The sequence below is a fragment of the Panthera onca genome, chromosome C2 (genome assembly GCF_046562875.1).
Source record: "Panthera onca isolate mPanOnc1 chromosome C2, mPanOnc1 haplotype 2, whole genome shotgun sequence".
In the NCBI taxonomy this organism is placed as follows: Eukaryota; Metazoa; Chordata; class Mammalia; order Carnivora; family Felidae; genus Panthera; species Panthera onca.
Genome location: NC_138347.1, coordinates 4,895,130 through 6,048,562, shown reverse-complemented (window position 1 = coordinate 6,048,562; position 1,153,433 = coordinate 4,895,130). Strand labels below are relative to the sequence as shown.

The 1,153,433-nt window shown below is 45.1% G+C and overlaps 3 protein-coding genes and 3 long non-coding RNA genes across 15 annotated transcripts; 3 read left to right on the top strand and 3 right to left on the bottom strand.

The window, feature by feature from the left end:
• Positions 1-22,668: 22,668 nt before the first annotated feature.
• Positions 22,669-112,861, top strand: IGSF5 (immunoglobulin superfamily member 5). 8 transcript variants are annotated; one of them, XR_013557819.2, is made up of 14 exons: positions 22,892-23,331; positions 26,916-26,993; positions 40,662-40,979; positions 46,225-46,524; positions 57,463-57,603; positions 60,827-60,851; positions 64,837-64,937; positions 66,620-66,693; positions 75,914-76,004; positions 80,827-80,953; positions 81,341-81,532; positions 94,837-94,909; positions 97,754-97,869; positions 112,685-112,861. XR_013557819.2 is itself a non-coding variant. In XM_078452757.2 (10 exons), exons 3-10 carry the CDS (start codon positions 26,936-26,938, stop codon positions 73,892-73,894), a joined length of 1,113 nt encoding a protein of 370 aa, XP_078308883.2. In that variant the 5' UTR covers positions 22,670-22,866; positions 23,167-23,331; positions 26,916-26,935; the 3' UTR covers positions 73,895-74,916. The 8 variants fall into 8 exon arrangements, 5 of the variants coding, with proteins under 5 accessions (XP_078308884.2, XP_078308883.2, XP_078308882.2 ...); XR_013557818.2 differs by lacking the exon at positions 112,685-112,861 and adding an exon at positions 107,761-108,294; XR_013557820.2 differs by lacking the exons at positions 94,837-94,909; positions 97,754-97,869; positions 112,685-112,861 and adding an exon at positions 82,131-82,293.
• An 11,232-nt stretch (positions 112,862-124,093) lies between these two features.
• On the top strand, positions 124,094-184,667 carry PCP4 (Purkinje cell protein 4). Its single transcript, XM_060640490.2, has 3 exons — positions 124,094-124,227; positions 151,170-151,221; positions 184,488-184,667. Exons 1-3 carry the CDS (start codon positions 124,219-124,221, stop codon positions 184,613-184,615), a joined length of 189 nt encoding a protein of 62 aa, XP_060496473.1. The 5' UTR covers positions 124,094-124,218; the 3' UTR covers positions 184,616-184,667.
• An 86,262-nt stretch (positions 184,668-270,929) lies between these two features.
• On the bottom strand, positions 270,930-1,032,955 carry DSCAM (DS cell adhesion molecule). 2 transcript variants are annotated; one of them, XM_078452754.2, is made up of 33 exons: positions 1,032,801-1,032,955; positions 897,110-897,427; positions 880,186-880,332; positions 579,882-580,028; positions 570,561-570,839; positions 566,865-567,140; positions 558,318-558,614; positions 557,220-557,495; positions 533,016-533,294; positions 516,297-516,416; positions 497,890-498,063; positions 407,398-407,594; positions 406,000-406,096; positions 404,517-404,645; positions 395,386-395,553; positions 384,350-384,420; positions 367,836-368,076; positions 366,162-366,308; positions 359,904-360,059; positions 349,220-349,353; positions 332,154-332,307; positions 327,544-327,661; positions 326,013-326,176; positions 324,305-324,403; positions 320,419-320,607; positions 318,689-318,979; positions 315,165-315,341; positions 304,239-304,269; positions 297,659-297,774; positions 294,116-294,265; positions 285,983-286,180; positions 284,354-284,656; positions 270,930-271,906 (listed from the first exon to the last, which is right to left on the bottom strand). In XM_078452754.2, exons 1-33 carry the CDS (start codon positions 1,032,841-1,032,843, stop codon positions 271,554-271,556), a joined length of 6,039 nt encoding a protein of 2,012 aa, XP_078308880.2. In that variant the 5' UTR covers positions 1,032,844-1,032,955; the 3' UTR covers positions 270,930-271,553. The 2 variants fall into 2 exon arrangements, with proteins under 2 accessions (XP_078308880.2, XP_078308881.2); XM_078452755.2 differs by lacking the exons at positions 270,930-271,906; positions 284,354-284,656; positions 285,983-286,180; ... (5 more) ...; positions 320,419-320,607; positions 324,305-324,403 and having other exon boundaries at positions 326,084-326,180.
• On the bottom strand, positions 720,236-721,728 carry LOC132684000 (uncharacterized). The gene is made up of 3 exons (XR_009612514.2): positions 721,578-721,728; positions 721,059-721,200; positions 720,236-720,476 (listed from the first exon to the last, which is right to left on the bottom strand). It is a non-coding gene; the product is annotated as an uncharacterized LOC132684000 (long non-coding RNA).
• A 1,578-nt stretch (positions 1,032,956-1,034,533) lies between the features above and the next one.
• On the bottom strand, positions 1,034,534-1,040,042 carry LOC132682827 (uncharacterized). Its single transcript, XR_009611873.3, has 4 exons — positions 1,038,693-1,040,042; positions 1,037,651-1,037,750; positions 1,035,812-1,037,465; positions 1,034,534-1,034,809 (listed from the first exon to the last, which is right to left on the bottom strand). It is a non-coding gene; the product is annotated as an uncharacterized LOC132682827 (long non-coding RNA).
• A 62,014-nt stretch (positions 1,040,043-1,102,056) lies between these two features.
• LOC132682828 (uncharacterized) lies at positions 1,102,057-1,110,195 on the top strand. Of its 2 annotated transcripts, none has more exons than XR_009611874.1 (3): positions 1,102,057-1,102,168; positions 1,106,537-1,106,664; positions 1,109,825-1,110,195. It is a non-coding gene; the product is annotated as an uncharacterized LOC132682828 (long non-coding RNA). The 2 variants fall into 2 exon arrangements; XR_009611875.1 differs by having other exon boundaries at positions 1,102,057-1,102,336.
• The last annotated feature ends 43,238 nt before the right edge of the window (positions 1,110,196-1,153,433 follow it).

The window sequence follows — 1,153,433 nt, the reverse complement described above, 5'->3', positions numbered from 1 at the left end:
GTTTTTCCGCAATTGAGAACAGCAGAATCTCTTTCTTCTCTGTTGTGGTTGAAATAAAAGAGCTTTGACCGTCTCAACATGTGAACCAAAAAATCCAAGTTTTAGACCCTTCAGCAGACCCAAAAGAAGACCAAGCCTCCTCCTCCTGACACCCAATGGGGCTCAGTCCATAAAGCTTGACTTTGGCCCAGATGACCATTCTTCTCCAGCTGGTTTGCATGGTGAGTCCATGAAGGACAGACACAATGTCAAGCTCAGTAATGGTGGTTTCATTTCAGGGTGAACTAGGGGAGAACATCACAGGCCCTCCAGGTTCATCATTCCACAGATCCTAGGTGTAGGATGGGACTAGGGTAGCTAACTGTGTTTTAAGCCAGAAATCAAATGAAAGAAAACCGTGATGCGCACACCAGCCATGGGGGATGGCTGCAGTTTCAGAATGTGGACTGGGAAGGTGTCAGTGGATGGAGATGTCACGATGGCACAGCCCCAGGAGCCTGGGGTCAGATGATGTACAGGAGAGGGACCGGCTGCTCTCACTGCCCAGCGGCCACTGGTGCAATTTTGCCAGAAACCTCATGTTCTGTAGGACCAGAGATCCGGGCTACTGGTGGGAGGGGTCACACTGAAAGGGTTCCATTGAACTTGAATACTTGGGGCCTCCCCTGCTGGTGGCCGAGGAGGCAAAGGAAGCAGGTACTCTTTCAGCAGGGGCCCTTGACCCCGGTTATCACTGGGGCTGTGGCTGCTGTGTGTCACAGCAGCACCGGGAACACAGCTCTTGCTTGGAGATTGTCTGGGGCTTCCCTGGGTGCCACCCAGCCTGGTGATAATGATGGTCATTGACCCTCAGGCAAGTGGCCTGGAACAGCAGACATGCAGGTGGAGCATGGGGGTCATCTTGGAGCAGTGGTGGAGGAGGGAGACGATGCGTTTTGGCCACGGCCCCTGGTTAGCCTCAGGTGCTGGACACCCACGCCTTCTCTGTGGAGCCATCTGTGCATTGGGGCTGGCCACTGTCTTACAGACCAGGAGACAGAGAGGGACTGGTGTAGAGTGGGAGCCATCTGAACGGTGTGAGGGTTGTCCCGCAGCACACGTGTGAGGTTCTCGGACTCCTGTTCTCTCGGCCTGACCCCAGATTTGGGCAGGGGCTGGGGCTACACTGGTGCTCCTTGCCGGGCTTCGTGCTGATAAGAGCTGAATTCCTGCACCTGCTGCTGGATTTGCTTTCTCCTCTGATGCTGTGAATGGGGGACGTTCGACAGGGGCAGCTTGTGACCTTGACAACACCCTGGACCTGTGGGGCCGAGGCTGGTGACGAGGCGCTTGCTCTTCCTTCCTTCAGACGAACAGCCTGGGGCCAGTCTGCACAATTCTCAGGGGCCAAGTGGCACAGAGCGGTTTCCTTGACAAGACAGTCTCTTCTTCCCTCCCCTCTCACTGCCGTGCGTGGAATTGTGTCCTGCAAAAAGGGATGTTCAAGTCTCAATCTCTGGTCCCTGTGAACGTGACCTTATCTGGAAATAGGGTCTTTGCAGATGCAATCACACTAAGATGAGGTCATACTGGGTTGGGGCGGGTCCTAATCCAACGTGACTGCTGTCTTTATAAAAAGACGTCGTGAGGACGTGTGGAGAGAAGGCCATGAGACCACAGAGGCAGGGATTGAAGCCATGGCCAGGCGCACCACAGATCGACGGCCACCACCAGACTTGGAGGGAGGCGTTCCTCAGGTTTCGGTGGGAGCCGAAAATCTTTGCCGACATCTTTGTTTCTGGCTTCTGGTCTCCGGACCTGTGAGAAAGTAAACCGCCAGCTTTACCCCCTGGTCTGTGTTTACGCCATCCTGGGAGATGAATGCCCTCGTTCTGTTTCCTCTCTCCAGTTTTCCAGTATCACCTCCCAAATCAACCACCTGCTTACTGGTCCATGGCTTCCCAGGGTTTTCTTGTTAGGAACCCAGGCCAAGACGCCCCTGTGCTGTGTGAAGAGGGAAACCTTAGTGTCTAAATGAGACTTAAGTTTCTGAACGAACTCCTTTTTTTGTGAAATATTCAATTATAATGATACCACTTGCTGGCCTGGCACTGTATAAACATATCAGATTTAATCCCATGCAACCCCACATGGTAGATAGTAACAATCCTATTTTGCAGAAGAAAAACAGTCTGGTTGAGTTTAAGTAACTTAGAGCATTTGTGACCCCAGATCTTGTTCTAACTACCTATCACCAAAAATGCCCAGGAAATCTGGAATTTCTCTGATGGTCTCTAGATTTTATCTACAAATCCTCTTGTATTTGTTGGTATATAGGTTTGGCTGCTATAAAGACCAAAATAGTAGCGGCTTGCACAGGCAGGTGTTTATTTCTCTCTACAAACGCCTACATATTGGAGGCCGGCCTGCTCTTCAAGCTTTCAAGGGCTCAGGTTCCTTCTTCCCGCCTGCTCTGCCATCTTTGGGGTGTGGTTCATGATGGCTCATCGTCACCTCCACTCTCCAGCCAGTAAGAAGGTGGGAAAAAGGGAGAGAGAAGAGATTTCTTTGTAAGGACAGGATCTATTCACGTCCCATTGATCAGAATTTAGATGCACGGCCGTGCTTAGCTGCAAGGTGCGAGGGCTGAGAAATCAGTCTGGATTTGTGTCCTGCTAGAGCGTAGGGTTCTGTTGCCACAGAATTTGAGAGCGTGGATGTTAGGGGATGGCAGCAGCCATTCACGGGACACCTTTGTGCATGGAACGGCACCAAGCCTTGTTGGGAAGAGAAAGATGAATGAATGCATTCTGGTTCCTGAACCCAAAAGGAGGAGACAACGAAGGTGGAGTTTCACTAGCTGGTAGAGGTGGACGTTGTGGCCCACGGAATGGCAAGGATACAATATATGGGGAGCGTCGGTATCCAAGTAGGTTCAACCAGCAGGTCCTGGCTGGGAGGATACGCAAAATAAACCAATAAAGAAATTAAGGTGGGGGGAGGAGTAATATGAAGCTAATTCAAGACTAGAAATACAGATCTCCTTGGGGTATTATAAAAAAACCCAAACAATACACTGACCTCAACTTCAGTCTTGGAAGGAAATACACCCGGTGAATAAAGCAGAGCAGAGGGGCGGGTGCCTGGGTGGCTCAGTTGGTTAAGGGTCTGAATTCTGCTCAGGTCATGATCTCATGGTCCGTGAATTCCAGCCCCACATCGGGCTCTGTGCTGACAGCCTGCTTGGGATTCTCTCCCTCTCTCTCTCCGTCCCTCCCTCCCTTTCTGTCTCAAAAATAAACATTAAAAAAAAAAAAAAAGCAAACTGGAGCCATGGGAGCAGTGAGGCCAGAGAACGTTAACTGGATAGCAGCACTTCCACAGCCGGTGCAAGAAATCAAGGGGTCTGCAGGGTCGTGCTCCATCTGGAGCCTGTGGAGGAGAATCCGTCTCCCCTCCTCCAACCTCAGATGTTCTCAGCCTCTGTCTTCATGTGGCCTCTCCTGTGTCTCTCATACTGTCTTTCCTGCTACATGTGTCTGTGTCTGTATCCAAACCTCTCCTTTGTATAAGGACACCAGCCACACTGGATTAGGCTGCACTCTAATGACCTCATTTTAGTGTGACTTGTCGGTAAAGATCCTGTCTCCACAGCAGGTCACATTCTGAGGTCCTGCCGATGTAGACTTTGACCTAGTTTTTTGGACAGGCACAGTTCAACCCACAATGGCTTGCTTGATGGACATTCATATCTGAGGTCAAAGGAAATTTAAGTCTGTATTAAAAGCAAGAAAGATCCCACCCTAGAACCAATATTAACATCTAGGTGTGAGATGTAAGGGAGATGATTCATTTTCAGAAATACCAAATAAATGCCGTGTTGTCTAGTTAGCAGTAGGTTTATAACCTATTGGAAATATGTACAATCCCCCCTCCCCCCCACAATGGAGTCCCAAACCCTTAGACACTTCACTTCCTGGTTCTTCTTCCCTTCTCTATTTCACGGGCTTGTTTTCGTGGGCTTTGCAATGAGCATGCACCAAAGAACAAAGGGAGGAGGGACTGAAAGTCTCTGGAACCTCAGGGAATGTACCTTTGTTCCAATTAGACTACTCTTTGCCTTATATGGGCATAGGCGCCTTCTGGGTAAGGCTGTAACCTCTGTAGTGCTCAGCCAATGAGGAACCAGGGGAGGGACTCACCTCTGTAGTGCTCAGCCAGTGAGGAACCAGAGGAGGGACTCACCTCTGTAGTGCTCAGCCAATGAGGAACCAGGGGAGGGACTTACCTCTGTAGTGCTCAGCCAATGAGGAACCAGGGGAGGGACTCACCTCTGTAGTGCTCAGCCAGAGAGGAACCAGAGGAGGGACTTGAATGCTAGGAGATAAATTGTCTGCTGTAACTGCCCTGAGTGTGCCTGTCCCTCAGACACCTGCTCTTACAAGAACGTTGATTAAAGCCTGGCTTCACTGGGCTTGAATCTCCACCTCCCTCCTTTGATTGGGTCGGTGACCCACACAGGGAGTTCCATTTTCCAAGCAACATGAACCCCTAAGTGAGCCTGAGTTGCCAAGAGAGGGCGATGTGGTCACTCCTCAGCCACACGCACCTGTGAGGCATCAGGCCAGTCTGACATGAGGATGATTCTGCAGTAAAATAGAAGAAATTAGATGATGAGGTTCCCAAAGGCAGTTTATACTTTCCTATGCTTTCAAATTCATTTTCAAAAATCTTTTGTTTGTCTTTGAGAATCTTAGGTTGCTTTCAAGGGTCACTTTTAGTGTCCAGCCATTAGTGTGTGGGCTGCATGACACAGGACTGTCATGAGGTGGGGACTGTGGGCATAGGGCCAGGCTGCAGCAGAAAGCCCCCCCCTTTTCTTTTCTTTTTCTTTTTTAGCTTATTTATTTATCTTGAGAGAGAGAGAGAGAGAGAGAGAGAGAGAGAGAGAGAGAGAGAATCCCAAGCAGGCTCCGCATCATCAGCACAGAGCCTGATGTGGGGCTTGAACTCACAAACTGTGAGATCATGACCTGAGCCTAAACCAAGAATTAGATGCTTAACCGACTGAGCCACCCAGGAATCCCCAAAGGCATTTCTTTAGGAAAGAAAGCAGCCCTGGCAACTTCAAGGGCACATTATTCTCATGGACCTTCCTCCGGGGATTTCGTGACTCAAGGAGCACCATGGACAGAGAGCATTTTGCAAATTCCTAGTCACAGGAGGGGTCTATCAGCTTTGCACTCCAGTCAACCACACTCACAAATATGACAATATCACGTGCTGTTGAGGGTGTGGTGAAGTAAGTCACCTTTGACACTGCATGTGGGATCATAAGTTGGCATAGTTCTGGAAACTCCTTGAACTTTATCAGCATATATATTTTCAGGTTTATTTATTTAAAAATTTTTAAATGCTTATTTATTTTTGAGAGAGAGACAGAGACAGAGCATGAGTGGGGGAGGGGCAGAGAGAGAGGGAGACACAGAATCCAAAGCAGGCTCCAGGATCCGAGGTGTCAGCGCAGAGCCTGACACGGGGCTTGAACGCACAAACTGTGAGATCATGACCTGAGACAAAGTCGGACACTTAACTGACTGAGCCACCCAGGGGCCTCTAGTTTATTTATTTATTTAGAGGGGGGGAATTGTGCTAACATGTGAGAGCAGAGGAGGGGCAGAGAGAAAGGGAGAGAGAGAGGGAGGGAGAGAGAGAGAATCCCAAGCAGGCTCTGTGCTCTCAGTGCAGAATCTGACACAGGGCTTGAGATCATGAACTGAGCTGAAATCAAGAGTCAGATACTTAACTGTCTGAGCCACCCAGGTGCCCCAACTTCATCAATAAAATTTTTTTAATTAAAAAAAATTTTTTTATTATTATGAGAGAGAGAGAGAGAGAGAGAGAGAGAGAGAGAGCGAGCATGGGAGTACATGAGTGGGGGAAGGGCAGAGAGGGAGGGAAACACAGGATCTGAAGCAGGCTCCAAGGCTCTGGGCTGTCAGTACAGACCCTGACGTGGGGCTCAAACTCACGAACCTCGAGATCTTGACCTGAGCCGAAGTCGGATGCTTAACCGACTGCCAGCCAGGTGCCCCTTCATCAATAATTTTAAAGTGACTAATGTTTTTACATGATCCTAATGAAAAGAGCCTAATGTAGATACAGTACCAAATGCAAAATACAACCCCCCAGCCCAACACTCTCTGTACAGAAATACATTCATCTCAGTATTATTTGCAATACTAAAAAGCTGGAAGCAACATAGTGTTTAACCACATGGGTATTCTTACTGTCATGATGATACTTATAATAATGATGTCATATTATGAATCATAATACAGCACATTATTATGAAGCCATTAAGACAGTGTTCATGCATGGCTTTTAATGGTAGGGAACAATGCTCATGATACTGTGTTACATGAAGAAGGATATAAAGTCATATTCTACTATATAATACATGAATGTATACCTGGTTCTTCAAGGAGAACATGTCTAGAATCAAATATATAGAGGCAACTTAATGTTTAATAATAAAGAATTCTTTAAATAACTGATGGTACATCCATAAGGCAATACTCTTCTGGCCACTTCAAATATTCTGTAGGAATCCATAAATTTATGGAAAGACATTAGGCCATTTGCTTAAGTGGTTGTAACCGCTCCCTAGGATTACAGTTACAAAGTCCTGCCCATAGGCTCCTTGAAGGAACCCACATTTATTCTCTTGCAGTTCTGGAAGCTGGAAGTCTGAAATCAAGGTGTTGGCAGGACCTCGTTTCCTCTGAAGCCTCTGGGGGAGACTCCTTCTCTGCCTCTTGTAGCTTCTGGGGCTTGGTAGCCACTCTTGGTGCCCTGTAAACACGTCACTCCAATCTCCCCCTCTGTTGTCACCTGGTACACCCCAGTGTGCCTTCCAGCACTCTTTCTTCTGTGTATATCTCTGTGTCCACATTGCTCTCTTCTTTTTTGTTTTAAGTGTATTTATTCATTTCGAGAGAGACACAGAGAGCGTGCAAGTGGGGGAGGGGAAGACAGAGGGAGACACAGAATCCAAAGCAGGCTCCAGGCTCCGAGCTGTCCGCAGACAGCTGTCAACTCACGAACTGTAAGGTCATGACCTGAGCCGAAGTCCAACGCTTAACTGACTGGGCCACCCAGGCGCCCCTCACATTCCTTTCTTCTTATAAGGACACCAGTCATACTGGGTTAGGGCTCTCTGTAATCCAATATGACCTTACCTAATTTAACTAGTTACATCTACCAAGACCCTGTCTCCAAATAAGGTCACATTCTGAGGTTCATGTTGTACATGACATAGATTTTGCCAAATGCATAGTGACGTGCACCCACCATTATAGGATCGTGCAGAGTATTTTCACTCTCCTAAAAATCCTCTCTTCTCTGCCTATTTATTCCCCCACTTCCCCCCCATTACTCATCTTCTTACTGTCTTCATCATAGCAACTGCATTTTTCAGAACGAATCCTAAGGAATCATCAGGGGCAGACTCTCTGATCAGCTGAGACGGTGTTGATCACCATATGCACCGCGAAGCTGGACAGAGGGAATCGGCTTAGGTAAGTGATGCTACCATCCGTTGACGGAATTATGCCTAGTCATTAAAAATAATGTATTTACTGACCGGGGACAGGGATTTGTAATATATTAAGTAAATAAAATTTGACTACTAAACAGTAGGTCCCATCTGAACATTTTTTAGCAGATACACACCATGCTGTTAACAGTGCTTGTCTTCATGGTGTGCTTAAAAGCAATCTATTTAAAATGTTTCTCCTGGGGCGCCTGGGTGGCTCAGTCGGTTAATCCTCCGACTTCATCTCAGGTCATGATCTCACGGTTCGTGGGTTCAGGCTCCAAGTTGGGCTCTCTGCTGGTAGCTTTGAGCCTGGAGCCTGCTTCCGATTCTGTGTCTCCTTCTCCCCTGCTTGTGCGCTTGCTCTCTCTCTCTCTCAAAAGTCAACAAATATATATTTAAAATAAAATAAAATGTTTCTCCTTTTGGATTACCTGCATTGTCTATTTTTTTTTCATAGTGAATATGTATCACTTTTTAAGTAAGGAAAATAATAGAAGCCACTCATTAAAAATTTATAATGCTTCAAAATGAACAAATCAGGAGACTATAGATGCTGGAGAGGATGTGGAGAAACGGGAACCCTCTTGCACTGTTGGTGGGAATGCAAATTGGTGCAGCCGCTCTGGAAAACAGTGTGGAGTTTCCTCAGAAAATTAAAAATAGACCTACCCTATGACCCAGCAATAGCACTGCTAGGAATTTACCCGAGGGATACAGGAGGGCTGATGCATAGGGGCACTTGTACCCCAATGTTTATAGCAGCACTCTCAACAATAGCCAAATTATGGAAAGAGCCTAAATGTCCATCAACTGATGAATGGATAAAGAAATTGTGGTTTATATACACAATGGAATACTACTTGGCAATGAGAAAGAATGAAATATGGCCTTTTGTAGCAACGTGGATGGAACTGGAGAGTGTGATGCTAAGTGAAATAAGCCATACAGAGAAAGACAGATACCATATGGTTTCACTCTTATGTGGATCCTGAGAAACTTAACAGAAACCCATGGGGGAGGGGAAGGAAAAAAAAAAAAAAGAGGTTAGAGTGGGAGAGAGCCAAAGCATAAGAGAGACTGTTAAAAACTGAGAACAAACTGAGGGTTGATGGGGGGTGGGAGGGAGGGGAGGGTGGGGGATGGGTATTGAGGAGGGCACCTTTTGGGATGAGCACTGGGTGTTGTATGGAAACCAATTTGACAATAAATTTCATATATTGGGAAAAAAATAAAAATAAAATGCAAGGTGGAAAAAAAATTTATAATGCTTATCCATGGATGATATTGAGATTATAGATGGTTTTTATTTTCTTCTTTATATTAGGTTGAGCTTAACATGAAATAGCCGTTTCTGTAAGAAAAAAAAAAACACAACACAGGTAAATGTATTCTAACCTACTGCTCTTAGTACTTTAAAAAAGTTCTACACAGATCATGGCCCTTATCTGCTTAAAGTGCTCAAAGAACTCCTTCCTGTTCCTGGGATTTAAGATTGTGGCTCTTATACAAATTTGAAAGGAACACGGGGTGCCTGGGTGGCTCAGTCCATTGAGCAGTTGAGCGTCTGACTTTAGCTTGGGTCATGATCTCGCGGTTCAGTTGGTGAATTCAAGCCCCATATGCAGCTCGCTGCTGTCAGTGCAGAGTCTTCTGCATAATCCTCTGTAGCTCTCTCTCTATCCATCCCCCTCTCGCGTTCTTAAAATATACATCTGGGGCACCTGGGTGGCTCAGTTGGTTAAGTGTCCGACTTCCACTCAGGTCATGATCTCATGGTTTATGAGTTCAAGCCCCTCCCGTATTGGGCTCTGTGGTGACAGCTCAGAGCCTGGAGCCTGCTTCAGATTCTGAGTCTCTCTCTCTCTCCCCCTCCCCTGCTCATGCTCTGTCTCTCTTTCTTTCTCAAAAATCAATAAACATTTAAAAATTTTTAAAAAATGTTTAATTAAAAAACCTAAAATGAAAAATGAAAAATGTTTAATGTTTAATTTTTTTTAATATGAAATTTATTGTCAAATTGGTTTCCATACAACACCCAGTGCTCATCCCAACAGGTGCCCTCCTCAGTACCCATCACCCACCCCCCCTCCCTCCCACCCCCCATCAACCCTCAGTTTGTTCACAGTTTTTAAGAGTCTCTTATGGTTTGGCTCCCTCCTTCTCTAACTTTTTTTTTCCTTCCCCTCCCCCATGGTCTTCTGTTAAGTTTCTCAGGATCCACATAGGAGTGAAAACCTATGGTATCTGTCTTTCTCTGTATGACTTATTTCACTTAGCATCACACTCTCCAGTTCCATCCACGTTGCTACAAAAGGCCACATTTCATTCTTTCTCATTGCCAAGTAGTATTCCATTGTGTATATAAACCACAATTTCTTTATCCATTCATCAGTTGATGGATATTTAGGCTCTTTCCATACTTTGGCTATTGTTGAAAGTGCTGCTGTAACATTGGGGTACAAGGGCCCCTATGCATCAGTACTCCTGTATCCCTTGGGTACATTCCTAGCAGTGCTATTGCTGGGTCATCGGGTAGATCTAATTTTAATTTTCTGAGGAACCTCCACACTGTTTTCCAGAGCGGCTGCACCAGTTTGCATTCCCACCAACAGTGCAAGAGGGTTCCCGTGTCTCCACATCCTCTCCAGCATCTATAGTCTCCTGATTTGTTCATTTTGGCCACTCTGGCATGAGGTGGTATCTCAGTGTGGTTTTGATTTGTATTTCCCTGATGAGGAGCGACGTTGAGCATCTTTTCATGTGCCTGTTGGCCATGTGGATGTCTTCTTTAGAGAAGTGTCTATTCATGTTTTCTGCCCATTTCTTCACTGGATTATTTGTTTTTCGGGTGTGGAGTTTGGTGAGCTCTTTATAGATTCTGGATACTAGCCCTTTGTCCAATATGTCATTTGCACATATCTTTTCCCATTCCGTCGGTTGCCTTTTAGTTTTGTTGATTGTTTCCTTTGCAGTGCAGAAGCTTTTTGTCTTCATGAGGTCCCAATAGTTCATTTTTGCTTTTAATTCCCTTGCCTTTGGGGATGCGTCAAGTAAGAAATTGCTGTGGCTGAGGTCAGAGAGGTTTTTCCCTGCCTTCTCCTCTAGGGTTTTGATGGTTTCCTGTCTCAGCTTCAGGTCCTTTATCCATTTTGAGTTTATTTTTGTGAATGGTGTGAGAAAGTGGTCTAGTTTCAGTCTTCTGCATGTTGCTGTCCAGTTCTCCCAGCACCATTTGTTAAAGAGACTGTCTTTTTTCCATTGGATGTTCTTTCCTGCTTTGTCAAAGATTAGTTGGCCATACTTTTGTGGGTCCACTTCTGGAGTCTCTATTCTATTCAGTTGGTCTATGTGTCTGTTTTTGTGCCAATACCATGCTGTCTTGATGAATACAGCCTTGTAGTAGAGGCTAAAGTCTGGGATTGTGATACCTCCCACTTTGGTTTTCTTCTTCAACTTGACTTTGGCTATTCGGGGTCTTTTGTGGTTCCATACAAATTTTAGGATTACTTGTTCTAGCTTTGAGAAGAATGCCGGTGCAATTTTGATTGGGATTGCATTGAATGTGTAGATAGCTTTGGGTAGTATTGACATTTTAACAATATTTATTCTTCTAATCCATGAGCATGGAATCCATAATCCTTCATAAGCTTTCTATAGTTTTCAGCATACAGATCTTTTACATCTTTGGTTAGGTTTATTCCTAGGTATTTTATGATTCTTGGTGCAATTGTGAATGGGATCAGCTTCTTTATTTGTCTTTCTGTTGCTTCATTATTAGTGTATAAGAATGCAACTGATTTCTGTACATTGATTTTGTATCCTGCAACTTTGCTGAATTCATGTATCAGTTCTAGCAGACTTTTGGTGGAGTCTATCGGGTTTTCCATGTATAATACATGTCATCTGCAAAAAGTGAAAGCTTGACTTCCTCTTTGCCAACTTTGATGCCTTTGATTTCCTTTTGTTGTCTGATTGCTGATGCTAGCGCTTCCAACACTGTGTTAAACAGCGGTGAGAGTGGACATCCCTGTCGTGTTCCTGACCTCAGGGGGAAAGCTCTCAGTTTTTCCCCATTGAGGGTGATATTAGCTGTGTACTTTTCATAAATGGCTTTTATGATGTTTTAGTACGTTCCTTCTATCCCGACTTTCTCGATGGTTTTTCTTAAGGAAGGATGCTGAATTTTGTCAAATGCTTTTTCTGTATTGATTGACAGGATCATATGGTTCTTATCTTTTCTTTTATTAATGTGATGTATCACATTGATCGATTTGCGAACATTGAACCAGCCCTGCAGCCCAGGAATGAATCCCACTTGATCATGGTGAATAATTCTTTTTACATGCTGTTGAATTTGATTTGCTAGTATCTTGTTGAGAATTTTTGCATCCATATTCATCAGGGATATTGGCCTGTAGTTCTCTTTCTTTGCTGGGTCTCTGTCTGGTTTAGGAATCAAAGTAATGCTGGCTTCATAGAATGAGTCTGGAAGTTTTCCTTCCCTTTCAATTTTTTGGAAAAGCTTGAGAAGGATAGGTATTATCTCTGCTTTAAATGTCTGGTAGAATTTCCCTGGGAAGCCATCTGGTCCTGGACTCTTATTTGTTGGGAGATTTTTGATAACTGATTCAATTTCGTCACTGGTTATGGGTCTGTTCAAGTTTTCTATTTATTCCTGTTTGAGTTTTGGAAGTGTGTGGGTGCTTAGGAATTTGTCCATTTCTTCCAGGTTGTCCAGTTTGTTGGCATATAATTTTTCATAGTACTCCCGATAATTGCTTGTATTTCTGAGGGATTGGTTGTAATAATTCCATTTTCATTCATGATGTTATCTATTTGGGCCATCCCCTTTTCTTTTTGAGAAGCCTGGCTAGAGGTTTATCAATTTTGTTTATTTTTTCAAAAAACCAACTCTTGGTTTCATTGATCTGCTCTACAGTTTTTTTTAGATTCTATATTATTTCTGCTCTGATCTTTATTATTTCTCTTCTCCTGCTGGGTTTGGGGTGTCTTTGCTGTTCTGCTTCTATTTCCTTTAGGTGTGCCGTTAGATTTTGTATTTGGGATTTTTCTTGTGTCTAGAGATAGGCCTGGATGGCAATGTATTTTCCTCTCAGGACTGCCTTCACTGCATCCCAAAGCGTTTGGATTGTTGTATTTTCATTTCCATTTGTTTCCATATATTTTTAAATTTCTTCTCTAATTGCCTGGTTGACCCATTCATTCTTTAGTAGGGTGTTCTTTAACCTCCATGCTTTTGGAGGTTTTTCAGACTTTTTCCTGTGGTTGATTTCAAGCTTCATCGCATTGTGGTCTGAAAGTATGCATGGTATGATCTCAATTCTTGTATATTTATGAAGGGCTGTTTTGTGACCCAGTGTGTGATCTATCTTGGAGAATGTTCTGTGAGCACTCGAGAAGAAAGTATATTCTGTTGCTTTTGGGATGCAGACTTCTAAATATATCTGTCAAGTCCATCTGATTCAGTGTATCATTCAGGGCCCTTGTTTCTTTATCGATCCTGTGTCTAGATGATCTATCCAATGTTGTAAGTGGAGTATTAAAGTTCCCTGCAATGACCACATTCTTATCAATAAGGTTGCTTATGTTTGTGATTAATTGTTTTATATATTTGGGGCCTCCCATATTTGATGCATAGACATTTATAATTGTTAGTTCTTCCTGATGGATAGACCCTGTAATTATTATATAATGCCCTTCTTCATCTCTTGTTACAGTCTTTAATTTAAAGTCTAGTTTGTCTGATATAAGTATGGCTACTCCAGCTCTCTTTTGACTTCCAGTAGCATGATAGATAGTTCTCCATCCCCTCACTTTTTTTTTTTAACGTTTATTTATTTTTGAGACAGGGAGAGACAGCATGAACGGGGGAGGGTCAGAGAAAGAGGGAGACACAGAATCTGAAACAGGCTCCAGGCTCTGAGCTGTCAGCACAGAGCCTGACGCGGGGCTCGAACTCACGGACTGCGAGATCATGACCTGAGCTGAAGTCGGATGCTTAACTGACTGAGCCACCCAGGCACCCCCATCCCGTCACTTTCAATCTGAAGGTGTCCTCAGGTCTAAAATGAGTCTCTTGTAGACAGCAAATAGATGGGTCTTGTTTTTTTCTCCATTCTGATACCCTATGTCTTTTGGTTGGAGCATTTAGTCCATTTACATTCAGTGTTATTATTTGAAAGATATGGGTTTAGAGTCATTGTGATGTCTGTAGGTTTCATGCTTGCAGTGATGTCTCTGGTACTTTGTCTCACAGGATCCCCCTTCGGATCTTATAAGGCTGGTTTAGTGGTGATGAATTCCTTTAGTTTTTGTTTGTTTGGTAAAACCTTTATCTCTCCTTCTATTCTGAATGACAGACTTGCTGGATAAAGGATTCTCGGCTGCATAATTTTTCTGTTCATCACATTGAAGATTTCCTGCCATTCCTTTCTGGCCTGCCAAGTTTCAGTAGATAGGTCTGTCACTAGTCTTATCGGTCTTCCTTTATATGTTAGAGCGCATTTATCCCTAGCTGCTTTCAGAATTTTCTCTTTATCCTTGTATTTTGCCAGTTTCACTATGATATGTTGTGCAGAAGATCGATTCAAGTTACGTCTGAAGGGAGTTCTCTGTGCTTCTTGGATTTCAATGCCCTTTTCCTTCCCCAGATCAGGGAAGTTCTCAGCTATGATTTGTTCAAGTACACCTTCAGCCTCTTTCTCTCTTCCTCTTCTGGAATTCCTATTATACGGATATTGTTGCATTTGATTGAATCACGTAGTTCTCTAATTTTCCCCTCATACTCCTGGATTTTTTAATCTCTCTTTTTCTCGGCTTCCTCTTTTTCCATAATTTTATCTTCTAATTTGCCTATTCTCTCCTCTGCCTCTTCAATCCGAGCTGTGGTCATCTCCATTTTATTTTGCAGCTCATTAATAGCATTTTTTTAGCTCCTCCTGGCTGTTCCTTATTCCCTTGATCTTTGTAGCAATAGATTCTCTGCTGTCCTTTATACTGTTTTCAAGCCCAGCAATTAATTTTATGACTCTTATTCTAAATTCACTTTCTGTTATGTTGTTTAAATCGTTTTTGATCAGTTCGTTAGCTGTCGTTATTTCCTGGAGGTGTTTTTGAGGGGAATTCTTCCGTTTCGTCATTTTGGATAGTCCCTGGAGTGGTTTCGGAACTGCAGGGCACTTCCCCTGTGCCATTGGGAGTAACCTGTGTTGGTGGGCGGGGCCACAGTCAGACCCAATGTCTGCCCCCAGCCCACCACTGGGACCACAGTCAGACTGGTGTGTACCTTATCTTCCCCTCTCCCAGGGGCAGGACTCACTGTGGAGTGGTGTGGCCCCTGTCCAGGCTACTTGCACACTGCCAGGCTTGTGGTGCTGCTCCGATGGGATCTGGCGTATTAGCCAGGGTGGATCCGCAAGGTGCACAGGGGTGGGAGGGGCAGGCTCAGATCGCTTTGCCAAGGGTGGTCCCTTGTGGGAGGGGCCCTGCAGCGCTGAGAGGGAGGCCGACCGGTTGGAGGGATGGATCCACAGAAGCACAGCATTGGTGTTTGCGCGGTGCAAGCAAGTTCGGTGAACTGGTTCCCTCTGGGGTTTCGGCTGGGGGATGGGAGAGGGAGATGGCGCTGGACAGTGCCTTTATTCCCCGCGGAGCTGAGTTCTGTCTCCCGGGGCTCAACACCTCTCCCTCCCGGTGTCCTCTCGCCCTCCCACTCTCCGAGCAGAGCTGCTGACTTTTAACATTCCAGGTGTTGAGTCCCGCTGGCTGTCAGAACACACTCTGTCCGGCCCCTCTGCTTTTGCAAGCCAGACTTGGGGGCTCTGCCTTGCGGGGCAGGCTGCCCCTCCACCACCCCGGCTCCCTCCCGCCAGTCCGTGGAGCGCGCACCGCCTCTCCGCCCTTCCTACCCTCTTCCGTGGGCCTCTTGTCTATGCTTGGCTCCGGAGAGTCCGTTCTGCTAGTCTTCTGGAGGTTTTGTGGGTTATTTAGGCAGGTGTGGGCAGAATCTAAGTGATCAGCAGGACGAGGTGAGCTCAGCGTCCTCCTACGCCGCCATATTCTCCACTCTCTCTCTCTCTCTCTTTATCTTTAATGTTTAATTAAAAAATTTTTTTAAATGAAAGGAGCATGTGTCAGAGATTTTATTAACTCACTAATTAATGAGGGAACCAGCATGATGTTACAACAGGTTCAATGGAGAACTCAAAGAACACACATACATATGCTATTACGAATGTTGAAAACTCTAAAAAATAGATATGAAACTGGTCATTATCTGGAACACAAAAATCAGGTGCTTCTTCACCAAAGTTCACTTGTGTATCTGTGTGCTAGAATAATTAGTATTACTATAGGTTTCTTACAACTTTGCATTAGTTGGTTCTCTAGGAATAGACGCAGTAAGGTGTGTGGTGTGGTTCCTGCTGGATGCTGGTCTGTGTAAGCACACCCTGAACGCCCCTGTAAACCACTGGCTTCAGAATACACAGATCCCGTCTTCCCGCTGGAGCCCCAACAAGCAGGAAATGTGGAAACCTGCTGTTCCGTGCTCGAGGTCAAGGGCCCAGGGGGCGACCAACCTGGAGCATCTCAATTGTGACCAAGAGTATCTGGATGGCAGGCCTTGATGTCCTTGGAATGCTGACCCTGTAAGGAGGGCAAAGGCTGCAGGTAGTAAGGGGGCTACGTGCTAGATCATAAAAACAGCAGGTGCTTTATCTAGTTGGCCACTCCTGTGCTCCCTGTATGTAAGTTCCCCCAATAAGCCGATGTATTTTTATTTTATTTTATCTTATTTTATTTTATTTAATTTATTTTATTATTATTTTATTATTTTTTATTTATTTTTTATTTAAGCCACCCCAGTGCCCCTAAAAATTATTTTTTGAATCCAAGTTAGTTAACATATAGTGTAACAATGATTTCAGGAATAGAATTTAGTGACTTGTCACTTACATATGACACCCAGTGCTCATCCCAACAAGTGCTCCGCTTAATGCCCATCCCCCATTTAGCCCATCCCCCCCCCCCCAACCTCCCCTCCAGTAGCCCTCAGTTTGTTCTCTGTATTGAAGAGTCTCTTATGGTTTGCCTCCCTCTTGGTTTTTATCTTATTTTTGCTTCCTTTCCTTTATGTTTTTAAAAAAAATTTTGATATTTATTTATTTTTAAGAGAGAGAGAGAGAGAGAGAGAGGGAGAGAGAGCAGAGGAGGGGCAGATACAGAGAGAAACACAGGTTCCGAAGCAGGCTCCAGGCTTGAGCTGTCAGCACAGAGCCTGATGTGGGGCTTGGACTCGTGAATGGTGAGATCATGACCTGAGCTGAAGTCGGACACTCAACTGACTGAGCCACCCAGGCTCCCTCCCTTCCTTTATGTTAATCTGTTTTGTATCTTAAATTCCACATATTAGTGAAATCATATGATATTTGTCTTTCTCTAATTTTGCTTAGCATAATACCCTCTAGTTCTATCCATGTTGTTGCAAATGGCAAGATTTCCTTCTTTTTGATTGCTGAGTAATACTCCATTGTGTGTGTGTGTGTGTGTGTGTGTGTGTGTGTGTGTGTGTGTGTATGCCACATCTTCTTTATCCATTCATCCATCAATGTACATTTGGGCTCTTTTCATACTTTGGTTATTGTTGATAGTGCTGCTATAAACATTGGGGTGCATGTGCCCCTTCAAATCAACACTCCTGTATTTTTTGGATAAATACTTAGTAGTGCAATTGCTGGGTCGTAGGGTAGTTATGTTTTTAATTTCTTAAGGAATCTCCATATTGTTTTCCAGAGTCCAGTAAGCCTATATCTTGATTGCTGTCTCTGGGTCAATTCTCCAATGGTGAGACCACCACCCACCCTTGGCTTAGGGTCTGCTGGGGTGCGGCTGCACAACATATATGTATGTATGTATTATATATGTATGTATGTTTTATGAGAAACTGACTCATGCAGTTTTGGAGGCTGGGGAAGTCCTAGGGGAGCGGGTACTGTGGCTCCCGTGCAAGTCTGAAGCCCTTAGTCCAAAGGCCTGAGGACCAGGAACACCAATGTCTGGGGAAAGGAGAAGTTGCGTGTGCCAGCTAATAAGCAGAGAGAGAAATTTTGCCCTTCCTCACCCCTTGTTCTCTCCAGGCCCTCAGTGGATTAGACGAGGCCCACCCATATTGGGGAGGGGTTTCTGCTTGCCTCAGTCTCCTAATTCAAATGCTGACATCTTACAGAGACATCTTCAGGGACACACTCCACACGATAACGTCTAACCAGCTCTCTGGGCTTCCCATGGCCCGGTCAAGTTGACACATCAAATGAACTGTCACACACTTAGAGTTTTTAAGAGCTCAAAGACAGCTCAGGTCCTGTTACGTCAGGTGACCCCATGTAGAGAGCAAGATGGAGTCACTCATGTCAAGCAGCGACTTGTGTCAAAGCAGTGATGTAAGCAGCCAAGGGCGTTGTAGCTATGACCAGGTGTCCCTGAAACCAGCACTGGCTGGAGACACCCCGGAACTGATAACCGGCAGGAGCAGGGGAGGCCTGCAGGGGCCCAAGGCTGATGACATCCCTTTATAAAGGGAGGGTTTTTGCAGCAAACTGTCAGACTCCTCGGACGTGACCCCTCTGTGTCTGACCACCTCAGAAAGGCAGCTGCGGCCAAAGACTCTGCCCGGTTCATCTCCAACAGGAACAGAGACCCTCCGCTGCTTGGACATAATAAACAGTGAGCTCTGAGCGCTGACCCAGACCCAACGGAGGCCTTATCTCAACCGGGTGCCCACAGGCTGACTTCGCGTTGGGTTCGTTAACTTCTTATGCCCTGTTCTACCTAACTGGCTGTGTAACTTGTCTCGTGCTTTGCTTTGGGTGACGTGTAAGAAGGCAAATTAAAAGTGTAGTGCAATGGGGGCGCCTGGGGGGCTCAGATGGGTAAGCATCTGACTTCGGCTCTGGTCATGATCTTGCAGTTCATGGGTTCGAGCCCCGCGTCGGGCTCTGTGTGGACAGCTCGGAGCCTGGATCCTGCTTCGATTCTGTGTCTCCCCCTCTCTCTGCCCCTCCCCTGCTCATGCTCTGTCTCTCTCAAAAATAATACATAAGGGGCGCCTGGGTGGCTTGGTCGGTTAAGCGTCCGACTTCGGCTCAAGGTCATGATCTCACGGTCCGTGAGTTCGAGCCCCGCGTCGGGCTCTGTGCTGACAGCTCAGAGCCTGGAGCCTGTTTCAGATTCTGTGTCTCCCTCTCTCTCTGACCCTCCCCCGCTCATGCTCTGTCTCTCTCTGTCTCAAAAATAAATAAACGTTAAAAAAAAAAATACATAAACGCAACATATATTTTTTAAGTGTAGTGTAATGTCACTGAGTTTGGAATCCTGAATCTGCTTCATAACTATGTTAACCTTGCCTTATGACTGAATAAAGCCAACAATGGGAAAGACACCTCACGTGCCTTCATGGTGGGCTCATGAAACCCCACAACCTTCTTTGCTCATTTAAAAGGTTTTCACCGCTTTTCCTGACATTCCTTTACAATTTTTTAAAATGTTTATTTATTTATTTTGAGAGAGAGAGAGGGAAAGGGAGAGAGAGTGGATGTGAGTGGGGGAGGGGCAGAGAGAGAGAGGGAGACAGAGAATCCCAAGTAGGCTCCACCCATGGGGCTCAATCCCACGAACTGCGAGATCATGACCTGAGCTGAAAGCAAGAATCTGATGCACGACCAACTGAGCAGCCAGGCGCCCCCTGACATTCCTTTCTATATGTGAGGACAAAACCCCAAATCTTGACTGTACCCTTTAGTCTGGACCTTGCCTCTTCTCTGGGCTAATGGAAGACCCCTGCCCCCCCTGCCAGCCCTACCCCAACTCCCACCCCTTTGCATTCAAGCCGGGCTAGGCTCTCCAACTTCCTCAGGCTTTTGGGGCCTCCCACCACCCACCCTGACTCAAGGCACACCCTTCATCTGTGCCCCCTCCCCCCCCCCCCCCCCCCCCCCCCCCCCGTCATGGTCCTTCCTGAACTCCACCTTCCTACCCAGTGTGGTCCTAACATGCCCACCCCACACCTGAGCTCAAATGCCTTTCCTCAGGGAACCCCCCTCCCAACCCCTGCACCTTCAACAAAGCTTTTTTAGGGGTCTTTACCACAATTTGAATTTTAGTGTGAGTATGTTTCAGGTAGATTTGAACTTTGTGATTTTAAAATAGCATAGGCTAGGGGCGCCTGGGTGGCTCAGTTGGTTGGGCGTCGGATTTCGGCTCAGGTCATGATCCCGCACTTCGTGGGTTCCAGCCCCGCAGGGTCTGTGCTGATGGCTCAGAGCCCGGAGCCTGCTTCAGATTCTGTGTCTCCCTCTCTCTCTGTCCCTCCCCTGCTTACACTCTGTCTCTCTGTCTCCTAAAAATAAATAAACATTAAAAAAATTTAAAATAGCATAGGCTAAAAATATTAGTACATCTGTCTTTATGCTCAAACTTTGAAATAATGAAAACCTCCCAAAGTCCAAAAAAAAAAAAAAAAAAAAAAAAAAAAGTCCCTCGAGACCACACAGTCTCAGAGTTGCATTTCCAGTGATTTGGAAACAGGGCTTCCAGGCTGGGTAGCTGGTAGACAGAAGTGCCCAGGCCCGGGGTCTGCATCTTTGGGGCACCTCCGAGGTGGTTACTGTTGTTACGTACGCACGTCATACAGCACTTGTAGGGGATCAGAATATAGCACCCCGGAATGGGCCAGGTTGTCATAAGAATTATCGTAAGCTGAAGATAACTGAGAAACAGCAGACCCCAAACTTTGCCTCCCCTCGCGGGTATCAGGAAGGGCAAACACCATCTTCGTCACTGGGGGCTCTTCTCAGAATGGTTACAACAAACCTGACCTGATACAACCCTTACCTTGCCACACTTAAAAGCCTGGACTTCTTTTCCTTTGCCCTGTCACTTCTCTTCAAGTGTATTGTCTTGTTAAGACTCCTTTGAGTACTCAGCACCGAGTTTCCCCCACCTGTATGCATCAATAAACTCTTGATATCTTGCTGTTCTCTTGTTTTCTCTTGTCAATCTGTCTTTTGTCAGTTTAATTCTCAGGCCCTACCCACCAAACCAAGGAGGGTATGGGAACAAATCTTTCCCCTCCCCTACACTCTCATTGTTATCATAACTCAAAATTTCTAGAAGCTCTAACAATAGTCTCCAGTAGTTATGCTGAGGCTGAGCTGTGCTCTGAAGGTCAGTGCTTGGGACTCCTGGTGCTGATTGATATTCTTCTTCTTTTTTTTTTTTTTTTTTACATTTATTCACTTTTGAGAGACAGAGAGAGACCACAAGCGGGGGAGGGGAAGAGAGAGAGGGAGACACAGAATCTGAAGCAGGCTCCAGGCTCTGAGCTGTCAGCACTGAGCCCGGGTGCTGACTGATATTCTAAATGACTCGTGCTGAAGCCGAGAAAATGAGGAAAAGTGTATCAGGGATAAAAATCAGCTACATTGGCCTTGGGTGTTCATTTCAGTGGCTCATTGTTTGGGAATTATTTGAGTTTTGAATTATGCTTGGCCTTCAGGGACATAGCTCATAAATAAGATGCCACAACCTTGTGTATATTTGAGAGATTATTTGACTCACGTGTTGTTAACTCCTGGAATCTGTTTCGCTCACCGTTTTTTCTGACCAGCACAGGGCCTTGTAGGGGAGGAGGAAAACAAACCTTTTTCTTTGCCCTCTCAGGTACAATGCCTGGGACCTGTGAAGCCAGGTTAGCAGGATAAAGGTGTAATCTGCATGCATATAGGAACCAAGTGGTTGGAATGAATACTTATATATACCTAATTTAGAAGGGGAGAGTAAAGGCCGGGGGGGGGGGGGGGGGGGTGGAGAAAGTCTTCTTATGGGAAAAACAAATAGGGTTTTTTTGGAAGGACAAATAGATTTTCAGTAGAAGAGACAAGAGAGGAGAAGGTTTGTGATAATGTTTATCTATACAGGTGATGAGTGGTCTTTTGAACTTATTCTCATTCAGAGTCGGAAATTCCCCCTGAAGAAGGGATCTCCAGTAGGCTTCGTTAGTGGACCCACCCTATAAAGGAATTTATGGCAGCCGTATTCCCCAGTAGTTAATGCTTTTAGTCAGAAAAGGGAATCTCTAAGAAGGCTTTTTTTTTTTAATCTCTTAAATCTCAAATATTTTTAGCCTAAAATAAATCTCTATGCCAAACTGGCATATTTTGGGGGTGGTGTATTCTGATTCTGTTCCACTGGGGAGAACCGTTTCCCCCTATTTATTTGTTTCAGGGTCTCACGCTAAGTGCGTGATCCACACCCTCTGCTGGTGTCTATTCTGTTCAGACGCCCTTGGCTCTGAGTCCCCTGACAAGATTAAAATGCAGTGGCTGAGGGGCACCTGGGTGGCTCAGTCGGTTAAGCCACTGACTTTGGCTCTGGTCACAATCTCACAGTTTGTGGGTTCGTGCCCCACGTGGGGCTCTGTGCTGACAGCTCGGAGCCTGCTTGGGATTCTGGGTCCCCATCTCTCTCCCTAACCAACCTCCCCCTGCCCCCCGCCCCACCCCTGCTTGCGCTCCGTCTCAAAAATAAATAAACCTTGGGGCGCCTGGGTGGCGCAGTCGGTTAAGCGTCCGACTTCAGCCAGGTCACGATCTCGCGGTCTGTGAGTTCGAGCCCCGCGTCAGGCTCTGGGCTGATGGCTCGGAGCCTGGAGCCTGTTTCAGATTCTGTGTCTCCCTCTCTCTCTGCCCCTCCCCCGTTCATGCTCTGTCTCTCTCTGTCCCAAAAATAAATAAAAAACGTTGAAAAAAAAAAAAATTTAAAAAAAAAAAAATAAATAAACCTTAAAAAAAATTTGAAACGCAGTGGGGGAGACGAGGCAGGTGCTGAGAGAGAACGGCATAAGAGCAAACAGTTCCACGTGGTGCTGCCGTGTGGTGGGTGCCAGGGGGTGGTCTCTTCCAGAATTTTCCACGGGCTCTAAGAAGCCAAGTTCCTTTGTTCAGGCTGAGTGTTGGCTGGGTGTGGGCGTGGGAGGGCCAAAGAAACCTCTTAGCAGTTTTCCTACAAATGCTCCTCGGGAAAGTGCGGCCACATTCCAGAAGGTTTCACCCTCAGGACTACTTTTCTTTCACCGAGGAGTCTTCTTGTGGGTGTGGAGGTTCTTGGCCGGAGAAGGAACCGGCTCGGCCAGCCCCAGGCCCGTGCTGACGCCAGAGATCAACAAGGTTGTCCAGGCCGGCGTCCTCGGGCAGGAAGGGCCCCCAGCCTGGGTAAGAGGACCTTCGGCCCCCAAGGGCTTGGCTCTGTGGGACTGAGAGAGACAGAGAGGGAGAGAGAGAGAGAGAGAGGCCCAGAAGAGGAGCCAGGGCAGAGGGCCGAGGGGAAGCAGTGGTGGCCCCGGAGGCTGTGACCTTCTCAGGCCCCGCTGGGTGGCCTGGCTTGCTGTTTGGGGCTGGCTAATGATTAGCAGGGAAAATGTCACTCTGGGGCATGCACACCTTCCGGGAGCGAGGGGCCAGTGGCAGGCAGGGGCCACCTCTGTGTTTACAGCCCGGCCTGTGACGTGACAGGGCCATTTCAAGAGGAACTTCCTGCTAACCGGCGACCCGGGTGGAGATTCTCGGCGGCCACACAGGTTTGTTCCTGCGTTTGCGTGGAGGGAGGACGGAGGCCCAGATGCCTCTGGGATCAGAGAACCTTCTGTGACGCCGGAAGAGGAGAACTTCCTGCCCGAGGTGAGCCAGCTCCAGCCAGCGGTGGGCGTCCGTCCAGCGGGTCCGCGGGCACCTGTCTCGGGCCGAGGGGCGGGTCGCTCGCTTTCCCCGGGAAAGTGTCCCAGGACCAAACACACACTCTTTGTTTCCCAACTTCCACCCAGTTAAACATTAAGAAAGCAGGCTGTTCGGGGAGTTCAGGAATTCAAGATGACTTCTGATGGAGCGAGAGCCTCTGTCATAGCATGCCGCTGTCTGGGGGGCGGTGAGAGCTGAGAGCCAGCTGGGATTTGGGGGGGGGTCAGGATTCCAGGGCTGGAAAGTCACCGTGGCCCCATGGGTCATTCCCCGCACTTGTAAATGCCGTTTCTCCTCCTGTGGGAAGGAGAGCCTCACGGAAGTCTCCGGAAGCCCTCACGGGGGCCTCATTCCTGCAGGCAGGACAGCCCCTCCGGATGTAGGGGTGCAGGACGTGGGCTTGTCCGAGTGCAGCCTTTATGTATATTTAGGCACAGACGTTTGCAGCGAGCCCCTTGCGTGGATTTTGCTGTGACGGATTCTCGCTCACCCTGACCAGCACCCAGCTTTCTTTTTGGGTCTTGGCTTCATGCTGCTGCCTGTAGCAAGAAGTGTGGCAGGCACCTTGGCAAAGCTCTTTCCAGGGACCCAGAAACGAGGGCTTGCGTGTGGGGGTCACTGAGTGAGATAATGAAACGCGGCAGTTTCCTTTCCTGAGATCAGTGCGGTGGCCCCTCACACACCTTCCGTGTGGTTTTTGCCTTGTCAGGGCAGTAAGGGAGTGGTTGGAGGTTAACTCCTGTTTAGTACAAATAAAAAAACCTTTTTTTTAATGTTTATTTTTGAGAGAGAGACAGTGAGAGTGGGGGAGAGGCAGAGAGAGAGAGGGAGACACAGAATCGGAAACAGGCTCCAGGCTTGAGCTGTCAGCACTGAGCCCAACGCGGGGCTCGAACCCACGAGCTGTGAGATCATGACCTGAGCCGAAGTCGGATGCTTCACGGACTGAGCCCCACAGGCGCACCAGTACAGTTTTCTTTTTAAAGTTATTTATTTAGTTTGAGAGAGAGAGAAAAAGCAAGTAGGGGAGGAGCAGAGACAGAGGGACAGAGAGAGAATCCCAAGCAGGCTCAGCTCTGTCAGTGCAGAGCCCGACATGGGCTGGAACCCATGAACCTGTGAGATCATGGCCGGAGCTGAAGTCAGTTGCTCCACAGACTGGGCCACCCGGCTGTCCTGTGTTTAGTACCGTTTAACAAGACTTAAGACTTTAAGAAGACTTTGCAGGTTTTCAACGAGAAGTAGGTACTTCAAGTCTTCCATAACAAAATGACTGGGAAGTGAAATCTCCGGGGTCTGTCCAACTATCCCACAGAGATGTTAACTTGCAAATTACCTGGCAATAGGTCCTCATTTAATTAAAGCGAAGGGACGGCTCGTTTCTGCACACATCCTTCAAATACCAGCCCGGCACAAATCCACTCCTGCAGCAATCCTGCCCCAGGGCTCCCTGGACCTCACTGGGCGCTCCTGCCCTGCCCGTCCCGGGGTTCTGCTGGGCTCTGGGGAAACACAGTCACCGCTCTTACAGAGAAGAAGCCAGAAGGGTGTGTGAGGGACGGAGGCCGAACAGAGGCTTTAGAAAACACAGCACTCAGACTCGGCCTGACTCAGCACGGTTATCGGTATTTCCTAATGGACCTTAAACTTCGGCTGCAATTTCAATAAGCACTGGGTCCAAGCTTGGCATTTATGGCCTTCGGTGAGATGCGTAATCTTCTCTACGAGGGCTCAGTGTCTCCCGCATCCTCAGCTGGGGTGTAGCCTTCTAGACGACCGGTCTAGCCACCGACTTGTCAGAGCGATGTGCATTGAACCTTGCAAATTAGTAAATGATTTATTGGCACTTCATAATTGGGGACCTGGAGCCCGTCTGGGAGGGCTGGGGTTTCAGTCCGGCCTGGGTACGGCTGCTGCACAGCTTGCCGCCCGGGCCTATTTGTGGAGCTCTGCGGCGTGTGTTTTAGACCCCGCGGGGGCTGGGGTCCCCACAGCGGCACCGACTTTGAACCTTGCGCCGTGCCGTGCACGCAAGTGGTTATGGTTTAGCACGCATGCTGAGTTTTGCTTTCCCAACACATCAGAGAAACAGAGGGGTGGAAACCCGCGTTCCTTCTCGTGAGCCCCGAATAGCCAGGATCACTGCTTCAGCGTGAAATGGGTTCCGCCGACGTGAGGTGTGGTGGTTACTTGTGCCTGTTTCACTTCCTGTGTTTGTGCTTTTGTGTTGCTGCGGGGTCGGCCTCTTTCGGCTGTAGGAGAGGAAAGGGGACGGGAGCCCTGGACAGGTGTCAGCCCATTACAAAATCCCACAGCCGTGGGGAGGGGGGCGTCTCTGATGAAACCCGGTGCCCCACATTTCAGAGGGAGGGTCCCCCCCTCCCCAGTTGATGGGGCTGTGACGTCTGTGTGAACGCCAAAGCCAAAGTGAAAACCATCCCCTGGTTAGGGAGCTGTGCTCCACACGGTGGTGGTGTTGAAGATTGTGAAAGAAAGAGACCCTTTGCTGAGCCAAGGGGCCGTTGTTTTTGCGGGCAGTTCCCCACACATTCAGTGGGTGATTTACCTTACATGCTCCAGTGGGACCACACGTTGCTGGTGACTGTGTTGCATGGGCCTACCACAGGGAAGAAGGAAAAAATAAAAATAAAAAGAGAACATGTAGGGATGGAGGGGTGAGCAAGAGGTTTATCCAAGAACAAAGGGATTGGAAGGAAGGGCCAAGAGGTGCACACGACAGGTTCCCCATGAGCTGCCTAGGGCTCAGTCTACCCTGAACTCTCCTAGCTCTGACCTCTCCCCCTCTCCCTCACCCTTGACTCCACCCCAACGCCAGTGCCTCTCAAACATGCCAGGCATGGTCCCACCCCGGGGCCTTTGCACCTGCTGCCCCTGTGCCTGGAAAGCTCCTTTGCAGATATCCACGTGGCTGTCACCTCACCTCCTTCACTGTTCACGGAGCATCTTCCCGGGAGACTTTCTGTGACTTGCCTGTTTGTAATTACAGCCGGCCACCCCATGCACGCACACGACCCCTTGCAGACGTCCCCCTGTTCTCTCTCTATATATACCTTTTGGCACCTTCTAATAAGCTTATGTTCTATTTCACCTGTTTTCCCTTTTGGTAACGTGAACTTGTTACGGGGAGGATTTTTTTTTCCCCTCAGTGATTAAAACATCATGATTGAAATGAAAAGCAGCAAGCCCTCGCCCCTACATCCTGGCGAGTCAGTCAGCAGTAAGGCTATACCGTCTGCCTTCCATAACTTATACCTGGACTGGGGAGCAAGATCGTTTAATGCAGGGATTCTCCAACTTGAGCCTGGGCCAGAATTGGTTCACTGTTTAATTGTTTGGACAGATTTGTGTGCTCGCCCCTGGAGCTTCTGATCCAGCAGGTTTGGGGTGAGGCTGGTGCCACCGACCGTCCATCCGCGGACACCCATGAGCCGGTAGGGGCTCCACGTACTCGGGATGCCAAACGCTCGTCAGTGACAGATGGTTACCTGGCTGCTTTGTTTTCCCAGGGTGAAGAAGACGCGTGGTGATGGAGGGCAGGTGGAAAGGCATCTCGACCGTGCTGGTCATCCTGGCTGGGCTGGCAGGTAGGGGTCTCCTGAGCTTGGTGGAATGTTCCTGGGCATCCGCTGGAAGCGGGCAGGAGGGAACCCAGAGGAAGCTTCCTGGATACGTGGCTGCCAGAAGCTTCTTCCTTGGGCCTTTCTCACTGCTTCCTCTTTCCACAGAAGGGTCTCTTTCCTTGGGTGCACTTCCTGCTCTCTTGACTGAATTTCCTACCGGTCCTTCCACTGGGTCGTCTCTGCTGTGAGCGTTTGCCCTCCCATTCCTCCCTGTAAGTCATTGTCCTGTCCTCTGCCTGCTTTTCTCTTCTTCCATTTCTATCTGGCCTTCAAGGAAGGCCCAATTCAGACATCACCTCCTCCCTGAAGCCCTCCTGACCTTGCTGTTTTCTGGGTAATAATCCCAGCTCCCATTTACTGACAGGGGAAGGGCCCACCGCTGTTTCTCCCATCAGCTTCTCCTCGTCCTGGATCGCCCCCAGGGGGTCAGTCCAAAGGGACTCCAGGGGGTCCCAGGCCAGGGTCTCCCGATCACACTCTGCTTTGCAGGAGGTGGAGCTTGAGACTGCGGGGTCCTCGGGGTGACTGGAGTTGGTTCCCCCAGCTTTCTTTTGATTATGTCTTGCCTAGACTTCTTAGAGGGTAGCCATCCTGTATTTCTTGTGCAGTGATTTCAAGGCATTGTACTGAAGAATGATGAACATGTAGAAAAGCTCACAAGTCACGGAGGTACAGCTTGATGAATTTTCACAAACTGAACACCTTCGTGTATTAACAGTGAGACCAAGAACCTCCCGTGAATGCCTCCCTTTTGGTCATTCTGATACCCCTCCCCCAATATTCGATATTTATTGAAAAACGGAAAAGAATGAAATAATATAGGGACTCTCAGAGTGTGTTATAGGCAATAAGGACTCTTTTGTAAGTTTTGGTTTGGAGTATGTTGAGACATTAAGCCCAGGGGCCCAGGCTGTGGTGTTAACGCGTATTTGAGGGCAAAGATGTTCAGAAACCCCCGACTCATTGTGCGCAGTGTGAGGTGTTTAGTAGGCGCTTGATAAGCCCTGGTTTGTGGAGAGGAAAACACCAGCCCTGTCGCGTAGAGCTTGAGGACTTGTCCAGGGGCTGGCAAACCACGCTCAGCACTCATTTGAGGGATAAGCTCCAACGTGGCTATTTCAGCCACGGTTGCAAAAATCTCTTCTGGCAGTTTAGCGGGGAGCTGATGTGCTGTGGGGTCTATGGTTTTTCTGGGACATTTTCCCTGAAGTTGTGTTTGGAACAAAGGGGAGGCTTTGGTGGAGGCCTGGAGATGGCTGTTCCAGGAGGGGAGAGTGTTATGGGCTCATTCGAATGCCCCCTGGGGGATGGGGTCCATTGCTATGGACTGAGCACCTCAGATGCTTCATCTTGGAAAGTCTGGGGGTAGAGACACCTTCATTTGTAGACTTTAAATAGCTGAGAGCAACCTCCATGCACACTCAAAGGGTTCCTGCCAGTCCTCTCCTCTCTATCTTGCCCCAGTGCAATGGATTATTTAGAACTCAACACCCTTATTTATTCGCTCAGTGAATATTGACTGAAGGCCTGTTATGTGCCATTTAGTTGTAGGCATTGTGATGTGGCAATGAAAAAAACCAGGCATAGTCCCTGCTAACAAAGCACTTAGAGCCTCGCAGGGGAATTAGGCACTTATTGGTAGAAAAATCAATATAAAGTTGCCATTGTGACAATTGCCTCAAAGATTTGAAAGCCAAGACTGGCATGCCAGACTGATCACTGCCCATGCAAAGGCCCTGGGGCCAGAAAGAGTTGGTGAGTTTGATAAATTTAGGGTAGTCTGGTGGCTGGAAGGTGAAGTTTGGGGCCAAAGGAAGTTGATGGGAGACTAAGTGAAGTCATAAGAGGATAATGTTAAGGGTTATCTGGTCTTTGTCCAAAATGTATATGTTTAAAATATTTAAACTAAGTCTGAGTGTGGAGGTGGGTGGTAGGGGTGTCTGATCATTCTGGTGTGCTGGCTGCCGTGTGAACAGCAGTTCTGGGTGGTGGTGGCACAGCGGTGACACTCGAGCTTCCTGCCATCATCAGTGGGACTCTGCAGGTGCCTCAGAACCGCCCCCCCCCTTGTTTCTCGGTTCCCTTCTGACTGTCCTGACTCCCATTTTCTCAGCTGCCTCACCAAAGCATTTCTCTGCTGCCAGATCCCCTGCATTTCCCTTTCTCCCTTTTGATTTTAATGGTCTGCTTCACTGTTTCTTTGCGGTGTTCAGTAAGAGGCAGGGGAAGGCGAGGGGTCTGCAGGTGCAGTGAGGGAGGCGGGAGGACAGTGGGAGAACAGAGGGGTCTGGCCTCCGACCTCCCATCAGGGGGACATCCAGCTGCTCCCCCAGGGAGCTGGGAAAAAAACCTTCGCAGAAAGCCGGTAGGATGCATGTTTGGGGTCCATTTATGGAGGGCCAGGAGGAGGCACGGAAGTGCTACTGTTGGGTGATTTCCGTCTTGCAGACAGGAGGATGCAGTGAGTGGACGAGATGTCTGGTCCTCGCTGGCAGCCAGTCAGTCATTCACGGAGGTGCCTGGTGGAGTAGGATCCTGGCAGGAGAGGAAGCAGAGGGAGGGGGGCTGCCTATGTGGGAACTGGAGAGTGTGAGTGTGAATAAGAATCTTGCAAATGGACAAACTCCCGAGTTGGGTGACCACCACAGCTGGTGGCCCAGGGGAAGTGTCTGGGAGGTGGGGGTGGGGTGGGGGGGGACACTGATCTTTCTTGTGGCTCTGCCCCGATTTGCCTGTTCACTGTACAGAGTGAAAGGGGAACAGAGGGAAGAGGAGGATTTGTGTTTGGTGAAAGGCCTTACTGTCAATTTTCTCGTATTTGTTCTGTGCAGGGCAGGGTTACACAACCCGCAGCTGATAGGATTCAGGGAGAGGAAAGGGGCTCCAGGACCTCGCATTATCAGGGTACAGCTTCTGAGTCAGGAGGCAGGGCTGAAGGCGAGTTTACCTATGGCGGTAGCCAAGACCGCTGGGGACGTGCTGTCCGGGGAATGTAGTGCTGACGATTTGGAGCCTCCTGTTTAATTTATTAGAGGTCAGGTTCAAACTCCAACAAGAGTTTCCATTTGTTCTTCCTCCCTCTCACCTCCCACCTGCAAAGTAAGGTATGTGGCCTGCACATTTTGTTGGTCACAGGTGCAGTCTGGTGGCTCGGAGCAAACAGTGTTCCAGAGTGAAATAATCTCTCTACCTCGCACTAGGCAGTGAGGGAGCCATGGTTTCAGATGGGTCTGCGTGTTCCGTGGGAGCCCTTAGATGGCGCTCCTGGCAGGGCGGGCTTGGGTCTCAGCCACCTTGGTGCTCCCCACACCTGAGCCACTGGGCTCTGTCCATTTAACTCCCACCGTTCTGCATCAGGAGTAGGGGGAGCGTGCTGTTGTCTCCCTGCGGAGTGGGGAGAGCTCATCTCTTTCCTCAGGGTGTAGATTTGGTTGTTTCCTTCCTTCTGTCCTTCTGAAGGTGCAGTTCAGGGCTCGTGGAAAGAGCCAAGTCGGCACAGAGGCCGTGACTTTCCCTGGGGGATCATTTTTGATTTCTCTTCCTCAGGCTTTTTTCTTTTTCTAAAATCCCAGATCAAAGGGATCCTTGGATTAGAGAGGCCTGCCCTGGGATAAGGGAGGATGGCCAATAGGAGCTGTTATTTAGAGTCCCACTTTCTCTCTTTTCCCACCATGCCCAGAGACAAAGGAAAGAATAACTGTCATGTTTATCCAAACACAGGAATAGTCTTAGCTAATTGTGATCTTCCCTCAGTTCTGCCTCTTTGCAGCCTGTAGGTCTCTTTTCAGGACCCTTTTCTTGACCTTGACCCTGGCTGCCTTGCCCCCTGGTCCTGCTTGCCTCCGGGGCTGTGCAATAGTTCTCGCTCTCCCATTAACCTGTCCCTGCGGCAGACTGTGCATTCTGGATACTCAGGTGATACGTTAATGTGTTAATGTGTGTCTGCCGTGTCCTGTCTTACGACTTTACCATATGAAGTTGGAAGGAGAGGTGGCTGCAATGATTTGGGGGCACTCAGGGTATATGGCAGGCTGCCTGGTGGACCCACAGGAATCCTACAGCTGCATAAGGTAGGAGGAACCCGTTGCAGTCTTACTGGTGTGGCGGGCAGGGCTGAGGAGAAACCACAGGGTCTGGTCTGCTTAGGGGTCTGTTTGCTATAAACTCTGGGTGAGATCAGAGGGGGAAAGAGTAGGCAAGAGTGGGAAGGTGTGAGTGTGGGTTCCAGCTCATCACTGTGATGGCAAGTCCTGGGATATTGCTTACCTTCATTTATTCGTTTAAAAAACCAGAAGTGAAAAGAGGGGCATGAAGGATTTGGAAGACTACCCTTTGCCGTGGAAGTTCTATGTCGAGTTATTATTATTATTATTATTATTATTATTATTATTTTATTGACTTCTTTTATTTTTTATTTTTTAAATTTACATCCAAATTAGTTGGCATAGAGTGCAACAATGATTTCAGGAGTAGATTCCTTAATGCCCCTCCCCCATTTAGCCCATTTCCACTCCCACAACCCCTCTGGTACCCTCAGTTTGTTCCCCATATTTAGGAGTCTCTTCTCTTTTGTCCCCCTCCATGTTTTTATATTATTTTTGTTTCCCTTCCCTTATGTTCATCTGTTTTGTCTCTTAAAGTCCTCATATGAGTGAAGTCAAATGATTTTGGTCTTTCTGTGACTAATTTCACTTAGCATAATACCCTCCAGTTCCATCCACGTAGTTGCAAATGGCAAGATTTCATTCTTTTTGATTGCCAAGTAATACTCCATCATATATATATATACCACATCTCCTTTATCCATTCATCCATTGATGGACATTTGGGCTCTTTCCATACTTTGGCTATTGATGATAGTGCTGCTATAAACATGGGGGTGCATATGTCCCTTTGAAACAGCATACCTGTATCGCTTGGATAAATGCCTAGTAGTGCAATTGCTGGGTCATAGGGTAGTTCTATTTTTAGTTTTTTGAGGAACCTCAAACAATACTGTTTTCCAGAGTGGCTGCACAAGCTTGCATTCCCACCAATGCAAAAGAGATCCTCTTTCTCCCCATCCTTGCCAACATCTGTTGTTGCCTGAGTTGTTCATGTTAGCCATTCTGACAGGTATAAGGTGGTATCTCATCGTGGTTTTGATTGGTATTTCCCTGATGATGAGTGATGTTGAGCATTTTTTCATGTGTCGGTTGGCCATCTGGATGTCTTCTTTGGAGAAGTGTCTATTCAAGTCTTTTGCCCATTTTTTCACTGGATTGTTTGTTTTTTGGGTGTTGAGTTTGAGAAGTTCTTTATAGATTTTGGATAATAACCCTTTATCTGATATGTCCTTTGCAAATATCTTCACCCATTCTGTTGGTTGCCTTTTAGTTTTGCTGATTGTTTCCTTCGCTGTGCAGAAGCTTTTTATTTTGATGAGGTCCCAGTAGTTCATTTTTCCTTTTGTTTCCCTTGCGTCCGGATACGTGTTGAGTAAGAAGTTGCTGCGACCAAGATCAAGCAGGTTTTTGCCTGCTTTCTCCTCGAGGATTTTGATGGCTTCTTGTCTTACATTGAGGTCTTTCATCCATTTTGAGTTAATTTTTGTGTCTGGTGTAAGAAAGTGGTCCAGGTTTATTCTTCTGCATGTCTCTGTCCAGTTTTACCAGCACCACTTGCTGAAGAGACTGTCTTTATTCCATTGGATATTCTTTCCTGCTTTGTCAAAGATTAGTTGGCCATATGTTTCTGGGTCCATTTCCAGGTTCTCTATTCTGTTCCATTTGATCTGAGTGTCTGTTCTTGTGCCAGTACCATCCTGTCTTGATGATTACAGCTTTGTAGCATAGCTTGAAGTCTGGGATTGTGATGCCTCCTGCTTTGTTTTTCTTTTTCAAGATCGCTTTGGCTATTCGGGCTCTTTTGTGGTTCCATACAAATTTTAGGATTATTTGTTCTAGCTCTGTGAAGAATGCTGGTGTTACTTTGATAGGGATTGCGTTGAATATATAGATTGCTTTGGGTAGTATCGACATTTTAACAATATTTGTTCTTCCTATCCAGGAGCACGGAATGTTTTTCCATTTCTTTATATCTTCTTCAATTTTTTTCATAAGCTTTCGATAGTTTTCAGTGTATAGATTTTTCTCCTCTTTGGTTAGATTTATTCCCAGGTATTTTGTTTTTTTGTGCAACTGTAAATGGGATCAATTCCTTGATTTCTCTTTCTGTCGCTTCATTGTTGGTGTATAAGAATGCAACCGATTTCTGCATTGATATTATATTCTGCAACTTTGCTGAATTCATGAATCAATTCTAGCAGTTTTTTGGTGGAATCTTTTGGGTTTTCCATATAGAGTATCATGTCATCTGCGAAGAGTGAAAGTTTGACTTCCTCCTTGACTATTTGGTTGCCTTTTATTTCTTTGTGTTGTCCGATTGCAGAGGCTAAGACTTCCAAAACTACGTTGAATAGCAGTAGTGATAGTGGACATGCCTGTCTTGTTCCTGACCTTAGGGGGAAAGCTCTCAGTTTTTCTCCATTGAGGATGATATTAGCATTGGGTCGTTCATATATGGCTTTTATGATCTCGAGGTATGCTCCTTCTATCCCTACTTTCTTGAGGGTTTTTATCAAGAAAGGATGCTGTATTTTGCCAAATGCTTTCTCTGCATCTATTGAGAGGATCATATGGTTCTTGTCCTTTCTTTTATTGATGTGATGAATCACGTTAATTGTTTTGCGGATATTGAACCAGCCCTGCATCCCAGGTATAAATCCCGCTTGGTCGTGGTGAATAATTTTTTTAATGTATTGTTGGATCCAGTTGGCTAATATCTTGTTGAGGTTTTTTGCATCCATACTCATCAGGGAAATTGGTCTATAGTTGTCCTTTTTAGTGGGGTCTCTGTCTGGATTTGGAATCAAGGTAATGCTGGCTTCATAGAAAGAGTTTGGAAGTTTTCCTTCCATTTCTATTTTTTGGAACAGCTTCAAGAGAATAGGTGTTAACTCTTCCTTAAATGTTTGGTAGAATTCCCCTGGAAAGCCATCTGGCCCTGGACTCTTGTTTTTTGGCAGATTTTTGATTACTAATTCGATTTCCTTACTGGTTATGGGTCTGTTCAAATTTTCTATTTCTTCCTGTTTCAGTTTTGGTAGTATATATGTTTCTAGGAATTTGTCCATTTCTTCCAGATTACCATTTTATTGGCATATATTTGCTCATAATCTTGTCTTCTTATTGTTTTTATTTCTGTTGTGTTGGTTGTGATCTCTCCTCTTTCAGTCTTGATTTTATTTATTTGGGTCCTTTCCTTTTTCTTTTGGATCAAACTAGCTAGTGGTTTATCAATTTTGTTAATTCTTTCAAAGAACCAGCTTCTGGTTTCATTGATCTGTTCTACTGTTTTTTTGGTTTTGATAGCATTAATTTCTGCTCTAATCTTTATTATTTCCTGTCTTCTGCTGGTTCGGGGTTTTATTTGCTGTTCTTTTTCCAGGTCTTTAAGGTGTAAGGTTAGCTTGTGTATCTGAGATCTTTCTTCCTTCTTTAGGAAGGCCTGGATTGCTATATACTTTCCTCTTATGACTGCCTTTGCTGCGTCCCAGAGGTTTTGGTGTGTGGTGTTATCATTTTCATTGACTTGCATTCATTGACATCCATATACTTTTTAATTTCCTCTTTAACTGCTTGGTTAGCCCATTCATTCTTTAGTAGGATGTTCTTCAGTCTCCAACTATTTGTTACTTTTCCAAATTTTTTCTTGTGGTTGATTTCGAATTTCACAGTGTTGTGGTCTGAAAATATGCATGGTGTGAACTTGATCTTTTTGTACTTACTTAGGGCTGAGTTGTGTCCCAGTGTATGGTCTATTCTGGAGAATGTTCCATATGCACTGGAGAAGAATGTATATTCTGCTGCTTTAGGATGAAATGTTCTGAATATATCTGTTAAGTCCATCTGGTCCAGTGTGTCCTTCAAAGCCGTTGCTTCCTTGTTGATTTTTTGATGAGATGATCTGTCCATTGTTGTGAGTGGGGTTTTGGAGTCTCCTACTATGATGGTATTACTGTCGATGAGTTTCTTTATGTTTGTGATTAATTGATTTATATATTTGGGTGCTGTTACATTGGCACATAAATGTTTACAATTGTTAGGTCTTCTTGGTGGATAGACCCCTTGATTATGATATAATGCCCTTCTGCATCTCTTGATACAGTCTTTATTTTAAATTCTAGATTGTCTGCTATGAGTATGGTTACTCTGGCTTTCTTTTGTTGACAATTAGCATGATAGATGGTTCTCCATCCCCTTACTTTCAATCTGAAGGTGTCTTTAGGTCTACAGTGGGTCTCTTGTAAACAGCATATAGATGGATCTTGTTTTCTTATCCATTCTGTTACCCTATGTCTTTTGTTTGGAACATTGAGTCCATTGATGGTTAGAGTGAGTACTGAAAGATATGAATTTATTGCCATTATGATGCTTGTAGAGTTGGAGTTTCTGGTGGTGTTCTCTGGTCCTTTCTAATCTTTGTTGCTTTTGATATATATATATATATATATATATATTTTTTTTTTTTCATCTTTTCTTCCCTCAGAGAGACCCCCTTAAAATTTCTTGCAGGGCTTATTTAGTGGTCACAAACTCCTTTAGTTTTTGTTTGTCTGGGAACCTTTTTATCTCTCCTTCTATTTTGAATGACAGCCTTGCTGGATAAAGAATTCTTGGCTGCCTATTTTTCTGATTCAGCACACTGAATATATCCCGCCACTCCTTTCTGGCCTGCCAAGTTTCTGTGGATAGGTCTGCTGCAAACCTGATCTGTCTTCCCTTGTAGGTTAGGGACTTCTTTTCCCTTGCTGCTTTCATGATTCTCTCCTTGCCTGAGTATTTTGTGAATTTGACTATGATATGCCTTGTTGATGGTTGGTGTTTGTTGAATCTAATGGGTGTCCTCTGTACTTCCTAGATTTTGATGTCTGTATCTTTCCCCAGGTTAGGAGAGTTTTCTGCTATGATTTGCTCACATAACCCTTCTACCCCTATTTCTCTCCCTTCCTCTTCTGGGACCCCTATTATTCTCATGTTGTTCCTTTTTCATGAGTACTGATTTCTCTAATTCTTAAATCGTGCTCTTTTGCCTCAATCTCCCTCTTTTTCTCGGCTTCGTTATTCTCTATAAGTTTGTCCTCCATATCGCTGATTCTCTGTTCTGCCTCATCCATCCTTGCTGCTGCTGCATCCATCCGTGATTGCAGCTCAGTTATAGCATTTTTCATTTCATTCTGACTAGTTTTTACTTCTTTTATCTCTGCAGAAAGGGATTCTAATCTATTTTCGACTCCAGCTAGTATTCTTATTATCATGATTCTAAATTCTGGTTCAGCCATCTTGCTTGTATCTGTGTTGGTTAAATCCCTGGCTGTCGTTTCTTTGTGCTCCTTCTTTTGGGGTGAATTCCTTTGTTTTGTCATTTTGAAGGGAGAAAAGGAATTAATGAGGTAGAAAAATTGAAGTTAAAAAATTAAAGTTAAGAAAATATTAAAATGAAACACACACACACACAGACACACATACACACACAAATCGAATAGATGATGCTAGATCCTAGGTGTGTTTTGGTCTGGGTGTTGAAAGTGGTTTGACAGATTAGAGAAAAAAAAGGGGGGGTGGAAGAAAAAAAAGGAAATCGTTTGAGAATTTGAAAAAATGAATACACTGAAGTGGGCTAAAATGAGATGATGGGGGTAAAATAGAATTGGAAAAAATTTACACAAAATTAAAGAATATAGTAGGAAAAAATTAAAGAAAAATATTTTAAATAAACATTGAAAATAATGAATTTTTTCTTTTTCTGTATTCAAGAAAAAAGAAATGAAAAAGAGAAATAAGAGAGAAAAAAAAGAACTAGCTGGAAAATTTGAAAAAGTGAATACACTGTAGTAGACTAAAATGAAATGATGGAAGTAAAATAGAATTCACAACAGTTTACATAAAAGCAAAAAATATAGTAGAAAAACTAAATAAAAATATTTTTCATAGAAATTGAAAGTAAAAATGAATTTTTTCACTTTCTGCATTCAAGAAAAAGGAAAGAAACGAAAAAGAGGAAAAAGAAAAAGAAAAAAGAAAACAAGGAAATCGTTTGCAAATTTGAAAAGGTGAATACAATGAAGTAGACTAAAATGGAATGATGGAAGTAAGATAGAATTTGATAAAATTTACACAAAAGTAAAAAATATAGTAAAACAATTAAAGAAAAATATTTTTAATAAAAATTGAAAATAAACATGAAGTTTTCTCTTTCTCTATTCAAGAAAAAGAATAGTGTAAAAGAAAAGAAAGAAAAAGAAAATTGAATAGATGGACCTGCTAACAGATTGAAATAGGACTGAAATCACTTCATTTTCCCCTAAAAGTCAGACTACGTAGTGCTTTATAGTCTATAAACTAAGTAGGCGGCGAGGTTGGCCCGGTTGGGCGGGGCTCCGTGCAACAGCTCCGCTCTCCACTAGATGGCGCTGCTCATCTCACTGGGGTGGAGTGTTGGGGGGCTCGTAGGTGCATGTGCGCCTGCGGCCGTGGTAAAAATGGCGCCAGCCAGCTACCCGGTCTGTTCTCCCCATCAGCAATCGTGCCCCGTCCTCTGTCTTCAGCTCTCGTCCACTCCCCGCTTTTCCACTCTCCGTGACCAGGCCCCAGGCAGTACCTCTCTCCCGGGTTTTGTCCCAGATGCGGCTGTTTTCCCCGGCCCCTTACTTCCGAAGGATCCCGGCTTTGACCCGCTCCGCCCGTCTGCGGGAGGGTCTCACCGAGCCATGGCCAAGCGAGCCACGGCCGAAGGAGCCACGGCCGAATGTCGGCTGCAGCCAGGAATGCCCACTGGACCCTGCTGTTGCCGGTGCCCCGAGACTGCGGCCAGGTGCCACCCTGCCCCATAAAAAGTTTGTGAGATAGTGTAGCAGCAGAATTTTAGGGATTATGGAAGATCACAACACACATCTGGCACCAGGCTTTACCCTTAACAACCTTGTTCCGGCACCAGCGAATCTGGCCGTTTTCTGGGGCCTGCTGGGACCAGGTGGCTTCAACGGTCTCCACCAAATGTCCTTCCAGCAGTGGAACCACTTCTCCCTGTGTGGCCCGAGAACCTCCCGGACCCCACTCTGTTCCTGGGGATTCACCTTTCCCACCAGAGCACCTCCAGGTAGGGAGCTGTGGAGTTGCAGACTCTACGCTCCCCTCGTTTACAGTCTTAATGGAATTTAAACCCTCTCCTTTCTCCTTTCTCCCTTTTTAGTTTAGTCCCTGCGGCCGTTTCCAATTTTCCACTTTCTCTCCAGCTGCTTTTGGGGAGGGGCGCTTTTTCCGTATTCTCTGCCCCCTCCCCCTCCCAGTCTCTGTCCTCTCCCTGCCTGCAAAGGCGGCTTCCTGCCCGCTGACGGCTTCTCTCTCCCCACGTTCACCTCTCCGCACCACATACCTGCTGAGTTCTGTGGTTCAGGTTGTGCAGATTATTGTATTAATCCTCCAGTCAGTTTTCTAGGTGTGCAGGATGGTCTAGTGTTGGTCTGGCTGTATTTCAGGGATGCGACACACAAAAAACTTCCATGCTGTTCCGCCATCTTGGCTCTTCTCCTGATGATTATATTTCAATGCGAGAGTTCCCAGCCCTCCACCTCCTCATCCTGGTCCTCAGGCGGGGCACAGGCTGCTCACCCTCCTCATCCTCCCTCCTCCCCTTCCTCAGGCCGGGTGCGGGCTGCCGTCCTCCCTATATCGAATTATTATTACAAACATGGGAAGCTCTTAAAAGCCCTGGCTGCCAGTTGGCTCCTCTAAGGCGATTAGAACATCTGTCCTAAATGGACAAAAGATTTTTCTTGAGTTCTTCCAGTGCCGAACATGCTTCATCCCCTGTTATCCTGATTCCTTTCATGTGAGCTGGAGAGCCCTTGATGTCCACTGTGTGGAAGACCAGTTAGAAATTGTCACTCCAGGGTCACCGGGGTGGCTCAGTTGGTTAAGCATCTGACTCTTGATTTTGGCTCAGGTCATGATCTCAGGTTCATGAGATCGAGCCCCGCATCGGGCTCTGCGCTGATAGGACAGAGCTTGCTTGGGATTGTCTGTCTCCTTCTCTCTCTTCCCTCCTCCACTCGCATTTACTCTCTCTGCCTCTTGAAATAAATACATGAACTTAAAAAAGAAAAACAAGTTGTCACTCCAGGTAAAACCGGCATTATGGTGCATCTGGGGAGCCAAGGGTTGAATGTTGTGGAAAGTGTGAAAGAAACAATTCTACTTAAATCTACACCTCTCTTGGCTTGTCTTACAAAATCAACACATTCCTTCTTGCAGGTTATATGCTCATGAATGTTTACTGAGGGTTTGAGGGTCACGTTTAGGGCTTGACATGGACTGTCATATTTGGTTTTTGAAACAATCCACTGTGGTGCCAGTGCCCTTGTTCTGTGGCTGAGGCGAGTGGGACATGGAGAAGTTGAGATAATTTGCCCCGTGAGCCAGGAGCCCCACCTGACAGTCCATGGGCTTCTGCTTTTGAGCCACCTGCCTGTCTGCTGGAGTTTTATTTATTTATTTATTTATTTATTTATTTATTTATTTGTTTATTTATTTTTGGGACAGAGAGAGACAGAGCATGAACGGGGGAGGGGCAGAGAGAGAGGGAGACACAGAATCGGAAACAGGCTCCAGGCTCCGAGCCATCAGCCCAGAGCCTGACGCGGGGCTCGAACCCACGGACTGTGAGATCGTGACCTGGCTGAAGTCGGACGCTTAACCGACTGCGCCACCCAGGCGCCCCTCTGCTGGAGTTTTGAACCCAACACTAGATATGGTGGGATTTTTTTTTACCAGCCTGCCAGAAGCATTGCTTGATTGTTCTCATCATTACGGGAACCCACTCCCCTATCCTTCTGCCTGTTTTCCCTCTTTGTATTTCCCCACCCGTGTCTCTTCTGGTCCTTAAGAGGAGAGGCACGGAATCAATGATAGTACAGTTCTCTTGATACTTGGCGACTGGCTTACCTATCACTCCACGGCCGTGTACTCAGATGCAACGTTTGTCTCTCTCCAGCTGGACTCCTTCTCTCTCAACCTTGTTTATCCTCCACCCCTCAACACTGTCCTAAGGATTCCATCTGGGGGCTCTAAGGAGTGCAGGGGCATGCAGTGGGCTATGATCTCAGCATGCTGGGGTCCCCATTCTCTTCATGAAGAGAGACTGTTTTCCACCTTCCCCTCTGAGCCCCAGGATTTCCACGGGGGTGGAAATCAAAGACCCTGGCCAACTTCCTTGGAGGATAACTCTCGTTTCATAGGGAAGGTGAAAACTTGCCTCAAATAGACCCGGGAGCTCTCAGGGCCAGGCTGGGATCGAGGTAACATCGCTCTGGAGGTAGAGGAGCAGTCTTGCTGGGAGGTGCTCTGAGATGTGGAGGGAGCGTATGGAAAGGAGGGATGCGTGGCTTCCTGTCCACTGGGGAGACATGGTGTTGGGACCAGGAAGACATGGAGTCTGAGCCACTGGCCATCCAGAGGCCACGGCTGGTGAATACAGAAGGGTTAAACCCTACCTTAGACTTACACAGATTTGTTCACTTACCGTGCCTTCCAGCTTCTGGATCCAGCTATCAAATCATAGAAGGTCCCAAGAATGCAACGGTGCTGGAGGGCTCGGAGGCTCGCTTCAACTGCACGGTCTCACAGGGCTGGAAGCTCATCATGTGGGCTCTGAATGGCACGGTGGTTCTGAGCATCACGCCCTCAGAGCCCATCATCACCAACGACCGCTTTACCTCTGCGAGCTACCAAGAGGGCGGCAACTCCATCTCTGAGATGATAATCCATGATGTGCAGCTCCGTGACGCGGGGCACATCAAGTGCAGCCTCCAGAACAGTGACCGCGATGCATCCGCTTTCCTTTCAGTGCAAGGTGGGTGCACAGGTGGCTCTGAGCGGAGCAGGTGGAGGCGGCTGCGTTGGATGCCAGGGACACAGGAGGACCCTGCACGCATCCAGGGTCTGCCCTCAGCGTGTTAGGCTTAGAAGTATGAATGCCTGTTGTTTTGTTGTTTGTTGTTTCTTACCCCAATTCTTCACCGAATCTCTTTCTGCCCTTCTCTCTGTTTCCCCTACCTCATCTCTTCTTTCCTTTCTCTTTTCTTTCACTAAGACTCTTAAAGACAGGTCTTATCACTTTCCCATCGCTAGCCCACCGAGAGCTTTTGTGGACATCCACCCCAGATTCTCCCAGGCCGGTTGTGGCCACTGCTCTTTGATTTAGGAATAGCTGCCCATCACTGCCGTTTCTCTAGTGTTTTATATACTTGCTGCTCTTTCCTCGCCTTATGTCACGTATGCACTTTGAATCATGATTTTTTTACCCTTTTCCTCTTTCCAGTTGAGTTCTCCCAATCCTTTACTCTTTCCTGCCCCCAGCGGTTCTTGTAGTCAAAGGTGGGTGTTCACTAACTATACCAAACATTTTAGGGAAAAGAGGAAGCGAAATTTATCACAAGGGATAGTTTATTTTTCATTTTCAGAGGTAATTTTGAGGTGCTCTAAATCATGGTATGTAGTGAAAAGAAAAATAAAAGGATGCTTTACAAGAATTCAGAACATCTTTATCAAAGTTTAATCACCTTGCAATTCGTAAAATGTAATTATATGGTATTTGTAGGTGCATTGGAGCTAGTTGAGCTCCTGATTTCTGTGGCAGCATTTCTTAAGAAAACCACGTCGTATTTTGAAATTTTTTCTTATGTCTATTTATTGGCTTGTCTAGGAGAAATTTCCAAACATTTGATCTGTGTTCATGTTGCATCAAATCCAGTTTGATAACATTTGGTAGGAATGCAGGTTTACCTATTTCTACTTGCCTTTTTTTTTCTTTTTTTACTTAGCCAAAATGTTGTCCCTTTACTTTTATGTGTCTTTAATTTTATATGGCTTAATGATATTTTCAAAATAGTGATTTTTATGAGATTACCTGGATTATTGGCTTAGTTTGCATGACCAGATTCTTACCATAATGATTTGTGGCATATGGGAAAGAACACAGGAAAAATGGAATCAAAGACACGAGTTCTGGGTTCGCTGTCATCAGTTACCAACTTAGTGACTCCTGAGGTGGCCCGACTTCTTCATCTTTAAAAGAAGGATAAGGCTCCCCCGCCCCACCTCATAGGTGTACTGTGAGGGTCAGACGAAGCAGTGACTGACGATGGCTTGAAGACCCCAAAGTCCTGTTTGATTCAATTTATCGCACGTGGAGCTGGGAGCCAGCGTGGGCTGGTGGTTCATAATGCAGGCTTGGGAGCCTGAATGCTAGGTTCAGATTCCAGCGGTATCACTTGCTAACTGTGTGACCTTGGCCGTTATTTAATGACTTTGTGCCCTAGTTTCCTCATCAGAGGGTTGTTGTGGGATCAACTGCGTAGGTCCAATAAAGTCTTTACAACAGCACTTGGGTCATGGCCATCTCCGTACGGCCAATCGCATTCCTGATAGGAGCACACCATTGTGTTGGGCATCTGGAAATGCACTCAAAGGTGGATAGAAGAAGACAGAGTCCTGTCCTCAAGGACCTCCCGGGAAGAGTAGACCATGCACATGCAGGGATAACATGAGTGGCCTGGAGATGCTGCCAGGTGCTGTGAGGGAGACAAGTTCAGGTTTGAATTGGGAGGGGAGAGAGAGAAAGAGCAAAGCCTGTACAGATGACTCCGTGTTGAGGTGCCCTTCTGTGCTTCGAAGGTTTGGGGATGCTAGGCCAAGGGGGGAAATGAGAGAGGAGGGGGACACCTGGATCAAGGACACAGGGCCAGAGGCCTGACTTAATCGATATGTTCATGGCACATCAAATTCATAGATCCATGTGTTTTTATAGCAGCTTTGCTCAAAGCTCCACATCTATAAAGTTGTCTGTGCCTAAACGTGCATTTTTGTCGGTTGGCAATTACCGTAGCTTTTAGTTTTGCTACACATGGAAGATTAAGCATTTGGGATGATAAATTCTTTCCCAAGGTCATGCGGAAGGAACCCACAGACCGGCCACCGAACTTGGTCGTATTACCTGGGTTCCAGTGGTCTGAATGGCTCTTTGTTCCCAGAGGAACAAATGTTCTCTAAGCAACAGGATCTCTTTCAAGGGAAAAGAATCTTGAAGAAAGAGGAAACATCCATGTTATTTTTAAAATGGTTTAGCTGAAGATTTATTTTTTCCAGCTCATGTATCAGCAAGAAAAAGAGAGCTTACATAGCTCCCTCTAGAGTCATCTTAGATCTGTGTGAATGCTACAGTCATCACCTTTGTATAGAGCGTTCATTGCGCTATGCGATAAGCTTTGTGAAAGCCAGTGGGAAAAGTTGAATCACAAATATGTGTAGAGAAAGGAAATGCTTCCGGTCGCTGCATTTGTCCATCCATTGCCAAGTCTGCCCATTAAATCACACACCAAATTCTAGACCCCTTGTATTTCGAGGGCCAGTAGACTTGAGTTCAAGATCGTCCCTTATTAATTGAGGCAATACCGCTCCTTCCAGTTTCTATCATCTTAAACCTCTCCACCAAATGAAACAGTGAGTGGAAAAGAAGGAATAAGTACAAAACCCTTTACATGTAAGGAACAAATCCATTTCCCTCGCATTGTTGCGTTTACAGTATTCCCTGCATTAGCAAACAGGCTTTACTTACTCCGAGAGACTATTGAGGAAAGGAATGGTTGGAAATTTAACATTTTAGAGTAAGAAGAGCTTTCAGAGCTGACCCAGTTCCATCTAGTTTGGGAACTGTTGGGCATCCCCTAGAACTTGCAGGGTCCGTAAGGTCACGACTGCTTCCATTATAATACTAACATGTGAATTGCCTTTCCTACGCTCATTTCACTTGTGCCCACAGGATGTCTTTCCCAATAACTGATGTATAATGATACAAAGTCATGCAAAAGTGAAAGGTCAATTAAAGCGCCAGATAGAGCAATGGGTTTGTATGTCAAAGAGAATGAGAGTTCCTTTATATAGTTTCAGTTTCCACAGTGCAACTACCCTGTAAGAAATCACTGCTTGCCAAGTGTTGGTACAATATCAAGGAACATACGTGATTATTTGAAAAACCTTCTCAGTGTTTCACCTATATATCCATGGGAGGTCAGATTTATTTATTTGTTAAAAATTTTTTTTTTAAAACGTTTATTCACTTTTGAGAGGCAGAGAGTGAGCAGGGGAGGGGCAGAGAGAGAGGGAGGCACAGAATCCAAAGCAGCTCCAGGCTCTGAGCCGTCAGCACAGAGCTCAATGCGGGACTCGAACTCATGATCTGTGAGATCATGACCTGAGCTGAAGTCGGAGGCTTAACCAACTGAGCCATCCAGGCACCTCCATGTGAAGTCAGTTTTAAAAATATACTCCAGTAAAGCCATTTATTGAATATATTGCAACAGCTTGAATGCAGAACCAGATATGAGAATCCAGCTAGACGTTAAAGAGATTTGCAGAAATCTAAAACAATGATATTCTTCTCAATAATTTATGTTGGGTTAAAAACACAGGTGTTTTTCATCATAATATGGTAATCCACGGTGACATGTAGTGATTTGTCATTGTTATTTTAAATATCTTTAAAAATAAATATTCTAATTTCAAGTATGGTAAATATTTTTTAAAGTTTATTTATTTATTTTGAGAGAGGGAGAGAGTGAGTGTACAAGCAGGGGAGGGGCAGGGGGGGAGAGGGGGGGGAGAGAGAGAGAGAGAGAGAGAGAGAGAGAGAGAGAGAGAGAGAGGGAGAGGGAGAGAGGGAGAGAGAGAGAATATCCCAAGCAGGCTCCATGCTGTCAGCACAGACCTGATGTGGGCCTTGAACTCAGGAACCATGAGAGCATGACCTGAGCCAAAATCAAGAGTCAGATGCTTAATCGACTGAACCACCCGGGTGCCGCTCAAGTATGGTAAATATTGATAGAACATAAACAAAATGTCTTTGGAGTCCTCAGTGATTTTTAAGAGCACTGAAACAAAAACATTTGAAAACCACTGATCTAGTCAGATTGTTTCATCTGACCTTTAAAAACAGAGAGTGATTGCCCAGGTGAGGGCAATTTGACTGAGAACTGAGGGTTTTTTTTTAATGTTTATTTATTTTATTTTGAGAGAGAGGGAGAGTGCAAGCAGGGGAGGGGCAGAGAGAGACACACACAGAATCTGAAGCAGGCTCCCGGCTCCGAGCTGTCAGCACAGAGCCTGACGCAGGGCTCAAACTCATGGACCTTGAGATCATGACCTGAACCAAAGTTGGCTGCTTAACTGAGCCACTCAGGTGCCCCGAGACTGAGTTTTTGATTCTTAGTCCAGTGTTCTTCCCATTATATTATACAACAGGGAGGATATTTTAATTTGGACGCTTGGATGTTTCACTAAGGCTGTGTCTTTACCGGAGCCAATCCTCAGGTTATTTTATTAATATTAGCACACACAAGTCCTATTTTCGTATAGGTTGTTTATAGTGTGAACATTGACATATGCAGGTAGGCCATTCATAAAAACCGTAAGGTTTTTAATTTATCTATTATATTCTGGTACATAATTTTGGGCAATTGTTATAATTATATTAGATTTGATTTTGAATTCATTTGCAACTGGAAAAACATTTTAAGGAAATACTATAGGAAGTTCTGTTTAGAAACGTATGACCCCCAAAATAAAATGAAATGAATCTGACTGACCAAAGGCCAGGAGCAACTTGCTTCCCATGACCCCGAGATACGTTCTCCTGACAATGGAAAGAGTGTATAAAGGTTTTTCCCTTTTTGTTTTTGCTCCCAGGAGAGCCCAGGACAACTTTGCAACCTCACTTGAGTGACTGAGTAGCCTACTCTGGCAGGCACACTTGCCCTCTCTTTCCCATAGAATTCATATTCTCCTGGATCCCGATTTTTATTTATTCATTTCCTCTGGAATTATATGTTCTCTGGTGAGCAACCTCCCCTTCTTCCATGAACCTGGCAGGTCTAAATAAAGACACAGGTCAAACCTGAGTTAAGGTTCTCGATACAGACACAGCCCGTTTGGCCTCGGGAAGATGGCTCTCATGAAATGCGATCCAAGGGGAAAATTCAAGACAACCTGGAACCAACAGAGGTATGGTCACCCCTTTGGAACATTTCTCTTTTCTTCTTTAGTTATGGGGGCGTTGCTCATTCCCGGAGGCAACCTTGTAGTCGCGGAGGACGAACCTTGTAATGTGACTTGCCACGCATGGGGCTGGATCCCGCCCCCAGGTATTTCCTGGGATATCGGCGTTCCCGTGAGCCACTCGAGCTATCATTCCGTTCCGGAGCCCAACAGTACCCAAAGTGCAGTGAGCGTCCTGACTCTCACACCACAGGGCAACGGGACTTTGACTTGTGTGGCCACCATGAAAGGGCTGCACGCCCACAAGTCTGTAACTGTGAATCTTACTGTGGTTCAGCCTCCTTTGGGTAAGTGAAGACCTTTTGCTTTACATAAAATAAAAATATTGTTGCATGCTTTTATATTTCATATGGGGTGCTCTCAGTCAACAATGCCTAGGAAAATTGTATGGTGGCCTTGATTTTATAGGTAGGGATGGTGATGGAGACAAATTAGTGTCAGCTTAATGATGCCGCAATTCCACTTGCTTTTAAATTTCATCTTCAAGTGTCTCTCTTTTTTTTTATGTTTATTTTTGAAAGAGAGAGAGAGAGACAGAGCGTGAGCAGGGGAGGGGCAGAGAGAGAGGGAGACACAGAATCCGAAACAGGCTCCAGGCTCTGAGCTGTCAGCACAGCGCCCGACGCGGGGCTTGAACCCACGAACTGTGAGATCATGACCTGAGCCGAAGTCAGAGGCTTAACCAACTGAGCCACCCAGGCGCCCCAAGTGTTTTTATTTTTGACTTCCTTATGGAAACCATTAAGAACCTTGACAATGATCATAAAACACATCAGGTTCAGGGATAAACACTTGAAGTCAGTGTTTCTCTGTAGCTTTTATCTGTTGTTCCAGTTTGATCCCATCCTCTTGGCCAGTATGGGGCAAGCTCTTCTAATATTTGAGGAGGGTGTGCAGGCCCTCTTGGATTCCTTCCAATCTTAGTAGCATATGGTTTCTTTCTTTCTTTCTTTCTTTCTTTCTTTCTTTCTTTCTGTCTTTCTGTCTTTCTGTCTTTCTGTCTTTCTTTCTGTCTTTCTTTCTCCCAACAAATCTACAGTGTATATGAAGGCACCACGTCTTATATTTTAAAAAATATAACTAAAAACTCAACTAAATGACATAAATTTAGAGTTTAGATTCCCAAGAGAACCTACTGTAGGGTCCTTGGCATACCAAAAACTCTAACCACACAGCCTACAGGGCTGCAGAGCCTGCTTGCACTCTGTCAGCCTGGAACAAGAAGTAAACGTGGGGCCAGGACTGGAGATCAACTTTCAGTCTTTCATTTTGCAAAAGAGGACTGAAAGGGAGGCCTAGAGAGGTGCTGTGCTCTGGGTGGGGCAGAGCAGGACCTAGAAGCCAGGTAGGGGTTCTCTCTTGTCCAAAGAGTTTCCCACTACAAAAACACCTTTACTTGAGATCTTCCAAAGTTCAGAACAAAGTTATAGCCAGAGAAAGATTGATGATGAAGAAGAGGAAGAAGGAGAAGAGGAGGAGGAGCAAGTGGAGGAAGAGAAGGAGCAAGAGGAGGAAGAAGAGCATTTGCCAAGTAAAGGCTCTGTTTTAAGTGCTTCTCAGATGTTAACTGAATTAACATGCACAGCAGGTCTATGAGTGGACCCTGTTATTACTTCTGTTGCAGAGGCGAGGTGACAGGAAAATAGTATGGTTTGGAATTTGCCTGTGTCCACAGAACTAGTAAATGGCAGAGATGGCCCTGCTGGTCTGTCTCCAGAATCTGCTCACCTGTCAGCTCTGCGTTTCACTTGTGTGGGCATGTGGGCAGCCACGTGGGGGGATGGGAGAGTGTCCTATGGCTTCCATAACAGTGTTCCACAAAGTGGGTGGCTCATACCAGAGAAATATGTTATGTCACAGCTCTGGAGGCTGAATGTCTGAGATCAAGGTGTTGGTAGGCCTGGTTCTTTCCAGGAACCATAAGGGAATGATCTCTAGGCCTCTCTCTTAGCTTCTGGTATTTGCTGGTGGTCTTTGGTGTTTCTTGGCTTGTAGAAGTAGAAACCTGACTTCTGTTGTCATCTTCACAGGATGCTCTCTCTGTGTGCTTGTCTGTGTCCAAATTTCCCCTTTAAAATTTTTTAAAAATTTATTTATTTTGAGAAAGAGAGAGAGACAGGGAGAGAGAGAGGTGGGGGAGGGGCGGGGGGGGGGAGAAAGAGAGAGAGGGAGAGATAGAGAGAGAGAGAGCGAGAGAGAGAGAGAGAGAGAATTTCTAGCAGGCTCCACACCGTCAGCACAGATTCTGATGCAGAGCTTGAACCCATGAACTATGACATCATGACCTGAGCCAAAACCAAAAGCTGGATGCTCAACCAACTGAGCCACCCGGGTGCCCCTAAATTGCCCTTTTTTATAAGGACACCACTCATATTGGATTATGGGACCCATCCTATTGAGTATAACCTCATCTTAACTAAATTGCATCTGCAATACTCTGTTTTCAAATAAGGTTACATTCTGGGAATACTGGGGGTTAGTACTTTAACACATGAATTTTAGGGGGACACAAGTCAACCCGTCATCACAGATGATGTCTCCGTGAACCTATAAAAAGCCAGTCAGAGACTAACCTGTGGTCAGTACCAACAGTTCTGTGCTTTGCACTGTGGGGATTGGTCCTTGGTGCAACGAGCACAAGCTTGTCCCACCATTGCTAAAACTTTGCCTCTTGTCTCTGATTCAGATGCTCCCAGAGACCAGGCAGACAACAGAAACGAAAGCATAAGTGAATACATGTGTCAGGTAGAAGATGGAGTGGAGGGGCCCATTGGGAACCAGACATCATGCTCCATCCACATGGAACAGCTCTATCAGTGCCAGCTGGTTGTTGCCAATGGGAAAGGAGATCCAGGGCTGGCAGATCTCTGACCTGGATCTGGTGACTATCAATGCTTTTGAGGGTGAAGGACACCGAAATCTGTGTTTCTTTGGTTTTAAGTCAAGATTAATTTATTTTAGCTTATTAAATTCAAGGGAATTTGGCTTGTTCTCTGCTAAGACGATGTAAGAAGATAAAACGAGAATTCAGGGGCGCCTGGGTGGCTTGGTCGGTTGAGTGTCTGACGTCGGCTCAGGTCATGATCTCACAGTCCGTGAGTTCGAGCCCCGCGTCGGGCTCTGTGCTGACAGCTCAGAGCCTGGAGCCTGCTTCCGATTCTGTGTCTCCCTCTCTCTGTGACCCTCCCCCGTTCATGCTCTGTCTCTCTCTGTCTCAAAAATAAATAAAAAAAGTTTAAAAAAAAAGAAGATAAAACGAGAATTCAAACCCAGCTTGCTTTTCTGTCTCCAGTTTATTATTTTGAACAACTAAAACCTTTAGAAAAATTGCAAGACCAGTACAATGAATACCTGTGTGCCTTCGCCTAGATACAACAAATGTTAACATTTTGTCCTGTTTGCCCCTCTCTCAGCTTTTTCTTTTTGCTGAGCCATTTGAGAGCTTCTGTTAAATAAATACCTAAATACCTTGGCATGTGTATCATAAGAACAAAGGCATTCTACTTAACCACACATGATGTCGTCAGCAATCAGGAAATATAATGCTGACACAATACTATTATGTAATATACAGCCCATATTCACATTTCCCCAAGTATCCTTTATAGTGATTTTCTTCTCCAAACCAGTATCCAGTCAAAGACCATGCATTGCCTTTGGCTGTCAGGTGTATTGTTTCCTTCCCTTACTCTTGAATGGCTCCCTCACCTTTTCTGTCTTTCCTGATATAAACCTATTTTGATTTGGGGCTAAATATTCTTGGCAAGCCATGGGTATTGTCATGTGGGCACATGGTGCCGATTTTCTCTATCATTGGTAATGAATTTGGTCATTTGGTTAATGATTTCTCTGTTGTAATGATACCTTTCTCCTTTATAATTAATACATAATCAACGTATACTGTATGAATGTCTCATTTCCTGGCAGTCTTTCACCTCATAGCTTTTGTGTTCATCAATAAGTCATTGCCTAAATCTGTTGCTTCTATGGCGGTTGTAAAAGAATGATTTTCTGGCTCCATAATTTTTCTATATTTGTTGGTTGGTGGTCTTCTGTAAAGAAGAGACTTCTTTTGCCTTTTTTTCCTTTTCCTTTTCTTTCTTTTTTTTTAAAACAGTTTTAGTATGGACTCCTTTTTATCCAATACACTATTATCTGCTCCTGTCATTATTCATTTTGATGTTCAGGTTGCTCCATATTTGGCTAGTGGGAATCCCTTCCAGCTGTTCCAGTGTCCTTTTTGACATGGCCCTTAGTTTTTGAGCAGTCAGCCTAGTAAGATGATGTTCTGAAGTCCCTATGCATTTCACCTCTTCTACCTGGAATCAGCCATTTCTCCAAGGAGCCAGTCCAGCTTGCTTTGAAGCTATTTAAATATGATAAAGTATGGTCCAGGCTTTGAAAGGGAGGATTAAAAAAAAAAGAAAGTTCCATTAGCCCCAAATGCAGTGAAATCGACTGTTGAAACTGCACATCTTAACAAGGTAACACTGCAGCAGAGCTCTGGTCTGATGGATCATACCCCAGAGAAATGGATTTTAGAGATTCGCTTGCCTGCAAAGCTTTTCTTTTGTAGGGAAGGGTAAGGAGCACTTAATTTCCGTTGATCAGGTTTAATTCAGCTGAGGGCCTCGTAAACTGGGACTGGGGGAGTTAGGCCTTAGTTACGGCAGCTGGGGTCCCCGCAGCCTCAAAGGGAAGCCCAGTGGGCGCCTTGCAATGAGTCTTACTTTATGGGACTCATTTGGAAAAGGGTGATTTGTTTCTAAATTATTCATCAAGATCCAGAGCAGCTGGCGGCTGGCTGCGTGTTGTGTATTTTATGCAAGTTTTAGTAGCTGAAGACCTCATTATAGCGCGGGCTGCTGGTGCGTGGGAGGCTTCCAGAAACACAGCCAGCGGTCCGGAGAGCCCAGAAGCAGCAAGCCTGGGCTGTGCAGGCTTCTTCGGGAATCGATAAGCATCAGTCCTGCCACCCATTTCCTTCTAAAAGTGCAAGAAGTCTTCACTTCTGGAATAGTCCCTGTAAGTCGTGGCAAGAATGACAATGGCCGTTTAGGAAGCCTGTAATTAGTTCAAGCCAAATAAAACACTCACTGACTCCTGAAAGAGAAGCATCCTGAAAAGGGTACTGCTAATTTTTTTTTTTTAAAGATCGATTTTCTCGATTCCAGAAGCAACACCGCACTGCAGACACACGGACGGCGGGAAGTGAGAGCCCCTCTCACAACCCCCCTTCCCCCCCTTCAGATAAGCGCTCTCAGCCCTCTGTGCGCCCAGCTGCCTGGTTTCCTCTGTTTTCTTGCTTGGTGTGCAGGCCAGTGAAGCGTTCCAACAAAGCAACATTGTTGGGACAGGGGAGCACCCGGTAGAGTGTAGTGATTCCTGGTTATAATCTTAGTTTTGTGGGGAGTGGTGATTTCGACAGCCCGGGAGTGGCAGTCCTGGGTCACAGCTCTGGCTCCCGCTATGTGATTCTGAGTAAGTCACTGACTTCGGAGCTTAGTCTTCTTGCCTGTTAAATGAGAAGCAGAAGCATAGAGCAGAAGTTCTCTTTCCCGGCTGCCTGTTAGCCTCCAGGAGCTTTGACGCACATGGTGAATGCTCAGGGCCCATCCCAAAGGTTCTGACGTAATTGGTTTGTGCGGAGCCTGGAAATGGACATTTTTAAGAAAGCCCCAGTTCACTGGGCAGTCAGAACTGGGGGCTCCTGCACAGGGAAATCTTGAAGGCCTTGCCTCCTGAGCCAGCTTCATTAGTGCTGTTATCCACACAGACGTGGACACCAGAGAGCCTGGGGCTCAGATTCCCAGCTTGCCTGCTGTGTGACTTCAGGCGAGTTACTTAACCTCTCTGTGCCTCAATTTTCTCATCTGTAAAACAGAGATGATAATAATATCTACCTCACGCAATTGTTATTGGTGTCAGAAGTAAGCGGGTTAAAACATCTAAAGTGCTCAGGACAGTCCCTGCTGCAGAGCCCAAGGGCAGGAGAGGGGGGCGGCTTTTATCACTTGTCTCATTGATTCAGAGATCTCCTGTGTCCCTTCCAGTCAGCAGAGGAGCACCTTTTCACATGCCGCTGGTGACATTTTGTATCGATCCAATTGTTTTCGAGAAATTCAGTAGGCCCTTTTATTTTTTTATTTAAAAAAATTTTTTTTTTTTTTTTTTTTTAATTTATTTTTGGGACAGAGAGAGACAGAGCATGAACGGGGGAGGGGCAGAGAGAGAGGGAGACACAGAATCGGAAACAGGCTCCAGGCTCCGAGCCATCAGCCCAGAGCCCGACGCGGGGCTCGAACTCACGGACCGCGAGATCGTGACCTGGCTGAAGTCGGACACCTAACCGACTGCGCCACCCAGGCGCCCCAAAAAATTTTTTTTTAACGTTTATTTATTTTTGAGACAGAGACAGAGCATGAACGGGGGAGGGTCAGAGAGAGAGGGAGACCCAGAATCTGAAACAGGCTCCAGGCTCTGAGCAGTCAGCACAGAGCCCGACACGGGGCTCGAACTCACAGACAGTGAGATGGTGACCTGAGCCAAAGTTGGACGCTTAACCGACTGAGCCACCCAGGGGCCCCTCTATAGGCCCTTTTAAAACCCAGAGCATTTCTGTGAGAGCATCTGGGAAGAACTGTCTTCCTTTTCTGCTCAGATGGGTAAAGGACAGCCTTGAAGCTGAGATTAAAGGTGCACAGGAAATTCAGGATTGCGGCCGTGACGTGCACAGTTGTGTGAGGGAACATAGGGCCGAAGGCAAGCAGTGCTCAACTTGGACATCGTCTTCCTTGGTCGCGAGGTGCACATGTGCGTCCTTTCCAGCAACTCTGTCGTTCACCTTGAACCGATTACATCCACATCCTTTGCTAGGACATACGTCAGGGTCCAGCACCTACCTGGACTCCCCATTTCCCGTAAGACCTGGGCTGCAGCTTCCCAGAAGGATTCTTCCAAATTGGACACACAACACAAATAGACAAGAGTCACAGCACCGGGTCTTCTCCTGTTCTGAGAGACAGAACCGAGCCTGTTCTGGTTTTCTGTTGTCCAGTGTTCACTGAGTGTCTTTGTTCCACGTGTCTTATCTGTACAATGGAGGATTATGGACAAGGTCATACCAAGATGCTGTGCTTTCTGCCCACTCTCATGCTTTCCATCAGTAGATGACCATTATTTATTTTTCTTCCAATCCACTGTAAATGTACCATTTAAAAAGCATCACACTAAGACGTCTATGATATATATGCCTGTGTGCATTCATATGTATGTCATATATGATACATTAAAAATTGTTATTCAAATAGGAAAAGTTCTTCTGTGTAGCTCCAGTACCAAATTACCCCCACCTCGTGGTGCATGCACCATGCTGTCTGGGGGGGCCCACTGGAGTAGAGGGAGAGCGAAAGTCTTCCCTCGGTGTGAAACCCCAGGGGAGATTTGACCCCCAGTGGAGGGTGGTCACAGCATATAAGAAGCAAAAGAACGAGCCGTGTGCCTCCTGTTACCAGTCGCTGTTTTGGTGAGAGTTTGGGGCTTTTAGGTGAGTGCAGGCAACACTTTGCTGAGCGCGGTGGTTAAATTAAGAGATAAGAGAGTGAGTGAGATCACAGTACCCAGCAGGGTAGCCCTTCCCTTCCTTTAAATAAGTCCTTCCTGAGGGATAGGCAGCTATTTCTGTGCTAGATCAGAGGAAAGGTTGTCACGGTCAAGACTTGGTTGACAGAAGCTTGGCAGACTGGTCATTTTCTCCAGTAGGGGAGGAAAATGCCCTGATAGGGAATGTTTGGGGCAAGTCAGCAAATGTGTGTTGACTTCACCAGTGTGAATTTCAAGCCTATCTCTTGAATGTTTCAAATAGGCTCCAGGCCGGACACGGAGCTTGAATGTGGGGCTTGAACTAACGACCCTGAGATCAAGACCTGAGTTGAGATCAAGAGTCAAGTGCTTGGGGCGCCTGGGTGGCTCAGTCGGTTAAGTGGCCGACTTCAGCCCAGGTCATGATCTCGCGGTCCGTGAGTTCGAGCCCCGCGTCGGGCTCTGTGCTGACGGCTCAGAGCCTGGAGCCTGTTTCAGATTCTGTGTCTCCCTCTCTCTCTGCTCCTCCCCTGTTCATGCTCTGTCTCTGTCTCTGTCTGTCTCAAAAATAAATAAACGTTAAAAAAATTTAAAAAAAAAAAAAGAGTCGAGTGCTTAACTGACTGAGCCACCCAGGTGCCCCCCCCTCCCCCCCACCGCCATCTCTTGAATATTGAGCCAGATCTTAATGTTTAACCCCAGCTGGCTCCCTTAAGAAAGCTAATATTTGAAAACTTCAATTTGTAAACAGTTCATCATACTGATTTAGAATGATATCAGCAATCTCGAACGTGTGTGTTGTACCCTACAGTGTTCTCAGCATTTTGACATGCATCCCGAGTCTCTGACCAGCCTGGGGGGAAGGGAGCAGGAACTGTGGACGAGTGAGCCAGTGGCCAGTAGAACACAAGTAAACAGTGGCCATGAGATTTCGCTGGATGCACTGACATGAAGCCCAAAGCTCTTTGTCAGTTGCAAAGTTTCCTCATGGTGCTCTGAGTTTAAACTCCAGATTGTGATTATCATAAATGTGGTTTTGGACTTATTATTGTTATTATTTTTATTTTTATCACATCCATAAGCTGGAGCATCCTGTTGTGTGGCTGGTTGCTTGGAAAGTGTTTGCATTTTGGTATTTTCAAAGTGTAGGTCACCAACCACCTGTATCAGAATCACCTGGGTGCCATTGCAGACCCCCTGACTTGGCACCACTGGAGGCAGGCTCTGCATTTGATGTGCAACGAGCATTCCAGGTGATGCTTGGGATTTTGCTCTCGGTGCAGCAGGTGGACAATCTGTATTACTCTCTGGATGGGAAGACACTGGATTGTTTTAAAGCTCCAATTCTGGGGCTGAGGAGGGGTGGTATGAGAAGGGTAGAATTCTGCCCCTACCGACTCTGCCTTTTCTGGGGAATTCTTTTCTATCCCTATCTGTCTCAATTCATCTCAGAAAAATGATGGGTCATGTGGAGATACATCATCCATCCTTCCATCCACCCTTCCTTCCATCCTTCCTTCCTTCCTTCCATCCTTCCTTCCTCCCTCCCTCCCTCCCTCCCTCCCTCCCTCCCTCCCTCCCTCCCTCCTTCTCTCCTTCCCTTCCTTCCCTCCCTCCCTTCCTTCCCTCCATCCTTCCATCCATCCATCCATCCATCCATCCATCCAATGTGCCCAACATGTACCAGGTGCTTGGGGTATAAGAAAAATAAGACATAGTCCTCGACCTTGAGGAGACTAAGTTTAGTTTAGATAGTAGCAAATATGTAAGAAGAACTGGAGGTGAAATCTGTCAATTTCACAAACATTTATGGTGGCAATGAATGGGAGATGTATAAAAAAAAGGAAATTTAAAAAACCATCACGGTAATGCAGAGAGGCTTTGCACAGAGAGAAAACAAGTACCTTTTTATATTATGTAATTCTTCAAAGCACAGAGTTCTCTGAATTTTAGCATGTGCTTCGAGATCAGTCCATTTATTATTTTGCAGTGGAATCCTTTCTTGTCCATGAGTCAGAATCCAGGTGGTTGATGATTGTAGAAACTAGGGCATTAGTGATCATCTCTAACCATTCCTGTAAGGTTGTCTGAGCATTTAACTTTGACACAGGATTAGCAAATTATGATTTCAAGGTCAATTTTCATGGAAAACTCTAAGAACACCCAAGAACTGTTTTCCCACTGTAACCTCTGGTTCCAAAGTGCTAGAAAGTCTGTTGATTTAAATTTTTTCAAATGTTTATTTAGTTTTTGAGAGAGACAGAACATGAGTGGCAGAGGGGCAGAGACAGAGGGAGACACAGAATCCGAATCAGGCTCCAGGGTCTGAGCTGTCAGCACAGAGCCTGACAAGGGGCTCAAATTCATGGACCATGAGACCATGACCTGAGCTGAAGTTGGACCCTCAACCGACTGAGCCACCCAGGTGCCCTTAGTCTCTTCATTTAAAAACAAACCCTCTCTTCCTTCATAGGAAGTCTATTGTTTTAATATTTTTCTAATGACTTGCATACAATACAATAGCATTCATTTACAATGAGAATCCAACCAAGCACTCAGGGTTGAGTGACAGACTTTACTGAAGAGCAATTCACATTGGAACGGATCAACTTAAATGCGGGTTGACCTCAATGTGGTTCGGGGGGCAAGTGCAATGCCGGCCGGATAAGGGCTCTCTTCGGAACGTGGGTATGGTTCTTCTAACCCACGGCTGCACGGTGCTGTCCAATGGGACTTCCTGTGGTGAGGACCATGTTCTGCACCTGTGGGAACTGAGCACTTGAAATGTGGCTAGTGTGACTGAGGTGCTGAGTATTTAATTGTATATAATTCTGGTTAATTTAATTTGAACTTAGATAACTGTGCGAAGCATGTTGGGCAGTTCTGGCTAAGACAGCGCTGTACTACATCAAAGTGGCTTTTTCTTCTCTCTTCCCTTCTCACCTCTTCCCTTTCACTCTCTGCAGGCACTACCTTGCCTGTCTGTTCCCTTTCCCAAATCCGTGACTACTGGATGCAACAAGAGGGCAAAGCAGACATTAAGGGCGGTGCCTCCCAAAGAACCATGGAAAACAGCAATGAGCAGATGAGGAATGAAGTCTGTGGGCGGGGTGTGGGTGGGCTGGGGCTGAAGGCCCTTGCAGTACAATCCCTTAGACGTGACGCTTCTTCAGTTTGGCCTCGTTTCCTCTGGGCTCTGGACCCTTGATTGGTGGGAACGTGGGAGAACCAAATGCTGGTCTTGCAGTCTTGTCTGGTAGTGGCTGCCTAGTAAGTATTCCATGGCGAAATAAAGGATGTTGGGGTGAGGTAATCACTCCTCCCACTTGGGAGCGGTCTTCCTGTGTTGCCTACTCTACCTCTAAGAACAATAGAGGCGCTAACTGACAAATACTGGGACCGTGTTACTCAGCAGGTGCTTATTGGCAGCAGTAAGTATTGTAATGGAAGATCCCGTAGAGTATTGAATATCTGAGCACACTGAAGAGAAGTTGACCTATGACACCCAGCTGTAGTGGCCAAATGGTTATAATATTATCGGAAAACAGAATCTAACTTACAGGGCGGCAGAAATAGTGATTACGAACCCTAGATGGTAGCAAGCATCACTAAATAAATTTTTTTTTCTCCTCTCAACTTTATAGGCAGTATTGATAAAGCAGGTACATCCTTGCCTACCTGGGCCATAATTCTGCTTGCAGTATCATTTTCGTTGCTTTTGATCCTGATCATTGTTCTGATTATAATAATCTGCTGCTGTTGTGTCTCTGGGAGAGAGAAAAAAGGTAATTGTTTTGTTTATATAGATTTGTGTATATATTTGAACGTTTGGTACAAACACTTGTCGGTCATTAGCTCCTTAACTCTTTTGTAAGATGCATTGGCCTTTGGAGTGCACTTTATTTGGAAGCGGGCTTCAGAGAAGGAAAGGATTTTATGAAGAAGGAATACATTCCTTTGGGGCTTGCTATAACCACTCCCAGAAAGACTGAGATCTGCACACTTTTGAGAGGGTGAAGAGACAGTACTTTTCTCAGCAAAGACGCTGACTATTTGAGTTCTGTGCTTATTTGCGAGGACAGAAGGACATTGTAATCTGCCACTTAGACGCTGTGCTTTTATCTAGAATAGTATCTACCTATCTGAGCACATGAAAAGGTTATTTCCTATTTTGTGTAATTCCAAATTGCATTTGGAGGTGAATGTTGGTACAGTGGTAGGAAGAAAAAGAAGGTCTGCCAATCAAAATAGTACAAATAAACTTAATAATCACACATTTCTTCTGAATGAAGTCTTTCGAGGACTCCAAGATATATGAAAGCAGTGGCCTCGTTTGGGGGTCAGGCTTCACAATGGGGTGGGCTCACCAACATTGGGGGTGGGGCTTGTCGTGAGGTTCAGCCATTTGTGACTTCAGAAACCAAAGGATCTTTGTCATGTAGAAGGCTCGGGACTTTCCAAGTGCTGAATATGTGTGTCCAACCTTACCTTTCTTTGTCTTGGAAAGCCTCACCTACACCTATTTGAATATTCTCTACACTGAAATTATTTTTCTTACAATCAGACTTCTGATATTAGGCTATGTGTCAGTTTAATTGCATTTAAAATGTCATTAGTAATAATTGCCATTTGATGAGCCCTTTTTTGTGGGTGACCCAGGCACTGTGTTAATTATCTTACATGGACTATCTCTCTTAGATAGTCTATGCAAAGTGCATAGTTAAGCCATATCTAAGCTAATTGCCTGGCCTCAGCCCCTGCATGGATTTGGTTCAGGATTGGGAATTAATTCTGTGATACAACTTTATTCCCTAGGAAACAGAACATGAAAAGTAGTAAGCCTCTGTTGGCCCAGATTTGATGGCAATTTGCTTTAACTTGGGAGTTACCCTATATGCCACAGATGGATTACTCAAGTAAAATACACTGGATTTTAGATGAAAACGATTGGATAACTTAAATTTTAATTTAGACGTGACTAGGATTGTGCAGTGCCTTCAGAATACTATTTTCCACATTAGCTACTGTGGTGTCATTGAAGGAGCATTCTGTTTATTTGGATTCCTGCTTCTCCTAAGCTGTTTTTTGCCTGTTCCATAATAGCCTAGTAGGAAGGTTGTGATGGTTGGTGGCCCAGGTAAGATGTGCACCGGGGGGACTGTCTGATTTTTAGCATTCTCATTTACAAGATGGGGATAAGTGCCATCCTATAGATCGGTCATGAGGACAAAATAAATTGCTACATGAAACTGTTTCCATTCTAGATTAAAAACATTTTTTTTACTGTGTTTTATTTTTTGAGAGAGACATTGTGCTGACAGCACAATGTGGGGCTTGAACCCACAAACTGTGAGATCATGACCTGGGCTGAAGTTGGACACTAAACCCACTGAGCCACCCAGCTGCCCTTCCACTTTAGATTTTATCCTTTACTTAACTTTGAGATGAAAAGCTCATGTAAGAGTGAGCTGTGTTTATTCCCCTGCGTCTTAACAGGTCCAGGTAAGTGTTGTGAGCAGGGCCTGTGGCGACCTTACAAAGCCCACCCCCATTGGGTGGGACTCACAATAGACACTACATTTCACCTTGACATAAATAGAAAGGATGCAGTGAAGGCCTGGGTTTCCCCCATGACAATTATTTCCATCCTTAAAAATGGCAAGCACCAAGTTGTTTTCAGAAGTATTTTCTGGCACTTTGCTTTGCTGATGCCTAGAGAATTCTCAGTGGTCTGACTGGTTAACTGGGGACCGACTGAAGAGAGCTGAGGACCCCACTAAGTGTGGCCTGAAGGCCTTGGGATTGTTTCTGCTAATAGAGCAAAGAGGCCAAGAGCCCATCTCCTGCAGCCCATTCCTTAAGGAAACAATAGTGACATTCTGTGTCTCTCTTTCAATTCAAATAAGATTGCTTCTGAAGTCCAATTTGGGGTGTGAATTGGCAGATGATATTACGACTGGAGTAAGTGGGAATATTCTCTAAAAATAAGGAAAATGAATATATTTTAGATCTCAGTAAAGCTTTTTTTTTACATTATTTTTTTTAATGTTTATTTATTTTTGGGAGAGAGAGACAAGAGTGTGAGTGGGGAAGGGGTAGAAAGAGAGAGGGAGACACAGAATCCAAATCAGGCTTTACGCTTTGAGTTGTTAGCACAGAGCCCGAAGCAGGGCCCGAACTTAGAAACCTCGAGATCATGACCTGAGCCGAAGTTGGACGTGTAACCGACTGAGCTACCCGGGTGCCCCTGTAAAGCTTGACGAATAGAAGGCCTAGACAGGACAGCAGAGTTGCAAAGAACACTGGCTTTTGAGACAGATGATTGGAGACTGGAGCGTGACTCTGTTTCTCTCTACTTTCAAGTTCTATGTCCCCTCTGGTCCAAGAATCCTTTGATTAAAAACATCAGCAATTTAATGACAGCTCAGGGTGGGGGGGGAAGGGGATCCACCTCTATGAATCGATACCATTGGTACATGTTGATTGAAAATGAATTCTAGAATTAAGTAAATACAGTGCTTAAGCAATGTAATTCCTTATTTGTTAAAGTATGATAATACAACATGATAGTGTCTAGTTTGTTAATAATATGATGACACTAATACCTATCTCTTGGGTTGTAATGATTAAATGAGATAAGTGCTGGCACACAGTAAGTACTGAATGAATGACACTAGGGACTGGGAATGCAGAATGCCTCTCCCTGGTGAACGGAGTCTTTGTAATCTTGCTAGTCAAATTCCATATTCACTAAATACTTATTAGGTACCTACTATACTACAGGTACCTAGGAATTATTTATGTTTATGATAGTTAATAGTGAATTCTACTTCCTTTATACTTGAAAGTCATTTGATAATTCGCTGTGGGGGAACTTAATAATACCTAATGGGTCACAAATACTCAGCAATGTATTTAATTGGCGGGGGGGGGGGTTGTCTATAAAAACTGATGATATTTTATTTTGTGATTTTGTGATATGTGATTTTGTTCCTTTTTTTTTTCCAGAATCTAGTTATCAAAGTGAAATAAGGTAAGTTTGAAATCACATCACTTTCCTGAAAACAAAGACAAACAAATGAAAAACAACCAAACAACACCAACTCTACCACCACTAACACACACAAAACTGTGGCGTTTCAGGATCATGTTACTCAAAATTAAGTACTGAAAGTGGACAACTCTGAAAAACACATATGCCAAACACAAACTCATATGGCAAAATTAATCATAGAATAAAATAGGGGCTGGTTACTGCCTAAGTTTGACTTGCCCTGGCTCACTTAGGAAAAAGGAGATTTTCTACCTGGTGTCTGGCATTTACAACTCTTTCCACAAGAGGACACTAGGTGCCTGCACCGTGACTGTTGGCCCTCCTGTTTTTAGTCAATGCAAGGGACTCAAGGAACATTTCAAGGATATTAAAGAACCATGCAGAAATCCTGCTGCAGTTTCTGGGGCGGTGGAGAACAGTGGGGCCAGCTGGATGGCTTCAGGCACATGAAACTGACCAGACAGACAAATTAGGTAGTGTTTATTGCTTGTACACTGATAGGGGAGGGGATAGAAAAATTCCTGACATTCCCATGGCCGTCCAGAAGTAGCCACAAGCACTTTGAAGGTAGCCGTGTGAAGGACCTACAGTAATACAATAACTAGTTTAAATGTCTGCAATATTTATACAAGTATAAATGCGCTAAGGGGAGGGATTTTTAGACAGCGGTGATTTTGGTGGGGGTGTTACAGCCAAACCGTGTCTAATTTTCACTATTTTATTAGATAATTTTCATTTTTGATAGGCTGTGGTTTAAAAATACCTTTAGGCTACACGCGGTGAATGAAGATGTGTGTAATCATTGTGTAACAGACACTAGCTGTTCTCCCTTTGACCCCGGTCACTCCCTGGTGATAATGCGGTATTGGGAGAGGCAGCTGCGGTCTCTCTCAGGACACTACAAAGCAGCAATCTGAAATGACACCTCCTTTGGGGCCTGACTTAGGGCAAGAGGAGAGGAAGGCAGACTCACTCTAATAATTATTCTGGTATCTCTCAGCCTGATGGCAGCCTGGATTCTTCCGTGGACCGTTATTGACTTCGTAACATCTTTCACTTGTGTTCTCTGGGATATTAGCTGATTTCAAAACATAGGACACTGGTCAGCAGTGATTCGGGGGCACGGGTGGAGAATAAGAACTACTGACAACAGCAGCAACAATATGGCAGTAGTGATGACAACAGCTGGTTTATGCTAAGTGCCGAACACACGTGCCAGGTGCTGTTCTACACGCAGTGGAGCCCGTTTTCTCGCCGGATGCTCATGATGATTTTATGGGCCATTTATTTTGTAGAGGAGGAAACTGAGGGGCACAGAGAGGTTAGGTAGTGTGCCCCGGGTCTCCCATCTGGAGAGTGGACGGTCAGGATGTGAATGAGGCCGTCCTGCTCAGGGCCTGGACCTTGCCCCTGTGCAGCTCTCGCACTTAGATCTGAGTGCATTAGGTCTGGGGAGTAAAGACAGGGAGACTCACTGGGACCCCCATATCCTAGCTGCTTTCCCTGCACTGTGCCAGCTGTGCTGGCTCCAGCTGCTTTCAGACGTCTTCTGCAGTAAAATAACATACTTCTTCCTCTAGAATCAATGCATGTTTATTATAGAAAAAATTAAAAATACAGTTTAAAAAAATATATTTATTTATTTTTGGGAAAGCGCAACTGGGAGAGGGGCAGAGAGAGGGAGACAGAGGTTCTGGAATGGGCTGTGTGCTAACAGGCTTGATGGCAGCAAGCCTGATGTGGGGCTCGAACTCACGAACTGAGAGATCGTGACCTGAGCTGAAGCTGGACGCCCAACCGACTTGAGCAACGCTCAGCCCAAGTGCCCCAAACATATCGATTTATTTATTTATTTATTTATTTATTTATTTATTTATTAAAAAAAATTTTTTTTAAACGTTTATTTTTAATTTTTTTTTTTAACGTTTTATTTATTTTTGAGACAGAGAGAGACAGAGCATGAACGGGGCAGGGGCAGAGAGAGAGGGAGACACAGAATCGGAAACAGGCTCCAGGCTCTGAGCCATCAGCCCAGAGCCCAACGCGGGGCTCAAACTCACGGACCGCGAGATCGTGACCTGAGCTGAAGTCGGACGCATTAACTGACTGAGCCACCCAGGCGCCCCTTAACGTTTATTTTTGAGACAGAGAGAGACAGAGCACGAACAGGAGAGGGGCAGAGACAGGGAGACACAGAATCCGAAATAGACTCCAGGCTCTGAGCTGTCAGCATGGAGCCCGATGCGGGGCTCGAACTCACTGATTGCGAGATCATGACCTGAGCTGAAGTCAGCCGCTCAACTGACCAAGCCACCCAGGTGCCCCCAAACATATCGTTTTAAGAAATGATTTTGAAATCACCCCTAATTCTATTGCTCAGAAGTAGGTATTGTTACCTGAGTATGTATATGCTCACTTCGATGTATATGCACACATCGATGCGTTCACGTCGATACACACACACATGCATTTTGTAAAATTTGGACCATAATAAACCTTACTTCATAACTTGCTCTTCTCTCTTGAAACTCTTCTGAAGATTATTTCCATTGACATTTAAATACTTGCCGGCCACATTTTTGCTTCATTTGCTTAATAAAAATATCTTACTGAAGTGTGAGTACAGAAAAGTTCACAACTCGCGGGTGCGTCACTTGATTACCTTTCACAAGGCATATGGGCCTTGAGTGGGGCCATGCAGAACTAGAACACCCCTAGCGCCCCAACCTCCCTGCCCCCCCACATCGCTGCCTCTTCCTCAAATGTTATGTCTTCTGACCTCCATCCCCACATCCCCAGAGATCAGATTCATATGAACTTTGTGTAAATGGAATCATGTCATGTGCACTCATTGATTTTGGTCTTCACCCTGTGAGATTGGTCCATGTTGTTCAGAGAAGATGTGGATGGTTGATTATTTTGCGATACCACGCACTGGGTATATATGCCGTTTATCTTCTCCTTTTCCCTTTAAATGGGCATTTGGATAGTTTTCAGGTTGGGGTCATTATAAATACTGTGGCACTAAGCAATTTAGCATGTATCTTTGGTGACATGTTCATAAGTCCTCATTCCTGTTTTGTATTCAGTTGGGTATGTGTCTACTGGTGAACGCTGGGCTGCAGGGTAGGCAGGGTAGACGATTCTGTCATCATCCAGTTTTCTGAAGTAGGTGCACCTGTTTATACTTTTACCTGCGGTGCGTGAGAGTTCTCATCTGTAATAACTTTTATAGGTGGCATGGAATTTCATTTTAGAGATGGATTGTCATTTATTTTACAGTCCCCTAGGGTGGGGCGCGTGGACTGTTGGCAGCTTTTGCTGTTATAAAGCGTTCATGAATGAACATTCTTTTAAGTAAATCTTTGCCCATATCTTTGGCCATTTCCCTATAATACATTCTTAATGGTCGAGCATGAATATTTTTAGGTCTTTGGATACCCATTGCCAAGCTTTCCTCCCCTGGGAAGCTGCACCAATTTTTACTTTATTTTGGAGATTGGCATACCTTTTCTTTAAAGGGCCAGATAGTAAATATTTTTGGTGTTGTGGGCCACACTGTCTGTCACAATTACTCAGTTCTGTTGTTGTAACATGCGGGCAGCCATAAATAACATGGAAGCGGACAGGTGTGGCTCTGTTCTGATAAAACTTTATAAAGGGGCGCCTGGGTGGCTCAGTGGGTTGTCGTTGGCCAACTCTGCTTAATTGGGTCACTGGTTTCTGGGGGTGGACTACCGACTGGGGAATGGTGCCCACGGGGCTCTCGTGATAAGGTTCCATCTCTCCCCACCTCAGTGGGAGTGTGAGCAGGCAGACCACTTGCATAGCTGTGCTGGTGGCGATGAGTGTCTTTCCTGATGCGGTGGTGACTTCGGTGTGCGAGGATGCCCTGGGTGGAGCAGTGTGAACCAAACATCCACCACTGATTAACATTTGGCTTTTAAAAATGGTCTGATTCCAGGAAATCTGCAAGTGTGAAGACAAACAAAGAAACTTTTGAGACAAACTTAGAAAGTGGCAGTGAAAACCTGGGCTACCGTTCAGACGAGCCGCGGACGGCAAGTGAGTGGTCGGGGGGTCCGTGGGAATACCCGAAGGGGCGTGTGGAGGAGGGGCTGGCCAGCCCAGCACCAGCTGCGGAAGCCAGAGGACTTAGCCATTCCTGGGCACTGTTCTTTGAGTAATTTTCAGAAGAAGGAGAAATTTCAGAACTAGCAATATTCTAGTAGGTAAACAGTCTACCTGTTTGTCCAAAGTTTAAAGCAAAGTGGGATGACAGTTTAAGGACTTTAAAATAAACTTTCTGTTTTCATGTTCTCTTTGGATATAGCCTTCTACCTTTAGTAAAGTATGTGAGGAGGCATTTTAAGACATTGAGGGTCACTTCCCCAAAACTTCAAATAAAGGTGAGACTCAGCAAGAAATCCATTCCTACTGAGCTTTAGAGGGAGTGGGAGAATGTTGAAAACAAAACCTAACTTTGAAAAGTCTTTGTGGCACCTGAATATCTTACCTTTACAGGACACAGTCCTAGTGAGGGCATCTTGGAAGGCTTGGGCACTTGTTAGCGGCAGGGATCTTCCAGAAGGCAGATGAGAGGGGAAGGGAGTACAAATGGGTTGGAGGGGGAGACCTGGCCCTTCCAAGTTGCCTGGCAAATCAAATTCCATGGAAAGATGTTTCATTAATCAGTTTTTACTGACAGGCTCCCCCCAAAATTGTTTTCACTAAGATTGGGGCTGTGCTCATGTCCCATCTCTCCCACTTTGCCATGGCCGCCTCACATATCTATTCAAAATGGCTCACTTAAGATTTTTTCAATTCCACGAAGCACGACTGGTTCCTTTTTTTTTTTTTTTTTAAGTTTATTTATTTATTTTGAGAGAGAGTGCGCACGAGGTGCAGACAGAGAGACAGGGAGAGAGAGAGTCCCACACAGTCAGCACGGAGCCCGACTTGGGGCTCGATCTCACGAACCGTGAGATCATGACCTGAGCTGAAATCAAGAGTTGGTCACTTAACCGACTGAGCCTCCCGTGCACCCCTTGACTGTTTCCTTTCATAATCGGATCACAGCTTAAAAATTTCCTGTAGGAGAATATTTATTTCTTAGTGTTTTGAGCAACTAATCGTGTAGCTTGACCAAAATCATAGCCCAAACCAAACCTATCTTTTTTTCCCCTCTTTTGCCCTGTGTTTATTTACCTTGGTCAGCATTACAGCTATGGATTCACCTTGTCTCTGGATGAGACTAATGAGTCAAAGAAGAGCTTGATTGTGAGTTTGCCATATTTTTTTTTTTTATTTTTAAAAAAAAATTTTTTTTTTAACGTTTATTTATTTTTGAGACAGAGAGAGACAGAGCATGAATGGGGGAGGGGCAGAGAGAGAGGGAGACACAGAATCGGAAGCAGGCTCCAGGCTCTGAGCCATCAGCCCAGAGCCCGACGCAGGGCTCGAACTCACAGACCGCGAGATTGTGACCTGAGCTGAAGTCGGACGTTTAACCGACGGAGCCACCCAGGCGCCCCAAGTTTGCCATATTTTTATTTCATTAGAAAGGTAGGAGTTGCAAAGTATGTAACCTCAGGGTTAACTCTAAAAACAATCTGTTTATGGTTAAAGATTACTTTATGCCAGGGTTACTATATAAAAACAAATGCGTTTCCTTCTAAATCAGAATTGTGAGAACGTGTTATTTGGGTTTTGTCATTTATCACTCTAAAATCCTTCTTCTGTTTCAGAACTTGCTTCTTTTGCTCCAGTGTCCTCTGAATCCAGTGTTCAGGAACAACACAGCAGTAGGCAACCTTATCAGGTGATTCAGACCATTTTACCCATTTTGAGACTTTTTTTTTTCCCCCCTTTAACAACCCTTGCCTGGTGGTAGGTGATTATAAAATCATGCCTGTTTTATGCTCATGATGGAAGAACATGGCCTTTGCTCACTGGGCAACCTGTCAACACGGAGGGAATGGGCCAGGACATGTAGTATCTCTTGGCCTTCGTAGTGGGTTTTGGGGGGGGGAAGATCAGAAGTGTAGGTGGGGGCTTATAGATCTTGGGGTATCTCTTACATGAGGGTGCAGGTGTATGTACAGGTCTGGAGCTCCAGTGGGGGAGCACAGGTGGTAGGTATTGTTGGTTGTTAGGCAAACTCTGATGGTCTCCATCCTTCCAAAGCGCACGTAAAGAACACAGTCACCCAGGAACCGTGATGACACAGTATGTTACTTTTCTGACACAGACTCCGTGGTGGTTGTCACAGATGAGTTAGAGTGCCTGCACAGAAAATACAATTCTTTGCATAGGCATAGTCATATTAGGCAAAATATGTATTTTCTGACCATTTATTGACCTGCACAAAGGCACCTTGAAATGAGAAACACTTCGATGTGACTCTGCAGTGGTGTCCCCGATATGGATGAATGTTCTCCCCTTTGGCTTTTGGAAAAGGCCCACTGGCAGTTGGGATCCCGAAAGCACTCAGGGTCCGAAAGCACTCAGGGTCCGAGGTCTTGGCCGTGTTCTGACCGCAAGTCTCTGTCAGCCTGAGGCGCTGCTGCTGGGAGTGCCTTCCTAGACCCATCATTCTTTGTACGGGTAGATATTGACTTGGGCTTCCGGGCAGCCCCAGGCCATGGCATTCCTCTCGGCAGCTGGGATTCAGCTCAGTCCATACATCTTGTCAGTGATGTGTGCCTCCTGGGCCTTTGGGGGTGGGTGGGGGGAGGTGAGGTTTGATTGATGCTCATGCATGTATTAAGAGACCTAAATGGTCTCAAAAGAGTGGTAGCCAGGTGGGAAGACATATGGGGGGGTGTCTGTGGCACGAAAGAACATGGGCCTACGTGACAAATAGTTGAGTTCCTGGTACAAGTTCAGGCTATTTCCTTAGGGTGAGTGTCGGGAAAATGGAGAGGTAAATTTCTTCCCATCTAATCTGCTCTCTTTGGCACATAGATCTTCTGATGCATTTAATCTGGCCCTGGGTGAGGTGGCTTGTGGAGACACAACAGATTCCTTTTCCAGGGGCCATCTCTTGACTAAGGGGGGCGCTGACCCAAGAGAGTAATCACCAGGCTGTGAAGGAGCCTATCAACCCTCTAAGACTGGACCTGAGTGGGAGCCATGGGCTGATGGAGGGGTTCTCTTCACTCAGAACCAAGCACGGTCGTCCAAGAACACGTTTACTCCAGCCCTTATTTCTGTGGTTACCTTTTACTGTCAGGTGTCTTTCTACTGGACAAGCCAAAATGCTTACGTCTGGCATTGGGTGGGAGGCATTGGGATAAGTGGGGAGGGGAGTCAGAAGAAGTGACGTAGATGATCCCCCCCTGAAGTAGAAATGAGGACATGGGAGAACTCTAGATGCATTTGGATACAGGAATGGAGAATGACATTTCAGAGCTTAGAGTGGATCCTTCTTGAGTTTGAAGTGTTTTGAAAATATGCAGGGAGAGAAACTTGAGAAGTTTCTGCTACTTAAACATGTAATCAGCTAAATAATCTATTGGTGGAAAAAGAACAGTGGCCTGGAGGTGCTGGGCCCTGGGGGACTGTCACACACACCTGTGTTTCTTGAAGTGTCTGTCAGTTTTCTAGGGGAAGGTGCATCTCGGCCCAGAGCATCAGGGTCCTTAAGAAACCAACAGAACACAAGGAAGATGAGCTGTTCTTGCCTGGACTAGAAGCTGGCGAGAGGCTATTTAAATAGCTGGATTCTTCTGTTTAGAGTTGGGGAACTTCAGGGCAAACCCTGTTTTGAAGAGTCCACCTTTGATCAGTAACCAGAGGGTGCCTCTGCAGGTGCGGGCCCAGGCACTGTCTGCAGGTTGTCCATTTGGAGAACCCGGACGCAAGATGTACCGTGGGGTACACTTCCCATGAGCACTTTGGGAAGGGAGGGAAGAAGGCAGATGGTGGAGCAAGTGGCCGAGCACGGGGACCCTCGGCCCAAAGAGGAAAATTCCTGCACGTGGTCAACTGGCCACTCGAGAGCTGCCAAGAGGCCACGCCGCTGCTTCTAGAAACAGGTCAAGGTGACTTGCAGCACAGAGGCTCCTTTTAGAACTTCCCCAGGCCAGGCCTGCAGCCCTGCCAGGTCCGTGCGTCCGTGTTCATGCTGTGCAGCCCGAGGAAGACCTTCGTCAGAGCTCATTAGGCCTCACTGAAAGACGACAGTGCAATCTGCACTTTCTTTTCTCATAGGCTCTCTCCATTCTGTAGTGACCCCTAAAGGCCCAGGAGAGGCATCTGAGAGCTACTCAGAGCTCTTTCATTTGTCTTTCATCCCGGCCTCTTCTCCAGAGACCTCAGTGTGACTCCAGCCTGTGACAGAGCTACCTGCGCCACTGTTGGGTGTTTCCATGCTCATGGGCCCCGGTGGGACTCCTGCCCGTAAAGCTGGCTTGTTGGAGTTTAGGATTGTGGGCTACAGGCTACGTGATTGTGCAGAAAATCTGTACCAGCCTCGGCTCCTCAAAAGCCCGTAGCTTCAGCTGAGACATGTCCAGCTGGGAGTCAGCCTGCCCAAAATCTCTTCCCGGTGTTCCTCTGCATGGAGCTCGTTGGGGCAGATGCACATCCTATCCATGGAGGCATGGTGTGCACAACACCAGCCGAGGCTCCTGTTTTGTATTAATAGGTCTCACAGTGGGGTGATCTTGGTTTTGCCAGCAGCTCAGCAACCGTTGAACGTGCCCTCGTTCTCTCTTCGTGCTGGCTCTCTCGTCTGCTCAACCTGCTGGTGTTATGTTAACTCAGCATTTTCAGATCTTAACTGGTGGCCCAGACCTACGCACAATCTAGCACAGCGTTACTGGGTGCTCATTAAAAGCTATGCACTGATGTGGAGAATGTCTCCAGTGCTTAGCCGTATGCTGTCACGAGCGAGGTGATACAAGGAGTGTGTGTGCATGTAGACGTGCTCCCTTTGCAGATAATCACAACCTGATCACCCCAAGACATTTGTTAGACAGGTATAAAGGAGGACGCACCATAAAAATACTGTGTTTGGGGTTCATTGAAGAAAAGTAAATAAGTCCATGTCAGATTGCCACTTTGCTCTTGGGCACTTTGGTTTCCTTCAAGATTATCCTGTTCACACGCAATCTGAGGAGGAGGGAGCCTGAAGGGCCAGGGGCTGCACTCAGGAATCATTGATGTGGCCTTTGGGATGCCCAGACTCTTGGTCTCACCTGTGGACCTCCTGGCTCAGTGGACTTGGGATGCAGCCTCAGTGCGTCTGAGTTTTGGACAAGACAGGGCGGTTGTCTAGGTGGTGAAGTCTAAAGGCAATTGGCTACCTTATAACAAGCTGGAAATGAGGGGCTGCTGGGGGAGACAGTGGAACATTGCCAGTGACCAACTTGCCTACTTTGTGATGATTATTTGCTAGCGTCCCAGGGCATTCACGACACCCAGGTTACACACACCAGGTAGCGGTTACACCGGACCTTTCCCGAGGGTGGAGGGCGCCTGTGCTCTTGCTGGAGTCATGTGGATCTCCTGTAAGTAGAGGAGGGTCCAGCCCCCGAGCCCTGCGTGTGCCCACACTGGCTCAGGGACCAGAGAAGCGTCCCAAGGAGCAGGCAGAGTCTTTGGGCCACTCTTCTCCTCGCCTTCAAGACTGCAACTTCCGGCTCCATCCAGAGTCCACGTCTGTGTCTGATCTCCAGGTTGTGGTGAACCTCCACGTGCCACGTCTTTGTCGTGCAGCACAGGCATGATTTTAATTACATCCTACGCCCAACAGTTACTAGAGCAGGAAATTGGAGTTTTAATACTTACGAGGGGCGTTTGCGGCTGCACCAGCCCCCATAACTCTTGCCCCATCGATACCTTCTGATTGAGGTCCAAAACACAGGAGGCCCACACTGCCTTGGGGAAGATCAACCGGAGGCGTCATGGGGAACCTCTTTTTTAGGATCTCTCATCGTGTCCAGATGCTTTCGGTGCTGACAGCCCCGAGAAAGCTTCGGAGGGGTGAGGGCTCTGCTCAGGGACAGGCTGGCATGAGTCAGGTCCATTGGTGACCCTGGGCTGTAATCACAGGAAAAGGTACCTGCTGGCTCTTCTGGGGCTCCCTCTCTGGCTCATCCCCACCTGTCAGCCCACTGCCCTGCTAAGGTCTGCCCTGAACACGGGACTCTTCACCAGAGGCTGAGACATGGGGGCAGTCCTTGTTCCTACCAGCAACTGGCAGAAAGGGAGGATGTGTTTCCAGGATCCAGGATCCCAAGGAATGCTTGCTGAGCCTGGAGGCACAGCCAGCACCTGTAAGTTCCCGTGTCTTGGTACCTTGCTGGCTCAGCAGTGGCTCTCAGTGGAGCGGTATACCGGAAGCTCTTCGGGTATTTGTTAAAATGCGAAGTCCTGAGCTTCTTCCAGCCTTTCTGGATCAGAGCCTCTGGGAGATGGGGCCAAAGAATGGGTGTTTTTACCATGTTCTCCAGGCGAACTGCTTTGACGACAGTATTTTAGTGGACCCACATGAAAATGTAAGACATGTACAGCCTGTTTCTAAGGGCAAGTCACTGCTGAGTGCTGGGGTTTTTCTTACGCCTATGCACTGGGAATGACTTCTACTCCACGAGTGTGCCACCAAGTAGGTGGCTAGGCAGTGCTATGAGGAGCGTTAGATGGAAGGGTCTGGATACCGAGATACTTTGCAATCTAGGCTGCACTGTAGTTGGGGTAAACTTATTTCTTAATGTTTATTCATTTTGAGAGACAGAGCATGAGCAAGTGAGCATGTGAGCAGGGGCGGGGCAGAGAGAGATGGAGAGAAAGAATCCCAGGCAGGCTGCTTGCTGTCGGCACAGACCCCGATGTGGGGCTTGATCTCACAAACCATGAGATCATGACCTGAGTGGGACGCTTAACCGACTGAGCCCCCCAGGCACCCCAGGGGAAAGCTTTTTTAAACCTCTTATGTTTTAAGTAGGTCCGAAGGCATACTGCATTCACTCTGGATGAAAGAAAAAACAGGATTTTAGGCTGCAGAGACCCCAAGAGCATGTATTAAATTGTAGGAAAGGTCAGAAAGGAAAACAAGAGAGTGATTTTCAGAAGTTACAGACACCAAAATGTGATACTTCTTTCCCCTGATGATTCCTATCCAGGCTGGATTTACGGTTAGGATACATAATACTGACTTTATATTCTAGAAAGGAGATGACGTTGGTGAAGTACAATAAACTTAGGTATAACTGCCCGTGAAACACGTTAGGACAAAACTAATAAATAAAACTAGAGGGGCACCTGGGTGGCTCAGTCCATTGGGCCTCCAACATCGGCTCATGTCGTGCTCTCGCAGCTTGTGGGTTCGAGTCACATGTCAGGCTCTGTGCTGACAGCTCGGAGCCCAGAGCCTGCTTTGTTGGGATTCTGTGTCTCCTTCTCTCTCTCTGCCCCTCCCCAGCTCATGATCTGTGTATCTCTCTCACAGAAAAATAAATAAATATTTAAAAAATTAAAAATAAATAAAAATAAAATGAGAAATTCTTACTGACAATTACAGCCAGTGGGAAGGGCAAACACCATTTTTTTTAATATGATGTCATGGGGTTTGCAAATATTTTGCATCTTGATCAATAGTTAAAACCAAGAGGCCTTGTTTTCCTCTCCTCTTTCCGGGCCTCAACTCACTGTCAGTCAATTTTTCTGTTTATTTTGGGCAACTCTGTCCCTTTCTCTCCGGAGTCTGTCAGTTTTGAAGGGTGAACGCTTGAACAACTTGAAATGCGGATTGACTCTTCCCCGCGAATCACCACCCTCCTGAGATCAACAGAAACAAACTCTTGATAAATTTAGAAAATAGCCAGGCGTTAGTGCAGCCCAGTCGTGAAAACAAAAGGCGAATAACAAGTGCAAAAATGTCAGGCATATTTACCACAGAAACCCACTTCCTAGAGCACGTTGCTGAGCTGGCTCCGTCAGCCTCCTGTTTTCCCTGCATGACCAGGAGTCACCAAGTTCAGACCACGAGCCTGAGTGATTCTATCCTGCAGACTTACTGACATTCCATTGCAATGTCAATAATGCATGGTGCCCAGTTGCATTATTTAGGATGTGCAGTGCGGCTGCGGTACCCTGGAACCTGAGATGGCACTCTCAGGACTGGCAGGAAAACATATTGTGTGTTTTTTAGTAGGGCAGTATAGTCAGGCAGGCACTGGTCCCTCTGGAAGAGTGTGTGGTTTGCCGGGGATCACACTTCTGAATGAGAACAGAACAGCAAAGATAGCATTTCTGGCAGGAGGCAGCAGCCTGGCTGCCCGAGGAGACAGACGAATGATCTGTGCCCCTCTCCTGTAGAAGGAATGTGTGTTATTAAAGAAGGTTAGAAATCTATCTATCTATCTATCTATCTATCTATCTATCTATCTATCTATCTAAATGTCTTTATTTTGAGAGAAAGTATGAAAGGAGGAGGGGCAGAGACATAGAGAATCCCAAGCAGGCTCCACGCTCTGTGTGGAGCCTGATGTGGGCTCGATCCTGCAACCCTGGGATCGTGACCTGAGCTGAAATCAAGAGTTGGATGCTCAACAGACTGAGCCACCTGGGTACCCCCCTGAAGGTTAGCAATATTTTATATTTTCATATGGAAGTTAGAATTTCTATAGGAAGATTGAAAAAACAGAAAGAAGAGAAAACCAGAACAGCACATCTTTGTGGTACTTTGCCTCCATACAAACGAATATTGGATTCTTTGACCTGCGTTGCTCATGTGGCCCTGAGCTCGGAAACTTCGGGCGTGTGTGGAAATACTGACATAAAGGAAGGATGTGTGTTAACATTTTTGCTTCCTCTCTGGGTCCTCATTTCTTCTTATCTGATGAGTGGAGGTTTCTTCTCAAGTGTGCCTTTTCCGTCCATCTCCACTGATTAAATCCACCCTCTTCTCTTGTCACCAGGGACCCGACCGCCGGTGGCGGGGTCCAGCAGGTCGCCCGCAGGTTTCCTTTTCCGTGGCCAGTCCTAGGACCGTGAGGAATGTAACTTTGGTCTAGCGAAGACGTCCCTCGGGTTCCATTCTGCACATGGCTGATAACATGCATCACGCCCGCGTCGTCCTTCCTCTCTGTCCCAAGGCTGGGCTCCCGTTTCGCCAGTGTTACCGGGAAGCAGTGATGCCGGAGTAATCGGAATGGACACTTTATCGTGAAAGAAGGGGTCCGCTTCCCCACCTTCCAGCACAGAATTTGGTTTTCAAAACGTTTCACGATTTTAGTGAATTCCACCAAGTTGCTGAGTAAAAGCTACGAGTCCATCGTGGTGATTTACTCGTCACTGGACACTCCTTCTTGCTATCTAATAAATGGCAGATAAGCCTATATCATACCATGACTTTTAAAATATTTTTGTTATTGTAATCATATGAAGACAATATTTATGTATGTTTAATATGGGGGACATTATTGTATATTGTTTGTGAAAAAAAGAGCATACATATTAGGATCAATCAGAAATCTAAGATTGCCTGGGAAATCAGAACTCATAGGTTAAGAAAAGATTAAGTTCAAAGCCGACGTACACATTGTGGATATTTCCATGAAGACATTCACTTTTGTCTGCTCCTTATCAGGCTCCCTCTCCAATGAGTTAGATGTGGATTTTGCTTTGTGGGGGATGTAACTTACATACCACAAATGCCATGAAAACACTGGAAATGGGTAACGTGTTCTTTAATAAATAAAAGAGAAAACACCAAAAAACATGTATTGCCTCTCTTAATTCCTTACTATTCAGGTGGTAGTTTAAGGAATCATGATGTTTAGGAATCAAACATTTCTTAAAAGCAACATGAGATGTCTGAAAAAAAAAAAAATCAAAGGGCGCCTGGGTGGCTCAGTCGGTTGAGCATTCGACTTGGGCTCAGGTCATGATCTCACAGCTTGTGAGTTCGAGCCCCATGTTGGGCTCTGTGCTGACAGCTCAGAGCCCGGAGCCTGCTTTGGATTCTGTGTCTCCCTCTCTCTCTGCCCCTAACCCACTCACATTGTCTCCGTCTCTCTCAAAAATAAATAAACATTAAAAAATTTAAAAAATCACATTTTCATGTTAGTCTTTGACTACTGTACATTTGCCCCATAAAAGTTAGTACGAGGGGCTCCCAGGTGGCTCAGTCGGTTAAGTGTCCGACTCTTGATCTCAACTCAGGTCTGGATCTCAGGGTCGTGAGTTCAAGCCCCATGTTGGGCTCTGCACTGGGCACGAAGCCTGCTTGAAAAAAAGCAGTTAATATGAATGTTGTTATTAAGAAAAAAATTTGTCTTTTCCAAATATTGCTTTTTCGTGTAGATACTGTCAGTACATTTCACTGCCTACCCATCTCTTCATATTTACCCCGGAGACAGGACAGGTGGCTGAGTCCTGCACCAGTTGGTACAAATTTCTGTGATGGTTAGTAATTAGCAACTGCTCAGGAATTAACGACATGCCCAACCATGGACTTGCTAAAGTGGAATTTGACTTTTAAAATGGGTTAAGATTTTAGTGATTCCTTGGAGTTAGTAAGTAAACAATGTACGTTTATCGTGATGACGTTTCTTATCACTTAACACTGCTGCCTGCTAATCCAATCAATGGTGGACAAACCTATATACTACCATGACTTATAAAACATTTTTGTGATCTGAAATCACACTCAGCCTCTACCCTGAAGGCTTTCATGTGAATCAACAACTAATTCCAGAGCTATCTGCTGGTGCAGATGTTTGATTCACTGGCACTCATACAGTATCTGCTCTGATTGGCTGGTGTTCAGCCTTACTGGTGGTCCAATATTTTGAGTATCACCACTGCCTAGAGGATCCTGAAGAAAATGCCATCTCTTCTAACACTGTGTCCCTAAAGTGAGGGAATTGGCCACCTCTTTCTCTTCGAAGCAGAGCTAAAATGCAAAATTTCAAAAACCCATGACAATTGCTAGATCACTTTCCTAAGATAACTTTTGATGAAAAAAGTTGCGAATTCACCTGCTTCAAAATGAGACTCGTATTCATTATAACTTCTTAACTCTCTGCCAGTGTGTTTCTGTCGTCCATCATCATCCTTGAGTGGGTACAAGTCAAGGGGAAAGACAAGAGTTTCAGAAGATCTTTTGGACAGAGCTGTTCAGTGAGTGAACTCTGTATTCTTTACTTCATGGTTTGCTCTCCCGAAACCTTCACAGAACCCAGACCCTGAGACAAGGCAAATGTCATGTCATTTATGCCTTTTGTAACCTTTACAGGCGCTAGCGTTCTTGTAGGCATTGAGTAAATATTGAGATCAAACAGGGCAATATTGAGAAAGACAATATATTGAAGTGTAATGAATATTTGCCATCTGCCTGCTGTAAGAATTCCATTTGGGTGGTTGTTTTAGGAATCAGTGGGAGTTGCATGGGAAATATAATTGAACTTTAAGTTCTGAACTCTGGAGAGCAATGCCAAGTGATTTTCATGGAAACTGCTTCAACTTCGTTGGTGCCTGTTGCCTCAAAATGTTTATCAGTCCCTCGGGAAGTTTCTCTGTGTCACTAATGAGCTATTTCCTTACTGTAGCTTATTCCAGAAGTGAGGTTCCTCAAAGGGACCCCCAGCCAGTTTTTATCGCACAGGAGGTAAATAAGTTATTTGAACAGAACTGTCTATAGCTGTCCTGCCCAATACCATAGCACAAGTGGCTATGCACATTTAGGTTATTTGGAATTAAATAAAAAAGAAGATCCATTCTCTAAGTCCCACCAGCCACATGTCAAGTGTTCAATAGCCACACGTGGCTAGTGGCTACTGTATGGGACAGTGCAGGTGGAAGTTTTTCACTGCTGCAGAAAATCCTGTAGGATAGTCCTGACCTAGAGCTAGCTATTTGGAAATGACCTTGATGTGTCCAGGATGGGCTCTTTTACACAAACACTCAATTGGTGTTTTCTGTCAGTGTTATGTCTGTGTGCTTGCTAGTTTCTATTTAGGAACCTGTAAACCCCAAGGCGGCTCTCAACTGAAAATGGTATTTTGCTGATGTGGTAAATTCATCTCTTACTTCTGCAACGCAGAGAGCTGAAGCATGCCCAGGGGCATGCGGTGAGAGGGGTCAATCACGGCTAAATGTCACGGCCAAGGGTGTTCCTCAGAAAGACAGACATGGCTACTGCTAACGAATGGCCATGAGGCTGCAGGTTTACTTAAACAAATACCTCTCAAAGGCGTGTGCCATAAAATCCTGGCTGGGGAAACCACACCTGTCCATCCTTCCAGGGGTCTTTGACCATGGTTCCTCTGTCAGATTCCAAGCCAGAACTCGAGGACCTTACACAGTTTACTTAAGAGTAGGGTATAAGTGGTAATGTCAACACATCAAAGGTAATTAGAGACTTGAATAGAAGCACTTCCTTTGCTCTGTGTGACCCTGACCTTGGAAACTGTGAGAGATGTTCAAGTTGATCCTGGGAATTTGATCACCAAAAGGGTGAATGGATGCTGCCAATCATATAGGAGATTCTGTGTCAACAACCTATCCCTGCCACGTCAGTGCTTATGATACTTTTGGGGAAGAGTACTCCATCCTGCGTAAAGAGGGTGCATAGTCCTCCCTGGGGAGCACCTGGGAACTCGGAGCAGAGATGAGGGAGGTAGAGGAGAGGCGAGACAGTAAGGAAGGGCAGGGGGAGCGGGGGAGAATGGGACGGACAGGGGGTCTAGCAGGCCTGGGCCAGGACCCGAGGGCCCGAGCACCTGTTATCGTCCAAAGGGTTAGACTTGAATGGAGAGAGCTCCCAACAGTCGCTGCCAAGCCCTGGAAGCCTGGAAGTAGGGAGTGAGGTGACAAGACTCCCTCACTCTCTTGCTCATGCCTCCCCTTGACCAAGCCCGACCAGAGCCAGAGGTCCATGGGGCCCACCCATGTCATCCGTCCAGGATGCAGAAAGGCAGAAAATGGATATGGAGGGCAGGCAGGCAGAAGATACCCAGCCAGGAGGATCTGGCAACATTTAGGAAAGAGAAATCAAGGAATGGAGAATGTTTGCAAAGTCATGGGGAAAGACGTTTGGCCTGGTAGCATTCCACTTTTTCCATTCTTAAGGCTGCATCCCTTTATACCGAAAGAGGACACCGTTTGGGGAAAAGGAATTTCGCTGCACTGAACTTGAGTAGGTCACGGCTTCGGTGACACCTCAGTAGAACAAAGAGATGGGATGGTGGTCCCTGAAGTCCCTTGTGGCACTTATCTCTGTAGAGATGCTCTCTCTCTCTCTCTCTCTCTCTCTCACACACACACACACACACACACACACACACACACACGCCCCGTCCTCACCTGACACGGCCCAGCTGTCGGACCGAAGCTGTTCCCATCTGAGTGCGTGCAGGCGGCCCTGTCCCCGCTGCACCGGGGGCGATGGTAAATATTTAATTCTTACCTAGTTCAGCCTGTAAATCACGCCTCGGGCTGTGGCTTCGGGTGAGTCTCACTTTCCAACATTTCCCAAGCAGGCCCTCCTCCTCTCCCTGGACCTGGATGAAATGCAGTCTTGGAGGCAGTGGGCGGGGTCCTGAGCCGAAAGCAACCCCACATTTGTCTCCCCTCCTTTGTTGCATGAGACGTGTTCTTTCTAAGCATACAGTGGGATTTGGAGCGCACACACCCGCAGGAAGGTTCGTGAGGATTACCACTCAGCCTAGTGGCTTCAGACAGAGAGGTTCATGACCAGCATGTAATCACAGTGGGTTGACAAAGCAGAAAATGAATGATCCCAGTAAAGTATGGGGGAAACACAGTGCACAATGTATTGATATATTTCTGCTCAGAAACCTTAAAAATGCATGATATTTTATAGGGTAACTGAATTTGAGAACAGTTGCTAATCTCGTGCTTCAATTTCATGGCTAATAACCTCTGAGGTAGTTCAAATAATAGCAAATTACTGTCTAAATCAGAAACTAATTTTAAGCATTATAGTTGATCTAAATTTTTTCCTTAGAAAGTGCAAATGGGATGAGATCAAGTGAAATGTAGTTAGCCAGAAGGCTCGGACCTTGGCAGTAGGAGGTGACACAAGAATGTCCCGTACCTTCTGCCTCTTCCCAGTTGTGTGGTGTGCATGTGTGTGTGTGTGTGTGTGTGTGTGTGCGCGTGTGTGTGCATGTGTATGTGCTGTGTTTGTACATGTGTGTGCTTGCCTGTGCATGTGTGTGTGCTGTATTTGTGTGTGGCATGTGTGTGCGCGCGTGCGCGTGTGTGTGTGTGTGTGTAAGGAGCAAGGAAGGGGGAGAAACATTTGTTTTGTGCCAGCCACGGGAGTCAGCAGACTGTAGCCCATGAGTCGAGTTCAGTCTGCTGCTTTTATTTATGTGGCCCACAAACTAAGAATGGTTTTTCCATTTTTAAGTGGTTGAAAAAAATCAAAAGAATATTTCACTGAATGTGCAAATTATAGGGAATATAAATTTCAGTGTCTACAAGGACAGTTTTATTGGAATGCAGCCAAAGTTTACGTATGGTCTATGGCTACTTGTAGGCAACAGAAGCAGAGTTGGGGGGGACGGAGCTGTGTGGCCCGTGTAGCCTGAAGTAACTATGATGTCGCCCTTTGCAGAAAGCGTGGTCTTGCGCACACAGGCACTTTCACGGGTTGGTTCGCTCAACCCTTACTTAATCTGGCCGTGTTCTTTTGTCTCCATTGTACCGACAAGCAAAGTGAGGTCACATAATACGGTTCACAGCGACTCTGACCCTAGGTCTTTCTGATTCCCAAGCTGGTTCTCTGTCTACTCTCTGTTCTGGGTGTCAGCTTCGCCTGGATCTCCACCACTCTTGGGATAAAATCTAAAACCCCACCATGGCCTATGAGGCCTGACCGGCTCTACCCCCAGCTCTCCCTGGCCATGCACCACTCTCTCCAAATCATGCCCGAGTGCAGGAAATTCCACAGGGGTCTGTGGTGCTGCCCACACCAGGGCCTTTGCACGTGCTTGGAACATTCACTTCCTCCCTCTTCACTTTGTCCAACTGTAGCTGATCCTTTGGATTTTCCTTGGTGGAGCCACTGTGTCAGCTAGCTACTCTTCCCACTATAGTTCTGGGTGAGGGCTGGCCACAGAGAAATGTGCCCAACATCTGGGAGGTGGGTGTGAAGGCCCAGTGGCCACAAATTCAGAAGGATGAAGCCCCAGATGCCCTTGAAGCTCACACGTGCTGAGGCTGATTTGCTGACTCTCTGGAACTGCAGCCCCTCGGGCACCCCCATCCCCATGACCTCCTTCTGCCCCTCTGGGTCCTGAGCATGGGGCGTGTGCAGTCTGAGGGGTAGGGAGCCGGTTTCCCCACGGCGCCTGTGTCATGGGGGTTAGGAGAGCTGGGAGAAAGGCAGGGTCCCAGTTTTTCTTCCCAGGTCCAAGTTTGTGTCTCTGCTGTCCCAACTCTTCTTGCTGATGGTGATGACTACAGGCCTATCCTGGACGCAGAGGCAGGAGTTGGCTATGGACTTCTCGTTGGCTTCTCTTCACGGTCCCTGCCTGGTGGTTCTCATGATCCTCTCACCTTCCCCTCCGGGCATTTACTTCCCCAGCATCTCTTATGCTTGTGTGAAGTCGAGTCCCTATAATGAATCCTTTACTCTATGTCACGTGGGGCATTTTGCTTCCTTGATGGAACTCTGACAAACCTACCGCCTATTGGGTTCATGCCTCGACTATGTTTGCACATCACCTTAGACTTCGTTGTGCTACCTAATGACGTAATTGTTTGTATGATTAATGAGTTACCGAACGCCTACTTTCCCATTAAATTCTGTGGCGGTGGGCAGCTCCGTGTCTGCCCTGTTCCCCTCGTGGCCTGGGCACCACTTCCATCAACCAGCACATTCCATGTGGTCAATAAATACTTGCAGAATGAATGATTTATTCCAAAAGCAGAGAGGGGACATGAAAATTGACTTTGTTTACATTGCTTTCAGAATCTCTAGGCTGTCAAGGTCCGTGGACTCATGCACCTTAGTGGCCAATTTCCACTCATTGGCTCACCTGGTGTCACAAGTCAAGGGGGCATGGCACCCACCTGCTGCAGAAAGACCTACCAGTAAGGTAATCGCCATGATTTTTTTTTTTTTTTTTTTTGGCCAGGGAGTCATTTAGAGTTGGATTTGCCTTTTTGGAGGTCTGGAGGCCCCCAGAAACATGATACAGGGGAAAGAGCTGGAAAGAGGCAACAGAGCTTGCTGCCTGTGTGACCTTGGGCATGTCACTTGACTCACGTGAGCCTCACCCCATTGGTGAAGGTGGGAGTGTGGGTGGGGGCTTGAAATTCTTGATGATTGACAGGTGGCAGGCAGCTGAGGGCGGGTTTCCTTGGGAAAAGCCTGCAAAACCTTTCAAATGCTAGATGGTGATAGATCTGTGTATATGAGCTTGCTTTCCACTAAATATCCCACAATAAATAAAAACATAAAATATGTTTGTCGTGCATCTAAGGTACCAGATTTTCCATGAACGCAACTGCCATGGAAATTGAGGGCAGATGGCAGTGGATTCTATGGGAAGCTTCATGGAGGGTGGTTTGCCATTTTGGAAAATGGCATCGGCAACAGCACCACCGTTTGGAGTATCTGAGTTGCTGTCATGAGACACATGAGTCGCTGGAGAGTTACAGCTGCTGCATTCCTGGTAATTCTTTAAAAAAATTTTTTTTAACGTTTATTATTGAGAGACAGAACATGAGCAGGGGAGGGGCAGAGAGAGGAGGAGACACAGAATCTGAAGCGGGCTCCAGGTTCCGAGCTGTCAGCACAGAGCCTAACGTGGGGCTCGAACTCATAGGCTGTGACATCATGACCTGAGTCAAAGTCGGACGCCCAACTGACTGAGCCACCCAGGTGCCCTTGCATTCCTGGTAATTCTAAGCGTGGAGGCAGGGATGTGAGTGTCTCACGTGTCCTCCTGTGGAGTTCCATTGACAACTGCATTTGCTGTCTTATCAACAGCTTCCCGGAAAAATAAATCACCAAAATCCATTTTATTTATTTTTGAGAGAGAGACAGAATGTGAGCAGGGGAGGGGCAGAGAGAGGGGAAGACACAGAATCCGAAGCAGATATTCAAAGATATTAAGATATTCAAATGCACTCTCTCATGTAAATAATTTATGCAAATACAGGCAGATTCCAGCACTGATATCCCATAATTAAAAATCTTGAATTTTGTATCTCTAAGCTTATCAATAACAAAGCAGTCCTCTAATTCCAAAATTTCTTTCTCTTTTATAGATCAACCTTTTCATGTACCAGGAAACATACATATGACCAAATGACCAAAACAAAACCAAAACCCAGTAAAGCCCCAAATTCCCCAAACCAAAAGACCCCTGGAGTTATAGAAATTCATCCCTTAGCCCTATGAATATTTTAATATAGACACTTTCCCAAAGTATATTTTTGTGTATTGTAATACACAAGGAGTGTTGTTTGTTTCTTCTTCTTCTTTTTTTAATGTTTATCTTTGAGAGAGAGACAGAGAGAGAGAGCGTGAGCAGGGGAGGGGCAGAGAGAGAGGGAGACACAGAATCTGAAGCAGGTTGCAGGTTCCAGGCTCTGAGCTATCAGCACAGAGCCCGAGGTGGGGCTCAAACTCACAAACCATGAGATCATGACCTGAGCTGAAGCCGAGTGCTTAACTGACTGAACCGCCCGGGAGCCTCAAGGAATGTTATTTGAATACTTGTTGCTTTAACATGATTTGTGTTAGTTTAGAAAACAGAGAGGAAAACTTCAATGAAATACTTTTCTGTCATGTGAGTCGGCAAATACTGTGAGTGGGAGTTATGTAAAAATTAAAAATGAATAGCCACAGAGAGCTTGACCGACGTTGGATGATCTGACTTCGAAGGCAAACCCTTGGTTCCCCCTGGGGTATAGCTTCTCTGGGACCATGGGAGTAGCATGTGGATGGAGGGCCAAATCGGCTTCAGAACCTTTATTTTTCTGTCTTCAATGGAAGCTAAAGAGTCAGCCAATCAACGTTTATTGATTTTCCAAGGTTCCTTAGGATGCAGAGAATGATATTGCCGCCCACACAGAATTTTCGAGTCATTGGTTTCATCAAAGTGCTGTTCTAAGGCTGACTATGCTCACGATGGTACCCTGGGGTCCTGCCGTGGGTTCTCACGTGAGCTATATCATCTGAAAGAGAGATACAGCTTCTCTGCTTCTCCGGTCTGTGTACTTTACATTTCTTCAAAGACTTGCTATACTGCAGCCAACGTACAGGTCAGGACTTTCGGAGGGAGTAGGGACATTTTCAGAGGGTCCCAAATTGTCACTTAATGTTAAAATTGGCTCATATCCAGTTACCTCCTTGCCCAATATCCTGACTTGCAGGCACAGAATTCTAGCTCAACTCTGAAGAAGGTGATTCCAGGAAGCAGGAGTTAGGGAGTAGGGAGACTGAGGCTGGGAAGGAGGAAGACAGCGGGTATGGACGTTATTCCCAATGTGCACAAAGCCAGTAAAGTTGGCGACTGTGACACTGAGGGCTCAGGGGATGGGGGGGTCCTCCTGCAAGGACAGCAGGCTTATTCCCGCTCCATTCTCACTGAGTGGGGACATTAACACCCCCCTCCCTCCCTTCCAACTACCAGAGAAGGTGCTGGAGTGCAAACAGGGGAGGGTTAGGGGGCTGCCTGAGATGGGGTCCTGCAAAGCGTGGGGTGAGTCTGAGTGCACAGGGCGCTCTTTACCACACCCGTGACAGTGTGTCTGAGGGACGGGACTCCGGTCCCGGCGGCATTGGCCTCAGCAGCTTCCTCTCCCCTTTCCTTTTCCTGTCTGACTCCATAACTAAACAAGTGAAGATCGGGAAAGAGTAGAGGGGGGGACTCAAGCTCCTGGCACCAAGACTTGAATAATTTAAGTCCTGCTTTCTTGGCAAATTGCTGAGTGAGTTGCAGCTGTGCTTAGATCATGATGATTATAAGGAAACAAATTAAGGAAGAAGCCTGGGGGTATTGACGAGACCTTTCTTCCATTGTAATTGAGATGAAGTAGTTCTCCTGAAGACCCATAGGGCTAACCACATTCAAAAATTTACCAGGGTGATGTGCTTTAGACTCATGTATCTTTTCAGGGCAAACAAAGGCAGGTGTGATTTCAACCTGGAAAATGCAAATTTTAGGTCTGTTTTCTGGAAAGCGCACAACTCTACCCTTCAAAGACCAACGGCCAGCAGGGGTGGAGGGCACTGGCTACAGCTGGCCATGTTTTAGGACAGGACCAACATACCCTTGACTTTCTATTTCATCGTCAAGATAAAAATGCTAACATCTATCCGCCTATGACACTGTGTGATATAAAGCTGTGATGTGTGCCTTCTTAAAAGCTTAAAATATAGAAGACATCACTGAGGGGAGAGACTAAATAATGTCAGGTCAACTGTGAACTGTTAAATGAACGTTTAAGGAAGCAAGTGATTAGCCTGATTACCAAGTGGCAAGGTCGTGAGTGTGGCTATTAGTGCTCATGTGTAGGGAAGGGTGGCTGCGAGATTTTGCTGCTGTTTTCCTGCAGTAATGAGTTCTTTTGGAGAAATGGAGTTCAAGGATGCTTACGTTTAGGAAGAGATAGTGATAAGAGAGCATCCATGGCTAGCCTGGGGCCCCAGAGACGACTCAGAGATGGAGCCCTGGCCAATGGTACACCGAGCCCGTTTTCTGGAGAAGAGCACACATTTTGGGCAACGTGAAAGAGTTGTTGTTGGAAGGCAGGCTCTTAGTAATGTTGGAGGAATGAATAAAGACGTGGTATGTGACGTGCGTAAGTCCGGGGAAGGGGGGGAAGGTAACAGTGAGGTGGTGATTTACTGTGCGAGGGAGGAAGGGGGCCAAGGATAGAGAAATCACCAAAAGAGGAAGAAACACTACCAGGGGTCAGAGGATAGCCCAAGAGAAGCTGAAGCAGCAGACAGTGGTCCCGTGAGGAACAGGTGTCCGTGAGAAGCAGGGTAGAACCCAGAGTGGGGAAGGAAACTCTAGGAAGGACGTATTCTTGGCTGGGTCTTCCATATTCCATGCGTGATGGGTTACTGAGGACATTCCGAGGGAGATTTCTTTCTAATGTTTATTTATTTTTGAGAGAGAGAGCCAGAGCGTGAGCAGGGGCGGGGGAGAGAGAGAGGGAGACACAGAATCTGAAGCAGCTCCAGGCTCTGAGCCATCAGCACAGAGCCCGATGCGGGGCTCGAACCCACTGACCGTGAGATCATGACCCGAGCCGAAGTTGGACGCTTAACGGACTGAGCCACCCAGGCGTCCCTTCTGAGGGAGACTTTTAGAATGGCCAGATTCTCTTTGGAGAGCTTTGACCGTGAATCATCTTCCATTATGTGACCAAAGTGCTGGGTCTCATCCCTCATTCTCTTGGTGGTAGAAGCTGGTTGCTGGTGACTTGAGCTGAGTCTGCATGGAAACAGGCCTCCTGGTAGGAGGCCCTCAGTCCTGGCCGAGTGCACAGTCAGCAATTTCTGCAGGGGATGCTGTCCGCCTCGGGCACGAGTCTCACTGCAGCATTTAAGGGGGAGGGGTGTACAGGACACAGCAGCCCTGGCAAGACCTCCCCTCCCCCAGCCTTCCTTCCCGAGGATGAAATGAGAGCTGTTTACCTACTTTCTCCTGAAAGATTATCAGAAATAATCTCATCAGTCTGTACGTACATCTCTCTTTGGCTCAGGCTCCACCAGAACAGGTTTTTGGTGTCTTTTTTCCATCCTGACTTGTGTCCCGTAAGGTTCTCTATATCTCTTGAGAGGACTTGGTCTGCCACCCCTCAGGACGTTCCACCATGTCCTCTGCAATCTGGTCTGTCACCAGCCAAGTCTCCTGGACCTTCAAGCTCTTCTCAGAAAGTTTCCTTCTTTCTCAGAGTGGGAAGGACACTCCTCCAAGGAGGGGGGGACACTGTAGTCTCCCCTAAGGACACTGTAGTCCTCTTGAGTGTTGGCTGTTTCTTCTCCAATTCCCCCTGGAGCACAGGGCCAGGACGGGGTTGGGCATCCTTTCTGCCGCGAATGGCCTTCTCCCCACCATTTTCTTCCTGCTTTCCTCAAAAATTCTGGCCTTGTCAGGTAACTGCTGTTACCATATGTATCAGTCTGGGTTTTCCAGTGAAACAGAACCCACCTCTAATAATAGAAAATATTATTATGTCATATTGTAATGTATATAGGATATACTGTATATATATTTACTATAAGGAACTGGTTCACACGATTATGGAGGAGTCCAAGACCTGTCATGGGCAAGTGAAGACACAGGGAGCTGGGGGGTGTAGTTCTATTCTGAGTTCAAGGGTGTGAGAACCAGGACAGCCAATTTGTGTGAGCTCCTGTCTGAATCTGAGTCTGAAAGCAGAACACTAATGCCGCATTTTAAAAACAGTGAGGCAGAGAGAACAGACTCTTTCTTATTCTGCCTTTTATTCTATCTGAATCCTCAACAGGTTGGATATGGCCCACCCTAGTGGGAGAGGCCATTGCACTTTACTCAGCCTGCTGATCCACATGATAATCTCATCCTGAAACCCCCTCACACACACCTGGAAAAAGGTTTAACCAAATATCGGGGTGTCCAGTGACACGTACAATCAGCCATCACACCAGATTGTCCTGTTACAGTCCTCAGCTCATCTTCTGGTTGCTTCTTGTTCATTGAAAATTGGATACTCCCTTCATTATTTTTATCTGGGGAACTGTAGAGAAAAAAAAAAAAATATATATATATATATATATATACACACACACACACACACATTTATGTTTCTGCATAGTGAGAACGTTCTGAGAAAATTTTATTAAACTCAGGTCTGGGCTAAAAAAATAAGCCTTGGAAGTTGAAGTGTGAGTAGACAGGGAGAACTTTCCGGAAAGATTCGCCTCCCTGGAAGTGTATGTTTACAGTTCAAGGTGGGGATGAGACCCAGGGCCCTCCCTAGGTTATGAAGCTGGAGACACTAATCTCTTCCTCTTAGAGTAATTTATTTACATTCCAAAGGGTGAGAAGCCAGGATTCTTTCCAAGGAGAATTTATTTACACTAGAGAGAGTGATAAAGATTCTTTGCTTGACCAAACTTTAGTCAGGCTCCTGAACCTTCTCCTAGACCAGCTGTGTACTTCCTTGTAAGATCTGGTTTTAGCAAGAACGCTGCCATGTCAGTTCAACCAGCAGCCCCCACCCTGGGTTTCTGGTCAAGTTCCTCATCCTCCCCTCCCTGCCCATGTGGGGTCTGATCACCTGGCCTGCTTTCAACAACAGTCCTGTTAAGTCCATTTTGCCAGAGTCCCCCTTACCCCTGGTGTCTCCTCTTAGTAATTTTCATTTTCATTTTTATTTTATTAAAGTTTTTTTTTAAGGTTTATTATTATTTTTTTATGAGAGAGAGAGACAGAGTGAGAGCAGGGAAGGGGCAGATAGAGAGGGAGACACAGAATCTGAAGCAGGCTCCAGGCTCCGAGCTGTCAGCACAGAGCCCGACGCAGGGCTTGAACCCATGAGCCAGGAGACCATGACCTGAGCTGAAGTCGGCCGCTCAACCGACTGAGCCACCCAGGCACCCCTTAGTAATTAAAAAAAAATTTTTTTAATGTTTATTTATTTTTGAGAGACAGAGGGAGAAGTGGGAAAGGGCAGAGAGAGAGGGAGACACAGAATTTGAGTCAGGCTCCAAGCTCTGAGCTGTCAGCACAGAGCGTGCTGTGGGACTTGAACCCACAAACCGTGAGATCATGACCTAAGCTGAAGTTGGACACTTAACCGACTGAACCACCTAGGTGCCCGTCTTCTTAGTAATTTTTTATCCACTGTCTCATACCTGCTCCTTGGCTATAATTTTCATTTGCCATATCAGAGTTTTAAGCCTGGTCTATAGTGAAGTCTCTTTTCCCCTATTTTTATAGGTCTGAATAAAATCTGTTTTTACCACACCAACTACTGTCCAACTCTGGTTTTTCTTAGACAAGAGATAAGTTTTATTTTCCTTTTGCAGAAGGGGAGGAGGGCTATGACATCCTATACAACCACCCAGATTTATGCTTTTATTTGTGGACCACAGTGTGTGTAGGGGGACATCTGATGTAGCTCTAATTGTATCTCACTGTATTACCCCAGGGGCAAGAATTGGGGGTGTGAGGAAGGAGGGTGGTTACTAGAAGTACTAATTAATCTGTCCTTGTTCTGGAAGCTCACATCATCAGCCTGATACAAACAGCTATGGCTACTGCATGCAGAACATTGTCTTCAACGCTGCTCCAGCATTCTTGGGATAACAACACTCATGTCAAACCACCTCATTCGGTCTTCTCGGGTCCTTCATTTCCTCACGGTGCACACATTTTTCTCTACTCCACTCCCCACCCACTGCTTTGATCATTTCTCACACCTCCAAAATTTATTTTTTTTATTTTTATTTTTTTTCAATATATGAAATTTATTGTCAAATTGGTTTCCATACAACACCCAGTGCTCATCCCAGCAGGTGCCCTCCCCAACACCCATCACCCACCCCCCCCCCTCCCTCCCACCCCCCATAAACCCTCAGTTTGTTCTCAGTTTTTAAGAGTCTCTTATGCTTTGGCTCTCTCCCACTCTAACCTCCTTTTTTTTTTTCCTTCCCCTTCCCCATGGGTTTCTGTTAAGTTTCTCAGGATCCACATAGGAGTGAAAACATATGGTATCTGTCTTTCTCTGTATGGCTTATTTCACTTAGCATCACACTCTCCAGTTCCATCCACGTTGCTACAAAGGGCCATATTTCGTTCTTTCTCATTGCCATGTAGTACTCCCTTGTGTATATAAACCACAATTTCTTTATCCATTCATCAGTTGATGGACATTTAGGCTCTTCCATAATTTGGCTATTGTTGAAAGTGCTGCTGTAAACATTGGGGTACAAGTGCCCCTATGCATCAGCACTCCTGTATCCCTCGGGTAAATTCCTAGCAGTGCTATTGCTGGGTCATAGGGTAGGTCTATTTTTAATTTTCTGAGGAACCTCCACACTGTTTTCCAGAGTGGCTACACCAGTTTGCATTCCCACCAACAGTGCAAGAGGGTTCCCATTTCTTCACATCCTCGCCAGCATGTATAGTCTCCTGATTTGTTCATTTTGGCCACTCTGACTGGTGTGAGGTGATATCTGAGTGTGGTTTTGATTTGTATTTCCCTGATGAGGAGCGACATTGAGCATCTTTTCATGTGCCTGTTGGCCATCCGGATGTCTTTTTTAGAGAAGTGTCTATTCATGTTTTCTGCCCATTTCTTCACTGGGTTATTTGTTTTTCGGGTGTGGAGTTTGGTGAGCTCTTTATAGATTTTGGATACTAGCCCTTTGTCCAATATGTCATTTGCAAATATCTTTTCCCATTCCGTTGGTTGCCTTTTAGTTTTGTTGGTTGTTTCCTTTGCTGTGCAGAAGCTTTTTATCTTCATAAGGTCCCAGTAATTCATTTTTGCTTTTAATTCCCTTGCCTTTGGGGATGTGTCGAGTAAGAGATTGCTATGGCTGAGGTCAGAGAGGCCTTTTCCTGCTTTCTCCTCTAGGGTTTTGATGGTTTCCTGTCTCACATTCAGGTCCTTTATCCATTTTGAGTTTATTTTTGTGAATGTCACACCTCCAAAATTTAAATTCTAAACATATTCCTCTTAGACTTCCCACTTCTTCCTTATCTTTATTTACTGCAGTCCTTCTTCTCCCATGATGCTTTGGTCTGCATTGGGACCACCAATGTACGAGCCTTCCTTCTGCTGTTATCATTACTCCTCCCCCCAACCCCCTTCCCCCAGGTTGGAGTTCTTGGTCCTTAAATATAACTAACCACTCCATTGCCAACACACAGTTCCTTTGCCCCTCTTGACATTGCTTGGCAAAACTCCAGCCTTCACTACAGTAAATTTTCTGGCTATTTCACACCTGCTTTCAAGCAGCAGCATGTGGTGCTAACTGGTCCCATTCTGAATTCCTTACACAACCTCACGTAGCTCTTCTGCACTAGCTGCTCCATTGTGCCTGGATCCTGTCTCCTTTGGCCATGTCAGGTGGCCTCCCTGCACTGTTGGCTTTTCCTTCTCTCCTGAATCATTCCCATCAGCCAGCACACTCTATTCCCTGCACTGGAGCATCGTCCTTGTTTGGTTTCTCACCCTCTCTGGTCTTTCTCACCTCATCTGCTGTTCTTTATAGCAACAGTCTTCATTAAGAGTTCTCCAAAACACAGTTCCCACTCTCTTGCTTCCCAATTCCAAACAAGCTTTTGTCCTTTACACCAAGATCATGCTGATCAAGGCCACCAATGACTGCCATCTCGTCAAACCCAGTGGACACTCGGCATTCTCCATGACCCATCGGTGGCATTTGGTCACTTCCTCCTTGAAATCTCCATCCAGTTTCCATGAAGCTCCATTCTTAACTTTTCCTTCTGTGTTTTTCTGTTTGTTCTTTAAGATTCTCCTCTTCCTGTGATGTCTAGATGTTGGTTCACTATGGACTGAGTTTTATTGTTTAATTTTTTTTAGTGTTTATTTATTTTTGAGAGAAAAAGACAGAATGCAAGTGGGGGAGGGGCACAGAGTGAGGGAGACACAGAATCCAAAGCAGGCTCCAGGCTCTGAGCTGTCAGCACAGAGCCTGATGAGGGGCTTGAACTCATGAACTGCGAGATCATGACCTGAGCCGAAGTCGGAGGCTAACCGACTGAGTCACCCAGGAGCTCCTGGACTGAGTTTTAGATTCTTAATCTATAATCTATCCCTAGGTGGCTTCATATTTCACTTAGTCTCATGGCTTTAAAAACCATACATAAGCTGATAGTTCCTCATTTTGTATTCACCCTTGACCTTCCCATGAAGGCTGGACTTGTTATCCAATTCTTGGCATCTCACTGGGTTGTTGAATAGACTCCTCAAATCTACATACCAATACTAGGTTTCTCCCCAACCTCACTGCTCCCTGTGTCAGTAAATGATGCCACCTATATAGTCTGGCCAGGTGACTTTGGTTTTCTTCTTCACATCTGTCATTCAGTGTCTTGTTGGAAATATCCTTCAGACACATCTAGAATTCACTCATTGTCACTGCTTCTGTGATTGGCAGAATAGTGGCCCCCCCAAATATGTCCATTCTGTAATCTCCAGAACCTAGGAATGTCACTTTACATGGCAACAGGGGCTGTGCCCATGAGATATGGTCACAGACTTAGGGGGGAGGTTATCCTAGATTATCCGGGTCACATGGGTCCTTAAAAGTGGAAGAGGAAGACAGAAAGGTGGGTCAGAGAGATGTGACATGAGTAGGAGTCAAGTGCTGCTGCAGGCTTTGAAGATAAAGAAAAGAGTCCATTAGCCTAGAAATGTGGCATCTTCTGGAAACTGGGATAGCCCTCATATCACAGCCTGCAAAAAAACAGGGACCTTGGCTCTGTAGCCACAAGAAACTGGTTCTGACAACTCAAAGGAACAGGAAACACTTTCTTCCCTGGAGCCTCTAAAGAGGAACACCACCCTGCCAACACTTTGATTTTAGCATCGTGAAACTGTTCTGGACTTCTGACCTGCAGAATTGTAAGATCATACGTTAATGTTATTAGATACTAAGATGCTATTGAATAGTAAGTGTGAGGTAAGTATGATACCAAGTGTGCTTGTCACAGCAGCAATGGGAAACTCATACAGCCTCTATTACTGTCACCCTGTTGAGGGCACCATCAGTTCTCATTGTCAAGTCTCCTATTCACTTCTCCTCCACAAGACAACCAAAGTGATATTTTCATATATAAATCAGATCATGCCATTCTCCTGCTCCTCTAAAAGCCTCTCAACACATTTAGAAAAAAATCCACTAAAAAAAAAATCCAGGTCCACAAGGCTCTGCATGACTGACGCCTGTAGAGCTTTATGATCTTGAATTCTTCTAGGCTCCTTCCTTCTCATTTTGCTCCAAACTCACTGGTCTTCTTGCAATTTCTACAATACACCAAGCTCATCACTGTCTCAGAGCTTTATCCTTGCATCGTCCTTTTTCTTGAATCTTTGCTTTTCCCCCAGATATTCACCAGATTGGCTCCCTCATTTCATCAGGTCATGCTAACATGGCACCCACCATGGGCAGGACTTGTCTGTCAGCCATATTTATAATTGTCTCCCGTCCTACACCTCCACCTCTATTCCTTCACCTGCTGTATTATTCTTGGTAGCATTTACTAGTACTTGAAACAAATATTACGGACTCATTCCTTTGGTAATAATTGCCTGTCTCTTGCACTAGAAAATAAGTTTCATGAGGGCCCCTAAAAGTTTACCTTGTGTATTGCTGTTTTGTGCGTTACTGGCTAGAATAGCTTCTGGTATATAATAGGGTTCAATATTTTTTTGTTGAATGAATAAGTGAAGGGCAGTATCTGAGTCTTTGATTTGATAACCCATTTCTTCCATACCTAAGTGCTAGGAGAAGGAATGGAGACAGATATTCTCAATGTTATACATAATTCATTATCAGATCAACATGTCATCAGGCTCCCCAGGTGAAGGGTCTTTGTAGGGCCATGGAGGGCAATGGTGCTGGATTGGGCTTGCATGTTGCACATATCCCAATACAGCAGAATCAGAGCCAAGGGGAAAGTCAAACAGGAAAGCATTTGATGGGTTTTAGTCAGCTGCTGCCTAAGGGTGTGGGGCTCGGAGGTGCAAGAGGTCAGAGCATTTTGCTTGCTCCTTTGGTTTTCTGCTGAACTCACAGAGTTTTTGAACATAATGATGACTGGAAGAAGGTTCTCCCCCGCTCCTGTTTACAAAATGAGCCTGTACCATGCTGTCACAGCCTACAGGAAAGGTCACTGAGTATGACCTTCCAATTAAGTCACACATCTAGCATCTCTCATTTCTGACGACATCGCTGAAGTGCTGAGACATCAGGGCATGGGATTTTTTTTTTTTTTAAAACAACAATTTATTCATGGAACAACTCCTTCACATAGGGAGGAAATTCCAGCAGGTGAGCCCTTGGGTCTACACAACAAGCAGAACTCCTTTGTCTCATCATCCACTTCCTTCCACCTATGCTTCAAGACCCAGTGGCACAGCAGGGCTCAAGCTTCTGTAGGCTTCTTTGTGTACATCACAAGTTTTCTTGTAGTTTTTTTTTTAACCTTTACTTGTCTATTAAAAAATAGTAATTTTGTCCTGGTCAAGTTACTCCTTTCCTGGATGAAGTTGTATTTTGGTATGCATGTTGACTTTTGTATTTCCATCTGTAGCAATCTACAGAGTCATGTAGAGCTGCACAGAGAGATGCCTTGTAATGGATAATGATACATGATGACATTTCCTAGAGCTTACTATGTGCCAGGCTCTATGCTAAGAGTAATACAGTAAAACCTTGGTTTGTGAACATAATTTGTTCTGGAAACATGCTTGTAATCCAAAGCACTTGTATATCAAAACGAATTTCAAGAACCATTGGCTCAGTTGTGATCATGCGATGTTTGGTGTCACATACTACTCGTATTGCAAGACATCGCTCTTTATCAAGTTTAAATTTATTAGAAATGTTTGCTTGTCTTGCAAAACACTCACAGCACAAGTTACTCGCAATCCAAGGTTTTGTTGTACTTTATATGGATAGTCTTTCCTCCTCCATTCTCTTGACTTTAGTCCAGCTTCTGTTCCTAAGACAGCAGGGAATCTGTTCATGTCGAAGTCAATGACCGCCATCTTGTTAAGACTCAAGAGAGCCACATGGTTTCTCTCACTGGCCCTCTTGGCCACATTTGACCCAACTGACCACTTCCTTCTTCCGAAACGTTTTCTTCTTTCACTCCCATTTTGCTTCATTCTCTTGATTTTCCTCCTTCCTCAAATTGCTTTCTTTTTTTTTTTTAATATTTATTAATTTTTGAGACAGAGAGAGACAGAGCATGAATGGGGGAGGGGCAGAGAGAGAGGGAGACACAGAATGTGAAGCAGGCTCCAGGCTCTGAGCCGTCAGCCCAGAGCCCGACACGGGGCTCGAACTCACGGACTGTGAGATCATGACCTGAGCTGAAGTCGGATGCTCAACTGACGGAGCCACCCAGGTGCCCCTCAAATTGCTTTCTTTATTGATTGCTTTTACCAGATTTCATGTTGGGGAAACCTGATCCATGACCCTTTTCTTTTTCTGTTTACATGTTCTCCTTAGGTGATTCATTATGGTCCTATGCCTTGATATACCATACCTATGCTAATAACTTCCAAATTTATCTTTACTTCTGACTTTTCCCTTGAGCTCTAGCTTCATTTATGCAACTGTCCCCTTGACGTCTCTGTTTAGATGTCTACTATGATTCTCAAACCCAAAATCCCCAAATAGAACTTTTAGTGACACCTACTATAAAATGGAAAAAAAATTTAGAAGCCATTCTGGACTCAACTTTTTGCAACATCCAAATCCATTAGGAAGTCCTGCCAGTCTACTTCCATAATATACTTCCCCAGCTCATCCAGTTGGTGCATCCCCATGGCTGCCACCATGGTCCAAGCCACCATCACCTCTTGTCTCGATAACTACCCTAGCTTCTTTACTGGTCTCCTTGCTTTTACTCTAGTTCCAGTCCAAATAGCATGAAGTGTTTAAAAATGTAAATCAGATCTTATTTATTTTTTTGTTAAAACTATCCAAGAACTCCTCATTACACTTTAGGAAAAAAAATTCCTCCAAGGTCTACTAATCTGGCTCTACCCTATTATTATGACTTCAGTTGGCACCCCCCCACCCCTACTTTACCTGCCCCTGCGCACCCACACTGCAATACCACGCTGCAGACTCCGTGGCCTCTTTTGTCTTTCCCTGTTGGTCAATTTTGTTTCAATTCCGGGGCCTTTGTGTTAGTTGCTCCTCTGCATTGGACACTGTTCTCATACATGTCATTCGGGTCTTATATTTGTGCCACCTTTTCAGAGAGGCCTTCCTTGCCTGATTGGGAAACTGAGGCTCAGAGAGGTCCAGTAACTTGCGTGAGGCTGCTGTGCTGGTAAGTAACATGTGTGAGATCTGATCTCGGGTGGCCTGACTCTACTTCCTGTGTTGTGACCACTGTTTTCTCAGTCACTACTTTCTCATAATAGGGGCTTGTTAATTAGAGCTGCACTTGCAGAAGGTACAAGGGATGAAAGGAAGTGGAGGAGTTGAATAAGGAAGAAGTGAGTCCATGAGCATTTCTGGCAACAGCAGCAGAGCCCAGTAACAGAGCAACTGGATGCTGAATAAAGTGAAGAGTGAGCCTGTTAAATCCTCAGGGCAGCCAAGAATAAGACATTACATCATTATCCACAGCTTACAAGATCAGGACTGCAAAACTAGCCTGCTCTCCCCAGCTAGGGAGGTATTGTTTATTTCCTAGGGACGTAAAACAGGCGTAAGAACCTAACGTGTGCTTATATCTGTGGTTAGCACCTTATATTTGATTTAACAACCTAGCAAATACCCTCAACGATTTGTCACAGTGTGACCGTTATTCTCAACTAAACCCTTTAGTTTAACATTGCTATTAAAATATTCCCCATGGGTATTGGTTGAAGTAGAAATACTTGAAACTGGTGAGTAACATTGTCACAGGACTGGAATCAGAAAAGGTGATGGAAATAATAATAGAAAGAGTGGATGTATCAACTCTTAGGTCACCTAAGTGTTCCTTTTGGGTGATCTCTAGCCCAACCTTCTTGGGAGGGAGAAATACAGGAGATCCTTATGAGGTGGCCAAGAAGGAGGGCTATTCCATAAACATACTCAGATGCCAGCATAATCTTTTAGAGCATGCACCTAGTTTAATAGGTTCCTCCCCGAATGTATGTCCATCTAGAACCTGTGAATGTGACCTTATTTGGAAACAGATGTACTCAAGTTAAGATGAGGTCATTAGGATAGGCCCTAAATCCAAAATAACTGGTGTCTTTACAAAGGGGGCAATTTGAACACAGAGGTGTGGATGCACAGGGAGAAAGCTGTGTGAAGACAGAGGCAGAGACGGGAATGATGTGGTTATAAGCCAAGTGCTGCCGAGGACTTCCAGCAACGTCCAGAAGCTGGAAGGGGTGAGGAGGGACGCTCTGCTAGAATCTTCAGAGAGAGCATGGCCCTGTTGATGCTTTGACTTTAGACATCTGGCCTCCAGAACTGTGAGAGAATAAGTCTTTGTTTTTATAAACCATCTACTTTGTGGTAATTTGTTACGGTAGCCCCAGGAAGCGAATACAGAGTGACTAGATAATTGGCCACAATGAGATGCTCAATTTAAGTAAAAATTCCTATAAAATTTCAAAAAATAATATAAAAAATAGAAAACATGGTTTTCTTTTAAAAAGGAGTTTCTAGCAGTCTATGTGAGCAGACAGTGCATGCCCATGGTGCTCACATGAAAATCAATCTGGGAATGCGTGAAAAGCACCCCCTCCTTCCTCTGCTCCCACTTACTCTCTTCATGGGCAACAGTTTTATTAGTTTCTTGTGTATTCCTCCCGGACAATTTTGTGCATATACAAGAAATTGAAGGACATATTCTCCCCCTATTTAAAAAACAAATCATACCATCCTATATATACTCTGCCTAGCATCTTGCTTTTTTCACTCAATTATTTATCTTGGAAAACTTTCCATATGCATATATAAAGAGCATCTTGATCCATTTTTATAGCTACAAAATTTTCCATTGTGTGCTTGGAATGATAATTTATTTGGCTGGCCCTGTCATGATGGTCATTTAGATGGCTTCCAAGATTTTGCTTCCCCTCCTCCAGACCCTGGAAACCACCAAAGTACTTTCTGTCTCTATGAATTTGACCACTCTTGGCACCTCATACAAGTGGCATCATTTGATGCCATACTTTTAATCTGGTGTATTTCATTAGCATGATGCCTTCAAGGTTTTTCTATGTTGGAGTGTGTGTCCAAATTTCCTTCCTTTTTAAGGCTTTTACATACATATTGCACTGTATGTAGAGACCACATTTTGCTCATCCATTCATCCATGAATAGACTTTTGGCTTGTTCCCACCTTTTGGTTCTTATGAATAATGCCACTATGAATATGGGGTTACAAATATGCGTTCAAGTCCCTGCTTGCAGTTCTGTTGGGTATCTACTCAGAAGTGGAGTTGTTGGACATGATAACTCTATCATTAAACTCTATGTTTAATTTTTTGAGGAACTTTCATACTGTTTCCACAGTGGCTGTAGCCTTTTACATTCTTGCCAACAGTGCACCGGGGTTCCCAGTTCTCCCCGTCCTCGCTAATACCTTGCTTTTTTCACTCAATTATTTATCTTGGAAAACTTTCCATATGGATATATAAAGAGCATCTTGTTATTTTCTGATTTTTTAAAATAATAACCGTCTTAATGGGTGTGAAGTGGTATCTCATGATTTTGATTTGCTTTTCTCTAATGGTTAGTAATATTGAGCACATTTTTATGTGCTTTTTGGCCATTTGGGTGTCATCTTTGGAGAAAAGCCTATTCAAGTTCTTTGATCATTTTTTAAAAGGATTTATTTATTTATTTATTTATTTATTTATTTATTTATCAAGGATGAGCAGGGGAGGGGCAGGGAGAGAGGGAGAGAGAGAATCCCAAGCGGGCTCTGCACTACAGGTGCAGACGTGGGGTTTGAGCCCACGAATCATGAAATCATGACCTGAGCCAAAACCAAGAAACAGACACTTAACCAACTGAGCCACTCAGGCGCTCCACTTTTTTATATATTTAAACACCACGATACATTTGTTACTTTTGATAAAAAATATATAACAGGCAGTAGTTATAACATAATGACTTTTCTGCCTCACATTAAACAGAATTTATCCTTTCCTTTCCAACTCAGTGATGTCTTGCCCCAGTGACTTCACCGCTCTGCAGGACAGGAAAAACTGAGGTGTCGGCCATGATGCAAACATCCAGATGTTGCTGTTGTCGAGCCAACACTTTCGACTTCTTGGTGTAAGATTTTCAGTTCATTTATTTAACATTTAATATGATCCTGCTATAGTGGGCACTGTTCTTGCAGTTGACAAAAGGAAAGTGAACTAGAAATTGTTACTGTCTTTGTAGATCTTGCAGATGAATAGACAAATAATTATAAGAGAAGGTGCAAGGGCTGTAGGTCAATGGGAATGCAGGGAATGTTCTTGGGCATTACTCTAATTAGAAATGTCTTGGGCTCTATCACGTGAGTCCAAAGACATAGAGGACTGTTACTCTATAAGATAATCATAAATTAGAACCAGAACAAAGGCTATTTACAATGTCTCCACCCTAAACTCATCACTTTCCTATAGGCTCTTCAGCTACAAACTGGTACAAAGGTGGGGTATAAATTCATAAAGTCACAAGAGTAGCGAATAGTGGAGATGAGTCATTCTAATTAAATTTTTCTTGAACACCTACTGGATGACCAATATTGTGCTTAGGCAGGGTCAGAAAAATACTTCTCTGATCTTCTCCACCTCAGCCTTGTAGTAAATCCACCTCCTGGGGCAAGACTGACAAAAATGGCATATGGTGCTTATGACAGACATCACCAATTGATGGTGGCTTTTACCCACTTAGTCCGTGGTGGCTTCCCAACCCATGGCCATCAGTCAATAAGAGTTGGCATTATAGATTAAGCCCATTTGCTATTTGGTTGCTGAGGTCTCTATTTGGGTCTCCTCAAATTTGGGGGTCTCTATTAACGTCTGTTGCTTGGAGGAGAGCAAACTTGAGTGATTCAGGGAATGAAGCCAGAGAGGCTGTCCCCTTCTGGGCCTGGATTCTGGTGAGTTAAGGTTGCCACCTCTTTTTTTACTCCTAAGTTTATAATTTCTCTTTAAAAAATATTATGTTTAAGAACAAAAGCTTCAATGTGCTGGTCCTTGAAAAGAAACAGTCATTGCAGGCTTTCATTTGACTGATGTGTTCACGCATTTGTTTTCATCCTGTTCATCTCTGTATCCTGAGCTCCTGCCATAGTGCTTAGGACATGATAGGGCTCAGAGAACATTAGCTGGATGAATGGCTGAATTTACAGGAAGCCAGAGTGTTGAGACTACCCATTTGGTTAAATAAAAGTACACGTAGATGGTAGTATAATTACGAAGTCACTGTTTCCCAGGCAAGGAGGAGTGTTCTCTGATAAGATTGCTACTTGAAAGCCATGTATTCAGGTATTCATTCATTCATTTATTCATTCAGAGTATGTTTGTCTTGGGTACTTGAGGGCAGACCAGGAGCATGATCCCCCAACCCCATGGAGCTTCCAGTCTAGTTGAGGTGACACACCTTAGACAATTAAATACACAACTACAAACTGATAAATACTGGAAGAGAGAGTTCAAGAAAGATGCAGTTTAGATGGGGTGTAAAGTAATCAAAACCACAATGAGACACCACCTCACACCTGTCAGAGTGGGTAACATTAACAACTCAGGCAACAACAGATGTTGGCGAGGATGCGGAGAAAGAGTGTTTCTTTTGCACTGCTGGTGGGAACGCAAACTGGTGCGGCCACTCTGGAAAACAGTATGGAGGTTCCTCAAAAAATTAAAAATAGAACATCCCTACGACCCAGCAATTGCACCAATAGGTATTTATCCACGGGATACAGGTATGCTGTTTCGAAGGGGCACATGCACCCCCATGTTTATAGCAGCACTATCGACAATAGCCAAAGTATGCAAAGAGGCCAAATGTCCATCTATGGATGAATGGATAAAGAAGATGTGGTATATAGATACAGTGGAATATTACTTGGCAATCAAAGAAGAATGAAATCTTGCTATTTGCAACTATGTGGATGGAACTAGAGGGTATTATGATAAGCAAAATTAGCCCAAGAAAGGCAAATATCATATGACTTCAGTTATATGAGGAATTTAAGAGACAAAACAGATGAACATAAGGGAAGGGAAGCAAAAATAACATAAAAACATGGAGGGGAACAAAACATAAGAGACTCTTAAATATGGAGAACAAACGGAGGGTTACTGGAGGGGTTGTGGGAGGGGGGATGGGCTAAATGGGGAAGGGGCATTAAGGAATCTACTCCTGTAATCATTATTGCACAATATGCTAACTAACTTGGATGTAAATTAAAAAATAAATAAGTTGTTAATAACAAAAAAGATGGGGTGTAAAGAAAGGTTGGCTGGTGAAGAGGTGGGGTGGAACTCGGCACTCAGTCCTTCACCTGGAGGTCTTCTGAGCCCTGACACACGCCCCCAGAAGGAAGGACCAAGAGGTACAAAGAAGCTGCTCTTGTTGTGTCGGAGGCCCCTGGGTTCTTAGAGTGAACTGTTCTCCTCCATGAGTATGCGGTGTCTTATCTAACATGCTCTACCTGTGGTGGGATCGGAGTGTGCTTTCCAACATCATTAAAATTTTAGCTGCTCAGACTTTGGTTCCAGAGAGGCAATAAACTAAATATTTAAGAGGGCCTAGGATTAAAGTAGACAGACAACCCCAAAAAAGTCTCCTACTTTGTAATTATAAAAATTAGCATAGTTTCCACTTCATGAAAATGTACGCTTACAGTTTATTGGTTTTCACTTTATGGTGGCTTAACTAAATCTGAGCTTGGATTTTTAAAATTCCATAAAAATAGTGACTTGATTCTGTTCTATTTAAAGCTTCAATTTCTTTTCTCAATTTTATGAAACAATTTTAATTTTATGTCAGATTTCAAATCCTGGTAAGACTTTGGAATGCTTATGCTATTTGATTGGCTCCCTCCCTCCCTCCTTTTCTCCTTTTTCTTCCTTCCTTCCTTCCTTCCTTCCTTCCTTCCTTCCTTCCTTCCTTCCTCTGTGTTCTCTCTCTCTTTGCAAAATATAGAATTTGAACCTAAAAAAAAACCTCTAAAATTAAACTCTAAAAAAAAGCTAGAACCCGTCTTCTCTTCACTAATACACTCTGTAAAGTTTTTTAGTTATCTCTAGAGTAAGACAAAAGAGACCATTTTACAACCCTGTCTACCAATAAGGATAGATGTAGGAAACAAAATGTTTAAAGACTGATTGTTAGTATTCTCTGTTCATGTGACCATACTATCGACTTCCAGGAAGTCAATATTCATCAACTTTCCATTTGCTTCTGCATAACCAAGTCTTCCTATTATCTATTTTTCATCCCTGGTATCCGATGTTTGGGGCCACTTGCTGCTCCCTTGGCTGGGACAGTGCTTCGACTTTCTGAAAGTCCTTCTCAGGGTGGTCTTTGCAGCAGAGGATCAAGATGAATGTCCCTGGGGTTCTGGCGATAGCCCAGGATGGCTTACCAAAGGCATGAGGCTCTTGTGTGATCTCATAGTTTCATATTTCCCCTATAATTGCATTTTTATTATGTTCCTATTTGTTTTAAAAATGTTTATTTCTCCAAATCTTCAAGCAACCTTGATGCTTTCAGATGCTTTATCAGGCACTTGTGCCCTACAGCTGTGTGTCTGAGGAACAGGGAGTACTTGGCCCAGATGAGCTGCACAATGTCTAGTTAAGGTTGATTGAATGCTCTTGGTGGTGGGCGGAGACTGGAGCCTGACCTTCTCATGTTGCCTGAGGAGCCAGCAACCTGCTGTCCCAACTGTGAACACAGTCCTACTCCCACATCTTCCCCACACGGCTCCTCAAGTGAGTCCACAGGAACCAGCAGGAAACTGGAGAAAAGAGGGCCACTTACACATGGCTCAGTCAGGGCACTGTTTACATTTGTGGGGAGAATCTCTTTCTTGATAGAAGGCACCAAATGCAGCTTTTTCAATATCCTCCCACGTCTCCAAATGCCATCTCCTGCCTGAGGGACCTCCTTTATTGCCCCAGCTAGAGATGGGATCCTCCTCCTTCAAACCCACATGGCAAAAGCAAAGTGGAACAAAACAAAAGAAAGAGACAGAGTTGAACAGAAAGTGATCGAATTAGAGAATCATTATTTTGTCATTGCCACTAATTGGGTCAGGTGAAACCATGAGTTGAAAAGTTTGGGAGCAGGGTCATCATGCCGTGTCAGAGTAGCACTCCCCAGGCTATTTATTAATCACAAGGGGAAACTTCCCTTCCCATCCCAGCCACCTGTCAGCATCAGGGTCAGGGGAGAAGCTGACATCATGGGCTCCTGCTCTGATGAAAGGAGAAGGGCAGGCATCAAATATTTAGCATTCTGGCCCAACACGTTGCACCTGAATCTAATAATGAGGCCACCATGAGACAAAATCAGACTGCATGACATTCTACAGAACAATAGGCTTGGACTCTTAAAAAATATGGTACTAATGAAAACGAAAACAAAAACAGAGGCAAGGGATCTGTTCTGGGTAAAAGGAGACAAAAGAGGCATGAAGATTGTGTGGTCCTTGGTAGGGGTCTTGCATAGCTGGGACATATGAATACACACTGTGCATTTGATAATGTTATTTATCAGTGTTAAATTCCTCAGGTGTGACAGTGATATTCAAATTATGTAGGAAAATATCCCCCTTTTTTTTTAAAAGAAACATTTGGGGATGAAACCTTTGGGGATGAAGGGTTATAAAGACTTGAACTTACTTTCAAATAATAGATAAATAGACAAGGATAGAGCCAGCACCAGAAAGAGAGAGGGAGAGAGAGAGGGAGGGAGGGAGGGAGGGGGAGAGAGAGAGAGAGAGAAAGAGAGAGAGAGAGGAGGGCAAGCAAATGTTGGGGAGATGTGCATAGTTGGTGACGTGGGTTCAAAGGTATGTGAGTGTTTATTGTATTGTTTTACTTTTTTTTTGTAGATTTGAAGTTTTTCACACTTAAAAAAAAAAGATCCATGGCAACATGGCAACATTCCTATCTACAACTCTCATTTGGCAAATTTTAAATCTTGTGCTCCAGTTGCTTGTGGGTGTTCTACTGTCCTAGTAAGATGCTGACTTTTTCTCTCTCCTGCATTCTACAAGCACCCAATGAGGCTAATTCATGGCTTGCAAGCCACCATACAGATTCCATAAATATCACTTGCATGAGTGCTGTGTACTAATACCTTGAACATTGAGTAAATGAATGAGCTTCTCCTCTGGGGCAAGTCTCTCTTGCAAAATCTCTTTCGTAAGGAATTTTCACCTCTGTGGTCATGAAGGTCTTGTGGGTCCTTTCAGCATTCAGGCTCCACGTTCAGGATGCTGTAGGTCTTGACCTTGAAGGCCTGACCTTCATCTACACAAGGTGATGGGAATTTTTGTGTGTGTGGCTTATATGAGAGAGCTGCCCAAATAACTTGAAAGTAATGGAATAATAAGGCTTTTACAATGGAGGAGAGATGAGGCACATTTAAGATGATAAAGTTTTTATGAAGTTATGTTTTAAGCACGGACAATAGAAGGGAAATGCACATTTAAGTTAGAACAGTCAGTTTTTGCAAAACAATATATTTATTCAAGGTTCAGGAACCTTGTATATTTTTCTCATTTCCATTTGACTTGGGAAGCACTTGTTAATTTTATAAAGGGACTCTGTGATGGCGATGAGAGGCTCTCAACCTTCACATCACATCCCAATGAAGTCTTGGGACTCTCACGATCTTTTTCTCGAGTACCGCACAATTTGTTGCTTTTCCGAACCCATCCTGGATGGAGATGAAAGCATATAGCTTCTTCACTGAAGAGACAGGTTGATAGTGAAGGACTGCTCCCCTTCTCTTAGGAGGACTGGTGTTTTTCCAGTGGGGTTCCTTCATGAGTTTTGAATTCTGAGCACCTCCAGGTTGGGCTGGATGCTGATGGGGACTCCTGCTGCTGCTGAGGCTCCAGGTGGAGGGGTCAGCACTGTTCCTAGGGATGTACAGGAAAGCAGACACTCCACCTATAGTTCAACCCCATTATCAGCCAGACGGCCAGCTGACTGCCTTCCCTAGCTCACCTGCAAAGCAGGCACACCTTGCCAAGGTGAGCGTTATTACTTCTTGGAGACAAGGCAGTTGGTCTCACCCAATGAGAGGGATGTTGCTTCTACAACATGACCTTGTTGTTGCCCCCTTGCAAAGCAATAAACCCTGGTATGATTGTGCCCAGGAGTGTTTGGCTTCTTCCCAGGGCCAGCTTCCATTACAGGAGCCTCCTTGCTGGCTGTGGATGGGTTTGTCTTCATCTGCAGGAAGGAGGACACTATTCTAATGAGACTGTTTACCTCCAAATCTTTCCCAATGATTGGAACAGTGTCTGTGTTCTCAATTCATAGGCTTGCAAGTTATTGGAGGATATAATAAAATTCGACCAAAGCCCCCGCTAAATTCTACGTGTCATGCTTTGCTTTTGTTATTGTTTTTGACTCTATTTGAATTTTTTGATTCCAGTCTGGAGCACGAAGAGATCCCCCTCTTCTCTTCCAATTTCATGGACCAGTGGGGCTGAAGGGTATATTCACAGGGCACACTGTTGTTTCTCTCATCTTGGGTCCTGTGGTGTCCCAATGATTGACTTATTTGAATATTTAAATTTTACTTTATATTAATTTTTTAAAATAGGAAATATATTTGCAAGACTTGAAATTCAAAACAATGAGATGTTTCCACCCATTCCATCTCCCACCTGCCCTGTGCTATGATCCTCTACTTGCCCTCAATGTCCATTTTATGCTCTCTTCTGCCCTGTCAGTCTAAAAGCTGCCCTGTGAAGTGCACTGACTAGCCTTCTTGCCCATCAGCCAGGAGGAGGTGCTGTCAGGGGGTCGGGGAGAGTGCTGGAGGGAGCCTGGGTGGTATATATGTATACAGTTTTACTCTCCTCCTTAGACGAAGGGCGGCACAATTTTCACTGGATGGTATATCTTGGAAGTACAGTATATCAGTGCATAAGGAGACTCCTTCTGTTCTCTCTCATTTTCTTCTTCTTTTCCTCCCTTCCCTCCTGCCCTCCCTCGTTTTCCCCTTCCTTCCTTCCTTCCTTCCTTCCTTCCTTCCTTCCTTCCTTCCTCTCCTGCTCTAGTCCTGCCTGAATTAATAAAGTTTTTGTTCACATTTGCTGTGTGTGTCAGGGTTGGGGGCGGAAGGTAAGTTGTATGTCCCGTGGTGTGGTCCCACTGAGTGGGAGAGGGAATCTGTGTTTGGGTTCGGATGTTCCCAAATCCACCTCCTTAGGGGATTGAGCACCAGGATGTTTGGGAGCTAGAGAGAAAAAGAGATTGGGAGAGTGGCAGGGAAGGCCGAGAGATAGGGATGGGTGGGTAGGTGGGGGGAGGTACAGTGTCTTTGACCACAGTGGGTCAGCACTGTCTTTTGCTTCACCTTTGCAAAGCTTTCTCCTCAGCCCTTTGGTCTACAATGTGTGAGCCCAGGGGAGCCCTTGGTCCTGTGACCTCAATATGTGCTTGTGGTCTGACAGAGGAGCTAAAAAGCAACCCGCATTAGGGTCTATCAAATGAAAAAAAATGTTTTAGCTATATTTGACTCAGGTTTTAATTTATTCATGGGGCTGATGGCCTCCCAGCATGTTGCCCATCTGGCATCGCTATCTGGGAGCACTATTTAATCTGAGGAGCTGAGAGCCTTTGACCCCCTTCTACTTTCCATTCCCAGTGGCTGACTTACTTACGCTTATCAAGTAAGAGTTACTAGTTCAATTTCCCTTCCAAGAAAGGAAGGAAAGAAAATGGCCATTCTGGAAAAAAGTGGGAGGCTTTCTTAGAAGAAGGTTTTTGGGGGAAGAAGTCACAAGGTATAAACAACTCAACGAGAGCAGTGGAAAGCCGTTGTTCTCCACTGGGAAGTTCTGCCAACATAACTATAGGGTCATGAGAGAGGAGAACTCTCCTGCTTTCCCACCTGGAAATGTTTTCCTTTGAGCTTTTTGACTGAACAGAAAATCCATCTTGACTTGGAGGTGGGCAGTACAAGTCATTCCTACCTGCATTTGGAGACCCAGGCTCTGTCAGGGGCAAAGCAGGCACAAGCTTCCAGAGAGAACAGTCTGAAAGGGGATCTCAGGCAGGACCCAACTTCCAAAGGTGACCAGCTTGCCCACAGCTTCCTTTTCTGCTAGGCTTAGGTGCCCTTCCTCCTGAAGTTATTTAGAATAACATGGCCCCTAAATCTAGAGCCCTGGCAAACAGGTGTTGGGTATGGCTGCCCTTTCATCAAGTTTCTTGAAACCAGAAAAGAAGAGTGGAGGCAGAGGTATACTTTTATCATCACCCTTTCTAAACTGCAAGAAATAATTATTGAGGCCTTTTTTAAACACATTAATTCCCTTGTCTGAATAGAGATTGAAATTTGTTAACTGATAATTAATGTCTTTTTTGCCTTTTAATTAAAAGTTAACTGCCAGTGGAAAGTGCCAAGGAAAATTCTCATGCTGTACGCAGTCAGTTAATGCTTCTGTGCTTTCCTGACCCGTGGCCAGTTGGAGGGCCAGAGGGTGGCATCTGCATGCAAGTGACAGGTTAGGGACTTGGGGAGCTTGAAATAAAAGTTATTTCTTTTATGCAAAATTATGCAAAAGGTAAGCCTGGAATAATTAAAAATGAAATCCATGTCCAAGCCCATAACCCCTTGAGCTACCATTCCAAGACCTGATTCCTGCTTGCTGGGGAGGAGAAGAAAGCTTTGTTTTGTCTTCCTGAGGAAGACTGATGAGTCATCACAGATAATAGCTTTCTCCAGTATTTTCCATAAGCAGAGGACAGCTGGCCACCATACTCTAAGTCTCCACTGGGATGATACCTCCTTTTTGCCCTTCCAATTGTCATGAGCTGTCACAGATAGCGTTTAAAATTTCCCCAAAGGATTTTCTTCCCACCATTGTTTATACCTTAGTTAACGGCACGTGCTATGTTGTGCCCAAGGTCAGGGGGTGGGACACAATGTTCTTACCTAGAAGTTATTTTTTTTTAGTGCATTTTGCATCATCCAAGTTTAATTTGCATCCTTGTAGGATTCATATTTACCATTTATTGACTCTTATTATGTGCCAAGCGCTGTGCTGTAGCCCTGAAATGTTGGTTGAAACCCTATGAAATTGCAGATTATTCAAGTGTTTGACCTATAAAACTGGACATTTCCTGTGGTTCAACCTAATACCCAATTTCACCTAATCCTCACAATAGATCTAAGGGGGAGGTATCATTTAATTCAAGCTTTGGATGGTGAAGAGCCACGGGTGAGGGAGATTAAGGTATTTGCTTCAGGCCACATGGCTGGTAGGCTGGCAGAGCCAGCCATCTTATTCTAAATAGCTTGTGTGTTTCCACCTTGCTCTGGGGCCAGGACAGGACCCACGCATGTGTGTTTCAAAATGCTTGGACTGAAATTCGGGGCTTTTCAACAGGATGCAACACTGTATTCTGAGGAGGCACTTCCGGGGGCTGGTTTAGTGTCACAGTGACTGGGGAGGGGGCCCTTTTGGCATTTACTAGGTGGAACAAGGGGACTAAGTAAGCTGCAAAGTGTGCGGAGGTCCTGAACAATGACCAGTCATTGTGCTGCAATGTCAACTGCTTCCTCTTTAGCAGCGTGGCCCAAATGAATGCCAGGTTTCTTCAGACAAAAAGATCTGAGACTGCCAGTGTCAGGGCCAGCCGCTGGGGCCATGATTTTTTTTCCTGGACATAGTCAAGCCATCCAGGGGTGGGCATCTAGCTAAGCTGGGTTAATTTCTGGGAAATCTGGCCACATGTACACACAGAAACCCTGTGCAGCAGAAACCACACATGTGAACTTGGGCTTGTGGGTGGCCATCTTCTATTCATATGTGACCTTGAGTACCTGGGAAGGCCAGTTAGTGAGGAAAGAAGGTAGAAGCCAACCATCAATACCTGCTGGTTTCCTAAATCCGTCCCTCCAGGGACTCTCCAGGTCCCAAGTCCAGCCTCCTTCTTGATCACCTGCCTTCTTGTCCTTGGATTCTAGGACACAGCCCACCTCCCTGCAATCAATCCTTCTCTTTGGCTGACACCAGTTGGAAGTGGCTGCTGGTTTTGAAACTAAGATAAGCCTAAGCAAGAGAACTGTACCTGCTCTACCTTTTTGCACACATGATAGAATGTGGAAGATGAACCATTCTTCAGACTCTCTCGTCAGAAAATAAAGTTATCTTTCATGCAAATGAGAAGACACTCATCAATTTGACTCCACGGGAGGTTAATATTTTTAGAGCAGAAAAACTGAGCTTCCATTGTTCAAGGTGAATTTTCCATAATGAAAAAGGCAAATTACCTGTGAAACTGGCAGCTGTTATTAACTAAACAATTTCCAAAGGAAAATTTCCTGGTTTCTGTACTTAAAAACATTTTTACCCCTTTGAAATCCTTCTTTGAATTTGGTCTTGTTGTTCATCTGGAAATGTATCCAATATTTACCTATTTATTGTGTAGCTAATTTTCATAAAATGGAAATACTTTATTATAATTGGACTTCATCTTGAAGTAAGAACATGGGTGCTTTCTACATCAAATAACCATTGCGTCCGAATCCTTTTCATCCCGTGGATGTTTTGTGGGCAATAAGAGTAGCTATTTTCCTTGTGCTTGGATCGGCACTGCTTAAGTATTCCAGCTTAATTATCTTGAAGGCTTTATCTTCATCAAAGTCACCAAGCTACTTGGAAATAATAGCTCCAACATTGATTAACAGAATTATGTGTGAATAAATCCCATCCTCAGATGCTGAAAGGAGCCATGACAACAGTAGACATTTATACCACTCTTATTTTTATAATTACAAGTATTAGATCCCATCATTGTGGAAAAAGAATACACTTCATTTTTTTTAAATGAAATGTGCCTATTATACAATGGGAATCAGATTCTCAGCTCGTCAGGCACTTGGGGAAATTCTTGGAGATCTGAGAATTTCTTGGAATTTTTTTGCCAGCATCAACTGTCCAGGTGACTGATCAGCGTTCTAGGTAACTTCTGGTGTTTTGGACTGTAACCCAGCTCCGGCAGAGCCCGTGGCTGTACCCCAGGCCTCCATCTGGATGATTCGTGTCTGAACCCCATTCACTCATTTAGCTTTGCTCACACCTCAGGGGGCGAGAGGATGGCCTGTTGAATAGAGTTGGGATTTCCCATGGTCCAGAGCTTCAGGATGGCAGAGTGTGTGTGTGTAAGAGAGACACAGAGAGGTAGACTGTGATGGTGGATCTGTCCATCCAGAAGCCCTGGCACACACACATCTGTGCAGATGCCCTCTCAGCTCTAGGCACTGTAGCTGCTGTCGTAGTAATCCTCACACTTTCATTTCTGAGTTGTGGGATGTGGGCAGGGAGGCCAGCAGAATAATGACTTCCACAAATATGTCTGCATCTTAATTCATGTGACATGTGAATATATTACCTTGCAGGGCAAAAGGGACTTTGCAGGTGTGATTAAGTTAATGGTTTTGAGGTGGGAAGATTCTCCTGGATTATCCACATGGGTCCACTGTGGTCATAAGCGTCCTCCAGGGTCTCACTAAGACAATTCAGGGAGAAGATGGTGAGGCTCCGGAGATGATGTTGAAGTTCATGGAGAAGACAGTGTGACTCATGGAGAAGACGATGTGGCTTCATGGAGAGGATGGTGAGGCTCAAAGAGATAATGATACAGCTTGACAAAGATGCTCTCTTGACCAAACTCTAGTCAGGCCCTCTGAGCCCTCTTTTTGACTAGGCTTCAACCTTGGCTTATAAAATCTGCAGACTCTCAGCACAGATGATTTCACCTCCCACCCCACACTAAGAGACTTAAGCAAACACTAGCATAGTTTCTAACAGCTCAAGGCTGTGTCTCTAGGATGATGACTGCCCTCCCTTAAGTCCTGTCTGGGGGAGCTCAATGCTTCCAAAACCTGGGGGTAGGGAGATAGCCCTCTGAATCTCCTCACAGAGCTGCTACTTTAGAAAGCTTGTCATTATAGACATTATATGTCATTATAGACATTATAGAAAGAGCATTCTTTCTCTGCCCCTTGGAATATAAATCTACCACATAGAGCTATATTCTCAAGGGCCCCAAAGCTGTCCTGGGGTAACATTCAAGGAGATAACTCATTGCTTGCTCCTTGCTCTCAGTCCCTGCGGGAGGGTGAGGGCCTAACGTCAGTGGATGCCATACTCTAACCTGTACCACTGCCCTCTCTCCTAAAGACATGTGAAGTTTGTTTCTCTGTGAATAAGCACCAATGAACAAATCCAAGTGGCCTAATCACATGGACCAATGCCACTTAATACCCCTTAGTGCCTTTCTATTAGCACATCCAGGCCTTTACAAAGTCCCTTGATTTTTGTCCAGGAAGTTGAGTTCAGTTCATGCTGGACCCTCTTCTCTATTGGAATAATTATGACTGAATGAAATTTGTCTTTACCACTTCTGGTGTCAAGCTTGTTGATCTTTGACGAGCACACAGGAGACAGTGGAGTTTCATCTGTTTATAGCCCTCAGGCCTTTACTCCAGAGAGGGACAGACTTATACCACATTTCATCCAGCAACTTTCCTCGGTCCCTCATCACTGCAAAAAGTCTCACTTCTTCTGAAGCTTCAAGCCAAAGCCCCTTCACAGATGGATAAGGTGAACAAAATTTAGACACTGTTGAAGGGAGGCAGGGACTAATGCAATCAGGTAAAACCTCCTTGTTGCTCATGCCTCTGGGTCCAGACTGAGAGAAGTACTTCCTTTTTTTTTCTGCTCTGGGAACTGTACTCTGCACTTTCTGAGGTGAGTGAGCCCAGTGATATCCTGGTCCGGTAGACTAACCACACCATGCATTCAACTGGAAAAGTACAATGGCCAGTAACAGAAGATGCATTCCTGGCAGATGTATGTTGAGTTGGTGCTCGGTCAACTGATACTAGTACCCCATGGATTCCCTTTTTGTTAACCTGTTAATTCAGTCCAGTTTTCACCTATAAGAATTCTTCATGCCCATAATTACCTCCCTTCTGTACCTCGAGATGCAGTCTGGCCTCCTGACTCCAGGATGCTGACGTAGCTGGCCCTGCCTAACTCTTCTCATTTGGAGCATGATTCACTTACTCATAATCTCAGGCCCTTTCTATCCCTTGGCTCTGGGCTTCTCTGTCTCCTGCACTCAGCAATTCTTTGGGTGACCTCTAGGGGAACTTCCACTGGCTCCTCCCTTCCTGTGTCTTGGCTCCACCCTCTCCTATCTTCTCCAGTCCTTGGTCCTCCCATGCCAAACTACATACGGTGAGTACCACTGGCCTGCCACGGAGGCGCTGGTGGGCCCCCTCCCTTCTCCCAGGGGCAAAACCCCTTCCTGTAGCTATTCACCTAATTCCCTATATCTCTACCCCCTAGGCTGGTATTTTCACAAGTTTCTGGCTGCTCTTTCAATAGTTGAAATACCTCATGTAGTTCTAGGTATTTTTCTGTGGCACTAGAAATCAAAGGGTGCATAGGACCCTAAAGGATTACTTCTGTCCATGGATCTTATTAAAGGCATTGCTATTACAATTAAGCGGTATGTGTTTACGTGGGAGTGGGCAGTGAGCTTGTCTACACTGTAATGTTCTGGGTAAGGATGTTGCTGTAGATGGCATTCTGGCCCTTAGACTGTTCAGGCCAAAATTGGGCCACTGAATGGAATGTTATTACCCAAAATGTTTTTGACTTGCAGGTATGTGGTTGCAGAAACTATTTTTTTTTTCAGAAGAGGAAACCATTTTTTGGAAGCCTTTTCAGAAGCCTTTTTCTGGTCAGTTTCTCTATATGATGAAAATGGCCTTGCCTTTTGGGATGCAAGTGTCTAATGGCGTTTATGCATTCTTAAGCTTCAGTCACCACAACGATGCTTTCGTCAAACTATCTCATTTACGAGGCCAGTAACTCTGAGGCTACTCTGGTGGAACATTCTACTTGCTGCTCCCACCCCTCAGCTGTTTAATTAGGGGATTAAATTTTTCTAAAGACTTTTAGTTTCCTGCGTTTAATTGACTGAGATTTTTCCTAATTTTACAATGTTGGTAATAAGTTCTCCAGCATGATTTAGTATTTGGAATTATTTAAAGCAAGTATTCATATTAAATGGAAGGAACTTACCACTTTTTATGCTAATATTTTATAGTCTGGAAAGAACCAAAATGACATGAAGGTTTTGCAGATTAATTTTGGACCTCATTTTTGCTTTCATTTTGAAAGATATTAGCACAATTTCCCAGCATTCTACTGACATATGCATTAGGTCCAGATAGTGATGACCATATATAATTCTTTCATGACCCACTTAAATGCTGTACAAGTTGGTGTAGGAGAAGATGCCACTGGGAATATATTATGGTTGTTTACTTACTGTCGCCCCTTTCCCCAGCTTCCACATCACACACACACACACACACACACACACACACACACACACACACACCATGTCTTTGTCTTGCTTTTGTATGCAGTATAACTCCTAGTACAAGAAAGATTCTATTAAGGGGCAGGAGAGAACAATATTAGTGGTATCCACTGTGTTAATACATCCAAGAACAAAAACCATGATCAAATTTTAAATTTTGATTACCATACAAATTTTTCTTGAGGAAAAATAGTTGGATTGTCTGAATTCAGGGAATTGGAAGTTAATATCGTGGGTAACAACAGCTAAATTACCCATGTCCCTGGCATTTTTATTTCCAAGATCACTTGGAGATTCTCACATAGACACTGAGATGTGAGACTCATTGCCTCCAATATGACCCACATTGCCTTCTCTGGGATGCTCTTGTAATCGTAAACTGCCACTGTGATATTTATGAATTCTACCAATCCCTCGATAGCCCTTGAATGGACATTTCCTTTGATATCAATGAGTCCAACCATATCATCATATGTGCTCCTATGCAGGAATTTTTCCATGGTATTTTCAAGCACACAAATTTTGGAGTCAGACTGCTTATTTCTAAAGGTAAGACTTCACAGTTACTAACTTTGGGATTCTGGGGAAATTACTAACTTCTCTGAACTGCATGTTCTTTGAAAAAAATGAGGTTAATAAAATTGCCTATCTTACTCAGTTTTGTGGGAACTAAGTGTAATAAGTCACCTGCATCAGGGGCTACACAGATGGGGTCATCAGGAGGCAGGAACCACACTGGTTTTCACCCAGACAAACGTTTGTATAACAGTTGATAATGAGCCGTACAGTTGCTGAATGGCTGACCAAAGAGGCAAAAAGAGAATTCTAAGTTGTCATAGAGGTGTCCCTTGAAGGCAGCTATCAACCTGGGGGCTGGTGAACAAAGGGAAGAATCTGGGATTATTAAAATCTAGAAGCTTAGGGGAAGGACCTCAGGGAATTGAAGTTCAGACCTCTGTCAAGCAGGTGTCGTTCTGCTGGTGCAGTGTCTCTTGTGGGGAGTGTAGGGAGACTGGTTCTGCAGATGTGGGGAAAACCACTAACTAGATCAAGTCTGGAGGAATTGCCAGTCTTGAGGTGAAGAAGCACGGCCACCAATGGGAACAGGGATCAAACAGAAGGAGCAAGAAGGGAACAGGAAGGAACACACCCGTCCTGCCACCTCCAGGCTTGCAGAATCCTGACCATCCATGCTCTCCCTTGGTGGATTCTGGAAGGGAATGGCTGGCCAACTTGAAATGTGGTTTGCAGAATCCCAGATATAGAATCGTAGAATGGGGCTGTATGAAAGAGAGTCTACAAGCCCACCATCTCTGCAGTTGTGTCTATGAAATGAACAATAGTTATTTTCATGCTTTTTTTGCATGCCTGGTCATTTTTGGATCCTCGACATTACGAATGTCATATTGTGGGGTGCTAATTTTACTGTAGTCCTTTAAAGAGTGATGGGTTGTTTTCCTGGCATGTAATTAAGTGAACTGTGGGTCACTTTGAGTCTTTTGAGCGCTGGTGTTAGGCTCTGTTGTGGCGAGCCAAGAACAGCCTTTATTCAGGAACTAATTTAACCCTACTTCTAAGGCAAGGCCTGTGTATTTCTTTTTTTTTTTTTTTAAATTTTTTTTTTAATGTTTATTTATTTTTGAGACAGAGAGAGACAGAGCATGAACAGGGGAGGGTCAGAGAGAGAGGGAGACACAGAATCTGAAACAGGCTCCAGGCTCCGAGCTGTCAGCACAGAGCCCGACGCGGGGCTCGAACCCACGGACCGCAAGATCATGACCTGGGCCGAAGTCGGACGTTCAACCGACTGAGCCACCCAGGCGCCCCAAAGCCTGTGTATTTCAAGGTCACTCCATTTTGGCTGGTGGGAACAGGAATGATTTCCAGTTCTGTGGCACCTCCAGGAATTGTCCAGGGGCTCTTTCCCCAGCATTGGGAAGTTTCCTCCACTTTGGTTTCAGAGGGTATTTTTTGCAAAGATCAGTATTCAGTCCAAGGCACCAGGGAACCTTCTGCAGCTCTCTCACTACAGCAACCTCTTCTCTGCCATCCAGTCTTGCAAACCTTGGTCTCCCTGGTGCCCCCTGGTGAAAGCAATGCCCTCATTGTGTTTTTCAGACTTCCATGGTATACACTCTCTAGCCCTCTATCAAACCTTGGCTGACATGAAATGCAACACTGTCCAAGGTGATGTTATGCAATATTCTGTATCGGTGGATTAAATGCTCTTTAAACCTCCAGACAGTGGTGCTAGAATTGGATAGATAGAGGCCTGTGGGCAGCAAAGGAAATACACCAGAATATATGCCCATTCCAGTTAAGGTGAATTACTGTCTCTTCCAGGGTAGGGGTCTAAAGATGTCAGCTTGCAACCAAAGGGTTGGCTGATCTCCTTGAGGGATGGCGTCATATCAGGGGGCTCACACCTTCTAATCTTCCTTTTATTTTTTTTTAAGTTTATTTACTTATTTTGAGAGAGAGTGTGCAGGCGTGGGAGGAGGGGAGGGGCAGAGAGAGAGAGAACCCCAAGCAGGCTCCATCCTGTCAGTGCAGAGCCCAATGCCAGGCTTGAACTCACGAACCTTCAGATCATGACTCAAGCCGAAACCAAGAGCTGGACACTTAACCAAGTGAGCCCTGTAGGTGCAGCAGTTCTCCTTCTTAATAAAGAAGGAAGACAACACACTTGCCAGATCAATGACCACACACCACATACCTGAGGCCACATCAGTCTCCTCTGGGAGAGATACCATGTCTGGCATAGCATGTCGGTTAAGCATCCGACTTCGGCTCAGGTCACGATCTCACAGTCTGTGAGTTCGAGCCCCGCGTTGGGCTGCTGTTTGGTTGGGATTGTGCAACTCTACTGACGTCTTCCAGGGTCTGTCTGGCTTCTGTAGAGATCAGACTGGTGAACTAAGTAAAGATAAGTTGGAAACCAACACTCCAGTCTCCTTTTGGTCTTTAAGGGTGGCACTGATCTCTGCTATTCTGTTGGAATATGATACTGTTTTTTTTTTATGATCATTTTGGCTGGGGTGGGGTGGTTTCAGAGATTTTACTTGGCTATCCCCACAATGAGAGCTCTTACACCACAAGCCATGGGTCCATTGTGGAGATTCTGCCCATTGCCAAATATGTCTATTTCCAGTGGACCCACTCTGTGTTGCACCTGTGCCGGGACACCATTTACACTCAGCTCCCTTATACGCTAACAGACAGGCTAATGCTTTGAGTTCCCAGTTTCCACTTGTACCCTGTATTCAACAGTCGTCTAAATTTTAGGGTATTCTCTTTTTTATTTTATAGTTACTCAAGAAAATGGTCATGGGTCCTTCTGAGGAATAACTGGGAAAGTTAACACTACTCACTATGGCTATGATGTGGGTGGGTCCTTTTCCCTGGAGACCTGGCCCCCTTTTCGGTTGACTGCTTCTGAGTCTGTGAACTGGCTCAGATTGAAAACTGGGCAAGGAATCTTGACTTGTTATTGGGATGCTTGCCCTCAGCCTCTTGATTACTCACCTGGGGATCCTTGTACAGATTTGTATAGATCCTCGTACAGACATGTTTACCTCGATTAGGGTTTCTCATCCTCAGCACATGTTGCCCCAGATGATTCTTTGTTGTGGGAGACTGTTGAGAATATCATAGGAAATTTATCAACAACCCTGGTCTCTACACATTAAGTGTCATAAGACTCTCCCTGACCTGATCTCACAAATGTTTCCTCCCAGTTGCGACACCAAAAAATGTCTGCAGACATTGCCAGCGTCCCCTGGGTGGGGGTGGGGGGGCGGTCCCCTTGCTCCTCCTCTAAGAAGCACTAGTATAGACTGAGAAAGGCCCTTTGTGGTGCCTTTATATGCTGTGTCTATGGATGCTGTGTTCTGTTAACATCTATCAACATAGCGCTCTGTGAGTCAAGCCCACTGGCTGCTCTCAGACCCTTCCACTCATCTTGATTATTGCACCCACCTGCTTTCAATGGTTGACTGTTGGCCTCCATTATTTCTGGATCCTATCATCCCTGTTGCCATCAGGAAGCCTGGTTCTGTATTGGCCCTTGCAACAGTCCTGGCCTGAGTAGAATAGATACCACTGTGCTACTCAGTGCTGTTGGAAGCACATTTCTTATTGCCTTGGTAAAGGCAAAGCCCTCACTGCATATTTATCCAAAGTTATATGGTATGATAGCATATACCCCTAGCATGCCCTCATCACTGAGCCTTTTGATCCTCTCTTCCTCTTTTTTTTTTCCCTTAGCAGTTCTGGCATTTCTACCTCACTCAGTGTGAACCACCACTTCCTTCAAGGTTCCAAAGCCATTCGAGCAGCTTGTTGGAATCACCTCTTGGGGTCTTGGCTGAATGATGAGTGTTCCATCATAGGAGAGTTTTCCCATCTCAATAAACTTTCTCTTGTCCCCACCTCTGGCTTTCTGCCTCCATCTAAAACTCAGAACCCAGCTGCATATGCATTTTCATCATGGCTTCTGCCAGTACGTGTTGGCCAAGCCCCAAGCTCCTTTGAGTTCTTCCCTTACCAGGCTCAACACTTGTGCCAGCTTATATAGTGATTTAACTCTGGTTATGAGTCTGGCAGTCAGGAAGGGAGGCGGGGAAGGCCTGGCATAGGCATGTGCTGTCTTGCAAGAGAGAAGCCTCCGTACCATCTTCAAGTACCAAGAACACTAGCCTTCAACAGGGAGGAGGAGGCCAGTGCTGTAGTCCCAGAGTGATCAGAGGGACCTGGGGGCTCAAGATATTTGCATGCATCTACCCACGACTCAGGATCTTTTTCCCTCCCATAGACCGTGACTTTGGCATAGATTAAGAGAACTTGCTTTCTCTGGCATTTGGCTACACTGTAGTTAGTCTTGGGCGTGTTCCTCTTTTTCTGCCCACAGTCATAGGACATGAGAATTTCTGTTTGCTGCTCGAGAAGCCCTGGGTTCCACACTCAGCCTTCATTTCCTGGTTAATCACTCTCGGCCTTGCCTTATTTTTCTCTATGGCCTTGACTTCCCCAGCAACAGCCTTCTCCTTCCATTGTCCTGCTAATTGTCTTTCTCACCTATTTCTGGAATGGCTCCCTGGAGAGAGGGGGATTCAGGCTGTGATCCAGACAGAACAAATGCCTCAGATGATCCAACAGGAAGCTTTGGAGCTGGAATGGATGACCCTGTAGAGTTGTCCTGAGTTGAGATAAGGGGCCAGGCATTTGTTGGATGTGGAGCTGACAGAACTGGATGTGGGTGGTCACCTGAATGACATGATGACCCTGAGCAAACAGGGCCCTTTGGCTGAGAGCAGCCTCCGAGGGAGGACTGAGTCGAGGGCTGAGTCCCTCACCAACACCCAGCACCTTGGGAACAAGCACTTCCATCCTAGGAGTGTGCGGGCCAGGGGGCTCCCCTAAAGTGTCCTCTAGAGAGAACCTCAGCCGTGGTCCAGATGTCTGAGTCTGCTCAGGCCACCATGGCAGAAGACCACACACATTTATGTCTCTCAGTCCTGGAGGCTGGAAGCCCAAGATCAAGGTTTCAGCAGGGCTGGTTTCTTCCGAAGGCCTCTCTCCTTGGCTTGTAGACGCTGCCTACTCCCCATGTCCTCACACGGCTTTTCTTCGTGCATGTGTGTCCATAGTATATCCTCCTCTTTTTATAAGAACGCCAGCCCCTTTGGAGTGGGGCCCCACCCTTATGACCCCATTTAGCTTTAATTGTGTCGGTAAAGACCCCATTCTACATACAGCTGCATCGGGTTTAGGTCTTCAAGGTATGAAGTTGGGGGGATGCTATTCAGCCTATAATGCCAGACAAGTGGGCTGGCTCTTCAGAATCACTAATTTGAAATTTTGGGAAGAGTTGCTGAAGCATGAACTGGAGGAGTTCACCTGTGCAGGAAGTGCACGCAGGGAAAATAGTTAGAAACTCAACAAAGCACAATTCTGACAGCCATCGTGACTGCTGGGAGCAGACAGCCTTACCAGCAGGACAGGCATGGCCTTCAGCGATGGGCCAGGGATCCAGGCGTCAGAGATGGGATTGGGGGGGGGGGCTCTTTGAATGCAAACACCGCTGACCTTTTCATCAAAGAGGGAGCTGAGGAGGGTGACGTGGGCTCTGCGAGCTCTCCAGGCAGAACTTATCCCCAGGACAGCCTTGGACCTTTAATTGAGCTAAAAGGGACTGCAGGTTGTAAGATGACCTTTTCCTCCATAAACGGAGTAATTTAAACCTGAAGAACAATAGTGGCTTCCGGTGGGCCTGTAGCACTTGACATTGGAAGATAAGACAAGACAGGTGCCCAGATCTGACCTGTCCGTGTCTGCCTCCCACACCATCCCCTTTTCTCTCCTATTGCCTGGTGACTTTTAAAGAAAAAGTGACCTCACAGCGTGCCAAGGTGGGCTGGAAATTGCATATGTAGTAAACACAAGTTGTTTCAGGAAAGTGCGAGCCATGGAGGGGGAGGGATGGAGGGAGGGGGAGTGCCCGAGGGTAACAAATTTCCAATATCTCCAAGAAATAATAAGATGTACACATCTCTGATGCAGAGTGCCCAGTTAGGGGTGACAGAAGAGATGGGGAAACACTCTTGCTGGATGGGAATGAAGGGGGCGGGGCAGGACAGCAGCCGTGCAATATTATTTGCTAAAACGTTGGGAAGCCACCGCCTAATGTTTCTTCTGTTAATCTATTTTTCCTTTAATTTAAAAAAATGTTTATTTATTTTAGAGAGAGAGAGAGAGATCATGAGTGGGGGAGGAGCAGAGAGAACAATACTGCACTGTCAACACAGAGCCTGAAGTGGGGCTCAAACCCACAAACCGTGAGATCATGACTTAAACCTAAGTTGGACGCTTAACCGACTGAGCCACCCAGGCACCCCTTTTTTCACTTTTAAAAGACAAAATTCTTACCTTGGAAGGTAAATCTTTTCATTTTATAGAGAAAAGAGTTTTCTTTATTCAGCAGCTTCTATACTCAGTGGCCAGTAGAAAACTTACTTGTTTGGAAGTGGGCTTTTTTTTTTTTTAAGTTTATTTATTTATTTTGAGACAGAGACAGAAAGAGAGAGACAGAGAGAGAATCCCAAGAAGGCTTTCACTGTGGGTACGGATTCCAGCTCAGGGCTCAAACCCATGGAACTATGAGATCATGACCCGAGCCTCTCAAACTCATGGAACCCTGCGATCATGACTGGAGCTGAAATCAAGAGTTGGACACTTAGTTGACTGAGCCACCCAGGCGCTGTGTTTGGGAGTGTTTTTGACAACTAACTCCGTGCACACATAGGGGATGGGAGAGAGAACAGAAGGGGATGGCCTCACCCTCTGTCCACAAGCTTAAAGTCCAGGAGGGGAGAATCAAGACTTGTGCAAGCCAGCACGCACCCGAATCAGTCGTTGGAATAAACAAATGTTTCCTGGAGAGGTCTGTAGAATTACATTGCATGTCTACAATTGTGGCCATAACCAGAGTGGCTTCCTGGCTCTGGGCCACGTGGCCTCCAGAGGTTGGCTGAGGGCTAGAATCTGCAAAGGAGATTAAAATTCAAGGCAGCAGGACGCAAGGTTGGGGACCAAAAGCAGGAGCTCACTGGGTCCACCCTTTGGACTAGGGAATGCTGAGCCTTAGGGATGGGGGCTGCATAGACACCCAGGGACCCCAGGGGCCTCCTGTTTGGGGGGACAGTGAAGGCAGAATGGAGGGAGGGGTCCAGCCACCGACGTTGGGCCAGGAAATCTCTGTCCTAGGAGGATGACCTCCTTCTCCCTCCATCCATGCCTTCCACGTTCAGGGACGAAGCCTGTGCTGCACCTGTGCATGGCGTTCACAAGGAAGTAGAGAAGCAAAGGCAGGAAAATGACGCAGGGTGTCGTTTTTTTTTAAAGCTCCCACACCCTCTGAAATCGTATATATATGATGCATTTGGTATAAAAGTCTGATGAAAAGCCCCAGGTCATCAATATACAGTGGCCCTATAAATAACCCTAAAGGAGGATTTTGAAAGATTGCTTGGTTCAAGTCTGCACCTTCAGGCAGAATCACGCTCCCAAGAAGATGAAAATAATCTATCCATATTATCTGTTTTTTTTTTCATAAATTATAGAGCCCCATGTCCGGATCTTAACTCAGCAATGTTGAAGTATTCCCCAAGATCTAATATATGAAGCTGTGCATCTAATTCTCCTGAAGTTCTTTCAAAATTTATTTCTCAGCTCAATATATCTGTTGTTTCTATTTTTGCTTAGGTTGGCAGATGCACAATTTTAATATTTCTTAAATTAATTTTTAAGATTGAAAGCACCAGTGGAGGAGATGAGACACTGAGGAATGGTGAGGCTTTGCCAAGGTCACGTGGAAAACCATCGCTCAAGTCAAGGACTCAAGCTCTAAGCTTCTGGTTCATGACTCCATCTACCATGTAATACAGTGTTTGGCTAACATGACTCATGTGAGAGGGCCACATGGATTCTAAAAGGAGGTAGAGGGAGGAGGATGGGCAGGAGGCAGGAGGGAGCGTAAGTTTGGAAGGAGTGCGTGAGAAGTGTGTGTGTGTGTGTGTGTGTGTGTGTGTGTGTGTGTGTGTGTGTGTATTGTGTGATCACTGTTCTAAACAATGATCCTCAAACTTGACTGCTTATTGGAACCACCTGGAAAAGTTTAAAGACCATCTACTTACTGCCCTTATCCCTTGGGATTCCAAGATGAGGTCCAGGGACTCTTTGCAATCCTTGGTCTGATGGCTGGTCTGTGGGGACACCACTGCCCCAAGACAAGGGATGGGGCTGGGAGCTGTGGTCCCAGGGCCTACCTGCTGGGGAATGATAGAAGGAACATTCAGTGCCCGAGTGCCTGGGCAGCTGTCCCCTGAGCAAATGTGGAACCAGAACTGTGTGGGGTGCACCCTGGGATGCATTATGTGTAACCCCCAGGTCCTGGTTTCCCATGGCTGCTCTATGGGCACACTCAACTTCACTTTGTGTTTAAAACAGACAGCTCCATGACCCATCGATTGGAGATAACTGTGTTATGAAAGGTGTCCCAGGGAAATCCACAGGGTTAAGTTGCATGCTACATGGCAAATACTGGTCTAACTCCCCTTGAGATCCTTCTATTCTTTCCCTAAAAGTCTTCTCCAGCACTTGCTATGACATCTGTATTAGTTTTCTAGGGCTGCCACAAAGTACCACAGGCTGGGTGGTTTCGACAACAGAAATGTATCCTCTCACGATTCTGGAGGCTGGAAGCTGGAAGGCCAAGACCAAGGGTTGGTTTCTTCTCAGGTCTTTTTCCTTGGTTTGTAGATGGCCATCTTCTTCTCCCTGTGTCTTCACAGGGTCTTCCTTCTGTGATGGGTCTGTGTCCTAATCTCCTCTTCTTATATGGACACCAATCCTATTTGATTAGGGCCCACCCATATGGTCTCACTTTAGCTTACATACCTCTTTTAAGGCTCTATCTCCTCTATTTCTAAATACAGTCACATTTTGAGGTACTGGAGAGTTAGGACCTCAATATATGAATTTTGGAGGGGACGTAATTCAGCCCATAATGCCATCTATCCTCTCTTCCATACCCTTTATAACCCCCGATTTGTTCCAAATTGTATACTCTCCTTGGCAAAGCCACAGCCCATCCCGGACACCAGTTCTGGCCCCTCCCCTGGAAACACTAGCAGCCGTTTACTGCTCCCCAAACCCCAAGCTGTTGTAAATCCGTATGTGCACTTGTGTTATGAGAAAATTCATGTCTGCACTACAACCAGGCCAGCAGAGCACTGGCTGGTCCTCTGTGTCTCCTCTATTTGTCCCCTCTGCCTGAGCATAGCCTACAAAACCACACAAGGGACCCTCGTCAGGCAAGCACTGGGTGCTCAAAATCCCCAACCAGACAGGCTTTCCCTGGGGAAGGTGTGGTTTTGCCATTCATGCAGAGAAGGGAGCCCCGTCCCTCTTCTTCCAGTCGGCTGCGCCTGGGCAGACCCACCCTCCTCTGTCTCCCACTCCCAACCACTGGGGGACACTAAAGGCATCCTGTCTGGGCCCTCCCACGTGTGACAAGGAGGGGTGGGGGAGGAAAAGAATGAGGAAGATGCTGTAAGAATGTGCTGGCAGGCAGCTCCTTTGTTCGCAAAAGATTCGTGTGGTTGGGATAGACAAATAGGTAAACAGTAAAACCTCGGATTGTGAGTAACTTGTTCTGTGAGTGTTCCGCAAGATGACCAAACAGTTCTAATAAATTTTAACTCGATAAACGGGTGATGTCTTGCAATATGAGTAGCACGTGACGGGATCACAACTGAGCCAATGGTTCTTGAAGTTTGCTTTGATATACAAGTGCTTTGGATTACAAGCATGTTTCCAGAACGAATCATGCTCGCAAATCAAGGTTTTACTGTATATAACCCATCTCTGTTTCTCTGTGAACGAAGAGTTATTATAATGAATGTACCTGTCTTCCCATTGGAAGGGGACTTTCTGTAGACACATTCCCATGTAAAGTGGCTATAAGTTAAGAAGACTGGCTCCCACAAGCCTTAGGAGTTTTGTGTTTCTTGCTGCTTTCTGTTTGTGGTCACTCACGTTCGTATGGTAGATGCAAGAGCTCTGAGCCCTGGCTCCCGGCCTCAGCCTCCACAGGTGGCGTGTACTCGCTGGTACCCACTGGGGATGTGTGGCTTTTCTCTCACTCACCGAGGTAGCCCTGAGAAAGGAGGTGAAAGGAGAGGCCACTGTGGCGTTGGCCAGATAGAAGACAATGGAGGGAATCAGAGACAGGCCCGAGCTCAGTGTTGGTTCATCATACAGCTATTGGCAGAGTCTCCCCATGTGGGGTGATGGGTGAGGCCCCTGCGGGGCATCTGAGGACTGTAATAACTGCCCAGTTTCTCGTATATTTACCCACCTGGTAGCTGTCACTTGGATATGCTTGTATCTCCTGTAGGTCCTTTGAAGAGTTATTAGTCATCATTTGGCATATCCGCCATGACAGGGCGTCACTGTCCGAGAATCCCGCTTGAACCCAGGGCCAACCTGGAGCTGGCAAGTTGCCAGAGGGTGTCCTGATCAGCCCTGGGCCAACGAGACAGGCCGCGGCACCCACATCATTCCCTGCACTGGCCATGATCCCGGTTGTGAAAGTCAAGGCTTCACTTGGGTGCCGTGAAGGCTCTTCGGGGTCTCACAAGTCCAGGCAAAAGGACTGAACCTCTTTACAGAGGGGCTGGACAGGCTGCAGCAATGAAATCTTTAACAGATTCCACGGTCCAGCCCGCATCTCCCTCCGGATGCTGGTGAAGTTTATGACAACACAGATAAGGCCGGAGACTTCCTCTCTTGTCACAGCCTGACTCTCCAAGTCGATGTCCCAGCGCTGCTATGACCTCTTGCCAAGGGAGGAGGTGCCCGGGATACGAACAGCCTGGCAGATTTGGGGTTGGGGCGGGAGCAGTGGAGAATGTTCTCCTGGAAGTCTGGGATCTGTGCCACAAAGAACAGGGGAAGCCGCAGCTCCTGGGAAAGCGAGGGGGAGAGAGAGAGAGAGAGAGAGAGAGCGAGCGAGCATGGGCTGGTGTTTCCAGAACTGCCCTTCCTCTGAGATGCAAACATTCTTTTCACTGACGTTGAAAACGTATTTGAATCCTGGACCCTTGAATTAGTAAACGATGGCAAACCGGTGATGATCTTTGTACCTCTGACTTTGACCTTTAAAAAAGAAAAAAAAAAACCACGCACAAATCTAGCAGCTCTTTCCCTTGGCAGAATGTGGGGCTGAGACCCAGCTCACTTCCCACCTGGCTCCACTAGGTGGCCCCTCGTGCTCTCGGATGTCTGCGAGGCGTGCAGACAGGTGAATGAATCTCATTGGCTTACGGGAGGCATGATGCCACCGGGCAGCCCTTTTTAAGAGAAAAGCCAGGACCGGTGGAAGAGCGACCCCTGAGCAGCGATCCGGGTGCTGAGCACGGTGCTGAGCGCAGGGATCCCGCGGCTGCCGCGTTACAGCAACATGAGCGAGGTGAGTGGCCCTCGTCCTTGGAGAGGGAGACTTGGGGGTGACCAGTGCGCTGGCCACAGTGGGTCTCGGGAGACGCCAAGGGTCTCCGGGTGGTGGTCGATCAGCCCTGTGACTCTTTGCTCGGAGGGCTGACCCCCGTTGCTATCCTGGTTTGCGGTGGCAGGTGCAGAGAGGTTGGTGAAGTTTGCAACTTTTTAAAAATTCGCCTTGGAAAGAAAGGGATGGCTTGTTGGCTTCTGATTTAATCGTGACTTTGGAAAGTGCTTTGGGTTGGACACCTCGGGAGAGAAAGCCGAGGGTCTCAGCCTCGCCGGAGGTTTGCTGTGCTTCCCGCCTGTCCTCACGTGTTTGCTTTGGTGGATGGCTTTCAGGACGCTGGCAGGCGGGCCAGCCGGTGACAGTCAGCCTTGGAAGAGACGTGGGGGAAGGACTGCACGGCTCGGCCGCACAAACTACATCTGCAGCTAGTTAGAGCGTCAGTAAAAGAGGCAAATCGCTCGAACCATGAAAAATCTGTGTGTAGGGATGGGGCTCGGGCACCGGAGAGACTTTGACATAAGAACAGCTACATTTCTTCTGGTTGCAAGTCCCTTCTCTGAATATGTTTATAGAGACGGTATTTTGTTGGGGGCAAACCTATAGATAGCTCATTTTATTTCAAAAAGATCACGTTCTCTTTCTTTTAAACGAGGCAGGTTTGGGGTTGTACAAACCACCCTCTAATTCAGCTCAGTAGTGGAGACAAGTCCGTTTTTATTTCCTTTTGGTCGGCACTTAAATAATTACTTTTATCTTCTCTGTCTTTTTTTTTTTTGACAGATGGGTGATCCTTTTTTTGGGAATTCTAGAGTAAAATTAACGACTTCAGAAATAAGAGGCGTCTTCACTGCGTTTGTCTCTCCGATGGGCGACTTTTGACATAAACATGACAGGAAGACAGAGGAGGCAAAGCGTAGACGGTTTAGGAATGGGGTTTGGGATGGAGCCAAGGGCTCGAGTGAGGAAGGGGGCAAGTGTGGAGGAAGATGGGAGGGCTGTAAGCCTCTCAGCCCCAGATAAGGCTGGGGGGGGGGGCTCCAGTAAGGCCAGTGCACCTCACTTTTGTCTGTTCTCAGCCCCCAGCTTGGCATCTAGCGCTCCACTTGTGTTACCTTATTTGCCCCCTCAAATCCTGTGAGGTAGGTGCTGGTATTTATTCCCCATTGACAGATGAGGAAACTGAGGCAGAGAGAAGTTCAAGGTCAGCCGGTTCAAAGTCGGCGCTAGCAAAGGGCAGGGCTTGGGCGGCCTTGCTGGGTGGCCGACCGCCGGGGTGGGGGGGCGGTTTCTGCACACCGGGAGCCACAGAAGGAGCCGGAGGAGGGTGGGAGGGGGCGAGGGAAAGGGAGCTGGGGCCTGGAGCAGAGACAGGGCGAGAAGGACCAGGCCTCTGTGACTTGCAGCCTCCTGGTGGACTCCACGAGACTTCAGAAGCTTCCACCCTGGGTCAGCAACCTGTGCTCGCAAGAAGCCATGGCTGGCTGTGGAGAGTGGGCTTCCCAGAGGAGGAGTCACAAAGCAGTACAGCACTGGGGGCCCTTCTTCGATAGTCGGCTCCCCCCCGGGCTCTTCTGGGGTCGTGGTGTTCCTGATGGGTCCCCTCCGGCTGTCACCCCATCTGCAGCCGAGGCTGAAGCCCGGCGTCGTGAACACATGAGCTTTCCAGAATGCTTCAGCTCGGCGGTGTTCACCTCACCGTGGGTCCCCCGGGAGAGAGCACACGTCCCACAGCTCAGCCCACGATTAGGGTCACAGCCTCGTTTCTGCTGCACATAAAATTAGGGCAGCTCTGCGGCCGCCCCCCGCCCCCGCCCCATTCCATCAGCCTCGTCAACAGCCAACTGCAAGGGTTTCCTTTAATGTCGCTAAAATCCCGCAGGAGGCGCATCCGTCTCCTCTGCCCCCCTTTGCTTCCGCGACAGCCCTTCCAGCTCCTTCTCCCTTTCCCCCTCCTGTCCCTCTTGCACCTAGTCCCCCCTCTGTTACGTGCAGCCCCGGTGCTCTGGCCACCAGCTGGGTGACCAGCTCTCTGCCTGATCCCTGACTTCCCGGGCGTGTGTCCCTCAGAGAGTGGGAGTGAGTCCTTTCCCTAGAACTCAGACCTGCTTAAAACATTTAATAAAGTTGAACAGACGCTCCTTTCCGGGTAGAGAACTGAACATCCCCCCAGCCCAGAGCTTTTCCTTGGTCGGGTGAATTACGTGTGGCTTCTTGTTTTGATAGCTCTCAGGCAGGGATTGATTCCAGATGATCGTTTGCTTACTCGTGTCACTGATTGCTGCAGAGGGCCAAAGCCAGGGGTCTTGTCAGCCTCTCCTCCGACTTCGGGATTTGCTGGGGTCTGGTGGGCAAAGAGCGCCGGCTCCAGCTGGCAGGGTTTGGTGCCCGCTGCGGAAATCCCTGAGCTCACAGCTGCTCCCCGGGGCCGTGCTGGGGCGGGGCTGGGAGGAGAGGCCCCCAAAGGGCCAAGTGCTCCCCGGTGGGCCTTGGGCCTGCGGGTCTTCTAGCCTTTAGGGGGAAGGCGGTGAGAGGTGGGGACTCGGGGACTGAGCCTGGAGCCGGCTTTCAACCGGGTGACTCCACGACCCAGTGTCTCCTCCGTCCCCCGTGGCAATGCACTGCTCGGGGAACGAGGCGATTGAAAAGAGCAGCTCCAGTACAGCGAGGGGAGTCAAGTCCAAATTTAGGGCACCGAGAGGGTGGAGGTGGTTTGTGGGGGTGTCTAATTTACATTTCAGTATTAAAGTATGTCAGATGGGCCGGGAGGTAATTTAGCAGGGATCAAAATGCAGGTTAAGGTGTGTTAACTGGATCAGAAATCCTAACCACCAAAGTCGAGGTTAACAAAGTCACCCTCTTCTCTCTCCGCCTGGACCCCCGCACAGGAGAAGAATGAGACTCCCTTTGTTGAGCCACCAAATAGGAGTCCCATAACACCGACAGTCCCATTTTCTCATCCAGGTGTGTGTTTTTAAGTTGCTTTTCATTTTTTTTTAATGTTTGTGTATTTTTGAGAGAGAGAGAGAGCGAGTGAGCGCAGGGGGCAGAGAGAGACACACACAGAATCTGAAGCAGGCTGCAGGCTCCGAGCTGTCAGCACAGAGCCCGATGCGGGGCTCAAACCCATGAACCAGGAGATCATGACCTGAGCTGAAGTTGGATGCTTAACCAATGGAGCCACCCAGGCGCCCCTTAAGTTGGTTTTCAAAAGAACTGATTTAGGAGAGCCAGGAGCAAGATTTTCATCCAATAAAGGCACACTTTTGGAGAATCAGTTTGAAAAATGACACCCACCATCACCCTATTTTTGAGGAAGTGTGTGTGGGGGGGGTTCCCATTGCATAATGCATCAGTTGACAGCTATTAATTAGACCTGAGACCCCCTGGGGAAAGCATCCAGGATCCTAACTGTCACCACTCTTTTCTTGCATCGGCTTGGATGGGATGTTGCAACTTGGGGCCAGGGTTTCAAGCCTTTCTTCCATCCAGACGTCACCCACAAAAGGACTGTGCCTGTCAGACGCACGGAGGGAACACACTGAGGACATTTCAGGGCAAATCTTTAGACCCACGTGCCTGTCCTTAGCACAGAATCAGAAGCTGCTGCCTACACACTAAGTTTCTAAAGGAAGAAGAGAAGAGTGAACATTGTCTGGAGAGAGATATGCAAGGGGAAGGAATGCTCCCTTGAATCTTGCAGGGGGGCATAGAAAGGACAGGATTTTTGTTTTCAAAAGCAGCCGCCGCTTGGGGCTTACCTAGGCAGCCACTGGGACAACCCATTGCTAAGATAAATAGTAGGGAACAGAACTACAGTGAAAATCGTCATGGTCGTGTGCTTCTTGTGATGTCATAGTGAACCGAGCAGATGCCGGAGGACGGACGAGCAGGCTTGCGGATAACTGTTCAGGGTAGACCAGTTACACCCAGATTCCAAGCATAACTGCGTAAAATGTGGATTTTCCAACTGGCCCCAAAGGCCTGGCAGCAGCAGGCCAAAGACGATCCTGTTTCTTCTATAAGTATAACCTCATTTGGGGATGTACCAGTCAGTGGCAGAGACACAGGGAGATCCAGCAAGATCCCCCTGGTTTCTCTGGATCACACCGGGACGGGCACTCTCTCTACTCTACCTGGGGATGTTAGGTCTAGGAAGACGCCAGGTCCAACTTTGGTTCCCAGTGCAACTTTTCTTGCATGGGCAGAGGTCCCAATGCAGCCTGGAAATGTGTTTGCCGGGCTGATGGTTTATGGATTGCCATAAACTTTGTTCCCCCGGTCCCGCACCTCATTATCGGATTGTGTGTGGTTAAGAAGTCTCACTGTTTTTCTCTTTTGAATTGAGTCAGTGACTTGCAGTTGATTTTATTAAAGGTTTAGTTGAATAGTGTGATCAAGATGAAAAGGAAATACAGGTTTTCGTTGTGGGAAGTGCCTTGAATTCATGATGAATACGTTCTCTGAACTTTTTTTTTAATTATAATTTCTGCCTCAGTGCTTCATTAGAGGTGTTGTTATAGGTGGAAGGCGTTCACACTGCATCTGGGGGCCTTCTGTCCTCAGTGAACTGTGTGCCCTGTACCATTTGAACACCTGAACAATATGAGCCCAAGCCTGGGGCTTTTCATTAATTTAGAATGGCTTTCTAGAAAGGGCTTCTCACTGCGGGGGAAAGAAGGACTTTAGGGGATGCATATGCACAGATTTATATAATATTTGGCTGATAGTTTTATAAAACACAGCATTAAAGCTCATGGTGTTATTGTCTTAGTCTGTTCAGGCTGCTATAATAAAGTATCACAGATTGAACAGCTTATAAATCGTAGGAATTTATTGCTCACGGTTCTGAAAGCTGGGAGGGAGTCTGAGATCAGGGAGCCAGTGTGATTCGGTGAGAACCCTCTTCTTGGTTCATAGACAGCCTTCTCCCTCCTGTGTCCTCATATGGTGGAAGGAGGGACAGGGAGCTCCTTGGGGTCTCTTTTTGTGAGGGCACAAGTCCCATTCACTGGGGCCCCCCACTCGTGACCTGATCACTCCCAAAGGCCCCACCTTGTCATGCCTTCACCGTGGGGGTTAGGATTTCAGTACATGAATTTTGAAAAACACAAACATCCAGACCATAGCAAGTATTAAGGTTGCATTTTATTTATTAGCATTATCCCTCCTAGACTGTGAGCTTCCTGGGGACAGGAACAACTTTACATTGTCCACAGGACCTGGCTCCTGGTCTGGCACTTGGTAACGTTCCCTTATTGGATGAATACATACATTTGGGGGTATGGGTTTATCAGTTAATGTGACCAACAGACCAGACCCCCTCTTTTCTAAACGTTGAGATTTGTGGTCCAGACAGGTTTGGAGAAGAAAAGTTCTATCTTTTGTTTTTTACTCCCGGTTTGAAACCTGGGTTTGCCATTGAAATCCTTTTAAGTTGGAAATGGATACATTGTCAGATATACAAGAGAAGTGCGCTGACGGCAGGCAAGGCGATGAGAACTGGAGAGAATCCGGACAGGAAGAACTCTTGGCATTTGGAAAAATGTCAAGGAAAACAGGGACGCTGAGGGAGGGACAGAGAATTCTAATATCCTACAGTTGGGGGTCGTCTCCCTTGGGACTATTTCACTTCAGATAAGCTCTATGAAATTCAAACAAAAGGAGCTTCAGCCAGAGAGGCAGAGCCCGTGAATGCCCTACAAAGCTGTTGGCTGTACTGAAATAGAAAACCAATTTGACTGTGCTTACAGGGGGATAAGAGAGAGCCCGAGCAGATCTTTAGGAAGATTCGTGCCGAATCACGGTCGTCCAGACTGCAGATCCTGGCACACGGTTGAAGGCAAAATATACTTTGTGTACAGGAAGCACATCGTATATTCAAGTATTTTAATTGCTATTTAAAAATTAGCCATTGATGTTTCTATGAATTAACCAAATGTTTTCATTTCTAATTGCATATTTAAATATCTTAAGTTGGTTTATATTTGAGCTAGGAAGACGTGACCATTCCTACACAAAAAGCGATGGGCTTGTGTGTCTTCCCCTGGGAGGTTAGGCACTGAGATGTACGACCGTGTCCCCGTGCGGTCCAACAGGCTGTGACTCCACGTTCCTATCGTCCCCAGGTATCAACTGTTTACCATTCTTCATCCACCTTTGGAATGAAGTGAGGTATAAGTAATGAGATACAGGTACAGGTGTACTTTGGGAATGGGTATGAGAATGTTCTACAGATCGTTGTTCTGTGCCATAAGCCAAGCAAGCCTGACACACCCACCAGTGGCCCAGACCTATAAATCCAACATCCACTTCTGGGCTGTTGTACATGAACAATTCCGTGTAAGTTACACACGCCAGGCATCAATCTGCTTGAATATTGTTTGTGCCTTACACATAGCCCGAAATTTATGCCTCAGAATCTCACTGAATTACTTCTCGTTCCACTTCTGAAAGGGAGACGCTTGGCCATGTTTATCACATTGCCAGTGGAAAAATCAATCACCCACTAAATGCCATTATTTTACATTTTACTCTTAAACTGCCACCTTATAAATAAAAAGAAGACAAATTGGAATCATAAAGCAGGTAGGTAATCATCCACAAATTGAAAATTCTCCTGCAGAACATCTAAGGGGAAAGAAGCCAAAAAGGGTGAATTGATTAGAATTATTGCAATAAGGCAGTTTTCATACCACAGTGGAAACTAGAATAGAGACCAGGAGAGTCCTTTTCCCTGGAAGGTTTCTGCCTCTGGTTTGAGGAAGTCATGGGCTTGGCCAAGACTGAAATATCTCAATCACCCACACTTCAAGCCTTCACCCAATGGTCTGGATTGCCTTTTGAGTGTTAGTTTTTAAATATTTGTTTCTGACTCCCGGACAGCTATTTGATAGCTGGGGTTGGACCTGGTTTGGCTTGAGATTATGCTTTTCCTGCTATCACAATCCCAAACTGCGGAGGAGAGTCGTGACAAAAGAAACGGTCATCTGTCCTCATACTACCACATCTGTGGCTTGGCTAAGGTTCTAACAAGTGATTAGTTATTTTAATTTTATGCAATGCCTGGAAAGAGGACCCTGCAGGTAGCAATACTCATTAACATTTGTCTTACCCAAACAAGACAGTTAAAATGGGGCAAAAAGTGTGTTCTCTCTTTTCCGCCAAGATTTTCTTCTTTAGTCAATATACTTTTATGTCCATCAAGGGCTAAGTCCCACTATTTAAAAATTATTAAGAAATTAGGCCTGTTAATTATTTTTAAAGAATGTTTTAAAGATTTTTTTTTATTTTTAAGTAATCTCTATACCCAACATGGGGCTTGAACTTACAACCCCAAGATCAAGAGTTGCACGCACTCCCAACTGAGCTAGCCAGGTGCCTGGGAGGTTCTTACATATATAAATGGAAGGTTCTTACATATATAATTTTCTTATTAAGTAACATCACTCTTTCATTAGGGATTATTAGAAAAATAGCACTTTTCTTTCCCTGAGCCTGGCCAAATGGCACAATGTACCTGGACTTTTCCTTTTCACATTTCCCGACACCTGTTTGATACACCGAGAAATCCCCGATGCCACGAATTGGTCAGATAGTCCTGGTAACGGGACTTCCTTTTGAGCCTAACTTGATGGCTGTGGTTTAGAGGCTCGTGTTGGTGCTCATGAAGATATCCTAGAACGAATCTAGCAGGATCAGTTCACATTTCTCTTGTTTTCTTCTTGCTTTTGCTGACAGTGTTAGTATTCTTTTCAATCTGTGAAATTTTATGCAGGAATTTCATTGGGGTAAAAAAACACATGTCATAAAATTGACCACCTTACCCATTTTTAAGCGTATAAATTCAGTTGTGTGGTTTATTTATTTTGTTACGAAATAGACCTCCAGAACGGTTTCATCTTGTGAAACTGAAATTCCATTACCTATTAAACAGCAGATCCCCTTTCCTGTTCCCCTTATCCCCTGTGACCACCTTTCTACTTCCTGTCTCTATGTATCAAATGTCTCTATGTATCTGACTCCTCTAGGGACCTTATAGATGTGGAATCACAGAGTATCTGTCCTTTTGTGCTTGGCTGATTATACTCAGCATAAGGTCCTCCAGGTTCGTCCGTGTTGTGGAGTGTGACTAGGCAACACTTTTTTTAACAACATTTTTAAAAATTGATTTATTTTTAGAGAGTGAGATAGAGAGTGAGCATGAGCAGAGGAGGGGCAGAGAGAGAGAGAGAGAGAGAGAGAGAGAGAATCCCGAGCAGGCTCCGCACTGTCAGCACAGAGGCGGATGTGGGGCTCGATCTCACAAAATGTGAGATCATGATCTGAGTGGAGAGGAAGAGTCAGATACTTAACTGACTGAGCCACCCAGGTGCCCCTGTGTGAGACTTTTTAAAAGTCACTTACCTACTTAGTGGGGAGATTAGTTCAGTTAAAAGTAGATTACATAATCTGTAAATCCTCCTCCCGGGGCTCAAGGAGCTGCATTGCAGCACGTGGCGGTGTTCTGAGAGCAAGCCAGGAGTCACGGGAACCCATTCTTCCCTACTCACCAAGTGACAATGTCAGTATCGATCCTGAGAGTAGCTATTGATAAAACCTAATTTCGTCCTTATAGACCTTTGATTCTAAACAGATGTAAAGAGAAACGTCAAAGTTTTCTTCACCGTGCATGTGCGAATTGAGCACCTTACAGCCCCAGAGATGCCATTCTTGGCTGCCGTCTACCAGTGGTGCCCCCTGGGGTTGTGCTGTGCACAACCTGGGCAGCCGAACATAGTGGCCCTGCCCTTTCTTGGGGTGTAGTCACCCTGCTTCAAAACCACTGACCTAGAGAAAGACTGTCATTTCTATGGTTCTACTTAGAATTCAGAGAATTCAAGGAGACTGTATTTGTCATTTCCCTCAAAGGAGTCATTTTCAAATAGGGAACTGAGTGCCCAAAGGCGAATTTTGCTCAAAACCACAGAGCTTTTTGAGGAAAAGCCAGCGTGAGTTTCACTTACACACTTCCCCTCCTATTACATTTCTCATTTTCTGGCATATCCTGGACACAACCCAATTTCTTTTACACCTGCCCCAATTCCATTTAGGACTTGGGCACGAAATACATGAGAAACAATATTGTCCTGGATTTTTTTTTTTTTCCATTAGTCTTGAGTGAAAAAAGAGCAGCTACGGGGATCTTGACCAAGTCATTCTTTCCCTCCCCAGGTCTTCCACTTGATCTCTAGAGGTTCAAGTATGCCCTCTGAGCCTCCCCCCGCCCCAACCCCAATAACACAAGGAGTGGCTGGTAAACGTCATCGCACTGTCGCCCCAAAAGTCCCTCACTGAGGTCTCCGTTGACAAATCCTCTTCTGCCTCATGTGGCAGCTTCCTTGACGTTGACTTTACACCAGTGTCCTTTATGACCTTGCCTTACTCTCCATGGCTCTGCATAAGAAAGAGCATTCTGAACCCCCAGATAAAACTCTCAAAAAACTTTTCCTCCCAGAATGGGGGCCCTGTCTATGGTTGAAACCACTGCGTGTGTAAATCAGAAATCACGTATTTGGTCAGTCACATTTCCTTCCGCCTTCTAGATTATGAAACTTGAAAGGACAGACTTGTATCGTCCCTTTTCCTCTCCCCAGCACATGCCATTCAACCTACGTGGATGGGGACTCCATTGCGTGTTGTACGTTGTGCTGGGTGAATGAATAAGGCGTGGCTGGGAGGCTAGCCCCGGAGACAGAATCACATAAAATTAACTGGGCTACAGGTCTCTTCACTGTATACACTGATTGCCAGGGATGCACAGACGATAGCCATTGTGGAGGCTTAGGAAGGAGGAGAAGGATGTGTTCAGGGAAAGCTTCCCCGTGGAGTCCATGCTTCCAGAAGTAGGGTCTCCATAGATATTGATTGAGGAATAACCACCATGGCTGATGGTTACTCTTCAAAGTCTTGAATTTTAGAACCACATAGGGCTTTAGCAGTCTGAGTCCCATGAACCGATAGGTATCTAGAATGATACTACAGCCGATTTATGCCTCTTGCCTAGTGAAATAAATTCCCATACATGTGTCAGTGAATATTTGGGTTCTATTTAAATTATCACGTCTCCCTTTAAAAGTGCTAAGTGAGTAAAATCTGTTCGGTACATTGGAAGATTACATGTGTAGTTGTGCATGTTGTTTTCTTTTAAAAGTTCCACGTTCTACTTGTGAGAAGCGCCCAAATGAATTTAGATATGCCTGTAGCCTACCTTCCGTGCGAGGATTACTGTTTGTCCAGGGTGAAATATCACTGCACACGTCGCACCTCAGAGACCCCTGGTGGCATAATTTCTTCTCTTCGGAGTTTGTTCGAGGCATGGGCTCATCCCTATATTTATAACTCTGTTCTCACATATGCATAAGTCCTGTCAAAAGATAGAGATAATACAGTGCCGCATCGCAAATATTATTTCTGGCAATGTTCTATACTTCAGAAGTGTGGGCTCTTTTACCTATTCTGGAAGATAACTTCCTAAAATAGATGTAGCAATTAGTCAAGTCCTCTACCAAATACCTCATGCAAGTTTATTGTTATTTTTCCATCTAGATTTAATCCTTCCCATCTTCGAGGCAGATTCATTTCGGGGGGGCACTGTTTAGTGAATTCCCCTGCCATCATTTTTTTTTTTTTTTTTTTTTTTTTTTTTGGCTGAGTTCTTGCTGAGAGCCAGATTTGGCTGAAATTCATGAGAGAGCTCCCAGACAATTGAGTTCTGGATGAGGATTTCGAATCCTTGCATGACAAAAGCATAAAGGCAGCCTCACGGAACTTCAGCTACAAGCAGTACCCTCAGGGGACCCCACTCTCTGCTCCTGTGTCCCTTTTGTATTTCGATGAAGAAGGAACCTAGCAGATCTCCCTCGGAGATGAGGCAATTTAAAGACAAGTAGCAGCCTCTATAATTGTTTGCTCCCACCTGGCTTTGGGAGAAGTCCCTTTTGAGGTCCCGGTAGCTCAGACAGCACTGGAAAGTCCTGGGGAAGCCTGTGATTGGACTGCGGGGGCAGGGGGGTGACACTTGGTGGGGCCCGGTGAAAGACAGAAACATGGGGCTCCATGGTAGACATTATTAAGAATTTCAAGACGGAAGGCGGGGGTTCCTGGGTGGCTCAGTCGGTTAGGCATCTGACTCTTGGTTTCGGCTCAGGTCATGATCTCACAGTTTGTGGGTTCAAGCCCCACATCAAGCCCGCATCGGGCTCTGTGTTGACGGTGCAGAGCCTGTTTGGGATTCTGTCTCCCTTTCTCTCTCTGCCCCTCCCCTGCTCATGCTCTCTCTCTCTCTCTCTCTCAAAATAAACAAGTATACTTCAAAAGAATTTTCAAGACCGTCATGACAGAGCATTACCAAGCTTGGGGCCTTTCTGAGCCGGACTCATGGGTCCTATATGACTGCATGGGTCACATGGCCACGAGGCTGGCTATGGCTGAGGCTGGGGGCTGCCTGATTGCTTTTTGGTGGAGAGAGAGGGGGGCAGAGAGAGAAAGCGTGCGCGCTAATGAAACATGTTATCCCTTTGCAATGTCAGGGGCCATATATATATATTTATTTGTTATAAATATATATATCTATATATATATTATCTATATATATTTATATATAGATAATATTTATAGATAGATAGATAGATTCTTTTCTTCCCTCACTGAGAGGAGGTTTTCAGAATGGCCCATGCCTGACCACGGATGCAAGTGGCTTGAGGGCCTTCCCTCTGAAGGAGACGGACCACTGAGGCTGGCTCTAAGGAAGCCCACCTAGCCGCATGCTGGCATAAGAAATCAGATGATTTCTGACCTGACCCTGCAGGTCTGCTGCGAGGTGGGAGTACTAAAACTGATTAAAAAGCACTTGGAAAGCATATGCTTTTCAAAGACCGTATAAATGCTAAACGATGACCCCAATATGAAAAACTCCCCGCATTCCGATTCCAAACGTCTTTGCCAAGGGTGGGTTGTTGACTCCGATGAATGTCTCGGGTGGCCTGCTCCGGCCCTCATGGCTTCTTCCCCGGGGCGGGGGGGGGGGGCATGTCAAGGGACATGGAGAGCAGGTGCATGAGGCTTATTCAATTAAAGAAACATTTCGTGCTTGGGAAGTAAAGGGTTTTCATCGGAGCAGGATCCAGGGTCAGTATGTGCAGATACGAAGCCACGCGGTGGCCCAAGCTTCAGCCATTCCCATCAGCCCTGTCCCAGGAGCGCGACCGCGACGTAAATTACAGCTGAGTTGGTTTTCCAGCAGACTACGTGGGTCTGGATTTTGTAGGGGTTTAAAAATGAGAGAGGGAGCGAATGCCCACCATGAAGGAGGCAGGGCGTGAGGCTGAGTTGGGAGGCGGTACTTGCTGGTGGGCATGTGTGCATTCTGTTTCCAGCGGGGAGATTGCTAGAATTTTCACCTCCCCGGGGCGCAGCTGATCAAATAGCCCTGGACAGCTTCATCCGGTCTTCTAATCCGTCTCAATTCGCTCCTCGGGCCGTGACAGCTGATTTATGACCAGGCAGTCCCGTTTCTTCCAGAAGTATACAACCTCAGACTTGTACGGGTTCTGAAGCTATTTTCGTTTTAGTTGAGTGGGGGAGAAAAGCTGGCTGCTTCTTTATTACCAAAAAAGAGAGTCTCCGGCTTCTGAAGCCTCAAGCCCCCCCTCCCCCCACGCCTCCCTCCACCCCGGGAGAAGCGCGCTGAGGAGGACCTGGTGCCAGGTTAGTATCTGCGTTTTATCTCAAGGAGTCAGCGCACGACACTGGGCTTCAGCCTCCATGGGAGGAACGCACGGAGAGGAGTCTGCGAAACTAGTTAAATGTGTGAAAAAGAAATCAGGACACCTGGACAGAGGGAATTACTGAGCCAGAGCCGTCTGGGCTGTCCCCAAGCCCCGTTGTCACGGGTGTGGGAAAGGCGTCTGCAGGTGCGGTGTCAGAGTGGCCTGAACACCGACCGCGTGGTGGTTCCCAGGGTGGCCGGCAACCTTGTGACGTGCGTTCACCCCAACCGTCCCCTGAAACCGTCCGGCATTTTCACCCACGGAATTTTGTGTGATGTGGGTGGACGTCTACAATCAGGAGGGTCAGGAAGCACCCTCGATGCCTACTCTGCCACCAGATGGGTCGAGGCACAGAATGCCGGTACCGTTGAGGGCAGGGGCGCCATCAGAGGCAGACCTCCCATCCTCCAAGGCGGTGGTGTCCCCCGTAGATGCGCAAACTGCGGCGGTAGGGGTGCCGTCTGTCTGCGTCCGAGCCCCGTCCCCTTCCACTCAGCGGCTGCCAATCCTCGGCCGTGTCACTAAACCTCTCGCTCAGGGTCTCCGGCCGTGCATCCATCAACTGGGAATGACCGTCCCCCCGCTTCAGAGGGTTGTGGCAACCCAAGTGTCACGCTGTTGCTTTGCAGAGACAGAGCGGCCGTCTTGGTGGGAAAAAGGGAAGAGTCGTGGCCAAACTGGGAAGCCTGACCTTTCAGTCAGCCCTAACTGCGGCCTCTCTTGGCCAACCGTGGACGTGGCTTAGGCTCTTTCCTGCTCTGATGAGGAAGTTGAGCGCAGCGGGGAATCACGACCGGCTCAACCACGGCGGAGCCATGTGGCCGTGGTGGGTGACCGTTCGGTGCCCGGGGTGGCTGGCCGGTTAGAGTCTCCTGCCCACGGTGGCTCCTTCATTCTGCGGTCTCTGGCCACGCTTTGGCCTTCGTTTGATGATGCCCAGCACCGCGTTCTACTAGCTGTCCCGGGGAAAGGAGGCAGGAATGAAGTCCTGGTGTTACGGCTGAAAGCAAAGCAAAGAGGTCTTTCTCTGTGGCCTCTGTGATCTGGGGATACGTGGACTCTGGCCTCATGGCAGCTTCTCTGGCCTTTGAAATATAAAAGTGCCCTAAAAATAACACGACTATGGGGGGACCGGCAGCCTTCGTGTTTTCACAGTGGTATGGTAGAGGTTTCATTTAGTTCTAGAAAAATGACGATCCTTGTTGTTTTCTCCCCCTCATCATCTGTGTCAGGTCGATGCGTCCTTTACTGAGTTAGTTTGTGGGCACATCTCTGTTTCTGCCTTTATATTCATCTTTTATTGACAGTGTTGTACCTTTCTTCTTTCTCCCGGCATTGGGCTGGCCGGCCATAGCTCCCGGGATGGGATGGGGAGAGAAAGCCAGTCTCTTCTGTCCTTTTCTGCTCCGCGTGGATCTGGTATCTTCTGTGCACACTGTGAGAAACCATGAGCGTTTGGGTACCCGTGTCTTTGTCTGAGAGCCTACCGTTGTCCTTTGTGTCAGTCACGGCAGTGGCCGTAGGAAGCATCTGCCCTTTCTGCCGACAACCTGCATCTCGAGCATATTCTGAGGAACCAGCCCCACTTTAGGAGGGCAGAGAAGGGAGTGGGGCAGACGGAGAGGCATTCCTCTGGGTGTCGTTCAGACGTGGAAGGTGGATGATGACCTCCACATTCACGGGCCATTCTGGCCCCTTGCGGACCCATGGGGTCAGTGGAGGGGGCTGGGGATCGGCTCACGCTTCCTTTCCAACCTGAGCCATGCAGGGACTCTGCAGACGGGTCGCTGCACACACGCTGCCCCAGGGCCACTCAGTTCTCCCCACTCTCTTCGGTCACCGCCCTACCCTCCTCCCGCATCTTCTCTTCCTAGAAAAAATACAAGCTGTCATTTGTATCAGCGCACAAAACACATCCACCTGGGAATAGAGGTCCAGGAAGCTTCGACTGAAATTAATATTAGCTAACAGGTAGAGGCTACATCCTTTATGAAAAAAAAATAATCACAAATCCTAATATTCTCTCTTTAGATTCTCATGATAGCCATATGAGCTATAGGTTTAATTTAATTTAATAATTTAATTTAATTTAATTTAATTTAATTTAATTTAAATTTAATCCTTCATGGAGAAGAAACGGAGCCAAGATGTGAGGAATGAAATCAGTTGTGCAGGGTCATTTGGCCACTTGTGGGAGCTGGGGCTTCTCCTGGTCCTCAAACTGCTGAGCCCAATGTGCCTTTAGTTCCCTAGCTTGTTGCAAATTGAACAAAACAGAAAGGAAAGAGGCAGACTTCTTTTGGAGCCTGGTTTCCCATTATGTTGCCATCTGATTCCTTTCAGGGACCAGACCCATGCACTGAGACCATTTTTATCACATGTAATTCTCATGGCCTGATGAAGTGGGGATAGTGTTGTCCTGGCTTTTTAGAAGCAGAAACTGAGGCCCAGAGAAGTCAAGTGACCTGCACAGGGTCACACAGCTGCTAAGTGGCAGGGCTGGCTGAGAGAGTCTGGACAGTCTGAGTCCAGGATTGCAGGACACGTTCCTTCCTTTCCTTTCCTTCCTCCCTTCCTTCCTTCCTTCCTTCCTTCCTTTCTCTCTCTCTCTCTTGCTCTCTTTCTTTCTTTTCTTCCTTCTTTCTTCCTTCCTTCTTCTTTCTTTCTTTCTTTCTTTCTTTCTTTCTTTCTTTCTTTCCTCCCTCCCTCCCTCCCTCCCTCCTTTCTTTCTTTCTTTCTTTCTTTCTTTCTTTCTTTCTTTCTTTCTTTCCATTTATTTATTGGGTCATGTTTACTAAGGTATAACTTTCATCTAGTAAAAGTTATCTTTTTAGTTGCATCCTTGTTGAGTTTTGACATGAGTGCTGTCTTATAATTGAGATATCGACTATTTTGCCGCCCCATAAAGTTCTTTGTGTGCCTTTAGAGTCTGCGCCTTCCTCTATCCTTAGCTCCAGAACCTACATTCTTCAGCATCACACCTTAAATAACAATTTCCCCATTTATGATGCAAGCTATTCACACAGTCTCGAGCAGCACATGACACATAGGCTTGTACAGGTGCTTGATAACTGGTAGCCGGAGCATTAGAAAGGTAGGAAAATGATCAAGAGAGTGAGGACAGTCCCGGTTCTCGTAAATCACGCCCGCGTCTCAAGCTGCAGAGACGACATCTGGTGATAGAGGAGTCCTTGCCCCTGCATAGCTGCTGCAGCCCCAGTCTATAAATGGGTTTCCGTCCTGCTCCTTAAATGGACACTGCCACCTGCTCACGGGGCCTCTTCAAGCCCATCTGGGAGAGAGGGCTAGGGAGGCTGCCTTCCCACACAGCAAAGAAGAAAGTGCCTCAGGGCCGCCTCAGGTCCCCGCGGCGGTCACTTTGCTCTGCCCATACCTCCTTCCCCCCATCCCTGCTGGTGGCTGGGAAACCCAGGGCTCTGAGCCAGACAACTGGTTTTAGGAGGACACGTATCTTCCTTCTGGCCCAGAGTCAGCATCCTCCCTCCATGTGGTTGGGGGTTCAGGAGAGAATTCAGCCCATGCCTACAGAATTGCACACCCCAAGGAGAGGGGGTTCCCCAAGTGGTACAGAAGGAGGACACCCTCCTTTGTGCTCTGGGCACCGGAGCCCGGGGCGTCCTTGGTCTCCTCTGTGACTACAGTTCTGGGGCATCCCGGGTAAGGCCAGCGGCAGACCTTTCTTTTGGGTGCATCTAGTTTTCTGCCCAAGTGGAGAAATCTGGGCTTTCCCATGGGCTTAGACAACAGAACTGTATTGTCCCACAGTCCTGGAAGCTGAAGTCCAAGGGCAAGGCATCAGAAGATTGGCTCCTTCTGAGGCTGTGAGTCAGAATCTGCCCCAGGCTCTCTCCTTGGCTTACAGGTGACCATCTGGTCTTTGCATCTTCCCCCTATGCATGTCTGTGTCCACATTTCCCATTTTTCAAAAATTGTGAATGTTTATTTATTTTGAGAGAGAGAGAGAGAGAAGAGTGAGAGTGAGCGTAAGTGGGGCAGGGGCAGAGAGAGAGGGAGACACAGAATCTGAAGCAGGCTCCAGGTTCCGAGCTGTCAGCACAGAGCCCGACGCGGGGCTCGAACTCACGAACCCTGAGATCATGACCTGAGCCAAAGTCGGATGCTTAACCGACTGAGCCACCCATGCACCCCCACATTTCCCCTTTTTATAAAGCCCTCAGTCATATTGAATTAGGGCCCATCCTAAGGACCTCATTGGAACTTGATTAGCTCTGTAAGAACCTGGGCTCCTAATAAGGTCACTTTCTGAGGTACTAGAGGTTAATACTCAATTTGGGGGGCACACAGTTCAACAAATAACACTGCAAACACTGTGGTGAATTCCACCCAATTTCAAGGAGCATTCAGAACATTCCATGCCCCTTATTTTCAAAGAGAATTGACAGCCACACAGTCTTATGCCTCTTTTTGAGCTTTGCTGAATAAACAAAGCAAAGTGATTTTATTGGCATATTTGAGATACGTGGATTTGACAATTTAGAGACGTTTACTATAAATGAACTTAATAGGACATGAGCTCATCCATGATGAACTCACAAGATACATCGTTAAATATACAAAATTAGAGTCTTCCACTTAGAAGCCACTAGATAGCAATTGTTCTCAAAGTTCTAGCAAATACCAGGTATGAAATTGCATGTGTGGCGTGTGGCCATTTTTATAAAACCGAGACTATATTTGTGCGTGTCCACACAGAAAAAAAAGATGGGAAGGAAATATTCTGGAACATTTCATGAAATGGGAACAAAGATTTACCCTGATGAGTTGGGTTATATGCAGTTTTATGCTTTCCTCTTTGTACATTTATTTTCCGAAACGTTCAAATAGATAACAGTGTTATTTGAAGAGGAAATTGGCACAGGGAAGGTTCTTAAGGGGGGAAAATACTAATTTAAAAATGTGGCTGTAGGACAAAGTATAAAGTGCATTTCAATAAGACAAACCACGCACAAATTCCTAAAAATGAGGGTCCTTTTGTAAATGTTCTGCCTAACCCACAGCAGTGCTAATTATTTCTATTACCATAAAGGTCAGGATGAAAATGCTAGGGGCAGAATATAGCATCTGGGGTGGAATTTTGGCCTTTGTGTCTTTCCTGGGGGAGAGCGGGCACACAGAAGGGGCTGAAAAATTACGGGGGTTACTTCACTTGTCTTTGAAGATCCCATCGCTTTTTTTTTTCTTTTTTTTTTTTTTGGCCAGCCATTTTTTTTTTTTTAAACCCTTCCAGCCGAAGTTCTCTTTTGACATTCGTTCCTATACCTTTAGGGACTAAATTAGTAGAGTTTCTAATGCTCCATTTTCAGAATGTTACTAGGAGAATTGTAGGCGATTTAAAATATCAGTGGCAAGAAATTAAATCCATTCTGTCCTTATCACCTAATGTTGGCATAAAAGTCACTTCTGCTCTTCAGACAAATTCGGGGACTTTGATTTGGAGGAGGCTTCTAATGACGTGGCTTTGATGTTCCCAAGAAGCCATTCAATGATCGTAGCAGCCCCAAGCAATCATCAACTACTTTCTGGCCGACCAGCCCATTTCACTGTGCCGGGGCCATGGATTTTGCTCCACTGTTCATTTAAAGTCTGATATTTCATCCAAGAGACTCATGAACCTCTGTCAATAAAATGTTAACTATCATTCCATGGAGGGGCGCCTGGGTGGCTCCGTCGGTTAAGCTCCCGACTTCAGCTCAGGTCATGATCTCGAGGTCAACGGGTTCGAGCCCCGTGTCGGGCTCTGTGCTGACAGCTCAGAGCCTGGAGCCTGTTTCAGATTCTGTGTCTCCCTCTCTCTCTCTGCCCTTCCCCAGCTTGCTCTCTCTCTCTCTCTCTTTCTCAAAGATAAATAAACATTAAAAAATTTGTTTTAAATAAAAAAAATTAAAATAAATTTTAAAAAGCTGTAGCAACATGCCTTTTTGTTTCTTTATAAACACGGTGACTGAGAGAAAACACAGAGAAAGTGCTGGGAAGGGTGCACTGAGGTCTGTGGGGTCGGTCCCCATCTTGATGTCTCTCCAGTGTAGGGCATGGATTCTGAGAACCTGTCCGAAACGCCAAGGTCCCCGTGTGCAGCCCACACCACAGGCAGACAGATTTGCGTTTTTCTTCCTACTTGGGAGCCATCTAAGGAGCCGCTCATCACGATGTTACCATTTCAGGCACACTAGAAACCCTGAAACCATTGGAAATATGAATATCGACAACAGCAAGACAGCACCAAGGAGAAAAATTACTCAGGAGAAAACGCATCCCCAGGGGATAGATGGTGTTAAGTCGCACCTGCTAACGAGAGCTTCCGAGGCAGCATGGGAATGGGATGGGTTTTTCTTTCCTTCTTTTGCCAAATCTCTACAACTAGTTGGCAGACAGAAGCCAAGAGAGGCCAGATGATGGGAAGAGACAGCAACGTGCTTTAAAAAAAAATGCCTTCAAACAAGTACTTTGCCTTCTCTTGATGTAGAGATGCCATCCAGTTGATATCACCGAGTTACGCCCACTGTGGCCCGCGCTGTCGTTGATGGACAGGGAGAGCACGCCTACTCACTGCCAGGTCCCGACTTGTGGCCGGCAGGAGCCAGAGTCGTGATCTTTCCCTCTCAGAGGCAGGGACAGAGACTCCAGTAAGGGATGTCCCCAGGGATGCCCGGCCGGTTGGGGTGCCGTGACTCACACTGAGCAAAATATGGAAAACCCCCCTCGACTCCACTCACTTCTGTGTGAATCGTGGTCCCTCACCTGCGCCCCCGGCCTTAGTCCCCTTGAGTCAGGCTCTTACCCCAGTTCGTTGAGATGACTGGTGTATTCTCTGTCTGTCCCGCCAGGTGGTGGGCCAAACAAAGTCAGACACTGTGTCCCCTTGTCCTGGGGACCTTCAGGGCCCAGCCTAGCACCTGGCTCACCGGAGAAAGTAAACAGTCCAGGAACTCGAGTCTCTCCCCCAGGTTGAGTCCAGGCCTCTGTCTGACGCCGAATCTGCACACTTCACTGCAGATGGCTTTGCATATCGGTGAACGTGCCTCATTGACAATCCGCTTGTCAATGAATCTTTTATTTCTTAGCCTGGGAGGGACCAAAGCCCTTTAGCTGGCGTATTTTGCTTTTGCAACAGCAGCGAGAGGCTGGAGTCAGGATCGTGTACAACCAGTTTCACTTCTTTCCCAATGGCTTGATAATAGGACTGAGAAGTCACGTCTTTGGGAGCCGGAGGCTGCTGTGGACCTCGTTCCAAGAGGGTTTTGTCTTTTCTCCAGTGTTGCCAAAGCAAATGCACGCACAGAAATCTTTCCAATATTTGGTGGCAAGATAGATGAGTCCCTTGGGGAGACTGAGGAAGAAGGGGTGGAGAGTGGCTGGGACCCTGGGGATGGCCTGGGACACATACTTGAGAAGGCTCTTTATTCCCCAAGCCTGGGGCGGGGTGGGGGTGGGGGGCTCTGGAAAGGGCGACCCTCTAGTCAAATCAAATCTCACTAAACCAAATATCAAGCCAATGCAGATGCAATACAGATTTAGCCACTTACATGTACAAGGGTAGCTTCAGAAAATATTCTCGGACTATCGTTTGGACCCTAAATTTAACCTGCTAAAAATTCATTTCACATTTCCTTCTCTTCAAACTTCTGGAATGAAAATTAAATGTCTTGTAACAGGAACCCGTGTTTCATCCTGTAACTGAAACTGTGTGTTCTGGTTGAATGATTTTCTAAGTAGACGTAATCTGTCCGGTGTTCTGAGTTTGCACTGATGAAGAGGGAGGTTCTGGAAATTCAGTCTCATCTACGACACAGGAGAGTAACATACCAATTTTATAGGTATCCACGGCAAAGTGTTCTTTGTGTTCTGGAAATTGTATAATAAAAACTCACACCGTGACGGCCTGAGCTCATAACCTACAGTTGTGGCCCAGGAGAAAGCTAAGAATGGAAGTTTTCAAAGACTGTAATAGAATAATTTTCTAAATCCTTGAAATGACTTAACTTCTTGAATCTTTTACTTACTTTGGGGAAACGTGTGACCAGTGCCTGGGGGAGGCGCACAGAGCCTGAGGCCAAGGGAAGTATCAGTCTTACGGGCGGCCCTGTCTTTATGTGCAATGTTGATGTGTGTCCAAACTTTTTATACTCCTTTTGATTTTCTAAAATATTGCCTTAAAGTGTTGTCTTTTTTTTTTAAAGCTCTCTTGGGGTGTTGACAAATAAAACTGTAACATGCTTACAGAGTACAATGTAATGAATGGATTGGTATATGCTCACATTGTGAAAGATTCCCACCTTTGGGGTAACCAACGACCACAAATCTCACCTCACATGTTTACCTTTGGTTTTTGGCGGGAACCCTTAGGTTTTACTCTTTTAGCAAATTTCGATTCTACAACACAATGTTATCAATGGTTACCATGTTATACGTTAGATCCTCAGACTTTGTTCATCTTAAAACTGCAAGTTTGTACCTTTTTAGCAACCTCCCCCTATTCGCGCCCCCCAGCCCCTGGCAACCCCCTTCTACTCTGTTTCTATGAATTTGTCTTCCTCTCTCCCTCCTTCCTTCCTCCTTCCTTCCTTCTTTTCCTTCCTTCTTTTCCTTCCTTCCTTCCTTCCTTCCTTCTTTTCCTTCCCTCTTTCCTCCTTCCCTCTCTCTCTCTCTTCTCTTTCTCTCTCTCCATTTCTTTCCTTCCATCCTTCCTTCCTTCCTTCCTTTTTTCCTTCTTTTGTTCCTCCTTCCCTCTCTCTCTCTTCTCTCTCATTCTCCATTTCTTTCCTTCCATCCTTCCTTCCTTCCTTTTTTCCTTCTTTTGTTCCTCCTTCCCTCTCTCTCTCTTCTCTTTCTCTCTCTCCATTTCTTTCCTTCCTTCCTTCCTTCCTTCTTTCCTTCCTTCCTTCCTTCTTTCTTTCCTTCCTTCCCTCTCTCTTTCTCTCTCTTCTCTTTCTCTCTCTCCATTTCTTTCCTTCCATCCTTCCTTCCTTCCTTCCTTCCTTCCTTCCTTCCTTTTTTCCTTCTTTTGTTCCTCCTTCCCTCTCTCTCTCTCTTCTCTTTCTCTCTCTCCATTTCTTTCCTTCCTTCCTTCCTTCCTTCCTTCCTTCCTTCCTTCCTTCTTTCCTTCCTTCCCTTTCTCTTTCTCTCTCTTCTCTTTCTCTCTCTCCATTTCTTTCCTTCTATCCTTCCTTCCTTCTTTCTTTCCTTCCTTCCCTCTCTCTTTCTCTCTCTTCTCTTTCTCTCTCTCCATTTCTTTCCTTCCATCCTTCCTTCCTTCCTTCCTTCCTTTTTTCCTTCTTTTGTTCCTCCTTCCCTCTCTCTCTTCTCTTTCTCTCTCTCCATTTCTTTCCTTCCATCCTTCCTTCCTTCTTTCTTTCCTTCCTTCCCTCTCTCTTCTCTTTCTCTCCATTTCTTTCCTTCCTTTCTTCCTTCCTCCTTTCCTCCCTCCTGTCTTTCTCCCTCTCTCTTTCTCTCTCCCTCTCTCTCCCTTTCCTTCCTTCCTTGCCCCCTCTCTCTCCCCCTTTCTTCTTTCTTTCTTTCTTTCTTTCTTTCTTTCTTTCTTTCTTTCCCCTTTCCCACATATAAGTGTTTATATAATTGTTTGCCTTAATTAATGACTTTTTTGGTGCCCCTTACATTTTGTGTCTGATGCGAATGCCTCACTCACATTACCCAATGGTGGCTACTCCAAGAACACCAAGATTTTGTAGTCGATCTCACAAGGAAGGATAGAGGACGGAGGAGTAATGCAGTCACTCGTTCTCAAAGGAAGGGTGATTTTACCATGAGCATGCAATAAGGTTGCTTCTGGGTCTATGTGTGAAGGTTGGGGCACCTCCCCCTTTCCTACTGCAGCTGGCACCATTAGGACATGGGTATTAGTGATGTGTGCACATGCCTAGATGCGACCTACATGTGATCAGATGTACCTCAGTCTCCAGTCTAAGCTCAAAGTACAAGAAAAAATGGATCCAAAGCCACCTATTTACTGGAAAGTAGTCGTGGCCAATTCTGCTAGTGGAGTATCTCATATGAAGGGATTGTCCGTGAGTTTGCAACTTGGTTGAAAGAGTCAGCCAGACAAATGTACGTGCTGAGTCAGACACCGCTCAGATGTCACTTCAGGCTCTGTTGGTGAGGATCCCGTGGGTGGCCGGCTCAGCGCGGGCTCCACAGGCTTCAGGGAGGTGTGAGGTGACAGCACGCAGCTCCGGCCATGCCAGGAGTCTCCACCTCTGAATCTCCCGTTCTGGGGCTTCCTCCCAGTCCCCTGGCAGATTCCAGCTTTGAGACATCGCCCAGTCTAGAAGAACCAGGAACTGACACTTGGTGGCGTGGGTCTGGACTGGCGAGGGACAAGAGCTGGTGGCTCACTGGCTTACCTTTCCTCCCCTGGGTCCGCTGTGTCACACAGCTCTCAGAGGGGCAAGGTCAGGGTCAGGCGCACCTGGATGGCCGGCTTATGATGGGTCTGCCTTCTCTCCTTCCTTCCTCTCTAACAAAGGGTATTGCAGATGCCATTTGCCTCAGGCTCTGCTTTCTGGGAAACCAAATGAAGACAGATTCTTTGTTATTTCCCTGCAGCCCTTGGCGCAGTGGGACTGTCAGAAAAATTCCTTCAAAATTTATACCTTGAAGTACCAATCCTGCCTTTTTTATGGGTACATGGCATGTACTAGATTTTCAGAAGAAACTATCACACACCCAGTCTTCATTTAGGCTCCTTTTAATTGGGACTTTATTAAATTCTGACATGCTAGCTTTTTATTAGTTAACATCCCTGGGGAAGGACACTTCCCCTCTGAGACCCTGGTGAGTTGCTTGGCAAGTGTGTGAGGGTTGAGGACAGTCCTCTCTGGCACTGGTTCTGCCTCATTCCCTCCCATCTTCTCCCTGCTTCTCTGCAGATTCTGCAGCGGTCGTGCCGACCAGCAGCCTGTACTGGAGAAGGTTCCTTAGATGGCTATTTAGCGTTTCCTTTTGTTTTTTTCAATTTTTTAAATGTTTATTCATTTTTGAGAGTCAGAGAGTGAGTGGGGAAGGGGCAGAGAGAGAGGGAGACACAGAATCCGAAGCAGGCTCCAGTCTCTGAGCCGTCGGCACAGAGCCTGACACGGGGCTCGAACCCACAAACCAGGAGATCATGACCTGAGCCGGATACAGACGCTCAACCGACTGAGCCACCCAGGCGCCCCGGCTCTTTAGCATTTCCTAATGGTGAAATGAGGGCAATATAGGGAGGTAGTTTTCAGGAAAATGCGTCTGTGTTCTCATAAGCTGAGTAGTTGTCTCATTGGTGATCATAAAGGCAAATTCAGTGGAAGCTTTCTCACACGAGACCCTCTGTCCCTTCAAGAGGTCTTGGGGACGATGACAGAGACACTGTCTTGATACGTTGGAAGAGAGAATGCCATTGTGTCTGAGGAGATGAGCACAGAGCTGGCTTGAGCGGCAGGGATGCTGATTTCGGATGGCCGAGCAGGGAAGGGTCTGTTATTCTTCAGACACTTAGGAGGGCGTGGAAGAAGGTTCTGGGTCTGTGGTGGGACAAGATGTGGTGGACGGTCCCCGACGGGAGTGTTTTATGAATGTGAAGTTGTTAGGGTGGCGGTGGGGGTGGGGGGAGGCTGGAGTGGGCCGGGAGGGGACCTGAATGAGAGCATCTGTGCCAAAGGCCGTGACAAGGGGCGGACAGCAAGAACCATGGCGATAAAGCAGTCGGGTGTGATGACCGCCGTAGACCCCCAGAATGGGAGAGCTCTTGGGTTGTTCTCCGCTGCTCTCAGCCTTCCCCGAGAAATGCTGCAAGGTCTCAGAGAATTTTGAAAAGAGATCCTCCCGGTGAATAGTTCTTTTTTGTCAGGATCATTTTCTGATCATCTCTCGTGACGCCCATCAGTTTCACCTTGCCTCCATCATAGAAGACCTGACACTAAACCCTTTTCTTAGAGATCCTGAAAAAATGAACTCCTTTTCTCCCCTGTGCACCTCTCATGTCGGATCTCCTCGGGTTTCTACAATGTGACCTTTGATGGAACGAAGTATTCGTGACATTTGAAAGGTGTCAGTGTTGAAGGTTTTTAAAGACAGCGAGGGTTGACTGTGCGTCTATTCTGCATCTGTATGCCATTTAGTTCGACTTTATTCAGCTCTCCAACCCTGTCCTTTTATTCCCTGAGAGTCGCTTTTTCCCCCTGACCCCTCCCTGGGTTACGCGGGGAGGGATGGAAGGCGCAAACACTGGAGTAGTTCAGTCGCCAACAGCTGACGCGGAGCCAGCTGGATCCTCCGCATGGGCGGTCCGATTCCCTCCAGGACAGCCACCTCACCGCCTTGAGGTTGAAAAGGGGACTTCAAAACAAGCGCAGGCGACGAGAAAGGGGCCTTTTACTGGTAAATCCACTGTATTGAAGAAATGTGTAATTTATTTAAATGGAGATGATGCACGCTCTTGGTTGACTGTTCAGCCGATGATGCCGTGGCGTCATCGCCCTGCACGGCACGGGCCCTACTCGAAGTGTGTCGAAGAAGAGTGGATGTCTGGTTAAGCAGTGTAGCCTTTCTCCCTAAGAACACACCGGCAGCTCTAGCATTCTGAAAACTCAAGGTGTTCTACGTTAGACATGAAGACGGGGCCCACGCGTATATAGTCTTTCCAACTTGGCCATTCCTTCCACCTCCTGCCACAGAGAAGTGGTTTACCTTCCCAGAACGGGACAGAGCACCCCTGAACTGGGTGGGCAATTTGCACTTCACATTGGCCGGGATAGGGTGTGTGGCGGGCTGGGCGAGCCCCGGGACACTTGGCTTTGTCACATTCTCCTGAGTAACCATCTGCGCGGGGCATCAGGAGTCCGTAGGGATGGTTCACTTGGTTTACGTGAGTCTTTATCATTCACCCGATTTATTTACACTAATTAGGACCCGAAAGCAAGATTTTTCCGGATGATCCCTCCACTGTTAATCAAGGGTGGACGAAGGATCTGGGAATTTTTTATGACAACATTGAACGCTAATGGGAGCTGATAATTATTTTCATGACACTGTTTTTAGGCTGGAGTCCTAGACCCAAATATAAATTTTGAGGATATCCTTATCCCTCAGTGAGAGTCATCTGTAGTGGTTTTCTCCTTGTTTAGCTCTCCGCCTCTCTCTCTTTCCAGGATCCTATCTGAATAGTTAGTAACAATGACAATTCCTGGAAGACGCTAACCTCTAGGCATGGAAATTCTGTCTGTAGTTTTAATGTACTACCTACTAGCTCCTGACCTTGGACAAATCAGGCTCCCTTCCTGGCTTCATTTTCTTCACCCGAAACTTAGAAACTTTATCATCTTTTCGATCTTGTTCGACCTGAAGCACATTTTCTGATAATGACCAGAAAATTGGATTGACACAATGCTTCTCTCTCCACGGCCTAGAACAACTCTGAGCATGATGTTAAAGACAGTAGTTGGATAAGCTCTGAAGAAACATGTTTGTATGTTGACATGTGTAGTGCATTTCCCATGGCTCCCCAGACCTCACAGCCGGAGAATCTTGCCCAGCGACCCAAGACTAACCGTAAGAGGCCAGCCTGGTAAAATGAAAGTGCACAGGGTAGGCTTAAACAAGGACGGAAAGGTGTCTCAACAGTAGGAGAAGCTGACTAAACATAGTAATTTTTTAGTTGATTAACATTTTTCTTTAACAGTAAGACCCTGGACATTGTGATTAGAATGACAACGGCCATCGCTGGCAAAAACGACAATTCTCATCTTCTTGACGGTTGGCACAAAGTCTTGGCCGTCCTCCTCATATTCCAGATGAGGTTTTCGTCAGTCGACAACAGCTTCCCATCTGGTGCTCCTTGGATGTGGGTCGTGGGGGGCGGGGGGGGGGGGTCAGTCTGTGCAACTTGAACAGATCCTTCCTGGGGTTGACCCTTTCCTGGTCTCATGAGCACCACGTTTTAACCATCTGAGCTAAAGTAACACAGAATGTGATATAATGCAACAGATATTTGCAGCACCAGAAGAGATGAAAAATAATCCTGAATACATCTGATAACAATTCCTCTCTCTTTTTTTATGCCTTTAGCGACAAGGCACTGGGGCAACCAATGGAAAAGACAAGACGTCTGGCGAAAATGGTAAGCCAACGTGCGTAGTCTAGACATTTACTTTCGCCACCTCTGCGGCCTCGTGCACGCGGCGCGCGTGGGTAATAACGCCTCGTATCCAAACCGGCTTACCAGCCGTGTTTGTGCTTCGGGTTAGAGCGGATCCGAGCAACCCACGGCGTGCGCCATGGTCCGGTTGTTGCAAAGAAAACCAAGCTATAGCTACACGCGGTGATAAGAAAACGGTTTCCTTCCCAGAGGAGGACTCCCGTTTTGGGCGACGTGATAATTACAATGCAAATATAGTTCTGTGCTTTCTTCATTAGGGCTGGTGACAATCGTCGGAGTTGTTGTGAGGGTAGAATGAGATCACGTGACATAAGCGCTCGGAAAGCTGTGAAGCGCTCAGCTCCGGGCGGGAGGCTCTGCAGCCTGCCTCGCGGCCCAGCCCCCCTCCCCCCTCCCCCTTCCGCTTCCCCCTCCCCCTCCCCCCCCTGGACTTAGGACGCAGAGCTCCGCGCTGGCCCCAGGGAGGTCTGGATCCCGGAGGGTCGTGCGTGTGCGGCAGAGGCCAAAGCGCGTGCACGCCGGGCTGCCGTCCCCAGCGGGCCTGGATCTGCAGGAGCGATCGTCACGCACGGGGTCTGAGGTTTGGAGGGGGCGCACCGGGTGCGAGCCGCCCCCCCCCCCCCCCCCCCAGCTTTAGCGGGTGAAGGGAAGGACGCATGCTAACGAGGACCAGAGTGCCCCCCCCCCCTCCCCCCGTGAGGTGGGGTTCCAGGTGTCGTCACTTTGTGTCGATGACCAAATGAACTCACGTTTCTGGAACGCGGGTCCCGCCTCCTGCCGGACCGGGTCTGTGCCGGTGCCCGCTCCTCTGGGGGTTGGGGGGGGGACGGTGCCCCTCTCAGTACCGGCTGCAGAAACTCCCAGCCGGCCTTCAGGGGCCTCTGCCCGAGTCTGCGCTGGGGCCCGAGCGAGACCCAGGTGCCGGAACGTTCGTCCCTCGGCGCGGCAAGGTCAGTGGGCCGGCCCCGGGGTGAAAGGGCATTATGTGGATGGGGAGAGGGGTTGGTGGCCAAGCGTGCCCTGATCGCAGCTGGGGGGCCCGTGTGACGCGGGGGGTGGGCCGCTGGCGGCGGGAGGGGAGCTGTGCAGACCCGGGAAGGGGGCGGCCCCCTCTCCCCGGTTGGTGGCACGGTGGCCGCCATCCCTTCCCGGACCCCACCGCCCGGCGATCCCGGGTCTGGAAGACCACGGAGAGCTGTCGTTTTTGTTGGTTTTGTCCGTCGACGGTTCCCATGGGAGAAACTAAAAGGGGGAAGATCGTTTTAAAAAAGGTTTAGGTCCTAGTTCAGTAAAAATAAAGCGATAAACCCCTGACATGTTCACGCAAGTCGCATTTTAAAATAGAGAGTAATTGCATTCTCCAAAACAGAAAAAACTATTTAGTGAAAGAGTGGCAATGTTTTCCATTTTTGCAAACCTCTTTAATGTCTGACTTAATAGAAGCCAGCTGCCTCCGCGTTCCATCCGGCGACGTCGGGTCACGTGGCCGCAGGAAAATTCCACTGTGCCCTCGTGAGAGAACTCGGTTTAACAAAGCATTATTGTATTAGTATTTATAACAAATAATTCTGATGTGAGCGCTTCCTCAGAGGAGGGCAGCACCCCCAGGGCGCCTGGTCCACACCGTGAGAGCTACTGTGGCTCCTGTGTCAGCCGCGAGGAGCCGGGAGTCTGCAGGGAAGGCAGAGTCAGGGCCCAAGGGGGGCCCAGTCCCTCCTGGTCACTGTCTCTGCCCCGTGGCTCCACGCTGGCATCAGACCCATAGGCGCTGGGAAGCATGCGGACACGCTCGGTGCTTTGCACCCAAGAGAACTGTCAGCTGTTACAGAAGACACGACTTCCTGCCACTGTTCTTTTAAAAGTAATTAATTTTATTTTGGGAGGGGTGGGGTGCAGAGAGAAAGGGAGAGAGAGATTTTTATTTTAGTGTTTTATTGATTTATTTTGAAAGAGACAGAGAGTGAGCAGGGGAGGGGCAGAGAGAGAGGGAGAGAGAGAATCCCAAGCAGGCTCCTTGCTGCCAGCACAGAGCCCGGGGCAGGGCTCGAACTCCCGAACTAACAAGATCATGACCTGAGCTGAAACCGAGAGTCTGATACTCAACTGAGCCACCCAGGCGCCCAAGGGAGAGAGAGTCTTAAGCAGACTCCACACTCAGCGTGGAGCCCAACGTGGGGCTCAGTCCCCCCACCCCAGGATTATGACCTGAGTTGAAATCAAGAGTCTAACAGTCAGTTGACTGAGCCACCCAGGCACCCCATCTAAGGTTCCATTCTGAGGCATGTAATTTCTTTCAGCCAAAACCTGATCCCTTCTGGTGAAAACTAAATGTGTCTTTTCTGGAGGTATGAAAATTAGTGGAAAGAAAAATGCGAGACGCTGTGGATAAAGCTTTCCTTTATAGAATTCTAGATATTAGAGGACATTCACTTCCGAGTAAGAAATGGGATGTTTAGAATTAGACATTCCTCAATAATTGTAGAACAAAGTGCTGTATGAATTCAAATTATTAACGTGTTGCACCTTAATTTCAGACAAAACTGCTCATGCATGATATATGCACACGGTATTTTATCCTAATATTAAATTTGTGCTTTGCCTCTAAAAATGAACCAAGACAAAAGTCAGGAACAACCCGGTGGTGAGTGGGGTGAAGCCTTCTGGAAGAGGTCTAAAAGACATTTTCCTAAAAATCTAAGACGCTTAGTTCTTAAATTTCTTGATTTTCTTAAATTTATAGTATGAGAATGTCATCTTGGAATTTGTTTTAAACTAATATTACATTCCATTGAAATTCAAATTATTTTACTCTGTCATCACAGGAGTGAGATCTTTTGTCTGAATGTATATTTCCTATTAACACAAATGAAGGTGCCCACATATGTTGAAGGAACAGGGACCCACCAAGATGTTCCGAGAAGTGGGCAGTAGTTAAACACAAAAGGATCATCCCCAGATTTCATTATTGTCCCCAAGTGTTCTCATTGCAACTATTATAAACGTACTTTAGGCCTTCATTTTACCACTTAAAGCCAAACAGACTGTAGGCGTGAGGTGTGAGGGCCTCCACATTCTTGGTCAGATCGCCAGATCACAGAAGACACAAGTCAGACGTGTTAAAACTCCAGAGGGATCCAGATTGTCGGCTCTGCTGGAATTTTGTGACATTAAATATTATCTCAATTATCTCCAGGGACTCTGGATTCTTGGTATCCCAAGATTATTTTTACTGCTGGTGTTGTTGCTGTGGATGTGAAAAAGGACGTTTATCCACATTACATTCAGAATGCCCCTGAATTCTTCCTCAGTCTCTGGGATGCCAACCTCTGGGCACACAACCCAGCAAATTCGAATGTTTTCCATCACATCTGACAGGTTTTTCAGAAATTTTAGGGTTATATATTTTTTTTTATTTTTTAGCGTTTATTATTTACTTTTGAGAGAGCGAGAGAGAGACAGAACGTGAGCAGGGGTGGGGCAGAGAGAGGGAGACACAGAATCCGAAGCAGGCTCCAGGCTCCGAGCTGTCAGCACAGAGCCTGACATGGGACTCGAACCCATGAGATCATGACCTAGGTCAAAGTCGGACACTTGATTGACTGAGCCACCCAGGCGCCCTGAGGGGTATATTTTTTAGTTAAAAAATGAATTCGTTAGGATCTTGCTAGTTCTGGGGCGCCTGGGTTATTACATGTCCGACGTCAGCTCATGTCATGATCTCACGGTTCGCCAGTTCGAGCCCCGCATCAGGTTCTCTGCTGTCAGCTCAGAGCCTGCTTCAGATCCTCTGTCCCTCTCACTCTCTGGCCCTCCCCCACTTGCACGTGAGGCTGTGCTCTCTCTCTCGAAAATAAATAAACATTTAAAAAGTGTTCGAAAAAAGGGGTCTTGTTAGTTCAGAGATATTCATTCCTATATGAACGAACTACCTGCATTGGCTGATTAGTTTGGGCCGAGAACTTCATTTATCCCTTGACGCAGCGTTCTTCCTGGAGGGACACAATAATTCCCGGGCTGTGGTAATCTCACACACGTTTACAAATAGAGACACAAACCATCTGACTTCAGAGTATTCACCTCCAATCAGTAGTTTGGACACAAGCAAAAGGTATTTTTCAAGTCAGTAGTTTTCCTCAATGCCTTAATCTATATCTTGATACTTGTCATCGGAGGGATTCCAAGAGTTAAAGTTTTTATTGACATAGAAAAGTAGAAAAATACTGGAAGGAGCGTGGCCTCTGGGAGGCCTCCAGTCTGAAGGAAAGATTTACGAATAATAAACCTCTGGCAGAGCTTATGTTCAGAGCCTGGAGGCTTACCCCAGCTAAATTGAATTTCTAAAACTGGGATGGATTTCTCCTGATTTGGTGAGCTGTGATACATTTGTTTCCAGAAAGTTCTGTCTTTGGAGGTGGAGGGCATGAGTGCACCTGACTGGAGGAAAGTCTCCCCTCCTATCCAGGCTCTGGGTAGATGTCCAGAAGGAAGGTATTATTCTGCATCACTTGTACCACCTGTGGGGCTCACAGCAGTTGTAATTTCTTTGAGGTGTGAGTGCCCGTGCCAAGATCTCAGGCGCCATGCTTGAGTAGGTGAGCCCCTTCTTTGGGAAAGGGGTTGTGGCTTGAGAAACTTCTAGTAGGTGTGGGGATATGCTAGGACCACATAGCGTTCAGTTTGCTTTGATATGATTCTATGATCGCTAACAATGAATGAGATCAAATGTTGTACTGGGTGCTCTCTTCTCGTTTTTTTTTTTTTAATATGAAATTTATTGTCAAATTCGTTTCCATACAACACCCAGTGCTCATCCCAACAGGTGCCCTCCTCAATACCCATCACCCACCCTCCCTGCCCCCCTACTCCCCATCAACCCTCAGTTTGTTCTCAGTTTTTAAGAGTCTCTTATGGTTTGGCTCCCTCCCTCTCTTTTTTTTTTTTTTTCCGTCCCTTCCCCCATGGTCTTCTGTTAAGTTTCTCAGGATCCACATAAGAGTGAAAACGTATAGTATCTGTCTTTCTCTGTATGACTTATTTCACTTAGCATAACACTCTCCAGTTCCATCCACGTTGCTACAAAAGGCCACATTTCATTCTTTCTCATTGCCAAGTAGTATTCCATTGTGTATATAAACCACAATTTCTTTATCCATTCATCAGTTGATGGATATTTAGGCTCTTTCCATACTTTGGCTATTGTTGAAAGTACTGCTATCAACATTGGGGCACAAGTGCCCCTAGGCATCAGCACTCCTGTATCCCTTGGGTACATTCCTAGCAGTGCTATTGCTGGGTCATAGGGTAGATCTATTCTTAATTTTTTGAGGAACCTCCACACTGTTTTCCAGAGCGGCTGCACCAGTTTGCATTCCCACCAACAGTGCAAGAGGGTTCCCGTCTCTCCACATCCTCGCCAGCATCTATAATCTCCTGATTTGTTCATTTTAGCCACTCTGACTAGTGTGAGGTGGTATCTGAGTGTGGTTTTGATTTGTATTTCCCTGATGAGGAGCGACGTTGAGCATCTTTTCATGTGCCTGTTGGCCATCTGGGTGTCTTCTTTAGAGAAGTGTCTATTCATGTTTTCTGCCCATTTCTTCACTGGATTATTTATTTTTCGGGTGTGGAGTTTGGTGAGTTCTTTATAGATTTTGGATGCCCTTTGTCCGATATGTAATTTGCAAATATCTTTTCCCATTCCGTTGGTTGCCTTTTAGTTTTGTTGATTGTTTCCTTTGCAGTGCAGAAGCTTTTTATCTTCGTGAGGTCCCAATAGTTCATTTTTGCTTTTAATTCCCTTGCCTTTGGGGATATGTCAAGTAAGAAATCACTGCGGCTGAGGTCAGAGAGGTTTTTTCCTGCTTTCTCCTCTAGGGTTTTGATGGTTTCCTGTCTCAGCTTCAGGTCCTTTATCCATTTTGAGTTTATTTTTGTGAATGGTGTGAGAAAGTGGTCTAGTTTCATCCTTCTGCATGTTGCTGTCCAGTTCTCCCAGCACCATTTGTTAAAGAAACTGTCTTTTTTCCATTGGATATTCTTTCCTCCTTTGTCAAAGATTAGTTGGCCATACTTTTGTGCGTCCACTTCTGGAGTCTCTATTCTATTCCATTGGTCTATGTGTCTGTTTTTGTGCCAATACCATGCTGTCTTGATGATGACAGCTTTGTAGTAGAGACTAAAGTCTGGGATTGTGATGCCTCCTGCTTTGGTCTTCTTCAAAATTACTTTGGCTATTCTGGGTCTTTTGTGGCACCATACAAATTTTAGGATTGCTTGTTCTAGCTTCGAGAAGAATGCTGGTGCAATTTTGATTGGGATTGCATTGAATGTGTAGATAGCTTTGGGTAGTATTGACATTTTAACAGTATTTATTGTTCCAATCCATGAGCACGGAATGTTTTTCCATTTCTTTATATCTTCTTCAATTTCCTTCATAAGCTTTCTATAGTTTTCAGCATACAGATCTTTTACATCTTTGGTTAGGTTTATTCCTAGGTATTTTATGATTCTTGGTGCAATTGTGAATGGGATCAGCCTCTTTATTTGTCTTTCTGTTGCTTCATTTTTAGTGTATAAGAATGCAACTGATTTCTGTACATTGATTTTGTATCCTGCGGCTTTGCTGAATTCATGTATCAGCAGACTTTTGGTGGAGTCTATCGAGTTTTCCATGTATAATATCACGTCATTTGCAAAAAGTGAAAGCTTGACTTCCTCTTTGCCCATTTTGACGCCTTTGATTTCCTTTTGTTGTCTGATTGCTGATGCTAGAACTTCCAACACTATGTTAAACAACAGCAGTGAGAGTGGACATCCCTGTTGTGTTCCTGACCTCAGGGGAAAGTTCTCAGTTTTTCCCCATTGAGGATGATATTAGCTGTGGGCTTTTTATAAATGGGTTTTATGATTTAAGTATGTTCTTTCTATCCCGAGTTTCTTGAGGGCTTTTATTAAGAAAGATGCTGAATTTTGTCAAATGCTTTTTCTGCATCAATTGACAGGATCATATGGTTCTTTTCTTTTCTTTTATAAATGTGATGTATCACATTGATTGATTTGCGAATGTTGAACCAGCCCTGCAGCCCAGGAATGAATCCCACTTGATCATGGTGGATAATTCTTTTTATGTGCAGTTGAATTTGATTTGCTAGCATCTTATTGAGAATTTTTTCATCCATATTCATCAGGGATATTGGCCTGTAGTTCTCTTTCTTTGCTGGGTCTCTGTCTGGTTTAGGAATCAAAGTAATGCTGGCTTCATAGAATGAGTCTGGAAGTTTTCCTTCCCTTTCAATTTTTTGGAAAAGCTTGAGAAGGATAGGTATTATCTCTGCTTTAAATGTCTGGTAGAATTTCCCTGGGAAGCCATCTGGTCCTGGACTCTTATTTGTTGGGAGATTTTTGATAACTGATTCAATTTCTTCACTGGTTATGGGTCTGTTCAAGTTTTCTATTTCTTCCTGTTTGAGTTTTGGAAGTGTGTGGGTGCTTAGGAATTTGTCCATTTCTTCCAGGTTGTCCAGTTTGTTGGCATATAATTTTTCATAGTATTCCCTGATAATTGCTTGTATTTCTGAGGGATTGGTTGTAATAATTCCATTTTCATTCATGATGTTATCTATTTGGGCCATCTCCCTTTTCTTTTTGAGCAGCCTGGCTAGAGGTTTATCAATTTTGTTTATTTTTTCAAAAAACCAACTCTTGGTTTCATTGATCTGCTCTACAGTTTTTTTAGATTCTATATTGTTTATTTCTGCTCTGATCTTTATTATTTCTCTTCTCCTGCTGGGTTTGGGGTGTCTTTGCTGTTCTGCTTCTATTTCCTTTAGGTATGCCGTTAGATTTTGTATTTGGGATTTTTCTTGTGTCTAGAGATAGGCCTGGATGGCAATGTATTTTCCTCTCAGGACTGCCTTCGCTGCATCCCAAAGCGTTTGGATTGTTGTATTTTCATTTTCGTTTGTTTCCATATGTTTTTTAATTTCTTCTCTAATTGCCTGGTTGACCCATTCATTCTTTAGTAGGGTGTTCTTTAACCTCCATGCTTTTGGAGGTTTTCCAGACTTTTTCCTGTGGTTGATTTCAAGCTTCATCGCACTGTGGTCTGAAAGTATGCATGGTATGATCTCAATTCTTGTATACTTATGAAGGACTGTTTTGTGACCCAGTGTGTGATCTATCTTGGAGAATGTTCCATATGCACCCGTGAAGAAAGTATATTCTGTTGCTTTGGGATGCAGACTTCTAAATATATCTGTCAAGTCCATCTGATTCAGTGTATCATTCAGGGCCCTTGTTTCTTTATTGACCATGTGTCGAGATGATCTATCCATTGTTGTAAGTGGGGTATTAAAGTCCCCTGCAGTTACCACATTCTTAATAAGGTTGCTTATGTTTGTGAGTAATTGTTTTATATATTTGGGGGCTTCTGTATTTGGCACATAGACATTTATAATTGTTAGCTCTTCCTGATGGATAGACCCTATAATTATTATACAATGCCCTTATTCATCCCTTGTTACAGCCTTTAATTTAAAGTCTAGTTTGTCTGATGTAAGAATGGCTACTCCACCTTTCTTTTGACTTCCAGTAGCATGATAGATAGCTCTCCATCCCCTCACTTTCATTCTGAAGGTGTCCTCAGGTCTAAAATGAGTCTCCTGTAGACAGCAAATAGATGGGTCTTGGTTTTTTTTTTTTTATCCATTCTGATACCCTATGTCTTTTGGTTGGAGCATTTAGTCCATTTACATTGGATGGGATGGGTCCAGGAGAATGATGGGTCCAGGAGTGGGATGGGTCCGGGAGTGGGATGGGTCCGGGAGTGGGATGGGTGCAGAAGAAGGATGGGTCAGGAGAGGGATGGGTCCAGGAGTGGGATGGGTCCGGGAGGGGGATGGGTCCGGGAGGGGGATGGGTCCAGGAACAGAGGTGACTGAGTGCTCTCTCTTGAGCCGGAGAGGGACAGTCAGTTCTGGCAGGAGGCGCTGCCTGGCTGATCCTGCTTGTGTGCACAGGAAGTTTGGATGGAAGGCAAGAGGAATAAATGCAGTTTCTAGAAAGACTACAGAGGCATCACGCCATGCCACCGCCTAAAGCAGGGAGGTGACCTGGTTCTGCTTCGAAGGTAGTACGATAGACCAGGGTTGAGGGCTGAGGGAGAGAAAGCCGTGGCCCCTCAGTGTGGATTTGTGGCGTGCATCTAGGCTGGCATGTGCAGGCATCTGGAAGGCAGGGATTTGTGAAGCCCTGCTCCACACCTTGATCTAATATGCCAACTCTGTATAAATCCCCATAGGAGTTCAGGCGGGAGTTTACCATCTTCTGCTAAGCCTCCCTGAAAAGGGGGGGAAAATAGGATGTCGAGCAGCAAAATGTATCCGAAATATGCTGTTTAAAATGTTTCTAGCCTGCACCTGGCTGCGGGAAAAGCACTTCCCCAAAGTTATCAATCTCTAGGTGTGCAACGATTACCAGCCCGGAAAGCTCTAAATCTGTCTCCGGCTGGCGTAATAAAGCCGGGAGCTGCATGAAGCCCGGAGTTCGCCTGTGCTGACATATTGCGAAAACTGCCACGAATGCCACGGACACATGAAGCTTTCAAGGCGAAAAATCAAATGACTCTGGGCTCCATCTGGGGCCTCTTGGCCCTTTCTCTCCTTCTTTTTCCGGTCTCAAAGCAACCAGCATAAAAACAAAACAAAACAAAATCCAAACAAGAAACACTAACAGGGCCTTCAAATATTACACCGGGATATTCCCCTTTTGCTGTCAGCGTCCAACACTCTGAAGATCTGTATTCCAGAAGGAAGGGATGGACACACAAGGTTGCTTCTGATATTGATCCAGAGGGAGACAGAATGAAATCAGAATTGCTTATTAAGCCGGGCCTTTAAACCACCAGGGTCTCCGCACAAACCTGGTCAATGGGTAATGTTGTTCAACAAGTGAGTCGATTCCGTGTGAAGGTTATTTTAGGGATTAGTGCTGACAGGAAATTTATTTCTGTTCATCTTAGTTATATGAGCGATTTTTTTTTTTGTTTTTTGTTTTTGCCTCTCAGGTTGGGCATTATAACTTTAGTGTGCAGGTAATACCTTGGATAAATATGGCGCTTCTAATCTGCTGTCTTGGAGTAAACGCGCTTGAAGGATTGTCAGTAGGAGACGAGATTTGTAGCTGTGCCCAGTTGTCATTCTCTACATCTGTATATTTTGCGTGGCTTAAAATGCTCTCATGCATGACCTTCTGTCAAGGCAGCCTTGGGAGGTGCGTAGGGAGGCTGCGTCAGGCAAAGCTCCCCGTGACGTCGGTGAATTGTCCAAGGTCACACCAATCAGAAGAAAACGATTTTGGTTATCTGGCCAGCAGTGTAGACACTCCAGGTTGTCTCCACAGACACTCACTGCTGAGATTCCTCCTGACCTGGGGTCTTGGTTGTAAACTGGCAACTAGGGTGGGTTCGGGTCTGAGCCCATGGAACAGAATGAGGTTCACAGGCTTACATCCTGGCCAAACCAGAAACCATAGTCTCAACAGCACTGTTATCTCATCAACTCAGTTAACCAGCCTCTGGAAAATATGTGTGATGTCAGACTCATTACAGGGACAGCCACATTAATTTTTAAAATTAAAACATTGAAGCAGTATGCTAATTTATGGGCTTATCCATATTTTTCACTTTTTTTCCTCCCTCCCTCCCTCCACCCCTCCTTCCTTCCTTCCTCCTTTTTAAGATTGAACATTGGATAACTTTAGACCAGCCGAAGATAGAATTCTGTTTCCTATCATATGGAGAAGGCCCATATGCCTTGGTGAAAAGCTGAAGGTAGAAATTATGCCCAAAGAATTGCTGTTTAAGGTCTTTTTAAGCCTACAAAGCAGCTTGTAAGCAGGAAAATGGCGATCCTTCCTTTCTTTGGAACCCCTCCTTAACTAGGACACAGGAACATTTCATATTCTGCTAATCAATTATTCGTATGGAAATAATATTTCTCAAGTGCTTGAAAACATTTTGCTCTTTTAAGCACGTGAAACCCTCACAATTTTACTTCTAGAATTAATTTGCACAGCAAGCAGCTTTTCAGAAGAGAAAACCGACTGGCATCTCAGCCTGCGCTCTCTGATAAGATGGTTTAAATTTGTAGGTTTCATATTTGTGAGTTCATCTGCGATTACGGAAGCATGTGTAAATGCTAATGTTCCTTCTTGAGAAAGGGTGTTCTCGGTAGATAGTGGGCTGAAGTGTCTTCAGCAACTGAATTCCCTCTCAGGCTGGACTGACTCTCCCATTCATAGGAAGAGGAAGTCTTGGGGTTTCTAAACATGCCTCCCTGCGCATCCCTACGGCCACCACAGATGTCGCTTCAGACCCTAGGGCAGAAGTTGCCCCGGGCCTCCCAAGAAAGCTCTCTGCAACATTCTAGAACACAGCTTTGGGGAGAGCCCCTGGGGCCTGTGGTGAACTTATGTAAATTCCACTCAAGCTATTGATTGGTTTCTCCCAGCATTCTGCATCAGTAACGAGTCTGCGTTTCTGATCAATACTAATTAATTGCGACAATTTGGCCGCATTTGGACCGTTCAATCAAGAGACAGCATTATTTTGTTCAAGTACCATTTTTATGCCTCCTTAGCGAGCTCCTCCGTGTTTTCAGGAAGCAACCAATTTTCATTAACTTAGGCAAGCTGAGAACAGATTTGGCTCTGAATCCTCTTTTTAAAAGTTACTTCAAAAATGTGATAACGTTTTTTGTTTTTTCTTTCCCCCCCTTTGCTAAAACCTAGTGGAGCAGACGGGCAGAGTCACTGTGGCAGAGGGCAGAGGCTTTGCCCTGGCTTTTTTGGAGGAGTCGGGAGAGCAAACGCTGTCCTGTTCACCAGCTCACCCAGCCCTGTGCTCTGGACCACCAGACCTAGCAAACTCAATCCTGGTTGTTCGTGGATTGCTACCTCCTTTCCTTTCTCACTCTCGGCGAAGGAGAGACCCACCAACATCAGGGTGTAGGGAAAAATGAAAACATGGCCCCCTTGTTCAGAAATTACCAAGCTGAGCATTAAATCACCCTGCTGAGCGTGGGGGCCCTACACACGTTGCCTGGCTGTGAGGCCGGCCTCGAGGCGGGGGGTGGGGGCATACAGACTGTTTTCTTTAAAACCGGTAAATATGTATCATTCATTTTATAATACATTTTCTTTCTGGCACTTTCTTTTTTTTTAACTTAAAAAAAATGTTTTTATTTATTTTTGAAGGAGAGAGAGAGAGAGAGAGAGCATGAGCGGGGGAGGAGCAGAGAGAGAGGGAAACACAGAATCCGAAGCAGGCTCCAGGCTCCGAGCTGTCAGCACAGAGCCTGACACGGGGCTCGAACTCATGAACTGTGAGATCATGACCTGAGCCAAAGTTGGATGCTTAACCGACTGAGCCACCCACCCTGACGCCCCTCTGGCTCTTTCTATTTATTTATTTATTTATTTATTTATTTATTTTTTAAGTTTGATTTTTATTTACTTCTTGAGAAAGATACAAAGAGCAAGCAGGAGAGGGGCAGAGAGAGAGAGAGACGGATGCACAGAATCTGAAACAGGCTCCAGGCTCTGAGCCGTCAGCACAGAGCCCGACGTGGGGCTCGAACTCATGGACTGCAAGATCATGACCTGAGCCAAAGTTGGATGCTTAACCGACTGAGCCACCCAGGCACCCCTATTTTCCTTACTTTTTAATGCACTTGGTGAATACTCCTGGATCACTTTGTACACTGGCTGTAATTATGGATGATTTCTGATTTTGCATGGTACTTTGTAGAGGATCACAGATGGCTATGAAGTCTTAGCTCAGGGAGAGGGAGTTCTGAGTCCCCTTCTCTCACACCCGGGCCCGTGTGGCCTCTCCGACCAGCAGCAGGCAGCAGACGGGATGCATGGGGGGTTTTGAACCCAGGCCCTAAGAAACTGGCAGCTTCCACTTTTTCTCTCTGGGAACACTTGCTGTGGGAGAGGCCAGTTGGCGTGTGAGATGTCCTGTATCCTGAAAGCATCATGTCGTGAGGAAGCCTGAGCTAGACACGTGGAGCAGTGGCTTGGTGACATGCCCAACCAGCCAGTGACGGTGCAGGTTCTCCCAGCCCCACTGCCAGATGTGCAGTGAGGGTCCTCCAGGGGACTCCAGCCCCAGGGCCATCTGGCGGCAGCCCCATGGACGACTCCACGCAAGAAGTGCCCAGTTGAGCCCATGGACCCGGTGGGCAGAATAAACACTTCCTGTGTTTACGCTGTTAAACTTGGGGACAGTAGTTAACTGTCACATGCCTAAACCTCTCGTCTTCGCTAACCCGTTGGCTGCTTCTCCTCTCCCCTGCTTCTTCAGACACAATTCTGGATTGTGTTCCGTTCTTGCTGGTAGGAATGTAATCTCTTCTGGATGCAGACCTTGAGGTTCTTACAAACCAGAAAAGGGATGTCGCGAAACAGTGTCAACTTTAGCTTCTTTTATGCATTCAGAGTATTTGCTCAGCACCTGCCATGTGCTGTATGTTGGGATCAGAACGGGTGAAGGCATATTTTGAAACAGCAATGCTGGGACAATGGGGCCAGAAGTCCTTAGTGACAAACACGCGGGCCATGGTCCTGGGAGGGAATGGGGGGGGTGCACCCCGCCCCTGAGTAACTTGAGGAGCATCAACTGGGAAGGGGCTGTTTGCAAAGATGTGTGCAGGGTTCAGGGAAAGCCACACAGAATAGTTTACTTAGAACCTCAGACGGGCAGTGGAAGAGCCTGACAGGAGGCACCAGGATCCAGAGAAGATGCTGTCTGAAGAGGCAGTCTGATGGGGGCTGTGTTCTTCTGTTGGTGGACGTACCTGAGCTGCAACAGCTTTGCAGACGTGTAGGGTTGCCAGATTTAAAAATAAAAATACAAGATGCTCGGTTAAAGTTCAGTGTCAGATAAGCAAAAAAAAAAAAAAAATTTTTTTTTAGTATAAGTATGCCCCACGCAGTATTTGGGGCATACTTAGACTGAACATTTTTTTCATCGTTTATCTGAAGTCCGAATTTAACCGGGCAGTCCGTATTTTATCTGGCAACCCTGGCAGAGAAGGAGGCAAGGAGATCAATGCCCAGATCTCTCTCTTTCTGTCTTCTGACGGCCTGTACTACCCCCCTTGGAGGAACCCAACCAAAGCCACAGAACGATGGTCAGGAAAAGCAGGGAAGCGGGGAGAGCAAATCCGAGGAGCCAAGGTTGAAAGATAGCATTGTGTCTTTGCCCATGCACTCTCCTCACCGAACCTTGGGGCCGGGTCATCTGCTCCCCTTTCAGTCTTCCCCAATTAAAAAGGTAAGTGATTGAAGCTTTACACAGACAAAACAGGCAGGACTTTTGCATACGAATTCTGGATTGGTGTCAGAAAAAGCAAAAAACAAAAAAACAAGCAAGCAAGAAAGACCGGCTATTGATGTTATCCTTTTAACTGTATGGTGTCATTGGTTGGCTTAGTATTTTTAAAGGAAGGAAAGATGTCAGATCTATTTTCAAAGATCAGTTAGGCTGTCCTGTAAAGTTTAGTGTTTTCCAGGGAGTCAGTTGAAGACACCACAGACCCCTGCAGGTGTCATTCAGGAGCAAAGGGAGGTGGCCAAAGTCTGGGGAGGAGAACTTAACAGGAATGCAGCCAGGCTGGTGTGTGTGTGTGTGTGTGTGTGTGTATGTGTGTGTGCGTGCACGCACAGAGGGGGCACCGTCACCCCCTCCCAAAGTCAGGTTTATCAGGGCAGGAGGGAGGGACCGTGGTTTCAGCCTCTTGGGATTTGGGGCCCCCAGAGACCAAACAGGGGTAGGGCGTGGTCAGGCACCTCCAGGGATCTGGGGCTGGAAGCCACAAACTGAAGGCTTCCAGAAAAGCTGCCTCCCACTGCACCCAGCTGCCCTGAGCCACAGGAAAAGTGGGGAGAAGGGGGGCTGCCAGTGACCCCAGGTGTTGCCCAGGAGGTCTGGCCTGGGAACATTCCAGAGGCAAATGCTGAGGTGTGCTTTCATTGTCCTGGAGAGGGATCGGCTGCAGATCGCTTTCATTTAGTCCCTCTTGCAGTCCTGAGTTTTGGAACCTTGAATTAAACTTCAAACTTGTGACTGCAAGATCAGTTGCTTAAGAAATATGGAAATATGAGAAACACCATCTCCTCCTTTTAATTAAGTGCCAACCAGAACCAAGATATTCCTCCTTCTCTTCCCCCACGTGGCCAGCAGGATTGTTCCTTCAGGCATGTCGGGGAAGGCCATTTCCCACAGATATGAGGATTTGAGCCTCTTAATGTAAACCATCCTTTGAATGTTCAAGAGAAAAAAAGGTGACCAATATTATGGGATCATTGAATTTAAAATGTAATTATTTGAGGCGCCAGGGTGTCTCAGTTGGTTAAGCATCCGCCTCTTGACCTCAGCTCAGGTCTTGATCTCAGGGTCATGAATTCAAGCCCTGCATTGGAGTCTACTTAAAAATAAAATAAAATAAAATAAAATAAAATAAAATAAAATAAAATGTAATTATCTGTAAACTTTGCTTTTTCCAATATTAATTTGAAGGCATATTTATTATTATGTTTTATTAAAAAATTTTTAATGTTTATTTACTTTTGACAGAGAGAGAGAGGCATATAGAGTGTGAGTGGGGGAGGGACAGAGAGAGAGGGAGACACAGAATCCGAAGCAGGATCCAGGCTCTGAGCCATTAGCACAGAACCCGACGTGGGGCTCGAACTCACCAACCATGAGATCGTGACCTGAGCCAAAGTTGGATGCTTAACCAACTGAGCCATCCAGATGCCCCTTTATTATTATTATTTTTAACAGAGATTGTTGCTTGTGTTTGAGAAGGCTATTTGCATGTCACTAGATTTAATTTAATGAGATATTAAAAAAAAATTATATTTCTGGGGCACCTGGATGGCTCAGTCAATGAAGTGACCAACTTCAGCTCGGGTCATGATCTCCCAGTTCGTGAGTTCAAGCCCACATCGGGCTCTGTGCTGACAGCTCGGAGCCTTCTTGGGATTCTCTGTCTCCCTCTCTCTCTGCCCCTTCCTCGCTGATTCTCTGTCTCTCTCTCTCAAGTAAAATTTAAAAAAAAAATTATATTTCCCTTCCTCCCCCAGAAAAAAAAATAACTGAGTAGTTGATTCTCCTAATCTGGGATTCCTAACAGTTCTTGCCATCCTGTGCCAGAGGCTACTTTCCTTTTTCCTGTTGGGATGTGGAACTGTGTAGACCAACACTTGGCTGAAAGATGCATTGATTCCATAGACCCAGAAGGGGGGTGAGGAGTAGGAAATGAGAAGACGGAGATACGGCCTCCTTCACGACAAGTTTATGAAGATACTCCTTCCAGTAATTTACGATAATGCGAAATGGAAGCTTGATGCCATTTTTGTGCTTGGCAAGCGGCCTCTTCAATATTTCTAAAACACATTCTTCTCTCTCTACCGTTCCACTGTCCTAGACCCTGAAGATCATTGAAAATTGAACTGTGCTCCAGCATTCGTTTAGAAAGCAAAGGGTCCTTGGGTGTCAGAGAGAGGCTTTCCTGGGTAGGTGCTGATGTGAGCAAAGTAATTTCCCCTTTAGACTCCTCCCATCCTAATAAGCTCACAGACCTAAGTGTAACAAGATTGACCTTTGAACACGGCAGAACTCATTACCCACGGCACAGAATCACTAGCTGTGCTGATCAGAATGGCGTCGATGAGTCTTCTGGGCTCTGATCTTTCTGAGATTTTAGAGCTTTGGAGTTTCAAGGCAAACATAAACCTGTAGGCAGTTTGAACTCAGGTGCACTCCCCCAAATGCAATTTCTCACCTGTCCATAAAGCAAGCGTTCCTACGGTGCGCTTTGCCAATGGTCTGGGGCATCAGAAACAGCCCATGAAGATGTGCGTTGTAGATCATAATTGGTTTTCTGGCCACAAAGAGTTCCCTAAATGTTCCTCCCAGGTAGTGGCATTCAATGATTTCATAGGAACTTCAGGAGAAAATAGAGAAACGTTTAGCACTGAAGTGTTGCTGGGTTCATCCGTGAATTGGCCATGACCGTGCCACCATCTCCGCAGAATTTTGATGTTTTAGTCGGCTCGTTTTTAGGTTTTTCTTTGCTTTTTGGCTGTTGCCCCAATTGCAGTGCTGGTGAACCTGCTTGGCCGCACGGTCTGGCAAGAAAACCACGTTCAAGTCTCGGTTTGCTCAGGAAGGAACGGGTGAAGAGTGGATCTGTTTCTTGTCCCTGCCCTTTGTGGCTCGGCCATTGGCTGGTGGTTCATCTGTGGCGAACGGTTTCCCACCTTTCGGGTCCCATTCCTCACTGTGGGACAGCGTCGTGTCTAGCCTCTTGCCTAGTTTTAACGCTTTATGATCCTACGGCTGTCCCTTTCTGGGACCCGAGAGGCTGCTTGACTCCTTTGGATTTTATTTTCTGCACCCATCGAGGGAATATTGCCTGCGAGTCCCAAGGAGAAACCTGATGCTATTTCTTGGTAGAGGCAGTAGAGGGGAAAGCAAGTACAACGAGCAGAATCTGAATAGGGTTTTCGCCAGCTGTGAACATGTGATAGCAACTATATAACCATTTGCACAAAATGGGAGAATTTGTTCTTTGATTTGGACGGACCGCCGGAGCAGAATCTGAATAGGGTTTTCGCCAGCTGTGAACATGTGATAGCAACTATATAACCATTTGCACAAAATGGGAGAATTTGTTCTTTGATTTGGACGGACCGCCGTGCCACATGGCTCTCTGCAGAACACACAAAGAGGGCTTGTTTCCTGGGACATTTCCACGGCGTGCATTCGGGTTTGTAGTTAGGCTGCATGACCAGTGACTAGCCTCCTGGTGCGGGCAGGTGTAGACGGCAAGGGTGCACTCATCACAGGGATACAAAAGAAGTGGGTGGCCTCCTAGGGCTAAATGGGCATGCCTGGGCACATAAAGCGGTTGCTGTCAGCCTTCCTGCTACCCCTGAAATTAAACTGTGTACGCGATGTTGTAGCCAGAAAGTATGCCAGTTTTCTCTTGAACCTTTGTAACCATTTCACTTGTGGGTTTAGGCAATGCCACCCAGTGCCATGCATTACTGGAATCGTGCACGGGCTTGCCGACGAGTATCCCCCCAGATCCTGGCAACTTGGATATGGAGTTGCAGCTACGTGTTGAAAAATGTCTCACTGGCATTTTCCATAAACCCAGCCCACTGACACTTTATTTAAAAAAAATTTTTTTAATGTTTATTCATTTTTGAAAGACAGAGAGAGAGAGAGCACAAGCAGGGGCGGGGTGGAGAGAAAGGGGGGACACAGGATCCGAAGCGGGGTCCAGGCTCTGAGCTGTCAGCACAGAGCCCGACGCGGGGCTCGAACCCACGGACCGCGAGATCATGACCTGAGCCCAAGTTGGACGCTCAACTGACTGAGCCCCCCAGGGCGCCCCCCCACTGACACTTTAAAGGACAGCCATGCGTGGAGGAGTTGAGCTATGATCTAGAAATTATGAGCGAGATTAGCCGGTGGAAGGTTAGAATAGTGTCTTAAAAGACGTGGCCAGCCACCTGCCGATAAAGTGTGCAGTCTCATTCTGTTCACACACCTCAAAGCTGAACAAAACCATAAAACCTTGCCAATTACATATCTGGGATGGGAGCAGCCTGTTAGGTCACCCTGGCCATCCACAGCTGGCAAAATATATCCCCGGTGTGTTATTTCCTCAGTTCAGCTTGCAATGACTTTAGTGAGAGATCAGATGCCACAGCTCCGGGGAACACTCCCGTCCTCGGCCAGACTGATGTTAGACATTTTCCCCTAATGTTCTGCCTAAATTGGTTTCCCGTATCAGTTCCGTGATATCAGCCTGCATTAATGTTCCCTTGAGCTACTAGAACTAAAAATGGAGATTTTATCACTGCTTAAATTTTTGATCTAGACAGAAATGCTTCTATTACCTGTGTCGATAATCAGAGTACTTCAAGGGATGTCATTTGAGTGCCGGTCCTTTGAAAAATGATTTTTTTTAATTTTATTTTTAATTTTTTTATTTTTAATTTTTTTAATTTTTTATTTTTTTAAAGCTCTTTAGAGAAACTGAGTAAGTTTGGATCATGTTGCCAGACACTGGAAATTTCTCTGTTTCTGGAAATCTTGAAATAAAAATACTCTGCTTTACTTTTGGTCCGTAAGGACTTCTGCTTGGCGGGGAGGGGACTTTGATGACTGCCCTGTCCCAGTGTCACATAAAAAGCCTTGAGTAGGGGCGCCTGGGTGGCTCAGTTGGTTGAGCGTCCGACTTCGGCTCAGGTCATGACTTTGCAGTCTGTGAGTTCGAGCCCCGCGTCGGGCTCTGTGCGACAGCTCAGAGCCTCGAGCCTGCTTTGGATTCTGTGTCTCCCCCCCTCTCTGCCCCTCCCCTGCTCATGCTCTGTCTCTCTCTCTCTGTCAAAAGTAAACATTAAAATAAAAGCCTTGATTAAACAGTGGTGATGGCTTGTTGGACCAAAGCACAGTGCACGTCTGAATTTTTCCCAGGCGCTTGCCCACCTAAACCAGTAGGGGAGACGCCTGGAGCCTCAGAACTTCACCACTACCTGGGGACTCACTTCTAATTCCATTTCTTCTTGAGATGAGTTGTCAGAACATTGTTATTAAACAGCGCTTAAAACTCAAACCGAAGCTCTCCTGTTGGCTAGTCCTTCCGAGTCTGGGTACCACATGTGGTTCACCTGCTTGGTCCAGACCGCACAACCTCATTCCTTCTTGGATATTTGATTTTATTCTCTTTTTACCAATATGTGATCCCATCTTCCCGGTAAGGAGAATAACAAATCCAAAGCTTAAAGTGACTCACCTCTGAAAAGCTGTTTCTGCCAAATCAGCAAGTATTCGGCCATGAACTCTTAAGACAAGTGTCATTAAAAAAAAGCAAATAGAAGCGACGTGTCAAACATACGTAGAGGAATGTGGAAGAACAGGCTTGTGGGGGCAGGTCACCAGCCAGCGTGCAAGGAGTTTAAATCCACAACGGGCGTTTCTTGGAACCCAGCGCCCGTCTTCGTTTACGCACACTTACAAGAGAGGGTCACACCCCAGTGCAAATGCCATCCCTGTGCGTAGGGTATTCCTACGTGGAACGCGTGGTCACATTCAGGACGTGTGAAGGGTATTTAAAATACGGGAAGTCGGGGACACGGATAGTCGCGTCTAATCCCGCTTTTCTCCTTCTCGCCGTGAACGAGAGGTGCAGAGTGAAGTGAGGTGCATGATGTGTGACCAGATGGGGAGTCAAGGTTGGCGGCAGCCTCAAGTTTGAGACTTTAAGCAGCGGCGGTGGGAAGTGGCTTGACTGCACCTGACTCTGGCTGTGCTTCCCAGACCCCCTTCCGAGCTGCCGTCTGGAGCGTCGCCCCCAAAGTCAAATTCTGGACACGCAGCGGACGCATCTGCCCAAGAGTCCTGTGCATCTAAGGAAGCTTGCAATCCCTGAAAATCCACGCAGGAGAACGCCTGTCCACCCAGATTAGAGACGCAGGGCTGAGAGCCAGGATGGGAATGTGTCCAGTGAGACGGTGCAGCCCGTGGGGGTCCAGGAAGAACAGAGCTACGTCTGCCAGGGCCGAAGCCAGCTGCTGGCGCACGGCTGGAGGAAGGCATCCCTCACCAGGCAGCACCTGGTGGTGCAAAGGGGAGGAAAAGAGACCCACAGTGCAAAGTCTGAATGCAATGTCGGTCTCTTTCCGGTGTGCATGGAATGTTCTTTCTGTCCTCACTGCTGCTCCGTAAGCCTGGGGCTCGTCTGGTCCATAGACCTCTTTGAGCCTCACTGAGTCTGGAAGGCGATCCATCTGGCTTAGCCCCTTCTTTCTCTCCAAAGGCAACTCCTCTGGAATGACGGGCGAGGGGAGTCAGCACACTCAATGCGCTCAAGTCAGGTTTCTAAATTAATGAGGTGAGCTGCTTCTCTGAGGCTTCTTGAAGGTATCCTGTAATTATGATTGCATTTTCTTTCGATTTAAGCCTGGAGACCTTTGTAAAATTCTCCATGGTGCTGACATCTTCAGAATTTAATCCTTTAAAACTTGGAAGCGTAGCAGCTAGGGGCAAACGATCCCAACAAGATCCCACCCTTCGGAAATGGTAAAACCAGGTAATATAAAGGAAAGGAAAAACCACTAATATCCCAAAGCTCCGAAAGAAGAAAAAATGGGCCCGGAGCAGAATGAAGGGTGTCGGCTAAACCCTGAGTAAGGAAAACTCACGTTCCTTTCCTATCTGTTCAAGCATTTCAAGTTGCATACTTTCACAAGCTGGAAGGGGAAGGCACAAGCCATAAAGTAAGAAAGCCTGTGAGTAATGGTTGGCAAAAGTTGCCGAATAGAGACATATTTCTGTAAAAATCCTGAGGTTTTATTTGTTTATTTGGTTTTTAAAGTTCATTTATTTTGAAAGAGAGAAAGCATGAGTGGGGGGGGGGGGGAGAGAATTCCAAGCAGGCTCTGCACTGTCAGCGCAGAGCCTGATGCAGGGCTTCAGCTCATGAACCATGAGATTATGACCTGAGCTGAAGTTGGACACTTCACCGACTGAGCCACCCAGGCGCCCCCGAATCCTGAGGTTTAAAAAGTATTAAGTGCTGTAAAGGAATGGCTATCCATATCAGAAATTGGACAGATGGACACATCAGAAGAAAAAGCATATAGTTAAGGGGAAAAATATAGCCATACCATGCACAGTGATATATATTTGAGTTTATGTTATCAGCCTGAAATGAATTCAAATGATTATGTGCTTTTATAATATATGTGTAAGTAGATAAGGTTCATCTACAAGAAGCTGAAATCCTAAAACAGCAACAGCTTAAATAATAAAGTTTATTTCGATCTCATATAAAAGGTATGTACTTGAGGGCAGTCAGTGCAGTTTCAAGGAGCATCAAACATTTGTATTACTTTTTGCCATTCTCAGCAGAAGACTCTTAATTCAGGGCCCCACGTGGCTGCTTGAGCACTAGCCATTGCATCTGCATTCCAGCTAGCAGAAAGCAGATAGGAATAAGAGAAAAGGGCAAAGACTGTCAGCTTTCTCTAAAGGAGATTTCTGTTTTCCTACCCACGTCACATCAGCCAGAAGCTAACACCCAACAGCAAGGAGGCTGGAAACCTAGTTCTGGGTAATTATGTACTCAGCTTTAAATCAGGGGTTGAGAACTAAGGAAAAGGGGACAGGTGGAGGCCAGGAGCAGACTCAGCCACGATACATTCCTGCTCACGGAGTTTCTCGAGCACTTACCTATCTGGCTGGCTTGCTTGGAGGGCTGGTCTAAGGTGATGGATGGCTCGTTTGTTCTCCGTCCTCCCAACGTGCCTGAAGTCATTTTTCTTTGTCAGCATGTGAAGGAAGGCAAACTGTGGCTTTTCTGAGGGGGTTGCTGTTAGGGAAGTTAGCTGCTGTTTCCTGGGAAGGAATTGTCATTCTTCGCACGTGCTCAGAAGAGGAAAGAGACACTTCCTGTGTTATCCTAAAGGGCTCTCATTTGCCCACTTTATTCAGGCGATTCTCCAGTAAGCACTAAAAAGTTTCCTATGCGAATGAAATGAAAGCCTGCTCTCCGATCCCTAAACACACAGGGGGTGACCCCCTTACAGAACGCCCCCATCCTTTCCCTGCCCCTATGTGAACTAAGGGTGCTCACAGCAGACGATGGCACAGAGAATAGAATACACTCGTAGATTCAGTAGAAGGGGCTTATTACAGGGTATCAGCGCCTTACGGCATTTCTGAGCAGCAGAGACCCCAGCCCGTCCCACGCACAGCCAGAACAGTGCATCCAGAAACACCCAACCGCATGCAAGTTTTTCCGGCAGAAGCCTCACTGGGGCGTAGACACAGGCCAGCCGATGTCCCTGTGGCTGCCCCGGAGAAACCCGAAGCCTCTGCCTCCGTGCTTACCAGCTGTGGGGGCTTTCTGGGTTTGTTTGCCAACCCCCCAGGGCTCACTTCTGCCTTCTCAGAGCCTGACACATTGCACCTGCCTCCTGGCCCTAAGCCTGGGGAGGGGGCGGGGGGGGGGGGGGCGGAATCCTACTTCCGGGCCATCTGGGAATGGATTTCTTCCAGCTTCTCAGCATCTGTGCTGGAGGGGGTGGGTGGGAGGAGAGGGTATTGGGGGAGCCAGTCTGCGTGCAGGAGCCCTGCACTTGTAATGTTCTTTATACATCACCAAGCAGGCCTGTGCACACTTTCTCCTTGTCCCTCTAAACATCTTGAGAGGCCACCAAGTCTCAATTCCTCCTCGTCCCCGTTTCAAACACGGGGGGAGCATTTGAACCTCAGCAAGGCCAATCTGGCCACATTCTTCAATCAGTTGGAATTGGAGTTTGAGCTCTCCCCGGTATAGCTCTCTCATCATACCTCATCGCCTGTCTTCATTTTTTTCCCCCTAGAAAATGTAGGCATTTTGTCTAGTGCTATGGGCTGGTGTCCCCCACCCCCCAAATGGTGCACCCCCCCCCCCCAATTCATATGATGAAGCCCTGACCCCTGGTACTTCAGAACGTGACTGTATTTGGAGACAGCATCTTTAAAGAGAGAATTAAGGTCACAACTGATTAAGAACACGACTGGTGTTCTTACAAGAAGAGATCAGGACACAGACGCACACAGAGGGGTGACCATGTGAGGACAGGGGGAGTACGTGCGGTCGGCATGCCCAGGAAAGGGGCTTTAGAGGAACCAAACCTTGCAGGCACCTCAGTCTCGGAGCTCCAGCCTCCAGGTTGTGAGCAAATGCATTTGTATCGTTTAGGCTCCCAGCCTGTATTACTTTGTTACGCAGCCCCAGCCGACTAATACAACGAGGAACAATTTTGCCTTTCCAGTAGAAAAGTTAGTGTTTTCAGTGATATTTATATCTTCTTGTTTGTGCTCCTCATAGGCTTAATGGGTTTTGGAGAAAATTTGATCTCAGCAGCACATATGGGCACCCATGTGATTACTTAAATGCCCCGGCCGGGTAGTCATCTTATATAAGCAGGGCGTATGGAGGTAGGGGCCGGGGCAGCCGCGTAACTGAAGCCGAGGCTGTCATTTTCAGCCGGCCAAATTAGGCTTTGCATTAACAACAGCCCATTTTGAATAATGGAGACTGTGGGTTTCTGAATGCCTCTATTTTAGGACAAGAGAGAATTTCCCGGTCTTGGAGAAAAAGCTGTAAGTACCAAAAAGGTGCTAACGTAGTGTGGAAAGTTGGAAGAAGCGGGAAATGGGTGTTTATCCCGCGTGAGAACACAACAGATGCAGAAAGCCCCCTCTCCGGCTGCTGCTAATGCCTGACCTTGCCCTTGCTCATTAATCTCCGCTGCTTAGCCAAGACCTGGAAAATTGCAATTCTCCGCACCAGTGGCCCCTGTTCAATAAATCCTGAGCCAGTGGGCAGGAACGAGAAACGGCTTGGAGCTCAGAGCTCAGTCCCCGGCTTGCTGGGGTTCCATGCTCCCGCCCAGCCACGGCGTGGGGGGAGCTGCTCTAACTCGGGACGAACTGGCTTTCCCCCCAGCTTTTGAAAGAACATGCTGTCATTGTTGTTGTTTTTTTTAATTGTCATTTCATAAGATGGATGTTTGATGCTAGCATTTGTTTGAACTAGGGGTACAAATTTATCTTTATTATTTTTGGGAGGGGAGTACGTTACCCTTCCCTAACGCCAGGTGCTTTGTTCTCTGGGTAGGAGTTTGATTCAGCTTGAAGCTTGAGGGATACAGTTTCCAATCTTTGCTTGGTTTTCTGGCTCGTCTCTTTGCTCTCCCTGCCTCGAAGGCCTGGGTTTGTGTCCTTAGGAAGGAAGCCACACTGGCTGTCCGTGACCAATAGGTAGGTGGCCCCCCGTGCGGGAGAGGGCGGAGAGCCCACTGAGAGGCCCTGGGAGCCCACAGTCGCCCTGGATCAGTTAGCTTAAGTACATCAAGAGTAACACAATGGACAGGTGTTAATTCTTTTCCAAGTTACTATTATACTTTGAAAGAAGGTAGGGCATTCTAAAAACCTTAGTATTCTAATACCCCATTTGCAAGGCACACTTAGGTTAAGTGGCTGTTATTTCTTTATGGTGTGCTAAAACCTAGGTCCTTTTATAGTAGGCTCGGAGCTGCATCTCCTTAATCAAGGCAAACTCCTACTCAGGACACTTATATCCCAATTTACTGCTTATGCGCAAATTTCTGACCTACAGGGTTAGGACTTAGGAGGTAATTTGTTTCTGTAAAATAGCCCTTCAAGTATGGGGAGTTATATCTACGTAAATGAGTGTGCGCGTGTGCGTGTGCAAGCCCGTGTTCACGACTTATTGCTAGTACCTCTAGGCAATGACTGTACATCATCATAAACTCAGGAACAAATGTATTTAAGAGTTCTTTCGATCCAGCACGGGGGTTAGTGTGATATATTTTTGAACGATGCTGAATTTCAAACTTTTAATCAGATCCTGGGCTGTCACAGGATCCAGGAATAGATCTGTTATGCTCTGGATGACTACGTGTCTGATAATTTCTAAAGAATTTATGCTAATTATTTGACGTCTGCGACTTAGATTGCAAATGCACGGATGGGGAATAATTCTTCAAAACGAGTTGTTTCTTGGCAGCCGAGGGCCCCTGCCGCCCCTCCCTCCCGGGCAGATGGGTCTTAGGCTATTTTTGGGGACAGGCCTCCTCCCCCAACCCTGTGTCTTTCCCAGACGCCTTACCTGACCTTGTAACACACACACACACACACACACACACACACACGCACACACGCACATTGTATTCTTGGAATTTATGAAATTCCATTACTATTTGTGCATTTACCTTATTTTCTGTCTTCCCCCAAGACAGCAGGGTTTGGGGCTGGTTCTTTGCTCTTTCTCTTGGCCTCTGGAACGGTGATGGACCCACATTAGGCATTTGAGACCCTTTGCTGAATGATGAAATTCAGTGTGAATTCCCCCTGGACTGCCCACTAAACAAGCAGATTTTGCAAACTGGTTGACTGCATCATGTGTATAAATTGGACCATTTAAGATTTTCTTTCCCCCTAAGCAAAATGAACTGGTCCGTACAAACGGCTGTCATCCTGGCCTCTAAGAATCTGAAAGTAACCGACACTGCAGATTAAGAACAAGATTTGGAGCGAGACTGGGCTTCCGAATCAGCCCTTCGCCAGCACTCACAAGGTGATCTCGGGAGAGGCATGTTATAGTCACTGCCCCTTCGTAAAATGGGGACAGTGGACATTTCCTGCAGCTCTTGAGAAGACAGAAGCCAGACAAGGGAAAGAATACAAAGCTACTTTACAACCTATAGAACCCAAAGTTAGGTTTGGTGTTATAGATTGAGTTGTGTCCCCCCAGATTCATATGCAGAAGCCCTGACCCCCAGTGCCTCAGAATGACGCTGTATTTGGAGATGGGGACGTTAACACGGTGATTACTTTAAAACGCGGTTTTTTACCCTGTCTGACCCGTGTCCTTCTAAGAAGGCGAAGAGACGCCAGACCATGTGAGGACACGGTAGGCAGCCAAGGAGAGATGTCTTAGGAAAAACCAAGCCTGCTGACACGTTCGTCTTGGACTTCCAGCTTCCAGAACTGAGCGAGAACAAACGTCTCTCATCTAAGCTGTGTGGTCTGGGCTACTTTGTAGCAACCCTGCAGACTAACACAGGTGCTCAGTAAGCACCTGCTGATGGGCCGTCGCCCTGACTTGATGACCACTTACTCTAGTGCTCGTTCTGCATTTACTAGAATAGATGCATGTGGGCCGCCTGGAGGGCTCAGTCGGTTAAGCGTCAGACTTCGGCTCAGGTCACGATCTCACGGTGCGTGAGTTCGAGCCCCGCGTCGGGCTCTGTGCTGACAGCTTGGAGCCTGGAGCCCGCTTCGGATTCTGTGTCTCCCTCTCTCTCTGCCCCTCCCCTGCTCATGCTCTGTCTAGCACTCAAAAATAAATGAACATTTGGGGCGCCTGGGTGGCTCAGTCGGTTAAGCGTCCAACTTCAGCTCAGGTCACGATCTCGCGGTCCGTGAGTTTGAGCCCCACATCGGGCTCTGGGCTGACGGCTCGGAGCCTGGAGGCCGCTTCGGATTCTGTGTCTCCCTCTCTCTCTGCCCCTCCCCTGCTCATGCTCTGTCCCTCTGTGTCTCAAAAACAAATGAACATTAAAAAAAAAGTTAGAATAGATGCACGCAAAAACGGGATCATAGTGTGTCAACCCATTTTCCCCTTCGACAGATTTTCATGGCAACAGCAGAGACTTGGCGATATTCATTCGGGATTGTCTTGAACTGGTATAGCTCCTTCCCTTTATATTTATGATTCTCTATTTTACATTTGCCATCAAATGATCTGTAAAAGAAAACCCACTTAAATCTATGAGGGAGGACCTGTTTAATGCTCACTGAAGAGTGGCTCTTATTACCATGACGTCTTAAGAACGGCTACCTGACCGTCTCTCTTATGGCATCATAAAATCCAAAATAGCAGGCCTACTTCCTATCTTGGTGTCTGCAGGGAAAAGGCAATATTTCAGGAAAATAGCGTAAGACATATCCACGGCAGTGCAGAGTCTATCTGAATAGCACTGGGTTGTTTCCTGGGGAGGGGAGGTCACGGCAGCACTGAAACACGAGGCTCCCGAGCCTGGGGGAGCGTGATCGCTCACGTTGCTGGCCGTCGGCTGGGCTCTGTGTCGTGTCTTGGTGTGTGATGAGGTTTCTGCCCAGGGAGAGAAGTCTGGTTGTTTGGGACTGTTTTGCGCTGTGCTCCTTGCTCTGAGAGGGAAGTGGGGGAGAGAAGACGGGTGGACGCACGGATTGGAGAGGGGGTAAATGGAAGAGAAGGTGCATAACAGAGTAGACAGTAATGGCCCAGGACCCTTACCTTTGAGACTAAGGCTGCTGGGTAATGAGCTGGCAGAGCTGGGTGAAACCTGCGGGGCTCGGGGGGCTCCTGGCCCACCTGGGCTCACAGGACGTTGCAGTTATGGGGGGGCTCGTGAGCTACACGGTCAGAAAGTTGGGTTCCTTCCCCTTCCCCAGGGGAGTTGCCTGCTCACCACTAGCTTTTTATATGAAACCAGCTAATTGGTATGAATAACCTCTTGACCGTTCTCCCGGCCAGCCTCAGAACTTCTTCACAGAGGGACGCACAGAAACGCTAAGATTCCAGAACCCCAGACGCGCAGGAATAACAACGACCATGCAGCAGCGGGCAGGTTACAGAGTGTTCTGGGGAAACACTGCTCACTCCGGCTGGTGGAAAGCCGCTGTCAGGGACGGGGGTGGGGGTGGGGTGTCACCATGCCTTTTTGTCTGCTCCCTAGACAGGGATCCTAGAGAAGCATGTCAGGGAGCCCACCCGGCCCAGCGGGGAGCAGGCGCACGTCTTTATGAAGGGACACGTGGAAGAATCCGGGGAACGACTGCAGGGTGGCCTGGAGATGAGAACGGCACACGTTTGCCAGCTGCCATTTAGATCTGTCCCTCCCGAGAGAGAAGCCGAGCCGACGGGGGCGGGCGCCCGCAGTGCCCCCTAGCGACGGAGACTGGGGACTGCAGGTTTACGTTTAATCAGCTGAGTGTGGGCTGCACCTGTCTTTTGGTACAGCCTCTGGGCCTTCCGCTGCCGAGCGAGGACATGAGGCGACAAGCCCAGCAAACGCCTCCTGCCATCCAAGAGGCTGGGGAGGGCCTGACGCCTCGGCGCCGCCGCTCAGACGCACGTGATGGCCTTGTGGTCGGCCGTGCTGGAAGGCATTCGTTCCCTTGCCTCCTCATGAGGCCCCAACAACTGAAGGTCTGAGCGGGTGCAGGGCCTGGTGGCTGGAAAGCCATGTGACCGCCCACACCCCCCTCCACCTGCTTTGAGCTCTGGCGTGTCCTGCTCAACACCACTCACTGGGCCAGCGCTTCAGTTTGCAACGTGGCCTTGACCTGCACAGAACACCGGTGGCCGGGTGCCAGTGGCTTTTAAAGATGATTTTACCTCTCCCGTTTCGGAGATGGGCAAACCGAGGCCCAGTGAGGCGATGAACCTTCATGAGAGTCACAGAGCAGTGGGACATACCCCCAAGTCACTCTACCTGGACCCACGACCCCTGCTTCCGGCAGCTGCCTCACGGGACCAGGAGGACCTGGGGGTTGGGAGGGAGTCAGCCTTAGCCCAGAGAAGGCTGGAGGCCACTGCCTGCCTGAGGCTGCTTTTCCTTTATTCTTTGGCCAGGCGCTGATGCCAGGCCCTGTTCTAGGCACAGAGCCCACCCAGAGCTCACCCCTGAATGCCTGTGAGTCCTTCTGTCTGCCCAGGCCCTGACCATTCCCTGCGGCAAGCCCCCCACCCCCCACAAACGATGCTTCCTCATGTCGCTCCAACGTGGCCCCATTTTCCAACTTGTGCACAAGTCATCCGTGGACGGTGCCCCTCAGCTGGCCCCCTGGAGGCTTTGCCGTAGCGCCTCCCAGCCTCCCCCCTTTCGAGTTCAGGTAGAAGTGGAGAGGAGACGGTTACCGCTGAGGGCGACCGACTCGTGTAGTCCTGAGATAGAGGCAGCCCCGGACAGCGACCTGTCCTCTTCATTACCAGACTCACTTGCAATCAGCGGTCACTAACTGAACACCTACTATGTGCTGGCCCTGTGTGAGCTTCTGGAACAAAGCGGATGAAGCCCCTGACCTCATGGAGCTCAGGCTGTCGTAGGACGAGGGACCACAAAGCAGGGAGGAGAGAAAGAACAAGGTAGTGATTGCGTGTGAGGAGCCATAATGTGGGGTGCAGGGCTGGGGTGTGTCGGCACTTCCTGTCCCCCCCCCCCCCCCCGACTCCACCTCTCCTCTCCGAGAGGACCAAATCCTCTCTCCGAGCAGCAGAATAGGATCCTGGTGCTGCCCCTGAGCGATGGGGAAGGGAGGCGCTCACACAGCCACCTGTACCCTGTTGCTGTCCCCATCATCTGGAGGGTGGGAAGGAGACCTTCTGGAGCAGCTCCGTGACTCGGTTTCTCCAGGGCTTGAGGCTTGCAGATGCGGAGAGGCCCTGAGGGCTGTGGTGCCTCCGGACGCCCTCCCCCCACCATCCCTCGGCTCCTGCTGAATCTGGGGCGCTCGGAGCTGTGCCGTCCTAGTCTTAGGACCACACGGATCATTTGCATCATTTGCATCATTTGCAGTGAACCCTGTGGCACCAAATGTAACTAATTATTCCTTCCCCACGGCATTCTGGGCCCCCCTCCCCCGCTTTACAAATCTCAGTGGAAGGAGTAAGAGTATCAGACCTTCCCCAGGGGATGCTTGACTCTACTCAGTAACCATTCCTGAAATAGTCATGCTTTCTTCTTTAAACATTATAATATTTTCCCAACTAGGGAGGAATGTATAAATCACTTTTGGCTGAAGATATTAGTTTCAGATGAGATTGTGAAATTTATTTTTATGGCCCATCTTCACAGTCTCGTGCAGCTCCTAAATATACCTCATTTTCCACACCTTCCTTTGTCGTTTGCCAAAAAATAATATTGCTGTTTTCTTCATTATTGTTAAGGGGACGGATGAGTCAGGCCGTTCAAAGGCTTCAGGTTGCAGTGTTTTAAGACCGAAAGGCCTTCCACGTCCCCTTGAAGGAGAGCTGGTCTCCTACTTTGTGATCACCACACACCAGATGCTGGGGATCCTTGAGGAGAAAGAGGATGTGGGGACCTGAGCCGTCTTATGACAAGTCCTAGGGCTGAAGGTGTTATCACCGCTCTGGTTGGTGCAGAGGGTCCATTTCTGGGAGCACGTCAGCTGCAGCGGGTCACAGCTCAGGTTTGCCAGACACTGTCCCATCCCGGGCTCATGCGATAATGTTAATGGAACACGTTTAAGGTCCTGACATGAGCCTCAGGGAACTCCTGCCCCGCCCAGAGGCCCTAATCTTAGTAGATTTCCTGCAACGTCCTTTGAGATGTGAATGGCTACTCGATGCAGCACAAGACAAACCCATGTGTGCCTCCGTTATCATCTGGGCTCTTGTGGGTTAGAAAAAGATGGCCCCCAAATATTCCCTGGACACTGGGGCTCTTCACATTCCCTGCTGTCGTGGACATCGGCAGCCAATCTGGGATCGAGGAAAACAGTTGTACTGATTGAGGTCACAGACCAATCAGTCTGGCAAGGCTTGCAAAGCCAGTGGCCTCTCCTCCCAGATAGAGTTGAGACTGGAGGGATCTAAGCAGAAACTGCTTAGTCTCTGGTAAAATTGACAGGAACCTGCTGAAGGGTCTGCAAAGGAAATGTCACATAACCAGATGCACTTGAAATAAGGGGCAACTCATGTATATTTATATTCTTATCTATGTATTATCTATCATCTATCTACCTACCTACCTACCTACTATATCTATCTATCTATCTATCTATCTATCTATATCTGTTATCTATCTATTATCTATCTATCTATCTATCCGTCTGTCATCCACCTAAGAGAGAGAACGAGCAGGCAGGGGGGAACAAACCTGGTTCACTTGAAAGGAATCTCATATCCTCCACTTTGTCAGGGTGCTGCCTGAACATTATTATCCAAAGTCGCGGAGAGAGGAAGTGAGTGAATGGATGAACTCGGGCTGCCTGGTGACAAAGTCAGGAATAGAACCCTGTCCCTGCTACCTGGCTGGGGCTTTCTCTCCTTCCTCAAATGCCTCTGACATTCCCATTCCAAGCTGGATGAGCCCAGCACACTGCTGGGCTCCAGGTACAAGTCCAGGTGGCAGTGAGGTGTTGTGGGGTAGGTCGTGTCCCCATTTCGGCCTCGAGCCAACTCTAGGGCTTTATTCTGCACTTCGTCTGTGGACAGAGTGATTGAGTCTCAACTTTGCCTGCATCTTACAACCACCTGAGAGCCTTGTATAAAGTAGGGCTGTCTGGTCCTCCCCCAGGGCTACTGACGCACTTGACTTGGTTTTGCCACCAGGGTCTCTTCCTAGTGCAACCCCGAGTCTGGAGTGGGGCCCAGGGCCTGTTTATATATATATAATAATGCTTTATTTATTTTTGAGACACAGACAGAGTATGTGCAGGGGAGGGGCAGAGAGAGAGAGGGAGACACAGAATCCGAAGCAGCTCCAGGCTCCGAGCTGTCAGCACAGAGCCCGACGCGGGGCTTGGACTCATGGACCTCGAGATCAGGACCTGAGCCGAAGTCGGACGCTTAATCGACTGGGCCACCCAGGCGCCCCTAGGCCTGTATATTTTTTAAAAAGACGCCTTGGGGCACCTGGTCGGTTGAGTGTCCGACTTCGGCTCAGGTCATGATCTCACAGTTCGTGAGTTCGAGCCCCACGTTGGGCTCTGTGCTGTCAGTGTGGAGCCCGCTTCATATCCTCTGTCCTCCTATCTCTCTGCCCCTCCCCAACTTGTGCTCTCTCTCTCTTTCTCTCTCTCTCAAAAATATATATAAATATATATATATAAATATATATATATAAATATATATAAAAAAATTTTATATTTGGCCAGAAGGCAGCTGATGTTCAGCACAAAAGCCTGTGTGTTCACTTTGCTTTGGCTTATATCCTATTTTCTGCGATCATTACAGTGTGAATTAGTTAAAGCCTTCTGGCATAGCAAACACACCGCTAAGTGTACCTCCTTGGAACAAAACGTAAAACCTGTGGAAGTGTGGCCAAATTGTGAAGGTCAGATGCGGTCATCCGTTGGCAGCTATGATGAAGACAAAAGTCCTAATCCAATCAGCAATGTCACTGACAATCCAAGTATACACAGAAACCCAGTGACTTTAACCCGGAGCTCTTGTGAACGTCAGTTGTCCACTGGGTCAATATCTGTGGCACTATTAAAACTGTATCTCCGTGAGGCATCAGGAAACGGTAAAAACACAGCTAATATTTTTAACACTGTAAAATACGGCCACGAGACCCAGAAGATCGGGTACAGAAAATGTCGGAGAGGTTGGGACTGTGTTCTTGAGTTTTGCGGTCTCTGACAGGTGTAGAGTTGGGGCAGCCAGACAACAGCGCGTTCTGGGCTCTGATGGGGATCAGGAGCCCTTGCAAACCAGGGGTCGTGCGCATGGGTCGGGGGTGGTGGGTGTGTGCTTCACGGTGGACGGACGGCTGTCCACCCTCCGGCTCTCAGCCCAGTGACCGCCTGATGCTTGTGTTTTCTGTTGTTACAGACGGGCAGAAGAAAGTTCAAGAAGAATTTGACATTGACATGGATGCGCCAGAGACAGAACGCGCGGCGGTGGCCATTCAGTCTCAGTTCAGAAAATTCCAGAAGAAAAAGGCTGGGTCCCAGTCCTAGCGGGAGAGCCCCCTCCTAGTCTGCCAGAAGACACCGAATTCAACCATCATCTGTCAAAGAAGTTAAAAGAACATCACCCTAGAGAGAATTCATCTGCACACGATACACACATGCACACCCGACCTGCAATGCATGTACAGAGACCCGTGATATTTATTCCCTGATAGGAAGGTGTAGACAATGCAGCTGTGAGTGGCTTCATCTCTGTTGATCTCTAGTATCGTTCCTCCTGCACCTGTTTTCCTCGATGTTGTAATAAAATGGAGTTACGAAGCGTGATTAAAGTGTCTGCTTCCTGTCTCCCCTTAGATTAACCTGGGAAGTTACCCAGAGCTAGAGGTGACTGCAGGGCAGCTGTCTGTGTTCTCCATCCCTTAAGAGTTGGAGCTGAAACACGGTGCTTCCGTGAGGAGGCTTTCTGCGGCAATGAGACGTCCGCTCTTTGCCATACCTGGAGAGTGCGTTTTCCTCTTCTGATGGGAGTGTCAAAGGGTCCGCAGCTTCCCAGGGGAATTATGACTCACCCGGGACAACGAGAAGGGGGTGGGTGGTGCATCAGCATTTGGCGTGTGTCACTCAGCTGTGCTCAGCAGGTGTGTTTCACAACTCCAAAGGGGACGCTCCCCACTTCCGCCCCCGCTGCGGCCGTTCTCTCTGCGCCCGTGTGGCTCCGTGGGGAGAGGTGGCCCTCTGGTCTCCCCCACCTCCCGGAGCTCCTCACCCTGTGATGTGCTACTTGCTAGGATCATTCCCAAGACCTGCAATTTGGAGAAGCTGTCTGGCTTCTCTGCTATCACATATCTTCCCCTGAGGACCTTGCAAGTAAATGGTTTCACACGCCCTGGAGGGGCTCCCCGGCCGGGGAGGAGAGGATGGTCCACAGGGTCAAGAGCAGGGGGTTGGATGCTTGCCTTGGGGCCCCAGATGGCAGGAGCCCTGAGCTACTGAATCTTGCTGTTGTTGGAGCTTTGCCAGGTGGGAAGCTGGTACAGAAGCCGAATCTCACGTTCAGCATCCTGGGGCGCTCGGGGAAGGCACGACGTACCACTGAGGGCCTTCCCGTTTCCCCGCGCCAGCTCCTTCACCAAGGATCGAGTTGGAGCACGCAGAACGGTGGCAAGAGGAGAGACAGGGCTCTGCGTGCCTGTGTGTGCTCACACTTGTGCCTGGGAGCGTGGGTGTGAAGTATGGTGACGGCTGGGGGTGGGGCCCATGCTGTGCCTCTGGCAGGGCTCACTTGCTGCCACAGGTGTCCGGACCGAGAAAGACGGGCATCCTTGGGAAGATGTACTGCTTCGCAAAATGCACCTGAAAGTGTGTCTATTGTGTTTGGTGGGGAGAGCCCTCCTACTGGACAGTTCTCTGGGGCTGTTGGAGACAAGACAGGGCTGGGCTCTGGCGTTCCTCTAACAGGTTTCTGATTAGATGAGTAGCCAATCGGATCGCGTCAGTGGCGGCAACCAGCCGGGGCTTCCCGGGGCTCCCGGCAGCCGGGGACTCACTGAAAACAGGACAGCAGGTTGGGGGGGACGACTGAGAACAAGCTTCCCGAGACAGCAGGGGAAAATGCCACAGAAGTCCTAGGGGCTGCTGTGTAGTCTTTATGGAGGTAAAGAAAGTTGGGAACATAATTCAGTTGAATTTCTTTTATGTCCTTCTGTGCTCCCACTGTCCCCTTGTTCTCTGAATATTATCACATAAAGGGAGTGGCCGCCTTACTAAGCGTGTCTAGCCCTGATGGCCGGCATGGGTCTCCTCCAGCTCTGATTCACCTCGAAGCAAGTCTGCTTTTACAGTTAGGATGCTCCCCCTAGAGGGGACTCTCCATGGGAAGCTGGAGAATCTAAGGAGTGTTCTTCCCCAATGTTCCAAAGGGATGGGAGGCACTCCTCAGTAATAATGGCCCATTGGTGAAGAAAGAGGAGAGGGGAGGCGAGAGCTCTCATGTATGGAGAGACCCCTGAATGGTCCCGATACACCTCTCTCACCCTAATCGCAGGACCAGGGGACATCTGGCTTCCTTTGAGCCATGGGAATGAATTTAATTTTTCACTTCCCAGGTAGATTCATAAAAGTGTCAAACTCCAACTAACAGCAAGGGGAAGATTCCAAATGTGCCCCCCTCCGCGTGGGAATTGGGTACGTGCAGCCGATGGCTTCCTGGAGCAGGTGTGGTTTATGGCTCCAGGCTTGGAGGAACCTTCTCTTCCCGTGGGCTGCAGTGTTCATCCCAGAAGGGAGGAGGGAACTTCCTCAGGGTGTGCCCAAGCAGGAGTACATAGGGTATCAGCAAGCTGGGACATCATTAATTCAACTTCATTCCACACAAATTTATTGGACTCCTAGTATATGTATGCACCAGGGCTGTGGCCGTGCCTTGTCAAGGTGCTGGCAGGCTGGTGGGGAGGAAGCCCAGGTGAACAGATGATAAAACAGAGAGATTTGTGCTGTGGCAGAACATAGGTAGGGGCAGCTTATCCAGGCTTGGAAAATCACCCAAGTCTCCCCGACGAACTGCCACCCCAGCAATGATGGGAAAGATTATGAGAGTCACTAGATAAATAAGGTGGGTGGTTGGGGTTGGTTGGTGGGGAAGGGTCTGGGCAAGGCCCAGGAGAAGGGGATGTTCAGCTTTGCAGAGGCTTACTGGATTACCACATCCCAGCCCAGGGCAGGTGGTTATGTCACCCACACCCGGGCAGGTTAGAAGGCAGGACCCAACACTTGAGTCTTGGAACTGGATTCATCTTCTATTTCAGATCGGCCAAGTGACTGCAGACAAGTTACCTATTTAAGCAGCGCTTTTCCTGACCATCAAGGTGATGATAAAGTGTACTTGGAAAGGTGGATGGGAAAACGTTAGAAATAAAATACTTGAGTGTCTGGCTCAATGTAGGTATCCAACATATGAAAGTCAATACTGACAGAGCCATGTGGTAAAGAGTTCATCATTGCTTCCAGCAGCAACAACCTGTTTCCTAGCTCAACCCAATGCAGAGTTCCACAGGACTCCACTACTCTTGGTGACAGCCAGTTGGGTCAGTGATGGGCACCAGACCCAAGATGTGGGATCAGCCAATCAGAATCCTTCTCTTGTGAGTTTGAGCTAATGGTCATGGTACTGAGCTAATTAATGAGAAACAGATGTTGAGTTGGGGTCAGAGCTAGTATTGTGGCAGGTAAGTCTGCAAGAAAGCTTTCCACAAAAAAGCACTCCCCCCCTTTTTCAAGAAGTAGCAAAAAAGCCCATTTGGAGAGAGACACAGGAGGGCGCCAAGAGGAATTTGAGAGCCAAGAAATATGGGCCCGCGAGAGACAAAGGGTAGCTTAGGTTGAGTTAGTTACTTGGTTGCAATGAGCGGAAACCCATTCACATGAGCTAAAAACAGAGAACAATTCAGGTGCCACAGACGTCCAAGAATAGAGCATCCAAGATGTCCAAGAAAAGAATAGAATGCCATGGGCAGAGGAATGACATTAAATTTATAAATAAACTGGGCACAGTGGGGAAAGAATTGACATCTTTATATTATTATCTTTATAGCATTTTATGACTTTCAGTAGAGTTTTACAGTTTTTTTCATATGGGTCTTTTTGTTCTATTTCCAGATACTTCATGGTTTTTGTTGTCCTTCTAGATAGTATCTTTGCCCAAAGTATTTTCTAGTTGATTTTACTGTTGTCTAGGAAAACTACTGACATTGTGTATTTAACTCTGTAACTATTCATCTTATAGAACTATATAATATCTTGTGGTTTTTCAGTGGATTCTTTGGGATTCCCTGGTAGGCAGTCCTATCATCTGCAAAGAACGATGATTCGTGTCTTCTTTCCCCCAGTTTTTAGCTTCTTTCTTTTTTCTTGTCTTCCTTATACTTGATTCTTGTATTTTGAGGGAGGCTGGGGGGTTCAGTCAGCCTCCAGTGACAGTGACAGACCATCTCATGAGGTGTGGTTCCCCCAGGTCATCTGTTTTGGGTCCACTGATTGTAACTTCTTGGGACATGTAGTCTCGAGTCCTGCAGTCTTTTTGTCATACCTTTGAATAAACACATTTTGTACACTCTGATGATTAGCCTGCATGGACAGGTAGAATTGTAGGGGAAGAGTGGAGAGGGGAAGAGTTTAGGATTGGAGCTTATTTAGGGTTTGTGTTGCAGGTGAGGATTCACATGGATTGCACGTTTAGGAGATTTCACTTGATTCAACTCAAAGCCTAGATCATCGAGGTGGGGTCCCTTGGTCAGGCTACAACGTCCACTGTCTTAGCTCAGGCTGCTATAACTAAATACCACAGACTGGGGAGCTTAAATAGCAGACATTTATTCTCACAGTCCTGGAGGCAGTAAGTGCAAGATCAAGGTATCAGCTAATTCAGTTCCTGGTGAGAGCCCTTTTCCTGGTTTGCAGATGGCCTCCTTTTTGCTGAGTCTTCATATGGTGGAGAGAAAGAGACCTCTGGTGTCTTTTCTTCTTATAAGGGCACCAGTCCCACCATGGGGACCCCACTGTCATGACCTCACCTAAACCCAATTACCTCCCAAAGGTCCCACCTCCTAATACCATCACGTTGGGAGCTAGGACTTCACCATATGAATTCGGTGGTGGGGGGGGGGGCACACAAGCATTCAGCCCATGACATCCACCTTTGCAGAAGCAGGGATGGGCAGTTCTCCTAGATGTCAGGGACTGTAATGTGATCAGACTGAATAGCGCATTGGATTTTATTCATGACCCTGCTGATTAACTGCAGGGCTAGAATTTGTAGCCACTCCCTGACACTATTTCCTCTCAGTTGCTGCTTTGAGGTTGGCTCTCCTTCCCTCATGGCTGTGGCAGTGGACTCCATTCGGTGCCACATTGCCCTTTTGGAAGTAGTGTGTTCTTTGCTAACAGATGCTTAATTGAATAAGAATTAAGGGTGAGTGAGACATTGCTATGCTTTCTGTGACCTCCCCGGGAGGCAGGGATAATGATGGGTTTGGCAGGGCCCTATCAGGCTTCCTGAATAAAACAACCAGGGACTGTGAAAACTGGAGCCACTAACCTTGTTCTCTCTCTGCCCCTTGCCCTGTAAAGCTGATCTGAATATGAAGATTTTAACCCACACCCCGTCCTGAAGCCAACAATTCTCATTATTTCTGTGTGCCTGTTCTGCAGGGTCTTGGCCACTTGAGTGCTTTCAAAGATGCCATCCCATGAGTCACGATTGCTCACAAAGGATGGAGAAGTTCTTCTCTGATAGAGGTTTTTGAGCTTTGGTTGGGAGTCTTTCTTCTAGCCCACAAAACTCAAGACTCACTTCTTAGCCCACCTATAAAATGAATGGCAGAGCTTCAGTTAGAAGCTTCACTTGTCCTGAGTCCTTGACTCGTGGAATGGATTCCAGTGCAGAAACACCTAGATACAGATGAGACCACACAGTGCAGTGTTTGATGAGACTGGGAGGGGTCTGCACCTTCCCTGCTGGGTTCTGCATGACTGCACGTCCCCCTCTGGTGCAGCCACAGCCACCCATGTCCCGGACTTTTAACCAATCCCTGTGTTTAAAGCAATCACACGGCGTGTGTCCAGCCCCAGACAGGACGGCTTTGGCTGACTGGTTAAGTGTTGACTGGTAGAATTCATGGCGGGGAGAGAGCCAATGCCTTTCCACACCCGGGTAATTTCAGCAGTCACCCTTCTGATTTCTCCACTCTGTACCCTTGTTCCTCTTTCCAATGCATTCCTTTGTGTCAGCCCGTCATTTAAGAATGCAGATTGAATCATGTAATCTTTTCCGTGCCTTCCCACCCCCAAACTTAAAATCCTTGAGGGCTGCACTGTGCTCTCGGGATAAAGCCAATTTCCTTGACGTGACCTGCGTGGCGCCCTTTCCCCTCCCTTTCCGGGGGTTTCTGTTCCGCAGGGGCACTCCTCCCACATCAGCTCCTTTGAGTCTGCTCATCTAGTTCTGAGCTGACATGCTACTTCCTGGAACAGCTGAGCTACAACTAACTACCGTGAAAGATGAATCCCCAAATCCTGGAGGCTGCAGCCCATGGAGTTTTATTCCTCACTCACGGCAGAGTCTGATGCAGGTGTTCTGAGTCACGGCTGTTCTCCACGTGGGAGATGGCATCCAAGGTTTGTAATGGGCCAGACCCACAGGTGACTCACATCAGTTCCGCTGGCCAGAATGCAGGCACGTGGCCACACCTGTTTTAGGGAAGCCAGGAACGTAGTCTACCCGTGTGCCCAGGAGGTGGAGGAAACAGGCTTGGGGGGACGTCCTGTAGTTTCCGCCACAAGCCTTCCTGTCCCATCCCCACCCCACGCATGAGGTCCTGTTCTAAATGGCCCTTATTGCAGCTTTAATGTCGCACGTGTTTATGTGATTCTTTGATCAAGGCTGGCCTCTTCCCCTCAGCCCCGTGAGGTCAGGAACACTCATTTTATGGGTAGTTTAGTTGCTTGGTAAATACTCACCTTGAGAATTAATGAATACATCCGAGACCAAGTGTTTTGCGTGTGTGGTATAGAAAATGTCTCCCCTGACATAGTCGAGGGCAGAGGGACGTAGAGAAATCCTGTGCTTTCATTCAGTGAGCAGCCAAAAAAGATTGTGATTTGGTCAGAGTTCAAACTCAGCCTGTAGTCTTTGGTTTTCCATTTTCCTTTCTGAAGAGGGCCTTAGAAAGCCAGCCTGTTATGGATTTTCTTGTCATCCCACTTTACGGTGACAGACATACAAAGAGTTCAGGACAGATGGGCACTGAGACAAAGGCATGTTTGTAGGCCACCTCTCTCCTGAAAAAAGCAAACAAATCCCCAAGCTTGTGGTGGCTTCAAGGACAAGAGGGTTCTCAACACTGCAGATCCAGGATCCTGGCTATCATACTTTTTCTCACGTCATTCCTTCCATACAGAATGGAGCCCCTCCTTTCCACTCACCCTTCTGGGGAGAGGAGTCCTCCCTGGACTATGATCAGCAGAGCCAGGATCTGACCTCAACTCAGTGACTACTGTCCGTGCTATCCTGTGGGAACTATAACTTCTTTCTGCCTCAGTCTTCCCCTCTGTAAAGTGGGTATAGTAAGCTCCCAGCAAGGAAGGGAGGAAGTGAAATCTTTTCCATATGTCGGCCTGAAGCAAGATGCTGAGCACTTCACGTGTATTCATTTAATCTTAGCAGTCTTAGAAAGATTATACCCATTTTGCAGATGAAGATGTTAATGTATTAAGTCTGAAAGAGGATAAAGAAATGCTAAGGTTATGCAGCCAGTGAGGGAAGAGATGGAATTCTTACCCAGGTCTGACTTAAAAGCCTGTGGTCTTTGACACCTACATCACCCGGTTTGAGGCACTAAATACCAATGCACTGTAGCTAATGATATTTCTTATCCACATAGGGCACCGTTCAGGTTCTATAGTCCCCAGTGACGCCCATGGTGCCTCCCTCATCCATTCAAGTCCTTAGGGGGTCTTCTTGACTCTGAATTATGACAGTGTTGGTGGCAGGTAGAACAATGGCCTCCAAAGATGCCCACGGTCTAGTCCCCAAGACCTGTGGTTATGTTCCAGTACAGGGCAAAATGGACCTTGCAGATGTGATGAAGTCAAGGGTCTTGAGATGGGGAGGCTACCCTGGTGGTCTGGCTGGCCCCGTGTCATCACGGAGTCCTTATCACAGGAAGATGGGAAGGACGTGTCAGAAAAGATAAGGCTACGGGGGTTGGAGAGATGCCCTTGGAAGGCGGTGGAAGGGCTGAAAACCAAGAAGTATGGGCAGCCTCCAGAAGCTGGAAAAGGTGAGGAAGCAGAGCTTCCCCGGGGCCTCCAGAAGGAACTCAGCCCAGCCAAATCCTTGACTTTACTCCATAAAGCTCATTTTGGACTTCTGACCTCTACAACTGTTACAGTAAATTTGTGTTGTTTTAAGCTACTTGCTTTCAGTAACTTGTAGCAGGAACAGGACACTAATACGGTGTTTTCCTGTGCCTTAACACTTGGTGTGGCCTCGTCACTTCACTGTGACCAGTGTGTTGACTATTACCGCCCTAGCTGTGGAGCAGCTAGGGCGGGGGAGACCACGGTTTATCCCTCTCCATAAGGACACTGCAGACACCTAAGAGGGGTTGAGAAAAAAATCTGTTGGGTCCAAAACCATGGCCTAGTGGTGAGGCCATTGAGATGGGCAGCAGGTCACCGTGTCACTGGCCCCGGCTCTGGGGATAGAAGCTGCACAACTTTACACTGCAGCCTCCTTGGTGGGACCCCCTCAGACAGGGAGGTGTTGATGCTGGGGGAGAGCTGGCAGCATTATGGGGTCCGCAGCTGGTGGGGCCAGACTACTGCAGCTGGACTCAACACAGCGGTGTCAGGCCTTGGGGGCGGCCAGCATCGGCTGTCACCACCGATTACCTCGTGGTTCAGGTATAGCTCAGGCTCTTTCGTGTGATTCGTTTGCAACCCAAGCCAGCAGGCTCTGCAGCACCAGGCCCTGAGCCAAGCTGATGAACACAGCGGCCGCAAGAATGGTTTTGCCGCTGCAGTGCCGTGAGCGGAGACGGAGCAGGTGCAGGCCCTGTAGCACCTGGAATGTTCCTCCGGTGCACCCATCCTCCCAGCCCCAAGCGCTGAGCAAAGGAAGATGCGTATCTCTGTCATCATCCTGGTGTAGATTAACAGTAGGTGAGGCAGACAACTTGGTTAGTTTGACGACCTCCTAGGTGGGCGTTCAGGGGTGCGGGACCTCCATGGAGCTGCTTGTGGGGTGGCTGGGCTTGGCTCTTATGATTGTCTGGGTCTAAATGGACAAAGGCGTTCTCCAGCTCCCTGGTGAATGGGCGGGCTCTTAATCTAGCCCTTACTCGTTACAGCCCCTTCTGTGCCTCCGTGCTCATAAATCAAAGAGCGTTCAGTCCCGCAAACCGCTGTAGGGATCTCACCCACCCCCTGCATTTTATAAACAAATAAAGCAAAGCTCGGAGAAATGGAATGGCTTGTCTGTGGCCGCCTGGCCAGGCCCCGGCCCAGAGCCCTTCAGGGATGGTGTGTCTCCAGACAAGGTTAGCCCACAGACAGGGCTGATACAGCCCATCTGGCCTTGCCATCAGACACATGAAAGTGCACTGTCCCACATCCTAGGGACCCCTTGCTGGCCAGCTTGTACAACTTCCTGCTCATGTTCCCTGGGAGTGGCAGTGGAAGAAAGATCAGAAATAAACATGGGCTACTCCTTAGCTATTTTAGTCCAGATCTCAGAAGAGTGGAGAGGAGGAAACGTGGCCCTCAGGTTAAGCCCAGCTGCTTTCACCAACACCCCGAATAATAGTGGCTCCAACAAGAGGGCTGTCTCATCCAAGACAGTCTGCATGAAGCATTCCAGGGCCCCTCCTGGTATCAGGAACAGTGTCTTACCTGCTCGTTCCATCATCCTCAGGCCCTGCCCTTTCCCTTCTGGTCACTGTGGGTCCACATTCCAGTTCTAGGAAGGGGACATGGGGATAGCCGCCTGGGAGGATGGATATAGAGGGTCAGCACACAGTCTACACCACGTGAGTCATCCTGTGGCCTGACCTATGGAGATGGGCACGTTTATGGCCCAAGTTCTTCAGACAGTGGACATCTGTCCACTTCTCTTGGCCAGGGTGGCCTGGGAGCATGAGACCCATCTGTTCTCTGTGCTTTCCCATAACCCCCCAGCACTGGTCATTTCAGTTAACGCAATGGCCTCCTCTTTCCAGCCTCTGTGACTCCACTGGGACTTCTCCCAGCCTGTATGCAGGGCAGCTAGAGGTGATAAGATGTCACTGCCACTCATTATAGCCCCCAGTCAATGACTGATGGTGGTTGGAGGACAACTGTCCCAGCTCCCTCGCTCCTCAGGTGAGATCGCTCCCAGGCTGTTCCCCACACACAAGCAACCTGCCCGACGATGCATCTTTGTTGGCTTTGTGTTTTCCTGTGTCATGTCCTCACTTCCCTCCCCATGCCCTCAGATAACCTCCACAGTAAACCACTTACACTTCAATCTTTGCCTCAAAGTTTACTTCTGGGAGGAGCCAGTCCCAGACATATGGTGAGGGAGACATGTGGGCATTTTTAGCGAACACTCCAGCTTCCAAGGCATCTGGACCATATGTTTTGTTTACATCCTATTTTTCACAACCTATTTTTATTAAGAAATCAGCTTCTTAAGATTAAAACGGGCAAGAATTGATTTAGTTTTCATCCATCAAGGGTTGTTTTGTCCCTTTCCTTGAAGGAAAAACTTTTCTGCCAGGGAGAAGGACGGTGGAGGGAGATGGTGTAACCAGTCTGCTTTGTGTTGGGCTCTGGACAAGTCTCGTAGATGCAGAAATGAGAGACTCAGCCTCTACTTCCCCCAGAAGGCCCCCTTCCAGCAGGAGATTGAAGATGTAAGTAGATGAGGAGGAAAAAATAAAGCCACGCTGGCCAAGAGATCATCCTTTTTGGATGAGCAGCCCACAAACATGTCATGTGGAGCTCATGTGTATGAGAGAGCGAGCATGGCCTTGAGAAATGAAAGGGTCTCTGTGGCAGGGTTGGGTGGAAAGAAGCTTCTTGGATTGGAAAGTTGGAAAAGGGAGAGAGGACAGTCCAAAATGGGAGTTACATGTCTGTAACAAGCCCACGCATTCTTGCATCAGCTTCAACTACTTGATCACAGGAAACTGAGCCATGCAAACCTCCCTCTGGCTCCTTGGGGATTGCACATCCACTTTCCCTCAGCTTAGCTGAACGTGCACTCCAGGTCACTTCAGGGACGCCACTTTCTTCATTGATTTGTTATGACTTGGTGCTCAGGTCTCTGGGATATGCTGACATTTTGGATCTGCTTCTGCATCTCAGGTTAAACAGGGATGGTGTTCTCCACACGTGTACCCCTATCCCTTCCCCCAGTGATGTTTCTCACTGCTTACTCTCTGTTCCTCTCTCTTGTTCTTTGTCGAAGTCCCTTACCCTCCAGACCATTTTCAAGAAGGGCCTTGCTTCTCAAGAGCAACTCCTTGTGTTTGGTCCAGTCTTACTAATCTCAAGATTCTCTGCCTGAGGGGTAATTGCTTCCCAGGAAGCTCTCTGATGCTTCATGACAGCACTTCTCTGGTGGACACAAACTCTCAGTGGTCCTGGCTGCAGAGAAGCTTGAGTTGACAGTCTGCACAGAGCTGAGCCTCTTTCCCAGCACCTATGCTATTCTAGAACCATGAAGAGCTATTACAGTTAAAATAAGTTCAGTTTGGGGGTTACCTGGGGGACTCAGTAGATTAAACATCTGACTCTGGATTTTGGCTCAGGTCATGATCTCGCAGGTTCATGAGTTCGAGGCCGACATTGGGCTCTATGCTGGCAGTGTGGAAGCTGCTTGGGATTCTCCCTCTGTCTCTGCTCCTCTCCCACTCATGCTCTCTCTCAAAATAAATAAATAAACTTAAAAAAATCAGTTCAGTTTGGGATGAGGCCAATTTTACTGTGTTCCTTCAAGATTTTCTGAGTTCCAATTCTCCACTTTTTCCTGTGGTTTCTAAGCCCCAGGCTGTGAGCTTCCAATTTTCTTAATGGGCAACCTAACAAACGGAGTTGTCTTTCAGACAGATTACATCATATTTATCTTGCTTTAAACTAGATGCCTGACCTGGATTGAACCAATCCTGGGTGTGCCTCTTGGCTTCCTCTGGTCTGGGGCCACACTCATCTTCATTGTGAGTTCTCTCCAGGAAATCATGTCAGTGTCTCTCCATGGGGTATGTGGACTTTAAAACTTGGCTTTGCAATAAGTGGTCTGACTCTGAATGGAAAGTGACTCCAGTAGGTTTTAGGGATCAGGTAGGACCAGCAGGGTGTTGTGTGAGTTTCTATTGTGTGAGTCATTCTATCCTGGGCCCATATTCACAAGAAAGATCCAGAACTTGATTTGCCATTGAAGATGAGGAGGTGGACTGCCTCCCTCCTCTTCTTCCTGTCTTTCCTACTATTCAGGTTGCTTTTCCTTTCTGTCTCATCTAGATTCCCATTTTAGATCCTATGATAATAATAGCTGTCGTTCAGGATAGTTAATGCTAGCTGCTGTAACACACATCCCCACATCTCAATGGTTTACTGCACAAGAAGTATCTCGCTTCTATGAAGTCTGATGAGCATTGTGTAGCTCCCCTGGGCAGCTCTCCACCCAGGATCCATCCCTGGGATCAGGGACTCAGGGACTCAGGGACTCAGGGACTCAGGGACTCAGGGTCAATCCCTTGGGTGACTCTGCTATCTTGGTTCATTTGCTTCTGAGAGAAAGAGCTTGAGGGATTACACCATGTGCTGGTTTTCCATAGCAAATTGCCACAAAATGGGGGCTGGAAGCAACAGAAGTTTATTGTCTCTCAGTTCTGGAAGCTGGAGTCAGAAATCAACGTGTTGGCAGTCATGGTTCTTTCTGGAGACACTGAGGGGAAATCTGTTGCATGCTTCTCTCTTAGTGTCTTGTGTTTCTGGAAATCCTTGAGTTTCCTTGGCTTGTAGACACACAACTTCAATCTCTGCCTTCACTTAGGCCTCTCCTATATGCATCTGTGTGTCCTCTCTCTCTCTCTCTCTCTGTTTTCTCTTATGGGGCACCTGTCAGGGTGCCTGGCTGGCTCAGTTGGTTGTCTGACTTCAGCTTAGATCATTATATCGCAGTTTGTGGGTTTGAGTCCCGCGTCGGGCTCTGTGCTGTCAGCTCAGAGTCTGGAGTCTGCTTCAGATTCTGTGTCTCCCTCTCTCTCCGTCCCTCCCCCATTCATGCTCACACTCTTTCTCTCAAAAAAGTAAATAAACATTAAACAAATTTAAAAAAAGGACACCTGTCATTTGATTTAGGGCCTACCCAAGACCTTTGACTTAATTGCACCTGTAAAGACCCTTTTTTTTTCCAGATGAGGTCACCTTCCCAGGTTCCAGGGGCTTGAACTTGGATGTATCTTTTGGGGGACCACTACTCAACCTAGCACACACAGTTTGTTTTATTGTCGATCCTGGAGGCGTACACTAATCTACCCACTTTCTACTGGTCAGAGCTAATCACTACAGCACAGCCTTAGCTGTGGGGGGGCCTGGGAAAGATGGTCTTCCAGTTTGTCGAGAGAAAAGAAATGGAGGTAGTGGGCACCTGGCCAGTCTCTAACAGCAGCTAACACTCAAGGGGCATTGCCTCAGTTCTCCAACTTTCAGATCAGTAAACAGAGGCACAGAGTCCTTTGAATGATTTCCCAAGGTTATTTGTTGGTGATGGAAGCACTGTTTTCATCTAAACTGACAGTTTTAAAGCCTGTCCCTTTGCCTCTGTATGACATGTCCTCTACTACACTGACCTCTGGCTGTTTGTCCTTGGGGGACACAATTGTTACCCTTCCCTGCATGTCCCCAAGCCTGGGGACTGACCTGGCTGGAGCGAAATGCTTTTCAGGTGCTGCCTTTCCTCAGAAATGCTTTTCCCTTCACTCTGGAAAGTCTCTCAGCCTTCTTTCCTTCACAGTGACTTGTTCAAGGACACTTCAATGGACACGATGAAGCAGCCAAAGTTGTTACCTGCCAGCCCAGTAACTGGATGGAACCTACTGGCAGGAAGGACAATGCAGATGTCCCAAGTTGATTGAAGTAAATGCTGACAAGTTCATTTGCCAAAGAAGAGCTGGCAAGTGTAGCCTGGTGAGTGGCCCGCAAACACAATTATTGACTTTTGAGCTAGAGGATACTGAACATTTATTTCTGCTTTGGCCGCCCACAGGACTGCATGTCGGCAGCTTAGCATAACCTACATCAAGCTGCAAAACATCAATTGGCCGCTTGTTTGAAGTGGATCCAAACTACCTCGTCTGAATAGAGAACACAGCATATTTGTAAGCAAGAAGGCCTTGGATTCACCGCGTGTGGGGAGGAAGGGATCAGGGTTACTTTCCTTTCCCTGCTGCCCCTTCTGTTCTGGAAAATTTTCTGTTGGCTTGCAGAACTCTAAGAGGGAAAAGATGCTTGTGTAATTTTGGATTTCATTACTGGTTATTGATCCAGATCTGTCTTGTATACAGAGCAGAGAACAATATTTTTGTGAAGAAAATGAAGTCTAGGAGAAGAGTGAGGCTGGAGGAAGGGTAAGGAGAAGGAAGAAGGGAACCAAAGAAAGGGAGAGAGGCAAGAAGGGAAGAAAAAAAAAAAAAAGAACAAATAAGCAGGAGGAAAGATTTCTCTCTAGCTTAGTTTTGCGGTAAGAGAAAAATGTTTCTCACAAAAAAAGGAACAAATAAGCAGGAGGAAAGATTTCTCTCTAGCTTGGTTTTGCGGTCAGAGAAAATGTGTCTCACCAAGCCCTTGGCTGGTACATAGTCAGGAGATATCCATGGCTGCTAAAAGTTCTGTGAATTCTCTCAGTGTGTGCAGAGGCAGTAGATTGCATTATAGGAGCTGGAGACTTAAGGCCAGCCCATGAATGTGTGGGGCACCTGAGGGTGTGAGTTGGCACGAGTTCACTTTGCACCTGCTGTGTAAGAAGCACTGTACCAATTCCACAGGGGCACAGAGCGAATGATGCAATTAGGCACAAATCATTCTTGCAGGTTTGCTTTGGTTAGGCACAATGTTCAGGCATGACCATCTGTCTGCAAGGAGCTTGATTTTTAATGGAGGTGATAGACATGCCCACAAATAAGATAAAATGTCAAGTTCTTTGGCAGACAGACAGAGGAAGAATGGAAGGGGGTGAGATCAATGTCAACAAGAGATTACGTCAGGGGAAGTGTGAGTCTTGAAGATAGCATAGAACTTAAACATGTGGGGATAGGGAAAAGGGCATTCTTGGAGGGGATGATACAGCGGCAAGAAAGCTTGTTTGGCAGAATAGTAGCTATTATTATTTGGGGAAAGTGCAGGGAGCTTTGAGTGATGTGGTAGAATGAAAGCCTGGAGAGGTAGGTTAAGGCCAGGCGAGATTACAGACAGCCATCGTGGCATAGACAGCAAGTAACTCACCAGCCTGTCTTCTCCTTGGCCTGGAAACACAGTCAGTTTACACTTCCCAGCTTTCCTCACAATTGTATGTGACCATGTGACATGAGAATCCCAACCAATGAAACAGGGGCAGAAGGCATCTGCCAGAAAAGAGTAGACACCATGGTGGGCGGAGGGTGAGCCTGTGCAACTGCACCTCTACTTCTTATCATGTCAGTTGCCACCACCATCGCCATTACCGTCATCACCATCCTCATCATCCCCAACAGTGTCAGACTCACAATTACCTTCACTCCTATCCCGATGCCATTACTACTGACATAGTGCACATGCCATGCCAGGTGTTATTCGAAGTATTCTTACATCTTCTATGTCTCATTAACCCTGCCATGGACCCTGTGACATGTACTATGATAAACTCAATTTTGAAGATATCTTTAAAACCACTGGTTGTGTTCTAGATTTCAGAGATTTTAGTTCATTTATGGTTTTGGATTTTTTGTGAAGTCAGTTCTTAAATCACAGTATTTAGGTCATGGTTTAGGCTTTATTTTCCTTTTTTTTTTTTAATTAATGTTTATTTTTAAGAGAAAGAGAGAGACAGAGTGCGAGCAGGGAAGGGGCAGAAAGAGAGAAGGAGACACAGAATCCAAAGCAGGCTCCAGGCTCTGAGCTGTCAGCACAGAGCCCAATGCAGGGCTCAAACCAACGAGCTGTGAGATCATGACCCGGGCAGAAGTTGGATGCTTAACCAACTGAGCCACCCAGGCACCCCTAGGCTTTGTTTTCCTAATCATGTTTGCCATGAGTCTTTTAGTTAATTTTGAATAGTATACCAGGGTTTTCAAAGATAAGCACATTCAGCTGCAGATAGAAGGGTTTCCCAGCAAAGTGCTACCGCGTATAAATGTTTAGTGTCATGTGACTTTTTAAAACGTGAGCAGTAACAGCCATTGCCTTGATAACTGTCTTTCACTATTATGACTCTTGCTCTGTTGATGAAATTATAGAGGACAGAACAAAATGGACATTTTGTTTGAGAAATAAAATTAGCTGTTTAGAAACTTAACCTATGGTGGAAGAGAAAATTGATGGAGATGATTTTTGAAACAAAATGTTCTGGTCTGAGTGCTGAATCCCTCTGCTACCTCCATTAATTCCTTCCGCCTCTCTACGACTACCATCATTTACTGACTTTGGTCTTCATCCAAGCCATGACCTGTGTCTCTAATCTCTACTGTCCTTCCAGCTGCCTCCATTTCATCTTCACTTTCTTTTCAGCTTCTGCCCCTGTCTCAGTCACTTCTCATGATACACATTCCCTCGCTCTCTTGATTCACTGTCTGTAGTTTTTAGTCAGATTTCACTTTCAAAAATGTTACATAGCTCTACTAGGCTTATAACAAAAACAACAATGCTCTGACTTACCCTTTCCATCCCCATGTCCTGTGTCCCAGAGGAAACTCTTTGAGTGTTTTCAGATATTTCTTTGAGCATTACCTCTCTATTTCTAAAACATGCTTACATAACTCTTAATATTTCAGTTTCAGATGTTTCATGGACTTCCTAAATTGAATGTAAGCATTTACCTCCCTCTCAATCTTCCCCTTCTATTTTCTCAATATAATTATGTTTTAACCAGGTTTGATATTGTCATTATTATGTCTGTGTTGATACAGTCTTAGCTGAGTCATTTAATGTGCTGTCCATTGCATTTGCTTTCCTCAGAGTTAAAAATTATCTTTTTTTTTGCTTAGGTTTTATGTACTTACCACTATTTCAAGCTCAAATTTTCCACCCAATTTTATCTGTCCTCAATATCTTCAAATACTTCAAATAGTCTGGATTTTCCTTCATTATTTCCTTCTGACATATTCCCCCATCCTCTTCTTCATTAGGCCTGCAGCACAGCTTTCATCCTGGAGTGTCTATCTATCTATCCTGCAGGCAGTCACTTAACCTGTCTTCTGAATTAAAGTTCTCATCTTCTGGTTCTCATATGTTCCTCTTTCTTGGTTAACTTCTTTTTTTAAATGTTTATTTATTTTGAGGAAGAGAGAGAACGGGGGGGCGGGGCAGAAAGAGAGGGAGAGACAGAATCCCAACCAGGCTCCATGCTGTCAGTGCAGAGCCCGACACGGGCCTTGAGTTCACGACCCGTGAGATCATGACCTGCGCTGAAACCAAGAATCCATCATTTAACTGCCTGAGCCACCCAGGTGCCTCTCTTGGTTAACTGCTTCATGTTGATGGGACAGATCTTTGGGTTCCTACTAAGAAAGAGTACCTGGAAGGTATATTTTTTGAGATCCTGAATTTTTGAAGATATGTTTTTCTTAACTTTTACAATTGAATGGCAGTTTGGCTAGGTATAAAAATTTAGGTAGTAAATAATTATTTTCTGATTTCTTATATTGCATCCCCTACTGCTCTGGTTTGTGTCACTATAGTTTTATCTTTTCCAAAATTTCATGTAAATGGAATCATACAGTTTATAGACTTTTGTGTTTGTCCTTTTTCACTTAGCATGTTTTTGAGAGTATATTGTTATATGTATTAATATTTTATTCCTTTTATGCCTGAAAAGTATCCCATAGTGTAAATATACTGCAATTTGTCTCTTCACTAGTTGATGGACATTTGGTCTGTATCAGTTTTAGGATTTTATTCATCATTCTGCAACAAACATTTGCATACAAGTATTTGTGTGCACGTATGTTTCTATTTCATTTCTTTCTCTGTGAGTGTGTGGAATTTCTGGGTTACATGGCAGGTTTGTGGTTAGATTGATTAGAAATAGACAAACTGCTTTCCAAAGAGGCTGTGCTGTTTCACATTCCCACCAGCAGTGTTGGGCTGTTTGGCTAATTTCATATCTTTGTCAACACTTGGTATTGCTTCTTAAGGTTTTTAAAGATGTTCTTTATTATATTACCATCTCCACTGTTCCTAAAGAGAAATCACATACCATTCTGATTTCCTATTTTTATCTGTGTCTTAATTTTTTTGTTATTTATTAAGCTTTTATTTTAATTCCAGTATAGGAAACATACAGTGTTATATTAGTTTCAGGTGTACAGTGTGTGATTCATCACTTCCATAAAACACCCAGGGCTCATCACAAGTGCCCTCCTTCATCCCCTTTATCTATTTCACCCGTCTCCCCCATCGCCCTCCCCTCTAGTAACCCTCATTTTGTTCTCAGTAGTTAAGTGTCTATTTCTTGGTTTCTCTCTCTCTTTTTACTTTGCTCATTTGTTTTGTTTCTTAAATTCCAGACATCAGTGAAATCATATGGTATTTGTCTTTCCCTGACTGGCTTATTTTGCTTAGCATAATAACTCTAGCTCCATCTATCTCATTGCAAATGGCAAGATTTGCCCCAGAAGCTTTGAGGTTCTTCTCTGTATCCCAGTTTTCTGAAAATTTACAGTGATGTGCTTTGAGACAAGTGTCTTTCATCCTTTTGTACTGGTTGTTTAAAACAGACTTTCCAACTGAAACCTCATTTCCTTTAGTTTCTGGAAATTTTCCTAAATTATTATTTTTTTAAAAATAATTTATTCCCTGGCACAAAAACAGACACATAGACCAACGGAATAGAATAGAGACTCCAGAAGTGGACCCACAAAAGTATGACCAACCAATCTTTGACAAAGGAGGAAAGAACACCCAATGGAAAAAAGACAATCTCTTTAACAAATGGTACTGTGATAACTGGACAGCAACATGTAGAAGATTGAAACTAGACCACTTTCTCACACCATTCACAAAAATAAACTCAAAATGGATAAAGGACCTGAATGTGAGACAGGAAACCATCAAAACCCTGGAGGAGAAAGCAGGAAAAGACCTCTCTGACCTTAGCCGTAGCAATTTCTTACTTGACACATCCCCAAAGGCAAGGGAATTAAAAGCAAAAATGAACTACTGGGACCTTATGAAGATAAAAATCTTCTGCACAGCCAAGGAAACAACCAACAAAACTAAAAGGCAACCAAAAGAATGGGAAAAGATATTTGCAAATGACATATCAGACAAAGGGCTAGTATCCAAAATCTATAAAGAGCTCACCAAACTCCACACCTGAAAAACAAATAACCCAGTGAAGAAATGGGCAGAAAAGTTGAATAGACACTTTTCTAAAGAAGACATCCAGATGGCCAACAGACACATGAAAAGATGCTCAACGTCGCTCCTCATCAGGGAAATACAAATCAAAACCACACTCAGATATCACCTCACGCCAGTCAGAGTGGCCAAAATGAACAAATCAGGAGACTATAGATGCTGGCGAGGATGTGGAGACACGGGAACCCTCTTGCACTGTTGGTGGGAATGCAAATTGGTGCAGCCACTCTGGAAAACAGCGTGGAGGTTCCTCAAAAAATTAAGAATAGATCTACCCTATGACCCAGCAATAGCACTGCTAGGAATGTACCCAAGGGATACAGGAGTGCTGATGCATAGGGGCACTTGTACCCCAATGTTTATAGCAGCACTTTCAACAACAGCCAAATTATGGAAAGAGCCTAAATGTCCATCAACTGATGAATGGATAAAGAAATTGTGGTTTATATACACAACGGAGTACTACGTGGCAATGAGAAAGAATGAAATCTGGCCTTTTTTTAAAAAATTTTTTTTTTAACATTTCATTTATTTTTGAGACATGGAGAGACAGAGCATGAACAGGGGAGGGTCAGAGAGAGGGAGACACAGAATCTGAAATAGGCTCCAGGCTCTGTGCTGTCAGCACAGAGCCTGACGCGGGGCTCGAACCCACGGACTGCGAGATCATGACCTGAGCCGAAGTCGGTCGCTTAACCGACTGAGCCACCCAGGCGCCCCGAAATCTGGCCTTTTGTAGCAACGTGGATGGAACTGGAGAGTGTTATGCTAAGTGAAATAAGTCATACAGAGAAAGATACCATATGTTTTCACTCCTATGTGGATCCTGAGAAACTTAACAGAAGACCATGGGGGAGGGGAAGGAAAAAAGAAAAAGGAGGTTAGAGTGGGAGAGAGCCAAAGCATAAGAGACTCTTAAAAACTGAGAACAAACTGAGGGTTGATGGGGGATGGGAGGGAGGGGAGGGTGGGTGATGGGTATTGAGGAGGGCACCTTTTGGGATGAGCACTGGGTGTTGTATGGAAACCAATTTGACAATAAATTTCATATATTGAAAAAAATAAAAAAAATAAAAAAAATTAAAAAAAACCTGAGAACAAACTGAGGGTTGATGGGGGGTGGGAGGGAGGGGAGGATGGGCATTGAAGAAAAAAAATTCATTCCCTTCTATTTTTCCCTGAACTCATTTTTTTTAAAACCTCTATTGTTTGGATGTTGGCTTTCTACACCAATCCTTTCATTGTTTTTACTTTTCTTTCCTGTTTTCCATCTCCTTATCATTTTGTCTTACTAGCTGGGAGATTTCCTTTCAATTTTGTCTTCAATATTTCTAGTGTGCTTTCCATTTTGATCTCACATTTTCAATTTCCAAGATCTATTTGTTTGTTTCTTGAATGTAATTGTTTTTTTAATCACATTATACTGTTGATTTATTATTACAGTATCTACCCATATTTATCAGAATATTAATTGTAGTTTCCCTCACCCCACATCCCCAAGATAGATTATTCCTCTTGCATCATTTTTGTGTCTTTTTCCCTATTTGTTTTGGAATTTTTTTTTCCTTTCATACTAGCTCAGGGATTCTCAACAGGGCAGGTGTGAGCACAGAAGGAGGAGGAGGAAGAAGAGGAGGAGGGGGAGGAGGAGGAGGAGAAGGAGGAGAAGGAGGAGGAGGATTTTACTCTCAGGACATATTTGACAATATCTGGAGATATTTTCGGTTGTCACAGCTGGAGAGAGGGTGCTACCCCCTGTAGTGAGTAGAAGCCAGGGATGTTGCTAAGCATTTTACAGTGCACAGGATGCCCACCCTCTACCCCATGTCAAAGAATTATCCAGCCTCTGGGGTGCTTTGGTGGCTTGGTTAAGCGTCCAACTTTGGTTCAGGTCATGATCACACAATTTGTGAGTTTGAGCCCCGAATGGGACTACCTGCTGTCAGCAGAGAGCCAACTGTCCCCCTCTGTCTCTGCCCCTCTCCTGCCCGTGCTCTCTCTGTCAAAAATAAAATAAACATTAAAAAAAGAGAATTATTCAGCCCCAAATGTCAATGGTGCAGAGGTTGAGAACTCCTGTGTTGCTGGATGCTTTTGTCAGATGTCTGCTGGTCCTTGGCTGTCAGTTCATATTTGAAGTGCAGCACAATAAAAAGTATCTCTTGGCAGAGCTTGTTGACTGATGGATCTAACATAGAGAAATGTGGCTGGGTCTTTTCATTGCTGTGTGTAGGTCATTGTCAGAGCTGAAGAGAAATCCTTAACTCTCCCCAGTATGAATGTGTAGGAAGAAGACAACAGGCATTACAGCCCGTGTGCTCCCAGCTGAGGAGGGAGAGGGGCCAGGGGTCTCCCCAATGAGTGTGTGAACTTATTTCATTCTCATGCTTCGGTCTATTCCTTGACCTCAGCTCTGTATACGCTGCCTTGTTGCCTCTGTCTCAGTCTCTCCAGAGAATAAACCTCAACCTTCCTTTAGGTCAAGGAGTATAACTCAGGGTATTATGTCCCTTCATAGACTTTCAATCTGTATCTTGATTTTGGTGATACCCATAGACTCCCATCTTGAGCTCTAACCTCAGCCCATCTTCCTTGGGGCTCACCTGCTCTTTCGTAGTTGACTCCACTGCTTTTCCACGGCAGCTGCCATGCACCCTGTGAGGTCTGCTTAAACACCCACCTTAACTGCCAGCCATTCCTTAAATTCTTAGCAGATGATCCCGCCTCCCACCTGACTTCTCAGACAGAAGCCATTCCGACGTAAACCCCTGACTCCACTCCCTTCATGGGCAACATTTCTTAGCTGCACCTTGCCTCTCTCTCCTATATACGAAGACATACCTATTCCCTTGGAAAGGTGCACCATTTCCCCTGTGCGGGATCAACCTGTTCAGGTCTCTTAGGAAAGGTGCCCACACTTTCCCTCTTTTCTTGAATCCTTAATTGCTCCCTCATCGTAGTCTCCCTTCTCCCTGAGATGATATGGTTAGGTCTTTAAAAACAAAATCATCCCATGACCCCAATATTTCCTAAGACTCCTATCTTTCCTCTCATGGCCAAATTTCTTTTTACAAGTTATCTACACCTCTCGAAAGCATTTTGCCAACTGGCATGTGTGGACTGGCCCTCACTTCTGTCCTTCCACATCACTGGTGATAGTCTTGCCCTGCACCTTGGAAGATGACCCCATGCTTCCCCCTCTTGCCACTGCTCCTTCTTTTGATGATCTCTTCTGTCCTCTCTACTGGGTCTTCCTCTTACACTGGCACTAACAGCTATACTAACACTATGATTGACGCCAGGATAATCTTATTTATACCCATGGCTTCTCTCAGTTGGCTTTCAAATTTCCATCACCAGCTTCTTGGTTTTAAGTGCTCAGGCTTGGGGTTCCTGGATAGCTCAGTTGGTTAAGTGTCTGACTCTTGGTTTCAGCTCAGGTCGTGATCTTGTTGTTCCGTGAGTTCAAGCCCCATGTCAGGCTCTGTGCTGGCAACATGGCACCTCCTTGGGATTCTCTCTTTCCTTCTCTCTCTCTCTCTCTCTCTGCCCCTCCACTGCTTGTGCTATCTCAATCTCTCTCTAAATAAACTTAAAGAAAATAAATGCTCAGATTCCATGCAAGGCACATGTAAGAGAAATAACCCTTTGGTTTTAGATTATGTGGAGGCAGGAAAGATGGTGGCCAAAATATTGCTGTAATGGCTCAATACATATGGGCAGAGAACATCAGGCCATCGAGTGTGGGAAGCAGCCTCCCACCTCAGCTGAAGAGCCAGTATCTCTGCTCTTCTTCCACGTTAAATCCTACTCACTTTGTCTTAATTTGGGACCTTTTTTTTTACACCTAAACTATTCACATACTTCTGTTTCCCAAATTACCCTGAAATTACTTTTTGTTGTCCATCTGTAGCTAGACAAAAGAAATACGGTCTTTCATGCTTTTTAAGTTCAAAATGAAAGCATAATTTTGTTTATTCCGTGACTTGGAGCACACAGGAGCGAGGCAAACCTTCTCTGAAACCCACACTCGCGCACACACTCATTATGTTGACCCTGGTTTTGATTCTTGTGGCTCAGGTTCTTGGCTCTGGCTCGTCCTGCAATCACCTGGGGAGCTTGTGAGGAACACCATTGTTCAAGCTCCACCCCAGACCAATTATAGGCCTTGGACATCAGTACTTTTGGTTGGGTTTTTTTAAATTTCTCTCTTTATTTCTCTCTTTTATTTCTCACTCAAATATTACGGTAGAGGCTCTCAAATGTTAGTGTATGTAGAATCACCTGGAGCATTTATTAATCTAGAGTTCTGAGCCTCACCCTCGGAGTTTCTGATTCAGTACATCTTGGTGGGGTCCAAGAATTTGCATTTCTAACAAATTCCCAGGTGATGCTGCTGCTGGTCTGGGGATGGCACTTTAAGGACCACTGCCTTACTCCACCTGAGAGATTAGTCTTTTGGAGACTGCTTCTCAGAGTTAGAGTGGTCTCCATGTTGGCATTAAAAGTCCCACATCTTGGGAAAGCCCTCAATCTCAAGAAAACTGAGACAGTTGGTCACCAAAAAGATATGTCCCCAATCCTAATCTACAGAGCCTGTGAAAGTGATCTTGGGAAGAAAAAGAAAAAGGGGGTCTTTGTAGATGTAATTGAGAATAATCTTGAGATGAGGAGATCATACTGGATTATCTGGGTAGACCCCAAAGCCCATGACAAGTGTCTTTAAAATAATGAGGTGCAGGGAGATTACAGACAGAAGAGGAGAAGGCCATGTGGCCACAGAGGCAGAGAGTGGAGCAATCAGCCACAAGCCAAGGAACGTCTGGAACTACCAGAAGCTGGAAGAGGCAAGGAACAGATTCTCCCCTGGAGCCTTCTCCAGCAGGAGGGAGTGTGGACCTGTTGGCTCCTTGATTTTGGACTTCTCCAGAACTTCTCACAGGAATTAATAGAGTCTCCCTAAGCATTGCTCTTCTACTGGGGGTGTTTCTTATTTCTTCTGCTTATGAAAAGTGAGCTATTCTGAAAATACATTGTATCCACAAAGACTGGCGGATTGACTAATGAGTCTGTAAAATGCTTCCCAGAAAGAACAGGCTAGAAGCCAATGGATTGCAGCTAATCTGATATATGAAAAAGTTCTGAAGATTATCTATAGTAGGTCATTAAGCAGTAAATGATGTAAACAGAAAGTCTATTAATATTAAATGTGCCACTTTGTTATGCAAGATACGGCAGCCCAACAATTGTGGGCGTCCTGTCAGAAACGTTCTGGAGCATTTGTGCTCTGGGAGCAAAAAACAGAGCACGTGGAGAAACCTGGAGAGTGCTAGCACGTGCTTGACCAGTGGGAAAGGACTTCAGCCCTGGAGTCAGAGATGGATGATTTTTTGTGATCTGGGAAGGTATTGGTACCTTTCCACCATTAGACTATACGGAGACAGAGCAGAGCCCAGGTGAGAGATCTGGGCCACTCCCTGTCACCTCACGTCACTTCTAGGGCCTTTGTCCAAAATACTTGGAAGAGGAAGGTTAAGATGCATATAGAAAGTTCCAGGAATGGCAGGTCTTCTTGCAATGGTCTTTGGATTCCATGCCTTGGGCTGGTCCTGCCCTGGAAAACCAGGCGTGGATCTGTGTGGGGCCCTCTGGCTGGCAGACTGTTTTCTCCATTTCTTTTTTTTAACATTTTTTTTTTAAATTTATTTTTGGGACAGAGAGAGACAGAGCATGAACGGGGGAGGGGCAGAGAGAGAGGGAGACACAGAATCGGAAACAGGCTCCAGGCTCCGAGCCATCAGCCCAGAGCCTGACGCGGGGCTCGAACTCACGGACCGCGAGATCGTGACCTGGCTGAAGTCGGACACTTAACCGACTGCGCCACCCAGGCGCCCCTGTTTTCTCCATTTCTTCTGGTTGTTCCACTGGCTGCCTCTGAGGGGTCTCTGGCTCCTACATCCTTGCTGTGGTCTGAGTCATGGTTTTCCTGATATTCAACTTCTATACTATCCTGTGAACTTACCACTGCATGAACTGCCTTGTCCGGGTTGCATGCACTGTGATGTGTTACACTTTTTCTTTGTCTATTTTTCTAAAGATGTTCATCAGTTGTCTCATGTCCACTCTTCTGCACACTGAGATTACTGATTATTTAAGGACAACAATCAGGCCATCCGCGTTTTCTCACTGTCAAAACACCCAGATTCGGCACCAGGGAACAGTCGTGTCTCGTCTGGTAGAGATGTATTCATAGTTCCTTTTCTTTTTTTTTTTTTTTTTTTTTTACTATTACTTAATCTGGCTCAGTCGTGATTTGAATGGAGCTGCCTGCATGGGCCTCAAAAGGTGGCTGAATGTTCTAGAACGCAAAGAGAAGGGATCAACACAGCAGGCCTGGGAGAGGGTGATGGGGCCACCAGCACAGCTCAATACCTTGCTTCTTTGCAAACATTCAGTGACAGTTTGTTGAATGAACTCTGCCTAAGGGAATTAGCAGCGTCTAACACATTGTAACAGCAGAATACTTTGTGGGTGTTTCTTGCATCCAGAGAGAATCTGTTTTGAAACTCTGCGATGGCTGTTTTTATGGGTCTGACTTCGTTTCTGAGACTGCAGAGGAGAAATTCTAAGTTACACTTAATGTCATGTTCAGCCCAAGACACGACCAGCCCAAAGCTCCAAAGTGTGTTTGAAAGCTGGTGTGCTCGCCTTAAAATTCACATGGATGTCCATTCTATTCTCCAGTGTTTGCATTGTAAATTGCCCACCAAGGAATGTAACCAATCTTTACGGGAGACATGTCATTGGTATTTCACTACTTTATTTCCAATTCCTCCTGAATCCTGGGGTTCAACTTCCTCCTGCAGAGCCCTCAAACATGATTGGCCCAGAGCATAACTGTAAGCGATTGTGTTGAAATAGTGATTTTTAAAGAGGATGTGATTAACATAGTTTGTACTGTGTAAAGATGTAAGATCCAATACTCCGTTCTCCCAGCTAACTCTACAGCTAGTTTTGCAGCATGAACTTACAGAAACTGTAAAGTGCTTATTGCTAAAAATAGAAGCAATTTGTCCAGATACAACAGGGTAGTGTGACAGGCTTTGCAGCCTTTTCCTCCTTTTTTTTTTTTTTTTCTTTTTTAACAAAAAAGAATTGTTAGTAAGCTACAGTGCTCTGGGTTTTAATTCACAGGTTTGCTATTGAAGTTTTTAATTTGGGAAGGCTAACATAAAAAAAATGTGTGCCTTGCAAAAGTATCAGTAATTTAGATGATGTTTTCTTTGGGAATTATTTGCACATTTCATCGAGAGTTTGCAATATGGGAAAGAGAGGATGACCGTTTTTTGAATGTTGTGGAAGTCATTCGACACAAAGGCTCTAAACTGGCAAAACAAAATAGAACAAATTATCTCCCATCAAGGGGAAGACCATTATTTGAAATACTAATAATCCTGTGTCAGTCACTTTGGCAAAAAGTTAGAAGAACTCGTATGGTGGTTCCTTGTAAATGTTAACTGGAATTGTTACGGCGTTTTATCACCAAGTCCCAAATCCAAGGTGAATTTTGTAAAACGAACTTCTTGTGCTAAAAAAGAAGTGTATCCAAGGGTAGCCAGGCTTCCTGCTGATAAATGCTGGCCGCATTCTCTTAGCTATTGTTCTACTTCTGAGCTACTTCTGTAAGCTTGCGGAATGTCTTTGAAACTCGGATGCATAAGCCAGAGTCGTGTAAATGAAATGAAGCTCAGGAAAAAGTTTCATCCTGGTTTTAGCGCTCTCAATAAACACTGAAAAACAGATTTTAAAAAATAAGTTCCGACCTTGAGGAGTCATGATGGTATGTGGTGGGATAAAACTAAATAGAAATAGTATCTAAAAATTATGTAAACCTGCAGACTCTGTCCTTGGTTTTAAAAGTGCCTGTGGGCTTCTATGCACTCACTTTATTTTTTATTTTTCTCTTTAAATCTTTCTTTAAATATGAAATTTATTGTCAAATTGGTTTCCATACAACACCCAGTGCTCATCTCAGCAGGTGCCCTCCTGGATACCCATCACCCACCCTCCCCCTCCCTCCCACCCCCATCAACCCTCAGTTTGTTCTCAGTTTTTAAGAGTCTCTTATGGTTTGGCTCCCTCCCTCTCTAACCTTTTTTTTTTTCCTTCCTCTCCCCCATGGTCTTCTGTTAAGTTTCTCAGGATCCACATAGGAGTGAAAACATATGGTATCTGTCTTTCTCTGTATGACTTATTTCACTCAGCATAACACTCTCCAGTTCCATCCACGTTGCTACAAAAGGCCAGATTTTATTCTTTCTCATTGCCACGTAGTATTCCATTGTGTATATAAACCACAATTTCTTTATCCACTCATCAGTTGATGGACATTTAGGCTCTTTCCATAATCTGGCTATTGTTGAAAGTGCTGCTGTAAACATTGGGGTTCAAGTGCCCCTATGCATCAGCACTCCTGTATCCCTTGGGTACATTCCTAGCAGTGCTATTGCTGGGTCATAGGGTAGATCTATTCTTAATTTTTTGAGGAACCTCCACACTGTTTTCCAGAGCGGCTGCACCAGTTTGCATTCCCACCAGCGTGCAAGAGGGTTCCCGTTTCTCTACATCCTTGCCAGCATCTCTAGTCTCCTGATTTGTTCATTTTGGCCACTCTGACTGGCGTGAGGTGATATCTGAGTGTGGTTTTGAATTTGTATTTCCCTGATGAGGAGCGACGTTGAGCATCTTTTCATGTGCCTGTTGGCCATCCGGATGTCTTCTTTCTATGCACTCACTTTAAACAAACTTTCTGGAAAATAAGATAAAAAAGAGAGGGAGGCAAACCATAAGAGACTCTTAAATACAGAGAACAAACTGAGGGTTGCTCTAGGGGAGATGGGTGGAGGGGTGGGCTAAATGAGTAATGGGCATTAAGGAGGGTACTGGTTGGGATGAGCATTGGGTGTTATATGTAAGTGATGAATACTAAATTCTAGTCCTGAAATCAAAATATTAACAAATCAAGAAATAAAAAGTAAAGTTACACACACACACACACACACACACACAAGAATTGGTTTGCCAGTGTCTACAAAATAACTTGCTGCAACTTGAGCATCTCATTCAATCTATAGGTTGAATTAAATATAAGTGGCATCTTGACGACAGTGAGTCTTATCCATGAACATGGACTATTTCTCAGTTTATTTAGTTCTTCTTTGACTTCATTTATCAGAGTTTTTACCTAACCATTTCCATTTCTGGGTGCTAATGTAAATGATATTGGGTCATTTATTTCAAATCCCACTTGTTCAGTGCTGGTTCACAGGAAATCACTTGACTAATATATATTAAACGTGCATCCTGCAACTTTGCTGTAATTAATTATGTAATAGTCTCAGGATTTTTTTTTTTTTTGTCGATTCTTTTCGAATTTCCACATAGATGATCATGTCATCTAAGAATAATAAGGGTTTATTTTTTCCTTCTTAAAAAAATAAAGAAACTTTCTGGTAAGAAACTAAGTTTCATCAAAAAAAGTGGCACTTCTGAGGGTCTCAGAGTGAAGTTCCACTGAGGAGGAAGACGTTTCTGTGAATGTGTGATTAAATCAGAAAGCCCCATTTGCAGAGGTGTCTGTCATGCCTTCCATTGTCTGACTCTCCAAGTGCCATCCAACCAACTTGGACATTTCCAAGCATCCACAGAATACTTCTCCACTGGGTTTGCACAGATTGTCACCCCTGACTCCACAGGCATAGACCACCATCAGGCAAACACTCAGCATGTTTAACTGTCAAGTCTGGGTCAAGGGGAGACTGTGGGGCCATGGGAACTACTCAAGTATCCGTGTTGCATTTTTCAAGTTGTCCCCAGAAGTTTCTTCTGTCAGTAATGATGTTTAATGGATAAGTTGAGCTGTCAAGTTGTGTTGGACGTTCTTGCTTGCTTCTTTTTTTGAAACGTGCTGACCTGACGTTTTCCATCTTGAATTTCAAGAGCCAGGTGGATTTTTTTTTTAGAAGTTCAAATTCTGTAAACGTGTAGGTGATCTTTAGCTGGGGCTCACAAAGAAAATAGGAAAGCATCTATAAAAGAGAGACTTTTCAAAGAATGTTATTTCTATACTTTTATTTTTAACAGTTTGAGCAGACATTTAAAAAGACTGTTTCATGTCAGCAAGGAAGCTTACAGAAAAAAACTTTTCTTAAAAATCAGAACTTTCCTCAAAATCCCAGAAAAAAAACACTGCATTTCCACATCAGGCAGCAAACTCAGGAGTGGAGATCAAGTACATGGGAGAGTATATGGGGCTGGCCTGCGTTCTTTCCTCATAGCAAGAGAAATAAGGTAATTTTTGGCTTCAGTTTTTCAACCTTTTGACATCAACAATCTTTATTTTCATTTTATTTCATAAACTGTCATTCATGGGTCTTTTTCTGGATCTTCCAACTTTAAGGAGGGCAGATTCTTCACCATGGCTATGACCTTTGGTCTATCCCACGGTCTCCCTCAGAATGACCTTTTACTCTCTATTAAACCAGTAGTCCTGTAACTAGTAAACCAGCTTTTCCCATTCTACCAGCCATCTCTCACCTAGTTTCCCCACTTGATCTGGGTCAGATAACCAACCATCTCTCACCTAGTGTCTTCAGTTGGTCTGGGTCAGATGACCAGCCATTCCAACTGTTGTTTCACTAATGTTGTAAGTTTCAGGATCTGCTTGAATTTCCTCATCACTCATGTGGATTTTGCTTAACATTGATCAAATTCTTGTGTGTGTATGTGTGTAAGTATATATGAGTGTGTGTGTGTGTCTGTGAACATGCATGTGTTTTTATAGCCTTGATGTTGAACTTTCAGATGCTACTGGAGAGAGATGCTCAATAATGTTCATTAGTCTCACCACAGCTGAGGCTCCCTGGCCGCTTGATATTTCTTATCATTTATTCTAGTTAATTCCCCAGAGAATTGCTCACAGTGGCTGATCTATCTATTCTCTTCAAGTCTCAAAATTACTCCTTAAACTTCATTCTCTGATGGTGAACTGTGTCCTGCCCTGAGGAGAAGATAGGGTTGTATAAGCTCTCCCTCACTCTCGGCTTCTCACACCTGTATATCGGAATTACGTTTCATCTTCTATTCCCTTATCTTTGGCTAATATTCCAGAAGATGAAGTAAGTCTCTTCCTTTTTCACTACTGGAAAATTCTCAGGCATTGTTTCCTTGACTATGTCCTCTGCTCAATTTCCCCTCTTCCTTCTCCTCTTTGGAACACAGCACAGTTATGGTGGACTTGGTGAGAGTATCCCATATGTCATCTATGTTATTGTTTTTCCCACTACTTTTTTTTTCTTTCTGCAATTTGGGTGGGTTCTATTAGCTTTTCTTCCAATGTGGTAATATTGTGCGCTGTGTGTTCAGTAGTATGCTTTTAAACTTATCCACTATTCTCTCAACTTCAGATATTATACTTCTTTCAATTATAGATGTTCAATTTGGTTATTGAGGAACTTAAGTTCTTTGGCAAAATTCTCCATCTTTTGGTCCATATTATGATTATTTTCTTCATTTAAAGAAATATATTAATCAAGTTAAATCCTTGTTTTCTGTCTCTAGTATGCAGCTTATCTGTGTTTCTATTTCTTTTGAATGTTTTTTCTACTGATTATTGGTCATTCGACCTCCCCTTTGCATATCTAATTTTTAAATTCACATTGTATACAAAAAATAGTAGATACTACAGTTGATGTTATCTTCTGCCAAGAAGACTTGTTTTTTCTTTTGTTGGGCAGAGAGGATGAGAGACCGATCACGTTAATAAAGTCAAGATTGAGTGAGTTGGCCACTGGGTGGCAATTTTAGTAAGACTTGGTTTACATCTGGTTCACTGCTGTTTCAGGCTTTGACTGAGAGCCTAGAAGTCTGTATCTCAGCCTTGAAAGACCAGAAAGTTCAATTCTGCCCTTTAGGGGTTTTCGATTTACCTCCTTAACTTCATATATGTGTTAGTTATCTCTTTCTGCAAAACATGTTTCTGCAAATGTAGAGACTTAAAACAACAAACATTGTTATCTCAGCTTCTATGAGGCAAGAATTTGGGAACGGCTTAGCTGGGCAATTTGGCTGAGGGTCTCTCATGAAATTGCAGTAACGGTGTTGGCTGGGGCTGCCATCAAGATGAAGACTGGACAGGGCTGGAGGATTTTTCTGCAAGCTTAGTCACTTGGCTGCTGTACCCTTTTCTTCTCTCTGGCTGTTGACCAGAGGCCTCATTTTCCCCACAATGGCCTCTCTAGAGGGCACTTGTGTGTTGTTATGACATGGAGGGTGGTTTGCACCAGAATGAGTGATTCAACGGAAAGAGCAAGGGGGAGGTCACATGTCTTTAAGACCTGGACTCAAAAACCATTCTCCATAACATCTACCACATCTATTGCTTAGAAGTGAGTTAGTCACTCAAGGAAAGGGAATTAGCTCCACTAAAGGAAAGGGTATCAAAGCATTTGTGAACATATTTTAAACCACTGCACCTCCATGTATGTCTTTCAAAATCTGGCAGATGTCTTGAGGGAAGATCAGCCTTGTGTTTGAGGTAGACTCCCTGCAACCCCTTGCTTTTTAAGCATCAAGAGAATTCAGGAGAATTCACTTTGTTGTCTAGAGTTTGTGGCCTGCCTCCCCAGTCTCCCGCATGGCTCCAGAACTGAGAGAATGTCCCGAGGCCCCTCTCCTTTCCTGTTTGTCACAGAAGCTTCCTGTGCTGCTGAGAGCTCTGCTGTTTCTCTTTCTCTGTGACCCTCAGCACCCACCCAGAACAGGAAGTCCCCCCTGGGGGACTGGTGGGCAGTCATCATCATGCCATCTCAGAGTGTCTCTGTCGTGTGGGAATCTTATGTCCATCGTTTTGCTTCCACAGTTCTCTGATGCTTTAAAAACATAATTTTGTAATTTATTCACTTTTCTGTGGTTGTTGCAGTAGAAGCATTGGCCTGCCGTGACCACTACATCTTACCTTGAGGCAGAAACCCAGCTGTCTTCCTTCAAAAGAAAATGTCCCCATTTGTTTTCTTGTTTCTGAGTCCTCTGCGGTCCTGCTCCATAAAGTGCATGTTCTTTCCCTGGAATCTCTCTTTGCTCCTGCTCTTTACCCGACAAACAGCTTTATGTCTTTGCTTTCCTAGTGTTCTCTAGTGTTTTCAGCCCTGATGTCTCTTGGAAACCAGCGTCTCCCTCCTCTTCCACTCCATTGCTAGGGGGTCACATTTGCCTCATCTCCCACTAGGGTCCATATGCTCTGGTTTCTGAAATCTCCCTGTAAGGTCCTGCAGAGACCCCTCTAGTGACCTCGCGACAAAGCCCAGAGTCTTGTCCTCAGTTTGCCTGCACCCAAACACACAGTAGCTTTTACTGTTGAAAACTGCCCCTTCTCTGCTTTTCTTTGGTGTTTCCCTCCAGGCATCCTTTCTCAGCATACCTTTTGCCACTTGCTATGCTCTTTTCTTGTTACTGGGTGTTCCTTCCTAATTTCACTAAAACCCAGGGCTTCACCTTTCATTTCTATTCGAGTGTTCCCCAAGTTTCACCTTGTAGTCTCTTACCTTTCCCATGGGCAACAGACCAGATTTCAATTGCCTATCAGACATCTCCAAATGATTGGACCATTAGTACCCTGAAAACAGTATTTTGACTTGAAATTTTATTCTCATAATCTCTATTCTTCAAGACTCAGATAATGCTGCCCTTCTGCCTGCACCCAGCTGTGGTCCTGCAGGCTGTGTGGTATGGGAGGGGGTGTTCTCTGTGCTCCCCTCAGGTCCCCATCAGGGCATCCATACTCGGCACCGCATTGCCTGCTAGCTGTCTCTCTTGCCTCTCCAGAGCAGTGGTTCTCAACCGGGAAGTTCATGCTTCTCCCCCGGCCCCCAGAGAAATTTGATGATGTCTGGAGATGTTTTATGTTGTGACTATTCAGAGACTGCTACTGGCATCTAATGAGTAGAGGCCAGAGGTGCTGCTGAGGATCTTGTAGGGCACAGGCCAGCCCCACAGCAAAGAAATCCCATGTCTGGTGCTAAGAAGCTGCACGAGACTGAGCCTTTCAAACAACAGTAACATGTTTTCCTGTTTGTGAACCCACAGTGCTTGACTCACTATGTGCGCTCAATAAATGTCTATTAAATATCCGAAACAAAAAGAGAAACTCATCAATTATACTGTGCTGCCTTATCTTCTTTTTTTTAGATTTATTTATTTATTTTGAGAGAGGGGGAGGGGCAGAGACAGAGGGAGAGAGAGAAAATCCCAAGCAGGCTCCGCACTGTCAGTGCAGAGCCCAACTTGGGGCTCGATCCCACAAACTGTGAGATCATGACCTGAGCTGAAATCAAGAGTCCAATGCTTAACATACTAAGCCATCCAAGTTCCCCTGCTTCATTATCTTCTTCTCTAGATTCTGTAATACCTTATTCTCTTTTTTGTTGACTAAAATCATATACAGGATTCAGATCAAACACTAGGAGCTCTCCTTAAGGTCCATCACCGCCCCTCCAGAGCCCCTCTCTCTCCTGTGTGCACCCACAGCAATTTGCCTGCAACATTTATCCCCTCTTCTGGAGAAGCATGTTTATTTGCTTTTGTCATCACCTCCCTTAGTGATTCCTAAGTGCCCTGGGAGCAAGGTTCGTCGACTGCTCTTTCTAGAATGTTCCTGGGGCCCTGTGCAGTGCCTCAGGATACTGGGGCTGTGTTTCATCGTGAATGAATTAACTTATGCTGCCAAATGGCCCTCAGTCTCTCCCAATCCAGAGTCCTTCCTGTGTACCGTGCTGCACTCCTTCAAATGATGCAGAAACCAATGGATTCTTTGAACATCCTGATTGGTGCCTCATTGAAAATTTCTGGTAGGCTGGTGACACCCTATAGTATTGATCATAGAAATTCCAACCAAAGGACTTCCAAAAGCACCTTGTTCAATAACACCATCGTTTGGAATTAACACATATCTTTCTGTAATGATGGATGATTTTAATTTTAGTACATAAATACCAGCATGTTTACAAAAAAAATCAAGCACGTCACTAAACAGTCACACCTGGAGTGCAGCACTGAAGGGCAGCAGAATATTGCCACCACCAAATATGACACTTTGGCATAAAGGATTATTTTGAACTGAAGATAGAAACAGATATAAGAAAAGCTTCCTGCTCTTCTCCTGTTGCCTAAAAACAGGGCATGTTTGTAGAGACGTCTCCTGCTCTACTCACTACCAGGAAAGACGGATGTTAATCCCTGGAGAAAACTCTGGACCTTTGTCAGCCCTGAGATGGCCCCAGAGGAATCTACATAGCAACAGTGAGCTTTACTAGCTAGCTCTATTTTCAATTGGTTCCTCCATGTATTTATTGTCCCAGAATTTGCCACTCTTAGAAGCTCAAAGTCCTTCTCCTGTGTCTTATCACTTCTCTGAGAATATGTTGTTCTTTTGTGAACATGCTATATATGCCCAAGTTCTCTTCTTTTAAGTTTATTTATTTATTTTGAGAGAGAGGGAGAGAGAGCGAGAGAGAGAGAGCGCTGGGGAGGGGCAGAGAGGGAGAGAGATTCCCAAGGAGGCTCACACTGTCAGTGAGGAGCCTGATGTGAGGCTTGAACTCATAAACTGTGAGACCATGACCTAAGCCAAAACCAAGAGTTGGACATTTCACCAACTGAGCCACCCAGGCGCCCCTATATACACCCAAGTTTTAATGATCTCTTGGAGTTACTCGTCACTGGGTACCCTCATGTGTACACATGTGTTAATAAGCTTCTACCTGTTTTTCTCCTGTTAATCTGTCTTTTGTCAGTCTAATTTACAGAGTTCCAGCCAAGGAACCTAAGATAGGCAGAGGAAAAGGCACCCCTATGGCAACTCCAGACCATGATGGACAAGTTTAGAAGTATGCCTTTTATTTAACAAGCCCTACAGGCCGGCACTAAGCATGGAGCATTGAGTGACACACTCTTTCAGAGACAGACACATCCTTCTCGGTGTTGTCAAATTCTTGCTCTTTGATGGTAGGATTGAATTTCTGAAATGTCTAGAGTCATTCAGAGCTGAGAATGGAGAGCAAAGAGGGGTAGCCCTGCACTCTCTCCGCAAGTTAGAAACAAGTTAAAGCATTGAAACCTGTGTTTCTGGAATCACTTATAAACAAGTTCAGTAAGCCATTCCAACATTCTTTATGTGCTCCAGCATCATCAACATCTTCCAGAGACTCCAGGTGGCTCCCAAGAGGGTCAACTCATGATCACACACACACACACACACACACACACATTCTGTCATAGTCTCATTATCTGTTAATCAAAGCTTGTTTTGCAAGTGTGTTTAAAGACCTTGTGAAGAGACCGTGGTTCCTACTCTAGTAGAAACGACTAGAATATTCAGAAGATTGGGGAAGAAAGAACATTCAACATCCTTCTTGTGAATGACTCCTTGAAATACTTTTATTACCTTAAATCATGGTGTTTCCTTTCTGCCTCCAGCTAGGAAACTTCCAGGCATTTTAGATTAGGTTTTTCTGTGCTTCTAACACAAGCATATCATTGGGGAACTATATTACATTTAGAAGCTACATTTTTATTTTGATGATATATAGTTGATTGACTTTGCACTCAATTTAATAGAGTAATCATCTTGCTCCTGAGTGGCTATGACACGCTCAGTGCCCTAGGCTACCAGCCAGAATCTAGATCTAGTATAAGAAAGACATCAAGCTCTTTAACCCAGAAAAGAAAGATAATAGATTCTCTGCTCCACGCCCTCCAGCCCAACCAGCTGTTTTGAACTCATTTTCACTGGGATTCCAAAATTGATGAATTGTCTTTTCCAAAACAGTAATACCAGGTTGTACAAACTGATGGGCTTTAATGTTGGACATTTAATTTCATCCTCCTTTTTAAAATACACACGCACACACACATTCACGGCAAATTGCAATGGAAAATTCTAGAGCAATTTAATTCTACAGTGCGGGGATTGGATTACAGTGGACATTGCAGGTCTATATGGACTCATAATTTGCAGCACACATTTTGTGTTTAGTTTGTTTGATTTCCAAAACAATCACTAGAGGGGAGGTAACTCGCCAGAGAAGAGACAGTTGACCAGGCTGGGCTTGAAAAACCTGTCTTTGACTCAGGTCTTCACCTTCTTCATTACAAGAGTGCTTCTCAAACTCAAGTACTGGACAGACCCCTGTAAAATACTTGTATAGGAAAAGCCTTCTTATGAGAAACACACAAGTGAAACACTTCCGTTTTGGCGATCACTTGGCCTATATCATCATACATTCAGAGGCAAGCATGAACACCCAGGCTTTGGGAGTGTGCTCACACCTTTTCAGGCTAATATCTCTCTACACGGAGCCGTTGGCAGGTGTTTTAGTCCTCCCCTTTGGCATCGACTGATTCTCATCAAGGAAGGTATGATGGTTAGTTTTGTGTCAACTTGACTGGGCTAGGGGATGCTCAGAGAGCTGGTCAAACATTATTTCTGGGTGTGTCTGTGAGGGTGTTTCTGAAGGAGATTAGCATTGGAGTCAGTAGACTGAGTAAAGAAGATCTGCCGTCCCTAAGGTGGGGTACCACACCATCCACTGAGGGCCCAAATAGGACAAATGGGTGGAAGAAAGGACAAATTCTGTCTTTTCTTGGGACACTTATCTTCTCTTGCTCTCGTACATCAACTTCCCTGGCTCTGTGGCCTTTGGACTTGGGGACTCACACCAGTGACCCCCATCCCATCTGGTTCAGCCTTGGACTGAATTATACCACCTACTTTCTTAGTGCCCCAGCTTGCAGACAGCAGATGGTGGGACTTTTTAGCCTCCAAAACTGCATGAGCCAATTCCGATAATACATCTCTTCTTCTATGTATCTCGATTTATCCTATTGATTCTGTTTTTCTGGGGGACCCTACTATTACTGAGGCATACTCTCTGTCTTGTGCAGAGATTTTTAGGCCTACCCAAGCTATCTCTTCTCCTGCAACAAACTACTGAAGATGGGCAAAAAGCCCATCAGCTCAGGTGAGTTGATGTTGAAGTCCCAAGTTCAGGTCGCACAAGTCAGCAGGCTGAAATCTCAGGCAGGATTTCTATGTTCCGCTCTTAGATTTGATTTCCTTCCTCTCTGGAAAAGCCCAATATGTGCTCTGAAGGCTTTCAACTGATTAGTAGAGGCCCACTCACATTATAATCTGTTTTATTCACAGTCTACTATTTAAGTGTTGTTCATACCTACAAAATATTTTCACAGCAGCCTCTAGGCTGATGTTTGACCACAGAACTGGGCACCATGGCTCAGCCAAGTTCACACATAACATTAACTGTCACACCCTTCCCTCATCAGTTGGCTCCATAGGACAGACCAGTCTGGGTATGGAGCCTCTTCTCAGGACACCCACTGACATCAGGCACCCTTTCTTGTGCTCCTTCTCTCCAGCCTGGGGACATTTAAAAAGTCTCCCATAGGGGTGGAAAAAACCAGCTCTTACTTTATTCTATGTTCTTCCAAATCTGTTGTTTATGGTGTAAAATGTGTTTCTTTGGGTCCTTCAGGATTGTGCTTTCTGTCACTCAAATGGCTTTTTGATTAAATTATAGTTCCTTCAGTGAGCTGCAAAGGCTATTTTTAGACCCCAAGACAGAGTTGACGCCCTAGTTCTGCTGTGTCATTGCAGCAGGTGGGGATCACAGAAAGGACTCTGTGAATGTTCCAGCTGCTGTCTGGCCTGGGGGAGCAACATGGGGCACAAGGGGAGTCTCTCGGAGTAAGAACACTGGAGCCAGGCCATCACCACGTGGGTGACTGCGTTTCTACCACATCAGCCTGAAGGCCGCTGTGTGTTGATAAGATGACATGTGTGTTTTGTGCACTGGGACCAGAACCTTCTCTGTGGCCACCTCTGCATACCATTCACCCTGTGTCTACTCCACAGCTCAACTTCACTGAAAAGAAGTGGAATGGAACAGAAGGAAGCTTCCAGTGTTTCCTTCTACCCGATGACTGTCTGACACAGGCCGGGAAACACAGCAAGTATAAATGTCTTTAAAAAGAACAGGGATTTCTTTATACTCTCTGGCTAGCACTGTTCTTTAAGGTGGTTGAATGTTTTCACAACCACTGAGACCCAGGGCTTCATGAATTACCCCCTATCTTGATAAAGCCCTTTCCTATGGTTAGCTTGTAAAGCCAAACCCATCTATTTTGTCACTCAGATCAATTATTATAATTACATTTTGGAAAGTAAGACCTAGAATGAAGATCTAACCGCATCATTAATAGTTAGCCCTCCGTGTCCTTGAATGAGTTTCTAATTTGTCTTGGAAAAAAAGCTGGCTCTGTGAAATATGGCATATCTTTTAATTACTGATTAAGACCTGCATAAATCTAAGCCTTTATTTCTTTGTTAAAAGACACACTACCTTATACAACCAGCATAGAGGAGGCTCTGAGTATTATCTGTGGAATGAACAAACACATGTTAACAATATAGGTGCTCATATAAAAAGGAGACTAGTCACTGAGCCACTGGAGGGGCACTCGTCCATGTGGCTTAAACTCTCTGGCATTGTTGGCACAGATATTACCATGTCCATGTCCCATGTTGAGGGCCACTTTGCCAGTAAGTGTCAAGATCTCTAGGATGAACCAGAGAGGAATTCACTGGAAGCTTCCAGGACTGAAGAGAAGGTTGGAGAATCTGGCTCAGAGAAGGGCAGGGACCAAGGTACACTCAGCCACAGGCTAGAGTCCAGAGGCCTGCAGTCTGGAGGTCAGTGTTGATGTTGTTGGCCACTTCTGGACACCAAATGCCAGTACTGAGATGCCTTAGGGGCAGAGGCCACAGAGGACATCTGCTCTGTGTGGCAGCCACCATGAGCAATTTTCTCCATCATCCCAGCATCTTTGGGTCACCCTCCCAGATGCAGAGGTTCAGGCAGGAGCTTCTTGTTGGTTGAGTGGAAGTCAGAAGCCCACTCAGCAGCAGTCAGTGTGGCACGCCCAGCATTGTCATCCACCAAAATTTATACAATGCAGGGATTCCTCCCCAAAATGACTGTTCAGAACCCGTTTGAGCAAAACTCCCAATGATGTTCACTGCTGTGTTGAGACTGACTCATGAGCGAATGTAGTTTTACAAAAAAGAAATCAGCATATCCCCAAGAAAAGCAGCATTATGTTTATATGGAGCCACTTAGCACCGTGTTGAGTTTGTGATGAACATTGGTTATTATGGTTATTTTATTATCATCATTATTAAGAGTACGGATTTGGCCAGATTTTTAAAATAGTAGGTAATAACTAATCGTCCACGGGCTGGCTGGCATGCAATTGTGCAGCGGGATGTCTCAGACATCCGCCTCCCTGCATTCTGACTCTCTCCCATCCACTTCCTTTCCACATTGCCTGTTCCTCTGTTTCCCATGCCACAGGACCTTGCTCTGGTGCTCAACTAGTGTTTGTTAGAGTAGTTTATACTGAGAATGGCTTAAACACCAGCGCTGCAGAGCTATTTGTATTTATACGATAAGCTTGCAAAGATCTTCAAGTTTGCGAGGCTCAGTGAATGAGTCTTTGACACCCACTGCCACAGAAATAACTAGCATTCAGTAAGTACGTGCATGCTGAGTGCATACATGTTGGGCAGGGAATGAAATGCCTTGAGCGTGTTATCTCCTTGGTGTCAACGAACGTAATTTTCACGTTTTTTGAGATCGTTATTATGATTGTTATTGCCTGGATTTTCAGATGGGAAAACCAAAGCCTAGAGTCAAGGCTTGAACCCCCTTTTGACCAATCCACAGCTCATAGATCAAACTACCCCACCTTCTGCCTACTGTCACATTCTCCCAGTGCTGATTCTTGACATTGCTGCCCACTCCACTGATAAAGAAAACAACATGAGGGGCATCGAGGAGGCCCATAGGAGTTGGGGTTCTCCAGGGAAACAGAACCAGTAAGAGATGTCTGTATCATCTATATCTATACCTATATATCTACATCTGTCTATATATCTATCATCTATGATCTATCTGTATATCCATCATCTATCTATCTATCTATCTATCTATCATCTATCTATTATCTATCTATCTATCTATTGACTCATGTCATTCTGGAGGCTGACAAGGCCAGGATCTCCAGTTGGCAGGCTGGGGACCCATGACAGCTGATGGTGTGGTTCTATTCTGGGTACAGGCCTGAAGGCAGGAGGTCAGTGTCCCAGCTGCAGTCAGGCAGAGAGAGAAGTTCCCATTTACGTAGTCTTTTTGTTCCATCCAGTCCTTTAACTGGTTGGACCAGACCCTCTCCCCCCGCCCCCCCCCCCAACATGGGGAAGGACAATGCTATACTAGGTTTACCAATTCAAATGTTAATCCCATCCAAATGCAACCTCACAGACACATCCAGAATAACGTTTGACTAAATGCTGGGCACTCGCACCCCAGTCAAGTTGACACATAAAATTAACCATCACAAGTCTTAATTTTCTATACTGTTTTCACTTTCCTGAGGCCAAGAATTAATTTTTGCTCTTTTTTGAAGTTTTTTTGTTATTTGTTAATATTCAACAACCAACTAGGTGAGCTGAATTGAATAAATCTTTACCAGACCGTCATTTCAGTGTATGGAGACAATCCCAGGGGCTCTAGTTCGTGAGGGATCCCATGCCCAGCAAGCCCAGGGTGTAGGAGCCAGAAGAGCATGATTTCAAGTCTTGTCTCTACAAATAAGCATGTGATTCAAGGTCTCCAAATCTGCTGATAGGAGAAGACAATATCTACTTCCTGGTGCTTCTGTGAAGATTGGAGAGAGGGCAGAGGAAGCTCCGGGCACATAGTGGGCCCATGATAAGTGGAGTCTGGTTATCACAAGACAGGAGCAAACCGAAATCAATTCTGCTGGCAATGATCAAAGACGGCACCTTTCTACTGGTTGTCCTCAAGGCAGTTTAGGGAGAGGTCCTCCCCAAGCCAGCATCCATCAACTGGTCACTTAAAGATTTTCTCACAGACTCTTCTGGATCGCTTCATTTAAAAAATATGCAGCATGCCTTCTTTTAAAAGATAAATCACTGAAAATATGACCTTTGTGTTCTAAAGCAGCTTTTATATGGGGCAAACAAAATATTTGAAATGCCGAGAAAGCTTTAAGTGGAGACATTTGTTGAAGACTGGCATAACCAGAGTAGATGACATTTGAATTGATGGTGTGCTAACTCTCAAAAGTCAAGTTCAAAGTTAATTTGTCAAACATTGTTTCTTTAAAGAGTTGGAAACCATGACCTCTTTCTTTCTAATGACAACAAAGTGGTTTTACTTTTTTAGTTAAATATTTCCTTCCTCTTTTTTTTATTTTGATTGAGAGAGAGAGAAAGAGAGAGAGTCCCAAGCAGGTTCCATGTTGTTGGCACAGAGTCCAGTGAGGGGCTGGAACTCACAAACTGAGATTATGACCTGAGCTGAAATCAAGAGTGGGACGCTTAATCAACTGAGCCACCCAGGTGTCCCACTTGCTCCCTCTTTTAACATCCATTCCTATCCCCCCGCATCTCTGGGCCTTTGACAGAGAAGCTAATTCTCTGCGGGTCAGGGCCTCTGTTGAGATAACTTGGGGAAACAGAGTAGCCTCCAAGACTCATGAAGTCTGACAAAGAATTCCCAAAGAAGTAGAGGATAAATGTTGGGTCTGATGGTGCAGGTCACTGAAAATTCGCTTTGGAGTTATGATGTTATTGAGAATCTCTGCCGAATTCCCCTTGCTGAGTCTTCATGGAACAGACGGTAAGTTGTGGCCATTGGCGGGAATGCTTGCCCCTCGATCTTGCCAAAGCAAACGGGTGAATCATTTAGGACGAGTGGGTCTAAAGGTACTTCCTGGGACTTGAAATAGCCTTTAATTCCCTTACATTACTTGATCAAGCCACCCCTTTCAACTTGACATTCTTTTATGTTGCAGATACTCTTCCGGTTCCAGGCTTCCCCAGGTTCTTCTGCAGCCTTGTCTGTGAGCTTATTCCCAAGTTGCTCTTCTGATGAGGTAATTTCTATTCCTTTCAGTGGCCAATATCTTTACAAAGGTTCAGATTTGCTTAGTTATGTAGCACGTGTTAAAAAAATTCCAACAGAATGTTTGGCTGTGTGGGTTTCTAGAATGTTCCATTTGCTCACGAGGTTGTTGTCTATTCCCACGTTCTGGGAGTCCTGGTTTGTCTCAAATACACCCAGGTCATAAGTATAGATGGCCCGAGGTTTGGCCAGCAGTTCCATGTCTGTCCAAAGGCATAAATCCTAAAATCTTTGCCATTCAGGGACACCTATAACCTGGAGCCACATCTGTAATAAACGCCAGGCCACAAACCACCTTTCCTACGAGAGGGTCAGCTTCTCTTCAACCCTGTATCTCCCTTCCCTCAGGCTGACTCATTGAGTCAGGATACACAAATCCCTTGGGGCTCCTGAATCTCCCCCCAAAGTGCTCTTGACCAGAAGGCCATTCCCTAGGATCCTGCCACCATTTGAAAGCATGCACAATCAACTTCAAACTGAAGGAAATTGCTGCAGCCCAACATACTTTTGGCCCAGGGTAGCTAAGAGCCATGGAATGCTGATTTATTTTTCATTTTTTGCCAGCACCACATAACTGCCTCTTTAAATTACTTCAGCTAACTTCCATCGATGGTCTGTGGATAAACAAAAGTGCCAGTTGCACTGAATTTGTGGGGTAGTTGGTTTCACATAAAAGAGGCATATCCTAAGTAGGAGATCTGTGCTCCAGAGCATCTAATTAGGAAAACCCAACAACAGCCTCAGTAAATGTCTCCCAGGGAGCTGGCATCTGGGCTTAGTGCATCAACTGCCTATTAAAGATTCATAGATTGTGTGAGTCATTAAAAACTATGTAACAATCATAAGGCACATTCAGCTCTTGGGGAAAAGAGAAGGCACTATTATGGATTTAAAAATTTGTCTTTATTAAGTGTGTGTGTGTGTGTGTGTGTGTGTGTGTGTGTGTGATGCAAAAGTGGCTAATGGGTGACCTTCGTTTCATGTGCCTCCTGTCTTCATTTCCACCAGGCCTCAGGCCTCTATCCTGTACTCTGTGTCTCCCCTACATGCACTTACATGGGATTTCATGCCTATAGATTGTTGTTATTTTGCTGGCTGTCATGTTTGGAAAACTAATATCTACTAAGCTTTTTCGTATTTTCAATGAACACATTTTAGGGGCATCTGGGTGGCTCAGTCAGTTAAATGTCTGACTCTTGATTTCTGCTCAGGTCATGATCCATGGGCTTGAGCCCCGTGTCAGTTCTGTGCTGACAGTGCAGACCCTGCCTGGGACTCTCTCTCTCTCCCTCTCTCTCTGCCCCTCCCCTGCTCGCTTGCTCTCAAAATAATAAATAAACATTAAAAAAATAAATGAACACACTTTAATATGCAGCTTCTGAAAACTGAAAACCTTTCAAGACTCACAATGATTCATGTCAAATACTGGTATGTAGGTTTCCTGAAGAGTTTATGGAAAGACAATTGTGGTCAAATGCATCTTCTCCTCACTCCACCTGCTAGTTTCCTGGGGATGCCATCACAAATTATCTCAAACTGGGTGGCTTACAACTGCAGGAATGTATCCTGCCAGTTCCGGAGAAGAAGTCCAAAGTCAAGGTGTCAGCAGAGCCCTGCTCCCTTTGAGACTCTAGGGGAAGGTCCTTCTATGCCTCCTTCAGTTCCTGCTGGCCTCAGGTGCTCCTTGGCTTGTGACCATGTACATCTAGGTTCTGCCTCTATGGCCAGAGTCACATGCATTTTATTAGTCCATACATTGGCCATAAAAGATGGGGCAAATTCTTCTTACTGAGTTGGAGGGGAAAGTACACTGTGGTTAACTCATGCTTGTTCTCTGCTTCAGAGACCTCTTCCCTTGCTCTTTCTCCCCACCTTCCATGGCCAGGCTCCTCCCAGAACAAGGTGTCCAGATGGCATCAGTCAAAGGGAATATGAAAAGATATCAGTGGTTATGGCCTGACAGCTCACTTGGAAAATCTGTGCCTTTTCTCCAGGGGTTTCTGGATTTAATGTTTCTTACTCAATCTTTTTACATTCTGTACTTGCTGGCAGGCAGTGACTTTCCTTCCAGACTGCAGCAACACAGAGCCTCTGTTGGCAGAAGTCATCTTTTAGAGCTATAAAGATCTCGACAGAATCCAAGAAACTCACTGGTGGTCCCAGTGCATCTCTCTGTGATCACTCTACTACATCGCAGGAAACAAACAATTTGGTCCAAGCTCCACTGACTGCTATCACAGAGTTGGGATTTATTAGACAGTTCAGAAGTCTAGTGATTCTGGGAAACGAGGGAGGAAAGACATAGTGAATTCCCAGCCCCTCACCATAACTACTCCAGTAAACGGATACAACCCCGTCTCTTATTGTGAGCTCAAAAGACTAACTTTGGAGATCTAGAAGTTTCTGTTGTTGATGCTACTTAAAAGAAGTTGGCTCCAAAGTCATCAAGTGCTCTGTTTGTAGAACAAATGAAGTTTTAATGACCTGCAGTGCCGTTTGAATATTCATGCTAATAGGTATTTTCCATTTAGGAAATAAGTAGGGTAACCAAGAATTAATTTCAACGGCTGGCACTTGTTAAAGGCAGCTAATTTATGCTGATTCTTGACTAGAAGAAACAAATTGCCACATCCATTAAGGAAATTAAAGAAAGCCATTCCTTTTTCTTTCACCTGCACCAGCCAGAAGGCACTCTACATATGCCGAGCATCCAAATGTCTCTCAAAGGTGTTTACCAGTTTTATTCCAACCGTTAAGTGCTCTGTTTTCCATTTACTGCTATTTGGTTAACAATAGAGGAACCCCACATGAAAACCTAGATTAGGTTCAAGAGCTGAACATTTATAGCGCTTTCCTAGGTCCTTCAAGTAAGAATGAGGTCCTACAGATGGCGGGTAAATCTTTTAGGTCACAATTGAGCGGATCAGAACTATTATGGCTGCCATGAGGTGAGTAGATTTCAAACTGTATAGAACTGATTGGGTGGGGAGTTTACGTGTTCTCTTTTGTATAATCAGACAAGTCGAAAAGAAAAGGTTTTGAAGAAAGAAAAGGATGGCCTATTTATTTTCCAGTCCTCAGTCTGGACCATGAGAATCATGTCTTGACCTACCGGCCTTGTCTCAAAATCAACATGATAGACGTCTTAGACTCTGCTTATAGAGCTTATCTGAAGATAGTGATTTTTTTGAGAGTCATTCCTTGAGGGTCCTCTACTTTCTGTTTTTCTTTTTAACCAAGACTTACAGTCTTGAATAAGAACACCTGGACTGAGAATCAGACTACCTGAGTCTTAGATCTGGTTATGCCACTAACTAGTTTGGTAAACTGCTGACAGTCCCCTAGTTACTCTGAACCTCAGTGTCCTCATATCTGAAGTATAGACATTAGACCATATTGTTTTGAGGGTCTGTTTCTATTTAATTCTCACTTAGATAATGGTCTTCCCCATTAGTGAAAAGTCAGCTTACCAACCTCAAAAAGACACTTTAAGTACCCTAGTAAAAGAAAAACAGAGAAAAGCAAGGTTCTAGGATCTTAATGGGGAATTGGAATATCCTAGACATGAAAGTATATACACTTCAGCACAGAGAATTTCCCCCAGTAGTCTTCCCTATGTAAAGTTCAGTTATATGGAGAGCCACTTTCTCTTCCTTTGCCTATAAATGCACAACGTTGGGATAAGTACACACAGATTTGTCCAAAATGTTTGAACTATTTTTACTCACTGCACTTCTGACACCAGATCTCTGGATTTTTCCATACCAAGCAATTCATCAGTTTTCTGAGAAAAACACCCAGGTGTTCTAAATTCAATTCAGTTCTGACACTAAACTATGCAGAGTTATGACCATACCCCATAGTTAAGGGTTCAGTCCCACAAGACTGCCCCCATTTCAGACATCAAGCCCAAGCCCAAGCCACCTGCACTTTTGACTGACCAGCTGTAAATTGGGGGTTCCTATGACCCCCAACTTAGGTCTGTTATTTGCTAGAAGGGCTCACAGAACTCAGGAAACCACTTTATTTCTATTCATTAGTTTATTATAAAGGATGCAACTCAGGCCCAGCCAAATGGAAGAGATGTTCAGGCCAAGTATGGGAGGCTTGTGTGAAGATTGAGGCCCTGTCCAGTTTTGCCATTCCTTTCTGTTCCCCGAGCACTTCAATGTGGATGTGCTTACCCACCCAGGAACTCATTGTGGCTTTGGCTTTTGGCTTTGTCCCACAAAGCTGAGGACGGCACAAAGGATTACTCAAGACTTTATGCAGGTCAAGAGAGGTGAGAGGGAGGCTAAGGGAAGTCTCCCTAAGTTGCTCCCAAGCTCCTGTATTTATTAAGCATACGTTTAAGGAAACATTGTGCAACATCAGTGGGCTACGTGCCAGTAATAATGTCTAGAAAGCATGCAGAAAAACAAGCTAAGGCGTTCCCAAGGCTACAAAAGAGGAGATGCAGAAAGCAGGATGGAAAACAAGATAAGATATTCCATAGATAACTTGGTCTAAGGAATTCATGAGCACAGGCAGGACTCAACCCCTAAATATACATTAACTAGGTAAGTGAAGCATGGCCCGCTGTTTTCAGCAAGGCCAGAAAACAGTTTTCTGCTTTGCAATGCATTCCCTATAATCCCCTAACCCAGGACATAGCTATTTGATTTTCCACAGCCCATCATCTTGTTGTTCAAGAGTTCTTATAGAGTTTAATGCCCAGCCCCCTTTCCCAGAAGTCTGTGTGGGATGGAAAGTTCCAACCCTCAAATCACTTGGTCTTTCTGCAGACCAGCCCATCATAGGCTAGCAAGGGGCCCCACACTAAGTCACCTCTTTAGCATAAACTCTGGTGTGATCAAAATGCACTTGTTATGAATTTAAAAAAAAAAGATATTTTTATCACTCAGGAAATTCCAAGGGTTTGGGAAACTCTGTGCCAACAATGGAGGCAAAAACCAAATTTATTTCTTATTACATCATACCTACACTTCTTGGCTACTAAGTTCAGGGTTCCTACAACCCTCTGTCCCTTTCAGGTTTAATCGTTTGCTAGAATGACTCACAGAACTCAGGAAAACACCTTTCTTACCATTACCAGGTTATTATAAAGAATATCACTCAGAAATAGCCAAATGGAAGAGCAAGGTATGGGGGCAGGGTACCTGTAGCTGCCATGTCCTCTCTGGGCATCTTACCTTTCTAGCACCTCCACTTGGAAGATCTCTGAATCATTATTTAGGGGTTTTAATGAAGGCTTTCTTACAGAAGCATGATTGATTACATCATTGGCCATGGTGATTGAATTCATCCTCCATATACTTTCCCTTCTCTTAAGGTAGGAGTGGGATGGGGCTGAAAGTTACAACCTTCTAATCATGTCTTGGTCTTTCTGCTGTACGGACCCTAGGCTACTGGGGGACCTCCAGCCACAGTCATCTCTGTGACACATAAAAGATACTCTTATCACCTGGGAGATTCCAAGGGTTTCAGGAGCCATGTGCCTAGAACTGGGGCCAAAGGCCAAATATTTACATTTTATTACATCACAATGCTGTCATATTATTTATGAGAAGACCTCTTCATATTGCATAGATTATGATCAGTGAGATAATTAGTCACATTTTGGTTCTATTTCATGAATATAACTTCTCTTTAAAATATTTGTGTGGTGTGTGTTACCATCATTCACTGCTATATTCTCACTGCCTATATGTGGCAGGTGGTGAAAAGATATTTATTGAATGTCTAAGTAAATGAATGAATATGTTTTTTATGTAAGCTGTGTGCTGTCAGGCATGAAATATTTAAGAGTAAAGCCATGATTTGCCATTATGGGGGAGGGAAATAGGATGGTTTTGATGTTGTAACATAGAAATACACCCATTTCCATCTTACATCCTAGAAGTAACTATTTCAAGTGAAGAATTTTTACAGAATCCCCTCCAGTGCCACCAATGCCAGTGGTGCCTGGAAATAAATTATAGAAATCATTCCATCAGAGGGCTTTGTTTCCACACATCTTTCCTATTTCTTAGTAATATAGGCAGCCTGGATTTTATGCAGTAAAGAAAAGCATTTCACAAGATTCAGTTGATGAGACTCAGAACTTAAGTATCATTTTTCCACTTAGTATATTAAAAACATCTTCGTGTCAGGGACTACATTGTATTCTGGGGATGAAAACATGATTATGATAGGGTTCCTGTTTTTGAGGTGGGAGGAGGCCACCTGTTACCATTGTTTGAAACATCGTGACACAAACATACAGGCTACACTGTGGGGGTTGTTTCTTTAGATTGAAACTGGGGCCTCAGTCATCAATATCTGTGATTTTTTAACAGTGTCCCCTCTGTGCCAAAAGTGATCAGCAACTGACTCCAGATTTTCTGCAAATTTGAATGTGATGCTTACCAGGGTCACAGGAAAAATTTCTAATTAACAGTGGTACTTACTTCCATCATCAGATGATCCTTACCAAGTTCATTGAATAAAACATCAAAGAGAAAGAAGGGGGCATGACTTTGGAAGTCCCCTGGTTTCCCCATAAGAACACACAAAGCAACTAGGGTAACAAAACTAAAAACCCATGGGCACCAACTACTGTGAACTTTGGTGGCAAGATAACCCCACAAATTTCAACATCTGAGTCAGAGGTCCACGTCAACAGATGCAGTTACCCCACTCCTTCTGCATCATGTGTGCTTCAAGACTTGCCACCATTTTTGTATTCTTTTTGTATCTCTGTCCTCCCTCTTGCCCTCCTTCCCTCCCCTCTTCTCCCTCCCTCATTTTCTTCCTTCCTTCCTTCCTTTCCTTCTTTCCTTCCTTCCTTCCTTTCTTCCTTCCTTCCTTCCTTCTTTTCCTTCCTTCCTTCTTTCCCTCCTTCTTTCCTTCCTTCCTTCCTTCTTTTCCTTCCTTCCTTCTTTCCCTCCTTCTTTCCTTCCTTCCTTCCTTCCTTCCTTCCTTCCTTCTTTCCCTCCTTCTTTCCTTCCTTCCTTCCTTCCTTCCTTCTTTTCCTTCCTTCCTTCTTTCCCTCCTTCTTTCCTTCCTTTCCTTCCTTCTTTTCCTTCCTTCCTTCTTTTCCTTCCTTCTTTTCCTTCCTTCCTTCTTTCCTTCCTTCCTTCCTTCCTTCCTTCCTTCCTTCCTTCCTTCTTTTCCTTCCTTCCTTCCTTCTTTTCCTTCCTTCCTTCTTTTTCTTCCTTCTTTCCTTCCTTCTTTCCTTCCTTCCTTCCTTCCTTCCTTCCTTCCTTCCTTCTCTCTGCTTTGTTCTTTGAAAGTGAGGTCAAAAAGAAAGAAAAGAAACTAATATGCGTCAGGCTGCTACTCTCTGCCCACCAGGGGTACACACTGGAATCTCCCCAAACCTCCGCAAACATGCATGATGTTTTCCAGAGTTCTTACGGTTTTATGTAATTTTGTTCATTTCAATAAAGTCAATTTTCTGAAAATACAGAACTAAATGCTATTTTTGTATGCTTGTAAAACTTCTCATAAATAAATTCATAAATCATAAAAAATCTTGTTTCTAAATGTGTACCATGATTTTGGTTGGGGAAATACAATTTTTAGAGATGACACAAAGGAACAAATTTAAATTGAACAGCTGGGGAAACAAGCTAGAAAAAAATTCAGTCTCTAAATAAGATGGAAAGGTTTGATGGCAAAGTATAGTTCAGTGAAAGTTGAAATGATTGCATATGAGCTTTCATCATGTTGGTTTGTATTCCTGAGACATGACCCAGGTTAAAATTTACTGTATGCAGAGCTCTGCTACTGGGCACTTCTTCTGCACTTTGCTGACCCCTTGACTGAGGGCCCCCCTTGCCCGTGGAGGGCACACTTCCTTCCAAGTTTCCACTGCAGCCCGTTGTTCCATCTCATTCCTGGGGGATGTCTCCAGTGCTCGCAAATTAGTGTAAAATATGTTGGGGGTTCTCAAGTGCCCTTCTCTGGTCCTGCCTTGCCTCTGGAATTTCAGACCCATATATGCATGGAGCTGGAAATTTGTTTTTAACATTTTTAAATTTTTTTAAATTTTTACTTTTGAGAGAGAGAGAGAGAGAGAGAGAGAGAGCAAGCATGAACCAGGAAGGTGTGTAGAGAGAGGGAGACACAGAATCCAAAGCAGGCTCCAGGTTCTGAGCTGCCAGCACAGAGACTGACACGGGGCTTGATCCCACAAACTCTGAGACCATGACCTGAGTTGGAGTCAGACACTTAACTGACTGGGCCACCCAGGCACCCCATGGAGATTGGAAATTTTTAGCTTGGATCCATGAGTACTTTTGGAGTCCAGGAATGGCCACAGGATGTCCACTTGCATATTTTGGGTAGAGGGTATGTAGATTTTATCAGATTTTCAAAGTGACCCCGGTGCCCCCTTCCTCTACCATAGCTAATGTGTAATGAGTGCTTACCCTGTGCCTGGCATTGTTCCACATGCTTTGCTTGAGTTACTGTGCATCATTATTGCAGTGGTCTCCTGAGATAGGATGTGTTAGTGTCTCCCATTTTTGTGGGTGATGATAATCACTGAAAAAACAGTGAGATTGGTAAGTAACCAAGCTTATATCTAATGGATGTTAGAGGTAAGGTCCAAACTTTGACCCCATTGCCCACCAAAGTTAAGGACCCTAACCACAAAACCATGTTCTCTACTGGACATGGCTTCATATCACTATCACTTACCTAATGCTCCAGACTCCTCTCTTTCCCTCCTCTGCCCAGGCCTGGATTTTGTTGTGTTTTCGTTATTTGTAATGTGCCTCCCACATGTCTCTCATAGCCTCTCCTCCAATCAGATCCCAGATATGATGTCTGAGCTCAGGCTCTCCCCACCTCAGATGAGATCATCATCCCATTGGCCTTCTCTTCTCTCCCTTCCATCCGTCTGCCATCTGGTGCCCTCACTGTTCTCAGAAGCATTGATTGGATTGATTGGATCACATTCCTCTGCTCAGACACGTTTGTGGCCCCAGAAGGTATAATCTTGACTTTTAGCAAGAAGTCATGACATTGCATGATCAAGGTCACTCTGACCTTTCCAGTCTCAGCCCTGACTGGCTCCTACACAAATGTACCCACATATCCCATGCAGATACACACATCACACACACACACACACACACACACCACCCAGACACACACACACCACACCACCCAGATCCATACATCACACACATAGATAGACACACACACACAGACACATGTATCCCACATGTAGATACACACATCACACATCTATTACAGACACAAGCCCCCCCCCCCCCACACACATATACACATACACCACACAATGCAGACACACACATCACAATACACATCACACACAGATACACACAACACACATCATACCATATAGACACACACACAGACATGCACCCCAGACCACACTGGCACACACAACTACATGCTATGTCTGACATGGGCCCTTGGAATGTGACCTCCTTTTTAGCTGGCCAAATCTTTTAAGTGGTAGCCATATAATTGGTAGGATGGGTGGGTGGGAAAGGAATACTGAGAGGGGCTTGTGCTGATAGGAAGTTTGGGAATTCAGTCTAAGAAAGCAGAAACTCTGCTACTCCTGTGGGGTCCACTGAGGGAGGAAATTATCACCTATGAGGGAGAGGAAGGAGCAGAAAGGGGTGGGGAGGGGGCTGGGCAGTCCTGTGCACAGGCCACCCATGTGGAACATGGCGGCCCATATTTCCTGTCTCCAAGGTCAGGCAAGTGACCGGCTTTCCATTCCTTGAATGCCAGCCCAGGGAGCATGAGGTGGTGACTTGGCCACCTGTGCTGGCTCTCATCACACCTGAGATTCTCACAGACAAGCAGGGCAACATCACCTTGCACCACCTGGTCTTGCTTTTTGGACAGTGGGCAAGACTTTGCCTCTCTTGCTCCTGCACACCACCTGGCTGTGTCCCTTTGCTACTCCATGGCTTCTGCCATCTTGCACCCCACTTTATGTCAATTCCCTCTTCTGTTGCTTGCTCAACACTGCTTTTTGTTTCTGAGAGGTATTTCCCCTGGGTGGGCTCCAGGGAAAGAGAGGTATGGGGCAGAGGGAAGGGCTGGACCTCTGTGATCTTCAGGGAGCCTCAGACCTGGGGTAGTACTTTAGCTGGCCCCCTGAGGCAAGGGGCCCAGGACTTCAAGACACCCTACACTGATCTATCATTGGGTGCAAACTGTCCCCAGGGAAGGACAGGACTTCCTGTGAGAGGGCACTCATCACATGGATGCTTCTGAGACCTTCAGCCACCAACAATCCCAGCAGCTGAGGAATGAATACCTCTGTCCTGATGGGGGTTCTGGGTGACCCATAAGTCATTCGCCACACCTTTATAATTAAGACCCTTTAAAATCCCCAATACAAGAATCTCTCAGAACCAGTAAGGAAAGGAGAGATTCTCTAGTCCAAGCACTTCATGTTGTATGTCAGAAACAAGAAGTTCAAAGACAGGCAAAACATCTACCCAAGCCTGTTGGTGACACAGCTCCTCCGTGGCTGAGCTAAGACGAACCCACTGCATCCACTTGTGGGCTTGTGGGTCTGGCACCCTTTCTTTGTGTAACAGTGAACATCCCACCCCCAGAATGGACACCTAAGTTGCTTCTGGTTGATGGGGGGTATGTTTGCATTGACCAACCCTAAGCAGTAAACTTGCAAGTTCCTTGCTAAATCTCTGCACAGGGAGCTGCAGGAAAGACCACAGAATGTCCCTTCATGAACAGTCACCACAGGCCAGAAGTGTCTGCAGGATAAGCAAACAGAAGACGACACTAGGATTTTGGACTCCCCCACCAGCCTTCTCTGACAGTGGTGCCCAATGGCGTGTGAAGTCCTGGAGGACAAGATCCCATGGCCTCATCATGGGCACCCTGCACGTAGTACCCAGCACCTAGCTGGCACATGACCGACTCTGAACCAATAAGCTACTTCACAATGGATGACTTGCTCATCCAAACTGCTAACACAGGCTTTCTTTCTCTAAAATTCCCTAAGAAATTAGCATTATCCTCTCAATTCCTATCTATACCTAAACTTTTGAAAACACTCAGGCTCTCAAATAATGTCAGGATCCCTTTCTACTCCAGTTTGCCAATATGTTGTCCTCCTGTTGGGGATATTATGATTTAGCATCTGAGGAGTTCTGAGTTTAGCAGGTGGGTCTAAAGGAAAATTTCTGGGGGTGTGTTCTGGGGAGCAGCACCCGGAAGGGAGGAGGGAAGAAGACCTGGGCAGAGGGAGATGATGTAATTGCAAAAGGCCCGGACAGACTTACAAGGGACTCCAGAACTGGACTCCATCAGAGTCCTCCCAAGTCAACGCTAAGTCTGCACCCAGCACTGACCAGTCCTTGGCGTCTGGCTGGTGAGGGAGGGGGTGGTGCCATGGACAGGACAGTTCCCTCCCCAACGAAGGCCAGTCTTGGAAAAGATCTCAGCTGTGAGCTATGGCTCTGGTCCTCTGGGGGGCACACACAGTGTCATCTGCATTCTGTAGTCGGTAAATCTATCTAGATATGGCAGATAGACACAGCATGGTACCCACAGCCATCAGACAGAAGACTGATATTCCCAGCCCATGTCAAGCGTTGTGGGGCAGCTTGTTCTGTAGATGTCTGGGGCTGCCTCTGCTCTCAGCCCACCCTCAATCTTTCCCTCATTCACTTACATATTTTCTAAGGGTCTGTGTGTAAGGTGAAGAATCCAGCACCTTTAAAAAATCCCTTCCTTGACATCCATCGCTCTGTAGTCAATTTCTACCCCTCCCATCACATCCAAACTTCCTGCAATAGTAACTTGTGTTTCTTGACTTCGCTTCAATATGGACTTTTTCCTCAACCACAGTTAAGAGCCATAGGACAAAAAGAACAGGGGGGTGGGAAGTGTTTTTGCCCCAAACACAGAAGGTCACAGTAGAAACTTGGTGAAACCATAACAAGCTGTTCAAATCATCTATGGAGATTTTGAACCATTGATTAGGATCCAATTTCATGTTATCTTTCAAAAAAGGATACACTTTTCATTTAGATAGGAAGAGTGAGCCCAGCACAGCCCCAGGATTTGGGCCTCACAGATATTGTAGTCACACCATACCTGCATTTCAACTCACTGTCATCTGGCTTCTCAATCTCCACTGGACTGAAAGTCAAGTTCGCCAGTGGTGTGGGGGTTGCTGTCTCCAATGGATATTCTGTTTCCTCTCAGCTTAGAGACTGGTTTTCACTCTCTTCTTGCTCCTTCATTTGGAAGCTCTCCCTTGCCTATTGGAATAGGGCTCTGGTTCTCCTCATACTCCATTTACCATTCTCTCTTTCGCTCTCTGATCCTTCTTTTCTGGTCACCTACTAAGGCATCACCTCTTCCCTTATCACTTCATTTTCTTCTCCAGGAGGCTCCCGTCCACTCCTATGGCTTGCAATGTTGTCTCTATGGTGTAGAGTCTCAAACTCCCATCTCCAGCCTGGACTTCTTAGCTCCAAACCCTGTGGGACACCACTGCCTCCTGGATCTAGACGTACACGGGGCCTCCAATATGTCCAAATACAAACATTCCACTGCTAAAACTCCTTGCCATCCCTTTGCTCAGGGTTCTTACCTAAGGCATCGACTTGTGTTGCTTGTGTATCCGGACAAGGACCAGGCCCACAGGGAGCTGTACAGACGCACATGAGGGAAGAGCAGAGCCCTTGCGTAGCTGTGCCCAGGAATGGCTGAAGGACAGGCCTCACACTGTGACATTCACACACCCACACACGGACCCTCACCAGCTCATGCACTCTCTCATTTGCACTCAGTTCTGATGCTGTAGACATTGAAGATCAGTGGTTTTGCTGAAGCTTCTTGGAGGGACAGGAAGGATGCACGTCGCATCATCCATCTCCTCCTCCTTTCAGACCTTTCTGTTGGATGTTTTCCATCTTTGCCAAGCAGAGACATCTGGTCTTTTCTTGTCTCCTGTGTTTCTCCTCTGCCTGTCACTTCCTTCAGTGACAGTATGAGCTGAGCAAAGCCAAGGGCTGCTCCTCTTGAGTAAATGCATCAGTTTCCAGGGGCGGCTGTAACAGAGGCTCACAGAAGTGCCATCTCTCAGTCCTGGAGGCTGAAGTCTGAAATCAGAGTGTCTGCAAGGGTTGAATTCTGCTGAGGGCTATGGAGGGGCATCTTCTTCAAGCCTCTCCCTGAGCTTCTGGGGGGCTGCTGGCAGTCTTTGGCGTTCCTTGGCTTGTAGAAGCATCACCTGGACCTCTATCTTCATCTTCAAATGGCGTTCTGTCTGTGTACGTACATGTCTGTGTCCAGATATCCCGTCATATTGCACTGGGGCCATTCTACTCTGGTACGACCTCATTTTAACTAATTATATCTGCAATGACCTTATTTCCAAATAAGGTCAGGTTGCAAGGTCCTGGGTGTTAGGACTTCAATATAGGAACACGATTCAACCCATAACAAGTATGGAGGGGAAAAATTGATGGTAGATATTGTCCCTACAATTTTATGTATTTTCTTTTACCTCCTGTTCCAGTAAGTCTTAGACTCCCACCTGGCCCTTGATACAAGCAATGTCAGAAGGTTAGGATTTCTGGTGGTGGCCTAATGGTCCCTGGGCCAAAATGGGGTTTCCAGCTTCTATAATGAAGCGAGTCCTGAAAACCTCTTCAAAGGGCAGAGCTCTCTGAGGCAGACAGAGATTGGTCCCTTGGTCCCTTGGTCCCTTGAAGTATGTCTGCTTTTTTGATGGAGCATGTGATGGCCTGGAGGTCAAAGGGCACCTGTGGCTGCTGCAGCTGGTACATTTTGTCAATTCTTCATTAACAGTAAAAAGCGATAGGAGTGCCTGGGGGGCTCAGTCAGTTAAGTGTCTGACTTCACCTCAGGTCATGATCTTACTGGTCAGAGTTCGAGCCCCGGGTCAGGCTCTGTGCTGAACTCAGAGCCTGGAGCCTGCTTCGGATTCTGTGTCTCTCTCTCTCTTGCTCTCTCTGCCCTTCCCCCCACTGGCATGCAAACTCTCTCTCAAAAATAAACATCAAAAAAAATTTTAAATAGTAATAAGTGATATAATATTGATGCTAACATTTATTACAGTTCCCTATGTGCCAGGCTGGGTATTTTACATGTGTTATTTCATTTGTGTTAAATGAGGAAAACAAGGCTCAGAGAGGTCAGGACGCGTGCCCGAGGTGCGCAGCTGGTAAATGCACTGGGCATCAGCTGAGCAGCGCCAGGAGGCGGTTTATGGAAAGACCAGGCTCAGCATGTGTGGGGAGGGGCTGCTCACAGACAAGTGACAAATGGACTCTGCCTTCATGCCCCGCACGCTTGCACACCTGCCCTCAAGGGCCCTCTCAGGTGTCCTGGACCTGCTCCTGAGGTAACACTGTTCCCACTTCCTCTCTCTGCCTCTACTACCCAAAGCAGTGGTTCTCAAAGAGGGTTGGGCTGGCTCACAATGTCAGTATCACCCAGGCCCTCGTCAGCAATGCAGAGGCCCGGGCCCCGCCCCAGACATGCTGAACCAGACACTCTGGGCCGGAAACCTGTGTTTTTGTCCAAGCCTTTCAGGTGATTCTGATGCACTAAGTCTGAGAAGCACTGAACTAAACCACCAGGTTTACAAACCCTCTACTGAGTATCGATTGAGAGGAATCAGGTTTTTGATTGGGATGAACTTCACCTTGAGGAGAGAAGGTCTGTTCTGCCCAGCGGCCACAAACACTCCCGGGGAGGGGCAGCCCCGAGCTTCGGGCCCCACACCCCAGCCAACCTCTTTCTGCTCTGTTGTCTCACTTCCCGTGTAGCTCCTGCTTCCCTAGTCATTCTTACAGCCTGCCTATTCTACAAACATTTTCACTTTCCATCTCCAATGGCATTTTAATTTTAGCAGTGAAATTAATTTTAATGAATGGAACCCCCCGAACGCCTTGTTATATGTGCGTTCATGTTCCCAGAGGAGTGTCAGGTAGGAATGCTTATGGTGAGTTGGTTAACATTTTGCAGTTAATCCAGAAACCCCAGGTTCTAAACACCTGACTCCCATGGATGCTGAACACATCCCTTTCAGCAATTATCTGGAGGGAGGGGAAAACAACTTAGACATGCATATTCTGTTTTGTCACATGAGGAATAGCTTCCCCAGCCTGTGAGCTGCGTCACCAGCTACAGTAGAGTGGGCATCCCCAGATCACCTGACCAGGTGTGGGTTGGCGGGCAGGACAAGGGTTGAATGTGGGGCGGGGGCCATGGCTCTGTTCTACCTCCCAGCAGAAGCTTCTCCTGCATCTCAGCCCACTCTGTAATTCACTGAGTGGGAAGGGAGCCGAGCTGGGGTCTCAGGCTGTGACGTTGCCTGTTCACTCTGCTGGGGAAGAGGGTCAAAGACCAGGCCTGCCCAACATTGGTGTTGGTGTTATTTTCAGTTTGAAACCCAGGTGCTGTCAACCTAATTGCACAATTTGATTGGATTACACGCTCTTGCCCTGGGGGAGGCTTTGGTTTGAGTGAGACAAGGTCTTATATCTCCACAAACCCCCAAACTGAATGTTGGGATCTGTGTGGGGCAGGACTGGAGCTGTCAGACCATGGTGAACTGATAGGCCAGAAGTTGGAGGAGGGGGGGAGTAGTTTTAAGACAAGCAGGGTCACCCAGTGGTCAAGGACATTGACACACTCCTTCCCCGCCTTGGCCTTGGTTTCCTCATCCACACACTACGGGTGATGACAATAATCCTGCCTCAGAGAGGTGTCTTGGGGAACGTATGGCTTCATTTTCATTGTTTAGAACGGTGCCTGGTAGAATAAGCCCTATGGGTAAAAAGAAAAGAGTACATCAAGGATGCTGATGTGATTTCGTATACATTTTTACCCTAAAAATGTAGGACGGAAAACTCATTCTGATTAATGGAAATAATTGAGGAGGGCTTTGGAGATGACATTTACATCAGTTTCCCGGGCCACTGTGGCAAACACACTACAAGACTTTTCTGTCTCACAGTTCTGGAGGCCAGAAGGCTGTGAGGGGGGAATCTGCTTCGCCATGTTTTTTTTTCACATCCTCTTTCCTCTGAGTCCCTGTGTTCATGTGTTCCCTCCTACAAGGACACTATCATGTTGGGTTAGGGTCACCTGATGGCCTCATTTACCTCAATTACCTCTGTAAAGACCCAATCTCCTAGTAAGGTTCATTCTTAGGTACTGGGGACTAGGACCCGTGCATGTCTCTGGGGGAGACCCCACAATTCAACCCATAACAACATGTAACCGTTATCCTGGTCTTCCTTTGACCAGTCTTCCTTCTCCAACATGGGCCATTTCCATCTGTGTCTATGCTCTGACCCCCTTTGGCCCACTGTCATTGGAATCCTGGATGCAATCAGCCGTTCCTCACTGGTTTTTACCAAAGCTGCACTTTCAGTTTGAGATCATCTCAGAGTGGTTTTGGCTTTCATTGTTTTAGTTTTTCTTGTCCTGCCAGATTGCTACAAGTGTTTGGCTTTCTGGATGAGGGGATGGGCTGCTCAGATACACACAGCAGGCCAGGATCTGGCCCGTGTGAAGGATGTTACTGGGTTGGAGATCAAACTTGACTATTAATAACAATTATCACAGGTGACTGATCAGAGTCAATGTCATCTCCAGAATCGCTACTCCTCAGCATCTGCTTGCTTGAAATACAGATGTGGGGCTTTTAAAGAACCAAATATTCAGAATGTGTCTCCCCCACCGACTCCTTCCCCGGTTCTGAGGAACTCAAATCACTCTGTTGTTAGATCTAATGTGACTCTTTATTTTTCCTGTGATTTCTTGATAATGTGGTGATTCGAAGTACTGGGGAGTCAGGTGTAGTTATATTGGGGTTCCTGGGGTCCAGATAGGCTGGGGCGGTTCACAGATGCATGCTCTGTAGAGCAGCAAGGAGACAGAAATGGGGATGCCAACATTGCTGACTCACGGCCCCATGTTTCAGCTTTTAACCATACCCTATCTAGGTTGACCAAATTTGGAGACACCTGTCACTGCAATTTCAGTACGTGTGCTCTGATACAGGTCCTGTACCAGGGTTTCAAGGAATTTTACTTGATGCGCTTTTTATTATCCATTCACCCACATGGGGTTTTCAAACCCTTGATATTCTGCTGTTGAAGGAGTAGATGCCAAGGACGCCCTGCAGCCAGGATCCAGATGTGCAGTGGGCAGGGTGGGTCCCTATGCCCTTTCTCTTTCCAGATGAGACTCACTGCAGCCTGAAGCTGAAGAAGGCAAAATATGGGGCCACTGGGAGGGGTTCCTGGGATCATATTTTTCCTATTTATGAGCTGTTTTTTAAAAAATTTTTAAAGTTTATTTATTTATTTTGAGAGAGAGAGAGAGAGACAGGGAGAGAGTATAAGCAGGGGAGGAGTAGAGAGAGAGAGAGAGAGAGAGAGAAGAGAGAGAGAGAATCCCAAGCAGGCTCTGCACTGTCAGCACAGAGGCCAACACAGGGCTTGAATTCACAAACTGTGAGATCATGACCCGAGCTGAAACCAAGAATCAAATGCTTAACCAACTGAGCCACCCAGACACCCTGCTACCTATGAGCTTCTGCAAGGGAGACATGGGTATGTCAGTGAGGTCTGCGGCCCTCTTAAATATATGCTTTTTAATGAGCAAAATAATTTTTAAAAATACCCTAGAATCTATGCAACCTTGTAATAGCTTCCTAGGGCTGCGGTCACAGAGTACCACAAGCTGGGTGGTTTAAACAACAGACCATGATCCTGCCACAGTTATGGAGCCCGAGATCAACATCCTGGGGGGCCTGCTCCCTCTGAGACTCGGGGGTGGGTAACTTCTTTGCGTCTTACCAGCTCCTGGTGGTGGTTGTGGCTCTTTGGCGTGGCTTGGTTTCTGGCCTGTCACTCCAGTCTCTGCCTCTGTCATTACATGGAGTTCTCCCTGTGCCTCTGTGTCCAAATTTTGTTTTCTTTATAAGGACACCTGTCATTGGATTTAGGCCCCCCACCCCTCTCAATCCAGTCTGACTTCATCTTACCTTGATGACATCTGCAGAGACCCTATTTCCAAATAAGGTCACATTCACAGTTACGGGGGGGTTTTGTGACTTCAACATCTTTTTTTGGAAGTCACAATTCAAGCCAGGACACCCTCCATTATCCTCACACACACTCATCTGTCTGCTCAGCTTTCAGAAGCTTTTTCACAAGAATGTTAAGTTCTAGAATATACTGAAAATGATCTAACCTTGGGATTTTGAGGTAGGGTCTGCAGTGACCACATGTCTTTATTGATAAGGATAAGGAAATAAAATTTGCAACCCTCAGTTTGTTCCCTGTATTTAAAAGTCTCTTATGGGGGGGATGGGCTAAATGGGTGATGGGCATTAAGGCGGGCACTTTTGGGGATGAGCATTCGGTGTCATATGTAAGACATGAATCATTGGGTTCTACTCCTGAGCCAAAACTACACTGTATGTTAACTAACTTGAATTTAAATTAAAAAAAATTTTTTTAAAAGAAAAGAAAATTTGTAATAAAGTTTGGTTTTCAAGGATCAAGCTAGTCACCCAAAATATAGCTTCAAACTGATTTATCTTACTGTTGCCATCAGAAGTGGTAAACACCAACTTCCTCTGGTCCAGACCCACTCAGACCAATGGCCATGTTTCACAGCAGTGGTATGAAAGGGTTCCCTGTGCCTATGCGTGTGGTCAGGGAGGCTGGGCAGGACCAACACTGAAGTTCAACAGTCAAGCAAAAGGCACTGATATTTTGTTAAGGGCATTCTTTTTCTTTGGGAGTTGGGAAGTTTCATGCAGAAACAGAGGAATAACTTGGGTGGTGATTCACATCTACCACTTTTAGGAAATGACTGTCTGTTGTCCAGAATCACAGCCTAAGGCTGTCTGCATATCTTCTCTATGGTCTTGACATGGGAGTAATGAGGGTGATGGCCCCTCATGGTCCTCGCCATGTTAAGAAGGCCTCGGTGTGGATGTTAGCTTGGTAAGACGGCCAAGAAAATGTCCATCTCATCTTTAGAAGCACTAGCTTTGTGACCTTGGGCAAAGCAAGTGGATCCCCTCCAATTTTCTTCTCTTGTTGTGAAGGGGGGCTCACACATGAGAAGGACGCTCACATAAGAAAAGGCTCCCTTTTGCTGTGTGCCAAAAATAAATAGCAGGACCCTTAGAGCAGGTTATTGGGGTCTAATGTGAATGACATTATAGGCCCTCCTCACAATGACCCTTTGAGCACACTCATTAATGTTTTCAGGATGCCAGAGCACTATGGAGTAAATTGGAACTTAGGCATAAAAAATAAACTACAACTGAAAAAATTATATTCATCAGCAATTCTATGTGCACTTTTCTATGCCTAATTGGGACTTTCTGAATATGTGGGCCATAATGATTCCCCCATCCAAGTAATTCCCCCACAGTTAAAGTACCTAAAATGGCAAGTCCTGAAACCTGCTTTGTAGCCAGTGGTTGAGTTGAGAGGATGCCTATTTATATGAATATGGCTTTTCACACACATATAGTTACTGTCTTTGTAAGATAAAAGTCGTGTTCACCAAAACAACCATTGTTGGAGAATTGTCTCTCAACTGAAATTGAGGTTGGTCTGAATGAGGGGAAATGGCCTTTTCTGGGTCACTTTAAAACTTCTTAGAGACACAGCAGGGGAAAAAGAAAATAGCGCCATGAATCATGTACCTTAGGATCCTATGATCAAGCTAGTCATTTGTTACTTATTTTTTCTTTTTTCCTTGATAAAAAACACCTGTGATAGTATTGACTAAGCTTGAGCTATAGGTTTATGTACAAGTTCAAAGCTTAACCTTTGGAAATTTGAACACATTCATTGGCTCACATTTACCATGGAATTGGCCTCTTGTGAAGTGTCAGTGGGTTGGGATGATGGCCAGGAACTGTGTAGTTTTCCTTTTGCAATATGCATGCTTCTGAACTGTCTCTGGGGTCCTCCAGGCAGCAGACTCCTGAATACAGCCTGCACTTCTCACTTCTGCGTCACTCCCCTCCATTCTTAGAACAGTCTCACTCTGGTACTCAAGACTTGGGGCTGTTCTTCAGCCGACACCACTCTCCAGCTTCATTTATGTCTCTCTTCTCCTCCCCACAAAGCAGGGCACACCTCCTCCTCACCTTCCTCCTCCTCCCTCTTTCACTTCTGGGCACTGGATCCTCTGAGGATGGAGTGAGAAGGTTAACAGAAAAAGGCAAATGTTTCCTGGATTGACTGGGCAAAGCTGCAGTCCACTCACTGATGACATTTCATGCTCTTCTTAAGCTGGGAATCCAAACGCTAGGGCCCTCATGGAGTGGGCATTCAGGTGGTTCTTTGGAGAACCTAGGGATATCTCTATCTCTTCAGCCCCTGCAAAGGAAGTCTCACCCTCAGACTCTCACTGCTCAAGTGAAAGACTCCTTTTGACTGGGTCTCCACAAGTCAGCAGAACGTCGAGCTAGTCACTCAACCTTCAAGGAACTCCTGGATTCTTGCAACATCAAATGACAGAGGTCCAGCCTGCTCCAGATGTCCATCTTGAGTAATCCTCCATGGTCATCCTGGAGGAAAGGTGCTGCCCTGCTTGGGTTGGGGAGAGGAAGGGGAGGTGACACAGTAGCTGTGTTCATGATGGAGCCCATGGTCTCCTCTCCCCACCCTGAGGAAAGCCTGTGGGGGAGCAGTGGGTAGAGTTGCTATGGTGAAGTCAGTAGGCTCCTCAGGAAAGGGAGGGAAGCTTCCAGGTGAATCTCCTGACTGGTTGCAGAGGGTCATCCTCAAGTGAACTACATGGTGTCTATGTCCATCATCAGCCTTGAATGGAAACACACTATCTACTTAAATTGTCTTCTCACAGAAATCCCATAAGGCTATTAGGGCTGATGCCCTCAAGGTAAATATGAGGAAACATACCACACATTGTGTTTTCTTGTACACTCTCCATCTGTCCTCATACTGAGACAGAGATAATTGCCTCTTGATTAGGCTGACCTTCATGGTCTTTCCTCCTGGACACTTAATTCAGCACTAAGTTTAATCTGTTTTTATCCTCTTTTAGCTGTCAAGCGTATTTGTCTTGTTTCCTTCACAAGATGATGAAATATTGGAAGTTGAGGATCATATCTTCTAAGACTTATATTCTCCTTTTAATTGATTAGAAAATGCTGAAAATTTAGTGGGTAGTATAAAAATATTTCTTAATTGACTGGAGAAAGCAGCCCATACTAGTTTTAGAAGCTTGGATTAATTAGGTAATTCCTTTAGCCCTTTTTTATCGGCAACTCTAATGTGCTTGAAAAGATCTGGTTGATGGAACCCTCCAACTCTTTCATTTCATTCTATGGGCAAATGAATGACCTTTGGCAGGTTGAACCAAGGGCAGACCCTATTCGTAGGGGAGATTCTCACAGGGGAGATTCCCTGGCCCATATATTCTGAGATCCGGAACCTGCAAGTGGTAGCTGGAGTCTTTTGTTTGCAACCCCCTTAATCTCTCTGGAAAAGGATCTCTCATCAGTGCCTTATAGAGATATCCAAGGGAATGGCTGAGAAGAACAAAACCATACTATGGAAAATGTATACGTAATTTAACAAGCAGGAAATGTAAGCTATGGCATGTGGATAAAACCCTATGCAGTCACAAGAACAGTCTGGTTCTGGTACTGAGCACAAACATGTTCTCCCCAAAGCACTAGCGGAACCTGAGTAACTCCGTCACTGCTCCCTTCTCCACTCATCTGGTTCTATGGTGACCCACCTGCTTCTCTTTCTGACCTTTCACTGAACTACATTGGATGAGTAGCTACTTGTGTTCTGGCTGATATAAAAATGGCAGCAAAGTCTTCATCTAGCTAGGAATTATGACTTAAGATATTAACTTAAAAATACAGAATTTTCATGAATTACACCCCCACCACCATTTGTGCTAAGGCAGAGGTGCCTTGAAGAAACTGGACGAGGCAGAATCCACCCCCCCTCCCCTGCCCCGTGCAGGTTCCTTGTAACTGGCTGCCCTTCTAGACAACTCCTTCCCAGGAATGGCTCTTGTTTTCTCCTCATCATTTCAGTGGCTGGGTTCTATAATCCACTCTGGTTTGGGGGCATACAAAGGCGAAAGCTAGAATCAGCCAGACGTGGATTCCCATCTCTATGATTGCTTATTAGCAGTGTGTCAACTCATCTTTGGCCAACTCATCTGACCTCACAATGCTTTCACATGATTTCTGCCACTGATCCCTTTGCATATGGGTTCTGAATTAGAGGGCATACGGGTCCTGAATTAGCAAATGTCTCAACCTGCACAGCCCAAGAGTAGGGGAGGGGACCAAGATCGCTCTTGTTTAAGTTTTGTGCCCTCTGATGGTGACTCACATTTGCACAACAAACCAAAAAGGTTGTGCTGCTCTATCTGATGCACACGTAAGGCATCTACTGATGCCCATGATAGGAAACCCTGACATTTGTACACCCAATATTTTCACATGTACCATTAATTGGATTCTTTTTTATTACTAATGAGTTTTTCTAATTGTATTTCATAACGATTCCACAAAAACATTCTTATGGACATTTATGAACTTATACTTACTCCTCACTAGAGTTTGAAGGAAGGGGGGATGAGGTATCCCAGTGACCTCTCATTGTACTCACGATGCCATGAGCCCTGCCTTTGTGGTGAGTCTGGTGTGAAGAATGACGGGGGCACCTTGAATGACGAGGGCAAAGAGTGCCGAGAAGTTAGAAGGGGAAACTGAAGGCATGACAGCCTTTGGGAGAGCTTCATCCATCTAAGACCCAAAGTAAAAAGGGAAAAAAAGAGGGGCACCTGGGTGGCTCAGTCAGTTGAGCGTCCGACTTCAGCTCAGGTCATGATCTCACAGTCCATGAGTTCGAGCCCCGCATTGGGCTCTGTGCTGACAGCTCAGAGCCTGGAGCCTGTTTCAGATTCTGTGTCTCCCTCTCTCTGACCCTCCCCCGTTCATGCTCTGTCTTTCTGTGTCTCAAAAATAAATAAAAATTAAAAAAAAAAAGGGAAAAAGAAAGTAAGAACATTTAAAAACTCCTCATTAAACTGGAAGCATTTAAACAAAGCAAGTTTCAGTCTTTCACAAATTGCCCATTTGGGTCTCAACCTAAGACCATCCTTTGGAAACATCAACTTGAACAGTTACTTGAAAATCATGAAACATCAGCAGGGAAACTTTAATTAAAAATAGCTGTTGCTTACTACTCTGAGAGAATTTTCCTCTTATGGGACGGTCTTTAAACTGCTTACCGCATCAACTTTGCTTTCATTCCAACGATAAGACTTTAAAACCCCCAGAAAAACAATACCAACGCAACAGCCTTGACTGATGCGGGGGGCTGTGTCTGTGAATAGTCTCTTCTGCAAAGGAGAGCTGGTCACCCCATGAGGCTGTGCATCTCTGCCAAGTGAGGGGTGGGTGGCATCTCCATAGTGCATCAGCCCTGCTCCCCTGGAACCTTTGATCATACATTCCTCCCTCGGTAAAATTGTTGTGAATATCTTTTCTATCAGCAGTGGGCTCTTTGCGAAATAGGCACTGTTTTTCCTCATTTTCCTCGTTGATGAAGTTGTCAATTCTCTTCAAGGTTGAAGAGAACCCTATGAGTTCATAAATAGACCTAAGCTTAGTTGGCTAATTTCTATCGTCCAAATCCTGAAAATGCTCCTTCAGCAAATAACACCCTACTGTCTTCAAAGAGCCTATAGGGCAGCTTGTTTTACTTGAGTTAACCCTTGCTTTGCCACGGATCTTATTGCACAGCTCCCCTTCTGCGAAGGGTCCCGGCCGGCAGCTCCAATGCAATCCCTGCTCCTGTGTGGTGGCCGGGAGGTGAGCTGTGGAGTCTCAACTCCTGGCTCTGCCACAGGTCAGCCGAAGTTGCTGCAGCTCCCCGTACCTGTGTCAGGTACGTACCTCCGTACCTCCGTACCTCCACGAAATGAAGATTCCTGCCTCATGGGGTTATCAGGAGGATCACATGGAGTAACACCTAGGAAGCGCTTGGTGCCCGGCACACGCGAAGGACTCAACCTGAAATAGCTGTTTTATGGTTATTTTTAGTCCACAAGCCTTTACTGAGACCCTACGATGCACCAGGCACTGGTCTAGACCTCTTGGGATGCCAAGAGGAAATGATGAGTCCCTTGATGTTAGAAGCATACAGTACGAAAGCAGCAAGACAAATACATTGACCATGAGAGTTTGGGGGTGATCCTGACTTCGATGGAGGTTCCCCAGGGTATTTGGGAGCATCTGCCCGGGTGTGGGCTCAAGGGGTGACACCTGCAGGGGATTCTGACGGCTGGGTCAGAGTTGGACATAGCAAAGCATTCCCATGGACAGGAGGAGCTTGAGCAAAAGCCCTGAGGCATGGAGAGGTCTGGAGTCACTGGCTCAGGGTGGGGAGTGGGCAGGTCAGATCAGAGGGACCTCAGGGAGCATGCCCAGGGGGCAATGAAAAGCCACCAAAAAATGTAAGAGGAGAAGCTATTTGATGATATTTCTATCTCAGGATGATGGGTTTTCCAGGAATGTGGGGGAGGGACTGGATCCCAGTGGCTGGTTGGGAGCAACACCCCACGGAGAGAATGAGCACCTCCTGGGTGTGTAGAGAAGGGGCTCCCACAGGGGCAGCTGGGCGCACAGGAGGAGACAAAGTGACAGCAGGTTGAGCCCGGAGGGGACAGCGCTGGCAGCTACTGAAGGCGGGAGCCGAGGTGACTGGAGGAGAGAAGGGGAGCGCAGGGACACTGGGACTGGCAGGCGGCACGGAGTGAGGGCCACTCCACCTGTGGTGGGGGCTGGGAGCAAGAACAACTCTGACGGGCATGAGGTGTGTGGCTGCCTGACATCCCACCTTCTGTTCTTTATGGTCTCTGGCCGTGGGCAAGCCGCTGTTTGCAAGCCTCAGTTTTCTCACCCCGAAATGGGACTAGTAACACCTTCCTCTGGAGCCGTGTGCACATCAAACAAGGGGACAAGTGTGCCGAGCCGGGAGCCCGAGCCTTGGTCCGGAGGTCCAGACCGAACATATGGCAGGTGTCGTCAGAAGAGTCTGAGGCCACGCAAATAAGGAGGGGTCTGATTCGAAGTCTTACCAGGTGGAGTTCTGGTTCCTATGAAGATGGGTGCTGGGCCTCGCACCCAGGAAAAGGATTTGAATGGATCCCAAGGGCGTTCTTATCCTGTCCAAGTCGCAGAACTAGTTGCTATGAAAGTCACCCAGATAAAGCTCAGTGTCTGGGCTCAGGGAGCTGGGAGCCGGGAGTGGGGGGCAGAGCCCAGGGCGGGATCAGAGAAGTCTGGTGGTGACACTCAGCCTCACTGCAGCTTTCTTACTTCACCACCGCAGGCAGGTTTCTCACCTTCCCCCGGTCGTGTTTGCTCACCTGGAAAATGGGGATGATAACGCTTGCTTTGTGGGAGAATTAGGGGAGACATATGGCTAGAGATCGCAGGCAGGGGCTTATGATCATCAGGGGAAATGCAAGGTAACCACAAGTAGATCCACAGCACAGAATCAGGAGCACTGTCGGGGAAGGATGAGGTGTTTTGGAGGTTTCCAGGAGAAGGGTCCCATTTTCAGCTGAGATAATCAGGGGAACCTTCTCTGGAGGAAAGATATGGCACTTCCTCCAGTCTTGGGGGGAAGGGCAGGGATTGTGTGGTGGCTTCACCACCTGGTCGTGACCAAGCGGCAACTACCTTTCCCAAGATCCAGCTCTGTGCATAGGGCGGAGTTAGGGTGGGCCACAGGGCCTTTGCACAGGTTTTGAAGGTGCAGGTAAAGCTGCAGCCATTATCCTTCAGCCCTTGGGAGGTCAGTGCACGGAGTCCAGGCACGATCATTGCTTGTACACATTGTCCTCATCTGTTGACTCAGCTGTGGTGGCTTCCATGGAACGGATGGGGGAGGGCGTGACTCCATGACCAAGAAGGCCAGCTTCCCCTGAAGGGCACCTTGCCACCTGCTCCTGAAGTTCAAGGTGTGGATTGGGACACAGCCTATGCTATGTGTGCCCTGCCACCTGGCAAAACACTGGTAGCAGGTTTCAGTTCTCTGCCAGCCCGCAGGATATTCAGACAAGCCAGCCACATCCTCCTGATCCTGCAAAGCCTGCTCCCACAGCCCTGGCTGTGCACCCTGAGTGTGGCCCTCGTGTGGCCCTGCACGGAGCGTGGTATGAGGGTATGTGACCAGCAAGCTGCTGTGGGTCACACCTGTCCAGTGTCAGGTGCTGTGTGTTTGACCATCCCCTAACCACACGGCCTTAGTCCCTCCCTCACCAGTGGGGTCATGCTCAAAACAGATCCTCATGGGTGCCCATCTGTGCTCATGGATTATGGTTCCCACTTGCAGCTTTCCTTGTCCTTGTTGTCCCCCATCCTTCCTGCCTCCACTGCCTTCTTTGTGGACCTTAAGCACCAGCATCAGACACAAACCCCAGAGCTTTGCAGGGACCAGTTTCCAGAACCGCACGAGTCAGTGCATGGGTCCTGTAACTGACTTTCTCCCTGGAGGCCCCTTTCTGCACGTAGTGGAAACAAAATCTCCCTAATTCACAGTAAACACAGTGAATGTTCAGGTTCCTCTCCTGCTCCGCTGCTTTTCCGGGGGTGGGGGAAGATTCATTCTAGGGACTAAGATGATGGCATCACTGGGCACTGCAGACACTGGCCTCTGCAACATGTATGTTCCATGGGTGCTGCTTGGTTCTGGCCGCCCCCCGCCCCTCCCCTCAAGACTGTGACCCCTCCTCTGACACTGCCTGCTACTGAATTTGATTCTGCTCCAGTCTATCAGGGGTGGGGGCTCTGTGAGCCTACTTGTGCCCTTGGCCTCAGCATTCCATGCAGATGTGCACAAGGGCCCCCACGTCTCCTCAACTCCCTGGTCCCCATCATATCAGAGGCTTCCTTGCCTCATCCCCTTGGGGCCAGTCCTGAGGTGGGTTCATGGCTCCTTCCCAGAGACCTTGTACATATCTAATTATTTGCACTTCACTGGCTCTCTTCTGGTTTAAAGAGAGTGTTTTTCCCTCTCAGGAGAAGAAAGTATTTTTTAAATTGTTTCATTTTTTTCCTTGGGCATAGCTTGGAAAAACCCTCAGATATTAAGAACTTGACATCTTTCTTTTTTCTTTCCAGCTGATCTGATGACTTTGCTTTGGAGCAATGGCAGCCTCTGGTCCCGACTGGAGAAGGCCATGGGGCCAGTGGGGGATGGGGGCCTGTGGGGGATGGGGCCCGTGGGGGATGGGGCCAGTGGGAGATGGGGGCACCCAGCCCTTCAAAATCCCAGATGGAGGACAAGAGAGGTCCAGAGCCTAAGTGTTCCCCCAAATTCATATGTTGATCCCTAACTCCCACCATAATGATATTTGGAGATGGGGTTTTTGGGAGGTAATTAGGTTTAGAGGAAGTCATGAATGTGGATTCCATGGTGGGATTAGCACCATTATAAGAAGAGAAACCAGAGGTCCCCTAGCTCCTCGCCTACGTGCACTCACTGAGGAAGGGCCATGCGAGGACACAGCCAGAAGGCAGCCAGACTCAAGCCAGGAAGAGAGGCCTCATCAGGAATCCAGTCTGTGGGCACCTTGGTCTGGGACTTCCAGCCTCCAGGACTGTGAGAAACAATGTCTAAGCTACCTGTGGCATTTTATGGCAACCCAAACAGACCAAGACACCGGTGGGGGCCGTGGGTGGGAGAGGATTCATAGGGAGAGTCCATGGACAGGTGCCCCTCTCTGGGCAGTCAGGAAGGCTGGCCCTTGGGAAGGCCATTGGATGCCATGCTCAAAGGCTATTTAGTGACCTTCATGAGAGCATTTTTGGGAGAATTCCGGAAAGAAAACAAGATTGTAAAGGGTAAGGAAGTGAGCAAGGATTGGGAATGTGGGAATGTTGAGTGTCAGCCACTTCTATGAGATCCTAGTAAATAAAAGTGGAGACAGATGACAGAAGCTTTAGGGCCTGCAGGGGACATTCAGGTCCCAGCAGGAAGACAGAAGCCTGTGTTTAGGACAAGGGACACTTGGGTGTTTTGGTATACAGAGGAGAAAGAGACAAATAGAGGGAGAGATCTGTACACTTGGAAAGGAGAAAACTATTTTGGAATATTGGCTACAGTTTTTGCTAACTTGGTGATCTTGGACAAGATACTAAATATCTCTGAGCTTCACTTTCCTCATTGTGTAACTTCTAGGAATGGCAAGTTATGTCACAGGCTTGCTTTGAAAAGTTTTACCATTAGTTTAAAATGACTTTGCATAATACACAGGTACTTTTTATATGTAGGCATACATAAATGGTGCTTACCGGTTGTCAGACCCTACTCTCCACATTTAATGTATATGAACTCACTGGGTTGTATGTACTAAATGTCTTTCAGCTTCATTGTCAAAGCAACACTGTGAGGTAATTACTTTTATTATCTCCATATGATGAATGAGGCACAGAGAGGTTAATGGCTCACCCAAGAACACAGAGCTAATGGTTGGGAGAGACACTGGCTCCCTAATCTATGCTCCTAATCATCATGCAACATTATCTCATGCCAAATGAGTTTTCTGGGTAAAAATTGATTCCATGGCTGATTGGTAGGCTGAACAGAGAAAGAGAAAGAATGATTACTGGAAAACAATAGCAAAGAAAGAACAAAAGGATGGGATCAATAGCTCAAGTGGAAAGGCTGACCTTTGAAGAATGAAGGGCAAGAAAAAAAAAGACAAAGCCACAAGGAGATAGTAACATTGTTTGAGCACCTGTATCCAGCCGCTCCTGAAGCTGGTCAGATCTATCTCCCAACAAAATCTTGTTCTTGCTTAAATCAGGATAGGTTGCATGTTCACTTATTTGCACCTGAGGGATGATAACGGGTATGTTTGTGGAATTTGGAGTCTGGAGGTGGAGAAGAGAGGTGGGGTGGGCTGTATTTGCATGGTAGCAACCCATCCCTGTCTAGCTGTCTCCACTGGTCTCCTAGGCTGTCATAACAAGTTATGCCAACTGGGTGGCTTACATCAACAGAAATTGATTCTCTCAAAGCTCTGGAGGCCAGAAGTCTGAAATCAAGGTGTTGGTAAGGCCATGTTCCCTGTGAAGGCTCTGGTGGAGAATCTAGTGTTTGTTTTTGATGATGTTGGTGATATCTTTGGTGTTCTTTGGTTTATGGATGCATCACCCCAATCTCTGTCTCCAGAAACACGTGGTTGTTTCCCTGTGTGACAATGTCTAAGAACACCAGTCACGTTGGAGTAGGGCCCATCCTAATGGATTATGACTTCTTAATTGGAGTCTATTTTGAAATAAAGTCACATTTAGGTATCAGGGTTAGGGCTTCAACATATTTTGGGGGAGGACATGCTCTGCCCACTGTCCCCTTACACATGGCCATGCATGGCATATGATTATCTTGATATTGTCTCCTCTTTTCCTTCTATCTTTCCACAAGCATTCAGGCAAACTCTGTCTCTCGGATCTCAAGGGAAAAGATGATAATGTCTAGAACAAAGGCCAAATTCTTGACTTGGAGTTCCAAAACTGGCTCTTGAAAGTCACTGTAAAAGATAACACTCTAAAAACCAAGGGATTTTTGATTTGTGAGAGCTGGGTTGTGTTGAAAGACAAAAGGATTTGTGAGTTTTGTTAAGGAAGCTTGGAGGGTGGACTACAGAGAGTATAAAATAAGCTGGATTTCTGGAGAAGACACAGAATACAATGCAAAGGCAGCTTTTCAACTACTTGCAAAGGGAAATAAGGATTGAACAAGCAAGGGGCTCAGGAGGCAATAAGGTTACAACAGATCTGTTCGTAGGTGTCTGAGAACATCTCCGTCCACATTCTGACTCTTCCCAGAGGCAATTTTAAATTCTAACGACGCAAGAATTGTGCACACAGGTTTGAGGAGCCCAATAAGCATAGTCTGGAAACACTGCAAGCCTCCTAGGATGACCTGAGAAGACCCTTAGGCAGATGACCTAAGGTTGAGGGAGGCATTTAACCAGACAGATCCCAAGGCAATCTCAAGGTCCCACACATTCCAGGGAGGAGCAGGCCCCCAGCTGGACCAGAGCGCCTGTTAAGTCAGAACAGGGCAAACACAGTGGCCGTGGCAGGGACCACGGGGCTCAGCACTGTCTGCATAGAATACTGAAGGCCCTGAGTGGCAGCTTCACCGAGACTCAGGTTGCAGCAGAGGTGGAGGCCAACCCTCACCCCAGCCAGCCTGTCTTGAACTGGGTGTGTGTGTTCCTCAGGACACAACTGCTCCCAGAACTTAGGTCGCCACGAAGACACAAAGAAGGGGCAGGAAGGAATCCTTCATTTGGATAAGTACTTACCCTCAACAGGCCGAGTCACAAATTGGAAGTGGTCAATTTCCTTGGATTGAGTTTTAATTTTTAATCACCAATTCAAGTGGAGGCTTCAGGCAGTTCTGGAGAACCAGGATGGTTACACCTGTAGACGTCTGGCTTCTTAGTGTGTGTAAAGTTACTTACGCTGCGTAAGTTAGTGGCTGAGGACAACGCACGGTCACGGCCTCACAGTTTCTTGAATGAGGCTTTGGGGCATGAAGCATCTAGGTTCTCTGCTTTGGGGTCTCACCAAGCTGCAGTGAAGGGGTTGAGAGGGCCACGGGGACTGAAGTCTCTTGAGAACGTTCTTCGGGAGAAGAAAGTATTTCCAAGCTTGCTCGGGTTATTGGTGGAACACATTTCCTCGTAAGTGCAAGACTGAGGGCTGGCTGTTGGCCAGAGGCTGCCCCCCTTGCGGGGGGTCCCCACAGTCTTCTGCTATGCTATCTTGCCCAGGGACAGTTCACAGCATGACTCCTCTTGAAGGCCAGGAGGAATGTGAAAGCAAGGTGGCTAGCCAGGTGAAGTCTTATGTGATGTAGTCACAGGAGTGACAGTCACCTTTGCCACATTCTGTGGAAAGAACGTCACAGGGGATGCCCACACTCAGAGGGAGGGGATTGCACAAAGGCATAAATAGAAGGCAGGGGTCATGGGGGATCACCTAAGGGTCTCTCTGCTATCGTATGTAAATCTTCCAACTTGCTGTATCCGCTTTGTTGGCTGCATATAGCTTTCATTCCAGCATATGAGTTCAACGGTTCTCAGTGAAGTCTTGCCAATTTCATGAAGTTCTATTAAACTTCATAACTTAAGGTTATAGTTGTTAGAGAACCTCTCTGTGGAGCTTTACAAAGAAGCTGTGTAAATGCTGTCCCACTGTTGAAGGATGGGAAAACTCGGGTGAACAGGACTCTAGAGGTTGTGCAGGAAGGAACGGCTTCCAGGTGGGTGTGAGCTGTTGCCATTTCAGACATCACCAGGGTCCAAATGGATGCTTCTCTGAGGTTATTCAAGTGTTACTCAATGTAATTCGGCTATTAAAAAAAGCTGAAACATTTGAGAAACAAGAACTTGCTTTTATTACTTTTATTATGTCTAATAAATAAGAAATACATGAGAACATGTAGCTACATGCCATTAATGACTATTTAAAAAATTTAAACATGCTTCTTGTAGAGTGATGGAACTTTCTTTTGAAGTTGAATCCATACATGCTGTCATTTATAGATATTTGGTAGACACCCTTTAAGAAGTGGCTTTAATTAGCCCCTCTTTGTCTCCCTCCCCTCCCTTTTGGCAGTCTCTCCTTTCTTCTTTAATGTATGTTAATATAATAGCTTTACGAACCAAACTGGCTCAAACAACAGAAGACATGATATAAAATTGAAAAGTCACTGCATAATTAAACATGTAAACATGATTAGACACAATTACATGTGCGCTCTTGGGCTAGGAATTGATTTCAGCACCATGGACATTCACCTAATCAAAAGCTCCTGGCAGAAGTGTTTGTCTTATGCTGATCTAAACAACTATAACAAAGTGACCCTTCTCATCCTAAATGTTGAAACAGTGTTTGGAAGTGAGAGGGATGCTTGTTGGGACATTCTCCATTGACAGGTATGACTCAGCACGCATGGTCTTAAATGGGTCAAAGGAATAGCTAACCACAACTGTTAACACTTATTAATAACTTATACATACCAGACACTGTTCCAAGCTTTTTAGATGCATGAACTTGTTTCATACTCATAACATCCCTGAAAGAAGTTAGGGTTATTTCCCATGCTTTACATATAATGAAATTGAGACACGGAAAGTAACTGCCCAGAGATTACAAGCTTATCCATGGTAGAGCCCAGAATCGAATCCAGTAGTCTGACTATAGATCTTATACTCGATTTTTAAAATATAATTTATCGTCAAATTGGTTTCCATACAACACCCAGTGCTCATCCCAACAGGTGCCCTCCCCCTCAATGCCCATCACCCTCTTTCCCCTCTCTCCCACCCCCCATCAACCCTCAGTTTGTTCTCAGTTTTTAAGAGTCTTTCATGGTTCGGCTCCCTCCCTGTCTAACCTTTTTTTTTCCTTCCCCTACCCCATGGACTTCTGTTAAGTTTCTCAAGATCCACATAGGAGTGAAAACATATGGTATCTGTCTTTGTATGACTCATTTCACTTAGCATAACACTCTCCCGTTCCATCCACATTGCTGCAAAAGGCCAGATTTCATTCTTTCTCATTGTCATGTAGTATTCCATTGTGTATATAAACTACAATTTCTTTATCCATTCATCAGTTGGTGGACATTTAGGCTCTTTCCATCATTTGGCTATTGTTGAAAGTGCTGCTATAAACATTGGGGTACAAGTGCCCTTATGCATCAGTACTCCTGTATCCCTTGGGTAAATTCCTAGCAGTGCTATTGCTGGGTCATAGGGTAGGTCCATTTTTAATTTTTTGAGGAACCTCCACACTGTTTTCCAGAGTGGCTGCACCAGTTTGCATTCCCACCAACAGTGCAAGAGGGTTCCCGTTTGTCCACATCCTCTCCAGCATCTATAGTCTCCTGATTTGTTCATTTTGGCCACTCTGGCATGAGGTGGTATCTCAGTGTGGTTTTGATTTGTCTTAATCACTACGTTTTAACTTTCCAACAGTGTTAGTGCATATACACAGGTCAGCACAAAAGTCTTTGAAATGACCTAAAGAGAAGTAAGACCTCTTTGAGCTGTTCATTAAGTCTCATTAATTTCTTGATGAAAAATCCTGGTGTGGTATGTGTTCAGGGTTCAGTGGTTTCCATCTGTATAATGGGGCAGGTTCTAATGAGCCCGTTCTCCTGTATTTATTATTTTTGGTCCAAAGATTAGGTCATATTAACTTTGTGTGAAATGGTGGGGTTTTTTGGCCCTCTTTTAAAATATTGTGCTCAACTCAACAACCTCTTGCCCCATGTGTTAGCAACACTGGGTCCATCTTAGCAGGGAGGTGGGAGGATGCATCAGCCACAATGTGGGGCATCACAGAATAAGCCTTAAAAGAAAACCAGACTCAGATTTCTGGAAACGGTGTTAAAGGTTCCACATGTATTGCAAGACCTATAAATATCTCATCTTCTATCTTTGAAAACCTTTACTGGTAGTCCAAATGTTAATCCTCATTCGGTTATAAGCCTGGAAAGGATTTTGTCATCAAAGTTAAAAGATAAAAGTTAAAATTGGGTGCCTCCTAGCTGAGTCCAACCCTGCTGAAGACACCAATGACTTCTCCTCCTTGACTTCAAAGCCCAACTGATTTACCTATTCCCCCAGCCTGTCAATACAGCTGAAAATATCCTTTGCAGAGTCCCTGCTTTAACAGCGTCCTGCTAGTTCTTCATCTGTGAGAAGGCCTGGGTGGGAAAACTCTTTCTTTTTTAAAAATTTTATTTGTTGGGGGGCAAGGGCAGAGGGGAGAGGGAGAGGGAGAGGGAGAGGGAGAGAGAGAGAGAGAGAGAGAGAGAGAGAGAGAGAGAGAGAGAATCTTAAGTAGGCTCCACACTCAGCGTGGAGCCCAAGCCCATGACTGTGAGATCATGACCTGAGCTGAAGTTGGACACTTAACCTACTGAGCCACCCAGCTGCCCCCAAGAGGTATTAACACTTGTAATGCTATCTATTCATTTATTCATTTATTGCTCAATATTTATTGAGCATATAATATATACTAGATACTAGAACAGGTACAAGGGTAGGATGAAGTGGGACCTTACATTAGGTAAGCCTCCCTAGAAATAGAACTTGAGATGTGAGTTTATGTTCAAATGATCTGTTAAAATGCTACCAAAAGAAAGCAGAAAAGGAGTGGGGAGGAAAGTTGGAAAAGAGAAGAAGCAAGGGTGTGATATTGGGCAAAGTCCCAGCTTTAGGCTGGTCTGCATGGAGTTCTGGAGGATGAATTGCAGTTTGGATTTTGCTTCATGTTGAGGCAAGGGAGCTGGGTTTCCTTATTCCTGTCTCGTCAGTTACTGGTTAAGCTCTCTCCCGGGAGAGTGTAGGCTCTAAAAAGTGTAGGCTTTTTTCTTTAGAGTGTAGGCTCTAAAAAGTTTGTGTCTCAGGAAGACTGAAGAATAAGTGAAGAGTTCTAGATGAAGTGAAGCTAGGGAGAGAGACAAATCCTAAGCAAACCATTATAATTCCTAGACAAATTGGCTCTCTGTTCTTGTAGGAAAGACAACCCCAGGAGCTCAAGAGCTGTGCAGTGAAGGAGGTGGTGCCTCTAGGAAAGAGGTCCACAGAAGCTGGAGTGTGGGCACCTGGAAAGATTAAGAAGATATTTGAGGGGTCTGGGTGGGGAACCAACAGGTCCGTTCAGTCCACCCCATGTTCTGCCTAGATCTACTTTCTTCTCACATTATATTCCGTCCATGTCATGGCTACTTCCAGATTGTGGCTGGGTTCAATTTCTGTGGAAAACCCTGCAAGAGGAGAGTTCATTATCTGCTGTTCATTATCTCTTTCATCTGTCATCCATTCTAGATAAACTTCACCATCAGGGATCACTTCTACTGTCCCGGGTAGTTTGCTTAGAGAAGTTGCCAAGACCCTCATCCCAGAGAGGAAGGACCCCCTGGGTGGCTGTATCTAAGACTATGGTTGCTGTAACTGCTCATGCATGGTTAAAAGTGGGCATGGGAGCACCAGGAGATACCCCAGGGAGGCAACTGCTTGGTGAACATTGGTGAGTGTCTGCACTCATGACATGGAAATCCTACTTCCTCATGATGATCCAGATCAAATACTCCTTCCAGGATGGTAACACCTTTATTTGCCTGCTGATGCGCTGTTAAACAGAACCCAAAATGACTAGGCAGCAGCTGTAGCTTTAAGTTTAATGTGAGTTTTACCGTGTCTCCTGCTGGAAACAGCTCTGCTCTGGTAAGTGGGTCCCTACACCCATGGAACCTAAAGTTGTGGGGAGTAAATCACACATTTCCTTGTGAGTTATTGAGAGTCATGATCAGTAAGGTTACTCCTGCTTCCCAACTTTGGTCTCTGGATCCATGTATTCTACCACTGGGGACTTAGCACCATATGATGGATGTTGGTTTACGATGTGTGCTGCATCCCATATCATAGCACCCCAACCTCACGGAGCGTTGTGTCCATTGTAGCATCTTGGCTACATCTTCAAGATACTATTATCATACTCTATTGTTATATAGTAGGACAGTAGACCCATCATCATGTGCCCAATGTCACACTTTCTTTTCCATAAGTGGTCTCTTTGTTCCACACATTTTGTTATGCAGGACTCCATATTGGTACATTTAACACTCCATGAGATCTCTGATGTTGTGTCCAACCTTGGCACTGGGGCAGGAAAGGAAAAATGATGTACGTGAATCTTGATCATGATTGCTGCCCTTTGAAAACCAGAGAAGAGTAAGGAAGATGTGAAGTTGAGTATAACTTCAGGCAAAATCCTGGGCTCCGACTTGTGTCTCAGGAAGACTGAAGAATAAGGTACAGATCATCAGGTTGGTTTCCCTGCTCGTAAGCAAAGGAGCTTCGATTCCACACTCCTGTGCCAGTCATTGGATAAGGCCCTTCATCCAGGGGACATCTTAGGCACTTGTCACTCTCTTCACCTGTGTGTAAAATGACTCCAGCAGCCGAAGGGAGTTCTTCCCAAAAGAGTTACATGTATAGGCACTTGAAGCCAGAGGATTGGCACAGAGGATTTGGTAAAAGGGAAGTGAAGAGTTCTAGATGAAGTGAAGCTAGGGAGAGAGACAAATCCTAAGCAAACCATTATAATTCAGAGTGGTAAGTGTCGTAGCAGAGGCAAAGATAGGTGATTCCAGGGTCACTGAACCTAAGTTTTTTTCTTGAGTTTAACAGTGTGATGAGGGATAAAGGACAATTATGCCCCAGGAAGTGACCTCTCAGCTGAGCTCAGAAAGATGGGCAAAGATTAGTCAGACAAGTAGGATAGGGGATATGACGTTCCAGATAGACAAATAGGCATGTGCAAAGTCACAGGGTGATAGAGTTAGTACAAGTGTTGAAAAAACACTGATAGAAACATTGAATGTGTGTAGAGTGGTGGTGGTGGGGGGGACAAAGGGGTATTGATAAGGATGAATTAGTCTAGTCTAGAAAGACTAAACTTGACAAGAACCAGATCATGAATGACCTTATATGGTCTACTGAAGAGCTTGGATATTTTACTTAAGGCAATGGAAAAATCATGGAAAAGTATTAAGCAATAAATTGCTCAATGAGAATTCATGTTAGGAAGACTAGTTTGGCACTGGTATAGAGAATGAGACTGGAAAGGGTATAATATTGGAGATACCAAGACCTATTCCAGGAAGTCATTTCTATAGTCTATGTGAAGAAAGACCTGAGCCAGAGCAGTTGTGGAGAGATTAAGAAGCACAGGGAAAAGTGTAAAAGAATAAGAGACATGATTAGTGACTGCAGAGGTGAAGAAGAGTCCTGGATGGGATGGTAAAGCCATCATTGGGGTGGGGACTCAGGAGGAGGGGAGCCAGGAGCAATGAGATCATATATAGTCATAAGTGTTAATGTAGGGTGAGGTTGAGCTTTGCATGGGACATCCAAGTGGAGGTGTCCAGGAGAGTGTTGGATGTGGATTGATAGCTCAGGGCAGAAGTTCAGGTTGGAGATATAAAGATTCACCAGAATGTCGGTAATAATTGAAGCTATCATTGCAGATGGGCTACTAAAATTGTCCGGGATGAGAAATAAATGTATAGGAGTGAGGGTGGACATCTGGGAAAATGCACATTTGAAAGGACTTATGGAGAATGAGAAGCTTATCAATGAAATTGAGAAGAATTATCCCAAAGAGTAGAAGAACCAGGAACCAGGAAGAAGACAATTTCTCCAGTGCTGCAGAAGAGGTTGACTGAAAGAAGGGTCATGGGATCAAGCCACAGGGAATTCTTATACATCCTCAAGGAGGTCACCTTCAGGGGAGAGAGTAGATGGGAGGAAAACAGGTGGTAGGGCGTGTGACCATGGTGTACAATTTTTCAAGATGCTTCATTGTGAAAGAGAGTGGGGACAGGACAGTGCCTGCAGTGGTTGGTGGGTGGAAGGAGAGATTTATTTTTTCTTGATGTGAAAGACTTGAATATCATACAAATGTGAGAGGAGACATGAGTGAGTGGGGGAGGGAGGCCTTATAAAGGTGGGAGGGGTGGAGATCCAGCCTACAGATGGACAGATGAGATGTAGGTAGGAGGGGGACACTTTGACTACTGTCCTGGGAGGATAAGAGTAAGGAAGGGTGTAGGCTCTAAAAAGTTTGGGGGTGTGTGCAGAAAAAGGAAGGCTTTTTCTTGGTTGTCTGTTTGCTGGGAGTGAGGGCAGGGGAGAGCATTGGGCTTTAGAGAGGGTCCTGAAGGGTTAGACCAACCCAGTGGACCTAGGATGGCATGAAAAGTGCTGGCTTCCCAGGAGCCTCAGCTACAGAAGGCTGGTTTACATTTCCAAGACTGAGAAGTGTGATATCTTGGCAAATGTGAGTCACTGGGGCTGCACCCCAGCCTTGTTCCCAACAGTGGCAACAACAATAAAAGTCAATTTTCTGCTGACTCTCACACAAGGGTTATCAGCACAAACTTAGAAATCTGTTAACTATGATGTTAGGATACAGACTACCTAAAAAAAGTTTTTATTTTGAAGGACTCGGGAGAAGGTCAGTCTCTTCAACACCAATATGTGAGATTTTATGCAACATGCAGAGAAATCTCTACTACATAAAACTTTTACAAGTGAAAGTTTCAGTGAAACAGGCATGTTCTCTTGCCTCGTGCCTAGCAGTCCAAATCACATTTCTTTATTTTCCCTTTCCCCCAGAATAAAGAATACACACACAGTAATTAGCTGAATTTAGGAGTTTATTAAAAAGTTTAAAATTTAGGAGTTTATTAAAAAGGGCCAATGTATATTTAGAGCGTCCTTTCACATTCTACGAAATAGCTGCACACCTACTTCATAGGCATCATTTGAAAACATTTACCAGGTTTGGCTGATGCCTGAGCTGGATGTAGGAGTAAAAAAAAAAAAAAAAGAAAAAAGAAAAAAGAATGCAATACAACTCTCACCTCTCACACACACTTCTAAGGAGCTCGGATATTTACCCAATGAGATTGACACCAAGGAGGATCATCCCCTTGTTGAACTGGAAGGGCCTTGGAGAGCTGATCCAATCAGGTCTGTTTGCAGATGTCCAAACCAGATGGCCAAATACGAGATCTCACGGTAAGTTCCTGGACTTGGTGCTAGAGCTGAGCCTCTCTGCACAGTGTTCTTGCTATTTATACCATGTGCCTTGTCAGCCCCAAATCCTCCTGTTACCCGACATCATTAAACACACAACATGTTTCATATTCGGCAGAATGGGCACATAGGGAGGCAAACAGACAAAGACATCTTGATAACAGTCTTTGACAAGAATGGACATTGGAGAGTTTCCAGTTAGCTCCCTAGCCATTAGAACGTCCCCTTGCTGCCTGCTCTGACAGCCTTTGTTGGATGCTTGGTTTGATACAAAGGACTCTTAACTACTAATGAAAACATCAGCTCCTTGATGTTGAAGGTTAACTCTTGCCACATGATTGGGCTGAGTGTCTTCCACCAAGATCCACTAAGCTAAAGATAATGAAAGAAATGGCGGTTTCAATGGAACAGGGATGTTCTCTTGCCATGGGGCCAAGTGGTCAGAAAAACAGGTAGTGTTGGGCTAACAGTACATCTTTACCTGGCTGGTGCTTTGCTCTGCATGTGCAGAGTGCACCTCTTCAGACTGTCATCAGGTTCCCTTCCTGGTCAATGGCAGAGCAACCTCCTACCTTGGATGGGAAAATAGACATTGGAGGGTTGCTGATGTGGTGTCTAGGATGTGTCCTACTTGTGTGTCATTGAGTATGGGCACAGTGGTTGATGGAACATTGTGCTCTTGCTCAGGTCAAGGTCTTTTTTTCACATTACCTGGGGTTGAGTGCTGGGTCAGCATGCTGGCGCCGTTACTACTCCATCTTAGAAGTTGAATCTTTGTAAGACACTTAACATTTTAGATCTAGAAACAGAAAGAATCTTTTTAATAGTTTGTTAAATACTTTTCCATGCAGTGTCAAGAAGAGGTCCCCTCTCTTTTTTTTGAGGCATTCAGCCCTTAGGGGAACCTCAGAGAATGAGAGACTGAAGCAAACATGAATTAACTCTTTGCAAACAGAACTTTGTGCCCACACACAGCATTGTTGGAAATGGCTGCCTTCCCTCCGATTGCGATGCCCAGGTGGTCATGGTAACGCCCTTGGTGGTGGTTTGGCCTTGGGCCCTGCTGTCTCAAGGACACTTCTGAGCACCTTCCCGTCAATACACACATGAATGTAAATCCCAGTTGTTTTTCTCTCCACGGAAGGGTTATTTCTTTGAGGCAGAACACAACCCCCTGTGGGGAGGCACGATGCCAGTGATAATAAACACTGCCTTTTCTTCTTACAGTTGGCTTGAAGTTTCTGGAACACAAAGAACTTTCCAGCTTTGCCAAGCTTGTCTTGGGAGATGAAACAGGCACTCCTTGCCATGTGCTCAAAGTTACTTTTCCCCAGCCTTTTCCCTTTCTTTCTGAAGGTGAGAGATTGCGAAAAGCAAAACAATTATAACAACAACATTCTCATCAAATTGTAAAAAGTTTGTGAGTCAGTGGATCACACCCAGAAGCCTAACCTGCAAGGGTCCTGCTAGGGAGTTGAGGAGGGGGCTGGTGTTGCCCACATCTGGTTTGCTATTGTCAGGACGTGTAGAGAGTCTCAGATTTGTATCACACTTAAAAGCTAATAGCTTGGTCTGCCACAGTTCCATGGCAGAGGACTCCAGTCTCCTAAGTCAGAGACTCAGTGTGGTATTACTCACAGCACAGAGAAGGTCATGAGTGCCACGACCCCATCAGTTCTCTTGTGCCCTCAAGGCCCATGGGGTGATACAGAGGAGCCAGGTAGACTGTGCACACAGTAGGTTTGGGTCACAGTCGAGGAACCATGAAGTTAAGAAGCACCAAACATTTCTTTTCCATTTCAACAAATAATCATAGGATGCCTACAATGGACCAGGTGCTGATCTAGGAATGAAGAACACACTGAGAAAACGGAGCTCTGTCCTTGTGCAGCCGACCTTGTAGGAATAGACAACCATCATAAATAACTAAATTATATGGTAAGTCAGATGAGAAGGGTATGAACCGAGAGCCATGGACAATGTGGCAGCAGGAATGTTGGGAGCGGGCTGAGACGATGAGAAATTGGGGTGAAGACGGTAGAACACCAGGGGACCTGACTGAGGCCACGCAGACAGGCAGGGAAGCTTGAGGGTGTGAATGCCTGTGTCTAATGCCTAGGAAACTCCAAACTTAAAAAAAAAAAGGGTTGCTGGCAAGCCTGTTAAATTTTGCCTCAGAGAAAGACATTGTTTTTATTATCTTGGTCAGCAAACATAACTGCCTCTTGCCCAGAAGGGAGACATATCTCTATCTTCCAAAGCTATTTGTTATGCAGACATCCTTGAAAATATAGTATAGAACAGAATCCATTAATGTCTCCTCTCAGCAGATATGTGCAAATGCAAGGGACTCATGGCAGATTGTCTCTCAACCGTTAATTCCCACTCTCATGCTTGCTGATACTCGAGTGACCCAGCCAACACTGAGGTCCATCCCATCTTTGGTCCCAGCGTGGAGGGAAGAGGGGCTCAGCCAGGATCCCATCCTTAGTTACCACCTAACTCTGTCCTAGCCGTGGCTCGGTAGGCTCAGAAATTCCTTAGGCTACTCAAGAGCTCTACCATCACAAATCTTCTCAAATAAACAACATATAAGAGCAAACAGACACAGTTCTACGTAAGCCTGAAGACTCCTTGACTTATGCCCTTGTTAGGATTGCAACAGTTTGGTTTCTAAGAACTGAAGAAAACTTTTCTTTCGCTCCAGCTTTATTCCTCTGACTCTGTTGTTTGACAGGTCACTTTGAGCCAATGAGTGAAAAACTAACATGGGGCTCAGGACCCTTGGATATTAAATTATTGATACTTAATCTTCCCAAGTGATCTTCAGAGAGCTGATGATGCCCTCTGGGCCACATTGTTTAGGTAATAGAGGAACACTTTTGAACACGGACATACCACCAGCTCCCATTGAACCTTCAAGAGTAGGTGATTATAATCAACTAGTTCTTGGATTAGCAATCCTAGTCCACGGAGGCTGTCCACCTTTGCTAGAAATAGATTTACAGAGTTCACAGCTTTTCTGGAAGGCCTCAGTCATTTCCTTAAAAGTCACATGAAGCTTTTGGCCTATGGAGATCAAAGTCCCAGATCAGAAGGGCCTTAACGGACTGTGATTTCCTGCTTATTTTATGAGCAATTTAAGCAACAGTGTGTTTTCGGTGTCTTAAAGTATTATCATGATTCTCTGTAGCATGGGCACAAACATGGTGGGACGGGCGCTTATCCATCCTGACCTATGATAAGCTTCGTATCATTTTACCCCCTCATCTTTCTTCACCTCCACTTCTACACCTTCTCCTCCTCGTGGAAGGTCATGGCAGATGTGTATGTAAGAAAGTGGGCAGGCAGACATGCGAACTGAATGCAAGCACTAGGGTTCGTGTAGATATATGTGTACTAATGCTGTGTGGTTTATTGGCTATGTATTAAGCAAAGGCCTTGTTCACTTTAGGAAGGTGGGCCTTTTTTAGACTGTCAGCTGAATGGATGCCTCAGAAGCAACCCAGCCCATTGACCCAATGGCTATTGTCCAGTGACCCTCTAGATACTGGCAAAGGATAAAGAACTTACCTGCGTCCCATTGATCTAAGATAAAGCACTCTGGTTTCAGACTTAGCCTAACAAGATGACCTCTCAAAGACATTATAAATCAGGTTAGAGACAGGCAGAGGTCCAGAGGAAAATTAATTTATTGTCACCCTGGATAATGGCTGTTTTACTACACAGTACCCCTTTTACATCTATAGATCTGGATCTCTTTGTGGCTATTAATTCCAGGCCCCTTCCTGAGAGAGAGAGAGAAGTGGACTTTTTGATACAATGCTTGTGTGTTGAATTCATTTTAACGAACGTCATCAAGGCAGGATTATGAAAGTAATCCATTAGAGAGGCAGTCATGATGCAGAATTTTTATTTTTGCACAGCTTGAGAGAAAATGAAAAAAATGGTAAACTTCTAAGTTTGGGGACTATAGAAGTTTTAAATTGATGAAAGATAGTTTTAATTTTTTCCCAGAGAGTAGCATTTAATTTCCTTTGCATACAAAAGCAGTCTGTGAGGGTCTGTAAGGGTGCAGACAATAAACTGTCAACAGGGATCAAATTCTGAAACTGTGGCAAGAATAAAGAAAGCACACTTCACAAGCACGGAGTCATCTAATGTTTGTTCCAGCAGATGAGTTGTGGACCTGGTCTGCAGGCTAGGTAGGTCAATGTGCCTACCTGGAAAATAAATGGAAGGAAGCAGTGATGGAAAAGAGGGAGGAAAGGAAGGAAGGAGGAGGGGAGAACAGGAAAGACATTTCTGAACATGTCCTCAGATGGTAATAATTGGCACCAGTCTGTGCTGGTGGCTTAAATAGGAGCCTGTAGAGACTACTAAGAGAGAGAAAGGTACTTGTGTAGTGTGTTACCTGGGCAACTGAGCTGCCATGGGCATTTGATCAAGTTTTCTGATCAATGCCAGACCCCTGTTGTGAAGACCTAAGAGAGTCTGGGATGGGGTGTGGGTGTGGGTGCCGTGGGCAGATGATGTGCACTTTCTAAAGCACACCGTGTAAGTGTCATGGGATGAAGAATGAAGTTCAGACTACTTAAGAGTACGTTTTCTGGTAGGATGAGCCCCGTGGTAAATAATTTAAACTTGGAGGGAAAAAAAATTAAAAGTTAAATTTCAGAGGAACTTCACTTACTATTGGCTGGTTTCCTCCGGGTACAGAGGAGTGAATCAGAGGCAACATATTCTAAGATGGTCTATTGCAAATTTAGATACCAGTCATGGTGGTGACAGAACAGGTCCCAGAGGGCAGGGTGCATAGAATTCCCTGGTCCTCTCTTCATTTCTCCAGCAAGCTGGTGCTAACTGTGGGACTCTAGAGGAGGAGTCTGCAAACGTTTCTCTCCTGGGCCAGCTGGTAATATTTTGCTACCACCTCTGTTGTAACCACTCAACTCTGCCATCGTGGCACAAAACAGCCATAGACAAAATGCAAATGGTGCACATGGTGGTGTTCCAATGACATGTTATTTACAAAAGCAGCAGCGGGCTGGATTTGGCACGTGGACCATGGTTTGCTGACCCCTGGCGTAGCTAGAGGGCGAAGTGCTGTGGAAAGGCAAGGAAGGAATGGAACATCTGGGAAGCTTAGAACACCTGGCCAGCCCCCGGTTATGGTCAGGACCAGCTGTGTCTTCTGTGCTCTTCTCAGCCATTCCTGAGGAGCTTGGAGTGCTGTTATCTTCGCTGGTTTATCAAATTGGGCTCCGTCTGGGTCAGTCCTGGTGTTTGCAAACACGAGAGTCAAGAGGAAGGAGGACCCAGCGATCAGTAGGAGACAAGAGAGGTAGACACCGAAATAAAGGCAGACAACCTTTCCTTTTTTATTTCGCTTAGACAAAATGCAAAGAGTGTCTCATTAAATTAAAAAATAAACAGAAAGAAAAAAAGAAAATCAAATTGATTCCCCCCTAACCCCTTCACTGACGGCACTCATCCTAATTAACAACAGAAGGAGGTCAAATTGAGGACCCAGTTTCTAATGGGAAAGAAAGGTGTGCAAACATGACCGAAGTCTCCCCCCCTGCCCCCAAATCAAGGTTCCTTTTAAATTCACAAAGAGGGTAAATTTTTTTTCCTGTTTTCGTTCTTAAATCTTGTGTGATAGAACTTCCAGTCAGAAGGTTTAATTAGTCCCCCATGCACTTTGTAGAAAATCAGTAAAAATGCAATAGCCCGTGAAGATCATAAAACTGGACTTCTTTCCCAAAAAATCAGATGCCCAGGCAGATGGAGCTCACACTCAGACAGAAAAAAAGCAGGAGAGTCTTTGCACTGTCTGTGGTTTCAGTATTTTCTCTTTTTTTTTTAATATATTTTGGCAATTTTCTTTAATTATAAATATTGGAATTCCGTAAAAAAAAGGTAGCTTTGATTGAATTTTTTAAATTGTATTTACAACTGCTGTCCAGTCATGCTATTTGTTATACCAGGGTGTAGGATTTTGCGTAGGGATTGTTTCCTTTCAAATGGCCCCGAGAGTCAAGCAGGGATTCTTGGGAGCTGCTCATCTTAGCTGCCTGTCCCAGCTCTGCTCCCTCTCGCTGAGGTAATGTGGCCACAGCCCCTTGTTGCCACTGCTGTCCCTCTCTCGTGGAGGACGTGGAGGAGGACGCCTCCATGGGGATCGGTTCAAGGACCGTGGGTCGCTTCAGGGTCCGACTTTTCTGAGGTTCCAAGCACGCTTGCCCTAAACTCAGGTCCCTGCTGGTGCTGGCACCGCTTCGGTTTAACAAAAAGTCCATTCTAAGGTATGGAGGCAAATGTATGAGGTCACCTGGAAGGAAACACAGAGTGGTTAGTTGGCTTCCTCATCTGCTAAGCAGGTGCCTAGTGTCGTTCAGCGTTTAGAGCCGGAGATGTCCCTGGACCTCGCCACTGCTTTGCAGGACCCCTTGTCAGAGCTCACTACAAAAGCAGGTGGAATTGTCCTGACACCCGTCCCACCAGGCGTCCCACTGGCTTTTCTAGGGCACCTTGGCTTAGGCTCTTAAGTGTCATGCTTCAGCAGGAGAAAGAGAGGTAACGAGATCCTTCAAAATCCCACCATGGAAAGAAAAACATATGTCAAAGGCGACAGCGCACCCCAGGTACAAAGTGTGATACACTGGACCCCGTGGGTGGTGACTGGAAGCACTGGGGGGAGCACAGGGCTTGAGGAGGGAGGCAGCGATGCCAAGGAAAAGGTAATGCTCATTGGTTAGCCCAGGGCTTCGGGTCTTTCTCCAGGACGCACACAGACAAGGAGTGTTTGTGCAGCAACCAGCTGGGATGAATGCGGGGGGCTCTTCCCGGCCATCTGGGGGCCGAGGGGCTCACTGTTTTGGCTCACTTGTAACCTCTCCATGGCACACTGGGTGGGTGGGCAGTTCTGGTTTGAAAGCGGGCTGGGGTGTGCTGTCCTCGAGCCAGGATGCCAGACGGGAGGATGTTCAGGTGCGGGAGGCATGGTGATGGTCTGAGCTCAGAGGATGTCCATGGAATATAAGAGGGCATAGAACAGTGAGCTAGAAAAGGGCCCAAGGATCCTGGCTTCTGAATGGAGGGTGGCCTCATGGTGAAAGGGAAGGACGGTGTGGGTGGGTGTTTACACATCCCATTTCCTAAAAGCAGTGACCCATCTTTATTCTTGAGAGTTGAATAAGCCCATTATATTCATTTGCTCATTTATTTATTTATGTGACTATTATTCTTTTGTCATTTTGTTCTCAGACTTAAGAAAACGTGGCATTCCTTTACCCCCAGGGTGATTTGAAAATGTAGGTCAAGAATGCCTCGTGCTGTTTCTGAGATCCAACTGAATCTTGAACCCGTGGCATATTTGCAAAGTGTTGCGACAGATTCGGGAATGGCTCTCTATCCCGCTAAGTCCCCACTGAATGAACAGGACTTATTAAGCCCTTTGCAAAGCAGTAGTTTCTTGGTCCCAGCTGGATTGCAGGGTGCTCAGGTCCTAGATGAGGTAGAACAAATGTGTTTGAAATCAAAAGACAAAGCCATGATAGCTGCTTTCTGCCTGCAAGGGCTCACGTTCGATTTCATGATCAGAGGGTTGGGGTAGCTGAGAAAGGTGGGGGAGAATTGCAAATCCTTAGTAACGGAAAGAGCCCAGCCCCCACATCTTTGTGTACGAAGGCTGCCTGCGCTTTCCTACTGAAGGTCTGACAACTCTCTGTGACTATCCAGTGTCTCTGAGCGATCCACTTTTCAGCAAAGCTTTATTAAGTTGTACGATGCTCTAATTAGCCCTTTTGACAGTGTGAATACTGCAAATGAGCTTTCTTAATAATTCACGCCCTTATGAGGAAGAAAGCACCCAAGTAATCGGTGAGCTGTGTTTATTAAAGGCACTTTATGTCCATTAAAATCCCACCCCACGTGCCAATCCAAGTACCCCTAGGGAGACTGAGTTCTCGCACCCTTCCGTCTTCTATGTTCTTCAGACGCCTGCAGATCCGAGAGAACTCATGCACTCATCACTCCAGCGAGAGACAAGGGGACTGGAAAACCTGAACATGGGTTGACGATGCTGACAATCTGGATAGGGGCACACCCGCTTTTCTTAGCGTCCTGCCCTCCGCCTGCTTGTTTCCCTGAGCGATTTAGGAGCAGAGGTCTGGAAGACGTTGCCTGCATTTAATCTGGGCTCAGTCTCCTCACTCATAAGATGGGGGTACTCGCAGAATCCACCACACGGAGTGGTGGTGGGGATTTCATTAGATAATGCACGTGAAAACGTGGCTTTACTGTCAGACATCTCCCTTCTCAGAAGGTCTGAAGTCAATGGCCTGGAGACCTGCCGGGGGAATGAGCTGGGAACTCTTCTTTCTACCTTGGCTTCTGTCTTCGGTGGGTTGGTTAGTGCCCACCCCCTACTCCCCAAGATATGTCCATGCCCCAGCCCTCAGAATCTGTGAGCGTGACTTTGCTTGGAGAAAGTCTTCGTTTATGTAATGAAGTTAAGGGTCTGGAGATGAAGTCACCAGGACTTGGGGTGGGTGCCAAGTTTGGGGACAGGTGTCCTTCTAGGGAAAGGCAGAGGGAGACTGGAGACAAGAGAAGAGGGAGGAGCCATGTGAAGAGGGGAGGAGGGGTGGAGAGGTGCTGCCCCAAGCCAGGGAGCACCTGCAGCCACCAGCAGCTGGAGGCAGCAAGGAAGCGGTTCTCCCCTGGAGTTCCTGGAGGGAGCACATGCCTGCTGACAACGATTTTGGAATTCTGCCTTCCCAGAACTGTGACAGCACAAATCTGTGTTGTTCTGAGCCGCCCAGTCCGTGGTACTTTGCTATGGCGGCCACAGGACACTCACACAGATGTCCTTAAATCTTGTCTGGGATGGGCTGGATCTCCTTCAGCGGGGAGCAGAGCCTCTTTGAAGGCATCTGTCTCCACAGCGAGCAGGTCTTTGAGCCCCTCACACCCCAGCCTCCCCAGCTGACCCACCCCCAGCCGCTGAATCTTCTCTAATGTTCTGTGGAGCAATACGCCCTGACGAGAACCCACCAGAACCCTCTGGAGTCATCCCACACGTGTGAGAAGACCAGTGATCCCGGAGAAGCTCAAGTCTACAGTCACCTCCGTCAGGCACGCGTGGCCCTTGGCATCCTTGTGCGTGTCAACCCACTGTGGAGCCGAAGTGTGGCTTTAGCGCTGTTTCCAGTAAAACCAGTTTCAGTGGGGTTTGCCTCTATTTTCAGGAGGATTCAATCACTTGTTACTTAAACTCCTCCTCTTTGCTTTACTCCGCCTTACCCCTCCTCTTTCCCTCTTTCTCCTTCTCGTTTTGTTTCCCTCATGTGGACCCTCTTCTCCAAGAAGTAAAGAGCAGAGGGAAGGGGTGAAATAGTGCGGGTAGGAGGGGGCAGGGGTGGCAGCGACACGCAATGCAGTGACCAGCGCACAGACGGCAAGGAAAGTGGGGTGCGTGGGCACGCGTGTGTGTTATATGTGTGGATGTGTGTGTGTGCTTGTGTGTAACTGTGTGTGCATGTTTGTGTGTATGCGTGTGTGTGCGTGTATCTATGTGGATGCATGGGTCTGTGTGTGCGGGTGGGTGCATATGTGTTTGTGTGTATATGTGTGTGTGTATGTGTGTGCATGTGAGTGTAAGTGTGCATGTGTTTATGTGCATGTGTGTGCATGTGTGTATGCATGTGTTCATGTGATTATGTGTGTGTGCTCGTGTATGTGTGTATGCATGTGTGAGTGTGTGTGTGTGTGTGTGTGTGTGTGTGTATGACACACAGAGGGGAGGAAGCCCTGAGGAGAAGCTGCCACCGAAGGAGAAGTGGAAATGCACAGGAGAAGGGACAGGTAGAAGGACCCGGGCTCACATACTGGTGGCTGGAAGGGAAAGGATATGGGGCCCCAAAGCCGCCTTCCACGTCTTCCTTCTGCCCTACTTCCATAACGGCCTGCATTTCTAGCACTTTCCTAGTTAGTTAGATCCTGTTAGCTACTTTCCCAAACCCAGCATGAATGCAAACACGGTGATGGGGGAAGAGTCCCAAGTGGAACTTTGGGGCACACTCTGCCCACTGATTTTCGTGGGTTTTAATTCATGCATTTGTGTGTTGTGAGCAGTCTCCCCACTGTGCCCTGCTCCTCAGGCCCGGCCCTTGTGTGGGAGACGTGGGGTGAGGGTGGGGGTGGAGGGGTCCGGACACCTGGGAAAAGGTGCTCTGACGGGCTGAGCTTAGGGGCTCAGGTGCCGGACCGGACCGCAGTCAGAGGGGTTGACACGGGTGGTCAGGGTGGGGTGAGTGGGGGGAACGGGGCTGAGAGAGCGGAGAGAGAGAGAGATGGAGAGATCAGAGAGCGATCAGAGAGAGACAGAGACAAAGATGGAGAGAACAGAGGTGGAATGAGCGATGGAAACACACACACACACACACACACACACACACACACACAGAGGGAAGAAACACGAGACAGAGAACTTGGGCAGGGGATGAAAATGGGAGACAAAGAGCCATAGCAGATGGGATGCAGCAGAGGAGTGGAGGAGGACACGGCCACATGGGCCCCCAGCGTGCAGATCACAGGTGAGGGTGTGGCCCTGTCCCCTCTCCTGGCCATACCCACCTACCTCTGGGCCTCTGCATACTTCCTCAGCCTGCAAACTCCAGATCACAGGCTGTCCCTCCTGTGCCCCTGAGACATCCACCTCCAGGGACTAGGGGGGAGGGGGTGGCGCAGCCCTTGTTCAATGTTATGCCTTATTGTTGACATAACGGTCCATTCCTCATTTTCCTGTCACTGCTCCTGGGACCTTCGGCACCACTAGTCTCTCTGAAAGTTCACACTGAACGAGTGGCATTGATTTCTCCCTCTGTCCCTAACCACCTCGCTTACTGATGCCAGTCGTGAACCAGCACAGACCCTCTGACGGCCCCATACCCCCCAGCAGGTGCATGGCATACTCAGAGCCTGCCATCACCCCCAAGGGGGCTTCCAGCCATGGTTGGCCCAGCCTTGCAAAAACGGCTCTAGTGAACCTGTGTCACTTATCTGAAGCCAGGAGACGCTCCCTCCTATCGGGAAAGCAAAACTTCCCGAACTTTCTCAGGATACTCAGACGCACACACAGTTTGAATGCACTTCAGCTTTGGAAGAAGGATGGCAAAATCGATATGGAAAAAGAGCAAGAATGCATTGATTCAGAAAATCTATAATGATGTGCCTTCCATGAATCTATTCTCGGGCGATGCTTCCAGCCATTTGGCATACCCCACACTAGGGAAGGAAACGTCTAGAGTTTAGATCAGTGGTTCTCAGCAAAGAGTGATTCTACCCCTCAGGAAGCAGGAGGCCATGTCTGAAGACTATTTGGATGTCACAGTTGGGAGGTGGCTGCACATAGGCTCAGGATGCTGCTTAAAACCCTACAAAGCACAGGACAACCCCTCCCCTTCATCCCCCGCCAGAAAAAGTGACCCTGCTTCCAGGGCTCATTGTGCTGTTGAGAAACCATAGTTTAAAGGGGCCAAAGTTCACAATTCCAAGTGGACCCTCATTTTGCTTTAATTTTATCTGAAAACCATTTAACTCAATCAGAATAAGGGATTTCACTGCTCAGCTTCTACTGGTCCACAAGGAGTTATGACCTCGGTTCTTGGGAGAGAGTGAGGGACGGTTCTCATGCAACAGTGGCCACGGGGTCTGCCTCTGAGGTGGCCCGATGCAGTGGGAGATTAGGATGGGGTAAGAGCATGAGCTAGCAACTTCTGGGTTTCACGCAAAATTCTTGCCTTTGCCTCGAAACGGTGCTGTGACCCTTTTGGTGTTTGCATCTTATCTGTAGTCAAGAGAAGGGGGCACGGTGAGTTCTAAGGGCATCTTTAAGCCTTCCTTATGCTCTTCACTATCTCACCTGTGGACACTAGGTAAGCACATCTGTATCAGGAATCCGGGGGTAAGTATGAAACAAACAAATGCATTTTGGGGAGGCTACGATTCCAATTCACACTGCAATAGCCCTCTTCCCCCTCCATGCACCTAAGAGAGCACGCGGATGCTCTCGCAACAAATTCTCTGGGAATGAAAGTGAACCAGAGTCCCGGGGGGCTTGGCTGTCCTCTGGGGCCAAATACAAAGGAACTTTCATCAATTTCTAACAAGCCTTCATCTCTATGCTTGGATGGGGCTGGGTATTGATGCAAAGGTAAGAAGCAAAGAATGCTTCCAGCACTTTCACCAAGAACCACACAGATCAGGCTTGTAATGATGCTACAACATCAAAGAGCTACTTACAAAGGGTGAGCTTGGAGTCTGCCCACTGTGGAGCCAAACGAGATCTAACACTTTTTGAGTTTAATATTAATGCTGAAGCAAGGTAATGAAAACTTGTAAATGAACCTCTCTTGGTAAATGAATCTTCGCTCCCAAAAGGCAAGCAGGAAAACCCCTAAATAAATAATGCGAGGCCGATAGCGGAGGCCCGTGTGTGCTGATTCTGTTACCATTCTTGGCTTGTACTTAGGAGGCTTCATGCATTTTTAAGAGCTCATCAATCCTGCGATCTTCCTACTCACTGGTGAACTTTAAAAACTACACTGAGGTATGAAGCGGGGCTTTGAGTTTGTTGCTGCTTACGATTCCTCTGAAATCAAGTAGTTCTGAATAAAAAACAGGACCTTGCCCCAGCATTTGGGCAAGGTCAGGACCACTGAGCAGGGTGTTTGGAGCACCCGGTGAGGAGGGGGCCGTGAGATTCAAGGAAGCTCCAGCTCCCACAAAAGATCCACAAGGACCCACACGCTGGGGACTACTGAGAGGGTGGCCCAGTTGGAGTCTTACACCTGCTCCCCCAGGGGGCTGGCAGACCCGTGTGCCCTGAATCATCCCACAGGAGGACTGAGTTAATCCAGACGTGAGAGGATTCTAGGCAGAGGAAACAGACATTTGTGGAGTTGAGGAGCCCAGAAAGCAGCGGTCTTGATGGGTGAGGAAGACGGGACTGGCTTCTCAAAGCCCCATGAGTCTTTATCCTGAGAGCAATGGGCAACCACACAAGGGATTTCAACATGAGAGGATTGACTGTATCACTTGAATTTAAAGCTTGTTGCTTCCAAGTTTGGGATATAAGGTACGTTAGAAGTTGGGGCCAGCTGTGTCCACACAGGACTTTGCTGTCTTCTTACATTTTTGTATATTCCCAGCACCTTTGAGTTGCTCCTGGCTTATCATGGCATCTCACTTGTGTGTGTGTGTGTGGGGGGGGTGTGTGTGTATGTGTGTGTGTGTGGGGGGGGTCCCTGTCTTCCATAGGCTGGATTTGGACCTTGTTTCTTGGATCTCCTCATTTATCTGCCTTGTGTCTTCAGGTTTCTTTGTCTGCTGTTTATTATACTACATGCTATTCTGATAAAATAAGGAGACTGTGGGAAGTGTTGGTTTAATATGTTAACACTTTTATGTCTTAGGATAATACCCGGTGTGGTATCTTTTTATAGAGAAGATATCCAATAAATATGGGTTGCATAAATGAGTGTAAAACATTTGTGTCTTTCTGGAGATGCCAGACTTGCACTGTGGCAAAACTTTTTGCCTATCATCCATGGCACTGGAATCTAGAACCTTCGTTCTGGCCGCTCAGCAGGACACAGGTGGGCCTCCTGCCTCTCCCTCACACGTTGTCAGGCACGGGTCTCCTCCTTACCTTGTACTACCTGTGGGCTGGCTCCTAAGCAACCCAAGCTGAATCCCAATAAGCCAGCCAAGAAAAACTGAGCTAAAGGGCTCGGAGTCTGAGAACAGGCAGTCAGAACAAAAGAATGCACACTTAGGAACTGGAGGACAGATAACGACGGCAGCACCTACGATAAACACGCAAGAGCCCTTGGAAGGATGGGAAAGCCTGGGCACCTGGAACTAGTGGCAGGAAAGGGAGGAGGCCGGTGCAAAAGGTGAACCCCTCAGAACAAGTCCACCATCACTTCCTGTGTTCTGGAGACGTCACACTAAAATAACAAGTCAGTCCTTAAGAAGACAAAATCACAAATGCACATCAAAGACATCGGTTTCCCAGCAGGGAGCCAGGAAGAGCTCGTTGGAATATTTAGGTCTATCCAGGGCAAGGGTGTACAGCAATATTCAGAGGTGTTGCTAATGGCCCCAGGGTCCTTCTAACTATAAATACTATGGGAGCATTCGAGAGTTTGTCAGCTCAGAGCAAAGTCTTGTTCCACGAGGTGAATGTGAAGCTCATTCCAATCTCCTGCCTTTGCACTTCCCTCTGCCTGGACCGCTGTCCCTTTATGGTGTCTGTCAGGCTTTCTTTGCCCCAGCCACCGTTTAGATCTCAGCTCACGTCTCACTGCTCCCAGAAGCCTTCCTTGACCATTCTCCCCAACTCCTGACCCCTGCCAGGCTTTGTCCCTTTCCCCAGTTACTTCCCTTCCCAGAACTCCCCACCATCTGAAGCTGTATTATTTGCTTACTTGAATAGTGTCTGTCTCCACCTCCAGGAATGCAAGTTGCCTTAAGACGGGGTGTTTGTGGGTTTCGTCTATCATCGTATCTCCAGCTCTGGAAGTGGGGCCAGTTACTGAGTGAGCACTCAAAAAATACATGCTGACGGGAAAAAGGAGGCTGAGAGGCCGGGAGAGAAGGGTCAGGGACATCTCTAGAAGGATGGAGGCCAGAACCACGCACGGGTGCAGGGTGTGTGAGCGTGTGGGAATATCAGAGATACTTGCACTTGAAAGGAGACCCTTTCCATACCTCTTAGAATAACATTCGTGATCGAAACTTGAAAATCTAATTTTAACGAGTGCAAAAAAGAGAACGATGCAAGTCTGAGGCACGGGGCCCCAGCCGCTCAACCCAGAGGGATTAGGGGAGGTGGGAGGCAGAACTGCTTGAGAGGAACTGTGTGGCACCCTGGGTCAGGAGGAGGGAGTCTGCACCAGGTGACCTGCCCCGAGCAGAGCCACGTCCTCAGAGGGCGAGGGAGACGGAGGTAGAATGAGGCTGAAGAGGGGGATTTGGGGCAGTGAAGCTCTCTCTGGAGTGTAATTCTGATTCAAGAGCCAGCACGAGAACCACGTGGGCTTCGGAGGGGAGACAGCACGATCGCAGTAGCTGAGAGCAGGAAGAGAAACCTTCTTTGGAGGTCGCCAAGGGAGCAGAGGATGGCTTGCCCTTCAGGTAAGCACCTCTCGCCCATGCTCTTCTCTTTGGATAAATGCACACATCTAGGAGGGCATAGATGGATCCGAACACTGAAGCCCCCAGACTGCTTCATGTAACTGGTTGTTCAGAGAACCAACAAGTCAACAGCAGGCAGTGGCCACTTCCGACTGGAAAACCTCAAGTGCATTCATCACGGGAGGGGCTGATGGGTATATATTTAAGGCTGGGGTCCCAGAGTGTGAGAGCAGAGATCTAAATGGACCAACCCTTCTCCAGATGCTCCCGAGGCCAGGATGCATTGGGTTGCCTATGCGAACCTTTAAATGGATTTTAGTAGCTTCGTGCAATGGCATTTCTTGATGGCATGAGGATAAATCTCATGAATAAAGGAGGAGCAGTAATTCAAGAACATTAGAAACTGGCTCAGGATGCTACCCGAACCCAAGAACAGCTACTGTAACCAAAGTATTGGAAGTTGCCTTCACCAAGAGGGAAAGAAGCTGTTAAACTTTCCAGCTGTTCCTCAGAAGAAGATAGAGTTTGGCTTGTCTTTTGTTTTTAAAGACGGAAATAACCATCCCTTATTGCAGAAAATAAAACAATAGCACAACTGGCATTTTACATAAAATATAAACATCCTAAAAATTCAGTAAATGCAGAGTTCAAGTACTGTTGAACATCGAAAGCTAGAGTCTGATGTTTGCCATGTGTGAGAGCCTTCACATTGCATGGGGGGCTCCCCTTCTGTGGAAGAGACTCCCTTTCCACTTGTCAAGAGCAAGAACAGAAAATAAATCACTTTATTTAAAGTTAGGCTGGAAGAGGGGGTGGACTGAAATGTTCTTTTTACTAACAAGTTCTAGTAATTGTAATATCTTAGCCAATTGGTGAGTTTTGTCATCATAACAGCTATGTGATTATCACAGAGATCTGCATTCATTCCATATCTTTAAGCACCTACCATAGGTGTCACATACAGGGGTGGGAGCATATATTCAGTGCCATTAAGTCATTCATGATATTTCTGACTATGCGGCCAGATTATCTGCTATACGCTGGGAGAGAAGTTTGGAGGCAATTAAGACAGTCTTCTGTCTTCCTGGAGCCAGGATCTGGCCAAGTTGATTTAACTTGACCCTGACTTGATTTGCATTTAAAAGCTTTGGGTCCCGAGAAGACACGAAGGTGAGGGGAAAGATGGGCAGAGGCTGGGGAGGCTTTGCTGACACTGACTGATACCATCTAGAACCACGGGAACACAGGTAGGAATGAGGTTTGAAAGCAGTCAAGGAACTGATGATTTTGAGGCAGCCTCCAGTCAGCAGAGTGATAAATTGTAACCTTGGGGTTGGTGCCTGGTGTTGAATGTAGTCTCCTTATAAAGACACAACTGAAAGGCTTTCCTAAAAGCCTCAGAAATATTCAATAATAATACAGTCATCTAGGGTGGACAAAGCAAAGTTTGTGGACGTGAGGACTTGTGCTGACTTGAAACATTACTCCTACCTAAAGTTATAAACTCATTTTAGTCTAAAGAGCATTTTAAGACTCTACTACCTGACCTCGTTGTGATCTTTCGATTGTTCTGATGGATCCAAGCAACAATGTCATAACAGAAGTGCAAACTTTTTTGAACTTCTGTTCAAACAAGACATCAAAAAGAAACCCAAGCCTTTAATTAATTCAAAGCTTGCACATATAGGAGCATCATGTCACCCAGGAGCTCTTGTACGCAAGGGAATATGGTTGCCGATGGAAGCGTCGCGTAGTGACTGGGTGATATGCAAATAAGGCGGATGCTTTTGAGGCCCTCAGTGGCCACGGAAGGGAGACCAACAAAAGAGGGAGGGAGGAGAGGAGCCAGCCGCACATCTGGAGACCACGCTGGAGTTACCACGAGAATCCCTCAACAAAGCAACAAGAGAAACAACTGCTAACTAACCACTTTACCCAAATTATGCCACACTCGTTTTACACAAACCCCATACGGTAGGCACCCACGTCAATGCCCATTTTATAGAGACAGCAACTGAAGGCTACCAAGGTTAAACATGTCCAGAGGCACATTTTCTCCTCTCCTATCTTCCTCACTCTCAGGCTTTACAGCCATAAAGAGCTTATGTTTTTATCGCATTTGCCTTGCAAATAAATGCCAACAACGAAAAATGCTGGAAATAAAAACACCCACAAATCACAGCTCATCTTCTCCCTGAGGAGGTCGACAGAATGAAAATAAATGAAGCCATCATTCTTTATTGTAAGCTGGCATGAATCTTGACTCAGTTTGGAAGATTAGTTGCTGGCTAGACAATTCTTATTTTTATATATTTTTATGCATTTATAAGGCTCATTTCAGCTGGGCTATATGCCATAAAACGCAAGGGAATTGCAGTAATTTAAAAGTGAAGATAAATTTTTGAAATAGGACTAGTAGAGAGGTTCAGAAAATGGGAAAAGGAGAAATAAAACTGGATTCAACAAGAATGGAGAGGCCGTCCACAAAGGAAAGTCTACAGGCAGCTATTTCAGGGTGAAGAAGAAAAAGGGATTCTTCAGATGACGAGTACAACTGGCTGCCATGGCCGGATTCCATCTAAAGATGTGTCTATTTGCCCCATATAATGGTTTGCAAGTATCTGGCCCAACACTTGAAAACTGCGGGTCTCCGTATAAAACCAAGCTTTCTGGCTTCTCTTGAGAAAGTCACTCATACTAACCCCCCATTTCCACTGGGGATTAGTTGGTGGGAACACGCTGGAGTCTCTTCCCTCTAGATAGCCTGTGAACTCTTAAATTTTCCGCCTGCACCATTCCCCTTTTCCCTTGCTCTCCATTCTCTTCACTTATGTACATGATCTGCCGGGCCCTGTAGGCCTTAGGGCTCAGAGCTGCCATCCACACACCCAGACCCCTCTCATGTGCTCAAGACAAAGACTGAACCAGTGGCTGACCAAACCCTAGCCAGTTACTGTCACTTTGGGTAACTCAATGAAACCAAGGCCCAAGCACCGGCCCCCTGGTAAGACCTCTCTCCTTCTGAAAGCCTTAAGTACAGCAGCTTTACAACACAAGCCCCCTGCGTTTGAGCCTCCTCTCCTCACATAGTGGGATCTCCTTCTCTCCCATCGGGGCTCCTTGGGCTTTCTGACTGCTTGAACAACAGAACATGGCGGAAATGATGTGTCATTTTCCAGGCCCCGCCTTAAGAGACCAGCTACGTCCACTGTTTGCCTGTCGGGACACTTGCTTTAGAGCCGAGCTGCCATGATACGAAGAAGCCCAAGCCACCTGGTGGAGAATCCTACACATGGCCATTTGGGAAGGGCTCCTCCAGACCTAAGTGAGCCTGCCCAGCTGACACCACTGGAACAGAGATGGCTGCCCCACCAAGCCCTGACTACATTTCAGATTTATACACAAAATGAGCGATGGTCACTGTTGCAAACCAATAAGCTCTGGGGTGGTTCATTACACGGCAACCTACAAACGGAGCATTGAGTCCAAACACCAGGATGGGCTTTCATAGCAGACGAGAGCGAATCAGGAAGACAAGTCTCCTAAACAGTGGTCTGTGCATTTCTTTTCTCACCTGGCCGATGTGCCTTTGGAACCGCCATGTTCATCACTCGACCTCCATCCTGAGGTTTGGGGGGGGATGCAGTGAACCTGCAGATCCCCGATTCTGAAGGGGTGCTGGAGGTCAGACTGTCCGTGTACTCGTTTGTCCCTGCCGTCAACTGTTCAGATGATGTGTCTGATATGAAGCACTCTGTGATGGTGAACTTGGCGTGCCTCAGTTGCTCTTCCATCTTGGCGTGCTCGTAGGCCCTGGCCAGTTCTTCATAAGTGGAGGAGGCACTTTCTGTGGAGACCATGCTGCTTCGCGCTCGATCTATAGCGTAAAAAGAGAGAACGAGACGGATAAATTATTGCTTTACGGTCGCACCGACTGGATGGCCTTCTCTGGCTTGTGGCCGTTTCTCCCAGATCATGGTACACGCCGGCAGGGTCCTGGGTCATTGACCGAGAACTGCCTCGGTCACCGTGGGGCCTGTGTTTTACGTCTCAGTAAAGTGGGCTCAGGAAGCTTTGTTTCAGCACAGTCGCGTTAGTCAGATGCTCCCAGCCTGGGACACGCGTGTCAATCAGCAATGCTTAAAAAATTCTGCGTTTAGTTAAGATGATTGGGAGTGTCGTGTAAATGAATGGCCGTGTCCACCCCCTGCTCTGACTTGCGGATCACTCTGTTCCGCAGGGACTTTAATTGACACGAATGATTTGAGCTCTGCAGTTCAGCTTGCGAGGAAGACACGGCAGTGGTTAGAAACGAAGCCGTGATTCTGCACGAAACTGGCCAGTGGGAAGAATGGCCCCTGATCCCTTGGACTCATCCTTTGTGACTGCCACCCTTTGTGGGGCCCAGGAAACCCCCAGGACAAAAGGAGGTGCATCTTGGCCAGAGGAATCTGTATTTTACACACGAAAAAGTTTTGAATCACCTCTGTGCAACTCTGAGACTCTTCTAAGAGAAATAACAGCCATAAAAATAAATGCACAGGGTAACACTCCACCTTTGGAACATTATTTTTGAAGTATATCAGCCAGAACAAAAGAAAATGAGTATTCAAATTTCCTACAGCTATTAGGTTTAGATATAATTTCTTTTCTAGAGTTAAAGTTGGGGGCTGGGGCAACCGAGCGCTATTCTTAGGTCCTGTCTTCTCTCAGAAGTGAAATCTTGGTGGTTGATGGCACAGACTGGATGACTTACCTTATAATCAACCCCTGTTGAATTGTCAAAAGGATCAGCCCATGTTCCCTATAGAGGGTGCCATGACCTTGCCATGACACCTCCAGTGCAACGTCTTAAACCGAGAGATGGTAGCGGGTCACGTGCCCTCAGAGTATATTCAGAACCTACTGCAACAGTTTGGGTGAGCACTTTAAAGTATCTGTGTTTCTCTCAGTGGGGTAGGAACTCAAAGGAGAGGACGGCATGAGTCTGAGATTCAGGACATCTGAGATGCCTGTTGGTTTTGCCCTGCAGAAATCACCAGGCCCTGGATATCATCAATGCTGCATGGTTGTATTAATACTGGTTAAAAAACAGCCTAACAATTTGAAAGTGGCCTTGAAAGAGCATAAGGAGGAGCCTTGGAAGGCTATCTGAGGGCCGTGCCCGTCCCCAGGGTTGAGGAGGAGGCGTGCAGACCCCTACCTGTGTCTTGTGAGGGGCTGACACTGTAACTGTCACTCTCCTTGTCCATTGATCCCGCAGCCCTGGGCGTCGGCAGCCTCCAGTCTGTGGTGAGGGTGTGTGCTGAAATGGTGGGGTGGGGTCTGTTGAGGGTCCACTGGCTGGCATACCGGTTTCTTGCTGTGGGTCCTGCCTTGGCATTCCTCCTGGTGGTAGGATCTGTGAAGAGGCCAAGAACAATGTATGTCTTAGTCTCTAGGAGTATGATCAGTTGTGATCAAAGTGTTGAGGGTGGTTCTTCCCCTGCCCCCCCACCCCCACCAGCCTTAAGACGCCCCTGTAAGACTCATGCATCCTGGAAGCCTTTCCTTCTGTTTTTGTCTAGAGGATTCATTTCCTTTCTCTTGTGGTCTGAGACATTTATGTGATACTTAAGCACTCTAAAAAGTCCTGTGGGGTAAAGAATGTTAGATTTGGACTCAGGAATTATGGATTCAAACCTTTTTCTTGGCCCTTAATGTTTTCGTGGCTCAACGCACATCACTTAAACTTCCAGAGAATAGCCACCATCTTCCACGCGTGGCCAAATATGCTCTAACGTGGTCTGTTTTTTAATGGTTCTCCTACCTTAAGGTGTTGTTATGGGTTGACTCATGTCCCCTCAAAAGGTATGTCCGCATCCTAACCCCTAGTACCTCAGAATGTGACCTTACTTGGAAATAGGGTCACTGTAGATGTCATTAGTCAAGATAAAGTCAGACTGTACCAGGGTAGTCCTTTAATCTAACAGGACTAGTGTCCTTATAAGAACAGGAGAGGAGAATGCCACGGAACAATGGAAGTAGAGATTGAGGTGCTGGGGCTACAAGCCAAGGAATGCCAAAGACTGTCAGCAGCAACTACCAGAAACTAGGAAGAGGCAAGGAAGGATCTTTCTTGACAGGTTTCAGAAGGAGCATGTTGACATCTTGAATTTGGACTTCTGGCTCCCAGAAGACAATGGATTTCTGTTCTTTGCAGCCACCCAGTTTGTGGTATGTTGTTACAGCAGCTCCAGGCATCTCCTGTGTTATTGTGGTTTTATATTTACTCATTGCCTTGATCAGGGCTGTTTTACTCATCAACTAAATTTCAAGTTCCTAGACCGAGATGGTGATACCCTCTTGTCCTAATACTCACTTAGTCTTTTGCATATGGTAACATATGTCTTCAACGGAATTGAACTTTGTCAAAGATGTGGGTCATTCAATGTGGAGAACACACGGTTAATGGGTATCTGGATTTCATATGTCTGCCTTCCTTAAAACCAGAGATTTACATATACAGAGGCTGGCACCAGATTGGTTTCATTTTCTCTAAATCTGGAACCAAAGACAGCAGGTCAATGAGTGGACAGAGTTCTTAGTTCAGCTCTTTGGGGGGGACACTGGAGTGGACAAGCAACACTGTCTTTTCTAGAACCCTGTGGAATAGGGAATAGAGAGGCTCAGTTACCTTTTCTTGGGCTCTGGCCTATAGGCAACATAAGGTCCTAGATGGGCCTTTTACACCACTGAATTCTCTGCTTCTAAAAAAGGAATTTTATGCAGTTATATTTCAAAATGTCCTGGAGACTTTTAAACACAACAGTCTATATTTACTGCTCAACCCTAATGAGGCAGTGTCAGAAGATCAACGCCGAGGGGGCCATTCCTTGGCATTGTTACAGTGACTTACTTATGTGTTTTCATGGGCCTGGAAGTTGCTCCAGGGTAGGGGTAAGGATGTTCATCCTTCGGTCCATTCACAGAGCCCATGATGATCTCCAGTACACATAGGCCCCTGGATGGATACACTCAGCCCAGGGTCACTTTATGGATGAGACAATGGAAGCTCAGAGAGGAAAAGTGACACAGCTATTAAGTGGTAAAAATGGAGCCCAAGACTCCATGTTTTGGTTCAGAGATTGCCCATCACTTGACCACACATGTCCTCATGATGGACATCTAAGTGTCTAATACAGTGTCCGCCATGACACTGGCTTGTGTGTAATGCCATGTTGGATCATGGGAGGCAGACGATTGAATGTAGTGAAATAACTTTCTTTTTAAATGGAAGATTTTCTTCTTTTTGGAAAATTATAGTTATTGGGCTTTGAACCTAATCCATCATTCTACAATGCTGGAGACAAGCATTAAGATGGCAGCCAAATCGATATATTTTAAGATTTCCTGGGTCATCAAAATGCTTCGTCTTGGTGCATATTCTTTGGGGCATTGATTTTAAGACACATTTCATCACTTACTTGCAAAATTCCACAGAAGACTTTATTGGAAGATATTTTTTTTTTTTGCCTTGATTAGAATGTAAATGTGTTATGCTCGAGCACCAAGCTCTCTGGACAGCAAGGTATGAATGATAATTGGATTTTCTCCACTGAAATGCTAGGAGAGAGGTCCTCAAAGAGACAGAAAAACATTCTCACGGGTAGGAGGCTAAATATCTTCCAGGTACTATGGACTTCATAGGGAGAGCTTCGATAAATGGGGCTTGTTATTTAAATGCTAATGAATCTTTTCCAGAAAAGTACCCAGTCCCTTACATAAGATTTGAGGATTCACATTTTTATTCCTCTTTCAGTTTCTTGCAAAGACAGCCGTGGATCAGATTTACTCCTGGCATGGATGCTTGGGCAGGGGCGGGGATGTCAGTTTGATCTTCTCACTTCAAGGATGTACTCTCCTCACTCCCATCCCTCTCCCCCTGCCGTGTTTCCTCCCACCAAGCCTGCCCACCCATAGTGGGGCAGGACCTTACCCCTTTCTCACTGAGATCTCCCTATGTGGAAAATTCCATGGTCAAGTTATGCATATCAGTCTCTATTCAAAGCTAGAACTCTTTTTAAGTTAATTTTGTTCATTATCCTTTTTTTTTCCTTCTAGATGAGGACAGTTTTACCAATGGCCTGATAATGTTGGGAATATAGGTCATGGTATTACTTTCCTTGAACCACAGCTTGCAGTTCTGTCCTGCTCTAAGCAAGCCTCCTAGAGGCAAAATGATCTCAGTTGGTAGAATATTGAGGTAGTTGACACATTTTTTAAAAATAATCAGGTTTTGGGAGCTGTTTTGTACCTCAATTGAACTCTTCTGTATGATAACTCCTATGATAGCAGCTAAAATAAAAATCTGACTTGGATTCCACTTGGTAACCTTCTTTGTAGGTCTTACCAGCTAAGCTACTAAGGAAATACACATTGAGATTTACTGTCCTTGCATGGAAAGCATTTTATTTGGCTCCCCAACATTCTAATATAAATAAAACTTAGTGATGAGCCATCATGCTTGCTAAACAGCCAACAAATTAGAAGGTAAGTGATACAAATAACTCTTGGCTTTTGAACACTGGGTCTAAACCTAAATTAAGCTTTTCTGCCCATTGAATCAAATTATTTTAATCATCCTGAATTCAGGATAAGAGAGGATTTGGGGGATAATAGGGTTATAAAACATGTCATGTGTACTGTGATCTAGGTATTAATCTGTTTTTATTCCCTGCTATTCCCAGTCCTATCTTGTAGGTGCCGTGGGCTCAGCTTCACATGGTGATGATGCTGTGGAGGCCTGAACATTCCCATTGCATAACGAACAAGTATTTATCAAGGGCTCATTACACATGGCACACTCCTCACCCCATCAGGTATTTTCCTGCAGGACGATGTCTAGTACCATTCCGGGTGATGGATGGAGTGTGCATGTGCTTTCAAAGTCTAAACAAAAAAAGATTCCATCCATGTTGTAAACTCTTCTTATGTAGATATGGAAGTCTACTCAGTCCGTAGATATCCCCTGGGAATCATGGTCTCCACTCAACAGCAACACGGAGCAGTTGAGGAGGAGCTTTGGAGTTAAGTTGTCTGCCTTTGACTCAGTTTTACTACTCGCTGGCTGTGAGCTCATCAGACGTGCCCACTTCCCTCATCTCTGACAGTGGGGTTATCATCTCACCCACCCGCAGGGCTGTTGTGAGACATGGTGGTGATGGGGCCTTGTAGATCTTGGGGCCTGGCCCACGATTCCTGAGTGCCAAACACTTGGTAAGGATTGGAACACATTCTGTTTGTTGGGAAGAGGGTGGAGGAACATTTGGTAGGTTGATCAGGAAGGCTTGAAACTCAATTTAGAGAAGGTTTGGCAGAAAAAAAAATACCCATTGAACATCATAAAGCCAGATGCTGGAGAGTTCCCCATGCTTCAGAAAAGAGCTGAAAAGTAGAGCTGGTGAGGACAGGAGCTCCCACTCATTCCTGGTCTAGCCCTTTCATGCACCAAGGGCGCTTGTACATGCTCTCGGCCCAGATGGGTGGATGGTGAACCAAGGGATGACTTCCAGGTTCAAATGACCCAAAAACCTGGACCAAGTCGAACACATATCATTTCACGTGTCTTTGTATCCTTGCACATCTTTTGAGTAAGAAAGTTAATTTAAGTTCTCCTGTGATGATCTCATTGGTAAGTCTCCACAAAGTGAGCTGGAGAGAGACTGTGTACATACTTACAAACATCTGATCATCGAGCAAACAGACACTTAGCTGGTTAGATGTCTCAGGACATCTTAGGAAATGGATCTCCTCAGGATCTCCAGGGAATGGAGAACAAAGAAAGGGGCCAAATGGACTTCCCGAGTCCTGTTTATTTAAAATGCTGAACATCCTTTCTTTTCCACCCCTTCTACTCGGATTTCAGAACTTGGCAGTTGGTTGATATTTAAATCTATTTATTGAGTGCCTACCATGTGTCAGACCTTGTGGCTGGAGTTGGGGGGGGGTTGCGGACACAGACACGGACACCATCAGACCCCCACTTTCAAGTGTACCCTCATCCACAGGAGCGACAGGGAAGCGAACAGAGCTGCAGATACAGCCAGGGCATCTATTTTCACCGGCTGGAGAGCTCAACAGTCAATTGTTGTGATTTCTCCTATCCTCATAATGAATCTTTGTTGCAACTCTGGAAAACTAAACAAAATGCCTAGAAACACAACTTCCATCATGCAGCCATTATAATGTGCAGACAACATATTGTAGATGCTCTACTTATAACTAAAGAATTCCCACAATGGTGACACAGTCCTAGTATAATTAGAACAGAGTAATAGTGTCTTTTGCAGTCGAGGAAATAGATCATAAATCGGCCTCTGCAAATGTGCCAAACTGCAGTGTGCAGAGACTGCCGCACGGGATCTGAGATGACACAGGTGAACCACCGGGCACAGGTGACAAGCTCTGGGGTGCAGGACACAAGCAGTGAACCGGGCTTCACAAAGCTCCCAGCTTCAGACTTCTGCTGGGGCTCATCTGCTGGGGGGCCAGTCACCCACTGTTTCCACTTCAAAATGGGAAATGGGAGGCTCTTAGGGCCTCGTAATATGGTTCCAGAGGGAACATTTAATGAAAAAATGATCCCTAGTAGAGAATGTGGTGCAGATGGTACATGAATAGTTCTGTGTTTTCCTTTTGAACTAGAGACTGATGCATGACGTTGAGTAGATTTGCTTAATGTTTGTAAACATTACTGGATGAAGCTCGTCACAAGCGAAAGAAGCATCGTTCTGTAAGCTGTGGATGCTTCAGTGTGATGTGATCATCAGACTGAACTCTGCCAACTCATCCCAACACTTGCAGAGTGGAGTGCAAACTCATGAGGCTAGACCAGGAGACCTGGCGACCAGGCTGGCTCTTTCCTCTGGCTCCTCCCTGTTGCCCATGGCATTCCAGTGATGCTGCTGCCCCAACATGTCTTAGGAGCCATTGCCTCTTGTTTCCCCTGCCTGGCAGGCCAGCTCCGGGCCTGGACTCAGATTTTCAACTCCGTGACGGATCTTCCCAGAGTTGGATCTGAAGTAGCCCCTCCCATCATCCCCACATGGCCCCCCCTCCCCCCACTCACCATCACGTCCTAGTCCTAGTCCTTATAGGTAAATGAAAAATGCTTGAGTTCCCTGGTTAATGTCCAATTCCTCTACTGAGATGAAATGAATGCCTTTTTGCATCTCATGATGTACCCCCATCACTGGGCCATATGGAAAGTAAAACCTTAATAAATATTTTTGAGTCTGAATGCAGGAATCCTTAAAGTTCCCCAACTATGCTTACAGCATTATAGGTATGAGACACTCGGACACTCCCCTTCTATGTGCCTCTGGCCCTGCCACTTGCCTCTTGCTGGTTATCGCTTCTGCTTATGACCAACATTCACACCTCTGTTGATATTTTGAATGTCACTGAATCAATGTTTCCATTAGTTGGGGAGGTGGTGGTGGTGATCATGCAGTTGGGATGCTCCCAGTGCTTTAGTGTGACTGTTTCCTTCCTATTATGACTGGCCTTTGTGCATTCCTCTGCTAGTTGAACATTGAAAGGAAGGTGGGGAAGCTCGCTCATTTTACCTGGCAGAAAGAAGTCACGGGCTATGAGAGTGGCAAGCTTGAGAGGTCCTGTCCCCCTGTGCTAAGTGGCAGGGACCCACGTCTAACACTTGGGGAAGTATTTTTCTGTGAGGGCTCCAGACAATCAGCATCAGAATGACCCAGGATGTCTGTTACAATGCAGATTCCTGGGCCCCACCCTAGACCAAGTGGATCAGAATCTTTGGAGATGGAGTTCTGGAATGGGTATTTTGAACAGGCACCCTGGGTGATTCTGATGCACACGAAAGGTTGGGAACCACTATCTGGGCATCTGTCATGTTTTCTCTGTCTCTTGCCTATTTTCCTGCCAATGTCTCCATTAGCTTCCACGCTGACTGGGCTGAGGGAATTCTGAGGTCAAGGATCCTTCCATTTCAGTCCCCCTGGGTCTGTAATTCTTCCCTCACTGAATAGCAATAAGTGTCTCAGAAATCCATCAGTGCCGTGTCCTGAAGCATCCAGAAGCTGGACCAGGCAGATCATGATGGGAAAGCCAATAGCCAGAGAGAGGGTCAAGGACTATGAAGCACTTTCTAAAGCAAAGCTCTCACTCACACACCCCCAAGCAAAGTTAATTCCCACTCATGGCCCATTCATGTCTTCAGTGTGTGCTGATGTCATCAAGGAAGGAAGGGGTGAGGCTAGACGAAAGGGGGAAACAGAAGATTTCTTCAGCCTGTTCTTGAGGACAGTTTTTGAAATGAATTTCAGTAACAGCTGAAACTGTTTTCTTGCATATTACAAAGTTATTTAGGAATCACCTGGTTTGCTTCATGACATCAGTACATTTCACAAATGCTTTACAAGTCAGAATGTATGAATAACAGCTTTTAACATTATATTATTTATTTTCCTAATTATAACACTCCGAGAATGTAAATTTTTGCAGAGCGATTAGAGATTAAAAGTTAGACATCAAAGCTTCCGAAAGATAATAATCGGGACATCAATTTCTCAGTCTCTTAAAGAGATTTAGAAACAATTTCAATTATGAAGGAATAAGAATGTCTAATTAATAAGCTCTAGATACATATTAGGGTATTTAATTTCATTGCAGTAATTAATTCCTGTATATTATGAATGCAGATATTAATAACTAAGTCAAATATAATCCCCGGATTTGCCAGAACTATAGTTTTTCTCAAATAGTGTGTTCAGGAGAAAACATAAACTCCAGGGACGGACAGATCCGCAGTGAAACCCTGGCTTCCCTACACATTGTGTGTACAATGTCAGGCTGTTTACCTAACTGCTCTGAGAGTCCACGTTCTTATCTGTAACATAGCGGCTATCGTATCTATTCATATCTATTCTAAGTAGGCACCTTGCAGGGCTGCCTTACAGATAACACACTTGCCATAACCTACTTATCCTAATCCTGGCGCAGAGTGGATACTCACTGATGTTAATTACTTTTCCCCGTTCCCGCATCGTCCAAATCAAAAAAAAAAATTACCTTGACCTGAAATTTCTGGCACTTTGATAGTGAATCGACACCAAGGGTTATTGGCCTCCAGTGACATAGTTTGAACGCCAGCTTAGATCAAACAGTAAAAACTCCCATGTCCCAATTAGAGATATTATTGTACGTATTTGTTTCGTAGGCACAGGGCCAACGAGCCCTGCTTTCGTTGGACAGGGACAGAGCGTCAGCATCTTCTCAGCATCGGTACCACCCACACAGTTTGTATTGTCGGACCACTTACTCGTTCCCGGCCGCGCGTCCGACACATCCACGAGGGGCCCGGTGGCCTGTGACACTGACTGATAGTGCACTGTGTGTGTCACCGTCAGAGACTTCTGTTTGGCCGCCTCCCCAAAGTCAGCATCCGTTAACAGGACCGTGGAGCGATCATCTGCAGAACAGCAGGAACACAGGAAACCAGACATGTTTACCCCTTTAAACGGCTCCCCTGCCTTCTCTCCCCTAGCTCTTTGTGTCATTGCTCATGGCAACAATTATCACCTCATCTAAAGGAGCAGAAACAACCCCCAAATTCAAGCCCTGTATTGGAATCACTGTCGAACGCTAAATATAGATTATCTTTAGGAGCTGGCTTTCGAAGCATGAATGAAAGAGGGTGACCACACAGAAGGGTCTTCTTACCAAACAAACACTCGTTTGGGGAGGCTTGTCGGAACCACCTGTTGGACAGAGTTTGGGATTTATGTGTTTGCCAAAGGCTCACCTGAGATGTCACCAGAGATGGTGACACCACCAGTGATGAGGTTGCCATCAAAAACAAGCCCTGTTTTCAGTACTGGAAAAACACTGCTGAGGCTGTCTACACTTGGGTGGCTCTCACGCCGAACCTGGCCAATGTTTGGGGTTGGGGTGAGGGGAGGGGAAGACAAGGGCTGGTCTTCAGAATTTATGGATTCCTCTGTTTTAAAGGTTCTGAGCTACGTTCCTTTTCTTCCCACCTCTTCTGAGCTTTAATTACCCTAGAATATCCTTTAATTGACTTTTCAGAATGACTCACTTGTCAGATTTCCAAGCCCAATTGGCATTTGAAGGTTAGACAAGGAGGAGCCCTGGTTCAGATGAGTCTGGAGCATTCTAGGGCTTGGAAAGGAAGCAGTTGGTTGAGCTGCGTGTCATTATTCGGTTGCCTCAACATTTTTCATTACTTTGTTGTGATACTTTTCACGCTTTCTTAAGAGCTTTTTTACTCCAAGGGAAACTTCCCTTAGGATATATGGATATATTCATACATTTTCAAGCACTGCAGCCCGGGATGCTGTTCATATGAGTTTATCAGTCAGCTGGGACCACGCTAGAGTGTGCCTGGACACGGAGCGGTGACGTGGAAGTCATAAACAACACAGCTAGACTTCTGTGCCCAAAAAAGGCTCTGAACAGAATGAACCTTGCAAAATCCAATTACTCAGGCTCTGGCAGGAGAGGAAAGCCTCTTGAAGTTAGAATAAAATTTCTTGGCAGGGAAATAGAGGAAACCTTGCCAGGATGTCTGCTGGCATCACAGCGTGTGATACAGCATGGGTGGGTCCTGCGGCAGGAGCCTGGGCTCGGCGTGGGGGTCGTGCCACAGACTTCATCCAGCCCTCAACTGAGGTGGCCTTTCTACAGAAATAGGTTCCTACAATTGGACCCGGCATCAGAAGCCTGACAGCTACACTCATTTTTCATTAATAACACTGACATGTTATGGTCTCTAACATGGAGCCCTGCTAAGAGCCTGCAGATTATCTGCGGGGATAAGCTACAAACTTCTAATGGGAAATTTCAGGTGCCTATCAGTTTGTGAGGTTAACCATTCATTCTGGCTAGAAATTAATGGCACTTTTGTATTGGATGCTGGTAGTCAGACCCCAGCGTGTTTTAAAGCATCACATTTCTACTTCCCAATAATTAGCAAGTGCCATCCACCAACTGTCAGGCATCACCAGGAGATAAACGACTCTTGGCGATAGATGATCCCATGAAGACTATGACACATCTCTGGCTAAAGGTTGGTAGTACAGCTTTCCAGTAGCCATGGAAACAGACCCAGAGGCAGGTTGCCCAGTCTGCCCCTTTGCAAACTTTGCTCTGTTTGCAAATGGTGGGCAGACCCTTCTCTGGTGTTAGGCCAGTAACGACTACCTATCTATTTTAACCACCACGGGTACAATGATTGAGAAGTCTGATGAGGAACATTTACCAAATGTTGTAAGTATATTATAAGGTCAAAGGAAGTACATTTTGATTTTTGAACTCACGTTTCAAAGGAAATTTTGGTTTCAATGCCCAACCTATTGAGTTCAATAAAAGAGATTTCAGCTCTACTACTGAAAAGTAAAGATTATCAAAAACAAGGCAGGGTGCTTTGTCCTGATGTGAGCTAGCTAATAAAATCTTGGGTATTTTAGGATGAGTAGTGATTCCTCATACAACATGGGTGGTATTTAACTGAATTTGGTTGATCGAGGGCCACACTGGGCTTGACCAACCTTCCCCAAGTGCTATGATGCCTGGACCAAACTTAAATCCAGCAAGAGCATCCCAGGCCTTAGAATTTAGGAGCCTGTAAGTCTATTAGAACATAATCAAGCAGGGAGGGGGTAAGGAATAGCATAGATGTTCTGCCCATCTGGCCATTTACCACTGTTTTTCTGGCAGGAGCTTCCTAGAATAGGTTCCAGGAGTTGGGTAGTCTTAGCCAAACCACAGGATAGAGTTGCCCTGGGACCAAGTGCCAGTGAACACGGTCCAGAACAAACAGAGCCAAGTTTGCAAAGGGGCAGACTGGGTGACCTGCCTCTGGGTCTGTTTCCATGGCTACTGGAAAGCTGAGTGATACTTTAAAGGTGAGGCATTCTGGGAAGTAGCTTGTTGATATGGAAGTAGGTGGTGACAGTTACAGAAGGCTAAGCTGGTGGCCGGACACGGGTTCTACTCCTGTCTATGTGACCTGGAAGCTATAGAAACTCTCGACGCCCCAGTTATAAAGGAGTGCCTTTCTCCTATGTTGATTGAGGGTTAAATGAGATTACATCCATAAAGTGCTTTTACAAGTATGTGACATTAGAGAGGCCTCAGTAGATGTTAGCTATTCTTCTGATCATCCTTGCAGTGGAAATACAAAGTCTCTGATTCTGGAATAAATAGCACTGTGTTGGAAGGCAGTGTGGGATGGCAGACTTCGAATGGAAAGGGCTGGAAGAAGTCAAGACAGCAGGGTTCTGAGAAAACCAGCCACAAAAGCTCTCCAGGTGTCTGATTTGTGATTGTGAAACGGGGACCTGGGAATTTCCCAAAGCACTGTGAAGGAACCCATTCCAGGGTGTCTACGGGGTGCTGAGGGATAGAGAAAAGACAGTCTGTACAAAGACCATTGTGTGTTAAGTGCTAAGTAGAGTTTGGACATTTTCTTTAGTGGAGGCCTTATTGGAGCAGAAGAAGGCACTGAGTGGATTTCCAAGATGGGGCTTTCATGCATGGCCCTTCTAGGTTTATTTGTTTGCAGGTGTTTGTTCTTTGGAGAGGCACCAATAGTCTCCCCAAGAAAGATCCAACACGGATCAAAGTTGGGGAACTTCTGTTTTAGGTGACCTCTGAGGTATGTGTAAGCTCCTTTCTCCCAACCCCCATTTGCTGGTATTTATTATTCTCCTCGGTAACAATGAACTGTCTTCTAACTTTGCTCGCGTGGCCCTCAAGACATTCCCGTAACTTACGGGATTTTGGCTGAGAGGGCATGGCCATAGAAGCCACACTGTGTGAAACCACAGACAGGGCACCTTACCGATGGTCTCCATTGTGTCTCTCTCTTCGATCAAAAGCTGAGCCCTGGGTATGTCAATGTGCATCCTCAAGGTTTGTTGTTGCTTGCTCAAGGTATCCGAAGTCCGGGTATTCTTACTGGGAATACAAGACAGAGGGTGCCTTAACAAACAGAGTTACATGATGCCAATCTGTGCTTGTACATCAACTGAAAAAAGCCAGGAAGGACAAGGGGAAAAGGAGAAAGAAAAAAAAAAAGATTTCTTCCTTCATTCAAATAATATTTATTAAGTTTCAGCAATTGGTTGTGAGGTTCAGAAAGTGAAAATTGTCAATAGACATTGGTTCCATATTGATGGAACCTTCAGAATTTCCCCTCTCTTGTGTAAAGCTAAGTAAAACAAAAAAAAAATGATTTTTAAACCAGCAGCATTTTTATTTGTCAGACATGAGATATTCCAGTGATGGCAACAGAGGAAGCATTTGTGCTCGCTGCCCATTGGGTAGGGGATCTACTAATGGATTTGTATTTATATATGGTGTCGTTTTATTTTTGTTCTAGTAACAAATCATAAACCTTGTTAGCTTCCCTGGCACTAGTTTATCCTAACTGATATCACGTTTTAAAATTAAAAAAAAAAAACACCCAAACTACTGTAAGAATTTGTGTACCAGAAAATTACTCTTAGAGCGAGCTGTCTTCTAGAAGGAAATGTAAAAAGGTACTAAAATGGCATGGTATAATCAAATTCAGTTACAGCCTACAATAAAAAAAAACAAAAAACAAAAAACTGCATGTTTCACAAAAACGCAAAAAAGTCAATAAAGGCTTTAGTTAGAAATCTAGGGGCGCCTGGGTGGCTTAGTCGGTGGAGCATCTGACTTTGGCTCAGGTCATGATCTCGTGGTCCGTGAGTTCGAGCCCTGCGTTGGACTCTGTGCTGACAGCTCAGAGCCTGGAGTTGGGCTCGGATTCTGTGTCTCCCTCTCTCTCTGCCCCTTCCCTGCTCACGCTGTCTCTCTCTGTCTCTCAAAAATAAATAAACGTTAAAAAAAGGAGAAATCTACATGATAGGAGCGATTGTTCAGCTTCTACAGAATTGTAAGAATTGAGAAGATTTTAAAATAATGCACAGTTGACCCTTGAACATCATGGGTTTGAACTGCACGGGTCCTCTTACGTGTGGATTTTTCTCAAGAAATACAGTCCAGGACTGTAATATTTTCTCTTCCTTTCTATTTTCTTAATAACATTTTCTTTTCTCTGGTTTACTTTATCATAAGAATGCAGTATATCATACGTATAACATACAAAATATGTGTTACTTGATTGTTTATGTTATCGCTCAGGCTTTTGGTCAACAGTAGGCTGTTAGTACTTAAGTTTTGGGGAAATCAAAAGTTCTATGTGGATTTTTGACTGTGTGTAGGGGGGCCAGTGCCCTTAACCCCTGCATTGCCCAGGGTCAACTGCATATTAGAACACCCTCTAAGGAGCAGCAGTCACTCAGAATAATTCATCATGATAAACTACGGCATCCATAAATCTAGTTCAATAATTACCAAAATCTACTTTGAGAGAGATTTCTGGAGCCTACTTCACTTAATGCTTTACTTTTGTGTTAGTTGCTTTTAGTAGATTATAATAAAGGGGGCATCCATACTACATCTTAAATGCTTTTCTTCCCAACTAAGCATTCACCAGGAACCCCAGATCCTTTTTTGTTGATGAGGACTCATCTACCCTTGAACCCTGTGGCTGAAGGAATATTAATACTCTGAAGGTCAAGTTCACCCAACACCCCCTGAAGACATCTGTATGTTGAAGTCTGTGTTAATATTCTGAATATTTTATAATGGCTCTTCCTTAATTTGAGTATAAACAAAACAACCTACAAAAACAACAGCTTCTGAAAGGTGCACCTTCCTTATTGAGGACTTGATCTTGAACCAGATTTCTTGCTCTGCAGATGAGTAAGTGGGTTATGTAGCTAGATCATGCTAATTACGCAGAGCCCAAATTCAAACGTGTGGCCTGAATTTTTCACATGGTCTATATACTTTTTAAAATTATTTACTTAACTACGTTTTCACTTTGTGCGTGCGTGTGTGTGTGTGTGTGTGCACGTGTGTGTGTGTTTTAAAGCAAAGATTCACATACTTAGTATAAGATGAAGAACATATTGGTGACTTGGGGGCTGTAGTTATGTCATGTTTAGACAAGCTCTATTTCCACAAAAACAGATGGGAAACTACTCCTCTGTGAGTATCCGGAAGGTCTGTTTAGAAACTCCACCAGGGACTTGAGCTTGTCCTTGCACCAGAAATAGAAACGTGAGCTAGTTCCTTCTGCTCATCATGAATAGTTATGAGGCAGCCAGCGGCTGTTCCATTAAACACTACGAACCGAAGCACAGACCCTACTTAACAATAAGGGGTCCACTGTCAGACTGTCACAGGAAGCTGGCTACGTGACTGCTGTGCACTACGGCAGTTGGCCCAAGGACTTAGAATATGGTTCAAGTTTATGAGCAAAGACAATCTAAGCTGGAGATAAACTTCCCCTCCGTCTTGAAGGAGCGCATGCTGTCAAGCCCTGCAGTGGGAAGGCAAGAGGATGGCCCAACAAGCCTTGAGATTCAGGAGCTAATTGTTCTTCTCTCCTTTTGCTGTTCCCTTCGCTTGGAGGAAACATCCCCTATCCGGATCCCAATAGCCACGTGGCTGGCTCCCTGCCTTGCTTCAGGGCTTGGTGATACAGGTGGCAGCCAGATTTGCCCAGCTATGGGCTCTGCTGACACTTTCCGCCTCCCCATCCTTCCTTTAATTTTGTTTCCTCAACACTTACTACTGTCGAGCATACATTTAATTGACTTATTTGTGATCTGTCTCTCCCACTGGAATATGAGCTCCACAAGGGATATTTCCTTCTATTCTGTACCCTTTTAATCCCTGGGATTTAGGGCAGTATGTGGCAGGAGGAGGTGCTCAATAAATATTTGTTGACGCTTGTTGAATAAACCAGGTTGTTTTGGGGGTACAGTGGGACCGGAGTGATATGTCCCAGAGGCAGTAATATTCTTCTCATTCTACAGGTTTATTAGGTCTCACCTTAATACGACTGCCATATTTTACAGTCTATCGCTATAGGAAAGCTGATTCTCCGAAATTACAATCATTGGTCATTAAAACAGCAACAAACTTTCAAAAAAAAAAAAAAGGCTACTAGAAGAAACCTCCTTTGTGACCTAGAGAAAAGATTATGAATGTTTTCATTGCGGAAACAAAACTGCACATTTTGTATGATGTGGGGTCATGCTAAATTTTTGTTAGTTATTATTGAAATATAATCTTCCACCATCCACTTGCTATCTAGTTGTCGGATTAAAATGACAGAGAGCTGACCCTGGTTCACAGAGGATGGTATTTCTGGCTTAGCCAATGAACTACTCATAGTTGTTACAACTCTTTAAAGTTAATATTTCCTTAAGATTTATGGGGAATAAAAGACAAATGAAGGAAGCTGCACATCACCCGCCTTCCCAAATATCATATGAAGCTTTCTTTAAGTTTAGAATAACTGTAGGGATCTCAGGGCCATACCTCATTATAATAGTTGAGTGGGTGATGATTGTTACTCTGTGCATAAAAATATGAACATTAAAAAAGCAACATTTATTTAAATTCTCAGTTGGAACCTTTCTCCACCCTTTTCCACTTACAGCTAGCTCTTAAAAATACTGGTCTTTAGGGGCGCCTGGGTGGCTCAGCCGGTTAAGCGTCTGACTTTGGCTCAGGTCATGATCTCGTGGTATGTGAGTTTGAGCCCCGAGTAGGGCTCTGTGCTGACAGCTCAAAGCCTGGAGCCTGTTTCAGATTCTGTGTCTCCCTCTCTCTCTGACCCTCCCCCGTTCATGCACTGTCTCTCCCTGTCTCAAAAATAAATAAACGTTAAAAAAAATTAAAAATAAAATACTGGTCTTTAGATATTAGCTATGCATTGGCTAATGCCTTAGACCGGGCTAGTCTTATCTCTTAGAAGTCTGGTATTTTTCTTTAATTTTTTTTTTTTTTTTGCCTAATCACAAAAAAAGGAAATTTCTTTCTATCAGGCCAGGGTAGGTGAAGTCTCTCTTCTCTCTCTCTCTGTGGGGCGATTTGCTTGGGTGAAATAGATGAGTGTCCAGAAGCACGAAGCCCAGTGATGGGAGATGACACCCTATGGGAGACACCCCAGCACCAGCTTATAGGTGTCTGTCCTACAGTCACATATGCCTTTCTGGCCCTAGGACAGCTAATCCCACTAAAGTACACAGATACTTTTTTTGTGGAACATGGTCAGATAATACATTATCTTCATAAGATCACATAATGATGGAGCTGGGAGCGATTTCAAATAATTATTTCTAGATGAGGAGAGTAGGGTAGATAACTTGCCCAAGATCACAAACCAGCCGGTGGTAACACGGGGCTACAGTGTAGGCTTGTGGTTCGTGTTCTTCTGCACCAGCCGGCTCAGTCCTCAACTTCCCATGCAAGCAGCGGTGAAGATCCAAGACAGGACCTCAGTATCTTCCTCTGTACCAATGGCTAGGACTTGCCTGGATTTTCCAGACTACATTCTCAACATGGTTGGCCCTCAGATCTCCAGGTAGATGACAACACATTTGTTGCTTGGCCCCACTAACCTGCCAAACTCAGACTGAACTGATTAAAAGTGCTGCTTTTACTTCTAAATAAATCCCATAAAACCCTGCCTATTTGAGGAGCTTGGAAATTCTCTTCCTTTTCAATCACTGTACCCTTGGGAGGAAAACCCCCTCAACTACCTTCAGTGGGAGTAACTGGTAGTTTTGACGTTCCTAATTTCATGTTGGCAACTGTCAACCTCAAATACCACTATTCATGCCTGCTTTCCTCAACAGGTGGTTTTTCAACCACCATGCTTGGCCTATGAATGAAGAAGATGCTTTTTGATGTCTTGCTTGGAGCTAATAAGAAGGGGGAAGGATGCATTCTAGGACCTCAGAAAAGCTGATACCATCTCATTCCAACCAAACAAATGTTGAGCATGTCAGAAGTCACAGGTTCCAGTGTCATGGGATTCAGACAGAGGCATGACTCTGTCTGGTTTTTTGTTTTCCAGATGTTCTGCCAGATTTGCTCTGCACAAGTACATATGTGTCTGGATGCCTTCCATGTGACCACAAGAATGTCCCAGACTTGCTTAGCAAACAAGTACACACTTTCATTAGAGCATGAAGTCATGGCATTTCATATAGGTTCGCATCACCTTTGTTGGCAAATGGCATCCATGTTTATTTATTTGCTCACACCAAATATTTCTGAGTAAGCCTGAGTCCTCCATATCTTTACCTACAATTCACATGGTTTTAAAACACAGTATGGCCAAGGCGCCTGGGTGGCTCAGTCGGTTGAATGTCTGACTGTTGGTTTCAGCTCAGGTCATGATCCCAGGGTCGTGGGATCGAGCCCCGTGTCTGGCTCCTTGCTGAGGGGGAAGCCTGCTTGAGATTCTCTCTCTTTCCCTCCGCTCCTCTCCCCCACTCATGTGTTCTCTCTCTCTCTAAAATAAAAATTAAAAACCAAAACTAAAACACAGCATGGCCAGACATATCTGTGGAACATGTAATCCATGGGCCAATGGTAGTCAATCTCTGTCTTAGGTCTTCAAAGATACTAGTGATATGGGCTATTGGTTCTTTGTGAATAACAAAAAAGTACCAATTTTATATGCAAAGATGGTGAAGGAAGTAAAATCCACCTATGGTGAGGTGGGGAATAGGAGAGACCCCATACCCCATCCTCTTTTTCTCCTACAGTAAATATCCTAAAATGGCAACACCATTGGGATCCCTGACATTGTTATTATCTGATTTCCAGACTCTGGTTATCCTTTTTCACTTTTGGTTTAATCATTATAATATAAAAGACTTAAATGCAAATACTGGGGTGTCTTCTACAGGGGTGAACATTCACTTACTCATTCAACTACCACTAGTCATTCATCAACTAGTCATTCATCGTACTTCTAATATGAGATTGATGTATGAGGCTATGACCTCAAGACCAGATGTTGACTAGATATTTGCAGAAGTTGGTGACTGGTGCCCTAGTGGAGTGGTGCTCAAGGAGCCATGGGAGCTGACGGCAAGAAGGATCCTTCTTGACCATCCCAATTCCTTGGAAGCACACATCACATTTCCTTTTTTGGTTTTCTTTCCCCTTGGTTAACTCTGTTAGGAAGAAGCCTCAGCCTCAAAGGTGGTATATTTTGGTGAAAGCAAAACCAAAGCCATTTACTTCTAATGTGCCCTTTTATTCCCAGTATAACGGGAAACATTCCACTGGTTCAGTCTGGTCAACAGGAAAACTACCTATGCCGTGTATAAAAGTACTATAATATTTGATATCTACATGTCTCCTGTTAGGCATAACATGGATATTTTGGTACACAGAATGGACTTTATATGTCACAAACAAAATGTGCCACCAATTTCAATTATTTTAAAAACCGTTAAAGCAACTTGGAAATCATTATTTTGAACTTGATATCTGAGAATGCTAGGTTTTGTTCTTACCTCATGAGCATTTCAGCCAAACTCTTTGCATCTGGGGAAAGAAAGTTAATATTAGTACATGATAAATAACTCATTGGCATTCACTTACGCATTTATGACAAATTTTCTACAGAATCAGATGACAATAGCCATTTAAAAATGTAATTGTATATATATCACCACTAATAACCAAAAGTTTAATGGCTTCCTTATTTCTTCTACATGACAGATTATATATATAGTATGTTATATATATAATATATATTACAAAAATATATATATTACAGAAAGTATAACACTCTGGGGCCATAAAAATTCTCAGACACCTGTTAAAGAGGTCTTCTCACGGTGAATTTATTTGCCACATTTTGAAAACCCAATTTTATTTTCAGTAGTCAGAAAACTAAGTTTGAAAATAATTTATGTAGCAAAAATTCTATTCTTTTTGTATCAAAATACCAAAATTTGAAAACTTATGACACCACAGATCACTTTAAAGAGGCATTATTATAGAGCTGTGAGTCCCTTAGATTGATCAAATAATTGTATAAATGGCATATCACTACATCTAGAAACTCAGATGTTTATTTCAAACTCCAAAGTAAAAATTTTCTTTATTTTTTTGTCTCTGAGGACATTGCTTGCCAAGACCTGGTTCCCACTCCTGACAAAAGCAATTCTGCCTAAAGATGATGTAGAAAAAAAATATTCTACATTTTTGGTGGCATTGCTTTGAAATTCTCATTTCTCTTAAAATATAATTTGTTTTTCTTTTTACACATTTTGTCCTGGCAAAAATGAGTGTTTCCCTTCTTAGAATACAAAAACCTTCTTCGTGCTTTATTATTTTTTTTTCATTGCTTTCTATAATGTCTTGATGTTAAATGTAGCGTTCAATGAACAGAACTTTCCGGAAATGGATGCAGCTATGTGACTGGCTGTGGAGAAAATACATATGTTGGAACACTTTTATCTCATCTTTTATCTTTTGGGGGCTGACATTTAAGTGCAATCACCATCACGTTGGGAAGGAGCATGGTATTACCAAGGGGCGTGGACAGTCACAGGGGTAACCACACGTGGGCTGGCACCCCCGGAAATCAAAGCTCAGTTCTTAAGTCAGCTATGCCAGTTCCCACTGGAAACCTCACAAGGGGACCCTGGTTTTATGCACAGATGGGTTCATTCTTGAAAAGGAAGCAGCTCCAGTTCCCTTCTACTCTTGCCCATATGGTGAAGCCAAGAAAGCAAAACAGCATTTAACTTCCTAGTTCGTGTCTTTCTCTGCGGAGACCAAGCAAATATGAGTTTCTTCTCTTCCTGAATGACTTAACACTTGCAAAGTCAATATATATATAATGTCAGAAGTGTGGGATTAATGAGCTCTATGTAACAGCCAAGCAGTGGCTAGCTCAACAGTGTAAAAGAGAAGGGGAAATTTCAAGGAGTATGCTTTGTACTTCGGCTCATGACTGGAAGGTAACTCAGTCTCAAACGTCTTCGGACTGGACCGGGTGTCCTTGTTTTGCTCATCATCATCATTTTCTTTCTTTTCCTGAAGTCAGTGCAGTTTTCTGTCCCATGACTTTTTCATACCCATGTGCAAGGAATTGCAGCATCCGGCCAAGTGGGAACAGAGCTCCCCTCAAATACCGACAAGCTCTGACTGCAAGTTCCCCTCATCTAAAATTAGCAGGCATCTTCGCTGGGGTTCAGCTGGTCCACAGCTGCAGGTGCCGTGAGGCATTTTGGCCCACGCTTCCCTGTGCTTATCATCTTAGAGCAGATCCATTTCTCTTTCTGCCTAGCTGCTATGTCCTCCTCCTGATTTCATCTGAAATTGTGAGAAAAACGACATTAATTGAAATTCACTTCTTGTGTGAGTTCACCTTTGAGAACCGCTGGTGGAGTTTTATGCCCAGTGATGGGGTCTGGACAGCACAGGTGGCACCAGCGACTGTCCATGAATGTCTTCTGGGAGCGGGCATGGGGTGGGCTGCAGTCATAACGGAGCACTAGGCATCTGCATCGTGCCAGTCTCTGCCTGGGGACTATGATGCCCTCCTTCAGAAACCAGGAAACTGAGACCCAGAACATGTTCAGTAATTTGTGGCAGCTGAGCAGGATTCCATAACCAATGTCATAACCACACTTATTTTCCATCACTATCCTTCAGGTTCTTTATGCATACAGCGGGATCTGTGTCATATCCTAAGGGACGCACAGAGGAAGAGACACCTAGTGTCAGCTGACTGAGGGGGATGGTAAGCTGGGGGACATGAGGTGAGGCCGTTCAAGGCAGATTTGGGATCAAGTTTGAGAGAGATGTCGGGGCTGAGTTGGGGTTCAGGGTCTTCTTCATGTAGGTGTAGGGACAGTGCAAAGAGATGACAAAACTTTTGTTTAGTGGTGAGGAGAGAATCTGGGACAAATGAAGAACGTTTTTAAAATCATGAAATCATAGAATCTTAAGAGCATTAAAGACTCTCCAAGTCAGTCCCCCAGTAGATGTTTGCCTCCCTCCCACAGTATCTTGGGCAGATGTTAAAATGTGCCCGGCCACTAGGTGCTCCAGAGAGGGGTCGATGCTGTCACTGCTTGTACAGCGCCCTACCTCCTGCTCTCAGTTCTGACCCACTGTCTAGTTTGTTGATCTGTCACTCTCAACATGGCCCCAGGGGACCTTTATTTTTCCCTATCTTCTCAGTTCGAATCTCATTACTCATCTGCAGCCCACTCCCTGGCCTTGCCACCTTCAGTGTCGCCGGTCTTCTAAGCGACATCCACCCAAAGGGTGATGGATTGGGAACACACCCCCTTACGGTGTCACACCTGTGCTTTGAAACTCTCCAAGGGACCTTCCTGCCAGTAGGACTCAGCGCAGAGCAAGAACCTTCGCACGCTGATGCTAAGCTGTTTTCCCTGCCCTGTTGCCCCTTGCATCTGGCCTCCAGCACTCTCTCTGAGGCTCTCCCTCTTGCATTCACCGTAGACGCCATGACTTGGTCTGCAGACCCCATGACTTGGCTCCTGTAAGGCGTCCTCTGTCGTAGCACCACATGCAGATGTGACTTGCCCTGTGCACCCTCCCAAGCCCCCCAGGTGGAGTTGGTGCTTTGGTTTTCTGGACTTCATGCACCTCTGCACCACGGCCAATGCAGCCTTTGCCGCCTTCACACGGTGGCTTCCTGTTCTCCATGTGCTGAGTCATTTTCCTCTCCGGGCTCAGCCCAGTCCCTGCTAGACGGTGCGTCCACACAAGCTTTCCCTGAGGATACGCTTAGTTGTGGGAAACATCTTCCTGCTCTTGTGTTGAACTCCCTTGATGTAATTTCTGCCTGGATACAATGACGACACCTGGAGCCATTCCATTCAAAAGCCACGTGAATATCTCCGTGCAGCTGCGTGCCATCTGTCTCTTTTCCAAGCTGAAGTTTCTCATTTCCTCAGTCCCTCCTCAGATGGCATAATTTCTACGTAATCCTCTACCTGGGACTCTCCTCTGTGAAAGACCTGTGCTTTCTTATTGTCCTTTATTAAGTGAGGCAGAGCACAGAAACTGCTTATGTTTTGATATTCTCTTTATCACACACCCGTGAGAACACAATGCTCATTATGTGTGTTGCAAATGAATGTTTACAACTTACAGAGAAGACTTTACAACTCTCCCCACTACATTTTATCTCTTTGGTTCCAGCCTTTCAAAATCTCTTAACATTTGGATTCTTCCCGTTAATACACTAGCTTTCTCTCTGGGAGAGTTGCCACATCAAAAATGGGCTCAGCCTGCCCTTGTATCAGCCAGAGCCTGGTACTCCCTTATGCCCTGTCCAAATGCAAATGGGGTTTGTCTGGGCCTCGGCTGATCCTCATAATTTCTGATTGCTCACAAACCCTCCTTTCTACAACCTGCTTTATTTCAGTCTATAATTTCTAGAATTTGTTGTTTTTGCAAAGAGGTATGGAGTAGGACTATTTTCCAACACCTCTAATTTCGATGGTTCAAAGATTATTCACAAAGATTTGGGGATTATGTCTGGAAATTTTTGTCCAGAATCCCAAGACATCATCCTTTGGGGTCTAAGGACCAGTGCCACGTGATACCCTTCCTAATATTTCCAGTGGGAAAAAAATCTTTCCTTTCAGTGTATTTTCATAGCATTTACTGGTGTCCACGGTATGTGGCTGATGATTCAGAATTTGTGTAATAGTTTGTCGTAAACATGGCTTCCTCCTTGTCAGCAAGAGATCAGAACTATTATTTTATGCAATATCCCCTCTTTTGCCCCCATAATACTAGAATATAGTAGATTTTGAAAGAAAAAATCAATTTAAACAATCAGGGGCTCTGATTACTTTCTCAAGCACCTTCTATCCTCCCTTCCTCCCTCCCTCCCTTCCTTCCTTCCTTCCTTCCTTCCCTCCCCTTTTTTCTCTCCCAGTCTTTCTTTCCCTCCCTGCCTCTCCCCTCCTATCCCCTTTCCTGTTCCCTCTCCCTCTTTCCGTCCTTTCCTTCCTTTTTTATAATTCTTGTTCCACGTTTTGTGGTTTGAATAGCACTCCTCCTGGTGCACATCAAAGCGAAGCAGACGCTGAGTCGTTCTTTCTACCTGCCATCTGTTAACATGAGAACATCATCTCAAGCCTTGTTCTCTTGCTAAACAGCTTCTTGTGTTGCCTGTCACATTTCCCCCCCCCACAAATTTCAGCTCAATCTGAGATTTAGACTTTGTGACACCTTGCCTAAAGCCCTTTGCTACTCCTACATATCTATCCTTGGCTCTGTGTTTCCCTCTTACTCTTTTGGGTTGGGGCACGGAGAAATATGAAATATCATCAGGATGGTCTAATGATACTGAAACACAGAAGAAAGGGGCTCTAAAAAATACGATTTGGTAACACTCTGAACGTGCAAAGAAGGCTAGCAAATGGTAGCTGGAAGGAGAATTTGGTGATCAGAAGGTAACTGGTCATCTGCCTTCAGGAGAGCATTTGGAAGGTGGGGGTGGAAGTGAGACCGTGAGGATTCAGGAGCTAGTGAGAGGTGATGCGTCTGAGTATAGAATCCCCTTTCAATAATCCAGTGAGGAAAAGCAGTAGAGAGAAGGGCATCAGGTAGAAGATGTGCAAACAAGAAAGAACATATATTTTTAAATATATGGGAAGCCGGAAAGATAGTGAACATAGAGATAGAAAATGGACAAGTGAAATATTTTCAATGGGAAAAAATAAAATTATAAAGTAGCTGTTGATTCTGTGTTAATGTATCTTTCTGACCTCAGGCTTCACTGATAACTCTTTCAAAGCCAATAATATTGATGCCAAGAAATTTCATGGCAAGAGAGCCGGGGTTACGCAGCGGCGATCTGGGCGCTCTCACTAGCTCGGTCCTGATACGTGATTTTGGACAAGTTCCTTTGTCATGTCGGCAAAACAGGGCATAATGACGTCAAGCTTATACTTAAGCTGTTTGCACCGCTGTGGAGAGACTAATACAAGGCAGTTACAGAGGAGGAGGAAGGCAAAAAGTGGAAAATATGAGTCCTCTGTTGATGCATGCACGATTCAGTTGGCTCTTGGGAAGAAGCGCCCCCGCTAGGTTACGAATATCACGGCGTGGTCTCGCCCAGTTCCCCTGTTCTTTTTGCAGACCACCGTTCCCACCGTGGGTCCGTGTGCTGCACGGAGGTTCTCATCCACTGGACAACACCATGAACGGTGAGTCAGGAGGGTTCATGGCGAGCATCAAGTGTGGCAGCTGTGCCCAGGGAGAGTCTGAGCTGCCTCCTGGTTTGTGTGCCCAGATGTTTTCTTATAGAGGAGAAATCCCACCCATAGCTACATGACCACACTTCTCATTTGTGAAGTTCTAGTTCGGCAAAATGGGACAAGCTCAGGTTCATGCTTCCGTGGGACAGTCCCTTGCACACACCCACAAAAGCAAAAAACCAGCTTGGGAGCATCAGATTTTACCCAGCTTTACTATCTATCAAAAGTTCTTACTTGCAGGCTCCCTCACAACAATCTCCGCCCTTCTGTGGCATTGAAATGGGTCTCATAAAGTAGCTATTTTTGTAAGGGCTATGAGCCTGCATTTATGTTTTTACCAGATGACGAACAGGACTTCCAACCCTTGGCATGCTATGAAAGCTGACACAAAAGTCATGGCTAACTAAATATCCAAAAAAACAAAGCCATATATACTTGCAATCTGAGAAAACTGCAAGTACAAACATGGACCAAGTAGACCACCCAGGCGGGGCACAGCTCCGGGGCTGAGGCTACTGTCTCTCTCCTGACCGCCCCCTCTCTGTCCCTCACTCCACGGGCTGCCCTTGGCTTGGCCCTGCCGCCATACCAACGTTCCTTTGCTCCCCACTCTCTGATACAGAGGCCTCTTTTTACTCAATTCTCCTGTGGCAAATTTGGTGTTTTGAAAGAATAGTTTTATTAAGAAATTAAGGTGAAAAAAAGAAAAAAAAGAAAGGAAGGAAGGAAGCTAGGAAGGAAGGAAGGAAGGAAGGAAGGAAGGAAGGGGAGGGAGGGAGGGAGGAAGGGAGGAAGGGAGGAAGGGAGGAAGGGAGGAAGGAAAGTAGGTAGGAAGCAAGCAAAGCATAGGAATAAAGTTTCAGAGCACATGCTTCTGATCCTAAATAAACTGCAATTTGGGCATTTATTAGCTTGGTGATGACGTCTCTTTACTGCTCTTCCTTTAGATTATTAAAATTCAAGCTGACTTTTGTTCTTACAAAGGAGGAGAGTTCGAGCTCATTTGCAGAACAGATGAATGGAATGTCAGACCTCAGAAAATGATGACAATTCCTCATGCCCACCCCACCCCCCACCTTAAACTGTGCCCGTGTAGAACCATGAGGCCAGATTCTCTCTGGGAATGGCCTTCTGGAACTGATCTGTTTTTATAATATTAACCCATTTTAAAGCATGCTTAAAATAACTACGCTTCTGTTCAAAGGAAGAAAGGCATTTTGCCACAGAAGCATGGTCAAATTTGATATCCATTTTTTTTTTTTTTTAATCTACAGCTTATTTGAAGTCCCAGAAGTAGCTCTTAGACTTGGCCTGTGAGTTGACCCTCACTGGCCGGTGTCAACATAACTTTGCACCTTTTTGGGTAGACTCACACTAAAGGAGGTTTTTAGTGATATGGAGTCTACTTGATGTGGGAATCGCATTTTTACAAGGTTAGGGCTTCTGGGATCATGGGCCCAGCCAGGAATTTGCTCTGTAATCTTGCACATGGAAAGACTTAGAAGTGGAGAAAAAATTAGGGTATGATTACATGCAAAAATGTGGCTTCTGGACTCCTGGATAAGGTTACAGGTTTTTAAAAAATGTAGCACTTGTAGACAATTTAGACTTAGGAGGTCGCTATGCTCTAAAATTGGGAAAGTTCTCAGGTAAGAAAAAATATAGGTTGGCTCAATTGCTTGTATCCCATCTCCCTCCTTCCCGTCCTTCTTTCCTCCCTCCCTCCCTCCCTTCCCTCCCTCCATCTCATTTCCTTCCCTTCCCTTCCCTGCCCTTTCCTTTCCTTCCTTCACTTTTACATAAAGAACATTATGTTATATTCACCTAACTAGGTTGCTTGTCTACATGGTAAAGCATTCTTTGCTTATAAACTTTTAGTAGTTTCTAAAAATCAAACAAGGTCAACAATATGGAGGTGACCCTAAATAGTAACCCCCTAGAGTGTTCATTAGATCACAATATTTTTCTGTAATCTATATTTTATTTCCAGTTTTGATCTCAATTGGTGGTTGCTCAAGCAACATCGAGGTATTATTAGAAGTGCCCTTATTTGGGGGCAGTAAAAATATTTTATGAAGCAAGTCTTCTGTTGAATCTGTGAATATATCTGAACTCACTCTAATCCAGGCACAGGACCTGTGCCTTATGTGGGTCAGGTTGTAAGTGGGCGATTCTACTAATGAGCTCTGTTTAATAGGTAGGCATCTACTACTTTAAGCTCTGGCTATAGTTTTCCTCTATGACTGAACTGGAAACATTTCATGTCATTAATTAATATTTCAGGAGCCCTGCCGGGCTGAAAGACAGATATTTTGGGGACAAGACCTGGCCTTTCACTAACAACTGCCCACCCCCTCCCCTATAACCCATGACACTTACTCTGTCCTTTTATGCTACACTTTTCACAGTTATAGGCAGATGTCTGTCTCTTGTAAGCCTTTACTCGCTGCCACTAGGGTGTCAGCTTCTACGGTTCTGGGATGGGGTTCTAGTCATCTTTTTTCCATCTGGGACCTGGGCAAACCCTTGTGATCAAACGGAAGTAGTTAAAAAGAACATTTTACGTTGGTTTGAAAAGCAGTTACACCCAGCACGTGGTAGATAATGGTTCAAGAATGGTTTGTTGAATTCGATTTCCTTCTGTGCGTCCACATTAAAACTTGCCGTGACGGAGCAGGTAGAATTGGGTGCCCAAGCCCTGTGCGTTCTTGCTGCCCTCTTGTCTGACTCTGGATCAGGAAGGCTTTACGAAGCGTGTACAAAATGCAAGATTGCAGTGACTTTTGTATCACGGCAGTCTACTTCTCTGAAACTCCTGTCTTCTCGGCATCTTGCATAAACACAGCCTCTTTGCCACGGCACTTATCTTCTTCCTGCTGAAACCTTTGTGTTGGCTCTGTTTTTTTCTCAGGCATAAAGAAAACAAAACCGTTCCCGGGTAGTGAAAGGCTCTCTCATGTGATGCATTGCTTTCTCTACCAAGATCCGCCACAAAATACTGGTGTCTAGAGGTAGAGACGCCAACAATAAAAATGCCAGTCCCTGGATATTTTCTGGCAGGAGCCCTTGCAAAGCAATTACTAAATTACAAGGCACTGTTAAGAAGGAAAATAAAGGAAGCATGGGCCTGCCATCAGTCCGGCCCCATGCTTTGGGAAGAGTCAGCAGCGTCCTTAACATCTTTGGAGACTGGGGTGCTTAAATTACAAGCAGCATAGGGTAAATTGAACTGGGCAAGAAGGAGAACGCAATGGGGCCAGGGGAGAGCAGAACGATAAATTTGGCAGAGGGTCGTAGAATGCTGGGAAGGAGTGCCTTCATGTTTAATGCATTTGCTGCGGAACCCTCGTGGTCAAATAGAAATGACTAATGCAAAAATTTTACTGTGGGTCTTATGAGATGTGCCATGACCAATTCATAGCCTTCGAAATGCAGCTAGTTGGATTTGGCTGTTGAAACGCGACAAGGACAGACCTTTGCCGGTCTGTCAGTTACTGACTCCTCGATAACATTGTCCCCAAAGTCCAGAATGTGGGATTCTGTTTTCTGTGACAGGGTTATGGAAACATCCTTTCGGTATCTTAGTGAGGAGCACTTGTGAAAAGAATCCAACACAGCTCCCTTTATCCTGGATTTCTCCAAATGTTAAGCAATACGTTGCTCTTAGCGAGCTCTTAGATGGCCTCCCGGTCTCTCCCCAGTTGGGATTCATTGCTCCCTCTTTTGTGCTTACGTAGGATTTGTTTGAAGCCCGATTTTAGCATTCGTGACATTTTTGTTCTTTTCCTGGTAGATGCTCATATGTCTGCCTCCTACGCTAAACCCAAAGTTCAGAAGGCTCTTTGTCTTCATCTTGATACATCAAGGCATCAAGCACAGTGCTTGGGATGTGGGGTTTACTAAGGTAAGCCTGCAAAATTAAGTCAGTGGTTAACGCCATTTAGAAAAGATATTTCCATGAGATCGATGGTTCCTCTGAAATTTTATGGGGCTACAGGAGATTTAAGTGGAAGGGTTATTAATGTGTACCCATGGAGTGCAACGTATTTCAGATATTTTAATTTGTCGGCAAGGTGGAAGCAACTTGAGGGGAAAACGTGTTAGGGTCACATAAAGAGGGATGCTTTGCATAAGCGCAGACTGGAGAAAATATTACCACATTCTGCTGCTCTAACTGGATTATGGTCAACTGGAGCGCTTACGGAAGAGGTCAACGTTTTCCGTGCGCATCAGCGCTGTCTGGGGATGTCACAGATACGTACTGGGGACGGTGCTACTTGTTCCGCAGACGTGTCTTTGAGGAGCATGCAGGAGGCTGCGTGACATCACTCCACCCTGGACTGACATTAAAACGAGAACATAGTGTCCCCGCATTTTATATAAAAAAAAGTGGCCTGCTTACATACCCTGACAGGTGAAAAGCCAAGGACTCAGATGCTCTTCCTGTAGGGGGTTGCATGTTTGAAAGGGCTCGCTGTCCTCACACCGCAGGGCAAGGGCAAGGACGGGCCCTTGGCCAGAAGCTGGAAATAGCTTCATCACCAGGACCTCCCGGAGCGGGACAGAGTAATAATGGGACCAGCCTGCTAACAATGGCTCTCGTCTGGCCTAGGCTCTTGTTTTCCATGGCTTTTTTGTTTTGTTTTGTTTTGTTTTTTTGTTTTTTTAGTTAGAGTGAAACTCTTACACTGGGCTTCAGCTCAAATTTCTAATTTGGGAGTGTGTGTCTTCTGCCTCACAATGCTTTACCACAAGCCCTCAATTTCCGCTTCCCAGCAATAAAACAGTTCTCACTGCCACAGCACATGCGATAGGGCTTTTTGAAAAGGAAGCCATAATTGACGGCATCGTTGGAATGGGCTGAGAACGAAAGCAAGCAGAGTTGCAAAACCCATGAGAAAATATATATATATATATATATATATATTTTTTTTTTTTTTTTTTTTTTTTTTTTTTTTGGCCTCCTGATGTCTAGGATTTAGGAGACCGGGGTGTGGCTGACCCTTGCTCAGTTTCTGATCGTGCGAGTGGTGACACGTGTGCAGCTTTCCTCCAAGGCTCTGCGGTCCTGCTGAAGGCACGTCACAGAGTCAGGCAGCTGGGGGACCTTCGCCGGGTTGCTGCCAGGCTGGCTGTCCAGCGACGGTGCGTGCGGGTGACCGCAGGGCCTCCACTCACCTCTCAGCCTCTTCAGCCTCTGCTCCCGCCGCCTCCTCCGCACCACCAGCAGGAGCACAAACAGAAGCAAGATCCCCACCAGGATACAGGAGATGGTCACCAGCATCTTGAGCCCCTCATTGGTCGTCAGCCCTTCTTCGCTTTGGACAACCGACTTAGTGAGTGGAGGGATTGTACCTGAAAGCAGGGCCATGGTGTTAGATGGCTATTAATGAAGACAGCATGGAGGAGGTTTTAGGGATGACGGTTACAAGAGGCGCGCTGTGTGATCCAGGGGTGTCCAGGGTGATGAGAGATGAGAGGAACTCTTTATCTAGGTCCTTGCTGATTTGTTTACTTTCTCACGCCCCTCCTCTGCCCCACTTTCAACTTATGCGGCAGCACATCAGCTAGGGATCTGCACAAAGGGTGAAGCGCGTTTCTTTGAAAGGGACTTCATTTTGCAACGTACTGCTGGGCGCACGCCCTTGAAGACCACACTGTCCAGGCGAGGGGCTTTAAAAAGCCACATGCATCTACCTGGAATTGTCACCCTCAGGGCAACTGACGGAGGCTGTTTGAAAAGCTGCACATCAAAGAAGGAACAATAGGTCTGGCAAGTGGACAGGAGTCTGAAGGGAGACTGTACCAGCCACACTGGCTTAAAGAAGCTTAACATCCCTTTCTGTGGGGCTCTTCCCTTGTTTTTTATCACAGGCTTAAGACCAACTCTACTTTAGAAGCTCTCCTTTTAGGGTACAAGAGCTGTGGGAAAAGAGGAAGCATCCAGGTCCCCAAAGCAAGCTCCTTAATGATCAGGCATTATGATACAGTGTCATGAAATTTAAGTTACTTAGAATTATAAGGAAACGACTAAGTAGACTGAACTCTGAGTTATTTCAAGCTGCTTTCTACGTAGAGCCTGAACACAATGGGTGCAGAGATTCAAACATACATCCTCACTTCATGGGGCATGCATTCTGGCATCTTCCATTATGTAAGACTCTCCAGCCCACTGTATTTTCCAGGTAAACCAAGGGCCAGGAAGTCAGGGGCTTAGGAAAAAATAATGCAAAGATAATGCAATTCGTCCCTGCACACCAATGGTCTTCAGCCTGCATTTCGTAAGTAGAGCAGGGATAACAGAATCCCAGTCCCCTATGCTATCTGCCGAGGCCAAGAAAAGGGTTCTTCCAACTGTGCAGTGTTTTTAGCTGGAATCCCGAGTCTGGGATGCTCAGAACCCATGTAAGAGGATGCAGTGAAGACGGTCTGCAAAAGCAAGACGGCAGAAGGACCCGTGCTACCGTTTGACTAAGGAAATGGCAGAAGAAAGAGTCAAAGAAAGAAAGGGAAGCATCTGAGGTCTGACTGGCACGGGCATGAGGCTAATTGCCCACATCCATTTCTCCAAAAATCAAAGGAAAACCTTCAGGCAGATATGACAAAAGAGATGTTGAAGCTATAGATCCATGGGGTCAGTTCAAAGAAATCCATAATCCTTTCCAAGGAAAATATAAGTATGTATTTTTGTTTCCTACTGCGATAAAATTATTTCAGATTTCAGAAAATCAAATGTAGCTCACAGGACTTTTGCGTGATTGTAATCTAAGACCTTGGATAAAATGAGAGCATTGCTTTTTTTTTTTATTTTTTTTTAGCAGACAAGCATTTAAAATCTGCACATTGCTTTGTAAGTTTGAATCATAGTTTCCAATTCTGCATGTTGAGTGGTTTCTAATTCAAAGATTAGCGTGACCATATCGCCAATGTGCACGCCGAGGCCCAGTGCTCTGGCATGTCCACAGATTACAGAGAAGCGATGTGCCGGCATGTGATTATCTTAAGTCAATTACTGTAAGCCGATAATAAGAAATACGCTTACTTAAGCGTAAATACTTACTTATTTTACTTACACGCTAAAATAACAAGTACGCTTACTGCCCCAAAATGTACCTGCTAGCAGAGGGCTTTGGGGGAACTCCTAAATACAAAGCAAGGTGTTTGGTATGCGAAAGTCCTTTATTTTGTAAGATCAAAGACTTAAACCATGTTGGAAGAGAAAGCCGATAGGAAGGGCTGCTCTCTGCCTGTGGGTGATGCTTGGAGACGGGACACCCTTGAACGACATCCCTTGCCTATAACTGAGGGCTGGTGTAACCAATGTCAGGAAGGCTTCCACCGCAGGGCCTTCTTACGTGCATGGTCTGGACTCCGGCTGAGGGGGACTTTGTGGAGAGACGGCCCCGGAAAGGAGACTTGGGGGTGGGTTTACAGTGTTCCAGAGCAGGAAGAACTCGTTCTGGGCCATCTAGCACAGGCCACAGAAAACGGGCAAATGAGGATCCTAGCCCACGTCACCTTGTCGGCTTCCTTTGGTTGTTTCTGAGGGTCTGTGGGTTCACGGACACTCTGCTTAGGGCAGGATAGCCTCCACCCCAAAGAGGTTCTTGCTAGAGCTTTAATTAAGCAAGATCCCAAGTACACATGAGCAGAGGAGGGGACACCCTTTAGCCTGCCTAGTGATGAATAAAGCATTGGGGTATTTGCTCCAGTATAGACTTTCTGGGCTAAGCCATCCAGCTCTGTGGTCTGACCTAATCAGTGGTGTTGGCCAGAAGGCTCAGAGGGGCGAGGGGGATGCTAAGCCAGGAGCTCCAAGCATCCTGATGAACTGTGGTGGGTCTTGTGATTGAGCTCCTAACTTACTCACTGCTTTTCCCTGAGTGAAAGTCACCACAAAGCTGCAGAAATCAGCACCCATATGCTGCTATTTAAGACTTTCTAAAGTTCCCTAACCACAGAGCAATCAATGACACACTACCTTTCAGCTTCACGGGGCTGGGCATTTGTTCAGATGTCAGTAAATGGCCTTTGATACTAGTTGTAGGAAAAAGAAAAGGATAAAAACTCGTATCAGTTATTTTTGATTGACTAAACATCACAAGACACCTCGCCTCGTTTTCAGAAAGGCCATGCGAACTGCATGTGTGTGTGTGTGTGTGCAGGGGGGTGGGACACACACTAATATCTTATGACACTATTCTATTTTCATCAGTGCCTCCATTTCCATTCAGGGCCTGACATAAGCTCCTTTACCATGAAAACGGTTTCTGCGCATGCAATTTAAGGGCTAAATGAGAGCAAAGACGAAGTTATGTGGGTTGGGATGGGGTGGGGGAGGGGTGAGGAGACAACAAAGGCAGCATTAGCTCACGGTCATTGACAAAGGCAGAGAACCACGTGTTCGGTAAGTGAACGTTAAGAATCCTTCAGCCCGAAGACAAATCACTCCTGCACCAAGATGCCCTAAGGAGATTCCCGTTGGCCCTCAGCCCCTTGTTTCTGGAACAGAGCCATGGTCACGTGAACGCAGTCAACTAGGGAGCCTCACAGGGAGCCAACGGAATGGCCCTGATGCATAAAGGGTTCTGTGGGCGCTGGTCGCCCTGTGCCAAGGATGAATGCCTAATGGGAGAGGGACAGTAAGCACATGCACACGTCTTGCGACACAAACAGGAGGGCTGTGAAGCCAGCCGGCTTACCGCCATCATAGTTCAGCGTGGCGAAGTTGGCCTGCTTCTCCGCACAGCCGGCACTGTTGCAAACCCTCATCTGCAGCTCGTACCACGTGGCTTCTTGAAGGTCGTACAAAATGTATGACTTGGAGAGAGAGGTCCGCTGAGCCGTGGTCCAGACCGTGGTCCCAAAGGGTCTGTACTCAAGTGTGAAGGAGGTGATGGGACAGCCGCCATCATTCCAGCCAATGAGGTTCAGCCTCACGCGCGTGGTGTTGATGCTGGCGAAGAGCTCTTGCTCCTTGGAGAACTGGGGCTCTGAGGGGGGAAGGCACAGTGGGGGGGTCAGCTCATGGGATACACCCATGAAGGCTGTCAGAGCAGTCACACAGCTTCTTTTGGCTGCCTTCCCCACCTGGGGGAGGAGTTCGGCCCAAGTCTGGATCATAGGCCACTTGCAATGTGTCCGCTATTTATAGGGACCTATGGACCAATGGGCAGTCTCCAACCATAATAACCTGGGTGGGAGAGGGAAAATTGAGTGGGTAGGGGTTATTTTTGTGTATCTTAGAGCTCTTGAAGAACAGTGCTATTTTCATGAATGCGTTTCCTTGAGTGGTTCTCTTTCTTTTCTTAATGTTTATTTATCTGAGAGAGAGAGCGTGTGCAAGAGAGTGCAGGGGAGGGGCAGAGAGAGAGAGAGAGAGAGGGAAAGAGAGAGAGTCCTAAGCAGGTTCCACACTCAGCACGGAGCCTGATATGGGGCTCAATCTCACAACTGTGAGATCATGACCTGAGCCACAATCAAGAGTCAGGTGCTTAACCGACTGAGCCACCCAGGAGCCCCTCCTTGAGTGGTTCTGAAGGAATCAGTGTTGTGTATCGAGCTGACCTGTTTCTACTCTCATGCGGACAGATCTGACTCAAGAGAAGTCTAGTTGAATTTGGGAAGTGCAAGCAGGTATCCCTTGCTATCCAAGCACTTCCTGCTGGAGCCCAGAGCCTAATGGATATATTTCTGCATAAATCAACACCTCACCCTTTGAACCCTGGCCGCATCTTATCCGCAACTCTGGTGCCAGATCCAAACAGCGCCTTTGTCTTCCCATCTCTAGCTCTTTTGCCATCCCGTGCACCAGATGGGAGTCAGATGTGAGGGGGAGCCACAAAGACTCTCTCTTCACTGCCTCACCTACACCCACGTGCCACTGTACCCCTCCTCTTACTGGTGTCCCCAGATTGCAATTACACCACTGAGTGTCGTTTTCCTCTCGGGGTTCATCTCCTCCAACGTCCATGTTTCAGATTAAAAACCAATTCACATTAAAGGTCAACAGTCTATCCCACTCACTTCCCACCTGAAAAGGGGGAGGCCTCTGAGGCAATGTGAAAAGTTCTGGATGCAGGGGTCATGGGGTGACTGAGGAAGAAGATCACACCAGAAGAAGGTGACAGGGCAAATGTCTTATTTCATGGCCACCCAGCCGGGGCACTTTATGTTGGCACCAAAGCCCTCGATCTTCAACTGCTACTCCTTTTCTCCACTGCAAATGAGATAATGAAAAAAGAGAACCAGGATATTCTCTAAAGACTGGCCACCTCTCTCTCATTTCACTGTAACTCTTCCAGACCTGTTTCGGGAACCACAAGGTTCAAACTCACAACCGAGCGTGCAAATATATGATGCAGCTTTTGGGATTCCAATCCCCCATTCGATCTCGAAAACAGGAAATGTAGAAACCAGAAGGCATACATACCTTTCCCCAGCGTTTTCGCTTCTATGATTTCACTTATGCGTCCTGGTCCCACTCCATTCTGCGCAGTAAGAGTGAACTTGTACCAAGTACCACACTTCAGGTTTTCCAGGCGGTAAGAGCGCTCACTTGGGCTGATTGGAAAACTTCCCCACTGCTCGCTGTTGTCCTCAGAGTACTGCAATATGTATCCTACAGAAAGCACGAGATATTTAAAAGAGCATTATTTCCGTTCTCCTAGAAGCTGGTGGGCGTTTTCATTTTGTATGGGGTGAAAGTTCTCAGAATTCACACATCTTTGGAAGAGAACATCTGAAGTCTCCCTGATGCAGGAAATTGAACCTAGGCTAGGACAAGTGCCATGATGATGTTTTCATTAGTAGTTAGGCCATACCCGACATTACTATAGTGTATCGCTAAGTGGGATGGTGAAAATAAAACCACTTTCTCCCCATTTCCTTTTAAATGGTGTAGTGGGGGCTTCTGGGTGGCTCAGTCAGTTAAGCATCCAACTTCGGCTCAGGTCATGATCTTATGGTTCGTGGGTTTGAGCCCCAGCTTGGAGCCTGGAGCCTGCTTGGGATTCTGTGTCTCCCTCTCTCTGGCCCTTCCCCCCTCGCAATCTGTCTTTCTCTTTCTCTCTTTCTCAGAAATAAAATGTATCATTAAAAAAATTTTAAGAAGAAAAAAGGTGGCGCGGGCAGCAGGGAGTAGGCACGAAATCTCTAGACATCTGGCTTCAGAGCACACGTGCCTGAATCCTGGGCTATCATCATGATCCGAAGCTGAATTATTTTCAAGAGAACAAAGCTCTGGAAAAGCTGGACCGATGTGATCAAGGGGATAGGAATCTCATCCACGAACCCCTACCCAGTCCACAACCACAAAGGGAACCAGCTCTAAATCCTGTAGCCATCCCAACACTTCAACGGCAACCTGCCTCTCCTTGTCTGAAAAGTCCTTCCAACAGTTCATCTCCACACATGACCACTATTACCTGCACTCCTACTACCACGAACATCAACCGTCCATTTCTTGAGTGCTCACCACGTGCCATTCGCTGTCCTCACCCCGTTCCTTTCATTACCTCACCTGGACCTCTGAGACAGTGATTGTCTCCACAGTGAGATGAAGACCCTGAAGTCCAGAGAGGTTAGGGGACTATCCTAGAGCCCCATCAGTAAGATTCAAAACCCACCTCAGACTCCGAAGCCAGCACTCCTGGCCCTTGTGATCACTGAGGCATTCCTCCTTGGTATGGCCTTCACCCCTGTTGCCCCAGCCAATTCCTGGGGTCAAACATGTCTGGTTTTCTCTGTCCCTGTCTCCTCCATGTTCATACCCCGACAACCCAGGTACCAGTCTGCCTGGTGCATGGTGCCTCCACACCAGTGGGCTTGTATCTTCCTCCAGCCTGTGGGGCTCCATTTTTAACACAGGCAAGACACTTCTCAGCTCTGCACTACAGAGGTTCCTAACCCCACATTGGCAGCATTAAGTGTTTTGCAGACCTCCCACATGGAGGTCCCCTGTCCTCGATTCTTCCTTCTGGGGTCAGGGTCTGCAACCTCCCTGTTCTTTGCTCCTTCCTTCCCCTCTGGTCCTCTGCATCCTTGGGGTCCCTCTTCCTTTCCCAGCCTTCTTTTCTCTTTGAGGGTTCCTATCTGCACCCCTCAAATCTCCTTCAGTACCTGACAGGTGGCTGAGGGTTTGTGTTCCCCATGCTCCCAACATCATTTCTTGGCTTCCCCTCCAGCCCTGCCCAAACCACCTCCTTGCTGCCCTGGACATAACCGGGAGTATACTTTCCTTCTAATTTCCTCCATCCAAATCACATCTGGGAAGCTTTTATAACCCTTGGCAATGGGATCCCCCGTGCCAATGGCTTTGGCCACCACTGTGTTTCAGGGACCCCCATTTGTCTTTGTTTGGAAATTCTTCATTACTAAAACTGGCTTCATCTCCAAGACCTTCCACTCTGACACTTTCTGTACTACCTCTCCCCTGCTCTCACGCTTACAGAACCAAAACTTCATTTCATTTGAGATTGGGGTCCTAGAATCCCTTGAACTCTTACCTCAATGCCCCATTTTTTCCCCCATAACAATGTTCTCTAACCAGCCTAGAGTCTTCAGGAGGCCATTTTCACCAGGAACTTGGTTTCACTCACTCTTATGACTTCTGGCCACACTTACTGGGCCAGTCATCAGCTCTGGTAACCTGAGATCCACTTTTCCTCCCAGCTGTCCGGCACCACTTGAGGAAGTCATTAAACTGAAAATTGTGACCATCACAATTTGGGCTATTTATCTGCAGCTGGGGCCTCGTTCCCTCTTGGCAATGACTTTGTTGGTCTATTAATGACTCCCTGTGCATTTCACATGGCAGCTGTTACAAATCTTCCTCACTTCCCCACACTCCCTCAAAACCACAAACACATCCTCACTACCCAATAAGCCAAGTGGTATTTTTTTAAAGGGAAGATCCTCCCTTTCACTCAGTGGAGTGCTGATAAATGTTTAACAACTGGCTGTTCAAAAAGAAAGAAAGAGAGAGAGAGAGAGAGAGAGAGAGAGAGAGAGAGAGAGAGAGAATTGAAGGAAGGAAGAAAGGAAGGAAGAGAAAGAAAGAAAGATAGAAATAAAGGAAGGAAGAAAGAAAGAAAAAAGAAATGAAGGAAGAAAGGAAGGAAGGAAGGAAGAGAAAGAAAGAAAGAAAGAGAAAGAAAGAAAAAGAGAAAGAAAGAATGGAAGGAAGGAAGAAAGAGAAAGAAAAAGAAAGAAAGAAAGAAAGAAAGAAAGAAAGAAAGAAAGAAATGAAAGAAGAAAGGAAGGAAGGAAGAGAAAGAAAGAAAAAGAGAAAGAAAAAGAATGGAAGGAAGGAAGGAAGAGAAAGAAAAAGAGAAAGAAAGAATGGAAGGAAGGAAGAAAGGAAGGAAGGAAGGAAGGAAGAAAGGAAGGAAGGAAGGAAGAGAAAGAAAGAAAGAAAGAAAGAAAGAAAGAAAGAAAGAAGAAAGAAAGAAATGGAGCCCTGACCAGTAGCATTTCTGATTTCTGTGGTGTATAAAGATCCCCAGCCTGGGTGTAGTCAGTAAGTGCAAGGTGGGGAAGAGAGAAGACAGCTTGCTCTCGTGAGTTGGAAGGAGCTGACTCCAGCATCCCACTGGTTTTGCCCTGAGATGGCCCCTATTTCCAATTGTCTGCTCCTTACTCAGAAGAAGGGATGGTCTCTGCTTTTGGAAATCCAAGCCGGCTACCCCCTCCCATGTGCTCTAGGACTAGCCCCCCACCCCTGTGCATCTTCAGTCTGTTCCTCCAGATTCTCTTCCTTTCCTGGGGCCACAGCTTGCTTAGAGTGATGCTCTCCCAACTTCACGCCGGCTAGAAATATCACGCTACTTTGCTCCTCAGGACAAACATCCTTTACTCTTTTCTGCTATGGACTAATTGCAAAAGCTTTGTGCAAATAGATCATTTCCCATATAAATTCTAGGCTCTCCATCTTTCCGTGTTTTAGAAGTTAGAACGAAAACTGTGGTTATTTGAATGAATGATTGAGTACGAGAGTGAATGAATGACGGAGTGTTGACAACATGGGGAAGAAACAGTATGCAGAATCTTGGGGGAGAGATTACCAAATTCTTTCTTTCTCTTCTGCCTTTGTTAACCTTTCACTCAAATTGGATGCATAATGATAAATTTGTGAATGAGATGCCTCGGATGGATGATGAGTTTCAGTACATACCATAAAAATAGATGTGTGGCTTGCTGTTGAGGTAGTGGGAGAATTAATTATAACTAACACATAACGATTACTTGATGAAGATATGTCACTTATTGGCCTGGGGATAATGACAATTAATGACTGTGGACAACCTACTGCTTATTACCTCTGATGGAACTGCCCCCATTGTCTCCAGGGAGCCACGAGAGGGTAATGGAAGAAGACGTTGTTTTGGACACTGTAAGCCGAGGCTGATCAGGTGGAACTAGATAGGGAACAGTTTTTAGGAGACAAGAATCAGTTTTTCACATCTTTCATCTGCTTTAACAGCCATTTACCAAATCATTTTTAACAACCATTTATTAAATAAGTGTTTTAGGGTGCCAAAATACGCAATTCACTTCTGTCAGAGTGTCTATTTAGTCGATGTCCTGGGTTAAAGAGATAGAGCAGACTGAATCTATTACTTAACGGAAAACCGTGTTTCTACTTGGATTTATATCGAACACATTTCCGCTCGGATTCCTTGAATTTCTGAGTTGTTCGTCGCTGATTGAAATCTTCTTTCAACTTACTAAGGATGCATGCATTACTCTGAATTTCAGCCATGATTCAAGTGAGAAAGATAAGTGGCACCCACTTAGCTGTTCTGTTCTCAGGGAGGGGGAGGGGGAGGGGGAGGCGAGAATGGCTAGTGAGAAAAAGAACTGTAAAAATTTCCACTTTTTAAGCTACTCTTCCAAGATGTCACACACTCACACACACACACACACACACACACACACACACACACACACACACTCAACTCTGAAAATCAAAGGCGTGCCATTGAGTGGCTACACAAGAACTTGCATACTCATACAAGGTTTGAAGAATACATAACTTCCAACCAATGGACCTCAATATTCTTTTGGATCAGCACCGAAGACAGAACCATGGAAGAAATTCAGAATCATGTTATCCAAATGATATAGAAAGCTTCCCATAAAATGCCCATCTCTTTTCTTCTGAGAGAGGCCCATATATATTGAAGGTGGGGAAAACTGACCTCTTTAAGAGTCACAATATCACGTCAGTCTTCTAAAACACCATGGAATTCTCTTGGCTCCAACTTACTTGAAGCTGCAGATCGACTTTGCGTCATTTTTTAAAAATATACTTGCTCTCTTCCCCTCGTCTCTCACTGAGGACAATACTAATTTTATTGTTACTCGCTGTGATTTATTAATGTGACACCACTTAAATCCAAAGAAGCATACCCTTTGATTTTTCTACTGATAAAGTATCACCGTGCAACCAAACCTGAACCCAGACGGTGACCACTTGGGATTTTACACCTGGCTTTAATTTGACCATCTTGGATTTGTCATGTACTTTTTGTGTCTGATATCAAGAAAAACCATATACGCTGTATTAAAAACCCCACCAAATATTATAGCAGTTTGCTTGGTTGGAGTCCTTTTAATGTACATTGCATAGAAAAGTTTAGCTAATTAGCAGATAGAAGACCTCGATTTAGGCCTATCTTTTGTTTATGTCTTGTGGGTTACACTTACACATATGTAAAGGAAACCATGCAATTGGTGGACATTATCAAGATGAACTTTCTCCACGACGCAAAAACGTTAGTAAAAGATAATAACGATATATCTTTTATCCTTTTTCTAGTGTTATCTTTGGGACGATGAACGTTTCTATTTTCTTTGATTGGCAGCATTCCATTTTCCAAAATGAGCATGCATTTATCTATTTTTGTACTAGAAAATAGCAATGAGCTCCTTAGAAAGGCTGATTTTTAGATCAGGTCGATGTGACTCTTCGCATATAGGCACGCATCTAAAGAAGCCGTTAAAAAGAGTCCCCAGGTTTTGTACCTTGTACTTGTAAATTTAAAATAATCTCATCCGATCCCCAGTTGTTATTGGCGATGCAGCTGTAATAGCCGGAGTCCTCTGCCTTCACGGTTCGGATAACGAAGCTCCCGTTGCTGAAGACGCTTCTCCGCCCATCAACCGTTACCAGGCTGGGTGTCCCGTTACTGCCTCACAGGAAGAAAAGGGCACAGATTAAAGAAATTACAATCCAAATTAGCTGAGACTGGGGAAAAGCATAAAGAGTCTTTTCTGAAGTAGATAACACATTTGGAACTAAACTGTGATTCTATGACATAAACAATCAAACGGCTGAATTTCGTTCTTTGTAAAAAAAACAGGCTATGGTGGAAGTTAGCTCTGTGCTGGGGGCTTGGATTCTGGCTCTCACATCTGTCAGGGCCCATCACATCCCTAATGGGTGTCTCTCTCTCTCCTCCACCATGTACGCACGGCGACTTCCTCTTGTAAAAATTCCTTCTGGGACAGAAGTGCCATTTGGACCCAATCGCATAGGGACAACTAAATTTGAGGGTCTCTTGTAGATCTGCTTAAATTCACAGGTGTTGATGATTTTGACAAAGAAAGTGGACTGTGGTCTCTCAAGAGGGTGATGAGTTGGTCTCAGTGTAAAGGGAGCTCCCTGTGATCATAACCGTATCCTTGGTGGCGACTGTCCAGTCACCTAGGGTCATCCTCTCGTCAGGCAGAATGCCTCTTGACCCTTGGGAGCTTATTCATTTCCTTGGATTAAGTGATTTTATTTACTTTTTTTTTATTTACTTATTTTTATTTGGATTAACTGATTTTAAAAGAGAGGAGAAAAGTGGTCCCTGGGCCAAGACCATTATTTCAATAGTTTATATCTTTTAAGTGCTTTTCTTTGAAAATCAGCACTCTTCTGAACCCATTTTATATCAAATCTCCATGCTCATTAGTGAAGTCTCAGCCCTTTATTTATATTCCAATTTCTTCTTCTGAACATAGAGCAAGCACTTAGAAAAGTTACAGGACAGAACACATCTCACCCACTTTCCCCCTCCTATCTTGGCTGCTATTATCTTAATAGTTACTATTAATGTGGAAAACCAGATTTTCTATTAGCGAAGTCCTAATGCATTCCATTTCTTGAAGTTATTTCTCAGAGCACTGGAGGTAGGGTTAGTTGGACCATCATCTCAGGAGAAAAATGGCCACCCGGTCTCATATGAGGGTGGGAGTGTTCATCTTGGTTATAGAGGAAATTTACATGATGAAGTGCAGAGATCATTGGGTTGGTTAGACTACTTTCCTCTCAAGCATTCTCTTATGAATTGAAAGGCTCTGAATTTACAGAAGATTGATACAATACACCAGACCCTTTTGGTGCTGAAGCCGAGATTCTGCCCCCTACGTCAACTTCCTCTCCACCAGAAGACTTGATGTCTCCTGGAATTTTCCTGGAGAATTAGAATTAGACCACTAGCCCCAACCTGGTATGTCTGATGTACTGTCTTAGAGTTTCACTAAAGGCATACATTAGGTTACTGGTTACCTGTCTTTCATCCATTTTACTGCAGGAGAAGGGTCCCCAACAGCTTTACAAGGTAAGGCGATGTCTTTCATCCATGGGGTAGTCACTGTGCCACTGAAGGTCAGGATTCGTGCCGGAGCTGGAGCACCAAACACAGCAGAAGTCCAATTGCACCATGGCTTTAGTGACACAAAGGCCAAAGTGACCTTTCCCAATATAGTAACACCCCCTACAAGGGTGAATGCAGCACAGCCAACTGATGTCACACCTGTCAACACTATTCCCTGGTATCAGGATGTGTGTAAAGGATTGTCTTTGGAAGAACATACAAATACCTGAAAATCCCTACTGGAGCATTTTCCCCTCCTATTGACAAAATGTGAGGAGCCGAAATTAAATATTTGGGTCTTCATAAGCCCAGCAGCCCCAAGCTGTGTTTTCTATGAGCCCAATTATTTGTCAAGGCACGTTATTAAGCAATTTATCTCAACACCAAAAATGCACATTCAATATACTTTTAATATCGGAGAGAATAGACAATACAGGGCATAAAGCCCCAAAAGATGGAGAGGTAAAACCGGAACAACTTCTATTTATCAATTTTGTGGTACTTTCCTGGCTCTATTGTATCAATTTGGTCTTTGGCACAAACGTTAAGGACAGCGAATGTTTTCAGAGTGGCTTCTCTCGAGGAACACTGTTTGATTGGGACAGTGATTCAGATGCTCCAACAGAAGCATCTGCCAGAGGCATCTGGTATCGGCATGGTCCCAAAGCAGCAGGAGTAGACAGGAGAGAGCCCGGGTGCACCTGTGTCGGCAGGGGCCTCCGTGCAGACCGAGGAGCTGGCCCTGACAGGTTCCTAGCGCTATCTTCTTGGGTGAGACACGGAAGCTGACCCCAAGACATAAGTCTTCCAGAAGCGAAACAATGTGCCCCACCTTTGCCACACGTCGGGATACTGCTTTCTGGGACACACCCTCTGGAAGCTCAGCCAGCCCAGACACATAGACACAGAGACCACATATGGAAGGTAGCCCCAGTCTGGTTCTAGACCCGTAAAGATTGGACCAGTGTTGGGACCCTGAATCATCTGAGACTTGAGGGTCTGGACTGGCCAATGGGCATGGGGAGTAGGCTCTCCAGGAAAGCCCTAGAATTTCAGGAAATATGGAGTCAAGTCATTACAGAGGCATCCCGGTCTAGAACACCAGCCTTGGTCATTAAGGTCTACCAAACAACTCTTATTTTCATTGTTCGGAGTGCTGTGGGCCAGAACTGAAACCGCATGCTGGTGGGTTCAGAAGCTGAGCCTGTTTTGTGCAGCAAATATTACAGCAAGGTCTTCCTCCTTAGAGCAGAGCCTTCAGAGACGGCTCATGGACGGCACACTTTCTCCATGGTATTCTAAGGTGGAGGCCACTTTTTCAGTCATTGACGTTTTTTAATTTTTTATCATAACAAAAATATTTTGGTCAGGTCGCGTTGGACTTCTGGCATTGGTGGTATGGCATGCTCCATTTCAAGCCCTTCAGACCATCCTTTTATAGGATGAGGAGTACTTTTGCAGCAAAATTGGGATGATCAGGAAATCCAGCTAGAGGTAGGGACTTAACAAGCTTTTGAACATCCCCCGTCCTACTGTAAGGAACAAACTGCACGTTGAATCCAGAAGTTATACACGTATTGGGATGTGAGTGAAGACAAAGTGCCCCAAATTAATACTTGCCACGTTTCATGCATTCCGATCTTTTGTACTTTTCTCCTTTCAAGTCAGTCTAGACTATCTGACTCTATTCCATTTTAGTGCTGTCATGTGTTAGCTATAACCCTTAAAATCAATTCCAGGCCTTATGAATAATTTCCCATCAGCATTTTGAGAAACAGAGGCCAGAACCACTTTGTCTTGAAGCCCGATACACTCAGTGTGTAGAATTAATGCCCACTGGGGGCAGCTGGAAGGTCAAGGGTCCTCATCTGAAATTCCAAGACTAATAAGCTACAGAGCTCACCAGAACTGGTTTTCAAATGGGAACAGGCAAGAGAATCATCTAGAATCTCTGTTAGAAATGCAGATTCCTATGCTGATCTGTGACTCAATGGCTCTTTGATGGGTTTAAGGAGTCTTAACGTGCACCTCAGGTGATTCAGAAAATCAATCCACCTGCACCTGGATGTCCTTCCTGGGTCCTGTACTGCTCGACCCTGGCCCTGGGCTCCTTCGGGATGGTGTTCCTCCGGGACTGGGTCCATGTCTCCGTTCTGCCACTTGATCTGCTAAACAGCAGTCCTCTCTGCGGCGACTCTGGAGTCCCGAACTCTAGAGTTTGGACTTTGCTTCCCACCGACAGATTTGCACTGATGCTGCCTGCATCCATCTCCCAGAAATGACAGGATAACCCGGACCAGTCTCCTTGGGCTGCTGGAAGCTTCATCTCTCCAGCTTGATCCTGTCAGCCTTTGTGGTTTGCCAGTGTCTGGGGCTTCTGGGTGGAGCTTTTTATCTAGAACATCTGCTCCATGCCTGAGAGGTTCCTTAGCTCAGTCCCTTTTTGGAAAACCCATCTGGATCAAGCCTAACTCTGAGGGAACCCCACTTGAACATGAGAAGCTGAACATTTCTGGAGAAATCCATACAACAGAGAATTTAGGACCCACCAAACATTTACAATCACCGACCTCGGCTGACCTGTCCGCTCTCCCTTCCAATCTTACTGCTTTGTTAGTAAGTTCCTTCCCGCTTCTCTGCAGTGATGATTTCCTATTGTCCTTCCTTTTCTCAAACTCCTTTCTCCACCACACCCCAAATTGCCTAATGCTTGGCAGAGGAAATAGAAAACCCAGGTTGGGAACTCTGCATTTCCTGTCACCAAACCTATAAGCCCCCTTGGCCTTCTTCCTCCACACCTCAGCCCTGTGGCCCTGCTCTTCCTCCTGGATTATCACCTCCCCCTCTCCACTTGGGTTTTCCCATCACCATACAAACATGTTCTGCTGGCTGACACATTAGCCCACGGTGAAACCAGAGCCTTTCCTTGGGTGAGACCCATCCTCACTCTGGCCTGTGGCTTCTTCCAGGTGGTGTGTGTTTTTGGAGAACTTTCTGCCAAGTAGACCTGTTTCCTCACCTCCCATCTCCTCTGTCCCCTCAACCAGCTCCCATCCCCAGGAAACTGCTTTCAAGGTCAGCGAGGTTGTGTGGCCAACCCAAGAGCACTTCTAGTCTTGTTTGCCTTGACCTCCTAGCAGCTGCTGCCATGGCAGACCCCTCCCTCCTTTCCGAAACATCTCTGTTATTCCTGGCCTTATGCTCCTGGTTCTTCTTGCTGTCTGCCCTCGCCCCTTCCTCTCTGGCATCCCCTGTGCCTCACCCTCCCCAGAGAAAGCTGGTGTTCTGCAGAGTTACTCCTGGACCTGAATCTGTCTCCCCGGTAGGCTCTTCCCATTCCAGGTATGGGGGTGTCTAAGTGCTGACCCCTCTCCATTTCTGCCTCCTGCCATATGTCTCTTGAGAAAAAGGACTTTTCCAACCACCTGCCTGACACTGAACACACAGCAGGAGAGAAGAAGTAAAGCCACTGCAGCATTTCATGGGCTGGTTTGCTTTTATCCCACAGTGCAGTCCTTATGTCCACTGATAATCACTGTTGCTAAATGTGAGAGGGTACGTTAGGGGTGGCAGGATATCATAATCAAAGATTCTAATAGACAAAAAAATCCACGAATTTATTTTCTTCAGCAACAATACATTTACTCTCTAACTGTAATTGTGTTCAAAATGTGACAGTATTCTCCTTTTCCCTCACTACTCTATTCTGCTTCTTTCTTAGTATCACACTAATAAGCACGTTATCATGAGCTCTGAGAGGTAAAATCGGAATCTTGGAGTGTTCTGTTCTCTTTTGGGCACCTAGCAGCCTTGTTAGGAAAACATTGCCAATGTGGTATATTCCAAAATCAGGGGGCACCTCCTGCTGGCCCTGGAATTGTGATGTTAGTACATTTACTTGTGAAAAGTGCTAATACAGCGGTACCCTGAACACTGGGGGCGAGCAATTACCAGAAGTAGAGTAAGAATATTCTGTGCCTATATGTGCTTTCTAAGGACCAGTATAACATCTCAGTGTGAAGATACCGTATTCGTTTTTAGGAACCTTTTGTTCTTTGGGGACTCGGACTTCCCACTCTTAATTAAGGTCTTGCTTATAGCAATTCTCTCAATACAAGAAGAACTGACGATTTTCTTATATTCGTAAGTTTCCAGAATAAAATAAACATTTCTCTTTAAGAAATACGATGCTTGATCTTGATGAAGGTACAACTTCCTTGAGGAGTTACTATGGGGTGATTTTCACTTACCCCAAGGGGTGAGTGGGGGCTCTTTGTCTTTACTTTCCTTAAGGCACTTTGAGTTGTAAAGCCACTAACCCTCGGTGGAGTCTTTTCTGATTTGCACAAAAGCCCAGTGCCAGCTAGCAGCAACCTTATTTCTTACGCTGAAATGTGATAACACGTGATGTTCTGGTTTTCTGGGGATTTTTAGGGCACCGTAAGCTTTATTTCTGATAGAACAGGGATTTAAAAACAGTCCAATTACGATGGGAAATGAGGTCTTTTCTACAATGGCACACCTTTAGCTAACGGCTCTACCGTGATGATTTCACTGCTGTTTCCTCGCCCAGCTGAAGTCACCGCGACCACCCAGACGCTGTACTGACGGTTCCGACTCAGGTTGGGAATTCTGTAGGAAAATGAGTCAGGAGAGGCTTCAAACTCGCTGATCACCTGTGGAAGGAGACACAAATGTTCCCACATTCAAGGAGGCAAATGGCACAAAGGGATTTCCTAAAGGCGTGGTTACCAACATATTATCTATCCTCAGAAACAAAAGTCACCACTAGTCCTTTTCTAAAAGGCTGGGATATATTGATATTGATACTGATGTTGATATTGACATCTCACATATACACATAGAGAGTTTACATTTCTCTATGCAGCCGCTTTGGCAGCCACCAATGAGTAATTTAGCCATTTATATGATGGGTCATGGCCCAAATGTTTTTGGCTGAGATACAGTAACAAAAACAGATTTTCCCTCCGACCCCAAACAACCAGAGAACACACAGAGTATAACCACAGTCTCAAAGGTATTGCCTAAGGTAATGAAGGACAGAGCTCTCTGAAATGTGGAAAACAAACGAAGTAAGCCTATGATTGCAGAATTTTTACGTTTTTGTGAGAGTCTCCAGGCTGTGGCACAGAGAAGGAGTCCAGGAGGAGCCCAGCAGCTTCCCTGAGTTAAGGATTTGCACCTGAGAGACTGAGAAGAGGCTGGTGTTCACAGGATAGAGCTACACAGAGAGAGCACTCTGGGAATCTGAAGACGGTCCCACCTAGGTATGCTGCCAAGCAGATCTGTGAAGGTATTCGAGTAAACTACCAGAAACTAGGGAAACAATTACCTGAATGGATTGGAGGTCAAGGTGCCCAGCATTCACACAGGGTTGGGAATAGTGCCTGTTCCACCAGCCGGATTAGAAGCCCTCACGATTCACAGGGCATTGGATACAACGCATAAGGGTCTTACCTCGGTGGTGGGGAATAATTAGGTCTAGACTGAATACCACACTGGTATTGCCTAACAAATATTAGAAGCAAAATTCATATAGATGATATTGTCACTAACTAACTTAACTGCATCCCAGAACGAAAGTCAGAATATTTATAGCAGTGAAAATATCCAGTACAAAACAAGGTGAATTTTGTAATGTTTGACATCCCATAAAATTTTTCCAGATATGAACAGCCCAAATATCCATCGACTGGTGAATGGACGCATAAACAAAATGTGTTGTATCCACACAAGGAAGTATTATTCAACAATAGAAAGAAATGAAGTACAAATACGTGTTTAACTTGGATAAATCTTGAAAATACTATACTAAGTGAGAAAAGTCAACCACAAAAGATTACATACTTATGATTCCCTTTTTACAAAATTTCCAGAATAGTCAAATCCAGAGAGACAGAAAGTACACTAGCAGCTGTCAGGGGCAAAGTAGAGTTGGGACAGAATGGGGAATGACTGCTGTAGGATATAGGGTTCCTTTCTGGGATGATGATAAATGTTCTAACATTAGATAATAGTCGGGGTTGTGTAACTCTGTGAATATGCAAAGAGCCACTGATTTGAACACTTTAAAAGCATGAATTTTTTTATATGTAACTTACATCTCAAAAAAGCTGTTAGAAAAAAAAAATTCAGGAATGGAAAAAACCAGAGAAACATTTCTTTCGTAAAGAAAATGTAATTCAATCAATCCTAATTGACCCATAATTGACCTAGATATTAAATTTAGCAGAAACGGGCATTATAACAGTTATAGTTGTGTTATGACCATAGATATTCAAGAATTTAAACAGATTCATGAATGATATAAAAAGACCCAAGTCAAAGCTTGAGATGCAATTACAATATGTGAAATGAAAAATACACTGGATTAGATTAATAGCAGATTAGATTTGCAGAGAAAACAAAAGGTCAATGAACATGAAGACATATTAATATATGAAACACGGAGAGAAAACAGAGTACAAAACTTAACAAAGCTTTAGTGGGCTATGGAACAGCATCAAGCAGCCTAACATACATGTAGCTGGAATCACTAAAGGAGGAAAGGGAGGCATGACAGAAAAATGTTTCATGGAATTTTTCCAAATCTGGTGAAAACCATAAACACAGACAGCCAAGAATCTCAATGAACCTCAGCCACAGAAATATGAAGGAAACCACATCAAGGCATATCATAACCAAACTGCTCAAAACCAGTGATAGGAGATCTTAAAAGTAGTCAGAGAAGGGTCACGTTATGTGTGAAGGAACAAAAACAATGATGTCAGAAGACTTCTTGTCAAAAATAATCCAAGTGCTTTTGAATGTCTTCCCAAAATTTGTACTTTGAAACCTAATCCCCCAAGGTGATGACAGTAGGAGGCGGGGGCCTTTGGGAGGTGATTAGATCATGGGATTAGTGAGTGCCCTTATAAAAGAGACCCCAGAGAGCTCCCTTGCCCTCTTCCACCATGTGGGGACACAATGACAAATCTGCAATCCACTAGAGGTCCCTCACCATAACCCCACTCTGATGGCACCATGATCTTAGATATTCAGCCTCCAGAACTGTGAGAAATAAATTTCTGTTATTTATGAGCCACCTGATCTATGGTATTTTTGTTACAGTAGCCTGAGCTGATTAAGACATGAAGTAAGAAGACAGTGGAACAACATTTTTAAAGTACTAAAAGAAAAAAAGTCAGCCTAGAACTCTATACTCAAAAAAACATACATTTCAAAACTAAAAAGAAATAAAGACTTTTCAAAATGTAAAAAGCTGAAAGAATTAACCATCGGCAGATTCACACTACAAGAAATGTTAAAGAAAGTCTTTCAGTTGGAAGGAAAACGATACCAGATAGAAATTAAATGTACACAAAGGGATGTAAAGTACCAGAAACAGTAACTACAAAGGTAAATATATGATTTTTTCTTGTTCTTTAAATCTCACTAAAAATAATTGATAATCAAAAGGTAATAATGACACAGTGTGGGGTTTATAACACACGTAAAAGTAAAATGTATGACAACAGTTGCACAAATATTAAGTAGGAAAAAGTGGAGGCATACTATTATAAGGTCCTTGTACTCTATGTGCAGTGTATAACATCAGTTGAAAGTATAAAGTGATAAGTTAAATATATATGCTTTTAATCCTAAAAAATGACTGAAATTACAAAATAAATAGTAAAATAATGCTAATGAGCCAACCAAATAAATAAAGTGAAGTGATAGAAAATACTCAGTTAATTAAAAAAAAAGCAAAAAAGCAGAAAAGAACAAATATGAGAATAAAAAACCCAAGTAGTAAGATTATAGATTTAAATCTATATCAATAGATCAAAAATCTATTAAGTATAAATGATCTAAAATCCTAATTAATGCAGAGATTGTAAGAATGGATATAGAAGCAATACACAACTATATGCTGCCTACAATAAATCTTTTTCAAATATAAAAACACAAGTATGTTAGAAATAAAAGGACAGAAAAACGATACTGTGCTAATACTAATCAAAAGGAAGCTGGAGTGGCTATATTCATATCAGACAAAATAGATTTATGAGTAAAGAATCTTACCAGTGATAAAGAAGGTAATTTCATAATAATAAAGGGATCAATTCATCAAGAGGACATAACAATCCTAAACATTTATGAGCTTAATGACAAAGCTTCAAAATACATGAAGCAAGAACCAGGGAATGTCAAGGAGGCATAGGCTCAGACAGGTCACACCTCTTCCTTAAAGAATCCATATAAGACAGGTAGACTGATATCAGATCCATTTTACAGATGAGGAATGCTGTGGACTGAATGTGTGTGTTCCCTTACAATTCATATGTCGACATCCTAATCCCTAAAATAATGGGATTTGGAAGTGGGGCCTTTGGGGCTAATCGGCTTCAGATTAGGTCATGAGGGTGGGGCTCTCATTATATAATTAATGCCCTTTCTTATATAAAAAAGGAAGAGACCCAAGAGCTTTCTCTCTCTACCATGTGAGGACACAGCAAGAAGGTAGCCATCTCGAAACCAGGAAGACAACAGACACTGTATCTACTGGACCTCGATCTCGGATCTTGGATGTGGAGGCTGGTCTCCAGAACTCTTAGAAATAAGTGTCTGTTGTTTAAACCAGCCAGCGTGGTATTTTGCTGCAGCAGCCCAAGCAGCCAAATACAAAAATTAGTACTGAGAGGTAGGGTGTTGCTGTAGCAAGCACAGAAACACATGGACGTGGCTTTGAACTGGGCAGAGGTGGGAAAAGTCTTGAGGCTGATGCTAGAAAAAGCTAAGATCCTGTGAAGGGACTGTTAATGATGATACCGGTGAGAGCTCACAAAGAAGGGGAGAACTGGAGACAGAGTCTGCCTCTTCTCAGAGAACACATAAATGATTGCACACACAGGGTGTGGGTAGAAATGTGGGTGGTAAAAGCCATTTTAGTGAAGCCTCAGATGGAAGTTGGGAAAGTGTTATTGGATAATGGGAAAAGATGGTCTGTGCTATACAGCGACAAAAAGTTTGCCTGAGTTACGTTCAGGTTCTAGTGTTTTTGTGGAAGGTCAAACGTGCAAGCAATGAAATTGGACACTTAGCTGTTGTAAGTGTGGCTCCTCCTGACTGCTTATGGAAAAATGCAAAAAGAGAGAAATGAATTGAAGAAGGAATTGTTAAGCCAAGAAGAACCAGAACTTAAAGATTTGGGAAATTCTCAGCCTATCCGTATGGCAAAAACAGGAGAAAGTGTGTTTGGATGAGAACAGTAAGGGTGTGGCCTAGCAGCCCTGTGGTGAGGAGATTGGTGTGGGTGAGAACTACGGACTGAAAACAGCCACACCAGCAGGAACGCTGCCAGTTGAACCTAAGGAGACTGAGACGGGATAGAAGTAAAAAGAGCCGAGTTCTAGATTCTACAGGACAGGATGATAGAGCTACGTGGCCCTCAACTCATGCTGTTCTTCAAGAAGAGGGAAGAATAGCTCTGAAGGATATTCAGAGATCATCAGGGTCACGGCCTTGGTTTCAACAGGCCAGACAGCCTCCACCTGAAGCCATGAGGACTGGACCTCCCAGAGCTGAGTGGGGGAGAGCCTTGCCTGGCAGAGCCTTGCAGAAGTGCAACATGGACAGAGCCTCTGCATAGAGCCACAGCATGGGCAGAACCCTCCTGAGAAGTCGGGGAGAGACTGCAATCCCAGAGGTGTCACTGGTAGAGCATTGAACCAAAGAGGATTATTCTTGTTTCTGAAGATCCAGCGGGATCTGCTAAGTTTTAGACTTACTTGGGAGCCATCAGTCCTTCCTTCTTTCCTATTTCTTTCTTTTGGAACGGGAATGTCTACCCAATGCATGTCCCATTGTATTTTAGAAGCACGTAACTTGCCTGGTCTCACAGGTTCATAGCTGGAGTGGATTTTGTCTCCAGATGAATGTACCTGGAGTCTTACCCATACCTGATTCAGCCAGTATGAAGATGAGACTTTGGACTTTAGAGTAGATGTTGCAGTGAGTTAAGACTTGGGGAGCTACTGGGATGGAACGAATGTATTTTGCACTTGACATGGACACGGGCTTTTTGGGGCCAGGGGCAGAATTGACTGAATGTTTGTGCCCCCTCCAATGCATATGTTGAAATCCCAACACCCCAATGTGATATTAGGAGGTGGGGCCATTGGTAGGTAATTAGGTCATGAGAGTGGAACCCTCATGGGCGGGATTTGTGCTCTTATAAGGGGATGAAGAAACAAGAGATCTCTTTCTCTATCTCTCTCTTCCGTGTGTGTGTGTGTGTGTGTGTGTGTGTGTGTGTGTTTGCCATGTGAGAATACAATGAAAACTCAGGATAAAGTCCTGCACCAGACACTGAATCTGAGGGTGCCTCGATCTTGGGACTTCCCAGCCTCCTGAACTATGAGAAATAAAGATCTATTATTGAAGCCACCCAGTGTGGTATTTTGATATAAAAGTGAGACCTAGGCAAGAAAACTAAGGTACAGACAAAGTAAGTGCCTCACTAAGGTCAGAGTGGCAGAAATGGCGGGCAGAGGTTCAAGCTCAGTGCCTCTGACCCAAGTCCAGTACTGCCATTTACAAGCAACCAGACACGGGAAGGGTTTACTTTTATCCCTGTAAGCTGTAGGTCATTAGGCTGTGTGAACCGCAATCCCAGCTCTATAATTAACCAAGGGGCGCAAATGTTAACTATACCTGTTCATTGTCAGAGATCTCATGCTCACTCAATAAGAAATAAAGTCAGAGAATTTCCCATTGTCCAGTATTTGACTTCTGTATATACACACTGTCAGATGATTAAAGGGAGACGATAGGGCTCTTGGAGAAGTTCTTCAGGTGTGCCCATACGTTCATGTGCATGCACTATCGTTACCCTACCTGCCCCCGTTGCCACCCCACCCCTCTCACACACACCAGTCCTGTCTTGTGTTCAGAAGATCACGGGGAAATAAAATCCTTCTAGAATTTCAGGGGGAATTTGGCTTGTTTCCTAGCAATTCGACGAGACAATCCCAAGACTGTGTGTATTTGTATTCTGTAATGTTCCAAGGCTATGTTGTTGCCAAATTAATTTTACAAAGCTTAATGATGTGCAAATTATAACAATCGCTCCTACTGAACATTAAGCATCAACAGAGCATTAAAATATATTTACAAAATAAGGGTTTTCTGTGAAGGGCGCATAGCTTTTAGTTAAAACTCAATAAGCATCCTGTCTAGAAGGTACAATTTGCTCTTGACTACCTCCAAACTAGGCATTTTATTGAATTTTTATCTGCAACACAAGGCATGGATAAAATCAATGATAAAAATACAATTTCTTATGCAATAATATTTGTTTCACTATTTATATGATAGATCATCCAAAGCCAAAGTAAAAAGGTTTGTTTATAGAAAATTTTTCCCGCTGGAATGAAATTTCTCTATAGAGGAGGGTGAGAAATAAGAGTCGGGCTGTTCAGGGGTTCCTATTGGTTATTTGGGAAATTTAGTTGCACTGGTGTGATCTCCCTCTGATACCAGCCTATTTCCCTATGGCTGCCATAATTAGGCACAATTTTTTTGTCTCTCAAAACAGAAGGTTGCCAAATGAGCAATTTATTTATTTATTTATTTATTTATTTATTTATTTATTTATTTTTTTTAATGTTTATTTATTTTTGAGACAGAGAGAGACAGAGCATGAATGGGGGAGGGGCAGAGAGTGAGGGAGACACAGGATCAGAAGCAGGCTCCGGGCTCTGAGCCATCAGCCCAGAGCCCGACACGGGGCTCGAACTCACGAACCGTGAGATCGTGACCTGAGCTGAAGTCGGACGCTCAACCGACTGAGCCACCCAGGCGCCCCGCCAAATGAGCAATTTAAACAATAGAAGAGTTGATTTGTTTTCTTCATAATATGTGTAACTGGATATTAAATGCGACTTTTCCTGTTGTCTTAAAGTTTTAGCAATGAGCTTCACAAGTGAGAATCGTCCCAAAGATGCTGGTACCTTCCTTCCTAACAAGAGACGTGAGATCAATCAGGCAGGGCTTTCTGATTCTGATGACCTGTCCATCATCCATCTCTGGGCCCCAGGAGAGGCTAAGCCAAGAATAGGATATTTTTTTTTTTAAATATGAAATTTATTGCCAAATTGGTTTCCATACAACACCCGGTGCTCATCCCAACAGGTGCGCTTCTCATTGACAGAAGTCCGTGTCCATGCCCACCTAGCGGTGCCAGGAGGTTAGGAGCTCCAAGCAAACCACTCAGAGAGCTTGGAGTTTGGAAGAACACAGAGATAGGTGAATCACCAATCAGGCCAAAGGCTATGTAGGGTGGCAAAGGCTAGTCCTGCTCCCAGCAGGAGAGCAGGTTCCTGGGGCTGGCTGTCACTTCCATCATGGTGGGTTAGGGATGCTTCCATGTAGGCCCTGCAAGGAGACAGCAAGACTGGCTGCCTCCAGGAGTGTAAGATGCCTTCTACAGAGGGGTGTACTGCAAATTCCATAATCGTTTATCCGCAGATGGTGCGTAATTCAACCAACGTTAACAAGTCCAAGAGGTGGCAACAGGTAAGAGAAAAAGAGCCAAATGGGAAAAAAGATAATCAGACGTTCACTCAGGGTAGTGAAGCAAATCTGTTTGTTCAAAGCCTTCCCTTTGATGCTCAGTTAAAAATACAGGTTCTGAGAAAGAGGGGGGATGAATATTGCTTCCTTATGAAACATTTTCCTCAATATTCTATATGAGATAAAGTAACTGATTATATTTACCTTCCATCAACTGTCTTTTTATTGGACACTAGATTTCTCAACACAATGATCTAACCACGTTTGAGCTGACTTGCTAATTTCCATGTGCATTCCATCATGTATCATTCCCTCCCACGCTCTGGGAATGGTCAGTGAGAAGGGTTCCGTTTTCTTTCCAGATTTCTCCTAACACTCCAGCTGCAATGATGCATCAGAGACTTTGAAGCATTGAGAGTGTGGAGGGAATAGAAAGGCTTCTCTCTGAAGGGCAGCAAGACAGAAAAATTGTAGTCAAGGAAAAGCACCCCCCAAATGTAGGTTCTTAGGATTAATGAATCAAAAGTGGCAGAAGGAGAAACTGGTGGGGAGGAGGAAGAGAGACACTCTTCTCAGTATTTAAATATTTAAATCTCTAAATATTTAATTTCCTGCTGGCAGATCTATAACTCTGTCGTCTCATCTTCAAAGTTAAGACAGAGATATTAGCCACTCTAGAAGATTTGATTATGCCTACGATGCAAATTAATCTTGAATGGATCACTATAACTGGGCTGATAAGGGATGGCCAGAGGAATAGGACACCTGGGGACAGCCATGTAAACTCACTGGACTACAGATCTCTCCCCTGGGTCTTGCAAAGAAAAGGTATGTAAGAGCTCTTAGCCCCATACCTGTAATGGGGAAACCTCATAAATAGTTGCTGTGCTTGAATTCACAGGCGTTTACTGAGTTCAAGTCCAGTGTGTAGACTGTGAGGTAAGTTCCTGCCCCAAGGGAACAAGAGATGATCATGGCTTGGCAAACGGAGGATTAATTACATGAGGCATAGTAAAATTCTGGTAAGTTCTTGCTAAAATCTAGAAATAAAAATCATTTGAATTCCCTTGCCAAAACTACTCCAGTTGTAGCGGAGGACATGATTCATATTTGCAAAATACCCAGGAAAATAAATAAAAAACTGCATGTGTTTGATTTAAAAAAATATTCATGGCAGTTTTTTTTGTTTCTTTGTTTGTTTTTATAAAGCCTCAGACATGCTGGCTTCTCTAAAATTGTACCAAGAGTGGAAAACATAGCTCATGATATAAACGTTGCAATCCTCAAGCCAGGCAGCTCATGTTCATGTGTTATTCCTTTCTTATTATTGCTTCAGGTCTGGTGGAGGGAGTCGTAGATTTCTGAGGGACCCAATAGTATACTCCTCCAAAGAACGTAGAGGTTGCTGGAAGCTCGGTTTTCTCCCTGTGCTCCAGTGTCACCCGTGAAGAGCCTGCTACTTTCACTACAGAATTCTTTTTGCCTTGTGGTTTTGGTGCAATAATTTCCCTCATATTTAAGACACTTTTTAACCAGTAAATAAGATAAAATTAGCCACAATGAATTACTTCAAACGCTCTTTAGCAAATTCTATCAAACTGGATGCTTAACCAATAATTGCTAGATTCATTTCCAAATCCCTCACACTATTTAGCTCGATGGGTGGCTTGCAAAGTCTTGTGAGCCTTCTCACATCCCCTCAACAAGGCACATCTGCCCTTTGTTTATAGGTCATGCATGGTCCTTATCTTTATCCCACTTTGGATTGTGGTCTTGCACAGTCTTGGTGCAACCTTGTGGTCTTGGATGGAGTTCAGGTTCTTTGAGGGTGGCCTTGCAGTGGCCCTCCCTTTATGGATGCCCCGGACACCCTAGATCCCAGTGTTGCAAAATTAGGGCTCACAGACCACAAAGTGGAATGGGCTGAAGAAATGCCTGTTGCATTAAGTTGACTAATGACCTAGAAATGATTTGAATGCAATCAAGAAAAACTGTGTAGAGAATGACTATGGATTCACAGGCCGCTCAGATCAAATTATTCAGCGTATCTCACGGATATAAAAAGAATTCCACTTAAAAAATTTCAATTAACTTTTTAATGAAAAACTAATTCTATCAAAGAAGTATGGTGCTTTAAAAAGCCCTAATATCTATTAAAAAAAAAAAGACTCGAATGTTCTGATTTTGTAGATAGTATGTTCACAGCAGTGATTTAAAGAAACCTCTCCCAAAGCAAGATAAACAAAATAGGCAGCTCTTTGCATTATTGGACACTCCGAGGCCATATCAAATCTTTCTGTTTAGGGGCAGAGAAAATGATCTGGATTATGTTCAGAATCAGTAGTTGGCCGGATCGACTTCAGGTTTGTCTTTGTTCTTATGTATAAGACATTTTGCCCTGATTTTCATTTTATTTCAGTATTTTCACCTCTAAAGAAGATAATGGATCAATGAAGACCATCCTAAAGGGACAGACTGGGGTGGGGAGCCTGCATGGTGGGAACAGCATATTAATGCTACTTGCTTTATGCAAGTCAGTTCTGGTGGTTTCCTCTGCACTTGACTGAGATGCCTGTAACCGCCATTATATCTTCCACTGTTGGCTACTTTTAAAAAAAGTCTTCCAAACAGAAGATATTTTACTTTTGGGCCTTTCAAATATAAAAATCATTATTTTGCAAGTGCATTAAAGTTGACACCCAGAAAATGCTTATAAGGAGCTGGTGTCTCCATGTTCCTGTGTAGAATCGGGGCTTCGTCCGGTTAGCCAAACTGGCATTACAGTGTCCTTATAGTTCCCAGGCTCTTTTGAACAAAGTCACCTCCACTCACTACAATTTTGCCTCGTCTCTTCTCTGCTGTCACCCCATCTGCTGTACCAATGATCTATCTGCAAAAGTGCTTTCTTAAGCTGACTTGATCACTATCACTTATTCGGTAATGAACAAGTAATTCATCGCACATGTGTCAATGGAAGAAACCCATGCACTCTTAGTCAACTTTTGGCTGCTCCAAAATTTCTGGCTTTGCCATCACAGAAAAGAGATCCACCATAAGGTCTTTTAGACAGAACTATGGAAGGATGATCTCCATGTCAGTGAGTTAAAAGCATGGGCACTGTATATAACTCCTGCTGAGACTCCCCAAGCAGAGGATATGCTTTCCTGCGTTATGAACCAGAAACTTCATTACACAGTTTAACTTCTATTGCATGACTTACTGCCGTAATCCATACAATTTAATTCAACACAACATTTTATGAACATCCGCTATTTCAGCATAATACCAGGCTTTCTAAAGGAATAAGGGTGACTAACGGTGGGGTGTGCGCTTGAACTGGGGCCCAATGATGTCCCCACCTAACGATAACACAAGGGATTGTGGTGGTTACACCAAAGTGAGGTTGGAAATCAATGCTGGGGACCTCCGAGGCGAGACAGAGCCCGCTTCCCAGGGAAGGCCGTAGGCTGTCACCGTGAAGGGCCTGGACTCTAAGCTCAGACACCTGTGGGTTGCAGACCCTGTCTTTATCTTGCTAACCGCATGGTCCTGGCAGACAGTACATTCTCCATTTCAGTACCATTACAACGAGGCAATCATAACCCCACCTGCATATGATAACCATTGGAATTAACTGATGAAAACCAGGATTTTTTAAGATGTGAGTCATAGAAGCAATTTTGTGAGTTATGACAATCATTTACAGAGCAAAACAGAAGAGAAAAAAAATCCAACGGTTTGGAAAATATCATAGCGCATCCTGTGTGGCAAGTGTAAGTTTTGTTTATGAAGCTTTTGTTGTGTGGGTACTGGCTTGTGATTGTAAGATGCATTTCCTATTGTGAGTCATGAAAGAACGTGCTTGGAAACCATAGGCATAACGTGTTTAGCAGACAGTGGCTAGAATACAGAAAATGCTCAAAAATGGTGGAATAAATAATAAAGCATTTAAGTTGAGCCTTAAGAATAAAGACTTTAAATGGGAGGAGGACACATACACACACACACACACACACACGATGGAACGGCTTAGGAATAGATGGATAGGTTAATGGAATAGGAGATAGGACACTGGACAGGAGTTAGAGCTGGATTATGGAAATCTGTTCAGGTCATCTTGAGGATTTTGAGTTTTGTTTTAGGTAAAAAGGGAGAAGTCATCCAAGAATTTGCCCAAGGGAGTGACATGGTCAGATACAGAATGGGAAAGAATGATTATGGCAGCAATGTGGCCAATGGATAGGCCCTTGAGCCTGGCAGTGGAAGGACTTCTGACCTGGTTTGTTTCCCCAAGTGGGCATGAAAAGAAGGGAGATTAAAAGATACTGCAGGGAGAGACTTCTCATGACACAATGTCACCTTGCAGATGCTATTTCCTTTGGTCATAATACCTTTTCATAAGGTAGAGTTCTTCCCTGCCTATAAGCCAGGGCTACAGGTGCATCCCAAGAAGCTGTCTCTGACCCCACTGTTTGAGAAACACCCCCTTGCCTGTGGCTTCTGCCACAGTGTCCTGTGCTCTGCAGGTCACAGTCGTGTCCTTTGCCACGTCACAAGGACAGTGACAATCCCTGGCATTTTCTGACTTCCCTAGAACCAGGAACTCCTCAAAGAAAGGCAGACACTATCCTTTATCACCGTGGTCCCACGGTCGCCATTGGAGCTGTTCTCCCAGCTGCCCTGGTTTTCCTGTCTTCTGGGTACTTGTTAGGATTGTGCTTCCTGGCCCCCTTGTGGTTGGGGGAGGCCACGTTATGCCTATGTCAGACCTTCCAGAGATGTATTCCCTCTGCCATAAATCCTGCATGGGTGCTTCCCAGAGTACGGATAATATGGACCAGAGCTACTACAACTCACAACAGACATGAATGTGGAAGAAAGATAAAACTGTTGGTGTAAATCCCTGAGGTTTTAGGCCTCTGGTCAGAGGACAAAGGGTACTGTTAGATCAGTGGCTTAGCTGGGAAACAGGAAGAGAAGGGGGACAAGAATGAATTTGATTCAGAACACGTTGGATGCGGTGAGGTCTCCATGAAGATACGGATGGAAGGAATTTGGAAATATGGGGTTGCCTGGTCCTCTAAGCTGGTCAGTCGGGGTTGGAGAGAAACATTTTTGATCTCTGTAACTTCAGATGATAGTTAAATTATAAAAACAGATTCAAAGGCACCTGGGTGGATCAGTCGGTTAAGCATCCAACTCTTGATTTTGGCTCAGGTCATGATCTCACAGTTCATAGGTTTGAGCCCCACATTGTGCTCTGCACCGACAACCCAGAGCCTGCTTGGGATTCTCTCTCTCCCTCTCTCTCTGCCCCTTCCCTGTGCTCTCTCTCTTTCTCAAAATAAATAAATATACTTTAAAAAGTATATAAGATTCAGTGATTCATGGGGACAATAAAGAATAGGAAAAGAGGATAAAGGAAGAGTATTGAGAAATGCCTACATTGAAGGGTGGCTGTCAAGGGAGAGGGAGCCTAAGAGAAGAGAAAGTCTAAAAATAGAAGGGAAGTTAAGTCAGAATTTAAACACAGATCGCTGTATAATAATGGCATGCTATGTGGCAGCCTGAAATGGGAAGAGTGCCACCTCCCCAAAAGGGAATAGCCTTGTACACCCAGGGGGTGCACGGTGACTTCTGAGACAGGAGCAGTGGCCAGTGAGATGGACAGCATTATAATACAGATGGTCAAGTTGACCCCGCTTGACAATTCCATCACGGCACCGTGGTTTGACCTGAGATTCCTCAACAATTCTGGCTTCCTAAAGCCACTCTCTCTTGTCCTCAGCCCCATGATTTATTAAATGCAGTCCTGGGGGGCGGGTCCAAGGAAAACCCACACCTGCTGTTTTGGTTTGGAAGCTGCCCAGACCTGGCGAAGGTTACTTCCCTGGTGTCTCTGAAGACTTGCTTACTTCTAAGTCGTGGGTTACACTGTGGGGAGTTTTGTTGCTGAAAGCTGTCTTCTGGAGAAGAAGGGTACTGGAACATTCTCAGTTGCTCATTCGGCAACGTCGACGGAACACCTATCCTGTGCAGGGGCTGGATCACCTTATTGTTTGAAACTGGAATAATTGAGGTGAGTCACAGCTCACTGATATGATCGTTTCAAGCCTTCTGATTTTGTTCTTCATTGCTGAGAAGTTCATGCTGTCTGATTTCACGTTTCTAAGTCCCATCTCAATCGGCTTAGTGCTATAGAAGAGACACTTTCTCTATCCTTGTCCTTGGTTAATCTAGGGCACTCCCCACAGGCTGCTTTCATGAGGGGAGGAGGGCTAGAGGGGAGATCCAGCCTCGCGACTCTCTCCCTGGGACCTTACAAGGTAGTGTGTGAATTGATCCTTCAAACTGTCATCTATGAAAATTCAGTCACGCCCCCCAAATTATATGCCTGAGTTCCTTGAAGCAAATGAACTTTGAGATTTTGCTGCTCGAATCTCTGCCTGGGGCGGTTAATGTCTCCGTGCATCTGCTGGTCCGGCACGGGGAGACTCTGTGTTTACCTAGCGCCACCAGACTTTAGATGCATTTACGCTTTCTTATCTGGCCACACAAAGTTTCAAATCCCAACACCTTTTACTAGGCTAACCCAAGAGAACGCAGTGAAACCAGCGTCTATTCTTAGACAATGGGCTTTACCCATTAGAGAGAAGAGCGTGGGTCTTGTAACAAGGTCCATTCACTGGGGGGTCTTAAGAGGAAATTTACATCAGCGAGCAAGTCAGCCGAGGGACTCCTCTAAAGAAGATTAAATTACAGGCTGTGCTGTGTCCTCATTTATCCTGCCATGTTCTACATTCCACTGTGAAATCATTTCAAAGAAAAGAAATACTCAGCCAAGCAAGAATATCATACGCAGCTAGCACTGCCCTCTGGTGTTCATTCTGACACATGGGCGGAAATGTGAAAGCCTCACAAAACGTCATCCCATCCCTTCTTCTAACTTAGAGTCAAATTCCAGAAACCCAAGATGGAACAAAAACCCTTCTTTCCAGCAATTTGTACACTCTTACTAATTCCATGTGAAAGAAAGCCCCACAAAGCAATGGGTGAGATTTTCAAATGTTTCCTTCCTAAGAGAAATGTATTAGTTCTCTCTGGTCTTCACTTATAATGGTATTATTTTATTTTAAAAATAGGTCTCCTAGGGGAAAATGTCTGTACCTCCCACTTGGTTTTTCTGTCACCCTAAAATTGCTTTAAAAATAAAGTCTATTAAAGAAAAAACTAGGCCCTGGGGTCTTAAATGATGTTTGACGTGGATAAGCAGCCATGTGGCTCCAGAGATGGACTCAGCCTGATTCTGGTTCCCTCCACTTTACTGCACACAGCTTGGGATTCTGGACCCTCTTTGCAAAACTTACATGACGCTACCCAGAAGACCACAGCGCTTTGTAACGATCATATTTCTAGATCTACAGTGCTTTATAATAGAGTCAAAGGCAGCACAGAGACACCCGGTGAGTGGCAGTCAGACGTGAAGTAGGGGAGAAATTTGGCTGTTAATTCCCATCTTTTCTGGTTAGTTCGATCTTATGATTGTTGTTTTTGGAAGGGTCTTGTTGGGAAGGTACTGGGTGGTTGAAACCTATTGTGGCGTGCGTGGAGAGATGGTGGGAATCCTTGGGCAAATCTTTTCTACTCTATCTTATAGACAGTTGTCTCATGTTTTTAGGATTTGTAACTCTTCCTATTTTATTGTGTGAAATCCACAGGCTGGGGGGACAAAGACTAACATGGCCCAAAGTGGCCACCTGTGGGGCTATCTCACCCAAGCATCGGTCCATCAGGACTAATTTCAAGTAAGCCAGGCTGGGGTTTTAGTTTAGAGATAAAGAGCAGATTGAGGGTGTTCTGGGTACCCTGAACTCTTTTTTCCTAGCTTGGTGGAATCAGAACAGCACATGTGAGTCCTACAGCAAACAGATGAAGGAGGTGACAGGGCTGGAAGGAGTTGGGAACGGGGAGTCAGTGTTTCACGGGGACAGAGATTCAGTTTGGGGAGACAGAGACGTTCTAGAGGCGGATCATGGTTCACAACCATGTGAATATACCTAATGCCACTGACCTGGACACTTAGGAGTGATTCGGATGGCAAATTCTGCGTTACGGTATTTTATCACAATAAAAACCAAAATTAATCTGTGTATTCACTCCACAAACACTGACTGACCATACAGGTCTCCTTCTATACCCCAGCAGGAGGACAGAAAGACAGGTCACGTGGTGCCAACCCCAGAAAATGCCGTAAATATTCCTGTGAAGATAGCATGAATTTTGTGGTCCTACTCTGGCTTTCTTTCCTCTAAAATTTCCCTTTTCGACATGCTTTTGTAGCTGGTCTAAGAAACAGTTTAGCTCTATAATTATGACCCGGTAGTAATAATATTAATGATAATAAATATAGCTCGTTGAAGTATTAATTACACGAACTCTTTTAACTCTGTCTCAGTGAATGAGGTGGGCTATGCGATCGTCGGGGTCACAGATCCTCAGCACAGGCCCTCGTTTCTGGCCCGACAGCGGCTTGCCTGCTTCTCTTAGTGGGGGACGGGACCTGGCAGGAAGATGGGGCGGGAGGTGGAGGCATAGGAGGGAGGTCAGAGGGAAGGGGGGGAGGCAGGGAGGGCCTGGTGGGCACGGAATGACGCGTCCAAGAGCAAAATCAATAAGCGTTGTCCACTGACTACCAATTAAGGCACAATTCAGACCTCTGGGTTTTGATTTTGAGAAGCCGGCTGGCGGTGTTGTGGGAAGTCACCAACTGAACAATACTTCTAGACGACTGTGTCCCTTATAATGATTCAGATGTGTATTTTCAAGTGAGGTGTAAATGAGGATGTTGCTTTGTGGTAGAGACAACGGCGGGAGGTGGGGGGGGGCGGGGAATAAAACCACTGGAAAGACCCAAGTAGGTGGGAAACAAAGGAATGAAGGTGTCCCAAAGGAGCACTCGCAGCTCGTTTTCTGGAAGGTGCTTGAAAGGCACTTGGTTATTTACCAACTTACTGTGGGATAGGGGTGGGAGCAGAATACAGTGTACTTTCGGATGATGCCGTTCAGCTTGAGAGGGGGAAGCCAGGACACAAAGACCATGGAGGCTGAGGCCGCCGCTGCCTTCACTCCCGCAGGAGGACCTGGAACTGGAAGAGCCGGGCATTTAGTCACAGCGATGGGGCTTCCGACCAGGCGCTCTGGCCCACGCTGCCCAACACAACCCCCGCTCCGGCTAGGCCTGGCCCCTCTCTCTGGCCAGCTCCTCAGGGGTCAGTGCTGTGGGCTCAACCGCGTCCCCTCAGAATCCACGTGGTGAAGGCCCAGCCCCCAGAAGCTCAGAATGTGACCTGACTTGGAGAAGGGGTCTCCACAGAGATGACCAAGTGAAACTGTGGTCACTAGGGTGGTGCTAATCTCATGTGACTGGTGTCCTTATGAAAAAAGGGAAATGTGGGCACAAAGACATGTACAGAGAGAAGACCATGTGAGGACACAAGGGGCGAATGGCCCCCTAAAAGCCAAGGGCAGAAGCCTGGAACAGACTCTCCCTCATAGCCCTCAGAGGGAGCCCACCTGGCCCACACCTTGATTTTGGATTTCTTGGCCTCCAAAAACCATGGGACAACCCATTTCTGTTGTTGAAGGCCTCCCTCTGCGGGGCCCTATGCCAGCAGCCCTAGGAGCTGACAGAGCCTCTCTTTGATGAGTGACCCGAGCTCCACACGAACCCTGTCCAAGGGCATGTCCTCTAACGGCCTAATTTTAGCAAGAAAGCTGCTCGGTCAGTTCAGCCAGAATCCCCTCAATATCGGATCACTTGATACATGATCAAAGACTTCATTCTCTTCCACACCCAGGTACTATCCGATCATCCTTGCGTGCCTTCAACCAGAGTCCTGTTTGATCACTCTAGTCAGAATACCCTTACCCCCAAGGTCTCCTATCAGTGATTCTCCACCCACAGCCCCATCCTTCCCCTCCACTCCTTGGCTGTAAATTCCCACTTGTTGTACGTGAAGTCGAGCCCGGCTTCTCTCCCCTGCCACAAACTCCCACTGAGGTTGACCCCACATATTCACGTCACAGCAGTCCCCCTGAGAAGTGTGCCTGCTGCTGCTCTTTAACAAGTGCCATGAATAACTGTTGCTTCAACAGAACTAATACGTTCAGTTCAAGTCCCTGACTTCCTGGGAGCCTTCTTTACCCATTTCAGTCCCTTGTGAGTTCCTGCCTCTGAACAGCTGGAGAATTTAGTTTCTTGTGCTGCTATAGTGTTTGGCTTTGAACAGGCTGGGGACGTACATCTTGCCTTCTGAGTTAGAGACGAATGAGGGCAAAGTATCTTGGTCTTTAGGGACCACTCTTCCTTGCCCAAAACACTTTGTAATGACATCTCTTTTGGCTCAGGGGAGGTACAGAAACACTTTTTTACGAGGATGGATTTTTGTGTCAAAGATTCACACTTGTATAGACAAGAAATACCCCTCTGTAAGCCATCTAAGAAAGAAGGAAATGGTGCTAACAATATTAAGCATAATTTGTCAATGAGATCAAATGCACGTATTCCTTCCCCCCATCTTTCTGTTTTCCAGGTAGAAGAGGGAGGATGGAGTGAGGTGGACAAGACATGGGGAGAAGAGAAAAGAGCATTAAAATTGCTATGGGATAAGCCTTAAGGATCTTGCTTTGTTCCTCGTTGGTCTAACTGTCCACCTGGAGGGTGGTTCCCACCTTGATGGAGGTCTTGAAATTCTAACCGATATACATCCCTTGTGAGCCCCTGGAGGAATCTTTGAGTCTCTTCCTGCTCCGGTAACAACATAACTGCTCACTAAATATTTGTGGAGTTGACTATGTGTCTCATGATTGTCATCTTGACTCTTCAAGGTCAAAAGAACAAAACCAGCAATCACCATGAGAGCTAATGTGGGTGTGACATCACCACCACTTGAAAATATAAAATCTTGGGATCAGTTTTTGACAAGTCCTGTTGGTGGCAGAGGGTCTAGAAAAGAGGACACAAGTAAGTGATGACACCTGGGTTACTAAGTCTTTGGGAACAAGGCACTGTTGTGCTGAGTATGGAGGGCACTTGTGCTTAGGTTTCCTATTGGTGAGGGGAACAGCCAAGACACCCCCAAATCCACAACCTGGTTGAGACCCACAAGGGCTCCTCCTGAACACCAAGTGTAGAGTGGACATTTGTTTGACATTTTCATCCTGACGGATGCCCCAGATTCTCCAACACACTCCATTCCTTTTCTAAAGCAACCACCTGGCTGGCATTTACCATACCCAACATTCCCTCTGGCCAGCTTCTTTCTAGAAGCCCAAGGGCTTGGGCAACAACCACTTGAGTGGCTGCTCGACAGAAGTCAGTCGTATTTGTTTCTACCTTGTTTGTGACAATTACACCTGTTGTGGTAATGTGATTTAATTCATTATCCAAACCAATGAAATAGGAGTGCCAAATAAAGCTGTTTCCATGACAATTAATGGGACTTCTTTGGAAAAGCTTTCTTAAAGGTAAGTTAAAAAAAGAAGGTTCGGCTAGGTTTGGGCCAAGACCCTTGAGAAAGATGACACACGTAGCAAATATCAAGACATACAGATTAAAAAAAAATCAAGCATAAGTTGTTGGCAAATGGCATCATGCCTTACTCTACTCTCAGAGAACTTAAACTGGAAATGGCAGATGATCAATGATGAAAACAGTTTATGGAAACAACGACATAGACTTCTAATCTCTTCATCCAAAACTTAATAGAAATTAGACCATATTATTTAATTAAAGAATGATTAGAGAATCAATCTGTATTGTCTGATTTGAGTTAAAATAGAATGTTTAAGGTATGTCTGTTGGCCACTTTACACTCCTTCCTCTATTTGATTATTTCCATTGACTTGTCTTGATTATATCAAAGGGCATTTACCATGTAAATCCCTATCTGACTCCTCATATACTTGATGCATGATCTATCTCGTGCAATCTTTTTTTTCTAGGGTTATTAGAATTTTATACCACAGAGGAATAGCTACATAGAAACTTTGAGGAACAAGACATTCTGGAAAAGTTTTCTGCATCGCTGAGCCACTATCTTAAGAGTTAGAATGTAAATTGTTCTGGTTTGGATTATCCCACGATGGTTCAAGGTGTGAGCCTGTAGCCCCACCGAGGGCTTTTGTTCAGCTCCAGCACTTAGGTCCACGTCCTGGGCAAATTCGTTAACTTCTCCAACAAGCCTTAGTCTCCTCCTCTATGAAGCTAGACCAATAATTGTACCTATTTACAGTTTTATTGCTAGGATTACAAAAGATAATTCATCTAAAGAATTCAGATGGAGTTTTGCATTCAGCAGGCACCAAATAAATTCTAGCTATCATTCGTAATGGCAATCATCATTTCCTTACGTTGTACATCACTAAAGGATCCTGGGTTTTACTTTGTGACCCAGTGTTGAACTATAAACACCAGATGTTGAGAGTTGCAGAAAACGGAGATGGTGTAGGATGGTCTGTCTGGGACGTATTTTCCTAAAACATTCTTAGTCATCAGAACACATTTTGGTAATCTGCTTTCTGTGTGTGTGTGTGTGTGTGTGTGTGTGTGTGTGTAATACAGGCAAGCTTAGGCAGTTTTCACAAATTCCTATACACTGTTGAGTGAATTTCTGACTTCAGATTTAATTGGTTGAAGTAAAGAACACAGGTCCGGAGAACCGTTTCTTCTATATTCTTCCAATCTGCCTACACCTCCTTTCTGTATTGTGGAAGCTCTTAGAGCTCACATACCCACTTGCCACTGACATCTCCAATCTGATTCATAGATATCTTAGATATACTGTGTCCCAAACCAGGATCACCATCTTCCCTTCCAAACCTCCCTTCCTCCTGTACCCCATTGCAAGAAATGGCACAGCTATCTTCTTGGTTGCAAAAGCCAGAACCTAGAATTCTCTCTTATCCCTCCCAGAGGATGTGTAAGGTTGGAGAGCTTCTGAGACCTCCATGTGGACGTGGTCAGTAGTTGAGCTGTCCCTATGGCTTAGTGTTGTTCTGCAACACCGGAAGTGGCATTCTTAGCCCATTCCAGGACGTTGACACATGATGATCTAGGATCTTGGGTTCCTTCTGTCTGAAATCTTTTCCCACTCTCTCTTTTTTTTCTTATCTTGGCAACTCTTACTCCTCTATCAGGTTCTACTAAACATTACTTCCTTGAGAAAACCTTTTCTGACCACTAGCCTAGATAAAGCCAGGGCTCTCATGTTTTCTCTTAAGACCCTTCTCCTTCATGGAACATGTCAGAATCCACTTAAGTCTTTTCCACCAGCCTGCAAGCCCTGCCACGCCCACCCTGTTCTCTGCTGTATCTCTAGTGCCTGGGCCAGTATCTGGAACATACTAATCCTCAATGCAGATATTCTAAGTGAATAGAAAAGTGATTCCACTAGCGATTGGGTGGTAGGAAGAATTCTAAGATAGTGTCCAAGATTTTTATCCTTTGATATAAATATCTGTATAGTTTCTTTCCCTTGAATGTGGGTAGTACCTGTCACTATGATGGTTGGATTACTCCCGTGACCAGGTTATGTCATGTAACAAAGGTGAAGGGATTTTGCATATATAATTAATGTCCTAACCAGCTGACTTTAAGTTAACCAAGAGGAGAGCATTCTGGGTGGGCCTGACCTAATCAGAGAAGCCCCTTACAAGAGGGTCTAGATGTCAGAGATGGAAGAAGTCAGAGAGATTTAAAGCAGTAGAGATGCTCTCTCATTGGTCTTGAGGAAGCAAACTGTCTTGCTGTGGAGGGGCCATAAGACAGGGAACAGTAGGTGGCCTCTGGGAGCTGCGGAGATGGTCCCAGCCCCACGCCCACAAGGAACCAGACGCTGACAACGACCAGTGAGTTTGGGCAGGGGGGACCTGACCTCAGATGAGTTCACAGCCCCAGCCAACAGCTCGATTTCAGCCTATGAGGCCCTGAGCCAGGGACCCAGCTGACCGGTACCTGGACCCCTAACCCAAGGAAATGGTGAGACAACAAATTTGTGCCATTTTAAGTACTAGGTTTCAGGTGATGCATTATACACCACAGAAAATGAATCCACTCAGTTAGGGCCTTTTAATGATGTATCTTAATGTAAAGCCTCAAAGTCAGTGCTTTGAAAGATGATTGCCTTGGTTTGAAGTATAGGTACACACACAGATACTTCAGTTAACGTCACGATCACTTCTCTGGTTTTGCTGATCAGGTTTCGGCAGGTGTGTGTGTGTGTGTGTGTGTGTGTATGTGTGTGTGTGAGATAGCCTGCTGCGTATGTGATCCACCACGGTAGCCAGACCCACCTGAGCCCAACCCCCCACAGAGGCCCCCCTGAGCCATGTGCAGACGGCCTGGTGCTGGATGGAACCACCCACAACTGTGGCTGTCATCACGGGCGTGCGAGGCACACGTCACTCTTCCATTCCCATTTCCACAAGACGCCAATATCTCTGGCCTTTGCTCCTACAAGAGCGATATTTCCTAAACATTCTTCAAAGTAGACAAAATCTTTTAACTACGGTGGCGTCGTGTGGGGGAACCAATACGCAGCACAGGAGTGGCTCTTCCTGAAGCAGAGTGTGCAGTGTGGAGCCCCCCACTGGGCACCTCACGGGCCCACCCAGGAGCCCAGGGAGGTCACAGGAACCTGCATGAGAACCACGCCATTGGAGGGAGCTCTGACATCCTCACGGTGGGAGGCCTTCTGGGACGCCCTGGCCTGTTGTGCTGTTGCTGTCCCTGCTACTGCACAGAGCCCAGCACTGCCGTGCGCTCAATACCTGTCTACTGGGGCGCGGCACCTCTGGTGCATCAGCAAACAGACCAGACACACGCCCTCAAAGTCCCATCGCTTTTAAGATGAGCTGAGGGGTGGTCACATGATCACCTGAGCATGTATGATCTATGCCTCCAAGAGAACGTAGGGCTCAAGATGGGGGGGCCCTGAGGATTCAGAGATAGCCTGATGTCTGTTTATTCTTCACTCACTCTTGGCTCTGTTTTCAGATGGCCCCCCTCAAAGAGATTGCTAGTCAAGAGGCGGGAGAGCAAAGATCACATATCGCACCTCCCGCCGGCCTCCTTCGCATAGAAAATGATTTACAGAGTAATGTGCATTAGTAATGTACTCGGTAAATATTTGAACTTAAACACACACACACAGTGTTTACTTTTGCAGAAAAGGATCAGGGTGGAAACTACCTGATGCCTGCAGAATAAAAATAACAATGGGAAAATTAATAGATTGTGTTTTGTTTGTGTTCTTTTTCCCCACGGCTTTGCTCAGATTATAGTCTCAGCAAATAAAATGGCATTAGGATTTCACAAACCCTTTAGAATTCAGAATTGGTTGTCCTGTGTTCAAAAACACAAAGCCAGATCAGCAAATCATCTTTTGTGTTCCTGCAGAATAACGAAGGTCCAAGTTCTGATCGATTGAGCAGTCCCGGAAAGAGAATCTGAAGCCTGAGCAATTTTCACGGGCCCCGGGAGGTGGTGTCTGTGGGCCCAAGAATATGTTTGTGGACCCAAGAATATGTCCACAGATTTAAGAATGTGTCTACTGGCCCAAGAGTCCTTACACAGGCTGAGCAACTACTGAAGAAACTGGAAACTTGTCCTCTGAGCAAACATTTCAATTGCAAATTATCCCTGGCAGAAGTAAACTTTTAAAAAATGTTCTAATTTTTTAGGGGCGCCTGGGTGGCTCCGTGGGTTAGGCGTCCAACTTCAGCTCAGGTCATGATCTCGCGGTTTGTGGGTTCGAGCCCCGTGTCGGGCTCTGTGCTAACAGCTCAGAGCCTGGAGCCTGTTTCAGATTCTGCGTCTCCTCCTCTCTCTGCCTGCCCCCCCCATTATGCTCATGCTCTGTCTCTCTCTGTCTCTCAATAATAAATAAATGTTAAAAAAAAAAATAAAAATGTTCTAATTTTTGATTCGATTTATTTATTTAATCTATTTTTAGTTATTATTTTATCCTATTTTTGTATGTTTTATTAGCAAGTGATACATTTTTCCTCCTCAAGATGATCGGTGACCCAGGGGCACCTGGGTGGCTTAGTCAGTTAAGCGTCTGACTATAGCTCAGGTCATGATCTCGCAGTTCGTGAGTTCGAGCCCCACGTCGGGCTCTGTGCTGACAGCTCAGAGCCTGGAGCCTGCTTCAGATTCTGTGTCTCCCTCTCTCTCTGCCCCTCCCCTGTTCACACTCAGTGTCTCTCTCTTTCTCAAAAATAAATAAACATTAAAAAAAAAAAGATGATCAGTGACCAAATGACACAACTTAAACTCTAGGCCTCCTGACACGGGGGGTTTAGGGACCTCATTTAAGAAATGTATGGATGGGGGGTGCACCTGGGTGGCTCAGTCAGTTAAGCGTTTGGCTTTGGCCAGGTCATGGTCTCACGGTTTGTGAGTTTGAGCCCTGCATCGGTCTCTCTGCTATCAGCACAGAGCCCACTTCAGATCCTCTGTACCCCCCCCCCCCACCCCGCCCCTTCCCTGCTCACGTGCTTTCTCTCTTTCAAAAATAATAAATAAAAAAAATTTAAAAGAAAAAAAAGAAATGTATTGGGCCAGGGTGCCTGGGTAGCTCAGTTGGTTGAGTGTCTGACTCGACTTTGGTGCAGGTCATGCTCTTGTGGTCATGGGATTGAGCCCTGTGTAGGGCTCTGTGCTAAGCGTGGAATCTGCTTGGGATTCTCTCTCCTTCCTCCTCTGTCCCTCCCCTGCTTGTGCGCACACACACACTCTCTCTCTCTCTCAAAAAATACTACAGCTCTTAAAAAAAAAAAGAAAGAAATTGGGCAGAGAGAGCCAAATTTAATACTTGCTTTCAATGCATAAATATTTCTTTCCTTGTGAGACTATCAACAAACACTGAAACTTTACTCTGTGCCTAGATTAGTGCCTTACTGAGGAAGAACTTAATGAATGTTGGCAATTATTATTTTACTGGAATCTTATCCACAATCTTACATAATTTAATTGAACCTGGCAGGTTAATCCGAACTTCAAAACTGTAAGATTTTGTAGCACAAGTTTAAACAGGTTGTGTATTCTCAATCTGATTAAGCATTCCTTCTATGGTAATTAGCCTTGTTGCTTCTTTCAATTAGACACCAACTTGCATTCAGTTCTATCAATTGCTCGAGTGCCTATTTATGTTAGGTCTTGAGTTAACCATGGTGACTAGCTCAGTTCTTCACCATTTTAAATTAGTGAATGTTTCATGTGAATCCGGGAGATAAGCTTATTATACCAGTTTTTCTCGATTTCTACTGAATCTCCGCTCGGCTTTGTTTTCAAAATGCTGGCGATTCATCCCGAGTAAATACTGACATTCGGGGCTTGCATCTCTGTCTGGAGGTACACCTGGACCAGTGGGTCCTTCACCTCCTTCCTGCGGGAGGGCAGGGCCCTCTACAATCAACGGCACCTCCATATACCATCAGCATTGGGTACAAAAGCACAGAGTGGCTGAATGACAAATTAGACCTTATGTGTCGGGGTCAAGTGTTGAGAGAGAACCCTATGATTTCTAAAAGTGGAGAATTAATTACAAATTGATCCAAATTACTGGTCAAAAAGCCGTGGCGAGCCTTCCCTTCTTAACGGATTTCTGTACCTTCGTCTAAAAAATGCAGGTGTCAAAATTTGTGTTGCCGATCAATTTGCTCTTTAAATAATAATTCCAGTGACATTTGTGTTATTGCTTAGCAGGGCAAAAGGGTGTTCCGCCCCCACTCCGAAGGAATGAAGATCAAATAATCAAACATCTAGTGTCAGAACCATCCCACTATGTGTCAGGCTGGGTGTTTGCAGACATCACTTGACTTTTTATATCTTAACTCTGTGCAGTCTGATTATGATGTCAATTTTGTACATCAGTTCAGAGAAGGTTAGGTAAGGTGCCCGAAGTCCCTTGGGCAGCAAGTGACACAGCCAGCTTCTAGACACAGCTCTTTGTCTACCGCATTTCTAAAAATTAAATTATGACCCCCTTCACTTAGGACACAGCTTTGTAGATCTCTCCATTAATGTGTGACTTTCTAATGGCATTTCATTCTGACCTCGGATTGCCCTAAATAATCCATTTCCTTGGGCAGAATTGGCTGACACCTGCACATTCCTGGAAAGAACTGCCTGTGTATTCTAGAAAAGCTACAGCTAATGAGGATGAATTTGTGTGTGCCCCCAATAAAGCAAGAAGGGCGACAGAGACAGTGAAAATAAGGTGTGAGCATAGATGGATGGGACCAGTTGGGGGGAAGAAGGGCTGGGTTTGCGGAGGGGAGGGCAGAGAGTAAGGTGAGAGGTAGTATGCTGCGGGTGTCAGAGAAGCTTTGTTAGGGGACAGAAAAGGCTGAAGGAAGAGTCCATCCAGGCCCCTGAGCCTGGGGCTTCCACAGGACGGATGTGGATGGAACCGCAGTGTGTTTGATGTTGCATGTTCTATGTGGGTAACACCTCCCCCCTGCACCCTGCCCGGCTTCCTGGGAGCAGAGTCCTGGCAAGAAGACAAAACAGTTCGGCGAGCCCAAACCTGCACGGAATGTAGGTGCACCGGTGCCTCATCCTGCCCCTACCTCTGGTACAATTCTGCACTCCCATCTGGAGAGTCCCACATGGGTATCACTGGACATCCGTTTTGCTCTTTCCTTTCTCCAGGCGGAGACTTGCTTTTCTCACTGTTGCTGTAACATTTATCACAACTTCAGCTGTTCTTCAGACAGGCTCAGATATGGCCCCTCAGGTTTCCCTTAAAATAATACAAAGGGGCGCCTGGGTGGCTCAATCGGTTAAGCTTCTGGCTTTTTGATCTTGGCTCAGGTCATGATCTCATGGTTTGCCAAGTTCGAGCCCCTGCATCGGGCTCTACGCTGGCAGTGCGGACCCCGCTTGGGATTCTCTCTCCCTCTCTCTCTGACCCTCCCACACGCGCTCTCTCTCTCTCAAAATAAATAAATAAACTTAAAAAACTTAGGAAAAAACCACTTGCCAGAGAGTTTTGGTAGGTTGGGGAAAGAGCCACAGAACCGAGTCCAGATGGTGTGGAACAGCAAGAATTAATGGTCTGAACTGAAGTGAGCCATGATTTAAAATTTTACTAAATCATTATCAGTTCTTCTAAGAAGTCAAAAACGATTACTATGAAGATCTCAAATTAAGGATTTATTCTGAAGTGATTCTAAAGCTGGCACAGAATAATATGACTTAGGCCATTACATAATTTTCAAGTGGAAGCACGGAAATAATCAGAGCCTACCCTCATAGCTGAAGCATCACTAAAATTATTCTGATGGGACACAAAACAGGTACGACCTGTTTTACAGCTCTGGGATAAAGGCATTTTTGTTTAAATAATACTTGGCCAAAAAATTTTAAAAAGAAGAAAAACTATAGGGGAGAGGAACAAAGGATACAACGAACAAAGGCGACACAGGGAGTCAATGGTCTGAATTGAGCTGGAATATTCTGGCAGGGCAGCAAAAGGTCTGTCCAGAGCAAAGTCAAGGCCAGGCTGATAGAGGAACACTGGTCTCCAGGACCCAGCCCTCCCAACACTGGCTGCTGCCCGGGATGCTGTCACTCTGTGGGGCCCTATGTGTCCCCTGGAGTCCCATCCACACCTGCCCCGTCTCTTACCATCCTCTTTGGTCCGAGTGAAGATCTGCTCACTTCTGACGCCGTCCCCCGCACGGGTGAAGGCCAGCACCTGGATGCTGTAGTTGGTATATTTCTCCAGCCCGTCCAGCTCTAGGGAAGGCTGCGTTGTGGTGACGTTTTTAATCTCGCCCAGCTCTGGAGGACAAGAGAACAGGATCCGGTGACTGGCTGTGGGCGTGCCGTGCTCACTGGCCAGCCCTGGGGCTCGCCCTCTAGCTGCCACACCCTGAGATGGCCCAGAGGGACCGTGCACAGCCTGCACATGGCACCGACACTCATTCATGTGCAACTGCCACGGAACACGGCAGAACATCAGTCTGGAAAACGGAGCAGGTCACTCCAAGTGTTACCACCCAACCCGACGGCCGGGGCCAGCAGCCAATCAAGCGTGCCCCCCACACTCAGCGCCGGGAGCTTGGGGCTGTACAGGGCTCACTCTGCTAAGTTTATTTACTTATTTTGAGAGAGACAGACACAGCATGAGTTGGGGAGGGGCAGAGAAAGAGGGACAGAGAGAGAGATTCCCAAGCAGGCTTTGTGCTGTCAGCGCAGAGGCTGATGTGGGTCTCGAACCCATGAAACCGCAAGATCATGATCTGAGCCGAAACCAAGAGTTGGATGCTAAACGGACCCAGCCACCCAGGCGCCCCCTGCAGGTGCATTTCTAACTGCTCATCAAAAAACTTCTGCAAGTCAGGGGCGCCTGGGTGCTCAATCTGTTAAGCATCTGACTCTTGGTTTCGGCGCAGGTCCTGATCTCACGGTTTCTGAGATCGAATCCCCACATCAGGCTCCGTGCTGACCGTGCAGGCCCTGCTTGAGAATTCTCTCTCTCCCTCTCTCTCTCAAAATAAATAAATAAAGTTAAAAAATATATTAAAAAAAAACTTCTGCAAGTCGAGTTTTGTCTTTTGTTTAACAAACAAATTGTACTTTAATGTACGTTTTTTTTTTTTTTTTTTTTAATTTTTTTTTCAACGTTTTTTATTTTATTTTTGGGACAGAGAGAGACAGAGCATGAACGGGGGAGGGGCAGAGAGAGAGGGAGACACAGAATCGGAAACAGGCTCCAGGCTCCGAGCCATCAGCCCAGAGCCTGACGTGGGGCTCAAACTCACAGACCGCGAGATCGTGACCTGGCTGAAGTCGGACGCCCAACCGACTGCGCCACCCAGGCGCCCCTGTACATGTATTTTTAAGTACCTAACTTCTCAGGTGTCTGAGCTGAGATGAGGTGGCTCAGGAAACGGCTCCTCTTCCCTGGAGTGAACCCCCGCCACAGCCCCCCAGCTTCTTTGCCAAAGTGACACGCTGATGTGTCAGAAACTTGGCGTCAGCTAAAAATGCTTCATTTTCTGGAGTGGGATCAGCTAATAATACTCAGAGAGGGAACGTTTTGCTCTCCCTTCTTAGGCGTATCAGACAGGGCAATTTGAGAAAACTTACAATGATGTGTTAAGTACCTCCACGGGTGTTCTAGGTTCTGAAATGAGCCACCTACGGAGCAGCTCATGCAGGAGAGAGAGGCTTGAGGACCACTCACCCCCGGGCACAGCCAGCCGTGGAGGATGGGCACTGCCTGCGAGCCTGGGCCCCCCAGTTACTAAGAGGACGGGCAGAGCACAGGTCCAGGAGGGACTGTTCGTTGGGTGGCTGGCTGTAGCCAAGGCCACCTGTGCACCTGTGCTTACAGTCGACAAGCAGTAGGACCCACTTACGGGCCAGCGCTGTTCTGGCTTCAGATGCTAACTCATTTAACCAGCACACCAATCCTGTTATTGGCCTGCATGTTACAGGCGAGGAAACCACAGCAGGGAGGTACCTTGCCTAAGGTCACGGAGCCTAGCAGAGTGGCCGAGAGCATGGGCCGTGGAGCCACAGTGCACGGCCTCAGGTCCACAGACCACGGTCTCCGTGCTCTGCGGTGGTCACTCAGTGAAAAACATCATGTCGGTCAGATTATTGAGCTCTCCACCAGCGTGGCTTTCTCTTCCCGCCCTCCTGTCCTTCTCACACGTCACACAGAAGGCCACCTAGTAATTAACAGCCACGTATTCTGTGATTATGAAGACCACAGAGTGTCTTTTTGTCTCTTTGGTGTTTGCCACTCAAAGGATCAAGGTTGAGCTGGACATAGGAGAAAAGCTGAATCTAAAATAGTCATGGGGTGGCCAAGGCTTGTCACACACGTGCTGGGGCCTCTGCATGGGGAGGAGGGCTGTGGGGGATGTGAGGGATGTTGGGTCACAGACCCAGCTGCAGACACGAGCCAGAGGCCCGTCACCGCCTTGAGCAGACTGTGGGCCAACCCTGCGGCAGGACGCTTTGCCGGGGGAGAAAGTGGGCAAGGAGGGGGGTCCCCAGGAGGGGTCTTTGGCCTGGTGTCTTCTGGGGAGGTCAGCAGTGTATGCAGATTTCTTGGGGCCACGATTTGGAAGCCTCAAGAGATGGCTTACAAAGGTGAAAAGATATTTGCTCGTGTGTGGGGTTGCCGCACATTCAGAGAGTGGACAACTGTCAGGCCAGAAGGGTGAGGAAGTCTCCCCCCAAAGGAAGGTTCTACCTGGCGACCACCATGGCTCTTCATACTGTCCTATGCACTTGCAACGTTTGTTTTCCTAAACATATCTAATAGGGGTCAGTGGGATGAGGATACACTTCAAATGCTAATGGGAAAAACCTTAAGTATAGATGTCATCAAGATCTTTTCAGATTTAGGAATTTCTATGCTGTGCCAAAGATCTCACACACACACACACACACACACACGCACACACACACACACACACCAGGAAAATGGGGTTTCACAGGGCTGCATGCCAGCAGCCAGTTATGAGACCTTGTCTAAATTATTTAACCTCTGGGGTCTCTGGGGTTTTGCTTTTGTTTTTTTGCAATTGTTATCTTTAAGAAGGACCCGGGAGTCTCTCCCTGGTGGAGAAAGCAGGCTGCAGTCATTTGCTGCGAGAGACAGAGGTGCTGATTCATCAGTGCGGCTCCTGGATGAGAGACAGTGATGGGGAAGAGGGCGGCTAAGAGGGACAAGGTGGAGGGGGTCGCCCCCATCTTTTTCAAGCAACAGTTAAAACAGAAGAATTCCATCTGCTCAAGAAGCATGAGACAGATTAGAATGAACACTTGGATGTTTACTCGTATTGGGGTTCATACTGCTTTGAGGAACTGATTTATTCATGAACCAGGAATGTGACTGCGGTCAGAGCCCCAGTTCAAGATCACCCCCCAGACCTTCCTAATATGTGCCACACGTGCACCTCACTCTCGATGCCCCAAGGGGAAGGGCATGGTCCTGACTGGCAGACACTTGATCTTTAGTGGATCTGCAGAAACTAAAGAGGACAATTATGACAAAAGGCCCAATCCAAACGGCATGCCTCATTTGCCATTCTTTTGAGCCCTTGTACTTTTTTTTTATGGCTTAAGGAGGATTTCTATCATCTACCTTTTACAGCCTCAGTAAGGTTATTAAAAAACAAACAGGAACTAAAGAATGACGCTCAGGTGAAATCATGACTAAAATAACATGAAATAAATACATGAAATGAATTTAGAGGTATCATTTCTACTCTAACATTTTTTTCACTTTCTGTTGGAAAACAAACTGTTTTATGTATCGATGCCCTCCCTCGTTCTCAAAGGGTTTTAAGACAAAAAACGGGGGTGGGAATAACGTTTTTGAAGTGCCGTGAACTGGCCGGACCATCGACGCTAACAGCCGGATGGCACCTAAATGCCTCCTCGCTTCAGAATCCGGTTCGGATTCAGACGGAAACGGGACTTCGGCGTGCACAAGTTTTCTAGCAATCTCAGATGAACGGCTTTGTGAGGTCTTGCAAAGTACTGAGCTTTCAGATGATAAGACACTCGGAAATTTCACCAACGTGGTGTGTGGCTCGCCTGTCCTATCAGATATATTAACCAGCTTTATCTGATCACGTTAACAATAACAAATGCTTTTCTGATGTACATATTTGAAAGCATTCGGGGCAATTGCTAATCACAGTGGTAGTGACAACCTGGGTCTCCCAGTCTGCGAGTGTGTGTGCCTATGAGCGTGTAGATATATGTGTGAGGCTGCGTGTGAGTCTGTGTGCGTGAGTGTGTGGGGGTGCGTGCGAGTGTGGCTGTGGGGGTGTGGGTGAGTGGGTCCAGTCCTTTACACAGTCACGATGTCTCACGTCCGTGGGAGCCTCGGGCCGCAGCCTGAGAAGTTTTTGCAGAAGTATCAGTGATCCCGTGGAATCACCTGCTAATTCATAAATGTCACTTCTTATAAGCAGCAGGTAAGGAGTGAGTGTTCGTAGCAGGTTTATGTCTCTAAGGGTTTCTTTCTCATCTTTCGGAGATTAAGTATAGAACTCCCACATTAGGCATTAAGCACATCGCTTTGATCCGAATACCGTGAGCCAACGTATCTTTAGGAACCGGATGCATTTCCAAGCAGTCTTTACTTAAAGCCTTTCATGTTTTTGAATATTCAAGTATTTAACGCTTAGAAGCGTCAAGTCAAAAGAGCTGTCTTCACCACATTACCCTTCGTAGAGCTAAGGTGTTAATAGGCAATATTGCGAATGGGAGCGATGTGTGAAAATACGGATGAGTCGTCACCACCGGGTTCTGGAAAACACTTCCAACAGGAAGAACAACAAAATCATTTCGGTGTCACGCTGCCTTTAAGGGAGTGCGCTCAGGTGTTCTAACTTGACGTCATTCAAGAGGGGGACGAGAAACCAGAACAAGAATATACGATGATATAGCATGACACTGTCAACAAAATAGATGCTTTTTACAAATATTTTTGCTCTACACTTTACCTCTGTGGGATTTTAAAAGAGCTCTTTTGGGGGACAAGAGGGTGAAGTTGTCAAAGAATCATTTACGTAGTTCTGTCCCTCTGTGGAGGATGGCTGTGCATTACCAGGCTTGTGGTTCTATGTTCACTAGATTCTTCTGGGCTCACTGGTCTAGCACGAGGCCAGCACAGAGTAGATACTCAGTGTGCCTGCCTCGGATGGAGCAGGTGAATCCTTACTGAGCCCTGAGAAGCAGGTCTGATGAAGACATAAATAACTAAGGCTCCCCAAACTGCTATTTACTTAGCTTATTTATTAACGTGTCTTCCTTCCTGTACTGTGGCATCAATATTAGAGCCCCCTGCGGCCTCCGAGGCCCCGTGTGCTCTGTTTACCTGGGTGGGGACAGCCACCTGCTTGGCAGAGCAGACTCGAGATATATCTGGGGGCTCTGGCTGTGTTTGCCCAAACTCAGAGGCAAGCACGCATCAGGAGGCCACATGCAGTCAGAGGGGTTCAAAGAAGCCCCACACAAGGGGAGAGGCAGCCCCCTGCCCTGGGACGGGAGGTGCAGGAGGAGGCTGGGACTGGACTGAAGGGGAGGGTGGGAGCGTGGGCCACACGGTCTTGGGATGCAGGCCTTAGTAGCTTCCCGTGAGGGCTGTGGTACGGGTGTGTGTCTATCCCGCTCACGGAGAGGCGCTCAGTCTGGTTCAGCGACACCCACCCTCTGAAAGCAGGCACACCGAGAGGTACTCTCCCCAAGAAAGTTCTGGGCCCAACCTCGCCTCTATCTGAGCAGGCTCTCATTCAGAGGCTTGCCCAAACCAACAGAAGGATTTTGTCCTGTAACTTGGAAGAAAAATAAAAACAAACACAGAGAAACAAGAAGAATGACAGAAGAGAAACGGGAGGTGGGGAAGGAGAAGGGGAAAAAGACAGAAGGAGGTTTGGGATTAAATGGCTCCTCGTGAGGAATATTCCGGCATTCCTCCTGTGAGCCCTCTCCTGGGTCAGCTACAGGCACTTTAGAAGTTTCCCTGCTGAGTTCTATTGGGAATTTGGAAGAGGTCAGCCTTTTAGGATACACGTCACGTAGAACTTTCTAGATACAAATCAACATCTTGGTGCTGCATGTGGAGGCGGGGCTTGGCATAGATACTCATCTAGGAAAATGCATCCGTGCCTAGAGGTCCCAAATGCCACCCACTCTGTTACCTCACATCACTTTTGGAGGATACATGATGTTTTAAACAGCTGTGCACACCTGTGAGAGCCTAAGAACAGGACGACAGGGGGAAAGCAGACTGTGTCCACTGATAAAGATGTGCCCTCCGTAGCCTGTATCCCACATTAGGAGGAGGGCCTGCTAATCCCAGCACACATCCTTTGGGGGCAAACTCAACAGCTCTTTTAGCCCTCTTACCTCCGTCCATCAGGTTGGCCCAGTAAATGACTCTGAACCCCTGGAGAATTCCATTCAAGGCTTCCTTGGAAAGTGTGGACCAGGATATTGATATGCTTTCTGGTGATGTTGCTATGGCTTGGACATTTTCAGGGGGGTAACTGGGCACTGAAATTAAACAATTAGAATCTGTAACAACCGTGGGAGGTTTAAGTGGCAAAGCAATACCGAATAAGCAACATTAGTTTAACACTGCAACGTGCAAGGAAAGAAAAAGATCGCACTCAATCCACAAAATTAAGGAAAAAAAAAAACCCCGAGTACCACTACCCTATGCAAATATTATAACTCCGTAAAATGTAAAATAATATGAATTTATGTAAAATAATATGAGTCTATGTCCTAACATACTTCCATAGTCTCCCTTTCTGAGTTAATTGCTTCACTTTGAAGGAGGCTGGACTGGGACTGGGGAATGGGGAACGCTTCTGATATTACTGCATGAGTAAAACACCATAGCTTGTCCGATTTATTTCCCCATCACTCTTGTAAGTGACCCTCTGTATTTAGCTGCATCTGACATGTAAATTGGAAGCCTAGCTATTGAAAAGTGCTACAGAGCAGACATGTAGTCATATAGCTTATTCACTGTCCCCCTCCTCCCAGGCCAGCCTCCCCTTTCAAAAGTATAATATTTTGTCAGAGGAAAGAGGGAAAATGGGTTAAGACAGAGGCCGGAAGGATGTCTGAGGTCTTGTTTTCTTCACATTGAGTTTATGCAAAGCTTAAATGGCCTGGCTGGGAGAAGGGACAAAGTATCAACAGAAATACACACATCGGTGCACCATGAGCATTGAAGCGAAAACCAAAAGGCATACGTAACCATGATTGCAAAGACCATGGAGTCGGAAAGAAAAATCCCAGTTTTAGGGTTCCTGGTTTTGTAGGACTTCTCTCCCTGTAAAAATGGCCGGAAGTTATGGATGCAAGTCCCCAGCGTGCGAAGTTGCTGCCTTAAAAATCTACACTTAGTGTGACAATGAACCCCATGCCTTATCTCTGCCCCTAACCTTGGGCCTCGGGACACCATTCATTCTCTATTGCTTTTCAAGCACGACTGGAAGGCATGGGAGAAGGGTGAAGTAACTCCTCATGGTCACTAGGGGGTGCTCCGTCACCGTGAGATTTGCTCCAGGACCCTGCTCATTCCTTTCTCTGGTGCAGAGTGGTTGAAAATAGAAAGCAATCCAAAATAATAATAATAATAATAATAATAATAATAATAATAATAATATAATAATAAGAAGAAGAAAAATAAGAAAAGAAAGAAACAAAGAAAAATCCCCGTTAACATTGATTTGGAAGAAATTCTTAGAAAATCAGATTTCTACATCCTAGTCGGTCCCAGGGAGAGCCTTGGATGCACTCGGGAAAAGCCCAATTCTCCTGCTTGGAATGATTGAGATGCTGGAGAGGAACAGATTTGGGCTCTGCAGTCAAGGGTGAGACCCAGTCCCTGCTGCCGGTGAGTGAATTAAGGCAAGTTTCCCTGGAACCCCCAGTCCCCGGCCCGGGCCTGGCACCTTTGTCACGGCAGAGCCAGCAGGAGCCAGGCTGTCGGGGGCCAGAGCGGCCACCAGACCAGAGCCGACGCTTGAGGAAGGAAAGGCCCGAGTGGCCGCTTCCAGAACCTACCATCCTCGAGGGTGGTGGTGATGATTTCCTGAGAAGAAGGTCCCGTCCCGGCCCGGTTGCAGGCCTGCACTACCAGGCCGTACTGGGTGAACTTATTGAGGTTGTCCAGGGTGTAAATCTCACTGTCCCCAGTGGTGTCGATACTGATAATGTTGAATTGGAAGTTGCCCCCGGTGCTGTACTCGCGGTATCCTATCTGGTAGCCACGGATAATCCCATTTTGCAAATGTTTCTTGGGAGCCTGAAGAGGAGAAGAAAAGAACGCACTAAGGAAAACTTGAGGAGGACAGGAGGGAAGCCCGCACCCACCAGCCTCTTAGGGAAGCGGAATCCAGTCGGACGGCCATGGTGATGAAGGTAGGAGGTGTCCTAACAGGAGTCGAGACAGGGATGTTTGCAGTGAGCTCATGCACAGCCGCCCTTGGCCGAGTACTCCTCCTCGGGGGTCGGAAACACCACGTACCCATGTGGTGCCTCAGGTCCACCAGCTGTCACACGGGGACACCAATCTTCACACCTTCACCTAGCAAAATCTACTGAGTAAGAGCTGCTCTGACAGGGAGCAGAAATGATTTTTTGTTTTATTTTATTAAAATTTTTTTTTAAATATTTATTTTTGAGAGAGAAAGAGAGAGAGACAGAGTGTGAGCAGGGGAGGGGCAGAGAGAGGGAGACACAGAATCCGAAGCAGGCTCCAGGCTCCGAGCTGTCAGCACAGAGCCCGACATGGGGCTCCAACTCACAAACCGTGAGATTGTGACCTGAGCCAGAGTCGAACCCATAACCGACTGAGCCCCCTAGGTGCCCCCAGAAATGAGTTTTTAAAACAAGGTCCCTGCCCTCGTGGAGCTTCCACTTTAATGGAATGTTCCAGAATAAAGGTGTTTCCAATTGAGAGCTGCACGCGAAGGGGGCCCACCAATGACAAGAAGGCAGACTTCTTTCCTTAAGGCACAAATTGTTTTGGAATCATTTCATGGGGATGTAACCTGGGCAGGGGTGAGGCTATAGTTGGCTAGTCTCTGCTAATGACAGAGGGTCTGCTGAGTCGAAGACAGAACATGTTAGCCAACATCTTGGATTTTTAAAAGAAGCCAAACTCTTTACAATTATAAGAGCAGCACAACGGTGATTTTGCAGGGAGGTTTTGCAGACTTTCAGGCAGTCAAGAGATACTTACTTGTGTGCAAGTGTACATATATGAGTATTTGTATTATGTCTGCGTGTGCATTGTGTGAGTACATGTGTGTATGTGTAAGCATGTATGTGTATTTGTGCTAGGTCTGTGTGTGAGTACATGTGTGTTTGCATACGAGTGTGTGCAAGTGTGTATGTGTGCATATTTGTGTTTTGTCTGGTGTGCGTGTATCTGTGTGTCTGTATTTCACTACAAACCGTGGACTTAGAGCCCTCAGGAGCATGAGGACTTTCTCTGTCCCCCAAGTGCTGACAATCCAACTGGAGAGAGGGAGTAAACACTTAGGAAACCAGAGAGACTCTCAAGTGTCGAGTGTCCGGCCCTGGATGCGAAGGCCAGCAGGCGTCCAGGAAGCGGCAAACTCGGAGCGGTTGGAAGGGGCCGTTCCCCGTGGACTTGGACGGGTGGCCAGGGCTCGGGCCTGGGAGGTGAGGACATAGTGCGCGGTGCCTGCAGAAAGCGGCTGGGAGAGGCAGGGTGGCCGCAGGAGAGCAAGGGTGTCCAGCACAGGGCAGCCAGGAATGGTGGCTAGGGAGCAGATGGGGCGGGGCTGGCTGGTGAGCTAGTCCTTCATCAAGGGCAAAGCGCGAGGCAGCGGCATCCACACAGGGAGAAGGCAGAAGGAGGTTCTGGGCAGCATTAATGAATTTCAGCAAATATTGATGAATTGCCTAATAGGCACCCTCCCAGTGGGATTATACCGCCGGTTACGCTGGAGTGTTAGTCTGAGCTATAGAGGAGCAGTAAAATCACATCTTTTAAAGCAAGTTTCCTCATACTTGGTTTTCTTGGATTGCAGCTGTCTTCCTCAACAAGCAGTCTGATTTCAGGCAAATACGTAGATCCGACAGAGATCCGATGAAACAGGCATGTAAACCAGTGCGTTCATAGTCAAGTCAGCACCGTGGGATCCTGACGCGAGATCTTTTTTATAAGCACAGCTCTATGCAATCTTGTTTTTCCAGTGATGAGCTATGACTTTTCACTTTGTATGAAACCGGATCGAAAGAGTTTCGATTTTGAGAATTTGATGACAGGGAAATTGTTTTACCACAACCCCTGAGTGGCATTTATATCATTTAATTAATTAATGAAATTAATTTCCCTGCAAGAGTCATCTCTAAGTCAAATTTAAAACAGGTATTTCTTTTATTTCATGTAGTTTTTAAGTGTTAAATACAGCATGGGGCGTCTGGGTGGTTCAGTTGGTTAAATGTCTGACTTCGGCTCAGGTCGTGATCTCACGGCTCGTGAGTTAGAGCCCCGCGTTGGGCTCTGTGCAGAGAGCTCGGAGTCTGGAGCCTGCTTCTGGTTCTGTGTCTCCCTTTCTCTCTCTGCTCCTTCCCTGCTCATGCTCTGTCTCTCTCTCTCAAAAATAAATAAACATTAAAAAATTTTTAATGTTAAATACAGTGACCCAAATATAAATGATATATATTTTTTAAGATTAGGTTTAGACTCATTAAATATTCTAATTTTTCAAGTGACTCACTGTGTAGGTTTAAGACCCCCTCAGACACTAGGTCAGGATCCCAATACGGTGGTTACACATCGGATCAAGAAGCGAGAGAAGGGAATAAAGGCAATTTCCATCATGCCCCTTCTCTCCAAATCTCAGCTGTACCTGTAGTTGAGATTTAACAAGGATGTTCCTGGACGTTCCCTGATGACCTAGGGTTCTCTCGGGCTGCTGAACAAGCACGGAAGTTCTAACTCTCTTGCATTTTCCCATCTCATGAGCCTCTCCCCGCTGCTCTCCCGCATCAGAGACTACTCCTCTCCCTTCTCTGTCAAAACCCAACTCATTCTCCACCGCCAGCTCATCGGTTTCCTTCGACTGCCTCCATCCACGTTCTCTCTCCTTCAGCCTCTGGTTCTCTCTCCTTCAGCCATCGGCTCAGCAAGAACCAATCACTTCCATCCCCTCCTGTGGCCACCGGTCTGTATCGAATGTTGGTTTCCAAGGACCTGAATGCAAGCTCCAAGCGCACAAGGATTCCCACAAGCATGCCTGAAATCTCACCCACTCACTCGTCTAAAACGGGACTTCAGCACAGGGGACATTCTCAGAAAATGTTACGGTAGATGCAGAAGAGAAGGGTTTTGAGCACGGATGAGGCTCAACAAAAGTGACGGGTAGGAATGACCTCAGTTGCAGGTTTATAATCTGACTGGGTCCAGGGCTAATGGGAAAGGCTTAAAGATGGACGAGATGCCCGGAATCAGGAATCACGATACAGGCCTGATCAGAGGCCTGGATGAGCCAGTACGGAAGGAGGTCTCAGGAGCACCGTGCAACTTAGATTCAAGCTGAGAGCTGGCTTCCACGTGGTCACTTAGTGTGGCAGCTCACGCATCAGGATGAGAGATCCAGGCAGGATTTGGAAGGGTCCGGCTTCATTTTCCAGGCCCCGTTAAAGCAGCAAATAGCATTCAAAGAACCAACTTATTTGGACAAAGTGATCTTTTTATTTTCCTTCTTAAAACAGGTATTCCAGAAAGTTTGCTCACTTCCTTAGCTAGCTGATGGGCTACGTGTTTTCATAATAAGGATCACTTGAGGCGCCTGGGTGGCTCAGTTGGTTAAGCGGCTGATTTCAGCTCAGGTCATGATCTCACGGTCCATGGGTTTGAGCCCCGCGTTGGGCTCTCTGCACTCAGAGCCTGGAGCTCCCTTTCTCTCTCTGCTCTTCCCCCACTTGTGTTTTGTGTTTTTTTTTTTCTCTTTCTCTTTCTCTCAAAAACAAACAAATAAATAAATAAGAACATTAAAAAATATACAATAAGGATCACTTAAGGCAGACCCACAGATTTAGAGCAAACCTCACCTGCCAACTAGTCCTCTTAATACATACTAAAGGAAGATTCTGGAGAGTAAGTGAATGGAAAAATGAAGAAAAAAAGAACAAAGGAAGGAAGTCTAAAGTGGAGGAGGGCCCCCTTCACTCTATATTGTAGAATTCAACATTCTGAGTCCCTTTCCGCACTGGAAGATGTTGTTATTTACAGATGGCTCTGATTTACGGGGGGTTCTGTTCCTACCTTCTCTCAAACCCCTCAGAGTGTGCTACAGTTCCACGAGAAGCCCGTCTCTATTCACTATTGCGTTTCTCATGTAGGGGTTAATTATTTTTCCACGTTGAATACTACTCTTCCTTTCATTTGCTTTTGGATCCAGTAATGAGCCCGGTTTCTTTCCATGTGCCTCATTTATCTGCCATCTGGGGTACTCTGTCCCCTTTCTGGCCCTGGCATTTTCTTCCTCCTTTAGTCTCCCTAAACAGCCTTCTTTCATCCTTCTAGGCGCCCTTTCTCCAGCCTCCGATCCTCCCCTGCCAACCCCCACTTCCTTTAAGAAACTGTCTCTTTTGATCTCCATGACAACAGTAGCACCTTGTCAATGGATCTGTGTGGTTTTGCAAGTGCCAGTATTTTATGCATTCATCCAAATCAGCCTGGGAGCCGCAGTGGCAGATGTAGAGGTCTTTGAAAAGTTGGTAAAAACAGGGATGTGCAAATGCTCACAGCACCATCAAGGACGTGAGTGATGAGAACAGGCATCTCTTCTTTAGAAAACCACTAGCCGGGGCCTGTTTCTGGCACGCTCCCCTCCCCCTTCCCACCACAGGCGAATGGACTCTGCTCATTGCCAGGATTCACCTGCCGGCCAACCATGAGAGCTAAACACCTCTACCGCAGACTTCTGCATTCCAGGAACACCACATTGCTCAGGCCTGTTGAGTAACTCAGGTGAAAAATGAATCGCAAATTTTCCTTTTAGATTGTTCCAAATTCACTTAAAATGAAACCTGTCCTCATTTCCCTTTATTACAGGGGTGGCGGTCTGTCTTTTCTCATGTTCGTTCATGTTATCCCTCCAGCCCCCTTCCCTGCTCCCCAACATAAATAGCGGCTACTCAGTAAGCTTGCGCAGTGAACGGATGCATTAAATAGAGCAGTAGGGGCTGGTGCCTCTCCCATACAAGTGGACACCTGCAAGTGAATCCGTAATTAACGCAGAGCACTATGCTTGTGGTGCTCAAGGTTGGCACTGGATAGCATGGAAGGGAAAAAGAGAGAGGTGCCTTTTCCCATTGTGGGCAAAAAGGTTCCCGAGAAGGAACACTTCCCCTGAGCCTAGAGGAAGACCAGCCGTTGCTGGAATGCAGTCGACCTTCCCTGCTGCACCCAGGCGAGATCACAAGAGATGACCCCGGAAGGAATACCTCCGAGGGACCCTTCAGGAGGGATCTGTGATGACTGTGGGGGTGGGGATGTCTGGAGTGGGGAGAAAGCTAGGGAATCCCCTCTGAATCAGAAACCCGCTGAGGGGTAGGGGTGGTGATCTGTGTTTTCACAAGTCCTCCAGGGCATCCTGATGTATGCTCAAGCCTGAGAACCACTGTTGTTGTCTTGGGGAGTCTTTACAGAGTTGAATATTGGCCTTGCTTGGGATGGACAATGTAGTTAAACAACACTGATTCCTTAAATTTCAGGTCACTAATAACCCATTTTCCTGGTCTCTCTGTGGAACCAAAGGGAACACAAGCAAATAATGACTGTCAGACCTTCATGGTCCCGTGAGTGGCACAGCGGGGAAGGGGCTCTGCTTCACATGCAGCCTCAGTTGGAGGGGGACCATGCCTTGCTGCACAGACCCCTGGCTGAACAGCTGCTCTGAGTGAATGGACGGTGGGTTTTGACGAAGCGATGTCCAAGAGAAGAGGTCTGCGCCTTGTCTCTGCACGAAATACAGTGTCCACGCCGTGTGTCTCCTATGAGGGGTACACATGGCCACGTGGCACCCTCCCCAAAAGTTACTGTCATCCAGTGGTCAGGACAGAATGAAGGGTCACATGTTGTGAAATACAAAGTGGACATGTGATCTGCCCATGAGACGTGCTTTGGAACACAGAAGCTATTCAGTTCAGGGCTGAGAAATTGACGGCGAATGACAGAACTCTGAAATACACAGTATTGAGAGGCCAGGAACTCTGACTTGTAGCTGGTAGTTACTATTCCAGTCAGATTTGGCAGCTGGGGAAGAGGCAGGGGCCAAGCGTATGCGCAGGCTTGGAAAACACATGTAGAATTTTAGAAACAGGCTCTTACAATTTTATGGGATCAAATTGAGGTTAACTATTGCATAACAGGACTTCATTTATTTACTTTCTAAAGTGTGGGGTGGCTCTCATTTCATTCATTCATTCACTCAGTCATTCATTCATCCAGCCAATAAACATTTGTTTATCGCTCCTCTTGCTGGGTCCCCTCCCTTTTCGGAATGTCACTGTCCCTTCCATCCTACCCTGTCTGATAACCACACACAGCATTTCTCACCAGCCAGAGAGGCTTATCCAGCGGTTTCTACCAAAGACCTAACAAAGGAATTCACAGCACATACGCAGACCCTACTTGATTTTATATGTACTGGCTCTGAGAGCTGGTCTCCAGAATATCTCACATTTAATGTCAGGGCCTCTAGATGTCTAGATGTTTCTGAGAAACAGAGTTGGCCAGAGGGGTGATGACTCGCAGTGTCCCAGAGTCTGCGAGTGGAGTCTGTTGGAGAGAAATGGCATGGAGAATGAAGGAGCCCAGGTTCCTATGAGGGAAGGAGCAGGGATAGAGTGGGGAGGGGTGCAGGAGATATCTCCGTTGGCCAACAAGGGATGTAGCCAGGGCCCAGCCAAGAAAGAATGAACCTGGAGACTGTGATGTTTGGGGAGACAGGTCCCACCTGAGTGTCTAGACATTGTGCAGGCAATGGGGATGTAGAGGGAAAGGAGTTTTGGTTAGGATGTCGAAAGAGAGCGTGTACCAGTTTGTGAACATAGGGCTGGGACCCCAACTATTTAGCAACACCTGAGTCATCTCAAAGGGCTTGGCTCCTCCTATGCGGACTAGAGGGTGACAACCTGGGCTACCTCCCCTGTAGGTAATGGGAGCCCCTGGGGATGGTAGGGTGGCCAAGGAGATCTGGGGGCACAGTTGGTCCAGATCTGCTAAGCAAGTGCAAAAGGCAGTGTTTTCAAAGGTATTAGTGTCTTTGTAGAGAAACGGTCTGCCTCAACCATAAGAAGAGTTGCTTCTGTCACAGTTTTTGTAACTTCTGCTATGTATTTTCTATCCAGAAGAACCAAAGAAGATCCAAACTTCAGAAGGAAGTCCTTCAGTGCTTTAAATCTTGGTTCAAAGAGCCAAGTGACAGGAAGCTTATTTGTGATGTGTTCCAATTGCATACGGCTTCTTCCCAGGCGTTGCCTTCTTCAGTAAAGCACGGTTGACAAACTATGGTCCAGGGGCCAAGTCTCTTTGGGCATTTCTTCTACATGGCCCTTAGCTAAGAACGTATACACTTTTTACATTTCTACATGGCTGCAAAATTCAAAGGAGGGAGAGTATTTTGTGGCATGTGAAAACTACGTGAGCTTCAAAGGTCAGTATGTCTAAGTAAAGTTTTACTGGAGCTTGGATGCACTCATTTGGCTGTCTGCTTCTGCCCTCCAGTGGCAGAGCTAAATGGTTAAGACAGAGGCTATAGGACTCACAAGGCTGGAAGTATTTACTCTTTGGCCCTTGACAGAAACGGCATACAGACCCCTGTGGGACACAATGTTGTGGACTGAATCAACGTGCAGGGTAGAATTCATGGGTTGCGCTAGAGTAAGCTTTGTTCAGCTTACTCTAGAACAAAGTAAGATGTGAACACGGGGCGGGGTGGGAGGTGAGCAATGGTGTGAGGAGACGCACCTCTGTGACAGGAGGGTCTGAGAGGGGCCAGGGTTGGGGCTGAGTGTTTGATGGAGTCAGTCCTCCTCCTTGCGGGGATGGCAAAGTTCTAACGGGTCCTATGAGAAGAGCAGCAGTGCCTGCATCAACAGTGGACTTTCGATCATGGGTTTAGTGTCCACCATCTACTCTTTGTGTCATGATTGAAGCACACGGCCCATTGCTTCCAGAGAGCTATTAAACTTGGCTTCTTATTCGTGCTTTGGTAATGAAAGGCATTGGCCTCAACTGAAGGACCTATGGGCACGAACACTCACGAATGGGTAATGGAAGAGAAGTGTTGAGAGAGTGTTCAACAGGATAGTCTCCCCTGTCAGGAACATGCTATCCTGGACATGGGACCCCCCCAAGGGACCAGTCTGGTTCTCAGATGGGGGATGAGGCCGACACATGCCCAAATGCAAAGAGAGCCACAGGTCCTGTGTTGACCCTGGAGTGACCCTGCACACTCTATACCTCATACTTTCCTTCCTTGGGGATTCTGACTTCCAGAAGTCAATAATATGCCTCCTGAATTCTTCTGTTATTTATAGAAAAACAGGGCTGATTTTCAACTTTAGATGGTTAACTTCCAGAAAAAACACAAAAAATGGTAATATATCTTTAAAAGGTAGAATTGTTTCATTGCCCATATTTCTGTGATTACTCAAAGCGCACAGCATTTTTATTTCACATCTCAACTTAAACTTTTCAAAAGCATGTGCTAACGGGAGGAATCCATCACAAGAATTGAAAGAACGTAAAACTAGTTTTCAAAGAGATTTCTACAAAGAGGAGCTGCCCTTAAAAAAAAAATTATACGAGATAGAGTTGATTGGTTACATCTTACTGCATTTAGTTAAATGCATTTGTAGTGGTGAAATGAATCTGAAAGCATACGTTGTGTTTTTCTGTTTGCGTTCATGTTATCCTGAACACAGAATGTGGAAACTGGATACAGGACAGTCTCCTACAGCAATTGGCTCATGCTGTCCTGGCCAGAGTTCTTCCTGAAACAGACCACAAAGAACTTTGTCCAGCCTGGTTTTAAATGATAAAAGCAGCATCATATTTCTTCCTTTGCCTTAAGAGACATGTCCAGGACATCACAGGTGTCATCTGATGTCTGTGCAATTCTTGGTCGGACATGTGTTCCTTTATTTGTTTGATTTTTTCATTCTAACATAGGTGCCATAGTTATTAACTTAACTACCTTATTTGATTTCTCTGATAAGATGAGAAATGTCATCAGCAAGATGGCTTAATGACTGCTCTCTAGGAAAATCAAGCAAATAAAATGGTGTATCTTCATTCACTCACTTGATGGGTGCCAATTGGTTTTATGATGGTTAGAACCATACTCACTGCAGCTTGATCTGACTTGTTCTCTGTTAAAAGCAGAGTTAGTATTTTATGAGAACCAGTAAAACTAAAAACGAGGCAATCTTATGACTATTTTTCTTAAAGTTACTACCTAGTCATTCATTATTAGATTATTTAAAATAAAATTTTTATTTATTTGTTGTTGCTGTTGTTTTTTGGGGTTTTTTTTTGTTTTGGTTTTGCTTTTTGTTTTTTTGTGTTTGTTTTTGTTTTGTTTTTTGGTAAGGCAAATTTCACAATATTTATATTTACTGGGATGTATTGGTAGCAGAATGGGCTGTGCTACCCAGAGCCACCTGGGGGCCAGCATCCTGCAGAGGGATCAAAATTGAGGCTGTCATTCAAGGGTTCAACCTGCATATTCTAAAGTGTCATCATGCCTTTTATCCTCTCTGTTATCAAGTCAGTACTGATAGATGATGAGCAGGGAAGATAATACTCATAAACAAGTCCATTCGTTTATGATAAAATAAGAAAAACTCTCTGAATGGAACGAGTGTAAAGGGTTTGAGTTTCAGCAAAGACAAAGTAAGTTGCTTGAGGTCATTTTTATCAGGTGTGGTCATGGGAGTAATACGTGATTTTCCTGAAGTCTAATCTATTACTTTTTAAATGATATCCAAGTATTCTTACTATATGCAATTTACTTGTAGAGACATTTAACTTATGTTAATCCTCCTTGATGCATGATGAAATGTCGTCAAGTGATATTTTTGCATATACTCTTATTTTTTCACTAGAAGTAGTATATATTCATACACATATGTCCCTGTAAAATTTCATAGCTAAAATTATGCATAGTGTACTTAATAGGCAATTAAGTAATTTTTAATATTATTCACTCATAAGCAATTTTTATCCTAATGTCCCATCTTAGTTATTTTATTTTATTTTTTTTTAGAGAGAGAAATAGCACGGGTGGGGGAGAGGGGCAGAGGGAGAGAGACGGAATCTTAAACAGGCCCCATGCTCAGCAAGGAGTCTGACACGAGGCTCAATCTCCTGACTCTGGGATCATGACCTAAGCCAAAATCAAGAGTCAGACGCTCAACTGACTGAGCCACCCAGGTGCTCCCCACCTTTTCTCCCCTAATGTCCCACCTTTACAACCTAATTCACTTGTAAAATATGATGTTGCTGTGTTAGACAGAGAAAGACCTGTAGCTGGTCATCAATAAATGTCCAGAACGCTCTTTTAGCTCTAACTTTGTGATTGTTATCATTATTCTTATTTGCATTTTTGATGTTCTCTATGAAGCCAAAAATACCTTCTTTGCCTCCTGACACTCTTCGCTAGCAGTTTATCACCTAACATCTTTGAAACAGAACAACGAAAGTGCCTCTGACGTCTTGTATTGTGTCATGTTCATCCAGCCTCAGTGTGAAACTTACAGAACAAGCCATCTGAAAGGATTGCCAGCTGGTGAATGGAGATGGCCTTGATCCTAGTCCTTAGTCCAAGCTCAATTTGTGTCCTGTCAGGGTCAATTAACTGGAGCCGTACAATGGGATGTCCCTCCTATGCTGAGTTCCAGCCAATCTCTCCAGCATGCCTGGTATCAGACCTGGACCCACACTCCTGGCCACTAAGCAGCCTTTGGAAAGCTGGCCAGCATCTTTTTGCTGCACTTGGGGGCTGGGAACCAAGAGAATTGCCTGCTTAGGTTGGGAGGTCAGCCAGGACCCTTGGGCAGTCTGGATCAAGGCTCTCTCTGGGACAGAGAACTAGGGTCAGTGGTGAAGGCCAATCACACAGCTAAACCAGGAAGGCTAACCCAAGGGGTAGATGGAGAGAGATGCCAAATATATGCCAAATGAAGCAAATAAGCAATGGATGGGGCTGTTAAAGGGATTTGTGTATGTTATACATGTACAAAAAAGTAAGATGTGAACACAGTAAAAAAAAAAAAAAGGTTTCCAAAAACAAGGTACTTCCTCTTGATATGAATATTTTAACATGAATGCAAGCAACAGAAATTGTTCATGTGTTCATTTAACACATATTTAAATATAATTCTATGGGGGATACAGTGAACAAACAAAAACAAGACAAGATATGCCCTCTATCCTCCCAGAGCGAGTCAACTGTAAGAAGCTCAGAGAGAATACTCCTAGGCTATGTGGATGCCCAAAACGTTTCTAAATCAGCTTGGATTTTTCTTCTCTTACTATAGGGGAAAGAGCCTGGCTTGTTAATATGAGAAGGGCTGATAGTTACTTAAATATTTGTAACACATGTTGGTCATCGGGATTTTTAATAAAGCTGCTATAAATCCAACTCTAGAACAAATTGATTAAGAAATGTAAATTCTGTAATTTTTCATAGCCTGAGGATTAAAGTGAGAAGCAAGAAATGAAGTAAAATTAATTTCAAGGCAACCCTTTTCAATTTCAACTGATGTTGGAAAAAGGGGTGTTGACTTACTGGTCTAGTTACGCTAAGGTTCAAGTTTACAGTTGGAAAGAAAGAGGGAGAAGGTAAAAGTTACATTTTTCTTCTCTCCTCTAACACTAATGTCGGGTGGAATTTATAACATGAGGTCGGAAGGAACGGGACAAGAAACTAATATTTGTTGAACTTCACTTGGGCCCAAGCTGCAATCTTGGCATTTCAAGTACCTTAGCTTTTCGGTTGCTTAGAAACCAGTTGGAAAAGCTGCGTGAGGGTCCTCAAGTGGATAGTCCCCAGCCCTCAGATTTTGGGCAAATCCGTTTAACGTCAGGAGTTTGTACAAAACTTGACGTACTCGATACACAGATCTAATGGCATAATGTATGCAAAATTGAACACAATGCCTGGTAGAGAGCAAATGCTTCAGGGATCCCAGCCAGGGAATACTAGCTATGTTCTAGAAGGCTGTCTTTTCCAACACAGCAAGCCATTTCCTGGGTAGGGGGATTTAGATGCAGGAGTCAAGGGGAACCTGCCATTTATTAAATCATTATGATGAAAGTCACTGGCAAGAAGCAGTTCTGTTTTTAAATGACGAGCTAAGCCATTTTCTCATTGGAAGAGCTCATCTCAGAAACATACGATAGATAGATTGCAATGGTGCTTCAATCAGTGGGAATTACTGGGGATTGTGGAGATGTGGCGTTTGGTTAAAAGCATTCTTCAGCTTACTGAAATTTAACCCCCTAAATACGCGATGTTCATATTTTATGGAAATCAGGTGTCTCTTTTCCAACATTGTTCATTCTAAATGAAATCCAGCCAGAGGGGTGGACACAGAAGGGGCAAGAAAGGTGGCAAAGTCATTCTCAGGGACCTCTCTGGAGTCATCAGTTTGACAGCTGTTTTTAGCACGGCAATATTGAAACAGCTGAAAATTCCGTAGTTTTCGGCTGGCCTGCGGCTCTAAACGGACTTCTAGTTTTAAACAAAAGGAAATATTTACGTCAATAGGAAAAACAAAAAAACAAAAAACCTCTGCCTTAAATTGCATCCTCTGGAGAAGTGTTTTAAAATACCTGTGATAGTTAAATATTCCAGATGCTTAAGGTTTTCTGTTATAAGCACATGCAAATAGCGGGCAATCAAACTGTCCTGCATTTGCAATAAAACGGAATCCGTGGATTCTGAGACTGGCCAGAAGAGAAGGTGATGGGCACCTTCAAAAGAAGACTTGTTCCATCGGTATTTTGACACTTAGGGACACGGACTGAAACCGCAGTTTTCTGACAAACCAAAGAATTCTCCTTTAAGTTTTATGATTTTGCAGGTACTTTATCAAATCTATTATCAATAATTGGTAGCTTTACATATTTGTTCTGATTTTAAGGAACGCCAGCAAAAACATGCAGTAAATTGTATTTGCTTCTGCAGACCCTTCTGTCCTTTAAAGGGTTGAGGGGGGAGCCAGAGCTAGAAAACGAACCTTTAGTATCATTTATTTTTATCTATTTAGAACCACTGATGTTACCTCTAGAGTTGCTGCCAAGGTGCTGCTCAGCATTTTTATTTAACTCCAAATACGTAAAAGTATTAAAAGCCCGATTTAATATGGCCCTGGTTCTCGGACATCTGCCCGAAGGCTGACATTTGATGTGACGTGCAAAGGGCCATTTCCTCTGACACCTATCACAAAATTTGTGAACCATTACGGCCACTCGGTTTTCAGTAAATTACAGGAGAAGCCCATTGGCCGTCCGTCTGCCCCACAGAGCAGGGCTCACATCTTTGGGTGTCCACCCACGGTAGGCTCGGGAGAACCTCACTGTAGCGTGGGTTAGACCCTCATGATAGTATAGCCTGAGGCTCGGATTTCCTCATAGCTGGGGTGCCTTCTCCACGGCAGGTGCTGAACGATGGAAGGCTTCAGAGGCCATTGTGATATGGAACATCTATGCTATGGACCTCATCATTCTCAGCTCACAGATGTCCTCAGCCAATCATTTGTTCATTCACTCATTCATGCGTGCCAAGGTGCCAGTCACTGGGGACCGAAGATGGATGAGACACTCCCTGACCTTCAGGAGCTCACAGAACAACAGAACGTAGAACAGAACGTAGAACCCATGTGATGGGGGGTCTCCCTGAACTGTCACCAAGAGTGAGGGTGGCACAGACGCTCCGATAATTAATTCCACTTTGGAGACGCACACATCTTCACAGAGAGTCGAGTCAGAGGGACCGGGCAGGCAGAAGGGGGAACGTTACAAGCGGTGTTGGCCATGACCCGCAAGGAGGAGGCAGAGGTCAGCTGCGGGCACGTCAAGGGCCCATTGTCACTGGAGGAAAGCAGGGTGACAGCCTGCAGCCAGTGCTGAGTGGCCTGGCGAGCCCTATGGGTAGACCATTCAGTGGGCCCTGGGGAAACTTTACCAGATTTGAAAATTTTTAAATTTGACTTTTCTTTGGTGAAAGACATGGCTGGATAAAAAAGAAAGCCGTGTTGTTTATTTTGTTCAACAGAAGGGGCATGTCACAGGAGCACTGCTTACACAGTAATTAAATGAACTTAGTCTCCAGCTCCAGTGTTAAAGAAAGGCTGCCAAAGTGCCCCTGACCTTTAAGAGGTCGAGAGCCTAAAATGGCTGTTTTCCCACCAAAGCCCCAGGGCTATTCTCTCCTCTGTCTTCTCTCCACGGAGCTCACCTTCTACTTCCATCAGCTGTCCCGTGACCCTGAATGAGTGTCCAGCCCAGTCCTCTCACAACTTGGGGGATTTCTATCCTGCTGACTGGCGCAGGGCTCCCTCTCTGGGGAAATGTGATTTCTCTTTCTTTCTTTACTTCCTTCTCTCTTCCCTTTTCTGATCAGTCTCCGTACACAAGATATAAATCTGGGACTTCTACACCATAATAACATCAAGGCATATTTTCTCCAATGTATCATCCTTTACATATACTTTGGGTTGCAGATAAAAGCACAATTCAGTTGAATCGGGGACGCACTTCCATTACATAATCAGGGCAACAGGAAATGCCAAGCCAGCGAACGGCGGCCCTTACCTCGTTCGGTCTGTTAAGTCACCTGTGCACCTGTCTGCGTGCTGACGGGCCACACAACGTCGGCCCGCTGCTCCGAGGGAAAACACTGAACCATGCATTATGATCGGCTCACGACCTAACGGAAGCGAGGCTTTCTTCTAAGAGCCCACAACATGGTCATTCTTTTGACACTAAGAAGAAACGTAACTGCAATTTACCGATTTTGGCTTTTTTTTTTCTTCTAGAGACAGAAAGGACGCAACGCCTCTTAAAGTCTCAAAAGTTTCCATTTTTCGGTGTAGGAGCTCTGTGGACAGACAACTTTCTCATGAGGGACCAGAACGCTTTAGGGACCACAGGAATAGCTGGTGTTTTCCGGTGGCAAAGTGTGAGATGCTGCAGGGCCAGTGGAGGAAGCCTCACAGAGCCTTTGAGCCCGAGTGAGTCAGCATTCCGTCTGTAGCGTGGCCGGGATGCGTACGGGGCTACGGCTTGCTGAGTGCCTTTTATTACACAGCGTGTGATGCTCGCAGCTGGCGGACGTGCTCACAGAGACAAACACCACCCCCCTCCCACGCTGCTTGGCCTGCACTGTCCGTCCGGCTAAACGGTCCTGGCTTGCTGTCCCCCGGAGCCACAGCACTGGCTAGGGGATGTAAGAGCTCGCCGCAGGAGGGCTTGTGGCCTTAAAGTGCGTCAACACCACCATGACAACGAGGATCCTTTTGTGTTATGGATGCAACTCACTTTTCTAAGGAGCTGGGACCGGAAGGAAAACAGCAACAGCAGGTGTGATGAGTGAGGTCTTCCCGGGTTTCAGGGGTGAGCCCCTTAAGGACCCTGCTGTGGTTGTCGACTTCTCCTCTGAGATGGAACGCAGGGAGGGAAACCAGAGCTGGAAGAGCCAGTGCAACTTACACAAGTTTGGCTCCAGCAAGAATCTTCTGGATAGAAGGGATTGGACCTACAGTCATCAATGGTAAGAGCACATCGAGGGATGACTAATCCCCTAGACAGTTTCCCCCACCACGTTAGTGACGTCGGGCGGTGCACCCAACGGGCTGCTTGTGACCAGCTTGTTCCAGGACATTCACCAACTCTGCTTCCTCCGCCAACAGCTTTGCTAGGAAAAAACATGCCAGCCGGACGAAATTGTGCCCAGTGGGCAGCTGTTCAGTTTGTCGCTCAAGCTGTGTCTCCCCGCGACCGGCTGACCAGCGGCTGGTCCGCACCTGTGGCCACGTACGGTCACTGCTGCCTCGGATGGCACCTGGCTCCCTGAGGGGACGTGACGGGCACTGTCCGGGACGCCGCGAGCTGGTGGAACAGTGCCGGCAGGGGTCCATTCCACCGGCTCAGTGGGCTTTGTGCCAGTCTCTAATGTGCCGCTGGGAGAAAAGCCACTAGAAAAAGCCCCCCGCCCCACCGGACAGAAATGAGACGCGCCGGCCACATCTGTTTCACTCTTTGTGTGGAGACCAGCTCTTAGGACTCCATCAAATTCCACGCGTGGAAACAAGGCAAAACGACCTCGCTCTTTGTGGGTACAGAATCGGCCGCACGAGTGTTCAAAACGGGGATACACATATTCGATTTCAAGAAAAGGGCTGTTAATCTCATTTCGCAAAACAGAAGTTGTACGAAATGTGAGTGCCTCGGCATCCTACCCCTTAACACGAGTGAAGGGCACACCCCGCGCAAAAAGCGTCAGGAATGCAAGTGTTTTTACCTTCCAGGTCACTCGGATGCTCTGAGATGAGATGGGCTCCAAGTGGACTTCCTGAGGTGGGCCGTCAGGAGCTGTGAAGACCAAAGCCCACAGGCCCGTTAGAGCCGAGTTCCAGAACCGACTGAAGTCTACACAACACGCAGGCCCAGAAGGCGCCCCCCTCCCCCGCCCCCCGCCACACCCCCCCGGAAGCACAGAGAAACGTGTTTGCAGCTTCAGGGAGCAAATCAATTTGGCGGAGTCACTGGGTCCTAAATTTACCCCGTGTTTACCCAGTCCCAGGAACAATGAACCTTGGGGACGTGTCCTTCTGTCGCCTCCTCACCACGCCTTTGACGACGTGATTAATAAACCCTAAGTCTGAGCAAGTTCACAGGTAAAACAGGAAGTTGAAAAACAGCATTTCTTTTATAAACCTCTGCGGTGGCTGTTGGAGCGCCCTCTCTTTCCCTTGGAAGCTCGTGTTTAGCGACATGGTATTGGGGCCACGCAGGTTGTTCAGAGCTATTGGGGCAAAGCAAAAAAATCGGGATTCGTCTGCCTTTGAGTCTCTTAGACGACTTTAGTTTTTCGCACTCTCTGACTAAAAAACTCTCGTTACCCAAAGTCTGTCGCCTTGGAAGGCGGAAGAAGCAAACTTGAAGAGTCAAAGCGTGCAAGTCGCATCACCTTATTTTCAACGGTTGTAGAGATTCCGATTACGTTCCAGTTCCAGTCGGTCACTAGCGTGAGCGACGTGCTGGCACTGAGCACACAGCGTCGAACTCAGAGGCGGAAAATATTTTTGTCCGCCGAGAGTTCACGTGTTATCAGAACGGCGAATGCACGCTCTGGGAGAAACCCCACCGTACGGCAGACCAGATACTCAAGTGTCTTCCGAGAAGTGGAAGCAACTGGTAACCCAGGACTCCGAGGAAGAGACTCCCTCGGATGCAAACGTGCTGTCAGAATGACAATTCTGTGATCCCTGCTGAGCTGCACAAGGGCCACATCTATGGACTTGGAGATGCCCCTTTGCGGCAGGGGAAGGAGCACGTGGCAGATAAGAAAGCAGAAACAGTGAATGTGAACTGGTCTGAAGGGTTCGCAAGTCAATGGCAGGGCTAAGATAAAGGTCAGATCAGGGGAGAGGGGAGGTCAAGGGAAACTTGTTTCCCTTGATTCAGGAGAAGCGTGAGCCATACTCCGATGGAGTTGCCAAGCTGGTGGGTGTCTCGGTCTTTCTGCCTGAGTTCAAATTCTGGCTGTTATCACTTAGTAGCTGTGTGGTGCTTTGCAGGTGACTTAATTCTCTGTCTGTTTCCCTCGTTATTTAACAGGACAATAAAATGCATGTCCTAGGATTGCTGTGAAAATCATGGACTCTGTAAATACAAGCAATAATAGTTATTACCATTGAGTGTTTTGCATAAGGGGAAGTAAAGGGGGAAATTCACACAATGAAAAGAAAAGGTACACTTGAAGGAACAACGTGTGAGCACAGACGCAAGGGCTCTATCAGGAGCAGAGGTGGTAGGGGTCCCAGGGGGCGTCGGAGCAACCACCTCCGGGTGGGAGGAGGGAAGAAAGAACGGGGATGCTTTCGGGGGACTTGCTGGGTGAGGGAAGCAGGCTCAAACCTGATTGCATTTTCCCAGCTAAATCATAAGAGGCAAGGTCAGGAAGTCAGAATTGGAGCAGGAAGGGGGGCCGTGGGCTTTAGGAACACACAGGCTTGAGGAATGGCCTGCGGAAAAGCGTGCCCCATACAGCACAGAGGAGCAGGGACCCCCAGTTTGGCACATGAACGTGACATGGGGAGAAGCTCACGTGTGGGCCTTCATGAGGCCACCGACAGGTGCAGACGGAGTGTGCAGGTGGGCTGGGGTGAGCAGTGCACTGGGCAGGAAGAAGGTGGCACCCAACTTCTACTGGAGGACGGACCACAGGACCCTATGACTCCATACAGGGGGGAGAAGCGGGGGTAGGGAGCTGACTCCAGAGGCCAGGGCTGGTGGGACCAGGAGAGAGTAAGAATGCCAAGAGGGGAAGACGATTTTCCAGAAAAAATGGTTCATCGTGCTTTAGAAATATGAACCGGGAGGGAATTGGAGATACTGGGTGTGCAATGAGCAGCTGGAAATGTTTACAAGGGCCGGGAGAGAGAGAGAGGAGGAGTTGAGTCTGCACTTGGCTTCCTTCCCCCATGCCTCCTTCCGTCTTGCTCACGCCAGCCCTGAGATCTGCCCTGCGGGTCTCCTTTCTGTGCTTGGTCGGCCGCTGTCCCCACGGAGGCTCTCAGCCTCACCCGACAGCCTGCTCCAGCCCCTCATCTATGGCTGGTGCCAGTTTCAAAGGGGACATGGGCCGAGAGCAGCCTTCAAACCACTCAGTCATCATACTGACTTCCCTGTGTTCTGTGTCCTGTGTCTTGCCTCCTTCTGCACGCTTCCATTCTGCACCCCCATCCCCCACGCACCCTCATGTCTCAGCTGCCACCAACATCTCAGTGGAACCCAACCACATCTGCCCTAGGCAGATCTGACCTTCTCCCCCGGAGCTTTCTTTTCCCTCTGTCAGTGTTGCCTGCCTGCACCTGTGTGATGCCCACAGTGCACCCCATCTCAGCATCGGGACCGTCACAGTCACTGTGGTGCTGGGCACACACATAGACTGTCTTCCCCTAGCAGACTCTAAGCTGAACCACCTCCCGATCCGGGTCCAGAGCAAGTCCCCGCTTTGAAGGGGAAAGAAACGTGCAGACACTGAAACAAAGAGCACAGTTCTCTCTCCCCAGCAGGTCATGGGGACGGTTGGTTCGCCATGGGTGCTGTGGCCTCTTGGATCCATCGATGATCCTCCAATGAAAGGAATGTGCTAGCACTGAAGGGGACTCCAGAGCAGGGACCAAGGGAGGGGCTGGCCTTCAGCCACCTGCCATAATGGTTGTCATAGCTCTGCACCTAGATTCTGCTCACAGGGTCAGGCCTTGAATGCAGGAGCCTTCCACAGCAGCTCCAATGAATACCCGTGGGACAGGTTTCTCCCACATTGATGATTCTGTGGTTATCAGGAAGCATGGAGTTTGAGCCTGAAAATCCTTCTTGGAAAAATTACTTTGAGGTCTGACAGCTATATACTGGTGCTGAATTATTTTAATTTAATTGTGCTACATCGAATTTCATGAGGATCCCATTTGAGAGGCACCGGAGGCAGTGTGGGGACAGCCCCGCATTCTGCGTCCTCTGAGTGTGTCTGGGCCGTGGCCTGTGGTGTGGTGGCACACAGTCTCAGGCTTCATATCCTTGATGACATGTAGTCAGGCTTAAAAACAAAGATGTGAGGACAGTGTTTATAAAATGGCCTGGATTTTATCAGAAAACATGAAGTCAATAATGCAGTCATGAACTGGGGAGGATTTGTTTTTCCAGGCTGGTCCCTTACTCTCCGAAGGCCCCCCCGCCCCAGTCCCTGTCTCTAGGACAGACCTGACCATGTTTAAGAACATGGCACCTTTTTATGTAGCCTAGTGGTTTGTTAGTAACTCATTTATTTGTTGGCCTATTCTCTGAAGGGAATGGTTTCTGACCTCCCCTCTCTTAAAAATAAAGTGATAGAAGGGTGCCTGGGTGGCTCAGTCGGTTAAGCATGTGACTCAGCTCAGGTCATGATCTCACGCTCCGTGAGTTCGAGCCCCACGTCTGGCTCTGTGCTGACAGCTCGGAGCCTGGAGCCTGCTTCGGATTCTGTGTCTCCCTCTCTCTCTGCCCCTCCCCCCTGCTCATGCTCTGTCTCTCTCTCTCTCTCTCTCTCTCTCTCTCAAAAAATAAATAAACATTAAAAACAAACAAACAAACAAAGTAATAGAAAAAAAAAAGACAAGGGAGGAAAGAACAACCTACACACACACACACATTAGCGCCATGCCCATGCCCAATTAAACTAGGACGCATTTTTGGTTTTTTGAGCACTGAATTTTCCACTGTAAGTTTCTAAAGCATTATAGGAAAAACCTTTATTGAAAAAATTAGTCTGCTTTTGGAATTTGCATGCTTTCCTGAGCTGTAATTAGCCCCCGAGTCTTCATCTCATGGCAAACAGAGGATTTCTGTAAAGTTATAATCCAAGGCAGATTGAAATCCCAAATGCTGAAAGTATTCAAGATCAACCACTAGGTCCTCATTTATTTAACTAACTTTGAAAATCGTGTTGACATCTGACATTTAAGAATTTATGTACATGCTCTTGAACTGAAGCTATCACTATATATAAAAAGCATAGTTTCTTCTTTTTCTAGCTTTTTCTTGCAAGCAGGGAGGTAAGAATTAAGAATGAATGTGATTTTTCAAAACAAACACTCTTTGTATTTCTATAGAAGCCCAAACTGTTCAATCTGCAAAACGATAGTAAGTGAAAATGATATTTCAGTTCCTCATGTTTTTCCTAGGCAAGGCAGCCTTTACTAATTCTGTCTGGCTCGAGACACAATGATGACGGACCCTTCCTAACCTCCAGACACGCAGACCTCTGCTCTTGATTTCCTCTTACGGGCACCAGGGCTGGCCTCTCATCCCTGCCTCCTGACACAGCCCCTCTCCCTCATCCTGCTAACCTGACCCCTTGTGGCTCTCAATGGACAGTCTCCACAGACAGTCCTCTCTCTCACTTCCCATCAGCAGATACCAAGACTCCAGCTGTGGCATACCCCTCTACCCTCGGAATATTCTCTCCTCCACAAAGCCATCTCCTGGCTTTATTCAGACTCTTGGAACCAAATCAATCATTTAACTTGGCTGAACCATCCCAGTGGGAATCTGTTCCAAGTTTCCACCTCTGGTTCCCTTATTGGGGAATTTACTGAGGGCTTACTCTGCACAGGTCCAAAAGTAGGCAAGGACTAGGTATAAAAATGGGTTTAAAAAATGTCCAAGTGGGGGGGCATCTGGGTGGCTCAGTGTATTGAGTGTCTGATTCTTGATCTCAGCTTAGGTCATGATCTCAAGGGCCTGAGTTCAAGCCCCGCACTGGGCTCCATGCTGGGCATGGAACCTACTTAAGAAAAATAAAAAAATAAGGAAAAAAATGTCCGAGGGGCAACTGCACAATTCTACCACACGTTCACTTCTGATGGAGGTATTGGGCATGAGAGCAATGTTCTTTGCTGGGAGAAGGAGACAAAGACAGTGTTTAATAAAAATCAAATTAAACAAAGAACAGTTGACCCCTACATGGGAAAAAAAGGAATTCACTTAATAACTATTTATCAAGTGAATAGTTTATTAATTTAACTTTTTAATTTAAGACTTATTATGTGCCAAACGGTATTCTAGGTGGCTGGGATGCAGCAATGAACCAAACAGGCAACTATTCCTGACCTTGTGGGAGGGACTAAAAATAGCTCATAAACAAAATAAATTGGTAGATTATATGCTATGTGGATGGCGAGTGATGCTATTTTTAAAGAATGAGAATGTTGAGGAAGGGAGGGGACCTAGTATGCTTGAGCAGGCAGTGGGTTGGACCAAACACCTGAGGAGGTGTGGGAGGAGGGGGAAGAACATTCCAAACCATTCTAGAACATTCTAGGTTAGCCAGTGAGGGACTATAGGGCATGGATGAGGGACAGCGAGGCAGCCAATGATTTGTTTGGTTTAATTCTCAAAGTCTTTCAGTGGAAGCTGAAGAAAAACGACAGCCACGGGGGCAGATTGCTAAAGGCTCAGCGGCAGGGCGTGCCCGGTTCTTCCCTGTGGGCAGACGCTGTGCACTTGACCGTCTTCTGGAAGAACACGGTTGATGCCACACTGGGTCCTACTGTGCACTGACCTTCATGTATACTGTTACACGTGGATGCCTTTTATTCCTTAAGCCCTCATCATATCCTCTCCCTCTCAGCCCCCAGCTCAGCACAAAGAGGACACTCTTCCTCTGGATCACATCTTGTTTCTCTGGACTGTGATCAAGCCTGACGCCCAGGGCTGTTAACTTAGCACCAGATCCAATGGAAACCCAGCGACTCCATGTGGTGACCCTTCCGTCATCCTGACCTTCTCTCCTCTGGTGCGTCTGGAAAAAAATTCAGTGGTTTCTCTGTGAGCTCCTGCATATCTGAACTTCTGCATTCTATGGGCAGTTTCATAACGAAGACGGTGAAGGGATCAGCCACCCAACCTCGGGCACCGGCGCTGGTGACACATAGCGTTCGGAGCACAGCTGCTAATGGGGAAGCTGGTCTTGGGTGAGGGTCAGCTGTGGACGTGACGCGACGATCGGTGTTGAAGGAACTTGGTAAGACAGTGCGCCTCCGGTCCATTAGGATCTAATCCCATTAACTCTTGCCTGTGTCCCTACTTCCTCTCTCTCCTTCTGCTCTCTGAGGGGCTAGAGGCTGCTGAGGGAAGTCAGGAAGACAGCTCTAGACAGTGAGACCCCTGATGCATGTCAAGCATATACCAGGGTGTCTGACAAACGCATCTGTGAGCCCTCACATGAAAACACACTTGGGACTGTGGCATTGGAACTGTGCTATTTTCTAATGTTGGGTAAGGACACTGTGTAGGTGGCAGTGACACCTTCCGCACTAAGCTTTGTGACGGAAGATACAGCAGGAGTCCAGAACCCACATTCCCACCACGGCCTAAATTAGGGATCTGTAAACTTTTAAAACAATTTTATTTATTAATACTTTTGAGAGAGAGAGAGAGCACGCACAAGTGGGGGAAGGACAGAGAGAGAGGGAGACACAGAATTGGAAGCAGACTCCAGGCTCCAAGATGTCAGCACGGAGCCCGATGCAGGGCTTGAACTCACAAACCGTGAGATCATGACCTGAGCTGAAGTTAGGCACTTAGCCAACTGAGCCCCCAGGTGCCCCTGGGATCTATAAACTTTTTACGTAAGGGGACAAGTAGTAAATATTTAGGCTTTGCAGGCCACAGGAGGTCTCTGTGACATATTCTTCTTTTTAAGATGAAAAACCTATTCTTAGCTTGAGGGTTGTAAGTGGGATTTGGCTCATGGGCTGTAATTTGCTGAACCGTTACATGAAAGAAGGGTGGGGCGATGATGAACTCAGGGGAGTATATGGTCAGCCTCCAGGTAACCTCTGTACCCTTGGCCCCAGCTGATTCTTGACAAGCAGGCACTCAAGAGGAATTGTTACTAGATTTTGATCTGAGTTTTCCAGATTTTAAAAACTGACACCTAAATTCAAAGATTGGCACGCTAATAGGCAGACCCGAGCCGAACACACACTCAGGCCTGCTGTGCTGTGGGCTGCAGTCTGTGACCGGGAACAAGGCCCAGCCCATCAGGACAGGGTCAGGAATCTCAGGCTGCTGGCTCTGGTGATGCCCGTGTCTTAGCTGGTGCTCGGACACGTGTGGCTTCCTCTTCCTCCACCTTCCACCCCTTCTTCCCTTTTGCCTCTCTCTACTTTTCTTCTTTTATTTTTTTTTAATCTTTACTTATTTTTGAGAGAGAGAGAGAGAGAGAGAGAGAGACAGAGTACGAGTGCTAGAGAACAGAGACAGAAGGAGACATAGAATCTGAAGCAGGTTCCAGGCTCGGAGCGTCAGCACAGAGCCCGACGCGGGGTTCGAACTCACAAACCGTGAGATCATGACCTGAGTGAAGACGCCTGACCGACTGAGCCACCCAGGTGCCCCTCTCCTTTTCTCTCCTCATGAGGCCCTTCAAAGCTTCAGTGCAATATATCCTCATCGCACACACAGGGGGTTCACCGTTATACCCACTCTAACACAATCGTGTGAGGCATTTTCATGAATATTCCTCCCACATCAGAATTCCATGAAAGGTCTGCCTTGTGCCAGCCACACATGAAGAATGAGACCTGAGCAGCGTGTAGCACCTGATGATGAGGGGGGTCACGGCATCATCCGGGACACTGAGCTCCATGGAGAAATGATGATATGCCTCAAAGGCAATTGCCAGAAGGATTCCTACTTGTGCTGGGGAGGAGCACTAATGTCATCCAGGGAGATGGGAACTTGGTTGCCCTTCCAGACAGAGGACTCAGCACACATGCACAGCATGGCAGGTGGGGGGCAGCAAAGGGCCAGAGGAAGCCGAGTGCAGCTTCCAAGTACAGGGGGTGTGGGGAGACCCGGACCTAACTAACCACCTCCCCGACTCATGTCCCCACCCAGGTGGGTACTGACCGATGTCCCCCGGTACCTCAGACTTGGGCAATGCCTCGCCATAAAAATGAGCGGGTCTACAGATTCCGGAAGTTTCCATCTGAGGATTCTTACTGCCTGAGAGGTGAATGTTTTTTTAATCTATTTTTGAGAGAGAGAGCATGCAGACAGGGGTGGGGCAGAGAGAGAGGGGGACAGAGGATCTGAAGCAGCTCTGTGCGGACGGCAGCGAGCCTGATGTGGAGCTCCAGCTCGCGAACCGCGAGATCGTGACCTGAGCGGAAGTTGGACGCTCAACCGACTGAACCACCCAGGCTCCCTTGAAAAAATCTGCTTTTTAAAATTCCAGCCACAAAACCTATGCACCCAGACAAAGCCAAATTCTGTTTTGAAGCTTCACTCTGTTCCACCTGCTCCTCTCCTTGCATCTTCCCTTCGCTCATCTGAATAGTAAATGAGCGGGGCTGGCGGGAAGGAGCAGCCGACAGCAGCCAGCGTGCAGGTAAAATCCAAGAGGCCGCCCTGGAAGCCAAGGAGGTGGCTTCTGCATCTGAGCGTCTGCAGAGATGCTGGGAATCTGTACTGCAGGCCGGTGACCGGAGCAGCTGTTCGCCTGACCGCCCAGCCCGGAGGGACGCGCTGCCATGGCAACGGCCAGCTGCAGCAGAGGCCACGCAGAGCCAGAGAAAAGCAGCAGGATTCATAACGGCGATCAGGAAGGCAGCCCCAAAATGCACCAGGGGAAAATACAGTTTTCTTGAGAAGGCTGTCAAGACGGGGCAGCGTTAGGAAGGAAGGAGAAGTTTGCACAGTGCGTCAAAGATTACATTTTGGGGACAGTGTGTCTTCCCTAAATATACAACGTGATGACATTCCAGGAAGTTAGTGGGTTGTTGAAATATTTAAATAAAATTCTATTTCTGCAGGAGCGTGTTGATGCGCATTTCTCACTTGTTTGAGACCTACAGAGTGCTTTCACAGCCTGCCTTTCCCCCCCACCCGATGACCCGCACGGTTGGGGTCAGGAGGAGAAAGCCATCATTACGTCTGTTTTGCAGATGAGCAATCACACCGAGTTTCTAAGTAATAGAAATGGCTCAGCCCCGGACACTCAAGCATAAAGCTATCCTATTGCCTGCCCTTAAAAACGGTTTTCAAGAACTGATGTGTTCCTGGGTTGAGAAAAAGTGCTCATCTCTAGTTCGGGAAGAGCTGTCCATTCCAACCCAGTACTGACAGAAGACGGTATTGACGTAATCAGAAGAATACATGTTTGCATTTTTTTTGAGCCAGCAACCTTACTTCCTGGAATTTCCCCTAAAAAAATAGCCTTAAATGTCAAAAGATATACCAGAAAGGATGTTCATCACAGTGGTGTTTGTAGTAATAAGAAATGGAAAATTTCTTATTACTAATAATAAGATCTATCTTATTATCTAATAAGATCTATATAAGATCTAATAAGATTCGATTTATTAAGTAGATGGTGGAAGGGTATCATTAGGAATCGCAGACGAGTACTTAAGGGTATACAAGAGCGATGTCCTTCCGGAAGGCCGCTAATGAGGGCCAAAGAGAAGTGCGTGGAAGGAAGAAAGTCAAGAACAGCCCTAATTCCCCCGGTGAAAGCTGAAACAGATCTCCCGTGGACTCTCACTCATCTGGGGATGATCCTCTTAACCCTGGTGATGAAGAAGGGATCTGAGACTACGTTTCCAACTTTATTGCAGTGGTGGGTAGTAGCTGATTATCTCCGATTTCAGGCAGAGAAAGAAAAGCTAGGTTTGGGGCTGGACACTCTTCCTCCCAAGAGATGAGCTTGGCCTTGATTCCTTAGTTTTCCTTCCCCCTCTCCTGCCAGGAGGTGGGTTGACAGTCAGCTTTCTCAGTCCTCTACAAACTGGTTAATTCACCCCCTGGTAGCCATGCATGTGGGGGAGCGTGCACACGTGTGTGTGTGTGCGATGACTGATTTACGAGGTGGTATCGCCATGTTCACTGGTAGCTCTAGGTGGTGGGATTATGGAAGCGGTTTTACCTTCTACAAAATGCTGATCTCTAGCCTCTTAATTTTCTTTTAAAAAAATTTTTTTGACATTTATTTATTACTAAGAGACAGAGAGAGACAGGGCATGAGTATGGGAGGGGCAGAGAGAGGGGGAGACACAGAATCGGAGGCAGGTTCCAGGCTCCGAGCTGGCAGCACAGAGCCCGACGTGGGGCTCGAACCCACGAATCTCGAGGTCATGACCTGAGCCGAAGTCGGCCGCTTAACCGCCTGAGCCACCCAAGAGCCCCTAGCCTCTTAATTTTTAACACTGACTGTGAAATTCTTTGTAATAGGAAAAAGAACAGTAAAGTGTGCTATAGAAATATTGACATTTCTAACCAACAAAATATCTCCTACCACTGTCCCCCCAACTCCTCACGCACAGAGTTTTCTTGCCATTTTCTACTGAAGCGATCCTCTCACACCTGGGCTGCGTAGGGCCTTGGGCAAGACATACACTCAAGGCTCTCCTGTCAGACTGGACTCCATGCATCCAAACCAAGGAAGTGTAAAAATAGCAGCTTTTACAATTGTAAAAGTAAACCGTAAACTGTAAAAGGCAATCGTAAAAGTGGTCGTGCAGCTCTTTAAATATCACCAGATTGTTAGTCTTCTAGGTTTGCCTTTTAATTCTTGGACACGAGAACCCTGAACGAAGTCTTATTTGAAGAGCAGCGCCTTCAAAGCAGGAGGCAAGGCACTGTCCGAGTCTCTAACAGGGCCTGGCGCCATGGAGGGAACCCTTCAAAGGCCAGACACAGGCAAAGGCCTGAGTCCTTGTTAGCTGCCTGAGCCCTGAGGGCCGGCTGGGGGGCTCTGGGGTGTGGGCCTCGCCCGGTCACACGCACCTGCCTCGTCCGCGGTGATGGAGAGCTCGTTGCTGGGCTCGCTCTTGCCAATCCGGTTCTTGGCGTACATGCGGATGCTGTAGGTGGAGGAAGGGTGGATGTCAATGATGGTGGCCGAGTTCAGTTGAGGGGAAACATCTTTGGTTCTCTGAGCAGAATCCCAGGAGTCTTTTGGGTTTTGTTTTTCAAAAAAGAAGAGATAGAGACGTGAGTTTTTTTTCTCTGCCTTTGACAGTTCACAACTAGGAATCAAACACAGACAGACACACACACACACACACACACACACACACACACACACACACACACAGAAAGGAAGGAGGAAGGGAAGAAAGAAAAGTTAACAACTCTAAGTGAATTCTCAAAGCAATGCTCCCAGTGTGTTCCAGCGGGCTGGCCACCAGAGGGGGACATCATACTCTCGTTACCCACGCTGACGGGGACAAGGGCTGTGGGTGATTGAGTCCGGGAGGACCTCGGAGGCAACCCCACCCATGTACTCGTGGATATGAAGGAGGACAGTACACGCGGTAAAAGCACATGTCAGTGAGGCGGTAAACAGCCATAGCAAGGCACTCATTGTACAGAACAGCAAAGGGGATTACGGTTCAGGCACTGCCCCCCACGCCCCCCCCCCCCCCCCCAAATCCCTGGTCCTAAAAAGCATTTGAAGAGCAGAAAGACCTCTAGCCATATCAGGTCCTTCCTTCTCCAGAAGCAGAGGGGTGAATGTGAAATACCTCCATAAACACGAATCTCAGTCTCCGGCGTCAACGTTTACTTTCAAAGAATTTATTGTAGGGATTCTTTTTCAACCACAGTAATATTAACAAGAACCCGTGCCCCATGTGAAGAGGGAGCATTGGAGAGGTGACAGTTTGTACCTGCTGATATTTAGGCTTCAACCAATAAGGAGCACGCAATTCTTATTTCAGAAGACATTTGGGCGGTTGTTAAGGGCGGGGGGTGAGGGATGAAGAGATGGGATCAGTTGTGGGAGAAAAAAGACAGGAGGTGGTGGACACAGATGACGCTGATGTACTCCCACAGCCCCCGGGGTCCCCTAGGGTGACGTTCGCTTGCAGGAACCCCACTGAGATTCTGCATTCCCTTCTGGATTCTGAGCTCTATGACAGCAGAGACCATGCTCGCCGTGTTCAATGCCGTGTCCCCAGTGTTTGCACAGTGCCTGATGCACAGCAGACAAGCCACGATTAAATGCATATTTAACAGATACATAAATGGCACACACACAGACCTCCAAGCCCTGGGTTCGTTTCCCCCTTCCACGTTAATGATGAGCACGGACGTCTAGAGGGCTGGTCTGCCTAAAGGTAGCCGTGAATGTTAAGAGGTCTTCTGGACCTTGTACCAAAATAGGTTTCTCCAAGGTGGCCTTGGAATGCTGTATCTTATCAGAGAACACAGCACAATGAATATCCATTGCACCTAAAAGGAAAACTGTCACTTGAGTCAAGAAGACTGAAGATAGAAGAACTCGGACGTAGAAGAAGCTGGTACAAAAATTCCAATGGTGGAAGGGAAGAGTGGGTTTCAACAGAGGAGCCCGAAGTGAGGGGATTAAGTACCAGTGGCCTGACACGTAGACACGAGCCTTGTCCTGCGAAGGAGAAAGCCAAGCCTTCTGGAGAAGACGTCTGGAACAAGAGAGGAACCCTCAGGCACTAGAAGGTGCCGAGAAAGTAGCTAACCAGCCCTGGGAGGAAGCAGATACTTGTGGTGGTTGATGGCTCTGCCCAGGGCCGTGTGGAGGTTTCTGGAATTGCCAGGATGTGTCTGGGAGGTGGCCGAGAGCCCCAAGAGGCATAGTGACATGCACTGACCACCTCCTCCTCCTGCCAATCAATTCATGAGTAGTCCGTGGGGTCGTGGCCAAGGCCGGGGGTCATGGGCTGGAAGCAGAAGGTGTTTTTAGCTTCTTTCTTGCAGTTCTTACTCTTTGGCAGAAAAAAGGATGATGTCAACGATCATGATTATTAGAATAAGGCTCAAAACAACACAGGGTGGATTTTGAGCTGAAGGTCAAGAAGATGAGAAAGAATGTTTTATCCCGGAAGATTTGAAAGTAACCGAGTGGAGAAGGAGAAGAAAGCGTAGTTCAATCCACCAGACACCCTCTGGCAAATGATACAGCATCAAAGGAGGAATAAAAACAAGGAGGTGACTGCCCAGGAGAAAAGAGTCGGGACAGGGCTTGGAAATGCGGCTTCTGATCTCAGACGCCGACGTGCGGACAGGCAGGACGTGGATTATTAGCAGAGTGTGCTGGAGAATGCAACCCTGGGCGTTGCAAACACCCACAGAGCGATCCTGGCACTTGGGAGGCTGGAAATGCACACTGAAATGCAAATACAACTAGGAAGGGTGTACCACGGACAAAATACAGAAACTTAGGGGTACGTCACAAGCAGAAATGCAGGCTGGGGAATCGGAGAGGCCTGGGATGCAGGCATGAATGGAGAGTACTGACTGGTTAAGGGCACGGACGGGAAGAGGCAAGGAATGAAATTGTCAGGGGAATTTATCACGGGTCTCCCTGCCCAGTGGAGGAAGGGGACGGTGCTGTCCGGATGCAGAGAACGAAGGCAGTGTAAGGAGGGTTTATAAGTCACGCTGGAAGATCGTTCACGAGGGACCATTTGCCAAGGTGTGGGCTGGGCTACAGGAGCTTGCAGAGGTTGCTCACACTCCCAGCATCTAGCAAGAGTGTGGAGCTGCTCCCTCTGCGTCGGGAGGGCCAAGGGATGGGACAGCGTGGTCGGAGTCCAGACAGGGCTGGAACCTCAGAAGAAGAGCCCAAGAGAAGCTGCATACACAGAACGCAGCGGCTGCCAGGATCCTTGTCTGATCATTCTCTGTGCCTGGCACTGGGTGAAGCCAAGGGGAGGTCAGAGGGAAGAAAATCTGTGTTGTAGTCTTGGAGGTCAGCCTCCCCGAGAAGGGCAGACGATGGGTTTGTGCGGCGGGTCAAGGCGGCAGCCAGAGAACAACCAGCGGCACAGGGAACTCGTGTTTGTGGAGTAGGACCTGGTCACCCAGCACTGTGGGTGGCAATTTACAAATGTGACTCCTGCCGTCCCCGAATGTGTGGGCACAGTGGAAACACCCTGGAGCTTTCTGACAATGGCACTTTCAGACCTACTGAATCAGAATCACCGGGTAATGGTGCCCAGGAACCTGTACTTTTAAAAAGCCTCTCTCTGGGGCGCCTGGGTGGTTAATTCTGTTAAGCATCCGACTCCGGCTCAGGTCACAATCTCGTGGACTGTGAGTTCGAGCCCCGCGTCGGGCTCTGTGCTGACAGCTCAGAGCCTGGAGCCTGCTTCGGATTCTGTGTCTCCTTCTCTCTCTGCCCCTCCCCTGCTTGCGCTCTGACTCTCTCTCAAAAATAAACATTAAGAAAAATTAAAATAAATGAAAACAAAAAGCCTCTCTCTGGGTCATTCTGATGCATGGCTAGAGTTTGGAGTCATTTATTTGGCTGAATTATTACAACATCCTGGTGAGGTAAGGATTTTTATTTTCATCGTGAAGGTCCAGAAACTCAGGCCATTGACACGGCCGCTCTGAGCTGGGGCTGGGCTTTGACCTCACCTGTGTTACCTTGAAGCTCCAGGTCATTTTCCTGTAGCATATCACCTCCACATATTCTCTGCAGAACACCTAATGAGATTGGGTTTCAATTTTCTAGACACGTGCTGAACATCTCTTATGTTCAGATGCAGGCTTTCTGACAAGTGTGTGACTTGGCTGACTGACGAGGAGTTTGGCCAAGTACAAGAGAGGGGACTCTGGCCAAGAATGAATGTAGTGACTATGGATATGTAGAACAAGGGTCTGGAGGGCTGCGCACGAGGTTTAGACAGGGCATGTCTGAAGCGTTCTTGGACAAAGTGGGCAGGGTTCCCTGATCTGCCCCAGAGAGATGGAGGAGTTCACAGTCATATTCCTGCCTCTGAAACTCCAAGCAATCCCTGTGGGAAAGGACTGAGGGAGCCCACAGGGACCAGGGTGCTTGTACGGGATTAGGGATGCTCGCTGGGGAGCCCCACTTGGGGGTCCAATACCCTAAGTCAGGGGTCAGCAGATCACCAAGGACAAACCTAAGAAGGGTGAACTTGATCTAAAGAAGTGTTCGTTGTTAGAGGCCAAAGACCAGGAGGCATGACGGTGACCAGAAGGGCTTTTCTGGAGACAAAATGACACTAAATGCTTAAAAATTTAGAGGCAGCTCAGAGAAGGACCAGTTCCACTGCATTAGTTAATAGAAGGGAGACGTAGCACATAGGGAAAGCCTCTTTTGCTCTGTCTGCTCCATGGAGGAGAATGTTCTTGGGGTGAGAGGGAGAAGGGAGGCTGGAGAAAGAAGAAAGTTCTGGAAGACGGCACCTACCTGCATAAGAGAGTTTGTGCTTCCTGGGGGCTGGGTGGTTACATTCTGGGACAAGAGAGCACGCCAAGGCACTGGGGCCCACTGGGCAATCTGTGGGGCACGGTGGAGGAGGAGACGGGTGCCAGAAGAGGGGACGTGGGCACGAGGCAGGCTACCTTCCAAAGAGGGGAAGGAAGTGAGCTGCTGAGCTGGCGGCACACACAGAGTGAGATGCTGGAGTTGTTTGGTGAAGGGGTTCTTTGTGTCCACCCGGAGGAGAAGCAATGGTCATTAGGAACCAAGTAACGTGGAAGACAAAGCAGCCAGTGGAACTGGTTGAACTACATGAACAGAACTCGATGATACTGGCATGGCAAGACTGAGATGGTCGGGAGGGTGTCGCAGGAGATACCAGTAAGGGGACTTGGGATATTTTCTTTTTCCTGCTAAACAGAAAACCAACAGAGTCATCTGCCTTCAAATCCTGGAAGGGATAGCATTTGACCAAAGGTTTTAGGGGTGGGAAGAGGGCCACCGGACTCAGGAAGGTCTGTGTTGGTGCAAGAAATGTGAGAATTCTGACAGTTGTGGCTGGGTCAAGGCAGAATGGTGCTTCCTTGGGGCTAGTGAGTTCCCACTGCTGGGACTGTCCAAGCACAGATGGAATGACGGCTTGCAGGGACCCGCTCTGTTAAGAACACAAAGTACAGCCATACGTAAATTAACAAAGAGTAGAGGAAAGTGCCTTTTGGGTGTGATTTCAGTGCTTAAAACAGAGAATGAGAATCAACACGCTAACAAATGTTTACTACAAATCTCATTTGTATGATGCTCGCTGTGGGGGATGCAGGCTCATAGCACAGGGCTGCAGGGGGATTACAGGGGTCCCCCAGGGGGTCAAGAGAGCCCTCAGAGGGACAACTTCCCAGCAGGGGAGACGGATCTTAAGTATCTTCCCAGTAGAGGATCCAGGTACTAAAGAAGCAGTCAGAAGCCGACCAAATGTTCCAAGGCGTTTAGGATGCTCTAAGAGTAGACAAAGGAGCACACTATAAAATGGGTGGTCAGGGAAGGCTTCCTGGAGGAAGTGACATTTAAGCTGTGATTTGAAGGACCAGTTTTCTATGTACGCAGCCTTAAATTAACTATCTTAAATTATGGTTGTTCCTTTCATACACCCCAAATCTAATGTGGAGGCAACAAATACGAGAAAAGCCCAGACCAACATGCTTTTTTACAGCAGTGGATACAGTTACTGCCAGCTGCCAACGCAGATCTTCTGTCCAGGCCTTTCACACTGAAAGAGGTGGACGGTCTGGAGGGCCCTCCTGGAAATCTGAGGTCATGGAGTCCGGGTTCCTCCCCAGTGACTCTCCTGGGACGCATTCTATCTCAAACTGGGCTCACCGCGCTCCAGGGCTGCGTGAACATCTCAGCCACCCACCAGGCTGGTCCTGTGTGTGGCTGAAAGAGAGGATGACAGATGGATGGAACCTGACTGCAGCCACATCACAGAGAAGGAGCTCTCCTACCTGCGTGATGTAGAGCCCGATCAGTTTGTAATTTGGAAATGCCGTGGAGAGGATTCTTAGATTTGGGTCGCAGGTAAATTAAGTGCCATCAGTATTTACTGAGTGCTCCCAACATGACAGGCACCATGCTAGATGTTGGGACCTAGGGGCACACGATCCCAGAGTTCCTGCCTTCAGGGAACTTATGGGGAGCACTGGGGGGGGGCGCGCACTGAGGACTCTTAAATGGGCGACACCGACGGTTTTGGAGGCATTCGATCCCTAAGCACTGGGTGCACGCTAGAGTAAGAGTGAAAGCTGCTATTTAATAGAGGTTTGCCATCTGCCAGACACAGGGGAAAGTGTTTTAAAGCAGCTCCCGTCTTTAAAGAATATTCACCAAATACGCATTGGGTGCCCACAGCATGCTGGGTGCTGTGCTGGGTGTTGGGGAAACGGGTTGGGGGAAACTCAATCTGGTGGCACGGGGACTTCCAGCCCAGTGAAGATGGCACACCCACCAGCAAGTCACACTTGCAATGGCCCTCATCCCACGGAAGGTGGCATTTGTGGTAGCAGGGCTTAGAACTTCTCGGTGGGCAAAACGCAACCCACGACCGCGTCATAAAAGTGTCGGTCCTCCCTGAGGTCATTAACAAATCTGATGCAATCCCAATAGCAATGCCAAGAATATTTTTATGGAGCTAGACAGGTTGATGCGGATGGCTCCATGTGTAGAAAGCTAATAAGACACTGAAAGGAAAAGTCGTAAGGGTGAACCAGGGCCACCAGAAGTGGAACCACAAAGCCTGCGTGACTACTGCAGTCTAGTGCCGAGGTAGAGATGGACAAAACGGTGGCATTGACTAGAAAGTCCAGAAAGAGACACAGGTGCACGTGGAAAGCCAGGGGGCGATAAAAGTAACATCTGGAACCAGTGGGGAAAGGTGGGCTTTTTAGTAAATCATGTTGGGGCAGGAGGATTCCCATCTGGGAAAAGGTCAAAGTAGAGCCAAATCTCCCAGCATATCCAGGAATCAACTCCAAATGGATTAGAGATCTCAATTTTAAAGAGCAAGAGAAAGAAACCATACACATAGGAAGCAGGGGAGATCGTTTTATAGCCCCGTTGTAGAGAACAGCTTTTCTAACTTGACTCGACATCCAGATGCGATAAAAGGAAATGTTGATAAACGTGGGAACAGAAAACACAAACAAACTGCCCACCACAGCCCAGCCGGGAAAGAAAGGAGATGATGCTCTAGGAGCACGCAAGCGGGAGGCCAGAAATGCGTCCTTGCAGAGGTGACGTGAGGAGTGGGGTCTAAGGAGCAGGTGGGGGTAAGCATGGGAACCGTGTGGTCCAGGGAAGGGGGGTGGTTCTCCAGCCGGAGGACAGCCTGTGACCTTTGAAGGACTCGTCACAGGGAGGGGTTGTGGAGTCCCATGTCACAGAGGGGAATGCTGAGGGCAGGGGACCAGTGAAGGCACACGGCCAGGTAGACACAGGGCCAGCGGCGGAGCCAGGACAGGTTGTGCAACCACTGGACCATCACCGGCACCTGGACACCGGCACCGAGGCACTGACCCTGCTGTCCTGGGAGCCCGCCTGGGGACCCATGCCAAGAGCACAGAAGCCCGGGGTCCCGCAGTCAGTGCTCGGCCAGAGGCTGGCGGGGCCATCCCTCCCCCGCCCAGGACTCTGTGGACTGTCCCCATGATGTGCGCGTGCGTTTCTCTGGAGAGCTCACTGTTACCATCAGTTTCGGGGCCACTCTCTGCTAGCACATGCTGGCTTCACTAAGGAGTGTTTCCTTTCCTTCAAGACGGGCATGGCGGACCTTGGGATCCCTAGGCTCCTTCCTGACCTAGGTCTTTAGAACAAAGGCAGGGCCTCCTTGCTTCCCTTTGGCCCTGGAAACCCGTTTCTCCCAGTTCCTGAAAGAGCCCTGTTTGGGCCAGCACCGTCTCCAGCCTGCTGGCCGTCACTGTGCCCCCGCCTCCAGCCTGCGCTGGCTGTCCTATCCGCTGATGACAGTGCCCCAGGCAGCCATGGAGGGCCTCTCCCGAAGCCCCCCTGGGCCCCGTGCACGCATGGCTCACTGCCAGGTCTCTGTTGGGACTCTGGGTCACAAGCTGCTCTAGCGTGCGTTCCCCACCCAGCTGCGCACTGCAAGTCTCAAGTGCTGTTTCTAAAACCCCCGTTCTTGGGAGTTCTTAGCGTTCAGGCATTGCTTCAGGGACACTCCACCCTCGGCCGTCCTTTCCAGCTCCTGCCACCCTCTCGTCCTGCCCCTTGCTCACTCGTCCTGAAGCATTCCTCACTCACGACCTGCCTCCAGCTGCCCCGAGCTTTGGCTGTCACCAGGGTCTCAGCTCAAAAGATACTGTGCAGATCACGGACAGTGTCACCTAAAGTCTGGTGGCCGGAAAGGAAACAATAAGGCTATGCGTGGTCTGCGAGGAACTTGTTAACCCTACACATGCTGGCGAGGCTCTGATTCCTCTTATGAGAGGCAGGAAAAGTTCCCGCCAGAGGCCACACTGAGGTGTTCTCCCCTCGGCCTGATGGATCGTAGAGTTCCAAGTGACCCTGGCATTCGTGATCCCTTTAAGGGGATAAACGGACACACCTGTCACGGTCCTGACATTGGGTCTGTTTTACTCATGGCCCCTCTGCCGACCTGGCCGAACGCGGGCCTGTCCCTGTGGTCCTTCCAGGACGTCCCCTGCGGGGTCAGTGCCCGTCTCCGCCAGGAGCAGCTCTCCTGCCTCTGCACAGACTCGGCCCACGGACTCCAAGCACAGCTGGAGCCCAGGCTCTGGACGGAGTCCCCGTAGCGAGCAGCCACAGGGAAAATGGCACGTGAGGACAGCAAGGGGGGGCAGGAAAGAGGACATCAGTGGTCAGTAGCCAGGTGCTGTCCGTAGCTGCCCCCCTGCCGGCTGGTGGCAAGAACGCCAGGATGGCGGGCAGGGAGCAAGCCCGGGGCCCGGAGAGAAAGGAGGGGGCCCTGAGGCAGAGACAGGCCCCTGCACACAGACCGCACCCCAGAAAGGAAATGTGGAGTCCTTTGTGCAAGAAGAGAGACGAACCGGTAAAAGGAGCCCCCTCGGAGTTTCCGTGGAGTTCAGGTTTATTCTCACAGGTGATCGTGAATAACAAAGGAGAGCAGTAACAGGGCCTTTTGAAGTGGAAGTAAAGCTGGAGGGAATAAAGAGCTTACCTGATTTATTTTTGCACTCAATATCGTAGCCCGTGATGGGGCTGTTGCCGTCAAACCCCATGGTCCACCTGAGGGTGATTGTGCGAGCTTTCACGTCTTTGATCTCAATTTCGGGAGGGTCTGGGGGCTCTGCGCAATCGACAGGAAAACCCGGGCTTAGTTCAAACATGGCTCAGACAGAGGACGCGGGTGGAAATGCTGACTACGGCTCCCGAAAAGCCCTGTCAGCCTTTGACAGCAGCTGAAACTTTTACCTGGAAGCAATTTTTTTTCCTATTCGCATAGCAGGGACGAGAAATTCCACTTTTCCCCAAATGCCAATGTTTACAGCAGGGCTCTGTAAGCAGGCTTTTATCGCGGGGCTGGGCCACCAAACAAGGATGTCACTCTTCTGGTTTGGAATCTCGAACTCAAAAGAATGTCTGGGCTTCGAATGTTAAACTTCCCGTGTCATTTGCACCATTTGGCGTAAGGATTCCTAGAGGTGGGCTGACCAGGCACACTGTTACACGTGGTGCACTCCGTGGGCCCGCAGGGTCACCTGACCCAATTCCTTTAAGGATTTGCTCCCTGTGTTTTGGGGGCTGCACCTTGACATCCTCATGGGCACTGCAAGAAACTGTTTTGACACCAGCTGTGTGCATGTTCAACATTTTCTGGGAATCAGGAGCTGTTACGTAGCAAGCTGAGCCCACACAGGGGTCTGAGCCTGGGCATACACTTGGGGATGGGGGGGGCATGGGACAAGCTGAGGGCAAAATACAGGCTGGCACACCGCCCCCCGCCCCCAGTGGAATACGTGTGATATTCCTCAGACAGTCCTGGCGGCTCAAGAACAAAGGAAAGGGGTTTAAGTGCGCGCCATGGTGATGTGGGGAAACTAAGGCAAATGAAAAATGAAGTTCCCTACTGCCTACAGCCCACTGACAAGTCCTTGAGACCAGCAGAGTGCCTTCCCTCTAGGAGCTCAGCTGCCTCAAGGAAGACACTTTGCTGGGGGCAAAAGGGAATCTTGCCTTAACATTGTCCCAACCTCGAGGACCCTGTAAGTCTGCTTCCTTTATCTCAACTCCCCCAAGATATACGCTGGTGACCCTACTCCAAGCTTCTGGCCCCTGATATAGATCTGAAGGGGCTCGTGACTGAGGTTTTATTAAATGGTAATAAATGGTGTTTCCTTAGCAACAGCTAGCCCCTCAAGGTCCTGGAAACCTTGCTTCCAAAATACCTTAGAGACTTACTCTATCCTGGACCCCCTCCCAACCTGAGGGTAGAGAACGAGCTACCCCTCACGACCCCAGTGCAGCTCTTCCTGTCCACGGGTTCTGTCCCCGTGCTTTCATAAAATCACCTTTTTGCACCAAAGACGTCTTCAAGGATTCTTTCTTGGCCATCAGCTCCAGACCACCCCACCGCCATCCCCAAACCTCCTCACTTACTGTCCTAAAAGCCGTGTTTTCCCCCAATTTGGTCTCCTTCCTACCTTGCACTGTGAGCTGAATTATTCCACGGTCCTCCCCATAAGAATTGATAGCATGACAGGAGAAGAAGCCAGAATCTTCTCTAACAGTTGGCAAAATCTATGTGTAAAGCAGAAAGAAATCCATCTTATCCAGTAGTATGGAGCAAGGACAACTAAAAGGACTTTTGATGATAAAAATCTCTCCATTGCTACCCTTCCGGTCCCCAGCACACCCGCACACGTGCACACACACCCCCGAGAGCAAATTATTTCAGTGCAATTGTAACGGTGTAGATGGATAGGTTCGACGTACGTTATCAGTGTCAGCTGGTCCTCGTTAAATTGGATGTGTAATTTATGTAGGATGCCATGGTCAGGTTGATGTATATTCCATATATATATATATATATATATATATATATATATATATTTTTTTTTTTTTTTTTTTTTTCTCATGGTGTGTGCTTAGAGTATCCAGAGTGCCTAAAGAAGCAGACCTATAAATCCTGCAGTAAATGCTTGGTCCTACAGGACCCTCATTAGAGTTCTCTCTAGAAGGACTCTAGGATTGGACCTGTGAGTGAATCAATATCAGTGTTTCAAACACAGGGCTTTTTTTTTTTTTTTCTCTGTGTGGGCTATAGCATCATTCACCCCACCCCCCGCCACTAAAAACACCACTCAGTTAACTACCACTAGTACTAAAAAAATCTAAGAGGGGCGCCTGGGTGGCTCAGTCGGTTAAGCGGCCGACTTCGGCTCAGGTCGTGATCTCACGGTCTGTGAGTTCAAGCCCCGCATCGGGCTTTGTGCTGACAGCTCAGAGCCTGCAGCCTGTTTCGGATTCTGTGTCTCCCTCTCTCTGGCCCTCCCCCCTTCATGCTTTGTCTTTCTCTGTCTCAAAAATAAATAAACGTTAAAAAAATAAAATAAAAAAAAATAAAAAAATCTAAGAGACGACAATACTTTTTTTTCTAGTTTTTGTGATCCTATGTGAAAGACAGAAGCTTTTCTGTTGGATTTGTCCAAGAAAAGCAAACCACTTTTCCTTAGAAAGCCCATCCAATTTGTTTCTTTTTACAGCATGTTAAAACATGTGCACAGCATAAGATGCCATTTTTCTGGGATTAATTATCATTAAGAGACTCGATTCCTACCTTTTTTTTTTTTTTTTTTTTTGGTTTTTACTACTGTTGGGTTCCCTGCCATGCTCATTGTAATTTTATTCTTAATAACATTTAAAGTAAAGCACTGTTTTTGCAGGCTGCTCAGGAATCTTGCTGTAAGAAGTGGGAAAGAAATGGTAGTCCTGGAAGATTATCTGCTGTTCATCACCCGCATGCCCCCGCTTAGGTCAAAGGACAGGATTATTCTGCTGACAAAGTTAGATGCTGATCCGCTGTGTTTGACGCGTTTTACCTGCAGCGTTGAGATCACTTCCTCTCCCACCTCCTTGGTGGACACAAGGTAACGGGCCATCTCGGGGTTAATGATACGGTCCTCCTTCTCCCAGCGGACGATGATGGGCTTCTCGCCATGGGCTGCACAGCTCATTTCCTTCTTTTGACCCTGAGTGGCTAGGGTCGTATTTGGATAGGACGTTATCATCGCAGGAACTGAAAATCCAAGAAGGACACGACTTATTTGGCAAAGCAGGATTCTTGACTTCCCACCTCAACACTCAGCTGAATCTGGCTTAAAGGGGTGTTTCCTTGAGGGGCGTCTGGGGGGGCTCAGTCGGTTAAGTGTCCAACTCTTGGTTTTGGCTCAGCTCACGATCTCACGGTTTTGTCAGTTCAAGCCCCGCGTCAGACTCTGCACTGACAGTGTGGAGCCTCCTCGGGATTTTCTCTCTCTCTCTCTCTGCCCCTCCCCACCCACATTGTGCTTTCTTTCTCTCAAAATAAATAAATAAACATTTTTAAAAAAGAGCTGTTTCTTTGAAATAAAATGTATTCAAGAAACCGCTGAGCACGAATCATGAACAGAAAAGGGGCAAGGTGGCAGAAAAGTGAAACCTGACGAAATGAGCCCTAAGCTCATTCATTCAGAAGTTGCCATGGGATTTCATATTCAGGGGGCGCTGCTCTCTTCCCGGCCCACCGAGGGCACACGTCGGTCACGGAATATAGCCTGTGTCCCCGAGGACACATAGGAAAACAATTTTACTTGCTGAACAGATGGGAGAGGGGGCTTCCAGTAGCAAATGACAGTTTCTAACCCTGATTTTCAACTGTGGAACTCTGAAACCTTATCGAGCAACTTAGGCTGGGGCCCTGATCGCTGCTGACCCATCCTCGAAGTGACTTCTAGATATACCCACCGTTGTTACAAACTGTCACCGTCACCCGGAGACCCCAGACCCACCCTTCTCCCGTAACATATGGCAGGCCATCTCATCCCCAGCGCACCAAGAAAACAGAAACCTCTCTTTGTGCAACTTCTCAAGTTCCCTGTCTCCCACCTCAAAATTCATCTAAAGACCTCCATTCTTGGCCATGTGCTGGGTGACGTAGGACTCTGCTCCCACCCCATACACCACTTAGAGATGCAGGGCGGTGCAAAACAAGCATCCTTTTAAATGCGCACGCAGCTTCTAAGAAAGTGAGAGAAATCCCAGGAGCCGGAAGCAGAAGTGGCTGTTGAAAGGCCAGAGGTATTATGATGTTGGAGGCAGGGAGTTGAAAGTGGGACCTTCAAACCAGGCTGCTCAAAGGGCCCTACCTGCAGAGCGAGGACCTGCAACAAGGACAACCGGACCCACACGGGGGGAAGGGAAAAGCAAACAGCCTTGGCTTGTGTTATGGACGAAGAGAAAAAAAAGAAGCCTCCCCGGAAAACCCACAGCTGGTCTGCCTCTATGTGGGTTTGGGGTTAAATTCACGCTAAAGGGGCAATACGCTGGTGTTCCTACTTGGGCCGTGGGCCCGAAGATCCTAGCAAAAGAGACATGAACACACCCCAGTGGGAGGCACACTCCATCCATGCCCATCGGATCTCTCCTGGCCCGTGCTGGGTCCCGTCTTCCCCACAGCGTACCGGAGTGGGTTGAGACATACCACAACGAGTAAGAAACCTACCGGCTCTGTAGCCTGGACGCCCGCAGGAGAACCCACACTTTGAAGTTTCTCTACAGTCGGCGGGTGTGTGGCAGAGATTAGGAGGCATGGAGTGGACAGACTAACTGAAGGGAAGAAACACCGTGGGCCCCACATTTTATCCTCGGTGGTGGTGAGATCCCCCTTCCAGCACAACTGAGGGAAAGCCAGACTGGCGCATGGGCCCCAGCCTTCGGTCCCGATCACTCACTTCCTCTAGCCGCTTCAAGAAAAAAATTTAATCTTTACCAACAGCTTTTTTGAGGTCTTATTTACATGCCATAATATTTACCTGTTTTAAGGGCACAGGGGAAAGGGTTTGTCCATTGTAGTAGTTTTCTAGGAGAGCTGAAACAAATCACCACGAGCTGGGTGGCTTCCAACAACAGAAATCTGTTCTCTCACAGTTCTGGAGGCCAGTCCAAAATCAAGGTGAAGGCAGGGCCATGCTCCCTCCGAACTTCTAGGGAAGAATCATTCCCTGCCTCTTCCAGCTTCCGCTGGCCCCCACGATCCTTGGCTTGTGGCCACAACTCTCCCATCTCTGTCCACACTCACGTCATGTTCTTCCTTAAGGGTTTCCCCGGGTCTTCATGTGGATTTCTTATAAGGATACCAGTCATTGGATTTAGGACCCACCCTCACGCCGTATGACTTCATCTTAACTAATTATATCTGCAAAGACCTTATTTCCACACGAATTCACATTCTGAGGTTCATGTAGGCATGAGATTTTTTGGGGGGGCTCATATACATATATTTGTATTATCCAACACACACACACACACACACACACACACACACACACACACACTATTACAACCCAACAGAAGTACATACAGTTGTATAGTTACCACCACATCAAATTTGGTTTTATTTTTTTTTAAAGGAAAATCATTTTAGTAAGTTTATTTTTGAGAGAGACAGGGAGAGAGAGAGAGAGAGAGAGAGAGAGAGCAGAGGATGGCAGAGAGAGAGGGAGAAGAGAATCCCAAGCTGACAGCACAGAGCCTGATGTGGGGCTCTATCTCATGAACTGCGAGATCGTGACCTGAGCCCAAATCAAGAGTCAGATCCTTAGCTGACTGAGCAACCCAGGCGCCCCAACCATATCAATTTTTAGAGCATGTATTATCCCAAAAGGATTCCCCTGTCCATTTATAGTCCTTTCCTACTCCCCATTCCAGGCAAACAGTAATCAATATTCTGTCCTTCTAGATTTGCCTTTTCTGGACATTTCCTACAAATGGGATCCCATAGCAGGTATTCTTTTGTGTCTAATTTTTGCCTTTTTTCCCCCACTGAGAATGTTTTCCAGGTTAAGCCATAGTGTAGCATGTATCAGCATTTTCCCTTTTTAAAAAAAAAAATTTTATACATTTTTAAAAAATATGTATTTATCTTTGAGAGAGAGAGAGAGAGAGAGTGTGTGAGACAGGGAGGGGCAGAGAGAGAGGGAGACACAGAATCCAAAGCAAGCTCCAGGCTCTAAGCTGTCAGCACAGAGCCTGATGTGGGGCTCGAACCCACGAAGTGTGAGATTGTGACCTGAGCCGAAGTTGGACGCTTAACCAACTGAGTCACCCAGGCGCCCTTATCAGAGCTTCTTTTTTGTTGCTGAATAATACTGCATTGCACGGGATTAACACATTTCGTTTATTCATTCACAGTTGACACACATTGGAACTGTTTCCACTTTTGGGATATTATGAATAATGCTGCTACCAAGATTTGCATGAAGGTTCTCGCTTAGACCTATGGTTTCACTTTTCCCAGGTAGATCTCTACTAGAGAAACCGCTGTGTCACACGGAAATTCTACGTTTCACGTTCTGACGAACTGCCACATTGTCATCCCAAGTGGCTTCACCATTTTTACAATCTCTGTGTCAGAAGACGGAGCACAGAAGAGGAAGTGGGGGGAATGTTTCCCGTGAACCATAAAAGCAGGGTGAAGCTATAGGTGAGCTCCAGCTTGATGCTCACTGGCTGTAGAAAGCTCAGCGCCAACCCAGTGCTGCCACCGCAGAGGTGAGGGTGGTGAGGAAGGTTCCAGGAGAGGCTGACCCATGCCAACTGGGAGAATGAGGCAAACACAGGGGATGGAGCCCCTCCTTCTCTGAGATCAGGGCCTGCGAGCAGCATGAGAAGGCTCCACTGAGCTATGATCCTGGGACAACAGATGGGGACCTTCTCAGTATATTCCAATTCCTCACCCCACTGAGGGGAAGGGACTACAGCCCTGGGAGTTCACCAGCCCCATTCCCTGGTCCAGATAGTCACCAACTGAGGGGCCCTACCCAGACAGGGGGCTGAATGTGCATGCCATTTGGAGGGGCCAAAGGGAGACACGGTGTCCCTCTCCAAGGGCATCCTCCAAGGGGGAGGCTCTAGGGCGAGCAGGCAGTAGAGTGGACCACTACCTCTTATTTGATACTCCTGCCTGCAATTTTGCACCATCCTTTGTCAAGGGTTTGAAGGCTACAGAAAACCTCTGCACAGGACAGGAGGCATGGAACTTGGACATCTGGTGTGCAGAAGGGCAGCTGAAAGGGAAAACTCCCACCCTGACCAAGGGAGAAGTGGACAGGTGCACTGAATATTTGCGCCTGGGGCAGTGCGGGGGACATCCGCTTTCTTGCATGGAGCCTTGTGTGTGATCCCACCCTGCCCAGTGCACTGTGATGCAAGCTCATTATAGTGCAGGGGACCACTTTCTGGAACATAGTTATGGGGAGAGGCCAGACCAGCCTGTGAGGCTCTTCCCATATGTCTCCTTATCACTTTCCCTTTAAGCACAGAGTGAGGATTTCGTTTAGAGTGGCACCGTTTCAGAAAACCCCAACCACAGGAAATATATTTATGGGGAAAAGGAAGCAATCATAAATTGTGTCTAAGAACGCCCAAATAGCCCTAAAATATCTACAAAACGCAAACATGTTAGCAGTAGGAGAAACTGGATGTTCTTTCAAAGTCTCTTCATGTTCATGGGCAGAACAGATGAGTATAGTTCAATTACTTTCCTGCCTACAGCAGATTAACACCCTCCCTGGAGACAGCAGCTGGCTATTCCCTGGGTAGAACCAGAAAGAAAAGCGGAACTGCCCAAGAGCTGACATGAGAGATGATGGCAGAATGACACAAATCCCGAGATCATGGTGACCAGGCCCACGTGGGCTCACAAACACGATGTCTCTCTTCCCCGCACCCTGTGCTCAACATGCCCCCATACCAAGAAGACCATTATCCCATCATCATGGGTTTCCAAATGATGACCCTCGACCATTGAGAAAATGTTACACTGGCCTGGTGTGGTTTGCTTAATAAGAGATAGGACTATTTTAAGTATTCGAGAAGATTCCTTTCCAAAATGGTTAATAAAAACATTTTAAGTGTCCAAGAGGGTAGGAGAAATAAGTTGTGTAGACATTTTATTCATGCAAAGGCGTGGGATGAACTCAACATCTCTCTATGAGCATCCCTCGATGTCTTCCCTTGAAAATAGGCCAGGAAGGAAGGGGGTAGCAACCATTTTCCCCCAAGAGATTTGGAGAAAGAAATCAGGGGCACCTGTTGAATACTGGAAGTGTCAGTTGAACATCGACCCTTGGCAAATGTCCTCAGCGGTGGGGTGCTGGCTACGTAGGATGTATTCAGGCATGCTCATTAATGCATTAAGTCAGGGTCTTTGCCACTGGGAAAAATTCCTTTCTGTGATCATGGTAAACTCCGTATTTGTGTATGTTATCAAATTACTTAGACATGTGAAATGCAGTTGAGTTTTTAATTAAAAAAATGTTCTAAGGATCCAAATTATTTGAGAATCTCCCAAGAGGCTTTCTTTTGCTCCAACAACCACACGATCTTTTAAAGACAGGAATTGGGGGGCGCCTGGGTGGCTCAGTCGGTTAAGCGTCCCACTTCGGCTCAGGTCACGATCTCACGGTCCGTGAGTTCGAGCCCTGCGTCGGGCTCTGGGTTGATGGCTCAGAGCCTGGAGCCTGCTTCCGATTCTGTGTCTCCCTCTCTCTCTGCCCCTCCCCCGTTCATGCTCTGTCTCTCTCTGTCTCAAAAATAAATAAACGTTAAAAAAAAATAAAAAAAAAATACAGACAGGAATTGGTTGCTTATTGTAAGACTCACTGGATAAAACTGAGGGCAAAAAATGTGGATAGAAATAGGAAAAATGATTCAAATATCTGAGATCAAGACAGTCTGTTATGTCTAACCCATAATTGTCAACTTGTTGCTAAAAAAGACACGTAGATAACAACATATTTGCTCTCACTTGGGATGTATGTTGATGTGTGGATTTATCTGGGGGTTAAAGCAAAGGGTCACTTGGCGGCTTTGCATCCACTAGGTCTGTGACAACCATCGTGGACCTCACTGTAACAGATGTTGAACAATGGGGGCGTCTGGGGTGAGGGAGTGAGCCAAGGTGTACTGGTGGGGACGTGTGTAATGTTGATTGGTGGCTTCTGCATTTTAAATCCAACGCCAATCTCCAAGGTGGAGACCTCGGCAACAACGCCCAGGGCTGCAGGGATTTGGGGCCCTGGATGGGCTTGTTTGGCATCTCAAGCAGACACCAGTGGATTTGTATAGAACCACAGAGGGTGGGACTTAGGAGTTAATGAGTCAGTGCCTGTCCGCTCTTATAGATGCTACACCATCAGGCTCGGTTTATTGTTTTGTGGATTGTCTGGATTTTAAAAAGGGATGGAGAAAAAGTTAATGGCAAAGATTAAATGTCTGAAGCTATTACATTTTACATAGTGCCAAGTATTGTGAAACCATCCTTCCAGGATGCAAGGTTCAGCAAAGAAGTCTGATGCATCTGATTCAGCAAACAGTTCCCTCGCACCATTGACAAATGAATGACATTCCCCAATACTTCCTCCTGTTTTACTTCTGTCTTCCTTGTTACTGCAAATAAAAGCACCAAGAAACCTTTGCCTCGGAACAACACTGTTCAGTAGGAACAGCCATGTGGTAGCTACAGACATAAGGGTTCACAGAAAGGCAGCTAACGTATTTTATGAGAAGGAGTTGGCTCAATGGAATTGATGAGGCTGATATGGCCTATTTTATTATTATTTGTACATTTTGTTTTGGAGATCTGGTGGTTAAACGTTTCCTAGTGTACTGTTGGATGTATGCAGAAAAATTTGCAGACCAGAAAAAATAATACCAGCTGTCAAAATGGGCAGGTGGCTGTTGGGGGAAATTCTTCCGTGTGGGGGGGACCTTGTATGAAAGCAACACTTCTATCCCCTCCCCCGAATGGAGGGGCAATGACTAACCTGACTTGAGGGTTGGGGAGGAACTGACAAGTGTGACCCAGTTCCTTCCAGATATCTGTTGGCAGAGGGCACATGTTCCGATCTACAAACTTCCTGTAGTGAAAGAAGACGTGCCTGAGTGAGAGGTGTGTGCATCTCCAGCCTGGGCAGAGACTGGGGTAAGTCTCCCTAATTCTAGAATGTAGCATCTGCAAACACACATCTTCCAGAAAGCTAGTATCCAACCACTCTACTTCTGTGTCTATCTCTTGCTTGATTCTGAACTCAGGGGTATTATTTTGGGGGGCCCTCTTAAACTGTGACAGTAGGTATGGACTGTTCACCAAGCAGAAATTTCTAGTTACCTCTGGAAGCCCAGGTTCCTCTTTCCCCAGTTTTTAGCAAGAGACATTATTAAAAATATACCCTAATAAAAGAATGTATTTCCAAGTTCTTCTTGTAGTTGGGTGTTGCCAGCTCAAGGCAATGATGCATCCAGGTGTCCTAGGAGTTGAGCTCCCTTTAGGCTTTCTCGGTTTCCTCCTGTGCCAGCCTGACATCAGGGTCTGATACCTGGAGTTCCAGCTCCCATCTTGGACCTTGAGATGACTCTGGAGATGGGAGCCTGGGTCCTTGCTGACACCGTGAAGCTGTCATGCCCAAGCTGGCCCGCCTAACTCCAGAAAACATTTATATGAGAAAGAAGCAAACTATTATGTTTATTTATTATTATTTGGGGCTTTTCTATAATAGGAGATTAAGAATTGTTTTGAGCTGACCTTAATCATGGGTCTTGACTCTTTAGGATGATATGGCAGATGTTCCATACTGAAAAAAACAGTTTCTTTTTTAAAAATTTTTTAGAGAGAAAGAATGAATGAGTAGGGGAGAGGGGCGGGGGAGACAGAGGGGGAGAGAGGGAGAGAGAGAGAGAGAGAGAGAGAGTGAGAGAGAGAGAGAGAGAGAGAGAGAGAGAATCTTAAGAAGACTGCATGCTCAGTGCAGAGCCTGATGCAGGGATCAATCCCACACCCCTGGGATCAAGACTTGAACTGAAATCAAGAGTCTGTCAACCGAGAGATCTACCCAGGCGCCACCCCAAAAAGCAATTTCTATTGGATGGCTTTGCAGAGAAAGATACAATGTGCAGCATATATAGTTTCCAAAGTGATCTTCAGTTGCAAACTCATGATTATAGGATGGGTTACCATCAGCCTATATAACAAGGTCGTTGCCCAAGTGTGAATCCTAGGTGTGCCACTTGTTTCCTGAGTGGCCCCAGACAGTCACTTAACTACACTGTGCCTCACTCGGTTTTGTTCTTTGTCCCAGGGAGACAATGATCGTTGAGAGGATTAAAGAGGCCAGCCCGCAGCAGGGTCAGTGCTAGATAAGCATAGACTGATGGCATCCCCATGTGTCTGATGGCAGGGACTTGTGACGTCTTCAGATGAGGAATGGATGTGGACTTTTGTTTGGGGTCTGTGGTCTGCTCAGGACTTGGGGCACATCTTTTAGTAAAGACATTTTCAGTTTGGGCTCAAATCCATTAACCAAGATTTTTTTTCTCACAAGTGCCAAGTTCGAATTCATGGTAATTAAAGATTCCAGGGCCACAAAAGTGACCTTGAAAAAAAAAAAACTGTGAATAAATCTGTTGTAGGTCCAAGAAGAAGAATATACTGACTTCTCCGTTTTCCTCTCCAAGCTGGGGAGTATGAATCAGAAACTGAAACTCACATATAATTTAGCTTTGAGACATGACCCCCCGGTCCCTCCAGTCAGGAGCCTGATTCCCGCAGACCCCTGAGTGGAGCACAGGATGGAGAAATTTTGGTAGCAGAGCTGGGTTCTAGAAACGAGTCCATATTAGTGCCTCACAGTGTCAGGGGTGTGTAAAGGCTACGATGGAGAAGGCTCCCTAATGGGCAGGAAAAAAGTTTGTAAAATGCCAGACGGGGAAAACAGAGAGAGTTCCCGTGGGGATATGGCATTTTATTCCCCGGATCGGGGCATTTTATCATTTCTCCTTCTCCTTCTTCTCCTTCTTTGGAGAGTGAACCAGTTCTGAAATAAGGGTTTCTGTCTTACCTCACGAGCTGCTATGCAGGGAAGCAAATGCTCGGTGAAGCTTGCTGTTCACCCAGAATGTAATTTCCTATTCCTTAAAAATAAAAACCCATGGAAGAACATGTTACTGCTCCCCATGAAAAACACAGCATCGCTTTGAGAAGTTGTTTTCTGTTCTTTCCTTTTCCTAATAAGGAGAGGTTTAATTGCATTCCACATGGGAGCGATGCCTTGACAAAACCACCCGCCTCTGGCTTGTTAATGGTTTGCCCGTCTTCCTCTTCCAAAGATGCTATCTTTCTACTCACATTTGCCCTTTGGAAGACTGCCCCACCAAAATAGGTATTTAGCTCTGGTGAATAAACTCTGTATTGAGTCACGAATGTTATGACCAGCTCATGTTTCCCTGGTCCACCCACATATTTTCAGCCTTTTAAAGAAATGGTCAAAAAGATTTTTTTTTTTAAAAAAGGATCATTACCATGGCTCCTTGCAATGCTAATGTTTGAAGGGATGACCTTTTCACCTGTCACAGTCATGGGTGCTGAGAGATGACAACGTATCAGCGGAGCAGTGCTTTTTGCATGGATTTCTGAAGCGTAACAAACGGATGGGGTAATTTAACAGGGATTGGTACCACGCAGAGGCGGTGGGCAAACCCTGCTAGCAAGGGCAAAGGAAAGCCAGACCAGGAAAGCTTTGTTCAGAGAGTGTGTGCTGTGCGCTTTTCCTGCCAAGTTACCCGCTACGGAAGGTGCCATTTTTACATTGTGATATGTTGGCTTGTAGATTTCCATCATACACCACGATACCATCCAACAGCACCTCCCTGTTCAGGAAATCTGTGCTCTTATGGCACAAGGGGGCATCATCTGACCTACTTGCTTGCAGCATAAAGATGCAGGTGTCCGGTGGGGCTTCTGACACTGGCCGGGAAAAGTTGTGCGCACTGAGGCCCAACTCACACTCGTGGGACGTGAGCTAGGTAGCCTGAAGTGTGAACAGTGGGAGAATTTACACCACAGGCATTGGCAAACCCTAGAAATCAGGACTCTCTTCCTTCCCTCCACCTACAACAGTTTTTCCTCTTAAATACAGACCACAAAACGGCACAGGGGAGTGTGTCACTATACTGATGACTTTAAGGAGTGTTCCCATAATACAGGGGGCACTGAGGAGGCGGTGAGTTCACCTGAGAACAGTAACTAATCTTATTCATAAGAGTAAACCCTACCGATGTGAACAGCTCATCACTGTGTGTTGACATGTAATTCAGCAAAGAGTCCACACATATGTTGCTTTTTCAACTTAGGGATACAGAAGAGGGGACGGTTCTATTAATAAGCTGGTGATATTCAAGACGAGTTCTAAACATTACTCTCCTTTTTTAACGGCACAAAACCAATTCTAATACATTTTTGTCTTTTTTCCTCCCTCCCCAGCTCTGCTGAAGCTAGCACTGAAAAAGGAACAAAATGAAATACTGAGAAGCCTAGATAATCTCTAACTAGACAACTTGCCTGTCATGGTCGTCTGGTTCAATCCCTTCATTTTACAGAGAAGGAAAGACGAGCCCGGAATAGAGAAGTGGGTGTCAAAGTTTCAGGAGAGGAGTCAACCAGGATCTGACTTAAACGAGGTCTACTCTAGCCCCATCATTACCATCGTCAATACTCATCCCAACATAGAAAGTGGCCGATCTTTCTGGGTGCCCAGGACTCCCTCTGTTGGAGCAGACAAGCCCTGTCTCCTGGGGGTCCCCCTCAGTGCCTCCACTCTGTCAGAACAGAGGTGGCAGAAGAGGGTATGGTCCAAGGATGAAGCAACAAAGCCCAAACTGGAAAACAGAGGGACACAAGGGTTCATGCTTGGGAGGACCAGGGAGGCAGATGTTCTGAGACGTGAACACGTATTTTAAACCTGCTTCTTCAAGTACATTTTTTTTAACATCCCCCACCTCCCCCTACCCCCACCTCAACATTTGTCTGGGAAAAAAAATCAAACATACAGAAAGTTGAACAGCCATATACCCACTGCCTGGATTCCACAATGAATATTTCATGCGCAGACTTGAATCTAAATTTATTTCAGTGTTCTCTCATCAGCCAATCAAACTTTACTGAATACAGAATTTTCATTATTCTATTTTAAAATAGACCTGGCGAAAACATGACTCAGTGAGCATCTGGAAGATGGCGAAGGCACTAAGATGGCACCCTTCTTCCTGAAATCTGCTGCCCTGGGGGGAGACGGACGGCACGTGCCTCACTCTGGACTCTGCAGACGTGACTTGAGGTCTGGTGCCACTCTCACATGTGTCATATCGGAGGAAGAGGTGTGAAGGGGACTCGGAGCAAGGCGCCTGGGCTCCAGCCTCATACTGTCCAGGACATGCTATGAGTGGGCAAGACCACTGACTGTCCTGAGCCTCTTTTTTCTCGTGTGACTCCTAGGAGGGCTGCCTCGGACCGGATGCTGTCAACCTGGGCAGCACCTCAGAAGCTGGAGTCAACCTGAGTAGTTTTTAAAATAGACTAGTGCCCAGGCCCTACCCCAGGCCAATGGAGTCAGAGTCTCTGGGGGCAGGGCCCCGGAATGGGTTTATGTGAAGCTCTCCAAGGGATTCTCACATACAGCCTGCATTGCAACAACTCTACAGGGTGATCAGGGGTCTGTGACAGCCCTAATTCTCCTCCACTGTCCCTGTCCCTTTCCTTTCCATTTTGTCCCCTTATCCCCCTCCCCTCCTTCCTTATTTTTCTACCCTTCTTCTCTTTCTCTCACAATTCCATCATCATCACCATCATCATTGCTAACTTGCATGAGTGCTGACTTACATCTAGAACTTTTTCACATGCCCTGCGTGTATTTAACCCATATAGCAACCTGACGGGATAGACATTCTGGTCATAGAAATGGCCCAAGACCTATTTATAAGTTCCACTGTAAGTAGATTCTAAATTATGCTATAAAGATGTGTGAGAGATGCAGAAATAACGTTTTTAGCACATTCATTGGACTTAAATTTATATTAACAGATGTCCATGCAGATGATCCAAGAGAACCAGACACCAAATACCTATTTTGAAGTGGGGAAAAATAAAGAATAGAGCCCAAGCGAATGCAAGGATTCATTTAATATCTGGCCTCTTCTCCCCTTTGCCTTTATTTATAAGCAAGGAAACAGAGAACAAGAAGATTTATGACTGGCTAAACTGGAACACGTTCTCTTTGTGCCTCTACTTACCCCTAATCCAAAGGTCTGCTTCATCTAGTAGTCATGTTAATCTCTAACATGAACAGTTTTCCCTCCCCTCCCCTCCCTGCTTTGTCTTTTCTCTCCTGGTTCTTCCTTTCTTCTTCGAGGGCCTGCAGAAGCTAAGCGGGTCTAAGCCAAGCCAGATGAAATTCATAATTCATCCATGCCTCTCACTCTTTCAGTTGCGTGACCATTTTCACAAACATGATCTCATGGCAACACCCATGTTCTCAGTAGAGCAGAGAATTCTTAATTCCATTTACATGAACCAAAATAGGATCAGGGAAGGGACGTAATAAGCCTAGAGCCATGCAACTAGGAGGTAAGTAGAAAATCTAGAAGGAGACCCTAGATCTCCTGAATCCAAGTGCAAAGCCTCTTTGGACCAGAGGCTGGCCCACCTCTGACTACAGGGCATGGGGTAGCCAGGGCATCCTTGGAAGCCCCTTGACCCCAGGGCTGGGTCCACTCAGGGGAGACTCCCTATGACATCTTTGATAGCTCCAATTCCTCAGCTGCAAAATAACATGCCTTCTGTAAGCCCACTGCATATTTGAGACTGCTTGGTAGGACTGGCTATGTGATTTGTAGGACCCAGAGCAAAATAGAAACGTGGGGCCCTTGTTCAAAAAGCAGGAAAAAGGTGCCATTAAAGTTCTTTTGGGGGGGTGTACCTCACTTTATTATTTTTTTAATATGAAATTTATCGTCAAATTGGTTTCCATACAACACCCAGTGCTCATCCCAATAAGTGCCCTCCTCAATACCCATCACTTCCTTCCCCTCCCACCCCCCATCAACCCTCAGTTTATTCTCAATTTTTAAGAGTCTCTTATGGTTTGGCTCCCTCCCTCTCTAACTTTTTTCCCCCTAAAATATAAGGCTTTTTCTTTATACTGCGGTCTCTCTCTCTCTCTCTCTCATTCTCCCCCTGCCCCACATATCATGAGGGTTTGTATTTTCTGTTTAATGTTATGTTCCCCTGGACTTGGGGCTGGGCAAGTTCCAGCCCTCCCAGGCATGAGGACAAGGCCTGGGAGGTGGCCTGCATATGTGCACACCACACTGGCTGCCAGGGTCCCCTTTCCACCAGAATGACAGCCATACCCAGGTCTTGAGTGGGTGGCCCCAATGGTATTTTGAGTCACGTTCTGAAAGCTCCTGGTGTTGCCACTTAAAGGCAGGGAGAGCAAGGAGATGCTGTGGGGAGCCTGACCTTTCTCTTCCAACTCACACTAAGGTCCCCATGTGGGTAGGACCTCAGGGATTGTTGGGTAGAGAGCCTGGGGCCGGCTCAGGGAGACAGAGAAAGGAGAGACAGGTGGCCGTGGGAAGAGGATGACACCTGGGCTGAGGCTCAAGTGAACTGGGGAGTTCAAGCTCCACTCTTCCATCGGACTTCACTTACAAACACAAATTTAAAGATAAAGTTATTAAGAATTTCAAGATGGCAGCTGAAGAACATGAAACCCCAAGCACAGGGCTCTTGAGAGCTCAGGGGTTCATGCCACTGCACTGGTCACCTGCCCAGGACGCTGGCCCTGGAAGCTGATAAATACTGAGCTTCCTAGGCAGCCACTCCTGTCACCTAGTCACCTGAAGGGGGCAAAGAAGTTGGGAGGAGGCGGTCTCTTGGGCAAGACTTGGACATGACCAACCACAGTCTTGAAGAGGGAGCAGGGAGCCACTGACCTCCTCTTTCTCTGTTGCCTTGTGCGCATACAGGGCAAGCCCTGAGTGGTTAGTCTCCTTTCTAATACAGCAAAACCTATCGACATTATCTTTCATTGTAATTATGGTTCCTGTCGCAGCATCACCTGGGGCCTTCGATGAACCCACAGTCACATTTCCCAAGCACAGCAAACACGTGTTCTCCCCAGCACACCTATCATCAAATTTACCACCTTAACCACTCTTAATTGTATAGGTCAGTGACGTTAGGCACACTCACACGGTCATACAACAATCCCCACCATTCATCTCCAGAACGTTTTCATCTTCCCAAACTGAAAACGTGTCCCCAGTAAACACTAACTTCTATTCCCTCCCTCCAAGCCCCTGGCACCCATCATTCTACTTCCCATTTTTGTGGATTTGACCTCTTTAGGGGCCTCGTACAAGAGGAATCTTGCAGTATTTGTCCCTCTGTGACTGGCTAATCTGTTAGCATAATGTAATCATGGTTCATCCATGCTGTAGCACATGTCAGAAAATCCTTCCTCTTATAGCCTGAGTAACATTCTATCGTGTCTATACGCCACATTTTGTCCATCCATCCGTCCATCCATCCATTCATCCATCCACGGACTCTTGTGTTACTTTCACCTTTCGGCCATTGTAAATAATGCTTCTATGATCATTGGTGTACAAAGTATTATTCTTGAAAATGTCTATAGCGTTTTGCTAGAGAAAATGGTTTGCGATCCTGTGTCTGCTTCATTCAAAGGCCGAGTGGCTTTTTCTCCATTTGGGGTCTCTGCCTCTTAGCTTCTTCTCCATTTCCTCATCTGTAAGAACAATGAGACCTCCAGCCTCCTGAGGCTGTGATCGGGATTAATGAGATTATGTTAGTGGAACCCACTGAGTGTGTCGGCAGAAAGGCCCCGCAGAAGCACAAAGTGCCTATTATCACTGCTGCTGAATCAAAAATTCCTCCTGTCCAAATACTTATTGTTCATAAAAGTTTTAGCAAGTAAGGCTACCTACTGGGCAGCTCTAATCCCCATAAAGAAAATGATTTCTCCAGCCAGGAATTAATAAGTTCTTAGCACACACTAAAATATCTTCTTGGCTGGCTTATTATGCTTACATAATGAAGTTACTTTGATTATAACCATTAATCAAATCCATGTTTCCAAGCTACAGTGGGCTTTATTTGATGTTAAACTTTAACAAGAATGGCAACATTTCCTCTTTCTGGAAGCTTTGCCAGGGTCTCCTAACGTGATTAAATGTGTCAGGGTAAAGACAGAAAACATTTAGGATTCATATTCTATTCACTCTGAACTTGTTTCAAGTGACATAGGAAGAAAGTTGATTTATTTTGCATGACAAGTGTGAATATTAACCAAAATTTATTAAAAACAGTATTTTCCTCCAATTCACATAGATATAGGCAGAAATTTCTTCCTTTTTTTTTTTAATTCCTGTCTGGTCATGCACATAGATGTTATGTTTTACCTAACAAGACTTCCAGGTAATTAGAAAGAAGGAAAATGGTAAGTAAACTTTGATTTCCTGCTGACAGTGATAGTAAAAAATAAGTTTAAAAATATAAGAAAATAGGCTATGTCATCATGAAAAATTGGATGAGGTCTAGAATATTAATTAGAAAAAAAATCAGCGGTATTGACTGTCCCCCAAGGTGATTCCCAGTGGTCCTCGAACCCTGGTTTGCAAACCATTGTATAGCCTCTCCCACATTTTGCCAGACTCTTTGGTCTGCATGAACTATAGAATCCGGCAGAAGTGGTGGCAAATCACTCAGATTAGACTGCAGCTTTCATCTTGGGCACTGGAGCACCTGTATGTGTTTGTATGTGCGTGCGCGCGCGTGTGTGTGTGTGTGTGTGTGTGTGTGTGTGTGTGTCTGATCACTTGTTCCATGGAAGCCTGCCATCATGTCACCAGGACATGCAGGTGGCTGGAGAGGACCATGAGGAATGTAAGTTTCTGGCCAATAGCCTGTGAAGATCCCAGGCTGGCCAACAACCCATGTGGGATCTGGGAAATGGATGTCCCCCAGTCAAGCCCTCTTCCTCCTCACATATTCTGATATAGTTCTTGGAAGGCAAGAAGTTTCCATGGAAACAGAACCAGGAGCTCCCGTGGCTCGGGAATGGATACACAGAATAGTTGGGTCCAAAACCATGTTCTAACTTTTGAGCAAATGCTTTTCTGTCCAGCCAGTTTTCAAAAGAAGCTCCAAGGGAGAAGATAAGCCATTATCTCCACTACACTTGTGGTGGCAGCCCCAGCCACATCCTGCTATCAGCTGCAACAGCGGATTGCCTTGTGGCTCCCTGGAATTCAGGAAAGTGTGTCCTGGAAGTGCCACCTCCCTCTGTAGAGCATCCTTGGGGCTTCTCCACTGGAAGATTCTTGTCCAAGATGAGCCAGTGCCCAGGACCCGGATCCTGCCCTGAACCCTGCAATCCCCACCCTATTTTTAATTTCAGATGGTTCGCCTTTTCCTGGAAGCTATTTTGTCCACTTGATATTCATCCTGTTCAACATCCATTCTCACAGAGCCTTCTTTATTTGGCCTCTAATGTATGCTTCCATTTGCTTGTTTAAATGTGTACGTGTTTTTGTTAATTTGGTTATCTGGATTTGGTTGTAAGATTTGGTTTCTGTCATTTGGCTTATCCATTTTTCCCTGCATGTCTTTTTCATTTGTTTATGCTAATATCAAGGACATAAAATGCCCTTTGAAAAACATCTCACGTAATAAAGATGATGGTAATTATAGCTAGCATGTATTAAGCCCTATGTTGAGAATGTTACCTGCTTTTCATTTTTACAGCAACCCTAGGAGGTAGGTGCTATTAATACCCTGATTTCAGGTGTGCAGAGCTGAGGCAGAGACAAACTGGGTGACTCATTCACAGTCACACAGGTAGTAAGCAGGGGAACCAGAATTATGATGTAGGCAGCCTCTACTTTTCCTACCTGGTTTTGCATCCATGAGCAACTGGGTTTAGTCTCGCCTGTTCTTGAGTTGTCTATACAGTAGAATCATACTGTCTGCACTGTTTTGTGTCTTCCTTCTTTTATTCTGTTAGTGTTAAAAAAATTATTTTTAAGTAACCTCTATGTCCAACAAGGGGCTCACACTTACAACCCTGAGATCAAGAGTCACACGCTCCACCAACTAAACCAGCCAGGCACCCTTATTCTGTGTTTATATGACATCTACAACATATACGCATTGCCTGCAGGTGTTTTCACTGATGTATAATACTTCTTTGTATGAATATTCCATGGTTTATTTATTTCAGAAGTTTCAGATTCCATACGACTATGACCCCTGGAAAAGTATGCACGAACTTGTTTAGGGAACGTAGAGAGGACTGAAATTTCCAGCTAAGGTATGTGTATTTCTCTAAATTTATGAGACAGTGCCAAGCAGCTCTCAAAAACAGTTGTACAGATTTATAGCCTCACCATCAATCTTTGTTATTCATTTGTCGACAACAGTGGTTCTTCAAGAGTCACTCCTGGACCAGTAGCAGGAGCAGCACTTGGGAACTTTCTAGAAATGCAACCCTGGGGCTGGCGGCCTGAAGAACTCTCCATGAGATTCTGGTGCATGCCACACAGGAGCACCATGGCTTTAGAGCTATTCCTGGCATCCCCCCTGCCCCCCGCCCCCAACCCAATCACTCCCAATCACTGGGAAAGTGTTCTGCAGAAATAGTGCAGGATTTGGAATCAGAAGAGCTGACTGAGCTCTGGTTCCACCGATTTGTGGACTATAAACTTCCGGGAGTGTTTATACTCTGAGCCCGAGCCCTCAGTGGGTGCCATGGTGATGCCGCCTCAGTACAGAGCAGCTGCAAAGATCAAATGCACAGGAAGTCCTTTGTAGACTCTAGGCGTTTACAATGTTATTTTTTCTCTAGCTAATATCTGCATCCATGACTTGTTTTCCCAATTAGATTTATATTCCACCAAGGCTGAAGGAGCTTTTCTATATATGTATGTAGGCAAGGACCAGAAAGGGGGGGGGGGTGGGAAACACAGCATTAGGGTGAAGGGATTGTAGAGATTTTAAAGATCTAACTATGCCATGTGGTTTATATAACATTTGAGCGATAAATAAAACATATTTAAAAGTAAATTTCCCTTTTGTAGGTTCTAAATGAAATATTAATGGATTTGGCAAATAATATAATGGCTGTATCTATCACATCACCTGGATAATTGACAGCACAGGTTAAAAAAAAAGGAAAAAGAGAGTGTTTCCTACGTGCTAAATTCTGGTCCCCTGATATGAAGAAAATGGGGTGATGGACTGCTTACTTTCCAAGAAGAAGGTTTTGAGTGCTATTTTCTTCCTTATATTGTTTATTTTTTGAGAGCAACAGAACATAAGTCGGGGAGGGGTAGAACAAAGAGAGAGAGACACAGAATGGGAAGCAGGCTCCAGGCTCCGAGCTGTCAGCACACAGCCCGATGCGGGGCTCGAACCCACAAACTGTGAGATCATAACCTGAGCTGGAGTTGGACACCCAACCGACTGAGCCACCCAGGCACCCCTTGAGGGTTGTTTTCAAAGGGATTATTGCCTTAGATCACCAGAAGAGTCTATATTTGTACAGGTGTGTGGGTGCACGTGTACTCAGGTGTGCCCGTGTGATTGTGTATATGTGCATGCATTCGACATGTGCACAGTGTGCATATGTGTATGTGCACATGTGCGATCACGTGTGTGTGTGTGTGTGTGTGTGTGTGTGTGTGTTGGAGGCATCCGGGACAATTTCTAAGCCACTAGAGCATTTGATTATTTTAAGTTCTTTCTCCCCAATTTTATATGAAAGCCAAAATGACATGCATTTTTAATAATGTTTATTAGAAAATAAATATGCCATGATATATTTCCTTTTTGAGAGCTTTCTCCTTCAAGAAGCAAAAATAAATAAAGTGCTCAGATGGTCTCTTGGCCTCTTTGATAGGTTTGCTAAGGCAACATCTGTTCGGAAAAGAGCCTATGGAGATACAAAACGCACTGACGACTCTGCAGACAGAAAAACACCTTTTCTGAAGGAGCCAGCGGCGCGGCTAAACACAGCCTTGTGGGAGCCTGAACCAGCTGCCTTCCCTTTCTTAACTCAAGGCGAGGGAAATTCTCTCCACGTACTGAATCGTAGGGTTAACGATACCGAAGGGTGGAGGTCACGTCCAAGCTCACACGTAAACGCCGGGATACGTGCACACCCGGGCGCACACAACAGCTGAAATCTGTGCCTTTTCCTTGCTTTGTGCTGTGGACTTGTGAGTTTCAGATCCAGGCATAAAATCAGTGAACCCTCACATGGCATGCTTGGGGGACGTTTTCAGCGTCAGCTGCTGGCAGGTGGCACCTCTTGGTGTCTTCTGTTTATGGCAGTCGATAAATCTTACAAAGGAAGAAACAGAAAGGAGCGGGGGATTTTTTGGCAAACGGCACTGTTAATCAGGAGGTATTTTATGACTGAGCGGCTCTCAGGGGGTTTTTAGATTTCAGAGGCTTGGGAAGTGCAATGCGTAACCGTCCCTCCCGGGGCAGGCGAGCAGGCACTAATTGAGGTATTGACAGCTCTAAATGAAGCAGAAACCCGCTAGGAGACTCAGCTCGGGCGAAGTGAGTGCTGCCGGGACACTCTCGGTTTTCACTCACTGCTCGTTCATGCACGGACGTGTGCACTTGAGCACGGGGGTCAGGCTCCCGCAGCACACGGCCTGAGCTGCAAAGCCACGAGAAATATTAACCAACGCATTAAAAACCTCTCCTTTAGGATGGCCCCAATTTGCTGTCTTTATAGGTGCATACTGATATTGTGTATTTCACCTTATCCATATACAAAACAGGCATAGGAAAAAGACGAGAAAAAAGAAAAATGGAGAAAAACAGGTATAGGGAATATTTAAGCCTGTCACGAGAGATTCAGGCACATTAAAGAACATTTAATAGCTTCCCACGAAGAAAGATGATAGCGGTGTTCTCTCCATCCCATTTGAAGAATATTTATGAAACAGGCACCAGGTTTTGTTTTGTTTTGTTTTGTTGTTTTCTTTAAATTTTTTTAATTTTTTTTTAACGTTTATTTATTTTTGAGACAGCGAGAGACAGAGCATGAACGGGGGAGGGGCAGAGAGAGAGGGAGACACAGAATCGGAAGCAGGCTCCAGGCTCCGAGCCATCAGCCCAGAGCCCGACGCGGGGCTCGAACTCACGGACCGCGAGATCGTGACCTGCGCTGAAGTCGGACGCCTAACCGACTGAGCCACCCAGGCGCCCCTTGTTTTGTTTTTTTACCTCATTTGACCTCTGATATTTAACATGAGAGCATCAAGTCTGTAGATGCATCCTGGCACTGGCCACAGCACCTGTTTCCTTCTCAGAGAGTCTTGGGTGCACAAGGAGGAGGGATGGTGAGTTTTGGCTCAACATTCAATCTGTCCCGCAAGGGTGTCCCTCTTTCTGAAATCCACCTGGTTCTAAGAATAAGTAATGTCAATGCATGTATGTAATGAGGGCTTTAAAACACACGTGTGTTTGTGTGTGCAAATGAGCTGTGATGAAAACGCCTGCATCCGAGTGGATGTGACCCTAATGACAGGGACGGAATGTAAGGTGTAAACGGCTGGAAGCTGCCTGGGGGAAAGGCACTTGAGATCCCCACAGGGAGGCAGCTGTCTGCACAGCCAGAGAAGCGGTGTTCAGACTTGAGCCTGCTTCCCAATCAATGGCGGGTGTGTCACAGTACAGGTGACCTGGCCTCACTGAGTGTCTGATCCTACAGGTCTAGGGAGGGACCCCAGAGCCTGTATGCCCCGCAAGTTCCTGGCCACCACATATTGAAACCCACTGGCCCAGAGGACCGGGTGACTCTGGCACCAAATACGTCCTACCCACTTTGACATGGCTAATTGGATGTGTTACACCAAAAAGTATAAACAGTGGGGTTTTTTTTTTTACAATTTTTTTAAATGTTTACTTTTTTTTAATAAAAATAAAAAATATTTTTTAATGTTTATATATTTATTTTTGAGAGAGAGAGAGAGAGAGACAGAGAGAGGGATGGAAACAGAGAATCCCAAGCAGGCTCCCAGCTGTCAGTGCAGAGCCCCACATGGGGCTCGAACTCACAAACCTTGAGGTCATGACTGGAGCCAAAATCAAGAGTTGGACAGATGCTCACCTGACTGAGCCGCCCAGGTGCCCCTGTTGTTTTTCATTTCAAATAATGGTGTGCCAAACATCCTTAACCTTGGTTTTCCTCATGATATTCACTCGGAAGAAATTTAGGCGAATATTTTGAGAAGAAGAAACAAAAATTATGTGCACGACATCCAAACCGGAAACTGTGCAGCAATAGCTTCGTAGATCTGTCTACACAACAATTTAAGAAATCTTTCTACTGATAAATAAGCAAACCTCTAAGCAAAACGTGAAAGGAAAATGGCAAATGGGAAAAGATACTGTAACATATGCCAGAGAAAGGATGATCACGTGATCAATATCCAGAGCAACAAGACATACTGGGAAAATGAAAAAGGATGCAGAGAAATTATTTAAAAAGAAGAAACTAAAATTTCAGCAAATATCAAGATACTCAACCTTTTCTGTTAGGAAGTTAAATGATCATTTTTGCCCACGAATGTAGAACATGTTAAAGACTGAAAGTGTCTGGTTTTCTAGGAGGTGGGGATGCTGGTACTTAAATCCTGCAAATGGAAATGCCGGTTGGCACAGCTTTTTTTTGGGGGGGGGAGCCAGTTTAGTTTGGCCACATGTGACACAATTTTGCACAAACACATCTTTTGACCCTGCAATACAATTTCTCCTATTTCACCCTAAGAATGATTTGATGGACGTGTATGTATAAGGATGCTTCTTTCAACCTTGCTCGTCATAAAAACAAATATTCATGATTGTTTAAATAAGTAACTACACAGCCATAGAATGGACTAGGAATCAGCCATTAAAACACTAAAGAAAAGATACCTGCACTGGTTTCGCTGGGCTGCCATAACAATACACCAAAGACTTGGTGACTTAAATCACAGAACGAATTTTCTCACGGTTCTAGAGGCTGGAAGTCCAAGATCAAGGTGTCTGCAGATTTGGCCCCCCCTTGGCTTTGCCGATGGCCGCCTGTGTCTTCACCCGGCCTTTTCTCTGTGTGCCACACCCCTGGTGCCTTCCCCTCTTCTTACAATGACACCAGTCCTATTTCATTAGGGCCCCAGTCTTATGACGTCATTCAACCTAAATTATCTGTTAAAGGCCCTCTCCCAGGGGCACATGGGTGGCTCAGTCTGTTAAATGTCCAGCTCTTGATTTTAGCTCAGATCATGATCTCACAGTTCAGGGGATCGAGCCCTGCGTCTGGCTCCTTGCTGACAGCATGGAGCCTGCTTGGAATTCTCTCTCTCCCTCTCTCTGTGCCCTGCTCATTCTCTCTCTCTGCCTCAAAATAAATAAACAAAACATTAAAAAAAATAAAGGCCCTCACCCAAATACAGTCATGCTGAGGGGGGCTGGACTTCAACACATGAATTTTGGCAGGGGGCGGGGGACAGAATTCAGTCCACAAAACCAATAACATATTATCTGTTGGATAAAAAAGCCTATAAGGCATAGTCATTTTTTTGTTCTTAAAAATGTATTTAAGAACCTCTCTTTCTCACTCTCTCCTCCCCTCTCTCTTTGAATACAGACAAATCCTATATATCTTTATGTAGGAATAAAAATTTAAATGTCCTAAAAGATAGTCAATATGTTAACAGGAGGAATGATAGGTATATTCACTTCATTTATTTATTATATCATTATTCATTTATTTCTTTGATTTTTCTGAATCTTTTACGATAAACACATTTACTTTTATAAGCAGAAAGCATAGCTGTTTTGTTCTGTTTTTGTTTTTGACATGATATGAACTAATTGGCTTGAGTTTATGGTCCCAGTGAAACATCCCAGATTCAAGCGTGATCAGTACAGGGATCACCCGGAAAAAAAAGGTGCAATAACACATCTTCAAGCCCTGGCTGAAGACTCTTCTGGAGGTCGCATCGCTGCGCCGAATCAGACCACAGTTCCACTGTCAAACAAATGAAAGAAAAATCTCCAGAGGTCTCCGGCTGGACACACAGACCCTCTCATTGAGCTAGAACTTTGTGTCTTTTTTTTTTTTTTTTCCAAGGAGCTCAGATTGCTGCACGGTCAGGGATTCCCATCCAGTCGGGAGAAGCAGCAACAGTCCCTTTCCATCTTACACACGAAGGAACACTTCGGGCACGCTGAGAACACGAACAAAGTGATCCTTAGATAACCACTGTCTATAGGAAGGTCCGATTTAGCACCGAATGAAATCCTCGTGGGTCGCACAGCCCACACAGGGAGAGACAGCTGCAGCCGCCTGTTTGGAGCCCCCCCATCTGTCCTCCCTCCCTCTTCTCACCCTCTTATTAAAAACCCAACAGCAACATAAAACAGGGCGATCTGATCCTCTAGGGAGACGTAAGAAGTGTTTGCCGGCGATGGGAAGCAGCCCTCCCCCTCCAGCTAAGGAAAAAGCCCTCAAAACAAACAGCCCCGAAGATCAGGTCTGAGCTGTTGTGATTTCTTTCTGGAAGCTCTAAGTGCAAGGGAGCTGACAGCTAGATGAGGGGGCACCATTTCGAGAACTTGCACTCAGGGTTAATTGTGGAGTCGAGGTTCTGGGGGTTTAGACTGCCTGTGGCCACTTGGACAAAGAGCGGTGTTCCCCTCATCCCTGGAGCCGGGGACGCTCAGGGCTGGTTGCTATGGCTGACGACGTGCACCTGACAACAGCCTGTGCCAGGAGCTTGTTAAGGAAGCAGGGGGGGTGAGGGAGCGCTCAGGCAGAGCAGGAAGCCAGGCCTGGTCCTGTCCAGGGGCATGCCAGGCAAAATGACAGAAGAAGGGTGGGGCGAGGAAGGGCGTCGTATTTTCTAGACCCTGTAGCGGGCACGCCTGCACGTGCAGAGGCTTCCACTCCTCCCTTCTGCATCGCCCCGTCCAGTCTCCCCCTTGCAGGTCTCATCCGCTTGGGCTGTGGCGGCGGGTTACCCCGGGACAGTGGCTCACCTGTCTTCAGCTGCTGTCTCACACCTCGGGAAGCGAGCCACAGACATCTGCAGAAGGAGGGCACGCCACCTCCTCAACGTGGGCAAAGCACAAGGTGGCGGCTTTCCCCCCAAAGTCTCTCCTCCCTATTCTTGCATCCCGGCCGGGATCGACCTTGGACTCACTCCGGGTCCCCATGCTCATCAGGGACCTGGTGCTCTTGGGTTAATGTTCACAGCATCGTTCACGTCCTTGGCACACAACTGTCACTTCCGTGCAAGCCTGTGCTGGGCTGTGACAACGGCGCTCGAACCCTTCGTCTCGCCCCACTCCGATCCACTCCCCACCTCCGCCGGGTTCAGCCCCCCAAAATGCCACCCCCAGTATGACAGTCTCTCACTTGCAATTTACGGCGGCTCCTACTATCTGCTCTCTGTTCCCACAGCTTGAAGTCCAAGGTGTTTGCAATCTCCCTGCAGACTGCGTTTCCACTGACCAGGTAACTCCTCCTTCAACCAAAAATTCTGCTTTCGCACCCGAACTCACTTTGAGTGCTCCGCCACCTCCCCGATCCCGTATGGGAACATACTTTCCCTTTTCCAGCACAGCTGGTTGGCAGTGCTCTAGCTTTCCCCAAGTCACCCCCATTTCTCCGGTCCGACTACCACCCAACCCTCCCGTGTAAACTCACATTCCTCCCCGCCCCCCACCTCACCTCTCCAGGATGATGTCTCCTCTGAACTCTCCCAACACTGTCATGTCCACACCACAAATGTGCTACATATCCACCTGCTATCTTTTTTTTTCCTTTTGGCCTTATGTGTTTGGGGACATTACTTATTAAAAACGACTTATTTTGAGGGGCGCCTGGGTGGCTCGGTCGGTTGAGCGTCTGACTCCTGATTTCAGTTCAGGTCACGACCTCATGGTTTGTGGGATCGAGCCCCACGTGGGGCTCCACACTGACAGCTTGGAGCCTGCTTGGGATTCTCTCTCTCCCACCCTCTCTGCCCCACCCCACCCCACCCCCACTCTCTCTCTCTCAAAATAAACAAACTTAAAAAAAATTACTTTGAAATACAGACTCACAGAGATTGCAAAACCAGTGTTGAGTCCTGTGCAGCCTTCACCCAGCTTCTACCAATATTGAGATTTTACGTCACTGTGGCACAATGTGAAAACCAGGAAATGGCGCTGGGACATTTCTATTAACTGAAATACATACCTTACTTGTTTTTCGCTACCGTTACACCCACATTTGTGTGTGTGTGTGTTTTCATGTGTGTAGTTCTATGTAACTTTATCTAATTTAAAGCTGGGCACCCACCGTCGGTTTTATCACCACAAAAGAAGTCCCTGTTGCTACCTTTTTGTATTTGCACCTGGCCCCACCCCAACCTCTTTCCCTGTCTCCTAGAAACCACTAGATTATTCTCTACTTGTGTGGTTTTGTCCTTTGAGAATGTTACAAAACAGAACCAACTTTTGAGACCAACTCTTTTCCCTAAGCTTACGTACTACCCTTCAAGTCCATCCAAGTTGCTGCATTCACCCATAGTTTCTTCCTTGTTATCACTGGGTGCTATTCCATTGTATGGTTGGACCAGAGATTTTCAACCACTCTCCTATTAAAAGACATTCCCTCCCACCCCCCGAATTTGGCTACTATTAATGAAGCTTCTACGAACATTCATGAGTGGAGATTTTTGTGAACATTTTGTGAACATTTTCATGGCTCTGGGGTAAACGCCCAAGTATGTGATTGCTGGATCGTGTGGTAAGTGTACATGTGGTTTTATAAAAGATTGCCTGTTTGGTGAGGCATTATATTTTTTTAATGTTTATTTATTTTTGAGAGTGAGAGAGAGAGAGAGCGAGTGAGCTGGGGAGGGGCAGAGAAAGAGGGAGACACAGAATCTGAAACAGGCTGTAGGTTCTGAGCTGTCAGCACAGAGCCCGATGTGGGGCTCGAATTGAACTCAAGAACTGCGAGTAATGACCTGAGCTGAAGTCGGACCCTCAACCTACTGAGCCACCCAGGCTCCTGCCTCACTTCTTTCTTGCTACCTCTCCCCTCCAGACTATAAATTCCTTGAGGTCAAAGATTGTGTCTTAATTTTATATACTCCAGTGACTGAAACATGGTAGCTGCCCTATGAATATAGACGTTTGTTGCATGAGAAGAAAATACTAGAACTTTTATCCAAAGGAAGGTGTTCAAGGCAGAGAGGGCAGGCATTCAAAGGCACAGAGGTGTACAGCTCAGGTGAGCTGCTGAAGGGGTTTCCCGATAACCGACTGCAGAGTAAAACATCAAAAAGGGGTCAGGCCATGAAGCACGCTCTGGGACAGGCCAGGGTATCTGGATTGAACATAAAGGAAGTGAAGATCTACTTTAGAATTTGAAGTGGGAGTCAAACAACCAAGTTTTCATGCATTGTAGTCAAAGAACATAGACTGTAGAATGCATTTTATTTGATTTTTTGGTTTGAAATGGAGTTTCTCCTTTGCCTTTGATATTCTGTTATTAATTTAATTATTATACCATTTAAGTTATGTGTGCATTTATTTTTTTAATTAATTAATTTTTTTTAAGAGCAAAGGTTCACAGCAGATCAAGAGGGGAAAGCACAGGGACTCCCACATACGGCCTGACCTTTGTTAGGTTCCACTGGACTTTTGCTGGGAAGCATGTGCTGAAACCCTCAGCATTCTGATTCTGTCACTTCCTGCTATATTCTAGCTGGTTTTTCACGCTTGAATACCACAATTAGTTTATAAAGTCTCCCTGGCTCACTCTGTGGGTTATCGTCCATCCATTTGCTCAACAAAGGACCACCTTATTTTTCTGGGTAAGTGCTTTCTTCCTGGCTTCTATTTTGCTGGAGACAAAGATTGCACAGTTTGCTTTTAAGTGTGTCCATTTCCATGTGCTCTTGCCACTGTTTCTGAGAAGCTGTTCTCTCCTCTGAGAGGCTTTCTGCTTCTGACGCGGCAGATTCTCTGAGGTACAAAGAAAAGATGTCGTTCTCTGGGTTCTTCCAGGTACTGAAGTTCTTTGAGTCCTCCACCAAAGGGCAGAGACCACTGCCTCTCTGCACCGCGGCACTGAAGAATGGCCTTCCACCCTCAAATCTTAGAGATTTGGTGATATAGCTCTTTCGTTTCATTTTTTTTTTCTTGTAGCACTTTTCCAACCTCCTGAGATTCTGATTCCAGTCCATCAGGTCAGCAGATACTGGACTCATGTCCTTTCGGAGATGCCTATGGCTTTATTCCCTCATCAAACTTACCTGCTTCTTTTCCCTTAGTCAGTATGTGGTGCCAGAACACCTCCAGAGGACATGCTCCATCAGACCCTAGTGTCTCTGAATCCCAGAAGTTGACATAGCAGGTCAAAGTGACCTTCTGCTATTCCGGTTATCAGTGAAGGCAACCGAGTGCTTGGTATACCAGATGTCCGTCTGTAAGCCAGCAGCTTTCCTACAGACCAGGTATGGCTTCCTGGGAGTTATCCTGGTAGGTGATCACATTTTCCAGTGGCAGCATGAACCCATACCAATTTCATCACATTTTTATATTGAATGCTGTTATATGTACTCTTACAATCTATTAGGAAATATTTCATTCCCATACAGCGAAACACAGAATAACAAATGAACATCCATATGCCTTTATGGATAAACACTGCCATCATGTGGCCCCAGGTCACTGCTCACCTCTACTCTCCTGACCCTTAGTTTTTATCGGGACATCAGGGCCATTCGTTCTGGGGGCAACACAGTGAGAGGCAACCACAAAATATTTATTGTTGCAATATTCTCATGTGCTCAGTTTTTTTTAAAGAGATTTTTGTTTTCTTAGAGCAGTTTTAGGTTTACAATATAATTGAGACCAAGGTACAGAGATTTCCAACATACCTCCTGCCCCCACAGTTGCACAACCTCCCTGTTATCAACATCACTCGCCAGAATCATACATTTTGTTCTTAACCAAGGATGAACCTACATTGACACATCATAATTACCCAAAGTCCACAGTTTACCCAAGGTTTACTCTTGGTGTTGTGCAGTCAATGAGTCTGGACGAATAAATGTATAATGACATCTGTCCATCGTTATAACATCATACAGACTATCTTCACTGCCCTAAAAATCTTCTGTGTTCTGCCTGTTCATCTCTCTCCCCACCCACCCCTGGCAGCCACTGATCTTCTTATTGTCTTCATAGTTTTTCCTTTTCAGGAATGTCATATAGTTGGAATCATACAGTACGTAGCCTTCTCATACTTGCTTCCTTCAGAAATAGGCATTTAAGTTTCTTCCATGACTATTGGCTTGCCAGCTCATCTCTTTGTAGCATTGAATAACATTCCACTGTCCAGTTGTACCACTATTTGTTCATCCATTCACCTACTGAAAGACATCTTGGTTGCTTTCACGTTTTGGTAATTATGAAAAAAGCTGCTATACACATCTAAGTGCTTTGTGTGTGTGTGTGTGTGTGTGTGTGTGTGTGGACATAAATTTTTAGCTCCTTTGGGCAAATACAAAGGAGAGATACTGCTGGGTGGTATGGCTAAGGTTATGTTTAGTTTTATATGGACAGTTCGTACAATGTATGAGAGTTCCTGTTGTCCCCCATTGTTGACAGAATTTGGTACTCTTGAGTGTTCTGGTTTTTTCCATCCTGACAGGCGTGTAGTGGTATCTCATCGATGTTTTCGCCTGCATTTTCCTGATGACATAAGATGTAGAACATCTTTTCATAGGTTTGGTTACCAACTATGTATCTTCTTTGGTGAGGTACCTGTTAGGATCTTTGGTCACTCCTCACCAGGGAAATACAAATCAAAGCCACACTGAGACACCACCTCATGTCAGTCAGGGTGGCTAAAATGAACAATCAAGGAGACTACAGATGCTGGAGAGGATGTGGAGATGTGGAGGTTCCTCAAAAAATAGAACACAGATCTACCCTATGACCCAGCAATAGCACTGCTAGGAATGTACCCAAGGGATACAGGAGGGCTGATGCAGAGGGGCACTTGGACCCCAATGTTGATAGCAGCACTTTCAACAACAGCCAAATTATGGAAAGAGCCTGAATGTGCATCTACTGATGAATGGATAAAGAAACTGTGGTTTACATACACAATGGAATATTATGTGGCAATGAGAAAGAATGAAATATGGCCTATTGTAGCAACATGGATGGAACTAGAGTGTTATGCTAAGTGAAATAAGTCATAGAGAGAAAGACAGATACCATATGTTTTCACTCTTACGTAGATCCTGAGAAACTTACCAGAAGACCATGGGGGAGGGGAAGGAAAAAAAAAAGAATGGTTAGAGAGTGAGGGAGCCAAACCATAATAGACTCTTAAAAACTGAGAATAAACTGAGGGTTGATGGGGAGTGGGAGGGAGGGGAGGGTGGGTGATGGGCATTGAGGAGGGCACCTGTTGGGATGAGCACTGGGTGTAGTACGGAAACCAATTTGACAATAAATTTCATATTAAAAAAAAGAAATAACAAATAAAAAGATCTTCGGCCTATTTTTCAATTGGGTTGTTAGTTTTCTTATTGCTGGTTTTAAGAATTCTTTGTATATTTTGGATAACAGTTCTTTATCAGATGTGACTTCTGCAAATATTTTTTTCCAGTCTGTGGCTTGTGTTCTAATTAACAGTATTTCTACTGTTAATCGAAAATAAGAATTTTTTAACTTCAATGAAGCCCATCTTATCAATTAGTCACTTTCATGGATCATGTCTTTGGTATTATAGATAAAAAGTCATCACCATACCCAAGGTCATGTAGGTGTTCTCCTGTGTTATCTTCCAGGAGTTTTATAGTTTTGCATTTTACATCTAGTCCCATGACCCACTTAGAGTTAATCTTTCTGAAGGAGGTAAGGTTTGTGTCTAGATTAATTTTTTACGCATATAAACATCCAGTTATTCCAGCACCATTTGTCAAAGAGACTATGTTTCCTCCACCGCATTGCTTGGCTCCTTTGTCAAAGATCAGTTGACAATATTAATGTGGGTCTATTTCTGGGCTCTCTATTTTGTTCCATTGATCTATTTGTCTGTTCTTCTGCTAACACCACACTGTCTTGATTAGTGTAGCTTTATAGTAAGTTTTGAAGCCGGGTTGCGTTAGTCTTGCAGCTTTGTTCTTCTCCTTCAATATTGTGTTGGCTACTCTGGGTCTTTTGCCTGTCCATATAAATTTTGGAATCAGTTTGTCAATATCCATAAAATAACTTCTTAACATATGTATTAGGATTGCACTGAATCTATAAATCCATTTGAGAAGAACTGACATTGGGTTTTCCTACCATGAACATGAAATCTCTCTCCATTTATTTAATTATTTGATTTTATCAGAGTTTGGAATTTTCCTCATATATACATTTTGCATATATTTTGTGAAACTTATACCTAGGTAATTCGGTTTTTGGATGCTAATATAAATGGCACTGTATTTTTAAATTTTAAATTCTACCTGTTCATTGTTTGTATATAGGAAAGAAATGACTTATATATTGAACTGGTATTTTAAAACCCTGGTTTAAACTTTTATTAGTTTTGGGAGTCTTTTGTCCATTCTTTGAGATTTTCTACAGAGATGAACATGACATCTGCAAACAAAGACAACTTTATGTTTTCCTTCTCAACCTATATACCTTTTATTTCTTTCTTGCCTTATTGCATTATCAAGGACTTCTAGGACAGTGTTGAAAAAGAGTGGTGAGAAAGGGCATTTTGCCTTGTTCTTGATCTGGAAAGCTTCAAGTTTCTCACCATTAAGTATGATGTTAGCTGAAAGTTTGGTTTATAGACAATCTTTTATCAAGTTGAAAAAAAGTTCCTCTCTATTCCTACTCTACTGCTTTACAGAGAGTTTTATCATGATTGATGTTGAATTTTGTCAAATGCTCTTTTTATTTCCTCTACATCTGTTGATGATGTAGGGAAAATAAAATAATCATGTGATTTTTCTTTTTTAGAGTGTTGAAGTGATGGATTACATTTTTAAATTTTCAAATGTGGGATAAATCCCACTTGGTTATGGTATAGAATTATTTTCTTTTAAACTTTTTAAGATTCAATTTGCTAACATTTTGTTGATGACTTTTGCATTTATCTTATAAGATATAATGGTCTTAGTTTTCTTTTCCTGGAATATCTTTGTCTGATTTTTGTATTAGGGTAATGCTGGTCTTACAGAATGAGTTAAGAAGTATTCTTTCTGCTTCTGCTTCTTTTTTAATGTTTATTATTATTATTACTATTACTATTATTATTATTATTATTATTATTATTTTGAGAAAGAGAGACAGACCATGAATGGGAGAGGGGCAGAGAGTGAGAGAGACACAGAATCATAATCAGAAGCGGGTTATGATTTGTCAGCACACAGACCTTGAGCTCATGAGCCATGAGATCATGACCTGAGCTAAAGTCGGATGCTCAACTGACTAAGCCACTCAGCTGCTCCTATTATCTCTGCTTCTTTTTTTTTCAATTTTTTAAATGTTTATTCATTTTTAAGAGAGACAGAGTGTGAGCTGGGGAGGGGCAGCAGACTCCAGGCTCTGAGCTGTAAGCACAGGCCTGATGTGGGACCTGAACTCATGAACAATGAGACCATGACCTGAGCCGAAGTCTGTTGCCCAACCAACTGAGCCACCCAGGCACCCCTATTCTCTCTGCTTCTAGTCTTTCACAGAGATTGTAGAGAATTGGTATAATTTATTCTTTAAATGTTTGATATAATTCACCAGTGAATTCCTCTGGGCCTGGCACTTTCTGTTTTGGAAGGTTGTTATTGACTGATACAGACCTTTTCAAGTTGTCTATTTCTTGTTGAGTGAGTTTTGGCAGATTGTATCTTTCAAGGAATTAGCCCATTGCATCTGGCTTTCCCAGGCAGAGATAAACTGGGGGGGGGGGCAGGAACAGAGGGAACGAACCCTATCTATGGCATATACTCAAATCTCAGGACCAGCTGGCCATGGCCAGACATATGATGAACATGTATCACACACCGATGAGGAGTACAATGATAAAGTGTCCACATTTGTCCATCTAGAACCCTGTGGGAGGTGTTATTAACTCTCATGTTTCCAGAATGTTCTTTCCTAAAATTATACCTCAGCTCTTGCACTATCTTCCCGAGAAAGAGTTTCAGCTTCCTTTCTTCTATCACCCACACTCAAATGTAAACTGTGCACAAATAAATTTATTACATGTAATATATTTTATGTATCTAACAATCAAAAGGAAGCTACTATTTCTATTTCTTCAACATTGTCTACTGGTAGAGGGAGTATATAGGGTCAAACACAAAGGGTTCCAAGAATCCAAGAGATACAGCACTTGTAAAGCTACCTATGCCTGCATAGAGCAGAAATATTTACTTATCATAGGAATTCATGATAGGGCTCCACAGGTCCTTAGGGGGTCACAAATAGAATTCCAACTTGTATGGATATAGTTGATTTTCTATGGCAAGAAGCCAGAGCTATCCTCCAATGTTTCAAAGAGTCCCTGGCCCCCAAATTTCCAAATTTTTGCTTTAAAGCCCCAGATCGTTCCAGAGCTGCAAGCTTTGGCTATAACCTAACTATAAACCTATACAGAAATCTAGAGAAAAAAGGTGTCATTATGAAGGGAGTTGACAGCTATGCAAGCAAACAAGAAAGTGCACATGGAAGCAGGGAAGGAGCTGCCCATGTTCCTTCCAGAACAGAGATATCTGGACCCCAAAATGTCAAGGATTAGGGTTGGACTGGCAAAGCTTCCACAGCAGAAGGCAATGCAGAGCGGTCCTGTTGGTCAGCACTGTTAAATTCTAGGTTTCTGTTTCTAGGGCCCTCTGTTGTGATTCTAGTCATCATGCCAAGCCCTCTCTGGCAGTCCTTTGTCTTCTCATGTGGCTCCATCTACTGAAAGGGGGAACAGCTATTCTTCTCATGAAATAATTAGTCTCCTGTATTTGGCTGATCTGAGGAGAAACCCACTATCAATGCCCAAATGCAGTCCTGAGCTGAGAAGCGAGAGTCATGGCCATCTCACCAGCATCGAACGACTCTCTGTAGGATTTCTCGGAAGGAGGTGCTATCAATAGTGCCTCGCATCGTTGTGGAGCCAGCGCCTTTTCTAGAAACTTCTGTGACGGAGCAACACCGAGGGGTGCTATATCGTGATGGTAATCTATTGCTGTTCACAAACCTGACATTCACAGGGATTTTTTAATCCATAACAATGGATTTCTGGAGATGAGAAACAGGGACGCCACCGTAAACGCACGGCAAGCCCTCTGTCACTCTCTCCCAACAGTATCCTCAAGGCACATCAATCCCGCTCATTTCCCCATGAACCTAATGAAGTTAAATTGCTCAGACAGTCATCATGGTGCCAGAAGGGAAGAGACCGTGAACTAGGAAATAAGGCTTGAAAATGCCCTACTTGTCCCAGCATTCTGTGTTGAGTTCTCAGGACATCATCCTTACTGGGAAATGCTTTTACGACAGCTACCGTTGTTTTCCTTCGTGAGCTGTGAGAATGCCTATCACTCATGGCGACAGGATGACACATCCCTCTGCACATCCTAAGCTGCTTCTGACACAAGGGCACACATTCTCACACAAGGGCACACATCTGCTTTGTGAGGCCTCTCTCAGATGCCGTGATGCTGAGACATTTACATCATTGGCAATAAAACTATTCTTTTTAAAATTTTTTTAATGTTTATTTATTTGGGGGGGGGAGGGGCAGAGAGAGAGGGAGACACAGAATCTGAAGCAGGCTCCAGGCTCCGAGCTGTCAGCACAGAGCCTGACGCGGGGCTCAAATCCACGAACCGAGAGATCATGACCTGAGCTGAAGTCAGATGCTTAACTGACAGAGCCACCCAGGCACCTGGCAATAAAACTATCCTTTAGGAAGGTCGATATTTTCCATTTTAACTAATTAATTAATTAATTAACGTATTTATTTTTGAGAGAGAGCATAAGACAGAGAGAGAAGGAGAGAGCATGAACATGAATGGGGGAGGGTAAGAGGGCCAGAGAGAGCAATCTTAAGCAGGCTCCATGCCAATTACAGAGCCCAACACGGGGCTTGATCTCATGACCATGAGATCATGACCTAAGCTGAAATCAAGAGTCAGACGCTTAACGGACTGACCACCCAGGCACCCCTGTTTTCCATTTTAATTTTCATCCCTGCCTTGGGTTGAATTGTGAGCTGCCAAATATACATCCACATTCTAAGCCCTGGATCCCCAGAATGTGAACTTATTTGGAATAAGGGTCTTTGCAGATTCAATAAGGTAAGGACCTCTAGATGAGATCATCCAGAATTAGGGTAGGTCCTAAATCCAATGCTGAGTGTCTTTGTAAGAGACAGAAGAGGAGAAGGGCACAGAGATGCAGGAAAGAAAGTCACATGTGGTCAGGGACAGATCCTGGAGCGACACATCTAAAGCCAAGGAATACCAAGGGTTGCTGGAAGCCACCAGAAGCTAGGGGAGAGGTAAGAATGAATTCTCCTTCAGAAACTCCAGAAGAAGCTAACTCTGGTGACATCTTGATCTCAGACTTCCGGTCCCCCAAACTCTGAGAGGATACATTTCTTTTGTTTTAAGTCACCGATTTGTGGGAATTTGTTCCGGCAGCCCTAGAAGATGAAGGCAACCCCCCCAAATAATTTAAATATCATTTCATGAAAACTTACTATTCCGTGTTTTTTACTTCCTATTCTACGAATTGCTTTATTTTGTGTATCAGGGTTTCTGAGGTATTTTTGTTTCTAATCCTAGGAGCATGAACATAATAACCAGATGTGGTTTAAAAAGTGCACCCTGAGCCAGCAACCAAGTGAAGTGACCTACTGCTTCTTCATGGCCTCTGCCTCCCCGGGTACCTCAATGGTTTCCAATCAGGCTCTGGTGTTAGGTGTGTCAGGAAGGCGCATGAACAAGGCAGCTTTAGAAACAGCTTGTAAGCGGCCACCAAAATACATGTTAAGAAGTTGTTTCTGCCATACATTACTCTCTTTCTTTTAATGTTTATTTATTTATTTTGAAAGGGGGGAGGGGGGAGGAGAGAGAGAGAGAGAGAGAGAGAGAGAGAGAGAATAAGAATCCCAAGCAGGCTCCACACTGTCAGTGCAGAGCCCAACACGGGGCTGGAACTCACGAACCATGAGATCATGACCTGAGCTGAAATGAATACTTGGAAGCTTAGCCAACTGAGCCCCCCCCAGACGCCCCTCCACCATACATTCCTACTCACTTACTTAGATAGATGAAAGATAGATAGACAGAGATACATAGATATGGATACCTGTGGGTAGCATTGCCATGAGTAATATATGATAGTTGTAGAGAAGTCCCATTTAACTTACTGAGTTCTTACTTGGGTTCTATGTAGGAGGTGTCTTAGCGGCCACTACAGATTATTTCCAGAAGCTAAGAGACACTGCTGGGTTGCTGGTGTGGAGATGGAGGGGAGAAGAAGGCTACGATGGAACTGATTAGAGAAGACACGGAAGGACGGACTCCTTCTCTTGAAAATAAGCTGAGGCAAAGAAGGTTCCTGGAGGAGGGAGATAAGGAGGCCAGCTCCAGGAGTGCTATAGGGTTTCTCCCCTGAAGGGGTAACCCCTGGGTCTCTACCTTTCAGCTTCTGTCCTCTAGGGGCACCTCAGGGCCTTGGCCTGGTCATTGAGGGTCATTCCAACCTGTAGCTAAGGGACAGCCATGTTGGAAGGCAAAGTCTCTTTAGCAAACTCTGATGCTGCAGGCATCTGGCCCCCTAGCTTTCAACAACATGGCACAATGCTCTTCCTTTTCCACTTTATTTCCAGAATCTTCCACTTAAGTAGAGGCAGGTGGCGGGGACAGAGGGAGCAGTTCATGCTTCTTCCGCTTCCACCCAATTAACCTCCAATCCTGTCTTCCTGCAACTCACCACATGTGAGCTGGAAGGGTGTGGACACTGGGTTTGCTTCTGACCTTAGTCTGAGTTCATTGGCCCTAGAGCTGCTTTGCTCCATGGACTATGGTTCATGTAGGAGTCTTGATGCAAGACTCACCTTCCTCTCACTTTCCCCATGATTAGCCCTAATGTGCAGGGCAGTTGCTCAACAAACATCCCCTTCCCTTCTCTGCAGCTTTCTATGTGACTGAATTGTGGATATGCAGATGTCACATGAGCCAAAACCACACTCTCCTCTCAAACCACTATTGATTTTGGTTGTTTTTAATTGCTACCGAACCCATGTCCTAATTTTTGTGCCACTGCCTGTCTTCGTCTTGGTTTCACCCCATGTTTCTAGGGTGGGAGCAGGGAAGTTTCTCCTCTGAAGACCTCACCCCTGCCTTTGGGGGTCCCATGCTTCCCTGCATGTGTCTTTCCTTTACAACATGTCAGAGCTCTGACCCTGCTCTGTCCCACTGCCCCTATAGACATTCCGGGTTTTTTAAAATTTGCTTTGGGTTCAAACGCTCTTCTGGGCAGTAGCTTGGTCTCCGCCAGTAGGCATGTGCTGGTGTGCGAGGCCTCACTATGGGGCATGCACTCCCTCATTTAACTAGTCAGCTCAACCACCTTGTTCCTCATCTACTCAATCATTCTTTCAATTTTGCAAGTATTCATCAGGCGCCCACTGTGTCAGGCACTGCACCAGGTGCCGGCACCATGGCAGTGGTCAAAGTCTTCAGAATCTCTATCCCTTTGCAGCTTCCCTTCCTAGACAGATGGCAAAACAACCCACACACATAGGGTGAGGTGTCGGGCAGTCAGTGATACCTGGGTTTGCAAAACAAAGCCTCCCTCCCTTTCTCTCCTGTTCATAATGTTTTTCAGGTAGTTTGCTGCCCAGTCCACTCTGGCTGGATAGGATCGTTGCCTTCTCCCCAGCCAGTCAGAACTGCCAACCAGCCTCGCCACCTGGAGCCATCCTCCTGCAGACTCCTAATTTACATATTGTTAGCACAGTCATTCACTATAGATTTTCAAATATACTAGACTCCACATTTCATATTTTATCTTATGTACATATCCACTCTTGAGTCTTGCCTACCTACTTCTGGACCAAGGGCATCCTCAGAACATAGGCTCCCTATCTCCAGGAGGACTTTCAATTTTTCTTTTTCTTACTGAGCCAACTTTCTTGAGTCCCAGAGTATCATTTCCAGAGTCTTTCTAGAGAAGGAACCAGACATTAAAATGCATTTTATTCCAATATTCCTTCTGTAGAACAGTGATAAGCATAAGTGCCTCGAGGCGTGCCATGATTTCTCTCGGACTCCTATCAGACCTATGATCCATTTTTTATGAAATTTATATGAAATCGGTTGCTTCCTGAAAAGCTCTTAGAAATATCTGGAGGCAAGGTCAGCCGACTTTAGAATGTTTGAAATCACAGCGATTTCTATATGTGGATATCTATAATCAACACTTTCTGTTAATCTATAGTCAGTTATACTACCAGAGTGAGAGGGGAGGGGTAGAAAATGTCACTCCACTGTTGACAGCTAAGTTTGTACAGCCATGAGTGAACTCATTTGAATAGTTCATCAGAGGATCACAGAATTTTGCACCTGGAAGACAGGACTTGGCTTATTGAATAGCACGGGTGATGCCCAGCAGTGTGGCTGGGGACCACTCGTACAGATGACCAGGGCAGACCGGGGATGAGAAGGTGGTTGGATGCCTGGTCTCTTGCCTGGAGCCACTGTCCTGCTCCAGGGTGACAGCAGAGATGAGATGCCTCAGCAGGGCCTAATGACAAATGTCTCTTCCTGGCTGAGAATTTAATGTCATTTGCCTTATTTTTCAAAGTCAGTTTCCATAAGTGGAAAACAAAGATCGCTGGATCTGAAAAAATTCAACAGAACTAATGATCGCCCCCCTTTGTGGGGAGAAAGGCCCAGATAGATTTCTCTCATATGACTACGAAAAACACCCCGACTTTCTACAAGAGAACATTCCTTATCCCTTTTTCAAAAAATATTATGACAAAGGTTTTTATTATTTCAAGATTATCTCATATCCAGTGACTCAGAGGACAATGCGTATTTCATAATATTTTATTACATTTCTTGATTAATTTTCCCTGATGGCAAACCGGAAGAGTGATTTAGAAAATTTGGAAAATGCAGCAAAGTATGGAGAAGCATGTCCTAGTTTGGGCTGCCATAAAAAATATACCAGAGATGGGGGGTTTTATTTATTTATTTATTAATGTTTATTTGTTTTTGACAGAGACAGAGCATGAGCGGGAGAAGGGCAGAGAGAGAGGGAGACCCAGAATCGGAAGCAGGCTCCAGGCCCGACGCGGGGCTTGAACTCATGGACCGCAAGACCATGACCTGAGCCGAAGTTGGACGCTCAACTGACTGAGTCACCCAGGCACCCCATAGAGATGGGGTGCTTTAAATGGCAGAGATGTATGTCTCACAGCTCTGGAGGCTTTGAGCCTGAGATCAGGACTCCCTTCCTGATGTGCAGAGGGCCAACCCTCTCGCGGCCCGTCCCTGGCAGCCAGGGGCAGGTCTGGTCTCAGCCTCATCTTATGGACACTAATTCCTTCGTGGGGGTCCTGCTTCCCTGACCTTCTCTAAACTGACTTCCCTTCCACAGGCCCCGCCTCCACACACCATCAGCCTGGGGGTCAGGGCTTCAACATACAGATTTGGGGTGGATTCATTCAGCTCAGTCCACAAGGAAGCACAAAAATACATCATCTGTAATCCTGATCCATAGAAGCTAATGTTTTTAACACTGACATTTCCTGCTCGTGTTTTCCACGCACTTTTCCTCACACTGTTAAGATTATTGTATCGTTTATGCCTTCCATGTCCTGTTTTTTAATAATTTAGCTGTACCATATGACTTTCCCCGACACTAAGGAAACTTTTGAAAAGCATCATTTAAAATTATCTGTTTAATTAGGTCGAGGCACTATAAAGTTCACATACGCATTCACTTAATTGGCTATGCAAAGAGACATTTTTTATTATTATAAAGGGCCATGTTGACTCTTCCTACATAAATCTTAGTCTACACACTTTATTTCTTTGGTATGGATAATTAAGGATGAAATTAGTGGATCACAAGAAATGAACATTTTTATGGCTTTTGATACATGTTGTCAAATTGCCTTAGAGAAAGCTTCCTGCTGAACGCCATATCCGAACGCGTACCTTTGTACATTCCTGCCGGCATTCCATTTTATCAATTTTTTTAAAGTTTCCCTACGTGTTTATTAGTCCAGCCAGTGCTCCATAAGTTGTGGAATTAAGTAAAATTCTTTTTAGATAGTACTCAACTTCATAAGCAATATATCTGTTGTTGTGAATTAATACGAGTTTCAATATATTGAGACTGGCCACGTGTTTTACGTTGTTATATATACCGAATAATATTTTTGGGATAGGCTGGATGGAGACCAAACACAAATTTTCTTTCTCTCCATAAAAGATATTGAACAGTTTGGGGAAATTAGCTTTAAGCATCTATGGAACTTCCGTAAAGTCATTAAGGTGTTAACACACTATGGTCTCAGTCGTGCGTCACAATGAGACAGAGGAGACTGGAATCTCTTGGATCTAAGGAGTTAATGTACTTTTTCTAACATCTGTAGATGGTTGACAGTGTTTGGTGGGTTAAGTTCTGTTCTATCTTCTTTTTTTTTCTTTTTTTTTCCTCTGACAGGAAAGACTGGGTGATATTAATTTGCCTTGCAGCCCTTGGGTGGCTCAGTTGGTTAAGCACCAACTTCGGCTCAGGTCATGATCTCACAGTTTGTGAGTTGAGGCCCCATGTCAGGCTCTGTGCTGGCAGCTTGGAGCCTGGAGCCTGCTTTGGATTCTGTGTCTCCCTCTCTCTCTCTGCCCCTCCCCTGCTCATGCTCTGTCTCTGTCTCTCTGTCTCTCTCTCTCTAAAAGTAAAATAAACATGAAAAAAATTAAAAACATATCCCTAATTTGCCTTGAAGCTTTGCCTCATTTCTTCCCTCCCGGGCACTGGACTCCTGGGGGCAGTTGCAGGATGATGTGGACACCATGGAAGGAAGATGTGGACGCTCAAGGAAGAGTGGACCAATGTCTGTGTGCAGCGAGCTATTTCTTTCTCCATAACTGACCTCAGGTGGCTACTCTCCAAACACAGCTAAGCCAAGAATCAGAAAAGTATAGAGTGAATATACATGTTGAATTTGATTTCTAATTAACTGAAGATGCCAAATTGAATACGCAATAAAATATTAACTGAATTTGCTATTTTCTCTTCTCTAAAAACATTGTGTACTAGTCCGTGTATCAGTCTCAGCCTGGGTTTTGAGGTTAAGGTATTTGGTATTCAAGAGGGAAATGAACTAATTCTACCTTTTCCTTAAAAGTATTTATGGGGCGCCTGAGTGGCTCAGGCGGTTAAGCATCCAGCTTCGGCCCAAGTCATGATCTCACGGCTCGTGGGTTCGAGCCCCGCGTCAGGCTCTGTGCTGATGGCTCAGAGCCTGCTTTGGATTCTGTGTCTCCCTCTCTCTCTGCCCCTCCCTAGCTCACACTCGCTCTCTCTCTCTCTCTCTCTCTCTCTCTGAGAGAGTTTAAATAAATAAAGTTTAAATAAAATAAAGTTTAAATAAACTTAAAAAAAAGTATTTTTCTCCATGATATGTATATCGAGTGTAAACGAACTGGATGTCTTGTATACTCTGCTGTGATAAAGTCTAATACTTCATAATCCTATTTATAAAAAGTCTCCATAATCTTGGTGCCATACAATGATGAGAAAGTATGACGCTCTCTCCATGCGAGTTCACTGTTCTGTCACCAAGGAAACAGGCGGGGGACCCAATTCTTCCCTCACACAATTCTTCCCTGGGTGTTTGTGCACAGACCCAAAGCTGGAGGCAATGGGAGAAGCCCTCACCCACAGGCCTACCCCTCCACTCAGCCCGAGGGGGGCCATCCCGCCTGTGTTCCTTTCTGTGCTCAGAGGACCGTGAGGCTGGAGGAGACTACTTTTATAAGGTATCTGGTGAAACCTCTCCATCAGAGGATTTTCCATCTCATTAATCTTCACGCAGTCCTAGGAGTTGGCTTTGCATTATCTCCACTTCACAGATGCAGAAACTGAGGCTCAGAGGCATTTGGACACATGCTACAGATCACCCAGCGGATGAGAAGGAAAGTCAGGACGTCAGTGCATTTTTCTCTGATTCCAGTACCTCTGTTCATTATTATGCAAAAGGACGAAGCCTCATTAGTGTCACAAGAATAACAGAATGGTCCCGCTGGCATTATGCTACCTGCCCACCTATGGCGTACCCCTACCCTACAACCTGCAGAGAACCCTAAAATCCAACCTGGTTGGATTGCTCAGATTTGAGATTTGTATAACCTGAAAAATATTAACATAAGTGGGTGATGGGCATTGAGGAGGGCACCTGTTGGGATGAGCACTGGGGGCTGTAGGGAAACCAGTTTGTCAATAAATTCTCTAAAAAAATAAATAAAATAAAATAAATATGTATTTGTAAACACACACGCACATAAAACAATGGTAGGATTTTTCTCTATCAACTGTTCTCAGATGACCTTGGGTATGGTCAGCACATACCTGGTATCTCCAAGAATCTTTCAGGGGACCTGTGAGATTAAAAGGTGTTTTCAGAATAAGACGAAGAAATGGATCGTGGCCATGCCGAGGCAGTCATCAGGTGGTGACGTTATCCTGCCTTGGTGGCCCGCGTCCTCGCCAGCAAAAACACTCACAGCAAAAACAAACGCAGTGCTTACCACTTAAGCTCCACTTAAGTATGTCCTTGACAAGGCAGTAACAACCCTTTTGTTTCATTCCATTGTGACCCTTGAGGACACGTCCCTTTAATATTCCATGTGACAGAGTGGCAAGCACGCATGACGTGAGCGTGTGCGGGCGGTCAAGAGAAAGAGCTGCTGTGAGACGCATTGGCTGCTTTCATCGTGCAACTGCGTTTTTATGGAAAGGAAGCTGAAAAACCGTTTTTTGTTTGGGTATTTGACACGCATGTTCTCGAAATGAATGAAGCGGGCTGTCACTTCAGGGAAAACCAGAGAATGTATTTGTTGCCACGCATAAAAAATCTGAGCTTTCAAGTCGAAATTCAGTTTTGAAAAACTTGCATTCTCCATCATGCACATAATATAATTTCCTAATATTTAAAGACTTTTGGATGATTTTAGTGATGATATTAAAAACTACACCTTTAAGAAATGTTGTCTAATGCAATATATCAACATTTGGAATACCCACACAAATTTTTCAAATCAATATTTCCCAAAAATCCAATGTTGGGTGCCACAAAACCATGCATGTGCAAAAGACCCATTCCAGGGGTGCCTGGGTGGCTCAGTTGGTTGAGCATCCCACTTCGGCTCAGGTCATGATCTCATGGTTCATGAGTTCAGGGCCCTGCATAGGGCTCTGTGCTGACAGCTTGAAGCCTGGAGCCTGCTTCGGATTCTGATTCTCCTTCTCTCTCTGCCCCTCCCCCACTCATGCTCTGTCTCTCTCTCTCTCTCTCTCTCTCAAAAATAAATAACATAAAAATTAAAAAAAAAAGATCCATTCCAAGTGCAAAGTAAACCAATAGATTTTAATGTAATAGCGCAAATAAGGCTGTTGATACGGTTTCTGGTTATTTTTATTATTATTTTTAATGTTTATTCATTTTTGAGAGAGAGGGGGAGAGAGAGAGAAACAGAGAGTGAGATGGGGAGAACCTGAAGCAGACTCCAGGCTCTAAGCTGTCAGCACAGAGCCTGATGTGGGGCTCAAACTCAGGAACCATGAGATCATGACCTGAGCTGAAGTTGGACACTCTACCAACTGAGCACCCCCTTAGGTTGCCCCTCGTTTCTGATTCTGTGTGGCAGCTAGCCTTTAAAGACTACCACCTGTCCAATTTTGGTGGCGTATAAAGAGGAACGGCCACAATGATCTCACAAGGCTATTATTACACCTTCCTTTTACAGCTACATCTCGGCGTGTGGCTATATTCTCTTCACATACTCCAACCAAGATAACACGTCACAGGAGACTGAACGCAGAAGTTGCTATGCTGTCCAGCTGTAGCCAGACTCTCAGAATGTAAAAGTGATGCCTCTTTTGTCACTAAATTTTGTTTTTGTTTTGGACAATATAATTTTTTTCAATACCAAGTGGTATCTATGGTAATAGGTCTGTTTATTACTGTCATTTAAATGTTTTTCTTTTAAATTCTCAGTTGGATTTGTTTTTTGTTTTAAGTTTGTTTTGAGAGACAGAGACAACATGAAAAGGGGAGGGGGAGAGAGGGGGAGAGGGAGAGAGAGAGAGAGAGAGAGAGAGAGAGAGAGAGAGAGAATGAATTCCAAGCGGGCTCTACACTGTCAGTGCAGAGCCCAACACGGGGCTCAAACTCATAAACTGTGAGATCATGACATGAGCTGAAACTGAGAGTCAGCTGCTTAACCTTAGACTGAGCCACCCAGGAGCCCCATCAGTTGGAGTTCTAATACAATAAATACTGATAGATATAACCTACATCAATAAAAGCGTGTTGGGGTTCTCAATAATTTTTGAAAGTATAAAGCTATCCTGAGACCAGCATGTTTGAGGAGTGCCCGTCTATGTAATTAGGAAGGCTTACAAACTCAAACTCTGTCTTGATGTGCTTCCAAGGCTTAGAGCCTCGTGGAAGTTTTTCCAATTAAACTTTAATGCCTGGGACTGTTCTTGGTTCTCTCCTGCCCTGGGCCCATCCCCCACAGCTTTGTAAGTCATGATGTTTGCCTTGCTGGGCATGTGGGCAGCAGGCTCTGCAGGAGGGCCTTCGAGTCTCCCCCTGCGCTCCCCCTCCCCCCAGAGCCCCTAACTCTTAGGAGGTACCCTAAGAGCTCAGAGAGGTACCTCCCACCTGTTCAGACAGGCTGGGGGTTTGTGAAGGATGGAAAGTTTCAAGATGCACACCCCCCGCCCCCCATGCTGGGGGTCCCCGTGCATTCCCTAAATTTCAGAAAGAAGAAACAACCACATGAGGAGGAAGCAAAATCCACAGGACCCTCACAACATCTGCACAAGGTAATTGAGAAAACATGTGCCTAAGTACAGATACGACGGGAATTTTTTTTTATTAAAAAGAAAACCTCTTTAAATATCCTACAACCCAATCTATTTTCCTTCCCAAGACATTGGGGCATATAATCTTTCATTAGCTAGTCACTGGTGCGCTATTTAAATTTTTTTTAACATTTACTTATTTTTGAGAGACAAAGTGAGACAGAGCATAAGTGGGGGAGGGGCAGAGAGAGAGGGAGACACAGAATCTGAAACAGGCTCCAGGCTCTGAGCTGTCAGCACAGAGCCCGACGAGACACAGGGCTTGAACTCACAGACGGAGAGATCATGACCTGAGCCGAAGTCCGATGCTTAGCCGACTGAGCCACCCAGGCGCCCCCCACTGATGTGCTATTTAGAACTAACATTGTTTCAAAGAGGATTTGGTTAAGTTACATGGGAGAATACATCTGGGGACACACAGATATACATTTAAGAGTTCTGGTAGTTTTGAACTTAGTCAACAGTTTAAATGACCGTTAAAAAGAAAGGAAAGAAATTGATTTGACTGCCTATGAAACCAATACTTTGAAATGGGTCTGTCTTTTACAACAACACTTCATGAGAAATGCTAGGTGTCAGGACAGAGCCCATGACACCTACGGGGAGACTCTTCTGACTGGGAAAGATGAGCCAGGGTACCCAGTTTTTCCCTGTGTGCACTAAGATTCTCTGTAACATCAATGAATGTGAGTTTAATTCCATAAATAAATATCGATGCTTAAATGTGCAAAGTACAATACTGGCGGTAAAGAAATCCCTTGAATTCTTATTGGAAGTTTCGGTATAGTCACAAATTAAAAAGTTAAAAACTGACTTTCCTGTTTCCTAAAGTTGGTATCTGAGACTATATCACTTCAAGTGACATTAATTAGGACAACTGTCTGAAGGGCTACACACACACACACACACACACGCACGCACACACACACACACAACACGCCAGAGAGTTTCCAAACTAAATATGCCACCTACTTGAAAAAGATAAATAAGTAATGCTTCTTGTCTTAATTGAATTGTCAGTTGCTGAAATCGTTGATCTCTAGTGTGGTTGACCATGGGCTCTTGATAACCTCAATTGGACTGAATTAAAGACTACCTTTTTATTATTTATTTACTTTAATGTTTATTTATTTTGAAGAGAGAGAGAGACAGAGTGAGCAGGGGAGGGGCAGAGAGAGAGAGAGACAGAGAATCCGAAGCAGGCTCCAGGCTCTGAGCCGTCAGCACAGAGCTCGACAAGGGGCTCCAACTCAGGAGACGTGAGATCATGACCTGAGACGAGGTCGGACGCTTAGCCGACTGAGCCACCCAGGCGCCCCGTAAAGACTACCCTTTAAAAGCAGTATGTTACATGCTGTGATGTGCTGGTACACAGCATACATGTATCATACAGACATGATGTACTCAGGTTGCTTATTGGTAAATGACGAAAGCTGCCAGTTCAAGGGAGTCTGGCCAAGCCAAATGGGTAAAAAACCCCGCCCATTCTCAGACACAGACCTTCCCTCCCACAATGCCCATAGGAAATTAACATGCATACATGTACATATATATTTTTCTCTCCTGTTTACTGTCTTTGTTCCTGTTTGCAAGACCTTCCCTGACTACCTGGACTTCACCAACACTCAGTGGCCTTTGAGGTCAAGCCCAAGAGACCCACCTGGTGTTGGGAAGCTCACCTCCAACTGAACCCCAACCCCCAGTTACCCCAGTCATGGCCCCTCAACACCCCCCAGCCATCCACACCACTGCTTCTCCAACACTCCACAAGTTCTCATGTTTCTACCTTCCATTTTCTTACCCTTATGCCCTTTCTTACCCTCCTTCTCACATCTTCAAAACGCCTAAGGTCGACCACATGTGCGAGAAACGGGGGCATCTTCTTTCCCATCCCTGTCTGTGTGAGCTCGATAGCCACCTCCCGGGTCCCTCAGGTAAGAGGCCACCCATAAGCCCTGCTAAAGTGCGAAGCTTGGGGGTAAAGTCTCTGCCACCCAGGAGGCAAGCTGCTGCTCCTTCCTTCTCAACCTCTACCCCTGTGGCTCCTGGATCTACTGCATTTCACTGAGATGGTGGGGGGGAGGGTGACAAATAGTGGCCCCCTTCACCGACCTCCTTAAGCTCTACCTGGGCCAACACCTTCTTGGAATCAGACACCAATATGTTGGTGCTGCTGCACCGGCCATGAAACCGCAGTCCCATCATCACTTTGACGTAGTCCAATTTTGAATGATGCCGATTCCAACACAGAAACACATCCATTCTTACATACGTTCGCTAATAACCTCTCACATGTCAGTAGAACCTATCTACTGAGTGTGTTACGTATACATTCTCTTGTATATCCACACATCAGTCCAATGAGGTGGGTTCTCATTATTCCTGTTGTAGAGGTGAGGACACTGAGGCACAGAAAGTTACTACACAGCAGACCTGGGATACCAATCCACAGTTTGGTTCCTACAATCTGTGCCCTTGACCTTACCTCCGGATGATAATCTCTAATGATAATGTAATGATGATAATCTAATGAGTAGATAATCTAATGATTATCTAACGATAATCTCTAAATGACGGCTACCTATGAAATTAAGAATGCAGGTCAGACGCACAGGGAATTGGAGGACAAAATGCAGATGTAAACGCGGAATCCACCATTTCACTTACTATTTGGTAAGTAATTCTTTGTAACTCATGGGTTGCCAGCACTTTCTCGGGCTGAACCAGAAAACTCCCCCATGAATACTGACTTTACAGTGGCTAGGTCCACTGTCTCGCATTTCTTTTGGAAGCCATATTTCACTGCTGAGAGAGATTATCAAGCCGCAGATAAAACATGGTATTAAAATGATACTGATGATTCCACTTGGCTGCAAAATGCAAGGAAGACAGCTTCATGCTGAGTGTAGGGAGCCTGCAGGCCACAAAATGTTCCAACCCCGTGAAGCAGCCGTCCACAAAGACCTGACCGGCTGTGCCAAGTTGTAACACGGGAACCCAAATCATACTCAAATGTTCGGGAGCCTCTTTGAAGTGTAGCGATATATTTTAAAAGGTGCATTTGCTACTTTTGTTGGTCGCGATCATGCACGCTCTCTCAGGCATTTTGGAAGGGAAGAAATCACTTAAGGATCAAGGACTGATGCTCATATGAGCAGGGGGTGATGAGCTACGGCTCATGTAGAGGCTCCATCCCTGAACAAGCAGCACTGGAATGTTCCAGGCTTTCAGAGAAGAGTGACGGCCACAGTGTAACAGCACAGTCCCCAACCCCACCTTCCTGAAGGTGGTGGAAGGCAGCTCAAAACATTTTAACCAAGTCTTTCAAAAAGGGCCATTTTTGTAGCCCTTCACAAAACTGAAGTTTATGGGAAGGGCTGCTACGCTAGACAGCATGTAGGGCAAACTGTTTCATAAATGCCCAGCATTTGTGCCCAGATCATTCTGTCAATTTTCTCAGAATCCGGAGTGCCTCCACTCTATCCTGAGATCAGACCTGTTTGTGGAGAAATGCAGCTAAAAGTCCTTGCACTCTCCCCACTCCCACCTAACTCATCCACCTAGGGGAGGATGCCTCTGCTTTGCTGTTATTTTTTGTTTGTTTTGTTTTAAATGAACTTAACATTTTAGGAGGTAATTAGATTTATAGGCAAGTTGGGATAATACAGAGAACTGCTCATGTAAGTTACACCCAGCTTCTCCTGTTATGTATACATCTTACATTATACAATGATTAAATGACCATTTTCACATGATTAATTTCATAGTTTATTCAGATTTCCTTTGGTTTTTTTTTTTTTTTTTTGCAAGGAAGCACTTTATTTATTTATTAGTTATTTATTTGAATTTATTTACTTAAACTCAAGTTAGCTAACATACAGTGTAGTCTTGGCTTCAGGAGTAGAACCCAGTGATTCATCATTTACGTGTAACACCCAGTGCTCATCCCAACAGATGCCCTCCTTAATGCCCCATCCCCCATCTAGCCCCCCCCACTGCCGCCCCGCCATTCAACTCCCCTCCAGCAACCCCCAGTTGTTCTCTGTATTCAAGAGTCTCTTATGGTTTGTCTCTCTCTCTGTTTTTATATTATTTTTCTTTCCCCTCCCCCATGTTCATCTGTTGGGCTTCTTAAATTCCACCCATGAGTTAAATCATACGGTTCTTGTCTTTCTCTGCCTGACTTATTTTGCTTAGCATAATACACTCTAGTTCCATCCACGTTGTTGCAAATGACAAGATTTCATTCTTTTTGATTGTTGTGTAATATTCCATTATATATATATATACACGTGTATATATATATATGTATATATATACACGTATATATATATGTGTGTGTGTGTGTGTGTGTATTCTTATTTATTTATTCAATCATTTATTTATAGCACTGTGGACTCAAGGATATTTATTTTATTCTTTGGATTATAATCCAACACTATTTATTTTCTTTCTCAAATTGTTCCAGATTTAGCCACTGAGTACCATTTTGGCTGACTCCAGCATCCCTCTGACATACCACCACTACTGTTTTCCCTTTTTTCTCTCTCTTTTCTTCCCTTCCTTCCTTCAACAGTGTACAATAGCACATGTTTACAAAACGGAATTTCCTCCCTTTGTATCAGCAGACCTATACCCTGAACAGGAGTTTGACAAAGTCATGCATTATGCATTAAGATACTGAATTATATTTGTTGTTATGACCCTAAAGGCAGAGGAATGTGGAAAAATTCAAAGATAATAGAGCCCAACATGGATGTGTTAAATCAAATCAAGTGGTTCAGCAGCATAAGAGTGGCAGACTTATGGCACAGCCATGGAGTCAGGCAATGCGTAACGTGACTTTAGGGAGAATGGAGTACGACAAACCCCATTTGAGGAGCCTTAATTCAGCAGCCATAGAATAGGGTGGGAGTGAGTTTCAAAATCAAAGAACCAGCCAGTGTATCTACAAGGGGGTTCCTTGATAAAGAAACTTCAGTCCACTGGGGCGCCTGAGTGGCTCAGTCAGTTAAGCATCTGACTCTTGATTTTGGCTCATGTCATGATCTCAGGGTTCATGAGTTCAAGCCCGCACTGGGTTCTGCCATGACAGTGTGGAGACTGCTTGGGATTCTCTCTCTCCTTCTCTCTCTGCCTCTCCCTCTCTCAAAATAAATAAAGAAAATAAAGAAAAAAAAAGAGAAGAAAAATAGAAACTTCAGTCCACCGAGAAAATGCCCCTGAAGATTCCAAGGAAGCTTCCCCCTAAATCGTTGACATGTCATGTTTCCTCAGCAAATAAATATCTCTACCACCAGAAAGAGCTAGAATACAGTATAGCAATGTTGTAGAGAAGAAAATTCACATATTATGTTTGTGAGAATAAGTGCAGTTTCTATGTTTATGAGATGTATTAGTATTCCATATCAGACTTTTAATTCTAACTCTAATGTACAATGGAGTAATTGATTTAGATAGGCAAGAGTAGGTAGGACGCTTACCAAGGTTGGGTACAATCATATAACATTGAAAAAATTACAAGAATAACTAAATTTACTTGTAAGTTTAATGTATTTGATTTACAAAAGTTATTTGGATGCCTGGAAATCTTTAGTTAGTCAGATCACTGGAGGACTTAAAAAGGAAATCAAGTACACTTAATTTATAGCCATAGTTAAGTCCACAAAGATGAAAAACGAACTGAATTTATTAATGGAAGAAAACATTAATCAAAAGTCCCTTAAAAGTACTTGTTCAAATGGTATATATATGTTACATATATATATTATACATATATTATATACATATATATGTACATGTATATATATTATACACATATTATATGTATATAACATATATATGTAACATATATATACAGTAAGATTATTGAGTTGGACTAAAAGTTAAAGGAAGATAGAGGGTTTTTGCACTGATAACTTTAATAAATGGCCATATTAATTTTTAAGACCAAAGTAATCATTTAAACCATCTTTTTCTCCATTCAAAAGTAGCTGAAGGCTGCAAGAACCCTAACCACATACTTACACTTGAAGAAAACGAAGATCATTTAAAACTAAGCCACCTCAATGAGAAAGAATGAAATATGGCCCTTTGTAGCAACGTGGATGGAACTGGAGAGTGTGATGCTAAGTGAAATAAGCCATACAGAGAAAGACAGATACCATATGTTTTCACTCTTATGTGGATCCTGAGAAACTTAACAGAAACTCATGGGGGAGGGGAAGGAAAAAAAAAAAAAAAAAGAGGTTAGAGTGGGAGAGAGCCAAAGCATAAGAGACTCTTAAAAACTGAGAACAAACTGAGGGTTGATGGGGGGTGGGAGGGAGGGGAGGGTGGGGGATGGGTATTGAGGAGGGCACCTGTTGGGATGAGCACTGGGTGTTGTATGGAAACCAATTTGACAATAAATTTCATATATTGGAAAAAAAATAAAAATAAAAAATAAAACTAAGCCACCTCAAAACAATTACCGCCCACGTTCTGGGGACCACATTTTCACAGCCCTTTTTACGTATGCAGGTGCACACATGCGCACACACACGATTACGTAATTGTGATTAAATGCAGATGCATCTTATATCCTGTTTATCTAATGACATACATTTCCTTTCTTCTCTTCCCTCCACAGGAACACACTCTCTCTCACCTCTTCCCTGAGAACACTCTGTTGTAACCGCCAGTAGGTCTTTCTAGATTATTCTCTGTATCCAAACAGTCCCCCCAACACACGCACAGCACATATGTGCACAGTGCAGTGTTTTGGTCATGGTTCATTTGCCAAAAGGGTATCTTCTGCACACATTTCTCTGCGTATTGCTTTTCCCACACAGCTATAGCTCAGGGCAATTGCACGGACCCTGGTACAGCCCCGCTTCCCTTTCATTCATTGCTGCGCAATATTCCTTGCAGGTGAAGACGCTTCCAGATGTGCAGACACCTGACAGCCTCAGGGACAGACTGCACACTCCTCTCTGCCTCACTCTGGCCGCGGTATGACCCCCTCGGCCCCGTCCACCTCTTCGTGCCTCCTGTCTCAGCTCTCAGGCGAAACACGACCACAGCTGACACCCAGAGGCCCACGCTTACACACACACAGAAGCACAAGAAAGTCCTTGCACAAAGTCAGCCTGCGGAACCAGGGAGGCTTAAATGTGCCTGTGTTCTCCTAACGTCATCTTTGTCTTACAATATCTACTTGGCTTCATGTTTGCCCTTTAGGATAAAGTACTTTCTTTGGATGACTTAGTATTACGTGTCAAGGCAAATGAAGTTATCCTGCTGAGTTGGAATCCAGTCGAGTTAAGTTGTCCAGGGGAGTTGTCAAGAGGGTGGGCTTTGAACCCATGCAGCCTCGACGTCAAATCCAGTCTGCGGTATGGAATTGCTCTGTGGCTTTGGGCAAGTTGCTCAACATCTCTGAGTCGCAGTTTCTTCATCTGTAAAACGGAAGTCATGGCCACAACCACCTCAAGAGGCTGATGCATGGGTATGATAAGCAGACCACCTCCCACTGGGCCTGACCCTTCGTGGACAATTAGTAAATGAAGCTATTATGTGCTTTTCCATTCTTGGTAATGTTGGCACAAGATGTGGTTGGTTTTCCAATTTTTATAAAATAAGGCAGGTGAAAAATTCTGTGACTATCTTGACTCCTGTCTGCAGTGACCTTACTGCTTCTGTTTCCTGCTTCCTCTCTCCGTTCCTTGCTACTCCGTGATGTTTTCCTTGATCCAGCTCACTGCCCCATCTTCTCTCAATTTTCTGTGATGTCCCAGTCCCTGTCATCCCTCCTGGAACATTTATTTTTTTTAAGTTTATTTATTGAGAGAGAGATTGAGAGAACAAGTAGGGAAGGGGCAGAGAGAGAGGGAAAGACAGAATCTCAAGGAGGCTCCATACCATCAGCATGGAGCCCGATGTGGGACTCGAACTCATGAACTGTGAGATCATGACCCGAGCCGAAACCAAGAGCCGAACGCTCAACCGACTGAGCCACCCAGGTGCTCCAGTTCCTGGAGCATTTCGAAGAATTCAACTGGCAATTCTTTGGGTGCATCCGTGTTTCTATTTTTACGTGGCTCTACCTCTCACATCCTGACCCGCCTCCATGAGTTGTTTTTCCTAACGTGCAATGGGAATATGACATATCCATATAAAGCCCAGGACTAGAGGCAGGTCATACATCCCGAGGGTGGGTCTTCTCCTCTTCTCTCAAACAAGAGGCTTCAATCGGCTCAACTTCTCAGTCCCTTTCCAGCTCCTCACCTTTACATGCACACCAGAGATATCATGACTTCATTGGCCTGAGTCTATTAATAAGATCACCGTCACCTGTCCGCACTCTGATGAAACCGGCCTTTTCAGAAATGTGATAGTGTTGGGGATAATTGACATGCCTTTGTGGCTGAAACCCTCCTATGGACTTCACACAGCAGACTGGACATTTTCATATTGTTCTGTGGGGGTGGGGACATATTACTGTGGAACTATTCACCTTTATCCCACTGAGACAACAGGACATATTTAGGGGCCAAGAGTGGCCACAGAACCAATATATACGTGAAACCCAAAATAGTCAGCGGCTTTATGTTCCATGGTAATCATCTGTGAGGCCCACCATAGTGAAATACATTTTACTTACAAAGCAGGAAAACATGAGAGAAAAATGTCAGGTCAGCAAAAATATGATATACCTTCTGTCATATTTCATGTGAAGAATGTTACAGAAATTCCAATAATTAAGACTAAAAGAGCTGCTATTTAAAACTATGTAAGGCTCTTTCTGACCCCTTAATTCACCTTGTCCCTCTTCAGCAAGAAAGCTCAGTCAATGAGATGGGAAATAGAATTCAGTCCATTTCGAGGGAAGAAAATGGAACCACATCCATCAGGGTCAAATACTGCCTTCCGTTCAAATCTCATCTTTTCTTCCCCTGCTTAGGGCCACCTCTTCTGTCACTTCTTCAAATGTGTTCATTTACAAGCAAATTCAGTTTCACTCTGGATAACAATGCAACCAAAAAGTTAATGATAACGCATCAGGCTTGCGTTTCTTTTCAGGAAAAAAAAGTCAGATCTATTTACACCGTGCTAGAGGCCATCATCATTATATATAGAGCTCTGTCACGTTAGATATGATAAACATATGTTTGCACCATGAATGGAACTAAGAAAAGAAAGCTCACTATCACATGGGTAATTTTTCCATTACTCAAAATGAAGGTTGTTGTGCTCAAATAAAAATTACCAAAGCCCCAGGTAATGAAGTACCCGTGGGGATCTATTACTAAGCATTATATTGGGGTTGGAAACAGCATAGTTCTTCTGTATGTCTGCTCTGATCTGTACACCATAATAGAAAACAATTTGTTTCTTCCTACACAACTACGTATATTATAATGGAATTCTAAACCTTGAATTTGGCTGCCATGTTTCCCGCCCACATTCTAGAAATGGCTCCCCGTTCTGTATGGTATTCCAAGCACAGAGCCCAAGGGTTGGCACAAAGTGTAGGCTCAACCAACATCGGATGAGCAGATAAGTCAAAATGCTCTCCCCACAGTGCCCACTCTGAAGGGTGTCTGAGCTTCTGCCATCTTTTTATCATGTTACACGGTCACCTTCGCCAATGGCTTCCTGGCTCTTTTCTATTCCGATGATTGTCAGCAGGTGTGGGCTAGTTTGTCATTCCATAATTTTATGGAACTTTTGGTTCTGTAGGGTACTATTCCAGTGGGACAAACATATGCAGTAAGAATCTAGACCTCAGCCCCTGTGGCTGGAGGAAGGACGTCACCCAGGCCAGCAGGGATGTGGCAAGCCAGGGTTCAACTGAAGACCCCTGAGAACATGCTACTCAGACATGCATCCTGGCTTTGCCTCAATCAAGCCCAGTGGTCTTAAGTAAGTTCTATGAGTCTCAGTTCTGTCAGTTTTTTTCTTCCTTCCTTCCTTCCTTCCTTCCTTCCTTCCTTCCTTCCTTCCCTCTTTCTTTCTTTCTTTCTTTCTTTCTTTCTTTCTTTCTTTCTTTCAAAATTTATTTTCAGAGACAGAGAGAGAGACAGACAGAGAGAGAGAGAGAGAGAGAGAGAGAGACAGCATGAGTGGGGGAGGGTCAGAGAGAGAGGGGGAGAGAATCCCAAGTGGGCACCTCACTGTCAGAAGAAAGCCCTACGCGGGGCTGGAACTCATGAACTGTGAGATCATGATCTGAACCAAAATCAAGAGTCAGACATTTAACTGACTGAGCCAACCAGGCGCCTCTAAAATGGGGCTAATAACTGTACCTACAACATCGTGATGGAATAATGATTCAACAAGTTAATATTGCTAAAGAGCTTGGGGGAATGACTGGTACACAGTCATTAAATAAGCATTAAATAAGTGTCCACTGGATTACTATCAGTGAGTCGCAGATGCTCTATTTTAGCAATGTCTGAGAGGAGGCCATGGCCGCCAATGTCACCGGGCTGGGCATCTGGGAGAACTGGATGGGAAGCACATGGGGAAGCTTTATTCGAGTGCTGCCATGAAACATCTCACAACAACTGGACACTTGTCCAACTCTCCTGTCAATGCCAGGAGCACCAGAGCCCCAGTGCCCATCCCTCACTCCCAGACCTTGCATCTTGTCTGTTGCATGAAGACTGTTCATCAAGCTTTGCCAGAAACAGTGCTGCGAAAATGCTAGGGGGTTATATTAATTTGTTACTGCTGCTGTGACAAGGTACCCCAAACTTAGTGACTTAACCCTAATGCATTCTCTTACACTTCTGGTGGGGTAGAAGTCTAAATTCATGGTGCCAGCAGGGCTATCTATGTTCCTTCTGGAGGCTCTAAGGGAAAGCATGTGTCCTTGCTTCTTCCACATTCTAGAGGCACCTGCATTCCTCGGCTCTTGGCCCCTCCTCCATCTTCAACACCCCACCCTTGACTCTAACCTTTGCTTGCATTGTCACATCCTGTTCTTTGACTTTGATGCTGTTACCGCTCTCTTATAAAGACCCTTAGGACTACACTGCCACCCCCCCCCCCCCCCCGCCAATAATACAGGGATCTCTTCATATCAAGACCCTTAAGTAAATCACAGCTGTAAAGTCACATTGCCATGCAAGGTGACGTATTGTCAGATTCCATGGGTGAGGCGTAGACATCTTTGGGAAGGTCATCACCCTGTCCACCAGAGTCCACCACAGAGGTTTTGCAAGTTTGAGAGAAAAATCAATTTGTGTGGGTCTCTGTGGGAGTAAACAATGGAAATATGGAGTTTTGAGGACAAGACTGATTCAGAGTTGAGTGTTCAAACAGAAAAAGGCCAATTATTGGTGCATCTGTGGATGAAGGTCAACGTGGGCACACGAGTGCAGTTTCACCCAAAGCCAAGAGCCGGGTCTAGGCTTCTTCTCTAGGACTGACAGTCAGGTCTAGGCTTCTTCTCTAGGAACAGAGGAGTTGAGAGATTGGAGATAATGAAGGAACTAGGGTCAAACGGGCAAAAACAGTGACCTCAAGGGTCAGGTTCAATACATAAACCAAATAATGAGAAGAGAGAGAAGGAACACTCAGGAGACCTTTATGACTGTTTGAGCAATGTATTTCTGGGCACCTTTAATTAATTTAATACACAATCTGGGTATGGTCAGCAGCCCCTTGAATATCTTTTATGGCATTAAATCATTTGGTGTCTTGAATGTATTTCATACGTTGTAAATGTGGGAGGCATACCCTACAAGGGAGGTCACAGCTCCCCACTGTGGCAAACATGGAGACTATGGGAAGGAACGGAAGTAGGAGCCTGACCAGTGCAGCATGGTGGGTGGGGAGCCTGTATATCAAACCACACTTTTGTTCAGGAATAATTAGTAAGAATTGGGGCGAGACCATGAAGGGACACTAGACTGACTCAAGTACAGAGCTTCTCCTTTAGGAACACGAGGACTTCGAACAGCTGATAGGACGGTCATCACGGAATTGCCTTCAACAAACCCGGTCGGGAAATCCGACTTCACCTCTTGTGGGCTGAGTGACTGGGAAAATCACGTCACCACTCTGAGAGCTGGTTTCAGAGGGACTACGTACAAGATAAAGCTGATCATGCATAATTCTTGGGGGTTACTGAAAACAAAGTATGAGCAGAAAATGCCATCAGTGTCTAAAGTCTTGTCTTAGAGATCCCTTGGGCAGTGCCAGTCATTCCTTTCTTGTGTTTTGTGTTCATTTGGCCTGATGGACACATGACTCTCGGTGGTTTGGGACTGTGGGCCTCTCCCACGCCCGGGGTCTACAGCCTGACCCTCGTGAGATCCTCCTGCTTAAGTGGTAGTTCATAGCCCTTGCTTCTGGGGTTGGGAGAGCTGGATAGCTGTTGGGGACATTGGGTCTAATGGTGATGAGGGGAGAGGGAAGAGGTGTTTAACCCCCAAACTCTAGCTGGTGGCTGGAATAAACACGAAACATGCAGGGTCGGCCTGGTTGGCCTCTAGGAGGGAGAGGAATGAACAAGGTACTCTAAGTGGGTAAGCTTCTGTTGCCTCTCATCCACTCCATGGGATGCATTCATGGCAGCAGGAAGAAAGGAAAATTAACTAATTTGTGTATTGTCTAAATAAACAATAACATCAGGCAGCACGTCCTTCCTTCTTGAGGCCTAAATCTAACCACTGGCTTTGCATGGGCCTAATGGGATGCTGGTGTTCTTTTTTTGTGACAGCCACCAGAGATGACAGTGCAGTGTCTGGGAAAAAAATAAAAGCCCTTCCATGATTTTCTAGAACGTTACCCTTCTTTTCTCTTCTTTTCTCTGAGTATAGTTGACACACAAGGTTACATTACTTTCAGGTGTAAGACAGAAAAAGGGGGACCCTCGCGCACTGTTAGTGGGAATGCAAACTAGTGCAGCCACTCTGGAAAACAGTATGGAGGTTCCTCAAAAAATTAAAAACAGAAATAACATATGGTCCAGTAATTCAACTATGGGGTAATTACCCAAAGAAACAGAACCTTACCACTTTCAAGGGGGAGCATGGCTGTACCCTTCTCACCTGAGTCTCTGACAGGGATACAAGTCCCCATTAGAGGTGACTTTCCCATTTCCTTGGAATTGGGAGAAGCAGAAGTACCTTTCTGAAAAAGAGCGAGTTTTAATATGTTCATCACGTGTACCATTCATTTTCTAATTTATAATCCTTTAAAAGTTTCCCCATGAACGACTTCAGATACGGAGAACAGTTTATGTGTCCAGAGGGGAATCAAGCAATTATTATGGGTTTTCACTGATTTCCCCATCTCTAGAAGGTCTGCTTCAAAGGTCTTTTCTGCAGAGAAGAATAGGCAACATTTCAGGATGTCGAAATCCTAAATACTATTAAGATTGTTAAGATATTGAAAGATAATTTTGGCTCTAGTGAAGGAGAGAGAAATTAGTCTTTTACAAAGTGAGGACATATAACAACAGTAAGTACTGGAAACAGGATTTCTGACATCACAAATCTCTCAGGAAGAGAAGGTAATAATAAAGAAGGCTCAAGGCTACAGTGACTTTGATTTAGATCACAGGACGAAGAAGGGGGCCCGTTTCAGAGACATTCTTTCTTAAATATGACTTAGTCGCTTTTTTGTGCAGGATGAAACCAGCAAAAAGCAATGCTGAACTAAGGGACACCTTCTAAGTTTTTAAAGGAAATAAACTACGGAGGAGAAGAAACAAAATGTAATGCGTTTTCCAGCCTCAAGTGGATTATATTGCTTAGATTAGGTAGCTGTCCTATGCTGGTAAGAAGTTACTTAACTGAGCATAGCTGCCTAGATTCTTACAGGGAACTTCCAAAGGCACTTGACCTAGGATAGGCGAGATTCAATATGGCCGCTTGCCCTGGAAGTGGCATAGCCAATGGCAGTAGTTATATAATCCAGCTCTGAAAGGGTCCACAAAGCATCCAAAAGTTGGTAATTGCAAACGGAGAAGGACTTAGATATTGGAGATGTTTTAACAGCGACCCTGAGTGCTCTTATACTGGCCACTTTTTAATGTGTTCAGAACTTGCCTAATCTCTGTCAATTTCAGGGGTCTATCTGCAGGGTCCTGGTTGTGCTCTCCCCAGGGTGACTGTATCAGGGCTCTTGGAAGGTCAGGAAGGCTAAATGAAGTCATAAAGGTGGGGGTCTAAACTGGCAGCATGGTGGACTTATATGAAGAGGAAGAGATCTTTTTCTTTCTACACACACACACACACACACACACACACACACACACCATGTTGAGGGCAAAGCAGGAAGATGGATATCTGAAAACAAGGAAGAAAACCCTCACCAGGAACTGAATTGGCCAGCACCTTGATCTTGGACTTCTAGTCTCCAGAACTAAGAGAAATAAATGTTTGTAGTTTAAGCCCCTGGTCTACTGTATTTTGTTCTGGCTTCCTCAGTACAGTAACACACCATAGCTTCCCAGACTTCAATGTGCAGACAAATTTCCCAGGGATCTTGACAGAGCACAGACTTCCTAGCCCCATTCCAAGAGAATTTAAAGACACCAGTAATGGTGATGCTGATGCTCTGGGTCCCTAGACCCCACTTTGTATGATTATATGAGGGAACCATCATGATTAAGGCTCAACCTGAGGAGGTGAAAGTTTGCCACCTGCATGTGCCTCTGCCATGGGGACCTCCACCCCAGCAAGGTCTGTATCACCATTGACACCCCTGACGTTCACCTCCTGTGATGGTTAGTCAACTTGGCCCATGTTAAACATCGCCCAGATTAAACATTACTTATGAGTGTGCCAGTGAGGGTGTTTCCGAATGAGATTAGCATTTGAATCTGTGGAATCAGGAAAGTAGATTGCCCTCCCCAGTGTGTGGGGGGGAGCATCATCCAATCCCCTGAGGGTCTAAAGAGAGCAAAAATGTGGAGGAAGAAGGGATTTTCCCCTTTTGCCCCTCAGACTGGAATTGGTTTTCTTGGGTCTCTGGCTTGCAGATGTCAGATAGTGGAACTTCTCAACCTCCATTATGTGGGCCAACTTCTCATTGTCTGCCTGCCTGTCTGTCTGTCTGTCTGTCCATCTACCTACCTACCTACCTACCTACCTACCTACCTACCTATCCAGATATCCTATTAGATATAGATATCCTAGATCTTTACATTTATGTCTATATATTCTCTTGGCTCAGTTTCTTGGGAACTCTGACTAACCATGCAGGTGATTACCCTTCCAATAACTGCTATGTCTTGGAAATTCCATGTTATCTGTAACTTCTCCCTTTTTGTAACAATGAAGAGGCGAGTGAGTGCTCAGAGTCGGGCCTGAGGCTAAACCTACAGTTGCCCTCCATGGGTGCTACCTGCTCCCCTTCCTCCATTCTTGTCTGGTCACTGTCATTTTTATTGACCTCCCCTCCTGACAGCTCTTATTCTGTCCTGACCTTCCTATCACCTTACCTGTGGGGAGTAAACATTTATCACCTCATGTCTAGATTATTGCAACAGTCTCCTTACTAGCTTACTCCATTTTTATTCCACTTACTCCATGTATTCCCAACCATATTGCATACAGACAGATGTTAATGACTTTTCCATAAGAACTTCTCTGATGATGTCTTCTCTGCTCTCACAAGTATTCAGCATCTTCCACAGGTTGACAGTAGATCATGCTTGCTTTTTTTCTATTTAAAATATCTTGTTTTCTACCTTCTAGGTTTTTGTTCAGGCTATTCCCCATGTCAGAAATGCCTTTCCCACCAACCTCCTTATCTTTCTGCTTATTGCAACTGCATACATTCTTAATATGCAGCTCCAATGCTACCTCCTCTATGAAGGCATCCACTGATGTGCCTATGAAAAAATGTTGGCTTGCCTTCTCTAAACTCCCATGGCAAACTGCCTGCATGGTATACATGACATTTGTGACACAAGGCTCCCTTCCTCACAAAGTATGTGCAGCTCCTCCAACAAACATAAACTCTTTAAATGCAGAGATCTGGATGACTCCATTAAGGTTTAGCATCACATCCTGCACACAAAAAAATGGCTATTTTTTAGATGGACTCCTGGAGTTATGGATGGAGAGATGGATGGATGGATGGAGGGATGGAAGGATGGATAGATGGATGGACAGACACATGGAGTGATGGATTGATGGATGGAGGGATGGATGGAGGGATGGAGTGATGGATGGAAGGATGGATGGACAGATGGAGTAATAGATGGAGTGATGGAGTGGTGGGTGGGTGGATGGATGGGTGAGCGGATGGATGGAGTGATGGACTGATGGATGGAGGGATAGATGGAGGGATGGATGGATGGATGGACACATGGAGTGATGGACTGATGGATGGAAGGATGGATGGAGGGATGGAGTAATAGATGGAGTGATGGAGTGGTGGGTGGATGGATGGACGGATGGAGAGATGGAGTGATGGATTGATGGATGGAGGGATGGAGTGATGGATGGACAGATGGAGTAATAGATGGAGTGATGGAGTGGTGGGTGGGTGGATAGATGGATGGATGGATGGTCAAAACAATCAAGTACAAAAGTCATATTTTAGCCTTTGTAAGGGTCATTAATGCTGTTCACCATAGGCCTCAGGTCTTCTACCTTCTGAGCACCTGGGAGATTTGCTCTTCTGGGTCCCTTGTGGTTGGTGATGACAGGAGACAGTTGGTAGGTGGCTAGCTATGGCCACTGAATTGTGAGCAAAAGTGACATGTAGCTTCCAGGCTGAAATGTCTACTTACTAGGATGAAACCATTGAGAACACACTTGCTCACTGGCATGGTGACAGGCAACTTTGAGATGGTGCCTGCTTTATCATCTGGGAGCCTGAGAGACTCCCACTACAAGGAGCAGGGCCCCATGTTCTCCCTATGGTGGGCATATCATGTGCATGACAAACCAAGAAAACTCTGTTTTAAGCTGCTGAGAGCTGGGGGTTACCTGTTACTGGGGCATAGCCTTTCTATCCTAACGTGTGCAAGCCCCTGGGGCTCTCTTCCTCTCTGCTCATTTCTACCTCCGGATGAACCCTTCCAACCATAACCATGACCTTGGTGGTGACCCCTCATCACCATTGTAGTTTGGCAACCTGACAGCCCTTCCCTGTCTCTGAGTCTTTGCACCTTATTTTCTGTTTACAGCTAATGACCTCTGGGCCCAGCTCACAGCTGGGCTATCTGTGTGCCCAAGCTCTGGGATCACCCTTAACGCGAATGTGCTACATACGGCTAATGTTCTTGAATGTTCATGCCAACTCTGGAACATTGAAGCTCGGGAAGAAAGGTCTTCCTGCAAGAGTCTTGTTACATTTCACAGTTTAGAATTAAAGCAAATGAACATATCATAAGTAAAGAGAAAAAAGAAAAGTAACAAAATGGTTTTTTTTTCAGAGAGAAAAATAAAGTCCTTGGGGGAGGAGATTTTCAGGGGTCATGGGCCCTGGATTTGTTGGCTTGTTTTACTCTGGTAAAGAGATCCAGAACTCCTTTTCCTTTTTCTTTCTTTTTTAAAAGTTTATCTACTGGGGCGCATGGGTGGCTCAGTCGGTTAAGCGTCTGACTTCAGCTCAGGTCATGATCTTGCGGTTTGTGAGTTCGAGCCCCGCATCGGGCTCTGGGCTGACAGCTCAGAGCCTGGAGCCTGCTTCGGATTCTGTGTCTCCCTCTCTCTCTCTCTGCTGTCCCCTGCTTGCGCTCTTTCTCTGTTCCTCAAAAATGAATAAACATTTAAAAAATTTTTTTAAATTATCTATTTATTTTGAGAGAGAGAAAGAGAGAGAGAGAGAGAGAGGGAGAGAGACAATCCTAAGCACTGTTAGTGCAGAGCCTGACTCAGGGCTCAAGCCCACAAACCATGAGATCATGACCTGAGCAGAAATCGAGAGTCGACAATGAACTGACTGAGCCACCCAAGAAATGAGTATTTTTTAAAAAGGCTAGTTTCATATTCTCTTACCTATAAACGGGAGATATGAATTGCAGGGCTCAATGCAAAATGAAAATGTGAAGCCCCTTTTTTGAAAAATTCCTAAGAATTTCCAAACAGTGACAGCAGAACTCTAACTCCAGCATGAGACCTTTCTGGGTGCTGGGCACTTCCCCCGTGAAGCCAGCCCTGCCTGTAACACAGACAGACGCCTTGCAAGACTCTAAGAAACGTCTTGCTCTCGTGTACTTTGTTCGTGCACGGCAGTCCATGCCCATGGCGAGCGTGGGGCTGTGACGGCTGAATGAGACCAGCATCTCTGGACAGGAGAGGGATAACGCAAAGAAAGTAAGGAACCCCCCCCCCCCCCCCCGCCAATCCGGCAGCCACCGTTACTTGTCATCCCATTCAATTCTCGCAATGTCACAGAGAAGGCCTGCGGTGACAAGGGATCCACACAGGGGTCCACCTTGCAGTTCCCATCCGCTGTGTGCGTTTCAGCCCTGCCAACCCCAGACCGCACAGCTAAAGGAGAGCAGGACATAAATGCGCATCTGGGCCCGAATGGATTCTCCTTTTCACATTCAGACGACACGTGGGGGAGACCACTCCTCAGCTGGCGCGCTGCTGTATGGGAAGTGGCCATTCTCTCCCAGTGGTCTCACACCCCACATCTTTTATCATCCGGGCTGCGACCCCACAGCTCTTACAATTCACCACTGTGCTGCCACGGACTATTCTCTACTTAATCACTTCCTTAAGACCTTGGGCCTGTTTTGCGTTTCATTTTTCACGATGCAGACCTAAGAGGTCTCAGATAAATTCCGGAGAAACAGGGGCGGAACGAAAGCCAGGGTGCGCTCTGTCAAAGCTTGACAAGCAGGAGGCTACCCAGGAGCATCACCTGGAGGTGGGGGCCTTGCTCAGAGGGGAGTGCAAGAGGAGAGAAAAGCCAGGCAGAAAAGCCGCAGAAGTCACCAGACGTGCGGTTTGCCACAGGCCTGACTCTCTCCAGCAGCCAGCGGTGGGGTGGATGAAGGCAGGGTCTTAAAAAAAGCAAGAAAGCTCAGTGCCATCCCGATTTGCATGCAGAAGTGCTTGAAATTCTGTCCTGGCCGTTGAACAAAACAGTGTTCATGGATGTTCATGCTCATGGAAGGAGGGATGTTCCTGCTTTCACCAGCTACCTCGAACCTGTTCCCTTCGCCTCCGCTGCAGAAGGCACTGTGTCATCCCAACAATGTCCAAGCTGCCACGGAATCGCTCAGGGAAAATCAACCAAGGGTGGCTCCGGTGACTTTCAGCGCGATTTACTGGTGCTTGTGTCCCCTCACTGCTGCCGCCTGTCGGGCTAATGACACATGATGGGTGATCGAAGGGCATGTCCTTAAATCGAAGCTGTGTCAATGGTCAGAAGAGGCAGCAGACAGCCCTCGGAGCCTGCTCACCCCTCTGAGTGGGGGCACCTCATTAGGACAAAAAGGGGACTGTTCTGAACAGATCCTAACAGATCCTTCTGGGGCTTGCAGGATTTACCTGAGCCTCTCGCCAGTGCCCAAGAGAAGGGGAGGGCTGGGAGCAGGCCCAATCGGTCCCCGCTTGCTGGGCATCAGCATGGCTTTGCGGACCCCCACCTTCACCCCTCCTGCAGGGAGGCCCTGGGGGACATGCGGCACAGATCAGACAGGGGAGTTTCCCCCGGTCTCTCTCTGTTGCCCTCCCTCTCAGGTTGGTGCTGGCAGAGAGGGTGGCTTGAGCAGGTGGAGCTCATAACCTCGCCTCCCCCTTCATCCCAGGGGTCAATGAGGGAGCAAGTCATTTTCCACAGGCTTCTCTGAGCCGGGCAAAGTGTACATCTTGAGCGCTGCAGGCTCTGATGCTTGTCCTAAAGCTGGACAGACCACCGAGGCTTCAGGCGGTCACACAGACGCAGCCAGGGGGAGGGATGGGGGCGGCAGGGGCAGAACAGGCTTCAAGCTCGGGGGAGACCCAGGTTCCTGCTCCTTCCAGTCTCATCAAGAAGCATGTCCAGGGGGCCTCTGTGAGCACGAGCAAGAGTGCCTGACCACTTCCCAAGTGCCCAGTGTTGTCCCCAAGGGCAGGAACTGCCAAAAGGGGAGGCCCCAGTGGAGCAGGGCTCTGCTGCGGGTGACACATCCTACTCAGGACTGAGGGGCAGAGGGGGCCAACATGAGGGAAAAGCAGGAACGGGAAGACAGTAAAAAGCAGAATGAGAAAAGCAGGCAGACATTGATAGTGCTCAGCCTGGACGAGCAAAGGTTCACGTGTCAGCTCCTTAACTTCCTCTTGAGTGAGGAATCCCCAAGATGCTGGAGTTTGAATCCCAGGCCAACAGGGATGGTTGATTACCCTATATGTGACCTTGAGTCCGTCTTTAACCTTGACGAACACTACTTTCGTCATCTGAAACACGGCAAATGCAGGGACGCGGATTGTAGCGTTTTTGCGCATTAGCATATAAACGTACCAAACAACCCAGGGATTCGATAGGATAAAAATAGCAGTCATGATATTTCCATTAGAATAATATGTCTCTGAAAGTAGTGAGCTCTCTGTCAATGGACACGTTCAAGCCCACGCCAGATGACCCTTCCTGGGAGCCCTGTTTGTCCCCGGCCGGCTGGGCTCCCATCAGCCTGCATTTGGGCAAGGCGGATGACCCCAGAGGAAGGCCTGCACATCCCCTGACACATGGGTTTAATTCTCCGATTTATCACTCGTGAAGACATGCCCGGGTTGATGAAGGGAGCTGAAGCCTCATGCAGGACCAGGGGACCGGGTGACGTCCCCTCCCACTGGAGAGCCCAGGACTTCCAGGCTGCAGTGCTGTGACCGAGGACATACATGAACATTCCAAAAGGTTCAAGGAGGTTGTCCATGAAGGCAGCTGTTGCACGGACATGTGGGATGAGCCGAATTTCCAGGCACAGGGGTGAAATGGGAACTCTCTTTGCAGCCTGGATACCGAGATTTAAGTTTGGGGAGCCCAGACTTGAGGTGGTCATGACCTTGTGGGGAAACACAGTGGTTCTGTGACAGCAGCCAGTAAGTAAGAAGGAAGCCAGTAAGCCACCACGCTGCATGGTGGAGGGGCAAGTCATGGAGCTCCAGGAATAGAAGGAGCCTTGAGGCGTATTGTCTGCTGTGGTGCGTGAGCCCAGAGATGGCTCTGGCTGGTGAGTGGGGGCTTCCGGCCCCTCTGGAGGCTGCGTCAGGGCAGATGGGCCACGCTGGGCCAGGCCACTTGGGCGAGAGGCTCCTGTGCTGACCCGGGTCTCAGGCCTGGGTGGAACGGTTTTGAATCAATGCTCTGGCCTCCTTGTTGACTTCAAGCCTCAGCACACAGGCACCCTGTGCTGTTTTTGAAGAGGTCCTGCTCACAATGACCTTGACTTCATAACCTTTGAATTTCAATCCAAGAGCGCTCCTGTACTTGGCTGGGTCCTGCAATTCCAGGGTTGGGAAAGGCAGAACACCCTATAGAAGCTTGGGGATTCACCGACTGTGTAACAAGCTCAATCCACACGGATGCAGCATCTTGTAAGATCTATGGAATATTCCTACAAGGGCAAGGAGTCTGGCGTTTTAAGGAAAAGGTCAGAGGCATGGATCAGGAGTGTGGGGAATTGCATCAAAGGCTATCAAAGGGGAGGGACAGGCAAGACGGAACGAGAGTAGAGATTTGGTGCCGCATGGTGAGCTGGGAATGGAAATCTTAGGTCAGCCTGATGCATCGTCTACAGTTTGTGTTAAAATCCCATGTCCACAGTGGACATACGTGATGGATGGCCTGCTAATGCAGTGCAAAAGGCAGGCATTTTACAATTCCTCCAGAAGGATCAACCCAGAATTTCTGAATCCCCAGACAGCCTCACCGTGGCCTCCTTTTATCTCCGCTGCTAATCAGTAAAAGGGCAGCACTCACATTAAGACTCCGCCAAAGTGCCAGTGCCGGCTTGGCGACGGCTGCTGTGTGGCACTGCGTGCGGCTGCCATTCCCAGCCTCACCGCTAATGAGAACATTTGAAATATTACTGACACGTCGTGTCCACGGAGGCTGCCGGAAGTAATTAAGCACAGCTTCAGTGGAGGGCTACGTTGGCACATCCAAGACCTGAATGGCCAACGAGCGAGGGAAGGGCTGTGAGCGTGTGTTACCTGGCCCAGCGTCCCCAAGACCTCCTCCTTCCCAGCCCTGCCCTGTTCATCACACCAGTTCAGGGGCTGCTGAGGCCACGGAGATCCAGCTCGATCTCTGTCTTGCCACACCCTGAAAAACAGTGCAGGCTTTGCGGCATATTTCTGGGCTCTGGCATCCTGGTTCTGGAACACGGCGCCTATACTCTCTTTGTTAATCAGTGCAGTATATTCAGGATGCCATTTTGTTGATGCAGCTTGGAAATGATAAGGCATAACTGGCTGCCAAAGACAGGTCTGAACAGACACAGGACTAGCATGTGATGGAGAGTGAAGGCCACTACAAAGCACATAGTAGAAGAATACTGAATGGCAGAAAAATATTGACAGGATGTAGATAGAACTGGGCAGGATGTAGATAGAACTGATAGAACTTACTTCCAAGAGTAAGCTGTCCCAGGGGTGCCTGGGTGGCTCAGTCGGTTAAGCGGCCAACTTCGGCTCAGGTCATGATCTTGCGGTTCATGGGTTAGAGCCCCGGAGCCTGGAGCCTGCTTTGGATTCTCTCTCCCTCTCTCTCTGCCCCTCCCCTGCTTGCACTCTTTCTCTGTCTCTCTCTGTCTCTCTCTCAAAAATAAATAATAAAACATTAAAAAAGAGTAAGTTGTCCTGAGGTGTCTGGGTGGCTCAGTTGGTTAAGTGTCCAACTCTTGATCTCGGCTTAGGTCATGATCTCACGGTTCACAAGATCATGCTCTGCGTCGGGCTCTGTACTGACAGGGCAAAGCCTGCTTGGGATTCTCTCTGTCCCTCTCTCTCTGCTCTTCCCCAGCTTGTGCACACGCATGTGTGTTTTTTCTTTTCCTTTCTCTCAAGATAAATAAATAAACATGAAAAAAATCTTTTAAAAAGTAAGTTGTCCTCTCCTCTGCCTTTTCTTGGGAGCTGGAAGCCCTAAGAAACATGCACCTGTGGTGGGCAGATTCTGTGATGGCTCCCGGTGATTCTGACCCTGGTACTCATGCCCCCATGGAAGCCCTCCATCTTGAGGAGGGTAGTGTGGGCAGTACCTGTGAGTGTAACCAACAGACATGGAAAATTTCATGGGACGTTGCTCCTGTGCACAGGCCCCATGAGATTCTAACTTCCATCTTGTGACTGTCTACTGCCTCCTCACCTTGCGTGTTTTGGTAAAGCAATCAACCGTGGTGGAGATGTCCCCATTGCAAAGAATGTAGGGCAGCCTCTGACCAATAGCCACAAAGGAGGTAAGGTCTTCAGTCCAACAGCTTTGGAGGAATGAATCCTGACACCAACTACATGAACTTGGAAGCAAGGCCTTCCCTAGGTGAGCCTTCAGATGAGACCTCAGCTCATCCTTGATTGCAGCCTTCAGAGACACTGAAGAAGGCTTAGGTAAGTGATGCCTGGCCTCCTGACCCATGGACATTGGGAGATGATAGATGTGTGCTGTTCCAAGACACTAAGTCTGGGATAATTGGTTACAAAGCCACAGAAACGAATGTCCACCTTCGGGCAGTGAGGCATGCATGACAGGTCCATGCCTTGGTAAGGCACAAAAGCTGTCAGGAGCCCAGTGATGCACAGGATTGCCTGGGTAAGTCTGTTGAATTCTCGGCTCAAGTTAGGAAGTTCTTTGCCCAGAGATATGAGCAGCCCTGTCCCATATCTGTTTTGTCATCAACAAATGAGATGCTACTGTTTGACTCTTTTGCCTCTTCCATACTTTTCAGATATACTTTTCTTGGGCAGGAAAAAGAAAAATACTTCTATGAGGTCTCCTTTAAAACACCCCATGTGAATGTTGGGATCAGGGAAGATTTTTCTACCTTTTTACTTATTATTCCATTTTTAAAAGATCTGGGGACAAGTGTACTTATTACAACCAGAAAAAAAGAAAGTATTTTACTTAAAGGGACCCACTAGAAGATATAAGCGGGTGCTAAGAAGGCAAGTTGCTATGGCCTCAGATTTGGTTTCTATGACTCAAGGTTAAGAATCAAAGTGCCCTGTCCTTAAATTTCCTAAAGAATACCAGGACCAGATTTCCACTTAGGACTTACTAAGCCTTGCTACTTACAACCATTAATCCAGTACCCATTCTTTCCTAGTGCAGAAAACAAAATTGGGGGGCACAGAGATGGAAGAGGCAATTGTAGCGAGACATGAGAGAGTGCTATGGCTCGAATCACTTGCCCCCCACCCAAATCCAAGCGAAGGAGGCTATAAGAGGAACCCACAGATGTTGGGAGTGCCAAAACAGTGGGAGAATGAAATTCAGACTCCCCAGTTACTACTTTCTACCCCTTTCTGCCATACCTGAGTTTATGCTAATGAGGTGATCCATGGTGGGCTCTCAGGTAGCTTGAAGTAGGGGCTGGCCATGCCAGAAGGCCAAAGCATGTGATTAAAGGTTGGAAATCATAGTCTCACCCCTGACCCTGGTGGAAGGTAGGGAGCCAGAAATTGAGTCCCATCATGATGTAATCAATCATACCTCAGCAGTGAAACTTTTATAAAAACTCTGAATACTAAGACCTGGAGAACTTGCTGGTTTTGAATACATCAATGTACTGGGACGGCAACCTGCTTCAACTCTTACAGAGACAGACACTCCTGCACCCAGGATGACTCCAGATCTCGCCTATGTACCCATTCACCTGGCTGTTCGTTCATATCCTTTTCAATAAAACAACAATTTTTAGGCATACGGCTTTCACGAGTTCTTTGAGTCATTCCAGAGAACTCTTAAACTGATAGGGTCTTGGGAAACCCCTAATTTGTAGCTGGCCATACAGAAGTAGGTGGCCTGGAGACTCCACTTAATGTCAGAAGTTAGAACAGTTCTGAGGTACCGAGTCCTTTCATTTCTGGGATCAGACACTAACTGTAGGTAGTTAGCGACAGAATTGAATTGAATCGTAGGACACCCCGTTGGTGTCAGGGGATGGCGTTACAATGTAGGCTACAGGCTTTGACAGTCATCAAGTATTAGAGAAATATCCATAGCTAAGATAATAAGGGCTCCTTTGACTCTCACTATCTCCTCCTATAACCCCCAGAATAAAAGACCAGAACCTCTAGCCAGGGGGAGTGTGGAATGTCACAGCTTAAGTCTGACTCCTACTACACGAAGGAGTAAGTAGAAAGCTCTGAGACGTGTCCAAGAAGTCGTTACAGTAGCTTCAACAGAACCCAGTTGAAGACCATCACGATGGGAGAAAATGAAAACTGACTCGTTAGGCCTCTACATCCCCCCATCAAGACCAGACTTTCCAGGATGCTCGTGATTATAATATGTACAGCTGGCAGTATTAATTGTATTTGATTACTGCAATTGTGAGCTTTTCTAATCACTGAGGGCATATATCATATCTACCCCCAAGGAATCTGAGGCACACTGCAACTTAACACAAGGATTAAGGTAACTGGCATGAAACCCAGGCCTCCAGCCCCAGCTCTAGACAACTCTGGAGGACCAGCTCAGCTTCCGAGCCCTCTGCAGCACCAGCCAACACCCTGCTTGCACCCACAGCCCAGTATCTCCCTCTGCCCCTGCTACCTCCTGGACTCTCTCCTACGTGGGTGCTAATAGGTGCCGATCCCAAGCAGTCCCCAACCGGCTTCCTGCCCCCAAACCCCCACCTTGGAGTCTGTCTCCTCTGGAAGGCAGCCTAGGACACACTGTCTCTGGTTTTTGGCTTTCCGTTTAAAAACCAGCTTCCTCGGAGTCTCCTCGCGTATCTCGTGTGTGACATTTGCTAAGTGGTGCCAGAGCGTTTAGTGCGTTTCTCTCACACCCCTATCCTTGTGGTTAACTACACACGTGTTCATCTGGTTTATTCACCATCATACCTGTAGGGCCCTGCACAGAATGCAGCATGGAGTGCATTTTCAACATAGAATTAAGGAATGGACACGTCAATAAAAGATGTTAAATCACATTGAAGAGATAATTCCAATAGATTTAGCTTTCTGGGTCCATATTCCCTTCTATGCCTCCATTCATTCAACCACTGAGCACCTGCTGTCATGTGTTGCAGTGTGCTGGGTTTATGGGTCAGGTAGCAGTGAACTCAGACCGCTTTGCTCCATTACTGCTGTGCGATTTAGGTGCTACTCTGAGCCTCACCATTTTGGTCTAGTGTGGTGTGAGGACAGATCTGTCATTAGCATATGGCTCTTTTCTCCAATGCGCTGGTCAGGGCTGTGAGGGCAGGGACATTCATTGCCCTAATTCACAGCAGGTACAATAGGCAGAATAATAGTGCCCCAGAAAGGTGCACACCCTAGTCTCTGGGGCACGAATATGTTACCTTTCAGGGAAAAAGTGACTTTGCAGGTGTAATTAAGATTGCTAATCAGATGATCTTAAAATAGGAAGAATTCTGAATTATGTGGGTGGTCCCAGCATAGTCACATAGGCCCTGGCCCTTAAAAGTGGAAGAGGATGGGCACCCGGGTGGCTTAACTGGTTGAGTGTCTGACTTCGGCTCAGGTCATGATCTCACGGTTCTTGAGTGCAAGCCCCACATCGGGCTCTCTGCTGTCTGTGCAGAGCTCCCTTTGGATCCTCTGTCCCCCTCTCTCTCTGCCCCTTTCCCGCTCGTGTGTGCTCCCCTCTCTCCCTCTCTCTCCCCAAAATAAATAAACATTAAGAAAAAGTGGAAGAGGAAAGGATAAGCATCAGTTAATTAGATTCAGCTGTAGAAGAGGCAGGAGGAATGGGGCAGAAGGAGAGTCAGAGAGTTTTGAAGTATAAAAGCACTCAACCCTGTACTTGCTGGTTTTGAGATCAAGTGGTTTATGTAAGGAACAAAAAGAGGCTTCTAGGGGCTAAGGTTGACCCCAAGCGACAGCCAGCACAGAAACAAGGACCCCCTGGTCTACAGCCACTTGGAGGGGAAGTCTGCCAAGAGCCCGAATGAGTGGGGAGGCAGTTTCTGCCTTAGAGCCTCCAGAAAGCAATGCAGCCTCCACACCTTGACTCTGGCTCTGCGAGAGACAAAGCAGAGAAGCCAGCCAAGCCCGCCAGATTTCTAAACCTGCAAACCCTGAGAGAATAAACGGGTATTTTTTTTTTTAAGTTGCTAAGTTTTTGGCAATTTGTCATGGCAGCGAGAGAGAACAAAGACAGTAGGTATCCACTGGATATTTCTGACTTGAGTTTTTAAAACTGGGTATTCCCAAATTAAAAGGCAGCGGCAGACCCTGAGTATTTATAGAGAGAACATTCTCAGTTCCAGCTCTTAGTAAACAAGGTGGAATCCCCATGGCACGTTAAAGCGTACGGTTCTGTGGAGGGAGATGTTTATGCTGTGAGCACGGCAAGCCACGTGTGTGGAAATGCCATCCTTCCTGAGCAGCCAACCCTCCTGCTCCCAGGTCTGTATCAGTCAGGGTCCTGCAGAGAAACAGAACCGATGGGACGGACACATGGATAGACAGATTGATGTTAGGAGCAGGCTCACACAACAGTCCAGAATCTGCAGGGCAGGCTGGAGGCCCAGAGGACAGTTGATGTTGTAGCTCAAGTCTGAAGGTAGCCTGGAGGCAGAATCCCTTCTTCCTACAGGGAACTCCGTCTTTTCCTCTGAAGGTTTTCAACTGATTGGGTGAGGCCCACCCACATTATGGAGGGGAATCTGCTCTACTCAAAGACCACTGATTCAAGTGTCAGTCACGTCTACAAAATACCTTCAGAGCCACATCTAGACTGGCATTTGACCACACATTGGGGCACCATGGCCCAGCCAAGTTGACATGTAACATTAATCTTCAAAGTCCACCGCTTGTCAATGGCAGCCACCCATATTTCCTTAAACCACACTTCACCTCTGAATAAAAGGGATAGTAAGGTCATCTTTCCACCTAACATGATCCAACTATCCTGTGGAAGACCAAAAACACTAATCCCTCCCTGAAAAGAGGATGCAAAGTCCCTGGAGGATGTTCATTCTTCTCTTTGCCGTCCTGTAAATGAAATACTATGATATAAACTCAATACCTCTTATGTCCTATGATAAAGGCATAAGAGAGAGAAGAAAACAAAGATAATTGTTGTATGTGTGTATTTCTCCTCCCATATATGTCATACACACACACACACACACACACACACACACACACACACATATATACGTATGTGTGTATATATATACGTTATATGCACACACACACACAAACACACACAAATGCCAAATTCAGTGCCTGGCCCCTGCCTGTCCTGAGGGGACAGAACTGCATGAACAGAAGGGGCTCACTTAGATAATACCAACACGGTAACACAACCTGTGGGGTAATTATTTTGCTCCCAGTTTTTACAGCTGCAGATATGACTTCCCAGCGGCACATGACAAAGTGACGTTCACAGGAAGTGTCAGCAACTCATCCCAGAGACCACACAGGAAACAACAATTGTCTTAATGGTCACGCACATTCCCATGCCTTTCTCCTGCCTTCAGTACACGGCCAAGGTGACAAGCTGGCAGTGCGGTGTGTGATAACAGTGACAACAAGCAGGGTATTTTGTCCTTACTAACACAACTTAAGGTCAGAGGAGGCCCCTTTCTACTCATTCTCTTCACAGAGGGATGCGCCCCCCGCCTTGGTGCCTATTGAAGGCTTTACGTAAAACTGCTTTTCTCTCCTCTCTCCCCTCCAGGACGAATGGCTGCGGACTCAGAATTGTGAGACACTTCCTGCCTCGACTCTGTTTCCACTTGCCGGTAAGGGCCCATTCTGTATCAAATCTATAAACGAGCCACAGAAGGTGGGGCATTTGTGTTGCGTCTCTGGGGAAAGATACCGTTCTTTAGTGGTACTCAACAGTATACAAAATGTACAGAAGGAATGAAAACCCAAAAATACACAGTCTGAAACTCCCTCCTCGGGGTCTTTTATGATCTGGCCTCAGCTCTCCTCCTCCTTCCATCCTGCACACTTCCTGCTGCAAGTAGGGGTGAGAATCCATGACTTAAGGCTCAGAGTAGGTTATTCTCAAAGGAAATGAACCCATGAAGTTGTTTCCATGCTACATGTCCAGTAAGAAACGGGTTCCAAAGTGATGCCAAGGCACCTGGTGCCCCATGAGGTGCCATTGGAAGGAGGGTCTTAAGGACTGAGAACAAACTGAGGGTTGATGGGGGGTGGGGCAGAGGGGAAAGTGGGTGATAGGCATGGAGGAGGGCATTTGTTGGGATGAGCACTGGGTTTTGTATGGAAACCAGTTTGACAATAAATTATATTTTTTTAAAAAAAGGAAGGAATGAGCAGGAGTTATGTGTATTTATCCAGAGAGACAACTAGGCTATGCTATTAACTGAAAAAGCCAAATCAAACCAACAAACATTGTGTGCTTTCATTTTTCCTAAGTGCATTTATTTATTTAGAGAGAAAGAGAGAGAAAGTGCATGCACATGGGGGAGGGAGGGAAAGAGGGAGAGAGAGAATCCCAAGCAGACTCCATGCTGTCAGTGCAGAACCCAACGCGGGGCTCGATCTCAAGAACTGTAAGATAATGACCTGAGCTGAGATCAAGAGTCAGACGCTTAATGGACTGAACCACCCAGGCGCCCCATGCTTTCATTTTTTTAAAGGAGAAGGTGACACATACAGATGTACCCACTAGGAGAAGAAACAAAAGAGGTTGTGCTGCTCACCCAGACTGCAACACCACCTCCCTGCTGCCCCGTAAAGACTTTGTCCCCTCTTCTTGAACTCTGTTCTTTCTTTTTTTTTTTTAATTATCCTTTTTTAAAAAATGTTTATTTATTTTATTATTCATTTTCCCAGAGAGAGACAGAAGGAGAACATGAGCAGGGGAGGGGCAGAGAGACAGGGAGAGAGAATCCTCAACAGGCTCTGTGCTGTCAGTGCAGAGCTGGATACGGGCTCAAACTTGTGAACTGTGAGATCATGACCTGCTCTGAAATCAAGAGTCAGATGCTTAACCCACTGAGCCACATAGGTGCCCTGAATTCTGTTATTTCTACCAGCAGCACCACTGAGGGGACACATCAAGTTTTCTCCTGCCTCAGGGCATTTGCACTGGCTGTGCCTTCTTCCTGGAACTGACACAACTTCTTCCCTACTCAGTTAAGACTCTGCTCTGAGCAAATACAGAAGCTAAGTAATGAGGCAGGGAACAAGATGAGTACTGAGTATGGACCAGATCCCACAGGACCTCCCAGCATTGAGAAACCGGTCACATCAGCAGGAAGTGGTGCCTCTGGGCCCCAAGTTATGGGTTCTCCCCATTTCCTTAGAGAGAAGATTAAAATCAGAATCAGATGAATACCATTCATCTTAAAGTTCTCTTTACAGAGAACAAGTATATTGAGACAGCCATTCTCCACCAATGCTTCTCCCATGCTTATAAAATCATGTACAGTCCTTTGATGCATAATATAAAACATTGACCATTACAGTCACACTCTGGGGCCCAGAATGTGCTAAAACTCAAGTGACCTCTTCCAATGAAGAGGTTCTTTTCGGCCTATGTGTATATGGGCTGTACTCCTCCACGATGGGCCTTAAAGTCAACGGCTAAATGCACACATGTGGATACTTAGCTTGAGGTGCTAGAATCAAGTGGCTGAGGGCATGGGGATTTAAATGCATAGGTGGGGAAACAGTATATTCAAAGGCCCACTGTCAACTCGTCTCTGTTGCTGCTGCAGCCATAGCTGGAACTGCAAAAAGCAGATGCTAGTCACTGCCCTGGTGGCCATGGGCATCCTGCCATGACCTACCATTGCATTACGAACGTTCATCAGCAACTCCTCTCTGGGGATGTTGTCTTTGGATGGACCCTAACATGAGTAGTTCAGATTGTCCCTGCAGAGGGTCAAACCTGGTGTCCCCAAGAGAAAAGGGAGCATCCTCTACATACAATAAATTATCAGAGGGGAATCTCCAAGCCTCACCTTTCTGTAAGCTTATTTCCATGCACCTGTTCAAGAGGCCCATGGAAGACTGGATGACTCCTGAGCTTGTACAGCTGAGCTTGCAAAAAAGAAACTGGTCCGTGGCCCTTGAGGACATTTATCTGTGGCTGCTTTTCTTTAGTCGTGCCTAAACAAAACTGTCCATTGTCTTCTGCATCCTTTTCAAGATGAATTACATTAAAACCAATGAGGTGACAGCAGTGATTAAGAGAAAGGAGGAAGAGGAAAGTAGCCCCTGATGTCCAGGAGCTGGCTGGGAACTCCCAGGTGGGCCTCGGTATTCTCTCCTTGACAGTTTCACAAAATACCGACATCAGACCAGACCACTCTGGCTGAGATGGATCGAGACTAAACAAGCCCTCTCCATCATGTCTGAACACAGACAACAGCATGACTGTTGTCCAAATAAACCACTACATGGCTAAATATCCACCATCTTGACTAATGAGTGGCTGCCACACGTTTACTAAGCATTGGCCTGGCTCTGTCCTTCCTCCCTTAGGATTCATTAAGACACCGGATCATAGAATTGCCCCCACTCCCAACAGTATCCAATGTAGAGCCAAGCATTGCTTCCTTGACCCTTTGCCCAAATCACCTAACATAGGCCCAAGTATATAACACATCCTTTCCGACACCTTCTTATGGAGACAGCCTCCCACCAGCACCCCGTGGTGTCCGTTCTCCTTCGAGTCAACCATAAACCCAACACGTTACACTACCCAGTGTGGCTGGTAGGCTCTGGCTGAAGGGCATTGGCAGAAAGGAGGCGGGAGTGCAGAAGTGTGGGAATCCAGCTCAGATGCTTGCCTGACACCCTGACACCCTGGCACGCAACTCAGCAAATGGTTGTTAAATTAATGAAAGACCTAAGCAACGGCTGTCAAAACCGATCTACATGCACTCACCGTCTCACCCTGAAACTGTTAATGCTGCAGAAACATTCACACATGCAGTCCCATAATAATACAAAATTATTACGAATGTGGGCTTTGTAAAAATAAAAGGGGAAGGCAAAATATGTATTTAAAATAGCATATGGACTTCAGATTTCTGTGGGAAAAAACAATGAAATATGTCTGCGTCTCAAATGGGAAAAAATGTGCATCTCTAGTGAGAGGCTTACAACTAACTGCAGAGCCTGGAAGGAAGTGTCATGTTTCTGCTTGTGAGGACTCCATACTGTATGGTTGCGGGTTCTCCACCCCAATCTGTTCTATAAATTAAAGTTTAATCTCCACCCACCCCCAATAATTGCTTCGGGAAGAGACCAAAGTTCATTTGGAAGGATAAACACGAGAGCAGAACAAAGATAATTCCAAGTAACGGTGGAGGGAAGGGCTGGCAGTGGAGGGGTCAGAGAGAGGCCACACTTATGCCATCATACCTTTATCATATTACAAAGATTCGATTATTTAAGCACACAATGTGGGTGTGGGCCTTAAAAGTTCCATGTATCCATGAGCATGTAGGCTATAAGCTCAACAGCTTGCACCAATTAAGAGGCTATCTCACACTTTTGTAGACACTCTACTGCCAGAATATTCTATCAGTTAATGCCCACAGCTCTAGGCAGTGTACACAATTATCTCCATTATAGATAAGGAAGATGGGGCTTGGAAAGGTTGGGGAACTTGCCCAAGTCTACATAAGTAAGAAGTTAGTGGAACTAAGGGGCACTTGGGTGGCTCAGTGGGTTAAACATCAGCTCTTGATTTTAGCTCAGGTCATGATCTCATAGTTCGTGAGTTTGATCCTGGTGTTGGGCTCTGCACTGACAGCATGGAGTCTGCTTGGGATTCTCTCTCTCTCCCTCTTTCTGCACCCCCACTCTCTCTCTTTCTCAAAATAAATAAATAAACTTAAACAAAAGTAGTAGAAATGCGATTTGAAACCAGATTGTCTGATTTCAAAACCCAGACTCTTAACAACTATTACACAGGCTCATTAGAAGTTGCTAGGTATTTTGGGATTTTTTAAAAACTGATACCTTGGGGCGCATGGGTGGCTTGGTCGGTTAAGCGTCCGACTTCGGCTCAGGTCATGATCTCACAGTCCGTGAGTTGGAGCCCCGCGCTGGGCTCTGTGCTGACAGCTCAGAGCCTGGAGCCTACTTCAGATTCTGTGTCTCCCTCTCTCTCTGACCCTCCCCCATTCATGCTCTGTCTCTCTCTGTCTTAAAAATAAATAAACATTAAAAAAAATTTTTTTAATAAAAAAATAAAAAATAAAAACTGATACCTTTATTGAGGTATAATTCACATACCATGAAGTTCATGTTTGTTTTAATGTTTATTTATTTCCGAAAGAGAGAGACAGAGAGACAGAGAGAGTGAGCGAGCAGGGGAGGGGCAGAGAAAGAGGGAAAGACAAAATCCTAAGCAGGCTTCACGCTATCAGCTATCAGCACAGAGCCTGATGCGGAGCTTGATCTCAGAACTGTGAGATCATGATCTAAGCCAAAATAGTCAATGCTTAACTGACTGAGCTACCCAGGTGTCCTGAAATTCATTTTTTAAAGTGTATAGTTTGTACAGTTCAGTGATTTTTAGTATATATACAGGGTTCTGCAAAATTCACCACTAATTCTAGAACATTCTAGAACATTTTTATCACCCCCAAAGGAAACCTTCTACCCATTTTCACTCCCTCGCCTTTGCTCCACATTCCCAGCCCTCAGTAACCACTAATCTACTTTCTGTCTTTGTGGATTTGCCTGTTGTGGATATTTCATATAAAAGGGACCACATGATACATGGTAATTTATTTGTGTCTGGCTCCTTTAACTTAGCAGAATGTCTTCAAGGTACATCCATGTTGTAGAATGTATTCCTACTTCGTTTGTGTAGCTGAATGGTACTCTGTTACAGGACATACTGCATTTGGAGTATCCATTTGCCAGTTGATGGACATTTGGATTGTTTCCACATTTTAGCTATCATGAATAGTTGCATTCATGTACAAGTTTCTGTGTATACATATGTCTTCATTTATCTTGGGTATATGACTAGGAGTGGAATTACTGGGTCATATGTAACTCCATGTTTAAATTTTAGAGGAATTGCTCAACCATTGTGCAAAGTGGCTGCATCATTTCACCGTCTCACCAACAATACATGATGTTTCAATTTCTCCATGTCCTTGACGATGGACTTTGCTTTTTTTCTTTTAAGCCAACCTAATGGGTATGAAGAGATATGTGATTGGGGTTTTAATTTGCATTTCCCTAACTGAACTATGATATCGAACACCTTTTTATGTACTTATTGGCCACTTGTATACCGTCTTTAGATAAATGTCTTTTCAAATCCTTTATCTACTTTTTAATTGGTTTAGCTGTGTTTTGTTGCGTTATAAGTGTTCTAGGAACAAGTACCCTATCAGACATAGGATTTACACATATTCCCCCCCATTCTTCAACTGTCTTTTCATTTTCTTGATGCATGCAATGTTTTAATTTCTATGAAGTCCAAGTTATGCATTTTTCCTTATGTCATGTATGCTGTTGGCTGGGAAGTTTGACTTGAGACGCCATTTTCTTAAATATCTTTCCCTAAAATGAAATTTCTATTTCAAAAAGTAAAGACAGGACAAGATGTTCAGCAAATAACGTTAGGACAACTGACTAACCATTTGCAGAAAATATATTCACTCTTACAATTTACATCACAATGTCTTTCTTAAGTAATACAAAGTTAATGGCAAGTATAGAAATCTGTATGTTTATAGAAATTAAAGAAATTTATATATTATATATTTAATATAGACTATTAATATCCCTTGGGTTGATAATAACTTTTTAATCAGGGTACAAAATGCGGGGGGGGGAACATTGGAAAGTTGTTATATTTAGCTACATAAAAAATTTAAACTATATATCAAAACACTATAAAATAAAATTAAATGTTTCAGACTTGCAGTACTGGCAGAGTTCGGATAGACTAACCTTTCCTCCTATAACTATAACATCTAGATTTTGTATTCTGGGTATGTATATATATGCATGCATTTGTATATATGTGTGTGTGTGTATAGACAGAGAGGGAGGGAGGGAGGGAGACAGAGAGAGGTATTCAGGCACTGAAAGCAAGCAGAAACTGAATTAGCTGAGCTAAAATAGTATCTTCCCTTAAAGGATAAACCTCAGTGGGTGAGATCTGTGAATTTACTGGACACTTCTCTAGATTGGAGTATGAATTAGCTGTAGAGGCCAATTACTCCATCTATCAGAGGGCACACTTAAGGTCTGGAGGAGCAGTGAGAACATTAGGGGGACACCCTAGAGAGAAGGGAGTCACAGAGAGTGTAAGTCCCACCATTTTCACATGAGCCCAAATCGTGGATGACTACTGAGGAGTGCAGAAGCTCACAGTGGGCTCAGGGGAAAAGCATCAACTAGAGGCTGATCAAGGTTTCAGCTGCTGCCCACTGCAAGGGAGAGAGAGACCTTGGAGTTCAACTCCAGCTAGCTGAAAGCCAGCTAGGACAAAAGTCAGTCTTCGGAGGAACATAACAGAATCCAGAGTCTCTTCGATGTATCACTTATCAAGCACATGATTTTTAAAAACTTCCAGACATGGAAAATCACAGGTAAAATGTGTTCTCTATGAAACAGAAGCCATCAATAGAAACTGACCATAAAAGCACTCAGATGTTGCAAATAGCAAACAAGGATTGGAGCAGCTGTTGTAAATATGGCTGATGCTGTAACTTAATGCATGTGCATAATGAGTAGACAGATTGGAAATTGAGCAAAAAAATAGAGAATATAAAAAAGGAACCGAATAAAATCCTTGAACTGAAGAGTACACTAACTAAAATGAAAACTTCAGTGCATGAGCTTAATGCACACTGGAGACAGCTGGAGAAAGTGTCAGTAATGATAAAAATAGATTTAAAAATAGGCAGTTTGATGACAGAGGGAAAAGACTGAAGAAAAATGTGTCAGAAGTATCAGAAACCTTAGTCCTGGGGCCGTATCCAATGGACTAGCATACGTGTCCTAGAATGAGACCTAAGAGAGAATAAAACGACGACAACAAAATCATGTGAAGAACTAATGGTTGAAAACTTCTCAGGTTTAAAGATCCTACCAGCTCCTCCATCCAAACCAACATAAGTACAAAGGAGACGACATATAGGTACATTACGGTCAAACTCTGAAATCCCAAGAGAATGAAAATCTTAAAAGCGGCCAGAGAAAAATGACCCATCAAGTATGGGGGTGGTAACCCTGACCGGACTCTAATTCTTGGAGAACCAAAACACTACCCTGGTCCCCCAGTCAGGGGCTTCTATAGGTCAGGGGGCAATACATTCTGGCATAGGTCTGGTTTCCAGTGGACCCAATGAATCTTCAAACCCATCCTGTGGTTATTTCCCCCGTTCCAGAATGTGTCACTTGGTAACTGGCAGAATGCCCACATGGTTCTCAAACTGCTGAGTGAGGGCTATTATGATAGGAAAGGCCAAGTGGACGCCGGGAGAACTGCCTCTTCTTATCAGCATAGCAAACCAGAAATTAAAGCCCCATTGCTAGAAGGATTGCAGAGATTAGCGCACTAGGAAAATGGGTGGTGGTGGAGCTGAAGGAGTTGGCCACTGGGGACGGTCCCATCAAGGAGCTCTGGGCTCCACCAGCTCAGCATGGGGGCCGGAGGGATCTCTCTGGGTTTCTAAAAGGCGGCCTTTCTAACCACAGGCCATGGGAAGCAGAATCCCTGAGACCCAGAGACAGACGCAAACCCCCAGTCTCCTGGGACTGTCACAAGACTGCCACCTGCTCTTCTGGCTGGCTCTCCTGCCTCTCTGCGCTCCTCCCATAAGTCAGATGTAATATAGAATTTTGAGTGTGGGTGTCAGAATGAGAGTATTATTGTCATGATACTTTTCCTCCGCTCAAAATCCTCCAATGGTGTGTCATCATCATTGAAATAAAGTTCAAAGTTTGACTGTGGATCCAGCCCCTGCCCAGGTCTCTTGGCCCCGCCATGTACCTTGTACTCCAAGCACATGGTCTCCTTGCTGCTCTGCAAACATAACCAATTTCTACCTCGAGCCTTTGCACTTGCTACTCCATCATCTGGAATGTTCTCTCCAAGCACACACACAACCCATTTCCTTCATTCTGTTCTCTGCCAGGCTTTATGCTAAATACCGATGCACATGTCATTCTCCCCATGGAGATGTAAACTAGTTCTGTCTTGTTCATCCGATGTGCAGTGTCTAGAACAGTCCTGGAGGCTAGCAGGAGCCCAGTCAATACTGCCGACCAGACGAGTGGGCAGAAAGGACAAGGGGCAGCCAGAGGACCGAAGGGGGCAGCTAGGCAGCGATCCCATGGCCCAGGGCCAGATGGGAATAAAGGCATCTCAGTGGGTGCCAGCGTGGAGGGTGACAGCTAACTGAGGACTCAGAAGACTGATGCCAACACCCACAGAAGGCCGTGGGGGAAGAAGGATCTTAATCAACCAAGAAACCCCTGAAGAGCTGAGATTACCCCAAAGAGGCAACACATAACTTCTCAGCTGCTGGGTAGAAGGGAGTCTCTAAACAGGAGGAGGAAGAGGAAGCAACTAAATAAAAGAGAAAAATACACTCACCTCGCCTCGGAAGAGTACCATCCTGAGAAACATTTTTAAAAATCCTGTTTGTTTTTCTCAGTCTCCCTCCACCAGGCACTGGCCTCCCTGCTCTGGGGACACCAGATGTTCCCCAGACCTGCATGCTGTCCTTGACCCTCCAATGCCATTCTTCCCTCAGACCTGTTCTACCCCGACCCAAAGCATCAGGCTTTATGAGTCCCTATAATAGTTCCTCAACTCATATAAAACTCCCCAGTCCCTCAGAGGTGTTTATTTCAGCCCGACTGCTGAGGAGAGCAGCATGGCTGAATCAAGTCCCAGGAATTTCTGAGGATGCTGTCTCCTTACCTATTGTGCTGGGATGTCTCCACTTGCAAACAAGAAGGCCTTGACCCACATAGGTTTAGACAGAAAGGCAACCAAGTAATTAGTCTTCTACAACTATGAGTTCAGAGGATTCAAGATGCAGTACAGTAGGGGTAAAACTCCACTTTTCCTCTTTTCTTAATGCTACCTTCTTCTAGGTATTGGTTGTATCCTGGGAACAATACCAAAATGGCTGCCACGGATCAAGGTGTCACCTCCAGGTGGGGCCAAGAATCAAAAGAAATGAGCATCTCTGGCACAGTTGCCTATTAAGAATAAGGAAATCTTTTCCAGAAGGTCTCTTCTTACATTTTGTTGGCCCAAACTGGGTCTCATGCCCATCTTTAAACCAATTATGTCCAAAGGGAATAGGCTGCTCGTGGTTTCTTCAGACTAGAGTTCGTATCCATGGGTTTAGACAGATTAGGATTTACCTGCTGGAGCAGGTGATGTAGTTATAGTGTGCTTCTCTCAAACACAAGACTCTACAGAAGATCTCTGTTATCACTGTGTGCATTCGTGTTGCAGGCCTGCCACAACAAAGCACCACCAACTGGGTGGCCTAAAACAACAGAAATGTATTCTATCACAGCTCGGGAGGCCCCAAGTCTGAAATCAAAGTGTTGGTAGGATTGTTCTCCCTCTGAAGACTCTAGGGAAATATCCTTCTTTTTCTCTTCCAGCTTCCCTTTGCTGGTGGCAGCATTATCCTGTCTCTGTCTCTGTCTCTGTCTTCACATGACCCTGTGCCCTCATGACTAGTTCCAAAATTTCCCTTTTTATAAGGACATCAGTCATATTAGATTAAAGGCCACCTTACTCTTAATAAAATCTCATTTTAACTAATTTCATCTGCAAGGACGCCATTTCCAAATAAGGTCACATTCTAAGATACTAGGGGTCAGGACTTCAATATATGAATTTTGGGGGCACACAATTCAACACTTAACACTGAGAGACGAGGCTGAAATTGGAGCTGGCAACAAATTACAGTGATTTAGTCTTCCCATTTTACAAATTCCTTATTAACCCCAAAGAATTTTCAGCTGGTAGAATTCCAGGCTCATTTAAGAAGTGAAATGCGAATGTTTATGTGGAGTACAAGACGCTCTCCCTGGAAGGAGCCGCCATCCACCATTGGCAATTACAGCCGTGGAGCGTCGTCTACTGGCTGACAAGTGGCCCCCCTTTTCCATTCTTACTTTCCCCTGCCCCTTCCCATCCTCTGCTCCTGCACCCAGGCATTGCCATGAAAAGCGTAGATATTTTTGACAGCTGGACCAGAAAAGGGAAGGGTGAGGGATATGAGTGTGTGCATACATGTAGAATACATCGGAGTGGGGGCTGACAGACTCTAAAGTCATGAAAATGTGTCACCTGGATGTTTTGGAGTCAGGGACACCTCATACTCTATAACAGACACTAATGTGGCTTGTTTGGGGGGAGTCATAAGCTGTAATTCAGGAATGATGATGATAATTATAATAACAGCCCTAACATCAACCACAACAGTAGCCGCCATTGCTCTGCAACAACCACGTCAGGAATTTTTACTGAGTGCTTCAGTGATGGGTCATGCCAGCCTTATAGGGATCCCACGAGAGATGTATTTTCTGTGACTCTAATCTACGGAGGCTTGGAGAGAGGGAGCCCAGGCTGTGTGAGCTCTGAGCCTGACTGGCAACCACAGAGTTACATCGCTTTGATTCATTTACGTCACACGTGGCATAAGGCCGTGGTAAGAGTGTGGACATGAAGCAAAGGTAGTGAAATAGAAAATCCTAGTTTTCAACAGAACCGAGGCTGCTGCCTGACTCAGGGCTGCTTACTCGTCCTTAGCCCCTTCTACCCTCTCATTGTGTGCCTGGCTCAGGGCTGCTTACTCGTCCTTAGCCCCTTCTACCCTCTCATTGTGTGCCTGGCTCAGGGCTGCTTACTCGTCCTTAGCCCCTTCTACCCTCTCATTGTGTGCCTGGCTGCTTCCAGTCCAATGTTCCAAGAGACACTGCAAGGAAAATACACAAGGCCATCCAGGGTGTGATTTTTCCAGAACAGTGGTTCTTGATCTTCTTGCATCATGCATCCCTTTGAGGGAATCACGAAGGCCACAGTGTTTCCCCTCAGCAAAAAAACACACGTTTGCACCTGATATCAAGGGGTCCCAGAACCTCATGGGATCTGCCTACAGGGGCCCATGAGTCAAAGTGTGATTTAGAAGCTCCTGAGTTAAGGGGCACCTGGGTGACTCAGTCGGTTGAGTGTCTGACTTTAGCTCAGGTCATGATCTCGTGGTTTGTGAGTTCGAGCCCCACATCAGGCTCTTTGCTAACAAACAGCTCGGAGCCTGAAGCCTGCTTATGATTCTGTGTCTCACTCTCTCTCCCCCTCCCCTGCTCATGCTCTGCCTCTCTCTGTCTCTCAAAAGTGAATAAATGTTAAAAAAAATTTAGAAGCTCCCGAATTAAAATATCAGGGAAAACAGCATTGGACCCACTCAGCTATTTTGGCAGGTTAGGAAACAAAAAAATTATAATTTAGTAATTCTATATATTCAAAACTGTCCTCTCTTGCTCTGTTAAGAACAAAGCAGCCTGAAAACAAACCTTGTTTTGCTTTTAGAGAAAAGGGTGTCCTGTCAAAGTGACTGGGAGGGGCCTGGAAAACATTTTATAGGAATTATTAAGGCCATCACAGCCTCACAGAGGGCCAGCTGGGGGCCCTGCTCCTCCTTTTAGGAGTCTCACAGAGCCATCGCAAAGACTAGAGGGGATTTTTATTTAGCTAACGAGGTGTAGGGTAAAGATCTGTGGGGACACAGTGTGAGGGTAGGAAGTCACAGAAGTTGAATGGATTCTCGGAGATGGCGGTAGATTCTTGAACGCCACCCCCAACATATCCTCCCCAGCAAAGGCAGGAGTTGAGTGGCCTGAGATCCTATCACATCACCAAGGTCTATCCAGAAATATCATGGCCAACGTCTAGGAGACTGACCAAAGCTGACAGTGAGTGTACATGAGCTGCAAGGCCTATGTGCCCGAATCCTGGAGGAAAAAGAGACGTGTGCATGATACCCAGGGACCTGCCTGGGCTGAGCCCGAGGGAGGCTTGGGGACCAAGGCCCCACCACATCCTGCGGGTTGGCTCTGAGAGGCAGTGGCATCACTGGATCCGGAGAGCAACCACCTCTCCGGGCAGCACCCTGCTCCTGTTTGGTAAGGGACGTTCTTTCATCCTGCATGCAGTGACAAAACAGGAGCTGTTTGCGCATCGGGGCCTCAGATCCACACAGAGATCAGTTCCAGGGAGCATGCGGGCCCAGAGGCAGAGAGTGGGGAGGGGAGGACGTAATTCTGGCACCTGGGAGAAACATTCGGGACAACGACTCATCCCCTTGAGAGATCCAGCGGTCTGGGGCAGCTCTTTTCTTACTACAACCAACCAGATCTCCCAGCTCGCACAAGGTCTGGGGATGGAGACGCTCTGCAGCGCCCCCGTGGGCCTGGGGTGAGGGTGCAGCGTTGTCACCAGAGGCCAAACAGAAAGTTTAGAAAGTAGAGTCTGATGGAAAGGACAGCCCGGTCCCTCTGTCTTTTCTGCCGAAGTCCTCAACAACATTTGATGTTTCGGGTCCCTATTCCGGGCACGCGTTTTGGTAAAAGCTAAGCTATGATTGGGATAATAATGAATAATGTGGTTCCAGAAACAGCAAGACCAACAAACCTGAAGGATTTGAAGGGTTATTTTTCTATCCCACTGGTCGCTGTCCCTGACGGTTCATCCAAGCTTGGTTGCCTCATCTCTGCTCACAGCCTCCATGTGTCTGATGTCAAAAACGCATGTGTGTGTGTGTGTGTGTGTGTGTGTGTGTGTGTGTGTGTGGTGGGGTGGGGGTGGGGGTTCACCATCAAATTGCTCTGCTAGTGCAGTAGTGGTTTTTGAAAGCACCCGAGTGAAAGAACTTCCCAGACAAGAGGCTCGCTCAGCCAGTGCAAGGTTCTTGCGTCCCCAGTGAGCCCCTGGCAACCGGCGCTGTTGGGAGAGTTCAGGTCCTTCAAATGTGTATAAAACCAGCACCAGCCGTCCTGGGAATCCAGACTATTGTCCAAGAAGCCGCCTTAATTTCCTGACATTGCTTGATCGGGCAGAAAGTTCTGTCCTATTACATTTAGAAATATTTGCAGCCCACTTTTTAAAAATATGAATTATAAAAATGAGAGAGTACGTAAAATTTTTATTTAAAGCCGTGAAATTTCCTTTCTACCCAAACAATTTTTTTTTCAGTTTGAAATCCCCAAACATTTTATTGATGATTCATAAACAGCTGGAGTCAGGAATAAGAGTTTCCAAAGGCACCACCCCCATGGGTCAGCATCACAGGGACAGTGAAAGCACCCCCCGCCTGGATCTCAGAAGTCATGTTTCCTCTTCCTCTTCCTACCCTACAACCTTTTAATTTTCCTGTTCAGAATGATTTTCTGGAAGAATTCCAGTGTGCAGCACCATCAGCATCTACAGTTTCCTTCTCTCTAACCAGCAGGATCACCTGCTATGTGTATGTGCCAGATCCGTACATAGAGTGCTTTCTGATTTACAGTGTATCTTCACATACATTATCCCATTTAATTTTCATACCCCCCCCTCCCCATGAAAGGTGTGATTCTTCTTATTTTACAGGGTCAGAGAACTAAAGCAATTTGAGATCACTAATGAGAAGTGGAGAACCAGAAAGACCAGATTGTTTGGGCTGCAACCTCGGGGCAGGGGGGCTCTTCACCCTACCCTGGGCTCCCTGTTAATTACATGACACTTCAGCCCTCCACGTCCACGGCACACAGGCTTTGAGGACTTTCCTAATTTTGACCCAGAATGTAGGATTCCTTGTTTTTCCCCAAGACGGTCTTCATTTAGGGGACAGAACTGATTGAAGGTTGTCAAAATAGCGGTTACCACATCAAAGGAAACTTGTTACCACTTTTATGGAATCAATTCCAACAATACAGAGAAATTCTTTAGTGTGTGAAATATTGGAACCAACTGTTTGGGGGAGAAGGGGAGGACGCTTTGTTCCTTTTTTTTGGTGATACCATGCAATGGTTTTCCCAGGGATTGGCCAGTAGTGCCCCTGTTATGCTCTCATTCCTCTCCTGGCTGCAGTTTGAATAGGTAGCTTTAGTTCATTTGGGATGATTTTTCTGTGTTTGTATGGAATGCAGTGTGTGTGTGTGTGTGTGTGTGTGTGTGTCTGTGTGTGTGTGCACATGGGTGTGGGTGCATGCCATTTTTAGGGCCATGTTAAGAGATTAAAATAAAAGAGAATGGGATGATGGTTCTTTCTCTTCTTGCCTCTACCTGGAAGGCATCTGGGTTTGCTGTGCACACACTGTAACTGCACATGTGCACGTGGGTGTGTGTCTACAGCTTAGTGCTCCCCTTCTGTCCTCTACAGAAGTAACAATAAAACATGTTACCATTCATAGGGGCATAAAGTCAGCCAGGGTGTGCTCTGTGCTCAACTTCCTATTTTCTTTCCTTTTTTTTTAACGTTTATTTTTTTATCTTTAAGAGAGAGAGAGCGAGCAGGGGGAGTGCAGAGAGAGGGGGGACAGAGGTTCCTAAGCGGGCTCTGTGCTGACAGCAGAGAGCCTGACGCGGGGCTCGAACTCACAAACCGTGACATCATGACCTGAGCCAAAGTCTGATGCTCAACTGACTGAGCCACCCAGGCGCCCCCTTCCTCCCTATTTTCATGGTAAAATAGATAACACCAAGCAGCAGATTTGCATTGCTGTGTGCTGCCTCCACGAGTCCGTTTTAATCCACTAAGTAGTCTGGTCACACAAATACACACAGAAAAAGCGAAGTTATCCCTGTTTGTTGTTATTGTTTCTTTTTTTTAATGGTATCATTTGAGTAACACCTCTATTTGTTGTATATCTCCTGTCTTTGTGCTTCTATAGCTTTCTTAAATTATTCTTTTTACTTTCCAGAATTCAAATAGTATGATTTTTAAAAGGTTAAATATACCAGACACTTGAAACTGAACACATTTATAAACCCACCAAGGGTTAAAAACTGGTAGAATTAACTGTTACCTAAAAGCATCTCTCTGCTAATAGTTTGTATGGTTTGACAGAATCTAAACTTGGCCACCTCTAAGAACCATCTCTGTTTGACATTTGCTCACCTTTATTAAACGTTTCCCTGTCTAACCCCCTCCATGTACAGGGTACAACACGCGGACAGAGTTACCTCCTGCCTCGGGAGTTTTAATTTCTTCTCTCTGCTCTCTGTTCCCTCTTCCTCAAGCGCCCCTATCCACCCTCAAGGATTGGACCTGTTGATACCCACTGCATCGTCTAAGACTGAACTTAAACCCATGTGTTGTCACTGTGCAGTCGCTGGTCCTACACACAAATGTAAATCACGCCCTCGTCTGCGCGCCTTTGTGTTTGGAACTCTTTTCCAGTGTATTCCACTGGATGGCGGTTGTATACACCCATTCCCCATCAACCCACAAGAAAGAAAGGTCGCTAAGGGCAGAAAGACATCTCCGTGGTCCTCTCCCATGCCCCACACTAAGAGCATCAAAGGTGTGTAGAGAGGAAATCTGGGGAAAACCAGCTTTTGTATTTTTAAATTCCACCCACTTAAAAGACTTTTTCTCCATGAAACGGTCCTTAGTCCCCACAAAATGAAAGTTATATCCTCCCCTGAAAGGTACAACTATGGCACATATTATATTACTCTCCATCTTGCATTAATGTTAGTAAGCTCTATATACTTCCTTGTTATCTCCTCTTCCCAAACATAAGTCCGTGGATGAAGTATTCACATCCTTCACAGGGCCCTGTATCTATTACAGCATAGATATAGACTTGCGGAATTTTTATAATTTTAAAATATTTCAAAGTGGCAAAATATAACCGAATTTAGAATCAAACATATTCATATTCTATTAAATATAATCAAATTAAAAAATATATTTCTTTTATTGGGGAAAGATGGATCAATATTGGCCAACACTGGTCTTCAGCTCTTGGGTTTCCTTCAAATATCATCAATTTATAGTTTTTTAAGTTATCCTTTCAACTTTGGATTTATATGAAACGACAATTTGTCTTCAGATTCTTGGCAAATCAGTTCCTCCAGAGTATAAAATTTAGAATCAAATTTATGTATTGGATATCTACAAAACACGTTTTAAAGCAACCCTATTTCAAACTGTAATTTTTTCATGATATAAAAGTATAGCAAATAAATAGCTTGATATTTTCAGCGTTACGTTGGAAATAACGGACTAGAATAAATTCTGAGTGAAATAGGGCGGATACTAGCATTTGTGCAGTCAGCTTAAATCTCTCTCTCTCACACACACATATACATAAGACCCACTGAGATTCACTTTTAAATTCAATCCCTCTAATGAGCGATACGGTAGAGGTCTTTTCCAGCCTACCGAGAACACAATTAAAATAAAAAAGAGAAAGGCCGATCAAAGCCTTATCTGGAAGAGATCACAATTTATCTAACAGAAAATTGCACAAATGGACAAAGACATAAGTAATTCACTGTAAACTAGGCGCCCAACCATTTGCTAAAAAGCAGCAACTTTACAAAAGTTGGCCCGTTTTACGTCCTTCCTTTGGTGGTTTACTTACCAAAGTAGAAAAATAATCTCATTATAAGTTGCCCTCTCCTATAAAACGGGTCAGCAACATGGACCCTAGGCAGGGTGTTACATGTTCCTGTCTTGTAGTTGTGTGTCTTTGGTAATGAGGTTTCCGGCTGCTTGATTTCATAAGGATCTCTAAAAGGAAACCTAGGGACAAGCCAGCTTGCAAATCATAAAATGCGTGGAAACAGACTGTCTGAAAAGAGCACACACAAGACCATACGCTGGGCTTTTCCGCAGTAAAATCAACAGAATAGAAATGTGGGCACTAAAGGCAGAGGCCCACTCACCTGCTAGGTCTGCACAGCCAAGGGAACCCAAGGCACACGAGCATGTGGCCCCAGACACCGGGCACACGGTCAGCCTATTGCAACCGGCTGGATTTTTGCCCTCCTCTTCGGTCGTGTCCCAGGCGAGCAAAACCTCAAACCTCAGCTGCAGCCAACCACCATTTTGTTTTTTGTTTTGTTTTGTTTTAAACAGAGGTGTGCGGAGACAATGGCAACTTTAAGCACAGAAAGACCTATTTAGGTAAAACAAAGCATTCTTCTTCCTTACTTTTCACCGTGAGGTACATGGACTTGCTGACGTCTGCACCCACATCGTTGCTGACCTTGCACAGGTAGTAGCCGCTGTCTTCCTCCACGACGTGCTTGATCAATAAGGACCCGTTGCTCAGAACCTGAATTCGGCCATTCAGGGCGATTGGTTGGAACTGGGGAACCCCAGCACCTGGAGGAGAACAAGAAGGAGGAAGGATGATGCCGACAGAAACACACAAGGGGAGACAGTGAGTTCAAGTTCACGCAGCTTAGCACAGAGAAGTGAGGGGTATTTACCATCTAGAGGGCAGTCGTGGGATACGCGGAATTGTTTCCCCCCAACGTGTAAATTCTTGTTTGGAGAGAAGCACATTTATTTAAAATGACACTGCTTCAGACTCTGAGAGAGAGAGTAAGAGACTGTTACAGGTCGTTTCTACACAAAAAGCCAAATTTGATGAGTGTTAAGTAGCTGATAAATTATTCAAAGACATCACAGTGGAACAGCAGAGGAGTAGACGCCTCTCCTGAGACTAAATAGAAGCCTTGTGTTCCCAGGGAATTACTATGAATGTAAACAAGGAAAGTTCCAGGGACAGGGCATTTGGAGACTTTGCTTGCGGTGAGTGTACAAAGAGAATACAAGTATCGCAGGTTTCTCTTCTAAGCACAGTCACGCTGCAGTCTAGACACACGTGCATGTTAGTATCACTTAATGTCGTCTAAATAAATAAGTCAGATGGTGCCAGTGAGACAGCACAGAATTAAAACACCGCTCTCCTCAGAGTATGGCGTTCAAGGAGAAAATGCCACCGATGACACGTGCCGTGGACAGAGGTGTGATATGACTCATATGGAAGATCCTTACGAAACTGTTCTGAAAAAAAATATCTTTTAGAAATAATAAAAAGCAGGACCAAGGGTGGTCTAGGGAGATTTCCGGGAAGATGGCGGTTTGGATTAACCTGCTATGTTGCTTATCCTGTGCAGGGGGCCCTGGGTGAGACTGGGAGAGTGTGATCTAAGCCTTGATAAGCTGGTAGAGCTTCCCTACTGTGTGACCTGAGTCTGAGGATTTGGGGACAGGACCCAGTGGTAAAGACCAATTCCATCTTCCTGGAGAAAGCCCACAGCATGAGCCCCATGCTGGTCTCCATGGCCCCAGATCCTTCATGGGAGCTGAACATGCACACTGTTGCACTGTCACCATACCCCACCTGCAGGAAACTTCAGGCTTTGCATCTGGGGACACGAGAAGGGAGACACTTTCTCATGCTATCTCCATGCCAAACGGATCACTTACCAATTGGTACTCCTTAGCTCACAGTGGCAGAGACCGTGGCTGTGCCCTCCCTGCCCTCATGTCTAGATCAGGTAACCCAGCCCCACCAAAGAGACCAGGGAAATTCATAATGTACCGAGGGGACATTTCACACCGAACAAGAAGGACAAGCAGAATCCCCACAACAGGTGGCTGCTACCAACACAGAACTGCCACAGAGGACATATGAAGACTTCAATTAAAAGAACAGATTTCCATTTCTGCTGACAATGGAGAGAGACACGAAGGAATGTCGTTTCCATTCTAACAACAAAAAAGAGAAGCTGTTCATCTACAAAATCATACTGTTCTCTGAGTCGCTTAGAAAGTCGAAGTCACAGACAACTAAGTGAAATTAGTTACAAAAAGTTAAAAGCCCCACAAGGAGATAAATAATCCCATCTCTGACAGAGGTTGGGGGGACCAGGACCTCGGCATAAAAGCAGATAACAAGGACTGGAAGTAAGTATAACCTCTCGCAATCTCTACTTTTCTTTCCTTTTATGCACCAGGGCCATACTCAGTAAAATATTACGAGACACACAAAAAAGCAAGAAAAAAGGACCAGAAAAAAAAATATCGACATCACTATGGTAGGGGAGCTCTTCCACAGGGACTTTACAATAATTATGATTAATATCCATAAACGGGGGGGGGGGGGGCGGTTTCAGAAGCAATATTAAAACCATTAAACTATAAGAAAGACAAAATGATAAAAACAAATACCACAATGTAAGAGATGAATAAATCTTTAAACAAGCTACTCAGCAGGTTAGACAGAGGAAAAAAATTAGTGAATTTAAACCTAGGTCCGTGGAAAACATCCAAAGTTTAAAAAAAAAGTGCAAAAGTGGAAAATATGAAATAGGTTATCCTGGAATTCTGAAATTACATCAAATATTCTAACACTGAAAATTATAGTCTCAAAAGGAAAAGAAAGGGGGGGGCAGAGGAAATGAGATTTGAAATATGGAAGACTTTAATACCACTATTAATCAATTTGACTTAACTGACATTTACAGAACTCTGCACCCTAAATAGCAGAATACATATTGATTTTGAGGGCACATTTGACACTTAATAAAAGGGACAATATTGTTAGTCATAATACAAATTTCAGTAGATGTTATAAGATAAAAATAATACATGTTATGTTCTATTTCCACAGCAAAACAAAAATTGAAAACAATAACACAAATACATCTGGAAAAAAAACCCCAAATATTTGAAAATTAAATGATACATGTCTAAATAACTCATGAGTCAAAGAAGAAATCACCAGAGTAATAAGAATATATACATATGAGGGGCGCCTGGGTGGCTCAGTCGGTTAAGTGGCCAACTTCGGCTCAGGTCATGATCTCACGGTCCGTGAGTTTGAGCCCCGCGTCGGGCTCTGTGCTGACAGCTCGGAGCCTGGACCCTGTTTCAGATTCTGTGTCTCCTTCTCTCTGACCCTCCCCCGTTCATGCTCTCTGTCTCAAAAATGAATAAACGTTAAAAAAAATTAAAAAAAAAAGAATATATACATATGAATATAAAAACACCATATCAAAATTTGTGAGATACAGATAAAAGCAAAACTTAGAAGTGTGTAGCATTAAATTACTGTATAGAAAAGGAAGAAGGTCACCAATCAACTATCTAAGCACCCACCTTAAGAAGCTATTACAAGAAGGGCAAGAAAAACCCAAAGTATGAAGAAGGAAGGAAATAATAAGGAGGAAAACTCAAATCAGTGAAATACAAAACAGAAAAACAACAGATAAAAAAATCAGTAAAACCAAAAGCCAGCTCTTTGAAAAAAAAAACAGTAGGTGAGCCTCTAGGACTGATGTAGAAGAGAGAAGGCACAAGTTACAAATAACCATAAAAAGATAACCATCACTATACACTCTACTTTAATTAAAAGCATAATAGCAAAATATTAGGAATAACTTTGTGCCAATGAATTTGACAACTTAGATTAAATAGATACATTTCTTGAAAGACACAAACTATCGAGGATCGCTCAAGAAAAAGGAGGTAGATCTAATAGTCATATCTATAAATAAATTTAATTTATAGTTAAAAACCTTCCACAAATAACACCCAAAACCCAGGAAGCTTCACTAGTAAATATTACCTATAATTAAAGAAGAAATAAAACCAATTTTACACAGAATTATCCTGATACCAAAGTCAGACAAGAATCTTAAGAGAAAAGAGAACTCGAGACCAATATCCCTAATGGACACGGACATAAAAATCCTTAACCAAACATTACCAAATCAGGTATATCAACACACAAACAACAATGTATTATGACCAAGTGAGACTTACTCCAGGAATGCAAGGTTGGTTTAAATTCAGGAATTAGCCAATGAAAGAAACTCACTACTTCGACATACAAAAACAGAAATAGAGTGAGTAGATACAAAAAAAATGTTTTTCACAGAATTCAACATCCTGATCAAATCTCATAGCAAACTAGGAAGACAATGAACTAACCTGATAAAGGTTTCTCCAAAAACACCTATAACTAAGTCATACTTAATAAAAAAGAACTTACCAAAAAGTTGCTAGAAACATAGTGAGTTTAGGGACGTCATGGGATACATCGATGTACACAACTCAAAGTTAATTTTGTTTACAAATGTATTAGTAAAAAGCAATTGGAAATTGAAATTTAAAAAAAATGATACATTTGCATCAAAACATGAAATGCTAAGAAATTCATTAAATAAGGTATGTGTAAGACTTGCTCACTGAAAACTGTAAAAGTTCTTGCTAACAATTAATGAAGACCGAAAGAAATGTTCATGGATCAAAATGCTCAGTTTTTTCAGACAATACTAGGAAATCATTTTCCAAAAGGGCCAAATAATAAATGTTGTAGGCTTTGCAGGCCACACTGTTATATAACTACATACTTCTGCCAATGAGGCACAAAAGTAGCCAGAGAAAATACCCAAACAAAGCAGCCTGTGTTCTAATAGCATCCAATGGAAAGACTGGGTGTGGGTAGGATCTGACTCATGTCCCATACGTGGCTGACATCTGGTTTGTAAGAAGCCCACATCTGTAAGATCACTACAAAGTTGGAAGGAGGAGGGGCGCCTGGGTGGCTCAGTCGGTTAAGCGTCTGACTTCGGCTCAGGTCATGATCTCGCGGTTCGTGAGTTCAAGCCCCGCGTCGGGCTCTGTGCTGATGGCTCGGAGCCTGGAGCCTGTTTCAGATTCTGTGTCTCCCTCTCTCTCTGCCCCTCCCCCGTTCATGCTCTGTCTCTCTCTGTCTCAAAAATAAATAAACATTAAAAAAATTTTTTTTAAAAAACAAAGTTGGAAGGAGGAGCATATACAAATAATACACATTTGGGTTAGTATTTTATCACACATCTGATGCATGAAATATCATAACATAATTTTAAGTAGAATTTTTAAAAAATATGTCTCATTCATAAAGCATTCAAAATCAAGGATGGAAAGTTTTAAAGATGTAACAACACTTTTCTTTCATAATTGCCACATGTTGCTCTCTCCGGTATCAGCTTCTGAATACTTTCTAAAGTGAGACAAAATGAAGAAAAACATTCCGACCCCTAATCTGTTTGCTCTTGGGGAATAGACAAATCATCAAAATGTAAAAAAATGCAAATTTAGAAACATGTGTAATGTGGATCATTAGAAACCTAATTCACATGAAATTCACAGAGGATTTTTAACAAGTGTTTGATGAATTATGAACATGCCAGTAAATGAGTGATTGGTTTTGAAAAGTAATTAATGAAAGGTATCTGTTAGTTTACTTATTATAGTATAAAACATGAGAATCCTAGATTAGGGATCTGAGAATTTTGGGCCCCAAATTCAAATAGTAAGTAAGTAAGTAAATGCCCTCTTTTTCTTCTCAAGACCCCAATCTCATAATTTTCCCTTCCTAATATTTTATAAGTGAATATAAAGATGTGCTCTATTTTTACATAAATGGGATTTATTGTTTGATTACTGAGCACCCACTGTGGGCCAGATACTGGGCATGTAGCTATGATCACAAAGGATTGTGGCTCTCTTTGTTCTTTTTTTTTTAACATTAAAAAATTTTTTTAAGTTTATTTATTTTTGACACAGAGAGAGAGAATGCGAGTGTGAGCTAGGGAGGGGAAGAGAGAGAGGGAGACACAGAATCTGAAGCAGGCTCCAGGCTCTGAGCTGTCAGCACAGAGCCTGACATGGGGCTTGAACTCACGAACCGTGAGATCACGGCCTGTGCTGAAGTCGGATGCTTAACTGACTGAGCCACCCAGGTGCCCCAACATTTTTTTAGAAGTTTATTTATTTTGAGAGAGGGAGCACCAGCAGGAGAGGGACAGGGAGAGAAAGAGAGAGACAGAGAGAATCCCAAGCAAGCTCTGAGCTGTCCATGAAGAGCCTGATGCGGGGCTTGATCCTACTAACCGTGAGATCATGACCTGAGCTGAAATCAAGAGTTGGGCACTTAACAGACTGAGCCACCCAGGTACCTCTCTTCTTTACATATACATAGGTATATTTTTTTCTTTTCTTTTCTTTCTTTTTTTTTTTTTTTTAGAGAGAGTGAGTGGGGAGGGGCACGGGGAGGGAGAGTATCTTAAGCAGGCTCTGTGCTTAGCATGGAGCCCAATACGGGATTCGATCCCACGACCCTGGGATCATGACCTGAGCTGAAATCAAGAGTTGGCTGCTCAACGGACTGAGCCACTCAGGAGCCTCTGTGGTCTCTCTTTCAATCCCTCCCTCTCTGAGGCTAGTGGCCTCACCGTGGGGAATGTAGGCTACCCTATGGAGAGGCTCCCTTGAGGGTGTTCTCCAACCAACAGTCTATGACTGAATCCTGCCATACAACACAGCAACCACACGAGTGGGCTTGGGGGACGAGACTCTTCCCAGGCTGAGCCTTGACATGACTGCATCACCGGCCAACACCTTAACTGCACTGCTGGGAGAGACCTTGAACAGGAGGACTCAGCTAAGCCATACTCAGATTCCAGACCCACAGACATAGGAGGTAATAAATGTGCATTATCTATGCCACTAATTTTGGGGGATAATTTGTTGCAAGGCATCAGATCATCAGTAACACCGAATAACTAGGTAATGAGGTAATCTTTCAGTTCCTCAGTTTCTTCCACCTGTAAAAGTGGAGATAATATAGAATCTCCTTAATAAGGTGATGTAGGCATTGAAATTCTTTAAGTATGGTATGGCATACAGTAAGCCCACAATACTCCTTCTTAAAAGATTTCTCCTTACTATGATTTTATGATTAGTTGAATTTCTGTCTTTCTTACTCCACAAGAAGAAGGACCATGTTGCAAGGAATCTCTCCACTTATCAGTCAGTCAATAGAGTGGTAGGCAACCTCTGGGATTAATGCTCGAAGGGGAATTCTGCGCATTTAGTGTTGAAACGTATGGCTAAGCTGCTTCCTAAGAAACACGTCGATTTCATTTCCATCAGTGTTGGCTGAGGGTTAATTTTTCCTCACACATGTACATGACTGACCTTTTTGATTTTCATCATTATTTTAATTTGCATGCTTTGACAATTTTTTTTGATATTTTTTGTTTGTTTTGCCTGTAGATAAGTTTGAGCATCTTTTCACATCATCATGTTTTGGCAATTTATACCTGTTTTCTTGGTGAACAGCCCATCTACATCCTTTGCCTATGTATCTATTGGACTTCCTGTCTTTTCCTCCTTCATTTGCCAAAGCACTTGGGTCTTATAAAGCATTTCTATACTCCGGTTTTACACAAATTTATTTTTTCTTATTTATTTTTATTTTTATTTATTATTTTTAAAAAATATAATTTATCGTCAGATTGGTTTCCATTACAACACCCAATGCTCATCCCAACAACTGCCCTCCTCCATGCCCATCACCCACTTCCCCCCACCCCCACCCCTCATTTAAAGTCAGGCCTGAATGTTGAATATTATCAACTGCCTTTCAATATTTATTGAAATGATCATATGTTTTTTTTTCTCCTGTAAAAGTTGACGGTATGTTTTAAAAATTCAGTTTTTACCAATTATAAAATTCGTTTTTATGGATAACGTGTTCTTTTGGGCAAGGATAAAAGGATACTATTAGAACTTACTGAAAAAGCCTTTAATTTTTATTTAAGTGCTTAAATTTAGTCCATGTTTTGAAGCTGTCGAGGCTATTGATGCCTTTCCCAAAGTTTACTGCAGTAAGAGATCCAGATGTAGTTTAATACATACAACCTAAAAATTCAGCCAAACGTAGGATTTTAAAAATACATCCATAAGGCAGAAAACCAGGAAATCTGAAAATGCAATGGGATTTATAAGTTATGTAAAACGGGGTACAACACCCTAAAAAATCTAACAAAATGCTGATAGAATATGAGACAGTTAATAGGATCATTGACGTCAAAAACATGTATGCTTTCCTCTCCTCAAAGAATTTTCACCAGAAAAATACTTACAACATTTGACACACTTATACTAAAGCATTACAATATAAAATTTAATTAGTGTTAAGCTCAGCTGTCTCAGTTAAATCACTGGATAGGATTATCTATTAATTCCTATGTAGACTAAGAGAAGCCTCTTCATTATGAAAAGGTCTTAACAAAGACAGGAATAAAGTATATGCATTTGAAAAACATTAAATCTTTTTTTCATGAGGAAGTGAACCTAACTGGAAGAGTTACACAATTTATAAATCTGATCACGCTTGCTAAACAGAAGAGTGAACCAATTCATCTACCATAAGAACAACAGTCCCAAGGGTTACCCATTTGTTCAGCTGGAGGGAAGTAGACTTTGTCACAGCTTGATAAAATTATCGGCCATCCACTTTAGGTTGTTCATCATTATTATAAAGAGCAAAATATAACACAGTGCATACAATATTCAGAATTCTGTAATCTTGTTGGCATGAGGTGAGTGCTCTGGGAAATTAGCTAGAAGATACACTGTAGCAGCCAGAAGTCATTAATTAAAAAGCTGCCAATTTTCTGTGGATAGCTGGGGTCAAACGGGGACAATTTTAATGCTCTATTACATGAAAAGAAAATGTTAAAGCATTATGTAAGGCACATACTGAATTACTGGGTGTGTTAATACCATGTGACCTTTCTTCTTTATGGAAAGATACACTTAGCAGTGTTCCCAAGGACTGGGGGAGTGGGCACAGGGGGGGAAGAATAGCTGAGTGTCACCAAGCACGCCCACTTGGAAGGCAGCAGCGAAGATGGTGATTGTTTCATCTTTTCTACCACTCTTGAGTCTTTGCTGGTCTGTAGCCAGAGCACTTGGCTAAGAGTCAGAAGCATTGGAAACTTACGAACTGTGCCCTTGAGCAAGTAGCTTATTCTCTCTGCATCCTTAATTTCACTGTATATGGAACAGGAAAAGTAATGCATTTCCATGCTCTACAGATTACTGTTCACCAAAGGAAGCAAGGCCGTGTGAATGTGCACATAAATGCCCACATAAGAAATGAAGAAGTTGGTCAATGAGCACATTCAGAGGGTCTCCCTAGCGGGCTGAAATAACATTGATTTGAAGTTGAACAGCAGAACGGCAGAAAGGAGATCTGTCTATATTCCCTGGGCTGCACCCAATGGCAAAGTAGGAAGCGTGTCCCTTTGCCCACCAAGGAATTGAAAACACAATCCCTCTTGTCCTTCTGGAGAGGGTGGTGTTTCCCTGAAGAATGAGTATGTTCTGCTTGCTCAGGGAGGTGGTCTTTCTTGTCTGGGAATAGTCGGTGGGTTGCAGGGAGTGAGGGGGCACAAAGATCGAAGCGGAGATGGGAAGGGGAGAGCAAGTCCCAACAGCAGGATGGCACCTGCTCCAAGGTGAGCAGCCGCCCATGGCACCGGTGCTCAGTGACTGAGTGCTAAGTTCTGGTGTCTCCTTCTGGAGAAGAACCCAGAAGTGGACAGAGGTAGGGTCCTGAGGCACTGGTCCAGGTCCAGGCCGGAAAGCTATTCCCAAGCCCAAGCTATTCCCAAGAAAGAATCTTCCAGGCTGTACAGGATGTGCATGTGACATTTTGTCCATATGCTTGCATCAGAGATGGTCTGTCTATCCTCAGCCTATGGAACACTTCTGATCTCTTCCCTAAATTGCAGGGGCTGGAAGCCTGAGAAAAACCATTTCCTGCTGAATTGTCACCAGGTTCTGGTTTGTATTTCACCAGTGAGAGGCACTTGGATACAGTTTGGAAGGTGCAGGGATGGAAAAGCCATCACTCTCCTTGAGAAGCAACAAGTCGGTGCACAGGCAGACGCCAAGGTGACTTCCAGGAGGACAAATCACTGCCCTGGTGCGGAGGCAGCTGCAACCACAGACGGAAGTGGCTTCTCGAGGTTGTCACATTTCTCAGGTTCCAGAAAGGAAGCTGAGTTTCTCCTACCCTTGCCAAAATTTTGCATGCCTCTACTTCCCGGTATTAAATCCTTTCTTTTTAAAAAATGTTTGTTTGTTTGTTCATTGAGAGAGACAGAGAGGAAACATAAGTTGTTTCTTTACTTATTTTGAGAGAGAGAGAAGAGAAGAGAGAGAGAGAATCCCAAGCAGACTCCACACTCAGCACAGACCCTGACGCGAACCATGAGATCATGACCTGAGCAGAAATCAAGATTGGACGCTCAACCGACTGAGCCACCCAGGCACCCCATAAATCCTTTCTTGATAAAACACCACACCCTAACTGGGTCAGCATCGAGGCCATCAGTTATGCTCACTTGGAATTCAGTTTCCTTCCCTTAATTCCTTTATGTCTATAATGAAGGCCCATATCCAGAGAAAACCACCTCCCTTAGGTGGGCGAGCTCATGCCTGCCCCGGGGTGACTACAATTCGGGAGTTGACTAGCTCAGCATGCCAACTGCATGACTTTATCCCTCGCTGGCAAGGATTTTTTTTTTTTAATCACAAAGACAGAACACTATGCCCTCGAGTCGCTTAGCAGAAGATGTAACCATGAACTGACCCAAGTCTGCATTTGCTGACAGGACACATGATCTCTCCTTCAGGGTGTTGAAACGGCTCGAGGTCTCCATCTCGGTGTGTTGGGATCATGCAGCTGTATCTGCCGTAAAAGGCCTTCAGCCACCTTTTCCCTGCAGCAAGAGACCCCTGCATATTTGCCCTGGGTGTGGCTGCCTCTATCTAGAAGAGCAGTGAGGAAGACAATGAGGAAGAGGGCAGATGGAGGGGTAGAGACAAAGAAAGAAATGAAGCACAAGAAGGGCCCGGGGCCTGTCGTCCTGGTGACTCTACCAAGGCTGGTCGGAATTTCAGCTTCCTTGGGAGCGGGAAGGACCTCGGAGGAGCTCCTAGGGCCACTATACTCCACCCATTTAGCAGAGGAAGGCAGATTTTCATCCACAGTGAGTTTTATTCTACCATCAAAGGAAGAAAATAAAACACTAAGTTGAGTATCCATCCTCTCTGTTCGGCTCACAGTCCTTCCCCAAGAACTCACTATGCTTAGTGTCCCCATGTGGGGACCACACAAGTGTCGTAAACGGGGAGCCACAGTCAGCCTTGAAGTTGGGTTTGTGTTCACCACTCTCATCACAGGGAGGCGTTGTCTTCTCCTTTTTAGATTCTTTGAACCCTTTCCCTGCATTAACTCCAGATTCTCATCACCCATTTATGTGCTAGTGGGGACAAGGACATTGGAAAACAACTGGGCCCCAATAACTTGGATGAGCCTGATGCATGAGCTTGAAGCAGGTGTTGCTAGAAGGAGCTGGGAGGATCGCTGCAGGTCCAGCAAACCAATGGCACGGAAGAGGGTGAACCCATGGGGTCAGAGGCTCAGGGCGCTCTGCCCACACAGAGGGCAGGGAAGTGGTGAGCCCAGGAGAACTGGAGGGACTTGAGGCTTGCCCCATGCTGTGTGTTCTTCGTGTCATCCCTAGACACAGGCCCCGGGATGTCCACCTCGACCTTGGGAGAGAAGGGGTGAGCAGGATCAAGGTGAAGCTCTCTGGGGCCAGCCCCTGAAGTAGGAGGAGGCTCCAGAGGGGTCGCCTGAGCTGTTGGACCAGGTACTGAGTGCAGCATTTGTTTCTTAATTTGGAATTGAACACAGTGCATGAAAACATCCAGAGAATGGCCCCTATATATGACGAGCGAGGAGGGTTTGGGCAGGGGGGTAGACACCCAGAAGAAGAGGAAACTTCTGGGACCTTGGTGGTAAGAGACAGCTAGGCTCTCTGGTAGACTGCACCTGTGGGTACAGAAATGACAACGGGGAACAGCTTTCTGGGGACAGTGGGAGATATCGGAGCACGGGAGAAACTGCCATGAGCCACGTGGTGTGGATGCTCTGAGCATCCAAGGAAAACTGGGGCTAGAGAAGCTTTACTCCTGTGCGAACATGCCTTTCTTTGCTGAGGGAGGAAGGACACAGGCAAAGGCACGGAGAAAGGCAAACTGAGAGAAGCGGGCAGGGCAAGGAAGCCCCATGCCAACTGCAGTCCTCTGTGTGCTCTGGAGAGTGGAAGAAAATAGGAACTCTGCCAAATTAAGGACAACCTCTCCCTCGCTGGGTGGCCCTGGAGAGCCAACAAACCCTGGCTATAGATGGGCCCCGTTTCCACCCAGAAAACCAAAGACAATCAAAGACACTTGCAGACAGAAGTTTACAAATACTCACTGCCAGAGGCACACAGAAAGAAAGCAACTGAATTTAAAGGACACACACACGAAATCTGAATAAATGCAGAGAATGTCCATGCCATTGGCTGGGAAGGCTCAATATTTTAATGAAGTCCCTGTTCTCCATATTAACCTTTAGATTTATTACAATCTTCCAAAGTTTTCAGAATAACTTTTTTTTAGAACTTGACAAAATTATCCTAACATTCATCTAGAAGAAATAAGCAAACAAATATCCATGTGAGAAATACAGGACACTTTTGGAAAACAAATGGGGAGAGTATCGTACTAGGTATTAAAATGTGTCTGGAAGAGCTAAGCCTCTAACACACGTGGTCCTGATGCCAGAATGGACAGATCGGAGTAAAAGAGAGCATCGGAAACAGACTTTGGTGGACACCTTTTTTTCTCGTAGACTATAAAGCAGTTCATGTCAGTGGGGGAAGGTTGGGCTATCCAATAAATGGTTTTCGGACAACTGGCTTCCCATGTGAGCTGCTGCTGATGACAGCTAATGTTACTGACTGATTGCGATGTGCCAGGCACCAGAATGAATGCTTTCTATGAATCATCTTACTAAACCATCACGTTAATCCTCTTATCTTATCTCTTTCTCTCTCTCTCTCTCTGTCTCTCTCTCTTTCACACACACACACACACACACACACACACACACACACACACGTGCGCGAGGAAACTGTGGTTCACACAGGTTAAGTAATTTTCCTGCGGTAACACAGCCAGTGTTGTGTCTTGGGTCCGAGCTCTGCCGACTCTCTTAACTGACGATTTCTTAACTCCTCCTCCTAGATTCCCACTTTACTTGTTTTTCTTACAGAAAGTCCAAATTTTATATAGCTTAGTATATAAACAAATAGGGTGTAAGATTTAAAGATGGCAGCATAAAACTAACATTTCTTCTTTTTTTGGAAACCATACAAGAACAATTAGGACACAGAGGGAAAGAAAATGTGAGCCACAAAGGAGGTAAATGGACAACCAAAAGTGTACACGAGCAGAGGTACATGCAGAAAGAAAAGGACAGACGACTGTGGCTGTGAATGTGGGCAAGCATCAGCAAAGGACGCGTTGTTAAGGTGGGGGCACAGCGAGGGGCAAAACCAGCACCAGTGTGCCCAGGCTGGGTCGGGCAGAGGCTTTCCTGCACCTGCTGTGGCTCTTAGAATCAGACAGGCAGCATTAAGTGCAGAACCAGATAGCTGCACACAGCGTTCTCTTTCTAGGGATCTGAATTTTCCTGGAATGGGAGTTCTCAAAAGGAAGCAAAGACACTGTAAGAACACTGGAAGACAGACACAGGAAAAGAAAGCAGGTCATGGGATCACACCAGAAGAATGCTGCCATGAGTTAGATGAACGCTGTGAACCAGTCACTTGCCTAGGAAGCGAGGGCCCCAGAAAGAGTGAAATATGAACGGGCAGAAGTGGCGAAAGAAGAAGAAAAAGTAAAATCACAAACGGGAAGGAAAAATTGTGCACAGAAGAACAAATTTGCTTGAGTAAAAGATGTAGAAAATATACATTAAGGTAAAAATGTGGAGACCCTGCAGAAACAAATGGAAAAGGGAAGAGAACAAATATTTACAGACGTAACGTAAGAGATTTTTTTCTTAAATAAAAGATGCTAAGAATCTAAATATTAAATAGCACACCACATCTGTGGGAAAACTGACCCCAAATGAATGACATCAAGGCACAGACTGTACATTTGCCAGACTCCAAAGTCAGCTCTTCGGTACATGCAGGAAGATGATTAAGTCCCTTCTACCGGGAAGTCAGGCAGCCTCGGTTTCCTCCTGGACGATAATGTGAGCCACCCATCTCCTACAGGCCAAACTGGATTTATGTGTGAAAAGACACAGACATACCATTTTGAGTAAAGCAGAGCTTGGAATACTGCTCGCTGGAAACACTATGGCTAAGGATAGGGATAGCACAGGGCCCAGGTCACGGAATGGATGTAAATCTCAAGTTGGGTATATGGCGGCCAACAGGTGGAAGGTAAAAGCTATGACAGCAGAGAAAGCACTCATTTAAAAAAAAGTATGCCTGGGAAATTCCTCATTGCTTATCTTGGGAATTGACGAGTATGTCTACAGAGAGGCTCACACTCCCATACTGACCATGACCCAATCTGCCCCCCCAGCATGGCTCCATCTATTCTCAGAGGCTTTGTCCCTTCACCCACACCCACACCAGCCCATCAGGCTGTAGATTCTGAACTGCTGATCCTCCTGCACTGTTGTCACCCTGATCCAAGCCACATCACAGCTCAGGCCTCCTAATGGGCTCCTGCCGCGAGTCCTGCCTTCCCATGGTCTACGTTCAACACAGCAGGGGGGATGGGCAGACCCACCACCCCTCCTGGATTGCTCCAATAGCCTCCTAGTTCTGGGCTCAGCATGGCAGTGGAAGAAAAGGGACAGCGTCACTGTCACTACTGTGACCCCCTACTCATCCCCACCATGGCACCATCACACCACTTGTAATGATTGATGAGAGATCTGACCTCCTGGGACCTCTGAGGTCTCCTTTCGCTCTGCCCCAGCTTCAGTGTCTTCCTTAGTGTTTCTGGAACATTCCAGGCACAAACTTCTGCCCCTGGCTTTGATACTAGTTGGCACTAAAGCCTTCAGTGCTTCCCCTGCAGACACACACAAACCTCATCTCCCATTTCTTTAAGGCTTTACTCACATTACCTTCTCCATGAAAACCTTACTTGAAATGCAAACTACTCCCCACTCCCCTGTGCCCCCTTCCAGTCATGCTCTGACCCTTGCCTTTAAACATTTCCATGACCACGCTTCCCTGGGGGGTCAGAAGTGGCCTTGTCCATGGGCAGCCAGAGAGCAAAGGATACCCAGGCTGGCCATGGGCCAGTGCACTAGCTGTATCTTACCTTAGCAGCCCTTCTTTGGGCCTTAGTGGCTAACAAGGGAATGGTCCCTAGGACAGTGACTGAAACCCATTCCCTCCACTATAAATGACATACGTGTGCTTCGTTGTGGATTTCTGGGAACACAGGTGAGGCCCACTATGGTATTAAGCCCTGATTTAAAAAAAAAATCTCTTTAGACCAGAGACCTCGTTTGTTCATGTAAAGGGAAGAAAAAAAACAACAGGAGACAGAATTGAATGTTTTAGACTTCATGCATCTGGACCCAAGGTCAAGACTCTAATAACGTTATTTTCCCACAAAGATTGTTTCATTCCTGCAATCGCTGCCCTTAAGCCACTGCGATTTACTCTGGAATTCTGCAGCCTCAGGATTAGATTGTCGCAGCTCTCAGAGAAACAGCCCAAGTCTGTTGGGTTTACAACTTTTTTTCCCCCCTTGGTCACACATAACGAAGGTGCCCTTAAGCTCTCAGTGAATATTTGATTACCAGAAACGCGTTCCATCAGCAAGGCTAAATTTTTCTTAAGAAACATCTGTGTCACTTGTATAATTAAAATAATATTACACAATCTCCCCCTATTCCATTGAAAGATATTTAAAAATAAGCGTTAACACACGATATTATTTTTGTTGCAGGAAACCAGGCAACATTGTAAACTGCGGAAGGATGTGCACATGAATAAAATTCTGGCGAGTGGACAAGGCATATTGAAAGCTATAGAAATCGCTTATTCTTTGAGCCAGTGACTCTACTTCCAGAAATTTACCCCTGGAAAAAAATGAACACGTACAAATATTGATGAGATAGAGTCACTGTGATGTTTTTGCAACAGTGAAAACCCAGGAAAAAGCAAACACTATCCAACAATTTTGTTGGACACACCTAGTTGCCAAGTCTCCATATTCCCCTCTTAGTAAATAGCCCAAGCTGTGGGCATGGTGGCTGAGCACGTAGCTACAATGCAGCTTGCAGACCCCCTATAGCGGGGGTGACCTGGGTGGTGGGTTGTTAGAGGAATTGATTTAAGGACATTTCAGAGAGGGCCTTGGGGGGAGGTGACTCAGGTTGGGTGGCAGCTCTGCTCTTCCTCTTCTGGGGAGAGGGGAAGTGGCCACGGAGCTCAGTGGCGCTAACTGCTTGTTGAGAGGGGCAGATCAAAGGCGTAAGCAATTTGGGTCCCTGACGACCTAGAGGAAAAAACAAACTGGTCCTAAACTGTCTGTCTAGACTCCTCATACGAGAAAGAGTAAACCCTTGTGGCTTTAAGTCACTGAGCCCAATCCTAACAAAGGTAAGAGATAGTTAGATGGACTTATGGATGTATTAATGTAAGCTCTACACAGATATTAAAAAGTCATAGTGAATACCCATGTTTATTCACAGGGAAAGACATTCACAGTATATTGGTAACTGAAGAAGGAAGATTATAAGTGAGGAAGAATCACATGATCGATTTAAAGAGCCCACAAAATTACAGGTATATCCACAGATATATGCATTTTCCAGGGGACAGGTCTGAAAGGCTAGCCAAAAACGTTCAGAGCACTTATCCTTGTTTATCTTTGAATGGTGTTATTTGAGGGGAATTTAAAACACATTTATAAAAATTTGTTTGTTGAAGTCTCTCATTGTTTCTTTGATGGTTTCATATTGCACATAACATTTTAAAATAAAAAAAGGCTACTATAACTTCATTCACACATCAGTGATGGGAAGGAATAAATGTCTACCAGATCCATGACAGACAAAGCATTATTTCATCTAAGAATAACACTCTTACAAATAAATAAGATTTGGAGGGAAGCGTGCAAGTAACATGAATAAGAAATTCCCCCAAAGGGAAGCAGTAAACATAGGATAAACATGTTTAGCATCATTAGTAATCCAAATATACAAATTAAAACAGAAAGCCATTTCACCCATCATATTGTAAAGATTAGGAATAAAAAGATCCTTTCTATCTGGTGACGACACAGGGATACACACAGCCTCACGTTGCTGGTGGGTGTGCAAATTGCCACAATATTTTCCCAAGCACCCTGGGCCATACAGACCCAAAGCCTTAAATGCCACTTTACTTCTAAGGAAACAATCACACACATGTACACTGGATGGGATGCACATACAGGGATGTTCGTCTGCCGAGTGTATAGGAGAAACTGAAAACAATCTCAAGGAGAGACAGGGAGCCTTGCACAATGGCAAACATTAGAAATAATTTTGAAGAAGGTAAGTGTTGTGGAAAATGTTCATAATATCATATATGAACATGTATGCAAACTAAGTTAAATGCACGCTGTTTGTTTCCATATAATGCAACATGAGGCTTCAAATATGGCCTAAAATAAAAAGTCATGTGGGCAGTTACTCTGAACAACAGGCTTTGCTTTTTGAATAAAGTGCTTTGGCATGGACAATGTATGCGGCAGGCTATAGGAGAGTAGGCTCGGGGAATTCTTAAAAATGTAATTGATTCCTTCCTGCAATGAAATGGTTTCTAGCATTCTCTTCCCTCCCTCTTCTCTTTCTCCCTGGAAGGAAATATACCAGGAAGGAGGTGGTAAGTGACCCCTTTTGTCTTTCTTCCATTGTTGTTATTTCCATAATAAGAAATACAGCATGTTATTTTAAAAAGCAGTATGTGGAATACAAACCATAATAAAGCAAACAAATAGGTAACAGACTCAGAACAATTAAACACATATAGTAGGTCTTAGACTGTTAGGAAAAGAGACCATGATTTATTTGTTTGTTTATCCCACCAGTGTGTATTTGGCCTTCAACTGCTTGATACATTAATGAGTGAAGGTGAGTGAATGAAAAAAGAGAGAATTCCAATATGTTCATAAGCACAGTTAAGAACGCTTTCCTGGAGAAGACAATAAGATGGACACAAATGATCTTCATGGTGTCTAGAATGTTCCCCATCAGTCTGCATGTTACAAGTTTCTATTCCTGCAACATTGACAGTGTTACCTTAAAAGTGAGGAGGCTGCTTTGCCTTTGCACAGAGAAAGCATGATTAGGAATGAAAACAAAGAACAGTGGATGCTGAAAATAGGGGATGGATGTGTTTTTATTTTTAACCTTCTAAAGCCACTTAACCACAAATGTATAAACAACAGGGAAATACTTTCCAAACAATGAGCAATACTGACAATTCATCCTTGTGTCTGCACACGTCAGGGTATGCAGTTCTCTCCAAGTGGATTATGGTTACACAACTCCTGTAGGCGATGCAGAGCTATCCATGGTGCTGAAATAGCTTCCATGGAATAACCTGCCCCATTCGTGATCTTCCCCAGGGAATGCTATGCAAGACCAGATACTTTCCTGGTCCAAATAAAAACATTTCAGTGGAGTAGGGTTATTTGTGAGAGGAAAGACTTGGTGGAGGTGGGAACATATTTACTTGCCAGAAACACATCTGGAAGGACTCGAAATGCTCATCTAATTCTTTAGATTCTAACATATGTTCGGCAGGTAACAAGCAAATCAAGTAACTTCATACCTTTAGAGAATTTCCACACTATGGTGGGTACAGGATAGCCCTCAGCTGAGCAATTGAGGATGACAGCCTTGCCATAAATCCCGTCCTGGTCCCGTGGCTGAACCACAAATTTCGGAGGAACTGAAAAGAGAGAAATGTCACCCTTAATTTGGACAAGAACACAACTTTCAAAGCTATGATTTTAATAATGCCAATAATTTTAATGGACATTAAAATGAAAACAACAGGTTACCTATATGGAAGACTGAAAAATAGTATATGTGATCTGGAATAAGTCAGGAAAGTGACCTCAGTGTAGGAAAATTTTCTTATTTAGATCAGTGAGATTCTGCAGACTGAAGTTAATTTGCTCTGGGAAAAACTGGCCTCTTATGTGTGGCCTCTTATGTGTGGAAGTTGAATAAACCAAGGGAATAGGACATTGGTTTTTACTTGGGGTATGGAAGATCTTGAGCAATCCACTCCATGGCAAATAGAATCAGGACCACAATTTAAGGAACAAAGAACAATTATCAAGAGGAAGTATTCCTCTTGGGTGTGCACTGCTCAAAGCATTTGGTATCTATTCTTGTTCTAATAGGAGATGAAGGGAAAATTAATAGGCATCCCCTAAAGGCAATAAAGAACACAGCATGGCATTGAACTTCTCCCCAAAATCTGATGAAGACACACAGACCATTATTCCTGATGTCAGTAAGTACTCTTCTGGACCAACAGAGGATGATGGAAGCTAAGTGAAGTGAGGTACCATGAAGACTTTATCGTGTACATATTAAAAAAGCATATTAAATAAATGCATATTTGGTGAGTTTTATGAAGTGCTGGAAAAAATGCATCCCCACCCAAGTCATACACATGCACTCTGTCCTGAAACACACCTGCCAAGAGAAAGCAAATGCTTTGAATTAAGTTATTGTCATTGTAAGAGTATTTGCGTCTTCTCTTAAAGAGAAGATACATATACTTCTAGGAAAGGCAGCATCTGAAGGTATTAGAATCTCAGAATCTTTTCCATCAAAATCAATGATTAATTATGGGATGAACTTTCAATGAGGCAGTCCATTATATGAGAGGAGATAGATTGTGTCTACCATATGCCAGGCACTTAGCAAATGCGAGTGTTCTTCATCTCCTTTCCTTAATTCCTGGTAAAGCTAGTCTTGTCTGCCTTGCAATTTCCAAAATTCTTATTTTGAGACAGAAATATGGGCCTATATGCTACAGATCAATAGTAATTCCAGCCACAACATGAAATGGACTGGGAGAAAAATAAGAGTCCATGTTAGCTAGAAGCTTCAAAACACATTGGAATGATATGAATCACAGCGAAGATCATTTTGTCCATAAAACAGTCGAAGAGGAGGGAATGATATCAAGACACAAGAAGCAGCTGGAGATTGTAATCACTGCTGTGTTTTTGAAAGAGACAACAGTGATGTCTAGGAGTACAGGGCCAAGGACTAAATACCAGGGTTTGAGCTCCAACTTTGCTTCTTCCAGTTGGATGATTTGGTGCAAGTTATCAAATGTCTCTTGGCTTCAATTTCCTTATCTTTAAATTGGGTATAATTACAGTACTCATTTTATAGGATTGGTGTGGAGATCAAAGGAATTAAGATTACAAGTGTTCTCAGAACAGTGTCTGGAAGATATTAAGTGCTCTGGGAGTGCTTGTTAATTTAATAAATGCAGGTATGTCCAGCTTTAACATATCCTTAACAAATACAATTCCCAACTTTCAAATTAAATCATGTATGCAGCCAATGGGTCTCCTCAATATTGCTTAACTAGCAAGCAATTTTACTTCATTTAGATGGTATTCTGAGACAAATATATTCAATAAAATGTAAATATATTTAAAATAAGGTGATAAGGGATGGCTGTCTCAAGCTGAGAAAACTATTTCTAGGAAAAATTCTGGAGATTATATAGAGCAAAGTTTTCTAGTAAAAGTAATAAATCTTGAGGATAGATTATAAAGTTTAAGGCACAATGCCAAAATCACTCTGGCCAGGTGGAAAGTAAACATGCAGTCATCTATAGTCTATGCTGTATTTGGCTCAAATTCTGCTAAGAGAAGGAAACCTTTTGTCAAATGGACAGGATCACTACTCTCTTGCATTTTCTCTGGAAGCCTGTCTAATTATAATTGATCCATGACCCCTCCCCTCAATTTGGTTCTAATCCAAAGGGACACTACTTAAAAACTGATCAAAGAGGTTTACATGAGAAATAGCCATTGACATATTATAAGTGTAAGGTAATTATAGATGGAAATGGCCTATAAAACTGAGAATTATCTTTCATAACTTCCTCTTTCATCTCCTTATATCTGGCACTGATGGTTCTTCCTCGAAAATGTATCACATATCCTCAAAATCTCTCCATATTTATTGCATGCCCTAGTCACCATGGGTAAACAAGGTGTGTGGTAAATTGCCACATATCATATCCTCCATTCATCTGGTTTCAGCACACCAGGGGCTGGACAGTTCCATGCACTTGCCAGGGTACCACACCAAGAGCATGAGTCTCTGCTGTCCCAGGGCCTTCTCTGGTGTCACAAATGCTTACTCACTCTCCCTGATGCAACCCAGAAATGTGGGTGACAAACATATACCAATGAGGGACAGGAGTTGGGGGAGGGAAATGCCTCTTCTCTCCATCCTCCAATCCCATGGGACGAGTCTGAGGCATGTTCTTTCTATGCCTGTGATCAAACATTATAGGGCATCAGAATCACCTGAAGAGCTGACTAAAACACAAGTTGCTGAGCCATATCTTCCAAAGTTTTGACTTAGTAGATCTGAGGAGGGATCTAAGATACTGCCTTTCTAATAAGCTACCAGGGATGCTGAGTCTGCTGGTCCAGAGACAACACTTTAAGAAGTGATTGTGATTATCTGTGATTCCTCAGAGGATTCCCAGTATAAAGGATCCCCCACTGCCCAAAGTGGCAACAAGCTCATTAAAACAACCTTTATTGATTTTTTCCCTTTCTTTCTGATCTTACTCCTGCCATCCAGCCCTCACTCTTGTAATCCAGGAATCACATATCATTAGTGACTTGCAGCCAATCACGTACCTCACACTCTGCTTTTGGAGGAACTTTCCCAGAGACAAAGGCCAATACTGGTTCTTATCTGGTTTTAGAAGTAGCCTCGTCACTGGGGTCTGTCTACCTGGCACCTACCACCCCTCTTGAGTCTGTTCTCCACACAGTAGCTTGAAGAATCCAAGACACTTACTGGACGATGTGACTGCCTGCTTAAAATCGTCAGTGCATTCCAATTGTTCTTTGATATAATCCAGAATCATACAATATTGTGAAGGTTCTTTATGACTTGGGTCCCTGGTTTCCAGCTTCATCTCTTGACATTCCCCTCTTGCAGGCTTTTCTCCAGCTGTTCTAAAACTCTGTCTGTTCTCCAGTCCCCATGATTGTTCTTGCTGCTTGGACTTCACACATGCTTCTGCATTTCTTTGTTTAACGAACTCTCACTTATTATTTGCATCTCAGTTCCGAGCCCACTTAGTCTGAGACACCTTTTCTAGTGCTATGAATGAGATTAAATGCCCCCACAGAACCCTTTATTGCCCTGCCATAGCCTTTATCAAAATTGTTTGGTGTTGCTGGTTTAATTGCCTGTCTCCCCCATAAGGCTCTTCACCATATAAGAATAAGAACCATTCCTTTCCCACTGACCATTGTATCCCCAGCACAGAGCACAGCAATAGAACATAGAAAGCACTCTGAAAATATCTGCTGAAAGGAAAAACAAATGGACATTACTCCAGCTTTACAGAACAGGGAAATAGGCTTTCTCCAAAGTATCATGGCTAAGATCATAACACAGATCACAGTGACCCCAATGCCCAAAGACCTTGAGAGTAGGATGGACCTATTTTCTTCTGAGGGAAGACAGCAGAAAGCACTATAGGAGGATTTTGGCCAAGGAGAAACAGACTAGAGGTGGAACTGTTGCAATCTGAGCTAAAACTTCCTATAGGACCCAAAGACTAAGTACTCTGTATTGTCTAGGTTTTAATTCCCAAAAGTTGCTGGTTTCCTTTCTTAAAATTATATTTTGCTCTCCTTTAACTTGTGTAACACTTTATTTTGTATGTTGTAGTGAGCATGTTTGCCAATATGGTTGGTTTTTCCAATAGAAGGATTTTCCAATGGGGAGGAGGGTGATTAAGGAAATGGAAGGGAAGGATTCAACCAAGTAATTATGCCACACCCCCAAAATGCAATTGTAGGTCATTTGTACCATACACCTGTCTGAATCATAACTACACAAACATTACATCTGTCCCTCCAGAAAGAGAAATTTAAGATACGTATGTTCCAAAATACCCAAATCGTGTCATGGGACCCATGTAGTCTGATAACATCTGAAGTCTCCAAGGGATCCCTTCTTGTCACCTTGTCTAAAATGAGGGCTGTTTAAAACACAGTGTTCTTTGGCTTGGTCTGTTTGTTAAAGGAGGGGGGGATTATTTTTGCTGTTTTTAAGAGAGGAATAGTAATATGTTTGTAATAGGACAGGTACTACTTTTCAATCTTAGGCGCGATTCAATGTTTTTTTATGTTTAAAATTCATGGCCTCCAAGAAGCTATATATTTCCAAAGAATGGATGTATGCTGCCCTAAGCTGTCACCAGGAACAAGGATTCAGTTTTACTGAAAGCAAAACTAGGAGCTATTTGGTGGCGGTGGTGGGGAAGAGGGGATATGTACATAAATATTGCCACTCTCTACTGGATGGCATTTAGTCAAGATGGTAATTGGTCAAAGTCTAGGTAAGATTTAATTTATGACACCAGACACTAAAATCCAATGGTTTCCTGTCACAACCAGAAAGATGGTCTGGCCCTCGCCCTCATTCCTTTCCCTCTTCCCTTATGTAACACTGAGCACATTGGTCTCTTGCAGCTCTTTGAACACACAAAGCTCACTCCTGACTTGGGGCCTTCATGCTTGGTCTCTTCCCTAGAGCTCACTTCCTGCAGAGAGCCCTGTGACTTGCTCCCTTACCTTAGTCAAGTCTGCTCAAAAATCTCTCGAGAAAGGATTTCCCTGTCCATCCTATCTGACATACCTTTCCTATCCCCATCACTCTCAATCCTCCTACTGAGTTTTAATTTCATAGTACATGCAGATACCTGACATTGTTTGTTTGTTTGCATGTTTGTTTGTTTGTTGTCCTTTCTTCCACTGGAATGTGAGTCTTATGGGCCAGGAACTTGGTATCTCTGTTTTGATCACCACTGCACTCCAGCACTCAGAATAGAGGCTTCAGAAATATTTGTTGGAAGAATCAATGGATGAAATAAAATTATAGTAGAAATATGGCACAAAAATTAGGCCACTAAACATAGCAATAAGATAGTGGCCCTGTATAACTTTTATTTTCCTTGCCAAATAAAGGTTAACTAGAGGCCTTTTGAGTAGTGTTTGTTTTCTATGGGGCAGCTAATCATTAAAAGTCAGAAACAGCAGCTACATCATTGGACATAAAGAAATGTGAGAAAACTGACCTCCTATGGAGCCGCAGATAGAAAATCATCTCATCTGCAGCTTTCCTCTCAGTGACGCAGAGCCAATATTAGGAACCAAAGGGCAGGTGTGTTCAGTCATTAAGTCTAGTACTTTCCCTCCAAATGGCTTCTTTAGTGCCAAGGTCACCCCACTGAGCATGACATTAGGAAGATTATTGGTCCACAGACAGTGTAAGCCATAAGGCACACACATAAGAGCTAAGGGTTGTTTTGTTTTCTTTTTTCTTTTAACTTCCTGTAGGAAAACAGCTAATTTATTTTAAATTAAGTCTCTATAAATCTTCCCAATTACCTGACAAGTCAAAAACTGTGCTAAGTTCTATAATGATTCTAGGTCATAAGGTTGCGATAGAAGGAATAACTAGGAACTGGGCTCGCAAACTCCACTGCTGTCATACCCATTTATTCCACACCTCAGCTGAAATGTCTTAGATGTTACCTTCATCTCCCATGTGCAATTTGTCTCAGCTGCTGTGGTATCCCAAAACTATATTGTACTTTTACCTTTTTGGCCATATTCCCAAGGCCTTCATTCTAATTAATTGCCTAATGCTTGGGTTGCCCCATGGCCCTTCTATGCAGTATACCCTCAATCATGATCCAAAATCATGTAGCAGGAAGGGGGGCATACAGAGGGACAAGGGTGGAAGAGTGTCATCACTCCCTGAGTGTTTAATATGTCCCAAGCACCATGATAAATACATTATTTTATTTAGCCCTTGGAAATCATTACTAGGTAGTATCCCATTTTATGAATAAAAAATGGAGATAAAGAGAGGTTAAGGAATTTACCCAAGGTCACAAAGCTAAGAGGTGTCCACATCATCACAGGGCTGAAAGGAAGAAAACGGAAAGAAGAGAAGCAGGGAAGAGGTCTGGGGAGGCAGGCTTGCAGGCCAGTGGGTTTTCCTTGGCTTTCCTGTCTGCAAAGCACAGCCCATCAACTGCTACCAGACGGTCTTCCTCCCTCAAGACAATCCATTCAAGGACATTTGTAGTTCCCCAGCCTTTCCTATGTCAAGTACACACTTGTTGAAAATAAGCAGACAGGCCAACTCTGGCTATGGCACAGCCTCCACGTCTTGGCTGGTGCTATCACTCTCCGACCTCGGAACATATGCCTGGAACATATACCTCCGTCCCACCCCCACCCCCGCCCCCCATTCATGGACAGTAATCAGAGTGCTCTGCTGTCAGCCAAGTGCAAAGGTCATACCAATTGTTACCTTGTCACCTAATTAAATTTTCTCAGCAGCTCCAAGAAGTAAGTCTCCCTGTTCCTATTTTATAGGTTAGTAAATTGAGGATCAGAGAGATTCACTCATGTTTTCAAAGTCACATAGAAAATGAAAAAGCAGAAAGGGGGACCTTGATTTTCTAACTGGGAGACAGAGTGTTGCATTTTTATTTTCTAAACCCTAGGCACATCAGGGCTGATGGAGCTCACTCCTTCCATGAAGCCTCCCTTGAACGTATCACTGATCTCCCCCTTATTAGAGTTCATTTTGCTCTTGTAATTAATAGTCTGTCACTTGAAGTCCTCCAAACCACCCTCACTGTGACAAGGCAATTTCAAGGTCTCTAAACTCCTCATTCTATTTTTCCCAAACTACATCTCAGACCAAAAGCTTTAAATCCTCCAAGAGAAAACCACTTAACTCCAGTTAAAGATTTAAATAAAGACCCACATAATCATTCTCTAATGCTGTTTGCTCTTTTCATGTTGGTTTTGCTTCCCCAACTATACCTTTGCATATTTTTTTCATGAACCAAATGACAAGCCGTGTTCCAAAGTTAACTGGTAAGTCCACGCTTTGCAATATGGAATGCTCCTCCATTCTAAATGGCAATAATAAATAAGATTCCTCATCTTACTACAGTGTCTATTTAGCTCATTCAGAATATGATCCAGCTGAAGTGACGACCAAATTCAACCACTTGACCCTTCAAATTAAAAGCTGCAAATCTGAGCAGCTGCCTGATTTCTAGCAATCAAAAACAAGAGGCTGTCACTCACAGCAGGCATTAACCATCCACAGAGAAACCTCCCTGTCCCAACTATTATGTACTGAGGGCAGACGGGAAACGGAGGAGAACTCTGAGATATTATACGCCCTGAGCAGCTCCCCACTCCCAGCATGGTCCTTGGCCAGCTACTTTTGGGGAGAACGTCTGTCATCAAGGCTTCTCACATATTTTTCTCAAAGAGTAGACCGTCAGTTCCTGCAAACTGTCTTCTGAATTAGCCCCACCTTTGCCATCCCCACTGCCACCACCTTGGCTCCAACCGTCACCCCTTCTCACATAGAGCACAAAGGCCTCCCCTCCGGACTTCCGGGCTCATGGTCTCACTTTATTTCAGTGCATGGAACGTCCTGCCATAAACTGTGTGATTTTACTGCTTTAGATTCCCTCATCAATTCCCATGGCCTCTAGACCTTAGGGCACAGAATCTACAAACTGTGAGCCAGAGTTAGCTCTAGAGTCTCATCCTTCCTCATTTTGCTCCCCAGCCACACCATTCTACCACACCAGGGAAATAAATGCACCTGCTGTCTCAAGCCTTCCATGCCACTGCAGGTGACAGACCTTCTTCCAGAACACATTGCCTTCCTTTGCCTCTTTTTAACTCGATGCTGTATTTTCTAACCCATCAGGATCCCTCCCTCCCATTGGGTATCTCCTAACCTAAATAAGGTAACTTCCCTCTCTTCCTTCACAGTTTCCCTGCGGCCTGTCATACCACCATGTAAGGCTGTCACCTGTCTTCCACTAGATGGGAGCTCTCACTGGGAAGAAATGAGCGTTCATCATCCCAGCAACTATTCCAGGGCCAGCAATTACAAGTATGTGCTAAAGACACAGCTGTTTAATGATGGAATAAGAGAAAGATGAAAGACAGAAAAAATGCAGTCATCTGGGAATGGGTGCAAAAGAATGTACTTGTATCTACCCATTGATGGTTCAAAGAGGTGCAGCTCAGAATATTTATTTTCTTTTGCAAGCAACTGAAACAAGAAAATACTGAACTCACCAGACTGAAAAATTTTAAGAAAAAAAAAACACAGTAAAGATGGCTACACAGAAGGACTTTAAAACAGAAAGTGCTTTATTCAAGAGTGAAGGATATTTTGTAGTCCTAATCTAATAAATCCATTTTAGCCATTACCATGAAAACTGAAATTAAAGGCAAAGTAGGCTCAAAGCTGCTTTGACAATGATTAGGGTTTATTTGGGGTGACTGACTTTCTGAAATCAGAATGATAACCTGTTACGGTACCTACCAAACATGCACTCCAGATCTGGTCCCATTTTATATACATAATATGTACATTATCTATTATACATCTACTATATGTGTATAATCTACTATATACATGTATATAGTATATATAATATGTGTATATAGATGTATAATATATATAACATTATTTATTTATTTGTTTGTCTATTTACTTATTTGTTTGTTTATTTTAAGTAGGCTTCATACCCAGTGCAGAGCCCAATGCGGGGCTTGAACTCACAACCATGAGATCAAGACCTGAGCCGAGATCAAGAGTTGGACACATAACCAACTGAGCCATCCAGGCACTCCAGATCTGGTCCAATTTTAAAGTAATTGAATGAATCATAAGCCTATCCCCACTGTAGCATAAGTTAAAGGAACTTGTATACTTATGTGTCTATATGCTGTTAAATACAATTAACAAAAATATAGATTTACTAAAAGTCATGTTGAAGTTAGATTACTTTCCACATGTGTTATAAAAGATGATACAGCCTGTAAGGAATAAAGTGTATAAATAATAGACTTTCATTTTAAATCATTGAGCATTAGAGCCAGGAGGGAAGTTATTATTTATTGAGGTCAGCCACTAATCTGTGACATCTATTTCTTTTATACAGTCCCTTCCAAAACACCAACCCATTTTTAACAAAGTTCTCTTGGTGGGAAAGTTGTTATTTTTCGAAGTAAGTTACTTAATTATTTCATTTTTGAAGAATTTTGAACCTTAGGAAGATTATATTTTAATATTTAAAAAATGGAAGCAGAATTTATATACAGTAATAGACACATATTTTAAGTGTATAGTTTGATAGGTTTTGACAAGTGCCTAAATCCATAAAATCAACACCCCATCAAGATTTAGAATACTTTTACTGTCCACCAAATTTCCCTCATGTCCATTCCTTGTCAGTTGCCAATACTCCTTCCCAGTGGTAACCATTCTTCTGATTTTTATCTCCATTGAATAGTTTTCTATCCTGGAATTTTTTATAAATGGATACAAATAGAATATGTTACTCTTTTTTGTGTGTCTGGCTTCTTTTACTCATCATACTGTTCTTCAGGATTATCTATGTTTTGTGGGTATCAGTTATCTGTTCTATTTACATTTAGAGTAATTATTGATAGGGATGGACTTGTTATGGGCATTAGCAAAATGTTTTCTTTCTGTTTTATTCCTTTGTCTCCTTTTTCCTCTGTTACAGTCTTCTTTTGCGTTTCATTGGTTTTAAATATTGATACGCTTTGACTCATTTCTCTTTTTCTTTTGTACACTGGTAGATTTGTTAACATTTTTCTGTACAGACCCATATGTAAATGTAGGTACGTTTGTGCCTTCTATTACAAATGTCATGCTTGCATTTCTTTTTCTTGTCTAAATGCAAAGACTATGACCTCTAAAACAATCCTGATAGAAATGTTGAGAGTAGATATGTTTATCTCCTTCCTAATCATGAGGATAAGAAGTACAAAACACTATGGATTTTCATAGGTGACTTTTACTCTAGTGAAACTTACCTTTTATTGATTGTTAATCGAAAGTTTTATTATTTTTTAAATCAGGAATGGCTATTGAATTTCTAGTAACTTCTTTTCCTCTATTTCATTTATATCCGTGATTTTTCTACTTTACTGTTAATATGGTAAATTCTATTGATTTAATTTTGAATCATAAACCAAGCATTTAGTCCTGTGAAAGGGCCCACTTTGTCATGATATGTTATCCTTTCTTTATACTGCTAATTTGATATGCTCATATTCTGCCAACTATTTTTGCACCCACATTCATGGGCAATAACAGCTTGCAAATTTTTTTGTAAGTGATGTCTTTATCAACTTTTTATATTAAGTTTATGCTATGTCATAAAAATTTGGGAACTATTCCCTTTCCTTCTATTATCTGAAGGAGTTTGTGTAAGAGTTCTATTATTTCTTAAATTCTTGCTAGAATTTACAAATTAAGCTCTCTTGGCCTTCAGTTTTTGTGGGAAAGTTTTTGACAAAAATTCAAATTTTATAACAGACATAGGGCTAGTCAAATTTTCACTTTTATCTTGTATCCATTTTGATAATTTATGTCTTTGAAATCATTGGCCATTTGATCTAAATTGTCAAACAGACTGCCATAAAATTGTCCAAAAGATTTCTTTACTACCCTTTTAATTAATGTCTGTAGGAGCTATAGTGATATTTGCCTTTGCGTTAGTTTTCTAGAGCTGGTGGAATAAATCACAACAAACTTAGTGGCTTTAAACAATAAAACTTACATTCTTATTCTTCAGGTGATCAGAATTCTAGAATGTGCATTATGAAGTTGTTGGATATAATCTATAAATATCAATTAGGTTATATGGGCTGATAGGTAGTTTAAATCTTCTCCGTTCTTACTGATTCTTTTTTCTACTTACTCTCTTAAGTATTAAGAAAGGAGTGCTGAAACTCCCAATTGTCATTAGTTGTTTGTCTGTTACTCCTTTCAGTTCTATTTCATAGTCATGTACTTGGATTTCTGTTATTAGGTGCATCCAGATTTCAGTTGTATATGTCTTCTTGATGAATTAACCATTTTATTATTATAACATGTCCCTATTTGCTTATAGTACTATTTATTGTCCTGAGACTTATTTTATTTAATATTAATACATCCAATTAAGCTTTTCGTGATTGGTTTTATATCATTTTACTTTTAATTACTATGTCTTTTATATTTAAAATGTGGTAATATGTACTTGAATCTTGCTTTTTGATTAAGATTGGCAGTCTTTGCTTTTTAATTGGTATGTTTAGTCCATTTATACCTAATGAAAGTATTGATATAGTTGTGTTTGAGTTTTCCATCTATTTTCCATTTCTTCTTTGTTATTATGTCTCTCTTTTCCTATCTTTTGTAACTAATCAAGTGTATTTTAATGCTCTTTTTTCTATTCTGTTGCATTCACATCTATACCTATTTGTTTCATTTTTATAATTCCTCAAGAGGTTGCATTGTATGTATTTAACTAGCAACATCTATGTTCAAATAATTTCATGCCACTTCATGTATAACATAGGATAAATTTTACGAAGTAAAATTCCACTTTCCTTTTTCCTGTTTGTGAAATTATTGTTGTATATTTTACTTTTGCATGCTATAAATTATTGTTGTTTAAACATCTAAATGTTTTTAAAGAAATGAAAATGATAATATGGTATATTTTATCTTTAGCCATAAATTTATCTTACCAAGAGCTCTTCATTCCTCTTGAAGATCAGTTTCCACCTGGGATTGTTTTCTTTTAGCCTAAAGAACATTCCTTAACATTTCCTGTAGTAAAATCTGGCTGGTAATTAATTCTCTCAACCTTTACTTGTCTAAAAACGCCTTTATTGGGCATCCATTTTTTAAGAATATATTTTTCTAAAAAAAGAAAAAGAATATATTTTTCTGGTTACAGAATCCTAGATTGATAATGTTCTTCCTCCACACCTTTCTTTCAGCACTTTAAACATGCTGTTCCATTCTCTTCTGGCTTGAATTGTTTACGATGAGTCGTCTAAAGTTTTCTTACTTGGTCCTCTTGAATGTAACAAGCTTAATTTCTCTGGTTACTTTTTTATTTTAATGGTTATTTATTTGTGACAGACAGAGGGAGCAAGAGTGCACATGACTGGGGGAGGGGCAGACAGAGGAGGGCAGAGGATCTGAAGTGGGCTCTGTGCTGACAGCAAAAACCCTGATGTGGGGCTCGAACTCACACACCATGAGATCATGACCTGAGCCGAAGTTGGATGCTTCACTGACTGAGCCATCCAGGTAACTCTCTCTGGTTACTTTTAATATTTTATTATTGGTTTTTAACAATACAATTATAACGAGCCCTGACACGGTTTCTCTTTGTGCTTATTTTTTGAGGGTTTCATTGACCATTTTGATATGTATATTTACATTTTTCTTCGCATTTGGAAAATTTCCAATCATTGTTATTCAAATATATATTTTTTCCCTGAACCTTTTTCTCTGACTCTAACTACGTATATGTTGGAAGGGCTGACATTTCCCGAAGCTCAGTGAGGCACTGTTTACTCTCTGTGAAAATACCTGGTATTTTCTCTTGCCCTCTTTTCAAGTTCAGTAATCCTTTATTCTGCAGTATTTAATATCTTTTTTTTAAATATGAAATTTATTGTCAAATTGGTTTCCATACAACACCCAGTGCTCCTCCCAACAGGTGCCCTCCTCAATACCCATCACCTACCCTCCCCGCCCTCCCACCCCCATCAACCCTCAGTTTGTTTTCAGGTTTTAAGAGTCTCTTATGTTTTGGCTCCCTCCCTCTCTAACCTTTTTTTTTTTCCCTTCCCCTCCCCCATGGTCTTCTGGTAAGTTTCTCAGGATCCACATAAGAGTGAAAACCTATGGTATCTGTCTTTCTCTGTATAACTTATTTCACTTAGCACAACACTCTCCAGTTCCATTCACGTTGCTACAAAAGGCAAGATTTCATTCTTTCTCATTGCCAAGTAGTATTCCATTGTATATATAAACCACAATTTCTTTATATCTTATTAAATAGATCTAGTGAATTTCTCATTTCAGACATTATATCTTTCAGAGTTAGAATTTCTTTCTGGTTCTTGTTTTAAAAAATATTTTACGTTTCCCTTCTTGTGTTCTCTGTGCACTCATTTACTTGAGTTCATTATATTGAACCCTTGAAATAAGAGGGTAGCTAGCCACTTTAAACCCTTGCCTGCTAACTGGGACATCTGTGTGTCCATCAGTCCATTACTTTAATTGTTTTTCCTTTTGTTTATGGCTCACATTTTCCTCCTTCTTTACATATCTAGTAAGTATGTGTAACACACTGTGGATATGCTATGCTATTGAGAGTATGGGTTTTGTTGACTTAAAGTGTTGAATGTTATTCTTGCAGTTAATTCACTGGCGAAGTTTTATACAACCAAGGATCTTTTTAGGCTCTTTTAGGGTTTGTCTAGAATAGCCCCTATTCCAAGGATAGATTAGCTCTCCTTCTAGTGTCCCCTCTGAGATTTTAACTGAATTTCCATGTGTTCTCTATTCTGGCTGTTCAGAACTCCAATACATCCCAGTACTGTGTAGCCTCTCAATTCTTCATTCATCTCACATCTACCTGGTACTTGTTCTCTGATAGATTTCATGAAGTCTCATCCTATGCATGTGAAGTGTAGTATTTAGCTAAAGACTCACAAGGAGATTTTTAGAGCTCTCTGAATAGCTCCCTATTCCCCAGCACGGCAAAATCTCACACTTCGATGGTTTCCAAATTTCTATCTGTTTTCTCCATCCAGCAAGATCACAGTTATCTACTTGGGTTCTGCATCCCTCTGTCATGGTTTGGAAAGTGCCTCAGAGAGCTGGGGTACATTTTGGAGCTCAACTCCTATATTTCCATTTTCTCCAGGATCACAACCCTCTGCTTCCTGCCTTCCACTGCCTGGAAATGGTTGTTTTATATATATATTTTTTTACCAGTTTTACAGGTTTTTTTTTAAATGATAGGTGGACAAATCCATTACCTGTTACTCTTCGATAGTCCCATTCATTAAATTTTTAAACTTATTTTTCAAGTTACTTGAACCAAAATCTGCCTCCCTAAAATTTCTAACCATTTTGGTTGGTTCAGTCTTCTAGAATACCCCACAATGGCTCTTTATATACTGTTGTTAACATACTCCATTGGTGCAAAGAATCCAGTTCCAATTCACTAACTCAAGGACTTTGATCCTGTAATTATCTCCTCTTTATCTTTGCCACGTTTCTCTCCTCTCTACTGGCTCATTCCCATCAGCATGTAAGTTTCCCTTGTCCCATGTCCTCCTCCAACTTCCTCACCAGTTTTCTGCCTCCCATCATAGCAATGTGTCTGAAAATATGAAAATAGTTGTCTTTTCTTGAATTCCCACACATTTACTCACCTCCCTGTCTGTTCCTTAGTCCTTCTAATTAGGCATTCACTGCAACCACACCACTCTTCATGGTCACAAACAATGTCCATCTCCCTAAACTCAATGACCAATTCTTGGATTGCCTTTTTCTATTTCCAGTGGGATTGTATATACTTTATTACCTGCGTTTCTTGATATATTTCCTAATTTGCTTCCATGACTTCATAGTCTGCTGGATTTCCTCTTACTTCACTGGCTTCTCCTTTTCCCTCTCTGTTTCCTTTGCTAATTCCTTCTCTTATTTTGGAACCTCAAATGCTGGAATGCCTTGGATCTGGACCTTCTCGTTTCTCTCCCATGTCACACTGCTACTCCTTGCTTCTTCTTCACTTCTGTTAAAGATGCTTCTTTTTACTTTACTGAGCAAAAGGTGTGCTTCCTCTCATCTGCAACACTTACTTTCAGTATCTGACTGAAAATATATTGTCTTACTCAGGGAAAATACGTTTTACAAATACAAAGTTGGTTTCTTCATATAAATTCTAAGTATACTTCAGTTTCTTTTGTTGGCCATTACATACAAAATGCACTACTTTTCAGCCAGAAAGGAAGGAAGGATGTCATGGGGACAAGGTTCAAAGACTGAGGAAAGACACAGGCATCTGTTGATCAAGAAACAATCTGCTCAGATCTGCTCAGATGTTTGGAAGATAATGGAAATCAACCTCTCCCAACACTTACTCTGAGAGCCCAATATTTGGAGACTTTAAAATGCAAGTAATCAACATTAACATAAGTCTTTAAATTTCATACAGTTGCTTTTACAATGTGGGTGAAAACTGTGCTGAGAGATGAATGCATAGTGCTCTTGGAGAATCATAAAACCACATGTCTGTGCCCAACACACATTAGAGAACACTAGCTGCTCATTTTGCACATGTGGAGTGGAGCCTTCATGGGAATTTGGTGACTAGAAGAGAGATGTGAAGTAGACTGGTGCCTACATTTTAGATGCATCGAGTCCCCTGCCAATATTTTCTACAAGCTGGACTACCCTATTTTAATTTCTTTAAAAAATTTTTAATGTTTATTTATTTTTGAAAGAGACACAGAGCATGAACAGGGGAGGAGCAGAGAGAGAGGGAGACACAGAATCCGAAGCAGGCTCCAGGCTCTAAGCTGTCAGCACAGAGCCTGACACAGGGCTCTAACCCATGAACTGTGAGATCATAACCTGAGCTGAAGTCGGACACTTAACCAATTGAGCCGCTCAGGCACCCCTGGACTATCCTATTTTAATTTCTAAATAAATACCACCCCACTTCGTTTAATTTGATGAATGTTATCATAGCTTTCTAAATTAATGAGAGGTCTGATGCTAAACAGAAGAGAGGAACAAAACATATTCCTAAACTGAAACTAATTTTGCATTTCTAGAACTAAACTAAAAAAAATACAGGAAGCTACTCTTTGCTATGTGTCAACTACACTTCAGTAAAACAAATAATAAAAAATAACAAAAAAGAAAAGTTATCCTTTTATGATTCTTTGGAAAAGGTGTGATTTGACAAATGATATTCGACAAACATTATTTTTAAGGCTATCAATCTAAATAATACTCTTATAAAAAGTGCCATTTAGAGTGAATGCAATACAGCAGGAGCTTATGGACTTTGGGAGCTAATTCAGGGAAAGCCTCACTCATCAATTAAATGCCACTCTCACTTCTTCCTGCATGCATTTCTTAGCTGTTAATTATTTGGAGCTTCACATCTTAGGTAAATAAAGACTTGGTTTGGCGTTAGCGGAGTTTGTAGTTGGCTTCTACAGTTGTGAGTTTTATTTGAATGGGACGAGAGCAGATTCTGCAAAGTCTAAAATTTTCACGTTATTGCAAGTGAACGCACTCCGTGAGCATCGCTGAATTTGACTGTGCTGATGCCACACATCCCACTTACCTCTCACGATCAGCTGGCTTTGGTGTTCCACAGCTGCTGCCTCATTCCGGGCTATGCAGGTATAGTTCCCGTTGTGCATGAGGGAGAGATTGGAAATCCGCAAGGAGCTTGTGAAGTCAATGTTGTCGATGGTCACCCCGAGGCTCGCTGGGATTGGCCGGCCGTCCTTCTGCCAAGTGATCGTGATGGGTAAGTCCCCTGAGACCACAACACATGGGATAAAGACCCGCTGTCCAATGGAGAATCTTGGAAACTCAAAAGGTTGGATGAAAGGTGGAACTGAAAGAAAAGAAAACGTAACAGAGGAAAGATGCTAATGAATTGCACGCACGCTCTACGTTCCCTTTTCCTTTTACCCTTTTGCATGACATTGAAAGAGTAACAGAGTCACTTCCATAACATGTAAATACATGCACTGGGAGAAGAGGTGAAGTTGTGCCATCCTGTTACTTGAATTCTCTCATCGTTCTAAATGAAAAGCATGGCTTAATTTGTACTTTAGCAAACAAGCTTAATTTAGTTCGACAAACTTTAAAAGATACCATAATTATTTTTGAATAAAAATATTTCAGACTCTGTACTATTCATTGTGAAAGAGGCATTTGAGTCTGTGTTTTCCTTAGAAGCTTTTGAAAATGATGTGTACAAGAAAATATTTCTCTCCTGTTTCACTAATACTACCACAACAATTACTATTCCCTGTTTAATGCATCCCATGCCTTGCTAATGGGTATACTTTAAGCCTGTTCAAGAAGAGATTCCACTTTCATTGTTAAACACGCTTTTTTTTAGGACTAATGCCCAACTAACAGCAAGTATTAATGAAAAAGACTTATTTTATGTTAGGATAATCATGTCTTCATTCTATACCCCTCAATTTTACACATGCCATGTGCATGACTTTAAATTATGGACTGTCCATGGCCAATGTCCTGAGTTGCTGAGATGTGTTGCTAATGAGGACAAGGTTATAGCCTTCAACCTGGCCAGCCATGGACACAGCCAAGCTCAGTCTGGAAATCTCTTTTCTGATTTAATCTCCCTGATAAGCTTCTGTTTACCTTCTTGCCTCAGGACCACTCCTGGATGATCTCACAGGGTGTCAAAGTCATAAAATGCTTAAAACTGAGCCAGAGAAGCCAACTTTGAATCCTACCATGGTTACTTCTTGGTTATGGGATCAAGGGCAAGTTATCAATATGCTCTTCCCATCGGCCTTATGGGGTTGTTATTCAGAGTCTCAAGTCGTAAAGAGGGAAACTTATTCAAAGATATTACTTTGCCCTTGGCCATAGGACTAGTTCACTAAAGAGTGAGGGCTCAGACTTTACCAATTTTATTTCAAAAGTTTGGAAATACACAAGGTTGTAAACCAAGATTACTATGCATGCAATAAATCAGTTATTATACCAGATGGTTTTATATGAAATAGTAGGGTATCTACAGTTTGTTCACTAAATCAATTATAGATACATTTCAATGATCAGGCTTAGGGAGATATAAGAGATCAAGGTGAGAAACATCTGAATGGAAACCATCCATCCATCCATCCATTCATTCACTTGTTCACACAAGAAGTGCCTACTGAGTTCCTGATATACGTGTGACAACACCGTGTGTGCTGGCCACACAGCAATGACCATAACACCTCGGTCTCTGTTCAGTGGAGCTTTCAAGCATAGTCATAGGCAGCAGATGTCAACAGAGCATAGCCGTGGCCATTCTGCTAGTCCATATTATTATTACTCCTACTATACGCTTTCAAAAGCATTTGGGAGAAAGAACTCAGAACTGCAAATACAGCCAGAGTTAGACCGGTGAGTGGATAAATGGTTCAAGTTAGGTCTCACCAGAGAAACAAACAAACAAACAAACAAAAATAGCTTAAGGTACCAGGCACATTCGATGTCAAAACTGGTGACAGCTGACAGTTTGCTGATTCTCAAGGTAAAGTTACAGCTGTGAATCTGCAACGAGTCAATCTGACACCAGGAGAAAAAGATCTCGGGATGAGGTTCTAGCTGAGGCTGGTAGAAACGATCAGGCTGGATTAGGCTGTGATTACTCATAGTTGACATTGGGTGGGGAAGTACCAACTTGTAGCAGACGTGCTCATGTTTCTCTAAATATTGCCCCAAACAGCATAAATGTTTATTACATGTGTACCTATTATTGACACTTAATAAACTACCATTTTTTTTAAATAAAAAAGCAACTACATTTCCTCTTATTTAGTTCCTTACACATAGGAACCTGAGTGTCAGTCCACTGAGACAAATGTAGGCACTCAGGAGCTTGGTGCTCATTATCTGAATTGTAGATCTTTTCTTTCTTTCTTTCTTTCTTTCTTTCTTTCTTTCTTTCTTTCTTTTTTTTTTTTTTTTGAGATAAGAACTTCGAAGCCAGACTACCTGTGTTGAAGTCCAGCTGTGCTACTAAATAAAGTTTTTAACCCCTTCTCTGTGCCTTCACTTCCTTATTTGTAGAAGGAGGGGGTTGCCGTCAGGTGTGAATGAGTTAGCACGGAGTTTATGAACTTCCAATTTTAGTATATGTACTGCCGACGCGAGCACTGGGGTCTACAAACATCCAAGGACACCTGAATCCATTGCTTAGCATTGGTTCTATTTTGTAAGCCTTTCAGATGAGGAAAAAGTAAAACAGTTAAGTTGAAAGGTCACTTGGCAAAGGAAAGGGCTCCATTTCTACCAGTTATAGTAGGGAGAGGAAAAATAGGACTGACTTTCTATTCTCCAGATCAAGAAAGGTTAAACAGCATATTTTTGATTTGCCTAATAAGAACACAATATGTAGGATGTAGACTGTCAGTGATTATTCATTATGAGGATTTCTACTTCTAAATTTTTTTAAATGTTTATTTATTTTTGACAGAGAGAGAGAGAGAGAGAGAGAGAGAGAGCATGAGTAGGGGAGGGGCAAAGAGAGAGGGAGACACAGAATCCGGAGCAGGTTCCAGGCTCTGAGCTGTCAGCACAGAGCCCGACGCAGGGCTCAAACTCACAAGCTGTGAGATCATGACCTGAGCCAAAGTCGGACGCTCAACTGACTGAGTCACCCAGGTGTCCCAAGGATGTCTACTTCTAAGAGCAAAAGAAAGTTCTAGAATAGAGACAGAGCAGGTACATGTTACTTTCAAGAACAGAGGCAAGAAGTAGCTACAGAGGAATCAGAATTTAAGAAGAATGCAAAAACAGATTCTATCATTTTAAAGCTTCTGGAATTCATTGGTTTATAGAACTCTAAGGGATGTAATTATAGTCCCGGGAGTAAATTTCAGAAACTTGAACCACAGAGAGACACTGCTGAAGACCTGTGCCTCCCATGCAGTGAAAGCAAGCTCCCAGAAGCCCACATGGTCACCCTCGCCTGCAGTGCTCAAAGGATAATCTCTTGCTTTCAACACTGGTTTGGTTTTTTTTAATGTTTATTTATTTTTGAGAGGGAGTCACATGCAGAGTGTGAGTGGGGGGAGGGGCAGAGAGAGAGGGAGACACAGAATCTAAAGCGGGCTCCAGGCTCTGAGCTGTCAGCCCAGAGCCCGATGAGTGGCTCCATCCCACGAACCGTGAGATCACAACCTGAGCCGAAGCTGGACGCATGACCGACTGAGCCACCCCGGCGTCCCTCAACACTGCATTTTGAACTATCATAACACTCTTAGCAATCTCATTCTTAGCCCAAACCTGGTTCTGAGAATGCAGACACACTGATGTGGGCTCAGTGAGAAGGCAGAGTTGGCAAGCAAGGGGGTGAGGGACCAGGCATAAACTTTATAAAACATAGACCCAAGAGTGCAAGATGCACAGCAGCTGGGGGACATTTTGAGCTGCGACAAACTGCGCTTCATCACCAGCATGGTCGCAATGAATACGCAATCATAGTACATACCTAAAGTTGCATACTCCGAATCGTAAGTTATAGTTAATAGATTAACTATAGCCAGCCAAGAATGTTGCACCCAGCAAAACTGTTATTCAAAAACTGAGGAGAGACAGACTTTCCCAGATAGACAAAACAGAGGGAGGTCACCAGGGCTGTCCTGCAGGAGATCCTAAAGGAAATATCAACTTGAAATATCAAGTTGAAATAAAAGGACACCTGGGGCTCCTGGGTGGCTCAGTCAGCTAAGCGTCTGGCTTCGGCTAACGATCTCAAGGTTTGTGGGTTCAAGCCCCGCGTCAGGCTCTGTGCTGACAGCTCGGAGCCTGGAGCCTGCTTCAGATTCTGTGTCTCCCTCTCTCTCTGCCCCTCCCCTGTGTGCACTGTCTCTCTCTGTCTCTCAAAAATAAATAAAAATGTTAAAAAAAATTTAAAAAGAGGACACTAGACTGCAACACATAGCCATATGGAAATATGCAGTTCTCTGGTAAAATTAAATCTATGGGCAAGTATAGAATACTGTATTTTGCAATTTTGATGTGTAAGTCAACCTTTAATTCTTGTATAGAATTTATAACACAAAAGCATAAAAATCTGTCAAACTCTGTTAATGGATATACAACATATAGAAACATAATTTAATATTAGTGACATAAAGTGTTGAGTGGTATATCTGTAAAGGAAAAAAATAATAAAATAAAATATTTTAAAATATATTTAGGAAAAAAAAAACCACCCAAAAGAGTTAAAGATTTTCATGATAAAAAAGAGGATTTGGTTAGCGGGAAAAGTCATTTCCCCAGAATAACGTCAAAATCAGGTTTGTTATTTGTTTTACTTGCCACATTAGGATGTACTTTATAAAATGCAGACTAAACCATCAGACTGATTTGTGGATCATGACACTTTTCACCTCACTACATAGACTGCCTCTATTGCTTTAGCCATGAACACAAGTCTGCTGTATAAAATGCTTAAATTTTCTTAGAGGGCCCCAAATCTCTTGCTGTACACTTGTAAGTTATAAAATTAGAGGCAAAAAATAAACGAAGCGATTAAAAACTGCTCGCGATGACTTTGGTGGAGCCAAACCACCTGCTTGAGACACATCACTTGCTACATCTGGTCCATTAGATCACCTCTCAAGCTAAATTCTCTGAATCTTATTTGACAGTGAAAGGTGGTAATGTGACGGGAACAGAAATGCGGAATGTGACCGACAACAGGTGTTGACCTAACCTGCCCTCACAAAGCATATAAATATCTGCTAAATGTCACTAATTACCAGGTTTGGTGACTTCATTCTCTGTACTGGTGGGGCTCCTCTCTCCCAGGCAGTTAGGAACCATCAAGTGCAACCAAATGTTAATTTATAGACACTCTTTCTAAAGTCAGGCTCATATATTTTTGTCTTGTCCCTCAAAAATTAGTTGTATAGTCTTCTTTATGGGGAAAAAAGAGCTGTTATTTTCTTCCCAGAGAGAAGTATGACATGAAAGATACATGGGTTGGGTGTTGGCCAATCTTGGGTAATTTGCAGTGTTTTCCTCATCCACTTTCTATAAGTCTGTGATTCAGTTTCTTCATGTGTAAGGTGATGATAAAGAGCACAATTCATGAGCGTTGGTGAGGGCTTCATGGAACACACAGGCACAGAGCCCCAGGGGTGCACAGGAGCTGCTCAATGAGCAAGCATCGCCCTTTCTTTCCTTTTCCTACCATTTTTTTGGCCCCAGGGCCCACAACTCACTGGGAAAAATCAAATATGTTACATGGATGTCGAGACGCATGGGGTTTGAGTTTGCACCGCCATATATAATTTGATCAAGTCCACATTCATCATCTCTTTTCTAGTTGTGCTGTAATGCCCCATGCCTCCAGACAGTCTCAGGTTGACAGCTTCTGGTCTCGGCTGCTCCAAGAGCCTACCTCAAGCCAGTCTTCTTGGTTACAACAATGAATATTCTCATCTTCCCATGTCCTCTTCCCCGTTCTGTCCAACAAACTCTCTCTCCTTATCCTTCAAGAAGTTTTCTTGTTTTATATCTTGCCTGTTTCACAAAGTCTCCAAAAACTGCATCTGTGGATCCTGTCCATTATGGAAATGCAAAGCCCAGGGCTGATCTCTGGGAGCTCAGTCCTGATTACACATGCACTTGAGGTGCCCACATGCCCACTGGAGATGCCCAGGACAAGCATAGGCTTACCGCCCCGTACCGTCTGCTGAAATACAAGCTGTGACTCTAAAACGATGAGGCTGAGGAGCATGCACCGTTGTGAGAGGAGCATGTCACTCAATTGTCTCTCCACTCCTAAGACTGATTATTTGTCCGATTCTGCTACTTTACAACATGCTTTGGATTCCAAAACTGCTCCTAAGACTGATTATTTGTCCAATTCTGCTACTTTACAACATGCTTTGGATTCCAAAACTGTAGATTCCTAGCCCCATGTGATGTAGTTCTCTGCTCTATTCGCACCACAAGATTACACTCTTCCTCTACCCGCTCCACGAGCCTGCTGCTAAGATCCTATAGAGGAAAGGGTCACAGTATGGCGCATGAGCATAGCAGTCTTTGCACAGGCCTCTTCCCTTCAGTAGAATGACCCAGGAGGCAGAAGCTGTATCACGTTCATCCCCACTTCCCACATCTAGTGGAATAAATAACGTCTTGTACGTCTTAATTGCATAATGGTTTTGAAAAATATCTTTTCCAGGTGACAATGAACATGTATTTACACTCTGAATGTTAGACAAGCCGGGAGTTAGGGAGTAGAAAGGAAAATAGATCCAATATACAATAACAATGAGATGATAAGGACACAGGAGAGGCTTTGTTTCACAGTCTGATTAGCATAAGGGCCCAGGACTTCTAATTCGAGGTTGTGCTAGGCCATCTCTACTCCTACTGGTAGGGCGAGCTGGGGAGATAAAGTCAAGATCTGGCCTCACTTATTCAGTTATGGCCATCTGGGCCAATGGAGCACTGCTATGTGAGCGTGATCTCCTGAGCCAGAGCTGCTCTGGACTCACCATAAGTTAGGCTGTCAGTCCTGGGCCCATGCCTGCCAGAGAAGGACAGGCAGGAGGCCGAGATTCAGGAGGGCAGGATGTGTATGAAGGGCATTGTTGGGGCCAATAGATGCCAAAGAAACCAGAGGCTTCCAATTCACTGGAGACTGTGTGCCCCCTACTGACCCTACACTGGTGGAAACCTCATTCCTTGGCCGCCGGTCCTGGCCTTGCTTCCTTCCTGTTTCCCTGATGACCTCATCTGTCCCTCCACTCCAGATGTTAACTCCATGCTGCTGATTCCCCGATCTACATTTTCTTTTTCTCCCTAACTTTTCATTATATTTTATTTATTATTATTTATATTTTAGTTAGTTAACATACAGTACAATTTAGTTTCAGAAGAAGAATTCAGTGATTCATCATTTACACACAACACCCAGTGCTCATCCCATCAAGTGTCTCCTTAATGGCCATCACCCGTCTAGCCCATCTCCCCACCAACCTCCCTCCATGAACCCTCAGTTTGTTCTCTATCATTAAGAGTCTCCTGTGGTTTGTTTCCCTCTCTTCTCTTTTTTCCCTCCACCCATATGTTCATCTTTTTTGTTTCTTAAATTCCACATATGAGTGAAGTCATATGATACTTGTCTTTCTCCAGCTGACTTATTTCTACATTTTCCAACCAAAAACTCCTTCGCAAGCTTCATGCCTGCTTCTTTAGATGTCTGCTAATATTTTCATCTTGATGTCCCAGAAGCATCTCAAATCCAAAACCAAAAGTATCAGGTTTCCCTTAATCTAAGCTTCATGTTCAGTGTTTGTTCGTGTTAGCGCTTACAAAACCTCCCAGGTACAAGCTAGGATAACAAAAGCCTTCCTCGTTGTGCATTTCTCTTGATCTCCAGCCACGATCAGTGGGCTGCGGTGTCTCTTCTGCTTCACTTCTCAGTATCTCTTGGTCTGGCTCCTTTTCTTCCAAACACACCACCATCATCTTTTATTAAAACCTTTTCCATTGTGCCCTAACAGGTCTCCCTAATTTTTTAATCTTTCTGCACTGCAACTGATCTTACAGACCTCCACCATATTAATGTCCTAAAACATAGTTGTGAGCACGTCCTTCTGCCTTAATTCCTTCACTGCTTTTAGGATCAAGTAGAAGGTAACAGACACTGCAACTTGATGCTTGTCTCTGTGCTGACTCATGCTGCTTGCCTACACTGGGGATTCTTTGTTTCGGGCTGACTGACTCTGAACGTAGGGAACTATCCTCTGATCCCATTTCTGCCCCATGCCCCCCCAGGACCCCATTCCCGCTCCTACCATCTTCTGCGGTGCGGTGAATACTCAATTCCGTTGCTAGCTGCTTCGGAGACTTTTTCAGGCTCCAGATCCCCTTTGAGACTCAAGTCAGTTTCTCTTGGAGACTTCTTCTTGACTCCAGGCTTCCCATCCCACCTTAGCAGCAGAACTGGTTAGATGTCCATCTTCTCTGTCCCTAAAAGACCTCCTGCATACACATTTCTTTGACGGTGTTGTGTTGAAATCAGTGTTTTCCTATTTGTCTATCCACTGCTCTCCCACGGCGAGCAGAAATATTTCTCATCCCGTGCTGCTCCCTTTTCAAGACATCTGGTACCTGCTGATGCGTAATGGTTATTTGTCTGCAGGTCCTTCCACTGACTGCAGCCCATTCACAGTAAATGCACAGACATTCCCTGAATAAATTCAATAAGGCACAGGAATTGTGGTAGAGAGGGTCTCCTCTCTAAGGAAAGAAAAAAAACAAACCTCAAGGTAACCTGGCTATACGTGTACATGACAACATCCTTCACCACCATGTAACATGAGACCACTTAATCAGATTGCATGTTTGTGTGTTACCATATATGGGAGACGAAAAGTAAAAAAATGTATAAAAAACACGCCACATGGCATTCGGGGCTCAGTGCTTCGGGTAGGAACCCAACTGAGCCATGCCGGCACAAATGAAGTTGCTTCCTGGAAGAAAAAGGCCTCGGTGTCATGACTCTGTGTGAGAATCCTGCTACAGAATCAAAGAACTAAAGAGGTCCTCTGGCTTACAAATTATCTTGATGACAAAAGTCTAGTTCGATTATGCTATCATCATACACCGTGATCCTTTTCATTTCTTATTTGAAATATTGGGCTAATGTCATCATAGAAAGTGGGAGCAATTTAAGGAAAAAATATTTTTAGGAAAAGTGTTTAAGATGCACATCGATAGCTGTTTGGCATCTATTTAAGTGGTAGAAGTTGACGCACCCGGTGACACGTGGCCCAGATTCCTTTTCAAGAACGAATGTGTGCCCCGAGTGCTGGGAGTGATGTCAGGCAGCACCCTTCAGTTACCAGCCACTCTGAAGACTGTTCCGGCTGCAGAGATCCACCTCCCCAAGGACAGACTCTTTCTGGGGTGGCCTACGTCCAATGACTGGCTGAAAAGGACAATTCTGCCCAACTCATGATGGCTCTGAAAGTCCTTTTTTCTCCAGAGCTCCCTGCAGGGATGGTAAGGCTGTCATCAGCCTGCACCACAGCTCCTCTCCTCCCTGTGCCCAGTCCTTCTTCCTCTCCCTCCTTCAATAGTGCTGGTTATTGGGACACACCTTGATAAACACCATACACACTAAAACCTCTCTCTCTCAGAGACTGCTTCCTGGATAGCTGAATCTGCAGCAGTCTCACTCACCTACAGTGAAAATTGATCTACTATTAATAACAAAACCAAATCTGTATGTAACACTGCCAGTATATACTCCATCCATCCGTCCATCCGTCCATCCATCCACCTGTCCATCCGTCCACGTTGTTTTTATTCATTTCAGATTGCGACCAGAAGACAATTATCATGTATGCTGGGTTCTCTTTTAATGAGACCACTCTGTATTTGACTGAAAGTATCTTCCTTTCAGAATAGAATAGAAACATTCTGTCATTGATAGAAGCACAAGAAAATAAAATAGTTTAGAAGTGTAATTTTAAGATTGTTACTCATTACTTAAAACAATAGTCTGTGTTCCTTTGCTGGTTGGTTGGTTGGTATTCATTTCGGTATCCCAAGTTCAGCCAATGTTCAGAACTGAAATTTTGTCTATCCTAAGGGGTTATGGATACTCACAAGCTCACGAATATACGTCAAATAGAACTAAAATGAGTAAGAATTCAGTGCTAATAGTGGAATCAGTACTCAAGAACTCGCAAAAGCCTCAACTCAGAAATACAAGAAAGCATGGCAAATATAAATCAAAACACACATAGGTATGAGTGCCCAAGCATATCTACATACTACATATATTAGGTAAAGTGTTCCTAGCAGATGAGGCCTAAAGCAAAAGGTTCCTAAGCTGAGTACCTGCCAACAGAGTAGCTCAGTTGACATAAAAATAGGACAACTTTGGAATAGTGCAGACATAAGAGTAACTCTTGTACAAAGATTTTTAAACAAGGTATTTTGGACTGCTAGATTGTGACAACCATAGAGCCATAAATGTGACAACGTAAGGAGATAGGTAAGAGAAATAACTTTTTTTTTTCAAAAATTGCTTAAAATTACCAATTAAAGCCCATGAGAGTAGATACATGTAAAGCATTTCAGGAAGAAAAAACATCCTTAAAGCATAATGCGGAATCATAATGAAGAGAAACAGAAACTATTGTTCCCGTCAGCCAGGAAGATACAAATTAGACATAAAGGAAAGACAGACTGCTTGGAATTTGGGGATGTAAAAACACTACAACCAACTCTGAGAAGGACGGCAGCGTCTCCTTCCAAAGCACTTCTCAAGAAGAATAGGTCACCTATGCTATCATCAACCCAGGGCTGGAAGGAGCTGGGTGGTTTCCAGAGGAGATTCTAGATCCTAGTCGTGTGAGATGTTTCTTCCTGGAAGGTGTTTCATAGCCATAACCATATCATGCTGAAGTAAATAGTTCATTTGACATTTACAAATGATGAACAACTCGAGAATTCATGAGAATTTCTGTATTTTACAATGAAGAGTCACCTTGGACCGAGGAGGGTGTCAGGCTGCTTTTCCCCCAGTGAAGGGCAGCAACACATTTACACTTGGTAATAAAACTGAGTAGACTGCATCTCCAATATTTAAAGAAAAGCTATTTGAATCATCATGGCTTCAAGAAAATGGAAGTCTAGGGGCGCCTGCATGGTGCAGTTGGTTAAGCGTCCGACTCTTGATCTTGGCTTAGGACACGATCCCACAGTTCATGAGTTGAAGCCCCATATCAGGCTTTGTCCTGATGGTGTGGAGCCTACTTCGGGTTCTGTGTCTCCTCTCTGCCCCTCCCCCACGTGTGCATGTGCTCTCTCTCTCAAAAATAAAGAAACTTAAAAAAAAAAAAAAAGAAAATGAAATCTAGCTCAGGTTTTACTAATCCAGATGGAGAAAAGACTCATCCAGGTGGATTGCAAGTACTTTGATTTTGCTTATATAAATTATCCATGGAAGCAAAGCCATGTGGCTCTAAACAGAGGTGATGACAGTGAGGCTACATGACAAGGATTGGCAAGATTCGAAAGAGCACAGGCATTCATTTTAAAACTTAGCTCCTATTCCTTTTTTTCCAAGCAGCTGTTTTATAATGATGGTCAGTCATCTGTTTACTTGAGGAGTATTTTCCATGACCCTGACTTAGAAAAGGTCACCCTTCTCCAGAAGCTTGGTTATTAATTATAACTGACTTCAAGTTGCTACATTTCTTGAGCAACAGGTCGAAATACGTCATGGTGAAACAAGGGTATAAAAAGGTAGTTACACCATTGCAATGAAGCTGTAAGTCAATTAAATTTCTTTGACAAATTTCAGGGCACTGAACTAGTGATATAATGAAGGAGCAACATGGTTAAATGCCTGAAAATAGACAAACAGCATATTTGTTTTGGTAGTCCGTCCACACAATATTCACATCATCGTAAATTTGCAGAACTGATTACACAGACAGTTCTCCACGTAGTCAGACCAGATGTGTGTCCATGCATCAGTCTCTGGAACTCTCTGTGTCAATTTCTTCATGGTGAGGATTCACACTAGATGGGTATCAGCAGTGACATGTTCTGCGTCTTTGAGTGAAAGGTAGAGTAAAACCCTCTGGGTTTTGTTATCACTTATAGACAACTTGAACAAGTCAGGTCTGCAGAACCAGGGTATGCTGTCCCCGCGCCTAGATTAATATACAACACAAGCAACTGATTCTTTCTTGAATAAATTAACAAATTCTGTGACTGAAGTGAATAGCTAGGGCAAAGAACTTCATCTGTATGGAAATACGATTGCGGCATATTTATGACCATTTAGCCTAAACAGATCATATCATAAATCTAATTACCAGTATTGGAGTGAGTCTATTTAGTTCTAAGTAAAAGCAGAGAACAGGAAATAGAGATTAAATGGAAAATATGGGGCTAACAATGTAATTAAAATCTAAAATAACCTTTGATATCAGATTAATTAAAATAAACATACAGGTGTTAAACATGTGTCAAAAGTCACACACGTACATGCACACGCACATGCACACACATACATGATTAAAACTTAGATCCAGGGCCGCCCGAGTGGCTCAGCTAGTTAAGAGTCCAACTTCAGCTCAAGTCATGATCTCATGATACGTGGGTTCAAGCCCCGTGTCGGGCTCTGTGCTGACAGCTCAGAGCCTGGAGCCCGCTTCCGATTCTGTGTCTCCCTATCTCTCTGCCCCTCTCCTGCTCATGCTCTGTCTCTCTCTCAAAAATGAACAAAAATTTAAAAAAATTGGATCCAAACATCATAAAACAAAAGACTAAAGAAAAACAGGAGTTAAAGATGAGAAAAGATCTCCTAGGAAAAATGTGAAACAAAGAAGGCAAGAAGAGGAACTTTTGAGTCATACAGTAGATAATTGAAGACAAAAAAAAAAAAAACCCAGAGATTATGACAGAAAATAGATAAATCAACAATTATACTTAGTAATATTAACACCCAGTTTAATAACTGATCAATGAAGGGGATAAAAAAAAGCTAGAGATGACACATAACACAACTATTAAATGTAATTGAACACATATACACAGATTTACGCCCAATAAATGTTAAGAAGAAACTTTTTTTTTTAATGGATAAGAGATCCACAAAGAAAGCATTAGCACATGTCACAAAACTAAGACTGTCTGTGATGACACCACTGTCGTATCTCGGTATATGGAGAAGAGTGGAAAGTATGGGTCATCTAGTTCATGGTATTAGGAAACCTGTCTCAATATACAGAGAAAGAAGAAACTGACACCCACTTCTGTTGTATCTACAGTTCTCAACGTGGACGAAAGACCTAAATGTGCACAGTGGAAATATAAACATAGAGTGAACACAGAAAATAGTGTAGGAATAGATCTTCCATGAGCTCAGGGACTTCTGAATCAAGACCCCATGGAAGACAACTGAGAGGCAGCCGTGAAAAAGGTACTCACAACGATTTCTATGTAATAAGAGATTCAAATTTACATGGAAGAATTACAGCAAAGCAGGAAAAAATCGCAGGGAAAATGATGTCGAGGTGGGCCAAGGAAATTCAGAGATGGGATACCCAGATATCTAACAATGAAGAGTTTGATGCTCCACGTCAGTAGTAATGGAATAAAAGCAGATTAAAATAAAATCCACAGGCATTAGATCTGCAACACTGTGAAAGGCAGATAATATCAAGCACTGGCACAGATATGGGGAAATGTGGACTCTTGTGTGTGGCTGGGAGCAGCCTAAAGTGTATTTTGGAGGGCGCTCTGCAGTCATTAGTGATACCAAGTTAATATCACACAGGGGCACATCTACTAGAATATTCATCGTAGCACGAGGCACAGTGTCAAAGGGCTGGGGGACAACATCAAAAAGGTTTACTTTGCATGCTTTAATATACATTTATATGTCTATCTTTTTTTTTAAGTTTTTATTTAAAACAAATTTTTTTTGTTTATTTATTTTTGAGAGAGACAGCGTGAGCAGAGGAGGGGCAGAGAGAGAGGGAGACACAGGATCGGAAGCAGGTTCCAGGCTCTGAGCTGTCAGCACAGAGCCGGACACGGGGCTCAAACTCACACACTGTGAGATCATGACCTGTGCTGAAGTCAGATGTTTAACCAACTGAGCTACCCAGGCGCCCCCATTTATATGTCTATCTTAATAAGGGCATTAAAAAGTAGATTTAAAATAAGTATATTAAGTACACACATAAATAAATACACACATAAATACTCAGTAGGCAGCTTCCGGGGAGGTGGGGGTCAGCTGTTCGGTGCCACCCTGGAGGGAATAATGGGACCAGAGAAAAAGGGAACAGCGAGAGGAGGCAGATTTGTATCCGACAGGAGGAAGAACTACGGTGATCGTGGGCTGTGCAGAATCAGGACGGCCTCAGAGCTTAGGGTGGGGCACTGCACAAGTCTGTGCAGACAGAGTCGGGAAAAATGCAGGTTCCGTCCAGGGCAAGGTGAGTATCACACGGTAGTCTCATCTAGGTGAACTCCACATTCATTAATATCCCTAAGGCTTTACCTTTGTATCATCTATTTATGCATATGCAGGCATCTCTTATATATACTCAAATATGTCTATCTATATATGAATATAGTGTGTGTGTGTATATATATATTTAATAATCTTAAATAATTTTAATTTTTAAATAACCTCCTTTCTGTGCTTCATGCCCAGCAGAGAGCCCAATTCAGGTCTTGAATTCATGACCCTGTGATCAAGACCTGACCTGAGCTGAACTGGAAGCTTCACTGACTAAGCCACCCAGGCACCCAATGCATATAAATATAAATATTTATACATGATTTTAACCCATGCATATATTTTATGTTTATATATAAGTATAAATAAAATACGCAAGCATTATTTATGTTATATATCACATGTGCACAAAGTTATATAGTTATAATATGTACCAATCCACATGAAAGATCCCACTGCATGATTTTCAATAATTGAGAGGTGGGGTTTTTTTTCCTGACTTAAAATATTATCAGAAAAATATTACTTAAGCACGACCTGAGGGTATTTTACCATGTGCTGGATATAGGTACACGTACACTTGTGTATATTTGCAAAGAGACTGATTACGGGCGAGGCAGGGAAAGTGCCATAATTTTCTTGTCATCCTTTCTTTTTTTCTCATGCCTACGTAATTCTCTCCTTCTCCACGTTCCCATGTTTAACAAGCCCAAGTATTGCAAAATATTATTTCTTCCACAATCTTAGCTTTAACTGAGTAAAAGCCTGCATTCTTTGACTTCGTAACAAATCCAATACATAATCTTTTTCCTTTTCCTCTACGGACAGAAAAACAATTTGGGGTGTCATTTCTAAAAAAAATCTAACGAAGGATTCCCTTGAAGAAAGGTACCAGCTTCATTTTCCAGAATCAAAGGGGGGATTACAAGGTCTTCCACCTCTAGGACAGACCTGTCTGAAGAAGACAGTCAAGCTGACTTCAGAGCTCAATTCTGACATCCTAACCAAAGGAGAGTCATTCTCTCCTGCGGGAGCTTGAGAGCGTAAATCGTCAGCCAGGGGAGTGAATGCAGCCACCTGCACCCATTGAACTCCTCCTTGGTAGTTTATCAAGGGAGGGGGTGGTACAAGTCCCGCACCTCATCAGCCTTCTTCTGTCACACTGGGAGTCACCAAAAGAATGTAAATCTCCATTTGAAACCACAAAGTCCCACAAAAGGAATGCACATTTACCACCTTACCCTACATTCCTCTACTAGGCCTATTTTCTCCCATATTATTCATAAGAGAAACTATACCTTCCCTAAGCAGTTGCTGACAATCAGTGCAAAAATTTTGTGAATGACAACAGTCTAAGGCCACGCGAGACCCAGCAAATAGGACCCTACATTCAACGCCGCTCAACTTTAATGAGGCACCTGAAAGAGAAAACTAGCCTGGAAACACCACGTTTCCCCCCAAACAATACTAACAATGACCCCAGCAGCAAGCGGAGCTTATCGATAAAGAGAGAAGAACGTCATCCCTGACAGAGGTGGGTCCCGAGCCTCGTTGGAACAGCAGAGGGGCAAATGTCCGGAGTGGATGGCCCTGCCCATGGTGCCGCACACAGAGCCGTGCCTCTCCCGGGGCCAAAGGGGCCAAACGGCATCAGCTGTCAGGAGTCCCCGGAGAATGATGTCATCGGCAGGCAGACTCCCGACTGCTCGCTCAGAGATGGGAGCCGAGCCCCATTTTTAATTCAGCCTCCACCTCCCCAGCTGCACCCACAGCAGCACTAGCCAGATCGCCGTGGCCACAGAGCAGGTGCAGGGGAGGACAAAGAGCTGTGCTGGGGGCAGAACGCGTCAACTGGTGCAGAGCCTTGTCCCTGTCAGGGGGCAGAATGCAAAAGGTCTCTACTGTCAGGCCGGAAACACTGCCAACGGCGCCTAATTCTTCCCTCAGTTTGAAGCAGGGCATGAGAAAGGCGTGTCTCCCATTAGGATGGGAAAGTGCCACCACGATCACGGTGAAATGAGCTAAGGGGGAGCTAATGTCCGTGATCGCTCTTGTTGTGTTTCGAGCATCATCATCTCATCTCATTATTGGCCAACACTGATTTTTAAAAACTCATGAAAAAGCATTGTGAAAGCCTGATGCTCCTCAGTCACTCTTGACCTCTTACAGTGTTGACTGTCGCTCTCTACTCATTGGAGCCCTCCAAACCCATGTTTCAAAGTCCCTGTGGTCCGAATCCAGAACGGTGGTCCAGAGGCTGTCAACCAAACCTCACTCTCCAAAAGCCCTTCCCAAGCCATGACTACCGTAGGCTCCCTGTCTCAGCCTCTCGGTCACCCAGGCGAGGACTTCTGGAGTCGCCTCGGGTCCTTACCCACCCTCACTTTCCAAACCCATTCCTCCTTTTACTTCTCATCAATGTAACTAGTTCTCATTCTCTCTCTTAAATTAAGCCCTCAATAACCTCACGCCCTCCCTAATTGTTACATAATCTTCTTTCTTAACTTTTCAAGGAGCTTTCTTCTCGGGTTCATTGCCTTGATTTCCTTCCCCTCCACCGTGGCCTCCCACTGCAATGCCGATTGCTTTTCTAAGGCCCACTACGGGGCTGCACTGGAACCCAAAGACGTGCATTTGAATCCCGAATACATTACTGGACAGCTTTGAGCAAGCCTCCCGCACGCTCTTAATCCCGCTTCTCTGCTCATGCTTTATGTACATTACAGAGTCACTGTGAGCATTAATTAAGGTTACACATATGAAAGTGTTTGTAAACTATAAAGTTTTATATAAATATAAATAGAAGGTGACATTTTTATGTAGCAGCCAATTAACTTTCCTGGCAGTGCTGGTCCCTAGCAATTAAAACACTCAATTAGGCACTGTTCAAGTTCAATGTGGCACCTAAAATGAGGAAGAAAAAGCTTTGAAATGTGTTAAATATAACCCTGCTTGTTAAATTGAAATGAAGTGAAGGGATTTTGACTTTCATTTCTCCCTACATGCTCGAAAGCAGCACAATGGTGCTTGTAGTTGGTTAATATAATTCAGAACCGCTTACGTTGTAGGCATTATCAATAGTTAACGCGGTGTTTAAATCGATCTTTGAAGTTTTTTTTTTTTTTTTCAAAGTTGTAAGTCAATGCTACAAAATAAGCGAAGGGCCAAGACTATTAGCAAAAAGGACATGGCTGGAAAATAGTATTGCTTCCAAATGTTGTTGAAATAAACGCACACAGACGCGCACCCCCCCTCCCCCACACACAATGCTTTCAGTGTTTAAAAAAAAAAAGAACCTCCTGGAAACAAGACGGAAATGGTGTGCCCCCCCCTCAAGTTTGTGGCATTATTGACAGCAATGAGTGTGCCCGCTTTCCAAGGAAGCCAACGTGTGAGGGATCACACTTGCTCTTCTGAAATTATCCGAATAAAATATTCACTGTGCAGTCTAACCAGAAAGGCAATCGAGCTGTTATTTATATAAATAAAATAAGAAAAGACTGTCTTTCAATCCTGATTCACAAAGCAAAAAAAAATCTGTCTTTTCCTATCATTCAGTTGATTTCTTATCTCTTCCCTTATCATAACCTTTATCTTAATTGAAATCAGTAAAGGTTATTAATTTTTTAAAAGCATTGATAGACCACAATCCCAGCCACTGGAGTGTGACTTAATTTACATATTTCATTTCAAAACATTTTAAAATCCAAATGTAAATGTTCAGAAGTCAGTTCGGTTACAACCTTTCTAATAACATCTGAGGAAAGGCTAAAATTGCTCATGGTGTATAATTACTACTATATATTGAAAGTTAGGAGTCATCTGAAGCAAGAAATGCAAGCAGTGTGTTAAACTGAATTACTCTAAATATTTTTGCTGCAGTGCAATGCAGGTAACTGTGACCAATGAATAAAAAAATGAAAGGGGATGTCAGGTGATACACAGAAACCCAGAATGTATTATTTTTCATCTGGGAAGTCCCACACAGACATACGCCGGCTTATCCTGGTACGCCCAGCCTGCAATTTCCTCCTTTGGTGTCTACAGTTTGATCTGTCAACACAGAAGAGATGAAATTAAATAAAAGTAAAGGGGATGTGCTAGAGTACTGATAGCCGACAACTGTATTTAGTTCACAAGATGCTCCTCTTAAAACATGCTTTGAAGCAACGACTAACCAAAAGTCTATACTCTCTCCTCTGCCAAGACATCTGCGTGAAAAGCTATATACATCCAATGAACACCAACTCAACACCTCTTTGAGCAAGTTCAGTAGTCCAGGCTTCTTGGCAAACCCACTGTTAAGGTTTTTCCCCTCAAATGTTTGTTAGTGTGTGATAGTCTCATATGGTGGGCTCCATGGAGGTGTAACCTGCCGTCCAGAAGGCTACCATCAGAGACTGCCGGGGACGTCTCCTGCTTTGTCCATTCGTCTATTGTAGGTTTCATCAAGACCTGCTTGGTTTCAACGTCATCCCGCATCTAGAGGGTTTTCTGCTCTCTTCGTCCCCTTGTCCGTCTGACTTCCTGCGGCACCTGACGTCTTCCTTCCGCCTGGCCCCTTCCCCCATGCTTTCTATCAATGGTCTTTACTTGGCGTTTGCTGCCTAACATCATTCTTCTGGCCCTGGGGCTGGTTTCCTTTAGGGAGAATTCTTAGCTATTGGACAGAACTTATTTTCTGAGGTGTTGACCTGCTTGGGGGTCTTTGTTTACCGAGCACATTTTACTAAGTAAAGTGAATACACATTCAGAAGTCATGATCAGCTCCGTTCGTGTTTTAATTCACTATCTTGAGACAGCTTGCAATGTCTGTTGCTTTCATGTCCCTCTTTCTTTAGATAAGTGCAACCTTCTCCCTGGTGTGGAGGTATGGGGGTAAGTGGGCAGCCTGTCCAGGCACCCCATAGGTCTGCTCACAGTGACTGGTCCAGGAATGGGTGGTGGCCTGTTCCCGGGAGGGAGCCAGAATCCCTCCCTACAAGTTTCCTATGTGGAACCACTGGGGAAAGGGCATGTGAGCCCAGGGACGCTCAGGGCCAGTTTTCTTGCCGAATGGAAGGGCTGCTGAGAGGGAACGAAGCCGATGTGTAGAGGGAAACACCAAAGAATCAGAAGCTTCAGATGGTAATTAAAGGTCTAGACCAGGCCTCCCCCAAGGCCTACGTTCTCTCTGCCCCTCCCAAAGTTTAGTTCAATACAACCTTGACCTCCACCCCTACCTCCCCCATACACTGTAGTAGTTGCTATCAAACCAGTCTGATTTGACCTCCTGCGCTTTGCAATCGATAGGATCATGGTTGATACACTGATCTGTCCTCATCGAGGAAATTTAAAGATACAGATTTAAATTTCAAACAGTTCTTGTACGAATTTCCATCAGACTTTAGCTTCAGATATCTGGTGCACAGGTTTTACTGTGAGTCTAAGGGATTGATAAATCTGTCTATATGAGTGAAAAGCTGCAGTGAGGTACACAGTCTCCTGATGGTCACATGTAGGCCTGTGTCTTACGCATTATTTATTCACCGATGTCTCCAAATCTGCTTAAGATTCCGCTGTCCTAAATTCCACTCTTATCTATCCAACTGTCTATTTAGTGGATCCACTTAATGTTTCAAGCTCAGTACATCCAAAAGTAGACTCCTGATTTCTTCCCTTAAGTTGCTTCACTGCATCTTCTCTTGGCTCAACTGACAGAAGCACTAGTCTTGCCATCGCTCAGGCCCAGATTTTATCCTCTTACACCTACATCCGGTCCATCAGGGAATCTCATGGAGGAGACCTTCAAAATATATCCAGAATCTGTCTTCTCCTCACCCCCTCTCTGTCCCTTCTGGGCTTCAGCCTTTTCTCAGCAATAGGAGTCAGGCATACCCTTTTACAACCCAGGCCAGGTGACATCTCTGTTTAATCTGACATCTCTGATCACCCCTCCATCTCACTCAAAGGAAAAACTCAAACCCTCCGAGCCCAGCCCTGGTCCTCCATGAGAGGACCCTGCTAATTCTGACCATACCTCTACCCCGTGTCCACTTTGTTCCTGCCATATTGCCTCTCTACTAGTTCTCTAGGTTGCCAGGCCCACCCCTGACTATTTGTGTTCCCTCTGCCTAGAATGCTCTTTGCCCCGGGTATATGTTTGGCTATCTTGCCCACCTCCGTGTCCTTGATCAGATGTCAGTTTCTCAGAGAAGCCTTCCCCAACCTCCCTGTAGCAGTGCAGATCCCAAATCCCTTCAACTTCCCCACCCACGGACAGCTATTTCTCACCAGGCAACTATAACGAAATATTGCACAAAATAATATGTTCCTTCTTTCATTTGACAATCCTTGCCAAGAACCTGAAAATGATTATTCTACATAATATATCCTTAGAAGAGAAGAAATTCTTGAAACCAAAACTATCTGATTTGTTTTCTAAAATGATCGATACTTTGGTTATTAAGAGCCAATAAATTCTCCTTTTGGGTATAAGCCAGTTTGAGTCAGTTTCTGTCACATAAAATTAAAAGGATAAAGATTAATACATTGATTTCTGCTGGTCGAGAACATTTTAAGAATATAAGTGAATAATTCAAATGGTCTTTGTTTGAATTTATGTCTCCTAAAAACCTGACATTAAAATATCTGTATCCATTTATCTAACGGTCACACTGGCAATTTTTCCTGAAATAAATCATCTTACAAGTAGATAAAGGCCAATGCATAGAGAAGGGCATTTGACACATCATTCAAAATGGTTAAATATTAGAAATAAATGAAATATTTATTTAAGAGTCTCTTATGGTTTGCTTCCTTCTCTAGGTTCTCTATCTTATTTTTCCTTTCCTTCCTTCCCTATGATCATGTGTTGTGTTTCCTAAATTCCAAATATGAATGAAATAATATGATATTTGTCTTTTCCGGCCTGACCTATTTCCCTCGGCCTAATACACCCTAGTTCTATCCACATTGTTGCAAATAGCAATATTTCATTATTTTTGACTGCTGATGCACTGGGTGTTATGTGTAAGTGATAAACACTGGGTACCACTCCTGAAACCAACACTACACTATATGTTAACTAACTTGAATTTAAATAAATAAATTAAAAAAGAAGCTTATATTCTGGTGGCAGCTAATTTAGAAAGAAAGAAAGAAAGAAAGAAAGAAAGAAAGAAAGAAAAGAAAGAAAGAAATATTTAGCACCAAGATATTTTCCAAATGTAATCTGAAGACCTCTGGGGATCCCTGAGAACATTTTAGGGAGATGGCAAAAAGATAATCATTTTCACTGTAACACTAAGATATTATTCACCTTTCTCAATGGGGTGACATTTGCATAGATACACAAAAGTAACGGTGGGTAAGACTGCTGGGGCCTTCGCACAAATCATGGCACTGACACCAAAATGTACTAGCTGTCATTGTGTTGTTTACCACCACACAGTCCCAATTTTTGTCAAAAGCAGTTTCTAAGGATACTTTATGGAGCCATAAAAATAATAAGCCCATGACATTTCCAGAGTTCTATGCTCTGTGTAACAAAATGGGGAAAATGCACAAAGCACTTGATCTGTCTGCTGAGCAGGAAGGTTGTCTTGAAGCAAAGTACTTGTGCACTTGTCTGAGTTACAAGCTCAACTAGCCACTCTTTTCATGGAATTCCATTGTTTCCACAGAAAATGGCTGCCTAAAAGCTATAGCTATTCAGCCTTGGGTAACTAGCAGACATTTTCCTAGAAAAAAAAAGAAATAAGCCTGTCACTCCTATGATCACAACTGACTGTATTTGCTGCAAACAATGAAATTGAAACTCTCAAGCAAAAGAATAGACTTTTGTAAGACTTGTATCTGTCACTATGAACTCGACAGCTTCCCAATACTGAAAAACTTTTCTGATGAAACCATGGTGATATTCTGACATTATTATAAATTGTGTCAATGTTTCAAAGATCTACCTAACTCAGCAAACCAATAATTTCCAAATGATCAACTTACTATGTTACAAAACAATGTGTGGGTAAGACATTCATTCAGATAGAAAATGAATTTTAAGACAGCAAAGCACCAAACATTCATTGATCTAGCTTCTAATTCTCCAATGCAGCTAATATTTAAGATACTGACATGTTTTAATTCTCTACATTGTATTATACTTTCTGGTTTATTTGCTTGTTTTGTTTGTTTACTGTTTGTCTCTCGTGATTGGAAGGAGAGTTCGACAGGGGAAGAAACTTGTCTACCTTCTTCATCACTGTTTCCCTCAATGCCTGGAGTAGAGCCCAGCATCAAGCAGATGTTTCAGGAATGGCAGTTGAAGAAATAAATTCAACTACAAAATGAAGTTTTATGCAGCTATCACAGTCTGGTTTACCAAGAAATTCTAATGATCTGAGAAAAGTCTTAAGATATGTGGCTATTTTTAAAAGACTGAAATTATTAATGTGAAATTATACCTCATATATGCTACATATTATATAACATATATGATATATTACACAGATTATATGTGTGCATGCACATCTGTGTGTGTGTGTGCATGTGTGTGTGTGCATGTGTGTGTGTGCATGTGTGTGTGTGTGTGTGTGTGTGTGTGTGTGTGTGTGTGTGTGTATGTGTATTTATAGGTGTCCTGGAAAGGTAAACTAACAAGGTTTATAGGGGAAAAAGGTTGGGGAAGGCCATGGAAAACTTTGTTCATCCCCCAAAGTTCATCCTGGTGAACTGAGATGTAAAGAATCATTTAAAAATCAAGGAATTTTTCTGTGGAGCTCTTTAATCATATAATTCCTATGTTGTTGTTTTGACCTGATCATCTATTCAACATGAGAAGTCTGAAGTCTTGATCTGTTACAGAAAACCTCTTCTGGTAGGATTCCGCAAGAACGTGCTTTCAGGATTTTTTAGGAAAACAAAGATTCAGATGGTTCTCAACTTAGGATGGTTCAACTTATGATTTTTCCACTTCACGATGGTGTAGAAGACGAGTGCATCCAGTAGAAACTGTACTTTGAATTTTGAACCTACTTCCCCCCCCACCACCCAGAGCTGGTGCTATGCAGTAGATACCCTCACGTTGATGCTAGATGACTCCCAGTCAGCCAGCAGTCACAGGGGTAAACAACCCAAACGGACAACCATACTTCACCCACACAACCTTTCTGTTCTTCCCTTTCTGTACCGTATTCAATACATTACAGGATATAGCCAACATTTTATTATAAAGTCAGATTTGCATTGCATGATTTTTGCCCAACTGCAGACGAATGTTACTGTTCTGAGCATGTTTCAGGTAGGCTAGGCTAAGCTACGAGGTTTGGTAGTGAGATATATTGAATACATTTTTGGCTTACTACATTTTCAACTTACAATGAGTTTATTGGGCCGTAACCCCATCGTAAGTGGAGGAAGATCTATATGTGTTTTAAAATGATCTGTCGGACAACTAGGTAACGAAGCCAATGATCCCTCTCTCTCTCTCTCTCTCTCTCTCTCTCTCTCTCTTCTTGTGGTAATACTGACAACACATGTTCTCTGGAAAACCAAACCAAAAATTCCACATGAAAAGAAAATCGTATCAACCACAGCTCTTGATGCAGGAGTGGATGCATCGAGGAGTCAAGAGATCAGAACATGTGAGGTACTCTATCCTTCCTGTTTTTGTAACTGTCCTACCGTAAACATGCAGCTTCTAAGATCCCTCCTGCTCTTCATCGTCCCTCTGGTGAAAGAGCTGAGTAAGGGCAAGACGTGTGGGGACAGGGAGAACAGCCTTACCTTTGACCGTCACGTGGACACTCTGGCTGGTGGAGAGCTGCGGTTGAACCAGCACGTTGCACGTGTACTCTCCCTCATCTACTTCCTTTTGCACATCTGAGAGTTTTAGAGTGCCGTTGTTCTCAAACGCCACTTGGCGGTGGTTGAAAGGAAGCAGATTAGAGTTCTTGTACCATTTGATGGAGTAATACGGATAGCCAATCACACGGCAGTGGATGTACGTGTCCCGTCCTGCGATGGCTGTGATATTTTTCATTGGCCGAATGCTTGCAGGCCCTAGAGAGACACAAAGGAACTCTTGAAAATAATTTAAGGGTACATCTCATGTGTGGAAACGGGTACACTTTTCCTTGAGTAAAAGAAAAACAATGTAGATTATTTCCATGTGAAAAATATCTTTTTCAACTTTTCTATTACACGATCTTCTCTGCATTTGGATTCTTCTACTGAGCAGTCCTTTTTCCTTTTCATTTCATTACTTTCAAATGGATCGAAGGAGTGTTAAATACTCTAAGTATCAACTACTTCTATGAAAATGTCTTGAATTACAAGAGAAGAGGCAATTTCTTCAACAAAAAGTAATTAGTCTGCCCTGAACAATCATGCTGTTTTTTGTGAAAACACCGGGAGCAATTCAATTTTCAAACTCTCTCCATGACGTAGGTTTATCAAGACGGAGGTTATGCCATGGTGCACTATGAATGTAAGTTAAAATACCAGGTACATGGAGCTTTACCATGAATGTGGAAGAACAGAAGAGGAGGAGGAAGGAAAAGAGCGTGCAGAGCATAAACCGGGAAAGAAAAGATCAAGTGGACAAATCGAAGAGTAACAAAGAGAACAAGCTGACTGAAAAGAACAAAATGCCACTTCCCACATGAACCCAATCTGGGCCATTCTGGAGCTGAAATGAGAGGGTAGGAAATGGGAAGCAACGGTGAATCTGTTTTCGGCATTCCGAGACTCAGCTCAGGGCATGCAGAAACCTTCTTCTCCACTACAGTGAGTTAGATGTGGTTTTTTTTGTTTTTTGGGTTTTTTGTTGTTGTTTTTTTTTTTTGTTTTTTGTTTTTTTTGAGGAGCTGATTTGACAAGCACCTCTTACGTTTATTCGAGCCTGGTACAGGACGACTCCCGCCGAATTGTTGGCAGTGCAGCGGTAGACTCCCCCATCCCGGACCTGAGAGCTGGAGATGTTCAGGTAGCTGACCACGTTTCCCTCCGATGTGATCATCTGGCTGATGCGGTGACTGCCACCCTTGAGGATCGGGTCGTCGTCCAGGGTCCACGTGATGGTGGGCAACGGAGTTCCCTTGACGTTGCACATGAGGGAGACTGGTTCTGCTGGACTCACCACTTTTTCACTAAAGGCAGAAATAATTTTGGGAGTTCCGTCTGCAGGAAGACAAAGGATGGAAGGAAGTGGCACATACAAATAATTAAACGACCTCCAAGTACATTTGTGTAATGGTTAGGAGACAGACATGCTGGTTATTGAACACTACAGGCAAGTCTGGTTTTATGGCTAGAGCTAAATTCCAAGCAGAGCAAGATTTCATTTTCAAAATAGGCCAACAGTGTTAGCAACCTTTAATAAATTACTTCTATATATTTCCTGATTGTCCTAAGAAGAACAATCATGAAACGCAGATGCTCAAGTTACACAACGTCAGCTCCCAAGAAGTCTACAATCTAGAACTGTTAGGTCCCTATTACATGTTATAAACACAGAGGAAACCCACCCCTGGTCACTTTAGCCTTCCACTTCTGAGATAATTAGGGCTTATGCCCCAGGGACTTGTTCAGAGGAGTAAAGACTGATCATCCTTTATAGTTTTAATGATAAGTGGGAAGTCCATGTAAATGTCATGGAAACTCTGAGAGTGGGATCAAAGCCAAATAAACTTTGAGTCTTCCAGTGTGTAATAAATATCTCTGTAAGTGTCTTAAGTTGGTGGCTGTACAAATTTATCATCCATCATGGGACAGTTTTGAGAACAAAACAGATACCAGAAGTAATTATGCCAGGGAGGCAGGCACAGCCTCAGACTGTCCCAGGCAAAGTAAGATCTAGGTCTTAGGGAGTTTTCCACAGGAATTTCCAGTATTTTCAACAAAGACAAAATTTTCATACTCCATTGTCTTTCCATCATATATATGAACCATTTCCCTCATACTGTATGGTAGCAATCATAAATGCATGCATATATATGCATACATATTAACATATATGTGTATATATATATATATATATATATATATATATATATATATATATATATTTACACACACACACACACACACACACACACACATTCACTGCGGACAAATTGGAAAGCAAACAAATGGAGGAAACACACCTGAAGCTAGCTCACAATTCCATCACAGAAAGATAACTGTTAACACTTACAAGTACCCCTGAAGAGTTTCTCTTTCCGCCCTCCCCCCTCCCCGCCCCACCCATTCCTCCTCCCTGGAAACCTGGAAGCCTATTTCTGTGGCCAGAGGGACCAGCCATGTAGGGTTCTCCTGATGGGGGTGCTTTGCTGAGCCCTCTACCGTCTTTCCTCTTGCAAATTCCTGGATGTCAATTTCATTCCAACTCCTGGGTGACTGGAGAAGGCCCTTGAGTATGTTTTTTCCCCACGTGCAACCACAGTGGAGTATTGCAGTGTTCTTGAATTGCAAGCATCTTGCTTTAGTATCAAAGATGAAAAAAAGGGCTTCATAATATTAAAGTAAAGAACCTGGGTTTTTACCCTTAGAACACCACACACTCTGCTTCAGCACGCTCTGCCTTTATTTACGGAGAAGTGAGACGTCACCATGATTGTTAGTCTTTGTACGTAATCGGCTGTCGATGCTGAGGAATGTTATTTTATTTAATCTTACAATTCAACTTTTTTTTTTTTGGATGTGCAGAGCTGTATATTTCTTTGCACTGATTTTTACACTATGCACTGAAAACGTGTCTTTTTTAAAAATCTGTGTTGTGACTGTTTTCTTCAGTTACACCTTTTTTTGTAGATATAGTTTACATACAGTGACACATACAGATCTTAAGCGTACAAGCAGAATATTTTGTTAAATATGTACACTGTGTAACCACCCAAATGACTGCAACATAGAGCATTTCAGGACCCCACAACTTGCCCAGGGTTCCTTTCGACCAATCCCCTCTCACCAGAGGGAATCACTGTCCTGATTTCTTTCAATGTGACTTTGTTTGCCTCTTCTTGAACTTCAAATCCATATACTCCTAGAGTGTGGGTTCTCTACCCTGCAAACATTCTACTATTACCATAGGACAGGCAGCGAAATTAAGAAGTGAAACTTTGGAAGTGTTCCATCACCGAACACGCAGTCCTATGGAAAGTCCGTCTGCTGACCAACAATGTCCCTCCCAGCTCTCTCTCCCAGCCCAACCAGTAGCACACATCCCATTTATCTGTCATGCTTCCTTAGCATGCATCCTTCAATCTGGATCATTCTTTGGTCTCTTCTGCATTTTTTGGCTTTAACATTTTGAAGAATTACTCCATAGCCAGTTGGTCACACTTTTTTCTGTTTTGTTTTTTCTGTTTTGTCATGATTAGATGCAGGTTGTGCATTTTTGGCAAGGGTATCATGGAAATAATGTTGTCTTTATGTGCTTAGTGGCCATTTGTGCATCTCCTTTTGTGAAATATCTACTCAAATCTTTTGTCCGTTGTTATGTTAGACTACGTTTTATTGATTTGTAGGAGTTCTTTATGTATGTTGAAAACAAATATCTATCACGTATCTTATAATGGTCAAATATACTTGTCAGATATATTAGTTACATAAAATGTGTGCCAGACATTATACATATATATATATATATATATATATATATATATATATATACACACACACATATATATAAGAGATGTGTGTTTTTGCATATGTAAAATGTTTTCTTTCAGTTTGTAGTTGCCTTTTATTTTCTTAATGGTGTATTTGACTTTTACTGCTTTCTTTATCCTAAGAAAGCTTTGCCTACCATTCAGACGATGAATAATTCTTCTATGTTTCCTTTTAGAGACTTCATAGTTTGGGATTTTATATCCCAGTCTATATTTTAGAGCAAATTAAATCTGTGTAAGGTATAAGGTGTGAGATAGGGATTGATATTCATTTTTTGTTGTTGTTGTTATTACATTCATTGTGTAGTACTGTTTGTCAAAAAGACTTTCCTTTACCTTTGGAATATTGTGGACTCTCTTGCAAATTAATTTATCATATATGTGTGTGGGCATATTCTAGACCATCTAGTATGTTCTGTTGAGTTATGTATCTGTATCGTTTAATGTAGCTAGTATGAGTCCTCCGACTTTATTCTTTTTTAAAGATTGCACAATTCTCAGTCCTTTAACTTTCTCATGCATGTGTTTTAAATCAACTTAGACTATAGGACTTCCATTTTTCTTTATTTTTCAAATGCTTATTTATTTATTTTGAGAGAGGAAGAAAGCAAGAGACAGAGGGGGGGGGGCAGACAGAGAGGGAGAGAGAGAATCCCAAGCAGGCTTCATGCTCAGTGCAGAGCTCAACATGGGGCTCGAGCTCACGACTGCCAGATCATGCCTTGAGCCGATATAAAGAGTTGTACACTTAACCAACTGAGCCACCTAGGTGTCCCCAGACTTTCACTTTTCTACGCTGTTGGGATTTTTATTAGGATTACTTGATTATCTTACAGAGGACTGCTACCTTAAAAATATTTAGCTTTTTAGTCCTCAAATATGGTATACTTTCCAGTTTTTTAGGTCATCACGATTCTATATTAGCAATGTATAGTTGTATAGTTTCACATGTTGAAATCTTTCACATCTGTTGTTAATTTTATTCCCAAGTATCTTTTGTGTTATCCTAATATAAATGGAAATTTTAAAATATTATTTTCCAATTGTTGGTTTCTACTATATAAACACAAAAAAAATTGTGTTTTTGTATCTTGAGTTTCTAAACTTATCTGGGAATTGTTTTATAGATTACTTGGAATTTTCTATGTAAACAACAAGGTCTGTGATTAAAGACAGTTGAGACTTTTCCTTTCCAAATTTTATGCATTTTACTTATTATTCATGCCTACCTAGGACTTCTGGAACAGTGTTGAATAGAAGAGGTATTTGTGAACATCCTCAGTCCCAATGTTAAAGGAAAAATATTTAGTCCTCAGCCATTAAGTATGAATAAATAAATCATTTAAGTAAATAAATTCATAAATGCCATTAGGTCAAAGAAGTTCCTTACATTTCTAGTTTCCTGAGAATTTTTTATTCTGAATGGATGTTGAATCCTGTCAAATGGTGTTTTCTGAATATACTGAAGTCATCAATTGGTTTTTCTCCTATATTCTATTAATATGATGCCTTATACATACATAAATTTTGATTTTATGTTTTGCCAATCGTACGTTTATGGGATAAATTTGAACTCAGTTTTATATTGATATAGATACAGATATACATATTTGTGTGTGTATATATACATGTATATACACACACACTACATATGTATATATACACACACATATTTATGTAGAGATATATACACATAAATATTCATATGTCTAATATATGTGTGTGTGCATCTATATAATTTTGATTTCATGGACTAAAAGTGAAAATTACGTTACTTCATGTGAAATGTAAAAACCCTAGCACAAATAATTTCATTTATATTCTGTGCTTTGTGTTATTACATCTATTTATACCTAAACTCTATAAAACAGTGTTATAATTTTATAATTTGTCAATTATTATTTAAAGACATTAAAAGAGAAAAAAAATTCTGAATGCTTACTAACATATTTCCTGCCTTTTCTAATGGGCTTTATGCCTATAGATCTGAATTTCCATTTTAGGTCATTTCCTTTTTGCCTTCAGTGACTTCATGTGTCAAAACTTCTGCTATCACATTCTTCCAGCCTTGGTTTATTGAAAATATCTACTTTCCCTGTTTTTTAAAGACTATTCTTCACAGATATAGGAACCTAGGTCAACAGGGATTTTTTTTTTTTTTATCCTTGTCAACATTTCAAAGATGTTGTTCCACTGTCTTCTGTCCTCCAAAATATCTGATGAGAAGTCATCCATCATTTGTACTGATATCTCCCTTTACTTAAGATTTCTCCTCTCTCAGGGGCGCCTGGGTGGCTCAGTCAGTTGAGCGTCCGACTTCAGCTCAGGTCATGATCTCTCAGTCTGTGAGTTCAAGCCCCACGTCGGGTTCTGTGCAGACAGCTCAGAGCCTGGAGCCTGCTTCAAATTCTGTGTCTCCCTCTCTCTCTCTGCCCCTCCCCTGTTCATGCTCTGTCTCTCTCTCTCAAAAATGAATAGATGTTTAAAAAAATTAAAAAAAGAAAAGAGTTCTCCTCTCTCAGATTTATAAGATTTTTTTATTTATCTTTGGTTTTCAGCAACAGGACTCTTTATATATAATGTGTCTGCATGTGATTATATTTATACTTGAGATTTACTGATTTTTGGCTCTGTAACTTTAATACCAAAATTGGGAAAACTGTCACCATTATTTCTTCAAATATTTTTTTCTGCCCCAGTCTCAATCTTCTGTTTTTCCGGACTTCTAATTATATGGAGATCAGACCATCTAATGAATGTCCCATGTCATTGAGACGCTGCTCACTTCCTTTGCAGATTTCTTTCTCTGTGCTTCAAACAGGATAATGTATTCTAATTTATCTTCAAATTCACTGATCCTTTCTTCCTTCTCCAATCTTCCATTAAAGCCAATACACTGAATTTTTATATTTCTACTGGTTCCTTTTTATAGTTTTCATTTTCTCTTCTGGTCTTTCCCAGATAATTATTCATTACGCCCGTATTTTCCTTATTGAACATATTTTATTTATTTGTTTGTTTATTTAAGATGTTTACTTATTTTGAGAGAGAGAGAGGAGACAGATGAGTGGGGGAGTGGGGGAGAGGGGCAGAGGGAAAGACAGAATCCCAAGCAGGCTCCATGCTGTTAGCACAGAGCTGAACACAGGACTCAGTCCCAGGAACAGTGAGATCGTGGCCTGAGCTGAAATCAAGAGTTGGACGCTTAACCGACTGAGCCACCCAGGTGACCCTAACGTATTGACCATATTTTAAATAGAAGTTTTTAAGTCTTTGTCTAACATTCATCTGGGTTCTCTCAAGGTCTATTTCTACTACCTACTTTCTCTTTTTTGTATGTCTAGTTATTTTTCTTTTTAATTTTTACTGGGATTATCTTCCACATTTTCCAGTCCGGGTGTCAAGTAAGTTTTTCAGGGAAGTTTATCTTTAGATTTTAGGACTCCCCACTGTTCGGAATGTAAGGAATTCCCTCCTTACTGGAATTTCAACTTATCTTCCTCAACTGCAGGTGATTTGACGTTGCAGACTTTTGTCCCTCTGTATGTCAATCCCATAGAACTATGGCTTTCTGCTTTTCTTCTAGTATTCGAGGTTTCCCCTCTTACCTCACAAAGCCTAGGGACTGTCCTCAGGGGAAAAGTGGTATCAGTGCACATATCACCTAACCCTTTCCTCTTCTTTCATGGGTCAAATCCTTTCCACCCGCTCTTGCGTGTTTCTCCAGTGTCCACGTACAGTTTTGCTTTTCCCCAAGTTCATAATTTTTATCTACTTCCAGGTTAATCTGATACATGCTATTCTATCGTTTTCTGAAGTAGAACCTGTTCTTATTCTTTTTTATTATTCCGTTCTCCAGTTACTCTGGTTTGATCTTGAATCTCTAATTGTCAGATTTCAGTTTCTTCAGACTTCCAGTTTCTTTTAAAACTCCCAGTATCTTTGGTCTCCTAGAAAATACTCCCAGATTCTGCGTTTATATCAATGGTCATTCTCAGCTCACAGTATTGTGAGTTTTTATAATTGACATTAACCTAAAGCTACTTCAATGGGAATAATAGGAGGTTATAGCCAAGGATACTAGTTAGAGTCCATTTTAAGGCAGCTACTAGATATGTATTTATAACTACACTTCTGCTCTCTTTTGCTACATTCATACTGTCATCTCTCAGAAGAGAAAAAATAAAGTGAAGCTTCTTGTCCTGAATGGAAACTGACACGCGACAAATAAATCCATGAGAATGCTCGCTATGCTCCTCTGCCCCGCCTTTTTTTTTTTTTTTTTTATTCAAGTGACAGGCTTTTTTGGAGATGAAAGCAGACATTATTTTCCCAGTGAGACCTGAGTGTCTTTGAAATCTTTCTTGCTGTCACTCTCTGATAACCTGAAATCTTCCGACATCATTATGGATTATCAATATGCTCTTTAGGTTTTCTTAGTCACACGAGATAGTTGCCAAGGTAACTAGGCCTAGACAGGTACTCTGTCCCTCTTCTACAAAGAATCTAAAAATAGTGGCTATGTAAGGACTATAGTGCATCAGCAGCACCAAACTGGCTCTGTACAAATTGATTACTTTCTGTACTTAATTATTACGGGGAACACGGTGTCAGGCATTTAATAGGAGTCCCAAGCCTTCTGGCAATTTCGCCTCTGCTTTAAAAAAAAAAACTGTTTGCAAGAAAATGTCGAATCAAAATAAGAATCTCATTGCTAAGCCCGCTTCTTAAAAATAAGCTAAGGTTAAAAAAACAATAACAGAAATATCCCCTAAGAGCATCAAGGCATATTTTAAACTAATGTTCATACGTAAATATTTTTTCTCTTTAGACTATAGGAAAGTCACGTCATTATTTTAATCAATTGACATCAAATGAATTTTAAATTATATGTAAAGACAGAATTTCCAATAAGACACACACACATACACAGACAAAAGCCTGTTCAATTATCCGGTGACAAATGTATGTCTCACTTGAATGTTACCTGGATAGCTTTTTTTCCCTGGCTGATTGATAACCTTGAAGATGTAAGCAGGACAGTAAGAAAAGAAAACAACACACCTGAAACCTACTATAATCACCCGAGGTCATTCCTCACAAATTCTGTTCACCTAAATTGGTGAATATCTGGACCCGATCAGTGACAACTGTGCCAACCAGACGCCATTTTTTTTCTTTCCACCAAGTACTATACTGAAATTTTGCCCTACGCTTTGCCCGTAAAATTGTACTTCTCAGCTGGGGGCTGTTATTTCCTTATCTCTCCCCACCCCCAACCCTGGGATATTTGGCAATGTCTGGAGGTGTTTTCGGTTGTCACAACTTGGATGCTGCTAGCATCTAGCGGGCAGAGGCCAGAGATGCTGGTAACCACCCTATAGCATCAAATGGCTCTTCCAACAAAGCATCATCGAGAAACTCCAGTCTGGGCTAACACGCCGTCAACCAAACTATATGTTCCACGTTTCTGAGGTCTGTAACTTGACAAGTAACTAAACACATGAGTGGGCGACATTTATGTTACTTAACTTTATGTGAAGTTACTTTTATTATAGTACTTCTACCATTTATAACTTTCACCAACACTTGGTCTCTTATTAGCCCGGCGTATCCTGAGAAACCAGGGCCGAGTTATTAGCTAGCCAGACAGACAGAAATCCTAACACTGGGAGTTATCAGCACTGCTTCATCATTCTTCTGAGTGCTCTGCGTTTGGGTTCTTTTGCAGCTGAACCCTATAACAAGGCCCACTGACCTTCAAGGACCACCTGCACATAGTCTTGAGCGGACAGCTTATCCTTGCGCACAAAGCACTGGTATGCGCCCCCGTCACTTTTGACCATGTGATCCATTATAAGGTTTTCGTGGTTGATCCCTGTGATCCTCACATTTTTTCCAGGGTTGAGGATTTCACCGTTTCGGTACCAGGAGAGTTCCTGGTCCTCACTGCCTGTCACGCTGCAGGACAAGGAAACCTGGCTACCCACGCTGCTTTTAACTTTCCTGGGGCTGATGGTAGCTTTCAGTGGCTCTGGAAATTTTGGTGAGAGAAAAAAAAGAAGGTAAGAACATCACATACATAGACATCATTTCAACAACATCCTGAGCTTCTGACAAGGCAAAGGCATCGTTGTAAGCAATGCTACACAGTTCTTATGTTCTGGATTATTCCATAGTGCGCCATTTTGTTCAGGAGCGCCCTCTTTACTCTTTGGGTTTTTTTTCTGGTCTTTTTCCTCTGTGTGGCAAACAGACCAACATTTGGTCAAACTGCTTTCTCACTGGGTAAGTGTGGGGATTCACCCACTGACAATAAGAAATGCCAAGTTCTGGCCACCAATAAGGACACAGGTATTGGAACATTTAAATCCTATTTGCCTTGTCCCACGGTAGCACTGACGGGTTTCTCTGGACGATTCTCACACAGTCACAACACCTGCTCATACCCCCCTTTGTGGCTCACCCAGGGCCCATAACACACAGCTGTAAGAAAATAGGTTGATATTAGACTTTGTGACCAATGAAACAAAAACCCAATCTTACATAGCAAGTTCATTTACTGAACATCTAATAGAAGCCAAAAGTAGGGTTAATGCTACAGGTAAGACAGAGATGAATTATATTCATGGTGCACCTGGCATGTGCCATAAAATTATTACACTTCTTTTGTACATTATATAAGTCAGTCTTCCCACAGTCCTGCATGTTTTGTCTTATCATATCCATTTTACAGAAGAAGAAGTGGTTGTTCAGAGAGATTAATTAACTGAACCAAATCCACTCAAGCGGTAAATAGCTAAAACCATTTTTTACCCCAATTATTCCTGACATCTCCTGTCACCACACCACGAAGTCTCTGGTTCCAAGAAGTTCGGTCTTTTGGCAGATGAGACAAATACAAGAGTTAATATAGTAGCCAAGAAGTGATATAGGGTCCATCAGAGACATATACTATGTGGAAGGGGATCAGTAGAAAGATCAGGAAATTCCTTAGATATCAACGATGAATAGAGCTGAGGCCAGCTGGAAAGAAAGGGCATTTTGTGAATTAGGGCATGAAGCATAGCCGTTGTCACAAGGAGAGCGTGCCTGTTCACTTTGACACGACACAGAATCTCTGTAGGAAAATTATGGGAGAAAAATTCCAAAGGCAATCTGGAACAAGATTTCAAAAGGCTTCACGATCTTGGAATTAAGTCAGAGGGGACGAAAGGAAGCATTCGAGAATTTTTTGCAAGTGAGTTTAGAGTCAAACACATTTTTAGGAGAACTGATTGATCATACTGTATTGCACAAACTGGAGTGGGGAAATTGGTCAGTAAGGGAGCACTCCAAATGTCTAGTTGAGGTGCCGTTAAGTCTCAATCTAGGACAGGAGGGGCGTGGGGAGGGTGGCTAAGAAGCACCATGAGCTACAATCTATAGGACTTGGCAGGACTTGGACTCAGAAAGGAAAGGCTTAAGGAGGATCCAGGATTGAAAGCCTGCGTTTAGGGGGCTCGGGAGTGGGGAAGGCATCTCAAATAAGAAGAGCCATTGACCACGCAGAGATGGTGGAGAGTTTGTTTTGCGATGCTGCTGTGTTGAAATGCCAGTGGCACATCTGATGTAAAATTGGGAGACATGCTGTCTAACACTCAGGAAGGAAGCCAGGCGAAGGCTGCAGATCCAGGCTTGTTCTCAGAGGGGAGGAATCCAGAGCCCTATGAATAAAGAGAGCACCAGAGGAGAAGAGACGGGAGAAGAGAGGGCTTTGGATTTAGAACCCAAGAGAATGCTTTCTGTCTAGAGAAGAAAGACAGAAGTCATGAAGTCAGAGGGAGTTGGGGAACATTTGAGGGGCACTTCAGGACTTGTCCAGATGTGGCAAGAGTACAAGGGTGACAACAAAGTACGGTCAGAATTAACACTTTTCGGCAAATAACTTCTAAAGTGTAGATTTTGATAAATGAGAAAGCAATAAACGCTGAGAGCTCAGCCTGAGATGGTTGGGACAGGGGGTGTCATTGGGGAGGGCACTGCACTGGGGTTAGAAAGACAGAAAGTTTAGACCTTCAAGTATTTGAAAACCCTCTTCCATGTGGAGGGAGGAGTGTGACCTGTGGTCAGGATAGGGATGGCTTTATACATGGAATAGGAAGAAATTAAATGTAACGGGAGTTGGTCAGTTTTCTTTCAAGCAAAAGTATGGGCAATATCACCAGACAGGCTTACTTACAATGATTTTGACAATACTCTAAAATATAAACTTATTCAGCAGGAAATGGGGAGCCATGAAAGGTGTTTTAACACAGAGGAGGTTTTGAACCTGTGGGGACACTTCTTCCTTGCCTTCCAGTACTGCATCATTGCATCTGGAAGTTTCTTCAGCTTCAGAAATAGAGCTGTGCGGAACTTATCTTCCATTTCTTCTGAAGCCCAGCCTAAACACGTTTTCATGATATTCTCAGGACTCACCCTGGGCAGCTGGTTCCAAGCAGTCACTGGGATATTTAACATATTCTGTTGGGGTGGTATTGTGCTAGAACAGACCACACCCAGAGTGACCCTGGAACAGGCAGTTGCACTAATAGGCATGGGGTTGGAAAAATCCAGGTCAAGAGAATGCCTCCCTTTCAATGCCAACTCTTATGACTTAGCTTGATCAGTCAGTTCATCAGATAAAAAAATATTTTATCGTATGTAATATATAAAATCATACACTATGAAAAGAATGTTCTAGTGGCATCTCAGGGCCACTTGCTTTGACCAACGCCCTGCCGCTCAATTGTGGTCATGTGACTCGCATTCATTTGGTTTCTGCGTGAGTAAAATGGAGGGTGTTTGCCTAGATTAGAGTGCTCCTCACTGTGGTCACACCCCTCCTTCCTCTGGGGTCTGCCTTCAGCATCCTTCTCAGGACAGTCACTACAAACCAATCAGAGATGAAATACACCCACCATATTTGAATTAAATGATATGTAATAATGAGTCTAAGTCCAATATTTTGATAATTTAGAGCTCCATATTTCTGTGGATAATAGCCCCATTCAGGAACATAAAGTAGCATCTGAAAGCCAGCCAAGGACACCCACTGTGATCGGACTACCATCCCTTGCAGGGACATCACAAGCCCGCCCCTCTTCCTCCGTCAGTGTTCAGACAGGCTGGCCATTGTTAATTCAACAACTAGGTAATGGGATCTCAGGTACATAGTCTGTGGCCTGATGGAAAGCTTGGAGGTTCAGATAAACCTGAATTCCAATCCTAAATCCAAACACCCCAGCTGTGTAATCTTGAGCAATCTGTCTGAGCATTCATTTCCTCATCTGCAAAATGGGGTAATATTGGTCTCAGCAGGACTGTTGTCAGGATTAATGGAAGGCTATAGCAAGAGCCTGGAAGTCATCTTGTATCAAGAGCTCCATCAATGGCAGCCAACATCACTGTTCCAAGCTACCCTCCAACTTACGTTTCACGTACAGGCGGCCTATCACCTTAGCAGTTCCGTATCTGTTGGAAACTTCACACACATAGCTGCCTGAGTCTGAAGGACGAGTGTTCTCAATGAGCAGCCCTGTCACGGTCTTCTGAAACCTTCCAGAAAGTTCCAGGGGCATGTTGTCCTTCAGCCAGCGATAATCTGGCTCAGGATGCCCAAGCGCTTTGCAAGGCAACTCCACACGCTGCCCTGCCATGGCTTTGCGATGATCAAACCCATCCAGTATGGATGGGGCTGAGTTCGCTGGGTCTGAGGAAGAAAGAAAAACTCTTATGAGACACGGTGAATGAGTTGAAGTGGCCATTTAGAATCAGAGGACCTCACGTATAAGTTAAATTCTATACGTCATACTAACTATTGACGACAGACCTTCAAGTTTCTATTAAAGAACAGAAAGAAAAGCCCTATTCATATACATTTCTTCTGCTCAAAATCTGCAAAAGGTGGCAGCAGAAAAGGTTCTACTTTTCATTTCCCACTAAATAATGAGGAACTTTAGAATCAGCAAGCTTCTACCGGAATTGTTGGCCCAGGCCAGAAATTGGATTGTTCTATAACCAGACGATGTCAGACTTCTCCTTTCCAAAGAACAACAGTAGCAGAAATAGTTGTTTAACATTATGACAGTGTCTAATTCACCCGTTCTCCCAAATGATGTTTAGCTGGTTTTATAAACTCTTGAGCCCAATGAGGAAAGGGACCAAATACTCTCAAGAAGTGGGTCAGTGGAAACCACCCAGCTCAATGTCTAAGCTTGCTTTGAGGAATTGATATTCTCAAGGAATATTATTAAGAATGTAAAAATAGAGATCCCCTTTTGGGTGCCCAAAATAAAAGTCTCCTTGCTCTTTTATTCTTCCTGTTCTGAACTTGCACTGGACCACACACATGGGTGGTCACACTGGTCTCCGTAAGGATAAAGAACAGATATGGGCTCCTGGTTCCTGAAATTTTCTTATCTTCACCTTAGTTAGAAAAGCACTGTGCCTATTTCAATGTACCTGCAGTAACCCCCAAAGCAAAGGGCTGGATACCCTCTATTGTATCCAAGAACCATGTGGAATGTCCTCTTGAAGGTGCTGTGATTCCACAGCCACCAGGGACGACCAATAGACCATGGGAAAATGGCAGACCCACTGAGCTAAAGCTGCTTCCCTTGCAATCATGAGAGATGAAATCCATGACAAACCCGCTGCTCTTCTCACCTCCCTGGAGCTTTATAAGAACAACGTGAATGTTCTCATGGGCTACAATGAGGGAACCTAATGATCTCGTAAAGGATATGTGACCGACCGAGTTTCTAGGACTCTTCTGTGGTTCACCCACTGTAACTGAAAAATTCCATAGCCCATAATTACTTACACTCACATTTCCTACACTGTCTGGGTATGGGCTCCAGAGGGATTATAGACCTAAGAGGCCCACAACAGCAAGGAGCCCTTGCCAGCAGAGGCCTTATCGCTTCAATACCCTCCTGATGGAAGTTACAGACAGATTTGGAAGAGTGTTGAAGAGCAAGTTACTTTCTTATGGACTACAGAGTTATAAAATCTGTTGCTCTGTTTAGAGTGGGATGTAGGGTTGGTGCTGGAGAAGGTGACACAGAGAAGGTGTCACTCCTTTGGTAGGCGGGGTTAGAAGTTTTTCCGTAGGAGAAGCTCACAACCCAGAAAACAAGAGGTGTCACTTCTTTTCCTTTCTTTCTTTCCTTTTTATTTTCTTTTTTACATTTTTGAATGTTTATTTATTTTTGAGAGACAGAGTGTGAGTGGGGAAGGAGCAGAGAGAGAGAGAGAGGGAGACACAGAATCCGAAGCAGGCTCCAGGCTCTGAGCTGTCAGCACAGAGCCTCACGCGGGGCTTGAACTCACAAGCTGTGAGATCATGACCTGAGCCGAAGTTGGAGGCTAACCGACTGAGCCACCCAGGCGCCCCAAAAGCTGCCACTTCTAACACTAGTCACAAAAAAGCAATACCCAATTATTTCACTTAAATTTTATAATTCTGAAACTAATCATTGATGGAAATTTTAAGATAGCATTGTATAATTCTAATGACTTTTTAAAAAGAAGGGATGGGAAAATTGGATATCCATTTCAAAAAGAAGAATTTAGAAGTCTTACCTCACAACACCTACAAAAATTAACTCAAAGTGGGTGGTAGGTCTAAACGTTTGAGCTAAAACAAATCTTCATGACCTTGGATCTGGCAGAGTTCTTAGACACAACACCAAAAACACCAGGGGCAAAAAAATAATCAATATATTAAACATCATGAAAATTAAAATATTTTATATTTTCCAAGATACCATTAAGAAAACAATAAGGAGCAACCTATTAGAAGAACATATTTGCAAGCAGTATTTCTGATTAAGGACTTATCTCCAAAAAATATAAAGAACCCTGACATCTCTATGATAAGAAGAAACAACTCACTCAAAAAATGGGCAAAAGATTTGAATAGATAATCACCAAAGGCGACACACAAATGACTAATAAGCACATGGAAAGATGCTCCATAACATTAGCCACTGGGGTAATACACATTAGAATTATATTTAAAAAAAAAACTACAGTGTTTATACTGCTTCATACCCACTAGGATGGCTCTAATAAAAAACCACAAACAAGAACAAGGGCTCAAGTGGAAGTAGAGAAAAAACTAGAATCCTCAGGCAGGATTCATAACAGCCAATAAGTGGAAACAACCCAAAAGGCCATCAGTAAAGGGATAAATGAGATGTGTATATACATACAATGGACTATTAGTTAGCCATAAAAAAGAGTGACCTACGGATACATCTTACAACACAGATGGACCTTAAAAGATCATGCTACGTGAACGAAGCCTGATATAAAGCCACAATTGTAAGATACAATTTATACGAAATATACAGAAAACACAAATCTATAGAGACAGGCAGTAGATTAGTGGTTGCCCGGAGCTGGAGATGGGAATTAGAATTGACTTCAAATGGGCCCCAGGGATTTTTCTGGGTGGTGGAAATGTTCTAAAATTGGATGACATCCATGGTTGCACAGCTTTCTGTATTTACTAAAATCACTGAATTGTATAGTTAATGTGGGTGAAGTTTAGAGATGGTAAATTAAATCTCAATAAAACTACAAAAAAGGAGCGGGGCATTTCTTCTGTATATTAAGTATACAATTTAAGCAACCCTTGTGACAGGCTCTTGGAGGGATATTTGCTCATGTATAAAATTAGTACAAACAAACAGCATCGTATTTAATTTTCATCCCCTTGTCTTCAAACTGTATATCTACATGTTAAAAACCAGTTATCGCAAAAATTTGCAAACTCGCACAAAATTAGAAAAAAATAATATAATGCATCCAACATATTCATCACCCAGACACAAGAGGCAGCAGAAAAAATTTTTTATCACCTATCTGTTTACTTCTTTATAGTCTTTGCTTTTGGTGCTGACACACTGAGTCAAATCATAGAACGTCTGTCATCACTATATCATTAGTATGCTTCTCTAATAAAAACACAAGTTTTCTCATAAAACCACAATGTCGGTAACACACAATAGTAATAATAACCTCTTGGTACCATTTAGTATCTATTCCAAATTCATTTTTACCCAAGGGGCTAAAAACACATCATTATTAACTATTATTATTATTTACAATTGATCCGATTAAGTCTGGATTGTTCTATGGTTAACAGCTATGTCTCTTGATTCTCTTTTAATCCAAAGAAGGTCCTCCTTCTTTTCTCTCTCATGTCTTCAACTTACTGAAGAAGCCAGTGGGCTGTTTTGCAGCAAATCCCAAATTCTGAATTTTCAATGGGTTCCTCTGTGGCCATTTTCCTCATAAACTGGAATTTAGTTCTAATGATATGATTAGATGAGGTTCAGCCTCTTTATTTCTTTTGTTTTAAATTTATTTTGAGAGAGAGAGAGAGAAAGAGCCAACACATGAGAGGGAGAGAGAGAGACAGAGAATCCAAAGCAGTCTCTACGCTGTTGCACAGAGCCCGGTGTGAGTCTCGAACCCACAAACTGTGAGATCATGACTTGAGCCCAAGTGAAGAGCCCGATGCTTAACCGACTGAGCCACCCATGTGCCACCCAACCTCTCTGTCTTTGCACCCATATCATGTGTGGCTTTCTCATCTTCGGTCATGCTAAGTTCATCAGCAAGTTCAGGTAATAAAGTTTGTCGGGACTATTTCATTAAGGGTTTAAATGATTTTCTAATTGTCATATTTCCTTCAACTTCAGTAGATGTGATTATTCGGCAGATAAGAACTATCCTTCCTGAACTAGGATTCTTTGGTCATTTTGAAATACAGTAGTCATAGGTAAGACAGGAGAATTGTGATTCTCTTTAAACTACCACTTACAAAAATCAAGTGGTGATGCCCTAATTTCCTCTGTGTAGACCAATGAGATTCCTATTGGTGCTTTTGTTGTCATTAAACAGACATGGGTGCATGTATCCAAGTATATATATGAACTTAAATATGCAAGTACAGTAAAACCTTGGATTGTGAGTAACTTGTTCTGCAAGTATTCTGCAAGATGAGAAAATATTTCTAATAAACTTTAACTTGATAAATGAGCGATGTTTGTAATACGAGCAGTAGGTGATGCCGAATGTCACGTGATCACAACTGAGCCAATGGTTCTTCCCCCCTCCTCCTCCTCCTCCTCCTCCTCCTCCTCCTTCTTCTTCTTCTTCTTCTTCTTCTTCTTCTTCTTCTTCTCTCTCTCTCTCTCTCTCTCTCTCTCTCTCTCTCTGCAGGATTGTGGGTGATCATCTCCCATGCTCAGATGCTTGACTTTAGGCCGTGGTGCTTGGCAGAAATCAGTGATTTTTCAGAACATTGGAAGGTGCCCACAACTGGCACTGGTGTATTTTTTAGCACTTCAAAGCACCTCTGGACAGCCCTTTGCTTTTCCGTACAAGAGTAAGCTAGGAATGCTTTGCTTCATTCTAGCTCAGGTTGCCTGCAGATATAGACCCTTTCCTCTGCTGCCTTATTGCCAGTTACATTAAATACAGCATATAACAAGTTTATTAATACTGTCCTGTAGTCAACATGCGTGTGAGCATATACGATGCCCCCCTTGCAGACAAAGGTTGAAAAGAAAAGGGGGAACAAGAAGGAGATGATTACGGTGGAAGTTAAAAAGGAAATGATCAAGAAGTATGAGTGAGGTATGTGAGTGGCCAAAATTGCAAGATTTTGTAAGAAGTCTATGTCTGCATCTCGTCTGCAGAGGAGGAGAAAAAGGCAGAGGAATCCCTCAGTTCAGGTGAGATCAGGGAGATGGGTAAAATGTGGGAAACGGTGCAAGATTTTGTAGAAAAGCACCACCCAAGCAAGGCTGTAGCGGTGCAGGCAATGAATCTGTTTAACGACCATGCAATGTCACATTTCTGCGAAATCCTCAAAAGGAAGCAAAAGCAAGTGTCATTGGATAGGTTCCTTGTTAAAGTTGCACAAAAGGAAAAAGACTCCACTGAGGCAACAGACAGCAGTGATTCCGTTACCGATAGTCAAAGTCGTCCTACACAATAACCCTCCTCTCTCTTGTCTCCCTCACACCAGCCATGAAGGTTTTCAAAGGTAAGTGTTGGTTAATTTGTTTATTTTTCTTTATATTTTGTATTTCCTTTTTTTAAAATATATTTTTAATGTTTATTTATTTATTTTTGAGAGAGAGAGAGAGAGAGAGCATGAGGGGGGAAGGGGCAGAGAGAGAAGGAGACAGAGCATCCCAAGCAGGCTCCACGCTACCTGCACGGAGCCCGATGAGGAGCCGGAACTCACAAACCACAAGATCATGACCTGACCTGAAATGAAGAGTCAAGACGCTTAACCGACTGAGCCACCTGGGCGCCCCTATTTTACATTGTCTTTATTATTTTGTATTATAGTACAGCCCTGTAATCATTTTTATATGAATATTTTTGGGTTGTGGAATGAATCATCTGAGACTCCAATACTTCTTAGGGGGAAATTCGCTTTCAGATACAAGTGCTTTGGATTACAACCACGTTTCCAGAACAAATTATGCTTGCAAACCAAGGTTTTACTGCATATATATGTACGTGCGCGTATTCGTAATGAACTCAAAAGATTTTAAAATGTTTAATGGTCGCCAATCACGTGCCATCGGTTATTTCTGAAATTCAACTCATCACACTTTGGGCCAACGAGAACGCCTTCAGAAGATGCCCCCTGTCTCGTTTTGACAATCTTAATGTTTCAGGTTCATCTTATCCATTTCCTGTCCCAGATACTGCAATCCACCATTCTTCTAAGGAGCCATGGTCCCTTTTTGGGGGATCTTTAAAGGACACTAGGGTCTAGAGAGTACCCCATTATAGTATTTTAGAGGATGGACTTCCTCCAGGCCTTCCCCTGAGGCGCCTCTCTTTGTCGCTTTTAGTAATGCTGAGTCACTCTGACTCCATTTTACTGCTAAACCCAGCAGTTTCCATCAGGGTGACTTCCTGTTCTTCTGAAAGGAGTATGTGCTGAATGAACACCTATGAGGTCTTCAAGGAGCTGGGCTACCACTGAGTGATGCGATCACCACAGACTACTCTCATGGTCCTTCCACACTCGTCTTCAACTCAGAACTCGGGTAGGTCTATCTGAGTGCCATGAATACTCCTACACCCATTGCCCCAGGGGCCCACCCAAGGGCTGGCCCTCTGCTTTGGAGAGAAGTATTTGCTGACTATTTTGCCGATCTGCGACTGTGAAGTCCTCGCGGGTCTTCCCCCCCCCCCCCCCCCGCCTCCCGCCACTTCTGTGACACTGCTTTGTTCCTGTGCCCCTACTGCTGTCCGCACTTCATCCACACCCACTCATGTCCACGTTCCACTGGGTGCCGCCGAAGGTCTCGTCCACGTGCTTTTTCCTCTGTCATCATAGTCTGTCTGTTTTAGTTTCAGGGTGAGTTTGAGATCATTAAAAACCTTGCTACCCACGTGACCCAAACCCCATGTGTGCATTTTTAAATGCATTTAAATCTAAAGTAAAATTGATTTTTCTTTTTCCTTCAGAGCTAATATTTCTTTTTTAAAGAAATGTTTATTTATTGGAGCCCCCCGAGTGGCTCAGGTGGTAAAGTGTCCGGCTCTCGGTTTTGGCTCAGATCATGATCTCACGGTTTGTGGGTTTGAGCCCTGCATTGAGAGAATATACCAAGCAGGCTCCATACCGTCAGTGCAGAGCCTGATGCAGGGCTCAATCCCACGACTGTGAGATTATGACCTGAGCTGAAATTGAGAGTCGGATGCTTAACCGACTGAGCCACCCAGGCTCCCCCAGGGCTTAGATTTCTAGAATAGTCATCCTCACTCAGCGTTCATGGTCTCATTTTCTAGCATTAACAATTTCCCCCCTCAACTGTGTTATTAATGTTTCTGTGACAAAAGTCCTAACAGTTATGTTCTACACACAGTAGACTCTCTCAAGTGCCTTTCCATGACACTTGACTCAGTTGACCCCACAGCTACACCTCTAACCCCAAATGCTCAGTGTCAGTGTGGGACTTTCCCCCACAGATTGTGCCCAGAAGCGCCTCACTTCCCGTCACAAATGCTCGCTGGACAGCCTCATGGACTCCCTCATTTCCATGGTGACCAAATGCTCATGGGCCCTGCTGTCAATGTTTAAAGCATCAGCAGAATGTTCTATGAAATGAAACAAAACAACAACAATAACAAACTTGGGATTCAGAAAAGTAAATCTGCCTCCTGATCCCTGAGAGTCGAATTTGAAAATAAGTACTTAATAATTTAGAGTAGAGGTAAACACTTCCACCTTTCAGGATTCTCTCTCTCTCTCTCTCTCTCTCTCTCTTCCTTTTGCTGGTTTTCTCTTTTTTTCAGATTTTTTTTCAGTCTTCTCTTCCAAGAAAGATGGGCTCCCAGATTCTCATCACTTAAGTCACTTTTTTTGGATGGAGAAACGTGTATTGCTTCTCTTGCTAAAACTCAATTTAATCTTGTACCCAGATCCACCCCTCCATCCTTCTCCTTTCTTGTCCCAATACTGTTACCATGTTCTCCTCACTGCACACAAGACCTTTCCTAGGATATTGTGAGCCAGTAAAACACCGTGCTGTCATTAAAGCCACCGTGGACTACGATCACAGATGCCATTCGCTTTCTCATTCGCTTTTTTCCAGGTTTTCTTTCTTTTTAACACAGTGTAATTTTAGTGTACTGATCGTCTTGCCCTTACAGAGACAAAAACACAGCACTATGAAACAAGGGATAAAATAAATCTCTTTTCCATGTCAACAGGTAAAGAAAAAATGTCTCCCTGTGCAGAGGGGAGATGGCTGAATTCTGACTTGTGTTTGCACAGCCCCTGAGAGCGCGTGTGGTCTCTGGCTATCGTAAGGATGTGAACGTGCAACAGGAACCAAGATAGAGAAGAAGCGCAGTAAGGGGGTGTTCGGGCAAGATGTTTTTCACTACCCCCACGGTCAACAGCTTTCCATCACTTCTCCCTCAAACAAGTATCACTACAAATAGGTTAAAGAGGGTCACTTCGGGGAACGGTTTTACCTTCTCAAGCCGCAAGGGCAAATGTCACATACTCCACGCTACATTTCTAGGACCAAGAGGGACATCTCCCATTCCACACCGCTCCGTGAAGAGCTGGCATATCACCGTGTGAGCGGATCGCTTACTTGTGGGACAGGTGGGCCAGCGACGAGCCAGTTGTGACGATGATGCAAGCGGCTGATATTTTTTCCAAGTATAAATCCCATAAAGGAAGGCACAAAGCTGGCATATTTACAAGAGTGGAATCAACTGCCCTCGGGTTTCCTCCATTGGACAATAATCCTGGCAGGAGGCGGGAGGGAGCGTCTAGCCCTTTAACTTGAGATGTGGGCAGTGTCCCCAATATTGTTAGACGGAATATGGGGAACAAGAGGTGTGTCCCTGGGTCCCCGCTCTTCTCCCTCGGAGCTCTGTGTCATAGGCAGCCTCAAGGTGCTGCTGGACGGAACACACACACCCAGGGCAAGGAGGTGCTCCCTTCAAAACAGAAGGCATGTTGGCTCAAAGGAGTGTGGAATTTGGGAAAACCCGAGATGACTTCACTCGGAATACCTCTATTTGTAGCGTTCAGCATTGGCAAACCTTTGGTTGCTAAACTGTTTTGGAAGAAAAAACAAAGGAAGCCTTTGTTTGAGTCATGAGTCCTACAAGTTCGGTTGACTTAGCTCAGAGCACTAACAAAGGTGTCACGGAAACAGGAAACACGGGCTGGATGGGTGTTTACCTGATACAAACAGTCTAGCGCTGTTACTCTGCCTGGTCTCCCCGGTGTATCTATGCCGCGTGATACAGCGGTAGTTATACAACCCATCTTCATTCTGTACATCTTTAATATACAAGGCTCCCGTGGATGTGATGAGAAATCTAGATCCTGAAATAGAAGAGAATGATTATGCAATTAAAATAGAACAAAAGCAACCCAACCACATAAACAAAGATGTGGAATTTTTTCAACCCCCCCCCCCCCCAACTGAAAGAACCTGAAACAAAGGCTAATGATAGGAGTGTGTCGGTTACCTTAAGGGTCCAAGCTATTTTAACTTTTCAATTACCCTAAATTAGGCGTTTTTACTAAGAATGCTATACATTAAATATATGCTTAGAAAATCAAATCTCATGAATTAAGTTTTTAGGTCAAATGTTTATCTTTTTTTTTAAATAATTTTTTAATGTGTATTTATTTTTGAGAGAGACAGAGTTCAAGTGGTGGGGGCGGGCGGCGGGGTGGGGAGCAGAGAGAGAGGGAGACACAGAATCCAAAGCAGGCTCCAGGCTCCAAGCTGTCAGGATACAGCCTGATGTGGGGCTCGAACCCACAAACTGTGAGATCATGACCCAAAACTAAGTCGGATGCTTAACCGACTGAGCCCCGCCGCCCCCCCCCCCCCCCCCCGGGCGTCCCACACATGTTTATATTTTGAGCAACAGACCCGGCATATAATTGCTGTGGAGCTAATTTAGCAGATTTTCCTTGCTGACCACGTTTCTCTTAGAATGTGACACATCAAAGGAGTATTAACTTTCTCTAGTAAATTTCTACCTCGTATATGTATGAACTGTCTCTGGTTGAAGTGTTTCAATTAAACACACAAATGTTAGATTATAAATCAATAAATATATAAATTATAAATGTTAGATTATAGGGGTGCCTGGGTGGCTCAGTCGGTTAAGAGTCCGACTCTTAGTTTCGGCTCAGGTCATGATCTCAGGGCGTGTGAGTTGCAGCCCCACATCGGGCTCCGTGCTGACAGTGCAGAGCCTGCTTGGGATTCTCTCTCTCTCTCTCTCTCTCTCTCTCTCTCTCTCTGTCTCTCCTGCTCTCTCTGCCCCTCCCCCACTCACTCTCTCTGTCTCTCTCAAAAATAAGTAAATAAAACTTAAAAAAATAATAAATGTTAGATTATAAATCAATAATACATAAAATATAAAGTTTGTGGAAACTTCCCAGGAAGAACCGTCTTAACCTGCTCATAATAACAGCCAACGCCTGATGCTCGATTCTAAGACTAAGATCAATTCCTCCTGTAATCAGTGTCTTGGAAAACTCTGGGGTTACTTAACTGCTACCCCAACAATGATCAATCCCTACTTTTCACTGGGCGGGGGGTGTACTCTCTACATCCCTAGACGTTTGTCTGTACAGCTCTACCTGTACCGAACCATCTACATTAAGAGATCAAATGTCAATGCTGCTTTAAGAAGGATAGAGATAATTTTCCCTTTGAAAATGTAAGTACCTGGAGACAGTTTTACTGTTCAATTATAATCTGATGATAAGCCAAATAAGGGCAAAGCAGTAAACCCCAGAGTGAGCTGTGGCACCCCCATGGTGAATGACTGACGATACCACCCCTGCCACCGTTAGACCCTCCTATGGAATAGTCCACCACTGGATGCAAGGCTACTTGGGGGACAATGTGATCTTGTCTCTTTGGGAAAAGACGAAAAATGCCAAAAAATCACCTTCTTTTATTGTTTGTTGTCCTACGTTCATTTGAAACTTCCTTTGGTTTACTTTAATCAGAATTGACCAGGAGTCTTGACCTCAATAGTTGTAAGTCTCCAATATTTAAGTTCTGAACATAATGCCCACTAATTTCTTATAAGGACTACACTTTATCCATCGATCAGTTGTTCACATAAAATAAAAATGGCTTATGATTTCTTACGCAAGAAAGAGCAATTCAAAAGGGTGTGGGTAAGAAAAAAAAAATCATGAAAGAAATACCAATCTAGAATAAGCTTTTTACAAGGACACAAATTGGGGCCACCCGGGTGGCTCAGTCGGTTGGGCGTCCGACTTCGGCTCAGGTCCTGATCTCACAGCCCATGAGTTCGGGCTCTGTGCTGACAGCTCAGAGCCTGGAGCCTGTTTCAGATTCTGTGTCTCCCTCTCTCTCTGCCCCTCCCCCACTCACACTCTGCCTCTCTCTGTCTCTCAAAACATAAATAAACATTAAAACAATAAAAATAAAAATAAATGAAAGGACACAAATTAACCGAAAAAACAGTATAGAAATCTTTAAGTAAAAAATTCACTTTTTAAACAACTTTATTTAGTTACATATTTTAAAATACACCACCAATACGCTATGTATTAGAATAGCTAGAAAATCAAATGCTCTGTTTTCTAGATATTTTTGCCTTATCCTCCCCTCTCCCCAGGGAAAGCAACTAAAAATACATTTTACCACTTTTCCTATGTCATCGCACACCAGCATTCCTTGCCAAGAGACATTGCGTATAGCCGAAACGTTTTTCTTGCAATAGATTTTGCATACTTACATAATGTTTTAATATCGAGCCTCTTTTAAGTACTGAGCCGTGGACAGAAAAGAGGAACCAAAAGCTAATGTACATAAATCCCGTCGCCTTTCTGACACAGGGTATTTTCATTAGAATTGGCAGGCCATCAGCGGTGGTAAAATGTAAGTGGGAACACTCTGGGTAGCACAGCTCAGGAGTGCTGGAAAATGCGGAAGGGCCGCACAGCAGTGTGCGTTCATTACTCTGCTGACTCCTGAGAGGGCTCCATTCTCCAGGCACATTTAATTTAATCACTCACTCGCTCCTGCAATATCTCACTTTTTTTTTTTTTTTTACTCACTTAGCATGCTAAAGAAGACGGTTCAGACGTGCTGTTTCAGAAGAACTTGAACCTTGTTTGTTTTGAACCTTCCTGAGACGTTCGCAAGAAGAGGGAATTGACTTAATTACCGTACGTCATTTGAACCATCTCCGTCTCGCCCCTCATTTCTCATTGAAACCCGTTTCAAAAGCCATCGACATTTTAAAACAAAATAAAGACAAAGAACAGGAGCCTTTGACTAAGAGAGAGGCCCTGAAGACCCAGGGTCCTGGGGAACAGTCAGAACTCCCAAGATGCATGGCATTTTCAGGGGCAGCACACAGAGTCTCTGGAGCCCCAGATGTCTTGTCTCCATGGTGATAAGAAATCGTAACTGCTCCCTAACTTGCCAAGGCACACCGCTTCCTGCCTTACGTCATCAGAGCCTTCTGGGTCATACAGAATAAATGGTTCATTCACATCCCTAAATGGGATTGAAGAATGTGCTTCTATTAAAATATTCCAACAGCAAGATACAAAATGCCGATGTCCATAAACTACACACACACACACAAACTCTCTCTCTGTCTCATCCATGCGCACACACACACACACACACACACACACACTTTTACTACTCACATCTGTCCTGTAGCATACAACTGTGCAAAGACAAAATTTTATAGGTAGTTTTCTCTCCCCTGGAAAGCTATTAGTGCTTTAGATTCAAACATTTCTAAAATACAGCGCATACTTTTTGTCACGTCAAACGCATCGCGAATCAGTCGGTCAGCTGAACAATAGTGAATGAGTTTTGGATTCCAGGTCGCCACTGTGGACATCAATTATGGAGGGACGCTGCTGAGTTATTAGAGGGAGGTCTCAGTAGCTCTCTTGACTTCTCAACATGCACTAACCGGTTCCCAGATGTTTAAGCCCCTCGTTCTAATGGTTTATCTGCTCCTTCCTTTGCAACCGGGCAAACTGAGAATCATTACTTCTCTCTGCCCTCAATATCCTCGTCAATACATTCACAAAGTGATGCATTCAGTACGCTGAAAGGTAGAAACCAGACATAGCCCAGCTGTTAGAACTTGCCAGAAACTAAGAGTTAATGGGTCACGAGTAAGTGCTGGTGCGGTTCTCCAACGTTATTGACATGAGCTTGTACGTCAGCGCCGTGAACATAAACCCACAGCTTTGTACCAGTTGCGCGAGCTCAGCACAGCACCTGGCAGGATATTTCTATCCAGAGACAAGACTAGCAAGGAAAATGGGATGTCTGCACAACTGGGAGTGTTGTAGGAACACTCAGGGTGTAAGTCCACGGCCACACTCCACCCGCTGCTGCTGTGCTGAACGGCGGAGTAGGCTCAGACAGCACCGGCTCCTGAGGTTCAGACACAATGCCTTCTTGAGCTTTCTATGTGAAAGCATCAGAGGCAGAAATTAAAACAGCAACAGTTCTAGAAACCCATTGGTCCAACTATGGGTAGCTGAAGATCTGAGCTGCAGAAAGCAGGCATACGTGACCTCCGGAAAAAAGCGTATACAAGCTGATTCTAGGAAGACCGGAGCCGAATGGTCCACCGTTCTTCGTGCCAGCACTCTCCTGGGCTCTGGGAGTCCCAAACGGAGGGAGACACGGCCCCTGTCTTCAGGGCGCTTACGATCGAAAGAGATTTCAGTCTTAGGGTTGGACACATGGCAACAAGGTGAGAAAACAGGATGGGAGAGAGAAGTGTAATCGGGAGACCCGTCTCACCTTCATGAAGGTAACTACCAATAATACCCAGGGAGGAAACGTGTATCATTACCAGACCTATGTATTGTTACATATCCTTGCAGATTACTCGGACATAAATAATTAACCTTATATGTCCAAGCATCCTTTACCAACCTGCGTGTTCAATCTACTCAGCCATTTTTTTTTCTCATTCTTATAAAGAATCAAGTTAAAAGATCTTTTCCTTGGTACCAGGTAAAACAAGCTGACCCCCTGGAAAGACTTCTCATCGTGGAGAAAAAAAAAAAAAAAGCTGGAGTCCCGAATCCAGCAGATCTGAATTCCAGACCTGTCCAAGTCACTTTCCAGCTGTGTGACCTCAGACAAGACACTCAGCCTCTTTAAACTTTGTCTTATTAAAGACAGATGGTGAATAGTATCCTCTCTGTTCCAGTGCTGAAGTTTAGATTAACGCAAGAACGTCATCCAGCAGAGAGCCATGTATTACGTAGGGGATCTATAAAAGCAAGCGTAACGTTTGCTATTCTGTTCTGATAGGTCAGTCGTCAGTCGACAAGATATGCAGATAGCTGCCCAGGGCCATCGGCGTGCCTGAGCCAGACGGGGAAGAGCCCACGTGGACATGAACGTAATATTTAATTGTTCCTTTATTTGCTAACTTATGTGAAGCAGCCTCATGTATCAGGAAAACATCAAAGTGGAAGCAACATGGCTGAGTTTTATGTCACAGTTCCGCCACTTGGAGCTGTGTCGCCACAGGCAAAACGTTTCCCAACCCCCTGTGAGACAGGTTGTATGTACCACAGGGTACGACCCAGGTGCAGAGAAACAGGACAAGGCTCTCAGAGTCGCTTCCTATGTCCCAGTGAGGGGCTGTAGGGAGAGGGAGGGCAATAGAGACACTGTGCTCAGAAATCCTTCTTGCAGTGGACTGGGACGTTCATGGAAGCTTGAGGTCTTCCTCCATAATCATTAGAATGTAATTTGAATAGGAATATTTGCCGGTATATTTGTCAGTATCCGAACATAAGATGCATATTCTGAAGTTTTCCAAATTAACCATTCCTCACCTCTCGTATCTCATCTAATACAAGGCCCTTCCGTTCTGACTTCTAAAATAAATTCCTGAATGGTCCGCTTCCCTGTCTCTGCTAAACACCCCAGTCTGGGGCTCCCCACCTTCTCTGTCTCCATTCCTGCTCCTTTCAGCCTGCTCCCCACTCAGCATCCATGGTCATGCAGCGCAGTAGATTGGGTAGATGGCTTCGTGTTGATCAGGTCCCAGTAGACCGAATTGTTCATGGTGGCCTACAATGCTTCAGGCTTTGATCATATTTCCAAAAGCCATTCGCCCCCTCTCTCCCTCTGCCACCATGCACCAGCCATCCTGTTCTCTTAGTCGCTCCACCTGAAGGGCCCTGAGCCTGTATCTCTACCTGGCTGGCCCCTTCTTATCTTTCTGGCCTCAGTTTCTTTTTTTTTTTACGTTTATTTATTTTTGAGACAGAGACAGAGCATGAATGGGGGAGGGTCAGAGAGAGGGAGACACAGAATCCGAAACAGGCTCCAGGCTCTGAGCTGTCAGCCCAGAGCCCGACGCGGGGCTCGAACTCACGGACCGCGAGATCATGACCTGAGCGGAAGTTGGCCGCTTAACCTACTGAGCCACCCAGGCGCCCCTCTGGCCTCAGTTTCTAAATCAACTTCCCAACAATGCCAGCCCGCATTAACTTACCCCTCATCACTCACGCTCATGGGACTTGATTTTATCACATCGTGAGGCTGCCTTTTGTGAATTTCAGGTTGGCTTAGCTTTTCTCTCCTCCAACCAGAGTAGCAGAAACTTGATTTGTCTTGCTCAGTTTTTCATCTCCATTACACCAAGCTGTGCCTAGCTATGCTAGCTGAAAATATTTGTTCGAGAGATGGGTGATCAAACAGTCTATCACCACGTGTATACAGAATGTCTCTTCTTAAGCCTGGGCAACAAGAAAGCAAGCTGAAATACCTCCTTCTAGGTTTCAACGTGAAACTTCCTCATGTATAATACATAAAAACCAGTATTTCCCCCCTCCAGGAGAAACCATAATATATTCTTATATGAAAATGAGCGTATTTTCGGATTTTGATGTTAATTCCTCCTGCATTATGCTTTCTGGCTCTTTCCTATGCAGTCAGGCCGTTAAACCTTCAGTAGGGATGACACTATTTTCAGGGAGATTTTTTAAAGCGTATCTGATTTTTCACTTAGTCAGAAATATATCTTAGGGTTTTTTTCCCTCTTTTTTTCCTTTTGCTATTGCAATCTGAACTGAGTTAATAGTAATTAAAAGAACAGATGGTCCCTCTAATAAGATGCCAAGTGGCAGAGTAAAACACAATGAAACTTTTCTCAGCTGTGCCTGCCACCTCCAATTGACAGCCAACTGTGTAATGAAACAGCTTCGTCCTGAGCCGTTTTCCTAACAGCCTCCAAGAAATAAACGCAAGATTGAAATCTAAGTTCTAAGTATATGGCACTAGAAACGAGATGAGCCTCTAAATGAGGATCTCACATCTTTTAGTTTGAAACTTGAATTAGCATTAACTAAAACAGAAGTGGAAACAGAAAAAAAAAAAAATATATATATATATATAATCTATGGTAACCTTCAGGTTATCACTTTCTCTTAATCCAGATGTAGACTGAAACATAATCTAACTCTTCACCTGGGTCTGAGGTATGTCTGTTCTGTGACGTGACGGGTGGGGGCCAAGCTGTAATCAGAGGCAGGCGGGAAGGAGCAGCAGTTATTTCTTGAGCAGCTGGGTGGCCTGATAAAAAGGATTCTTCAAAGAAAACTATGTTGAAAGCCACATATAAGGGAAAGGAGGAGGCCCTTAAGGTAAGACTTCTACCCCGGCGTTATGGGTCGACGTGTGTCCCCTCCAAAATTCAGAACTTAAGTCCTAACCCCCAAGACCTCAGAATGTGACCTTATTTGGAAATAGGTTCGTTACAGGTGTAATTAGTTAAGATGGGGTCATACTGAGGGGCGCCTGGGGGGCTCAGTTGGTTAAGTGTCCGACTCTTGATTTCGGCTCCGGTCATGATCTCACGGTTCATAAGTTTGAGTCCCATATCAGGCTCCATACTGACAGCACGGAGGCTGCTTGGGATTCTCTCTCTCCCTCGCCCGGCCCCTCCCCTGCTCATGTGCTCTCTCTGTCTCTCTGTCTCTCTCTCCCAAAATAAATACATAAAACTTAAAAAATAATTTTTAAAAGAGGTCAGGCTGAAGTAGGGTGCACCCCTAATCCAATGTCACAGTTGTCATGAAAAAGTGGAAATTTAGACACAGAGACATCTGGGTATGCATACTAATCCTAATCAGAGCCAACAGCTATTACAAGCCTAGGAAGAACCACCACTGCTCTGAACATCCTGCATTTTGACCCACTTTGTTCTCACAACGACCTCATGAGGCAGGTATTATTCCCACTTTGCAGATGAGAAAAGTGAGGAACAGAGATTAAGTGGCTTGCCTGTGTTCACACAGCTTTTGGCATCCCACCAGCGTGATGCCCTGGTGTCCTGGCTGGGAGCTCACACGCTCAGGCGCCGTGCTCCCTGGCACTGGGTCACGGCCCCTGTGAGTCAGCAGGGCACAGCACCAGGGCCCATGGAACAGAAGTGACAAGCCCAGAATCATTTATTTTTTTTTTAATTTTTTTTAACATTTATTTATTTTTGAGACAGAGAGAGACAGAGCATGAATGGGGGAGGGGCAGAGAGAGAGGGAGACACAGAATCCAAAACAGGCTCCAGGCTCTGAGCCATCAGCCCAGAGCCTGACGCGGGGCTCGAACTCGCGGACCGCGAGATCGTGACCTGAGCTGAAGTTGGACGCTTAACCGACTGAGCCACCCAGGCGCCCCAAGCCCAGAATCATTTAAGCTAAAGAATCGACAGGCCTTGACTGGGGAGAAGAATGCTCCAAGCCCTCCATCTGTGGTCCCGATGGGTGGGTGGGGGGGTGGTGGCACCAGCAGGCAGAGAAGCTGGGCAGGGGTGTCTACTTTTAGGGAGGAGGTGCTGGGTCACTTTGCTTGTGTGATGCAAGTCAAGCTGGGGACAGAGCTGCGGGGGTCAAGCTCTGCGTGTCAAGAAGCCCTTTTTGGGAACTGGTGTCCAGGACCCCCTGTGTGGGAGCGAAGGAAAAGGGCCAGCGAGACACAGCCCAGAGAAGGAGGGACAGAGACCCGGGAGGGTGTGGGATTATGAAAACCACGGCGGGGAGGACTTTCACAAAGGACTTTCATGTCAGCTGAGTCTCTTTTCCAGCATAAACTAGAATACCCATGCCACGTAAAAGGGCCTCAGTGTCCTATTCTGTGCAACAGGGCAGTAATACCTTCTGGAAAACATTGGGATGTTAAACAAGAGTGTCCGTGTAGGTGCCTGCTAGCAAAAGGAATTCAGGAATAGCTGTAATCTGCAATAAAATATATTGATAACGTATCTCACCTGCTAGATCAATACAAACATTAAATATCTAGCTACAAGCAGTGAGTAATATATATAGTACACTTTAAGAACACTAAACATCGTTACCAAAGGGTATAACGGAATGATACTCGGGGAAATAAAGAGCATATCAAAGTCCAGCATCAGCAGCTTGATACTGCAAAGAATTCCATCTTCCACAAATGAAATTAACTGCATTAATTAATGAATGAAAATAATCGCATTAATTAATTGCATTAATTAATTAACTAATGAAATTAATTGCATTTTGATTTCTGAACTGAATTTATTTAGAACTGTACAAAATCAATGTAGATTAAAACACGATGTGATTTTTTTTTTATGCAGGAAACTAGAAAAAAATTAAAATATTTGATAATACTGGTCTTCACCCGTATTTGCACAGGTGAACGCGTATCTACGAGGAGGAGGTGAACTGGTGGAGTCTTGGTTTTTGGTAGGCACTCTGGTGGCGTGTTTCAAATTAAGAAATAACTGCATACTTGCTCTAGCAGCTGGACCCTTCAAGGAGCCTACCCCGTGGAAACACTCATACGTAACACACACCAAGGTACACATAAGAAGTGCACGGAGGCCTTGTTTAAAAATGAAAAGCCGTCGGGGCGCCTGGGTGGCGCAGTCACTTAAGCCGCTGATTCTTGATTTCGGCTCAGGTCACGAGCTCCCGGTTCGTGGAACCCAGCCCCGAGTCGGGCTCTGTGCTGACATCACAGAGCCTGCTTGGAATTCTCTCTCTCCCTCTCTCTCCACCTCTCCCGCTCTCTCTCAAAATCAATTAACCGACTTTCAAAATATTTAAAAAAAAATGAAAATGAGAAACGGTCAACAAACCTACATGCCAATCAGGGGGTGAGTCAAGTTAGGGTGTAGCCACGCTATGAAGCCACTGAAAAGACAGTAAGGTAAATGTATGCATAGTGCAGGCTGAGATCTGTAAGACGTCCGATAAAGTGAGTACAGACCAACACACGATGTTCTGTACAAAAGGCCAGGAATGTGTGCATGTGTGTATAAATCAGTGGGTGTAAATGCACCGAGAGGAAGGTGTCAGAAGCCATCCACCAAAACGCTGGCCATAGCTGCCTGTGAAGTCACCTGTGGACGAGGGGAAGGGAAGGGAGAACGACAGGCTTTGCCCCACGGTCTCACGTACTTGAAAATGTCTAAAGAAGACTCTATTACTGCATTACTTGTGCGGCTGAAATTTATTTTGAAGAAGGTATCAGTCAGCATATGGACACAGCAGGCGTAGACCAAACTCATTTGAGCGGCACGGCAGAGGGGAAGGAGAGAAATCCAGGATAATATTGACGTTGGGAGTAAATGTGTCAGAGGATGGCCTTCTGTTTAGCATGGTTTTCGATCGGATCACATCTGCGCGTGCGTCACAGCAGAAGGGGGGCTCTCAATGTTTACCCTGGTCTTTGTAATCCTTCCCCTCTGCACACGCAACCCCACATCTCAGCCAGGATGGAGCGGACCTCCTGATTCCGGCCCACTTTGGTATCACGGAACTTCATACCTAAGTGCATTCAGTCTAGTCTTATGTGGGTTGGCACTGCCTCCCCCAAGGACACAATAATCCTGAGGCAGGATGATCCCCACGTTTGCCTTTCTTCCCCTGCTGTGCCCCTTCACCTCGCACAGGGCTGGATTAAATACTTGTTTGGACACTGATGACACACTTATCTGGGATTTTCCCCCAAGACAGGCGCAGGACGTAGGGCGTCATATTGTCAGGATCTGCTAGGTTTACAAAATCGCCACCAAGATATTCAAGGGGTCGTGAGGCTCCAGCTTGGACCTTGGGCTGTCTGGAAGAAATCACTTGGCCAGACAGGATGGCGCTGCTCCTGAACACAGGGCGAGAAGAATAAGCTAGCGACCCGGGGCTGGATTTGAGAAGCACAGGGTGATTCGGCATATATGTGTTTAAATTCTCGCAGAGCCATCTCACTAAGACACTTTTCTTATGTAAATAAAATTCTCTCAGTGAAATTCTCCTGCAGTTAAATGAGGCTCAATTATACACTACTAATTTCAGCCTGCGCCCTGCATTCTGACTGTATACCTAATTACCCTATTTAGTCTCTTAATGATCAGATCTTCGTTCTTGAGCAGATATTCAGGATGCCATGAATCTTTCCTCTAGTTAGATTCCTGGTTATTTTAAAGGAATAAATCCTTACAAAGAATAGAATTTGATTTTTTTAAAGGAATTCTTTTAAGGATCTTTATAAAGAGCCAACAAAGAAGCTTAGAAAACTTTAAATTGTATTTACTCATTTATATGCTGGACGAAACAGTTTTGGGCCGTGACATCTAGGAGCAGAAATTTTGGTCGGGGAGAGAATCAAAACAAGTAAACAGACCAAGAAAATAATTACAAAAGGTGCTAAGTGCTCTTAAGAGGATTAAGGCATGGAGGTTGAATTCACATGAAGAAAACTGCTGTTTAGGCAGGGCGGGGTGGGGGGGGGGGGTTCAGAAGAGACACCGCAGATGGGAGAGCAGGGCTGAGAACAAGGAAGACAGGAAAAACATGTGCAAAGGTCCTGAGGTAGGGAAATGATGGCATGTTCAGGGGACTGAAATAAGATACGTTTTGAAAATAGAATTGACCAGATGCAGACGTGGCCTGGATGCTGGGGTGAGGTCAAAGGTGACTCCTAGGTTCTGGAGAGGGGCATGGGATGGCCACAGAGGAAAGCCTTTGCTGGAAAGAAGAAGCCTTGGGGCATGGCACTGGTTGTTCGTGGGTGACTTGTTTTGGATTTCCGGGCATGGAAAGTGGCCCCCTTATAGACTGTGGGGAAAGGGAAGAATAAGAATGCCATGGGGTCTAACTCATGTTTGGAGAAGCGCACCAACCGTATTCCTTTTCCCACGAGATTTCTGACTCTGAGGCTGAAGGGAATGCATATTTCATGTTGATCATCTGCTGCAGTTGTGGCTATGTGATACAGTTCTCATTAAAAAGCAACATGTTCAGAAAGAAAAGAAAGAGCAAGAACAAAGCATGGCACTTTGATCCGCGGTGATGGTGCTTACGTGGTCTATTTTTTTTTTTTTTTTTTTTTTTATTTTTTTAATATATGAAATTTACTGTCAAATTGGTTTCCATACAACACCCAGTGCTCATCCCAAAAGGTGCCCTCCTCCATACCCATCACCCACCCTGCCCTCCCTCCCACCCTGCCCTCCCTCCCACCCCCCATCAACCCTCAGTTTGTTCTCAGTTTTTAACAGTCTCTAATGCTTTGGCTCTCTCCCACTCTAACCTCTTTTTTTTTTTTTTTTTTTTTTCCTTCCCCTCCCCCATGGGTTTCTGTTATGTTTCTCAGGATCCACATAAGAGTGAAACCATATGGTATCTGTCTTTCTCTGTATGGCTTATTTCACTTAGCATCACACTCTCCAGTTCCATCCATGTTGCTACAAAAGGCCAGATTTCATTTTTTCTCATTGCCACGTAGTATTCCATTGTGTATATAAACCACAATTTCTTTATCCATTCATCAGTTGATGGACATTTAGGCTCTTTCCATAATTTGGCTATTGTTGAGAGTGCCGCTATAAACATTGGGGTACAGGTGCCCCTATGCATCAGTACTCCTGTATCCCTTGGATAAATTCCTAGCAGTGCTATTGCTGGGTCATAGGGTAGGTCTATTTTTAATTTTCTGAGGAACCTCCACACTGCTTTCCAGAGCGGCTGGTGCTTACGTGGTCTAACCGTGCTATGGACCCAAGTGGAATCGGAGTCCCTGGGCTTACTGCTGAAATGCCGTGAAAATTAATCATGGAGTTGGTCTGCCTCATGAATATGACATATGGCTACCAGAAAGAATTTTGAAAAATAGGAACCGTTAAAACTGAAAATAGACACAACGTTGTGGCCACTTAATATTACAGGGTAATGGTTCTTCCCATGGTGGGCAGTGACCTATTAACGGGCTGTGAAGTCAATTTCACGGACTGTAACTTTGTTTTTTAAAAATAAAGTAGAGTAGACAGAACGAATTGGCATGCATCACAAACACGAGGCGTTAAGAACTTTATGAAAGCTTTGTTGGAGTTCACAGGCGCCCATATAAGATTGTGGATGTGTGTGTATACGTCTGTGTGTATGCATGTGTCTTTGTGTGCTTATGTGCACACTGGGTTCCACTATAAAACGTATTTTTCACTGTGTACTTCTCACAGCGAGTCAAGAAAAAAAATGTTTGAAGAGCACCACGCAGCACCTGGAGATCTGGCTGTTCTTTTTTTCCCACTAGGTTTCCCGCCTCTGGGCAAGTCTAATAGACTTCATATATTCGGGATTCTCAACATCTTCCTTTCACATATGCAGACTGCCAAGTGTGTAAAGGCCACAGTTGTGGCTGCATTTACAGCAACAGTGGCAGACGAGGCAGCTGATATCATTTCTAAGCTGCATCACTTGAAGGTCTTGGATTATGTCTGTTTCTTGACAATGCACGAAGATGTCTACAGGAATTGCAAGGAGTGTACTGAGCTTTTGTGCAAATCTATATGCAGGTAACATAGTTACAAAGCTCCCGCCTCCACACAATGGTAGAAATCGTGTCAGATACAGCGCCTAGTGTCACTCCCCCACCCCCAGACCCTCTTGGTTTTAAGTGGCCTGACCCATTGGGATTGGGTAGAAGCCAAACACGAGTTTCCATGTCCCAGAGCCTTCCACTGTGAGGCTAACTCCGTTCCCCAACTGGCTTCTCAAGACCCAGCTGATCGTGAAACCCATTGCCTGGCAAGCTCTTTTCTAACAAAACATTACTGATACAGTCACATAGCAATTGCCCATGACGCGCAGAGCTACAAATGGGGTTGAAGACAACCCTGTGACTAAAGGCTGTTGTTTGACTAAATTCCCATTGTTACAGGGAAAGAAAACCCACCACCATACAAAGCAGGGTGAAATAGTGCCAGCTGAATATACATACGTGTGGAGGTAAGCGAAGACTGAAAAATAACGTATCTGTAATTAATCAGGGTGGGACAGGAACCACTGCTGGGAAAGCTACAAGGGAAAGCCTCTGGAGGGTTCCCCTGACCTGCCCACCAGCTCTGTGCACCCAGCTTTCCTCTGCCATGATTCTCGGGGTGTTTTGTGGGCATGAATGCTCTCTGCTCCTCCTGCAACAATTTCTGATCTCCTTTTTCTTTTTTTTTTTTTTTTTTTTTTTTTTTTTAAACATAGGAAAAGTAAGCCAGTGGCTAAGAGCCTCTGGAAGGCAATTGTATCTGGCCAGATTTTAATAGCATTGTTTCGCTTTCACCATATGTTTTTTTTGTATTTTTTTAATCTGAGATTTTTTATTAAGTTTTTAAATTGTAACTCCAATATAGTTATTGTACAATGTTATATTGGTTTAGGGGGAGAATACAGTCATTCATCACTTTCATACAACACCCGGTGCTCATCACAAGTGCCCTCCTTGATCCCCGTCACCTGTTTCCCCCATTCCCCTCCCCCACCTCCCCTCTGGTGACCATCAGATTGTTCTCTATAGTTAAGAGTCTGTTTCTTGGTTTGCCTCTCTCTCTCTCTCTCTCTCTCTCTCTTTTTTCCTTTGCTCATTTTTTTTGTTTCTTACATTCCACATAGGAGTGAAATTTATCTCTATATTTGTATGTGATACACAAAAACACACACACAGCTAATAATACTACTTAAAGACGGCAACGCACATTTGCTTTATGTTATATTGCTTTAAAAGAATATGAGTTACTTAGATAAATAATAGCGAAGATGACTTTCAGTGACTGCAGAAATCATAAAGGTGGTTCGTGACTGACCAGAATTTGAGATGAACTGTGTATGCGTGATGCTTACAAGGAGGTGAGTTATATACACTGTTCCTTGGAGAAAAGGATGGCCAGAGAAATCTGGACTCACAGAGGGCCAGGCGAGCAGCAAAATGGGTGACCTGGGGAAGCACAGGGCGGACCCTCGGTGGAGGAACTTTGTGGTCACACCAGTGAGGTCATGAAGGGTACAGTAGGGCTTCCAGACGGCCGGGGGAGGGTTGCTGCCAGAATAGCGGTAGATGATTTTCAGATTACGGGGCAAGAGGTAAACCCAAGCGAGGCAGAGGTCAAATTGTGGGCTGACTACGGGATGCTGCGGGGAGCAGAGCTGGGAAGATGTAAACGATGTCGCCAAAGCCAGGCAGCAAGACGGACGGCTGCTGGGGAAGCCAGAGGGCAGCACGAGCCCAGGGCAGAGACGGGGCAGCGGGCTCAGCTTCACGACGAGGGGTCCCTGGTTTACAAGGGACCAAGTCCTTTAGAGGAAGTCCTGGCCTCACAACGATTTATTTTCTTCTGACTTGCCCCTCCCCCCGTTGTGTCCTCAGTCCCTCATCCTCCTTCCGTCTTTTTGGGTAAATGAAGTATTTAAACGACCCACACAGACATAAAATGCTCCTCTATGTGCCCACTGCTCAGAATCGATCACTGTCAGCACTACTATTTGCTTTATTTATTTTCATGAAAGAAATGACACTTTACAGAAAAAAGATAAATTCTTCTCTTTGTTCCCTCCCCTGCCCTATCTTTTTCTCCCCAAAAGTCACTGTTATCAGGAATCTAGCGTATGTGCTCTGTTCACAGATTTTATTCCATTACATACACATACATGCATGAACCAGATACCTATTGTTCTGTATCTTCTTTCCTTTTTCAAATTCGCATCAATAGCCTACTGTTTATCCTGGAAAAACTTGCTTTTTTCCACCCAACATTATGCTTCTGAAGCTTTCTCCAGGTTAATGCAGAGAAATCTAGTTCATTCTTTTTGAACGTAAGCAGGACATCATATTGTATAAATATAAGTCAGGCTAACCACTACAATTGAGCTCGGTGGAGACATGTATCTTTCCGTTTTATTCTTTTCATTGTTGTAGCCTCAGCACCTGGGAACAGCGCAAGACACACACACAGTAGTTGCTCATTAAATACATGTCCAGTGAATGAAGGGATCCATCCACCGCACTACTTAATGGCCTCGGCGATGTCAATAGTCTGCTCTTACAGAAAGTCTCCTCAGACAACGTCTCACTAACGTGTCTTCCTACATATGTAATTACTGGGGAGAGAGGCTGTGTTTTCAATTTTCCTGGGTCCTCTGCAATGCCGTGTGACTTGAAAGGCCTGACGAGCTGCACCGCGGGCCACAGTTCTGGTTGAGAGGACTGGTGTTCCTGAGCCCACGGAGGAGGACGGGGTCAGAGTTCATGCTGTTGGGTTTACGAGGCATCTACTGCAGCCTTGGGTCAGGTTATGTCTTTCCTTTAAAAGTATAGTAGACATTTTTAAATGGATAAACTTTTACGAGAAAGGAGAGGTTGCATTATTCCAAATCATAAAATAAGCCTGAATAGAAAATAAGTGATTATCATGACTCACAGCCAGGAAGGGCGGGGGGGGGGGGTCCTCTCTGGGCCGATGGGTATTGTTGTCAATACCAGCCTCGCTGCCTTAAAGCAGAGCTCCCTTCACCCAGGGCTCTCAGTGGTAACAAGGAGCTCAGGGTGGCTCCAGCCCTTACCGTCAGGCCAGGAGGGTACTGGATAAACGTTAATGCACATCACTGCCTAAAAGCAATATCATGCCCCATTAATTACACCCGTGGCAATGTACTCGCCTTCTAGATCCTAACAGGGAGCTTTTAGTTCGCCTTTCCTTGGGCCACCTCCCAGGCGAAGATAAATGAAATAAGGCCTTGGAAAAGGAATAAACCCTGGAATAGAACCTATTTATTTTTCATCGCAAAGCAACTCTTAATGGGTTTTGTAACCTCCTAGGAACAATTAAAAGGAAAATGGACCCAGGACCTTAAGTCTCTGCGAAGATTTTCAAATACTGAGCCTTCAGTTGGAGGCAACTGTAGAACATACGAGGCTCTTTCTGAGACGCGCTTTGAGCATGTGTAGGTGTCACTCCTTGCGGAGGCACTGGGGTAGTGAGGGGACTCCTTGCCCACCCCCTGCACTACCTGGAAAACACCTGGTGCCCCTGCTGGCCTGTCTGAGACCAGAGGCTCGCCCTGGGGGACAGGACGGAACCCACACGAGCCCCAGAGGCTCGCCCTGGGGGACAGGACGGAACCCACACGAGCCCCAGAGGCTCGCCCTGGGGGACAGGATGGAACCCACATGAGCCCCAGAGGCTCGCCCTGGGGGACAGGACGAAACCCACATGAGCCCCAGAGGCTCGCCCTAGGGGACAGGACTGAACCCATATGTGTTGGGAAACACTGTGTGGGAAGTGCTCTCAGAAACAAAACAGTGAATGCCTGTGGGATTTCTGCTACCTTAATACTGCCTCATAATGACACGTGATTTCCACTTTATTATTCTCTAACCAATTCCCATTTACTCTTTCTTGGGCTCTGATAGAAACTACTGATCAGCAGAATTCTATTTTTTGATGGGGCCCTATCAGATTACTTCTCAGTTTAAAGTCTAAGCAATCAGGATTCTCAATTCCACACATATTTAGTATTATTATTATTGCTACTACTATTATTATTTTAGGCTAGTCTAGTGAAGCAGTGTGAGTGGAGAAGGAACAAAGAAATCCGTAACTGCCTGTGATCAGTTGTAAACACCACTGCACTCAGACCAGCCTTTTCATTATTATTTTTAATTGTTAAACAACCATCTAATGACCTTTCTTTTAAAATACTGAGGTAAAATCCCTCCTTGGGTTCATTTCAGTCATTTCTGCCATAAAAATATGGCATATTATTTACTTTTTTTAATACAATTTGTCATCAAATTGGTTTCCGTACAACACCCAGTGCTCATCCCAACAGGTGCCCTCCTCCCTGCCCATCACCCACTATGGCATATCATTTAGAATCTTCTTTTCCTGTTTTTCTTTCAAATAGTTTAATATGGTCGACAAATCGGGGCGCCTGGGTGGCTCAGCCGGTTAAGCGTCCGACTTCGGCTCAGGTCATGATTTCACGGCTGGTGAGTTCGAGCCCCGCGTCGGGCTCCGTGCTGATGGCTCAGAGCCTGGAGCTGCTTCAGATTCTGTGTCTCCCTCTCTCTCTGACCCTCCCCCGTTCATGCTCTGTCTCTCTCTGTCTCAAAAAGTAAATAAACGTTAAAAAAAAATATATGGTCGACAAGTCAAATGTGAGTTGTAGCAGGACTCCTTTCTGATGATGTAAAATATTAATTATTTTGAAATGCTTGCAGGTATAAGGAACTACAGATGGTGGGTCAATATAATATATATACTATAACATAACATATATAATATATAGTATAATATGATACAATATAATATACATATATAACATGACATATATATAACATATAGTATATGATTTATATTATATTATATTATTATATTATATATTATAAACATCCATTTAAATGGGCAGTGGAGCTGTTAGATGAGGAAAGTCCTTAGGGACCTATACATGAGGAGAGAAGCAAAGACTCGAGAGCAAAGATCTTGTTGATACTGTGGGTGTTATGGGACATCTGCTCTCTCAGGGGACAATGAGGAAAGGAGAAGGTTTTAGTGCCACACAAGGTGAGGAAGCCTCTGCAGAAACTTAACCACCACCCTCCACCCCCCCACCAAAAGGGCAGACTAGAAGAGCACGATTCTTAGCAAATGCCCTTGCTTACTCCTACCTGGGCTTTGGGTAGGAAACACGTCTAACCGCAGCACGATGCTTGCTCAGGTTTGGGGGCTAGATTTACACTATCTGCAGGGTCTAAGAAACGTCGTGACAAGAAATTAGCACAGAGTGACCCAGTTTCCAGAAGCAAAAGTCACTCTTCCCTGGAGAACTGAGCTACCAGGGATGTTGAAACCCACTCCTCCATTCCACTCCTGAGCTCCCAATCCCAAACCACAGAACACATTAAAGAACAATTTACTGTAAGAAGAGTCAGAAGAAACGACAGGGACCCCAGACAGTGGAATAACAGGGTACAGATTACTCATTAGGTGTTTCTGAAATGTCTGCAGAAATACAAAATTGAATCGAGAATAAGAAAAAGAGGTAAGACATCATCAGAAAAGAGAAATTAGATAAAGAAAATAGAATGTTTAGAAATAAAAAGTAATCCTTGATATAAATATTTAGATAAGACGCAGTTAGGATCAGTGTACTGTAACATAAATCCAAAGAAACTACCCAAAATATTTCCTAAAGAGAAAAAGAAGCATTAATATGAATGAGAGGTATAAGAGCCTTGGAAGAGAGATGTTGGAGATCTACACGGCTATAGTCCAGAAAGAGGAAGCAGGACATCAATGGCAGACATCAATATTTGGAGAAAAAGACCTGACAACACCCCAGAATTGATCGGAACAGAGAGAATTTGCCAATAACACTCACTCTCCTGGGACTCCGGGACGTGCTCCCAGGAAGGCCAGATACTCAAGGAACGAAGGAGAGCCCAACGGAATGTTGAGCAAAGGGGCTGGTGTGCATGGGTAACTCTAAACAAATAATGCCTGTATGAAGTGAAAACACTGGGCAATAGCCTGTAAGATGGGAGGGATGTTACAGGAGTTAGGGTGTTCTCAAGCCCTGTGTCATTCAGCACGAGGAAGGTCAGTAGCATTATATCTGCACCCAAAGGAAGGTAATCACTTTAGTCTGCTTATGATATGGATCTGCAAATGCCATCCCACCCGCGTCTTACCCTGGTAGGCATTGACTTACTATATGAGACACCAGAACAGGCTTAACAGTTTACAGAGAAGTTTTATGGCCGTTATTTCATTGAATCTTCGTTGCAAAACCATGGAAATAAATGCCATTTTAAGACACACACACACACCCTCTCCCATTCTCTCCCATCGATTACTTAAGCTGTGTTCTTTCAAAATATTTGATACAATTCTAAGAAATGTCAACTTTATATTTTGAGAAGTGTGTCCAATCTTACCAAGGCCTATTGGGATGCATTCCAATGCAAATGAAGCACAGAGTACGGTTGCATGCATTCATTGCTCTAAGGTAAGCAAATCTTTCTTTTTTCTTAAATTCTCTACATTTTCTTCCCACGTTTTCTCCCCTAGTAATTGTTTACAAATTCCATGTGGAACATGTTCATTTTATATTAGCTGATACAAGCTTTTCTCACAATAAATACAGTGTACAGTTAAACATCCTTTGCCATTCACACATCAGTGGAACACAACATGGTAAATCTACCCTTTCCTTCAATCTAATTCAACATGCGTTTCATCAAAGTAGGGTAGTCCTTTAAAAAGGATGAATGAAAATTCCTTGCATTTTAAGATAATTTGCTCTCTTCTTGAGAGAGTACAAAAGGGCTTTCTCCAACATAGATTTTACTCATTTTGATATCTTCTGATAAATTATTCTCATGCCATGCTGTGAAAACTTCAACTTGCCATTTGAGCAAGGATATAATAAAGTCGTTATAAATGTCTAGCATTGAAGCCATCTTTCTTTCATTTCTGGATATTAAACTTTAATTAGAGAATATCCTTTTAAGTAATTGATATTTTATAGAGAGAAATAGCATAAAATGAAGGCCATAAGGAAAAAGCTAATGTTACAAAAAAAGACATCTGACTGTTGGGTACTACTTTTTTCCTGGCTCAACCTAAGGATACCCACTGTATATAACAAATACCACAAAGGATTATACAAAAAGAGTGATGAGGTTCCATCACAGATATTTTAGCATTAATTCTTTCCAAGTATATTAAAACAATTCTTTGTTAAATTCCCGAAATCATTTTTAACCATGTGAACCAAGTTGATGAGGGTCTTAGCATCAAAACCATAGCCCAAGTGTCACCTTGATACAAGGCTATTTTTGAATGAATAACACGAAAATGTTGACTTCACGTAAAAAACAAAACAAAAAAGCATAGCTGAAGTGCAACAGTAATCTGTATTCAACTAACTCAGATTAATGAAAGGAATGAGAAAAGCATACCCTTAACTCTTGTTCTAAAAAGAAAATATAATGAGGTATAATCCCTGGATGAACAAGCCCTCCCAAAAAGGTCTTCTCCATGTGCACTGGCCAACCTTTTTGCCTACACAGTTTGCTATTCAACTGGCCCCACACACCTCACCCCACACGATGTTCACTAACACGAACCAAGTCCCCTCTGACTTCTCTGGCCCAATTTCCAATTCAGACCTTCTCGGGAGGCGTCTGAGGCTGATTTCAATATTCCATCCAAGCTCATAGTTTGTTCATTTTTTTCTCCACTCCACAGAAGTAAAGAATATGGAGTCTACCAGTCATCTGTGAGCGACCATTTTAGGAGGATCTGTAATAGCCAACCAAGAGAAGACCATCTTCGTTTTCAAACTGACAGGTGCAGAAAGGAGATTTGAATAATTCATGGCAGGAAGACGGAAGGCCTTTGATGAGCTGATTGCCAGTGCCACTCGTTTTGTGTTTTGCCTTTGGCTTCATCTTTCAATATGGCGTCTGTGTTAGTTTCTTAGGGCAGCCATAACAAAGTACCAAAAACTGGGTGGTTTAAACCACACAGATTCCTTCTCTCCCATTTCTAGAGAACAAGAGTATGAAACCAAGTTGTCTGCAGGGCCATACTCCCTCCAAAGCTTCTAGACCGGGATCCTTCCTTACCTCTTCCAGGTCTGGTAGCCGTGTGCATTCCTTGTTTCACTGCCATCTAACTCCAGCCTCTACCGCTGTCTTCCCATGACCCTGTTCCCTCCGCGTCTGTGTCCAGTTTTCCCTCTTCTCACAAGGACACCAGTCATGCTGGATCAAGGGCCACCCTACTCCAGTCTGATTTCTTCTTAACTAATTACATCTTTAACGATCCGGTTTCGAGCATGGTCACATTCTGGGCTGCTGGCAAGTAAGGGCTTCAACGTTTACTTTTAGAAGACACAGTTTAAGCTATAACAGCGTCATCTCAAAGCAAGCTCACCTCTTCCCATCTCATGTAGAACACAGTTAAAATAAGACGGCACAAACTATACCAATAGTTCTTTACAAGGGAGGGGAGATAGGGAGAGAGTTTCTCCTAAGAGAATAGCTTTATCATGGAAAATGACTTCAAGATTTATAACAATTCCTATCAGATAGATCAAGTTGCATGAAATCACTGTAGTCTTGAACACACTCCATGGAGCATGGGTCACATCAGCAGTCACTGCTATATATAAGCAATGTGCATGCACATAGGCGCTCTTACCCTGGGTAGACCTTATAGCTTTTAGAACGAGCATCACCATTCAGATGAGCTTTATATAACAAGCAAATGTTATGTTAAAAAGTCTATGGGTGTATAAACACGAAACACAGAAATCTCGAGGGATGCTGAATTTTAGACAATGCACCCACTTCCTCTTTGAGAAAAGAATGCCATAGTTCTTAATACAAATTATAGGCAAAAAAAAGTACGGATAAGTGAGAACATGAAAGAACCCCCTGCTCAGTTTAATCAAATGAAATAACATGCCCGTGAGTGATTTCAAAGTACCACTACAAAGTATTCTAATTTTCTTTCTTTTGGGAGAAACACTTAATTTTGTTAGCTCGTACTGAGATTTCTTTCTCTCTCTCTCTCTCTCTCCAATGTTCATGCCTACTACGGAATTTTTCTCTAGGCAAGTGTGAGACTGACTACAATGTCAACGTAGGACATCCCCAGAACACATGCTTCTTACAAACTGGTGTCTGCTGATATCCCCCATAGTACCTTACAGAGCATGGAATGCGTTCATTCAGTAAATACTTGCTTATCGATAGCATTTAGAGAAGCATATCATTCTACCGTTCCATTGCTTTTACTGGAAGTTCCTTGCTACAAAAAAATTGAAGAATTGCTAACTCTATCATGTCACTTGGGTGGAGTGTTTGACTATAATGTGCATATCCTAAGAGTTGGAATGTGGCCTGGGTCATCTCAGAGAAAAGGAGCTGTGGGCAATCCCTTCCTCCCTCCCCTCTGAGGGGGCAGTGGATGCGCAGAGAAGGAAGTTTGGGCTGTGGGGACCAATACCTACTGAACAACCACCAGAGGATGAGTCCCCACCTCTTCACCACTCGTTTCAAAAGTGCTCTCCAATTGCCCTCATCTCCATGATGACATGTCGCCATCAAACATTCCATACCTATCCAAACCTCATAGTCGAACAGTGAATAAACAAGACAAATCCCTGATAACTAGTACTCTGCTTCTCTAACATGTAATCCTATTAATCCAATAATGAATGCTATTAATGCCATAAAAATGCCTGTCAGCAGGAAACAGTCATATATATGGCTCAAGACCCTAAAAATTATTTGTGTTCCTAGTGTGGATAAACACTACAGAGAAACAAGATTTGTAAGCATTTGGAAAGCACAAACACCCAGGAAATAGCCCCAAATGACAAGATCGGACAGTCATCTATAAGCCATACCCTCCCTAAAATGGAATACATTTAAAATAGTTACAGGATGAGAGGCGCCTGGGGGGCTCAGTCGGTTGAATGTCCGTCTTTGGATCAGGTCATGACCTCATGGTTCGTGAATTCAAGCCTGGTGTCGGGCTCTGTGCTGACAGCTCAGAGTCTGGAACCTGCTTCGGATTCTGTCTCCCTCTCTCTGCCCCTCCCCCACTCATGCTCCATCTCTCTCTCTCTCTCTCTCTCTCTCTCAAAAATAAATAAACGTTAAAAAAAATTCAGAATAGTTACAGGATGAGGGTGGATTAGAAAACAATACTCCTGTATGGTATAAACTTGCAACTGTTTTTCTAAGAAACCACCCCAAGAAAACTCAGAAGGGAATAATCGCATGAATTTATTCTGAATATTCTTCTGAGTCGCAGAGAAGAACAGCACGCGAATTCTTGTAATGCCTCCAGTTCCAGGATGGAGACTGTGTTATGCGCATCATGACTCAAGGGAAAGGAGCAGCCATGTGTGGGTGGGAGAAGCCTCTGGGTCTACTCCAGACCAGGAGCTCCTTCCCTTGGCTCCCCCCAAGCTCCATGAAATGCAACCGTAGAGATGCTTCCCAGAAAGGATCACACAGCAACCTCATCGTGAATATGACCTCAGAAACAATGGTCCTGACTCTGTGAGGCTCTTAAAAACGTGACACAGGTGAAAAACAAAGTAAATACACACACGATAAGCACTGCCAGAAGCTTTTGCTCCTGAGATAGTATCGATGTTAGGTGAGCCACCAGGATAATTTTTAATAATGAAAAAATATTTTCAAAGTACAAACATTCGGGGCACCTGGGTGGCTCAGTTCGTTAAGCGACCAACTCCGAATTTCGGCTCAGGTTATGATCTTGTGGCAGTGAGATAGAGCCCTGCTCTGGGCTTGTGCTGGGCCTAAAATTGCTTGGGATTCTCTCTCTCCCTCTCTCTCTACCCCTCCCTTGTGTGCACATGCACACTCTCTCTCTCTCTCTCAAAACGAATCTATAAGGGGCACCCAGGTGCCTCAGTTGGATGAACTGACTCTTGATTTCAGCTCAGGTCATGATCCCAGGGTCATGGGATTGAGCCCTGAATTGGGCTCCACACTGAGAGTAGAGCCTGCTGGGGATTCTCTCTCTCCCTCTGCGCCTCTCCCCTGCTCACAGTTTCACTTTCTCTCTAAAAAGTAAAAATAAACACAAACAAATAAATAAAAACGTATATAAAAGTACAAACATTTAAAAGATAAGAAAATCTACCAGCCCAAAACCAAGCATTAAAAAGAGCCATGAGATGTCACATACGTACAGAACTGAACATTACTGCATTAGTTAGACATCACTCAAACTCTGCTTCCTGGACATCGAATGTAAGACCACATTTAAAGCACTCAATGTGTGGTTTTCTAACACCGACTTCAGATTATGACCGTTAAAGTCTTCTTGGATGAAAGGTTTAGGATACCTTCAAATCAAGTTCACATCCAGATAAATAATAATGTAGTAAGTAAACTGACTTCTCAATCTCACCCACTTCTGAAAGCCACATCCAAAGAACCCCTCATGTCTGAGAATCTCTCAGGACCCAAGCACACAGCATCTGGCAGAGTGGTAGTCCATAAATATTAGTTATAAGAGAAGTGAAAAATGAATGAATTTCCCCCAAGAAGTGAGCTGGAATCTAAATATAAAATGATACATTCCCAAGGCTTGGGAGTTTATATTTTTTCGGTGAAAACACAAAGAAAATTGCAGTCTGAGAAAAACTATTAAATGTATATCTTTATATGTATATATTTAAAATTCAAGGTATACAGGTATCCACATTTTCATAGATTTTTAAATTACATTTTTTTTCTGATTACAAATATAGGCACACTGTGAAAAATCTAAAAAATATAGAAACATTGAAGAATAAAACACAAATCCCTCATAATTCCATTACCAGTGGAATAGTTGGCTGCTACAGCTGACCATGATTAATATTTTTGCATAGCCCTTCTATTCTTTCTTCTACATATATTATGTACATTCAGATTATTAAGATTATATTGTTATTTAAATATCTTTCATGCAGTATATTTTACTCAATATTTTTGTCATGTGTATACACAATGGATATTGTATAAATATTACTAAATCATGACTTCCTTTCACTAAAAGGTTTTAATACATCATTTTAATACTGTGTAATAATCCATTGGGTGGATATACAATAATTAACCTATCTACTCTTGGGGGCTTCTAATATTTCACCATTATAATTAACATAAAATAAAACGCTCCACATAGATCTTTATCTGTATTTCTAATTATTTCCTTAATTAGCTCCTCAAGGTAAAGTTTCTGGGCCCAAACCTATACTTTTTTAAAGAAAGGCATTAAATTGATGACGTTTCAGAACAGTTAACAAATAAATTCTACAATATAGTTGTTGAGTGGTTTAGCACAATAGCAACCCATAAGGGTCTAAATACAGCAGTAAATCCGTACTCTACTTCACTCAGAATATTCTGTTTATCAACGTGAGGGAGACCAAGTGACCCTTATTGATTACTATCTTCCAGGCATTTTGCCTATTATCTCATTCAATCCCCGCAACGCTCTTATCAGTTGAATGAGGAATCTGAGGTTCAGCAAGGTCATGTAACGTGAGGTCTGAGGGTCACATACGTGACCTCACGTATGTGGTCATGTAACGTGAGGTCTGAGGTCACAACGTGAGGTCAATGTCACATCCTTTCCACTACACCACACCAGATGACTTTCATACAGTTAAGGTGAAAAATGATAGAACACGGACCTGTATCGGCCCCTATGCCTCTGACAGCATCCTAACCCCTCCCAGAGTCCTGGCTACAAAGGTATCTCAGAAGGTAGCTTTTTGCTTCCTTGAGTCTCAACCTCGCTGACAAACCATAAGGAGGTGGGAACACACACTGGGTAATCCAAGCCCTTGTTCAGACAGAAATATTTACAGAAGAGAGAGCACAGAGGATGGCAACACCATGTCTTTCCAAGAGGAGGACAGATTGGGAGAGCCTCTATCTTGTGCTGAATTTTTAAAAAATGGAAGATTTTCATCCAAAGGACAGGGAGAGAAGGATTTTCAACACAGAACTACAGGACCAAAGGCACAAGTAGGGGAGCACATTTGGCCCCTCCAACCTTCGTGTTTTTGACATATTGATTATTTTAAGCTGGTTGTTTTTAAGAAACTGCAGACAGAAGAGAAGCTCTGAAAACTGAGTAGAAGTTACCCTTTGTAAGAGAGGTTTCCATGTAGAAGATAAATCTTCCTGTGTAAGGTATTCCCCCATGGTACCAGGAAGAGGGGGGAAGACTAAATCTCTAGAAATTGTTCACTGGAGCAGCCAGGGACTTAAATCTGCGTAAAAACCTGACTCCACTCACTGTGCTTTTCTTAATCACCTCCCATAACCGACTCCCCATCCCCCAAATCTTTTGGTTTTAGTTGAAGATGGAATTTAAGGTGATGGCTTCGTCTACTCCAGAGAGTTACTCAGTGTTCCTGGGTTTCTCCCATGTAACCAGGAGGAATGCACGTTATTAAACTTGTTTGATTTTCTCCTGTTAGTCTGTCTCATGGCAGCTTGATTCTTAGACCAGCTAAAGAACCTTGGAGGGTAGAGGGCAATTTTCCTGCACCACCGCTCACAAGTTCACATTTGGGTTTTGTTTTGTTTTGTTTTTTAGTGTAATTGTGCAGCGGTAAGAGAGATTAGAATAGAGAGATAGGCAGTCTTAGATGGGAGAGTGGTTTAAACATCAGCGAACCCCAGAATCTTTAATATATGCTACTTACTTCCCAAGGAGACCCTAAGGCCGATTTCAAAGAAATGAAAGGTAGAATAACATGGATAAACTGGGGTCGGGAGATGGTCAAGAGATGCTTATTAACATAGGTGATACAACCATACGGAGTCCAGGTAGTTTAATTTGCCAAAAGAACGGCAAGATTTTCATGAAACCTAACTCCAAAAAGAAATGGTAAGACATTACATTTGAACTTCTTCCTCCCTCTCTGTTCTTGGCCGGTTCCAAAAATAAGTTGATGTGGCTCCATATTTTTAACTTGAGAAGAGATTATTCTGGGACATTCTTTTTTACTTTATGTTTATTTCTATTTTAATGAAAAAAAAATGAAAGTCAGATTTGAAGGCAAGAAATTCCTCTCTTCAAAGGTCAGGTTTATTTTTACTTTCAAATTTTTTTTTGATCAAAAATTCAGTATCTTTGGTATCCAGCTTTAAAATGAAGCAAGTTTTCTACCTGGAGTTTATAACATTTGCCTCCATTTTCGGTTGGAAGGGCTGAGAGCAATGTGTAAGTTCATATTTTAGGATCCCTGAAATTAGTGACAATTGATTTGATGATAGAATTTGAAGACTTCCGTGCAGATGCCATAGTGGTCTTTGCGAGGAATTACTGTGCTTTCTTTTTCCTAAATCACAAAACTAAAAACAAACGAACACAAAACAAAATTTAGAAATATCGAGACCTTGCTGTTAGTTTTGTTTTCTCTCTAAATTAATGAACTCAAAGAAACTGAATGATAAAGCAGTTCTAAGAAAGAATCCCACTCTCTGTGGACCAAATTCTGTTAAAGATTCTTTATGTTTGTGGTATTACTTTACTTTACTATTTTATTTTATTTTATTTTATTTTATTTTATTTTATTTTATTGTTTGCTCAGGAGCCCTCTTGGGAAAGAATGGGGGTGGGGAATATGGGCTTTTGCTGTGTGATTGACTGTGCATCCTGATCATTTGCCAAGTTTTATTAAAAGTCCCTGAGATCACTCTGTACCTTGGCCCTTACACTCCATCAGCCATCAATTCAGAATGTCAAACCTGATTACCAGGACTCTCTCTGAAGCCCCTTCCAAGCCATTAGTGAGGGAAAGCTGTGGCTTGGTGTCTGCGTGATGTAAATGCACCTCACTAAGCCTTCCAACTCCAGGGCAACTCGTTATGCTTCAGAATAGCATTGACGGTGTTAATTTCCTAAATAAAGACGACGTTTGCAATTTTAAGTTTGAACTTACCAGAGAGATTTTGTTTATTTTTGTCTTCATCGTTACCACATCTTTTACCAAAAGGCAACTCTAATTCAAATCCTAAATTATATATTTAGTTCACAAAAACAGGTCAAAAGGATGTTTAAACGGCAAACAATAATGTAATGGAATTTCATTGAAAATCACGCATAACAGAGACTATGTAAAAGAGATTCTTCACAATTTTCCTACTTTCCAAAAAAATTCTTTTTTAAAAAAATTTTAATGTTTATTTATTTTTGAGAGAGAGAGAGCAAGTGGGAGAGGGGCAGAGAGAGAGGGAGACACAGAAGTGGAAGCAGGCTCCAGGTTCTGAGCTGTCAGCACAGAGCCCGATGTGGGGTTTGAACCCACGAACTGTGAGATCATGACCTGAGCCAAAGTTGGACACCTAACCGACTAAGCTACCCAGGCGCATCATCCCCACCCCCCCACCCTAACTTTCTAACCTTGGGAATTAGCTAAATTTAGTTAGATCAGATTTGGTGCTCATTTATCCACTATAATAAGGATGATTTCCAAATGCAAGGATCGTGTTGGTTGCTTTTGGTGGTTTCGGTTATGTGATGAGGGAGATTACAAGTGAAAATACACTGGCTAGGAGCAACTTTTACATCTGTGTCCATTGGAATGTTCTAGAACGGGCGCTACCATGAGTAAAATACCTAACTTGAGATGGCTGTGGCCCTTCACGTGAGGCAAACACAGTGAATGAAGGCCCCTAAATCCTGCGACTAGCCCTCACAAGGCCTTTTAGCCCTCCTACTTCCATAACACCAGTGGCAGCATTAGCAATGAAATATATCTTGATAACAAATTCAGTTTACATGGCGGTGTCACGAACCATACCTCATTGAGGATGTCTGTATTCAGCTGGCTGTTGGTGAAAACACCTACCTAAATTCCCTGGCACAGGGCCACAGACAGCCTACAGAGTCCCTGCCCTTTGGGCACTCGCATCCTCTTCGGTGACCTGCCACTTTCATTCAGCTATTTTTTTTTAAATTTTTTTAAATTTTTTATTTATTTTTGAGACAGAGAGAGACAGAGCATGAGCAGGGGAGGGGCAGAGAGAGGGGGAGAAACAGAATCCGAAGCGGGCTCCAGGCTCTGAACTGTCAGCCCAGAGCCTGACGCGGGCTCGAACTCATAAACCGCGAGATCATGACCTGAGCTGAAGTCGGACGCTTAACCGACCGAGCCACCCGGGCGCCCCTCATTCAGCTGTTTTAAGAAGTGACTCAATTATAATGGTCCCCCAGTGCTTCTGAGCAAAGTGTGAATGGTTATCCTAAAGTTCAAGGTCACCTCAAACTCGACCTTATCCCAAATCCTAACCTTTTGCAGCCGACTCCAAATGGCTCTACAACACACCCTGCGTGTTTTTTCCCCTAGGTTAAGCTTTCACTGTCGCTATTCATTTCCTTTTCCCCCACATTCAGAAGCCACCAATTCCCCATCTCATGTTAACATGGTCAACAATTTGTTGATGGTGGCTCAGCTAAGAAATCCTTAGAGCTGGACATAAGTAAGTGTCCAGGATTCGAGGGCTGCAACATCATGCTCTGCCTGCCATGTTCATTTTGGAATTGTGCATACATACCGAATTCTGCACAGTGAAGTCGGGAGTCAAGAAAAGGCAGTGTTTTGTTTTGTTTTGTTTTGTTTTGCATCGCCCATAAACACTCATTGCTTAAGGAGTGAAGGGGTCAGTCAAATGAGAAGCCAGAGATCTCCCAGCCACACACGGCTCTTAGGGGTGTGGGTGGAGAGCTCTGTATTGGAAGCTGAGTTACTTTTAGTTTCTAAACAGACTTAGGGCTCGTGGGAGGACCAGCCCGCTTAAATTGCACAGTCAGGGTCGCTAATTCCTTATGTGCTCAGTCCAATCCGCAGTTGATCAGTGTGGCCTTGTATGGCCGTTATATGTCACCGTGTGTACAGAGAACGGCCTTTGGAACGCAAACACCGAAAGGTGTCCTTCCTGAACCCACCTGGTTTGGACAAGCTTCCTGAATCCCAGGGGTCAAGAGTCACATCAACCTGGTTACCTGTCTAGCAATGTGACCTGCAAATATGTCATCACTTGCTGATGTTAGAAATTTTTTATTCAGCAAATACTTATATAAACTTAGCAGTGATAGGTGTATTTTAAGTGCATTACCAACACTGACTCAAATCAACTTCACACCGACCTTAAAAGGAATGTGACATAGGGGTGCCTGGGTGGCTCAGTCGGTTAAGCGTCCCACTTCAGCTCAGGTCATGATCTCATGGTTCATGAGTTCGAGCCCCGCGTCGGGCTCTGTGCTGACAGCTCAGAGCCCGGAGCCTGCTTCGGATTCTGTGTATACCACTCTCTCTGCCCCTCCCCTGCTGACGCTCTGCCTCTCTCTCTCTCAAAAGTAAAAAAAAACCAAAAAAACAAAAAAACAAAAAAGGGGGGGAATGTGACATAATCATACCCATTTTAGTGTGTGTGTGTGACATGACAAGTGAAATTAAGTAAAAATTTTTTTTTTGTCTCGGAATTTCTCTGCTCCAGAGGACATATTTCTAAATTTTACATAGGTAAGTGATGGATTCTCCCAGTGGGATTTTCCATAGAATCCCAGGTGGAAAATAGTCACTAGTTAACCTACTGTGATTGGAGCAGGCAGAGTGGGTCAGAGGTGCTCCCATCCCAGAGGCACAGTCCTCTGATACCTTACGCAGCAGGTCTAAAGCTGTGGCTCTCAGGACCCCATTTCAGAGCCCTACAAATTACTGAGTACCTCAAACAGACTTTGATTATGAGAATCGCTGATATTTAGAGTGGCAGAAAATTTTAAAGTTGTAAAATATTTATTTATTAATTCTCTAAGAAATGAAATAGTAACCCATCGCACGTTAACATAAACAAGCATTCTTTTAATGAAACTAACTATATTTTCTAAAACAAAAAAAAAAATGGGGACCAGAGTGACGCCATTCCATTTCTATGAAGTCTTTGTAATGCCTGCTTTAATAGAAGACCGTGCAATTCTCATGCACTCAATCTCCTGCGGTGTGCCGTTTTGGTGCAAGTCTATCAAGGTGAAGCAGCTTCACGTGTATGTAGCTGGCAAAGAAAAAAGTGCTTGAATTGCTTTTGTGGATCACTGTGGCCAGTCTTTGCTAGTTTCTGAAAGGTTAGTTGCAATGGTGTTTTCATACTCTGTTAAAATTCATCGCCCAAAGTTCTGCCTCAAATCTGAGTGGATCTATTATTGACGCATGACTTTTGTATCGTCATGCTTAGTCATTTATAAAATATCTTTCGCTGAATTTTGCAGATCTTCTCAATGTTGACACATTTCGATATTCAATGTCAAAAAAATGGTTTTTGTGAATATCATCACCGATCTCACCAGAAAAGTCTTTCTGATATTGGAAGACTCTCAGGCACACAGTGGTGGATAAAACTTTCCCAAAATTTAAAATTTTTCCTTGAAAGGTCGAATTTTACCACTGGACCAAATTGTGTCAGTTATTTTCCTTGAAGTGGCATGGAAAGTGATGGGTGCACCTTGGTTCATTTCTAAGAAAACAGTTGCTAAATATCTATAATCTGAATAATCATAGTTTTTCCATTCATTATTCTTTTATGTTAAAAGTGGTATCCCATTAAAAAACAAAGCAAAACCAAAAACAAACAAAACAAAATAAAACCCAATGATTCAGCTTGCAACTCAAGTGCACAGTGCTCTCCCCTAATGTATTCATTCTCCTTGTGTATATTCCCAAAGTATTTTATGTGAACTTCCATTTTTTCACATAGAGTATTAAGAAATCATGTACTCAAGGGCTGAGATCTAACACAATTAATAGTTTGATGGCTGCACAAAGGGACATTCTTTTTTTTTAATTTTTTTTAATGTTTGTTCATTTTTGAGAGATAGAGCATGAGGTGGGGGAGGGCAGAGGGAGACACAGAATCTGAAACAGGCTCCAGGCTCTGAGCTGTCAGCACAGAGCCCGATGTGGGGCTTGAACTCACGGACCGTGAGATCATGACCTGAGCTGAAGTCGGGTGCTTAAGACTGAGCCACCCAGGCGCCCCATGAAGGGACATTCTTAAAGAGTTTTTTCCTGTGAGTGTGTGGTAGTAAAGAATACAGTATAATTCCTGTACAACACAGTGTGACTGGGTCCCCGGTCTTGATTTGTGCTAAGGCACTAGCGATTTACTGCAAAGTGGTGAAGCAGACCAAGAACATGTTAGTATTACTTTGAAAATGCTTTAAACACTGCAGATCCCTACAAGAGTGTGGGAGACCCTCAGGGGTGTAGGGCCACATATTGAGAATGGTTGTGATGGGATCACATCCTGTTTAGAAGACATGAGAAGGGAGTCAGGATGGTTCCATCGGGGTCACATGAAGGCCCAGCACTCCTAAAGCTCTGCCTCCCAGACCTGCCCCATCCGTGTCTCTGGTGACCTACCAAGGACCAGCCTTGCTAGCTCTCCTAGTTCTTTCTACAGAGGGCCATCCAGCTTTGCTGGAGGCATTTTACACACAGAGAGTGGAACAGTGCTGGAAAATAATCAAATGGTTCACCTTTTTAAAACACCCAGTGTGGTTGACAGGGGACCATTAAAACATCTGGGTGGCTATGTGAGTTTTACTCTTTCTAGGGCACATGATATTTGGGTCCTAATAAGTAGATTGAGCTATCTCAGATTATTATTAAAAGGTATCTGCTTTGAGAAAAAGAAAATTTCTGGAGAGCTTAAATACGAAATCATTTCTAAATGGAGAAAAGGCAATTTTTCCAAAGAGGGTAAAACACGTGTGTATTTTCAAAGGAATAGGAAGGTTAGGCAGACTATGGATCCCTACAGGCAAATAAGAGAAACGAGGGGTGCCTGAGTGGCTCAGTCGGTTAAGCGTCCGACTTAGGCTCGGGTCAAGATCTCACAGTTCGTGGGTTCGAGCCCCGCGTCGGGCTCTGTGCTGACAGCTCGGAGCCTGGAGCCTGCTTCGGATTCTGTGTCTCCCTCTCTCTCTGCCTCTCCCCCGCCCATGCTCTGTCTCTCTCTCAAAAATAAATAAACATTAAAAAATAATTAAACCAGAAAATGAGAAACAACTGACCTACCTCAACGTTAGCATTGTATCTCTCCATTTATTTTTAGTAACTATTTCTTAAGGAGAAAGTCCTAAGTTCAATAGACTCGAACGTATGTATTTGAATTTGAATTTTAGGAAAATGGGTTCTTACGATATTAACCTTTCTTTTCACCTTTTGCAATACAAAAATGGAAGGCTTGATTTTAATGCTAAAACTCAGAGCAGTATAGCAGCAGGTAATAAATCATCTCTTCACATCACCTGAGAGCGATAAGTTGAGGAAAGCATGAATTAAACAAATTTGAGAACATCTGGAGAATACGTTATGCCTCTGTCTCCCTGTCACGGTCCTTTCTGATCACAGTCCGTTTCATTAGGTGTCCATCTCCCCCCCACCAGCTGCTGAAAAGAGGCACCTCCTATAACGTGCCCATCACTGTGTCATTTTCATCAAGCACCTACTTGACATACGGTGTGTGTAGGTGTATTCAACAAAGTGCTCAGTGATGCAGAATCATCAGAACGGACATAATTATATGTCTGTATATACCAAGTGGTACATGAAAATCACCATTATATATTACCAAGGATCCTTTAAAATACCGAAAGGGAAATGTACCAATAGAACAGCATGCTCTAAGAGAGAATGCACATTCATATATTAACACCAAATGACAACAATTTTTAAAATACAAGTGGTTAGCAAATCTACTTTTCCAAAAGAACAAATTAAAGACAATGCTCGCTGGAATTTTCCCTGGAATTAGATACCTTAAAAGTCAGATCCGTAGTTTATCAAACTACGCCCTCCACAGCCCTATTCTTGCATGGATGGTTTTCCTGTCTGATGTTAATACACTGGCAGCTGTAGGTAGGACAGGTTTGCCTGCAAGACAACAGGGAGGCATTCCAGGTATGACCTGCCTTCCACAGTGACATCCACTTCACGCTGTGACACCGACATCATTCTCCTCATTAATGTGTACGCACACACGCACACACATACACAGCATACACGCACACGTACACACGTACCTCTACCCCTATCAGGAGCCCAGATTTTGTCATGACAATGCCAATCACAAAGCAGGCAGAATCCACTAGAGCCTAAAATGTTTTCAGGGGACCTTAGATTTGAAAGCTGATAAGCACATTACGCTCTTTATCAAAGCTTGAGAATTGGATTTTTCTTGAACATTTTTTAAGGGAATGGCAGTTATAATTTTAAATGCTCAGGAAATCTGACTAATAAAATATTTCAGAAAATAATATGAAATTCGGGCATTTCTGTTTTATAATATTAACCATCATCATCACCATCACCATGACCATCATGGCTACCATTTATTGAACTACCCGATAAGCACTGTGCCAAATAATGAACATAGATGATCGATTCTCCGATGTCTCATCTATTCAGGCTGCTATAACAAAAATATCCTATACTGGGTGCTTTATAAACAACGTAAGTTTTTTGTTTTTTTTTATCACAGTTCTGAAGGCTGGAAGTCCTAGACCAAGGCATCTATAGGTTCAATGTCTGGTGAAGGCCTGCTTTCTGGTTCATAGATGGCTATTTCCTTGCTTCTCCTCTTGCAACAAAGGGTAGAGGGAGCTCAAGGGGTTTCTTTTATAAGATCACTGATCCCATTCATGAGGGCTCCCCCTCATGACCCAATCATCTCCCAAAGGCCCCACCTCCAAAGGCTATCACACAGGGCGCTAGGTTTCAGCTTATGAATATGGGGGGCTATAAACATTTGATAGACAATTCCTCACAAACCTAAGTGAAAAAGCTCCGAGATGGATTTTAGTTTCTCACGTCGACTCCCTCTTATTTCAAGACTGCTATCTTACACCTTTCTTGTCTTCTGTGAATACGACTTCCTAACACCTCACTCGACAACTGTCTCACTGAGGGTTAATTTCAAAGGCATCCATCTGTGGCATAAACAAAATGCTGCAGCAAAACACTTTACATTTGCCAAGTGCTCTGGAAATTTACATGAATGGCAAAAGGGAAAGGATTTAGACACTAAACTCACCTTAATCTTTCAGATTCTCTGAACAAAGAAAAGGTTGCAGATCTGTTAAAGATTTTAGAGGAAGTCTGTGACATTGGGTAAAATTTTGCAAATAAGCCCCTCAGACCCAGTCTTTTGACTAGTTAGAGACTATTATGTGCTCACATGGCCTCTCAGGACTGGAGACCAAAGGTTGAGCACACAGCTAAGAGCGTTTCCTTGGAAACAAGGTGCTTCTTCAATACAGCATAGGCCCCTTTGGACGTCACGTATTTTCCAAGCGCCTGCTGTGTGTCTAGAAATCTGCTCTATGAATTGTCCTTCATTTAAACAAATAAACATGGGGAAAAATTCAACTTTAAGGGTATCCTCTTCAGAAAGTGATAACATCACTAAAACTCTATGCGACAAATAGGGTCCCTCATCCACCAGGCTCTATGCCAGCAGCTAGGAATAGGACGAGCAGAGGAGGGTGTGGTCTCTTCTTGACTGGAGGTTATCGTGTTGTAACTGTCTAGGAAAGGCTCTGCAGCTGGCACCCCTGACATCGTTTGCTTTGTATTCATTTCCATTTGGATTCAGTGAATGGGTCCTCTTTCCTAGAATGACTGATATTTATATGGTCTTCAGGCATACCCAACACATACAGTCATGCTTATGAAATGGCAGAATGAAATCATTGAATGAAATTCTATTTCAGCCCTGACTGTCACCTAGATCAAGAGGAGACTTGCAAGAACCTTCTGAGTCATAGGAGGAGACAGGCAGCCCGCTACGCGACATGGGGAAAACGGAACAAAATCTTAGCTGCATTTAAACGACTCTTTTTCATTCATCTATTAGATTACTAGACATAAGACATAGGATATGTGAAAAATAATCTAATGTGCAGACAGTAAGGATTTTAATTTAGCTCCATACAAAATATATATTATTTAAGTACAGGTATTTATTTTCACTGCATGAATAGATAGTTCCTATATAAAGGGTGTCATACCAACTTTGGGAGATTCAGAGGAGAATAGGACACAGCCCATGGCCCCCAGGAACGGAGTCTAGTGGCAGAGACAGTCAAGTAAGAAGGCAATTTTCCTACTGAGTAATACTGATATTCTAGGGGCACGGAGCACACGGGACTCCCAGAAAACATAACAGGGGCCATTTGCCCATCGAAGGGGGACCAGAGAAGCTATCTGATCATCTTATCCTTCTGAGACCACACGTGTGTTTAGAAGTTGTGCTATTTATCGTGACCTAGAATCATGGTCACTGCTGCAGTCCTGGGATAAGCCTTAGCGATACCTGTTCAAAATGGTCCCCAGTAAGTCAGGCTTCTGTGTCCACACTCCCTTTGTGATGTGACTTTGCCTCGAATCCCAGATTCAAAGGGGAAATCTATACTCCCCACCCCTTGAATCTCAGATGGTCTTATAACTTGCTTGGACCAAAAGAGTGCCACGCAGGTGACATCATGGGAGTTTCAAGGCCATCCATTTAGAGGTCTTACAGCTTTCTCTCTGGTCCAGGTAGAATGCAGCAGCCGCATAAAGGGGTCTAAGCTACCCTGATGCAAAGAAACCACACGGGAGGGAGACCCTGAAGGGCAAGTCGCTCCATATAGACAGAAAGGTCACATGAAAGGAAAGCAAGTGGGCTGGGTCATTTGAGCCACGGAAGCTGAGGCGGAGGCGGGTCGGGGAAGGCTGCCTTTGACATCTCAGTCTGAATCCAGCAGACGGCACGAGGAGCCAAGACAAGCAAACCTCCCTGTGCTCTGCGGTTTCCTGCCCCGAAGAATCAGGAGCCATCGAATAACGCTTATCTTTGGAACTAAGCTGCAGAGTGATCATTAAGCATCAATGAATAACTTGCGTGACCCCTCTGTATATGAACCGGATCCAAATGAACAACGTGGTGGTACAACACTACCTTTCAAGGATCCCATTAAAGGGACCCAGTTCTTTATAAGGCTCTTCGGCTACTTGGTGGGTTTATATGCCCACTGAGTTATTAACAGCGACAAAAGATGTTGCACATCGTGCCTGGCGGTAGGCTTGCCCTGCCACTGAGGGACATGGAACAACTTGAGCGCTGGGCCACTGACTGCCCAACATGAGAGTAAATGATAAAAAAAAAAATAAGGAAATGTTAATAAAGAATATTTTAAATGAGAGAAATAATAAAGGACACTAAGCCTAGACTCCAGGCTAGCTAACACGGGCAGTTTTCATCAGTGTGTAGCTGGGTTTTCTCTTACTAGGCAGGTGGACAGCATATTGAAAGACAAGGTGGAATTTAAGGTCACTTAGCAAGATGGATGGGAGGCAGAAGTAAAAGCAAGTAATACAATGGGAACTGCAAGGTTTCAGAGATTGAGAAGCATTTGCAAATAATACGAAGGGAAATGCTAGGTATGCAATATTTAACAGAAAAAGCTCTGGGGCTCAGAATGAAGGAGGATTGAAGGTCACTGCTGAGCATCAGGTCCAGTTTTGAAGGCACATTTAATGAGGGACACTGGCAATCTGAACACCGAATATTTTCTTTTTGAGGACACATTTTAACGAGGGACACTGGCAATCTGAACACTGAATATTTTCTAGTTCTGACCTAAGAGCAGGCGTTCAACAGTCTTAACCTGGTATTCGCTCATATTGGAGGTTTCTCTTACTCTAAGATTCAGCTAAACAATTTACGGAAGTGGGTATTTAGTAGGTGTCGCTTCTGCTTGTCAGCTTGCTCTGCATTTTCCTTTCCTGAGTCTATTTACTGTTACGGGCAGATTTGTACAGGATCCTGTCTACACCACACGCAGAGTGAGGGCTAAACGATGTGCTCACTCGTGCGTCCAGCATGGTGTGCCAAAGGCTCCGTGATGCAGCCATCCCTTTCAGTGACATAACTAGTGTTCTTGGGCTGCCATAGTTTTGATTAACGGGGCATTTGTCCTCTATCGGGTAGCAATTGCAAATAGCCCATTTTCTGTGAGTTATGAATGGGACTTGAATATTACCTTCTGACCTGTCTAGATGTTTAGGTGATTTGTGGTTAATTTGTTCACTGAGCAATCGCTTCATATTTCCTTGAATAACAGTGTTATGGCCCAATATTAATTCACTGATGGAGTGAAACAAAAACATGGCAACCATAAAGGGCATTTAAATACTTCAGATGGATTTTTTTTTAATTTTAGTTAATTAATGTATAGTGCAGTATTGGCTTCAGGAGTAGAGCTCAGTGATTCATCACTTCTATACAACGCCCAGTGCTCATCCCAAGTGCTCTCCTTAATACCTATCACCCATACTTTTACATGTTCATTCTTATAAAAGTTTGAGAGTAAATACTAGCAATATCTGCAGTTCTTGGATATCGAGAAGTTCAGAATTAAAAAGTTTCATTAGAAAAAAAAATAAAATAAAAAAAAAATAAAAAGTTTCATTAGAAAATTATTGGGGCTTTTTAAGTGTTAAAATATATAATAATCCCTTCCACATTCAGCCATAATAGAGTAACAAGATCCATATTTACCCTCTCATCTTAAACCACCTGGAAAATGGGCAAGATCTATGAAATAATGGCTTGTAGGATTGAAAAGCAGGCAGCATAGAGCAGCGGGACCTGAGAGAAAGAAATCCAGTGGGGTGGCCTCTATGACTGCCCTAGCTTCCTGCCTGGAGACAGGTCCGCAGCCACAATGCACGACCTGATGGGCTCTCCCAGTGAATTGCAAGCACATAGTTCCCAGTTGGAACATATGACAGGGAAAATGTTAGTTGAAGATGCAGAGTGATGTGTTCCACAGGTATATTTAAATCATTGAGAAAACACTACAAATAAAATAATGAAAACAAATAGCACAAACAAAAACAAAACACAACTAATAAGCTAAGAGTAAAGATAAAATTTTATGAATATGATCAATATACACCTAATCCAAAGTATTGCAATAAAAGAGGAAAGAACAAAGAATAAATCAAACAAACAGAAAACAAATAGCAAGATGATAGATTCAAACCCAACCTTGTCAATAGTCACATTAAATATAGACAGTCTATATATTTCGATTAAAAGGCAGATATTGTGAGACTGCATAAGAAAACAAGATATAGACTGTATATACAACTAAACACTGTGTAAAAGAAATGCACTTTAATTCTTAAGTCACAGAAAGATCGAAAGCAAAGAGATAGTTTAAAAATAAACATGTCAATATTACTCATCAGAAAGCTAGCCCAGCCCAGACCATTGATATACCATTATATCAAATAAAATTAATAAACTTACAGCAAGGCTGACAATGTGGTGAAGACAGGAGACACAAATTACCAATATTAGTAATATCAGTCAGACCTCCTAGATATTAAAAGGATAGGAAAGGAATAATGTGGACATCGTCACTCACATAAATTCACCAACTTAAATGAAATCAGTTTCTCGAAAAGCTACAAACTACCAATAGTTGCCTGATATGAAATAGATTACTTTAAGAATCCTGTAACTATCAAAGTACTTGAATTTACAGTTAAAAAGCTTCCCCCAAAATGCTTAGGCAAAGATGGTTTAATTACTGAATTCTACCAAGCCTTTAAGAAGGAAATAACACAATACTATACCATGTCTTTCAGAAAATAGGAGAGGAGGAAACAGCTCCGAACTCCTTTTATGAGTCCAGTATTAACTTTATTCCAGAACCAAAGGCATTATAGGAAAAAAAATCCTCAAACAAAATATTTGCAAGTTGAATCCAATGATATATATAATCTAGATATCTAGATATACAGATATAAGAATAATATACCATAGCCAATGAGATTTATCTTGCTAAGGGAAAACTGGTTTAAGACGTGAAAATCAACCGGTGTAATTTGCTAGATTTTGCAGAGTCGGCCGGCACTGGCACCGAGGTGTGCCAGTCAATTCCTCTTCAAGAGAATCTGCCCTGGGTGATGCAGTTCACCAAATGCCACCACCTGAAGTGACCTCAGATCTACAACAGCATTAATGCTGCAGCCACACTGTACTCAGGCTGCTCCTAGCAAAGAATTGGGGTGGGGGTGGGGGCACTACATGGGCCATTTCCGCCAGATGTAGGACACGTCTGACGAGCAGTGCTTGTTCTGGGGTTCCTCACTGGCCTGGTTGAGAATTTCTCAGCCATGCACAGCCACCTGAGGCTCTTTCTACTCTCTCCATCCTTTCACAGATATCGGACTTGCACTGTGGTCTGAAAGCCTCTCCACCCACTCCTGTCCCTGATGCCCTATTTATTTAACAAGCGTTTCCCCTAAAACATGTTTTGCAACTCGCTTCCGTTTTGGCAGCTTCTTAGAAGACCCCAGAGGACACACATTCTGCAGAAGGAAAACCATATGATCATCTGAACACGTGCAAAATAAGAAGGGCTGAATGCCCTTTCCCTGAGATCAGGAGCAACAAGGATGGCCGCTGTCAGCACTTCCATTCAGTGTTGCAATAGAGGTCCTCGCCAGTGCAATAAGACAAAACAAAGAAATACAATGCATGCAGATTGGCAAGCAAGAAGTAAAACTATATTCACAGGTGACATGATAGTCTACATGAAAAACAAACAACAACGACAACAACAAAACCCTTAAGTAATTTACTAGGGGAGACACCAGAACCACAAAGTGAGTCTAACAAGGTTACAGAATCAATCTACCAAATCAATATATCAATAGACCAGTCAATATACCAATATACCGGGGCGCCTGGGTGGCTCAGTCTGTTAAGCATCTGACTTTGGCTCAGGTCGTGATCTCACAGTTTGTGAGTTCGAGCCCCGTGTCGGGCTCTGTGCTGACACCTCGGAGCCTGAAGCCTGCTTCGGATTCTGTGTCTCCTTCTATCTCTGCCCCTCCCCCACTCATGCTCTGTCTCCCTCTGTCTCAAAAATAAACATTAAAAAAATTTTAAATACACACACACACACACACACACACACACCCCAATATACCATATTGATGAGAGAAATGAAAACAGCCTTAAATAAATAGAGGGTTAAATCACAATCATGGGTAAGAAGACTCAATATTATTAAAGTGTCAATTCTTCCTAAATTTATCCTTGGATTCAACACAATCCCAATCATAAACCCAGGAGAAAAGTGAATTCTAAAATTTGTAAAGACATTTAAAAACTACAGAATAGCTAAAACAACTTTTGGTAAGAACACAGTTGAAGGACTTAGGCTGCCTGGTTGCAGAGTATTTACAGAGTTGTGCAATCAAAGACAGTATATTGTTGCCATAAAAATAAACATGTAGGTCAATGGAACTGAAGAGAAGCCAGGACCTCTGACATACATGATGGGTTGATTTTTGACTGATGTACTTAGGTAATTCAACGGGGAAAGAAAAGATGTTTTCAGAAAACAATGCTAAAAGATCTTGCTATCGATATGCAAAATAAGTAAGCTATCCATATGCCAAAGGTGGGCCTCAATTATTACTTCAAAATATACATAGAATTAACTTGAAGTGGATCACAGGCCTAAGCGTAACAGCTGAAACTGTATCACTTCTGGAAGACACTGAAGACAACTGAAGCGACCCATCAAGGACACAAAATCATAAAAGAACAAATACCAATGAAACAAATTTCATCACGATTTCCAAATTTACTCTTCCAAAGTCACTATTTAAAAAAAATGAAAAGTCCAATTGCAGATTAAGAGAAAATACTTACAAAGCAAATCTCTGATAAAGGACTTGTATCTACAATAATAAAGAATTCTTAGAGTGCCATGGTAAGAAGGCAAACATCTCAATTAAACCTACAGTGTGAGAAACACAGATCCAGTTAGCAATAGAGGCACGTGTTGAAAATCACAGATTATTATAATCACAGCGCAGGGAAGATCCTCAACCAGTGACTCGCCTGCCAACACAGACCTGCCTGAGGCTACCCCGTGTTCAGATAAGGCACCAGGTACATGGCAAGGCCTCAAAGCTAAAGAGATTTATCAAGGCACAGGAGGAAGGAAGGAAGAAATATTCAATAGTTACAGATTTACACAGCATATAAATATTCTTGAGTAATTGAGAAAAAATTTTCTCACCCTCAACAAAAGTATATCCACAGTGACATATGGCAGGATTTGTGATATATACCTGAAACTTCTCCAGGATCGAGTCTACAGACACGAGGTGTGATTTGTGGAAGCCAAGGACGAAATTACTCAGGAGAAAGAGAAAACACCTAGAATGTGATTTGGACATTTCTGCCCATGTCAGGCACTCAATAAACTTTATTAATGTTAATACTAAAGATTATTATGTAAAAAAAAGAGATGGATTTTTTTTCCAACCGAAGGCTTTTTATAATTGTAATTAAATGAGAGTCATGAGTTTATGACAGTTATTATAAGAAAAGACAGAACTTAACTCACATTCTAGTATAAAATAACAGTGTAAATGGCTCAATATCAAAGGCTATTGTTGTCTACGGTCCCCTCAGTAGAGCTCTCCAAGAGGTGGGAGCCCCACTGTTATCAGGCTGTTCATACTGTAGATGGAGTCCTGTACTGTCTTCCAGACCTATCTGAAGAGGGAGCAAAGAAACAGTGGAGAAACCAAGGAATTTCCCGGGGCCGGATGACTCCTCGCAAGATGCCAGAGACAGACCAGAGGTTTGCAAGGAGCACAGTGTGGTGGGGATGCCAAATGAGTAGGAGACTGTGAGGAATGCCAGAACAGAGGTGTGGAGTCCTGGGGGCACAAGGGAATTGACCCATGCCTGGACAAGGAAGTTGTCCAGGGCCCAGAGAAAGAAAGAAGCTCCGATCTGCACAACAGCCCACATCCCGGTAAGAACTCAGAGGCACCTTTCACAGAAGCTCCCTAGGGGGCATCTGAGACCCACCGTGGGAGGCCTTCTCCTGCTCCCCAGGCCACTTCCTCTCTATCTTCTCCCCACCCCCACTATCATTCCTATACACACCTCCACCCGACCCCAGCCCTTGGAGGGCACAACCTTGTCATGTATCCCTGTTATACTATCCACATCCCCTCCCCCAGTTTTATTGAGGTACAACTGAGAAATAAAAATTATATATATATTTAAATTATACAGTACCATCCAGTGTTATTAATAATGGGTGTCTATCACACTGTGGATTTTTTTTAAGATGAAAAGGTTACGACCTTGTGGCACAATGGATTGTATTTAAACTCCTAAAACTGGCATGAGAGGCCATTCACAATCCAGACCCCATCAGTCTGGGCATGCAAACATTTCCTTTTAACGAAATGACCTGCACACTCTACTTCACTTATAACCTGAAAAGTCCTGCCCCGTGTGGACATTAGGATCATTCTTTTTTCCGTATTGAGCATCTTTGACTTAATTTTTTCTATTCCAAACTGTTGTTCTAGACTCGGTTCCCTCCCACTTCTCTAGTTCTTCTGGGGTGTCTTCCTGACTTCCCCACTCAGCGCTGCCTTCTTCCCCATCCCCAATCTCTGGTCACCCTCTTCTGTGCCAATCTCTTGACCTGACGTGCTCAGCCCAAGGTCATGTCTTCATTTGTCTGCACGTACTTTATTAAGTTAAGGGGAAGCCTTGCAATTGTTTGTAGACACACATACTAAGCAGTCCCCTGGGCTTGGTAGGTTCTTGGTGTTTAATGGATGCTTGTTGAATTTACATCTTGTAAACAAAGCTGACGTTCCTCTGACCATTTCTTGCATAAATGTTTTCCCAAAATGATCTGGCGATTAGTATGGAGGCAGGACAGAAACATATGCTTTCTATTTCAGGACAAAGTAAGATCAAAATTGAAAAATAATAATTTGACCAACTCAGGACTTTGGGGGGGAGGGATCATATTCAGCTATTTGCAAAGAAAATTATGGGGACTGATATTCAGGTCAACTGAATTGCTCGAATTAGTAAAATAAAACAATGAAGATACTATATTGAAAAATTACAATAATATTTCACGACTGATTGTGTCTAGGTGTTACAGTACTCTCTAGTGGTTGGATTTAAAGCAAGATACTTGCAGAATAAACGTAGAATTTTTTAGGAAGGCAGAGAGGGCAATATATGTAACATTCAAAATATCATTATTTAATGAACATTTCGTGAAAAAAAAACTGTATAATTTTAAAATTCAAGAATGTTTCATGTAACTACTACTGTATGGACAAATCAAAGGACTGTGAAATGGTTCATGCTCCTTCAGGACTTGACCCAATATTCTGTCATCTGCAAAGGTGACATTGGTCCGATGCGGTTGAGGCATCTGGTTATATATATATAACGCTGGCGTTCATATTTTCATTTCCTATATAACCAACCATTCTTAAATGAGTAGACAATTTCCAGAACTACTCTTTTAATAGCATTATAGAGTCATAAGAATTGAGTTGATATCTATATGCTTGCTTTTATTTTTACTGACAACCTAAAATATTTCACAAAGATTTTGTTCCTTTTGCTTAAAAGCCATTTTTGAAGACAAAAGACAGAGGGAATAAGTGATTTTTAAACAACCATAAAGATTTTGCAAAGAAATATTGAATTTCTGAGTACCGCAAAAAACACATTAGAATTCATTTCAGAAACACGACCACAAGTCTAAGCAAATACTGAATTTGATATTTGATAAAGACAAGAAAAACAAAGAGCATATATAGAACCACATAGTATGTCCATATCAGAGAGTAAATAACTCAGATTTTATCTTACAGTAGTAGAGTGACATTTAGCTACAATCGCCACCCAGATTTTTTGGGTATGACTCTAGTTAAACTTCATTCAGTTTAACTCAGTAAATAATAATCACTGTGCTTGATAAATGTTAGTCACAAGATTTTTGAAGAAGCATCCCCGTCAGACATTAAGTCACCCTAAGTCAAGGATATGGATGATCACTGTGATGAAAGATAAGAAATGTTGTCATATATATTATGTCATTTATTCTTAAGAAAAATGTCTGCTCTCCACTATGATCCCCATATACGAATGAGGAAAATGAGGTCCCAAATGGGAAAATCTCTTGCCTAGAATCACTCGGTGTATCCATGACTCATGCACACTGAAACACAGATGTTTTGCTTGACTGTATAGGACTCTTTCTTCCACATGAAGGTTTCTCAATAAAAGATGAGAGAACAACTCCTTTGGGAATAGCCCCTGATGTAGTGACACAGGGGTCCAGAAGGGAGTAAAGAAACTCCATGAACATGAAGAGGTCAAATGACACCAGAAAATCAAGTGTGTTGAGAAGATTTTACATTATCTACTTCACATCCTGGCAAATTGTGCAGCTGGAAAGATAGGAAAGTCAGGTTGGCCGTGAAATTAAGCTTTCGCAAGCTACCTCAGCAAAACACCCTGCATAAACGAGTTCATGTTTAAGCCACCAGTCAGTTTTGATGGAAGCTCAGATTAAATAGGAAGATGCCCAAGTAAACTACAGTATCTGTGAATCCAAATCTTACAGTTCCATACCCGGGCATAGGAGAATTTTACACCATTCCAGGGAAGGTAGAAGGGGACTGTGGCAACAAGAACATGGGATTTATTTTCAGTGAAGGAAAGGTCTGTTTTGCTAAGGACTGGAAGGACTGGAGGGCAAAGCATGAATATTTTAGCAGAAAGTACACACAGTACATGGTTTTAGAAAATGTCTTATTAATCCCAATATAAATGAAAAAGACATTGCATATACAAAACTAGAACTGTTAAATAAAGAGACAAACTAGCATAAAGACAAATTGATTTGGTGGGGATTAAAAAATATGTTTCCTGAATTAAACATTGTAAATAGAAAATGAAATATTGCATGAAATTGAATTGGTGGGATAAAAGAAAAAATTAAATGGCACTGACAGTAAAGAGTGAAAAATTAAAACACTGATGCAATTTAAAACACTAAGAAAAACGGTTTAAAAGTCTATTCAGGAGCCCACAAAATCCTGTGCTTTCAGATAGAAAGAGCTCATGAAGTATCAGGCAACTGTATTGAAAACAGAAGAATTATTTTTTTAATTTTTTAATTCTCTCAGAGATACAGAGTGTGAAAGTGGGGGAGAGGGGCAGAGAATCTTAAAGCAGACTCCACGCTCAGCACAGAGCTCCAAGTGAAGCTCAACCCCACAACCCTGGAATCATGACTGGAGCTGAAATCAAGAGTCGGATGCTCAACCTTCTGAGCCAGCCAGGCGCCCAAGAAAATAGAAAAATTCTTAAACATACATTGAAGACATTTAAAAAATAAGGATAAAGAAAGTCTTCTAACTAGATAAAACACATCATCTTTAAATGAAGCAAAATGTACAGCTTTGTGAGTAAATTTCTATACCTAGCCATATTGTCTTCCATCGCCTGCATTCAGGATTGCATTTTAGATACACCACCCACATAGCCCTTCTGGAAAAATTATTATATCCCAGACTATCAAAAGATAAAATAAAGAACTCAATGACATATGGCATGACTTTCAATGAACTCAGTTAAATATAAACTAGGTCCAAATATGTGTTATTGATATTCTTGTGAGACAAAATGGTGAAAGCAATTCTGTTGCCACCATCATCATGATGGAAAGTCCCAGACTGTTGCTATCAAAATAAGGCTCTGTCAGGAGAATAACAAATTTAGAAGCCTACCAAATTAGTCATCTTATACCCGAGAAACATACAGATACCTTTTAATTTTTTTGGCATTTATGACTAGGAAAATATGTTTGTATGCTTCTATATAAATTTGGAAGTAATCATCAGTAGAGTAAGTACTGAACACATGCCTTTCAAATTTCTAGAGAAAAGGTGGTTATGAAAACAAGTCATATATAAAAAAAGTTAAGAGAAAAAGGATACAGGAAGGGAGTGAAAATAAAATGTAACAAAAACCTTCAGCAGAACTTGCAGAAACCACATTTTTCATGTTTTCCAAACGAGGCAGCTACAAAACCCAAAAATCATTGCTGCAGGTTTTTTCCAAGAGTTAAAGGTGTTGCAGAAAAAGCAAACTTTCCAATATGCCATCAACATAATATGTAATAAACCTCAATAAAATGTGCATCTATGGACATAGACTACTGTTGTCTAATAAGGTCTTTGACTAAGTAATTATAATGACACAATTTTATCAGTAAAGGTTAAGTATCTTTATCTGAGCAGAATCCGATGAAATTAGTCCTGATGTAATAAGTACCATTTGTCACTATTAGAGCAAGAGCTGTTGACAGGACTTGGGTGTCTCCGTGGCAACCCCAGCGTTCCATTTCTTTTTTCTGTAACCTTAGACACTAACAAGGCATACAAGTCCAGAGGGCACAGAAGGTATTGCCTGGATAATTTATTTACCCTTTTCTGACTTTGCCAGGCAGTGGCATATGTGAGAATCTCGAGGCGTTTTACATCAAATGGGCTTCTGCTCTCAGTGCTGACTCTGCTCATGAACATTTTGAACAGAAATGCTGTGTACAGGTTTTCATTAACAAGAAAAACCGCTAATTGTGAATTGATTCACCATCCATAAGGCATAAAAGAGAGTGAAAGATACAAAGAGAAAAAGAAAACATATATGTAAACAGAATATAGATTTCTCCATTTCAGAAATTTACATGAATGAATATCCCTAAAACAATGCTACATGTTCCACTAACATTAAGTAATTTTAATGGAGTGCTACCTACAGCCCATGTCTCAAATAACACATTTTTGGAGTACAGCAGCCCAAGGGGGAATATTTACAGCTATGCTTGAAACGGAAGGGATTTGCTACAAACCCAGAGCACGTACAAAGGCACCAGGGCTCCTACATTAGAGAAGACCCCCACCCCCATCCCCTTCAGCTTCAGAATCAACTCTAGCTCAGTTTCCGGTCCGAATCATACCTGAAAACATGTACACACAATTTGACAGCCTCTATTTAGGCCATACTCAGTAGTAAAAATAAAGTTAATAATGGCACTTTATAACTTCCTGTTCTTAATCTCGTAGGGCAAAAATCTAAGAGGGGAAGGTTGTGGGGCAGACAGAGGTGGGATGTTGCGATAAGAATTTAGACAAATATTGTACAGAGAACAAACTGAGGGTTGCTGGAGGGGAGTAGGTGGGGGATGGGTTAAATGGGTGACAGGCATGAAGGAGGGCACTCTTTGGGATGAGCACTGGGTGTCCTATGTAAGAGATGCACCACTGAGTTCGACTCCTGAAACCAATATTACACTCTATGTTAACGAACTTGAATTAAAATTTTTTAAAAAGAAAAAAATCGAGAAATCTTGTAAACACAATTTCATATTTCATTTCTCTTCCATCGTCCTTTATCTTTTTAGAAATAGCAAATGCCAGTTTTTCCACTTTAATAAATAAACTAATATAAAAAATAAGAATTTATTTCAAAAAATATGAAGTTAAAAAATGTAATTAATCTATTTTTTTTTAATTTGTAGACACAGATAACCAGACTTGGAACCTCGTTCATGGACAGATACCTTAGCAACATATCTTTTAAAATCTATTTCTTTTATTTTTCCATTTAGAATTTTGTTATACGTTGAACTGTGTTCCTTTCTCCACCCCCAAAAATATGTTGAAGCCAGAACCTCAGAATGTGACCTTACTGGGAGACAAGACGCTTTACTGACGTGACCAAGTTGAGGTCACTGAGGTGGCTCCAATCCCACAGGACTGATGTTTTTATAAAAAAGGGGCAATTTGGACCCAGAGACAGACACGCAGAGGGAAAGGATGTGACGACACAGGGAGAAGAAGGCTGCCACATGTCTGGAGGGTCCAGTCTACAGGTCAAGGATTGCTTGCCAAGGACCCGCTGGCCACACCAGGTGCTGGAAGAGGCAGGAAGGGCCCTCCTCGAGAGCCATGAGGGGTGTGGCCCTGCAGACACCTGGATTTCAGACTTCTGGACTCCAGGCTGTGACAGAATAAATTTCTTCTGTTTTAAACCATGCAGTTTTTGGTAACTTGCTTTGGCAGCCACAGGAAACTAATACAATTTACCGTGGATTAAAGATAAAATACCTATTTCCAGAATATAATGTCAGTTCAGGCTTCTACAATGATGCCACCTACCATGTAGTAAGTGACAGTGGGTCACTTACATGAAGATTAGGGTCAAAAAGTTAATGACATAGCTGAGATTAAAATTTTCTTTCCCAAGTTTCTTGTTCAATCATAAAACTGGAGCCCAGCATCTTTTTTACTAAATTCTGAAGTATATCTTTTCCTAACCAACCTTATTTGTATACATATACACACACTCCACAAACACCCACAAATGGATACATGTATATACGTACGTATACACAAACATGCATTCATATATGTACATGAACAATATATGTCTATACAGTACATTTATAGGTTACAGGTATATATGTTAAGCATATATATATTATATACGTATATGTGTATCAGCTATATTATGTACATATGCATGTGTATATATATGTATGCACATATAATACACACACACACACACACACACACACACATACACACACAGAGTTTTCATAAAAGGAAAGGATCAAGACTCTAAATTTTTCAAATAATTTAAGGTCTTTAGAACGATCACTTTGCCTGCTGGACAAAAATAGCTTCTCTGAACCTTATCGTCAATTTATATATTTGTGGGCAATTGTGGGCTTGGGTGTGGGAATGGAGGAAAGCCAGTTTTACACGCTGGCAGCACTGGAATGAAAGGGCAGCCCAAGAGCACGTCTAGCAAAACCAGTGCAGAGATCGGGGCTCACGTCTGGTCCCCAAGAGCCAGGGTGCAGTAATGGTTTCTGTAAGTAACACAGACATGTTTGTCTATGACAATCACATAGGTTCCCACCTCACAAGACTGGTGGGCAGTTTTCTAGGAAACCTCTGACCCCTTCCTTGTCTCTATTCACCCCTGCATTGGACATTCAGTATGTGGCGAGGTGGTTCCCGTGTGGATGTACCCGGATGGAAACTGCATACGGTAAAAACAGATGAAGAGTATCTATATCCCTGTTACTACCTGCCAAAATATTTAGGGACTTGGCATCTTCCAATATACTGCAAACATTTAAATAATAGTAATGTAAATAGCCACATTAACATTATCAAGGATCATGCTTCACGATTTAGTTTTTAAACATGAATACCATTGAAGATAATTGTTCTAGAGAGTACAATGACACGAGAGATGAAGTGAAGAACCAGAGATACTCCCAGAGGCATGCACTTGAAGAGATTTCCTCATTGCTTCCTGGAAACACCAGCTCATCACCACAGTCAACGTGACAACCAAAATGGCGCCCATACAGGAGCCTGAAGCAGCATAAATGGGATAATGTCCACAGTCGTTCCCTCTGTCAAACCCTAACTGCCTTCTTAGCTCATGTTTGGTCTTTCTTCATCAGTGCTTGGCTAACCCTTTGAAAGAAATGCAATGTGCAAGTTCACTACCCTCCATTGTTGGGATGTTTATTACAGTTCCGTCTGGTGGAAGAACGCCCACCATTGCTAGGTGTGAGCCTAGGAGCCTGGTGTCATTAGCCATTTGAGAGAACAAGCCGCCCTAACCTTGGGATTCCAGGCTGGCTGAGAAGTTGTGGCCAAGCAGATTCTGTGCCATGAGCCTCCCTCAAGAGCAGGAGTGGGTTTCCTGGTCCCAGCTGACTGCCAGCCTTGGATCCAGCCGTTCATATGCTGGCATGCTGGACGACTCAGAGCTCCTGTCAGCTTTGTTAACGTGAGGCAGAATTCCCACATCCCTTCAGACCTAGGGCAGTATCAGGATGGCTTCCCTGATCCTCAAAGGGGAAGGTCAAGGCAAGAGAGATTTACTAAACACATTGGCCCCTTGCAGTGACTGAGTGCCAGGATCCCTCCTCCCCACAGCCCTCCCAGAGGACTAAGACCTCTGCCCCTATACTGCTGCCTCTCTTGTATCGTTCTCTTCCAAATCTCGACAGTGCAGGAGACACAGGCAAAGAAGTGGGGGCATGATCGATCACCCCATACCTGCTCCATCTCTGGAAGAATGTCATACATTCGTATCCCGATGCATCAGACTAAATAAAACAAAGGCCAGGGAGGCTATCCTCGATTTTTGTCTGCTATATGCTGCCCTGAGTGCTATTACTTTTCTGTAAGACTTGACTGGTGAGGTGATCAAGTCAACCAAGCTACTGTGTTCCAGGTTGAGTATTGGCACTCTAGACAGGAAGACCCATTCTTCCAAGGGAATTCTCCAAATAGTATCAATGAATCTGCTCTGTTTTGATTGCAAATGTTTCTAGCCTTCTACCAATTACATCTCAAACCATACTGCCTCATCCATCCAGAGGGAAACACCTCCCACATGTTACTTTTTTGTCCTCATAGTTCTGGTTCCGTCTGATCCATGATGAAGGCAAATTTCCCTCCTAAACTCCTGAAATGCCACTTGAATTTCACTCTCTAGAGGAGGGCTTGGTGTGCTCATCCTGTCTTCCCCCACATACCTATCTGACCACAGATTTACTTATGCTCTGTTCTCTCTACAAAGGCACCCACCCTCAGGTAGGCCAAAAATGAGTGCAAATACTACCTTTTGATCAATTATTAGAGTGTGGGTGGGTCTTTATATAGAATCTAAGGTAACTCAGGACTGTATAAGACAAAACCATCTCCCGACGTGATATGTAAACATAAATTCCCTGTAGAGCAAACACTCTATTTTAGTATTGGGAATACCATGACACTCCCCTTTTCATACAACGGCCCGATACACACACACACACACACACACACACACACACACACACACACAAAACCCCCTTCCACACACACACACACACACAGGCATGCACACAGAGACATAACCTGTATCACATGAGTCCTCTCGTTGAGAAAAATAAAATATAAACCAGAAATCATCTCAATGTTTTAGAAGCCTTACTCTTATGCACCTTCACAAGTATCACTGGAACCCCTTGAGATATGATGATTTTTACAGTCAACCCACATTTATTGAGCATACACTATATATGGGGTTCTAGGCTTATGAGATAAACTAGCTCACAAGACAAAAATCTTCATTCTCATGGAGCTTACAGTTACCCAAACTTTAGGTGCTATTATATGGTATCAGAGGAAAATGATTTATTTCAGTGCAAACGAAACCGCAGCTTTGCAAATTTTTGCAACGTATCACATACGGTGTTACACTTTCAGACTCTAGAAAGGTGGTATTGCAACCGCTTTAAAAGTGCCAACTGTGGATGCAGGCAGCCTGGGCTTGCGACTCAGAGCTCCCACAGCAATGTGGAGAGTTACCAACCCCCACGTACCCCTGGACTCTCATAATGGTGATGGAAGGATCCGTGAGTTAATACAAGAACCACACCTGGTTTCCTGGCTGGCACGCAGTTAAGCGCTCAGGTAATGCTGGCTGCCATTAAATGCCACAAGGTATGCTACCTATTTTAGTTATTTGATAAACACTTTCTGGGCCTTTCCATGCTGGGCACTGATCTAGATGCTGAGAGACAGATGACAATGAGGCATGACTGCTGCCCTTAATGGAATTTCACCCTGGAAGAATTAAATGCACTGACACCTAGCTAAGAACAGAGCAACTCAAACCAAAGTCATTAAGTACATGTGCAAAATACAAATAAACAAAAATTAATGTTTCTGTAATGCCAAGAGTTTAAAGAATGTCTTCCCACACACTTGGAGGGGGTGGCCGCTGCACCCCCACCTGTTACCAAAATCAGCACCAACATAATTAAACAACTCCACGCACACGTATTTGATGGGGAATTAACCACGTCTACACTCACAGCCTAGCTCAGAACTCTTAGGGACGGTTCCAGCCAGCCAGCCAGCATTGTTGGGAAGTTGATGTCAAGAGGCAGCCTAGAACATCTTCCAGAGCTTGGGCTCATTTTCATCCCTGGTGGAACTAGTGCCCACTTGGCCTCTCTGGACCTCAGTTTCAGGATCTATACACAGGGTCAGCACACCTCCCACCTGGACAAGTTGCTGCAGAGTTAAAAGAGAGAAAGCTTGTGATGCACTTAGGCTGAGCTCATGGCAGGTACATGTTCCCTGTTACTACTACTTTATTATCTAATTGTACAACCACCGGCAATGATAAGGGTGGGGCCGTGGTAAGTAGAAGCAGATCCTGAGATGACTGGAGAAGAACTACAACAGGAAAACCTTCCAAGACAGAACTAGTAGCTTAAAACGCAAAACAACCTGAGCATCATTATATCAGACAGAATGTGTATGGAGGGAAACAGGCAGGACATAAGTAGCTACTCTGTCACGCCTTCATCATTTCTTTTAATCTTAAAGGCTGATACGAGGGTGCCTGCCTGAGTGGCTCAGTGGGTTAAGCGGCTGACTTCGCCTCAGGTGATGACCTCACGGTTCATGAGTTTGAGCCCCGAGTCAAGTTCTCTGCCATCAGCACAGAGCCAGCTTTGGATCCACTGTCCTCTTATCCCTCTGCCTCTGCCCCACTTGTTCTCTCTCTCTCTCCCAAAAATAAACATAAAAAAACAAAAATAAAAGGTTGATATTATGCAATAACTCTCAGAAAAACTCCATCTATACTAGTTGAAATCTGATGTAACAGGATGTACTAGCTTCCTCTTGCTGCTATAACAAATTACCACAGAGTGGCTTAAAACAATGCAAATTCATGCTCTCTCAGTTCTGAAAAACAGAAGTCTAAGTCAAGATGTCACCAGGGCTGGTTCCTCCTGGAGGCTCCAGGGGAGGACCTGCTCCTTGCCTCTTCCACCTTTGGAAGCTACAGCTTTCCTTGGCTCCGTGGCCATCATCCATCTCTGATCCCATCCTCACTCCACTTTTTCTCTCACTGATTCTCTTGCACCCCATAATCCAGGATAATCTCCTCACATCTCAAGATTCTTCACTTAATCATGTCTGCAATGTCCCCTTGGCTATGCAAGGTAACATCCACAGGTTTCTGGAAGTTAGGATGTGGACATACTCAGGGGGCCATCACTCAGCCTACCAGGTAGGATAAAGCTGATTATCTTGGCCTAAAGCAGAAAGCCCTTTTTCATCATGAAGCCACAAAATGAGCCCTGAATAGGTGCAGTAAAAAATAAAATAATAAAAACAGCAAGTAACTTTCATTTGTCACACATCACCTTATTGAACCTCAAGGCAAACCTGTGGTCTAGGTGTGGTCATCTCTGTTATTCAGATGAAGAAACCAAGGCCCAGATGATTCAGTCATTTTCCCAGGGCTGCTGGGCTGGGGTTTGCACTCAGGCCATGTGAGTGCAAAGCCTGTTCTCATAACCAGGACCACACACTGCCCCTCCGGTTTATTCTTTGTTCCTGGCTGTGAAAAGCACGATTTCTTCTGTGACTGCTACACAATTTCTATTTGTCTCAAGTCACCAGCACCCTGCAGGCACAACAAAGTTCACATTTCTCCTCTATGAATGCATCCATCAAAAACAAAATAGTGCCAGTACCAAACAGGACATTGGCTGTTCAAGGTGCTACGTGGTAATGACAGAGAACGCCTGGCACCTGCTGGTTCACATGCTGCCCTTTGCTTGGACTGCCCATATCTCAGATCCCTGCACACAATTTTAGTTTTTTTGGAAAGTGTTTTCCCAAAGTCTAATTATCAATGAAAGCAAATAAAATCTGGGAGCAGGTTGGGTTTGTTCGTGCCGCTGGCTGGTAGGTTGATCTTCCTTACCTTTCCCCAGGTCTAGGCAAATTAGTAAAGACTGGAAAGTATCACCCCGGTCAAAAGGCACAAGGTTCCTCTTGGGAGGAGCTGGTAACCATCAGGGTGTCTCCAGACTTTCTACTTCCTAACTGGGCCGTTCATTCTAGCCTTCCCTTGGGTTCTTGTCCTAACCTACTATGTTACTCAGCCCACACAACCACAAACTTCCTTCTGAACCACTTCACTATTTTCCTTCTTAAGAGGGTTTATGCACACATAATTTAGTGGCAGGTCATATGGATTGCCAAACATTAATGCCACACAGAGTCCGCCAGGAGATAATATATTTACAATCACACTGACGGACATGTGCAGGAAGAAATCTCCACCTCTCCAGCTAGTGCAGACAGAGCATGTGTGAACAAACAACTTGAAGGCAGGAAGGGAATGGCATTGTCTAACACTGGGATGCAAAGACACTACAACATCAGCAAATGCAACGCAGTGGATCAATTTCCCAATGTCTTGGAGTTGACCAAAATACCTATCTTGAAAGACAGACTGTTTGAGCTCAGAATCTTGAAATCAAGTGGCTGAACTCAAACATCCTTCTGGATGCCTGCAAGGCCACCCTCGCTTTGGGATGGTTGCTTAGCTGGGGTCTGGGACACAGACTCTTCAGTAATTGTTCCTCATCATGGTGCATTATGCAAGGGAAACAGTGTAAGCAATTTTGCTAATCAGGCCATCAAGTGGAAATAATTAAACGAACTAACACGGCAGCACCTCAATTATGATTCCAAAAAGCAATTCCGATATGCACTGTGTATGGAGAAGTGAAGGGATTTTTGGATTTGTGTAATTATTTATCATTCTCAGCAAACTTAATCATCAGCAATACACCAGGTATCACAAGAAACATCTGATTAGATGCCATATCAAAATCCTCTGGGGAGCATAACCATTTACTAAACCTGTCTGCAAAACCTATTTTGGCTATCAGTCACTAGGTTTTTTCTCATAATGTTGAATAGAAGCCACATGTATGGTCATTTGTAGATTGGGCCTAATAGGAGATAAAGGAAAAGTCTGACCCTAGGACTACTGTCTCTAAAGACCCACATCCCCCCCCCCCCACCATAATGCTCTAGAAAGCTTTCCAATAATGGGATGTATCAGCAATAACAGAATGTCAAGGGCACAGACAAGAGCCTTCCATTAGGCAGGAGACGGGGTGAGACTACTCCAGGATCCGTATTTCCCAGCTCTTTGACTTAGTGGCTGAGGAACAAGGTGACGTGGCCTATTGGTGGCCTTGCTTTACAGCTGCTGAGCCGAAACCTCAGTTGAAAGAAGGCCTCGTCAGCCAACAGTTCCTTGTTCGTAATGGCTGGGGTCAGAGTACAAGGTAGTTGCTAGATAATTTGTAAAGTCCTCCCAGGCTTTCGATTTCTATACTTTTTGTTTGATTTAGTTGGAAATATGCATTTACACTTTATATTTCAGCCTGTGACCCATTTTGAGTTTATTTTTGTACAAGATAGAAGGCTTAGGTCAAGGTCTGTTGTTGTTTTTTTTTTTCCCCTACGGATGTCTAATTGCTCTGGGAATATTTGTTGAAAAAAAGACAATCTTTCCTCCACGGAACTGCTCTACACCTTTGTCAGAAATCGGCTGGGCACATGTGTGTGGGTCTGTTTCCAGGTTCTGTTCCACTGATCTGTGTGTCCATCCCTCCACCAACTTGTAGAAATTTTAAACTCACCTTTGTGCTATTTCAAAAGTGCTTCTGTTATCAGTTATAGGCCACATATTTTTATTTTTATTTTTTTTAATGTTTATTTATTTTTGAGAGAGAGACACAGACAGCGTGAGCAGGGGAGGAGCAGAGAGAGAGGGACACAGAATCCAAAGCAGGATCCAGGCTCTGAGCTGTCAGCACAGAGCCTAACACAGGGTTTGAACTCACAGACTGTGAGATCGTGACCTGAGCTGAAGTCAGATGATTAACTGACTGAGCCACCCAGGCACCCTAGTCTGTGGACTCTCTTAACAAAAGAGAGTCTGCACTGATGAGGCAGAGGGCTTTGTTTCCAGAAAGTAGCTAAAAATGATTATTTGTATTGTAGGTTCAGATTTTAAAAGGAGACTCAAAGGTTCTGAAGACTACGTCAGGATTTTGTTTTGTGTTATTTTTTTAATGTTTATTTATTTTTGAGAGAGAGAGAAAGAAGGAGGGAGGCGGAGGGCCAGAGAGAGAAGGAGACACAGAATCCGAAGCAGGCTCCAGGCTCTGAGCTGTCAGCACGGAGCCCAATGCGGGGCTCGAACCCATAAACTGTGAGAACCTGAACCGAAGTCGGCCCTCAACTGAATGAGCCACCCAGGCACCCCAGCCATGTATTTCTTCACCTACAAATAGTCTTATAACTCAGCAATTATATAAAGATGAATTTGGGGAACAACCCCCTTGAGATGCTTAGCTTATACAGATTACACTTAAACATGTACTTCTGGTTTAAGTGACCAGTTCTAGTCCTCTGGGGAAGAACTTAGAATTCCGGTTATCAAAACAAGGGTAAGCTAAATTCTACTCAGCTTGGCATTCAGTACCCTGGCTGGTATATGCTGTTAGTTACTGGTGTGTGCATGTATGTTTGAGATCTGGAAATCTGGTGCATATTTTTAAGAATCAAGGTAGAGTCCTGACTCTTCATTGAGTTTGTCTCACTGATCCAGACGACAGGAAACAGTGCACACCTGGGGACCAGACAGAGGCAGTGCCCTAGACAGATGCAGGCACTGGGGGGTCTCGCCAGAGACCGTGTGACAGAATGCCAGCTCTTTGGGATATGAATGGGGGTGTTTAGAATTGCTACATGACTTACAAGACTTGTAAGATTCAGGGGAAAATAAAAATGCACATATGCTTGTTTAAAAATGACTAAGGATTTCAAGATGACAACAACACAGCATTAAGCCAAGCCCTGCCAGGTCTTTCTAGGCACATGGTCCGTGCGACTGCACAGGTCACACACCCAGTGAAGCTGGCCCTGAGGTATTCCTTGCTCAAATAAGTTCTAGAATTCAGCTCTTGTAACCTCAGTACTTTCCAGAGTTTTTAATAAGCTGTTGTAAATTTTGAGTTTCCAGAAAGGGACTGTAGTATTTTTCAGATGAATTTGGGTGTGTGTGACTGTGTGTGTGTGTGTGTGTGTGTGTGTGTGTGTGTGTGTGTGTGTTGGGACTGTATTTTGTGAAAGACTGCATCACAATTGTTACAGAAATTCTCTGTATACCTGTAATGAGATATAGTCCTTAGAGACACAGGAAATGGATTACATTTGACCAAAAATGTAGGAATTTATTTTCAGAATTCCTGAAAATGGTCAAAACCATTCAATTATTTAATGAATGTTCTATAGATGGCTTTCTTTGGAAGGGATAGAAACAGGCTCTGCGACATGGTCACCAGTCAGTTCATGTTCAGGATGGTTTTCAAACAAGGAGGAGTCTACAGGGGAACCTTCTGCTCTGAGAATCCCAAGAAGGGAGAACTCAAGCTCTAGCCCACACGAGGGTGTTCACACAGTCATGGGGAATAAAACAACAACAACAACAACAGCCAAGCTTCACCAAGTGCTGACTATGGGACAGGCTTAAGTCGTCGCAGAAATCATCTCATAATCTTGGTGTGAATCTTATGAGGCAAGCTCTATAATTATCCCTACTTTACAAGGGAGGAACTGAGGCACAGAGAGATTAAATAACCTTCTCAAGTTCCACACCTAGAAAGAAAAGCTCAGGGAGTCTAGCCCCCGAATCCAGGACCTGATTAAAGTTAAATCTTTGACAGTAGTAACAGGCCCAAGACTAGGAGCCTGAGGACAGAGCTTAATCTGGGTTCTGATATGGACTGACTCCATGATCCTAGGGAAGCCACTCTATCACTGAGCTTCAAATGAGGAGGATAAAATAATATTGTAGGTCCTTTTCAACTCTAAAATGATCAAACACAGGGGTGCCTGGGTGGCTCAGTCAGTTGAGTGTCCAACTTCGGCTCAGGTCATGATCTCGTGGTCTGTGGGTTTGAGCCCCGCGTCGTGCTCTGTGCTGACAGCTCAGAGCTTGGAGCCTGCTTCGGATTCTGTGTCTCCCTCTCTCTCTGCCCCTCCCCCGCTCATTCTCTGTCTCTCTCTCTCTCTGTTAAAAATAAACATTAAAAAAATTTTTAAATGATCAAAGACAATGAGACATAGCTTTTGGTTTTGTCCAAGGTGAAACTAGTCTAGAATATAAATTTCTTGAGGGCAAAGGTCATGTCTTCTATTTGGTGTCTTGATAGTTTAGAACAGTGCCTGACACACAGCAGGCTCTCAAATACATATTGAGTTGAATGAATGAATGAATGAATGAATGAATGAATGAATAAATGAATGAACAGTGAGTAAATGAGAGAATTCAGTAACCCAACACAGAGCAAAGGAACATCACGTATTTTTAGAAGCCTCACGAATCATGACAACAAACAGAATCCTGCCATTTTATTTGGTCTTGGTCAACTTCAATGTCAGAAGTCCTACCAGCCTATAGTTACCCGACATATTGCTGGTAACGGGAACTCGCAAGCAGGATCCACACAGTGTCTCTGAGGTGAAGGCTTTCATGTCAGCCTAAGGGAGAGCTGCACTTGGCCTTCATTTGGTGTCAACAACGTAAGAAGTGGGGACTGAGTGAGATGACATATTTTCGCTCTCGATGATCAGTGTGTCTTCCAGGGCTTTCTGATAACGAGCAGACCTTTACTCTCTCATGAGGCGCATAACATAGGCACAAAGTGCAGGGCTGGAGTCGAGCTCCCTAACTTCAACCCCTGCACACTGTGGACACTGACCTCCTAATTCATAGCTTTTTATGACCTTTTTTCTGGAAGATGGCCATAGTGTGGCCGATTCCAAAAATCTGTATATTCTGACACCTCTTCAACAGATGAAAGGAAGACGTCCTGAAGCAGAAATACCATCGCACATGTGGGTCCCCCCTGACTGAGTTACCCTTGAGTTTCCTGGCCACCTGTCTGGAGCTTCTGTTCACCACCCACCCCACCTTGACACGTTCTCTCTTGTTGTGCTCTTGTTACGTTACTTTCATAACATTTATTACAACTTGTAATTATGCACTCATCTGTTTGCTCATCAACAACTGTCTTCTCCTCTGAACTGCAGGCCCAGAAGATGGGGGTTATAAACACAATGAACATAACTGGGTAATCTCACCTCCCACAGGGAGGGCATGTTGGAAGGGGCCAAAAAATATCTGCAGAAAGAGCAAACTGATAAATACATTTGTTGATAGAGACAAGTGGTTCAAAATATACCGTTGGGTAAAAAAAGTACATTAAAAAAGTGCATTAGATACTGTGTGATCTCTTTTAAGAGATATGTGTGAAATACCCATGTGTAGAACTTTTACAGGAAGTTATATACATACATGAAAAAAAACAAAAGTCTAGACGTAGACACCAAATGCTCACATTATCCACCTTAGTTTGCTGGCATAGAGCGATTTTATTTTATTTTATTTTATTTTATTTTATTTTATTTTATTTTATTTTATTATTTTTTTAATTTACTAATCTGTACCTCTTCATTTCTCAGTAACGGATGTGTACCATTTATGTATTAAACATCTTTTAAAGAAAACAATGCAGATTTTAAATTGCTGTTCAATTATCGATGAATGTCTAGACTCCCCAAATGGAATACGTCCTTTTATTGCAAGAAACCGTACATGATACATCCATGAACCCCTTCTTTTCCCCCAGTATGTGTGTGTATAAGCATGAAATGAGAGCTCATAAAACAGCAGGGAGAGAGCATAAGTCCTATTCTTGTAAACCAGGGATGGAAAAATGCCGAGCCACATAAATCAGCACCACAGACTCCTTGTTTTCCTTCTTTGTGTCTGCTCACACATGTCTAGGTCTAGCAGTGCTGCTGAAGGCAGGAATCTGTACGAGTGGCAGAAAGGCTGTGCAGATCTTCTGAGTATTGGCTAATTTATGTACTTTATTTAATCAACTTCTTATGTCGCTGTAAAATGCTAACTCGTTCCAAAATAAAAATTTTAAACAAGGTTTTAATTCACACTTGTATTGCTACGGGCATAAATCCACACGATGCTCCTTTCTTGGTCAATGGATTTATACTGGAACGGAGGATCAGTAAAGCTGTGGAAAATCCTTTCTCTATTTTGGCAATGTTTCGTATCTGGCCATACTGTAACATCTTCTTATTTTTTTTATTAAAGTTTATGTATTTATTTTGAGAGGGAGGGAGAGAGCGCGAGCATGTGAGTGGGGGAGGGGCAGAGAGAGAGAGAGAGAGAGAGAGAGAGAGAGAGAGAGAATCCCAAGCAGGCTCCGCGCTGTCAGCTCAGAGCCTGATGCGGGGCTTGAACGCACAAACCACGAGATCATGACCTGAGCTGATATCAAGAGTCAGATGTCTAACTGACTGAGCCACCCAGGTGTCCCTATAACATCTTCTAATTAACAAGAATGTTCATACGGCCTTAAGGTAAATTAGAGGGTTGAAGCCACCGGTGGATTACAGGATTCCACTCAAGGGGTCTGTGTTCGCATCTGTTTCCCTGCTGGGGAAGCCAGCTCCCCATGGTTCCACTCCCCATCATGAGGCTATTTCGTTATCACAATAAAATCTAGCTTTACATCTTTACGTGCATGTCCAAATGGAGTTGAACATTATCTCGAAAAAGTAAAATCACATTGGCAATCTATGACATTTCATTTGGGTCAACGTGATTCCACTGGAAACATCAAGAACAAAGAAAGGCAAGATCTTCATCACAAATTCTAGCAGAGGAAGGGTGGGTACTGTTTTCTCTGGCTTTCCATCCATCCTAATGTTGTAGCCATTACAGGTGACAACAGCATGACATATTTTAACGTTTTAATAATTCTGCCTGATTTACGGTGGTTTCCACATCATGCTTATATTCCTATTCACTTTACAAAGTTGACAAACCGGCATTTATGTCAACTTCTGCAGCTATTACCCTAATATTTTCATTGAGAATTTAGAAGCGTGTGAAGGAAAAACACTTACATGCCTTGACTTTGTATAGATTGAAGATTTCCTGAGACAAGAGATCACATACAGTACTGGAGAAAAGTGGCTTTTCCTTTCCTTTTTCCCCTCTTGCCTTTGTAATATCAACAGAAGCTACTCTTTCTTTCTCAGCTTTAAAATATGCCAAAAACATGCTCACGGGAGGATCAATAACTGAACTGGAAGCCTCAGGATACCAGATTGCAGTTGATCCTTTATTGTTCCCTTCCATTCTTCCATTGCCAGCCTCATGGAGGGAAGCATGCATTTCTTAATGCCTCTAAAGTTAGGCTTGGACATGTGACTTATAGCCAAGATCATGCCAGCCAAGTGTCTGGAACAGAGGCTCTCAGTGTGCGTGCTCGGTTTTCCATGCTTCTGATGCTGCTGCCCTCTGCCCTGAGCAAAGCAAACCCCACATCCCCGTTGGTCCCGAGAGGAACAGAATCAAGTGGAGCCTACCTGGCCCCATCTGGTACCTGGAGACAAGCCCGGCCCAGGCTAACCTAGCCGAGGCCAGTCAATATCCAGCCAACTAGGAACTCAAGGGAAAGAGAGATAAATGGTTTTAGATCCAGGGGACTATTTGTTATACTGCATTATTGAAGAAGTAGCTGACTAATACACAATCTGTTAAAAACGAAAAGCACAATATGTTCAAAGACTAAACGGGAACTGAAGGGATCATGTGGACCTGCTCCTCTCTTTTGGTAGACGATGACACTGAGGCTCAAAACTTGTAACTTGCTCCAGAGTAGAGAGTAGGGTCCAGATCTCCTGATATCCATGCCTTTCCTGACTGAGTAATGGCAGATTCCAGAGTGGCATGGAATTTTCTTATGAGCTCTAGGTTATACTGCCCACTTTGCTGCTCCACACGTACCTCACTCTGTCTGTCCCACTCTCCTCCCTCCTTCCCTTCCCTGTGCTTCCCCATCACAGATCTATACTTGTCCTCAGAGTTTGCTATGATTTCCACCTGGTAACCTCAGAAGCCTTTGTCGTGCTGGCCTCTGGGCCGTGAGGTGACTCAGCTCACTCTGGGATAACATGAATATGGGTCTGTGAACAGTGTCTTTCCATATGTTCTATTTGTTTGTGGTTATCCTAAGTAACCTTCCAAATCTCAAATTTAATTTTTAGAGTCACGGAATCTCATAGTTGCATGGAGTCTTGAGGGTGTCTCATCCCACACCTTCCCCATTATTTTAGGAGCAAGAGAGAGAGGGAGAGAGAAGGGGAGTTCTTAACATATCTGAGGCCTGAGTCAAAATGTCTGGAAGTTCGTAAAAATCCAACACAAATAGATTTTTCCTTTGTAAGTATAGCAGTAGTGATACTATTCACACCAGAACCACTTCTCTCGCCATTGCTTTGAAAGCTCAGCGCATTGAACATTTTTCTATCCCTGTACAGCTTCTCTTTGATCACCTCATTACTCTCTCTAGGGCTGAAGCTTATAGTTCAAGACCTTCAAGAATCTCCACAGTGGGCTCCCCCAAATAAGTAATACTTCTCTTTAAAAACGTACTCAGTACAGCCAAAGTTTTACTCTGCACGTGGTGCCCCTGCTCATAAAATGCCTTGTGAAATGTCCTCTGACCTGTGCACGAACAAAGCCACGTAGTTCACTGCATCTCTCAGACCAGCTCACGTCCCTTGAGTCGACCTACCAGGCGTGCTGACCCCCAACAGATTCACCCAGTGATCTCATTAGTTAAGGATTCCATACTCCTCTCTAACCCGTGTCTCCAACGTTGCCCTGTGCATGAATCCTCTCCCTTTCTTGGTTTAATGAGTGTCAAAAACCCCACTCTCAACTTGAAGCAGTCCCCAAGCAAAAGAGAAACAATAGCACACACTGCCTCCCTTCCTACCTAATCACTTGTTTTGGCAGGTTTATGTTTTCATCAGCCGCCGGCACATTTACCACGCTATGGGTTCCCAAATGTGAGAAGCAGCCAAATGGAGGAGGCAGAAAGTCTAGATCTTATTCTCTCCTGTAACGCCAATACGATCTTGAGAAATCTATTTAACATGAGTTTCCTCCCAATAACTGGGCACACACGTCTCATAGTATTCCTGGAAAATCGTCAGAGGTAGGAGAATGCACAAGACAGCCCCTGAGTGGTGTTATATTTATGACAGTGATTACGATGTCAAACTACTCACGTTTGTTCAGAATAAAGATCTTTCTTGCACAGTCTCCCCACCGGTCTATGTTGGAGCTGTCTTAAAAAGCATCCAGACCAGGCAGCCGCTAGGGGGCACCTTTCCCCACCGGAAGCTGGCAGTCAGCACCTCATGCGCCATACTGGAACAGTCAGCACCGGCTTTCTTCCTTATGTCCCCAGCACCCAGGTTTGCCAAGGGCCATGGCGTACTCCACTCTGGCTCACTTCTCTGAAACACCGTAAGGTTAAAGGGTTTTGCCTAATTTCTCATCTTCGCCTTTCTAAACGCAAATTTCCTTTCATCTTTCAGAATTCCTCCTCCAAGTTATTGGATTTGCCACTCGCCTCCCGCATTATTCAAAAGGCAAAATGGAACACCTTTTTTGATAAGCAATTAACGGTACCGGAAGTCTTTGTTAAACCCTTTGGGGTGTGTTAGCTAGGAAGCCTGTAACCAGTCATGTGCACTGCATTACTAGACAGCCGATTTCATATTTGGGTAGAATCTACAGTTCAGTATAAAAGTCCTTTCTCACGGATGATTCCCCTCTCCGTCAACTCATTTCCTATAGGTAAGAGAGAACAGAGCTCAGCTATGTGTATCTGGAACATGAGATCGTATATAAAAATCTGCTGCCCCCAAGGCCCTCCAAGTTTCCTCCAGAAATCCAGTTAGGATTTAACATGAGCTGCTTTCCGGACATCAGTTAACCCTTACTTTGAAGAATCTCCATCTCCTTCAGGTAACCGTCATCACGCAATAACTGTGATACTTTGCAACTAAGAATATATAAAACTTGCTTGATTTTCTTGGAAAGAAGAGTATACTCTTATTTTCTCTAATGATTCAGATTGTACAGTTTATGTTGAATAAAGATCATGAGACTCTATCACTTCCTTTTTTTTTTCTTTCTTTTCTAATCCAGGTGTAACTAACATACAGGGTTATGTTAGTTTCAGATGTACAACATAATGATTCAACAATTCTCTATGTTACCCAGTGACCACCACAGTAAGCACAGTGACCCTCTATCCCCAGACAACATTATTACCATCGTACTGAATATATTACCTATGCTGAACTTTTCGTCTTTGTGACTTACTTATTTTGTCACTACAATGTGCTATCACCTTACACCTGTCAGAGTGGGTAGAATCAAAAAGACAAAAACTGACAAATGTTGGCGAGGATGTAGAGAAAAAAGACCCCCATATGCCTTTGGTAGGACTGTAAACCGAAGCCGCCACTGTGCAAAACAGTATGGAGGTTCTTTTAAAAACAGAATTACCATATGATTCAGTAATCGCACTACTGAGTATTTACCCAAAGAAAGCAAAAACACTAATTGGAAAAGATACATGCACCCCTATGTTTATTGCAGCATTATTTATAATAGCCAAGATATGGAAGCATCCCAAGTGTCCATCAATAGATGAGTGGATAAGGAAAATGTGGTGTGTGTGTGTGTGTGTGTGTGTGTGTGTGTGTGGGTGGGTGGGTGTGTGTATATATATATATATTCTCAGTCACAATAAAAAAATGAGATCTTGCCAGACTCTTATGCTTTCAACGCAAAGATGTCCAAATAGTCTAAGAAATTCATTTCTGTATTAGAGAAAAATATAAAAAATATATATTAAAGATGTATAATGTAATAAGATATATGTGTATCTGTTGAGAGGAACACATTACTTAATGAAGAATCAACTTGCCTGTATATTAATGTCTTAGCAAAATTCCTTTTGCCCTAGAAACAAAGGTTAAACAGAATAGTTAGCTTTGTAGTCCTGCCTGGGATCTTATTGTCCTAAGAGAGACAATAGATCTAGAGAAGGTCCTAGAGAAGTGGCCTCTAAGCTGTATAGGCCAGGAATGCCTCTAAGCTGAATACAGCTTGTTGCAGTGCTCCTGAAAGATTATTCAATGATTCAAATAATGGATATTGACATTCAAAAATAAAGAGAGCTTATCAAGGTCATTAGCATCATCTATGTGAATATTTTGAGGTTCAGCCTTTTAGATTTCTTAAGTTACATTATTATGACAATCTTTTTAACAGGATTTTAAAGGGTTTTTTTAAATTTTTTTAATGTTTATTTTATTTTTGAGAGAGACAGAGTGTGAGCCGGGGAGGAGCAGAGAGAGAGGGAGACACAGAATCCGAAGCAGGCTCCAGGCTCTGAGCTGTCAGCACAGAGCCCAACGTGGGGCTCAAAGTCACCAACGGTGAGATCATGACCTGAGCCGAAGTCAGATGCTCAACCGACTGAGCCACCCAGGCGCCCCCTTTTTTAACAAGATTTTAAAAATCTTCATGTCTTCATGTCTTTACTTTATGTGGTCTTTTCTCAAAAAAATTTATAGTGTCCTACTCCTTTGTGGGTAGGACAGAACTAAGACATCCCGATCTTACTTAAGGACTCCTGGGGCGGCAGGGGGACGTGGCCAAGGAGCCAAGGCTGAAAGCTCCAGCGGAAGTGGATGGTTCAGACACGACAACTTCAGGCACCTCTGTGAGGGCTCACTGCCAAGGAGGCCCAAGTGCCTGTTTAGAGCTGATTTCACTCTAGATCTTACAAGCACCCTGGCCAATAACAGCAAGCATTTGTGTCTTCAATTGTGCACCTATCCGTCTGACTTTCTGCTAGCACTGGCCTTTTATCTCTAGAGAAACCCAGTGTACTACGTGTTGTTAACAGCACATGACCATCAGAAGAAAGGAAAATATCATGGCTCAGGCAGAGGAGCTGAGCAGGCTGGTGCCTGAAGGGGCAGTCTTGCGTCTCCCTGAGCAGACTCCGGGTATCAGGGGCAGGGACCGGCTGAGGTGGGCACAAGAGTGGGCACACTGCTGAGGTGGGCACAAGAAAGCGCTCAGCTGGATGAGTAACGGCTGGAAAGCTGGGTGACGGATGCATGACACATGTCCCAGTGCTGCTGGGCCATTATGAGGACCTGTCCTCCCGCTCAGTTTCAGTCACCTTTCTGTCTCCCCAAAGAAGGAAACATGCATTATGGTGGGGGTGTGGTAACTTCAGGGGATGGCCTGCAGACTGCTGTATGTGGACGCAGAAGGCAGATGTGGGAGATGTGGGACAGGTCAGCGATAGCTGTCCAGAGTGCCATAGGGCAGTGATACTGTCCAGATGCAAGGAACAAGCGAAAAAGGTGAATGGAGTGGTCGGGGAGGGGAGGGCAGAGTAGGGGATAGAGTCGTGGGGGAAGGGAAGGACAGGGTGATGGGGGAGGGGAGGGCAGATTAGTGGGGGAAGGAGAGGGCACGGTGGTGGGGGAGGGGAGGGCAGGAGGGTAGGGATGGGGTGGACAATGTGAGAACAGTGGAGGCGATCCCCCCACTTCTCTGTTTGCCTAAAGAAGGTGGCTAGACTAAGTGAAATTTGCCATGCCTCCTCAGTCTAAACATATACGCTTCTAGACTCTAGAAAATGCTTATTTCTGAGGAGTCACCAGAAGCTTACTTTGGCTAAGAGCTCATCTCAGCACGCCCTCGTCTGTGTATGTTTGGAGCTCCTGGGTCAGGCAGGTAGGTGAGTCCAGACTTGGGTCAGCCAAGCCTGGCTGGCTGGAAATGGCACTGAAGGGCACTACTGGAGGCCAGAGGGGGAGACCAGGCACTACTGAGTAGGGTCCCTGGCAGATAAGGTTGGCATAGCCATCAGGTACATGCTGGGCTCTTCCCCATAAGGGGGATGGATGTGGATCTGCCTTCATGGAGCACAGCATCTAACGGGAAAATCAGAATGTAAACATTTGCTGCCGTAAATTACTCCATAATTAAAGGTCACAATACTGGCAAGGGGAAAATGATGGACTTGAAGAATCAGGGAGGGCCTTTCTTTTTGAGACCTCCAGGCTGAGTGGTGGAGTTGGTTAGACAAGAGGGGCTTGGAAGGGAGAAGTTGGGGCCATATTTGTGAAGACCAAGTCAAAGAAGAGGTTGGTGATCTGGGGACCTGAGAACAGCTGGAGCCAGATCAGGGGACTGATAGATTCAGTTAGGAATCCTGGTTTATCCTTCAACAGAGGAGGTGCCCATACCATCTGCTCTTGGTCAAGGAGCAATGAATAAGAAGAAGAAACTGAGTGACCCAGGCAACATACCAAGGAGTTGGATCAAATGGAGAGAATGGAATACCAACAACTGCTAGAACCTCCCTCTGTCCAGACCACTGGTCCCACTCACTCCTGGAGCACCTGTTCTTCCAAAGACCTTGTTGAAGACCATCCCTCCCTGGTCTCCCTTGTCAGCAGGCCATCTAGAAACGGCAACAAAAGATGCTGGGACTTCTGTGCATTGTGTGATCCACTTAGTCATAGAAAGGGTAGTCCAAGTCACTGTTTTATACAAATTAAGAAACTCAAGTCTACTTTAGAGAGTCATGCTGAGTTGACAGTCAGCTCACATTGGATTGACATGCCCACCTTTCTGCTCTACTTTCATCAGTCAGGGCCACAGTGGACTCTGCTAAGGCCATGTCATGGGATCCATCAAATGGGAGGGCTCAGTTCTAAGGGCACTGGCCAAGAAATGTTGGCTGGTCTCAGATGTCATCAGTGGAAATCTTTCCCATGCACAGTGCTTCACTGGTTCTCATACACAAGCCAACATCCTCCCAGTCACCCTCCATCAAGCACCCTGGGACCCTATGCCATGTAGCACATGCTCAACTGCATTAAGAAGGAGCAGTTCAGCAAGTGGTGCTGGGAAAACTGGACAGCGAAATGCAGAAGAATGAACCTGGACCACTTTCTTACACCATACACAAAAATAAACTCAAAATGGATGAAAGACCTCAATGTAAGACAGGAAGCCATCTAAATCCTCGAGGAGAAAGTAGGCAAAAACCTCTTTGATCTTGGCTGCAGCAACTCCTTACTCAACACGTCTCCAGAGGCAAGGGAAGCAAAAGCAAAAATGAACTACTGGGACCTCATCAAAATAAAAAGCTTCTGCACAGCGAAGGGAACAACCAGCAAAACTAAAAGGCAACCGACAGAATAGGAGAAGATATGTGCAAACGACATATCAGATAAAGGGTTAGTATCCAAAATCTATAAAGAACTTATCAAACTCAACATCCAAAAAACAAATAATCCAGTGAAAAATGGGCAAAGGACATGAATAGACACCTCCAAAGAAGACATCCAGATGGCCAACCGACACATGAAAAAATGCTCAACATCACTCATCATCAGGGAAATACAAATCAAAACCACAATGAGATACCACCTCACACCTGTCAGAATGGCTGACATTAACAACTCAGGCAATAACACATGTTGGCGAGGATGCGGAGAAAGAGGATCTCTTTTGCCTTGTTGGTGGGAATGCAAGCTGGTACAGCCACTCTGGAAAACAGTGTGGAGGTTCCTCAAAAAACTAAAAATAGAACTACCCTATGACCCAGCAATTACACTACTAGGTATTTATCCAAGGGATACGGGTATGCTGTTCGAAGGGACACATGCACCCCCATGTTTATAGCAGTGCTATCAACAATAGCCAGAGTATGGAAAGAGCCCAAATGTCCATCGATCGATGGATGAATGGATAAAGAAGATGTGGTATATATATATTCAATGGAGTATTACTCGGCAATCAAAACGAATGAAATCTTGCCATTTGCAACTACGTGGATGGAACTGGAGGGTATTATGCTAAGTGAAATTAGTCAGAAAAAGACAAATATCATATGACTTCACTCATATGAGGACTTTAAGAGACAAAACAGAGGAACATAAGGGAAGGGAAACAAAAATAATATAAAAACAGGGAGGGGGACAAAACAGAAGAGACTCATAAATATGGAGAACAAACAGAGGGTTACTGGAGGGAGTACAGGAGGGGGGATGGGCTAAATGGGCAAGGGTCACTCAGGTTCTACTCCTGAAATCATTATTGCACTATATGCTAACTAATTTGGATGTAAATTTAAAAAAATAAAATAAAATAAAATAATAAACCCAAATTAAAAAAAAAAAAAAAGAAGGAATGATCCCCAGTCACCGTTGCTGTTAAGAAACAATAAAATTAGCAAACAAAGCAAGTGCACTCAGTGCATAGTTTGCAATGGCCAGCACGGACTCTGACCAAGTCGCAAAGTGAATCTCATTGAAGAATCACTCCCAGCAACTCATGGATGTGGCTTTTCCCCAAAGTAATTAATTCTACTGACGACCCCAAAATGAACAACGTTCATTCCAACCAATGAGGTACAGCAGCTGTATGTTACCAAAGACACCTGGAAGGCTTATATTGGTAAATCCTCATGGCTTTGAAAGTGCTGTTGGAAAATTCCAGCATCCATACTGGCTCTCAGTGCAGCAGAGACCGTGTGGCACATTAGCTCACAGTAAGGACTGAGCGGTACCGAAGACCTGGGGTCTCCTCCTCTACTGACGGGGGGGCCTGTGCATCAGGAGGGCCCTCCTTTTATAGCACCTCCCTGTGCCCCATGTTCTGCTGACCCCTTCGTGCTCTGGCAGGGCTGGCACACAATGTTGATGGGATGTCTTTCCAGGCAGCCTTAGCAGTCGCTGTGAGGAACCCCTTATGGCAACTCTTCCTCGGAACGGAGGACTACTCATTGGGTTAAGGTTGGACGTGTGAGTGAATACAGTCCAGCCCGTTCAATGACCAGGGCTCTCCCACCCAAGTGGGGGCTGCCTGGTGGAAGGCATGGAAGGCCTCTGTATTACCAACTCAAAACCTAAGATCCACGATTTCCTTCTAAAAACCCTAATTCCCATTTTGGTTCTAAAATGTCTAGGGCAAATAAAGAACAACGGAAATCATATAGCGTTTTCCACAGACCAGTGAAAGACTTGTTCTTTCCTTACTGGGGACCATGTATGTACTTTATGGTTTAAAAATTATTTAAAAATTCCGTGTAGAACGGAAGTGAGTGAGAAGTAACGCATGATAAGGAAAAACACTGCTCACATTGGGGAAAAACATTTGAGATGTTCCAGAACTTCTGAGACCTACACAGGCAAATGCCATGGCCAACTGTCCCTCTCTTTGCTTTCCACTTAAGGCCATGCTTGTCACACAACACATCACTGTGCTTTCGGTATGCCCTGAATGAGATATATTTGTACTTCGGGGGCAATAGCTGCCCTTGAAAGAATAACCACATTCCTTTTAATTTTTTTTTAATGTTTTATTTATTTTTGACAGAGAGAGAGAGAGACAGAGCATGAGCGGGGGTGGGGGGGCAGAGAGAGAGGGAGACACAGAATCTGAAGCAGGCTCCAGGCTCTGAGCTCAGCACAGAGCCCGACGCAGGGCTCGAACTCACAGACCGCGAGATCATGACCTGAGCCAAAGTCGGACGCTCAACCGACTGAGCCACCCAGGTGCCCCGAACAACCATATTTCTGTTGGTGTTAGCCAACAGTTTTTTTTCTCCTACATTAAACAACTTATTTGTGAAAAAGCCTTTTCTCACATATGATATTCCACAAAGTATAGCTGCTTAACGAGCAGGGGTGTGATATGTACATCAACCAACCTCAACCTACCTGACATTTTTAAGGGGGGGGGGAAAAGTCAACACTGATTTTTTATGTGATTGCTCTACTCTTAAAAACCCATTTGCTTTAGCAGAGCGAATTCTTGATCGCATACATTTTCATCCCCATGGCTGTTGGAATACTGGCCTAATAAAATTAAATGTTTCTTGTGTCTTTTGAACAACAGACAATAGGAAGGCTGAGTTCCTTGATTCTATCAACTGTGCTATAGTTATAGTCTATTTACCGTGCAAACATAAAACCTGTTTCTCTTGTTCTGAGGGGCTATATTCCCCACCCCACCCTCATAACAACTTTATAGTTCTTAGCACTTTCTCTCAGTGTGGAGGGAGAAAATGCTAAATCTTATTCATATCTGTACAGATTTCCTGTCGCTGCTGTAACCCATTACCACACACTTAGTGGCTTAAAACAGCACAAGTTCGTTATCTTATACTTCTGGAAGTTAGAAGTTGGACATAAGTCTTGCTGGGTTAAAACCAAGGTGGGTGGGGCTGGGTTCATTCTGGGGGCTCTGAAGGGAGGCTATCGTTTTTGCCTTTTCCAGCTTCTAGGGGCCACTTGAATTTCCTGGCAGTGGCCTCCTCCCTCATCTCCAAATTCAGCACCCCCCCTCCAACCCTTCTGTGGTTACATCTCCTTCTGGTCACACCTGGGAGAGGCCTTCTGCTTGTAAGGGCTTGTGAGATTAGATTGGTCCTTCTGGGTAATCTAGGATAATCTCTCCATCTCAAGGTCACTTACTTTCACCTGTAACCCCAATTCCCTTATGCCATGTAATGTTCCATAGTCACTGGTTTAAGGGATTAGGACGTAGGCACCTCTGGAAAGCCATTTTTTCTGCCTACCACAACATCATTATATATATAATTATGTTTTCAAAATAATGTCCGACCTATAAAAATTGTGTACCCCACAATGCCAAGTATAAGCTCATTATACCAATCTCTATTCTCATAGTCTCAGAAGTGAAAGATGGGAAAGAAAACATCAAGTCTTCACAATCACTATTTAGGAATCAAAGTAAAGCTTCACCTGCCACAGATTTTCATATGTGACCAAGATAACCGATTTCATAAGTTATCGTTGATATATTCTTTAACATTATATTCTAAACAGTAATTGAACAGATTTTTTTAAAAGGCATTTTTTACCTGAGAAGATATTTGCAAATGACATATCTGGAAAAGGGTTAATTGGTATTCAAAATAGATAAAGAATTTATAAAACTCAATACCCCAAAAATGAATAATCCAATTAAGAAAATGGGCAGAAGACATGAAGAGACATTATCTCCAAAAAAGACATCCAAATGACCGAGAGACACGAAAAGATACTCAACATCACTCATCGTTAGGGAGCTACGAATATGAGGTATCGCCTCACACCTGTCAGAATGGCTAAAGTCAACAACACAAGAATGAACAGGCATCGGTGTACATGTGGAGAAAGGAGAAGTCTTGTGCACTGTTGGTGGGAATGCAAACTGGTGCAGCCACTCTGGAAAACCGTATGGAGGTTCCTTAAAAAGTTAAAAATAGAACTACCTTATGATCCAGCAATTGTGCTACTGGATATTTACCCAAAGAATACAAAAGTACTAATTCCAAAAGATATATGCACCCCTATGTTTCCTGCAGCATCATCTACAATAGCCAAACTATGGAAAGTTGGGAAAGCTTTCGATAGATGTGTCCATCGATAGATGAAGGGATAAAGAAGACATGTGTGGCATATACACACAATGGAATATTACTCAGCCATAAAAAGGAACGAAATCTTGCCATTGGCAGCAACACGAACGGAGCCAGAGAATAATGCTAAGTGAAGTAAGTCAGAGAAAGACAAATACCGTATAATTTCATTCCTATGTGGGATTTAAGAAACAAATGAGAAAAGGGAAAGAAAGAGAGAGAGGCAAAGCAAGAAACAGACTCTTCACTATGAGAACAAACTGATGATACCAGAGGGGAGACGGAGGGGGAGATGGGTGAAATAGGTGATGGGGATTAAGGAGGGCACTTGTGACGAGCACCGGAGAACGGATGGAAGTGTTGAATCACTATATTATACACCTGAAACTAATGTAACACTCACTGTATGTCAATGAACTGGAATTGAAATGAAACCTTAAAAACAAACAAATAAAAGAGACAGTTAAGGAAAAAAGGCATTCTTACTGACTCACATAAGCTTATGTCCATATCCTTCTCTTGGTATTTTTCGTTGGAGGCACAAAGACATGAAAGACTCTAAAATAATTAGTGTTTCTAAAATCTACTGTCTTCTTTCCTGCCCGACTCTGGCTGAAGTTCCTTAATAAATGAACCTGTTTTCAATTTCTTTTTTAAAAAAAATTTTTTTTACATTTATTTATTTTTGAGAGACAGAGCACAAATTGGGGGAGGAGCAGAGAGAGAAGGAGACACAGAATCCAAAGCAGGCTCCAGGCTCTGAGCCATCAGCACAGAGCCCGATGTGGGGCTCAAACTCACAAACGTGAGATCAGGACCTGAGCCGAAGTCGGACGCTTAACCGGCTGAGCCACCCAGGCGCCCCTTAGATTTCTTAATAAAGGTTAGGCTTCCCTTTCCTAGTGACACTTCTCACCGTAATATATTTGATATAAGCCTATTTTTATTAATGCTGTAAATCACCGCCAGCAATTAGAACCATTCCCTAAGGTGAAAACAAAATTAAAAATATTAAGTGTGACTTTTTTTGTTTCTTTTAAGCAAGTTCTGATTGGGATATACAGAATAAGAAGTCAATGAAATGGTTAATGACATTTCTACATGTACAGCAACATAGATGTTAATTAGCATTAAAATGTTCTAGAATGCTATATAGGTGTTAGTTAACAAGTTATTCTGACATTCTTTTTTGAATTTTTTTTCCCGCTATACACAGGACTCAGCAGCTTTATATATTATATCAAACCAAACCAAACCACATAGCATAAAATAATATGTGTGAGGATTTCTCCTTGCCTTGAATACTGGGAAAACCAGCAGAACAAACCAGATTTGTTTTGCTAAGGACTGTGTGGAGTCTGAATCTTTTGAATGTCCTGAACCCAGACTAGTGCTTGAAAATGGACCCCACATGTCTTTGATAGACCACTGTCTGCTTCAAATTCTAGCCAGAATCTTATTTATTCATTCACAGCTACGTGATGATACTCAGTACCTTGCTTTTGGTAACACAATAAATGTTATTTACCAATAAAGGCAATCTTGATGACCTTGAAGAAGAGTATTTCCCAGGATACAGCTCTGGGTTGAAGATTCCTTGGGGTTTTCACGGACAATGACTTCCAAATATTCGATTAATTGCCCACGTCTTTACCCAGGTTTTAATTCAGGAGTGAAGTTTATCTGTAAATTTTTGAGGCTTTATCTTTCATACGTATTAAGTTTATCAAAGCTATCAGGGCTATGTATGGTTTTCATGAAGCATATTGACACTTTACTGAAGGAATGTTTTATAGCTGCTGCTCTTTAATTGTGGACATTACTGCAGCTCTGAAATAAAGTATTTAGGAGGCTGCTTAATTCATATACAATTCATATGGAAATTTCTGGCAACAGCTGGACTACAGCTATATTTCTATACCTATCTATCTTTTTTTTTTTCTTTTGCATCTTAGGATCTCAACTGTATTCTGTAAATCAGTGAATCTCTAGTGGTTTACCTGCTTGCTGCTCAGGTTTTTTTCCTGCTGGTGGGTGTTCTGGCCAGTTGGCTGAGTTGGGCCATTCCAGGATACATGAAAGTCTGTATGTCTTGTTCTTTCAAGGCCTGGTCTATAAATAATCCTTCATTTATCACACAGCACACTGGAGTGGGAGGGGAAGGCAGGAAAGTAGAAGGTTTCTGCGATGTTTAGCAAGCCATCTCTGGGCATTCAGCCTCATGGAAAGACTGCCCAGTTGGAATCTGGGTCTCCCACTGAATAGCTGAGGTTGAACTGTTCAGACTCCAAAGGGCCAGACGAAAGAGAAGGAGAGACTCCAGTGTTTATAAAAGAAAGCAGATATTATCTTAACGAATGGAGAGTATTACAGTCCAGCTCCCCATAACCGTTTCTACTAGCTTTGACACCCCTTCTCATTGAAAGAGACATAAATCTTCATAACAGGTGAGTAGGGTTCCCTTAGTGGTGTATCAAAGATAACATACTTGGGGTAGCAAAGGAATTTCCACACCAAATGCGTGAGATGCTGAGTGTTTCTTGGTCCCCACCCATGTGGTGTATTCATAAGAATCATGCGTGAGTGTGCATGCGTGCCTTGAATCGTATTAAGTCTGTACCAGGTATATATAGGTGTCAGAATAAACTAAATGAAAATTGCCTTCTCAACTACATCAAACATCGGTGTGGCAAAGCGCAGTAATGATGGCAATTTGGCCACAAGCGTTTCCAGCAGACCATGTGCTGTACTTTATTCAAGTGTACAAATAAATCGAATCACCGCGGTTACAGTTTCGGGATAGCTATGATACGTATGCACACCAGAAATTATTGCAGAGGTTAACACGAATGTGATATTTAACAAGGAATTACTACTTCACTGTGAATACTGGTTATGACAGCAAGGTCCCTCAATCGTTAGTGGTGCTGCTGAAAGATACCAATCATATTACCTCCCAAGACGCTGAAGTACCGAGAGGCCACTCAACTACGTGAACTTCAAAACTAAAATCTAGGGGCACCTGAGTGGGTCAGTTGGTTAAGCGTCCGACTTTGGCTTGGGTCACGATCTCTCGGTTCATGAGTTTGAGCCCTGTGTCAGGCTCTGTGCTGACAGCTCAGAACCTGGAGCCTGCTTCAGATTCTGTGTCTCCCTCTCTCTCTGCCCCTCCTCTGCTTGCACCCTCTCTCTCTCTCTCTCTCTTTCTCTCTAAAGATAAACATTAAGAAAATTTTTTAAATACATAAAATCTATTCATGTTTTCTTCCCTTTTTATTTAACTGGATTATTTGTTTTGGGGGTGTTGAGTTGTATCATTTTTTTTATGTATGTTGCTTTTTTTTATTTTAGAGAGAGAGACAGAGAGTATGAGTAAGGGGGAGGAGGTAGAGAGAGAGAGAGGGAGAGAGAATCCCAGGCAGGCCCCACACTCAGGGCTCAGTGTGGAGCCTCACATGGGGCTGGATCCCATGACCTCGCGATCATGACCTAAGCTGAAATTAAGAGTCAGATGCTCAACTGACTGAGCTACCCAGGATCCCTGTTTAAAAAAAAAAAAAAAGAGAGAGGGAGGGAGCCAAAGCATAAGAGACTCTTAAAAACTGAGAACAAACTGAGGGTTGATGGGGGTGGGAGGGAGGGGAGGATGGGTGGTGGGTACTGAGGAGGGCACCTTTTGGGATGAGCACTGGGTGTTGTATGGAAACCAATTTGACAATAAATTTCATATTTAAAAAAAAATAAATATTTTGCATACTAGCTCTAGCCCTTTATCAGATATGTCATTTACAAATATCTTCTACTATTCAGTAGGATGGCTTTTAGTTTTGTGGATTGTTTCCTTCTCTGTGCAGAAGCTTTTTATTTTGATGTAGTCCCAAGAGTTCATTCTTGCTTTTGTTTCCCTTGCCAAACAAGACATATCTAGAAAAATGTTGCTACGGCTAGTGTCAGAATAATCACTGCCTGTACCCTCTTTTATGACTTTTATGGTTTCTGGTCTCATATTTATTTTTTTTTTTTTTAATTTTTTTTTTCAACGTTTTTTATTTATTTTTGGGACAGAGAGAGACAGAGCATGAACGGGGGAGGGGCAGAGAGAGAGGGAGACACAGAATCGGAAACAGGCTCCAGGCTCCGAGCCATCAGCCCAGAGCCTGACGCGGGGCTCGAACTCACAGACCGCGAGATCGTGACCTGGCTGAAGTCGGACGCTTAACCGACTGCGCCACCCAGGCGCCCCTGGTCTCATATTTAGATCCTTAATCCATTTTGAGTTTATTTTTGTGTATGGTTTAAGAAAGTGGTCCAGTTTCATTCTTTTGCACGTAGCTGTCCAGTTTTCCCAGCATCATTTGTTGAAGAAAGTCTTTTTCTCATTATATATCTTCCCTCCTTTGTTGAAGATTAATTGACCATATAATTGTGGGTTTATTCTGGATATTCTATTATGTTCCTTTGATTTTGTGTCTATTTTTGTGACGGTACCATATTGTTTTACTACAGCTTTGTAATATCATTTGAAGTCTGGAATTGTAATACCTCCAGTTTTGTTTTTCTTTTTCAAGATTGCCTTGGCTATTTGGGGTCTTTTGTGGTTCCATACAAGTTTTAGAATTGTTTGTTCAAGATATAAGATGGCCATGGTCAACACACACATGAGAAGATGTTCAACATTACTCACCACCAAGGAAATTCAAACGAAAACCACAATGTGGTATTACCTCACACCTGTCAGAATGGCTAAAATCAAAAACACAAGAAACCACAAGGGTTGATGACGATGCAGAGAAAGGGGAACCCCTGTGCACTGTTGGGGGGAATGCAAACTGATGCAGCCACTGTGGAAGGCAGTATGGAAGCTCCTCAAAAAGTTAAAAATAGAACTACTCTATGATCCAGTGGTCACACTGCTGGCTATTTACCCCCCAAAAATACAAAGACACTAAATCAAAGGGATACATGCACCCCTATGTTTACAGCAGCATCATTTACAATAGCGAAATTATGGAAGCAACCCAAGTGTCCACTGATAGACAAATGGATAAAGATGTGATATATATATATATATATATATATATATATATATATATATACACACACACACACATACACACACACAAACAATTCAACTGAAATTGAATATTATTCAACCATAAAAAGGAATGAAATCTTGCCATTTGCAACAACATGGATGGAGCTAGAGCATGCAATGCTAAGTGAAATAGTCAGAGAAAGACAAATACCATTTGATTGTATTCACATATGGAATTTAAGAAACAAAGGAGCAAAGGAAAAATATCTAAAGAAAGCGACAAACCAAGGAACAGACCCTTAACTATGGAGAACACACTGATGGTTGCCAGAGGGGAGGTGGATGGGGTGGGGGTGAAATAGGTGATGGGGATTAAATAGCACACATATCACGATGAACACCGAGTAATGTACAGAATTATTGAATTACCACACTGGACACCAGAAACTAATATAACACTGTATGTTAACTATGGTGGAATTAACATAAACTTAATAAAATAAAAAAAATAAATGAATACAACTTATTTTACTTACATAAAATCCAGATGATTGACATATGGAGAAAAGTGCGTGAGAGGGGTAGATACAGAGCCCTCAATAAATATTCGAAGAAAAACAGCCATCCTGGAAAATACCAGTAAATGCAGAAATCTGACTTGTCAAGTGACTTCAGTATTCAAAGTGGCTTTGAGAACACTTATCATCTCATACAAGCTGGTTTCAGAGATGTGTGCACGCAGACATGCATCCATTTAAGGCACTTCAGTGACGTTAAAATATGAAATGAAGGAAATTAAATAAGACGGTGTCTCTTGTAGTTCTTGTTGTACTGTGTGGACAACTTTTTGTAGGACACAGTGACTACGATACAGAGTAGGAAATATGTTACCTGCCTACTGGTCAGAGTGAGTCTTTACATTCTGTTTATACAAAGCACACAAGATGGCGTCCGTGCTCAGGTAACCAGTGGGACCTACCAGGATATGCGGTATCACGGAGTGTGAGAGCTCTCTACCAGCAGAAGAGAAGAAACCAGATGTGGCAGGATTTCTTTTTTTCTGAGGCACGATGCAAACAATTCTCTATCAAGGCTAACAGTTATGCAGCTGCAAAGAAGGTCTGAGCTAGGATTTGCGCCAAATGACATATTCTACACAGGAAAATGGGACAAATCTGCAAAATTCTGGCTGGGGCTGCCATTAGCGATGTAGGTCTCTGTTGTTCAATTCGATTTAATTTGATAATTCCTATTACCTTCAACATGCCATTTAAGATGAATTCTGATCTTTCTAATCTTTCCTTTTCTACTCGGAGGCAGAAGGATGGCTGGGTGTGTTTCTGAACTTGATGGGCTGTGTGTGTGAGCACGTGAATGTGTGTGTACATGTGGTGTCCACATACACACACAAGTACTATCCAACACACATGCAGCTAATGGCATAAAATGGAGCTTAATTAATGTGTAAACTCTCCACCTGTTGTCTGAGCTCATGAGCTTGATGTGTGGTAAGTATGTGCCTTCTTCTCTTTCGGAACGTATTCTTTCTTGAGAGGATAAGGAGGAGGGGTAAAGTTACTGAGGAAGTAACGCACAGTTTTCTGTCATATTGTCTTTGGATAACATAAAACTCCACGGCATGTGATACTAGAAAAGGTCATGATGACAGGCTGGTAGCTGCGATTCTGGAGAAATCCTTAGTATGACTGGCGGGTGAGTTTACGTTCTCGCTGCACAAAGTGCTTACGGCAACCAAATGTATGTTTCCCTTCGTGTTTTCACAAACAGGCCAGAAAGCTTCATTTGCCCCCAGCCTTCTTCCAGCCATTCTTGGGGACCATTGCCCATCTCCTGATCCAGGGGAAATTTACCATCCATCTGAGTACTGGTTGGTACAATGTCAACAAATATGTATTCTTGAGAGTGATGCAAGATAAATAAAAGGAGACCATCAAAAGTGCTACAACTCTTTCCTTAAGAACAGGTAACAGTCAATTAAAGAAACATTTATACGGCAGTGAAAACGCGTGAAGCACTGAGGTGTATGAAGAGCAAACAGACTTGGCCCTCCTATAAAATTATCTTAATTGAAAAGATCAAGGGAACAACCGATCACTCACTAATAAGGCTGAGAAAAAAGTAAAAGCCTTGGTCCCTGGATTAGCAAAGGCACAAATCATGTCCAAGTGTAGAAACGGGGAGTCCTTGGCTGAGACATTTCATATCACATGAAAGCCATTCCACTCTCCAACAGGGCCCCGGTGGTGGGAACACGGTCCATAAGTGCCCTCGGATCCCTGCCCAGCAGGGATGAAGAGAATTGCATACTAATGAGCGGAATCATATACTGAAATGGAAAGATATATATGAGCCAATTAGACAGTCTGTCACCATGGCAAAGCCTGCTCATGATAAATAAGGGCAATTTTCTATTTTCTCTAATCTATTTCAAATGTCAAAGCTCTCACCAAGTTCTGAGGGCTGTTTCTTTCCTTGTGTTTGCTCTCCATTCCCAGCTAGGAGGGCCGGTGCGCTGAAGGGAAGAGGGGTGTCAGAACTCAGTCTGCTGTGTATTCACTGGGTGACATTGGCCAAGGCAGGTGTTCTACCGGAGCTGCTTCTGTTCACCTACAGAATGAGGGTAACTGTGCCTGCTTTGGAGGATTGTCGAAAAGATGAAATTAAACTATACAGGTGGAAGTTTTCTGTCAGGACCACTTTGAAGGAAACACCCACTTTTCAATTACCCAAATTTCCTGCCTTTAAAAATGTAGGAATATGGGGCGCCTGGGTGGCTCAGTCAGTTAAGCGCCCGACTTCAGCTCGGGTCATGATCTCGTGGTTCGTGGGTTCGAGCCCCGCGTCGGGCTCTGTGCTGACAGCTCAGAGCCTGGAGCCTGCTTCGGATTCTGTGTCTCCCTCTCTTTCTGCTCTCCCCCCAGTCATGCTCTGTTTCTCTCTCTCTCAAAAATAAATAAACATATTTTTTTTTTGCTTTCAACAATAGCCAAATTATGGAAAGAGCCTAAATGTCCATCAACTGATGAACGGATAAAATTTTTTCAAATGTAGAAATAAAACAGAAAAAAGCAGTACCACAACTTTGAAGACACTACATAGAACCAGGGAGCTCTACCATAAAGAAGAGGCAGGATGGACAGGGAGAAGAGTTTCTAAATAGAAGAAATTCACCAAAAGGCTCTTTACATATATTATCTGTCTTCAAAAAAACAAACACAATAAAACAAGTAAAAACAAAGAAAGAGATTTCCATGAACTCAAATGTCCTTGCAAAAGCAGGGAGAATGAGATTAAAAAGGTGGGAAGTGACCATAAAAAGTTATCTGTAGCGACCCAGGCAGAGCCAACCAAGCATCCTTGTCAGAGTGTGGGAATTCTACTACAGGAATAATTAATGGCTTCATTAATCACTAAATGGGGTAATACGATGGTGGGTTGGTAGTCGGGTCTTCTCCAGAGCTTGTCTGGCATGGTGATACAGCAAGAGAGGTAGGACTGGGTAATTTCTACCCCCATCTCTAAAGGATTAGAAGCAGTCCAGGACCTGCTGACTTCTGTAGCTTGGGGAGAAGGAAAGGCAAAAGAGCTCACACATGAATATAAGCCAATGTCAGAAGATGCTTCATTATAAAGTGGGAATGATTCCTGCGAACCTGGTTATGGTTTCACTCCTGAATGTACCTTTTACAGGTACCTGATTTAGGAAGGCCTTCCATTAAAAGGTATGAAATAAATCAAAAAGTTCCCAGCATGGAACTGTCTCTATAAATATAACATAAGATGAGGTTAGGAAAAACACCGGAAAAACAAATGAAACATCAACACTTCACCAGAAAAGGTAGTTACTGAGCCAATGAATCATTTAAACAAAATATAAAACAATGGGTGAAAATAACGTGCGGAAACACTAAGATAGCTTCAAGCAGAGTTGTAAAAGGCTCAGTGTAGACAAGGAGATGGAATATAAGCTATTCAAAAGCAAAGGAAAGTAAAGGAAGGGATTTTTTTTAAATCACAAACTGACTGTCATGTTGTGATCAGCACAAGGAAAGTAGACCTTGTCCATAACTTGTAGGATTAGATTAGGAAAATAGCCTAAGTAAATAAGTAGATAGATGGATAGATGCATAGATAGATAGATGGCTGGCTGGATGGATGGATGGATGGATGGATGGTTGGATGGATGGATAGACAGACAGATACATAGATGATTAAAAATGAGTCGAGACAGACAGGGAAGAAGAGAAGATCCAAAATCCACATGGCTGGTAAGAGAAGTATATAAATGAACTAAGAAGTACTAAAAATGTTATTTAGGGGGGCACCTGGGTAGCTCAGTTGGTTAAGCATCCAACTTCTGCTCAGGTCATGATCTCATGGTCCCTGGATTCGAGCCCTGTGTTGGGCTCTATGCTGACAGCTCAGAGCCTGAAGCTGCTTTGAATTCTGTGTCTCCCTCTCTCTCTGCCCCTCCCCTGCTCATGCTCTGTCTCTCTCTCTCCCTCTCAAAAATAAGTAAACATTAAAAAAATGTTAAATGTTATTTCAGAAGCAATACAGAAATATCAGAATAAGAAGATCTGAATATATGGACTGAACTGGTCATAATGTCCTAAGAATATCTGATATAGAAAAGCCAACAAGAACCTTATCTCTATTAAGATTTATTTTACAGGACTTTTGAAGATAGACATTTTTTTTTTGCAGTTGGGTGAAAAAAAAAACAGAAAGTCACTTAAGAAAGTAAATCATAATTACTCATCTCTTTCACAATGACATCCCACGTTTGAAGTTAGTGGGATAATGTAAAATATTCATGGGAATAAAATGTTATACCAAAGCAAAAGTAGCATTCAATTATAAAGACTTCAGAACACATTTTCAAATGGAAACAGAGTCAGAAATTACAGTTGCTGTGAAATCATTCTGACAATTAGAAAAAAAACAGCTAATGGAAAAACCGAATGAAGACTATTACTATTGAACTCTGCTTAATGATGTGTTGGCTGAACTGTTCAAGAGTCTACTGATACCTGCGAATTATTCTGAAATGCATCAAGAAGTAAGACGGGTGAATCTAAACAGATAGGTGATAGAACATATATAGCAAATATCAATTGTAGACTCTAGATAAGAATTAATAAGTGTTCACTATACAATTATTTTAATTTTTCTACATGTTTAAAATGCTCCTAATAAAGTGATGGAAAAATAAATCAAGAAATCATATGAAAAGCATTGACTCTGCATTTGTTCATTTAACCATAGGATTAGGAATATAAACTGGGAATTATAGAACAGAAACCCCTGTTTTACATCATGGCAATTTAAAATTATTATAACACAAATTCACAGGAGAGAGGAGATAGGTGGTGGAGGAATGTTTACAATCAGGGATCAAATACAGATGCTTTCATGCGGATAAATCAATTAGTCCAGATACAAATGTAAACACTAGAAGAACCAATATAAATGTAATCAAATAAAATTGGGGACTGGAATTGTTAGGAAATATTTCATAATTTCTTCACAAGTCATTATGGAGGGCTGATGCTGTCTTTAGCAAAAGAAGATCAAGCATATCACATAAATTTGTATTTATAGAGTTAGCCTTTAAAGAACTAAAAACAGTCCATCAAAGTGCCATAAAGACAGAGAGAGAGATGGAGGGAGCGAGAGAGGTAAGTCGGAAAACAGACTCTTAACAATAAAGAACAAACTGAGAGTTGCTACAGCGGAGGTGGGTGGGAGACGGGGTAAATGGGTGATGGGGGTTAAGGAGGGCACTTGCTGGGATGAGCACTGGCTGTTGTATGTAAGTGATGAATCACTAAATTCCACACCTGAAACTAAAAAATAAATAAGCAAACAAATAAATAAAACTAAACACACACACACACACACACACACACACACACACACACACACACAGAAACAAAGAGGAGAAAACAAAAGAAATCATATGGAATAAAAACATAACATGAAATATGATACAGAACAATGTAAATTTGCTAATTTTACTCCCATTTTGCATCACAAATTTAATTATATACCATTTTGGTGAATTTTAAAGTGATTGAAAGTATTAAATATCAAAAATGTGGAAAGGCATATCAGGCAAGTACAAACAAAGTGAAAACACTGGTCACGTGACAAAGAGAAAATTAGGATAGAGACCATTACTGTGACAAAGAATGGCCCTTTATTAAATCTGCAACAAACATATAAGAAGAATGGATATCAGGGGCGCCTGGGTGGCTCAGTCGGTTAAGTGTCTGACTTTGGCTCAGGTCATGATCTCGCGGTCTGTGAGTTCGAGCCCCGTGTCGGGCTCTGTGCTAACAGCTCAGAGCCTGGAGCCTGTTTCGGATTCTGTGTCTCCCTCTCTCTCTGACCCTCCCCCGTTCATATTCTCTGTCTCTATCTCAAAAATAAATAAACGTTAAAAAAATTTAAAAAAAAGAAGAATGGATATCAATATATAATACAAATATCACATCAAAATTCATAAAGCAAAACCTAAAAGAAAAAGATAACATAGGCAGAAATATTCTAAGTAGCAGATTTTAATTTACCTCTCTCAGCACATGACTGACCAAATACACATAAATGGATAATAAAGATGTATACAACACAGTTAATAAGTTAGATCTATATGTAATTTACGTAATTCCACAATCTGAAGACAGATAATCCGTCCTCCTTTCCACCATCCATGGAAAACCATCGCCAATCTTAAAGACACGTTAGATCACAGAGAAGTTCATTATATTTCTGCAAGTAGAAATGTTGTGGAGCAGAGCAGTCTCTAAACTCCATACAAAACTGCAACTAAACAGGATTTCCCACATGGAATTTGCTCCTAAGTCACCACGGAAACCAAACCAGAGATTGGAGAACATCTTAAAAATAATGGTAATGAGTACATTTCATATCAGAACCTATGTGACATACCAAAAGCAACACTTGGAAGAAATTTTAAGCCTTGCATGCTTATATAAGTAACAGGAAAGAATGAAAATAAATGAATTAAGCATCCGATTTAAAAAAAAAAAAATTAGAAAAAGGATGAATAAAATATATACAAGTAAAGCAAAAAGAGGAAATTAACTGAAAATAAATGCAAGAATCAACGTATTGGAAGCAGACTGATGTTAGAAGTATTCAATAGATCTAAAGTTTTAAGATAACAAAACAGAAAAATGGTTCAGCTAATAGGGAGAGGAAGAACAAAACACACAAAATTGACAATGGCAATGGGGAATGAGGCACAGATAGTGATGAGATTAAATGTGCACAATGTGATGGGGGAAGGAGATTAGAACAAAGTCTCCCAAGACAGAGAAGGGGCTTAGCGTTACTCGCACACGATATAATTGCGCAACTGAAAAATCCATGAGGATCAATTGAAAAGCCATTACAAATGGTAAAGATAACTCTGTGAGATGACGGAGTAAAAAAATGTGACACCAGACTGCCTAAGTACATGCAAACAACCCCTCCTCTGAAGCCAGGATCCTATTCACAACAGGAACAGGAAGTAAAGAGGTAACGAATGTGTACAGACCCACAGACAACATGCTGAATTGCTTCTCAGATACTCAAAAGGACATTTGGGCAAGTGTAATGTCAGATCCTACTTAAGATGAGAACACAATATCCCAAGGAGGGCAATTCTTGAATTAATCTATGCATTTCAGACCACACATAGGAAACACCAAACACATTTTTTTCCAGATAGGTAGATAATCTAATTTCAAAGCAATCATGCAAAAACAGCCAGAAAAAAACCTTCAAAAAATGAGTAAATAAAGCAGAAGTAGATCTACCAGACACTTAAATGTATTTCCAGGTTATAGCAGGGTGCAAGAATAGACAGAAGCATGGAACAAAAAGGAAAGACTAGACCAAAAAAACACAAAACATACATATATGTATATAAATCTTTCCGTATGTGATAAAAATGGTATTGGGTATCAGTAGAAAGAAAATCAACCATTCCACAAATGGTGTTTTTTTTTTCTGGAAAAAAATTGAAAACATATCCCTACCTTAATTCATTGAATCAAAACAAGCTTCGGAATTTAAACAACACAAAATAATGTCATTATTAGAAGAAAAATAGGAAATTTTTGCCCTCTATAACCAAAGATAGGAAACATTTTTCTAAGTATGATAGAAAACTGTCATGTTATAAACAATATATAAATTCAACCACATAAAAATCAAGTATTTGTCTAAGGCCAAATGAAAAGCAAACAAAGTGAGAAAAATTTTTGTTAATTCATATCATAGAAAAGAGACAGTTCCTAAACTGTGATGAAATCCTGTCAATTAATCATTAAGGAAAACTCCAACACTCCAGAGACATATCAGTGAGGGACATAAATTGAATGTTAATCGGAAAAAAATATGATCACAAAGGAATATATGAAAAGATGCTTGATTCACAAACAGTGAGAGATGCTAATCTAATGCATACTGCTCTTTTCACCTGTCACAGTGGTGGAAATAAAATTCCTTCGTGACATGAACCAGCCAAGGAAGTGTGGACACACACACTATGCTGACGGGAATGAAAATGGATAAGAGATCGCGAAAGCCACGTTTGGCAATATAGATCAAATGTTTAAATGCACATTATTATCTTTGATTCAGAAGGTTCACTTCCGGGAATTTATATAAAGATACCTAGACCACGTGCAAGATGATTAATTTATATGAATAATAGTTAGAGCCATGGTTGTAGTTGCAAAGAACAATATTCTATGTTCACCGATAAAATAATAATAATAATAAATGAATGTTCCTCCACAAAGGACCGGCTAAATAAATTGATGTACACTCGGGGGGTGATGTTAAATTATTATTCAGAAAAGTGTGTTGGCGTCTACCACTCGTGCAAATCAATTATGTATTTGCACGTGTTTGTAAATGCATAGAACATCTTTGAAAGGAAATCCCAAGAATGGGTAAAAGTATTTGCCTCCAAAGTGGAGAACTGGGGAACTGTAGAAAGGTGAACAACTCTTAATAAAAATGATAATTTTTTTAATCAAAACAAAAAAACAAAAAACAAAAACAAACAAACAAACAAAAAAGAATAGCTAAGGTCTTCTAACATTCCTTTGCCAACATCCAGTGTATCTATTTCTATCTGCGATCTATCTAATTAAATATTCACATATTTAATACTGTCTTAATATTGTGAGGTAAACACTTCACTTCTTTGACTTCCAGATATTCAGAGACGTTCAATATCCTGCCCCCGCTCAGCCCAGTTTTAATGCCATGAAGCCAGTTTCACAATAAAGCCTCTGTCTCTGGAGTCGGGCATCCAGAAGGCAGGTGTGAAGGAATTACAGCCCCAGAAGGTGCCCACATCCCAATCTCCAGAAGCTGTGAATAAATCAGCTGATCTTAAAGTGGGAAGATTATTCTGAACGATTCAGGCTGACCCAACGTAATAACAAGGGGCTTCAAAAGTGGAAGTGAGAGGAACGATGTCAGAATGACGTGATGTTAGGAAGACTGGACCAGCATTTCTGGCTCTGAGGACAGAAGGGGGCCGTGCGGCAAGCAGTGCGGGTAGTCTTGCAGAGAAGCTGCAAAGGCAAGGAAATCCGTTCTCCTCTGGTGCCTCCAGAAGGAAACACAGCCCTGCCAACTCCTTGATTTTGGCCCGTGGAGGCTCATGTAGCCCTCATCCGCAAGTGTAAGATAATAACTCTGTGTTGTCGTAAGCTACCTCAATTTATACTAATTCGTTAAGGCAATAGGAAATTAATATGGTGGTTAAGAACAGAATTGGCTTAAGGTAGCTGTTGGTTTAGGCTGAGCACTGGCTCCCAAACTTTACAGGACATTGGAATCACTTCGGGCTTTTGAAAAATTCTGAGTGTCCTGGTTGTACCTGAGACCAATCGAGTTAGAATGATTCGGTGTGGAAGGTCGGTACCAGCACAATAAGTTGTTCAAATTGATATAGATTAACATCAGAAACTGTGTCCTATTAAAAATAATGAGTTGGTGGGGTCCTTCCGTGGTTCAGTCGGTTAAGCGTCAATTTCAGCTCAGGTCATGATCTCACGGTTCCTGAGTCTGGGCCCCCGCGTCGGGCTCTGTGCTGACAGCTGAGAGCCTAGAGCTTGCTTCGGATTCTGTGTCTCCCTCTCTCTCTCTCTGGCCCTCCTCTGTTCGCACTCTGTCTTTCTCTCTCGAAAAATAAATAAACATTAGAAAATAAAAAAACAAACAACGAGTTCACGCATTCCCCTTCTGGAGAATAAAATTATGTTCTCTCTTCAAAGGGCATACAGCTAACTCCCAGCTAACTCTTGAGCTAGTCGAGGAAGGAACAATGACCCCCTGCTGTAACAACTTGTTGGATTATAAACACATTTGGTGGAAAATATTTTCTGCAAGCTTGTCAAGTTCTAAGGTCTGTTTGTTTTGGAAAGCATAAAAATAAAAGAGAAGCACATCCTCGCTGTTTTGGGTGACGGAACCATGCCTACGAGAATCTCAAAAAGACTGTGAAGTATGCAGAGATGTGGTCACAAGGAGCACAGTATAAATGGAACTGTTGCTGAGGAAGAAACGCCAGCATCCCACAGACATATGCACAACCCCATCTGTGATTCTAAATTCGTGGCTCCTGAACAGCTAGAGAGTTCCCAGAGATCAGGAGTGATCTGTGCTGCTATCCTTTCAGAAAGAAGGCAACACATAGCCTGGATACATCTACCCTCCTGGACCTGGAAACAAATGACATCTATCCCTGCCGAGACCCACCTCATGTGCTGATACTGCCTTCCATTCCTGAAACTCTGATTTAAACAGAAAGCCGTCAGTGCCTTCAGCGGCTCCCATATGACGGTTGATGATTAACCCACGTAGTCCCAAGTTGGAGGGTCAGAAGGGATCGTGGCGTCCAGGACAACCCCTGAAAGGCTGAATCCCCTCATGGCAATTATGACAAGCAGGTCTCTATCCTCTGCTTGACGACGCTGTGGTGGGGAACTCACTACTTCCTAAGGCAGCCCATTCTATTTTTCTGATATTGCTTTTGCTACTGGGTTCTTCCTTATGTGGACCCGAAACTGCTTTCCCCCACCTCACTTCTACTTCTGCCTTCCCTGGCCAGGTGAGGGGTGAAATCAGCATGACAAATATGTCCCTTCTGACCCTAGAAGATAACTAACACAACTCTTCTTTACTCTAGTTTACGTACCCTCACTTCCTTCAAGGCTAAGTGGTAGTAATTTCTTCGGGGCCATCCCAAAGGCCTTTGAATTGCTGAGAAAGGACAGCAGGGCCCCAAGAATATCGGGGCTCCTCTGTGATTTCTGTTGGCTTCCAGGAATACTCATAAGAACCTGGTAGAACTTAGTCAATAATCACCTTTCAAAATCATATTTTTTTTCCTAATGCAGTCATATTTAAATGTTTTAAAACTTTTAGCGGGCTTTGTTCATCTATTTATTTAAATGTTTCCTACATTTTCAGAAACTTTAAAATAACTAGATCTCATGAACTAGAATTTAAGCCTGAGGATAAACACATTAGTCTGTATCTAAAGCTATTTTCACCACCAACCAACCACCAGAGGGCTCCCATATTTTGGTCATTAGTACTTCACCTATGTTTAAAGAATTAAGAAAATAAAGGTGATTTGAGGAAATCATAATCAAATTTAAACATAATCAGCTATTGACACAAAGATGCATCAAAAAAGTTTTAAATTATTTGTCTTCGTTTCTTAGCCTCAACACACTGTATCCTTTCTTACAGATATATGTACACACACAGATTTAATCCTTAAAGGAACTGAACAGTTAGTTGGTCTTTATAACTTTATTTATTGATTTTTTTTTACTTTTTAAAAAAGCGTTTATTTATTTTTGAGAGAGAGAGAGGGAGCACAAGCGGAGAGGTGCCGAGAGAGAGGGAGACAGAGAATCCCAGGCAGGCTCCATGCTGTCAACGCAGAGCCTCACGTGGGGTTTAAACTCATGAACCATGAGATCATGACCTGAGCTAAAATCAAGAGTCGGATGGTTAACTGACTGGGCCACCCAGGCACCGCTTATCCATAACTTTATTTAAGATGATATGATACACTGTCTATATCTGTAGAAACTGCCATGTGACAATTTTCTGTGAAAGAGCGAATGCTCTATTTTAGGAAATACTTACCTATCTGGAGGCACAGGCAGAAGTGTGAGCGATTGAGCGACGACAATTTGATGAAATTAATTTACTGATCACAAGGAAGATGACAAAAGGCGAGCTCATGCTCTTCCTTCCTTCCTTCCTTCCTTCCTTCCTTCCTTCCAGGAAGAAAGGAGCAGAGTGAAAGCTCTTGTACATACTTGTTATAAGTGAAATTTCTATAAGAAAGTAGCTGTAGAAAACACAGTTCCTTGGGGGGGGTGTGGGGAGCAGGAGGGAGGGAGGAAGAAAGAGCAACAGGGGGGTGACGAGATGCTTATGAAGGAAGGGTGATAAGACAACCACCCACTGCAGAGATGCTCAGTGCTCCAAGGCCACCGTGATGTGTCCACACACACAAGTGCCACTCTCTGAGGCCAGACGTAGATGGAAGGGCAGCGGGCTGTACATGGAAGGACGGGGGAGGAAGGCGAGCTGAGGAGACTTTGTGCGCGCACACACACACACACACACACACACCCCTCAGGAATTGGAGGCTCCAGATCCTTCTGAGGTTTGGAGGAGGAGACACTGCCTGAAAATCCCCCGATCCTACATCCTGGGACCAACCTTCTCCTGCCAACTCAGGAGCCCAAAGTTTCATCCTCTGGCTACTAAACGGAAACAGAATGTGGGGGTATTTATAAAGCCAAGTGGAGAATTCCTTGTTAGGGGAATAGAAAGACAAGAAGAAAACGTTGAGGAAATTTGTGGACTGTCAGACAACAACGACAATAACATCTGGACAACAAAAGAATAAAGGCTTAAAACACTAATATCTCCATCCTGAAGGTCTAACATCTGAACAACAGGAGTCCCAGCAGGACAGAAGGAGGGAAAGAGCGAGGAGGGAATTATTCAAAAAGCAGTGGGAGGCAGCGGCCCCACCGTGACGGACAGGGCTGTGCACCCTCGACAGCCAGCACCACGAATGGAAGCGGGGCCAGACACATCCTCATAATGTTATGGGATGTCAGGGATTACAAGGAGGGCCTAGATGTTTCTAAAGAGGAAAAAAAAAAGAAAATGAATTTATACCCGAAGATCAAAAATCAGAATGCTAACTATCCTGGAAGCTTAAAGGCAATGGAGAAATGATTTCATATAAAATCATTTTAAATTTCCGAGAGAAAAAAAAAAAACCCAGTACTCTCAAACTGAAATTCTTTTTGCAAATGGAAGTTCTTCAAAATGCACTTCTCACGCACCCTTTTTGGGAAACTACTATCCCAAGAGGATCCAAGAGGATGTGCCCTCTCGCAAGGAGAGAGAAAGAGAATTCAGGCAGAGATGCGGGACTTAGGAAATAGGGGGGCAAGTTCTGGAGAGGAGATAAGAACACAGGCAGATGCGGGGCTGGGGCTGCTCAGGGGGAGCAGCTCAGAATGGAAGCCAGTGGGGGTGCCAGGCGACCCCTGTGCTGGTGAGACAAGCTGGGGTCGAAGACTTACCTGCCAGACCTGACCAGGTGCACAACGGTGCTGCACCCTGGAGGGTGTGAGTCCTTGCCCTTCAACACATGGTCCACTGCCTGCCTCAATAGTTGATGGCATTTCCATGGTTATAATGGATGGACTGAAACCGTAAAAATTCTAGGAGCATGGGGATATGGGGTAAGTGACTAAACTCTGCATCTGTCATAACATGAAGTCAGTAGATACCTCAACAGGATTTAGAAAAATCAAAGCAAATACCAAAGGACTAGTAAAACAACGGTGACAGTCATTGCCTCTATGGACAAAAAATGGGGGGGGGGGCGTGTGCCATATATGAGTTCTTTTTAAAAAGTTTTTTAATGTTTATTTATTTTTGAGAGAGAGAGCAGGAAAGGGGCACAGAGAGAGGGAGACACAGAATCCAAAGCAGGCTCCAGGCTCTGAGCTGTCAGCACAGAGCCCGACGTGGGGCTCGAACTCACAGACCATGAGATCATGACCTGAGCCAAAGTCAGACGCTTAACCGACTGAGCCACCCAGCTGCCCCTGAGCTCTTACATTCATGTGACATTGGAATTATTCATATGTGGTGTCTGATTGAGAAAATACCAGTGAGGCGCATGTACTCTATGGAAAACCATTTTAATAGCTTCCATAGGAATCTATAATAAGATAGCGTCACATATTATCACAGGAAGAAACCTGAATAAGTCTACCCCAACAATTTTGAAAATGTTCATTTCTGGGGCACAGGATAATAGGGGCCTCTCACTTTTTGATAATTAGTCCTGTTTCTAGATATTTTATAGCATATCTAGCTTTTGTTTTTGTTTTTGTATTTTTTAACCTAAAAGTGACAGAATTAATATAAATGTCATAATCAGTAAAAATAATGCAACCAATACGTTTTATTTATTTCAAATTTGGCCGCAAAAGGAAAAGGTGTGTACCCTGACACAGCACAGAGAGTTTTCCAAGCAATGAGAGATTAGTACATACGATGAAAATCAAGGGTCCTATTAGGCCATGAATTTCACGTTTCAGGCCTATAAGAAAAACACACAGACCCAGAATGTGCGAGAGTCTTGAATTCGATAATTCATGCCAGTGGTAGGCTTACAATAATGTCCCACCAAAGCCACCTGCACTGTTCCGTGTTTCCCTCACCCAGACAAGGCGTGCCTGCTGAAGGTGGTTCACAGAATTCAAGAGCTTTCTACTGCCTGGTCTCCAGTGGGGTCAAGTGAAAAACGACACCGCAGGTCAGTTTCCCATTAGCCCTTCTTCGGCGTCCTGCGTTTTGAGCCCAGCACTATGATTACTCCAAGTCATGAAGCCTGAAGAGTTTGGGTTTTCTTTTAATTCATATGATTAATTCAATACTGACAAAGAGCCCAGAATCTTAAATCACCACCATCAGAATGCTATGTATGTAAGAAAAATTATTATGAATTATTTTGGTTTTGTTTAGCAACTTTACTTTCATCATGGACATTTCACGGTTTTTCTTCCCTAGACCTCGGCTGTCATATTCAATTTTATCTCGTCATTTCATTTCTGGTATTTTTCTCCCTTGGATGCATCCGAGAGGGGTAAAATGTAATTGGTAAAGATCCATAAGTGGCAACTTTCTTTTCAGAGGTTAGGCTGAATCAACATGAACTCTGACCAATTAGTGGCAAATTATCCCGGCAATTTAATAAGCTCCTTGCTGAAGCTCTGACCTCGGATGCACAGAAGGTGGTTTGTTCATGTCCCAGAGAACCAAGCGCGTGTCAATGCTGAGAAACCACTTCATACTACAGGCAGGGACCAGTTGACTTAATGGGGTCAAGGCCATCGGCCACTCCCTGTGACACGACTGAGGAAAATCTACACTCTTGCCACCAGCTAGTTACTGGCAGATCTCAGCTACCATGATTTTTAACCCAGTGCTTGTCGACTGACTGTGTATGGAGGGGCACCGGGTCCCACTCCTGATCTCGGTGCTCTGCGGGGATTAAATAATTTAATCCTACACAGCAAACCGATGAGCTGGGTACTATTTTTTTTTTTCTTGCTTTTCTGATGGAGAAACTGGAATGTGCCAACCACGTGCCCAAGGACACGCGGTTTCACCTCCAGGCAACCCGGCTCCACAGCCCAAGAAGCTTCCATCATCACATCCCTCCTGGGCTTGGAGGGAGAAGCGACCTGTGCCACAATTTCACCAACGGGGAAAGCCAAGAGGAGCAGAGACTGTCCCAGTACCCCGTCACCTGTCGTCCAGGGATAAAGCTGGACTCAACTTGCTTTTCTGACCCTCCCTCTCCGTGGCAGCCTTTTAGACCTGGGATGTCACTTACACGTGTCAAGGAAACGAGCGCGTCTGCATAAAAACAGGGAATGTGGACGCTTCACTCTTCTTTCGATTCAGAACACAAGATTACACCGCATTTCAAAACATATGTTTCTGAGAAGGGTGTGAATGTTTTTTCACATCGAATCATAGTTTACCTTCACCAAAGGCTATTTAAAGCAAGCCTGAAGTAAATCTTTTTTTTTTTTTTTTTTAACTAAAGAAAACGTTTCGGAAGTAATCCTCTTTTAAGCTATGGATGTGTCAGTTCTAACTTGCATAAGTGTGTTTTAGTTCACTGGCGATACACATGCATCTTGCTGCGCTGGACATAATTGTTTCCTAAATGGAAAAAAAAAAAATAATGGTAAGACTTCATTTGAAAGTAATTTTGTCTTGGAATTTTTAAACACCAGGTTTGTGGGAACTTGGAACTAGTTCCAAATCAAACACAAGAATAGTTGATTAGGTTTGACTCGTTTGTCCGTTTGTTTGGGAAGGGGTGGGTTATTTGGGGGGTGGTTAATTTTTGTGTGTTAAACTGGTTTTGAATTAAAAAAAAAACCCAGTCGGACTCATTTGTCAAAACAATTAGATGCTGTGCCTCCTATCCAGTCCTTCTAGAACACTAACACTTCCCAGATGCACGCGCAATGAGGAAACTGGGTACAGGCTAACGTATGCCACCGGGAAGGGAGAAATGAGAAGGGAGAACGCACAGCTTCTCAATGCTTATTAGCACGAACACAGCAGTGCACTTGACATTTTTGTTGCAAAGGTCACTGCGGTCAGCCCTCACAGTGGGCTATGAACCTATTTCCCAGCAAACAAGACAGTCCATATGGGGCACTAATTTCTTAGAGAAGTATCAATGTCATTCTGGGGGAACGAAGGGGGAAGTTCAGCAAACTGGCAGAGACCTTGCTAAAAAGCAGGCACCATCCCTCAGTTTACCTGCCAGCAAGAACCCCCAGCCAATCTCAGTTCATAGTTAGGAACTTGCCAGCCAGACGGATACAGAAAACACAGAATGGCCTGCATTCGTGGCAGAGAAGTGTTATAGGACCTACAGATGATTAAAGTTCCATCCAATATGTAATTTGAATATAACGAGACAAATATTGGGATTTGCTGAGAAGCTTTATTGAGGACCTCCCACGGAAATACGCAGTAACTAAATAAAGGGGAGAATGAGTAAGAAATCCTCTGACAACAAAGCAGGTCCCCTAAGGCAGCCTGGCTTTCTGATATGCTGGAGGTAAATCACGACCCAAGCGAGGGCTCTGAAATGGGGCAGGGGTCACCACTGTGCAGATCATACACACTGTCTGTGATCACAATACCCACAGACAACTTTTTAGACAATGTGCCGAATGGTATCCACCCCCCCCAAAGCATACGTTGAAGTCCTAACTCCCAAGCACCTCAGAATGTGACTGTATTTGGAGATGGGGCCTTTAAAGAGATAATTAGGGGTGCCTGGGTGGCTCAGCTGGTTAAGCGTCCGACTTGGGCTCAGGTCATGATCTCACGGTTCATGGATTCTAGCCCCGCATCAGGCTCTGTCTGTGCTGATAGCCTAGATCCTGGATCTATGTCGTCCTCTCTCTCTGCCCCTCTCCCGCTCATGCTTTCTCTCTCTCTGTCTCTCAAAAATAAATAAACGTTAATAAGAAAGAGATAATTAAAACAAGGCCTCTGGTGTGGGCCCTAATCCAATGACTAGTGTCCTTATAAGAAAAGTACATTAGGACACAGACACAAGAGGGATGGCCATGTGAGGACACAGGGAGAAAATGGCGTCCACAAGCCAAGGAGAGAGGTCTCAGGAGAAAGCAGCCCTGCAGACACCTTGATGATGGCCTTCTGGACTCCAAAACCATGAGAAAATACATTCGTGTTGTTTAAGCCCCTAGCCTGTGGTGCTTTGTTACGGCGACCTGAGCAAACAAGTACCGATGATCATCAAAACAGACACACATACACACAAAGGTCTAGAAGATTCTAGAGAACATCCCAAGAACTCCCTTGGTATGTTTCTCTGCCCACATGTAATATTCCACCCTATTGTTTTCTAACATTTTTTTTTTTTTTTGTAGACAGTTTTCTTCATCCAAAATATTAACGAACAGCTATACACAAATAAACACAGAAAATTGCTCAAAATGGAGCAGCAGCCACGGGGCTGCCACCCCCCCCCCCCTTCCACCGTGAGCCAGCGCAGCCCCTGGGGCTCCAGCAGAGCGGGGTTTGAAAAATGCCGCTTCCATTCTGGTGCCTCACAGAGATCTAATATGTCAGCAAATTACCTCAGGTTTGCACATTATCATTAATCACAGTTGTCACGGGGGATGGGAGCATTCCCTCAGACATAATAAATAATGATGACCTTAAGGCTTGTGCAGCCAGAGCGTGTGTGTGTGTGTGTGTGTGTGTGTGTGTGTATGAGCTTACATACACGCCTACGAAGCGGAGTCCGAGGCCATAGAGACAGAGGGAAAAGTTGCTCTTGACATGTCCTCTGAGGGTCCTCCGAGACCCTCCCCAGGACGCCTGACCCCGCATACACCCAGAGCAGGTAGACCAACACTCCCTGGCCCTACAACCTTCACCTTCGCTCGGCAGGCTCTCAAGGGCGTCTGAAGATGTGCCATCACCCCAGACACAAAAACCCCCAGCATCCCGGCAATGACAAGGCTGGAGGTTGCCTCACCTCCCCTGGATTCTGAAGAACACCCGCAACCTGGAGAAGCTTCTCCAGCGGTCAGGCACTCTGCATTACTCTTCTAGCCAGCCATGCACAATTAATGACATGCTTCCATTTCTTAGGGCATTAGCACTTCACTCAGTTCTTCTGGGGTGCTCTGGAGTTGATTTTCTGCATTTAAACCTTCCAACTAGGCTCTGACTTAGGTCTTCACATTCAGACCAGTGTCCTTCAGAAGGACACGTGCGTGGTGCCTCGCATCTTTGAGGGCTAACTGACGCGGCAAGATTCCTTCTCTTGTAAAACTCTTAATTAGACGGCGCAGGGATGCTCCTCTTAGAACGGGGCTGGGGCCATTCTTGTGATTGCACGTTAGAGTCAGGGGCTCCTTCTGTTGCCTTCTTTCGAGTCCTGCTATTATGTGGATCAGGTCACCCTCGGTTGCATTATCGATGTGTTCATTAACGAATGTGCTTCCTTTTACATACAAAATGGCCTGCCCGTTCCATTTGGGTAGTTTCGGGCTTTCTTGGTCTTTCACTTCATCCTTGATTTTGTAGTGTTGTCACATTGTTGTTTATTAATTATCCAATACTATAGGCTGCTTTATCCCACATCATGTTTTTTTTAATTTTTTTTAATGTTTATGTATTCTTGAGGCAGAGAAAGAGAGAGAGAGAGAGAGTGTGAGTGCGGGAGGGAGAGAGAGAGAGAGACACAGAATCCAAAGCAGGCTCCAGGCTCCGAGCTGTCAGCACAGAGCCCGACGCGGGGCTCGAACTCACGGACCATGAGATAATGACCTGAGCTGAAGTCGAATGCTCAGCCGACTGAGCCACCCAGATGCCCCTATCCCACATCATGTTTTATCTTGCTGTAGATGCTCCCTTCATGTCACAGCTGGACTAGGAACCTTACGGGAGAAGGAACTATACCTGAGACTTCATTCTGTTTCTATTGAAGTGGCCCCATTAGAAAGCACTTAGTCAAGCTACACTGATACATTTCTGAAAAGCAACACAGTATGGGGAATGCAGAATCAACTCTGAGTCTCAATATCTGTTCAATTATTCGTTACTGACGTGAAGTTAAACCATTTCTTTTTTTTTTTTTTTTTTTAGTTTATTTTAAGAGTGGGGGAGGGAAGGAGCAGAGAGAGAGAGGAAGAGAGAGAATCCCAAGTAGGCTCCGTGCTGTAGGCCTAGAGCCCCGTGCGCAGCTTGAACTTACAAACCAGGAGATCATGACCTGAGCAGAAATCAAGAGTTGGATGCTTAACCACCTGAGCCACTCAGAAACCCCAGAACCATTTCTTAATTTTAAGTTCCTTGAGACTCAGTTTCTTCCTCTGTTAGGTGGGGCTAATATCATCCACTGGGTTGTTATAATGTTTAAATATTCAGATAACACATGTAAAATGCACAGCCAAGTGCCTGGCACGTGGTAATCAATTTATAATGATCACATTGATGAGGACAGAAATGATGATGACTGGGGAGCCTGGGTGGCTCAGTCGGTTAAGCGTCGACTTTGGCTCAGGTCATGATCTTACAGTTTGTGAATTCGAGCCCCATGTCAGGCTCTGTGCTGACAGCTCAGAGCCTGGAGCCTGCTTCGGATTCTGTGTCTCCCTCTCTGGCCCTCCCCTACTCATGCTCTCTCTCTCTCTCAAAAGTAAATAAACATAAAAAAAATTTAAAAAAAAGAAATGATGATGATTGCAAATATTTAGTAAACTGGGTGTTTAAACAGAGTTTACTCACAACTTTGTCAGCGAAAGCATTTGTGGCCTAACCAACCAAAGAGCTTTTCAGTGTTTATGGGGGTCAAACCAGAATGTCAACGCATGACCCTGAACTAGGAAGCAAATTTGATGGGAAGTTCAGAGGGCGGCAACGAGAAAGTTCATTCCCTCACCTTCATCCAGTGACCTCAGTTTTGATGCGCCTAGACCTCGTGAACACCAGCTATTTATTTCTGAATTTACCTATCTTTAAGTTCAAATTGAAGAACAATGTATTTTCATTGCATAAAACTGAGGTGTGTGGAAAAGGCCAAAGAATAAAACAAAAGTTCTAGAGATTCTTAATAAGTTTTGTGTGTGTGAATTTCTTTTAATTTTTTTCTGAGTATATTTGGCACACAATGTTCCATTAGTTTCAGGCATATGACCTAGTGATTTGACAAAGCATACGTTACGCTATGCTCTCCACGAGTGAGTTCAAAAGTATCTTAGTGAGGACTGAAGCCTGTCTACATGCATTTAGGGCCTCAATGTAGAAAAATATGAGGGGTGCTTGGGCGGCTCAGTCGGTTAAGCGTCCGACTTCAGCTCAGGTCATGATCTCGCAGTCTGTGAGTTCCAGCCCCACGTTAGGCTCTGTGCTGACAGCTCAGAACCTGGAGCCTGCTTCAGATTTTGTGTCTCCCTCTCTCTCTGCCCCTTCCCTGCTTGCTCTCTGTCTCAAAAATAAAGTAAACGTTAAAAAAATTTAAAAAAAAGAAAAATATGAAATGCATTTTAATTCATAAGTATATTTTCAAAATACATCTGTTCAAATCTCATTGAGACATACTTACAAGTTAAAAGGAATATAAAAATTAATCCCTTTTTGCTTAACAGTGTAGAAAAATAAAAATGGCTCTCTATGTGCCATGGAAAATTCCAACCTGACCTAATGAAATATAAGAACCAAAAAAAGGAATGGGGAGAAAAGAGATTCTAGACAAGAAGAAAAAGGGGGAGGGGGAGGAGGAGGAGGGGAGGGGGGAGGAGGAGAAGGGGAGGGCAGGAGGAGGGAAGGGGAGAAGAAGGAGGAGGAGGAGGAAAGGGGGGAGGAGGGATGGGAGGAGGAATGGGAGGAGGAGGAGAAAGGGGAAGGGAAGGACAAGAACAAAGGACAAGGAGAAAGAAGAGGAAGGAGGAGGAGAAGGTGAAGAAAGTGAAAAAACAAAATCAGAACCTGATAATGGCTAAAGAGCATTAATCCACTAGTGTTCTCTGCAGTCTTAGAGCTGGCTGCTTCTCTGATGTTCGCCACTGGAGTTCCAAAGGAACGTTTAATTTCCGCTGATGCTTACGAATCTCCCACAATTATTTCCACTGTATGTACTCACATCCCCTCCGACAAACCTACCCATTACCATTAGCAGGAGCATTCCAAACCTCCTGTTTCACTTTTTCTGTTTTGGATGGAAGTGATAACCCACCCTACACGGTGTGCTCAGTTAGGTAAAATGTCTATCAAAACTGAGAGGTACGCTTTTAATGTGAGCACAGATTTGAAACTATTTTCGAATTTTATCAAAATTACATAATTAATTTAAAACCCAAGCACACATTTCCATTTAAATTGTTAAAACTGTATTCAGGATTTTAAAAGATACAAATGATACATTTTCTGTATTGACATTTTTTCTTTTTTTCTGAGACAAGGAGAGAGTGCCAGTGAGTGAGGGGCAGAGACAGAAAGAGAGAGAGAGAAGCAGGGCTCATGTCCACCCAAAATGGGGCTCGAGCTCACGCGAAGTGGGGCTCTATTTACCCGATGCACGACTGGAACTCAAGAACGTGAGATCATGACCTGAGCCAAAGTCAGATGCTTAACCAACTGAGCCACCCAGGCCCCCCTCTGCACCATTATTTTTTAAAAAAACTTGCTAGTAAAGTGTAATATACTTTAAAGAGAGTACATTTATTTTTATTTTAAAAGTGAACAGTTCAACTGAATGTTCACCAACCGACCCTACCCACGTAAGAAATACTTAGGTCAAGACACAACAAATGAGCAGCACCCCTGAGGGGTCCCCCCCCCCCCCCTGCAAAACCGTATGCCTTTGGGGTGATCACCCTCCAAGGTCACCCATCCCCTGAATTCTAACAACACGGGTTAGTTTTGCCTGTTTTTGAACTGTATATAAATAGGACCACACAGTACATATCCCTTTGTGTCTAACTTCCTTCCCTCAACACTGCCTTTGTGAGACTGGTCCATGCTGTGTATAGCTGGTGTCCCTTCATCCTTATTTCTTTGTGGTGTCACATATTGTGGGAACATGTCTTCATTCTTCTCCATTCAGCTCTTTGGGGAATTCAGGTGGCTTCTTGTTCGGGGCTCTTAAGGCAGAATGCCGCTAAGAATACTCTAGTTCTTATGTATTGTGAACAAAGGTGTTTGTGTTGGGGACACACTTGGGTGTGGAATGGCTTTGTCATAGGGCAGCATGTAACCAGCTGTATGAGGTACTGACCATCTTCCATAGCGGTTGTACTCGCTTTACTTGTTATCTGCCAACTAAATGAGTAAGGTGTAAAAAAAGATTATGTCATACTAAAACGGTGGCCATTTCTCTGTTACGTATCATCTTCGAAATATAGAGAATAGCCTAAAAAATCACTTCTTGGCAACAAGAAAGATTTGTCATTTCAGCTGGTACACTGAGATTTGGAACAAAAACTTACAAATCTAACAATGTCATGATTTTACCACAACTTCCCACAAGTACAACCGATTACAGTGCCCACAGCAATAGAAATAGTAACTGAAGCTCTTCTAGGTAGCAGTCACTGTGCTAGGAGCTTTACTGCAATAATGTATTGATCCTCTTGATAAGCATGTGGCTTCTCCCATTGTCCCCCGTTATCCATGATGGAACCAGACACACAGGAGGAGTAACTTGACCAGGATCGAGACGCTTCCCACGCAGGTCTTCTGGGCTCCAAATCCGGCTCTTACTGGCCTCTGAAGCCAAGACTCCTGTGGCAGCTCTGGGAAGCACACGGGTTGTGATCATCACCCAGAGGGAGGCAAGGGTGACGTACCGCTCTTCTGGATCTCCTCACGTGGTTATTTGGTTGGTCTTTCTAGAAATATCTCCTATGGGATCCTCTGCATGGGCTGCCAAGAATCATTTTCTTTTTTAACTGGAAAACTTTGAATTCCAGCAGTGAAGAGAAATGGGTTGCAAATATTTTTAGATTGTATTTACACACACGCACGCGCGCGTGCACACACACACACACACACACACCTAATGGTCTTTTGCATTAGGTAAATGATAGCAATACGTGTGAGCTGTAGCGAAAATAAATAAAGTCAGGCTTCCTTTCCCATGCTGTTTATTTCACTTAGCAAAACTGAGTGCTGTGCAATGGAATCCCCCCTCTCAGCTTGGTGAGCTCGGACAGAAACTGCCTGCATACAATATGAAGAAGGACGAAGGCAGGACGTGGGGTCAAATCGAAACTCAGGAGCCATTTTTTTTAAGAGTCTGTGTTTCGACGCTGCTCCAGCCTCAGAGCCCCCACACAAATTCTTGTGCCTTGGCCTGGGCTCCTGTTTAGAAAAGGGATGGTTTCGGGGCGCCTGGGTGGCTCAGTCGGCTAAGCGGCCGACTTCGGCTCAGGTCACGATCTCGCGGTCCGTGAGTTCGAGCCCCGCGTCGGGCTCTGTGCTGACAGTTCAGAGCCTGGAGCCTGTTTCAGATTCTGTGTCTCCCCCTCTCTCTGGCCCTCCCCCGTTCATGCTCTGTCTCTCTCTGTCTCAAAAATAAATAAACGTTAAAAAAAATTTAAAAAAAAAAAGAAAAGGGATGGTTTCTTGGGGCAGCTGGGTGGCTCAGTCAGTTAAGCATTTGACTTCAGCTCAGGTCATGATCTCCTGGTTTGTGAGTTCGAGTCCCACATCGGGGTCTGTGCTGACAGCTCAGAGCCTAGAGCCTGGACCCTGCTTTGGATTCTGTGTCTCCCTCTCTCTCTGTCCCTCCCCTGCTCACACTCTGTCTCTCTCTGTCTCTCTTTCTCTCCCTCCCTCAAAAATAAACAATCTTTAAAAAAAGGGAGGTCTCTTTATGGAGATGTGGCATCATTCATAAAAGTTAAGGAATTACTAAAGCATGAGACAAAGCATTTCACAAGTCCTTTTGGGCTTATAGATCTCCTTGCCCCTGTGTCCCTCCCTTTAAATATCTAAATTCTTTGTGAACAAGTAACGTGTCAAGGACTGATCTAGTTTGTTCGTAGGCTCGTGTACATTAAGTCAAATTCTATGTATAAGAAATTGGGGCCATTTGTAGAAATATCATAGATTTTGTTTTCTACATACCTGGGATATGGTCGGGGTGAATTTTAGGACAATGCAAGTCAAAACCACAATGAGGTACGACCTCATGCCTGTCAGAATGCCTAGTATCAAAAGGATAAGGATGTCTCCAACCCTGTCCATTGCTGGTGGAAATACAAAATGGTGAAGCCACTGTGGAAAACAGTATGGAGGTTTCTCAAAAAAGTAAAAATAAAAATACTATATGGTCCAGTAACTCCACTACTGGGTATTTATCCAAAGAAAACAAAAACACTGATTTGAAAAGACATGCAGGCCCCCCTATGTTTATTATGGCATTATTTAAATTATCTAAGATATGGAAGCAACCTAATAAAAACGTTTGATAGATCAATGGATAAGGAAGATGTGATACACACACACACACACACACACACACACACACACACACACACACACGAATATTTCTCAAGTCATAAAAAAGCAGATCTTGCCCTTTATGATGACCTGGGGGGGGGGGGGACCCAGAGGGCATTATGCTAATAAGTCAGACAGAGAAAGACAAATAGTGCATGATTTCACCTATATGTGGAATGTACAAAACAAATAAACAAAAAACTGAGACAGACTAATAAATACAGACAACAAACTGGTGGTTGCCAGAGGAGTGGGGTAAAACAGGTGAAGGGGAATTAAGAGGTGCAAACTTCCAGGTATAAATAAGTCACAGGGATGAAAAATACTGCATCGGTAATACAGTCTATAATATTGTAATGATTTTGGTGACAGATGGTTTCTACAGTCATCGTGTTGAGTGTAGTGAAAATGTATATAATGTTGCGAAATGTTTATTTATTTATTTTTGAGAGAGAGATACAGAATGAATAGGGGAGGGGCTGAAGACAGAGGGAGACAGAATCCCAAGCAGGTTCCATGCTGCCAGAGTAAAGCCCGACACGGAGCTCGAACCCACAAACTGGGAGATCATGACCTGAGCCGAAGCCAAGAGCCAGGCACTTAACCAACCGAGCCACCCAGGCACCCCATTAAATTCACTTTATGGAAGCCTTGCTCAGTAATACTGAAATATACTAAAATATCCAACATGAATATTTGATTAATACTGAAATACACTCAAATATCCAACACTCAGTATCGGTGGAAATGAACAAAATAATTCAAGAAAACTACGAAGAGGATGATTTTCTTCTTTTTTAAAAAATGTACAATAAAACCAGAACCACATTCAACAGTGCAAAGAGTAAATTATGACAATAAGAGCACCGTCCTAACTTGGGGGCAATGCCCAGTCATTTCATTAGCATTTGGGCTTAGGGCCACTCACCGTAACTAACTACCCTGAGGGGCGGACAGGATGGTCATCGGGCAGCAGAGTGAGGGCCAGAGCGATGTCCTGCGGCCACAAGCCAATGAATGACAAAGCAAGAACGGGGAGCCACTGCACCTGCTACTGACACAAGGCTGTTCTCTCACCCCCGTGGGTCCATTTCTGGTCCCCTGTTGAGCAGGAAACAAGGAGTCTCAGAAGTTGCTAAGTCCCTCTAATCACTATGAGAGCAACTCCCATGGGAAGAACGAGAGCGCCCTCTCTCCTGGCTGAGACTGCCACTCATTTGTTCGTACATGGAAACGCTCACCACCAGCCTGCTGTGGCCACGCTGGCACAGAGGTGATCATTCCTGGCCTCTTCATTCACATAAGTGAATTTCCTCCTATTATTTCTTACTTTTTTTTTTAATATGGCCATTCTAACCAGTATTCTAAGCATAGCTACTGCATACATATCTACCCTATGAAGTACCTTTTCTAGTCGATATTTAACTTACACACCTACAGGGCGCCTGGGTGGCTAAGTCGGTTCAGCACCCGATTTCGGCTCAGGTCACGATCTCACTGCTCATGAGTTCGAGCCCTGCATTGAGCTCTGTGCTGCCAGCTGGGAGCCTGGAGCCTGCTTCGGATTCTTTCTCCAACTCTCTGCCCCTCCCCTGTTCACGTTCTGTCTCTCTCTCTCTCTCTCTCTCTCTCTCTCTCTAATATAAAATAAAACATAAAAAAATTGAATTTTATGCACTTACAGTTGTAGAAGAGCACACTTAAATTGGGCATGTTTTCTTTGAACACATTTAAAACACATTTGCTTAACCCCCAAATTATAAAACTCATAATTGCTTTGGTTACATGTAAATATTCTACACTGGCCTTCCCTCCCTATCTTCCCCAGGCTCAACTTTTTCTCTGTTTTCTTTCTTTTTTTAAGGAGAAAACTACTCAAAAATTTTTTCTTACTACAACTCAAGCATCGCGTGAAACAATTTCATGTTTTTGAAACTGGACAAAAGGAAAACGTTATTGGTTTTGAGAATCAAGACTGCAGAAATCACAACATTTTCCCATTCTCTGGTACCATTTCACAACGAATTAGAGCAAAAGGTATCCGATGGTCCCAGAGGTTGGGCCTGACGGGAGGGCAATAAATGCTCTGATTCTAGAATGTTTGATTCCCTTTGTTTATATCCTGTGTGAGGCCCCTGTGTTGTTCCCAAAGCATTTCAGCAAGATCATTTATAAGTCTCGGCACCTTCCATAGGTGTGAAACAGAGAAGAATGGCAGGTGCAGAGTGGCCTGCCTCTAACAGACTTGAGCTTGAAAATGAGGTGATATGCATGGGATGCTATCAAGGAAACTAATGACGCACAGCCTGCCTAATTGTGAAAATGTAATTAAGGCAGAGCTGCTGTCCTGTGGATGGAATTATTTTCAACAAGATATCCGACTTGCTGGCTATATACTGACGGACTCTGTCAGTGAAAGACATCTCCTAAAATCTGACAATAAATTAGTTGTGACTAATTTAAAAAAAAACACGACTCTTCTTTGTTTCTAGACAAGAAACATAATGAAAGGTAGTTTTGTGAAAAAGCAAACGTGTGCATACACATGGACGGACGAATTCTAAAAGATTCTGCATGACGTGGAAAACAGCAATGATCCGTTTTAAAATTTCCACAAGTGTTTCACTGCCCTGAGATTTTATTTTAATTCCATTTTGATTCTGTGTGCAAAGTAAGGAGGGAAGCGGAACCATTTACTGGAAACCCGTTATGGAGAAGTGTGGTTTTAGTCATTTAAAGTATTATTACAGTTTTTAAAAGAGAAAATCCAGCTACATGGGCAGCATCGATTTAAGAGTTACATTGTTTTGGTTGTAAGGTCACTGACCTAAACACTCTGGAGAGAAGTTACCATGGGAATTATATCTTTATTAGCCATTTTTCATTAAAAATGTATTATGTGGATTGACAAACCATGATGTTTTTACTCAGTTAAATAAGTATGAAAAATTTCTCCTTAATAACAGCTGTTAATTTCCCACCTGATAGAGACAGACTATAATTAAACATATACAATAAAACTGCTTATGCTGTTTAGCAGAAACATTTCTATATAACTCATTTAGCAACTATGAACATCCATGAATAAACGTAGATTACTGTTTTCCCACGGAGAGTCTCATCTCTGGGTTGGGTAGGAAAACATAGCTGGCTTCCTTATCATTTTAATACCAGAGCTCAGTTGAAACATGTCTTGGTCGCCCTGGTGGAGACATCTGAAGAACTGGTAATTTATCCGTGAAAGGAGTTCCATGACTGTAGCTCTTTTAAAAGTCAGATGGAAGGGGTGCCTGAGCTTCTGACTCTTGACTTCGGCTCAAGTCATGATTCCAGCGTCCTGGGATCAAGCCCCGCGTTGGGCTCTGTGCTGAGCGTGGAGCCTGCTTGAGATTCCCCGTCTCTCTCTCTCTCTCTCTCTCTCTCTCTCTCTCTCTCTCTCTCTGTCTCTCTCTGCCCCTCTGCCCTCTTCCCCTGCTCACACGTGCTCTCTCTCTCTCTCTGCCCCTCTGCCCTCTTCCCCTGCTCACATGTGCTCACTCTCTCTCTCTCTTCGTAAAAAAAAACTGTAATACTAAAATAAAAAAAATAAAATTCAAATGGGAAGTTTAAATATTAGGTATTTAAGCATGCATTCCTTTCCCTATCAAGGCACCAAGCAAGCACTTTTTATTTTTCCAGGAAGCAGGCTATTTTAATCTCAATATTTGCGCAACTGCCCAACATGTATGGATTAGTAATTCTGTGGAGTAGAGGCATCCTAGCGGATGGAGGACTGGGCATGCATGGTTCTTGCTTTCCAGAATATCTTCTGACCTTCAGCAGGCAGCCTACCTGGAAACAGACCCAGTCTAAGGACTGCGAGTGGTCAAGTCCAATATTTCTCCATTTCAAGTATGTTGTCAGGAAAAATTGTGAAAGACTGAAACGGGCAAAAAATGATTAAATGGGCTTTGGGTGTCTTACCAAGTCCACCCATCCTGGCCGTCCATACCTTTGCTCACCTGTGACTAACCTTTTGCAACCTAGGAAGACGTTACTAGAAGACTGATAGCAATACAAACATTTTCTGTCTGTTCATGGCAGTGTGGGAGAGTCTGTCCTAGAGATAATACAAGTCCCGTGAGCCAAATCCTCAACGGAACCAGGTAACGCCTTGCCAGTTCCCTCATTAGTAAATACATTAAATAAAATCCCTGACTCGTGTTCATGTTTGCATGAATCATGATTTTACTTCCTTTCAAAAAATCCTTTTGTAGCGTTTGTGAGTAGCTTTCTGCCCTGGTTTCCTGCTGGCTATGTCACCTCTGTAGCTGCTGACCTTTGTCCATCTGGTATGACACCAAGCATGACACACAGATTTCCCAAAACACTATGACATAAGGCCACTGTGATTACCTGGCTTTATTTTGGGGTCTGGGGTCAGAGTGTGAAAAGAGGCCCACAACCGGGCAAGGTAGTATTTTAAAGTTTATGTCTTAACCTCAAAATGCACGCAGATCCTGTGCTCTCGCCCACAGCAGAGAAGTGCTTTGGCATTAAAATGAAGGCTTGAGTTTCCATGGAGTAAACGGGCAACCAGGAAGCCACGCAATGCTTCCTTTCACCTTCTAATATCCCCTGAGCGGCACAAGCCTTCAGCCCGTGCACTCAACAGCATAGTCCTCAAACAGCGCTTGAAGTTAGCCCACATCAGGGCGGACATTCGAGAAGCAGCTGCACCCCTGAGGGGCTCCTCTGAGCTCCTGCTTTGCTCCTCACTGGGTCTCCTCTCCTTCTGAACACCTGCTCCCTTGCCTTGGTGGCATCGATGTTTGGCTTTAGCAACCAGGCTTGTCCTCATTTTCTGTTCCTGGCAGGCAGACAGTACGAGGTGAGCGAGGAGGCATGCTACATGCAAGAGGCCAGATGCAAGAGGCCGGACACTGCTTGACTTTGCTTGGAGGAAGCATCCAGCACAGGTCAGCCCATGAAGACAGAACGCAGACTGATGGTCTGCCAGGACCGCGGGTGGGGAGAGATGGCGGCCCAACATGGTGGACGAACCAAATGCCGTTGCGCTGTTCATTTTAAAATGGCTAACTTTCTCGGGCGCCTGGGTGGCTCAGTCGGTTAAGCGGCCGACCTCCGACTTCGGCTCAGGTCATGATCTCACGGTCCGTGAGTTCAAGCCCCGCATCAGGCTCTGTGCTGACTGCTCAGAGCCTGGAGCCTGTTTCAGATTCTGTGTCTCCCTCTCTCTCTGACCCTCCCCCATTCATGCTCTGTCTCTCTCTGTCTCAAAAATAAATAAACGTTAAAAATTTTAAAAATAAAATAAAATAAAATGGCTAACTTTCAGGGGCGCCTGGGTGGCTCAGTCAGTTAAGTGTCTGACTTTGGGCTCAGATCATGACCTCACAGTTCATGGGTTCGAGCCCCATGTTGGGCTCTGTGCTGACAGCTTGGAGCCTGAAGCCTGCTTCAGATTCTGTGTCTTCCTCTCTCTCTGCCCCTCCACTGCTTGCTCTCTGTCTCTGTCTCCGTCTCTCTCTCAAATATAAATATTAAAAATTTTAAAAAAAGAAAAGAAAAGAAGAGGAGAAATCCATCCACCCAAAGAAGACAGGAAAGGAAAATGATCCTACATGGACACCCATTCTGATGAGAGTTCCCTTCGAGATTACTGCTGGGAAACCTCTAACCTGGGAGGGAGGGAGAATTATCCTGACTATAGCTTCCACAGTGAAAAAGAACACCTTAATTTTATTACTCTGCTTCAACTCCCACGCACACCCAAAGATTAATAAAATGGCTTGTTTTCCCTTGGTTCCATTTCCAGAATCATCCTCAGCAAACACAATTTAAATTCTAGATATCTCCCCAGCAAAAGGCAACAAAGATGTGTTCAGGATAGTTCCCGGAGATTTGAAAGGAAATTCACAGAGATTCGCCAGCTCTGTGCAAAGAATACTGTATGAGATTCTACCACAATGCTATACTCATATGTAATTGGATAGTCAAAAACCACGGGACACTCTTCTCTAGATCTATACTTTAAAAAAAAATCATGCCATAAAATATGCAAAAAAAAAAAAAACCCCAAACTTCCATTTCATAAATTTTGGAAATGTAAACAAAGATGAAAGATGAATTGTTTCAACCAGGATACAATGTAAGACTTTGTAGGTCTGTCTGATTTGCTAAGAACAGTGTTGTGCATGATAAATGTGGCTCATTTTTAAAAAATCGAGGGGAACCTTTAAGGCTTGGTTGGTTAGACGTCCGACTCTTGATTTCAGCTCAGGTCACGATCTCATGGTTCATGGGATTGAGCCCCACGTCGGGCTCTGCACTCAGAGCGTAGAACCTGCTTGGAATTCTCACTCCCTCTCTCTGCCCCTCCCCCACTCATGTGCACTCTCTCCCTTTCTCTCTCTCTTTCAAAATAAACAAACTTTAGAAAAAAATCTAGATCTATAATTGGAGTCTAGACATTTTTATTTTTTATTTAACCAAACTTGCATAGGACGGTTCCATTACATGGATCTTAACACCATGACTTTGCCACTTTGAGGCCAATGGTGGACCATCCAACTCCTGGTCAGGAGGTACAAGGGACAGTGAGTAAAAAGGAAGGAGGGAAGGGCAGGGGTGTCCCTGGGGCCCCTCCTCCCTCTGCCCTACCCTCACTTTACTGCCAGGTCATTGCTGAGAAAAGATCTGAGCTCTGCCTGGAATTCTTTGGATTCCAACTGGAGTAACGTACCCCAGCTGGATGGCCCAGAGGAAATGGACACGTGAGCGAGTGTAGGCGAAGCTCCTGGCACAGAGCAGGACTTGGCTTAGCCATTAATCTTTCTTTGCTTTCCTCCTGGCCCCATATTCTTTGCCCCCGCCCTGGGGTTATGCACATTTCAAATGTAATTCTCTTTACAAGAATAAAGATTTCCCAGGGAAAAAAAATCTATTTTCCTACTTGACAGTAAATGATCGAAAGCATCAGGAGTTATTGTTAATTGAGCTCTTTTTTCTCACACCTCATACCCAGGTCATCAGTAAACCCCATTCAATCAAATTGTGCCGGGAATGTGAACCCTTCTGCCCACCTCGATGCCGTGACCACTATCCTGTCCCTTACTGGGGCTCCTGCTCACGGTCCCCCATCTCTAGTCTCAGCCATGCCCGTGCCCACCACTGTCTTTTCCCCACTCAGTAGCCACTGTATTTTCTAAAACAGAGTCAATCCCCTGCTCAAATTCCCGCAGGGGCTCCCCACGCCACAAAGACTTTACAGAGCTGCAATGCCCTATGAGGCCTGGCCCTCCACTTCCTCTCTGAGCTACCTGTAACCCTACCGCCCCGCTCCGTTCATTCAACCCAGCCCCCTGCCAGCCTCTGTGTCATTTCTGAAACATGCCAGTCACATCCTGGCTCTAAGGCCTGCCTCGATTTGCTCCTTGCCCTGAAATACATTTCCTCTACCTCTCCTTTTTGCATTTCCTCAAACACCACTTTCTCAATGAGGCCCATTTTGGCTGCCTGCCCCTCTTTAGTACAGCGACCCTGCCACTGTCATTCACAACTCTTCTTCTCAGCCCTGTGCATTTCATTCCCCCACGGTGCTCACCCCCCAACAGACAGCGTCATCTGTATATTGGTTGTGCTTACTGGAGGTACCCTTTTCCCCAGCAGAAGTCACAGGAGGGAAGATTTTTGTCTGGTTTTTTACTAAAGTATCCCAGACACCTAGAACAGTGATTGGTGCTTAATATGCACTCAATAAATGTCGTCTGAATAAATCAAATTTTTTCATTGTTTTAAGAAAAAAAAATGTTATTCCAGAGCTCCAGTGTCATTGGTAAATTCTACTTTATAACACATAAATTATTAGGTATGTATTACACATAATGGGGATCAGTTCCACTTAAATTAAAAACTTGGTTTGTTTTGTATTTGTATGCCTTGAACAGTAATGCAGGTCAGTGAAGACCAATTATATAAAAATAAGAAAAGGGAAATAATTGAGCATAAGGCTCACTTCCCACCCCCAGAACAGATGGTTCCCACCTGTTCTGATCCCTTACCCTTGCGCTTGTGTGTCTTTTAATGGCAGGGTGTATCTTTCCTTCAAGCCCTGCCATGGGACACCAGTGAGAGGCCCCCGTGCCACTAACATAGGGTAGAGAAGCTGGAAAAGGCGGGGTACAGGGTTCCCAAGTCAGCTGGTTTTAGATCTAAACCGTGGGGCATCCAGTGTCCAGAAGATAACAATGAATGTTTTAATTAGAAGGCAATCATTCCCCTTTCATGGGAGCATACCAGAGATCATTTGAATGGTATACTTCCAACTGGCCTTCCTCCAGCAAGCATTTAACTCATTTATTCTCCATGACTGAATGCACATCAACAATGCAAACCATGCTCTCAAAATCTGCTACAGTTAGCACTTATCGTATATGTCACTGTTCTCTCAACAAAACTTCAACATTGCGCACTTGTGCTCCAAGGAACTCAGATCTAAAGACAATTAGGGTATTTGCCTCCTGTAAAAATCAGGTATATACATTTGCCTTTGCACAGCTTTGTGTCACCAAACAGAAGCTCAATATTTCTACCATATTTCCAGCTAATATTGGGAAATGCCACCACGCTCTGTTGAAATGCCATGAAATTTCAAACTACTATAATTATGAAATATGAATAATTAGATTTTCAAGGAGATAATCCTTGGGGTGTCATCCAAGATACTCATAAAAGTTGAGCACAGGGTATGACACAGGATGTAGGGGAAGAACGTTTGTGGGATTGGTGTTGAGCCTGGGTTTGAGCCAATGGGACTCAACCTTGCTTAGCCTCAGCTTCCTCATTTGGAAAATGGGATTAATAACATTTGGTTATTGTTGGGTTTCCTAAATGCTTAACACAGAGCCTGGGTCACAGTGGGAATCTAGGAAATGTTAGCTATTGTCATCATAAGGATTGCTATGATCGCTTTTAGGTGATATTCTGATCCCACCATTACTGACTCAGTGACCTTGGAAGGCTTATCCTACCTATTTCAGTGAGCCTCAGTTTCCTCATAAAAAAAATAGGGATAACACCATCTGCTCTGCAAGACCCCTGTGGAGACTAAGCAAAGTAATGCATATAAAGAACTGAACGTAGTGAATGACCCATGGTAGAGGTTTCAAAGGTAGAGGGTCTCGACTTCCCTTCCCTTTACACAAGGGTATTTTGGACACACAATTTCTGTAAGACCAGAAGAAAACTGGGAGAAACTGGTGGAGATGATCAAGAAACAGCTGAACAGTTGTTCAGAATTTATAGGCAGATCTAAAAGAAATAGTTTAAGGTTATATATGCCTACATTATAATATAAAAGATTGTACGTAGTATCCATCACCAGTATTGAGAAAAGGTAGAAAATATTAAAAGGAGAATAAACACTCTAGTAATTCTCAAATAGAATTTTAGAACCCAAAGAATGCCAAAAAGCTAGTCTTAAGAGGGAAGATTGATTAGAACACAAGAGAGTTTCTCAGTATAACAATGTGATACACAGCCCATCCTGTACCAAGTAAGAGAGCTGGAGCTTTACATTGTACATAATTGGGATGGGTGATAATTCCTGGAAAAATTAGCTGGGAATAAAACAGATCAATTCGGTACAAAATGAAATCAGTTAAATGTACTAAGCTAGAAAACAGACTACAATGAAATACACTTACAGATACTTGCAAACTATAAAAGATTAAGAAGAAACTATTCTATCTGTTTATGTAATCAGATGGCAGGAGAGAGTAAAACACAATATGGCAGATATGGAGAAATCTGCTAAGGAATCTTCACTCAACAGTACAAAGAAATTCTAGCCCTCAAATTTATCAGGCTGAAGAATTCTGACAAGAACAGTCAATCTCTTCACTGATTGCTCTCCTGCCCTTCAACAACCTTGCCTGGATACTCAAAGTAAAACCAAACAAAACCAAAGAACTCCTGAAACCCTCCTACATCTATGACGATAGTAGCTAGGATCTTCTGATTTGGGCCAGCCTCTAAATAAAAGATCCCCGATCTTAATTAAGAATCCACCCACTGGCCTGGTGTGTGTCTTCTCTACTGTGTGGGATCAGCCATGCTTCAATAGGCTGGGCTAATTCTCTGCGAAAGTTTAGAGAAATAATTATTAGGGGATTTAGCTATTTCTCTTTTGCTTGTCTCCCAACCGCATCTAAGACAATTGGGCCAAAGGAGCAGAAATGCAATTAAATTTAGCAAATATTTCTCGAAAACCTACTAGTTGCATTGAAAGGACTCATCCAAGTTCTGAGCCAGAGGTGAAGTGCTGAGCACCATTTTTAGGGAAGAGAACTCAGTAGCACAGTGAGGCACAAGCAGGAAGGAGGGGTTGCAGGAAAGAATGGCATAAGACAAGATGTGAATGGTTGATTTTTTCTTTTCACCTACTAAATTTCTAGATCTCTGAAAAAAGCCTCTTAAAAACCCATGTTCTATAAATACAGGATTTACGGTCTTATTCTATGGGGACATGGGCATTCTAGTGATAAATTGCTTTTTTCCACAGAGCTCATTTTTTATTTTTATTTTTGTAGCTGGTTAAGATTTCTATTTCTATTCATTTTTTCCAGGAACTTTTCAGGAGCAGATATCCATTTTATAAAGGAGACTAAGTGCCCACCAGGACCTCACCATCTGAATGGCACAGCCAGAATGCCAACTCTGCCATTTTCTTTCCAGTTCTTTATTATTTTTTTTTCTTTCTAATTCACGCTTTCACGCTCACAGATCATACACGTGACCTTGGATATCTACTGCATATCCTTTCCTGGATTATGTTTTCAGCAGGAAAGAGACAACACCCTAGGCTCAGAAATTTGAGAAGAATCTTAAAAAGGGACAATTTACAAAGTACTGCCCTCGGGCTAACAGCAGCTCAAACCTGTTACCTGTTCTAGGACCAAAGAGTGAATGAGACCCCAAAAGGAGCCACAACAACATGGCAGGGAAGGAACTGGTGAAAACAATTAAATACCCTGACAGCACTCTTTCCCTGCCTTCCTGTCTCCTACTGGTGTTTCCCATTAGCTGAGCCCAATGGGAACAAGATGACCAGGGAGCCCATTGAGGCAACCAGCCACCAGGTGCCCAAGGCAGGGTGGAGACAGGTGACAGAGGGGACCTGGAGAGGCATATGGAAGGAGTGCAGCCAAGGCTGCTCTTCCTAAGCAGAGCAAGGTCAAAGACAGTGGTGGATACAGAAGACTCAACATAACCTCTTGCTGCTACTTCAGCAATTACTCTTCGTAGTCTAGAGACCATGAGTCAATTGCCTCTTCTTTGTAGGACTGCCAGATTTAGCTAACAAAAACGCAGGACACCAGTTAAATCTGAATTTCGGATGATGTGCAATTTTGAGCGTAAGCACTTGGGATATGCTTATACTGACATTATTTACTATTTGTCAGAAATTCAAATTTAACAGAGCATCCCGCATTTAATCCGGCAGCCCTCTGTCTTTGTATAAAGTTATGACTTCTGTCCCAGAGGACGAGGGCAAATGATGAGTTTCCATCAAGTATGTTATATTTAGTATTAATCTCGTGAGTTTCATAGTTTTGCTTCCCTTTCCAGTTTAATTCTTGGGTTCTCCTTTTAAAAAATTATGCTCTCTATTTTTATTCATTGTGATATATAAAGACTGTCTCCATTGAGGATGTACCAATTTTATTCTCATTGAGGTCATCCGTGAATTGCTTCTTTTCTCATGAGAATACATTTTTTAAAAAGGCATTAAACTTAGTGTTCTGTTGCACGGTAGCGAAGCTTTGTTACATGTCTTCTGTGTGCAAGTGCGAAATACGGGTTTTAAAAGCAGGCCCTCATTTAGGGATCTTCAGTAGGTTTCCAAAGATAAGAAACATATGAATCTATAGAAACTAATACAAGAGCAAGCAAGACAGTGGTTCCGCAGCTCCAATGGCTTCTAGGGGGTCAGTGAAAGAAAGGTCATCTTCAGGATGGATTACAGCATGAACATTCTCAGAACTCTACTTTCACGGGACCATCACTTTTCCTCACTTGTCCAGGGTGGGAGACACTAAGGGAGAAGAGGACACACCATAGCCACGGCTGGGTGAAGAGGGAGACGCTGGTGTTGTGGAAGGGCACAGAGATGGTGTCTTGCTTCTCCTCCCCATCTTCCTCTCAATGGCTCCCCAGGTGAAATCCATCCCACTCAGAGTGTTGCCTCAAGTCCTACAGGACTTGTCATGACCTGGTCCTGTCACACTCAGATCTCAATTCTTCTGTCTTCATTTTCTTACTTGCTCTCCTTCAGCCTCACTGACCTCCTGGGGGGTCGTGGCTTTTCTAGGACCATGACCGGGCTCCTGACATACTATTTTTGCTCCCTACAAACCTGTTCCTCCATTTCCCAAGGCCCCTTTCCTTGCTCCCTCATTTTTTATGGCCTTCCCTGACCAGCCTCTTTAAAATGGTACCACTCCACCATTCCTCAGCCTTTTACCTGTTTTATCTTTCTTCTGGGCATATATCATCACCTCACTATTAGGTGATCATTTGTCTGTATTTCTGTATATAACATATATAAGTTTCGTGAGACGATATATTTCTCTCTCTTATTTTTTTCGCTAATGGTATATAGCTAGTATCTATAGTATGGTCCCTCACACATGGAGACCCCAACAAATTGCTGTAAGGTCCCCATCCCGTGTGATATCACACTACACATTTATTCGAAAGACACATATGTTGTGTTCACCTGCTGGCTCTGTAAGTGTCCAATACTTGAAGAGTTCACCTCCACATAATCAAAAGAACTAGACCTGTCTGTCCGTCCATCCTTCTTTCCTTCTTCCCTCCCTCCCTCCTTTCCTTCCTTCTTTTTTTTTAATAATCACTAAAATCAAATTGAGTTGGAGTTGGATGCTACCATCATCAAAGTCTTGGTACCTGTAGACAAGCAACCAGTCCACCCAATTTTTCTGTTCATTCGATTTCACCTTTAATACACTGCATTATCCCTTTTGAGTTTGCGGGTACTTCAACAATACAAACTCCCTGTCTTCCTCAGAAGATGATTGGTCACACTGTCCTATATTGAAAAGTGTATCTGACGCCTATTCACCCTTTCCTGACAGGTGTCTACACTGCTTTAGTCTTAGCATGGAGTCACCACTATTTTCCCCAAAAATGTTTACATTAATTGAAGCCTGAGACTCCTGTTCTTGGTATCTCATCCTTCTTGGTTAAGTTCATTACAGACTAAAGGGCCCTGAGCACAAGGCATGTCAGCCCCACTGGCAATCCCATCAATGTCTTTTGGGTCTATTTAGAAATGCACAAAATAGGGGCACCTGAGTGGCTCAGCTGGTTAAACATCTGACTCTTGATCCCAGCTCAGGCCTACATCTCAGGGTTATGAGTTCAAGCCCTGTGCTGGGTATGAATCTTACTTTAAAAAAGGAAGGAAGGAAGGAAGGAAGGAAGGAAGGAAGGAAAGAAGGAAGGAAGAATGACAAAATAGTAATTTTGATAGCTATCTGGCCCTTTCAAGTTTATAAAAAATATTTGATCTGCATGATTGTATTTAGTCTTCACAGCAGACCCAAGATGAATTGTTTCCCCAATTTCACAGAGGAGGAAACTTGCCAAGTTGAGAGGGGTTTGAGCAGAGCTAAAGGCAATGCCCAGTTCCAGGGGCGGCTCCTCCCTCACTGTGGCTGTGAGGCTGCGTGTGATGGCTCTGTCAGTAAGTGATCCGGTCACAAACGACTTCAGTGGCAAAAGCAGTGGCAGATGATTACAGAATCTAATTTGAGCCATCTTCCCCCACTATCCTAATTTTCTATACACAAAATGAACAGATCCCTTCAGCAATTTGCCCTAATCAAAGTGTCTTAGGGGGAAGCCACCCAGCAGACACCTGTTTTTCATACAAGCCAGTGAAATCATTTCAATGAGTGGTACTTTAATTTTATATTAACTCATTCTGGAAGTGTGCATTTGGCATCCACAAAGACAAAGGGGGACTCATCTGGGGGCCTCACACACAGAGACACAATCTGGTCTTTAATGATGTAAGCCATGTATGAACAGTCCCAGGAGTCCAGGGTTTTAGGGCTGGAAGGGACCACAGATAGTGCAGCCCTACTGTTCTCCAACAGAGGTGCCAGGAACTGGGACATGTGATAATATGCAAAGGAATATGGATCTAGGGTATAAGTACAGATCATAACATTAGTGCTTCAACGTTAGGTGATGATAAGCAATTGCAAATATTATTTAATATGAAAGCAAACACATACCATGTGGAAAAGAATTAGATCCACACGAGTCTTCAAGACTTAATACAGGGTTTCACAGATCACTTAAGCTGGGAGTGGGCTGCTCTGGGCAAATCCCAACTCTCTGGGGTTTTATGTTATATTGCCCTCGGGGGTAGGCAAATGGAAAGATTTCAGAAAAACTAAGCCTCCTCAATTAGCAGATGAATAAAACTCAAGCCCCAGACAAGCTAAATGATTAATAAAGATGTTAGAACTAGCTATTTCACGAGATGTCACGCCTTTCCTGTTTTTTATGGGATAATGTGCCTAAGTGTCTGAGCTGCTTGAGCACCTGTGGGTTGAATCTGACGGGCGTGTGCTGCTGAGGTGACAATGGCTTTCTAGGAATGCCATGACTAAGTACTGTAAATACAGTAGCTTACCCACAGTTCTGGAGGCTAGAAGTCAGAGATCAAGGAGTCAGCACGGCTATGCTCCCCCTGAAGTTCTCTCGGAAAGGATCTGTTCCAGGCTCCTCTGCTAAGTCGTGGTACTTCTTTGGCTTATGGTGGCGTAACTCATCTTGACGTGACTTCCCCCCGCCCCCCGTCTTTCTGAGTGTGTGTGTGGATGTGTCCAGATTTCTCCTTTTATAAGGACATGAGTCATTTTATTGATTTTTTTAATGAAAAAATACTGTTAATGTTTTTATTTCTGAGAGAGAAAGAGAGAGAGCATGGGCATGGGGGCGGGGTGGTTGGAGGGGCAGAGAGAGAGGGAGACACAGAATCCGAAGCAGGCTCCACACTCTAGGCTGTTAGCGCAGAGCCCGACATGGGTCCCAGCCTCAGGAACCGTGAGATCACAACCTGAGCAGAAATCGGATGCTTCACCGACTGAGCCACCCAGGCAACCCCAAGAACATGAGTCATTGTAGATTAGGGGCCCATCCTACCCAAACATGGCCTCATTGTAATTTCACTAATTACTTCTACAATGACCCTATTTCCAAATAAGGTCCCATTCTGAGGTCCTGGGGGTTAGGACTTCGATACCCAAATCAGGTGTGGGGATGGGATTTAACCCCATAACACAGATCAAGTCCATCATGGCCAGACTTACTGAACCAGGGGATTCTGAAACATGGTAGCCAAACTCAAAGACCAAGATGAGACTTTCTAGTGCCTATGACTTAGGCTTTCTTAAGTTCAAAATTTAAAAAAAAATCATCTTCATCGCCAGAATTCACTACAACCACATAGTCTGAGATGTTCAACTTGGTATCTTATGTGTGCAGTGCTAAAGGGTCTATAATCGCTAAACACCTGCTGGTCTTACGTCAAGATCTACAGGAAGGAAAGCAATGGACGTTTGGGCCAGCTGCCTTGGAGAGGGCAGAAATCCACTTTGCTGGCATGGCTTTATCAAAGAAGACCTCTTTGGTATTTGGGAAACATTCATCAGGTGATAAGAAAAAGGTGGAAAAATCTGTCACTTCTGAGCTAATTCATCTTTCGCTTCAGTCGTCTAGATTTAGATTTATTGCCCTGTCTGTGTATTTCCACATTCTTGTTGATGGGTCAGGTAATTCACCGTAATTGAACACTCGAGCTCTGGTCTGAGGGAAGCGGTAAGCCCTGTGCTCTGTGTTCTGGCTTCAGTGATATTTCAGCTTCTGTTCATCTTCACGTGGGAAACGACACTTGGTTACTACCCTCCGTGGCCCACCTTAACCATCTTCCAGCCCTGAGGCAACGAGGGTCATCTAACAATGATCACTTGTGAATCTTGCATGAAACTGTTCTCTTATTGGAAGGACAGCTGATGGGCAATATTAATTCCACCCGCAACCTTCATCCCCACCCCACCCCCTGCTTGTCATGGAACCCAACATATTCACAGGTCCTGGGGAGTAGGACACAGGCATCTTTGGGACAGAAATCTCCTACCTCCCAGCAACCTTCCACAATAAGAGGCTTTAGTAGGTGTTTTTCTAGAAGATGAAACTAGGGTGGCAGAGGGAGATTTGCTCCTGGCCACACCGCTAATGAGTTGCAGTGCTGAATTCAAAGCCATCCACTTAACAGAAGACCACGGGGGAAGAGAAGGGGAGCAAATGGTTACAAACAGAGAGGGAGGGAGGCAAGCCATAAGAGACTCTTAAATACAGAGAACAAACTGAGGGTGGATGGGGCGGTAGGGAAGAGGGGAAAATGGGTGACGGGCATTGAGGAGGCCACTTGTTGGGATGAGCGCTGGGTGTTGTGTGTAAGCGATGACCCACGGGAATCTACCCCCAAAACACACACTTTACGCACTGTATGTTAGCCGATTTTTCCATAAATCATATTTTTAAAAGAAGCTATCCACTAAGCTGAGGATTCCCCTGCAAGTCTTTTTACATCACAGTGCATTCATTTACCAACTAAGAAAAAGTGAGTGTTAATATCAGCATATAGTGTTTTTCCATCTCTTAACTAATTTATCTGACCAGAGGTGGGAACAATTCTTGAAAATCAAATTGCAGTCACCGCTGTTGCTAGCTTTCTCGCATTATCCAAGAAGACTGTATTAACATGCACTCATGACAAGACAGCGCACTTCCCTAGCTGACCGCTGTAGCCAGATGAGCCAGGGAACAGATGCTAATGCTCTCCAGGGGCTGCCCCACGCTGACCACGCCATCCATGGCCACTGCTGTGGCCACCTATTATCCCCCTCAGGTAGCTTTAAGAACTCACCGACAAAACTACCCTGAGATCTTGAATCCAAATCTTTGTCACCGATGGCTGGTCTTTTTTAAAAAAATTTTTAAATGTTTATTCATTTTTAAGAGAGAGGGAGAGGAAGACACAGAATCCGACGCAGGCTCCAGGCTCCGAGGTGTCAGCACAGAGCCCGACGCGGGGCTTGAACTCACAGACCGCGAGATCATGACCTGAGCCGAAGTGGGACGCTCAACCGACGGAGTCACCCAGGCGCTCCCCCTTTTTTCTAATGTTTATTCATTTTTGAGAGAGAGAGAGGGAGAGAGACAGTAGAGAGAGAGGGCTCTCTTTCATTGAAGTATTTAATCAGGATTGCATTTTCCCTGGACTGTTCAAGTCACAGAGATAAGATCTGGCTCTGTTGTTGCTGTCGCTTTACAGCCAGATAGCATCTTTACCGTGTGACTTCGAATCTGGTGGACTCACTGAGGTTCGGCTCTGAGTTCAACATTTATGTATCGTCGTCGTGGACCGACCAGCACTGGTTACCACTAGAGTTTATCATCACCACTAGGCCACTGACTGGAGGAACTTCTCTTCCCGGCTGTTAAAGGAAAACTGTTCTTGGATATTTCAAAACAGCTCAACTTTCCCATTAGAAGCTCTGAAGAGTGTTGGAAGAACCAGCCCCGGGACAGGGACATCTCACGCTCACGTTCGCTGTCCCCTCTGGCCAGTTCTGGAAGCTCACACGCCCCAGGCCTGGAACAGGGAGGAAAAGAAAAAGAGGGAAGAGAGAACAGAAAGGAAGGGGGAGAGGGGAGGGAGAAGGAGAGGGATTTCTTTGCAGTTCTTAAATGATGCAAGGGAGACGCGTAGTATTTTGTTATCAGATGAAAATTATTTGAACATTTTTTAGAAAGACAAAGAGAAAATAAAAAGATCCTATTACTGAAAAAAAGAAAAAAACAGAGGTAGTGGAACACATTACCCCACACCAGCTCTCGTGTTCTCCTCTGCAAGACACGGGGTGAGGCCCCGTGCGTGATTTAGTTTTGTGGCTGCGACAGCACCCCACGACCGGCTTCCCATTTCACAGGTGGTGGATATGCTGGGAAGGCTTTGAGACAACACCCAGAAAAGAGAGAGGTTGAGGATCAGTGGAAGAGGATTGAGCCCATCCCGCGTGAAGTGCGGCGAGACCCCAACCGTGTGTGCGGCTAAAGCCAGAACCTGTCAGAAGTTCAGCCCTGGTGTAAACCTGCAGCCTTGTGCCATCGTACCTCGTAAAGGTGGACAAAGGGGACAGAGTAGGCAAGTATCCTCACAGTAGGCAAGTATCCTCACATGCTAAAACCTCTGTCCGGTTATTTTTAACTGGTTTATTTGCCCTTTGCTTAGAATAGGGAAGGGTAGAGACGCCTGCAATATTCACTCCTACCACTTGGAGAAAAAGCCTGCTGGTTCTAAACAGAATTCTATTGTTTCAGACCTTTCTCAGTCGGTTTACAATCGCCGGTTGCCGTTCAACTCTGCCTTCTGGATTTCAGGGAACACGCTAAGTGGCAAATGCTATCGTGAGTTCCCTCCACTTGGTGAACGCTTGGGGTCCCTCAATTTCTCCACCTGTTTACAGGAACGCTTGTGCTCCAGAGAGACGAGGTTGTTGCTAAGGTAGGAGGCGGCCGTCAGAAATTTCCAGCTTGAGCTATGCTGATTCAATTGCTCTTTGGGGATCTCCACTCGTCACACAAGGTCACACAGGGGGTCGCTTGATGACTGCGATACGCAGCACTCCTCATGTGAAATCCCACCCCGCTTCACGGAGCCAGTCCCCGTGCGCATGGTGGTAACAGCATCCCTGACTTTTAGCACCTCGCCAATAACACTATTAATCAAAGTGCGGATCTATGAAATGAGCCAAGTAGCTATATTTGGCTCTTTTTCATTCAGGAAGATGCAAAAAACGATGCAGAGAACCATTAAAAAAATGAGAGAGACCAAATTATCCACCGTAGAGTAAAAAATCGAATGTAATACTCTTGAATCAGCCTGTGTTTCTTCCGGGGCTCTTCAAGGCTCACTACGGAAGCTTTGCTGCGGATGTACTGCATTTCAAAAACGTGCAACCAATCCTATGAGCCGCTCTGTGGCTCATCTCCAAGTCAAACGGGCATGGTCAAGGCTTCCTCACCACTCGTCTCAACCGCCAAGCTCGTGTGCACTGGGACAGCGACAGCACCTATGGCATCTGGTTTTCAGATAAGCAATAAAGAATGGGTATCCCAGCAAATAAGATCCTCCCTTTGAAGGTTTCACACCGTCTCCTGGAACCTATGACTGCCCGTGGATTCTCTGATAAAGACAGAAAACGCCAATGGGAGCTGCTGACCCACTGCCCTCGTAGAGCAAAGAGGAAGCACGAAACCGTATTTGAGGATCAATTATTGACTGAAAGCAGCAACTCTGGAAGAGTTAGTAGCCCTTTCTACACTCCTAACACCATGACCGCTCACCAAAATCTGTCCACATATACGGCCAAAGGAAAGGGTGGTTTTCTAGGAGGAAAAACATATTTTGACCTCACTGTATTAGCAAAATATTAACCCCAAGTATAATGTAGAAGATATTGATTTGGTAGCAGTCAAAGGAGGAAAACAATGCATTTTTGCCCCACTGTTACTCAAACATTATCCACAAATATGAAGCATATCATTAGAGAAGCTATACTTGGATTTGAAAATAGACTTTCCTTGTTAAAACGGCATCAATCATTAGTAAATACCAGGATCCGATTTCAGACAATAGTCTTATCATTAAGACAGGCAGCTCTTCTATTTGACTTCGAGATGACAGCCACCACCCACATTCAGATATTTACATACACCCTGCTGTTTTCATGTAGTAAACTCATGCATTTCGAATGTGTGCTTCTCATTGTTTAAAATAATTTTCATTTATAGGAGATGGTCAGATGTGCCCTTTAGACAGTCTGTTCCATGCCTCCTTACTGAACTGCTCTACCAAAGCACCAAACCCTGGAACTTCATGGCCAGAAATCCACAGGTTATGTGCTAAATGTAGTTGGGGAAAAAATGAGTGGAGATGAATGTGTCACCCATTTTTTTTTCCCTAAAGTGGAACAATCCTAAATCGGGCTATCGTATTTAATCTTGGTGTAGGGAAGCATGTGTAGGGATCACACTAACAGGAACGGAAGGAGACTCTTTGGGCATTCACCAGTTGGAACTGTTTGACTTGTGAACGTAAATGGGCACCTGTTTTTATAACTTTTGGAAAATAAATAAATGAATAATGAAGTTGATGAAATGGAATATGTTGAGATTCACGCTTTATCCACACCTTCAATGGGAACTACTATGCTATTCCTAACCCAAAGGGACAAAGTAGAAGATCCAAAGAGCCTGTTTTTGCTTATTAGAATAACTTATTTATAATTGTTAAATGCAAACTTGTAATGGTACCAAGATCCCAAGGATAGATTACTTTAATCTAATTTAAAATATGCTGACTAAATAGTCTGGCATTTAAACGCGCAGAAAAACAAGAGTTCAACAGAAGGAATAAGGGCAGAATGATGCATTTCTGAGTAAAGGTTTGGTTACTAAGTAGTAAGGATTTGGTAAAAATGGAACCAGGGCCTGAACAAGTTAAGCTGCTAATGTCTGAGACACAGAGTTGTCATGGCTTCCTCTTCGAATTGCAACTCGTTCTCATGAGAAATTGTCATTCCCTGCTCTCCTGAATTCTACCTATTTTGGAAGATGATGGTTTTCAATGAGACTCACGTGTTACATGGGAAACGGAAAGGCTTTTGTTCGACCCCGTTTCCAAGAGCACAGCCATCTATAGCCATAAAGCCAAGAAAATAAAGCACCAAGCAGAATTTAAAAGGAGTACGGACAGTAAGCCCAGACACCCAAGATGATGTCACACCTGGTGCCTGGGTGGCTCAGTTGGTTAAGCATCTGACTCTTGACTTTGGCTCAGGTCATGATCTCACAGTGCGCGAGCTATTACCACAGAGCCTGCTTGGGATTCTCTCTCTCCCTCTCTCTCTGTCTCTCTCAAAATAAACAAACATTTCAAAATAAAACAAAGCCTTGCTACCATTCCCCAGCAACCTACTGCTCAGCAAAAGGTCTTTCTCCAAGACTGCTTCTCTTTTACCCAGAAGGCTGGAGAAAGAGCGGGTAGACACCTGCCCACTTTCAGTGGCCTTAGGAGATTTGATTTTCCGTTCTTCACCGGGAGGGCGTTGAAGGAAGAATGACGTCTCCTCTTTGTGCACTTCACTCAGAGCCAGGGGGCCTGTCCCTGATTTCCCAGGGGGCCTGCACATGCTCACCCCAAGGGCAAATGTCAACACGCAGTGGGTGCAGATTGACGAGGAAGACCAGACACGGACACGGACACGGACAGAGACCCGCTCGATACGCAGCGCCTCACATACAGCGGCCAGCCAGTGCAAACCGTTAGATGATCAAAGAGGATCACGTTAAAAACCAGGAACAAAGGCTCAAGCACGATGACTTCATGAGCTGTGAAGTTATAAAAACGGCATATGCACATTTTGAAGCAAAACAAAACCAGACCGGAAAGCAAATTTGTAAGAAATGCTTGAATTTTTTTTTTTTTCTGAAGGACTCTAAAACTAACCCCTGAACATTAAAAACAACAACAAAAAACAATCGCTACGACATCACTAATGGACAGAGCTAAACCTAATATAGTAATAAAGTATGGGCCATACTTCAATCAAAGGCAATCAAATTTAGGGGGAAATTTATTAGTTTCGGTGGGGCTGGTACTTTCATCACTAATATTCTAGCTATGTAGTCGGACATGTCTAGATATTGCCTTCTAATTAATCTTTTTTTATTTTATTTTTATTTTTGTAAGTTTTTATCATTTTTTATTTTTGAGAGGGTGAGGAGGGGTAGAGAGAGAGGGAAAGCAGGAGAGAATCTCAAGCAGGCTCTGCACCGTCAGCATGGAGCTCGATGCAGGGCTCAGACTCACAAATTGTGAGATCATGACCTGAGCCGTAATCAAGAGTCGGACGCTTAGCCGACTGAGCCACCCAAGCACCCCTAATCTTTCTTTTCAGAATCAAAATAGAGCTGAAGTTTTAAATAAGTTGTTCAAGAGCTAGTATCACACTTATTTACATATGAAAACAAAAGTCAGAAATTTTGGTTTCAGAAAAATCACATCATGTTTGTTCTACAGTCCAAACACTCCATAAAATCCGCATTTTTATTTATTTTTTAAGTTTATTTATTTTGAGGAAGAGAGAGAGAGAGAGAGAGTGCGAGCAGGGCAGGGGCAGAGAGAAAGGGAGACGGAGAATCCCAAACAGACTCCACACTGTCAGCACAGAGCCCAATGTGGGGCTCAAATCCATGGACTGTGACATCGTGACCTGAACTGAAATCGAGAGTCAGGTGCTCAACCAACTGAGCCACTCATGTGCCCCAAAATTCCAATTTAAAAAAATTTATCAGAAACATTTTGTATTGTGCATACATGTATTAATAATAAAGATCAGGTTTATTTGTATAGATAATAAAACTCTATGAATTTATGTAATTCTGTATGTGGTATATTACTTTACAGTTTATAAAGTGTTTTCACAGGTCCTCAGCTACACCCGAGAAAGGAGAATGGAAAAGAGCAAATATTTCTGTGTCCATTTTACAGATAAAGAAATAGAGTAGAAATTTTCTGACAGCCCCAAGGAAACACAGCTGTTAAGGACGGATGTTAAAAATACATTTTCACATAAATACAATTAAAACTTCAAAGAATTAAGCTTCAGGCAAGTTATTACATGAATTTCTTTGTCAGAGTAACACGTGAGAGTTCCTTTTGAAAAAGAAATACTCTAAATGCCATGCATGTTACTTAACAGAAATAAGCAAAATAAACATGATCTGGGTTGAGCAACTTCACCACTTCCTCAAGGAAAAGCTTTCATCAACTACAAGAAAATGGAAAGGATTGAACCAAAATCAGATCACTAATGTCCCTTTCAGCTCAAACACCCCACGAGTTTATGAATTTATAATTCTCATCGAATAAAGTTAGGGTCTTTTACTTCCACCAAAACTAGCCCCTTGCCCCTCTGACTACATATCAACTGCCACTTTGCCACCTAGCAGGTATCAGGCTGAGGTATTGTTTTTATCAAAAAAGGGCTTGCACACAGAAAGAAGTCCTCTAGAATGAGAACAGAGAGGGAGACAGGCTGCACGGTTTTGCAATAGGACGGCGAATGTGTTTGAATCAATCACACAAAGATCTCCTTCCAACCGAACTCCATTCAGTGATTGCAAAGGAGAAGAAAGGCATTTTGTCCATCCTACCCTAACCGAGCCCTGTTCTTTGTCACTCACAAAAATGATTGAGTCGATTTTCTTTCTCATCTATTCGTTCACAAGTGTTAATTTAACACCTACTCAGTGTAGTCCCTCTGCTGTTCGTTGGGGATACAATGGCAAGTAGACAGGCATCCTCACTGTCCTTCCCAATCTTACATCTATTACTTAGAGCTGTTGGAAATGTGGGCATCTCGTGATGTTCTGGAGTCTAAATGGGCAGAGAGAGCAAAATTCAATAGTCGTCAAAGCTTGAAAAAGAAAGTAAGAGGAGAGCGTGCCAGGCTTTCTTCACACCGCATTATTCCATGTCACTGATCACCAGGAGAAATGTTATAGATCTGTCCTCTAACTGGACAGCGTTTGGGAAGCATCAGCTTCTGACCAGTTGGTTATTTTAACGGAAAGAGTCATCAGTTTGTGGTTTTAAATAATCTTTAAATATTACTGCACATTTTACCTTTTTGGAGTGAATTTATATCATTTTCTAGTTATAAGCTTTGGGAGTAGTAGTCTTTAGCCTTTCTGGGTCACGCCTGGACAGCATTAGCACAGTGAACTGCGTCCCTGGTGGCCGCTCTCAGAACTTCAGGGAGGGGACAGCAGATCTGTCCAGTGTTGACTATTTCCTCCAAAATTTCTCTCTGACAACAAGGCCCAATGGGGCATCAATGGGGCTCTCATGTTCCCCTCCTCTACCTGTTTCTTACTACGCCTTTCTTTTTTTCTCTCACTAGCGTTTGTCTGTCTTCTGGCATGCTTCTGTCTTCTATTACATACTCTAATGCACTCAACGTAACTTCTCTTCCTGTCTTTTCTTCTTTGCCATGAATACCACTAAATCTCACGCTGTGTAGAGAGGTAATTCTTAACCACAGAGAACACAGATCACAGTGGTAGATGGTGAGGTCACACAGTGTCTCTAAAGAGATGTCATTTGTAGGGCACCTGGGCGGCTCAGTCAGTTAAGTGTCTGACTTCAGCTCAGGTCATGATCTCACGGTTCATGAGTTTGAGCCCCATGTTGAGCTCTGTGCTGACAACTTGGAGCCTGGAGCCTACTTTGGTTTCTGGTCTCCCTCTCTCTCTCTGCCCTTCCCCTATTTGTGCTCGCTCTCTCTCCCCCTCTCTCTCAAAAATAAATAAACATCTAAAATAATAAAAAATAAAGAGATGTAACTTGCCCCTGGACAGAAAGAGGTGGGTGCTTCGGGGCATCTTGCCAAGACAGGATGGAAATTACCACCTCCAAACATATGTGCACACTATTTACATCCCAGTGCAGGAACCACAATGGTTAAGAGAATAAACTCCATCTTGGGAACAAACAAAAACCTAAGAGCAAAAACACGCATATGGGTGTTGAATACATGGAGAGAATACAAGAAAAATAACATATTTAGAAGGAGAACTTAAAAACGGGAAAATGTATGCAACAATGAAGAAAACATAAGTGCAGTTGAAAATAAACTATTTTCCAGAAACCAAACTCTACACCGGAAGAGGTAACAGAAAAGCACTTCATAAACTTTCAACACTCTGGTCTCAGAACTGCTCGCTGAACAACGCACTGATAGACGGTATACAGAATCCACACGGAAGATCCGAGGCCATTTGTGCAAGCGGAGGCAGGCATCGGCTGGGTGTGAACTAGGAGGCACACAATTCTCTTCAAAAATTTGCCTTTCAAAACATGAAAGCATCCTCCTGAAATAATTTAAGAGAAACAGGGCAAGTACGAAGAAAATCCAACAACCATCCTCCTTGTTCCCAAAGAATTAGGATAAAGCTGCTGCCTCAGTCCCTTGTACTCTGTTTACAATTCCTGAATCACCTTTTCTCTCACCGTATGTCATCACTGAGCCAGGGAGCCATGCGATGCGTCATCAGTCCGGGGGACAGGAACGAGGTACTCCTATTAATTTTCGTGATACGTACTCATTCCTCTTAAAACGTGGCTCATGGTTAAAACTCTGGATTATTAAGAAAATGCCCCAGGCTCTAACTCAACACATCAGAATATAAGAGATTATTGTCTCCTTACTCAAAGTAAACCATGGAACTTCTGGATCTCTGTTTTCTCCTCTAGATGTTACACAAAACCAATACGAATTTTCAACAAAAAACAGTCAGACAATGTAGGTTGCACCAGTACATGTATGTATGTGTGTGTGTGTGTGTGTGTGTGTGTGTGTGTGTATATATATGGAATATATATATATTCTCATGCTCTATGCCAATATCCAGTGATAAGATAAAAAATGCCAAAATGGATTGAAATATTAAAGTTCTTTTTTCTTTATGGAGCATGGTAATAGCATGTACAAACAGACCCTGCAGAAGAATTTACTTTTATTCCTTGTTTTCCCTCTCGTACTAGTAAATATAACATAAATACGTAATGTGTGTTAAATAATGGTGGTTATTAGACCATTCTTAACACAGAGCTTCTGAAACCCCAGATACATAACAGAGCTTATGAAATCCCAGACATTTTTCTCCAAAGGACCTTCTGAAGGGAACAACCCATCTTAGATATGAAAACGCTGAGTATGACACCTGATCATTTAATCCTGAAACAGTGGCAAGGGTACAGTCTGGGAAGAGACGGTGAAATACTATTTCCAAGAAGAGGCAGTGTGCAGAAGTTATTTCTATTTTTGCTTAAAGAGTGAGTTCCCAGCCTTTAGAAAAAGCTAGACCTTCAGTCCTTACAAGTCCATCCCTTCTATGGCTTTCGTCACACAGCAGAAACCTCTCTACTGTTACCGTGAAATAGGAAAGAGCTTTTTCTGAACGCATCCCTTTTCTGAAGTGGAAATCATTTCCAAAGCAATCGTTTCTTACCTTTGTTTCTGAAAATCTGAAAATGGTCACTTCATCAAAAGCTATGTACTCCCACTACTCTTTAACTTATAATTTTGAAAACATACAAAGTAAGGGACAGTTACGAAAATAGCAGGGTGATCCGCAGTATACCTTTCACTTAGCCTGGCCACTCGCTGACAAAGTGCCACCTGCATCACCACTGTCACTTCCTCCAAGAGTGACACAGCCATTGCTGCTGCCGAACAATTTAAAAAGTATGTTGCGCACCTGATGCCCGTTTTACCTCAGATCATTCAACGTTATCTCCTAAGAGTAAGGATAGGCTTTGATAGAACCACGGAAAGATGAACAACTTCAGAAAACTAAGATTTTATTAGGAGTGTCTTTGGTTTTAAGAGGTGGTGTCATTAAATTCCAACCTAAGGTCGAAATGTTTTCCCTTCATATAAACCAGTCTTTTCTGACTCCCCGTGCCAAGGAACCACACAGGGTAAAAGCTTCTGAGGGCAAGGATGTGTCTTCTGTATTCTCCCCCAGAGCCCCAGGACAGCCTTATACCTAGAACATGCACAGACAGTATTTGCTGACTGCGGGAGTTACTCTCTGACCCATGCTAATGCCTGCCGAGCATCTTGTGTGTCCAGAACAAATATAGGAAGCGATTCTCCACTGTGTTTATTATCAGTAACGTTGACATAACCCATCTCTTTGGGAGATGATGTATTTTTTTAAAGGATAATACTAAGCATTTTTCCCCCCACAGGTAACCCTCAAACATTACCGTAACTCTTGAGTTATTTTTAAACGTGCTGGGCATTTGTGCCACTGGTTTGGGTTTTCAGTATCTATCCACTATCCCTGGAGAGTTAGTTACCCATGGGTAACACCCAATGATAAGGGCAGTTATTATTCTAGGTTGGTTATGGGACTATTGAATCATGTTATCCTTCTCCCTCCCTTCGCTATCATAAACCAATCAATCAATCAATCAATCAATCCTCTTTCAAAAGACAAGCAACCCTCTCCAAACTGATTTCTATTAAAATTAATTTTTTAATAACTGCTCGGTTTTATCGCGACTTCCCCAAATGCTAATTAATTCTAACTCTAAGCTATGTAATTATAATACTTGTGCTGAAAGACAAATTATCTGGCGCCCCTGGGGTGAACAAGTTAGAATGTATTTCATGTTCCATTCAGCTATTTCTGAGCCCGTGGAAACAATGGAGCAGCCCCTGGCTGGCACCCCTCCCCCAAGCACTGGCAAGTCCTGCTCCTTCCTCTTTAGCAGGGAGACAGGAGCGGAGCTGACAGCTGGCATCCCGTCAGTTAATGCCCATCTCCGTGGGGCTGGGAGGAACGGTGGCCTGCCAAGTTATTTTTGGCCAGAACCTTCAGGAACCTTCATTTAGTCCGTGGCCTAAGTGGCCGCGATATACCTGCAGAATGTGAATTGACGTTGCCATGGAAATAGAACAACTCTTCCTGATTCTGTCAAAATCCATCTCTCTCTATGACCAGGCAGGGGTCAGAAAGGAAAGAAACGCCAGCCCAGGGAGGAAGCAGGAGGAGGGGAGGGTCTCTGCAGCGCCCTACGGTGTTGGAGAAATCCAAATGGCTCTTTCTGCTAAGATACACACACGTTACTGCCTTTAGGGCCCAAATCTCTCTCTCTCTCTCTCCCTCTTTCATCTCATCTCTCTCTCTCTCCCTCTCTCTTCTCTACTCTTTCCTGTCTCTCTTACTCTCTAGCGCTCTCTCTTTCTCCCCCTCCCTCTCTTCCCCTCTCTCTTTTCTGTTAGTGCTTTTTTCCCCCTAGAACCTAAGACCAACCCTTGCTGGCCTGCTCCATAACATCAACCCAGGTGATAACTAAACCATCCAATTTGAGCATTTCCACGATGCTATTTAATGTTCTGTTTTCAGTCATTTTTTGAGAGAGAGACAGAGAGAGAGGGAGAGAGAGAAGGAGGGGAGACAGAGGCAAAGAGAGAGAGACAGAGAAAGAATCTTAAGCAGGCTCAATACCCAGTGCAGAGCCCCGACTTGGGGCTCGATCCCACAACCATGAGATCATGACCTGAGCCAAAATCAAGAACTGGGCCCTCAACCAACTAAGCTACCCAGGCGTCCCTTTGTCTTCAGTGTGGATAGGCATTAGCCCATTCTGTCCGGACCTAACCATAAATGTCATGATTTAAGCAGCTGAAAGTAAGGCCGTGGATATAAGAACAGCAAATAAATACAAGGTAACTCCCCCCTGCCCTCCTCCTGCCTTCGGGTTTACAAAACCTGTCGTTTTGTGGTGGTTCGGGGACCTGCAGCCCTGTGCTGGCCTGAGCCTTAGCTCTTGAGACACAGGAGGGATGCTGGACACGTGCTGTCTGTGCAATCGGGCTCTCCATTCCCTTGCCACTGGGTACCCGTAGCAGCAGCTGGCTCGTGCTTTCCTGAATCCAGCCCCTTGGTCTCACCTTGAAGCACCTGTTTGGCCCTGCAGGTGGCCCTGAGCCTCAGCTACAGTCCCAGCCTCTGGGTTGATAAACTCTGGTTCACAGAGATACTGGCATTTAATGCAGAGGGAGGGTATGCCCAGAATTTGGTGGGGCAGGTATGTGTACACACACACAAACACACACACACACACACACACACACACACACACACACACACACACCCCCTATTGGTTCTATTTTTCTGGAGAACCCTAATACGATACTTGTTTGCTTGAACAACAAACCTAAGCAACAATAACAAACAGGCACCTTTGAAACTTCCATCACCTGGGTAATTTAGATCACAAAGCATGTGCCTTACCCTTCTTGTGTTGTCTGGATCCCAACATTTATAGCTCCTGACTCCTAATACCCATGAATACGTATATTATTTCAGACCTCTCATCTATTTCAAGACATATAACTACTCTGAGCCAATACATTGCCCGAATGACATTAGCCTTGGCCCTACATTATGCATGCAGTAGATTAGTTCTTCTCAATGCAGGGATAAATTTCCACCAGAAGAAATTCTGTGAGCCATGGACCTATAAACTTCAAGTTAAATTTCAGGGGTGACCTGAAATGCCCACACATCGATACGTGTGTCAGGCTTGCGTGTCGGTAGCTCTGCCTTACTGTAAATATCCTCCTCCTTTTAGAGAAAGTGATGCTCTATAATCATAGCAAGTCAAATGGCGGGTGAGGTTAAACGCAATGCTACTATATTCCAGCAAATACTTTTCCCGTGAAAGTGTGTCAAAATCAAAGATTGCCATCAACAATTTAAATGTCCTAAATGTATTTACAGTTTTGTAAGTTCTTGAGGGGGCAAAACACACAAACAAAAACACCAACAAACTGAGACTGGATGACGATGGCGTGTATGTAAATCATCACCAATGATTACGTTTGAATTAGCGCACGATAACTGAGCTGAAATGGCCCTTGTTTGCTTAGCTTCTAGCAGATTCTAACAAAACAAGACCACAAGAGGCTCTAGAAACACCCTCTCTCTCTGTGGTCTTACAATACTCTTACAACCCTTGCTGTACCTAGAATACGGATTCTCGATGGGGGGCAATTTTGTACTCCAGAGGACATTGGGTTAATATATTTGGAGACATTTTTGGTCACAACTGGGAGTGGGAGAACGGGTGATACTGACATCTAGTGGGTAGAAGCCAGGGATGCTGCTAAGTATCTTGTAAAATGCACAGGACAGCCCCCCTGGCCCGATAGCAAAGAATTATCTGGCCCCGAATGTCAACAGTGCTCGGGTTGACAAGCATTCTAGAACAAAACTAGGCATAAAATATGTGCTTTCCATGGGTATGTGCTATAATTAAACTGAAGAGGGAGACAGAACTCTTGATTAAATCGAGGTCGGGACTAGGCAGTTAGTAGATAGAAAACTGGTATAAATTCAAAGTGCAAAATGCATGCAGGTCTCCTTAGGAGAAGAGCTAAGCAAACAAAGCCCATGTCAGTTCAGTTATCATGTGCTAGCTCAAATCAACAAGAAGGGATAACAGCAATGCAATTTGTTCCACTTGATTATCGTTCATTTTGCTCAACAGGGAAGTCAGATTTGATGTTCACGATCATCAACCACAAATCCTACAAAGTGTATTTAATAAGAATGCAATGTAGTTTCCAATGCCTTCATTAATTTAATTTTTCCCCTTTGAAACAATAAACACTGATAACTAAATCTAAGTCACGTTATCTCTTTGGGCTTCAACTCCCCAGTTTTCAAACTGGAGAGTTGTACTTGGTGAGTCTTTTCAAACTGGAGTTCACGGGCCCTTGCTGGTGCATGACAAATATTTTCCCTTGGAAAGGAAACAAAATTGATCAACTGATGTCTATAGTTGGTCGGGGGCAAAACAACTTTCATTTCATCTCTACATCTTCAGGGGGGCTGTGTATTAGTTTGAAAAGATATGTGCACCCCTATGTTTATTACAGCTTGATTTACAGTAGCCCAGATATGGAAGCAACCCAAATGCCCATCTGTAGATGAATGGAGAGAGAAGTTTTGGGATACACATGTGCAAGAGAATATCCTCAGTTATAAAAAAGAATGAAATCTTGCCATTTATGACAACATGGACGGACCTAAAGGGTACTATAAAATAAAGACAAATACCATATCATTTCACTTATATGTAGACCCTAAAAACCAAAGCAAGCAACCAACAAACGAAAGACAGAAACAGATTCATAAGTACAGAGAACAAATGTGGCTGCCAAAGGGTAGGGGTATGGGAAGATGGGCCAATTAGGTGGCGGAGATTAAGAGGCATAAACTTCCAGTTTTAAAATAAGTCATGAAGATGGGGCGCCTGGGTGGCTCAGTCGGTTAAGCGTCCAACTTCAGCTCAGGTCACGATCTCGTGGTCCGTGAGTTCGAGCCCCGCGTCAGGCTCTGGGCTGATGGCTCAGAGCCTGGAGCCTGCTTCTGATTCTGTGTCTTCCTCTCTCTCTGCCCCTCCCCCGTTCATGCTCTGTCTCTCTCTGTCCCAAAAATAAATAAACATTAAAAAAAAAATTTAAAATAAGTCATGAAGATAAAAAGCAGAGCACAGGGAACAGAGTCAGTAACGCAAAGAGTGTCTCAAGAATTTGAATAAATGTGAGAGCTTAATCTGATGAACAGAATTTGGTTTATAACAAAACATGTCACATCTACCTTAAAAAAAATTACTAGTGGCAGTTTGGGTCCTTAAGAAAACTGATCATAAACAACTTAAAAGTTAGAATTTTCATGAACAAATTCTCCCAAATTAAACTTTTTAAAAATTTGGTATTTTTCAACACAAGTAATCAAAAAAAAAATCTAAAATCGGGAAAAGCAACAAAGAGATATTAAAAAACTTTTATTGTTAGTGTGGTTATGGGAGAACACCACACATGGGAATTCTCTTTCTTCCTTTTCTATGTCTTTATTTCTGAACTTCTCCACAATATTACTAGAGTAAAAATACTAATGCAAAGAAGTAACACAATGAGTATTTGTAGAATGAAGTCTTCCCCCCCCCCTTTTCTGCTGTGATTAAGGAATTTACAATGTTAGATTTTGTTAAAGTTTAGATAATTGTAAAAATTGTACTGCATATGTATTATATATACATATAAATCTTAATTAACTTCTCTTAATATATAAAATCTTAACTATGTTAAGATACACATAAATATAAACAATAAAATATAAGCATTTTATAGAGTTAAGCTTTTCTAGCATTTTGCGGGGGGTGGTGTTGCCATTTATTAATAATCAGTGCAATCTCTTGGTATACAATATGTCAGCTAAACACAGAATTTGGGCCAGCGAACTTACTCATTCACTTTTTATTCAGTTTTTCTGGTGAAAGGTGACTTATTTGGCTCAGGGAAAAAAAAAACTTCATAGATACCTATGGAATTTAAGCACATTATGTTAATGCACATGACGTTGATACAAGGAATAATGCTCCCGAGATCCCAGAAAAGTTCATGAAAACTTCACAAATAAGAATGTGCACTTCACCACTTGTGTTGGCAGATGGTGTTCCCAAAGTGGATCTTTATTCATGGTGTATTTATTTCATGCAAATATACGCATATAATAGGGCATCCAATAAATATACCTGGGAACATAACACTAAAGAGCGACGCCACGCCCCCAGGGTTTGAAAGAGTCGGTCTCCCTGTCTTCTGTCTAGCAGAGGGCAGGGGTGCATTTAGAACAGATCAGAATAGATCATTACAGAATGTGGGGCTTTGTGTCACAGGACCCAGACTGCCATGAAACAAACACTATTTGGGTAAGAAGAACATTTATACATTGCTGATGAACTCTTCCCTGAATGCATCAGTGGTTTGCTAAGATATTCAAACAGTCAGTTTTTGGTGGCCTTTGATTTTTATCACCCAGCCTTCTGCACACCCAACAACATCTAGGATCCCAGCAACTACAGGTGTGATCATCATTTCTTCTTCTCTCCTGTTCTTTCCTGTTTTGCTTACTTGCTCTCCGTTTCCACAATGTCCATCCATCCTCTGGGCCCTCAGCCCCGCCGAGCTCACTGCATCTTTCCCCAGCACACTTTGTTCCTCTGGCCCATCCTCTCCCTTTGGGGGCAATGTATTCCGTGGTTGGGATGGCGCCTCGTCCAGCCAAAAAGAGCACGGACTTTAGAGTCAGGTTTAGTTCCTGGCCGTGTGGCCTCACAAAGTCCACTTCATGCTGTGAGGCACCTGTGTTCCAGTTCTGGCCAAGAGGGGTCCTACTGCAAACAGCTGCACCCCTGTACCTGAGAGCCTTCTCTCGCCAGCAGTCAGGACAGCGAGCGTTGGGGGGTCAAAGTCCCCAGGAACAGCTCTCAGCCACAGATGCGGCAGGTTCCTTGTCTGTCAGGTATGATCATTCCTTAAGGGTAATCCACCAGGTCTCTCGGGGTTCCCCAGGTGGGACTGAGCCCCCGTTACGAATGGCAGTAACTCATTGCACAACACTCACGTCGTTGCCTTCTTTCCTTTCCTGTCTCCCTTCCCTAATTCCTTAGGATATTTTCTGGGACTGCCTCTGAAATGAACTGCTTGCACTCAATTTCTTATCTTGGGGTTTCAGGGAAGCCCCATCAGCTGCTCAGATGGGACTGGTTCTAGATGCAGAGCTGTGATGTCCCTACGGCTGATCACTCGGCAGGGACCGTGTGTTTTCAGGAGAGACCTGAATGTGGAGGAGAGGGCAGGATATTGTTCACGCTGCATGTGACTTAGCACAAGGCCAAGCCTTCCAGGAAAGCTCTACTGCCCCAAATGATCTCCACCCCTTTTCCTGGCTTCTTCAGGCCAGGGATGTGAGGGCTACTCATGCGGTCCTGGCCTTATGGACCCTGGTCCATGTGATCAGAATATTAATTAAACAGAATTGTTCCATTGCTCTCCCCTTTCTAGCTATGTAGAGACAAGGCCATCTTCCAGGAGAGGGTTGGGGTGAGGGTTGGCATGGCAGGTGGATGGGATTTGGAGTCCTGGAGATAATGAAAGTAGTCTGAGAACCAGCTAGAAAGCCAGGAACTATGCTGACTGAGACACTCTGGAGAGAACCACAGGCAGGGGCTTTGTGTCTCACGATGACCTATATGATGAGGAAGAAGTCACGGTGTGCCAGCCCCCAACCGGGACTTTCAGAGACCTTAAACACCTTCTCTCTCCCTGAACCTTGCTGAGATGCCCCACGGACGAGCCCGGGCTAGGCTGCTGATGACAAGAAGCGAATGGAGCAGTTCCTTCCATCACACCAAAACACAGCTTGGCCATCCCCCAAAGCAGAGCCACCTTGCTGACAAGCGGCTGGACCCAGACTCATGCATGCCCCAGCCCGGGTGAGCCCAGCCCAAACCGCCAACCTGCAAAGGCACCAGCCGAACAGATAGCCCTTGTTTTAAGCCACTGACTTTTGAGGTGGTTTCTTCCGCAGCCGTGGGTAACTGAAACGCCCTGGCACAAATCCAGTGTTTTCATCCAGCAGTGCCGGTTCTGGCTGTCATAGCTACTGGTTCAAAGGAAGCCTGAAGCCACTCTTGCCTCCCAGGGAGGAATCCTGCGTGAAAGCCTGAGACAGGACCCCCGTGTGGGGCTCTCCTTTCTCTCTGAAGAATGCGCTACTCGGAGCTATGAGAACGAGAGAGCAAGCCTCTCGTCCAGACATCCCCGAGATTTCCAGTGTCTAGTGACACAGGTTTGCAGCCATGCTCCCTCTTTGTGTCCCAAAATATCATGGCCCCATTTTAAAATTGCAAGCCCAAAAGTGATCCTTCAGCACTGGGCTGCTTCAGTGCCAGAGACTACAATAGTCCTCAAAGTCCTCAGGACGATTTGGTAAGTTACCATCGATTTTCGTTCACAAAGCTCTCCCTGATGCGCGCGTGGCCAAAGCCACGACTCCTGGGCCACAGTGAACGGTGAATGCTAGAATGCCATTCCATGTGGAATTCTCTTCTTTCCCGCATGTGGCTCAAATAAGATACAAGAGACACAAGGCAAGACTCACCACATGAAGCTAAGGACTAAAGCCGTACATCTAAGAACATCATGGGATCGCTTTGTTATATTAATTCCCGGCCTCTGATATATTGTTACACGTATTTAGAAAACGTAAAATATAAGCATCTTTTTTTACAAATAGGATATGCATAAACATTTGCTCTGGATTTTCTAGGACAGCCCTGGCTTAAAATATCCCTTCCCAGTATTTACCGGATGGTGTTATTCCTTGACCTAAAAGAAAGACGGCTTAGCTACGATCTTCATGTTTAGATACTGTGGGCACCGTTGCCCTATGTTACTGATAAATTGTGAGTGTTCGTGCCTCATATTTCTAGTTCCAGGCTCGGTTCCTTAAAGCCAGAGGCTTGAGAAATGCCCTTATGTCTCTCCTCCCCTGCTGCGGGACAGTTATTGTGTCCTTTGCTTTTGCTGAGTTAGTCTCGAGAAATCACCTTGTAAAAGCAATGTCTCTGGTTTCAGAATCCAGGAAGACAGCTGGTGTAGCAACAATCAGTCGGGGTGAGTAGCCAGAGAATCCTCATAGGTATGCTTCGAGACATAGTTTACCCTTAGCAATGTCAAGGCTTTCCATTTTGGGCCCCTCTTTTTCAAAGCATGCTATGACACTCACCTTTGGGAAGGTTCCTGAGCGAGTCACCAGAAAGCTTTTACCACACCTTCCAGGGCTAAAAGGCACTGACAAACATCCATCACGAGTTTTGTGTGTTTCTATTACAGAACGTGGTGGGGTTCCTTGGTGGCTGCTAAAATAGTTTGTTTTTTTTTTTTTTCCTCTTGAATAGGAATTATGTTTGCAGAGATTTTACTCCAAGCTCTAATGTTTGCTTGTGTTGATTAGGAGCAACCTTATCTTAAAAGTCCTGGATCCTTTCAAAGCCTTCCAAAGCCACATGGATCTCCTTAATACTAAGAATTCAGCCGATCAAAGATTTGTATCCGGACCCTCAGAGACTGGTGGTCATTTCTGTCTGTCAGTGGATATGTTACAATCATCTCTCTCACATCAGCTCCTACCCAACCCTAATCTTACTGGATGAGAAAGATTCGAGGTAAATTTCTAAGCTCCTTAGCCATTTAGATATAAAAGGGCTTTAAGAATGTTGCCCGCATGTCTCTGAGTTTGGAAGAAATGTTCATAACCACCTTAAAAACCTACCTTGCTTCTTCGAGGGAATATTTTTTTTTTCACTATAAAATATCAGAGGATTAGGATACCCCTTGGCCATCTCTCCCTCTGGTACCTGTCTTTCTTCTCTTTTATGCAGGAAAAACAAAACAAAACTCAACTAAGAACCTTTATCTACCTAGAAAGCATAGTTACAGGATGCAATAAAGTTTATGGAAACAGGATTGCCATTTTTTATTTGCTACTGCCCCCAGCAATACTTTGAAGAGACAGTTTCTACATTGGAGATATACTGTCTCAACTCTGAGGGTGCTGTTTATTTTCAAGGGATGCCTCACCAACAGGATGAAATAACACACACCAAACTGTTGACAATTGCCCCAGCTCCATATATAATTGGACCTCGAGAGGGGCTGGACCAAGCAAAAGACACCAACCAGCACCTGGAAACTGTGAAATACAAATTCAGTTCGAAGAAAGAAAACACCATCAGTTCTCCCAATATTTTTTATCTTTTTAGAATAGCCGTCCTTATTCTGGACTTGATCGTCCTCTTCTCTTTAGAATCACACACAGACTTGACCAAGGGTCTCCATCTGACCCTTGTTGGTAAATAAGAGTGTGGTAGAAAACCCTTTCTTGTGGTCGAGAAAGGATTCCCACCCTTTTAGGTGACCAGTTGTCTACGATTTATCCATTGGGAGACTCTGATTTCAGGTGATCCCTCTAACTGCTTTCGCACTGAAAGTAAAACCCTTTGACCCATTTTACGCCATGTTAGGAAAATTCTGAATTATCCCACATCCACCCTATAAAAGGACTCAACTGCCTGATTTACAACAGCAAATAACCTATTTTCCTAGAGAAAATGTGTTGTCTCACATACAAAGACGGTCTCCCCTCCACCAAGAAATCCTGGAGATACTTCAAAATCAACCTCCAACACCACACTCCTCCTTCTCCACCCGAAATCCACACTTCGCCTGGTTCCCTCCATGGGGGCTCCCACCCAGTTCCCAGTAAAGAAGTCACCTCGCCCTCCCTCTTTTTCCTTCTCCCTCTCCGTCAGCATCCGTGGTGCCACCAAGTCCGTTCCACTCTCTGCCACGTCATCTCTCAGCTCTGCCGGAGTCCTGTCCTCTGTCCTCTGGGTCAGGCTCCCCACAGCTCTCACCTGCATTATGACTCAAGCATCACCCCACTTCGGGAGCTGGCCAGCCCCTTGCTCCCAACCACTTGCTACACCGCAGGCAGAGTGGAAGTTTATATTGCAAACGTGATTGTGTCTCCCCAGCAGTGACGTGTCTGTGTCTCCTTAACGCAAACAGGACCATTACTGTGGCCCACGGGACGCTGCAGGGTAAGTGCCTGCTGGCATCCACAGCCTCCCTCTCTGAACCTGATCTGTCCCCTCCCCCACACCCTTCCCCACCTCAAGCACACCACACTCTCTTTCTCCTTCAGGTCCCCTCTGCCTGACACCCTGCCCATGTCCCCATATCTGTCTCACTCCACATCTCCCCCTGTACGTGAGTGCCCACGGGTCCTGACCATTTCTTCTCCTGGCATCAGCACACCTCGTTGTCTCACTGGAGCCTTGCAGGTGTCACCGCCTGCCCTGCAGACAAGGCCTATGTCAGCGTCTCCCACTCTTGGGCTCCATGCCTGGAAGCTTCTGGCTCACGGAGGGGGCTGCTCAGGAAGCATGGGGCAAACGGAGGACAATGTGGATTCCACCATAGAATTCCACCAGAATTCCACCAGAACTCCAGGGAGCACAAGGAAGCAGGCAGAGGTGTCCACCCTGATCCCCGAGCCTTCTCCACCAGAGGGGGCCCCACGCGTGGGAGGAAGCAGGGCTCTGGCCATTAGAACCCGAGCCACGTGGTGGGCAGTGCTGGTCCTGCCCCCTCCCTGCCTTCCTTCCAGACAGAAATTCAATGAAACTGATGAACCAACAACAAGGAAGTGCAGTTCAGCACCCCGCTCAGTCCTCTGCCCCGGTGACTGACGTGGGTGCCACTTGCAGACGGGCACTGGGCTGAGGGAGGGCAAATGTGAGTCAAGGACATTGGGCCGCCAGGCGGCAGAGCTGGGGTCCAACCACCCCAGACTCCAAAACCCAGCAACTGAAATAGCCACAATCTCTTCAAGATGAGAGGCGCCTGTGTGGCTCAGTCGGTCGGGCATCCAACTCTTGATTTTGGCTCAGGTCATGATCTCATGGTTCATGGGTTTGAGCCCTGTATCAGGCTCTGAGCTGACAGTGCAGAGCCTGCTTAGGATTCATTCTCTCCCCCTCTCCCTCTCTCTCTCTCTCTCTCTCTCTCTCCCCTTCCTCCCCCCACCCAATAAATAAATAAACATTTTTTAAAAAAACGATCGGTTCAAGGTGAACATCTTCAAATACTGGAGAGTTTTTACATTATGTTTTAGTCAACTCTTTTATCCTTTCATTGCTGCTTAAGAAAAAAGGTCATGTAAATTGAGTGGCTCCAAATAAATGTTGTTTTATATAAAAGAGGTGGTTGTAGACACTTTATATAAAGAAATTCCTTCGGTTCACAACGGTGGGCAACAAGGAGAATGAACAATGAGGCTCAAATACTAACAAATTTCAGATAACGCAGCTATGGTTTCCAGTAAAACCAATGGTTAATCCTATCTGCCTACCCCCCGCCACACACACCTAAATCCTCTCCACTGTTTTGCAGCAGATCCCTCTGGATCTATTCTAGGCACTAGGGATATGTCACTGAAGGATCAGGAGATACCCCACCCCCCGGATAAGAGGGACACGGATGCCAAACAAGATAAAGGAGTGTGTGAGGCGGCATGGATGCTACAGAGAAAGAGAAAGGGAAGTGAGAAGTGATGTCCCATAAGGTCATGATTTTAAATACAGTGGTCAGCTAGGTCACATGGAGGGGGCCAAGGAGGCTCCTGACCAAAAAAGAATGGGGGAAAGGAGATCAAGGGTGACAGGTGTGCTGTGAAATGAGATGGTCAGGGCCATCCTGATAAAAGTGACCCAGGAGCACAGACCCAAAGGGGAGAGACAGGGAGAGACAGTGGTCACCTGGGGAGAAAGCATCCTGAGCAGAGACACCTACAAATGGAATGACCCTGAGGCAGAAGTGTGTGGGGAGTGTTTGGAAACATCCAGAAGACTTTGTGGAGTAAGTCAAAGAGACAGGGATAGAAGGAAAAGTCCAAGGGCAAGGGGACATCTCACAGTGCCCTAGGGACCACCAAGAGAGCCTCTGTTAATGGTGTTATATAGTCAGACCTCAGCCTGGATCTGTGTATGTGTTAAGAGAAAGAATTTCATTCGATTTGACTGACTTTACCGGTAGGATAAAAAAAAATCTCACTTGTAGCTGGTCAGCAAAGGCAGGGAAGTGGAATAAAAAATGATTTTAAGGATCCATAGGTTGCTTCCAGATATTGTAAAGACAATGGTACTTCATTATCAAAGCTTACAGATGATCAAAACTACTCTCATCCTCTTCATTGTATCCACACATGTACAAATGCATGTGAAAACCATTTCTTTATATTGTGTTATAAACGTACAGACATGATATTTTAAATATCCCAAGCCTATTTAAAAGTTGTTCTCTCTCTCCAGTATCCCAACTTAAGATCACAAGCACAACATTTAACCAATGTATCAGCATTGTTCAAAGAAATGAATCCACTGTCTATTCATTTCCCCATCCATCCATTTCCCCATCCATCCATTCACCCACCCATGCACCCATCCAACCATCCATCCACCCATGCACCCACCCAACCATCCATCCACCCATGCACCCACCCAACCATCCATCCACCCATGCACCCATCCAACCATCCATCCACCCATGCACCCACCCAACCATCCATCCACCCATGCACCCACCCAACCATCCATCCATCCACCCATCTAGCTACTCACCCACACATGACTGAAAGCATACGAGTCAGTATTTTAAAATTTACTCGAGTGACTCTCCTTTTACTTTATTCCTACAGAAGATCAGAAACTTATAAAGTGGATGATAAACCCTTAATACCAATGCTCTATATTAAAGTAAAACTGTAAACAGGCAACTATACGCTTTTTTTATCCATTGAAATTAAGATATTCCCAAGGTATGGTATACGAAAATTTTTTTATGAAAATTGACTTTTGTAACAAGAATAGAAAACTTCACCCCAGGTGACAAAATCAATTCAGATTCTTTTTGACATTTTCTAACCTTCGAATTTCTCTAGGAGCAAAGTAGTTGTATAAAGACTATATTCTTGGATATTAATTATTTTGAGTAGTTTCCACAGGGAAAAAAGTAAATGTCATTTGTGACAGTTCAGAAGAAAGTCAAGGTTGTACTTTCTCTCGTCTATAAGAAAAGGAAAAAGAAGAAGATCGACGAGGAAACACGTGCATCTCAAGTGTAGCTGGAGGGGCCTCTGGCATCTGGACAGCATTCACGGGAATCAAGGTGCACAGACCCGGCTCCGAGAGACTTAGCCTGAACCCCACAGGGAGGGATCAGCTTTCCCCTTTTACTCACAGGCCAATGACATTCATCACCAAGAGCTTGTTTTCATGAACATATTTCTTGACCAACGTTATTTTCACTTGAAGAGTACTTTAAAAATAATATTATCCAGGATAATTATTTAGGAGTGGAATATATATAGATTTTTTTTAATTTATTCATCATTTTATGCAATACTTTTCTACAGGGTAATTAGCCCATAGTATTCTTTTATCTATTTTTTTTCTTATTCTCTGATTTGGAAATAACGTATAGAATGGCATCGAATAATGGGTGGCCATAATGATCTCTGCCAGCATTACCTCTAAAGTTGCCATAGCATTATGATGTAGTCTCTGAATTTCTGTGAGGTCAGCTAATATAGGACAAGAAAAATAGAAAGTTCTAGTTTTGGGGAAAAGGATGGACTTGTGCTTTAGACTATGCCTGGGATAGACCTAGTTCCCCAAGAGGGGGTCAGGGTTAAGAGTATGACCTTTTATACCAAGAAGTTGGGTTTTGATCGTGGTTCACCACTTATTCTAGTCTAATCTGCATCTTCACTTGATCCTCTGTGCCTAGTTATTCGTAAGGTGTATACAACAATCCTTCCTATCCTAAGGGTTTAGGGGAGAATCGAGTGATATAATACATATTAGAAGATTTACAAGAGCGGTGCATGCAGGGTAAGCACTAAAAAGAAATGTTTGCTCTGCTTATTATAATACACAGGGACTTGGGCAAATAAGTCCCCTAGACTCGTGTCCTCATCCATTGGCAAAAACAGGAACAGAGTTAGGGCAAGGATCAGCTGTGACAGCACGTGATTCGTCCTCAGCAAACGCCAGCTGAAGCTAGTTCTGTCTCGGTGTGCACTAACTTCCTTATAACCTTTGTCTTCATTTGCTAATTAGGACATGAGATTTATGACATTTTATAGGGTCAAAAAATAAACTACTGTCATCATAAGTACTGTGTAAATTCAGTTTAGATGTGATAACATATTTTTCAAAGCTGTATTCAACTCAATTCTTAACACACATGAACTGAACATCTACTATGTACCAGGAGCTGGATGTGCGGATATATAAGAGCCAGTTTCTGTTCTCCAGAAGCTCAGAGTCTAGTGGGAAGGACCAGCAGACAAATATAGAACACACTCTGGGCCGGTGGGTGGGAGACAGACAAGTTGGCAGATCACACAGGTGTTGGACAGGAACCTGGATTAGAGCAGAGCACGAATTCTCAACCTGTCCCACATATGCCTTGCAGGTTGTCTAGAACAGAATCCCACTTGGGCAGGCCTGGACACGGCTTGTTTGTTTGTTGTCAGGATGGAAAGAGAATTAAAATTGGATATTTTGAGCATTTGACTGAAATTGTATTTGTTTGTTTGTTTTTAATGTTTATTTATTTTTGAGAGAGAGAGAGAGAGAGAGAGACAGAGTGTGAGCTGGGGAGGAGCAGAGAGAGAAGGAGACACAGAATCCGAAGCAGGCTCCAGGCTCTGAGCTGTCAGCACAGAGCCTGACGTGGGGCTTGAACTCGCAAACCATGAGATCATGACCCGAGCTGAAGTTGGACGCTTAACAGACTTAAGCCACCCAGGCGCCCCTAACTGAAGTGTTAGTGGACCTTACGCTCACTCCTAAAACTCTTCCTCATGTCAAAGCTCAGAAAGGCCATTGGATTTTATAAAAGAGAGCAAAGTTGTCTCCTAAACATCCTACCTCCCTCATATTATTCTATCTTGGGAGATCCTTTTATTTGTTTTGTTTTGTTTTAATTACTTGGACATGGTTTTAAAAAGATTTATTATCAGGAGGAATTGTGGCTAGAAAGGAGGCAGCTTCGAGCAAAAGGACAATAACTGAAGCTGGGTCAGCTGGTATTTATTTCTGCCACCTTCCACGGATATGATTTGAGGCAAAAATCTCAGCATCAGATCCCATGTTATTAAAGAAAATGGTTTAATTTCCCTACAGGATTGTTTTGAGAATCAAAAGGATAATATATGCTTTTTAAAATCTTACACATTGGAAAATATGATAAGAGGGGCCACTGTGCACAGACAGAGCGATCTACCTTGGTGAGGCACATTGTTATTTCCGGTAGAGGGGAGCTATAGCAGATTTGGGAGTCCTGACCTGCCCAGCAAGTCCTCTGGTGCAAACCTGAGCCCAGAACAAAGCTCTCAGGCACTAACGTTTAAACCAGACATATGTGAGCATTGTATTCCCTTTGTTTTCTTTTAAAGGCGGTTTTTTAAAATTCTGATCATAAAGGCAATTCATGTTCATGATAGAAAACTTCAAAAAAAAAAAAAAAACGGAAAAGGAATAAAGATGTTGAAATGTACTAAGTTGACTGTTTCGACCTAACATAAGCACTTAGAACTTCACGATAGTAGCTACTGAACCCTCTCAGTTACCCAAGAGACTGGTACAATTACTGTCCCCATTTTCCAGGTGAAGCAACTAAAGCCCAGAGAAATCAGCATGCCCATCGCGCTGGCGAGAAGTGTGGTCTACAAATCCGAATAACTTACGTAATATCCTTTCTGTACAACCCGCCTCCCCGCAGTGGCTGTCACAGACTGTGTGTTGTTGATCTGTGTCCCTTCAGTCTCTGAGTCCTTGGTCCACTCACTGACACAGCAGCTACTTTGAGAAAGCACTCACTCCATGCAGGAATTGCCCCACGTGCTGGGGACAGAACAGCCAAGCAATCAGTGGACAGAATGGCACCCACCTTCCAGATGGGGTGCGAGAAAGAAACTGAGGAAGAGGCGTGCTGTGTCAAATGGTGTTAAGGTTATGGGAAATCAGAGCACAGGGGAGGAAGAACTTTGTAGAACTTTGGCTTCTCCTAGCATGAAAGGGAAAGCCACCAGAGGATGTGAGCAGAGAGTATGAGCTGCCTTACATTTTTACAGAATCACTCCATCCATCCATCAGTTCCACTGAAGTGCCCAGGGAAGGAGGAATTATTCTCAACATGTGAATTTGGGGGCCACAATTCAGTCTTTCTCAGATAGCATGCTCTTCCCTTAATTAATCCCGTCTTATGACATTAGAGCGGCCACAAGGGAAAGAACAATTTTAGCTTTCTCACAGTTATTTGAAAGCACTGCCCATTTCCAGAAACATCTGCAAGGACAGAAGTCAATAATCACCCATTTGTAAGTCAGTCTCCCTCTCCCCTCGCTCCTCCCTTTCTCCCCAACCACCTCCTTTTTTAACACGTATTGACCAAGTCAATGTTGAGCAAATACGATATGTTTAATCCCCAGTACATCAGACCCTTATTTGGAAACAGGATTCCCGAAGAGGCAATCGGAGACGAGGTCATCTGGAGTAGGAGGGGCTCAGCTCCCTGTGAGGATGCAGGCAGACATGGGGTGATGTGTCTACAAGCCAAGGACCGCCAAAGATGCTGGGGAGCACCAGAAGCCAGGGGAGAGGATGGGCAGATTCTCCCTCCCCGACCTCGGGAGGAACCAGCCCTGCCCACACCTTGACCGTGGACTTCAGGCCTCCGGGACTGGGACACAAGAGACTTCTGTTGTGTAAGCCATCAGTCTGTGGGACTTTATCACAGCTGCCCTAGCAAACTGAAACACGTCCCAAGCACTTCTGCATAATGTAAAGTACCCCCATTTCTTCCATATGGCTTTACAGCTCCATGGGGTGGGGGCCAGCGGTATTCATCTTGGGGCCTCAGAGAAAGTGCTCCGTCTACACTAATTAGGAGGTGAGTGAGTGAGCTGGTGGGCTAGGGACCAGCAGAAGGGGCAAACGCAGGGCTCAGCTCACGCTGGGGCAGAGCAGGGGCTCCCCCACGGTTTTGATAGGGAGCCTAGCTCAGAGATGTAAGGGGATCCTCACTGAGCCCAAAGCAAATCACCAGGAATACGGAAGAGAGGGGCCTGAACCCAGCAGGACCCACTGCATCCAACCGGCACCGTCCTCCAGGAACGGGATCTGGTGGTTACATCGTAATACGCGACTTCCTCAAACTTATTCCTTATTGTAACAGCTCCAAACCGTAAAGTGCCCCAGTTTTAAAGTGTTCTTGGAAAAAATTCCACCTTAATGAGCGATCCCGATGTCTCCATCGTGGGATCACGTAGAATTTGGCCCAAACATAAAAGGGAACAATCCCTAAGCATGAAATGAAAATTCGCTTTGACACGGTGCTTACTCTCTCTGTTTGCCATCCTCTGAATCCTACAGCAATGCTCTTACTTTATTTTTGTTTTGTTTTCTTTTCTCCTGGTGTAGTCTGTGGACCGCCTGCTATTAAAATCATCAGGGATGTTGTTTTCAAATCAGATCCACGGCCTCTCAGACGGACTTGCTCAGTAAGACTGGGAAGCAGGGCATACACAGCGAGAAACAGGACAGCGCCCTGAATTTCAATGAACTGTTCAAGTGTTTCGTACACAATAAAGGTTGAGATCTATTTCTCTGGGCTGCATCTTTCTTACACAGGCAAAGGGGTAGAGGATAAAGACGCCATTAAGGTAAATTAACTCATACACTGGAGAGAAGACTTGCCCTTTATAGGATGAAAAGGAATCCAGACAAAGGTTTATTACAGATCACGATTTGGGGCCAGGGAGGAACCTCATGATCACAGTCCAGTGGTTGTCTGGGGAGCTCCACAGCCCGGAGTCCCCGGGGATCCCCAGGGGAGGAGCAGGTGGGGGAGGGTAGGTGTGGGGGTCGGGGACAGCGTTGGGGGCAGGCGCTGAGCAGGCTGGACTCTGGGTCTCCAGACGTTCACGTGGGCTCAACCAGAGATTATATGTTAGAAATACTGAGATTGCAGATGAGATTTTATTTAAGAAAAGGATTTCACCGCTTCATAACAAGTTTGCAACCCTGTGACCATTTGCAAATGTAATGAACAGAATCACAGCAGGATGGAATACAGCTAAAGTCACCTATAATTGGTGGCCAAGCTGAGGCAAGGCCATGCTTTCCTTCCTGTGCATATGCTTTTCCCAGGACGAGAAAGGATGGATGGTGTCATCGGTAAATTTATAAAAATCAATTCGTAGGCTTTTTGCAAAAGGGAAATAGGGCATAGCTGTCTACATTCAGATTAAGGTGCATTCCCTGTATGCGGACAGAATCCAGGGCATTCCTGGTGGCTCTCTCTTTACGTAATGGCTTTATTAATATTTATTTTTTTTTTAGTGCTATGGGGAAAACACGATAAAGAAGACACTGCCTTTAGGCTCAGAGCACCTATAATTTTAGTATGGATAACTTTTTGCAAATGGTGTTATACAGAGTTGCATTATTCATTTAGGGATGCTTCACTTTCATGTATGATCCAGCCTCAATATCCTTATTAGAATTCATGAATTCTTAACAAATATTGACTAATTATCAGCTGTCGGGCTTGTGGGCTGTCCCGTCTACATCAGAAGCCTGCTCGCCCCCCCCCCCTTCACATGCACAACCGAAACACAGAAAAACAAAACACTCTCTATTCATTAATTCATTCACTAAACATTAATTAAGGCACGTTTAGATTCTCGAGAAGGTAGAGTAGAGATCAAACAGCAATTCCTCTAAGAAGCCTCCATCGATTTTCCAGATAGAACCAATCTCTCTCTCCCTGCTCCTCGGGGACTTGGAGATTCCACTTTAACACAGGCACGATCTGCTTCCTGTCGATCTTAATTACCAAGTCTATCCCTTCCATCACCCCCACACGGGACTGGGTTTCTGGAGCACCAGGACCATGGTTTATTTTCTTTGGGTGTTCTTCTCTCATTAGATATGGGCTTCATCCCTCCAAATCATATGAAGCTTGGTAAAAGAGCCAACAAGTGCAATTTTCTAGGATACAAAAGCTGGAAAATGTTAATCAGAAAAAGACGGATAATACACGAGTATTTACAAAAAGAAACGGCGTTCCCTTTGATATATGCTCTCCCCTGCACTGTATCTCTTTCTCTTTAGGCCAAAATGTCTGAAAAGGGTCCCCCTCCTTTCTTGCACTCCGGTCTGGTTTTAGCCACATGAACTCCACCCACAAACACTGAGCGAACCACCAGAGCACTGACAACATATTTTATCAAAAGAAATCATTAGTGTATGTTAACAATGAAACAAGGAGTGTTCTGGAAGAAAATACAGCTGCACGTCACATCAATATCATGTTGCCACAGGAGAGGCCTTTCTATACATCAAAATAATGACAAACGTCACAATTTTTACAGGCCACCATTATTTTTTATTTCCGTTTATCTGTGTCTTCTACGCATTACAAAAAGATGTACAAACTTTCAATAAGAGAGAAGTAATTCACATTACTACACTCTGACTAACCCAGAAGTGTCTGAAGAGGGGTCCACGGCAGTATTCGCTGCATGCTTTGAACATGTCAGGTGGAGGGTGAATTTACAAACAGAATAAGGCACATAAAATAAGCATCAGATAAAAAATGTTCTAAATCCGCAAGAATAAACTGCAAAGCTTAAGTGCAAGTATTTTAAGAGAGAAATCTTAACAACCTCGTCCCAAACGGTTCTTTGTACTGTGCTTTCAGTCTACTCTATTCAGAAATTAAGAGTTGTTTTCTTGCTAATTAAATGAACAGAGGTCTTTTCCAGAGCTGAACTTTTAAACACACTCACTAAAACACTTTGAAATATGTGCTTATCATTATTAGGCAGCGGGTTTCTATAATTGACAGGAAAGGATTTTTCTTTCCGGTAGGGTCTTAAGTCTGAGGCACTCTGCATATATGAATTTTGAAAAGTATTGAGAGAAGAATACAGGGAGCCAGAAATAATAAAGGAAATCAAGACACAGTTAAGGAGAAAGATACTTTGTACTAACACCTGCAGTCCTGTGGGTTTTCAGAGAAAGATATGCATGCATATATGTATGCACAGAAATATATGCATTAGAAGACCTAAGGCCAGCTTTCTGAACATTGTGGTTTTATGACTAAATCTATCAAACATACGTTAACAAGTAAATCGATAAGACTTAGTGAATCATTAAGGAAGAATCATCTGTTCTGTGTATTAATGTCCAGAAAGACTTTGAAGAAATGCATCCAAATTCAGGTACATACACTGCCCGGAAGTCAGTGGAATATAGAATGGGGGGGGCGCCTGGGTGGCTCAGTGGGTTAGCCTCCGACTTCGGCTCAGGTCATGATCTCGCAGTTCGTGAGTTCAAGCCCTGCATCAGACTCTGTGCTGACAGCTCGGAGCCTGGAGCCTGCTTCAGATTCTGTGTCTCCCTCTCTCTCTCTGCCCCTCCCCTGCTCATGCTGTCTCTGTCTCTCAATAATAAATAAATGTTAAAAAAAAATTTTTTTTAGGGGCTCCTGGGTGGCTCAGTCGGTTGGGCGTCCGACTTCGGCTCAGGTCATGATCTCACAGTCCGTGAGTTCAAGCCCCACATCAGGGTCCGTGCTGACAGCTCAGAGCCTGGAGCCTGCTTCGGATTCCGTGTCTCCCTCTCTCTCTCTGCCCCTCCCCCGCTCATGCTCTGTCTCTCTCTCTCTCTCTCTCAAAAATAAACGTTAAAAAAATTTTTTTAAATATATAGAATAGGTATTTGGGGTAAATTTCTAGTTATATTTGCTTTAGACCTGGTAGGTGCCACAATGAGAACAACTGTGTTTGTGGTTTTCAAGCACACCTCTTAAGTTAGTTTGGAATAAAATTGTATCTCTGTGCTCACAAAAAATGCCACCTGCGTCCATCAGTAGCTAGAAACAAAGAGCAGAGCAAAGCCCACAAAGGAAGGTGGAGAAAGGCACAGTGGCTCAAAGATTTAACAAGAGAAACCAGTTTTCTAAACACACATGGCATTTTTGCTTCCTTTCCTTCTCATTGTGACCACCTGTCCAGCGTTCTCTGCGAGACTAATTGATTTTAGAAAAGGGGCTTGGTTTTTCGACCTCTCTGGAACTGTTCAAAAATAAACACTGAATCTCAAAAGAAGATAAAAGTGAAAATGATTATTTGCAGACATGGGTAGAAATGCCCTATTCACTGTGAATTTGAAGCTGTGATGAGAGAAAATGTTTAGGGTTAAAGATGCCACGAGGAACACATCTGCTGGCCCGGTGCCTTCGCTCACACAAAGCAGAGGCAGTATTGATGGCTTTCAAGGTGCATTCCCAGGAGTCTCGGGGAAATGAGGAGGGTCTCTGGACACGGGGACTGTGGCAGGGAACATTCACTGTGACTCAGCCCGAGCAGCCCTCTTATCTGTTTTACATTGCTTGGTGTGCCCTGAAGATGGGCAGAAGCCTCGAATAGCTTTTGGTTTGTAGGTTTTTATTCCTTTGGCAGAGGCTGCTCATTTTCCCTTAAAGTGGTTAACTTAACAGTGGTCTTTATACGAAGAAGAGACACACAGAGACACAGAGAAGAGGGCCACGCAATGACAGAACAGAGATGAAGCAAACCAACGAATGACAATGATCCTGGAGGCACCAGACCCTGGACAGGGCAGCAAGGATCCTCCCCTCAGGCTTTTAGAGGGAGCCCAGCCCTGCCGGTGCCTTGACTTTGGATTTCTAGTCTTTACAACCGTGAGGGAGCACATTCCTGTTGTTCTAAATTGCCCAGTGCATGCTAACGCATCAAGGCAGCAACTCACACGGTTGCCATTTTATTGTTGCTGTTGTTGTTGCTCTTGACCGACCCGTTACACCTTTCCAAATGGAAACTCTCAGTTTGCATTTGACAGCCACATTGAACGTGGGAGGCAGGCGTCCTTCTTCTTCCAAATAAGGAAATCGAGACACTCGGTCACTATCGTTTAATTAAAAGCATGCAAAACAAGGCAGACTGGGGGGCCAGCATTCAAAAGTGAAGAGCCTACCAGTGATCTTCACGGATTGGGGAAAACACCTCTGGCCTGAGATCCTCTGCCAGAGCTATCAGGCCCCCGTGACTTCCGGAACTTCCCTCTCGCAAATCAAAAGGCCTCACTTGCAAGTCCCATCAATTCCGCCAAGTCTTCAACAGTTTATAGAAGACAGAAAACAGCATGAGAACCAGAAAGGCTGCAGAGCGGGGGCCAGAGCACGGTCTGTGCACCTGCCACGACTCCAGGGAGACTCAGTCTCCTCAGCCGCAAGGGCCGTTCTGGGGGGTGTGACCACCGTGCCATAAAACGCAGGCAGGGCTGTAGGAGAAACCCCCCAAATGACGCTAGAAGCAATCCGGGGGCAGGATGTGTGTCTCTAGCCATTCGTGGCATTTCTGAACGTCTGTCCCCATTTGTCCACTGCAGTGGTCTCAGATCCCAAGACCTCATGTGGCTGGGTGAGCCTGTTGTGGAGGAAAGCAAGGGCCAAGGGCTTTAGGGGCAGAGTCGGGCCCAATCTGGGCCTCCCTTGCAGGCATGTGACCTTGGAAGCTTTCCTAGCCTTGCTAAGCCTTCCCCACCTCGACCCCCATCTGCTGGGGATGATAATCCCCAGTGAAAAGGTCTTGGAACCCAAATGATGGGATGCAGTGCCTGGGGGCTGCGATAGAACCCGTGCTCCTTTCCATCCCCTTCCAACACTCCCTGCACAGAACTCAGACTGGACATTCTCTCTCTTCTAGGACACAGGCATTTTAAGAGAGCCAGTGTGGGGGAAGAGTCCATGGCCCAGGGAAAATAAATTTCAGGTGTTTGTGGAGGAGAGCTTTGGGGTCAGGAACCATGGAGGGGAGCAGGGAGTGGCTTCCAGGAGGCTGCATTTCACTGGGTCGAGGCCCCTGCCACGTCGGCAACGTCCCCACCAGCACCCCGGGCAAGCTCTGGCCAGAAGCGAAATGGAAAGTGGTCAAAAGACTACAGGCTTTGGGTGGGACAGACCTGGATTTGAATGACAGTCACCTCCCAGCCCCTGGACCTTCTCAGGGCCTTGGTTTGCACATGCAGATAATGCAATGATAACACCTACTCCACAGGGCCTGGTCCCCATGAACACAGCCCCTGGCATAGGGAGGAGAGTAAATAAATGGGCTTCCCCTTTCCCAGGCCACACACAGGCCTCAAATGGCCTTTGGTTTGTGCATTGGTTTTATTCCTTTGAAATGCAGCCTATTCACTTAAAAAGGAAGTTGAATTTTTAAAAAGTCTATAGATAACATTTGGATGTTGGAGTTGTGACTCATGGAATATTTATTGGGATCTAGTCACTGCCACCCTCATCCCACAACCCACCTAGAAAACAGAGAAGTGTGGGTCTTCCTAAGGAAGGTCACATCCTGTCCTTCCCGGAAGTACCTTTTCCGGACAGCACTAGTGAGCCGGTGGTGGCTTTGTTCTGGTGGCTGGGGTGGGGTCTGGATACTTTAAGAAGGCTGACACCTAGTTATGGGGGAGAAGGGTGGCTGGAGAACATTTTTTCTCGAGGCCTAAGTCAGTGCCTTCCACATTCCCCCAAAAGACCAAGCAGAACAACCAAAATGGCGCCCAAGAGCACCACTGGTCAGGGAGGGATCTTACCATCTCTCATTCCCCGACCCCACCCATCCCAGGAGGATATAACCTCATCGTCCCCGGGGTGACGGTCCAGCTGGGCAGGAAAGCAGCTCCTTCCTTTTGTACGCCTTGGTGTGGCGCAAGCCCTCCCTAAAACTCCCTCTCCCTTCTCCAGCACCTGCTGTTAGAAAGGTCTTGATCCCAGTGACAGAGGGAAACCTGCAAAGGCAGCTCGAAATCAGATCAGCCCAGAAGCCACCCGGCACCCAAACCCATCACCTGGAGGGACCTGAAAGGGGATTCCTCAAAAGCCAAATGGAGGCATCTCCTTTTTCAAAGCCCTGGGATGCAGCTGTCAGGCCGCATAAAAGCCACTCGCCTCAAGATTAAAATTTTAATGCGCTGTTTACACGTTGAGGCAAAAGAGGTTTGCATAATTAATAAAGCACAGAAAACTGAGAGCCGGAGCACAAAACGTGTTTTAAAGAGAAACAGTCCACGAAGGAGAGAGGGTGGCCTCCTGACTCGTCCTGCTCAGCTCCCAGGAGACCAGCGGAATCGGAAGCAGGTGCTTCTTCCCGGGGACCCCATTCCCAACGCCGCCACCCCGAGTGGCACACGGACGAGATGCCCAGGGCGCCTGGCAGGGCTCCGGAGCAAAGCTGCCCCGTCCTTCGAACGTGCGTCCAATCAGTGAGGCGAACCCCCAAGGTCTCTGCCACGTTCCCCGGAACAATGGGCCGTCCCCGGGAAAGGCAGGACGCACACACGCACGTCCTCTGCAGACTGCGCCCGGGCTCCCGCGGCACCCGGAGCCGGGCAGGAACTCCTCGGCGTGTCGTCAGAGGGGGCGCCCGGCAGAGGCAGCCTGGCATATGGGGCCTCCGATTTTTTAGTGACAAGCGGCGTGTTAGCAGCGCCGTGGAGGAGCAGGCAGAGAGCCGGTTGGCTAATCACTCCCCGTTGCCTGCACCCTCAGGCAGAATCATATTGCTTTATGCAGATGAGCTCATAACAGTTTCTTCAATTTAGCTTTTATATAAAAAAGTGCCAGCTCCTCACACTGTGTCAACAGCCACCCGAGGGCCTACCACTTTACAACGCAAGCGTATTACTATTTAAAGACAAGCTTTTAGCTGAACATCAGTGCTGCCTTCAGAGTTTAATTACCGCCCTCCCCATGGGGCCCAATGAGCCAGCCACTCTTCCCAAGGGGTTTCTGCTTGGTGATGATCTTTAACTAAGTAAGTCAATGCCAAACCGGCTCGGCTTAAAGCGCCTGCGTCTGATTTCCCGCTCGGCGGCAAGATTGTAGGTGACTGGTAATGAGCCATGAGCAATTTAGAATCCTGGGGTAATTAATTTCCAGTTGAAAAAAAAAAAAAAAAACAGTAGAATGTGTACGTATATATGTGTGTGTGTGTGCGTATATATATATGTACACATATAAATATAAAATAAACTAGAGTCTGTTATGTAAAAAATATATATTATTTATCATATATATTAAAATCCACATTAAATTTTTATTTCCTCATCTGAATTACCAGGGAAAGAGCTCAACAGCAGAAGCTAGCTCCCGAAATCACTTCTGATTTTATTAGAGTAGTTATTTAATTCTGACACCAAAAAGAGGTCCCTCTCCTCTTGAAATTCTTTCTCAATTTACTGACTTGAAAGAAGAAGGTTTGCAAGGGGAAGGTCAGGGTTCCTTCACTCGCTATACAGCGCTCATTAAATTAGTCCTTTCTTCCAAAGTACCACGAAATAGTACCACGAATATCACAACTTCGGGATATATACTCGTCTTTTAAAAGATACATTAACATGTCAAGATTAGGACACACTGAAATTGTATCTGAAAGTGGTCCAGAGAGTTAAAAATCAAATGCATTTTCCAAAAGCCATCGAGGAGTTGAAATAAGGCACAAAGGAAGGAATGACTTTTATCTTCTCGTTTTGAGAAAACACACACACCAAAAAATTAAAGATGAATCAAGGCATAAACTCAATTTTTAAGTCAACCAAGCTTGGCAGAACATTCCTAAGGGACTGACTGATGCTCCAAACAGGTCAAGGTATTAAGTTTTCATTCCAGAAAATTTCAGCAGGTTCTTTGGTCCCCTACGTGGAGGTTAAAAAATGCGCCCAAGGTTGTGAAGCCGTGCACACAAACTGAGCAGCTGAGAAGGGTAAGGGTGGTCCTTATGGGACTGTCTCTCTAGATAAATGAAAGCTCTCTGAAAGGTTTATTCGTGCTGTCCAGTCAGATAAGTTATGAATTTACTTTGATAGGATGGAAGCAGCAAGGCACAGTGAGAGGGGTCACCCTGGGGCAAGAAGACGCAGGTCCCGGCCCCGCCCCTTCCATATAGAAGATGTGAGATCTGGGGATAAGTTACCTGCACATCCCTCCTTATTTAACAAAGAGACCACGTCTGCCGTGCTGAGGTTCCATACCCCCAGCCACACCAATGGAGGCAAGGGTGGGGTGAGGAGGGGGACAGGAGACAAAGCCGCCGGACGTGTGCCACGCAAGACGCTGCTGGCAGGCACTGACCTACAGGCTGACAAAGGTACCCGCTAAATCCGGCCTCAACCAAACCTGCCACGCTCTGACAAGCGCACAAGTTACTGAACAAACTGTTGGCATGAATGACATGCCAAGATGCTAAGTAAAGAGCCCGGTTTTTTTTTGTTGTTGTTGTTGTTGTTTTTTATTTATTTATTTTTTATTTTTTAATATATGAAATTTACTGTCAAATTGGTTTCCATACAACACCCAGTGCTCATCCCAAAAGGTGCCCTCCTCAATACCCATCACCCACCCTACCCTCCCTCCCACCCCCCATCAACCCTCAGTTCGTTCTCAGTTTTTAACAGTCTCTTATGCTTTGGCTCCCTCCCTCTCTAACCTCTATAAAGAGCCCGGTTTTATGGGACGTCTACCAAGTATCAGGCACCGTACTTGGTCCTTTGTCCTTCACCTCCTTTACTTGCGAACAGAACCCCATCAGAGTGCCGGTCCCGATTACAGGAAATGCCCACTACCGACCAGCTGGCAGGGGGGCATTTGGATCCCCGCTCTGGACCAACATGCAGACGCCAGCTTGAGACTCAACTTGACTCCGTACCCTTTCTCTGAGCTGCTCTGCCTGTGACTTCCACCTCCCATACGCTGGCTTAAAAATATTTTGCTGAGGTTGTGCCTGGGTGGCTCAGCCAGTTAAGCATCCGACTCTTGATTTCAGCTCAGGTCATGATCTCGCGGCTCCGAGATCGAGCCCCACATCGGTTTCCACGCTGACGGAGCGCAGTGAGGAGCATGCTTGGGATTCTCGTCTCCCTCTCTGTCTTCCCCTTCCCCACTTGCTATAAATAAATAAATACATACATACATAGTTTAAAATTTTACTGAAAGTTTAGTAAAAATTTCGCACAGCCTTTGTACAACGCTTTGCATGCAAAAATTGCTTTTTCATCAAAATCCCTGCCAAGTAAGACTGGACCCTTTCTACTCCCCCTTAGGATGTCCCCTTCTTGCCACTGGAGGAGACATTCCCAACACACCACTCTCTTCAGGGAGCACTTTTGTAGAGAACTAGCTGCCAGAATGTGTGGCCACGGCAGCCACACGCCTCAAAGACATGCCGGGACGGTCTTTCTAGGCCAGAAGGTCAGGGACCTGAGGTTCACAAGAAGGGGTCATGGAAGATGGCAGAGGGTGGACAGACTGTGGCAGGTGCACAGGGCTACGCTGCACCCCGAGGCTCCACCAGCCCCACCATCATCCAGACCCCAGAATTCTCACTTGGGGACTCACAGATGAGGGGGAAAGTGCCGATGTCCCTACATCAGGACTAACGCTCAGTGCTCATCAGAGTCTACACTTTCCAAAGAGAGGGTGTTTCCAAAGATATTTATCCTTCAACGGGAGGGCCAGCAACTTGAGGGGAAGTGGAAGTTGGTGGAGGCTTCGTGCCTCCGGTTCCCATCCACCCCACATAAGACTCAATGAGACGGTGAAAAGTGTATCAAGTCAGGGTCAAGCCAGGACATCAAAAAGCCCTTCTGTGATCTTAACAGGAAGAATTTAACACAGTGAATTACTAACCAGGTACTGGAGAACAGAAAGGCAAAAGGAGGCCCTGCCTCCTTTCGGAGAGTTGGTAACTTCAGGGCTGAGAGAACAGAAAAGAAGGGGTAGAGCTACTCGAACCTGGAGGCTTGGGGAAAGGACCCACCGAGCCAGACTCCAGCCTCTAAGGGACCTACGAGGGGCCATGTTGGTGGCCGGCAGATGCTCGAACCTCAGGAGCTCAGAAGAGGGACCTCGTAGAGGCGCCTCGGTGGCTCAGTTGGTTGGGCAGCCAACTCTTGATCTCGGCTCAGGTCCCGTTCTTAAGCTTCGCGGGATCAAGCCCTGAGTCTGGCTCTGCTTGAGCAGCGAGGAGCCTCCGCCCCACCCCACTCCGTGCATGCGTGCACTCTCTCTCTTAAAAATAATTAAACTTTAAAAAAAAAAAAAGAAGGACCTTGTAAATTCAGACCTGTAAGTAGAGGATGCTATTGGGTGGCATTTGCATCTCGGAGGGGGTACAATAAGGCTGATTTTGCAGGTGCAGGAATGATAACCTTGCACACTGAAACTGAATGTGACTTCAGGAGCCCACTGCCAGCTGGGTCAAGTTCAGATGCTACTGAGACAACCAGGAATCGATAGCTGGGAACTCGCCCTGCCCTCTCTGCCAGACTCCAGACAACCCAGGGGCCCTGATGGCAGAGCCCGGATGCACAGCTGGTGAAGGAGAGTTGGGTTTGCAGGATCCCAGCCTTGGCATCAACACACAGAGTAGAGAGGGTGGGTCAGAGCTGAAATCAAATCCTTAATCAAAGAAATGAAATGGTCCAATTGACTACAGTTGCGCCTATGTATTAGCTTTCTATCATGGCAGACAGACGCCCTTGCACTTAGCAGCTGGAAATAATGCCCATTATGAGTTCACACTTCTGTGCACGAGACGCTCACCGGGGCACAGCTGGCTTGTCTGCCCAAGATGTCACGAGCCTGAAATCAAGGTGTCAACCAGGCTGGGTTCTCATCAGGAAGCTCTGGGGTAAAATCTACTCCCAAAGCACATTCTTGTTTTCAGAATTCAGTCCCTTGGGGTTTGGGGACAGAGACCCCTATTTTCTTGCTGGCTGCCAGCTGGAGGCTGTTCTCAGCACCTGGTGGCTCACACCTGTCCTCCCCGCCCCAACCTCTTCTCATGCTCTGACCTCCGACTCAGATTTAAAGGGATCATGCGTTTAGGTCAGGCCCATCCTGATAATCTCCCTACCTTCAGGTCAGCTTATTTGAGATCTTAATCACATCCACAAAACCCCTTTCGCCATAGAATACAACATAATCACTGGCAGGTTTCTCAACTCTCAATGGGAGGAAATTAGACAAGAGCAAGGGTGTCTGGAGGTCAGCAAGGCTTCTGCCTTCCGCAACCAGCGTTGTAGGAAACCCCTTCTCTTCTTTTAAAGAATTTCAAGCATTCCCAGGGAATTTTATTGGGCATGCAAGGTGGGCCCAAGCTAAGTTCCAATAAAAGTTAAAGCCAAATTCTTAGAAGAAAGGCACTCAGATCAAAGCTTGAACTTCTTGGAATAGTGTGAGTACAAGATTACACGGTGGGGGCAGGGAGGCTCCACTGCCCTCTCTCATGGCCCCCGATGATCCCACCAGGGTCCATGGTGCACAAGCATGATCTGAGTGTCCCAGAGCCAAGCAGGCCACATCCGTCTCCCCTCCTCACGTGAAAATCGCACTACGCGAGCCGATCTTAGGTCAGCTTGTAAAGGATGATTCTTCTTCTTTAGCATTTTACAGGACTGAGGGGCAAAGCTGAACGACGAGGACCAGCGGACACAGCTCCAGGAGCAAGCCGTCACCACCCTGTCCTTGGAGATGCACCAGGGCTCCAGAAGTGGAAAGAGAAACAGCCAAAAGGGACAGCGGAAGTTCCAAAATGAGAAAGCCAGGAAAACCACAGAGCCCATCCCCACCTCCCCAGACCCATCTTCAGATCTGTGATCAGAACTGGGTCGGGCAGCCTTCCGTGTGCGCACTGCGTTTCTCAGCTCTGATTCAGCCAGAAACTCCCATCTCTGTGAGGCGACAGGTCACCGAGGAACCTACGTGTGTCTCCCGATTGCTCTCGGTGCAGGCGACACTAAGAGTCTGCCACATTGTCCTGCCCTCCTCTGTGGTAGAAATGTTCCCCTCGTCTTCCAGGACCTGACGGTCCACCTCAGCAGTCCCCCCTGCACACTGCTGACAAGGGTCAAGGGCTCCGTCAACGTTCCATCCGAACCGGATCTCAAACCAATTTCAATCTATTATGACTGGCCACTCTTTTTTCTAGGGGAGTTGGCCCTTGCACAACCTGTAGGCATTTCCACATTTTTACCTACTTCTGTGAACTAATTTTCTTCACCCCACATAACCATGGGCATTATTTGCCATGCTTAAGGGCTTCTGAAGCGAATGTTGTAAAAGAACATTACAGGTCATCTGGAAACAGTTTTCTAATTTTTTTTTTAGTCCCGGATTAGGATGCAAATCCAACCCGGAAATTGAACCATCCCTAAATTGCATCGCTGTTTATCTGATTACTGCTGGAAACCATCTGCACTTAATTGTAAGACAACAAATCATGTATCAGCTAGGATTAAAGGGCAAACCCTCTTAGAAACAGTCTCTTGGAGGAATTTAAAAACTAAAGAATAGGGGTTCCTGGGTGGCTCTGTCGGTTAAGCATCTGACTCTTGGTTTCGGCTCAGCTCATGATCTCACAGTTCTTGGGATCGAGTCCCACATCAGGCTCCACACTCACTGACAGCAAGGAGGCTGCTTGGGATTCTCTCTCTCTCTCTCTCTCTCTCTCTCTCTCTCTCAAAATAAATTTAAAAACTTTAAAATAAGTAAATAACATTAAAATTAAAGGAGAAAGAGCACATATCCCAACATTTCTTTCCCAATTTTAAAACGCCGTCAAGAGTATTTGTTGCTATATTGGAGAGGTGTGTTTACGAAAAGTACTGAAAGGCTTATCTTTTACATCTCAGAAAGGACAGATGCACTGTCTTCGATCAACTCCTCCCTTCTGAGAATTTCCACTGAATTCCAGGGACCCACATAATAACAGCACCTCCTGTGAATCAGCATTTGCTGTGGCAGGGGCCGGTGGCGATTAGCCAGTCCACCGGGGCTCCTGAGAGATCATTCTGTGTGACAGCGCCTCTCGGTGTGGAATGAGCAGGGAGCCCCTGTTTTGTAACATGTGACCGAGAGAAATGCAGGTATTTCTTTTCTTAGCTTTTTGCAAACAAATAAGGTATATTTTTGACGTTATTAAACCAAACCCACGTTCTCTGACCAGTCCTCTCTCAACCAAGAATTGTGGTAGCCGTCGAAACCCTTCTCACCGTTAATTCTCAGCACAGCACATCAAGTGTGCACCCAAAAGACTTAGAAACAGTAGCTTCCTGCGAAATGACTTAGTTCAATTTCCTCACTTAACATAGGACACATCCGAGTCCCAAGGGGTCACCTGACTTGTCTGGGCCACAGCAAGTGGCAGAGCCAAGCTGAGAGGAAACCACAAAATCCCAAAACGAAAACAGGGTGCTTATATCTTCATATTTGTAGAATGTGATTTGTGGCTGTGTTCTTAGTCTGCAGCTTTGTTTCTTCATTTGATGGTTGGTATGGCTTTTTATGATACTTCAAACGGTTCTATTGAACTAACTTAAAAAGTTCTAGAACATAACTGCAAGCTGAACAAAACTGGACCATTTTCTGGCGAAGTCTTATTTAGGTGGAAGAGACTCAGGTTATCTATGAGTGAAAACTCAGGCTTGATGTGCCTTAGAAGTGCCTGTCACAAGCTGCAGGCATTTTCTGCTTCTGGTCAGTTCCCTAGAGGGTGTTGCTGTGTGATCCCAGCCACTCAGGGCCCCTCAAGTATCTCGCCACGTGGGCAACTCTGGGGAAATCGGTCCAATGTTGACAGTCAGCTGACCAGCGTTGTGTGCTGAATATGGCATTGAGTTAATAATGTGAACGGTAATCTTCATTCAAAAAATCATGCAGAGAGAGTTCTTCCGCTCACATACAGAGATGCATACTCTCCTCAGGCCTGTATTGCACTGAATCATGTTTGCAAAAATTACGCACGTGATTCCTATTTTCAGGTGTTCTTGAAAGATGGCAGACCCGAGATGTGAGGTGTGGAATTCATTTTAGGGTGAACTTCTGTAGGATACCAAGCATGATTTCCCTACTGTCATGATATGTCATGGCTTTTCTGTAACCATGGACACACTGTGTTGGAATTCAGCACTCAACACGTTGTGTTAGAATTAGGTATTTACTTTTCAGGTTCCCCCGTTACACTCGAAGCTCTCTACAGACAGTATCTTATTTGTTTGTTAGTACTTAAGAAGCAAGCCCAGATCCTAGCACACATAAGGCATTCAATAAATGGTTGACATGTGAATGAATCAATGAATCCATTAAGGAATCCATTAATGAGGGAATGAAATGATAAATACCTTATATTCTAAAACACCATAAATTATTGACATGAGTATTTTAAAATTATTTAAAATTGACATGAATATTTTAAAATCAAATACTCAGGCCTTACTGCCTCCTCTTTTCAGACAGGTGAAAGCTAGAATCTAGGTAACACCCCATCCGCTCAGGGAAACCCACAAAGATAAAAGTGCATATGATCTTGAGTGCTTAAAACACTTTACACAGGCAGATATATATAAAATTGGTTTTTTAAAATTTTTTAATGTTTATTTCTGAGAGAGAGAGAGAGAGAGAGACAGAGCATGAGCGGGAGAGGAGCAGAGAGAAAGGGAGGCACAGAATCCGAAGCAGGCTCGAGGCTCTGAGCTGTCAGCACAGAGCCCGATCCGGGGCTCGAACCCACCAACCGCGAGATCATGACCTGAGCCGAAGTCGGACGCTTGACCAACTGAGCCACCCAGGTGCCCCGTATATAAAATTGTTTTAATGGTAAAACCCAAATAGCAAAAGTAACCCTTTTTCACTACCAGAGACTCATCACACATCACCTCTATAGACGGAACTGAGTTATTGAAGGCAGAATTTAATTGGCTTCTGAAATCTGCTTAAAATCAAGACTCAGTTGCACTAACACTTTCACTGATAATAAAATAAGCAGAATGAAAATTTGATCATTAACCCCCAAAACATTTTACTGACTTACAGAAGATGAAATATAGTTTGATTTTCTTATATAAAATTATTATTCTAAGTGTAAATGCAGGACACTTCAACCAATTTTAAACTAACTTTTGTTCCGATAGTAGAAAATTTATTAGTTGAGTAAAAGGGGTATGAGTTGGATAATACTGTTAGATATGAAGAAAACACGTCTGTTGATAAAAAAAAAACAGAATGTCTAGAATAAAAAGTGATATATAATATTTGCTTTGAATTGCTCTAAATGTTTTTCTACCTCCAAGTCAAGATATAGAACCACCTTTAAGGAAAGAGGTATGTTTGGCGTTAATGATGACGTGACCTTCAAGACACGTGATCGTGTATACACGGACATGTCATGGGAACATGTCAGAAAGATCCAACATGGATCAAGATGCTTTGACTGTAAGTATTAGGAATACCTACTTCGTGATCCAGTAATATTTTGATTTATAGCTGCATTGAACAGAAGTGTTTTGGGGCACATATCCAAGGACACCATTTTTTAAAAAAAAATCCTGTGTCTTTGTATAGATGACACAAGTCAACCTAAATGACTAGTATCCAAGGATGATTAGACTAACGAACGTCCATTCCTCTCTTCGGTCTCCAAACCTTTCCATCCAACATTTATATCAAAGAACAAATGATGTCATCACTCGATTGTAGCTATATCAGTTGTCACGAAAGTGATCTAAGTTAATTATATTAATAAAGTCCAGACTCCTATCCAGTAGGGTGACGCGTAGCATGAGATGGTGACTGTGTGTGCGATCACAGAGCAGCCAGACCTCAAGCTGACAACAACGTGATGATGTCCCACCAGACAGATCTCATTTGTAGCAGGACGGAAACAATGATGGTTCTCTTTGTAACTTAATCTAGATAAAAACAAATATTAGAGCATTTCGTCTCTACATTTTAAAAGAGATGGGCTTTCTCACTGTATATTGTGAGATATGTCATGCTATTTTTATCAAATTTCCATCCCTCTTCATAAACCACCCTGGTTATTTTATCACCTTTGAAAATGATTTTAAACCTTGATTGTTCTTAGCAGCACATGGCGAAATGTCCTTCACTAGGGACGCCAGGATAAAGTGAATTTATGAGCCCATACATCGATCTGATAAGCGGGCAGAAATCATTTTTATTATGTATATAAAACAGTGCCCGATTAAAGGACAGTCACATCGTCCCCTGACAATCTGTCCTATGTCACTCCAGAAAATAGGCTGTCTTTTTTAAGGTAACCTTATAATAAACTTAAAGTTTAAAATGGAAATCCTTAAAGCATAAAGAGACGCGACTAAGCAAAGCCACAAACATACCAGGGGAAAATATCTGGAGAATAAAGCCGCCTAGTTAAGGACAGCAAAGTAGAGACAAATGATTATAAGCAGAATAAGAAACTGAGAGAAACACCCTCTCATATTTTGAGTGCCTCACGGGGTCCACAATCTTGTCAATTTGTAAGAGTGAATCCATACTTTCCCAAGTTACACAGAACCTCAGTAGATCTGGAGTCAAAGTCATGTTTAGAATCTGAGGCTTATCATAAAATCCCCAAGTGAGTAAGACCGGACTGTCCAGTAAGACTACTGGGGACGGCCAGGGTGAGTGTCTCTCCCAGTACTGTCTATTGCGGGAGAAAAAAAAAGAGAGAGAGAGAGACAACACATGTTACATCATGTTTTATCTCTTTTAGAAATTAAAAAATCTAGTAACAGAAAAATCTGGTCTAAAACCAGCAATTAACAAGAAAAGGAAAAAATACAGTGTTTGAAGGACTATAGGCACAAGAGAGTAAGTGAGAAGAAACGATTTACTCATACGGTGATGGTAACCACATGAGCAAATGCACTGCACGTATTTTTGGTAACATTTTTAAAAAGCAGGTACAACCATCTCACAACCTGTATGCCCCCCAATTCCCAAGTGTGCGTCTTTTAAAAGGATATATACGCGAATATATAAATGTGCACAGACAGACATGTGTTTATTTTTTAAACTGTCAATGAGATGACATCATGTCTGCAATAAAGAAAGCAAGTCCTAATCAGCAGAAAGGATCAAGGGCAGAGCCTGGAAGTTTCAGTGGGAAGCCCGAATCCATATTCCTAGTCCTTTTCCAAGGCTAATTCTGCATGCCTGAGCATGCACGTGTGTGTGCGGTATGCGTGTGTGTGTGTTCGCGTGTGTGCACACGTGCGTGTGGGGGGGTGGGGTTGTGTGGTGGGAGAGCAGGCCTAGGCATTTCTAGAGTTCTCTAGGTCATTGCTGTGCACTTTGAAAAATCAGCATTTCAAAGATGGCCAAAGCTCAGCCTGAACTTTGCCAAGACCCACGCACCTGGCAGCTTTTCACTTGAGAAGCACCAAGTTCCCCACCCCAGGCAGGTGAAGGTCACCTCAAGGTGAAGGAAGCTCTACTCCAGACAACCTTCCACCTTCCACCTGCTCCTTCTTTCCAGTGAGAATAATACACTATCTAACCGTGAATTCCTGGCAATGTAATTCCTGCAAGTGATGTTGGGAAGGGCTGCCCACATTAAGACGTGAATGTGGGCTGTCCTCTGAGCAGACGTGAGCCTGGGGATTTCAGCTGTGGACACCTCAGCACTGAGTGCAGCCTCCCAATCTCCTCCTCGGCTCTTCTGAGGCACCGGATATAAAAAGGAACCAGTTTCTGACTTCTCCACCAGCCATCTTTGAGGATTCCCAGTGTGACCCTTTCTCTATGGGTTTTCTCCCCGCCAGCGGGATTAAAAACCTAGTGTTACAGGGAAACTCCCTCTGTGTTTCTCTTTCTGCCAATCAATTAAGCCAAGTCAAATATTAGAACTAGCCTCATGTTTTTTGATATCAGCTTAATAAAGGCAACAATAGGCAATGTGTTACCTTTCTTGTCTCTTGGATATCAGCCTATGGTCAAGAGGAGAAAATTATTTATCATACACCTTACACAGCCAAAACAAATTGGAATTGCATGAACCACCAGCTTGGGGAAATTATACTACACCATTGTGTTTAGTTATTATTTTCTTCTTTATTTCTCCTGTGGCACATGCTAACACAGTGAGTATGTGTGTGTGTGTATATTTATATTTATACTTACATGAAATAATTCACCATTGAAATTGTCTTGTTTTTTCCATTTTGCTATAAAGTGTAGGTGGCATTGTGAGTGGATAGCTTTTGTCTTTGTGGCCATCGGTAGGAAGTATAGAAGGAAATGATGAAAATTTCCCCCTTGTGTGCAGAAACAGAACTCATTAGAAGTTCATTAGAAGCTCATGTTGTAGATCTGGGGCCTGACGGCCTCATTTACATAACACACAAAAATCTGCAGCCTTAAAATATGATTCAGGACATGTAAGTCACATAAAAGTCATCTTATTACAATACCTATCAAAATGGGGCAACACAATGATACTGAAGTACTTTGTTGACACCTTATGAAGGCTATCTTCTGTACTTTCAAGATTTTCAGCGTTTTCAACTCAGTAATTGTCATCCACCCCTGTTCTTAGAGCAGTTAGATAAAAAGGTGTCAAAGTCAAGTGGCAGAATTACAGAGTCCTCCCATGTGGCCTCAATACAAGGAGGGACCTTCTGTTGCTCCATGGAATGAGTTCCGTGTGAAGTAAGATCTGCCTAGAAAATCTCAGAGATGGCTAGAAGACAAGCAGTCAGGCAGGCAAATGGCTCCTGGGGGGCCTCCCGCATTGGGTGGGGACTTGGGAGACGCGATCTGGAAATTCCTGGCCAGCTCCAGATTCTGTGGCCCCACGTTCCCGTGAATATCCACGAGCACCTTACACTGGCGTCCACCACGCATGGAACCAAGCGAGCACACAGGTGTTTTCGGTCAATCCACTGTTAATATCATGTTCAGTCCTCTTTGTCTGTGGGAACGACACTAGGGGTCATGAGTTAACAAACATGAAAGCCTTGGGACTATGAGGAGCTGGGCCAGAGTCTTGGCGTGTGACCTCCAGTTCCACACCTGTCCACCGGCCTGGGCTGGTGGCCTTGATGGGAGTCTACAATGGAAACCCAGTCACCCAGACTAACTGTGCACGCGCGCACGCAGTGCCCCCTGGTGGCCACATATCCCACACACAACAGATCTCTTGGGAAGAACGCAAATCTTGGGGAAAGTATAGACAACAAAAATGTGTCCAGCTGTGTATTCTGAATACACGTTGTTCTAGCATTGTCTCACGTGCGGAGTGTCTCCGGAAGAACATAAACTGCTTCGTTTTCATTTAAGTCTGTTTCTGCTAACTCTGTTTCCACAGTGACAGATCCCTGCTTTCTGGGCTGCCATTTGAGACAATTTATATGGTCACCTTTCAGCGTTCGTTTGGTCGAATGACACCTCATTCCCTCTATTTTCCTCTGGCTTTTCTTCAAGTGGTTTACATCTTAATAAAATGCGGGGTTTGTGAAGATTTGTCACAGTGAGACGGTTTTCTTTTCTGTCTCTCTCGTTTGTTTGTTCTTTGGTTTCAATATTAGTTCATATCCTAGGTCCCCGACAATGATGATATTCTTTCATGAAATGTAATAATGACAAAAGCAAGTGGACCAAGTAGTTGTTTCCGTGTTTGGAGATGGGAAGGCATGTACAGGGAGTTACTGATATTGCTTAGGGGAGAACAGACCCACTGGCAAAAGCATGAAGGGAGCCTGGATTTGGAGGCCCTTTGCGTGCATTTCAATAACATCCAGGCACATCTCACTTTTAACATCACATATTTTGTCATTATTTTAAATTAACTTCAATCATAACTACCAAAACTTGGAAGCAATCAAGATGTCCTTTGGGGGTGAATGGACAGATAAACAGCACACCCAGACAACGGGATAGTATTCAGCGCTAAAAAGAAATAAACACCCGAGTGGCTCAGTTGGTTAAGCGTCTCACTTTTGGTTTCAACTCAGGTCATGATCTCGTGGTTTGGGGGTTCGAGCCCCACATCAGGCTCGGCGCTGACAGTGTGGAGCCTGCTTGGGATTCTCTCTCTCTACTTCCCTCTCTCTCTCTCTCTCTCTCTGCCTCTCCCCTGCTCACTCGCTCTCTCAAAATAAACAAACACTTTTTAAAAAAAGAAATAAACCTTCAAATTGGGAAGAGACATGAGGGAAGCTTACATATGCATTACTAAACAAAAGAAGCCAATCAGAGAAGTCTCCACGCTGTATGAGTCCAACTACGTGACATTCTAGAAAAGGCAACGCTACAGAGACTGTAGGAAGATCAGTGGTTGCCAGCACTCGGGGTGGGTACAGAGGGATGAAAAGACGGAGCACAGAGGATTTTTAACGCAGTGAAGCTACTCATGTGGCCACCTGCCATGACCCATTTATCCACACCCGTAGCAAGCACATCACCAAGAGTGAACCTGATGTTAACTATGGCCTCTGGGTGATGATGATGTACCAGCACAGATTCATCACTGGTAACAAATGCACCTTCTGGTGTAGGATGTTGATAGTGGGGGAGGTTCTGTATGGGTGGGAGCAGGGGAATAAAGAAATCTCTGGACCTTTCCCTTATTTTTGGTGCAAAACTAAAACTGCTCTAAAGAACTAAAGTCTTGGGGCACTTGGGTGGCTCAGTAGGTTAAGCTTCGGACTCTGGCTCAGGTCATGATCTCAGGGTTTGTGAGTTCAAGCCCCACGTCAGGCCCTCTACTGTCAGTGAAGAACCTGCTATGGATCCCCTGTCTCCCTCTCTCACTTCCCTCCCCCCTCCTCAAAAATAAATAAAGATTTAAAACACTAAAGTCTTGAAAAGAACAATGACTTTGCTGACTTCTTCAAAGACTGAACAAACCTGGCCACGTGTGCATTTTGCCAACTCTCCCCACGTCTTAGCCTCTCTTTCTAAGGGATGCCCAGCTCCCATAACATAATCTTGTGTTGTTCGATGTCCTCCAGCCTTGCGTGGCACGCCCCTCCCCAGAGAGCCCTTGCTCAGGGAACGCAGGCCTGGTCTCCCTTCCCCGTCACTTCGTGTCGTCCTCTCTTCCTGCACTGATTTTTCTCCTACCTCTGAAAATAACAGCTCATTAGAAAGCGATCAGAGATTGAGCGAGCAATTGAATGCAATTACACAAAATTATACGGAGCTTAAACTAGGTGCTCAACTCTGTGTCTGAACCTGGGAAGCCAAAGCCCTGAATTCTCCTACCCCGAGCTGCTGGAGGTCACCTTGATGGCCTTCAAAGGGAAAGGGGGAAATGATCTCTCGCTGCAATTCACACAGAATGTCATCTTTTACCGCACGCTGCCCTAGAAAAGGGACCATTGGAGGTCTCAGCGGTGGGACTTCTGCAGCCCACGTGCTGCTGAAAATCAACAGTCCACAGGAGAGAGACGCTAAAATAAAGCGTGTCAAGAATCTCGCATACGAAGGCAGTGGCCAGAGGGTGCTGGGCAGGCTGACTCCTCCCCAAGAAAAGTTTACACAGAAGTGGAAGAGAATCTGTCGTCCGAGATGGGGTGGGGGGAGGAACACAACATATTAAAATGACAGAGCTGTCAAGGTACTCTTGCCAACTAAAACCATCTCTAGGGTGACCGACTGTCCAGGTTTGCCCAGAACTGTCCAGGTTTTTGCACTGAGAGTCACACATCCTGGTTCCCTCCTTTGTCCCTGGTTAACCAGGATGGTCGGTCCTCCTGTTTAAAGTCACCTGAGACCATGAGACCTAATAACATGCTAGGAAAGCAATGGAAGACCATTCCAGGAGTTGGCAAACTCTACCAGATCAATGATATTACCTGAATTCAAAGGAAAAAAAAAAACATATATATATATATATATATATATATATATATATATATATATACACATGTGTGTGTGTGTGTGTATATATATATATATACACACATATATATACACATGTATATATATATATATAACGTAGATGTATTATAACATTTCCTAGTGGATAAATACCTCTAGCTGATGTGCCTCTTGAGAAAGCACATCCCAAAGGAGAAGCCAGGAGTTGGAAGGAGAAGCTGAAGCTATGATCTCAAGGCCCAGACACTGCACAAGACAACGGCTAGAGCTCTCCGGCTATCATCTACCAACGTGAGGCCTACACTGTCCACTGCTATCGGGTTTCAAATATCAAGCATTTAGGGGCCCCTGGGGGGCTCAGTAGGTTAAGCGTCTGACTCTCGATTTCGGCTCGGGTCATGCTCTCGCAGTTCGTTAAGTTCAAGCCCCGCATCAGGCTCTGCACTGACTGTGGAGAGCCTACTTGGGATTCTGTCTCTCCCTCTCCCTCTCTCTGTCCCCCTTCTCCTCTTGCTCTCTCTCTCTCTCAAAATAAATAAAAATAAACTTTAAAAATTATAAATAAATAAATAAATATAAATAAATATCGAGCCTTTAACGATGACCACAGCAAGTGTATTTGGTTAGGCTTCCCAAATACGGAAAAACAAACCACCCTAAAACATCTCTGACAGGTTTTCCCCTTCGAAGCCTTGTATTAGAGCGAAGTACACAGTCACGCCAGAAAGAGGGTGCTTTAGGGTATACTCCTAAACAGACCATCTGCAGGAGAAAAAAAAAAAAAAACAGAAGATTATAAGGCATGCATTTCCCTGTGAGGAACAGAAATGAAAACTACAGTAAGTCTGCCTCCTCAAAGTTCTTCTCCGAAGGTGAATGAGTAACCTTGGGGAAACAGAGCCGGCTTTGCACACAGATGTGCCAGCGTGAAGGAGGCAGGGTGACCTCCTCGTTCAGCATGCCTCCCGCCACCCTCTTGCTCTTGTGCCCTGCCATCGCCATTTCTGCTCGCCCTTGTCCTGTGGTGGACACGCACTGGGACACGAGGCGGTGCCGGGTACTTCAAGGGGGCTCCTCTGGGCCACTTTACTCCTCTAAGACTGCCCTAGTCCATGGGATTGCTGTCACGACTAAGTGGAAGGAGCTTGTGAAACACGAGCAGGATGGTTGGCACATGACGAACGGTCAAGAACTGTCTGCACTTGTGGATCCTATCGGCGCAATCTCGATGGGTCGGTACCGTCCTGGGGGGCATTTTGGAAATCTATAGGGACTCTGTGTTTCCATTATGACTGGGGCCCTGGCGTGGCTGCCAATGCAAGGGAGAAGCAAGGATTCTCGACGTCCTAACCGCGCAGGCCAACCCACCTGGCAAATAATGGCGCCCAGTTTCACAAGTGTTTCCATGTTCTGTGGCGTGTTTCTCTAGATGAGACATCTGCTGATCATCACTGGAGCCAGACTCTAAATCTATCTGGCTTATAAACGTGAATATTTTGCACCCAGTTCTAATTTGCAGTGAATGTTTCAAGAACGTGATCACCATGTATGTCTTTCAGCCCACAACTTTCCAAAGGGTCTTTCCACCTTTTAGAGACACCAGTGGAGCTCTTGAAAAATAATAAATAACGTGACCTTCCTACCCATGTAATGTTTAAACAAACTTACAAAAACTTGTATACAAGTGTTCATAGCATCCCCATTTATAACTTGTGAACGGATAAACAAAATGTAATATAGCCACGCAACGGAATACCATTTGACAATAAAAAGGAACAAAGTATTGGGCGCCTGGGTGGCTCAGTTGGTTAAGCGTACGACTTTGCCTCAGGTCACGATCTCATGGTTTGTGAGTCCAAGCCCCGCATCGGGCTCTGTGCTGATGGCTCAGAGCCTGGAGCCTGCTTTGGATTCTGCGTCTCCCTCTTTCTCTGCCCCTCCCCCACCCATGCTCTGTCTCTGTCTCTCAAAAATGAATCAATGACAAAAAAAATTTTTTTAAAGGAACAAAGTACTGATACCACCTCAAAAACACTGTGGAAAGTGAAAAAAATATGACTTAAAAGATCTCAAGTATTATATGATTCCACGTGCATGTAATGTCCAAAGAAGACGAATCTATAGGATATAAAATAGATTGGTGGTTCGCCTGAGGCTGAGCATGGAATGAGGAAAGACTGCTAATGCACATGCGGTTTCTTTTTGGGTTGACGGGAATGTTCTAAAACTAGATTCTGGTTACGGTTTCACAACTCTGTACATATAAACATTACTGAACTGAACATGTAGAAGGAAAGGAAGTGATATGAAAATCATGCCTGAATAAAGCTATTTAAAAACTCAATATAACGAGTTAATTATAATCTAATGACAAGATAAAAATAAAAATCACGCAATGAAATGTGTATTTCACCAGGTACACGCTCAGACACAAGAGGCCAGAGGTTTGTCCCCTCACTGAATGGCTGTGAATGAGACGTCTATGAACACAGATCCAGTGTGTCTGTAGGTGGGTGATGTTATCTACAAATTTCACGCCAGGAAGTAAAGGGTTATTCCAAAGTATCTGTTATCAGAAGGGAAGTCGGATTTGATAGCGGCAGGAGACACTGGTAGCGTTATTTCTTCCAATCACCACACACATCTTTGCACGTCTTAAGACACGCATGCTTCCTAAAGCACGCAACTCTCTCCTGGTTTTCTTGCTGGACAAAGACATTTGGCTCTCAGGCTTATTCAAGGGTAAGTTTCCCAGTCTACATTGGCAGCGGAAAGTGGGGATGATGATAAAAATGGCACAGAACAGGAGAGAAACAGCCCCTGGGAGTGCAAATTGGGGAGTTGAGTGGAATCCAAAGTCACGGTGGTCAGACTATGTGGTGAGACCTGTAGCTCCCCAGCCCCATCCGAGAAACTCAGAAAAGCTCCCAGATCTCCCCAGCCCCCAGCATTTCCTTTGGAGGGTCAGGCCTTGCACCATGGGTCTCACCTCCTTGGCCACACCTCTTTGGACCTGATCCCCGCCAGTGGGGAGAGGTGTGCCCTGTGTAGCATATTGAATATCAGACCCTCTGTCTGGGGAGGCTGAACAGGTGAGCTACAGAGCCTAGAAGCACACGTGGATGGGGCAGAAGCTGAAAGGCAGCCAGGTAGATGTGTGAGGTAGTAGATGACCTGACAGGGGAGAAGAGAAGAGAGTGGGCTTTGGCAGGAAGGGGAGAGGGAGTCACAAGAGGCCGAAGAATCAAGATGCACTCATGCAGCTCTGAGACAGGGATGGAAATGGCCAAAGACCACCTCAAGTGTTCTGTCATAGCTACCACGTTTCTGGTAGTTCTGCGTCATGGCTTAAAAACACATGAGACCACATTTTGCACATAATATACGTAAGCTTACTCTAACACAGAATTAGGGTGAGAAATTACTTGGCATTAAGGAAAATTGGTGTGCCTGTAAGATGCACCATATTGATTCAGGTGGTTCCCACGCCTCCAAGGTGGATACCTGGAAGCTGGAGGTGAGTGAAGCAGGGGTGGGGCAGGCAGGAGCAGAGTATAAGGACAATGCTTCTTCCCTAAAGCACATTACACCAACGTGGCACCTTTTCATTAAGATTTAAGGTTGTTAAGACCATGAAGTGAAGACACAAGACGAGAGCCAAGGAATGTAGCCTTTGTATATGTGTTCTCTTCTGCCAGCCACGGGCGGGACACCTGTTCTTGTGTCCCTGAGCTGCTAGGCATCTACGGCTGTATGACCAATGCACCCAGTGAAGTTCGTATCACCTGACGGTTTAGCAGCCATCTGAGGCAATTAGATGAGAAGATACTGTAACTCGGAGAAAAGAACAAAGGACAGGTCCTACTCTCACAGAAAGGAGAAGAAGCCCTTCATTGCTACATAAGAAACTCTCCGTGTTCTGGGGGGGTGATCGTGGGTCTTCAAACTGACCTTATATTATCCATGATATCGGTCGTCTATTTGGCTGATGTCAATTCCCACAAAAGAATGCTATGATGCGAGTGTGTTCATGGAGAAGCCTTGTGACACTTGTCATAGAAATAAATCCCACATAAGGAACATTCTGGGATGAGTAACATACCCGATTTAAATTGGAATTTATTTCTCTGAAACTCAATTTCTGTCCCCACCATGTAAATAGCTTCTGAATTATCATCGCCAGCCATATGTTTGCAATCAGTGCCTTGGGGTCTCCAAGATGTACAAAAACACCAGCCAGATTTCCTTATCTGTGGAAGGGCTCATGGTTCCTTCACATTGTTATTTGACATTATACAAAAAGGCAAAATGTAACTTTAAGAAAGGGAAAATACATCCTAACGAATCACTGTCATCCACATTTAGGGAACCATAAAGTTCTTGCTCCCAAATTTCAGGCTCCGAGCTGACTTTGGACCCTTATAACTCCTGCCAACTCCACACCTGGGTGTCCCCACCCCCAGCGCACACACCTACAACATGTGTCCTTTTAGATAAACATTACACGCCAGCTAATAGAAGCTTCCTGAGGGAAAAAAAGGGGGGGGGGAGTACATAAATAAAGCTAAAATTCGAGTTCTCAAACCAAAATGGTAGACATCAGAGTCCAGATTGAAAACCAGTATTTTCATTTCCCCTGCTCAACGGGTCCTTCTGCTTTCATCCTGTCCCCACACTCACACGTCACTATTGTCCCAAATTTCATGGGTTGATGTTTTCCAATTAGCCAGCCATAAGCATGTGTTTCAGGAGATAGCGCAGATGTGTGAGGCACTATTGGGGCTGGAAGAGTTATTCTGTCCAGAAGGACCTTCTCAGATGGCGGCCGGATGCCAGAGCCCAACACACAGACACGGGGGACGATCCAAAGTAATACAATGGAATCTTAGTAACAAAACCAAGAGAATTCCCTGTAAACTTCTCTACATTAAAAGGCAGAAATGGCTGAACCCCCGACCCTCAATAGTGGCTAAATAGCTTAAGACTCTCTAGGCGCACCGACTGTCAAGGCTTGGGTACATCGCGATTTGGCCTTGTGCACAGATGCCCACCATCCATTCTTCACTGCTCAAAAGCAATCAGGATTTATCATGGACTGGATTTAGTGAATTTATTTTGAACTGAGTTCCAAATTATTTCTAATTCTCCCTCCGGTTCAAGGCAGTATGCATTATGTGGCACAGAATGATTTTAAAACAAATCCATTGTCCGAAACATTCAGCGAGCTGATGCCACGTTTTTTCTGGGAAGAAAAGTCAGCGAGGGAAAAAGGGAAATCACATCACCACCGCCACCAACCCTGGCATGGCAGGGTTCATTCTCTCATGCATTCGTGCATTAATTCATTTACTTATTTATTCACTCATTTATCTATTTACGCATTCATTGTTCATTCGGGCACTCATTCATTCATTCATTCACTCTTTCACTTATTCAATCGAGCATTCATTTGTCATTTATTCACTCAAGACTTCATTGATTCAAGAATGCAGTCATTCGTTCCCCGAAGCATTCATTCACTCACCTGTTCATTCACTCATTTGACACATAAGCACCACATGACTACCTCGTGCTGGGAACTGTGCAAAATGACATTCTTGGCTCCTCTGTAGACATCCCTTTACGGCACACAAGGAGGGAGGACACACTGGGCTCCTCAGGGTGAAGGAGAAATGCCAAACAATATTAGAACAGAAGGGAGGTATTGGTCATAGGACCATGAAAGACATTGGGCTGTGGGCAGGGCCACATTAGGACATCCTTGGGTCCTTTCTCCATAAAGAAATTGTTAAAGAATTATATTTTACAGCCACATCAGTATAAAAGCAAATACAATCTTGGGGGCATTATGTTCATTTTTTCTTTCTGGTTTTCAAAGAAATTAAAACATTTTCATGGACTCTTAAAATCATCATGGCCCGTGGACACCGTGCCTACAGTGCTCGCGAATATGTCGGTCCCAGCTTTGGGGTCACTCACACCGGCACCCCAGTCTTCCAACACCCTTAACAGCAATGCCCTTGCCCCTGGTAGCTCACTCCTTTGTGCCCCTGTCTCCCCTGCTAAGACAGGACACGGAAATGAAACCATGTGGCTTACTGTCTGGGACACAGCTAGGACTCTGTGTCTGCTTCTCCTTCTCTTGCCAATAACGACAATAATAACAACTCCCCCGGGAAGTCACTGAACGCTAAGAGAGGAGGGATCACAGATGTCTTCCCTTTGGGGCTCGGGAAACATAAGAGCATCCAGACCAAACAAGCCCCATTGGAGTGGGACTTGTTTCTCATCAGTTACCTGCTGTTGAGTGCACTAAACCATACAGGACCCACTTCAAGGAACAGAGACGTAGGGTCCTTATTTCGCCCCTTGAAAGAATTCTCACTGGACACCAAACTCTGCACCACCCCCCCCAGCTTTTATCTCCTTTCCTTATTTCCTTAAAAAAATACTTTATAACCGAGTTGTTTATTCCGTCCGTCATCTGTCTCTCCTCACTGGTGCCTTAGCCCTGGAAGGGCAACAGTTGGTAGGTTTTGTTTACTGCTGTGTTATTATTTCTGACACTGAGACAGCTGTCAGTCACAACAGAAGCACTCAGCGAATATGACTCGTTAAACTGAATTGATGTGAAAATCATCGGGAACGCTAGTTTGAAAAACATTAAAATTCACCCTTTAGAATGTTTTTGTCACTTTCCACGAGAACTTCTTTTCTGCAAACTACAACTCTTGATCAAGTATTCCCAATGGTGTAGAATAATAATTTTTCTGTCTATTCTTCTTCCATTTCTCAAACATAAACTATTTTTGACTGAAATGTTCAGCAGTGCATATGTGCTACCTCCTTTCTCCCCTGCCAAGTTGTTCTTTCTGTGCCAGAATTGCTTATCTAAACTTTACACCAATTTGACAGTTTCTGATAAAGCAAGAAGAACAAAGAGATCACTAAAAAGTTACGGGGCTAGCTTTATCAAAGCACAAGGTATTTGAGAATATGGCTCAACTTAAAAACTGAGAACAAACTGAGGGTTGAAGGGGGGTGGGAGGGAGGGGAGGGTGGGTGATGGGTATTGAGGAGGGCACCTTTTGGGATGAGCACTGGGTGTTGTATGGAAACCAATTTGACAATAAACTTCATATATTGAAAAAAAGAGAGAGAATATGACTCAAATATATATTTTTTTTTCCTCGAAGAATGGCTTCTCTACCTGAAAAACAAAACAAAAGACAGGGCGCCTGGGTGGCTCAGTCAGTTAAGCATCCGACTTCAGCTCAGGTCATGATCTCATGGTTCATGGGTTCGAGTGCCACGTCGGGCTCTGGGCTGACAGCTTGGAGCCTGGAGCCTGCTTCGGATTCTGTGTCTCCCTCTCTCTCTGCCCTCCCCCACTCATGCTCTGTCTCCCTCTCTCTCTCAAAAATAAATAAACATTAAAAAAATTTTTTAAAGAAAAAAAAAAGGGAATGACTTGGATTAATTATTTCTAATATCCTGAGCATAGAAGCTGCCCGATTTCCACAAAGAGGGGCTCTCTCAAGTACTAGGACATCCTTTGTCATCCCCATGAACCACTGAGACCACAAGGCACCATACGTTCAAGGAGATGCTTATGGTAATTATAGGTGGAGACTTATGGAAAAAAGCAAACTATTAAGAATCCTATTTTCCTCCTAACGGAACATAAACTCATCTCCTGGTTTATCGAACATGTTGATAGCTGCATTGGCTGAATTATAACATTGAAATACTCACTGTAAAAACTGTATTAAATATGGAAAGGTGGGAAAAAATGACCCATTATCGCATAATCACATCTTGCAAAAACAAAATGCCTTCTGTTAACATGCTGATGTATACCCTACGGACTGCTTGAGTGCAATGAGCAGAATGATCGGAGGTGGCCCTGGGAGTTCACTCACAGTAGCCTGGATGATAAGCCAACTGGAAGCAGGAACCCCCTTCCTGCTGGCATGAGAGGTCGCATCTGAGCGGGACTTCTTTTCCCCTGACAAGAGGGACAGCTCCTTCCCACGGGCCTCAGAGTCTCTAGGTGCCAGACATCTGGCACCTAGACTCCAGGCGACTCCAGGAGCAGCTGATGCCTAACCCAGATGGAACGCTTGTCTCCCCGTTTACTAGGATTTCTCTTGGGTTCATAACAAAGGCCAATCAGGGGGTGCAGAGGGGCCCCTCAACTGGACACAGACCTTCCCCACTGTTCAGGATACCTAGCCCCAGCATGCCTCCCAAGAGAGCATGAATGAATGAGGAACTCTTTCCTTCTCTTGCTTACAGTTCCTTTCTTCCTTAAAGATTATTCCTTAGAGCACACTGTACCATATTGTGCAATATGCCCTTTCCCGCTGTGACAGTCAATTTGATGCATCAACTTATAAGTAGGCGGCAGCACTAAGTTTTTCAGTCAAACGCTAGTCAAGATATTGCCGTGAAGGTATTTTGCACATATGGCCAACATCAGCAATCAAAGGCCTTAAGAGGTTTTCCTGCCCAAGAGCAAATTCGGCACGTGGATCACCACATTAGCTCTTACCCCAGAGTTTCCAGCCTGCCTTTGGCTTACCCTATAGATTTCAGACTTGTCTGGCCCAATCAACTCCAATATGTTTGTGTGAGCCAATATCTTGAAATCCATCCATCTATCTATCTATCCATCTATGCATCTATCGTCTGTGTATGTATGCATGTGTCTATCTAACCATCTATGTATCTATCTCTCTATCTATCTCTCTATCCATCTATCTGTATAACCTACTGGTTCTATTTCTCCTGCAGACCTTGACTGGTACACTCACCTTGCATCAAAGCTGTATAATATTTTTCATAAGCTTAAGCTCTGTACAAATGAAAAATGACCTCTTTAGATAAACGTTATGAAACTTTTCTCCCACCCACCCACCACACACTTAATTTGCTTTTTTGTTTTTTATGTCCCCTTTCCAGTCTGGATTTAAGATATCAACATAGCAAGGATTTAAGATAACACAGCAAATGTTAAATTTATTAACATAAATTTACAATATGGGGGTAGCCGCCTAGGTGGCTCAGTCAGATGAGCATCTGACTTTGGCTCAGGTTGTGATCTCATGGTTTGAGAGTTTGAGCCCCATGTCAGGCTTTGCACTGACAGTGCAGAGCCTGCTTCAGACTCTCTGCCTCCTTCTCTCTCTGTCTCTCTCTCTGTCTCTGTCTCTCTCTCTCTCTCTCTCACACACACACAAATAAACATTAAAAATTTTTTAATGGAAAAAAATAAATTTTAAATATAAAAATAACGAACAGAATATTTATTACCAAATAATTATCAAATATCAAAAGGGAGGTTATAGTAGGAAAACAAGGAGACAAGAATTTATTTATCCAACAAAATCAATGCCAAAAGCCGGGAGAAAGTCAGGGGAATTGAGACAAACCCTACAAAGATCCCCGGACACTCATCCAGGACACTGTGGTGGCTCTGCAAAGGCTGAGGGCAGTGCTCTAAGGCAAAAAGAGAGGGCCCCCCATGTGCAGAAAGCCAGGAACAGATCTAGAGACCAAAGAGAAGCCTCCAGAAACTCAAAAGGCTGGCAGGCAGGCTAGAGGGCAGAAAGAGAATTCCCATAGTTTAGAAAGCTGGTGGCCGGCCCTGCCAAGTGTGACGAGATCCAAAGAGTCTGGCTGGTGCTCAGATCCCAGGCCCTTCTGAAGGCAAAGTTTCATACCCACCTTCACAACAGGTGAACTGAATCCCCTAAAGACACAGACTCTGCAGCAGAGTCCAGGACCAGCTCAGCTGTTGTTGCAGTGGCTCAGCCTCACACCGTCAGCCCGACAGAGTGGCATGTCATTCTCAGCAGGTGAATATCCCTTACCCAAAACGATGTTTAACATAAAATAAAAATCACAAGATACACAAAGACGAAACCGTCCCTAGCAGCAAATGTGGAAATGGCCCAGGTGTTTGGATAGTCACTCCGGGATTTTGAAAGCCATTATAAGGAAGGATCTAGAGAAAAATGCTGACAAGTGTGAACAGATGAGGAATTCCAGCAGAGAAAGGGAACCAGCAAAGACAAAAATCAAATGGAACTAGGCGAATGAAATTATGTAATCCCAGAGAGGAAGAATTCAGTTGATGTGTTTACTAGCAGACTGGGAACACCAGAGGAAAAACATCAGTGAAATCAAAGGTAGGCCAACAGACACCATCCAGACGGAACAAGGAGAATAACAAGTGAAAAAATAGAATAAAACAAAGCATCCAATACCTGTAATATACTACCAAGCAATATAAATAACTGGAGTCCCAGAAGGAGAGGAGAGAAGTGCAGAAGAGAAGGTACTTTCAGAGACAATTGTCAATAATTTTTTAAATTGATGGAATACATCAGCATACATATCCAAAAAGCTCTGCCAACCATGAACACAATGTTTAAGAAATAACTTGCAAATTACACCTAGTACATCAGAGGCAAACTGGAAAATGGAAAGAAATTCTTAAAAGTAGCCCCCAAAACAACCCATGTCATATGCAAGGGAAGCATGAAAAGAACGAGGGTTGAATTTCTCACCATGGAATGGAATTTACAAAGTGCCAAGAGAAAAGAAAAGCTGCCAGTATAGAACTGTATATATAGCCAAAGGATGCATCAAACATGAGAGCTAAGTAAAGACACTTTTGGCCGTAGAAAAACTCAAGAGATTTTTGCAGCTAGAAAACCTGTGCTACAAAAAATTGCTAAAAGAATTTATTCAGAGGGATGTGATGTGATACCAGAGAGAACCTCCAGTCTGCAGGAAAGAATTAAAACACAGGCAGTGCGATATATGGGTAAAAAGAAAGGACCCGTTCATTATCTTTAATACGCGTGTGTACGTATACAGATTCTAATATATGGGCTATATATATGGATTCAGGCCCCAATTGTTCGAAACAAAAATAGTAACAACACGTTGTAGAGTTTATAGAACACAGAGGAAAAAAGAACACAGGTAAGGGGAGGAACGGAATTATACAACCATGAGGTTCTTACTTTTTAAAAAGAATTTAATGGGGCATCTTGGTGGCTCAGTCTGTTACACATCTGACTCTTGGTTTCAGCTCAGGTCATGCATGATCCCCCAGGGTCGTGAGACTGAGCCCCACGTTGGACTCCACACTGAGCATAAAGCCTGCTTAAGAGTCTCCCTCTCTCTTGGGGAGCCTGGGTGGCTCAGTCAGTTAAGCGTCTCAGGTAATGATCTCGTAGTTCGTGAGTTTGAGCCCTGCATCGGGCTCTGTGCTGACGGCTCAGAGCCTGGAGCCTGCTTCGGATTCTGTGTCTCCCTCTTGCTCTGTCCCTCCCCCACTCATGCTCTGTTTCTCTCTCTCGGTCTCTCAAAAAATAAACATTAAAAAAAGTTTAAAAAAAATTCTCTCTCTCTCTCCACCACCCAGCCACTGCCCCATTCATGCATGCTCTCGCTCTCGCTTGCTCTCTCTCTCTCAAAGAAAAAAAGAGTTTAATGTAATTGGAAATTAGATGATGCTAAGTTATATGTGTTTAAATTTCCAGCAACTTCTAAAAAAATAACACAACAATGAACATCTAAAAATATACAGATTTTTTGCTGATCTGACACAAAATAATGGTATCTACAAACATTGCAGAAAACGCATGTCACTACAACAGGACATTGGTGAAAAACTGGGTACTGAGTATCTAAAATTAGTTGCTGCACACGAAAATCTTAAAATGTCCTGAAATGTGATGTCTCATTTATGAAAAAACTTGATAGAAATTGTGTCAGATTTGATCAACAACCTAACCATTTACTTGAAATTACATTAATTTAATTGTGAAACTGAAACTTTGTCAGATACATTCAATAGGAAAAAATGGTTTGATCAACCATTCTAAAACAACAACAACCCAAAAAAGTTAACAGAGTTAAATAATTACTTGGTCATTCAACATAAGGCAGGAAATAAGATTAAGAGAAACATAGAAAAAGGTGAAAGACTTAAACGACTGAATTGATACTTACATTAAATAAAAACGGACTTAATACAACTTAAAGGTTAGATAAAAAAGCGAAACCCAAATATATGCCTCTTACAAGAAACACACTTAGAACACACATAAACACACACACACAGATGGTTAAAAATAAAATGTTGAAAAACAACCTACCATGACTCGCTGTGCTCAGAAATCTACATGGCTATGCTTATATCCCACATAATACAATTCAAGAAAATAGTAACACCAGGGGCACCTGGGTGGCTCAGTCGGTTGAGTGTCCGGCTCCTGATTTCGGCTCAGGTCATGATCTCACAGCTCATGAGTTTGAGCCTCGCACTGGGCTCTGTGCTGGCAGCACGAGGCCAGCTTGGGATTCTCTGTCTCCCTCTGTCTCTGCCCCTTCCCTGCTCTTTCTCTCTCTCAAAAATAAATATTTTTAAAAAGAAAAGTAAATAGTAACAGCAGAGATTTAAAAAATATTTTTTAATGTTAAGAGTTACACTGTCAAGAATAACGACCTTGAATTTGTATGCACCTAATGAAAGAGCTACAAAACACATGATACAGTAATTGACAGAACTAAGAGTTGCTAAAATTAAGCTCACATTAATAATGGGAAAAATTAACATGCCTCTCCTTGTGGACTGATGACACAAGTAAACCGAAAATTCAAAAATATAGAAGACTTGAGTAATACTTCCAACCAATTTAACATAATTAACATTCCATTTAACAACTGTATAATACAGATTCTTGCAAAGGGCACATGAAACATTCACTAAGATAAATCATATTCTTGGACATTTTATTCAAAAAACCTCAAAATATATTAATTCATACAAAGTGTGTTCTCTGACAACAAAACATTAAAATTAAGATCAATAATAATAATATAACTTTGGAAATACTCAAATATTTGGGGGCACGTGGTTGGCTTATTTGGTGAAGTATCTGGCTCTTAATTTCAGCTCAGGTCACGATCGCACAGTTTGTGGGTTCAAGCCCCGCATTGGGCTCTGTGCTGACAGCACGGAGCCTGCTTGTGATATTCTCTCTCTCTCTCTCTCTCTCTCTCTCTCTCTCTCTCTCTCTCTCTCTCTCTTCCCTCTCCCTCTCCCTCTCCCTGTCTCTTTCAAAATAAATACATAAATTTTTAAGAAATTTAAAAAAATAAAAGAGGTCAAATATTTGGAAGCTAAACGACATATTTCTAAACAGGTGTTGACGTACAGAAAAAACACAGGAAAAAATAGAAAACATTTAAATCGAATGACAGTGGACACAACATATCAAAACATATGGAATGCAATGAAAGCAGTGCTCAGAGGGAGGTTTCTAGCTTTAATCACCTGTTCAAATAGGGCGAAAATGTCATAAAATAAAGTCTAGGCTTCTAGATTAACAAGTGGCAAAAAAGTAAACAAAAAAAAATCTAAGCTAAAGCAGAGGTAACAGGATAAATAAAAAATAGGGCAGAAATTAATAAAATAAAAACAGATGAAAGCTATAGCAAATCAACAATATGGAAAGGTGATTTGCTAAAAAGATTAATAAAATTGCTATGACTCCAGCAAAACTGTCCAAGAAAAAAAGATAGAAAATGCAAATTACCCATATTAGGAATAAAAGAGATTAACATACCTCCAGTTCCTACAAGTATTTGAAAGCTAATAAAAAGATACTATAAACAATGGACAAGTGCCTTGAGAAACATCACAACTGATACAAGAAGAAAAAATATCTAAGTAGTTCAATACCTGCTAAAGGAATGGAATTGGCAATCAGAAGTCTTCCCATAAAAACAAAACACAAAAGAAAACAACCTTCAGGTTATATATCAATATTTAAGGAAGACGTGATACTAATCCTTCACAGATTTCTTTTAGACAACAGAGGAAGAAGGAACATTTCCCAAATAATTTTCTGAGGCTGCATAATCCTGGCATTAGAACCTAACGAAGAGAGTACAAGATAAAAAATAATAAACAATATCCACCATAAACATTTATACAAAAAAATCATTAAAATATTAGCAATTGAGGGGCGCCTGGGTGGCTCAGTTGGTTAAAGCATCCGACTTCGGTTCAGGTCATGATCTCATAGCTTTGTGAGTTCAAGCCCCATGTCAGGCTCTGTGCTGACAGCTCAGAACCTGGAGCCTACTTCGGATTTTGTCTGTCTGTCTCTCTCTGCCCCTCCCTCTCTCTCTCTCTCTCTCTCTTTCTCTCTCAAAAATGAATAAACATTTAAAAAATTAAAATAAACAAACAAATAAATAAAATATTAGCAATTGTATACTATAAACATAAAAAGTATAACATATCATGGCCAAGTAGAGTTTATCCTAGAAATACAAAATTGATTTAAGATTTAAAAACCAATAAAAAATAATTCATAAAGAAAAATTTCATATAATTATCTCACTATATACAGAAAAATCACTGGACAAAATCTAACTGCATTTATGGAAAAAAACCATCATAAAACCAGGAAGAGAAACAAACTTCCACAATCTGATAAAGGGCATCTATGAAAAAGACACAAATAACATTATACCTAATGTGGAAATAATACTGAATATTTTCAACCCTTAGGATTGTAAACAATGCAAAGCTATCCATCCCTATTATATTTATTCACTTCTCAACGTTTTTTGTTTTTTTTTTTTTTATTTTTGGGACAGAGAGAGACAGAGCATGAACGGGGGAGGGGCAGAGAGAGAGGGAGACACAGAATCGGAAACAGGCTCCAGGCTCCGAGCCATCAGCCCAGAGCCTGACGCGGGGCTTGAACTCACGGACCGCGAGATCGTGACCTGGCTGAAGTCGGACGCTTAACCGACTGCGCCACCCAGGCGCCCCTATTCACTTCTAATCAACACTTAACATTGTACTACAAGTCCTAGATAGTGCAATACAGCAAGAAAATAAAATGTAAAAAGCCAAAACAATCTCAAAAGAAATCATTCATAGTACCTGATTTTTAAGATTGTAATGAAGCTTTAGTAATCAAGACAACATAGGCAAAACCACCTCCACAAAATTACAGGATTTGATTTTTAGACTATATAATTAAAATAGTGTAGAATTGGCATGCATATAAGCAAAGAGATCAGGGGAACAGAATTAAGAGCCACACGTGTATGATTGATGAATTTTTTAAACCAAGGTGAAAAGTCAATTAAATGGGTGTTGGGGGTGGAAAGAAAGTCTTTTTCACAAATATTGTCGTAAGAAGAAGATAAGTAGACAGAAGAAAATGAACCTGGAGACCTACCTCATTCTTTACGTAACAATTAATAGAAGATGAATCATAAGATTTAAAAGGAAAGGCTGGAACCATACATGTATAAAAGAAAGCTGCAGAGAATATCTTTACAGCCTTGGAATAAGCAAAAAAAAAAAAAAATAGGTACTAACCATAAAAAGTTACGAATTAGATTTTATCAATGCTTTCTTCATTTGCAAACTGAGAAGCACCAATGACAAAACACATATACTACAACTAAGGAACAAAATATCCCAGCACACAAACGATTCACATCCAAAATCTATGAAGAACCCTTACAGTTCAATTATAACAATACAAACAACCCAATTAAAATTAAGCAAAACATTGGAACAGCCACTTCACAAAGGAAGATATACTGTGGCAAATGAGCACATGAAAAAGTATCATTAAATGATCAGGTAAATGCAAACTGATATTAATAAAATACTATTTTATACGCATCAAAATGATTCAATTGTAAACATTGTTATACTAAAAGTCAGGGAAAACACAAAGCAGTGAGAACCATCATACATTTCTGGCAGGAGTTTAAATGGCACCTTTTTGAAGTTTCTTATAAAGTTAAAAACATGAAATCCCGCTCTTACTATTTACCCCATAAAAGGACACATATGTCCACAAAAATACTTCTACAAAAACATTTAACCAGTCTTTCTCATATTAGTCAAATACTGGAAATAGCCCAAAAGTCTAGCAACAGGAGAATGAAAAAAAAGAATTATTAAAGGAACAAACTTCTGAAAACTGGCAACAACATGTGTGAATTTCCTAATTATTATACTGAGAAAAAGAAGCCTGATATCAAAGAATGCAAAGCTTCATTCTATTTATATAAAGTCCAAGAATAGGTAAAACTACTCTGTTGATAGAAATCAGAAAGGGATTGCGTTTGGGGACATGACTGGTAATAGGAACAAGCAAATTTTCCATGATAGTACTTAACTGAAATGTTCTACATCTTGATTCAGATGGCGTTAATATAAGTATATTCAAATGACAAAACACATTAAGCCGAAAATTTTTCATGAGTGCATTTGACTACACATAGATTACAACTCAAAAAATACACTAAGAAAACGTATGGGTTTCTGTTTAATGCAGGGGACCATGGACAAAGTCAAAGCAGTGACAGAATGGAAGAAGATATTTTCAATGTCTAAAGTCAATGACACCTAATATTAGAATATATATAGGACTCTTGAAAATCAAAAAGAAAAAGACAGAAATATCACTGGTAACATAGCAAAGGATATGAGTGGGCAGTTTTCAAAGAGAAAACCATAAGGCTCAAATGAACACAAAAAAATCCTAAAATTAATTACCAATCAGAAAAAAATAAGAATTAAAATAATGAGATGTTATTTTACAGCTTTTTCATCTATCTAAAATTAGAAAACCAAATATATCCAAGAGTTGGCAAGGATACAGGAATATGGAAACCCTCATGCCTTGCCAAAAAAAAAAAAAAAAAGTATAGACTAATAATGCAGCCATGGTACAAAGTAATCTGGTGACAGTCAGTCAAGTAATTCTGTATCTATGCCCCCAAAGAACTCTGGAACAGGTCCAGAAAGGGAGGAATACAAGGATATTCACTGTAGTAAAATTTGTGGTGGTGAGGCTTGAAGATAGAAATCTGGGTGTCTATCTCTGGGGAAGTATATAAATAAAATGTGGTGGTTACCAAACCACTGAGTGCAATATAGCTATAAGATATAAGAAACTCAATTTATATATAGCAACATGAATGAATCCCAAACATAGCATTGATTGAAATTAAAAGATATATTACACCTTTTGATTATATGAACTAAAACCAACATTTGCACACAATAACAATGCACGATTTGATTTGATACAAATCAAAAGATGCACATTAAACATATTGGGACCTTTCAAATGACGGGGACAAGCCTAGAAGGAAGTGGGTGACGGGAATAAAAGAAAATGAACAACAGAAGACTGGGCCTCTCACTAAGACCAATGACCACAGTGTGCCACAAAATGACATCAGGGTAGCTGAGTCCTCTGAAACCAAACCAAAAAGATAAAACTAAACAAAAATTCACAAAAACAAAGAGGGAATAATACAGAAAAAAATTGGGATGATGAAATCACCCAATGTACAGCAGAGAGGTAAAGAGTTGAACATTGTGAAAAAAAAGTTAGAGAAAAGAGTAACACATTCTAAATCATTTTTAATAGGAATCTTAGAAGAAGACAACAGGAAAGACAATATTCCTAAAGGAAATTCCCGAATTATGAATCACATGAATCTTCAGATTCCAGAAATATTACAAGTAAAGCAGAACAATTATTTTTTTAAATACATGTCTTAACTATATTAAACTACACAGCATCACAGAGCCAGAGAAAAATATTAGATCCTATTGGAGAGGAAAATATTACTAGCAAAGTAAGGTCTGATACATTGACAACAGACTGCTTACCAGCAATAAAATATGTAGGAAAATCATGAGAAGGTACCACAGAACTTCTAAAGGAAATAAATGTTAATACAGAATTCTATACCCAGCTATATTATCAGCCCCAACTGAAGAAAAACAAAAATCTTTTGAGATATAAAAAGAATATGAGAACGTCCTATTCCTGGATTGTCACTGAAGAAAGTATTGGAGATTATACCTCAGCAAGAAGGAAATGAGTCCTGCCGTAACAGGTGGGTCTTCTGCTGCTATACACAGCCTGCTAGGCCCACTCTGCCTGATCAGGCCTCTGTCTCAACTGGCTAGACAACATGCCATACCAGATCTTAACTATTCAGACTGTCCCACCACAAGCAATGATGAATAAAGAATTCCATGAATACACTGGTAAATTTAAATAAGTATTCACTTTTTTTAAGTTTATTTATTTATTTTTATAGAGAGAGCAACAGTGGGGGAGGGGGGGACAGAGAGAGAAAGAGAGAGAGAGAGAGAGAGAATCCCAAGCAGGCTCTGTGTTGTAGCATGGAGCCCGACTTGGGGCTTGATCTCATGAACTGTGAGATCATGACCTGAGCCTAAATCAAGTGTAGAACACTTAACCAACTGAGCCACCCAGGCGCCCCTAACCATTCACTTTAAAAAAAAAAAAATGAGCATGTTAAGAAGGCAGAATTAAAATTTGAGACAAAACAATGTGGAAAGTAGGAGAAAGAGATCAGAATGACAAAGTCAGGTTCAGGAGAATGATAGACATAATCACCAACCACAACCTCTGTAATGAGCTAAAGATGTCAAGGTCACTAGGTTACCCAGAAATACCAGACATGGATTTGTAACTTTCACACCAGTAGAAGAAATGGGGAGAATGCTAACAACTTAACAGATGGCAGGGAAGTTCCGTAGGGTAGGAAAATGAATGACAAAGTGTGATAAATGGAAAATACCAAATGTACCAGAAATTCAAGGATATATAAGCAGGCTTAAGTGGCCTATTAAAAACATATATAAATATATACATATATTAATCTTGGGGAGTGTAGCTACAGTGTTCATTGGAAAAATCTATAGCTTTCAATGTATTTCTTTTTAAAACAGAGAAAGACTGAAAACAGGTCAGCTAAATATCCAACTCTATAAGCTAGAAAAATAAAGGAAACTCAAAGACATTAGAAGGAAGATGTACAAATACAAAACAATAAATTAAATAAATAAAATACAAAACAATAAATTAAACAGAAAGAAAAGTTACGTTTTTAAAGAGACTAATAGAGAAAAATATTTCAACAAGGCACAAATACTAAACAGGGATGAAGAAGGAGACACAACTATGGGTCAACCAGGTCCATTTCAATCATAAGCAAATACTTCAAAGGGGACAATGACACTTTGGTGCCATGCAGTGTCCTGCAGTGGCAGGAAATCCAGCTTCCTTCTTTACATTTTTGTTAAATGTTTTATTATTTATTTTAGAGAGACGGAGAGAGAGACAAAGTGGGAGCTGGGGAGGAAGAAAAAGAGAGGGAGACACAGAATCCGAAGCAGGCTCCAGGCTCTGAACCACGAACTCACGAACCATGAGATCTGAGCTGAAGTCGGACGCTCGACCGACAGAGCCACCCAGGCGCCCCCCATTTCCTTCTTAATGCACGGGGGCCACCTTGTGCCAGTCACAGCCAGTGCTACTGCTTGAACGCTGCCCTAGCTATGGGGCTCTGTGTTAAGTGCTAAGCCAGAAGCGTCCACTTATCACCTTTTTAAATCTTTAGCAGCTGTGAGGTAAGCACTGTCACCCCTGTTTTACAGGTGAGGACACACGGGCCTGGAGACATCAGATAACCCACCCTGTTCACTCGGCTGGTTGGTGAAGACGCCAGGATCCAAGCTCAGCTTTGTCTCCTTCCAAAACTCATAATCCTAAAACTGCATCACCTTTTACGTTTCTCCCAGGGGTGAGGGTAGGGGAGCTGGGATGGGGAGAGAAACGAGGAGGAAATGTGAGGTCAGGATTTCAGTTTTCCTTCACTCTTGACAAAATGTGACCCTCCGGTTCTGTCACGTGGGTCATGACAACGCTGACATTTTCTGTCAGGTGGGGCCACTTGCACCCACGCCTTCCGGAGAACACTAGAATCTGAAAACACTGGTCTCACCTGGAAACAGGCGAAGAGGCATTAAAGTTGGTAATTTATAGCTACTATGAATTCCGTGTTTCTCTCGTTTAAAGCTTAACAATGACACCTTCATATTCATAGAATTCATTTAATTCTTCAAAAAACAAATAAACAAGTAACTCAGTAAAATACACGTTCACTTCTAGAGTCTCACCCTATTCTCTAAGGCAACTGTAAAATGTAATTTATTTGATCCACATCTTACTTTTAATTCCCTGATCCCATATGCTGGTGAGAGGAGCAAATCATAGTGAACTGTGGGTGAGTCACAGGTAATTACTTTAGATAAATGCCATCCTGTGGTTTAGGATTCTGGCCATAAGTCCAGTTTTTAATGGTACCCAATTAAGACCTCGTTGGATTGGCCATACAGTCCTGGGGACTGTATGTAACAAAATCCTACGAAGTGACTCATTCATAAGTCAGTTCTGATGCATCTATCCCAAGGGATGATTTCACGTCTAAATCCAAATCTTTATATCAGAAAGCAGCAAGAAGAGAAGAACTAGCAGGCACAATTGTGTTTAAATAATGAGAATGTGGGGCACCCGGGTGGCTCCGTCAGTTAAGCATCTGACTCTTGATTTCGGCTCAGATCATGATCCCAGGGTTGGGGGATCAAGCCCCACATTGGGTTCCACGCGGAGCATAGAACCTGCTTAAGATTCTCTTTCCTCCTTTCTCTCTCTCTCTCTCCTATCTCTCTCAAAAATAAAAAATAAATTAAAAATTAAATAATGAGAATGCATACCCGAAAGGCACATTGTCAATATGCACCTGTATCAAATGTTGTCACTTTGATTTTGTTTGTAGGTATTTTATTTTTTTTTAGCGCCAAAATGGGACAAAGCACACAAAGAAACACATAATCTCATACACACACAGTCCAGATTCAGAAAGCAAGATAACATCCCCAACAAGAAGGAGCAGAAACAAAATACTGTCAGGTTATATGTCATAAACATATTATGTGTGGTCAACATACAGACTTGGCAACAGTTCTCAGAGAGTGTTTCGAAAATGTGCCAGTAAGCAGAAGAAGAGAGACAGTAATTGAAGAAATAGATATGGACACACAGAATAAATATTGCAGGGATTTCCAGCCACTGGGACTCTGCACCTAGCCCATGCACATGAAGATAAGTTCCGGAGAAAATGAACTCTGGTTAGATCACACAGGGTCGCACTCATAAATACTTACTTGAAATGGTGTCCTTAACATTGCCTAACTAGAAATAAAATGCCAGCATTTAGAACAAAGTACTCTCGATTCAGAAGAAAGCATAGGTGAGCAGGACCCACACCCTGGCCCAGATGGCACAAGTTGGCACTAAACAGGTTTAGTGGAGAGAGAGACCGTCCCTAAGTGAGCAAAGGTATTATCTTCAAACAGACTGCACACTGGTATTGAAGCAACCGAAAAGCAATGCAATATTTGGAACAGACTATTAAGGTCATGACTAGATGAGGGAATTCAATTAAATTTACCGCAAAATTTTAGAAAGCAATTAAAAAAAAAAAAGACAAGGACAACCTACCATAAAGTATTGAAGGAAGACCACTTAGGAACTCCGAAAAGTACAAGATGGAATCACAAAAGGATGTTTACAAAACCAGTCCTGTATTTTTCAAGAGACCCATTTTATAAATGGAAAGCAATGGTATATAGTGGGCACAGCCAGCCATGCAGAAGGCTATTTGGGTACCAGCAGGCATTCGTTGTACCATCCAAAGCAGTCGCTGGTTTCTCGGTTGAAGACAGATTATATTCACAACTCCAGGCTGGGTTTGATTTCCACGGATTTAATGTTTGGTCGCACAACTCTCAGAGAATCACATTTGTGGCATATCAGCTTTCAGAAATAAAGGCTACAAATGAACCCACAGAAACAAATATGCTTCTGGGTGGGAATGTGAAGGGAATGTGAAGGGAATGTGAGCTCCCCCTCTGCCCTCCTTTCTTCCCACACCCCCCTACATCTGCCTCAACTGTCCACAGTGCTTTCTGCCAAAGTTTACCCCAACTCTGAGGGCCCTCAAACCAACCAGAGAAATGGGCAGGAGAAAACAGAAAAGAGCAAAGAGCAAAAGAATATCCAAATTTCCTTCTGGCTGGCTAACTGGCTCTAAAGGAAATCCTAGAGTCTTTCCAGAACTTTCAAAGAAACCAATATAATAACAGATAGCCTCCGAAGTATATCGAAGAACCGTGTTCACATGCATGCAGAATGAGCTCTCCTGTAGAGCCCGGAGGGCACAATATAGAACATTCTGGTTGTATCTGTCACCTTGTGTTATAGATGATGGAGTTATATCCCAGATATGTTGGCTGACTCAGTCTTTATTTTCTTACTTAGTGTGCTGTTGTGTCGCCCATTAATATGGTCAGTGATGAAGAAAAAGCCTTCTTTTACATGGAAGAAAATCATCCCCTTTGTGAAGGAAAATCACCAACTGAAAAAACAATCCCCGGGGCAGCTGGGTGGTTTGGTGGGTGGTTAAGCATCCAACTCTTGATGTCAGCTCAGGTCATGATCTCATGGTTCATGGGATCAAGCCTTGTGTTGGGCTCTGTGCTGACAGTGTAGAGCTTGCTTGGGATTTTCTCTCTCTCTCTCTCTCTCTCTCTCTCTCTCTCTCTCTGGGCTCTGTGCTGACAGTGTAGAGCTTGCTTGGGATTTTCTCTCTCTCTCTCTCTCTCTCTCTCTCTGCCCCTCCCCCACTCACATGCATGTGTACACTTTCTCAAAATAAATAAAAAACAGTAAAGAAAATCCCAATGTTCTCATCACTGCATGGCCCCACCTCTGTTACGCTCTTAAAGATGTCTAGAGCCCCAAGTGACCTGGAAAAGATCCACTCTCTGTAGTGAGGCAATGTTTGGGGCTCATATCAGCTAGGTCAGGTCACTGAGTTTGTGGATTCATGTTCAAAGTGAATGAATGTTCAAAGTTCCAAGCATCTCAGAGTTTGACCATCGGGCATCACTCTGAGCTTGGTTAAAAAAAAAAAAAAAAAAGACAGTTGAGGATCAAAAGGAGTAGAATTCAGTGATGAAAGCGCTCTTCTGTGTTTTGAAAAGCATGATTACTATGCACTAAGGAATGAGCAAAGCTGCTTGTGTGGATGGAATTATGCCTCAAGAAAACGGAAAGGAAAAATAATTCTACATCAGTCAGAAGAAGACTGCAGCTTGGTCTCCACTGCCCATGGGTGTCCCAGAGAAATCCGTAAGAAAGGGAGCACAGGAAATGTGATATTCCTCCCGTAAGCCTCCCGCTGACTCCTTTCCTTGACGCTATGGGGGGATTGGGCACGGTTCAACTAACGCACCAATGGCTCTAACTTCAAAGCCTTGGATGTGAGTTACCTGGTGGTGGAGATCACTGGGTCGGGGCTGGGGAATAAATTAATCACATGTATTTTGCAAATTCATCTGAAGGAAGATGGAAGGCAATTTGGAATGAGCTTGAGGCACGAAGCTCGAGTGTTATAATGACAAGGACTGAAGTCAGCTATCTCACAAGCGTCAGCGGTGGGGCAGGGAGCTGCTCGGAAGAGCAGGGGCCCGGGGACTCAGCAAGGGGTGCAGGATGGAAGGAGAAAGCAAAGGATGCCCGTGGAGATGGGAGGCAGCGTGGGCAGTCTGTGAAGTGCCCCACAGTCATCCCTGGAACTGGCCCTCATGCCACATTCACCACTCAGAGAAGAAACAGGGGCTCTGTAACATCAGGTCAATAGGCTCCAGACAGGACAGACCACCAGAAACCTAGAAGCTCATCACAAATACCAGCGCCTGGGGCTCCGTGGTCCAAAGGAAGCTCTCGAGGTGGGAAAATTTGGAAAGATGACGGATACTTGGAGATCAAGAAATTAACCAGGAAATTAAAGAAGAAACTAAACAGTGCATGGAAGCCAATGAAAATGGTAACATGCCAGCCCCAAACCTCTGGGACGCAGCAAAGGCGGTCATGAGAGGGAAGTATCTAGCCATCCAGGCCTTCCTAAAGAAGGTGGAAAGGTCTCAGATACACAACCTAACCTTACACCTTAAAGAGCTGGGAAAAGAACAGCAAATAAAGCCCCAAACCAGCAGAAAATGGGAAAGAATAAAGATTAGAGCAGAAATCAATGATGTTGAAATAAAAAAACAAAACAAAACAAAAAAAAAACAGAACAGGTCAATGAAACCAGGAGCTGGTTCTTTGAAAGAATTAACAAAATTGATAAACCTCTAGCCAGTTTGATCAAAAAGAAAAAGGAAAGGACCCAAATAAATAAAATCAAAACTGAAAGAGGAAAGATCAGAACCAACACAACAGAAATACAAACAATAATAAGAGAATATTATGAGCAATTATATGCCAATAAAATGGGCAATCTGGAAGAAATGGACAAATTCCTAGAAACATATACACTACCAAAACTGAAACAGGGAGAAATAGAAAATTTGAACAGACCCATAACCAGTGAAGAAATCGAATTAGTAATCAAAAATCTCCCAAAAAAACAAGTGTCCAGGACTGGATTGCTTTCCAGGGGAATTCTAACAAACATTTAAAGAAGAGTTAATACCTATTATTTTGAACCTTTTCCAAAAAAAAAAAAAGAAACGGAAGGAAACCTTCCAAACTCATTCTACAAGGCGAACATTACCTGGATTGCAAAATCAGACAGAGACCCCACTAAAAAGGAGAACTACAGACCAATTTCCCTGATGAACATGGATACAAAAATTCTCGGGGCGCCTGGGTGGCGCAGTCGGTTAAGCGTCCGACTTCAGCCAGGTCACGATCTCGCGGTCCGTGAGTTCGAGCCCCACGTCAGGCTCTGGGCTGATGGCTCAGAGCCTGGAGCCTGTTTCCGATTCTGTGTCTCCCTCTCTCCCTGCCCCTCCCCCGTTCATGTTCTGTCTCTCTCTGTCCCAAAAATAAATTAAAAACGTTGAAAAAAAAATTAAAAAAAAAATTCTCAATAAGATACTAGTCAACCTGATCCAACAATACATTAAAAGAATTATTCGCCACAATCAAGTGGCATTTATAGCTGGGATGCAGGACTGGTTCAATATCTGCAAAACAATCAATGTGATACATCACATTAATAAATGAAAGAATAAGAACCACATGATCCTCTTAATAGATGCAGAGAAAGCATTTGACAACATATAGCATCCTTTCTTGATAAAAACCCTCAAGAAAGTAGGGATAAAAGGATCATACCTCAAGATCGCAAAAGCCATATATGAACAACCCAATGCTAAGACCATCCTCAATGGGGAAAAACTGAGAGCTTTCCCCTCAAGGTCAGGAACATGACAAGGATGTCCACTCTCACCACTGTTAGTCAACACAGTGTTGGAAGCCCTAGCCTCAGCAATTGGACAACACAAAGAAATAAAAGGCATCCAAATCGGCAAGGAGGAAGTCAAACTTTCACTCCTTGCAGACAACATGATACTCTATGTGGAAAACCCAAAAAAATTTGGTCAAAAAACTGCTAGAACTGATCCAGGAATTCAGTAAAGTCTCAGGATATAAAATCAATGCACAGAAATTGGCTGCATTCCTATACACCAATAATGAAGAAGCAGAAAGAGAAATCAAGGAATCGATCCCATTTACAACTGCACCCAAAACCGTAAAATACCTAGGAATAAACCTAACCAAAGAGGTGAAAAATCTATATACACTGAAAACTATAGAAAGCTTATGAAGGAAATGGAATAATGCACAAAAAATGGAAAAATATCCCATGCCCATGGATGAGGACAAATATCATTAAAATGTTGATACTACCCAAAGCAATCCACATAGTCAATGCAATCCCTATCGAAATAACACCAGCATTCTTCACAGAGTTAGAACAAACAATCCTAAAATTTGTATGGAACCAGAAAAGACCCTGAATATCCAAAGCAATACTGAAAAAGAAAATCAAAGCTGGATTACAATCTCAGACTTTGAGATGTATTACAAAGCTGTAATCATCAAGACAGGATGGTGCCGGCACGAAAACAGACACTCAGATCAATGGAACTGAATAGAGAACCCAGAAATGGACCCCTAAACGTATGGCCAGCTAATCTTTGACAAAGCAGGAAAGAATATCCAATGGAATAAAGACAGTCTTTTCAGCAAATGGTGCTGGGAAAGCTGGACAGCAACACGCAGAAAAATGAACCTGGATCACTTTCTTACAACGTACACAAAAATAAACTCAGAATGGATGAAAGACCTCAATGTAAGACAGGAAGCTATCAAAATCCTCGAGGAGAAAGCAGGCAAAAACCTCTTTGATCTTGGCCACAGCAACTTCTTACTTGACACGTCTCCAGAGGCAAGGAAAACAAAAGCAAAAATGAACTATTGGGACCTCAACAAAATAAAAAGCCTCTGCACAGCAAAGGAAACAATCAGCAAAACTGAAAGGCAACTGACAGAGTGGGAGAAGATATTTGCAAATGACATATCAGATAAAGGGTTAGTATCCAAAATCTATAAAGAACTTATCAAACTTGGGGGCGTCTGGGTGGCTCAGTTGGTTGAGCTGCCAACCTTGGCTCAGGTCAAGATCTCACACTTCGTGGGTTTGAGACCCGCCTTGGGCTCTGTGCTGGCAGCTCAGAGCCTGGAGCCTGCTTCAGATTCTGTCTCCCTCTCTCTCTGCCCCTCCCCTGCTCATGCTCTGTCTCTCTCAAAAATGAATAAACGTTAAAAAAAATTTTTAAAAGGAGGGGGACAAAACATAAGAGACTCTTAAATACAGGGAACAAACTGAGGGTTGCTGGAGGGGTTTTGGGTCGGGGGGATGGGCTAAACTGGGCAAGGGGAATTAAGGAGGACACTTGTTGGAATGAGCACTGGGTGTTTTACATTGGGGATGCATCACTGGAATCTACTCCTGAAACCATTATTTTTCACTATATGCTTAACTAACTTGGATGTAAATTTTTATAAATGAATGAATGAATGAATGAATGAATTGCTGTAAGTATATGATGAAAACCCAACACCTACTTCCCGCTCTCTGCAAAATCTCTCGTTAAATGTACAATGCGAGTAGATTGTGGGTGGGGGGGCAAATGTGAAATGGGCTGAGTTCTACAGGGAGTCTGAAAAGGGAAATACAGTGCCAAACAGCAAAGCACTTATGAAATAAAGTTTTTAAAAGCAAAGAAGAAGAAGAAGAAGAAGAAGGAGGAGGAGGAGGAGGAGGAGGAGGAGGAGGAGGAGGAGGAGGAAGAGGGGGAGGAGAAGAAATTCTATTAAATGCCTTTAAAAATATTTTAAATTGACCTATATCAAAAGACCTATATTTAAGAAAGACCTAAGAATTAGTAGGTCTACAGGGTTGTTTTTCGTTTCTCATTGTATCAATGCAACAGCAAAACACATGGATGATCTGGGAGAGGGTTTATTTTCCCCTGTTCAGAACTAAAGGCAAAAGAACCCCATGCAGCTCTCACCAATGTTGGCTCATAAAATGAGAGGGCCGTGTTTGATTACTCCATGCCTCTGAGACTGTTTAAGGAGAACGGAAAGCTGCCTGGTAGGCCGGAGCACGCGGAAATGCTTGGCCCAAGGTTGACTCAAAGGACAAGGTCATTTTAGCGCCATGCTTCTCAAACTCCAACGTGTGTGAGAATCGCCTGAGGGTTTCACAGCATGCACGTGGTGACTCGGGAGCTCTAGGGCAGGGCCTGAGACTTTGCATTTCTGACCAGCTTCCAGGGGATGCCAACAACCACAGACACCCTTTCAGGGGGCAGTAAATATCTGCCAGGAGGGTAGGAAGTATGTGGACAAGACTTACAGGCACAATTCCGTTCACCGCTGCAGAAAGGATCACTGTCTCCTCAATGTCTGTGCAATCTTCAATTTCTTGCCAAAGCAAATTCTTGTGCCTCCTAACCCCATGTTCCAATCATGAGATCATAAAATTTAACCACAAAGGAAGGCTGGGTCCTAAGTGACAGCAGAGATGACATCTTGCATGGCAGCCATATGACACGGTGTCCAGCATAACGAGCAAGACACTAATTCCTCCACACAAAAATTACAAAGAGCAGGTAGGTGATTCAAAGGGTCCAGAGGATACGATATGTCCAAAAATTTCTTTAAAAATCTAATCAATCAATTTACCTGGAAAGTACACTACATACTAACACACACACAAAGGAGAACGAGAGCGTTGCAAGGAAATTAGTAAGAGTTATTAGTAATACGATAACCTTGTCCACTGGAGGAGAAATGGGAAAGATCACAGCCTGCAGACTTCTAACTATGAATTACCTTGAAATCACCTATGTTTGATTACCCTTTTTTTTTTTCTGACCAGAAAACTAGGACCACGGCCAGGCCTAAAGTTCATGATTTTTATGACAAAATCTGGGCTACACCTCACAAAACTACATATATTTACCAGTATAAATGCTAAACCTACACGCTGATGTTTTTAAATGAGGCACTCACAATTATAGGTTCATTACAACACATATTCATGTTGGAAAATGTTTTGTATGTTATTAAGTTTTATGTAATATTCATTAGCATCAGTTAATCAAAGAAAAAAGATGATGTGGGGCGCCTGGGTGGCTCGGTCGGTTAAGCGTCCGACTTCGGCTCAGGTCACGATCTCACGGTCCGTGAGTTCGAGCCCCGCGTCGGGCTCTGTGCTGACAGCTCAGAGCCCGGAGCCTGTTTCAGATTCTGTGTCTCCCTCTCTCTCTGCTCCTCCCCTGTTCATGCTCTGTCTCTCTCTGTCTCAAAAATAAATTAAAAAAAAAAAAAAAAAGAAAAAAGCAAAAAGAAAAAAGATGACGTGTAGTCCATAACCGGCTGTGTTACCCAAAGAATGAGGGTACATGGTCTTTATCACAAAAGGTTAAATCTGCCATTTGGTAAGTTCTTCCTTTCCAAATTGTATTAAGCCAGAAAGAACATCGTGTCTACTTTATAGATATCTATCATTGAAATTGTATTAAAAGACCCATCAGCTATATAATAACTAAAAAAAAAAAAAAATTTTAAGGATGCCACAATTCCAGTTTTAATTTGTTCAAGTTGGAATATGCTGTAAAAATCAACATTTTCTCATTTACAAACCAGGGTTTTCTTTTCATGCACTTGCAACGCCTTTGGGCAAGAGGTTGAGTTGAAAGTTAAACATCTATTTGCATTGGGTTTAGGAAATCCTTGTCACTTTCCCGTGAATTTTCAGCTGTCTCAGTGGATTTGGCAAAGATCAAAGCCCCGCGCTCGGAAAGCCTCGGTTTTAATCCTTGCCAACAGTCAATCATTTGATTCTCGAGTACAAAGAGCCACTCCTGGCACAGCGCTGCCCACACGGTTACGACTTCATACGGCCTTGTTTCCACCTGCCTGGGACGCACAGGTTCTAGGTATCACAGAGATTTTGCAAAATTGATACAAGGAGAATCTAAAATGCAGGCTAGTGCTCTGAATTCAGTGACAGAAAAACACTGATGAAAGCCTTCCCCTCTCTTCCTGCCTGGTGAGTGAGCGACATTTGTGGAGCATGGGCTCACATCATTGCTGAGCCACAGTCCTCGGGTTCCTACCTCGGGACCCTGGGGGGCCCCTTGGCCCCTCCAGGAAGAGAAGGTGTCCATCTGACCTCAGAGCCCACTTTCTTTTAACCGCACTACATAACCTCGTGATCTTATATATGCTTAGGAAAAATTACCTTGTGAATATCACTTGGTTAATATCAACAGTGGTCAGGTCATGTTTAAGTAGGAGGATATGCTTATAACAGTCTCAAACAGGGACCAGGGTGGTAAAAGATTTTGTAAGCTAGTCGTGATGGGGAAAAACTGTAGAGAACCTGTCATTTTTAGAGCAACAGACTCTCCTTGCTGAAATCCTGGAGATTGAATCTTTATTCTTGTCTTATGACAAGTGCATTTAAAAAATGATGGATAAAAATGATTGATTCGCAAAATAATAAATAATAATAATTTAATATATACAATTATACTATCAAATACTCACAAATATTCTAGTCTTTCATTCTCCCAGGACTTAGACAAAAGAAAAAAAAAGGATGTTCTTCTTCTGGGTGTACTATTCAGTTGGTGCCACTCCACATGTGGAAAAATGTTTCACAAGAAAAATAACTGAATAAGAACAAAGGAAATTATTTTGCCTGAGGAAGAAGAAAACCTTATTCTCGTAGAAAAGAAAGCGAAGCCATTTATGTGAAGAAAAAGAAACTGCAATCAATTATCATTATTCCGTAGTAGTATTTTCACAAGCCGAATTTTTCATCTTCCTAATTAGGAACTCAAGACTGCTTTTGTATGGAAAGATGGAGATCTGGGCAAGTAACCCGAGGTGACATGTCACAGCACTGCTAGTGTGGCCCCCTCTCCCCTCCGCATTTTTTCTCAAAGACCATGAAAGGAACTGTTATTCACAACAGAACTGCAATCTATCAACAAGTCACTTTTTCCAGAGAAATAATCAACGAAGGGGAGCCTGGGTGGTTCGGCTGGTTGAGGGTCCAACTTCGGCTCAGGTCATGATCTCACCGTTCCTGAGTTCTAGCCCCTCTGCTGTCAGTGCAGAGCCCATTTCCAATCCTCTCTCTCCCTCTCTCACTGCCTCTCTCTCTCTCAAAAATAAATAAACACACAAAAAAGAAAGAATCCATGAAGAAATAGCAACGCAGCCTTGAGTTCTTGCCTCTAAAATATAATTTATAAACTTCAGATTAATGTTTTATTCACACTTTCTGGCCAAACAGAATAAACAGAAGTGAACTGCCTCCTTTCAAGACAGAAGGTATTACACAGAAGTTTAAAAGGAAAAAAACGAGCTTGTAATTTTTGAAATCATCTGAAGCAACAAGTAGGACATCAAATGCATACAAATGGTGAAGTACAGAGCTTACAGTATAGCAACTACACGCCCACAAAACTATTCTTGTTACTAAATTTCTGAATACAAACTAGTTAAAACATAATGGATACATTGTATTCTTTCATCACCTGGTGGCTTATGTCTGGATAGCTTTTTTAAATTAATTAATTTTTATTTATTTTGAAAGAGAAAGAGCAAGCAGGGGAGGGGCACAGAGAGAGAGAGACAGAGACAGAAAGACAGAGAGAATCTTAAACAGGCTTCACGCTGACAGTCTGATGCGGGGCTCGAACTCACAGAACGTGAGACCGTGACTTGAGCCGAAGTCAAGAGTCGGAAACTTAACCAACTGAGCCACCCAGGTGCCCCTGGATGGCTTTTTTTTTTAATCCACCATTATAAATTAACCCCTTTCCCTCCACCGACCAGTTTTTTTTTTAAGGATGCAAAAAATAAATCTAAACACAGACCTCTTCTTCTCCAGAACAGAATTAAATAGAGGCTGGCAGGTGGTTTCCACCAACTCAGAAGGGAGCCCACATCCCTGAACTGAAGCTCCAGTGTTCCTATGAAATAAACCCAAAACGAAACAGCATTCATACCCGAAGCTTGCAGTCAAAAAAGCCTACATTCATATATTGAGTCTGCAGATTACTCAGAAGTATGTAAATAAAGAATATTAACATAATGTGGAAAACCACAGTTTAAAAATGTGAGTTTCTAATACCCCCTATTTGGTGCTCTACCATTACGTTCACTCTTTCCAGCCAGGCATGGGCATGTCAACCACCCACGGGGTCTCCATGGGTCTCCCACTCAATGCACGGAGACCTGGGATCAAATCCTAGCCCTTCCACTTTGCAAACCGTGCAAACAGCAAGGAGTTGACTAAACCCTCAGACTTCAGATGTCTCATCGATACGAGACGGGAAAACAGCCCTGGCTTCAAGGGTCACACGGAAGAGTAAATGATGTAATATACTGAAAGGCTCAGCACTGGACTGAGGTAATAGCCCTCAGCAGGTGGTATTGTTAGTACTGGCAATAAGATATTGCAGTAAGATATAAGTGATAACTTAGTATCACCTTGAAAATAGGTCTCGAAGTCAAAAACCTGAAAAACTAACAAGAAACTAGACTTGGCGTCTTCTTTTTTGTTTTCAATTTCTTTAACGTTTATTTTTGAGACAGAGAGAGACAGAGCATGAGCAGGGGAGGGGCAGAGAGAGAGGGAGACACAGAATCGGAAACAGGCTCCCGGCTCCGAGCTGTCAGCACAGAGCCCGACGCGGGGCTCAAACGCACGAACCGAAAGATCATGACCTGGGCTATAGTCGGATGCTTAACCGACTGAGCCACCCAGGCACACTGTGTCTTCCTTTTTAAATATAAGCCTTTGGCCGTGAACGCCTGGGTGGCGCAGTCGGTTAAGCATCCAACCCTTGATTTCAGCTCAGGCAGGTCATGATCTCACAGTTTGTGAGTTCGAGCCCTGCCTCATGCTCTGGGCTGACAGCGTGGAGCCTGCTTGGGATCGTCTCTCTCCCAATCTCTCTCTCTCAAAATAAACAAACTTAAAAAATTAAATAAAGTCTTTGGATGTTCTCTCACAAGTAAAAGTCCTGTGCAATATCGTCAGCCTCACTTCTCAGACCAGAAATCACCTTAGATTGTTCGCGCTTCATCCGGAGGTGGGGAAGGGGGGTGTAGCAGGGGCAAGGTCTTTCCCTTTCCTCACCTTGAACTCTGAGCAAGGTATTCACAACATCCTTCCACAAAGAGGCAGCGATGAAGCAAACCCCTCACCCGGCTGCCGTGCATCCGACGTAAACGAGCACTAGTTAAGCCACTCTTCTGGGTGCTGGGGACACGGCGGTGGCCTAAGCACAGCAGATCCACACCCTCGGGGGACTGCCCTTCTAGAGAGGATAAATAAACACGCACGGAGCCGTGGCCATGTTGAGGGGCAGGACGAAGAGTGGAGGGATGCTGGCAGCCAGGGCAGAGGGTGGGGGCTTCCGGGAAGGGACAACGAATGACGCAGTGACACGGGAAGGACGCAGTGGCTTTGCACGGTGCAAGAGAAAAGTCTGGGGGAACCTTCCGGGGTTTTCTTCTTTCTTCAATATCCCCTTTTATGTCATTTTCTAACTTCGCCAGTTCTTAAACACCATCCTCAACGTGGGAAGGGGGATGTGAAGGAACAGAATCCCAGGTGTTGACCAGCACTATGGTATCTTGGGGGCAGGGGGGGGGGGAGCATGGCCATCTTCCATCCCAGTGGCTCTCGTTTCAGGTGACTGCACACGTAGAGGAGGAAAGCCACTGCACATCTGCCGGCGCTGGACACATCTGGCCTGGGACGCGGGAGCCAGAACTCAAGTCCCCGGGTTTCCCAATCATGTCTGGTTCACTGTCCGCCTGCCCCACAGAGGAAAAGGCTTTCTCACTGGCTGAAATGTCACCGTGGTAAGAAAGGAGAGTATCTGTGAAACGTGGATGCCTCCCACCCCAGGAGGGAACCAGGCTGAAAGCCTAATTTCCACAAACGATTTCCACAGGAAAAGAAAACACAACTACAGAATATTACAGAAGACAGATGCTAACAGAGGATTTTAGCTGAGTGGATTCATGTGCAGAAAACCCTGTGGAGGGGAACATCGTTACCAACTTTAATCATTTAAAGCTTTCCCTCAGGTGGACCTGAGAAAGGGGGACAGAAAAGACATCACGGATCCTCCGTAGTAAAAAGGTGTTTCTCTGGTGCCACTGAGTAGGCAGTAAGTCATCACTACCATTGTCCATGAAGAACAGAACGGCCATGTGCCATCCAGATGCAACACTATTTTTACACCATATCATGTGTTAAGAGCCCCCTTATTGTCTGGGCCCATACGTTCAATGTGATCGGAGTTGGGAAATACTTAACTTATATACCGTGACAGTACTATAAACATATGAGAGGGGTAGGGGGCCGTACTCGGAGCGCCCCCTCCAGGCGAAGGGTCCTGGAGGAATTCTCTTCCCGATGAGTTCTGAAAGAACCAGGTCAGCTGACAGAGTGTGGACACAGCTTAACTCGGGAGTTATTCCCCAGAGGCATTCACAGCTACAGGAGGGCCATATTGAATTCTAATTTAATAATTTCCATCCCAATCCCTTAATCATATGCCATGTATGTGTTGAGGATATGAACGGTCCAGGATATTTGGAGAAGATGCCTTGGATTTTTACATCCGTTAACAGCTTACCGTTCGTTTCCCTATGCACCAGACGGCGCTAAATCCATGAAGCAGACATTGGCCCCTCGGTACCAAGCAAGGAATCCCATACGAGAGAAATGACACGATCTGGACAAGAAAAACACAGTGATGAAGCGGCAGGACTTCCTCCCACCTCGCTCAGGACTCTCCATCACAGCCCAGCTGCTCCGTGGCATTCAGAGTCGCTACAAACGACACATTCAAGGAGATCTACGCCATCCAGGAAGGAGATGACAGATACACTACTACAGTTTTAGCACTAAATATAATTGTTTAAAAAATCTATTACATACATTAACATTATGTTTTTCAGGCAAGGAATTACCCTTAAAATATGATTGTTCCCCAGGGAATTCTGATGTGTTGTTTTTTTTTTTTCCCAAGTCAAGGTACTGATAAGGACATTTCAACATTTATTTATTTTTGAGAGACAGGGAGAGACAGAGATGGAGCATGAGCAGGGGAGGAGCAGAGAGACAGGGAGACACAGAATCCAAAGCAGACTCCAGGCTCTGAGCTGTCAGCACAGAGCCCAACGCGGGGCTGGAACTTATGAACTGTGAGATCAGGACCTGAGCCGAAGTCGGACGCTTTACCGACTGAACCGCCCAGGCGCCCCCTGAGAAGGATATTTTAACAGTCTAGAATCCACCATCTATATAGGCAGACAAAGAAACTCCGTTAGCTGCATGTCTATCAAACATCACAGGGTTGCAGGGTCTGGTGTATCTCAGAATTTTTAATAAGCTGAAGAGACTCCAGTTGTCAACAAACAAAAGGGCAATGGCTTCCTATCACGATTACAATAAAATGTAAATGCCCCCCTTCACCTACAAGGCTCAGCTTGATTCCCTGAAGCCCTTCCCATGTCACCTTAAACCATCCTCCTCCTCAGCTGGTCTTTCTGAAACAAACATTCTCTCTGTCCTCCAGGACACCTAGCCCCTTCCTGCCTCTGTGTGTTTGCTGATGCTGTTCCCTCTGCCAGGCTGGAAAGGAAGATCCTTTCCATTCAAGTCCTGATGAAACCCTTAAAGACCTGTCGTTGACAGCCCCTCCCATCAGCCCACCCCAGGTCCTCTCTAGCCCCACACCCTGGGTCATCTTTCAGTGCAATGTGGGCATCCCCTCTGATTGCATATCAACGCCTTTCTCACAGAATAGAAGCCCCGTGAGGGCACACACATCATTCTAACCCATTGCTGTCCCCAGCCCTTAAGAGAGTTCATAGGAACTCATCACAGGTACTCAATTATTTGCTGACTCACTGAACTGCAGATCATTTGTCAGCGGTTAAACTGAAATAAGGTAAGAAAACGTGCAAAACAAAATACACTCGATGATTTTAAATAGTTGAAGAACCAGAACAGGTGCTGAATTGTTCAAAAGTAGGACAAAAACAAAAATATTTTCTGCCCCCACCTGAAGTTTAGAACTGCCTGAGATATCTTTCAGTTAACTTAAACCACATTACTTATGAATTAAAGCATATGTTTTCTAGATTAGAACTTCATTAAAGAGCTACAGGTTATTTTAAGTCTTATTAATAGCAATTAGTAATCAGAAATTAGAAATCACTAACCCATGGAATAAAGTCTAAACTCCTGGACTTGAGTCACGACCTGGCAATGTCACCTGTCAGCCCTCCAATCTTCACCTTCGCATGAGATGCTTCAATATTACAAAACCGTATGAAATGATCTGAACACGTCATTCAGTGCTAAGCCTCCGGAGAGCCCCAGCTGATCAACGTGGAGGACTGTGCTTGGATCAAGATCCCCAGGTGGTGGCAGGTGGAGACAGGCATAGACCCCTGGTCTGTCTGGGCTGACCGCACAAAGCAGGGATTTCCCTTCTCCGGGGCTGCACAGGACTGTCATGCAACACCAGGGAACAAACCCATAACCGTGAAGGGAGGAGTCATAGACACTCCAAAAATGAAAATGACGGTCCAGAGTCACAGTCAGCTTGAGGCACGGCCAGGGAAAATGTGGGGAAACTGAGGGAGGGAACAGCAAAGGTGTCAGAGTTGTAAGTTGTTAACGTGTTTAACGTGAATGGAGAGGAAGGGGTGCAGACCAGGCACGTGGCTGCCGGGCTGTCCCCCGTGCCCTGTGAACTTCTAATGGGTGAACTTCGTTGGCGTGGCTCAAGACTGCATGTGTCCCGAGGTGGAGAGATCTGAGCAAGCTGAGCACCTCTGAGCATCTGGCGGGCAGGCTGAATTTCCGAGTGACCCATTTCCGACGGTCAAGAGTGAATAAGCTAGACTTAGGTCTTAGGTGGCCACTAACATTCAGTAGCTAAGCTGCAAGTGTTTTCCACTGAATCTGACGTTCCAAAATGGAACGTGTAAAACACGTGTAAACACAGGTTTACCGTATGGTATCATTTCTTGTTTTGTTTTCAGGAAGATGCCCCTGCCCCCCTCCGCACCAAATTACCGGAACAAGGTCAGGAAGGGGTTACGTGCTAAAAGGTAAACGAGGGCAACGGGACCCAATATGAGATTGGGCTCAATATGCACTAGGCAATGGGTTTGGGAAATGTGTTGTTGACAGAGAGTCTGCAGAGCCACGAGTCACTGGAAGGTGACCAGGACATGTGCATGCTGTACAGGGGGGCAGAGGCCGGTGAGCCACTGTAGTAGGTGGGAGCCTGGGATTGGACTCAACTCACACAGGCGGGCAGAGAATGCCCCGGGCAAGACACTTACGTCTTTGGAACTCACTTTTTTTTTAATGCTTATTTATTTTTGAGAGAGAGAGAGAGAGAGAGAGAGAGAGAGAGAGAGAGAGAGAGAGAAAGCGTGCGCTACTGGGAGAGCAGCAGAGAAAGAGGGAGACTCAGAATCCAAAGCAGGCTCCAGGCTCTACGCTGTCAGCCCAGAACCCAATGTGGGGCTTGAACTCACGAACCGCGAGATTATGACCTGAGCCAAAGTCGGACACTTCACCGACCGAGCCACCCGGGCTCCCCTGAAACTCCCTTTTAACCGTCTGAAAAATAAAAACGCTACTGATGGTCTCATAAAATCGTTAGGACTATGAACTGAAATGGCATTTGTGAGGCTGTCACACCGTATTTGGCATCGGGTGGGGGATGAATAAACGACGGCTTCTCTGCCAGTCCCGGAGACGATGATGTCAAGGGGACAGCAGAGCACAGAGTCACGGCCAGAGGAATGATGCCCATTCCAACATAACCGGGCCATCTGCAGTACCGAGACGGGAGGTCTCAACGGGGTACAGCAATGGAAACCATGGAGGAGGAACAAATTACCGTGACGGTGGTGTTGTTCGGAGGCTGACGCCAACAAGGCAACCGCAGTCCGGAGGCCACTACGTACGCTCACGATACCACCGGAGAACGTTTCAGGCCCCTGGTGCCACTTCTGTGCGCTGTCTGATGACGCCGGGTTCGGCGAGGGAGCCTGCATTCGCTAGCATCTTGTAATGCTAGCTCATTAGAGTGTCCCCGGTCCCAGGGAGCACCGGTCACTCCTTGTCTGGTGCCACGATGTGTCTCTGTGCTCACCGGTGACTTCACCAACCCCCCCCTCATCTCTCCCATCCACGCATCCACCTTGTAGGTACCAGAAGTCGCCTCTTTTCGAAATTTCATCTGAAACAACACGAGGTCCGTGGTAGGTAGGTCACAACGGATGAACGGATGAACGGATAATCATGTTTACCTTCTCTGCATCAGGGACTTTCCAGGGAAGGGAACGTACTGAGGTTTTAAGGAGCCATCTCCACTCAAAGGCACGTTGCAGGCTCCTACTGCTAGAAGCACACCCAAGCTCCACCAGGCAGCTCACGGCCAGTGGCTTCTGCTGGGCTAGGGAATACGAACGCACCCTTCCTACCCGGAAGTCCGTAACTTCTTCAGAAACTCCCCCACATAGTTTCTTCTTCCTCGTAATAGATTTTTTACCATAAACCATCAGAGCTATTCTTTTTATCCCTCCGACTCTGGGATGAACGTTCTTTGGGGGGGTAGCCCAAATACGTTGATGAACATACATGAAATTGCTGTTAAAGACCCCCGACTTCAACTGAATGTGATTGTGGAATAACGGCACCGTGGTACTTGGATGTAGGGGGAGCAAGATTATTCAAAACAGACTGAGTTGCTGAAAAGATCAACACTGCACAGATAACACACGCCTGTGTGTGCATGGATTTGTTTGCGTTGGAACAGCTGCACACGCTTGCCGGAACACCTTTGTGCCCAGAAAAAAGTAACATTTGACTTGTTCACTTCTATTCAATCCGTACAGACCGTGAATTTTACAGGTACTTCTTAAGTGAAATGCCTCCTTTCTTTGAGGGGAAAGCTTTCAATAGTTTGCTTATCAGATCAGCTAATGTTTAATTCATTGCTTCTGCCAACTCGATTTACAGAAGGAATGCTTCTCAACAGGAAAGAAAAGGCAAAAGGCAACCACATTACGGTCCCAGTTTGTAAGAATTTGGACCAGATCCAAATTCTGTTTAATGTTATACTGAAAGGAATGTCTGACAATGCAACATTTTTAAAAAGAGGGAGGAGAGGGAGGGAGGAGGAAGGAAGGAAGGGAGGGAGGGAGGGAGGGAGGGGGAAGAAAGGGAGGGATGGAAGGAGAGAGGGAGGGAGGGAGGGAGGGAAGGAGGAAGGAAGGGAGGGAGGGAGGGAGGGAGGGAGGGAGGGAGGGAGGGAAGGAAGAAGGGAGAGAGGCAGGGAGGGAGGGAGGAAGGAGATCCACATCTATAATGGTCCTAGGACACAAACATTGCTAATGATAAATTCTTTCAGCAAAGTAAAATTTATGAGACCAGGTGTCCTAGCATCTAATGTCCCCCCCCCCCCAATTGCTAATGGGATATAGGCTGCAGCAAACTGTGGCCTCTTTGTTCTGAGTGTGTGTGCATCTGGCCTTATTCTTATGTCCCAGCTGGCCTCCGGTTTTACTTTCGAGAAAGACTAACAAGGCAGGGCACTCTGAGAAACCCATTTTTCCTGCATTGGTTTGCTGAGCTCAAGCACTAGCACAAGCCTTAACACGGCACAGGAGTGTAGAGCAAGACACCCCCTACTATTGCCATATGACTACAGCTGGCTCACTTGTTCTATGAGAATGCATAGCTACTGGGATGCCTGGGTGGCTCAGTCCGTCAAGCTGTTCGACTTCGGCTCAGCTCATGAGCTCACCGTTCCTGAGCTCGAGCCCCACGTCGGGCTCGGTGCTGACAGCTCGGAGCCTGGAGCCTGCTTTGGATTCTGTGTCTCCCTCTCTCTCTGTCCCTCCCTGCTTGTGCTCTCTCTATAAAATGAATAAACATTTTTTAAAAAGAATGCATAACTACTACTTATAAAAATGGGTGTTTTAGAAAAATCGCCAAAATAACTTTATATCCACAGGATTAGTTGCAATATATATCGAACTGTCGGATACTTTCAAATACAAAATTGCTCCCCGAATGATAACCTTTTAAGGAACTACTGTTTTCAAAGCATAGTAGAGTCAATATTCTGATATTCATTGAAGGGTAGGAGCTGGCGAATCAGAAGCTCTCAATGCCCATTCCTTGTCCAACAGCTGACTCCATTTTCCATTATCAATTTATTAAAAACAAGAAACCTCTTTGCTCTTCAAAGTTCTACAATACAAGGAAACCAAGAGTCTTTACTGGAGAGGTGGGAAGAACAAACATGCTGTATGCTTGACAGGTAGGTATCTTAGGGGAAAAAAACAACAACAAAAGAAAACAGAATACATTATTGTGGTAATTCCTTGAAGCAAGAAAATATTCTTTTTTTAAGTTTATTTATTTATATTGGGAGAGGCAGAGATATGAGCAGGGGAGGGGCAGAAAGAAAGAGAGAAGGAGAGAGAGAGAGAATCCCAAGCAGTCTCCGTGCTGTCAGCACAGAGCCCGACATGGAGCTCGAACTCACGAAACTGTGAGATCATGACCTGAGCCGAAACCAAGAGTCGGATGCTTAACGGACTGAGCCACCCGGTTGCCTCTCAGCAAGAAAATATTCTTGAATATCAGCCCTCCAAAACAATCTGGGTTATACTAAATGTGCACATTAAGTAGCTGAACTCTATTCACGCTATCTTTAAGGGAAATATAATGCTTTCTTCTGTGATTTAAGGCTTGGCTCACATGACAGTTTCATAGCTGAAAATCACTCTGGAGGAAAAATGAAATAGCCCACAGGTGCCTCGTTTCTTGAATATATCAAATGAATATAAATATGTGAAACTATACACGTACATGTATATAAATATAAATATATACATGTGTTCATTTTGCTCCATGTTCTAGAATCTATCACAAGATAACAGGTGAGTCAATGTGAGGCTATATTAAAAACAGAATAAATAGCATGGCCTTTTGCATTTTCCCCCACACTTAAAACACCTTATAGTTTTCTTTGTAATTAAGGTTCTGTGGGAGTGTGTGGTTTTTTTTCATGTTTTTGCCAGTTTTTACCAATTTCAATATTTTAACATTTTTAAGAATCCACAGTCACATAACTCAAATAACACAGTGCTCCTTTAATACACCGTAAGCACTCATAACGTACAGGATGTATTTATAGTCTCCCGTCTAAGCTAATTTGGCTGTTGCTGGCTTAAATGAGCTTCTGCCTGATAAGACATCACCATTATGTCTCAAGTGTAAACAGCATATAGGGCAAATCAAAATAACCTACTTTCCCAATGTAAGATGACCTTGCATGTTTTACACTGAAGGTTGATTTCTTGGAAAAATGTCCTCTTCAAACAAATGAAAGATCTCCTCTGTTGGAGTGATTACAGAAATGGGATACCATGCATCCCGCAGAGTTTTTGGACAGAAAGGTTCATGGCTCCAGATCAAGAATGGCCATCTTTTTTTCTTCACTTTTCTTTTGAAAATTAGTAGACTGCATTTTTTTTTTTTAGAACAGTCGTAAACGTATAGAAAAACCTGAGCAGATAGTACGGAGTTTCCATATACCTCTCTCTCCACCCCAACCCCCTAGTTTCCCCTCTTGTGAGAATCTTGTATCAGTGTGTTTGATTCAACTGAAGAAGCTCTATTGATTTTTATTAACTAAAACCATAGTTTATATTAAGCAACACTCTGTCTTATATATTCGATGGGTTTTTACAAATGCATAACGCCACATATTCACCATTACGGTATCATACAGAATAGTGTCGCCGTCCTAAAAATCCTCCATAGTTCACCTACTTTTCTTTCTCTTGCCCGTAACCCCAAACCCTTGGTCCTTTTACGGTCTCTACAGTTTTGACTTTTCTAGAATGTCACATCATTGGAATCATACAGTATGTAACTTTTTCAGACTGGCTGTCTTCACTTAACAATATACTTCTAAGGTTTGACCATGTCTTTTCATACTTTGATAGCTCATTTCTCTTCATCACTGTATAATATTCCACTGTCCAGATGCCCCACAGTATGCTTATTCATTCAATTTTGAAGGACGTTTTGGTGGCTTCCAGTTTGAGGCAATTATGAAGTTTCTATAAACATTTTTGCAGGCTTTTATTTGGACTTAAGTTTTCAACCCATTGAGTAAATACCTGAGAACGTGATTAATGGATTGTATGGTAACACTTCATGCAGTTTGAAAGAAACTGAGAGCCTATCTTTGAATGTAGCTCTATCATTTTGTAGTCCTACCAGTATTTTCTGTTTCTCCATCTCCTCGTCAGCATTTGGTGTTGTTAGGTTTTTGGATTCTAGCCATTTTAATAGATACGTACTGGTATCTTACTGTTGTTTTAATTTGCAATTCCCCAGTGATGTATGATGATGAGTATCTTTTCATATGCTTATTTACTATCTATGTATATTTCCTTTGGTGAAGTGACTGTTCATAACACTTTTGTCCTTTTTAAAAGTGGATTGTTTCTCTTGCTGATTTTTTTTTAATTTTTTTTTAACGTTTATTTATTTTTGAGACAGAGAGAGACAGAGCATGAATGGGGGAGGGTCAGAGGGAGGGGGACACAGAATCCGAAACAGGCTCCAGGCTCTGAGCTGTCAGCACAGAGCCTGACATGGGGCTCGAGCTCACGGACAGCGAGATCATGACCCAAGCCGAAGTCGGCCGCTTAACCGACTGAGCCACCCAGGTGCCCCTCTTATTGCTGATTTTTAAAGGTTCTTTGTATATTTTAGACACAAGTCTTTTTCAAACATATGTTTTGCAAAGATTTTCCCCCAGTCTGTGGCTTATCATTTGATGCTCTTAACAGCGTCTTTCACAGAGTAGGATTTTTTTTAATGTTTATTTTTGAGAGAGAGAGAGAGAGAGAGAGAGAGAGAGTTGTGCAAGTGGGGGAGGGGCAGAGAGAGAGGGAGACACAGAATCTGAAGCAGGCTCCAGGCTCTCAGCTATCAGCACAGAGCCTGACATGGGGCCCGAACTGAGGAGCCACGAGATCATGACCTGGGAAGTCAGATGCTTAACCAACTGAGCCACCCAGGTGCCCCCAGAGTAGGATTTTTTAATTTTAATAAAATCTTACATCATTTTTTTCTCATGGATTGTGCTTCTGTGCTTACACAGAAGCTAAAAAGTCATAACCAAATTCAAGGGTCCCTTAGACTTTCTTCTGTGTTCTAAGCATTACATAGTTTTGCATTTTATGTTAAAAATCTACAATCCACTTTGAGTTAATTTTCATGAAAGTAAATTCTGTACTCTTATTGTTAAAGTTTGTGTCTAGTTTTTCAGGGGGTTTTTGGTTTTGTTTTTTGTTTGTTTATTCATTTTGCATATGAATATCCAATTGTGTTCAGCACTATTTGTTGAAAAGACTATCTTTTTCCCATTGAATTACCTTTGCTCATTTGTCAACACTGACTTGAATATATTTGTGTGGATCTACTTCTCGGCTCATTCTGTTCCATTAATGTATTCGACATCCCTTTGTCAAAAATCACACCGTCATAATCATTGGAAGTCTTAAAGTCAAGTAGTGGTAGTACTCTTTGTTCTTCTGCACTATTGTATTGACTCTTCTGAGTCTTTTCACTTTCCAAATAAGCTTTAGAATCAATTAGCTGATACGCAAAAATTGACTTTCTGAGATTTTTACTGGGATTCCATGGAATCTATAGACCCAAGTTGGGGGAAAAAAATGACATCTTTGCAATATTGAATCTTCCCATTCATGAACATGGGATATCTTTCCATTTATGTAGATCTTGTATTTCTTTCATTAGAGTTTTATAGTTTTCTTTATATAAATCCTGTATACATCCTGTTAGATTAATACCTAAGTTTTTTTTTATTTTTTTTGTTTGTTCATGCTAACATAAATGATACTGTGTTTTTATTTTCAATTGCCTATTGCTGGTATACAGGAAGGTAATTGACTTTGTATATTAATCTTGTACCCTGAAATCTTGCCATAACTGCTCATTACTTTCAGGAGTTTTATTGTTGATTTTTTTTTTTTTTGAATTTTCTAAATAGACAATCATGTCATCTGTGAACAAAGACAGTGTTATTTCTTCCCTCCTAATTTATATACCTTTTATCTCCTTTTCTTGCCTTACTGAATTAGCCAGGATTTCCAGTATGATCGTGAATAGGATCAGTGAGAGGGGACATCCTTGTCTTGTTCCCAGTCTGAGAGGGAAAGTACTTTCTCACCATTAAGTATAATGTTTGTTGTATATTTTTTGTGGCTATGAAAAAAGGATGAGAAAGTTCCACTGTATTCCTAATTTGCTGAAAGTTTTCAATCACAGATAAATGTTGGTTTTATCAGATGTTTTTTTTTTTTTCTGCATCTATTGTGATCAGTTATGATCAGTTGACTTCTTTCTTTAGATTATTAATCATCATGGATTATATTAATTGATTTTCAAATGTGGAACCAGCCTTCCAAACCTGGAATAAGTCAGCTTGGTTGTGGACTATAATCCTTTTTATACATGGTTGGATTGGATCTGGTAATACTTCATTGAAGACTTTTGTATCCATGTTCATGGGAGACGCTTGTCTGCAGCTTTCTTTTCTTGTGACGTTTTTATTTGGTTTTGGTATTAGAGTAATATTGGTCTCCTAGAAGGAATTATGAAATATTTCCTCTGCTTTTAGTCTTAGGAAGAGGTTGTAAAGAATTTATGTAATTTCTTCCTTAACTGGTTGGTAGAATGCACCTGTGAAACCATTTTGGCCTGCTGTTGCCTTTTTTGGAAGGTTACTAACTCCAACTCAATTTTTAAAAATATATATAGCCTCATTAAGATGATCTATTTCTCCTTGCATGAATTTGCATAGTTTGTGCCCTCCAGGAAATTAGTTTTTTTCATTTATCAAATTTGTGGGCATAGGGTCTTTTATAATACTCTTTTATTATCATTTTAACGGTCATGGAATCATTAGCGATGACCCCTCTTTCATTTCTGATATTAGTTGTTTACGTCTTCTCACTTTTTTTCTTGGTAACCTAGCTGGAGGTTTACCAATTTTATTGATATTTCAAAGATTTTACTTTTGTTTCTTTTTCCTATTGGCTTCCCATTTTCAATTAATTGATTTCTGCTCTGATTCTTACGATTTCTTTTCTTCTGCTTGTTTTAGGCTTATATTTTACTTCCTTCTCTAGTTTCCAAAGTTGGAAGCTTATGTGATGGATTTCAGACAGTCCTCTTTTTCTGACATACACATTAAATACTGGTAAGTTTCTGATGAGGTAATTCTCATTGTATTTTACACATTTTTATAAGTTGTGTTTTCATTTAGTTCAAAATGTTTTTAAATTTCCCTTGGGACTTTCTTTGATTCATGTGTTATTTAGCAGTGTGTTTTTATTCTCCAAATATTTAGAGACTTTCTAACTATCTTTAATTGAATCAAATTTAATTCCACTGTGGTTTAATTCTGTTGTGGTGTGAGACCATGTTCTGTGTGGTTTCTATGATTTTAATTTTGGTGGAGTGTGTTTTATGGCCCAGAATGTGATCTGGGTGAACATTCCATTTGAAAAGAATGTGTATTCTGCTGTTAATGAAGTATTTTATAAATGTCAATTAGATTTGCTTGTTTGATGGCGATGTTCAGGTCATCTATATCCTTACTCATTTTCTGCCTGCTGTCAATTCCTGACAGAGAGGTATTACAGTCTCTATAATAGTGGATTTGTCTGTTTTGCCTTCCAAATGTTATTTTTCTAATATTTATTCCTTCTACGATATGCCTTCTTTCTGTACGCAGGTCTGGTTTCTGACTTTATGTTATTTTCCTTCTCTCTGTAGAACTTTTAACATGTCTTACAAGGCAAGTCACTGTTGACAAATTTCTTCAGTTTTTACGTGTCTAAGAAAATACTTCTCCTTGGGGCACCTGGGGTGGCTCAGTTGGCTAAGCGGCCGACTTCAGCTCAGGTCATGATCTCGCGGTCTGTGAGTTCGAGCCTCGCGTCGGGCTCTGTGCTGACAGCTCAGAGCCTGGAGCCTGTTTCAGATTCTGTGTCTCCCTCTCTCTGACCCTCCCCAGTTCATGCTCTGTCTCTCCCTGTCTCAAAAATAAATAAAACGTTAAAAAAAAAAAGACTTCTCCTTCACTCTTGAAGAATAATTATGTGGGATATAGAATTGTGTGTCCATAGCTTTTGTTTTTCTTTCAATACATTACATATTTCATTCCACTCTCTTGCTTACATTGTTTGTGGCAAAAAGTCCAATATAATTATTACCCAGTTCCTTTACAGGTAAGGTCCCCCGCCACCAACTTTTTTTTTTTAATTTTTTTTAACATTTATTTATTTTTGAGACAGAGAGAGACAGAGCTTGAACAGGGAAGGGTCAGAGAGAGAGGGAAACACAGAATCTGAAACAGGCTCCAGGCTCTGAGCTGTCAGCACAGAGCCCGACGTGGGGCTCGAACTCACGGACTGTGAGATCATGACCTGAGCCAAAGTCGGCCGCTTAACCGACTGAGCCACCCAGGTGCCCCGCCACCAACTTCTTTTAATATTTTCTCTTTTTCTTTGGTTTCCTGATGTTTGGATAGAATATGCTTGGGTGTCAAATTTGGGAATGATTATCCTGTTTGGTATTCTCTGAGCCTCTTGGATCTGTGATTTGGTGTCCATCAGTTTTGGATAATTCCCAGTTATCGTTTCTTGAAATATTCCTTCTGTACCTTTTTCTTTCTTCTCCTCTAGCTTTCACATTTTGCATATGTTATCTTTTGTAATTTTCCCACAATTCTTGAATATTCTGCTCCTTTTTCATTTTTTTCCTCTTTACATTTCAGTTTGATGTCTCTATTGACATATCTTCAGGCTCATTGTTCATTCTTGCTTGTGCCTATTCTAGTAATGAGCCTATCAAAGGCATTCTTCATTGTTGTTGCATTGTTTTCTATTGTAGCATTTCTTTCACCTCTTTCTCAAAGTTTTCTTTTCTTAATTTTTTTTAACATCTATTTATTATTGAGAGACACAGAGAGACAGAGCATGAGTGGAGGAGGGGCCGAGAGATGGGGAGACACAGAATCCAAAGCAGGCTCCAGGCTCCGAGCTGTCAGCACAGAGCCCGACGTGGGGCTCGAACTCACGAACTGTGAGATCATGACCTGAGCCGAAGTCAGCCGCTTAACCGAAGGAGCCCCCCCAGACGCCCCTAGAGTTTTCAACTCTGTGTGTATCACCCATATGCTCTTGCATTTACCTACTTTTTCCATTAGATCCCTTAGCATATTAACCAAAGTTATTTTAAATTCCAAGTCTGATAAATCTAACATTTGTGTCATACCTGAGTCTGGTCCTAAGTCTTGCTTTGTCCCTTCACGTGTGTCTTTACTTGTACTGCATTCCTCATAAATTTTTCTTAACCGACAGACATGGTATATTGAGTAATAGGAACTGTGATAATTAGGCTTTTAGTGTGATATTTTATGTCAAGTCTGAGAAGCAGCTTGCCTATACTTAATACTGTTGTGGCTATAGGGGCCAGAGACTTCAGCTTGCTCTGGGTTTCTATTTTTTTTATTTCATTTTATTTCACTTCATTTCATTTCATTTTATTTTTATTTTATTTTATTTTATTTTACTTTATTTTATTTTTATTTTTATTTTATTTTTATTGTATTTTATTTCTCTTCTGTTTTCTGTGTTTCTGTAGAACTCCTTGGAGTTTGTGTCTTGTAGCTCTCTCAGTGGTAATACACTGCTTTTACTTTGGAGCCCTGTTGATGTGATGGGAAGGGGCTGAGAAGGGGGAGCTTTCTATAATCTTACAACTGAATCTCAGTTTTTAGTATCCCTGAGTCCTCGGGTTATAACTTTCAAATGTTGTTTTCGTTGTTGTTGTTGTTGTTTGTTTGTTAAATCTCTTTTTTCTCCCTTTCTCGGCAAGACCAGAAGGAACCTAGAGGGGTCCGCTGTTGGCTAAGTGGTCTTTCCCAGGTTAGATAAGGCTCTGGTAAAGTAACTTCCCTGGGAAGACAAGGCTTTGTTATGGAGAAGGCACTAGGCTTATTTCAAATGATGCTTTTCCACTCCCTGTGCACAAAACACAAAGGGGATTTTCTCCGATCTCCAGGTGAGAACTTAATGAGGCTCCTGGAGGTAAAACTGAAGAAAGTATATGGGAGCGTCCAGAAAATGTTACCTCTTTAGCCATCCATGCTTAACCCCCTGCAATTTGTCAAACTTACCATTGAAATGTTCTGACCAATTCTTCTCCCAGTAAACTGACCTTAGCTGTCATTCTCTGTTTCAACCTATCGCTTCAATATTTCAGAGTGGCAGTTGGCCCCATGACTTCAATTCTCTGATGGATCTAAGAAAAGCCATCGGTCTTTGGTTGTTGAATTGTGTGGTTTTTTTTTTATCATTTCTGCTCTTCTTACTTTGTAATAACAAGATGCGAGTATGATTTTTATTCTCCTTTCTTTTACACACATTCTCTCTCTCTCTTTTTTTCTTTCTTGTTATAAGAAGTTGAATGACTTCCAGGTTCTATATATGTCAGAGCTGAAGTTTCAAAAAAAAAAAAAAAAAGTCATCAAGCTTTTTGTATGAACGGTCAAATAATAAATGTTTTTGGCTTTGTCAAATAGATAGTCTTTATTGTGGCGACTCAGGTCTGCAGCTGGAATGTGAATGCAATCACAGACAGCATGCAAATGAATAGGTACGTCTCGTCCCGATAAAATTTGTTTCCAAAAAAAATAGGCAGATGTGTTTACCAGCCCCAAACCAGGCCACGAACTGAAATGCTACAAAGGACAAGATAGCAGCCAACATGAGCAAAGTTGGATGTGTGTCAATAAAAAATAAAATGCACTTGGCTTTTATATTAAATACACACTGTTTACTAATACAAAGAAATAGGGCATATCTCATTTTTCTTGAGAAAATATTTTACTTTGGATAGAAATGTGGGTCCCACCGATCATTCAGTAATTCTAAATTACTATAAGCAAACAGCACACATGGCAAATATGATTGGTGACTGGTGGTTTGCCTCAATGCCAGGGACACTGGGGTTGGTGGGGACAGTGATGAACTGGAAAGCAGAGGAGCCAGCTGCAACCCCATGGGAGTACGAGTCTCCATCGCCAGAGTTACAGTTTTTCAAGAGGAGCCAGAAATCTAGATTTCATAGCACACCTTTACCATGTTAAATGTTGCCAATTACTCAAAATAAACATTCAATATCATACAGGCCAACTGTATGATAGACCAAATGCAAATATTAAAGCTGGCTGAACTTGGCCCTTGGCTGAATTTGTCCTCCAGTCTAGGACAACAACAAGTTTTCTCGACGCGGAGCCTAGGAGCTAAGAACTTTCCCAAGGTCACACAGCCTTGAGATGGCCAGGTGGGATATGTGCTGTAGCTGCAAAGTAACCACTTCTGGGTCTGTTCATATCCCCCATCAAATGTACCTTTAGCCTCCACAGGATCAGCGTCCCCTGCTCTGTATTTGGTCTGGCCATGGTGTCACTTCCTTCTCACAATATCAATAATCTCCATGCTTACAAACCCAGGTAGCTTTTTAAATTAACCAACTTCGTCATTTTTTTTTTCATTTTTTTCAAAGAGGACAATTATGTTTCACTTAAATCAGCAAAGAACAACAATCACAATTATGTTTGTGCTGTGAAATCACAGCAAGATAAATGATGCCAATCAGTTACAGGAAGTCTGCAAAGAACATCTTAATTCAAAAAAAATGTGCTTCAAGTTATTCATATCCTACTTTCCTGTGTAACACAGTCCTGCTTAATTCTGAGCTGCTCAAAAGCATTCATCTTTCTAGGGACTTCAGGGGCAAAATGAGAGCAAGAGAATGGTTAGTATGTTCCCACCCGCTGTGCGCTATCCCAGATGGAGCAGGAAGTTGGCACAAAGGGGTAGGACCAAGGTGACTCCATGGAGGCTGACGGCGGAGGACGGAGGGACAGGGAGGAGAGCAAAGCTTTCAATGGGGGACTTACAGAGAGGCCAGCCTCCAGTTTCTTGTTACCTTCTATCTAGAGCTCTTGACTGGGAGTTTTTCAAAAGAGATCGACTCTGAAAGGCGCTACGACTGGTAGAAAGAGATTGATTATCAAATATACACAATCATAATGAACTCACTGGAAAGATTTTCATGTCAACAGCAGAAAAAAAGAATTATCCTAAAAACCTGCTGACATCACATTATATTTCATTGCTATAATCTTGGACTGCCATTGGGGTATTTTTTTTAATGGATTTAGGTATTAGGACAGGATATTTCAAAAACATATTTTAAGCTGGAAAGAACAATAAAATGTTGTGATCCAATGTGTTCAATAAAACTGGGGACAGAGGCTGGGTCTACTGGGCAGAGTAATGAAAAAGAAACCAGCCCATCACACACACACTACCATCACTGTATATTTCAACATTTCCTAAATTGGTATTCTAAAGAAAAATAAGAGAGGTGGCTCAAAATAAATTGTTTTGTGCCCCAACAGGTTGTGGAAATGCAGGTTAGATAAATTTAAACAGGTATTTTTACTATAAAATCTCTCAGCCTTTTTACTATGCTTGATACGTTGCACCCTCAATAACATCTCTCTGCTGTGAAAGCATTTGTCAAATTTGCTGGCCATCAAAGCCTGTAGGCAAATGAACAAATTATAAACTCTCCCCCAAAGAAGCATTTAATGGAGCACAATTTGGGAAGGACTGGTCTATTTTAATTGTTGGCAAGCTTAAATAACAACTTCATATATAAAGAATTTAAATTTGAAATTTTCTTAAAGGATGCCACAATTTTGGTTATAAGGGTACCAGGCCACCATTTCTTCCCTCCTTCCTTAAATCAAGGTTATGGGTCCATTCCCGGTGCAATTCTCATGTTCTTTCTGTGTCAGATATCTTGAATATGCTGAATTGCTTCGGATTTCCAAATCAGTGCTTTCTTTCCAGCTGGGTCTAGAAAGAGTTAAAGTATGCACATCATATGGAATTTTCAACGCCAGAAGAAGTAATTATACAATATTGTTGTCATAAAATTTATACTGAAGCGAGATAGAGCACCTGGTTAGTTATCAATTAATACCTTTTTATTATGTTCTGCCTGGCTTTCTTCCTTCTTGTGCGGGATGATACTTGGGCTAGGGTTATTTATGATTTAGAGCAAGGATAGCAATTAAGATTTATGCTTACAGGAAATGCTTTGCCGCTCTGCTCTGTGTAGAATAACACAGTGCAATGTTCCTTCTAATCACACAGTGGGGAGGGGAGCCAAATCTCCAAGAGAAAGAGAAAAATGTTGGGGATCGGGATGAAAATAGCATTGGAGATGCTGATTGAGGAGGAGAGCTCTAAACTGGAAACACTTTATTGGAATTAGGTGGCAATGAGAGCCCAGTATTGGCTCTGACAAAGGGCAGGCTGGCCTTCCTGGGAAAGGCTAGCGCCAGGATGAGAGCAAGGTGGTAAGCCTGTCAAGACCTTGTCAAGCTCTGGTTAGAGCTCTTAGTACTTCTTACATCCGTGCTCCAGTAACAGTCCATCAAAGAGCGTCCCAGTCCTCTGGAGATTAATTCATAAGATGCCATAGTTCTTCCTTACGGGGAGAAGGATGATTTCCCAGTTTCAGAGAGCTGCAGAACACAATGTCGCGAGGACTAAACACCTTTAAAACAGAAACGAGGCCTGCGGCAGAGTCCAAGAGGCAATCTGGAGGATTCCGTGTCGATACATGGCACATTTCCATCTCTCGTCTCTCCCCTCAAGACCAAAATGTGGAACGGCCGGGGAGGAAAACATCCATCGGTGATGGTGGCAAGAATAAAACGCCCACATTTCTGGCAGCCAGTTCAAGGCAACCGCAGGATGATACGGCACTGTGACTGTGACACGTTTACTCCCCCTACGCCCCATCCCTTGGGCACGCCTCCGCACACACACCGTATCTGGCCAAGTTGTACACCACACCTTGGGTTCACCTCTTGAGCAAACTAAAACAAACTAGTTGAATAAGGCAAATCCAAAAACAGCCCAGACCTCTGTGAAGATCCCAAGCGGGCTGTTCCTACCTCCGGGGCTGGGGAGGCTCTGTCTACCTGAATGGACATGACTTCCACCGCCCAGGGGGACACGCAGGTCTTACGTGGCTTTACGACGTGTTCTGCAATTCTGGCAGGGTCCCTAAATCTGGCTTTCTCTTCAATGTCTCCCAGTCCACCTCCTACCAACAACGAAAGCCGTGTAGGTGATTCAAGATTTTAAGAAAGTCACACTCCATGACTTCAGGATCAGGCATTCTGGGGACAGGTACCTAGCTATGTTTCCCTAAGGGTGCTTCATGGAAGATGAATACCTAGGGTGCTAAAATAGATCCCATGCGTGGTCAAATCACTTCCAAAAACACTGGATTAAAGGAAACAGGTGTGCCATTGCAAGACTTCTCGGCACCTTTGGTGCGTTCATTATAAATCTTCTAAACGGGGAGAATTTGGTGGCATTTCTCCAAGCAGATTTCACCATCGAGCCCTCTGTCTAGGGCAGCATTGTTCGATAGAAGTATAACACGATCCCCAAATGAAAGCCATGTATGCGATTCAAGATCTTAAGATTAAGTCACATTAAAAATGTAAAAAGAAGCAGGTGAAATTAATTTTACTAATATACTTCATTAGCACAGCAGAGCAAAACTATTATCATTTCAACAGATAATCTGCATAAAATATTATGAATGAGGACATTTACATTTTTTGTTGCACTACATCTTTGGAATGCGGTACGTAGGTCACTCTTGGGGCACTCTCAGTTCAGACCAGCCACATGTCCAGGGTTCGGTGTGGCATCACATGTGGCCGTGGCTGCCCTACTGGATGGTGCAGATCCACAAGTATCTTGGGAGACCACTGTTTCGAGGACTTGGTAGGATTTGAGATGTACAGGTAAGCACTACTTCTGGATTTAGGCCAATAGGATATTAACTCATTTAATAAATATTTGTTAGATGCCTACTGTATACTAGGTACTGGGTTAGGTGCTATACAAACGGTACCGGACAGTTTTTTTTTTTGTTTTTTTTTTTACAAAACCCTACCTTAATGAGACTTTCATTCCAGTGAGGTATGCAAGCATTGGATTACATAACTAACATTTAACACTGAGTGCTAAGAAAGGACACCTGACTGGATCCAGAGGTAAATAATGGCTTCCCCAATAAGTGACATTTAAATGGATACTGGAAGATACTTTGGCTTTAGCCAGGCAACATACAGACGACGTATCAAGAGAAGAACATGAGGTGGGGACCACCACTGTGGTGGTTGGTTCAAGAAAGGGGAGGAAAGTTGGGATATTAAAATACAGACCACAGTCTCTGGGAGAGCCGTGTTAGATGAGCCTGGTTGACAGAAACACGTAGGGGGCTCTGAATCAGTATTGGATTTTATCTTAAAAGCACTGGGAAGCCTTGGAGGGTTTTAACTAGAGAGTGAAAATATCAAAGGGGCTGGAAGGTGGGGGGGGGGGGGGTCAACCTGTCTAATCCTATCTGGTTTCCTGGTAATAGGAGGGTGGTGAAAACTACAAATACTGTAATCTAATAAAAATGTATTTTAAGCCCCCCGCAAAGAAAATATCCACTGTGTTTTTATGAGGAATTAGAGAGATAGATGGAGATTCTTGGCTACACTTCTCATTGAGAGTGGGAGTCTAATTCCTCTCTTTGAATCCAAGTTGACCTTAACGATCTAAGAGAATTTGGTGGATGTCAAGTTCTGGGATTTGTAAGACCAGGTCATAAAAAGCCTTGTAGCTCTGCCCTAATCACTGGACACACTCTCTCTGGGAGCCCTGAGCCACCATGTAAGAAGTCCAATTGCTGCAAGAGAGCCAAATCAAGAGCAATACCAAGGGGAGAGGGCCCAAGGTGATGAGCTAAAGAGAAAGGTCATCCTGTGAATGAGAACAGTCTCCACTAGTCTCCAAATCAGCCTTCCCCCAAGGAGAGAGCAGATTTCTATCCTGCTGGTTATTCATGCCATCACAGCTGAGGTCCACGCATCTCAGAGGACAGGTGAGCTTCTCTGCTGAGCTCTGGCCAAATCTCCTGCCCACGAGCCAAGTAAAGGGTAGTTCTTTTAAGCCACCAAGTTTGGAAATGTTTGTTTCACAGCCATGGATAACTTGGATGGTTTCTGATAATCCCTTTGGCTGTGGTGCAGAGGTGGCCGACAAGGGAACGAGGGCATGTGGAAAATAGTGCGTGAGCCAGAAATCTGCAGGAGGTAAGGAGGGAAGGGGTCAGCAACCTATGTTATTCTTTTCATTTTAGCTTTCGCATCCATAATTGTACTTACGGCATCGGAGAACTAAGGTAAGGATCTTTAATTCTTTCTCCTTTGCTACCTTTCCCCTACGTTTTGGGGGGAGGAGGGGTCTCAAGAGTGTCTGTAGCCACCTGGCCATGAAAATAACGTCCATATTGCCTAGAGAAAATGCCGGTCAACCTATCCTCGGAAAGAGGATGCTTGGATTTGCCGGAAACCGTACCTCTCTGAGTCAGGCGGCGTAAGAAATAATGAAGTTAATTGGAAAAAAATTACAACCATCTACCTTCACCCCATTGTAGCTAATTAAAACCCATGACAGTGTCCCTAAGTCGGAACAAGTATTACTAGTGGTCAAGTGACAAGAGGAAAGAGTCCCCAGCAACTGGATAGATCTGCCTGGGGTCGTCGCACGAATCCAACCCCACCTCCTAGCACCGTTCTGGGAAATAAATGGGGTGAAATTTTGTTGAAGTGGGTCATTTAACGGGGATCTTTTCATTTGTATTTATCTCGAGTAGTTTTATATTCTCGAGTCTTAAAGAAGCTTTTTTTACTGTGAAATCTAAGGCCACCTACTGTAAACAAGAGATTTCTCGGACGTCTCTAAGAAAGCCATCTGTGCCTCACCGAAGGCCACATTGTTAGAATAGAGATCGGGATGTAAAATTTGCCCCAGCAAGCATACTGCTGAGAAGCGATATTAAGGCCCACTTTTCCACTTCACATTTGGGGGATCTGTAGCTATTATTTCTTATTTAGGAAGTAAAATTGGCTGCACCTGGGCATATTATTAGCTGTTCACCACAGGGAACCTCATGCTGATGGGCTATAATTTAGCAGAGAAGGAAAAAAAAAAAAAGCAAGCCAATTAAAATGAAGCACATCGCTTGGTACCCATTCGCTGATTGTTTGTCAGAATTTATTATCTTATATTGAACAAATAAGGGATAATTAGAAAAGGAATAAGTGTGACATAATCAAAATCTGGGAGACAAATTACTTCTCCTGCACATGAAGAAAAAGTCTCTGTGGGTCCCGAAAACCAGTCCTGCCCAGGGAGAAAAGCAAACTGACAGAGACTGCCCCCCTGAGATTCGGAGAGCACTTGAGAGGCACCCCGTCAACCAGAACCCAGTCCCGGCCCCAAGAGCCGGGCCGTGTAGACCTGGCCCCCTCAGAGCCCACGGGCCCCGGGCTTCCTGCAGGAGTAACGGACCCAAGGTCACAAAAGTGCGGGGGGTCAGGTGATCATCCACACCAACAGCTTCTTTAGGGTCAAGAAACCACTTTGCTCTGTTTGCTACTTCGTGTTATTTGGTACATTTGACCAGGCTGACATTCTGATTAAAAGAGAAGCCAACGGGGGCGCCTGGGTGGCTCAGTCAGCTAAGCGTCCGACTTCAGCTCAGGTCACGATCTCGTGGTCCGTGAGTTCGAGCCCCGCGTCGGGCTCTGGGCTGATGGCTCAGAGCCTGGAGCCTGCTTCCGATTCTGTGTCTCCCTCTCTCTGCCCCTCCCCCGTTCATGCTCTGTCTCTCTCTGTCTCAAAAATAAATAAATGTTAAAAAAAAAAAATTAAAAAAAAAAAAAAAAGAAGCCAACGGAGTTCATTTCAAGGTTTTCTGGCTAATCCTTACTAGCGAAAATTATTTTACATTTTAATTATGATGAAAAGCCATTTCTGTACACCAAGTGTTCAGATTTTACACACACACACACACACACACACACACAGAGTAATCGTTAAGATTGGTAAATCTGTGAGCAAGTAGGCCCTCTGTGAAATTTGGAACAATTTCTATGGAGGACACTGGCCATAAATTTCTCTCTCTTTTTTTTTAAGTCTATTTATTTTGAGAGAAGGAGAGGGAGACTGTGAGTGGGGGAGGGTCAGAGAGAGAGAGAGAGAGAGAATCCCAACCCAACGTGGGGCTCGAACCCACGAAATGTGAGACCACGATGTGAGCTGAAATCAAGAGTTGGATGCTCAACCCACTGAGCCACCAGAACCACAAGTTTCAATTGGAAAAACGTGCCTGTCCTTCCATTCAGAAATGCCACCCATAAGAACATATTCTTGAGGGAAAATCCTATGTGTACCAAGATTTGATGGAAAATTCTCATCACAGCATGGCACGTGATATAAAACATGGACGCAGCCGTGTGTCGAGGCCAGCACTTCTAACTATGGCACAGCCATGGGATGGAGACTCACGAGGCCACGTGACATCCTTCAAAAGTGTGGATGAATATGTAATGTTGACGTAGTGTCAATGAAACAAGTGAAAAGCATGTCACAGAAGGACATCAATAGGCTCTAAAGGATATCACTTACATATACGTTACAACTACGTGGATGCATATTCATAGGCACGTGTATGTATATCCACACGTACACACACATTACAGTCCCCATCTAGATGCCTTCAAAACAGGTGGGGATATTATGCACCAAAATGGCAACAATTTTCTGAATAACAGAATTATGAATGATTTTCATGATCAACTTTACATCTTCCTGTGTTTTTAGGTTTTAAATAATAACTCTGAACTACTTTTACAATCTGAAAGAAAGGGGAAAAAGGATCTGAAGAGCAGTCTCATCGTCATCCTCGATGAATCCGAGAGAGAGGAGCTTGGTGCGGGAGAAAATCAGGCCGATGTGCCCCAGCCGTGGCCAAACGTTTCCCACCGAACTCTTTCATTATTGCGGGTGGTAATATTGCTTTCCTTGGAGATTGTCACCTGCACTACGTACGTGAGTTACATTTAGTACGCACGTCAGAAAACCAGGATGCCTCAGACAACGCAACGGCAGACCCCTGAGGTGGCCTGGGACCTGTACCAACACCCAGACACCAGAGCTAAAGGCACCCCGAGGCACAGAGCTGCACATTGACAAAGGTCTAAAAGTGATGTAGGCAACACCTCTGCAAGGCTGCTGACTCTAGTCTATTTTTAAAAAGACAGAGGGGCGCCTGGGTGGCTCTCACTCGGTTAAGCGTCAGACTTCGGCTCAGGTCATGATCTCACGGTTCGCGGGTTCGAGTCCCGCATCCAGCTCTGTGCTGACAGCTCAGAGCCTGGAGCCTGCTTTGGATTCTGTGTCTCCCCCTCTCTCTGTCCCTCCCTTGCTCGCGCTGTCTCTGTCTCTCAAAAATAAATAAACATTAAACAAATTTTTTAATAAAATAAAAAAATAAAAAAGAGAAAATATTTTAAATATAAAATTTTTAAAGCCATAGGGAGGTAAATGGCATTCCCTATTATACCCTCCCCCTGACTCAGGTACAGTCTCCAGTGGAGCCTTCAAAGAGCTCACTTTTAAAAAAATTTTTTAACGTTTATTTTATTTATTTTGAGAGAGAGAGCATGAGCAGGGCGGGGGCAGAGAGAGAGAGAGAGAGAGAGAGAGAGGGAGGGAGAGGGAGACACAGAATCTGAAGCAGGCTGCAGGCTCTGAACTGTCGGCACAGAGCCAGACGCGGGGCTCGAACCCACGAACCGTGAGGACATAACCTGAGCTGAAGTCGGACGCTTAACTGACTGAGCCACCCAGGCGCCCCCAAAGAGCTCACTTTTGATGTAAATGATGAAGATAACAGTTTGAAATCTCACACACACACACACACACACACACACACACGCACGCACGCAATCAATCAATGCAAAGCACAGAAGTGGCCTTGGTTGTCATTTTGTGAATGACGTCATGCAAAAGTCAGCTCCCGCTTGTGGGCTGCAAGCACCAGTAACCAACCCTGTCTGACTGAAACAGAAGGACTTGGCTAGAAGGGTAGTGATGACACTGCAGCATGTGAGAAACACGGGATGATGCCGCTCACCTCCCACATCTTCGGGGGGCCTGCTGACACAACTGACCTTGGCCTGAACCCTTGAAATCTTCCCTGTGCTACACGTGAATAAGGCCGTTTGATACACCGGGGGGCCTGCAAACATGCCGCACGAGCTTACCTGGCTTATTTGTGCCATCGGTGTGATGGGTGGCGGTCGTCAGCGTTCCTTCCGGTCCTGTGTGTGCCTATGTGACCACACACCCCCCAGGAGCCACGGACTCTGAGAGCCCAGTGGCTTCCCTGGCTTGGGACCCTGGGCATCCGTCACTGAGATCAGTCGGTCAAGCGTCCAACTTCAGCTCAGGTCATGATCTCACGGTCCAGGAGTTCGAGACCCCCCCTGGGCTGACAGCTCAAAGCCTGGAGCCTGCTTCAGATTCTGCTTCCCTCTCTCTCTGCCCCTCCCCTACTTTCTAGCGCGCTCGCTCTCTCTCTCAAAAATAAATAAACATTAAAAAAAAACGAGCCCAACAGAAGTCAAGACCCAGATTCCATCACTGCTCCGGACACCCAATGACCCGCAGTCAGAATGGACCTGAGATCCCTACATCGTGACATCGCTGGCCCCCGGGGACTGCAGGGTTTATCATCCCAGCACCGTAGACATCTGGGGCCACAGAATTCTTGGTTGTGGGGACGTTCCGGGCAACGTAGGATGTTAGCAGCGCCCGGACTTCTACACACTAGATGCCAGTAACTCCCTCCGGATTGGGACCATCGAGCGTCTACAGACATTGCCTCGGGACTCCTGGGGGGAAACGGCCCTCGGTCGGGAACCACCGACGTGGAAGCAGCTGGGTCAGGGATCCGGTGGTAGCTACAGGCACAGCCAGAGACTGCGACTCTCCTGACAGCTCCTACCAGTTCCTCCCTCCGCCGAAACGATGCCAGACAAACCTCCAGACGGAGGAGGGACGGTCCAATGGGAGGCGGCCGTCCACTTGGAAACAACCTCGGGCTCTTTGTCACGGTAAAGAGTGGAAAGCAACAGAAACGCCGTGTCTGCTTTCCAAAGAACATTTTCCTTCCTCAGTTTCTGGCTCCTGAATGAAGAGCTGCGTGGGCCTGATTAAAATATGGCATTGCTTTGAGAAATTAAAGCATCGCGTTTCAATAAACATCTCTGATAAGAAGAAAATTGCTAGTTGGCACACCAAAAATCAATGGGCTTCTCCATGCCTCTCAAAACGTGTGCTCCTTTTTCATAAAATCTAAATGAAGAATGAATAAATGCATTTGCAAACATCACCTCATGAAATCCACAGATAAACTCTCTGTGGTCTCGGCCCTTAAAAAGACGTCCGCTGGATGTGGTCTAAGGAAAGGGGGGGGGAGAGGGGCAGGTCAACAGCCACCCCTGCATCTGTAGGCTGAACTTGGGAGTGGCACCTCAAAGCTCTCCTCCTAGCAGGCACCACCCCTACCTTCCCGTTGATGGCCCGGGGAGGGGCAGTGGGCGGGGGGGGGGGGCGGAGGGCAGGGAGGACCACAGATCCACATTCTGGACATCTGGGTCCATTCTGCCTAAGGCTTTGTGGCACATTTATGCCCTGTCAGATAGAATCTACAGAACACTTAATTCTGGATGACTTAATTTGAATATTACAGATGAGTAAGTGATGTTGGGCCAGGAACATCCCTCCAGGTTGGCAGACTCAAAAAAAAAAAAAAAAGAAAAGAAAAGAAAAATCAATATCTTAGGGTAATATTATTTCAACAAAATATAATTCACTCTAATCTTATTGTCATGTAGTCCACATCTCTCCATTTTGTTCACAAGCCTGAAACACAATATTGTATCTATGAAATTATTTTAATATACAATTTAATTAACTCATCAGAAAGGAAGGAAATCAGGTCCCTTTGGCATAACTTATTTTTAGTGAAGGCTTCTGTTGATTACGACTTTATTTAATATCTACTCCTCAAGGATCCACAAAATAATCTGTCCTCCCAGTTTGTTTTCCCACCACATCCAGAGGCATTGTGGACGTGCCAATCTGTAGTTCCGAGACCCGAAACTGCATTCTTGTTTTATGAAAGATAAAATGGGAATGGGAGAGCTATTTTTAAAAAAGCCCAGTCAGAGGATTTGAATAGGTACTTCAATAAAGAAAATATACAAATAGTAAATAAGCAAATGGGGGGAAAAGCTCCAATATATTAGTTACCAAGGAAATGCAATTTAAATCATGTGAGACAACACTACATGCCTATCAGAATGGCAAAGAAAGAGAGGGAGGGAAGGAGAGGAGGGGAGGGGAGGGGAGGGGAGGGGAGGGAAGGGGAGGGAAGGGGAGGGAAGGAAGGGAAGGGAGGGAGGAAGGAAGGCAGGCCAGAGGAAGGGAAGGAGGGAGGGAGGGAAGGAGGGAAGGAAAGAAGGAAGGATAGAGGGACGGAGAGCCAGAGGGACAGAAGGAGGGAAGAAAGGTGGGAAGTAGGGAAGGGAGGGAGGAAGGGAGGGAGGAAGGGAAGGACATCTAATAGTATGAAGTACCAGTTAGGGGTTAGGAGGTGAGGACAGGTAGCATGTGGGATTCTCACATGTTGCTGGTGGGAACTCAAAATGAATTAGCCATTCTGAAAAACTATTTGTTCTTTACCAAGTTAAACATTCACTTACCCTGCAACTCAGAAATGCTGCTGCTAGGTATTTACCCCAGTGAAATAAAAACTCACGTTCATATAAAACCTGTAAATGAATGTTTATAATGGCTGTATTCATAATCTCCTGTAAGTAAACACAGCAAAACAAAACGACGTCTCTCTACAAGTGTGACAATACAAAAGCTGTACGTCCCTACAGTGGAACAGCTGTCAGCCACTGTGTTCCACTGCAGTCAGCAGAGTGCCACTACCCAGCTCGCACGATATACGTAATCACAGGGGCAGATCTAAAGTGAAAAAAGCCACACTCAGAGGCAAGGTGGCACCAGCAGGGGACAGGGTGGGGGAACGGAGAGGAGAGGTGAGGTAACTGACTAACCCCCACGGTATTTGGGGGGGTTCAGTGCCAATGTTTCCTCTCGGATTGGGCAGCAGTTTTTCGACTCCAGGCATTTGTCAAAACTTGCAGAAGTGTACATTAAAAAGTAATTTTGTTACATACATAATTATCGCATCATAAAAAGAAAAAAAACAGCCAGCCTGTATGCAGTAACAAAGCCAGCAATTTTGGGGTGAGGTGAGCTTACGGAGAGTGACATGGGGCGCTCTCCTCATACCAGACATTCTTCAGGACCCTCTCACCCACATTTTAGCCTTCGGGGGTCACGACCGGACTCCCAAGGAGCCTTTCGTGAGACCTGTTGTGGACGTCCTTTCAATGTTCTAGCACTTGGGGTAAGATTTCACTCGGGCCAAGAAGAAAACAGCAAGAAAGCGGATGTCTCCGGATGTGGATCACCCCCAAGAGGCAGCTGGAAGAGGCCTGAGGATCCAGTAGTCAGAAGCTCTAATTTACAGAACAATGCCTGAGCAGCAGGCAGCAGGCCTGGGCTGCTGGGCGCCCCCCTCTGTGTTCTCTAAGCTGCCGGGAGGGACTGAGATTCTGCATCAAGGGCATTTGGTCACTCTATTTGCAGGCTCTGCACAGAGATGGCCCCAAATGCCCATCCCAGGGCCCAATTAGGGATGGCTTTTACGGAGAGTGGAGAGTGTGGTGCACAGAGAGACATCAGAGTGGAAGTGAGGGCAGGGACTGGGCCAAATCATGGATTGGCCACAAGAACAGTCCAAGAGACAGGAGTCAGAAATAAGGAAAGCCACCTTTTACCTCAATTCCCAGCACAATAAAAAAAAATCTTCTAAGAGACAGGGGCACCTGGAAGCCTCCAACTTCAGCTCGGGTCACGATCTTACGGTTCATGAGTTCGAGCCCCGTGTTGGGCTCTGTGCTGACAGCTTAGAACCCGGAGCCCGCTTAGGATTCTGTGTCTCCCTCTCTCTCTGCCCCTCCCCCGCTCACGCTCCTTCTCTGGCTTCTTCAAAAATAAATGAACATGAAATAAAAATAAATCTCTAAGAGACAAAAGGTGTTTAAATACTAAGTTGACGGGTTGCTTGTTTTAGCCTGAATTTCTTTTGCTCTGTATACCTATTCTGCTCTTTTCTTACTCCTTGACCTTCAGCTAGTCCCCCCAAGTCAGGTGCTTGTCTAGTATTAAAGCCAAATAAAGGATTTGAGGATCAGCCACTCTGTCGGAGGTGCAGAGAAAAAAAAAAAAAAACCAATGTGTGCTTCACTGAAAAAACTGCAAAATGTGCAGAGATTATTCTGGGCTTTCATCACTTTGGAGCTACTTCTGAATCGTATAGTTTGTCCGGGAACTGATAGACACAAATTCTGCCTTAGCTGGTAGGGGTCTAATTGACTTCCCTCCCCAGCCCTCCCCCCTCCTCCCCACGGAAAAGGCAGTTTTGACGGCATTGGCGCATTTATTTCAATATTCCTGATGAATACTGGAACTGGTTATAACATCTTCTCTGCTCCCTCATTAAAGAAGTTACATCTTTAACACGCGTTCACCTGTATACCTGCATGAGGTGTCTTTCACAGCCGCATCTGCGAGAGCCTCCCCGCCCTCCTTATTTTGAATTAAAAGCACTCTACACTGCTTTGTAGTACCCCATACAAAAAAATAAATAAATAAAAATAAGGGTCCTACCGTGCTCATGCCTAATAATATAATCGGACCTAATACAGAAACATCACCTTAGTCACCTAAATAAATTTCAATTTATTACTAAATGAATGACGAGCCTCATATACATCAAACACTGTCAACACTTCCCTGGAAGCCAGTGACACCCACAAATGTGAGCAATTAGATAATGAATTGAAGTGAAATCACTCTTGTCCAACAGAAGGCCATCAGATGCATCGCCTGGCTCTATGAAATTCCCCCTTTTCAACACTGCACCTTTTTCCGAGAAGCAGGGTGGAGTCAGGCTGCCTCTTCCACCGAAGACTTCATAACCTATTCTGAAGCTATTCAGAAGGACCGCATTAAAAACAACTTTCATACCGGAGGTTAAGTGGCAGAAATCTTCCTGGAGAAAAGTCGCTCTGTTTTGCATGCTGTTTCCTGAGTGCAGTGAACTTATTAAGCACTTTGATGTAGCAAAAATTGTGATGTGCATATGTACAAATGCTCCACACACAGCAAAAAGCAGCTAAAAAAAAAATCAATAAAGCGGCTTTTTAACAAATGCATTCCGAACTGGATCAAAGGGATAGCCTCGCAGCGACATGCTACTGATCTAACATTCTTTACATGTTCATTTCAAGGAAACATCTTTGGCAACAGAAAGGTGAAGTCTATCTGTAATGAGCTTCTTCTAAGGCAAGAGGGAAGCGTCTTGTCAAATAAGAGACTAAATAAATACAGGACCAATTGAGGCTCTGCAAACACAAAGGTGTGGAGGGCTCACCCTTGACACACAGGCCTCTTGAAAGCAACTAGAGGTTCCAAAGGCAACTCTGCCGTCATTTTCTGTCCTGTTCCTCCCCCAGAATAGACTTGTATATGTGAATACAGGGTCAGGAGAAAACACTGGGCCCGGGCATGGCGGGTGTTTTGTCTTGTTTAGTTGTTTAAGGTATGGCCAAGTACTGCAACTCTGTGCTCCAAAAAGCTTACCTCTAACTGGCCTGATCATGACCTTGATCACCCGTCATCCTACAGCCTAAGGGGTGGTCTCCTCTCGGAATGTTTTAAGCACACGGTTTTTCCAATGAGTTCACTCTCAGAGGGTTTTTTTGTTTTGTTTTGTTTTCCAGTATTCCTGTGGGGCTCGGCCCTGACGCTGATTTGGGGCCATGTTCTGAACTCACATTTCCCCCCCATTCCAAGTTATGTCATGCGGGGGAGGGGGGTGCCCGCCTACCCCGATGGCACAGCATCCCAACAGAACGCTGGACTCACCAGCTCGCTATCCAGACCCTGCTTCACCCCTCAGCCTCCCTCCTCATCATCCATCACCAACATGGAAACATGTCCTTTCCTCTACCACTGCCCTCACATGGAAGGAAACAGAACTGGCTCTCAGTTAGCTTCTGGTAATACGATACAAGTTAGAAACAGGTGAACAAGGCACAGAGATAGCAAACCTTTTTTTCAGACCTGTCTTATCTGAACATCTATCTAGAAGAATAAATCCCCAGCATTGTCGGAAAACAACCAGATTAAAAAAAAAAAAAAAAACCAACTCCCAAGATTGTTTATTTTTTCCCCAGACCCTTAGAATGGAGGCAGAAGATTACAGAAGGTAGGGAAATAAAGCAGCCTCGTCTCCAGATGGGGTGTTGGGCACCTGAACTGCATGGCCATACTACAGATGCGCAGAGTAGGGTCTGCAGAAGAAACTTCCAGACAAAGGACAGAAGCACGGAGGAAGATGGAACGTCAATACTGGCGCCTTCTGTGTTCCTAAACATTGGCTTTTAGTGACCTTGACCATTATATATTCCAAGGGAATGTCAGAAGACATCTTTGTGCACGCACACACATACACACTCATACAAGTCAATTTTACAGGCAAATCTAAATTATAAAATATTTCAAATATACTTTGAAAAGCTGAGACAGTATAATTAATGGAATAATCTTCCAAAGAGCTTATTCATACCAATCATTTCTCAAGCAACATACAGAAAAATAATCTTTGTTTATATAATCAAAATGAGTTTTTGTAATCTAAGAGTGTGTTTATTACGCTGGTTGTTACTGTTTTGATTATGTATTATACAAATATATTATAAAAGATGCAAATAATATCTACATCTTGAAGTTCAAGCAAATTTTCATTTTAAATCTTTATTTTTTAGGTCTCCCAAATTGACAAAACGAACATGGACACAATTTCTGAAGGAGACATGGGTGACGTGGAAAAATGAGAGATGTTTATGAAATTCAATAGATACCAAACCTCAAGTAAAATTTACCCAGGAGTGGAAACACTACAGAGATAAACATGGAGACCAATTCGTCCAGGTTCTCCAAAGGAAAATAAAAAACCGTGGGGATCAAGAGAAAAATATTACATCAAGAGGCACTACCATATCCTGTACAGTTACACTTAAATTCTCCAGAACCCAGCTCTCCCAGAGTCTTCCTCACCTGAAGAAGTTGCCCAACAAGGGTCCACAACCCTGTGTCTAACGAGCTTCTTCCCATCTCCCTGAGACAGAATCTTAAGTTTCTCATCTCCGCCTTCTCTCCTAAAAGCTCTCCCAAGGCCTTCCCCACCCTTTCTCTGAACAGAAATCTCACCTCAGACTTTCTCAGTTAGAATCTAACGTCAACTGTGCACCCATCTCCAGTTTCCCTCTCAAGACAAACTCCCCGGCCGGAGCTCTGGAAGCCCCCACCTTGTGGGCTTCTTGAGGACCTCGGTCCTTCTGCTTTCTTCTTTCTTTGTAACTGCTTCTCAGTATCTTATTCTCTGTTGGATCACTGTGACCATCACGCAACCATGCTTGCTATTTGTTCTACGACAAACACATAAACAAATAACAACAATAAAACCAAATTCCCTTTACTAGATTTTCTCTTTTACTACTATCCCATTTTTTTTTTTTGCTTCTCATGCACAACCATGTTTTTCAAAGGAGTAGGTCCAATATTCATCTTCACGTGTTCACCAGCCATTTGCCTTCAACCTCTTCAATATAACTTATGTCCCTCAAGACACTGGCCTTGTCCAGGTGACAATCTCATGGATCTCATCTTAACCACTCAGCAGCATCTGATACAGCTAAAGCCTCCCTCTACCATTATTGTCATGACATCCATGACACCCCACATTCTTACATTTCCTCCCAATCCACTGGGTGCTGCACTGACGTCTCCTCCCCCTTTGTCTCATCTCTAAATGTTAGTGTTCTTCACGAATTTGTCCTGGGCTCTCTTTCCTTCCCTTCATAGAGTATCACATTCGTCCAATCACTTTAGATACAATTATATAGCTGATAACTCACAGATTTATGTGGCCACATAAAATCCGCATATTTAACTGCCAACCTGGCCCTTCCACATGAGTGTCTATTGTATTTAAAACCTAATCTGTTTTAAAGCATTCTTAACTCCCCCCACACAACCTCTTACGCATTTCTTCTTCTCAGGAAATGGACCGCCATTAACCCGATCCCTCAAACCAGGAATCACTCTTGATTTCACCGTCCTTCTGCCCTACGTTCCTTCCTTCCTCTCATTCTACCTCAGCACATCTTTCAACAGATCCTATTCTTTCTATTTCCAAAACATATCTCACATGTCAGTCCATGTGTCTCTACTTCCAGTTGAGTTCACCATCATCTCTTAGGTAGACATTTGAAATAGCTCCCTACCTAGTCTCTCTGCATTCACACGTTCTCTTCTACAATTTATTCCTTCTGATCTTCATTAGTGAGAGTGACCTCTTTAACCCGACATCAAATCAGGTCATGTTCCTTGTCAAAGTCCTTCACTTGACTTCCCACTGAAGTTGAAATAAAATCAAAACTTTTCCCATTGCCTCCCAGCCTCAGGATAGCAACAGGAAGTCTAAATCGCCTCTCTCTGTGACCTTGTCTCCTTTTAGTCCCACTCAGTTCCAGCCACACTGTCTCCTTGCATCCTTCATTGATGTCACCCTCTGCTCTTCAAGTGGTTGGTCCTTTCTCATTCCTCAGGACATGGAGGGACCTTCCTGCTTCCCTAACTCAAAATAGATGCTCTCCCACCCTGTACCACCACTCTACCTCTCTCCCCTGTTTGTTTCCTTTGGAACATTTACAACAAACCTTAATTATTTCAATTTATTCTACTCAAATAGTTCTTGCAGTGAAGTCATACCTTTAACTTTTGTATTTGGAAAATTGGATAATTTCTATTTATTCTGCCTTGTCTACAATAACCCTCTGAATAATCCCCTTGCCTGCCTTGTCTCTCTCGCCTCCAACTCATCCTTCACATTGATGGCATTATTTTCATTCATTACGTTTAAGTTGTTGAGGTCTTTTCCTGCCTATCTTTGTTGCTAGACTGTAAGCTCCTTGAAGGCAGGAGTCCATCACTAGAATTTGCCAATGTTTTCCCAGAGTGAACAGCACATAGCAGATGCTAAGTAAGTATTGTTGCTAGAATGATAAGGAATTAGGATGCTAACAGAAATAAAACTTCTCAGCAAGGTCAGAATAGGTAGTACAAAGCTAATGCAATCAAACTTAAACATTTTATTCATAAAAAGTACCTTGAGTTCTTGCATTTGCTCTTTATATACCAGCGACATGATAACTAAAATAAAGTGGACATCCAGTTCTCAGATCCTCAGCAAAGTAGGAAAGCACCTGTCGTGCCAAGTCATTCCAATGCTAGGAAGAGAGAGATGTACTGAGGACGGGAGTCATGTCTATTTCATGCCTTTGTTTCCCCAGAAGCTAGCACGTTGCCTGACCCATAGCAGACAGCTTCATATGTGTTGAATCAATGAACGAACAAATGTAACCTCTGGTAGACAGAGGTAACCTAGCGACCTCTTGTAGATAGAGGGAAGGACAAAGGACCAGGTAAGGACAGAAGAATCAGTGATACATGTACTCGGAGATCATAACAACAACTGGGAGGGCCAAGTCTTGAATGTTATGTGGCACTAGAATAAGCAGAAAAAGTAAAGAAAGCTGACCACATGGCTTGTACCATCACTTACAAGAAAATGCTCCAGAGATCCTGAACATTCTGACTTTTCTAGAAAATCACTTGAAATTTAAAGAGCTAGTCATTTTCCTTAAACAGGTATGAGCAACTTGGAATTCAATGACTCTCATTTGCAGTTAATACACGGTCAGAGCCTTCTCTAAACACAATCAACTGAGAAATACAACAAAAGCAAAACCCTACCCTGAAGGCGACAAAGACAGAGGATTCCTTACGTGTCTGTGAGGTGTTATGTTACATTTACTTCAACTCCTCAATTACTCACCGCCCAATGTAGCTAGATATCTTTACCTCCATTTTTCATAAGAGAAAACTCAGATTGAGAGAAGCACAGTGATTGGTGCATGGTCCCTCAGCAGAAATGACTGACGGCCACACACATTCAGCCCTTCTAACCGTACTTGTTCCCCACACGGCACAATGGCTTTTCCTTGCTCCTGGGTGGAGCTCCTCTGCGGTGACTTTGCCTTTTATGCCCCCCTTGTGGAGAGGCACCAGAAAGAAACCTGAAGGTTCCCTAAGTTGTAAGGGAACGGTGAAAAATATTCAGATGGTACACTGTCACCACTCTGCATATTTTCCAGTTTGGGGTCTCATGCGCTTATATTAACCAGGGCACACAACCCCAGCATGAGGGGAGCTTGAATAATTTGTGTCTTTGTTTACATAGCAAAAGGACCAAGCTATTAAATACCTGGAAAGCCGATCCCTCTTTATCTGATCTATACCTCAACAGCCTATCTGAACCCACCAGAGCCGCGTCACAGAGAAGCAGTTCATTCCAGTGGGTAGAAACGTGGGCCCTGGGGCCAGGCTGCCTCATCAAAACCCAGCTTCCCCACTTACCAGCTGGGTGACCTCTAATAAGTCACTGTACCTCTATGAGCCTCAGTCACCTTATCTATAAAATAAGAATAACTGTAAGGTTGTCGTAAGGAAAAAATAAGCAAATATATGACAAACTACAGCCCAGGGGTCAAGCCAGTTCACGTCCTGCTTTTGTAAGCCGATCTGTATTGGAACAAAGCCATGCTCAACTGTTTACAGGGTGTTTGCAATCACTTTGCTCTACATAATGGCACAGTTACGTAGTGAAAACATAGAACTCATGGTCCCCAAAGACTAAAAGATTTAGCATATTTCCCTTCCCTGAAAAAGTTTATTAACTCTTGAGTTAATATATGTAAAGCCCTTAGAACAGTCACTGGCACTGCTTCTCAGCCTTCCGGCGAAGATCAGGTATAGAACAGTCAGTGCGTCTCATAAGTACTCTATCTACCTATTGATCGATCGATCCATCTATCTATCTATCTACCTATCTATCCATCCTATCCATCCATCCATCTATCCATCCATCCATCCACCCATCTATCTCTATAATCTCTCCATCAATCCATCCAACCATCCACTCATCTATCTATCTATCTATCTATCTATCTATCTATCTATCCATCCATCCATCCACCCATCTATCTCTATAATCTCTCCATCAATCCATCCATTCATCCATCTATCCATCCACCCATCCATCCATCCATCCATCCATCTCTATCATCTCTTCATCAATCTATCTATCCATTCATCTATCCATCCATCTCTATATCTCTTCATCAAACCAGCCAACCATCCATCCATTCATCTATCTATCCATCCATCCATCCATCCACCCATCCATCCATCCATCTCTATCATCTCATCAATCCATCAATCCATCTATCCATTCATCTATCCATCCATCTCTATATCTCTTCATCAAACCATCCAATCATCCATTCATCCATCTATCTATCTATCTATCTATCCTATCCATCCATCCACCCATCTATCTCTATAATCTCTCCATCAATCCATCCATTCATCCATCCATCCATCCATCCATCCATCCATCCATCCATCTCTATCATCTCTTCATCAATCCATCAATCCATCTATCCATTCATCTATCCATCCATCTCTATATCTCTTCATCAAACCAGCCAACCATCCATCCATTCATCTATCTATCCATCCATCCAACCATCCATCCATTCATCTATCATGATTATCTATTATCTATCTGCCTGCCTATCTAGCTTCATGTGTGTGTGTGTGTGTGTGTGTGTGTGTCATACATATTGGTTGGCACGAAGTACTAGGATATACGCTGTAGTGCTAGCTCTCCAAGGTCATTCATTCCCTATCCCCACACAGAGGCCCAGAGGTTGGGAACCATGGGTGAAACGTGGAATTGGATGTGATTATCCTTATAAAATTCCTTGAGCCCTTTAGTTTCAGGGAAATCAAAATTAAATTGAAAGAAAATCAACAGAAAGGACTTCTTCAGAAGGAGTGAGTCTCATGGAAACATGTAACTGTGTATCTTTTGTGTGCAGACTGTATATGCAGCTAAATGACAACAAGTCAAACTCCTCTGGGGAAAAATCACATGCTCATAGTCTACTGACATCAGGACTGGCCATGTGACTTAGTCTGGCCAATGATGAGTAATCCCTAAGTAGACCAAGAATTACAACATAATTTGATGTTTAACTGGGACTCTTGAGGACATTCAGTTGAGAAATGTGGAGGACGCAATCCTTTGTCTCTGGCCATCTGGAGGAGGAGGAGGAGTCAGGGCTAATGGGCCCTGAGGAGGCAGGATGCCTGGGAAGTCAGACAAAAAGAATGGGCTTTTGAGGCTGGCCAGTGAGAGGAGCCCCTGCAGAGAACCCAGGTCAAGTAGCTGACAAAGGAAAGACCCCGGAAGTTGGAACATCTTTGTAGTAAATCTGGAGAGTGAAAATACTATGATTTTCCAAAATTAGATAACAAAACTTTTTCCCATGCTTTTGAGCAGTTATAACCATTAAATACGCCATGTTATTATTATTATTATTATTATTATTATTATTATTATTATTTTAGAGAGAGCATGAGTGGGGGAGAGGGCCAGAGGGAGAGAAAGACAGAATCTTTAAGCAGGCTCCAGGCTCAGCACAGACTCCAACACAGAGCTCCCTCCCACAACCCTGGGATCATGACCTGAGTCAAAATCAAGAGTCCAGCTCTCAACTGAGCCACCCAGGCACCCCCTAAATACACCACATTACTAAGTAGAAAGTTTGTACGCCAGTGTTGAATGGACCCTTTGCTCTTACACATTTATTCCAAGTCACCTGGAATTACTTTATAGGTGCTCCTTTTTAGGGGCACCCCATGCCCTCTCCATATGGCTCAGAAGGCTCTCACCCCCACCTCCATGGGCCTGCAGGTCAGCTCAGCCAGGCCACGCTTCCTGCAACCCCTCATTTGTCTTCTTGGTTCCTGAGCAACTCTTCTTGGCAAACTACTCCACCTGATACTTAAACCAGTTGCTTACCTGCTCTACTGGCTCATATCTCCTTTCCCGCCTTTCAGATCAGTTCTGGTAAACTGTTCCCACATCTTCCTCATCAACCACTTTTGTTATTTCTTCTAAATGAAACTTGTTGGCTTTCCTGGCCATGGATTTTGGGTGGGACTCTGGGCCCATGTGATAGTCGGGTTGCTCATACAGGTGAACGCACAGTTTTCCTCCAATGGACCCTGCACCTTTGTGACCTCCAAATTACTTCCCAGTATCATTTCTTTCTTTGTCCTCTCTCTCATGTGCCCTAATGTTGGGAATGATGAGAAGGAGCTAAGACACTGGAATGTGCCATCTAAAGAGATCATTTCTGCTCACGTGGAAACAATATAGATGGTTTTCCATATTTACCCAAATGAAACTGGATGATAGAATCTCAGAGCTGGGAGAGCCAGGGACGTCTCAATGATTATCTCTGTGCTAAACTAGGCATTTATGACAACATGTAGTCATTCACAGCCTCTGTCGACCTCATGTCCACGAAGCCTCCCAGTCTAACATGAGACACGAGCTTCTAGTGCAGACAAAGAAAAAGGACCAATGGTGACAGAAGTTCCCAGGGATGGAAACCAGGCTGTGACACTGTCCCTGCAACTGTGAACAGGTTCCTCAAACTCTGCTTGTCAAACAGGGACAGCAGCAATGCCTGCCTCCCTGCACTCTGGAAGGTTCTAGAAGAGTGGGCCTTTGGAAGCACGTGTTCACGCAGCGGGAGTGGGCGCCCCTTTACAGGTCTGAGTTTGCAAGGGTAGCTCTGGCTGTGCGTGAGGCCTCCGAGGAGCTGTGCCAGCTTCCAGAACTGCTGACACCAATGCTGATGGATGTGCTCCTGGGCGAGGCCAGGTGACTGCAATAACCAGGCTTCAAAGGCCTTTTGGACACAGGAGGGCTGAAGTAATAACTGAAATCGCCCCCAAACGAGTCCAGGACTACAGCCCACTGTAGAATCTGCCTATGCCTGGTTGTATTAATATGTATCATTCTCTACACGAATGGAGATGTAGAGAAAGCAGCTCACAAGATTAAAAGGAAGTTGAGCAAGGAGTGGGGGGATAGAGAGGAAGGGAGGCAGGAGAGAGTTAGAGGGAGAGAGGGATGAAAAGAGAGAAGCTACCAAGGAGAGTGGGGCCCTAGATGCCGGGACTCCCTCTAGGAGGCTAAACACAAAGGGGAGGAAGGCCAGGAGCAGCTGAGTAGGCAGACTTAAGCAAGGACCCCCTAAAAGGGCATGGTCCAAATGTCTGGGAACAGTGTATCTTATCATACTTGGAAATGTGGGCTGCTCCTGCCCAAAGCCCACCCAGGAACCAGCTGTAGCTCCCAGCACTCAGAGAGACCTTCGTTTGTCAGCATCCGCCACAGCAGCCATCCGCTGGCCCAGAAGAAAGGTATTCGGTGCCACCCAACTGAGTCGGGCCCATCTGGGTGTCCCCTATGGGCATCTCCTCACCTCGCGGTTGGTGCTTCCCCCACCAAGGCCGCCCTGTCCACTCGCGGCCCTTCTGGGCCACCTGAGAGCACGGATGGCCCTGGACACCCCAGCGGCACTTTGGTGAACCGGGTTCTTCTTGACTTGACCCTGGCTTTGGAACTTGGCTGCTTTGGCTCAAAGCTGGAAGCTTGTTCGTGGCCTTTGTTTTCCTTTTAGTAACGCCTCTTAGGCAGTCGATTCACCACATAGCCTTTATCAACCTCGGTGCACCCCATCAACAGGCATGGCAGGAAAGAGGGGTCCAGCCTGGCTTTCTACACGTGCCTATGTAGCAAGGTCTCTGCTAAGTGTCCCCTCGTTCTCTGCGGCACTGCTAACCTTGTGACAAAGAGAGGAAAAGAAAAAAGGTCTGCAACAGTGCTGCCGCCGGTCTGAATAAAAAAAACCAAAGTCGATGTTCTTTGCCAAAAGAGCACACTTTGATACACTTCCGAGATTTCAAAATTCCCCAGCCCTAACTCATATATGTTTTAAACCAACACATTTAATTAAATTAGCAGTTTATATAAAAACCTTAAAGGTAAATGGCTCCTCCAAAGTCTGAGATTTGATACTGAGTCAAAATTCTTTTTAGAAACACATTGGTTAAAGCAAATTCTGATGTGACCCATGAAAATTAATAAAGGGAAACCTCACTAAAATGGAGTTAGAAGGCCAGAAGGGGAGGCCAGAGGGGAAGATGTACCAATCCACATCAATTACAGGAAGAGCTGTCAATTACAGACTCAACAGAAGAATCCTCAACAGTAAAGAATCATCTGTTACCGGTCCCAACAGGGAAAGATGTGCTCTGCATCTCCTATAAGCAGTCAGCCACCCCTGCAAATCAGCCAGCGAGAAGCCATCATCACCTTGAACACTTGCTTTTCTCCAAACGAGTTTTACTCAAAGCAATCTCCACCTTCTTCTCCATAAAACACCATCCCTCTCCTTAGTTTGTTGGACTTGTTTATGGTTTTGCCATAGTTTGAAAATTACAATTCCCTGCTATTCCAGAATAAACGCATTTTGGTGGTATGATAACTGCCTGTTTTATTTTTTAAGGTTAACAGACCCAATACTTTACTCAACAGACAAACAATGTCAGGGTGTGGAGGTGAGTGAATAAGGCAAAGTTCCAATGGAATTAGTTTGTACTAAAAATTTCAAGTGACGATGAGTATAGAACCCAGAAAGTGAGAGAGTGCAAGACTGTTACAAAGTTGTGGCAAAAAACAGTGATGTCAGAATCTAGGAGCAGAGATAAAAGCCCTAGAGAAATACAGCATTTTCTGATACCTTCCCTGCTATCCCATGGGGGTAGGCATGTGGCATTGAGCTCCCCTGGTTGTTTACTCCCCTCTCCTCCCATACAAGTGCCTTAGTACTTTATTTCATAGTTAGTGAGTGCCTCTGATTTTCTACCCACCTAATTCTGATCTCCTTGAAGACAGAGACTAAGTTGTATCCGACTCTGTCACCTAACTAAGTTTAACACAAGGCCTTACTATACAAAGTTAGTGCTCAAAACTTAGCTTTGAAACAAAGAACGAATAAATATGTTACTGTGGATACATTTCACACACATGATTCCATGAATCTGCAGATAGCGGTGCTCTGACATTCCCAATGTCCTTTCCTCTCTGGCATTCCTGATTAGTACCTATTTATCAGTGACTGCTGGTCTCAGCAGTCACCAATAGCCATGTTCACAGACCCAAGACATCCATCAGTGTATGGCTGGTAGCAATGTATTTATCTCCTGGACCATAAGAACCATGTGGACACCATCTCTGGACCCTGGAACAGACTGTCTCATAGCAGGCATTCAATAAATGTTTACCTGGAGACACTGGATAGAATATGGGAGGTCAGGAGAGTTTATAGCTATTTGTGGTTGAATCAGAAAAATCATATTAAGTATAAAATCTTTCAAACTGTGATGTACCAACTATATCACAAAAACATGATGAATAACAGACTGAGACTGTAACTATTAACCAAGGAAAAGCCCTGAATTTCTTCCAGGCAGTGAAGGCAATCCTTGAGTCCTGACCTGGGGCAGGAGGGCAGGAGGGCAGGATTAAGGGCTGGGGAAGGGAGTGGCTGGAGGAGGTGAAATCACAGCTCTTCTTTCTACCTCTTCATCAGGACCATCTTGGGAATACTTCTAAGCATTGATTAGACAGACATTTTTTTTATTTTTTTTATGTTTATTTACTTTTGAGAGAGTGTAAGCAGGGGAGGGGCAGAGAGAGGGAGACACAGAATCCGAAGCAGGTCCCAGCTCTGAGCTGTCAGCACAGAGCTGGATGCGGGGCTCGAACTCACAAACCGTGAGATCATGATCTGAGTTGAAGTCGGACATTTAACCAACCTAGCCGCTCAGACGCCCTGATAGACATGTTTTTCGACGGCCAAATTTGAAAGCATAACTGAAGAGAAAATCTACTCACTTACATAGTGGACCATCAGAGTTATCCATATAGAGGAAAAAAGTACAGTCCCTACAGGCTAGGGGTCCCTGGTGCTCCCACAGGTCCTCATCTGGTAGACATGGGCGCCCCAGCAAGTGGAGTCCCCATCCGTAAAATGAGAAGAATAACAGTGGCGATTCAGCAGGATCACTTTACACACACACACACACACACACACACACACACACTCCCTTACATATGTGTACACATATATAAATGCGTACGTGCAAATATAATCACACATGCATGTGCACATGTATACATGGACAATGTATATAACAATGGACTGTGTTATATACATGAATATTACACGTGCATTATAGATGATATAGATATAGATACAGATATATACATACACACACACATAGAATTGTCTTGTATACATACATATATCCAAGGGTTGTTTCACACACACACTAAAGAGGTAAGACATATAAAATGCCTAAGGGTCCCTGTGAGTGTGCCACAGACACGGGATGTTATAACCGCCCTTAGTGTATCAAATACTAAGTCCAACATGAAATCGTGCGCTGTGCCTACCGGGAGGACACGGCTGATCACATTATAGAACTGAAACTGCTCACGTGGAATACACAAGTGCTCTCATTCACTCTTTATTTCTAAGCCTATAGTTTCTATTCAGTCCTGACTCTGTGTAGTAGTTTTGGAAAGAGGGAGCCACACAATCAGACTGACATGAAGCCCAGCAGCTCTGGAACCAAGACTGAGAATAGTGATCAAGGGTGAGACCCCTTCAAGGGGGCGTGAATTCCACTCTCACATCCTGATCCACAAGTACCTGAATCATGTTCGGTACAAACGCTCAGATCATGTGCTGAAGGCATTCACCTGCATCACCTTGCCCTTTTATTTCTCCTCAGAGAATTTATTCCCAGAGATCCTGCAAAAGAGCTAGTGGGGGAGTTAATTACCCATTTCATCGCGTTGCCTACATTCATTGTTCCACATCGATTTGTTATCCAAAACAGCCTTTAAATTGTTTATTGATATCTTCCCAGTCTGTGCTTCTCTCTTATTTAATACATCACCACCAGAGAATTTTGTTTTTAACGGCTGAATGACAATTACTTTAATAGATCGCACCTCTGGATGTGGTTCTTGGTTTGGAAGGAAAGAACAACAGCCTGAAATGATTTCTTCGATAGCATCCATCACATGGCCATGGAGGAACACACAGTCCTCACAACCAAATGGCGGTGGCCCTGGGAGGCAGGCAATGACCCCGCAAGATAAGAAGGCAACCTGTCTTCACGTCACTTCTGGGAGCACAAAGAGCCACAGCTCGGATGCAACAGGACAGCCGTCATTTCAAACCTGACACCCACTACTCGCTATCAATAGGTCCTGGAAATAAAACAGCACCTAAATAAATGACATAAGCAATGAGTAAAATAAAATATGCATAAACCAAATAAATAAATCTAAAACAATTCTTTCAAAAAATCCCAGCGTCAAGAAATGGGTTCATCTCAATATATTCATTGGAAGCCTTTATATCCGTCTTTTTGTCCTCAGAAAGTACACATACTGATTTTTCCATTTGGGCAGTTAAGTGAGTGGGAAGGAAGGAGGGGACTAGCTAGAAATTGGGGATAAGAGGATTACCCATAAAGAGCAACAGTTAGGACTGTAGGGGAAAGACAATTTGATGGGGACAAATAGAGCAAATCCACGACAGATGAGTGAGTTGTGGGAGGGAATGTCCAACAGAAGATCTTTGAGCGTGTACCTTGGAGAGGACCATATATGGAAAACACAAGCTTATTTCCTCCAAAGGAAGGATGTGATGGATTTGCCATCTTTTTCTTGACCCAGGAATATGGACTAATTAAACAAACAAAAAACAGCAGTTATTTCTTCTCTGGGATACATTCCTTTAAAAAAAAAGTCTCAAAGGGGCGCCTGGGTGGCTCAGTCGGTTAAGCGTCCGACTTCGGCTCAGGTCCTGATCTCGCAGTTTGTGAGTTTGAGCCCCGCATCGGGCTCTGTGCTGATGGCTCAGAGCCTGGAGCCTGCTTCCGATTCTGTGTCTCCCTCTCTCTATGCCCCTGCCCCACTCATCATCTGTCTGTCCCTCTCTCTCTCTCTCAAAAATAAACATTAAAAACATTTTTAATAAAAAATAAATAAATAACAAAAAAGTCTCAAAGATACAAGATGTAAGCTTCTCTATTTAAATCGACTGAGGAATGGCCATTCCTCTTGTCGTGCACACCACCTGCAATGACAGCTCTCTGCACCTGCCCACAGAGCTGTGCCCACTATCTGTGCCCACACAGTGGGACCTTGTGACTGCAGCGTGACGCTCTCATGGTCTCAGCCACAGGGCCTTCTGTGGCTTCTGCTATCGAAACATAATAGCACTAATTTTCCACTTCCCGCCTGCCCGGAGGGCTCTTCCTCCACATATACTCCCATCTTTTCCCTTCACATCTGTCTAGACGTCTGCATCTCCAAGAGGCCTTCACCCACCATCCTACTGCAAGTGTTAAATAGTCTAAAACCTCTGATCACACTGCGTTTGCTTCTCTCTGCAGCACTTATCAGCAATGACACCACAGTGTACATGATCTCTGTAATACTAGTTGGTCTTCTTCCCCCACTGGAAGGCAGGCGCCCTGAGGACAGGTGCTTCACCCTGGTTGTTCTCTGTTGTATCCGCAGCCCCTGGCATACACAAGGGACTTAGTACATACTTGGGGAACAAAGCAATGAATGCACTGGGGACCTTCTACGGAGGTCGGAGTTTAAGGAGGACAGGACGCAGACAAGGGGCAGCCAGGGCAGGAGAATGGAGAGAGAGCCCATCAGGAGCAGTGGGACAGAAACGAGCAAGGGCAGGAGGGGTCTCAGAAGGAGAGGGGCAGGACAGCAGATGAGGCCAACCGCTCGACTGAGGTCCAACAGGGCGGCCACCACCAGATTTCACAATTAAACCATCATCAGTGACTGTCAAGAGAGCACTTTCAGCACGATGGTCCAGACTGCCGATTGCTAAGAAGTTAAAGGGAAGATTTAGAAAACAGAGTGGATGAAAATAATCTAACCGAGAAAGAGGGAATGAGGGAGGCAGGCTGGTCAGCGTTCTTAGCAGCCCAGAATCTAGAAAGAAGCCTTACTGCCTTCAGAGTTGTGTGTGTGTGTGTGTGTGTGTGTGTGTGTGTGTGTGTGTCTGTATGTATGCATGTGTATGTCACCAATGTGTGTCTGTATGTCTTGAGTAAATACGTGTCAGTGCGTGTCAGCGTTCATGGACGAGTGTGCATCTCTGAGCGTGGGGGTGGGGGGTGCCTGTGTGTCTGAATGTGTGGCTGACTGACGGGGTGGTGGACAACCCGGGAGGAGTCCCTTCAACGCCTCAAGAACTGACCTCACCGCATTTTCTTTTAAGGAGGCAGGAGAAATTAACATGGAATTAAAATGCCATTGACACAGTGAATTTTGGTTTCTCTATTTCAATTCCAGGAGATAAGATATCACCACGTCCACACTTGCATTTATTTAGGGCCTTTTCTGATAATAATTTTAAGACAGCTCACAACTAAGTCCTCAGGTCAAAAGAATCGACCTAAACGTGCTGTTGGCTCAAACAGAGAAGAGTAGGAACAAAGCAAAAAAAAAAAAAAAAAAAAAAAAGCCTGCGTAAAAAATTAAAACAAATGAAAAGCCCTATAGGACCAAAGACAGAGGCGAAATGAATTCTCTGAAGAGGAAAATACATTTTGTTCTAATATTCTCTTAATAGATTTTTTTAAACATGATAAGAAGATGGAAAGAAAGCTGGGAAACTCTGATAGATTATGCAAATACTCATTTCATTTCTCTGCTTTTGGGTGACGTATCGGCACCATTTTAAAGCTGTAAGCCCCCAACATTCCCTATCTCTGCTCCCCAGCTGGCGAGCACAACCAAAGGATTATGCGTAATGCACTCCCTATCCGGCAGCAAAGACATTTATGCGGAGCTCAGAAGGATCTGGGATACTGCAGGTCTCGGGGGCTTAGAAGGAAGATTGTTAAAATACAGTTCCATGATTTTCACCAGCTTATCTCAACCAAGAGGTTAAATATTCTCTCTCTTCTGCAGAGAGAGGTGGGGGCGGGGGTGGGGTGGGATTTGCTGCTCCTGCAGCCAGGAATGAAAATGACTTTGATTCTTTGATTTTAGGTTTTCTAATAACCACTAAGGCCTTTGCTCATCTCCCCTCTTTCTCCAAGTGTGAGGTTTACACCAGGGAATATGCCATACCAAATTTCACCAGAGTGATTCTTTTTTTCCGAGTCGTATCTCCAGCATAGAAAAATATGCCTTGCTATCGCTTAGGCTAAGGGGAATGAAATGAACATAATGTGCTGTATTTCCATTGTCTCCTCCTCTGTAACTCAAATGACCTGCTAAGAAAGGAAATGCCACGCCAGTCTGAGGATTGTGGTCTAGGAAGCTCATGGCTTCCACACGTAGCATCTCGTTCAACAAATACTCCATGGCTTGAGAATACGCCCCTCAAATGAATGTTCCTGTCATCCCTGTCCTCAGCAGCACGCCGCAAAGTCAGGTTTCATTAAGTACGCCCCAAGACCCCAGTGATCAATACAGATCAAGCCTACCTCCGTCACTCAAACGCTGTCTTTGTCCAAAGGCAGTAATGGTGACGTTTAGACAGAAAGAGGGATCCAGATAGAATTAACCCAGAAAAATCCACTCTTGCTATAACAGTCATAGGCAGAAGTATCTACAGACTTCCTTTTTCTGATGAGACTATAACTGAGGTTAGTGTTTCTCACGTGAGCCTCACAGATAAGACAACGTGTTAGAAGAATAAACAAATCACAGCTCTATTTGCCTTCGGGGCTCCAATTCATATTAAACAGAAATGAGGAAGGAAGTCTTCTTTTCTATATGTGCCCCGCTCTGCAATCTGTGCCGTCAGATATCTCCACCCACGGGTAATCCTGAACTTTCCAATGGTATTTCCTTGACGACAAGGCGCGACTATAACCCTGCACGTAAAGAAACCGTGGATGACCATGACATGTGTGATGCAAAGGCGGAAGTCGGCTTGGATCGTTTCTGGCAACAATAACCTCGTGAGTTTGTCACTGGAAAGGGATTCAAGATTATTGGCCAAAAATAAATTGCAATTGGAAACAGAATGACAAGCACTGTGGTCTGGTATTTGGGTGGCGAGGGAACCCAGAGTTTATCAAATTCAAATTAAGCAGACAGTCGCAACGCTAGGCAAGCACTCAGGGTTAATTCAGGTCGTCCTCTCGGCTCTTGTGTTCCCTGATTCCAAGCTCGGCAAGGCTGGGGTGTAATTAGGGAATGGGTAGTATTCACTGCACACCAGTTGGGTGTAAGCTTTAAACTAATAACTCAGCAATTACGAGAAAAATGAGCAGTAATTACACCCATTTTACTCGCGGCTAGACAGATGGAGCGTTTTCTCCTCGTTATTGGCAAACTGTCTCCACATTTATTTCATTTTTACTGCTTACTATTTGTTGTACTTTGATTAAGAGTAATTACAGGCTAGAAAAATATGAAAAATAGGAATGTTGGGTATTTTTTTTAAAAATAGAAGGAGGCCCTTCTTCCTGATCTATACTGACAGAAGGCTCATTTTAGATCCTATCGAGATGATGGAAGTATTCTTAAAATACTCGGAGGCAGCCTTCCTTTCTGTGGTGGCTTTCCAGAAGGGGATTTCCATGTGTGCTAATTATTCGGGCCGTCGCAGGCACCTGAAATACCCGGCACCTGTTTTCCCCCAGCAGCCGCCATCTCCCTCAAGCTCATTCCTTTTGTGTCCAGTGACCAAGTAAAGCAGAGATTCACCTGTGTCTGGAGGAAGACAGGACCGCGAAAATACATCACGGCTATTGTCTTCATGGACTTTAGGACTAGAAGTCCATTGCCCTCCCCCCACTGTTAAGTGATACGCATTGTCCAGTAAACAGGAATACTGAGCTCCTCACTCAGGTTCTCCTCGGAAGCCCTTCAGTGTAAGTGACATCACTTTTCAGATCCCACGATATTTACATGTTAGTTCCCGACAAGGCGTAAGCAGGATTTCACCAGTGGGGAAATACACCTGAATTCGTTTTCAGCAACCATGCTTCCAGCCAGTATTATTAATTTTTAATTTATGTGGGCTAGAAAATTATACTATTGGGAGAGAACTATTAATGACAGAGGAGCCCATATTGAATGACCATTCCTTGAGCATAGATTTTAGCTAATATTAAAAATGATACCTATTTTAGAGTAAGTCCCCGTGTGTAAAATAATGGGCTCTCCATTTGCACAGGGGTTTTTTTTGTTGTCGCTGTGACGCTTTACAAAGCATTTTGTGAATCACGATGGCTGAGGGTCTGACTCCAAATCCTCAGCCCTGGATGACACAGTCCCAGGAGAAATAGAAGCCATCACGGTCCACAGTGGGCCCCCGCAAAAGCATGATTTTGCAAGAAAAACAAAAAATATTTTCCCCTTCCAAGAAGGCATACTTGAAAACATCTGAACAGTTGTTTCTGGCATCCGTTTTCCTTAATGGGAGAAAAGGCACACACATGCTTGTGCTCCATGGGCTCCATATTGATTCACGGAAATGCCATGTGTTAATGCACCGACTTGCTAATGGCTCTGCCCGTGTGGCGATCTGCTGTGCTGGTGCAGCGCGTGGAATTGATTAGTTCCCTTAATGAGCCTCCGATCGTGCTGTTACCACTATGCAGCATGCAAAGCAGGGGCAAGTGTGCGACTGGAGAAAACCTGTCTCGGAGCAGCCATCAAGAGGGGAGCCGAGAAGAGCAAGTGGCAGAAAAACGTGGGAGGGGTGGAACCTGCGAGCAGAGCTGGAGGCAAAGACACCTCCTCTCTTGTAGGAGACGCTGCAGCCTGCTGCTCCCCAGGGTTCCTCCCTGACAATGGGGCAATGGGGGGGGGCGCGTGGGGGGGATGCGCAGACCCCACTCCACAGCAGTGACCGTGAGCAGTTCCACAATCGGCTGACGTCAGACAGATCCGGAGTCGACTCTGGTCCGTGCCCCTTACATCTGTGTAACCCTAATCAGCCCCTGATCCACAGCTTTCCACAAACGAGGGGAAGAGGGGAAGGTGAGGCATCCCCGCCTTCATCGGTGTGCAAACTTGCGTCATACAATTTGAAAGAGAGATGTGGTACAGGAAGTAAATAACCTAAAGCCAGTTGGGTTCATGGCTAGCCAATGATTGATGGATGCGAATGTGAGAGGGGTGGGGGCTGGGTCTTCTAGGAAGCCAGCTGCTGAGGCAAAGGGAGAAGGGGAAAGAAGGAAAAGAAGGTGTGGGTGGGAGACACTGGTTTAGACACTTGTCGTGTGTGCAAGGACCCAGTCTGCCATAATTATCCAAAATGATGTACAGAGAAAGGAAGAAGGCAGAAACAGATCAAATAGCCCCTCCTTTTTCTCTGTCCTGCTTGCTCTGCCTTTCCCACCACCAAACACACCACACACACACACAAACACACACACACACACACACACACACACAAACACGCACACTCCAGAGGGGGAGATGTTGGATAAGCTGCTAAAAAATTCTACAGTGCTTTCAAACAGTATATGAAAGCAATTTAGGAAAACATTTCTACTTTCTGCAAGAAATACAGACAGTCCCTGCTGCCCACTCCATTGTGCTCATGTGGGAAGAGTACGGGCACAGGAAACCCTATGGCTTAGGGAGGAGGGAGATCCCATCCTCACGTGAAATCCTTGTCCCCATTAATATGTAAGGAACCCACGACATGAAGTTTTGTATGTGTAAGTCAGTGTCTGTGCTTCTTCCTGGTTCTTCTACAGAGGTGGACAGTGTGTGGCCGCGTAGAGAAGAGGCATCTGTCAAGCCACATTATGGTCTTGGTGGCCACGTCAGTGCGGTCCGTGTGCTGGACATTTAAGCTTATGTCACCGCAATGCCACAGGTGCTGGACACAGAAAAGAGGAGACGGGCAAGACACTGGGGCTACTTGTAGGAAAAGGTATCTTGACTAAGCATTCAAGGATGCCTCCTCTTTCTCTAAATGCTCCAAAAGGGTTTGCGTGTCATGTGCTAATACCCACTAGATGGGTCATATCTAAGTCAGGCAGACAGACATTCAATGGAAACAAACCAGATGCTTTTCTCGGTGGTCCATTTTGGTCATCAGAGGCCACTGGCTTTCAAAAGAAGCATTCTCCTTCCCTTCTTTTAAGTATGTATCACGAAAGACTTGCTACGATTAAAAATATCTAGAAGGGAAGTTTTAGAATACCTTGATCTTGAAGACGTCAGAGAAGAATTGATTTGATTCCCAATTCAGCGGATTTTTCTGCTCCCAAATGGAGATACCTACCGACTGGCAGAAGCCAAGTGAGCATGTATTTCAAAGATGTGCAGTAGCAAAAAATAATAATAGTTGAATCACGACTAGGACACTTGAAAATTACACGCTAATAGTATCAGTTTTCAAGAAATAGCCATATATGACATGCCATCAACTGGCAAAGCACGTCGTACAAAGTTAAACTGGAGAGGGGAGCATAACTTCAGGAATACGCGTTCCCCATGTTAGCGCTGCACTCTGAGGCTCGTTACTGGATGCTTTCAGGGCAAGACCCTTTAATGACGGACATGAAACATCTACTATGTGCAGAATGCTCTCTTTGCCAGACACCGTGAGACCAAAACCAAGTGCAAAAGTTGCTCCTTTGAATAAATCTATACTGCACTTCGAGGGGAAAAAAAAAAAAGAGACCAACGTTTCACGCTGTTATTTTTTAATGTTTCACCTTCTTTCTTTTTCTTTTCTTGTTAATCTTTGTGGTTGTTGTTCTACTTCTTTTGACCTAGAGAATAAAAGAAGGTTGCAAAATTCAGTGCTGGCACAAACCATGGGAGGATGTACTATTTCCTAGTGGGCCCGCTAGGTGTTACTATCGCCAGGATGATTTAGAGACGTTCTCTCATTTATCCTTATGGTGTCATTACAATATAATGGTTATTATTCACGTTTAGGCTCTTGGATGGGAAAATGGAGGCTCAGAGAGGTGAAGTAATTTGTCCGGGGGTCACATATCTTGTTACACAGCACTCCATAACCCAGAAGGAACTCAGAGATGAAAAGCTCTACATTGGCTCTAGCCACTAAGTGGGCTTCATGGTGTGAGAGGGGCGGCTGCTGGGCTACGGGATGAAGAGACGCCCAGGGGAAGAACACTGCAGTGGAGGCAAATGGCAGGGAAGGACTGCCCCAGGTCACGGTCAAAAGCTCCCCTTAGAAGCCATGAGAGATGAAATTGTAGAGACGCACAGTCTAGAACCCCAGTCTCCGCCTCCACTCACAGAAGATGCTGGTTCTGGAGATGAGTGTTGAGTCTACGAGGAAGCCTTTTTATAAGCTCTCCCGTGACCTTGATACGACGGCCATGATCCTGGGGGCCAGCCCCCCAGACAGCCAGTGAGGGGGTCGTATTTGCTCTGGTAAGAGCCTAGAGCCTGGATTCTGTGCTCTGTGACTGCACAGAGTAGGGCTGTCTTATGGCATGCCTTTCTGGCATGCGGCACAGCATCTGGAATAGAATAAAATGTTTTCCAGTAGACGGTGAGTGATGGGTGGGTAGACGGAGAAAGTGTAGGGAGGAATATAATAAAATTATTCTTTTTTTTCAACTTTTTTTTTTTTTTTTTTTGGGACAGAGAGGGGCAGAGAGAGAGAGGGAGACACAGAATCGGAAACAGGCTCCAGGCTCCGAGCCATCAGCCCAGAGCCTGACACGGGGCTCGAACTCACGGACCGCGAGATCGTGACCTGGCTGAAGTCGGACGCTTAACCGACTGCGCCACCCAGGCGCCCCAATAAAATTATTCTTAAACGCAGCTCATATCTACATGAGGTGGATGTGCGTGATGGCTACTATGTGTAAACAGACACTTCGTATTTATCAAAATCTTGAATTAAGTAAAACAAGTAGATATTCTCAACTCTAACTCACACTTGGGTGGCCTTCAGTCAAGGGCCTGACTTCTTGTTTTATTGTCTCTAACTCGGATGGACAACATATTTTATGAGTGAGCAACGTGTTATCAATAGGAAGCTTGCAAACATTGGAGCATCACGATCCAATAGCTTGAGATACTTTGGGTTCGATTCAGTTTACACAAGCCTCCCTGGGAGGAATCCCGAGGGCCGTAACAGAAGCGCGAGGCTCTCGAGAGAGGGAACCACATCCACACAGAGCGAACCAGAACACCAGCTAAGAGTGCAGCCAGTTCAGCCTGTCATGGGCCAAACGGTGCCCGCGATCCCCCATTCGTACATTGAAGTCCTGATCCCAACAGAATGTGACAGAAGGTGACAGTCAGGACGTGACCGTCTGTGGAGACAGGCTCTTTGCAGAGTTTAAGTTAACAGGAGGCAACGGAGTTGGTCCTAATACAATCTGACTGTGTCCTTGTAAGAAGAGGTCATTTAAGCACATGAAGGGACACCAGGAAGGTGGCCGTCTATGAGCCAAGGAGATAGCCCTCGGGAAGAATCATCCCTGCCGACAGCTTGATCTTGGACATCCAGCCTCAATTCTGAGACAATGCACTTGGGTTGATTAAGCCACCAAGTCTGTGCTTTTTGTCCCGACTGCCCAAGCAAACTAATACACACTCCCTTTGGTCCACACGTGCTCTGCTGAGGCCATCAGGCTCACTGCGCACAAGTCGTTGTGGAAGCAACAGAAGGGGGACCTGGAGGGAGGTGGTGCAAAGATGCGAACTTCCAGTTAAGAAATAAATACGTGAGGGGATACGACGCACAACGTGATACGGCTACCACTGCTGTGTGACACATAACAAAGCTGAGAGATCCTAAGAATTCCCAGCGCAAGGAGACTTTTTTTCTCTATTTCTTTTCATTGTATCCGTAAGAGGTGACAGCTGTTAACTAAACCTACTGTAGTGACCGTTTGGCAACAGATGTAATCAAACCAACACGCTGTGCACCTTAAACCAATACAGTGATGGATGGCAATGATTTCTTAATCAAACTGGAAAAAAAATAAAGTAAAAAAAAAAATTGTCATTTGGGTATTAAACACCCAACTTCTCAAGGCCCAGCCCGGCGGTTCTGATTCAACTGGTCCAAGACGAAGACTCAGAATGTGTGTGGTTTCAGAGCTCTGCTTAGATTTGATAGCCTGACAGAGCAAGAAAAGCCATCACATAGTAGATGCTCAATAAACACTTTCTGGAGGGATGAATGAACTAACTCTTTCTAATAAGAGTATAAAGCTGAACTCAGATTTTATGACGTTTCTCGCCGTGGCAAGTAGTGTTTGGGGAAGGACTGAGGTGATCTGTCTGTAGTCAACACCCTCACGAGCACATGTACAAACATGAAAATCCTGGAACGTGAAACCATAGGATACACAACTTCCAACCTGAGGGGATTTATGATATTTTTTCATTTGAAAATAGATTTAAGGGGCACCTGGGGGGCTCAGTAGGTTGAGCTCCCAACTCTTGATCCCAGCTCAGGTCGCGATCTCACGGGTCACGAGATCAAGCCCCACGTCAGGCTCTGTGCTGACAGCAGGGAGCCTGCTTGGGATTCCGTCTCTCTTCCTCTCCCTTTGCCCCTCCCCCACTTCGCTGTCTCAAAACAACAGATTTAAAGAAAAACCTCAAGATTTATAAAATTATTTTTGAAGTAACTAAAAGCCACACAACTCACAGTCTTTTACCACGTTTTACGACTAAGGAGACTTGGCGGGGGGCGTTTCGTTTTCTTCCAGATTTGGCCACAGAAACACACAGTGGGAGCTGTCAAAGCGATGACATTTTCCTAGTATAACAGTATAATGGAGTCTTTCATGAAGATTTTATGCGCTCTTTCCCTACAACTTTTCTCCCTAACATCTCCCCCTTTCTTCCTTCTCTGGTGATTGTTTGATGCCCTGGAAGCTACAGCAATTAAGGAAACTGTCAAGCTCAGGAATAACAATCCACAGAGTTTCTCGTGGTTTTGGTTTAATACGCTACGGAGGCATCTGGAGCCACGAAGATGTAGAAACGGAATATGAAGTCCCTACAAACAGCCTCGCAAGTCATGTGCCAAGAGCAAAAGATTTTATTAGAGATGATGAGACAGACACAGAGATGAAAGCTGGACGGAGTGTAGAAGCCTGTTAGCTGAATTACGGGAGAGGAGTGAAAATGGAAACCCGTGCATATATATGGAGCGCTGTGAGGGTTCAATGCCACCCTATTCAAGGCATGCACTAGTTAGTTTAAACCCACAGTAAAACGAGAACAAGTGGGGAACAGGGGCACCCAAACCTCACAGCCATTTGGCAAGACCGCAAGGCTCCCCCACTCCTCTTTCGTGTAATAAACATGCATCCTTTTCTCTGTCTGAGCAAAGCATAGTCCTTATTTGGTGGTACTGGGCCAAGGGTCTAAACACCGTGTAGTTATTATACAGGTAACTTGTCCCATTCACTTTAACATCCAACTCAATTTGGCTTAAAACAAAAAAAAGGAATCTTTTAACATGAAAGTGTATTTACCGTGGTTTCTTGGTAAACTAAAGGTAATTCGTGGGGAAGGAGGAGGGGTGGAGGCAACAAGGAAAGAAAATGCTCCTTAACCTAAAAAACATGTTGTTCTATACACGGAATATTCCAAAGCGATGGGTTATGTAAATGGTCTTGTGGGGCGCCTGGGTGGCTCAGGCGGTTAAGCATGCGACTTTGGCTCAGGTCATGATCTCATAGTCCGTGAGTTCAAGCCCCGTGTCAGGCTCTGGGCTGATGGCTCAGAGCCTGGAACCTGCTTCGGATTCTGTGTCTCCCTTTTCTCTCTGCCCCTCCCCCACTCATTCTCTCTCTGTCTTCCTCTCTCTCTCCCTCAAAAATAAAAATAAACATTAAAAAAAAGTCTTGTGACATTAAAGACATACTGTCTATGGACTACAAGGGACACAGACCAGATAGTGCGTAATGAAAAGTATACATCGGGCCATGATGCTCCAGGCCATGAAATAACTGTGTTAACCACAGAGAGACCCTTGTCAGGGAGGAGGCTGGGGATAAATTGCTACCGTGCTGTTCCAGTCAAGGAAGGCACTCGGCTGGGGAAAGCATCATGACTGAAGAGAGAGGCATGGCTGGAGCCTAAGGCCCAGAACGTAACCACCCTGCAACTCACCAAAAGAAGCAGGTGTTCGCCTGAAACCCTGACTTCTGATTTCATGTTCCCAAAGAGAAATAATGAGTCACTGCCTCGGTCTAGAGTCCATTCTGTGCCCACTGAACTTCTTCCCAACTTCACTTCTTTTCTCTGAGTTCATCTTAGTTTTTCTTCCTTGGATGAAATATTTAGAGAGGACAGGAAGAGTGACCTCAAACATAAAATATAGAAAGGATTACAGGGAAAACGGAACACGAAATCAACAGTACAGGGAGACCTGGCACGTGGTTGAATTTCAGGGGGGCTGACCTGCCCACTCCAAAGACAAGGGAGCACAAAACCTTTGGTTCTTCTTTCCAGTCCCTTATAGACTCTCCAGGTAGAACTGGACTGCCCCGCCAAGGCCTCAGCAGAGCTTCTGAGCAGCTCAGTGTCTGCCCCCCAACGTGCAGATGCACACGTATGATGGGAAGCCGCAAGCCCGCCCAGCTCCCGGGTCGTCTTCCAAAGCTTCTCTTTGCTCTTAGCTATGGCCCTGTGCATTCTCGCTGGGAATCTATAACCCTTTAAAGACACAAAGTTGTTTTAAATTGTGCTCTGGCTTTTTAAAGGAGGAAACGTTCAAGCCATGAATAGTCACGGGGCCAACCTGATCTACCATTGTGAAGGTAAGTTTTCCAACCCTATAATTATCACTTTATTGGCTTCCGCATTATAGGAGTTGTTAAAATTCACAAGACTGGCATCAGCCAAATGTTACTGCAAAGATGTATGCACTATCATTAGAGCTTAGAAAGGCCAATCGGTTTGCTCCTAAATTACAAATGCAACAATCTTTGCCTTAGTCCCTACGTGTATAAGTACCATTTCTCTGATAATTATACCCTTCTTTCTGCAAAGTGATCTCGAATTTTTGTGTCTCCATCAGACATATTTGAGAAAATAGCCATAAGCAGCCCATTAAATGTTTCGAATCTGACATTTCAAATAAAAATCTGATCAAACATCAGTTTTCAATTAATAATACAGAGTAACATCTCGGGGCGCCTGGGTGGCTCAGTCAGTTGAGCGTCCGACTTCAGCCAGGTCACCATCTCGCGGTCCGTGAGTTCAAGCCCCGCGTCAGGCTCTGGGCTGATGGCTCGGAGCCTGGAGCCTGCTTCCGATTCTGTGTCTCCCTCTCTCTCTGCCCCTCCCCCGTTCATGCTGTGTCTCTCTCTGTCTCAAAAATAAATAAACGTTAAAAAAATAATAATAATACAGAGTAACATCTGAAGTGCTATGGCAAATTTTATGCGTGTTTTTATTATTACTAAATAAATTTGACTGACCTCCAAGAAATCCCATTACATAAACCATTGCCCAAGGTCTGTTCTCCTTACCTAAAATGGTAAAATTGCTCGGGCCAGGACAAGGATCTAACAGTGCCAGCCTAGTTATAAGACAGAACCTTTGGGATAGGTGGAATGTAAACTGTATGTCACCTAACAAATCACGTCCATTGCAAATATTCCCGCTGCAGCTTTTTACCTTCCAAACTCCTCAGGTTAGAGTTAACCGTTACGTAGAGAAGTACGATGAGTTAGGGGGATACGTGGAAGAGAAGACGCACAGGCTGAGGAAACAGTACACGGAAAAACAAAACCGGCAAAAGCGTATTTTGCGTGCTTGCCACAACCAAAAAACAATAGGGTTTTGGAAAAGTAGAATAAAGTAAGACTCAGGAGCTACTGCACGGCACATATTCCCCGGGGTGATATTAAAATACTCAACAACCTGTACAATTACACAAGTCATTAATTGACTTGTGAAATAAGTGAACACCTCCCCCCACCCTTTTTCCTGAGCACGTACGTCTGCACACACAGGCACACACACGGCGACCGCTCGGCAGGTCCCCGAAGCCGGAGCACCAACTGTTCACCGAATAACTCCTATACTTCTGAGTTTTAGAAACTGCCGGTGTGATGGTTCGTTGGCTGCTCGTGTCCCGGCTGAATCACGAGCCACGATTTGGCATCACTTTCACGACCTTCCCACTACGCAGATGGTCTTCGGGCCCCTGTACCTGGTTGCGGAGGAGGCATCTGGGCTGGGTGTGCCCGGGACGCCAGGAGTTTCCACATGGCCCAGACTTAACGGACCGTTATCTTGACCCCAGTCCCAGCTCCCTTCCACCGCCTTTGGCCCGTCAGCCATTCACGTCTCCTCCACTCTGGACCACACCCAAGCAACAGGGGCATCACACGTACCCCCGCCTCCAACCCCCATCCCTGTCCACATCTACGACATCCCCACTGTCACATGCTCAGCACCTCCATGGCCTCCACGGGGCAATGCCGTTACATCCTTTGTAGTCTCAAGAAGTAGACGATTTCTGTTTCCCAAACGGTACAGAAGATTTTTCTACAACATATTTAGCAACAGGGGAACCGTCAGCATCCAACTCCTGATTTTGGCTCAGGTCATGATCTCTCGGTTCGTGGGATGGAGTCCCGCGTCAGGCTCTGTGCTGACAGTTCGGAGCCTGGAACCTGCTTCTGATTCTGTGTCTCCCTCTCTCTCTGCCCTTTCCCCTGCTCACGCTCTCTCTCTCTCTCAAAATAATAAACATTTAAAATATACGTATTTAACAACAGATAATGTCACATGGTTGTCTCTCAGCTGAATGTCCACTCTGAATATAAGGTCCCTTTTGCCCTGGCGATGAAACCCCGGTAGAACCAGCTGGAAATGAGAACAGTGGCGTGCAGACAGTAATAAGCAGTGGTGGAAAAACACACGGCCTGGAAGCTCCAGGTGAGAGGGAGTCTAGGAAGGAGCTTGAGAGGTGGCCACCGCCGTGACGTCACCGAAGAGAGAGACTGTTGCGCGTAGGGCACCGCAGGCCAGGCTGGGTCCTCTCTGGATCAGCTGGCACCGGGTCACTTTGCCTCACCTCCTCCACCTGTTAGCACTGCCTTCTGGAGAGAGACCTGGAGGAGCGTTCGGTCCAGGTGCACCCCTAGAGACTGCAGGGGGGTGGGGGGCCACTTCAGCGTGTCCCATGCTGCAACAGCAGTGGTGACAAGCCCGCGGGACAAAGAACACCACTTTCTGGGGGCTTGGAGAAGGGGAGGGGTGAGGAAGCATTTTATGTGGTGCCACAAAATCGTGGCTGGGGACTTCTTCTTTTGACTGGAACTGCTTCCAGAGCCCAAAGACGAAAACAAAAACCTCTCATTGGGGGAAGGGCCTCCTTTCCATCCAAGCATCTGTGACCACTTACCACCCACTTGTCACCTTGTGCATTATTCTAGAGGCAACATCCCCACTCATCATGATCTAAGTGTTTCACCTCAACGGGGTAGAGGTACTTAGGCAACGTTTACCTACATCGTCATGCCCGCCCCCCAAGGAGGAAGCCCGGAATATGCCACATATACTCGTTACACACATAAAAAGATGTTCCTTTTTTTGATGTTTATTTATTTTTGAGAGAGGGGGGGAGAGCACGAGCAGGGGAGGGGCCGAGAGAGAGGGAGAGAGAGGATCCGAATCGGGCTCCACACCGATATCAGCGAGCCCGACGTGGGGCGCAAACCCACGAACTGTGAGACCATGACCCAAGCTGAAGTCTGACGTTCAACTGACTGAGCCACCCAGGTGCCCTATAAGATGTTCCTTTTTGACCCAATCACCTACACAGAGTCCTAAGGCCGGTAAACCTCTTGTTTTTCCGTACAAATCACACAGGCCATCAGGAGAATGAGCACGAACACAATATATGCAAGACGAAGCCCCATGTAACTGCTCCGATAGAAATGGCTTTCTAGGTCGAATTTTTGCCTTTCCGGTGTTGGTACAGAACCAAGAGCAGTGATTCCTGGCAGTGCTTTGGTCCCAGCACGCGTCACAGGTCATGTGCAGCAAGGGACCTGTTCCACCTTGACTGCTTACTGTACTGGTTCCCTGTGGCTGCTGCAACAAATTACCACAAACTTGGTGGCTTAAAACCACCCAAATTTAGAGGTATCCAGGTGCCTCAGATGGCTACGCGTCCGACTTCAGCCCAGGTCATGATCTCACCATTCCTGGGTTGAAGCCCCGCATCAGGCTCTGTGCTGACAGCTCAGACCCGGAGCCTGCTTCCGATTCTGTGTCTCCATCTCTCCGCCCCTCCCCTGCTCCTGCTCTCTCGCTCTCTCTCTCTCTCTCTCTCCAAAATAAACATTAAAAATTTATTTAATTATATATAAAAAACAACAACACAAACTTATTGTCTTACAGAATGAGAGATCAGAATCATAAACGGATCTCGCTGACTGTTGGCAGGGCTGTTCCTTCTGGAGCCTCCGGGGGAGGTCTGTTCCTTGCCTTTTCCAGCCTCAAGCGGCTCCCACATTCCCTGGCTCGTGGCCCCTTCTTCAGAGCCAGCAATGGGGAATAGAGTCTTCCTCACCTGGGATCCCTCTGCATCTGACCCTGCCCCCCCCCTCCTTTCCTTGACAAGGACCCTTGTGATTACCTGGGACCCATGGAGATAATCCAGGACATGCTTCCCCATCTCGAGCCTCAATCACATCTGCAAAGTCCTTTTCACCGTGTAAGCTAACATTGTCACGGGTCCTGGAAGTGAGGACGTGGGGATCCTTAGGACCAATCGCTCTGCTGTCCACATTTAGTAAGTACCAGACTCTAGCCCAGGGGTTAAGCTGCAGCCTCGTGAACGAAATTACCATCTCTGCCGTCAAGGGGCTCGGTCCCACCGGGGAGATGACCACGGGAACCCAAACTCACGCCGTGTGACCACTGGTTTAAGCAGCCTCTGAAGCAGCCAGAGGAAGACAGAGAGTCTGGCTCCTGCCTTTTTGCCGCGCACGGTCCCAGACACGCCCCACGCGTGTCGAGGTCCTGCCAGAAACTGGGCGTTCGAGGCTTATGCCTGTGGCTTGTTCCCTTTGTCAGGAGCCCAAAACATTGCTGTCGTTTCATTTTGTCCTTTTCACCCCTTTTAAAGGTCCCCTTCTATCCTTTATTAGCGTTTCTATTTCATTTCCGCACACCCGTGCTGATGACTTCCAGGTTCCTCGCGAGCACCGTCCAGATCCTAACGTGAACGGTTTTCACCTGTTTTTGCAGAGCCCGTCGTCGCCAAGCCCTGTCGTGCCGCTTGCTCCGTTAGCAGCCGCACTGTCAGACGGGCTCTGTGTTGTTTCTTGGCTGCGGCCTCGAGCTGACAGGAGAGCCGAGACGCACGGCTAGACGCTTCCGTCAAAAGCGTGTTCGCCGGCACAAGCCCGCAACGGAACAAGGGGGATCATCCCGCGCACTCTCGCTGCCACGTTTCTGGGCCACGTTTGTCGCGGCTTCTACCCCGAGACGACGAACTGCAACAATGCGATTTTCGTCCGAGCTGTCTTTGACGGTGGCCATTTAAAGCCTCGAGTTTAACTGCATGTGATGCGGCTGGGACAAAACGGCCAAGCCCGGTCATTCCACACCCACGGCGAATGAAAGCAAGAACACAGGAACCCACGGAACCCTAAGTAAGGGTGTGATGGTAGGATGCCCCTCATTTCATAGTAACGAATGCAGACCAGAGGTGAAAATACGAAGTCCCGGCTGCAGAGGAAGCACCCCTTCACCTAACCCCCTGATACAAGTAGGGTGCCCCCCAACAGTTTATGTCTATCAAAAAAAAAATAGAAGCAACTGTTTCAAAAATTAAACAGATTTTTAAGATAAAACTTGTTATTGCTCACTAAAACGTTTTAAGGTCTTCTGGCTGAGCCTACAGCCTGAGAAGGTTTTGCGCAGGAGCGGGTTGATTTCACGGTATCCACAAGCTCCGTACGGGTGGCCATCTTCCCAAACCACAGCAGAGGGCATAACCCACCTCGGCGTGGTCTTCGATGCATCGAAGCTTTCGGAGTCATGAGACGCTGCTGTTCACGGGCGAGGAGGCTCCACCCAATCATTCACCCCCAGGGGTTACTTTCGGGCTGACGTGAGGAATACGTCAATAATTATCCCTTAAGATGCAAGTCTCTGTTGGCCTAATTATTCGGGCCATTTTCACCGAGGATAAAAGCAAACAGACCAGAGTACAACTCTTTTTAAAATGTAAAAGATGTTAAAAGCAACATGGGGGGGGGGGGGGGTGGCTGGTTCAAGTGCCTTTCAAACTGCAAGGAAAAAAAAAAAAAATGAAATGGACGAAGTCCAAGGTTTTACTTTCGGCTGAGAACAGGAGAGCCGGACAGCTGCAAGGCAGCAGAGGACTTATCCTGAAACAACGTGGCCACAATTTCCTGGAGATCCGAGCGACAGACAGAATGTGGCAGTTACATTAGGGAGTGCTCAGTCAGAGAGCCAACGCCGTGCTGATGGGTGAGTACTAGGGGTACAAAGCAGTACACGTTTATCTGTGCATGCATGTATGCACAGAGAATTTCCAGAAGGACAGAACACAAAGGAACGAGAATGACAGTAGGCACCTACTTGAGGGTGGGGTATGCCTACGGGGGAATTAGGGTGAGGGTCTGTGGTGAGACTAGAATTTCCTGTACGTACTTTTTAAAAATACTTTTGGGGGCGCCTGGGTGGCTCCATCGGTTAAGCATCTGACTTCGGCTCGGGTCACGATCTCGTGGTTTATGGGTTCGAGCCCCACGTCACATCAGGCTCTGTGCTGAGAGCACAGAGCCTGGAGCCTGCTTCAGATTCTGTGTGTGTGGGTGTCTCTCTCTCCCTCGCTCTGCCCCTCCCCTGCTTGTGTACGTGTGCTCTCTCTCTCTCTCTCTCTCAAAAAATAAAAAATAAAATAAAACGCTTCTTGAGTTCTGGATTACAAATGCATCACCTGTTTACAAAAGTAAATAAACGAGCAAGAACAAACCAACAGCGATCTCCAATTCAGGAGCTGCCCGGGGCCGTCACAGAAGAGCCAACCAGGAGGAGGAAGCCCGTTTCAGTGACAGAGAGGTTGGCTCATTCCTAGATTTTGCAGGGACGAAGCCAATCAGAAGAAAACCCAACAGGCCATTCCACAAATGGCGCCTCCTCCCAGGTCCTTAACTTTAGCCTTTAACTTCTGAACATCCCTGGATCTGTGAAATACTGACCTTCTCGGCGGCGGGGGTGGGGGTGTTGTTGTTGTTGTTGTTGTTGTTTTGGGATTTTTGTTTTGTTTGGTTTGGTTTTGTTTGTTTGTCAAGCCCTCTGAACAAATGTGCCTCTCAGACCGTTTCTGCCAAGGTTTAAAAACGATCTAATACGTGGTGAGCCCTTCCTGGGAGTAAACATCATGCTGTAATTGAGCCAGACTGACACTCCAATGGGGCACAGTGAGCTGAGAAGGAATTTTATTGCAAACCCTCACCATGGGGCATCGGGGGAATTCTACAAGAATCTTCATATTCATGAAGCTTAATTATAGCAAAATTGCCAATCTGTAAAATATGGTTGCATTTGAATACTACTTTCAAGTATGAAACACGAACAAGGAGACGACGGTCCCCCTGAGACACCCCGGCCGTGTGTGCAGAGAGGGCACACGTGACAGGGAATTCGGGGGGGAAGGGAGGACAAATAAAAACACATCGAGAGGCACTCCACTTACCCAGAGAAATGAAAAGGCCAATCACAGAACGGGTCTTATTACGCACTCGTCATCAACCATAACATTCAAGTGGGCGAAGAAAGAACTAAATAAAATCACAAGTTTAAGACATTAGTCCTACGGATAATACACGTTTTCGTTACAGGGATGAATACGAAGTGGCAGAGGGCCGCACACGCGTCCCATCTGTTCGCTAATGGGTCCAATGAGGCTCCGTCTTGAAGCCCCTGCATTAACCAACTCGAAATCCTAAGTGTTCCTCTGGGGAGGAGGGGAAGAAGCGTCTTGAAATAACCGAGGCTGAGGGGCTTCGGCAACAGAGGGACAGAACCCCCATAGCAGCGCTGTGCCTACACGGACCTGCCAGCGTGGCTTGCGGGACCACAGCGACATCCGCGTGTCTGACTCTCTGATGAAAACGGAGGCAGTTAACTCTGGCAGGGCTACGAATGCCAAGCAAAGAAATGACCTCTGCCTGTAGGAATTCTTCTTTTTCCCCTTTTGGAAAGATTCTCTCATGTGCTTTGGCTCATAGTAAACATAGAATCCCGGGGTATTTCATGGCATTTCCTGTTCACAACCTCTCGGGGTTCAGATGAATACCTATCTATTCATTTATCCATCTATCACCTATGTATCATCCCTATCTATCTACCTATCTATCAACCTATCTATCATCATCCATCATCCATCTATCATCCATCCATCAATCCATTCATCGTCTATCTACCCATCCATCCATCATCCATCTATCCAACCATCCACCATCTATCATGCAGCCAGCCATCATCCATCTATCATCCATCATCTATCTATCTATCTATCTATCTATCTATCTATCTATCAACCTATCTATCATCATCCATCATCCATCTATCATCCATCCATCGTCTATCTACCCATCCATCCATCAACCCACCCACCCACCCATCCATCCATAATCCATCCATCTCTCCATCCATCCATCCGTCCATCCATCCATCCATTTGTCCATCTACCCACCCATCCACACCGACCCACCCAGCTACCCATCCATCCATCCATCCATCCACCTACCTACCTATCCATCCATCATCCATCTATCCAACCATCCACCATCTATCATGCAGCCAGCCATCATCCATCTATCATCCATCATCTATCTATCTATCTATCTATCAACATCCATCATCCATCTATCATCCATCCATCGTCTATCTACCCATCCATCCATCAACCCACCCATCCATCCATAATCCATCCATCTCTCCATCCATCCATCCGTCCATCCATCCATCCATTTGTCCATCCACCCACCCATCCACACCGACCCACCCAGCTACCCATCCATCCATCCATCCATCCACCTACCTACCTATCCATCCATCATCCATCTATCCAACCATCCACCATCTATCATCCAGCCATCCATCATCCATCTATCATCCATCATCTATCTATCTATCTATCTATCTATCTATCTATCTATCATCCATCTATAACTCACAGGATGCAGCAGCTGTGCACCCTTACGAGGTCAGGCATATGGCTATTTACGACAAACTCTCACATAACATTTGAAGCTAAGGCTGATGGAGATAACGATTATGGAGAACAGTTTCAGACAGTTATTGCCAAATAACTTACATGTGCATGAAGACCAAATTCACTTCCCAGTTAAAAACAATTAAATATGAGTAAATTCATTGCTCAAGAGAGAATAGCAAATGTGGTGGGATATTGTACACCAGGCCAACAGCAGCCACGATGGCCGTTGCAATCCACCGAGCACTAGCTATGTGCTGGGAACCATTTTAAGTGTTTTCACACCCATCCCCTTGTTGTGTCCGCACAATATCCCTGAGGAGGCAGATGTGATGATTATCTCAGGAATCAAGTCCCAGGAGTTACACGGAACAATGATCACACAGAGAATGAGCGGCAGAAACAGGATAGGGCCATGGAACTGTTTGACTTGAAAACCTGAGTCTTGAAAGACCATACACTCTGCTGTGTCTCTCCCAATCTTACTGAAATAATGAGAAAGAGAAAGAGGAAGAGGAAGAGGAAGAGGAAGAGGAAGAGGAAGAGGAAGAGGAAGACGAAGGGAAGGGAAGGGAAGGGAAGGGAAGGGAGGAAGGAAAGAAAGGAGGAGAAGAAAGGAGGAAGGGAGGAAGGAAAGAGGGAAGGAGAAGGGAAGGAGGGAGAGAGGGAAAGAGACAGGAAGGAAGGGTGGAAGAAAGAAGGAAAGGGGGAAGGAAGGAAGGAAGGAAGGAAGGAAGGAAGGAAGGGAGGAAGGGAGGAAGGGAAGAAGAAAGGAATCTGAGTCAGTGCTAATAAACAGAGGACGATGCCATCAACTGGCCAGAAAGTATGTGAACTTAGAATGGAATCATCATCATAATCATAATAACAAACATCCACAATCTCTTATCTGCACTTCCTTGATCGAAAACTGTCTGAAAACCGAAAAAGAATTTTCCTGATTCACCTGCCAGGAAAACCTGAACGGACAGGAGACTCCATTCGGTCCTTGTGTATCCCACTCAGAATGAAAAGTCCAACGTTCTGCTGCAGAGAACTGTCAGAGCAATAGGGCCCCGTGCTCCACGGAGGGGCAGGGGGGAGCAGATGGGGGGCGGTGCAGAAAACATCCAGGGTGCGCACACCGTCACCTGTGTGAAATCCAAGGGTTCCGAAACACATTCAGCCCCCAAGGTTTGGACAAGGGCTGAGAGCACGTAGTGTCCACTGACCCAGAGAATCCCCCCCCCCCCCCCCCCGCACCATGAGATGTCCTTCGCAATCAGAGGGACCAGGAAACGACTTGAGGCCAAAGTCAAACCAGCGATGACATAAACTTAATGACAAAAGGAACATACATCTCAATAACTGATGGGGAAAAAAAAAGAACGAGCAGCCTGCTCGGTTGCCAGGAGAGCCCATGGCAATGTTATCACATTAGCATCTGACATCATCCTCTCTCCCCTCCAGGCTAATTTCATAACCCAGTTTGGTTTGAGCCCAAGGACAGCCACTTCTGGGCCCTGATTACATTGGCGCCCCCAACCCCCACCCCCAGGCTCACCAACCCTCGACTGGGAAGTGCAATATTTTGGTGCAAGGGTTTCTGTAGGAAAACAGAGAAGGGTCTAGAGAAATGATTTATCAGAAGGGCAGATTTAACGTGTATGATAGCATGTTTACACATTTCTAAACCCAACAAGTCGTAGCTTCTGTGATTTATGGGTTTATAAACATATTGTAAAGTATGAACATGCAACATCAGTGGGACCCCAGTTCTAATAGTATTATTTATGAAAAGAACGGATAAAACGTGGCAAAGTACAAACGTCCATCTCAGCGCTGGACTGAAGCGCCTGTTTCGTTATTCTCGGTCTTTTTCTGTCTGGTTGGAGTGCATGTATTCATTCAACATTTGTCTCAACAAAAACAATCCTCAGTGAATGCCAACCCTGCACCGGGCATCGAGCAGATGAGGGAGAAAACAGACAAAAATCCCTATTTGAAAGGCTTTGTTAATAGAAAAAACTTGTATGAATTTACTGTGTCTTCTTAGGTCTAGAAAACATGCTTTTCTCAGCATGGATGAGAACAGTGCTTGGCTTGCTGATCTGCAAATGACAGTAGGTTTCCCTAACAAAATGGACATATTCTCAAACTGTACAGAAACGTCAGGTATTACCAGGGAGCGAGGGAAGGACAGAGGGACAGGAGACCATGAGGGCCTCTGCGGTACGCCGTACCTCTGCTCTATAGGTCCCCAAAGGGACAGAAGGTAACAGGAAAACAGACAGGTGTCGAGCCCCATTTTCCGCAAGTGGGCCAATTCTTGGAGCAAAAGTTCTTTGCCTGGTAAATAAATGTAAATGATATAGCAAATAAATATTTGAAGAAATAAGATCATCAAATTGAGGTATTTATTACTCAGACTATTCCTATGAAGATATTATTTTTTTTCAAAGTGATTATGCACACAGGAGTGGAGCATAAAATCACGTAATCGCTCTCTTGGGAGCCCCTGGGAATTAGCGCTTGGTTAGTGTTACAGAGAGATCCTAAAAATGTAAAAATCATGGCATTAAGTTGTAAAAAAAAATCTGCGAGGAGACAAAAGCATTCGAATTTATGAGCACCTACAATTATGTAAGAAACAAATGTCAAAAGGGAGTTCACTGCTGATATTTCTTTCTTGAAAGGTCCAATCCCAGCTATCTCTTATTCTTCAGATCTACAGACGTTTCCCTTTTATCTGCCATCTCTCAAAATGTATTTCCTGCGAGAGCTGTCAATCTAAGTTTGTGTTGTTTTCAACACAATGAGTCCCATGCTTTCCCTGGGCAGTGGTGCCTTTGAACTTGAGAGCAGAGGGGAGTGTCGCGCCTTGGCCCACAGGGAACACAAGATCCAAATCTTCCCTCCACGTGCACAGGTGGAGAACAGGTGTCAGGCATGGTCCTCCCCAAGTTGTCCTTTACCCCAAAATGGAACACTGGGATTGGCCTAGCTCCCTTTCGAGGCACTGAATGAAAATAGAAGTAAATAGGAAAAAAAAAAACCACAGAAGCAGAAGAGTGTTCATCAGAAGCCCAGTTTTAGGGGGTTTCGGAATACACAAGGGCTTACTGTGGTCGTCAATGATGTGTGTGTGTGGCCTGCCAGCGCGAGGGCCCAGGGCCACCCAGCCACTCACGGGCCATCCCACACATCACGGCATCATCCACGTCGCCAACACTCCCTTCCTGCCCCTTAAACACCGTCTGTGCACATCTGTCACTTTTGTCTCTAGGCATCCGCCTCCCCCTCTCAAGGTAAGAGCACCTGGGCTTTCCTGTGAGGAGCCCTCCATCACTGACGTGGGGCCAAGGTCACCACCATCATATCTCTATGCATAGCGAGTAGTTCACAGACGTGCATGTGACATGAGCCCATCTCAGGGACAGGAGAAAGACAACTCTTCCTCTCGGCTGCCAAGCTGCTCTCCTGGTAATAAGATGTGTGCTGCACCTGTGTGCTGAGGGCCCAGTCTAACCCAGAGGAAATCCCACTGTAGGGAGCCTGACAGCAAGAGTCAGATGTGCTCCCACTGGAGTTGCTTGAACACCTTGATCTAGCTGGACCTGAAGGTGGTTACTGCTGGACTTTTTGGTTATGTGAGCCAATAACATCCTCTTGGGCTCTTTGTCATTTGCCATCAAAATAGTCCTAGCTAATACAAAGAAATGCCGAACTCCTGAACTCAGTTTGTTGCTGTTAAGTATAATACTTTCAAATGAGAAGCTTATACTATGTTGTAACTATGTATTCAGATGTCACTCTGCCCAAGTATCGTCTGAGTACAGCATACACACAAATTGTATCCAGATTTACAAAGCCACTGTTCCTCCTCTTCAGAATTCTATCTCCATCTGCAAATGACCCCTTGTCCACAGCCTGAGATAAGAGAAGTGGGTTCTTCCAACAGGCAGAGAAGCGTCCCAATGCCATCTGGTGTCCATAGAACCAGCTGTGAAGTCTGAAGGAAAATCTGTACTTTCACGGAAGGAGAGAGAGGGGTCCTTCCACCAGGGACTCACAGGTTTTCTCGTCATATTTGTAAAGATCTGGTCACCCTCCTCATCAAGCCTCAAGCTTGCTTCTGTGCATCGTTAGTCACTGAGAAGAAGGTTGTTGGGTGTCCCTACGGATGAAGGTGTGGGTTACGGGGACTACAAAGCTGCCTCCGAAAAAATGACAAAAACCATGAGTGTGGGCCTTGAGGGACCAGAGCAGTGGCCACCTTAAGACTGGGGTCCCTATTCCTGACAAGAGCACCCTCTGGAGGGACCCTCCTCTCATTAGGGTAAGGGCCCCCCCATGCAGGGAGGAAGGCGCACCTGGGAACCATCCGAGGGTTACAAACGCTAAGAAAAATACCAGACTGCAAGCGGGCTGAGGGAGCAAGCCCACCCCCCCCCTTCCCGCTTGGCAGGCTCAAGGTCCCCAAATCGGTGACTTGGACCAGCCCAGCAGCTGCCGCAAGCCAGCCATGCCCAGAACTGCCCTGCAAACTGGCGCCTACGAGAGCAGGCGTTTTTCACATTGGTATATTTCTGGAACTTTGGCCAGACTGGAAACCCTCGTCCGTGGCTGCGTAAACAGAGAGGGCTTAGTGCATGCCACACGCTGTTCTCAACACCAGGAAGGGCACTGGACACAACAAAGGACCTGCTTCCAGGAGCTTTCTTTTTTTTAAGTTTATTTATTTGTTTTTGGGGGGGAGGGGCAGACGGAGAGGGAGAGAGAGAGCATCCCAAGCAGGCTCCACACCCAGTGCAGGGCCCGACGTGGGGCTCGGGCTCACGAACCGTGAGATCACGACCCGAGCCAAAACCAAGAGTCGGACGCTTAACTCACTAGGCCCCCCAGGCGCCCCCAGGGCCTTTCACTTAGATGAGGGATGACAGGTGGGGAACAAGCAAAGGAACGAGGGAACAACAGAACTTCCGACGGTGGTAACCACCATGAAGCAGCGAGTACAGAAGAAAGGTGTGTCCCCAACCATGACTTGAGTGGCCAGGAGGGATCAAACAGGCCCCGTGAATATCTGGGGACAGAATATTCTGGCGGGAGACGCATGGGAAAAAATCCCCAAAGCAGGAACGAGGGGACAAGACCGGACTCCGTGACCAGGGAAGGGCCGTTCTGTCCTCCCTCAAGCTCCTCCTGACTGCCGTCTGTTCCTGCTTCATCACCTCTGCCCTCACCTCCTGCCTCAGGGGCCCCACACATGCTGTTCCCTGACTGAATGCTCCTTTCCCACCTTGTCTCTCACCCATTTAAAGGACTCCTTGTCACTTTCTAGGGGACACATCCCGCCATGTCCCCTTGGAGTGGTGAAGCCACCAGCACTCATGGCCGGGCCCTGCTCTGTCCCTCGGGTCCGCTCCAGGGAGCCAGCTGTTGCCAGGACCGCTGAGAGATACAAAGCCAACCCGGTGCTCCAGGGGCCCGGAGCAAGGACTCCACAGACTGGTTCAAAGCGGTGTGTGGGGCAGAGCCCAAGAGATGCCGAAAGCCACCGTGGCCGGTTAATTCTCTTCTCAAGTTCATGTCTCCCAGCTAGCTGGCTTCCTCGGCCGGCCCTGCGACTTTATCCCGAGCATGAACGAAGAACGGCGGGCGTTTTGCGAGAGGGACACTGCAGAGCTCCCGTGTGGCCCTCCCGTCTGCAGGAGCCACCTCATGCGGTCACCCTCGGAGCCACTTTGGCAGTACCTGATCTTGCTGAGCTGCGCCTCCCGTCGGGGAAAACGTTTCCCAACACGGACGTCAGGAACACAATCAGGACGACAAAACCCCACGAAAGCCACTTCCTGCCTGGATCTGACAATGCAGTGAAAACGAGATCTCGGGACAGAGCCAGAAAGCGCTTTCTGCTCAGAGGGAACAATGCGTGTCCCCACCCCCCAACCTGCACGGCAAGGTCACGCCTCTTGGAGACACTGTCATGGGCTGGGAAGCAAATGAACAGTACCTGAGAAGCACTCCTTAGCAAGAGAAATGGATTTTCATCCAGAAGCAACCTTTTAAGGCTCGGTTTCTATTTTCATTGAGACCTAGTACCGAAAAATAAATGCTTGCTTATATTGCTTAATATGCTGAGCATATTGAAATGACGTGCGAATTGTGTCTACCTGTTCTTCTGACTTTAGTGCCTGGCAAGTTACCACGGATTTATGGCCTCCATTCTTCACTTCATTCGTTTCTTACCTTATTTTATCTATAATCCATAATCCGTAACCCATCCGTCCATCCGTCCCTCCATCAACTGTCCATCCATCTATCATCCATCACCCATCCATCTATCGCAGATATAAAGTTATCTTTCTGCCACTTTCTTCCCGGTACTTGTCCCAACTTCCATCTCAGAGGGCAAGGCCCCTTCCTGCCTCCATGAAGTCAGGGCCTGGAGCACCAGAGCCAGAGCCGTGGGATCAGGTTGCTCACCGTAATCTACAATGTCTGAAAAGGACCACTCACTTGCCCAGCAGACTCATTTCTGCACACCAGTCCCCGTGCTGGGCGCGGTCTTGTGACAACTTCCCCGCCTTCCCTAGACCCCAAGCGACACTGGTCTGCACAGATCACATCGCTGGACCCAGTTACATGGGGTGACAGAGAAGTCCAGGGCACTGGCCTTCGGTGCTGGCCGCTCATTCAGTCACTTGGAGGGCTTTTAAAATACAGATGTGAGGGCCCTGCCCTGACCACTTAGAGGGAACCTCTAAGAACAGAGCACCAGTATTTAAAAAAATCCCCCCAGATGGTTCTAACCATCAGGTAGGGCTGAGAACTTACGGTCTTGCCACTCACAGTGTGACCCCTGGACCAAAAAATTCAGCAACACTTGAGGGCTCATTAGAATTCAGAGTCTAGGGACGCCTGGGTGGCTCAGTCAGTTAAGCGTCCGACTCTTGGTTTCGGCGCAGGTCATGATCTCACACTCCGTGAGTCCGAGCCCCGCATCGGGCTCTGTGCTCACGGCGTAAAGCCTGCTTGGGATCCTCTCTCTCCCTCTCTCTCTGCCCCTCCCCTGCTCACACCCTGTCTCTCTCTCAAAACAAATAAAGTTTAAAAAAAAAAAATTCAGAGTCTCAGCCTCCTTCCTGAACAACTGAATGAGAATCAGTTTTAACAGGATTTCCCGGTGACTGGTGTGCACACAGCAGTTTGAGACACGCTGTTCGAGGATATTACTTTAGATGAAACTTTACTGGATTAACAGATTGCCCTACAGTAGGCTGCCTGTCATGTCGTTTTCACCCAGACCACCCAGAGGTGACAAAGGGGCCTACTCTCTCTCTCTAAGATAATCCCACCAAACAACTACAATTAGGAAAAATAAATAAATAAGTACAAACGTTGGGGCTAAGACAAGGCAATATGGAAGAGGGTAGACAGTATGAACCTCAGAACGTGGTTCTATCCCCTCTGCACACACACGTCAGAGTATGCCTTCCCTGAGTGTATCTCTCTTGATCACCGTGACGTTCACAGAGCCAAGCACAGGGCTGGCACATAGTAGGTGCTCACTAAACGTGCGGTGCCTAATCTAGTGTCCTAAACAGAGGGAGGCCCTGTTACTTATCTAATTTGAGGCAATGGACAAATCTGTCCGCCCCGCTGCTTTTCAGTGTTTTCATCTGCAGCGTCTGCTTAAATTATTTACTCTGAGATACAACATACTTAGCAACTGAAAGCTCACTGGTAACAATTATGTGCTAGACACAGGGAAGGCTCCTGATCGCCATCACCACCACATCCATCTCCAGAACTTTTTCATCTTGCAAAACTGACGCTGTGTCCCCCATAACCAACAGCTCCCCATCTCCCCTCTCAGAAGTTCCATATGATTGCTTGAGGAACCTACTGGTTTACACAGCACACACTGGAGTGCCGACTAGCACAGATCCCCCAAATGCACTCATTAAACAAATATTCACTGAGTTGACACTTGGGGCCACCTACTATTCTAGACGTTACCAACACAGATCAAAATCCCTGCCTTCTTGTAGCCTGTACCCCAGTTATATGCCATTTGGGCAACCACAGTGATAAAGAAAATAGACACTAGCAAAATACTCTATTTTTTAGATTACACTCTTTTTAAAAAAAGGTATTTTTTTAATTTTATTTTTTATTTTTTAAAATTTGCATCCAAATTTAGTTAGCATCTAGTGCAGCAATGATTTCAGGAGTAGATTCCTTAGTGCCCCTTCCCCATTTAGCACACCCCCCCCCTCCCACAACCCCTCCAGCAACCCTCCGTTTGTTCTCCATATTTAGGAGTCTCTTCTGTTTTGTCCCCCTCCCTGTTTTTATATTATTTTTGTTTCCCTTCCCTTATGTTCATCTGTTTTGTCTCTTAAAGTCCTCATATGAGTGAAGTCTCATGGTTTTTGTCTTTCTCTAATTTCACTTGGCATAATCCCCTCCAGTTCCATCCATGTAGTCATAAATGGCAAGATTTCGTCCTTTTTGATTGTCGAGTAATACTCCATTGTGTGTATGTATATAATATATATATACCACATACTCTTTATCCATTCCTCCATCGATGGACATTTGGGCTCTTTCCACACTTCGGCTATTGTTGACAGTGCTGCTATAAACACATAAACTTGGGGGGTGCATGTGTCCCTTCGAAACAGCACACCTGTATCGCTTGGATAAATGCCTAGTCGTGCAATTTCTGGGTCACAGGGGAGTTCTATTTTTAGTTTTTTGAGGAACCTCCATACTGTTAAGTCTACCGTTTACTTGTATTTTGTTTTCTAAGGGCTTTTTCCAACATATGGCTATCATTTTAAAAATCCAAATTCAATGTCATCAACCACATTCTTTTAAAAAATACTAGGACAGGAGTACCTGGGTAGCTCAGTTGGTTAAGCGTCTGACTCCTGATTTCAGCTCAGGTCATAATCTCACGGTTCATGGGATCAAACCCCACGTCAGGCTCACTCGGACAGTAGAGTCTGCTTGGGATCCTCTCTCTCCCTCTCCCTTTGCCCCTCCCCCTTTCTCAAAGTAAAGAAAATAATAGACAAAAGGTATCAACAGACAATTTTCCAAAGAAGACATACAGATGGGTATCAGACGCATGAACAGATGCTAAATATCAGGGAAATACAAATCAAAACCACAAGGAGACACCACCTCACGCCTGTCAGAGTGGCTAACATTAACGGCTCAAGAAACAACAGATGCTGGCGAGGATGCGGAGAAATGGGAACCCTCCTGCACTGCTGGTGGGAATGCAAACTGGTGCAGCCACTCGGGACAACAGTATGGAGGTTCTTCAAGGAAATTAAAAATAGAACTACCCTATAACCCAGTAATTGTACTACTAGGAAGGTATCCAAAGGATACAAAAATGCTGATTTGAAGGGACACGTGCACCCCAATGTTTACAGCAGCGTTATCAATAATACCAAAGTATGGAAACTGCCCAAATGTCCACTGACTGACGAATGGATAAAGAAGATGTGGTATGTATACACAATGGAGTATTTCTCGGCAATCAAAAAGAATGAAATCTTGCCATTTGCAACAACGTGGATGGAACTAGAGTGTGTAACGCTGAGCGAAATGAGTCAGAGAAAGACAAATACCGTGATGATTTCACTCATATGTGGAATTTAAGAACCAAAGCAGATGAACATAGGGGAAGAGAAGGAAAAATAAGATGAAAACAGAGAGGGAGGCAAACCATGAGAGACTCTTCAATACAGAGAACAACCTGAGGGCTGCGGTTGGGGGGGATGGGCTAAATGGTGACGGGCATTAAGGAGGGCACCTGTTGGGATGAGCACCGGGTGTCCTATGTAAGTGACAAATCACTAAATTCTACTCCAAAAACCATGTTTACACTAGTTAACTAGCTTGGACTTGAGTAAAATTAAAAAATAATAATCATTTAAAAAATTAAAAATACTAGGACAAAACAACTCTTATTTTTAACGTTGTTTGTAAAATACAGTGTTACACATGATACTGTTAACTCACCTAGGTATTTTCTATGAACAAAATCAGTTTTCCCATTTCCCCATGTAATTATTTAAAGGGAGAAGATGAAATAATCTACTTTAAAACGAGTCTTAAATTGTGGTTACGTATGTATAATATGAAATTTACTTTCTTAACCATTTTTTAAATATGTATTTATTTGGGGGGAGACCACACGTGGGGGAGGGGCAGAGGGACAGACGGACAGAATCCCAAGGAGGCTCCCTGCTCAGCGCAGAGCCCGACGCAGGGCTCGATCCCACGACCCTGGGATCACGGCCTGAGCCGAAACAACGCTCCGCCGGCTGAACCACCCAGGCGCCCCTCCACCACAGTTTATTTTTAAAAATCAGCCTCCGACTGCTTTCACACAGGTGACAGCATTTCTCCTGAAAACACCATCAGTTAGAACGAACAGAAGACAAGTCCAATGGGTGTTTTTCATGTAACTCGTGCCAGAGACAATCCTTGGTGTTCATCAAGTAATATGGCTCTTCCCTTAGGAGAGAGCGCATCCCACAATTTAAAGCAGAAGCGAGGAAGGCCTCCTGCAGGACATGGCATGAGACAAGTGAATGGAGGGCAAGATTTACATCCGTGTTCTAATTAGAAACATGACCACATAAAGTTTCTGCGAAGAAACTCCAGTACGGTCTTTCACTGCACTTACTTTCTTGCAGAGACATAAAATTTTATTCTCCCCCCCCCCCCCCCCCGTCCCCGCATGAGTTTAGAAGAAAATTTACGTGCTGTCCTTAATGAAGGAATATTCGGAGAGAGATCAAAGGCAGCGAAGAAAATGACCCAAAGGTTAGAAATTGGAAAACTCAGAAGAGGTGGAAAGAAGGTCTCCTGAAGACGAGACGACTAATGGAGCAGACTGAAAAAGAAAAAGTCTGCGCTCGTGAAACAAAAGCAGAGAAGGGGACGACCGTGGGCAAAGCAGGAGAGTTCAAGGTCGTGAAGACGAACCAAAGCCAGCCGACCGCGGAGGCCCCGTGCGTGGTAGGTGGTCACCAGTGGGCGAAGGGACGCGAGACAGCACTTCTCTGAGATACCCCGTCCACACAGAAGAGTGGGAAGGTGCCATGGGGTTTTGACTTTGGGCTCAAATCAATTAAGTGAAATTGAACGGTCGCTGACCACTGCTGTGCGCGGTCGGCTGTTGTACGGGGTCCAGAGCAGGGCAGCCTTCTTGTCTCAGATGCCTCCACCATTCACTCGCCTTGATGTGGACCCTCCTGAATGAGCCCCGGGGAACAGGGTGAGGTCAGGGGATGAGGCAGGAGCGTGGTAAGCCACGTAAAGCCCACGGCGACACAGAATAACACTGTAATCGAAACCAAGAGGCAGGAGAAGCAGGTCTTGAGCCAGCTTCCTGAAGACGTTTCTGGTGAGCATAAGGGGCTAACAGGCCTCCTCTCCCACCCGCCCTCAAGAAGAGAATTCCTGAGGGGTTTTCCCTGTTATTCAAGCTGATCAATTTCTGGTTGATGAAATTAAACAATACGGTTTCTCCACCTGTTCATGGTAGTGCCATCCGGTAAACTCCCTATGCCAACAACTTTCTTTCATCTGTCTCCCGTTGCACCTAGCCAACATACCAAATCTTCCCCAAACGTTTCCCAGATCTGTCCTCTTCTCTCTGTCACCGTGTCTACCTCCCGATCCAGTCTCCGTGTCTCGTGCTCACCCATCCAACCATCCACTTGTTCCCTACCCTCCCGCTATTGTCCATACAGCAGCCACAGTCACATCAGCCCCATGCCCAGATTTCAACAGTTTTCCATCATCCCTACAAAAAATCCAATCGCCTTGACTGAGCTGAGAAGGTTCTTGATGCACTGGCCTTGCCCACCTCCCATGCTTGTCCCTCTTAGGTGTCCCTGACTCACTTGAGGACCCCAAGGGGCTGGCCCCCTCTTGCTGTCCAACTCAGCATAAGCACACGCCCTTTCCTTCCCACTCTCTACCGGGCTGCTCTGGAGCTGGGCACGATGGTGTCTCGCCTTACAGTCCAAAGGATACAAACGATGCCTAGAGGTACAAAATAGAATCAGAATCCAACAAAATCAGAGACACCTACACCCTAGATACTAGAAAAACAGAATTTTCAGATTTATTCTACCCCTGGGTGGCATTTGATCTTATGACAACATCCAGTCCATATTTAACCCTTAATCACTGAACCTAAGGTTTAAAGGAACACTTTTTTGGGGCGCCTGGGAAGCTCAGTGGGTTAAGCGTCCGACTTTGGCTCAGGTCATGACCTCCCGGTTGGGGGTTCGAGCCCTGCGTCGGGCTTTGTGCTGACAGCTCGGAGCCTGGAGCCTGCTTCCGATTCTGTGTCTTCTTCTCTCTCCGCCCCTCCCCCACTTGTGCTCTGTCTCTCTCTCTCTCTCTCTCTCTCTCTATCAAAAATAAATAAATATAAAACAATTTTTTTAAAAGGAACACTTTTTTTAAATGTTTATTTTTGAGAGAGAGAGAGAGAGACAGAGCATGAACAGGGGAGGGGCAGAGAGAGAGGGAGACACTGAAACTGAAGGAGGCTCCAGGCTCTGAGCTGTCAGCACAGAGCCCGACGCGGGGCTCGAACCCACGAACCGCGAGATCATGACCTGAGCAGAAGTCGGATGCTTAACCCACTGAGCCACCCAGGCACCCCTAAAGGAACACTTTTATACAGATCAGCTTTAGTGGCCTTAAATTCCAACATACTGTTTCCCAAACTGCATTCTAAGGAATATCATAGATGGTTTTAGAAGGTAAAAGTAAATAAAAATAAAAATTGCCATGATCACTTAGGATTCACAGTGCATGGTCCTATCATAAAGAGCCATGGTCCTATTGTTTAATACATTCTTCCCGAATTTTTTAAAGCCCAGAATCCATGAACAAAATTTTCTATGCTCTCAACCTCTCCATGGACACAGCTTAGGAGATGCTGGTCGAAAATATCCCATCTCATTAACTGAGAAGGAACACTCTCAACTTGGAGAAGCATCACTAATTTTAAAGGACATTCTTTTTATGGTTCTAGTGGTGTCCCAGAATTTCAGAGCTCATAACCAGCAGGAATACAACACTGCACTTAATGTATCATTAATTTTTAAAATATGACATTCATAATCTGCCGACTTCTGGCTTGATGATGTGCCAATAGTTCATGTGTAACCGTGTACTCAGAAGGTTCAAATAAAAAGTCTTAGGGTTGTTACCCAGGTGTTTTTCCCTCAGCTTCTCATTAGAGTGTATTTTAAACATACACAAAAGATAAATACGACCATAAGGAACGTCCATATATCTGTCACCCATTTCAGCAATGATCCCCTCCTGCCGCATCCGGCCCCCGTCTCCCACACACACTGGGTTAATTTGAAGCCAATCCCACGTATCAAAAAGGTTTCTTTTTTTAATGCTTATTTATTTTTGATAGAGAGACAGAGCATGAGTGGGGGAGGAGGAGCAGAGAGAGAGGGAGACGCAGAATCTGAGGCAGGCTCCAGGCTCAGAGCTGTCAGCACAGAGCCCGATGCGGGGCTCGAACTCAGGGACTGCGAGATCACGACCTGAGCCGCAGTCGGATGCTTTACTAACTGAGCCACCCAGGCTCCCCAAAAAGGTATTTTTAAAGAACGAAATATTGACTAATGTTTGTTGCTAAGAGTGAGAAAGCCACAGCTCTCAAACCATCCTATAGTTATACATAAACACACGCGTACACATTCACACACACACACACACACACACACACACACTCATCTACACCTTGCACATTCACTCTAACAAGTAATTCTAGCTGCTTCTGGTTTCAGGCTGCCATCTCTGAACTCATGACATGAATTCATAGGAAGAAGGTGTGTTAACGGATCTCTCTCTTACTGTGGATGAGGACTACTAGGTATAAAATATTTCTCCCAGACCACAGGGACTAATGAGGTAGCACACTTCTGGCCTGTCAAATCGCTGTGATCCACACACACCTGTCAACAAAGCAGGTCAGCAGAAAAGAAAAAAAATCAATAAACCTTTGAATGAATCATGCGGCTGTCAGGGAGAATGTGGGCGAGCAGGACGAAGCCTATACGTATGGTTAACTTCTTGTGTTTTTCTCTCATTTCCACCTGGCGTGCATGCCCTGGTCCAGGACACCCACGCCAATACCTGAGCGCAAGTGACTGCCCGTAATTTATAGTTTCTGTCCCCCCTAACTCTTTTAGAAAAGGATTTGAGACGGGAGATAAACGAGCCAAATCTACATTAAAGGAAAAAGTACATCCTAACTTGCTTTGAATTCTGGTTGCGTATGATGGTTATTAACAAACAAATACACTTCTCTGTAAAATTGGATTTTACATCTCACCTAATAACCTTATGTACACAAAGAATCTGCTGAACCTTTACGTGGGTGCAGACTCCCACCACCTTGGATATCCTGCTGTTACACACGGCGTTTAAGAACATCGACACTCATGGCGTCACCATTTAATGACCCTCCAAAACAGAAATCCCCTAAATCACACATCCACAGGCCTTCCGATTCTACTTCTGAGTAACTAGCTCACAGGGGTACATATAAAACATCTATAAATCGGGGCGCCTGGGTGGCTCAGTCGGTTAAACGTCCGACTTCGGCTCAAGTCACGATCTCGCGGTCCGTGAGTTCAAGCCCCGCGTCGGGCTGTGTGCTGACAGCTCAGAGCCTGGGGCCTGTTTCGGATTCTGTGTCTCCCTCTCTCTGACCCTCCCCCGTTCATGCTCTGTCTCTGTCTCTGTCTCAAAAATAAATAAACGTTAAAAAAAAAATAAAAAAAGAATATTTACAAAGCTGAGACACACTTCTCTTCCACATTTGATTATTCATGGTGGGTATTTGCAATATAGACAATTTCTTTTTAACTCCTGAAATCTAGAATAATTTTTTTAAAGAACCAATTACTTGAAACTCGGCAACCGGAGCCGTAGACACGTGTCACATGCATCCAGATGGCGTGTGCTTTGGCTTTCCACGGAGGGTTCAAGTCTGGCTGCATTCCCTTTTGGGAAGTGGCCCTCCTCGGTTTCGAGTTCATTTTGGCTTTCTCAATGATAGGGTTTCGTTTCAAACAGATAACAATGCCAAGAACTAAAAATTTCACCATCTAATTAGGGAGGGGGAGACTCAGTATGGCCTTTCTTCCCTAATCATCTGTAGTTTGAAAATGACTTGATGAAGGCTTTTTGTAAAAGCCTCTCACTTTTCCCGGTACAAGAACTATTGTATTGAAAACCACTGGTACAAGGCGATGGGCACAGAAGCAGAGGAAACGTACGCCTAACCGGGAGCTGAAGGAACGAGGGCAAATAAGAGAGCAGAAAAAGGATGAGGCTTAAGATTTCAAGGTCAAATGTCGCTAAAAAAAGAAAAAAAAAAGCACTACTCAACATACCTATCAGGAGGCGTCACGTGGATGAACACCCAGTTAGTCTGGGTGAGGGTAGCTGAGGGCGTAGATGAGTTGCAAGGCTGAATGAAGCAAAGCAGAAAAGGCCTAGAATTCGTGCGGGTTTGGGTGCGGATGTGTTTCCTGGGGATCCACTGTTCTATAGTTTGCGTTACTTCCTCAGCTGGTCCTGATCCGAAAAAAGTCTAGAAACGTTGAGCTAAGAACATTTCTACCTCTAAAGGAATATATTTAGAGTTTAGAAACTACCCACATCCCCAGATATATAACATCTTGTTTGCATCAAAATGCGTTTTAAATATTGGATATTGAAATAAAACTCAGAAACTCAGAATTTAAATTTTTTTTATTTTTTTTAATCTTTATTTATTTTTGAGAGAGAGAGAGAGAGAAAGAGAGAGAGAGAGAGAGAGACAGAGCGTGAGCAGGGGAGGAACAGAGAGAGGAGACACAGAATCCGAAGCAGGCTCCAGGCTCTGAGCTGCCAGCACAGAGCCTGACACAGGGCCTGAACCCACGAACTGCAAGATCATGACCTGAGCTGAAGTTGGACGCCCAACCAACCACCCATTAATTGAGAGACAGAACACGTGAGCAGGGGAGAGGAGCGGGGGGGGGGGGGGGGACGGAGAGAGAGAGAGAGAGAGAGAGAGAGAGGGAGAGAGAGAGAGGGAGAGAGAGAGAGGGAGAGAGAGAGAGAGAGAGAGAGAGAGAGAGAGAGAGAGAGAGAGAATATCTCAAGCAGGCTCCACACTCAGCACAGAGCCTGATGCGGGGCTGGATCCCAGGACCCTGGGACCATGACCTCAGCCAAAATCAAGAGCTAGATGCTCAACCGGCTGAGAGCCACCCAAGCACCCCTCAGAAATGTAAAATTCACAGTTTTCCATGAACTGTTTTTCAATCAACAGTTCCAAAGACGTGCTAGCGGGGGCAATGCCTTTACTACAGTAAATACACTGACTTGAAATAAATCCTGAGCAGGTACCTCCTTCTTGCCTGTGTGCCTCTTACGCAGGTCACATCATTCCAAACAGCAACTTTAAAAACAATGCCTTACGTACAGTAAGTACTTAAATGAAATTAACAAAAGATCTTTAAGTTACTAGTGTAAAACAACCACACCAAAAAAAAAAAAAAATCCCAGGTTTGAGCCCCCACTTTGCCATCCAGTGCCCAGGTGACTCCTCCTTCCCCCACGAAATAATTTTCCAACACGACATCTGATCCTGTAACAGAGATGACTGATGCTCTAGGCAATATCCCCACCCTCACCCGACGCACACGGGGGAGCCCGCCAGTGAGGCAGCCGCCATTCCCTGCCAGGGGACCCTTCCTGGGCTCCACGTCTGCATCAGGAAGATACTCTGACCGTCCGCTACACAGAAATCTATCGTTCTCAGACACAGCGTCATAAATTGGTGAAGCACGCCGATCCATGTTTGAAACAAGCATCCCCACATGCAAAAGCCATACAGAAGAGTTGGCTGTGTTTACCGAAGGTGTCTGTGTGTGTGTATGTGTGTGCGCGCATGTGTGTGCGTGTGTGCGTGTGTGCACATGTGCATGCCTCCCTTTAGAGAAATGAGTAAGGATGTGAGGAAGAATGGCTTGACTGTGGGCCTGGTACCTTCACAAATGTTCTAAAATGCCTCTAGAGGTCTTGGCGTGTAAGGGTCTCCATTGTCCATTAGTCAGTGCCGTATTTTAACAAACATCACAGCATAAAACCGTGGGCTTATAAAGATAAAATCATTTCGTGAAAATAACGGGAGATCGCTTTTGCTTTGGGACTAATAAATACTGAGGATTCTGGACTATCTGTTTCCCTTACAACAGCATCATTTGGTGAAAAGTCGGCTGTGAGAACGCATGTTGCCTGGGATTTGGCCAGCCCAGAAACTTTGCGCGGGAGGACAAGTTGATGTGAAACTGTGCTTCAGAGTAGTAGGAAAAATATACAGGAAAGTAAAACACTTCTTAAAGCATTACAACTAATTTGAAAGAAAATACCACAATTTCGATGGAACATTTGCTCATTCAACATTCGTTCAATAAATACCTATCAAGCTACTGTGGTCTTCCAGGCATCCTAATGTTATACTGGGGGCCAGTGGGAAGGGATGATTTTAAATAAAATTGAAATTAAGAAAATTGTTTTTATCCTACGCAGTTTCATCTATTTGGATTTTTTTTTTAGTTGCAGAACACTGTTTCAAGAAACATTAAGCATACTGTCCCCAAACCACATGAAATGTCCTAGATGTGTCAACTATCCAGAATCATACCATATTTGAAAATGTTTTTCTTATTTAAGTAAGTCCCTACGCTCGAGTTACAGCTGTTACAAGTTGTTTGTCATTCAAGTGACAATTTTTGTCGACGCTTACACACTTGGGTGCTGTAAAAAAACCGGAAGACTTCTCAGAAGGCAGAATCTCTACTTTCTAGAAAGGAAAAATTGCAAGGGGAGACCCTGGGGGAGAGCATCAAGGACTGTGTGCCTCAGTGTTCTCACCTGGGAAGTGGGGGCTGCTGACACCACCTACGGGGACAGTTGGAGCTGTTCTATAGAACCTAACATACATTGTCAGTGATTTACTGACCCAAAAGTGTTTCAAGTGCTTCGATGTAAGTTCAAACTTCTCCTCAAACATGTCTTCTTTGTATCTTTTTTTTTTTTTTTTTTTATAAATTTTTTTATTTATTTTTGGGACAGAGAGAGACAGAGCATGAACGGGGGAGGGACAGAGAAAGAGGGAGACACAGAATCGGAAACAGGCTCCAGGCTCTGAGCCATCAGCCCAGAGCCCGACGCGGGGCTCGAACTCACGGACCGTGAGATCGTGACCTGGCTGAAGTCGGACGCTCAACTGACTGCGCCACCCAGGCGCCCCAGTCTTCTTTGTATCTTAAAAAAATTTTTTAATGTTTATTTTTTGAGAGAGACAGAGACAGAATGCGAGTGGGTTAGGGGCAAAGAGAGAGGGAGACACAGAAGCAGAAGCAGGCTCCAGGCTCTGAGCTGTGAGCACAGAGCCCGACGCGGGGCTGGAACTCACGGACCGTGAGATCGTGACCTGAGCCGAAGTCGGACGCTCAACCGACTAAGCCACCCAGGCGCCCCTTCAAACATGTCTTCTGATTTACTTCCGGGGTAAGGCAAAAAGTAAGAGCCTTTTTTCTAATGTATTGCTCATTTTACATCATCTGATCTCTGTTTAAGAAAAGTAAGCATTTGGGGCGCCTGGGTGGCTCAGTGATTGAGTGTCCGACTCTTGATTTTGGCTCAGATCCTGATCCCAGTGTCGTGGGACTGAGCCCACGTCAGGCTCCACACAGAGCCTGGAGTCTGCTTAAGATTCTTGCTCTCGACCTCTGCCCCTCCCCCCACTGCTCACACTTTCTGTCTCTCTCTAAAAGAAAAAAAATAGTAAACATTTAATAAAGGAAGTGTGTTTACTTTGATAAAATACAACAGATTAGTTCAGTAGCATTCTAGCACCTTAATGATGACATTACAGGATTTCATCATTCAGCATACCTGGCATTTTAGTAACTCTTCTGAAACAGAATTATTTATATTTCTGTAATTTCTACTTTATGCATATTCACTCATTTAATCATTACAACAATCTCTGATGTAGTTATTATTGTTGCTGTCATTTTACAATCGAGGAAACTGAGGCACAGGAAAGTTATATGATTAGCCCAAGGTCACAGTGTGGTCTATGATGGGTTGGGAACATGGACCTAGACATCCGCTTCAGGGTCAACCCTCTTGCCTTTAGACTAAAAAGACAAATGCACAGCTAGAGACCAAGAATTGGTCAGGTATCTATAACTCATGGTGCACATCCCCTGGCATCTCTAATCTTTATAAAAACACTGGGTCCAATTCCACAGAGAAGTAATGAACTGTTAAATCCCTCGCAGCTATGAAGTTAGGACCCAAAGCCAGGTCTCTCTAAGTTCAAATCCAAGACCTCACGCAGACTGTTGGCAAAATGAAAGGTGAACGGTAGCCTGAAACCTTTCCTGGAAGAGCATGTGACCCAACCGGAGATTTTAAAAACAGTCTATATCTGCTTATTTACTGTACTTGCTTATTAGCTTCTCTACAGAGAACATCTTGACTATGCTCACGCAGAGCAACATGCACTGGAGATCTTCAATTCTTTGAAAAGCCCAATTCTGGACGCTCAATAGTGTGCATCATCACTCTATTTCCAGAAACTAAACAGACTAAAACATTCTGTAAATATTCTCATCAGTTCCCCACACATAGACACAGCACAGTCAATGCAAACCAGGCTTAGTTGTAGATGTTTCAATCCTAAATGATTGCTTATCCAACAAGAATACAGTTACTTGGGGACTGACTTTTGAATCTGGGGTTCTTTGGGAGGAAATTTTTTTTTCAATTTTTTTATTTTAGTTGACACACAATGTTATGCTGGTTTCAGGCATACAACAAATACCATATGATTTCACTCACATGGGACATTTTATATTGCGTATAAGTTTTCAGATGACTAGTCACTTGGAAAATTTATCATTCATTTTTCCAGTCATAAACGTCCCCCTTTCCCCTTAGAGGAGGGAAGCCTGGACTTTAAATTTCTCCCTCCCCCCCAAAAAAAAACACCGCACCTGAAAATAGAATCATTCATCAAAAGGGTGAGAGCTCATTTTATCATCAGACTGCTTCATATACGTTATTTACTCATGTGTCTGTACAACAAAGAAAGCTGGGTAGGGAGCAAGGTGACACGTGACATTCAGAAGTTGCAGAATTAGACCGAGAAAGTGAGTTGATATGCATATTATCTGTATTAGCTCAGGCTGCCGTAACGAAATCCCATAGACTGAGGGGCTTACACAACAGGAATGTACTTCTCACAGTTCTGGAGCCTGGAAGTCAGAGATTGGGGTGCCAGCATGATCAGTGTCTGGTGAGAGCTCTCTTTGCTTCTCACTGTGTGGTCACACGTCTTTCTCCCTCTTTTTTATAAGGCCACAGTCCTGTTGAATGACAGCCAACCTTTAGGACCTCATTTAACCTTATTTGGTAACTAGAAACCCTATGAGGGGTTAGGGCTGCTGAGCGTGGGGGCACCTTTCAGTCCACAGCATGATCTGAAAATACAAATCAAGCAGTTTGCCTACAGTCCCTGGTGTCTTGGCTCTGGAACATCTTGATTCTGTCCCCATCCTGGCCCCCGGCCCAGTCTGACACCAGAGTGGGCCACATACAGCTGATGGTGTGGCTACCAGCTGGCATTCGAGCACGGCTGGGCAGGGCAAAGAGGCCAGCACAGGAACACTCACTCAGGTGTGGGTACTCGTCCCTGAAACTCTCTGCTTGTGGTTTCCTTCCTTTCCAAGTTATTTTCATTTAAGGATCTCATTTAATGTACATCCGTCAGTTGTCAAGCAGGAGATAAAAAGATGGAAAATAGGCGTGAGAGAGGGTCAAAAGGAATCAGAAGGATTTGTTCGTGTACTGGGCTGAAGAGCCTCCTCCCAAAAGTCATGTCCTTCCTGGAACCTCGAAATACGACCTTATTTGGAAATCGGGTCATCGTAAATGTAATTAGTTAAGATGAGATCATCCTGGAAGAGGGTGGGCCCTTAATCCAATCTGACTGGTGTCCTTATAAGAAGAGAAGGGACACAGAGGCACACGCACAGGACAGAGGCCCTGAGACAAGAGAGGCAGAGATTGTAGTGATGCATCTATAAGGTGAGGAACCCAAAGGGCCACCTCGGCTACCAGAAGCTGGGAGACACGCGCAGAATGGATTGTTCCCCAGAGCCTTCAGAGAGAGCATAGCCCTGCTGACATTTTGACCCTGTATTTCCGGTCTCTAGAGTTGTGATAGAACACATTTCTGTTATTTTAATGTGTGTTATTTATCACCTAGTTTGTGATACTTTGGAGCCTAATAGGTACAATCTGGAAAAAAAAAAGAAAAGAAAAGCAAAGAAAAGAAAGTAATTCAAAGGCAAAATGAATTACTGGTTGGAAGAAATACTCAATTCTGCTTTAGTTACGCTCTGTTAGAGGTGGCAGGAGGGGAGCAGACAGTGGGGAATAAGCAAGCCCAGGAGACAAGACAGTTCCAAGGTTAGGGTCATCTACACAGACGTGGTGGATGAAGCCCTGGGAAAGAAATGAAATGACCAGTAAAGAAAGTGGAGATTGAAAGGAGAGGGCGTGAAGATTGATTTCGGGGGTCTATTTACACTTCTGAGCAAGGAAGAAAAGATAAGGAAAGAGATAATGTAGAAATATGGACGAAGTCAATCAGGACAGGGTACGGTAGTTCGCCAACCAAAGGAGGGCAACCAATGGAGGAAGAAGGTCAAGGGCACTGGTTCTTCAAGGAAGTCAGAACTTGCCCTTGGCACATGATACTAGAAGTCATGGGTGACCTTGAAAATGTTAAGTTTCAGTACCATGCAAGTGGTAGAGCCCAGACCACACGAGATTAGGAAGAGTAGGGGGTTCAGACTCTCCTTTCAATAAGCTTTCCAAGGGGGCAAAAAAAAGTATGAATGGAAACAGTAACATGAAAGTTGTGATAACCGCTGAGCATCGGTGTCATAAGAAATATGATAATCAGGGGCACCTGGGTGGCTCAGTCGGTTGAGCATCCGACTTCGGCTTGGGTCATGATCTCACGGTTCGTGAGTTCGAGCCCCACGTCGGGCTCTGTGCTGACAGCTTGGGGTCTGGAGCCTGCTTCAGATTCTGTGTCTCCCTCTCTCTCTGCTCCTCCCCTGCTCACACTCTGTCTCTCTCTCAAAAATAAATAAAGATTAAAAAAAATTTAATAAAAAAAAATTAAAAAAAAAAAAGAAATATGATAATCACCAAAGAGGTGATGGCAGAGGTCCCAGAGGAGAAGGTCCGAGACAAGCAAGAGGCGTCCTGACAGCAGCACACGTGGGGGATCAGAGTGGACAGGAGAGTCTGTGTCTATCTGTGTCTTCCTGTGACAGGAAACACGAAGACAACGTTTGAGGTAGGAGGAGCAGGGCTCAGGCTCCAGAAGTAGAAAGTGACTACCTCTTGAGGACTGGAGAACAGATCCGTGAGGGGCTAGGAGTGGAAATTTTCAGACTCCCGAGGAGAAGCTTGGGAAACCCACTGTCCGTAACGTACGAGCAATCAACAGAAACACCCCCAAATCTTGGGAAACGATGAAGGGCCAGTGAAAACTGGCGCAAATGGTCAGGGTACCTGGCCTCTGGCTTCTCCCAAGGCTGGAGAAGAGAAAACAAAATGGTGGCAACCATCTTGACTGGGGATTCTACTGGTCATGGGGTTACTGAGGAGAGAGGGAGTCTAGGTTGCTGGGAGATGTGCTGTCCTGTCTCATCTGCCCAGAAGCGAAGTCACAAAGGGCTGACAGGCCTTGTGACTCTGCCCGGTGGCTTTCTGGAGTTCCCGTCACCAAACCACCTAGGGAGGGACTTTCCCGCACTTGGGTTAACCTAGCACACAGGAAGAAGCACCAAAAGCCCCATACAATATAATCTACACTTAACTCAGGTCCTGACCTTGAATTCACCCTGCTCTCTTATTCTGAGTCAAAAATTACATCTATAAGTTGCAAATCCTGTTTTCTTACAGAATGGTGCACTGCGTCAACATATTTCGATTCATGACATCTGATTTTAGCTTGATGATAACGATGACCGTATCATTGCCATCACTGCCTGATATTATTTTGCAAATGATCCTGTTGTTCTCTTCAGTGTTCCTGAAATAAAATCTCACAGATGAACAAAAGACCAGAAGAAAATGCACTTGGGTCCAAATTAGAACTGACTGACTTGGCTGACCATCTGTTTCTCCTATCTAGAAAGAACCCAACATCATAGAGAGAGCAGGCAGAAAGCCCCTGTTAGCAGAAGACAAAATGAAACTATGTTTACATTTAGGTGGAGGCAAGGGGAAAATCTGGGTCAATGTGTTTGGGGATATTTAAAAAACTGGGGTGACATCTGCCTAAAGATGGAGGCGATATGGATATGAGGTGATAAAACCTTTAAACTACAGACTGAGCAGGGGCGCCTGGATGGCTCAGGTCATGACCTTGCGGTTCATGAGTTTAAGTCCCGCATGGGGCTCTCTGCTGACAGCTCAGAGCCTGGAACCTGATTTTTGAACCTGCCCATTTGATGCCGGGCACATTCAGAATGTGATTGAGTGGACTGAGCCGCCATCTCTGAGAAAACAGCCCTGTACAGAAAGGAGTCAACGTGGAACGTGTAGAGCTGCTTTCATTAGACAAGCCTGCTTGTGAGGCTGCCTCTTGGCCGATGTCTAGGAACTGGAATTTCAGGAGAGTCCCCACCACCTTCCTGTGCCTGAACCATACGAACAATATAGTTTACTGAACACCAGAACACCTGGTCTCCTTCCGGGAGTCTGGAATTTGGGGACATGCCAGTCAGAGGGTGCCCACATGACCAGCCTCCAGGAAAATCCTTGGACACTGAACCTCTAATGCATCTCTAAAATGCTCGGGAGACAGTATTTTACATTTGCTGTCATTAGTCCCTGCTGCCGGGATTAAGTGTGTCCTATGCGACTCCATGAGGAGAAAAGTGCTGGAAGCTTTTGCCTGGTTTCCTCCAGACCTGTCCCCACGCGCCTTTTCCCTTTGCTGGTCTCACTCTGCACCCTCTCGCTGTAATACACCACAGCGGTGAGGCCATATTCCTCTGGTGCTCCTTGGTAGGAAACCAAGGGGCATGTTAGGCTGACCCAATACCTTCATGGCAGAAGGTGTCTTTTACACACACACACACACACACACACACACACACTGAGATGCTCCAGTATACACTTGCTACCATACTTTCCTTGTCATGTTTTCATTCTTTTCTTTCTTTCTCCCTTTCTTTCTTTCTCTCTGTTCTAAACATTATGTTAACAAGTCTTTAGCCATGTGTCTACTTGTCTCAGAAGTTCAAAAGTCAAAAACATATTTTTTTTGTTTGCTTCAAGCTATAATCTCCAGGACAATTTCTAATTTTGAGAATGAGGAATGTGTCTTCTCTCTGAAGGCTCACACTTAGCAGACCTTCTGTTTACTCTGGCTCTTTCAGGATCCCACTGGTGGGTTCTTTCTGGAATGGCAGACTCAAGCAGCTCATCTAACATACCTGTCATTCCCAGCATCAGGTGGAGTTTGCTCTGCGTTGTAAACAGCCCTGTTGTGAATCACTTTCAGGTGGCGGTGGAATAACATGCAAAAACTTACTTCATGAGAATAGACTTACATGGAAAAAGTGTAACCAATCAATGGCTTTAAAAAGGAATGAGACCAGGTCCCTCCCCGCTTCCTGTGCACCTGCCCAGTTTTTAGTTGTCATACTCCCCCAAAACACGACGTAGTGAAAATATGACATGTCTCCACCTTTCCAACTCTAGTCTGCTGAATCCCTCCTGTGCTAAGAATCATTTCCAGTGTTTTTAATGAGGCTCTGACTTTCCAGAAATCTAGAATCTAGATAGATTAGATAGATAGATAGACAGACAGATAGATAAATGATAGACAGATGGACAGATGAATAGATGGATGGATGAATACACAGACGGACGGATGGATAGATGGATAGATAGATAGACAGACAGACAGAAGGATGGACGGACAGACAGAGGGATGGGTGGAAGTAAAGAAGAAAGAAAGGAAAATGTCCCTTTAACAGCTTCCATTTGGTCCTAAAAATGTCTTTTTCAGTGAATGTTAAATTAATGCTTCTTTTTGTTCCTGCGACATCCTAGTACTTTTAGAATCAAAGACGGGGCTTTCAGGTGACGATGGGTGATTTAGGTCCCTGAAATCATTTTGATGTTGATCTCATTCCCTTTACTCATAAGCACCTTGAGGGCAGAACTGGGTCTTATCACCATGGCAACCTGAGCAGCTTTGCCGAGATTGCCTTGAAAATGCCCAGCGACCAGGAGTAAAATTAAACTATAAGTGCCTTCGAAGGCAGGAACATGGACTCTCTTATAGCCACGGGGGGGGGGGGGGGGTCACAAATACAGAGACAACCAGCCACATCGCAGCCCTCCCTGCCCCCAGCAGCTATGTCCCCAACTCCAAAAGGGAACAGAGCACCTCAAATCTTCCCTTAGTTTCAGTTTGCTGAAACCTGAAAAACCCGGCCTAACTGGGGTCACTCTACCTATGATGCAACTGCTTTCCTCACCCTAAGATGCAAACCACCATTTTCTCAAATGGCCACCTCTTTGGTGAAACCTTCCACACCTCCCCAGGCAGAAACGCCGAAGGTACGCGTTCCTGTGGGGCCTACCTCTTTGCCTGCCACCAAGCTCACCCCACACGCAGCACCGTAACCTCTACCCACAGCTCCCTGGGAGCAGAAGTCATCTCCATGGGTGGGGGGGGGGGGGGTCTTCAAGCCCAGATCCTGCCTTATCTACGGCAACCAGACCCAAACACAGCATTTGTAAACTACAGTGAGTGTTTCATGTCAAGTGCTGGGGCTTTGATATTTAATGTGGGCAGAAAATTGTTCACTTTTACCCAAAATACAGGAAAAAGATAATCACCCGTGGACTTGAACTCATTGATCCTCGGAGATAAAATTCTCCTTGAGTCATCAGTAATAGAGGTGTTCAGATGGGAAATATCCTAACGGAAAATTGGGCCAGTGCTAAAGAGGGAGGCAGATCTCTGGGAATAGTAAAATGTTCACTTTTTCCATTTTCCAAATCCGGTTACCCTTGGGCTGTGTCTTTGATGTTAATGTAGCTAAACCCCCAGTGAGACTCTCAGAATTTTATCAGAGGAAACAGACACAGAATACTGGGCTCGCTCGTCGCCAGCCTCCCTAACCGGGAAGAAACTCACAACGGGCCACTGAGTGAAGCCCAAATATAAAATCGCCGATATTGTTCTTTGCCGGGACGGCGTCTTCCCTATCTCCACATCAGCCGTACCTCCCCAGGCACACCGCCATCCACCCTACTATGTTTTCATTGGGCCATACTCATATTCTGATATTTAAAAGGCTCTCGTCTGCGCTCAGAGGAGGTGATAAGGATGTTCGAAAATGAGTATGGGCATCATCACTCTTGTTCTTCCGGGCTCATTTTCGTTAGGTAAGAAGGCGCCCCATCGGGATCCACGGTGTTAACGGAGGACACTCGATGCACAGGGTGTGCCTGTCCCTGAGATGCCCTCCTACCACACGTTCCCCGGTTCCTATCATCCATCGGCCAGAGTACGAGAGTGAAGGTCAACCAAGTGCTATCCTGTGGCCGGGTGACAGCCCAGGGAGACTGCAAAGCAGAGAGCACAACAACATCAGACATTATGTGCCCCTCCTTCCCCGGGGGGAGTTTGGGGGCTCTTACTTCTCAGCCTGTCTTTTCAGCTTCGGCTGCTATTAAAAAAAACACCATGGGGCACCCGGGTGGCTCAGCCAGTTAAGTGTCCAGCTCTTGGGTTTCAGCTCAGGTCATGATCTCAAAGCTTGTGAGTTCAAATCCTGCATCGGGCTCTACACTGCCAGCTCAGAGCCCGATTGGGATTCCGTCTCTCTCTCTCTCTCTCTCTCTCTCTCTCTCTCTCTCTCTGCCCTTCCCCCATTTGCGCATGTATGCACTCTCTCTCACTCTCTCTCTCTTTCTCAAAATAAATAAACAAGCAAAAAAAAAAAACAAATTAAAAAATAAAGGCCATAGAGTGGGGGGCTTAAACACCAGTCTTTTATCTCTCACAGTTTGGGAGGCTGGAAGTCCAAGTTCAGGCTGCTTGAACAGTCAAGTTCTGTTAAGAGCCCTCCTCTGGGATACACATGGCCACCTGCTCACTGCCCTCCTCTGGTGGAGAGGGAGGGCTCTGGTGTCTCTTCTTCTAGGGGGACACAAATCCCATCACGGGGGCCCCACTCCCACGACCCCCTCTAACTCTAATTTTCTCCAAAGGCTCCACCTCCAAATACCATCACACTGGAGGCTGGGACCTCAACTCACGAACCTTAAGGGGACATGAACATGTAGTCCATAACAAGACCACTGGACGATTCTTTCCAAAGATCATTTAGAATAAATGCACTCATTTATGCTCGTACTAGGGGTGATCTAATGACCTCATCTGCCAGAGAGGCACTGCTTGATGCCTGAGTCTAGAGTCAGGCCAACTGAAACCTCCCCCGGAAAAAATCAATGATGACTTTATGTGCAGTAAGCTAATGAAACCATGCAGCTCACGCCGAAACCCAGACAGACATGACTGGTGCCTCTCACCCCTGGAAGAACATAGCCCAGTCACCGATCTGCTCAACCAAACTAAAGAGCAAAAACTAGGAAGACGCGCCCTTTCTTTTTATAGGAACACACGAATATTTAACTATGTTTTTCACTGGAAGGATTTCCTAGGCGACAAACACCCACTTACCTCAGCCTGGATTTCCAAACACCCCTTGCCTAGAACGTGTGCATAAGTCTGACACTCACGGACCAGGAGAAGGCCTGGCGCTCTGGCCTCTCCCCGGGGTGCTCTGGACTCCGAGAGGCTGAGTGGTGGCACCCACAGAGCGGTGGGAGGACAGCAGGGACCCGGAGAACAGGCGGCTTCCTTTCACTAGCACCACGTGCACACGCGGGGACAGCGGCCAGGCCCCCGGTGACCTGCGGGAGCTCCGGCTTTCTGGGATCAGCCCACGGCCGGTCTTCTCTTCCCACTCTACCCGCTGAGGCAGACATGCACACAGGCTCCTTTTCACGGCGCATTTGGCTCACTGCCTTCTTCCACCAAAGGAAGCGACGTGTATGGAGGAGGCATGTCCCCTGGGACAAATTTCCCAGCCAGACTCACCGTAGGCTGGGCTGTCTCAGAATCCCGGGAAGACTGAGGCCGGTGACCGCCCCTGCCAGCCACCAAAGCTAAACCAGATCAGCAAGGGACCACCGGGGTTATCGGTTTATTTACAAATCACAGACAAATTAACATTTTGCGGACCATCTACCGTGCACACGATCTGGGATGCCTTTGCTGGAGCTGAGAGTTCACTCAGAAAAGCCCCTGGGTCCCTGGGACCTCGGTGCCATGTGAGGCTGCCCCCACTGCTGCCCGGAGGAGGGAGGCCCCAGGCTCAGCCTCTGAGCCCAGGTGTGGTTACCTGTGCCCTGCCTCATGCGGGGACCTGGCCACCAGCAAGAAATGTAATCCTTCCCCACCAAAATCACCCAAAACCCGTTCATTGATTAAGATCCCCAATGCTTTTAACCATTTTGTCATCTTCACTGGCTTCATGACTTCCTTCCCTGGGCATTTTTGACAGCCTCACTGGGTGGGGGCCAGGCGCTGGGAGCAGGTGCACCAGTTACAGTACAAGGTTAACTTCCGGACTTCCTATTTACAGGTCATAACGCTGCATCGGGGCCCTGTTCTCAGGTTAAACTCCTTGAGAATGAAAACAGCTCTAACTCACTCTCTTTCTGTGCGTGTCTCAGTCTGTTTCTGTGTCTTTGTCTCCCCATCTCTTTCTCTATATACAAACATACACACACACACACACACACACGCCATGGGAACCACACTGAGTATCTTGGGAATACCTCGTGTTTGATGAAATGGCTAGCTTATAAACCAACAAAAACTTGCTACTGAAGTATTCCTTGATGAGATAAAAGCCTATACTATATTGGTTTTTGTGGATACTTTTGTGGAAAAAAAAAAAAGGCCAAGTGCTTATCCATGGTACACATTGTTTTCAAAATTTTGCCAAAGGATAAAGCTCTAAGGCGTGACTGAGGAGACAAGGGTGTCATCAGTTCCTGTTAGGAAGACACCAGCTTTGGGTTTGCATATCAGCACCCTCTCCTGCTCACCAGATAAAATTCCTTTAATTTAATTAGGTTCATGTTTGAAGAAAACAAGTCTATTCACATAGATTGCAAAAAGATGAAATCTGCATGGGTAAACCACTAATTAAAGATGCCAAGGGGGGTTCCCAGGTGGCTCAGTCGGTTGAGCGCCCGACTCCAGCTCAGGTCATGATCTCTCAGTTCGTGAGTTCGAGCCCCACATCGGGCTCTGGGCTGACAGCTCGGAGCCTGGAGCCTGCTTCAGATTCTGTGTCTCCCTCTCTCTCTGCCCCTTCCCCTGCTCATGTTCTGTCTCTCTGTGTCTCTCAAAAATGAATCAACGTTAAAAAAAAAAAAAAGATGCCTAGGAAACATAAGAATGCACACATTACATTTTTAATGTATAACCTGTATTATTAATATTTATTAATGTTATGTATGTAATAATAAATTAATAAATATTAATATATTTTAAATATATTTCATTTCACATATAATTATTTATATATGGTATATAATTTATATATAACATATAATTATTTAATATACAATATTAATATATTTAATAATAAATTGATAAATATCAATATATAACCTGTATTACAAACATATAAAACATACCTATCGATATAGATGTCTATATCAACAGGTATATAAAACCTCGGTAGATATTTCTATCTCCCACTCAGATCTCCAGTCGTTCTCTCCTGGGCACGTCTCACTCAAGTCAGACAGGTCATGTGACTGGCTTTGGCCAATCAAATATTCACAGAAATGACATATGTCTCCTCAAGTACAAATCCATTTGCAATCCTCCCCTGTTCCCTCCCCCTCCACGGCAAACCCCAGAAGTTGTCCCATGGCTGTTCTATGACGGTCGCACCTCCCTCAGCCCAGGCCCCTGAGTGTGGGAGACTGCAAATACCGTCCTGCATTGTCCCCCTCAGTGAGCCCACAAGCCCTCAACAGGTGCATGTGACTGCCCTTCCACTCTGGCCTTGGGCTCAGCCAGACGGACTTGTCATCAAATCTCTCCATCTGCCATTCAGAAACTAAAATGACCTCTAAACAGAAGCCAGTAAGACCATTCACCAAACACAACAAAGAGGGGGAGCCTGTCTGGCTCCAGCGGGAGCACGTGTGACCCTTCATCTTGGGGCCCTGAGCTGGAGCTCCACGTTGGGTGCAGGGATCGCTTAACACAAATAAATAATTTTTTTTTAAAAACACGACAACAAATAAAAGTGCACAGGTGAGTCCATTCTGACTACGTGTAATCATATTTCAGTCATTAAGCCTACTATTTTTTCAATACTTTAAGTTAAATCATGGTGGTTTAGACATTTAATGTTCACTGAATGAAGTTAGAGGGAGTCTGAGCTGAACGTGTTAAGAAAACCTGAAAACCTCAATTACGTGATAGTTTACTGGACGTACTTTAAAGACCAAAGATGTAATTTTTGGTTTGGACTTTCTAATGGTTTTGTGGTTTGTCTGGTTGTTTTTTTTTTTAATGGTCCCTGAATAGTAACCTATACTGTCTAGAAAACCAAAAAGCTGAAGAGCATAAATGCTAGGTCACCATGAGAACTGAGTTCTAATTTCCTATCTCTGTAAATGGGCAAAATCTTGATGGTATTCAAGAGTTGCATAAGACGCGTGTGTGCACATGTGGACACGCATCCACACAGACATACAGAGGAAAGCAAGCATTTATAATCAGCTTTAGCTGACTTGGTACCCATCATCGCTCTTCTCCAAGACCAGCCCATAGTCACTTACTCTCCAAAGACGAGCAAAACAGGAAACGTGGGTACTGCCCATAGGGCCTTTCCAGCTAAGCAGCAAGGGGGCAAGAAATCTACTTAAAAACCATGAGAAAAGAACTAGCACATCTTAGAGGCTAAAATTTCAGTCGTGTCACTTCCAGGTTCCAGAAAAAAACCAATAAATTATGTATTTGATATATATGTATATATAATTTTTAAATAATAAATTAAAATAATTAAATAATAAATTAAAATTAAATAATAAATTAAAATTTAAATAATAAATATTTAATATAATAAATTATACACGTATATAATATTATGTTATATATTTCACATGTATATACATATATATATGTATCTCAGTGCTGAATATATATTCTGAGTAGAATCTTCAACAAAGAGATCAGAGACATCACATAGCTCTCAAGGCATTTGAAAAGGTCACAACATTCGAAACCAGAGCTTCTGTTTGCCAGATTATAGTTGGAGGCTATCAGTCCTGAGCATATTACTGATGACTCTCCCAGACGCGATAACCATACTGCCCTATTTTCAGCAGCAGATATAAGCCAAAACTGCCTCAGAGAATAACATGACGGTGGTACGCACAGTAACTCATTTCTACCCGTCCATCAGTCAATTCACTGAGGAATGTCTGCATCGAGTCGGGAAACCGATATAAAGCACTGATGTCACACAATCATCAAACAGCATCAACCAGACGTAGGCCAATTCTTAGCTATGATGGACACATAGCCAGAGACCCAATTCAATACCTGAAACGAGCACTGAGAAGGTGAGCCCGGCGCCCTGCGCCCCGGACACGCCCAGCCTACCTGAGATGAGTACCACGGTGTCTTTCTCCCATGAGACCACGGTGACGTACGCCTCCACCGAGGAGGGGATAATGCACTTGAAGACCGCAACATTGCCTCTCATGGTTTTCTGGTCCTCCACACGGACTGTATAGGGCTCCCGTAAAACTGGAAGGCAAGGAGAGGACCGTTGGTAAGACCTTGGCAGGGGCTCATTCTGGGACAACCTCATTCGAATATACGCATGGTTGCTTACATATAGTGACTGCATCGACTACAGTTATTGCAAAATAGATTAGAGAAACCTGCAGTTCGTGTCTTGAAAACTTTCATTCCCTGGACAAATGCATTTTCCAAAGGGCAAAAGCATATCTAGAAACAGCTCATCTGCCCCCTTACATACACCTGGAAGGGAGAAGTAGCTTCTTCAAGGAGCCACGATCATAAGACACTGCTCTCCGTGTCCTTTGAGGATGAGGGAAGAATTTTCTGACTATAAAGAAGAAGGGGTTAAAAAAATCAAGAAAGGCAACCTCTCCTGAGAATTCTTAAAGACTATCTGACGATTAAAATAACTCCGCATAAGTAATCTTTTGTGCCAGCTGCAAAGCAGTTTTGGACACAATTATTCCACTTCCCGTGGCTTAGGGAAGGAGGCTGATGAGGAAGCCTCTGCCCAAGCACCTTAGGAGCACCCGGAAAACCTTCAGAGGAGACATCCATGAGCCAGATGTCTGGGTTAGAGGTGGGGTGGCAGTGGGACTCTTTGCCCACCCTTCACGTCCACCTGACTGGGTTCACACCCAAGCCCAGCCACCTGCACAGTGAGTGAGTGCCCTAACCATCCACATAATGGGGATTTTGATGATAGACATCTACCACGAGGGCAATCATAATGACTCAGTCCGTTAATGTGGATACCGCACTCAGAACGGCACCTGCCACGAGCAGGTTGGGTGAAGCTACGTGGACCAACAGCCAGAACTGGATTCACGCCATCGCCTGATGTGGGGAGAGGCCTCTGCCTCCCGGATAAGGAGAAATCAGTGCTCTAATCCCAGCTGTGCCTCACCCCAGCTTGATAAATATGGAAGCAAGCCTCACTTCTGCAGACCTTTATTTTCCTCAGACTTAAAATGAGAGGGTTGGGACAGGAAGATTCTCAAAGTCTGAATTTCAGAAGTCTCTGGTTTTCTCCAACAGCCCCAGAGACAGCTTACTATCTCATCATCTAACCAGCTCTCTTGATATTTTTAGTCATCTACTGGCCAAATGTGTGCCAAGAAAACCGGCCATGAAATTAACTTTTAAAGAAATTGGCATACTGACAAAAATAGGAATGAGCTTCTAAAGGGGAATCTCTTCATAGGCATAGGTGAATGCTCAAGGAGAATGATCTTTAAGACTGGCACTGGTTCTGTGATATGCATTTTAGTATTAGAGTATGCCACTACTCAGAGTACGGCTCCCCAAACCCCGTTGGTAATATCAGTATTTATCATTTTCCCGACCTGGAGAATTTGTTCATTCCTGTCTCAAACCAGAGAGATTTTCAAAGGTTTGGGACTTTTCTGAGACCCGCATCCCTGCACTCCATCGTGGTCCCGTGCGATGTGCCAGGGGGCAATTTGACACCTCTTGCAAAAAAGTCCACCGGGCACCAGCTCAGGGTGCCCAAGGGCCTGGCCTCAGAAACATCATCATCACACACAGGGGCAGGAGCTCACTTTGTACCGGAAAATACCTCGATAAATGAAACTCTGGGGAGAGTGGAGGTCTACAGTCATACGACGGAAAGAGGCGACAAAGAGATAAAGTAAGCAAAGTCATCAATGAACGAGAATTTGGGAGTGGTGGAGAGAAGAAGACAGAAGAGAGAAAGGGGTTGACAAGAGAAGAGGGAGGGACCGGACAACATGGCCAAGAGCCGCAGAGTCCCTCGGCACAGGGACAAGGCCACCTGAGCGAAGTGTAGGAGTCCAATGTAAGTCTGTGTGTTTGTAGGATGTTTGCTACAAGCCATAAAATCACTTGGGCTCCCCACACTTCCTGTGAACCCCACTTCACGCACATAAATGGCTCAGGTGGAGGAATTTGTAATGCAAATCAAAAACAGGGCGCCTCTCTCTCTGTCCCAGCCAGGAAGAGCAGGGACAAGGGAAGGTGCCCTTGGGAGACAGAAGGAGTGCCTTCCTAAAAGGCCTGCGGCCACGCACTAGGCCTGGTCACTGGAGCCACAAACATACAGTGACCAACTAGGGACTTGCCCTGTTTGTACCCAAAGTCCTGCAGCCTCGGAACCCCTCAGTCCGGGCCTCACACACAGCTTCCCGCTGGCCTCCCGTGAGCCAGGGTCAAATGTCTGGGACTTTTGTTCCTTCCAGCCCCCAAGCCAGCCCCAAAGAGCCCAGATCTCCTTGAATCAGGGCTACAAACTGGGTGCACCGCACCCCACCCAGCTCAGAGGGAACAGACGTCAAAGGAAACACTCCATTCCCTCACTAGATTCTTCCTTCTGCAAAGACAGACCACGCAAGGGGCCTTTCAAAAAATTACTGTAGAACTTTTAAAAATGTTTGGCATACAGTCGATACTCAATAAATGCTTGGAGGATGAATACATAGACGTAACAGGGCTTCCTTTTACATGTACTTCTTTTTTTAATGATGTAATGTCTTTCTTTTTTTTTAATATAAATTATGGTCCAATTGGCTAACATATAGTGTGCACAGTGTGCTCTTGGTTTTGGGGGGTAGATTCTCGTGGTTCATTGCTTCCATACAACACCCAGTGCTCATCCCAACAAGTGCCCTCCTCAATGCCCACCACCCACACTTCTAACCCTATTGTAGAATATACACATATTCTACATTTGACTCTGTAGTCATTACCTATTATTTTTAAAAAGCGACCCGGGTTTTCACGATAGATCTCCCCCTTATGAGTAAAAATGTTTACTCCTGAGGCCCCCACAGCTTAAGAGGCCAACACTACTATCGATCAGGATATACTTCTCATATTACAATACAAGTCTCCCAAGGTCACAGCGAGCCTCCCAGGATACTCGGGTAAATCTAGGCCTCACTACAACTAATTATGGGAACAGAGACCAGGCTGCAAGAGTAAGACCCAGGCAAACACTAAGTGTTATTTTAAACACGACTGACATTTGCATCACAAAATAGCGTGACCTAGGTCTCGCACCCTGGGTCCTAAGCTGGGCTCTCCCCAGAGCAGATAGGAGCTGGGTGAAAGCGGCTGATCGTAGACAGGAGCCCCGGAGAGCCAGGGAGAGGCTGGGGAAGGAGCACAGGGCAGGGCGGGCAGCTAAGCCAGAGTGTGACTTCAGGGCAGTCCCAGCCTCCACCTGATCCGAGAGGAGCTGTGAACGTGAGTCCCGCCTCAGAGCTCCATCATCCCGTGCCAGGAGCTGGGACTTTATCCTCAGAGCAGTCTGTCCCTGGCTTGGGACTGGTCCCAGGGCAAGGCATTCCCAGGCACTTCCCACTCTGTTTGTGTGTGAAGCGGGTCCGGGGCACGAACAATCTTCTGAAGACTGTCTGTGTGGGTTCTCAGCAACCAGCACGCAGAGCCAGGGGATCTGACTCCAGGGCTACCGACGGGAGTCCGCCTCAGTCAAACTCACCAGCTCTGAAATCTTGCCGTTGAGATCTAAGGCGGGAAAAGGGATCAGAAGAGACAATCTGCAGTGACGTGGCTTGGGGGGAAAATCAGGCGTATATAGTGAGCAGAGATCACACAGCTGGTGTGCCTTTGTAGGACCCACCCCTCCCTGTTAGATGTCATCCTTCCAAATGGAAAGAGCCTTTCAAACCCAAGTATTAGTAAACAAGGAACAGTCTCTTTTCACAGTCTACCATGAACATAAATTTAAGCAAGTCAGGCCAAGCACCTGATTTGTGGGGCCCAGGGCAAATTGAAAATCCAGGACCTCTTATTTACCAAGGAGGGGAAAAGTGCCATAAGGATCCTAAAACTAGAAAACTTGCTCTTTTTTCCTGTGGTCTTTCTCTCACCCTGCCATGGTGTTTTTCATTCGCTGCTCGATGACGCACTGCCTGGGGCACAGAACAACCACTGAGGCACTAAGCAGGTGCAGGCCTCACAGGTGCTCTGGGCCACACTTCACCGGGCACACACAGCCCACCAGCTGCAAGGCTCCCTTCTGCCGGTGTCTGGGCAGAAGTGTGAAGCCCCAGCCGGGGATGGGAAAGACCATCTCCCGTCTCCATTGCCTCAACCCACAGCGATCAGGCGACCTCTAAGAGATTGCGGCCTCCGTGCTGGCTGGGGGAAGGGTGGCTTCTGCCATACCCCACTTGGGAGTGTCTGCACCCACTCCTATCCACACCCCACCCGGGCTCCGGCCAGGGGGGAAGGGGGCAGTGGCTGCTGGACAGGGACAGGGAGCAGAGGCCAGGCAGGGCCAGGGCACCAGAGATCAGAGGGGCAGCAGTGGACACAGTGGGGTTAGGGAGGTGGAGGCTAAGTGGGGGGTCTGTGAACCCAGAAACTGGTGAGTGGGCTGTTGAGACCCCTTCTGGGGGAGGCGACATGAGGCAGGACCGTGTAAGAGCCGAGGCCCCAAGCTCCCAGAGCACATTCCAGTGCCCTATCACACTTCACTTACTAAACACAGAAAGATAAAAGCATTAAATGTTTCAAGATGGCAATGGGAGAAGTTTAACCCTAAGCTCTGGGACCCTCTCAGCACTGGGCCCTATGTGACTACACTGCTCCCATCCCATGAGGTTGGTCCTGATCCAGACTCTATCCATGGAGCAACGGGACGACGGCGTGCATTTGTAGGACCCACCTACAATGGGGGACGTTGGGGTGGAGGTGAGTGAGGGGAAAGTGAAGAATTGGGCACTGCGGGGGAGGAAGGTAGGTCTGGGTGGCCTTCCTCCCCGATGGGTTGGATTCAGACTGTTTCTTTTTTTTTTTCATTTTTTAAAAAAAAATTTTTTTTCAACGTTTTTTATTTTATTTTTGGGACAGAGAGAGACAGAGCATGAACGGGGGAGGGGCAGAGAGAGAGGGAGACACAGAATCGGAAACAGGCTCCAGGCTCCGAGCCATCAGCCCAGAGCCTGACGCGGGGCTCGAACTCACGGACCGCGAGATCGTGACCTGGCTGAAGTCGGACGCTTAACCGACTGCGCCACCCAGGCGCCCCGGATTCAGACTGTTTCTACCCCTTTGATTTCTCCGTCCAAAGTGATAAACCACTAACAAATGCCCGTGTGGGTTTCTCCGGAACACCAGAAGACTTAGGGCCAGGAGGAGGGTTGATGTCCGTCTTTCCTGTTTGGGAAATGGTAATCTGAGGCACAACATGACCTCAAGCCACACTAGTTTTATAGAAATTGGTTTTTTGTTCTATTGTATTTTGTAGCTGATTACTTAATAAATTAAGAGATATGCCTCAAACAATTACATCTTGAACACACCCTCATGTCAAACACGGTCTCAGGGACTACGGAGATCCTAACCTCTATGGAACAATTAGCTGAAGAAGGCAAGTTCAGGTGGCAGAACTAGAAGAGAACAGAGACGAGGGCACAGGTGAGAGTCACAACAGGTAATAAGAATCTAGGGAAGGATTGAACCATGGAGCCTGTGAGTAGCTGGTGGGGAAGGAGGCACTTGAGCTGGCCCCGAAGGACAGGAAGATGCAGAGGTGGAGAGGAAAGAGAGAGGAGTGAAGGTGATATGAGCAGGGAACATTCCAGAAACTGTGAGGACTGGCCCAGTACCTCTTAGGTAAACTGACTTCCCAACCGCAATTCCTATGAACAACCAACAACAAGCCCACAGAGACCTCCTTCCCTTCACCTGAAAATGGAAATACTATCTACCTTGCCTGGTCGTGCAGGTTAAAATAGAGAATGGCCGGGCACATGGGTGGCTCAGTCGGTTAAGCGTCCAACATCGGCTCAGGTCATGATCTCACAGTTTGTGAGTTTGAGCCCCTCCCTGGGCTCGCTGCTGTCAGTGCAGAGCCTGCTTTCGATCTTCTGTCCCCCCGCCCTTCCCTCCCCCGCGCCTGCTCGTGCTCTCTCTCTCAAAAATAAATAAAACGTTTTTTAAAAATGTAAAAACAAAATGAAAGAGAGAATGTCTTCAAGTGCTTGGCACAATGTCTAGCACACAACCGTTTTATTCACTGATCTCTCTGATCGCTGGCAAGGGGAGCTGATCTGAACTACCTTAGGCTCAAAGAGAAGACACCTTTGAAGACATGACTGCTTTGGAACCTGCAAGTGAGCTCTGGGAAGGGCACCTCAACCTCTTCCTCTTCGATTCTGGCTTCACCCTTCTCCTCTTCCACAGACAGGCTTCCTCTGGCTTTCTGGTTCCCATGGAGGATGGAAGGTGCCCCACCCACCTGAAGGTCCCCAAGCGTCCTGAGGATAGATGGACACTCTCTCAGGACTTCAATTTCAAAATCAGAAAGCAGAGAAACCAATGAACCAGACTGGTTGGCTGCTCTCCCTCAGGACAATCACCTGTCACCAGAGGCTCAAGACTTTTTCGAGTGACGTGGATGCCAAGAGATACTTAAGAGGCTTCCTGTGGGCTGGGCAGAGAAGCACGGAGGTGCCCACCGAATGTGCAGTCCCTATCAGCTACTGTTTTTCTATTAACATCAAGGCAACTCTCTCAGGTGAATAGGTCAGCCAGATATTAGTACTTGCTTTGTCTTAAAACAACCTGATCAACATAAAATTGGGATACGATAAAACAGCATGTTTACTGACAAGTTTTGACGTATGTATACACCTATGAGGTCACAACCAAGATAAGGAACAGACCCATCACCTGAAAAGTTCGCTTGTTCTCTTTTACAAACCCTCCCTCCCCACCCCCACCCCCTTTCACAGGCTACCACTGGTGTGCTTTCCATAATTACAGACTAGGTGACACATTTTAGAGTTTTATATAAATGGAGTCATACAGTGCATACATTTTTATCTGGCTTCTTTCACTCAGTATAGATATTTTGAGATTCCTCCCCTGTTGCTGTGTTTACCAACACAGCACTCCGCCCCTCATCTGTGGTTTTCCTTTTCTTCATGGCTTCAGTTACCTTCGGTCAACCGAGGTCTGGAAGCACATGATCCCCCTTCTGACGTGTCATCAGAAGGTCAATGGTAAGCCGAAGGCTACATCACGATGCGTACTTCACTCACCCCATTTCATGTCACCTCAGAGGCACTTTATCATCTCACGTCACAAGAAGGGGGAGGACACTATAATAAGACATTTGGAGAGAGAGACCATATTCACATAGCTTTTATCACGGCACATTGTTTTAATCATTCCGTTTTATCACTTTTGTTGTTAATCTCGGACTGGGCATCATTTATAAATGAAACTTTATCACAGAAATGTATGTATAGGAAAACACACAGTATATGTAGACTTTGTTACTATCCGTGGTTTCAGGCATCCACTGGGCATCTTGGAACACATCCCCCATAGATAAGGTGGGGGGAGCTCTGTAATACATTCCTTTTCACCCCATTTTATGGTTGAACCACAATTTGTTTACTCAGTCATCTGTTGATGGGCTTTGACCCATTTTGGGCTATTACAAATAAAGCTGCTATGAATATCCATGTAAAAGTTTTGGCTTTCTGGATTTGCTATGTTTTATAATTTATTGATTTTGACTCTGACTTATATTATTTCCTTTCTGCTTATATTAGTTTTAATTTGCTCTCCTTTTCTTGTTTTAGGATAGAAGCCAAGATCAGTATTTGAGACAATCTTTAATTTCTAATTGGGGTTTTTTAAACAATAAATGCCCCCCCCAGGCACTGTTTTAGTGGTGTCCCCAAAATTCTTTCTTAGATATTGTGCTTCCATTTTCACTCCATTCAAAATACCTTCTGGGGCACCTGGGTGGCTCAGTCGGTTAGGTATTCTTGGTTTCAGCTCAGGTCATGATCTCACGGTTTTGTGAGTTCGAGCCCCTCATCAGGCTCTGTGGCACAGAGCTTGCTTGGGATTCTCTCTCAAGAGTGTCTCTGCCGCTCCCCCACTCATGCTGTCTCTGTCTCTCTCAAAAATAAACTTAAATAAAAATACCTTCTAGTTTTCCTTCTGCTTTTTCTTTTACACCGACTATTTAGAAGTGTGTTATTTAGTATCCCAGTATTTGGGGATTTCCTGGAGTTGGTGACTGCTAACTTAGTTCCACTGCAGTCAAAGAACATATTTTATATAATTTTATTTTTAAAAAAATTCATCTGAGGGGGGCCTGGGTGGCTCAGTTGGTTAAGCATCCGACTTCGGCTCCGGTTGTGATCCTGTGGTTCATGGGTTCATGGGTTCCACATCAAGCTGTCTGCTGTAAAAGCTTGCTTTGGATCCTCTGTCCCCCTCGTTCTCTGCCCCTCCCCCACTTGTGCATGTGCTGTATGTCTCTCAAAAATAAATAAACATTAAAAAAAATAAAAAATCCACCTCGGACTTGCTTCATTTCCCATAATATGGTTTGGTAAATTTCCATGTGACCTTAAAAAGTGTATGTATTGTGCCACTGTTGGATTCAATGTTCTCTATTTAAACGTCAACGTGGTCGAATATCTAACACTGCCCTTCAAGTATTCTCTGTTCTTGCTGATTCTGTCTACTGCTCCTTAATAAAAAAGGGATATTGAAATCTCCAATGATAAAGTTTGACTTGTCTGTTTCTCCTAGAAATTTTACTCTTGTTTTTTTTGTTATTTAAATTCAAATTAGTTAACATACTACGTAGTCTTGGCTTCAGGGGGAGAACCCAGTGATTCATCTCTTACATACAACATCCAGTGTTCATCTCAACAAGCGCCCTCCTCAATACCCATCAGCCATTTAGCCCATCCCCTCACCCACCTCCCCTCCGGCAATCCTGTTTGTGCTCTGTATTTAAGAGTTTCTTATGATTTACCTTCCTCTCTGTTTTTATCTTATTTTTCCTTCCCTTCCCCAATGTTATCTGTTGTGTTTCTCAAATTCCACATGAATGCAATTATATGGTATCTTTCTTTCTCTGACTTATTTCGCTTAGAATACTACCCTCTAGTTCCATCCACATTGTTTCAAATGGCAAGATTTCATTCTTCTTCATTGCTGATTAGTTTTCCATTGTGTGTGTGTGTGTGTGTGTGTGTGTGTGTGTGTGTGTGTGTGTGTACCACCACATCTCCTTTATGCCTTCATCAGTTGATGGACATTTGGGCTCTTTCCATAATTTGGCCATGACTGGTTTTTACTTCATGTATTTTGAAGTGCTGACCTAAGGGGCATAAACATTTAGAATGGTCAATATCTTCTGAATTAAATGACTCTTTTATATTATGAAATGACCTTTAGCCCTGGTAATATTCTTTGCTATGAAATACACTTTGATATTAATGTACTTACTCTAGATTTCTTCTGATATTTTTGATTAAATGTATTTGACTTGATGAGCATAATACATATTTTCCCATCCTGTTACCTTTAACATATCTGCATCTTTATATTTAAAGTACATTTCAGGGTGTCTGGGTGGCTCATTCAGTTAAGCATCTGACTGTTGATTTCAGCGCAGGTCATAATCTCACAGTTCATGGGATTGAATCCCATGCTAACAGCGCAGAGTCTGCTTGGGATTCTCTCTTTCCCTCGCTCTCTGCCCCTCCCCCACTCACATGCACTCTCCCTTTCACTTTCTCTCTACCAAAGTAAATGAATATTTTAAAATTTTTTTTAAAAATAAAGTACACTTCTTTTAAACAGTATTTGAATCTAATCTAGCAATTGCTGCCTTTTAATTGGGATAATTATAACATTTATATTTAATGTGAATATTGGTATGGTTAGGTTTAAATTCATCATCTTGTTATTTTATTTCTATTTTCACCATCTATTGTTTCCTTTTTCCTATTTTTTCATTATATGTTTAGCACTGAAATTTTTTTGAGTCGTTCCATTTTGTTCCTCCTTGATTAGCTTATTAGTCATAATTCTCTGTTTTGCTATTTTAGCGGATGCTGTACATCTTAGACTATACATCTGTAACTTATAATCTATAGTCAGGTGATATTATACAACTTCACATATAAAAAAATAACCTTACAATATTATACTGCCACATCTCTACTCCAGGCCTTAATGCTATTAATTACCATCCATTTTATTTAGACATACGTTATAAACTCCACAAGTCATTATTATTATTTTTGTTTAAATAGTCAGATGGTCTTTTAAAAGATTATAAATCTTTTAGAATCTATTATAAATACCAAAAAAATTATGATTTAAAGCCATCTACAGATTTCCAATGGCATTTTTCACAGAATCCTAAAATTTTTATGAACCATAAGAGCCCATGAATGTCCAAAACAATCTTGAGAAAGAACAAAGCCAGAGGTATCATGCTCCCTGATTTCAAACTATACTACAATGCTATAGTAATCCAGAAAGTATAGTACTCACACAAAAACAGACACATAGATCAATGGAATAGGACAGAGAGCCCAGAAATAAACGCATGCATTTGTGGTCAATTAATCTATGACAAAGGAGGCAAGAATATACAAGGGGGGAAAGACAATCTCTTTAATAAATGGTGCTGGGAAGACTGGACAGCCACATGCAAAAGAATGAAACTGGACACTTTCTTGCACCATATCAACACACTAAAATCAACTCAAAATGGATTAAAAACTTGAATGTAAGACCTAGAAACTCCTAGAAGAAACTCCTAGAAGAAAACATAGACAACACTCCTAGAAAAGGGAAAAAAAAAAAAAAAACACAGGCAGTAAGCTCTTTGACATTTGTCTTAGCAATATTTTTTTGGACGGGTCTCCTCATACAAGGATAAGTAAAGCTAAAATAAACAAGTGGGACCACATTGAACTAAAAAGCTTCTGCAAAGTGAAAGAAACCATATCAAAAATGAAAAGGCAACCCACAGAATGGGAAAAGATATTTGCAAATCAAACATCTGACAAGGGTTAATTCCCAAAATATATAAAGAACTCATAGCACTTAATATCAAACAACAACAAACACAAAAAAACAATCTGATTAAAGATTGGGAAGGCATTTCAAAGACATGGAGATGACCAACAGGCATATGAAAAGATCCTCAATATCATTAATCATCAAGGAAATGAGGTATCACCTCACACTGCTCAGATTTTCTATTATCAAAAAGATAAGAAATAGTAAGTGTTGGCGAGGACATACAGAAAAGGGAACCCTCATGTACTGTTGGTGGGGATGTAAAATGGCACAGCCACCAGGGAAAACCGTACGAAGGTTCCTCAAAGAGTTTAAAGCAGAACCACCATACAGTCCAACACTTCTACTTCTGCATGTTTCTCCAAAACAAAAACAAAACACCAGTTCAAAGAGATATACGCACCCCTATGTTCCCTGCAGTGCTATTTACAATAGCCAAGATATGAAAGCAACCTGAGTGTCCACAGACAGGAAGATAAGGAATATAGGGGGAGGGGGTGAGTGTGTGTGTATAAAACAGAATATTACTCAGACATAAGAGAAATGAAATCGTGCCATTTGCGACAACATAGGCAGATCTAGAGGGTATTATGCTAAATGAAATAAGTCAGAGAGAGACAGATAGCACATCAGTTTACTTATACGTGGAATCTAAAAAAAAAAACAAAACAAAAACCAAAAAAAATAGAACAAATGAACAAACAAAACAAAACAGAAATAGACTTATGGACACAGAAAACAAACTGCTGGTTACCAGAGCAGGGAGGTGAACTAGGTAAAGGGGATTAGGAGGTACAAACCTCCAGTTATAAAATAAATAAGTCATGGGAATATAATGTAAAGCACAGGGAACAGACTCAGTAATATTGTAATAACGTTTTGTGGTGATGGGTGGTAACTAGACTTACCAGGAAGATCATCTTTTAATGTGTAAAAATATCAAATCACTATGAGGTACATCTGAAACTAATAGGATATTGCATGTCGGTTATACTTTAATTCTAGAAAAACGTAATTTCTTTACCCATATAGCTACCATTGTCATTCTTCTTCCCTTCCAGCAGATCCAAGAACCCATCAGGAGCCATTTATCTTATGATGGTAGAACTTCCTTTAAGATTTCTACAAGCGCAGGTCAGCTGCTGCTAAATTCTTCCAGCTTTCGTGTGTCCAAAAAAAAAAAGCCTTTATTTCACCTTTATTTTTGAAAAATACTTCTAGTGGGCATAGATTTCTAGATTTACGAATTACACTTCCTTTCAGTACTTTAAAGGTGTTGCTTCTCTGTCTTCTCACATTGATTCTGAAGGGAAATCTGCTGCTGTTCCTGTTTTTATTCTTCCCTGTGTAACGTGTCTTTTTCCTCTGGCCGTTTCTAACATTTTGTCTTTAGACTGGTCCTGAGAAATTTGATTCTGATGGGCGTCAGTGGAATTTTCTTCGTGTACCTTGTGCTTGGGGTTTGTTGAGCTCCTTGGATCTTCAAGTTTATGGTTTTTATCAAATTTGAAAAAATTTAGCCAGTATTTCCACTCTTCATCTATTTTGTCTGTTTGTTTTCCCATCCATTCCTTTGGGGACTGTGTTTGTATACCAAGCTCCCCGAAATAATGTTTTCACTTCTTTTGGAATAGATTTTATTTTTTAGAGCCATTTGTAGGTTTACAGAAAACTTTCACAGAAAGTACGGAGTGTTCCCATACGCTCTCTTCACCCCACCCCTGCAGTCTCTCATGGTTAGCAAGTTGCATTAGTGCATTAGTGTTATACGTTTGTTACAATTCATGAGTAGTATTTATACATTGTTATTAACTAAAGCTCATAGTTTACATGAAGGTTCTTTCGTTCCATGAAGAATATCATGCAGGGGCGCTTAGGTAGCTCAGTCGGTTAAGTGTCTGACTCTTGATTTTGGCTCAGGTCATGATCTCACGGCTCTCGTGAGTTCGAGCCCCACACTGGGCTCTGTGCTGACAGTAGGGAGCCTGCCTGGGGTGTTCTCTCCCTTTCTCTCTCTGCCCCTCCCCACTCACATTTGCACACTCTCTCTCTCTTCTCTCTCTCAAAATAAATAAATACTTAAAAAAAAAAAAAAAAAAGAATGCCATGTATCCACCATTAAGGTATCATCCAGAATGGAGGCATCACTGCCTTAAAAATGTCCTGTTATCCACTTATCCGTCCCTCCTTTCCTCCCCTGGAGCCCCTGGAAGCCACTGATCTTTTTATTGTCTCTATAGTTTCACCCTTTCCAGAATGTGTATGAGTGGGAATCACACAGTTTATAACCTTTTCAGATTGGCTTCTTTCACTTAGTGAGATGCATTTAAGGTTCTTCCCTGTCTTTTCAAAACTCGGTAGCTTGTTTCTTTACATTGCTTAATAGTATTCCATTGTATAGATTCACCATAGTTTGTTTATTGTTAAAGAAAAAAATTGTAATTATTCTGATGCTTGTTAAAATGTAAAGGAAGACTTTATTCAAGACTGTTGTAATAGGACTCACAACTATTCCAGCAGGCTCGGAGAGAAATTTTTCTCAACTCCAAATAGAGCGAGAAGTGGGGTTTTCTAGCCAAAGGGCAGAGTGTGGGTCTCAGCAGGAGGAAGATTTACCAAGAGGATACATCAAGGCCAAAGGTAGGACAGACTCACACATCAAAGTAAGAATGAGGAACTTGATCAGAACTATGAGTGGCCAGATGTCAAAGGGAAGGGAGGACTGAGTACGAGTTTTACTAAAACTGGGCTGGGGGAGGGGCACCTGGGTGGCTCAGTGGGTTGGGCTTCCGACTTCGGCTCAGGTCATGATCTCACAGTTTTGGGTTCGAGCCCCAGCCACAGTCAATGAAGGAGGAAACAACCACTAGAATTTCTTGGTACTTGCCCAAGGTCATACTGCTAGGGGCAGTATGGGCCCCTACTTGCTAGGGGCCGGGGGGGGGGGGGGGGGGGGCCAGGGGCGGGCCAGGGGAAGTACAGCTCCATTCTGCATCCTGTCCTTGGAACAGAAAGGGGAAGAAGGTCTTTGATGTGCAAGGTGACCAGCCTTGCAGATTCATGTGACATTATGATAGGAAAAGGTATGATAAAACAGGCCCAGAGGGGAAGATTAGGACCGGAGGTCCCGGGGTGGGGGGAGTCCTATTTTGGAACAATGCTGGGAGTATCTGACCACAGAAACCCCCCTCCCCCACCCAGGCGTAAGGCTCCTCTTACGAATGTAACAGACCCACCTACTCCCCCTCAGGTTTCTCTCAGGAATGTGACAAAAGACCTAAGTATGGCCATAGACCACCCCTCGTACAATGAGAGCCAATCAGGAATGGACACCCCAGCACCTAGAGCCATGAGGCCCATAAGGGTGGGACCTGAGAGGGACCGAGGGGAAAGGGAGGGGGGAGGGCTGACCAGAACCTTCTACGACAAGGATCCTTGCCTGTGGTCCTGGGGCATTCACTTTCAAAGGGCCCTTCTCTGTAAAGAGAGCTTTCCTATTTTTCTTACTTTTCAATCTTACAGTCTAATAAACTTCTGCCTGGAGCTCATTTTGTGTCCACTTCATTCTTCTAAGCAGCGAGACTGTGAATCCTGGGTACTGACGTAAAAACTCCTGCATCATGACAGAGGAACCATCCCGCTTTGGTGACACCAACACCTAAGTCAAAGTCACTGAAAAACGTCAAGAATGAGAATTCCCTGAACCACCAAAGGAGGGATTATGAGGCCATTTTACCTAAAGGATTACTCCACGAAAATCCCAGCCCCAATCCAGAGGGACACTGAGGCACGCAGACCTGAGATGAGGCACCACCCGGGGGGCCAGCCCCCATTCTGCTCAACTCTACCCTATACCTGTCACTGGGTAGCGTCACCGGTCACCCACCACCTGCTCTTGCAAACGGTCATCCGGTTCTACACGAGCATCTACATAAAAATGGGGAAACCAGATTTTCAAGCATCCAATAAAAAAAGCTAAAAGACCATTACAGTCATAATGTCTTCACAACAAGAAGGAAAGTCAAATGGGAAAATAAATTGCATTTGGGCAGCATGCCTGTCCATCTCGTGAGTCCACACCGAGGCAGCAAACACACGTCTGTCTGCTGCACGTGTACTCAGTACGATTCGATGTCGGGAATACGCGCACGTGAACAGCAAGAATGTACTTCTGCAGAAGTGGAAGGAACAGCCACCAGACAAGGCGATGTGATTTCCACCCCCCCCGACACATTCAGTGGCACGCAAAAGCAATCGATTCCATGACGAATTTCAAAAACGGCAGTTAGACAGGAGTAAGCACTTAATTCCTTATCTGACAAGAAACCCAAGACAGAAACAGCGCATTAACACACACACACAAGCACAGCTGTTTGAAGTCCCAGGTTCTTCTGTAAGTGGCGCTTTGTAGGCTCTAAATATGTTTCTGTAAACACATCATGAACACTGTCAGCCTGTCAAGTGAAAGGCACTCCCTATGTCCTCCTGACTGTCAGGTTTAGAGGTCTCCCTACAAATTGCATTTGCTTTATTTTAATTATTCGGGGTATCAGCTTTTCATATCTGCTGATTAAAGCCCATCTTTTTCTTCCTTTCTCGAGTACGTTCTTGCTCAGGTGCTGGGATTCGTGAGCGTTGTCACAGAGATCAAAACAGAGTTGGGAAAATGAGTCACTAGCAGAATGAACTGTAGTCTAACGTTTGATTGCTTACATCAAAGAGATCATATGCAGGAATCCAGAAACATCTCATAATTTGCTCATGTTGCAAAGCCTTCAAGAAGCATCTCCTTACTTGCCACAGAAATTATAACCAGGCTCCCCCAGCTACCTGGGGCCTAAGATAACAATCAGAGCCACCTTCTCTTTGCCCTGACCTTGTATTGTGTCAGTCTCCTGTAGTATTTGTAGGGTGAAGCTTAAAAAAACCTAAAATGCTGTTTGCTAACTAGAATCTAGCTGTGAGTTAGTTTTTCGGGGCTTTGTTCAATCTGTAAAATGACACAATGTGTCCTGTATGTGTAACTTTTTTATGTCTGTGGATCTCAGACTGTATTCCTTGGCTGACTTATAGAAATTGGGGCATCTGGGCGGCTCAGTGGGTTAAGCATCTGAGTTCGGCTCAGATTGTGATCTCACGGCTCGTGAGTTCAAGCCCCACCTCGGGTTCTCTGCTGGAGACCACTTGGGCGTGTGTGTGTGTGTGTATATATATATATATATATATATATATATATGGGTATATATATATATATGGGTATATATGTGTATACATATATGGGTATATATATATATATATGTATATATATATATACACATACATATAAGGTATTAAAAAGAATACAACCAATTCAGGATTTATTCATTGACAATATTCCAGCAACCTGTGACACAGCGAAAAAAGTTTAAAATGCTCCTTTTTTAATTTCACGAATACAAGAATATTAGACCTATTGTGTGTTTCATTTCCAGTTACATCACACCTTGATGCCAAAGTTTTGTTCCACTTCAGCTCTGTGTCCCTCCTCTCTTCCCCTTTTCCTCCCCGCCCCCACACTGCCTGCCTCTAGGGGAGGAAAGAGCAGAGACAGGGCAGGAAGCAAACACAGTGGACTTGAGACACTGAAAGTCCGAGTCAGAGCATCAATCAGTCAAAACACAATACGTCTGCAGCTTGAACTTCACCCACTTGCTATCGCTAATTCCACGTCTTAGCTCCAGCGACACAAGGCATTTTGAAAGCCCGTCAAGGGATGCTCTGACGTCTCAAAGAAGCTGTCAGGAGTGCCGAATGATCCGACCACAGGGTTTTTTTCATTGGTCCTCAGCTGATGATGGTTTACTGTTTGCCAACGCCCACCTCCCCCAACCCCCCCAAAGCAGGCACAGAAGGAACAAAGCAGAGGAAACGTACTCACCAGCCTTGATGTGGACATCCTGACTTCTAATTTTCCCTGAAGGATTTTCAGCTGTGCAATAGTAAGTATTATCATGGATTAAGGTACTAAAGCTTGAAGGAGGGAAGGGGAAAATTTGGAGAGTGCCGTTGGGGTGGACGTGGCGGATCCCGGGGACATCGTAGATCTCCTCGCCCGTTGCTAGGTACCATCTGAGAGACACAGGAGGGATGCCTGCAGCGGGGCAGGGCACCAGGGTCCCCGTGGTGCTCGCAAACACTACCTCTTGCAGAGATGCATTGACAAAGTAGAGGCTGGAGTGAAGGTCCTCACTGAAAACTACAAGAAGACAACACAAGAATTGGTCAGGGAGGTGCACGCTCTGAACTTGGCCTTCAGTCAGCCTGGCCTCAGAAGGTTGTTCTGATAAACAATCGCCAGGTTTGACTACAACGAAACCATTCAAAATTGCTCCACTGTGGACACAGAGGCCGGTACGAACAAATAAGGCGTCAACTCATCTCACACACTCTGTACACAAACTGCGAAGTTACCCTGGACCTTAACTTGTGACAGGTTACTTACCAGCCCGTTCCCCACGCCCTGCTCTGTCTCCACAGGAATGACCACTACTGGGAATCATGCTCTGTGTTTCGTATTCCTCTATTGTTTGTCTCCCCCTCTAGAACGTAAGACCCCTGAGAAAAGTGTCATGATTCGCTCACCCTGTCACCTAGAGTGCAGAGCCTGGCAGCCAGCAGGTGCTTGATAAGCACAAGCTAAAAGGATGAAGGACTGGATCCAGTTGCTAGGGCTAAATTGCTCTGGGTGGGAGCCACACTGAGCCATATTCTCGAATGAAATTAGTCACAATTTTTACAAATGAAAATCTACGTTTGCATGTAAAACGTTTTTTTGAAAAGCACAACTGATTTTCTACAAATAGCATCAAAGCAATGGTGCATTTGTTTTTATTTTTTTTAATGTTTATTTATTTTTGACAGGGAGAGAGTGACAGAGCATGAGCGGGGTAGGGGGAGAGAGAGACACACACACAGAATCCGAAAGAGGCTCCAGGCTCCGAGCGGTCAGCACAGAGCCCGACGCGGGGCTCGAACTCACGAGCTGTGAGATCGTGACCTGAGCCGAAGTCGGACGTTTAACCGACTGAACCACCCAGGCGCCCCTCAACAGGGCATTTTTTACTCAAAAATGGGCAGTGGTGAAAATGAGAACTTTGACAGCTGTATCATTCAATCCCACCGGCCCGTGGCAGCTTCCTCTTCTGGTCCATCTGCCCACGTGCCGTATGCACCTCTACGATAATTCTATGTAATAATGCGAATACATAAACCATGCAATTGTTATAGGCTATGCTTCATTCTCTTAACACCGTTTCATATACAAGATTCCATATTTCTATACAGACCTTCCAAGTAAATAGTGGATGCAGATTTTATATAACATGATTCTCTGAACTGTTTTCCTGATCTTAGTTATTTAAACTATTTTCATTGCTACGAGTAAGATATCTGCAAACCTCTTCACACATAGTTGGCTTTTTAATTCATTTACTGAGTGCCTATGCTGCACTCGGTAACCAGTAGTCACAGTGTCACTTCCATGAACAAAGGGAACAACTTCTAGAATCCAAAAATTAACCAAAGGTTTTAAAACGCTTTGAAGACCTACCTCGCAGACATTTGTGCTTCTATGTGACTTTCTAAAAACAAACGCACTCTTAGTCACATATTCACGTGAGAAAAGACACCCTCGACGCCTGGAATTAGTCTCACTGGGCAGAGATGAGAATATCATTTACTGAGCGCCTATACCATCCCAGGCAATGCTGTGATCCTCAAGGTGTTCTTTTAGTCTTGTGAACAGGAGCTCTGCCAGGAGAGCACAGGCTCCACTTTACGGAAGAAGAGGTGGGGATTTTGTCACTTGACCGTGGATTCAGGGCTAGGAGCTCACAGAGGCCAGATTCGGTCTTTCTGATGAAGATTTACTTTCAGCGTATGGCTGCCTTTCCTCTGTAAAGCCAAATCCCGGAGAAGCTGTGTTTAGGACAGTCAGCAACCCCCAGGTATCTCATCTGAACATCCACCCGCTTCCTGCTGATCTGTCTCAGCGGAAGTGTCCACCAGCTTGCCCACTGGAACCAGTGCTGACTACTTCTGAGCTGAGAAAAGAGGGGACACCATGGAGGAAACACCACCACGCCAGAAGATGGTGGAGAAAAAGCCACTTTGTAAAAGTGACAGACTCACTCAAAGAGAAGACAGGCAAGGGGGGGGGGGGGGGTTGTTCATCAAGTAGTAACTTTGATGGCTTTCTCTCCCAACCATAACTAAATCTTTAGCAATGCTCCATAAATCAGAATATGAAAATTATTGCTAACTAAGAAATTGGCTCAGATCGGAAGCACAGTTAATAGTTAAACATTACAGCTTTCAACTCAAATAAAAATGCTGAGAGTAGCACGGTGATTTTACATTTGAGCTTTCTAGGAAACTGACATCACCCCAAACACGTTGTTAGGAGGGAGGAAACTGTCACTCTCTGAGGCTAATTAATTCCACCAGATTCTTTTTTGTTCCCACATTACTCTTCTGTCAACTGGATTTAGGTAATTTGAACTAAATAAAATTTAGTCATATTTGAATTCGTTCTCCTGTCTCACAAAAGTTAGCCTTGTTAAGAATAGTCTTTGAACACAGGAATGTATGTGAGAAATATTTCATATATAAATGTGAAATTATTCAAATGCCTGCAAGAAAAAACGCAAAATAAATGTTTAATCCTAGTATAGTTAAGGAGGTAAGTGACCCACGGGGGATTACTGTCACTTCTCCTTACATTTTTAAGGTATTTCACTTTAGTCTTTGTATTTCACACCACTGGGTTTAATAACGTAACATAAACTCATTCTCTAAGATACACATCATATGGCCACAGGCAAAAGAAAACCCAAACTACATTCCAGCAGCTTCTGTTTCTTCCATCTAAGGGACCATCCATCTGCTTAAATAATAGTACTTCATTTTATAGCATGCTGCACGTACTTTAAATACAGCAACATTTGCTCCCTCCAGTAAGGGCACAGGCGATCTCGCTGTGAATTACGTGCGTGTGAAACTTCCCAGAAACCAACTGCAGTTTAATAACAGAAAGCTAAACAAAACATTTGGCATACTCTCGCTCCAACATTCAGCGTATAAAATCCCGGGGTACGGACACCAAGGATGCCGAAGGAAGGGGCTTTGGAGGATTGTTCTTTCATGTACAGATTTCTCCACGTTTTATCACGTTATAACAGATGGCATAAGCAGGGCTCCAGTGACAACAGAAAGAAGAATGTTACACTAAAAAGAAAAAAATAAGTCTATATTGCTTTCTTGAAAATTCAGATCTGGCGAGGTGAAGAGACATGAAAGAAACAATCGCTCGTTCGTCCAGGGGGTACCATGGTCAGTAAAGAGACAGATGAAAATTCTTTGCTGAGCGCTGTGGCAGAACTACTCACGAAATGCTACGGATGCATCCATGAGAGAGACTACCCCGACCTGGGGAAGATGAGGCCAACTCTCAAGAAGAGAAGCGGAAGGGAAATTCTAGGCAGGGGGCATAAACAAGTTAGGACACGGAGTCAATCACAGGCAGGAGAGAAGCGAGAAGATCCCGGATAATCGGAACTTCAGGACAGAAATAAGAGTGATGCACAACGTGAGCAAGGGAACTTGAGAGTCTTCAGACTCACTCACTCTGAACACACTCACCCACCACCTCCTACTGGCCTAGCACTGTGCTAAGGCCCGGGGACACTACAACCAAGGCTTGGAGGGTGATCTCAGGAAGCTTCCATTTCAGATACTTGTTATAAAGTCTAGATCCTAAGTGATATCAGATCTCATGCTAAAAAGCATATGCTTAATTCTGCAGGCCACAGGAAGTCCCATCCATAGGCATATACCCAAGAGAAATGGATACACGTGTGCCTGCAAAAACTTGTGCACAGGTGTTTAGAGCAGCATTATTTATAATAGCCAGGTGTGGGAACAACCAGCGCGTCCATCAACCGAAGAACAGATAAGCAAGATCTGGTACGTCCATTCAGTGGAAGTTTCTCCAGTAATGGCAAGAAATGAAATACTGACACCTGATACAGACATGGATGAGCCTTGGCGACATTATGCTAAGTGAAAAAAGCCAATCACAAAGGGCCACGTACTCTATAATTACAGCACATGAAGTCTCCGAAAGAGAGAACTCTACAAGGACAGAAAGAAGGGAGTGGTTTCCTTAGAGCTAGCGGTGAGGGTGTGGGGTAATAGGGTGGTAACCTCGGGATGCAGGGGCTCTTTGTGAGGTCATTCAAAAGGTTTAAACTCGACTTTGATTAAGCTTGTACATATCTGCAAGCTGACTAAAAACCACTGAATTATACAAATGGGTAAATTTCATTGCATGTGAATTACATCTCAAGAAAGCTGTTTAAACAAAAATAGAGAAACAGTGAACGTTTTGATGCAGGGCAAGCCATTTTCCAAATTGTCGTCTTAGAAAGTTAACACTGGGCTTACGAGGAGCGGAGGCTGGAAGTCCAACCAGGCTGCGGCAGGGGTGGCCTAGACCTGCGTGGTCATGGGTGGGGTGAAGGGAGGAGAAAGCCTATATGAATGTGTCTTGATGTGACCCCGCCAGAATTTGTGGGCAGGGCCATGAAAGGAATGTGAAAGAGGAAGAGGAAAAAGTCATTATGGTCAGAATTCAACAGCTCATATGCCTGGTCGCGTGTTGCACCATGAACAAAAATAGAGAACATACAAGGCAGAACGGAGGTGGGCAGAGAAAACAACAATGTCAGTTTTACTAAGGTCAAGGGGGCACTGCCCTTGGGCCACTCAGTAGTGAGGTGGGAATAGGGCTCTGAGTCCCCGGCAAGAGAAGCCACAGTCCAGGAAACCGAAGCTCACCGCTGGCTGAGACATACCAAGGAGAGTGGAAGGAACAAGGAGATACAAAAACCAGAGATGGGGTGGGGCGGGGCGGGGAGGGGAGGCGTAAAATAGGCAAAGGGGATTAAAAAGTACACTTATCTTGATGAGCACCGAGTAATTCGTACAGGGAAGTGTCGAATCACTGTATTGTACACCTGAAACTGAGAGAACACCGTACGTCAACTACACTGGAATGAAAATTTTCAAAATAAAATAAAATAAAAGTTCAAAGAAACCAACAAAGAGATGGGTCCTCAGGGACAGTTAATATACAAAAGGGGAGTTACGCAAAAGATATCTGGCCAAAGACTGGTGTGCAAAATACACAACGAACTCCTAGAAACCAATAAGAAAAAGAGAATCCAATTACAAAGTAGAAGGCTTGGAGAGTCACTTCACAGAAGCCATTATATAAATAGCCGATATGCACATGAGAAAATGCTGAATGTAACTAGTCAACAAACAAATGAAATTAAAAGCATAAGGAGTTAGCACTAAACAGCCCTCCGAATGATTAAAGTGGGAACGACAGACTATATATATTGAGGGGCTCAAGAACATACAGCAATAGGAACTTCCTACGGTGCAGATGGGGGTGGAATCTGATAAAATCAGATTTTGTGGAAAACCGTTCACCGATGTCGCCCGAAACGGAACATATGCATACCCTATGACTCAACAATTCACCTGCGAGGTGTTTATCCAACAGAAATGTATGCATACCCTCACCAAAAGAGCACACCCTGGGATGTCCCTAGCGGCACCATTTGTAAGAGTCTCAAGCTGGAAACCACTCAAATATCCACCAACAGAAAAACGGGCAAATAAAGTAGGATGTATCTGTACACTGAATCACTACATAACCGTGAGAATGAACAATCTATAATTACAAAAAATATATAAATCTCACAACCATAATGCTCAAGCAAAGCAAATAGACACAATAAGACTACACGCTGTATTATTCCATTTATATCAAGCATAAAAATAGGAAACACTAATCCAGAATGTTAAGAATCACAGGTCAGCTGGGGCTCCTGGGGGGCTCGGTCGGTTGAGCGTCCGACTTCAGCTCAGATCATGATCTCGTGGTTCAGGAGTTCAAGCCCCATATCGGGCTCTGTGCTGCCAGCCCAGAGCCTGGAGCCTGCTTCAGAGTCTGTCTCCCTCTCTCTCTGCCCCTCCCCCACTCACTCTCTGTCTCTCTTTCTCTCTCTCTCAAAAATAAACAAACATTAAAAAATTAAAAAGAAAAAAAGAAATCACAGGTCAGGGTGGGTCTAGAGAATGAAAGGACAGGGTGGCATCCAGCTGCCAGCTGCATACATGTTCTTGATCTGGGTTCTGGGTACACTGATGCGCTAAGCTAATGAAAACTTCCCTGAGCTATACGCTGTGATAGGTACACTTGTATGTATATATTCCATACTTCATTAAGAAGTTAAATACTTTGGGGTCGCCTGGGCGGCTCAGTCAGTTAAGTGTCTGACTTCGGCTCAGGTCATGATCTTGCAGTCTGTGAGTTTGAGCCCCGCGTCGGGCTCTGTGCCGACAGCTCGGAGCCTGGCGCCTGCTTCGGATTCTGTGGCTCCCTGTTCCTCCTGGCTCACTCTCTCTCTCTCTCTCTCTCTCTCTCAAAAGTAAATAAAGATTAAAAAAAATTTTTTAAGAAAAAAAAAGAAGTTAAATGTTTTTAAAGTAATGAAAAAAGAAAAAGCCATCATGAAGATAAAGAGGAAATTATGAAATCAGGAGCCCAAATCAGAGAGAGAATGAGGCCTTAGAAAGAAAAAGACAGTATTTTAGGAAGTCAACCAGTTGTTTTCAACAGTGGCAATTGCTACAGAGAGATCAGAAAACATGAGAACCAAAACAGACCATTAGATGTGCAAATTGGATATATTCATTTTGAATGGAAATGCCATTTCGGACTGAAATACGTTTACTGATTCTACAGGAATATGCCAATGAATGTGCTTATTAGTAAAATGAACTGCTTCTGTAAAGGTCTCCCAAAATGAAAAGGGATATAACTTAGCCTTAGGTAAATATTATCTAGAAAGCAGAACTCTTCACTGATTCAGAGACTACAAAATGTTTTCATGCTTGAATAAATGCTTTGAAATTTAGTGTCGTCTTTATCAGATGATCTGAAAGCAGATAAATGAATGGTCTCATAATGACTTGAAAAGCATTCCAAACTTCCATAAACTAATTCCAAGTCAGGTTCTAAAAATACGCTCAGATGGTATATGCATTTAACGCTAATGTATTTCAATTATTCTATCTATTCCCCAGCATTGAAGCAATGGTGAAATTGTTCTCATGAATAAGAGTTGGATAAAACTTCACAGTGGCATAAAACTTTTAAATACAAAATTCTGTTTCTATCCATGATAAAACAAAACAAACGAACCAAAAGGCCAGGAACCAGATTTGCCCTCTCACAAGTAGACATTCAGGTGATACAGAACAGTAACGCACAAAACAAGGGAATAAACAAACAAACAAGGTGGGCCCCAAGTGCCCAGCTTACTGCCTGGAGAGAGGTCCCAGATCCTCCCAGAAGGAGGAAACCCAAGTAGAACTTGGTGGAACTTTGGAGCTGAGAAGCACAAATGTGAGGTGTGGGGAGGCCAAGGCTTCCAGATTTACAAAGCAGAGAGAAGGAAGTTGCACAGACGGGGAGATCAAGAGACCCAAAGAAGTTTTCCTTGGATGAGTCTTTACACACAGCCTTAGCTGTGTATGGACGTTTGCATGTATGTGAAGAAACAGCCAGTGCTGGATAAGAGACACCAGAGAGGAACAGGTGGAAAAGCTCTGAAATTCACATGGAGGAAGGACCAATTCATATTCTTGCCAGCCAGGGTGGAAAGAACTGACATATGGGATATCAGATATCAGATAAAGGACTTAAAAGTGTTATCAGCATAACAGCGGGGGCCAAATTAATCATAACAGAGCCTAAAAGGCATCCCAGAATGGATCTCAGAAGGAATAAAATTGATTCCAAGGAGCTTAACTGCCCAAAAAACACATTTCAATACTAGTTAATGGAAAAGAACAAAATCTAATAATCGATAATGTAAGATTTTCAATGTCTGGTATTCAGTAAAAATTGGACACAAGCAGGAAAAGGTGATCTATTATCAGGAATAAATTGATTCAATAGAAATAGACACAGAAATGACAGATGACAGAATTAGCAGGCATAAACATTCAATAGCTATTATAAATAATCTCCCAACACTTTCAAGACAGCAGAGAAAAGCAAGGGCATATTGATGAAAAGAAATGGAGGCTATACAAATAGCCAAGATGAAACTTTTGGAGATTAAAAATATGATACATGAAATGAAAAACATGCAAATGAAATGAATAACAGAGTAGGCCTTGCAGAGGAAACTATCAGTGAACCAAAAGATGGAATAGTAGAAACTAAATTAATTAAAAAGCAAAGGAAAATAGGCTTAAAGAGCATGAACAACAAATCGGTGAGAGATAGGGGCCATATCACATGACCTAATATATGTATAATTGGAGTTCCAGAAGGAGAAAGTGAGACAGAACATTTTTTGAAAAATCACCATCCAAATTTTTCAACATTTTTTTTTAAATTTTTTTTTAACGTTTATTTATTTTTGAGACAGAGAGAGACAGAGCATGAATGGGGGAGGGGCACAGAGAGAGGGAGACACAGAACTGGAAGCAGGCTCCAGGCTCTGAGCCGTCAGCCCAGAGCCCGACGCAAGGCTCGAACTCACGGACCGCGAGATCGTGACCTGAGCTGAAGTCGGACGCTTAACCGACTGAGCCACCCAGGCGCCCCCAAATTTTTCAACATTTAATGAATCCTAGAACTGCCAATATCCCATAAATTCAATGAACCCCAAACAGAAGAAACATGAAAAAAAAAACCACACCGTGACACATCATAAATTTCTGAAGGCTGATGATAAAGAGAAAAATCTAAAAGCAGCCAGATTTCTAAGTAAAAGACACACTACATACAGAGTAAAGACAAGCATGATGGCTGACTTCTCAGAAACAGTGCAAACCAGAAGACAGTGAAGCAAAAAATTAAAACATTATTTAAAGAGAATAAAGAAAAAAAGACCTGCCATATAAAATTCTATACACAGCCAAAAAAAAAAAAAAACCCTTTCACAAATGAAGGCAAAATAATAATGATTTTTCACATATCCATAAGCTAAGAGAACTCAATGACAATAGATCAGCAATTGTAAGAAATGTTAAAGGAAGTCCTTTGGGAAAAGGAAAATGCCAGATAGACATTTATGGCTTCACAAAAGAAATGAAGAGAGCCAAAAGATAGCAAGTATGTAAGTAAAAATTTAAAAAAACATATGTATTTACTCATTTATAAAAAAAAAATCAAAAGACAACTTACTGTTTACAGCAAAAATGATACTAATGTATCATGGGGTTTGTAACATATATAGGGATAAAATGAGTGACGATAAGAGCACAAAGGCAGGTGAGAAGAGGGAAATGACAATCTACTGCTATAATTTCTTCTGCCACACATGAAGCACTAGAATAGCATTGGAAACTAGGCCATGTTAGTTTCAATATGATAAACCCTAAAGCAACCACTTAAAAAAAAACAAAAGGTAAAGCAAAACAAAACTTAGATATTAACCCATTAGAGATAAAAAATTTGATCATTAAAAAAAATACTCCACTAATCCAAAAGTAGACAAGAAAAGGAAAAGAACAGAAAATAGATGGAATAAATAGGAAGCAGGTAACAAGACTTAAATCTTAGATTAAGATTTAAATCTTAGATTTAAGTCTTAACAACTGACGTTCACATCACATATAAATGGCTAAACGGGGGCACCCGGGTGGCTCAGTTGGTTGAGTGTTCGACTCTTGATTTTGGCTCAGGTCATGATCCCAGGATCATGGGATCAAGCCCCACATGGGGCTCCATGCTAAGCATGGAGCCTGCTTGGGATCCATTCTCTCTCTCTCTCTCTCTCTCTCTCTCCCCTCTCCCCCTCACCCCTGCTCATGTCTCTCTCTGTAAAATTAATTAATTAATTAATTAATTAATTAATTAATAGCTAAGCACTCCAAGTAAAAGGCAGAAATTGTCAGACTGGATGAAAAATCAAGACCTAACTATACATTATCCAGGAGAAATTCCTTTTAAAATATGACGAAACAGGTAGATTAAAAGGATAAATGAAAATCCCATGTTACCACTACTGTAAAAAAAAGTAGTGAAAGCTGGAAGAACCGGTATTGGAGAGGAGGTGGAGAAAGGGGAACCCTCGAGCACTGCTTGCAGGAATGCAAACTGGTACAGCCACCGGGGAAAAGAGTACAGAGGTTCCTCAACAGAATTACCCTACAATCCAGCAACTGCACTACGAGGTATTTACCCAAAGAATACAGAAATACCAATCCAAAGGGATACATGCACCCTGACGTTTACTGCTGCATTATTTATAATAATCAAGATACTGAAGCAGCCCAAGTTTCCATAGATTTAGGAATGGATAAAGCAGATGTGATACACAGACACACACAGATACACACACACACACACACACAAATCACACAACAGAATATTACTCAGCCATCAAGAAGAATGAAATCTTGCCACTTGCGATGACATAAACGGAGGTAGAGAGTATTATACTAAGTGAGATAAGCCAGTCAGAGAAAGACAAACATCATATGATTTCACTCATGTATGGAATTTAAGAAACAAGGTAAATGAGCAAAGGGGAGAGAAAGAGAAAGAGAGAGGGGCAAACCACGAAACAGACTCTTAACTACAGAGAACACACTGATGGTTACCAAAGGGGACGTGGGGTGCGGGGGGTGGGGGGTGAAATAGGTGATGGAGATCAAGGGTTACGCTCACCGTGATGAGCACGGGGTGTTGTATCGAAGTGTTGAATCACTATATTGTACACCTGAAACGACTATCACATTGTATGTTAACTAACTAGAATTTCAATAAAAAATTTAAAAAGAAGACAAAATTTTCGTAGGATTTGGAGCAACTGAAACTCTCGTATAAGATGGTGGGGATGTAAAATTATACAATGACTTTGGAAAACAGTTCAGCAACTCCTAATAAATTTGCACACAACAACATTTCTTTCTTGTGCAGCGCTAACCTCCAGGGGGGTGGCCTATCAGTGCTCTTTGTTGAGATTGGATCCGCCTTCTTTTATTTCGATGGTAATACATTATGCATAGAAAAAACTCAATCTTACCTCACGCTGATGGTTCCCTAGAGTCCAGCCACGCTGGACTTCCCACTGCCTTGGGTCCCCAAGCGTCTTCCCTTGTAAGGGACAGCACAGATCCGGGGCCCTTTGCTGGGATACTTTTGTTCATACTTTGAATACGATTCATTCTTTGAATCTCAGCTTATACATCAAGTCCTTAGAAACGTGTTCCTGGTCTTCCACCTCTCAGAGTAGACCCGAGGTCCCACCTTTTCCTTCTGCCTGATTCGCTGATAATTCTTTTCTTCGTTGTTTGGTGTGTACCCCACACCGCGTTATAATCCACAAGAGGGGCACTACATATACGCGATGCAACTTATTCCCGTTCCCTGGTGTACTGACTAGTATATAATAGAGGCTCTCCAATTGTTACGGAATGAATAAATAAATGTTCAAAAAGAAAAATATTATGACTTTCATACTGTGTGAGGCCCCCAAAAATCTTTTTAAGGAATAATATTTAATCTGTATGTCATACGCATCATCTATTATGATCAAAATTCCATTATATAGATGTCAAGGGACAATAAGAATGAGGAGCTGAGAGAAAGAACTTCTCAGATATTATAAGAAGAACACGTTTATGAGACTTAGCTACCATGTGTAAAAGGGTTCTTTTTATCCAATATTTGTACCGATTTTTCAAAAGGAAAAAAAAAGTTCAATTTTGCTATGTATTTTACAAATCTCTGGAGGAAAAAAAATAAGAAAAATGTTAATGTTTTTGCTCAGAAAATGTCTCGGTATTGTTCGCAATATCCTTCTAGAGAAGTATTTCCATATGTGTAGAGGGAATTCATTTAGAGATAAAGTCTCTCCATCCCTTTCGATGGATGACTGTCACTCTCAGTAACACTGCTGGCAGTTAAGTGTACATTTTTAGAGAAGAGCACAGACACTGTAATGAATCGTATGTATGTAGTTTGCTATGTGCCAGCATTTACACTTAAAGCTCCAAGTTCTCCCATAGGCATGAAAGTGGCCAGTGATTGGGAAGGAGCAGAAGGCACTCCGGGAATTACGATCACAGCAATACAGCACGTGCATCATCCAAAATGATGTAAAGGACCCCTCGGCATTTGGTGACACGTGGGAACAAAGGCGCGAACAAAGGCGGGAACAAGAATAGAACAAATTAATGAAAAAAGTATGGCTGCAGACTCATACGAGGAACTGGAAATTAAGGAAATCCTCGGGAAAAAAAGAGTGGGAAATAATGATGCCTCATAACGATGCTGACAGAACTGTTTCCTGAAGATTGAAAGACTTGGAGAGAGAGAGAAAATACTACAAAAACGAGCGGCGTGTCCAAAAGCACAGCAATGTGAACCAGAAACACACAGAACAGCAAAGCAATAAAATAACACTATCAAAGGGAGGGGTGAAATGAAATTAACTGAGGCCAACTGAATTACCTGTCGTGTGATTAAAGAACAAAATAAATTAAAGCCAGAGATTGCAAGGGGACCCCAACAGAAAACTGTAAAATCTAATTCCAGACATGAAACCTTAAGCTCCAGTATTAAGTGAAAGCATTGAAGGGTAATGACCAAAAAAAAAAAAATTCTTTTTAGTTAATTTCATCGTTCAGCATCATTTCCTTTAGCATCACTTTCCATCGTTCAGCATCACTTTACCGAGCTCAGGGCCGCTCAATTTTCCATTCTGCTCTGGCCTAAGGACTTCCATAAGCCTACTTCTTAAAGTACTGTATTCTTCCAGGTAATTCATAGATTTCCTTCGTGTTCCGGTAATCAAATGAATGACCGTTCCAAATACTCAAAATGTAGCCTAAGTGGCAAGTGACAACAAGATTTTTCAACTAGAAGGATTCTCAGAGGACTGGCTCTAGTCTAACCTGGCCCCTTCAGTTCAGCAGCCTGCTCACTGGCTTCCTTCCAGGTGACTTTCTTCAGCTTTCTCCAATATGTTACGTCACGGACAACTCACACCACCGCTGCCAACTCATGGCTGCCACCATCTTACCTCCTTCTCCTTGTCCTTAGGATTATGTACAAATGTCTTTCCTACCATTTGAGTAGAGTTTCAGGAGCAGGATGAATGAGCAGTGACGGAGTATAGATGTTCAGTTGCCCGGTCTTATCGGCAATACCTACTATCTCCAAAGCAGTGATGGGAGGAACCAGGGTCTGGATTCCAGGTATGATACACCCCTCTCTCTTCCCACGTGACACTGGGGAATACTGCACGGAACTCACCTGCCTCCATCATCATCTGAACCTTCATACCCGCTGAGGTCACTTTTCTCACTTTTTTGCCCTTGCTTCACCAAGATATGGCTCGTTTATGTGACTTTCTTCATTGCTCAAACACTTACACCACGTATGCAACAAAGGGGATGTGATCATCCTTGTACACCATCTGCTTACACAGCACTGAGTACAAAGATAATGCAGCAGACACTTAAATATGACTCAAATCAGGGCTCCGTTGATGGAGAAAGGCATTTCTTTGGACCAAAGGTGCCATCTTCCTTGGGGTTCTCCATCACTGAAACCTGCTGTCTGACGTGGAACAGTATGAAGGTGATATCTTTCACCTCTGAACCTTGGTGTGCCCATTTATAGCAAAAGTCACGGGGTGGACCTAGAAATCTACACCCAGGGTATTTGAGCAAATAAACAAAGACATTTTTAGATAATGCAAACTCAAAAAATTTTACCTCTCATGCACCCTATTCAGAAAGCTACTAGAATGAATAAGTAAAGCAGCAAATCAAGGGAGAGGAATATATGACGTACAGAGGAAACAGAGACTAAAATGCAGGTGAGGAATTCCAGAAAAGCAGTTTCCAGAGTGACACTCAATGATTCCAAGAGAAGGGGCGCCTGGGTGGTTCAGTCGGTTAAGCAGCCGACTTCGGTTCAGGTCATGATCTCAGTTCATGGGTTCAGGCTCTGTGCTGACAGCTCAGAGCCTGGAACCTGCTTTGGATTCTGCATCTCCCTCTGTCTCTGCCCCTCCCCTGCTCGCTCTCTCTCTCTCTCTCTCTCTCTCAAAAATAAATAAACGTTAAAAAAAAAAACTGTAAGATTCCCAGTTAACAGTGGTAGAGTGGAAACTAGCCCAGACTCCTGCAGGAAAAAGGCTCCCAGACATGTTTCAAAAAAAATAATAAATAAACATTCAAAGACCCTGATGTATCAGAATGTATTAAAAGGAGTACTTAGTCCTGTTGGAGAATTTGGGGGATGATTTAGTTACACATGCCGTGAAGATTAAGTAAACAAAAAAGTCAGTGATTATTAATCCCAGGGAAAACACAAAGCTATAGCAGAAAGGAAAAGCGTTCATAAGGTGCTATGTGGCTCAGCTGTAGCTAATATTTACGTGGTTATAATAATGTAAACCCTAAATATTGATTTAACCCAAAATGGTAATATCATTATATGAGAAAAGTAGGAGAAGATGAAGAGGGCAGCCATTCATAGTCCATAAAATTAAGTTAAATAGATATCTAGCTCTCAAAAATTAAGTATTTCAGTGTAAACAGAGCATTTGAAAATACAGATCTGAATACTAGGAGAAAAAAAGCTTAAAAAGGAAAAAAAAATACAGAAAGCAAAGTCAGTAGGTGACTGTGCTTCTAGAGCGTGTGTTTCATTCCATCACATGAAACAGCAGCCCTAACCGACCCTTACGTGCGTCCTCCCGTGTAGAAACTGATTCTCACCCCGTATCGGCCAGCATGGAACCTAACAGCCCCCCACGGGCTCTGAATGACGGAACGTGGGATACAGGAATCCCACCACCTACACAGCTTTATTTGGGAGGCTCAAACACTTAAGACTTTAGGGGGTGGAAATCTGTTGACTGGAACTCTGGTGAATTGTTGCTCTAATTTCCTGGTTCCTTCCATCACACCCCTATTCTGGGATCCATCATTCGGAACATATCACATTCCTGAAGCTCTCTGGCCATCCCCCTCTTCCCACGTGACTCTTTTTCATATTTGTTAATATTTCAGAAAGAGATAAATTAAAACCATAAAGGATACGTACAAAAAAAAACAGAGCTGTAAAATATCTGCTTTTGAATAAGAGACCTAAGGTCCATCCATTCTTAGAGGTGCCGGGCCCAAACCTTTCAATGTCCCTCTTTTTCTGAGTCCTTACATTCGCTGCATCAGGAGGTCCGTCAGCTGCACCTCCAAAATGTGCTCACCTCGCCATCTCTCCTGGCCATCTCTCCTGCCACCTCCCTGGTCCAAACCACCACCTCTCATCCTTGTCCCAAGGATGCCCCGTGGCTCTCTCGGCATCCACTTCTGCCCCCTACAGACTCACTGACCCATCAGCCAGAGCGATCCAGGCGAGCCCATCAGGTCATCTCTCTCCTCTGCTCAGAACCCTGCAGGGCCTTCATTCTCTGGCACAAAAGCCTAACCCTATGATCCATACTCACTGTTCCTTCTCTGCTGTCACCTCCTACTCCTCCCCCTTGCTCCTTCCACTCCCGCCTCTAGTCCCTACAGCGTCCCCGCAGACTCCTCCCTCTGCCTGGGATGCTCCTCCCGCAGAGAGCACAGGGCTGGCTCCCCCCACCTTCTCCAGTGTTTGCGGAGCCCCTCCTCATCGAGGCTTGCTCTCACCCCGCACTCCGCCACGGGGAATACTCCCAATTGCGGTCTCTCTCCACAATGTTGATCACTTTGTCTGCGGTCTCTCTGCACAATGTTGATCACTTTGTAGCACGCTGCCTAATTTACTTATTCGTTATAGTTTTTTATTATCTGTCTCTCCCCTTCCTTAAAGTTTGAGTTTCTAAACGGTCAACACTTGGTTGGTCGAATTCCCTGATAGATCTGTGACCCCTCCAACAATTTCGAGCATGGCATCGAATCCCGGGAAGTGCTTCTTGAATACACGGCTGCTTGATTAAGTTCAACCAACTATAAATAAGTAAATCTCAGTGAAATATAACATTCTAAAATTAGGCTTTCGTGATACATGATTAACAATCCCACCTGTACTTTTATAGACCATGGTACCCATACCAGTGCATCCCCCCCAACACCTCCCCCCCATCTCCTTAAATCCCCGGGTACACACCGTATGAGGTCAGAGAACACAGGCCAAAAAGAAGGAAGGGAGTGAGTTATCCAAGATCTCACGTTCGTGTTCTGGGCAGTACAAAGAAGAGAGAGTGTCCCCTTTACTCAGTGGCTGCACCCACACACAACATTCTTGTCATCTCAACTCGCTAGCCTCTCATCTGCCAAGACGGTGGCACCAAGTGCGTTACCCAACTTTCAATTTTGTTAACTCGACTATCATTGCTTTTGTTTTGGGTGTAGCGGAATGGCTGATATTTATTGAACACGAATTATGTGAAGTATTTTAGTAGAAAACAAATTCTCAAAGCCCATCTTGCAGCCACTACTGCTGTTTTCACATTAGAGATGAGAACGCATACGAAGTTTGAACCCTGCAGGGAGAGACACAGACCTGGGGTTCGCTCACAGGAGTCATTTCAGCAGGGACTGTGTTTGGACCCAGACTCCCCCACAAATGAGGGGCACGGGCTGGGTGCTCTTTCTCAGAAGGGAGGCAAGGCACCTGCCTTTCTGCGTTCAGCCCCTTAAAGGCCAAAATCCCCAAGTTATACACCTTTCATCGAAACACCACCGCAGAGTAACGACGTACAATTCTCATAATCAGATGCGTTTGCCTTGGTGCACTGTATTTCCGGGGGCTCGCTCCAAAGCCTTCGAAATCACCTGCCCTCGCGTCGTGTCTTACCCTAGACAGAGTAAGGCTCAGCCATGACAGCCTCAACCTGAAGCCACACGAAAACCAAAACAAGTCTCTACCATCGAAATGTCTTTGATTACAGTTCTTCTTTCTTTTCTTTTCTTTTTCCTTTGGTGCTAGAAAAATTCGAATTATCTACCTTGGTGTACTGCTTCTCCAAAATTAAAACTGTGGTTTCCTCTAAAGACATCCCCTAGGCCTGAATCCGTGGTGAAAATGTAGCATGTTCGAGATGCATGGGGGCGTTAATGCTAATTCACAACCGCGCCGGGTTTCTCCCTGTAGGGACCACATCTCAGTTGGCATTCATTAATTTTGACAGTTTGCCTATCACACTAGGATGCATTTGCTGAGTCACAGAAACTTCCCTAAAAAGAGAAGAATCACATTCTCCTTGCTATCAAGTATTCGTAACAGAATGGAGTTTGAGCATTCTTGGGGAAACCCGGCGCACTGGTAATAACCCCAGAACCTATGAATTGTGGCTTGGGCTTCACCAAGCAAAGAGCCCACAGCCACTCAAAGTCCCTCTGCTAATATACCTAATATACACCAACCAGCTGTGTAATGGGCCCAAGCACCCCCTGGGGCACAGAAGAAAGTCATAAAATAGAGCCCATTATCCCACACTGGAAATTTGACTTGATTTGGATTTGACACTTCATTTGGAGAAATGTCCTGGAGGCGTATCTCTTCTAGAAGGTTGGGGTTGGACGGGGTGGCTGGCTGTTGCCACATTAATTCTGCAGAGCATTTTTAAACTTAAAGGAGTAAGACTTTTAAAATATTCCCTCCATGATGACTTCAGAAAATCAAATTGAGTTGTAACGTCTGAAAGTTATTACTGGAACGTTTTCCATTAAACCAACCCCGCCTCACTCATTTCCAAGAGGGAGCATGAGGACACTGCCAGCCACAGCACTTCCCAGTGGTGGATAAAAATCAAATCTTATGTGTAAAGACAAGAGTTCTGACCTCAGATGGTGTGATAAGGAGGAAATGAGATCCGCACGGCCTATCAAAGGACCACAAGCCTGGTGTGCCCTTGATCCTGTCATGTCCGTCTCCACATGAGAATAACCTGGTGTGAGATCCAAGAAGGTTTCCAGAGCAATGCAAAGCGCAGGACAGGAGGAGAGAGGAGTCTAGAACCCAGACTCCAGCTTCCAGGTCAGTAGCGTCTTCATTTACATATTTGGGGGGTCTGCGGTATATTAAAGATATAGTGTATTCAATTCACTCATGATTCCTAAAGCCCAACATGGGTGCCATTACAAAATACGACAAAGCAAGTCTATTACTGTTAGAAAAATTTTAGCCAATAGAAAGTAAACTCATGATTCTAAGTAACCATCCCACAAGAACAGTTTTCCCATTTGCGTATTTTGACCAGCATTACACACTTAAAAACAAAATAATTTAAATATGTTTTAATCATTTCTTTAAAACGTAAAAGGCCAGTAAACTAGGAAAATGTCAGAGGCAGCAAATCTAAATTTCAACCAGGAAGGTGTGGGCACAAGGATGTGAGCCGTAAGTACAAATGTCTGAATGTGTTTAGGAATGGATCGAAGTCAACCTTACAGAAATTCTGAGGTATCGTGCTATTAGATTTCTCCTAACCTTGTCGCATTTAATATTTTTATTAAAGATAATATAAGGATAGGCACGTTCACAAGAAGTAACGTTCATCAAAGCGTGCCAGGCACCGTTCGTGATCTCCGGTAATCCCTCGCCAGCCCCACGGGGCAGGTGCTATTGTTATCTTGATTACGCAGAGGGAAGGTGAGACAGGACACTAACGTGTCACACTCCTAGTGGGGTCAGGGATAGAGGATGTATAAGTCAGCTCCAGCGGCCATAACAAAACACAGACTTGGTGGCTTAAATAACAGACATCTATTCTCTCAGGGTCCGGAGGCAGAAAGTCCAAGATCAACGTGCCAGCAGGCTTGTGCTCTCCTAGGCCTCTCTCCGTGGCTTGTAGACGGCCAGATTCGTGCCGCGTCCTCACACGGCCCTTCCTCTGTGTGCGTGCATCCCCGCCGTCTCTCCGTGGATGCACGTTTCCTCTTCTTACAGGGACACCAGTCAGACTAGGTTGAGGCCTCTTGTTAACTTAATCACCCCTCTGAAGGCTGTACGTCCACTATAGCCACACCCTGAGATGTCAGAGGCGATGGCTTCAGCAGACGAATTTGTTGGGGGAGGGGCACAATCCGTCCCATACCAGGTAGAGGTATGAGGAGAGGCGACTCGGGACAATGTGACAGAAGAATCTTGCAACCACTGCTATGAACAAGAGGATGGGGTGTTCTCTGTGGCCCCGGGGCCCTCCAGAAGGAAGTTCAAGGCAGGCAGATTTTGCCTCCACGTAAGGCAGAATGTTCTGACACTTAGAACTGCCCGTGCCTGAGGCTAGCGTGGCAATTTCTCAACGGGGAGGATGTGTTGGTGCGGCCGAGGGTGCTGAAGGTTGATGAGACGAGGTCTAGGTTCTTACGCCTTTCTATTAAGAAGCACGAAATAACTGAAGAGATGCCTGTTTCTGTGCCTTGGAAAAGATCTATGGGTTCCATAACTTGATCCCTGTCCAAAAGAAAACCACAGCCCCCCAGTGATGTCACTTTGGCCGGGTCCCCGAGCCAGGATTTTATACCTCACCTAACTGTGGGTCCAGCCTCCCGCAGAAATGTAGTCTCAACCTGGGAGTCAGGAATTTTCTGGTGGGCACAGATGGGGTGACGGGTCTCCTGGACCTTCTCCATTGCCCCCACCCCAGGAAGAGGAGGGGATCTGCAGGACCAACCCCCACCCACCCAGGGAAGGTGACCCGGCCTGAAGCAACCCTTCCTTTCTTTTGCTAATAACTTCCTTGTCCCACCCTCCTTCCTACAAAAACCTTCCATTTTGTTGGGAATGGAGCCCCCCTGTACTCGCTGGATGGGGGCACTGCCGCCCAATTCATGAGTGGCTTAATAAAGCCCATCGGATCTTTAAATTACTCGCTTGAATTCTTGTTATTTCACATCTCCTTGGAAGCTGCTTTTCTGAGTGATGTGACCAAGGGTCCTGTAATTAATGACATATGAACCCTAATTCCTAAAATAGCTTATAGAATTATTGAGATCATTTCAAGTGAACATGCTTTGCAAAATAAGTTGCTTTCGACCCCCCAACTAGTCCTAATTAGCTACATGTATCACATAGCTGGAAAACTGTAGTTTGGATCCAAGATAACAGCATAAGAATGATGAATAAAACACACTTTTTCAGAGGAATCACATGTGAAGAAGGTAATCTATGCGACCATTATCACTTTTTAATGGCACTTTGTGCTAGCTCAGACTGGGCTTACAGCCAGCAGCACAGACATGACTTACTACTCTCTCCACTGTTTTAAGAGTCTCTGCTTTCTGTGCTAGGTAAGATCCATGCGTCTGGTGGGTCAGATGAATGCATAAAATGCTTTGAGGGAATCACACTGGCAGCTAAATATTTACGGGAAAATGTTCACACCCGTTTTCCTTCCAATATCTGAACAACATTCTCTGAAGTCATTACCACCATGCACATGAGGTCGTGCCGTGCCGAGGGCAGTGCGGGGGCCCTGGGAGGGGTACAGAGGTGCAGGTAGGCCCTTGAGGGCCACAAAGCCAGGGAGCTGCTGCCCCTGCAACAGTCCGCCGGTGGCAGTCATTATGAGAGGGGAGGATGGAGAAAATGGGAGGGGAGGAGGCACAGGCAGGGAGCTGAGACGAGCAGAGAAGGCAGTAGACCCTATGTGCTGGGATTAGGAAGCACACTGGGAAGGATAGTCTGCCTCTTCTTCCCGGAGGATCCCTGTACTGGAGAAGCGCTTCTCCACTGAGGGCTATTTTGCGCCCAGGGAACAGCGGCCAACGCCTGGAGACAGCACTAATTGCCACAGCAGAGTTGCACGGTGCTATGGCATCTAGCGAGCAGAGGCCACGGTGCTGCTAAATGTCTACAAGACACAGGACAGGCCCCCGCGGCGGTGATCCAGCCCCAAACATCAGCGGTCCACAGATGACAAAGCCCGCGCTGGAGTGTAACACCCATGAGCCTCGGGACCCTCCCTCCCTCCCTCAGGCGAGAGGGGAGTTGGGAGAAGCATGGCACATCCCCTTCTCTTCCCCTCACCTGCTGGCACCTGTCACCTGCCAGCCCCCGTCTGCCCGCGAGAGAGCGCCTCCTCCGCTCTGCTCTCACCCCCATGGTAAACTGAGAGGGGTCCAGCTCGGCCCGGTTCTGGGGTTCAAACTGAAAACTGTCATAGAATTCTAGATGCTATTTTGAGTTACATCTGACGCCTCTCTCTCTCTCTCTCTCCCATGTGTCTCTTCATCAGTTCCGGATGTAGGAGCAGAACTAGAATGTCTCATTGGCTTCCTAAAAATAAAATCCCAACATCAGTGAGTGACCCCCAAATCTGAAATGTATGGCAGGCCTGAACTAAATTCTGCAAACATCAGCGCTTAATAAATAACGAGTTGATGGGGCTCGGCGAGTATTGAATTAGAGGGGCACTGACTTGGGGTCCTCAGGAGATCCACGGGAGCCTAAGGAATTCGGAAGGAGGCCTGAGAGTGAAATCAAGGACCTCAAATCCGAGGAAACCTTAAGGAGAGGGTCTTAGCTTTAATAGCCACCAAAGAGAGAGAACTGTAATACTACTCTAGAAATACCTTTAAACTATTTTTTAAATTAAAAAAAAAATGTCACTATGCATGGGGACAATGTCAACTAGACATACCGTGGCGGTCGTTTCACAACAGATACAAATATCAAATCACGGCGTTGCACATCTGATGCTAACACAATGTCGCATGTCAGTTGTATCTCAGTGAAAAACCAATTTAAATAAAACTTTTAAAACTCTATTTTTAAATGATCCACCGCGTCGGAAAAGGCCACCGTAGGAGACAATGGCCAGAGCCTGGAGTCAAGCCAGGAGTACGAGGGAGTCCCTTCTCGTATGTAAACCACTGCGCTTTCTTTTTGCCCACAGCAGTGGGAGCCTGACGTGCTCTCTGAAGGTAAATGGAATTGCTTGCAAAATATGAGGATATTATACGGCAGTCTTGGCTCTAAAAACTCAATTAAGCCCGCCGTTACACTTGCCGTCAGAGTTTCAATACGGGTGGTTCACCCTTGATTTTCCAGAACACTGTCTGCAGTTAATATCTTATTTCCTCAAGAACGCCCAAATGCAGACTATGGAGCTGGCTTCTCTGCTAACAGAAGCCATCTGTACCCCTCTCCCCCCTCCCCAGCTCTACGGTCCAGGCCTCCAGAGGGCGAGGTGTGGCCTCACTTATTCAGGAAGAAGAAAAACGAAACGTGCTTTTGCAAGAGCCGCGACTAGACAAAGTAAGAGAATCCAGAGTACTGACTTGCCACCTCTGTTTCCATCCATGACACAAAAGAGAAATGCTCACTGGCTTGAAGTGTAAGCGGGTCAACTACTCACAAATCAATCTGAAAAAGCGCTAAGGCATCCAGAGATAAGTCGGCAAAGGAATTAAGCACTCTCGCCACTTCCTTCGGCCACATGCCTGTCACTGTGTGTAGGGCAGTGCAAACACACACCCCCACTAGACTCACCGACCGTTCCAGAGGGGCAAGGATCGAATCCCATTCGCCCCTGCACGGCTACCGTCTAAAGAAGTGCTGACACACGGGAGCTACTCTAGTGTTGTTTACTGAATTTACTTCAGTTCAAAGGATACGGGAACAGACAAGGCGCGCGCACACACACACACACACACGCACACGCACACACACGCACACAAGTGGGGAGGGGCAGAGGGAGAGGGAGAGAGGGAATCCCGAGCAGGCTCCATGCTGTCAGCACAAAGCCCGATGCTAATAGTCACCATTGATGAATTTCCTCACTGCAATTGTGATGAGACTCTTTAAATGTATATCCTTTGAGCCTCGGGAGACAATGACCACAACAACCTCACATGCAGGTAGCACCCCCGTTTTAGGGATGAGAAGCAGAGGTTCCCCCAGACATTAGCTAAGGTAGGGCAGGCCACGACAGCCACGTGGCTGGGGAGACACAGTCACGACTCAAACCAGATCTGTGGGCATCTTCTTCTCTATTGCATTCCAGGGTTATAATCTTAAACAGCACACATGTTTTCTGCACCAGCTTGTTCGTTGCAATCTTATTTATTAAAAATCTACAAAGCTGGGCGGCACCTGGGTACCTCAGTTGGTTAAGCGTCTGTCTGACCCTTGATTCTGGCTCAGGTCATGATCTTGAGGTTCATGCACTCAAGCCCACGTCGGGCTCCGCGTTGATGGCATGGGGCCTTCTTGGGATTCTCTCTCTGCCCCTCCCCTGCTTGCATGTACTCTCTCTGCCTCTGTCTCTCTCTCTCTCTCTCTCTCTCTCCCTCTCTCTCTCTCAAAATAAAAAATAAACATTAAAAAAATCTAGGGGCACCTGGGTGGCTCAGTCGGTTAAGCATCCGACTTCCACTTGGGTCATGATCTCACGGCTCATGAGTTCAGTCCCCATGTCTGGCTGTGTGCTGACAGCTCAGAGCCTGGAGTCTGTTTTAGATTCTGTCTCTATCTCTGTCTCTCTCTGTCCCTCCCCAACTCATGCTCTGTCTGTCTGTCTGTCTGTCTCTCTCTCTCTCTCTCTCAAATATAAATAAACATTTAAAAAAATCCACAAAGTTGGAAATGATCTAAATAAACCACAGAAGAAAACAATTAACTATGAGACATTAATGGAATATTATGGGCCAAAAATTGTATTTAAAAAGATCATGACATACGATAGGAAATATTTAAGATACAATGTTAGACACAAAGCAAAATTGTGATTGCAATGTGATTTCAATTAGAAAACAAGTTTATATATAGAAAAAATGGTAAGGAATATTCTAGAATTATGGCAATTAAGACTATAAAAGATATTTTCCCTTATTCCAGTTTCTTGTTTTCACTATTGTAGTTCTTGAATTTTGACTGTTAGTTATAAAGGCAGGTTTTGATTTCACCGAAAGGCAGAAATGATGCATATTATAGGATTATGTGATGCTTGTTAAAAGGACACAGAGCTTTATAAGGAAATACCACTTTACTCCTGTTACCGGAGATGTTTGCACTTAAAAGCTCAGCAGTTTGAGTGGCAGGTGATTCATATGTCACGGATCAACACCTAATTATAGGGCGACAGCACTAAGCTGCAAGGTGGCAAGAATGATCCTGGCTCAGCATCACTTCTGTCTCCCCTTCTGATGAACCAAACGGCCAGAACTTCCCCGGAGGAGAGAGCCTGGGGCTCCCTCTTCCCCATTGTATGTTTGCCTCAACTGACATCTGTGGTCCTTTACCAGCTTCTTGTTGAAGTTTTCTGGGACCATTCTATTTGCTGGGCAGCTCTGTTTGATCTCTATCTAGCTTATCAGCCATGGAACTTAGGGAGAATTAACTTACCCAAGCCTCAAGGAATTTATCACGAAAATGGGACAGATCGTAACTGGCTTATATTTAGATGAGGCACTTAAAGAGTTATTTCTGGCCAATAAATGTTTAATGAGGGGTCGTTACTATTTTTAGCATTGACATAGTGGCAATAATAAAGAAAACACTGCTGCTGATAATATAGCCACCTGATTAAAAATTAGCACATTTCAGGGGGCCCAGTGCTATTATTGATGGATGTTGTTTACCCAGCAAGAGTCTGTTTCCAGATCTGTTCTCCCTCCCTCCCTTCATTTGAAGAGCAGGGGACCTTTTAACACACCTACTTCTATCTTTGGCTACCCACACACACACACACACACACACACACACACACACACACACACCTGATTCCTCCTACAAGACCTCAGACCGTGGTTAGGAACATTCCACAACTAAACTCCTCAGCATCTTAGCTCTACTGCGTTCCGAACACATGACTTCAGGCAGCTTATTGACCTTTTGGGCGCCTCTCTTTCCATGTCTTCAAGATTGAGATAACAGGGGCTCACGGATGGCCTGGTTGGTGAAGCGTCCAACTCTTTGTTTTGGCTCCAGCCATGGTCTCATGGTTCATGAGTTCGAGCCCCACGTCGCACTGTCAGTGGGGAACCTGCTTGGGATTCTCTCTCTCCCTCCCTCTCTCCCTCTGCTCCTTCTGTGCTCTCACTCTCTCAAAATAAATAAATATACTTTAAAAAAAAGATTGAGATAACAGGAGAGTTGACTTCACCAGCACGGGGGAGCACTCAGAACAGCATGGTCACTCGGTGCTGTCCTTTGTCTTTGTCAAGATGCTGTTTGTTTATAACAGGGAGACAGGCTGCAGCTATTAAAAAGGTTTCACTTACTCACCTCGACAACAAAAAGGGAACAGAAATAAAAAGAATACAAGAAGCTTGTGATGACTAATTTCAAGCATCAAGTTGCAGGGCCACAGTACCCAGACATTTGGTTAAACAGTATTCTAGATGTTTCTATTAAGGTGTTTGTTGTTTTGTTTTGTTTTTGATGAGGTTAACATTTAAATCAGCGGGCTGTGAATCAGGCAGACCACCTTCCCCAATGTGAGTGGGCCTCGTCCAAGCAGTTGAAGGATTTAATCAACCAGAGAGGACCTGCCCTGAGAGGAAATTCTGTCAGCAGACGACCATTGCATTTGAACTGCAACTCTCCCCTGGCCCTGGCCCCCAGCCTGCCAGCCTACCCTGCGGATGTACTCAGCAAGCCTCCACAATCACACGAACCAATTCCTTAAAACAAATGCCTATCTATACACACACAAACACACACACACAAATATGCACATCACACATTGTTGGTTCTGTTTCTCCGCAAACACCTGACTAATACGAACTCAAAACCAGCTTGGCTTACAAAGGACAGAGGGGCGAGGGGGTGGTTCTTGTCTGATCCTGGCATCCTTATTCTGGGCTCACAGACTCGCCCTTCTACACCTTCTCCCAGGAGAACACTCCTCAAGGATTAGCACCTTGAAGGCAGCAACAGCGTCTCTCTCTTCGGGCTCTCCAGAATTTTCTAGTGGCCCCTCATTCCTTAACCCAGTGGCTCTCAAACTGGAGGATGATTGGAATCCCCTGGAGGGCGTGGTAAGAGATTGCTGAACCCACCCCAAAGTGTGTGATTCAGTCCGTCAGAAGCGGGCACTGAGCGCCCAAGTGACGCCGATGTACCTGGTCGGGGCGCCACACTTTGAGGACCAGTGCCCCAAATCCAGCCAACGGAGAGGCAACAGGGCACAGAGACCCGCATCTCCTGCTTAACTGAGGGCCCGGAGGGGTATCAGTTCAATTCAAATCAACTCTGCAGGGGCTGGTCAAGGGGACCCTGCAGCCCCTGCCCCGAGGGGCAGGACCAGCGCCACCAGCGTCCAGCCATTCTCTTACAGAACCAGTGTCCTGGCCACGAATCCTCCTGGAGGCCTGCGTTCCCGTTCTCCAGATCTTAGGTAAATGGTGTTTGCTTTGCCTACTTAGGCTGAGGATTACGTTCCCTCTTGTCACCTTCCTTTATCTGAGCCGCTGACACAGGGAAAGAAGGGATGCACAAATGTAGGCAGGCAGAAACAGGACAAAGGGAGGAGCCTGCTCTGCTGCAGCACCGGGGAGCGAAGGCTCGGGGTCAGCCGCTGAGGACCCCGACAGAGAAACTCCACCTGCGTGGGGCCAGGGCGGTGACCGGGGGAAGCCTGTAAGGGAAGGGGTGCGTTCACTGGCCACTTCTCCCTTCCTTTCATTCATTAAATCTGGGTGCATCGGTTTGCTGGGTGCCATAACAAAGCACCGCACCCCGGGGGCTTCCGCAACAGAGATCTGTTTTCTCCGTCCTGGAGGCCAGCCGTCTGACATTAAAGTGACATCAAGGTGTTGGCAGGCTGGGTAGCTCCCGAGGCCTCTCTCCCTGGTACACGTGTGGGTGACACCTTCTCCCTGCGTCCTCGCACGGCCATCCCTCTGCATGTGTCCGTGTCCTACTTCCCATGACTTGTAAGTACGCCGATCACACTGGGTTAGGGCCCAGCCTATGACATCAGTTTCACTTAAGGCCCTCTTTAAAGGCCCCGTCTCCAAACCCAGTGACAGGCTGACGTGCTGGGGATCAGGATTTCCACGTAAGCATTGGGGGCGGGGAACACAACTCAGCCCGTAACGCCGCGGATAAAATACAGCTTTTATGTCCCATGGTTGCTGTGTCACTTACAGCATGTAGGTGAAAGTTTTCTTCCAGCAAAGAAGATCCAAATCTGGCGTGGAGTTTGATCTCCGTTGCTTACTTCACCTTAGCCTGTAATTCTGGAACCTGATTTCCAACAGCCAGCCCATTGCCCCCGGGCGGAAACTTTCATCAGGCAGGCCGTCTCTGGGAGATGTGCGTGAGGCGCTTCCTCGCCATCATCGACAGCAAACCGTTACAAGCAAACGCACACCAGTCTCTAACTGGAGAACAGCAGGAACACCTATCTGTGAGCGGAGGCAACCCCACAGCCAGCAACCCTGGAAAGCCCCTGCCTGAACCACCTAAAACAGTGCGCCGTAAATGTTGCCATAAATGAAACTTACACCTCGTAGGGAGGAGCAAACGAATACAGGAGGCCTCCTTCCAGATCTGAGACGTGAAGTTTCAAATGTTCACAGCCAGCTTTCAGCCACGCCTGCCCCTTGCTAAAGGGAGCTGAGGGGATGGTCTGGTCAGAATCCTAAAGCTGTGGGTTTCTTCCCTGCCCGAGTGAAGGGCAGCCCAGGGAAGAAGGTCGGGAAATTGCCCGTGGCGTTTTCTGTCCACAGATGTCTCCCTTGCCAGTATTTTCTCATATTTGAAAGTCATGACAAGTTCCTCTTTAAAATTCAAGAGGTCCATCAAGCCTTGCTTACATCGGAGTGCAAACTACTCTAATCATATAATCTTTTGCGTTAGTTGAGTGTTGCCGTGTGTTTCAAAAACAGACAGTATCAGTTTGGATAAAGCGAATGGAAGGAAGTCTTGGGTCCCTCTGCATGACATCAAGGTCTTTGACCCAAGCAAGGCGGGCTGGGGACCACAGACTTCTGGGTGGTAGGGACACTGGGGTCAGAGGAGGACTCAGAAAGACCGGGAGGACAGCCAGCAAGGAGGCTTCGGGAAAAGTGGCTCCGCTCTGAAAAATGTCTCCTGGGATGTACAAGGTCCTGGTCCAAATATCAGAAGTTGAGAATGACATGAAGGTCAGCAAATCTCAGGCTGCTGTCACTTTCCAAGCGTGTATTGGTCGGTGTGGAGACTTTTGGTTCAAGCTAATCAAAGATGTCCTAGCTGGACAGGCATTGCTACCATGCAGGGAGGACCAAGGACGTTCCCCTTACACAGAAGTTAGCAAGAAAATCCGGTTAGAGCTCCATGGGCCCCATCACACCGTCCCCTGAGGTCAGAGCAGGGACAGAGATCAGAAGAGGAGAAAGGTGAGCCCAAGATAGTGCGAGTGGCCTCTAGCCTCCCACAGGGTGTGACTCTGGGACACACGGAAAGGTCACGCGTAGCTTGAGCAAAATTAGTCATCTCCTTCTCTTTCTAGTTTGTTGGCTAAAAACAAAAACAGAAACAAAACAAAAAACAAATTTTAAAAACCCTAAAAAAATCAGAAATTTAAAATGCCTACTTTGAAAGGCTGTTGGATGAAAGGAACAGTATCATTTATTGTAAATTCACGGCGTAGGTTCTTACCATGTGCCTTACTTCCGCATTAAACATGCACACACACTTCCAAAACGGCATCCCCAACTATTTTTCTCCTGTGCATAGTGAAGGGATTTATGTTCTCTATTACCTTCCAGAGCACTGAGTGTCAGTAGTTCCCCAGACCAACCGCATCAGCCTTACCTGGGGGCCTGTTAGAAATGCACAGCTCAGCCCCCAGCTCCAGACCCTGCATTCCAACGAGTTCTCCAGGCGGTTCTAATGCACACTGAAATCCGAGAATCACGATATCGGAACAATGGTTAGCTACCAGGCTGCACAGTGGAGGCACCCAGGATCTTTCTAAAGTGTAGTAATACCATGGCCCCACCCAGACCAAAGAAATCAGAATCTCTGTGAACAGGATCCAGCACAAGAACTTTCTTTTTTAAGATCTCCCTCAGGTCAGTCTAATGTGCAGCCGATGGTGAGACGCCATTGTTCTGGGAACCACAGACGAGGAGCTACTTGGTGGCTCTCACACCGAATACGCATCTGTTCATTGCTTTGCTTCCTAAATACGAACGCCTACTCTATGCCTGGCACTACAGTAAGTAGTGGGGATACAAGACAGACGTGGACCTCACGTTTCTGGAGATTAGAATCCCGTGGGCATCACAAAAAGCCCACCATTTACAGCCACACATGTTGTGCACTGCACAACTCTAGTGGGTGCCCTGCATATCTTTATATCTAACCTGTAAAGCCACACACAACATCCACGGTCAAAGCCCAAGGTAATTTTGGCACCATAAGACGTAGAATACATAACTTCCAAGCAGCTTTAGCCTCAACTCTTGGCTATGCCGACCGAAATCTTCACCGGGAGTCCAAGGCCAACGAATTGATTTCTATCACTCTATGTATAACTCCTACATTTACTAACGAATGAGGGACACTGTGTGAAATATGACTTTGTTGAGCATGATAGGTTTATTTTGTAATAAACTGGCACCAATATGAAGTGTTTTCATTTTGAATTTATTTTATTCTTATTGTGGTAAACTGAACAATGGCCCCCAAAGGTATCCAGGCCTATGAACACTTTCTTATCTGCCAACAAGGCTTCATAGATGTGATTAAGTTAAAGGCTGAGATGGGGAGATTATTGGGTAGGCCATAAATGCAATCACAAGTGTCCTTGTCAGAGAGAGACAGAGGTGTATTTGATATAGAATAAAACAATGTGACCGCTAAAACAAGATGCTACACTGCTCACTTTATATATGGACGAAGGAGCTCTAAAGCAAGTAAAGACAAGGCAATTGATTCTCTCCCACAGCCTCAGGAGGGAGCACAGTGCCCTGACACACTGATTTTGGCCCGTGAGATCTGATTTCAGACCTTTGACCTCCCAACTGTAAGAGAACAAAATGTATGTTGTTTTAAGTCATCAAATTTATAATTATTTGATAGAGCAACAATGTAAAACTGATATATTTAACCCAATAAAGAAAATCCAGACAACACAGAAGATATAGAATAGAAGGTTTGGGAGAGAAGTTCAGGGCAGCTGAGATTTAATGTATCCCCTTTAGTGGACCAGGCTCTGTGCTGGTTATTTTACATGGATTAGGTCCCAACCTCACAAAACCCCATGAGAAAGGTGATATCATCACCATTATCATCACCACCACCATCATCATGACTACCACCATCACCACCACCATCATCACTGTCACCACCTTCACTATCACCATCACCATCATCGTCATCATCACCATCACCATCATAACATCATCACCATCATCACTATCATCATCACCATCATCACCATCACCATAACCATTATCATCATTGTATCCTCATCACCATCATCACCACCATCACCATCATCATCATAACCATCTTCACCTTTATCACCATCATCATCATCACCATCATCACCATCATCACCACCTTCACTATCACCATCACCATCATCATCATAACATCACACCATCATCACTATCTTCACTATCATCATCACCATCACCATCACCATAACCGTTATCATAATCATAACATCATCACCATCATCACCATCATCATCACCACCACCATCATCACTATCACCACCTTCACTATCACCATCATCATCATCATCATCATCATCACCATCACCATCATAACATCATCACCATCATCACCATCTTCACTATCATCACCACCATCATCATCACCACCATTATCACCAACATCATCATCACCATCACCATAACCATTACCATCATCATCATCATATCCTCATCACCATCATCAGCACCATCACCATCATCATCATAACCATCTTCACCTTTATCACCATCATCATCATCACCATCATCACCATCATCATCATCACCTTCACTATCACCATCACCATCATCATCATCATAACATCATCACCATCATCACCATCTTCACTATCATCACCACCATCATCATTATCACCACCATCTTCACCATCATCATCACCATTATCATCATCACCATCTTCGGTACCATCATCACCACCACCACCATCACCACCACCACCATCATCATCACCACCATCACCACCACCATCATCACCACCATCACCACCACCATCATCACCACCACCATCATCACCACCACCATCATCACCACCATCACCAACTTCACCATCACCACTATCATCATTATCACCACCATCCTCACCACCGTCCTCACCATCATCATCACCATTATCATCACCATCATCATCACCATCACATAACCATTATCATCATAACATCACCATCATCATCACCACCATCACCACCATCATCATTATCACCACCATCTTCACCATCATCACTATTATCATGATTACCATCCTCACAACTATCATCACCACCTCCATCTTCATCATCATCATTATTTTTATCAGTAATATTTTTCTTTTATATTTTTGCATTGAGTTATAAAATCCTACTCCACTTGGAGCAGATCAGGATCTCAATTAATGGTCCTTACGGCCTGAAAGCAAAGTGGTGAAGCACTCACTTTTGAAAAGCAACAGGGCAGGATTGTTGGTAGCAACCTGCAAAGAGCAATCAATCCCACGAATGAACGTAATGGGTGGTCCCACAGACGCTATTCGCACAGAAATTAATATGGCAAAGTGCTATTACTAACCCCCCATTCAGCACCATCTGACCCAAAATGAATTGTTTCTGCATCATCAACTCCTGGCAGCAACTCTGCTACATCACAGTTGCCATTTCTGACAATAATGTCCTTTGATCGCACTTGGGGCCTGTCACCTGAAACAAATAAGGTCTTTACGAGTCCCGGAAAATGAGAGACTTTTCTCCACAAGCTATATTTTTCTGAACTTGTTTCCCTACCCTGATATAATAAAAGAGGTTAACCTACCAGAAAGATTGAATTTCACACCCCCCCCCAAAAAAAAGCAAAGAGGATTTGCTCGTATCAGAAGGGGAAAATCCGGGGTGCCTGGTGGCTCAGTTGGTTAAGCGTCCGACTTCAGCTCAGGTCACGATCTCACGGACCGTGAGTTCGAGCCCCGCGTCGGGCTCTGGGCTGATAGTGCAGAGTCTGCTTAGCATTCTCTCTCTCTCTCTCTCTCTCTCTCTCTCTCACTCACTCACTCATGCATGCTCCCTCTTCTCAAAATAAATAAATAAACATTTTTTAAAAAAGGAAAAAAGGGGAGCCTGGGTGGCTCAGTCGGTTAAGCGTCTGACTTCAGCTCAGGTCACGATCTCACGGACCGTGAATTCGAGCCCCGCGTCGCGCTCTGGGCTGACGGCTCAGAGCCTGGAGCCTTCTTCTGGTTCTGTGTCTCCCTCTCTCTCTGCCCCTCCCCCGTTCATGCTCTGTCTCTGTCTCAAAAATAAATAAACGTTAAAAAATTAAAAAAAAAAAAAGGGGAAAATCCAATTTTTACAAAAAGCTACAATGTCTAAGATAAATAAAAATTACTTTTAAAAATTAATACATAAGTTTTTACGAATTTTAATTCATAATTTATACTTTCATAAATAAGAGCTCTTCCCGACACAGAGAGTGACTCAGATACGATGTTCCCGTCTGGTCAAAAGTTCTCAATATTTCTCATGAGTCCTGGATCTAGAGAACTCTCCCTATCATCCCTCAAAATTGATCTTTGTCCTTGTGATATAAAGAGGTCAAAGTTCCTTAAACTGATCAACAGATCAAAAGTAAGCCCAATAAAAAATCACAATAATTAGGATACCTTACACTTACTTAGCACTTCCTGAATACCAGGCAACCCTCCAGGGCTTCGTGGACAGCAACTCTTTACTCCTCCCATGGTGAGAAAACCCTTCTACCATCTCTGTTTTGCTGGGGAAGGAAGTGACGCACACAGTTAGTAAGAAGCAGAATTCTGTGCTAAGGATACGGGCTCCGGGGTCTTCTTAAACACAATGTTTTGCTGTTCCAACAAAGTCCTAAAAGGACGTTCAGAGAAATTTGGATATTCTGCTTCACAATTTACACAAAAGCCTAACGAGCCAAGAGGAGCACAGACTTGCCCTTCCAGAAAAGCAGACTACTTATGAAGCCACGGTCGCGGAGCCAGTGTGGTGTTGATGCCGGGCCACGCGGGTGGGTTCTGGAACAGACGACAGAGGCCAGAAGAGACCTTGCACACGTGTGGAGGCCCACCTGGGTGAGGGAAGCTATGGACAATGAAAGGAGGAAATGCGGACAGAATGAGGCTGGGACTGTTCGTGATCTTGATGGAGGCCAATGAAATCGAATCCCTGTCTCTCACCAGACAAAAGTCTACCCCAGATGAATCAAGGGCTTCAGGAGATAAAACCCAATACCAACTATTCTAGAAAACAAGGTAGGAAAGCTTATGGTAGGAAGCCATTTTTTAAGGCACAAAAAACTAATCAAAAATGGTGACGTGGACAAATGAGATGAAAACAGAGAGGGAGGCGAACCATAGACTCAAACACAGAGAACAAACTGCGGGTTTTTGGAAAGGAGGTGGGTGGGGGAGGAGTTAAATGGGCATTAAGGAGGGCACTTGTCGGGATGAGCACTGGGTGTCATATGTAAGAGATGATTCATTGGGTTCTACTCCTGAAACCAAGACTACGGGGTATGTTAACTAACTTGAATTTAAGTAAATAAATTTTAAAAAATTAAATTAAATTTTAAAAAATAGTGAAATGAATCTAAGATCACCTATTCATCAAGAAGAGAACCAAAAAGGTAAAATATAAGCAACAAATGGGAAAACATTTAAAATATTTATAGCCATATAACTAACACGGGATCAGCATAAACAATGTATAATTAACATTTAAAAACAAAGAGGGGGAAGTAAACAAATACGATGACAATAGTCAGTGCTCTGGACATAGGCAGGCACCTCACATGACTGGCAACACGCACGTGGAAAGATGCTCAGCCTCTGGGGCACCTGGGCGGCTCCGTCGGTTGAGCATCTGACTCTTGATTTAGGCTCAGGTCGTGACCCCGGGATCGTGGGATCGAAACCCGTGTCAAGCCTTGTGCTGAACACAGAACCTGCTTAAGAGTCTCACTCTCCCCCCGCTAGCACTCTCTCTAAAAAAGACTTTTTAAAAATTTTTTTAAAAAGATGATCAGCCTCATTAAAAAGGAAATGTAGGGGCGCCTGGGTGGCTCAGTCAGTTAAGCGTCCTACTTCGACTCAGGTCATGATCTCATGGTCCGTGAGTTCGAGCCCCCCTCGGGCTCTGTGCTGACAGCTCGGAGCCTGGAGCCTCCTTCGGATTCTGTGTCTTGCTCTTTCTCTGCCCCTCCCCCGCTCAAGCCCTGTCTCTGTCTCTCTCAAAAATAAATAAACATTAAAAAAAAGGGGGGGGGGAATGTAGATTTCACATGAAATTAGTAAAAATTAGGAAGTTTAATACCAAGTGCTGACCAGGATCTGAAACAATGGAAATGAAAACACGCTTCTGTTGCTGGTATATATTTGTACAAAAACCCCAAATCGGTGAACTAACCCAAAAGCTTGTCAACAACAGAATATATTCTTTACCAATTACCCACTCACGTCAATCTATGTATCTACGTATCTTTCTATCGAACTAGAGAGACTGTAGAACCATTTATTTCCTCTTATTTTTTAAACCGTCACATCTCCCTTCTCTACTGGATCATTCCTAGGTGCATACACACACCGAAGTGTTGTTATTCCTCCCCTCAAGTCCTCCCTTGGCTTCACCTTTCCCTCCGGCCTCCTCTTCTCACATTCTTGGCAGACTTTTGTCCCCATCGCTCCACCAAAACTGCCGTCACAAAAGTCACCAGTGACCACGCGCGTCACCCTAGGCGGGACAGTAGACACGACTGATGATGCCTGGTTCCCGCTCATTTCCTGACTCTGAACTTGAGCGTCCCAGCACTCGGCCCTCGGACCTTTCTCTCCCCTCTGCACACCTGCTCCCTGCGCTCACTCACACCCTGAGGGTTTCAGCGGTGTCACTACTTCTCCAGTCCCAGCCCAGACCTCCCCTGTGAAGCCCCCTCCAGGCTCACCAGGACAGGCTGTGGCTTCGCATCACAAACTGAGCGGGCTCCCGGCTGAGCCCAGGTCTCTCCCTCCTCCCTCCGCTGGCTCCTCTCTCCTTGCCCACCCCCCATCCCGCCCCTCCCCCATCGTATTGCTCATCACACAGCCATCAGAAGTCGATGAGAATTAAAAAGCAATTGTCACTTTCTCTGCCAGCCTCAATGCAAGCATCGGGACATCTCAACACGCAGCCTTCATATGTCTACGCCGACAAGGTGACCCCCTTCACGGGTGGTGCCATCTCTCAAAGTGCTAAGGGACTCCTCCCCGGGGGCTGCTTCCATGTCCTCCCGCGTCCTCTCAACACAGCAGCCACATACGCGATGTCAAAACGCCAATGCGCAATGTCACCCCGTGTCACCACTCACACCCTTCCGGTGGCGTCCATCTCCCACCTCCTCTCTGTCCTCACCTCCTCCCCCGGCACCCCTGCCGCCACTTACCCTGCCCCCCCCCCCCCAAGTACCTGAAAGGCCAGACACAAGGCTGCTGCAGGGCTTTGGCGCTGGCTGTTTGCTCCGCCTGGAGTGCTCCCCCCAGCGTCTCCAAGCCTCTCTCCCTCGCCCCCTCCAAGTTTTCACTCAGAAGCCCCCCTCTTCGCCTCCCTACCTGAGACTCCACATCTCCCTACAATGTCTCTCCTTCACTGCCTCGGGTTTCTCCTCACACCAGTTACGTGCCACACATTCTGTTCCTCTCGTGTGCTGCCCCCCTGTCCCTTTGAACGAACCTACGTGAGGGCATGGGGTTTGCCTGTTTTGTTCGCTCTATTTCCCCAGCACCCGGCATCAACATGTGGCACACGTTCGTTGCCCAGAAAACTTTTTGTTTTTAACGATGGACAAATGACACGGGTTGTCATGGGAAAATCTCAAAGCAATGATGTCGAGGACACCTCCTCTGTGACCGTAATGGCCTCAAGTTCAAGACCATGCACATCACAGCAAGGCACAACTCGGGGCTGTACGCACATGAGGTACAACGAGAGAGAGAGAGGCGGGGGTTAACTAACACAGAATTCAGGAGGGGCTCCCTCCTTGGGGAGGGGAGTCATCGGAGAGGAGCACACAGGGGCTTTTCAAGGACACTCGTGTTTCTTTACATAGGCAGGTTCTACACATGCTTGTATTCTGTCGATGTAACATTTTTTTCCAAGTTGATTTACTTATTTTGAGAGAGAGTGAGAGAGCACACATGCATGTGTGCAAGAGGGAGAGGGGCAGAGGAAGAGAATCCCAAGCAGGCTCCACACTGCCAGCACACAGCCCGACACGGGGGCCTGAACTCACCAACCATGAGATCATGACCCAAGGTGAAATCAAGAGTCGGACACTTAACCAACTGAGCCACCCAGGCGTCCCGGCGCAACAAATTTTTAAATCGCGTTTTAAAAAGGCGAGAAAAATCATTGAGAGCACACCCAAGCACATCACTTCTTTGGAATCCGATATTCATCTATAAATGGCCCCGTCACTGATGCGATGCCCTGCTCTGTTTCTGTGGCTGTACTACAAACTCACCGTGCAGCAAACCCAGGTTACCTGTTCTTAGGTCCACAGCCCAACTGGATGGCGAAACTCCCCCCCCCCCCCCAGATGACTGACCTCCAAGAACAGTCAAGGTAAGAAAGCGAAGGCTATCTGTCCTTCTGGACCCCGACAACGCTTTGCACAAGGGAATGATGAAAAAATACCTAATGATGAATTATACAAGCCACAGGTTTTACTGAGTACCGTGAGGGTTTGTTCCCAGAAAGGAGGAGGAGTTCCCAGAGACTCTGTCAAAGTGGGTGCTTTCTTTTTTGCCACACCCCCCACCCTTTCTCAAAAGCGGAACTCAGCCTTCTCTTGCTGAGCCCCTCTCCCACACATGGGCTTTCTGCTGAAAGCAGCTGAAAACTGCTTCATGAGGCAGAGACTCCCCTACCATCCCTCCTTAGGAAAATCAGTGGAACCTATGGCTCCACTGATATCTGACCATTCGGCATGAAGACCAAGAACATTAGAGGCGATACGTGAGAAAACATGCCCTGATTTTTAAAATATTGTTGTAAGACTGGATTAGAACTCAAATGTTCAAATAAAGCCCTGTGAAAAAAGCTCAAGGAAATAAACAAATGAGAGATAGATAACTGATCGATAGATAACAGATAGCTAAATGATAGATAAGACAGACAGATCAATAGATAGATAATGGATAGAAGATAGATAGCTGGATAGATAGATAGATAGATAGATAGATAGATAGATAGATGAGAGACAGACAGACAGGAAGGGAGTCTGCTTTGATCACTAGTATATCCCCCAGCAATTATTAAATAGTAGACAATAAATACCTATCGAATGAATGAATGCAGTGACGGATGTCAAACAACAGGATAAAATACGGTCCAAAATCTCTAACACTTATCATCCTACATCTGAATCCACACCGGCCCTTCAGTCTCCGCTATGTGGCAAAGCTCACGTAAACACACATTTTGCCTCTGTCTCCTGGATCCCGAGCCCTTCTCTTTTGGAAGCCAGCCTGTCAGGTGCCATGGAAGCCCCACGGCAGGTGCCTGATGAACAAAAAACACATATTAATCAATTTATGTTTTAGGAGAGTATCTACAAGGATCCATCCAATGTAGCCTATCAGGAAGTCTTCTTTGGTCTGTTGGATTCCAGGAAACGACTTCGCTCCGTGGAAAATCTAGCTGTACCTGGCAAGTCCAACGTGGCAATGCGAAGACTGGTATCTCTAAACTACGAAGACAGTGAGTTGGTCAAAACCTTCTGTGGGTTAGGGTTAGGGTTAGGTTAGGGTTCTCTGTCCTCCAGAACTACGCTTTCCAATATGGCAGCCACCAGTCACTTGACTATTAAATTCAAATTCACCAAAACTAAACAAAACTACTAATTCCACCCCTCGTTCTATCCGCTCATTCTATCCCCATTTCAAGGGCTCAGTAGTCAAATCTTCCGAGTGGCTACCAGCCACTAAACGGCTTCATGTTCTAGAATACTTCTAATCATCACAGAAAGTTGGACCAGAGAGTACCAAGCTAGCATGTGATTTGATGTTACAGCATCACCTTCGCCTGGGATCTCTGCGGATAAGCCCGCTAGCACACCTTAAAACAACAGAAGGGGCTGAAATGATTTAATAAGGATTATGGAATCAAGACGTGAATTATAGTTGAGGAAGCAAAAATATAAATGAAGTAACATTCAATGGGAAAGGGGATGAGTAAATCCTCTACTTAAAAAGGAAACACACCTTTAAACAAAGGTTAAACAGATAAAACTGATACTCCTTAGACCTAAATTGTGCTGAATTTGAAGCAAATGCATCGGTCAACAAATAGACTAATCCATTTACAAGCTAATTGAATTCTTAGGTGCACATTACTATCAGTGGAGCCCGAGGTAGCACTTCCAACTGGTGGTAGTAATTGCTTTTAAATAACCTTAAGATGAGGACAGTCATCTCAAATGTCCCATTTAACTCCCTTTTCTATTGTAGAAATTATGCCACAGATCAACCTAATGGGGGACACACACCTCATATGCATACAAAGGACAACTGACAGAATCAAGAAGTGAAAAGTAAAAAAAAAAAAAAAAAAAAAAAGATAAAATGAAGCTTTGTAGAATGAATGAAGACAGACAAACATCTGCAGCGCCCTTGGAGCAAAGCTGGCCCTAGCCTTCATGTACTGGTTCATGGTTCCGCAGCTTGCTAGCTTTACGACCTTGGGCTTGCGACTCCCGTCTCTCCGCACTTCAAATATCCGACTGCAACTCGAAGGAACTGTGTGTTTGACATTTCTTTCCGTTGCTCTGGGCAGTGAATCTATGAATGTGGCAGAAATGAAAGGGAAAGAAACAGTGGCCAAGACTTTCTTGCCATCAGGCCAGCTCCACCCTGCCGTGCTCAGCTTCACTGGGGGGACCGACACCTTCTCAGTCACGTCACCTCACCAGACACCGTGGACCCAAGCCCATCCTCCTGCTGTCCCGCCACTGTCCTGTCCTCTTGGCGGGGGGGGGGGGGGGGGGGGGGTGGGGCAAGGGGGGAACCTCCTGGTGATGTCATTGATGTCATCACCATCCCGTGCATGCACAGGACCCTCCTCCAGGACCACCGTGACAGCCTCCTCTTAACTTCCGCGCTTCTCCAATCCATTCTCCACGGTGCCAACAGGTGAAATTGTAGCAGGAGTAATGCACGCGACACGTTAAATCGCTTCACCTTCGGATCCCCTCAGAAGACAGGGACCCTGAGACAGGGACCCAAGTGACAGGGACCCTGAGACAGGGACCCAAGTGAAAGTAGTCTATTGGGAGGCGTTTGCAGGAAAGAGGCACTGAAGGGGGCAAGTGAGCCAAGGGTGAGTTTTCAGGCAACTCACCACTAGGAGCAATGGTCACTTATGCTTTTGGGACATGTCGAGACCCAGTATAGAACCACACCGCAGTCAGCCTGCCCGAGAGGCTCAGGTACGTGTTATTAACTCCTACGGACATCAGTTCAAGGCTACTCCTGGGAGTCAATTCCCAAGTGCTCCAGGCTGAGCCCTTAGGCAAAGCGTGGCTCCTGCCAGCAGCCAGAAGTCTGACTACTTGCCCGGAAATGCTAAAGACTGGGCAGGCCTGGGAGGGCACCAAGAGCTTATGCTACAAAACTGCACGTTTTCATTACTAATTGACCCACGGCTCCTTCACCCACCAAGAACATGATAGCTACCGGGTCAGAGAGGACAGATACGCCTAGATTCAGCGCTGAGCTCCCGATTTTGTTTCTTTAGTCTGAGATAAGGGTCTTAAGGGGCAATGGAGAGAAAAAAGCATTTTCTAAATCCCCAAATCCATCTGAGCAAGCAATGCCAAGTGGTCCGGTGATGGAGTCCAGCTATAAGACACGGCATGGAAAAGACCAAAGATAGGACCTCAGGACGGAGATCCTGCATCCTGAAGAGAGGTGAGGGTGGCAGCATGCAGGACATGGACAGACATGGGGGGATAAGACTGAAGTGAAGATGTCATGTCTGCTCTTGAGAGGTGGCTTAGCCCCGTGGGAAGGGGTAGTTTGAGACGACAGACACCCTGTGTAAGCTGAGGGTGACCCAAAGAGGAGAGGGAAGCCCAGCTCCCCTGAGAAGCACAGCAGCGTGGACACGGTGAACGGAAGGACACAGAAGAGCAGGCTCGAGGTAACATCATGGTTTCCCATGGCTAGTTGTGGTGTCTATAGCATTCCCCAATACATGCACGCACGCACGCACCATAATACATTAGGGGACATGCGAGTTCAACAGCAAAATGAAATCGTAACTACAACAAAGAGCATCTACTTAGCAGCTGCAGTATGCCAGGTACTGTGATAAGCACTTTCCAGATTTTAACTCATTGGGTCCTGAGCACCCACATCCCTAGGAGGGAGGTATTATCATCCCGTTTTGCAGATGAGGAAACAGAGCCACAGAAAAGTTGGTCAGAGGTGACACAGTTTGTACGTCCTGGAACCAGAACTGCGTGCCCGGTGATGTAACTCACAAGCCTGTGCAATTAATTTCTAGAACATTCTACAGCTCTGTAAGACAAGGGCCGATATATGCATCATGTTTACTACACTACAAATACCCGAGATCATGTCACTCAACTTCTGTAGTAGATTATTTGTGAGAGATGGCCTAGAAAGTTCTGTTCCTGGGTGCACGTCGTCCTACGCGATGTGACCTTGCTGCTCCATTCCTTGAATCTGGGCTTGGCCACGTGACTTGCTTTAACCAACAGGACACTGACAAGCGTAACACAAGCAGAGGGCTGAAAATGCCTGGGGCTGTGGGATGGAGATGTGGGACGGCCACCATGTGTACAAGCTGGGCCAGACCACGGTGGGGATAAGAAACGCGTGGAGGGGCCCGGCTCTCCCAGCCGTCCCAGCTGACACCCGGACAAGTAACGAATGCGACTTCCCAGCAGAGCCTGCTCTTACTGGAACAACCGCTCGGCCAACCCACGGAGTCATGAAATCATCATGGTGGCCGCCTTAAGCCACTAAGTCCAGGCATGGTTTGTTCACAACAATAAATATCTAATACACCTCTTTGCAACTTTGCAGTGACCCCCGTCTCTGGCCTTAGCCTGGCATTCAAGACCCTCCATGGATCAGCCCTACTTTCCAGCTCTGTCTCCCTGTCCTTCCCTCCTTATGCTCTCTGCCCACCGGACACAGCTTCATCCCCGCTTCCCAAATGCATCTTGTGCCTCCCCTTGTCTCCTGCCTCAGGCTCATCTCCAAGCCTAGAAATCTCCTTTGGCTAAACAACCCTACCATCTGTGCGTGGCAGAATAATGGCCCCTCCAAAGATGTCCACACTTGAATGCCTGGAACTTGGGAACGTGTGACCTGATGCGGCAAAAGGGACCTCGCGGGTGCGATTCAGTTTTGAGATACGAGGCATCCTGGAGGGTGCAGGTGGGTTCACTGTAGTTACATGGTCCTTTAAGAGGGAAGCAGGAAGGTCCGTCCCAGAGGGAGCGCAGAGACAGTGGAAGCAGAGGTCAGACTGATGCCATCACCAGAAGGAGGCCATGAGCCAAGGGCTGCAGGCGGCCTGCAGGGGCTGGAGAAGGTGAGGAACGCATTCTCCCAGAGCGCCTCTGGAGAGGAGCACCGCCTTGCTGGAGCCCTGGGTCTGGCCCAATAAAACCTATTTCCCGATGCCTGACCTCCAGAATGGGAAGATGGCAAATTTGTGTTGTTTCCAGCTACAAACCTGTGTTTGTTAGAGCAGTCGCAGGAAACAGATATGCCACCTGTCGTATGAAGCCCCCTCGGGTCCTGGGAATTGGGAGCCACGGCTCCTTCTCTGCACCCCCACCCCCCACCCCGCACTCTCCCTCCATGTCAGCCTGACCGCCTGATGCAGGTGAGGAATATTCTTGTTGCTTCTTTCTACCCGGTATCTCCTTGGTAAGGTCTTACTCGTGTCTGGGTCGGCCCACCCCACCCCACTACAAAACTACCCCAAATGCACGCTCACACACGAATCCGAGCCCGCTCTGCTGGCCCACAGCCCTGAGTTCTGGCTTCTCCCACTGTTCCTGCCCCAGCCCTGCCTCCAGTGCTGAGGGACCAGGCTTCCCTAAACCTCAGTTTCTTCATCTGTAAAATGAGCTCATGGTAACAGTGGAATAACAGTGGAATAATCAAAAATTACCAAAATTTAACTTAAAGAGTCATTATAAATGAACCAACTTTTTTCTGTTTTTTTTTTGTTTTGTTTTTTTTTTTTTTTTAAGTTAAAGCAGGGGGCACCTGGGTGGCTCAGTCGGTGAAGGGTCCCAACTCTTGACTTTGTCTCAGGTCACGATCTCCCAGTTCGTGGGTTCCAGCCCCGCGTCAGGCTCCGCTCTCACAGCACGGAGCCTGCTTGGGATTCTCTCTCTCCCTCTCTCTGCCCATCCCCTGTGCTCACTCTCTCTCTCCCTCAAAAATAAACATTTTTTTAAAAATACATCAATACAAAAAATTAAAGCAAACAAATACCATGGCCTTGACTGACAACAGTCTGAAGGCAAACACCTCACTCATGCCCTGAGCAATTCGCTGGTGTCTAAAGGGAGAGTTAAATGCTCGGGGCCAAGCCAGTGTCGCTCAAAGGAAAAAACTAAACCTAGAAAGCTTTCAAACTGCCACCTCCTCCAGGTCTAAGTCAAAAGGCTAATTTATGAACGGCCGCACCGGGTGTTGTATGGAAACCAATTTGTCGATAAATTATATTTTAAAAAACCTGGAAGAAAAGAAAGAGAGAGAGAAAGAAAGAAAGAAAGAAAGAAAGAAAGAAAGAAAGAAAGAAGAAGAGAGAAGAGAAGAGAAGAGAAGAGAAGAGAAGAGAAGAGAAGAGAAGAGAAGAGAAGGGAAGAGAAGAGAAGAGAAACAAAAAAAAACAGCCAGGAAGCATTCCCAAACCCTCAGGGAAATATTTAACATTGCCATACTTTTCAACCTAGCTACGATGAAGCAGTAATCCCCCCATCAAGGAGAAAGCCAACATTTTCATCAGAGGCGTGAAAAGCTCGCACAGCAAAACCACAGAGGAGCTGTGTCCTTCCAGAGGAGTGGCCGGGAAAGCACCCAGCTGGTGCTGGGCTGGATGGGCAGCTAGAGCACCCAGGGGGCACTTTCCAAATGTGACACTTCTATCCGCGCCTTGGTGACAGAATATTCCCAATCCCTTTATTTAGACCAAGTGGAGAGAGAATGGACTGCAGGATTTTCTTCCCATTGCTTTCTAATTCCTGGTCTTGGGATTCATCTGGTCCTTCCTGTGCACCTGCTACTGGTTTGCGTGAAGGACCCAGTATACACAGCACTGTGGGCGGAACTGTGTCCCCCAAGAAGGGCCGTTCAAGTCCCTGTTCACAGTCCCTGTGAATGTGTCCTTGTACAGAAATAGGGTCTTCGTGGATGTAATCAAAGACCCAGGGATGCGGGGACAGAGACAACGGGAGGATGCCATGGGATGACAGAGGCACAGACTGGAGTCAGGTGGCCACAAACCACGGGCTGCCGTCAACCACAAGAGCTGGGACACATGGAACAGATCCTCCCTTGGATTCTCCAGAAGGACCCAACCTTCCCAGCACCTCAACTTCCGACTTCAGACAGCAGAACTGTGAGATCACCGATTTCTTTTGTTTAAAGCCGCTCTGTGGTGCTCTGTCACAGCCCCGGGAGACTGACACATACATGTTCTGGGCACGAAAGAAGGAAAACACAAAGTGAGGAACCAAAACTGAGACACAGAAAGTAGGAGGTGCAGTAGCTTCTGGAATCAAATGGATGAACCATTTTGGTCATACCCATTCTTCTCTGGGGCCACCTCTGGTTTCGCGTCAGCTGTTGCTCGGGTGAGGGCCAGGAGGGTCAGCTCTATGACCCTGGGAGACCAAGAAGCTAATCTGGCTCCTCAAAGAGCCTTTACCCCAAAATAATACATCCCAAGTCGTCTTCCTGCCAGCGAAAACACATCTGGCAGAAATTCAGGAGAAATGGGTTTCTTCGCAAGGCCTGATTGGGACATTCTCCCATCCCAGCAGGTGATGGGAAGGAACACTTCTGATCTGCAGCCCTTCATCTGGCTTTGCATCCCAACACTTATCCCAGTGAGTCAACTACCCCAAACAAAGAGCCGGGATGTGCACTTGGGACATTTCTCAGAGGAGAGGAGTCTAGGCTGCACGGGGCTGCCAGAAAGCAGTGCTGGCTATGGGTGAGGGGTGGAGCCATGTAGGAGAGAGAAGGGGGGCAGAGAGAGGGCCAGGGGGAGGAGGGATGGACAGGGGAAAATAGGGCTCCTCCCTAGCAGGGCGTTAGCCTGTCCCACTCCATCCGTGTCGGGTCTTCCTGCAAGGGAACAACCACCAATAGCCCAGGTGGACCCCAGGCTCTCAAACTCTCCCACACCCTCACCCCATCCTGTCCGTCCCATCTCACCCCCACCGTTGCCTAAAACCCCATCAGTCGGGTATCCCCAACTGCCCCCGCTTCTTCCAACATCAGGGCGGCCTGACAGCCAACTTCTCTCTGGCTTCCTCTCCGCCCTTTGGAGTCTCTTTGGGTTGGATTACAGGTGTGCTTTTTTGGAAATCTGAATAAAATAACTAGTCGAACCACCTTTAGAGCCCTGTGTCTCCTCTCTGCCCTGCCAGTTGCTGGCAAATGCCCATATTCTTGATGGCAGCCCACTGGCTCACTTATCTCCTCCCCTTCCTCTTCTAGATCCAAGACACCAGGGGACACACACCCTTCTATGCCGCCTTCGGCACAGACCCAGTGCTGTTCTCAGATTGCTGGGGGGGCTGGTAGGGCGCCCAGACCACTCGCTAAATGGGCACGAGAACCAGCTAACCCTGGTTCAAATACTAGCCCAGTTCCTCCAACCACAGGATCTCTTGTTGAGTGTGCTTCCTGGAGGAGGTCAGTGTTCAGAACAGGGGGGTGCCCCTGCCTGCAGCACCGCCCTCCCCCCTCCCATCGCTATCCCAGCCACTGCCCTCCACAACCCAAAGGCACCCGCCTTTCAGAACCCCACAGAAAACCCGGCACTGCCTTTGGAAATTTCACATCCCTCCATTCCATTCGTCTTTGCCTTGGTCCTGCTCCAAACATTATAGGATCTTTCCCATTTCTCGGATGGGAAAACTGAGGCTGAGAGGGGTGCTGATCTTGCACAAAAATCCACCCTTCGAGCAGAATTTGGATTTGCTTCCCGCCAGCCTTACCCCAAAGACGCAGCTCTTTTCACCAGAGGCCCCAGCAGCAGACCTTTCAAGAAGCAGGAGAGGGCCACCTGCAGATGCTCTGTGTCCACAGCAGGGACAGGCAACCACCAGGGAAGTCCCTGCAGCGGTGGCATTTCCCACAGAGGTAGAGGAAGCCGGCTTTTCCGGGAGTCCACTCACCGAGGCCTCGCCTGGCCGTCCCCTGTCCCTGGGAAGCCGGGTGTGACTCTCCCAGGGCCTCTGGGAACAGTGCGCCCTGCTTGCCTGACCCCAAACTGCCCTCCATCTATCCCGTCCTCCTCTCAGCTGGAGCTCCAGCATAATCAGAACAGGGTTCCCCAAGTCAACCCACTCACACCCCACAGTGTGTGTGTGTGTGTGTGTGTGTGTGTGTGTGTGTGTGTGTGTACCTAGGCTGTGCTCCAAAAGGGAAGTCAGGGCTTAGAGTCTCCAGATCACCACTCCGCGTGCACCCCCTTTCTCCTCATTCGACGCAGGAATCAGTGCTGAGCATCCCCCTCCCACCGCGGAGCTTCCATCCGGTCTGCAACCAGCTAACTCCCCAGGGGATGAGCTGGTCTGGTATCTGAACTGAATGCAACCTGGGCAGGGGCCTGAATGTTGCCAGGGAGTGCCGCTAAGTCGAGCAGCAGGTGTCATCGACCCTCTTCCTGAGCAGTGGACTTTACCACCTTTTTGTTAAATTTTTTTAATGTTTATTTTTGAGACAGAGAAAGAAAGAGAGAATGGGGGGGGGGGGGCGGGCGGGGAAGAGAGAGAGGGAGACACAGAATCCGAAGCAGGCTCCAGGCTCTGAGCTGTCAGCACAGCCCGTGAGGCTTGAACCCACAAACTGCGAGATCATGACCTGAGCCGAAGTCAGATGCTTAAACAACTGAGTCACCCAGACGTACCCTGGACTTTATCACCTTTACTCCGCGCAGTTCTATAATCCCAGGTACAGCTCCAGGCTGCTCCGAGCCCACCAGCTTGGGACCTGTATTAGCTTCCCATTGCTGTTATAACCATAAACTTAGTGGCTTCACATAATGCAAATTTATCATCTTATGGTTCCAGAGGTCAGAAACGAAACGGGTCGGCGGGGCTACGTTCCTTCCAAAGGCTACAAGAGAAGAAGAGGTTTTCCTGTCCTGGCTTCCAAAGCTTACATGCAGTCCTTGGCTGCGGCCCCTTCCTTCTCTCTCTCTCTCTCTCTCTCTCTCTCTCTCTCTCTTCCCCTCCATCCCACTCTCCCTTCTGCTTTCCCCTTTTAAGGACCCAGGTGATCTTTCCGTCTCAAGATCCTTAACTTAATTGCATCTGCAAAGTCCTCGTCGTCATGCAAGGTGGCTTACGGGCAGGTTCCAGGTAGTTATCACTCAGCCTGTAAGTCTCCACCTGGGTCATAACCCATGCCCCACCCGGGTCTGCTGTGCCGACTCACAAGGTAGAAGCTGTCTCTTCTGAAGTCTTAGATCCTGAAGGGCCTTGTCCCGGATGGCCACCTGACATGCCGTTCTTGGATAAATGAATGGACGGTGTAGTTTCCCTTCAAAACTCATCTATTGAAACCCTAACCCCCATTAACTCAGAACGTGACCTTATTCGGAGACAGGATCTTTACAAAAGCAATCACGGTAAAACGAGGTCCCTGGGGTATGCCGGCATCCAAAACGACCGGTCTCCTCATAAAAAGGGGGACATCTGGACCCAGATGCGCACACAGGGAGAAGGCCACAGGAAGATGGTGATGTCCACTGACCAGTCAAGGGGACAGGCCTGGACCATATTCTTGCCTCCCGGGCCAGAGAGCACCAACACCTTGACCGTCTATTGTTTACAGTGCCCAGCTCGTGGTGCTTTGTCTCAAGGGTCCCAGCAAACGAACACAGAGAGTAAACCGAATCAGAGTGTCTTGCTACACCGCAAGTAAGATCTTTTCAAAAATTAACTTGTCAGAAAGTTCTGTGCCACCAAAAACATTTCACTCTTTGGAGAGACAGGGGAGGTGGCTGGGGAGGAGGGGCGACTTAGGGCATCATTTCCTGACCCCCGTCTTTGCCAGCTCTCAGTGCTTAAAGACTGAAACAAAGGTCTGAGCCTCCCACAGCCCAGGACACCATCCCCGGGACCATCAGCTCCTCCCTGCACAGAGCACGGCTAGGTGGCAAACTTTGAGGGGGCAGCCAGGCCCCTTTCTCGTCCCCGGTCAGCCCTTTGGCTCCCCCCGCTGCCTCTGCGGGATCCCCAGTCTCCATCACGTCCCACACGGCACCTTTATTATGAGTTGCTTATTCCCCAGGGTGTCTGTGGTCACAAGTGATATCTCCAACTAAGAACACTACAAAATGTCCCCTGAGGAAGAAATCTGGGGCCCTGGAGAGACGGTGGGGGAAGGACTTGGCGGGTGTTAAGACATTGCAGGTAAGATACAGCCCCTTTACAAGACCATCCGTAACACTTTGTGAGGTTTGCAAGAAGGCGTTTCCTCCAGAAAAAAATGAATTCAGGGCCATTTTGCCAGAACAGGCTCAGTATCTGCTGGAAGCCACCGACGAGCAAGGCGTTTATTTGTTTTGATGTCCACACTCAAAGCCGACCCCTCTCACTGCCCTGCCAGCGCATTTTATTAAAGGCAGCCCAGGGTCTTAAGCTCAGGCTCTGCCTTTTCTTCCCCAGATGCCCCCTCATTTCTCATCTTACACACCACTGGTCAATTTCAGGGGAAATAATTAGCTTCCCTCCACCCTGTGCTAATTACGGAAGGCGTCATTTACCCAGCCCCGTGCCCGCTCTCAGGGCAGGCTACCTCCACCCTGCTTCCCCGACCCGCGGAGGGGGGGCAGCCAGCGAGCACGTTCCGGTGACAGCTGGCAAGCCACCCTCTGGGAATAAAACATTTTAGCACTTCATAAATTTCTAACAAGGTTTCAAATTGCCGCCGTTTCTCTCCTCTCAGCTCTGTCAACTAGGAAAAGGGGAGGGGGGGGGAGACTAATTAAATCTACGATGGGAAAGTGCTATGGGTAAGATCGCTACTTATTAAAAATAATGAACTGGTAGGGCCAAATTGCAAAGTCAGGTGAAATTCTCCCCGTTTCCCCCATGTATCCAAACTCAACGTACACCCTTCCCACTTTATATGTGTTTTGGTATTTATGGATGTGTATGAAAGAACGCAATATGTATCAGAACAGAATATCTGCTATACGCCATTGCCATACCTGACGGAAGGCGGGATACTACATAGAAACGGACTATGAGCATTAAGGCTTGATCTCAATGATAAAGTAGGTCATTTAGAATTCTTTTCCCATATGATTTTTACTGCAAGAAAATGACTGCTGGTAAGGCACCAAATGGAGAGAAACATAACCTTGAAAACCTCACGGAAGTGACAATTTCCAAGTTTTAACCATCGCTAATATGTATGTGTGTGTGTGTATGTATAGATATATATAGAAACATATATATATATATATATATATATATATATATATATATATATATATATAAACAATAAAAGCCTCTTAATTATTTTGCACTCTGTTTTGAAAGCAAAGATACTCAGCTAAGAATATGAAGACTCACAGTCGGGAGATGCTGGAGAGGGGAGAGAAAGGAAAGGAATTCACAGATGGGTTTCACTGTCAGCTCAAACACGCTAGCAGCCCGGTGGGAGGGGCGCGTTCAGGCAAAACTAGGGTGCTGACAGCCCTTGCCAGTAACTCGGGGTCCAAATCCCTTGGAGCAAGAACACAGCCAAGTGCAAAGCGGGTGCCGGACGATCGGCGGGTGCCGGACGGAGGGTGACTGGGGCTCCCGTCACCCACCAATTCAGCCCAGACACTCCCTACACACAGCAGCCCTCGGCTTCGCCCGACGCCTGTTTTCTCTCTCAGCCTGAGAAGGCTGACCTTTAGGCTGACACGTCTGCGTAAGCTTCCGCAGCTAGGAAAATGCACAGAAGAACACGCGCCCCGTCTCCGTTTGGGAACGCAAACCCTCGTCCAAGTGTCAGCCTGGCCGATGTTCAGAACAGCGACACCTCGGGATTGGGTATCTCACGGTGGCTCCCGCTACATTTCAAATGCAAATGATCACTTGGTATTATTAATTCCAGCCATGCTAATATTTGGTTCTGGACATCACGGGTAACTGACGGGATAAACTACCAGTTCTGCTGATGGCGGCCCCGTGTGACATTTGGGATCTTGTGAGCAACACAGGGACTTCACATCACCAGTCTGCCAATTACAGTCCTGGTACATCACTCACCGTTGTCTCCCTCCCTCTCCTTCTCCCCACCTCCTTCCTTCTCTCTCTCTCTCTCTCTCTCATTCTCTCCCTCCCTCTGTGGTTTTACCAAGAGATGTATCAAGTTTTATTTTTCCTACATATGCAAAGGCTTGGTGACAGGGACAAAAAAAAAACAAACAAAAAACAAAATCAAAAGTAACAAAGAATGTGACTGAGTGGGAAACTACTTATAAAATATTTTGGTGATGGGGCACCTGGGTCGGGAGTTCGAGCCCCGCATGGGGCTCTGTGCTGACAGCACGGATCCTGCTTCAGAACCTCTGTTCCCCTGTCCTCTCAGCGCCCCTCCCCTACTCATGCGCTCAAGCACTCTCTCTCCCAAAATAAACATTTAGGGGCACTCGGGTGGCTCAGTCAGTTACGCGTCTGCTTTCGGCTCAGGTCATGATCTCACAGGTTTGTGAGTTCAAGCCCCACATGGGGCTCTCTGCTGTCCACGCAGAGCCGACTTCAGATCCTCTGTCTCCCTCTCTCTCTGCCCCTCCCCCACTTGCGCTCGCTCTCTCTCTCAAAACTAAATAAAAATAAACATTAAAAAAACGACTTTGGTGTTGATTAATGGCAGACAACACAGGGGTGGGTTTTAGAAATCTATCTGGGCTTGTAGCACAGAGGCTGTGGCTCCACTAAAGGAAATGAGGTCACCCCGGGTCTACTCTGACCCCAGACTTAAGCTCTGGGCCACTAGAGGGGACCTGCCCACCTGCCCCACCCGTTTACAGTGACACTCCCTCTGGGGCTGCAGGGTGATCAACCTGAGAACAGCATCATAATATACATTTGTCCTGCGGTTTTTTTTTTTTGCAAGTTTCCCCATGACTTTATGGGTCTGATCTGACGCTGACCACCATTACGTCCTGTCTTCCACCAATGGCAACGACTGTTCGCCATCCCTCCCAGCAAGTCCTGGTGAGGACAAGACCAGTGGCCAGCCAACATCTCGGGCTTCATAAATCCACCCGATTTGAGTTCATTCTCATCATACACAATTTCCATTTCCGGTGTTTGCCAGCTTCAGGGAACATCACGGGACGGTCTTTCCCTGGCACACTTAGGAATCCATCTGCTGTTAGAGACTCCCATGCACTTTGCCCCGTCTGGAAGTGCTTGCAGGTAAAAGCAGGCTTCCCGAGGAAGGAGGAACCGTGGTAATTGTGATCAGAGTGAAGCCAGAAGCTACCAGGGGTGAGGAACAGAGGCGCGGCCCGAGGGAGGGAGGGCTTATGGCAAATGAGACCAAAACTGCTCTCCTTTGGAAAGGGAGGCACAGAGCTGCGTGGGGTATGGCTGAAGTTGCTCCAAAAGGGGAGGTTATAGGAGGATTGATATTAAATATGGCAATTAAAGGCCTCCTTCAATGTCAAAGTGAAGTCATTTCGCAGCTAAAAAATTAGACCTGTCTTGGGGCACTTGGGTGGCTCAGTCTATTAAGCATCTGACTCTTGATTTCAGCTCAGGTCATGATCTCATGGTTTGTGAGATTGAGCCCCATGTTGTGCTTTGCGCTGAGAGCACGGAGACTGCTTCAGATTCGCTCCCCCCCCCTTTCTCTCTCTCTGCACCTCCCCAGTTCGCACTCTTTGTCTTTTTCAAAAATAAACAAACAAACTTAAAAAAATTGGACCCCTCTCTAGAGGGCAGCTGGGGGATGTTGGCTCATATTGACTCACTGGAGTAGATGCCTCAGCATCTCAGGTGTCCTGCCCCCGCCCTCTGCAATTTCCCCTGAGGCTCTGAGTGGCCGTGATCAGTGCCAGATCCCTCCCCTCCCCAGGACCATTCCAGAACCAGAGTGACATTTACGCCTGTGATAAACCGCGTGTTGCCCAATAAATATTCTTCATAGTTTGAGTTTTCTGAGCAGGCTTCTAGAAAAGATACTGCAGCAGCTTACACGCTTAGAGCCCATTTTCCTCTTGGGGAACGTGGGGGGTCCTGACCAGAAACCCACAGATGACCTCCGGCACTGAGGCGGGCCTGTGGTGTTGCATCCGCGGGGCAAAGGAGGTGAGTCCCCCCACCACCCACCCCAGCACAGGAGGAGCACCACCAGCATCGACATCATCAGAGCGAGAGCCCTCAAGAGAGCCCCGAATCCTAGGCCAGGCCCCCTTCAACCACACCTGGGAAGCTTGTGTCCAGGCCCGGAGAACCCTGAGCTCTTCCCCAAGTCAAACCAGGGAACATCCTCTAAGTTACATCTTCCTAAAAATCAAAAGGAGGTGTTACATAACTGGCCTTCATTATCCCTGGGATACAAGAGGAGGTCGCCTTTCACACGGTTTTATTTTGTTATTTATTTTCTTAGGGAGAGGGAGAGAGAGAGAGCACAGGGGAGGGGCAGAGGGAGATGGGGAGGCGGGGGGGTGGAGAGAGAGAGAATCCCAAGCAGACTCCACGCTTAGCACAGAGCCCAGGGTCCTGGGATCGAGACCTGAGCCCAAATCAAGAGTCAGATGCTCTTGACTGAGCCATCCAGGCACCCCTCACATTTTTTTTAAAGAGCCTTTTCTCTCAATGTTTTCAGTTTGTCCTCACATTTATTGACATATGGAAACGAAATTTGGAATCAGCTCCCAACACTTTTCAACATTTTTTTCTCTATTGGCACGTGAGGGTCACAGCGTCAGGGTAGCATGCTGGGGCTTACAACTCAGTGCCCAGAAGTGTGGTGAACTCATGTGCAAGCATCCCACCAGAGTCCGGGGCTCAGAAATACGGGGGTGGTTGTGCACCAACATAGAGACTCACCCCTGAGTAGCCCTTATTTGACTTTCTCCATGAAATCAGAGTATAATATTGCCCAAGTCACTGGTGTGGCCAATTCAGGTAACACAGCCCTCTGTATTGTCTCAGAGGAGGAAGAAAACCAGCAGTGACCAGCTGCCTGTGGCCAGACACGACTCTAAACCTCTTCAGAGTGCACAAATTCACAGCGACCCTATGGGAGGCACACATTATTACCATCCCCACTTTCCAGATGAGAAAACAGAGGCACAAAACCGTTAGGCAAGCTGCCAGAACCATACAGAACGAAGGGGAACAGAGCTCCTGACCCTGAGATATTTATAGCCTAAGGAAGAAACCTTCTCGCAGTTACTCAGCAAAAGCAAAACCACGTTGAGGGCATAAGCGTAAAAAATAAACGAGGTCAAAAGTTGCCATGTGGAGGGGCACGTGAGGACCTAGGGAGTCTTTTCTGGAAACTCGCAGAAAGATTTAGAACGTCTAGAAAGAGAAGCAGCAGCCATGGAAGGCGAGTGGATGGGATGAACATAAGGCAGCTTCCGGGAGGGTAGGGCGTGAACATGACACGCGCTCCCAGGCCGGCCGACCTCCGAGGCACCTGCCAGGGGCTGCTGAGCATCAGTGGTGAGTGGGGCTGGGCAGACATAGAGGCTTGGGCTCCAAGCGGTAGGAAAGGGGTTGGCTGGGTGGGTTGAGTGCAGGCGGGACAAACGGGCTGCGTAAGGAAATGAGCCTTCAGGACAAAACCCACACAGCTCATTTAGCCAGTGGCCTCTTTGAGCAGGCACTGGGCTGGGTGCCCTCCAACAGCTTCGGTCATGGGCAGGCTGCTGAGATGGAGGGAACAGGATGCTGGCGGTAGTATTGGGAATGGAAAAGCCTGAAGGTCACCGCAAAGAACACTGTGCCTTTTGAAGCTTTTTTAAATTTGTTAAGTGTTTACTTATTTTTGAGAGAGACAGAGCACGAGAGGGGAAGGGGCAGAGAGAGAAGGAGACACAGAATCCGAGGCAGGCTCCGGGCTCCGAGCTGTCTGCACACAGCCCGACGCGGGGCTCGAACTCACGAACCGTGAGATCATGACCTGAGCGGAAGTCAGACGCTTAACTGACTGAGACACCCAGGCGCCCGTGAAGCTTTTTCTAAATGTGGAGTTTTGAAAGCAGAACTCCTTGACAATTGGAACCGTGCATTCCACTGCCTAGGACCGTGACCAAGTTATGTCTTGGCACCTCCAGTGGGTGAGACAAGGCAAATCCTTAACCCCGTTTCTACGCGGCACGCGTCCACGGCCAAGGGAAGCGAATGCCAGAACCTGCTCAGTCCGCCTCCTCTGTCCCTCAGTGCGCGGTTCATTGCCACCTAGACTGTGCCTCTAAGCAGATCATGCGCAGGCTAAAGGAAATAGGAAGATACAATGGGGAGCCCCGGACAATACATTTTTTATTCTCAATTACTGTAGGTAAAACTCTGAAACCGATCTGCTTGATTTGTGATGCTATTGTTACTGCCTCAAAACCTTGCTTTTGATTTGGAAAGGCATTCCAAGTGGGTAGGCCGGGAACGCAAGCTAACACAGCCAGCTAATTTGATTTCACATGCATGTTTTATGTCCAGGGAAAATGCATACGTTGCACACAGCGGAGGAAAAATAAAAATGGAGACTGGAGTTTATGATGTCATCTTTGTGGGAATGTTCTTTACTGTTTTGTAAAATGTGACCCTGTTAATGGGAGAGAGGCCATGAAAAATAGTCATTTGCGTTCCCTGTGCCGATAAAGGGCAAAATCAGATGGACGGGAATTGATACAGAATTTTCGTAACATGGATTGAGACAACGTCCTGCTGTGTCAAGGCAAATTCGATTCCTAGGTTTTGTTATTAAACGTTTTGTGAGTAACAGGTGAAAAAGCAATTCGGCGATCATAGCCTCTCTCGCTCCTTCAGAGCTGGGTCCTACACTTTCTGCTACTCACGGCTCCGCGGGGAGCTCAAGGCAGGTTCAGGAGGTGTCCCCGTCCTCCCCCAGCAGGAGTCCCAACCTTCCCAGCTGTCCCTGTCAGCTCGGGAGCCCAGCCACATTCCCAGTACCTGCTACCTGTCTGTCCCTGACACCTGTCTGTAGCCAATGACTTCCCTCCCGACTGCAGACAGTTGGAAGAACAGTGTCCTTGGTGGGTATCCTCTGTGGGTGTCCCCAGTCAGGCAAAGCGTTTGCCACTTGTCACACATCAGGATTTGGATAGAGAAGTAATGACCGGCACGGTCGGAGCAGTGGTACCCAGGCACAAGCCAGTGTGCCCATCTTCCTGCTGAGAGTTAGCAGCTAACAGCTCCTCAGCTTTGCCCAGATGCCTCCTCGCCCCCAGAGAACTGTCTACACCAAATGGGAACCAGATCACCCTGGAGGATGCCTCCCCGTCCTCCCTGGCAGCCCACAGCCCATCTCTGGCTGACTGAGGGTTCAAGAGGTCGGCCCCACAGGCAGAGCAACCCTGTGGATGCTCTGTGCTCCAGGGCTCCCCTGGGGGGTCAGGCTGGACCATTCACAGCCTGGACTAACCTTCAGCCATCAGCAGGAACCACATCCCTGATACACCTGCTCCTTGTGCTGCCTTTCCTCAACGAACCTTTCAGGAACCTGCCCAAGAAACCCGTCCTCACTTTCCGCTTCTTGGAAACCAACAGCATGGGGTCCCCGGGGTGGCTGTGACAAATCACCACAAACGGAGTGGCTTAAAACATCCGGAATTTATTCGCTCACAGTTCTGGAGGCCAGAGATCTGAGACTGAGGTGGAATCAGAGTTGGGTTTCTGGAGACTGAGGAAGGAAGCAGCTTCTGCTTCTGTCAGCAATCACTGGTGTACCCGGGCTTGTGGACACGTCATTCTAGTATCTGCCACCCTCCCTCACACAGCCTTCTCCCTGTGCCTCTGTCTTAATCCCCCTCTACTTTCTAAGGACATCGGTTATCGAATTTAGAGGCCACCCTTGATCCAAGACGATTTCCTCTCTAAATCATTACTCGAACTGGAGACCTTATTTTCCAGGTCACATCCTGAGGTTCCAGGTGAACGTGGATTTGGGGGGGATACTTTTCAGCCCATTATACCAAACTAAGACAACTGAGCCAGTGCTACAAACCACAGTCCGCAACAGAAGGCAGCAGTCGCCCGATCTTTGCTCTGACCCCACAGCAAGGTGCGTGGGGCCAGAACACTGACGGACATACAGCGTGGCTATGACCTTCCAGGGCATTCCCCTTCACTATGCCGCTGTCCCTTACAAGGCAAGTGTGACAGCAATCTTGTCAGCAGGGGAAAAGCCAGGCTACCGGGGCACAGGGAGCGTGGGTTTCCATGCCAGTGGTTTGGGAAGGCTGGATATCCAGCACGTAGGAGACTCGGGGAGCCCCTGGAAGCTGGGCTCAGGTGCACCCCCAATAAGAAGGAAGCCATTGGTCCCACGGGAAGCTGAAATTGGTTTGAGCCCCCAGCACCAGCAGAGACACTGTCCAGCACACAGGAGAGACGTCCCCGAGCGCCTCAGACACCCGTGCCCTTCACACCACATGCTACGAGGACAGTCACCCGTGACTTGTTTCTGAGAGCTCTGACCTAAGACCCATATTTTCTTCCTCTCTGAGAGTCTACTATAAAACACTGAGTCAAAGAGCACCAAAGCAATAAAAAGAAAGAACAAGCATACGGGTAGCATAGTGGGCAGGGAAACGAGAGAGACACGGGTAAGAGCAGCTATGCCCAGAACCTAACGGAAGTGCATGGTGGGAACCAGAGTGAAGATCCCTGAGTTGCACCTGGACGACCAAGGAAAGAACATGGTCTCCACAGCTGTCTGGGGGCCTCCGCGGCCTTGCAGCTCTGGAAGGTCCGCCTGGGCAACCACTCCTTGGCCGAGCAGCTGAGGATCCCAGCATCCTCACACCCAAACACACCCTTTACCACCAACATGAGTCAGTCTTAATGGCAGCGCGTTATAATGAACCAAGGGAGTATCGCGTGAAGTTAAGAAGACACTACGTTGAAAGCCTGAGACATAAATAAAGCATCTCTACACTGGAAGCCACGCGGATCATTCCTTAGTCTTGCTTGTTTCTCAGACACATCAAAGAGTCAGTCTGGGTAAACATCTTGCCGCGATCACTCAACGGGCTCAACTCAGATCTCCTCAATAGCCTCAAAAAACAGGCCGAGATGGACCATCCAAGATTTCTTATCGCTGTTACTCAGCTCTCACTCCTTCGTGCATTTGTTCACTCAACAGAGACTGGGGAAGAGCTGGGAAGCGAAGTCAGATATAATTACTATCTTTACGGTGCTCCCGTGGGAGAGACAGATTTGATCAAATGATCATTGAAATGGAAGTAAAATGACCTTTCTGATAAGTGCTACAAAGGATCCATGATGTCATGAGGCTATGTGCAAGGGTAATTTTATCTATTTGGGAGTTGGAGGAGAGGGTCAGAGGCTGAGAGGGCCCGAGGGAGAAGGCCCTTCGCACAGAAAGAATGGGATGTGTGCAAATCCCTGAGACACCATCGGAAACAAGAAGAGTGCTGAAAGCAAGCCAGACCATGATTTAAGATGAGGCTGAAATCCCATGTGGGGAGAAAGCGATTTAGCACCTTGGAGACCTGGGGCACCTGGGTGGCTCAGTCGGTTGAGGGTCCGACTACAGCTCAGGTCATGATCTCACGGTTCGTGGGTTCGGGCCCTGTGTTGGGCTCTGTGCTGACAGCTCAGAGCCTGCAGCCTGCTTCAGATTCTGTGTCTCCCTCTCTCTCCGCCCCTCCCCTGCTCACACTCTGTCAATCTCTCACTCAAAAAATAAATAAACATTAACAAAAATTTAAAAAAAGAACCTTGGAGACCAACTCAAGGGTCCTGGTCTTTGTTCTACAGGCAACTAGCATGCTGTCAGCAAGAGGTTAATAATGATGAGAATGTTCTTTAAAAAAACAAGCAGACTGGGGCGCCCAGGTAGCTCAGTCGGTTAAGCGTCTGACTTCGGCTCAGGTCATGATCTCACAGTCCATGAGTTTGAGCCCCGCATCAGGCTCTGTGCTGACAGCTGGGAACCTGCAGCCTGCTTCGGATTCTGTGTCTCCCTCTGTCTCTGCCCCTCCCCTGCTCGTGCTCTGTCTCTGTCTCAAAAATAAATAAAAACATTAAAAAAAAAAACCAAGCAGACTGGGCTGTGTCTCATGGAAGAGAATAGCTAGGCTATTCTTTAACTGTAGACATTGCTAGTTTAGATACTCATGGTAGAATTCCAAGGCGACATCTACACATTTAAGAAATAGAAAACATAAATCCTAAACAAGCAGAGAAAAAAAGAAAAACGCATCACACAAAGAAAGATGAGAGAAAGTATAAATATAATCAAGTTGGGAAAAAAGTAAGGTAGGAAAAAGAAGTTCAACTCACCAATTGTGACAACGAACACACACAGACAAAGCTAGGGTTTGCACAACTGTCTCAAGAAGGGCCCAGGAGAGATGGGACAGCAAACCAATGGTTCCCAGTATACCAGACTTTAACTTCTTAACCAGGATCATTTTGATATGAATATTGACTAAAGGGGAAGAAAACATTCTTGGGTTGAGTATGAAAAAAAGAGAATGGAGAGATGCAAGGCCGGCTATCAGGAGGTCATGAGGGCAACCCTACGTGAGTGACGACAAACACCCTTCCAGCCAACTTTTCAAGGACATGCTCAACTGTGTCCACAGACTAAATTCTGAGGAAGAGAAATTGTGAGGTCAAAGAGATGTGAATGTTTATAATTTCTAATAGGCACTGCTCAAGTTTCTCTCCAGGAAGTCTGCCCCCTTTGATGCTACCACGTTATGTATAAATAGTCTTGCTAAATTCTTGTTGCATACGAACCAAGGGCAGGCACTGTTCTAGATCCTAGGAGGGATTGACTCAGACAAAATCCACATCTTTGTGGACCTATCATTCCATGCAGGCAGGAAGGCAACTCACACAAAAATTAAGTCAAGAAATAATCGTTTCAGGGGCACCTGGGGGGCTCGGTCAGTTGAGCGTCCGACTTCAGCTCAGGTCATGATCTCATGAACTTGTGAGTTCGAGCCCTGCCTGGGGCTCTGTGCTCAGACCTGGAGGCTGCTTCAGATGGCTGTCTCCCTCTCTCTCTCTCTCTTTCTCTGCCTCTCAAAACTAAATAAATCGTTACAAAAAAATTTTAAAAAGAAGTAATCATTTCAGATAATAAAATGTTAGGAGGAAAATAAAACCAGTGAGGTGACGGGTCTGAGTCAGTGAAGGTCTCCTGAGCCAGGACTTGAGTGACCCAGAGAAGAGCATCTCTGGCAGAGGGACAGCAGGGGGTAATCTGTGAAGCGGAACTCCCAGGGCAGAACCCAGGGACAGAAAAATGCCCACGTGGCCCATGTATGATGAGTGAGGAGCTGACTGGGCTCTTTTCAAAGAGATCTCTAAGATTTATATACACACCCATGTCTGTCAGGAAGGGAGCAGCGACAAAGACACTGTTGAGTATGTCACACCCCTAAGCGTGTCTTCCTTCACACAAGGCAGGGATCGTGCCATTAGTGGGCATTATTACATGCTCTAGACTTCATACACACCATCTCTCCAATTACGACAACAAATGGCACATGTAGACAATATCACCTCCACGGTCATGTTGAGGAAGCAGAGTCAGAGCAAGACAAGTCACACGGCTTCCAAGAAGCAGTCTTTAAACCCACATTGGGCTGACTTCCAAGGTTCGTGTTATTCCCACCATGAGCCAAGAGACATCGTCTTGCGGTGGCACTGGGATGAGGCTTGAGACCCTGACATACAACCACTCAAGCAAGCATGTAAAACTTGTAAAGGGGAAATGGTTTTTACAACTTTATTGACCACTTGTGATTTTATGAGCCACCTACATGCAAATTATGTGTACACTATTTATTATACATCTTGCATATAAGCTGAAAGTAATTATTATGAGAAACTACAGAGAGCAGAGAAAATTAAGTATGGCAGCATCCTATGATGAAGCAGCCATCACAAGTAAGAATTAAATTTAGTTCCTGGTAATCACTGCTACATCTACACTCAAACTAGAAATTGTTGTCTGATAGTCTTGTTACTCCATGCGATAATAAACTCCGCTTATGATTGCCAACTGATCTTTAAATTCAGAATGGTAATACTGAAAGCTACGATCTCATGGTAAGTTTTAAAAGACAAAACGGCGCGGGGTTCCTGAGTGGCTCAGTCAGCTGAACATCTGACTTGATTTCAGCTCAGGTCATGATCCCAGAGTCATGAGATCGAGCCCCGCATCATGCTCTGCACTAAGCGTGGACCTTGCTTAAGATTCTCTCTCTCTTCCTCTCTGTCCCTCTCTTGTGCTCTCTCTCCTTGAAATAAAATAATAATGATAATAAATTTAAAAAATAAAGAGAAAATGGTGCTTACATTACACTTTCGGGTCTGGGATACATAAGCCAGAAGTGGGTGATTGCCAATGGCTTGCAAACATTTTCAAATGAGCAGGAAGAGGGGCCCTAGGTGGCTCAGTTGGTTGGGCGTCTGACTTCAGCTCAGGTCATGATCTCAAGGTTCATGGGTTTGAGCCCCGCATCAGGCTCTGTGCTGACAGCTCGGAGCCTGGAACCTGCTTCAGATTCTGTGTCTCCCTTTCTCTCTGCCCCTCCCCCGCTTGTGCTTGCTCCCTCACTCACTCTCGCTCTCTCTCTCTCAAAAATGAATAAACATTAAAAAACATTTTTTTAATGAGCAGAAAGAGGAACTCTAGCCATGCCCACAGGTGCAGAGGAGTCTGAAGGATCCTCACCCAACACAGGAGCCATAATTAGTTGAAAAGAAAATTTGAGAAAACATCTTGAAGGAAACTCCAACAAAGTAGGAGTACGTGGTATCAGGTTAGCGCAAGGGTTTCGATTTTGAACACTGGGTTGACTACATTGGGAGATCATTTTAAAGGAATAATGTTTGCATAATTAAACAGGGGGGAAAGTTCAACAAAGGTTTGGGCCCATCATTCAACAAAAGAATTAGCAAATCCTAGTGAAAAAAAATCTCCCAAGCCACGGTCTTTGGCTATAGGAGATGGATTTGAACTCTAGATTTTGCAGGATCACAGAAGAACAGCTGGAAAGAATTCTGGAGAAACTGAGAAGAGGCAGAGCCTTGATGGGACACTACTACCTTTCTGAACCATTATTGGGGTGTACTCCCCAGAAGCTACTCCAGGGGCAGGACTGCCCTCAACACACATGGATGAACCCCAAACCTCTTAGTAGTGGCCATTAAATTGATTCATTCAATTCTTTGAAACTGATGATTTACTCCTTTCTTTTTACAGAGAGAGAATGAGAGAGAGGAGCAGAGAGAGAAAGAGAGAGAAGACCAAGCAGGCTCCACACTCAGTGCAGAGCCCAATGTAGGGCTCAATCCCACGGCCCTGGGATCATGACCTGAGCCAAAATTAAGAGTCAGACATTCAACCAAGTGAGCCACCCAAGTGCCCCAAAATTGATGACTTATACTTTTATGATGCTTGCAGTAAAACATTTTTTTAAGTATGGGAAAGTTGTTAGGTTAAGAGCAAAAATTTGCCTTTACAACTCCCAAACTTAGGTACAAAAGGAAAAAGCCACTGGGTAATATTTTCCTATGAATTCTTCCAGATCAGAAGTATAATATATATGTAAAAGTACGTAATATGTACTTTTGAAATGCATAAATAAGATTAATATATGTATGCTATTATAACAGCACCTCATTTTGGTCATTTGATAATTTCTTGTTTTATGTCAATGCACATAGATCTCCCTCATTCCATTAATTTAAACACTTTTTTAATGTTTATTTTTGAGAGAGAAAGAGAGACAGAGAAGAGAGAAAGAAAGAGTGTGAAGGAGCAGAAAGAGAGGTGGGGGGGAGACATGGAATCTTAAACAAGCTCCAGGGTCTGTGCTGTCAGCACAGAGCCTGACACGGGGCTCAAACCTACACACTGCAAGATCATGACCTAAGCTGATGTTGGATGCTTAACCAACTGAGCTACCCAGGCACACCCTCACTCCATTAATTTAAATGGCAGTATATTTTGAGGTGCCTGGGTGGCTCAGTTAGTTAAGCATCCAATTCTTGATTTCGGCTCAGGTCATGCTCTTACTAAAGTCGTGGGATCCAGCCCCATGTTGGGCTCCGTGCGGATAGTGTGGAACCCGCCTGGGATTCTCGGTCACCTTCTCTCTCTCACCCTCCCCGACTCGTCATGCTCTCTCGCTCTCTCTCGCTCGCTCTCTCAAAAATAGACATTTAAAAATATAAATGGCCATATATTTTATCATAACGTTGCCTCCTGTTTTCATCATTACCAATACTGCTGCGTGAGTATCGTTGCACGTGTCTCTTGTGTGAGAATATCACAGAGTATTCCAAGCAGAGGGCATGCTGGGTGTTTCCAATTCCCACTGCCTCCTGCTCCAATCCACACTCCCACCAGAAGTGGGAAGTGAGGGGGCCTGTCCCCATATCCATGCTAGTGCAGCATCAGATTTCCATTCTTATCCATCTGCTAAGTAAAAGATGGCATGGTGTCGATTTGATTTGCACTTCGTCAATCATGAGAGTTGGTGGTTTTCGTGTCTTTACTGGACACTCAGATTTCATTTGGTGCATCTGCCTGTTCATATGCTTTGCTCATCTTTCTATTGAGTTACTCATCGTTCTCTCTTTTTAAGCATTTCTTGTAAGAGAAAAAAGTTCTTTGTTATATCTCTTTCTTATTACTATTACAAATATTCTCCCAGGATTATTCGAACATCGATTTTTCTAGCACTTTTTTGGTCCACATTTAGATATAAATATTTATTTCATTTATCACTGACTTTGGTGGAAGAATTAAGGGGCACATTCAGATTTATTTTCCTAAATAATAACCAGAGGCTCCAGTTTCATTCACTGAAGATTCATCTTTCCCTTCCTGATTTTAGCCACCTTTGTTGTATAATAAATCCCCACATGTAATTGAACCTATTTCCAGACTTGTTTCTATTCTAATCAACTGCCTCTGCATCCAAGACAAGCTGAATAAATAGGTACAAGTCATGTAACACCCACCTAATTCTTTTACAAAATTCTCTCGCCTTCTCCCCAAAGGACTGGACTCTGGTTCAAATCCTAGCTCTTGTACTTATGGGCCATAAGGAACTACAAGTTCCTCTCTTTCCCCTACCGTTCTCACGTATACAGTATTAACCTGCACAGAACTTGTTACATAGGATTCTTTTGAGTGACTGATTGAAAGCAATTCACACATAGCAGGTACAGTAAGCACTCAACCCCTATGACTGTCATCATCTCCATTCATCTTTGTCCCTCTGGACGGATGTTACTCTGTTGTGTGCACTTCCCCTTCGGTAATCTTGAAGTTTTACATGTAGTGTTAGTCCTTCTGGAGGTTATAATATTAAGTGCTCTTTACTTTGTTCAGTGGCTTCAAGCAGTGTCCCATCAGCTCTGTTACCTGCCCTTCCTTATTCCTCCTCATCCCCAGTTTAATATAGATTATTCCACATTTTCATGTTTAATGACATTTAAATCCTATAACTACAACTCTGCAGTTAGGTAGCCTTAAAAGCTCTCCAGCACTTCTTCGGCCCCTGTTCCTCCATTCCTGAGTTCTTTTGGATTCTAGCTTGGTTGACTGGATTTTACCACCAGTCTGCTTCTCTCCAAATTTGGTGGAGGTGTGTACGCTCTTGAGGTTTTTCAGAACCTTGTCTATTCTCCTTCCCTGGTGCTACTGCTCAGAGATGTAGTATTTCCTGAGATTTTTCCTGCCTCTCCTTACCCAGAAAGGACCCACTGCTTGAAGGTCAGACCGTCGCCTCCAGCCCTATTGTTAGTTTCTGCCCATGTACACTCTGCTGTGCTTTACCGAGTACATTCAAGTTTAGGGGCAGAAGGCTCTGTGACCTGATCTCATCTCCAATTTAACTGCTCTGAATGTTAGCTAAATTTAATAAGCATTATGTGTGCACGCAAAGAGTTGGAACCGAGCTCTGGCTGCATTCCTGTAATGTGTTTCTGAAGTCTTCCTAGCCTGAATGAACACGCAATAAACATGCCAGTCCCATGACTGCACAGACTCAGCAGAGTAGGCTAGCAACAAAGACTCATTAGCTGTAGGATATAAAGTCCCCAAAGGTCTAAGGAAACCAACTTGACCATAAACTTCATATAAAAAAAATAAAAATAAAATCCCAAAAGGTGATCCTCGCAAGTCAAGACACGTTGATAGGAATCATCCTGTCTTGAAGGTCTTGTCACATACGATCTATATGAGTGCTAGAATATTCTGGCAAGTCTGAAGCATCAAGGTGAGGCATTGTGCCAACAGGCAACTGTAACAGTGGCCAGTATTTATGTTATTTCTTACCACGTGCCAGGTACTGTTCTAAGTGTTTTATATATTGTCTCACTCAACAAGCACAGCAGCCTTACAAGGAAGTATTATTATTATTATTAATAACCTGCTTTTATGGACGGAGTCCTGAGGCACGGAGAGACTCAGTAACTTTCCCAAAGCTATCTAGCTCCTCGGTGATAAGGCCAGGATTTGAAGCCAGGGACCCTGCTCATTAATCCCACGCTGCGATGCCTCCTGAGTAAAACGGGATGGGGGGGGGGGGGGGACGTTACTTGCAGTAACTCTCCTATTTGTACAAGAATGACCTCAGCACGTGCTGACTACAGCCGCCACTTGTCATCGACCTCAAGGCCGACATGGACCCATTCGTTCAATGATTATGGAATACCGTCTCATTTGCCATGGAATCAGACCGGGAAGACGTCCAAGGGTCTCGTCATCCATCTGCATTTACGTAAAACGTCAGAGGCCTCACTTTAAATTTGTGTCACGCATTATTTACACCAAACGTCCACCTTAACCCAACAGAGTTGCAGAAAGAGCAAAGTGGGAGGAGATCAAATTACCAAATTCGCTGCCGTCTCCCTGTGCACGGGCAAGTGAATTTATCTTCCCTCTGCCACGCGCGGGCACCGAAGAGCAGAGTATTCTGTTTTATAATCTTTTGGATAGATGGCTTCCCTCACTGGGAACGACCGAGCTCAGAAAATGTTCTTTAGCCTTGCAAAAAAACAAAACGCTGGTTTCTATCTTCCAACGTTAATGTTGCAGGCTGCAACAAAGGACGCGTGGTAGATGTTTTTCCCTCTTTAAAGGGAGATTAAGGAGCGGAACACAGTGGGGAAAGGAGGAAAAGGAGGGAAAATCTAAATGCATGACTTGAGTTGACAACAATCTGATTTTCCTTTGTATCTGCTCTTTGCTGTGGAACCAGCTTCCCAGGGGTAACGATAAGGAGAGAGTCGGCGGTAATCAATCACTGCCGAACGGCTACGTCCGAAGCAGCCCGGAGATGGACGAGCAGGGCTGGGAGCTCTGACTGGAACAGCAAGCCGGGTAACCTATTTCTAACACCGGGTGGCCCTTTCAGAGTCCCATCAGAGGAGGAAACAACAACCAAAAACTAAAGGGATTATTTCCGTGATCCCAAAGAAGGTGCGACCAGGTCACCTTAAAGTAGAGAATGAATTCCAGATGCCCATCTTTACCGAGAAGACCCTTCCCCAGGATAACTGCTGTGATTCCAGCGGTCATAGTCCCAGCCAACAAAACCCAAGGTAGGTCCACCACTCTAACTGCTCCTCCACAGCAACAGTCCCTCCTTCCTTCGTAACACTTCAGACAATCAGTGTCGCGGACTGATTCGTGTCCTCCCCAAATGTATATGTTGAAGTCCTGACCCTCAGGACCTCAGGCTATAAGTGTATTTGTAGGTACAGCCTTGAAAGAGGTAATTGAGGTAAAATGACCTAACTAAACACCTTGACCTCAGACTTTCAGCCTCAAGGACGGTGAGAAAATAAATGTCTGCTGACAAAGCCCCCACCACCCCCGTCTGGGGCACTCCGTCATGGCAGCCCAAGCAAACTCATACATGGAGTGTGTGTGTGTGTATGTGTGTGTGTATTCATATAATCATTTCTGAAGCCACTGAAGGTGATTTATTAAGTTCCATGAAACCAAAATAGATGTTTAAACATTCACCTCGATTTGAGTGCCGGAAGATGGCGGCGTAGGAGGACGCGGGGCTCACAGCGCGTCCTGCCGATCACTTAGATTCCACCTACACCTGCCTAAAGAACCCAGAAAACCGCCAGAGGATTAGCAGAAGGGAGTCTCCGGAGTCAAGCGCAGACTAGAGGCCCACGGAAGAGGGTAGGAAGGGCGGCGAGGCGGTGCGCGCTCCACGGACTGGCGGGAGGGAGCCGGGGCGGAGGGGCGGCTCGCCGGCCAAGCGGAGCCCCCGAGTCTGGCTGGCAAAAGCGGAGGGGCCGGACGGACTGTGTTCCGACAGCAAGCGCGACTTAGCGTCTGGGAGGTCAGAAGTGAACAGCTCTGCTCGGAAAGCGGGAAGGCTGGAGGACAAAGGGAGGGAGGGCTGCTGAGCCCCCGGACGGCAGAGCTCAGCTTGGCGGGGAACAAAGGCGCCAGCGCCATCTCCCCCGCCCATCCCCCAGCCAAAATCCCAAAGGGAACCGGTTCCTGCCAGGGAACTTGCTCGCTCCGCGCAAACACCCAACTCTGTGCTTCTGCGGAGCCAAACCTCCGGCAGCGGATCTGACTCCCTCCCGCTGCCACAGGGCTCCTCCTGAAGTGGATCACCTAAGGAGAAGCGAGCTAAGCCTGCCCCTCCAGCCCCCGTGCACCTTGCCCACCCACCCCAGCTAATACGCCAGATCCCCAGCAACACAAGCCTGGCAGTGTGCAAGTAGCCCAGACGGGACACGCCACCCCACAGTGAATCCCGCCCCTAGGAGAGGGGAAGAGAAGGCACACACCAGTCTGACCGTGGCCCCAGCGGTGGGCTGGGGGCAGACATCGGGTCGGACTGTGGCCCCGCCCACTAACTCCAGTTATACACCACAGCACAGGGGAAGTGCCCTGCAGGTCCTCACCACGCCAGGGACTCTCCAAAATGACCAAACGGAAGAATTCCCCTCAGAAGAATCTCCAGGAAATAACAACAGCTAATGAACTGATCAAAAAGGATTTAAATAATATAACAGAAAGTGAATTTAGAATAATAGTCATAAAATTAATCGCTGGGCTTGAAAACAGTATACAGGACAGCAGAGAATCTCTTGCCACAAAGATCGAGGGACTAAGGAACAGTCACGAGGAGTTGAAAAACGCTTTAAACGAATTGCAAAACAAAATGGAATCCACGATGGCTCGGCTTGAAGAGGCAGAGGAGAGAATAGGTGAACTAGAAGATAAAGTTATGGAGAAAGAGGAAGCTGAAAGAAAGAGAGATAAAAAAATCCAGGAGTATGAGGGGAAAATTAGAGAACTAAGTGATACACTAAAAAAAAATAATATACGCATAATTGGTATCCCAGAGGAGGAAGAGAGAGGGAAGGGTGCTGAAGGGGTACTTGAACAAATTATAGCTGAGAACTTCCCTGAACTGGGGAAGGAAAAAGGCATTGAAATCCAAGAGGCACAGAGAACTCCCTTCAGACGTAACTTGAATCGATCTTCTGCACGACATATCATAGTGAAACTGGCAAAATACAAGGATAAAGAGAAAATTCTGAAAGCAGCAAGGGATAAACGTGCCCTCACATATAAAGGGAGACCTATAAGACTCGTGACTGATCTCTCCTTTGAAACTTGGCAGGCCAGAAAGGCTTGGCACGATATCTACAGTGTGCTAAACAGAAAAAATATGCAGCCGAGAATCCTGTATCCAGCAAGTCTGTCATTTAGAATAGAAGGAGAGATAAAGGTCTTCCCAAACAAACAAAAACTGAAGGAATTTGTCACCACGAAATCAGCCCTACAAGAGATCCTAAGGGGGATCCTGTGAGACAAAGTACCAGAGACATCACTACAAGCATAAAACATACAGACATCACAATGACTCTAAACCCATATCTTTCTATAATAACACTGAATGTAAATGGATTAAATGCGCCAACTAAAAGACATAGGGTATCAGAATGGATAAAAAAACAAGACCCATCTATTTGCTGTCTACAAGAGACTCATTTTAGATCTGAGGACACCTTTAGATTGAGAGTGAGGGGATGGAGAACTATTTATCATGCTCCTGGAAGCCAAAAGAAAGCTGGAGTAGCCATACTTATATCAGACAAACTAGACTTTAAATTAAAGGCTGTAACAAGAGATGAAGAAGGGCATTATATAATAATCACAGGGTCTATCCACCAGGAAGAGCTAACTATTATAAATGTCTATGCGCCAAATACCCGAGCCCCCAGATATATAAAACAATTACTCATAAACATAAGCAACCTTATTGATAAGAATGTGGTCATTGCAGGGGACTTTAACACCCCACTTACAGAAATGGATAGATCATCTAGACACACAGTCAATAAAGAAACAAGGGCCCTGAACGATACATTGGATCAGATGGACTTGACAGATATATTTAGAACTCTGCATCCCAAAGCAACAGAATATACTTTCTTCTCGAGTGCACATGGAACATTCTCCAAGATAGATCATATACTGGGTCACAAAACAGCCCTTCATAAGTTTACAAGAATTGAAATTATACCATGCATACTTTCAGACCACAATGCTATGAAGCTTGAAATCAACCACAGGAAAAAGTCTGGAAAACCTCCAAAAGCATGGAGGTTAAAGAACACCCTACTAACGAATGAGTGGGTCAACCAGGCAATTAGAGAAGAAATTAAAACATATATGGAAACAAACGAAAATGAAAATACAACAATCCAAACGCTCTGGGATGCAGCGAAGGCAGTCCTGAGAGGAAAATACATTGCAATCCAGGCCTATCTCAAGAAACAAGAAAAATCCCAAATACAAAATCTAACAGCACACCTAAAGGAAATAGAAGCAGAACAGCAAAGGCAGCCTAAACCCAGCAGAAGAAGAGAAATAATAAAGATCAGAGCAGAAATAAACAATATAGAATCTAAAAAAACTGTAGAGCAGATCAACGAAACCAAGAGTTGGTTTTTTGAAAAAATAAACAAAATTGACAAACCTCTAGCCAGGCTTCTCAAAAAGAAAAGGGAGATGACCCAAATAGATAAAATCATGAATGAAAATGGAATGATTACAACCAATCCCTCAGAGATACAAACAATTATCAGGGAATACTATGAAAAATTATATGCCAGCAAATTGGACAACCTGGAAGAAATGGACAAATTTCTAAACACCCACACTCTTCCAAAACTCAATCAGGAGGAAATAGAAAGCTTGAACAGACCCATAACCAGCGAAGAAATTGAATCGGTTATCAAAAATCTCCCAACAAATAAGAGTCCAGGACCAGATGGCTTCCCAGGGGAGTTCTACCAGACATTTAAAGCAGAGATAATACCTATCCTTCTCAAGCTATTCCAAGAAATAGAAAGGGAAGGAAAACTTCCAGACTCATTCTATGAAGCCAGTATTACTTTGATTCCTAAACCAGACAGAGACCCAGTAAAAAAAGAGAACTACAGGCCAATATCCCTGATGAATATGGATGCAAAAATTCTTAATAAGATACTAGCAAATCGAATTCAACAGCATATAAAAAGAATTATTCACCATGATCAAGTGGGATTCATTCCTGGGATGCAGGGCTGGTTCAACATTCGCAAATCGATCAACGTGATACATCACATTAACAAAAAAAAAGAGAAGAACCATATGATCCTGTCAATCGATGCAGAAAAGGCCTTTGACAAAATCCAGCACCCTTTCTTAATAAAAACCCTTGAGAAAGTCGGGATAGAAGGAACATACTTAAAGATCATAAAGGCCATTTATGAAAAGCCCACAGCTAACATCATCCTCAACGGGGAAAAACTGAGAGCTTTTTCCCTGAGATCAGGAACACGACAGGGATGCCCACTGTCACCGCTGCTGTTTAATATAGTGCTGGAAGTTCTAGCATCAGCAATCAGACAACAAAAGGAAATCAAAGGCATCAAAATTGGCAAAGATGAAGTCAAGCTTTCGCTTTTTGCAGATGACATGATATTATACATGGAAAATCCGATAGACTCCACCAAAAGTCTGCTAGAACTGATACATGAATTCAGCAAAGTTGCAGGATACAAAATCAATGTGCAGAAATCAGTTGCATTCTTATACACTAACAATGAAGCAACAGAAAGACAAATGAAGAAACTGATCCCATTCACAATTGCACCAAGAAGCATAAAATACCTAGGAATAAATCTAACCAAAGATGTAAAAGATCTGTATGCTGAAAACTATAGAAAGCTTATGCAGGTAATTGAAGAAGATATAAAGAGATGGAAAGACATTCCCTGCTCATGGATTGGAAGAATAAATATTGTCAAAATGTCAATACTACCCAAAGCTATCTACACATTCAATGCAATCCCAATCAAAATTGCACCAGCATTCTTCTCAAAACTAGAACAAGCAATCCTAAAATTCATATGGAACCACAAAAGGCCCCGAATAGCCAAAGTAATTTTGAAGAAGAAGACCAAAACAGGAGGCATCACAATCCCAGACTTTAGCCTCTACTACAAAGCTGTCATCATCAAGACAGCATGGTATTGGCATAAAAACAGACACATAGACCAATGGAATAGAATAGAAACCCCAGAACTAGACCCACAAACGTATGGCCAACTCATCTTTGACAAAGCAGGAAAGAACATCCAATGGAAAAAAGACAGTCTCTTTAACAAATGGTGCTGGGAGAACTGGACAGCAACATGCAGAAGGTTGAAACTAGACCACTTTCTCACACCATTCACAAAAATAAACTCAAAATGGATAAAGGACCTGAATGTGAGACAGGAAACCATCAAAACCTTAGAGGAGAAAGCAGGAAAAGACCTCTCTGACCTCAGCCGTAGCAATCTCTTACTCGGCACATCCCCAAAGGCAAGGGAATTAAAAGCAAAAGTGAATTACTGGGACCTTATGAAGATAAAAAGCTTCTGCACAGCAAAGGAAACAACCAACAAAACTAAAAGGCAACCAACGGAATGGGAAAAGATATTTGCAAATGACACATCGGACAAAGGGCTAGTATCCAAAATCTATAAAGAGCTCATCAAACTCCACACCCGAAAAACAAATAACCCAGTGAAGAAATGGGCAGAAAACATGAATAGACACTTCTCTAAAGAAGACATCCGGATGGCCAACAGGCACATGAAAAGATGTTCAACGTCGCTCCTTATCAGGGAAATACAAATCAAAACCACACTCAGATACCACCTCACGCCAGTCAGAGTGGCCAAAATGAAGAAATCAGGAGACTATAGATGCTGGAGAGGATGTGGAGAAACAGGAACCCTCTTGCACTGTTGGTGGGAATGCAAATTGGTGCAGCCGCTCTGGAAAGCAGTGTGGAGGTTCCTCAGAAAATTAAAAATAGACCTACCCTATGACCCAGCAATAGCACTGCTAGGAATTTATCCAAGGGATACAGGAGTACTGATGCATAGGGGCACCTGTACCCCAATGTTTATAGCGGCACTCTCAACAATAGCCAAATTATGGAAAGAGCCTAAATGTCCATCAACTGATGAATGGATAAAGAAATTGTGGTTTATATACACAATGGAATACTACGTGGCAATGAGAAAAAATGAAATATGGCCTTTTGTAGCAACATGGATGGAACTGGAGAGTGTGATGCTAAGTGAAATAAGCCATACAGAGAAAGACAGATACCATATGGTTTCACTCTTATGTGGATCCTGAGAAACATAACAGAAACCCATGGGGGAGGGGAAGGAAAAAAAAAAAAAAAAAAAGAGGTTAGAGTGGGAGAGAGCCAAAGCATTAGAGACTGTTAAAAACTGAGAACAAACTGAGGGTTGATGGGGGGGGGGAGGGAGGGCAGGGTGGGTGATGGGTATTGAGGAGGGCACTTTTTGGGATGAGCACTGGGTGTTGTATGGAAACCAATTTGACAGTAAATTTCATATATTAAAAAATTAAAAAAAATAAAAAAATAAAAAATAAAAATAAAAATAAAAAAATAAAAAAAAAAAAAAAAAAAAACATTCACCTCTTCAATTATCATCAGTGTTTTAAAAAATAACTCAATAGGAATACTTTCCACTTATTTTTGTATGATACACTTTAGTTGAGGCTGACCACAGCAGCCATTCGGTCACCTGCCTTCATGACACACGTGTGACAGGTTAAGACCATGGTGCTCATGCCCTGAACCTGCAAGGGAGGCATCTGGTGGTTTTACTGGTATTGTTCTTCATCCTCCAGACAAACCAAATTACTGTTAAGAAGAGAGAGAGGAGACAGGATAAAAAATGGGAGCCGGAGAAAGCCCGATCAACTGATGATGTTCTTGCGAAGGAGGCAGAACTTGCTGACGCTGTGACACCCAGTTCTCACGCCAGGATGCAATTCCTCCCAAGCCCGGGGGGTTGATTCACAGCAGAAGAGGAGTGGCCGCCAGCTCTCGCACCGTTGACCAGCGGCAACACGTGTCACTGCCAGGAATGACCTACGGTAACACGTCTATCGGTCATCACCAAGCTGCACCCAGGATTTGCAAAGCAGCAGGTGGGGTGAGACTGGATATTGTACATGTAGCTTGAAACCTCCCAGTGTGTGTGTGTGTGTGTGTGTGTGTGTGTGTGTGTAAAATAGCAAGCCATGGAAAGTCCTCAGTTCGGCTCATGGAGAATGGGCCTTCTTTAAGACGACTTTAAATGGAAAGGCCATTTCCACAAAGGAAAGGCACCCAGGGAGTCACATGGGACAGAGAGTAAATTGCCAAAAAACGTCTCGCAGTTGCTGCACCGCGAGCCGGAGCGACGGACGGCACGCATGTGACCAGGATGACGCAGCTCCTGGATGGTATTTTTAACTCACCTCGCCACACACACGATCGCCTAAAAACGTCCCTCTTATGTGCATGAGCACGAAACCGTTGAGAGCAAACGGTTGTGACGCTTTGACAATCCCCCTTTGAAGAATCTATTGCTTTCCACAGACATCTGTTTGGGGTCACACCCCAAAGCAGCTGCCAAAATTGCTTTCCCTCTCTCTTCTTATACACACCTTTAAAATACTGAAAAGGTCAAATTTGATTCTGTATATCATCTAATGAACATGCAGTGTTTGGGGAGGTTAGAAAAAATTTTGTCTTAAGGCAAGTGTTGGTTTTTATACATATATATATATATATACATATATATATATGTATATGTATGTATAGCTCGTGTGCTGTATTTTATTGGCAAATAATACAAAACATCTTCAGATTAATTTCTAGAAATAAGTCAATATTCATCAGAATGACCTCTGCATAAACACGTTCATTCTAGACGAGGCCATCCCATGGCACATGTTATTAACTCCATGCTTTTGGTTACCTACTTAAAATACATCAGCCAGTATTCTAGCTCATAAAGTCTCAAAACGTGGACAGGCAGCTTCCACATCAACTGAATGATTCCGCCCTGAAAATACTTTTAGAAGTAGAGACCAGTACAATTCAGGTGGAGATGAATTCACATTAGGGCAAAGCAATTTGTCTTGAACTACAAACATCAACTATTTCTGGTGACGTTCAACGCTGCACGCAGGACCCTGCGCATACAAACAGGCACGTATGTCGGAAATCTGACCTTCCCAGTCGGTTGGTTGCTCTCCAGGAGTTGTGATAACACATTAATAAGAAAGCACTCTTGTGCAGAGGGTTTGAGGGGCTGTAAACGAAGAAACAACCAGAGGTATTCGTGCACCTCTCGTGGCCTCACCGCAGAACTACCCTCATGGAAAACTGCCTTCATGGTCCTACCTGCTCCGGAAGTTTCTAAAATAAGGGGCAGGAATGGTTTTCACTGACCGGCCACTCTTATCAGAAAAATACTAGTAAATACCTTTATTTTTTTTTAATTTTTTAATGTCTATTTATTTTTGAGAGAGAGAGAGAGAGAGAGAGAGAGAGAGAGAGAGAGAGAGATACAGAGTGTGAGCAGGGGAGGGGCGGAGAGAGGGAGACACAGAATCGGAAGCAGGCTCCAGGCTCTGAGCTGTCAGCACAGAGCCCGACGCGGGGCTCGAACGCACAGACCGCGAGATCGTGACCTGAGCCAAAGTCGGCCCCTTAACCGACTGAGCCACCCAGGCACCCCAAAGTCAACTTTAAATGTAAGGCTTACATTCTGGCCATTTAGTGGGTCACAAAACAACTTAAGGATTACCTCTAGACCCAGCACGTTGGCTACATCCTGTTCAATTCTGTCTTTATTGGCATGCCACTACCATATATGACATAAAAATCAGACTTCTGCAAATCTCCTCCCATTGCCCCTAAGTAGCTGGTACAAATGGACCCACCACGTGCTCATCTCATGCTTGGGACTTACACCCCACACCGTTTCTCAAGATCCACCTTCCTTATAATGTCAGCACTCATGGATTATCTCGTATTCCTTAAACTTGAATTGTGGCTCATCTTAGAATCCACTCGGTCCTGATATTTCCATACACAGTCACTGTTATTCACCCGCTCTGGATCTATATATCGAGTCCCTACTACACACAAAGAAGCAGTTCGATATCGCAGGAAGCTCTTCGCGTTCACAATTACGAACTGCTCAAACCAAAATTAACGGAACTCAGCAACGGCAGCCAATCACGCTGAGGGGAGTAGAAGGATCAGAATTAGCTCAGATCCCGAAGATTATGGAGGGGGATGGGAACAGGCCGCGACATTCACCTTCTCCACTGCATCCCCAATTTCATGCCGAGGATATTGGTATTAAATGATCATTAACAGCAAACATGAAGTAGGAAAAGAAGCCACCGAAAAATGGACGCTGCTGACCCAGAGTGAAAGACTCGGTTTGCTCCACAGAAAGCTGACCGTCCATCTGCGTGGGTCACCAAGAAAACTGACACCAGAATCAAAAACGCCTTCTCCTTCCCTCACCTCTCTTCCAAGAATTCCTGAACCACTCACAACAAACTAAAGGTGCTTAGTTCTGACACGAACACATGCCATTTAAGAAAATGCCATTACATAATTTGATTTTTGGTTTGTACATCTGTATTCCTGCGTTCTGAATAAAAATAAATGTTGAACCAGCACACATTTTTTGAAGTCTATTTAAAAAAATAGGGGCGAGGGGCGCCTGGGTGGCTCAGTCGGTTAAGCATCTGACTTCAGCTCAGGTCATGATCTCGCGGTTCGTGAGTTCGAGCCCCGCGTCGGGCTCTGGGCTGACGGCTCAGAGCCTGGAGCCTGTTTCTGACTCTGTGTCTCCCTCTCTCTCTGCCCCTCCCCCGTTCATGCTCTGTCTCTCTCTGTCCCAAAAATAAATAAACATTAAAAAAAAAAAAAAATTTTAAAAAAATAGGGGCAAGGGGAAGAGAGAGAGGGAGAGAGAGAGAGAGAGAATCCCAAGCAGGCTCCGCGCTGTCAGGTACAGAGCCTGATGCGGGGCTCAAACTCACAAACTGTGGGATCGTGACCTGAGCCGAAATCCAGAGTCAGACGCTCAACTGACCGAGCCACCCAGGCACCCCCAGGACACATTTCTTTTCAACCTAAAAGAACATTATGGAATTCAGGCAATAGGGATATGACATTACCTATCCTACGTGTTCGTAAATAAATTTGGCTCCCTTTTGGGGGAAAGTGTAATTTTGGAGTGGAGGACAAAGAACTTTTCATTTTATGGCTTCACTGGGGAAAATGCTGTATGTTGGCATTTCCAGACAAAACAGGAGCATAAGCCTGGCCTCGTAAACCTGCACGTCTTACCCGCGTCAGTCCATTTCTTCTGGTTCATTTTGAATTGGGATCACTGGTCCTGGTCTCCAACTTCCCTGCCCTGAGGCTCTTCACATTAAGTGATTTCTGGCCAAAGCTATTTTTAGCCACGTTCTCCAAACTCCAGTGTCCTATTAATTGAGCAATTTGGACACACAATACGTCTAACTTCCTAAAGAAGATCACATGTGGATTTTGTTTCAATACGAGAATCCACTTACTGTAAAAACATATGGAGGGGAACCCATGATGATTCAAGTCTAAAGCCATAATCCAACTTTTATTTTAAACCAGATTATTTAGGAAGGCATGAAGAGTCAAGCAAAAGGATTAATTCAGCAAAGTGTCTTCTTTACCCTATTTTATGGTGCAACGGAACAACACAATAATCCTATAGTTTTAGATTTGACCATTAAAAGAATTGTTTTCTCTTCAGCAATCAGAATGTAGGCCTAGAATGTCTACTAGAAAAATATTAATATTTTTCAGTCACTGCTTGGCATTCATTAAAGCTGAAACAGCCACATACTGCCAAGAACCTCCTGGATGCTTCACCCTACCTTTTGGGATCCTGCGAGAATACCGTGCACCCCTCTGCTCTAAGTATACTTCCAGAGCAGCTGACTTGGAAGATCCTTCCATAAGACAGAATGAAACCAGAGAAGCCCTGAGATGATCCAGAACATGAGGGAAGATAACGGAGAGCAGAAGAAGACAACTGAGATAAAAAATCAATCCCACTTTTAGAGAATAACTCAAATCTTAATCCTTTGGCTCAAAAACAAAAAAGTGACAGCAATAGAATAATTATGTGAGTCGGACAATAAATCAGGCCTAACACCTACTCGAGAATCTAACTTGCTAGATGTGACAACAACGGTGTTTAAGTGGCTGTGTGGCTTTGTAAATAATTGGGACAAAATGCCATAATCATACCAGCTGCTTCATTATGTCCTGATAAGCTGCCTAGGTAATTAAAATGCCACACATGATGCAGGAGAGTGGATGGATTCTTTCTGTTCTACTTCTTAAAGTCAGACGTTCCTTCCCAGCCTCAGCGCCGGGAGCCTGGGCCATCTGCGTGTCGTCCGCGTGGCTGTGATGGGCTCCCCAGCCGATCTAGCTCCCTCCCCACTATAACCAAGCCATTACTTTTAAGACTTGATCCCGGGATGCAGGATTCCTGTTTTTTCCCGGTATCAGAGGTCCACAAGCCACTATCCAGAACTCACAGGAAAACTTCAAACCTTCTAGTTAAAAGCACCCCAGGATATGAATGCTTGCCTCGATGGAGTGCTATCGGTGGCCTTTCCCACAGGCCCTGATTCAAGTCCAATGTATCCCAGACGTAACAAAACCCATACTGGTGCGGACAACGGGTTTTGCCTTCTTTCACAATTCCTCACCCTTCCAAGTGCTGGAAATTTAAAGAATGCTATATGGTGTGGTGCCAGTCGGTTAAGCTTCCGACTCTTGGTTTCTGCTCAGGTCATGATCTCACTGTCCGTGGGTTTAAGTCCTGGGTTGGACTCTGTGCTGACAGTGCAGAGCCTGCTTGGGATTCTCGCTCTCCCCCTCTCTCCCTGCTCCTCATCTTTCTCTCCCTCTCTCTCTCTCTCTCAAAATAAATAAAATTTAATAAAAAATAAAAAATAAGGGTGCCTGGGTGGCTCAGTTGGTTAAGCATCTGACTCTTGATCTCAGCTCAGGTCATGATCTCATATGAGTTCGAGCCTCACATGGGATTCTGTCTCTCCTTCTCTCTCTGCCCCTCCCCTGCCATGAGCTTTCTCTCTCTCTCTCTCTCAAAAACAAATAAACTTAAAAAATATTTTTTAATAAAAAATAAAGATTTTTATATGGGATAAATTCATGTAAATGATTTCTATCATGGCCTTCTGAGATTCATATTCCCATCCTGTTATATGAAATCAGTTGCATAGGCTATTGAGGTTGGCTTACTCTCGAAGAAAATAAGGGCATGAATGTGTGCGTGCGTGTGTACATGCACATGTGTATATGTGCACGTATACATGGGAGTATGTTGATTCTAGTACAATAAAGCATTGAAGATGTTTGGGATACTATAAAATAGAGTGCAACAAATAAGTTAAATGAGAATTTGTAAAATTTCCAAGGGAATCACATAACAAATAAACAGTAAATATTCCACTCATATTTGTTATTAGCCAAAAGGACACACTTGATGCTTCATGTAATGGGAAAACATCCTTAAGGAGGTATGTTTAGCACTGACTGCCTGCCTTTACGAGCACTCATGTAGATGGATGGAGGGTGGGACGGGTTTGTGCCTATCTTCTAAGAAGCCCTAATAAATCAAGGAGGGAAATAGCAGGCGGCACTGTGACAATATCCTCTTAAGCAGTCACGTGTTGCTACTTATTTGTATAATAAATGGAACAATATCAACATACGCCATTTTCATTCTTGAAGTCCAGACAGAGTGAAATCGTTTGTTGTCCTATTCCTAAGGGGCTACATCGTTGTTTGAACTATAAATAAGTGTGCTTCTCTGTACATGGTCTTAAACCCAGGCTCAGAAACCTGAGCCATGAAGCACACAATGCAGGCATGTCCTCAAGCTCCCGGACTAACTGGGGCATGCTTCCCAAGTGTCCTGTCCCATCACCGCTCACACTGCTCAGTTAAGGAAGCTGAATAATGCATCCTTCAAGACCACAAATTGGAAAGGGAAAAGAAATACTCATTTTTCTGGAGGTGCGTTTGATTTTCTTTAGATGGACAGAAAATCCTTACATAATAGTTGTTAGGTAAATAAATTAGCTTGCGTCGTGGGTTGAATTATGTCCCCTTAAAAGTTTATGTTGAGGTCCTAACCCCAATTCCCTCAGAATATGACCCTGTTTGGAAATAGAACCATTGCAAATATAATTAGTCTGGAGAAGGGTGGGACCCTGACCCAGTATGATTGGTGTCCTCACAAAAAAAAAAAAAAAGTGCAAATTTGAACACACGGAGACACACAAACAGGGAGAAAGACGTGCAAAGATGAAAGCAGTGATAGATAAGCCAAGGATCACCGAAATTCCCCGCAAGCCACCAGAAGTGGGGAGAGAAGCTTGAAACAAATCGTCCCTCATGGCCTCCGAAAGAACCAACCATGCTGGTACCTTGCTCCCAGACTTGCAGCCTCCAGAACCGGGAGACAGCAAGTGTCTGTGGGGCTGTGCTGGGACAGTCCTGGCAAACGTCCACTGCATGTACGTTCTTGGTTGATTTCGTTATAATATAATAACCATCTTCAAGCAGCTGACTCTTTGTAGCTCTGGCCTCTCATTCCGTACAAGTTTAAGAGCGACATGATCACTGTTGATAAAAACAGGTCCCTCACATCCCGTGAGATCGCTGTCACACAATGATGCTGCAAAGGAAAGTATTTCCTCCCGAAAAGTGAACACGACCCGCGAACAAAGGACCAAAGACCAGTTTGCACTGACTCAAAATTATATGAAGAGGAAAACCATGATTCAAATAAGAACTTGTCTAAAATTATAAACTGGGAAGCCATTGCTTTGGTTTGTGATTGATACAATACGGGTCAAATCCTGTTTATTATTAAGACCACTATAAGCCAAAACCATTTTAACCCGCTATATAGATGCATATGCACATATATGTGTGTATATGTTTATATGTACGTGTATGTGCATTAATACATATATATGCATACCTGCGTACATGCTGCTAGGATGCTGTCACTCATGATATTAGTTAGAGCACAGAAATACCAAAAAACATTTTAGGCTGACTTAACTATGTGGCATATTGAGTATCCACTGAAATTGTTCATCCACTTACATGAATGAGCATTTTAAACCCAACAGATAACAATCTTAGGTGACGTAACCTGAATGGATGAAAGTCAGTGCTACTGGGAAAAACGAATCAAAACAACACCAGGCTGACAGGCAAAGACGATTTGAGTAAGATTAAAGCTTTAAGAAATCTCTAGCAGCATGGCAGGGGCGCCTGGGTGGCTCAGTCGGTCGAGCGTCAGACTTCGGCTCAGGTCTGGATCTCACAGCTTGTGAGTTCGAGCCCCGCGTTGGGCTCTGTGCTGACAGCTTGGAGCCTGGAGCCTCTCCTTCGGATTCTGTGTCTCCCTCTCTCTCTGCCCCTCACCCACTTGCATTCTGTCTCCATCTCTCTCAAAAATAAATAAACATTAAAAAAAAAAAAAGAAATCTCTAGCAGCGTGGCAAAGGGCAACTGCACTCATCATGCCAAGTCACAAAGACAGAGTCCTCATTCTCCATCACACGGTCCCCAACACACACACACACACGCATGCACATGGGCACACACACGTACATGTGCATGCATGTGTGCAAAGGCACATGTGCACACACATACACACACACACACGCAGAGGCTGATCTGCCAGATTGCTCTCCCATCACCCTCCGAGTTCTCCAAACACGTGGTCTCTGGGCCACACAACCCCCCTCCACATCGCTCCCCCTTTACAACAGGGATTCTCCTCCTCCACCAACAGCTCTCTGCCCTTCCCAATATGAAACACCTCGTTTTCTGGGTTCTCGAACTTTTGTTTCCCTTGCCCACGCCTTCCAGATTGTCACTATCTTCCTGTCCAACACAGGTGTCTCCTTAGCAGGTGGAGGGAGGAGGAGGTGCGAGGCATGGGGAGAAAATGAAATTAATTTTAACGCTGTCCTTTCCTTTTACCTGGCCAAAGATTCAAAGTAAAAAAATATTTCCCCCTCAAAAAAAGATCTGGTTTCTTGCAAGAAGCCCTGAGGTCTTTTGGACTCGTGGGTGAGTCCCTCCTGGCTCAGGGATCGAGGAGGTTCTTTAGACCCTCAGAAAAAGAGAAAACCAGGAAGAATTCTGAGGGGACCCTTGGGGGCAGAGCACCCTGATTTGGGTCCCCTCTCAGCGCCGGGCAGAGATTACTACAGTCCCACCCGTGGTTTCAGGAGTAAGGGAGGTGTCTGAGTCCACTCCGACGAACACAGTGTGTGGCTTAAACAGTTCCGCAGACTGGACGTCCAAGATGAAGGTCCCCTGAGGCCTCTCCCCTTGCCTTGTGGGTGGCCCGCCTCACACTGTGTCCTCAGGTGGCCTCTTCTCTGTTCACATGCATCCCGGGGGTCTCCCCTTCTTCTAAGGACACCAGTTCCACTGGATTAGCAGCCCACCCTGTGACCTCATTAGACTTTAATTACCTCTTTTTTAAGGCTCCATCCCAAATATGGTCATGCTGCAGGGTTAGGGCTTGAACTCATGGATTTGAGGAGGACACATTTCTAATCCATGACAGGAAGGAGGAGCGACTGAGATAAAGGAAGGACAGAGTCTGCTGCTAGGAGTCACAACATCAGCTGTCCTCAGGCATCATCAGGATCAAGCCACAGGCACGGGACGAGCCTGTGATGTCTGCGGAGTGGGGACCCCCACACGCAAATGAAAGAAAGAAGCAGCCCGCGGGCCAGACAAAACACATCTGGGGGCTGAGCGCTAACAGTCTGCAACCCCTGTTGTACACTTTCTGGCAACTTCCTTTTTTCTAGTTGAAGAAGAACTGACATACAAATAATTGCATTAGCTTCAGGTGTGCAACATAGGGATTTGGTATTTACGTACATCACACAGTGCTCGTCATAAGTATAATTACCATCCATCACCTTATGAAGTTGTTGCAATATCATTAATTATATTCCCTTTGCTGTACATTACATCCCTGTGTCTGGAAGGTTGTACCTCTCAACCCCCTTCATCTATTTTGCTCACCTCCCCCACCTGCCTGCTCTGTGGCAACCACCTGTTTGTTCTATCTGTGAGTCACCGTTTTGTTTGTTTTGTGTGGGGTTTTTTAGATTCCACATATAAGTGAAATCATACGATGTTTGTCTTTCTCTGTCTTATTTCACTTAGCATAATACTCTCTAGGTCTATCCATGTCATCACAAGGGGCAAGATTTCACTCTTTTTATGGCTAAATATTCCATTGTGTGTATGTACATATATATGTACATATCTCCATGTACATATATGTACAGGTACACATATACATGTGTTATATATATATACACACATCATATATACACATACTATATATAGTTTTCATATCTTTATATATATACACACATATATATACATATACACACACACACACATATATATATATATAGTTTGCATATCTTGACTATTTAAATAATGCTAAAATCTTTTCAAATCAGTGTTTTCATTTTCTTCGGATAAATATATAGAAGCGGAATTGCTGGAATGTATAATATTTCTATTTTTAGTTTCTCGGGACCCTCCATACTGTCTTCCGTGGCTGCACCAATGTACGTTCCCGCCAACCGCGCACGAGGGTTCCCTTTTCTCTACATCTTCACTAATAATCGCTATTTCTTGCCTTCTTGATTCTAGCCTTTCTGATTGGTGTGAAGTAATGGCTTATTGTGGTTTCGATTTGCATTTCCCTGATGATGAGTGATGTTGAGGATCTTTTCAAGTGCCTGTTGACCATCTTTGTGTTTTCTTTGTAAAAATATCTGTTTTGGATCTGCCACCCACTTTTCAATCAGACTGGTTTTTGATACCAAGTTTTGTGAGTTCTTTATATATTTTGGATGTTAACCTCTTATTTGTACACTTATATATAAATATATCATTTGTGAATACCTCTTCTCGTTCATTGGTTTGCCTTTTTGTTGATAGTTTCCTTCACTATGCCAAAGCCTTTCAGTTTGAGGTAGTCTTATTTATTTTCCCTCTTGTTGCCCTTGCCTCAGGAGACAGATCTGAAAAAATTCAGTATGAATAACATCGACTAGTTTACTGCCTACAGTTTCCTTCTGGAAGCTTTACGGTTTCAGATCGTACATTCAAGTCTTCAATCCATTTTGAGTTTATTCTTATGTACAGTGTAATAAAGTGGTCCAGTTTCATTCTTTTGCATGTAGCTATCCAGTTTTCCCCAGCACCATTTATTGAACAGACTGTCTTTCCCCATTGTATATTCTTGCCTCCTTTGTCATAGATTAAATGACCACATTAAGTGTGGGTTTATTTCTGGGATCTCTATTCTGTCCCATAGATCCATGTGTCTGTTTTTGTGCCAGTAACCATACTATTTGGATTACTACAGATTTGTAGTATAGTGTAAAATCTGTGGGTCTGGTAACTCCAGCTTTGTTCTTTCTCAAGATCGCTTTGGTTTTTCTGGGGGTCTGTGTGGTTCCATAAAAATTTTGGAATTATTTGTTCTAGTTCTATGAAAATAGCCATTGATGTTTGGACAGGGATTGCATTGAACCTGTAAGATTTCTTTGCGAGGTACCAATATTTCAACAAAATTAATTCTTCCAATCCATGAGCAAAGTACATCTTTACACTTTATTCATGCTGTCTTCAATTTCTTTGACCAATGTCTTATAATTTCCAGAGTACAATTCTTTCATCTCATTGATTAGTTCATTCCTAGGTATTTTATTCTTTCTGAGGCAATTGCTAATGGGTTTTCTTAATTTCTCTCTGATATTTCATTACTAGTGTATAGAAAGGCACCAAGCTTTCCGTGTTCATTTTTTATCTTGTGACTTTCTGAATTCATTTATCAGTTCTAATAGTCTTTTAGTGGAGGCTTTAGGGTTTTCAATATACAAATAGTGACAGTTTTACTTCTTTCTTTCCAATTTGGACACATTTTATTTCTTTTTCTTGCCTAATTACTGTGGCTAGTACTTCTAATACTATGTTGAATAAAAATGGCAATAGTGCACAACATCCTTGTCATGTTCCTTATCTTAGAAAAAGGGCTTTCAGCTTTTCACCATTAAGTACAATGTTAGCTGTGGGCTTGTCATAAATGGCCTTTATTATGTTGAGGTATGTTCCCGCTATGTCCACTTTGTTGATAGTTTTTATTATAAATAAATGTTGAATTTTGTCAAATGATTTTTCTGCATCTTTTGAGATGATGATTTTATCCTGTTTTATTAACATGGTACAGCATGTTGATTGATTTGTGGACACTGAACAATCCTTGCATCCTTGGAATAAATCCCACTTAATCACGGTGTATAATCCTTTTAATGTATTGTTGAATGCATTGTTGAATATTAGCAAAATATTTGCTAATAATTTGTTGAGGATTTTTGCATTGCTGTTCTTCAGGTATATTAGCCTGTAATTTTTGGGGGGGCGGGAGTGTCTTTGGTTCAGGTATCAGGGTAATTCTTGGTGTCATAAAATGACCTTGGGAGCATTCCTTCCTCTTCAAATTTTTTGAATAGTTTAAGGACAATAGGCATTAACTCTTCTTTACATTTTTGATAGAATTCACCTGTAAAATTGTCTGATGCTGGGCTTTTGTTGGTAATTTTTTTTATTGCTGATTCAACTTCATTACTAGCAATTGGTCTGTTCAGATTTTCCATTTATTCCTGATTCCCTTTGGGAAGATTGTATGAATCTTGGAATTTATCCATTTCTTTCTAGAATGTCCAGTTTGTTAGCATACAATTATTTGTAGTAGTCTTGTATGATCCTTTACATTGCTGGGTATTAATCGTAACTTACCCTCTTTGAGTTCTTATTTTATTTGAGTCTTTTCTCTTTTCTTTGATGAGTCTTGATAATGGTTTATTAATTTTGTTTGTCTTTTCAAAGAACCAGTCCTTGGTTTCATTGATCTTTTCTAATTTTTTTTTTAGTTTCTAATTCATTTATTCCATTCTCATCTTCATTATTTTCTTCCTCCTACTAACTTTGGGTTTTGTATGTTCTTTTTCTATTTCTTTTAGGTGTAAGGTTAGACTGAGATTTTTCTTCTTTCTTGAGGTGAGTCTGTACCTTTATGAACTTCCCTCTTAGAACCTCTTTCGCTGTGTCCCAAAAATTTTGGGACATTTGTTTTTTCATTTTCATTTGTCTCCATGTATTTTTTTATTTCCTCTTTGAATTCCTTGTTGACCCATTGCTTATTTAATAGCATGTTGTCTAGTCTCCATGTGTTCATGGGTTAGTTGGTTTTTTTTTTCCAGTTTTCTTCCTATAATGGGTTTCTACTTTCATAGCATTGTGGTTGGAAAAGATGTTTGATCTGATTTCAATCTTCTTAAATTTATCAAGACTTGTTTTGTGGGCCAACATGTGATCCATCCTGGAGAATGTGCCTCATATTCTTGAGAAGAATGTGTATTCCATTGTTTGGGGATGGAATGTTTCATATATATCTGTTACGTCATTTGGTCTAGTGTGTCATTTAAGGCCAGTGTTACCTTTTTTGCTTTAATAACTCTTTATTAAGAATTCCAATTCTAAACAGTAGAAAGTGTCAATAAAAAAAGTTCTCGATTGGATGTAAGGCTTATGTGCCTGGGTAGGCACAAGTTTTGCCACAACTAGAAGGGATCTGGAAATGAACTGTGGATTGGGAAGTCGGTAGACGGAGTATCATATAAATGGGATCTCAACATCCTCACCACTCTCATCATTGCAGCAGAGCTCAAGCACTAATATAAGGCCAATGTTTCCTTACTGACTTCATGTCTTGGTGGCCCATCCATTGGTGTACTTGGGGTGTTAATGTATCCTACTATTATTGTATTACTTTAAATTTATCCCCCTAGGTCTGTTAATATTTGCTTTATATATTTAGGTTCTCATATGTTGAGTGCCTAAATATTTACAAGTGTTATATCTTTGTTGAAGAAGTCCCTTCTTTTTCCCTCGTCACATCCTGTTTTAAACTTTGCCTAACATAAGTAGTGCTGCCCCAGCCTTCTTGACATTTTAATTGTCATGGTATATGTTTTCCCATCCCTTCACTATCAGTATGTGTGTGTCTTTATATCTGAAGTGAGTCTCTTGTAGGCAATATATAGATGGGTCTATCTCTTTTGATTTAACATTCAGTCTATTTACATTTAAAGTAATTACTGAGATTTACTTATTGCCATTTTGCTAACTGCTTTCTGGTTGTTTTTGTATTTCTTCTCTGTTCTTTCTTCTCTTGCTCTCTTCCCTTGTGATTTGATGACCTTCGTAGTGTTACGTTTTGTTTGTGTTTTACTTTCGCCACCCCACGTTCTATGTTTCTGACATCGTATTTGACATACTTTTCCTTTGTGTACTCCCTTATTGTAGATACAGTTGATTTTACTATTTTTGTTTTTTAACCTTCATACTATCTTTGTAAGCGGTTGATCCACTCCATTTACTATACATCTGCCTTTACCAATGAGATTTTTCCTGCATGTATTTTCTTATTTGTAGTTATAGCCTTATCTTTTCCACTTATAGAAGTCCCTTTAATATTTCTTGTAAAGCTGGTTTAGTGGTGATGAACTCCTTTTGCTTTTGTTCGCCTGGTGACTTTTTGCCTCCCCTTCAATTCTGAATAATAACTTTTCTGGGTAAGAGTATTCTTGGTGGTTAAGTTTTTCCTTTCAGCACTTTGAATACATCGTGCCATGTCCTTCTGTCCTGCCAAGTTTCTGCTGAAAAATGCACTCACAGACTTACACAGCTTCCCTTTTATGTAATTAATTTCTTTTCTCTTGCTACTTTTAAGATTCTTTGTTTTTAATTCTTGGCATTTCTACTTGTTTCTTGCTGTGGATTTCTTTGGGTTCACCTTGTTTGGGATTCTCTGTTCTTCCTGGACCTGGAAAAAAGCCCTGCTGCCTTCCTCAGGTTTGGGAAGTTTTCAACTATTATTTCTTCAAGTAAGTTTTCTGCCTTTTCCCTCTCCCTTCTCCTTTGGGGATCCCTATAAGGCAAATGTCAGTAGCTTGATTTTGTCACGAGGTGACTTACACTATCTTCATTTTTTACAATTCTTTTTTCTTTTTTGTTGTTCAGTATGAACCCAATCTTCCAGTTCGCTGATCTATTCTTCTGTGTCGCCTAATCTGTTTATTCCCTCTAGTGTATTTTTCATTTGTTCTTATATTCTTCAGCTCCAGCTGGTACTTTCTTATATTTTCTCTTTGTTGCAGCTCTCACTGTGTTCATCCAGACTTCACACAATTTCAGTATGCTGAAATTTCCTTATCACCATCACTTGGAACTCTTAATCATGTAGGTTGCCTATCTCCATTTCATTTCATTCTCTGAGATTTTGTCTTGTTCTGTCATTCGGAACCTATTCCTCTTTCTCTTCATTTTGTTTAACTCTGTCTGTTTCTATGTGTTAGGTAGTTCAGCTATGCCTCTCAGTATTGAAGCAGTGGCCTCATGCAGATGTTCTGTGGGACCACCATGGCCAGATGCTTTAGAGGAGTCCCCTGTATGGACTGCACACACCTCTTGTTGTGGCAGGTGTGACTGCTGTGTGCTGGAGGGTGCGGTTACTGTCCTATCTGCTGTGAGGCCCGGCAGAGGTGCAGGGTTGCACCCGGCTCTCAGTGAGACATGCCCCCCGGTGTGAAAAGTCTAGAGTGAGAATTCCAAAATGGTGTCCACCAGCCTTGGGATCAGCTGGTAGAAAGAAGGAGTAAAAATGGTTACCACCGGTGTCTTCGTCCCCAGGCAGAGGCCCAGCTTCCTCCTGCTTCTCTGGCAGTAGCTCTAAGACTATTACGTAGGTCTCCTTAACCTGTGGTCTATGCAATTTTCAATCTGGTGTTTTTGTGCTGGTTCCTAGTGCTGAGTCTGCACTGAGCCCTCTAAGAGTGGGCTTCCCTTCCCTGGAGTTCTATACTTCTCCTGGACATAGTCCCTGTTGGCTTGCAAACCCAGGTGTTTTGGGGGCTCATCTATCCATCACAGGATCTATGGATTGGGGTGTCTGATGTACAGGTCAAATTTCTTGCTGCACAGTGAAAGGTTCCACACCTTTGAGCTCTCTCCAAACAATGGAATTCCATGTCTGGAGTGTAGTTTTCTCCTTATTGTGACTGTATCTCTGACTCCTTTACCTGTTTCAGCACTGCCCCTTGTCATAGAGGCTCTGTTCTTCCAGTTTCTACATCCCCTTAAGAGAGAATTATTCCAAAGGTAGTTGTAGATTTGTTGTGCCCACGGAAGAAGGTGAGCTCAGGATCTCCGACACTGCCACCTTGAATGCTCTGGTAACTTTCCAAATCAGTTGAAAACTGCCTGGACCAGCACTGGTGACCCAGCAGTTGTTTGCATGTTTTGTGTTTACTCTTTGTTGGGTAATGAGTATTTCATTTCTTATGGGATGAGAAGCAGAAGGGAAGCTGATGATCAGTACATATTAAGACTGTCTATATAGAGGACAGAAAGAACTCATTTCTACAGCCTGAACTAAACCATAAGGTGAAAGATGTTTGCATGTCATTAACAAATGAGGCAAACTATTAACATGCCAGATAAATATTACCAAATTCTTAGATCCTCAGAGAGATGGCAGGTAGGTTTCATGCCTATCCTGATCAACTTTCAGAAGTAACTGCCTTGAGTCTGTGATGAGAAGGAATGAGGTTTAGACTGAACATACAAAAGACAGTGCTCTTATCAATTAGCCATACCCATCCGGGATGGCAGAAGGAGAGCGTTGCAGCACCAGAACATGGAAACACAGGGATCAAACCAACTTACTAGGACATTCTTGCCTTGAAAAGGATCCAGTATGGCTCCAGACAGACAAATCCCTCGCTTTGCAGGTGCCACAGATGAACAGTGCTCTACTGTGCTTCACAAAGCCAACAAACACAGAGAAAATGAATTGCTTCCTTGAGCACAGAAAATTGAGATCACGTGTAATATAAGTAGCACATCCCCTCTATGATGTTAATATGAAACCCAGAGAAACAAATACTTATTAGTTTTGTTGTTTGGAAGGCGGGTGGGTGCTTAGGATGTTGTCGTTTTGATTTTTTTTTAATTATCTCTATAATAAGCTTATTGATTTTTTTTTCTCTTAAAATAACCAATATTCTGTGGGAAAAAGCCAACCTTTCTTGTCACTACCTCTTTTTCCTGGAGATTATTAATTTCATTTTAATAGACCTCATACTGAAAATCAAATTTTTATATCACAAAAGGATTTACATTTATCTTCAGCTGCACACTCTTCGTCGTCTATCAAACTGAGTTTAAGTTTCTAATTGAAATAATTTTTCAAGGGTTGAGCAATAAAGAGGCAATAAGTGATATATTTGAATTATTTATTCATCTTATTTATAATTAATTCGGTTTTGTTCCTTGCTGCACAGTGAGGCGAAACCAATGCCTTTGATTTTCAAATCTTCTCTATCATTAGGCAACAACAGAAGTGGCTGCTTTTCCCACCCTACTTGGGTTTCATTGGTCTCTGGGGACTCGGGCAACATCGATTTAAATCACAGTTAAATTTAACGCATTAACTTTGTTTTGCAACATACCGCTCCAAATACAGACAGTCGTGAATACTCTGTGCCTATTATTCTTAGTCAAACTGGACAAGAAGATTACCCACCTGGCAAAATAAGCCACTGCATTAATAAAGATCTTCTTCTTCACCACTCAAGCACCGCATATGCCTTGGTCTACACTCTCCCTTCTATACACGGAGACTGATACACCTTTAGAATGTATTAGTTAATGGATCGTCAATTGGTGAATCTGGTTAGCTCGTTCGTAGATTGTCTGAAACCCTTCTTCCAACTTCATTGTCAGGTTCTCCCTTTGGCCACATAAACTTATGCTCCGTATCGAATTCATAATTTCCTCCTCACCTAAGCCATTTTCGTAATCATAATTCCTCTTTCTGTTTATGGTTTTTATGACCCAAAACTCAGCAATGGCAGAGCCAGGATTCACATCCAGAGTCTGTTAATGCTGGATTACGCTGGATAACACTGTTATCCAGTATATTCCACTGCCCCTTAAGCACTGAATCTACCTGGGCTGGGCTCTGTACCCTCTGTCCTGCAGACCAGAATGAGCACCCAACTCACTATGATCTGGGGACCTGCAACAGTATGAGCATCACCTGGGAGTTGGGTAAAATCTAGAATCTCAGTCTCTCCAGAGTCTGAATTTTAACAAAATCTTCAGACGATATATGTTTACACTGAAGTAGAAGTGCTGGTTTAACACACCTGCATGATGTCATGCTTCACGAAAGGGCAAGATCAACAGGCCATGAATTACAAATGGAAAGGCAGAGAGGCACGTGGGTGGCTCAGTGGGTTGAGCATCCAACCCTTGATTTCAGCTCAGGTCATGATCCCACGGTCATGGGATCGAGCCCCACATTAGGCTCTGTGCTGAGTGTGGAGCCTGCTTAAGATGCTTGCTCTCTCTCTCTCTCTCTCTCTCTCTCTCTCTCTCTGCCCCCCCTCACTAAAAAGAAAGGAAGGAAGCAAGGGAGGGAAGGAAAGGAAGGAGGGAAGGGGAGAGACAGGGAGGGGAGGGGAGGGGAGAGACGGGGGGGGAGAGGGAGAGGGGGGGAGGGAGGGAGGGAGAGAGAGAGAGAGAGAGAGAGAAGCAGAAGCATCACCTTATTTCCCTCGCCCATTAGAAGGGGAGTGATCTGTGCGGTAACTACCATGACAGCATTCTAATATATTCCAGTACTTCCTCTAGCCATCATATAATGAATGCTCTTTGATAAAGCAGCTCACACCTTATGACTGGCTACGCTGACCTCGTATTCACAACCCAATGGCTTGTTTATTGAACAAATAAACATGAGTGCCGGGGCGCCTGGGTGGCGCAGTCGGTTAAGCGTCCGACTTCAGCCAGGTCACGATCTCGCGGTCCGTGAGTTCGAGCCCCGCGTCAGGCTCTGGGCTGATGGCTCAGAGCCTGGAGCCTGATTCCAATTCTGTGTCTCCCTCTCTCTCTGCCCCTCCCCCGTTCATGCTCTGTCTCTCTCTGTCCCAAAAATAAATAAAAACCATTGAAAAAAAAAATTAAAAAAAAAAAAAAAAAAAAAAAAAAAAAAAAACATGAGTGCCTATTAGTCCTCATTAGGGACTGTGAACATGTGAAAAAATGACACATTGTGCTGTACTCTCCTGTTCCAAGACCCCATTATTGGTTTATCACCCTTTTGTTGAGTGACGTTGACCACTAAACGTAACAGTACACACCACAGCTTCCCAAGTACAAGTTACTGTAATAATCAGAAGAGGAATATAGTCCTTACCAGATGGTACGTAACTGAAAACTCAGCCATGATCTCCTCCGCACGTCCTAAAACCCAGTGGCAGTGAGCCAGAACATCCAAGTGGTAACGGAAATGAGTAATGATCTTTCAAGATGGCGGATGACAGAGGCAGAGCAAGTACCCGTGCATCTGAGACACGTTCTCCCCGGTGAAAGCTAAGGGTTTTGACAGGCTGGTTTATGAATAAATTCATGACATGAGACATTTCCAAAATGTCTGTTAAGAACCGTTTCAAAATGAAGTCATCAAAATTACTGCAAAATGTATACTTTAAATTCAAACAGCCGGGGGAAAGAGTGTGCTTGTTATGTAGAATTCATTATCAGTATTTCAGAGTGCAGCCTCTATAAACATTTGTTTAGGATTGCTTTTATGCAATTGTTTGGAACATAAGCAGAGAAAGAGCTGAATGTGAAATTCCAGAAGCCCAGAGCTTATTCAGCTTGGGTTTTTTTTTTTTTCCTGCCTTGTTAGAAAGAAATCATTTCTTTTTCTTCAAATTTTAATGCAATTGGAAGGATCTGATTTTTTTTTTCTAATTTATCAGTTTGTGTTGTTAAGAGTAGGGACGTCACTTTAATGTGGAAAATGGAAGCCACGTACTAGGTATTTTCTCTTTCATTATCATCTGGGGGAAAAGCAGCTCTTCATTAGATGCAAATTACTTTTCATAGGTATTTAACTCACAATATAAATATGTGCACATTCACAGACTCACATAATACTGATCCCTAGGTATTCTGAATTCGGCCTGGAGCTGCTAAAAGATGAGATTACATGGCCAAACAATCAAATTATCCAATAGAGGAGATTCGAGGTCAAAATACGCTAAAGGGAAAAAAAAAACATTCTTAACCTAAAATGAACTAAGTGATTGGTTAAGGATTAGAAATACCACTGCTCCCCCATGAAGAAGGAAAGTTGCCTTTGATCTAAAAGGAAAAGCTGGTTAAGATCTGGCATGCCATCAGAACTGAAGAAAATCAATCTGTAAATTATAGAGAACAGAAATCGCCAGAGACATGCCAAGAAATGAAAAGCTAAATAGTTTAGAGTACATAAAACTTATTAATACATATATGTCCAAAAAAGCTCACCATAAACAAAATTAAAACGCAAACAATTGCCTTCAAAATTGTACATATCTGTTTAAAAGTTAATAACCCTAACACACAACAACAAAAAGTTTGCAAACCTATTTTTCAAATGACACACCAAAAAAGAAATGGGCAATGCACATGAACAGGCAAAATAAAAATTCAGGGACAACCTAAATGCACATTAGGGAGATTGGCTAAGTAAATTGTGGAAGATATATAAAATAAAATAGAATGCTGCTATTATAAAACCACGTTGCAGAAGAATATATCCTGACGTGTGGAGATGCTCAGGAAGCAATAAAACAATCGGGCAAGCACCTGATTATTAATATCTGACAAAAATATCCGGAATGTTAACAGTATCTATCTCCACACTGTAGAACTACAAATGTTTTCCTGCCCTTTCGGCTTGTGTTCAAGTGTATTACAAATTTTACACATTCAGTATATATTGTTTTCAATTAGAAAAAAATGATAAACATTAAAAAAATACAATAATTTAAAACTGAAGCAGTTCAGATAAAGCATTTTAGCATAAGTGAGGGGAAACATTCTTTCCAATCCCATCAAATTATACCCTAAACCACTGGTATTTCTTACTTCCAAGAGTAAACCGGCATATTTTCGAAAAATGCCATTCATCCACACAGACATTTCTAGATACCAATATTGAGTCACACACGTAAGGAGACGGTTTGGACCCAAAGTAAAAGTCCACTTCCTAAATTCAGAGTCCGGTTTTGCAAGGTGACTCTCCTTCCAGAACACCTGCTATATTCTGGAGCAAGCTGGGTTGACAGGATCAGGCTGCTGGTGTTTTACATTGGAAATTCCTCCTCACTAACTCTGATCTATAGGCCTCCAAAAGGTTAAGATGGGAGCTAGCTATTAACTCAAGTTCACTGCTTGCATCACCTCCTCTGACCTAGGGAAACCAAACATGTAAATTCATCAGGGCAACTGATCAGTGCAATAAAAGGGGGGGGGGAACTTCCAAATAAATTATTATACAATACTAATATCTCGTTGTCAATCTGACAAACTAACGCAAAGTTGGGGGCTTAAAACAACACAAATGTATTCTCGTATAGTTCTGGAGGCCAGAAACCCAAGATCAGTTTCACATGGCTAAGGTGAAAGTGTCAGCAGACCTCCCTCTGGAGGCTCTGGGGGAGAATCTGTCCCCTTGACTTCTCCAGTGTCCTGAGGCCACCTGCACCATCTTGGTTCATGGCCCCTCCTCCCATCCGTCCCCTTTCTTGCTCCACATCATATCTCCTCCTGTCCTTCTGACCACCTGCCTCCCTCCTAGAAGGAACCCTGTGAATGTATCAAGCCTTCTAGATAATCCAGCATAATCTCCCCATGTCCAGAGCCTTAAATGAAATACACCTGCAAAGTCTCCTTGGCCATGCAGGTCGTGCACAGGTTCTAGGGGTTAGCACGTGTCCATCCTGCTGGGTGTGGCCACATAATTCAGGTTACCATACGTGCCAGTCAGCTAGGCAAGGCCCAACCTACAGAATCCCGCCTCTCAGAGGAGCAACTTGGTAGGTCTTTGTTGACATATTAGAATTCCAATAAGCCAGGATTCTCTTCAGAAGCACTAAGCTAGAGGTAAGTCACACGAGTGGGTTTCTAAGAGGGAAAGCAATATGCATTCTTAAATTCCTTGCTCTTTCAAAGCCCAAGTCTCTGCTGAGTGCTGCACAGCTGAAAACTCACGTTCTAGAAACAATTATGGCACGTGTGCCATATGGCAGATACAGATGTGAGCAGCGGCTTTTGCTTCACAAATGCAAATGATGCCTTTGACTTTCCCATGGCCCCTCTGCCCCGTGAGCGTGCATGCACCACCCCGGTCACCCTTCCCAGCCCGAGGAGACAAGGACAATCGAAACGAACCACAGACGTGTCTGAAACCCCACAAAAGAAAACTGTAAAACCTTTAGGCTTTACTGTGGCCTAAAAGAGCCAGGATGCAGAAACGTCCCCTCACCAGACACCTCTGCCATCGCGGACCTCGCCCATGACCAACCCCAGGCCTCCACCTTTCCCTTCTGCTTCTCCTCGTAAGCTCATCACCTGTAAAAGGAACATTCTGTGTTTCTGTGATCGCCAAGCCTCTGCGCTGTCCGGAGAGTTGGTAATTCCTAGAATACAGAGACCCTTACACTTCGAGCTCCAGTTTTGACTGCATAGGAAGGAAGGAAGGAAGGAAGGAAGGGAGGGAGGGAGGGAGGGAGGGAGGGAGGGAGGGAGGGAGGGAGGGAGGATGGGGAAACGCCACCTTCATGCCTGTATCAGACCCCCGAGTGTGGCTGTTGAAAATCCCACAAGTGGGCAAACCGGTGCCGTTACCGATGCGTGGTCACTAACCTCTACCGGCCCCCACGGTTCTGAGAGCGGGCGTGGCCTTGCCAGTGCTGAGTCTGGTTTGGAATCAGGAGAGCCCAAAGTCTGCACACCTTCCTTCATATGGAAGCATGGCGGCTATGCTTCCAGAAGGTGATGAAGCCTGGGGACGGATATTCTGTGGGCGGCAAGGCTTGGCTTCTCCTTCCTTTCCACCCTGTTCTCGACTGTTGGGGTCCTCCTGGCTCCTTGCCTCTCTGCCGACTCCGGGCACCATCTAGGATGCTCCAGTCCTCTCACAGAGTACAGTGTTCCCCCTGTCCCCACCTCCCTCCACTACTGGCTGATTTCGCGCCTCCCCATTCCCAGCAGACATCCCCTGGGGAGACGCAAACACCCCAGGCTCCGTGTCCTCGTTTCTCAGACGCTCCACAACCCCGTGTGCCCCCTCCCCTGCCCTGTTCCTATGGATTTTCTACCATCCACAGACAGCGCTTCTCAGCCCTCTTTACTGGGCCATCGCTCTTTGCCGAATCCCCCAACCCTGGTGCTTTTAGGGCTTCTAACCTGGGCCCTCTTCTTGGTTCACCCTACTCATACTTGCTCTTCAGAGACCTCGCGCACAGCCCGCGCCTGAACGACCGTCGACAAGCCACCTGTCCACGCTGCCCACGCCCATCTCCCAAGTTCCAGATCCGCAAACCCAGCTGCTACTACAAACCGGTCCGACTCCAATGTTCCCGGCATCAGTGACAGGAACATGCACCCAGCTGCCCAAACGAGACACCTCGAATTGGCTCACTTCTCCCCAGACACATGGCTCAGCTGGCCCAGGCCCCCACTCTGTCTCCTAGTGAGCTGTCACCACCTCCTAAACAGCCTTCCAAAATCCCTTCTTCCTCCTCCAAAGTCTATCCTCTACTCTGCTACGTTGTTATGTTTCTACGATAACACGCTCACGTTACTTCCTTGCTTAAATGCATAAAACACTGCCTGGGAGCCTTTGAATGAAACGGAATCCTGGATATGAGCCAACCATCTCTTTTTAATCTGGCCACTGCCCACACCCCCTATCTGCATCCCTCTCCTTCTCGGAAGACTCCTTCCGTTTGCTCGTCCACATCGCATCCCTACCTGGTTTTCTGACGAGTACTCACTACATGAGCAGTTGCCCGTGCCCTCTGACTCCTGGCGAGCTCAGATCATAGCAGGTCAGAGGCAGGCAGGAGAGCAGGGTCACGTATTAACCCCCTGGCTCACTCCCGGACGGGTCTCCTTGGCTTGTGCCTCTGTCAACTAACGGTCACCCACCCTGGCAAGGTGGCCATCTCCTTCCAGGTCCCGGGAACCAGTCCCTCACACCCGGACCCGACCGGGCCTATGCACGGGGCCATGTCAGCCATCTCGGGACCCAGGGCACTGCACGGTCCTTCGTTACCGCCTGATACGCAGCCCACACTTTCATAAGCGGTCTCTCCATTAAACATTCCTGGTGCTTTCTAACTGTCGAGTGCCATCACCTTCCTGTTGGGACCCTTCCTGTTATACCCTCATCCTCTACTCTCCAGCCCGGCTGACCTTTTCTCAGATCCTTCAGCAGGCCACGTTTTGTATCCCCGGAGGCCAGGCCACAACGAAGGCCAGTCTTTCAGCCCTCCCTGACCCACAGGCTAGATGAAGCCCCCTACTACATACTCCCAGTGTGGGGTCTACTTTGGTGCTGATGCCCTTCGAAATGCTCCCATTCCTGAATAACTTTCTAACATCATCCCCACAAGGGCAGGGACCGTGAGAGTGACACCCAATTCCCTCAGTGCCTGACGCCCTGTAGGAGCTCAGTAGATAGTGCTGACCGACTAACTCGTCTCTCCAAGTTTACCTGGTGCGTATCTGATATTTAAAGTAAATCTAGGGGCGCCTGGGTGGCTCAGTCAGTTGAGCGTCCGACTTCGGCTGGGGTCATGATCTCGCGGTGAGTTCGAGCCCCACGTCGGGCTCTGTGCTGACAGCTCGGAGCCTGCTTCGGATTCTGTGTCTCCCTCTCTCTCTGCCCCTCCCCTGCTCATGCTCTGTCTCTGTCAAAAAGTATATAAACATTAAAAAAAAATTTTTTTAAATACAGTAAATCTAGCTCTCGTATAATAGATATAGCATTGCTACATAAATACCTTTGAATAGTCTGAGGTAAAAAGTGACATCATTTACTTTTAAACCCTAGAGGTATTCAAAACTCATCCCTCATTTTGGACCTCAGTATGAACATATATTTAAGGGCTGGCTCCCATTCATTTTATCAACCTAAGAAATTAGGGTTGCAGAGGCAGACGTGAGGCGATATATAACGAAAAGCATTATAAATATGTGATCAGTGGTTGATTATTATTGAACTCTATGGCAGGCTGACCACCTGACGCTATTGCGTCCCAATCTCTTCGCTATAAGGAAACATCGGTGTCCTATGAACCTGGAGGCTAAATATGGGTTCTCATGCCTGCTTTCCTCCAGGTCAGCCTCCTGAGCCTTGGGATGGCCACTCAGGAACCACTTCTTGTCACTGGTCTTTTGATTGCCTGGCCCGGCTATCCGCCAAATTACAGCCTCTTGGTCCTCCCACCCTGACCCCCTCCGGGGGACAATCCTCCCGGCCACCTCTCTTGAAAAGCTTCAGCCCACAGGCCGGGGAAGGAGGAGAAGCGAGAAGCGGGTGCTGAGGCGGGGGACGAAAGCCTGGATTCCATCCAGCTTCCTCCAGCATCCGCGACAGGGGCACCGGTCCATTGAGTAGGATTGTGGGGGCTGTTGTGTCTCAGGGGGGTTTCGTTTGGTCTGCTGTCTGTGGCGGACCCTGTAATCTCTTCAGGGCTCGGGTACTCGGACCCTACTTCCCAGGCACGCTACCTGCTGAGAGCTCAGAGCAGACCCTCTGCAGGGAGAACTGCCCTCAACCAAAAGAAACCTTGTCTCCGCAGACGTCACTTATCCAAAGACTGGTCAGAGGCGGTGTGGGAGCCCACCCCAACCGGGAAAACTCCGAGGGACACCTGGGTTGTAGGGTTTCTCCCGGGATCCGCTGCACTTCTCTTCTGCCCAGCCCTCCTGGCTTTATTTGCTCACAGGTGTGGCTCCTGAGAACATCTCCCCCAGATCTCCTGCACGCACATCTTCCCGGGATCTGTCTCCCTGGACGTGACCTAGGACGTAAACCCTCCCTGCTCCGATACTGGGGCAATGGAGGCCCCGTCCTCCCTGTCCTTCTATCACTCAGCATCCCTGCTTACCAGGCCCCAGGGAGACCAGCAGGCCCAAAGACGCCCACTAAACATGACCTTTGACCTTGAGATCCTAAGCAGTCTTGGCCTTTTGACAAGAGCTGTTATAATATTACAGCTGAAAGAGACTTTTGGGGTCACACATTCACCTGCTGCCTGGCGTGGGTCGGAATCGTGCCCAGAGCACATGCGGTCCAAAGGCCGCCGGCCCTCTGCCCTGCATCGTGGTGTTACCCCTCCAGATCATCAAGCCCAGCCTCCTCAACCTGTGTGTAGCCTCTAACTTTCATCCCAGAGACCACCCTACACCCTCTCGGCTGACTGTTCCCAGTGCCACCTGGCCTTTCCTGAACAATCTCCGATGTTCCTTTGCCCACTGGGTGAGAGCCCTGCCCCCACCCTAACAGTCCTTTTGCATCCAACCAGCTCTGGTTTGTCGGGATATGTATGGAAACGCTCGGGGCACCCCAGGCCAGCACAATCACTGCCACAGCAGGAGCCTCCGTGTCCCAGGCAGGACCAGCGGCCCATGAGACTAGACCACGGGCAGTGTGGGTGTGGGTTCTCTTGAGGCAGATCCTAACCCAACAGTTCAAGTGTATGACATCTACTGTCCCTGCCCCCCAGGGGGCATACACTGTCAACTCTGTCAGAGTGCTCCTGAGGCTTCATTCTGCAGAGAAACTCTGGGACATAGTACAAAACACATACCCCAGAATTCATACTTGTGGTTCAAGGGAGTCAGGTTATTTATATACCCACTGGCGTGGACTGGGTATCTGTGGGCCGCCCCCCCACCCCAATTCACATATTGAAATCCAAACACCCAATGCAATGGCATTATGAGGTGGGACCTTTGGGAGGTAATAAGAACCCTCATGAATGGGATCAGTGCCCTTATGCAAAAGACCCCAGAGAGCTCTCACTCCTTCTTTTTTTGCCATGTGAGAGCCCTCACCAGGGCCTGACCATGCTGGCCTCCTGATCTCAGACTTCCAGCCTCCAGAACCAGGAGAAAAAAATTCCTGCTGCTGATAAGCCCTGTAAGATCTCAGTAAACAGTGGTGACCAACAAACTCATCTCTCCAAGTTTAGCTGGTGAACATCTGATGATATTTAAAGCCTTTGAAAAAAATATCATGCTTATAGTGCTCTGTTATAAAAACCTATACTGGTAAGACCCACCTCCAATCATCAGCTGTTGGTTGAGGGCTGCTATGGGGATGTGAATCCTCTGAAACTTCCAGCCTGCCCTATATGGGCGGACCAAGCTTGTGGGCAAAGCCCACGGGCAGGAGGAGGCAGATGCTGGCAGCTGGAAATCTCTAGAGTGTACTGACACACAAAGATCTGGACACCTGGGTGGGCATCAGTCCAGTGTCTGCTAGGGCCAGGTGGCATGTCAGATGGCCAACACAGCCTGCATCCTGTCCACTGCATCCCCTCTCCTGCCATGGTGTAGACTGATTAAGTCTGACACCCTACCATGGCCATTGAAATACGTAGGTGCCATGATAGACGTCAACAACCAGACAGGATAAGCCAGAATGTAGGGAACGTTGTATTGGCGCTAATTTCTAAAATGGACCACCCACCCCTGGAGACTTTTGTGTCGCTCATCTTTCTCCATACTTTCCTTAAAAAGCAACAGGAAAAAAAAAAAAAAAACAAGCAAACAGTTTGAGTGAATATTTCACCGAAAATGTATATACACATAGCTGGGAAGCATACAAAAATATGCTTCACGTGATGTCTGGAGGGAAATGCAAATTGAAACCGCCATGAGATACCAATTCACCCCCAGTAGAATGGGATCATACAAAAGAGAAACAATACCAGTGTTGGCAAAGCAGTGGGGAAGCTGGAACCCTCGAACATCACTGGTGGGAAGGCAGAGTAGGGCAAGCCCCTTAGGAAAACAGCTTGGGAGTCGCTTTAAAAGTTCAACGTTAAGTTTACTGCGTGACCCAGAGCGTCTACCACCAGTCTAGACCCAAGAGAAATGACAACACATGTCCATATAAAAGCCGGCACATGAATTTTCATAGCACCACATTCTTCACGATAGCCAAAAAGCATAAACAACCCAAACGTCCGTCAACTGGAGAACGGATAAACAAAATGCGGTCCGTCTATATGACAGAGTATTATTTGGCAATAAAAATGGAATGCAGGGCCGATACATGGGTGAACCTCAAAAACATAATGGTAAGTGAAAGAGGCCAGGCAGCAGACCATATATTACATGATTCCATTTATATGAAATATACAGAAAAGGCCAATCTCTAAACAAGGTGGAGCAGAGGCGGCTGCCCAAGGCTGGGACTAGGGGGAAAGGCTGGAATGGCGAATGTCTGCCAAAGAGACACGAAGGCTATTTTTGGATGGTGCAGGAGTATTTTGGGGTGATTCTAGGATTAGATGGTGGAAATATCTGCACAACCCTGTAAACTTCCTAAAAATCAATGACTTAGACACTAGAAGCAAGTGAATCAGATGGCATGTAAATTATACCCCCGTAAAGATGCTAAAAATATAAAAAATAAAGTTAGAAAGTAGGTAGGTAGTTAATAGACAGAGCCTGTGATCGCCCAGCACAGACCCCGCACGCCTCAGACTAGAGTTATCGGTATGTGTCCGTGTCCCCGAGGAGCTTCAAGGCCACTTGTCAAATGGCATTTTCATCTTTGTTATATTCAGAGCTCTTTGCCTATAGCAACCATTCAACAATTATTTGTTGAGTTGCATTCTAGAGGAGGCGGGGTCAGCGTGGGGGGGGGGCATTTTGGTGGACATCAGTTACAATGCTTTAAAAAAAGCATTTTTAAAAAGGTTTAAAAAAAGGTTTTACAAAATCCTTTCCCCAAATGGCCCCTTGTAAGTGACTCACCGCGTCTAGGAAAAGTGCAACGATGTGGGTGTGAGAAGCAGACATGACATTTAGCTAAAGACCCAGCAAATCAGTCTTCGGGGAGAAGAAAAAAACAAAAAAACAACCATCCGCAGCAAATGTGGTGTGGCCTCTTGATTTCGGGCCAGATGACAGTGGCACTCCAGAAGGGGCAGCCGTCCATCCGCTGCTGCACAGAAGCCAGAGGCTGCTTGGCTCTTCCACCAAAACCGTCAGATCACGGCCCACATGGCTGAACTCGGGGCCAAGGGAAGACAGCTGAAGCGGTTCTGCATTTTCGTCCAGAGGCTGCTGTGCACACATGTCCTTGTGCACCAGCAGGGACGCACACAGGAGGGACAGCACAGGCATATTCTGGGGAGGGGAGTTCTCTTAGAGGAACCCAGGTTGGTTTTTCCTGCAAAGGGACTTAGAGCAAAAGAAGACTCATGTGGGAGCTCTCCCAGGCCCAGGAGGCCCAGCCTACTCTTGCTGGGGAGTTTCTGAACCAGGAATGTAGGCAGGTGAGCAGAGTGTCCAGACTGTAGGGTCTGACATCTGGGCTTGGGTCCCGGCCCCATCCGTTACCAGCTGCCCATCTGTAACCTCTCTGGACCTCAGTTTCCTCACTTGTGCACAAGTCCGTTGCAGGTTTGAAAGGAGATGTGCCATGACTGATGGCATTGTGCGGGGAAACACTCAGCTAGGTGCTGTGAGCCCCCCAGGGACGGCATGTCATTAAGCTAAATGAACAGAGGCCCTGGCACAGCCTGTCATCAAGTAAGACCGGAAGGCTTGGTGTGCCCTTGACTGGGGTCTCCAAAGTCCTTTCCAGTGAGTGTCTGTCGGAGACGGGAGAGTCTGATTCATCACTGTATGCTTGAATACACAGACTCAGAAAGGAAGGAAAAGAGCCCTGTATGATATATGAAACTCAGACTGACTTCTTGAGGGATTTCTCTATTAGTCAGAACCCCCAAATTAGCATCTGCGGCTCTGTATTTTAGAGAGCCATCATTTCAAGTGCGCATTTCCCTTTCAAACCTTGACCCTTCAAGAATAAATCCTGACTTCACTCGGCCAAGTGTCTGATGCCGACCAAATGCCCGAAACTGTTCCTTGAACTTTCATTGACTTAAATATTCCCCCCAGTTTGCCAACATGAATCATGAACAGAACATATATTATAAAGAGGTTTAAATTTCACCCAAAGATAGGCCTAACCGGGGACAGATTCTTTCCTCCAGGGATTGGAAAGAAAGTCCCGGAACTGCAGAACTGGGCGCCCGGGCTAGAGAACAGATAGAGGAAATCTACAGACAGGGGATTGATCCAATACTCAGAGAGAAACAGGTAAGACACTGTGAGTCTGGAGACCGAGACAGATGGCCAGTCAGCTCTGGGTCACGTCTCAGGTCTGGCCTTACTTTCTCGTCTTGAGAAATCTGTATCTCCCACTTACCCTCTCTTTGGTCTGAACCAAGCAGAGCAGATTTCTCGAAGACTCGTATGGCATCTCCTATAGGACAGGCATGTGGCCTATCACAAGTCCAACTTTCTGGCTGGTTCTGGCTTCCTCCCTTCTCACTCCCTTTGGCTTCTGATTCACAATCACTATGTTCTCCATCTGCAGAGCTGGTGCTCCAGTGAAAATAGAACATTCCTTCTCCATCCTCCAATCTCCTGGTATTGGGCAGGAGAAGGAATGTCTTACAAGGAGGCGGAAATTTAGATGAGGAAAAGTAACCAAGGAGGGACAGAAAGCAGTACCAAGTAATATAACAAATATCACAGAAACATCCAGAAATCCCCAGCTCTTGACCTCACAAAGCTCCTCACCCTGAACAGCCACTCTTAACAAGAAAGGAACCTTTTCACTTTCACCGTGGGCTCTCAGGGCAAAGACCATCCTACTGGAGCATGTGAGAGAAGGGGACGAGCACCCCAGGCTTCCCAGGTAAGGAAGCCTCACGTCCTGAGTTCAGGAGCCCACAAGCTACACCCTGAACCATCCCTCAACACTCAGACAACCCTGCCACCATGCCTCTCAAAGTCAATCACTCCCAGGGCTCCCAAGACACCCGAATTCACTGCCACCTCCTGCACTCTCGCTGCAGATGCATCTGAACTGTCTTTGCCCACACCTTACGGCATGCCTATTTGTGGGGGACAGAGGGAGAAGACGGCCTTTGGTTGGTCCTACTCACTTTAGAAGTGACTCTGAGCTCTAAGCGGATGAGCCTCAACAACTGAGCAGACAGGTATGAGACTCAGAGGAGAGCAGGAAACGGTCAGTCCGTCCTGGGCATGCATTTTATCAGGCGGGACAAGAGTGGGGGATAAAGACAGAGGGGTAAAGTGCTAGGGAAGCCTAATGCTGAAAGGGCAGGCATGAGCTGGCCAAGAAGACTGGGGAGGCAGAAGAAAGGAGAGTGTGGGAAGCTGGGAGCCAAGGAAGAGGTTGTCCCAGCGAGGACAGAGGCCTCCCCGGTACTGAGAAGGGTTGTGAGGACCGCATGCAAGCTGGCCACTGGATCTGGTGCTATGGAAGTCCCCGGTGGCCTGGGAGTGGTCCGTTCCAGTGAAGGGACAGGGCAGAAAGGGCCGCATGGAACTGACAGATGAGGTGTTGAGTGAGTCCAAGGTGAGGACGTGGGAGAAGTGAATGTAGACTTGCGGAGGGAAATTCTGCCTCAAGTATAAAGGGAGGTAAGAGGGTAGTAGCAAGTGGGGTAAATGACAAACAGCAAATTTGCATGAAAATGCAGCCAAATCGAGTAGATTCTTCTAAAGAATGTAATGGAGATGTGATTTTTATTCTACAAAAAGGCTGAGGGATTTTGAGTGAATGTGAAGTCACATGAAAGGGCGCCTGGGGGGCTCAGTCCTTTGGGCATCCAACTTCGGCTCAGGTCATGATCTTACTGGTCGTAGGTTCGAGCCCCGCGTCGGGCTCTGTGCTGACAGCTCGGAGCCTGGAGCCTGCTTCGGATTCCGTGTCTCCCTCTCTCTCTGCCCGTCCCCTGCTCATGTTCTCTCTCTCTCTCAAAACTAAATAAACATTTTTTAAATTTTTAAACATAAAAAAAAAGTTGAAACCACACTGTTTGACCTGAAGACCATGGTGGGGTAAAAGAACAGAGGGTGATGAGACCATGCATGTGCTTATTAGTCTAAAACACCGTGAAGCATGCAAACAGGGGTGTGAAGCAGGCCTGATGCATGGATCTTTTGGTCACTGGCGATTTGCCAGCGGTCACATGGACGCAGCTGAAATTCACTGCCACTTGCCAAGCGACCACATGATACCCCAGAGGAAGCGGGAAGCAAAGGCACTAATAAATAAGCAGCTGTGACCAGAATGCAACTAGAACGTTCTGAAAAACCGCTTTTCTCGTGCCCCCAAACAAGGGGCTGGGTGTGCCAGCTGCACAATTTTCCTGCACGGGGACAGCCGACCACAGAAGCATGCCGCCTCTCCAGCTGTGTCCACGACCAGGTGCACCTTCCAGAACCCTTCTAGAAAATGCGTCCGGTGTTTGACCTGAAGCTATCACGCTTCTAGCTTTACCAGCGCTGTCACTGAAATCTTAAGAATGATCAGCGTGGGAGCCCCGCCTCCTGGCACAGTAGAGGAAGGATCAAAGTTAGAGATGCTGGAACTTCTTGTGCAAAGACAGGCCGTGAAAAGAAACACTGCTTTTGCTCAGTTACATCTAAGAGCTATTTTCAAAGCTCACACAAAGATGTGCACTGATGAGGAAGGAGACTGTTCATCTCCACCACGTTGGCACCAAAGGCTTAGCAGCAACACGGACAAATAGTTCACGGACGTCGAGAGATTTTAGCTCATCTTGGGGCAAAGAGAGAAAAGGAAAGAACGGAAGAACAAGATGAAATGCTGACCCAGAGACTGACGCGGAGTCTCAGTCCTTCAGGTGAACGGATAGAGATAAAAATACTAGGACCGTCCACGAGAAGCAACGAGGCCATCCGGGTAACGAGAGGTAGACCAGATAACTGAGCCGCCTAGGAGCTTCGTGCACTGACCTTTGGTTACGGGATGGCAAACGAAGGCCTATTTATCCCATATTCTTCTCAGTAAAAACCAGCAATCGCCATGTTTACAAACCTGATGGCAACGTACAAGCTTAAAATAAGCACAAATTGAAAACGGGCTCCTGAGAAGAGCCACGTGTCAAACCCTCGAAACGGGAACTGATCTGCTTCTGCAGACCACGCTCAAATGCTACAGCACCACGATGGGGCCGAAAGTTCGAGCCGACCATTTAGGGGCTGAACGGAGGAAAGAGACCAGCTGTCACCAGCCTCAACCTTCACGCTGTTGCCATTTTGTTTCTTTCCGTGTTGGCACACGGTGAGGGGCCCATCAGTTGGTGCTGGGTAACGTCCTCAGGACAAACAGGGAGGGACGGAGTTCCACCAGATAAGGCCCTTTTCTCCCCCAAACAAAGCTCTCCTCCTGGAGCCCACAACCTGGGCTGGCACAGATAATGCCTCAAAGGCGGGCTGCTGCCTCCCGGAGACCCAAGAACCTATTCAGCGACTACGAGCCAATGTAGGTCCCTTTATCTCCCAGGGTAAAGCTGGCACCAACCTCTGCTGGAAGAAGTCAAAGACAGAATTTTCCAACGCTAATCAATTCCCTTCCACTTAAATGAGCACCAATGTCTTCGAGGGCAGCTGCGATTGTGTCTGCTTCCCAGATGAGAAAGTGGTCAGAACGGCAGCGCGACAGATGCCAGGGTAATGTCCTCTTTTCGAGGTGCTCCCACAGGCATTACGACCATTTGGTTCGATGTTTACAATGACTTCATGAGGTACGTGTGAAAGGTGGCATGAGGGGCGCCTGGGTGGCTCAGTCGGTTAAGCGTCCGACTTCAGCTCAGGTCACGATCTCGCGGTCCGTGAGTTCGAGCCCCGCGTCGGGCTCTGGGCTGACAGCTCGGAGCCTGGAGCCTGCTTCCGATTCTGTGTCTCCCTCTCTCTCTGCCCCTCCCCCGTTCATGCTCTGTCTCTCTCTGTCTCAAAAATAAATAAACGTTAAAAAAAAATTTTTAAAAAAAAGGTGGCATGAGCCAGAATTTGGGGATCTGGGGCACTAACACTGGTCCTGAGTCAGAAGATCTGGGTTCCAACGGACCTTCAGCAACTTTCTCAACCTTCCTGCGACTGAGTGCGCTCGTCGTAAAGGACAGAGAGCCGTAAAATAAAGGACTGCCAGCAAGAGTCACATGGGATAGTCCTAGTACAGCGCCTGGCATTTAGCAAGTGCCAGCAGACTGTCACCCTCGTTACTATATTCTGCATGGGTGTTGTTTTCCCCACAGATGAGGACACTTGCCAAGATCCCATCAGATCCCAGAGGCGAAGACTCAACTAGAAACAGAAGGGTCCCGAAGTTAGAGACACTGCCCTACCTCCCACTCCAGGACGATTGTTTTTTCCAAAATCAATCCAAGTTGTACCAAGGAAACAACTTTAAAAAGAAAAAAAAAATAAGTTTTGTTAAAGGGCGGGGCTTTGTATTAAACGTGTATTTTAAATTAATGGAAGCCAAAGTCCTATAGAAAGAGAAGTATGGTTTGCAGCTTGAGCAAAGGCTATACAAATGGGAGTGGGTTGTCCTCAGCTCTGCTGCTGACTGTATCAGGATGAGGTCAAGATTCTGTGATGCTGGAAGCCTTTTCGGCCTCCCTCGTGAAAAGGAGGGCTGATGCTCTGCATCACGAGGTGAGTGACAGGAGAAAGCGTGGTCCCCCTCGGCATCAGAGGCCGTCAGCACCTCCAGAGGAACCAAAATCATTTTAGGATTTCTAAGTTTGTTTATTTATTCTGAGAGAGACAGAGACAGAGACAGAGAGCACGCACACATGTGTGTGCAGGGGAGGGGCGCAGAGGGAGGGAGGGAGAGAGAGAATCACAGGGTCTGTCAACACAGAGCCTAACGCGGGACTTGAACTCACGAACCGTGAGATCATGACCTGAGCTGAAATCAAGAGTCAGACATTTGACTTGACTGAGCCACCCAGGCGCCCCCTGAAAGCAGGGCTGTCTTCCAAACAAACCTATTTTCTTGCGAATACCTACCTTGAGTCTCGAGAATACGGACCTGTTATTTATTGTATTTTTCTGATACCCGAACAACACCGCGGACAGTTCGAGTGCGCTAAAATTCTCCCAGGACACAACCAGAAAGCTTCCAGGAGAAGAAAATTCAAAACGAAACTCTACACATACTTTCCAGCTTGTCAATGTATCCATGACATCGGACGCGGAGCCTCGGACGCGGATTTCACAGCCTTTGAAGCCACTACCTTCACCTACACGACAGGTGAGGCCAACACCTCGCACAGCCAAATAACGGGCTACCCTTATCTAAAGATACGTGGTAAATTAGACCTTTTTTTTTTTTTCCTGGTGCCAATGATCAGGAATACATACTTCCCGTTTCTAAGCAATTTGAGGTTTAATTAGGATTCTCGAAGCCCCATTTGTCTTAACAATTTGACAGCTCCCCTTCCCTTCCACACCCACACCCTTCCTTCTTTTACATTCCTTCGAGGCAGCTTATTCCCTATAAATGCCAAGAGGGAAAGGGGACCCAGGGTAAGTGCAAATGAGATCGCTTGTTTCTTCTCTGAACAGGCCACCTCCAAGGCACCTTTGATAAAAGGTTATTTTCCCTTGACTGACAATTATCTCCGAGCCAATTATTCAAGTGTCTTAATAAAACGTGCATGTGTGAGGGGCTTCCGTGGGGGGCGGCGCTGAAGCCCCCTGGAAGACAACTATGACATCACAGGAGCGACGTGCAGGAGAGCGCCCCGTTTGTCCATTGGAATTAGTCTCATCATCCGTAACAAGTGTTTAAGAAGCAGAAAAGCAAGGGTGATGCATGATGCATTGTGTCATGATGCATAATAATTAGGCCTGCTCCCAGCCACCCCGGCTCCCAATACTTAAAAATCTCTCTGAGTAAGCATTTTGCTCTAAAGGCTTTGACAAAAACGCCATTTAGGGACTTGCAAATTTACAGCGAGGCAATTTGTCATCATTTATAGGAGAGGGAAGAAGGTAAGAATAGGATGCCGCACAGTTCAGCACTTCGCAGGCCTCCTGGTGACAAAAGCTGTCCCCAGGCCGCGGATGGGAAAAGACGCAGCGACCTGTCCCTGTGGGCCCCGCAGGCACGCAGCCCCTCCCCGGGCGACACGAGGCTTCTCCGTGAACAAAACGACAGAGCCATGGCAGATGGGAGTGTGCTCTGTGCTCACACGCGAGCAGGATGGTTTGCTCTTAGAACGGCCCAAGTTGACTCGAAGTTTGGAGATTCCCAACTTCCTATTTGCTTTTCCAATTCCCCACCAAGATGGCGGAGGATGGAATGGCACTGAAAACATTCTTGTTTCTAAAGTTCGTTTCTAGGGGTGCCTGGCGGGGCTCAGTCGGTTGAGCGTCTGACTTCGGCTCAGGTCATGATCTCACGGTCCATGGGTTCGAGCCCCGCGTCGGGCTCTGTGCTGACAGCTCGGAGCCTGGAGCCTGCTTCGGATTCTGTGTCTCCCTGCCTCTCTGCTCCTCCCCTGCCTGTGCTCTCTTTCTGTCCCTCAAAAATGAATAAACATTAAAAAAATTTTTCTTTTAATAAAAAAAAATGAAAGTTCATTTCTAGAAGATATGGTAATCCCTAAGAGAAATACCAAATTTTTGTAACAACTAAAACGCCCTGGAAACAAGAAATGAATGTACAAAAAAGAAAACAGATGTAGGGTTGGAGGGTTTTTTTTTTGTTTTTGGTTTGAATCAGACACCATGACTTTAAAATGACCAGTTATGAGGGCGCCTGGGTGGCTCAGTCGGTTGAGCATCTAACTCTTGATTTCGGCTCAGGTCATGATCCCAGGGTCGTGGGTTCGAGCCCCACATCAGGCTCCTCACTGAGCCCAGAGCTTGCCTAAGATTCTCCCTTTCTCTCCCTCTGCCCCTCTGCCTCTTCCCCGCGCACTCACTCTCTCTAAAATAAAATTTAAAAAATAAAATAAATAAAAGTAAATAAAATGACCACTGTAGAAGAGTTTCTGCTAGATTTAAAATAAAAATTAGATTTGAAACGCACCTGGGGTATTCCTCACTAAAGCAGGAAAAGAAGTCAGAACATGTGATCTAATGGATCTGCTTCCATTCAATCGACCCTGCACCTTAATTTGTGTTGGATTCTTTTCCATGGCCCAGGGCTACTTGTCCACAAAAGCTCCAGTGAGGAATAACAAACAGTAAGCCGCCTAAAGGCTGATTATTTTTCAGACTAAGAAAGAGTTCATGTAAATGATTTAATGACTGAATAATTAATGGAGTCCAACAGGCAAACTCAAGTAACCAGAAAAATTCTCTTTCAGCTAATTTAACGTTTTACCATAACTGAACACAGATCGCCTGCAGCCAGGGTCTTGTGCTGGGCTGCACCCAGGGATGGGCACCTTCTGTCCCCATGTTCATCCCTCCCAGGAACGGGGCGGGGGGGGGGGGTGTCCCTGTCAGTAGAACATCTTTCCGGACTTTCACAAAAGACACTCAGTCCTGGGAGAAAAACGCAAGGATTAAACACACACCAGCGGTGGACATGTTTCCAATCGCAGCCATATTTACCGTCCACGAAGCCACGAATTTAAGGACATAGAGCTAATGCCACATAATTGCTAATCCTCATGGACTCCTGGTATAAGGAACCCATCACAGTCGAGCATGAGCCAAGCTGTGAGATCACGCAAGAGAGTTCGCACATCTTGATCTGCTTTGACCTATATGTGACTTTCCAGTCCCTTCTGGTATCCTTCCCCTTCACGTACTCAGCATGATGGAAATTATCTGTACCTGGGAGGCAGGTCAGCTGGATGAATGTTAGCTCTGTCCAAATCATAATGTGTCTTAGGAAAGAAGTCTGCTCTATCTTTGGTCCCCTTCCCTCGGGCCTCTCAAAGGTGGCTGCCAGGGTCCCTTCCTTCTCTCCTCGTCCATGGCTCCAAGGACGCCGAGGCCTTCAGCATCAAAAAGCAGGGCGTCACTATCAGGAACGTGACGAGGTGGGAAGGTAAAAATTTGTGGAGGATAATGTGCGTGGGGACATACAAATAAACGAAGGCTTTCTGCAGGTGGCCAACAAAGTAAAAAATAAATAAATACCTGAGTTAAAGATTATAGTCACAAGTGTATACTGAGGGAAAGAAAATTACCTTAAAGCTGAACTCCATAGGCATAAGAAAAGATAAAGAAAAGAAAAACAAGCAGCGTCTTCAGACGGGAAGCCCAGCTCTGTCTAGGCTCTAAGCCACCCTAGACATCGGGGCCTCGCACGTTCCATGTGCGAATTAACATTCGTTCCCTCATTGAGCAATAACTTCCTTAAAGCATAATAACAGATTGTATTCTATATGCCTTTAACTATCAATATCAATAATCACTCCACTATCAATAATCGGGGCAGCATCTTCACTCCGACGTGGCAAACACGTTGATTCCAATTTCTCAAAACATCTCTGCGTTTTGATTTTATCACACTGTCTTTTTTTTTTTTTTTAATTCTTCCCATCCGAGAAGTCAGGGCATTTTCAATCTCCTCCTTTCCCCTCCCGGCAAGGCTCACCCCTCACTCTGGGCTTCCCCTTCTGGTGCCCAGCTCGCTGTCCCCTCTCAAGTCCCCCCAGGGTCCATCATTCCTGTGTGCCATTTGCAGAATGTTCTTCCAAAACCACCATTCAATGAGTCACCACAGTAGAATTTTAAAAAACAGAATCACTCTCTTTGAGGAGGGAAGATACGAAAAAGCATAAGCTTCTCTTCAGGAAGGACGTCTAACTAAAGGAAACATACAGCAAATCACAAAAGCTAAGAGACATCATGAACTCAAATAGAGTCCGAGAACTAAAATATAAATCCAGTCTGCGTCCTAAAAGGTTGAGGTGAAAGTCTCAAATAAGACTAAATTTGACTAGGTTATAACTTTGATGAATAATTAAAGATCTTTTTTTTTTTTTTTTTTTTTTTTTCCCCTGAGACTCCTGCTGGGTGATAAAGACCCTCTTCTGGGCAAATAATCTTAGCACAGACTTTGCCTTTCCTCATTTTATCGACAGTGTAAACCCCTCTGTGTGTGTATAGACATCACAAGATATTTGGGATAATTACAGGATCATAAAACATGGCTGGTGTTAGCATATGGAGAGGTCATAAATTTTACCTTTTGTAAAGCTCTTCCTTTGTAACTGATGGGGAATTCACTGGGTTTTTTTTTCTTATTTTATTTCTTCCATTTATCTCACCCTGCTTTAAACGAGAGCCCTTTACTTTCCACGCTGTAAAAACCCAGGGCCAATCCTGGGGTTTGAAATAGCTGCGGTCGTCGCTGCCTCTACACCACAGCCGTTTGCCATGGGTCCAAGTCCCCCAGAGGCGCTTCTGACCATTTCCTCTTTTTTTTTTTTTTTACGTTTATTTATTTTTGAGAGCGAGACAGACCGATCGTGAGTGGGGGAGGGGCGGATAGCGAGGGAGACACAGAATCCGAAGCAGGCTCCAGGCTCCGTCCGCACAGAGCCCGATGCAGGGCTGGAACTCACGGTCCGCGAGATCATGACCTGAGCAGAAGTCCCATGCTTAACCGACTGAGCCACCCAGGCGCCTGGGTGCTTCTGACCATTTCTAAATGCCTCGCTCTCGTGGGAAACTTAACTTTTTGAGAGTCTTTCACAGCTTCTTGTTGCAGCCTGAATTTTACCTCTCAGCCTCTTAACTGAACCATGGGTCAGTCTCCAAATTTATAACACTCACCCCTACTTCCAAGCCTGCAAGCTTCACGCATACCTGCGCGTGCACGCATGCCCATGCATACACACAGGCACATGCACACACACACGCGCGCACGCACACACACACACACACATGCACACACACACACCACTGCTGCCAAAGCCAAGCCCACTCTCAAACTGCTGCCCAACACTGATCCACACCTCATCGGATTCTGTTGAAGTCACTCTTCCATAAAGCCCTCCCCGATTTCACCTCACAAAGCTTACTCTCTTCTCTTTTTCTTAAATGTAATGCCTTTTCTGAACCATCAGCAGCTCATTTTTTAATCTAACTAAATTAGATTACCCAGTTTATCTTCTCTCGGTTTTAGAAAGATCTTATTTCCTTATACTTATATATGTCACGATTTCCCAATGAATTGGTCAATTCTTCAAGGGCAGAAATCTTCTTTATACTTTTCTTCTCTTATTCCATATTCCCAATGGACATAAAATATGCACAGTAAATATTTTCTGGTTAATTAAGAAACCCTCTCCAAAGAAAACCTGTTGGGTGAGTTTTGAGCTCATGTTGATTTCATGATCAGTCATTAGTAACGTGCTAGCAATGATCAACCACGTAAGATGATCACGGTTCATCACAATCATATGTATGTATGATTTCCAGGCCTGAAAACTGATTTTTTCAATTTTCATTTCTGAAAACACAACCCTTTATCAGCAAATTCAAAAGCAAAAAAAAAAAATTTAATAAATGGATTATAAAAATAATTATTAAAATAAGGACACATATAGTGTGTGGGTGTGTGTGTGTGTGAACAAGTATAGAAGATGAGGAAGGAAAGGAAGAGAGGAAAGGAGTTGGCAAAAGAGATAAATCATAAAAGACACCCTGTAAGTTGCACAACAAGAAAGGAGACCATGAATGTGGATTATGAACTGGACTGTAAATCATTTTGAGGCTGAAGTTAATACTAAGCTGAATTTTGCTGAATCTAAATTTGACTTAAGAATGGAGAAAATTGACAACTCAGGAAACAACATGTTGGTGAGGATGTGGAGAAAGGGGAACCCTTTTATACTACTGGTAGGAATGCAAACTGGTGTAGCCACTCTGGAAAACAGTGTGGAGTTTCCTCAAAAAATTAAAAATAGAACTACCCTACAATCCAGCAATAGCACTACCAGGAATTTATCCAAAGGATACTGGAGTGCTGAATCATAGGGGCACATGTACCCCAATGTTTATAGCAGCACTTTCAACAATAGCCAAATTATGGAAAGAGCCCAAATGTCCATCAACTGATGAATGGATAAAGATGTGGTATGTATATACGTGTGTGTGTATACGTATACACACGTATATACATACGTATACACACACACACACACACACACAATGGAATACTACTTGGCAATGAAAAAGAATGAAATCTTGCCATTTGTGACAACATGGATGGAACTGAAGGGTATTATGCTAAGTGAAAAAAGTCAGAGAAAGACACATATCATACGATTTCACTCATAGGCGGAATTTGAGAAACCTAATAGGAGAACATAGGGGAAGGGAAGGAAAAATAAGATACAAAGAGGGAGGCAAACCATAAGAGACTCTTCAACACAGAGAACAAACTGATGGTTGATGGGGGGTGGGGGTTAGGCGGATGGGGAAAATGGGTGATGGGCACTGAGGAGGTCACTTGTTGGGATGAGCACTGGGTGTTGTACGTAAGTGATGAATCATGGGAATCTACTCCTGAAGCCAAGACCACGCTGTATGTTAGCTAACTTGACGATAAATAAATTCTTAAAAAATGGAGAAGCTTCAGGAAACTCGCAGAAGAAAATTTTTCACTTATAATTTAAGTTTATTTATTTATTTTGAGAGAGAAGGAGTATATGCGTGTGCAGGCTCCACACTGTCAGCACAGAGCTGGACGTGGGGCTCGATCCCGTGAACCGTGAGATCATGCCAAAATCAAGACACGGAAGCTTAACCGACCGAGCCACCCAGCCATCACACTTACAATTTCTTAACCATACCAAGGATTTCTGTGGAGCACAGTACGTAAGCAAAAGAAAATGGATTTCTGGGTGATGACATTCCAAACTGGAGCCTCTTAAGTTTAATTTAGTTAGATTACATGACAGAAAGTATACATCTTCCTACTTCTGCCTGACCCTCCCTTTTCTGGTGACTCTAGAACCCGAACAGGTTCACCCGAAACGGATCCAAAATGTAGCTCAATCATCCACAAAATAATAGACAGCGGTCGCTCCAGTGGCACTAAAATTCAAACCCACGGTCGATATTAAATTTTTATACGATTTACTTTTGAGAGAAATATGAAGACTGAAAGAAATGAAGATTGTTGGTTTTCCGCTGGTTTAACTTCACTGATTCACGTCTCGGGACGTGGCCCCGATCTGTACAGACCGCCGTCCAGTTTCCAGCCTCTCTCGGGTTACGCTGTGATAACTACAGGACACAGTGGCACGCATCGGGGGCCACAAGACCCTGCCAATGGCATACAGTTCTCCAGCAGGCAAACTCCAGAGAGTCTCAAAAATATGTGTATTCAAGCGGAGTAGTCTGAGCATAATTATCATACAAAAGCTACAAACCTATTCACGCCCTTTGCTTCCTGGCGACTCCACATAGTAAGATGGCCCGTGGGGAAATCTAGACCCCACCTTGCTAGTAGACAAGCTTAGGTTATTCCTGCTGATTTCCTCCTTCACCCCTCCTGCCCCTCTGTCAGCACCCAGACATCCACTGCCATCCCAGCAGCCAACTGGCCCCTTCCTGCACCACAGACGTAGCTCTGCCTGGCCACCCTCCCACCGATGTTCTCTCCTTTCCCGCACACCACAGGCAAAATACAGCACTGATCACTCACAGGACTTAGATTATGATTTTAACGCAAAGATTTTGAACATAACTATAAACTGGGCCTCTGGATTCTGCTCCCTGCCCCGTTTTTAGACGTACCTTCCACTCTGATGTCACACAGAAGCTGGATGGACCCACTGCTTTTCCCCGTAAGTCCTGATATTTTTTTGCGGTCCGCCTTGCCCAGTGAAAATATACACATCCCAGGGGCACCGGGGTGGTTCAGTCGGTTAAGCCTCCGACTCTTGACTTCGGCTCAGGTCATGACCTCACGATCCACGAGTCTGACCCCCACGTTGGGCTCTGTGCTGACAGTGCGGAGCCTGCTTGAGATTCTCTCAATCTCTCTCTCTCTCAAAAGTAAATAAACGCTTAAAAAAATATACGCATCCTTAAAAGCCAAGTCTTGAAATCTCCCTCTCCTTAAAGCACTTTTTTTTTTAATTTTTTTTTTAACGTTTGTTTATTTTTGAGACAGAGAGAGACACAGCATGAACGGGGGAGGGGCAGAGAGAGAGAGGGAGACACAGAATCGGAAGCAGGCTCCAGGCTCTGAGCCATCAGCCCAGAGCCCGACGCGGGGCTCGAACTCACGGACCGCGAGATCGTGACCTGAGCTGAAGTCGGACGTTTAACCGACTGAGCCACCCAGGCGCCCCCTTAAAGCACTTTTTAAATAGTCGAATGGGAAGTGGTTTCTGCCTCCGTAAACACTGCAGAACCTTCTCTGCATGTCCAGTGTGGTGATCATTACCAGGTCCTTCTGCACTCGTGAGCCTGTCCTCTCTTCCCTGGGACTTTGCCATGACCGACAGAAGACCTAAAAAACGGTCTCCTTTCTGCACAATCCTCAGTATAGTGACAAAGGTTTTTGTTTTGTTTTTTCTAATTACGGCATCTTTTATTGTTAAGCCTCTAAGAGCAGGTCAGAGTTGAAAATTGTAGGGCATGATGCTTGCTGATCTATCAATATGCACGTCTAAATCTTCCTCAGAAACTCCTTGTGTGCAGAGAGATACTGTGATTGCACTGGGGAAAAACAGAACAGAGTCAAATTTAAAAAAGCAATGTCATCAAGGCTCTCAGAGTTAGATCGCTGTAAAACAGCAGTCCTTGACTTAATCATTCAATCACCAAACACTTTCTGGATACCTGAGGTGTTCAGGGACTCTCCTGGGGCCCAAGACTCAGAGGTGAGCACTGGAGACAAGGTCCCTGCTTCCCCGGTTGGAGGAGACAGATAACAGACACACAGCTCTGTTATTCCAGGCACCCAGAGCGACTCTGAGGAAACCCGGAGTGTGGTGAGGAGGAACGGAGTTATCGAGAAGGCCACTTCACCTTAGCTCGTGTGATCGTGGGAGGCCTCTCCCAGGAGATGGTGTCTGGGCAGAGAACTGAATGACGTGAGAAAGCAGACGATGGAAGGTCCAGAGGAGAGCATCCCAGGAAGGAAAAGCAGCGAGTGTCGCTGGGCACGTACAGTTCAGCACTTTGGAACAAATCCCAGGAGGCTGGGGTGGCTGGAGAGGAGGAGGCCCGTGTGGTCAGCCTGAGCCACGTCCTGGAGGGGCCTCCGGTCGCAGGAAGGAGTGTTGGGCTTGTTTTAGCGGTGATGGGAGACGTCCCTACGGGCTTTGAGCAGAGGGGTGACGTGGTCTGATTTATAATTTCAGCAGGCCCCTGGGGCTACTAGGTGGAAATCCAACTGTGGGGTGGGAGCGGACGCAGAGAGAACCCGGCAAGAGAGGACAGTGGCGTGAATTGAGGTGGAAGCAGAAAAAAAGTCCGTGTTCTCTTTTTTTTATTGATTGATTTCTTTATCTTTAGAGAGAGCACGAGCAAGCAGGGGAGGGGCAGAGAGAGAGCGAGAGAGAACCCAACCAGGCTCCGTGCTCCGCACAGAGCCCAGCGTGGGGCTCAAACTCACCACCCTGAGATCATGACTCGAGCTGAAATCAAGAGTTGGATGCTCACCTGACTGAGCCCCTCAGGTGGCCCAGAAATGGTCGTATTCTGAAGGTAGAGTCACTGGCACCTACTGGTGGTTTGCACAGGAGTCAGGGAGGAAAGACGGCAGTCAAGGGTGACTCCATCCTGAGCCAGGCTCGCTCCTGAGCAGTGGATGAACAGCAGTGCTCAGCGAGGATGACAAAGACCTGGGACGGGAGCCGACGCGGGGAGAAAAATCTAGCAGCTCCGTGTTAGGTCAAAGCTGGAGACGCCTACGGGATCTCCAGGGGGAGATGGTGGGTAGGCGACTGGATCTGAGGGTCTGGATGGGAGCTCAGAGGGGAAGCCACGGACAGAGAGACGAACGAGCACGTCATCAGCATTCAGATGGTATTTTGTGCCTCGGCCTTAATTAAATCCCAGAAAGAGTAAGCATAGATGGGGAGGGGAGGCTGTGAACGGAGCCCTGGGGTATCCCAGCCCTTGGCGTTGACTGGAGAGGAGAGTTAGCAAAGACAACACGAAGGAGAACCCAGAGACGCAAAGACAAACCTAAAGACTAGGGCACCCAGGATCCCAGGGAAGGTGCCTCGAGAAGGAGGGGGGCCTCCTCTGTCAAAGGCTGCAGAGGGTCTCACGAGGCGAGACCAGACACACGGGGGTCAGCGGCGACCCCCGCAAAGCAGCTTCCGTGGAGCTTGGGAGACGACACGGATGGGATCGTGTTTGAGAGACTGAGCGACGGAGGCACTGGGGGGGTTCAGACGGCCCTCCGCAGACCTGCAAGGACTCGCCCCTCGTGTGACCCCGAGATGCCACACGGTCCCAGAGTGTGTGGGCCACCTCTGATCCCGGCCAGAGGGGTACACGCAGCTCCAAGCACCGTGGAAACCGCGCACCGAGTCGCGTGCACAACCACCTGTGTGCTAGCCAGGTCCCGCGGGACGTCACGTTGCTCTGCGGCGGCTGGACACTGAAACAAATCCCCGCCCCAGTCGTGGGACAAGTACTGGTAATCGCAACTCTTCTGGGTAGTTTTTCTTTTTTTTTTTTTTAATTTTTTTTTTTTCAACGTTTTTTATTTATTTTTGGGACAGAGAGAGACAGACAGAGCATGAACGGGGGAGGGGCAGAGAGAGGGAGACACAGAATCGGAAACAGGCTCCAGGCTCTGAGCCATCAGCCCAGAGCCCGACGCGGGGCTCGAACTCACGGACCGCGAGATCGTGACCTGGCTGAAGTCGGACGCTTAACCGACTGCGCCACCCAGGCGCCCCTCTTCTGGGTAGTTTTTCAATCAACAGTGTCAGATAAAGGAGGTAGGTGAGGGGAGTGGCGGGAGGGGAACCGGTGTTATCAGTTGGTGTATTCCACGAGCTGGCGTGTTTATGGGAGAGAGAACGTCGTGTGGCACACAACCCAGAAGACAGGGGAAATCGGGAGGTGCCAGGGGATGAGATCACGGATGTGAAGCCAAGGTTCTTGAGTGCATGGGAGACGCTGCGACTCTGGATTTGGACGGAGGCCTCAGCCCTTGGGGGGAACGAGGCAGGTGCTTCCGCCATCAGGGGCGGAAGGCAGTGTATGTGGGTATCGGGGCGCAAGACCTGAAATTAACGTTCTCCCCACCTGGGAAAATCAGAAGGGCTACAAACGGCCGGGCCAGTAGTTCTTCCGTCTCCTTCTGCTCCCACAGGCCAAGTTCCCCCAGCCACCCACCCCCCACCACCAAATAAGCCTCCTTATCGAGGGACCGGGCACAGTCCCTGCCCATCCTTGAGCAGCAAGGTTTGATTCCCTGCCAGCCTGTGGACCTGCGGAGTCGTTCAACGAGCCAACTGTGTCCTCCGTGTGAACCAGGTGGCACTCACGCTCTTGACGGGACACGGCCTGCTCCGCCCTCCGTCTGTTCCTGAGCGTGGCCCGGCCCCGTGTGGCTGTCTTCAGCCCTCGGGCCGTGGACGTACTCGACCAGAGACTGGCTGTCGACCTCACCTGTTTCCGCGTCCAGTGTCGGGTGTCCAGACGCCCCCGTACCTGAACCCTTCCCTAACCAGGAAGGGAAACTCAAAGCAGGTACAGACATGACAGAATGATCAACTGGGTGTGGGAGGAGGGGATATTCCAAGCGGCTCCCTCAATTCTTCTAGGTTCTTGGTAAAGGAATCAAGGTCATCGACTGGAAGTTGGGAAGGAAGGGGAGTCTGAGGTTCGCGGAGGAGGGAGAAGGTGTAAGATAGTTTTCCCACGGAAGCCGGAGGCAATGGGGCAGTCAGGCGGGAGCGAGGACAGATCCGAGGGCTCAGCTGAGGTGTGTGGTCACAACATAAGACAAGACCAACGAGAACAGCAGTGTGTGTGTGTGTTCCTCTGGTCAAGCCCAGCTGCCCCACCGTGGCGGCGTAGAGGCTGGGTTGGGTTTATCGGGGGTACCCTAAAGTCTAACGTCTCTGAGGCAAGGAGAAGTCAAGGAAGGCCTGAGCACCTGGGTGAAAGGGATCAGAGGGAAAGCGTGTTGGAGAGAACACAGCAATGCCAGCCATCGGGTGCTGTACCAGACAAGGCTTTGGGCATCGTCTACTGAAATCTGGAGGGTTTCATTTTTTTTAATACGTTTTAACGTTTATTTATTTTTGAGACAGAGAGAGACAGAGCATGAACGGGGGAGGGTCAGAGAGAGGGAGACACAGAATCTGAAACAGGCTCCAGGCTCTGAGCTGTCAGCATAGAGCCCGACGCAGGGCTCAAACTCACGGACCGTGAGATCATGACCCGATCCGAAGTCGGATGCTTAACCAACCAAGCCACCCAGGCGCCCCAATATGTTTTAATGTTCATGTATTTATTTTGAGAGAGGGGGAGAGAGAGAGAGGGATTGGGAGCTGGGGGCAGTGCAGAGAGAGAGAGGGAGAGAGAATCCCAAACAGGCTCCCCACGGTGAGCGCAGGGCCCAACACAGAGCTCGAACTCATGAAACCGTGAGATCGTGACCCGAGCTGAAACCACGAGTCGGGCACTCAACCCACTAAGCCACTAAGCCAGTCAGGTGCCCTCGGAGAGTTTAATTTTCAATCCGAATGCCATCGCGATAGATATGAAGAGACACGGGTCACGTGCTACAGGCTGGGAGATGGTGCTGACTGGTGCTTGGTAGCATGAGATAGGCAGCGTGTGCTTGGTGACACTTTGGCAATTGAGCATCCGAATTCGGGAATGAGCTGAGATTCTAGAAATGGGATTAAAACAACCCAACCCCAAAAGTCCCACATTGCCACATTTTCCCAGCATCTTCCTCCAAGAAAACTTAAACCGGCCCGTCGCAACTCTCCAGTGATACACCCCATATTTCCAGATCTCCAGATGAGTACTGCCGCTTACACTAGCGTGTGCACTCGGGAACCAGCCCAAATATTAGGAGCTCCCTAAAGGGCGAGAATAGGCAGGTAGTCGATGTACGTGTTCTGGAAGCAGACTGCGCAGGTTCTTGCCTCCCCCACTCGCCAGATATAGGACTTTGGAAAGTCTCTTCACCTTACTAGACTCACCTTTACAAGGTGACTCACCTTGATTCCTCCCAAGGATAAAACGAGGCATAATATGAGTAAGTATCTCAAAGATATGACTCGCGATGAAAGGAGATGATACAACCCAGCACTTACTTGCACAGTGCCTGGTGCCGTAGTCGGCGTTCCGTAAGTATCAGCAATTATTATGCACGGGCTCGGTCCGCATGCCACACGAAAGGGACTGTAGAGGGATACTTGGCCACAAACGCCAGGCTGCCTGGCCAGTAGAGAGGACGCCCGATATCTCCTCGTCTCTCTGTGGTCGCGTCTTCTGGGGGACCAGTACCCAAGGTCTGCGAGGTGGCGACCGTGTACACACACAGGTGTTATTCTCAGCTACCGTCAGTGTGAACGTCTCGACTCCAGAGACACGTTGGACGAGCCAGGAAAATAATCCAGCTGCACTGAGAAGGCGCAGACTTGCGTGCACAAAACTAATTTGTGTCTTTTTCCCCCGACAGTCTGGCGGATACCAAACTCACACCCTGTTCCAGTCTTCAATTCCCAACTTCAAAAACTAGTTTTACGCTAACACTTTGACCTTGACCTGTTCGGGACAAATGAAACGTAATGTACTTAAAAACAGATACGCGATCTAAATTTGGGGGCTGGGGAAGGTCCCAGCGCGTAAGGTAACACGAAGGGAATATAAATGTCCCTCTTAAGCACACCAACAACAGAACACGATACCGCGAAAGAGCTCTACCTTTGAAGAGGATAGAAGTTAATTAACCTGTCCCATACTTGCCTAACTTAGCACATACGTAAATGGAGGCCGACAAGGGAAAGTACATGGATTTTCCCCATGTACACACCCATTCTTCAAAGCTGATGTTTCACTCTCTCAAGACAACTTTTTACTGCTCAACTTCCAAAGGAAACTTAACATCATCATTTCTGAAGTTCAAAAAAAGTCAGAGGAGGAAGTGTGGCTTCGTTGGGAGAATCTGAAAATGCTCCCAACGCAGAGATAACCGGGACCTGGAATCAAGAGGCCCCACCTGACCAGGGTCCACATCCAACATGTGCAAATCCCCCACCTTATTCTGCAAAACTTGCACTGAAGTACCTCCTCATTCAACCGTGTAAGGATGGACGGAAGCCCGACAGCCGCGTGGGTTTGTACACAACCTGGGCTCAGGCCCTGTCCTGCCATTTAGTAGCTATGGAACTCATAGCAAACCATCTAACCCCACCTTCTGGAGATGATGCTGGTAATAATGCCTACCTCCCAGCTCCGGGCATTACAGGAAATACCATAAACTCTTAAAGGAGGACCTGCCTCTTAGCAGTAAGTAATGCCAGCGATTACTACCGACATCATCCTCACTATTATTATTAAGAAACACAGCAAGTGCACCCAGGACAGTAAGCCAAGTGCCTGCACACTTCAGATGCTCAGTGAGTTTCCTCGTACTTTCATTTTTTTATTGGGAAGAATCACAAGCCAAATTTCACTCAATCAAGAGACTGTAATCTCTCACAAATGATAGTGCAAGATTTTCAGAGTAGGGGAGATGTGAAAATCTAAGCAGGTATTTAGTCCCTATATTGTCATAAATTCTGTGGTCCCAAGTAGTTCTTAGGATGAGGTATGTGGGGCCGGTGATATACGTATCACCTTCTGGCCTGTTCCTAAGTGCAAATGCTGTAAGTTCCAGACAGATCCAAACGCATACACATTTTGATAGGAAAAAAAAAAAAAATCCAGGGGCACCTCGGAGGCTCAGTCGGCTAAGCTTCTGATTCTTGATTTCGGCTCAGGTCATGATATCACAGTTTGTGGGATCTGAACTAACAGCAAGGGGTCCGCTTGGGATTCCCTCTCTCTCCACTCCTCCCCCCTTCACATGCACATGTGCCCAGTCTCTCTCTCTAAATAAATAAATAAAATAAACTTAAAAAGAAAAAGAAAACGTATCCCAAATACTTATGCTTCCGGTAACCAGACGACCCCCATTACAAGAACATAACGGGAGAAAAAAGTGACAAGGTATAAAGGAAAATCCAACCACTGCTAAATCTCCTGGAACCACAAAATGAGCCATGGCAACCTCGCGTCCTGGAGGCGAAATCCATTCACAGCAGCTTGGCCTTCAGGAGCTCCCACTCAACGTTCTTTCCAATTCACCTCAAGTGCCTCCTGTCAGAGGGCATTTCATAAGCATCTACCTGGACAAACCTCAAAGTCACCTAGACCAAAGTGCCTGGCGGGGAAAAGCAGTCACTAAACAACACCGACACCTCAAGCCGCCGGTTAAAAGCTGAAACACACAGAAACAAAATGGTGGAACCCTCCTTTAAGGAAATACACACTGGAAATAAACACAGAGAACCGGGGGCCATGTGCACACAGGCAGCTCACAGCTGCAGGGTGGGGGAGGGAGGCGGCAAGGTAACCCGGCGAGAGACGCGCATCCCGAGAGCGCGCCGCACGGATTAATCGAATTATAATTTAATCATCTGATCAAACACTAATTAGCATAACCACTTGAGGGGAGAAATGGCCGCAGGAACACCTCGGTGCTCCTGCTCTTAGCGACTTGGCCTAAAAGGGGATCCGGATTTGGTTTTCTTCTTGTTATTCGTGAGGAGAAAAAAAAAAAAAAGAAAGAAAGAAAAAGCAAATCGTAAAGAAAGCTTCGTCAATGACAAGTATCACCAGCTCTGAGTTTTGTAGCCAAGGAATTATAACCAAGATTGAGAACATCTCCCTTCCGACTTTCTCTCTCCAGGGCCAGGCCAGCATCCACAGAAAAGCACAAAACTGATATTCTATGGTAGTATCTCGGCTGTATGCTGTTTAACCTAGGGTTTCTCAACCTCTGCACTACTGACATTTTGGACCAGATAATTCTTTGTCATGGCAGGTGGGGGTGTCTGTCCTGCACATTCCAGGATGTTGAGCGACACCCCGGGCCTCCACCCACTAGAGGCCAGTGGCCTCTCCTCCCCCACAAGAATTGCGACGCGTGCAGATGTTTCCAGATACTGCCCAGCGTCACCTGGGAGGTGAAATCGCTCCTAGTTAGAACTACTGATCTAACTGAAGAACACATTTGTCAAGACCATACCCCTTTTTAAAATGATCACATCATAAAAGCGGGAGGGGGGGGTTATTTCCATCTGCCAAAAATAATGAGCCTAAAATAACAGCGCCATGGAGTTTAATTGTACCTCATGGCTCCGTTTAGAGCTCTACAACAACCCATAATGCCTAGGCCTGTACACGTTAGAAGAATATTTAAATACCAGCCTGCCCCCACTCAACGATCTCTAGACTTCCACGGGGTCCCCTGAGTGGGTCACCCACAGGCTGAAAGGACACTGTCCCTTGCTTCCAGACTTCAGCTGATGGGATCACAGCAGGTATCCCTACCCCCGTCCATGTGACAGCAAACCTCCTGTGAAATCTGTACAGCCAGCAAAGGCCTCAGACCCCGGGGAAATACGGCTCTCTTCCCACACTCCGGTTTTGTGCACGTTAAGTTCTGATATTTGCTCTAGTTTCTAAGGAGGGAGAGAGGAAGGTGAAAATAATGACAGGAGACTAAATGCAGAAAGCTCCTCCGTTCCCTGAGAATCCGTCTCCACTACGGGAGGCTCACTGCACTGCCCAAAGCGGCTGGGCCACTAGACAGAACAGCCCTAATGATGCTTGTGCTTATGGACAGACACAGATGCTGGGAACCTAGGGGAAAAAAACACTCAACACGTACTACAGGGTGTAATAAATATTTTCTATGAGTTAAGGTGATTTATTCCAATAATAAATCTGAGTCACACGACCTCTCGTTCGTATTTTTTCTAAGGAAAGTGTTTAACCATTTGCAATGACTCGTGAGTCTCCCGCAGGTCATTAAACTTGATGATGGAAATATTTATGCCCTTTCCGGGGGGTGGGGGGGGAGAAGAGATCAAGAAAGAGTGACCTAGGCCAACTACAAAATTTTAAAGAGAACAGTCTGTACAAACCGTGCAGGTTGTGAAATCTCCAGATCAGAGAGGGACGAGGAGCTATTTTAGACTGATTCCTTCTTCCAGAAATCCCCGGGGCAGAGCCTGTGACTTCCTAACACAATGCCCCCCTTTTAAAGGAATGGAGAAGTAGGAACCTATTGTTGTAGAGAGACAGGGTCTCCCCTAATTCGTGTAGTTCTGAGTAAGCAGAAATCCCATTTCTTCGGCCTGCTATGCCTTTCATACCGTTTTCTTCTAAAGCAAAGTATCAAAACAGCCGCTCTGAAAGATCATCTCTGTGGTGAATCACAATAAAATCGCCAGAGCATTATAACATCAAACTTGTTTAAGATGCCTAGGAGGGAAAGTTATTTTTAATATTATCTAAAATAAGATCTCAGGACACAAAAGGGTATTTTTTAAGGCTCTGAATTTAGGCCTCTCCCCGGCACACATTCAAGTCTATTTTAGTGCAAAAATCAAGGACACGGTGTTTTGAAAGGATTATCCTGCCGCCAGTAATTGTCCTCGATTTTATCATGCATGTGACAAGGTCTAAAAATGCATATATGTCCCTATACGCCATTTTTCCTTTTCATGACAACTTAGCATGACAGCACATGCTTCATGTGATAAATACGGTCAATTTGGGGTCATTTGCCTAAAAGGAGGAAGCGGAGACCAAGAGAACCCAAAGAGCAGACGATCCCCAAGTCGTTTATATGTGGCTTTGGAAGGAGCTTGGGCACTGATATTTGAATGAAGGCGCATGTAATGTTCCCAGTTTGGCACCGAAGTAAAACCTCATGCTGCAAACAGATCCATTCTCCTGTCCGGTCTCAATCCACTCTCGCTCATGTCTCAAGACTGCTCAATACAGGGACCCAGACGGTTGCACACTACTGGCCTCTTGCTTGGAGCTGTGGCGCTACATTCAGGTTCCAAAAGGCTTCCCTGCTAGGACCCCAGCTGCAACGAGGGGGTCAGTGTGAGAAAACACAACGGAACCAAGTCCGTAAGCAAAGCGCATACCTAGCAATGAACCTGAACAGCCAATGAACTCAAACAATCCGAAAAAATGGCACACGTATATATGCACACATATCCACATTTAGATGCTAACAGAGATTCGATATAGCCATAAATGATTCTCCAGCTACCAGAATGCAAATTAGAAGTGTCCCTGGTGGGATCACACCTCCCCGCACGCAGGTGCTTCCCTGTCACCAGCTTCTACTGCAACTCTCCCTAAACCTGCCCAAATCCCTATTACCATATGTAGTCAGTGACTACGTAACCCCACACATCCCACCCCCCAAGGAATCACTACTCAATACAGAGTTCCCCAAGAATTGAGGTCCTCTTGGAATTTCATTGGGTTGGCTTTCTAGCTCGTGTCTGGCCCTCTGTCAAACGGGCCGGGAAGCCCCTTGCCCAGTAGGTGTTTTCCAGAGGTGGATTATGGGCCACCTACATCAGAAAAACAATGCAGTTTCCCAAACCATACATTCCCCAGGGCTGCAGAACCAGACTCCCTGGTGGTCGGAGCTGGGAGACCATATCAACTATTATCTGAGGCTTCTGCACAAAGTTGGGGGCCTATAGGGGTGGAGGAGAGATGGCAAAGGTACCCATTGGAAGGAGACCTGAGGAACTCTTCCAATTATGGCCCATTCCCAAAATGGTGCTGGCATCAGAATCTCCAGTACGAGACTCGTGAGGGGAAAAACCCTCCAGGAAATTTCTGTAACTTCTTCCTCCCCGACCCAGCCCACATGGGCACTGAGAACCAACGGCCTTGATCCTTAGCTGAGAAGATCCAGAAGGAGACACGTTAACTAGAACAAGACCCAAGATGTCAACAGACTGCGGCCTGGAGGCAGCCCGTATCCTCCTTCCTCCCCGTCTATTCCTGTTATCTTGACACGGGGGCTGGTGCAGCCCCTTCCTCCATATTCGTGGTCTTCCCGTAACCTTTCCTCCCATTGCCTTTAAGCACCTGATGCCACAGAAGCCTAAAGAAGATCCTCCCACTCCCCTCATCAGCGACAGGGCAACGGGGAGAAAGAGGGGTCTCTTGTGACCATTAATAACAAGGTGGGTGGCCGTGGCTGGTCATGTGAGATGCCACAAGACACAGAGGAACCACGGATCAAAGTAAGTAGCCACGACAAATATCAACATCACGTGTAGGCCAAAATTTTTCTTCCCGGTTTTCTACGTAAATATCCATCAAGTCTGTTGTAGAACAGTAGCCACCAAAGGCTTAATAGGCATTGATTCTGGTGGATCGTAAGACGCACGCACACATCTGGAAATTATTCCCTCTTGCTTTCTGCTCTCATGTCAAGGTACCAGACAGAGTCTACTAACTTGGGTTCTACCGACCTGAATAATTTACGAGAGAATGATTCTTTTTCTTAGAATGATTTTTTATGCATTTCTTGTTCACTGGCCACCAGATGGGCAAATGACTGCCCTTTGCAGGCACAGCAATGACAAGGTCCAAGGTGGATGACAGAATAACCCCGGTACCCTCTCTCGGTCAAGTTGCCCAGTCGCCTGCAAGAGCCAATTGCCACTGTGGTTGGGGGTCTTTAGCTCACCCCTAAGTCTCACACGTAATATTACCAAGCATTGTTATTTCTACCCTGGCAGCTACAAATCAAGTTATTAAAAATGCTCTATAGCCAATACTGAGAAACAAACACTGTAATGAAGCAGGCTGGGATCTGGGGGTTTTGGGGTCCCATGGGAACCGAAGATCAAATCAGGCCACCACGGAGAGAAGAAATGAACCTCGGGTTTCTCGACTGAGAAAAGTATGTTTACTCAGAAGTTTCCACGCTATAACTCAGGTCCTTTATGTAGGAAAAAAAAAAAAAAAAGGAATACAATTTTAAAACACATAGGAATGCGGTGGTTCTCATTATCCTCGTGCTTTGCTTTTGTCTTCGGACATAATCACAGAAATGTTCCCATCACCCTGAAGTTCATGCAGTGAATGGGGATTTCACAAAGTACATCAGTGCTTCATTCAAGGTTAGGAAGAGGCATGAGTGGTGAGGGTCACACCGCCATCGGCCATTTCACATGGCCTGGTCCCTCCATAAGCATCCTGCCTCTGGGAGGCTCTAGTCTCAGTTTAACGTGATCCTCATGGAGGTCCCATGAGGATGCAGAGGGCACTCGGGGACCCCGAGGTCATCAGGATCTTCACTGGGAGCGTTATCACCACTGTAGTTTTGCAGAAGTAGCCAATAATTGGAGAATTTCCATAATATAGAAAAAAACTGTAAGCTTTCGCTGCATTTGTGCACAGCGGACACCAACAAGAATCGCTTAAATTCTGTGTAAAATAAAGCTTAAAGCCATTTCCTGGTTCCTCATCCCAATAATAAAAGAGACAAGGCTCACATCAATCAAAATTGGTAATTAAAGGCTTCAAATCTCTTTATCACCTCAGCAAACGTGGCCACTATGCAGTCTGGAGACGCTGGCTACAAAATGACCCATTTTACAGAGACTTCTTCACTAGATGAAAGGCAAATGCTTTTCACAGCATCTGGCTCAGGGGTAGGTCAGGACTTAGCTTTTGTTCAGATTTACAACCTGTAAACCAGCAGTATTTCCATGCAAATTTAAGAGTTCTCCTCCCTTGGGGCACCTGGGTGGCTCAGTCGGTTAAGTGTCTGACTTCAGCTCAGGTCACGATCTTGCGGTCCGTGAGTTCGAGCCCCGCGTCGGGCTCTGGGCTGACGGCTCGGAGCCTGGAGCCTGCTTCCGATTCTGTGTCTCCCTCTCTCTCTGCCCCTCCCCCGTTCATGCTCTGTCTCTCTCTGTCTCAAAAATAAATAAACGTTAAAAAATAAATAAATAATAAATAAAAAAAAAGAGTTCTCCTCCCAAGGAGGGCACTTGTTGGGATGAGTACTGGGTGTTGCATAGAAGTCATGGATCGCTGCGTTGACTCCTGAAGCCAATACTACACTGTATATTAACTAACTTGAACTTAAATAAATAAGTTTTTTAAAAAGTAAAATAAAGACTTTTTATTTAAAGAAAAAAAAGAGTTCTACTCCTAATAGAAAAGACAACCCACTTGGGACTAGAAAAACCAAAATGTTACAAGAAACAGATGCAGTCCTAGGAAGGAAGACTATTTCATTTTTTTTTATATTTTTTTTTTATTTTTTTAATGTTTATTTATTTTTGAGAGAGAGAGAGAGAGGGGGGGAGAGCACAAGCAGGGAGGGGCAGAGAGAGAGGGAGAGACAGAATCCGAAGCAGGCGCCAGGCTATGAGTGGTCAGCAAAGAGCCTGACACGGGGCTCGAACCCATGAACCATGAGATACGACCTAAGCTGAAGTCAGACGCTTAACCGACTGAGCCACCCAGAGCCCCTTTAACTATTTTTTAATGTTTATTTATTTTTGAGATGGGGGGGACAGAGAGAGAGAGGGAGACACAGAATCCGAAGCAGGCTCCAGGCTCTGAGCTGTCAGCACAGAGCCCGACGCGGGGCTCGAACCCACGAACCGTGAGATCATGACCTGAGCCGAAGTCGGACGCTTAGCCGACTGAGCCACCCAGGCACCCCAAGACTACATCATTTTTAAGAGCAGGTGTGTTCTTTCTTTGTCCGGTGACATTTACGTCAGTCAATCAGCTGGTGGTGACTTGGCCTGCCCATCTCAACTGGCCACTTAGAGGAGTGCACAGCACAATTTAAATCTCCAGAACTTAGGTAACATGGACGAACTTGTGATAATCACAAGACCCTACATCCGAACCTTTCTCTCACTAACTGCTCTGCCACAAACACACACGTGGACCCAACCCTCTCCCTTTCTGCAGCTGACCATCCGCGAGAGAGGCGACGCACGCCGCCCAATGAGTATCTGTGGCCATGCAGCCCGCTCCGCATCGTCCCCTTACCCACCCCCCAGACCTACCCAAGCCCAGTTTCCAAGCAGTATATACACTGGCTCCCGCCCCACCCCCCGAATCAGACACGGTCTTAAACCCTCAGAGCATTTCTAGAACATTCCGCAGCATCCGAAGCGGTTTCCCAGTACTTCAGCAAGGGCTGAGATGCCTTTTTTGGTCTCCTCCAAAAATTCTGCACCCTGCTGGGAAGTTAGAGGAAGCAGGCATTCGGAATGGAGGTGATCTCTCACGTTTTCAGCGCTTTCTTTCACTGTCTCAACCACTGCATTTAAAAACGGCTTTCTATAAATAGGACTGCTGGCTCACTCTTAAATCTTACTCACTGTTGTCTGCGTAAAAATAACTTAAATAGGGATGCGAGCAAGATTTATTAATCTCTGTCATTCTGCTGCGCGGGAGACCCTTCCTTCCTCTTACCTCAACAAATATCTTGTCGACCCCCTTTCTCTCCCCTCTGCTGACCTGGGATATACATTTATATAATCCAGGGGGGCTTCAAGACCAAAAATTCGTCCACCTGAATGACTTTTTTTTAAATACTGTAATTACTGATCAACACAGAATACTGATCTCCCGATATCAAAGGATAATAAATATTGTACACTGGGACACCCAACGTGATTCTTTCGTTTAAAGAGAAGTTGAAATTTCAATAATGAATAAAACTATTCCTTTCATGCTACTTTGAGGAAGCAACCAACTGCTGCAAAATGAGAAAGGAAAAAAAGAGAGATAATGCTGAGAAACTCCGAAATCAGTGGGACACTTAAGAAAATAATGTGATTTTTTTAAGTCAATTAAGGCCTAAGACACTGAGCTTTGTTTTGATGTCCTGGGTGGCCCTTTGATGAAGAAATGAATTCCCAAGAATCCCGAGGGAAAGTTCTGTGTGGATCTGACGCTTCTGACGGGCTTTCAGAATGCAACAGGGCAGTAAACATCGTATAGGGTTTCTGAATCGTGCACTTAGCAGCATTCGCTTGAGAACAAGGGGGGCCGGCGTTTGTAACCTTACTTTTTGTGACACTTGACCCAATCCACACCAGGAAGAGCACCTCAAACAGCTGCATCACCATAATGACCCCGTGATGGAGTCCCACCACGTACTCCAGATGTGAATCCATTTCGGTAAAGAGCAGAAATGCCCGAGACGCATTTCTAGCAAATAAACGCTTCTTCAGCCATCAGGTCTGTGTGTCAGAACGAGATGGCAGGAGCCAACGAATCCTCAGGGTGACTTAGGTACCTTTCTCACAATGGTTTAGAGACAGGGGCCCAGAAGGAGCAAAGGAAGGGTGAGGTGGGGACAGGAGAGAAGGGCGCAGACAGGAAGGGAGGAGGGAAGGGGAGGAGGGGAGGAGGGAAGGGGAGGAGGGGAGGAGGGGAGGAGGGGAGGGGAGGAGGGGAGGGGGGGAGGGGAGGAGGGGAGGGGAGGAGGGGAGGAGGGGAGGAGGGGAGGAGGGGAGGAGGGGAGGAGGGGAGGAGGGGAGGGGAGGGGAGGGGAGGGGAGGGGAGGGGGGAGGGGAGGGGAGGGGGGAGGGGGGAGGGGGGGAGGGGGGGAGGGGAGGGGAGGAGGGGAGGGGAGGAGGGGAGGGGGGGAGGGGGGGAGGGGGGGAGGGGGGGAGGGGAGGGGGGAGGGGGGGAGGGGAGGGGGGAGGGGGGGAGGGGAGGAGGGCTCTGCCCATCATCTGGGCCTCCTTCCAGTCAGCCAACATCTATTTCCACCCATTCTGTGCACACGCTCAGCACAGGGTGTCTAAGGACACACTCGAGCACTGCATGAGTCTCACCTTCTAGAGAGGACACAGTCACTAGCCACATAAGCAGCAAAGGAATAAAGTTATCTGCTGCCCTAGACACCGTGGAGAGAACGTCCAAGGTTCTATGTTAAATGTAAGGACCTAATACGGGGGAGGTCTCTGCATCCAGCCCTGCCCAACATCCTGGCCAGAAGCTGTCTGACTTCTGAACCGGAAACCAGTAATCTACCCGCTCCGTGGCACTTCCTTCCTGCCACCTTCGTGGATGGTGTCACCTGCAGAAGGCACCCTGTGGGCTGCACCCACAAACTGAGTACATGTGGGGTTGCTGGAATCTTCCATGCCCGTCTTATCTTAACCCATAAACTCAGGGAGGGAAACACAACTCTGAATTTTCTATTTTCAAAACACTAAAGGAAAGAACACAAATCGGGGGGCGGGGGGGACCTGGCTCTCGGGGAGGTGAAGAGTTAATCCTGGTCCAGGTGAACAGGTGCTGCTCAATTTGCCCGGGGAGTGGGGGTGGGGAAGCCGGGGGGGGGGGGGGCGGGGGAGGGGGTTCCTGGCCGCAGAGTCCCGCAGGCAGGGCAGTGAGACAGCCGGACTGCAGAGGAGCGGCAGCATCACCCCTGTCACCAGCAGCGGGAGGAGAAGCGAGCAGGGCCTCCTGGAATGACATTGGAAGGTCAGCCAATCAGGCGCGGGGCTGCTCCCGGAGCCGCCACCTCCAGGAGGAGACGCACACACGCCTGGGCCGGGCTCCCCCGCCAGTTTGGAAGGGGCTATGCAAATGCACCTTCCTCGCCGGGCACCTTCTAGGTTTCAGGAAAGCGCTGCAAAAGAACGAGCGCGGTCTTCCTTTGTAAAATCGGCAACAAACCGCGGCCGGACACCGCCTCCCCGCCACAGCCTGCGCACTGCCCCCGGGCAAGTGCACCGTGCCACGGGGGGTCTGGGCACTGGAACCGGAGAAACCGCGGGGAGGAGGGCCTCCGATCGCCACGCACACACGGCAGAGCTTCCCCGGAGGCGGCCGTTTTGCCTGCTCTGCCGAGGAAGGCTGGCTGCAGCAGTCTTGCGAGGTCTGCCGCCCACTAGCGTCCTATGGCGGGGACACAATTGACATGCAGGTACCAGCACCTCTCTCCCTCCCGGGGGCCTGCCGAGGGAGCCGGTCCCCAGGAGCCAGCGTGCACTTCCGCGCGCAGCAGCCGAGAAAATGCCCAGACGCGGCGGGTGTGCACGAGAAACGCCCCAGGGCCCTGCGCGCTCTGCCCGCTGCGCCCCGCACACACGCACGCCACGCAAACGCTGCCGCTGCCCTGCCTAACCTGACGCTAAATGTATCATTTTCACTGCCTATTCATTATTGATGAGGTACATTCATGATCTCACCCCGAGAATTCAGCTCATTTTGTGAAATTCGGATGCCATCGATTCTGTAAATGCATCCACTGAGAAATCCATTCTTTAATTTGTCAAACAGAAATTTCTAGTCTCCTGCTGTGTTCATAGGTCTCTCCTTATAAAATGACCTTCCCCATCTCTCTCTCTCCCTCTCTCTCTCTCTCTCTCTCTCTCTCTCTCTCGGCCCTCTCACATCGAGTTTCAACGCACATTGCATGGAGTGTCTTCAGGAAAGCCTCACTGCATCCCATCTCAGACGTATCAATGATAGAACACTTTGATAGCTACGTGGAGGTCCAGGAATTAGGGATTTTTTTTTTTTTTTTTGGTCAACATTATTTCCCCTACCAGCACCTCTGTATATGGAACCCTTTCCTGCCCAGTGGGCCCCTGATTCCCCCGGGGGCAGCAATGAACTGCCGTCACACCAAAGGGGCATCCAGGAGAGAGTCGAGAAGGATGGGCTGCCATTTATTAAAGGTCTGCATGGCATTTTGTTTTCCTACAGAGGGCATCTGGCAGGGGCACACAGCTTAAGAGACCTAGAAATTTTAGATGAGCTCTGAAATTCTGAGATAGAATTTGAACCTGCTTAATAAAAACAGGGGAAGGAGAGGAGGGCAGGAGGCCCTGAAATTATTCACCTGGCGACACTTTACTTACGTCTATTTACCCGAATAAAATAAAAGTCATTTTAAAAGGTCTCAAGGTGCATTTGTACTCACAAAGGCCTGCTCCTAAATTTAAATAAAATGCCCAGTTCGCAGCATGCAATATCCTGTCGAGACGAGCCCGTGATGCCGGGAAGGGGCTGACACCCTACTTTTGTTCTGATGAGCACCTGTCTCTCTCCCAGCACCCACCTCCTGTAATCTCCACGAGCTCTGTGAAAACAGCAAAGCCACAAAGGTCAAGATTCCACGGCTCAGGAAAAGATGTCAGGGACACGTGGGTACATAAAGAGACGCAAAGATACTAGCAAAAATGTATTCTATGCAATAAATATGCTCACTGTTCCTTATTCAGCTTATCCAGAGGCCTGCTCCTGCTTTTAACAGGAATCTTAAACTACAATGTGCTCCGGGGGGTTAAAACCAAGAGAAACTGTGGCCAAGCACAATGCAGTGTGATCCTGTCCTGAAGAGCCATCCAGGGACGTGTGTCTGCACAGATATGGACCCCGTCTCCTAACACTGTAACAGAAGGTCTCCGGTGAGTATTTCCAGAACGTTGCAGAGCAAGTTGACTGCTTTAAACATGATGACAGCACCTGATCAGGTGAGGTAATTCATTCAAGCGTTTAACCCATGAAGGGACTGCTCGCTCACTTTTATTTTTCACCCAAAAAACCGTCTGCAGCCTCTCCAGCAACCGTGCCTTCGCTAAGAAATACATGTGCACCGCATTACATCAGCGGGAAAAACGCTATTGTCTACTGGTAAAATGCACTGTGGGGTTCTGATGTTGTCAGCACCCCAGACTATCAAACTGCATAATCCTTTACAAATATATTTGTGTAAATCCTGTCAGACGTTTTGCTATTTGAGGCCTAGTGGTAATCAGCTTAGGTATTAAAATTCACAGATCTTTCATCACACACATTCAGGAATTTTTTGAAATTAAGGTAGACCAAACTATGATAGTTGTTAAAAAAAAAAAAAAAAATCCTGTTTTTTTTTAAAGTCTCATTCAGATAGATGGGTAGGAACCATTTAATTTCACATTTTTGAAATGTGGTCCTCTGAACAGAGAGCATTCCAATTTGGACTCATACTCTATTTTCACATGACTGTGTATTTTATGATCCTTTTTGCACAGTATCCATTGAACATCATTCATCGAGAAACTCTTTAAAGCTAATTCCTCCCCCCCGCCGCCGAATAAAAGAGCCCAAAGCTCTACAGTCAGGCCTTTTTTTTTTTTTTTGAATGCTTGGTCATAAAAAGAGAGGGCCATTTTTATATAAGAGTTCCACAGCCTTCTGATAGATAGCGTCAGACCACGTAATACAGCCACATCCAATATTCATTTGATATGCACCCTTATATTGTGAAATCTACCTGCATTCATTACAGAGCCAATAAGGTGGTTATCAATCAACCCTAAAGGTCTTGAAAAAGGTGTAAGAGGATAAGGCTCAAAATGCGCGTGCATTTCTTTGCATAGATTTTCCTTGTAGAATATTTGAGGTTTTCCACAATTGTCTCACTATGATTTTCTTATCATTTCAGTATGGAGATCGATTTTTTTAAAAGTCATACGCATGTATAGAATCCCTGCATCAGAGACTGTTCCAGAAATTCTTCCACACTATTTCTGTCACCTCTAACTGTAAAACTGTAAAACTGTAAAACAGGGACTGACTGACACTCAGAAGCACAAAGTCGTCTGTCATCCTGAAACACGTATTTCCCCACAGGATGGAAACCTTATTTCATCCTATGATCCCGACCTTTCCCAGGAGTCCGGAGAGGTACGCCCTGACAGGTGAGACAGGCCGTCAAGGCTCTGAGGCACAGGGACATGTATGTGAGCATTTTTTACGTCTTCTCCTGGTTCACATTAGCAGAGCAGCATAAAGGGCCGACTTTCCTGATGCATCAGCACACATTAGCTACAGCAGATCTCTCCCCCAAGGTAAATTCCCAGGAGGCTGCAGGAGCGGGAGAGTGCCCTCTGGGAAAGATGGGGTCATGTCAGAACTTGTTGCAATCCTCGCCTGCTGGGAAACCTCCAAATGAAAGTTGTGCACACTTTGCTGTAGGTTATATTAGAGAGCAAAGCATCATTTCCCTGTTAATTTCAGGAGTGCCTTCTTCTCTACCTGTTCTCAGTCGCCTTTTTTTTGTATTATTAATTTTACAAAGTTTCTTATGTTTCCTCTGTCCTGTCAGTGGGATGATTTAGACACTATCTAGACAGCACAGAAAACGCACCCGTGTGCATCTTTCAAGAAAATCTGAGAGCCTCCCCTTGGCTTCTGGTATTTTCTCACAAGGGTGAGATTTCTTTCTTCCTTCCCACCCCCTCACCCCCACCCCCACCCCCACCCCCACCCTCTGTGTCTCCCGGGCAGGGGATTCTGCTTTAATGGTTTAATTTTCACTGTCAGCAAGTCATACATTTGATGCAGCTTTGTGTTCCAAAATTTGGAACGGGAATTGAAGCTGTAACTACTCCCGGGCAATACCAAATGAGGACAGTTTCCCTTAGTTCCCAAGTGAGAGGAAGCCATTCATACATGTAAGTTCATATTTACACAGCCACGGGCAAACTAAGGTGCAGGCACACTTACTAATTGGGTCTGACTCAGGCAAGAGCAATAGCTTTTCGAATCCCCAGGAAGAAAGCATCTCAAAATGTGACACTGATGGGCGCGAGGAAAGGAACCTCTTTACAATATTCGCTGATGTCATTTGTGCAACTATACAGGTGTTTTTAAAAATTTGTCAACAGCTCAGATGATGTAATGCTTAGGAGTGCATAATTTTACATAAATGACTGTGAGGGAGATGTACTACCGCGGGGGGAGGGGGGAGGAAGGACAGATCTTTCTTAAAGGCTTCAGTGCTGCCGGAGACGAATTGTGGCAGATTTAAAGCACATGTTTTAAAAGCTCAAAAAGCTCTGAATGCGAAGCCAGCCGCTCTTAATTGACCCCCCACCTGCCCACACTTGGAATGTCGTGTCCCTTTGAGGTTGTAATGTGTCAAAGTGGCGATCTCCCCTCTCTCCTCCTCTCGCCAAACCTGGTTTATTCTGAATGAGGTAGCTATCTAGCCCTGGAGTTAGCTCGCAGCTGTCACTTTGCTAGGTAAGCTCCTTTAAATGATTACAGAGCAACCCCCGCCCCCCCACCCCCGGCCTCTCTACATTGCCTCCTCTCCTCCCAAAAGAAATAAAAATAATATTAAATAAAAGAAAGAAAGACAGAAACGCATGACAGTTTAAGCACAGATGGGGGGAAGGAGAAGGGAAAGACTTCCCCCCATGCATCCGATGCCCCCCACACTCCGGTCAATACAAGCAAGGAAATTGACCACAAACCGAAAGGCTCACCATTCGCGAAGCTCTGGAACAAGGAGAGAGCCAGTATCCACATGCCCCTGCTGCTCCCCGGCCTCCCGCGAGCGACGCGCCGGCCTCGCCCCCCGCGCTCCGCCCGGCTCCGCTCGCTCGCCACCTGCCCGGGGGCCGCCGCCCGCCCGCCGCCGCCGCCGCCGCCGCCGCCGCCGCTGCTGCCGAGCCGCCCGGGCACGCGGCGCGGCCGGGCTCCGGGGCGAGGGCTGCGCTCGCCGCGCGCTGCGCTCCTGCACACCTGCTCCCGGGCGCCGCGCCCAACGCTGCGGCCAGAGCGGGCCGGCGGGGCTGCAGCCCAGGTGCGCCGTCAGCTCAGGGGGCCGCCGGCAGGTCGGCAGGTGGACGGAGCCGCAGACGCGGGCGTGAGCTCATCCCGGGCACCCGGCGCCCCGACTGCGCAGCAAGCGGCCTCCCGTGCGCCGGCCCTCAGCCTCCACATCCAGGCAGCAGGCGGGCGGGCAGGCTCATCTTTCCTCTCCCGCGGCCCGAATCGCAGTGAGCCCTCGCTAACCTTCCCTGCCTGGGAGGCGGGCGGGCGGGCGCGGAGCGAGCGAGCGAGCGAGCGAGCGGCGCGGAGGCGAGCGGGGACCCCCTCCCCTGCCTCTGGCCGCTGGGGCGCTCTGCAGTCTTAAAGCAGCAGCGGAGAAGTGGAGCCGGACTGGAGAGGCAGGAGCGACGAGAGCGCGGCCACCACACAGTCACGCACAGTCATCAGGATGCGTTTCTTAGAGGCTTAAATAATCTTTTCAACGGCCGATTATTTTTAGTTATTTTCTTGCAGGTTGCTAATAAGACACGGCCGGGGGGGGGGGGGTGCTATTCCGGAGGCCTGCCAGCTAGGCAGAGGTGACCATGAGATGTTAGCCGTTTTAGTAAAATGTGCAGCCGGGTTCAGATTTCGTATTTACTCTCCTAAAAGTCCAGCTCATTTGCCCGGAGGGAAAAGGCCGCCTCCAAATCCTTCCTGCTCCTATAATGATCTCGATGGTTTCACGGGCTAATTTTTAATTATCTCAAATACATTGTAGAACACAAACACAGGCAATTCTAATTTTGCTCTCTGGATGGTGCAAAAAAAAAAAAAAAAAAAAAAAAAAAGCCTGATTAAAATTGGTGGTAATTTGAGTAATTCCAAACCTACAACCCCTTCCACGTTAGTGTGAAAAGCCAGTATGATTATATTTCCTGAGTGTTCTGTATGGTTCTTGAAGTCACAATATTAAAATAAAAGCCTTAAAAGGGACATGCACCCATGTTTCATCACTTTGCAAAAAACAAAACAAGCTGGAATGCACCCCAGTTTCGGATCCAAGGTAGAATGCTCAGGGACAGGGCAATCAGGCCTGAGGACGAGAAGCGTCCGGGGTGGAGGAGGTGGGCTCATGGGAAACGAGTGGGCCCCACGGTTCCCTCCATATGCAAAAGGAGAGATAAGCACACCTACAACGGCTCGCAAAATTACAGGAAAAGCAAATGGTGAGGCAGAAACAAAATGGTGCTTTACCAGAGTTGGGCACAAGATGGCCAGGCCCTGTGTGGGAGGAAGGGCCAGCTGAGCCAGTGATGCTGCGCGCTCGCCATTGCTCTGCAGCTGCAGGTGGTCACGTGCTGCCGCCCACTCAGGACCGCAGGCCCAGCCCTGCCCTACCCGGCCCCGGGGGTCCTCCGGCTTTGCACCCGTGGGGTGCTCGCTCACTGGGCTCTCCTAAATGCAGTCCGGGAGGGCAGGGGAGGGCGTGATTTCTGTTCCCACGTCCAGCTCCTCGACCCATTCATTCAGTGCACAGAATGCTAACTGCACACCGGCCATGTGTGAGGCTCCTCTCCGCCTTCACAGTCAGGCGCTCAGGCACTGGGATCAGACATCAGAGCACCATTTGGCCACTTACCTGAGGTGCGGCTTGTGCCTGGTTATTGTCACGTGCAGAACGAACATTCCCAAGGCTCCTAACTCGTGTGGTTGTGCGTCTCCTTAGCCTGTGTGGTCCCTGTAATAAATCATGGCACGGCTATGGCTGGGGCTGGGATCCCGTGCAAAATGAAAACGGGGAGTGCCTTTTTCAAAAGGGAAAGAATCGCTATTAAAGACTAAAATATGAAACTTTTCCCTTCGTTTCTCAGTCTCTCTCAACCGGTCGTGGCGGTTTTTATTTCCTATGTAATGCCTTGCTCCCTCGGGCCTGGGAACGGTTCCCCCGGCAAGGGCGTGTGACTCAGCACAGCCCCAGGAGCTCCCATCTACCGCCCTCCACTGGGCCAATGCACTGTGCCCCCAGCAGGGTCCTGCCTTTCCCACAGGCCACTGCCCCGGTGCACAGTAGATAGAAGATTCTCAAGGGGCTTCCGTCTGCAAGCCCGGAAGCACTTGTAGCCGGATCAGGGGCGGTGAGAGTCTGGCCCTGGTCAGGTCACCTGTGGAATGTATCCCCAGCAAGGGCAGCCTGGGGCAGGGGCAGTCCCCGCTAGGCCCTCCCCTAAAATACCACGCAATCTGCATGCGCAGCCTCAACACTCCCTGCGTGCCCACCCAAGGCCCCTACCAGGCACACTGAGGGTGACAGCATCCAGACCTCCTCTTCTCACATTACCCAGATGGCACTGGCTGCAGGATGGGGTGGGGAGGAGCCTGGTCAAGACCCAGGGCACCACGGCAATGAGGGAGTGGGTAGGCAAGAACCCCTCCTGCGAAGGTGGCAGGATAGCACAGGAGGCATAAATACCAAATCAACATAATTGTTCAAAGCAATGAACATTTCAAGATGGCAACTGCAGAGCATTTAACCCCAAGTGCACGTCCTTCTGGGAGGCAGGACCCCCGTGCAAATGCCTGGGATTTGACCCCCAGGAGGCCAATGAAGGGTCTGTGGCGGTCTATCTAACACACCTGCCCCAGATTGACCAGGTTAGTAGTGATCTAGAATAGGCTTAACAGAGCAGCTCTTCCCACAAAGACTTCTAGAACATATTTCAAAATAAAAACACACATATACCACAAAACTGTGAGCTCCGTGAATGGAGGCGCCGTTATCTCTCCTGCTTAGGAAGCTGTCCCCGAGGCCTGGCACATGTACACACCCAGGAAACAGCTGTGAAGCGGAATGCAGATCTGTAATGCAGGGAGCAAGCGAAGCCTGCTCTAAGATACGTACACATTACGCTATGTGGAAATTCAGAAGAGAAAGAGAATACTCACCCTCACCCTTGGAGAAGTCTTTTGGAGGGAAATGGCAATCTAGCTGAGCCTGCCGGTTCCATTAAGATGTCAAGATGCAAAATTGAATCAGGGGAAGGGGGTGCTCTACCCTGATCAAGCAGACACCAGGAACTTGACCAGATACACTTAGGTTTTAACTTGTGTTATTTCAAAACCCCCTCAGGAGTTCTGGGAGTTCTAAAGGGTGAAACTTGAAAGTGACACCCTGCACGTGGCCTGGCAAGGGGAGGCTGAGGAAACTGACCAGCTGCTTCAGCCAGGTGTGCCCCAGGTGCAATAAACAAGGCAAGTTACATGGGAGGCTTGCCCTCCCCTGCATAGGACCGCATCTCCCCCAGCCTTCCAGAATCCTAAAAGTTTATAGAGAGGCCTTGAAGAGATCCAGTTCCGTGTACCCTCCAGATGGTCTCAGTTGCACCTTACTCTCTCCAGGATGTTTCGTTGAAGGTGCTTGGGGGGGCGGGGCAGGTGGAGGGGAAAAGAGCCTCGGGCCAGCCCTCAGTCTACGGAGGCTGTGTCCTCTCCATAACCTCTCCCAGCAATGGAATTCTTTTTTTGTATTCCAACTTAATGTTAACACCTGGCCTCCTGAAAATCAACCTCTGACCTGAAATGAAAGCATTCTGTAAGTTATTGTCTTCCCGTCCCCACCCCCGGCACAAGCCAGATAAAAGTGTCCCAGGCTACTTTTCGCCCACTTGAATTATGCTAAACAGGAAACAAGGGCCTTGGGGAGTGGGGGGGCGGCGGCAGCATCTGATTTCATTGTCTGTTTCTCCTCCATGTTCTCTTGCAGGATTGAGAAGAGCATCTCTCTCTAGTGGTGGCATTTGAGCCACGTTCTAAAGGAGGGGCTGGGGTGACACATAGATGGGATGGGTGAGGAGGCACTTGGGGTTACAAATGTCAGCAGTGGCCGCAGTGGGAGGGCTCGCTCCTTTCTGACCAAGGGGGCAAGTAGTTGCCCAAAGGAGCCTGCAGCAGCCTCCTCTGGATGCCCAAACCGGATGACTGAAAGCCACGGAAATTTCTGGTCTCACAGTCCTGGAGCATGGAAGTCCAAAATTAAGGTGTGGGCACAGCTGTACTTTGACACCTGTAGGGGGGAATCCTTTCTGCCTCTCCCAGCTTCTGGTGGCCGGCAGGCAGTCCTCCCCGTCGTCTGGCTTGTAGGTGCCTCGCGCCAGCCCATAGCTTCACGTGGCCTCGTCCCACTGCGTGACCGTGTCTCTTCTGCTCTTTGTCCAAGGACGGCAGTCATACTCGATGAGGGACTCATCCCAATCCAGTAATGGGCCCATCTTACTTACATCTGCAACTTGTAACGACCCTGCTTCTAAATACGGTTGCATTCTGAGATACCGGGGGTTAGGGTTTCAGTATATGGTTTGGAGGAGACACAACTGACCCCGTAACAGGACCCAAGAAGCCTGAAATCAAAAAGCAAAGGGCATGGGAAGGGTGTCCCAACAGAAATGGCCATGGACCCCACACCCCTTGCTCGTGCTGTGTGTACCAGAGACCCCCGCGTGGTGCCCAGAGAAGGACTTCAGGCTCTCTGGAGCCTCGATTTCTTCCCTTGGAAAATGAAAATAAGCATATATGTTCTTCTTACCTTACAGATTGTCAAGCTGACAAAATGAGACATGGGAGCTGGTTTGATAGGGGTTACACCGAGCACCGCCACCTACGGTCATTACTGTCTGAGGCCGGACCTGTAGAAACATGCTGAGTAAATGTACGATCCTGGAGGCTGGTACTTCGGTTGAAATGAAATCAGGCACTATTATACTTCCGGTCTGAGAACTGCAAAGGGTAGAGAGGGCCAAGAGTGTCCGGGGGCCGTCCCTTTTTTCCTCCACTGAGCTCACGGACACCTTCCGCAAATACTCAGAGCATGCCTGCTACTTACAGCAGCTAGAATGGTCCCCGGGAGCTCGGAGAGGAGTAAGTGTGGAGCAGGGAGGTAGGGGGCACTAGGCAGCCTCTGGGTTGCTTGAAATGTTCTCTGTGTCTGAGTGGAAGTCACAAGGATACATACACACATAAACATTCGTTAAGCTGTACACCTAAGATTAGTGCACTTACACACTTGACTGTACATTTAAAAACAAATCGTGGCTAAGACACTGTCCCTACTAACCTCACAATTCAACGGGGGATTCGGATAATAGTTGCGATAATTTGATGAAATAAACTCTGTAATTGGGGGGTGGCACATTAATTCAGCTAGTGGGTGTGTGTTGGGAACAGTGTGCAGGAAACAAGACAGGAACAGAGGAACTGGTGCGAGAAGGGTTTGGACTTCATCGTGAAGGTGAGCGGAAACCACTGACCTATGGGAAGCAGGAAGTGCTATGATCAGATTTATGCTCTGGAAGCATTCCCTGCTAGGGACGCGGCGGAGAATGGCCAGGGGACTTGAGAAGGTCACAGGATGACAGTCAGAAAGCTAGCCTGAGTCCAGATGGAGAACAACTGAGACCCCATGAGAGCCACGGTACTGGGATGAAGACATTTGCATCCTGTAATATTGGGACACAGTAGGAAGGCGAGACCGTCGAACTCGGAAACACCAGTGATGGCGATGACAGCTGCCGTCACCATCATCGTGGTGGTTATTCAGTGCTGGCATGTCCGGTGCTGTGGATGCTTACCAAATTCAATTCTGCTCTGTGACATACGTGCCGTGACTGTCATTCCCATTCTTCAGCTGGGGGAGCCTCAGCTCAGAAGGGTCCAGAAACATCCAGGTAGGGGCAGAGCTTGAATCCAAGGACAGCCCTCTATGTCTGGTAAGGATCAGTGTCCTCAGAACAGGGAAGAGAGGGCAGGAAGTGGGGACAGAGAGAGGAGAAAGTGGTGAGGGACAGGGAGGAAGTGGTGAGAGGGAGAGAAGGAGGAAGTGGTGATGGAGAGAGAGGAAGTGGTGAGAGGGAGGGGGAAGCAGGGAAAGATAGGGAGGAAGTGCTGAGGGAGGAGGAAGGGTGAGGGAGAGAGGGAGGAAGTGGTCAGAGAAAGGGAGGAAGTAGTGAGAGGGAGGGGGGAGTGGTGAGAGAGGGAGGAAGTGGTGAGGGAGAGGGAGGAAGTGGAGACGGAGAGGCAGGAAGTACTGAGGGGGAGGGAGGAAGTGGTGAGGGACAGGGAGGAAGTGGTGACAGAGAAGCAGGAAGTGGTGAGGGACAGGGAGGAAAGGCGAGGGAGAGGAAGGAAGTGGTGACAGAGAAGCAGGAAGTGATGTGAGGGAGAAGGAGGAATTGGTGAGGAAGAGTGGGGGGAAGTGGTAAGAGAGAGGGAGGAAGTGGTGAGGGAAAAGCAGGAAGTGATGAGAAGGCTAGGGAGGAAGAGGTGCAGGAGAGGGAGGACACTAAGCTGACTCCCGGGATCCATCTGGGTGCCTGTGTGGACAGAGGAGCCGCTGACCAAAAACAGGGACACCACCATCTCTCAGAGGCTTTTCACGTTCCTGTTCTCTTCTACCATCACACCCACCGCTGTAATGCAGCCAACATGATCTTTTACACACACACACACACACACACACACACAAGATCACGGGAAGCTCCGTTCACATCTCTCCATTGCCTTCTGATCTTTCGCTCAGTCCGCACCGTGGCTGCAGGCCCTGTGCCCCTCCACTACCACCAACTCCACCACCTCCACCCTGCTCTATGCGGTAGGTCTCCTGCTGCCTCCCCACTCCCACCCTGGACATTGGCTCCTGGCCTCTCCTCAAACACGACCAACACGTCCCCACCCTCTCCATAAACACCGTTCCCTCGGCTGCCCACAGAGAACCTTCCTGACAAGCCCCCAAACCGCAGCATATTCTGCCCTGCAGTATTTACCCTCCATATTTAATTACACACATAGGTATTTATTCCTAGGTACATCCACCTCTGTGATGGCTGGGGCCTGGTCTTTCTCTTCCCTGTCGCAGTCAGCAACCCTACAACAGTGTCCAGCATGTAGTAAGTGCTCAGTGGACATCTGCTGAATGACGACAAAGAAAGGCGGGGTTTCAAGAGAAACCGCACATGAGGCAAGACCCCCCCCCCAAGGCCTTCGCTACATTTCATCCACCTGCTGGGAGGCAGAGCGGATTCGAAGAATGGGAAGGGACCCCAGATGGAAGGGGGAGAAAGCCTTCTTACACGTCAACTCATCTCAATCTGCGTAAACATTTCATCAAAATAAATCCTTCTTTACTCCCAACCAGGCAGGTGCCTTGCTGATAGCCACTCTAACAAGTTAATTTTCAAATGAAGAGTTCCCGAATCTAGAGATTTGAATTATAAGAAAAGGTCAAAACAGGTTGGTATCAGAGGCGTCTCAGAAGCAGAGAACGCTTCACAGGGAAGCATGGGCCCGTGGGAGCGGGTACATCACGCAACCCCGGACTCAGTGCAGGAGGGCGGCCTGGCCGGGAGGAGGGGAGACGGCAGATCATGACAGAGTCCACCGGCAGGAGCCCAGGAACCCAAGAGCCCCTGCGGCTGAGCCCGTGCGAGTCGGCCTGAGTCCGAAACCAGGGGTTACAAACCACCCCCTGGTGAGACTTGAGAAGTTCAACGCTGCTGGCTTTGGGCCTCCCGTCAGGTGGTGCCCCGGCTCTGGACGTGGAGAAGGAATCACACGCGGGGTTGGCCTGTGACTTTGGCACTGTCTGACAGCGACCCAGTACGGCCCTGAGGGCGGCAGTCGGGGAGGCAGTCCGGGGCCATCGGGTGATCCCCGTGTCCCCAGCCACAGCTCAGCACACCAGACGGCACTAGACAAGCAAAGGTCTCCTCTCGATTTACAGGAACCAAAACTGGACATCTTTAGAGGAGTCAAACGGGATACGATAAAATTGGACCCTCCCTCATTTCAGACATATTTAAACGCTTCATGTGAAAAACTAACCAAAAAACCCCCACGTTGGAAAGATGAAAAAGAAATGTTTTTGAACCAAGCAATTCAGACAGTAGAATATCCTGGAAAACGTATTTGTGACCGAGGGGCCAGGGATATACCTGTAAACACGACAGAAAGTCCAGAGGCTGTAAAATAAAAGACAGCCGACTGCGAGCATTCATTAAACAGCAAAATATAGCAAAACAACATAGAAGGCAAAGGTGAAGTGAGTTGGGGGCCCTGTCACCACACACAGGACAGCTAATGTCCCAACAGCAACAGAAGACTGAACACTCACCAGTCGATAACAAAAAGACGATCGAGCCAATGGAAAAACGCGTCCAGGATTTGAACACAACCATTCACAGAAGACAACACCAGCCAGCGGACCTGAGGGGACGCTCAATCGCGTAAATAGGCGACAAAATGGAAATTTAAATAACAATCACACATTGCCTCTCCCCGCAAAACCCAAAAGTAAGCAGGTGGAATCCTAATGTTGGCGGGGTGCAGGGAGAAAAGGCACTTTCAGATACTGCTGGTGGCGACGCAATGTGTTTGTAGCTTTCTTTATTGTTAACAGATTCTGGCAATATGGATTTAAAAGAAAGCAAAACAAAACAAAAATACACTTACCTTCAACTTAGCAATCCTACTCTTGGGAATCTCTCCCATTGAGGTAAAAAATAACCAGTACTTAAAGCTATTTGCACAATGCTAATCACTGAGCATTGTTTGCTGAGACAATAGACAGAAAAAGAATGAATAAGAGTAAAATCATCTGAGCGCCCATCAGTGAGGGATGCCGAATAAATTTTAGAACATGCAAACGTTTGGAACATCACAGTCAAAAACAAAAAATCAGTGATGTGAGGACACTTCCATCACATTTAATTGAGAAAATAAAGATGCAGAGGAATATATAAAATATCTAATTTCATAAATCAAACAATAACAGAAAGCCTATATGCGTGTGTGCGCGCGTGTAAGTGCATATGTGTGTGCAGGCAACTTCGTAAAGGTGGGAAAATGTTGCACACCAGATAGAAACATCTCTTCCCCGACTGGGCTGAGGATGGGAAACGGGGAGAAAGAAGCAAGAAAATCATTGAAAGAAAAAAAGGAAGAGGTTGATTTAGAAAAACCCAGTACAACAACGTATAACATGAGCTCTTTGTGTGAAATCGGTTGCAATGAATGTAACGGTAGTTGTCTGCGTAACAGTAGATTCATATTTTACTTGTTTATTACCTTTTCTGGGTTGTTCGATCCTTTTTATTTTCTTGATAAGAAGATCTAAAATTACGGGCGCCTGGGTGGCTCAGTCGGATGAAGTCCGATTTCATCTCAGGTCATGATCTCACATTGTGAGTTCAAGCCCCGCGTCAGGCTCTGTGCTGACAGCTCAGAGCCCGGAGCCAGCTTCGGATTCTGTGTCTCCCTCTCTCTCTCTGCCCCTCCCCACTCACGCTTTGTCACTATCTCTTGAAAATGAATAAACATTAAAAAAATTGTTTAATAAAAATAAAAATATTAAATTAAAAGGCAATAATGAAATAAAGTCAACTGGGAAGGCTGACGCAGTCTGTGGGCGCCGTAATGCAAAGGGCACATGCGGAGTAGGAGTGCTGACCCTAAAGGTCCACATTCGCTGGTCTCCTTCCCTCCTGACCTTTCTGGTCCTGCCTTGTTACACTGAAAATGTGTTGGGTGAGAGCTCATTCCGACTCTTACAAAAACCCCTAGAGAAGGTTCACTTCCCCACTGCCCCACAGACGCTGAGCCATCAGGTAGGGGAGGAGTCAGAAGCCAACACCCAGAGGAGGTGACAGAAGAAAAGGAGGCCGGTCTCCAGGGCTCACCTGGTTCAAGCACCTGCACAGGTGAGCGCTCAGGGGAAAGGAAGGGAGATGGGGTGGTTATGGAAGAAAGGGCAGAGTGTTCGTGGAGCTCTGTGGTGGGCAGAGCTGGAAAGGAGAGACCTTCCACTTGGAAACTGTGCCCAAGTTCGGCCGTGCAAACTCGGCTTCTCCTTCTGTGCCACGTCTCCCGTCCATTGCCTTGCAGAAATGTGACATCGTGCACTGACCGGGGACAGGATCCTTTCAGTTTAGGGAGGCCCACGGGAGCAGCTAAGCAGAACTCGCAGTGCACAAAATGGGCAATGACATCTTTCTTCATACCAGTTTCCATGGATTTTACCAAATTTCAGGCAAACTTTTGAAGAGCAACTCTCAGTATTTTAGTTTCTTTATTACTATTTCTCTAGGAACAGTAGTGGATATTATTCCAGGAATGGGTATGAGGCAATTAAAAAGTAAATAATATTGGGAATGCCCAGATGGCTCGGTTGGTTGAGCATCGGGCTCTTGATTTTGGCTCAGGTCATGATCCCAGGGTCATGGGATGGAACCCCACATGGGATGCTCAGCATGGAGCCTGCTTGAGATTCTCTCTCTCTCTCTCTCTCTCTCTCTCTGTCTCTCTCTGTGTGTGTGTGTGTGTGTGTGTGTCTCTCTCTCCCCCTCTGCCCCTTCTCCCGATTCTCTCTCTCTAAAAGTAACTAATTAATTAATATTTGATTACCAGAGCTAGTGATAGCTTTTTCTCTCCATGACAAGGGGCGCCCATTCAATCCTCAGCTGATGCTTTCCAAAGTAGGCAAAAGACCTCAGGGTACGACTCACAACTGGAACATCTCCTTGTTCATTCAACACACTTTGTTGAGCTCCTGTTACGGACTGGGATGGTGGGCACAAGTGGGCGGCAACCACTTCTCTCGAGGTGCTTCCAATCGGCGTCACACCCACCACGTGGAAACTCAGCTCACTCTGGTTCGTTTCGGAGAACAACGCAAGGAGGGTCACTTATTAAATCCTAACTGATCCTGTATCCCAGGGTTGTCTTAGAGACTTTTCTTCTCGTGCCGTTTGCTGTCACAGAAAAGACCGGCCCCACACACGTGCAAAGAGGTAAGTGGATGGAAAGTCATTGAACTGCAAGTGAAAACAATATATATCCACTACTGGCCCCAGTTAGATACGGTACAGCTAGCCAATGGAATACTACGCTGCCATTAAAAAGATGAGGCAACCTCATAGCCCGTATACCGCCGTCAGGATGTTTTGAAGCAGAAGAAGTCGGGTGGGGTAATTTCACGAAATAGTCTTCTCTTACCAAACCGATGTTTTCTGATTACTTTTATTTCACTTTACATGCATATTTGTACTTTTTCAATTAAAAGTCACTAGCATAAAAAGACACCAATGAGCTATAGGAAGATATTGTCCATAACTCTGTCCGATAGGTCAGAACCAATATCTTAGCTCTTAGCCCCATGTGGCTATTTATGTGTTAAGGTGCATTAATGAAAATCGAATGAAAATTTAGTTTCTCAGTTGCACTACCCACGTTTCAAGGGTCCAGCGGTCATGCGTGGCTAGTGGCTAACACATCGACAGTGAACATAGAGAACATTTCCGTTATTGCGGACAGTTACATCGGACAGTGCTGGACCCAGAGCCAGAGAATTTTTCTTGAAATATCTCGGCCTTCGGTGTTCCTCGTAGAATTGATGCAAAAGAGAAATAGGGAACGGATTTTGCATTACAGAACAAGGCAGGCGTTAATGTGCATCTCTCCCTCTCTCCCTCCTTGTTAACCAGCAGGAATGTGAGAAACTCATCCCTACAACTTTTTACAGTGTCATGACTTACAGCTCTAAAATATTTCGTATATATTTTAAGTATTACCATGTCTGGGGACTTTTGCCACCTGGCGACCTAAATTGATCAATAGTTATGGACGCTGGTTGCAAGAAAAAAGTACCAAAAATAAGCGACAGCCCCAAATCATCCTATTTTTTTTTTCATTACTGTATAAATTCTGGAACCTTCTCCCTTTTTTGGATCCCTCATTCTCTAACTCGTTCAGGCTTCTGAGGACCCTCTCGACTCTGAGAAGCCACAAGTATAATCCCAGCTAAGAGTGAAGCTCGAGGAACCATGGAGCCCTAAGGGTTGCTATCAGTATATCTGATTCAATAAACACAGAGAACCAACAAATCACTTAGGGATCGCCCACCCATGTCTACTCTGAAAATTACATCCGTGCTTCTTAATCAATCCGGTGGGAACTTACGTATTTTCTAGCCATTCAAACCAATAAGCCATTCAGTTCTTATCCTTGCCCTTCAGAGAGAACACAGCTTATTCTCTCCTCCGTGCATGGAGCCGCCTTCGTCCCAGACAATAACATATCAGAGCATCGTCTGGCTGGAGAGCTGGCCTCCTGGAACTCTCTGTGGAGGACACGTGCGTGTCATTTGTTAATAATAGTATCTTCAACACAGAGCCCCACACCCAACCATCTGTTAGGTTGGGGGTTTCCATAATCAACCACTAGAGGAAAGAGTGGGGATGAATACAAAACGCTCTCTCACTCCATGTCTGTTTCCTGTCTTTGGACTTCCTAGAAGAAAATGTGATGACCTGTCTTAGAGGACAGAACTTCCAAGCTGCAGAGAAAACGCAAAGCTGCAGTCGTACCTGCAAGCAGAGATCCAGAGGGAGCTTCCTGCTACCGTGAGAAGAAAGTAAATCTCACACCGCTGCAAGCTCCCCTCTCTCTCATTCCCACATTTCCGTGTCAGCGTCGGCTTATCATCACAACCTGATCTGAACTCACCACGCGGGGAAGTGAGGCCAAAGTGGGGGGCGCCCAGCTGACCAGGAGCGTCCTATGCCGGGCCAGCCCCTTCCCCAGGTAGCCTCGGACAGGCCAGCAGGGGGAAGGTGTGGGAAAATAGCAGTCTTCTGCCGGTCAGTGCTACGCAGACTGTGGAAACCCAGCACATATATCCCTCGTATGGATCTGCCACAGTTCGGAAGATGCAAAGGAATGAAACACGATAGTTCTGTTTTTCTCTTTATCCACCAAAGTGCTCTGATTATAAATTAAATAAGTACTGAAAAGTTCACATTTGTCAACCATTATCCAATCCATTCCTATGGATAATTTTGTGAACTATTTTTTAATATTTATTCTTTTGAGAGAGAGAGACAGAGAGAGAGAGAGAATGAGTCAGGGAGACAGCAGGACAACGGATCCGAAGCAGGCTCTGTGCTGACAACACAGAGCCCAATGTGGGGCTCGAACTCACAAACCACAAGATCATGACCTGAGCCAAAGCGGATGCTCAACCAACTGAGTCACCCAGGCGCCCCTTTTCCTGTGGGTAATTTTTAAGTAAACGTAACAGTGGTTCATTAATACCGTGCTGATAAATGATGACATGTTCTTCATAAATTAACTTTCTTAACAAAATTTGTCTTTTAGGTGAACGAAAGGAATTTCTTCAAATAAAGATTAATATCACAAACTTCAGACTCAGACAAATGAGGGCTACGGTTTGTCCTTCCAATTACTAGTAAAGGGACCTCGAGCAGCTCACTCCATCTCTCAGGGCCTCAGTTTCCTCATCTGCAAAATGCAAACATCAACAGAACATGAACCGGAAGGCTCTTGTAAGGTTTAAACAAAGCATCCTCCCTGTTCAGGGCTGTGCCCGAAACATCAGAAATGCTTGATTTGGCAATACTTTTGACAGTGATTTGTTGCATCCTGACTTCTTACGGAACGCATGTGGAGCTCTAAAATTTTTGCTGATAACTTAACCTCATCATTATGAGCCTCACAATGTAGGTCAGAGGTCTATTTGTCCCTGTACTTAGTGGCCCTGTTGCATCTGGGGAACTCTATTGTTTGGCATATGGGAGCAGTTTCTGGTAAATCTCCCCTTCTGTATTCATATATTTCAATCTGCTATGAGCCCGGAATCCAGGTAACCAAGTAAGTTCCTATTCCGCTTAAGACAGATGCAAACGGGCTTAGGGGCAGTGATTCTCATGTTAGAATCACCCAGGGAGGTTGGTCGGGAGTGGGATCAAGGCTCCGGCAACTCTGACATAAGTTGCCCAGATGAGTTCAGTGGGCCACCCGCTTTGTCAGTAAAGGTCAGTTCCCTCATTCTCCGCTGGCATCCCAGGAGGTGCAGTGGGAGACCCACCCGCAGTAAGTGTGGCTGGAGGGCTGGCTCAGGACGTCCCATCCAATAGACGGGCCAAGGTCAAAGACTGCTTTATAAATCCAAAGCCAACCTAGCTTCCCCAGGGAGGTAGAAAGATGGAACAAAAGCAAATTCAGTCCTTCAGCGCTGAGGTTACCATGTACTGGCAGACACTTTGCAATGCAGGAGTGAACAAAATAGACATGGCCCCAATTCCCTGCATGCAGGAGACCCATGTGGAGCAAATAAAACCAATAACTGCACAAGAAATTGAGTAAGTATTCACTTACTTAATAAATAAATCCAATACAGCCAATAACTGCACAAGAAATTAAGTATTCACTTACTTAATAAATAAATCCAATACAGCCAATAACTTCACAAGAAATTGAGTAAGTATTCACTTACTTAATAAATAAATCCAATACAACCAATAACTGCACAAGAAATTAAGTAAGTATTCACTTACTTAATAAATAAATCCATTACAATTAAATAATTGCACTGATGAAAATACTTTGGTGGAAAAGTACAAGCTAGTGATATACCAAAGGAGTACTTAACCAAGGGTGGGAGATCAGACAAGGCATCACAGAGGAGGAACAGAGGGTAGGGTACTGGTCGGCTAGGACTACTGTAAGAAAGCACCACATACCGGGCCACTTACACAACAGAAATGTATTTTCTCACAGTTCTGAAGACCAGAAGTCTAAGATCAAGATGTCTGCAGGGCTGGTTCCCTCTGAGGGCCGTGACAGAGACTCTGTTCCAGGCCTCTGTCCCAGCTTCTGGTGGCTTTCTGGCCATCCTCAGTGTTCCTTGGTTTGTAGAAGCATCACCCAAATTTCTGCCTTCATGTTTGCATAGTGCTCTCACTCTCTGTGCAGTCCTGTCTCTGTCCAAATTTCCCCCATTTTATTGAATTACTGGCTTAGGGCCACCTTAATGATCCCATCTTAACTTGATCATCTGCAAAGACCTTATTTCCAGTTAAGCAGTTAAGTCACATTCACAGATGCTGTGGGTTAGGACTTCAATAGCTTTGGGGGAGGGCGGACACATCTCAACCCATTACATGTGGCAAGGGATTGGGCTAGGTGAAGGAGGATGGAGAAAGCATCACTAGAGAAGAAGCTTGTGCCAAGGCTCCAGGCCAGGAGGGCTGCTACACTCACAGAACAGCTGGGAGTCCTTGGAGCAGGAATTTGGTAACCAAGGGAAAGAGGTGTGGTGGTGCAGGCAGCCGCCCAATCCTGCAAGGCTCTGGCAGACTTTATTTGGAATGGGGGAGCCAAATGGGGAGATGGAAACCAGAGGCGTGGAGGGTGAGGTGTAGCAGAACCAGCAAGAGGGATAAAGGGAAGAGACCCTCTGCCACACAGCTGACGACTGAAGGTTTAATTCTAGAGAAGGAGAGAATCTCTAGGCTGGGTGGAAGCAGACACAGTTGAGAACTGAATACAAATTGGAAACAGGGCATTAAAGAAACGTTTACGCCCTGATTTGGGACTTCCCAAGCTTCTTCCCTACTCAGGCTCTCTGCAGTTTGGCAGCCAGAGATCACCCTGGGATTCCTGGTCAGTCCAAGAAAAGGGCATAAAGACACTGACACGCAGAGCTCCCCCAATGAAACCATCCAGGCAGAATACGCTATATTTCTCAGTGCTTCTCAAACTTCAGCACGAATAAAAATTATGAGGAGAGGGGCATTAAAATACAGATTCCTGGGTGCAACCACCAGAAATTCGTATTCAGAAGGTCCAAGAGGGTCTCCAGAACATCCATACCTAATAAGCACCTGGGAATGCTGACACAGCTGGTCCTCACAGACCACACTTTGAGAACCATGACTCTCAATGAGAGTCGATGAGCTGCCAAACAACATTTTATAATTCTTCTCTTAAATACAGAGGGGCGCCTGGGTGGTTCAGTTGCGTGTCTGACTTCAGCTCAGGTCATGATCTCACAGTTTGTGAATTCAAGTCCCACATCGGTCTCACTGCTGTCAGTGTAGAGCCGGCTTCAGATCCTGCATCCACCTCCCTCTCTGCCTCTCTCTCTCTCTCTCACGCTCTCTCAAAATAACTAAATAAAACCTAAAACAAAATCTAAAAATACAGAGATTAAATATTCAAAAGTGCAAAAGACACGCGAAGAGAGCACTCCTTATGAAAGTGAGTGATCAAAACAAATAGGAAAAAAAATAGTGACTTAGAGGAAAGAGACTCTTCAGCAAGAAAACTTCATTAGATCAACCAATAGTCTTGGGGAGAAAAGGTAAAAGATACATATCCATAAAAATAAGAACAAATGCTATTTGTTAAAGGAAAAGTCAAAAATCAAAATCAAAGTTCTCAGAAACTGAAAATATGATAGCAACATTGATATATCCAATAGAGGGGCTGGAAAGAATGATCTAGAAAGCAAAACAAAAATTTAGAGAAAAGTTTTTTTTTTTTTTAATTAGAGGACCAGTCCATGGAGGCTGACATCTAAATTAAAAGAGATAAAGAAGGAGGAAAGATCACATGGAAAGAAGAAAGTCATCAATGAAATAATTCAAGAAACTTTGTTAGATCCAAAGGACATGATTTTCTGGACTGAAGAGGACCATCAAATATCCAGCACAAAAGATGAAAACAGACCTATACCTAAGCACACTATAAAATTTTAGAGCACAGCACTAAAGATACTATAAACTCCTAGTAAAAAAAAAAATCAGGTTTAATACACAGGGTTAAGAATCAGCATGACATTGCATTTCTCAAAAATGGTGTTAGAAATTAGAAAGCAGAAGAACATGTCATACAAAATCACAGGTAAAATTATTTCCAACCTAAAATCCTGTGCCCAGGTAAGCCAACTACTAATAACTGGCATCAGTACATTTTCATAATACAAGGTTTCAAAAAATATACCTCCCCTACACCCTTTATCAAGGTCATACCGAAGGATGAGCTTCACGACAATGAAACTGAAACCAAGAAAGAAGATGTGACATACAGGATATAAGAGGTCTAAAACAAGACAGAGATTCAGTCTCCGGGATCGATCATGGTGAGGACCCCAGAGAGCAGCTGGACCACAAGCCCGGAGAGCAGTGAGTCCAGACAGTGTCTGCTCAGAAGCTCCTGGAGAGATGTCTTCAGAGAGGTAAAACTCGTAAGACATCTGGGTGTTTGAACACATTGTGGGGAGAATTACACAAATGGAAGAGGGTGTGGAATTAGTAGTAAGCACATAGGAAACCAAGCAAACAAAAGACCTAAATGGATGTTAATTCTTGGGAAAACAAATGTTTAAAAATGGGAAGGAAACAAAAGGAGTATACTGTGTAGCTCAGCTGTGAAAGTTGATGGTACTCAAGACACTGGATATTGAAAATATAAACATGGGATGTCGGTATAATCAACATTACAACTATCTTGAAAGATGCATGACGGAAGCACATGTGCACAGGGCGAAGTCAGAGTGAACTAAAGCTCGATCCTCATCCGTCATGGGAAGTTAATAGTACCTAAAACTGGAATATTTTTTTAGGTTGTTATTTACGTATTTTGAGAGAGAGGTAGGAGGGAAGGGGCAGAGGGAGAGGGAGTGAGAGAATCCCAAGCAGGCTCCACACTGTTGGCACAGAGCCCAACATGGGGCTCAATCCCACAAACCTTGAGATCATGACCTGAGTCAAAATCAAGAGTGGGACACTCATCTGGCTGAGCCACACAGGTAACCACTGGAATATTTTTTAAAGATACTAGATAAGCACAGTCCCTATCAAAATAACACCAGCATTCTTCACAGAGCTAGACCAAACAATCCTAAAATTTGTATGGAACCAGAGAAGACCCCAAAAAGCCAAAGAAATCCTGAAAAAGAAAACCAAAGCAGGAGGCATCACAATTCTGGACGTCGAGCTGTATTACAAAGCTGTTATCATCAAGACGGTATGGTACTTGGCACAAAAACAGACACATAGATCAATGGAATAGAGAATAGAGAACCCAGAATGGACCCACAAATGTATGGCCAACAAATTTTTGACAAAGCAGGAAAGAATATCCAATGGAAAAAAGAGAGTCTCTTCAGCAAATGATGTTGGGAAAACTGGACACGACATGCAGAATGAACCTGGACCACTTTCTTACACTATACACAAAAATAAACTCAAAATGGATGAAGGACCTAAATGTAAGACAGGAAACCATCAAACTCCTAGAGGAGAAAACAGGCAACAACCTCTTTTACCTAGTCCGCAACAACTTCTTACTTGACATGTCTCTGGAGACAAGGGAAACAAAAAGAAAAATGATCTACTGGGACCTCATCAGAACAAAAAGTTTCTGCACAGCAAAAGAAACAATCAGCAAAACTAAAAAGCAACCAACGGAATGGGAGAAGATGTTTGCAAATGATACATCAGATAAATGGTTAGTACCCAAAATCTATAAAGAACTTATCAAACTCAACACCCAAAAAACAAATGATCCAATGAAGAAATGGGGAAAAGACATGAACAGACACTTTTCCGGAGAAGACATCCAGATGGCTAACAGACATGAAAAAATGCTCAATATCACTCATCGTCAAGGAAATACAAATCAAAACCACAATAAGATACCACCTCACACCTGTCAGAGTGGCTAAAATTAACAACTCAGGCAACAACAGATGTTGGCGAGGATGCGGAGAAAGAGGATCTCTTTTGCACTGCTGGTGGGAATGCAAACTGGTGCAGCCACTCTAAAAAACAGTATGGAGTTTTCTCAAAAAATTAAAAATAGAACTACCCTAAAACCAGAAACAACAGTGGTAGGTATTTATCCAAAGATACAGGAGTGTTCTTTTGAAGGGGCACATGGACCCCAAAGTTTATAGAAGCACTATCAACAATAGCCAAAGTAGGGAAAGAGTCCAAATGCCCATCGACTGATGAATGGATACAGGAGATGTGAGATATATAGATATAGATATAGATATAGATATAGATATAGATATAGATATAGATATAGATATAGATATAGATATAGATATAGATATAATATATATATATTTCACTCATATGTGGAATTTAAGATACAAAACGGATGAACATAAGGGAAGGGAAGCAAAAATAATATAAAAACAGAGAGGAAGACAAACCATAGGAGACTCTTAAATACAGAGAATGAACTGAGGGTTGCTGGAGGGGCGTTGGGTGGTAAGATGTGAAAATGGGTGGTGGGCATTAAGGACGGCACTTGTTGGCATGAGCACTGGGTGTTATATGTAAGTGATGAACCACTAAATTCTATTCCTGAAATCATTAATACCCTATATGTTAACTAACTTGGATTTAAATTTTTAAAAAATAAGAAGAAAAAGATGCTATATAAGCATGTTACTTCTAAACAAGGAGATAATTTTTTAAGTGAATTAAAAAGAATTGAGTGATTTTTCTCTGTGGAGGAGAAAAGAAAAAGGGTGGGAATAGTGTTACTGCAGCAAACCCTGTAAACTATATGACTCCAAATGTAGTACATGTGTAAGTCTGAGAAAAAAGTTTAAATAACTAAAATTGTAAACAAAAACAGACAACATAAAAAGGAACACTTCTGGAATGGTGACATGAGAAGCTACATATACTCTCTCCCCAGTGAAATAACCATAACTGGAAAAAATTATTAAAAAAATATTAAGTCTTTGGAAATTGTCCTAAAGGACTACAGCAGACATATGTTAAATGGAGAAACATTTATTTAAGAAAATCTACTATATCTTGGTAAGAACAGTGAGTGTCTGTAGCATCTGAGCCATTATTTGCTCACTCCCTACCCCACTCCAACCTCAGTGTGATAGAAGGTCTACTGAAGGGACGCCTGGTTGGCTCAGTCGGTTGAGCATCCGACTTCGGTTCAGGTCATGATCTCAATGGTTCGTGAGTTCGAGCCCCACATCGGGCTCTGCGCTGACAGCTCAGAGCCTGGAGCTTGCTTCAGATTCTGTGTCTCCCTCTCTCTCTGCCACCACCCCCCCCCACCTGCACTCTGTCTCTCTATCTCAAAAATAAATAAACATTAAAGAAAATTTAATAAAAAATAAAAAAATAAAAATAAATACATAAACAAATAAACAAACTTAAACAAAGGAAGAAGAAGAAGAAGAAGAAGAAGAAGAAGAAGAAGAAGAAAAAGGAGGAGGAGGAGGAGGGGAAGAAGAAGAAGCAGCTCTATCTCAGGCAGATATAGCCAAGAACTTGAGGTTCCCACTTCCCACTCAGATTTTGGTTTAAGTAAATAACAACTTCAAAGCATATCTTGTAAATATGTTCAAAGAGCTAAAGGATGCCATGCTTCAAGGATTAAGAGATGGTATGATAACAATGTCTTATCAAATTGAGAATATTAACAAAGGGATAGGAATCGTAAAAACAAGCCAACTGAGAATTCTGGAGCTGAAAGCCTAATAATCAAAATAAAAAAACTTACTAGATGGGCTCAATAGTAGCTATGAGTTGGCAGAAGAAGGTGTCAATGAACTTAAACATGGGCCAATAGAGATCATGCAGTCTGAAGAACAGAGAAAAAACGATGAGACTACACTGTCTACACTGTATGTTAGTTAACTTGACAATAAGTTGTTAAGAAATGATAAAAATTTTTTAAAAAGACTGAGAAGAGTAAACACAGTCTCAGTAAATGTGGGAAATTATTAGGCATGCCAACATAAGGGTAATGAGTGCATCAGAGGAGAGAGAAAGGAACACAAAAGATATTCAAAAACAATGGCTAAAAACAGCCCACATTTGATGAAAATCTTTAATCCATGTATTTCAGAAGTTCAATGAACTCCAAGTCACATAAATGCAAGAGATCTAAACCCACATCTGTTATGGAGAAGATTTTGAGTGCCAAAGACAAAGAGGAATCTTGAAAGCAGCAAGAGAAAAACAATTTATCACATACAAAGGAACCCCACCAATATTAACAGCTGACTGTCAGCAACAATGGAGGCCAAAGCAGTGGGGTGACATATTCAAATTGCTAACTAGAAAAAAAAATACTGTCAACCAAGGATCGTATATCCCACAAGCCTATCTTTCCAAAGTGAAAGTGCTATAATAACATTACTAGAAAGAAAGAAAAAAAACCCAGAAAATTCATTGCTAGCAGACTTGACTTACAAGAAATACTAAAGGATGTACTTCAGACTGAATGAAATTGACATCAGACAGTAATCCAAATTCATACAAAGAAACAATGAATATCAATAAAGGTAATCACATAGTTAATTGTTATTGTAGTTACATATATATGTAGTTAATTCCAAATATCTTCTCCTTTCTCTCCTGTTTTAAAAATCAATTGCATAAAGGGCACCTGGGTGGCTCAGTCGGTTGAGTGTCCGGCTTCAGCTCAGGTCACGATCTCACAGCTCGTGAGTTCAAGCCCCGTGTTGGGCTCTGTACTGACGGCTCAGAGCCTGGAGCCTGCTTTGGATTCTGTATCTCCCTCTCTCTGCTTCTCCCCTGCTCACACGCTGTCTTTCTCTCTCTCAAAAATAAAATAAAAGATTAAAAAAATCAATTGCATAAAAAAATGCATGTAATTTCATTATTGGTCTTTTATCATACAAAATTATAACATATTTGGCAATAACAATACAAAAGAGGCCAATGGAAACAAAATTATATTGGAGGAAGAAAATGACACAAGAAGATAACTCAAATCTACAGAAATAAATGAAGAAAATCAGAAATGGTGAATAAGGTTAATATAACAAATTTCTAATTATATAAGAAAGTGGAGGAAGAAGTGGAGTTAAATAGGATTACCATTTCTATAATCTCACTTGAATTGAGTTAGTCTAAACCTAAAATACATTTTTTAAGTTTATATATTTATTTTAAGAGGGAGAGAGAGCCAGGTAAGGGCAGAGAGAGAGGGCGAAAGAATCTCAAGCAGGCCCCATGCTGTCAGCACAGAGCCCAATGGGGAGGTCCAACTCACAAACCATGAGATCATGACCTGAGCCAAAACCAAGAGTTGGACACTCAACCGACTGAGCCACCCAGGGACCCCTAAAATACATTCTGATATGAAGATATATATTGTAAATCTAGAGCAATCACTAAGAAAAAAAATCCTAGATAATACATAGTGAAAGCCATTAAAGAAATTAACATTAGAAAATGTTCACTTAATGCAAAAGAAATCTGTAAATGAGACAAAGAAACAAAAAAAGACATAGAAAACAAAGTAAAAGGGTACATAAATTCAACCATATCAATAATAACACTAAACGTGAATAGGTTAAATAATCTACCCAAAGGCAGAGATTGTCAGACTGGACAAAACAAAAACAAGACCTAACTACATGGTATCTAGAGAAGACACATTTTAAATGCAAAGATTAAAAAAAAAAGGTTTGAAAGTAAGAGGGTAGAAAAGATATACAACAACCATAAAAGAACTGGAACAGCTATATAAATATTATACAAATTAGACTTTACAACCAAAACAACAAAAAAAGTGTTTCTAGAGATAAAGAAGGAAATTTTATAATGATAAAACGTCAATTCTTCAACAAGATATAACAGTTATAAACACATATGTCCTAATGACAGAGTCCCAAAATGAGTGAAGCAAAACTGACGGAACTAAAGAAAGGATTAAATAATACAAAAATAATTATTGAATACTTCATTTCAATAATGGATGCAACAACGAAGCAGAAATCAACTAGACCTAACAGACATCTCTAAAGCACCCAACAAGAGTAGATTACACATTCTTCTCAGGTGTACATGGAACATTCTCCACGTAGACCATATACAGAGCCATCAAACGAGACTGAACAAAGAGTACTGAAATCATACAAAGTATGTTCTCTAACCACAAATGAAATAGACGAGTAATTAATAACAAAGGGAAGTTTTGGAACTTCACAAATATTCAGAAATGACACTACATGCTCCTAAATTACCAATGGGTTGGAGAAGAAATCTAAAAAGATATCGGAAAATATTTTGAGATGGAATGAAAATGAAAGACTCAACATACGCAAAGTTGTGGAATGCAGATGAAGTGGTGTTTTAGAGGGAAATTCATAGCTGAGGATGCCTATATTAAAAAATAAGAAAGATCTCAAGTCAGTCACCTACATTTCTACGTTAAGACACAGGGGAAGAAAAAAAGTTAAGTAAACCTAAAGCAAGCAAATGGAAGGAAGTAATAAAGATCAGACAGAAAGGAATGAAATTAGAAAATAGAAAAAAACAATAGAGAAAAACAATAAAATGAAAAGTTTCCTGAAAGATCAACAAAATTGGGGGTGCCTGGGTGGCTCAGTTAGTTAAGTGGCCGACTTCAGCCTGGGTCATGACCTCACAGTTTGTGAGTTTGAGCCCTGCATCGGGCTCTGTGCTGACGGCTCAGAGCCTGGAGCCTGCTTCAGATTCTGTGTCTCCCTCTCTCTCTGCCCCTCCCCTGCTCACACTCTGTCTCTCTATCTCTCAAAAATAAATAAACACTTAAAAAAATCAACAAAATTGGTATGCCTTTTGTAGATTGACTAAGAAAAAAGAGAAAAGATTCAAATTACTAAAATTAGGAAATAACTGGGAAATTGTGGATCTACTAAAAAATATTGAGGGAATATAATGAACAAATACATATGAGTAAATTATATAATTTATACAAAATGGGCAGATTCCTAGAAAAACACAAATTCCTGACACTACTCAAAAAGAAATAGAAGGGGAGTCTGGGTGGCTCAGTTGTTTAAGCATCTGACTCTTGATTTGAGCTCAGGTCATGATCTCAAGATTCGTGGGATTGAGCCCCATGTTAAGGCTCTGCACTGATGGTGTGCAGCCTGCTTGAGATTCTCTCTCCCCCCCCCCCCATGCTCCATTCTCTCTCTCTCTCTCTCTCTCTCTCTCTCTCAAAATAAATAAACATTAAAAAAAAGAAATAGAAAATCTAAACAGACCTATAACAAGTAAAGAGATTGAATTAGTAACCAAAAACCCACAATGCTCAGACTCAGATGACTTCACTGGTTAATTCTACCAAACATTTAAAGAGTAAATAATACTAACTCTTCATAAACTCCTCCAAAAATTAGAGAGAAATTTGCCAATTCACACTAGGTCAATATTAAACTGAGGCTAACACCAGCCAAAAATGTCACAAGAAAACTACAGAACAATGTCACTTATGAATATAGATGTAAAAAGTTGTATCCAAATGCTAGACACTGAATCCAGCCATATGTAGTCTTTGTTGCATTTGGCCTTTTTTGTTTAGTTTTGTCTTTTCTCCACTTGAAGAGTCCTCCTTAAAATTTCTTGCAGTGTTGGTTGAGTGGTCACGAATTCCTTTAATTTTTGTTTGTCTGGGAAGCTCTTTATCTCTCCTTCTATTTTGAATGACAGCCTTACTGGATAAAGAATTATTGGCTGCATATTTTTCTGATTCAGCACATTGAATATATCCTGCCACTCCTTTCTGGCCTGCCAGGTTCCTGCGGAATGGTCTGCTGCAAACCTGATCTATATTCCCTTATAGGTTAAGGACTTTTCCCCCCTTGCTTTCATAATTCTTTCCTTGTCTATGGATTTCTTGAATTTGACTGATACACCTTGGTGATGGTCTGTTTTTGTGGAATCTAATGGGAGTTCTCTGTGCTTCTTGGATTTTGATGTCTGCATCCTTCCCCAGATTAGGAAAGTTTTCTGCTATAATTTGCTCACATAAACCTCTGCCCCTTTTCCTCTCTCTTCATCTTCTGGGACTACTATGATCCGGATGTTATTCCTTTTTAATAAGTCACTTTAAGTGACCTTAAGACACTTTGAGTTCTTTAAGTCTTGTATCATAATCTTTTGCCTTTGTTCCCCTCTTTTTTTCTCCTTCATTATTCTCCATAATTTTATCCTCTAGATTACTGATTTGCTGCTTTACTTCATCCATCCTTGTCATCATGGCATCCCTCAAGATTGCATCTCAGTTGTAGCATTTTTAATTTCATCCTGACTAGATTTGATTTCTTTTATCTCTGCAGAAGGGCATTCTATGCTTTTTTCAACCCCAATTAGTATTCTTTTTATTGTGGCTCTAAATTCTAGTTCAGACATTTTTGCTTCTATCTGTGTTGATTAACCGCTGGCTGTCATTCCTTCCTGTTCTTTCTTTTGGGGTGAATTCCTTCATTTTGTCATTTTGGAGGATGAAAAAAATTAATAAAATAAAAAATTATAAAAACAAAATAAAAATTTGGGGAGCCTGGGTGGCTCAGTTGGTTAAGCATCTGACTTTGGCTCAAGTCATGATCTCACAGTTCATGGGTTTGAGCCCCATGTCAAGCTCTGTGCTGGCAGCTCAGACCCTGGAGCCTGCTTCAGATTCTGTGTCTCCCTCTCTCTTTGCCCCTCCCCTACTTGCAGTCTCTTTCAAAAATAAATAAACATTTAAAAATTTAAAAACAAAACAAAAAATGAAATAAGGCAAGCTAGATCCTAGGTGTGTTTTGGTCTTCTTGTTGAAAGAATCTTAATAGAATAGCGAAAAAAGGGAAAGAAAATGGAAAAAAAAGGTAAGAAAAAATTTAAAAATTAAAAAAATTATATAATAAAATAGAATAAAATGAAATAAAGAAAATGAAATGGAATAATTTTTTAATAAAAATAAAGTGAAAAATAAAAATAAAATTTTCACTTTCTGTGAAAGAGGAAGAGGAAGAAAAGAAAAAAAGAAGCAATTTAAGCAAAAACAAAAGCAAAGACAATGAACAAAGAGCTGAACCAAAAATAGAATGAAACCTGAATGAAGTTACATCGTTTCCCCCAGAACTGAAACTATGAAGCACTCTATAGTCCATACACTAAGCAGGCGGAGGGATTTGTACTGGTCTTCTAGGGGATGTGCTTGGAGGGCACAGTTGGGGAGGGCTGGGTGTAACAATTCCGTTCTCCACTAGGTGGCGCTGCTTAGCTTACTGGGGTGGATCAGTGTGGCACGCCTATGCACCTGCACGGGAGAGGTGGAAATAGCTTCACCCAGCTTCCCTAGCCTCTGACACAGGAATTTCACACTTTCACCAACCTGTGATCAACGCCCCTTCTTTGTCTCAGGCCTCCCTCCTCTCCCTGCCTCCACCCTGTCCATGTCCAAGCTGTCTGCCCACCAAGTGGCACCTCCCTCACAAATACTACCTCAGAAAGGGTTGTATTTCAAAACCCCCACACTTCAGAGATCCCTGGGGCTTTGACCCACACCGACTCTCTGGAGGAGGGTCTTGCTGAGCAATGGCCGGGTCCCGGCTTGCCCCAGAAGATGTTTGTGCAAATGCGCGGCAGCAGAGGTTCAGAGATTATGGCAAATCACAACACACAGCTGATGCCAGGCTTCACCACACCCTGGCATCTTTATCCCAACACTAGCAAACGTGGCTGCTCTCTGGGATGAGCTGGGACCTGTGCCTGTGGGGAGGCAGTATCGCTTCTACCAAATGCTCCCCAAACAGGGGAACTGCTTCTCCCCGTGTGGCACACAGACCCCTCAGACCCTTCTGTCTGTTCCTGGAGATTTGCCCCTCTTCTTCAGCAGAGCACCGCCAGCCACTGAGCTCCAAAACGTCAGACTCTGCACTCCACTGTTTATAGAATCCTGGTGGCATTGAAACCCTCTCCTTTCCTCCCATCAAAGGTTTTGGAGAACAGATTTCTTGTTCAGACCCCTGCGAGCGTTTTCACTATTTCTCTCTCTTTCTCTCCAGCTACTTTCAGGGGAGTGCTTTTCTTGCACAATCCCAATGTGCCACACTCTCCCCCTTTCTCTTTCTCTGTCCTTTCTCTGCAAAAACAGCTCCCTACCCTCCACCGCTTTTCTCTCCCCCAGTTCACCTCCCCAACCGCACACCTGCTGAGTTCTGTGGCTCAAGTTACGCAGATTGTTGTGTTAATACTCAGATCAATTTCCTAGGTGTTCAAAATGGTTTGGTGCTGATCTAGCTGCGTTTCAGGGACAAGACAAGCCCAGGGTCCCCATACTCCTCCACGATCTTAACTCTCCCTCCCCGCTGAATCCAGCGACATATAAAAAGAACTGTACACCGTAACCAAATAGCATTTAGCCCAAGAATGCAAGATCGGTTTAACATCTGAAAATCAACTAACATAATACATATATGTCCATAGAATAAATGACAAAAACACAGGATCCCCTCAATAGGTGCGGAGAAAGCATTTGGCAAAATTCAAAACACTTCCATGATGAAAGCACTCAGCAAACTAGCAAAAAAAGCGAACTTTTTTAGTCTGACAAAGGGCATCTACAAAAACCACAGCTTAACGGTATAATTAATGGTGAAATATTGAATACTTCTCCCACAGGATCAACAACATGGCAAGGATATATACTCTCACCACTTCCAGTCAATGTGGTATTGGAAATTTTACCCAAGAAAATGGGCAAGAAAAGAATTAAAAGGCATCAAGACTATAAGGGAAAAATAAAACTGTTTCTATTTGTAAATTACATAATCTTGTATAGAGAAAATCCTGAAGAATCCACCAAAAAAAAGCTATTAGAACAAGTAAACAATTTAAGCAAGTTTGGAGGCTATGAGGTCAATATACAAAAATCAATCTTGTTCTATATGGTTTCAATAGACAACCTGACCATGAAATAAAGAAAACCATTTCATTTACAATAGCATAAAAGAGAACAGAATGCTTGCTAATATATTTAAAAGAAATACAGAGGTGCCTGGCTGGCTCAGTCAATAGAGCATGTGACTCTTGATTTCAGGGTCTTGAGTTCAAGCCTCATGTTGGGCATAGAGCTTACTTTAAAAAAATTTTTTTTAAAATGTTATTTAAAAAAAGAAATGCAAAACATGCATTCCAAAAACTATAAAACATTATTGAAAAAAGTAAAGAAGAAAAATATCTCATGCTCATAAATCAGAAGACAATATCATTAAGAGGCACCTGGGTGGCTCAGTCAGTTAAGTGTCTGACTTCGGCTCAGGTCATGATGTCACAGTTTGTGGGTTCGAACCTCGCATTGGGCTCTGTTCTGACAGCCTGGAGCCTGGAGCCTGTTTTGGATTCTATTTCTCCCTCTCTCCCTGCCCCTCCCCTGCTTATGCTCTATCTCTCTCTTGAAAATAAATAAACGCTAAAAAAAATTCTTAATTTAAAAAAGAAGACAATATCATTAAGATGACAATACTCCCCAAACTGATCTACAGATTCAGTGCAATCCCTCAAAATATACCAGCTGGCTTTCTTGCAGAAAATAACAAACTAACCCTAAAATTCAAATATAAAAGGATAGTGAAAACAATCTTAAAAAGAAGAATAAAGCTGGAGGACTCACACTCCCAATTCAAAAACTTACTACAAAGAGAGTAAATCTTAAAAGTTCTCATCACAAGGGAAAATATTGTAATTATGTAAAGTGACAGAGGTTAACTAAACTTACTGGGGTAATCATTTTATAATATATACATGTGGCAAATAATTATGCTGTACACCTTAACTTATAAATGTTATACATCAATTATATCTCAATAAAACTGAGAGGAGGAACTTAGAACAAAGCTTCAGTTATGAAGACAGTGTGGTCTGGAAGTCAATGGAACAGAACTGAGAGTCCAGAAATAAACCCTTACATTTGCAACAAAAATGTTAAGACAGTTCAAGGGGGAAAGAATAATCTTTTCAACAAACAGTGTGAGACAACTGGATGTCACAATGCAAATGAATGAAATTGGACCCGGACTTCACACCATGCACAAAAATTAGCTCAAAATGATCACAGACCGAAATAAATGTAAGGGCCGCAACTAGAAAACTCTCAGAAGACAACAGAGGAATAACACTTTATGACCTTGCATTAGGCAAAGCCTTACTAGATACACCATCAAAAGCACAAAGGACAGAAGAAAGATGCATCGATCAGACTAAATCAAAAATAAAAGTTTTCGTGCTGCAAGGGACGCTATCAAAAAGTGAATACACAGCCATGGAATGAGAGAATATTTCCAAATCATATGTCTGACATAGCCAGGATAAAGAACTCTTACAGCACCATGATTTAAGAATAGATAACCCAGTTAAGTTAACGAGATCTCGATTTGACGTTCTACCAAAGAAGATACGCGGGTGGACAATAACAGGTGAAAACACACCCAGCATCGCTAGTCATCAGGAAAATACAAATCAAAACCTCCATGAGAAACCACTTCACTAAGTATCAGAAAGAGATGATACAAATGTTTGCAAACTTGAAGAAACTGAAACCCTCATTCACTGTCACTAGAAATGTAAAATGATGCAGCCTCTTTGGAAACAGAAATGAAAACTTAAGTCCCACAAAAACTTGTACATAAAGATTTTAGAGATGCCATTCATCATAATTCGTAACTGTCATGATGAATAGATCAATAAAATATGGCATATACATTTGATGAAATATTCAAAAATAAAAAGGCATAGGGGTGCCTGGGTGGCTCAGTCAGTTAGGTATCTGACTTCGGCTCAGGTCATGATCTAGCGATTTGTGAATTGGAGCCCCGCGTCGGGCTCTGTGCTGACAGCTCAGAGCCTGGAGCCTGCTTTGGATTTTGTGTCTCCCTCTCTCTCTGCCCCTCTCCTGCTCGTGCTCTGTCTCTCAAAAATAAATAAATGTTTTAAAAAAAATAAAAATAAATAAAAAGGCATAAAGGACTGATACATGCTACAACAAGGACGAAAATATGCCATGCTAAGTGAGAGAAGCCAGTCACTAAGGGCCATGTCCTCTACGATTCCATTAAAATTTTTTTGAACGTTTATTTATTTTTGAGACAGAAAGAGACAGAGCATGAATGGGGCAGGGTCAGAGAGAGAGGGAGACACAGAATCTGAAACAGGCTCCAGGCTCTGAGCTGTCAGCACAGAGCCCGACGTGGGGCTTGGACTCAAAAACGGCGAGATCATGACCTGAGCCGAAGTCGGACCCTTAACCGACTGAGCCACCCAGGCGCCCCTGATTCCATTTGTATGAAATGTCCAGATGAGGCAAATCATAGAGATAACAGACGAATGGTTCCTGAGGGCTGGGGAAGTACTATAAGGAAAGGGGAATTGACTTCTAAGGGGTAAGTGGTTTCTTTTCGGGGTGACAAAAATGTCCTGAAGTTAGATTTGATGATGGATGTACATTTGTGAATATCCTAAGAGCCCTTGATTGAAATGTACACCTTAAATGAGTAAATTGCACGGTACGTGATTTCTATCTCATTACCGCTATTTAAAAAATACTTAAGCAAGAGGCAGATAGAATGTTGCAGACTATATTTACCAAAATTTCTCAGGGAGCATAGATACTCTTTGCTGATTACATTTTTTTCACCCTGAAGCCATGATATTCTTCATGTAAGATCAAATGTTTCATAGCAATAGCCCATCATCTCTTAAAAATACAAGGTTAACAGGGGTGCCTGTCTGGCTTAGTTGGAAGAGCAGGCGACTCTTGATCTTGGGGCCATGAGCTCAAGCCCCACATTGGGTGTAGAGATTACTAAAAAAAAACCCATAAACTTTGAAAAATAATAGGGTGCTTGGCTGACCCAGTTGGTAGAGCATGTGACCCTTAACCTCGGGGCTGTTGGTTCAAGCCCCAGTTGGGTGCAGAGATAACTTTAAAAAAATAAAATCTTAGGGGCCACCTGGGTGGCTCAGTCAGTTAAGCATCCGACTTCGGCTCAGGTCACGATCGCACGGTTTGTGGGTTCGAGCCCCGCGTCGGGCTCTGTGCTGACAGCTCAGAGCCTGGAGCCTGCTTCGGATTCTGGGTCTCCCTCTCTCTCTGCCCCTCCCCTGCTCACACTCTGTCTCTCTCTCTCGCTCAAAAATAAACTAACATTAAAAAAATATATAAAAAATATAAAATCTTAGAAAAATACAGGTTTTGAAACATAATAATTAAAACATAGGTTCAACTCATTTTTATTTATAACGTTAAAAGCGTAACGAAGGCAGATTTGATGCCTATGCCCCAGGTGTAGCGTTACTGGATGGTCTCCACCTGCCCCTCCACCCCTCCCTGCACCTGGGCCTCAAGCAGCTGACTTCCGTGGACTGCACCATCCAGGCTCCTTGGTATCCGGGCTTCCCTAGGTGCAGCCAAAAGAGAAGGGCAGGAGACCACAGGGCCGGAAGGGAGAGGTCTGATCCTGTAACTCTCCTCCTCCCAGCCACACCATGGTTTGGCAATAACCAATTTGGTCATAACTACAACTTCTGTTCCCTACCATACTGTCCTCCATAACTTCTAACCGTCTCAGCGTCCTATAACACCCCCCGCCCCCCGGCCCCCTAGCCTCTTCATTCTTAGAAATGCAAAAGCTTTCCCCTGGGACCATGCCTTGGTTACCTCCTCATCTCTCATTGGTGCCCTTGCCTCAGTACCCAGTCCGCTGGGCCTGCCATCTATTTTCTGCTGGGGGGCCTCAGTGGAGACAGGGCATTTCACATCAGTTTCTTCCTCAACACAAACCCTCTAGGGTCAAAGGAGGAATTAGTTCCACCCTTCAGACTCATCACATCACATCTGGCCTTCGGCGTTTGTGTGTCCACAAACGCCAAGTAGCCCTTGGCCGCGCAGACTCGAGTTGGCAGGCCGGGATGGGTCGTCAGGCGGTTCCGCCTGGTGGCCTTGTCTTCCAGTCTGCCAGCAGACAAGAGATGCCCTTGCAAGTAACAGAGGTGGACTTTCAAAGTCCAGTTTTTCCTCCCAAGCGAATCGACTGTGAGTATGGTCTGGGTGCCTCTCCTCCTTCAGGTTGCGTAATATCAGATCTCCTCGTGCTAGCTGAAGGTGCATTTAGAAGCTTTTTCGCTACAGCAAGCAAAAGGCCCAATATAAGAACTATTTACGGCATTTCGTTTATCATGAGCCCGTCTCTTCGTGACCTCCACAAAGGCCGACTTTAAGAGAAGTCAGTCATGGGGATCGTATGATTGAGGGACCTCCAGGCAGAGCTTTGTCAGACAGTAGTACCCACCCCTCCACTGGTCCCTGTGCGGTGACAGGGTCATCCCTTCAAGCAGGGGCTTGTCTAAGGGTGTGTCTACACATGTGTGTGGAGAAAGATACGGCCGGCCGACCATGCTTGTTACCTTGGGGGGTGGAGCCGGAGGGGATCTGGCAGGAGAGAGATTGTTGACATTTATTACACGGCATCATGTTTCTTGTTGCAACAAGAAGTAACACTTACGTACTTCGTCTTGAGAAATTTAAGGGGCTCCTGGGTGGCTCCGTCGGTTAAGCGTCCGACTTCGGTTCAGGTCATGATCTCACGGTTTGTGAATTCGAGCCCCGCGTCGGGCTCTGTGCTGACAGCTCGGAGCCTGGAGCCTGCTTCCGATTCTGTGTCTCCCTCTCTCTCTGCCCCTCCCTTGCTCACATTCTGTCTCCCTCTCTCTCTGTCTCAAAAAAAGAGATATATTAAAAAAAATTAGAAAGAAATTTAATATCAAGCATGTAGAAGGTAAAAAGCAGCCCTAAAGAATTAGTGTTCTAGGAACACATTTTGGGAGCTCTGTTGAAAACAGTTTCCCGCTGATAAAATCCAGACTCCTTCCCATGGCGTGGAAGGCCCCGGACACTCATTCCAACCCGGACTCTCATCTTCCCCAGGTCACCCAGGTGCCGGCATCACCCCAAACACACCAAAGGCATCATGCCGGTCTCTGCCAGAGATTCCCTTCTTCCCTCTGTCTGACGCGAGCCCTCCCCTAGCCCTTCTGGACCCAGTTCAAATGTCACCTCTCGTCACCCAGACTGGACTACGGCACCCTCTCTGGTTCCCCAGACTTTCCACACAGCTGGCTGTCGACCCACGGCACGTCGGGGGGCCGCCGAGTGCCCCCATGCTCGGATCACACGCAACAACATCAGCTCTTTACGGGGCACTCCTTGCTCCTCCCTTGTGGAGGGGCTTTTCACACGTGTCCTCATACTCTAGGAGGTAGACGGAACTCCTTCCCCGTTTTACTGACCGGGAACCCCAAATGTAGAAAAGTTGCAGCATTTGCCCAAAGTTACATGGCTAGTGGCCACTGGAGCCCAGATGCTGATCCCGCCGGGCCAGCTCTGGGTGCCCACACTCTACCTGGGAGCCAGACGTCAAATCACGCACTCCTCACCGGGCTGGCAGCGTGAGCGTCTCATCTGTGCAACCCCCGGGACCTGCCAGGACTGCCAGTTGGTTTCGTAAAGCTTAATCCTCCGCCAGGTTACCTGAGATAGCCTCTGTTATCAACCCCATAGCAGGGTGACCGGATGTCAACTTCTGTTGACAACAACAGAGTGCCAGAAACTCCATAGATTCGGCGAATGCCTTCCTTGCTCCCAAAGCCGGAAGGATGGAGATCGGGTGCGTGAGTGTCGGGTGGGGTCCTGTGTTGCCCAGAGGACACTGATGCAGGGACATCGAGGATAAGCCTCACCCCTCCACCACATCGGTTAGCACTGGGCTGTGTACCCTGTTAAAACCACAGAAAATGCCGGGTCCCGCTTCGTCGCTAGAGTGTCCACTGGGCACAATCACATTTGGCTTTAGAGTTAAAAAAAAACTGCCTTCCCGCGCACTGCCTCTGGTAAGATCCTCAGCAACCCAGCTCTCGTTCATAGGTACAGATAATCAGAACCAACGAGGGTTCCCTCAAGATGACAGCCAGGCAGTGATGGGGCGGAGATCAACGCCAGCCGTCTTGACCCCAGTGCACACGCCCAGCTTCCCACACAGCACATCCTCTCTCGGTGTGGGGCCCACGGCTGGCCACGGGTCATGAACAGAGACATGGTATGACTTTGCTCGTCTCCTTTCTTTTACAGCTCCAGCCCTCAGCCCACTATAAACAGGGAAAGAATTAAAACAGCCCATAAGGTGGGTCTCCAAGAGAAGAGTCATTCCAGACCCTTGGTCTCCTGCAGGGAGCAGTCTATTCTCCAGGCGTGGAAATGGGGCAGGGCCAGGGGGTTCCACAGGGAGATAAGTTATCTCGGAGCACGTGTCTGTGTTCGCCCCCAGTGTTGCACTTGATTTTTAGGAGCCTGAACGCATATCTAATTTGAGGATTAGGATTAGAGAAGGGATTTGAAATATAAAACAATCTCCATGTGTCTCTCAGTGTCCGTAAGGATGGGGAAACAAAGTCACCTCTTTGCGTTAAAATGAAGCAGCCCGGTATGGTAGAGCAGGGGTGCGGTGCCCTGGATTTTAGGCTCACCCACCTCAGCAAATTCTTCGATTTGGCATAAATCGCTTGACATCTCTAACCCTTGATATTAAGCACCTGTCGAATGAGAATCGCTTGTGCTATTTTTTCTCATATATTTTTAAAACAAAAAATAGAATATTTAAAAATTATTGGGGCGCCTGGGTGGCTCAGTCGGTTGAGCATCCAACTTCAGCTCAGGTCATGATCTCGCGGCTCATGAGTTCAAGCCCCACGTCGGGCTCTGTGCTGACAGTTCGGAGCTTGGAGTCTGCTTTGGATTCTGCGTCCCTCTCTTGCTCTGCCCTTCCCTCGCTCATGTTCTGGTTTTCTCTCTCAAGAATAAATAAAACATTCAAAAAATTATTAAGAATCTACGAAAGCTTATAGGAATGTCTGATTATTGTTATTATTTCTCTATTTTTATTACTATGAATTAAGAAATAGAAAGCAGAAAATACGCTCTGCATATTAGTATTTAAATTCTGAGGGTTACAGTTTTTTTTTTTCAAATACTAAAGCAGTTTTTTTTTATTCCATGGCGATCCAGAAGTAGTTGTTTATTTGCTTCCTCATTGAACCAAATTAAGGAACATAGTGTGGATTGATTATTGCCCATTTGTTCATGCAAATACAGATGAATATTTTACTCAGGAAAGAATGGCTACAATTTTTCAAACCCTTATTCCTATGTGTCAATAAATCCACAAAAACAATAATACCTCTGAGATTTCAAAAGGGCAATTATTTTCTGTTCCTCCCTTTTAAGGACAAGTATTTTATTCCCAAGCCCTCAGTCTCTTATAGCAGTTTCCCCTCCCTTGCTCCCCCCTTTCTCAGGAATGTGCATATAGGAAAAAACATAACATACATAGGGAACAGTACTATCCACAGTTTCAGGCATCCACTGGGGGTTTTGAAACAGATCCCCCACAGATAAGGGGGGACAACTGGTATACATTCAGTATGTCCAAGCGATCATGACTCAGAGAGCTGATATTGTATATAACAGCATTATTGAGAGGTAATTCACATCTTACACTTGACCCATTTAAACTATACAATCCGATAATTTTGCATGTATACAGAGGTGTGCAACTATCATCAAATCTGATTTTAGAAGACTTTCATCACCCCACAAAGAAACCTTGCACCCTTTAGCTATCTGTCCCCATTTCCCTCCACCCCCCATCGATAGACAAGCTCCTTTCTACTTGCTTCTCTGTGGGTTTGCCTATTCTGGGCATTTCATATGAATGGAGCTGTACTGTATGTCCCCTTTTGTGACTGGCTTCCTCCACATAGTAGTTTGTGCTAGGACTTCATTCCTTTTAATGGCTGGATAATATTCCACTGTATTGATATTCCACTTTCGCTTTCTCTATTCATCAGCTTACAGACATTGGAGTTGTTTCCACTTTGAGCTGTTAGAAATAACGCTGGTCTGAATATTCATGCACACGTTTCTGTGTGAAGACTCCTTTTCCTTTCTCTTGGGTGGAAACTTAGGAATGGAACTGCTTGCTGGGTCATATGGTAATGCTATTTTTAACTTTTTGAGGAACTGGAAGACTGTTTTCCAAGGTGGCTACACCACTGTACATTTCCACCAGCAATGTATGAGGGTCAGGGCTGATTTCTGCAGATCAATCTATAAGCCACTCTCTTAGATTATGTATGTTCATAATGTACTGCTGTGTGACCCGCATGTGACCTACCAACAGCAGTGCTGGACGTGTACCTTGGGGAGGTTAATGTTCACCTATTAAGGTCCATGTGTGGATCAACGTAGCTGATATCTACAGGGTACCAGCCCAGGATTCAGAGTACACAGCAGGCGCTCAGGCAATGTTGCAGAACTGCCATGGCTGGTTATTGGTAGGAAGACAACATATGTGACCAAAACATATGAATTACAAATCACTGATCATGCCCCAAAGAAGGCAGCTCCACTGGAGGTGTATTGGTCAGTTAGGGCAGACATGGGGCAGTTAGACAGGAACCAGTGTTTGGATGAGGATAAAAAGTTGCCTCTCTTCTCTGTCCTGGGCACATGCAGGGAACAGCATGAGTCAGTCAGGAATGGCAAGTTTGTTCACAGATAGTAGTGAGAGAAAGCATTGAGAAGAGTGTCCCCAGAGGATACCTACACCAGCCGGGGGCACCAAAGAGGGAATACTCTGCCAGACCTTGAAACACCTGGTTCATCAGGATGCCTTTCTCAGACAGCACTTTAAGACAGCAAAGAGCCCAAACCTGTGGCATCCTGTGTTCCACAAAAGACCAACCTTAGTGGAGTATGACCAGAAACAGCTCATTTCACTTCCTGTTCTGTCCAGGAAAGACGCATCGCTGATGCTCTCCGGCCAACTGCAAAAGCAAAACCAAGAAGTGGGTTAAATCAGGGATGGGTGGGTGTCAGCACTAATGTAAGCCCAATGTGGAAGCGGAGTGAAGACATCGCCATAGGCCCCCTCAGCGGGCTCTACCCCGTGAGTTTTCAACAACATACAACTGAGTGCCTCTACTGTGCACAACCCCAGACTCTGTCCCTGTCCAACCACCTGGAGAAGGAACCTGGTAAGAAATAGAGACTCTTCCGAAATGTTAGGGGAGAGAGAGGGGCAAGTGCGCTGGGAGGCCCAAGGGCAGGAGTGGTGAGAAAATCAAAGGGTCATTCGCTACAAGTTAGTTTAGCCTTGGCTTTGCTAGCGAATCCAGCTTGCAGGGGAACACGGTTGTTGGCAGCTTCTCAGCTGTAACACAAACAGGGAAAAATCAGTGGAAAGCTGTTTAGAAGGTCAGTGTCCTTTTAGGACGCGCGTGAATTCGCGGAAACTGAAGCCGCCGAGCAACCTTCGCCAGCGGCGCGGTCGCCGCACACTCTGACGAAGAGCCCGCGTACCCACGGGCCCCCCGCCTCGCCCCCCGCGCTCCGCCCGGCTCCGCTCGCTCGCCACCTGCCCGGGGGCCGCCGCCCGCCCGCCGCCGCCGCCGCCGCCGCCGCCGCTGCTGCCGAGCCGCCCGGGCACGCGGCGCGGCCGGGCTCCGGGGCGAGGGCTGCGCTCGCCGCGCGCTGCGCTCCTGCACACCTGCTCCCGGGCGCCGCGCCCAACGCTGCGGCCAGAGCGGGCCGGCGGGGCTGCAGCCCAGGTGCGCCGTCAGCTCAGGGGGCCGCCGGCAGGTCGGCAGGTGGACGGAGCCGCAGACGCGGGCGTGAGCTCATCCCGGGCACCCGGCGCCCCGACTGCGCAGCAAGCGGCCTCCCGTGCGCCGGCCCTCAGCCTCCACATCCAGGCAGCAGGCGGGCGGGCAGGCTCATCTTTCCTCTCCCGCGGCCCGAATCGCAGTGAGCCCTCGCTAACCTTCCCTGCCTGGGAGGCGGGCGGGCGGGCGCGGAGCGAGCGAGCGAGCGGCGCGGAGGCGAGCGGGGACCCCCTCCCCTGCCTCTGGCCGCTGGGGCGCTCTGCAGTCTTAAAGCAGCCACGGAGAGCCCAGGGTGCCATGGAGGCTGGAACAGCAGAGAGGGAGTAGGCTCAATCCGGAAAAAAATTATAAATTTATTTAAATTTTTTTTAGTGTTTACTTATTTTTGAGAAAGAGAGAGTAAGAGCAAGGGACGGGCAGAGAGAGGGAGACACAGAATCTGAAGCAGGCTCCAGGCTCTGAGCCATCAGCACAGAGCCCCATGCAGGCTCACTCACCTGGAGATCATGACCTGAGCCAAGCCTTAACCGACTGAGCCACCCAGCTGCCCCATAAATTTTTTTAAAATGTTTGTTTGTTTGTTTGTTTGTTTGTGAGAGAGAGTGTGTGTGAGCTGGGAGGGGCAGAGAGAGAGAGAGAAGAGGACAGAGGATCACAAGCCACCTCTGCTCTGACAGCAGTGAGCCCAATGCAGTGTGGGGCTGACACTCACAAACCAGGAGGAGCTCATGGCCCCAGCTGAAACCAGTTCCCCAACTGACTGAGCCACCCAGGCATGCCAATCCCGAAAAAATTTAAAGGGCACTGGTCTACTTCTACGCATATAGTCCAGGTCCTTTATCAAAATCTAGCCTTACATCATTGCTTCTAGCATGTTTTTCAAAAGGCTAAACAAATACTATACTGCACTCATAAACATGCCATCTTCAAGATAGGTGAGCCAAACAGGCTGCTTACGGCGAAACACTTCCGACTCTTCAGAGGACATTAACATTCCTGGTTGCTCCTCATCTTCAGAGTAACTGTATAATGCACGTATTAGTAGATTGGGCTCATTTTCCAGAGGATAAAATAGATTTGGAGAAATGTGACCTGTCCACAAATAAGCAAATGGTTGACAAGCAAAGTTCAGTCTTTCCAACTGCCGGCCGGTGTTTCCGGGCCCTTGTTCCATTCTGTGGCTTGCTCACATTGTCTTCACAGTCCCTAACTTTTTTTTTTTTTTTTTTTTTTTAGCAAACACTTCCTAAATTATTTGTGGCTCGTTCTCTAAAGGCCTAAAAATATGCAAGATATGATAGAAGCTAAGGGATATCCAGTAACCATGGAGAGCTGGACACAAGTGCCCTTCATGAACCCCAGTCAAGAATCCAAAAGGACAAAGAGAACGGAAGGGGATATCCACAGGCAAAAAGTACCAATATAGTTTGAACAGGCTGGAAAGGGAGGTTGTGTGCTCACTGGCGTGGCTCACAAGGGGGAGAAGCTGCGTCCTTTGCCTGTGGTGGTGGGGGGGGGGCAGTCAACAAGAGGCAAGATGGTTTTACTCTAGGACACTGGGATGACTGAGAGCCCTGGGGGGCACAAGTACTCTGAAGGTAGAGTCTTCAAAGGGCAGGTGATATCCCAGACACCCCCTTCCCCAGGCAGCCTGATGCAGGTGTCTCCTAGATCCTGGCAGGAGACTTAGGCAAACCTCCGGGGAGCATGTGGACTCAGTCATCAGTCACCAGGATCCTTGTGGACAGGTGTGGTTCATCCCTCTAGAAAGAAGTAATTCACTTGAAATCCACATCCCTGCATTGGTAGCCTCCCTTCTGCTTGCTCCGGCTCCAGAACACAGGCAGCAAGACTTAACTTTATCCCTGCCTGAACCCTCTGCTCCCTCCGTGAGACTCAGACTGCTCCTTGGGGAAGTGATCTTTGCAGGTGAAAAGACTCACAGATACTGGCATTGCAACTCCCCGGTGGTAAAAGCCAACTAATGCCACTAGAGAGAAGGCTTCTAATTGACAGGGTCCTCCGTCCCACCACACACACACACACACGGTGTGTAGTTTCCTGTGAACACGTTGATTCTCTTTCTGAAATATAAGTGTACATCCAAGGATTAACAGACATTTGTAGGCAAGTTCCAACACGAAAGACAAGAGACAAGTGGAAAGAAACAGGAATAAAACACAGGGCAGAAGGGAACGTAAGAGAAAAAAAAAAAAAGAAGAATTCTACCATTGATGACCCCAGAGAAATAACCAAAACCTTGTCAACTGTGAAACAAGAATAACACGTTGTGAGAGTATCACTTATAAAGTAGGAATGAGCTCTTGAGCACTGAAATACGATAGCAGCAACGTTTTCACAAAGTCAGTAGGATGATCGGAAGGTAAAAGTTGTGAGGAAATTTCCCAGAGAGGAGAACAAAAAGGAAAGGGATGGAAAACGGGAAGGAAAAAAAAAGATAATTAGAAAATGAATCAAGGAGATACAATATCTGAATTATAGGAATTTCCAAAAAAAAAGAAAAAAAAAGAAAAAGACAAGAAAAGAAAGAATTTAGAGGTAAAAATATCATCAAGGAAATTATCCAAGAAAGTTTCCCAGGACCGAAGCACGTGAGCTTCTGGCATAAAATTAAAGGCATACTGAGTACCCTGAATATAAATAAATACAAATGTAAAATTGATTAATTAATTAATTCCAAAGCACTCATTAGAAAATGTCTGACTGCCAGGGATAAGGACAATATACTAACGTTTCCTACAATTGTCCACATTAAAGGATAGTCATTCAGAAGAGCATCGTGTTTCTCCATACCAATCCCAAATGTTAGGACACAGGAGCAATGTCTAGAAATCTGAGCAGAAAGAATCGGTAGCCTAACCCAATCTCACCGGGTAAGGGTAGAATAAAAATAAACCAGATCTCTGAGGTGTTACCCCCCCCCCCACACACACACCCATGAATCCTTTCTCCCAAAGCTCTCGGAAGTCTTCCTTCTCCAAAACGAGGGAGTGAAGCTTGGGAGATAGAGACATCCTCTGTGCCTTCAGGAAGACAGGAACCCCCACAAGAGAAAGGCAAGGAAACCCGCAGAAGGACTGATAAGGGAGGTCCTGGGACAAGAGTGTCACCCGTGGCGAGGGCAGCCAGTCCACACTGGAGCAGGGGCACAGAGAGCTGCAAGAGAGAGCTTCCAGGGAGAAGGAGTTACTAGCAGATGGCCTGATGTTTCTGAGTGGATGGAGGGGATAGTTCTGTTTGAAGGTCTGGCACCGGTCAATGAGGAAAAGGGAAGACAAAGCAAACGGAAGAAACAGAGCACCTGTCACCTCCAGGAATAACAAAACTGATACAAGAAAGGAAACGTAATTGTAGGACTGGATGGGCTCAACCAAGACCGGTGTTTACACGGTGAGTATGTGAGCTCTGGCACTGAATTAGCCATAGTCAGTACACAAGTATATCGGGAGCGAGGAGGGAAGGGCCGTGCCCTCTTCTGGGGCAGAAAGAGGTATTGGAGAACCAAGACCCCATTAGCCACAGGAAGGAAGTCAATAGACAGTGTCTTCACCTGAACAAAATGGAGAAATCACAAGGTAAGCAGGTTATTGAGAAATATGGAGATAAATACGAAGATGGGGAAGAGGCTTAAAACATTAAAAGGAGCTTCTGAGGAATGCAGGCTGGGGGTGGGGAGGGTGGAGTAATGAACCCTTTTTTTTTTCAATAATCCAGGAATGCCAGAGTAAAATGCCATTGAAAAAAATAAACACACACACACACACACACACACACACACACACATACACACAAACGGTGTTTAAAATAAATCAGTGAGGGGCGCCTGGGTGGCTCAGTCGGTTGAGCGTCCAACCTTGGCTCAGGTCATGATCTCACGGTTGGTGAGTTCGAGCCCCGCATCGGGCTCTGTGCTGACAGCTTGGAGCCTGGAGCCCGCTTCGGATTCTTTGTCTCCCTCTCTCTCTGCCCCTCTCCTGCTTGTGCTCTGTCTTTCTCTGTCTCTCAAAAATAAATAAGTGTAGAAATAAATAAATAAAATAAAATAAAATAAATGATGTCAATGCAGGGAGGCATTCTTTCAAGGCTAATGAATATCCAGGGTGAGCTTGCCTGCCCAGGAGTTCTGGACACATGGCCAAATCTGGGCTGGTCCTTTGTGCAGTTGGGCCCCACCTGGTGGCTGAAGCCTACACAGGGTTACCTACTAACGGGACAGTTGGGGTTTGTAGGGTTCTCCAGGGCTCCCGGGAAAGTAGCGGCGATTCCTGGATTCTCCGGGTGACCCGGCACCTGGCACCTGTTTGGTGGGGTTTGATCCAAGCAAGGTGAACTGGAGAAATACTGGGAACAAAGAACCTGTCCTTTATCTCACTCCTTTTTTTTTTTGTTGTTGTTGTTTTTGTTTTTTATTTTTTATTTTTTATTTTTTTTTTATGTTTATTTATTTTTGAGACAGAGAGAGACAGAGCATGAACGGGGGAGGGTCAGAGAGAGGGAGACACAGAATCTGAAACAGGCTCCAGGCTCTGAGCTGTCAGCACAGAGCCCGACGCGGGGCTCGAACTCACATACCGCGAGATCGTGACCTGAGCCGAAGTCGGACGCTCAACCGACTGAGCCACCCAGGTGCCCCATATCTCACTCCTTTTTTGAATTGGGGTCTCCTGCCATTTCCCTTCTGGTCTCCACGTTCTCCCCAGGTCGTTCCTCTGCTGGACACAGAATCAGGACTGCCTACCACTGAGGTTATACCTGCATTTTCTAAAGCCACTTTGCAATACTGAATCACAACAGTTGCTGTTTCAACTTTATTCTTAGTAACCGTATTACTTCTTAAAGTCATAAAAATAATAAAACATTTAAGGGACAAAAGTGTTATAAGCCAAGACTAAATATCTGAGGAAAAAGAACCACCACCCCAGCCCAGCCTAGCCAGCAACATCATGGTGCATAGTAGAGCAAACGTTAGACCCTCCAAGGGTTACCTTCCAGGAATCTTTTCCTGGTTCCCCTTCCTACTTTCTAGCACATAGTAAAGCCACATTTTCTCAGTTTAAAAAAAAAAAGGAAAGAAAAGAAAAAGTTGACCATATATTTCTTTAGCCGCCCAGGGCACCTTGCATGATATTTTTTAGTCAGGTCCATGTTTAACAAATCTTTTCTTTCAGAAAAAAAAAAATGTTTTGTCTTATGTCTTCCCCTGACTCATTGTTGTTATGATTTGCATTCATTTATTCAGCGAAATTCTAGAGCAGGCATCATTGTCCATAAAGTGCCCTTGATGACCTTGGGGACAGTTTTAAAGTCACATCTTGGTCTTCTCCTCCGTGTCACATTCCATGTACCTTTTCTTCTTGGACCCTCTTGTCTCAGATTTTAGGCACTTCGGTTAATTCCTCTGGCCAGACTCCATGCCCCCCTTGCCCTTTGGGGCTGCGAAGGCCAGAAGCCTTAGAAATGTTTGCCCACTGTTGGGAAAGATGGCAATGACCCCCACCCGCTGAGGCACCATTGCAGCGTGGGACGGAGACGGGGGTCCAGTGCCCTCCTGGACCCCTTTTGGTCAGGCTAGACCTTTTCTCATGTTGCATCTACGATACCAATACCGTCAATGGCCAGAATAAACAATTTAACCAGACCACGTGTCTGACTACGTTACTGAATTGAACTTTCTCTTCCTAGACCTGTCAAGCCGCCGTGTACAGGTGGGCACACTCACGGTATAGTTTTTGGAATCAGTATTTGGAACGCAGGTCTTTCAAATAGATCTATATCATTCCCTCTATTCGCTTAAGGTCTTAGTTCTATCCCGGGTTTAAACTGCTATACATAACAGTTCCTTGAAAGTCGTACAATCCAGTATAATTTTCTGCCCACGCCTCCCTGGGGCCCAACCCTCTCATTACCCGACTGCTCAGGGGCAGGGCCCTGCCAGGAGAGTGGGCTGGATTCCACTTCCACCGCTGCCTAGCGGTGGCCACACAGCTTCTCAGCACCTCAGTTCCCTCATCTGCAGAATGATGGTGGTAATAGAACCTGCCTCACAGAGGTGCTTTTAGTGATAAATGAAATACAGACATGGGGCGCCTCGCCTGGGTGGCTCAGGCGGTTAAGCGTCCGACACTTGGTTTCGGCTCAGGGTCAGATCTCACAGTTCATGAGTTCGAGCCCCTCGTCGGGCTCCGTGCTGGCAGTGCAGAGCCTACTTGGGATTCTCTCTCTTTCCCTCTCTCTCTCAAAATAAATAAATAAATAAACTTTAAGAAAAAGAGAGATACAGGGGCACCTGGGTGGCTCAGTCGGTTGAGCGTCCGACTTCAGCTCAGGTCATGATCTCGCGGTCCGTGGGTTCGAGCCCCACGTCGGGCTCCGTGCTGACAGCTCGGAGCCTGGAGCCTGCTTCCGATTCTGTGTCTCCCTCTCTCTCTGCCCCTCCCCAGCTTGCTCATGCTCTCTCTGTCTCTCTGAAAAACAAATAAACATTAAAAAAAAGAGAGATACAGACAAAGCACAGTGAACAGTGTTTGGCTCAGTACACATCAGATATTATTATTATTATTATTATTATTATTATCATCATTATTTACTCATGCCCCAGAAAACTGTTTTGAGTACAACTAATGAAAGGTCCACATACTTTTATCTACCGCTGTCTGCATCCCGATAAATCCGCAGCATCATACGTCAGGAACTGTGAAGGAGGAGACCCTCGACCCCACTCACACGCCGACACGTTAGCCTGTTACTGTTTCATGGGTTCTGGCACAAGACACCAGACTCAGGGCCTTAGTGTCTGTGGCAGGTGCCTATCCCAACGGTGTGGCTCAACATCAAAGCCACATCACTTTTAAAATCTTGAAATAAGTAAAGTACTGTGATTAATGGAAATAGTTCACTTAAAATCAAGAATACATGTTGCCGGGCATTAGAATATTTTATAAAGCCCATAGCTCATTGACATTGACCGCCATGTTTTATATGAGGTCCACCAGCCACGTCCTCGGACACCACCTCTTTTAGCCTCACCGCAAGCCTGTGTGGAAACTCTTTCCGTGCTCCCAGAGAGGTCAAGGACTTGCCCAAGATCCCATGGCTAATTACTGGGGGAGCCAGGATTTGAACTCGGTTTTTGACTTTCCACCCAAGGTTTGACCCAGCAGGGTAAAGTGGCTATAGGATGGCAGTCTTCAGAGCCAGGTTGATTTGGCTTCAAAGCTGACCTCACATCGGACTAGCTGAGCTTTGGAAATCCCCTAACCAGTCTCTGCCTGAGTTTTCTCATCTGTAAAATGGGTGCAAAATAATACTTTACATGCAGGACCAAAGCGACAATTAAATGAGATAGCGGTAAAGAGTGTAGATCACAGGCAGCACGAAGTAAATGCAGCCAGTCTTATGCACTGCTTTGACTACATTTTCCAGTATGGAGTCAGATCCTGATTATCCGCTCTGAATTATCCATTTCTTCTGGGAATCGCTTCGTAAGCCTCACGCTCAGACCAAAGCACATGCTCCCTTTGTGCTGTCAGCATGTGAGAAGGTCAGTAAACATTCAAGCATGAACTGAAAGGTTAAAGACCTGGAGTGTGAAGGCCTGTGCAGGGGTCCGCAAACTCCTTCTGGAAGGATCAGATAGGAAATATTTCAGATTTTGTGGGCCACGCCTCAGTCTCAACTGCTCAACTAGGCCTTAGTAGCACAAAAGCAAACACGGACAACGCGGAAATGAATGCGTGTGACGCAACTCCGACAACACTTTACCCATGGACACCAGTCTAAACTTCGCATGATTTTCACGTGTCACAAATACGCCTCTTTTGATTTTCCGACCGTGTGAAAATGTTAAAGCCATTGTGGCTGGCTGGATTTGGTCTGTGGGCTGCGGTTTCCTAATGTATTAACCACAAATGTAATGCTCTCAATGGGACTGAGCATCACTGGGGCAGGAGAGGTCAGAAGAGGGTTTCTGAAGGTCAAGGACTTGCATGGGTCCAGAGAGAGTTGGGGGAGGGGCGCGGTGATATCTGGGCATGTATAAAAGGTGGCTTACATGAGACAACAAACGTGCAAAGACTTAACACGATGGCGGGCACTCCGTTGAGGCACTCTTAAAAAAAAACATCATCCTATGTAAGCTGATTGCTATTTTTTGAATGCAGAAGACTGCACTAAAGTACTTTGCATCCCAACCATTGGAATACAGTTCCGTCTTTATGAGTCCAAGGGCATTTTCAGAATGGGACAGCAGTGTCTGTAAGACGGCTTCAGGGATATAAGATTGTATTACTGTGTCTCCCTCCCAAATACCTTTCCAACTCTTCAGTGGCTAGAATTTCTTAGTATTTCATGTCTGTGACGTGAGCTCCTGCTTGTAGACAGATCTCAGTTACACCTGGAGGCACACAGGCACCTCCTTAAGCACATACACTTACTGATGTAAAAGCAGAACTTTACTGGGAAATAAAAGGGTCTTAAGTTCTGAGGGAAGGAAAAAAAAAAATGGAAACACCATTCTGGAGAAGAATCCAGAACGTCTGGCCAGGGCCTTCAAAGTGAAACTCAACCAGCTTCACCTGTTCCCCTCCACAGCCATTATTCTAAACATCAATTTTCATAGTAGAGACATTTTTTTTTTTAAATTTTTTTTTTTCAACGTTTTTTATTTATTTTTGGGACAGAGAGAGACAGAGCATGAACGGGGGAGGGGCAGAGAGAGAGGGAGACACAGAATCGGAAACAGGCTCCAGGCTCCGAGCCATCAGCCCAGAGCCTGACGCGGGGCTCGAACTCACGGACCGCGAGATCGTGACCTGGCTGAAGTCGGACGCTTAACCGACTGCGCCACCCAGGCGCCCCAGTAGAGACATTTTTTTAAAAGCCGACAGAGAATTCTAGTTAAAAGGCTGTCGGATAGTAAGCTTGTTATGTTTAAAACCCAGTGCTCGGGGCGCCTGGGTGGCTCAGTCGGTTAAGCGTCCGACTCTTGGTTTCAGCTCAGGTCATGATCTCAAGGTTTGCGTGTTTGAGCCCCATTTAGGGCTCTGTGCTGACAGTGCAGAGCCTGCTTGGGGTTCCCTCTCTTCCTCCCTCTGCCCCTCCCCGGCTCGTACCCACGCACGCACGCACATTCTCCATCTCAAAAATAAATAAATAAGCTTTAAAACATTACTTGATTTTATTTTAGGTGATTTAGTAAGATATTTGAGGCCTGGGGCGCCTGGGTGGCTCAGTCAGTTAAGTGTCTGACTCTCGGTTTTGGCTCAGCACGTGATCTCACAGCGTGGGTTCGAGCCCCACCAGAGCCTGCTTGGGATTTTCTCTCCCTCTCTCTCTGCCCCTCCCCTACTCACGCTGTCTCTCTCAAAATAAATAAATAAACTTGAAAAAATTAAAGCCCCCCAAAAGATATTTTAGACTCCTGAGCGATATAATAAGAACAGCAAAGAGTTTTGCCCTGTTCCTACCCAAGCTGATGATGAAAATCGTCTTAAACTCATCCACTGCTGAGGGCTTGAAGTCTTAACTGTATCCTGCAAAGCGCAGGCTTCGCGTGTTGGCTCAGCTGTGACCCCAGAATCCCCACGGTGCGCCTTCCGCACGATCCCACTCATTTCAGGTCACTGCTCGCCTGGCCTTGACGACGTCTGTCTCCGTAAAGGAGAAGGGGTGGCTCCAAGGGCGGGAAACAGCTCCTGTCTGATCCGGAAGCAAAGGGCACTACAACCCACATGCCACCAAAATAACTGTTCTATCAAACAGGAAATGCTGAGTGTGGAGTTCACACAGGGCTACTCCCCTTGGGTCTAAACTTCTAACAGCACTGGGGGGGAGCGCAAACACGGCACGGGTGCGCGGAGTTTCTAACAAACCTTTATGTGGTGCCCTTGCAAGTGACTTCTAAGTTGTCATTCCTTCGTGGAACTTCATGCCCGAGGGTAACAGAAGTCGAGTCCGGCGGTCATCCGTGGGCTCCCTCCCACACTGGCGGAGTCCCCCCAGAGCCGTTGGGGCGTGAGACCAGACAGCACGCGCCTCCCTGGTTGTGTCGTATGACCACGTCCCGACGCTGCAGGTTGGAGGCACGGAAGACACCGTTTTCACGTCGCCTTGAAACTTCCTTAATGGCCTGGGGCGCAGAATTATGAATCATTGATGCTTTTATTTGACTTAATATAATTTGCTCCATTTGGGGGCGCCTGGGTGGCTCAGTGGGTTAAGCGTCGGACTTCAGCTCAGGTCAAGACCTCATGGTCTATGAGTTCGAGTCCTGCATCGGGCTCTGTGCTGACAGCTCAGAGCCGGGATTTTGCTTTGGATTCTGTATCCCCCTCTGTCTCCACCCCCTCCCCTGTTCGCACTCTCTCTCTCCCTCTCTCTCAAAAATAAAGATTTGGAAAAAAATTTAATTTGTTCAGTTTTCCTCTAAGTTAGGAAGTTTTGCCCCAAGATAGGAGCCTTTTCTTTTATGTTTTTGGCAGGCACGTGGATTCAAATACACAAGGCTGAATGAAAAAGCAGCACAATAACATATCTTGAAGCTAAGATTCCGTCTTCCGCCCGGCCCTTCCGCACTATCTTCCCCAGCACGTGCTACTTTATATTACGCCATATTGTGTTTTCTTATACATTTACGGGGTAGACTTTTTGGACCTTCTGCGTGGCTGCTGTGCTTAGAGGTTGTAAGAGTGTTGTTCCACGGGACAAAATCATGTGATTTCGCGCATGACTTTAATAGGACTGTGACCGAAGTGCAGACATCCTGGGGGCAGGGGCACGAACGACGTAGTGATTAGTGATGGTGATGCTGGGGATAGCGGTAACAGGGGCAGCGTGGCAATAATAATCCGGGGAGCGACTTGGGCATCACCCTGCACGGAACTGAGTCTGCAATATTATATCCCGGCTCCCGCAATAGCCTCTTTTCCCCCAGCTGATCGCCGATCCCTACGGCATTATTGGCCTCCCAGATCTGTCACATCGGCCAGGTCTCTCTCATGCCCAGTAATGAAATCCCACTCTAGTGCCCTTCTTAATAAATCTATGTCAGGCTCCAGCATTAAGAGCTCCGCAGACGTGGATTCTTTACCAAATATCACGATTAGTGGCTGCTTCGCTGGAATATTAAGGATTCATTAACTACACACCAGTTTCCCATTAAGTGCTGATATAACGGCTTCCATGAGGTTTTATGACAATGCCGTCACCAAGCGTCCAACATCTAGCCAGGAACGGACTCTCTCAGGAGGATGCAATCAGCACATCCGACCTCAGGCAGGTCCTCACCTGACTTACCTGCATTAACCCGTTGACCCACGGGAACACCTGTCTGTCCGGTTCTGTCTTCCAGCCTGTGACCTTACAGCAGGTGACTCAGTTCACGCTGAAAACTCAGCTTTCTTGTCTGTAAAATAGGGGTAATGACGCCACCTCTGAGTGTTTTGGGAGGATCGGGGTGATGATGTGCAGGCAACCAGTTCACCAAAGGAGCCAAATGGGGGTGGGGGGTGGGGTAGATCAGGACATCGTCCTGCTGCGTTCACCGCATCGTCATCTTCCAAACTGCTTTCAGATCCCCGTTCCTTGGAGCTGGATGATGTCTCTGGGACACGGCTTCTCCATCCCCTTCAGGTATTTGTAAGGTTCCGTTTCCAAATATTACAAAGTCGGCCTCGCCTAATTCCTAAATCTCCTTCCCTCAGGCCCGCTTTCATGGGTTTTTCTTTCTTTTTTTTTAAATTTTTTTAACATTTATGCATTTTTGAGAGAGAGAGAGAGAGGGAGAGAGGGAGTGGAGGAGGGGCAGAGAGGGAGGGAGACCCAGAATCCGAAGCAGGCTCCAGGCTCCGAGCCGTCAGCGCAGAGCCCGATGCGGGGCTCGAACCCACGAACCGTGAGATCACGACCTGAGCCGAGAAGTCCAACGCCTGAACCAACTGAGCCGCCCAGGTGCCCCATCTCATGGGTTTTTCAAGAGCATACCTCACACCCCTCCGCCACCCCCACCGGGCAAGAAACCTCTGTGATGGGGGCACCCGGGCAGCTCAGTAGGTTAAGCGTCCGACTTCGGCTCAGGTCACGAGCTCACGGTTCATGGGCTCGAGCCCCGTGTCGGCCTCTGTGCTGACAATCACAGAACCTGGAGCCTGCTTCGGATTCCGTGTTTCCCTCTCTCACCCCCCTCCCTCCCTCCGTCTGTCTCTCTGTCTCTCTCTCAGGAATAAATACACATTAAAAATTTTTGAAAAAAGAAAGAAAGAAACCTCTGTGATCCCCAGCCACTGTGGAAGCCACAGCAGACATCTCTGGGAGGGCAAAGTCCTTTCTTGGGGAGCTCGGCCCAGCCTCCTTCTGTAGCATCAGCCCAGAGGGATGGGGGACATGGTTCAGCTCTTGTCTGCTGTCAGGCAGCTGCCAGCACGCCCCGGGGAGACACAACTCCTGGCGTGTTTCCTGACCTCTTCGACGGGGACAGTCCCAGGGTCCCTTTTCTGCCTCCATCCCCCTCCTCAGCCGCCCAGAGGAAGGAACGGAGTGGCCCCCTAAAGCCCTCTGGCCCCAGCGGCTGGCTCGCCTGGTTTCTAGAAGAAAGATCACACGGTCCAGGCGGCTGGAGTGCGGCCCGCAAAGCTGAGTTCCTGGGTTTGGAGCCCACTTCTGCGTTGCACACCTCGGGCAAGTCACACGTGAGTTGCGTTCTCCGTGCCTCAGTTTCCCGTCTGTGCAGTAGACGCGAGAGCAGCATCACCTAGTCCTGGATGTTGTCGCGTTGGCCTCCAGCACCTGGCTGCCCTCAGAAACCCTCCTCCCCCCACCAGCTCCCAGGAGGGCTCCCAGGAGCAAAGCCCGGAGGCTCCGTCTCCCCTCCCGGTGCCGGTGGGTTCCCGTTAGATTCTGCCCGGGAGAGGCCGGCATAGACGCGGCAGAGCCGGGCCGGGGCTGTGCAGGCATCCGGTGCGGAGGTCTGCCAGGGCTTCCCGGGCGTCCTCCTGAGACTCGGGCTCGTCATCGCCCCACGGTCCCGGCCGAGCCCTCGCTGATGCCTGGCCTCCCGGGGCCGCGGAGAAGATGGAGCGAATGTGCACCGGGAAAGAGCCCGGAACAGCTGCGGACGCGGTCCCTGCTTGGACCGCGTCAGCTGCTAGGATACATTCGTTGTGATTCTCAGCGCCGCCGGCCTGCCCGGGCGGGACCTTTACCTGGGCTTGGCACTCACCGTGGGAGGGAAACGGCAGGACAGCTCAGCCTCCCCCAGAGGCCTGGACAGAGGCTGCCGGGCTCGCTCGGCCCGCTCGGGGACACAGAAAACCCTGCGAGAGTTTACAACTATGGCAGGGGGGTGCCTGGGTGGCTCAGTCGGTTGGGCATCCGACTTCAGCTCAGGTCACCATCTCATGGTTTGTGAGTTCGGACCCTGCATAGGGCTCTGTGCTGACAGCTCGGAGCCTGGAGCCTGCTTCTTGTTCTGTGTCTCCCTCGCTCTCTGGCCCTCCCCCGTTCATGCTCTGTGTCTGTCTCAAAAATAGATAAAGGTTAAAAAAACCAAAACTATGGCAGGAATACGCACGCTCTTAACAGATGACATCCTCAGAACGTTCCGTGGAGATTCCACTTGCTCACCCAGAGGGAAGGCCAGTTAGCAAAGGCAGGGGGCCGTTTCCAAGGACCCCTCGCTATTGGGTACCCAAATGGGGCACGTGCGGGGAGGGCAGGCATAGGAAGTGACTGTGCTGTTGGAACGCTTTGGGGATTTAATTTGAAGTCACCTTATACTGGCCAAAGGGGCACTCCACGCGAGGTCAGGCAACCCCGGGCAACGCAGAACCAAGCCCCGGGAGCTGCTGTGATTTCCACCTCCGGGCTCAATGGTCCAGCTGCACCCGGCTCCGTAGCCAGGACCCAGGTCCGGGCTGGCGGAGGGGGGGCGGGGGGCCTACCAGCCTCGTGGCTTGCAGAACACCAAACCAGCGACATTTATTTCTGCTCTGCGGGGAGTTTTCAAAGGGTGTCTACTCGAGTATTGTGGTGATTGCATATTTGCTTGAACCTTGAAGAGGACAGACCCACATAAAGGCCAGACGATAAGGAAGAACAAACGATACAACACAAAGCCCTTGGTACCACTCGGGTTTTTTTTTTTTTTTTTTGCTGGCAGGGAGAGAAACTGCTCTTTTCAGTGAAGCTCCTATAGTGTGTGCCCTCCAAACTCTGTCCCGGTGACCTGCCACAGCTTTATCTGGGGGCCCTAAAGCGTGTGAGTGTTGTGTCCAACCTCCCTAATGACTCCTGTACGTGGTTATGGCAGCCTCTCTCCCGATCTCCGAGACCAGAATCAAAATAACACTTCTTATCTTTGTGCAACCTTATTATCTCCCCAGTGACCTCTCTTGTGCTTAAAATGGTCCGGGGTCTTCCCCGCTTCAACCTGAAGAATGACAAGGGCTCATGGCCACAGAGGCTGTTCCTTTTCCAGAATTATCATCTCCGGTAAACAGACGCTTCGCTAGTCATCAAGCAGAGGCACACACAGTGTGTCGTGTTTGTCCCACAGGAGGGACTCAGGTAAACAGTCACATCAGATTTGAAAGCAGCTGCCCTGCATCCCTCCTTCATGTCTCCAGATTCTTAGGGCATGAAGACAAGGGTATGGATTCACTATTCGGGACCCTCTCTGGGTGCTTAACAGAAACAGGCAAAGTTTTTAAAGGGGAAAAATGGAATACTTCCATATATATATGGCAGAAAGAGTGATTTCCTTTCAAGGGACCTAGCTTGGTTCAGAGAGTTCCATTCCACTGTGTCATCAAACTGCATTCAAAATGCAGAAAGCCAGAAAGAAGAAAAGGTACGTCGTGTTCTGGGAGGGAAGGCCAAGCCCGGAGGAGAGACAAAAGATCCACATGCCAGACTTTCAAATCCGAGAGCTGAACCAAAGACAGGCCACACACACCAGAATGGTTTGTCCGCTAATTTCTGTGTCATTAGTGGTGGGGTGACAGCCTGTCCTGCATTCTCTCGGGGACATTGGAGTGCCCGCCAGTAATGATATCATTCTTTCAACCTGTGGTCGCAGAGCCCCTACTGGGTCCCGGACAGGACATGGTAAACCGGGGAGAGAGGTTTCTGCCTTTATGGCTATCGCTTGCTAGTGGAAAAGACACGAGGCGATAGATAAACAAAAATGATTTCGGGTAACTTTGTGGTAGGGTCCCCAAGGAGGACCCCAGGCTGCTGTCCCTGGGGGGGGGAGGGGGGCTGGCCAGTTCAGACCAGGCGGGAAGCATAACAGAATGGTGGAAGGCAGAACAGAATGGTGAGGCTACAGGTAAACCACAGAAGCCATCGTCCGTCAAAAAGCACAAATAAAAAAGTTGACACGGGGTTGGCCCCAAACGCTGAGCCTGTCAAACACTGCCCGACCCATGCTGGCCTCAGATGGTAGAGATCTGTTCCCGCAGCATTTGGGAATCGTCGTGATTCCCGTGGTTGTCCCACCGAATCTGGCTTATCACGGCAGGTCGCCCAAGCCGTAGTTTCCTCATGAATGACGATTGTGAAACTTTTGGGTTTTACACAAATACGTGTTTTCCCACAGCGCGTTCACCACTGGGACTGGAGACGGTGTTTCTAGGGAAGACAGCAAAGGAAAGAAGCCGGATGGGGGTCTGCCCCGTGCGCTGGCCCCCGGGGACACGGCCCATCTCCTGCTGCCGCTGGGGTGAGGACTGGACCTTGCCAAGGCACACGGGCTTTGCCAAGCTTAGCAGTAATAGACCATTCACTATTGACTGCATCCGAGAAAGAGGCAGAAGGCAAGACAACCCACGTCCTACATCAAGTTCTGCGGCTTCCGCGTGGCCACAGGAAATGTCGAAGATGACTTTTCGAAACGTGTTCGTTGTACCAGGGCCATACAGGACTGTGTCTTAGCGTTTTGATGGGTACTTCTGGACAAGATAGAAAACGCTTACTGTGACAAAGAGACAATGTGGCGGGTGAGAAAGGAAACTATGACCACCCAGTCAGGCTGAATGCCATTGGCAAGACCCTGACGCCCATCAGCAGCCCAGTGACGAAGGCAACGTCCAGAGGGTGATTCTGGGAGGGAAGCAGACACCTCGGGAGGGCAGGGCGGATGTCTTCAACCTTTCTGCCCCCGGTTGCCTTTAAAAATCCTCCCCACGATGGGGGCACCTGGGTGGCTCCGTCGGCTGAGCATCCGACTTCGGCTCGGGTCATGATCTCGCGGTCCGTGAGCTCGACCCCGCGTCAGGCTCTGTGCTGACAGCTCGGAGCCTGGAGCCTGTTTCAGATTCTGTGTCTCCCTCTCTCTGACCCTCCCCCATTCATGCTCTGTCTCGCTCTGTCTCTCAAAAATAAATAAATGTTAAAAAAATGTAAACGTCCTCCCCACAAAGGACCCTGCAGGTTGTGCCCAGCACACAGCGTGCCTCATCCTCCAGGGCACAGGTGCCTGCCATCAACTCCCAGAGCCTTTCCAGCTCGCTGCAGCCCAGACCATTGCACCCTCCCAATCCGAACCATCCTGGCTAACCACTCTCGGTGTCACTCGTGTACCCTAGGGAGACCCCGTCTTGTTTCCTAGTCCAAACTTTGAGGTCCTTAGGTGCCATCTCCACATGGGACAACTTTTGTCTCTCCCACAGCATTAAACAGCACAGTTCACATGGTAGGGGCTCATTTTGTAGTCCCACCGCGTGACAGGACCCAGGGGGTCAGGGAAGGATGCTGACAAGCCCTTACTTCTCAAGGAACTCTGCCCAGTGCAGAGCCAGACATTTGTCACTGGGCGTTTAAAAACCACATCCTTGATATTTACCCAAAGGAGCTAAAAACTTATGTCCACGCAAAAACTTGTGGACAGTGTCTACAGGGGTTTATTTATAACCGTCAACCTTGGAAGCAACCAGTGTCCTTCAGTAGGTGGAGCGATAAATAAACCGATCAATCCAGACAATGGAAAAGTATTCGGTGCTAGAAACAAATGAGCTATCATGCCACGAAAAGACACGGAGGAAGGAACCTGACCCACGTCACTCAGTGAACGAAGCCAGTCTGAAAAGGCCACATACTGTATGACTCCAACTATATGACATTCTAGAAAAGGAGAACTAGAGAGATAGTGAAAAGATCGGTAGTCGCGGGGGTTGGAGAAGGAAGGACGATAGACAGAGCATCACAGAGGATTTTGGGGACAGTGAAACTACTCTGTATGTTGTTGTAATGGTAGATATGTATCATTATGCATTTGCCAAGACCAGAAGAATGGGCGACACCAAGAGGGAACCCCAGTGCAAGTAACAATGAACTTTGGATGATAATGACAAGTGGATTCATCAGCTGTGACAAAGGCACCCCACAGTGGGAGAGACTGCACCTGTGTGGGGGCAGGGGAACTATGGGAACTTTCTGAACTTTCCACTCAATTTTTTTGTGAACTGAAAACTGCTCTTAAAAATAGTTTATTAAGGGGTGGGGGGAACCCACTTTGTTTAAGAGAGCTGGGACGGGGGCAGGGGTGACCCCAACCCCCTCCGAATCAAACCACAAAAGAATTGGCAGAACTTGCTTTTGAAAAGCCTGAGGCCTGACTTTTTAGGGACAAGCATAATTGAACACAAAAACCCAGAAAGGCAAAGAGGCCAATCCATGTGGTATACACGGAGGTTTTCATTCTGGCAGTTTAGAATTGTAGACTACTGGGGCACCTGGGTGGCTCAGTCAGTTAAGCTCAGGTCATGATCTCACAGTTCGTGGGTTCAAGCCCCAAGTCAGGATCTGAGCTGACCGCTCAGAGTCTGGTGCCTGCTTTGGATTCTGTGTCTCCCTCTCTCTCTGTCCTGCCCCCCCTGCTTACACAAACTCATTCTCTCTCTCTCTCTCTCAAAAATAAATATTTTAAAAATTAAAAAAAAATCATACACTATTGATCCAAGAAATGAACTTACAGATCATTGATTGAAAGAGAAGGTGTTGGGCATCTTTTCATGTGCCTGTTGGCCATCCGGATGTCTTCTTTAGAGAAGTGTCTATTCATGTCTTCTGCCCATTTCTTCACTGGGTTATCTGTTTTTTTGGGTATGGAGTTTGGTGAGTTCTTTATAGATTTTGGATACTAGCCCTTTATCCGATACATCATTTGCAAATATCTTTTCCCATTCCGTCGGTTGCCTTTCAGTTGTGTTGATTGTTTCCTTTGCAGCGATGTGGATGGAACTGGAAGGTATGATGCTAAGTGAAATAAGTCAGGCAGAGAAAGACAGATACCATATGTTTTCACTCCTATGTGGATCCTGAGAAACTTAACAGAAGACCATGGGGGAGGGGAAGGGGAAAAAAAAGTTACAGAGAAGGAGGGAGGCAAACCATAAGAGACTCTTAAATACTGAGAACAAACTGAGGGTTGATGGCAGTGGGGGGAGGGGAAAGTGGGTGATGGAACATTGAGGAGGGCATCTGTTGGGATGAGCACTGGGTGTTGCATGGAAACCAATTTGACAGTAAATTATATTTTAAAAAAAAGGAAGAAGAAAGAAATAGGCAGCATGAAAGAAGAGACCATGTCCGGTGCAGACACATGATTTATCCAAAATGTAACCAGAGCCATGCAGTGCTCATCAACCCCTCTGAGGCCCAGGTGGACTAAAAACTCTATTTTAGGGGGTGCCTGCGTGGCTCAGTCAGTTAAGTGTCTGACTCTTGATTTCCGCTCAGGTCACGATCTCACGATCATGGGATTGAGCCCCATGATGGGCTCTGCACTGGCTATGGAGCCTGTTTGGGATTCTCTCTTTTCTCTCTCTCTGCCCCTCCCCTGCTCACAGTCTCTCACCAAAAAACCTGAAGCTTTGGATTTTAGCCCATGCTTTTTCAGAGCCAAGACTGTAAGACTTAAGAGGTTTTTAAAACTCCAGCAATTTCTTTGAACTTACTAAAAATCTCCGAGAACTGTTGTGTTTATACAATACGTACTGATGTCAATCTTCTTTTTACTGGGATCGAGTCTTAAAGGGAGACTGGGTTTCAGTGCCTTTTGACATAAGCAGCTATTTAAACCGATTTGAAGGAAAAATAAATTCGTGAGAAAATACACCTGATGCACTTAGGTTAAAATTGTTTGGGGAATAATCGCTGGGGAAAAAATTTCAGCGAGAAGCAGAAGGAGCAATAATGATGCCCCAGCTGCTGTTACAGCTTTGCAAATTATCGATCGTCACTGGTTACTTCCACAGAGATCCTAGGAAGCAGCGGCCTTACTCCCTGCCTGCGTCCACGGTGAGACCTGAGATGGTGTGGGCGTTGGGTCCGGAGCACTTAGAATTTTAGATCAAAGATACGAATACTTCTCCTTTGGGTCTTAGGACACGTACTGTTGCCTTCTTCCATTCCAAATTCAATATTTAGTCGAGAAGATTAAGTTGTGGTGCTCTGTGCCCAGAGGACATGTGACTATCCAAACGCCCACAAAACCATGAAGAGCATGTGGGGAGGGGAGCAAAGAGGGGCTCTCTGTACCCGGTCAGAGGAGAGCACTGGCTGTATTATTTGTAACCACAGCGCAGGGGGTTTCCATCGTGTGAGCATCCGAAGGAAGTCTCATTCATTTAAACTTTTTGTAACGTTTATTTATTTTTGAGAGCTAGAGACCGAGTGTGAGTCAGGGAGGGGCAGAGAGAGAGGGAGACACAGAATCTGAAGCGGGCTCCAGGCTCTGAGCTGTCAGCACAGACCCGGACTCGGGGCTTGAACCCACGAGCCGTGAGATCATGACCTGGGCCGAAGTCGGAGGCTTAACCGACTGAGCCACCCAGGCGCCCAGGAAATCTCATTCTTTTAAGTGACAACATCTAATAAATCATCGCCTTGCCAGCAAGGCTGAAAATTGGATCTCAGGAGACTTAAGAAGAGACAAGACATCTAATACAAATGCTAACACACAACCGGTCTGATCGGGGGTCCCGGCAGAGCGCAAGGCTGGAGGGGGGACACTGTGAGCTTCACGTGGTCCCCGTTCTTGGGCAGTGACTCAGCCTTTCCACGACCAACTCCTCGCCCAAAGAAGAAGGTTGGAAATGTTACTTAGCCCAAAAGATTGTTCTGAGGTTGGAAGTTTACAACAATACCTGGCAAGTGGTAGGTTCTATGAGAATAAGTCAGACATACAAAGCTGCCCGTTTCGGTGAATCTGAGCTACCCAGAAGGGACACCATCACAGGATACTTGCAGGGGATGGTGGCAGCTGGGAGGGTCCGGAGATGACTAATGGTGTGGCAGGGAGTGATGAGACCACGAGACCCTACTGGCACTTTACAGCACAGACAAGTGGGCCCTCCAAATTCCCCGGGGAAGACAACGGAACACACTGGACACACAGCCCCTGCAGATGTGTTTCTGAGTATTTGAAGAACCGGCACGGGCTCATGAAGAGGAAGCATTTTAAAAAAGGGGGAGCCTGGGTGACTCAGTCAGTTAAGCATCTGACCCTTGGTTTTGGCTCAGGTCATGATCTCACAGTTTTTGGTTTGAGCCCCACGTCAAGCTTCGCATTAACGGTGTGGAGCCTGCTTGGAATTCTCTCTCTCCCCCCATCGCTCTCTGCCCCTCCCCAACTTGTGCTCTGTCTCTCTCAAAAGAAACTTTTTTTTAAAAAGGCATCTTTAAAAAAAAAGGCAAGATTACTGACCTGTTAGATCAGGAGAATCTGCCAAATCTCAGGGATCGAGATCACAGGGGGATGTTAGCTTGATTTCAGCAAGTCCTTTGACCAACGGGTGACATTCTTGTGGCACAGTGGACGTCATAAGCGGAAGACTCCTTGAACAGTTCGATGGTAGCCAGTTGTGCACTGTCTCCAGAGAGCGGGATTACAGGTTGTTACGGGGACAGGCGGATTCTCTACTGGCATACTAAAGGGCCGTGATCTTGACTTCCCGCGTTCGTATTTCCTCAACAAGTCAGACAAGGACAGTGTGCTCATTGACTGTCCGTGTCACACCTGCTGTCACAGGTGACCCTACATCAATGCAGAATCGAGCTTTAAAACCACTGCTGCTGGGGCAGGGGGTGCTAAGGGGTTCAGTCGCTTGAGCACCCAACTTCGGCTTAGGTCATGATGTCACGGTTTGTGAGTTCAAGCCCCACGTGGAGCTCTCTGCGGTCAGCACAGAGCCCGCTTCAGATCCTCTGTCTCCCTCTCTTTCTGCCCCTCCCCTGGCCACTCTCGTTCTTACTCTCTCTCTCAAAAATAAATACTTTTAAAAAGAAAAAGAGGGCCACCTGGGTGGCTCAGTCAGTTGAGCGTCCGACTTCGGCTCAGGTCACGATCTCACAGTTTGTGGGTTCGAGCCCCGCGTCGGGCTCCCTGCCGACAGCTCGGAGCCTGGAGCCGGCTTCGGATTCTGGGTCTCCCTCTCTCCGTGCCCCTCCCCCACTCGTGCTCTGCCTCTCTCCCTCTCTCTCTCGAAAATGAACATTTAAAAAAAAAAGAAAAAGAGAAAAAAAACACCCCACTGCTCCCATGGGGGCGGAGCTCCAGTGGGGGAAGAGGGAAGGTCTGCTGAGGGATGGTGCTGACAGTCACACGACAGTGTGCACCCACCTGATGCCGCTGACCTGCTCACCCAAAGTGGCTAAAAGGCATATTTTTTATTATGTGTATTTTGCCACAATAAATCATGCATGACAAAAACAAAAAAGGTTGTCCCAGGGAAACGAAATAGGCTTATCGTATGTAAAATCTTCTTGGTGGCAGAGCTAAAAGCCAAGGCACAGGGTGTCACCTCTTGCCATGTTGTGACAAATTTGGGTGTTAAGGGTCCTGTCACTCATGATGGGTTTGAAGACAAGAACATGTTTAGAGAAGGGGCTAGGGAGCTTTCTTTTCCTGTTTATGTTGGTTTCAAGTCCAAGTTCAGGGACGGCAACTTGTGCAAAGGGAAGGGTAAGCCATGACTTCGATATAAATAACACATTCAAATAAGAACCCAATAGTACCAAAAACAAAGTATTATCTTTCAATACAAAAGAATATAAATGCTTATTGTTTAAATCAAAAAAAGAACCCAGTATTTAAAACATTTATGATTGGGGTGCCTGGGTGGCTCGGCGGGTTAAGCGGTTAAGCGTCCGACTTCGGCTCAGGTCATGATCTCACTTCCGTGAGTTCAAGCCCCACATCAGGCTCTGTGCTGACAGCTCGGAGCCTGGAGCCTGCTTCTGATTCTGTCTCCCTCTCTCTCTGCGCCTCCCCCAGTCATGCTCTGCCTCTCTCTCTCAAGTTAAATAAACATTAAAAATAAAAATAATTAAAAAATAAACATTTACGATTGACCAATTTATAAAAATAATTTTCACAAATACATTATACTAAGGAAGAAGCACATGAATCAAGTCTGCTTGTAAGTTTGACCAGATGTATGGCATATTATGCATGTATTTCATTTTATATTATTTTTTTAAAGTTTATTTTTATTTTGAGAGAGACGGTGAGCGTGAGCAGGGGAGGGGCAGAGAGAGAGGGAGAGAGAGAGAATCCCCAGCAGCCTCCCCACTGTCAGCACAGAAACAGAGGCAGGGCTGGACCCCACCAACTGTGATGAGATCATGACCTGAGCCAAAACCAAGAGTAGGACACTTGACCGACCGAGCCAGCCAGGTCACCCAGTAGATTACATTTTGAATCTGTTTCGTTAACCTCATAAAACAACTTCTCTCCAAATGCTTCTATGAGATTCGGAAATGCTACTTGTTATCTGCTTACAACACCACAGAGCAAAGTCCAGTGTGTACCAGGTCTGCTCCTGTGAAAAACGAAGCCGGGTCATTTGAACAGTTTAATACAAATGTTAATAGAATTGAGAAACCCATGAAATAAATGACCAAAAATGATATGTTTTCCCCCGCGTATCTGAACTGGAAAAATCCTTCCTCAGACTTCAATATTTCAAAATGATGTCCACTTAGCTATTAATGGATGTGACGAAAATGGGGAATCTCATTGAGAAAATCAAATAAAACTCAGGACGTGGAAGAATCGTAGAGGGCAAACACAAATACGGGTGAATGTGGTCTACAGGGTCAGAGACCCGGGTTTCGGCTTTCCCTGCCTCATCTGCCAAATGGCCTCGAAACCCAAGGGGTTGCCGTGAAAAGGAAGGAAGGCGATGTGTGTAACACCGAGGTGCCTGCTGCTTAGTACCTGATCCGTGGCACGTGGAAAGGATTGGCTCTTTTCATTGGAAGTCCCTCCCCCTCAAGAGGAGGGGGAAATGCCTTCACCTTCTCATCGGTCTCTTGGAAGAGAGTTAAATTAAAGAACCGTCTTCTGAGATGTAGGCAGACAAGGAAGCTACCGAGTACCTGGGGGCTACCACCGGAAGCCACTTCTAAACTTTTCTCCCCTTCTACCCTCAAGTCTTTTGCCCCACTTTCTACTGGTGACCCCATCAGAAGCCAGTGGGCAAGGGCGCTGGGAAGACACACACTGGAGGTCAGCCTGCAAGCACAGCAGAGAAGAGAACACCCAGGACGGGCCAATCTCCAGTCTCCAGCTCAGCGGGCATGTGGGCTCACTCATTGTCCCCAACGGGACCTGACCAGAGGAGCAAGTCCCAAACCTGAGCATCTAACATCGTTACATCAACTTCCTCATGGAATTGTCATGAAGCAAGATATTGTAGGAAACGAAACTGATTTGCCAAACAAAATGGCTTTTGCGGCCATCAGCTTTAACTCTGATACGGCCAAAGAGGAAAGTAAGAACAAGCAGAAGGGTTAAGAAAAGGGCATAGTTTTAATATTTGGTAGGAAAAGAACAACACCTTTGGCAATAATAGTAAACGCAGACTGCTATGGTCTGGAAGACTGTGTCTCAACAAAAATTCACATGCTGACATCCTAACGCTCCGGGTGGTGGTTTTAGGGGGTGCCTCTGACAGGGGATCAGGTCACGAGGGTGGCACCCCCATGAATGGGATTCGTGCTGTTACAAATCCCACAGATTTCCCTACCTCTCTCCTCTGTGAGGACACACGAGAGGTCGGCCACCTGAAGATCAACCTCATCCAACCACACAGGGGCCCCCAATCTCAGACTTCCCCAGCCTCCAGCACTGTGAGTGACAAACTTCTGTTGTCTTAAGCCAAGCTGTCTATGCTACTCTGTTATCACAGCCCGAGTGGACAAAGGCTCAGCCTTTAGAAGATCCTTATGAAATAGAAGTCCTGAGTGTCCCCGGCTCATCGTGGATATGCCTCTAGGACATCCATCTTTTCCCATCAGGCACCACCCCTTCCTTTTTGGCTGAAACCTTGGGGCATTGTAACTCCAAATCAAAGGCTCCATGGGGCGCATCGGATTACTTTTTACATAAAATTATGGCAGAGGCACTGATGAGTCACGGGCTACGGGTAGGCTGGCCATCTTTGCTGAAAGCACAGCACTTGAGAATTAGTGCGTCCTAGAACTATCAGCCCTGAGGTGTCTGTCCTAATTTCCAGACTCATTTCTCACCACCCCACTTTAACGGACCTTTTGCTTCAATCGAGCAGGTCAGAGCCCCATCCTCAGTCACCCAGCACCTTTCTATGTGGTTCCCTGCCCAGAGCACCACGTGCCTCCCTGTCACACTTTCTCATATCCTTGCCATCTGGGGAGCCCCACCCCGCAATACTCCGCTCAGACACTATCACAGTAATTAAATATTATTAGTGCAATTTCTTCTATGCAGGGACAGCCACAAGCCAAATGTGGCACTGTTACTGACTCCTCCCGCGTGGAATTTAACGTCACTGCCTCACATTGGGTACCCAGTCAGCGTCTATCCTTAGAAAGAACTCCTTGTGTCTCCTCTCTGACCAGGCTGCCAGCATCTGGAGGATGAAAATCTTCCTGAAACATTTCCAGGTCTCGTTTGTTGCTGGTTACAGAGCCTCGGTGGAGAGGTGTTTAACTGGCCACCCCCCCACCATCGTGATTACACTGGGGGAGCGGGAGCATGAGAAATGTGGGCATCAACAGCCTCACCTCTACCAGCAAAAATAGACGCCATCGTTAGGTAATTAAGCTTCACGATGCACGTGTCAATTACAGACCCGTTCCAGACCCAAACCACCGCAGACAGCGCTCAGTAGCTCATCAGGAAAACTTGTGTGCTCCAGGCGCCTGGGGGCTCAGTCAGCTAAGCATTTGACTCTTCATTTGGGCTCAGGTCAGGGAGGAGCCAAGATGGAGGAACAGCATGGAAGGTTTTTTGTGTGTGTCTCGCGTCCCTGAAATACAACCAGATCAACACTAAACTGCACACCCAGAAATCTGATTTGAGGATTAACACAACAATCTGCACAACCTGAACCACAGAACTCAGCAGGTACATGGTGTGGAGAGGTGAACTGGGGGAGAGAGAAGCTGTGGAAGGAAGAGAGAGGATGGGGGGGATACAGGAAAAGCACACCCCCCCCCAAAAGCAGCTGGAGAGACAGTGGAAAAGTGGAAAAAGCCACAGGGACTGAACTAAAAAGGGAGAAAGGAGAAAGGAGAGGGTTTAAATTCCACAAAGACTCTATAAACAGGGGGAGCACAGCATCTGCAACTCCGCAGCTCGATACCTGGAGATGCGCTGGTAGGAAGGGCGAATCCCCAGGAGCAGAGTGGGGTTTGGGTGTCTTTGGGCCACATGCAGAGGTGGTTCCCCTGCTGGGAGGACAGCTGGTAGAGGCGGTGTGGCGCCCCCCACCCCCAACAGGCAAAGGTGCCAGCAGACCCCGGAGAACAACCACATCTGCTGGTACTAGAACAAGGTCGTTGGAGGTGAAGCCTGGCGCCGGACACGTGCTGTGATTTTCCATAATCCCTGAAATGCTGCTGCTACACGATCGCGTGAACTTTCTCTCGGGCGGGCTGGCGCCCAGCCGCAGTCTCTGGGCATCGGCAGCAGCACGGTCCCGCGAACTTTCCTGGGTGTGGCCGGCGCTGGCCATTGCTCCGTGAGACCCTCCGCAGAGGGGCAGAAAGGGTCAAAGCCGCAGTCCCTCAGAAGCAAGGGGTCGGCGAACACAGCCGCAGCTGAGATAAAACTCAGGCGAGAGGTGCTGCCTGGGGCTTGGCCACAGACAGTGTAAAAGCAGGGAGCAGGTGGAAGCCAAAGACAAAGGACGGGTGCGCGATTGCTGATGGAGGGGAACAGAGTTCCGATACTAGAGACTGGGGGGCTGGGTGACGCCATTTTCACCACTCCCGCACATGCTCATTCGCACCTGCAAGCGCCACAATAATCCACCCCAGTGAGCTGAGCAGCACCATCTAGTGGAGAGCGGAGCCGTTACACTGAGCCCCACCCAACTGGGCCAACCAGGCTCTTGAAGCACACAAGTCTCTTCGCCTGCTTAGTTTACGGACTATAAAGCACTTCGTAGTTTGACTTCTAGGGGAAAACAAAGTAATTTCAATCATATTTCAGTCTGTTTGCTGGTCTATCTATTCAGTATTCTTTTTTGCCCCTCTTTTTCGTTTCTTTTTCTCGAACACAGAAAGAGAAAAAATTTATTTTTATTTTCAGTTTTTATTAAAAACATTTCTGTAATTTTCTTTTCTACTATACTTTTTACTTTTGTGTACATTTTTTCAAATTCTATTTTACTTCCATCATTTCATTTTATTCCATTTCAGTGTATTCATTTTTTCAAATTTTCAAAAAATTTCCTTTTTTTTCCCTTTCTCCTTTTTTCTCTAATCTATCAAGCACCTTTCAACACCCAGACCAAAACACACCTAGGATCTAGCATCATTTATTTGATTTTGTGTGTGTGTGTTGTTTTTAATTTTTTAATTTAAATTCTTTTTTAATTTGAATTGTTTTTAACCTCATTAATTCCTTTTCTCCCTTCAAAATGACAAAACAAAGGAATTTAGCCAAAAGAAAGAGCAGGACGAAACAACAGCCAGGGACGTAACCAACACAGATACAAGCAAGATGTCTGAACCAAAATTTAGAATCACGATAATAAGAATACTAGCTGGAGTCAAAAATAGATTATAATCCCTTTCCATGGAGATAAAAGAAGTAAAATCTAGTCAGGATGAAATAAAAAATGTTACAACTGCACGCTGCAATCTTGAATGGTGCCATGGTGGCAAGGATGGATGAAGCAGAGCAGAGAATCAGCAATACAGAGGACAAACTTATGGAGAATAATGAAGCAGAAAAAGAGGGAGATTAAGGCAAAAGAGCATGATTTAAGAATTAGAGAAATCAGTGACTCATTAAAAAGGGAAAACATCAGAATCATAGGGGTCCCAGAAGAGGAAGAGAGAGAAATAGGGGTAGAAGGGTTATCTGAGCAAATCATAATGGAAAACTTTCTTAACCTGGGGAAATACACAGACATCAAAATCCAGGAAGCACAGAGGACCCCCATTAGATTCAACAAAAACCGACCATCAACAAGGCATATCAGAGTCAAATTCACAAAATACTCGGGCAAGAAGAGAATCATGAAAGCAGCAAGGGAAAAGAAGTCCCTAACCTACAAGGGAAGACAGATCAGGTTTGCAGCAGACCTATCCACAGAAACTTGGCAGGCCAGAAAGGAGTGGTGGGATATATTCAATGTGCTGAGTCAGAAAAATATGCAGCCAAGAATTCTTTATCCAGAAAGGCTGGACTCATTCAAAATAGAAGGAGAGATTAACACCAACAAAGACTAGAGAGGACCAGAGAACACCACCAGAAACTCCAACTCCACAAGCATCATAATGGCAATAAAGTCATATCTTTCAGTACTTACTCTAAACGTCAATGGACTCAATGCTCCAATCAAAAGACAGAGGGTAACAGAATGGATAAGAAACCAAGATCCATCTATATGCTCTTTATAAGAGACCCACTGTAGACCTAAAGACACCTTCAGATTGAAAGTAAGGGGATGGAGAACCATCTATCATGCTAATGGTCAACAAAAGAAAGCCGGAGAAGCCATACTTATATCAGACAATCTGGACTTTAAAATAAAGACCGTAACAAGAGATGAAGAAGGGCATTATATCATAATCAAGGGGTCTATCCACCAAGAAGACCTAACAATTGTAAACATTTATGCGCCAAATGTGAAAGCGCCCAAATATATAAATCAATTAATCACAACATAAAAAAACTCATTGATAATAATGCCATAATAGTAGGGGACTTCAACACCCCACTTACAACAACGGACAGATCATCTAATCAGTAAATCAACAAGGAAACAATGGCTTTGAGTGACACACTGGACCAGATGGACTTAACAGATACATTCAGAACATTTCATCCTAAAGCAGCAGAATATACATTCTTCTCCAGCGCACATGGAACATTCTCCAGAATAGACCACATACTGGGACGCAAATCAGCCCTCAGCAAGTACAAAAAGATTGAGATCACACTGGGCTCAGCTCATGATTTCACAGTTCCTGAGTTCCAGGCCCACATGTTCAGCATGGAGCCTACTTGGGATTATCTCTCTCTCTCCCCCTCTCTCTCCCTCTGACCCTTCCTTGCTCTTGTGCACTTTCTCTCTCTCTCTCTCAAAATAAATAAATAAACTTTAAAAAATGGAAAACTGGTGTGCTCAAAACGTTCCTAAAAAACATCAAATGTGCATTAAGGTGAAATTATGTTACACATGCAAAAGAAGATAACATCTGAGCCTAAATACATTTAAATAAATAAATTTACACTGAACAAATACACATCTTTAGGTAAATAAATAATGAATATAAATGAATATATATTGCATACATATTGCATACGTATATATATTGTATACATAATATATACTACATATATACATACACACATATATACATACATATATGCATACATGCATATATAATATATATTATATTATATATGCAATATATATATGTATGCATATATATTATGGTATATATGGTGTGTATATATATATGCAATATATATGTATGCATATATATGCATTTATATATTTATGCATGTAAATTATATATTATATATATAAATATGTTATATATTATATAGTTTATATATTTATATATTATACATTATATATTTATTTATATGTAATATATACATATTATATATATAATATATAATATGCATTATATATATGCATTTATGTATGAATATACATGCAATTATATATATGCATATTATATATATGCAATTATGCATATATATTATATGCATATATAATATATTATATTATATATATGTATGCATATATATTATGGTATGTATGGTATATGTATGCAATATATATATATGTGCAATATATATGTATGTGCATATACATATATGCACATACATATATATACATACATACATACATACATACATACATACACATGGGCCACAGCTGTGACAGCTAATCTCAGCTCAGGCCCCAGCTGCCCACAGGGCACGGTAGCAGGGGCACAGTGCTCCAGGTTGCACACTGCATAACTGCAGGAGGAACCACAGTATAAAGTCGTGGCAGCCCCTCACAGCCCAGCCGACATTGAAAAACTGCCTTTCTATGCAAGGTAGCCTAAATTTGACCAATGCCCTTAAAAGAGAAAAGAAAACCAACAAAAGCTATTGGCCATGGGTAAACGATTCACCCGGCAGTGGCTTTTCAATCATGCCAGTTGTACCCACCGGGGGCTTTGTTGTCCCCTCCCCCGTGTGTTTCTTTTGCCAACCCCGCTGTGGCTTCCCTCAAAGGACTCACTCTGCCTCAGTTATTGGTGTTTCGGTTATGGCCTGGGGTCCCTTCCCAGGAACTGAGCGTTTGAAAATACCGTCACCAGAATATATTGCCTTCCCTGACACCTCCCTGATGACACTGCTTCCCCCTTAGCCGCGTCTTCTTTCTCCCCACGGCCCCCTCTCTAATGGGGTCCAGAACACTCCTGGGAGAGGCTGGACAGCTGGGCGCACAACCAGGACCAGGCATATGAGGGCAGCTCAGGAGGAGCCAGAGGGAGGAAGAGAGGGCCGCCTCTGAGCTGCCACCTTCCAGGGGCCCCTCTGCCTGTGAGCGGTCATGGGGCCCGGGAGGCAGCCACGGGCATGCCCCACTCAGCTCGCCCTTGGAGAGAAACCAGCTGCAAGGTGCCTAACTGGGTGGCCGTGCCCAGCCGCAGGCTTCACGCTCCCGGGGCCACCCCCCGTTGCACCCCCGTTGAATGCAAGAGGCAGGCCATTTCTGCCCGACACGCGGCTGCTCTAAAGCCATCTCTGCACCAGGGCTCCCTGGCCAAGCATCTCGGTGCCAGGCCCCTTCCTACACAGCCCTCCCTCCTCCCGCTCTGCATGCATGGAGCCCCGCTTCTGGGAGGCCCTCCCTGGCTGCTTGTGCTCTCTCTCTCGTTCATCCACGCAGACACCCCCTCTCCTCCCCGCACCCACCCCCCGTAAGCCTCTTGCCTGTCTAATTGCTCAGGGCACAGCTTCCCGAGGACCCAGAACCGCACAAGGACCAAGGACGACTGGAAGCTCTGAGGCATCAGCCGGGCCCAGCGGCCAGCAGGTGGGAGCCCCACCTCGCCCGTAACGGAGAGGCCCCTCTTCCTCTGTGTACGCATGAGGCTTCCAGAAGCCGTCCCCTCCCCCAGGCAGTGTTTGAGACCATCTTCCTTTCTGGCTGCCGTCCCTCTCCCGCTCCCATTCTCATAAATGCGCTCTTTGTTTAGAAGCACGAACACCACCATTCAAGTTCCCGTCCGAATTGCGGCGGACGTCCACGCGCGGCTGAAAACCAACACGACGATGGAGTCAGCTGCACCGTCCTCAGCCAGTGCTCGGTGCACCTGCAGCTCGGCCGGCCCCTCCGGAGCCCTGTGCAGGCCCCAGGCTCGTCCTCAGTGGGCCGAGGGGCTCCTCAGACACCACAGGAAATGCCCTTAAGACGCTAATAAGCTCCTTCGTCGGTCTCTGTCACACCGTCTAGGCGAGAAGCACTTGCCAGCTGCGCTATGTGCGAACGCTCGCTGGTGACGACTGTCCCACATCAGATGAGAAGCCGCACCGCTGACAAGACACGGCGATGGCGGGAAGGTGGCCTTGGGCGGAGGGGGAGGAGGGGAAGGCAGAAATCGCTGGAGCAAACTGAGGAAGCCCAGCCGAGGCTGCCCGGCCACAGGAGCAGACGCGGGGCACGCGGCGGCCACCTGCACGGGCAGGGTGGCTGCGCGCAGAGAAGCATCGTCCTCAGTCGTGCAAAACGCTTAAGGCAGCTTCACCTTGCAGGAGCCCGAAGCAACCTGAACCCTTTTTGTGTATTGAATTAACAAGTAGGAATCCAGCGCCCGATCACAGGCCGTGCCTCTTCTAGACCGTGGGGACAGCGTGACAACAAAATCCCTGCCCTGCGGAAGCTGAATTTGGGCAATATGCCCATCAACAGTGGCCACAGCAGGACTCTCGGCGACGACAGCAAACGGGTGCGTTTCCGTTACAGCAGCGGGCGCGCACGCGGTGCACGTCCTTCCTGTTCCTAGACGTTCCACGAGCGCAGTAACGCTGCGCATGCGCGGATGGCGCGTTGGGGGGGGGGGGGGATGGGCGGCCCATCGGGCCCCTTGGGGGGCAGCCCACGACGATTGCTCCCCGGAGGGCGAGTCATCGAGTTTGGTTTCGCGGTCCTTGCACTGGTGGGAGGCGGTGCTCAGACCCAGACGTAAGAGCGCCACGGAAACAGCGAGCACCTGATGACGGTCCCCATGGAACTAGGGCAGCAGAGGTCAAAGCTGCTGTGGAGGCTAAAGGGGAGGGGCTCGCACCGCGAGGTTTCACAGGGAGGGCCCGGGATGCAGGGGATTCCTGGGGACCTCGTCTGCTTCAGCAGGTGGGTTTCAGACTCTGAATTTGTCCACCACTGGTTTTGAGGGCCAAGCCCCCGGGCCCTGCTGGTCCAGGAGGAGAGACAGCTGCCTGAGAGCGTCCTGGTAGGGTCCGGCCTTGGCTGCATCATAGGTCTTCAAGGCCAGGAGGCAGGAGTTCCCGAGAGCTCTGGCAGCCTGGCGGAAGGCCCCGGAGAAAGGCTGCCCTGCAGAGGCGGGAGGGAGGCCCGAGGGAGGCCTCAGCCTTCACGCGCCCGGTGCCCACATCCACAACCTCGACATCAGTGTCCCCCCCGCCAGGCTCCAGTTGAGGCTCGGGCAATGGCAGGCATTGGGGGTAGGATCCAAGGGGGCCGCAAGGGGCCCCGCAAACAGGCACAGCGTGGTACGGGCATAGGGAGGAGGCAGGCACGGCCCCAAGACCCGGTCTAGGCTGGGCCAGGTGTGGATGGCCCTGCTCAGAGTTGGGGGGGGGGGGGTCGTGGCAGGGGTCGGCCAGCACAAGGCTGGTGGCGTAGAGGGGAGGCAGGAATTGGCGAGCAGGGCGCCACCCAGCCCCAGCACCACCCGGCGTGCCAGCTTCTCGCTGGCGGAGAGGCAGCCCGTGTGGGTGTCACGCAGTGCGGGCGCTACTTAGCACGTGGGCCTCAGCTCCCCACGGATGTGGGCCTGCAGGCGGGAGGGTGGGCAGTGCGGGAGGCTGCCCTCTGCCGACGGTGGGCGGTAGATGTCATGAGCAGTCTCTTGGGGGTGTTTAGTGAAATTGACTCTTTCTTGCATTTCATCAAAGATATTCTTAGGTGAAACTGGCTTTCTTTTTTTCTTCCTTTCCTTCCTTCCTTCCTTCCTTTCCTCCTTTTTTCTTTTCTTTTCTTTTCTTTCCTTCTTTCTTTCTTTCTTCCTTCTTTCTTTCCTCTTTCTTTCTTTCTTTCTTTCTTTCTTTCTTTCTTTCTCTCTTTCCTCTGAGTACACAGTAGTGAAGAGGCCAATGACTACTGTCCAGTTTAACACCATGGCCTTCATTTATGCTAAGTCACCAGCAGTTTTACCTGTTGTGATGGTTAATTTTATGCGTCAACTTGGCTAAGCTATGTTTCCCCGTTGCCTCATCAAACACCAGTCTAGAGATTATTTACATGAGGTTAACATTAAATCGGTGAACATGAAGTAAAGCCCATGACTCTCTATGATGTGGGTGGGCCTCACCCAATCAGTTGAAGGCTTACAAGAAGATACTGAGGTCCCCTGGGGAAGAGGGAATTCTTCCTCCAGGCTGCCTTCAGACTCAAGCTACAGCACTCACTCCTCCCTGGGTCTCCAGCCTGCTGACCTGCCCTACAGATTTTGAACATGTTAGTTCCCACAATCATGTGAGCCAATTCCTTAAAATCTCTCTCTTGTGTGTGTGTATGTGTTATCTGTATGTATCCATCTAATATACATTACATATGTTCGTATTATCCCTCCAAAGAGCATTGTTTCTCTCTCTCTCACTCTCTCTCTCTCTCTCTCTCTCTCTGTACACAGACACACACACACCCTATTCTGTTTCTCTGGAGACTAATATACCTATTAATATTAATGCTTCTGCATCATCAATGCAAAGGTCAACTCAGTGAAAAAGGCAAAGAAAAAGGCATTAAGAAAATTGTTTTTGGGCGCCTGGGTGGTTCAGTGGGTTAAGCGTCCGACTTCGGCTCAGGTCACGATCTCATAGTTTGTGAGTTCGAGCCCCGCGTCGGGCTCTGTGCTGACAGCTCGGAGCCTGGAGCCTGCTTCGGATTCTGTGTCTCCTTCTCTCTCTGCCCCTCCCCGCTTGCACTGTCTCTTTCTGTCTCTCAAAAATAAATAAAACATTAAAAGCTAAAGATAATAAAAAAAGAAAATTGTTTCGATGACGTGATCCTGGACTGTGAAAGCACTTGGGGTTCCCAGCGGTCCATGGCCCACACCTGGAAAACTGCTGTCCTCGCTTTTCGTCCTGACATCTCTACAATGTCAAGTCTTCACTTCATAAATGGACCCGCTATCAAACCTGATCAGCAGGAAGAGCTCAGGGTCTGGGGGAAGAAGACAGGAGGGCCATCCTGGTGCGGGCCCTGAGTGCCTGGATTCTTAGGAGAAGCAGTTCCCAGAGGCTGGAGCTGCTCAACCACAGCCGTCTTCCTGACACCATTTCCCCCGGGGGCCCTTGGTTCAGGCACTTTCTCTGATGGTTCTATCTGTGGACAAATTGCTAGCGATTCCTGTTCCTTCTTTTCAGGTGTAACAGCCATGCATATTTTATCCCCATAAATTACGAGAATTGAGCCATCAGCGCATGGGAACAAAACAGGACGTGTTCTTTACCCCCTTTTTTGTCTCCTCGAGACTCAGCAGGTGTGGGATAAAGCATGTGCCGTGCTGGGAGCAGACTGAGCAGGTACCTGCTCCCGCTGGCTGAGATCTCAGGAGAGCCTGGACCACAGCCAGGCCACCTCAGGACAAAGGAGAAAGTGGGGAAATGCCACAGTTGGTGGCAAAACCGTCTCCTCCCCCGAGGGAACTTGAGCATTCGGGTCATTAAGTAAAGCAGCCCGTCTGGCAGTTGGCTTTGAGAAGCAATTCACACCGCTGTAAATGGATTAGCGCAACGTAAGGCCTTCCACATTTCGATTTCAATTATTCCGCACGGATTTTTCACGTCCAGGAATTGTTTTGAATGTCTCTAGAAACGCAGAAAGGAAATAACGTTTCTTGATTTGGGGCTCTGAAGCATGTTTCCCATTCTCGTTGTTTTCCGTCTTTGCCTTAACCTCCCTTTAACGCCAGGTTGACCAGCTGCCCAGCTTTGGCGTGAGGAAGGGGACGCGAGTGTATGTTCATAGGCAAGTGAGGATGGAAATGCCGGGAGGACCCACGGAGGAGGGTCGGTGGCTGTCCTTGCCTGACACTCCCAGCTGGTGAATTCTGAAAAAAAAAGCCTGGTGCGAGACGAGTGGAAGCCCCTGCCCCTGGACCCGCACCGCAGGTCGACGTGCACAGTGAGGGATAGTGTTGGAGCATGCTTGCACCCAACGTGATTCTTTGTGCAATTAACTGGCACAACGTGACATAGAATCTGCAGGGTACTTCTAGGGGTGATAACGGACTCTAAGTGCAACACCAATAGGGGTGCCATCTTTTTCTCTGTACGTGGTGCCTTGGTACAATTTTGTGCACACGCCATCCTTTAGCTCAGTGTCCAGGTGACCACCATTTGCTGCCTTTTCACACCAAGAGGCTTCGAAAGGCGGCAGAGAGATCAGCCAGAGAAGTCAAGTCCATCGCATGAATTGGAACGGGGGGGGGGGGGGGGAGGAAGTCTCTCCCTCTAATGTGGTGTTGGGGAGTGGGAGGCGACTTTCTACTTGCCCCTGGGGAAATCATGACCTCACAAACTTCATTTGTCCAAAGTGTTAGGAGGCGACAAGAGTTGGGCCATGGAGAGGAAAAGGAAGCCAACAAGGAAAAGAGCCCCGTTCAACCACAAGGGCTGGAAGGAGGCGCGGCAGACACTGGCGAAGCTCATTCCGTGTCAGGCCAGGGAACGCCCTCTGGATCTTACCGAGAGAGGCACGGCAGGGCTGTGGAAGGAGCGGCAGAGGAGGGGCCCGGCCAGAAAGAGGCTGGAGCTGGATGCTCGACCTGCCTGCCCGCTGGTTGGTTGTTTACATCGCTGCAAGAAACATCGTCCTTGCATGGGAGGGGTGGGGGAGAACTGCTGATCTCTCTTCACTCACGCCTTTATTTATTTATTCCCCTTGTGTTCGCCATGCCAGTGCTCACCCCCAAATCTAAAACGTCCAGATTTAAGCCAAGGTATTGGAAATGTTACCGAATGCCAGGGGTTACACAGAACCTGCAGCCTAGGTCTCGTTGGGCTCTCCAAGGAAGCGCCTGGCTCTGAGCTTCCTTTTAATAATTGAAAATCCCAGATGCTCCCTGTGGAAAGAGATTCATATATGCTGTGTGTCTGGGGGGTGGGCAGCGGGGAGAGGTAAGGCTCGTGAAAAAGCAATCTCTCTCCAATTCAAAGTCTGAGTTCTTGATTTTAACAGAATTTGTTTTTCTAACCAGTTGGGAAGCGTCTCTCCGAGTTGGAAGCAGAAACTAGGATGTTTGCCCCACTCCCCACTTGAACTCTGCCCTCTGAATAAAAAAAGTCACTCTTACTCATTTTCTAGCTTCAGACCAAAGGACAAGATGGAAAGAGCCCTCTGAGATGATATTTTCACATTTTTAAAATTCTTTCTCCTTGAATGAACGCCATACTGGACAGCAAGGAGGTGCCCACACTCACCTGTGTGGACAGGTAAGGGAGCCCTCTCTCTTTCCTGCATGTGAGACCCTGAGGAAGCATCTCCGAGATAGGGGGTGGCTCTCATTTGTGGTTCAGGGTCAGACAAGGGCTTATATTTAGGCAGAGTGGTGAGATGTGCCTGATTGATTTTGTTGTATATCACAGGGCCCACCAGCCTTCTAAGAAGAAAACAGGTGCCGGAAAGAAAGAAGCTGAACATTTGAGGGCCAACATGATAGTCCTGAGTGGGATTGTAATTCCCTGTGACTTTATAGCGGGTGTGAGGGAAGAGACAATGAGTGATATTCAGAGACAGAGTAACTCATTTAAAGTCAGAGCAAAGACCCGTAAGATTTTATGATATCTTATCAACATTATAATAGGATGATGATAAAATAATATAATGCAAATACTGATAATAATAGGGTATGTACATGATAAAATAATATATTTTATTTTTGTACGCCAATCACAACTGTTAGCAAGATTCATTTTAAGTGTGTACTTAACCGCTAACAGAGTTGGACTTGCCGTAATCATTCCCATAAACACGTAATGATAAATTACCTGTTCAGGAATAAAAATGTTGCAGTTTAAGGATGCATCTTTGCCGTGGAAACTGCCCAAAGTCACTTCCGTTCCCCCTTTGGTATACTGACTCTGTGTATGTATGTGTGTTTTCTGTGTGTGTGCGTGTGTGTGTGTGTGTGTGTGTGTGTGTGTGTGTGTGTGTATTTCTCTAAACAGCAATTCTGTCCCAGGAGCATACCCATACTAAAATCTTTGAGTACTTTAAAAAAAAAAAAAAAAGGTGATTCGGGTGCTCCAGAGATATTTTAAATTTTTTTGTGTTATTAAGAAGTACAAATATTCCTGAAAACTGAAAAGAATCTGCAACAAATCTGATGGGGCAGAAGAAGGAATTCATCTAATCAACTATTGTGGTTAAGGCTAAGTTATCAGATTTACACCCTATAAAGATGATCAACTTCTAGAAAATGCATATAATTTTCCAATAATGCAAGCACATTAACATTCAGCTGAAACTCCATGAAATCTAAATTTTACATAATGTTTTATTTGTTTTTTTAATGTTTTATTTATTTTTGAGAGAGAGCGAGAGAGAGACAGAGCATGAGTGGGGGAAGGGCGGAGAGAGAGGGAGACACAGAATCTGAAACAGGCTCCAGGCTCTGCGCTGTCAGCACAGAGCCCGACGCGGGGCTTGAACTCGTGAACTGTGAGATCATGACCTGAGCCGAAGTCGGACGCTTAACTGACTGAGCCACCCACGTGTCCCTAAATTTTCCATTAATGTTTTAAAAGACGAACTCCTCTTTGTCTCTTCCTGGCATCACTAAACTCATAGTTCTCAACCTTGCTTGGATCTGGGGCTCATTTGAGCCTCTGATAAAATCTATGGGCCTTCTCCCCCCAGAAACCCAATTTAGACACAAATTTGGCAAGTTTGTAAACCCCGTGAAGCAGACCCATGGATAATTTAGAGAGTTAAGAACCCTAGACACATTCTTTGAACAAATATTTATCAAACACCTACTAGGTCCCCGCACATTTCCAGGTGCCAAGTAGTCCAAAGTCTGGGATAAAATGGTCCCTGCCTTCAGGGAGAACAAAGACAGTATGTGGATAAGCAAATAAGACACAAGATGGTTTCTGACCATGCGGACCATGCTGATTTTCTGACCATTACAAAAGTCACCCAGCCCAAGGTGACTCATGTCCCAGGAGCATGTTATGATATAATTTTCTAACTTTTATAATTAACAGAGTTTTGGTGGAAGAAAGCAGCATTTAAATACCAGGGCTTCCTCCATGCCAGCAGACTATTATTATTCTGGATTAATAGACTTTTTGAACTGAGCAGGACCCCCCACCCAACCACCTCTGCTCCTCCCTGGTACTCACAGGGAACCCAGCCCCCGTAGACTTCTTCAGAATGGAACCAAGAGAAGCAGCTCTACATGGCCACCAACGCCTAGTTATTAGATGGGTGTCTTTACTTACGACAACCCGATATTTGACTTTTTGTAATTCCAAACGAATTATTCCTAAATTCCTGGACAAGTTGAGTCTAATCCATTCTCCTACAGATTCTCCCATAGATCTTTTATCCAGGTGAAACACTCACAGTTTCTACAGTAATTTCTGAACAAGTCAGTGTTCCTTGCATACTGGTCTGCTAACTTAAAGCCCAGGAGGATAACTTTGCAATAAGGAACATTCTGTGACAATCACCACCACTGGCACATGGCATTTTATTTATATTAAGCCTCACATTGCATTTGGTTAATTCAGCACCCACTGGGGCCACGGAGCTCTTCATTAACTGAAACCACCTAGGCTTTCCTATTAGTCAAAGTCTTCTCTATTTTATGTCTTTATTTTTCTCTGTTTTTCTTTATCTAGCTTCTTTAATTGAATGCTTAATTCATGCTTGTTAGTCTTATTTTCAATAATAGCATTTAGGGCTATAAATGTATACCCAAGTACGGTGTTAGCTGCATCTCATAAGACCTATGCAGCAGAGTTCCATTGTTGTCCCAACTAGTTCCTAATTTCCACTGAGATTTTTCCATTAATGAAAAACTTTTTTAAGAAAAGTGTGTGTTGTTATCTGAAAATATTCAATTGTTTCATAAGGAAAACTATCCGAATGTGCATGTGCTTGTGTGCGTGTGTGTGTGTGTGTGTGTGTGTGTGTGTGTGTATTTCTGTGAGCAGTGGTGCAGTCCTTTGAGGCTATACCCATACTAAAACCTTTGAGTGCTTTGAAGAAGGAGATAATTCAGGTAGTCCAGAGATCATGTGGCTTTTCTTAGGACATTCACAAAAGAGTTAAACATAGATCTTAAGTAAGCTTTTAGTTTATGAGATTGAGTAAAATCATATGGCAGGTTAAATATAGGTCATGAATATTCAAGTATATTGAAGTAGCTTGTGAAATACAGTAAAATCAATAGGTGTGTTACATATAGAAAGGAAGGTTAGTAACCTGTAAGATATATCAAGGTTAGATAGAATAAATCCTTAAAATATGACATAATAAAGTAGATGCTTTATTAGGTCATGATCAGGCCACCTCTGGGCAGGTAACTGTGTTGCCCCCAGATTTGGCCAGCCATCAGTGACACCCATGGTGATCTCTCCGCAGCCCCGATGTTCTGCCTGAGGAGCACAGATGAAAACCACAACTTCTCGACAGTCTGCCTAGTGAGCTGCGGCCAAGTCAAGCCTCCTTGCCCCTGTGTCTCTCCAAGGAAGAGATGTCAGGTGCCAGTGACCCAGGGAAGCTTCCATTTGTGGAGCCCCTTCTTCAAAACTCGGCCCCAGTCCTCATAACAGCATCCTTGGGGGGAAGGTTGATGCAGCAGGGAGAGAAACAGCACCCATGAGCACCGTGTACCTAGGATTCAGGAACTTCACCTGCTCTGAAGTGTGTTAACTTACCCTTCCTCTCTCCCCTCACTTCCCTCCGTGTGACTTAGGTTGAGTTTAATAAACTGTGTGATTCAAGCATCTGAATACGGCCCGTGTTCCTTTCTGTTGCATCATCCCTGGGAGGGCCCCCCTAACAGTGTACTTAGGATCAACGGTTGCATCAGGGCAATTTTCTACAAAGTAAGGTTTTGGGGGGTTTTTAATTTCCACTTTGATTTCATCCCATTGCCATCTGAATAGTATTCGTTATTTTGTATTTGTTGAAGACTTTTCTCGGTGATTTCATGCAGGACCATTGTAAATGTTCTACATGAACTTAAAAAGAAAGTACAGCCTCCATTTTTTCAGTGCAAGGATATATATTTTTTCCAATCCACTGTGTAAAATGGTATTTTTCGTACCGTTTATAACATTACAACCTTTTATTGTGTTCTATCAATTTCTGAGAGAGTTATCTTAAATTTTCCCATTAAGATTATGCATAGGTCTGTTTCCTCTTACTGTTTCCTGGATTAGAGACATAGATGAGTGAGTGCACTGGTCTGACAGTTTGCCTTTTTCATGTATCTTAAGCCACACATTTTTCAGACATGCACAGGCTTGTGGCTGCTGCGTGTTCTCAGGAAAATGTTGGTTTTATCCTTACCACATAATTCTTCATCTCTAATGACACTTTTTAAAATTTCATTTATTATTGATTGATGGATTGGTTTTTATTAAAATTTAAATCCAAGTTGGGTTTCATAGCGTAATAGTGATTTTGAGAATAGAATTTAGTGATTCATCACTTACATAGGACACCCAGTGCTCATCCCAACAGGCGCCCTCCTTAATGCCCATCCCCCATCCAGCCCCTCCCCCACCCACCTCCCCTCCATCAGCCCTCAGTTTGTTCTCTGTATCCAAGAGTCTCTTATGGTTTGTCTCCCTCTCTTTTTATCTTATTTTTCCTTCCCTTTCCCCTATCTAAGGACACTTTTTGCCTTTAAGTGTATTTTGGTGAAATGACAGCAGCTGCATTGGCTTCCTTTCGGTTAGTACTGGTCTTTTACTGCTCTGCGCATTTAGTCTTTCTCCCGCGTTCTGTTTAGGTACGCCTTTTTCAACATCAACTTGAATTTTAAAAAATCCATTCCCTTATTTGTCGTCTTTTAGTGAGGACACATAATCCTGCTTTATAATAAGTTAAGCCATACGCAGTTACTAATATTTAGATATTCTTACTTAAAATAGGGCCATCTTGCAGGGCACCTGGGTGGCTGAGTCAGTTAAGCGTTCGAGTCTTGATTTTGACTCTTGATTTCGACTCTTGATTTCGGCTCAGGTCATGATCTCACAGTTCGTAGGTTCGAGCCCCATGTCCAGCTCTGTGTTGACAGTGTGGAGCCTGCTTGGGATTTTCTCTCTCCCTCTCTCTCTCTGTGCCTCCCCCACTCACATTCTCTCTTTCTCTCTTTCTCTCTTTAAAAAAAAAATAAACTTAAACAAAATGGTGATCTCATAACATTCAACCTAATATTTATTGTGATCTCTTTCTGCCATCCTATGCTCTGTTTATCCTATTTTTTTCTTTGATTATTTTTTTCCCTTTCTTGCCTTTTGTTGCATTGATTTCTTTAAGTTTTCCTCACCAGCACTTTAAAAAAATTTTTTTAATGTTTATTTATGAGACAGAGAGACACAGAGCATGAACGGGGGAGGGACAGAGAGAGAGGGAGACACAGAATCCGAAGCAGGCTCCAGGCTCCGAGCTGTCAGCACAGAGCCCAACGCAAGGCTCGAACTCACGGACCGTGAGATCATGTCCTGAGCCAAAGTCGGAGGCTCAACCGACTGAGCCACCCAGGCGCCCCTTGTTTTCCTCACCAGCACTTAATCCCCATCTGTTAGGAAGTCAGAAATTGCTTTCTGTTTTGTGGTTGTTGCTCTAAAATTGGTAACACCTTAGCTTTCCTGTAATTCTAACAAAGTATAGAATTTCAGCCTCTCCCACTTCAGTAGCTCTATCCCACCCCTTCTTGCGAAGGTTATTTTCTCTTACTATTATTGCCTAGCTTGAAATCCACATCGATCAACATTAAAAATTGGTGGGCGCACCTGGGTGGCTTAGTCAATTAAGTGTCCCACTCTCGGTTTCATCTCAGGTCATGATTTCACAGTTTGCAAGTTGGAGCCCTGCATCGGGCTCTGTGCTGAGAGTGTGGAGCCTGCTGGGGATTCTCTCTCTCCCTCTCTCTCTGCTTCTCCCCCACCCAAAATAAACACATAAACTAAAAACATGGCTGTTTTCACAGCTCAGCATGAATCCATTGTAGGCATGCCTTCTCGCACCTTCTGTGCACACTTGCAGCCCAGGCTCTCCCCATTCACTTTTGTTTTGCCAAACGTATTTTGTCGTTGCCCCTTCAGCCAGGATCCGCACGAGGGGCAACACCTTCACTCTGGAAGGGAGGCTGAGGAATGCAGTCTTTGTTCAGGACGCGCTGGGCCCACCTGATACCTGCGGAAGAGGAGGAGGAGCCTGGGAGGTGGCCGACAAAGTTGTCACGGCCCTGCTGTGTCGATTCAGTGAATGGAAGGATAATACTCTTCATTCCGGAGAGAGAAATCAACACCTTGAAGATTGCTTCCCTGCTCATCTGAACGAGTAAAGAATAAAGCCTACAAGAGCCGTGCGTTTCCCTGGGAACCCCAAAGATGCAGGTACGTGCATCACGGAATGAGCTGTTTGGGCAGCAGAGGAACATCACGGCATCGAGCCTAGTGGTTGCTCCGGCCCTTGAATTTATGGGGTCACCCTCCCCCCCCAAAGCTGTATGCTGAAACTCCAATCCCCAGAATGACTGCACTTGGAGATGGGGCCACAAAGGAAGTAATTGAGGTTAAAGGAGGTCAGGAGGATGACCCCTGATTCCACAGGATGAGTGTCCTTAGGAGACATCAGAGAGCTTGCTGGTTCCCTCTGTGTGTGACACATGTGGAGAAAAGGCCACATGGGGACGGAGTAAGAAGGTACCATCTGAAAGGTACCATACTTTCCTCCAGAAAGAGAGGTCTCACCAGAAAGCTAATCATCCAGCACCTTGATCTTGGACTTCCATCCTCCAGCACTCGGACAGAATCCATGTCTGTTGTTGAAGACCCCAGGTCACGGTACTTCGTTATGGCAGCTGGAGCAGACCGACACCTGAGGTCACAGCAGTCTTGTCTAGAAGCCCCTGGAGAGCACTGGGACCCAGGCCTGATGTCAGAGGCACAGCCCAGCTTCTGCCTGCCGAGAGCATCTTTGAAAGCAGGCCTTAGCCACGGCACTTCCAGTGTGTGTCAAGAGAAACGTGGGGTTCCACAAGCTGGGGAGATAGCTCTGGAGGCTCCTGTTGGGACCACGTGTTATTTGTCTGGATTACACCACACAGCACGGCACCCAATGCCCAGCAAGAGAAGGAGTGCATGTTGGGATAGACGAATAATGGCGGACTGAACAGGTCCCTGAGGTTGGCAGGAAAGAGATCTCTAACCCCTGGGGATAGATGGGGTACCGCGCTGCCACAGATAGCTCCCCCAGGATCATGGAGCTGGCCAGCCGCTCTTTGGCATTAGATTCTAAATCCCGGTTGACTTTTCATCTCTACGCTGTGATGGGAGTGAGGACTGCCCGCAGAAAGAACAGGTGCTGGGCAAGTGACATCCAGCCCCTGTGTCCGCCGGTCCCATGATGAGCTGAGTCACCTTGGAGGGAATCAGCCGCCTCTGCACCCATCTGCTCTGGCCTGTAGAGAGCAAAGTGGTTGCACAGGTGACGGCCAAGGCCATTTTCAGCCTGGATATTATTGGTCTGTCCCGAAATAGAAATTGGCGAATTTCCCTTGGATGTGCTTTCTAAAGTGGATTCTGTTAGCCAAACCCTTCACAGATGGTCAGGTCCACGCAGAACCGCACAGGGCTTTGATGTAAAGGAGCATGCATTTTTTGTCACTTATGTAAATTAGAGCATCTTGGCTTGGACATCAGAGAGTCATTTGAACTGCCAGCTCTACCCTCTCCATTAGAGATCCGACAAGTATTTGAAATGCTCCCATCATTTAGGAGACTGGACGTGCGATGGAGGCGGGCCCAGGACTGGGCCTGCATTCGCATCAGGCTCGGTCCTGGGATGTGGGCAGAGCAGTTGCCTGGGTTTTGTCCTAAGTGGAGAGGATTGGAGGGAGTAGGTAGTCACAGAAGGAAAATTGCAATCCTCTGTTTCTCACTCGTCTCTCTGCTCACTGCTTCATTAAAAAGAAATGAGGGGCACCTGGGTGGCTCAGTCGGTTAAGCGGCCGACTTCGGCTCAGGTAATGATCTTGCGGTCCGTGAGTTCGAGCCCCGCGCCAGGCTCTGTGCTGACAGCTCAGAGCCTGGAGCCTGTTTCAGATTCTGTGTCTCCCTCTCTCTGACCCTCCCCCATTCATGCTCTGTCTCTCTCTGTCTCAAAAATAAATAAACGTTAAAAAAAATAAAAGAAAAAGAAATGAGTAGGCATTGGTTGGGTGAAAAGGAAGGAAGAGTTCTTCCGTTGGACAGAGGCCTTGAGGTAAAAGGCAAGCAGCAGCATATTTCGGGGATGGAAATGTGAGCAGCGTCGTACCTGAGTGGGTGCACGCAGGCAACACACCCCTACACGGTGAGAAGCGGAAGTCGGCCGGGCTCAGCCCCTGCAGCCTGCCAGCAGTCCGTCTGTGCCTTACAGGTAGTCCGAGGCGCACGGCCAGCTCACGGTCAAGAAAAGTCCCCGTGGCTGCTCTGAGGATTTCAGGGCTGCCAGACTGAGGGGCTGGAATCATTTAGGAGATGGTCGAGCAATCCCCATGAGAGATGGTGAGTTTCCAGGACGAGGGGACACGGCATGAGCGAGAGGAAGGCACTGGGGGTGACTCTGGAGCTGGTTGGAGAGCTAGTGGGTTAGCAGGGCCATTCACTGGCAATGGGGGACTCAAGGACGGGGAGGTAGGCGGTTCCGTTTTGGAGAAGTTGAGTAGCAGGCAAGGGCCAGAACAGGTAAGTGCCGCTATTTAGCAGGGTGGGGTATCATCAGCAAGCAGATGGAGGGGTGGAGGGTGATGACGCGGAGAGCACAAGAAAGTAATGGGAGTCAGAGCCAGCGGGTAGAGGAGCAGATGGGATGTGAATGGCGGGGGGACAGCAAGTGTGGACGAGCTGTCTTCTAGGAGGGAGAGACACACGTGAACACGTGGCGCTGGGGAAGGTCGCTGTCTTGTTTTGTTTTTGCTGCTAAAAGACTGGGTTGGTTTCTTTTTTTATTTTTTAAAATTTTATTTAAATCCAAGTTAGTTAACATACAGTGTAGTCCTGGTTTCAGGAGTAGAATTCAGTGATTCATCCCTTACATAGGACACCCAGTGCTCATCCCGACAAGCACCCTCCTTAATGCCCATCCCTCATCTAGCCCATCCCCCACCCACCTCCTCTCCAGCAGCCCTCAGTTTGTTCTCTGCATCCAAGAGTCTCTTATGGTTTGTCTCCCTCTCTTTTTATCTTACCTTTCCTTCCCTTCCCCTCTGTTCATCTGTTTTATTTCTTAAGTTCCACCCATGAATGAAATCATATGATATTTATCTTTTCTCTGATTGACTTATTTCGCTTAGCATGATGCACTCTAGTTCCATGCACGTTGTTACAAATGGCAAGATTTCATTCTTTTTGATTGCTGCGTAGTACTCCGTTGTATGTATACACCACATCTTTAGTCATTCATCAGTCAATGGACATTTGGGCTCTTTTTATACTTTAGCTATTGTCGATAGCACTGCTATAAACATTGGGGTGCATGTGCCCCTTTGAATCAGCATTCCTGTATCCTTTGGATAAATACCTAGCGGTGTAATTGCTGGGTCATCAGGTAGCTGTATTTTGGTTGATTTAAATGCTCATGAAAATGTAGCAGCAGACAAGAGTTCCCTTGTGGTCCTGACCCAATAAACCAGAACCCGTCATCAAATATACAGGCCTCAGCAAGGCCCTGGGGGCGCTCCATCACCTGCCTTTGTGTCCCCCCAAAAGATATGTTGAAACCCTAACCCTCAGTACTGGTGAGTGTGATATTATTTAGAAATACAGTTGACCCTCGAACAACCCCTGACCCCTTGCACAGCCGAAAATCCAGACATAGCTTTTGACTCGCCCAAAACTTCTCTACTGAGCCTACTGTTGACCTTACAGATAACCTCAAAAGTCGTTTATCACATACTTTGTTTTGTTATATGTATTAAATACTATATTCTTTTTTTTTTTTTAATTTTTTTTTTCAACGTTTTTTATTTATTTTTGGGACAGAGAGAGAGACAGAGCATGAATGGGGGAGGGGCAGAGAGAGAGAGAGGGAGACACAGAATCGGAAACAGGCTCCAGGCTCCGAGCCATCAGGCCAGAGCCTGACGCGGGGCTCGAACTCACGGACCGCGAGATCGTGACCTGGCTGAAGTCGGACGCTTAACCGACTGCGCCACCCAGGCGCCCCTAAATACTATATTCTTAAAGTAAGCTAGAGAAAAGAAAATCATAAGGAAGAGGAAATATCTTTAGACTGCTGTACCGTATCTACACCCCCCCAAATTCTGCGTCTAAGTGGACCCATGAATTTTATTTTATTTTTTCAGTTTATTTATTTTTTGAGAGAAGAGAGTGCACATGGGGGAGGGGCAAAGAGAGAGAAAGAGAATCCCACACAGGCTCAGCATCGTTGGCACAGAGCCTGACTCGGGGCTCGAACCCACGAACCGTGAGATCATGACCTGAGCCGAAATCACGAGTCAAACGCTTAACTGACTGAGCCATCCAGGAGCCCCAACCCATGAATTTTAAACGTGTGTTGCTCAAAGGTCAGCCTTCCGGATGTGATGAAGTTACAAGCAGGTCAGACTGGAGCAGGGTGGCCCTGACTCCAGTGGCCGGTGTCCTTGCGAGAAGAGGGGTATTTGGGCAAGAGCGCAGAGATACATACAGGGGTGCCATGTGACAGCCCGGGCAGAGACAGGAGAGAGGCAGCCACCAGCAGTTGGAAAAGGTCTGAGACAGCCCAGCCTGCCACGCCTTCATATGGGACCGCTGGCTTTCAGAAATGCGAGACAACAGATTTCCGTTGCTTAAAGCCACAGGGTTTGTGGGAACTCATTGCAGCAGCCCCAGGACACGCATGGACAGCCCTGCCACCTTTCACCGCCCTTCCTCTTCCCTCCCCCCACTAAGGATGTGTGTGGTCTGCAGTCACGCGGGCCTACTGTCCCCTCCTCAGTGCCCCTGCCGGGTCCCACCTCTGTGTTCCTGCTGATTTCCTCTCTCCTCCTGAAATGTCCTCCCTGCCCATTGTCTTGAAATTCTCCCCATCCTTCAAAACCAAAGGTGTCTTAAGCTTCAAGTCTCCAGAAGGGTCCCATCTCTACGCCCCACGGCGCCTTGTTGGTGCAGGACTGTGGCCTCGCCCCACCCTGTACTGCATGACACCAGTTGATCCAATGTGTCCTCGGCCACGCCGTCAACTTCTGAGAGCAAGAGTCAAGCCACTTTCTATGTCCACCTCCATGACACTGTTGAAATAGTGCATCCGTCGGGGTCTAGCCAGGAAAACAAAATCCTACCAGATAAATGAAATCGAAGGAATATAACTGGGAGAATTGAATACAAAGGTGCTGAGAAGAATTGGAAGAGGATACAAGGGGACGTGAGACAACCCAGAGAGGAGCAGCACGACAGAGCCACAGCCACACCTGGGGCTGGAGATGCTAGGGCAGGGGACAAAAGCCAGAGTGGGGCCACCAGCAGGAGGGAAATAATGGAGGCCATGTACTGATGCCAGGAGCCTCACCCACCGAGAGATGGATGTGAAATGCCCTGGATCCTCCCTGCCTCCCCCTGCAGGAACCCAGCCTGACACCAGCAGAAGGCCTGAGGGCCTGGTTACTGGACCAGACCTGCCCCATTAAGGATCAGAGCTGAATGGCCAGCACACATCGCAAGGAGGGGTTGGAAACTTCTCAGGCAGGCTGGTAGATCCCAGCTGCTGGAGGAGACAGGACACATTTTGTAGGGGACAATTTAGTCAGCCCTGTGGTGGGCAGCACAATGGCCCCTGAAGGTGTCCGCATCCTAATCCCCGGAGCCAGTGAATATGTTACCTTCCTTGGTGAAGGAACCTGCAAATGTGGTTAAATGAAGGGTTTTGTGATGGGGAGGTTATCTTGGATTATGTGGTTGGGTTCAGGGTAAGCTCAAATTTCTTTATAAAAAGGCAGGACAGAAGGGAGACAGTCAGGGATGTGATGACATAAGCAGAGGTCAGGGTGAGGTGAGAAAGGGGGCCCAAGCCAAAGAACATGGGCAGCTTACAGAAGCTGAGAAAGGCGGGTGCCTTAGTTGGCTAGGGCTGCTGTGCCAGAGCACCACAGACCGAGAATCCAGACCACAGACATTCACTCCTCACGCTTCTAGAGGCTGCCAGTCTGTGACCACCTGCCTGCATGGTCGGGGTCTGGGCAGAGCCCTCTTGTGGGTTGCAAACGGCAGACGTCTTCCTGTGTCCACCCCACCCCCACCATGGTAGAGAAAGTGTAAGAGCTGGGGGGTGGCTCCCTTTCATAAGGGCACTGATCCCATCGTGAGACCCCACCATCATGATGATTCACCTCCCAAAGGCCCCATCTCCTAATACCACCACATTGGGGGTTAGGATTTCAGCATATGAATTTGGGGCAAGGGACACAAACATTCAGACCATAAGAGCAGCAAAGGAAAAGATTCTCCCCTGGAGTCTCCAGGAGCGACCAGGACTGGTGACACCTTGATTTTTGTCCTGGGTGACCCCTGGTGGACTGCTGACTTCTGGCACTGTACGAGAGCAAACTCTTGCTGTTTGGAGCTACAGAGTCTGTGGTCATTTCTTACAGCAGCCTCTAGAAACTAGTGGACTCAGTTCAAGGGGGTCAGACTCATAAAGACAGGAGAGAAGCGTTCAGATTTCCTATGAGCCAAGGACTCCTGGTCTTAATGAATGTGCTGGGCCCTGGAGGGGAGTGAAAAGACAGAAGGACAGAAAGAAAAGCAAAGGGGTAAGAGGGAGCCTCGCCGTCAGCGATACACAGGCTGGAAGAAACAACCAGTAACAAGAGCCCAGGTTTGGACACCTGGTAAAGAGCACGGGTTTTCTCTGGCTGTTAGGAGACCAGCAAACCCTTGGACTGAACTTGCTGTGGTCATCCGGCCTCACGGTAAAGACCTTCCAAGTGCTGCCTGGGATGAGGTGACACACGGGGATGCTGGTACCTGTCGTTAATCTCCACACGCTGGGCAATACGGTCCCCTTTTTGCTTCGATATCAGCTAGTTTGTTTTTGGTTTGACTTCAGAGAGGTGGTCCTTTTGAGCTACATATGATAAACTTGCTTTGCCCTTCCACTGGTGGACCTTGTGCAAATTCATCTTTGTCTACCAATGATTTTAGTCAAAATCATTAAACTCCTTTTCCCCCCTTTTTACAGTTTATTTATTTTGAGGGGGGGGGGAGAGAGAGAGAGAGAGAGAGAGAGAGAGAGAGAGAGAGAGAGAGAATCCCAAGCAGGCTCTGAGCTGTCAGTGCAGAGCCCCACGTGGGGCTTGAACCCACGAACAGTGAGATCATGACCTGAGCCAACACCAAGAGTCGACGCTTAACCAACCAAGCCACCCAGGTGCCCCCAAATCATTAAACTCCTTTAAAACCTCTAGGCATACTCTATACCTGTTGATTTCCCTTGGTCTTAATAAGTCATCATTATAGTTCTGAGGTGGTCCTGTTTGAGGCCATGACTTCATCCCACCCCCAGGCAGTCAGGGTGGACCGCCAACATATTGGCAGGTTTTAACTTTTTAAAACTACTGTTGGTGACTTTCCTGAAGCTAACCTTGTTTCGTCTAAAATTACAGCACAATCCCCCTAATCCACATGGTTCTGGTAAAGCCATTGTCTCTAACTTATTTTAATGTTTTTAAAGTACATTTGCTTTATTTTGAAAAGCACAGGCCTAACCAAATATTTCTCCAAGGGTTCAATTTGGAACCAGGGTTGAAGGAGTCGACAGAAGGATAATTTTCACATCACAACCTTCTGCATCCCGCGAGCACACAATGTCACCATTGTTAACACTGACTGATGCGTGGCTGATGGACGTCGGGTTGGTTCATTACCGCAAACAGGCCCCCACTGTTATAACTGCGTATGATTTTTTTTAAATGTCTCTCTCCAACCATTTATTTTACCCTTTCAAAATTTAAGAGACTTTATAACAGGCTCCCAAGGTCATTGACAGGCACAATGTACCTGAGTTTTCTATTTTTCTTGTCACATTTAACCCTTTTTATATTAGTGGTTTTAAATGTTGGCCTTGAAATTGGCTAGCAAGTTAATATTTTAATATATTAAATCAGCTTGACCTCTTCTGACTGTAATCATTATTACTATTGCTTTAGAAAAGTGGGAGAAGGGAATTCAGATTTTAACAATGTACTTCTTGAGAAATGGGGAACTACATGTGGCCATGCAAGGAAACAGGAAAAGAGAACCAGTGGGCACCGAAATACAGAGTCAGCTGTATTCGATCAACCAGTTCAGACAACCTTGGCACATAGTAGGAGTTCAAGAAATATGTGCTGGACGAACGCATGGAAATCAACTACATTAAAATTGGGAACTATAAGGAATGGCTTATCCATGGGATACATTTCTAATTACTATTCTTCTATGCAATATTTGCTTTTATGGAGAAAAAAAAACTGAAGTAAGGACTCCTCGAGAAATTGTGATAGCGTCCCAGTTCCATACAGCCGGTAATGTCACTCCCGCTGCCTCTAACTTGAGCGAATTGTTTGTAAAGTGGCTGAAACTGAGATGTGGCTCTCCTCTCTGCCAGTGTCAAGTCATGGCTCTTCAGGAAGACACATGCCCTCTGCTCAGGTGTGCATCAGGTTACTGCAGGGAGTTTCCAGAAGAGAAGCGGAGACCGCCAAACATGGGGGCTTGTCAGAGGAAAGTAGGGGACGGAAGCTTGAGTCTTCCAGAAAACGTGTTTCTCCATATGAAGAGACACTAACAGATGTAGTGTGGTGTCCCGGAGATAAAGGAGGCAGGGACAGAATCTTCCTCACTCAGTATTTATGATTCAGACCCTTCAGGTGATTGGGCAATACCTTTTGACTCCTTGGAATTAACTCCTTCTGGCCTGTAGAAAAATACAGTTACATCAATATGGCTTGGCAGGGGGGTGGGGGGCACCTGGGTGGCTCAGTTGGTTAACTATCTGACTCTTGATTTCGACTCAGGTCATGATCTCAGGGTTTGTGGGATCGAGCCCCGTGTCAGGTTCTGTGCTGACAGCGTGGAACCTGCTTGGGATTCTCTCTCTCTCTCTCTCTCTCTCTCTCTCTCAAAATAAATAAATAAACATTTTTTAAAAACACGGGTTTTTGGAATACTACCCTGTGGGAGAACAGTCGTTTCAGGTCTGCTCCAAAAGTATAAAACCGGACCCTCTCGCTCTTGCCGGGAAGACCATCTCTCGCTATGTGGCAACAATGTCACAAAGAATCCCCAGTCTGGCTACCAGATGATTATGTAAATGCAGTTTAAATCTGTAAGGAAGTCTTTCAAACTTGGCAAAGGAAGATTCCGCTCACGATGTGCAGAGCACAGTGTTGCTACTTTAAAATCCCCCCTTCCCGAGGCGCTTTCTATATTTCTCGTCCCAGATCTCTCACTGTCCTCTCCCCTGTCCCCTCCAAGCTCTCTCAAGCCTGGCACAGCTGGACCTTTCCTACTCCCCCTCCAGCCCCACCGCCCCAACAACCCAGTTTCGCCCCTGTGGAGAAGGCAGACGAGAGTGGCAATCAGGACAAGGTACCAGGTTCCATTGCCACCCCAACAGACATTTGCTAACGCCCGTTCCCGTGAAGGTAAACTTTTTTAGAAATCGGGTCTTTGCAGATGTGATGGAGTTAAGGATCTTGAGGTGAGGCCGTCCCAGATTAGGGAGGGCCCTAAATCCAATGACTGGCATCCTCATAAGGGAAGAGATGAACACATTCACACTAGAAGGACACCATGAGGAGACAAAGCAGACACTGGAAGGGGGTGTCTACAGGATTGCCTGGAGCCAGAAGCTGGGAGAGCAGCCGGGACGATTCTCCCTCAGAATCCCCAAGAAGGAGCCCATTCTGCCAACTAGGGGATTTCCAACTAGGGGTCACCTGAAGCGAGAGAGAAAACTTCCGTTGTTCCAAACCACCCAGTTTGTGGCGATTTCTTTCATCAGTTCAAGGAGACAAACCCCTTTCAGATTTGAGGTGAGGTCTTGAGGGGTTTAGAAATTTGGGGCTGGGATCTTCCTGGCCTCACCTGATCCAACTTTCCTTGTGATCCTGGGTCAGTCCGGTGCCTCCCCTACCCAAACATTCTCAGTCTGATGGCGTCTTCCTGGTAATTACAGATTCTCCCCTCCTGTGCCTCTTCCCTGGCAGGGGCGCCATCTGCTATGACCACAGAGGTTCTGTGCCTTCGAGTCCGTGCATAACCCCTCCTGCAGACCCGTGCCCTCTAATTCAGTCCTTGCCACCAGCCACCTCTGCTTCTATGCTGGTCACTGGCATCTGCCCCCTGTGGATTTCCTGCTGGTAAGTATGTCTGTCAGTGATTCCAAAGGAGGGAACCAAGCCTTGGTCCCTGCAAGGCTCCTCTCTCTGTCCAGAAAAGACTCTAATTTCTCAAGAAATTGGCTGTCCTTGGAAACTAGGTTAACTACCAGGTTAACTAGGCTAACTCCTAATTCCAGCTCGCCATTTCACAAGGAAGTGTCTCAGCCCTCCTCAGCTCAGGGAACTCATGCAACACAGTGAAGTTTTGGTTCTCTCTCAGATGCATCCTGTGTGTCCTCGGAAGCATTGCCAGGACTATCTCAATCCCTGTCGTGATTCTCCGCTAGTCTGCTCATGACTCACAAGCCTCCGCCACCCACCCATGTCAGCCTGTGCCTCGCTTGCTCGTCAGCCCATTGCATGCGGTGTGGCTGGCTCTGGACTGATGATAGCCCAGGGCTGGAGTGTGCCTCCAGTCAGATCGCTGGTGGGCCCCCAGAATGTAACTCACAGGAAGCTGCATATGTCGGTCCTTACCCTAAGACGGTGCGACATTCGACACTGAAAATAAATTCCATGAGGGCAAAGAGTCTTTGTACCTGTCCCATTGGCTACTGAATCCCAAGTGCCTAGAACAACCCCAGGCATGAAGTAGGGACTTCAGAAATGTGTATTAAATGAATGTGATATTTTAGCATTTATCTCCAACCAGGGGTTCTCAAAGTGCAATTTTGAGTGATATTTTGTAACGTTCCCTTTCTTTAATACTTTATTTTTATTTTGGGGCCAGTGCAAGTAGGGGAGGGGCCGAGAGAAGGGGACACAGGATCCGATGGGGGCTCTGCACTGACAGACTGACAGACGGAGCTCGATGTGGCCCTTGAACTCATGAACCGTGAGATCATGACCTGAGCCGAAGCCGGACGCTCAACCGACCGAGCCACCAGGCTCTCCTATATTTTGTAATATTCTTATTCATGATATGAGATGATCCACAGGTGCGAAAAACAAAGAGCAAATCAGCCACAGGGGCTTAAGGCTGCAACAGTGTTAAGTTCTGTAACCACAAGACTAAAAGAGAGTCAGGTTGCTTCCTCGATTGTTATTTTCCTGAAATCAGATTTCCAGAAATCAAGTTCACCTCAAACAAATGAACATCTGTGCTCTCATGTCACTCCTTGATTAATTTGCCAAGACTGGGGGAGAAAAACCAAGACATTCTAAACGGGCAGTTCCATGATAATGATTTTACGACGACACTGGCATTTTAGGATGAGGGACCCACGAAGCAGACTTTCATCCAATGGCGTGAACTCTGCGGTATTCCCAGCGGGCCCACACGGTCCTTGAGAATTTCAGATGAGCTGAGGTGCGGCTAGTTGGGACCAGAAGGGACAGCAAGAGGATGAAATGAAAGGTTTTGGACCCTCCCCACAGACACTCTTCCTTCCTGGCAGGCTGATCAAACTGTTGAGCTAAGAGCAAGCTGCCCTTGCATGAAAAAGGAAAGGTGACCCCGGGCGGGAGGAAGAGCCCAGATGCAGAGCTGGGAGCCCCAGAAGATTAGCCCCAGGCCTGGAAATTCAGAAAATTCACCTGGCTGGGACTAGGGGTTTCACCTAACCTTCCATTTTCCAGATTTTGAAGGGGAATATTTGCCGCTTAGCCTACGCCTGTCCCACTGCTCTGTGTGGGGGGCAGGTGACTTGTGTCTTTAGCCACCGGCCTGTAGATGGGGAAGGATGTGCCAGGAGCTGCACCCGATTCAGATGATGAGTGCTGGTCTCTAGAACGGATGAAATTTAGATGAGATTTTGGACTCCGGGTTGATGCTGTGATGAGACGGGACCTTTGAGGACATTAGGCGGAGAGAAGGATGGGTATGAAACAGGCAGACTGGGAGGGGCTGATTTTGGTCATCGTGACTTTAACCACTGGCGCTATGCCGATGAATGCTTTATGTACCTTGGCAAAAGGGACTTTTCAGATGTAACTAAGGCTACTAACGTAAAGACATTGGGGCACCAGGGTGGCTCAGTCAGTTGAGTGTCTGACTCTTGATTTTGGCTCAGGTCATGATCCCAGGGTCGTGGGATCAAGCCCCGTGTTGGGCTCCATGCTGAGTGTGGAGCCTGCTTGAGATTCTCTCTCTCTCTCTCTCTCTCTCTCTCTCTCTCTCTCCCTCTCTTCTGCTTTCTCTCTCTCTCTCTCTCTCTCTCTCTCTCTCTCTCTCAATAAATAAATAAATAAATAAATAAATAAATAAATAAAATTTTAAGGTGGACTAATTATGCCACATTATCATGGTGGACCCAATATCATCACATGAGCCCTTAAAAGAGGCAGAAAGATTTGAATCAGGAGAAGTGTTTGATAGGCCGTTGCTGGCTTTGGAGATGAAGGGGCTGTGAGCCAAAGAATGCGGAGGCCTCTAGAAACCGTGAATGACCTCTGGCTGCCAGTAAAGGAACAGGGCCTTCTGTCTTGCAAATGCATGGAAATGAATCTTCCAACACCTGAGCAAGCCCGAAAGAGGGCTCTGCCACAGAGCCTCTAGATAAAAACCCAGCCTGGCCAACGTCGATTCCGTCCTTGTGAGGCCCCAGGAAGAGAAACCAGCCACACGGTGCTGGGCCTGTGACCTACAGGACTGTGACACGATAGATTTGTGTTGTAAGCCATGGAGGTAGTGGTGATTTGTTACAGCAGCGATAGAAACTAATGCACCTGCTCCACCACTGTGAAGGAGAAGGCCCTCCTCCCACTGGCCAGACCATAGGAGATTCACTGGCCATCGTTTGCCCACTGACAGCAGGTGGAACCATGGAAAGAAAGGCTCATTTGCACAGGGCACAGCTCCTGCGACACAGTCACTGTGCGGCACAATCCGATTCTACCTCCTTCATTTAAAATATGTGCACTTCCGATGACATTTTCGTTCACCCTAGACATTTCCCCTCTAGCGATCATGTTGGGTAACAAATTGTACTTGAAATAAGGATAAGGCTCCAGATTTTATTCAGATTCTTTTCTCAAGCAAACTCTGAGCCTGAGGCTTTCACCAGGCTGGTTTCTCATTGGCTCAGTGGGAACGGGGATGAGGGAAAGATGCACAGGGTGGGGCTGGGGGAGAGCGGCTCCAAGGCCAAGCAGGAGTGGCTCCAAAGAGGCCTTAGGGTCCAGCACGAAAATTCATTTGGGAGGAGGCAGTGACTGGACTAAGATAGGGAATTTTACTGTCATAGGAAACTGCAGCCCACAATTTGCAAATAATAGCAATGTACAGAATACTCTTTCTTTTTTTTTTTTTAATTTTTTTTTTTTCAACGTTTTTAATTTATTTTTGGGACAGAGAGAGACAGAGCATGAACGGGGGAGGGGCAGAGAGAGAGGGAGACACAGAATCGGAAACAGGCTCCAGGCTCCGAGCCATCAGCCCAGAGCCCGACGCGGGGCTCGAACTCACGGACCGCGAGATCGTGACCTGGCTGAAGTCGGACGCTTAACCGACTGCGCCACCCAGGCGCCCCTGGAATACTCTTTCTTTATTGTCAATTCCACATAGCAAATGGATTCTCACAATATGTCTTATTTATTTTTGCAGAACCCTTAAATCTCTAGAGAACCTGTGTTCCAACTGATAAAGTTTCCCACACAAATACTGGTTGCTATTTTCGTTTACAAGAAACACAAAGTGGAATAATGACGGTGTAGGTCAGGACTTCAATCATTGGTCAACGACCTGACCTATTTCTTTCCTGAATAGGCCAGGAATTTTTGAATCCTGGAAGCTGCTTTCCTCAAACGCTTGAGTTATTCTCATAACGGTTAAAGGCATGACGCCCTCTAACGCACAATCCACATTATTGACATTTCCTCCAACACTTTAAGTCCAACAAACTAACAAAGCAATACATCCAGTTCTGGTTGGTAACATTTGCCAATTTCCATGGCGAAAATATTCCTGCCATGGCACAGTTCAGGCGGCCAACGTGACGTCACTGAAGGCAGGGCTGGGAAGATGTGCAGGAGGGACAGGATTACCACCAGGCAGATACTTCAGAGCAAAATAATCTCAAAAGCATAGAAAATAGCAACTGATGGTTTCAAATATTTATTACCTTTGTTTTAGTATAACTTTCTTACTTGGAAGTTAATAACATTGATTTTTAATAATCACATTTTTATAATTTGGCATTTAACAACCAGCTCACACAATTCTGGAAAATATAACAATCAGCCGTGATGAATCAAACACAAGCCAGCTCGGCACACAACTGGGGTGCCTGGGTGGCTCAGTCGGTCAAGCGGCTGACTTCGGCTCAGGTCATGATCTCACAGTTTCGTGGGTTCAAGCCCCGAGTTGGGCTCTGTGCTCACAGCTTGGAGCCTGCAGCCTGCTTCGGATTTTGTGTCTCCCTCTCTCTCTGCCCCGCCCCCACTCGAGCTCGCTCTCTCTCTCTCTCTCTCTCTCTCAAAAATAAATAAACATTAAAAAATAAATAAAAAATTTAAAAAAGAATGATTTTAAGGTAGCATTGAGTGGAATCCAGATCATGAAGAACACAGAGAAATAGAGAGAAAATATGAAATTGTTTTCTTTCTAGAAGCTTGGCTATAAAAAAAAAAGGTGAAAAGGCATAGACTCAGATGTGGGGTCATGTAGTGTTGAGAGAGAGTATTATTTTGTGGTAAATAAAAAACCTTGTCTAAACCCAAAGGTCAAAGGATAAGATCCAGTAGAAAGATACAAGATTCAAGAAAGAACGGAAATAGGTGATAATATTATAAGAACTTGGGAGGATTCCAGAAATAGATCCAAATGCAAGTGGGATTTTATTATCTACTTAGGGTGATGTTTCATGTCACTGGGACAACTTGATAGCCATTCAGAAAATATGCATATTATGAATTTATACTTAAAACCATAAATCTGGCTCCTGGGTGGCTCAGTCGGTTGAGCGTCCGACTTCAGCTCAGGTCATGATCTCACGGTCTGTGGGTCTGAGCCCCGCATCGGGCTCTGTGCTGATGGCTCAGAGCCTGGAGCTGCTTCGTATTCTGTGTCTCCCTCTCTCTCTGCCCCTCCCCCATTCACACTCTGTCTCTCTGTCTCTCAAAAATAAACAAATGTGAACCAAAAAACTCTGCAACGCAAAACACCACAGTCAAAGTAAAAGGCAAATTGAAAACTCTGGGGAAAAATGTGCAACTCATATCACAATTGGCTGTCTTTCTGAAAATAGAAAAAGCACCTAGAAAGTCATATAAAATGTAGCAAGTCAATAGGAAAATGCACGAAGAATTTAACAGTTCTCGGGAACAAAAAAACCAAATGGCTGTTAAGTCAAGTTCAGCATCATTTCTAAGAAAAAAAAAAAAGCAAAACAAAACTATGCCATTTTCTAATTTATTATATTGAAAAAAAAAGTAGAAGTTTGTTTAGACACTGAATTTGAGAAGAAGTGGGAAATCGGGTATTTTCATGCGTTCAAGTATAAATTAGCAGAGCCTCAGTGAGCACAATTAGATATTTAAAAACTAGAAATAAACTTGTAGTTTGAACGTGCCGCCCCACCCCTGGAAGTTTATCCTAGAGCCTTGAGTGACAGTGTGCTATATTTTATCAGTTTTTAAGATGCATTTTGGAAATTGGCCGAGTTTGACAATCAACACTGTGGCATGTTTTAATTAGCGGCATTTTTTCCCCTTGTTCGTGGCACATAAAATAATAGGATGTCTTATTATCAAGGCATCTTAGATTAGCTGATGTCGGTTTGTAGAAGATGGTTCATTAAGGTAGGATTTGGGAGAAACAATGAGAGGAAAGCATGAAACAAAGCTACAATCCACGTAAAAACATATAATCTCTATCTGTAATGTATATTACATCTGTGTTATGGGTGCATGCGTTATGCACATAAATGCATGTCTGCATGTCTGTGTCTCTGTACCCACTCACGCCTAACCATGAGCTGGTGTATGTGTGTAAGAGCTCTGGCAGGATTCTGGAAACTGTATGTCCTCTCGGGAAGAAAATTGGGTGGCTGGAGGACAGAACTGCAGGGAAACTTCGCCCCTTTTGTATTCGATAAACATTTTGCAAGTAAACGTATCATCCAAAAGTGGTAAAACTGTTCATCAGAAAAAACTAGTATTAAAAAAAACCACCCAGTTATCCACGCTGCTGACCTGTTCTGCTCACAATACCCTTTCCTCCTGACTGACCACACCTCCTTTGGCCACTGGGCTGGCGAGTGAGAAGGACAGGAAATCAGTGCCACAAAATCATTCTTTATTCTGAGTCTAGCGATAGTAGGAAATCCTCAGTTCAAAAACTGAATGTCCTTTCTATACTCTCTGTGATAGATTTAATATCATAAAACCCCCTTAACAACGTGTGATTTGGGGCAACTAGGCTTAGAAGAGAGTCTAGTTCTAATTAACTTTGAAAAAAAACCCTTACTACTTTTCTGATCATAAAAGCAATACCTTGCCACGGAAAAAGGGAGAGAAAGAGAGAGGGACTCTCTAAAACTTGCTACTATAGATTATGAAAATAACTTTCGGCAAGGGTGAGAGTTAGGGATGTAGTCAGACCCAAGAATGCCTGTTGCAAGCAGTTTTCTGGGTTTTTTACATTTTTTTAAATGTTTATTTGTTTTTTTGAGAGAGAGAGAGACAGAGCATGAGCAGGGGAGGGGCAGAGAGAGACAGAGACACAGAATCCAAAGTAGGTTCTAGGCTCTACACTGACAGCCTGACAGAGCCTGACGTGGGGCTCGAACCCACAGACCGTAAGATCATGACCAGACCATAAGATCATGACCAGACCGTAAGATCATGACCTGAGCCAAAGTTGGATGCTTAACTGATTGAGCCACCCAGGCACCCAGTTTTTTGGTATTTTTTTTTTTTTTCTTTTTTTTTTTTTTTTTTTTTTTCTTTTTTAATATATGAAATTTACTGTCAAATTGGTTTCCATACAACACCCAGTGCTCATCCCAAAAGGTGCCCTCCTCAATACCCATCACCCACCCTGCCCTCCCTCCCACCCCCCATCAACCCTCAGTTTGTTCTCAGTTTTTAACAGTCTCTAATGCTTTGGCTCTCTCCCACTCTAACCTCTTTTTTTTTTTTTTTTTTTTTTTTTTTTTTTTTCCTTCCCCTCCCCCATGGGTTTCTGTTATGTTTCTCAGGATCCACATAAGAGTGAAACCATATGGTATCTGTCTTTCTCTGTATGGCTTATTTCACTTAGCATCACACTCTCCAGTTCCATCCATGTTGCTACAAAAGGCCATATTTCATTTTTTCTCATTGCCACGTAGTATTCCATTGTGTATATAAACCACAATTTCTTTATCCATTCATCAGTTGATGGACATTTAGGCTCTTTCCATAATTTGGCTATTGTTGAGAGTGCCGCTATAAACATTGGGGTACAGGTGCCCCTATGCATCAGTACTCCTGTATCCCTTGGATAAATTCCTAGCAGTGCTATTGCTGGGTCATAGGGTAGGTCTATTTTTAATTTTCTGAGGAACCTCCACACTGCTTTCCAGAGCGGCTGCACCAATTTGCATTCCCACCAACAGTGCAAGAGGGTTCCTGTTTCTCCACATCCTCTCCAGCATCTATAGTCTCCTGATTTCTTCATTTTGGCCACTCTGACTGGCGTGAGGTGGTATCTGAGTGTGGTTTTGATTTGTATTTCCCTGATAAGGAGCGACGTTGAACATCTTTTCATGTGCCTGTTGGCCATCCAGATGTCTTCTTTAGAGAAGTGTCTATTCATGTTTTCTGCCCATTTCTTCACTGGGTTATTTGTTTTTCGGGTGTGGAGTTTGATGAGCTCTTTATAGATTTTGGATACTAGCCCTTTGTCCGATGTGTCATTTGCAAATATCTTTTCCCATTCCGTTGGTTGCCTTTTAGTTTTGTTGGTTGTTTCCTTTGCTGTGCAGAAGCTTTTTATCTTCATAAGGTCCCAGTAATTCACTTTTGCTTTTAATTCCCTTGCCTTTGGGGATGTGCCGAGTAAGAGATTGCTACGGCTGAGGTCAGAGAGGTCTTTTCCTGCTTTCTCCTCTAAGGTTTTGATGGTTTCCTGTCTCACATTCAGGTCCTTTATCCATTTTGAGTTTATTTTTGTGAATGGTGTGAGAAAGTGGTCTAGTTTCAACCTTCTGCATGTTGCTGTCCAGTTCTCCCAGCACCATTTGTTAAAGAGACTGTCTTTTTTCCATTGGATGTTCTTTCCTGCTTTGTCAAAGATGAGTTGGCCATACGTTTGTGGGTCTAGTTCTGGGGTTTCTATTCTATTCCATTGGTCTATGTGTCTGTTTTTATGCCAATACCATGCTGTCTTGATGATGACAGCTTTGTAGTAGAGGCTAAAGTCTGGGATTGTGATGCCTCCTGCTTTGGTCTTCTTCTTCAAAATTACTTTGGCTATTCGGGGCCTTTTGTGGTTCCATATGAATTTTAGGATTGCTTGTTCTAGTTTCGAGAAGAATGCTGGTGCAATTTTGATAGGGATTGCATTGAATGTGTAGATAGCTTTGGGTAGTATTGACATTTTGACAATATTTATTCTTCCAATCCATGAGCAGGGAATGTCTTTCCATTTCTTTATATCTTCTTCAATTACCTGCATAAGCTTTCTATAGTTTTCAGCATACAGATCTTTTACATCTTTGGTTAGATTTATTCCTAGGTATTTTATGCTTCTTGGTGCAATTGTGAATGGGATCAGTTTCTTCATTTGTCTTTCTGTTGCTTCATTGTTAGTGTATAAGAATGCAACTGATTTCTGCACATTGATTTTGTATCCTGCAACTTTGCTGAATTCATGTATCAGTTCTAGCAGACTTTTGGTGGAGTCTATCGGATTTTCCATGTATAATATCATGTCATCTGCAAAAAGCGAAAGCTTGACTTCATCTTTGCCAATTTTGATGCCTTTGATTTCCTTTTGTTGTCTGATTGCTGATGCTAGAACTTCCAGCACTATATTAAACAGCAGCGGTGACAGTGGGCATCCCTGTCGTGTTCCTGATCTCAGGGAAAAAGCTCTCAGTTTTTCCCCGTTGAGGATGATGTTAGCTGTGGGCTTTTCATAAATGGCCTTTATGATCTTTAAGTATGTTCCTTCTATCCCGACTTTCTCAAGGGTTTTTATTAAGAAAGGGTGCTGGATTTTGTCAAAGGCCTTTTCTGCATCGATTGACAGGATCATATGGTTCTTCTCTTTTTTTTTGTTAATGTGATGTATCACGTTGATCGATTTGCGAATGTTGAACCAGCCCTGCATCCCAGGAATGAATCCCACTTGATCATGGTGAATAATTCTTTTTATATGCTGTTGAATTCGATTTGCTAGTATCTTATTAAGAATTTTTGCATCCATATTCATCAGGGATATTGGCCTGTAGTTCTCTTTTTTTACTGGGTCTCTGTCTGGTTTAGGAATCAAAGTAATACTGGCTTCATAGAATGAGTCTGGAAGTTTTCCTTCCCTTTCTATTTCTTGGAATAGCTTGAGAAGGATAGGTATTATCTCTGCTTTAAATGTCTGGTAGAACTCCCCTGGGAAGCCATCTGGTCCTGGACTCTTATTTGTTGGGAGATTTTTGATAACCGATTCAATTTCTTCGCTGGTTATGGGTCTGTTCAAGCTTTCTATTTCCTCCTGATTGAGTTTTGGAAGAGTGTGGGTGTTTAGAAATTTGTCCATTTCTTCCAGGTTGTCCAATTTGCTGGCATATAATTTTTCATAGTATTCCCTGATAATTGTTTGTATCTCTGAGGGATTGGTTGTAATCATTCCATTTTCATTCATGATTTTATCTATTTGGGCCATCTCCCTTTTCTTTTTGAGAAGCCTGGCTAGAGGTTTGTCAATTTTGTTTATTTTTTCAAAAAACCAACTCTTGGTTTCGTTGATCTGCTCTACAGTTTTTTTAGATTCTATATTGTTTATTTCTGCTCTGATCTTTATTATTTCTCTTCTTCTGCTGGGTTTAGGCTGCCTTTGCTGTTCTGCTTCGATTTCCTTTAGGTGTGCTGTTAGATTTTGTATTTGGGATTTTTCTTGTTTCTTGAGATAGGCCTGGATTGCAATGTATTTTCCTCTCAGGACTGCCTTCGCTGCATCCCAGAGCGTTTGGATTGTTGTATTTTCATTTTCGTTTGTTTCCATATATGTTTTAATTTCTTCTCTAATTGCCTGGTTGACCCACTCATTCGTTAGTAGGGTGTTCTTTAACCTCCATGCTTTTGGAGGTTTTCCAGACTTTTTCCTGTGGTTGATTTCAAGCTTCATAGCATTGTGGTCTGAAAGTATGCATGGTATAATTTCAATTCTTGTAAACTTATGAAGGGCTGTTTTGTGACCCAGTATATGATCTATCTTGGAGAATGTTCCATGTGCACTCGAGAAGAAAGTATATTCTGTTGCTTTGGGATGCAGAGTTCTAAATATATCTGTCAAGTCCATCTGATCCAATGTATCATTCAGGGCCCTTGTTTCTTTATTGACTGTGTGTCTAGATGATCTATCCATTTCTGTAAGTGGGGTGTTAAAGTCCCCTGCAATGACCACATTCTTATCAATGAGGTTGCTTATGTTTATGAGTAATTGTTTTATATATCTGGGGGCTCGGGTATTTGGCGCATAGACATTTATAATAGTTAGCTCTTCCTGGTGGATAGACCCTGTGATTATTATATAATGCCCTTCTTCATCTCTTGTTACAGCCTTTAATTTAAAGTCTAGTTTGTCTGATATAAGTATGGCTACTCCAGCTTTCTTTTGGCTTCCAGGAGCATGATAAATAGTTCTCCATCCCCTCACTCTCAATCTAAAGGTGTCCTCAGATCTAAAATGAGTCTCTTGTAGACAGCAAATAGATGGGTCTTGTTTTTTTATCCATTCTGATACCCTATGTCTTTTAGTTGGCGCATTTAATCCATTTACATTCAGTGTTATTATAGAAAGATATGGGTTTAGAGTCATTGTGATGTCTGTATGTTTTATGCTTGTAGTGATGTCTCTGGTACTTTGTCTCACAGGATCCCCCTTAGGATCTCTTGTAGGGCTGGTTTCGTGGTGACAAATTCCTTCAGTTTTTGTTTGTTTGGGAAGACCTTTATCTCTCCTTCTATTCTAAATGACAGACTTGCTGGATAAAGGATTCTCGGCTGCATATTTTTCCTGTTTAGCACACTGTAGATATCGTGCCAAGCCTTCCTGGCCTGCCAAGTTTCAAAGGAGAGATCAGTCACGAGTCTTATAGGTCTCCCTTTATATGTGAGGGCACGTTTATCCCTTGCTGCTTTCAGAATTTTCTCTTTATCCTTGTATTTTGCCAGTTTCACTATGATATGTCGTGCAGAAGATCGATTCAAGTTACGTCTGAAGGGAGTTCTCTGTGCCTCTTGGATTTCAATGCCTTTTTCCTTCCCCAGTTCAGGGAAGTTCTCAGCTATAATTTCTTCAAGTACCCCTTCAGCACCCTTCCCTCTCTCTTCCTCCTCTGGGATACCAATTATGCGTATATTATTTTTTTTTTAGTGTATCACTTAGTTCTCTAATTTTCCCCTCATACTCCTGGATTTTTTTATCTCTCTTTCTTTCAGCTTCCTCTTTCTCCATAACTTTATCTTCTAGTTCACCTATTCTCTCCTCTGCCTCTTCAAGCCGAGCCATCGTGGATTCCATTTTGTTTTGCAATTCGTTTAAAGCGTTTTTCAACTCCTCGTGACTGTTCCTTAGTCCCTCGATCTTTGTGGCAAGAGATTCTCTGCTGTCCTGTATACTGTTTTCAAGCCCAGCGATTAATTTTATGACTATTATTCTAAATTCACTTTCTGTTATATTATTTAAATCCTTTTTGATCAGTCCATTAGCTGTTGTTATTTCCTGGAGATTCTTCTGAGGGGAATTCTTCCGTTTGGTCATTTTGGAGAGTCCCTGGCGTGGTGAGGACCTGCAGTGCACTTCCCCTGTGCTGTGGTGTATAACTGGAGTTAGTGGGCGGGGCCGCAGTCCGACCCGATGTCTGCCCCCAGCCCACTGCTGGGGCCACAGTCAGACTGGTGTGTGCCTTCTCTTCCCCTCTCCTAGGGGCGGGATTCACTGTGGGGTGGCGTGTCCCGTCTGGGCTACTTGCACACTGCCAGGCTTGTGTTGCTGGGGATCTGGCGTATTAGCTGGGGTGGGTAGGCAAGGTGCACGGGGGCTGGAGGGGCAGGCTTAGCTCGCTTCTCCTTAGGTGATCCACTTCAGGAGGAGCCCTGTGGCAGTGGGAGGGAGTCAGATCCGCTGCCGGAGGTTTGGCTCCGCAGAAGCACAGAGTTGGGTGTTTGCGCGGAGCGAGCAAGTTCCCTGGCAGGAACCGGTTCCCTTTGGGATTTTGGCTGGGGGATGGGCGGGCGAGATGGCGCTGGCGCCTTTGTTCCCCGCCAAGCTGAGCTCTGCCGTCCGGGGGCTCAGCAGCTCTCCCTCCCTTTGTCCTCCAGCCTTCCCGCTTTCCGCGCAGAGCTGTTCACTTCTGACCTCCCAGACGCTAAGTCGCGCTTGCTGTCGGAACACAGTCCGTCCGGCCCCTCCGCTTTTGCCAGCCAGACTCGGGGGCTCCGCTTGGCCGGCGAGCCGCCCCTCCGCCCCGGCTCCCTCCCGCCAGTCCGTGGAGCGCGCACCTCCTACCCTCTTCTGTGGGCCTCTCGTGGGCGCTTGGCTCCGGAGACTCCGTTCTGCTAATCCTCTGGCGGTTTTCTGGGTTCTTTAGGCAGGTGTAGGTGGAATCTAAGTGATCGGCAGGACGCGCTGTGAGCCCCGCGTCCTCCTACGCCGCCATCTTCCGGCACTCTCTCTTGGTATTTTTAAAGAACGGTGATTTTTACATGTTGACAAAGTCATCATGACCCAGGTAATGTCAACCGGGGATGTCAAAATGTCCTGCAAGTCTAACAGCTGCATGAAAGTTCTGGTTCCTGAGCACTGGGGGTGCTGCGAGGGGTACCACGCGGGAGAGTGGGGTCTCCCCAGCTGGTCTGCAGGTTCCTGGAGACCATCTCTATGTTCTTATCGTCAAGCTGGGTGCCCAGTGTGTGGGGCGGGGGGCGCAATAAATACTTAGGAAATGAATGAAGAGGTGGCCTAGGATCGTGGCCGGCCTGACGACCTGGACGCCAGACCCACTTCAGACTCAAAGTCAAAGCCTGCAAGTTGAGGGGCCTGAGTAGGTTGCCCACCACCTCTGAGTCCCGGCCACGATCTGTACTGTGGCCTCGATAACACTTCTGGCTGTGGACATCAAAAACCATCTATGCAAAGGAGCTTGCACAGCCTCGGGGGGGGGGGGGGGGGGGGGGGGGGAGGGAAGCCAGGGCACAGTTTATGTGCCTCCAGTGTGCTGGTTACTACCGGGATGGAATCTGGGTTGATGGGCAGGGTGGGGGTGCACCGGCCCCCTGGAACGGTGGGCGTGGCTATGCCTGTGTCATCAGGGCTCTCAGGCGCGGCTCCAGCCAGCTCCCTGTGCACGGAGCCACCCACCGCGGGGGACACACCGTGCTCAGCAAGCAAAGTCAAGTCCTGCGTTCTTGGAGCTTCTGTTTAAGACCGGGGGGGTCACACCATATGTGGCCTTTGTGACTGGCTTTTTTTTGTCACACGGCAGAATGTTTCAAGGTGGTTTTCAATCCATATTGTACTTGGTTCTTGACTACTCCCTCACGTAGATGTACCACACTTAATCCATTCTCGGGGGAGGGACATTTGGGTTGTTTGACTCTTTGGCTATTACTGGAGGTGGGGGGTGGGGGCGGGGAAGCCACTGTGAACATTCTTGTACAGATGTTTGTGTGGACACGTGTTTTCATTTGTCTTATGTATACACATCTAGGAGAGGGATTGTTGGGTCATAGGGTAACGGTGTGTTTGGCCATTTGAGAAACTACCAGACTGTTTTCCAAAGCGGCTGCGCCATTGTACGTTCCCACCTGCCGTGTGTGAGGTTTCCAGTTCTTCCATATCCCGGCCCACCCCCAGTATTCATCTTGTGGATTCTAGCCCTCCGGGCTGGGGTGAATCTTCATGTCAACACGGCTCTAATTGGCACGGCGGGTCTTCAGGTTCTTGAACGTCCTTACCTCACTATTATAGTAAGTCTAATACGATTAGATTATATAGAACATAAATTGAAATATAATAGAAATATATAACATATAAACTATAATAAAACTATAATAGAAAATTAGTTTTAAAAAAACAAACGAGGGCGCCTGGGTGTCTCAATCAGTTAAGCACCCGACTTAGGCTCAAGTCATGATCTCACGGTTTGTGAATTCAAACCCCACATCAGGTAAGCTCGAGCCCTGCATCGGATGAGCCCCAATTCTCTCTCTCTCTCTCTCTCTCTCTCCCCGCCGTTTGCTCACTTTCACTTGCTCTCTCTCCCGCAGAAAAAAATAACGAACCCTAAATACCTATAAGAAGAGACATGTAATCCATCATGATGCATTTATTTGGAAGCAGCTGTTACAAAGGATGAGGTAGGACTTTGGTGCTGACCTTGAAGCATCTGATCACCAGCCATGCAAATCACGTGCCGACGGCATCGGTCCTTCCCACACCCTTCCCTTCTGAGACGAGCAGGAAACTTCTGTCTGAACCAGCTCCAACCCAGCCTGGAGTCTGGACCCCATCCACTCACACTTCTGGAAAAAGGCTTCCTCTCCATCCTCTGGTGCCCCGTTCTTAACCAGTGTCATCAGCCACAGAGAAATCCCCTTTCTACTGGGATTTCCTCCACAAGCACCTGATGCAGCAGAGACGCCACGGCAGATGGCCGAAGATTCCCCATCTTTTGTTCCACTCTGTGCCTCGCACTCCGTTCGCTGTCTGTAATGACAGCACCTGCCTCCGGAGGCCAGGAGGACAGTGTGGCCCGAGATGTCTACGGCCCTGGGAGCAGCACCTGGCATATGGTGAATGTGCTGTTTGCCCCTGTGGTCGTTGTCTTCAAAACTGTAGTCATGATTTGAAAAACAAATACTGCAGATGACGCAAAAGTTAAGGTAGAAGTGTTGTACTGCAGGATGTAAGCTTCTCCCCAACCCCCTCTCCACTGCCTGCCCCCCAAGGCGAGCAAGGCTACCAGCTGCTTGTGGATCCTCACGGAAATGGGTATCCTGGACTTGGGCAAGACAATCGTGTGAGGAAAAAGTATCCACCTCATAGCGTGCTGGGCACAATATTGTTGCGTTTGCTGGTTTTCACTTCATATTCACTTTGGAGGTGTTTCAATGTCAGCACCAAACACCTAATCCTTTGTAATGGCGGCCACTAAATGAATGTGTCATGATGGACTTAACAGTCTCCCTAATAAAGACCTTTTATATTATTAGTAAATAATACTATTGACATATCCTCAAATATCATAAATATATAAGGAAATATGATTAATTAAGCATAATTAGAATTCATAATAAAAATGGCCAAATTTACCTTCAAAAGATCTATCAAAGGACAATTTCCAGCCCCAAACAAGAGCTTGTCTCTCTCCCCCTAACTTCCCCAAACGCTGTTGTCTTTGATCCACATCAACCTGATGGGTGAACCACAGTCAGGATATCATTTGAATCTGCACGAATCCTGACTTGAGTGAGGCAGAACACATATCCAAGTGTCTAGAAGCTTCTTGTATTTGTATTTGGTGGAATGGTGGAAACTATCTGTATTATGGCCTACTCAATTTCTATTTTATTTCAAATATTTTCTTCTTGATTTGCTAGAAAAATTAACCCTTTGTGATAAAAACTGCAATTTTTTTTTGCAAGACTGTCATTTTTGTTTTGAATTTGTTTGTGATTCAGGGCTATATGCAGTGAAATTTATCAGCCCAGGTCTAGTGTAACAGCCAAAGAGAAATTCATTCTCGTGCTTTCTTTCAGTGCTTTTACTGTTTATATATACACAAATATATATTATTCATATATACAAATATATATTCTTTATATTATGTATGTCTTTATATATTATTATATAAATAATATATATTCTTTATATCATATATATTATTATATATTATATGTATCATAATATAAAGAATATGTATTCTTTATATTATATATTCTTAGGTAAAGAATATATATTTTTATGCTATATTGATTCTTTATATATAAAGAATATATATTTTTTATGTTATATATGTTCTTTATATATAAAGAATATATATTCTTTATGTTATATATATTCTTTATATATAAAGAATATATACTCTATATTATATATATTCTTTATATATTCTTATATAAACAAATATATATTCTTTATATATACAAATACATATTCTTATATATACAAATATATATTCTTTATATTATATATTCTTTATATATTATTGTATATTATTAAAGAAGAATATATATTCTTTATATTACATATATTCTTTACATATTCTTTTTAAAAAAATTTTTTTTAACATTTATTTATTTTTGAGACAGAGAGAGACAGAGCATGAATGGGGGAGGGTCAGAGAGAGAGGGAGACACAGAATCTGAAACAGGCTCCAGGCTCTGAGCAGTCAGCACAGAGCCCGACGCGGGGCTCGAACTCACATACCGCGAGATTGTGACCTGAGCCGAAGTCGGACGCTTAACCGACTGAGCCACCCAGGCGCCCCTACATATTCTTATATAAACATATATTCTTTATATATACAAATACATATTCTTATATATACAAATATATATTCTTTATATATACAAATACATATTATTTATACACAAATATATTCTTTGTATTGTATATATTCTTTATATATTCTTATATATTTTTATATATCCAAATATATATTATGTATATATGCAAATACATATTCTGTATATAAATATATATTATTTGTATATAAATATATACTTTATATATTTATATATATATTTATAGGTTGAACTATTGAAAATTTGTTTTCCACAATTTATTTCTTCCAAATACTATCTTGTTATCTATACAATCCTTGTTTAATAATGAAAATTTTCCTCTCTCATTTAAAATAACGTTTTGAAATTCCTTACCTAATGGGATCTGTATTATATGTGTCTTTTTTCCATTTGTCTGTCTTTTCTAATGCCAGCAGCACCTTGATTTAATTCTTGCAATTTTATTTCAAAATTCATTTTCAGAATGCTTGTTTATTCCTCTTGCAAAAAATGCCATTAGGCTATTGTAATTACACGAAATGTAAATTCCATAAAGCTGAGTGCTGTCCAAGCAGGGTATGCCTTCCCATTTATCAAGTCTGTCATATCCTTTTACAGGCTTGACCGTTTTCTTCATGATCTTCACCCTTGCTTGGTAAGCTCGTCCCCAGTTACACCATGGTTTTCGGAGATGTTATAAGTGGCTTTTCTCTTCCATCATAACCTCCTTCCGCTGGGGTATGATAGCAATTAATACCTGTATATTAATTGTTCTGTTCTGACCCTTTCTGGATTCTCTCATGTGTAATTGCTTTCCAACTGTTTCCTCTTGGTTTTTCCACTTTTTTACATAATGAAAATGTTACTTCCTCCATGTCTAATTTCCTTGTCCTTTCTAGTTGCATTGACTGTCCAGTTAAAATCAATAAGAGTAGTAACGCTTCGTGTCCTTCGGTCTTACTCCTGACTTTATGGGGATGTTTTCAGTGTTTCCCTACAAAGCATGAAAGTGCCTTTTGGATTGAGGTGTCTATTTAAAACATATTTTATCATAAATATTTAAAACATGAATAAAATTAGAAAGTATATATGTTTATTATAAGAAAATAAACATCATAAACCCAATAACCTAGATTCAGCAATTGCTAACATCCTGTCTTATTTGTTTTACACACACACACACACCATATCTGTATATACACACATTGCTGACTGATTTCCAGCAAATAACAGAAATCATGGATCTCTAAAGAAGTATGCTGTTTGGACACAAATCATTATTAAATGAAACAAAATTAATAATTATTATTATACCCAGCTTTATTATAATAATACCCACATTTTCAAAGGTGCCCAGATGACCCCAAAATGGATTACATGGCAGGAAATAATCATAAATCACAAGTTTCATTTGGTTTGCTATATCTTGCATTGGTTCTTTTCTTTTCTTTTCTTTTCTTTTCTTTTCTTTTCTTTTCTTTTCTTTTCTTTTCTTTTTTGAGAGAGAGAGAGAGCGAGTAGGGGAGGGGCAGAGAGAAAGGAGAGAGAGAATCCCAAACAGCCTCCATGCTGGGCATGGAGCCCCAATGTGGGGCTCGAACCCCCGAACAATGAGATCATGACTTGAACAGAAAGCGAGAGTCAGATGCTTAACTGACTGAGTCACCCAGGCGCCCCTAAAACCTTTCCTAATAGTGAAGGACATTTGTATTCTGGGAACAAAATTCTCTCGACATTATTTTTTCCCAGTGTGTTGCTGGATGCTGTTATTAGGTGAGATTTGCCTGTGGTTTTTGTTTTTATACTGTTTTTTTTTTTATCCTTTGATAACAAAGCTGTGTTTGCTTCCATTTTTTTAAAAAAGTAAGATGTTCTTTTTTTTCTATACCCTGAACCAGTTTAAAGAGTATTGGAGGTAGCTGTGCTAGCAGTGGGGTGATGTGCTATCCCCCCAGACCAGCTCTCCCGTTGTCTCTCTTATCGCTCTTTTCTGTGCTCTTGAATGTCTGGGCGCCGTGAGATCCATCCAGTGATAGCTTCCAGCCGGGGAGGGTTTACTCGCTCCTCAGGACAGAAGAGCAGCCGGGAGGGTCGTTTCTGCAGGCAGAGCACCTAGGCTGAATCTCACCAGCACCTCTTTCTACCTATGTGAGCCTCAGTCTCCCCAGCTGTAAAATTTGAATTGGTCTATAGATTGGAGACAAGCATGAAGAGAGGAGACCCCATGAGACTCACCATAACGCTGCTCAGTGAATATAAACCATTTGTTTTTATGTTTAGCTGAAATGAGTCCATTAATAGAACTAGAAGGAAAGCCCGAGAAGAGTGGCGCATAGACCCCTCTCTCCACCGTCAGGTGAGGTCTCCAACCATGCAGGTCCAGAATGTTAACCTTAATGGACTCATGTTCACTAATTGAACAGGCAGGCGATCAGTTCCAAACCAAGATGTGAAATTCTTCATCAGCAGTGGAGACTAACACTGATTAACATATGGCAACGCTTAGTAACGCTGTGTGGAGGGTGCTTGGAGCACACAGGCTATTCGGTCGGCAGGGAGAGTGAGCAAAAGGCTGGTGGAACACTGAAGGCTGGGAAGAGAGGAAAGGAAAATGACTTTTGTTCCTCCCTTTTGCCTCCCCAGGTGCGCAAATGCTCAGAGCACTGAGTTCCCAAAACGCACGTCCTCGGCTGGCCCCCAGGAGACACAGACCAACCTTCATGCAGCACCCTTAGCCACCAGCTCTCGCCTCCATCCAGCACTGGCTTCCAATTTCACACCCGGGTTTTGATCACGTCATTCCCGTTGGTGGTCATTCACAGTTGTTTTGGAACCATTTTGCGGAAGCCTCCGAGAACAGTACAATTTCCAGTTGTCTTGATGTTTAACTGCCCTGCAGTTCCCTTAGATCCACCTTGGTTAGAGCAGGAGAAAGACACCCCTTGGTTTTTGACACTCCTTTGTTCTTTCCCTCATTCTTGCACACATCAGTAATTTACTCCCATTTTTTGTCTTAAGAACATTTCACAGTATAAATTGTGGCCTGGAAAATGGTGTGTTTCCTCTGCTTCCAGACAAGGAAAGCTGTAAATAATTTAAATTTCCTGCTGTGCAAAATTGCCCAAACAGAAAGTGCATTTTTTATGCTTGGCACTGAGGATGGCAAAATAAGAAATTGCGCCGATTTTCTTACAGGTGAAATTTTAGCTTGTTTATAACATAAGCACTTTGACTCTGAAATAAGGAATATAATGAGACTCCTGGCAAGGCATGCCAACATTAATGTGGGGCCATAAGAATAATGGCCCACATTTACCTTTCTCAAAACAAAAAAGACTCACAAAATTACTGATTGTAAGTCTGAGCCTGGGACCATTAAGTCACACCCCAGGGCTCAAAGGTTGTGCTCACTACCTTTGTATTTATGTCAAAGTATTTATGTCACCACAACTGTCCAGGTCAGCACACCCAACTTACATGACAAGATCATTTTGTAGCACAAAATTCTGATTTGTGTGCTATTTGAATTTCTGTAAGCCACCGTATTTTGAAAGATCAGTGTGACCTATTTTTCACCCCCTAATTAATGAGGTCATTTCACCTGATCTTCCTGCATTTGAGTATCTCCAGAGATGTCCCGTTGTGCCTACAAGGACTGTAGGGTTTTCTCCTTCATGTCCAGGTAAGCCCCGAAACTGGCAAAGTCCCATTCCACAAACCGGAAGGTCTCAGAGCAAGAAGAGAAGAGAAATCATCTTGCCCGATCTTTTCTCCCTGGAAACCCAAGCCGGGAGCACATAATGGAAAGAGGAATAGTCTCCTGGTCTCCTGTGCAGATGCCATTTTGTAACAAGGGCTGTTTCACTGGACACCAGACCAGTGGCCCTCACACCAGCTAAGAAGTTGTTAGTTTGCATTCTGCATGAACCAGGAATGGGGTCGGGTTGTCAGGTTTCATCAAGACAAAGCACAAGCACTAACAGACAAAAGCCAGGCAAGCAACGAAGATCATAATAAAAATTGTTTGCCAACAGCTGCTAAGTACTATCAAATACACGCACAACCAGAGTTCGCTTCTGGCGGTCGCTATACATCCCTCTCACCTAGCGCTGGCTTCACCCTTCAGTGCCAAACCTTCAGTCTCTGTGCCTCCCTACGTCATGTCTCTTGCTGAGCAGTTCTGAGCAGATATCAAAACGTGAGCCCTCACAGGTATGAATGAGGTTGGCTTATATTTTCTACAAAAGAGACAGGAAAGGAAGAAAAGAGAAGGGAAAGAGGGAGGAAGAGAGAAATTATAAAAAGCAAACAAACAAAAAACACTGCGTCCTGTAAAATGGTGTCCATGGTTGCAGTAGGAGGGGGTGTCGTGGGTTTCTCTGACTATCAGAGACCGAAGAATAAATCCCCAGCTATTTTACCAGAGGAGCCCCCGGTGCTCAGGACCCTGCACTCTGCTGGGCACATCCCAGGGCAGCAGCCAACGTTGCAGGCCACACACCTGGTGGGCTTGCCCCAGCCTCACGTTGCATTCTGACAGAGCCTCTTCAGGGACACCTCCCACGACCTCGGAAACAGGCTGGGTCTTTCCCTCAGGTGCTCGTCGCATGTGGCCACCACCTTCTTGCAATTTCTTTTCTTCTCTGTTAAATTGTAAAACTCTGTGAGGAAAAGGATGGTATCTGTCATGTTCCTGATCTCGTTCCCTGAGCCATCTGGTCGACCCTCAACAGTCGTTGTATCAGTGAGCTCAGAGCGCCCCATTAAACACGTTCACGCTCACGCCCTACAGGTTCTGTGTTCTCTGGAGACCAAAGGACATTGTGTCCTTTCTTATAGTCTTCCTGGGTTGACCATGTACTGAGCTCTTGCAAACATGGCTTGGTTGGAACCCGGGGGATCTTGAGGAAAGAACAGTGACCAACCTGTCCATGGGCAGCTTCCTTGGCTCCCCGGCCTCAACAGTCTTCTGAACCTTGGGTTCCAAGTGCCATACATTTAACTCAGGTGAAATGGAAGAGTCTTGAAACCATCTAATCTAACAGTGACTTCACGCAGGGCCATGTCCACACTGCTCTTGGAGAAGTGGAACCATTAGTCTGTTAAACTATTCCAGAGAATACACCTCACCTTCCCGCCTAAAACAGGGGAAGCTCTCTAGTTGAAAATAAACCCAGAGGCAGATGCCCAATTTCCCTTTCAATAGTTCTGGTGCCCATTATGGATAGGAAGTTTCTGGGAGACAGGACTTGGGCTGTCTTAACGTGTGTCATCTTAGGACAATTACAAGCTCAATAGACACCTTTGGATGGCAACTGGTACATGTCCCCCCTGAGCTTCAGTGCAAACAGCACCCTCTTTGAAAATATCTACTTATTACTTAAAAACAAAAAAACAACAAAAAAAACCCCAAAACAGAATGAGTTTCATGTCACATGATGGAATCATGGAATACAGTGCCCAATAGCTAATCTTTACAACGCCCCGCCATTGTCTGTGTTGCTCTCTGGATAAAGGAGGCTTGGAGCACCACTAGAATCTGACAGGCTGCATTGCCACTGACCTTCTAGAACATGGACTTGGGCCAAACGGCCCCTCACCTCTGGGATATTCAGCATGGATGACAGGATCCAAGCTCAGCTTCTGGTTTCTCCCCAATTTCTCCCCAGTGAATACTTAAACCTCCACAATGAAGTGTAAGTAATATATTTAATGTTTCACCTTAGAGCTTTATTTCATAAACTACAAACACCTGCTTCCTAATATGTGCTATTCGGTCTCTTATATTCTAGATATGCAGTAGCGACTTGATGGCTTTATTTTTTTTCCCATTGGAAATAATTTAGAGCACATTTACCCCCAGATAGTGCAATCTGAAGGAATCTTAAAATGACTTTCCCTTCATTTTTAGCACTGTTTCTAATAATCCCCAAAGGCCAGGAGTGTGTTACGACTGTCGAACAGGGCCGCCGACTGTGTGAGCCGTGCGCATGGCAGGGGAGAAAAGAATCCAGAAAAGGCAGATGTCCTTCCTAGCCAGGGCTGCCATGGTGGGGCCACAGAGCTGCCAGTCACTTGGGTGCAAATGACAACTCCCTTAGGCTGATTTCAGGGAAACTTAGAAGTATTCCCACCCCAGTTGGCCCCAGGGCCAAATTCCCACCCTGACATAATGGAGGCTCCTTCTCGACAGTAAACCCTCCATCTGCAAAATGGCGGGCGCTCTACTAACTCAGCAGAATTCTCTGATGAGATGTGTGGGAAGAACCTCAACGTGATTCTCAGGAAGGCTCTGCTCACGTGCGTCCTGCTCTTCTTCTGTGTGACAGGAGAACATACCGGGACAGGGAGTCACAAAAGGTCCTTAAACCATCCCCAAGTCCCCAAAGGACCTGGAAATGGCTGGGTGGGAAGAAACTATGTGTGTGTTCTGGCAGTGTTGGGGCTTTCTGAACACCGTTGTCTGCAAAAGGGGGGAGCCCAGGCTCAGAGAGAGCCCCGGGAAGTTAAAGTACAACTGTAGCGAGGGTGAGAACCCCAGAGGGATGCACCGGCTCTGGCTGGATGTCTGCACTTCAAGCCCAGAGACTTGGAAACACCGCTAAGCCATGAAAACTGACGCCAGGGCTCACCTGGCCTTTGAAGGGGTGAATTCACACTCCAAACAGAACAGAGAACCCTGGATCCTTTCTCTTCCTCCTCTAGGGAGTACCTCCTTTGGGGAGGGGACAGGAGGGCAGCTGCCTCTCCCCTCCCTCTGCCCCTCTGCATCAGGAGAGAATTCATTCTTCACTCAGATGCAGACTCTGTGTACATGCACGTGTGTGGCCTTGGCCTACTTCCCCACGTCACCCCAGGGGTGAGAATCAAAACACGGGAGCCTGCAGACATTATTTGCTTTCTAAATGAATAATGATCATCTGTCTCTAATCCAGAACACCTCAGGTACACGTTCAGGATAAAGTTAATAAAGATGAATATTAAATCCTAACAGCAATTCAAAGGGAAAAAACCCTTCTTCATTTCTCTTTGAGCTTCACTTTCGGTGAGTCCAGGGGAGGGAAGGATTGTTCTGAAGGGGAAAAAATGGGGTATGTGGAGAGAATTCTCACGTTATCTATCTTTGTTGCCATTGCTATTTTCTTTGCCAAATATAGGGAGTTGAGTTTGAGTCTATTAAATCAGGGGTTCCCGAACTCAACCCTGCTAACACTTTGGGCTAGATAATTCTTTATTGTGAGGACTGTCCTGTGCACTGGGGGAGGTTCAGCAGTAGTCCTGGCCTCTGAAAACCAGATGCCAATAGAAACACCCCTACCCCTGAGTTGTGACAACCAAAAATGTCCCCAGACATTGTCAAATGTCCAGTAGGGGGCAAAATCGCTCCGGTTGAGAACCACTATGGTAAACGCACACGTGATACCATAGTCCGTGCATTTCACGTGGTCCCAGTCACAGATGAGACTGGAAAGACTGGTTTTACACCCAACCCAATCAGATCGTTTCCTCCTTGTCCAAAGAGGTTTTCCTAAACCCCCCCATAATTAACCCATTTAAATGGTAACCAAACCTTTTCATCCATGGTGATTAAGCTGAATCTGCAAATACCCCCACGAAAGGTGCCACCACCGTATAGGACCACTTGGGAAAGACCGTCAGAGTGGATGACTAACCCAGCAGATGCATGGTCCTTTTGAGATCGGCACTTGATAGAGGGGAAGGATCGGAGTCCTGAAGGGGAGAGAGACTGATGAAATAGGGGAAGATGCGGCAACCAAAGAGCAGGGGTGCTAAAGACCAGATTCACCCCATACAAAATTTTGCAGAGAATGAGCACCACTGTATACCGAATCATTTAGAAAACAAAATGCACATTTGAGAATGTCATAAAAATCAGCCGGCTCTGACATGGGAGGTGAGGTTCACTTGTGCCCCTGTGTTAGAAGAGAAGGGAATGGGCAGCAAAGTCAGCTCAGATGAGCACATTTGAATGTGGAGGGCCAGGCAGCCCAGCAAGTGGGGCCAAAATGGGGAAGAAGACGTTCAGAGAGGAATGGTCCACATCTTCCTTATTGCCTCACTGCCTGGACAACAGATGTGCCTTTAATTGAGGCTACTTATCTAAATAGTCCTCTCCTCCACTGGGTTCTAGATTTTTGTAGGCAGTTCTTATCTTCACCATTAATATTTCTGCTGAGGTGTTAGCCCAGGATCTGACACATCGGGAGAATCATGAAGTAGGTGAATCCATGCCAAAGAGAAGCACTGTGTTCATTGAACCACTATTGCTGGCTGTGCCTCAAGATTAAAGACGTGCTTCAGAAGGTCGTCCAATCATGGATAGATGCTCATAGCTGCTGCTGTAGATAGCCTACAGAAGGAAGGGCTGGGCGCCATCACCCGAGGCCTCAAGGACTCTCAACATGAAGACGTCAAAATCCCCACGTCGAATATAGTTTGCGGAGGTGTGTTAATGTTTTCCATGCTGCCTAACAGATTACCACAACCTTAGTGGCTTCAAACAACACTTATTTGTTATCTCAGTTTCTGTGGTTCAGGACTTCCAAGCACAGCCTACCTGGTCTACTGCTCAGGGTCTCACAGGGCTGCAACTAAGGTGTCCCGCTGGGCTGCGTTCTCATCCGGAAGCTGGGTTGAGGAGGAATTCGCTTCCAAGCGTGCACAGGAGGTGGGCAGAATCCCCTGATGGCTGTTGGCCGGAGACTGTCCACAGCTCCTACAGGTGCCCACAGTGCCCTGTCCCATGGGTCTCCCCACAGTCTACAGCATGGCATATTGCTTCTTCAAGGCCCACAGGAGAGCAAGAGCGAGTCTGCTAATGACACAGAGTCTTACACAACACAGTGCAATCACAGAACACACATCTTACCACCTTTGCCATCATCTATTGACTAGAAGTAAGCTGTGGATCCCAACTATGCTCACAAAGGCACGAACACCAGGAGGCAGGGATCACTGGGGATCACCTTAGGGTCTGCTCACCACAGGAGAGAATAAAATAAAAAAGAGTTATAGCAACTCTCCCCCAGCACAGCTTCCCAGCAGCTGTTTACCGGGACATGGTTACCATCAATTTGCCACAGTTCTGTCATTACCCACTGGTGGGAAAGTTAAAGGAAAAACATAACTCTGCAGGATGGTTTCCTTTCCCATGCAGTGGCTCTCGCTGTGATAGGTCTCTGGTCCCAACCCATTCATGACTGTGACCTGTTGCCTAAACAAAGTGGGGCTGGGGGAAGGGGAGGAAAGACCATCCTTTCAGTAAGCTTGGGATGAAATACTGAGGTGTTAATTTGTAGACTTTTGGGGCACTGTTCCCTGGCAGGAAAACTGAGATAGCACTGACCCCCCCTCTTTCCGAAGGGCAGGACCAGAAGCCCTTCACTTGAAGCTTGATCATAGCTAACATCTTTTTTAATGAGCGGTCACATATACTACCTTCTGCTCCCGGAAATCTGACTGGTCCTTCCCTCATCCACGGTGGCCAATTGCTCTTAAATGTTCCTTATTCTTTTCTGACCTCATTAGAAGTAGGTTTGTTCCAACCTGATGGTATGTTTCCAGACCCTGTCCTTACTCATTGTTTGACCAAGCACAAAATGTTTCCTTCATCAGGTAAATTTAATTAAGAGGCCAGTCACTCAGCGAGTTCAAGCATGCCTGGGCTAAAGGCTAAACATAGGAGAGAAAGCACTTCCAGCCATGGAAGCAAAAATGAATCCCATTCTAAACCTCTCTACGGATGGCTCCTTGTTGAGAGGAAGGTAGCCACCATTTCTCAACCTGGAAGCACTGGCTTCAGAGAAGGGTGATTTGACCTGATTGCACAAGTTGAAATTGCTCCTTCTGCCTATCCTGCCCCCAGTCAACCTCTGTTCTTCTGCAGGGCCACAAACAAGGATGTGTGTCTGGCTTGTAGCCCACTATGACTCTCTGCATCATTTTCCTCTTATTCTTACAATTGGTAATTTGCTTTACCTCTTCTTGCAGATTACACTTGTACACTTCTTTTCTTATTTTGACCTTTTTAAAAACATTACAAGGCATTTATTCAACTTATATATTATGGGTTTTTTTTTTAGCTTTTGTAAGAAACTTCAAAGATATCAACCCCTCCTCTTGCAGATGAGGCTAGTGGGAACGATGCCGTCACAAGGCCTGCCAAAGCCCATATGGTGGCTTTCCTGAGAGCAGGATTAGATCACACATGAATCCGGAAATTATCAGACACTGTACTAGCTTTGTGGGAGGGCAACCATGGAGACGTGGCCACAGTGTAGGACCCCTGGATTACCACTTGTTGTGACCTCCTTATGACAGGCTCACAACTAAACCACAGCTCAGAAGAACCTAGAAGAGGCCACACTCAGAGAACTGCCTCTGAGGGGTTCCCACCTGTGTCCTGCATTTTTCATCATTTTTTTCTTGCTTTCCTAGAACCCATGTTCTCTAGAAGTACTGGCACCAGAATCCTTCACCCTCTACCTCTGCTCCCCCACCTCTGATCTCCTAGTGACTTCACTTAGTGCACAGCCACCTCTGCCGCTCCCTCTCAACCAGAGGTGTCCCTCCTAGTCGTGCCTCTGCCACAACAACCCGATCTTTCTTCTTCTGTGTGAACTGCGCAGTCATGAGCGTTATCATTTCTGGTACACCAGTCCCACAATACACTAGTATTGTGCCTGGTGCTCACCATGTATCACTTAGCTTCGTCACCACAAAAACTCCAGGAGGTGGACATTATCTCTACTCCACACTCGAGGAGACTGAAGCTCAGAAAGGTTAATGACCTTCTCATGCTCGTTTATTAGTTAAGTGCGGTGCCAGGATTTGCACCCAAGTCTGACCACAGAATCCACACTCTCTCTACCGCTCCAGCATGGCATCCCATTGTGCCTTGAATTTTACAGAACGTCATTGGTTTTAGACACTGTGTCCCTCGGGAGCCCTTAGTACACATGCACATATGTCAGATGGTTGATCTTCGTTTGTTTTGGGAAGGAGAGTTCTCTTATTTATGGATGAACCTAGTGACACACAATTCTTCAGGCTTTTCACACATGCACGCACCACACACACACGCACGCCACAAATATATGTGTATAATACACTCTACATTGTGAACAGGCAGGCATTTTGATGCCAAGGAACATCAAAAGTGAACAAAGATCTCTTTATAGTCGGAAACTTACGACCTTACTAACCTCCACCATCTATCCTGCACTCCAACCAAGTTGAAGTCAATACGGACTATTTGTTTCACATTTTCCCCCAAGGACTTGACAATTCACATCCTTTCCAGGGACATGGAGACATTAATGTGGGGGTTTTCCAGCTTTTCTGCAGCACCCTGACCCCACTGGCATTATACGATGTTGAAACATTTTGAGATTTTTTTTTTGAAGCTCATGTCTTTTTTTTTTTCTTTTGTTTCTAAGTTTTCCTCCCCTGTTCGTCATTTCCAGTATAATTTTTTTGGTATACCTCTAAGTAGCCCTTTGTGAATCTATACCGGATGTTTCCTGTTTTCTGTGTTGATTCTAAGAAATTGCAATTTTCTGGGCTTTAATTAAAGTGTCCCACAGGATATCCCCGTTGTCTTCTGCTTCATGTACTATTGTGCAATTTTGTCTATTACGTTTTCTGCTCCTTTTTACAGATGCAGGATTCTCCTCCACTGTGCTGCCTTAAATTCCCGTAAGAACCATAGGTGTATATTTATTATAGTTTTCAAAGTTGGAAACACCGATATTGGATGCCCACTCTTGTTGACAGTTCAACACTAAGCATGTGGAGATGACTGCAGATATCTAGCTACTTTGTGAGTCAACAGATAGAATTAGGTAGATTTGCCAATCCCCACTGGTAGCATGGTACATACAGAAAATTGCCAAATAAAAGAATTCTAATTTTTCCTATGAAAAAATAATGATCTATATCTTCTGATTCTAGGTAGATAGACCTATACATGCAGACCTCTACTACCATGGCAATTTTTTTAAGTTTCTTTCTTTCTTTCTTTTTTCTTCAGAAAGACAGAGAGAGTGTGGGCAGGGGAGAGGCAGAGAGAGAAGGAGAACCTCAAGCAGGCTCTGAGCCATCAGGACAGAGGCCAATGCGGGGCTTGAACTCGCAAAACCATGAAATCATGACCTAAGCCAAAACCAAGAGCCAGATGCTCAACCGACTGAGCCCCCCAAGTGCCCCTACCATGGCCAGTTTTTTAAAAAACACTGGACAAATTACACAACTCATATTTTTGACAGAGAATTGGATTGAAGACGCATAGAATTTGTGGAGACCAGAAGAACTCAAGCCAGAGAGATACAACAGCTTCTCCTAGATGAGATGTTGATCGCGGACTGTGTTATTCCTCTGGTGTGGTTGCTAATTCTGAACATTAGTTGGAGACTAAGCTTGCCCAAACTGAGGAACGCTGCCAGAAGACTTTGGACCATCCCTTGTGGATGGAGTGATGGATTGAAAGAGTAACCCCCAAACAAGCATGTCTCCCCTTGAGACATTTGCTGAGCTCTGCTGCAGTGCTGGAAACTGGGGACCGTAGACACTGACACAGACGGAAATTTCGTACAGTGCTTAAGAAACTAAGTCCCATTAGGGAGAGAAGCGCTGCAGAAAACACAGAGCCAGTCTCCCTTTCAGGTTATTGGCCATAGTCCCATTTGTGTGAGGCAACAGCTAAGCTCAAAAAACTTGGAAGGGGAGAACATTCTGGTGGGGGTGAGGAGATAAGCAAAAGCTGAGGAACACTATAGCCAAGAAACAAGGATTTACCAGATAGGAACAAATCTGGCCAAAATTACAATCCAGCCCCAACCCAAGGTATTCTTAATTGCATCGGAGTGATCAGATCCTCTCTCTACATGCCCACTAGAGGAAAAGGGAACCCACACTGACTGAAGGTATTATCTAGAGCACACATGATCTATTTGTATGCAACGTCTGGGATATGATAAAAAAAAATACATATATATATATATATATATATATATATATATATATATATATATTACTCGACAAGCAATTGGACGAACAACCAAGAAAATGTGTGTTTTTTTTTTAATTAGCAGTATATGATTTCAGTTCTGGCATGTAAAGAACTTGGAATTCATCATTCTATACTTACCAACAACAATAAAAGTCTGGACACACTGAAAATCAATGACTTTCTTTTAACTAATCCTTGAATTGAGGTCATAGGTTAAACCACTACCTCAGACTCTGGAGAATCCCAGCTGAAATCTGCTTATCTGGAGTGGAAGCCACTGCAATTGCAGACTGGTAGGAATGTTTAAACAGCAATTTCGATTAATTGCTAGACTAAGAAATTCCTGGGGGCATAGTTTTAGCGTGTGTGTATTGGGATTGTGACCTTTACTCTCAGGAACTACACCAGGTTCCCCTGGTAAAGATCTGAGAAAGATGTCCTCCTGTCTCTGGTAGGGAAAAGCAATCCTTGTGAAATGAAAGAATCTTCACAACACAGGACTAGTGTTCAGTAGAAAAAAAAAAAAGGTGTCAGAACCTTAGCTCAGCTGGGAGAAGGGCATTCCTCCCAGTCAAGCCCCATGTGTCCTTCCTGCCTCACGTAAGGGGAAAAAAACATAGTCATTGAGGGTCAAGGCTTTAAGGAAGCAGATTGGGAATGCTGCAGAGTAGGAGGCAAGGGCAAAAAGGAAAAGCTGGGTTGCTAGAGAGACACTTGTGAAGGTCACAGTCCCACTAACCAGTGAGATTTAATCATAAGTTTATAAGAGCTTCCCCTCCCCTGCACCTTACCACCACACCAGCAGGGCTGGTGGTGTATAGAACAATGGATTAAAGCTGAAAGAGCTGCAGAATGCAGACTTTATATAGGGAAGAGTACCTAGGGAAGCCCGAAGTCAGCAGGGGAGGAAAAAACAGTGACACTGAAGA

Bases quoted from the DNA above. Each gene is read 5' to 3' on its own strand.
- DSCAM (XM_078452754.2), bottom strand. From the start codon at position 1,032,843: ATGTGGATACTGGCTCTCTCCTTGTTCCAGAGCTTCGCGAATG. The intron at 567,141-570,560 runs GTAAGTTGGAGG...CAAAATTTCCAG, and splicing joins AGGCCGCCTGTACGTGAAAC to AGCCACTGAAAGCTACCATC. The intron at 516,417-533,015 runs GTAAGTGGGATG...CTCTCTTTTCAG, and splicing joins AAGCCAGCTGATCGTGAGAG to TTCCTCCGAAATTTGTGGTT.
- IGSF5 (XM_078452758.2), top strand. From the start codon at position 26,936: ATGGAGGGCAGGTGGAAAGGCATCTCGACCGTGCTGGTCATCCTGGCT. The intron at 40,980-46,224 runs GTGGGTGCACAG...TTTCTTCTTTAG, and splicing joins CGCTTTCCTTTCAGTGCAAG to TTATGGGGGCGTTGCTCATT. The intron at 60,852-64,836 runs GTAAGTTTGAAA...GTCTGATTCCAG, and splicing joins AGTTATCAAAGTGAAATAAG to GAAATCTGCAAGTGTGAAGA.
- PCP4 (XM_060640490.2), top strand. The intron at 151,222-184,487 runs GTAAGCCAACGT...CTGTTGTTACAG, and splicing joins CAAGACGTCTGGCGAAAATG to ACGGGCAGAAGAAAGTTCAA.